This window comes from Sordaria macrospora, chromosome 1, assembly GCF_033870435.1.
Source record: "Sordaria macrospora chromosome 1, complete sequence".
Lineage (NCBI taxonomy): Eukaryota > Fungi > Ascomycota > Sordariomycetes > Sordariales > Sordariaceae > Sordaria > Sordaria macrospora.
In genome coordinates this window covers 2,024,905-3,063,053 of record NC_089371.1, presented here as the reverse complement: position 1 = coordinate 3,063,053, position 1,038,149 = coordinate 2,024,905, and the positions used below count along the sequence as shown (strand labels likewise).

The window sequence follows — 1,038,149 nt, the reverse complement described above, 5'->3', positions numbered from 1 at the left end:
ATCAACGACTCCAAAAACATCACCAACAGCATCAACAACATCAACACCCCCAAAATCAAATCACCAGCAACCATGACCATAAACAAATCCGGCAACCGCGGCCGTCGCCGCCAATCCCACTTTCACCAACTCAAATCCTCTCGAAAGCCCAAACCGCCTTCCCCCCTCGCAGCCCTCTTAACAGCCACCATCCTCCTCCTCATCATCGTCATCTTCCCCCTAGCTCTTTCCTTTCTCCCCCTCCCAGGTCCAGTGGGAGCAAACGCTCTCTCTACAGATGACCATCGTGGTCATGACCCGGAACCCGAACCCACACCTATGATGATTGGTATAGATTTCGGGGTGACCAATTCGCGGGTGGGAGTCGGGAGAAAGGGAACGGTTGAGGTTTTGGGGATGGTGCCAAATTGGGTTGCTTTTAGGGCTAGTGGAAGTCCCGATACTAATACTGGGCAAGGTGTGTGGGTGGGAGGAGGGGACAAAGGGGACGAAGGGTTTAGAGCGGATGGAAAGTATGAAGGTGTGGATGTTTTGGTGGGGGAGGAGGCGAGGAGTTGGGCTAGAAGTATGGGAGAGGGTGAGGGGGTGGTGTTTGATGTTAGGTATGTTTATATATCCTCTTTGAGGCAGTTCTTGTGTGGTCTTCCCTTTCGGTGTTGCTGGTTATTGGCTTCAAGCCTAGTTTAGTTGACTGGCTTCATGACTGACCGACCGACTCTGACTGACTCTCTTCCTAACCATGATATTGGAGGAACCAAAAAGACGTCTCCTAGGAAGAAATTTCTCCGACCCCGAGCTTCAAAAAGAGATTCGCCATTTACCTTTCAAGGTCACGCACTACTGTGGTAGTGAAATACCTATGGTTGAGGTCGAGATCGAGGATACCAGGGGTACCTCTAGGGGCAATGTCAACGAAAATGGGCAGATTATCAACATCAACGGCACCGCCGCGAAAAGAGTGTTGAGGTACACGCCTGAACAGATCACGGCGATGATCTTTAGGGAGTTGAAAGGGATGGCTGAACGGCATCTTGGTCAGAAGTACGTTTGCTCTTTCCCTCTTTCCCTCTTTCCCTCTTTCCCTCTTTCCCTCCTCTAACAGAATCCCGCCCCTCGCAGCGTCACCCAAGCCATCATCACCACCCCCATCGCCCCCGGCCTCCATTCTTACACCGATCATCATAACTCCCACCAGGGCTACTACGATTGGTCTCACGTTCCCACCCTAGAATCAGCCCAGACATATGCGGAAGCATATACCGCATCCCTCCGCCATGCCGCCTCTCTTGCTGACTTGGAGGTTGTCCGCTTCATGAAAGAACCCATAGCGGCCGCCATTGCTTACAGGTGCGACCTGGATGCTGATCAGGAGAGAACGGTGTTGGTGTACGATCTGGGCGCTACTTCCCTCGATGTCACGGTCTTGTTCGTGGAACAGGGAGTCTTTGAGGTCTTAGGCAGTGAGAGGGTGGAGAGGGGGTTTGGGGGGAGAAAGATGGATGTGAACGTGGCCGGGTGGGTCTTGAAAGAGGTGGCGGCGCGGATGGGCCGTGATAATCATGATCGTGGCCGTGGCCGCGGAGATGGCGGCGATTGGAGGGCAGGCCATATGGGGGTGGAAGATTTGATGATGTTGGATCCAAAACTGGTGACAAAGGTGAGAGAGGAGGTGGCGGAGAAAGTGAAGATCGCTCTATCGGAGCTGGAATCCGTGGAGATCGATATCCGGGAACTGGTGACCAACCTGGGCGGGATGGAAAGGAACTTGACGATGACAAGGACGGAATTTGGGAATCTGAACCACGTTCTGGTTTGGGATACGCTGTCAGTCACTCGAAGGGTGTTGGCGGCTTCCAAGGTTGATTGGAATGGGTTGGACGATGTTATTGTGGTAGGAGGGTCGGGGAAAATCCCGATGGTGAGAAGCGTGCTCAAGAGTTATTTCAACAGGGAGGATAGGACGCTCAAAGAAGGTGACGTTGATCCTGCGCAGGCGGTGGTTTTCGGGTCGGCTGTTCAGGCTATGGTAAGTGAGGACCGGAATTTCGCGATCTGAGAATGCTGGACTGATGATTGTTGGCAGATTTTCTCCCGGCCTGAGCCTGAAGGCTGCATGCTGGGTGCTTTTGAAGTTAATCCGATTGCAATCGGCGTTGAGACGGTGGGAGGTGTCATGGTAAGATCCTCTTTCTCTTATGCAAGACCAGTGCGATATGTTTATGAGTTGTTGGCTAACAGACGCAAGAGTGAAATCATCCGCCGTCACACTCCCTTGCCCACGGTGAGCTCATCCTTCCCTCTTTATACTGTTCTGTAAGTTGCTTCTAACGCGTCAGTGTGAACAGCGCAAATCAGCAACATTCACCACATCATTCAGTGAGCCATCCTATCCAGCCTCTTCTTTATGTCAATGCTAACAACGAATAACAGACAACCAAACCACCGTCACCCTCAACATCTTTCAAGGCAATCGCCCCTTCACAGCCTCCAATCACCTCCTAGCTTCCATCCCCCTCGACCTTGCCAACGTTAACCAAAACAACCTCCCACGAGGCATTCCCCGAATCTCGGTTGCCTTTCAACTCGACGGCAATGGTATCTTGGAAGTGTTCCTCAACGACACCATGGAAATGGATGACGAAGGTCATCATAGACAGCTAATTGCTACCATCCAAACTTCCTACGTTGGGAGAAGCGACGACTACGAGGAAAAGTGGGAAAAGATACACTCCCTGATCAAGGAAGCAGAGCAGTATTGGGAAGAGGACGAGGAGTCTAAGGCGAGGCTTGGGGCGAGAAGAGAGCTGGGAAGGACGTTGAATGCGGCCAGGAGGGGTCTTTGGATTGCCGAGGCTGCCGCGAAGGTGGGGGTTGTCAGGGATGCGCTCAACGAGGCGGAGATATGGCTAGAAGAGCACTGGGACGTGAAGACCAATACTGCTGAGGAGTTTGTGATGGAGAAGGAACTGTTAAGGAGTGTTCTGTCACCCGTTCTGCACCCTGACAACATTTCAGTTTTTGTTGACGAACTTCCTCGTGGCGACGGGAACAGGGAGGAGGTGAGGAGCCATGATGAACTCTAGAAGAGTCAGGGAAGTCGAGTATATCCGGCAATCACCATAGTTTAAAGAAAGATAAAATGTTATGAAAGGCATTCTATATCCGTATCGTAGCAAGATTGTCCAGCAAAGGCGACGATACTATATACAAATACGTACATGCCATCCGCCCGTTACTGTACAGAAGAAGGCGACGACTGACGAGGAGAAAGAAGATCTCTCCATATGATAACCCAAAAAGTCTAAACTAAAACGCCATGCTGTGCAACAATTGCTGGTATGTTTTGATCATACATCATCCGAAGTGAATCAAAACAAAACAAGCCGTCCGTTGCTTCCAAGAAAGTCCCGAAGTTCCCTCTTTTTGTTCGCAAATAAAAACACCAACTAATGCAAATTCGAGTACCATAGGTAGAGTAGAGATGGATGTGTGAGGTAAAAGGTATGTTAGGGTAGGTACCGGATTCGCGCTGGTGAGTCTCAAAAGTCTGTGACAACACATATCTGCCACCAGGCTTTTGTCTTTCCTCCATCGCTTGATTCCGGGGTTCCAAATTTGATTCTGTCTTCCCCGTCACTCCCTCATCGGACCACGTGTGATATGCCCGGTGTGAAGAGACGAAGGTGGGTAAGACAGCTAAATCTCGAGTGAGAGATGATAGAGGGAACTAATCGCTCTCTTGTCGTAGCAAAGCTGACTGGTTGGTGCAGTGCGCTTAAGCGGAAGCTTCGGCCTTGTTGGCCTTAGCCTGCTCCTGCTGCTGCTGCTGCTGCTGCTGCTCCTCAACGTACTTCTTGTGGGCGAGTCTCTTCTCCTCGGCAGCGACCATATCTGAATCACACAAGTTAGTTGACGGATCCTCATAAGCTCGAAACAAGCATTGGGACAAGAGAAAACATACCCTGCCAGAGGTTCTGACCCTCGTACTCCTCCTTCTTGACCTTCTTCTCGATCAAGTGCTGGTGGGTAGGATCGTTGGGGTCAACGACCATGACGGTCTCCCACCTGCCCTTGCCGCTCTTGGCGTCGGCGGTCTCGAAGGCGGCCGTGGCGATGAGGACGGCGAGCGTCAGGCCCTGGGCGTACACACGGGCCTGGACAAGCTTCTGGCTGGCGCTGAGGTACTTGTTGCGGTTGACGATGGCCATGGCGGCGCCCATGGCGGCGATCCAGGACGCGAACACGATGCTGTAGCGGTTCTCGCGGCCCCATTCCATGAAGCGCTGGCTCGAGGTCTCGGAGGCCAGGCGCTCCGCCTCGTACTTTTTCCTGCCAGCCTGGATGTATTTGTTCATGGGGTCCTTGGCCCTCTGGAAGTTGATGCTGTAGCGCTCCGCCAGAATGATGGCGCCGAAGGTACCCGCTGAGGTCACCAGGAAGGACCGGAAGGGGAGCGAGAGCTGGCGGATCAGCTGGTACCGCTTCATGCCCAACATGACACCGCCGAGGCCGACCACGAGACCGGCGCTGCCACCGATCAAACCGCCCTTGATGACCTCGGAGTAGTGGGCCTGCTCCTCTTCCTTGCTGATGACCTTCATGGTTGCTGTTGGTGTCGGGTTACCTTTGGTGGTGATGTTGGTGTTGTTGGTATTGTCGTCGTCTTCGTCGTTTCGAAGAGGAAGAAGGTCAAAGTGCGAGTTTTAGGAATTGCGTGCGGAAAAAGAGTAGCAATGTCGTTGCTGTGAGTCGTGGTTGTTCGTCTTGAGACCGAGTTTCGAGGCAAGAAATTTGAGAATGGTGGCGTGGTGAGGAAGCTAACGTAGGAACAAAACTCGTAGCGAGGATCGGATGGGATGATGTCGATAGCGCGCGCGGGTGCAGTGTGGTAGGGGTAAATAATGTGGGGCCGCTTTGATTTTAGTACGAAAGTGAATGACGCACCACCAAAAAACAGCGACAACGGAAATCTTGGAAATTTGGATGACAGACCGAGAGCCGCAAGAGCCGTTCTTAGCAATTGATGAACACGGGCGAATATCAATGACACTTATAAACGACTGCACATAAATAAGGGTTATATATAAGGCGAATTACTCAACCCACGCTGTCCCATGGAGATGCTCGTTTCAGTGCTTACTCACTCACTCTCCATCTCTTCCGATATTTTCCTCTCGGAACATTTCGCTACCGAGTGCTCTCAACCTCACGCCATAACGGATGAGGGCGACCCGGCGCTGCTAGTGTAGAGTGAGCCCACTGAGCCGCAGCGGGCGTAGCGGACCGATGATGTAATGGAAAACACCGAACGGGACAGTGGTACAGAAAAAGCCGCTGCGTAGCCGCTCGCTGCCCTATGAACTGGAAAAACCCCGAGACTTTCCCGGAAGAGGGCGGGACGGCGTGACAGCGGGCAGCCAGGCACCACCGACAGCCACAGAGGACCCTGAACACATCTCGTTCGAGTTTTGGCCTGCCAAGCGCTGCAACTCAATGGCAGCTGAAAGACTTGACGGGCCGCTGCCAGATGAAAGACAGACATCGGGTTAAGCCCGACTGCAACCATCATGAACTTCCCAAAGCCGAACTTCGCTTTTGTCCATTGCGTTGGTAAAACCACATGTGCCGCATCTTCTTCTTTCGTCTTACAAATCTGAGAAATCAGAAGAAACTCCTGGACGATAGCTCTCTTCAAAGTTCAAATAAGCCTACCTTATACACCCAACATTCCCGTTGCCTGGTCGCATGTACCGTCATTAAATGTACTTCAACTTGTAACATTCACGGGGGTGTCGCCGAACGGGATCATCCTGACGCGGAGCTGGATGACTGGGCCGACACGCTTGTGATCCACCTCCATAACTTTCGCTTCCTGCCAGGTGAGTTCCGGACGGCGAACAAGCATTCCCGGCCCGCCAGATGTCTTCGGCGATAATGGCTTGTTGGCGGGGGCTCCTCCGGCTGGACGGAGGGGGATCCTCGTCGCCGAATTTCTTTAGGCAGGGCCGTAAACTACAATAGTTACCGTATGGCATTGTAAGCCGTTCGCCGGCAACCATTCAGCACGAGCATCATCAACCTATCCTATCCGACTTGCCGGCCATGACACACTCGTTCTTGCAGGCTCATCTTGTATAAGCGTGAGTGAGTCATTCGGTGAGGACTGGACGAGTGTGTGAAATGTCGAGTAAGCCATGGGTTTCATGGTTCGCGTGGTGTAACTGTCCCATGTTATACCAACGTTCAAAGTTTGGATGGCGATAAGTGTACATTCAGGTACGGCTCTCGACTGCCCCTCTGCAGCTCATTCTATGTGCTTCTTGTAACCTGCATAGACTCGACATTTAGGTATGGAGGAACGGCTGTCAAGTTGACAGGTGCATTATGTCCTTGGACATCACACTGCTGCTGTCATTTTTTGTGGGTTGTCTTTAAGTTTCTTTCCACTGAGTGAGTCAAGGTCTCTTCACAAACTCGCCTCTCGTGGAGCTACTGTAAAGATCTCAAGAAAAGGACAACATCCACCGACGTACTCACCGAATCCTCGCCAATACAGGAGATTTGTGACAACAGACAGAGAACGTTTTGTAAACTTGATACGATAACTATAAGAACATAGAACATAAACTCGGAATAGGGTTCATGGCCCAGTCAATTATCAAGTGTGGTGTGTGTGTTTACTTGACCCACCACATTCCGGTATAATCACAACTCGCAACAGAGACACCTCATTCTGGACCTCATTCTGGACCTCATTATCTTCCTCCACCAGTCCATAAAGTCCACCAATCTTCTTGTCTCTTCCTGAATTCCTTCAGTTCCTTCTTCTGCTCGTCCCCGTTCGTTCCAGCACTCACCATTAGAAGCTCCAGGCTTCAGCCTTCGAACTACTTCCCCTATCCTCCATACGTGCGGTGTCTTAGCTACCACCAGACCAGACGAATCCTAAATTATGTTCGAAGGGGGAACTGGGAACAACGGAACTGGGAACAACGGAACTGAGAACAACGGAACTGGGAACAACATCTGCACGTACAGTACCTTGTTGCAGGCTTGCCAGCGGTGGCCAGTTCAGTGAAAGCCGCTTCTACCGCTATAGCCGCTGCTGGCCCATTGTGAGGATTGAGGGACACAGGGGACAAGAGTTTCTGCTAGAGTCTAGAGCCTGAGGGGAGGAATGCGGCTCAATGAGTCGTGCTCGTGCGTCCTCTCATCCACTCGTCTTTCAAGGCTTCTCCCTGTGTAAAGTTGAAGGTAACGCTGGAAAGTGTGCCAAGTTATAGAGGGGCGCGAGGGGCGGTATGTACACTAGAAATGCTGCACATGCAAAGTGCCTGTAGGTACCATACACCAGGTCAGAGCCAGAGTGAAGTTCATGCATGTGTTCCGCATCTGCGAAAGGGGGTGTGTGTGTCTTGGTTCATTTCGTAATTCCCTTTGTCTTGTGTCAAGACGTTGGACTCTTTGGTGGAGGAATGGAAGTTATATATGGGTATTCATCGGTGGTGGTGTGCTCACGTTGTCATGGTCGGTAGGTACGTGCCACATTACAGCACCAAAATGTTGGGTTATTCACGCGGAGAGCGTACCGTCCCGTCTTGGGTGTTCTGGATCTGAGGGCGTCGGGTACCTGGGACGACCTCAGACAACCTGAGAATGAGCGAACCGAAACCGATGAACCCGCAACGAAGGTGGTCACATCGAATGGAAACATGGAGATGCGGCGCAGCGGTTCTGAGTTCAGTTTCGGGATCTTGTACAGAGGGTTGTACAGTGGGTTTGTTCCAGGTGCAATGAGAGTGAAAAGAGGGGTGAACACCCATATCCATTCTCCAATCTGAATTTCAGACGGATGGAACTTTGAAGTGTTCTAGAAGTTGTGGAAGAGGGGCAGAGGAGAGTTTGACGCTCAAACCAACTCATTGCTAGGCGGGGGCTCCTTCAACCATCTCAATTGTGACTTGCGTGGGGGTCCACCAATGGTAATGTACGCTTTTGTTTCATGACAATGAGCACCTCGCACTGTGCCACTTGGGCCTCTTACTGTCACCAAGCAAGTCCATCGCACCGGGAAGGGTCTCCGTGAGACCGATATTGAATGGGATGAATGGAAGCTCCCAGCACATCCATCACATTGGTATCCAACGGGCGATTAGACTTTTGAACTTGCGATGATTTCTTTATGGGATGATGCTAAAGATGAACTTGACCTTTGCTTTCTTCGTCGCGGTCGAATTCCTAATCTTGATAAGAAAAAAAGTTTAAGTGGTTGCGCCAGACAAGACACCAGAAACCATGTGTCGATGTTGCAATGTCATGTCTCGGTAGGCAGAACGTACCGTTCAATGTCCCAGCATCTCAGACAGTGTCTGCTTGTCAACCGCCGCCACCGCTGGAAGCGATCGCCGTGCACAGTATGAATAATATGGTCTTCACACTCAAGCATTTAGAATGGGGCGGCCCCTCACTCACTTCAGGCTATGAGCTCAGTGTGCACTTCGTCCTCAACGTTGCTTTGCGGTCCGTCTTCCACCTTGAGTATCTTCGGATCGACTTCACCAACCGACCGACGCCTTCTTTTTGATCGTGCGAACCAGCTTTTCAAGACCGCTTTGCGACTATACTAGGAAAGGAGACGTCCTGGAAAGATCTCGATCGCTGTGCTCTGGATGATGATAAGCTTGACGACTCAGGACAGACTTCCCTGGCAGAACGACAAGTTATCGCCAACAAGCTGCTTGGTGCCTGTTCTGGGCGTAGGTCGCCTTGTATGGTTCGTTTTGGTTAGGGGGTCTGCCAACCTTGTTCAGAGGGCGACTCTGCTCAGACCTACCAGACTCTCACTGGAGAAGGTGTCTGTGCCAGACGCCAGGTCTCTCCGTGCATTTGTAGTATGAGATGAATGAAGAGACAGTTACTCAGGCAGAGCATTCCGATAAGCAAATGTCGAGCCAACAAACGTATCTCATGCATTTCTGATACGTTGTCCGCCAGATTGAGCGACGAACGTGATCGCCAACTTCCAGTGATATGCAGTTGGTTCAAAACAGCAGCGTGGGATGTTGACGACATGCAAGTCAAATCTTGGATATGGTGTTAGCTCCAAGTGTCGTGCATCTCGGCATTGTTTGCGCTTTCTGGTTGGACCATGTCTGCTGTGTAAGTCGAGTATCCTGACAAGGGAAGTAAACACATCAACGTTTGTGAGGTTGAAGACGTGTGGTGGAGCGAGAAATAAGAAATGACGATGTTTAGGAGGGGACGACGTCGAGATATTGGCAATAATAAACCTCACCAGCACACGATTCAATCCACTTTCTGGAGATCTCGCTCGGCCGGGTCGCTTGCTCAACCCCAAGATTATTTGATGAGATCGTGCACTTTCATCGGAAGCGGCCGTCTACTTGACGTATCGTCCTCGTCCGTATACCCAGCCATGCCTGCCAGCCGTCGTCTATCCATCTGCATCATGAGATCACTTCATGGAGGTGGTGATAGATCGTACCTTATCTGCACTTTCTGAGCTTAGCCCAAAGTGACAGGGAGGGTTGCAACGCACCAGTCCACCAGGATATCATCATCCTCTTGAACGATCCATTGGGAGAGTTGGCCGGAGCGTTTGACCGATGGTACTGGTTACTTTTGGTATTCCAAGAACCGCATTTCAACAGCTGCTCGACTGTTATCTGCAAATCTCACTTGACAATACCATCTTACGCAATTGTGCCCTAGAGCAGTCAAGCAGCAACTGGGTGGATGTTACGCTGGGGTCCACGGACAAGGACCTAGAGGGCGAGACATAGTGGAAGTGTTAGAAAGTCCACAGCAACACGGATGGGGCTCAACACGGTTGGGGCAAGTGAATCGCCCATGGTCTAGAGCATCATGAACTCCACCGTGCTGTCTGGTTCAGTTGCAAAAAGAGACGAGCATGTGTTTCTTTTGTGCTTCGGAGACCGAGACATTGTGTCAAATCAGGTAGGCGAGTCGGGACCGGATAGTCTAGGCCGTTCGTAGACCGAACCCAGAAACAGAGCAGGAGATCTGACCAAGTGTTCGCCGAGAAAATGGTTACCGAACTTGTGGCTCGAAGAGAAAGAAACGAGCGGCCGACATGGCGAAAAGAGTCCCTCGGCCATATTTGCCGCTCGACAAGCCTGCCATGCAGATTGGAAATGACGGCTGGCCATGCTTGGAATTCCTCAAGTTGAAGGTGTCTCCATTACCAATCGGTCGCGGGCTTCTAGAACGTTGTCTCCAGGAGGAGCATGAGGTTCATTATCCTTCTAAGGCTTTTCGCTGAGGGACGACCCGACATCGCTTTGTCGGACGGTATGATAACCTTGGATGTGTTAAGAACCGTCAACCTCGTCAATATGAAGCTCTAGAAGCCTAGAGTCGTCCCGTCTTGTAAGCTTCCTTGGCAGATAATTGGAGCTCGGGTTTCAAGGTCCACTATCCTCGTCAGAAATGGGTACGATATGACAACTGAGTTCCAGTAGAAGCGTTAGACGGATCTGACAGTTGGGACTGCGCACGTTTAGCACGTAACTGCTAGACGCTATGGCAGCTGGTCTTGCTGGTCCATAGTTTGGCCAGTAAGTGGATGCCCGCCACCGTTGGCTTCCGGCTCGGGAGAGGTTGCTCGGCTGCGATGATTATGGAATTCCGTCGAGTTGAGGTGGTGGAAGTTGACGGCGATGGAAAAGGAAAGCAGACAGGCGTTCACGATCAACATTCGCTTACGCGGAAGATTGTGGTGCCCCTCAAACGCCATTGTTGTATCGGCAAGATACAGTGGAGGCACCCTGTGCAACAGACTGTGCAGCGCCCTAAGGTCCTTACTATGGGCCCCGATCCACCCCTGTCTTGTGTCTCGATCTGAAATCCCCAAATGCACGCTGATGCGGTACGCTAACAGTGTAATAGGCCGGACCCCAGACATCAGAAAATGTGGGCTTCGAGGACAGTTGGATCCTCGATTCGTATACTTGCCTGTACCGACCTGACTACATACCAGAAGTAGGTTAACCTTACGTCTTGACGTTGCAAGCTCCAGGCGTGGTGGCAACCAGGGGCAGGTACCGCACCTCGTTTGCTTGTGTTGCGCGCACCCGTCCTGCCGTCATGAGGTGGACAAGAGAGCCAGGAAGGAGGCAGGCAGGCAGGTGCGAGGGCACATCATATGCCGTGTTAGGTTCGGGAAGAAAGAGATGTGATTTTCGGGGAAGGAGCGATCAGATAGCTTTCCCTCCTGCTGCCCGCTTGTTGCTATGGTTAGAAGGTGTGCCGTGAGGGACTCAAGGTTATGCCATCATAATCTGGACTGGAACGAACTTAAAGGACGGCCGCTTCTCCGCGATACCTTACGCGATATCTGTGCGTACCTTGATCTCGATACACGACCTTTACAACCGGTTATGTGAACCGACTCACTTTATATCAAAACACCTGCATCTGCTACATAGGCCTTACATAACAGCGACGGTACGTGCTCGTGTCTTATAACAACAAGCTGGTTAAGCTGTGCACTCCCCCTCCCCTCCTCTCTGCCCGCTTTTCGACCACAGACACTACTTCTACCGCCACTCGTCAGACCAAAATCATCACGGTACCTACCGATGTATAACTTCTCTTGTTTACTATCCAGTCGTGTTCTTTCCTGTCGGGCTGGACTCTCAGCTAATACGTTGTCACCAAAGATTTCTGTGTCGTGCTACTTCTGTAGGTTGTTCCTCGTCCTAGACCGAGGGGAAGCTGAAATGAAGTGTGCGGCGGCCTACTTGTGATGCGTACCAGAGTCATTGTTCCGTCGCCCCCTTACCTACCACAACTTGTGAAATCCGATACCCAACGCCGAGTCGACGAAATACGCTAAGTCTATCCGTTCTCTGCCTACCGGTATACTAATCATTCAACGAAACAGCCAAAACAAAACCAAAATTCCGGGCATTGTTTCCATCCCCGAAAAACGACAACATCCGAATATATCGGACCGTGATTCCTCCACCACATTCCGCTCGGCGCCGACTTCCACTCGGTGGTGTAGGAGTGCAGGAACGCCGCGACGCAAACCGTCCTGATTCGTCCCACGTCCAAAACGGGTCAACGCCAATCATCGAGACGTACGAGACGATCGCAGCCAGCAAGAGGAAGTTGGAAACTTTGGCAAATCCTCGACGAGCCAGTTATTGAGAAGGTTGTGTGGCATCGCGCACATTCTCCACCACAGGGCGCCGCACCCCTGGAAACCAGCTGTGTCACCGTGCTAGCCTCCAAGCGGAACGGCGACCGTTGCAACGGGCGACCTCGACTTGTCAGATCCCACCACACTACCATCACTGGAATCTTTCACCACTGTATACCTCCCAATACCATTTACTGCCGGACCCACGATACTGCCGACGAGTGCAGGCAAAACCATCGAGGTTCAAGTCAGCGAAGAGGTTCACGCTTGGAAAATAAAAGAGTCCCAAGTCCCTTCACCTTCCATGGGTGAAGAATCGCCATTCACTCGACCACTTTCCGGCTTCCTCTAATTCTTTTTCACCAGCCCAACCCGGGTTCTCTCCTCTTCTTTTTGTTTGTTTCTCGGGACAACTCGCGTACGGCGTCGACCTTTCCTTCACTGACTGGCAGCATTACTTTGCCATCCTTCTTCATTAATAATAATCACACGGTACAAGACACGGCATCCACGCACCCCTGTTGTTACGTCGTAACCAGGTCGCGGACTAGCGCACCCAGTACATCCACTGTACGACGCCATCCCTACCGCCCACCACCCCCCCGACATCCGAGGCTTAGCACTGTTATCCACATTTGGTCGCTGCTAGTGTCTCCAGCCATGAAGCCCTCCCTGAAGTGGTTTGGTTCCAAATCCAGCCCCAGTACCAGTCCCGAGCCTGCGGGGCCCTCCGCTGGGGCCGGTGGAAATAATAGTTATCGCGCATCGCCTTCCTCTGTTTCTGCAGCTTCCAGGAACCCATCGCCTTCCGACTCAACAACCGATTCACCCTCTTCCCTTCTTCACCCATCCTCGCCGTCGCCGTCTCCGACACCCCAACCGCCGACACCCCGCGATTCCGTCTTTCCTCGATCCGATTTTTCGCTACCTGCTGCCTCGAAACCCATCGACATCGCGGCCCCCCATCGTCGATCCACCGCATCCATCTCACCGGCTGACCGCAATCCCATCACTTTCCCAACCCACGACCTCGACGATCTCGATATCGACTGGGACCAAGGCCCCTGCCTCGCCGACGTTGGTTTCGACCCTGACATCGACATGACCGCCGGTCAACACTTCGACTCGGCCTTGAGCCGCAGTCGACAGGAATCTTTCCTGGGCACTGGTGCAAAACCCATTTCCATGGCAAACCCTAATCGCGACCATGCCAACCGTCTCCGTCGTGAGAGCATGGCCGGGAGTCTTAGAGCAGGTAGCCTCATGGCGGGGAGTCTTATGGGTAATGGTATGAGCTGGGGCGGCATCTCTGTTGGAAGCTTTATTCGCGAAGAGTAAGTCATCTCCGCCATTTCCTTCGTCTGCGCGTGCTTGGTTTTTCCCCCCTCTGCGTGAATCGGGACCAGACATCTTGGGTATCTTGGCTTTCGTATTCTGGCGCTTCGTATTCTGGAGTTGGATCGCCGTTGAGCATTGTCCGTTGAGCATTGTCCGTTGGTTGTTGTGACCCAAGCTGACCTGTTTCAATGCTGTTAGCATGATGATGACAGGCACTTCACCGTATCTAACGCACCAGTCTCCCTCGTTTCATTCTTCGTCGTATATCCCAAAACTCGAGGCCAACTTCATGCGCGATTTCACCTGCTGCGACAGGACGTGGCCGACCCTCCATGATCTCCTCCAACATTACGAGGAGAACCACCACGCCACCGCGGCACCCAACACATCTAACCAGAATCTCAATACCTTTGGTGCGAGTCAAGTAAACGCTCGCGGTAGTGCCAGTCGTGCCACTCCAACTCCTGGAGTGGGTAGAGCTCAACCAGGAGCCCAGGCGATGAATGGGTACCAAGGTCAGCGTCATCTGAGTGTTGCTGGCGCGGGAATGGGCCTCGGCGGTATCGGACAGATGATACGGCAGCAACAGGTAGCTCCAGCTGTGCAGAAAATGACTTCTTTGTCACAGATGCATGATGACATGGATACTGTCGGAGAGATGGAGCTTGACGAGACCGTGGGACCTATGGAAATGGACGATAATCAGCGGACAATCCAGCAAACTCGGCAAATGTTTGGCCAACAGCAGCGTCCTCAACTACACCTGAACAGCTCTGGGCTTCCGCACCAGGCTTTGCGCACTTCTCAACCCCCAACTCCTGCTGCTGTCAGCTTTGGTTTCCAGAATAACCCGACCGTTTCGTCAGTCAACACACCAACCCTGACAACACAAGGAGGCCTACCTCAGCGGGGGCAATTTGGTCAGGAAGATGACAACGGCGACGATATGTCCGGCATGCCTATGAAGATGAACCTCGGCGGCATGAACTTGAATGGCGGTCAGCTCGGAGGACTGGCAGGAAACTTGGCTTTCGGGGCCCTGGGAACGATTGATGATCCTGCAAAGAGGCTGTATAGCCCTGGCGGTACGACGCAGATGACGAGCCAGCAACGAGCGTTCGATGCCCAGATGCAGATGCAGCAGCAGTTGCAACAGCACCTGGCGTCGATGAACCTCGATCTGAACCAACTTGCTCCTGGTACGGATCCCGCTTTGCTTTTGCAGCAGATGACTGCGCTCATGATGCCGCCGACAGAAGAGCACAAGCCCTTCCGCTGTCCCGTCATTGGATGTGAGAAGGCATACAAGAACCAGAATGGTCTGAAGTAAGTTTTTTTTCCCGAGGTGTTTCTCTTTTGAAGTGGGATTTGTTTGCCCTCTGCAGAAATTTTCTTTGGTCGGCCACCAACGCCAACCAACCCCATATTCCCGCTTTTCCCAACTGCATTCCTTCCTCAAGTCCCACTAACAATCGAACCAGGTACCACAAGACCCATGGACATTCGACCCAGCAGTTGCATGAGAACGGCGACGGTACCTTCTCGATTGTTAATCCGGAAACGAGCACGCCTTACCCTGGTACTCTTGGTATGGAGAAGGAGAAGCCCTTCAAGTGCGACGTTTGTGGAAAGCGCTACAAGAACTTGAACGGCCTCAAATACGTAAGTTAACATTAAGGCCATTAGAATGTGCACAACGATACTAACATAGCCTCAACAACAGCACAAGCAACACTCGCCCATGTGCGACCCTGAAATGAGAGCCCAGCACCAGAACCTTATTTCGACCATGATGTCGAACCCAGCTGCGCTCATCGCTTTCCAGCAAAACCTGCCCAACATCAACGAAGATGTCATGTTGTAGGACAACAGCGCATTTGATCAGCACTTGGATATGGTCAAGATCCACAACGACTTTGCGTCGTCCAATCTGGCAGTCCACGAGAAGCTCGACATGCCCAAAATCTTCGGTTCGACGTTGTGGGGCAACACGGCATCCGATACGGATGTGTCCAACCCTTGGAAAGATTTGATGGCGTAGCCCAGTCTCGGGTTTCCGATAAACTAACCCTCAGCTGTCGCGGCCGCCGTACAAGCCACGCCTCGGTTAACAAAAACGCCTCTCATCTCTGTTTTTTTTCTATGTCTGACTTCACTGTTTGTGTTTTGGGGGATCGGAAAAGTTCTTATCTCGGGTTTACACTACACCTTTCAGTAGCAGCATTTTGCCTGGCGTTGTTCTCTTTTCGATATTTGTTACGGTACAAGAGGAGAGCAGAGGAGAAGAGTGAGTGAGTGAGTGAGTGAAGGAAAAAAATGGTGTTGAAGTTTTTTTATTGTTTTTTTATAGGTCTTTCTTTGTATGGCTTTTGGTGTTGGTGTTAGTTCCTCGCCGAGAAGAGATATATTCTCGTGCGGGAAGAGTGTTAGCTTAAAGAGAGGGAAGGAATATCAGGCCAGGGAAACCGTGGAAATTTTTCAAACGCTAAAAGGGCGGCAATCAATGGTAGCGAAATTTCTCTGTATTTTTCGGTCTCGGATCTGAGGGAGCTGAGGAGGAATCTCACTTATGTAACACGGAGGGAAGGGTTTTGCCGGCACATACCAATACCCTCTTATACCCCAGAGAGAGGAAAAGAGAAGAAGAAAATGGACGAAGGAACGAGCGAAAAACCAATTTAGATGTAGGATTTCATTCATAAACTGCTTCTCAGGCAGCGTCAGCGTCAGCGTATCATCATCCATTCACTGCGAATCCTTATCATTACGGGGAAAATTGCAAGTGTTGAGGTGAGGGGATGGAGATGGAGATACCCCCGAGTTCAGCGAGCGCTACTGTACATGGAGCGTAACATGATAAGTTATTGTTTTTTCTCAATCTTCGCTCTTGTTGTCAAGTGGGACGTGTATGTAGCGGTTAGCGGTAGATCGATAGAGGTAAAGTGAGTGAGACAAAACACCGTGAGACAGGCTTTTCATAGAATATCATGTTGGGTTTCATCTTTATATCGATAGAGAAGAAGAAAGTTAAAGAAACAGTGGCACCTCATTCCTATGTTTCTTGAAGTCTAACCGAAAATAAGAAAATCCATATGATGGCTTTCCATCGATGGCGGCAGATGACCATGCCAATCAATGGTCTGTCTATGAACATTGAACACCCTATCCGACATTTGACATAAACAACGATCCTTTCAGTAGTGTACCAGAGGTGAATACTCTAAAGCATCTGGCTAAATCTTCACACAAAAATCCTTTTGCTCAATGCATTATAAAAAAAACTCCAGTTTCGCCCAACGAACAATAACATCATCCCTGCCTACTAGCCCTGTACCACCAAGCATCAAGCACCACTCAAGTTTAAACCTCGATCGTGAAATGGCTGATCTGCGAGTAATAAGCATGAACGGCCAGCTCGAGGAGCCACACGTCACCAAAGACCTCAGCACCATCGAATCCGCCAATGACCAGCAGACGACTATCGTAGAGCACCGCGCCGTGATATCCCCTCCCGCTGGGCGGTAGGCCGTAGACCCGCCTCTTGTCCCACGACATGGTCACCAGGTTCAGGAGGAGGACCTCGTTGGAGTACTCGTTTCCGTCGTGGCCGCCAATAACAAACAGATACGAGCCGACGATGGTGGCCGTGTGCGACAGCCGGCGGTACGTGATGGGGATCTGGACGGCCTTCCACATGTGCGTGTCGACGTCGTAGACCCAGACGTCGTTGAAGCACTCACCGCCGTCGGAGCCTCCGTAAATGATCAGCTTGGAGCCCACCATGTTGGCGGTGTGATAGCCGCGCGCCTTAGGACGGATATCCTGGCCACCACCGCTAGTGGACGTTCCTGATGCTCGTGCCTCGCTCTTCCCACCGCCTCCTGTTGATGATGACGACGATGACTGATCGTCTGGCCCCGGTGACCCTTCTGATATTAGTTTCCACGACATTTTGTTAATGTCGCTCACGTCAAGCCGCCAAATGTCGTTGAGCGCGCGGACACCGTCACCGCCGCCAAACATGTAGATGCCATTCTTGTAGAGACACGCTGTGTGTGCCCGCCGCTTTGAGGGGAAGTCCTTCCCGAGAATGCGGGGCTTGGACCACCGGAAGTTGACCGTGTCCAGCACGTAGACATCGTTGTAGTAGCTCGGCCCGTCGCCGCCACCAAAGACAATCAGCTTCTTGCCCACGGCGGTGCACGTCATGGCGCGCAGCGGCACCGGGATCTCGCCCACCACCTGGGGAGCTGACCAGTAGAAGGCGTCGGCATCCAGCACGTACAGCGAGTTGAAGCACGTCCGCGAGTCACACCCGCCAAAGACGTAGACGTTGGATCCGATCAATGTCGTGGTGTGCGCACGCAGCGCCGTGTGTGATGCCCCTGATACGGGCGCCTTGCTCCAGTACATGCCGGATGACGGCGCCGGGGGCACATCCGGGGCGGTCCTGGGATCTACCAGCGGCGGGAACGGAGAATGATGTATCATTTGGACACCGGGTCGAGCACCACGAGTGCCGCTCGCGCGAGCAACGACTGATGACGAAGCCGTAGAGGTGCCGGGGCGGCCGCTCGCGATAGCCGATGTGGAGCGCATGCCGGACGGACGCCTGGACGATGTCTCCTTACCGCTGCCGGCAGACGAGTCCTTGCGCTCTCGTGCCGTAGCGACGCTGCTTATGGTCGTGGATGATTGTATGCTATCTCGACTATCGGGCAAAGCAGTGCTCGGCTGTCTGTAACCTGTCGAGGAAGGCGTCGGCGTGGATGTTTTGTGGAGAGGAACGGCGTGCGGGTAGATGGGCTGGGCGACGTTCAAGGAGGAGGCTGCGTTGATAGCTGCGTTGACAGCGGTTGAGAGCGAGCGCTGGCGAATGGACAATTCCGAGGCCTTGGATAGTTCAGAGGGTCTGCGTTGACGGTCTTGGATCTGGGTCCGGGTCGAGAGCTGGCCGGGAGTGTGTGTCTGAGAGCGGGGGACGGGAGGGGTTCGAGCAAGGAGCTCCTCATCATCGAAGGCGGAGCCTCTGCCCTCGATGGGCGTAGTTGAGATGTTTGCGATCTTGCGGGAAGGCAGCACGTTGGCCGTGTTCAAGGGCGACTGCGGTATGGGCGGAGGCGGCCTGTCCCGCCTTGCTCCTGCTCCTGTTCCTGCTGCTCTGGCCTGGTCAGCCATCGTGGTTTCATATGCGCATGTCGCGGCACATCAATTGAACAGGTTCTCGGCGGACGAGGAGAGAGAACTCCGGTGTCGTGTGTGTATTCCCGTGCCCCCTTAGTCCGTGTTGGTAGCGTCTCGGTAGCGTTTGGCCAATGCTGTACGGCACGAGCTGAAATACGTCGATAGGGCGAGCGAGATATAGGGGCGTAGTTGGCGATCAGGTCCCGAGAGCGAAGGGGACTTGGTTGTAACGGCAGATGTAGGGAGGGACGGGAAGTTTATGTTGGTTGACAAGAGGCAGGCAAGCAGGACAGTGAGGTGGTTCGGGTGTTACTGTGATGTTTGTTGGAGAAACCGGTCTAAATCATACGCCAGTGCTGTAATTGGGCGGCATTAGAAGTGGAAGAAGCAAGGCCTCGCAGCCAGATGTCAGCCCTCCACACTTAAACTGCACACACTGCGGGCCCTTGCATAAACTTGTCACTGTGGTGGGCGGGGTGCCATTTGGCCATTCGTTCAGTCGGGTGCCATGCATTTTCCACCAGATGAGAGGCCTGGGTCGGGGGTCTCATCCTCCCGTCCTAGGTCCCGCCTTCTCTCCGCTCCGGATCTCTGCCGAAAACCCACCTCGGGCACTTTGCCGACGGGAGTCCCGTCTCTAATTCGGGACCGTATTCGAAGGCATGCCGAAGTCTTTTGACGGCGGGCTTCCGGACTGTTTACAAGTTAAATGGAATCTTCGGCTCTAGTACCATCCTGTAAACCTGTCATATTGTAAGCTGGATACATGGTTGCTATTCAACTGTGTACAGCATTTCTTGCCATCTCATAGCACAGCGGTCCGTGTCCGATGTGGAGTATCCGATCGAGAGATCCGATGACAGAGTCCGGGCGAGATCTCTACACATAGATCAATATTGTCGATACAGGCACGGTACTGTTGACAGGCCACCCGGATGATGCCCGGTTTGTGGGGTTGCACACACTGGACGGGATTTTGTGGACTCTGAATCTTGGGACTGTCCAGATTTGGAAGCCTCAGCCCTACCTACAGACTAGCACCTTGCTGGTCAAAATAGTACAGATTGCTGTAACTGTTCAGACTTGATTCCACAAGCAGCCGGTTGACCATTGCTCAGGTCCCGTCCCATGAAATACCTTGTTCAAGCATTCCATTCACAGAGGAGCGGCCATTCCCAGCTCCAGGGGCAGCCCACGAAAAAAGGAGGTACTGTGCCGAATTGACTGTTGGATCGTCGTTGCACCCACCAAATCTTCGGCACTAAAAGCACCGATTGATCGCTAACCCCGCTGTGGGCCCCCCAGTCTAGGCTCGCCGTTCCTGGGGTCGGACGCAGTCAGTGCAATTTCCAGGTTGCAGCGGCACGAGTGGGTACCTGTCACGGTTCCCGAGAACGGGCCCAGGGGTAGGTGCAACATAAATGCAAATTTCACATCCCGGCCGGCAATCCAGTGATTACCTTGGTCTCATCCGACCCGGCTTTCAACCAGACGACTTGCGCCGAACTGGGGTCAGACTCAGTCGGGTACAACTTCCAGTCTCAAAATCAATATGGAGTCCCAAGAGACGGCAAAGCGCCCCATCGAGGAGCCCGGCGACGCTGTTGCGGTTCAAGATGCCGAGCCAGCAACCAAGCGCGTCAAGCTGGACGATGCCCCCGCCCCCCAAGCCCAAGAAGAGCCCTCGCAACCTCAGACTGAAACTCAACCTCAGCCTCAAACTGAAGGCGACAAGCCAAAGGAGCAACGGCAAGATGACAGGGATAAGCGAAGGGGCATTGCTCCCATCAAGGCAGAGTAAGTGGCCACATCTATCTCTTGTTCAACTTTCTCATCTCTTCATATTTGCTTACATGTCCTAGGTATCTCGTTGTGCCTCCAAGCCAAGTCGCCAAAACCGCCGAGGTAGTTGATGATGATGCTGCTGAGGGAAGGACTGCCCCTGATGCTGAGACCGGTGCCGCTGGAAAAGACGGAAAGAAGAAGAGGCCAAAGGGTCAGAATAAGGAGCGTGAGTTCGGTATCTTTGCCGATGCTCAGCGCCTCTGCAACTCTGTTGCGTGGACGCCTGAGTTCTCTCCTCGGAACTGCAAGCACGGCGATCGTTGCAACGCTCTTCACGACATCCGAAAGTACCTCAAGGAGGGCCGTCGTCCCGACCTCAAAGTCTTTGGAGGCAAGTGCCCGGTCTGGGAGACCCATGGCAAGTGTTCATCTGGCTGGCGTTGCCTCTTCGTCGAGAGTCACATGAAGGAGATTGAGCACGAGGATGGCCGAAAGGAGTTGGTTCTCACTGAGGACCCTTCCAAGATCAAGCCCGAGACTACCCCTTCAGTACCACCCGAGGAGGAGTCGATGGATGCCAGGGCCGGTGTTTACAACGTTGTCGCCCCAGCTGTTAAGCTCGCCCTGTCAAGGAAAAAGATCCAGCACGAAAAGTCCGACCAATACCTCAAATGGATGGCCAAGGACTCCGAGCTCGCCCGCATTCATTACCACAAACAGAAGGACGACGACGACGTGGCCAAGGACTATGCGGCTATGTACGTCGAGCCTCCCCTTAAGCCATCAGAAAAGCGAAGGATCTACTTCGGCCGCGAGACCCCCGTGCTCGCCCCCCTGACCACCCAAGGAAATCTGCCTTTCCGCCGTCTCTGCGTAGAGCTGGGAGCCGAAATCACCTACTCCGAAATGGCCCTTGGCCTCCCTCTCCTCCAAGGTCAAAAGGCCGACTGGACCTTGATGCGCGCCCACGAGAGCGAAATCACCCCTCCTCGCTATACACCGACCGGCATGGTCGACCCCTTATACGACAACTCCAAGGACCTCAAGTTCGGCGTGCAAATCACCGCCAACGCCCCCTGGATCGCCATCAAGTCCGCCGAGACCCTCTCTCGCTATCTCCCCCACCTCCGCGTCATCGATCTCAACTGCGGCTGCCCTATCGACATGGTCTACAAGTCCGGCGCCGGCTCCGCCTTGCTCGATGCCCCGTCCAAGCTCGAGCGTATGATCCGCGGCATGAACACCGTCTCGGGCGAGGTGCCCGTAACCGCCAAGATCCGCATGGGCATCCGCGACGACCGCCTGACAGCCCAAAAGCTCGTCGAGCGTCTCGCGCTCGGCGCTCCCGATATCCGTGCCGTCTCTGGCGCCCCCGGCTGCGCGGCCGTTACGCTGCACGGTCGCACCCGCCAGCAGCGGTACACTAAGGCCGCGGACTGGAGCTACATCGCTGAGTGCGCGGCGCTGGTCAAGTCGTTCAACAAGACGTCCAACTCGCTTCAGGACACGATCCGCGAAGCCGACGAAAGGACACTCCCCAACGGCGGACGCATGTACTTCGTCGGCAACGGCGACTGCTACTCGCACGTGGATTACTTCAACCACGTCGACAACGCCGGTGTGGACAGTGTCATGGTGGGCCGCGGCGCCATCATCAAGCCGTGGATCTTTGAGGAGATCAGCGCGGGCCAGTACCTGGATAAGTCGGCGACCGAGCGGTTGGCGTACGTGGAGAAGTTTGCCAAGTACGGCATGGAGGCGTGGGGATCGGATGAGTTGGGACTCAACTATACCCGACGCTTCCTGCTGGAGTTCTTGAGCTTCTTCCATCGTTATGTGCCGATTGGTTTGCTGGAGTACTTGCCTCCTGCTATGAATGATAGGCCGCCGGCGTATAAGGGTAGGAATGAGCTCGAGACGTTGTTGGCTAGTAAGAATTATCTGGATTGGATTAAGATCAGGTCAGTATTTTTGGTTTACGCTCCTTGCATATGCCGCCCCTCACCGAAGAAGGTTGTTCTCGGAATTCGCTAACACCACCATTCTCTTCCAACAGTGAGATGTTCCTCGGCCCTGCTCCTCCCAACTTCAAGTTTCAGCCCAAGCACAAGTCCAACGCCTACGAGAACATCGAGGCCGAGGGTTAATTAAGTTGGCGAAATTACCTCACCACCGCTCAAACAGAACAGAACAGAACAGAAGCACGGGCGCATAAGAATGAAGGTTTCCACGTCTGGAAAAATGGTTTCTTTTGGGGATGCGATCAAAGTTGATGATGATGGAAAAGAAAAGACAGACTACGTACATAATGAAAAGCATCTATAAACAAGCATAACTTCGTGACTTTCAAACAGTAAACAAAACAGAAGATATTTCAAAGAGAGTTAAGAAAGAAGTTTCCGTCACCTCGTAGCTTCCAAGCGGACAGGCATATAGGATGGTTGGTTGAATGACCGACCAGTAATTTTTTTCTTCTAACAATCCCTCAGGACATACATACACAGATGGCGACATCTTTAACAACGGTTCGTTGCGAGGCAGAGACGTTACGTGGAGATACCTATCTGTATCTGTCACAGCACATAGTTTGAGGGCTGACTGACACACCACAAGAACTGACGAAAGCAACTCAAATAATTAAGCTAAGTAAGTCAAATAAGCAAGAGGGCGAAACTGCTTTGAATCGGATGGAATGGGTGGGTGGAGCAGGTTCATATGTACAATGAATGACACATGAAATGGATGGAAGAATGAAGACCAGATTAAAACCTAAAGACCGGACAGGTGCTAGCATGCACCAGCACAACGTTCGGAAGTTAAACATTGATGAGTAATTCATGGACAATACCACAAACCCCAAGTAACATTGGAAGAAGTGAGCGAGAAAGATAAGAACAAAACAAAAAAGATGGCCTTCATGTTTAATCACTTTGATACACTAAACTGCAACACTCGCTTGTTAATCCGTGAGGTAGTAATATTCACGTTCTTCACTACTGCCCTCAGCTGTCATTCAACCTCTCACCTTTTGATCTTTCATTCATACATACAATTAAACTCGCTAATGAAAAAAATGACCAAGGTATGATGAGTAACGATAACACACATAAGATACGATACGATACGATACGGTAAGGATAAGGTATATCTGAGACTTGGAGGGGAAAAAATAAAGTAATCGCTACAAGGTATACAACTCAATAACCAATAACCAACAATCAACAACCAACACAAGCAGACAGACACACACCCCTTTGTGTATGTATGTAAGCTAAACAGCCGTCCCTATGTCTATATCGTCTGGCGTGGGATACGCCTCGCTTAACCTCGCTCCGCTTCCTTCTTGAGCTCGCCTCCGAATTTTTCATACATCTTGGTACCCTTGAGCTTTTTTACCGCTTCCTCCTTCCTTCCACTATGCTCAAATGCCCAATGCTTCCTCTTTCGTACCGTACTCGCTACCTCAGGCGCTCAGGTGGATCAGTATCTGGCGGAGACGTATCCATAACTGTGTCATCCAGGCGTTTTAAAGATGTAAGAGTTTATGACGATGACGATGATAATGTGATAACTATTGTTGTGTTTCCGCCTGTTCGTGTGGTGACGACTGTATTAAGAGTTTCCGCCCTCTTTCCATTCCATTCGCTGATTAGGTTGAAAGAAGCGCTTTTGTATGCCTCTGCGTTAGCTGCATTATGGTCTTCCCATGGCCAGAAAGAACGGTGATTTCGAGTGACGTCAGCGTAGAAGTAAGGAGGTCGTCGGGTTTTGGTTGCTGCAGGGTTTGATTATGGGATGGGCGATTCGGTAGCCACTGGGGGGCCGCTCCGGGGAGGCCGTCGCTTTGCACATGGCTTACCCATAGTTCGCACTGAAGCCAGGGAGACCGAGTGCCGAAGGCGAGAAGAGGGTGGCTTCATCAACCGCGGTGCATCGATGTGCATCTTGATAAGACCATTTCGCCTGCGTCTGTCACCTCTCTAAGAAAAGAACTGCGACTTCTGGAAACTCTCCACACTGATATCGCTGGCCTTGGCCGCCGGTAGGGCCGGAACCAACTCTTTCTTGTCCGCGTCGCTGAGGATGCTGCTCAGGGAATTGGCCCTAGTGTCGCCGTCGATGCTGATGGACGGGGCTCCGGTAATAGCTGCAACGGGGTGTCCCGGCTTTTTAAGCACCTCGAGGAAGGTTTGCGGTAGATAGCCAATCCTCCCGTCGCGGGCACGGCACTTCCACCACTCGCTCGGCTGGCCGAGAGGGTCGCTCTTGCTGAGAATGGCGACTAGATCGCCCTTGTGAACTTCAAGGTCGACACCCGGGACGATCTCGCCATTTCCTTGCGTGGCGGGCGAGAAGTCGTACAGGACGCGGCAGAACTCGAGCTTGGTCGGGTCGATGGTTTGTTGCTGGGCGACCACGAGCTGGCGCTTCTTCTCCTCTTCCTCAGCGTTGGAGGCTAGCGACTTGATCACCCTGCTCATCACGTAGGGCAGGCCGAACGCGGCAAGAACGAAGAAGATGAGCGGCTTCCGGCTGGGCTTGGGCATGGCACCGGCAGCACCACCGGCGGCGGCAGCGGCACCGCTCTTGCCGCGTCCCTCGAACATCGCAAACGAGGCTGGCGTGAGGCTGGTGGCGTCCGCTGGTAGAGGCTTGCCAGTGATCTTGGCGAACACGGTCCTGATCCAGCGCATGATGGTGAAGATGCCGAGGATGGAGCCTAGCGTCTGGCGAAGGTTGCCAAACTGCTCTGCGACAGCGACCATGGCTAAGCTGATGTTAGTAATCAGTTGCGCCCAACTGGGGGCTAGCAAATGGGATGATGGAACATACCGAAGAAACTCGAGTGTGTCGCCATATAAGTGCTCTCAAGCATTTGCGCAAAGCCCCCGAACGCGCCGACGATACCTTCCAGCATCTGAAACGTGGCCATCGTGCTCATGTTGAAGCGGTTGGTCAAGCTTTCCGGGTTGTTGGGATCGCCCGGCATGCCACCCATACCTCCTCCATACATGCCGCCGCCGCCGTACATGCCACCGCCATACATTGATCCGCCATAACCGCCGTACATCGAACTGCCATAGCCGCCCATACCCCCATACCTAGAATAGGGGCTAGAATAGGGCGAAGAATATGCCGAGCCATATGAAGAGCCGTATGTGTTGCCGTACGAGCCCACACCTCCTACGCCGTACGGTGAGGTGCCCATGGCGCCCATGGCGCCCATCGGCCTGCTGTAGTTGGCGGCATTTTGGTTGACGGAGGCGGTCAGACTGGCAGGCCTCGCGGGAATGGCTGGGGTTGAGCCTGATGTTGTCGTCGTGTTCGAGTCTGATGATGGCGTCGCGGCCGAGGAGGCTGCTGGTGCGGGCGCTGTGTCATTAGGAGTTCAATGTCAGTCCCCTGATTGTCGGGCAACAAACATGGGAAATGGACGGAAAAACGTACCCGATGCGCCAGACGCCGCGCCGTTCCTTTCCCAGGGTTTCGGAGGGGATGCCATGGCGATTGTGTGTGGATTATCTAATTTCTGCGCCGTTGGTGGCCGGTGGTAGTGCTCGAGGAATGACTTCGAGGACCGGTAAGGGAGAAAGCGAGAACGGGGCGTCACTGGTGGTCGCCGAGGGATGGTCGTCAGTCTTAAACGATGGGGTGCCGATGTGCGACGTGCGACAGTGCGACGGGGACAGAATGCGTGAGCGATGCGACAAGCGTCAGAACCACTGCACTTTACTACTGCTGGCTGGGCGCCTGGGCTGGTAAAGGGTTGCCGCGGTGGCGAGGGCTGGGCTAGCTGGGGATCCCGATTTGGCGGCTGCCTCGCGTAAATTCGTCAAAGGAAAGGGCCGCGCGCGAGAGAGGAGAAAGGATCAATAAGTAGATTCAATGGGCGTGGTATCAAAGACTGAATTAATACCGATTTTATTCTTGAGACTTCTTTCTGAGACCTTCGGGTAAAATGTCAGATTCCCCAGACAAATCTAGGTATGATCGAGCATTGCAGAGGGGGTCGATGTCGTAGCAGCGGAAAGGTGGAGAACGTCAGTCTGGGGGCGACCACTCTTGTTGCTTTGTCGCTTTCGGGCGGCCTGTGAACCTCGGCAACATTTCAGTGGGTAACACTGCCTGCATGGAGACTTGCCGACCGGCATGGTCAGCTGCATGCCGTGAGTCTTTCTGGCCCTTTACGACTTTGCAGTCTACACTCCATGAACTTTCGGAACGTTCATTGCAAGTTGTCGCAAAGAAATATTGGATGGATAACCGCTCTTTCAAGATGAGTCAATGAGGGATACTTATAGTTTAACGTGACAAACTGGTGCAGTTTGAAGTTCAAGGGGCCCGGTTTATCACGGGTTCCGATGGGCTACCAGATTGTATATCTACGTACCTTTGGGGTGGTGGTCGTAACCGTCGATGTTGTTCTTCTGGACACTTCGTCACCAAGCCAACGTCAAGCTCTCAGCAGTCTGTATGAGTGTATGGGTTATAAGTTCAGATTGCCAACTAAGGATCATATTAACCCCCAGACAGAAGAAAGAAGAACGGTCTTCATGCGCCTTGACAAAAAAAACCCATTAATTACGCCAACGCCATTGCAATGCCTCTGGGAAAGTGTCCTCTTTCCCCAATCCTTCGACTCTTTTCGGGAGGCTACCTTGTCAAAGGATGCTTGAAGGGCCCGTCGTACGGAAAGCCAACTGTTTCCAACCTGTCCATCTACCACATCAGCTATGCCCAGACAAACACGCACTGAAAGAACCCAACACGTCCGGCGGGCCTGTGATCCCTTCAGTACCTATTCCTGTCACCCCAAAGGCCGGCCTTCTTGTCCCACTAGCCACTTCCTTCACTTCTTCTTTATGTCTAAAACGAATCCAAACACGAGGAGGATAGTAATGATAAAGTAAAGAGACATTCCTTGCAATGAAGAAAGGCGGAACCTAGCTGTTCATGACATCTCCATGCCCTCGTCTTCATCAAGCTCGTCCTCAAGCACTTGCGTCTGGTTGCTACTTATGCTTTCCTTACGGTGTGACGTCCCAGAGCCTCCGTCATGGTAACGACTATCGATCCCCACCATTAAATCCAGCTCGTCACCGCCAATCACACGGCCTTCCATGTCTACTTCCTGAGAGAGCTCGACAAGAGCCGCTCTTGGAAGCCTCTGGAAGCCGAGCGTGCGTACTACTCTGCCCCAGTGCGTCATACAGAAGGTGGCGGCCCGTTTCCGCAGCCACTCCTCGTTTGCCATGCCGGCACAGTACCAAATGATACATGCGTGATCCACATCAAGCTCCTTTGCTAATCTGTTTACGCAAAGGAGGCGGAGGTGAGGGATGTTGTAGATGTTGGACATGACAAGAAGGCCAGCAACGTCTGACAAGTCGGCCGTGATGCTCTCATCCTCTTCAGAGCCTGGGTCGATGCGGTCTGTGTAAAGATAGTATAAGAATGCCTTAACAACACTGTAAGGCTCTGGTATGTGCATCTTCTTGGTGTGAAATTCAGCCATTTGGCTCGACCATAAGCGTGCAAAATGTGGCCAGCGTGCCTGGAGAATCAGTCGATGGACATGGATTGGAGGAGACGTGGGCACATCCGGCGACAGCCAGGTCTGATCACCGTCCATCGATTCGGAAGCGTGGCAGAGCGCGGAACCCATGATCTCCTCTTCATCATAATCTCGGGAAAGAGCCGTGACTATAAAATCCGTGCCACTTCCAGTCTCAGGGGGTTGGTCGAAGAGTTTGGCGAGATCACATCCAAGTCCCTTGGACGGCTGTTCAATATGACGCGCTCGCGAAGACGGCCGTGTGATGTCCGCTCGTGGTTCAGGGGCAAAGTTGTTTCCCAAGAACCCATACCGGCGCAAATCGATTTCCATGATATCGGACAAGTACTCCTCGAGGCCAGTGCCTCCATGGTCCAGAACATTTGGCTCTGTAGGACACCCAAGCAGCCAAGCCTTGGTGCCGTCTTCGTTCATGGTGCAATAGTGCCAGCGATATCCGGGCTTGAATATCTCCCGGCCCTCAGCCAACTTCTGCCATCGGAGAGATCCCAGGTCGAGAGCAGACAATGAACACTCCTTGGACGAAATTGTCGCCGCCGGTGTAACAAAGTCCAGAAGGGTGCCTGACGAGTAAACATGGAAGTGGATGCCCTGTCCCTGCGAGGGCACGTTTGGGCCATTGACAAACTTGAGAGCCGAAATGGCACCAGGTGCGGGAGGAGCGTAGGTCTTGAGGTGGAACGACGGTGGGTTGACTTGCGCAGTCCTCGAGTTTGCGGCATACCCAGACGACCCAACAATCGGGGTTGGTGCTGCAGGGTAAGAGGGCCTTGGCGAAATGGCACTTCTTGCCATGCCCGAGCGATCCATCGAACCAATCTGTGGGGGTGAATCGAAGGCCGGACTTCCCTTAAGATCTAACCACCAGATGTCGCTGACCTTGTCCATCTCCTCACTGAGGCCCCCGAACACCCAAACCCTTTCGCCCCATATATAAGCTGAATGATCGAACCGGCCCACAAAACGCCAGGACCTTGACCAGGTAAACGTTTTCAAGTCCAAGTAGCAAATGTCGTCGAGAACGTAGTTGTCGTGACCCGTAATCCCGCCAATAATGAATAGCTTGTCTTGGTGTAGAACGGCCGCGTGTCTGGCGCGACCTTTGGGAATCGGTCCTGTCACTTGGGGCTGGGTCCAGTGTGCGGTTTTGAGATCGAAGATTATAAGGTCGGAAAGATAGGTTCTGTGTTCGTTCTCGCCGCCAAACACCAACAGTTTGTCCCCCTTGTAGAGGGTCGCAGTGTGCCCTGCTCGAGAAAAAAGTTAGCTAGGCTCAAGACGAGACAAAATAGCAAGATATAAACCTGATGGACCAGGTGACACTAACCCATTCTGACGCCAGGAATGTCGCCATAGTTGTCAACCAGGCTCCATTGATGGCTGACCAGGTCCAGCCTTAAGACATGATTGTAGACTTCGTCGGTGTATTGGTCGAAACCGCCGAAAGCGTAGATTTGGTTGTTTCCGCAGTAGGTGACGGATGCATTGACGAGACAGGCAGGACGCTGTCCCAGAGTCCGTGTGACTTTGGGACGGTACCCATCACCACGGTTCTTGAAGGGCGAATTTGGCATGATGTAGGTATTGTTGGAAGAGGCAGCCGAGGCTGGTGTGAGAGTTGACGTCGTCATGGACGAGGGGATCGAAGGTTGTCCAGCGCCAGACATGACTGGGGTTGGACCTCCAAAGATGGAGGGAGAGTGACCTGCGGGGGTCGAAGGGTGTGCCATAGCTGCGGATTCTTTGGCACCTGTCGAGCTGTCGAGCTGTCGTCTGTCTGGCAGACTACTGCAATGCTTTGACGGATGCTTTCGTGTGCGTTGTCGCGCTATTCAAGCATGAGGCATGAAGCGTGAAGTGTGAAGCGTGAAGCGTTTGACTGTCGCAATCGGCTTAATGCTACATGCTAGGGCGGGGACCCAAAAGTTGGCTTCGTCGTTCGTTTTTGAAGCAGTCGGGAGGTCGAGAAACGGCGACACAGGTCTCCTAAGTAATGACAATGACAGGGTGATACCTATTCTCTAAAGATGATTATGAATCGCAGGCAGGCGAGGTCGTGTGAGGTAGTGTTCATTCAGTTCAAAACCGGTCCATGCTGGTCGGCTTGTGCTTTGTGCTTGTCCTCGACAGGATCATGCGCAGCGAGCGCAACGCAGCAGTAAGGGAACGGAACTCCACAGTGGTCCTTTTGGAGGAGCGAGCGGGCCTTGCACGAGCACCCCGGAGCCTGGACGACGTTTAAAAGGATCCACCTTGATGGGTCGGTTCAATGTGGACCTGGAGATGCCTGCATGGGTCAACGGTTGTGAAAGCCCTTTGACTTTCTGCCTTTGAGATTTGCGGAGCGTGTGCCGCTACCGCCTTTTTCAATCGTGGTCCAAGCGTTCGATTGCAGGTTGGTTACCATGACAACCGCGTTGTGCAGACAAAACAGGTCGTCCTTTCCAAAGTAAACTAATCTTCGACCCGCCTTCTCCTTCCGCTTCACCACATCCACAAATCCACGCTGCAAGAAAACCACTTCTACCGCTCTTCGCTATTCTTGGATTGCTTTCTTCAAGCTCTCGCTTATTCCACGCAACTATTTGCCTAAAGCAATCATACCAACAAGACAAAACTTTGCAGCGCGCCATATCCTTGAACGCAGACTTCCTCGAGTCCATTAGACCAGCTCGCTTTTACAGTCAACTGGATCGCCCCTCCGACTTGAGACGCATCTCGTCCAAGGACTCCTCCGAATTAGCCGATCATCGACAATCAGCACGTACTAACCTTCCAGGAGCCATTAACTTGAGTTTCTTGGAGCTCTTTCGGTTAATCGGAACTCCTCGACACCTACAAACCCCCTAAACGGTGAGCTCTCGCAGCTTCTGGAAAGCTGTGCGTGTGTGTTTATCCGTGTACTAACAATGAGTTCTTGAAACAGTGGTACATATCTGCTATCTTCATGGTCACAGTAACAAACATGGCTACTCCATCAATCACAACACCTAAGAAGTCCCATACGGGTCTTTTCTCGAGTCGCACAGCTGGCGGCCGTGTGCCCTTGACCCCTTCTCCTCACCATAATGCCAACGTCAACTCTTCGCCCTTCAACAAGGACAAATCAAACAACGATGGCCAGCGAGCACCCGCCAAGTCGGTCTACCCCGGCAACCTCAGCTCGCACCTCGCACGAGCAGCCTCAACCAAGACTCACTGGGACTCACCCAAGTCCAACATAGCGCGTGGGGCTGCGACTCCCAAGAAAGCTCTTGAGTTAGGCGTATCTGAGTTTACTCTGACCGGCACCGGCGCTCAGGTGCAGGAGCAAACCCAGGCCGCACCTACCCCGAAGCCAAAGAAGACCAAGATGAAGGCAAAGCCGATCAAGACGACCGTTACTCTCAATGCCGATCGCTTCATCCCCAACAGAGGCTCAAGCTCAGCCATTGCCAATGGCGGCTCCGGAAAGCTTAACATGCGGGATCAGAAGCGGCCAAAGTCCAGGACCGGCGAATCGTCTAGCTCAACAGCCCTCGCCTCTACTACAGATGATGCTACTGAGCAGCTCGAATTCGATTCCCTCCTCCTCGACGACGAAGAGGCTGAGACCTATGCCCGCCCATCTCCCAACACCGTGGCGTATCAGGACAGCTTGGCCAACGCCTGCGGAATGAATGTCAACACTCGAATTTTACAATTTAAGCCAGCTCCTCCCGAGTCCTCGAAGCCCATTGATCTCCGTCAGCAATACAACCGCCCATTGAAGGCCGCCAACTCGGCAGCTCAGTTCCGACGCCGCATCGCTACAGCCCCTGAGCGTGTCCTTGACGCCCCGGGTCTGATCGACGACTACTACCTGAACCTGCTGGACTGGAGCTCGGGCAACCAAGTCGCCATTGGCCTGGAACGGAACGTCTATGTCTGGACGGCCGATGAGGGCTCTGTCAACTGCCTTCTGGAAACCTCTCCCGACACGTACGTGAGCAGCGTGAAATGGTCCGGCGATGGAGCATACGTTGGCGTGGGACTCGGTACCGGTGAGGTCCAGATCTGGGATGTTGCCGAAGGCATCAAGATTCGCAGCATGTTTGGTCACGACAGTCGGGTTGGTGTCATGGGCTGGAGCAAGCACCTCCTATCAACTGGTGCGCGAAGCGGTCTGGTGTTCAACCACGATGTCCGTATCGCCGAGCACAAGGTTGCAGAACTCGTTTCGCATACATCGGAGGTCTGTGGTCTTGAATGGCGATCTGATGGCACCCAGCTTGCCACCGGCGGAAACGACAATCTCGTATCGATTTGGGATGCCCGCTCTCTTGCTGTCCCAAAATTCACCAAGACCAACCACAAGGCTGCCGTCAAGGCTCTCGCTTGGTGCCCTTGGAATATCAACTTGTTGGCTACTGGTGGGGGTTCCTATGATCGTCATATCCACTTCTGGAACACCACTTCCGGTGCTCGTGTCAACAGCATCGACACAGGTTCCCAGGTCACCAGTCTCCGATGGAGCCCTCACTATCGCGAAATTGTGAGCTCTAGCGGCTACCCCGATAACTCGCTCAGCATCTGGAGCTACCCTACTCTGGTGCGCAATGTCGAAATTCCTGCTCACGAGAGCCGTGTCCTCCATAGTTGTCTCAGTCCCGATGGGCAGATGCTCGCCACAGCTGGTAAGTTAATCCAAAAGGGAAGCTGTTGTCTGAAACTCTTACTGACCGGTATTACTAGCTGCCGACGAAAGTTTGAAATTTTGGAAGATCTTTGAGAAGAAGGCCGGATCTGGTGCTGGCATCAGCGGCGCTGGCACTTCTTCAAAGGCGACCATGTCGAAGCATATGACAATTCGTTAAGTGCTTCGATGGTCGTCCCGTTCTGTTGGCAGCGGTTCTGTTTTGTTTTTCTCTCGTGTTTTTCTCTCTCCTGTTTTTGGTCGTTTTAGCACGGCGTTTTTGGGGGGCTTAACAGCTTTTGTTCCTAGCCCAGGCTGAACGAGGCCCTTGGGTGAAGCGGGCACATACCTGGTGGTGTCTTGAGTGGATCATGAAGTTATGACGACAAAAACTTTGTATCAAGAGGGATACGTACCCTCACTTGTACTGGATCATATCAGATCGGTATTCTCTACGGTAATTGTTTAGAATCTTGCTAGTATGAGCTTGTAGAAGTCTGTATGGGGTGGAATAGGTAGTACCACTAAAATCAACGAAAGAAACAAATCATATATCATGAGTGAGTCCGCATGAGCAATGAATGGGTTGTCTCGAAATCTATTATTGCTGGTCCTGCTGCGGTTGTTCACGCGGCGCGATAAAATAGACCGTTTGCGGCGGTGAGGCGGATTGATCCCACGTAAAGTTGAAATGAAGCGATTGACCAGGACATGATGAACTTGCCTGCCCTTGACCCAGAGAGGGTGCTCTGCAAATTCCCAGGGGGGCATGTCGTTCGCTTCCATCCCGTCTTCGGCCATATGGTGTGGGATCGCAGGGCTGCAGGGCTGAACTGCTGCAGGGCGCGAGAGCTCAGCGTTTGTTCAGGGCACTCACTGCAGGCATTTGCGCGCGTTGCCGTCAGACCGGCAGTGGCAGTGGCCGCGGCTGTTAAGGTTGGCGGCTGGCTGACTAAGCAGGGGGTGGCCGGGGAAACTTCAAAGCAGGAATGGCAGGACAGTCTAAACTTACCCATTTCACCACACCCTACCATACTGAAGCGCCATCTGCTCTGAATCAAGACAGCACAATCTGCTGCTGCAACGCTACCGAGCGCTTCTGGATATTGCGCCTTACCAACTAGAAATACAATTCACTACGAGGCTTTCCAAAAGTTTTGAGAGTGCAGTCTGACGGGCGGCTCAGAAACCGTGAGAAGGTGGAAGAAGAAGTACCGAGCGCAGGTTTCAAGGACGGGAACGGGAACCTCTCCAAAAAGGCGGCGACTTCTCGCATTGCTGGATCCGCACGACTCACGAATCCCCGACCACCTCATCGCACTCACTCAGGCCAACTCCACACACAATACCTTCATCTAGGCAGACCTCACCTCTCATCATACACGCGAACTTGGATTCCAACGAAAAAAAAAAGATATCGTCAGCTGTTTTTTTTTTTTTTTTGAGTCCGCGCTTGAAGGACGACGGCGTAGAAGGAGCGGACAGCGTCACAGCAAGCAAGGCGTTCGGTTTGCTGACATAAACGCGTCTCCGTCATCGTGTGGAAGAACAAGACAAGCGTCATATCAACTGAAGGCTCTCTTGTGTCCCCGTCGGTCGAGCAGCCGCAACCATCAACCGCACGCAAGCAGGCAGCTAGCTCTTGTCTCCCCTCGCTCGCCTCAAGGCATCGTCAACAGCAGTCGCGCAGGCCTCACCAAGTCAGCTGGCACTCCATACCGACGCACATCCATCCGTCACCTCGCTCCAATCAAGACAGTCACCATGTCCAACAACACTGTCGGTACCGTTTACGAGCACATCATCAACGAGGTGATCAACGCTGTCCGCGTCGACTTCGAGGAGAATGGCGTCGACGATAGTGTTCTGGAAGAACTGAAAAAGGTAGACCATTTTTGATTTTCTCCCGTCTTTACCTTCAACCGTGTCGCATCCCATTTTCCTTGTCACAATGTCGATTCCCGTCTCCTGTCATGTCGTATGCCCCGTTGCTCTTCTGCGACCATGTCGATGAGCGAGCGAGATCCAGCGTCAGGAATACATCGTTGTGTTGACGACAAGTGTCGGGTTCTGACGTTGGCTCCCTCTGCTGGCTGCGACCTTGGCCTTCGCAACGCGAAAGAGTGGGTGGAGGAGCAGGCAGCATTCGGGGGGCGGGCGACCCAGGGCCTTTTGGGGTCTCTTTTTAAGCTCTCAGTCAGGCTGGCTGGGGCTTCCCCTCTCCCATGACGCCGCTTCCGATTGGACCATCCAAGTGCCGCAGCACGTGCCGCTTACTGGTGGTCATGAATGCCTGTCACCCTCCATCACCCCCAAACCTCGAGTCCATGAAAGCGATCTCATCCGACATCCATATTCACATCTCGTCTTCCATATATCAGGAGGACTAGGATCCTTATACATCAAGCAGCAGAACATAGCTTCGTCTATCATCTGTTTATAATATGTAACTAACATATCTCGGTAGGGATGGCAACACAAGCTGTCCCAGCTCAACGTTGCTCAGTTTCCTTGGGACCCCAAGCCTGAAGCACCACCGCCGGCGCAGGCCCAGCAGAGCACTTCCGCTGCCGTTAATGCGCAGGCGGCTGCTGTTGCCCAACAACAACAGCCAACACCCAACTACACTCAGTCGACCGTGAGTCCACAAACGGCCGCTCAGCCCCTGTCTATGCCTGGCGGCCAGCCCAACGGCAATGGCGTCGCTATCAAGAATGAGCCGGGCATGGCGAACGAGTCTGCCATCAAGCAAGAACCGGGCACCATGCAGCCCATGATGCACCCCGCCTACCCTGGCAACAACGCCGCTCGTGGTGGCATGGCCGCCCAGCGAGCTGCCCAAGCCATCGCAAGTCGGTACGGATCGCAGGCCCAGGCTTCCATCAACGCTATTCATCAGCAAACTCAACAGCCTCAGATCCCGGGGCAGGCACCACAGCAACAACAGCAGCAGCAGCTCAACCCACAGCAGCAATATCAGCAGAATATGGCCGCCCAGATGCAGCAGCAGCGCATGGCACAACAGCCTGGACAGCTTGGACAGCAGCAGCAGCAGCAGCCTCCCAACCAGCAAAATGGTCTTGGTGGCGCACAGGTTGATGGCCCGAGTGACGGATTCGACGGTGTCCTAATGCGTCGCGATGCGGACGGCAACCCTGTCGAGATGGGTCGCGTCGAGATCGACAACCTGCTCCACGCCAAGCTCCTGGAAAGGGCCAAGGAGAGGGAAGGAGGTGGCTTGATGCTTCCGTTGAAGGAAGCTACCAAGTCTCGTGGTACTGCATCCACCAAAAGGAGCCGTGCCGCTGCTCGCGGTGCCGGTGCGAATCAGCTTGATGGAAATGACGAGGATGACGATGAGTTCGATGAAGACGCTATCAACTCGGACCTTGATGACCCTGAGGATGAAAGGGATGATGACGACGAAGAGGATGAGGCTAGTGGCTGGATCATGCTCTGTCTGTATGACAAGGTCCAGCGCGTCAAGAACAAGTGGTGAGTGATTCCCCCTTTTGGAGGAGGACGTGAGTTGAGGAAACAGTTACTGATAATTTCTACAGGAAGTGCACCCTCAAGGATGGTGTCTTGACTGTCAACGGCAAGGAATACGTCTTCCATAAGGCCAATGGCGAATATGAGTGGTAAGACAGGTTCATGTTGCCCTCATGGACGAGAATCTGGGTGGCCTTGACTAGAAGCTGCGTACCCTATCTGTCCGTGGGCATTGAACTGGCGGTTTGGCTCCGTGATTGACAGCAGCTTTGCCCAGGCCATACATACCCCCTAAACCAATATCGGTATGATGAGGGTATGGGAGAGGCTGCTGTTTGGCAAAGAGGACACTCTCACTTTTCTTTAGATGTGAGGTAGGCTTTCATCGATGCTATGTGGTCTCTCAGGTCTCCCACTAGCTATCTTTACATACGGATAAGCCATGGTATGAATGGAGGAAATTGGCCTCTTTGGTAAGATGGCTGAGAGGAGATAGAGTGGATGGGAAAAGCGATTAGGAGGAATAAGATTATAGGTTTGCGATGAGCGGGGAAGCGGAGGGAGAGGTGCGCGCGCATGAGATTTTGCAAGAGAATGATGAAGGCAGATGGATATATTTCTAGAAATTGGCGAGGCATGCATGGTCTCCAGATACCTAGGTGCGAAGTTCGAACGTCTTTAGAAATCTCATAAAATCGCTATCAGGCCTTGTGCCGGAATTGCTGTGAGTATGGTCTTTCATGTCTTGTTTCTGTCTTTACATGCGATGATCACTTCGTCTCTGACGAGCTCACAAGCTTGAAATCCAGGGCCTCGGACTCAGCAAGTCAAGATCCAATCGCACCGACTCCTTATCATGGCAACCTATATCCTGTAGCTGATTGAATGTTGCAATTTTTGCTCGAAATATGCAGCGAGAGAGTGTCACGGCATTTATATTGCTCCTCGTCCCGTCTCTCGGCATCTTTAGCGACTCCTGAAAAAGAAGGTTCAACTCCCGGCTGCATACGATGCAATGCCACCGGTTACACCCAAAACAGCGAAACATTTACAAAAGTCCGAGGTAGAACCGTTCATCAGAGTCCGAGCCGAGAAGTTAAAATCCACTTCGTTTTCCTCGGCAGAAAACCATCTCAACAATATGAGATAGGTGTATGTGCGTGCGGTTACACTGAACCATATTTTCCGAATTCACCATCCTGGACCTTGCAAGTTATCTGGATTTGCAGCCTATTGAAAACTCAAGTTCTGCCTCTCTCTATCTGACCGCATGTTGCAGCGTAGTGGAGAGAAAACAACTCTGTTGTTGTTGGAATCCGACCTTGAGGATGACAGTCTCTCGAGGAATAATGATGAAAAAGCCCGCCCGAGATGGGTTTCGAGGTTCGTGGTGCAATGAAGATCATGGACCGGAAGCTCGCTAGGGATGGTCAGAGACTGACGACGCGGTTGCTTAAAGGGTAAAGAGCTGATTAGTAGAGTATAGAGCTTCTTTGCCTGATATCGTACCGCCACTCCCACGAGATATACCCCAATCCACCTCATACCCGACCACCGGCCACCTGCTCTCAAGCCGCGTAGAGCAAATGCGAGCCGCAATCATGCTACCACGGAGCGGGGTCCGTGAAGAAGAACAAGAAGAAGCAGCAGATATGCCGTCCCTCGTTGCTGCACTACAATGAAATCCTGGGCTGACCAGTGGCATCTATTCATCTGCGCGTGCTTGCAAGGAAGAACGCAACGCATAGCTACCATGTCTCGATATGGCTACACGAGGGTCTCGAACAGGGTGAGTGGTGGTACTGGCTGGGATCACGACTACCACTCTACGCATGGGCGTGGCGGCGGCCGTTGTACCAGTTTTACTACTATGGTATGGGAGCATTTTTCTGTCTTCGTTGGTTACCTATCTACCTACCTAGCCCCCGGGTTCCAAAGCCGGGATAGGACGAGCCCGGTTTCTAGTCTTTTGTGTTGCCAGCAATCAGTCAGTGAGGAGAGCTGGTACATATATCAACTTGATCCTCCCTCTGTCCAACCAGGGACATATGGAGACAGTTAGTTACTTCCTTTGAAACCATACCAGCCTCAACATCACTTCACATCAAAAGTCCAAGGTCACATCACGAAAGACCTTTGACCGGCGCGCTTCCAAAATGGGAGTCCACATCTACCAGCAACCAACACGGGAGAGCGACCTCGGACAGTCTTCCGCGACGGCATCAGAGAAAGATGAAGCTGCAGTCCAAGTTGAAAATGGCGACATCGACCCACCAAGGAACAACGAAAACGTGGTTCACAAAGAAGAGTTCTATGCGGGAAACAGCATCTACGCGAAACTGCACCGAATAACGGGGCGATGGGGCGTCGAAGAGCGAGGAATCGAGCGGTTGCCGAGCGATGAGAGGGATGCGAGGAAGCCGATGACTGTTGGTATCACGGTTAGTGTTTTTCTCGCCTTACCTCGCTCGTATCATGACATTGAATCTTCAGGTTGAACTGTGTTGAAGAGACAGGATATCGCTAATTACGAATGACCAGTGGTTTTCCATTAACATGACCTTCGTTTCTCTCACTTTGGGGGTCCTGCCCGTTGCTGCCTACGGACTGGGTTTCGTCGATGCGGCTATACTGATTATAGCATTCAACTTCCTGGGGAGCTTACCTGTTGCTCTCTTCTCGAGTCTTGGTCCGGTGTTTGGGTTGAGACAGATCCCGTTGTCGAGGTTTTACTTTGGTTATCATGGGGCCAAACTTGGTACTGTTGTTTCCTGCCCCCCGTTTTCTCTGTCTTCCATATACATGTACCTTGCCCCCAGGCACCGATTACTGATTCTCAGTGTTCCACAGCCGCCCTCATAAACTTGGCAGTCTGCGTCGCCTCCTCCGCCATCAACGCCGTCGTTGGCGCCCAGCTCTTCCACGCCATCCAACCCAAAATGCCCGGCTGGGCCGGCATCCTCATCGTTTCCCTGACTACCCTCGTCATCTGCACCATGGGCCACCGCTTCGTCCACACCTATGAGCGATACAGCTGGCTTCCCTGCTTCGTCGTGCTCCTCATTGTGTTAGGAGTCTTTGCTCGTTCGGGAAACTTCGACCCTTTACTCCCCCTTGGCACGGGCACCGCCGAAGCGTCCGGAGTCCTCTCCTTCGCTGCCTCTGTCTACACCTTCACCGCGGGCTGGGCGGCATACGCGGCCGATTACAGCATCTACCAACCGGCTGACCCCAAACCGAGCGCGGCAATCTTCTGGTGGACCTTTGCCGGTAACTTTTTCCCGACCGTGTTCACCGAGCTGCTGGGCGCGGCCGTGATGACAGCTACCGTGCACCGGCCCGATTTTCAGGAGGCGTACGACGAGGCCGGACTAGGTGGCGTGTTCAGCCACGTCCTCATCCCGCACGTCGGCAAAGGGTTCGGGACCTTTTGCATCGTTTTGCTCGCTTTGTCTATAATTGGGACCAATATTGCAACCGTCTACTCCGTCTCCATGTCCGTGCAAACCCTGGGCCGGAAGACACAGCGCGTGCCGCGCTTTCTGTGGACGCTCATCTCTACAGTGGGATACACGGCCTTTGCGATCCCAGCGTATGCAGAGTTTTCGACGTACCTGGAGAATCTGCTGTTGGCGATGTCGTACTGGATCTCGATCTACTTGGGGATTTCCTTGACGGAGCATTATATGTTTAGGAGGGGGGTGAGGGGGTACAAGCCGGAGGATTATACGGATGCGAAGAGGTTGCCGCCTGGGTATGCGGCGATTGCATCATTTTGCGTAGGAGCGGTAGGCGTGGCGATGGGCATTGCGCAGGAGTGGTATAGAGGACCGGTGATCAAGGCGGTGGGGGAGGAGTTTATGGGCGATTTGGGATGTGTATTTGGGTTTCTGTTTACGACTGTTTCGTATATGGTGTTGAGGACTATGGAAAAGCGGTATTTAGAGCGTTGAGAGGCAGGTGTCGGTGGGAAGTTCTTGGTTGGCGTGGCTTTGTTGTGTTTTCGTAGGGGCTGGGAAGTTAGGATTGGGATATAGAGAAGTCTTTATGGACAGGATTGAGAAAAAAAGTTTATGTTAAGTATGAGGAAGTGTCCAATGAGCTCGTATCAACATGCTGGAGCTGATACTTTTCGAGTGTCAGGAGGGAAAGTGAGGAAGTTGACAAGAGACAGCTCTATCTTCACGGACGACATTCACTACTGGCAGCTGGCACGGGCTGATTGGCACCTGCCAGACAACTCAAGAATTACTGGGGTCCGTGAATTGCGTAAACACTCAAGCTCTCCCTCGCAAAACTCACTGTGGTCTTAACAACATAGAAACAAGCAGACGATAATTGTCACGACGAATTCCACGCGCACCACCCAAAACATCGACCCGATCGACATCTTAGACCATTAACTCAACAAAATACCCTAAAATTTAATTTTCTAAAACCAATTGACCGAATACAAAACCGCAAGATGGCGCCCACAGTCCTCCCTGCCTCTGGCAACCCGCTGTAAGTCACGGCTATTCTTTTGTTCGTTAGTACCTGCGTTTGTATCGAGTAGAGGTACCCTTGTACCTCTCTCCTCATCAAGTCGACTCCATGGTATCATCCTGCCAGATCATATCTCATATCTCAAAAACCTACATGCTGCTACCGACTTCGTTATGTTCTGCTTTTCATCTCAATTTATAACCAAGCAAACGGCTTTCACTTCCATCATCACATCAACTACCACCTTGTGTCTGAGCTTTTAGCTCATCTTTCTGCTCTTAATCCCACCATCACCACTACACCACCATCAACTGAAGAGTCTACGCCACACATCCTCACCTCACTTGTCATGCATGACCTATAATTACACCCATCACTCCCCGCCATAGGTCACTTGCTACCAATATCCAGCCCATCAATGTAAACTAACTCATCATCAAAAACAGAGTCTTCTTCGACATCACCCTCGGCGGTGAGCCCCTCGGCCGCATCACCTTCGAGCTGTTCACGGACGTAGTCCCCAAGACGGCCGAGAACTTTCGTCAGTTCTGCACGGGCGAGAGCAAGAACAACCTCGGTCGGCCGCAGGGGTATAAGGGGAGCAAGTTCCATCGGATTGTATGTTTTTTTTTTTTTTCCTCTTTGGCCCCCCTTTCCCTTCTTTTATTTCCTCCCTCTTTCGATTTATTTTCATATGTCAAGCTTGTGAGGAACAGACAGGAAACAAAGTTGGCTGGTGATGAATGTTCCGAAAGAAAGCTAACGAAGAACAACAAAAAAAGATCCCCAACTTCATGTGCCAAGGCGGTGACTTCCTCAACGGCGATGGCACGGGGTCGACTTGCATCTACGGAACCAAGAGCTTCGCGGACGAGAATTTCTTGCTGAAGCATGATACGCCTGGGTTGCTTTCTATGGCTGTGAGTAGCCCCCTTCCTTCTGTTCCCTCCTTCCCTCCTTCCCTCCTTCCCTCCTTCCCTCCTTCCCTCCTTCCCTCCTTCCCTCCTTCCCTCCTTCCCTCCTTCCCTCCTTCCTACTGATACGAACGTCAAAACTGACACAACTTAACCAACAGAACGCCGGCCCCAACACCAACGGCTCGCAATTCTTCATCACCACCGTCCCGACCCCTTTCCTGGACGGTAAGCACGTCGTGTTTGGTAAGGTTGTTGACGGCATGGATGTTGTCAGGAAGATGGAGAACACCAAGACTGGATATCGCGGCAAGGACGTGCCGAACTTGGATGTTGTGATTGCCCAGTGTGGCGAGATGTAAATAGGGGATGCGGTGAACTTGCATGAAATTCAGCAGGGCACGAAGCATGGAGAAAACCAATCAACGCGGTCAATCATGTACATGGATAAGGGGAAGTGGTCGATGTCGTATAACAAGTCGTGAATTTAACTACATAGTCAAGTTTTGAACGCCGTAACCAGAACCACATGCTCATCACCTCATACATCAATCATATCACTCAAACCCAAGGAACCCAAGGCACATGAGAAAGACGTCCAAGTAATAAAAAAAACAAAACAGACCCGAATGAATTGCCCAGATTCGGAAGTCCTTAGCAAGACTCATAACTACACGGTAGTCATGAAGTCTATAAGAAGAAGAAGAAGAACAAGAACCGAAGAAACGTATTTTCCCATCAAGAAGGCGAGTGCGTCTGCCTTGCTCTTGTCAAATATCCCTGTCTCAGACAAGGCCGTGATAGAAACAGGGTTCAAAAAGAACGACGAGAAATGAAAACATGAAATTTGGGTATGTGGTATCTCAAAACGACAAGCTGGTAGAAGAGAAGAAAAGAGATGAAACAACCTAAAGAGAGAGAAAAAACAAAAATGGCAAAAGAAATCCCGAACCCGCAAGATCCTTTTGTCCTCCCTCGCCCCGTTCCCAAGTAGTTCTTCCAACTCCTGTCCATACGATCGTCATCATCTAATGCAAGCTCCTCCCTCCCCTTACATGCCGATGCATAAACGAGGTTGCCCCCTTTTTCATATCTCTCTTTTTCTCCTGTCTCATCATATCCGGCCGGCCAGTCATGCAACAAATGCCTATGCCATCCCCCATGAGTATCCTGTCTGAACCAAAACGCCTGAATGAAATGTGTTTTTGTCATAAGAGAATGGATTGTGAAAGAGTGTGTGTTTTGGTTGTTTCGTGAAAGAACGGCGTCCCGCGTAAACAATGCCGTTGTCTTGTGCCTTAGTCAAAAGGGTAGAGAGAGGGCAAGAAAGGGCGCCGCGCTTTTTGTCCACCACCAGGTCGTACAAAGCGGGCCGCATTTTCCGTCAACGGCAGGAACATTGGCCATTGTCGTGATGTGACGACTGACTTCAATTCCTACTGACAAAGCCCCATTGGCCTTTTCCGCGACGGAACTTGGGAGCGCTCGTAGTCTGGTTGTGCGCGGTCTCGTAGATGGTCGCAGTCGCGGCAGTAGTCGTTGTGGTCTCAGTTATGTAGACGGTGGTCGCGGGCATGGAGATGGTCTGCGTGACAATCACAAATTTGGTATTTCCGGCGACAAGATTTTGGCCGCTTCCTCCAGTTGGCTTGTTGATGCTAGCCGGTGCGGACACACTGAATACCTGAGATGCAGTGGCTAGTATCGAAGTAGGAGCCGAGGTTGATGCTTGAGACGCAGATAAGGCAGGCGCAGATGTTGCCGGAGCAGGAGCGGCGGAGGTGAGGAAGATTCCACCGCCGGCAGGAGGGCCTCCGGTTTGAGTTGCAGAAGATGTCGGGGCGGGAGCAGTGGAAGATGAGGCGCCAACAAGCCCTCCACCAGTGTGAGAGCTTGCGGGCTGTGTTGCAGAAGGAGCAGTAGCAGTGGCTCCTGCAGGTCCGCCTTCGTTGTGTCGGTTCAAGGCCTTGATCATCCACTCCTTTGGAAGGGGAAAAGGAACATCTTGCACCCCAACCAAGTCGAAAAAAGGGATGTCAGATGAGTTATAGTTGACGCCATCTTTCATTGGCTTGCCCGAATCTGGCATTTTTACCATGAAAAGATTCTCCATTTGCTTTCTGATAGCAACTTGGGTCCAGTTCGTATTGGGCTCAAACTGAACCAAATCCTTGCCACCTCCCTTGGAACATCCCGGACCTTTAACTTCACCAAGGCTTGCGTCGCAGTGGTCCACGATTTTGATATCGACAATTCCGGTGTAGATCTCCACAGTACTGACACTAGGGTCAGTGGGGAAAGTAGGAGGGGCGACAGCAACACCACGTTCTTTCATAAGTGGCCAGTCCCAGACCCAGAGGATCGTGTACACTTGTCCGATGGGGATATCATCCGGGAGCTTGATATCTGACTGGCACATCAGTTTTGATGACGGTCCTTGTGCGGGTACGGGGAAAGTGGTGTTGCGAAACCCCTTGATGCCTTCTGGGTCTCTGGTCACGTCGTTGTAAAACTCATAACATTGACCATCGTCATAGTGCCTGGTAGCCAAGAGTCTCCCCTTCTTATTGCCGCCAGTGCCATCAGGTGTCCATTTTCCGTGAACGTCACCGAACTTGACATCGGTTAGGTCGTTGATGTTCGTTCCGTAAAGGTAAATCGTACCACGGTTGATGGGCTTAATCTTGTCCGTAAGAGTCTCTGGTAGCGAAACGTGACCGTTTTCGTTATATTTGATGGCCACCCAGTCTCCGGGAGCAGCGTTTAGCATTGGCATAAATCCTGGACTGTAAGTTTCAGGAGTGAAGGCTAGCTTTTCCTGTTTGACAATGGGAGCGAGCTCTACCTGGATCCCCTGAGCGTTGACTTGGTACTCATTGCGCTGGTCTTTATTCTTGTCATCAAAAATCCACTTCCTGGGGTAGCCGAGAGAGCCGACGAAGGTGCCGTTTGGTGCGATACGCTGCGTTTCTTCGGGCCAGGAATGTCCTGCTGAAAGTTGGGCTACGGCAAAGAGGGCGGCAACCAGCAGGCCCCGAGTGTCTTTTAGCGAGTATGTCTTCATGGTGTGCTGTCTCCAGAAGCAGGGCGTAATGTTGTTGTGTATCTTGTTGCTTGTCGAAGGGCGAAAGGAGGAAGGAAGGAAGACGGTGTCAGAAAAGTGAGAGCTGGAAAAGTAGCGGCGTGGTGGAAGAAGTGAGTCGAGGTCTAAAGTGGTTCAACGGCCAGCGTAGAATATGACCAGCATGGGTATAAGAATGGAGAACGAGCTGGGTGACTCCTATTGTACTCGTGTGCTTCTTCAATAGGACATTGTGACGGGTTTGTGAAACTGTGGTGAAATCGAGGGGACTTTTATCGACGAGACACAATAAAGAAGAAGGCAGGTGCGCCGGCTCGTCGATAAGATTGTCCACCGGCCGAGGAAGCGTGACGGGTGGGTCGAAGGAAAGTCGGGATTGAAGCGTCAAGCAAAGGCGGCGGCTGTAGAACTTGTTTGGACCGAGTCGAGAAAGATATCGAGCCGATAGTCACCAATGCCTGGTGATCACTTGCTGCCGTCGTCAAAGGAAGGTGATTGTTGTTGGTAGAACTGAATTTCTCGAAGTTGGAACCAGCCTGCTAGTCGATCCGACCCACGGGGCCAATGCAGGGGGGATGAGGACTAAGAAGTAAGGACTGAAGTGAGGAGTCGAGGACGGTCTGCAGGAGGATGATCAGACGGGGCGGGTTGTGAGAGCCGAGTTGACCGTGAACAAGAGAAGAGTATCACGCAAACCTGGGTAACGGGATCGGAGTGCGTGATGTTCGCCGCGTCCTTACAAGTAGGACGTTATATTGGAGGGCAAGGGAAGAGAAAAAAGATCTAGCAGGATCTAGATGCCACAAACAGACACACCACGATTTGGTAGCACGGCGGGATGCGCAACACTTGAAACCTCAAGGGCCCGAAATGAGAAGGGAGCTTGTGTACGCGCGGGACATGGGGAGTGCGTCACGAAAGAATGGAAAGATGGATGGATGCAGTACCAGCCAGGCCGAGTGGAAAGAGACCTTCCCATTCCTTCCTATTCAGAACAGTCATACCATTGCCCTGACTGCCCTGAGTCCATATCATCAAGCCATCGTCCATTGCCCATTCCCATGGTCCATTGTCCACTGGCGGCTGGCGCATTGAAACAAATAAAAAGACGGAGCCTACGACTAGCCCCTGGGCTGGACCGGCTCACTGGATCATGATGAACGATGGATGCGACGTTGGCTCTTGCCCAAGAATGAGATGGATGGATGGAAATTGGATCAAAGTGGTGCAACTGCCCAAGCTGTTACAAGTTGGAGCCCATCTGCCATGTCGTTGCTTCCCGACCATCGTCAACGAACCGTTTGATGTGGAGACGCGCTAGTCTGTTCTGAAAATGCAGGCACGCAGCCGGTTTGGTTGGTCGTCGCTTGCCCACCGTGGCCGACATCCGCAGAGCCAAGATTTGGTGGGGCGGCGTCAAGCGCTGTCGGACAAGGGTTGGAGCCCCATATGCCCCACCTATCCATCCATTGATCCCTCCTCCCCGCCACGTCCGCGTGGCTTGTCCCCAGATCTTTTTCCTTACCTCGCTCCAATTCTTCCATGGATCTCGCCCAAACAAAGACAACAAACGCCAAGTTGTTACACCCAGCAACATGCAAGACAAATGATGACTTGCCGTAGGCTCCTGGTAGCCCCGGGCATAGTCTAATTCTTCTGTTTCTTATTCTCCGGCGGCTCTCTCCCAGACGTCTTCCAGAACCTCCATGTTGACTCGCAGCGAACGTGACCATAGAAACGGCGCTTTGTTTCAAGGTCGGAGGAGATCAATGCGCTGCCCTCCGAGGCATCTCGTTGGCTGGTTTAGCCGCCTAGCCGCCCGCGCTTCCAGCTGTTCGATACTGAGAGGTCCGTATCAATATCCCTTTCCTCAAACAAAAACGAAATTGCCCTCTGCTTCACGTTGATGGAGATGGCGTTTTTTCGAGACATGCCAAATTCCCATTCCCGGGCGGAAAACCAAGATCCGGCTACCCTATGGCGCAAACTAAGCGCTGGTTTGGGGGCCTGGTCTTGTCGTCGGACCCCCCCTGCACTTGTATGCGCCGCATAAATCTACAACCGCCGCGTTGATCATCGGAATACCACAAAGAGGAATCCCATCCGCGAAAGGTGGTAGCAATACACACAGACACACACCTTACCCTCTTACCCATCCTCAGTGATGTACTTATTGCCCCTCATTCGCCTCCAACTCAATGCCAACTCTCGCCATCCTCCAGATTCTTTCAAACCAGACCCGGGACGAACTTTCACTCAGCGCAAACCTATCCGCCGCCTCTTCACGTGCCCCTGAGGTGACGTTCGTTTCATCGTTTGGTTCTCTGCACTTTGTTGAGCTGGTGGGCGATTGCTCATCAACCGCCTGAAGAAGGATCCCAGTCAACAAAGTTTCGTGGCCAACGGCAAATTTCGCCCGTCCCTCACATTTCCTCACAGGGAGGTTGAAATATCATAGCCAGAACACGAAGCGTGTTCTCAGTTATATTGTTCTCTTCTGTCCCGAATCTTGCGGTCAGTAAAACCTTCCCATCATCAATCATCAATCTGCGCACAACAATCGTATCACCCGCATCAAGTGATCCAGCCGAGTCTATTTCGCCTTGCAGTTGCTCTTGTGCGGGGTCATCTCAGAAGGCCACAAATCTACTATGAAGGCTTCACAGACGGCTAGCGCACCTACCGTACCCCGCCAAACGGTCATATCCGAACACCGAATTTGGTGACTGGTGAGCTTCGTGGATGTGTGTGTGTGTGTGTTTGTTTCGTTTCATGTTTCCTCCACAACCCCTCCAGATTGTTTCCTGGTGCAGGCCCAGAATGGCACACCAGTGAATAATGAACAAGGACCGTCCCTTGTTGTGCGTGCGTGTTGTGTTTGTTTGTCCCCTCCATCCACCCACACCCTTGAATGTTACGGTTGGGGGACACCCCTGGCGAATGACAGGGGTGGTTTGACAACCATCTGAAGATTAGACAAAGATGTTTCTGGTATCGTTTTCTTTTGCTCTGAGTCTGGTGAACAACTGAGATGACTGAGTATCGTGATGAAGTACGATGAGTATCTCAGACACACTCAGTGCGCGACGTAGTTCTAATAGTTCTCGTTACAGAGCGTTCGTCTCCCGAAACCTAAGAATGACGATCAAAATATCATTTATGTTCTTTCTCTTCAGCTATAACTCAGACACCTGCAAGTCACAGTTGTATGACAAGGTCAACGACAAGGTCAACGACAAGGCAGAAGTACTCTGTGTCTCATTGAATTTGGATTATCTTAAGGTGTCGCGATTCCTGGATCATACCCTTATTGTCCTAATTTTTACCATTTGAACAACACCCATTATGAGAAGAAAAAAAGGAAAGGAAATTTCCCCAACAGAATCCAAAATGCGCCCTGTGAATATGCGTCATGGCCCCCAAAAGCGAAAAAAAAAAAAAAAAACCAGAAAGGAAGAAAACCCAGATCCCTATATGCCATGAACGCCCATTACGTACCAAGCCATTTGATAAAAGGGTGTGCATATCCACCTACCTATCCAAGCCGTTCATCCATCCATCCATCCATCCAATCCAACTATTAGCAGAAGAACTCCTTTGGAACTCCCCATCCAGATTATGTTTTTGTTCCATTCCCATCCAATGTGCGCTCCGCACTCCGATTAAACTTGAGCCCCTTTTTGAGTTTGTGGTTGTCCCCAGTTCCCTAGTCCGCATACTCCTCGTCATCATTCTTACTATCACCTTCACCTTCCTCGTCATCCTCATCATTATCATCATCATCCCCCAAATCAGCAACTGATCGGGTACGCTTTACTCCTCTCATCAGTGACTGCGGCTGAGAATGCTGGTGGTAGTTGTCATCTCCCCCCATATGCACCTGCACCTCCTCCTCCACCACCAACGCGGCACCTTGTGATCCATTCACGCTAGCTACGATCTCATCCCACTCTTGGGAAAGGCGGTGGCCTTCTTCGGGGGAGTTTGAGCTGATGGATCGATGCTAATGCTGGTGCTGGTGCTGAGTAAGTTGTGATTGGTACTGATCTTGATGATGCACATATTGATGCTGCTGCTGCTGGGACTGGGATTGGGACTGGTGATGGTCTTGCTGTTGTTGTTGTTGATCAGAGGTCACAGGCCAGTGAACCTCCGCACTGGTGGACGTGGCTGGGGTCCAGAGATCGTGGTCATCGCCGCCGGGATTGCCGCCAAGCTGCCATTGCTGCTGCTGCTGTTGATGCTGCTGATGCTGCTGATGAGAAGGTTGATGAGATGCCTGATGTAGTTGATGGCTGTACCGCCCATCAATGGACCCCGCTCTTGAAACGGGATTACTTCCGTGATGAGAAGCAGCAGCAGCAGTCTGAGGATGCAAGTGCTGAGATGATGCCCTGGACCATTGCTGCGTGCCACCACCGCTAGCATTGGCAGCGGTGAAATCCGCTGATGCCGCCGCTGACCAGGTTGGGTCCAACCCGCTAGTAGCAGGCCCCCAGGTTGGCGGTGCTGTTGTGGAAGGGCCATAGATATTAGATGTAGCGGTCAAAAACGGATCCGTCACAGCAGCCAGATCATTCAGTGAAGGCTGCGGTGGATGATGGGCATGATGATGACCGGCATGTGAAAGACCGGTATGAGCCTGGTGGTGGGCTGGATGTTGATGTTGATGTTGATGACTGTGACCGTAGTGCTGCTGACTTCCACCACCACCAGCCGTAGCCCCTGTGCCATCAAAGTTATGAGTAAACGAGTTACTCATCGTAGCACTAGGAGGAGGCGTCTCCAAACCCGAGTGGGCGCTGGCGCCACCGTGGCTTCCCAATCTTTGTCCTCCTCCGTGTCCGCCTCCTCCAGCTCCCCTCATGCTATGCTCAAGCATCATCTGGAACTGTACATCATATCCTGATGCCGCAGCCGCAGAACTGAGGTGCGTAGCCCCGGAGCCTACGGAGGAGAAGGAACTCCGGGTGTCTGTACCACCTGCCCAGGCAGTAGAGGCTGTGGCAGCAGATGCGGTGGCGGAGGCGTTATATATGTCGCCCATAGCGTTCACGTGCTGAAGGTGGTGCTGGTAGCTGGACGTAGGGGACATGATCAGGTTCAGATCGCCAGCGCGACCTCCCATGCCAGCGGCCGTGGTCCCCATTGATGAGGAGATGGGCGACGGGATAAATGCTTCTGTTGCCCCCACCCCCATGCCATGAGATGTCCCGGGATACTGGGCGTTGATGCTCAGCGAAGCATTCCTACCAGCGGCGGCAGTGTGGCGATTTGGCCCAATGATCTGTCCAGCAGCAGCGGCGTCGGAACTACTAAGCAGTGCCTTTTGCTGATGGTATGGACTTGTCGGGTCGAGCACGGTCAGGAAGCGCCAGCTAGTTTTTCCGGTTTGTGCGGTGAGCAGCTTGCCGTCGTTGTCGAGGCTGTGGATGGTCTCGAAGGTCCAGAGAATCACGGCACGGCGGGTCCATTGCTGCGACTGACGGTGATGGCTTGTGGCCCCAGTGCCGTCTTGTTCGAGGGGAGACCCAGGTGGACAGGACCAGATCTCTTGGAGCATGGCGATTTGGGGGACTAGATCCATTTGTGTTTGCTGGCCGCCGTCTGCATCTCTGCCACCGCCGATGCTGGAGCGGGTGCTACTGGTGGTACTTTCGGTGTCGTCGTTGTCTTCGGAATCTTCTCTTTCTCTTTTCAAGGAAGTGGCTGCTGCTGCCGCCGTCCTCTTGTTGATGTCTCCCCGCACACCGGTAAACTGGTGAGCAGGATACTCGGCGGCATTGGTGAGGGTGTGGGCCCATGCGTCCGCTGGGAACGGCACCATCACCCACTCCCGGCGTGACCGGCGCGCTGAGATGCACTCGCATTGATACTCATGCCCATCGACATTCCGGGGCCCGTCGCACCCGGGAAGGTGCTGGTACTGGATGGCGATCTCAGCGCCCGTCTCATAGTATGTTTGAGGCGGCGACTTTTCGCTCACAAAGCTCAACTCGGCCGGACGGACCAGCTTCGTCTCAACCTTCCATCGGTGGCTGAGCAGCTGTGGTTGCTCAATGTTGATCTCGATCCAAGAGTTAAAGTCCGACTGGTTGGGAAATCCTCGCTTCTCCTTGAGCTCCACGGCGACGTTCATGTGCAAGTAATCGCAGCGACTATCGGCGGCGATGATGGCCTCAAGCCGCTCATGGAGTTCGGGAAACGAGGTCTCCCACCCCCTGCTGACTTCCCTGACAGTGCTGGACTCTACCTGGCGAATTTCCTTTGTGAACTCGTGCAGAAGCGAGCCCTTGAAGATCTGCTGCTCTTCCTTGGCCCATTTCTCCTTTTCCAAGTTGCGTTCAAGGTGAGGGTATTCGCTCTTGTCCAGCCTGTCGCCCGTGGTAGGAAGGTATCCGGTGCCGTCACCGCGGACGGTGACGTTGGGGTGTGACACGAAGATCCAGCATCGCTTGGGCCGGATGGCAATCTGGTCATTGAGTGCAAGGATCTGGGCAAAGTACTCGTAATTGGGCCGCTCGTCGGGAAGACGACCCTCTGCCAAGGCAATCAGCACCGGGTTTTTCTTGAAAGACTCGATTTCCTTGAGTTCCCTCGCCGACAAGGGCTGCTTCTTGCAAGCCTTGGGTCGTCTGTTCTTCTCTTCTTTATTCTCTTGTCGAGGGAAGAAGAAGTGGACTATGCGCAGGGAGAGCGGGCAAGGAGGTCCCGTTGGTTAGCTTGTGTGAGCGCCACAGGATAATATAGAATCTGCACGACAGGGAAGCAAGCGCAGGGGAGGGTGAGAGGAGGAGCCTGACAGGGCCGGAAAAAGAAATGTTTGCTTGGGCAACGTGACAAGGGGGGTTGAGTTGAAGTGAGCTTAGCGTGCAATGGTGCTGAACGGAGCGGAGGGCTTTCTGACGAATTCAAACACTTACAGCATCGATGATTCAGAAAGAAGTTCTTCAACACTTGGATGTGGCTCGACACCTGTTTTCGCTTCCTCCTCATCTTCGGGTCCGGCTCGGTTCCGGGCGGCAAGCTGGCACAATACGCTATCCAGAGGAACTCAGCAATCAACATGTTCCGACCCCAGAGCTTCGAACGCATCGTGTACTTTCTCTTTCCCATTTGCTGTGGGATAAGCAACAGAGCTGTGGACAAGTACGTGTATCAGCCACCTGATCTGCAATGATAACATTACGAGGTTATTCAGAAGATGATCCTCACCGTCAAGAAACGCATCCTCGAGGACATCGGGCCATTTCTGGTCCGACTTTTCCTCCTTGCTCTTATTTGCTTGCTTCTTCCTGTAACTGAGGAACTGGGGTGACAAGTAGATCGGGTTGATGCCACGTTGACTTCTCTGAAGTTGCATCTGATGCCGTTGCTGTAGCCTTAGGAGCTCGGGAGGGCCATAGCCGGAACTGAGAGACTGAGTCGGGATAATGGGTAAACTAGGAATGGAGAGTTGATGATGTGCAAACGTCGATCTTACCAGAGCACCGAATTGTTGTTGTTGTTGCTGCAGTTGTTGTCGGCGTTGTTGCTCTTCGTGCTGTTGTTGGAAGTGATGATACTGAGCATTGCCAGTGGACTCGCGCAAAGGCGGTCTCGGTGCGGAGAGGACACGGCGATGATCCGGGCCAAAGTCCGACGAAGGCGGGTAACACTGCGATGCAAGAGTCGTGGGTCTGACTGGCAACTCCATGTTTGGAGCAACGGAACAAGGACCACTGAGCGGTACACACTTCGGAACTCGCTCGACCAGCTGAGATGAAGAGAGAGAATGCTCGGAAGGAATGACTTGTCGTCAGACGCAAGCCAAAGGAGATATAAAATATGCTAGTACCAAGGGGGTCATGAGCCGTTGAGGCATGGAGGGGGAGTAGTCAATATCTTATAAAGGGCCGGTGCCCTTCCCTCGATAATGACCACCAATCCCAGGCCGGCCGTACTTGGGATGTTTCTTGCAACATGCTGCTCGAGGGCGACAGTTGCCCTGGGTGTTGTCAAACAACTGTTATTAGGTCAGCTGCTTGTTGTTACCTGGACAGGACCAACTGGCACGCAAGGGAACCGTACCAGTTGACAAGGGGAAATCTGCAGCACCAGTCAGTCGGAACCGGCCATCAAACCATAGGCAGAAATGGGAGGACTTGGACCAAGCAGCCCTCATTCAGGCATGCGGCAAGATTACTTTGCACAGTACGGATGTAAGCACGGGAGAGAAGTGTGCGTGAAAGGGAATTGGATGTCAATAAAGGTGGTTGTCCTAAAAAGGTAGACATGGCTGACAAGGGTGGCGACCACTTCCTTCACAAGGGAACCGAGACATGATTGCTGCATCCCCGTCCCAAATCTGAGACCTAGGGAAAAGATTCAATTCTTCATGTGCTTCATACTTCATCTTCATCGTTATCTCCAATAGTGACCTTCGCCCGCCCTGTCCCTGTAAGCTGCTGCAGGGCGACCTTATTAACCTGGGCACGAGTCTTCTTCTCCATCGCAGCGATCTGGTCCTCCGGATCGATATCCTCCGCCTGCGCGAAATCAATAACAAGACGACGTCCGAGAATATGGGTATCTTTGAGAGAAGTGAACGCGTTGAGCGCCTCCTTGGCCGTGGAAAATTCCGCAAAGGCAAAACCGCGCGATGATTGGTTGAACTTTTTGGGAATACGGAGCGCAACCAACTTGCCATAGGTGCTGAACAAAGTCCGTACCTCGTTCTTGGTGACTTCGAAGGGCAAGTTCTTGATGACGAGCTTGGTGCCTTGGCTGGCCGCCTTCTTGGCCATATCTTCCCGCCTCCGCTCCTCAGCGGCATCAAGGCCTCTGTGTGATGCCTTGACGCTGAGTTTGTGGGCCTCAAGAACATGGCCGTCCATGACCTTCTGTGCAGCCTGTGCCTGGTCCTTGGTACGGAAAGCCACGAAACCAAAGCCCATGCTGAGCACCTGGCCTGGTTTCTTGGGGTCTGTCTTCGTCTTGACCTTCGCGTTGACAAAGCCATCCAAATGTTTGAAGGCGTCGGTCAAGCCCTGGGAAGTGGTGGAGAAGTTGAGATTGCGAACAAACAATGAAGAGGTCTCCAAGGACTGTTCCTCGGCATCATCGCGTTCGAGCAAGTCAGCCACAGACGGCTTCTGGACACCAGCAGGACGGGCCTCTGTGGGTGCAGCCACATTGTCGGTGAAGAGACCCTTCGGTCCCTTCTCGAGGAACAAGACAGAGTCCTTGAAACGAGAATATGCCTTCCTGGCAAAAGCTGTCCTGCACTGCACAGGCTGTGCAAATTGGACAATGGCAATGGTGCCGCTGGGTGGCATGAGTACTCGGAGAACGGTACCATGCTCCTCGAAAAGAGTCCGCAACTCTTCAATTGTGGTGTTCTTGATGTTCTTGACAAGGATGGTGGTGTCGCCCCGCTGTTGTGTCTTGAAGGCCTCAATGTTCACACCATTGGCAGCGAAGTATTGCTTTGCTTCCTGGATGACCGTTGTCTCGGCAACAGCCTGCTTGACAGCAGCTGACGCATCCGTGGGATCGAGAAGCTCTGCCTTTGACACGCCTAGACGTTCTGCCATTGCCGTATTCACAGCATCTTGACTCATGAAGAGGGAGTTCCAGTTGAAGGTGCTCGAAGCAGCCTCAGCCTTCTTCCTCAACAACTGCTGCTTCTTGAGAGGCAGCTTCGACAGAGCGAATTCGTCCAGCTTGTTCTCCCTCTTGGCAGCGGCGGGCAGGATGTGGGCGATCCGGCCTTGAAAGACAGTGCCATCTGTCTGGAATGCAGCAATGGCGGACGCCGGCTTTTCGTAACGAATCATAGCAAAGCCCTTGCTACGGCCCTTGCTATCCAATGGGACATGTACCTGACGCAGAGAGTCAGCAGGATTTCAAAGCGACAACGATCCAAAACATTTTGAAATAATCGGCCCTATGATCAGAAACTCGAAGCATCTACTAAAATACCGAGCCCAAATTCACATCATTTTGCCATTGGCATAAGATGTCCCTATCAGGGGTTCATCATAAAGAGGGCGAAAGAGAAGGGGAAAAAAGAAGTTGCAGCTTACCTCTTCCAAAGTGCCAAACTTGGCGAAGTGCTCTCTAACATCATCCTCGGTGACGGTGTAACTGAGGTTCCTCAGGAAAAGCCGTGATGTCTTTTCAATCAGGCTTATAGCAGACTCGGGGTCTTGCTTCGTGGCCCCTGTCGTTGCTTTGGAGCCATCGGCGGGGTGCTCCTCAGCCTTTGCCGACGCTGTGTTCTCAACAGACGTGGCGGGCACGGGAGCAGGTGCTGCTGCAGCTGGACGAAGAGCTAAAGCTGCATCATCTGGGTCGACCAAGTCAAGGAGACGGTTCGTCCTCGAGCGGAGCCAGTCGTCATCGGTAGCATCAAGAGACACTGGTGGAGCTGACTCAGACGGCTCAACGGCAGCAGGTGTCGCAGATGATTCAACACCTGCTACAGGAGGGGCGTCGACCATTTCCTGATCGGCGATGTGTGTCGGCTGATTCTGAGTACGAGCGGGGATTTCCTCATATTCATCATCACTTTCACCATCCTCCAAGCCGGCAGGCACAGCTGGAGCCAGGACCTCGTCGACGGTGATGGGAAGGCCCTCGGCATTGCGCATCTTCTTGGATGGGTGAGCCCCCATGACATCGAGGTACTCCTGGAGTTTCGGATCGGCTGCATCCAAAGCATCCAGTTTCCTCTTCGGGGCATCTGGGGCAACCTCCACTTTAGGTACCGCGGCGGCAGCTACCTCGGTGTTGGGAGGGATAACCTTGGGCGCATTCTTGGGGTCGACATCTTTCGAAGGAACCCTTGAAGCTGATTTGTGATGGGGGATTGAGTCGGCAATCTGATGGATGCTGTTAGTATTGAGTTGGCTGACCACCAGTTGGGAGGGCAGACTGGAACATACCGGTTTCGCTATGTCGACTGCAATCCTGGACATGCGGATGAAGGAGCGGTTGAAGTATTTGACCGCCCTGGCGGCATCTTCCGCCGACTTGTAGCCGACGAAGCCAATATGGCGGGCTGGGATAAGTTTGACATCGGTGACCTGGCGACCCTCAGCCGAGAAGTGCTTGCGAAACTCGGCTTCGGTGATGGTCGGCGGCAGGTTCTTCACGAAAATTCTTGATGATGACTCCATTGCTGCAGCCTCTGTCTATGCAAGACAGTTGATGGACCGGAGGCTTGCCGCAAGATCATTCCGTCGAGGATACCGAGTACCTGCAGGTTTGTTGTAATTGGGGGAATGGAAAGCTTTCGCCTAAATTTTTCCACGGTCATCCATAATAAAAATTTCCCGGCCCCCACTGGAGCTGCGTCCTTATCTTATCGCGCATATGGCCCGGGCGGACCAATTCGTTATTTGCAGTGGAGACCCTGACAAAGCTGAGTGGTGACGACCGCCCTGCCCGCCCGTGCCGGCGCGGCGCCAGCCCAGTGGCACGGTGACATTGAGCGCACTTGTTCGGCACGACCCATGGATCTAGGCTCCGTTCTCCAGCCTCACAAGCGCCCGTCGCCTGGCATCATCTTGTTGGACGGCTGTCCTCAGCTAGAGAACATGTGGATGTTATGCTTTACATAGTGTCTTTTTTTCCTGCTATAGCGCCAATGAGCGGGAGAAGGTGTTCCTGAGTGGTATCATTCTTCTAGCTGATGAAGGCCCCATTTGGCGAGATCGCGGGTGCTGCCATGCGAGGTTCTTGCCAGAGCCCGTATATAGAAGCTTCTATACTTGAGGTTCCTGACTTCCAACTTACATAGTACGTGTAACCGTACAAGTACATACAGTCAACAAGTCCAATGTCCATGAGGTTGTGATGGTCTTCTCCACCACCAAAGAAGCAAATATTCTATGACCATCAATCATGTCCAATCGAGGTTAAAGGACAAAATGGGTAGAACCCAGCACGGTGCATCTCCCGTCTCCAAGTCTTTTAGTCGTAAGTGATGATTCGTTCGTCGCCGTCCACCCCTAGCACGCCCAGAAGCCCCAGTCGAGCCCAGGCACTTGATGAACCGGGGCGTCACAGTGGCTGCAACAACGAAGGAACCCAACTGCCCTTTTGAAGGTAGGTACAACGCAAGGTAGGTATCTAGTGTACGTACTTCAGGGCGCCTTGCCGCCCTGCCGCCCTTTCTGACCGCCCACACCTGACGCTTTGAGTCCATCCCCAGAACACCTCCGACACGAGAAACATCCAGTCCCTTCATCCAACGAAGTACCCCGACCAACCACCCGCCCCCTCGCCTGATCGTCTATCGACTCCGTACCACTTCACAACCTCGACTTCGTACCACTTCACAACCTCGACTCCGTACCACTTCACAACCTCGACTCCGGCCTGCTATCAACCATCAACTAGGTCTTGGACCTTTGCGATCTTTGCAAACCCCACCACAAGGAAGAACCGAAGCCAGAGGTAAGGCATCCCGCACCACCGTCTTCGGGTATCAGTGTCGCTTCGTCACCGAAATCGCATCGGCTTGTTTGCGCCTATCCTACCGCATGTTGTTAGACCCCTAGTTGGGCATGGGCGGGTAAACAACAGGGATCACATGGTGTCACCCCCTTTCCCGTCTCCTCATATATACCAACCCAGTCAACAATCATCTCTCTACCGGACTGTAGCTTGAGCCTCAATCAAGCCATCTTGTCGTTAACCCTTGACGTTGCAGACTATCTCGGCTCCCTTCGAATAAGAAACCCCGCCGCATCTACGAACCTCCAAACGGTTATCTCCGCATTACCCCTACACCATCGCAACCATGGGCGGCGACGAGCTCAAGGACCTTTCCCCTGCTCCCAGGGAGAAGTTGGAAGGTGAGATATCCATATACGGGCCTTCAACGGGGCTGTGCTCTCTACACCTGAAACCCGAAGAATATGAGCTGACGAGATGTTTGTGCTGGATAGCCCAGATCAAGAGTGCCGATATGGTAAATCGCGACCCTCACGAACGATCACACACGACAAAGCCTGCCCAACATGATGCTGACGTAGGCGCACTTTTGATTTAGACCGAGGACATGCAGCAAGAGGCTGTTGAAGTTGGTATGTGCTGCGGAAAATGACAATCGAGCAATTCAGGAACAGCCCGAGCTGACGAGACACCTTTTAGCCCAGGAGGCCATGGCCAAGTTCACCGTCGAAAAGGATATCGCACAACACATCAAGAAGACGGTACGATTAGTTCAACCTTGCGCCACTACAATTGATGGGCCAGGGCTCCGCTAATCCTCGTGATGGGATCGCATGGCTGACAAAGGTTGTATAACAGTTCGATGAGCGCAAGGGCCCAACATGGCATTGCATTGTAGGCCGTAACTTTGGCAGCTTCGTCACTCACGGTATGCAGGACCCTTCCCTTGTCCAGTCCAGTCCCTCTCTTCATCCTTCCTCTCAGCCCCTCCTTCCCCGGTTTGAGATGTCTGAAGGTCGCATTTGCGCCTGGAAACGCAAAGTACATACACATAACCGCCATGATTGTCGTCCGGACTCGGCAGCTGGGGCAGAGGGGTTACAGCAAACTGCCGCATCTTTTCAGACGTGATTTGCTGACTTGTACTCTTGACTCTTACTACAGAGACCAAGCACTTTATCTACTTCTACCTCGGCCACTGCGCCATTCTTCTCTTCAAGACCCAGTAGGGGCGCGACCTCTTCCGCCGTTTTGTCTCCAGGTTGTAAAAGAAGAAAGAAGACAGAAAGAAAGCAGCAGCAGCATCATCAGCATTATTCGATCGTTGCCGCATCGGGCGGCCTGATTTTGGGTTCATGATCTTCGCCCATCCTTTTTATGTTTTTGCTGCAATTTTTTTGGGCTTTTCCTTCAAAGCGAACGGGAAATAAAACGGCGGGCGCCCCTTTAACCTAGACGGTCACAGGACTAAAGGGGCGTTGACAGTCATGTCCAGAGGGGGAATTCAAATAACGAAGTGGGCCATAACATTACATACCACACACACCATTACTATACCATACCATACCCTACTATCTTATCATATCAATAACGTTTAACAAATAATCGAAATACCTCTTAGCCTTAACGTGTACCGGAAGCAAAGGGAATTTGGGCTAGAGCCAACAAAGGGACTGATAGTGTTTATTTGTGCCTGAGAACGAGGATATGGTTGACTGGTTTATAGTACATTGAAAGTGATAGAGAGGCAAGGTATGACAACATACGAGCATCATGTTCCAATAAAGCGTCCGGCTTCGCAACAGGAACATTGACCGTGTTTCGTTACTGTAGCATGAGATGAACATCCCTTTCTTAACTGCTATAACCTGCCTTTTACGTGGGATTCAACAAGAGGAATTTGCAAGTAAACGTTTGTGCCTAATAAGTAGTTAGGGAATGGAGATTGACTGAAACAAAACAATGTAGGTAAAACTACCTACTCTATGTTAAAGCTCTTGCTTCTTAACAGGAACATGGATTGAGGACGTCGGCCTTTATTGATTGTTATTTTGGTAGTATACCATCAATGATACCATCGATGATGATTAACTCTGGTATATAAACCGTATGTAGTGTCTGATGCGAGCAGGCGAGATGGGAGAGTGAATAACGCCCGGGCATTCGACCTTCAGAAAGTTCCAACTGTTGATCTCAGATCTGCTACAAGTAAGAAAACAGGGCACGCTTCTTGGCGTTCCGTGATGGTTGATTAATGGCAACTAGCATGATAATAGGTTAAGCAGCATGATCCAACATCAACACCATTATGGTACGTGAAGTCTTTTGAGTTTGTTCCCTTTGATTTCCCTATTCTGTGACGGCCTTGTGGTCTTCAAGCTCGGCTGGTCACTACCTATCAACTTTCAATGAACATTGATTACCAACGAACCATTCTGGCTGATCAAGGCGTTCATGGGTACAACTGCGGTAACGCAGTTACCTAGGTACTATCTGTCCCGCCCGGTTTGGTGATGCCTTCCATACCAAGCAAAGGCCACCATCATCGCTCGCACTCAAAACCACCATATCATCAGTCGAACATGAGGAACAAATGCCTCCATGAAACTTCTCTCTTTGCCTGCCTGCCCTGTCTTACCAGCATTATGAAACTGGATATGATGTGACCTGACCCGCTCGCAGTGAATTAAACGACTGATTCCTAGTCTTCCCCATGTCAACCCTCATGTCAAATCCCACCTTTCACTTCCCTCATCATTTCATGCTCGTCTCGTGTGATGAACCATAGCAAAAAAGAAAGCCTTAACGCCAGAACTCAAAAGCCACGAAAACCAGGACTTGGGGAATGCAGTACAATTCATTCCTCTTCAGATCTGGTATCCAGGTCTACATCTACCAGGAGTAGTACACGTAAGTGTCGCCTAGTAGACGTGTTAGACCAAAAAAAGCAACTCAAGCAGGAATCAAGAAAAAGAGAGAAAAACAAAAGACGCCGAGTTGAAATCAAAAGCCAGACCCTAGAATAGCAAACCCGCCTAGGCCCAACCATGGGGTATTTTTGAATGCGTGCGCCATGCCTTTGATGCTTCGTAAATAACTGGAAAGAGAAGGATGACCTCCGAATCCTGCTTCTTCCAATTTTCCGGCAACTACCAGAAAGGTCGTAGGCCCTGAATCGGAGACAAGATAGGGGAAAAAAAAAAGAAAGAGTAAAAAAAATAAAAGCAAAGAAAAACAAATGCCATCATGATATACCCTTTCGAATTGCTGTTCCATAAGTCATGTCGACCTCTCCCACTTCTTGTAAGCCCTGTCAACGGACTCCTGGAGAGAAACCAAACGCCAAGTGTTGTCTTCCATGTCATGAAAATTCCTCTAATGCGCCAACGTCCTGGCCATGTTATTTGTGATGAGTTGCGCCCATCCTCCTCTGTGCAAAATTCGTCTTCATCTTCTTGCAAGTCCTTCTCTGCCTCTTTCTGTGCGTGGTCTTTGTGGGGCTCCTAGTCATCTTCCAACATGACACCGGCAGCGTCGTAGATTTCCTTCTTCTCAAGCTGAAGTCGAGCGTGCAGTCGCATAAGACTATCCACCTTATCTGGTGAAGGGTCTTCTGCACTAGTGACCTCGCGGTGCAATGCCTCGTAGCGGGAATATGCGCGCTTGAACTTTTCGGCTTTGCTGAGAATATCCGGGTCGAGGCGTGGCCGCTTAGAGCCGATATTGCTTGATGCGTAGTCGGACGGCGCGGGACGTTTCTTACTCCTGGATCCGATATCTCCATTGACGCTGCCGGCATTGCTGCTTGCGCTGCTAACGATAACCTCACGGTCCCTCTCGCGCTCGCGCTCACGCTCACGTTTCTGAGGCCTTGATACAATGGTCCGGCGATCTTCATCGTTATCCGACGCGTTGGTGGGCGGAGATGAGGCCAACGGCGAAGATTTCTGGGGACTGGAGTATTTATTGCCCTTTGCAAGTGTGTTGCCAGACTTGCCCATAGCGTCAGGTCGTGCCTTGGGTTTGGCCACCGGCTTGACACGTTGGCTGAGCGGAGTACCGGAGCTGGAGCTGTCGTCGTCCTCTAGATCCCGCGTGCGTTTTGACAGCATCGTCTTGGTCGTTCTGGGGATGGGTTGAGCTCGTATCGTATCCCTCGTCTCCTCGACCTTCTTTTTCGCGGCAGCCCTGACCGGAGCGGCCTTTGGCTTCTGGTTAGTCTTGGGATTTGAAACCTCAATGGATCTTGCTGTTGTCTTGGGTTTGTCCGCGGGAGGACCGGATTTTTTGACACCTAGCGCAGGCGCAGCAGTCCCTTGAGGTCTTCCTATGCTCTTTGAAAGCGGCACTTCGTCTTCGTCCGACTCCGAATCCGTGATGATCTCCTTGGAGAGAATACGCCCTGCCTTAGGAGCAGGCCCCTTTGACCCGGTTATCTTTGTAGGAGCCACCTTCGGTGATGCCACCATAGGCGATGCCACCTTTGAAGCTGCTGCCTTAGCAGCACTCGGCCTGCCCGTCTTTTTGGCATTTGCGCTTGCGGTGGCAATACGCTTGGCCTGCGCAACCGAAGCCGACACTTTCTTCTTAGTAACTCCTGTCTGAGAATTGGACCGCGACATCGCCTCTCCCTTCTCTGTCTCTGCGCCGCTGGGGCTGGCAGTGCCTGTAATTCGGTTCGGAGTCGGGGCTGATTGAATGTTCTTGGCGATAGTGGCATGAAGCTTGCTGAGACAGATCCCCTTGCCACGCTCTCCCTTCGGAAGCAGCTTCTGCCACAGAGGATCCGAGACACCCAATCGCATGCGATCATACTGCTTGATGGCGTTGTCGATAGCCTTTTGGCGGTCGTCGTCCGTGGCGTAGGCGTACTCAAAGACGTCCAGCTCTTTCCAGTACATCTTCTTAAGAACCCATTTTTGCTCATTCGAGTCAAAGTCGGCCACCTTGTTGAGAATGGGGTGAAACTCTTGCTCATCACCGTCGTATTTCGCGAGAAGTTCTTCGAATGTTAGGTTTTGGGCAGCAAGCTCGTGGATGATGGGAAATTTCTGCTGCTTCATTCGGTCGCTAGGGCCATTACTGGTAGGACCCAGAGAAGGTGAGCCAAGCCCACTCAACGCAGGACTGACAGAAATTGATCGAGACGAGCCATTGGTCTGTGACCCCAGGAGTCTTGCTTTGCCAGGGTTGATTTTGGCACCCTTTTTGGAAGGTAGTCCCTCGACGATCAAAGCGCTACACAACATGTTAGTCAGTCTCACGAGTGGTTCTCCTCGGTAAACACGTACGAATTCTCTCGCTTATCGGCCTCGACCTTGGCGAAGGAATTCTTCAGGTTCTCGACTGCGCCCTCAATGCTGTTTGAGGCTCTGCTGGATTGGGCTGCCTTGCGGGCGTTAGCCCTCTTGTAGTAGTCAAAGATGGACATGACTGGTCCCAAGACTCTTTGACCTCTTGTTGGCTTGTTGGGGTTGGTGTAGAACAGCTCGTAGTCCACTGGTTCTGTTAAAAGGTCGGGCTGAAGAGGTACTTCCTGGTCGTCTATGAGGATTGCCTGGGGCGAGACGGTTAACGGTGAGTAAGGAAGAGGGAAAGAGGGGAGGGGAGTTGGCAGAAAAGGCGCGGGGTAGTAAAGCAGCACAACAACCGAACTGAACACCTATTGAGACTTGAACATGTTCTGAGTTTTGGGTGGGGTCCCAGGTGCTATTGAGTGGCAGGTACAATAGCAGAGGTCCATGCATCTGGTTCTGCACATTCTGAGGGCAAGGTGACAAGAGTCTCAACCAACTTACCGGATCATCATTCAGTGACAGCTGGAGCCTGACTCCATTCTGTGCGCTCTCAATCATCTGCGCAACGAGGTCGGCGGATAAGGGTACCGCGAATGCGTGCGTCGGCCGCCGAGCCGCCATATCGGTCGGACCCTCAAGAAGAAGGCCATTGTCGGGTATTGTCAGCGACATCTTGGGCAGATTCACTCAATCACAAATCCGCGTCTGCCGAAATTCCTCCTCTTGTCTTTCCTTTCCCTAGAGGCTCTCTCCTCCTTCGCTTCTCCTATGTGTACGACACAATACTGGATACGGCGGGGTTCCCGTGCTAGAGCGGTGGCTCGGGGGTCTTTTGCGAAAAAGTGACAATTGTCCAGCGCCGAAACTTGTAACGGATCTTTAGGGATCGCCGAGTGTCGTGTGGGTACGGTATAGTGTTATGCTCAGTGCGCGGATGGGTACGGTGTTGGGTGTTGCTTCATCGTTCTCGCGTGGACTCGTTGGGCTTGTGACCAGGGACGGTCGATCGTCGTCGGAAGTGGTAAGATGCGACTTGAACGGGCACTTGGGCGTTAGACTTGGTTTTGGAAAAGCCGACAGGCGAGAGCAAGGGGAGATTCAACGTCAACAGGTCCGAAAGTCACAAGGAAGAAAGGGTAGACGGTGAGGAGTGTCGTGCTCTCGGAAGAAAAGGGCGGCGTGAGGGGGAATGACAACAGCGAACCTTCAAGGCTAACGCAAGCGAGAACGGGGCGGAAGCCGTACCGAAGTCGGATTACCTAGCGACAAGGCGCACAACAGAGAGGCAGAGACGAGGCACCCAAGAATGACAACAGCTGGCCCTGGGCGGCGGCATCAGACGACGGGAGGAGGACGAAGAGTGACTAAGGCACGACCCAACGTGGAAGAGAACCTGGATGACGAGAACGTGAACCTGGAAGAGGAAGGGCGGAGGTCAAGAACGGGAGTCAGGTTGGGAGTGGAAGCGAAGTGGTGAGAGTGGAGAGTGGAGGTGGTTGCAGGAGGATATCCACCCCGTTCCCAAAGGGTACTTCCCTCTGCTGGTGTGGGATACAGCCCGGGTTACACTTTTGGTGTACAGGTGCTGAGAGGTGGTACGGGGGCGTCCGGGGAGCACGGGGAGCACGGGGTACGTCGATGGATCTGCTATGATCGAAAGGATGGAACGGTTGGGGACGAAACGAAGTGGAAAGGCAGGAACCACGCTAACCTGGCGAACTCACCCACACGACCGGACAGTGTCAAGTATTTCCCTCCTGCAAAGGTGTGGGCGGTACTTTCCCTTGTGCTGGCAAGCTGGGAATAGCCTAACCGCAGCGCTTGCGACATTGATCCGCTACAACGGACCACCTCATCCGCCCTTTGTTCGTCGGTTGTTGACCAACTTGACTGTTTCGTTCTTTTTGCCTGGGTTTGCTGCCAATCTGCTGGTAATGGCGCGAAAGCAAAAGACGCAACACAAGGCTTGACGTGACTGGCGCAAACCAGCAGTGCATTGTGGAATTGGTAAGGTATTGAGCGACCCCTAGTGATGTGGTCTGAGGTAAGGCGGTATCGCCAGGTACACGGTGGGCCGCCCCGTTCAGTCCTCACTGTCCAGCCACGAGCCAGCTCAGGGCACCGCCGGGCAGCACACCCACACAACAATGGAGCTGGCGATGCGCGAGGTGGGGCACAGCACTTGGCTGGTGGGTGGATGGCTCACTCACCCTCCCGCTGTTCTGGGCAACGAACGGGCACCTTTCCCGCACCTCAGCACCTCCTCTGATCCCATCACTTCTGTCTGACTTTTCCACTTTTGTTGCGCAAAGTTCCCTGGGCCTGTTCCCAAGGCTTCAAGCCATTCACAAAGAGAGAGAGGGAGTCACTCACCACTCCTGCCAGGTGCCATCTCGTGTCCGACAGGGGACAGGGTTGCGGGTGAGCAGCTCAAAGCCCGGCATCATGCCCGCATGTGCGAATCTGCGAATCGACCCAGGAACTAAAAACGAAAGGGAACAGTCATAACGGTTTTCATGCCGGATTCACACCTGGCATTGTTCTGTTTCGTTGACTTTCTGCTTTCTCTGTTTTGAGTAGTATTGGGTATATATGTACGGCGGGTACATAGCGGAGTACAATGGTCGGTATATACCGGACCTGTATTGAAGGTTACAACGATGGAAACGAAGACAATGGTCGCACCAGAGTACGTGCGTACCTTTTGAGTCTTGCGGCCTCCAAACTGAGGGATCTCTTTTAAATGGGCTTGTTGGGCAAACGAACTTGTGTTTCCATTTCCATCTGGACTTGCGAATGCTAAGTACCAAAGTATCGTCCACGTCCAAGTTGGACGGATGTCCTGATCGCTCTTCCATTGATCTTATTCCATATTAACGCAACTCTCACAGGTAAGTCTACTTCTGACTTTCGAGACCCCTAGGTAGGGAACATCAAAGGTGATCAAGCGAACAGCGGCTTGTAGTAGTTGGCTCGGTACCTAGGTTGCCGGCGAGAATCACAAAGGCATCCGGAAGCCGGCGTCCCTCTGCCTTTCTGGATCACGAAGCAGCTGCTTTGTATGTCGGCTCTACATGCTCACGACTTACTCCTCGATGTATTTCGACGTATGCCTCTTGCTTTAACGCAAGTCTGCAGATACAAAGCATTGCCAAATGTCCTGCTTGAGATACCTACAGCGTGCTGTGACAGTTTTGAAACTGTGTACATGGCTCTGGACTTGCCCGGCCGCCAAGTTTCATCGGCTCGCTTTGTGTTTATCTCGCCAAGTTCCAGAGGGCCCAGCCAACTGTCGGGCTCTGACATCCGGCGCTTTCAAACTTGCGTGGAAATTGGCGAGGCCCCTTTGCAATTCTACACCAGAAATATGGCGAATAATAGTTATAGTAAGGGCAGTCCTGGGAACCCGATGCCATATTATAACCGGGCTTCTTTATGGCGATCCCCTCCTTCCTCATGCTTCATGCTTCATGCCGACCACGAGAGGAAATTCCAACCGCATCGCAGCGGGTGGTGGGTACCTCTACCACAGGCTCACAGCGAACTTCCACTTTCCTTCATCACAAGGGCCCGGAACCCCAACCGGGGCAATCCCGCTCTCGGGGCAATCCGCTCCTAGCGATGAAAATCACCGTCCAATTCACACGCACACACACACACAATACCCGCCGACCAGTGATATGCTGTGCCGTGGCACCGATCCGTCGCTCAACCAGGTCCCATTGGCCTGCCTGTTTCACTCCTGAGTGGTGACCCTCGCGAAGTAATTCGGGGACGGCGATGTAAGTTCTGTTCAAGTGAAATCCCGACAAGACCTAAAACTGCCCCCATGAGTGTCAGTGTCAGAGAGTGGTTGGCGGCGTTTTGTTGCGGCGAGACAGGGCTGCAGACATGATGTGTGTTGGAAGTGGCTGGTCAGCATGAGCCACTCTCAGCAGCGGCAGCGGCAGTACTCGTCTGGGCTAGAAACGCCTTCTGCGACGCATTGCTTGAAGATGAAGTGGAACTGAGGCAGAAGCAACCTATTGAACCAAGCAGCCCACAGGGACAGACGGCGTCGGCAGCATGTTCGTAATGCTGAATGCAGGTCATAACCAACGTGTGAATTGTGGGCGTTCAACTCCCGGGGGGTTTATCGACAGGCCTTACTACGTTCGTGGTCTTTGCTTTTTCCTGTCCCGAATAATAATCAAACTTTAATGTTATTCTCCGCGATGTAAATCCGCCGAGAACTGGAATTGGGGCCGTGTCGTTCCTGCCGCCAATGCTCCATCTTTTACCTGTGCCACGCTTCGTACAAAATAAACGGGATATGACCGGTAGGTAATTACGTCAGTCCTGGTTTGTCGCAAGCGTCCACCCTGAAGTCTCGCTGCCGCCCTGGGGATGTGACGTTCTTTCCCTGGCTTCTAACCTTGCGTCCTCCATCATCATCACCGGCCGGTGCCCGGGCTCGAGCAGGGATACAAGAAGTTGAAACAAACCCTCAAAAGATTTCCGTAGATCCGAGTTTTGCGCGAGAAATGATTCCCAAACAAGCGCGCGCCGTTTACTACTCTTTTTTTTCCAAGACAGAGTGAGGCCCCCTGTTAACTCGAGGAACGCAGAACCACGCATTTCTAGCTACACCACATACCTACCTAGCCACGACCTGACCTAACGTAAGGACCCACGAGCTCGTGTTCCCCCAAGTCCCCGGTTCACTCATCCAGAAATCCGACGGCACACCCAAGAACCAAGGGCCATGGACCAAGGACAAGAGCGACGAACGGCGTGCCCCGTGTTGCCGTGTGCCGTGTGTCCGGAAAAGTACGGCGCAGCAGAACAGCATAATATATCTGCCTCTAGGTTAAGGTACATGTAGGCAAGCCCTTTGGGTTGGGAACGGGAACCGATAGGGTAGTGGGCACCTGGCTCCCTGGGTCAGGTCGCACAACAGCATCTCCATGTCATTCTCGACACGGCACAACCCTTCCAAGTGCCAGAGGGACGGAAGCGGTCGAAACTGAATCGAGGTGTATTAGTCAGGTTAGAAGATGGCCTAACTCGCTGGTGGTGGTGATGGTGCTGGTGGCGGCTGACGTTAAGGACCATGTTCGGGAAGACCCTCACCTTTGGGACTTTCCGACATACCTCGATGGATTGATGATCACCCCCTTCCCTCGCCTATAGTTCTGCTGGTATGATCCGAGTGCCTGGCTGAGCTTATGCTTTACCTAGTAATAACATGGTAGCGCCGCAGCCTTAAGTTACCTACGGTACTTCAGGTAGGGTCGTGATCTACAGAGAAGCGCTTCGTCTAGTTTGTTGCCCATTATGCGCTGAAAAATTGTGCCCTTTGCTTGCTCTCAACTACATGGGTGGACATGACGGTGAGTGGAAGGGCTGACGGACGGGTAGGGCGAGCAAGTGATCGTCTGTTCTGTTTCTGCAAGGTAAATCATTCCACGCGGGAGAAACGGCAGCCCTTCTTTGGGTGTTGCATCAAATGGTAGGTTGAGGGTATAGTTGGCTTTTAACTCCATTCTCTTCGAGCCGCCCGTGACGTTGTTGGGGATCTTTGAGTGAGTTCTCCCATTTCTGGGTCCAAGATGATAGGAAGAGGTGCCTAAGGGTAATGTTTCTTTTTTTACATCACTGGTTTTTCAATTGAACCAGCTGTTTACCTACAAGCACCAAAGGCAAAACGGCCTGATCGGCCTGTGACGTCTTGACTATGTACAACCCATCCCAGGATATCATTGTTTGGTACGCCGTTGAGTTGGCCCTCCAGGACACTTTCAGCGGTACATCACCACACTTGCGCGCTTTTTCATCACCATTGCCGGCTTGCCCTGTCGTATGTACCACCAGGCACTTGGCACCGAGTGGTTTGAGGAAATTCAGCTTGCACAACCATGACAACCATACCCATACAAACTGCTCCATCTCACGTTTACATATCTCTAAGCTGAACCAAGGCCTGGTTATCAGCGTCCACCGCATCATGTGCTAGATTTGCATTGCCGGTGTCTGTCAAAGGCGAGAAATTGCCAGAGCTGCTCTAACCATGACAAGGCATATATATCATTTTTCGGCATTGAAAACGGTGGTGTTTGTTCAGCTCACATCTGGTACCTTTCCCCTTCGCCGCATCGATGTTTCTCGGAGTTTCCTTGTTCGGACAAAGGCCTCGCTTGTTCGTTGCAATGAGGTCTTACGCCCCCACGAGTTCTATGTTGTGCCGTCTCACTCTTCATATGCTGACTTGATAGCTCCCATGTGGCAAGGATGTTTGGTATCTCAAAGGGAAACGTGCTGCCTGATACAGTATTTAGGAAACCGTTGCTGTTATCTAGTACTTTGAAATATACCAACAGATGGAGCATTCACGATTTCCATACGATGAAAGTGTTCAATAGTTTTGAATTTTCTAGTCTTTCGCCAGTTAGCAAAGACATCATCATATGCACATACCATCCATTCACCCAAGTGTCAACCCATTCATGTCAGACTGTCACTCGGATGTGAAATATCGCAGTTGATGTAACCTGACTTTAACGTAGCATTCAGTGTGTGCTTGTACGCACTTCCTTGACAAACCTGATACGTTCACGTAGTACACATTGTATAATGGAAAATGAAACTGTTTGGCAGGCGGCAACTCAGAGCAAAGCAAAGCGGAACGTGTTGAGAGAAAATGTTCGGTTGAAGAGATCAACAACGTCTCTAACAAGTTACGGCTGTTCTGGCAAACCACATTGTCGTTCTCGGGTCCGGTTCTTGCCTCCGGGCTCTCAACTCTTTTGAAACGAATCAGACGGCTTCACCTTCCCCGGACGTATATGTTCCTGCCTCTTTCTCGTGGTCTTAACGAGAGCCATATCCGGGCAGGATACGTTGCCAATCAGTGTGCCATGTGCTCTTCCCATTTGCGGTTATTGAGTGATTGAGTGTATACCCTTAAGGTACCGTTCCTCGCTTAGTTCCCGGGTTTCTCGTCGTTGGCGGAAGGCTTGTTCCGGTTCCTAACCCAAAGGAAACCACCGTGATTAAGTCGCCCCCTGTTTCCCCGCGATTTCTCTCGTCCATGTAAAATGTGCCCCGTAACGGCAGTAAAGTGTAAACAAATCACACCTCAGCGCCGGATCGTAGCCTGAGGAGAAGTTGCGCGGAGGCCGAAGATGGCAGGAGGCGATCGTAAAATGCGGATTCATATATGCCTCGCTCGACCTCCTCTAGAGTTTCAATGGACAACAAGAAGTCTCGCCTTCAGGCTTGTTCCTCTTGAAAATGCGGTGCGGGGAGGGGGTGGGTGAGTATAGGGTGGGTGGCATTACATGCCTCTTAGTGTGTGTGTCTTGCTTCGCACGCTTTTACATGTATGATTTACGTACCTGAATTGGGTTTGAGAGTTGAAGTTGCTTATGGCGTCCCTTGCATACGTATGTCTTGTGCGTTCTTTTGGACGTTGAAGCCTGGTCGTCATTCACTTGTTGACGAGATCTTCGGCCATTTCTTTATCTTGAAGTGCCTGGCAGTGATGGCGGTTTCGCTCCTTTACAGCGCATTGTAAATGAACGTGAGAGAGGTCAAGACGGACATCAATGAGAAGTTCTTCGGCCCTTCGCTATGTGTGATCAAACTGAAAGTCAGGACGGTGGACGGAAGGGAGCACGAGGAGAGTGGAGGTCGAATCGGGGTCTTTGCGGGGAGAAGATGTTCACCGGACTCGACCGGATCTGCCGCCATGCCAGAAGCGGACTAGCGTGTCGGTTCCATATTGGGTTTAGGTGGGATCCCGGTGGACCACCACACGATCTCGCCCTTGTCTCCACTTTCTTCCATCGTTCGTTCTCTCCCAGTCTCCCTCCTCCTCGCAGTTGGATGATTCGTTGAAGGCGTGTGAACTGATGAAGTTGGCGAACTCGCTGGCACTTCCTAAAACTGGCCGGCTCAGCTTCTCGTTTTAGCACAACTCCTTTTATGTTGATCGACATACAGATACCCGGGCAAGTCCTTTAAAGCGGTCGAGGAAGCTTGCAGTGGCTGGGTAGGAGGCCCCAGCCGGCTAACGATGCCGTCGCATGGCTGGCTGAATAAGATTGCGGTTTTACTCCATGGTGAGGCGGGCAACAGCCTGCCCTGCTAGAAAAGGCACCGTTGTAGTTACACATTCCTCTGCCGTACCTTGCTCATTTCGTACCTCGTCCAGGACAGGCAAGGTTAGGCCTCCTTTAGTTCGGTGTGTTGTCTCTTGTTCACCTGGTCGGACCTACCTATGGTGAAACAGCACAAAAACAGGTATTGGTGGAAAAGAGACGGCCATGTATTTGTCTCAAACTACAGCAATGGCACTGCCGCTGTCATGTGGCGGCCGGGTGGTTTTATCTGTTCGAGTTTGATGCGTGCTGATGATTTTCCTTCCGAAGGGTTATCACTGTTGACGATACTTTAGGTTGCCGGATACCGGACACTTGAATCGGTCGCTCCTGCAGCTTCACTCCAGTGTGTTTGTTGTTTACATCGGAAATAAGCTACACATATAAAATGACCGAAGCTGTGATACTTATACCGAGCACTCTGCTCCTGAATCAGGGGCTTATGGTATACCGACATCAGGCTACTGGTCTATCAAAGCCCAGGTTGTGTCACGAGGTTCGATCCAATATAAATTCGGGCGAGTACCTACGATCCCCGGCTTTCGAAACTTTACAAGTGATGGGTTTTGCAGAATAGACGGTGTAAACGCCTCGTTCAGTCATCAATGAAGAAAAAAAAGGAAGAAAAAACCCTCGGAGAATGAACAACCAGCAGCATCATTGGTGGAGACTCGTATTTTCATCCTTCCTGGTCTTGTCTGTCCCCTTCCATTTTCACATAACGAGAGTATCTCTTCTTGCGGTGGCTACCTCTACCATGTAGAAGAAACAAAACATAAATGAAAACCCATACGGTTGTGTGTGGATGACAAGAACTGACTACCTCCAAGTCCAAGCAGAATACCAAAAAAAAAAAAAAAAAAAAAAAAAAAAAACACAAAACAAGAAGCTCAGCGGTCCACGAGCAGGGTCGAACCCGTCCACTCAAGACACGCCTACGAAAACTGTACCACCGTCACCAACGTAACGAGCAATGTTTATCTGGCCCCGCCACATACTGCTTGACCACGAGGGAACCTTTATTAGCGAGGGCACTTGGAGTCACTAACAGATCTTGAAGGGGGAGCTTATTAAAGCCCAGATGGAAGTTCCAGCGCCCACATAGCAAACAACTATTGGACAGGTGCTACGTTTATTTATGTTCAAGGAAGCATGAACCGAAAATTCCATCTTCGCATCACCGGACGATACCTAGCAGAATCACACTCCATCTACCCAATCCGTTTATGGATCTACCGCACCTTTCCAATCCACTCAGCAATACTTTAGACCCTCCCCGAGTGCTCATACATATCCATTTCCCCTCCACCAGAAAATGTGAAGCTAACAACTCAAGTCCAAAACGGTAGCTCTTGCCTCTCACGATCCTGTCGCCTCCCGAGACATCACTTCCGATCGAGCCTTGACTCGATGTCAATGACGACGCGGGCACGTTCCTGATTCTTTGGGCTCGATCTGCCCCTTTCCCTGACGTATACCCCTTGTGTGGCTGCGCTCCCTGCGTATCTACGTAGAGAGGGCTGTTACACAGTCTCTCGGGTCCTTACTTTGAGGCTTGCTCACTTGACAAGTGGAAGTTAGACTGGGTTGAATGTCATCAGTTCCTAGTTTTGATAAACAACGGCGGCGATGACTATATACGGGATCCATGACTACTTGAGCTGGAGAAATACGGGCGAAAAGGAGAGGGTGGCTGGTTCTTGAAGAGACGGGTTTACTATGTGATAGTGTGCAATTTTGAGAGCTGGGGATGGGAGAGCAAAGTTGAGGTTACGTGTGTACTATGGACGGGAAGAAAGTATAGCGTGTGTATGAAGAACGCTGGGGACAGGCCGCTACAAGTGTGGCTCCGGTGTCAATAACGTGAGAAGGGAGGGGCGTTTTGGGCGTGGAAAAGAAGTGGTATGCTTGGTGTTGTCCTAGTTCTGTTATCGAAATCAAGTTACAACGGTCTATGATGAGAAAGCGATCAGATCGTAGTGTAATCATGGTACCAAAAAGACACCAACATGAGAGAAGACAAATCCCCTAGCGGCCCTTTTATTGCGATACTGTTTACACTGTCTGTTTGTCAGCCAGAGGTAGCTTGCCAATGGATACCTTCTAGTCTAAAAAGATCCATATACATCCATCCTGCTTGTCTATCTCTACCAGAGGCTGTTTAAGCAATTCAAATCTAACAAACACGCTATAATTGGCGTTATCTTTCCTGACCCTTGCCCTCTCTCACCAGTATCATGCAACCAAAAGGCTAGTTACCAAGAAGGCCTCTCTCGCCGATAAATTCCCCACCAGAACCCAACACGGTCTGCCTCGTCTGTCTCTCCCTCGCCCCAATCATCCTCACCAGCGGCCATAGCATCCTCGACTAACGTCAGGGGACTGCTCGCTTGTTCTAATTTGGAACGAAGAGAATTGGTCAACCCCTTCGTGGTCTCGTCTCTTTGAGGTACCATCACCAGCAATCTGGCGTCACTCTCAAGGGAGAGCTGCGCATCGATGGCGGAGGAGAGAAGATCCGGGTGATTGTCATCGTATAGGGGATCCGCTACAATGATGAGCTGTTGATGGAGTAGTGTCAGTTGCGGCTTGCCTAAGTTGATGATATAAAGCAATCTGTGGATGAGTGAACGCCAGACTGACCTTATAACGGTTTCCTTCCCCAAACCGCGGATGACTGTCATCCTCATAATCATCGCTCCCCCAGGTCAACGCAGCCGCCTCGACTTTGCCACCGTGCGCCGCCACCGTTTCCCGATTTAGCTCGGCGTTGTGCGATAGATTGGGAACAATGTTGGGCAGGTCGGTCAGGGCCACATTGGCTACCCAGAGACAGGCGGCCGCTATACCCAGGAGACCAGTGCCGGATCCAAGCTCCAGCACGTCCAGAGGCTCGTCTCCCACAAAGAGATGAGCTAGGGGACCAGCCGAAAACTGCGGGAGAAGCTGCGCGAGCACGTAGGATGATCCCCACGTCTTGAGACCGAGTGAGTCACCAGTGAGGGGAGGCTCTCGGATGGCTAGGTCGAAGTCGCCAATGTTCTCATCCCGAAAGGGCCACCGGCGGATGATCTCGCCCATTGCTACAATATGCAGAAAGCCAGAAAACATCAACACTACCATTCATTTTACCGCTGCAATCGCTTGGGGCGACCCCTCAGCCCCATCCTTCTGGGGGAGACGACCCAAATACTTGGGCCCTGCCCAACCCCCTCCCATGTCCCACTTTCCTCTACAAACTCTTTGCACATACCTGTCCGGCCACACCTCTCCGCCAACCGCCTGCTCGCCTCCTCCCAAATATCCTCCCGCTGTTCGTCATTGTCGAGCCATGGCAAACCGCTCTTGATGATGCTTGAGAGAAAAGAGATGATCTCTTGCCGGTTGAAGGCCGCCTCCGCCATGCTGGCCGCCTGCGCCTTGAGAATCTCTTCCCGAGACTCCTTGAGACCCCAGATCCGAGGCTCTTGACGGAGGCGCTGAAGGACATCGAGAAGGGTGGTGTAGGCTGGCCTCTGCCAGAGATGGGGGAGTTCCTCGGGCGAGGGTATCGCGGATACCGTCATGTTGAGGTTGTTGGTGTGGTCGGCTCGATGAAGGGAGGTAGGGCGGTAGGCAGCCTGGCAAGTAGGAGGCGCAACGCGAGAGTAAGGAGACGAACTTGTTGAAAGTGAAGCAAGCACCAACCGAGAAACGAAAGACGACGGATGTGACGAGGACGAGGGACGAAAATATGAAGAGATGGGTCGGATTGTATATTTCACAGCATTATCAAACATTCACCAAGGTACCCCTACCCAACAAGTGTCTCACCATTTTCTCCCGTCAACGTTTTTTCTCGCCTTCCCCATTTCGGCACGGCAAACCTGGGGAAATCGGGAACGTGAGAGGCTATCGTAGAGACCGGGGGACGGTCTGGCCGCCGGTCCCTGGGGGAAGCATGTCCGGATTTTGGAAGGATAACGGGTGAGGCCGTGATAGGACCGGGGTCGCAAGCGTGTGGTCCACCCCCATGATATCTCGCTTTTGACACAGCTCTGCTGTCGCCATTTTTGTGTTCTCTTTTCGTCTCGATTTCTCGATTTCCGACCGACTGGCGATGTGAGTGGGACTCCATTTCTTCGATCGGTGGGGACTCACCATCCCGCTAGTGTTTGATGTGGGATTCGAGGTTGGCAAGGGTCTGATAGCGATAAGCAATCAGTGTGCCAAGCCCAGGCGGCAGCAGCTGCCCGCTGCCTCTGCATCCGCAATTCCAGGTGGATATTTTGGTCAAACCCTCGGTCTGATTGGCTGAGCCTGAAGCAAAGACACAGAGCCTCAATTGTCCTTTTTATGACCCCAAACAATTTTCTGGAACCGTTCCACTTTCCTCTCTCTTCCCTTTTTTTTCTCTCCTCGTGAACCCTCGTCCTCTTCAACGCTGCGTTTCTATGCTACGAACGGAGAGACTCGCGCAAGCGTTTCTTTCACATCTTTCTACCAAGGCATATGAGAAATTCGGAGAAATCGCTTCACTTCAAGCCTTTTTTAATCATCAGGTCCACCTGGTGATTTTTTGGCTCTACCGGCAACGGTCTGCGCGCGATCCTCGCGTCTGTAATTGGCATCAGAAAAGCAGGGCGCTGGGCTTCCCTTGATCGCTTGCGGTCGGGGGATAGTTCCAGCGTTTCCTCTGGGAGGGCCATTACGAAGCTTGTGAATGAAATCACTTGAGTGCAATACGCAGCGTGCATGCCCCCGTCCTTTCTTCCCCCTTTCGAGGGGGGTGGGAGAATGAGGGACTGCACAATTCGATTCCGATTACTCTGTTGAGGACGAGGCTTCACCACCACCATCCCCCTTCGTTGCAAACCTGGGCTGCGCGCTCGGGATGTGAGGAAGAACTGATCACATTGCAAGCAGTCAGTCCCTGAAGTTCACCCGAGTTTGACTCCTTCTCCATGGTCACTACCCGGTTTTATTTTTCAATTCAGGAAGATTAAACGTCCTATTACTCACCACGGGTTCCGTTGGCTTTTGCTGTGGAAGATCGAGGTCCATAATTCAGGTCTACATCCCATATCGCCGCTGTGACTGTTTTGGCACGTTGGCGGTCGATATAATTCACATACGAACCTATGTTTCCGCCACGAGAATTTGTGTCGGGTCGCGATAGTAACAAAATAAACACTTAGTCTCGATGAACAATGGACCCCAATTAGTGGTGTCAACAGCGAATCCTGCACAACATCTTGACCTCGACTTCGTCCTCGTTCTCATCTGCCACGGCGTCCACTCCAGTTTGCTTTACGAGGCCGCTGACCTTGTCGACGAAACACTTTGTTCTTCAGCCTTCAGCTTCCGCTTCCGCTTCGCTTCGTCGGCTATCACCCTGTCAGCAACTCCCGTCCGTAGGTAGCTCACGCACGATATCTTGTCTTCTGGTAGGTCGTAATTACGTAGGGTTGGAAAGTGTTTGTTGGTTCGTGAAATGCCAACGTCGTCCTCGACGGGAGGAGCTTCTTGGGTGGTTGCACTTCCTACCATAGGTATCCATTTCTTTCCCGCTTGAGCTGCGTCGGTGTTGTCATACGTTCGTTGTGCGATCTTGAGAAAGAAATAAAAACAAATCCGAAAGTATGAAGTGCTCCCTGCCCGTTCTCGAAGTAATCAGATACTTGTAGATATCTGTAACCGGACCCAAGAACATCCATCCTCATGAAATTCAATTCACGAATATAAGTTCCAGCGGACGGTGCATGAAGAAATCCATATTAAAAGCCGTACGCAGGCAGGGAGGGCCATGTCGATGCGATGATGCTACGTACTTGCTCCAACCACAACGATTTCTCCGGCATGCAAAGACGTTGAAGCAGACATTAAATTCGGGTTTAGTTATTACCCTTCGTTCCATTAATTACGATACCAATCAAGTGACAAGACAAACCTGGACCAAAAACAACCAAAAAGGCAAGACAAAATGCACCCAGCGCGCCCATAGAGTTTTGAAGCATAGCGGAGTATGTAAAAAGATAAGCAAAAGGCTCAGTCGCCCAGGAGGCTTGGGGGAACGAACCACCATGCTTCAGCTGCGACCTACGAAAACTGTGTCACGAGCACCGCGCACACCGGCAATGTTTTCATCACACGGAACCGCTCGACCATTTGGCCAGTTAGTTGCCGCGCTGGGATTAGGGCCTCGTCCCGAACCTTATATGGTGCATACGTTTTAGGTAGGCGGGGGAGGAGAGGTAAGGGTGGAAAGACGGGATGGGATGGGATGGGATGAGAGGAGGCTGTTGATAACCATGAACACCAACCCTTTCCCCTTTCCCCTTTCCCCAATCCCTAAATACGTTCGACACTTCACCAACATGGACACAGAAAGGAATACGAAAAGGTGAAGGAACTAATTGTAACGCGTGATTGGGCAGATGGCAAAGGACAATGACCTTTCAACACCGAAAATACAAGCAAATATCATTCATTTGACTAGCCCAGGCAATGTAGACGCTACAAGACTCATGCCCAATGCCGCTGCCCTTCGTTCTACCTCATTCATCCTCCAACAAATAAAGGGGGTATATAGCGTCCGAAATCATTCCTATAAAAAAGCAAGGCTACAATTGTGAGAGATAACCACCCAGCGCCTAACCCCAAGTTGCCAAAATGTTCAAAGTGAAGGTAGTGGACAATGACAGTATGTCCAGAATGAAGAATTTCTTTCCGAGAGAAATGTACAAAAATGCCGGTTGATCCTTGCCGTGAGAACGGCGTGGTAGAATAGCTAACCGAGGCATGTTGGCTGCTCAGACAGTTGATGTCTTGGACCTGTTATTATGTGGTAGATATGCCTACGAGGTGTTTGCTTGCGCTTCCAAGTAGGCGAGAAGTACATCTATGCTGCCCCATCATGTGGGTTGTTAATGTGAGCCGTGAGGCAGTTTGGTGTTGAGCAGTCGACTAGTGACTTGACACCTTCGACCATACCCTGATGGTCGATGCAAACGCGGCGAAGGGATGAATCTGGTGGAGAGATCATGGGTTTGATATTCTTCGTACCCGGCCAACTTGGAGCTGAAGAGGGTCGGGATCTGAAGAGACCTTGAGGTCTTCCAGCTGTGCTCACTGATGAGGCTCATATGCGGGAACGTCGAGGTCTGTCGTCCCGAAATCACCGCGTGGTGCTCAAATTCTTTGGTTCCGTAACTACCTATAGCAGCTTTCAAACCGCAACTGAAGCATTCTTTCTGCTTTCAGCATCCTCAACCTGGAAGCCAAACACAAGCCTGAAAAGGTCTTTCAAAAAGCTGTACTGTCCAGACCTCATCATCATCCAGTTAACGCTCTTCGCGATTTCGATGGCGCTGATGCGCTTCCCTCGAGGCGGAAGACTGGCTGAGGCTCGGAATGCAGAATCCGTTAACACCAGATTCTTGTAACTTTGCAACAGCGTGGCATGCATCGGTAAAGAGCCGAAAGACCCCGTAGGCAAGCTCTTGACAAATGTTTGCAAGGCCGCAGAACCGCCCTTGCCGTCTGCCGCCGCAATTTCCCGACTGAAGCCAATGTTCATGGCAGCCTTGACTATCAAAACCTTGATGCGCGTAATGTTCATATCCTCAATAGTGGCAGTAGCAGTGGTGGCGGTACTAGATGTGTGTTGGCTGCTCTGACTGTACCCCGAAAGGTTCGAGGCGCTGCTCGACCAGCGCCCTCCACGCGAGTCGCTGCGGTCGTTCGATGGCCCAAGTACCATGATGTTAGGCATCTGTGGGCTGGCATCTGGCGAAACTGGCGTGTCTTCAAACTCGGTAACTGGGGTCTCGGGTATGATTGGCTTGTTGCGTGGCCGATCGGTTAGGTCGCTGAGGCTTCGGAGGCTCTCACGTTTCGAGCGCATTGAAGCACGGCTGCCGGTGTTGGATCGGGAATCGGACTGGTGGTTGGATGAGAGACTCTGTAACCCATAGCTTCCAGGGGAGAAGAAGTTGATGTGGCTCGGCCGGGGTGTTCCTCGATCAGGTCGAATTTGTGTCCAGCCCTCCCTGAAGATATCGCACAACTCCCAGCACGCCTGGACTGCGGATCCCAAAAGCTCTTCATCTGGTGCTTTACCGTCACGACGGTTTTGCCGAAGGCTGAACAACATCTCTGCCAGCGCCCAGCAAGCTCGCAGAAGAGAGTCCGTCTCTTCGGGCGAATCATTTCGTTGTTTCATAAGTCGGTGGCATAATGTGATGTAAAAGTCCAAGGTCCGTTCCCTAAACGCCTCGGGAAGGCTTCGAGTGTCTTGGGCGCTATATAAACTACATAACGTGTTAGCCCATGTAATGATAATGACAAGACGACAAGGACGTACTGGTTGTTTAACTCAAAGCTCACTCTCAATATCGAGTCAGCTACCTCGTCTTTCTTTTGCCGTACATCGAACAATGACTGGCAAAAGTCGCGGCAGAGATCTAGGTTAGTCCGAGCAATGTTGTGCGACTCGGGATAATCGTTCCTGCTCTGATAAAGTCGTTTGCAGAGTTTCCAGCAGCTTTTCCACGCTTTCTCGTGAGCGTCCGGAGTCCCGGAGCTATTGAAAACACGTTCACGGTGTATAGAACTGAGGTTCGCAAGAGTATTGCAAAGCGTCCAGCACTCTTCTAGAGCTGCTGAGAGGGCCTGGATCTCGGTTTGCTCGCTCGGCGTGGTTTCGGCAGTGAGAAAATCGTCGGCATCTTCGTATCGCTCATCGCCTTCGTGGCTTTCTGGTATGACTGTAAATAATCAGCCGTGCGCTTCTGAGCAGATGACATGTATATACTCACGTTCCAAGCTACTCGCAGTGCTAGATCTCATCCTGGTATTCTCGTTCGCAAAAACGTCTTCCAATCTCTGAGCCTGAGGTGTTGGTGCATCTAAGCCAAATGCTACTGGCTTCACGTTGGTGTTGACCATAGGGAGGGAGTGGGTCGGAGGGGATTGTGCCTGATCTCGTTTAGCTATACAGTGATTACAAAAGCAGGCGTTATTCATACCGTCGAGGCTTCGCTAGCCGGGGGACTGATGGTGCTACTCTCTGCACTGGCCGCACTGACAGAATTTGAGAGGCTGGATCTCGAGTAGTTATCACTTGATTTCTGTCCCCAGTTCGAGTCAGTATTTTATTTTGTTCATGTTCATGTTTGCGAGGGGCCCATACCCAGTTTTCGAAGCTTGGTGGCGCATGGATCACTGAGACGACTTCATCACCCATGGATTTCCTTATATGGTCCGGTAGGTTCGTCCGTAGCATCATAAGCTTATATCGTCAGCATCAGAGTCTGAGCTCGTTATCACGCCAGGAGGCTGAACTAACCGAGTGATGACCATGTTGCCCTTGCCCTTGCTCAGCATGTTCCTCTGCCTCGTCGTCCTCGATCTCTGTGGTCTCGGTACCATTCGATGTCACCGGAGATGGGCCAACAATATCGCTGGTTGGACTTAGGAGCAGATGTGCCGAGTTGGGTCTAATGTAGGAAGTAGGACGTAGTGATTGAGAATCAGAGGCCGATGAGGAGCTGAAGTTGAGAGAATAGGTTAGTACCACTGGGCTGGAGTTAGATAGGGAGGGAAGCGTACGCCATATACTGAGCAGGCAGCGGGGAATCTGGACCCGCCGAGAGCGACATCTCGGTGTATGGAGAATAGATGGATTTAAAGCTTCCAGTCGACGATCTCAAGGGTGCCTCAAGAGCCATTGCGGGGAATGGTTGCAATGGCTAACCCGCACTGCAAGCCAGAAGGAGCCTTAACACAAGGCTCGCGCTGGCCTTCCAAGAATGTCCAACGGGAGCTGCCAGAGGAGTGGCTGCTGCGTGTAGGCCTGTGTGAGCTCGAGTGAACGTGGACACCACACTCGGTGCGGCATAAAATGTCGTGAAGGGTAGACCACACTGTGCTGCTGCGTCCTAAGCGGTGATGCAGGATATGCTGTCGTCGTCTATTGGTTGCTGCTCTCAACTCGATGGAATGCGCCGCGATTTGAGGTGGTCGTGGACGGAAAGGAAGTTTAGTGCTTGAAGCTGAAGGTCAAGCTGATATATGTGGTGTGCTTGTTGGTGATGGATAATGATCCCTTGAGGCAGACTGGACGCAGGCGTACTCTAGAGCAGGACGATAATGTTCAAGCTCTTTTCAACCTTGTGCGGCTCCGGGAATGGGCCCAAGTACAATAAAGCCACGGGCCGGCCAGAAGATGCGACCTTGGGAGGCTTGCTGACAAGTCGGGTGCCGGTGATGCTGGCGCCGAAGATGGAGGCTCGGTTGGGTTTGTTTTTGGAATAATCTCTAGGCCTTTCAAAGCGGTCGAGATGCTGTGCTAGGTTTGTGACCCGAAATCGCAGATCGAAGGTTCCAACCGAAGGACTGGACGAAAGATGGACAAATATGTAGGGGTTCTGGAAAGAGATGAAACGAAGAAACAAACCACAGCCAGAAACGAATGGAGAACAAAAAGCCGACAGATGAAATGGTTGCCAGAAGGAAAAACAAAATCTACGTAATGATAAACAAGCCGACCCAATTCTTTCTCTTCCACTCAGCGCCGTCTTGCTGGGTTGTCGTCCGGGTGGGAGAGCAGTGGGACGGGCAGCCAGTCAGAAGGATGGAAGCTGAAGCTAGATGTAGGTTGAGGAGACTCGGCTACTGTACGATCTGGGCTTTGGTGTACTTTTGAGGGTTTGTGTGAGGGGAGGAACGCCGCCTGCGCTTAAGACGAGAAGCTGGATTCGCTGGAACCTCACGGGCAGCAAGCGGAGAGCCGGCAGCCCAAAAAGGTGAAGAGAGGTTCAGGTTGCAGGCAGGCAAAGAGGGCAGCGGGAAAAGTCCAGTGGGAGGTTCGGTGGGCGTCCATCCAGCGTCCACTCGGCTCCGCCTATCGTTCACAACGTTCCCATGTGTTGCTGCCCTTGTCCCTGTCCGTTGGAGTTGGGGTGTGCCAGTCCCTGCCCGTCCCTGCTTGCGGGAAGGAGCCACTTTGACTTATAAAGCTCCATTATGCAAGTCGCAACCGCCAGGCTTTGGTACTATCGGGCATTAACACAGTGAATCGAAGAGATGAAAATTCGAAAGCACCGGTTGGGGACAAGAGGTTGAATTCATGCAGGTAACAATCAACGAGAGACATATGAGTAGAGGTGTCAGACTCCCGACGGTCTCAAATTCGCTATATCAGGATGCCGAGAACTCCTCGTCTTGGAGATACATCAGTGTAAAGTTGCCGTTGTTAGGCAACCAGGCAACCCATCGCCTCGGGCTTTGTGAAAATGGAAATAGTTACTGCACGGTACCTTACCTTGATGCAGAAATAAAGCATAGACTGACGGGAAATATGACATGAACCTGCAAAACTGACAGTTGTTGCTACCTCACCTCACATCAACCCGACAGAGATGCCTTCTCACTGCGTGGTCTTTTCCCATGCCGAAAAAGAGTCAGCCTTTGGTAGTGATGGTGGTGATAAAATGTTGCTCAATCAACAACCCAAATGTGGCAGATCAGAGTCGCAGTGTTCTTTTCCCTAACCGACAGCCTGCATGGTGGTGACAGGCTTCGGCGCTTAAGCATGCAGTGAGGAAAGATGGGCTCGCTTTGGCGGCCACTCAGCATCCAACGTCCAAAAGCCCCGCTTCACGTTCGAGGGGCATGGCCCTGGACCAATCAGCTTGCTTTCAAGGGCTCTCTTCAACTCTTCGAGGGCTCATCAATTCGCATCAAAGTGTGAACCTGCTGGGTGGTCGCTGTTCCGTGATCTTGTGTCTCTTCGGGACTCTCTGTGACCAATGGGGAGGTGGTGCAAGATCTTGTCTTGAGACGTCTCTCTCTGCCTCTGACACTCTGTAGCATCGACGATACGGCAGCTGAACTGAACTGATTCAGGTATGACAGAACGATCCCAACTTTTCGTGTCCAGAAGGAGAAAGACCATGATAAAAACTCAAGACATCCCACGAGAGAGCCCACTCACTATCAGCAAATTTCATTTGGTTTATCAAACCGAGAAAATTGCACTCGGCCAGAAGCATCACTCTTCAGACATAGCGTCGCTCGCTGAAACCCATGGAACCGGATTGTACACGCAGAGAGCCGCATCTAACACAGTGTCTCTGAGCATCCCCTAGATAGGTGTCGCTTGGAGATTATCGCGGATGATGTCCTTCTCTCGGTCTGGACTTTTTTCCTGGAGAACTCCAACACCGACCGACGACTATTTCAACAACGCATTGGCATGCAGACCGCAAGGCTGAAATCGCCCATCCAAACATGAGAAGCTTCAGTGCCTGGATATGTGGTACAGTACCGAGCTTGTCGAGGAGTTGCTCAGCATGAAGCTTGGCCTATATCACCGGCCTTTCAGGGCGTTCGGGGGAAGAGTTCCCAGTGTGAGCAAGGCCAGTTCCAACGGACACCCGTGTTGAGCGTACGATGCATGGAAGAAATGAATCCTACCAGAAAATGACGTGAACCGTTGGTGTTATAGGGCAAGGGTTTTGGGCGTCCGGAAGTCCACAAGGCTCTTCAGTTCGGGCCAAAGGTCGCTATATTGACGGAGTATTATGGCAGTGGAAGGTTTTGTATCGGCACCCTTGAGACAGCACCGCCGACCGGTTTCCAATTCCGGCGTGGCATGGGCAAGGTGAAGAAAAATGAGCCCGGCCTTTTGCAACAAGCATCCCCCAAGGCGTATTTTGTGCTGGGTTCGGCGGTTAGAGGGGGGACTGATATTGGTGGTGCTGATGTTCCTTGCCGAGCTCCAATGTTGCTCATGGTTCGTTTCGAAACCAGCTCGCCGGCTTCTTGCCCTTGAACCATACACTCGGGTCCAGATAACGTGCGAACGTTCGGTTGCGGGAAAAGGTGTGTGAACGGGGAAGTAACTCCGGAGGGTCCAGGTTTCGGGCCTTTGGGATCCAAAGCAGAAAGAATAGTTCGTGGCCCTACGACTGTGATGGATCCGCCAATTCGTTTCTTGTCGTTGGTGTGACCCAATCCTCATTACCAGGAAACCCATGGCTCATCAAAGCGCCAGGATCTCCACTTATCATAGAAGGGTGTTCATCTGTTCCTGGTAGACCTTGCGCGATCCCCAATGCCCCGGATTTCACAAGCAGACACTCTCTTCTTCTCCACTTGCACTCCGGTCCAAGTTTGTCAGATGACAAAAGTCGTCTTCCGGTTGCCGTGGGGGAAAGAGAACTCCCAGATCGTGATATCCGGACTGTTAATATTAAATTACCCTTCGTTCCCAGCTTAATATGACTTAAAAAGAAAATAACAACTCTATATATTAATATAAATAAAAAACAAGTAGTAAAAAACCACTTAGTAAGTATTAAATGAAAATTTTAAAAACTTAATTAATCATAATAAATAAGCTAATAACCCCGGCTGCTTTAAATATATATTTCTTATTTATATAACAAAATCAAGCTGCTTATCAAAATAAATTCCAAATTATTGTATTTTCTTTTAAAAACGAACTTAATTAATAAAATTGTGACGGCGCGGCTCAACCACTAGTCAGCATTGCTCATATAGCTGCATGGTTTCTAGCAGTGCACTGTATATTCTTTGCGCTACAGCTATCCTTTGTATTCTAGTTCTTTTTTTTCCTCATCTTTCGATCTTCATTTAATAATGAAGTCATTGTCGTTTTGTCGCATTCCTTCACCCCATTCGCCATGACAAAAATATTAAAAGTAATATATACTGAGTTGTATTAAACTTTCTTTATATTTTTATTATAAAGTAGGAAGTAAGTGGTTTTATTTTCCTATAGTCGATTTTAAAATCCAAATTCTTTATATACTTATGAAAATTAGCAGCTCTTTAAATAATGACATATAGTATCCATATAATATTCTAGCCTATTATAAAACAAGTCATATTATTGACGTAAAAAACGACCAGATCTTACTATTTTTTGAAGAAAACCGAAGTGAATAGAAAAAAATAAATTAAAGATTATAGTAACTTTTATAATAAATTTTATTTATATAGAACTGGCAATTAATTCATTTAAAAAAAGAAATTCCTATCCGTATAGAAGTTTATCATAAAAGAAGTAAATATCACAGGGTAAAGCCAAGGTTAGGGAATAGATTGAATATGCGTAGTTGTACGAGGACGGAAGGAGAGAGGTGTGCGCAGGTCTGGCAATATGGAGCAAGGCACGAAGGCCATGCCTAGAGCTGGGACCAGCGCACGTGCCCATGCACGTGATGTGCTAGTCACAGGTAATCCTGTGACAGTAAATAAGGGAAGTTAATTTTTATGACAGGCTAGAGTGCACATGCCCAGATGGCTAAACCTACCAAAGATAGGACGATGTTCTGCTTGCAAGGCAGAACTTGGAATGCACGCTATATAGCCAATGTCAACCTGTGACACTACCTCCCCTTAAAGCGAAGTTATCTTTCAATAATCTTCAAGATAAGGCCCCGACCCCGGCCCCATTTCCGAGGGCAACAATGTCGCGGAGGATTTATTGCAATGCGACGGCTTATATAGCACTACCTGAAAATGCAACTTCTCGCTAAGTTGGACATTTTCCAATGGGCCGATACGTGGCATTTCAGTACTCTTCGATTTGCATACATGGTCCTCAATTGTCATTGCATTCTTAGGAGCTGTGCTTGACTAAGTGCCGACAAGAGTATCCTAAAATAGCCTTCGAAATTGCCACAATCGGGAATCGAATACACTGTTTAAGCAGAACCTACTATGACAGGCTAGGGTGCATATACCCAGACGGCTAAATCTGCAAAAGATAAGACGATGTTCTGCTTGCAAGGCAGAACTCGGAATGCACATTATATAGTCAATGTCAACCTATGACACTTTTGCAGAAACATGGCCTGGGTAGTGTAGTGGTCTGCCACCGCCGTAACAGTAACATGAAATCACATCAATTTCTACTTCAATTCAATATTATGGAATTAATTTATTAGATTTATGAATGAACTAGCGTTATGTTAATTTAATAATTTTAATATAAAACCTAATTATATAAGATAAACTTTTTGAATTTATTAACAGAGGAATTTAATTTCTTCTATAACGTAAAAAGTGATCCTTTTCAAAATTACTTATTAAAGTTTCGCATTTTAAGCAAATTTTTTTAAAAAAAGTTTACAACTCTTTCTATATGTAATATAATTAGGATTAGAGTAAATAAATTTATTAGTAATAAAAGTTTAGCTAATCTTTTCAATTTTAGATTTTTTTCTAATTTAACCTCTTATCAATCTATTTACTTAATAATACTTTTAGCGGACGCTTATAACCTTTTCTAATTAGTCGGAGCGTAATTAAAGCAGAAGATAGCTAAAATTACTTATAAAATAAACAGTATAATTAATAAGATCAAATATTTATCTTAATATTAAGTTATATAGCTAATAAATTAATTAAAAACCGTGGTTAAATAAAACAAAATAATCCTTTTACCTTCTTTATAGAAGAAAGAATAAAAAGGAAAATAAAACTACTTTCTAAAAGGGGTAACCGCGTTATACTAAGCGGGAATATTAAAAACGCTATAAACTCTATCAATAGCTTTAATAAAGTTTTTAACAACCTCAAGACGGGTTTGGAATTCTTAAATAAACTCCTCGTTTACTTTACATAGGGTAACAACAATATCATCCTTAAAAAGCACCATTGCAGCCATTTCTAAAGTTAAAGTAGGCTTTAGGCTCTTCTTGTAGTAGTAAAAAATCATAATAACCGTATTAGTATTTAAACAACAAATTAAAATACTCAATCCTAATTAGTTTACTCTCGAAAAACGTCCTCTAATTGGCCGGAGCCAATTCAAAAAAATATTTTTCAGGGGAAGGTGAATAAGACAGGGAGGAAGCACGACGCCAATTTAACCCGCTCCAACATTTTGGATGTTGTTTGATTTTGGCTACTTACCGGGATGGGTTCAAGACCTAACAACAGCTCCCGTTCGAAAACTGGATGAGAAGACGGGTCAAAGGATACCCAAAACACTGTGCCAGTGTGTCTCATGGCCAGGGAAAGTGCTGTAGGTAAGCCGTAGACTGGGTAGCGATGCGAGTTCACGGCCGGTTGAGAGGTCCATATCGGTATAGAGAACGCTCAAGTTTGATATCAATTTGGAAGCTCATTTCTGGAAAACATGTTTGCTAACCGGTGAATACCATAACGAAAAAGCGTCTGACTGGGTGGCGTCCAGACCAGGCCCGGGGACAGGGCCAACGCTCGCTTCGCTCACCACATACAGTTCGAGTCACTGGACTCGAGCATGGGTGAACCACTATAAAAAACGGGGGTACTCGAATGTGAAAGGTACTCGTTAAAAATATGTTCTGTAGAGAGAAGTTGACCGAGCTCGAGAGTAAGCATACTTTGAACGGTATGACGTTCAGCGGAGAACATGAACAGACGGTCGAATAGCGGAGGTTATTCCGATTCGAAGATATCCCTAAACTGCACCAATGCCATGGACTGGGACGTGTGATTTGGACGACATTGCTACCTCGTGCGAATGCCTCTCGCCCACCAGCGCCATCGTCCCTTGCACTGGCTTGATGTCCCCCACAATTGTAAGGTCTATCCAATCCGAGTGTCGCTTCTGTATTCGATCGGTCCAGCCCAGCCGAAGGGCGATAGACTTTTCCACCATTCCTAGGACACCCGGACCTGAGGCGTTGGAAACCGCGCAGGCGAAGAACGGCGACTTGTGAGTTGTCAATGCAGATAACTATATGCGGTTGGTTATATCACATCAAGCCACACGAGCTAGAGGCAGGTACCGGTTGTAGAAAATGCCTGTACCATCACAACTTCTCAACTGCAGTTGCAAACTGAAAGGTTAGTTTGAATGTCTGGCAATGTTGCTTCGGTAAATCTAACCGCCAACAGAACCTACACCAGAAGACAAATTGTCCCAAATGCACCTTGACGCCGCAAGTTCTTCCAACCAAAAAGCACAACCAAATCAAATTCTTGCTTTCCGCCTCCTGAAAGTTGAGATCAGGGTCGCTTCTATACCCCGCCCAACACGGTTGTGGTGATACTCCCAAACGCCTTGATAATTATGCAGTTTTCTTTTGCCGGATGAAGGATGTAGTCGGCTTGACCGTATGGTTGATGATGAAATTCTTCGAGCGCCCGGGCGTATTACATCCCCTGTTCCTCGTTACGGGTCTGCATCTCGATCTTCTTGACGTTGCGGCCATCGGGAGTATACCTATACAGCAGTCAGCAGCCGTATTCCTGCACAGAACATCCATGACAACCTACTTGAGAAGCTTCTCGATGAGGTCGACGTGGGTCATGACCATACGACGGCAGCAGTAGCGCTTGAGGCCGAGCTGATCGAGGGCATCACTAATCGTCATCTGTTAGTTATTGCCAGTCGTGGATCGGAGGGTATTCGTAGATATGGCGTACCCATCGGTAATCTCCTCGCCATCGATCAACTGGAGGTATCTCTCCCAGAGATCACCCACCACCTACGTGCCAAATGTCAGTAACCTTGTTGGACAGGTAAATGGCGGAAGAAGCGGGGCGCGCCGCGTCGCGTACCTTGCCGCAAGAAAAGCACCGAATGGGAATAATCATTTTGTTGGCGAGTCGAAAGACTGATAAAAGTTGTTTGGTGGAATGGCAATGTTTGAGGCGGATGAGCGACCAGTTTCTGGCGAGACGGTGATGCAAGTTTGGTCGTAGTGACGCGCAGCGCAAGTGGAAGTTCTTTGAACTTTGAAAGAGCGAGGCGGCAACTTGAAAGTCGGAAGGCCCCAGCAAATTTGACTTTCCAGGGCCTGATTGGCCACTTTAGTCTTATCGCTGATAAGACAGCTGCCCCACATTAAACTTTCAAAGGGTACTCCGCCAAAATTTCTTTCGCTGGAAGACGCTGCGGACGTGAAGCTCGGTACGACAAATCGTGTATTCCTTGCCCGACTTGCATCGTCATATTCACAAAGACAAGATGGTGGACCTACGCACCCCTCGCAAGTCCTCCAAGGCCACCAAGATGGACGCGAACGGCGAAACCGCCTCGCTGAAGAAGAGAAAGAGAGAGCCCAAGGAAGAGACGACAACCGCTTCGCAAAAGAGACAACGATCGAAACCAACCAAGACCCAGCCCTCCGCCAATGGCACTGTTGAGGATGCTGCCGACTCCCAAGAAAGCTCCCTTTTTGAGAACAAAGACCTACAAACGACCAATGGCGACTTGGAACTTCCGGATGCTTCGAGTGCCTTGACGACGCGCGACACATCAGCATGGAAGGTGTCGAATCCTATGGGCGGCCGCATGCTCGACATCGATCCCATATTCTCCAAGGATGAACGGTTCGTTTGAGACCAGTTCCCTAGGTAGGAGCTCTACTAATACGAAACTTAGATACCTACTCATTACCTACAACACATCAATTCAAGTCTACTCCGCCGAGGATTCCCTGCTCGTCAGGAGGATATCCCTTCCCGTCACCAAGCTCGACAGCGGCGCCGAGCTTTCTTCTCCTCACATCGTCGCGTCAGCGCTATCCGCCAGCGCACCCGATTTCCTCTGGGTTGCCTGCTCAGATGGCCGTATCTGGCACCTCAACTGGACGACAGGCGAAGGCGCCGAGACACCCTTTACGATTGATGTCAAGAAGGTCCTCGACATGACCGTGGAGTCGGTTGACATTCGCGACAAGCAAGAAGATGTACTCTTCGTCCTCCAGAAGCTCACCAAGTCCTCGGCACAAATCGTGGCCTACGATCTCAAGACCCTCCAGAAGAAGACCGGCAAGCTTATCCACACATACGACGAGAACCCGCAACTGCTCCGTTCCGCTGCTGGTGGCAGACTCATCGTTGCTGCCGCAAAGGAGACGTTACACATTGGCACACTCAAGACAAAGGGAAAGACTGTCAAGTCGGTTGACGACCTCGAATACGCGTTCCACTCTTTCGGCGTACCAGATCTGGTCACTTGCCTCGACATTCGTCCGACTCTCCAAACGACCAAGAAGGGTGGTGTAGAAATCCAGTTCGTCGATCTCGTCATCGGCTGCGCTCGCGGTGCTATCTACGTATATGGTGACCTTCTCTCGAAACTGCCCGGCAACGCGACCAAGGCGGCCCCCATTCAGCCTCGTAAGCTCCATTGGCACCGCAGGGCCGTTCACAGCGTCAAGTGGTCTGAAGATGGCAACTATCTGATCTCCGGTGGTGCCGAAACCGTCCTCGTTTTGTGGCAGCTCGATACCGGCAAGAGGGAGTTCTTGCCTCACCTTTCAGCAACCATTGAAAATATCGTCGTTTCGCCCAAGGGATCATCCTACGCTCTTCATCTTGACGACAACTCGGCCATGGTGCTCTCAACCGCGGAGATGAAGCCCACGACCTACGTCTCCGGTATTCAGTCTTTGGTTCTCAGCGACAAGCCATCAAAGGAGTCTCTGGTTCGCCGCGTCTGGAAATCCGTCGATGAAATCTCAACACCGTTGATTACTACCAGCAACCCTACCAACCCTTCACAAATATTTCTCTGCGTCGGCAATGGACAGCAGGCCAGCTCGACAGGAAATGCGCCGTCTACACCACTTCTCCAAGTTTTCGATGTCTCCTCGTTCCAGGGCGTTGGCAAGCATCCCATTGCGCGCACCAACCCTACCGATGCCAACATGACCAGCCAAGGTGCGCCAATCATTGAACCCAGAGTCACCAAGATGGCCTTCTCTCACGATGGAAAATGGCTTGCGTCGGTTGATGAGTGGCAGCCGCCTGAGAGGGATCTGGAGCCTCTCTTGACTGGCTCCAAGACCACATGCGAAGTTTCGCGGGAAAGGAGAGAGATCTACCTCAAGTTCTGGGAGGTTGAGGCGGAGGATAGCTCTTTGCAGCTCGTTTCGCGCATCAACGAGGCGCATTTCACAACAGAGTCTGAGACCATCCTGGATGTTGTCAGCGACCCTGTTTCTTCTCGATTTGCTTCTCTTGGCACCGACGGTGTAGTGCGGTTCTGGAGCCCCAAGCTGCGCAGGAAAGACGGTTTGGCGTCAACCGGCCCCGAGGGCCAACAGCTCCGGACATGGTCATGCTCCAAGGCCGTTGAGCTCCCTGCTTATGGGCAACTGGAAGAGGCGGTAGAAGTTTCTCCCAAGACCCCTCGCAGCGGCGCCCTTGCCTTCTCTGAGGACGGCTCTGTTCTCTTTGCTGCCTATGGCCCTTCATCCGGAGCTGTCGTTGTCGTTATCGACACGGCTACTGGAGCTATCCGTGACACCATCCCTAACTTGTCTAGGGGTGAGATCCGGGGTATCGAGGCTCTCTCGTCGTCTCTGATCTTGCTTTCGGAGGATCTCACTGTCTACGATATTGTGTCGGATGAGGTGCAGTACAGCTTTGCTCTGAAGGAGACTTCGGAGGCTGCCAAGCAGATGACCCATTTGGCGGTTAACCGCGAGTCCCGATCCTTTGCCGTTGCTGCCCCTATCCCCAACTCTAGCCAGGAGAAGTTGAAGAAGGGCGCAAAGTCGGAGCTCGTTGTCTTCTCGGTCAATGAGGAAGTGCCTCAACTGATCCAGACATTCCCTCAAGTCATCACTGCGGTCCTTCCTTCTACCAACTCGGCAGGGTTCATCGCAGTTGACTCTGCTGCCCAGATTTGGTCCATCACCGAAAGCGGAGAGCAGGCACAGATGCTCCAGCCGTTGGCGGATATCAACATGGAAGAATCAAAGGCATTGGTAGCCCCAGTAGACCTTGCCGTTGAAGACGGCGAGGCCAGCGATGAGGAGATGCAGGATGCCGATGAGGATGTCGAGATGGAGGATGATGACTACGATGTTCACCAGGCTGTCGTTGCTCCCCAGAAGCTTGCTGAGATCTTCAATGCTGCTCCCGCCTTCGCTATGGCGCCCATAGAGGATATCTTCTACCAGGTCGCTGGACTGTTCTCCACGAGGCCTTCCACGATTTAAACTTGGGACGCATCAATTGCGACATTCCGCAACTCGAGTCGGCCCATCTTACGTGTGATAATTATGAGAGGGCCGCACAAGCTGGTCCAGTTGCGCAAAGGAGGCGAAACCGCTAGTGCGCAGTGTCAACAATGGGGAGTTTCATCGTATCCCCTGGGCATCTGCCCATCATGTCTTTGAAGGCTTCAAGGCTGATGGCATCAGGAGTCAGTCATAAGGTTGTGGAGTCTGACCTTCGCGGCGCTGGGTATGACCAAGATAGGAGGGAGCCATACTGGCAGCCACATCAAAAACAGTGCCGCGCCGCCCCATCATGGCAGCAAGGAAATGGGTCTTTCGTCCCTCGACATGGACGATGACGACGACGACGACGACGACGATGAGGAAGGTCGGAATCCTCGGCAGGTTTACGCGTGCAAGCCCGGGGACCCTTACCCTGGGGGGCAGCTGCCCCGCATTAGTCTGGGCCGTTGCTGTGGGGCATTTACGGCACGCTCCGATGGCGACCGATTACGCCATTTTTAGACTCCTCCGATAATAGCATTGGGAACCATTAGGATATCAGGTCATGTAGCTTAGAACTGGAGCTGCACACTGCAAATTGCTTTGGGCTAATATAAAAAGCTAGATGTTTTCGTGTTGTTTGGGAACTGTAACTTTTTATCAATTTCATACTTTTGCAATTTCTCTGCAACAATCCAATCCACCAAAAGCGTTCTGCCTTTCCAAGCCTCGGAAGGACCTCCAACTACATCTCATCCCGCCTTTTGTGAGGGGAAGGACATCAGACGACGATCTCTTTCAGCCGCTTTGACTACCAGTCCATCACCACCATCCATATTGCGGCACTTGGACCCTGGGACGACTTGATAATCAGGGCCTGCTTTTGATCTTGTCCTCTTCAACCTCGAGCAACTCGTAAAATGTCTTTCACATCCATCCCAGTTCTAGATCTGTCTCTGGCCAAGGACCCGGCTACCAAGCCGGCTTTCCTCGCAGACCTCAGACACGCCCTTATGGAAGTGGGCTTCTTATATCTCAAGAATGTCGGTATTCCACAGGAGGTGTTTGACCAGGTCATTCGAGAAGGGAAGAGCTTCTTTGATATCCCAGAAGAGGAAAAGTAAGCGTTCAGTTTTTGCTATCATGATTTTTGATATGGACACAGCAGGGAACCTAACCAAAACGCTATTTGGTGTGAACAGACTCAGGATCGAGATGAAAAATGCACCCTCCTTCCTCGGCTACTCCCGTCTGTCCGCCGAGATCACCGCCGGCGCCATCGACCACCGCGAACAGATCGACCTGTCCACCGAGCACCCCCTACCCGAGCCCGGCGCGCCGTTGCACTACAACCTGCTAGCACCCAACCAGTGGCCATCATCGGATGTGCTCCCATCCTTCCGCCAGACGTTCACCGACTACATGAAGAATATGGGCGACATCTCCATCTATTTTACCAGCCTGATCGCCGAAGCGATCGAGCTCCCCGCCGACGCGTTCAACAAGTACTTTGATAAGGACCAGCAGCACAAGCTCAAGATTGTCAAGTACCCGGATGTGGGAACGTTGGGTAAGGAAGGTAAAGAAGGGAATCAGGGCGTGGGGCCACATAAGGATAGTAGTATGTCTTTCTCTCCCTCCCTTTCCTCTTTCCCCTTTACCCCTTTTTGATTCCCCCTCCTCCTACAGAGACGTAAACAGACGTACTAACCTAACACCCTTTTCCCCCTTCACCACAGTGCTATCATCCTACCTCCTCCAAGCCTCCCACCACCGCGGCCTGCAAGTCCAAAACATACGCGGTGAATGGATTGACTGCCCGCCCATCCCTGGCACCTTGGTTGTCGCCATAGGTCAAGGTCTCGAAGCCCTCACACAAGGCGTCTGCGTGAGCACCACGCACCGGGTCCTCTCCCCTGCCGTGGGCCAGGGAGCGCGCTTCTCCATCCCCTTCTTCCAGGGCGTGCGGGGGGACACCACCTTTGACGATTTGGAAAAGGTCGGTGTCGGGCAGGTGCCCGAGCACGTCAAGGAGCAGCGCAGGAGGGTGCTGGAGGCGAACGGCGGGCAGAGATTGGATGATGTCGAGTTTACCTTCCGAAAGGGAGGCGTCGCGACTACCCTGGGCGAGGCGACGTTGAGGAACCGCGTCAAGAGTCATCCGGATGTCGGGGAGAGGTGGTATCTGGAGATCTTGAAGAGTTTGAGGGAGGAGCAAGCTAGGGCGGCGGCGGCGGCGGCCAGTCCTCCGGTAAATGCGGCTGTCGTGTCGCCGGAGGGCAAAGCTGTTGAGGCGCATTAGTGAAAGGATTTCTGGTTCCAGTGTTGGATGGGAAAAGCAGGTATGGGGGAAGGGAATGGCAGGCGGTTATATCCAGCGTGTTACCGTCTGCAAGGCGTCAAGAAGGCGCGAAGAATTTATGTAAATAGTCCAACTGCGTTTTGTCTCATGATTGATCCCTCGGGAGCCTGTCGGACGGATCGGGGTATGTTCAGACCTCTCTCTTTTTATTAATGTCAAACTCATTGTAATACGCCTTATCCCACCCGCTTTGATGCATCGCCATTTGTGCTGTAAATCACTCCCGTCTGGTTTGCTTAGGACGTTCGTTTTTTTTCCTTGTTCCCCGTCCAGCATTTTTTCTTTTGCCTCTTCGCGCTCCATCATTTTGATTCCACGCTCCCAAATATCGGATTTCGGATCGTCACGGATCGTTCGTTCGGTGGAACTTTGTATAATGCGCATTTATTTCTTGGGCTGCTCGACGAAGCCGGGGAAGCAGTCCGCCAGCGTCTTGCTGTGCTTGTTCTGAGCGTGCTCATCGAGACTGCAGAAGCGTCGAGGTCAGTTTGGGTATATACGGTAGGGAGAATCGGTAGGCATCTCGAATTGTGACTAGGCGAGAAATGCGACGACGAGGTCTAGGATGAATATCCGGGGGGGTTTTTGCTTACGCCTTGGCGCGCGAGGTCGACAGGAAAGTGGCCCTGCAGGTCTGGCAAATGATGTTCATGGCAGCAGCGTTCTGGAGAAGAATTTGTGTTAGCGAACGGAACGGCCATTTTTCGGCTCGACGAAGGAATATCTTGTTCGTGGAGAAAGGGACACGACGTACAGTCTTAAGCTGAGACTTAGGACCAGCAGCAGCGTTCTTCGCATTGCGCTCGCGCTTCTGCGCAGCCTTGGCTCCCTATTTACCGAGAAAACACCGTGTTAGTTGACCTTGTCCAGCAAGGTGGTGATCATCGTCGATCGTGAAGTTTCGGAGGTAAGCAAGGTATGTATGTAACGTACGTTACCGCCACCCATTTTGTTTGTGGTTGGTTAGTTGTTGGTTGGAAAAATTAAAGATGAGGTGGTAAAGCGAGGTGGAGAGCGAGAAAAAGAAATGGCGGAGAGGAGTGTGCAACGAGAGAAAGGGTCAGCAGCGAGGTTAGGAAATATTCCCAGCCAGAACGTCGTCCGAATTTATCATGGGCCTCGTCCCATCAAAGTGGCGCGAGAAAATTACAGTCTTTGGCGGCCTCGTAAGATGGCTTTCAGCTGATTTCGAGACTTTCGGCAATGTTGGCTGTGATAAAGCGTCCACCGCCTGCCTCTTCCAGATACATAAGGTATATTACGAAATATTACCCACTGTCACAAGAGCCGACCTCCCGTGGTCGACAACAACAGAGGCGGGTACAGTAGAAGCAGCGCACTGACCAAGAACTAGACAGTTCGATCTTCTGAAGAGATCGCCGCTGGTCTTTGAGCAGTCGAGCGCACTATCACGTCCGTCCTATCTATACCTTGTTCCGTTGTCTATTTACAACTCCAAGTGTCCCTTTAAAACCTCCTAGAGCTACCTCTAAGTATCCAAATGGACATTAAACTGCTCCAATCCGTCCATTTTCTTTGCTTTTTGTGAACTGGAAGGAAGGAAAGCACGGGAGTGATGCACTTGAAGTAGAGGCAGCAAGAGCCCGTCAAGCGAAAGTCTTGGCAGCAACATTGGCGGATGATGCTCCCTTGAACGACTGCAGGTATTTATTTACTTTCTCATATGGGAGGCCAGCGTCCTTTATTCTGCCTCAACATCCCTTCTTCTTGTCCAATCCTCTATCCAGCTATCGGCCATCCGAGATTGCACATTACTTTCAGGGCCGTCTCCCGCTGCATGCTTTGATCGATATCTGCCCGACGCCTCCGACGGGACCGCCCGTCAGTTTCTGTAAGTGACTTCATAATACTCACTGAACTCAGGGGAGGGTTTCGGGCATAAGGTTACACCCAGCTTCTACTTGGCATCTACACCTCTCGGTTCGCAGGCTCGGTCAAGAACACGAACCAACCGGCCCCGTCCGCCGAGGCATCTTCTCCATTAGGTCCGGTCTGGTCGCTCTCAACAGAGACGGGACCGACAGTCCCTAGAAAAGCCGCCGAAAGGCTCGCTTGCCCTCGTCTGCGCAGGATGCTCGCCGTCCTCGTATTGACGGGACGAGCTCCCGATTCCCATGCCGTCGCATCGACCCAGACTCGCCATGTCGCAAACGTGGACCGCTGAACATGCGCAATGGGACCTCGCTGAGACGGCCTTTCCAGAACTAGACCCTTCATCCGCTCTTGATCGACTCCCAAACATCACAGAATTCGAACCGCTTGTCGACTTTCACAAAGACGGTTGAGTGCTGCAGTGTCACTTGCAAGTCACTGTGACCCCCTTCTGCGGCATCACAGCTTGGCCGCACCAACGACGAAGAGCCGCAATGGCCAAACCAACTCCCCTCTCTGCAGCCAAAATCTCCCTCAGTGCCTTCAATGAAGTGCTCAGAAGATATCCCGCCTGCATCCAAGCCATCTCGCAGGACAAAGGAGGTACGGCGTCTCCGCTCAAATCTTCAACCCCCATGGCTATGGCCCCCTGTCTGATCCCCTTGAAATAGCCAAACCAGGCCAAAAGACACTGGCAGAGTTAGATGAGTACCGCTATGACGAAGCAGTCAGAGCCTTTGGTCCCGAAAAGGCAGGCACTAAATCCATGGGGATTGATGAGGTCAAGACCTTGGTCGAATGGAAGCTGTAAGTCCCCCTTTCGAATTTATTTCCCTGCCACCCGTCCAGACATCCCTGAAACTCCAAGGGCAACAACATCTACCGTCTTCCTGCAAGCTGTCGGTAGAAGGAGAGCCGCAGCCGTTTTTAGTGGCTTGCGAACACCATCTCATTGAGCTCGCTTCACATGCCCCCACTAGGGCGCTGGTGAGCGAGATTACCGAAAGAAGCACTTTAATAATACCTGCCTTCTGTCCTCCAATGTCACTTTGCAAGCCGCTGACTTTGTTCTAGTCGTCATGGCAAGTTCCGCCCAACCCTGATGAAACTCGTGTCGTCCAATGACCCCGATCTGGTTCAGACAACCGTACAAGATGCCATCAAGCTGTATCGGGACAAGTCAGACATATCCGGAGCCCTAGGTATCCTGACCAAGCTAAAAGGTATCGGCCCGGCTACTGCGTCATTGCTCCTGGCGGTGCATGATTCAGATCATGTTATCTTCTTCGCCGATGAGGCCTTCTACTGGCTCTGCGGAGACGGTAATAAGGTGCCCCTCAAGTATAACGTCAAGGAATACGACTCCTTGTGCGACAAATCTCGAGCGCTATCTCAACGGCTTGGAGTCAAAGCCATTGACATTGAACGTGTAGCTTTTGTTCTTATGCAGCAAGAAAGTGGGGATGTAGCAGCCGCAAGTGCTACCCTTGATCCCACGCCGCCGGTCAGCAGCGTTGCCAAGGTGACGCCCCCCAAGATCAAGAGGAAGGCCACTGATGGCGATACCAAAGAGCCTGAGCAATCCGTGAGACGCTCGAAACGCACAAGACGCACCTAGGTGAGAATGTGAGGCACCAGAAGGGGTCTCTGGGGCTTAGATAGTGCAGTGACATGAAGGCTAGGCCGGCTTTAGCACCAGTCCAAGCCGCACTACCACGGATCTCGGAAAGGTCAGCAGTGCATTCTGCAAACAGCTCGACGTTGTATGGGTGCATGGAAGTTCTTCTTTCAGCCCTGCCTTTATGTGTACTGTGACTAGGTATCTGTTTAAAGACGAGGTGTTGACACCAAGGTACCCAAACCAAACTTCGGATGCCAAATTGAAACACCATTGGAGGTGGGTTCGACATTCGAGATTCCCCTATTGGTAAACGCTAGTAACGTCCCACGAGATGAGAGTGTTCGGCGTTCACGGGCCGTAGCTGCGGATGGGTCCCTGCTGTGGTCCCCTGCTCCAAGTCGGTTCGCGAAGCGACCGGATGTGGATAAGGTTTTTGATAACATTACACTCTTGCTTCGACCAGAGATACTGTTCGTCGGCGACATGTATCTCCTCCATAAGTACACGATGGAAACCAGACAGGCTGCCCTGTGGGCAGACGTGTGCATGGAGTACAATGTGCGGTCCAGAGGCGGATATGCTTTCCGACATCTTCGAGGATACCTCCACCGGTACTGTCTCATCTCTCTATATACTCACCAGTGTAGAACCTCTACTTCTCTTCTTCATGTCTCCCATCCTTATGCCACTTCTTTCCATCATTCATCATGGCGATTTTTTTTCAGTCATATCCTACCACTGCCAACACAGTAGCCCAGGTGTACTGGGAGAAAGAGGGTGAAATGCAGTCATTTTCGTGCCCCGATCCCGTTCCTCTACCTCCACGATTCACACTCGTAAAGGAAAGACTGGCTTCAGGCAACGAAGCAGCACTTACAGTATCATGGCAAAGACTACTAAAGAGGCTGGAAGAAGAGGTTGATCATATCTCCTCCATGGGATCAAAGGTGGTACCAACAATCGACTTTGCCAACATCTCGGACCCCAAACACTCGGAAGCGTTCTGCAACCAACTACGAAGATCAGGGGTGGCTATCATACGAAATGTAATCCCCAAGGAGACAGCAGCCAGCTGGAAGCAAGAAGCAAGCGAATACCTCAGCCAGAACCCAGGCACGCGAGCAGTGCCAACAAAAGACCCCCAGCTTTACGAACTCTACTGGAGTCCAGCCCAGATCAAAGCCAGGGCACATCCCAATGTCATAGCCGCGCAGAAGTTCGCAATGGGAATATGGGAGTCGAAAGACCCCAACGCCAAAGTCAGCACAAACTTTCCCATCACATACGCCGATCGAGTGCGGATCCGAACTACTGCCACAACCACAACGACATGCGGCAGCGGTGGTGATGAAAGCCGACCCAGCCCTAGCGCCCATGTCGACAGTGGCAGTGTCGAAAGGTGGGAGCCAGATGGGTATGGAAATGCAGGGACGTACAAGGAGATCTTCGATGGGCACTGGGAGGATTATAATCCTTGGAAGGTACGTGTAGGCCAACCTACCTCTCTTCCCTTTTCTTCAGAGACACTTTGAAATTTTGCTAACATCCCTTTGCACTACTCCCCAGAGCTCCTCCCGTGTCCAAGTAACAAGCGATCTCTATCAAGGCGCCGGTTCTTGCTCCATCTTCCGCATGTTCCAAGGACTTCTAGCCATGAGTCCCATCTCCTCCGATGCCCCAGACTCGGACTCAGATTCAGACTCGCTCCAAGTTTGTCCCATGCCCCAGCTAGCCACAGCTTATTTCCTCCTACGACCCTTCTTCTCTCCTTCGCCCTCTTCATCGCCGGCCTCTTCATCCTATAACCTCAACTCGTCCTCCTCCTCCTCCTTCCCCGTTGCCGGTGAAGGTGAAGGTGGAGAAGACCCATCATCACCCTGGCTCTTCGACCATCCCCACAACTCCATCCTCCACGGCGCCCTTCCCAGCTACGCCCAAGACATCAACCCGACCTTGCACCCGCACCTGCAGCTGGACCGCAGTCTGGTGACCATCCCGCGGTTGGAGCCCGGTGATTACGTGCTTTGGCATCCGGACCTAATTCATGTTGTTGATGGGCCTTGGGAGAGGAGGAGGCGGGGACGGCACCAGCAACAGCCGCAAACGCAACCGCAAACCGATTACCAGAATCAGCACCACCAGCACCAGCACCACCCCCACCAACCAAGCCAGCCACAACAGCACCAACGAAACCACAGCATGACCACAAGGAGCAGCAACAACAACCCAAACCTAACCCTCAACCCACACAAAATAAAACAAACAATGTCCCTCTACCTCCCCTGCTGCCCCCTAACCCAAACCAACGCGCTCTACCTCTCCCGCCAGCGCAAGGCCTTTCTGCTAGGCAAACCCGGCCCCGACTTTGGTGGAGGCGGGCAAGCGCTTTTCCACCAAGGACACAAGAACTACGGCACTTATGGGTACGGGTACGGCGGGGTGGGGAGCACGGGGAACGGACTTGGTCTATTTAGTCATTTGCGAAGTGATAGTGGTGGTAGCTATAGTGGCGGTAGTGTATGTGGGAGTGGTACGGGTGATGAGAGCAGTCATATGGGCAGGGCAGGGGTGCAGGATGTTAATGATGCGGGCGGGGATGATGGGTTGAGGACCATGGGGCTGTTGCCGTGGGATGAGGAGGAGGCGAGAACCGAGGCGGAGAGGGAGGTGTTGGCTATGGCTAATGGGATATTGTTTCCTGATTTGTATGATTGTGGGAGGATATGAGGAGTGTTATGTGTGGGTTCGGTGTTGTGATTGTGGGAATAAAATAAGGCTTGTAACACTAGGTAGACTACATAGATGGGTGCTGATGCAAATTAGGTAGAAATGGAATGGACAAGAGTTCGCTGGGCCGACATAATATCAAGAAAACGTTCTGCTCATTCTCATTCTTCTAACCGAAACCAATTCGACACCTGGGGTATGAAAGTAGCAGTTTCCGAAATACATTCTCACGGTATCCTTGAAAAGCTATGAAACTCCTTTTACACTGACAAACTGCTCGATCGCGAACGAACGAGCGTCCCTGTTGGTTCTCCACCACTGTATGATCGTGCACACAACTCCTATGAAAGCGACGGTAATCGCCGCTGTCCTTCACCTCTGTTTCTCCTTTGATGATCTATCCCTTCGAGATCCACACTACGTCGGCATGGAGGTCTCGGCGTGGTGCTTGTAATATTTTGTCTTGCTGCGAAAAGAACTTGTGTGTCCGTTTCCGTTCGACCAAGTCGGAAGTGTTGATTTACTTCATCTTCTTGGGGACACCATCCTGCTGGGTACGGCCGTACTTCTCAGCAAGCTCGTCATACTCGCGGTGGAGAGAGGCGGACTGCTTCTTGAGGGTCTCGATGTCCTGGTCACGGAGCTGGACCTCGCGCTTGAGGCGGGAGATCTCACCAGGGTCACCGGCCATGGCGAGCTTCGCGGACTGCTTGGTGTCCTTGTCGGTACCCTCGAACTTCTTGAGCTTCTCCTCGAGACGGAGGACCTCGAGAATCATGATGTAGGTGCGGTTGAGGATCAAGGAGAGGAAGAGAGTGAAACCGCAGAGGTACATGTTGCGCTGGGAGTAAAACTTGCGAGCCTGGACCTCGAGACGCTCGTGACCCATGATGGCAGCACTGTTGATCTTGTGTTAGTTTTTTGTGTGCGTTCAAGATAAGGAGAACAGCAGGTTTACGTACGCGTTACCCTTGGAGGCATCGGTGGCAGCGGCGAGCTCTACCTGGACGCGGTAGACTCTGTTCACGCTGTCGATGAACAGGATGAGGATGAATATGAACGTAATTTTTAAACCGTATTGTAGCTTTGCTATGATTGGGTTTTCGGAGATGAAGGTGAACAGCTTCCTGCGGATAGCGAATGGCAGAGGAACGATGAGCAGCATGAAGATGCTCATCTCTGCTACTAGGAGCATAAAGACCTACGAAGCGAAAGCGTTAGCCAATTCTATCCATTGACCATCGTCGTGTTGTTTCCTATCCAGCGACATGGCGCCAGTCACGACGGCGGAGGGCATGATTGAACACATACCAAACTGTAGTAAAGCGTCATCTTGACGGTTGTGGGGGGACTCGCGCCCTCGTGTTCAGATCAGTGTTTAGGTGTAGTAAGTGGATTTGGTATTGCGACCGATTGCGCAACTGTTGTCTTTGAAGTGGTGTTTCTTGGTGTTGATTTGGCGACGATGCCGAAGCTTGGGGGAAGAATGGAGGTTTAGGTGTGAAGAAGGGCGGCAGGTTTACGAGGCAGGAAGAAATAAGAACAGAAAACACGGCGACAGGTCACAGCAAAGAAATGAGCCCGTCTCCTGCCAATCTGGAGCTTGGCTTGGGCAGCGCGGGCTTGCAAGCTTCCCGTCAGGTTGCTGTGGGCAGTGCAGGCAGTGCGTTGAGTGGGTAGTGTAGGTCGGCGGGACAGGTGTGACGTGTTTGGTCCGACTGGCAGGTGAGCTGTTGCTGTTGCTGCTGGTTTTTGAGGAGCTTCGTCAGGGAAGGCCCGGAATGCCAGGGTCTGTAAATCATCAACGTCATTGCTTGTGGCTTGAGCGTGGATCCCCAGCCGTCTTTTCAGCCTCTTTGTTGATCGGGGGTTCGAGCTTGGCTGTGGCTGGAACGAGATGAGTTCCACAGCTCAGCTCACTTCTTTTTATGGAAGCTGACAGTTCCTGACATGTGCTTCCGCTGCAAAGAACAAGTGCCAACTGCCAAGCAAACTTGAAGTTCAGAGACTCGGGAGCCCCCGCCATGTGAACCCTAACCCTCATTACCGTGCTTCGGCCGCTGTCGGCATGATTTCATTTTCCGTCGCTTGGCACTCTCGGCTAGCTTTCCAAGTTGAAAGCTGGGAGAGTTGGCCAGTTGGCCGGGGATTCTTTTGTTTACCCCTGGCATGATCGGTCAAAACCCTTTGATCGGGTTTCTGCTCCTCTGTTCAAGTTGTGAGTTGAAGAAGAGCCAGGACACATGCACGAAAAGATCTTATCTTAAATGCCGATGCTGTTGTCCTTGCAGTGCCGAACGGCGACTCAAAAGCAAGGAGAAGGAGAGACGAATTACTCTGGGATAAAGTGCGTGCAGAGGGACTGACTGCCCTGGAAGCCACTCCGATTCTCCAAATCCATTTTAAACCCCCGCTCGCGGCTCAAGCCAGCGTGTTTCATGTCAAGACTTTTGCACATCGTCACCTCCAAAATAATATCTGGGCCGTCGTCTTCTCCATATCTTCCATCCCGTCATCTGGGGAACTGACGATCCCGTCCGACCTTCCTGTTCGAAGTTCTCAGGTTAGCGACCTGCCAGAATAGGGATGGGAGCCCGATCACGAAAGATATGGGGACTTGCGAGTCATTCAAGAATCATTTGATATTGCCAGAATGCGGTTGCATGAAAACAGTATTTTCTTTCTTTTTTTCTTCCCTTCATCGCTCCCTGCGCCGATCTTTTCTGTTCATATTGATACAGATTGCTGAGCAGCACATCCCGCGCCGCATCTCCGTCTCTGCCGTATGAGGCACCAGTACGTGGAATGCGGTGTACGCATGTACATATCGGTATCAGGAATACGACCCCGGGGAACGAAGAGTGTCGGGACCATGGGGGACCATTCGACGAGCACAACTGATAGGCTACAGTACAGCCAACGCCGCCGGCTCGCCAGTCATCCATACGAATTCTTCACGAGAGAATCCTTTCTGCGCCTCAAAAAGCAGGTCGGAGCCAGTTGTCCAAATTCGGCTGTAATCCGCAGTGCGGCCCGCTGAGAGAGAAGCAGCATGCATCTCCCATCCATGCAGCACCCTGAACTGGAAACCGAACCCCAAAAATGCCCACCACACCCTCTTGTCTCTTCAGGTGAAGAAAACACATGACTCCATTCCCGAAAAAAGGCACCTTGATGGGGCGTGGATTCTACTCAAGTGCCTGAATGCAAGCAGGGAACAGCAAGTGCTGAGGTATCCGCTGTACATGCTGGGCTCCTGGGCGATCTTCATCAATTGGATTATGTGGAATGGTCCACCGTGGAAGTCCACATCTAAACCAGCCCTCGATTTTCTTCCATGTTCTCCCCCCCCCCCCCCCCCCCCCCCCCCCCCCCCGAGGCCGGGCCGGGATCCTAGCACCCACGGGGCCACGGGGACTTGGTACTTGTATATATCTCGCCGACCACCTCGCCGGTATGCATGATCCCTTCAGAAAGAGTTTAAAGCTTTTTGCAAGTGTTGCCAGAAACCTGTTCCCATTTTTCTCTAGTTTAAATCCGTTGTTCCGCTCACACCAGAAAGCGAGCCATCTTTCGTTCCCGCTCGTCATCCACTCCCAACAACAGCGACCGTCAGCAAAAGTTGGCCCACGATAATACGAGGCAACCCTGCTATTTTCGGCCAACCGACCAACTTATATATATACACTATATATCGAATCGGCCATACCTGTCTCAGGAGGCATCCTTCAGTCACTCGCTCTTCTCAACTGTCAAAATGAAGTTCCAGCTCCTCGCCGTCTTCTCTCTCATCGCCATGGCCTCAGCAAGGCCCATTGTCTGCCCAGATGTACGTTATTCTTCCTCCAGTATAAACTACGCATATGCTGACTCCGTGCCATAGGCCAAGCGCGATGCTATTCTCAGAGGTGACCTCCCTAAGGAGGCATGCTGTAGTTACGGCAAGTGTCTTGGGGATGTGGTGATTGCCTCGTCATGAAAGGGTTGTTTCAAGAGCAATCTGTAACCGCAAACATGGCTGTTCGAAACATCATCACCGTCTTCATTCCCAACAGCACGGAACGTCTTGAAGCATTCCGATTCTCCACCCTCGCTTCCAGACCCAACACCGTCCAACGTTTTTCGACAATTCCTTTTCCGGCACACGGCCCCACCTGCGCTCGTATCCCGGGACAGCGACCCCACCAAGACACAGGACGACACCGGGATGAACGGCAAACCCCGATACGATGAACTTTGCCCATGGAGACGGTTCTCACCGACGGCCTCTCACTTCTTACCTAATCGAAAACAGCCCGTGTCCTTGACAACCTCGGGGGCCAAGTATATACTCACACCGTATACTATCAACCACACTACACATACGCACTTCTGACCGACTAATATACCACGTACAATACCCATCTTTTTTTACGATTACCAAGTCACCGACGACTACTCGAGACGCTAGATGGAAGTGAACGGCAACCGCTCTGTACATACCGAAGCCAATTGGGATTTCAGACATTTCATCAATCACCAACATCAGCATAGAGAGAGGGGGGAGGAGGATAAGAGAAAACGACCTGGTATGAGAACAGGCAGCGCATGTTGTCCTTCCTGTTCATCGCATAGCCCGACACATATGTGTCTGGCATAGTGAACGCCGCAACGCATTAGAGGGAGTTTATGGAGTCTACTACCTATGAATTAATGTTTTATTGCTGCCATTCAACACAAACTCTTGCACTGCTCACGACTGTGGCCCGCCATCCATATATCGGTGGCATTAGCTCGGATATGTGTTATGTACATGCTACACTTCCTCTTTGGATATATATAGCTTACAACGAACATAACCCATAGCATTATCAGGCTGAAGTAGGCACGTTATGCTTGTAAGTGAGCTCAACCTAGTGCGATAACATCATCATCATCGTCAACATTTACTTGCCCTCTACACAGTCTTATCTCTGTTCTAGGCCACCTCTTCTCAGCATGTCGGCATATGGTACCAAACAGACATAAACAATCGGTGATACCATCACCTCCTTGTACTACCCTTAGTTGACGCCAGGCCTTTCACCACAACCCTCAATCATCCATGGACGGCGGAAACTCCGGGACAGTGATCATATCAACAGCTCGTCCATCCCGCTTCCACACTTTACCATCCTTCATCACAAACCCCACCTTCCTCAGCGCCTTCCCATCCTCTCTCGGATCCGCATCCAACGCAATGATATCCGCCCTACACCCCTTCTCCCACCAGCCAAACCGATACCCCGTCAGCTCTCCTCCACACGCCTCCCACCCGCCCACCGTCGCCATTTCCAACACATCCTCGATCTTAATCCCCGCCTTCACAAACAGTTCCAACTCCCTCGCGTTCAAGCCGTGGTCAATAACCCCCGTATCACCCCCCGTCACCACCCTCACCCCGTACTCGTTTACCGCCTTTTTCACAGCCGCAAGGCAATCCTCCATAAACTGCGGCGCAGCGCTCTCCACCGTCGCCAGCGTCGGCACCCAAATCGTCCCCTGCCTCTTCATCTCTTTGAGCACTTCATCCAACAACCCATTCGAGTCCTCAAACATGTGTTCCATCGTCGTCACGCCCGCCTTCGCCGCCATCAGCGCCGCTTTGGTCTCGCCCGCGTGTGCGGCCACCGGTAATTCAGCGAGCTTCGCTTCGCGCACAATGGCGTCCATCTCGTCCTGGTCAAAAAGCGGCACAGCAGGGTTTCGCTTGCGCGGATCATCGGGCGGGAACAAGATAGCCTGGTTGGAAGTATTCGACACTCCCGGGCCAGGGAAGCGCATTACTTTCCTTCTGTAATCCGCATAAAACTTGATGATATCCGCGCCGTCGCCGACCCGCCTTCGCACCCCCGCTCTGACGCCATCTACGCCGTCGCATGGGTCGGAGGCACGGGGGACCAGTAAGCCCCCGTTGCTGGGGATGTTGCTGGGGCCCAGGGGGCCGGAAAGGGATTTGTTCTCCCGCCGGATCTCGTAGGAGCCGTTGGAGGCTAAGGCGTCCGTGGCTACGAACATGCGTGGCCCCGGGACGAGGCCGCGGTTAATGCAGTCGCGTAACTGGGCGTCGGCGGGGCCGAGGGCTTCGGTGCCGAGGTCGCGGTAGGTGGTGAATCCCGCGAGCAAGGCGGCGCGGACGTGCGAGGTGGCGCGGAGGATGCGTTCGACGGGGGAGGCGTCGCGCATTTGTTCTATCGAGGGGCGGTCGCTGTTGTTCCCGTGGGCATTGGATGTCATCAGGGGACGTGAATTCAATGTAGGTCGTGATATGGGGACGGGAGAGGGGGGCCGTACACGTACGAATGCAAAAACACATGCGTATGACTATCTACCAAACCGGGCAACACACACTTGGCTCCCCTCAGGTCGATGTCCCCGGCAAGAAGCTGGAAGTCATCATCATCGTCGTCATTACGTTCGTAGACATTGGCTATGGAACCGGTGTCTCGGTCGATTTCTATCGAGATGTTCTTCCGGAAGGCCTTTTGCTTGGGGTCGAAAAGGAGGGAGGAGTGCACCGTGAAGGTTTTGGGTGGTGAGGGTGGCATTACGCGAAGGGTCATCCCGAAAATATGGGCAAGGTGGAATCGGCTTGGATGGGTTGAGGTGAGCTATGGTGAGCGGTGGTCTTTAACCTCGATCTAGGTCTGGGGGGTTAGAGTTAGCTGGATGAGCGTATACTTGATAAGTGTTGAAGAGAGGATTGGAGGAGTTGATTGGTGCATAATGGTGCTTGTAGCTGGGATATTTCCCCACCTTTGCTCTTTTGGTACTGCGAAAACGGTGCGGTATGAGGCCGTCTTGAAAAAGGGCTGCAGTGTATACAATTGACTTGTTTCTCTGTTCAGAAACTTGAGATATGACTGGAGAGTTCGGGCAAGTAAACATACGAAAAAGGGGCACATACCTTCCTGTTTATGTATCCAAGATTTAGCCCCTGTAGGTAGCTATGGCACGCGATCATGTGCTCTTCATGTTGATGTTACCTTGATGGCTAGGACGGGTACCTTGATGGTTACCTCGTGTCGGTAGCCATGACTGCCGCCCCTCCCCGATGAACATGTCGATCTCCCTCTAGACACGCAATCAAAACCTTTGTTGGGCTTACTTTTCAAACCAGCGGTTGGTTGCTTGAAAGCGAAGAACTTTAAGAGGTCGAACCAAAAGACTGTCCTCAATTTCCGGCAACGTGTAGCCTCAAGTCCAACTAAATGCTGACATTGCCGACCCAGATCAGGACCGCCAACATCTTGCGTGACGCGGAATGGTAGGAAAAAACGACAGCGATATACATAAACGTCCATTGCACCACCACGTAGTCCCAGTCGTTCAAACATCACATAATCCCTAACCGTTACTGGCCCCATGGACCTGGAAGGCAACGCGGAAATAAGGTGGCCTTTGTATCATGAAACGTGTTGTTGATTTAACATAGCGCTGTTGTTCGTTGTGTTACCTTTGCCGGTAAGGTACCTATCCCAATGCTGACGATGCCCTAATAATGCCAATGCCCAGTTGTCCGTTCGTTCCCATCAAAAACAAACAAAATATCATTTTCTTTCCTGTTGTCTTCCCTTTAATTCTTTTGTCCTGGCAAGCTCGCGCCCTTCTTCTTCAGGATCTCCTCCTCTTCTGCTTGGATCTGAGCGTCGATCTTGGCACCCCGGGATGGCTCGTTGCCATGCTCCTTAGCCTGTTGGATTTCACCTGTTAGCCTAACCGTTTCTCTTGGTTGTTGGGGAGAGATATACGTACGGGAAGTGTTGGGTCCTTCTTGTGCAACTGAGTCTCTCTGCTGTCCTGTTGCGAGTCGTCGGCGGCCTCTGCGGCGGCCAGACGGTTCTTGATTGACCTCTCGTCCTTGGAGTCGGTATTCTTGTGGGCGTGGGCTTGGCCCTCGTTGTAGCGATCGGGGGTCTCGATCTCGGACTGCTTCACATTGCGCTGGTCACCGGCCTCGTAGACCTGAGAGTTTCCGACGTTCGAGTTTCCGCTCATGTTGCTGGTAGATGTTCTGCTGCTGGGGTGTTGCTGAAACTGTACGTTGGGAGGGAATCTGAATCCTGGAGTATTGCACATGAAACAAATGCTGGTGGCTTGTGGTGTTTTTGATGTTGTTCAAACTTGAATGCAGAGCAAAGACAAAAGACAACTACACGGCTACCTGCCTCTACTTATACCTAAACTCCAAACTCCAAAAGACGACCAAAGGAAAGGACGTTGGTCTGGTCATGGGGTCCACTGACTGTACGTCATGTCAGGACCACTCAGCTTCCACAGCTCACCTCCCACGAAATGGGGCGGTCTGCCCATCATGTGAAGCTCAGTGGATGGCAGTTGCCTGGATGTATGGGTTTGGTGATGGATTACAGTTATGGTATGGTAATGATGCGACGCCCACAGCGGGCAGGCGGACAACATCGGGCCGTCGGTCGTCTTGCGCCATTGGTGCCCCCCTTTGTGCCTTTTGGCTCTTGGTCCTATCATTTACGTCATTGATCGACAGGGCGCTTGGTAATTGCGGGGAAGCCAAAGTGCGCTAAAGTGTTTGCGTAAACGGCATTTTTTTGACCTGAAAACGTTCAACAAATTATACGAATGAAAAGGTAAGCTTCGATTAACAATCACAGCCAATGCTGAGCTGGAACTTGTCAAGACACACCTGTTGCATACCTTTAAGATAAACATTGTTGCCGTCAGCACCTTGACCAAAATGCTTGGACATCCGGAAGGAGGTGCGCCAAGGCACTTTGTGTTTAGGCAGGCGGGGCCCTGCGGGAGATCCCACTTGTGGGGTGGGGGTGTCCAAACTTGTCCAAGCCATTGTCCAAAGAGTCCAGGAACCTCTCAACTCTCAAGTGGAGGGTCAAGGTCGGGATGAAGCAAAGGAGACTGCGGAAAGAGTTCCGGAATTGGTACCCGTATCAGTCCAGCATCTTCCCTCCATTGTCCAAAGAATAGAGTCTGGGGAGTAGAGCAGTCCAGATGAAACTCCAATGACTTATTGGGAGCAAACGGCAGAATCAATCTGGCCATGATATTGATATACTTGGAGAAAGAAGAACAAACGCACTCCTTCTGTATCTCTGCTCTGAAGGCAAGTTTACATATCAAAGGGAATCAGCCGTGCCAGTTTGATGGACATTCCACGACGAAGAGGCACAAATGCTCCGACAGCACAGACTTAGGCAAGTATCGGGGTCGACGGTAGACGAAGAGTGCGTGCTATGAGCTGCCACAGCTGGGCGGATTCATTGGTGAGGCGGAACATGCTTGTTGGTGAAGAACAGCGTTACATACCTGGCGAGCCTAGGTAGCTACCATATCAAGCGCCATGTGCTCTCCCCAAACAGCTGAAAGAGGTGACCCCAAACCTAAAGACTCCAACGTGGGAAATGCACCTGAACACGAGCATACAAGATCATGGTTTCTTGTTGTTTACCCTGCAAGTTCATCTATAACGCAAAGCCCTACTTACTACCTGCGCTTCGCCCACAAATAACAAAACAGAATCATGTCTGGAAGGAAGCCCTCAAGGTGAGGATGGCTTGATACATATTGGGGTTGCGGGCCTTCAGGTACAAGTACACTAGTGTACAGGTACGGCAGGGCTGTGCGATGTGGGTCGGTGAGGTTGCCAGGCGAGCCAGCAAAGCTCCACATTTTATCCCGATTGGGCAATCCGAGCTGAGGCTTAAGAACGTGGCCCAAGCTCCCAGCTCAGAAGTGTGCCTGCCGGGGCAACGCAGGTTTCCATTCGCGGACGTCCCCCGAACGATTCAACTTCACATCAACTAATCACCAATCATCAAGAACATCATCAACAGCCTCCTCTCACATATATCTTTCACTCTATACCCCGAATCCACCACATTTCAATACCAAAATGTTCAAGTTTGTAAGTGACCCAACGTACAACTGTGGAATAACTGCAGTGCGGCGGGAACCACAGTGCGCTGACTCAACTTGTTGGCTCATGTAGCTCCAGCCCAAGGTGCTTGACGCCATCACGCTTTTCCACAAGGCGAGCAATCCGGCTTCCATCAGGATTGCCACTCTTCTCAAGCAAGCTGCAGGCTCCGGTGCTGCTGTTTCCGACAACGCGCCTGCCAAGAAGTCCGACTTTGAGCTCAACATCACCGAGGAGGCCCCTACCACTGAACAGCTCACAACCATCTTGGACTATGTCGGCAAGGCGGGCATTCCATCCATCATCAGCAATGCCCAGAATCAGGAAGAAGCCCTGAAGAAGTTCAAGCAGAACGCCGATAGCCTCAATAGGCCCATTGTCCGTCTCTCCCCTCCCGCCCTGTGCACATTCCAAGGCGGCTTACTGACCAGATTACCTTGCATTGTAGGTGGTTGACTGGAACAACGGCAAGGTCTTCACAAGCGACAACGAGTCCGCCATCCTCAAGATGTTGGAGGCTCTCCCCAAGAAGAACTAATACTGCTGCGCATTGTCCTGCCTTCTTTTTCCGTTTCCCTTTTCCAGTTCTGTTGTTGTCCAGAAGATACTCCTCTCCTCCATGTCTGTTCTGTAAATATGTAATCGGCATTGTTGTCCGTCCTCCTCGCCCCGAGGCACCTTTACTTTATAAACACCAAGCGGTTGAATGAAGCATAAAGAAGTCTTTCCAATCAACCGGGCAAACCTGTCCGATACTAGTGGACGATTGCCTGTGTTCTCTTTTATGATATGGTGAGCGCCATTGGGGCTAAATTGTCGTGAACAAACTTTGAACGAAGAGGTATCGGCATTGATATCAATGTATCCCCACTTCGCGCATCCGCACAATGTCAGGTCCGGGTCCATAGGCAACAAGGAGAAGCAGGAGAAGATGGTTAAGCAGTACGGCAGCAGAGGAGCTTGCAGGAAAGGACTCGATGGCCGTTTCAAGCTGTCGTCCTGCCCAGATTTGGTGCGTTCCTCTGCGTATTCGGGCATGGTAATATTGGGCATGGCAAAGTTGGCTGGCAGCATGTCCGACGAATATGTCTGCCGGTAAAATATTGGGGCAAAAGCTCGGCCTCCCCTCGCTTTCCGGCTGCGCTCGCTTTCCGGTCAACAACACTTCACCTCGAAACCAGTTTTCCATTCACTTGTGCAGTCCTTGCATATAAACTGCCAGCGCTGATATTTCTCCCCGTCCTTTTTCTTCCTCCCATAAAATCCTTCCACAACCCCGCGTTCTGTCTGGTCACTACCAACACAGGACCACGATACTTTCTACCGTCCCAGAAACTGACCGACAAAGATACTCACTTCTGATCAACTCGTTGCAGCAGCCTTCTTTGCGAAGCGCATACCAGCTCTTCACAAACCGTCACCCCGCCAACACCGAGCTCGATCGAGCTCCTTCCAGCAACTTTCGCTCGTCGGCAAAGGCCTTTGCACATCTGATTGACTTGAAAACAAGGTTATTTGCCAGCACGTCTACTTATTTGTCACAGCACGGTCTAGCCCAGGTCGCCCAAAAGCCAAACTTGCGGTATATCACCATCCAGCCTACCACCCCTCTTCAAGAACATGGCTCGACACGCCACTCGCGAAGGTGTTCTCGTGCTCACATCCGACACGATGCCAACCCCCACCCTAATCACCGAGAACCCAAAGGTTAGTTTGTACACGTACTTGCCGTTCGGGTCGAGATGCGCTTTTTCGGTACATGCAGGCGAGCCTGCTCTTAACCATTCTTTGCCCGATCGTGGCACACTACGCGACTGGTCTCCGCAGAAGGTCGAGGAAGCTGCAGCAGTAATTCGCAGGCTTCACACCGATGCTGTCGAAGGCATGACTGCCCCCTGTCACTGGGAGGACCTTCACCAGTACTTCCACCCTATCGATCTGTGGTGCAAAGGCGCTTCTAATCTCCATAAGGTGATCTTGCGACTCCTCAAAGAGAATGAAGTCTGCATATGGGTTGAAAAGTGGCTCACCTGGGAGCAAAATCGCTACAAGCTGAGTCTTTGGGATACCATCCAGGATATCCGTTCGGTCTTCGACCCTTCTGACTGGTACAACATCCACGCCCCCAATACTCCTTTCCCGGAAGAATACGTAGTCTTCCTCTGTGGCGTGCTGAAATATTGGTATGACTATTATCGCAACCTGGAGATCGTGGCCGTGGCCTCCGCAGGTACAGCCGTACTAGTTGCTCCGGCCATTGTGGCCACTAGCCCTCCGGAGGATACACTTCAACTTGAAGGTCAAGGTAAGTTCACACATCACTGCTGCCTCCTGGTCTTCTTCCTCCGATAGCTCAGCGTGAGACGAAGCTATCCAACTAACTCCTTGTAGGCGCCCCCATAACATGGTCTCCTCCTCGTTCCGTCCGTTCCTCGTTGGCGGCGGCTCATCCGCCCGTCGTGCGCTCTACGTCGTCAGCATCAATCCAAGCCACGGCCCCTGACTTTATCCCCTTGATTACACGAAGCTCAGCGGACCTTTGCGACCTACCTGCTGCCAGCAAGGTCGAGACTCAAGCCATCAACGAGCATGTCCAAAGGGCGAACAAAGTACAACACAAGCCATCAAAGTCAGGCCCAATCCCGGAGTCTGAGCTCAGCAAGCTCCAAGTTGAGACGGGAATTGCAGGTCCTTCTCGTCTTCCCAACAGAGCCTTGCAGCCAATGCCGGCTCCATCCAAGCCCTCTGCTACTGTTACTGAGGTACCCCATACCGGAAATGTCCTCCCAAGCCAATCTCAGCTTGGAAGCGCCAACCCGCCCAATGAGACTCGTGAGCAGAATACTTCCGGTCATCTTCCCAATCAGCCTGCCTCGGTGACCCAAGCGAAAGGCCATCAGAAGAAGAAGAAGGGAGCCGAACAGAAGGCCAAGAACGGATGGTCTCACTCACGGAACGACCCCATACACGGCCCAATCAGGCAGCACAATAAACAGTCTCAAGGGAGCAGCAAAGCCAGCACCCTTCAAACTTCGAACCCGGGCAACCACTGCACACCACTGCGCCAAGCAGCAGCCAACTCTCTTCCACGTTGTGCTAACCTTGGGAAAGGGGGTTATGAGGCCATCTGGGAACACTGTGAGTGTCCTACTTGTGAAAGGAAGAACCGCAGTGTCCGTGCTCGCCTTGGCCAAAGAACAACATTCACGCCGACCGAATTGAAAGCCATCGAGGATTATATGTGTCAATTCGGAGTCTTGGAAGGCTGCAGAGCATCATCAAGCTATAGCCATGACAAGATGGTTGCATATATTACGTGAGTATCTGCAACCTTGAAACACATGGAAACCCTTAAAGACTCACGCTGACTCGTGGTTTAGTTTCCGGAACGAAGAAGATGCGGTGACAGCCGTGCACATGGGCAATGGTGCCCGAATTGAAGTCGGCACCGACGATCTCCGTCTGCAGCTCGAGCACCCCTGGGTCAGCAAACACTGGCGGTCTCAACCCCAGCAACGCGCGGCTGGAACTGGCCCACAACTTACCAAGGGACCTGCACAGCTTCAGGAGCGCACACCTCCTGCTACTTCTGGCCCAAGGGCTGGTGATCTTGGCAGTGGCGGTTCAGCCCATTTGCACAATGTGCGAAACTCTTCGAAGAACTCACCTATGCCAGAGGCTGATCCCTTTGTCGGAGGAAATCCGAGGAACTTCAATAATATGATCTCCCATCATCCGCCTCACCCACACCACCACCCTCACCTGCCTCATCCCCCTCATCTCCCTCATCCGCCTCATCCGCCTCATCCTCATTGCCATGCTCCTTCGGCCTACAGCATGTCTGCTCACGGGCAACCCGTCCCTTTCCGCCCTGCTCATGTCCCTTACGCCAGTCCTAGCCACTTTGTGCCTACATATCCCCAACCGCCCCCCTTTGGCAGCGGCCCACCGACAGTGCCACCGGTAGTGTCACCGCCACACTTTCCAGGACCGCCCAGAAATTATCCGTGGCCACCAGGTCCGGGGGTCCCAACTGTCCATAATCAGCCTATGATGCCGATGGTCTATACCCCTTGGCCCGAAAAAACCCCGCATGTACCTCATCCTGGTGGCCCTCGTCACAATTGGCATATTCCCATCCATCCTGGTCAGCCTCGGGGGTCGTTGGCAGGTCCGTCGACGGGAGCACCGGCAGGAGCATGGGCGGAGCAGATGGCCAATCAGCCATCAACTCAGCCCGGACAGTCGCACGTCGAGCATCCCCAAAGAGAAGGTTCACGTGCGCAAACTAAGGAACCTGCCGAAGTGCACGTACTGCAACTGGAGGGGTCATCATCCTCAAGGAACTCCAACTCACCTATCTCCCACGGGATTCCGGTGAGGCTACCTTCATCTGGTAGGACATCGGAGGAAATTCAACTCGAGCAAGAGAGAGCCTCCGCTTCACAGCAAGACTCGAACGGCGAAGAAGATCAGGCTGAAATCAACCAGGAAGGCAGAGAACATCATGAAACCCACATCGTCGGCGATTAGAAGACGTCGAAGAGGTCGGGATCAGATGAGCAACTTCAAACTTCCAAAGATCAAGGCTCAGACGAGATTACTGGAACAGTTGTTCGGCACAAACTAACCGGGGGAGACATTACTGGAACAGTGATACGCCATAAACCGGCCGGTAGGCAAGCTTTGCCGTCTCAGTGGCTTGCACAAGCACCAGTCACCCAGGAGGAAGCGTCGGAGAGAAACTCGGGCCCGGCAGATGTTGTCCCACCCACGGCAGAGCTTCAGGAAGCAGACAAGGAACCGAAGGTGCCCGGGAACGGAAAGGGCAGGGGGAAGGTCAACAAAAAGAAGAAAAAAGATAATAGCGCTGCGCAGAATGCATCCTCTCAGAACACTGTGGGAGAGTTAGCGAACCTGGTGGACACTAGTCAGGTTATAAAAGAGGAGTCACAACCGGCGCCAGATGTTGTTAAGAGCAAGACGATACAGGCCGCGCAGGATGATGGGCCTCCCAAGAAGGCGGCCAAAAAAAACAAGAAGAAGCCTGCGAAGAGAGGACTGAGTCTCGTCGAGCAGACTTCCGACATCCCCAGTGCTCCTGTCGAGAGCATCCCGGCTGAGAGCGCCCCTGTCTCGACTGCCCCTACTGAGTGCGCTCCCGTTGAGAGTGCCGATACTCTCGAAACTACAGCAGTCATTGGCAAAGGCGAGTCTATCTCCTCTGTTATCACAACAAAGCCATATCGTGCTGATGCCGGTGGCTCTCTTCACGTCTTCCGGCAGCGCTACAAGCCAGCCATCAGGGATATTTTCGCACCGCCACAAGACGTCGACATACCCGAAGAATGGGCCCCAGACAACAACGTTAGGGGAGGCAAGAGTTTGTGCAACATTGCTCCTGCGAACTCGCCAAAGCTCCAACAAGAAGCGACAAAGGAACAAACCAGAAAGAAGATACACGGTAGCTTCGGCAACCTCGACGTAGGCTTCAACCCCTGGCCACGCGCCCCTTCAGGGGAGGTCTGGAGTCCGACCAAACGGCCTACTGTGGCTAACACCTCCATCAAGCGCTCAACGACGCCGGCGCCGCCTCAGGTCATAATAGAGCCGGCCCCAGCGGTTGATACGGTGACTAAGTACGGCTTGCCTACCCCATCCAGAGTGGCGTTTAAGGATACCATGGAGACAATCGGTCTCGGAGAGGATATTTATGCACATCAGAGAGGCGCTGGTTCGAAGAAGCCGTCGGGTTCATCGTTTGTGTCGATGACTGAGAGTCAGTATACCACTGCCAGCTACCACACCGCCAAGTCTTCCCTATCATCAGGAGAGAAGACGCCTCCTGAGAGCACTCCACCTGCTTCACCTTAAGTCGCACCCTGCTGCCGCTTGGGTTTACAGAACTGATGGAGGAACAAAATCCGCGGCCACATCCAGCGGTTGCGTTAGGAGGCTTCGTCGTCCGACTTCACAGGAGGCTTGCACAGTCATTCTTTTCTCTGGTCTGTTCATTCTATTCCGTTTCTTTTGTTTACATGTGTATCACACATTTGCTTTTCACTTGCTTGAGCTTGGGCAGCGTCACGGCATGGGTCCGTATCAGTGGACGCAGGAAAGTTGGTCGGCCTTCAACAACAGTCATGCTATGTGGCTCCTGCTTCAGTGCATAGTTGACATACATGTTCATCAACCGCTTTCCAGCGGTAACTATTCTCTTCTTCAGTATAGCATTCATGGCTTATGTACTCTGGTCTACTTTACAGTGAAGTAGGGCAACCTTAACACTTAGTCTAGTTAAAATTCACGTTTTACATCCAACGGAGGTAACCACTTATGCCGCATCAAGTGGCAATGATCACAACCTGGTGAGACAAATTGGACTGGTAAGGTGACGTGAAGTACGATGGATTACCATAGAAACTCGTCAAACTCGTATGTCGGAACTACAGAGTTGAAGGCCTCAAGTGTTCTTCTGGTCGTTTTCTAACATACAAAATGGGTAAATAAGCGGCCCTCAATTCTGCTGCATTGTATAAAAAGTTCAAGTTTCTTTGCATTAAACAAACTAACACCAAGTCGTTGAGTTGCCTTTGCGCTGCAAAGGATAAAGGGTCTTAAACCGCAAATGGGTAAGATTCATCGTTCTTTTATACTCGCCGAAGTAGAGATGGTCTATGGATGAAACTATAACTGCGTATGTTCTCGTACAGCTTTCTTATAGGACTTGAAATCATTCAACTTACTCAGCTTCGGTCAAGGTTGATCAACTTCGATTGACCCAAATCAACGCAAATTGATCCACATCAACACCAATCGACCCAACTCAACGCTTCTACAGACACATCACGCCCTTTATACGAAAACCACTCCAGAACAACCACAGTCTATGATTCCAAGCCCGTCAGCTGACTAACTGGCAGAAAATCCGGACGGCCCGGGCACCGCCTTACGTACTCCAAAGTTCACGCTCATGAAGCAGATCAACCAAAGACCCACGCCATCATGACCCTTGTGGCCAATGTCTCGGTTCGTTTCAAAATACGGTGTATAAAGTCTATATTATGTACGTTGCTCTCAAAGTCCGTAGCTGATTTTTTCCAGCTGTTACCGGCTGCCGTTTATTTCGTATCGACCGTGATCCGTTGGCGTTTTATTCCCTCACCGTCCAAGCCATCCCGTTGCCTCAACAACGCATCTCAACGGACCAGATATCTTTTCTACCTGCAACCGACTTCAACTTGTCTCGACTAGTTGTCGAGTCTCTTCTTGCGCATGACGTTTTGCTGAAAGGCATCAATAACCAAAGCTGGGCACAATACCCTGTAAGTGATTGCATACAAGACAGCAGCAGTGCACCCAACGAACAACCTAGTTGCGTCAAACTAACTTGCGGCAAAAAAAATCAGGACATCCAGATGCCCGATATCAGGAACTAAGAGGGCAGGGTCGACCCTCCCGCCCCCGCCGCGCCATCATCGCCCGATATGGAAGCAGTAATCGAAATCTCTCGAGAAGAATTCCAAGCGCGAAAAAAGCGACGCATTGAAGCGAAGAGAAGCAAAGCCGTCAACGTGCTCTTCGTGCCCGACATCAAGATCAAGGGAGAGAACAAGACCGACCCGTCCGCGCCACCATCGCCGGACGAGGAACCAATAACTGAAATCTCTGGAGAAGAATTTCAAGCGCGCTGCAAGAAACAGCGCATTGAGGAGATGGAGAGAAGCGAAGCCACCAACAAAATGCCGTTCACATCTTCTCTCTTCGTACCCAGTATCAAGGAGGAGAACGGCCGCACCAGGGACAGGGACGACGACCCTTTGCGCCTGCGCCCGCGCCGGGGCCCAACATGTTCACACCTTACGTCTTCCAGGACGAATCCCTTGGCCAAGATAGTGATGCGAAGAACGAGCACATTGATTACTGGAGGGACAGTCTCTCCTCGAAACAGCGTCTTCGCTTCGCTTTGAAAAAGATATTGGAGTCTAAAGTCAACCATGCGTTGGCCATCACTGCTGAGCACAAGGTAAGTAGGTACCTCTGGTAATTGTGTAATGAAGTGACAAACCAAACCAGGGGCAGCCACTCCGATCTAGACTAGTTAATTCACACCACAAAAATTGCTAGACCATTCTCCGCCCTCTCCTGCTAAAGCCCTACTGGGTCAAAGACCAGCTGGTCCCCTCCATCCTCAAGTGGGAGCGTCATGAGCATTACACCGGCGTTGCTCGCTACCTCTTTACACCGAAAGATAATGAGGAAGCTTGCACCAAGTGTGCGACCACGGACAATTATGGCCCGTTTGCAGAGTGTGTCGCTGGGGGTCGTGGCGTGCACATGGGTGCGTGCTTCAACTGCTACTACAAGAGCGAAGGGAAGTGCTGCTCGCTCCGCATCGGTATGTTGTTGTCTTTTCTTCCGTCTTCGTTCTTTATCGTCATCCTCGCCTTGGTCACTACCTTGTTTCGCTTGGGACTTTTACTGTACTGGTACTTCTCCTTGTCGAGTCGTTGAAGTTTCTCTCGCACTTCTTGTTTGTGTGCTTTAAACGGCGAGTGTGCCATTCTTTCTTTCCCTCGTTAATCTTCAACTTGTCAGATGTGTCAAGAATGGCCATCGTTCGTTCTGTCCTATTGGTTTGATGTCTTGCCTTTTACCGCAGCTTTGCAATTACGCATCAAACTGATATGAATTATTACTACTATCTAGCTTACGAAAAGGCAGAGGAGAAAGCGCGCGGCAGGCACGAGACGGTGTCCCGTTTTCAGCCATGACCGTTCGCAACGCTAGCACAAGAGATTTAGAGAAGGCGTTGCGGTGGATTCGGGATGAGATCAGAATGCGTGAGGAGGAATGAAGTATTTGGAAGTATTAAGCATATCTGTTTCGTATCAACTGTCCTCTACATCTATCTGGAACACTCATATTTCAAGCGTACCGTTACCATTAAAATAAGACGTCGGCTGCCTGAGACTACCTAAATAACATCATCGTTAGACACCTTGATCATACGATCCGGATGGCATTGACGACAAATACATATATGCATTCCATATATATGCTCGATTTCTGAACTTGCTGAGATTGGTCAGTTGCCATCTGGATTACATACAAAATGAGACCAATATGTCCGTTATCATTATTTATCATCCAGTCCCCAACCGGCGCAAGTAAGCGAATCCGGCCAACAATTCTCTCGAAGAGTGACGAAAAGCACCAGAACAAAAAGAGAAACAAAAGTAAAAAACGTCAATCACTAACAGGAAAGAACCGCTGGTTAACTCATGGAATAAGCAAAAAAAGCAAAAGAAGATGCCCAATAACAGGATTGAACTGTTGACCTTCGCATGGACTTGATATCTCAGAGAGGAGATATTAGTACGACGCTCTAACCAGCTGAGCTAATCGGGCTGTTGTTGAAAGTGGCACCACATGTGGATCTTATGTCTGACAGGTAATGTCAGTCACTCTGCACGGGGGTATGAATGTTCCTTGTCTCCCACGCCAGTGCCAGCAACAATTTGAACTCCAACGATAATGTTGGTTATGATGATAGTTCGGCTCGAGTGAGGTAATGTCGAGTAATTTTCGTAGACTTTAATAAAAATTTTGGTGAGTGATGTAGTGCCTGATATGCCTTTGCATGCCCAACATAGGTAGACACAGCGCTGCGCTCTGCCACGCCCGATATGACCTTCTCCGGAAAGGGCTTTGTTTGGATACTCACGACTAAGGCGGGTGGTGTTGGGCTTGGATCGAAAATTCATATACGGTGTGACTTTTGTCTTGGAATTTAGGTACTGCTTATAACGGGGTAACTTGAAAAAGACGAAGAAGTCGGAGTGTCCGTCCCCTCTCTTCATTGCTCCTTCCCATTGCGACAACACTTCCTCCTGCGACATCCTCATACTTACCCCGCCTTCCTTCCATCCCATCTTCTACCTACCTTATCCTTCACTCGTCTTTTATCTCCTTGGCGGGGTCGTTAACTCGATAATGTGAGAATCTGCACTGGGTCCTTCCTTCCCTCTGACAAGGAGGTGATTCACAACTGCCCGAGGAGATCATCCACACCACCTTCCACCAAGGCATCATCACCAGAAGCAGAACAAAATACCGTAAGCGCATGCAAACTGAGACAGTAACATACACGCTTTCAAACCTGAATTAACTCGCAGCAAGGAAAGCGTCAAGATGTCCGATATCCGAGTGGAGCAACAGCTTCTCGCCCCATGAGCGTCTTCGCTTTGTCTTGAACAAGCTACAGGAGTGTAACGTCCCTGAAGCTTTATTCATCCCCGTTCAGCACCAGGTAAGTATATACTGTAGCCAGCCCAGACCCTCAAGTGCCAACTCGGATCACTCTCATCTAGGTAGTTAAGCTATAACGCCATCAAGGCTAATCTGATTCTAATCTGATCTGATTTGTTCACAGACCATCATCCGCCCCATCTTGCTCAAAACCTACTACGTCAAAGGCAAGCTCAACGATTTCCGATTCAAACGTCGCCAGATGGTCGGCTTCAAATTTGCCAAGGGCAAGCTCGTGACTTCCAAGCTCGAGTGGGATGAGGAGCGTCCAGAGCATTACACCGCTGTTGCTCGGTACCTGTTTACTCCGAAAGAGAATGGGCAGAAGAAGAAGACTTGCACCGAGTGTATGAACCCGGAGAAGTACGGTCCGTTTGCGGAGTGTGTTGTTGTCGCTGCTGGCAATCCGAGAGACGGTGAGCATCAGGATGGTGGTGCGTGCCTGAATTGTGTTTATAAGGGCGAGGAGGAGGGTTGCTCGCTTAGTGTCGGTATGGTTTTTTCATTTCTTTTTTTCACCTGTCTCTTGATTGTGAAAGACATTTCATTAACTAATAATTCATTAGCTTTCAAAGGTGATCCGAAGAAAGCCCGCTATTCCGGAAGCCGTGTCCTTTTTTCACGCGAAACCATTCACGAAATCCCGACAGACATGTTGTTGAAGGCGAGGGAGGTCCTTGTTGCCGAGATTGCAAGGCGGAGGGCGAATATGGAACAGCAGTGATGGGAGATATCAAGCGTTTGTTAATTGCGTCGACTTTGTCCCGTACGTAGTAGGGGTGGAGGACTTCTGGGATGATTTGCTAGGGCAGAGTAGAGCACGATGAGCAGCTTTGGCGATATATAAAGCTAGTTTCGTTACCAAGGAGGGGCTGAACAAAGGTCACAACAACTGACCAGCTCACAAGCCCCAAGTACGAGGCTTTTGATATACTTTATCTTGAGCTCTGAGTGGATTGGACTTGACCCCATATTCCCATGTGCTGTTATCCAAATCCGCGACTCATCAAGTGTAGTGCTGCCAGATATATCATGATGTGCACGTACAAAATCAAATCAGTCGCATATTCGGCCCAAGAAACAACTAGAAGACAAGTGTATATGAAGAAAAAGAAGTAAAGTAAACGCAACAGAATCGCCTAACACGCCTCGCCATGCAATAATTGGTAGGTGGTATTCCCTAATCCCCTTCTTTCAAACTTTGACAGATATCAGATAGATGTCCGCTCCTCTTACCGCTCCAAGCGGCCACAGTAATCCAACAATTTTTAGATACCAAGCTGCTTCGCTCCTCACATTTATACTTGGATTGCTCATCGGCCTTATAGCCCGATCCCACGCACGCTCCGTTCCGACTATGCCGTATCCTCTCTATTCTTCTTCGAATCAAAACTGTCCAGGCGGAAACTGTCCAGACTGCTGAAATTGTTGAGACTGATACGGCCCATTCTGATACGGTCCAGCAGGGGGATATTGTTGTCCTGGCAGACGAGGCAGCGGAGGCTGAATCCGTTTCCCGTCTAAGAACTGGGCGCTCCTGCCGTCATAGTAAAGGTTCTTTGTCTCCATCTGTCTTCGCGCTTCAAATGCGGCACGCTCCTCTTCATCTAAGGCAAACGCCTTCTTAAGCCACCCGAACGCGCTCCGCTTTTTCTTCAGTGATTTCGCACCGGCTGTTTCCTGGCTCGCTGTCGTCCCCGTCGTCATGTTGCTCCTCACGCTCATGCCCATAGCAGAAGGAAGGTTCCGTGGCGGCACCTGGTGAAGCTGACTGTGTTGTTGAGGGGATTGGTATGGCGACTGATATGGGGACTGCGATTGCCCCTGCGCGCTGTATTGGGTTCCTGACGTGTGCGGTCTTTGTTGCAGAGGAGAGTGGGGGCTTGCCTGAACGGGGCGCCAGAACTGCATCCCACTTTCGGAGTGAGGGGAGGAAACAAAACCGGGGTGCATGAGTGGTGGCGGCGGCGGGAAGTCGGAAACTGTATCAAAGGAGGCGATCGAGTTGACTGGCGGTCGCTCCATATCCGATCCGTAAGCAGAGTCTGATGCCTGGTATGCTCTAGACAATGGGAGTAACGAGTCTCGATATTCTGGCGAATCCGGTCGAGGTATATGTATCGAGTCCGGTGGTGTACTCTTCTGTGAAACTCGTTGTCTGAACGAGCTTCTTTGCTCCGGATGGACTACTACCTCTGGCAGCGAGTCTGGCGATATCCTGCGAGCTTGATTTGATGGTGGTCTTGAATATCGTGTATCAACCTGAGCCAACTTTGGCTTCGAGGGTTGTGACCTGAGCTCCTTCGAAGGCTGCGGTCTAAGCTGAGGGTTTGGTGGATTATACACCTTTGCCTCCAATGTTGGCTCCAGACTGAACACTTTAGCCTCCAGTTTCGGCTCCTGCTTGTACGCCTTTGCCTCGAGTGTCGGTTCTTTAGTACACACCTTCGCCTCCAGCGTCGGTTCCTTCGGCTTTTCAATGGTGGGCACCGGCGATTCCGGCTTGTGGCTGACGGGTTCATCTTTCTGCTTCGGGCGGTCGAAAACGCGAGGAGATGGAAGAGGCGATGTCTGTGGTGTATACGTTTTGGGTTGAAGGAGGTAAACCGGCTCTTCTTCTTCTTCTTCCTCCTCCTCCTCCTCCTCCTCTTTGATTTCATCCTTTATCTCGGGAGCTGTCTCAAGCTGAGATGGCGCAAGTTGGGGAGGGGCGGCCTTAGAAAGCCGCCGGGGGTTCCGGGCTGGTGGGGGCGGAGACTGTATGGGCAGTTCTAGTTCCGATGAAGACCTGCTATCTTCCACTGTGATTTTCTCTTCTGCAATCTCATTTGTTGGGGCTGTCGATGGGATGTCCATTGACGTTGAATGTGTAGATGTTCTAGTAATCTTCAGATCGAAGTACGAGGTTGGCGACGACTGCTTTCCTTCTACTATCGAACTGAGCCGCAACGATAACCGAGGAGGCGTGTTTGGAGTCTTAGCGATAGGAGACGTCGGGGGTGTAGTGACGGAGGATGCGTCGGAAGCATGGGGGCTGTGACGTGGTGATGTGAAAGGCTCGATGGTGAACTGGGAGAAGGTCAGCAAAAACAGGGGATTTTCGAAATGGAATGTAGCAGCCATGCAATAGGTAGAGGATACTCACTCGTGTCTTTCGGCTCACTTCACCCGCTCTCCGCTCCATCTCGGAAATGATGCCAATCAACTGGACAATAACCTTATTTAAAGCGTTGCCCTTCTCTTCCAGATCCATAAACGCTTGAAACCACCCATCGGTATTTCCCTTCATTGCATCAAATATGTCGATTACGTCTGGGCGCTCTTTCCTCCAGCGACCGTGCTGCTGCTCCGCCAGATAAATGGTGAAGTCCCTCGTAGACTCCAGTCCTTCGGTAATGTCATTCATGATCTGTTGGAGAGCGACCTGTGTCCGGGCTACAATATGCTCGATCTTCTCGTTTCCTTCGATTATCCTAAGCCGAAAGTTGCGATCCTCCAGCATCCGTTCGAAGACCTCGATGTTATCCATTGGCAACCTCAAATGGATGATGCGCTCGCTCAAATCTTTCGTTGCTAGGCCAATATCCTCTAGGATCGTCTCCAAAAACTCATCCACCTCGTCGATATGGCCCTGAAGAATCGCCACGACAGACATTTGACTATTCGCCATCCCGTTGAGCAAAAGATAAACGCCAAAGGAAATTTGCGACATCAGCCGACGCAGCTCGTGCGTTTGTTGCCCCGGACGATAGCGCCATTGGGCCGCTGGGGCTTCGGCCGACTTGCCTTGCTCCAACAGCTGTTCCCGACGGGTTTTGGCGTCGCCGGTACGCAGCTTTGGTTTTGTGGTCGCACCACCCTGGGTGGCTTCGAATAGGGATTCTGCAAAGGCTTCTTGCATGGACGGAATGGGATGACGGGGCGCTGGTGGTGGTCGCGGTTGCGGCTGTGGCTGCGGTGGCTGCTGCTGTTGCTGTCGTTCGTCCCGGTGGTGGTCCAACTTCCTCCTGTGCCTGTACGACTCGGTTTGTTCTGTGTCCGACTCGGTGACTGTCCCCTCGTCCTCGCTCCCTTCATTATCCGGGACCAGGACGATGGGGAATTGGCCATCCGGACTGAGGGGTGACGATCGGGCCATGGTAGGCACTGGTGGTGTGGATAAAACCACTACGGTTTAAACTTGAGATAGGCAATCAAAAATAGCACCGATGAGGAGCCCGAAATGCTAGCTTCTCATGGATGCCTCGCGGGCGACGGGGTCCTCGTTTGGCTTCTCCCCTTACGGCGGGCGATCGACAGCGAACGGCAAGTTGTGGGATAAACGCGTGGAGGTGTGGACGACGGCGTGGTACGGTCGAGGTTCCGTTCAAGGGAATGGCCGATTTGGTAGGTAGCGGATCTACCAGGCAATGGAAGCCAGTGCACCGGGCCGGCGCTGGCAATCACCCACTGCAGACGGGATGCACTCAGTGCTGCAGGTACCCGCAAACTCAGCGAGCTCAGGACCCTCCTCCAGTGGGACAGGTGCAGCTGTCAGACGGACAGGGCGGGTCGGTAGTGGAAACTGGAACTGGGGGAACCCGAGGTTCGGATTGAACGCCTTTTCGTCAATCCGTCGCGATGTTGGATTTGAACCGTGTACCTGGGCTCCGTCAGATGTTGGACCGTGATGCCCGGTACTACGTGTAATGTGGTGTAAGGAATGCCCCAGCGGTGGGCTCTGGGCGGTCCAGGTGTTGATAGACGGCGGGAGCTTGATTATCAGGATTATCAGGACTATCAGGGTGGGAATCGGGGGGTTCTGATCGGCAGAGGTGTAAATCACGACGGTCCTTCCGGGTAGTGGTCGGTCTTTACGGCGTCGCTGGGCGTGTTTGGTGGTTGTGGGTGGGACACACGGCGGTCAAGTGGCCATCCGATGTATGTGTAAGTGAAAATGCGGAACGGAGGCGGCAAAAGGAAGAAGCGCTTCACAAGTCGCGTCCAGGTATGGACAAACAGTTCAACCGCGAGTTTGTTGGTGAAAAGGAGAACAAAGACAGGTTGAGTTCGCTTGGAAGCGAGAAATTCATAGCACACTACCTGAGAGCTGACGACTCCATGGCGCCTGGGACTGTCCTCGCCTAGACACCGGCAAACATTGGGAAGCCGAAAAGCTGGGGAAAACAAAATGAAGCTCAGGTGAGCCGGCGTCGAATGGGAGCGGAGGGCAAGCCAGTGGGAGCCAGTGGTAGGGGAGGGAACCCAGGTCTATCGAAATGGAGCATCTGGCCGGGCCCCATCGAGCACTCCGGTTCCTGGCGCGGTCCCTTGGGCGTACCTGGGCCGTCCCTGGGCCGTCCCTGGATGGTGGGCGAACATCCATGTTGCAAATGGCTGCAATGGGAGACGCTGTCCGGTCGAGATTGGTCCAGTATCTCCCAGGGCACATGCAATTGGATGCAGTCAACTGTGCCCCTGGACTGCAGGTGCATTTGAAGGAACACATTTTGACTTTTTTTCTTTTCCACACGCATGTGAGTGACCCCTCCCACCTTCATCTCCCAATATTTCAACCAACAAATGGCAATATTTATCCGTGTTACTTATCTCTGCTCTGTTGGACGGACCTACAGGAAAGAACCAACGTACGTTACTAATCAGGAAGAGATCAGATCGAGGTCCCCCCAAGCCTCTTGAGCATTCCCGCCTTCTTCGTTTTCTTTTCCGCTTTGGGGATCTGCATTTCCCGGCGCCTACAGAAGGAGCCAACCTCGCAGAAATATGCAGCTCAGTTGCTGCTGTCTCTTTCTACGCTCGCTCAGTACCGGGATTCCTCGGCCAAGTCCACGTTTGTTCGGCCACACTTTCATTTCCACTTTTGCCCTACATTCTCACTCATCGTTAATTTCAGTCAATCGCTCACCGTCAACGTTCCCTCTTGTTGCTTTGATATCTGGCAGTGGACTTGGAATATTAAGTGTAAGATGAGAGTTGCAACATTGTAATCCCAGCCGCTTCCTGGTAGTGGTGGTGTATCGGTGTGTACGTTCCATTGTAGATTTGCCTCATTACCGCCATCATAGTCGCCAATCTGTCGTACGTACGCAACTGCAAATCTAGGTACACTACAGAATATTGGTGCGCATCGCCGCAATGCAATGGAACTATAAAAAACAGTGTTCCCTAGGACGGTTACATTCATCATCGATCCAATTTTCCTTCTTCCCAAAAGGGCTTATTGCCGTGCTCTGTAAATAGGATTTGTGGAATGTCACCTAACCTTCCTTCAGGGGGACCCTCGACTCCTCAAGAACCCCTTTCCCAAGAAGAGAGGCACACAACGACGGGACGGGAGTCTGGGGCATGGCTTTTGACCTGGTCAACGCCACACAGAGCCCCTCAAAGCGAAAGAGCCCCGTCGTGATATCGTGCGGAAAGTTATAGACACATTCGGGTTTTTCGCTGACCGAAACTCCATTTTTGAAATTCCGCTGTTTGATACTACGCTGGTGGAAGCGTACCAGGTCATCTATACTCGGCTATCCTACTGAAGTCATGGTACATATGGGCAAACCATGGCATTTTTACATATAATAAAAAGCATGAACAACACCACTCAGCACTTCAAATCAATACCCTTTCTCAGCTCCGACTGTCTGATCTCAAACATGACCTGAATGCCCACAAACAGGGCAATGCAGGAGCCCGTGAGGAAAGAGATGCCTATAAAAGGAAAGTTAGCAAAACAGTTCATCGGAGAAAGAGCGAAAAATCAAGCAACCAGTTCGAAGTGACGTACCAGTTAATCCTCTGAACAGACCCTCCCAGAGAGCCTTCATGGCATCAACACCACCACCAAAGCCCACCACGTTCGCGCTGATCATCATCAACACGTTGCCCACCGCGCCCACGCAGCACAGCATCCTGTACGCCGTCGGCCTGCCCTCCCACTTCCTGCGCGGGAACAGATAACCGGCCGCGATCTCAGGCAGGAAGAATGCAACAATAAGCCAACTCCACACAAGCAATTGGAAGTCCACGTCGTGCCAGATAGCCACGAACATAAACACAGCCAGGTAAGTGACGACGGAGTAAGCCGAGCTGGCGAGCGTCCTAAAGTTGGACCCGCCGAGCGGGATATAGATATAGCGGAGTGTCCATCGGTAAAAGGAGCGGTGCCAGGAGCGCCAGAAGGACAGGGTGCTGTAGTTGTCGCTCACGCACCGCAGCATGTTCTCGGGCGGGTCGATGCCGTCCACCAGGGCCCAGAAGCGGAAGAGACGCCAGGGGACCAGCAGCTTCAGCCAGATGATATGCAGCTTAAAGAACGAGAGCAGAGCAATCTGCGCGGGCGTGTACGAAGACCAGTCCGGGCGAGCGTTGGAGATGGCGTTGGCATAGTTGAAGTGCAGCACGAACTCCATGGCGAGGAGCACGAGCAGGCAGCGGATTCCGTACTTGATGGTGCGCGAGAGCTCGATGCTGGCGGACTTGTACCGGCATTGCGAGATGTAGTCGTTGAAAGTCAGAATCGGACCCGCAAGGTATAGGGGGGCGTAGATGGAGTAGGCGAAGTAATTGCGGAAGGAGTAGTTGCTCTTGGGCGCAGGAGTACCGACTCGGTCGCGTTCGGAAAGGTTGGCAGGGTCTAGTTGCTTCTTCTTTGGTGCGTCAGTAAGAGCGCGAACGGGAAAGGGGCCAGAGGTTAGGGCGGAGTGTGTTACCTCAATGGGACTGCCGCCCTGTCTGTCCGTCATCCAGGCATAATCGAGGTTGAAGCTGATCAGCCGGAGAATGGTGATGTTGAACAGAATGTGCCACCGGTTCAGGAGTCCTTGTTGATTGTCCATCCAGGAAGCAAGATCAAGTAGGCTGTCAGGTGCAAAGGGAATCAAGTCCACGAATGTCTTGAATCTGTAACCATCATAGACCTTCATAGTCACTAGGATGTAAAGGTTGAAAATCCATGTCGCCCATGGAACAACCTTTCTCGGGAGCCTCGTTGCGACTTGGTAGTTCAGCCACAAAAGACCAAAGATTTTGAGTCCGCTGGTTCCATGGAGGACTGTGAGGAGAATGGCACCAAAGAAGGCATCAAATGAAATGCGCTGCTCCAGCCTTGCCTCGGCAGCTCTGGGCGAAGTTTCCGAGACACCAGGTTCAAGCCGTGCGGGCTTGAAGAGGTTCCAAACTCGGCGCAAGAGCGGTTGAACAACGAGTAGTCCAAAGATGTGCGGAATCTTGCCCCGAATGGTTTTTAGTTGGCTGTCCGACACATCCACTTTGCGACCCAGCATCCATCCTTCTGACAGATAGCGCTGGAACTTTGGATATCTTGGATCGGATTCCCTGGAGACTTCAAATGGTACCCAGAACATGTAGGGAACTGCAATCAAGAACATCAGGTAGTATAGGTAGAACTCGGGTGTGCTCCATTTTGACCTCTCTGCTCTTTTCCCTTTGCCCAAACCGCCCTCTTGTGCTCCAATTGGATCTTTCCTCGTCTCGGCCGCAAGTTTGTATGGAATGGACGAAGGTGTTGTGAATCGCGTGTCGAGCGTGTCTAGCTGGTAGATGCTTCGAATGAAGCCGAGGATGCCTCCTCCCATCGTGATAGGTAGAATGCGCCGCAGTTCAGATCATAACCGAGCTTTTGTGGAGATATGGATGTCGTGTAAGGATATGTTTTGCTTCGAAGCGCCTGTTCTCGGGTTCGGTCGTTCGGTTGTGGCCCTCTTCAATGTCGCGAGAATGGTTGGCCTGGTCTCGAGTAGGGTTTGTCCTTCAAGGTTCACGATGGCTTGGCTTGGTGTTGACTCGGCGCAAACGCTATACGATACTGTGTTCGACTGTATGCGGGACGCCTGTAGGTCAATTAGCACCCGGAAAGAAGCTAGATATAAATAGTCCTTACTTTGAATTTGACCGCTCAACAGTTGTGGCGTTGTTCGTATTGGAGAGCTGTCCTTGAACTATTCAAGCAAGCGATACGACGAGCGACATGGATAACAAGTGGTGGTTGTTCTAGCTCCAATTTCCCCAGAGAGGCGCTGCAAGTGGAACTTTACAGTTGCAGGCAGCTGGCATAGGGTTGTGGCAGCTCGAGCCACGTGCGTGTTGCCCCTGAGTCCTGAGCTCTCCCTCGGCCCCCGTTTTGTTGACTTTCCACTTGTCACTTTGGAACATAAAGTCCCCTTTTTGTCTGCTCCTATGCGTTGTCCCAACAGTCCAGACTCTGGTCCAAAACAATGGTACGATATTTGTGGTCGTCGTCCCTGAAGCTACCTATCTTAAGGAACATTGATTTTCTCTCAAGCTTCACCCGAGCCTCGACGAGCAAACAGAAACCACGAGTGGCAAGCTTGCCTTCTTACCGTTGCTTGTTCGAGATACCCCTGAGTGACCCGTGCCCCTTTTCGAAATCTGCCAGCACCCTGCTGGCGGTGCGGGATCCAGGAGAAGCCTGGTTACCATTCGTCGAACCTGATGTCAGCCCGTTTCTTGTAAAGTTCCATTCAGTTTTCTTCTTTCATCCGTGGGAGAGGAAGGGGTGATCTTATATGGCAGAGCCGCAATAGAAGGACGGGATCCTGTTTTCCAAATCCCATTCTGCAACACTGTTCTCAGTTCCGACAGGACGGGAGATACCCGACTTGGGTTTCAAACAAGAGATCGCCAGATTTTGAGCGAATCCATGACAAGATGATCAAATCAAGTTCTTGCCAGAGCTTCTTATTTTGGGACACATGTACGCTCACGTATAAGCGCCCTTTAAGAGTTTCATGTTCTTTCAGCCCGGCAACTTGCAGGTGTTTGGGAGACGAACTCAAACTGCAGATGAGCTGGCTACCGGTACACAAAGCCGCATATACGCAGGTCCTGGACTCTTCCCGCCCTGCCGCCCTCCAGATCTGAGTAAAGCTTGACGGGAAGATGGAAGCAATCGTCAAGCCCTACTTCTCGACAGGTCCAGGCATGTTACAGATCAATGAGACAGATGCCAATTAAGCTCATCGTCATACACCAAGCACGGCTGATGCTGCCCTATGTTCTACCAATACGCGGGCTTGGTTACCCAGCGCATTCAATTCGGGTACTTCTAGTCACTTGCGTCCATTTTGTAATTGAGCCCCCAGATCCTTGTGTGAGAGTCCCTGACTGCATTCCATCCATCGATGTAACCCCACAGGAAGGAATTCGGCGCTCCACCAAGCGGGCACCCCTCCGGCCGGCTGCCTCTCAAGAGGCCCTGGCCATCCTTGTCACAGGTGTCCTGCACGACCATCAGCGGCTGCACCTCGCTAACAGGCGGGTACCTGTAGGGGTCACCATAGCGAACTTACAGAGGGAAAGGGTCGATGTGCTGTTAGACGCCAGCTTCCCGTCCGGACATTGGTCGGAGCCGGAGGGCAGTTGAGCTTCGCGACCACAATTGCCGTCGAGTACAACAACGTTTGTTGGGAATGCAACTTCCTTCCGTGTCCCAGCCGCGGTCTGCTCTCCTGCCATCATACCTATTGTCCTTACTTTTCCTCCTTCATATCATGGTGGCATCATGTGCGCCGAGCATATAATTCGCGACTAATCGGCGACCCATATTTCCCTCTCTTGTCGCTGCTAAGCCGGCCCAACCGTAGCGGACGGTAGCGGACGGTCCACTCCGTTCCTTTATTTGATCGCCGTCACACTGTCCACGGGATCTGTTCTTGTTTTCCTGTCCCTCCCAACTTCCTCCTCAATCCTCCGAAGCCCGCCTTTTCGCGTCTTCCCTTGGCTTGGACACTCAGGCACTCCTGGGCGCCGACGACTTGGCTCAAAAAACGGTCGTTTCTTTTGTCGTCGGCACAGCTTGACCCCGAACGGATTGTGAACCTTGTTGCCCCTCGCGGCCCGACAAATTCGCAGTACCCATTCAACACCATTTAATATCATGGTCCATTTCGAGTAATCCGAGTTCCCGAAAACAGTCGACTACACATACACTTCGCTTTTCTGGTCGAACGGGCGCGATCGCTTCCCCTTTTGCGCGAACCTTCTACACCTGCATGCGGACCTAGACCGTCACCGTCATCTTTGCTTCCGGACGCGGCGCACAAGGCAGGTCCTGAGTGCTCAGGAAGATGGCCTACAACGGAGGAGGATACGAAGGAGGGCCGGGAGGACGTCAGTATGGTGGCCAAGCACCACCACCTCGAGGGCCGCCGCAGCGAGCATACACCGCTGGGCCAGGCATACCACAACAGCAGTACAATGCGCCGCCGCCTCAGCAGCAGCACTACGACCAATATCAAGAAGACTATAGCTATGGTGGTGGCTACGATGACTATGGGGGTGGTTACGATCAGGGCTATGGAGGACAAGATCAAGGTTACGGCGGACAATATGATGACCGGAATTACCAGAGAGGCCCTCCCGCTCAGGATTACCCGCAGCAAGACTATTATAACCCCGGACCCAACGGCCGCGGTGGACCCCCTCCTGGACCTCCTGGACCTCCTGCTCCCGGTCCCGGTCGAGGTGGACCGCCTATGCAAGGAGGCAGAGCTGGGCCTGGTGGTCCGATGCGCCCTCCCGCAGACAAAAACAGAGGTCCTCCGGCTCCTTATCCGCCGCGTGGTGGCGGCTACCCTCCGGGCCCGGGACGGGGTTATCCGCCTCAGGGCCCCGGTGGGAGGCCAGGCCCTCCAGATCGAACTGTAGCTTCAGATCCCAGCGGTGCGTTTCACGCTTACACATAGACTCTCTTGACGGATTTACTGACGTTATCTTAGCGAATCGCCGACCACCCATGAATGGCCCCGGTCCTGGTCCCGGCCCCGGCCCTATGAGCCCTGGAGACCGTGGTTTTGGCGGTGGTAACTTCCCGGGCCCTCCAGGAGGGCAGCGAAGGCCTGATATGGACAATGTTACAGCGCAAATGGGTGGGATGAATCTCTCGGATCAGAGGCCACCAACAAGAGGGCCTCCTGGGTCTAATGGGCCTGGACCACAACGTGGACCGATGCGCCCAGATACCAGGGACGGATATGGAAGGCCGATGCGCCCCGATACTAGAGACGGCTATGGAGGACCAGGGCCTGGACCGGGACCTGGAGGACCGCAAGGGGGACCGCCTCAGCCTTACCGCCCCCAGCAGGACTTTCAAGATCAGCGACAAGGTCCTCCTCCTGGCCAGGATTTTGGTCAGCCTGGAGGGTATCAGGATGGTAGCTTCGGTCCTCCTGGGCGGAGCATGACAATGCCAGCAAGAGATGATATGGGATATGAGCCTCCACCCCAGAATTTCATGCACAGGAGCGACAGCGTCCCTTACAATGGTCCTGATGGACGCGGGATTCAAAGACCGAACACAACTCAAGGTGCTCGAGCGCCACCGCAAAGGGTCTACCCGTCTGAGAATGGAGCACCCCCGTTACCACAAAACAACTTTGACCAAGGGTACGGGAACCGAGCAGATATGGGTTATGGTGGCCAACAGCAACAGCAACAGCCCGGTCATGTTGATGACTACTATGAAGATTATTATGAGCGTAACGGCAACGGCGGCTACCTAGCTCAAAACCCACCCTCGGCTCAAACAGACGGCCCAAACTTCGATGCCATACCCCCTCACAGGCATAAGGAGTCTTTCGACCAGCACATGCAGCCTAATCAGATGCAGCATCAAGCCCAACGTGGACCTGGCCGCGTCCCAGAGATGTCTAGGGCCAAATCTCAGCCGGATTTGCGCAATTCACAGACGGCTGTATTTGAGATGGCTGGAGATATTCCCCCAATCCCCATGATGCCGCAACAAACTGGGGGGCCTCGGGGTTCGCTTGAGAGTCAGCATAGTCAGTACAGGCCGTCTCCTAATGCCCAACCAGGACCGCTGCCGCCAGGAGGTGGAATGCCTCCTCATCCTGTGCCGTATAGACCCGGGCAGTCTGCTCCCCCTCAAGGGCCGTATGGCCAGGATAGTCTTCCATCGCATCCTGCTCCAGTCCGACCGGGACAGATGGCTGGCTCTATGGTCAACTTGAATGACAGGCCACCTCCAGTCAGGAACTACCAGGCTGCTATGAACAGTATGCCTGCTCCCCCCCCTCTCAACAACCAACCTGGTCCTCAACCACCGCAAAGCGGTCCTAGCCCGCCGCCGCCTCCCACGAAACCAGTCGAGCCCAAGGTTACTGTGGAAGAACTAGAACACTTGCGGGCCATCGTCAAAAACGATTCCAATGACCAACAGTCTGCTCTTAAGCTAGCTAAGAAACTAGTCGAAGCGTCAGACGTCTTGGTACCGAATCTGCCTGATCCCAAGGCCCGTGCTCGTTCGCGGGATCGCTACCTTGTTGACGCCCACAAGATTCTTCGGAAGCTTGAGAAGGCTAGCAACCCAGACGCCATGTTCTTCTTGGCCGACAGCATCGGCCGCGGACTGTTCAGCAACTCCGAGCCCGACCACGCACACGCCTTCTCGCTCTACCAGTCAGCGGCAAAGCTCGGTCACGCGGCTGCCGCCTACCGCACCGCCGTCTGCTGCGAGATCGGCAACGACGAGGGCGGCGGCACCCGCAAGGACCCCCTCAAGGCCATCCAGTGGTACAAGCGCGCCGCCACGCTAGGCGACACGCCCGCCATGTACAAGGTTGGAATGATCCTGCTCAAGGGACTGCTGGGTCAGCCGAAGAACAGGCGGGAGGCGATCAGCTGGCTTAAGCGGGCAGCTGAGCGCGCCGACGCCGAGAACCCACACGCCCTCCACGAGCTCGCGCTCCTGTACGGCACCGCCGAGCCCGACGATGTGATTCTCCGCGACGAGGCATACGCCTTTAGCCTGTTCAAACAGGCCGCCGAGCTGGGTTACAAGTTCAGTCAGTTCCGTCTGGGCGCTGCGTACGAGTACGGCCTATTCGGTTGCCCGATCGACCCGCGGTTGTCTATAATGTGGTACAGCCGTGCAGCCACGCAGGAGGAGCATCAGAGTGAGTTGGCGCTGTCGGGTTGGTACTTCACCGGTAGCGAGGGTGTCTTGCAGCAGAACGATACGGAAGCGTACCTGTGGGCGAGAAAGGCTGCCATGGCAGGGCTGGCCAAGGCCGAGTTTGCGATGGGTTACTTTACGGAGGAGGGTATCGGTGTGCCGGCCGACCTCGAGGATGCGAAGAGGTGGTACTGGAGGGCTGCTGGTAAGTTTTTTCTTCTCCATACGTTGACCCCGTCGATGCATGCACTGAGAAGAGTTCATTCACTAACCGACTACGCACAACCACAGCCCAGGACCACCCCAAAGCCCGTGAGCGTCTAGAGGAGCTTAAGCGATCAGGGAAGAACGGGCCGAGAAATCGGGAGAAGATTTCCCGCAACAGAAATTCGAGGCAGCAGGAGGGTGAATGCTTGGTAATGTAAAAGGCGTAATCACACAAGGTGGAATCTAGGAAGCTGTACCTAGCGGATTATTTCCCTTTGGGAGGCATCATCGTATTGCGTTGCAGCTAGGATAGGTAGAGCACATAATCAAATGTATACCCCTTTTCCCACACTGTACTTTCAGATTGCCGCCATGTTGGCAGTGACTCAAATTGTCCTACGATCATGTTACTGTCCCAACTCTCAGCTTCTTTTCCAACTCTGTTGCCGAATGGTTCCACTTACAGCTGCGACGACGATAGGACCCAGAAGTACACGGGTCGAATAGACACTCGGCGAAATCCCCGTTATCAGCACATGAAGCCAGCCAGAATCAAATCCTCTGGCTTTTACAATTCGATACTGGTTTGTTTGTTAGTCTGTTTCTTCGATCATGGTCCGAAGAGGTGAGTTTTGGAGCTCTTATTGGCTTTTTCAGAGAGGAACTGCCCTCCGTCTGAATAGGACAATGGCAAGGGTTTTAGCACGGCAGATATGCCCTTCTCCGACTCGTTTAAAGTCCAAGATTGAAAGATATCAGTCAACGGCGCTCACACGATAGAAAGCGGAACACTGTACTATTTTCAATTAAGCTTTTGCTCTTTGTGCCAAACCAACAAGCAAACCAGGGCTGGATTGTATAGTATTGGAGATGGTGCACTCTTTCATCGTTGTTATCTCTGGCGTTATTGAACCTGGCGAGCATGCATGTTGTCTCGAGGAGATAATATCGTGATATAATTGGTTACAGGTGTGGGGTAGAATGGTCGAGTTTCAGAGTCCTGCTGGTTCACAGAAACACCATTTCCGAGCAAACGAACAGCATTCTGAACGAAAATGATCCCCATCTTGCTGAAAGTTGCCACTGCAGTTCCAGGAAGTTGAACACGCATTCGTAGTCCAACGTTAAGGCAGGTGCCATTTTCCGTCAACCACAGACATGGACTAAGGGCTCAGTGCCCTAGGTATTCAACTAAAACCTTTCACCACCGCAACCTGTCAATTGACAACATTTCCTTTCCTCTTTACTACTCTTCACTCACGAACGTTGGAATTCGAGACTTTCCCCCAAAAGAGTCGCTGACATCTTTCTGGGAAACTTGGTTTCCGATATTTTCTTGGAAACTGTTTTACAAGACTCGTCCTTTTCCGTCCTCAATCTCTTATCCCCCCTTCTATGGGTAGGACATGCGCCTGATCTTTCAAATCCCCTCGAGTCCTTCCATCTGACCCCCCAAATCGAGAAGTTCGTCACAGCCATTCCATCGGACCACACGATCCACCCCTTCCCTAAAACTCCAGCACAAGCGGCAAATTCCATCTCTTCATTTGAACGAATTGCAGCATGACTGGAACAGAAGCTTATATTACCCCTCGGCCTCGCGGGCTTCCACGAGAGATATGATGGCTCATCATTGAAAAAGCTGCCGAGGAACGTAACAGCGTTGGGAGTTTGTTTCTCCTTGCTTGCCTATGTCGAGATATGGCACTCACCGCCCTGCCTCTGACGTACGGCAAGGTTAGAGGCCCCGGTTGCACCGATGACGATACTATTTGGATCTTCGGCACCGAGTCAAACCTTTGTTTCTGGCGATCAATTATCATGTCCAGCTTGGGAAAGACTTTGTATCCATATTGCCTTTGGATCAAGACTCTGGACATCCTGGATCTCCAACCCCTACTCCTGGATCTCCAATCCCTACTCCTGGATCTCCAATCCCTACTCCTGGAACTTCTCAAGGTCCCGGATCTGCGACAAAAGTTCTATAGCCCTCCACTCGATTATCTGGACGTGCTTGACAAATCAAATGCCACCGATTCAGTCGACAAGCCCGGCTCGAAAGCCCTTCTCTTTGAGGTTACGAACGAGGTTACAAAGTATATCAAGAGCGTGGCTGATCAGGGACACGGCTCTGCCAAACTCTTCTGTCTTCAAGATCCGCACCTCGGCTACTCCACCAGCTCTGTTTACTTTCCTGTCTGGGCCTCGAGACTCGCCAGCTTGACAACCTTGCATGTCGTTGACGGAAGTTGTGTAGGGGATCACATAGCGCTGAGTCTTGCTGAGAACCGTCCTGCATTCAAACATTTGTATGTATATCAGACTCCCTTAGGTGGCTGCTCTTCATCTAGGACGCAGAGACGGGGTGTCAACCTGGGCCCAAGCCCTGTGCTGCTGAATACCGATCATTCACCTGGCTTACATGCTAATGCCATCGTTAATGAAGCGGATTCGAAAGGCTATCGGCCGGTGGGGAAGGCAAAGTGGTCAGGTTTTGCGAACAACTTCATCCTAACACACTAGGTACAGTCAAACTCAATGTAAGAGTATCGTGAATTTCAGCCAGCTAACCGAGCACAGAATCATTCAACATCCTCGAGGGACCTGTGGTTAAATGCAAAGCCCTTTTCCAAGCTCTGGATAAACATGCACAATCATTGAAAGAGCTGCGTTTGGAGTATATGACGCCTAGAGCCTTTGCATCGTTGGACCGACTCCAAAATTGCACTGGCTTGAAGACCCTCGGCCTGAGAAGCTACCTGGCTGACGAGAGTGACGCTACTATTTGGGCGTCTAATCATGCGCCAGTCTACAGTCGAATCGTGGCCTGGTTGCAGAATTGTTCTCAACTGAAAGACCTGGCTCTCTTGCATCTTCCCAGTGGTTCTCAGCTTCTTCAAGATGTTCTGAAATCACCCAATGTCCGACTTACTGATCTTTGCTACAAGATAACCGAAGTAGCCACATCGTGGTATACTTCATTACACCACCAACAAAGCCTCAGATCCTTGGAGGCAGAGGTTGATGTTCTCGATCTTCAGAACCAGGGGCCAGTAACCGGAAGGTGCGCGGGTCTTGCTAAAGGTGTATCGCAGCTACCCGAGCTTCAAGACCTGATAGTGAACGAGTACTTTCCGCCAAGGACATCGAAACTATCAGCGAAGGGGCAAAAAAGCTGGAAAAATATGCCTCGATGGAACCCTGATTCACGACGCATATCTCATGTCACTAGCGAAACTTCCGTGTCTAAAGGACCTTGACATTTCGGGGGATGCGGAGTTCACTAGTGCTGGACTCTTGAAATTTGTCAAGAGAATGGAAACGGATCCCGATGGATAACATGACGGATTCTCTTTGTCCATTGCGAAGCAAGGCGTTGAGATTGCCGAGGAACATGAAGTCCACCTGAGGGACGAAATCAAAAGAGCGTTCAACGGAAAGTTCTCGATCGAGTACATAGACTCTGACGGGGAACCGTACTGGCATGCCGGCTCCATGTAGGATCAGTACCTTTGACGATTGAAATGAAATTTATAGACAGAGCATATCTCTCAACAGCTGAATCCGAGAGTGTCTTGCCCCCAATCTCCATAGAATTTGAAAGAATGAATTCAATTTCCAAATGCTTCTTTCCGGCAGAGGCTGACAACCCTAACCCTGTTCCTAACAAGACCATTACATAAGCTCCCCAAAATTTTAACTGCATCCCGTCATCGGAAACTTTTCTTCCCTTCATTGTTTGCATCCATCAACGCCCCTCATCCATCCCTCCAGTCTACCACTATGACAGCATCAAGAGACCATCTTGCCGACCTCGACCGGCACATGCAGCTGCTCGAAGGCAAGGTCAATCAGCTTCACGCATCTCTGACCCACTGGCAACAAACCTACTTTGAGTATGCTGCACTCAAAGAGGAGGTCGACAGCCTGCCCAAGGATCCATCTCCCCGCACGGAGCTTGATCGTATTCGTCGCGACTATGACGGCACCCTCATCACCAAGAAAGAAATCAACGAGATCTTTGGCGAAAAGGATCTCAAGGAAGCGGATCAGATCTCCAATGTCCTCGGTCGCCGCCTCGACTATGTCGAGAAAAACGTCGATACGCTGACGAAGCTTGTCGAAACCGAAGAGAACAAACTCGCGGCGGCAAAAGTCATCGCCAACCCTGACGGCGGCACCGATGAAGAGACTGGCCTTCCCATCACCGACATCATTGAGGAGCTGGATGAAGAAGACAATGTCGTTCAGTACCGCCTGCAGAGCGGAGGCGAGGTCAGCAAGAGAGTCGAGGAAGCCCTCAAGAGGGCTGGGGTTGAGAAGCTCCCCGAGACCGAGGCCGATCTTTCCCAGTCACAAACCGTCTCCAGCACCACAAAAGAAAAGCCAGTAGTCGAGCAACAACCTGCTGCTGCTGTCTCTGCCTCTGCTGCCTCCGCGACCGCCAGCGAATCCTCGAGCACGGCACCCACCACCCCATCTACGAGCTCGGCAAAGAGTGTCACGTTTGCCGACGATACCAACTCCGCCGACCAGTTGCCGACCACAGCCGAAGAACTCAAGGAGCTCATGCAAAAGGTCAAGGAACAGGAGGCAATGGACATGTCTAAAGCTGTGAGACCCGAGGACGAGCCGGAGGACGAAAGCCAGTTGCGCGCCGACATGCTTCAGTACATGCAGGAGGAACTCCATCCCATCGTGGCCGAACTCGAGATCGACGAAGGGTCCACCGAGGATGAGTACGCGGATTGGGATGAGTACGAGGAGGAGCTTGAGGAGGAAGACGACGATGACGAGGACGAGTTTGGTCGCTCCAAGCACAGCGTGATCACCAGTGATTACATCCAGCGTATGCAGGAGCTTGAGAAGCGCTTGGGCTTTAAGTCTGCGTTCACTGTCGAGCGTCAGAAGCCGCAGCAACCGGATGACGAAGATCGCAAGGATGCTGGTGGCGGTTACATCACTGTCGTCAGAGAACCTCGCTCAACACCGGCATCGGCACCGGCGCTGGCACCAGTACCAGAGACCGCTCAGCCAGAGCCCGCCACCTCGTCTATGAAGTCCAAGGGGAAGGCAAAGGAGAAGAAAGGTGTGCGGTTCGCCACTGAACTGGACATTGCCCCTGAGGAAGAGACCCAGTGGGCTGTAAAGTCGAAGCCCGGTACGCCAAAGGTGCCCTTGGTCAATCCCATTGGGGATATTGTAGAACATGGAGCTGCGGTCAGTGCCCCGATAGTGCACGAGCAAGAGTTGGAAGAACCAGAGCCTCCCAAGCGTGTGTCGCGGTTCAAGAAAGAACGTGCATCAACCGGAAAGGCTGCTGCTCCGGCCGTGGCATCCCCGCCTCCTGGTCCCCTCCAGCTGCCTCAGCGTTTCCGCGAGTCTCATTCTACCCCTCCTACCGAGCCCACACCTCCCGAGGATCAGATTCTGGCCAACCAGGTTGTCGAGAGAAGTGTCTCGTCTGCGCCGCAGGAGCCGGATGACATGGACGATGAGCTCCTGTACCGGGCGGCGGCGGTTGAGTACAACCGGTTGCGGAATCGCATGATCCAGAAGGAGGGAGGCTTCATGAAGCCGGAGGAGGAACAGCCCATCGTCCCGCTGGATGAGGAAGAGGGCGGTCCGCCGCGCATGAGCAGATTCAAGGCGGCTCGGTTGGCCAGATCATGATGGCCCGCGTGTTGATTTGATACCCCTCCATGTTTTGGCTCGTCAAAAGAGGTTGTCGGCAGTCTCGATTTCTGTCAGAATCGAACTATATCAGCATCCTCGTTCGCCCGTTGGCATCCATCTGTTCCTGACGACTCCCTGTTTGTGACCAAGCACCACATTTCTCTTACCTTTCTGGACAATTCAATGCAACTGTGTGTTGTGGACTAACATCTAGGACATTTCTCATTTCGTGAAACCCAGACCCCCCAAAGAGACATGGTCCATTCATTGCTCTTGATCACTTGCACTTTGGACAACGAGCTGATTGCGGCTCACACACCTTTCGGAACGCTTATTAATCTGACAATTGATGGATTGCAGCTGTCAGTCTGCTTTCTCATTACTAGCGCTTCCAATATTAAATCCGAATGGGCTCTCTGACGCCATGATCTATACACCGTGGTCTCGGCGATTCGTTTCACCCATCACATCTCACATCTTTTGCACACTACCATGTGTCAAACACCAGCTTCAATAGACATCTGCTTGCATGACAATAAATCAATGGTTGGTTTCCCATTAGCTATCGTTGCGTTCTTCGTTGGTGCCTTCATGTGTTAGATGTTCCTGATAGCGTGACAAGTTTCTTTAGTCAGGAACTGCTCCTCTGAACCCATGTGTTGCGCATCCCCTCGATCTACGGAGAATGATTTTCACGGCTCTGGCTCTCCCAGGCACAACATAGTCCCATGGATGACAAAAAACGGAAGATCACCACAACAGTCGCGAGGAAGCGTCCAGTGGCTGCGCTTTCACCCTTCTGATTTCAGATAAAAGATGATGTGTTCCAAGTCATTAGTTGTTCATTATCATGATTATCTCCTTTCTTTTTCAAACCTTGGGGCTTTTACCACCCGCCCCCCCCCCCCCCCCCCCCCCCCCCCTCCCAGTCCACGCATCCTCACATTATTCTTCCCCATCACCCCTTATCACCCCTTACTGGATCTTCGCCTTACTGAAATCCATCTCCGGATGCTGCTCCTGGAACTTCTTCAGAATATCCATCTTCTTCTGCTCATCGCTCGTCGGCAGTCCCATCTCCTTTTGCCTCTGATCGTACATCATCTTCTCCACCATCGCCCTCGTCTCGCCCTCGAGGTCCGACAGCTTGCTGTTCTCGGGCACGATCTTGGTCACGTCGATCTTGGGCGCCGAGGTGACTACATGAGGCCACCATTCGAGCTTGTTGTGCTTTTCGAGGTGGATTTCGAGCGCTTTTTGGTTGTTGGGGGCCGGGGAGAGGGTCCAGGTGCTGTCATCGAGGAGGATGCTGTGGGGGAGGTCACCCTGTTGAATTGAAGCAGAGGAGTTAGTTAAAGGGACTAGAAGGGGGACTTGGGTGCTTTGGTGTGCTGTTGTGGTGGTAGTGTAGGGAAGGGTGGGAGGTGTATGTAGTAGATGGGCATGTGACATACCTTAATAATAGGCTCTTGACCCTTAATACCAGCTGTGAGACTCTGCTTCTTGATGTCAACCACCATATCCTTGCCCTTCAGGTTGTTGGGCACGAGGATGGTGATGTCGACGTCGCCAATGGTCTGCGTCCACTTGTAGGGGAGAGCCTCCTGCTCGGCTTGCTCCTTGGCGCGGGCAGCGGCCTCCTCGGCGGGAGTGAGCTCTGGTACGTCTGACATATTTAGGTTCGTTAGTGGGATACGTTGACGGCAGGTTAGACTTTTGGTCTAGAGAGAAGGCGAAATTGAAGATCTGAAAGCGCACCTTTGTTGTCAGCCATTTTGAAGGTAGTTGTTTATTTGTGATGTGAATGTTATGGAAATAAAGGATGACAGCAAGCAGCTCTGGTGTTGTAGCTTGTAGAAGACGATGGAACGCGATGATCGAATTTCTGGAGGGACAGGCCAGTGTTGAACCCGCAACGGCTTCGGCCGCCCAATCCCAGGAGCTGTCCGTGAGCTGTCACCCCGAGTGGGACTCCACCCCGCGCTTGCCCGCGTCCTGTCCCCTGAGACGGAGCTGAGCGCGGCAGAGTGCCGTGAATTGCCCCACCCTGCGCCGTCAGGGTAGCGTCCACTGGAGCGCTGGCGCGCGTTGGGGGACATGCAGGGATTAATCAGCCCGAGCCTAACTCTTTATCGATCGATCCCTCTTTCACAAGTCACAACATCATCGATCCCACTTGGAGTTTCAACTTTACTTCATTTTTTATTATTTCAGATTTCCACCGTTTAAACACCGCGTGACCAGCCACTTCCGCCTAAGTAGCCGAACTGGCATACTAAATATTCCAGATCTCAAGCAGCAGGCGCACACACGTCCCTGTCGCAAACCCCGACCTCTCTGACAAACGGATATCAAGGAAGATTTGGGCTCGTGATCATCGCCACTCACCGACACAACCCAAGAGAACCTTTCTCAGATACGGACATACGGACTCTCCATTGCAGGAAAACGACGTTTCGTTGTTAATAAACCAACAACGTCCTCCTCAATCAGCAAAACATCTTAAACTCACAATACCTACCGACCCTTAAGGTACCTACCGAAATCCCACTCCCGTACTCAGTCGGTCTCCGACCACCAAAAAACCACCCACCATGGCCCGCCCCCTCGACCCCCTCGGCTTCGAAGACGAGATGTGTCCCGTCTGCAAATCCCGCAAGTACCTGAACCCGGACATCGTCTTCGTCTTCAACCCCGAATGCTACCACAGCATGTGTCTTAACTGCGCCAACCGTCTGTTCAACGACGGACCCAACCAATGTCCGCACGCGGGTTGCAACAAGACCTTGCGTCGGAAAGGGTTCCGGTCCGCCTTCTTCGGCGACTTATCTGTTGAGCGTGAAGTTGACATCCGTCGCCGCGTCGCCGCGGTGTTCAACCAGAAGGAAGACGACTTTGAGACGCTGCAGGATTACAACAATTACCTGCAAATGGTCGAGGACCTGACGTTTGAGCTGGTGAATGGGACCGACGAAAAGAGGAGGCAGGCCGAGGCGCAACTGGCTGCTTGGGAGGCGGAGCACAAACAGGATATTGAGCGGAACAAGAAGGCGGGCAGGGAGGCGGATGAGATGAGCCGCAAGAGGCTGGCGGCGGAGAGGGATGCGGCGAGGCAGAGAAGGATTGAGGCGATTAAGGAGGCCGAGGAGGAGAAGAGGGAGAGGGTGAGGAGTCGCGAGATGGAGCTGGATAATCTTGCCAAGGGCATTACCGCGACGACGGCGGCGGAGCCGGCGACGAAGGTGCAGTTGAAGAGGCGCGGACAGCGGGGCGGTGTCACAGAACCGGCTGTCCCGAACCCCGCTGCTGCCGCAACAGCGGGCATGGGAGCGTCGGAGGTCGAGCGCTTGTCCATCCGTGGCTTAAAGGAGAAGCCCAAGGCGCCGGCGCCCCAAGGCCCCTACGATCCGTTTGGAGGCATGGACTTTGCGCCTAGTCGGTATAAGCTGCATGGAGGTTTGGCTCATCCGCTTATGGAGAAGTACCGGTTGGACAGACAGCATGTTGCTGGCGGGTACAGCTTTGACGACTTTGCGGCGCGCGCATTATATGAGGCGTTTGCTGGGTTGGGTGTGTTCGTCGAGGATGAGAAGGAGGTTGGCAGTGGCAGCGGTATCGGGTTGTCACAAGAGACGACCATGGCCGCGGGCATTGCTGCCGTGGGTGATCCAGACAGGATGGATTTGGACTGAACAGAGCAGTTCTAGAGCGGTATGCCCTGCCCTTTATTGGTGGTTGTGGTGTCTTTGGTTGCATAGCGATGGCGTTCACTCAGGGCTTTGAGTCTTTCTTTTCTCCTTGCAGATCTTGGCTTTGAAACACATGTGAGGTGGCGGCAACATTATAGAGATGAACTTTAGAACTGGTGGTTTTAGACGGCACAACGAAGTTTATCGTGGGTTTCAGGATTAGGAATTTGTCTAGAACCGGTCGTAGTCGGGAACGGACGTAAAATAGAACTTGGCCAAATACGATACTTAAGGACAATCACCCACTGTGCTGCTTAGTAGATTAGCTGTCTGAGATAAAGGCCATGAACGACAATGTGGTGTGTGATGAACTGCAAAGAGAATGATAGAAGGAGAGAGCGAAGTGAGGATTTGAATTGATCGTTTGGATTTATCGAACTTTGTAGTGTCCAAAAGAATATAGATTAAGATTTACAAAGTAAAAAAAGCCCTCCAGGCCTCCTACTGTAGAATGTCTACCTTCTCTTCCATTCCGCCTTTCGTGGACAAAATCATGTCCACCGACCCAACCAGAGATTTGATGGTTTCACTATCATCACGCCTCTCCATGGCCACGACTTGTCCTCGCAGCTGCTCAACTCAACCCCCCGGAAAAGCCCAGTCAATCCAGGCGTCTTGATTTGTATATCCATTCCGACCCTTTCCTTTGCGAGCTTTCTTATATCGCCCCTCTCCTTAAGCACTTGGGAGCACGTATTCTTGATTCCTCTCAACCGTCAATCTCTAGCTTTCTTATTGCTGCGCATTTGAACCCACGACGACACCAAACCGCCCTGCTACCCCAAAAATAGGCTACCTTTGCGGTGGACTAAGGAGGGGGCACCGCCAGAAAACACAGGATTACGCTGGCAGAAGGTCAAGGTTCCTTGAAGAATCGAATAATGATATGAGTGTAAAAAGAACCAGCGCGAGGGAAAGAAGCAAGAAGAACGCCGCGCTAGATGCATGACTTGCCTGTTTGCGCCCTTTTACGAACAAACCGGACAAGCCAAAAAGAAAGAAAAAACAGCATAATGCCATGAAGGTTTAGCGTGCCCGTCAACGTCAAACGCTTGCCCATACAGCCGTTGTAATCCAAGATTAAGGGAGTCAAGCGTTATGCGGCTGTCACAGAGGACAAACAACACTTATCATTGCTGCCATGGCGTTTGCTGTGCTGGCCTCGGAAACACCGGGATTGTCTCGAGCTGGTCGAGCCCGCCCCCTATAGGCGCTTGGTTATGCTGCCACCCCATACCGGTAGCATGGTTCACGAACGCACCCTGACGGAAAGGATTCGTGCCTGTTGGTGTTGCAAGAAGTGGGCCGCCAGCAGTGACGGGGCGCTGCTGCTGTTGTTGCTGAGCTGGCTGAGAGGCGGCGAAACCCCTCGCGAATGGATTCGTTCCGGTCGGCTGTGGTTGTTGCTGAGGAGCCGACTGGAAAGGGGAGTTGGCTGGAGGAGAAGCGAAGGGCTGAGCCGCTTGGGGAGATGCGCGAGCGAAGGGGTTGGTGGACTGCGCAGTCACGGGACGCTGCATTTGTTGCTGCTGCTGCTGCTGCTGCTGCTGCTGCTGGAAATGGGAGTTGTTCACTGGCAAGAATGGAGATCCCGTCTGCTGTTGGTTCATCATCATAGACTGTCGGAAAGGGTTGGTGACTTGCTGGGGTGGTTGAAGGCCTCCGAAGCCGGTGGGTGCGGCCGCCTGGAAATTCGCCATGGTCTGGTCTTGGGGAACAGGAGACAGCGAGGTGGCCTGGAAGGCCTGTTGTTGTGGAGAAAAGCCCCCATACCCAGCTCCCGTGAAAGCCTGCTGCATCGGTTGCTGAGGAGCCTGCTGAACTTGACCAAAAGGATCCATTGTTGGCTGCTGTTGTTGCTGCTGGAAAGCTTGTTGGAAGGCAGCCTGAGCCGCGAAATCGTTGGTCTGAAACGGCTGAGTGGGTTGAGGTTGGAAACTAGCCTGTGCCCATGGGTTTGCGCTCATTTGCATCTGTCCCTGAGGTTGCTGAAGCTGCGGTTGTGCCTGGACATTCATTTGCGTCTGGTTTTGCTCGATCGAGTCGAAGAAATCGATGAGGTTGGCATCCGCCGATTTGATAGGAATGGCCGGCCTTGATGACTCTTCTTTGGTGCTTGTGGTCGCCGCGGTAGTATTCTTGGTGGACGACTCCGCCTTAGGGAACTTCGATACCGAGGATGAGCCTCCCTTCTTCTTCGCCTCCAGCTCGGCCAAATACTGCCTCCGGTGAATCTCAAAGTCTGGATCCTCCAGGTAATCCTCCAGCTGTCGTCCAAGGTTTACGGGCGCGTGCTTGAGCTTGGGAACCTCAACTCTAGTATGGTGTTCGTATTGCCGAGCGACGCTGAGGTACTGTACCACGAAATCGGTTTGGCGGGCAAAGTTTCGGTAAATGTCCATGGCTCTCTCGGCGTCAGGCTTCGACATTTCAAAGAAGTGGCCTAGTACAAGTTAGCTTGGGGCAACGTCAGGTGAAGTTGGATAAAGTCTTACCGAGAATATTGATCATGGCCTGGTTTAAAGCTTGGAACAAGGCAAGAAGATCAAGAACCAAGAGCCTAAACACGGTAACCGTGATTTCGTTTTCTGGTTCGTTGTCCATGACCTGCTCATATGTATCAGCAACAAGCGTCAAAATCGAGCACTCGGAGAGCAACGTACATCGCATTTAAGCAAGGCAGTGAGCTGCTTCTGAACAGACTCTGTTTCTCGCAGCAAGCCTTTTTCTACTGAGAGCTTCTCTAACCGGTTCTCCCTGCCTCGGACCCAATCAATCTTGGTATCGCGGTATGCTCGGACCCTTTCGGTGAGATAATCGTAGTAATGACGGATGTTTCGGCCTTGTGTTTGAACTGCGCGACCATTTGTTAGCACTCTGAGCAAAGAGCAAGACAAGGTGAAAGAACCCAATGGATCCGGCACTGCTCACCATCCGATATCATGCCCAGACCCAACATGCTCCGGTGCTTAGCAAGATATGCCAGGGTAACATCTGGCGAACCCTCTCGGATCATGAGGTGTACCGTAATCAAACTCTTGAAGACAACGGTCCATGTCGAATCGCGCAACCGTGTCTGCAGTACCCTGAAGACCTCTCCCACTCCCGCCTCACCCGAATGTGTCGCCACAAGGATATGCTCAATGTACTTGGTCTTTGGAGGTGCGGCCTGTTGTCATGATCGATTGTGAGTATTAGCCGTTGGATCGCAAGGCTCTGAGATGACAGTGTAGGACAAGTAGGACCGGCTGACGAACCTTGATTTTGGTCGCACCCTTGACGGACTTTTCGAAGGAGCTTGCCATCTTCTTTAACTAGTCGCGACCAGAGGGCGACCTGCTCCTGGGTATTGAAGTGTGCTTGTAATGTCAACTTCGGCGCGCGAATTCCAGCTCGTCTGTTGCTCGTCGATTGTCGGTGTCGGAAGCGTATGGGGGGATTGAGTCGGAACGATTGTAAGATTAAATGATGTCGTAGGTAGGTTGTAACGAATGGCGGGCAGCCTAACAGTTGGTACTGCTGTTGTTGGGTTGGAGGTCGTGGCTGGGCGGCGTCTGGGCAGCGTCTGAACCTCGAGATTGCTGGAAGGACGTATCTACTCGGAATATCTGATGTGATGACGGAGGTGGTCGTTGGCCGGAGGAAGTCGATGGAGCGGGTGTGTAGATGCCTCGATACCGTGGCCTTGGACGTCGGATGAACTCAATGTAATCTATAAAGAAGTGCCCTGTGCAGCACTTTTGACTGGGCCCCCGAAACAGGTACTAGCGTAGGTTCCGTAGGCGGTTTAATGTGTAGGGGGGAACCGAGGGGGAACGGTAGGGGGGGAGAGCGGCAGCGGTAGGGTACATAGGGAGATGTTGCCAATGCACGATTGGAGATGCACGGGGACAGCTGCACGGGGGAACATGGAGACAACGGGAGAAGCGCAGAAGGTGACGGGCAGATTTCATGGCGGATACGCGCTAGGAGGAAATACAAGGGACATCATAACATGGGCTCTCCTCCAGTCTCCAGGCACAACAGTCCAGTTGATGAGTGATCTCCGACCGACAAACAACACCCGGATTCCCCTGTTCCACCTCTAATGTCGGGCGCCGGTCTGAATGGAACTACGTCGAGAATCTCGGCCGATTTGAAAAGTGTTGCACCCAAAAAATGTTGTGCATGACGGGACCCAAGGGTCTGGGTTGCGATGGGGCACCCTCAAATCTCGACCTGATGCGCTTGGGAGATCGCAAATCACGCTATTGCCCATCTTACACCATTTGGAGATTACTATATTCCACACTTGTGCGTACGCAAGCTGCCCATTCCAAGACAGTCATACTAGGTAGCGATAGGCAAGTGCGGTAGAGTACGACATGACATCAGTGCCGGTCTCGTCTTGAGCCAGCTTCAATGGCCCCCAATTTGCCTGGGGAAACCACCATGCTGCCTGACGAGAACCCCGCACATGTATACCTATCCACGACGGACAGCCGTCTCCATCGGCATCAACGTCTTACCTTTGTTCCCAAAAACTCGTAACAGTGAGTGGTAGGGCATTGGAGATGAGAATCCAAGGGAGAATTCCGAGCCAAACTTGAGGCAGCTGGTCAATGACCGGAGGGCAGAGGAAAAGACGAAAAGAGAAGATTGGAAAACAAGAACGCCTTCATTCAAATAGAATCAGAGTGCCGTGTTGGCGTCCGATGAGTAACAAGGTCGGTGTGCCGAACGCTTATTTCAAAATTCCCAACATCCCATCACTAACGAACCACTTAAGCCCCGTGAGGGGAGAGTTCGAAAGGTCAGGGAAGAGGAAGCTTCATCATATTAACACCTGAGCTTTCATCATATTGTTTTGAATGGAAGGGTCATGAAGAAAAAAAGAAGAAATTTCTCAAAAACCGGCGCGCGGCAGAGCTTTTTGTTCTCGCCGGTGCGGGCGTGACTGGGCCCCACTCGAAATTTCGAACCGTCCCGCTCGGGCCAGCAATCTGCCGACCAACGAGCAGCGAGCGGCGGCAACATTATGTGGGGCCGCTCAAACGCGGGAGCCTCCGGCAACGAGCTGCTATCAAAGCTCGGACCAACTTACCACTTTCCAGCTCAACCCTCACACGCCTCGTCCACAGTCAACCCTAGACCGGGGCTCACACCACCAACAACCCCGTTCACGATGGAGCTCTCTCTACCAGAAGCGGAAGACAGGAAGTCGACAAAAGTCGACAACATCAGACTGTCATGGCTCAACCTCGCGTCTCCATGAGACGGCTCTGTAGACTGATACCGTCTCAGAACTCGAGGCTCTACACTAGCCGCACAATCCCTCAATGGCAGTCGCTTAAATGCCTGCCCCGGAACTCGCAACGCCTGCTTCACACTTCCTCAGCTCTTGCTTCCCCATCGGCTGATAAAGTGTCTGCCGGCCAAAAACTTCGGGAGGAATGGGCACAGTACAGTAGGTAGTGCCGTGTTATACTATGCTGTACCCGAGCTTGGCTGATGCAAGCCAGGCCAATTTCCCAGTGCGTCCAAAGCCGCTGACTTCGTCGAGGGCACCAGGGTCACCGTCCATGGTTTCCTACAGAGACGGAGAGTCAAGAGCTCAAAGTTGGTCTTTGCCGACATCCAGGTTGAGAATGGTCCTTCGGTGCAAGTCACGGCCACGTTCAAGGAGGATGGGAGCCCAGAGCAGTTGGCCACCAAGGCCCTGAGGGCAGTCCCTTTGTACAGTCCCGTGTGCGTGACCGGAACTGTCGCCCAGCTCAACGGCAGTCGTGTCGATTTGAATCTCGACGCCATTCAACCTCTCAATGCCTTTCCCAAAGACATCATCGTCTCCGAGGGCGTTCAGTTCCCTGCCTCTGCCAGGCATCTCCAAATCCGCTTCTCAGACCCCCTCCGCTCTCGACTGCTGGCTCGTCCCCAGATCGGCTTCCAACTCCGGAAGACACTCAACGATCTTGACTTTACCGAGGTGGAAACACCCATTCTCTTCAAGTCCACTCCTGAGGGAGCAAGGGAGTTCTTGGTTCCTACCAGACGTCGCGGTCTAGCCTATGCTTTGCCCCAAAGTCCGCAGCAATACAAGCAGATCCTCATGTCGAGTGGTATTCGTGGATACTACCAGTTTGCCCGCTGCTTCCGTGATGAGGATTTGAGAGCCGATCGGCAGCCCGAGTTCACCCAGGTATGTCCCTACTCTCCATTACCTATCTTCACGCTAATACGTGACATAGCTTGATATGGAAATGGGCTTTGCCACGGGTGAGGATGTCATGCGCACTGTCGAGACTCTCGTCACCGAGTTGCTCCCTGCTCTGAATGCCCAGTTCAACATCGTGAAAAGCGGTGATGATATCTATCCTGTACCCAAGCGCGGCCTGAATAATGGCGAATCGATCGAGGATGGTGACATAAAATGGCCTGAGCCTACCGCCCCTTTCCTTCGGCTCACATACGACGAGGCCATGACAAGGTTCGGCATCGACAAGCCCGACCTTCGGATTCCCTTCGAGGTACGTCAACCCACTTTAGATCCGATACTCGAGCTATCTAACAATGAGTCCAGTTTCACCGTGTCGAGCATATCCTGCCCGCCCAGTTCGTTTCCATGATCACGCATACCGAACAGCCTATCGTTGAAGTCTTCCGCATCCGTCCCCAACTCGACGGGGAAATCACCACCCCCGGTACCATTGCCGAGTTCGTCGACAAACTCATGGACCAACTCCCCAAGCCCCTTGCCAAGAATCCCGACGGAGCTCCGGCCGCTCTAATGTTCAACTCCAAGAAGCCTCTCTGCGGCCTCTCCTCCCTTGGCTTCGAGGGCTTCGACGCCCTCACCAGCATGGAAGAATTCTCCGACCTTGAAGACGGTGACGTGCTCGTCTTCCAGGCGCGCAAAAACGCTCCCTTCCAAGGCGAAGGCTCCACGGCCCTCGGCGTCGCCCGCACCCACTTCTACCACTCCTTCGTATCCGCCGGTCTCCTTCCACGCAGCTTCGACCTCAAGTTCCTCTGGGTCGTTAACTTTCCCATGTTCACTCCTGACGACGGCATCGACCCCGGCCAGGGCGGCCAAGCCGGGTTCAAGGCCACCCACCACCCCTTCACGGCGCCGCTTACGGAAGACGATGTCGAGCTGCTCGCCACCGACCCACTCAAGGCGCGCGCTGATCACTATGACCTCGTCGTCAATGGTGTCGAGCTCGGCGGTGGCAGCCGCCGTATTCATCTGTCTTCCATGCAGGAGTACGTGATGCGCAACATCCTCAAGATGACGGATGCGGGTCTGGCCCAATTCTCGCACCTGCTCGAGGCGTTGCGCGCGGGCTGTCCGCCGCATGCCGGGTTCGCGCTGGGCTTCGACAGGCTGGTTGCTGTCCTGACGCACACGGATTCCGTGAGGGACGTAATCGCTTTCCCTAAGAGCATGAAGGGAGAGGATCTGACAGTCAAGAGTCCCAGCAGGATGACCACTCAGCAGTTGGAGACTTACCACTTGGCGATCGCGAAGAAGGAAGAGGTGAAAAAGCAGGACGTTTGAGAAAACAGATACCTGTGAGCTGAGAAGGGGAAGGTGCTGCAGCCCCTATGTGCTCACTGCTTTGACCTGCGGTCGAGCCCGATGGCTTCACGGACAATGTGCTGCCCTGTACATTAAATGCAAGATCAAGCTTGGTATGGTACCGTGCATCCGCACCCTCGGTCTCGCAACGCTCACCTGACATCCTACCGTCAGCAAGACTGGGCTGACTTGACTCACTTCTTGACACACTTACCAGAAGCCGCATTGATTGACAAACAGCGGACTTTGAATTCTCCGAACATGCTCACTGTTTTCATCTCCAACCATGCAAACTAGAGTACGACAGAGTTGAATGAACTGAGAAGTCGTGGTTTAGAAGGGATCCACGCAGTTTGGTCCCCAATTTCTACCTAAAGGTCACTCATGGAGCAACTCATGGGTCCCAGCATTCTGAGATATCGTATGATAATGAAATAACTGGTTCATCAGAGACACTGAAGATTGGCAGATGCAGCTTGGGATAAAGACCGTGAACCATCATGCTCAGCTAACCACCCATCCTAGGTAATTGGCACTGAAACCAATTTTCTCATATTTTGCTCAGGGGTCTGAGGACCGTGAGATGATCAAGGCCACTCTGATGAATACCACTGCACAACACGGAAAGACATCGTCAAGCCACCACGAAGATCAACAGTGAGGGAACCTGAGATCAAGTTCAAAGGCTTCGGGGGGAAAGCCAAAGACTCTGAGAGTAAGTGCAGACCCAGACAACAAGTCCACTTCTAGAGGAACCATGAAATGTGAGAATGCCCCTGTTTTCATACTCAAACTACCTCATTAGTATTACACAGAGCCATTCCCACTTTTTTCCCTGTGCCCCGCGTGTACCCCTCCTTCTTATGCTCATTACCCAATTCCAAACATTACCTCCTCTGCTCTATTACAGTCTGGGGATAGGCAGATCCAAACGAGCGTGTCCAACCCATGTATCCATCTCTTATACAAACCTGAAAGCAAAAAGCACGGGTAACCAAAGAGAGACGACAGTTGGAAAAAACAAAAGCCAACTCGTTACGAGCATGTCATTCGTCCTCACATGTACAACCCTTTCCCTTCCCCAAGTCTAACAAGGCCTGAGAGATAACTGGTTGATAAAATTAACAACTTTGCCGTTGTCAGAAACCGAGTACCAAAGAGCCATGATATGGATATTGTGGTTGTGCCCACAGCCCAGGCACCGGTTCCGCAAGAGGAAAAAGGCAAAGTCCCATTAGACTGTCAACCAGTCAATGTGTACTTTTTTGTCCGTCGAGAGCAAGAGAGAGCTTTGGGAAGTTTTGGTCGGCCAGCTTGCCATCGATCGATGTCTGAATTCTGCTACCCTCCTTTGTCGTGTCAGGGGTAAAGTCGACAAGCTGAAGATGATGAAAGAGCCCTGATGTCACACAACTCTTTCACCAGCAATGTCATCCCCGAAAGCCCACCCATCCCTCCTCTTTCACACAGACCAAATCAACCTACAGCTTCATTTAAAGCTGCAAGACCATCAGCCCAGCAAGACCAACAGCCAATGCAATCTTGGCATCGACCTTGTAGCCAGCCGCGGCAGCAATCTGGACATCCGCGAATCCATCGCGGTTCTTGCCGTCCGCACCACCAGCGCCGGTGGCCTCGGCAGCAGGGTGACCAGTGGGCTTGGTCCAGCCGCCATGGCCGCCATAAGCACCGTAGCCGGTTCCCCAAACAGCACCATTTCCAGCGGCGGCACTGGCAGCGTCACCTTCAGGGCAGGGTTCCTCGTCTCCTCCCTTTCCATCTTGCTCGCCACCAGCGGCGCCGGCGGTGGCTGTGGCTTTGGGCCAAGCGGCGGACTGGCCGGCATCATAGCCCTCACCCTCGCCGTCATCCTGGCCGTCGTCGCCAGCGTTATCCTCGTTGTTATCAGCGCCCTTGGACGGAGCGGCGGACTCGGAGGCAGCACCGGAGGAAGCGGCACCAGATGAAGCGACGTTATTCTTCTTGGCAGACTCAGTGACAGTGGGAGTCGCGGTCTCGGTAGCGGTGGTGGTAGCGGTAGCAGTGGCCGTGACAGAAACGGACTCGGTAGCTGTGGCCGTAGCAGTGACAGTAGCAGACTCAGTAGCCTTGGCGGTGACGGTAGCAGAGACGGTAGCAGACACAGTCACGGACTTGGCTTCGCCCTTGACGGTTGCGGTTGAGACGGGACCGCCGGAGGACTTGGCGGCGGAGGACTTAGTATGAGAAGACTTAGCAGCCTTGTCGGCGGCGGAGGACTTGGCAGCAGCGGTGGAAGCGGCCTTGTTGGCAGCCGAAGACTTAGCAGCAGCAGTGGAAGCGGCCTTGTCAGCAGCACCCGAGGACTTGGCAGCAGCGGCCTTGTCGGTGGAGGCGGCGTGGGTAGAAGCGGCCTTGTTCTTCCCGGTGGAAGCGGCCTTGTTATCAGCACCACTCGACTTGGCCTTGTCAGCGGCGGTGGTCTTAGCAGGAGCAGCAGTCGAGCTAGCTACGGAAGCGGCCTTGCCAGCAGCGCTGGAGACAGCAGCCTCCTCGGAAGAGAGTGCGGCGGCCTCGGACGAGACGGAGGCGGCGGCGGCGGCAACACTGGCGGATGCGGCCTTGACAGATGCTGAGGCGGCCTTGTTGGCCGAGTTGGCTTTGTCGTCGGCGCCGACGGTGCTGGCTGCTCCGCGCCTGTTGATCGCAGCATCGGTTACGACCTCGATGACTTCCTCGACGACTTCAACATCGTCCTGAGGGAAACGCTTGCGCTGCGGGTCAACCTCCACGACATCAACCTCCACGACGACGTCGACATCGTCTTGAGGAAAGCGCTTCTGGATCTGAAAGCCGCGCTCGTCAACCTCCACGACGTCGACCTCCACGACGACGTCGACATTGTCTTGAGGAAAACGCTTCTGGATCTGAAAGCCGCGCTCGTCAACCTCCACGACGTCGACCTCCTCGACGACGTCGACGTCGTCCTGGCGGGCGTAGACGGAGCGAGGGACAGAGAAAGCAGATACCCTATTGTTTCTACATGTTAGCAAGAGTCGAAGCACGAGCAAGAGGGTGGTTTGGTGTGAGAGACGTACATTCTGTGGAAGAGACTGACTTCCTCAGTGTTTCTTTCGCTAATGCCCGCCTCTCTGTTGAGCAAAGCGGAACCTGAGACGTTGAGGACTAAGGCGGCCATGACCAAAGAGGTCCTTAAGGTGTTGGAACGCATGGCTGCTACGGTCTTGTCGAGGTGGCAGTTATGCTGGCGGGGTCGGCAAAGGGAGGTCTAAACGATCGGAAGCACCGAAGTTGGCGCCGCCAATAAAAAGAAGAAGCGAGTGAAATTGAGGCTCTGACGCTAAAGAATTTCGCTGAGGAATCAACTTTGAAACGATGGTTTATCTACAAGATGCTTGAGCAAAGTAGATGTTGAGCGTGATGATCAACAGACATGGAGACTGGCTCTTGGGAGGGAGGGAGGGAACGGCTTAAGTAAGGTATGGGAAAATCACAAGCTTTCTCGGACAATGTGAGATAACTGCCATCTTCCTTCAGATTTCAACTGTGAAAGGCGAGACTCGCTCAGTCGGGCCTAACAAAACACGCGGGAGTGGCCGGGGTTGTGCATTGCAGGTGCTTCTCTGTCTTCCTGGCCGATCCAAGCGATCGGAGGCTCATCGAGTGAGCGCTGTACTTTTCCCTAAACACATTTGTCATACCGAATAAACTCAGGAAATTGGCAATACACCACGGTGGGAAAACCACCTGTTTCTGCCCGAATAAGCACAGTTCTGTAAGGCTTAAGTCCGGCTTCCTGCACTAAAATGTATACCTTATATATTAACGTGGAGGGCAATGTCGCTGGTCGGGGGCTTGTCAACCCGGCCTTTTGTATTATCCTTTTTGCCGGGGGAATTTCTTGTGTTTCAACCGCAGCAAAATCTTAAACACGTTAGACGTATACAGGGCACATTTTGTATGCTACCTCCTGTGCTTACACTGTTGGGCGCTCTAAGAGGGAAGGTGTATTGCCGATTTTCCGAGTTTATTCGGTGTGTCACCCGGCCCGTGACTGCAAAGCGTTCCCGGTCGAGAAAGAACATGATATCAGAGCACAGCCAAGCCGCAACGAGGAAGCAGTTCATGGGTGAGTGAGTGGATGAGTGCCTCAACCGCAAGTGGCCCGATTTTCGATGCTCGGTAGAATTCGTCAACGCCATCACAGCTTTTCTCAGCCACATGAGCTTTGTTCAGAGGAGGCATGACATCCGATAGCGATTTCGCGCAACTCAGGTGCTTGTCCCGGTGACCATGAGAAAGGAGACGGGCAGTCAGGTGCCGTAGAAACTCGGGAGATTGGCAGAAGAGATTCCCTCTTTGAGCGCCGGGCAGGGCATAGAAAGCTTCCAGCTGTATGCTCCGTAAGCCAGCATACCTGTAGGTAGGTATGTGTCTATCCAGTTGGTGAAAACTGAAAGGTCATTACCCTCAACGTTACACCTTAGCTTACGCGCTTTTGAATAACAAATCTCCCTCCTGCCAGGCGCTCAAAGAGGGAATATTTTTTGCCAATTTCCCGAGTCTCTACAGTATTCCCTGAATCCCCTCACCGCGACCAGAGTTTGAGCGCTGAGGGCCCAATACTTCATCCATCACCGAGGACACTTGTCAACCGTAGAGGTTAAACTCAAGAAATCAAGGATTCATCAGCTGTTTTTGACAGCCGTCAAGGACCATGTATGTGGTTCTGAGTGCTTTTCACTCTAACTGCAAATGAACCTGAAAATGCGGACTGCTCATCATCGGAATTCAACCATGTCTTCCGCCAAAGCTCCATGATGTAAGGCTCGTTTGAGAAACAACTCAGACACTCTGCAAGTAACCAGGACCTGTCGATCACACAAACTTCCCGTCCTCTCACTTAGACCACTTCATTCAGTGGCTTCTTCTCCTCCTCTTTCGGCTGTCGCTTCTTCGGCTTCAGATTTGCGGCCGTGGTAAAATCAGTATCAATATCGGATTTCAAAGTGGCACTTGCTTTCCGGGCTGCATACATCTAGCGTTCACTGCAGATGTAAGACCGAGAAGTAAGGTACCTCTAGACCCATGTGAACGTGATATGCATGCAGATAAAGTAGAAATGGTGTCCGGCATGCAAAAAGGAGGGCATTTCAAGCACACATACGGGCCCATTCGCCCGATCGGGTGACCCAATTCACCGACTTCCGGGGATTAGAGAAGCAAAAGGGCGTCAATGAGGCTTTGACGATGATTTGTAACCCGCCGAGCAAGCGCAATGAACTGTCGATGGAAGGTGTTGAGAACTTCTTAAATCGCCCGTTCCGGATGGTGACCCAAACGAGATGTCCAACCATAACACTCCTGACTCACAGTACCTGCTCCTGAGGCGTACTAGCACATGACATACATGCATGAAGGGACGGCACGAATCGTGGAGATAAGAGTTTGATCAGCATTGCATGGTACGACTAAAGCAGGGTGTAGGAAAGACGTGACGATGCAACTAACATGCTTGTTGTTTGCGCCACTGCAGGCACCGTACCGGACCTAGTAAACCCGATCGTCGGATTTACCCTTTTTTTTTTTTTTTTTTTTTTTTTTTTTTTTTTTTTCCTTCGATGGCGACATCTCAAGGACCTAGGTAGGTAACATTCCATTCCTTCAAGTCAACTGCCTCTTTATACCGTACAACCCTAGAGGTACCTCTGGAGGTAGGTAGAGGTACGCAACACTAAGGCAATCTTTTTCTCGTCTTTTGAACCTGGGCGGGACGGGAGTCTTCGTGATCAAAAGTGGAAGTCTCGTCAATCGCAGGCAACTTGAAGTCCACAGAATGCAACTGAAGCACTGCAGTGGACGGTGAAGTCTGGGGGCCCAAAAAGTGGAAGTTTCGACAGCAGTATGCTTGATTGCCCGGCCAGAGCAAGTGGCTGACTGTGCCTTGCTGACTCGGAAGCATGGATGGAATCCATCCTTGTTCTGTGTGTGTGTCTTTCAAGGAGTACCTCCTCTCAACTCCTGTTAAAGAGGCTAGTAGAGCGATCAAATTTGACATAGGTAGCCAAGCACACCGGCCTCACTAACAGATCCCGAATGAGGTACTTGCCCCATGGTCTAAACTAAGTGGCCTGAGTTCAAGCGTTCACTGAGTGCCACTGCAGTGTCCAAGTCGACGTTCGAACGCGGCGAAAAAAGGGCAAGAGCGGCCCAGAGAGATTTCCATTGGTTTCATTGAAGAACTGCGGCAGGAACCAACCGAGGGAGGGGCGACCACGGGTGGACCACTGGCAGACTCAAGTGTGCAGCTGAGACCTGGCGGGATGGAAAGAGCAAGCGGAGAACGAGTGTCAACTTGGAAAGCCAAGTTGCAAACGACTGGAGAACTCTGAGTTTAAGGGAAAGCGCAGGGAGCCTTTGAGACGTCACCATCTGGGAAGGAAGCGACCTCCTAAATCCGTCTCATTCAAGTTGTCTCAAGATTTCTGGCCAATCAGAAGACCTCCTCAACCGTCTAGCCTAGATGCCTTCCGCGTTCTTCGGAGGCCACGGTAACTTAAAAGGTCCATTGGGTTCATAGAGGTAGCGTCCCAAAAAGTGGTTGTGGTCGCTTAGTGTAGCATGTAAAATAAAGCCAACCCCTTCGGGTTCCGAAGTTGGACATGGCGACTTCCATTACCAGCGGCCTCAACATCACAACCGATGAGCTCGTGCACTCGTGCGCCCAGCGATAAATGAAAGTCTTGACATTGTAAAACTGGAACACTGTTATAATAGGTAACTTAATATCTGCTCCGTTGTTCGTAGTATGATTGATCCCAAGCCAAGCTCGCTTTTCAAGGCATGCCGAGCTTGAAATGCCCGTGCTTCTCCTCGATGTTGATGCAGAACCGTTGTCTGCACGTGGCTGAACGTTGGATCAACTAAACTACAAACAAACGGCCAAAAATGGTGCCAAATGCAGCTGCGTAGAGCAGGTTAGAGATGCTGAACTCGAGTCTGCCACTGCCTCCCTGTACGGGAGACGAGCCCGAACCCGAGGGGGACTCCCACGACAGGGTCCAGCTGGATGTCCATGCTCCTTCCTTGAAGTTGTCCTGCAACTCGGTCACCGAGAGGAACTTGCCCTCAGAGTCGTAGGACCAGGAAGATGATTCGAGCTTATCTCCATCAAGAGAGACACTCAAAGGTGCGTTGGCCACTCCAAGGACCGTGACGTTAGCCAGTGAATTCTGGTCAAGGTACTTGCCCTGAGGTGTCACCTGGAGTGAGTTCTTCTCAACCATGAACTAAAAGCAGTCATAGTCTGTTAGCATTCTTGACCGTCTTGCATAAAGGGAGTGGCAAGCCACCATATAAGGACGGGGAAACTCACATCAACCCACTTCACATTCTCGCCAGTCTCCAAGCTCTCACCATCATCCAGGTGCAAAGTCCCATTCGCCTTGCCCTCGCCATCAAGTGCAACAATAACGCTCCACTCATTCTGTCTGCTCTCTGTCGTGGTCATTCCCGGCTCCTGCACTGGGATAACATAGCCACCCCTCAGATAAACCGGGATGTGTCCTAGAGGCGCATCGATTGTCACATTCTGACCAGACTGCACACCTTCACTGGCTGAGTGGTAAGTATACCAATCGTACCAGACGGTCCCGTCGACAACACCAGGGAATACGCCGTCCACTGTAGTGGCACCTTGAACCAGACATGGCGTAACCATCACGGCACTACCCAGCATAAACTGGCGATCCGCATTCGCGAGCCACGGCTCTTGGGGGAATTCCCATGAGAGTGCACGCATGACTGTGCTTCCAGATAGACTGGCTTGGGTCATAAGAGTGTACATGTACGGGAGCAAGAGATATCGGATCCTCATCGCCTTCTTGGACGCATCGATCACGGAGCTCCATACGTAGGGCTCCTGGCTGATGGCGCCGCGGACGTTGTGGTTGCGGTAGAAGGGGAAGAAGGCGCTGAGCTGCATCCAACGTGAGCACAGTTCGTTGTCGGCATTGCCACTGAAGCCGCAGGTGTCTACACCGAACATAGGGAACCCGAAAATGGAGAAGGACAGGGCCTGGGGAATGCTGAAGTACAAATATGCCCATAGAGAATAGTTATCACCGCCCCAGTGACCAGCCCATTTTCCGGAACCCGCAAAAGTGCTGCGGCCGATGATGAAAGGACGTTTTCCCTCGAACACTTTGAGGAGTGCTTCGTAGGTTGCGTGGAGGATTTGATGGCCGTACAGGTTGTGGAAGTCATAGTCAACTGTGCCACCATGATGGGTACCATTGGGACTAAGAGCATGAGTACCGATGTCACCGTGGAAGTTGTTGATGACATATGGTGGGTAGTTAATATTGCGGGATCCAGGAGTCGGTGTCGTCCTGAGGTAAGAGGCAGTGCTAATGGTACTGGCTGTGGTCGTGGCATCTGGGTACTGCGTTCTGTGAACAGATGTTGCAGAGGATGCCTCACTGGCGTTGGTCTTTTCGAAACCCTCCGGATAATCGAGAACAAGAGCACCTGGCTCGCCGGGAAGACCCCAGGGTGGATGAACAGGATTGAGCGTCAGGTTGCCCGTGCCACAGCTTCCAATGCAGAAAGACGCGACCTCGTTCATATCAATCCAGATGCCGTCGAAAGCGACCTTCTTGTAGTACCTAACAAACTCGTCAATCCACCAGCTTACGGTACCTGTACCATTGAGGGCAGCACCAATCCAGTCCGGGAATACGGTATATCCAGGCCATACCGCACCGATATAAAGCGAACCATCGGGGTTCATGATGAAAGCATCAGCTTCGAGTCCGCGATGGTAAGGTTCGTAATCATCTTCAGGCTTGTCAGGATTTGGAACATAGATAGCCGAGTCGACGATGGGCACATAGTGCTGGTGGTTCTTATGGAGCTCCTCGAGGAACTTGGCACCCTCTTCATAGCTGAACTGATCAGGGTCGTTTTCAAAATCACGATAACCCTTCATGTAGTCGATGTCGGCTTCAAAAAGTCAGCAAAATTACAGGACAAAGAAGCTACTAGCGCAAAACGCAATGGAGTATACTCACTCCAGATTGTCTCCAGTGGAATCTCAAACTTGCGGAAGTTGTCAACCACATCCTTGACAACAGTCCAGTTTGAGTATCCCCAGCGGCATTGGTGGAAGCCAAGAGTCCAGTACTGCTGCATTGCAGGAAGTCCAACCGTACTGAGCTGGTAGGACTTGATGATATCCTGAGCCGAAGGTCCCTCAAAGAAGTACAAGTCGATGCTCCCGCCGAGAGTCCTCCAGGTGATACCCTCAGGTCGAAGGAGCACTTCCTGCGCATGAGCATTGCGAAGGAAGACACCGTTCGTGTACGAAACGTATTTGGCGTTCTTGTCTGTCGGATTAGAAACGTAGCTTAACCTTCCAGACTCGTCCTTGGTAAAGTATCTGGTGTCAAGATAGATGGGATGGTTGCCGTAGATGTTGGCATCGAGGTTGTCACCCACATCCCCAGCGAACAGCGTACCTGGAAATGGTGTCAATCAAATTGCAGGTATTGGTACAAAATCGTGTTAGGAGGGAGACTCACGTGTAAGATTGTTTCCCAGTCGAAAGCCATGCATGACCTCACCAAGACCATACAAGTTGTAACTCTCGGGCAAAGAGGAGCCAAACTCAATAAACTGATCCTCGTAAACAATTTTACGACCTTCAGTCGTGAACAGAACCTCTCCAGTCTCCTTGCGCTTCACAGTGAAGGAGAATGTGGGCTCATTCGACCACGAGATTGTCAGCTTGCTTTCAGCCTCGTTAACATCAGGTTCGGCTTGTGGGCGGGGCACAAGCACTTCGGGAAGAATGAACCAAGTTTCATTATGAGGGCCGATGTAGCGAGGTTGAATTTGAACGTTGAGACGGTTGTCCGCCTGAAATTCAACAGTGAGCTTCAGTTCCTCGATGTCGTTGCCATAGACGTTGCAAGCAGGGCCAGCGAGAGACAAGTCCGCCGTGAGTCCTTTCTTTGTCGTTTGTACATTAGCAGCTTTGTATCCTGGACAAACTCTCTGAGCATCAACTGCTTGCGGGTCGAAGATGTTAGGCAAGACATTCGGTCCGATGTCAGCTGAAGCTGGAAAGGTGAACATAGGGCCATCCCCCGCCGCCGTCGCGCTCAGCACACCAGGTCCAGATGACGTTGCAGTCACAGACTCATGTTGAGCGGATGTCCATTGGGGGACGAGAGCCGCGAGGAGTAAGAAGGAAGCCGAAGTGAAGACGACCATGACGAAGAAGCCCGGATTCCAGGTCCCCCAGATTTGCTTCACTCCACGTCCACGTCGACCTTGGGATACGAAGAAGATGCCCAACAGACAAAACAAAAAGGTGGAAAGGCCCAGGTAGGTCGATGCCGTTAAATTGTCACCGAAGGAACCCTCGAGCTGGTAGACCCCGTCGAAGTCAAGGAAGGATTTCGGTCCTAGTCGTGTGCCGAAATATCCTGAGCCTGGGTTGTTGTTCCGTCTATCCTCCGTGTCCGCGTAGACTGGATTGGTGAAGAGTAACTGAGCGAACAAGACTGCTGCTGGGAGAGTGTATTTAAGCGTCCAAAACTGGTAAAGTAGCTATCCCAAAGTTGGTCAACTCAGACCCTTGCTGCTCAGAAACGAGAGAAGAAAATGGGGCAGTTGGAATTTGGGGAAAAGATGTAAACATGCGAGAGATTGGATATCGTCATGCCATCTGCGGATGCCCGACTGGGAAAGGAAAGCGGGACTTACCTTGACAATGACACGATCCCCGCGCCCAAGGTAGCTTCCGTTGGCCGGCACGGTAGTAGCATCCGTACAAGTATGCGCTTTCTCCTGGGGCAGCAGTCGCGCTTGCAACCGCGAGCCGTATGTTTGTGTCGTCCATTTCAGTTCTGGTGTCGTACCTGTCTCCAGTTGTGATCCTCCACAGGAACACAAACGGGCCGAAACGGCATGCTCGATCTTCGCCGGACGCATCATTGTCGGACCCGATCGACGTTGCTTCACGCAGGTTTGCGGGCACCAATCAATAATGGGCAGTCGTTAAAGCTAAACCAGGCTCCCGGGGCGGCTGCCTTGGTTGGACGGAAACCTGTATGCCGGCGTAGTTGGTAAGGTAACAAACGTCTCGTTAGGAGAGGTATCCGGGGCGGTAGTTGTTGCTGAGGATGACCGCAGGAGCGCGACTGTATCAGTGCTTATAATGAGATCGTTTGGTTGAGAGCAAGTGCGGCCGTCGGCTGACACGCCCAGTTTTGCGTTGTAGAGGTAAAACTGTTTAGGAGAAAAAGAGGCTTTGATGGTCAGTCATGGTAAAAACACCTATGGTCGAGGCTGCGATCTCGAGGTTGAGAAAATGCAATTCGGGGCCAGGAACTATAAGAATAAAAGTTAAGGTTTCCAGTGGGAGTCGTCTGTGAATTGAATAGATTGAAGATAATACAAGCTGGGAAGGAACGAGGCGCTGGGTCGAAGCAAGTCGTGAAGCAGGACTAGCGGGAACGAAATGACCACAGAAGCCCCGAATGACCTACCAAATACCTCAAGGCTACGCAATGGCTTTCTCTGTACTACCCGAAATCCCAGGTGCCACAAAGTGCGAAGTTCCAGACCTAGCTGTGTACCCCATCTCAACCTCGAATTGAGTTCGGATGATCCAGATCGGATGAGATGAATCTAGGCAGCATCAGCCGACCAACATTTGAAGGTGGAATATGGATAGGTATCAAACATCCGCCAACACAGGGCCACATGCCCGTCTCCTGCCGTCCCCTTATATACTCCGCCCTTGATGTTGCATCGTCCTCCCTCAGTAAATGTAGGTACCAGTCGTACTGATCTTCGTCGTTGGTCATTCGTACCGTTAAAGGTTAAACGAAGACAGTGTTGCGTGGTTTCGCCAAAACGTGATGACCATCCCGTCAGCATCACTGCATGGTTACTTGGGTATTCCGTTCGGGGTAGCAGCCTCAAACTTCCATCAAGCACATTCCGCTCGTCTGTGACACGAACCGTCTAAATTGCACAATGAGGTACATGTGCATAGATGTGTCACGTCTCCATCAGAATGATGCCACGTTGTTCGAAGGAGTCGTTGTTCTCTGTAAGAGATATAAAAACCAGCTCGCGCCACCAAGAGCGCCATCATCTTTGATTCCTACACAAACCCTATCAGCGCCCAGGACTGCACCATGTACACCGGTAAACTTGCCCATAACTAACAATGTGCGAACAGACGTCCTGAAAAGCATATGATGGGCGTCATCCAAGGTCATTGTCCAATGAATGCGGCCTGCAAGGCAGAAGGCAGAAAATCGAATCAAGAGCTACAGAGCCCCAAAGCCATGCCACCGAGAACCAACAACAAATGTTCAGCATAATAATCAAACAGTTGATACCCAAGATAATTTTCCCAAATCCAAAAAGCTCCAAAACTCCAACACGCTAACTCCGTCGCTGATATCCAGAAAGCTCGAGGCATATAGTGGCCCAAAAAGCGACCGGCGGGGTCCCCACCTTACAAGCGCGATATTTCAACAAGAAGACGCTAATAGCTGAGATCGATGTTCCCAAGAGACGCCACAAGCTTATCGTCTTGTGACGTCGACGTGGTATTGCTCCCGCCCGTATCGGTTTGAGACGTGCTCGCGTTGCTAGTGCGTGACTGTGATTGCTGAAGTTCCACTTGTGGTTGTTGTTGATGCTGCTGTTGCGTTGGTGGTATGCCGCTTTCGGAGAAGCCAAAGTCTCGCATCTGCTGAAAACTCCAACTCGGTTCGAAGCGCCTGCTGTGCCATGCGTGGTCAACTCTCTCGTACATCTCGTCGATCTGCTCCAGACTGATCTTGCTAGTCTCATATACCATGCACCATACAAAGCCGACCGCCACTATACAAAACGCCCCCCATACGAAGAAAACTTTGGAGCCGAGATCTATCGAGCTTTCGTGACCCGCCGCGCTGTTTGTTTGCATATATGGAGTGCCGTAGGCAATGCCGAAGTTGAGGAGCCAGTTGGATGCCGTGGATATCGACATGGACTTGGCTCTGACCTTCAGCGGGTAGATTTCGGAGGTGACAACCCATACGACCGGGCCCCAGGATGCCGCAAAGAAAAAGATGTATATCGCAACAAAGGTGATGAGAACCTTGTTTTGTATTGTTACGTTGTTGGAGCCGTTGGCCGTTGCATAGGCGGCGATCAGCAGCTGGCAGATGGCCATGCCGATGGCACCCACCATCAGAAGTCGACGCCGACCCCATGATTCGACCACAAACAGTCCGGGTATGGTCGATGCCGTGTTGATGATTTGCATGATGAGAGAGATCTTGAAGGGGTTTCCGACGCCAGCGTTATTGAAAAAGGTGGTTCCATAATACATGATAAAGTTCACGCCGGTGAGCTGTTGTAGCATTTGCAGACAGCAACCGGTGAACGTGCGACGGCCAAGGTGAGGTTCGCCGAAGAGAATGTCCTTGTAAGAATCAGGTCCCAGCGCCATCTCATATTGGTGGTTTGCTTCGATTTCGGCAAGCTCCTCGACCAAAGCAGGGTGGGTAATGTCCAGTCGACGTAGACGACTGAGAGAAAGCGCAGCGGCGTTCTTGTCTCCACGTTTGATGAGGTAACGAGGAGTTTCGGGTAGCACGGTCAAACCCAGGGCCAAGACGCAGGCCCAAGTTAGCTGAAGTCCTATTGGTACCCGGTAGGCAGCAGCTGACTTTAATTGGTATGTGAGGATGTTGACCACGGCAGCGGCAAGAAGCCCCATGGTGATGGAGAGTTGGTATGTGCACACTAGTGTTCCTCGAATCCACTTGGGTGCCATCTCGGACTGGTATAAGGGGACAAGTACTGAGACAATGCCGACACCAACACCGGCAACCGTCCTATATCGTCAAGTTAGCCCAAGAACGAGCCACCACCATTGCCTAGGGGTAGAAGTACGCACCTTCCCGCCACCAACAGACCAATATTATATGCACAAACTTGCAGGATGGCGCCGATGACGAAGATTCCGATGGCGCCAATAAGGGACCGGCGACGCCCATACTGATCTCCAAGAGGCGCAGAGAGTAAGGCTCCGATGGCGGTTCCGGCGCTCAACATGGCAACGATTAACGCGCTCTCTTTTGGATATATGCCAGGCTCTCCGTTGCCGTCGACGTAGCCAGTCGAGAAGTGATCTTTGAATGCTTTCATGGCCAGGATGCCGTTTATGGTTCTATAAGTGAGAGGCGCATAGTTAGCCATGTAGTCTGATGTTGGCTCGGGGGTCTGTCGTCCAGTCTGCGACAATGCAGCATCAAGCGCATATCCATTGCATATTCCATCCCCATTTTACATCGCATATCCATTGTGTATCCATCGCATCGACGTGTTTAATCGCGCCCGAGTGCATTCGGGGGAGGGGCCTCCTTACCCAGTGTCATAGCCAAACAGTAAGCCGCCTGTGGCGACAAAGAGGCCGACCATGATCGCCGGGGCAGATGAACCAGCGACATTGTCGGGCTTCTGCCAGCCCATGGCGAAGATCGCCATGGCTGAAAGGTCGAGGGCAGTCAGGCCAGGGTTCAGTGTCGTTGCCGCTGGGGTTGTCGCGGACTGACGATGTTGAGGTCGGACGGTTGTTGAACCATTTGAATGGGGATGGATGTCTTGGTGGTCCCCCCGTAGCGTAGCGACGGTATTTAGAGGAGGTGGTAGTGGCCGGGTCACTGGTGGCACTTGAGGCTGTCGAGGGTGGGCGGGAACCACAGAGCAGGCTAGATCTGCGTAGGGTGTAGACTGTAGTTCTTGACGGTAGGCTGTATGTATGGGTAACGTTGTGGTTTATTAGATTTGGCTATGGGATGACAGCGACAGTCCCCGTCCGACTGGTGTCCCGTCTGACAGAGAGCCGGGTCGCGAGGCCTGGGGCTGGTGTCTTTGTGAGTCCGTGTCTGTGTCCCTGTCTGGAGCGCAACGAACGGGGCCAGAGACGCAGCAGCAAGACGACAGGCCGCAGCGAAAGGCAAGAGAGAAGGTAGGAGGGAGGATGGAGTCCTGGCAAGTGTGGATGGGTGGATGGATGGACGGGTGGGTTGAGTAGATGGATTGGAGGGCAGGCGGACTGGACGCTTCGAGATCACAGTTTCTCTCAGCACGGGGAAGGCGCGCTCTGATTGGCCGATCCGTCCCGGCCTGCCCCAGAGACCGACAAACCCGTGCTCAGTTTGGCCTGCAATTGCCTTGCTGCACGCTGCCTGCAGGCCTGGTAAAATCTGGGCCTGCAAAGTGAACGCTCCAGTCCGTCTGCGAAAGGGCGGGGATGCCCACGATGAGCCGGAGAGTGTCCATTCTCCCAGTATCATGAATGTCTCTGGGCCATGGGACGACACCACTCAGACCCCATGGGATGTGATCCGGACGGGTTTGCGATGGGATGAACAGGGCACCACGCACCAGGAACCGCACCTCAAAGCACCTTTCCCCAGAGGCCCACCAAAATACCTGCTGGAGTCCATCCACCCTTCTTTCTTGCCAACCAGAACGTCTCCCTGAGTGTTCTTTGACGTCCCCAGACTAATCCCCATTGAGAGATGCTAGTGTAGTGCCCACACGCTCCGGCCGACCCCCGGTGGCCTGCAGGCTGCTCGGCTATGCACACTCCTCTCACTTCACAAAGTTGTGACTAAAACGATTCGAGATATCTTCAAGTTGTCACGGCCAATTTTCCTCAGTAGGTATGTGGTTGCTATGATGACCCTCATCTCCTGCTCAGACAACTTCAAGCGCGGGGATAGCCTCACGGATGATCGACACAAGCGACGTTGAGGTGCCAACGCAAGTGGCAGATAATTATGAACCGAGCCCGTCAGATGTTGCTATTGGAGCCGGACCTGGCTTACGACGACAATTATACATGTTCTCCGCTTTCCAAATACGCTCTGGAACTTGCAGACAATACGACAAAGAAGTATTTGTCAAATCTCCAGCTGTCCTGTAACAGTACCATGAGACGCTCCTGAGCCCGGTCGGAAACTGCTCAGCCCATGTCGCTGTTGTTGGATGGCGCAGAAATTGCTCGCCTAGGTGACCGAGGTGACCTGGGCCACACCTGCCGTGAAGTACCGGAAGGGATCAAGCAACGGCCAAACCGCTGTCAGTACCACGCTGAGCCCACCAGAGACGTGTTCGACAGGCAGACAAAAAAGGTCCATTACGGCAATTCCCGTCACCCGAACTATCAGGCATTCGTTGCTGTTTTGCGCTGTGCGGAAAACCTCCAGGTCAAGTGCCCCTGGACCTGTCTCTAGTTCCCAGCTCGAGCCAGCTTTTGCGTAGCATTAGGGGACTAATCAAGAGGAATTGTCTAGGTACCAAGAAGCATCATGAATGGGCTGTTCGCTTACATATCCCGCATGAGAGAAAACAAGGTCGAGGGCATCTTGGAATACTTCGGCTTTCGAAAAGCTCATCGGTTACTATTCATGATCAACTGTCGCCAGGATAGTGCGTAGGTAATGATGCCTGCACCTGTATCCCGTAGCACTACACCTCCGGGGTATTTTACTTGGCGCCCAGTGGTGCTTCCGCTGAATGGACTAGCAAGTGAAATTAATTGTTACTAACAAGTATTGAGCTAGCGAATCTAGAAGGCATTTCCGGAATGTTCGTAACGAACTTCAGTCCGTGACTCCGTGTCTTCATGGTTTCAGCATTGACACTCTTCTCACCAAGGACAGGGACGTCATGCCCGAGTGTGAGGAGACCTGGGCCTACCACTAGTCGTCTCAAAGTATTTTCCGCAGATGCAGTGGCTGAGTGTCGGACGAGTGCTTCAGATACTGACATCAAGCCATCGCTCCTTGCACTCACTCCTGGAACATCATCGCGCAACACTGCCATTCAGAAGAATGAACCGCGAAGTACCGGATTCATCACCAACTCGTCAATAGATTGTGACGAAACAGGCTGTCTTGGTACTTGCCTGTGTTGGAAAACATCATGTTACTACAGCAGCCATGAGGTGGTGCCGTCAAGCACGCCAGGAATTCACTGCCCAACCAGCATGCGAAGACTCATTTATCCTTTTGACCACGCACCTTGGCAAACGCCTCTGTTTTCCACCTCCCTATGGCTACATATAGAACTTTTCCCCATGGCCTATAGTTATGTCATTCACGTCGTGCAAATAATCGCTGCACCTATTGGTGTTGAGTGTCTCATCCTCCTCTTCTCCCTTCCCCTTACCCTGCTCGCTGTGGTACTAACACCGACCGACCGTTCAGCTGCACGGGACTACTCAAGTGGTCCTCAAGAATAAGAAGAGGCCATTCCCGAGAGCTCCGTCTAAGTAAAGCGCAGTCAATTTGGCCAAGGTCGTACAGCTTAAAACCGTCTCTAGTCATTGGTTAACAACGAAATGAACACCTGTGACTTCCGGGTCACGCCTGATCATTTACGGCTTTGTTACAGAGACCCCAGTGAATCTTGTGGGAGTGTGTAATCGGACTCTGAACGTTACGGGCTAGTCACGATTCCACAAGTTCAGCCCCAAGCGGCGCGAGTGGGAGGACAGCATGCTTATTATTGCTGCACTTGGACTTGGACGGAAAACACTGCACATCTAGAGTTCTTCTTATACATGATACGTATCTTCGAGCTTGGGCGAGGTATTACAGTAAGGGATATCTTGGCTCGCTTCATGTTGTAGGCGAAGAAGGATATGGCACATCGCCACGGTGGAAATGAAGTCTTTGATTGTCCCCCCTGGTTTTCGGTTTCATAGCTAACTCTAGATAGCTACCTCTAACAGCAAAGTTCAAAAATGAGTCACCATGGCTTCTCCAGCAGCAACATTCTTACATTAGTTCACGTTTTGATATCCAGATGGTTCTTCAAACAAAGATCATTGTCCAGTCGATACTGAACCAGCCTCCTCTGCCTGGTTGTCGCAGTCTACACTCCATGTCTTTTAACATTATCCACAGTAGCTCAAGCACAGGGTGTCTATAACAACAACAGGCCCCATATAGAGCTCCAGATGCCTCTCTGGGCCCTGAATCTTTCACATTTTGAATTTCCTGTTTGACAAGGCCGATGCTGTACTCGGATCTCGGAATATTAGAGCTGCCGATCACTCAAATCTGAGACACGACTTGTTGGGTGTTCACGAACATCACTGTACAGAAGCGCCAAACATGTGGTGGTGTTTTTACTACATCACATGTATGTTAACTGCACCAAAGGTTTTAGATTTGTGTTCTTCTCCGGCACATACTGGACTTTGTAGCTGGCAACATACCACTCCCATGATGAGGGTAACAACAGACACTCCTCGTTTTAGCACAAATTTGTTTTTCGATCAACAATTAGGCCATACAGCTTTGTTGCCTATCAACCATGTATTTCATGTAGGCACCGTTGGTTTCACACTTCTTTTGTTCCTTTTGCACAATTCTAATCCCTCAACATCTACCTCTCACCCAAGAACAAATAGTTGTGGCTCGTACTATATACACATGTACCCAAGCAATAACTGGGAACTTAATGCCTGACCACATTTACCAGCCAACCAGCTACATCTTATCTCCACCCATATAGTAAACTCACACCCGTCATCGAATGCACGTAATCACCCGACATGGCTACACCACACCCTTTTTTTTTTTCTTTGGGGCTGACGCTACCCTTTACTTACACGACATATTTACATGTGAGTGGTTCTTGATCTGTCTCTGTTCCATACATTTGCGCCAGAAACTTTCGAATTTGGGCAGAATGTAAAAACTGCTTGTCCACAATTCGTAAACTGAGCCATTCTTAATGTCCGCTTACCTTCCTTTCTACCTATTTACCTAGCCACCTAGGGCAGCTACAGCCCTCAAAGTCAGGTCCTTGCTCGGCTTCCCACGGCATCAAACTGACTGGCCGACTGAGTGGTTGACTGACTGACTTCTCCCTTAGTGACAATGACGACAATTCCTTTGTTTCTTTCTTCAGCAGTGTCTCTAACCGTCGGGAACCTGCAATATACCTGAAAGATCCCAAATCAACGGTTCCGAGCAATATAACCGCTTTTGATGATGAGATCGAAAAGTACCGTAATAACAAGAGTCGGCAAGGGTAGCTGTAAGTCTAGACGACTGACGGACGGCCCCTACATCGTGCGTGCATATACATACCCGAGACGGACTTTCTCGCTTATGTGTCTCGCCATACCAAGTCCCGACACCGAATACCTGACTCCCGACTCTTGCCGCTGCGGTGCCGACTCACAATTGACGGACCATATGTACGTGTACATGGGACACAGATATGTACCTAGCTGAAGCTAGAGGCATGAACCGAACCTTGACCAAGATAGGAATGATCTGATCTAAGCTTCCCCAAATATTGTTCAGGAAGGTGGTCGTCATCTTCCATCTTGATGAGGACCGGGACAAGCACACCAGTCAATAAGGAATCACACGATTGAACTAACATGTTGAACTTGAAGTTTTGTCTTTCTGTTTATCTTCCTTCCTGCTCCAAAGTAAATCCATGGCTATCATCATAACATAAAAGAAAAAGGCTACCCATAAAAGTACAAACATGTGGCGCCAGCATTTATTCCAAACCGCTGAAGACCAAGATGCATATCCCTGGCAATGAGTTTACACATCCGCCGAGACTAACCAAAACCCATCATTACATTTCAACTCCGGTGTTGTTACCCTTCTCAGAAACTATCCAAAAAGGCCTTGGTATAATCAACTCTTGAAACGGCAACTCCGCAAAACTCAAACTTAAACCTCGAGGGTAACCTTCTGGCCCTTGACGCGGCCGATAACCTGCTCGGGGGCATACTTGGGAATGACCTCGTCGTCGTGGAGCATCTCGAACTCCTCAGTGGCGTCACGGCCCATGAAGTTCAGGAGAGCCTGGACACCACCGGGGTGGTCCTCAAGCCAGTTGGTGAGGTCAAGGACGACACCCTTGACGACAACCCAAAGGTCCTCCTTCTTGTTGTGCTTGGCAACCTCCTCCATGGTGTACTCCTTGTCGGGGATGGTGAAAGCCTTGGGGTCCTCCTTCTTGGGGGCAGCGGCGGCAGTGTCCTTCTTGGGAGCCTCAGTGCTGGAAGTAGCCTGAGCACCCTCACCGCCCCACTGGACGGAGATCTTGCCGGGCTGCGAGGGATCGATGTGGAGAGCGATCTGACCAAGACGGGCAGCACCAGTGTTGCCCTTAAGAGCCTCCTGGAAGAGGTAGTTGCTGGCGGAGTCACCGGCGACACGGCCGTAGACAACGCAGCCAAGGAGGGAAGAACCACCGAGGCGGTTGGCACCGTGGACACCACCGGCAAGCTCACCGCAGGCGTAGAGACCCTCAAAGGGCTTCTGCTCCTTGTTGAGGACCTGGGCCTTGTCGTTGATCTCGATACCACCCATGGTGAAGTGGAGGACGGGCTCCATGACGGAGACGTGGAAGTCGTCGTTGATATCGACGGGCATGTTGTGGAAGAACTTCTTGCCCCAAGGATCCTTCTGCTTGCCCTCAGCGATGGCGTTGTAGGTCTGGAAGGTCTTCTGGAGGTGCTCAGGAGTGCAGCCGATCTCCTTGGCGAGCTCGTGGCCGGTCATCTTCTTCATGAGACCACGGCCAGAGTAGTGGCGGGTGTGGAAGTCAAGGGTCTTGGAAGCCTTGGAGTTGAGGACGAGGCGGACGGGGTACTTGCCCTTATCCTTCTCCTTGTGGATCATGCCAGAGACGTAGTCACGGTGGCCGAGCTCGTCGCAGAAGCGGTCACCATCGCCGTTGAGGAGGAGACCACCCTCACCACGAAGGGCCTCAGCAGCAAGGAACTTCCACTTGGAGTTGGGGTCCTTGGGGTCGACGAGACCGGTAGGGTGGACCTGAACCTTGTCCATGTCAATGCCGTTACCGCCAATGGCCATGACCATCTTCTGACCGTCACCAGTGGCGTGGGTGCCGTTGGTGGTAGCAAGGCCGTAGACATCGGGGCGGTGCTTCTTCAGGAGAGAATCCTCAGTGAAATCGGCGGCATAACCACCAGTGGCGAGGACAACGGGGCCATCGAGGGTCTGGGACTCGCCGTTGACCTCATACTGGACACCAGTAACCTTGTTGCCCTCCTTGTTGAGGCTGGTGACGCGAGCCTTCTTGATGATCTGGACACGCTCGGGCTCGGTCTCGGCGAGCTCCTCAAGGCGCTGCATGAGAGCATAGGTGATGGCCATACCGGGGAACTTGGCATCGTGACCACGGTGGGTACGGGGCTGGGAGTGACCACTGCAGGCAGAGTTAGCGACGGTATTCTACAAAGGAGGAGCTTTCATGCTCAAAAAAAAGGGGGTACATACCCGAGACGGGAAACAAGGGTGAGGTCGAGGTTGAAGACATCCTGGAGCCACTCAACGGCAGCAGCGGACTTGTAGGTGAGGACCTTGATGAGGTCGGGCCTGGCCTTGTCACGGGCAGACTTGAGGGTATCATCGTAGAACTGCTTAACGGAGTCCTGGATGCCGTGCTCAACCTGTGTGCGGGTGAGGGCACCGTTGATACCGGAAGTGGCCTTGGTCGAGTTGCCACCGAAGAAACCCTGCTTGTCGAGAACAACGACGTTACCACCGGCGAGGTAGATGGTGTGAGCAGCGCTCAGGCCGGACACTGGAAACGGAATAAACTGTCAGCAAAATGCCCGTGAACAGCATGGCACAGCCAGATGTCGAATGACGGATGTCGTGGCCCGCGCGCGGGGTATCGCGCAGTGTTCGCAAGTGGGAATGGTAACTTACAGCCACCGCCAACAACAATAACTCTGGGGGCCATTTTGAATATGATGTGTACCTCACAGGAATAAAAAGCCTGAAGTGAATGAGGATGAAGAGAGAAAGAGGGATGCAAGTCAAGAGAAAGAAAGAAGGAGTTTGCAAAAGCGGCAGGAATGCAGGCCTGGTTATTATTTGGTTGAGGGAGCGTCGACCGACGACCTTGACCTTCTGAGCCACGGGCACTAGCAATGGAACCGGGGCCGGGTTGTGTTGCAATTGCTGACACCCTGATTCGTGACGGGAGCCGAGGTCAAGCGTTGGGTGGGCTCTCGGCGAAACGACAGGGGTTTCTGGCGCTGGGGAAAGTGCAAGCCGATGTCCAGCAAGCAGCTGGCAGAGTGTCGCCCCATAATATTGGCCCTGTCATTCACGGGGTTCTCCATCATTTTCTCCAACAAGAGGAGTTGCTCCTCACTCTCCAATCCAGGTCGGCCTGACAATATCCGAAACGATGTGAAAAGCTGTCGAAACATTTTACTCTCTATCCCCACGATGCTCTCGAACCCGACGCCAACTCATCTTAAGCGATACAGAGATGATGTTGATTCAGAATACAGTCTACACAAAGCACAAAGAACGACGGCTAACGGCATCATAACATCCACTTGTGTGCTTTGGACCTCGCCTCCGATTTCTGGCCGAGGACAAAGTGGACGTCGGTGGTGGACTGCGCGCTGGCCGTCCGGCAAATGTACCGAGGCTTGCCACAAAGAGACCCAAAAGCGGACAACACCAAGGGCAATAGGCAAATACAGTATGAACCCCTGAAAGTGCAACTAATTCGGGCTGGCGAAATCTTTTGCACTTTCTGGGTATTTGCACTTGGGGGACTCGGTGCACAACCCATATGACCCTGACTGGCCACTAGAAGGTGACCAGTGGCGGCCAAAAGTGGGTCGCTGAAGCCCCGGTAACCGGGTATAAGTGTTCTCTCCTACCAAAATTCGACCCCTGCAGGTGCAAATTTGCGCTAGAGTCTTTGCACTTTGCAGTTTTGCAGGTTTTGTATGGCAAAACAATTCCGGCGGCCAAATCTTTTGCACTTTGGGGGGCGTTTGCAGTTCAGGGCGGTTGCACTTGCAGGGGCTGATACTGTAACATCACACAGTACAAAACACAGACATTTCACCCACTCTTTCCACTGTGGGGTTCATGATGCCAAAACAGGAGGCTCCATGCAACTCGCACTCCGGTGCAAATTCCTGTTGAGACGTATCGAGGCCCTTCGCCGAACTTCAGTGGAAATCCTTCCGGAGAGAAGCTTCTTTGGACCTTTTTGACTCTGAGGCCCGCTGCAGCTGATGCACTCGATGCCACGATGTTGAGCAATCCCACACTGGGCTTCCATTTCCACACACCCACACTGCCCACACTCCTGGCTCACTTGGCATTTTGCCAAGGTGCTAAGAAACCATCTGGTCGTCTGGTTCATCCTCGCTCTCGTCCCCGTTCTCTCCTTTCCCAATGGAACCGGCCCAATCCCCATGCTCTACCCCCAGGATTCCCCACAGAGTCACGAGCCGGCCAAGCCAACTAGATCCCCACCTCCCCCAATCAATTGAAGGTGGGCAACTGCCGCTTCTCGTGTGGGTGACGGTTGGAGGTACCCACTGAGGCATGTGAAATTCAACGCGACCAACAACCCCAGCATGCTCGAGATTCCGCATCAACCATTCAGGCCATCATCAAAAGCTTGGATCAACGGCTTCGTCTCCAAATAGAAGGCTGTACACCACAAACGAGGATCATCAGATGTAGTGTAATCAAACACGGCTCGGAATGCAGACATCGAACCGAACTCTGAAAAGCGGTCAAGGCAGCATCTCCGGGTACCTGATATCTGACCCTGGCCGCCATGCTCGGTCCAGCCGTCAAGGCTTGTCAGATGATGAACGTGCCTCCCGATGTCTGTTGACTTTTCGTGCTTTGCGTGGCATGTGATACTCTCCGGTTCTGAGACGATGTCATCGGCAGACCTGTGTTTGACGATAATACTTGCTGTTCATGGATACCCAGCTGTCAAGAAACGAATTGTAGTCTGATGGATGAGCATGTTCTACCCGTTGACTGCAGTGCTTGTTGCTTGTTGCAGAGAGCCTGCGCATCGCGGGCTGTCAATATGTTATGGCCGGCTGTTCCACCTACATGAGCTCCAACTTAACCTCACCGTGGATCCAAAGCTTGATGAAGCATTTTCTAATAGAACCAGATGAGTTTCCCCGAACACCTGCAACCTTCGTGGATTTGATCATTCTGGATCATTTATCAACTTCAACCAAAATCCGCGGAAATCACGAGATGTGAAGCACATAGCAGCAGCGCGGCAATCACCTTTGATTGACTGCTTCCCCGCCCCCAGCTCGCACGTACGTCATCGTCGACATCCAATCCGATGGCTCGCTCGCTACCGTTCGTTTCGCTCTCTGCCACAACGTGCGATGCCATACGTACGCCTATATCTCTGTGCAGGTGACCAAACGCTCGGATCGTATCACGGAGAAGAGAAAACATCTGAGACTTGTTTGCGTCGGCCATGAGATTTTATCCGTACCTCTTCTTTGCACCAACTGCTGCAGTCGCCTTAGCTCAAGTCGTCCATCCTCTGCACCGGACCGCTTCCGATATACAGCAGCAGCAACAACGGCAGCCGCAGCCGGCCAACCACGCGCAAATCCCACTTGTGAAGCCTGCCGGAGGACTCGGCCCAGCCATGCCACCTTCCGGAGCGCCTCAAACAGACGGCCCCGCAAACGCGGGGGGCGGCGGCCCAGTCATGCTTTCAGATGTCATGGGACGGGATAAGAGCATCAACCTCTTTGCAGGGTGAGTCGCATCCCGTGTCCTTTATGTCTTCAACCGTGGCTTTAGCTGACATCTCAAACATCACAGCTTCCTTAGGAACATCGAGTCTCCGTCTCAGCGTTTAGACGATCCAGCCAGGAACACGACCGTGCTCGCACCCCTTAACTCGGCCGTAGAAAACCTTCCACGGAAGCCATGGGAAGATCCGAAAGACTACAGCGCTTTGGGCACGAATGCGTATGAAGGCGAGGATGGACAGGGACGAGCGCAGCGCAACCTGCGTAGGTTCGTTGAGGCTCATTTGATTCCAACCAGCCCATGGCCGGCTGGCGAGAAGGTTAAGCCGGTGGGTGGTGATACGGAAATCTGGTGGGAGGAGAAGGATGGTGTGAAACGGGTAAGTGGAGGGCAAAAAGAAAACACAAAGTACACCCGCCTTGACTTGAAATGGTTATACTGACATTATACCACTCGCAGATCCAACCGGGAGATATTGAAGTTGTCAGTGTAGGCAGCACTGTCGTCAATGGCGAAGTGGTAAGTCCACCCTTGGTCCGCCCATTTCTGCCCCCTCCTTTGTCCCAATTGTGCACTTTTGCTCAAAGCCTGTTTCTTGCGGGAATGTTGACCTTGAAACTTTGATTGAACAGTGGATCTTGAAAGGCGTTCGGAATTATACCGGATAGAAGTTGACAAGTTCGAGACAAGGAAACCGTCGAATGAAATTGGGCATGAGTACTGAGCTATGGACTGTCATGGACGGGGATGTACACCATGTTGATATTTTCTGAAGTCGTTTTGTTGCTGAGCAAAATGGCTTCTGAATAAGCGATAATGAACTGCAACAGGAGGAGACCTCAGGACAATCCGGTCTTGCGATAACCTCACGATAACAAACGTTATCGCAAATGATGGTGGATTCATCTGGTCCGTTCCTCTGAGAACTGATGCTGGTGACTCTGACCGTTACGGTAGGCGGTAGCCGCCGGCAGGTCTTCAAACGGGACCCACCGCGTATGACACGAATGATGATGACACCGCGCGTTGGCGGCGCTGAATCGGCCAAACAACGTTCAAGCGGTAGAACACGAAGTTGAATAACAAACTATTTCCTACTGCCATATCTAGCTGATGAGCTTCGAATCAGAAAGCAGCTTCGTTATATAACGAAAAAAGGTGGGATCGAATAATTCCAAATTCCGTCACCGGTTCCTGAAATGCGCGCCTTGTCTCATATTCGGGCTCCATCGGCGATAATGTAGATACGTAAGGGGTGAGTAGGGACGATAAGAAGCCTCGGTGGGTCAGGAGCAGCAAAGGAGTAAAATCTCTGAGCTCTGATTCGCTGGATTAGTGCTTGGGCCGGGCTGAGGGCCCCAACCGACATTTTGCCGCCTTATCGCTATCAGTTGGAAAGGCGGAAAGAGATCTGCGCCCCGGTTGCCGGTCTTGCGACACAACTGCTTGCTACGTTTGATTCCCGACATCCACTTGGTCGCTAAAATCATCTACGGAACCAAGCCCTTGTTGTCGACAGCCGTGCCAAAATCCAACTTCAGTTGAAGCCGTCAACATTCGAAATATCCAGAGGACATTGTCCATCGATGGTCTCAGGGAGGTTCTATGACACCTGTCGCAGCTGTACGCGCCAAGCTCCCCCCATCCTCGTGTTCTTCCAGCCCAGCTTTTGCCCTGCTCTGCCTGGTCCCCTGAGAGAGCTCCCAGGGCTCCCGCCTCGCCGAACTAGGTGAGGCCGATCTAAGGCAGACAAGCAAGCAAGCGCCTGCCGCAACCACTCTCCCGCTTTTAAGCCTTGTCCTTTTCACCACATTGACCTCATCACGCAACCAAATCTTGCTCCCCTCCCAATCCCCCACCAGCGCTCCGGTCATATTCAGCTCATTCCTACATCACCCTCATAAATACTTGCATCTTACGCGTCCTCGGTTTCGCAACTGACGCATACCCCCCAGAGCCTTCGAACAGTCCAACCACGATGAACTCCCAGCCCCAGCCTCTGCATGGCGGTGGCCCCTTTGATCGCGACCGCGAACGCGAACTCGAGGAGCAAAGACATCGCGCCATTCAGCAGGAGGAACTAGCACGACGAGAGAGAGACCGTGATCAGACCCGCGAACGCGAGCGAGAACGGGAACGGGAACGCGACGACGCCGAACGTCAGCACCGGGAACCATACCAACCCGCCACCACCCCTCACCACAGCAGTGCTGGCTCGCTCCCCATCCACCAACCGGTCGCCTCTAGAGTTGCAACCACCATTCATAGCCCCGGCGGTCTGCTTGCCAATCACGGAGGCTCTGCCCCTTCTATGCCTATTGGCGCACCAACGGGACCTGCTCCCGCTTTCGGCCCCCAGTTACAACATGAACCCGGCCGGCATCCTTCACACGGCGGGCCTGGCGCTGCGCCGACAACTCAACATCAAATGTTCGCCCCAATGTCTCACGGCCTCGGTGGCCCAAATAATGCTCTAGGAGGGTCGGGCGGACCGGCGTCTATCTTCGGCGGCCCTCTCCAACAGGAGACCGGTCGGGGGTTACAGCAGGATGGTGTGCGTGGCATGCAACAATTGCCCTTTGGCTCCAATATGAGCGCTGGCCACCCCATGCCATCTGGCCCCACTGGAATGCCTCAAGGCCAACAGCCAATCCTTAACGTAAGTAAACCCATCTAGACGGTCAGCAGGGTGCGATTTCAATCGCCAGTGGATGCTAACGGTAGTCACACAGGACGCTTTGAGTTATCTCGATCAGGTTAAGGTCCAGTTCCATGAGCAACCAGACGTATACAATAAGTTCTTGGACATAATGAAGGATTTCAAGAGCCAAACGTATGTCGGCCCTCCGTGTTCGACAGTCTCCTCTAGAAGCAGGCTAACCGGAAGCAGCATAAATACTCCTGGGGTTATTACAAGAGTTTCCGAGCTATTCGCGGGCCATCCAAATCTCATCCAGGGCTTCAACACATTCCTGCCACCCGGTTACCGCATTGAGTGCGGCTTAGAGAACAACCCGAACAGTATTCGCGTTACAACACCCCAAGGTTCCACCTCGTTCTCAATCGGTGGAAGTCGGGCGCCACAACTCGAACCTACACAACCTACACCAGGTCCTGGTCAGACCTTCCTAAGTGCACGACCAGGGAATTGGCCGCCATCAGCTGTGCAGCACAGCATTGAGAGCCCCGAGGTGGCGTATAGCGTGCCTGCACAGAATGGCCCTGCTGGATTCCCTGGCTCTAACCAGAGTGCACCCTTCGAGAACGCCAGTCCGATTCAGCAGAGGTCGGTCCCAGCCGGCCAGAACGGGGCTGTCGGCACCCATGCTGGGCCAGCGCCTAGAAATGCGCACACGCCTACGCCAACGGTGGCCGGCCAGCCCAACTCAAACGGCAGCGTGGCTCATCAAGCAATCATCGAAAAACGGGGACCGGTTGAGTTTAACCATGCGATTAGCTATGTCAATAAGATCAAAGTGAGTGCATTCTTCCCGTTGGCCAGGGGCGGCATAAGTGGGAGCGGTTTTCGTGGCAAGGATGGGGCTGGGAAGCACTTGTGGAGACTCCTTCGTCTGAACTTGACATGGAACTTAAGTGTGCGAACTCGAACTGACTCTTTTGCAGAATCGTTTCCAGGACAAACCCGAAATATACAAGCAATTTCTCGAAATCTTGCAAACCTACCAGCGCGAACAAAAACCCATTCAGGACGTCTACTCCCAAGTCACCACTTTATTTCACGCGGCGCCCGACCTGCTCGAGGATTTTAAGCAATTTCTTCCCGAATCGGCCGCGCAAACGCGACCGGCCGGCCAGCAGCGCCTGGAAGACAGCGCGGCGATGGCGGTTACGACGCCAACCCCTCAACCAGGTCTTCCTGTCCGTGATCAACAGCCCAAGATGCCACCGGTCGGTAACTTTGCGCCCCCGCCGAGCGCCAGCAAGGAGAGCAAAAAGCGTCCTCGTGTGGAGAAGGCCGTTCCCACCGCCGCACCTCCCACATCCGAGCAGCCGCCTGTCTCGAGTTTGCGATCAACTATTCAGCCAGCGGCACCCGCCAACAAGCGAGCCAAATTAACACACAAGCCCGTCGCCGGCGATGGCAACTTCGTCGAACCTACATTGACTCCTGTCATGCCGGAACCGCTTGGTCCGATCCCGCTTTCGACATCCGGCCAGGATGATGTACAATTCTTCGAGAGGGTCAAGAAGCACATCGGCAACAGGACTGCGATGGGCGAGTTCATGAAGCTCATCAACCTCTGGAATCTTGACCTGATCGAGAAGGATGTGTTGATCTACAAAGCCAACCACTTCATGGGTGGCAACCCGGAATTGCTGAATACCCTCAGGCACATGCTCAGGCACACCGGCACAGAAGAGGTCGTCGAGAACCGACCTGAACCGCCTCTAGGCAAGGTTTCCTTGAGCAACTGTCGGGGTTTCGGTCCTAGTTATCGCCTTCTCCCTAGACGGGTGAGTGCTTTCCCCTCTTTAGCATTATTTTCCTTACAAGACCGCTAACCAACATGGGACTCCAGGAACGTCTCCGCCCTTGCAGCGGTCGCGACGAGCTGTGCAACTCGGTCCTCAACGATGGTTGGGCCTCACACCCGACGTGGGCTTCGGAAGATTCGGGCTTTGTTGCGCATCGCAAGAATGGTTACGAAGAGGGACTCCATCGCATCGAAGAGGAGCGACACGACTACGACTTTTACATCGAAGCCAACCAAAAGTGCATCCAGCTCCTGGAACCAATTGCACAACAAATGCTTACGCTTACCCCTGCGGAGCGACAACATTTCAAGATGCCTGCGGGTCTTGGTGGGCAGAGCACTTCGATCTACAAGCGCGTGTTGAAGAAAATCTATGGGCCGGAGAAGGGCTGCGAGGTCGCCAATGAGATGTTTAAGAACCCTTTCGCCGTCGTGCCCATCGTTATGGCTCGTCTAAAACAAAAAGACGAGGAGTGGAGATTCACACAGGTATGGACCAACATCCCCTCAACCCGTCCTGTGCTGAGAACATGTATTTGCTAACCGATTTGATAGCGCGAATGGGAGAAAGTCTGGCAGAGCCAAACCGAAACGATGCACCTGAAAAGCCTGGACCACATGGGTATTCAGGTCAAGACGAACGACAAGCGCAACTTGTCCGCCAAGCATCTGGTCGATGTCATCAAGACCAAGCACGAAGAACAACGCCGACTAAGGGCTACCAAGGCCAAGATACCTCGTCACCAGTTCCTGTATGGGTTCCAAGATCAGGATCTTCTTCTTGACCTTCTTCGCTTCATGGTCATATATGCGAACGTTGGTGGCCAGCACAACGCCCTTGAGAGGAGACGAATCTTGGAGTTCTTTGAGACATTCATCCCGGCATTCTTTGACCTTCCAGAAGAGAAGGTGCAGGAGAAAATTGCTGATATCGACCAGGATTCTGGAGAAGAGGATGAAGAAGAATCTGCGCCCACTGAGCTCACCAATGGCAGGACGCGACGCGGTAAGAAGTCCGATCTACTTCGCGGTGTTCTTGACCCGGGTCGTAATGGCAGTCGTAGCCGTGGCCAGAAGGAAGACAGCGCAGCAACAGGAAGCAAGGAAACGACGCCGGATGTCGGGTCTGCTAATGAGGAGGAGATGCCGGATGCGCCAGAAGATCGGGCTGTCCCCGAGGTCTCGAATGACCGCTGGTTGCCGACAATTGGGCCCATCGTCTTGGAGAACACCAAGGAGGGCAAGCCTGATGGACTTGTTGATGTCGATGGGGAACTGAAGGCGGACGCACCCTTTGCCCGTGCCTGGTACAACTTTTACTGCAACCAGAACATGTATGTGTTCTTCACGGTTTTCCAGACGCTGTACAGGCGCCTCGAGGACGTCAAGGCCAGCAAAGACAGCGTCCTTGAAGAGATCCGCCGGGAGACTGCTGTTAAGCCCGCAAAGATCCTTGGCATGGTCAACCCAGGCTTGCACTACTTCGACGACAAGAACCCGGAGACATTCTGGCCTCGAACTGTGGAGCTGATTGAGGATTTCATCAACGGCGAGATTGACGAGAGCCGGTATCAAGACGTACTCCGTCACTACTATCTTCGCAAGGGGTGGACGATTTACACGATCCAAGATTTACTCAAGACTCTTTGCCGCATTGGTCTTGCGTGCAACAACCCTGACGCTAAGGGCGAGAAGACCAAGGAGCTCGTCAGGGCGTACTTGGAGAGCCGTCAGCAGGAGACTACTAGCTTCCAAAACGAGATCAGCGCTCGTAAGTTTGCCGAGAAGTGCATCAAGGACGCCGATATGTTCGTCATCAGCTGGGTAAGTATCTCTTCCGAGAAAGGTAAATACAATAAATGCTAACGTATCACCAGTACCCTGGCAAGAAGGAAGCTTCCGTCCGCTGGTTGAAGAAGGAGGACACCACCTTCTATATGGACGAGATGGAGCGCATCCAACAATGGCAGTACTACATCTCTTCTTACATGCGTCAGGAGCCCACAGAGGGAGTAGACAAGAAGCAGCTCCAGAGGGTATTCCTCTCCCGCAACCACGCCGCGGCAACGGAGGGCATCTCCGAAGATGATTACAAACCCAAGCCTCTTGCATATGATGAGGGCTTGGTGATTAGAATTTGCCTCAACTCGTCCAAGATGGTGTTTGAGAAATTCACTTCGGAGTGGTTTATCTACAACACCACCACCTTCGAGTCGGAAGAGGACAGGGTTTTCCACGAGGAGAAGCAGGCGTTCCAGAGAGAGTTGCGCGACGAACGCCTCAAGGAGAAGTTCGTTACGAACAACTCCTGGATGAAGGGCCTGAGCCACGAAGAAGTCCAGGCAGCCAAGGACGAGTTCCAGAAGTGGAAGGAAGGAGGCATTGGTATGGTCGAGCCGCTGCAGCAGCAACAGCCCCCACAACAGACACATGCCGCCCAACAGTAGTATTGTGTTCATGGACGTCCTTGGGAAATGGAAGAGGATAGGGCGAGAGACGGGTGTTTTTGTGGCGGGGCCTCATCGTTACATCCCCTTTCTGCAGGAGAGATATGCTCTGAGTTGCCCCCTTCGGTGAGGGTAAGATAATTTGGTGCTGGAATTCCAAAAGGAGTTGTGTGGGAAATGGGTACGATTTGTTTTAAGTCGTGGATTTTTTTTGCTTTTTTTCCTCAGTTTCTTTCATTCACAGCCTAGGCGAAGGAGCGTGTGGGTATCAACAGAACAGAACAGGACTAGGTTGGTTGAAGTTTGAATCCAGTTCGTTTATTACAGATTGAGATGTGGAAAATTTCGGCGTACTGAGAAGAGAAAAGAGAATGGAACAAAGGAGGGACATGGTATGGAGAGGAGCAGACGTAGTAACATGGACTCCTCGCATAGGTGCCGGTGTTTCTTGAGGTTGTCACTTGATGAGGGGTGGAACTGATACTAGCGAGAACCATTTGTTTATATTCCTTGTCGATTAAATGCAGTACCTGGTAGTATTCTTCAACAACGGCTGTGAACTCTTCATTTGTACAACTACAAGGTACCGCCCGTCTGGTGCCCCTTTGAAGTGCGTACGGGTAGGTACCGAAGCTCGGACCAGGTAGCTACCTTATGCTTGGCAGACATCTCAACCACCATCACTCACTCCTTCCTTAGCTCCCACAAGCTCCAAGCTAAACGTTCTTTCCCTTCTTCCTTACCAGTTTGACCAACGGCTCAAGGTTGGGATCACAGTACCAACCAGCCGTATGGAAGAGCCATAAGGCACTCACATCATCCTTCTTCTCTGTTCACCTCTGCTCCCCCGCCATGCTTACCCGGCCGCCGCCGCTCTTCGGCGCCCCCATCGGCATTCTGCCGCGATGCTTCCCACGTTCAGTCCCGGCCTTGAACACTACAGTCAAAACAACAGCAGCCACAAAAGCCCTCGGATCACCCGTTAATATCGTTGCCGCTTATCATTGGCAGGGTCCGTCCCAGTTACGATGGCAATCACAACTACGTCGTCCTCAGGCGCAAACTCAGGTTCAGGCAGGAAGGACGCCAACAGTTGCAGAAACGGTCCAACTGAGTGGAAAGAGCCCTTCGCTAGTAATGCGACTTGTCGGTGTCATCTGGCTGGCTTCAACTTCAACTCGGTCATCATCGCCATCGTCGCAAAAGGAAAAGAGAGGAGTAGTACAGGCTAGCAACGGAGGATCACATGCCAGCAATGGAGGGGAACAACAGGCACAACTACCACCAACTGCTACGAATGGGATTCCACAACTTAAGGCGCCGAAGCTTGGTGAGATTTTCTTTGGACCTGGGCTTTTCCGCTCATATGGGCGGGATGGGAGTTGAAGCAGAATGTGGGCCGAAAGGGAAAGTGTTCATGAAGCTAATTAAGGAAATTGGTGATGGCAGAATATCCTGAGCGTTTGCTAATTTACAATGCCGGCAGGGGGAGTAAGTATTTACCGTTCTTATTATTGTCTCCGTTTTCCTGGTTGGGCGTTGTGTGGTCCAAGGCACACGGATGAGGCGACTTGGTCGAGATCTCATATCATGAGATATCCTGACAGATCTGGCATCAGATAGGACTCACTCACCCTCAGTCACTCCACCTCTTTTCTGAAAAGCTGTAACACAGGCTAATTGACAAACTCTTCCGAACAGAGATCATCTTCATCTCCCTCCTCAAACTCACCACGGTCTTGATATTCTCCGCCTTCGGCCTCTTCGTCGCCCCAATTTACATCGCCAATGGGTCTCCCCTCACTGGTGCCGCCGGTACGTTTTTATCCTCCCGCACCTCTTCACCCTTTTCCGCCTTACAACAACCACAAAAATTAACCACTCTCCACAGTCTTTACCTGCGGCCTAACCCCCTTCCTCTTCCTCGCCCACTCCTCCCGTCCCTTCGTCGCCCAAATCCACCTAACCAAGATCCCCCCCTACGCCCGTTTGTCGTCCGACGTCCTCCTCCGCTTCGCCCGCTCTCTCCCTCCTCAATCGGCCTCCCGTCTCGAATTCGTCACCATGTCTCTCATCGGCAAGCCCCGCGTTGCCAGCGTCAGCGTAGCCGACCTGAAACCCGTCCCTTCTTCCCAGAGGGGTTTGTTCAAGAAGGCGAATTTTGTCAGGGTTGACAATCAATCACCCACTGCTGTTGGTGCCAGCGCTGGTTCTGTTGGTCCTGCTGGTCCTTCTGCGATCAACAAGAACAAAACACTGTCCTCCTACCAGCTCAAAATCCAACAACTCCAAGCCCAACAGCAAGCCCTAAAGGACAAGAAGCAGCGAGGCTGGAAGCAAAGGCTTCTTGCGTGGGCGCGGTTCAAGAGGGTCAACGAGTTTTATGTGACTGATGTCCCGCAGAAGACGGCGGAGAAGAGGGGTGTGAAGGAGGCGAGGGTCTGGGAGGAGATTCGGGGTTTGATTGAGAAGAGGGCGGTCAGGGAGGCAGAGAAGAAGAAGGTTATGTGAGGATTATCAGGGAAAGAAAAGAGAGTGTGTGGGTGAGAGAGGGTCTGTAGTTATGTATGAATATTTGGAGGCCGGTTTGGTGCCTGCCGTATTTATCTCCGAAAGGAAAGGTGTATCAAGCTCGTGGACTTGTTTTGCTTCTTCTCCCTCGTGATTTCGTCTGCAGTACCAGATCATGACCGCCCCATCTGGCTACGCACCTTTATGAATGTATCGGGATGTGTGATACCGGGTAACATTCTCATCGATATGCCAAGTTGGCGGTGTTTCTGAAACCAGTGACCATTAAACGTGCAAATTTTCTCCACGCTACAAACATCATTTACAATATACCCCCATCCAGTGCTTTCATTTAGCTCATCAACCATCAGCTCGGCATACAGCTATTCCGTCCAAGCTAGAACATGGCGTTTTACATATCCAACCACGAAAATTTATCTTAACTCTTACATCACCACCTGTTTCAACCATCGACTCCAAAACTGCTGCAAAGCCTCCCTATGGATATGTAACACAACTTTCGCGTGACCGTGGTATAGAACTAGTAATACAAAGGCTAAAAAAAGGCATAGCCAAAACGAAACGAATGGTATCCGAATTTCCGACCACCGGAGAATGATGTTGAATGTTTGAGAGTAAAGAATCTCTCCCCCCTAATGTTCAAAATTCTAGATTCCGCCACCTATACTGTCCCATCTTCAGGGGACAAAGAATAATAATGCTTCCCTCCCCATGTGATGCCATAGTGGTTGTCACCTGCCGAGGTGTACCAGACACCGTCGGGTGAAATTTCTGTTTTTTCTTCCCTGATCCCCAACTGTGTTTGGTACCGATACTTTCTTTTTGCCTTGTGCTGTCGAAAAATATGAAAGCCATTCTTGCTGATGTTTAGGTCGAAAGTCGTTATCATAACATCAATGAAACCCAAAACCCTGTCGCGGTACACAAGCATACATGCCATGCCATGCCATGCCGTTTGACCTGCGGGTGACCAGGTATATCATTGACCAGGAAATTATCCAATCCTGACAATCTCGTGTCCTTGTCCCGTGGCCGGGTTGTGCGGATGTTGGAACAGGCGTGAGCATGCGTGTGACGGCGCGACGTCGCGCGATCAAGTGCCCAGCTGTTATCGGTTACGCTTGACCATATGGCCATCGTAATCGCCGCCCCAAGAGCGCTTGAGGCCTCCCTCATAGACGCTAGCCACAGACTCTTGCCACATTGCAGGGGTGACGAAAGTCTGAACTGGCTGGGTAGGGTACTGTGGCATATGCTGTGAAACCGGAGAAAGCTGAGCCTGGGCCGCTTGCAAGTCTTGGATGCTGGTCTCCGATGCACCAGAAGAGGGAAGCGATAATGGACTGGCATGGCTCGTGAGCTGAGAAGGATGCTGCACCTGAGGGTTGCCAAACTGGGCATTCCATTGACTGGCATAACGGTTAGTACCGAAAGAACTGCGAAGGGGGCTTTTCTCTTTCTGGGATTGACTTACTCAAAAATGCGAGACGGATTCCAGGCGGGGGCGTCCGCGAGCGGCATCGCCTGTGCCATGGAAGGCGCTTGTGTCCCGTGACCGGAAGACATCATGGCAAGTGACTGCAAATCATAGGAGTCACTCTTGCTGTCCATTGGGCCAACCGAAATGGGCGGTGAAAGGGGATGAGTGGTGTAACTAACGTGAGAATGTTGCACATGCGGGTCAAGCTGGTGGTCGATGGAACCAGTCCTCGACATATCTGATCGATACGATGGCCCTGGTGGGCTTGGATGCGAGTTTGAAGATGGGCTTCCATAGGGGAAGCTAGGCTTCAAAACGAACGGCTTCCTGATATCCTGGGAAAAGGCCTCCCGAACGGAATCAATCTGCCGCTGCATATCGGGCATTGGCCAAGCACCCATACATTTCTCTAACACCCGCATGTGGCGTGTGAAGTATTCTCGCGACTCCGCATTGAGGGCCGGATCCGGTGATGTCAAAGCGACCTGAAGCGAGCGTTAGTAGGGCTGAGCCAAGACTAGGTGAAAGGGGGCTAGAACGGGGAAGAAGACATACTAAATGCAATACAATACAAGCGAGAACCGCGTAGAGCGTGAAGTTGATACCTCGCTGCATGCACTGTAACCCGGCAATGCCAAATTGGTTGATAATGCCTTCTTGTAACCTGCAGAGCATCTTGGCGGCGCGGTATGAAACCAGCATGTGCTGCTTCCATTGACCTCCAGGGCCGGTTGGCGTCATATGAGCCAGCTGAGGTCTGTAAAACAAAATGATGCTGAGGTGGTAATACGAATGCATATTGCCAACGAACGAGGAAGGCAACCACGGAGGAGACCCGTCAGCAGGGAATTGAAGCTGAAGGTCGGGTGGTAGGTCGGTCAACCATGCGTCCATGGCAGGCCTGATCTGGACGAATTCAGGATCGATACCCCACTCCTTGTTTCTTTTAAGGCGTGAATAAACTCTGCTCATCCGGCAGACGTTCCGAACAACCTTGGAGAAGTAAACGAAGTTTCGGGAAACATCATACTCGGACGTGTCGCCGTTAGGCAAGGGTCTTGGAACGTCAAAATTGACAGTCTCTTCTTCGACCGCAAGATCGGTTTTTCCTAACAAAATGTCAGCATCTCATATGTCAGAAAGATGGATCCTCGACTTACCTTGAGGGGTACCAATCATAATCTCCACAATGAAGATAGTCTGCCAAATCCTGTCTCTCAACTGACACTCTGCAGGGCTGAAGCCACATGATCGACCGGCTTGGTGATCAGCATAGTGCTCGTCCAGCCCAAGATCCTTGGCCATTGTAACACATTGGACGATGCTCATCCAAGAGCGGTAGTAGTAGCCCTTCTTCGGTGCTTGTTCCCTCGCCTTGAGAAGGATCAGTGATGCCTGGAGGGTGCTCAGGCGAGGTACATCCAAGAACGAATCGGCATGGCCTGTGTTTCACGTTAGCTCATGATCAACAGAGCAAGGACGGGATTCGTACGTGTTGCAAGATATAGCCATTGCTGGCCTTGTGCAGCATCATCGGCAAGACGATTAGCAATCGCAAATATGGCCTCAAGGATGAGGGGCGAAATGGCCTCCCGGTTATTGTGCCATTGATGATAGAACTGTTGCTTGTCCAACACTGGGACATAAGGATGCGTATGCGTAAAGTAGAGATTGAAATAGTGGAGGCACAGATCTTCAGACGGCATCAGGGCGGGCGGTATGCGAATCTTGCCAGCGGTCAGAGGTGGTAGGTTCTTTGTGAACTGGTCCTCTTCGGTCTCTTCCACGGAGGGCTCGCTATCATCGGCCGATCGCATTTTGCTGTTCAGGTACGGAGCTAGAGCCATGTTAGTTTTGACAAGCTTTGAAAGTCAAGAGCAGCCGCCCTTTCTCACCTGTTCCTGCTTCGTTGACCTTGAGGGATCCCAGAAGTTCTGCCAAGTCCTGCTGGGCATATTCGGATTGATAATCTTCGGGTGAAGACGGATGTTGAGAGATTTGAGGTAGCTGTTGTACCTGGGGTATCTGATGCATGGAGGGAGGCGTCGGAAAGGAATCCGGGGTCGCATATGCAGAGTGCACGGCAGCATACTGAAGGTTTTGTGGTACAGCTTGCGGCTGCGTGTACGGCACGGTATGGTACATCGCTGCCGTGTCCTGGAAGGAGGTCTGTGAAGGATATATGGGTGTGGCTTTGGGAGCTTGAGCGTGCGTGAGAAGCTGTTGGTGATCGGTCAAAGCCATTTGCTGCTGTTGATAACTCTCCGGAACAGGCGACGAGTCGAACTGGGCACGCGGAGGTTCGTAAACTTGAGATTCAGCGGCGCCATCAAATCCATTTGGCCGAACGCAATGAAGCTTGAGGCGGATGCATGCCGAACATGGCCAAGTGTTGGTGGTGGCGGCGTCGCATTTGATCTTCCTTCTTCGGCATCCTTCGCAGGCTCTCATAACTATATATGCCAGTCAGTCTTAAAGTCGTGCTTGGTGTCTTGATGCCTCCATATGAGACAGGAATGGAACGGATTGTTCCAATATGGAAACACCATGATTGGAGCATCGGGTGGTGTATGTTCGCATGCTTGCTTGGGATCGGATAGATGCTGAGAAACCACATACCCTTCAACCGCTTGTGGCGATTGTGTTCGTCAACGAAGACATAGTCTAAAGTACCAAATAGCAGACTGGTTAACGGATGTTCTCTTATTTTCCAGATAAGACGAGGGGAGTATCCAAGGGACAAGACTGATAGGGGTCGCACTTTTCTGAGTTTCGCGCGGCGGTTGCTGGTAAGCAGGCGGCGCAAAGGTAAATGCACCCATCTGCGAAGTTTGCGGGAGCAGTCGGCGCACTGATGGGTCGTTTGACATGCTTAGAGGTATCGGTGATATTGTCTGATGTCCAGCGTCCGTCTGATGTCGAGTATGTAGAGGTTAAAGATGGGATGACAGTTTCAAGGTTTGGTGCTGTTGGCGAATGGCGGGGGAGTCAGCGCTTCCACATTGGCTTCTCGCTATCCTTGATTCATGAGTCGGATCGGATCAAAATCGTCCAAATGTTGCAGGTCGTGTCCTGAAAATGGGCGTAATGTATTCCTGGCGGCGCTGTTTGATGTGTCCGAGGGAGCAAATGTGTGTCCAAGATGTTGGCGCGCGAATTGAGTTTGACGGTCTGATGTGGGCGGTGGGTGTTGAGACTGAAGCTGCTGGGCCGGCTCAATTGATGATGTAGTAGGCAGTGGAGGCCGGTGTGCTGGTAGGGAAGTGGCAGGTAGTTTGATTTGAACGTTGCGTTGGCGGGCTGATAGTAGTGTTGTTGGCGGAAGGAGCGTTCAAAGTTGTACTAACCACCTCTACTAACTACACTACCTCTTTCTAGCACTAGCAGGTGTATGTAGCGGCAGTAGGTTTTCGAGGTAGCCGCAACTTTGTCGGTGGCCAAAAACAAGCAGACGGCACTTAGCAAGCCGCGTATACAATGTTCCTTTGGCGAGGTAGTATATGTCGCAGCTCGTCAGTGGTAACAGTAGAGGAACCGAGTGAAACAAGGGGGGATGGGAGGGGATTTTAGGGATTACGATGGATCGAGCTTTAACAGGAAGTTTAGGCGGTAGAGAAAGGTACACTCGTACCTCTACGACACCAGGGAAGCCCGCCCAGCTACCTTTCCACTGGGTCTGTCGTCTGCAGATGGATGGGTTCTCCCGGTCCCAGGTCTTCCCTGATCTTTCACGGTGGATTGGCGGCTTGTGGTGGCCGTAGTGGTGTAGCATACAGTGTGCACTATAGCATGCCAAGGTAAACACTGAGCAGCATAACGACAGGGCCTGGCTGACATCTCGTCGAGGGGGTTCACCCTTGCTACAGACTAATCCAAAGACCGGCTTCATCAGGATCAGCCATGGGTCTTGGACATGGATCCCCTAGCGCTCAATGGACTCGCTGTGCTCGGGGGTTTTAAATTGTGCTCTCCGCTGTTTGGACACCCACCACAAATCTAAATAATCTCGACAATCTTGTCACTTTACACATCGGAGGATGTATCTCAAGGCATGAATGACATGTGCCCAGTGTGCCTGTCTTGAGGTACTTTGTACAGATTGTATCCGGGCGGGTCCATGAACAGCAAAGAAGACACCGCAGTCGGTGAACGCAGAACAAAGCCGTACACAGGACTCGCTGGATGTGGTACATGTCAGAAGCCCCGGGGTATCACCCAGCTCCTTTCCCTTAGTTATCTCGTGGTCTTGTCCTGAGGGATTGCCACTGCCAATGCGCATGAGTACGAATATAGTAAACTCGTGGTGGCACCTCGATGTTACTCTAAACATCGCACTACACGTACATGTAAACTAACGCCAGCCTGAGAACCTAGAACAAGTTGCTGCAGACTGGAAGATTGGCAAAAAGAATGCATAGCAAGTCTGGCGGCGGGACAAGGAACCCAGTGCCGCCGCCCCAAAGCACAGGGAACGTGACAATGGCATTGGCTGGTCCCGCAACGGAACCCTTGATTGCCACTGCTACCGATGAGAACCGACGGTAGCAGTCCCTCGACGGAACCAGCTTCTTTTTCACTGTGTTTCCGTGCAAGTGGAATGATGTCCAATAGGTGCCCAAAAGCATTGGATATGGGGGACATCTGGGACGCTGGGACGGTACATACCTTGCGGATACTGTACAGCATCAACCGCTGTACACGTGTAGACTTTTGCTAGAAGCCAGATGAACCAAGCAACCTGCACCCGTATCCGGTGTTCCCTCAGCCGCAGGTACTACCATATACTATAGGGTGTCTTTCGTCAGTCCAGCTCAACGGGGCAAAGAAATGATGACTATACATGGTCACGCGTAATTACAAACCGTTCGTGCTCTGTTGCAAGGTATCCGGATGCTTGATGACGACTTTCGGAGGCTCCTTCTTGGTTCCCGTCGTTGCTGGCTCTCTAGTCCCAGCTAACGGGATGTTAGATACTGATACCCACCGCAGATTTGATGGAGGCTGCGGGACTTGGGGTGGGAGGGTGGATGCCGTGATGGATGTGCGGGAGCGATGAGAGTGGCCGCGTAAAAGACGGGACTCCAGGACCAAGGTTCCGTTATCCCAGGAGGGGAGCACTGGAAGACTGGGCCTCGAATCAGCATCTTCAACATTCGCCCACCCCCCTCCTCCGCCAATGTGTCGTAACAGCCCTTTTGGGTTGCATTCAAAGCTAGCGTGTTGACATGGCTTTGAATAACATCAAGTACCCATCTTAGCTCGCGCTGAGTTTAAGATGATTTGGTAAACAGAAGCTGTTTAGAGACTTGTAGGCATACGGCATGTCTCAAAGAGCAGGAGAAATGGTCTTTGGCACCGACCTCTCTTCATTTCTTGAGGTATATCTGGAAAAGCTTATGGGCGAGTTCACGGTAACCGGCGAAGGCGTACCCCAGCAACTCTGGGACACTAGCTTCATGAGCGTCAGCGAGGAATCCTCATTACAACGGCGGTATGTCAAACAATCTCGAGAAACATCTACCGATAATTTTGCTTTTCACGGTCGACTGCTCTGGCGGGCTATTTCGCATGCCTGCCGACTTGGATGCTGTATGGGAGATCGATCGGGCAGAACGGGCAATCATCATGGCGGGCCTTGTAGTCTTTGCCTGCTTTTACTTAGTGCTTCTGGTTGAGTCCTGGGGCCCTGTCTCACAGCGGGAATCGCACGATAACGCAAGAAGGCTAGCCGCGAACCCTGGGGAAAGGCAGGGAGACAGGATATGGATCGAGTCGAAGATCTTGGCGTTTCTGTTGAAATGTGAATGTTCCGTTGATGAGCATCTTGTTTTCGAGGCCGAGTGCTCTCAGAGTCCCCTTTTCCACACTGCTCTGGCTGACAAATCAGGAACATGCTATTTTTGCTTGCTGTTCATGGTGATTGTGGTTCCTAGTGACCAAAGGAGTGGATGATATGAGTGAGAATCAGAGCCGGCACTCAAGGCAGTCTGCATGGCAAAATGAACTTGAAGAGGGCAACTGAAAGCGACTGTCATGTCTCATGTGTCTCATGCTAACCCGTGTGGTTTGAGTCGAATCGTTGTCAAGTGCAGGTGCAAGTTCGCAACGACGCCACAGCAAGCAGCATTTGTAACAGGGGTAATCGGGCCATTTCAGAGGCTGTCACATGCAAACCGATTTCGTGATTGGAGATTCAGAGAATAATTGTGGGCCGCCCGAGAGCCGGTACATGCGCGGACGAGGAAGGTACCTACCGCTATGCCGAGGATGGCGGGTGGCCTTTCCATCAATCCGTTGGAAGCCAAATTACCTTCTGGCAGCGTTACACAAGACACTTCGACAGTTGCGACTGGCGTCTTTCGCGAGGCTAGCGGGTGGAAGGCCATCCAGAACTGATTTGCTCAATTTCTTCTTGTACACTACCGTTGGCTCACCGGTGAAAGGAAACAAGGAGGACGGCGGCGAACCAGGGTACAAGTCCTTGACGTTGTCCTGCAGTCTGCCAGTTTCCGACCTTCCAGATGGGAGTTGTTGACAGTGCAAAATACTTATACCGCTGCCACGCACTGGTCATCCCCAGACCACCAATATCAAGGTTGAATACTCGGCTCGCGGGCAGACTCGACGACGGCTCGAGGGCAAGCGACTCAACTTCGCAATTCTACCCCCACCCACCGTCGTCTTCCGTCCATCGACCGAATGGGATATCCAATCACCAAGTTCATCTACTCAAACCCCAAGCTCGCCAGGGGAATCGCACCCACCACCTCCACCTTGGCCGAAATGAGTGTGATTGCGACCCGACATGGGTTGGAACATGCCCGGTTGACAGCGACCTCCACGAGACCCTATGCAAGAAATGCCGGAAGAAATGTTCTTTTGAAAAAGCAAAGAGGGAACGCGGAGGGGCTTGATTCAAAAGACATGACATAAGTCATGTTGTACGAGATTGTTATCCTGAATTGGCATCGCGAGTGTGTTCAACGAAGGTTGTCACTTGAACTTAGCGGGCTGTTGTGAGAGTCGCTGTCGCATAGCAGCAAGGCACCGCACTACCTACCCTATCAACCTCATCCACTAAACTCAGATATTAGGTACACTCCTCCATGACCTTGGTATACTTGGCGACTATTCCGTCACACGCAACCACAGCATGTACCCCAGGCTCGGGAATCCTGTAAGGCACAGGGCTGATGCTGCGGCCACCATGGATTAAGGTTTGGCATCACCGAGTCATATCCCAATTTTTGTCGGATCCTCAATCCCATCCCAAGCCCTTTGTAGAAACATCTCCGAGAAAGGGACCTTGAGAGGCTGAAGCATTACAACCTTGGGGCCGCCGCAGGCCGTCGGGCAGCCAAGGAGGATGCACCACACGACAACAACTTGAGCGGGAGTCGCGGGAGCCATCGGCGCCAAGGCACTGTCTCCTTCGACATTCCCTCTCCTCTGTCTGGCCTTCCACGGGGTCATGGAAGCTTCCAACTTCTGTTCAGGTCTCTCACTGCAGGGAAGCCCCCACGCATCTCAACATCGTCCTGTATGGGATGTCGGTCGCATCAATATAAGCAATATACCAACGATCGGGTTTCCACGTGGGGGTTTCTTCCTATCATTTTTTTTGAACAGGCGCAGCAACGACGTACATACTTGGTAGCTGGAGGTATAAACCCGTATAGCGCAGCTATGCGAGCAGCCGCCTAGAAGGTACCGCCTCACGGACGGGTACAACTCTACGGATCTATATCACCGGGGTTTATATATGGCCGTACCGCAACCACCCCGTCCTCATCCAAATACGGGTAGCATGACGCAACAAGGTAAGCGAGATTCAAGTGTTCGGAAACGCCACGCGATAGAAGATCAAGCTGTACTAGGATGGAGAATAAATACAGGGGAGTATTTGTGTTGAAGAGGCACCTATACAGCCACAAACTCATCTCTTAGTGAGCTCCCCCGCGCGGGTTACGAGAGGATTAATAATGCTTCCACTGCACATAAGGTGCTTTGATCTGCGCGGTGATATCCGATCATCAATTAGCTGCTTTCATCGCCCTCATATTCGAAAAAGCGCAAGAGTGTTTCGGGGCAATACACCTCTCCATGTTGGATGTGGGTAGGTTGATGAGGGCATGGCCGGCGATGATGGATAATGTGGGCTGGCCTGTTTTCATACGACTGGTCCGACTATCTCACCATCCTACATCGTGTTTTTGAGATGTTGCTTGAAACTCACTAAGTAGCATCGGCCCTTTCTTAGATCTCGGAAGGCTCTGTGCCCCCCAGTGGGGCCCGCCCTTTGGCCTGGCGGGACGGCATGCCCCGATAGCACCTGCAGAGGCACCGCAACCTGCAATGCGGGGAACGATTCACAAACGAGACTGAACGGTTGCTCTTGCTCCCCGTTCACTGAACGTCACCCGCCCCTGCCGCCGTTTAACCTACGCGCACGGCAGCAAACGTGACCGTACCTGAAGCACTGCATCAACTTTTCAACAAGCGCCTAAGCCTTGACCGTCGACTGAGTGGCAACTTTCGTGACCGCAGCAAAACTTTTCCTATCAATTCGATCACCGCAGCCACCGTTGAGGGTTACCTCACCAACCGTTTTCTCGACACAACCTCTCATCATGGCTAAATCGGATTTCGATAACGCCAATCCCACCGTCCTTAGTGTTTCACAACTGCCCAGTAGGAGTCAAGTGAAGGGCCATGTGAGAAAGGGCCCGGATTCCAAGTATGACCACATCCTGTTTCCGAAGCAGTGGTGGGCAGGAAGCTCTTTGAACAGTGACCCATCCGTGTGGACATCGGACGAGGACGAGGACGACGACTTGGCTTTGGCGACTGAGGAACCCATTGACGAGCAAGAAATCTACGGTAAGAGTTACGCCCCATCAAGCTGCACGTGCATGGCAAGGCGCAGTTCATGTTTCAACCGCTTGTCTCGGTCCTCTCTGTTCTATTTTTACAAGCAACCAACACTAGTGATCAGACGGCTGATGTCTTCTATTAGACCTGCTATCAACCATATCGGACCCTGAACATCCCGTCACCCTGGGCCAAATCGCCGTCGTCAGACTCGACGACATTCACCTTAGTCCATCACCCGCCGAGCGTCTAGATCCAAACACCTTGACCAATGTCGAGGTTGATCTTACGCCCACAGTGAACCACTGTTCTCTGGCGACTGTCATTGGTCTTGCCGTACGTGTCCGACTCGAGAACGCTCTGCCTCCCAACTACCGCATCATTGTCCGCATGAAGGATGGCTCCCATGCCCAGGATGACCAGGTGAACAAGCAGCTGGGAGACAAGGAGAGAGTTGCCGCTGCTTTGGAAAACGACACCCTGAAGGGCATCATCGAGAAGATGTTGGAGACTTGCGTCTGAGAACAGCCCAGACATGGGAGCCCCAGAGGTGTCCATTTCCAGCAAATCATCATACACATTCCGATGACTTTCCGGGCTTGACGGACGCGGCGGTGTATCGTGAGATTGTATCGACAGGGTCCTTATTCGTCACCGTCGGCAACGCCATTCCATATACGACACGTCCTCATCATGGGGCACACGCGTGGCTATTCGGTATGTGGGGAAGCTGTGGATGAATCGATATGATGATGCGAGACATCGGCCAATTCTGATACCTCCCGCCGCCTTTATTGATGTTCAAATTTCCCAACCCAGGGCTGAGCACTCTGTTGCCCATGCAAGTTCAGGGACACAGGGCCAGCAACTATTCCAACCCAAGCATCGGGATTGCAAGCTCCAGGGGTTCAAGATTGAAAGGCACGATGTCACCTGGCATTGCATTCCAATCTTGGGTGGCGGTCATGGACGGTTCATGCGGTGAAGCCCATGTCCCTGGCACTCTACCAAGGGCGTAGGTCAAGACTCTCTGCGGTAGTTATGATGATAGAAAAGGCGCCACACCTTACTTCTCTTTTGGTCCTTTTGCATAAAACCAATCTTTACTCTTTGTACGAATCTCAGTTAGTGCCCATGTACTCGCCGCCAAGCCCGAGGATCTTCGAACTTCATACTGACGGAGTTGACTTGGTAATTACCGAGCTGGCCCATCCATCTGAATATAACAAAATCAACAAAGGTTCAGGAGCTATTTTTCAGGGGTGAATGGTGATTTAAACTGTGTGATAGGAAGAACGAAGGGGTCACTGTCGAAAAAACACCGCCTACATCCCCCGACACCCGGGGTCTACCACAACTGGTTCATTCAACCATGGCTCAGGTAATCGGTGTTGAGGATGCGGGCGTTAAGGACCCCACTTTCCGTTGATCGACGGAACCCATGTGCTTTATGAACTGATCTGCCTACATGATGTGGACAGAGCCCGCTCGAAGTTGACGAATTCACACGAGACTAGTTGCTATGATTCGCATTCGGGTCCTCTAGTCAAGTGGGTAGGGAAGGGAAACAACAGAGCCCTGTGCACCCTGTGGTCGCTCACAACTTCAAAAGACAAGGACGTGGGGGACACCAGGGCATCTTGATCCTCTACGCACGCTGTACTCTCATAAGTCTCGTCGAGTGTGTTTCCAAACCACCACGCCAAGCCCAACACAGAAAGTCTCAACATTTCAATACAGCCTACGTTTCAAACGTGACTGTAAACTTCCATTTCCCAGTTTATGATATAGACCCCTGCGACACAAAGAGGATTGGGCGTGGTTACGTTACTAATTGTTCCTGCCCATGTGCACAACATAGGTCTAGGCAGATTAGCGTCGTGGGCCACATACCAGTGTATAAATGCCAGTTACACACAGTTTCTCTAAATCTCCTACCCACCTATTCTACACACTCATCTCCTTTCAACTTCAATGCTTCCGCGCCTCTGCGGACACTGCGAAACTTTCACTCCACCATTTCACTCACATTAGCGTAGTATACCTGTGCAATGACTAATGTGGGTAATTGTCGATAAACGCTTCTATCCAACCGCATATCGTCGAGGAGCAAAATACGATACAATCACCACCTCCATATGTCGACGAGCTAGTGGCCGTTGAGTCCATTCCTCTCTAGTTAGTGATTGACACACTTTCTAGGCATCGAGGAACACTTAAACGAAAACAGAAGATCGTACTTTTGCTCATGTTCAACCACTGAACCTTCAGTAAAAGTCACCGAAGTCACCACATCCAGTCCACACACACTATACTCGATACAGACGTAGTGTGGTGTTCAAGGACCAAGTGGATAACATCAATATCCCATTATGGGCCTGAGGGGCCCTGCTGGGGGTGTGTTGACCCCATCAACATCCTCCACCAGGAACCAACGAGCCTCCATCCGCATCGAATCCATTCTGTCAGCCTGCTGTTCGCTTCATTCATGTCCCGAGTCTTTTTCCCCATGTCCATCCATGCAACCGGGCCTTGTGCCCCCGAAAGATGCCCGGACCAAAATCGCCATCCATCCATCCACGATTCCACTTCTTCAAAATCTAAACCTAAAACTACATGATTATCAAACGATCAGCAAAGGCTGCGCAAAATTGATGTATCTTTACGGACATCGGTACCGGGCCGGGCCGGGAAAGCGCGAACACCCCCCTTCCCTCGTTTTCCTTCCCCCCAAGCCCGAAAACTCGAGTAAACCTGGCACTAGGTAGGTTTCCGTTCCACTATCCATCTTGTCCTATTGAATTTCTCAGCCGAGGAAGGTTTGAGCGAGAGGGTCCGAGGCGATATCCATCCATCCGCTACGAACCACCGCAATACGAGATGTCTACCCACGAAGTTAAGAACACACTATGATTACACTAGCTACACTAGAAGCAGAGAATAACTATAGACCAAACCAAACCTTCCGCGTCTTCACTGACATCACACCGTAGTGTAGTTGTACAGACATCGGTGCCGAACACGGCAAGAAAAAGAAACGATAATCGTACAAACCCAGCAATTATTTATGGCGTAAAGGCCGAAGAGTGCGATAGGTCGGTCATGGTTGACTGCCACGATACCACGATAAAAACGAGTGGTAGGTAGCGGTAAGAGAGAACAGCACCTCGAAGCCTCCTCACCTTGCTGCTCATTCGGCATATACTTCTACAGAATTGGCAGCGGTACTTTGCGAGTGTACACAATCTACGGTAAATACCTACGACTGACAGGGACTGTTGACTATGTACACTGGATATGTAACATGCATGATACCATCTACTGGAGCGTTTCCCCGGCGCTTTTCCCGCTGTAACTGCACTGCACCGTGGCATGAGGCCGAATGCTTGATCGTTCCCTTTCTTGTTCTCCTGCTCTTTACATACTAGGTCTAGCTAGTCAGACAGGCCGATTTTGTCGTCCTGATGAGTAGTACCCTTTCTCTTGACCATTCACTTTTGTTTTTGTCCGCATATACCTAGATATCATCACATTTCAGCCAGCAAGCAAGCAAGCAAGCAGGTCACTGAAGTGACATCTAGATGTATGGACAGTTCTCAGAAATTTTTTTTTTTACTTTTATTTTCTTAATTTTTTTAAGAACCTAGAAATGAGATAAAAGACAACGCGCGGCAACAAACCAGAATTGTACGGTTGTGGCTACCCTCGAAGGAAGGAAGAAACTATTTGACGCCAGGTTGGCGACTAATGATCTTGCATACTCTACTTTTGACCTTTGGCCACATTCTTTAGTGACAAGATCTTTTGCGACCAACGTTGCATGTATGTTGACATTACTTTGGAACATTTTTTCCTTTCTTATGCTTTTCTCACTCCCAGTCGTGTAAATTTTGTCTTGCAATGGAACCAAGAACGCCCCTTCCATCGGGAATGCCTAGGCTGCCTCTAAACCAGTGATTGCCACCTTCGTCACCTCACTACACGCCTCAAGCCTCGCCAAGAGTACCGCTCTCTATCAAGCTCTGGTAAAACTCGGGCTCCAAGAACTTGGCCACACTGACATCCTCGCTCAAGCCCTTGCGCCTTCTCGTCTTCAGCACAAAGTCTCTCGCCGTCGCCTGCGCGTTAGCCATCTGCAGAGGACGCAGGACAATCTCCTTGTCGAGCGGATCACCTGGCACAATGTTCCACCTGTCAAATACTAGACTGACCATGGCCTGGCCGGGCGTATTGATCCTCAGGTCGGTTTCGAAGCCGAAACTGTCGATGACAGGTAGCAGGCCGTTGACACGGTAAAGTGGGGTGCCGGCAATGGGACCGTCGGAGAGGACGTGGCCGCGACGGCGAGCCAGGATGTTGTAAACGGTGCTGACGGTGTCCTGAGGGCCGGTCATGGAAACCGAGTACATGGGCTCCATCAAGCGAGGCGAGGCCATCAGGAACGAGCTGTAGCAGGCGCGGCGGGACGTGGGGATGATCTGACCACCGCCACGGAAGATGGCCTCCTGGGCAAGCGATACGTCGATGAGACGGAACTTGGTATTGCGTATTGCTGGTTTCACAGGACAGGTTAGCAATCAGAAAACATGAGGCGGGATATGTGAATGGCGTGGGATGAGAATGTCCAGAAGCGTGACTGAACAGTTCCTGAGCCAGAACCGCTGAGCCAATGTTGGCCGAGGTGGTATCCGGAAGGTGCCTCATCGTTGCAGTTCGCAATCTTTCGGGACCCCCTCCGCGTGTGAACGCCCAGACCCTCCTGTTGACCAGGGCATCATGCATTGGCAAGAAAAGGGACCAAAGCATGGGGTGGAAGCTGCACATGCAGCAGTACCCTGCTTGGAATCCCCTTCCCAGCTGCCATTTTAAGCAGGTCACTGGAGCCCCCATACTGCAGGTCCTTCACAGATGGTGTCAAGTGCGGCCAAACATGCAGCCTCTGAAGAAGTGTGACTGCACAGGCTCGCGGGAGTCGAATGCAAGACGTTCAAAAAAGGAAAAGAGAAAACTTACGCTCTTCGCAAAGCGGGCCTTCACGGACTGCCCAACTGAAACCTTGGCGAATGGACTCCTTGACTGTGTTGAGTCGCTTCTTGTCAACCTATACATCGTGTCAGTCGCAAGTTGTAAAAGGCCCGATTCCGACGATCAAGGCAAGAAATGGGGTAAGACGGCAGCTAGTGTCCCGACTATCGAAAGGGAACTCGCAACTGACCTCTGAGGGTAATGTGTCGTCCTGCAAGATATTGGGCCCCATCTCGTCTGGACCGAAAGCCCAGATACTCCTGGCTGCGAGGAGATCCCAGCCATACTTTTCCTCGAAGAACTTGGCGGTCTTTCGTACAGGATCCCGAATCTTGACTGCCCCTGACTCAATGTCTTGCGCGATGCCATCCTCCAATGGTTCCGCCACCATGGTAATGGTGTTCTTCTTGTTTGGCGTGATGGCGTAGCATTTGGTTGCGGACATGTCCTGTACGGTCTCACAGAAGCGTACCACAGGATCTGATACCCTAACCTCCATATCGGCATAAAGACGGCGTAGATCATGCAATACGCAATCCATGTATAGCTCGCCAGTTCCAAGAATAATATGCTCTCCCGATTCTTCCACCTTGGTGGTAATTAAGGGGTAGCTCTTGTTGATTTTTCTGATGCCGTCAAGCATCTTGGGTAGTTCGGACGGGTTGATGGGCTCAACAGCAACCTTAAGAACGGACTCTGTGAAGTGTTGAAGAGGCTTGAAGATGTACGTGTCCTCGTCATCCTCGAACTTTTTCTCCACAATAGTGGCAGTCTTCACGATTGAGTTGTCCACGCCACCCAACAAGACCCAGTTACCAGCGGGCACGCCGTCGGTTGGGATGTTGTATCGTGTCTCAGCAATGAAAACATCAGATATCCTCGCCATGGCCATATCTTCTTCGTCGTCGATGGAATAACCCTCACCAAGGACGCGTACCTCTGTGCCAGGGCGCGCAATACCGCTCATCACACGACCAAAAGAGTAGAAGCTCTTGGCGTCGGGAGCACTGAACAGCTTCGATACGTACAGCACAAGTGGGCCATTCTGGTCGCAGTTCAGCATAGACTCAGCAACCTTGCTGTCCAGAGGGCCTGTGTAGTACTGTTGGAGCTTTTGCTTTGCAGCCTCAGCCGGTGATGGGATATGCTGACAGACCATGTCGACGAACCCGGTAGATGGCCCAAAGAACTGCTCGCACACCAACTTCAACAAGACTTTGGGGTCGGTCTTGTACTGTGATGGTTTGAGCTGGATGCCCAACTTCTTCAAAGTGCCCTTAAGTTCCTCCGGACTTTCACTAATCGTATGCGAGTACAACTTGTAAATCGGCTCCATGATGAAGTTGACGAATGACCTCTTGGCTCCTTCCTCGATGGGTTTCCTGGTGAAAGTTCGCTTTTGCGGGTTGTAGTAGATATCTCCCCAGAGGCGTCTCGCGAACTCTTCCGAGTTGACACCACCATAGCTGTCCGAGTACATTTTGGCGAATGACTGAAGAGTGAAGCACCAGCCCATGGACGTGCAGGCAAACAGAACATTTCCCTTCTCCGGACTTAACCTCCGCTCTTCACCCCGGCCGGGAATTGTGTTCTCGATAATAGTGTTGACTTCTTCGATCACATGCTTGAGTTTGTAGTAGGCGTCATATGGTGGTAGCTTGAGCTCGAGAATCAACCGGTCCATCTTGTTGACAATCAGCGTGAGTGGGATGTTCTCCAAGACGGCGTGCTTGATGATTTGTTCTGTGTTGACCTGCACTCCCTCCACGACATCCACCACCAAACAGACACCGTCCACAAGCCTGAGGGAGGCCGCGACTTCGTCGACAAAATCTACATGACCTGGCGTGTCGATCATGTTGAAGAGGTGTGATTTTCCTTTTGTTCCTTGGAGGACCAAGCTCATGGGCGATGCCTTGATGGATAGCCCCCGCTCCCGCTCGAGAATATGGATGTCTGTGTACCGCAGCTGTTCATCACGCTTCTTTCCCGTCCGCTTCTCGAGTCTGTCCGCGATGTCGTGCGTCTCCAACACCAACATGTCCATGAAGGCCGTCTTTCCGTGGTGTAGATGTCCAGCAAAAGCGACGTTGCGAATCTGTTCGGGGAAGTTCATGAGATCGGTCATGAATGTGCGGTCGAAATATACGTTCGGGAGGTCTGCTTCTTCGATGCTGAACTTCTTTTGCTCGACTGGTGCGATAATCGGTTGTGTTAACGGTTGCGCATCCTCCTCCTGAACCAGAACCTCTACGCCCTCGCCATAAACTTGTGCCGCTGTCGGGTAGTACTGCTTGTCTTCGTGGAGAACAACGGCGTTGGAGGGCCCTTCATCGTCGACATCCATCATCTCCTGAGCCGGAGCTTCGGGGGCCTCTTCTGGGTAGTCATCGTAAACGTAGTTGCCAGCGTCGACGCCATGTTCGGACTCTTCCTCGGAGGCTTCAGCATCTCCGCTACAAGTCAATAGTTAGCACCGCCCCACGAGAGAGTACCAGAAAACCAAAAAGAGGAAGTCGGCCCCAAAGGAAACGAAGACTTGACCAAGCTACAGCCCACAGACAGACCACCCTTCCGCAAAGTGACGACATCATAGAGACGGTATGGTACTTACATAAAGTTTCCGAACTCGTCATACAGATCGTCGTCCATTGTGTATTTTTGATTATGGATACGCGTCACTCCAAAGCCAATTCGTCTCGAAAAGGTTTCGTCGCGTTGTTGGAGCAATGGAAAGTTTAAAGATCGCGACTGGGACGTTTGCCAGATTTTCGTCGCTGTCTTTCTGCAAGGTTGATGTCAACCAGTGATGTCTCGCCGCGACGCGCAGTGGACCAGCTTCGACCGTGTAGGTAGCGCTGGAAAGTCGGAGACCCTCTGAAACTGAAAGGGCAAGAGTTTAGTGATATAGTCTAGTCTTTTAGTGATTGTGGCGTTAGCTTCCGTCCTGCGCCAACAGGAAGTGGCTGGTGCGCAGATCCACCATTGCTTCTGCTGTGTCATCCCTCTCAGTCTCCGCATCTCCGTTATCAGATCATCTGATAAAAATTTGCACGCAAGGGATGGCACCATAGCCGCAACTTCCAACATGGCACCAGTATGCAAGCAGATTCCCACAGCGGACCGCGTCAGGAACGGCTCACGCTGTCGTGCTGTCCCTCAGGGTTCACGTCTTAAACTCTCAAACTCCTCCACAATCGCCCTTGCACAAGTTGCCACATCCCAGTCAACAAAGATGCGTATAGAGATATCATTGGAAGAGAGCAAGTTGCCCCCGGCATCGGACACCACTTGTCAAAGTCTGGGAGGGTCCATCTGGTTCCTGAAGATCGGCGCTTTTCCGGATAAAGACCGATAAGAGCTCGCGTCGAAGGCGGTGTGAGGACCAGAGGCGACAGGTCCCCGTCGTCTCAACAATTTCCCGTTTCCTGTCCCTCCGTCCAAGAGACGATCCTGGTAGACACGGGCTAAGCTTTATTAAAACAACGCTTCCCTCCTCTCTACTCTTCCTCCCTAGCTTTGCCCGGTTCCATTCCATAATCTTTAATACCAAAACCTTTCTCTACTCAACTCCAAAGTTTCCAAGCTGGCCATCATGTCTTCCGGTCTTCCCTCCGTTTACATCGTTTCTGCCGCCAGAACCCCTGTGGGGTCCTTCCTTGGGTGAGCTACCCCGCCATGTCGACTAACCTCCCAGAGCTGCTGTCAGGGCAACACCGGAGGGACAAAGCGCGAACGAAGTGTTGCTAACATGGTTGGACTTGTAGCCAGCTTTCCAGCTTTTCCGCTGTGCAGCTTGGTGCCCATGCCATCAAGTGTACGTTTGAATCAGTTTCGACAGGATTAATAAGCCGGAAGAGGTCATTGACTAACAACCATATCTAGCTGCCGTTGAGCGTGTCCCCGAGATCAAGGCTGAGGATGTTGAGGAAGTCTTCTTTGGCAATGTCCTTTCCGCTGGGTATGTAGTCATTGTTTCCTTTATGCGCAACGAACGCGCCACCGTGGCTTGGTCCTGGAAGGACACAATGCTAATCAGCTGTCCTTATCCTCCAGTGTCGGCCAGGCCCCTGCCCGCCAATGCGCCCTGAAGGCCGGTCTCTCGAACAAGGTTGTCGCCACCACCGTCAACAAGGTGTGCGCTTCCGGCATGAAGGCCATCATCCTTGGCGCCCAGACCATCATGACTGGCAATGCCGATATCGTTGTCGCCGGCGGCACCGAGAGCATGTCCAACGTCCCCCACTATATGACCAACCTCCGCACTGGCGTCAAGTACGGTGACGGCGGCCTTGTCGACGGTATTCAGGCCGATGGTCTCCGTGATGCCTATGGCAAGGAGCTCATGGGTGTCCAGGCCGAGCTCTGCGCCAAGGACCATGAGCTGAGCCGTGAAGCCCAGGACGAGTATGCCATCAACTCCTACCAGAAGGCCCAGGCCGCCACCGAGGCTGGTCTGTTCAAGGAAATTGTTCCTATCGAGGTCCCTGGTGGCCGCGGCAAGCCTGCCATCAAGATTGACCGTGATGAGGAGGTCAAGAACCTCAACATCGAGAAACTCAAGTCTGCCCGTACCGTCTTCCAGGCCAAGGATGGTACCGTCACTGCTCCCAACGCCTCCCCCATCAACGATGGTGCCGCTGCCGTTGTTCTTGTCTCCGAGGCTAAGCTTAAGGAGCTTGGTATCAAGCCCATCGCCAAGATCCTTGGTTGGGGTGATGCCGCCCACGAGCCCGAGCGCTTTACCACTGCCCCTGCTGTCGCCATTCCCAAGGCCATCAAGCATGCCGGTATCAAGGAGGAGGACGTTGATTTCTACGAGATCAACGAGGCCTTCTCTGTTGTCGCTCTCGCCAACATGAAGATCCTCGGCCTTACGCCTGAGAAGGTCAACGTCTACGGTGGCTCCGTTGCCATCGGCCACCCTCTTGGCTGCTCCGGTGCTCGTGTCGTCACTACTCTCACCTCCGTCCTGGCTGAGAAGAAGGCCAAGATTGGCTGCGCTGGTATCTGCAATGGTGGCGGTGGTGCTTCTGCCATCGTTATCGAGAACCTGCAGTAAGTGGCTGGCGCTTGTGTCTTGATCGTTCTATATACCCACATGTTTTTCCACATGGCTCGCGGGGCAGAGTTTGGAGAACGGAAAAAAGCATATACACCTTGTGTTTACCACATAAGGATGACATTCTAATAAAAGATTTTGATGATTGATGATAGATCCGCAGCCAGCCTGCCCTTCGCTAAGTCAAGCCTCTAATATTACCAAATACCCAACACATATTGCGGGAGACCTTTGTTTGGCCTGGTTCAATATACGGCTACCATCTGAGGTGGTCATAACTTCTGAACTTATGATCAACCCCAAACCATTGCTCTCGTACTCATCAAGTGAGTTTGATTTACACATGGTATATATGTAATTCAAACCTTAGTTAAATGCACCAGTGATGGCACGCTTGCTCATGCACTTGGCCGCCACGCCTTAATACAACTGTCCTCTCCGGCGGTAAATACTACCTGCTGCTCATCAACAAAGCAGAAGCTGCGAACAATTTCCGACCCATGTGCCCCTGGAAGACCTACCACAGTCTCACTATCCAGGCTCCAAGAAGCACCATTCTTGGATAGATGGATCAACCGGAACAGCTCTTGACTATTTATCCCCAGACACGTGGTTAGCCCATACTCAATAGCTGATTCGGACAAGAAGGTACTCACTCCTGTGTTCCAGCACCAATAACGGCCCCAGCACCCGTCACCTTCGGAATGACGTTGCACAAATACTGGCAGTTGACCACCTTGCGGATGTCGCCCAGGTCAAGCGTCGGCGACCCCTTCTCGACCGTCTCGCCCATGTCGTATAGCGCGAACTGCTCGTCGTGAGAGACGGCATACACCTCAGTCTCGTTCAGGAAGCCGGCCCGGTGCACAGAGCCGTGGTTAAACGCCGCGATCACCACCTCGTCCTCGTCCGTGATGCGCGTGTCGCACACGTTGACGAGACCGTCGGTCGAGCCGGTCAGGAGAAGGTGAGGGTTGGAGGGGTGGAAGGAGAGCTCGGTTACGTCGTCGGAGTGGACTTCGTCGTAGTGGATTTTGGAGGCGGAGGGGGAGCGGAGGTCCCTTTTTGGTGGACAGTTAGTGAGATTCTAGTCTATTATGGTCTGAGGTGTTCGTTGGGTGAAGTCTTACCATAGCAAAATGGAAGCTTGATGATTAGCCAGTTCCGTGCCGGCAGCTAACGTGTTTGTCTGTTCCGAACAGGCAAGCGACAGCAAGCCGGGACCTGCCCCTGGTGTGCCTATTTGCAATGCCGCTGTGCCGGTTCTCATATCCCACAGCAAAACCGTCCCGTTCTCGCCTGCTGTAGCAACGACCGAGTTTCCGACGCTGAACGCTTCTGCGCAGCTAATGTTTCCATGGTTGGTTTGAACTTTCTTGAGCGGTCCCTGGTCCAGGCGCAGGGGGTTGAAGATGGAGAGACTCTGGTCAGAGCCGACCGCTGCTAGGCCGGCGGAGACGGGGATGATGTCTGTGATGTAGGTCGGTTCGGAACCGGGGTATTTGAACCCGTCGGTGCAAGAGAGGGCATACATATTGACCGGTGTATGTCCCAGTATGGTCGATTTTCTGTTGCTATGATCCTTGGAGACAGAGTTCTCAAAGATTTCTCTCGAAGCTGTATAAGTCGATGTAAGCTGTGCGAAGGTTTAGTCTTGAGATTTTGGCTATCCGGATCTACCCGCCCGCGGTACTCACATGGAACCAAAAGTGAATAATTCCAGTTACAATAAAGGTAGGCTAGTTTCAATATGTCACAATGAACAGATGCTCAATTTCCAATCCTTTTTATCCTCGTGGTCGGCAGTTGAATCTTGAAATGATAACTTCTTACAATAAGCGCACTTTGAATCACAAGTCGTGGCAGCTGTCTGCCAGCTGTGGACTGTCCAATCCAAACAGGTACGCCACAAATGACGGGCGGTGCACGGCCGTTGAATCTTGAACTCTGCGGGTAGGAGACCAGACCCCTGTTGAGCTCTAGAACGATTACGAAATGGGAGTCGAAGCTCCCATCTTGGATTCAATCTGGACAGCTGGTATCATGAAAGCAGCTGCCGTGGACGCTACACTATACACTGCCCTATAGGTGTAGCTACTGGTAGTGACTGCCCCACGATCTGTTGCCCTCTGCTGTTGTTCACGTTCACCTCCCTCTAAATCGGGTGCTTGTGTCCAGTTGGCCTAACCACGAATACTTTCAACATTTGTTTCGTCTTTTTTTGGTTCCCAATACAACGGACAACCACGGACTGCAAATAACGTTATTGCTGACGATCGGTTGCTTATACATCACGAGTCTGATAATGGCATGATTCTTTCCTTTGGGTTTGCCTCTACTACTTTTCCCAAGAGTCGACAACCATGAGGCGCTTTCTCCTGTACATATCCCGTATGCTTGCAAACCCCAGGCCACTCTGCTCTCCTGGAGCGCCAGACACTGACATCATTGTCCCCCAGTGCTATTGCAGGTCGTTGTGTTCTCCCACGCGAACGCGCCAGACAACCAACAACATGTACTTTCTGGAGATAAATCGAATGGAGCAACAGTCAACACACTCCCCGCTGAGCTTCCTGCCGGACAGCATGTTCAACCAGGTATGCCCACCTGAACAAAGACGAAAGCGCAGGGCTGGAAGGACAAGTTGCTGACAGACAATCAGGTGCTGACCTCGTCGACACCGCTCTGGCCGAGTTACGAAAGCTACACCAACCGTTGCATCATAAGATACGAAAGAACCCCGGCATTTTGAAAACTGTTCTACATTTTGCTACCAAAGCATTACCGGCCGTCCGACTTACTGCTCCCTCGCCCTCTCCCTCCAACGATGGCCTCAGTGGCCCGCTCCTTCATGCGACCAGGCTCCTCGAGGAGTCTGCGCAGAAGAACAATTCCGATGCGCTTTATATCCTGGGCGACATGAACTTCTACGGCAACTTCTCCTATCCCCGGAATTTGAAGACCGCCTTCGATTACTACCAGAAGCTCGCCTTGCTCAATGGAAACAGTTCGTCAATGTACATGATGGGAGTCATGTACTCTACGGGAGTGGGAGGCGCAGTGGAGCTGGACCAGGCCAGGGCTTTGCTCTATTACACCTTTGCTGCCAACCAAGGCCACACGAGGGCCGAGATGGCTGTGGCACATCGTCACTATGCGGGGATTGGAACTACCAAAAGCTGCGAGACGGCGGTCAAATACTACAAAAGGGTCGCCGATAAAGCCATTGCATGGTATCGTTCGGGACCTCCAGGTGGCATGAGCTGGATCTCGGAATCTCATCGTATTGCCGACGAGCTTGGAGGTATATACGGCGCAGGAGCTAGTGTGTCCAGTTCGGGTCAGAATGCGCCTCACAAAAACCCGCCCACTGACGCATCGTCTTCTATCGAAGATATTCTCGAGTACCTTGACCTGATGTCTCAGAAGGGCGATGTTAAAGCCACCTTCAACCTTGGTCGTATATTTTACGACGGCCAGAGAAACCTCCCGCGCGACTACGCTAAAGCTAGGGAATATTTCCTGAAGGTGACTGGTAAGACCTGGAACAAGAAAGGACAGGTTTTCGAAAACAAGACGCCCAGTTTTCACACTATTAGTTGCAGAGCAGCTGGATATGTTGGGCGCATGTATTTGCGAGGAGAGGGTGTTGAACAGAACTTCAGGCTCGCCGAGTTCTGGTTTAGGCGCGGCAATGAGCAAGCTGACCAACAGTCTCGCCATGGACTCGGACTGATGTATCTGAATGGTTACGGCGTGGAACAAAATCTCGACCTGGCCCTCAAGTACTTCAATGCGGCAGCGGAGACTGTATATCCGCCTTCTCATGTGCAGCTCGCTGCGCTTTACCTCGATCAAGGTCAGTCGGATGAGGATATCTACGCAGCAAACCACCACCTGGATCTGGCGGCGAAGTACTACAATATGGAGGCATATTACTATATCGGAGAGATGACCTATTTCGGTCTTGGCCGCGAAAGATCATGCGAGATTGCGCTTAATTACTACAAAGCTGTCACGGAGAAGGTAGAGCCGTTTGTCTCGTCTTGGGCTGAGGCGAACTTGGCCTTCGAAGCGGGCGAGACTGAGTTGGCATTCCTCGAATACCTGCACGCGGCAGAACAAGGTTACGAAACGGCCCAGAACAACGTCGCATATATCCTTGACCCTCAGAAGTCCTACTTGACTATCCCGCAGTGGCTGTACCCCAGGGCCCAGAAACCGGCACTTCTTCAAAACCCAGCGCTCGCACTCATCTACTGGACACGATCGTCAAGGCAAGGCAATATTGATGCTACTGTCAAGATGGGCGACTACTACCTCAGCGGGATAGGAACGGATGCTGATGTCGACAAGGCCGTTCAGTGCTATACTGCCGCTTCAGAACATTATCAGAGCGCGCAGGCATTGTGGAACTTGGGCTGGATGCATGAAAATGGCATTGGCTTAACTCAAGACTATCATCTTGCCAAGCGGTATTACGACACTGCTCTCGAAACAAACGACGAGGCATATCTGCCAGTCTCTCTTAGTTTGTTGAAGCTGCGGGCCAGAAGCGCCTGGAACACTTTTACTAACGGCCGGATCAACTCTATCCAAGACGAGCCAAGTGAGTATCATCCCCTGACCTGGTACATATCGAAGACACCCAGCTAACAATCAGCAGCCGAGAAAAAAGAATGGTCGCTTAGTGAATGGATCAATAACTTCTTACAGGATGAGATGGGCTATTACGGAGATGACATGTATGACGGCTACGAGGATGCGATGCCCGGTGCCGATTCTGATCTGGGCGCATTTGAGGAAGGAGACATCCTGGAGACGCTGGTGATTATGGGTCTCGCTGCTGCTCTTGTCTTCTTGGTACTGTACCGTCAACAGCGACAGCAAGCAGCTCGGCGACAGCAGGAGGATGAGCAAAGGCGTCAACAGCAAGAGCAGCAAGGCCAAGGCGTTAGAGGAGCTGGCGGAGCGTTTGCTAACGGCCAACAGCAACCACAGGCAGGAAATGGGGGTTTCTTCCCTCAACCTGGCGCGCCGGGCTTTGGGCAATGGGCTGTTGGTGGCGTGGGCCACTAGGCAGCTGGCTGGCATGCCTTTGCAAGTTTTTATCTCACCTTCTCTCTGCATCGTTAGTCTTTACCACGAGCGGTGTTCTTGAACAATTACTGAGCGATGGCGCATGGGGAATGGAATACGTACACTGTATACTACAACAGACGTTAGACTGGTCAAGGTTGAGTGAGGGTAGTCATACAAACAACCGTTCTTGAACAAAGGGCCGATGTTAATGTTAGTGCGTGAGGTTACCCGCTACATCTTCAGGCTATGGGCCGTTTGGCACAACTTGGTGGCTAACCAGAAAAATTGAGGCTGGAAATCAATCAACACGGTAAATAACAGCCATCCTGTCTTGTCATTTGGGCCTGAAGAAACTTTGAAGATGCAATGCGGGACATACACTTTGTGTGTTTTCGTGAGTACCTTTTTCTGCACGGGCAGCTGCTACAGCAGGAACTACGCGCTTAACACACCTCACACACTTCCTATCCGCAGTAGCCAAGGCAACTATAGCGGACCTGCGGGTAACACCTGCACCTAGAGGTACTTACCATCCCGTCACTCGGTCTGCCTCTAACTAACCTAACATCTCCGTTCGTTTGCTATGCAGGTTCTTCTCACCTCACGCTTTCGACCACGCTTCATCATTCTCCGTCGATTCAGCCGTCACGCAACAACCTCAGCGAATACAAGAATGCAGCCAAAGGCAATCCGGTACTAACCTCCGTGAAGATCGATTTCTTCACTGCCCAACCGGCCCGCAGTCCCGAATTCACCAACCTTCTCACGCAGAAGATGTCCTCTCACTCAACACCGGGGCCAGCAGCCAAGCGTCGCCGTGTCGAGTTGGCGAACGCTACTTTGCGGAAACCGTTTCGTTCTCCCATGATTAACCGCACAAATTCCGGTGCAAAGTCAGCAGATCCTACGCCGACGAGCCAAAGGGAAACGACGGAGCTCCGGGCGGCTGCGGGTAGTAATGGTGCCGCCGATGTCGGGGGAGGAGAAGAAGAAAAGGTCGAAGAAGAAGAGGAAAAGGAAGAAGAACCAGACACAAGTTTTGAAGCGAGTTTCGAAACAAGTTTTTCCTCAATGCCAATGCCAGCAGCGAGAAAATTCTCAAAAAGCAGTCTTCATCATAGTGGCTCAAGCGCTTCTGGTTCCAGTTCGAGTACACAATGGAATACGAGGCCACCACTTCTGGATTTGAGTAACATGCAGACGCAGAAGCAGGAACAGGAGCAAGTTCCACGGGCCACCGGATCTGCTATCAGTCGGAAGCGAAGCAGCCTCGGGTCAGGGTCTACTGCTTTCTCTGATACTACTCCTATGCGTCCCCCGGTTAATCAACAAAGGCACACAAAAGGAACGACAGTTGTGGATGCAGTTGGTGATGGCAATGACGACATCTTGGCCGGACTGCAAAAGTCTCACAGGGAGCACAAAGTTCATTTGGTCGCAATGCAAAAACAGTTGGATCTTATCAGGCAGGCGAAGCGGATTGAGATGGCATCACGGAAGGCTGTGGAGCAACGGCAGGACGCAACAGTGAAGAAGAAGAGCGGTGGCGGGAATAATGGACAGCATGGGGACGAAAAATCGGTCATTGACGCAGAGCTGAAAGAGCTGGTACAGAAATGGAAGCTTGCGAGCAGACAGGCGGCAGAGGAACTGTTTGAGCTTATCAAAGGCAGGGTGGCGGATATGGGCGGGGCCAAGGCGTGGAGGGAGACGAGGAGGAGACAGATGGAGGGGCTTCATTCTGCTTGGGATGATGAGGGGCAGAAGGGGAAGAAGAGAAAGGGGGGCGATGATGAGCGGGAGATTGGAGACTCCGATGCCAGTGATGGTGAAGGTTGTGACGACAACAACGAGAGACTTCGACGGGGAGCTGGAAACAATGATGACGGTGAGCGGAGTGCGGAAGAAGACTGCGAGGACTCGGTAAGGTTATTGTGGCAAAGGTGAGTGTCACTGACAGACAAAAGGGGGCTAACTTGACGCACGTGTTGCTTCTAGGGATTTACCATGTTCATGATGCTGCAAAGCCTCAACATTGAGCCTGACATCTTGGGGTACGATCCGAACGAAGACAAATGGCTGGATTAGAGGCCTACTACCCTTTTATTAAGGGCAATGGAGAGAAGAAGAAAAAAGAGCAAAAGGGAACCTAGGAGGTGCCATCTGGCCCCCCGCAGTCTGGGACGATCACTTGACGGATCAGACCAACGGTTTCTCTCTTCCGCCAGGATCAAGGCCACCTGCCTCATCTCGAAAGGCCAAGTCATCGCGAGGAATTACCGTTCCAAGACACATGACGTGACACAGCTCCGAGATTATATCTCTCTATTCGACAATCAGGAGGCCATAAGTGTGTCTTTGTACACCAGACATACAGGCCACTCTCCATGCTGGCGAGACCTGATTTATCGAGTAGGTACATGATCTTTGCAAGACATTCGATATCCGCGGCAGGCAATGCACTCAAGGGCAGTTATTTAGACCGTGTCTTACCTCTGTCCCTTCAGTGGTCATTGTTATCAGCCATCACAGGATTCAAGCTTGGTGGTTAGTTGTCACGGGCTCCCAGCTAGTGCGATCTCGCCGTCGGGAACCTTACCCGTTTCTCCCGTATTGAATCAAGCTCGAGTTACCAGGCCTTTCTATTGCGTTTTCCTCATTCCAGTCACAGGATTTGCCACGGCCAAATTACGTTGACTGAGGCGGAGGAACAGGAAAGGATAGCCTAACCGCTGCCGCCGATACAACCGGCGAAGGCAGTGATATGGTCTGTGCGACCATCCCAGGGGTTCAGGCTCGGCAAACAACTGAAACTCAGATAGGGGTACGACCTGAGGTCTGATGAAACCTGCCGTACAAAGGAGCAACCGCCCGGGCGCCACTGCCGTTTCGTAGCCTTTGCTATAGATTCGGACTGGGATTATGCCCGCTTGCACATTCACTACAGTTTGTGGCTCGCAGACTCGCAGTTGACCTTCCCCCGGGTCCCCGGGTTGCTACAGTAGCGGCCGATTCGTATGCAAGTCAAGCAAGCGCGATCTGGGGATGGACCACGACTACGCATCTGCAACGACAAGAGAAGCCCCTGGTTCCAGTCCAGGTCTCATCCTTTCTCTTACACATACATGACTCCCCTCCCCTTACGGTGACTCCCGCCTCTCTATGTGTCCTTTCTCTGGCTGACGTACATAGCAGAGCCCTGGTCTCCCCTGGGAAGGAATAGATAGAGACAATATGGTGAACCACTGTCGGACGCCCACATGGTCGGCCTCCACCACGGAATATTCCATTAAGACCGTGTGCCGTGGTTTGCGCTCGCCCTGCCTGCGAGTTGGACAAGTGCCGTTTCACGACCGAGCACGTATCACAAGATCTCTGGGAATGGAGTGAAGGCAGGCAGGTCTCTACACTAGGTCTGTCTTCGTGACGGAGTGATCTCTCAGTCCCAGGCCTTGGCAGTTTCGTTTCTTCCTCTCTCCGTTTCCTTTGCCTGCCGGCTTCACTCACAGGAGTAGGTGTGTCTGGGTCCTCTTCTTATTCTGTCTCATCGCTCGTGGCACCAACCCGGCATCCCACTCCTTCCTTTTTGTTTCTGGTGAGACCGTTGCTACGAGAGATTCCATGCTGCTGGGCGGCAGGAGGAAGGTTCTAAAGAGTGCTGGTTCCTGATCGCTCCTCCTTAGCTTCTTCCTTCGCTTTCTCTCCCTTGCTTCTGGCACTTGTTAATGTCAGTAATTCCCCTTCTAGGCCGAACCCCATTCTTCATCTTGTCATATCCATCTTTCTCAGACTCCGCCGATATTCTTGACAACTCACCAAGAGAAACTCAGCTTATTATTTGAGTTTCTTGATCCCTCCATTCATTGCTATTACACATTGGACACTCGGATTGCTCTACTTAGACTTTCACTGTTGTCTACTCATATCCCTCGTTGGAGTGTTGTTCTTGTCACACTCGTTATCACATCCTCCTGTCTTGGGATCGAATTACACAATCATGGCGGCGTCCGAGTCGATAGCCAAACACTCTCTCTTACTATCGAGGATAGTCTCACGAGAGATTAGAGAGCATAGCAACTGTACTCGAGGGTCAGATGGCTTCATCGACCCGGATAGTTGTTATGTCCCCTTTTGGTACACAAGAGTAAGTTTTGTTGTTCACCCTCTTCAGTTCACTCGACCACTCATTCCTCCAACCCTCATGGGTGACAGAGGCAGGGAGAGCATCAGTTACTATCAACAAGTTGGATCTTTCGCTAACTGTATCGTTCCCATCAGACGGGCGTCATCGTCAAATGGTCTCTCTTCCTCGGGCTAAGTACCTTCTTCGGGCTTTACCTCGTCCTAGGCTATCTACACGCCAAAAGGCGGATAGCCAAGGGTCAACCACCCATGGCTTATCACAGGGTAAGCATTATCTTATTTCTCTTTCTCTTATCTCCAAGACAATCAGACTAGAGACTAACATACCTTCAAGTGGCTCGTCGCCCGCAGTGATCTCGCCCGCGTAGACTCACGCTACCCCTATCCTCAAGCAACCATTCTCCCTTACGCCAGTGGCCAACAACCACAGCAGCAACAGCCCTACGGCAACTACGGAATGCACCCTGTCCCTCCACCAGTCTATGACCCAGACGCTCCTCGTCCTCCAATGTACCCGGGCCCGCCCCTGGCCATGGCCATGGTGCAGCCGCCGGATGGAGCGACGAAGGTAGATCCTATGCAGCCGGCGCCGCCGCCACCGCCACCGCCGCAGCCAAACTCTCGAGAGGAGCAGTATGAAGCGCCTCCTGGACCGCCACCGTCGGCTCAAGCACCGGCACCGATAAGGCAACAGGGAACGGGTGGAACGAATCCTTTTCGGGATTGAGTGATCGAATAGACTTTTTTTCCCTCTCTTTCTCTTTCCGGTGTGGGTGGCATTAAATTGGATACGTAGACGGGTCGGGCTCTCTGGATTTTGGCGTTTTCGTGGGATGGTGGGTGGGTTGGTTGGTTGGGTGGCTGGGGAGGAGGTTACAGCATTTGTCTTATTTCGTATGTCTTACTCTGCATTTATTATACCAGAAGGAACAGAACAGCACTTAAAGGACTGTGATAATAACTTGACTCGAGACTCGAGACGGAAGAAGGGAAAATTAGCAGGCAGGTGACTTGAAGTTTTCAGTAAAGACTTGATATTGATAGATGTTATTGATAACTTAAATAAACCCAGGCAATGTTTTTCCCAGTTGAGGTGTCATCGTGCGTGTTTGAGCCTCTCATGCCTTTGATAAACGCAAACGCCAAAACACCTCGCTTGTTTTATTCCTGTTCCCGTATATCCCTCCCATAGGGCCTTTGTTACCATTGCCCATTCCTTTGTGTGTGTGTGGGTGTGTATGCCCCGTTTCCCAATTTCCAAACGCTAGACGACTGACTGAATAAACTGCTGTTTGCGCTGTTGCGCTGTTTTGACATGATCGAATGTGTGTAAAGACCAGACAGACTTCTACAGTCCAAGTCTAGTCAAGCTCCATAGCATCATCTTCTTCTTCCTGAACTCCACCTAACTGCGGCAGTGACCCAGGGTGGATACTCTGCATAGTATCCGTCAACCCATTGTTGACCTGCTGCTGCTGTTGCAATTGCTGACTACTCTCCGCCAAATGCTTCTCCCTCATACGGGTGCGTGCCTCCAGAATGGCCTTGCGCACGCTATCCTGCTCCTCGGGTACCGTGATGGAAGCCGGCACGCGGTAGAGCACCAGCTGCTTGTTCAGATAGTCCGGATCGGGAGAGGGCTGGGCATTGAGGACTTGGTTGGGGATGCGGTTCTGCTTCAGGTGCTTCTCAATGTCCGGGAGGAAGATCAGCTTCCCGTCGTTTTCGGCTTCGCTCTCCGAGGAGAGCTCATCTTCGAGGTTGTAGATGTAGACTTTGTACTTGGAGTCATCGAGTTGCATGAATTCGGCGTCATCTTGAGCGGTGGCAGTGGTGGCAGGATGTTGTTGTTGGTTGACTTGGGATGCCGACGGTGATGACGACGTCGGAGAAGTAACTGAAGGCTCAAAGGAATTTGCAGCTTGTGGGTTCTCAACGGGAACGTATAGCTTCTGGCCGCCGTGTTCTGTTGTGGGTTGAGATGTGTTAGTGATTGAACAGTGCGGTGAGAGTGGTGAACATGATGTCACTGATATGATATGAGATAATGGAGGAGAGCGGTGGTGGTGGAACATACCGAGATTCAACAAGCTCATACGCTTGGAGAGACGCTCGTTGTTTTCAGGTTGTGAATCGGCCTTGCGCTTGCGAGAGCATGGTGCTGGTTGGGGTGCAACGTATTGTTGCTGAATGAAGGTGGTGTTATTGTTGTGATAGTTGTGCATGTTTTGGTGTTGTTGCTGGTCAATCATGCCGTATCCATATCCAGGCATCTCCGTGGTGCTGGCGGTGTTAATGGTGGGCGTGGTGGGCGCAACCAGGTGTGGCAGTGGTCCAGATTGGAAATGGGCCAGCATCATTTTCTCTCCTCCCCGCTAGCGGTAACTTTCCCTTCGATCCTTTCCTTCTCTTTTCCAGGGACCTTCAGTTTCAGATCTTACACCTCCTCCAGACCGCAACTGACTTTCGGAACTGTCTCTCTCCTCCGCAAGACCGGTACCGCAGCGCAGCTAGCTGCAGGGGATTTGGTAGAGGCTCCGGGTGATTTGGGTGATTTGCTCCAATCACTTTGCGTTGAGCTTCCTGATTGAGATTGGGTTGGCGAGAGATAGCAGCAGCCGATCTAGCCCGAGGCCAAGCGGTAGGTTCTAGATTGTCAGATTGTTGCCGCGATAACGGTTGGTGTTTTATTTTAGCTACTAGTGGTGCCGCTACTAGGCTCTTGGGTTTCGGGGGTTCGACCTTTTGGCTGAGAGAAAGAACGGAACTGAAAGAATGAAGAGCCTTGTGACGAACAGTTCGGGATTGTGGTTGCGCTGGTCCTCTGCGTATGGGCCTGGAACCAGCGGAAGCAGGAGCTGCAGTGGCACGAGACTGCCCCCAGCTTTTAAGGGCTTGAGTCATTGCTCACGAACCTTCCACAAGTATCGCGGCAGGACTATTACTAGGCCGATCCCGCCCTCCTCACTCGAGAATCTTCGAGCAATTACCACGTCCTCCTGCAAGTCCACCATCACCTGCACCCCGACAACCCCGACTGCTGCCACCACTACCCGCACACGCACCACACGCACCACGGCCACTACCGCGAACACCTCCACTTTCCCGGCACTCGAGCGCGTTACAACCGGTTCCGCGTCTTCTCGACGACTCTTTTCCTCTTCGTCGTCACTTTTTCAGTCTTCAACACTGCCCGCCATGGCTTCCGATTCTCAGTGGACTGGTGTCCAGGTCCGCAAGACCTTCTTGGACTTTTTTGCAGAGCGGGGTCACAATGTTGGTATGCAAACATCCCTCCGCCACATGATTGATCGCTGCCCCTCATCCCCCAATCCCATGCCCTGTCGCCCTGCCCGAAAAAAAGAAAAGAGGAAAAAAGAGAGGGCATTCTCACATGCTTCAACTGCATGCGCCCATCGCAACAATGGGCAGAGATACGCGGCGATGCCTTCATTGCATTCCCTATATACTACCGTTCGATATGATACCTTCAAACTCAATGCGCTGACCATTTTCGCCTCCTCTGCGCAGTCCCCTCGTCGTCGGTCGTCCCTCACAATGACCCCACATTGCTCTTCACGAATGCGGGCATGAACCAGTTCAAGCCCATCTTCCTGGGCACCATTGGCAAGACGGAGGATATGGCCCAGCTGAAGCGTGCGGTTGACACACAAAAGGTGATATCTTTGAGGTCGTGTGTTGCAATATTGTTGAGATCCCTTTACTGACCCTTTGCGACAGTGCATTCGCGCGGGTGGCAAACACAATGTGAGTCCCAAGCTCTCTCATCTAACCCTTGACCTATCAAGATCAATTGCTAACATAACCCTAAACAGGATCTCGACGATGTCGGCAAGGACAGCTACCACCACGTACGTACCGATGCGATCATCTACAAAACGAAACCATAGCGACTAACAACACACGATGGTAGACTTTCTTCGAGATGTTGGGTAACTGGTCGTTCGGCGATTACTTTAAGAAGGAGGCGATTGCGTGGTCGTGGGAACTCCTCACTAAGGTCTACGGGCTGGATCCCCAGAGACTTTATGTCACATACTTTGAGGGCAGCCCGGACCTTGGGCTCGAGCCGGATCTTGAGGCCAAGAACCTCTGGCTCGAGGTTGGTGTTCCCGAGGACCACATCATCCCCGGTAACATGAAGGACAACTTCTGGGAGATGGGTGACCAAGGCCCCTGCGGTCCTTGCTCTGAAATCCACTACGACAAGGTCGGAGGCGGCCGGAATGCTGCCCACCTCGTCAACATGGACGACCCCTTGGTGGTTGAAGTCTGGAACATCGTCTTCATCCAGTTCGACAGACAGGCCGACAAGTCTCTCAAGTCTCTCCCTGCGAAGCACATCGATACCGGTATGGGCTTCGAGAGATTGGTGTCTGCCCTCCAGGACAAGACCTCCAACTACGCTACCGACATCTTCACTCCTCTCTTCGCCAAGATCCAGGAAGTCACCGGTGCCAGGGAATATACCGACAAGTACGGTAAGGACGACGTCGATGGTATTGATACCGCCTACCGTGTTATTGCCGACCATATCCGTCTCCTCTCCTTCGCCATTGCCGACGGCGCTGCCCCCAACAACGTCGGCCGCGGCTACGTCGTTCGCCGTGTTCTCCGCAGAGGTGCTCGCTATGCCAGGAAGTACTTCAACGCCGAGATTGGTACCTTCTTCTCCAGAATCCTCCCCGCGTTGGTGGAGCAGATGGGCGAGCAGTTCCCTGAGCTCGTGAAGAAGCAGACCGACATCAAGGAGATCCTTGATGAGGAAGAGGTTGCTTTCGCCGTTACCCTCGACCGTGGCGAGAAGCAGTTCGAGAAGTACGCTGCTCTTGCCATCAAGAGCGGTAAGAAGAAGCTTTCCGGTGCTGATGTCTGGAGGCTTTACGACACCTTCGGTTTCCCCGAGGATCTCACCAAGCTTATGGCTGAGGAGCGCGGCCTCACCATCGATGAGGCCGAGGTCAACGAGGCTCGCGAGAAGGCCAGAGAGGCTTCCAAGGCCGTCAAGGAGTCTGTCCAGGAGTTCGCCAAGCTCAATGTTCACCAGATCGCTGAGCTCGAGACTTCTCTGAACATCCCTCGCCCCACCTCTGATGCCAAGTTCCTCAAGGGTGATGCCAAGGGCAAGGTCCAGTTGATCTTCAACGGCAAGGAGTTCCTCAAGTCCAGCAAGGATCTCCCTCCCAAGACCCCTCTTGGTCTCCTGCTCGACAACACCAACTTCTACGCCGAGTCCGGTGGTCAGGTCGCTGATACTGGCCGCATCATTATCGATGGTGTTGCCGAGTTCAAGGTTCTTGACGTTCAGGAGTTTGGTGGCTACATTGTTCACAACGGTTTCATCGAGTACGGTGAGCTTACTGAGGGTGATGAGGTTACTTGCGAGTACGACGAGCTCCGCCGTCAGCCTATCCGCAACAACCACACTGGTACTCACATCTTGAACCACTCTCTTCGTGAGGTTCTTGGTGATGAGATCAACCAGAAGGGTTCGCTCGTCGACCAGGACAGGCTTCGTTTCGATTTCAGCCACAAGGCTGCTATTCCTCTCGAGGATATCAAGAAGATTGAGGATCTGTCCAACCACTACATCCGCCAGAACCTCAAGGCCTACTCCAAGGAGGTTGATCTCGACCTTGCCCGCGAGATTGAAGGCGTTCGCGCCGTCTTCGGCGAGACCTACCCCAACCCTGTCCGCGTCGTCTCCATCGGCATGGAGGTTGACGAGCTGCTCAAGAACCCCAAGAACCCTGAGTGGCGCAAGATCAGCGTCGAGTTCTGCGGCGGCACTCACGTCGAGAACACCGGTCTCATCAAGGACCTGATCATCGTCGAGGAGAGCGGTATCGCCAAGGGCATCCGCCGTATCGTCGCCTACACCGGCGAGGGAGCCCACCAGGCCCAGCGCGACGCCCAGGTCTTCAGTGACAAGCTCGAGCACATCAACGCTCTGTCCTACGGCCCCCAGAAGGCTGCCGAGATCAAGGCCGCCGCTGTCGAGCTTGACGGTCTCACCATCTCCGTCCTCACCAAGGAGGAGCTCCGCACCCGCTTCACCAAGATCCAGAAGGAGGTTGTCGATGAGCAGAAGAAGCGCCAGAAGGCCGAGAGCAAGACCGCCCTCGACACCGTCGCCAGCCACTTCTCCAAGGATGAGAACAAGGACTCCAAGGTCTTCGTTGGCCACCTCCCCATCTCCGCCAACGCCAAGGCTATCTCGGATGTCATCACCTACTACAAGACCAAGGACAAGGAGAGGTCTGTCTACGTCTTTGCTGGTAGCAAGGACGACCAGGTCATGCATGGTGTTTATGTCGGCACTGTAAGTTTTCCCTCTATCATTATATGGTCATCGTTTACCTTGTCAAATGCTAACAAACTCTACAGGCCCTTTCTTCCAAGGGTGTCACCGCTGAGCAGTGGACCTCCGCCGTCAGCGCCGTCATCGGCGGTAAGACGGGTGGTAAGGAGCCCAGTCGCCAGGGTGCTGGTGCCGAGCCCGAGAAGCTCGAGGAGGCCGTCAAGAAGGCTGAGGAGTGGCTCTCTGAGAAGCTCAAGGATCTCAACATCTAAAGAAGAAGAAAAAAAAAAGAAAGAGCCATGTTTTCGTTAGAGTAGGGATCAAGTGTTGTTGGCTTGTCGTTTCCCCGTTGATATCCAGCAAAAAGAGTTTGTCAATTCACTTGGCCTTGTGTTTGAAAACCAAGTTGTGTATCTCCTCTTAGCAATCTAGAATGAGCGATCGAGCAAGCAAAAATACAAGAAAGTAAAAAGTCAAATAACCGGGCAAAATCACTTGAAAGGGCAGGTCATCCTTATCATATTCACGATGCGGACTTTTGAACCATCAAAGACACGTTACGAAGATCATATTGTTATCACAGGTCATGTCCTTTAATTTGGACAAGGTATTGACCTATCTACATAGGGATAAGAATATAGACAAAAAGAATACAAATTCTTTGTAACTTACAAGTATAGTAAACAATCAAATGTACAGGGGCCTGCTTTTCCACTCTCTTCATACATAGATAGATACATGAATAAGATGTCTTGTTTTTCTGATCCACTTGGTTTTATACAGTATACATAACACTGGCGTTCTTATACCACTTGAGTAGCGGGTTCTCGCCGCTCTGCGTCTCGGTCTCTTCCAGGTATGCCCAGCTGCGCATGAACTCTTCATGAGACATCACCCTGGACAGCTTGCCGGTGATGGCCTGGTAGACGAGTTCGGAAACGCGGAAGTCGGTGGGGAACATGATGTCGAAGTAACCTTGGTGGACCTTTTAGTTGGTCTGGTTAGCATAGCCCAAGAGAAAAAATGACTGCAAGTCAGACATTGAAAGTAACACCAGATGAACTCACCAAGGGCGTGGTAACGGGCACCGGCCGCCGCTGATACCTCGTCTGCACAATCGGCGCGTTCAGCCCCGGCACGGCATCAGGCAGCGAGTGGAAGTCGCTAGTCAGCAGCCGATGCGCAGGGAAGTACTTGCCCAGCACGTCAAAGAACTGCATCAGCCGCGTCGGGATGTATTCGGGCTCGCTCATGGTGCTGCTGAACGGCTTGATGGATGAAACCCACTTGCCCAGCTTCGTAGTAGGGTACGGCACCTTATACCGCCCGCCGGTGGCCGCATCCCGCACCCGGAAGTAGCGCGCGGCCACGGGATCCAGCACGGGGCTGTAGAACTCGAAGAAGTCGTTTGATTCGCTGATTAGCACGACCGCCTGCATGGGCTGTTCGGTCGTCAGGTCGTAGCGGATGGCGTCGTGGGCGAAGTTGTCGAAGACCTCGAACGCCAGGAAGAAGCAAGGGGAGGGAACGGGCTGCGTCCAGTCGAAGATGGACTGGTTGATGATTTCCACCTTGTTGAGATGTCCGCGCCCCGCGGCCGACCGCATCAGCGTCGAGCTCTGGACTTTGGCCAGCGAGTCGCTGATCTCGATCACCTTATACTGCGTGCGCGCGTACACGTCCGGGTCCATGTCGCGGATGTAGTCGAGGATGTTGAGCATGAGCGTGCCGCGGCCGGCGCCCATCTCGTAGATGATCAGATCATGGTACGGGTATGTCGTCAGCTTGTAGTTGGCCACGAGGTAGCGGGCGATGGCCTCGCCGTAATAGGGGCGGAAGAGCTCGGTGGGCGTGTACCAGAGCTGTCGCGTGTCCGAAGGGGCGACCTCGTCGAGCTTATCCTCGAACTCGACATAGCGCTGGGAAAGGACGTTCTGGAACTCGGTCTCGTCGCGGAACGCGGGGAAGTCGAAGGGCTCGCCGGGGGTGAAGATGGTGACTTGCTTGGAGAAGTAGCCGTAGTTGGGGTTGTAGAGGCTGTCTGCAGCAGAGTGCGAAAGGAAAACAGAATGTCAATGTCTCGTGCTCTCTCTGTTTCGGGCTTTGCTGTCGTAGCTTGGATTTCTCAACCCCTCGGGTAATGCGCCATGCTGTCGTGGACTTGGACCGGCAACCAACCTTCGATAAAGTCCCGTAGGAGCATCTTGACCCGACGAGGCCTCTGTTTCCTTCCCCAGAGCTCGGCTGCCGTCACCATTGGCGCTCTTTTGTACTCCTCCGTCATGTCCTGGTTCAAGAGCTTTGCCCGTTGCTGCCATTGGCTCTCATCGCCGACGGGAGAGCTCGCGCCACGACTCTGGCTCGAGTATGGTCGTCGCTGGTGTCGGCTGTGTTGTTGCTGTACTCGGTGACCATTCTGGGCTGTCGCAGTCGCAAGCTGGCGGAGGTGTTTCTGCGATTGACATGCCGGGTGATGGCGAAAGAGTTGTTTGAACAGCTGGTTAACGAGTTGCGAGTCCATCTTGGCTCGTGGGTGAGTTCAGAGCTGTTGGTGGTGAGAGAAGATGCCCGGGCAGTATCCCAGAGGCCACTGACGTCGGGGTCTGTTCGTTCTGCCACTTGCTCCAACTGAACTCCCCGTGCCAGTGAAATGGAAGGTACCGTATACCTGGTCGGTACTGTCTTGAGAGTGGACTCGTGGAGGGAACACGGGGCGCAAGGTGGAGGTTGATGGTGGAGGAAGAACGGATCTTGGAGCTTTTGCGGGGTGGCCCGAGCTCGCTTCCTGATTCGGTTCTAGCTGACAGTTGCACTCGGGACAACAGTGGCGGCTCAGGCCCCCAACGGCGCTTGCCAGTGACTCGCAGCAACGGGGAAATGCCGATTCACGATCTGTTACAGGCCTCATGGCTTCCTTCAGCGGAGGCGAAACCGGTTACCGGAGGGGCCAAGGTTCTGTCTGCCTGCCGTGGGAGATGGGTGACTGAATCGATCACACCCTGCTCTTGAAGATCCATCGTTGCATGACATCAACAGCAACTTTTAGCAAAAACCTCAAAACTCTTGGAGAACTCGGCCACATCGGACGAGACACTCTCACTTTATTTGGAACCCTTTCCTTCACTTATTTCAGACTGTTGATCAGTCGGTTCCCTAGCAACTGAGATTCGTTGTTTTCTATTTTATAAGGGCAACGGCGCAACGGCGCAAGTCTACCTTGATCACCACCCACACCCAAAGTCCAAACGGGCATGATGAGACACCACCTACTTTGAGATAACTCTTTTCACAACCAAACCCCCCCCCCCCCCCCCCTCCAAGACATGTCAATAAGCGACCACCCCCGTGTCTATGGCACGGTAGCTTTAACAGCCGCCTTTGCCGCCGGCATCCTCGTCACTCTCGGCTTCAAGGACTGCTACCCCGAGCTAGAAAACCGGTACCAACGGCGTCGGAACCGCAACCTAAGCCGATCCAATGGCGACTTCGGCGTCGTAGTACCCACGGCCAACCGGGTACACCGCGAGAGTCTGATCTTCGGTCCCGTCCGACTAGAAGACCACGAGGAAGTAACAAGCAACATCAACAGCAGTTTCGACTGGGTCGAGGGCATCGAGGGCTGCATCGGCAACACCCCCCTGGTCCATATCCGCAGCCTGTCGGAGGCAACAGGCTGCATCATCCTCGCCAAAGCCGAGCTCCTCAACGGCGCCGGCGGTAGTCCCAAGGACCGGGTGGCGCTCAACATGATCCAGGACGCCGAGGAGCGCGGGCTCCTTGTTCCGGGACGCGGCGACACCATTTATGAAGGCACCGTGGGAAGCACGGGTATCTCGCTTGCCACTTTGGCGCGCGCCAAGGGGTATAAGTGCCACATCTGCATGCCGAACGATATGGCCATCGAGAAATCGCAGCTGCTGCACCACCTAGGCGCGACGGTCGAGCGGGTTAACCCAGCGCCCATCACGTCTCCCGACCACTTTGTCAATCTAGCGCGCAGGCGGGCGCGCGAGCACGAGGCGGCGCACGGCGATGGCAGCGTCGGGTTTTTCGCCGACCAGTTCGAGAGCACGGCCAACTACACGGCACACGTCAAGACCACTGGCCCGGAAATCTACCGCCAGACGGGCGGGCAGCTGGACGCCTTCGTGGCTGGCGCGGGGACCGGCGGCACCATTGCTGGTGTGGCCAAGTACCTGAAGGAGGAGAAGAATCTGTGGGACACGCGCGTGGTGCTGGCGGACCCCCAGGGTAGCGGGCTGTACAACAAGATTCGTCACGGTGTAATGTACTCGTCGACGGAGCGGGAGGGCACGCGCCGGCGGCAGCAGGTGGATACGATCGTGGAAGGCATCGGCATCAACCGCATCACGGAAAACTTCGAATCGGGGCGGGTGCTGATTGACGATGCCGTGCGGGTGACGGATGAGCAGGCATGCCGGATGGCCCGGTGGTTGGTGGAGCACGACGGCATCTTCTGCGGCAGCAGTACGGCTGTCAACTGTGTGGCGGCAGTCGTAACGGCCATGAAACTGCCCAAGGGCAGCCGGGTGGTGACGCTGTTGTGCGACTCGGGGAATAGACATCTGAGCAAGTTCTGGAAGCAGATTGGCGATATGGGCTTGGAAAATGATACCCAGGCGCAGGCGGAGGATCTTTTTGCGGAGCTGGGGCTTGAGGAATTGAAGAGGTAGGAATTGAGACGGACTGAACAGCGTAAATATGGTGCACGATGAGTGAAACTCGCTTGGTCCCCCGCTGCTGTTAAACAAGTGACATGTCTTGATCGCCTCTGGTCGAAGGACCCGACAAGTTCACAATGAAAGGTTCGGTGGAGCCATATCGGCTATTTGGCCTCTTGCGGTTGAACTTGGATATATTACTACATAATGTGTGGTGTGAGGCCTGAGCAGGTTGCTGCCCGTCATAAAATCCAGCTCTTCCCAAGTCGTGGAGTATCTAGTAATTCAGCGCTCACCTCATCGCTGGGTATAATAAAGAAAATAAAGTTAAATAATCCATACTCCGATGCTTGAAGAAGTTCCCGAAGGTACAGAGTCTTCCGTTTTCGAGTAATCCTTGGTTTTCAGTTCCCCCGTCTCATGGTCCTCTCTTAGCTGAAGAAATATTCTCCAGACACTTCATTCTCCTCGTCCTGTTGTCAAATGAGCTTCCCAATTGTGAGCCAGTTATAAATCATCAGGCAAAGAAGCGCTGAATAGGCAGATTTCCCCGGAGGAACGGCATATCAAGCCACAAAAGCGACGCACACTCCGCGCCCCGATTCATGCCGAAAAGAACAGAATATTATGCGCCGCCATTTTAGGAGAACTAAACACGCAATAATTAGCATCAAATTTGACATCCGTAGAAGAGATTTTGTGAGTCTGCCATACCTTCCAGCGGTTTCCGCAAACAGTGCACTCGCAGAAGGTAGTCATAGGTTCATCAGCCGACCGTGTTTGCGCCTGGCTGTACGACACCTTCCTCTGTCCGCACTTTCCGCACTTCAGCGCATCACTGATGGACTTCTCCGCCATGGGCACCTGGGCCTTCTTCATGTTCTCCTTCTCCAACTCCTCATCCCTGGCACGCTGTTCCTCCGAGGCCAGCTCCTTGTCCGACAAAACGACAAGGCGGTCGACGGGAAGCTCGCCCGACATGACCCGTCGCCCCAACGCAGCGTTGTCCTTGCGCTTCAAACTGGTAAAGAGGGTGCGGGCCTTGCTGCGATATTCCTGGTTCTCGCCCTTGCAGGCCTTGAAAAGGGCATTCTCGACTTCAACGGCGCGCTTGACGACCTCCTCAATCGACTCGGTTCTTCGGTAGGCAAGGCCGTTGTAGAGCACGCCGATGGTGTTGTTGCGCGTCTGGCTCGAGGTTCGGTTGATGTCGACCTTGTCTGTCTTAAAGTGGCGCTTCTCGACGTCGCCTTCGTAGGGCTTGTTGTACGCGGACGATGCGGGCGCAGGCGATGCCTTGGGTGCTGGGGAGCTGGCGCCCGAGGCCGCGGCGGCCTGGCTCTTCTTCTTGGCCTCCTTGGCCGCCTCAACCAGCTTCCTCCACTTGTTGACGATTTCGCTCGCAATACGAGCGATGTCCTTGTTGGCATTGGCGCGCAGCTTTCCTACGGTGACACCGGCTTTTGTCGACTAGGGCAGGCAAGGCAGAGTGTCAGAACTTAAAGTACCACTCGCATCGCTCTTCGACGCCGATTGGGGGGAAGGAGCAAGACTCACGCGAAGCTGTTCCTCGGTCGGCTTGGCATCTCTCTTCAATTCCTCCAGGAGCTTGATGACCGTCGCCGGTGGTTCGGTAGCGACAGCCTTGGAGAGCGCCTTGATGCGCGCGGTGAGTTCTCGGTCATCCATGGTGTGAGTGGGAGATGACGTTGGGCTGGCCGTGTGTAATTATGCGCAAGCGACAGCGTTCGCGTCGGGTGATCGGCGGCTTCGACGCGGTTGAGTATGCGGAATTCTCTCTGCTATGGAGTCAGAGGGATGTTGAGCCAGAGAAGAGCGAGGACGAGTGAGCTTGTCTTAGATGATATCGCGGGATCCAGGTGGTGGGAATATTCGGGAAAAGTAATGACGAGCAGGCAAGTCGCAAAGTGAGCACGGCAGCGTCGTTGGAGAAATGTTAGTGGAGCTGGAAAGAAAGAGCCCCACCGGCCGGCCGCTTCTCACAGCCAAACAAAGTGGACCAAAAAACAGGCCGCAGGGGTGACAGGCCGAGACCGTCAATCAGCGATCGCTCAATGGACGAAACAGGCAGTCCGGAGCAACAACAAAAGACTTCTTCCAAGTATGGCAGGATAATGATATCACTTGCCAAATATTTGGAGACCAATCTGTCGAATGTGTGTTCATGTGCAAGGGAAACGGCTTGTCTTTGCGACTTCTGACTAGGTATTAATTGTACCTAACAAAGAGAACTTGAACAAAAGTGAGTTCCCAGCAGATAGAGGGGAGGCCTTTGATCCGAGGTGTAGAAAATTCAACGATGTCTGTCTGGGACAGCAATGGCTACAGAAGCTGGGAAACTCAAAAGATTCCAAGAGGAAGCGCAGGGCATTGATAAGCGCAAGCTCCACAAACTATAAATACATACGACCATACCCACTGGAAAACTCGGGATCCCGTCCGCTCTCCCATAGATAAGCCAGTGAGGGGTAGCTTATCTATGGGAGCGGGAAGGACAGGAAACGGGTCCTGACACTGCGGCTAGATCTTTTACACGGGTAACACCAAGATTGCACTCGGTCAGAAGACCATTCCTGGTTGGTTCTTTGTACTCCTCGGCCCAGTTACGTGTATGCAGATGAGAGCGTGGCAAGGGAGTCTCTCGCTGTTGTCTTGTTGGATCACGATGGACCTCCTTCATGTACCTACCTTAACCTACCTTCATCTGCCTGCATCAGCCTACCTCTTCCCTTCCATCCTGGCATATCATAAACCATAGCGGTTGGCTTACAACACACTGCTGGCGCAGCCGCCAACACCTTTTTAGACGAATCGATTGGCTGAGAGAGTTGCATGCCAGGGCTGCGAAACAACGTGACGGCGGCGTTGAGAACAACAAGGCAACCACAGCTCTAGCTCAGAATACTGTACCCAATGCTCAAAGGCCAACTCGCGTATCACAACTTCAAACTATGATATTTTCTCGGACGATTTCAGATGAATGTCATCTCGATATATTGAACACTGACAGCGTTTATTATTGTCGGTAGGGCTAACATTGCCGGTTTACCAAGCAAGCCCCTGACATCTGACCCAAACCAGTTCGACGTTAACACAAAGCATTTGAATCTGAAGTTTGACAACAAAATTGCCCTCCAGACAGGATAAGATACACTAACTCCACACTGAGTTGCGTTCTGGGACAGCAGCAAACTCCCTTCGACATATCTCGGGTCTTCCTCTCCTCGATCCCACCGTCCAGCACATTCTATCTGGGCCTTGAGGGCAAAAGCCTCAGCCGCAATGAAACCCTCTCCCTCTTGACGGTACTCGTCCTTCCCACGTAAGCAACAAGCAATGTCGATGTCCAAACCCTCGGCGACTCTGCTTTCACCACTCCCTGCGTAGGCGGAAATACCCTCAAAGCCATCCTCGAGGCCTTCCTCTGTTGTTCCTTGCGTCTGATTCTCTTCGTTGAGGCGTCATCTTCAAGGGTTGGTGGTGGAATGAGACGGTTGCGAGGACGCGGCGGGCCGCTGCGGGGCGCCACGCCGAATTGAGCCCACCCTGGGCCCGGCAGTTCTACGTTCCTGGGCAAAACTTTCTCTCGGTGCTCGCCGGTAACCTAACCCGCTGTGTTAATGTTGGGATTTCGTTTTGAAGCTTAACATTCGAAAAGTTCGTCTATGCCCACACCTTCCTTTCCTCACCTCATCGTTCCTGAATGTACCTTCTTCCCTGAAGCTCACCGTGACTTCAACCACGTGATATGGAGGGCATCAGAGCGAGCAAGCATCCAATCAAGACCATCTTTCCAGAGCAGCTCTCCATTACAGTAAAGGCTGACCAACGCCTTTCCTTTCCGGGCTCCTAATCATCTATGCCCAACCATGTACCCAACGCGATATTGGCGAGTCTTCTGCTTGCAAGACAGCTGTGCCGAAGAGGCTGTGCCCGATACCTCTGCTCAGTTCGCGTCGGGCATGGTGGAAGTCCTGCGGGATTGGTGATCCAGGCAAAGGCAGCGCCTTGAAACAAAGACAACAACAGCAACCACCTTCAAGGCTCCCAATCAAACCCACCGAGATATATGCTACGAATTTTGTCAGTCACTTGTAGTAAGTATTTCTCGTCTTTCGAGCAATTTCCCTAGTTTCAACTGCTGATTTACTATACCTACAGTCCCACCAACATAAGCCGTCCGCTCGCGAAGCCTGCGAGCCTTTTCCCGTTATCGAACATTTGTAGGATTAGCTGCCGAGGGAGCTGAGGCTGGCGGACTCTACAATGCGACTTCTGGAGCGTGACGATACCGGCGGGGTCCGACTGACGGGGGACCTACCCAACGACAAGATTCCACCGTATGCGATACTTTCACACACATGGGGTCCCGATGAGGTCCTCTTCAGAGACATGACGGACGGTACAGGCAAGAACAAAGCAGGCTACGCTAAGATTCGTTTTTGCGGAGACCAAGCTTGGCGCGATGGGCTGAAATTCTTCTGGGTCGACACATGCTGCATCGACAAGTCTGACAGCGTTAAGGTTCAGCACGCTCTCAACTCCATGTTCCATTGGTACCGCAGCGCGGTGAAATGTTACGTGTACTTGGAAGACGTCTCAACCCATCAACACAGCGACGGCCCCGGTTGGCAACCGGCCTTTCGAGAGAGCAGATGGTTTTCCCGAGGATGGACCCTCCAAGAGCTCATTGCCCCAACGATCGTCGAATTCTTCTCTAAAGAGGGCGAGCGCCTGGGAGATAAACAGTCTCTGGAACAAGAAATCCACAGTATAACCGGAATTCCGCGAAAAGCCTTCCAAGGTGTCCCTCTACCTGATTTCAGCGTCGCCGAACGGATGCGATGGATCGAGAAGCGTGACACGCAATACGAGGAAGACAAGGTGTACTCTCTATTCGGCATCTTCAATGTGCACATACCGGTTCTCTACGGTGAAGGAAGGCAGAAAGCATTGAAGCGGCTGCAGGACAAGATTCACGAGGATTACCTCTGTCTGGCAAAATTGTGGCCCACAAACCCGCGTGACCCGCACGTCGAAAAAAAGCGGATTGAGCTGGCAAAGGGTGGTCTGCTGGCTGATGCTTACTGCTGGGTCTTCGACAACCCCGACTTTAAGCGATGGCGCCAGCTGCAGGAGAGTCACCTGCTCTGGATCAAGGGAGATCCAGGCAAAGGCAAGACCATGTTGCTATGCGGTATCGTCGACGAGCTAGAGCGGCGTGTTGTCGCTGACGGCGGCAACTTGGCGTATTTCTTCTGCCAAGCTACCGACTCGCGCATCAATAACGCAACTGCTGTGCTACGAGGCTTAATCTACCTACTTGCCCACCGGCAACCACGCCTGCTCTCACATTTACCGGAGAACACATACCCTTCCGATGATGCAATGGCATGGATCGTCCTGTCTAAGGTTTTGCGCGAGATGCTAGAAGACCCAAACTTGAAGGTCACCTATCTGGTAATTGATGCTCTGGACGAATGTGTGACAGACCAACCGCAGCTTCTCAAGTTGATCGTCCAGATATCATCTGTGTCTGCTCGTGTCAAGTGGCTTGTATCTAGTCGCAACTGGGTGCAGATCGAAGAACAGTTGGCGATCGTCGCGCAGCAGTCCAGACTCAGCCTCGAGCTAAACGCTGAATCCGTCACCACTGCCGTCAGTGCATATATCCGCCACAAAGTCCTTCACTTGTCGCAGCAGAAACAGTACGACAGCACAATGCAGACGGTTGTATATGACTATCTCTCTTCTAATGCGAATGGGACTTTTCTTTGGGTGGCCTTGGTCTGCCAAGTACTTGCGGACCCGAGAGTTCAGAAGTGGCAGACACTAACAAAGTTACGGGCATTCCCCCCCGGATTGGATTCCCTGTATGTGCGGATGATGGAGCAGATTATTCAGTCCGATGATGCGGATCTGTGCAGGCAAATTCTTGCCATCTCCTCTATTGTTCGCCGACCCATCAGCCTTCAAGAACTGACCACTCTCGTCGAGATGTCAAACGATATCTCAGATGATCCGCAGTCCCTGCAAAAGCTTATAGGGCTTTGCGGCTCGTTTTTGACATTTCGAGACCAGACTGTTTATTTTGTCCACCAATCCGCCAAGGACTTTTTACTTGGCAATGCCTCTGATAAAGCTGGCAACCAAGCTTCTCAGGAGACGTTCAAGTGGATTTTTCCTTCTGGGAAAGAAGATGTGCATTATACCATCTTCTCGAGGTCACTTGATGCCATGTCTACAACACTGCGACGCGACATATACGGCTTAAGCGCACCGGGATTTCCGAGAGATAAGGTCCAAGTACCGGATCTGGACCCGCTAGCGACGGTGCGGTACTCGTGCGTCTACTGGGTTGATCACTTGTGTGACTCAGTTTCTGACACGAACACAAAATGGCATGATCATTTACAGGATAATGGGGTTGTCTGTACATTCCTCAAGACAAAGTATCTTTACTGGCTGGAAGCTCTAAGTCTACTCCAAGCTATGCCTGCGGGGGTTGTTGCTATTAGAAAGCTCGAGAGCCTACTAGTAAGTACAAGTCTAACTCCACCTAAGGAACTTGGTCTAACTGAAGATACAGGGAGGTAATGATCAAGTCGCAGATGTCAAAGCTTGTTTGGGATGCTTACCGGTTTGCTCTATCAAATAAGTCAATAATAGAGCAAGCTCCACTTCAAGCATACATATCAGCGCTTGTATTTGCTCCAAAGAATAGCTTGATAAAGAGAAATTTCAGAGCAGAAGAACCTGAATGGATTCGAACTAAGCCGGCTGTGGAATTAGATTGGAATGCATGCCTTCAGACCCTAGAAGGCCATGGCTACTTCGTTCATTCCGTGGCCTTCTCGCCGGATGGCCAGCGGCTTGCGTCCGGTTCGGGGGACAAAACGATCAAGATCTGGGATCCGGCATCGGGGAGCCGCCTCCAGACCCTAGAAGGCCATGGCTACTTCGTTCATTCCGTGGCCTTCTCGCCAGATGGCCAGCGGCTTGCGTCCGGTTCGGGGGACAAAACGATCAAGATCTGGGATCCGGCATCGGGGAGCCGCCTCCAGACCCTAGAAGGCCATCGCCACTCCGTTGGTTCCGTGGCCTTCTCGCCGGATGGCCAGCGGCTTGCGTCCGGTTCGGATGACCACACGATCAAGATCTGGGATCCGGCATCGGGGAGCTGCCTCCAAACGATTCCTACTAGTACTCTGATAACTGATATCTCGTTTAACCCTACTAGTCGCTACCTAGTTACCAATATTGGACGTATTAACATAGTTACAGAAACTACCAAAAGCCAAGTTGTATTAGAAATTCCAGAGAGCCATGGCTATGCTATGAGAGAGGATAGGTCTTGGATTACTTGCAACGGCCAGAACGTACTTTGGCTGCCACCAAATTACCGACCGTCTAGTTGTTATGTCCAGGGACAGATGATATGCTTCATCTGCAAATCGGGACTGATTTGGTTTATTGGCGTCTCGCAAGACATATAATGTATTCCATGCCGTTCTTAATTTCTTTCTCTTTATTTCTTTTTCTAGCGTGCCACCAGAAGGGTTTGGGAGGACAGGTAAATTTATAGGAATTTTGTAGATTCTGGTATCTTCTGCTGTTGTCAAGATGACGTATTTCAAGGCTATTCTATCCTTTGACTCTCCTTTTGCAGGTGCCTGTGCGGTCCAGGTGCCACGGGATTAACCCGTGACTGCCCAGTTATCACCGGGTTAGCCTGTGACATTGTCGCACTGCACGCGCACACGGACTGGCCTGTCTGGGCTCTCGCCCATATAGCCAGTCCTCCTCTTATCTCCTTCGCACAACAACGCATATCTTACCATACTCCTAACGGTGCCCTCTCGCCCCATGATATGAGGCGAACCTCGTGATGATGCTCAGCGCCATCGGCAGTTCCAGGGTTGAGTCGGTTAGCTTGATGGCGCGAGAAGGGTTCGGGTAAGTTGTGCCAGTGGCTAAGAGTCTGACCGAGGTGAGTTTCGCCGCCGGAGGCCGCCAGGCACTCATAAGGCTGATGCCAAGCGCTGAGGTTCTGTTCAGTCTCGGAAATCCTAACCCACAACTGTGGGCAAATGTTCGTGTGACACCTTTAGACGGGGCCCTCGGCTCCGTTGTTTCGGCCTCCATCCTATTGGCTAGCTAATCTGCTTATATGAGTCATCCTTGATTGGATCGTAACAATATTATGGTCAAAACATCAAGCACACGCCGGTCACGAGTCACGAGTCTTAGCCAGTCAACTTACCGTGGGGCAGGGGGAAGAGATCCTATGAGATGGAGCACGAATGATGGGAATGATGTAGATTGAGGGATCCAGCTAACTGAGGCTGGAAGGGATCGCCAGCTATATAGAGCTGGCGATACAAAGAGGAAGAAGGTCTGCAAACGAGAGGATTCTGGGAAGTACCAGGACCGCTGTCGAAGAGGGTGCCTGTAGGGCAAAGGGCTAGCGGTCTGGGCAGTAAACGCCCAGAATCTTCTCACAGATCCTGTTCATTCGTGAGATCGTGAGATAAGGGTATCGGACCAGTCGATAGCGTGCCTCACTTGAGTACAATCCGTGCTCTATGTGCTTTGTGACATGCCCGTCCAAGACTTTCCACCACCATCACTGCACGCCGCCCTCATCATCGCCTGCACCATGTCCTTGAACAGCTCCGTCTTGACCTCTGCTACCAACTCCCGTCTCAGTTCGGCCATCAGTTCCTCTTGATCTCCCGCCGCATCACCTCCATCAAGTCGTCCCCGCATGTCGGCCACAACTGCGACTGCTGCTCCTCCGTCTTCTCCATCACAAGCTCCCGCGCCTCGCCAAACAATTTGTCTTCCAATTCCCATCACACATCATCCATGTCCTGGTAGATTTTCCTCTCCACGTGACCGATGATGTGCTCCGGTTCCTCCGTATCGTATCGACATGAAGTGTGATCACATGCGGGTCATGCCCTTTGCTCCGGAGGCACCTTCTCGGTTCTTTCTGACAGCAAGGTCTAGGTCAAAATTAACCACCCGTTCTATTGCCTTTCTCCCTATCTGTTGTAATCTCTATAGCTCGCTGATGGCCTCATCATAAGCTGCTATGATAGGCTTGTAGAGGTAGTCCTCATCCCCTGGAGTTCCCAAGAATATTCTTCCCTCTTCGTCATAAGGAAAAAGAATCTTCCTGATCCTCATACAAAGCGGCTTAACCTTGTCCAATTTCTCTGGGAATTCATTCACAATCCTTTCAAGCCCACTTACATACATGTCGCCTTCCTTTGCTCTAGCAATCTGACTGAAACTTCCGATCTCCCATTGCTGAAAAACGCTCTCCTGAGGCGCCTTCTTGTTGCCGGAAAATCCGTTATGCCATGACTGGCGCCCACACATCCAAAGAAGGACATAGAAAAACGATTCGAGGTCATGACGATATGTGTGGTTGATGTTGCGCAATACTTCAATCGCCATGAACTGGATCGTGCCAGTTATTTGTCGCGCTCCGCTTGGGCCGCTATTTTGTGCTTTAGCCATGTCAAGGTCGATCAGCATGCCCTTGAAGCCATCTGCTGTTTCAGGGTCCGTGATGATGATGTTGTTTGGAGAGATATCGCGGTGGAGAATATTGCCAGCGACGAAGAGAGATTGGTGCGCCTTGATCGCATCTCGCATCGATTCTAGCAGTTGCTTGATATCGGTAAACTCGCTGATGACGCGACCGGCAGGTGAGATGACGAGGCAGGAATAGATCCGATCTTCCCACAGGTCCTCGCTAGGCGTAGATAGGGTCGGCTTGGTCTTGCTTGTCGACGACGACGGCTGGATGCTCAGCTTTCGATTTAGCTTCTGGCTATCGGATCGCTGCCTCTTATTGGATCTGGATACGGTGTCGGTGGCGCTAGATGACGACTTGCGCTTATTGCCCGATATACTAGTGCTTGTTGAAGCCAATGAAGGGTCGTCCGCCCCGTTCTGAAACCGGTGAGCCGTTGGGAACTTCAGTTTCTTCCGTATTTCTGCAATGGTAGCGATTCGATGATGCGCTACTATTCCAGCTACCCCTTTAACACCCTTTTCCTTTGCTTGCGTTAGGTGGTCTACCTCCGCCGTCCGTTTACCCGATGCCCAAGCGAATTTGACAACGCTGTTGTCTTCGGTCGTATAGCAGGTAGTGCCGCGACTTACGATGGCTTTCTGCCTATACATCGCCCTATCCAACCTGATCCTCGTTGCTTGACCACCTGTGTCGTTTAGCGTAATATAGCGTTTTTTTTTCCTCCCTCGATAACTCGCTCAATGAAGGTATCCAGGCCCATCGCCTTAGCATCCATCGTAGCATAGCCGACAAGAGCGCGCGCAAACATGTCCGTGTTTTGGTGAATATTGAAGAACCCGGAACTATACGCCCCAGCCCGATCGAAAATCCAGAGCTCCATCTCGGAGGCGCAGAGAAGGAAGGCGTGGACGAATCGACGGGTCGGCTGGTCGGCGAATACCTTGCGCACGTAGCGGGAGAGTTGCAGGAAATCCGTCTTAAACCTGCGGTCACTGTGTGACTTCTTTTGCTCCCCAACAACCAGAATGTTTTTGTATTCATAAAGGGTACCCGCTTCTGTAGTTGACGCTTGGAAGAATATATCCATCTGGTCTTTCCCTTCTTTAAACTGGTGGGCAGATGCGGTGGTATGGAGCTTGTTCGGTGCCCCGGCTAGGAAGCGCTCTTCCAGGGAGCAAAGCCATTCCCAGACCGGCTTTTCATCAAGAGTGGCCGGGAAGCCCGTCCATTTCGTTCCGTTATGGGCTGTCTTGATCTTCTCTAACATTGCCTTCTGTTCGTTGCGCCAGTTTTCGAGGTCGAAGAACTTGTCCAAAAAACCCCCTACACGGCGGAAGGTGCAGTTTTTGATCTCGTGGAACAGTTCCTTTTCCACCACCTCGCACGTTGCACTATCAGCAAGCCGATTCGAACTGGTCTTGACAGGCGTTCCTTTGAACGTAGACGGAACTGTGGGGCGAAGACGGGGAGTGCGGGGAGTCAAGGTGTCGAGGAGACTGAAGACGGCAGCCCAAATGGCAGTGTCGTTGGAGTTGTCGACGACAAGGCGGACGAGAGGGCGAAATGGGTCGAGGTTCGCTATCTTCCCTCCTTGGACATTCTGTCGCAGGTCCAATAGTCTGAGTGCCACGCTACCGTCTCCATCGGAAGAGGGAAGGTTGAATGCTGCGGGAGATCCGACAAGCGCCAGTAAAAGGGATGCAATAGATTCCCGGTACGCATCGTCGGCTTCGTTGGCGTCGCGCAATTTGTCTCGAACGCGGTCAAGTGTATCACCGAGCGGGCGTTCGGAAATGATCTCCTTCTGTTCTTCTAAAAGAGTCATTTTGAGAAAGGACGTGCTGGGAATTACTAATTGTGTGGAAAATGGATGGGCAATGAAGATGGTAAACAAACAATGCTGGTTATTGAAAGAAGAGTTGGAGTAAACAAAGACCCACTAATTATGGACCCAGACATTGGTGTGATAGACCACGTGATGCTGGAAACTATTGGGTTCCCTAGTTAGCTAGCTCAGGTCCGTGAATGAGATGTTCAGATTACTAATAAGAATAGGTGCAATTTTCACCAAAATCTGTTACGGTTCTGTACATGATATTAACACCACTGCAGTAGTCCAAAATAAGGTGATTGGGACCGCTAATATTGATGGAAGATGGCCAGAGGTGCCAGACTCACCTTTTGAAATCTGACAGGTTGCGGAGGCAGCGAAGAAAATCTTCGGACAGCAAGGCCAAGGAGTCATTGGAACCAATCAGTGGTGGTTCTCCCGAAAAAGACCCGAGTGCCTTGCGATTCAATGCAGGTTTGTTTGTTTTGGCATGTCGTAACCATTCATAGTAGTTAGCTTGCAACACGGTTGGCGCAGCCGCCAACATCTTTGTATACTAGTTAATGCATACGGGGCAAAGCTGCGGAACAGGAAGACGCCGAAGAACCAAACCACAATCAAACAAACCTGCATTGAATTAGGCACTTGCTCTTAATAACTAAATAAATTTTTTAAATTTTTTTTAGGAGAAGAGGGGAGGGGGAGAACCACTACTGATTGATTCCAATGATTCTTTAGCCTTACTAGGCTCTGCAGCTGCTTAAGTCCGGAGGTTTCCTTTGCTGCTCCCGGTTGTTGTTGTTGTTGTTATTTTTAACGTCTACTTCCGCCTCCCGTAGGGCATGAGACGTGCCGCACCGGTGAGTCTAGCATACAAAAATTAAGAGCAGTGCCCTAATTGTCCACCAAAACCATTAGTCCGAGGGCAAACCGAGGCCTACTGCCAATGTGAATCATGTGTTGCCCATAGCGTAAACGCGGCCCAACACTTATAATCGAATCGCCCAGTGGGCGAGCCGCCAGTATATGACGGAACCTGTAGCACAAAGAAAAGGATAGAAGAAATGACAAAATCACTCCTCTCCACTCTCACTCCAGCTCTCCTCCCGCAAGGCCTCCTCCCGTCTCCTTGCACGGTGGACCAGCCTGTCCACGTCCACCGTAACCCTCTCAATTGTTACGATCCAATCGTTGAGCCTCATGTAAGCTAGATAGATTGACCAATCAGATAGGACCCAAGGTCCCGAGTCTACGGGACCACGGGACGGGGTTGAAGACCAGTATATAAGAAGGCCTCCCGGCCTTCGTTATACCTGGTTCTTCAGCAAGCAATAGCTATCACAACCTACCAGTACCTTTTGGCTACTACTCCGTTACTCTATTGTTCTATCCCAGCGATAATACTCCTGTGCTTGTAACGGTTCGTCACATCAATATCGTGGCCATGGCCAACCTCCACCCCTCTACTCCGTAAGAACCCCGTAAGGTTGTCAGCGGCGCCACCGCCGTCAGTATGCTGTTGCCAGAGGGTCTGGCGCCATGCCTTTCTCGTGCAAGTCCAAGAAAAGAAGTGCGAGGTCTGGATCCTAGCGATGAAGCGCTGCCAGTAAACTCCAATAGCAAGGGAGAGATTCTCCCGCGTAGCCGCTTCGCCCGTGACCGGGGAAACTGCATACGCCTTTCTGCAGAAGAAGGGATGGAAGGGATTCTTCCAGCTTCCACAGAAGCATGTCAGCAGGGCGTCCTCGTGCTCGAAGCGCTCGTGGTAGTCCTTGAAATCCCCATGGCCAGACCTGGCCGCGAGGAGGTGGTGTAAAGAGCGTCTGTCCAGCTCTTTTAGTTCGTCGTTAGGCTGGATAGAGACCCCCAACCGGTAGTCTGCATAAGACTCTGGCTTGTTCGCGGCCCACCATGCCTTGAAATCCGTATGCGCCTCCCTCTTAGCAAGCCGCCTTGAGTGCGCAAGGGTTGCCAAGCCTTCATTGGCTACCTCTCCTCCTTCGGCGCCCGCCTTAGCGAGCTCGTCAGCAATCTCGTTGCCCGTGATGCCCTTGTGGCCGGGTACCCAGCGGACGTCCACCAAACTGGGGCCGTAGCCCTTTCGGATGGCGCGGAAATCGAGGAAAGCCGCTTGTGACGACGCAGCTGGGGTTCCACGGAGTCCTCTAATGACGGACGTGTTATCAAGGCATATCGTAATGCGTGGTCGGGCCTGTGCCTCCGGGAAGAGCGCCACAGCGGCCTTGAGACCATGCCGCGCGCCTTCCGCCTCCGCATCGAAAACTTCCGCTTGTTCTAGCTGACCGCATCCGCGGCCGAGTTCTGTCTGTCCTTGAAAGATTACGTAGCCAAAGCCTACGCACTCGCCCTCTGGTCTTTCTTCGGCGTCGGGGTCCTCCGCGTGCGCTGGGGGGCCCATCTGCTTAGCTATCATAGAGCCGTCGGTGTAAACGACAATCTCCGAGGGATCTCGTTGGAGAAGCCATTCTTTGAAATCCTTGGCAGCCCTGTCCTTAGACGTGGGCGCTGGATCTTTGTGAGTGTCTCCGTTATAGACGGGCGGCTGTAGAACAGGCCGCGGGAAAGGCAAGGCGAGCTGTGCAGCCGTCTGTAGAGTTGTAGGGCGGCGAGGCAGGCCGCGCGGCGTAATTCGGGGTTCCGAAAGACGCGGGACGAGCGGGTGGGCAGGATCTAAGGTGAGGAGGCGCACAGCGTGCCGCCCCCGGGCCGCTTCTAGCAGAAGGGGGACGGGAGGCAGGCTAGCTTCGCGGTAGAGAATGGCAAGGCGCGTCGTTCTCCACACTGGTAAGCTGGCGCGGATGGCAATGTTAACCGCAGTCTGGACTTTATGGACGAGGTCCACCAGTCCATTGCTAACAAGCGGAAACTCCCCTTGTTTACGATGAAGGGCGTGCTTCTTATGGCCTGGCCACCAGATTTCAGAGCCAAATAGGGCCTTTGGCAGGACGACAGCCTTCATAGCCTTCACCATGGAGCCTGGAGGGGCGCCGTGGTAGACTCTGTTGAGACCGCGTATGTGGCGGACTACCTGCTTGGCGGAGGCGAGCCTGTGCTCAATGTGGTGCTTCCAGTTCAGCTTGCTGTGGAGCCAAATCCCCAGCCAGCGCATTGCCGGCTGTGCAGCCACCTCGACTCCTCCGTGTGTAATGGTTGGGAAAGGCGCAGTTTGTCTTTTCCTGGAGAAAAACTGAATTTCGGTCTTGTCCGGCGAGAAGTCCACAGCGTTGTCTACTCCCCATTGGACCATGGCGTCCAGCTCTCGTTGGGCCTTCTCTGCGACCTCTTCGTTCGAAGTGCCAGTAACAAGAACTGCACAGTCGTCTGCATATCCAAAATGCTGCGCTTCGCTCTCTCCAAGGCGATGGACCGGCTCTGTGTAGAGCAAGTAGATGATGGGCGAGGCAGGGGAGCCCTGAGGGAGCCCGCATCTGAGACGGCGCATAGGAGTGGTCACCCCTGGGTATCGCACGCAGGCCATGCGGTCCGTCATAAAAGACTCAACCCAGCGAACCACGCAGTCCGGCCACCCTTGCTCCCGCAAACGTAAGACCAGCCTATTCACTAGCACGGCATCAAAGGCGCCTTTGACATCCATGGCTACAAGTGCAGCAACGAGTCCCTTGTCGAGTGCAGCTTCGATATCGTGAAACAGAGCTTCCACAATGTCAACGGCCGAACGCCTTGGAAGGGCGCCAGCCTGCTGGGGATTCAAGACCCCGTTAGAAATGGCCGTCCAAGCAATCCGCTTGCCAATAAGGCGTTCGATGCCTTTTCCGAGGCAGGACAGGAGTGAGATGGGCCGCCATCCCTTGGCCGTCGTTTGGTCTTTCCCAGGTTTCGGTATCATAACCACTTCCGCCTGTCGGAAGACTTGGGGGTGGTAGCCGGTAGCGACGCAGCCCTGATAGAGCCGCAGGACAGGGTCTTTGATCGCTTCCCAGGATGCTTTCAACATACGGACGGTAATACCGTCGGTGCCGGGGGACGTGTTGCCAGAACCGCAAAGTGTTTTGTAGACTTCATCCGCGTGTACGACGGACGACCAGGGTAGGCGACGGCGTGGTACCGTGGGTACCCAGCCAGTTTCGAGGTCTTCCTCTTCGCTGTTCCTTTCTAGAAGGGCCGTGCGGAGTGCCTCCGCTTTGGCTTCTGGCTCGATCACGGTCTGCCCATTGATGACTAGTGGGGGGGCCTCCATCCGGTCGCGGGGCTTGTGCCACGCCACGATCCGAAAAATGTCCTTGTCGTCTCGCGCTTTCGTGATAAGGTCATCGAAGAACAGCTGCTTTGCTTCTCTGACTATCCTCTTAAACTCCTGCCGAAGAGCTTCTATCCGCTGGGGGATGGGATTCGGATTGTTGTGTCGATAGTTGCGGAACATTCTGGAGGCCTGCGCGCACGTTTTATTCCACCACTTTGCGTTTTTCTCAGGTCTTGATGGCCTGCAAGAGATTTGGAGGGCCTCTGTAAGGACGTTGCAGAGGGCCTCGGCGAGCTCGTCGAGCCTTTCCGGGGAGTTCTCGCCTGAAGGGAGGAGCGGGACCAGACCCATGAGAAACGAGACGTTTTCGGCAAATAGTTTAATAGCCTCTGGGTCTTCGCGAAGGACCAGTCGACGGCGAGGAGGCTCTACCGGTTGGATAGGAATGTCCGTAATGCAGACTTGGTGGTCAGAGCCGCAGTCCGCCTCTGGGGCAATTCTTGTTGAGCAGAGTGGTATGTTCGAGAAGGTAAGGTCGATAGTATTACCGCAGTTGTGGGTAGGAACACCAGGGGCCGTCAGCAAATCCAGGCCATGCTCTGTAACGTAGTCCACAATTCGCGTGGCACTCTCTGATGTTTCCGCGCCAGGTTGCCAGGAGTGGTGTTTGGCATTGAAGTCGCCAGCGAGGAGTGTCCTTGTCGTTGGTTGCCAATTTTGCAGTAGCTCGAGGGCCGAAGTATCGTTTGACCGGCGGTAAATGTTAACGAAGGTGACACCCTGCGTCTCTACCCATAGCAGATCTCTGGTATGGCCGAGAGTGAACCCTCCTGCTGCCATTTCCCTACGAACGTACGTGGCGACGCGTGGGTGGGTAGTAGTCTCACTTGTCCATGTGCGGACAGGTGTGTAAAGAGCGTAGAGGGAGTGCCCGGGAATACCAAAGCGGCCCTCGTGGAACCACACTCGTGGCTCTTGGATCATAATCACGTCCGCTCCAGCCTCACTAGCAGCTTGGAGGGCAATTTCGTGCGTGTCGCGTGCTCGTGCTACATTAGCCTGAAGGACACGCAGTCTGGAATTGTTCAGGCTATCACGAGAGGGGGTTGAGTGTCTACTCATTGGCCGTCGGCCCTCTTGGAGGGCGTTTTGTGGCGGCTAGAACGACGGACTGCGTTATCCGAGGAGGCGTACTCGCTCAACTGGACTACTATCATGTCCTCATCAGCTGGGGGCTGGCTTTGGTCAGAGCTGTTGGATTTGGACAGCTCGTCGGGAGACGTGGGGGTATTTTCCCGGTTGTTGGAGGGGGCGGCGCGGTTGTATTTCTCGGTGAAGAGAGTGCCACCTTTCTGGCGAATCTCTCGCTGCTGATGAGGTGTTGGGCGGATGATGGTATCTCTTTGGCGTCTCGGGCGCATAGGACACTCGACGTGGGTGGACTCAAAAGGGCCACAGCAGTTGGCGCATTGAGTGTGACAGTCACATTCTCCGTGAGCAGTACGTCCGCATTGTGGGCATTTAGCAGCGCGAGCGCACCCTCTACGTCCATGCCACCCAAAGCATTCGGTGCATTGGTCCAGTGGGCGGCGTTTCTGGACGAGGCGGCTGACGTTGCTAACGTCGAAAAGGCGGAAGGGAGAGACAGGCCTATCAAAAGAGATAAGCCAGGTAGCATAGGCCTCGCCAGGGTGGTAGGACTGGGAGGGACGGAGGGCGACAGGCTCTTGGCCGGTTTGGACGAGAACCTCGTCCTTAATGGCGGTGGTTGTGTCTACAGGGACCATACCGAATCGCATGGTCATAGGCACATTCTGGACGGCATAGGTGACCCATTTCTTGGGCACTTCGACTTGGACGCAACCAAAACGGGCACTAATCTCGTCCTTATGGGCCATGAGGGTCTGTCGGACAGCGTCGTCCTTGGGCACGAGGGCAAAACCAGTAGGGACCTTATGGCAGCCAGGGATGTCGGCGGGGGCGAGGCGGAGGGATGTTTGCACTTCTTTGCGAATAGCAAAGGCATCTGTGTTGACGAAAGGGGAGTCCCTATCAAGTCGAAGAAAGACGCGGCCGTCACTTTGGGGTACGGCAGCCTTACGGGTGAGGCTGGATTGGGAGTTCAAAGCGGAGCGGGAGGCGGAGGTGGAATCTGTGCCGCGGGCGGCAGCTTCTGCGTAGGAGATGGGTCCCTTTCCCTTGCTGGCAGAGGGAGTGGAGGCCTTTTTGGCGGCTGGGGCAGACGTAACCGGGGTGGGCGAGGGAGGTGAGGCAGAGTTTTTCTCCGCTTTGGCGAGAGCTTCAGAGATGAGGGTCTCAGCGAAAGACGTGATGGGGCCGGAAGCAGCAGAGGTGGCGGTGGTGGCGTGGGCAGGACGGGCTTCCTCGTCAGCAGTTCGGGCTCTCTTGGCCGACTGCGCCGTCGTGGAGGGCGGGGGCAGGACGAAAATGGAGTCCGGCAGAGGTGTAACCGGTATTATAGCCGGCGGCGGTGTTTGGGGGGGCCCAGAGGGCGAAGGCGTAGACATTTTGATGTTGTGAATGTTTGGATATCGACCGTGAAAACGGCGATTTAGGTGGTGTTAGTGATTTTGCGGACAACCAAGAGTTAGCACTAACGCTTGGCGCCAAGGGTTTTTGTTGTAGGAGGAAGATGGGGCGTCCGGACCCGCTAGCGACGGTGCGGTACTCGTGCGTCTACTGGGTTGATCACTTGTGTGACTCGGTTTCTGACACGAACACAAAACGGCATGATCCTTTACGGGCTGAGGAGGTTGTCCATACATTTTTGGAGACGAAGTACCTTTACTGGCTGGAAGCTCTAAGTCTACTCCAAGATATGCCTGCGGGCGTTGTTGCTATTAGAAAACTCGAGGGCCTGCTAGTGAGTACAAGTCTAACTCCGCATTAGAAACTTGGTCTAACTTGTTGGAGGTAACGGAATGATACACCACAAGTGGCATTGAGTGTGGGAGTGAATTTCGTGTATTGATTAGGTTAGAAGAGAGAGAGAGAACAGAACAGGGAGGACGGAGTCCGACGTGGTTTATATACAGGGTAGCTATGTGTGAATCGTATCCACTTAGACAGAAACGCCAAAGAATGTGATGGCTTCAACATAACTAAAGATATAGGGAGGTAACAATCCATCACAGTTATCTAAGCTTGTTTGGGATGCTTACCGGTTTGCTCTATCAAATAAGTCAATAATAGAGCAAGCTCCACTCAGGCATACATCTCAGCGCTTGTATTTGCTCCAAGCGGTAGTTTGATAAAGAGGAATTTCAGGGCAGAAGAACCTGAATGGATTCGAACTAAGCCGGCTGTAGAATTGGATTGGAATGCCTGCCTCCAAACCCTAGAAGGCCATAGCGGCTTGGTTGACTCCGTGGTCTTCTCGCCGGATGGCCAGCGGCTGGCGTCCGGTTCAGATGACCACACGATCAAGATCTGGGATCCGGCGTCGGGGAGCTGCCTCCAAACCCTCGAAGGCCATAGCGGCTCGGTTCGCTCCGTGACCTTCTCGCCGGATGGCCAGCGGCTGGCGTCCGGTTCAGGGGACCACACGATCAAGATCTGGGATCCGGCGTCGGGGAGCTGCCTCCAAACCCTCGAAGGCCATAGCGGCTGGGTTCGCTCAGTGGCCTTCTCGCCGGATGGCCAGCGGCTGGCGTCCGGTTCATATGAACACACGATCAAGATCTGGGATCCGGCGTTGGGGAGCTGCCTCCAAACCCTCGAAAGCCATAGCGACTGGGTTAATTCCGTGGCCTTCTCGCCGGATGGCTATGGCTTGGTAGGTAATTCAGAGAGCCATGGCTATAGCTTAGGACAAGATAAGTCTTGGATTACTTGCAACGGCCAGAACGTACTTTGGCTACCACCGAATTACCGACCGTCTCGTTATAACGTTCAGAGACGGATGATATCCATTACCTGCGCATTGGGACTGGTTTGGTTTATTAGCTTCTCACAAGACATATAATGTATTCCATGTCGTCTTTTGTCACACGGACATTCGACAATACCACTAATCTCCCCAAGAGCCGCACGGCTGAACCCCAAGCCTTGCCACACGGCTGGATGTCTCAAGCAACTAGGCTACACTCACCTTCGGGAGATCTGTTCCTCCAACGGCACGACTTACCCGGAATCCCCTCAGTACCCTTAGCGTCTTCGGCGTATTCCAGCCAACGACACAACTGCCGCCTGCACTGCCTCCACGCTAGGCCGCGCTAGCCAGGCCATGAAGGAAGAACACTGAAGGAAGCTATTTAGGAAGACCCACATGTAAGCACAATAGTGCACACTAGATAGATGCATTGTGGCTTTGCGGCCAGATTAGGCCGATAGGAAGATGTACGTACCTATTGGAAGGAAGGAAGGCTTTGGCATAAGAAGGCCAGGAAGTCCAGCCTGGATGAAAGGCTTGAAAGGATTCAACAAGGCCTTCGAGACCAAAGTAGTTTATCAGCGGAATTGAACTACTGTTTCAAGCCCAGAACACTGCTCTTGTCACATCTTTAATTTCTTTCTCTTTATTTCTTTTTTCTAGCGTGCCACCAGAAGGGTTTGGGAGGACAGGTAAATTTATAGGAATTCTGTAGATTCTGGTACCTTCTGCTGTTGTCAAGATGACGTATGTCATTTTGAAGAAGCAAGACTTCCATCCTTTGACTCTCCTTTTGCAGGTCCTGTGCGGTCCAGATGCTACAGTATTAACCCGTGACTGCCCAGTTGTCACCGGGTTTAGCCTGTGACATTGTCACAATGCACGTCCGCGCACACGGACTGGGCTTGTCTTGGCTCTTGCCCATATAGCCAGTCCTCCACGCACATCCTCCTTTCCTTCGTCACACGGACATTTGCCCCGCTGGGTTCCTTGCCACAAAGGCATCACGGGCAACGAGATTGCTGACAAGTTTGCTAAGGCAGGTGCTGAAGGGGAAGAGGTAGTCAATGAAGGCTTGGCTACCCTTGGGCACTCAAGGCGGCTTGCTAAGAGGGAGGCGCGTACGGATTTCAAGGCATGGTGGGCCGCGAACAAGCCAGAGTCTTATGCAGACTACCGGCTGGGGGTCTCCCTCAAGCCTAACGACGAACTAAAAGAGTTGGACAGACGGTCTTTACACACACCTCCTCGCGGCCAGGTCTGGCCACGGTGATTTCAAGAACTATCATGAAAGGTTCGAGCAAGAGGACGCGCTGCGGACATGCTATTGTGGCAGCTGGAAGACCCCTTTTCCACCCCTTCCACTGTAGGAAGGCATATGCGATTTCCCAAGTCACAGGCGAAGCAGCTACGCGGGAGAATCTCTCCCTTGCTATTGGGATTTACTGGCAGCGCTTCATCGCTAGGATCCAAACCTCGCACTTCTTTTCGTGGACTTGCACGAGAAAGGCATGGCGCCAGTCACTCTGGCAACAGCACATCGATAACGGGGGCACCGCCGATAACCTCACGGGGTTTTTACGGAGTGAAGGGGTGGAGGTTGGCCACGACCACGACATTGAGAGGGTTATGGTGGACTTGGACAGGCTAGTTCACCGTGTAAGGAGATGGGAGGAGGCCTTACGGGAGGAGGAGAGCGAGAGCGAGAGCGAGAGTGGAGAGGAGTGATTTTACCCTTTCTTTTGTCCTTTCCTTAGCTCTACGGGTCCCGTCACATACTGGCTGCTCGCTCACTGGGCAATTCGATTGGAGGTGCTGGGCCGCGTTTACGCTACGGATAACACATGATTTACACTGGCAATAAACCTCAGGTTGCCCTCGGATTAATCGCTAGTTTCACCGATATGGCATGTCTCATTGTACGCGGAGGACCCGGATGCTGAAGAAGAAAGACCAGAGGGCGAGTGCGTAGGCTTTGGCTACGTAATCTTCCAAGGACAGACAGAACTTGGCCGCGGATGCGGTCAATTAGAACAGGCGGAAGTCTTTGATGCGGAGGCGGAAGGGGCGCGGCACGGTCTCAAGGCCGCTGTGGCGCTCTTTCCAGAGGCACAGGCCCGGCCACGCATTACGGTATGCCTCGATAACACGTCCGTCATTAGAGGGCTCCGGGGAACCCCAGCTGCGTCATCACAAGCGGCTTTCCTTGATTTCCGTGCCACCCGCAAGGGCTACGGCCCCAGTCTGGTGGACGTCCGCTGGGTACCTGGCCACAAGGGCATCACGGGCAACGAGATTGCTGACGAATTCGCTAAGGCGGGTGCTGAAGAGGGAGAGGTAGTTAATCAAGGCCTAGCTACCCTTGCGCACTCAAGGCGGCTTTCCAAAAGGGAGGCTCGCACGGATTTCAAGGCATGGTGGGCCGTGAACAAGCCAGAGTTGTATGCAGACTACAGGCTGGGGGTCTCTATCAAGCCTAACGACGAACTAAAAGAGTTGGACAGACGCTCTTTACACCACCTCCTCGCGGCCAGGTCTGGCCACGGGGATTTCAAGGACTACCACGAGCGCTTCGAACACGAGGACGCCCTGCCGTCGTGCTTCTGTGGAAGCTGGAAGAACCCCTTCCATCCCTTCTTCTGCAGGAAGGCACATGCGGTTTCCCCGGTCACAGGCGAAGCGGCTACGCGGGCGAATCTCTCCCTTGCTATCGGTATTTATTGGCAACAATTTATTGCTAGAATACAGACCTCCCACTTCTTTTCGTGGACTTGCACGAGAAAGGCTTGGCGCCAGACACTCTGGCAACAGCACATCGACGACGGGGGCACCGCTGATAACGTTACCGGGTTTCTACAGGGTGAAGGAGTGGAGATTGGGCGCGGCCACGACATCGAGAGGGTTACGGTAGACTTGGACAGGCTAGTTTACCGCGTAAGGAGACGGGAAGAGGCCTTGCGGAAGGGGGAGAGCGAGAGCGAGAGCGAGAGCGGGGAGGAGTGATTTTGCCCTTTCTTATGTCTTTTCCTTTGTTCTACGGGTCCCGCCATAGACTGGCGGCTCGCCCACTGGGCGATTCGATTGAAGGTGTTGGGTGGCGTTTACGCTACGGGCAACACACGATTTACACTGGCAATAGGCCTCGGGTTGCCCTCGAATTAATGGTTTGGTGGACAATAAGGACACTGGGCGCCTCAAGGGCGCACCAGGGTATTTCTCTTAATTTTGTACGCTAGGTTTACCGATGTGGCACGTCTCATGCCCTGTCACACGGACATTTGCCCATAGTTCTGGGTTAGGGTTGCCGAGGCTTAGCAGAGTCTCAATGCCTGACATCAGCCTCATGAATGCCCGGTGGCCGCAGGCCGCGAGGCTCAACCTCGCTTTGGCCAGACTCTCAGCTACCAGCATCGCTCACCCAAGCCCCTCTCGACGCCTTCAGGCTAGCGAGCCAACCACCGAACTGCCGACGACGCTAGTAGTAAGCGAGATGAGGTAATCCCCAGTCATCACAGAAGCGATCACAGCAACCAAGCAAGGATTAGAGCGACCGAACGAGGATCGGCGCCAGAAGAAGGAAGTAGAATGGTTGAAGGCACTCAGGAAGATCCACATGTATGAAGATCGCTAGATAGATACCCTGAGGCCTCAAGCAACAAAGCTTGGTACGTACCTTAGTACGCACCAAACCTCTTTGGCATAAGAAGGCCTTGAAGCCCGGCCTGGATGGAAAGGCTTCAGAGGATTCAACAAGGCCTTCGGGACCAAAGTAGTTTATCAGCGGAATTGAACTACTGTTCCAAGCCCAGAACACTGCCCTTGTCACATGCCCTACGGGAGGCGGAAGTAGACGTTAAAAATAACAACAACAACAACAACAACAACAACAACAACAACAACAACAACAACAACAACACAGTATCTGTCTGTATCAAGTCAGAGCTCAAGTCAGTACATCTGTCATTATAAAACTTCATCTCCAATGACGTGGCTACTTACACGTACAACCTTGATTAGAGGCTGGTATCCGATCGGCTTGTCGATATTTCTTCTTATTGTCGGCGTACGATTGCAGTTGCCGGTAGAGACTGTCAGCAGGGGTGGCTTGAGCTTCCCTGTTGTGCCCAGCACGTTGCAGACTTCTTGCTCGGCTTGAAGTGTGTGTCGCGTTCTCTTTTTCTCTTGCGCGGTGGCGCGTCGCGGTGTAAACGTATTGGCCGGATTGCCAAGCGTCAATCCCCAGCAAGCTGTATAATCCCTATGTGCTGTCGTAGTTCTCCAAGTAGTTAGTTATGAAATAGATAAGGAAACCTTCAATGTCATGTGTCAGCGCCACAGACTGGTAGAGACCCAGCTGCTTCATCTTCTCGTCATCAAACCAGGGCGCAATGGGAACCTAGATCTCAGGGTCAGCTTAGCTCGTCTCAATAATATTTGGGAAGTAAATATAGGAGTGAGACAGTTTAGGATGGATGTTAAACGTTAGTTACGACTTGCTGAAACCTGGCTGCGACTTGGGCAAGAGACTGCTGTTGCTCGCGCTCGGTTTGGAGGAGCTGGAAGCCGTGCGCGCAGATCACTATGTATAATTCTCTCTGCTAATTACACTAATTTTCGAAGCTATCTCTGCGTTATACATTTGGATCATTTCGGGCTTCCCCAAGAATCCCCCTCATCCGATCATACAATCCCTCGTTCTCTTTTTTCCACCTCCCACCGTTCGGAAATACTTCTCTCCGTAGTTTGTTGACCCAAGGTACCAACGGCTGGTAGTATGGCGTGAAGTGCACTTCTGCGGATTTGATGAAATCTCCTTCATCAGCCACTTGCCCCTTCTTCGACTCTGCCAATGATTCCAGGTCGCAATAGTTCCACTTGTCAAACTTGCTAACAACCCTGCTCTTGTTTGGGCCGTCGTAGTGGACGCAGATCCAGAACAGGACCCAAAAGAATGATTCAAGATCGTGCATGAAGGAATGTTGTTCGCCCAGAAGGACCCCAATTGCCATGAACGCCCTGGTGCCGGTTATGCCCTTTGCTCCAGAGGCACCTTCTCGTTCCTTTCTGACAGCAAGATCTAGGTCGATTAAGAATGAAGGCCAGGAAGGGTTGTTGTCGTCTTCATTGATCATAAGGTTGTTAATGGAGATGTCTCTGTGAAGGAGGCCGGCCGTTCTCCATAGGGACTCGTGTCCGTCAATGCAGCCTTCCAACGCAGCAAGTAGGGCCACTCGGGAGCTTGCCTTATAGATGGGTTGGCCATAGTCGCGAACAATGACTCGCCGATGTACCCGATTTTGCAGCGCATCACTGCTAGCCTGGGTCGTACAGGACCGCTTGCTGGAGGGTAAAGCGGCGTCGGTTTGGCTAGATGACCGTTTCTTGCCAGCCATGCTAGTACTGCGGCCTTTCCGTGAGGCACTAGCCGTAACCGTCCTGGTCGGCGGCGTCGAGCGTTCCGGCCTGTACTTCTTCGCCTTACTAACATCTATTCCTCCCCGAACGTTGCTTCGGACATCGTCATCGGTTCCGCGCACCTGGACCGTCTCGTGGTGATAGTATCGAGCTACGTTCACCACCCCTTTATCAGTCGCATCTCGCAGCAGCTCCCCTTCCTCGTCGCGCTCAGGGTACTGCCAGGAATCCTTGATGACTAGTGGCGTCTGCGGGTCTCCCTGGGGATGGGCCTTCCAGCAGGTCGTTGCCCGGCCGGATATACAACATGCGCGTAGCATGACTTTATCGATGATAAGACGCTCTGTTGAGTCATTACTCTTGATCTGGACGAACCGATTGTCATTCTCCTTTATAATAGATGGGTCGAACCCAAGCTCCTCCTCGCTCATCCAGAGAAACGCGAGGACCGTTGATACGAACTTTAAGCCCTCCGTGTTGATATTGAACTGTTCCGATGCGATGGCCCCGAGCCGATCAAACTCCCATATCCTCATGAGTGATCCACAGATGGTAAATCCCAAGACAAAGCGACGATTGTCCAGCGTATCTTGAGCACCGGATACTTCCCTCGCGTACCTCCCAAGATCGAGCCATGCCTTTGACGCTATATCGGCAGAAGGATTGCTCTTCAGCTCGCCCGGTACGAGAATATGCGACCAGCGCCATGGAGTATCCTTTCCAGCCTTTGAATCATCCACGAAGCCGACGTCCACTTTGCGTTCCGCTATCGAGCCACGGATCGGTTTGTTGGGTTGTACCAGCAGCCTTCGTCGCGGCGTCGGTGTCCGATTCGGATGGTACTCTTCTGCAAACACTGACAGTTTCTCGCTCAGTTCTGCAAACCAGTCCATGACACGGTCCTGGTTCGCATCTGTCGGCCACCCGCGCCAACCACTATGGAAGAGTGGTTCGCTGCCTTCCGTGCACTTGTTGAAGACGGCCTCTGATGCTGTCTTTAGACCCGCCACCTGACCGAAAAAGATGTCGTGGAAGTTAGGAAGGTCGATGTATATGGAGCCGAGCTCATCCTTGAGGACCACGTCCACATGTTTGCGGAGCTCGGAGGAGTTTGCGAAGCTGCTCGTGTTGATAGACCACGGAGTTTGAAGAAGGTAAGATGCTGTCGGTCGGGGAGGCGGGGTGGTTTCGGTAACGGCACAGTACACTTGGCGCCAGATCTCATCGTCGGGCTTATTGGCGAGGACTGCATTCAGAAGTGGTTCGAATTGGTCCGAGTCGAAGTTGTACAAATTGCTGGGGGTGAGGACGGGTAGGCATCTCAACACATCGTCGAGAAGGGTGCCACGGCCCGTATTCGAAGGAAGAAGACGGGTAGTGGGGAGGATTAGAATTGTTGACAGAAGACTAAACGCAAGCTCCTGGTAATCTAAACAATGGTTAGATGGGCATCTCGGCAACGTGGGCCTGTCTCACTCACCTTTTTTGTCCAGCTGACGGAGCGCGTCTGGCGTAGGACAGGAGATTGCCCTGTCTTTACAGACTGATTCGAACGAAGCACGGAAGGCATCTAGGCCTGTGCCGATGGGATGTTGTCGGATGATCTGTTCCTGACCGAGGATGAGCGCCTGAGCCCGATCCGTCATGGCGATGGTGATGATGTTCTTGAGACGCGGCTATAGAAGGGGGCGAAGGTCGCGTTTCGTGAAATGTCGCGTCTAGTCTTATCACGTGGTCAACTGTCAGATTGGCGGACGGTTGAGACGTTGGGAACAATAGGTTAGGAAAATGATTGATTGGCGGCTTGGTTGGAGAAAGTAAAATGGAATGATAAATAACTGCATTCGCCAAAAGTAGTTTGAAGGGGAGAAGAAGAATACAATGAGGCCTTGCATGGAGTGAGTGTTCGAAGGCTCCATAATGCACTTAACTCAAAGAGTGGGTCACAAACGAAAGAGTGGCTCGGGTGGCCAGGTAACGGCCCAGATTCAGAGGAGAGTGGGGCCCACATACGGATCATATTCCTATGTACCCTGGACGCCAGATTCGGACCAGTAGACTTGAAGACGGCCAGCCACTGTATTGCCAACAGCCTGCTTGGTGTAAGTGGAACGGTGCACTCGATGGCAAAGGCAATGAAAACGGTAAGTAAGGCCAAAGAATCATTGGAACCAATCAGTGGTGTTAATGTCATGTGCAGAACCGTAGGAGATTTTGGTGAAAATCGCACCCATTCCTGTTAGTGATTTGAATATCCCATTCACGGACCTAGCCAGCTAACTAGGGAACCCAATAGTTCCCAGCATCACGTGGTCTATCGCGCCAATGTCTGGGTCCATAAATAGTGGGTCTTTGTTTACTCCAACTCTTCTTTCAATAACCAGCATTGTTTGTTTACCATCTTCATTGCCCATCCATTTTCCACACAATTAGTAATTCCCAGCACGTCCTTTCTCAAAATGACTCTTTTAGAAGAACAGAAGGAGATCATTTCCGAACGCCCGCTCGGTGATACACTTGACCGCGTTCGAGACAAATTGCGCGACGCCAACGAAGCCGACGATGCGTACCGGGAATCTATTGCATCCCTTTTACTGGCGCTTGTCGGATCTCCCGCAGCATTCAACCTTCCCTCTTCCGATGGAGACGGTAGCGTGGCACTCAGACTATTGGACCTGCGACAGAATGTCCAAGGAGGGAAGATAGCGAACCTCGACCCATTTCGCCCTCTCGTCCGCCTTGTCGTCGACAACTCCAACGACACTGCCATTTGGGCTGCCGTCTTCAGTCTCCTCGACACCTTGACTCCCCGCACTCCCCGTCTTCGCCCCACAGTTCCGTCTACGTTCAAAGGAACGCCTGTCAAGACCAGTTCGAATCGGCTTGCTGATAGTGCAACGTGCGAGGTGGTGGAAAAGGAACTGTTCCACGAGATCAAAAACTGCACCTTCCGCCGTGTAGGGGGTTTTTTGGACAAGTTCTTCGACCTCGAAAACTGGCGCAACGAACAGAAGGCAATGTTAGAGAAGATCAAGACAGCCCATAACGGAACGAAATGGACGGGCTTCCCGGCCACTCTTGATGAAAAGCCGGTCTGGGAATGGCTTTGCTCCCTGGAAGAGCGCTTCCTAGCCGGGGCACCGAACAAGCTCCATACCACCGCATCTGCCCACCAGTTTAAAGAAGGGAAAGACCAGATGGATATATTCTTCCAAGCGTCAACTACAGAAGCGGGTACCCTTTATGAATACAAAAACATTCTGGTTGTTGGGGAGCAAAAGAAGTCACACAGTGACCGCAGGTTTAAGACGGATTTCCTGCAACTCTCCCGCTACGTGCGCAAGGTATTCGCCGACCAGCCGACCCGTCGATTCGTCCACGCCTTCCTTCTCTGCGCCTCCGAGATGGAGCTCTGGATTTTCGATCGGGCTGGGGCGTATAGTTCCGGGTTCTTCAATATTCACCAAAACACGGACATGTTTGCGCGCGCTCTTGTCGGCTATGCTACGATGGATGCTAAGGCGATGGGCCTGGATACCTTCATTGAGCGAGTTATCGAGGGAGGAAAAAAAAAACGCTATATTACGCTAAACGACACAGGTGGTCAAGCAACGAGGATCAGGTTGGATAGGGCGATGTATAGGCAGAAAGCCATCGTAAGTCGCGGCACTACCTGCTATACGACCGAAGACAACAGCGTTGTCAAATTCGCTTGGGCATCGGGTAAACGGACGGCGGAGGTAGACCACCTAACGCAAGCAAAGGAAAAGGGTGTTAAAGGGGTAGCTGGAATAGTAGCGCATCATCGAATCGCTACCATTGCAGAAATACGGAAGAAACTGAAGTTCCCAACGGCTCACCGGTTTCAGAACGGGGCGGACGACCCTTCATTGGCTTCAACAAGCACTAGTATATCGGGCAATAAGCGCAAGTCGTCATCTAGCGCCACCGACACCGTATCCAGATCCAATAAGAGGCAGCGATCCGATAGCCAGAAGCTAAATCGAAAGCTGAGCATCCAGCCGTCGTCGTCGACAAGCAAGACCAAGCCGACCCTATCTACGCCTAGCGAGGACCTGTGGGAAGATCGGATCTATTCCTGCCTCGTCATCTCACCTGCCGGTCGCGTCATCAGCGAGTTTACCGATATCAAGCAACTGCTAGAATCGATGCGAGATGCGATCAAGGCGCACCAATCTCTCTTCGTCGCTGGCAATATTCTCCACCGCGATATCTCTCCAAACAACATCATCATCACGGACCCTGAAACAGCAGATGGCTTCAAGGGCATGCTGATCGACCTTGACATGGCTAAAGCACAAAATAGCGGCCCAAGCGGAGCGCGACAAATAACTGGCACGATCCAGTTCATGGCGATTGAAGTATTGCGCAACATCAACCACACATATCGTCATGACCTCGAATCGTTTTTCTATGTCCTTCTTTGGATGTGTGGGCGCCAGTCATGGCATAACGGATTTTCCGGCAACAAGAAGGCGCCTCAGGAGAGCGTTTTTCAGCAATGGGAGATCGGAAGTTTCAGTCAGATTGCTAGAGCGAAGGAAGGCGACATGTCCGGTACTTTTAGAAGGATTCTGGAGGAGTTTCCAGAGAAGCTCAAAGTTTTGGAACCGCTTTGTTGGAAGATTAGGGATATTCTTTTTCCTTATCACGAAAAAGGAATCATTATCGGAACCCCCGAAGGAGATCCAGAGCAGCTCTACAGACCTATCATAGCAGCTTATGATGAGACCATCAGCGAGCTATAGAGATTACAACAGATAGGGAGAAAGGCGATAGAACGGGTGGTTAATTTTGACCTAGACCTTGCTGTCAGAAAGAACCGAGAAGGTGCTCCGGAGCAAAGGGCATGACCGGCATGCAATCACACTCCTTGTTGATATGATACGGAGGAAGCGGAGCACATCATCGGTCATGTGGAGGGTAAAATCGACCAGGACATGGATGATGTGTGATGGGAATTGGAAGACAAATTGTTTGGCGAGGCGCGGGAGCTTGCGATGGAGAAGACGGAGGAGCAGCAGTCGCAGTTGTGGGCCGACATGCGGGACGACTTGATGGAGGAGATGCGGCGGGAGATCAAGGAGGAACTGATGGCCGAACTGAGACGGGAGTTGGTAGCAGAGGTCAAGACGGAGCTGTTCAAGGACATGGTGCAGGCGATGATGAGGGCGGCGTGCAACAAGAAGGCGCCTCAGGAGAGCATTTTTCAATGATGGGAGACCGGAAGTTTCAGTCAGATTGCTATGAATAAGGAAGGCGACATGTCCGTTACTTTTAGAATGGTGCTGGAGGAGTTTCCAGAGAAGCTTAAAAGTTTTGAAACCGCTTTTGTATGAGGATCAGGAAATTTCTTTTTCCTTACGGCAAAGATGCAAGTGTAAACATTGGAGCCCCTGCAGGAGAGCCAGACCAACTCTACAAGCCTATCATAGCAGCTTATTATGAGATCATCAGCAAGCTCTAGAGATTATTGTTGTGGGGGAAGAAATGCGATGAAAAGAGTGGTTTGGTTGTTATTCTAGTTGTAGAAGGTAGGAGCGACATTTGCAAGTTTGTCAAGCCTTGTCGTTGAATTCTTTGCTTCACTCTCTTCACATCAACACAATCTCCCCATCTTCCCACTACATACAACCATCGTCCTTTCTTCCGTTCTTGATTCCAGCCGTTTCAAAATGGAGGTGCTTAAGAGCGAAATTGAATCAATCAAACGCCAAATCCAACACTGTTACGAACTGATAGGCGACGGACACGGGCCAACCAAGCCACCGAAGGGCTGGGTCGTGTAATCATGACAGGGGAAGCGGCAGGCACAGGCTCACGAGTCGAGTCAACACCCTAAAGGGGGTTCACGACTTCGTGAACCACCGGAGCCAGATATCTCGCAGAGGGCGAGGAGGTATAAAGGGACGACTGAGGAACTTAGATTGTCTTATTCCACGTGACCCTTCCTTCTGTTGGTCCTTATCTACGTGTGGCCATGTGACAAGGGTAGTATTCTGGGCTTGGAACAAAGAGTTCAATTCAGCTGATCTGCTTTGGTCTCGAAGGCCTTGATGATCTTCTCAACCTCCAAGAGAGGGTTAGACTTCAAGGCCTTCTTATGCCAAAGAGAATTGGTACGTCCTTGAAGTACGTATCGAGCCTTGTCGCGTTTGTTTGTTTGTTTGTTATTTTTTACATCTACTTCCGCCTCCCGTAGGGCATGAGACGTGCAATATCGGTGAATCTAGCGTACAAAAATTGACCACCAAAACCATTAATCCGAGGGCAACCCGAGGCCTATTGCCAGTGTAAATCATGTGTTGTCCGTATCGTAAATGCGGCCCAACACCTCCAATCGAATCGCCCAGTGAGCGAGCCGCCAGTATATGGCGGGACCTGTAGAACAAAGGAAAAGAAATAAGAAAGGGCAAAATCACTCCTCTCCGCTCACGCTCTCACTCTCCTCCTCCTGCAAAGCCTCCTCCCGTCTCCTTGCACGGTGAACTAGCCTGTCCAAGTCCACCGTAATCCTCTCGATGTCGTGGCCGTGGCCAACCTCCACCCCTTCACTCCGTAAAAACCCCGTAAGGTTGTCAGCGATGCCCCCGTTGTCAATGTGCTGTTGCCAGAGTGACTGGCGCCATGCCTTTCTCGTGCAAGTCCATGAAAAGAAGTGCAAGGTCTGGATCCTAGCGATGAAGCGCTGCCAGTAAATCCCAATAGCAAGGGAGAGATTCTCCCGCGTAGCTGCTTCGCCTGTGACTGGGGAAATCACATATGCCTTCCTACAGTGGAAGGGGTGAAAGGGGGTCTTCCAGCTGCCACAATAGCATGTCAGCAGCGCGTCCTCTTGCTCGAACCTTTCATGATAGTTCTTGAAATCACCGTGGCCAGACCTGGCCGCGAGGAGGTGTGTGTAAAGACCTTCTGTCCAACTCTTTTAGTTCGTCGTTAGGCTTGAGGGAGACCCCCAGCGGGTAGTCTGCATAAGACTCTGGCTTGTTCGCGGCCCACCACGCCTTGAAATCCGTACGCGCCTCCCTCTTAGCAAGCCGCCTTGGGTGCGCAAGGGTAGCCAAGCCTTCATTGACTACCTCTGTCACACGGACATTCGACCTCGACCCTAACCCAGCAGCACGAGGCTCGCAGAGCCGCACGGCTGAGCCTCTCGAACCCTTCAAAATGCTTCAGGCAACCAGGCCAACTCGGTCGGAGAGTCTATTCGACCGATAGCACAACCTACCCGAATCCCCTCAATAATCCCTGGCGTATTCCAGCCAACAATACGTACGCCGGCTGCACTGCCCCTCATATCGGGCTGTGCTAGCCAGGCCAGAAAGGAAACCCTGCTGTCACAAGAACGATCCCTAACCAACCAAGGCACTCCGGCGGCGATAGGGCGGTACTCGTGACGACGCCGGCGTCATAGGAAGGAAGGATATTGGAGGAAGATACTCGGGAAGGATCATATGTAAGCACAGCGGTGCACACCGCTAGATAGATGCCTTATGGCCTCATGACCCAGATCAGGCCAGCAGAAGGAAAGAAGGCTTTGGCATAAGAAGGTCGGGAACCCCAGCCTGGATGGAAAGGCTTGATGTGACGAACCGTTACAAGCACAGGAGTATTATCGCTGGGATAGAACAATAGAGTAACAGTGTAGTAGCCAAAAGGTACTGGTAGATTGTGATAGCTATTGCTTGCTGAAGAACCGGTAACAAGAGGCCGGGGAAGGCCTTCTTTTATACCGGTCTTCATGGACCCGATATACTGGACCCGGGGCTTCGGGTCCTCCCTTCGGGTCCGATCTGATTGGTCGGCTAGTCTAGTCTCCATGATTGGATCGTAACAGAGGGCAGGTTCCTCAAGAGATGTCAGGATGACGAACTGCGCCACTTGATTCACCTCCATCCCGAGGGCGTCACAAGGGAGGAGCTCAAGAACGGCAGATGCGGCGACTTCCACGTCCTTCTGGGCACCGACGGCGCCGCCTCCGGGGTCCGCCGAGACTACTTTCGCGGCTACGAGAAGGAGCGCGGTCGGTCCTATGCCTTGGGTCTCGCCTTTGACCGCGTTGCTGACGAGCTCGCTAAGGCGGGCGCCGAAGGAGGAGAGGTAGCCAATGAAGGCTTGGCAACCCTTGCGCACTCAAGGCGGCTTGCTAAGAGGGAGGCGCATACGGATTTCAAGGCATGGTGGGCCGCGAACAAGCCAGAGTCTTATGCAGACTACCGGTTGGGGGTCTCTATCCAGCCTAACGACGAACTAAAAGAGCTGGACAGACGCTCTTTACACCACCTCCTCGCGGCCAGGTCTGGCCATGGGGATTTCAAGGACTACCACGAGCGCTTCGAGCACGAGGACGCCCTGCTGACATGCTTCTGTGGAAGCTGGAAGAATCCCTTCCATCCCTTCTTCTGCAGAAAGGCGTATGCAGTTTCCCCGGTCACGGGCGAAGCGGCTACGCGGGAGAATCTCTCCCTTGCTATTGGAGTTTACTGGCAGCGCTTCATCGCTAGGATCCAGACCTCGCACTTCTTTTCGTGGACTTGCACGAGAAAGGCATGGCGCCAGACACTCTGGCAACAGCACACTGACGGCGGTGGCGCCGCTGACAACCTTACGGGGTTTTTACGGAGTAGAGGGGTGGAGGTTGACCATGGCCACGATATTGAGAGGGTTACGGTGGACTTGGACAGGCTGGTTCACCGTGCAAGGAGACGGGAGGAGGCCTTGCGGGAGGAGGAGAGCGGGAGTGAGAGTGGAGAGGAGTGATTTTGTCATTTCTTTTATCTTTTTCTTTGTGCTACAGGTTCCGTCATATACTGGCGGCTCGCCCACTGGGCGATTCGATTATAAGTGTTGGGCCGCGTTTACGCTATGGGCAACACATGATTTACATTGGCAGTAGGCCTCGGTTTGCCCTCGGATTAATGGTTTTGGTGGACAATTAGGGCACTGCTCTAAATTTTGTATGCTAGACTCACCGGTGCGGCACGTCTCATGCCCTACGGGAGGCGGAAGTAGACGTTAAAAATAACAACAACAACAACAACAACAACAACAACAACAACAACAACAACAACAACAACAAAAAAAGCCTTTGACCGCGGTTCCGTTGGTGGTCTTCCCTGGTCCCAACCACTCAACATGTTCCTCACCCGCTGCCCACGGGGACGAGCTTGCTTCGATGAAGCCCTTTGAGAGGTTTTCCAGAATGTACTTGCGAACCGCCTCCAGCTCGTCCAGGGACATCTTGTATAGGGGGCTGTAGCCGAGTTCTTCGGGTCGATGGCCTTCTTCGAGCTCGATCTTGTGGTCGCAAGGTCGATGCTCAGGTAGCCTGTTGGAGTCGTATTTGCTGAAGACTTCGATTTCGTCGTGGTATTCGGGCGGAACCGTCCGGAGAGCTTCTTCGCGGAGCTCTTTTTCGTCACGGGGAAGCGGTTCCCAAGCAGGGTCGTCGATGACTCGTTTCTGTTGGATAAATCGGTCGATTTCGAAGATACTCGTCGAGTAGGTCGTCCGGTTCTCCTTCCTGACGGAACGCATGAAGAGGTCGCCGTCTAGCACACACATCTGAGTAGGGCGATACTTGTACCATCCCGTACAGTTCCGCTTTAACTGGTAGGTACCTTGGGTATCTGACCCCCATTTGCCATCAGCGGACTGTTCTCGGTAGCGGGGACGCGGCTTGGGTTCTGGAGACAACACCATAAGGTGGGTGAGGTTAGCCAAGTTCCGTTCCATTTTGCTCAAAGGATCAGTCTTCTTGAGAATCGCGGTGGGGTTCTGGAGAAGATAACGCGGTCGGGCATAGCCCAGCTCTCCGGTGTCCTCATCTTGGGTGTACTGGAGATCCGCTGGAGTGATGGGAACCGTCCGGGGTTTAGAGTCGGACGCGGCCTCAAGCTCCAGAATCCGTTTCTCGATTTCTTTCTGGTATTATCGAGCCTCACGGCGATATTGGTCGCAGGCTTCAAGGTCGGCTTCTTTCTTGCGGTGGTTCGGAAAGGGTTGGTCCGCTGGGATAGGATCTGTAGAGGTGCAGCCGCTTGTGAGACGTAGCGCCGTGCGGCCGCTGTTTCTGCCACCCGCTCGCCGTTTATCTTCTCGAGCCATCAACGAGTCACGGTGTTCCACATCTTTCTGGTGAGCAGGGTTGACGGTGGTCGAGGATTCTTGGACCTCGAGGTGTCTCAGCCAGTCGGGGTCCGGTTTCCATTCTGAAGGAAAAAGTAGACGGCGGTTCGCGCAATCTACCCAAATATCGTGAAGGTCGAGCCATTTCCGGCCAATGATGATGTCGTGCGCCATATTGACCACAATGAAGTAATCAGGTAGCGTAGTACGGTTCTGAATCTCCAAAGCGGCTCTAATGACCTCTTTGATGCTTTGATTCGTTTTTCCTTGGTATTCGCTGATTCCACGAGCTGGGAAGTCGCTCGTGGATTCCACCAGCAGTCGTCTTTTCAGTTTCTCGGCAAAGGTGGTACTGATGAATAAATTACCGTTTGCTCCTGTGTCGATTAAGGCATCAGAGGTGGATAAAGACATTCCATTATTGACTAAGGCACATTGAATGAGTAAGGGTTCTCCTCCCAGAAAGGGTATCAAAGTGAATCCTTCTCCGTGTTTCTTTCTATCCTTTTTCTGTTGTTCTGCAACCGACACCTCCCCTGGGAAGGAGTCTAGTTCACCCAGGGTAATCAGTTTCCCAGTTCGTTGGTGGCTGAAGCGGCTGCGGGGGCGGCTGGAGCCTCCTGTCTGTTGTCGTGGGCTAGGTGACGGTCAACAATGGCGGCAACACGGTCGCGACGTTCTCGGTCGAACCGTTCCTTCTCGGGACAATCACGCTTGGTATGACCTCTTTCTTTGCAAAGGAAGCATCTTCCCTCGTTGAACAGTCGGGTAGTCTCTTCGTGACGGTCGCTGATTTGACGAGCGGCGCCTCCACCTCCACCAGCATGCTTAGGAGCGGATCCAGAACCAGACCCCGATCCCCTGTTGCCTCCACCGGAGTTGTGATTCTTGCCTGACTTGGAAGCAGCTTTGTTCTCGTCAGCGATGGTCTTCAACACTTGTCCAAAACCGGAGCAATCCATGCAGTACGACTCAAAGGAGATGGATGAGTCACGGTGCTTTGCGCCCATTTGTTTCTTGTACTCAGCGGGGAGGCGTTGAAACAGCTCCCGCTTCCACTCGGTCTTGGGACGTTGGCACTCGCCAGCCATCCGAACAAACTTGTTCTTGAAGAAGTCAAAGTTGTCGGTATCCTTCATCTTTAGCTTCGTGAAGTTCTGGAGAGCGTTCTCCTCCTGGTTGGGGTCGTGGTATTGACGCCACAAATGGGTCATCAGACCGGAGTAAGTCTCAATTTGGTCCGGATGGGTTTCGCGTAGGTAGGGCATCAAGTCGCGGTAGGCGTAGCCTCCCAGACGACTCTTGACGTACAGAAACTTGTCGCGGTCGGAGGGGTAGTGATCAGCATTGATCTCCAGCTTGTCCTGGATCAGGTCGTACCAGGCCTCGAAAGGGACGTCGTCTTCCTTGTCCTGGTTGTGATACTTTGGAGGATCGGCTTGCTTGGTGCTGCGGCGGGAGCTGCTAGAGCGTTCTTTATCATTAGGGCTAACGTAGGGGGGCAGGGTCGAGAAACGGGTAGAGGACCGAAGGGGAGCCTCGCTAGCGTCCCGCTCAACGCTGGGGAGCACCGTTTCCTTGGCATTTCTCTTATTCTCGTTCCTAGTCACCCCTTTTCCGATGATCAGGTCAGCAATGAGATCTTTCAGGCCCTCAATAATATCGTCCTTCTCGACAAGAGAGTCCTTCAGCTGTTGGACCATCGCGGGGTCGGTGTCGGGGCCGGGCTTCTCCCGGTCGCATCCGTCGGCCAGAGCAGGGACCCAATCGTGAACGGTTTTCAGCTTATTGTTGAGGAAGGAGACGAGACGGTGCAATTCAGATACCTGCTCGGCGCGAGCCATGCTCATAATTGACAGCAACTTGAACTCCTGGAACATGGCCTGGGGGTCTCTGTTGCATAACTCGGTAAATTTCTCTTCGTTCAGATAGTCGGAGACGGGGATATTCGATGAGGGTAAAAGAGACTGGAAGGGGACGCAGGGAACAGAGTTGCGAATGAAGAATTCCGCGAATTCTTCCATCTTTTGCTTTAAATCGAGGGTAAGATCCTTCCGGGCCAAGCGGACGTCGAAGGTCTTTGGGTCCTCCACGATCTGGGTGATGTACTCTGTGAACAGTTCGAAGGACAACTCTGGGTCTTCATCGTTAGTGTTCTTGGCTATAGCATCGGCCAACGCCTCGTCGGGGGATTTGAGCTGGTGATGCATGTGGTACAGAGACTTCTTGCGAAGGAGAGTGGACTTGCCGCGGGAACGTTCCTCATCCAGACAAAGGGCATTGTAGCGATCTTCGTTGAAACGGACTGCGGCGCGCGCGTTCTCCTTGATGACGGGATCGATGGGCTTGCGCTTATCGACAGGCTTCTTGTCGTTGATGGCGACCTTCTTCCTGGGCTTCGGCTTCTCCGCCGTATCCTCCTCTTGCTCAGGGTCGGGATCGGGAGAGCCAGAGCCTCCTTTTCCGTCGCCATCTCCGCCCTCTTTATCGAAGAAGATCTCGTCTTGATCGTCGTCAGAAGCTTCCTCGTGACGATTGTCGTGGTTCTCGGTCTGCTCGGTGCCCTCTCGGCTACCGGCGCTGTTGCGTGTCAGGCGGGGTGCCATCGCGTTGTCGTAGATACTCGATGCCTTGAGTTCTTGCGACAGATCTTTCTGGTTTCGGGTGGGATTTAACCTTCCCAGGTGGTTGTTGGATTGATCTGAAATAATGCAAGGGCACAGTGTGGAGGAGTCGTGTGACGAACCGTTACAAGCACAGGAGTATTATCGCTGGTATAGAACAATAGAGTAACGGAGTAGTAGCCAAAAGGTACTGGTAGGTTGTGATAGCTATTGCTTGCTGAAGAGCCAGGTATAACGAAGGCCGGGAGGCCTTCTTATATACTGGTCTTCAACCCCGTCCCGTGGTCCCGAAAGCCCGGCTGTCAAACGAGCATATGCCACACTGTCAAACGAGCATATGCCACACTGTTAAACGGGCATACACCACACTCCTGGTGTCATACGAGAAAGACCTACATGTATGCAGATTGCTAGATGCCTTGGAGCCTTAGGTGACAAGGACCCGTACATACTAGATAGGTACCGTTTCCCTTTGGCATAAGAAGGCCTTAAAGCCCAACCTTCCTCTAGAGGTTGAAAGGACCAACAAGGCCTTCGAGACCAAAGTAGTTTATCAGCTGAATTGAACTACTGTTCCAAGCCCAGAATACTGCCCTTGTCACACCGGGACATCGGGTCCGTCCCGTGGTCCCGTAGACTCGGGACCCCGGGTCCTATCTGATTGGTCAATCTATCTAGCTTACATGAGGCTCAACGATTGGATCGTAACAAGTCGAAGGCAAAGCTAAGATTCCATCTATGACAGAAGCTTTCAGATGGGGAGAAGAAAAAAGGAAGAGAATTAGATACAAGCGTTCAAACCCAAATAAATCCCTTGGTCGCACCAGCAACAGCGGGACCCACATGTGTGTCGCTGACTGCCAGCGCCGTCACATTTATAACGGCTAATTAAGAATTATAACAACTATTAATATCCCTATTAAGAGTATTAAATATCTCTATTAAAATCATTATTAGCTATAAATTTTGATAGCGGGCCAGCTGAGAGTCTTGTATTTAGTAGCTAGTAGGCTATACTATACTATAAAAAAAAAAATTCGTATACAAAAATTCCTAATATTTATTGGATCTTTATATTTGTTTGCTATAATGCTCTAACTAGCTTATAATAATAACACCTGATACCGGACATGTGTATTATATGTATATAGATTACATAGACCCATGAGGTGCCCAGCCATGTGACTGAGCCACCCACATGGTCACATGTACGAAGGCGGTCGCCTAGGATCCACTAGTGGATCACTGATGAGATGAGAGGTTGCATGAGAAGCTCGCTCTGTGGGCGAGCCTTCGGCTCTCGATTCTCCCTTCGGCATCATCTTTGACAACGCTTTTAAATACCACACATTGTATTTGCAGAGCAACTCAGGTTACCCGTATCAGCACCAGTATAGAGATGCTACTGTGTGTAAGGGATACAGCATAGTTGACACAGATGCTGGCTAAAAGAATTGATAAGATTCTACGAAGAGAGAAGGGGAGAAAAGGACACTCTCTAGTGTTACGAACTTAAGCGAGTTACACAGGCCAACCAAGCCACTGAGATACAACAGCCGTAGAACGGTGCAACCATAGGAGCCAGTAGGGCGCAGAACCAAAAGGGCTCACACCCCATGAGGGCTCACACCTTGAGCCAGGGCCACAAGGTGAGCCAACACCATCAGTGAGCCACCACCATCAGATAGACTTATGGGCTCAGAAGAGCATCAGGAAATAGACATCTCGCAGAGGGCGAGGAGGTATAAAGGGACGACTGGAGAACTCAGATTGTCAGATAGTTCGACAGTAGTCAATAGACCATTATCACCGAGACCAGTATGTTACGAACTTATGAGGATACACGGACCAACCATGGCTTTGGTAACACAACCGGCCTAAACGGGTTAGGCCGTGCCAGGCCGTGTCACACACCAAGCCAGGACGGACCAGAGAACGCATGCAGAACGCTCACGGTGAACGAAGTGCTCACGGCGAGCAGACGCTCACGGGGTGAGCAGGTACTCACGAAGTGAGCAAGTGAGCAAGTGAGCGAAGCATCACCAGTGAGCAGGCGCGCATTAGACAGACCTATGGGGCTCGACAAGAGCATCTGGAGACAGATATCTCGCAGAGGGCGAGCAGGTATAAAGGGACTACGGGAGAACTCAGATTGTCAGATAGTTCGACAGTAGTCAATAGACCATTATCACCGAGACCAGTATTGTTTACGCTATGGGCAACACATGATTTATACTGGCAATAGGCCTCGGTTTGCCCTCGGATTAATGGTTTTGGTGGACAATTAGGGCACTGCTCTTAATTTTGTATGCTAGACTCACCGGTGCGGCACGTCTCATGCCCTACGGGAGGCGGAAGTAGACGTTAAAAATAACAACAACAACAACAACCGAGACCAGTATTACGAGCATACTTGTTGTGAACCCTTTGGCTTCACCGAACGACTCTGATAGTTACTACCTTCAGCTATCTCATTTAGGCAGATCAGACTGCCGTTCGTCACACTCTAAATAAAACACGTTCAATTCAACTTGCCTATCATATGGCTAGTGCCCGTGGCTGAAATGCCTGGCAATCTTGCCAAGCGAGTGCTCCACTCTCGCGGCAGGCAACATTGGCCTGTGCGTGCGCACCGGCCAGACTGCCCAGATGGCGTCCTTTTCTCCCCTTCTCTCTTCGTAGAACCTTATCGATTCTTTTGGCCAGCATTTGTGTCAACTATGTTGTACCCCTTACACTGCCCCTCTTGCCTCTAGCAACGATAACACCCCAATAATACAATTACTCTAGGATTCAGTCGCCTTCAACAACCCCCCATAACACCATCATCGGGCGAACATACCTGGTACAAATATTCCAGTGGGTTCTACCAGTGCTGATACAACCTTACGAGGGCGACAGAGTCCGTCCAGACAAACTCTCAAGCTGGCTTCTAGATAGTATGTTTCTTGAAATTCTTGGGCAATTATGTCGACATGTGCCCTACTTCTAAAACATATGATGCAACCTTCCGAGCTTAGCTATTCCTCCGACTCATTCCTCCGAAATTCTGCAAATGACCCACGACGCCAAACCCCTTACTCCTGGACCCGAATTTCTCTATTCCTTTTCCCGACTTCATTCGCTTGTTTCATTCTTGGTCAGAAAGCTCGGCGCTTCCTCAGCCTGACTCCTCGTTGGTCTTTGGGGGTTTCACCGATCTCATTTCGATGAAGCACGCAATAAGAGTTGCAAGCACTCCTAGCGGAATGGGCACAATAAGCACCGTCTGGATCGCCTTGTTGTACACTTGGATCATGGCGAGCAACTGCTCCGCAGGTATCAGGTCGCGGAACGCGGTCGCACCCGCCGCGATCACCTGCTTGATGTCGATTCCGGGGACCAGATTGGCGGTGGATGCCTTCATCAGCTGGTGCTGGAAGACACTGTTCCCTACCGACACGAAGATGGCACCTCCAAGTGACTGGGCAGCGGCAACGGCCGCAGTTGCCAACGGTAAATCATCCGAGCCGCTCAGCATCGTCTGTACTGCGTTGAAGCATTGCTGGATCGATAGGCCAAAGCCAGCGGCCACTAGAACTTCATAGCCTACCCATTGGGCTGTTGTTGTGTTGGGGTTCAACAAGGTAAGTAATCCGAGGCCAATGGTACCGATCGCGGAGCCGATCACCGCTGGAGGCGTTGCATAACCAAATTTGGACACAATACCTCCTGCAATCAGTGAAAACACTGACTGGAAGACAAAGAACGGGACCATGTGTACGCCGGAGCGCATGGCCGTCTCGTTCTTAATGGCCTGAAACCAAAGCGGGAGGAAGAAGGTCAGGTTGATCAGGACCGCGTATATCATGAAGGCCGAGCCGCATGACGCCGCCACAGTACGCTGCTTGATGATGCGAGGGGGAATCAATGCCGCGTCCCCTTTAGCCCATTGCCAGCCCATGAATATGATGGTAGTAATACCACAGCCGACTAAGAGCCAAATGATGAGTGGGTGGTTCCAGGAAAATCCTCGTGTTGTATGCTCAAGCGCTAAGAAAAGCATGACAAAAGCGCCTAGAATGAGGATGTTGCCCACAATGTCCAGGTCCTTAAACCTGTCCAGGAGCGTTCGGGTGGTGCGTTCGCGTCTCTTGGGGTTGAAGAACAGAACCAAGCAGATGATGGTTATGGCGCCAAGCGGCAAGTTGATGTAAAAGCACCATCTCCATGTCTGCTCAGATGATTAGAAAAGCTTTTGGGCAGGAGACAAAGGGAAACTTACCACAAGGTCCGTGAACACACCACCTAGGAGAGGACCGACCGAGGCCCCGACACCGAACCTGGACGTGGTCAGCATATATAGTCTTGTGAAGAGGCCAGAAACAAGGGCCAATAGGGGCAGACGCTCACATCAAACCGACCACAGCCGTGAAAATGGGAACCTTCTGCCGCGGAACAGCCTTATTCACGATAACGAAGCTGCCTACAAGAATACCAGCACTGCCAAACCCCGCAATGGCCCGCCCAACAATCAGGGTTGTCGAGTTTGGCGCCAGTCCGCAGAGGAGGGAGCCAAGCTCGAATATGATCATGGCGATGAGATATGACCACTTGATGGAATACAGAACGAAAATGCGTCCAAAGAGCGGCTGGAAAGCACACGATGTGAGCATATATGCCGATCCATACCAACCTATATCTGATGTTGAACGAAATTCCTTTGTGATATATGGCGTAGCCTATTTCAACGCTGTTAGCTTTCAGGTTGGATCATTCAGCCCATCCTCAGTTTCTGGTCACCTACCGTGGATATGATGGTCCGGTCAATCGAGAAGAGAAGCATGCCGAGCATAAGGCCACCTATGAGCAGCCCAAGACGCAATCCTGTGAGATACTCCACGGTTGATGGTTCCTCGTCATTTACGGGCGGATTCTCATCGATCGTCATGGGCTCAAGCGTGCGCCGCACGTTGTCCGAGGTCATTGCGCGCTGCGCATCCTCGGAGCCATGTTGGCTTGCGGATAGTCTCGCCTTGATGATTTCCGTCATTGGATACCTCTGCTCTTCTATTGGCGTGACTTGGAGTCTAGGACTAGAGTTTCTGCGGCCAAGTGATGACGTAGAAGAATTAAGGCGTGGAAATGGGTCCCTCGATGGTCCAGCCAGCCGGTATGGGTTTTCGTCGTCGTAAGATGTCATAGGGTCAAAGGATACTGAGCGTGATGGTCGTCGTGCATGGGGTTTCTTTGCTGGTCCTCCCAAACGATTCTGGCTTCTGGATAGTAGTGTCGTTCCCAAAGCTGGGCTGCTGGATTCGCCGTCAAAGTTGAGTGAGGTTGATATAGGAAGCGGTTGGAGGGTGAGATTGGAGGGGGAGGCTTTATTTCCTAACGCCTCCAGGAAGACATCCTCGGTTTTTGGTCCCTCCATAGCGGGTATTGGGATCAAGGTGATTCACATAGGGATCGGATGATGGGACGGTGAATAAGATCGACGATAGGTAAGGTATTGATAGAGATCATAAATAGGTAACTCGAAACACTTCTTTCGTCCAAAAGGGCCGTAAACGATAAAGTCTGCGTTGAGGTTGTTTCGAAAAAGGTCGGATGACAGGATTTCCCCAGACGCAGCTTCCTCGACTGAATTTGGTTTGTGAAGAAAACCACTCATGCCTCACGAGTGAGCCTAGGTCGCACTTTCCTGGTTTGGATCTCGACCTTGATGGGCCACCCCGCGGATTAAACCTCGTTCACGTGGACATGGTATGATCAGATAATCGAACTGTAAATGGAAGGCGCCAGTTGAGGGCCGTGACGAGATGGGCAATGGAAGAACTGGTCCTCGATCTGCTGGGTACTGTCACCATCCTCTCACTCTAATGATTTGAAATTGTCAGTAATACTAACTTACTCTTCCCAACAAAGCCTTTTCGGTATCACCCGCATAGATTCTAGGTGAACGTCAAAGCACGCCTGCACTCGAGGCGTGGGCTGGATGTGATTCGAGCCAACAATTTTTAGTTCTGGATCGCATCCACGCCGGTTCCTTGCTCACCGTTATGCCGGGACGGCCTGTGATACTCTCAGGTAAAGGTCGAGATGGACAAGTATGTTGGTTGCCGTGTCGTTCTTGCTACCGAGTGCTTGCCATGATTCGACACTGGGATTATCTTCCTATGGTGTAACATGCGGGTGGTTACCCTTTACCCGTGCCGATGGTTTCAAGCACACGAAATATCTTGTAATTCTCCATCAGTGACTTGGGCGGGACAAAAACATAGTAAATGGTCGCTCAGGAGAGAACACGAATGGGGAGTGGGTGCTCTCCTACTGAGGCTCTGCCACTTACTATATTAATTAATTTGGAGTTTATCATTAGGAAGAACAGGGCAACACAGTAAGACGGGAGCCTCAGTGCGTGTTGCACATGCCTTCCAGGTTGCATGGAGTATATGGCCATTCATGAAGTTCTTCGTGTTAGACGACTATAGGTCTTGTCATGGACATTCTGGATGTCATATTTTAATATTAAGTATTTGCAGGTTTGTGTTGTGACTTGAGGTCATTTTTTGCCTTCCTCCGTCTCATGTCCTTTAGACTCCATGTCCACTCATACCCAAAGCATTACATATCGCATTATCCAACGTTAGCGGTCTCATACCTAATCTAGGGTATGATCCTGTTTTTTCGGCCTAATTTGTGCCGCCTCTTCATTACTCATCGCCAAACGTATCCATAGTGAGGCAGGGCGTATCCAAAAAAAAAAAAAAAAAAACACTTTCCCCACAATGAGGCGTATAGCTGCTTTGATGGGTTCCCTCTTCACAGGAGGCTACCTGTTCAGGTATGGATGAAACCTGCTCGTAGAACGTCCATCCTTGTGGAGTTGACCCAGGGTTCATCGTGAACACCTCAAAGGGCTTCCTTGTGGCAGCGCAAACGGAAGTTGACACAGCAAGTGCCTACCAGCAATCATTGCGCCGTCCAGAAGAATCAGGATCCAGGGCCTGCCGAGTGACCAACTGTTTTTCTTTATCCCAAAGAAGATCAGTCACCCGTTTACCTGCTCCAACGGTCCTCCATGTCGGGGGTGTCTCTATAGTCCCGATCATCGACCTCAAACTCGTCACGCCCCATGAGCCTGATACCCTCATCCTTGTTCTTCTTTCCGAAAAGACCCTTCTTCTTGCTCTTGCCAAGGAGGCTGTAGCCCTTTCCGCGGCCCATGACGCTGCCAACGCCAAGGCGTCTCACTTTCCTGTTCAGCAGGCAGGTACCGCACGACACGAGCAGGACGAAACCGACCATGGCGGGAATACCAATGTACAAAGCAGCGCCATCAGGGAGCTCGTTCTTGTGCTGGTGGAAGCGGCGGGTACGAGTAATGGTGACAGTCGGACCGCGAACCCAGTGGACGCGGTTGTCGTTGTGGTTCTTGGCGCCGAAACCAAGAGTGACGTTGACCGCCTGCTGCTTCTTGAACTGCTTGGGAGAGAAGAGATTCTTCTTCACCTTCCACTCGTAGTAGCCCCAGCCGGAGGACATGTAGTCGGTAGCGAAAGCCTGGTCGGTGCCCGCTAGATCGTAGAAGGCGACGATCTTGATGGAGGTGTTATGTCCAAAATACTCAGGATCCCAGGTAACTGTTGAAAAAAGGTTGTCAGCTTCCGTCTGATGATTGTGTAGGCTAGGGACAAGGGAGAAAACCACATACTGTGCTGATCGGTGTTAATCGAGATGTTCTGCCCATGAGAAGGCTCGCAGAAAGGCGCAGAGGGGCCATCTTTGTTGTGGCACTGCTCAAAAGCGCCGCTACCGGTCTTCTCGAAAGGTGGTAGCTCGTCATCGATGATAATATCGTCCACGTTGGCTGTGGAAACTGGGGCAGCAGAGATCACGGTCGGTGTACCATCGATGGTGGTGAGCACGGGAGTGACGGTTATGGGCACGCCCCCATCGTTGACAGTGGTCCAGACTGCTGTGAGGGCGGTGATATCCGGCACAACAGCGGTGGCGGTAGAAGAGGCGGTGATGGAAGATTCGGTACTCTCAAAAACGCCCGCTGGCATGGCCGAACTCGTGCCCAAGAGCAAGAGCCATGTGGCCGCGGAGAGAGTGGGAATGGTCGCGAGCATTGTGCGGAAACGTGGGCGGTGGTCCGTACCAAGTCGTCGTTTGCCGCGATTGGATGTATGGGTAGGTGGGGGACCAGTCAACGATGGGATGGAAGAGAGATGGGAGAAAAGAAAGAGAATCCAGGTCAGAGAGGATGAACTGCGCCAATTGATCCGATCCGAGCGAGTCAGTGGAGGCGGCGATGGAGCGGTACAGGAGGGTAGGTCGAGCTAAGAGACCGGACACGCCAGACAGGTGGAGGACAAGGGACCGTTTCGGCTTCGGAGGAAGGAGTGACGGGGAGAATTTAACGGATCGGACTATCCATCAACGGGTGTGTCCTTCCAATCATTGTAGATCTAAACACGGGAGAACGGCAAGACTTGTCGGAGGTCACGGAGATAATCTCAACTTTTTGGCGGACGGGGTCAAGAGGGTCCCGTCCTTCTCGGGCCTTTCGTTCAGGGGTTTGCGTCCGCTTGGTCCGGGTTGCCGGTCTGGCAAGTACCTGGATGGCCCGGCACATGCAGGTTCGACAATGCCACTGGAGCTTCGCGAACTCGCGCTAACAGCGGTGGAAAACGCCTGCCATGACGCTGTCGCCCGCATGAACCCGACATGGACGAATGAATGCCAAGAATTCTTTGACTTTTCCATCGACAGGGGTCGTGAAGACAATCAGGGGGCAACAACAGGGGGTTGTAAACACAAGGAACGACGGGAGTCAACGACATGGAAGCTCCGAGTCTTTTCAACACACCATATCTCTATGGTTTATAGAGGGAGGTATACGTGGAAACATGATTGCGTCAAAAACACGTTCCTTCAACCATTTAAAGAATTTACAACTGTCGAAAAAAAAAAACCAACCCTCATATCCTCCCACAATATCCCCAATCACCCCCTTCATGAAACGGTGTTCTTGGCAACAATGCCCCTCGCGAACTCTCCAAAGGTAATGTGCTGCTCCATATCAACCTCATCGCTCAAGTTCGGCTGAGTGAACACGGCAAGAGTGTTGCGTGCAATCCGTCCGGCGCTCATTTCAGCCCGCGCACCCCGCACAAAGTGCGGCACCGCCTTGAACTTGCCGCCCGTGATGCGCTCCAGCGCCTCGCCCGTCTGAAAGGCGATGCAGTCACGAGGAATCTTGACCTGTACCGTCTGCCCGGTGCGGGACTTGATGTAGAGGCCAGCCTTCGGATCCGGGGATGTAGGGAGCTCGGCCAGAGGGAGAAGCGAGCCGTCCGCCGATGGGTTGACAACCGGGGGCGTGGCCGCCTCGTCGACGAACATGGCGGAGGTCAGGCCGGTGAGACAGCCGTGATCAAGATGGGTGGCGCACCAGTCATCCTCGTCGCCTTCCTCCTCCTCCTTAGCGTCTGCCTTGGCATCCTCGGGGAAGTAGTGCAGGAGACGGGCCTTGGTGGTAGTCGAGGTCTTGACAACACCCTCCAGATAACCGGCCGGGTAACCAGCGATTTGCTTCTCAGCAAATCTGTCGCACGCACGCGCAACAAGGACGGCAACGTCGATGATCAGGCGGCAGAGATCCTCAAAGGTAGGCTTGAATCCAGGCAGGGTGCTCTCCGCGGGCCACATGTTGGGCGACAGGTACTCGGGAAAGTTATCGGGGTTGAACTCCTCCGTCGGCTTGGCGCACGACAACGAAGGGTCGACGTAGAAGGCGCAGTTGGCATAGTAGGAACCCTTCAGGTTATCGACCTGGCCATTCTTCAAGGTCTCCTTGCCGAGCGACCAGCCGGTCAGGTACTTTGCTGTTTCGTTCTCGAGCCGGTCAAGTTCAGCCTTGGGAAGGTTTCCAAGGTACGAGGAGTAAGATAGCAGACGACGGCGCAGCTCAGCGAATTCGGCGGGGACGTCCTTAACCACCAGGATGCCGAGCGAGTCAGGGCCGAACGCCTCCTCGAGTGCTTCCAGAGAGACAGTTCCTGTCAAGAAAGCGTGTTAATAGAATTTTCTTTTTTTTTTCCTCATTGGAGTTGACCTGAAGACATGTAGAGTGGTCGGCTTATAAGTGGTAATGCGCTTGGTGTGACAGGTAATTTACCGTTCTTCAAATCATTCAAAGATACCGTAACGGCCTGTGCAATGGGGGCCATTTTGATACTAGTGAGTGGTTGAAATGCTGAATAAGACGTCCGACGGAACAAGTCCACAAAATTGATCAAGAAACCCCCGTTGCCGAGAGATAGCACCAAGAGAAAGTCTGACTTATATTGCCTCGTAAAATTTTCCTCAATTTATTGAATGACCGCCTGCGCATACGATCGTCTGATATTCCAAGATCGAGGGACCAACCAAGTTGATGGCCGACGCTAACCAGTTCCCAAGCCGCCCAGAGCGTGCCAAAGCCTTACGGACCTGCTTGACAAGGCAAGTGGGCCCGGCCGATAGATGGGGACGTGAGGGGGGCTCCGCCCGACCGGCTCCAGCGGGCATTCCCACTGCCGCCAGCCAGGGGCCATCAGGTTTCTTATCGATAAGAACTAATTGATCTTATCGACTTATACCATCGTCGTCCTTCGGTCGGGTCACGTCACACACGCGCTCGCTCGCTCGCTCGAACACGAGCTTCACATTTTCAACGTAAACTGCCAATTGATAAGCAACACAACTCAACCAATGCAGCAGAGATGGTAAAACCACTCAGTTTCAAGGGCGACAAGAAAGTCAAGAAAAGAAAACGCACAACGGAAACGAACGACGATGACGCGCCGCAAGACTCCGACCGCCGTCAAGGTCAAGAAAAGCAACTAAAAGCAACCAGCTCCAAGAGCGCCGCCGCCGCCCCCAACGATGAAGCAGAAGGCGAAGAACACGACGACAGCTGGGTATCCGCCGACTCTCCCTCCGACGTCTCGGGTCCCATAATGTTCGTCCTGCCCACCGAGCCTCCTAGCGCTTTAGCCTGCGATGCCACGGGCAAGGTTTTCACTTTGCCCTTCGACAATATTGTGGACGGCAACCCGGCGACGGCGGAACCGCATGATGTGCGGCAGGTGTGGGTGGCGAATAAGATTGTTGGGACGGAGAATTATAGGTTCAAGGGGCATCATGGGAAGTAAGTTCTGTTTATCTCCTCCGCCTTCCCCAACCATGTAGCCGGACCCTCGCTCGCAAGCAATTGCTAACCACCTTGTTGCCCAAATCAGGTACCTATCGTGCGACAAAATTGGCATATTCTCCGCACTCTCCGACGCCATCACCCCGCTCGAATCCTTCTCCATCCTCCCGACCTTCGACACACCAGGAACCTTCCAGATCCAAACTCTTCGCGAGACCTTTTTGACAGTACGTGCATCAAAGTCATCAAAATCGAACCCCGCGCCCGAGGTACGCGGTGACGCGACGGATATCTCGTTCGATACGACGCTGCGGATCCGGATGCAGGCACGGTTCAAGCCGCGCATTAAGGCGTCCAAGGAGGAGAAGGCGCGGGAGAAGATCAGTCGGCGCGAGCTTGAGGAGGCGGTGGGGAGGAGACTGGAGGAGGATGAGGTGAAGAGGTTGAAGAGGGCGAGGAGGGAGGGCGATTATCATGAGGTGATGCTGGATTTGAAAGTTAAGGGGAAGCATGATAAATATGGCTAATGGGGTATATGTGGGAAGAGGTGATGCCTGGCGGCCACGGGCGGGTGTTGCGCATTTTGAACATAATGCCGAGAGACGCATATGATACCCAAGTTAACGTTGTTAAGTTCCTGAATAACTGGTCATCCTTTATCTGCTTAAAGAATTGCATACTATGTATCTTCCAGCGACGAACCCACAGTATCACACCACCTGCGCCAAGGGGGCAAAGTGTCATGCGAGTCACATAGGTTTTCTCCAGGAACAGCGTTGTAAAGCAGTAGTAAGTGAATTTACTACACCGAGTAGTCTTTTTGATCTAACTCGCCTTACACCATTGAACGCCTATAAACCACTTTGCCGCAGACGTCCTATGCCTTACCCAACCAGGCCACTACAAAAACTTTAGAGAGAGAAAAATAAAATAAAGAAGAAAACCCTAAGGTCCCGCATATGATACCAAAATGAATTACTGAAAACAAACGCCGCTATACCATGCCAATAGTATAATGTTGTTACAATAAGTATCCAAGAATAGAAAGTGTAGAAGACAAAACGATGTGGATCTAAGATTCGAGCCGCATCCGTTTAGCGTCGTGGCTGTTCCCAGAGTCATTTTCAGGCCCGGTACTTTTACTTTCGGGACTCTTCCTCTTCAGGGGAGTGGGATCGTCTCTCAAGAAAGATGGCCCGGTCCCGTTGACAGGTGTGGCAAAGTTCAACGGGCTAGGAAGCGTGTTGCTCTCTCCGCTGATGCCATACCCCCATTCGGGATAGAATCTGCTAGGACTAGGCAGCAAATCGCCCAAGAACCGAGATGGGAGGGCAGACACAGGAGTGTCGATGTTCATATTGTTATTGTGTTGAATAGTAGATCGAGGAGCAAAGGGATTAGGTGGCCCTGTGGCACCTGCAGACGGCAAATTAGAAGCTGACGGTGACGGCGGTGGAAGCACAGGACCGGTCTTTAGCGGTTGCGGGGCGGAGTCCGTTGTGGTTGTAACTCGAGGAGAATTCGCCGACCCAGCAGCGCTTCCGCTATCCGAGTCGTCCGGAATCTGCACCTTAAGTCGCGGTCGCAATGGTCCACCTCCCACCCGCAGGTGTTGGGGCCCCCGGGATGGCGGGGGAAGCGTCGATTGTGAGATTGCCGTCAATGAATTCGTCCTCTGAACTGACCCTTGGCCATGTGCGCTGGAGAGCTGGATAGATGGTGTAGAGGTGTTAGGCTTGGACACATTGCCGCCGTCGACAGACTGCGACCGGTTGTTTGGCGACTCAGACTTGATATCCGGACGGAATGCGGCAAAATGCTGAGACAGAATAGACTTGTTCTCTGGTTCGATTGGGGTAAAGACACTTCCCTGCCCAGGGTTCTTAACCGATGTATTCAGCGAGGGAATCAGGCGGCGTGGTCTATCCATAGACTCTGGTTTTGGCGGTGCAGGAGGTTGAAGGTTTTGGTTAGACATGGGTTGAGATTGTTGATGTTGCTGATGGTGCTGCTGCTGAGGCGGTTGAGCTGGTTGTGGCGGAGGAGGTGACATATTTGCGCTCGGTAGCCGCTGAGGCTGCTGTGGAAGCTGGGCTTGGTGAACTTGAGGAGAGGCAGAATGGCGATGTACTTGTTGTTGCGGCATGTGTGGGTGCAGTAGTTCAGGCGGAGACGTAGAATGGCGCTGTGCTGGATGTGGCGGTGGTTGAGAGACAAACGTCGGGGGAAGAGGCGACCTCCTCTGGTCCTCGAACTGTTGCATGGGATGAGTAGGAGGCTGAGACGGTTGGAACGGATACTGGGGATGCAATTGCGTGGGAAGGCCATGAGTAGGCGCCATGGTAGCAGGAGGTTGCGGGTTATAGATGGGAGGTGACGGCACGAAGGCGCTCCTATTCTGAAGTTCCTGGGCAACTCCCGCGGGACCGACTGGCTGACCGGGCCTCAACCTTCGGATATCGTTGACGGATGGTGGCCGATTAACGAAGGGCGGTTGAGGAGTATGAGCGCGGCTCATTTGGTGTCCCGGCTGAGGCCCGAACGCACCGTTTGGTACCGGAGGTGAGTCTGAAAGACTCGTATGGCGGAGGAAAGGATATGGAACCGGCGGGTTTTGTTGGTACATCATATGTTGTTCCCCTTGTGAATTGGTCCCGTTCTCGTCGTCGTCGTCGTCGTCGTCGGCGCCGCCATTGAAATCAGAAGGGCCTTTGTGCTCATTGGGTCCTCCGTGCTGGAACGGTATATCATGGTAAGTACTTGATCTCGAAAGAAGAAACTTCTTGGGGTGTGCTCACATAAGTATATCGTTGTAGTATATCGCGAATGTTGCTGGATGAATATTCGTATAGCTTCTTGTTGTTGCCGAAGATAATAACAGCAACGTCGACAGAGCACAGAACGGAAAGCTCATGGGCTTTCTTGAATAACCCCCCTTTACGCTTCAAGAATGTTCTGTATGTTCCGGAGCATCAGTACCAACACATATGAGAATCTTCCACTGGGGTTGGAAGCTTACACGGAGCGATTCCTGTCATCCTTAATGGCCTTGATTTCTATCTTTCTCCTGCCCATCTTGGCGATGTGTAAATGCAAAGCACTGCAGTTAGATGGGTACAGATGTGGTTCTCCCGGGGCCACGGAATTGGTGTCTTGCGCCAGATATCAACACGATGGATTCGGAAAAACAGCAAGGTGTAAGTGGTAAAAGGCGACGCGACGGGGAGTTGGGTTGTCGTCAGATGTTTGTGATTGATTGCGCCGGGTATGCGGTCCTCGGGATCGGGACGGGAGTGCTTCGATCTGATGTCGTTGTGGAGGCACAATTGGCATATGTATGCAACTGTTGCTATGTAGAAGCTTGTAGTGAAAAAAAAGAAAAGAAAAGACAAGCAATGCAGAAGGCCTATGCGATGGCCAGAAACAAGCAAGATTGATGTAGAAGCTGGATGTCGCTGATGATGGAGGACTCGGGGAGGACGTCTGCTAAAAGAGTGAAGTTGTCAACACCACTGGCTAGGCCACCACTTCTTCGTCGGCAGCTGCTATCTTGATATAAAAGATATCTAGATATGCAAAAGAAGTTTGAAGACGTCGTAGTACTGCAGTACCTTGCGGCGCCGGTCGATGCAGTTGAGGCTGGTTTGATAATTCTAATAATAGATCGTCAACTTCACGTTCACACGCAAAGTTGGGGTTGGGGGAAGAGGGAAAGACGAGCGACGGGAGTGTGCGAAGGGGAAAGCTCAGGGCCTGGGGGCACCGCTGCACCACCTCCTACCATACAGTTCGGCTGGGGGGATGGGACCGGCCTACCCACTGCCGTAGTGGAGGGTCCGGTCCCTTGGGTGCCGTGGAGTGCATGGGTGCGAAGGTGCTTACCTACTGCAGCGAAGGTGGAAACCACCGGGCGCCCAGGGGACACCTACAACAACCTGAACCGCATCACAGGAACAAGGGGAAGTGGAAGTCGAGGAGCACACCGGCACAGGGGACACACACGAGTCAGGTCTTGGCGGACAAGGCTCTCCTTCATCTCTCATTCCCGACAAGCTCCATTTGTTCTTTCTGCCCGTCTGGTAGGTCCCGCTGTTCTTTTGCACCGGAAGTTTGGACGAGAGGAACGTGAAAGGCCGAAACACCCCGCAAATGGTCGTACCCTTCCGTCAACCAGCCGACGCCATCTCGCTTCAGGGACTGCAACAGCCATGTACAGGAAATACAGTCCCGCCTGTCTCTCGTGCCTACAGGTCTGGACTCCCAGGAGGACAAAGGACGCCATCACGACTTCACCAGGTCCTGGGAGAGGTAGAAGTATGCAAGGCCTGGACGGGAGTACGAAGTTGATAGAGGTGATTGTTTCGTTGAAGACGAAACATAGCTCATCCCAAACATTCCCTGGAGCGGCGAACTTAACTACAAGCCACCCGCACATTAAGTACAACATTCCTGCGTTTTACCCTTTCGAAACGCTCATAATGTGTACGAAACTAGTCTTTACCTCTCAGCAAAATGCTGCCTCGCTGGGTCTTTCTCAAAGTTGTGCTGGAGATTGCGTGTAAGTGTCCTCTTGGTTGTTGTTCTTTGGCGGTGTGATCTGGGCCCGCGACACGTAGCGAGTGTACTCTGGTACGGAATATTTTGTTTCAAGATGAACTGGCTAACCTCGCTCCGCAGCATGGATGTAGATCAAAAAGCCTGCACTAATTTGCCGGAACGATCTGAGATCACCCATTCAACCATCCACCCCTGGCTTCGACCACTGATAATGAAGAGAATGAATTGCGGTACCGGCACAAGCGATGGTAAGAAGTGTGGTTCTCCTTTCACCTTTCAATCAATTCTCAGCGCGTTTATTAGGATACATGCTTGCTTGGCCATAGCTCGAGGTTGAAGCCCTCTTACAGTGTGACGACTTGGCGATGCTGGTCATCCAAATGCTCGAATCGGTTCGTCCCAACTCCCCCGGCCCTTCAGTCCGGTACGTACCCTCGTGGACGTCCCCACATGCAGGCAATACCTACAGTACAGATAGTATGACGGGCCCGGCCCCCGGGATGTCTCGGACTTCGAATATGCTGTACCCACGACGTCCTCCGAGTCGTATGGAAGATGTTGTATCGGCGGCTCGGTACCACGTATTTAATGTCATTAAATATTCACCAACGCTACATCTCTCCCGCTTCAGAGCTGTATCAGTCTCACTAGATTTCAACGGTACCTAACTCTGAGTGTGTGTATCTCTGAAATAATTGTCATGCTGAGATTTACACCTGCAGAGAGCCAAACTTACAAAACACTCTTCTTGAACCAAAAAAGAATGTCAAAAATCTCCAAGCCATAACAGACACTGGTTGCCGCTGTAAGCTCACGGGCATGTTAACGGGATCTACCCATATTGCAAGGTTTCATGTAGGAGGAACAGTCGTCATACACACAATTACCGCATTTTGAGCAAGATCTTGAATACGCAAATAGATACGGTTCTTTTGGCTGTCCAGTCACGGTGAATATTCACGGGAGTTGTTTATACGGTAATGCAGTGCTAGTTCAAACTACGACTTGATCATGGCCCATCATTTGTCTGAGTCTCCCGTTGCTTCAAGGTAGCATCAGCCTCTCGGGGTGCGATTCAAGCGCTGTCTTTTCCAGAACATCACGACATTGCCCATCTACTTGGATGTGGGAAACTACTGCCAATGCAAGGCATCCGAGACACGGAGAGAAGACGCAGGGTTCCATCATATGGAATCTAAAAGAGTTTAAAACAGATTGATGTGTCAAAGTTAGGATGGTCAGATTCATCGTAGCAATCTACCAGACTTGGAGAAAGGGGGAAAATCAAGACGACCTGGTCATGGAAACCGACTAGCAAAGGGCCAGGCCTACGATCGTTAAGCCGCATCCGTGCCGTACGTAAACTACCTCTCCGATGACGTCGCGTGATGGCCGTTGATAGTCCCTTTCTATAACGGACTTGACTCCGGCGGGAGCTTCGAAAAAGTAGTATATCTGGAATCCACAAATTTCACGACGACACCCAAGTTATTTGTGTTCATGTCCACATGCTGGAGCCACAACTAGATGCTTTTTACCTGCTTGTTTGAATGTTTCCAGAATCTGGACTCAAGCCTCGTCCATCAAAAATTCCACTACGAAGCAACGCCGAGCCAGTATTCTAAGCGAGCTGTTGATCGATCTTGCACTCTCGGAACCGGGACCGTGTCATTGTGCAACGATGCAAGGAGACCACAACGGTTCACGATGTGACGCATGCACATCGCTGCACATCTCTGCACCGGACCCCCTCGCAAGCTCGCACAGGTCGAAACGAAACACACCATCTTACTCCTCTGATTGGCCCGTTGCCGTGGGTTGGAATTAGCCCACTGTCGGGCTGCAAGCGCCCAAGTGGGCTAAAAGCTCTCATTGGGCAAGCCAAGAGTTAGCCCACTATCAAATCTGACTAGGCCCCGCCAAGAATGATCTATTTTTAGCTATTTCTTTAGCACATCTTGTGCATCACATCGACGACGACGGCTGCCGCACGGGCTGTATCAATCTTCGATACACTGGCTGTCAGCATCCTTCTTTTCCTCACTCCGCAGTGTCACGATGGTCCAACAATCAATCAAACCATCCACCCACTACCCCAAAGAAGTTGATTATTTCTTCGCTTATTGCCTGATACACCCTCTTCTTGTTCCGATACCCGGCATTGGCGTTGGATACGCTGCATTCGAGTTTACCTTCCACATTCGCTCCCACCAAGATTATCTCTCTCCAACTAATTTCGAGGATTTCAGTCTTTCCTTCTGCAGGAACGAGGAACATAATGTTACCTTTTCTCCAAATCATCGTCGTCTTCACCCATTAGCATACCCAGTCCAAGCATGCTATCCAATAAAACGATGGCTAATTCGGGATTTAATGATCCCAGTTCTGCGCATCAGCGTTCCATTTCGTTGATCTACAGCGTCAGTTGGACGTTCATCCCGTCCACACAAGACAATTCTGCGGCTCTGTCAACCTATTCTAGCTTCTGCTTTCAACGGAACGGCGGCTATGCAAGGTACACGATCTCATTTTCTTGGGAAAGAAAGGAGTCGGATATGCGCCGCGCCAAAGTTAGAATCATTGACGCGGAATGACTTCGACGACACTCGAACATTCTAACTGCTGTACTACGCCCATACCCCTAGCTCCGGCATGATTTTCTTCCAGCTCTCCGGAATCAACTGGAGTCTGGGTAGTGAGAGCAACTAGGAGTTCCCTATCCATACCACACAGATGATCACGAAGTCGGCGATCATCACCTTGGTGTTGCTTACGACCTTGTCGAGGTTGGACGGAACATCCCATTAAGATCTTATTCAGACAACCACTAGCACCAGCCCTGAGGTTTGTCTTCCCTTTAAAACTGAAACAGCCGCGCTGGAGAGTCTGGAAAGTCTGGACAATGACTTCATTGGCTACACCTACCTACCTACGTCAAGTGCTCCCTGAAAAAAGCAACCGGGGACAAGGGTAGCACATGGCAACCTGCAGTCAAGTTGCCCTCCACACACCATGCAAGTGGTTGCTGGCCATTGGGTCATTCTTGCTATACGTCCCTCTCTGTCTCTGTGTGTGTGTCTCTGTTGATACAATGATACTTCATCAGGTGCCTCCATCTCCTTAATACTGAAAGTAGTATGTGCCTGGTAATGAAGTATGGAAGCGAAGGAGCCGCTTATGTCATACATGTTCTACAACGAGATACCTCTGTACGCATATCCACAAATACCAAGGTGACAACCGTGCTACCTATTTGAGAAGCTGCAGTACCGGCGTTGGAAAGCTTGTCACTAAGCTACTGGGATTTCATGTTCAACTTGGATCCGCGGATGGTTACTCATCTTTACACCTTACCTACCCAACTCTCGCCTCTTCTGAGGTGAGTGGGTGCCTCACATAGTTGTTGGCTAATGAGCTACATGAAAAAGAAGGATGACAGGTCCACATAAAAGTGAACTTGGTCGAAGCGAAAGAAGATCAGTGAAACAGACATGGAGGTTTCCTCTACAACCCACCGCCGCCGCTCTGTGCCACTGCCCAAACCTCAAGCCCTCAAGCCTCCTGCAATCCCTCTACCTTGGTGTGTGGTGTGGCAGCTTATTGTCATACCTCATTCATGGCCAAACCCGTTTCACTGAATGGTCAGATTAGACGCGGCGTGCGGCTCAAACTATGGCTGTGGCTTTCCTTTCGGCCTTCCACCCTTCCGTCCGTTGAGGTTGAGGTTCGGCAGGACAGGGCGCAGTCAAGCCATATACCTATCGGAAGAAACCGTACTGTATATCTCCAGACAGTCAATATTAATGGTAACCCACGCGGGTCTTTTTGCGCCTCAGATGTATCTCACTTGAAGTGTTCTACTGCGTAGTCTAAACAAGACAAGACAAGCCACCGGAAGAAAAGTTGCCGAGATCTACTGTTGTTGACTTCTTGCCGTACAGCCTCCCGACTTTTCCTTTGGGGATTTTGTACTGGCACTGACTGCTAAATGGGTTGCAAAGCACAAACCAGAGGTACCTCTTAAGCTTCCATTGATGAGATTTTACCCAACTGATCATATACTTATCTAAGAAGTATATCTGATTCAGGGGAGCTTTCGTGGTAGCTCTGGAAAATTGTGGCTCGGTGACTCTAACTGACTCCGTGGCTTATTCAGTTCTATTTAGCCAGCGCTCTCACCCACCCCACGATTTGTGTAACCGTAACCATCCAGCTTGTACACTACCTGCTGCTACGGTACCTACCTCTGCTTGTATGAACGTCACTGGGTGCCCTAGTCTATAGGTATGATGTGGCATTGACCGTAGAAACAACAATTAGTCGGTACAAAACCCATGAAATGCCGTTCTGTCAATGGTTGGTTGGTTGGTTGTTCAAAGTTGTGGGCAAAATGTTTTTGTCTAGGAGTTTCATGGGTTTTTCGATATGTTTCGAAATCTAATCCCTGACGTCAACAATCATTACGAAAGAGACTCCACGAGCAGGCACAGTAGAGGTAGGTAGCCTTGGAATGATACATCCCCGAGCAACAGACAAGTGCAAGCGTAAACCGATAAGCACCGATAGGAATTACAACCGTCACAACGAGAATGGTGCCATGAACTTGAATATGCCTTTGAAGCGCTTCGTCTAGTAGACCTACTTCCTCAGCTAAGGCGTCGCCATTCCGTTTATATAAACAAAGGCCATGAACGGAAAGAAAAAGAAGCCCACTTGAGTATGCCTGACCTGATGCCGTGAAATATCCATGAACCTTTCTTCAATTAGTTTTAGAATGGTACGATGCTGCCCTTTCAGCACTGTTTCTTTTCATGCATGCCCCCGTACCTTTTTTCATCGCGAACCTTCTTTCCTTCCTGCTTGCGCCCTCAGACACAAACCAGCTTATATCTCTGCTTGAGAATCATGTTTATCGGGCAACATGCATGGCCCTGTAAACAATGATAGTACCCTCGACTAACTGACTATTCTCAGTCCGTGATTACCGCCTCCTCCTAGTTCTGCTTTGAAGGGGGGACTGAATCTAAACAGAATCCCCAGACCAAACCATGAAGCAAATATAATGGCGCTTGAAACGGTCAAAAAGGGACAAGAAGAATGATGCTGATATGATGTTAAATGTAAGATGTGATGCGTCGTGATTTTGCCGACCACAAAACGCCAAGCGCAAAAAAAAAAAAAAGCAAAAGCGCCTCTGCCATTGTCCATTGTTATACAGAGCGGTGCGCTAACCATGTCAGGCAATATACTGCCTATTTACCACCTCGCCGTATGCCTCGTCATGGATGGTACGAAAGTTATATGGAAAACAACTCGCAGGGAAGGAGGTAACCATAACTTGCGTCTTCTTCAGCTAGCTCCAGCTCCAGTTCCAGCCCCAGAACCGAGCGATGAAAACACCCCTACAACCCTACTAGCTAGGACCCATGAAACTAGCAGCGACCGGGGCGTTCGGGTTGGGTGAACCGACGCCAGAGGCGCCATCGTCCTGGTTCTGGTCCTTAGTCATCGAGCCATTGAGCAATGGGCAGAGCCTAGAGGGTCGGGAGGTTAGAAGACTGAAAATCAATGGGAAAAGACGTGCGGACGCGGACAACTTACTTCTTGTTCGTCTTGATGTGACCCTTGGCTCCACAATTTGCGCATCTGCGAGTGGTTCCGGTGGCCTTCTCGATTGAGGGCTCTAACGACCCGTCGTCGTTATCGAGGGGTAGAGTTCCTCCACTCTTGAGCCGCTGTTGCAGTTGTTTCTGCCTCTCACGCTTCATTGTTCTCATCTTGTTCTTCATAAGACGGTCATGTTCCTTGTCGAGCCTAGAAGAATGTGTCAGTGTGCGGCGTTTCAAGTAGGGTAGGTGAGGATGACGTACAGTTCAAGAATAACAGCGTCTCGTTCTTGATCTCCGGTAAGCTTGACATTGTAGATACTGCGAATCAAGTCAGTCACTAGTTTCTCTTCGAATGTTGAGGGGGGTACTTACTCAATCTCGGACTTTTGCTCTTGGCGACGCCTCTTGACGTACTGAGCAATGACAGCAGGATCCCTTACTACCTCCGTCACAGTCCGCGTTTGACCGCTTTCATCCCTCACCTCCCTCGTAATCATGAGCTTCTTCTTTTGGTTAAGAGCACTGGTAGCGCTCTGGCTGATCTGACTGAAACCGTCCTGGACCATAGGAGTTTGTGCAGCCTGGCTCCCTTGTACGTTGAAACGCTCGTCTTCATCCTCTTGTTCTTGCACATCTTCATCGTCATGTTCCTGGGAATCCAAAAGGCTCTCCCGCTGGCGGTTCCAAATATCGGTGAGAGCCTCCGTGTAGAGTGTGTCCTGGTTCTTGACATTGTACATGTGCCCACCATTCGCTTTGCGCTGTCTCTCGATGGCATCAGCTGATGTAGCCATTGGCCCTTGGAGCTGCTCAAGGTAACCGCCTTTCATGGACGTCCGTAAGAAACTAATGCCCAGTCCCTTGCCTGTTGGGTCGCCGGCACCATGAACTGCAAGCATAGCCTTGCCATGACTGGCATCAAGGAATGCCTTGGTAGTCTTCCAAGGCGCCATCTTGTTTGCAAGGGCATCTGGAGAGAGCTCATCGTCCACATCAACAATGTCATCGTCTTTGAGGGAATCGGTAGTATCGTATCCGCCCTTCTCGATCTCGTGGATGCCTACTTGCATCGCGTCCAACAAACAGACCTCTTCGGGCCTAACGAGAGATCGAATTGCCGGTTCGGTCATTAGCTCTTCGCCTTCAGGCAGCGCCCAATCTTTTGTTTCCTTTCTGAAGCGCAGGAACTCCTTCAACTTTTGACGATTCTGAGACTCATTGGACTCAGCTACGTGCTTGGTAATATCATGGAGGGTAACATGCTCGCTCTTGCGAAGCAAGCGATACGAGACCATTTTGAGACGATTCTTGGCGATGTTAGTGACACGTCGAGAATGGGGCCCTGGGACCTCCATGGAAGGCAGCGTTTGGCCGACAACGTAAAGATGATCGATATTTCTGATGTACCAAGTTGAGCCCTTTTGGCCGGTACTGCTACGGCCAATCAGAAAGTCTGTATTCCTGGGGTTATGCTTGAAAATAGGGGCGCGGAACATGTGGTTGTGAAGCGTAGGCACGACCTCGCCAGGGTGGACGTGGCCGAAGATGGCGAAGGGTGAACGATCTTCTGGCATCAATATACATGTTTCGCCAAGTTCACGCTTCTCAGGTCTGTTATCAGCGCCTTTGGCTCGACGGAAGTAATTGATAATCTTCTGTCCCATGCCAAAGTTGGAGAGGACGGTGGGAATTTCCTCGCAGTACTCGAAAAGGATAGCAGTTGAGTTGTCGTTGAGGGAGAGATCATGAGTGCTCTTGAATATCTCGCTGACGCGTTTACCCTTGAGAGTCTTACGCTTGATAATGGCAGGCTTGTCAAACCTGATGTGACCATGGAGATCCCTCTTGGGGTGGAGCTGAGGCCGGTGATAACTATGAGGGTCACTTGCCGCGAGCTTAACGCGGTAGTAAGGCCAAGATAGTCTCTGTGCAGGCAAACTGTGCTCGACAGGAATAGTAGCCAGGGTTGCCCGGACCCTGTTTTGGCTGTTCTCCTTCAACGCGTCATAGGCAGCGTCAGAGGAGAAGTTGAATCGTTGCGCAAGATCCCGCCCAGCTTTCCCGTTCGCCAAGCGGACCGTCTTATGCTGGGTCTTTCGCCGCTTAGATGACCGTTCAGATTCAACGTCGTCTATCAGCAAGTAGGGGTCGTTCATGTCAAGGATGACACGCTTGCCCAGCTTCGAAGTAACTTGCTCGAACTCGTCCAGGTTCGGCGCCGTAAAGTGAGCAATAGGAGGAAGACCTTTCGGAATCTCGATCTTTCTTCGCTTTGGAGCAGGCTCATCAAGGAACATGGCATCCCAGTCCGCCTCTTCATCAGGCTCATCCTTAATGAGCATGTTGTCAGGTTTCGGCTGCGGTCCCGGTTCTATGGCGGCCGCAAAACTGTCGCCCAAGACGATCATCTGCTCCCAGTCCTGACATATCGTAGCTATGTCCTGAAGGGTGTATCCACCTATCCTCTCCGAATCCGTTTCGTCGTCCAAGCTGAATACTTCCAGATCGGTTTGTTCCAAAGGCTCCGGCTCTTCGAGGCAGAACAGACCTCGCGCCTCCGCTTCCTTGATCCTTTGCCAAACCGAGCCAGTGGCAGGGCCAGGAATCCGGAACTGCTTCTCCTGATCTGCATCCAACTCCAGGCTGAGTTTTGATGGTATCAAAGGCTTGGGGGCCCTGGGGGGCTTCTTCGAGATCCATGTGGCATTCTTGGGCTTTAATATTTCATTCCAATGCAGGATGGCGTTTTCCTCAAAACCGGGGAAGAGTTGCTTAACGGCGTCGATGAGGGTTTCCGCTGGCGGGGGGATGTCGGGATCTTGGTTTGTCGCATCTGGCTCCTCGTCATTGTCAAAGTTGAGGTTTCGGAGGTCTTCAAGGGACTCCCCGGCGGCATCATCCGGACGTTTTTTGGCATCGACATCGACATCGCCATCGGCGTCGAGCGGCGGTGGAGAGGATCGGAGACCATCGTGAGCCGTGTCCATGGGCGATGAGGGGTCGCCGCCAAAGAGGTCGTCGTCATCATTAGTGCCAGCGTCGTCGATGAGGCTCGGCAGCTCGCCACTTGTCCCGGAAGTGCTCGGTTCGTCGTTGGGTAAGTCGTCGTCGTCGCTCAAGTCGATATCCTCAAAGTCGATGGCATCATCTGCCTTGCCTCGTTGATCGATCTCGCCTCCCGACTGGAGGTTCCCCAGCATCTCCGTCAGGCCATCGTTGCCACCCGGGCCGAAGCTGTTGTTGATCTGGCGAATGGCCTCCTCATCGCGGGCTTCCTGTTCCTTCCATCCTTCCTCATTGAGGGCGTTGAAATCAAAGTCGTCGTTGTCTGCGGGCATCTTGCCGGGCGGAGAGGCAAAGCCGCCTCGGGGCTGTGTGTCGTCGTCTGTCGCGCAGTCGTCCGCCCCTCTCTCACTTGCTCCCTCCAACGGTTGCGCGGCCGGTTAAGCTGTCAGATCATGATACTGGAGCGGAGAAGTCGTCGAGAATGCCCGCGGCGGGGGAGCAAACTGGGCCAGGCGCGTTCTTCGATGGTGGGCTGTTGGCAACGCCGCGTGCAAAGTGGTTGTCGTGGTTGTGGTAGAGTCGGATTGACCGTCGGGTGAGTCGAGGTTGACTGTTGACGTTGACGTTGCAGCGGTGGTTGCGGAAGTAGTGAAAGTGTCGAACCTCCCACAAGCATGGAAGCCACTGTCACTGCGCGGAGAGCAAGCGAAGTGTCGAATGCTTGAATGCGAACAATCGGCCTGTCGGGGCCACTGCGCGGTAGGTGGCACGCGCTGTCGGCTAAGTGGGTCTGTTGACCGGGGTCCGGCTGGGACAGCCTGGCGAGTTGGCCCTCAGTGACTGGGGGGCGCTAGGTGCAGTAAATGGTATGTGCACCAGTAACTGGCCAACTGTAATAGCACTTCAGGTTTCAAGCTTCGATGCGGAATCTGGAAGGAACAACACCTCCAACTCTGCTTGACTGCATGTTAGATTGAACATACATTGAATGTATATGGAAGCTCCCCGCCCCGTTTATAAATGAGCTTCAAGGCAGGCACAGAAGGAATGGGGTCAGCTTGCTATTGCAGCAGACAACCGAGAGGGACATCAAGCAACAATCTCTTGCAAAACGGAGGAAATATACGAATGACGAGCAGGTCTCGGGGTTCAAATGGTCACGGCATCACTCGGAGGGGCAGCACACGCTTGAACTGATCCGGGTGCGAGGATGTAATTCCCTATCTCATCGATTTTAACCTATCTTCAGCGGCTACTATACTCGTACGCCTAGATTATTGCTTCATTCGTTCGGGACTGAGATCTTGGATTTTCCTCTGCGAACTAGCGGTGCCGGCATCGTGTAAAGCTGAGCCCAGCAGCCATGGTGGCCTTAATGTTGGTTTTTGGGAAGGTGTGTTAAACCCACAGCCAAACTCTTGGCTGGCCATGTTGAGAAGTCATTACTGTCCAAAATGGCAACCAAAGCTCCTTTACATTCAATGACTGAATTGCATGGATGAATGTAACGAATCAACAAATATTGTGGGCCACGGAGTCCTACATCAACTTCATCCGGCTATATATAATCGTGATCTACCTACATCATTGCCTTTTCACAACCTACCACAGCCTTACACCCAGTAACACTACGTAGGTGAAGATACCAACACTTATCTCATCATGGCAGAAACCATCAAGGCAGAACCCGTCATGGACCAGTTGAAGCAAAAGCAAGAAGCTCTAAGGGCGAGGTTTGTCGGCAAGCAGCTGTCCGAGGTCCCTACGCCCAGCGTCATCCTTGACCTTAGACAGGTCGCGGTGAACTGTGCGCGCATGCTGGAAGCAGCCGACAACCTCGGCTTGCAATGGCGAGCTCATATCAAGACTCACAAGGTAAAACAAGTCCTCAACCTTCACACGAAGAAGGTGAAGATGGCTAACAATAACGAACGAGACATAGACCACTGAGCTCACCCGCCTCCAAGTCGGCGACGACCTTGACACTCCCGTCCTCCTGATCGTCTCCACCATCATCGAGGCCGAGAACATCACACCCCTTCTCAAGGAATACAAATCAAAAGACCGCGCCGTCAACGTCCTCTTCTCCTTCCCGCTATTCGCCTCCGCTGTTTCCCGTCTCGCCGCCGTCTCTTCTCAGCTCGGGCCTGATGGCTTGTCGGTTATGATCGATCACGTCGATCAGCTCCCCTATGTCAAGGCCATTCACGAGCTCTCAGGTCACGCTCCTCGCGTCTTCATCAAGATCGATGTCAACAGCGGCCGAGCCGGCGTCAAGACCGATTCTCCCGAGTATCCAGCCTTAATCGACGCTCTGCTGGCTGCCGAGCAGGAAGGATGGCTGGTGCTCCATGGCGTGTACACCCATGCGGGCCAGAGCTACGGGGCTCGCAGGCTAGGGGATGCCATGCGTGCTCTGTCCGATGAGTTCCTTCACGCCCATACTGCTGCCACGAAAATTCGTGAGAAGAGTCCGGACCATGCTCGTCTGGTGCTGTCGGCGGGTGCGACGCCTACGGCGACAACGATCCAAAGCCCGTTGTTTCTGGAGGAGTGGGATGTACCCACGGGATACCCGGGGGGGATCTTCAGGCCCTTTGAGGAGGTGCTTATGGAGAAATGGGCTGTTTGGCAGAATGATGGATATATTCTTGAGGTTCATGCTGGTGTTTAGTAAGTCTTTGTCCTCACCCCTCCCTGTCCGCTGGCCGGTTCCCTTCGTCCCCAACATGATGTGACCTTCTTTGCTGTCCTAACTCGAAATTTTACAGCCCAACCCTCGATCTTCAACAAGTCGCAACTCACGCACGGCACACTGGCCTTCTTTCCGAACAGGATATCGGCATCAGCGTAATCGCCGAAGTCGCCTCTGGTACGCAAAATCCTTCTCGTGATTTTCGCAAAATCGCAGTAAAACTAACATTCCTCAAAACAGTCTACCCGACCCGTGGCAAAGACGGCACTCCCGAAGCCCTTATCAACGCCGGTTCCCTGGCCCTCGGCCGCGAGCCCGTAAGTCTAGACACGAGTACCTACCCCGACAATACTAAGGCCAAGCCCTACACTGGCTGGGGCGCCTTGATGCCCTGGGGCGTTCTAGCAGGAACGGAACAAAAGGACAGTAGCGGTAAGATTCTCGGCGAAAAATTCCCTGATGACTTTAGGGGTTGGCAGGTCGGCAAGATTAGTCAGGAGCACGGCATCCTGACTTGGGTAGGGGACGAGGGGAAGAAGGCACCCGAACTCAAAGTAGGTGATAGGGTGAGGGTGTGGCCGAACCATGCTTGTATAATGGGCGCCGGTTTCGAGTATTATTTGATCGTGGACTCGAGATACCCGGAGCAATACGAGGATAAGGTTCTCGATGTTTGGTGTAGATGGAATGGGTGGTGATCACGAACGGGGTAGACATTATGAAAGGGTTCAGGAGTGAGGGATAAGAAAAGAAGCATCGCCACTCAACTTCAACATGCTTATTTTTGGTTCTAGCCTCACGCATACAATAGACAATACCGGCGATACAGGCTTTCGTTGGTATATGTAGCTGTCTTGTGCTAAAAGCAGTGAAACCCCGTTTCTTCAAAACGCCTCAGCGCCATATCGTGCGACCATAACATACACCTGCCTAATAATCAGCAACGTAAAACACCATGCCCATCTTTTATGACTACCACAATCCACCCCATCCCAGAATCCATAAACATGTGAACACTTGGGCATTACCCGTTATGGTCTTACTCGCCACCTGACGCTTTGTAGCCTCCCATCACTTCCAGAGCGCGGCGTGCGAGGGGTTCTTATTGGCGATCAACGAAGCCAAATCCCTATTTGCAACGCTTCTCGACAATACCGGCGCCGTTCTCGTCATACTCCTTCCGCGAAATCCACATCTGGTGGAAGGTTCCGAGACTAGCGAGAATACTTCCTCCAATCCAGGCGCCGAAGCGTCTCTCGGTCGTCAAGCCCGCCGCATGGATCTTGATCTTCACGCCGGGGTACATCTGCGCGAGTTCGTGATTGAGACGGTCGTTGAAACCGTTCAACAAACTTGTGCTACCCGTGACAACAACGTTGCCGAGAATGTTGGGGCGGAGATCAACATCGACACCCTCGAGGGCCGCCTTGATGAGAGCCGGGATCGTCTGAGCCTTAGTCACGCGTCCCTCCTCGTCAGTGCTGTTGTAGGCAGCCGTCTCGTCCCACATGCCCTCCGACACCTTGAAGCGCTGCTCACGCCACATCTGATTGCTACCGTCGGGCATTTCGAAGACACGGCCGGGTTGTGAACGGACAGCATCTTCGGTTCCGGGGGTTGTGAACCGCTGGGGGCCGCGCCACACCTCGACGACAGACTCCTTGAACTCGGTAAGAACACGCTCCTCCTCGTAAGCGCGGAAGGACGGGTGGATGTCGAAGTTGAACTTTCGCAGGTTGGCTTCGGCGGGGGCACCAGCCTCCACGGGCTTCTTGCTCTCAACCATGAACCGCGGCACAACGTCGACTCTGGGCTCGCTGCCGTCCCACATCTTGCGGATTTGGCCGCTCAGCCAGACACCGCCAACCGGAGACCGCTGAATCGATCGCTTGAGGACCATGCCGTCGTGGATGGCTGTGACACTCGTGTTGGCGCCGCCCATGTCTATTACCAAAGCCGTCGCCTTTCCGGCCGCAAACGCCGCGAGCACAGGTGTCTTGCTGAGCCAGAACGCGGGCACACCCCAGGTCTCCATGCTGATTTCGATGGCCTTCTCGCGTGCCTTGGGCGAGTTCCACGGCGCCTCGGTCATGAGAAGAGGGTTCTCCGCCAGCGGCTTCTCGAGCGCATCCATAGTATCTTCGTTGTCCTCCATGGCCACATCACCATCGTCGCTAATGTTGAGACCGTTTTTGCTGGGAGGTGTTGATCGCTCGGGCTGCAGACGCTTGACGAGAACGTGTTCCCACATCCTGGTGGCAGCATCCCAATCTTCGACGACGCTGTCGCGGTTCATGTAGTTGCGCACTTCGAAACCCGGTTTTGGCACAATATACTCATCGCCGAATACGTCGCGCCCGTTGATGTGGCCGTAGAAAGAAGGGAGAACTTGCTTGGGCATTTCCTCGCCAGCATAGCCGGCGCGGGTGTTGATGTAGCCCGGATCGAGGACAAGCGCGGATACCTCATCTACAGAAATGACCAGTTGTTAATTGGAATCATCCATGTTGGTGAAATGTCGCTGGTTAGAGGCGCATGGACTAAGCTTACCTCCGCCGTAGATGTCAGTCGGCTGGACCGACGACGAGAGAGGTTGTTGGTGGGACATGGTGGGCGCCCAAAGGTGTATAATCGAGTGTTACTGAGGGATATTATGACAAGGCAAGATGGATGTGAGCTGGTGTTTCAAGCCAAACAACGCTGCGCGTCTGGTAGTTTGGTCTTGTCGCGTTTTGTTGGAGTTCGATGAACCGAAAATCAATTGGAATTTGACGACGAAGCTCCAGAGACGAGGGGGCGCGCACGCGCAGTGGAAGAAGATGGCTCTCCTGCAGCTCTATAAAAAGTGGGCCGCGGTACGTACCTCTACGGTTAAAGAACACCAGGAATCAGAAATAGTGATCCAACGAGCTGGACAATAACTCTTGAATCATTGCATGAGGTTTAGAAAGCATGTAAACCGGTCTTGGTAAGCTAAACCCTCAAATGATGTCGTTGCCCCGTTATTGTTGCTTTAGAGGTCGTGATATTCAACACCAAACTGAACAACAACTTCCATGCGAACGATGTCCAACCGCCTCCATGCCGGAAGCTTCACCTAGAACAATGTGCCACCACCAAAAGAACAAATGGGTATCATATGTCGCATGATTAAGCAAAAAAAAGCAGCTGTACGATGGATAACAGGACAGACATCAGGCCTCCCATACCATCTCGGGACTTTCATAACCTGTCTTTAGCCCCATCGACCGACTCTTGAGCCATCCAACCCGTTCCCACCAGTATGCAACACATCCTCCTCCTCCTCACTCTCCGCCCCTTTCTCCCTCCCCTCGCCATACAAAACCTCACAAACTCCCGCCAGCGGCACATCCATCACCGCATCCGTCCCCTCATTCCACACCTCCCTCCAATTTAGTCCTCCCCCCGGCAACAATACCTCCCTATCCGTCGACCCATGCCTCCCATGTCCATGTCCATAATGTCCATGCTGTCTCCGTTGTTCCACCTTCTTATCATGCCTGATGATATGTCCCCTCGAATCCACCACCGCCATCATCGCCGCCTCATCCACAATCGTCTCGATGCTTCCCAGCGGCAGCGTCAAGTACTCGGTATTATACGCCGCCAGCGCGACATAGATATACACCAGCGTCATTGTCAAGAAACTCGGGATGGCCAGCGACCACCACCGGTTGGGGTAGTAATAGATCCCCAAGGCGTGCAGGAACGGCGAAGGCAGGTACGCCCACAGCAGGTAAATCAGAAACGACAGGCTGCTGAAGAGGTAAAGCACGAAACCGTAGTACTCGTACGTCGGCACGCGCGGGCTGGCGCGCGGGAGGGGCTCACCGCTGCCCTCGGGACCGCCGCCGCCGTTGGCTACCGTCTCGTCGTCTGAGGCGTCTGGGGTCGTGGGACGCGAGGGGCGCAGGAGGGATGTTAAAGAGGGGGAGGGCGGGAGAGGGGTCGGTGGCCGGCCGTAGAAGGGTGGGGCGAATGTGTGTTGCGAGACGGGTGGTGGAGGCGCGAGGTGCTCGTCGTCGTCTGAGACATCGTCCGAGATGTCATCCTCGTCGTCGTAAGAGTCTTCTCCGGATATCGAGCCATCGTCGTGGTGGTCTTCTTCAGAGGGGTGTGACAGAAGTGTCCCGTCCTCCTCTTCTTCTTCCGATGTTATGGGCATTGTCGCGACATTCGTCTTTATGAGTTTAGTTGGAGCAGAGGTTGTCCGACTTGTACCGTGAACTGGCGCAATGATAAGAGAAGATGTGATGTTGGATGTTGGATGTAGGTAGTCGTTAACCTGGAATTCTGGTGTTGTAGAAGTTGCAAGTGTCATGAACGCCCCGATAGTCGGCAGTTGCCCCTTACACTTGATAGCGGAAGCTACCTCTATAGGGATAAGTGCGCTGCACTACAGCGGGTGTAGCCCAAAGTTTTGCAGGGGAAACGGCGACCCATAGTAGTTGCCAGGCCAACCCCGTCTTTGTTTACGTAGAACAAACAGCTGTGAGGTGTTCAAATGACTTCCAGGTACCTAGACACTGCAAACTGACCTTGTTGCATCTCGACGAAGCATTAGACACCTAAGAATGGAATATCGGCTCTGATCACAGCTAGTTTCAAAACCTTCGATCATCTGCTGGTGCCCCTTAATTTTCAAATACTGTAACGCTTCTGCATACAAAAATTGCAATTCCTTTTTAGACAATTCATAAATCCCTATCCCAGTCCTATCTGTCAATAGGGCACCTATACTGCCTCTTCACCCCCAACCCACCACCATTAGCAGGCGCACCCCCATTCTTCATCTGAAGAGCATCCAAACACGCTTGATGGTAAACGTGCCTACAAGCAAGCACAACAAGAGGGCTAAGCTTCTGTTCCCGCTTCCCCGCCATCGGTCCTTGCATGCCTTCTTGTCCAGAAGTATTTGCCTGTTGGTTTTCGTCGTGCTGGCCAAGTCGGGGGCTGCTCACATCCTTCCCCTTGCCTTTCCCCTTTCCATGTCCATGCCCATTCCCATTCCCACAATACTCTTCCCCACCAGTTGGACCGTCCGTCCCTTCAGCAGCAGCGTGACCCGACGCATTATTCCCTCCACCCATTGTGATCTGTTTCCGCGCCTGCCTCTGACTCTCCTCAACCGCCTGCCTTTCTTCCCACGCCTCGTAGACATTCCCCGCTACGCCAGGCCCCCATACCCTTCGACCGCATGCTTCACAAGTAGACCCTTTGGGACGCCACCCTCGCTGGCGAAGTTGGACGGCTTGATTTACGCTCACAAAGAGACTGCGTTCCAGAAGCCGGTTGGAGAGACCCAAGATAGACTCCTCGTATGCGTATGCGGCGAAGATGCTGGAGAGAACTGAACGGAGGTCTGCGAGGTTGGGTGACGATGCCGCGGCCCGGGTGAGGAATGCGCGCAGGATGCGGAGGAAAGAGAGATTGGTGTTTATGTTCACTGTAGGTGGAGGTTGTGCATCACCACCGACTTTTGTGTTTGTAGATCGGGAGGTACGGGTTGAGGTGGATAAGAGGAGGGTTGTGAACGTATTTTGTACGAGTGATCGGACCATGGTGACGAGCTTCTCTGTGTCTAATGCCGCAACGACGGATTCACCGTTGTGGTGGGATCCTCTGCCATTCGTAAGCTGTCCTTGTGTTGAATCTTCTGGTGGTGATGGTGACTGCAACGCTGCGGTAACTCGCTTGGTGATCTGTACGCAGCTCTCAATCAAGCTGAGCCAAAGCTGCTCGTCGGGTGAGAGATCGTCTTTGGAATGTGATCCGTGTCGTTGACGCGCATGACCACTCTCTTGGGTGGCTTTGGTTTGTTCTTGACATAGCCAAATACCCACCCGCGTGTAGTTTTGCAACGCGTGCATGAGTCCCTCGGCATTTTCTTGAGGGTTGAGGTCCGCTTGCGCCTGAGAGGCGGTTCCGGTCAATAGGCCATGTAAGGCTGACTCAAGAGTCTCCAAGTGTCTTGTCAGTCGCTCCATGGCCTCCTTCACTTGCCCTTCTTTCGCCATCAATATGACGGCAGCGTCAATCACACCCGTTTCTTCCATCGTAGGCAGTAACTTCTCCAGCCTCAGGTTCGTAGCTTGGACCTTGTTCACGTACTCTGGTACATGTGATGGTTCAAAGCGGCACATGAGCTGCAAATACTGCTCCACCAGATCCTGCTGAGGTGGATGAAAGTTCACCACCTCTTTTCTGGGCTCCAATATCGTCTTCAGATAAGTATATTGAAGGTGCGACTGCTCTGAAACGGAACCAAGGATATGGTTGTGCAACTCTGGAGCATAAGTCTCAATTGCTTGCGCCGCTCTGGCAGAGCCAATCTCAACTAGTTTACCAGCGTAGTCCTTGATGACTTGGTGCACATCCTGTACCTGACGGCGAGTAAGACCTGAGTGTGGTCGAAGGCAGAGCTCGATGCAATCAAAGATCGCATCGCGCTCGTTCGGATCCTCGAAGTAGGTCAAAGTCAGTTTCCCATACTGTTTGTCTGCTTTGTATATACGCTTCAGTATCCGATAGAATCCAGCCTCCTTGAACCGAGGAATCAAGTCGGGCAGATCTGGGGGATGATAAACTGAAAGTAGATATTCGGCGCTGAGTTGGGCGTCCTCGGCAAGGTCATCCCCTGGATATTGACATAGTCCAGTGAGGACCTTGGTAAGTGTCGATCCTGTGAAGAGAAGGTATTGCGGATATTTGGGAAGGTTTCTGGCGACAAACATATCGAGATAGATAGTGTCCTCCTTGGCAAAGTCTGCCGGATTCATTATCTCCATTAAGATGGAGGTAATGTACTGCCTGTCTACCGTAAGTCCAAATATCTCTTCCTCTGGAAGATCACGACTTGGGCCACCGGCCAGCTGCTTTTCGGGTGAATCGTTCAAGAAGGAGTCTTCAAATGCCTCGTTGAGCACACTCAGGAAGCTGGGTGCATCAAAGTTGAGGATCATCCTCAAGTAGGGGAAAGATGGCTCTTGAGACTGTGCTGGTCGCGTAAGCAGCCTCTTACTGCTGCCCTTAGGCCAGGAGATACTTTTGCCCGAAAAGAGAAACCAATAAATCTCTGCCTTGGCCTTTTGAGCTATAGCATCGGGAATCTTCTCTCCCATGGGATAGGTCTTTCCGGTAAGGATGAACGACAGATATGGAAAGATCTTCAGTGCGTTTGTCTCTCTGATCTCGTTCTCCAACACGCTTGCCGTTCCATCCGCATCCCCATTCTGCATCAACGGTACCAACAAGGCCAGCAAGTCGATGAATGGGGTCAGATAATCGTTTAGGGCCTGGTTCCACACGTATATCAACGCGTCATACAGGCTGTGCTTTTTGCAGAGCATCGTTACTTGATCAAGATCTAGGGTTGAAGTGTCCATGTGGCAAATGATGTCTTCGAGCCTGGTTTCGAGTCCGTTGCTGACGAAGTGAGTAACCAAGGCTTTGACAACAGCGGGCGGGATGGCTGTGATCAATCCATCGATGATATATGGCTCGAGGGTTTCAAGGAAGATGCCTTCCAGACCAGCATCTTCATACCATTCGTACATCTCATCGAAAAGAAAGTCGGTCTTTCCGGTATTATGAGAAGCTATGAAGCAGGTCTCTGCTAGTTCCCGAAGGTGTTGATCGTCTCCCGGTTCTCGGCGTTTTGTTCTCTGCCCAAATGCGTATTTGAGAGATGCGCTCATGATTTCCATGAGTTTATCAATAACCATGGATTGTCTTAGAGCCGTATCCTCCGGTAAACCAATAGTCAACTTGTTGGCATCCCCTGTGTAGTAAGATGTCGCAAGTCGAATGGCACCGACATAATCACCGCTTTCCATCAATGCGAACAGCCGATCCGCCCAGTTGGATAAGGCGCCTAAAGAGACCTCGTTGAATCCAAGCAGAAAGAGCCGGCCTTTGTAAGCCTTGAAGCTCATGTAGAAGGCATCAGCAACAACGCCATGCATGGTGGGATCTTCATCGTCAAGCTGCTCTACTAGAGTGTGAAGTTGCTTGGAGAAGATATCCACATGGTAGATGTGCTTGTGTATAAGGTCGAATGCTTCGGTCATGCGCATGGTTCGATCCTCCAGCACAATGAGCCTTTGAGTGATGGTGAGAACTGTCAACACAGACCGGCTCAACCACTGTACAGCAACGATCGGCTCTTCACACTTCCACCGGTTTCGGGGTCTGAATCTGAGGGTTGGCGGTTTATCCTTGTTTTCTGCTGGCTCCTCCTCTACCTCAAGGACCGTAAGAACGTTTGACCAACAGTAGACGAGCTTGACCTTGGAAACGTTGTTACCAGTAACGGGATCTGGCACCTTCAATCTTACTGCGGGAAACCAAGCGAGACATCCTGTCATGGCACTGTGTGCGGTCACTTCCTTTGGACGCGCAGACTTATGTTGTGTTTGAGCGACAGGCGTAGTAGAGACGATGACTAGCAAGTATGGGGTGAGCATGGCTGTCAGCCCCATAGAGTCCGTGGCCATCTCAACATTTCCCAGAGGCAGAGACTGAAAGGCAAGCACAGTACTGGGCTTGAGTGTCTTCCCAACAGGCACTGGAGCGTCTGGGTACCGGCCGAGAATTCGCGTAGTCTTGACAGTCCTGCCAAATGATCCAGTACCCCGGGTAGCAAGGTGAGAGAAGGCCATCCCTCGGTCATCAGCAGACACTAGGGCTGTATGTCGGGTCCCCAGAAAGCCCAGATGCGTTATCTTGGTGTCAGGGACATGTCCGTCAGTTGATCTCTGCTGAAGCTGGGGTAGGTGTGGAATACTGAGAAACGGTCGTGAAGGACGAGTGGTATCCCATGTAAAGATATTTCCATTGGCATGTCCGCCTGCGATTGTCGTGTGGTCCGCCGAAATTGCGAGAGATGTCACGGCCCCTGATTCAACAGCTGTGTAACTGGTCAATAACAGCAACAAACAAGGTGCGGAGATAGAGAGAAAAGACAAACCTTTTGTTCCCGGCCCAATTATCATCTTCAGATTCTGATTAAAGTCGAACACTAGGATAACTCCTTTTGACGTTCCCAGCACGATCGAGGCAGAAACGGCTAGGCACGTGGGAGAGCCAAAGTTCCTCCTCCCCGATTCGGAGAATGCTAGCCCATCCAATTTCACCAACTTTGTCCAGCGCACAACTTCCCAAGGAGGAGAGCTTGTTTCGGTTTCACTGGAGTCGAGTAGCAAGTTGCTCGTTACGGACAGGGTCCTGCTATGGCCCGCAAGAAACGCTGGAGAAGACGGCCGTGGTGAGAGTGTACCAGGGGAGCCAAAGGAGGAGAACCTCCGATCAAACGGCCGGAAAGAGGGCGTCGGGCCTCTTAACCCGGGACGGAGTGCCAAAGAAGGGAGGATGTTGCTGCTACCCGGCGACGAAACGACAGAGCCCTGTATATTTGCGCCATTAGTCAGAGACCTCCAGCACGAGAACAGACATCACTAACTTGTACGGAAGGAGAGTCTCCAGAGAGTGTAGGAAAGGACTCGAGAGGGCTCGTGGCTGAGCGCAGCACTCCATCTGTAGAACCATCTTCTGAGGTTGTCGCATCCCCTTGTTCGGCTTCGACCGGCTCGCGGTAACGGTTCGCTATGGCGCTCGGCGCAACCGGAGTGGGCGCAGGCATTGGGGATGCCGCTGGTGGCTGCTCTTCCACTTCCTCTCCATCTTGACCTGTTATGGTGGCCTGGTCGTCCTCCTTATTCTCTCGTGCAGTCTCGTCGCCGCTCAAGCTCTGGTTGTCGGTTGGACCTAGATCTAGTTCGTCGGCCATCATTTCGTCCACTGACCCCTCCTCATCCCGCCGCGGTATGTTCACGCTCATCGAGGATAGCCAGAGCAGCACATGTTTTCAGTACAGTCGGTGTATTTCGTCCAAAGGGTGTGCGACCTCTGCCCTCGTGGTGATCGTGTACGTAGTGTGTTCCGATGTCGTCCCAACTTGGTGGCGCTCCCGTAGTAGTTGTTGGTGGTAGCTCCCGTCTTCCGGCTTGTGTTCTTGGCGATGCAGTTGGATGATGATGGATCTAGCTACCTAGGCACCCAGGTAAGGAGCGACAACGGACTAAAGCGGGTTGTAATGTTGTAGAGTCGTCGTAATGATTTCCAGCTCAACGTTATGCAGACCAGAGTTCGTCAAGTTTCCGCGCATTCGTTTGTCGACGAGGCGGCTCCCAGGGCGCAAGACGGGATATCGAGCTTCAACAGTTGGAGCTCCAGAAGCGGGACGGGAGCAAGACGGGCAATTACGCACGCACTGCAAGGAAGTGGAAGCTTCAGCGCTATCAGGCCTGCCATGTGCCATCACCAACAGTGAGGTTGGGCAACAAACCCCGGCTACCCGGTCGTTCAGCATGTTATCGATAAGGCCTAATCCACCGCCCCACTGCCCGTTCAGGGACAGGCTTGCATCATAACCTCAGCCCCGAAGGTTGCAGACTGCAGAGAGTGCCTGTGACAATTTGAATCGTGTTTCCATCCTCGCCCTCCCATATCACCAACCACAGCAGCCCTTAGTTTTTACATTCTCAAGTTTGAACATTATCCCCAACTCGACTTAAGGGGATTCAGCTAAGCAACACAGATCAAGACCGAGAGCCATGGCATCCATAAGCCCCCAACTCCCTCCCCATCTTCAAAAGCGCAAACGCGACTCCAAAGATGAAGAGTCCGCTTCTCCCCCGACCAAGATCTCGCGACCAGACAACCAAGACGAAATTCCCCTCGACGACGACGACTCCGATGATGGCTTCGATCCTAGCGCACCCCAACCAAACCCCACACACTCTTCATCCAACATTGGCCCATATTTGCCACCGTCGCGACCATCAATAGGCCCTTCCCGACCCGATGAAGAGCGTGTCGCAAAGCCCACCACGCAGCCATCGATCGGCCCCTCTCTTCCACCACCACCACCCACAACAACGAACAACGATGAAATTCCCCTCGACGACTCAGATGGCGATGATATCGGCCCTGCCGCCGCGGCACCATCAATAGGTCCAACCATGCCGCCTCCAGCTCCCAAACGTATTTACGGCCCCGCCCCTCCACCCGCCGACCTCTCCGAACGTCCAACCACCGATCCCAATGCCGCCTCAGACTCCGACTCCGATTCAGACGACGGCTACGGCCCCGCCCTCCCCGGATCTCGACCAGGTGCTACCTCCTCGGCTCGTGGGCCCTTCTTCCCTTCCTTCGCCCAGCAACAAGCCGCGGAAGAATCACAAGCCCCCAAGCGCGACGACTGGATGATCGCGCCGCCCACCGACAGCGCCTACCGCGCCCCTGACCCGACGAAGCTCAAGTCTCGCAAGTTCGCTAGCGGCCGCTCTGCCGCTACAGAAAAATCCGGGGGAGTAAGTAGCATATGGACGGAGACGCCCGAAGAGAAAATCAAGCGGTTGGCGGCGGCGGTTCTTGGTCGGGAAGATCCATCCGCCTCGCACGCCACCGCATCTGCCTCTGCCTCGTCAAAGACTAGTAGTAGTAGTAGATCCAAGAACCTAGACGAAGCAAGAGTCCGTTCCTACACGGAACAAACCCGCGGAAGGAGTCTAGTGGAGGAGCACCAGGCTGCCATTGCGGCGGGGAAGAAGAAACTGACTTCGGAGAACTCAACTACGAAGCCCGGAAGGGGGGGTATTAAGTATGGGAAGCAGGATGGGGTGGATGATGAAGATGACCCGAGTAAGCGGGCATTTGATCGGGAGAAGGATATGGCGGTTGGAGGACGGATTAGCCATACGCAGAGGAAGGACCTGTTGAATCGGGCGGCGAATTTTGGGGATCGGTTTCAGTCGGGGAAGTTTCTATGAAGGATCTCGTACAGCGAGGGTTAATAGGCTGTTGATGTCCTCTCGGTGAATTCGAGCCTCATTTTGGATGGTGTGGCTCGCCTCTGGGTGGGTTTGAGAGAGAGACCTCTCGGTATGAGGCGTTGACGGTACATACATTATCATATATCGCGAAGAACAAAGTTGGAGCACGAAAGAAGGTAGAAATGTCTGATTCATCGCATGTTCATTCCCCTGAAGCCGCTAACTTTTGCTCATCGACTCCTCCCTGTATCCCCCGAGTTACCAGATGCGAATGCCCATAAAAGGTACCATGGTCAACTTATAAACAAAATGTCCGCTCAACAATGAGGGAAGGTCTCAAATCATCCAATGTACATGTGCCAAAAAAAATCAAAATTCCATCCCAATAAACTCCATGCTATCCCATCCCATCCCATCCCATCAATAACAACCAAAGCCACACGCGCCGGTCCGTGGAGCCACCTTCCGTCCCATTCCACCTTGTAAGCACCCAGACCCGATACTACTATGCTTCATTGCGCCGCTGGACCAATTCATGCTTCTCGAGCCGCTCGCTTTGCCAGATCTGCAACCATGAGTAATTGTACGATAGACGCTTGTGCAAAGTTGTGATCGATCTGTGACAGCCTTTATCGTACGTGGTCCTCCTAGCTTCGTGCCCTATGCGTGAATCTGACCCAGTAAATAGCTGTGTGATTACCAATAGAGGTTGATAAGGATATTGTAGACCCGAGATCTGAGAAATAACAAGTCGAAATTCGCAATGTAAGCGACCATGTGATACACGATGGAGTAGTCGAGATAACCGCAGTTGAAAAGCACCTAGATAACTATCGGTATTGAAACAAGCTTCGAATAGGGCATCATAGGAACTGTGTCACTCGAACTTAGTTGCCCGCAGGCCGGACTCCCGCTTCGAGATTAGAAGGCGTCACAGTCGGGTTGGCATTTGCGTCCGCGTTTTGCCCTCCGTTGTTACGTCGAAAGTTGGGGAATGCAGCCCTAAGCCCTGCAAACATGCCCCCCGCGCCGCGATTCGAGTCGGTTTGAGTTGAAGAGGCAGGTTGACTGACAGCAACGTTGTCCCGTCTTCGTTCACCGTGGCGCCGCCGAGACCCTCGTTGGTCGTTGTTAGACACCACATACACCGTCCTTGCTGGACGACTTAGGCCGAAGAAAGCATGTCTCGGTCTGTTCGGCATGTTCATGCGGTTGGATCGTGGGTCGTTGGATAAAGTGACATGGATAACGCCAGGTTGGCCATCGACTGGTTCGCCGGCTGGGCGTGGTTTAGGAGTGTAGTAGTCGGCCTTGCACAACGGACAGCATGCTCGCCTGCTGGTCAACCACGGGTCAAGGCATGCCGCGTGGAAAGCATGTCCACAAGTCAATCCACGTACGTCGTCGTCGTCTTCCAAAGTGTCGATGCAAATAGCACAGGTGTCACCAGAGGTGCCTTCGCACTCCGGCGGCAATGCGGCGTCAATCGGATCCTCCTCCTCTTCGCCCTCGTCATGCGAAACCCGGGCTTCCTTCGGTGGCGTCGTTCCCTCTGAGACAGCATGGGTCAAAGGCACAGTGCTGGAGGTGCTCTCCTTGGCTTCGTGTTGTGGGGTCTTGGAGTCCCGGTCAATAGGTTCGACGGTGCTTGTCGTTGGCCGGCCCTCCGTCGACATACGCTCCTTGTTCGGCAGCTCTCGAGAAATAGCGTCCGCGTCATGAATACTATTCGGTCGGCTAGGCGCTGAAACGCCACCACTGGTGGGAAGACCATCCCGCGCTCGGCTCGCAACCCAAGTCTTGTACTTGAGCATGGGGAATTTCTCGTTGACTTCGTCTATTGTCATTAGTTTTTTCTCACGACGGCGTCGGTGCGGCCGAGGCATGGTCTCCATGTTGATCTGGTCGCCCTCCTCCGCCATGCGCATCTGACGAGTTCGAGCATTATATCGAAAGCAGTACTTGACGCCCACAATGATCCTGCACCGCGGGTTAGCTACCCATTTGGCAAAACATGAGACGGCACACAGAAAACCCACCAGAGGTTTGTGAAAACGACGCCGAAGCCCAGTGCCACAAAAAACAAGAGTGGCGACTGGGACCCTCCGTCTTTGTTACCATCCTTTTGATTGTTATTCCCGGATGACGGGTTGGCAGTGGCGGATGGAGAAACAAAAGTGGACGATATTGATGTTGGTGAAGCGGCTACCAGAGTAGAGCTGGCGCTTGTCGGAATTGCTGAGCCCGTTGCTGAGGACGTCGCTATGGCCGTCGCCGATACTACTGCTGAGGTGAGTATCGAAGTGCCAGTCTCGGCGACCTGCCTCGCCACGGCGCGCACGCCTTCCAATATGGCTGGATTAACGTAAACCATTTTGCCGACTGTGGACAGATGAAGTGCCGATGAGATATGAGTGGCGACGAGGTGCGATTTACTGTCGCAGAGTGTCCATCAGGTAGAGATTGAATATCGCACGCAGCCGTCACCAGTCCGTAGAGAAACCTGTTGTGTCCTAGCAGTTTGTCGAAGCCCACAGAGAAAGGAACTGTTTGTCGAGGACAAAAAAAAGAAGGATGAGCGAGGTCGAGGGCAAATGTTGCTAAAGCCTCTCGGAAGGCTTGGAGGTGACTGAAGAACAGAAGCAGACGCAACGTAAGCGGGTAGGACGCCCGAGTGCGAGGGCTGATGTGTGAATGGTTGAATGGAAGCTTGGGGCGTGACAAGCCCGGAAAGTGGAGAAGAGTGACCTGCTGAGCGACAAAGCGATGAACTTGCAGAAGGTGCAAGCACAACGGCGACTCGAGACTGCAGTGTGAGAGCGAGGAGCTGCGAGAAGTGAGAGTGAGCGAGTGGAAATCGTTAAGGCTCTGTAACGCACGGTCGCCAGGCCACAAGCGCTAAAAGTGTTGGTCGTGATTGTCGAAACGGGGGATTCCTGAGATGGATTGTTGCGTACTAGTGCTGAGGTGGTGTCACCATGAAAAGCAGCCGGAAGGGGGAAAAGATACGAATGGAGGGAAGGGAAATCGCTATGGTTGTACAACGTTCAAACTGGGACCGGGTTTGTAAGAGATTTGTGAGAACTGTGAAAAACATGGAACTGCTTTCAGTGAGACTTGAGGACGGGAACGGAACGTGCACGACGAATCCTGGTTTCATTATTCATCCATTTGAACGCATCCTCTTGTCTTCGATCACCGCGGTGTCAATGATAAGACGATTCCACACACTCCTACAGTGACAGTTTGCCCCCCTCACAATCGCTCTCACTCATCGTGGACATGGCACAGCAAAGCCACAGTGACCAGGGCTGGGCAAGGGACACTGGGGGATCGGGGTTGGATGGCTTCCACCCATTGCTTTTTCCCCTCAGTCACAAAGGGCTGCTCTCGTCAGCAAGAAGGGAAGGGGGGTCAAGCCGTCGAGGGTCTTGGACCCCCGGAAGAGACGGACGGGATTGGCGGAGTCTCTGGAAAAGGAAAACAGGGCAAAAAGCCAGCGACGAGTCGGCAAGGGTGGCCTCACCTTCGGATCAGCTTGGCTCGGGCTTGGATTTGATTCAAGATCACAAAAGGCTCCGTTGTTCATCTGTGCTTTCGACGGGATGACATTGACAGGCCCAAGCGATTGAGGCACTGCAATGACTTCGCCAGGGGACGGGATGACGCACTTCGGTCTTTGTCTTTTGACATGCTGCATTCAGTTTTCACTGTCCACGTGGAAGGGCGGGCTACATATCTTCGCATATCGACAGCCATTTTTCAATTGCAAAGTCCATGGAGCTGCTCTGTCTCCAGAGTTTCGCTTGCAGACTCTCCACGCTGCGGTTCTGACCATGTGCCCTGGTGCAGAGTTGCAGACGTGCTAAATTCTGAAATTCTGGGGTACTTTGCAGTTCACCCCTGCCTACCCCAATGTCTTGGCAGCGGCTGCATCTCTTTTTGAGTTTTGTCGGATCTCCTTTCCATCATCTCTGTATCATCCCGTCCGGGCTCCTCAAGGATGGTTGTTCGGACACTTGCCCATTTGCCTCGAAGCATCATCCCCGAGAACACAATCATCAAGTTTCCTTAGAAAGGCAAGATCCATGTTCGGTTACGAAACATGAAGTTTCTGGTTCTATCAAGGTTCCGCATGCCCCAATTGGTCCAGACCACAACGACACGAAGCGGGATCAATTTCCCCCTCTGAACCTCACAATTACACAAGGGCCCTCGCACGGCGTCATGATAAGCGCGAGGATACCCTTGGGATCCCCTACCAGAGGATACTTTTTGCGGCTAGGTGACGTGAAATCTAAACCTGAAACTCTTGGGAAGCCGACCCCATCGCCTAACCCGCGTTAAGATGGTCAAGGACATTTTGAGATGCTCATTTCTTTCGGTTATCTCCGTAGGTAAAATAAGGTTGTCCTGGTCTTGTCGTATTTGAATCAAGATGCGGAAAAAGGCTAAATACAGGCTGACAGCCCTATCACCAAACGAACTGCTCAGTCACATTGATAGTTACTCCGAGCGCCTATTGAGTGGCGCCGGCACCTACCGAGCCTACCTCTCTTGGTCCTTAATAACCATGCTCGCCTTGGTCCGATGCAAAAACACAGTTCGTCGTACCCATATGTAGGACCTCTACGATTGAACACGGACAATGTCTTCGTGGATATCCAGGTGACTAACCTTGAATATAACCTGCTCAACCGTTCCGTTCCGTTCCTTTTCCACAGGGTAGCCTCAAGAACAATCACGCTGTTGGTTCAGCCCACTCGGACCCACGGGGAAGAAAGAGCAGTTAGCAGAAAGCGAGTAAAAAACTTGGAATCATTCCCATCTTTGCGAGCTCGGGACGGGTGTGTGTGGTAGACATAACGAAAAGCATGCTTGTGTCCAAACGTTTCACTCAGTCCATGTTTGCCAAACCAACCTGTGATCGTTAGTTGTCTTTCAAGAACTTTGCCGGGAGAAGTGATTACCGAACTCCAGGTGTCCAAGAAAAGGAAAGAAGAAAATACTAGAGGCCACCAAAGCATGAAGCATTTGATGAGGCCAACGCTCATTGTCGTCTATACACAGGACTGCCCCCAGATCCCCAATCATCAACCCACTGGATCGGATCAGATCACCATGCCCAATCCATCTCGATCTCTCTCTATCTCAACCCCGCGCCCAGGACTCAGGGTGCCCGCTAGAAAATGAGCTAAGCCCAGCCCACTCTTTGACCTTCCGACCCTGTCCTTCGTTTCGGGGTCTGCCTTCTGCGGCAGCTGGGCAGTCATGCAATGAATGGTCTAAGCCTCCCCGCGACGACCAAAGACGCGCGGCTTGGCTGCATCTTTGGTGCTGGCCGGTGGTGCCCGTGGGAAGGGAACAAATCGCGCGAAAGACAGAGGAAGAAGACGAAGACAATGCGGGCTTCTAGAAGTTGATTAATGAAAGACGGGAAAAAAAGAAGGGGAAAAGTCGAAGGTGGGAAGTTGTAGTAAGAATTGCTCGAAAGGGTGAAAAATGCAAAAAGATATTAGATGTGATCCGACTGAGGCTCGATCTCAGGACCTTCAGTGTGTTAGACTGACGTGATAACCAACTACACCATCGGACCAATGGATACTAGTTTGGGGTGGACAAAGGATCTATAAGCCCATCAAATTCGTTGTTTCCTTGGGTTTTGAGGACTATTTGCACTCGTTGTGCAGAAATGGAGAGAAAAGTCTGTGTGGACATAACAGAACTGTACCTCTGCCTATGAGACACATTTGCCGATGACAATGTCAGCGGTCAATCCAAGAAGGGCAGGCATGGAAAACACGACGCTCCCGGAAGCCGACGCACAGCTTTTATGTGCAGTCAGTACCACGGAGTTCACGCGAGGATAACAGCGCTCAAGTGAGGCACGAGCCATACTTGTAAGACTTCACAAATCAAGATAGGTCCGAGTTGCAAGCTCCACAAACCAAATCATTTATCTTCGGAGGTTATATATGTGGCGTACAATGACGTGCCTAACCAGACCTTGACCCTTGTTCGTCATCTGGTTACCGACCGGTCCCTAACGCTCAATTCTCCAAGGTAAAATAGACCTTAACCTCCACCTCATTCGACCAGCCGGCATCGAGACCCATCTCCTTCCAGGCAGTTTCAATGTCAATTTCGAGGACATGGCTACTGGTCTTGCTCACAATTACCGTATGAGGCGGGATGGGCTGGCCTTGAATCGTGGCCATGAATTCGTCTTGAATGGATAGCTCCGGAAGGTGGGAAATGTAGATACCTAAGCGGTAGAATGTTAGTTAGTTTTGCTATTTTATTTTGCGGAGGATGGTTATTACCAAGTACACCCAAGGCCTTCAGCCTGGTGCTAATCAACAATCGTCCGTTTTCGAGCAGGTCGGTGCTGTGGTTCAACATGGCAGCTGCCCCGGCCATCTTTCCCACCAGCCCCAGGCTTGCCACATACACACGACCTCTGCTCTCAGTCTCATAAAGGGACACGGGAAAGACGGAAAGAATATCGTAGCCGCCGTTGTCGAGAGATACCGTCAACAGAGAGGCGGACATGGTCGTCTGAACCGGCGCGGTCACCTCTCCACTCTGGTGAGAGCGTACTACGTACCACATCGATGGGAGGACACCCGAAAATCGGATAAGAGGGACTAATTCTGTCAACGGACGGCCCGATACGTTGAACAGGCCCATGATCGGAGTGCCCGTGACTGCCCTGCCATTGTAAGCGCTGATTTTAAGCAAAGACAAATCATCGTAGTTGACATATTGGTCAAGGCTACGACCCAGCACGCTGGGACGGAAAATGACGGTTCTGCCGCGTGGCGTGACACCAGTCATCTGCTTGATCAAATCGAGGTCGTACTGGCCGGGAACGTCGGTGATGTAGATGGGACCGCCGCTCACACAGCGTGCTGCAGCATGAAAGCCGGCATATGCGCCAGCAGTTTGGAACATGTCCCAATCGGGGAGGATGTTGAGGTGCTGGGTGAGCAAGCTGTTGTGGGCATTTGCCCAGACGTGCCAGGGGTGAGAAGATGGGACTTCGGGGAAAAAGTCATCCGAGTTCCTGCAGAGCATCGTGGGCCGTCCACGGGGAAGTTGTGTATGGAAGATGATCTGCGGAGACAGGGACATGCAAGAGATGGCTCTGCCGCTGAAGTGCCGGAGTGATGCGAGCAGCCAGTTGTCCAGGTACGGTTGGATGAGCTCGCGCCGAACCTTTGGCGATACCCATGTGTCGACCATGAACTGTCCATCAGTCTTGACTCCTGCCACACCACTCTCAGACAGAAAGCGATAGAAGTCATCGTAGAACTTGTGGACATCCTCCTGCGCAATGACTGTCATCTTGCCGGCAAGGGGGATGTTCTTACGTGAGCTATCTTCGCCACGCACAACCTCGATTGTCCTGTAGCGTTTGGCAAGATTGCCATCGGGTGCTATGCCAGCCCAATACCCTAGGAGGGTATGCCACACGGCAACGTGCTCAATATTCTTGTGCTTGGATCGGATTTCGGAAACCAGTCCTTTGAGTCCATTTGGAAAGGCTTTGGGTTCGGCCTCGAAGTCATTCCAACCTTGCTGCCACTGGTCTCCACGGTAATCAATATCTTGCCAGTTGTCGTCGATGATCAAGTTGCTGATGTGGATGTTGTTATCGGCCAGAGCATCGACTGCCATGATTACCTTTTCCGCAGTCAACCTTTGGCCAAGAGCGTTCCACGTGCCTGCGTACTCCCGTTAGACTTGCAATCTGAGTATATTGACAACTTTCACACTCACAGTAACCCAAGCCGTCATACCAATTCTCGTACCAATTAGCCTCGACATTGTCACCAAGTGTCTCCAGCTCCTTAGAAGACTCGTCAACTCTGTTGGCAGTGCTGACAAGGCCGCGAGCGTGGTACATGACAGCAGCATTTGCACTCTCAAAGTTGTCGCCAACCGCTACTAGAACAGTACCGTTACCGGCTTCTGCGCTATCGTTCCGAACCTGGCCGTCAATGTTAGTCGTGATCAGTGCCCATTGGTCTGGCGATCAAAGCCTACATGAATGGTTAACCGTCCATATTCGTCGCTGCGAAACAGGGTCATGCCATCGACGGCCTTGTTGATACCGGCGAAGCCCAGAAACACCAAGTGTTTGCCCTTGCTGGAAAGAAACGAACACAAAAGTGCATCTTTATCGAGTTCGACAGTTGATCTTCCCTGTCTCGGAGCGAGCCAAGGAGACCAATCTCTGACCAAAGCGAACCACCTGTCGCCGCCCTGGTCAGCACCCAGACAATATTCCAAAACATCGGCTATCAAGAAGGTCCCAATCTCCTTACCTTAGAAATCCTCCCCAAGGAGTGCCGAGCGAAACATTGCTGAAAGTCGACTTATCGTCGTCTTTAGCCCCATCAACGGGAACTTCAATGGACCAGAGTCGAGTTCCGGGACATTGACTTAGATGAGAAGTCCATTTCAGAGATGGGTTCAAGCCGTGAATCAGATCTGGCAAGTCCTCACTATCACTCCCTTCTGCCGCTTCATCATCCACCACAATGTAGCCATCGCCTAGACCCTGCTCGTTACGCACCCATTTCCAATCATAGTCAGGCCCCTGGCGGAACTTGATGGTGAAACTCAACGATGACTGCACAGTAAGATTGAGAGCAAAGTGCAGGCGTGTTAGCTGATCCGCAGGGTCGTGCAGGGTTGACGGGAAGTTCCTCTGCCCACTTGAGGCGAAGGGTATCTCGACCCAGCTTGCCTTGCGACCATCGAAGCTGCCAGTGGAATGCCAGAGCGCAAGCTGCCACGAGTCAGGAGCGAGGGATTTGGGAACCTCCAACACAGCATGAAATGTCACACTGCCATTCTTCAACTGGGTGATCTGCTCCAGAGGCGGGTAGGTTGCGACGAAAGGGGACATGGTCGGACGAGACCTGTTGGTTTACCAGGCGAAAGTCCCGATGTCGGTCGTAGTGTTGGATCGAGAAGATATCAAAGAGTGACAGACACTTTGACGAAGGCGGAGGACTAGAGATAGAACACGGCGGATGTATTGAAGATGGGAGGTAACTCGTGATAGGTGATGAAGTTGTTAAGCAAAGATATGTCTGAGGAGGTACCTATGTGGTCCCTGTGTAAGCTCTCAGCGAGGGCAAGGAAAAGACCGAAGAAAAGGAAGAAGCCCAATGACGATGCCAGCACAGAGTAAGAGTAGGTAGGCGTGGGATGCTCAAGAGAGAAGCCAGAATAGTTAAATCATGCCGGAGTCTGCTAGGGCTATTGCACCTCTCCGATCGATGGCACTAATGCTTAGAGTAGTGCCATATGCTACTACGTTACGAAGCCCGAGAAACCATTCCCGACTGCGGATGAGGACATGGTACATAAGAAAGAGAAGTGAGATGGAATCCTTGCGCGGATTGCTGAGAGGTCGGGACGAAATTTGCGGATCATTCCAATTTAGGGAGGTGAGGGAGTTGGTAGCATGCGTACTGAGCAATTGTACAGGTGGTGGTACGAGCAGTTGGAGTCAGCTCAAACATGATGGGACGAGATGATGTGCGAAGAGGGGATGGAAGGAAGGAAGAACAACACCCACGGGCGGTGCATGAAGCTTCGGCTCCTGCCATGTGCAACTTCCCGAACTTGCACTTGCACTTGCACTTTGCGGTACCGTATCTCTATAACTCAAGCGATAGTACCGCTAGATCGTGGATTGTTGTAGGGAAAAAAACAAAGGCATGGACGACTTCGATACCCGCCTGAGAACTGTAGATAGTTAGACAGCCCTACCGGATACGGGTATCGTTGTGCTCTGTGAAATGCAACCTCGAACTCGACTAGACTTGGCGATGACATAAAAGGTCGCGATGTGCCAGGTGAGCTGCCCGTGGTGAGCTACATATTACGGGAGCTGCGGGAGTACGGAGCACGGGGCTGCTGTTGCTGGCTGGAACCCTCGAGTTTCGTCTTTCGTGGAAGAGGGGAACCTCTGAGCTCTGACGTGAAGCCCAGCAGCTTCCCGTCGTCCAGCTACGTCGCTGGCAGTTTGGCCGTGTTGGCGGGCTCCATTGCTGTGGAGAGGGGCAGAGTCGCATTGTGAGAACGAACCACAATGGCTCAATTTGCAAGCTGGAAGCCAAGAACCCGGCCGGCAGAGGTGCACGTGATCCAGTTTTTCGAGCTTTCCAGACTGGAGCCACTCGGTTGGCACCCCGGGGATTCCCGCGGCCTTGAAAGTGAGGCAAAATTAACGACTTTTTTGATGTGAGCAGCTAGAGGTCCTCACTGTAGCATCCTTTCCTTCAAACCGCTCATTCCACCCCCCTTCAAACCACCGACCTCCATGGCTTCCCGGAGACTAGCTCTCAACCTGGCGCAGGGCGTGAAGGCCCGCGCTGGGGGTGTTATCAACCCTTTCCGCAGAGGGCTTGCTACTCCTCACAACGGCTCCGGCATCAAGACCCAGACCACCACCCTCAAGAATGGCTTGACCGTGAGGACTCCCCCCCGACCCCCGAGCCCGCCTCCGAGCCTCCCCCTCCGGCCCGATTGACCCCCTCCCCGGCTGCGGCCCCGGACCCCAAGACACCTCCGGACTTGTTCTAACGTCAATTGCTATCACAGGTTGCTTCCCAGTACTCTCCCTACGCCCAGACCTCCACGGTTGGCATGTGGATCGATGCCGGTTCCAGGGCCGAGACCGACGAGACCAATGGCACCGCCCACTTCCTCGAGCACCTTGCCTTCAAGGTACGCCCCCGATGTTACGCGTTACGAGCCCTCTCTCCGGCTTATGGTTAGCTTGGATATGGCGCGTTGGGTCGTCAGATGGATCGTTGGATCGTATGAGCAGGGCAGCAGGTTAATTCGACGACGATACATAGGGAACGACGAAGCGCACTCAGCAGCAGTTGGAGCTCGAGATTGAGAACATGGGCGCTCACCTCAACGCCTACACCTCGGTTCGTCTGATCTTGTCGTCCGGCTCATCCGCCGCCCGCTAACCCCCGGGCAACAGCGCGAGAACACTGTCTACTTCGCCAAGGCCCTCAACGAGGACGTCCCCAAGTGCGTCGACATTCTCCAGGATATTCTCCAGAACTCCAAGCTCGAGGAGTCCGCCATCGAGCGCGAGCGCGACGTCATTCTCCGCGAGTCGGAGGAGGTTGAGAAGCAGCTCGAGGAGGTTGTTTTCGACCACCTTCACGCTACCGCCTACCAGCACCAGCCCCTCGGCCGCACCATCCTCGGCCCCCGTGAGAACATCCGTGACATCACCCGTACCGAGCTCGTGAACTACATCAAGAACAACTACACCGCCGACCGCATGGTTCTCGTTGGCGCCGGTGGCGTTCCCCACGAGCAGCTCGTCGAGATGGCCGACAAGTACTTCTCCAAGCTCCCTGCTACCGCCCCCGAGAGCAGCGCTTCCATCCTCTCCAAGAAGAGGCCCGACTTCATCGGTTCCGATATCCGTATCCGCGACGACACCATCCCCACCGCCAACGTTGCTATCGCCGTTGAGGGTGTCAGCTGGTCCGACGACGACTACTTCACTGCCCTCGTTACCCAGGCCATCGTTGGCAACTACGACAAGGCTCTTGGCAACGCTCCCCACCAGGGCAGCAAGCTCAGCGGCTTCGTTCACAAGCACGACCTCGCTACCAGCTTCATGTCCTTCTCTACCAGCTACAGCGACACTGGGTAAGCACGCCCAGCTTGGGGGTTTTCTTTTTTGACATGAGGTACAACTACTGACATGGGGAAAATACAGTCTCTGGGGTATCTACCTTGTCTCTGACAAGCTCGACCGCGTCGACGACCTTGTCCACTTCGCTCTCCGCGAGTGGACCCGTCTCTGCTCCAACGTTACCGAGGCTGAGGTTGAGCGCGCGAAGGCCCAGCTCAAGGCCTCCATCCTCCTCTCCCTTGACGGCACCACCGCCGTCGCTGAGGACATTGGTCGCCAGATCGTCACCACCGGTCGCCGCATGAGCCCCGGTGAGATCGAGCGCATCATTGATGCCGTTTCCGCCAAGGACGTTATGGACTTCGCCAACAAGAAGATCTGGGATCAGGATATTGCTATCAGCGCGGTCGGCAGCATTGAGGGTCTGTTCGACTATGCCCGCATCAGAGCTGATATGAGCAGGAACACTTTCTAAGCGAATGGAGAGCAAGAGGGGGGCCGGGGTTTGTATTATAATCGGTGTTGCATTCCAGCCCAAAACCTGTACTCTAGGGTCGGAGGCTAGACATAGAGCAATCAATTTCCTTGCGTACAAAGTCTTACGGTACAGGTTCGGTTGGCGAACAGGGTTACAAAATGGTTATGTTCCGGGACGAGAGAGAGGTGGAGCTAGGAGGCTAGAGGCCGGGATTACCACTTCGATTACGGATTTTTGGCCTGGTTCGCGAATCTTTGACGACATTGTGCTCCAATGGCTTACGCGAGGTGAGAGAGATTGAGTAGGACAAAGATGATGAATGATGAGAGACTTGCCACGACGCTGGAGTTGGACGAAACCGCATCCAGGGCCTTTCGCAATGTTCACCTGCAGGAAAAATCAGTGATGATGGTATCCGAAAGGTTACTATGAGTCGATTCTCTGAATCGAAGTCTGGACCACGCAGCAGTGTGTCGGGTGTATTTACAAAATAGTACACAGACTTGAAAGAGGCGCCTTGTAACATGAAGGTTATGCTGTAATGCCTGCCTTGCTGGAATGCCTACGCGGCCTGGGCTTCGGAAGGTGGCACAGACCAACCGGAGTCGGGGAGTTGGAGTCACGGTACGGACCTGAGACAGCGGAGGGTCGGGGTACGTACTCGGCTCGCTAGCTGCTAGTGAAGCGCACCCGGCCTTATCGTGTTGGTGGCGATCAATTTTAGCGCAGGTGGGTGCGGTGCGCACGGGGCAACAAAGCCTTTCAGCCAAACGGCAGTCGAACTTTGGCACTTTAACGTGACGTCCAGTGCAAACTCGGGCCGGTGACCATCTGAGTACCGCCCTTGTCCTGTTACGCCTTGTCTTGATCTGACCTCTCCCCATTTGACCCTTTCCTGTTTGCAGATCCCTCCCCCGAACCCATTCGTTCCGGTTGTTCGGTTGCTGCACCCTCTTCTCGACTCGCCGTCTGCGAAGCGAACTTGCGCCGGTCGGAGGCGGCATATATCCATCAGCTGCGACCCAGTGCCCTTAAACCTCCACCCGAACATCGAATTCTCAGCATCGCGATCATGATTCCCCAATCCGTCCGACGGGTCGTGGCTGCCGCGCCGCAGTCGCCCGTCGTTTCCTCTCTGGCAGCCTCGTCCGCCCCTCGCGCCGGCGCCTCCTATATGCTCTCGTCCTACCAGCCCAATTCCCTGCAAAAGCGACGATACTCCTCCTCCAAGCCATCTAGCCCCGATGATGGCTCGTCCAGGGTCTTCGCGACCCGCGGCTCTGTGCCCGCCGCCGGCACGTCCAAGACTCCTGGAGAGAAGCGCAAGCGCAAGGCGAAGGAACCGGTCATGCCGCCGCTCCCCAGTGTGCCCAGCACCAGGCACATCAAGGACGAGGGTTCGTTTATTCCCGCCATTTATTGTTACACATGTCTGGAATTAAGTTACTAACAAGCCGTTTTAGCTCTCGCGCTTTCGACCTTCTTCGCCCTCCACAGGCCCATCTCAGTTACCCAGCTTCTTCCCAAGATTGTGACCGAGGAGTCATTCGCCGAGATCTTCAACCACCGCAAGGGACACAAGGCGACCGATGTCCTCTCGACCTTGTCGCAGGCCGTACACGATCTCGAGTCGCCCATGTCCGGGCTTAAGCTCTCGGATAACGACATCGAAGACGGCTCTACCAAGATCAGCCTCAAGCACCCAGACGGCACCGAATCCGATGTCTACTTCCAGCTAAACTCCATGTCCGGCCACTTCCTCCCCTTCACCCCTCCTCCGCCGCCCGAGCCGATCGCCGAGGTTGACGAGGCCGCCGCTGAGGCCGAGGTCTCTGCCGCTATCGCCGAGGAGATTGCCGCCGAGCATGAGCCGGAAACGCGCGTGTATAAGGCGGTTGTCACGATCGAGGAGACGAGGGATACCAACGGCCAGTACAAGATCATGGCGCACAGCCCACAACTCGTCGAGGACGATGCCGTGCAGCCGCGCAGCTTCCTGGAGCGCCTCGCTCTGCGCCAGATCCGCTACGAGGATGCCCGTCAGCAGCAGGGGATCATGCACGCCATTAGCGTGCGCAGGCAAAAGAAGCTGAAGATCAAGAAGAAGAAGTACAAGAAGCTCATGCGCAGGACAAGAAACGAGCGTCGCAAGCAGGATAGACTCTAAACTAAACCATAGGAGTATATCCGGCTGGTGGATGCGTATTGTTTTGTCGTTTTTTCTATACCTCAACTCGCAATGTAAAATATCCTCTCTACATACTCACGCTCACGCTGTCCTACTCTCTGGTGTCCCGTCACCCAGTGACCAGTAATCAGTGTGTATTGTTTGAAAGTCTCATGGAATCATTTGCTCAGCTGCTTGACGGAGAGGTTTTTTGGTTTGATTTTCTTTTGGGTTCAGCATATTCGCGCATTAGAGGGAAGAGGAGAGAGGCAAGCTCAGTAGGTTAAGAAGGTATCAGTAGTTAACAGAAGAGGACGATATCCCAACATGAATACGCTTCATAAGGCCCCGTGTAAACTCTCGTGAATGTTTAGCGATCACTCATAGACTGGCCTGTGGGCAAAGATACCTCTCATCGTACCCTTTCACTTATCAACTTGCCTATACTCTGACTTCTTCTGAAATTCTCGATTTACTCTCAATCAAAGCACCCTATCTGATCCCCTTAGCTAGATGAAGATCATGTCACATGTCGTTAGTCCAGCCGCGGGTTTTTCAAATCATGGATTTATCCTGACATCACGCCGTGACTGAGTGTATAGGTCCTACTCTCCTCGACTTGGACGGTTTTGCGCAGGAGCGCACCCTCAGACATCCCCATTCCCTCGGCACATTTGCCCTAGGGTTAAACGGACTGTGTACTTTCCCACCAGAGTCATGCCATCTCAGGATCACCGGCGGCGGCATGTTGATTCGAGATTCGGGCAGTAGGTATAGGTACACTACAAAGCAACCGGAGCCGACATTCGGCGCTTCTAGCCCAGACGAGTACTCGAATGCACATACCTAGGTAGGATCGGATTCAGCATATCACAATTCACACAATCTCCATCCCCAGAACAGAACAGCCCCATGGGGTTAATCTTGTATGACATTCCGCCTTATTTCAAAACGCTGTGTACCAGCAACCGCCGTTCCGGCCCGTGCCAAATTTCAGGGGCATTTACCTTGGTTTTGGAAATTCTGGGAAATTTTCTGCGAGAATCATGTATGTAAGGTATGTAAAGATCTAGACCCGTTAACTAGACCTACCTAGGCTCTTGTGGCTCTCTGTAGATTATCAAACTCACGTACTCGTACTACAGTACTGTACCATAGTATGTCTCAAACCATTCAACAGAGTTGAGTTGGGGTAGACAGAGAGACAGACAGACCGCTCGAGTCCTCCCTCCTCACTCCGTATTCCGACGAGCGGGCGGTGTGTGGTGATGCGATGATGATATCAATCAGGTGGGCAACGGCAGTTATCCAAATCGAACGCAACTTAATAGGACCTGGCTCCTGAGTAGGGAGATAAACATTGACGACGAAATCGGTGCTTTTACTCCGGGCCTTTGTCACACGGGCAACGGCAGGTAGGTGGCGGAAAGTGTGGAATTTTTCAACTTCTTCTTCTTCTTTAGATGGTTCGGTGTTGCTTCAGTTCGATTTGTGATATGTGTAGTTTGTGGTGTGTGCTCGGTGTGAATGTGGCGTGGTTTGCGGTGTTGGAATGTTGTGAGACAAGTCGGGGTATACTTATGATATCGATGTGCCCGACCTTTCGGTCCTCGGTCCTCGTCTCGGAACTGTTGATTGTTGTTTTTTCATGCAGTGGGATAATGGGCCGTTTTGGGATTGGAATTCATGAAAAAACGGAAATGTCAAATCAAGACTGGTGGGAGGGGGAGGGAAGAAATGGACGGGATGTGATGATATGTAAAGTTATGCAGGGACGTCGATACCCCTCGTCGAAGTTTACACTCGTGTCAGAGCGAGACCTCTTCTTGAAATCTCAAGAGTTCATGAAGAGCTCGCTTGTGTGTTTCATTACTCAGGTTTAGAGGGGGAGGGTTGCTTCTAAACCTGACGAGTAGGAAGAATGACAGGGCATTCTGCATCGATCTAATGTAACATTCATCAGCTGTGCGCTGCAGCTATCTTGAGGTAGCTACCCCTAACTGCATTGCTTACTCTACTCATGCCCCGCCCACGACTCCCGCTCCAGCCGTAGAGGTGTCTCAGCAAGTCCCCATCCGATGGCATCATCGCATTGTCGGCCATTGCTCTTTGGCCCCTAGCTATTTCGACATCAGATAATTCCAAATTCCCGTCATTCTGCTACAGATCTCCTCTCCTCCTCTGCAGAAGCTTAAACAGTGTCCTTCTTAAGAACAAGCTGCCCACTTACAACTTCCTCATCTCCACCCTCACCATCATCACCGTTCAGACTCCCATTTGTCCACCTGTAGTGACTTTTTGTTCCCTTCGTCCACCCCAAGAACCAAACCAACCAACCACCACCACTTCCATCACAATGGCTCTCCCTCCCAAGTTCGCCGGCCAGCGTTTCATCCCCACCGAAGGAGCTGGCGCGAGCTCTTTTCCTTCTCAACCCCTCCACACCGTCGAGATCTTCCTCGACTACGTCTGTCCTTTCTCAGCTAGTAAGTTATTAATTTAGTTCCCAATCACCCTACCTTACTTTCCGTCTTACCCACCCTTTCATCAAGTAAACGATAACTAATTCCCCAAAACCCTTGACCAGAAATCTACAATACCCTCTACACCTCCCTCTTCCCCGCCCTCGCTTCCGACCCCTCCGGCCTAGGCTCCAAGCTCCAATTTATCTTCCGCCACCAAGTCCAGCCCTGGCACCCGTCCTCCACACTAACCCACGAGGCGGGGCTAGCCGTACAGCGTTTAGCCCCCACCAAATTCTGGGACTTCAGCGCGGCCTTGTTCAAAGACCAAAAGGCTTATTTCGACGTGAGCCTGGTGAACGAAACGCGCAATGAGACGTACAAGCGGCTGGCCAAGCTAGCCTCCCAAAGCGTGGGGGTTGATGAGAAGGAGGTGTATGAGTTGTTGACTATCCCGACGGAGGCGGCCGACGATGGGAGTTTGAACGTGGGGAATGCGGTGACGAATGACTTGAAGGTGGTGATTAAGATGGCGAGGCTGGTGAGCGTGCACGTGAGTCCTACGGTTATCTTTGATGGGGTGGTGGCCGGGGATGTGAGCTCGAGTTGGACGGTGGAGCAGTGGTTGGATTTTTTTAAGAAGGCTACTGCTTGATGGGTAGATTTGATATGCGAATGGGAGAGGATGCTTTAGCGGAGGGGACGACTCCTGAAAACCCTGAGAGGATAGAGTAGGGTCGAGCTGACACGTAAAAGATAATGCGAGGAGGTTCAGCAGACTGGACCGGGTCGGTATCTTTTTTACGACTAAATGATGTGTGGGTATAGCACAATCAAAATTGATTTGAAGACGGGGAACCAAAGCTTATATTTTCAACTGTAAGATAAGTCCACAGACGATGACCTGACGTTCCGGATATTCAGGTGAAGAACACTCATGACATGTCCAGAAAAGGAAGGACTAGTACGAGAGAAGCAATTCGGCCTCTTCTGTAGCAACTGTCCAGCAAACTCCTCCAAAACTCCAGAACAATGCCATGACGTGACGCTCAAGAACGCAAGTAGCAAGTATCAAAACATAAAACACAATATCACAACTTTTATCACATAGAAGACAAAGAATGGGAAGAAGATCAACGGGCAACAAACACCACACTGAGGTTATGCCCAAGTCCTCAACATTCTATTATCAGTGACACCGGCTTTCATGATCATGTTGGATCGTTGCAGACTCTCAGGTCGGTTATTGAAAGCATACCCGGCTCACTCCACACCACCGGCCGCGCTCATTGATCGAGTTTACTTCCTGCTCCTCCTCTGCTTCTTAGCAGGAGGTGCTGGCGCAGCCTCGGCTTCTGACTCGGACTCTTCAAGCTCGCTGGCACCTTCGATGTCGAGGTCGGAACCTTCCTCGCCATCTTCACCGCCAGAGCCCTCTTCCTCGTCTTCCTCTTCCTCATCGCTCGACTCGTCCAGGGGTATCATGTCTTCAGCAGTGCTCTTCTCCTCGCCCTTCTCCTCAGCAGCCTCTTCGACCTCAGAGTCGCTGTCACTGTCGAAGCCGGCAAAGTTCTCGAGGTCATCGTCCTTGGAACCCTCTCCTGCCGTAGCGGGAGTGGTGGCAGTGGTAGCAGGCTCGCTCTCGTCCTCGTCCTCGTCACGTTTCCGCTTCTTGGACATTTCTCCGTAGCGACCCTCACGGCCCTCCATGGTATCAGTTTCGCCCTCCTTCATGGCGGGGGCAGGTGTGAACCAGGGGATCTTGCCGCGCATGAAGTCGTTGAGAACCATCTTAGCAACACCATCAACATCAGGCTCACCACCCTTGAGAAGTCTGCCGCCCTTCCTGGCAAGCATCTCAAGGAAGTGGATATGGTCCTTCCAGCCCTTGAGCTCGTATGTCCTCTCCATGTGATGAGGCTTGACCTTGTTCAACACTGCAGGGATGTACTGCTCCGGGTTATCGACGTTCTCAACACGGACGACACCACGAAGGAGGAGATCCTGTGGTGTATCGTTCTGGTTGGGAGGAACAATACCAGGGCAGTCGATGAGGTAGATCCTCCTCATCAAAGTAACATACTGCCATACCTTGGTCTCGCCGGGAATGGGGGCGACCTTAGTGACGGCCTTGCCACGAAGGGCATTGATGATACTCGACTTGCCGACATTGGGGTAGCCGACAAGGCCGACACTGATCTGTTTCCTGTCCTTGTGAAGGATGCTGAACTGTCTCAGGAGATCGATCAAAGAACCACGACCGAAGGGGTTCTTGATGCTAGATCTCATAGCACATGTGGGGTGATCCTTCTGAAGCACACGGATCCATGCAGCCTATTTTTCCAGTTAGTCTCAATTCGTTGAGAAACTAGCAAACAAGATGTTATGTGAAGAAATGTGTGAATCATAACTAAGAAGACCACCACGGTAGGGTCTGCTCAAGGCAGGGTGGAATTCAACTCAAACGAAACACGTCCGGTATCCCGTGAAGTCCTCCAAGACGGAGTCCTTCAAATCCCCGATCCCAAGACGGGACCAAGGAAGTTGGGAGGTGGATATCAATCTCCCAGCGATGTAACAGACCAATCCCAATGATCCCAATGGGCGCAAATGAATGCGGGAAAGATCCTGACAAAATCCCTGGGAACCTCTAAGAGTTGCACGAAGCAAGTCAAGAGGTTCAAGAAGTGGGAGTGAAAGCAGATGATGGTTTAAACTTACGGCAGTCTTGGAAGGAACAAGATCGATCTTGTTCAGGACAAAGATAAGATGCTTGTGAGGAGCCTCAGTGGCAAGGTACTTCTCAACGTGACGACACCTGGTTCCAACGGGATCTCTGGCATCAATAACATGCAGGATGACATCTGATGAATCAATGACCTTGTCTGTTTCAATCGTTAGTAAACCGAAGTCACAAATCCAGGAGGACAGGAGAACCTACACAACTCGTTCCAGATACGCTTTGACTGGCCCTTTGTAAAGATAGCCTCCTTGGCCGTTGAGACACTGAAATCCTCTTCTTGAACATCGTCATCGGCGAGACCACCGCCATAACCAGAAGCACCACTTAGGAGCTTGATCTCCTCGAGCCTGGCTTGGTACGCGTCCATGCTCTTCTCGCTGTGTTCTGTCAAGTCACCGACGGTGTTGAAGCTGAGTTTTGGCCTCTTCCTCTGGGACTTGGGGCCGAAGGTCTGTGAAAACGGCTCGCTCTCGATCGTCATCTTGGCCTGGTGCTTCTTCAACGCATCCTTGGGACCATCTCTGATCAAGCTCATGGGAAGCTTGTTGCTCTTCAACAGCACCGCTATAAGACAAAGCGCATTAGTTTTGGTCGGCGCCACAGGCGATAGTAAGGGGAATTGAACGTACAGTAAGGATCCTTGTCCTTCTCAGCAATCGCCTCCCGGAAAGATGTCAACGTGTCCTGCGAAATGACTCTGGTGTTGTTGAACCATCGCCTGTTCGGCTCGATGACGGCTGTGGGACGGTCTCTGCTCTGAAACGACGCGGCCTGAACGATCTTGCCCTCCTTGTTGCGCGTGGCCCTTCCCTCCTTGAGAATGTTCAAGGTCTTGATCTTCTTTGCGCTCCTGTAGAAGTTCTCGCCCTTGACCTTGGGGTCGCCCGTCACCTTGCCCTGTCGCTCAATGCGAGATCTTTCCTTCTTTCCTGTTCCCATTTTGGCAGATGTCACTCGATGCCAAACTTCTGATTAGGTTTGTGGGTAGAGGATGTAAGATGTGGAAAAATTTCGTTCTCGCCTGCGAGAGCGGTGGTCGGGGGGTATCCGTGAATCGGTGGGGATTGAGATTGACTGGAAAGAAGAAAGAACACGAAAAGAGGGAAGAATGGGTAAAAAAAGCAAGAAACGAGGCTTTGGGGTATCAGGTATCGGCAGAGAGTGTTGCGTGAGGTTCGAGAAGATGAATGGACTGGGGGGAGAAAAAAAAAGATTGGAGAGGGAAGCGAGGAAGGAATGGGAAGGAGGAAATGCAACTCTGCGACTGGCCCGGCGAAAGTTTTCTCAGTTTTTTTGGCGGGGTGTGGAGGCTGCTGAAAGGTCCCCTTGCACAAAAAGTTTAGCGGTGTGCCACGGCAGAACGCCCACGACCATCAAGGCTAGCACCAAAGCGCCCTAGCGCCGCTCTGCCCGCCCCGAGCTTTCAGAATTTCGAGTTGAAAGCCCCGTTCCGTGTCCCACGATCCCGAGCCGAACCTACCTAGGAGCGCGAGAGAGGCCGCTGCACCCGCCTGGTCCGTTCCCTCCCCCGTCGAACCAAACCTCCGCATATCACGGCCCCGGCCAGAGGTCTCCCAAACTCCGAACCCCCTCCCGCCAACCCCGTCTTCAGCCAACCCACCACCTCAAAAATGGCGCCGTCTCTCGCCAGGCCGTCCCTCAACGGCGTTCAGTCCATTCTTTCTTCCTCGACCACAACATGCGCTGCTGCTACCAGTCTAGTAACACGCGCCGTCGCTGCCCGATCATTCAGCACCACCCGTTCGGCTAGAGACTCGGCCCCCCCGCCCCCCGATTCACCCAACTACATCAAGGTCCCCGAGCCACCCCAGTCGTCCGAGGTCAGGCACCCCTTCGTCAAGGGCCACCTGCCGGTTCCTCGCTCCATCTTCCCCAAGAAGGGTGTCCCGGAGAAGGTCCAACCCGGATATGTCGACCGCATCATGCCCAAGTCCGCCGCCGTCCTGGCCGAAGAGAAGACCAAGTCGGTGAAGGACTTTTTGCGCCGCTCGATGGCCGAGGCCCGGCGCAAGTCGCTCGCGGAAGGCCTGCAAGGGCTCTGGCAGCGCAAGGTGAAGCGCGATCAGAAGCAAGCGAAGGAGGCCAAGGCGCGGTTTATGGCGAACAAGCGGGCGGCCCAGGCGCCGGAGCGTCTGGATGAGGTGTTCACGCGCGCGACGATCCGCGAGAGCACGGCCAAGGACACGTTTGTGCCCGTGGATCCGGAGGCGTTCGCAAAGGCCGAGGTGGCGCGCATCAAGCATGCGGAGAGGGAGGCGATGAAGAGCGAGGCGCGCCGGGACGCCCTCGTCCAGCTGTATGTGGCCTCTAAGCACTTCATCGTTGACGAGAAGGAGCTGGAGGAGCACGTCAACAAGCACTTCACCGAGAAGATTCACAACGCCGGTCTCTGGGAAAGCGGCCGCAGCATCTGGGACTCGCAGAAGAACCCTATCAGCATGAAAGAGTTGCGCAGCGAGGTCAGCGGTTTCAACGACAGAGTCACCGCTACCACCTCAGCCGCCGTGAAGACGACAGTCAGGCAGAAGAACGTGGCCGAGGAGTTGACTGGCGGCAAGTTGTAGTTGGGATGCAAGAACGAAAACTCCATCTCATACGTCCGTTTCTGCCCCTATCAGGTTGTACAAATAGTCAAAGGTTTGCTGCTTTATCGTGAGGATTTTACACGATGGGCGAATCCAGCAACCTTGTACATTAAGGAAGGGGGTTGTGTACACATAGAATCAGATCGGCCAAGGACACCAGCCATCACAACACTCATATTGAACTTTTACAACACTGTACTTTATTCCGATACCCTATTTCTCCGAGCCGCTGGTTTTCAGAACAACGCTTTATTTGTTGCCTAAATAGTACGATGATGCCCATGACCCAGTACGCTAGTGTCAACCAATAATCCAAGAAAATTCCATCATGTCCATCATCAAAACGCTGTACAAACAAAGAAAATGGGTACAAGTATGACATCTATCTATCAGAATCAACGCGTCATACACGCCGGTCTAATAACAGTTGCTACATTCTCCAGCTCATATTAACCAGCAACTGTGGTCTAAGCCTGATCTACTATCATCTCGTTACCTCTTCTCGACAAGGAGAATGTGCATGGCACCATAAGCAAGGATGATGAAGGTCATGCCAAAGAGGCCCAGGTTCATGATATCCCTCCACATAGCCGAGTTGTCAAAACCAAAAGTGGTTAAGATTGTAGCACCAGGAACGGTGATATCGAGACCGTACTTGTGGTCAACAAGGGTGAGCTGAGTAACCTCGTTGACAATCAGGGCCTCGAAGCCGTAGTGGAAGATGGAGAGCCACTGAAGCCAAAGTGCCGCAGCTGGAATGGCGTTGTGGTTGAGCAAAAGACCGGCAAACAGCAGACTGAAGAGCATAACCAAGCTGCCAATCAGGTTGGCTACACCTCCATCCTTGCAAACGATGCCAATAAACAGGCAAATAGCGGCAGCGGCCAGGTTGAAGAGGACCAAAACGAGGACAAAGACGAAGAACCGCTGGTAGTCGGCGACGAGACCGGTCATAGGGTAGATGATCGCGCCAAGTAGGATAGGTGGGATGATTCTCAGGGGAACAATGTCGAACAAGACCTTGGCGGCGAAATAAGTAACAGGTGAATAGTAGCCATTCGCCCTCTCGCGTACAAAGAGCAACCTCTCCTGGGAGAAAACACCCAAGCTGGTGAGGGTGCTGAAACCGAACAAAGCGAGGACGAAGAAGAAAAGACCAAGCCTGTTCTGGAAACCCGCAATATCCAAGGTTAAGCCGTAGAACAAGTAGCCGGCAAAGACAGCCAGGAGGATTGCGATGGCGTAATGGGTCAACATCAACATCGGGTTCCGATAAAGGTTCTTCCAAGTGCGCTGAGACAGAATAACAAACTGTCGGAACAAGCCCACGCGAGCATAACCCTTACCCATTGTACCGGTGTAGATATTACCATCTGCAACATATCCGTTGGCATTCTGACCGTTGCTCTGCTCCGCAGCTGCGATTGCCTGATGAATCTCATCATGGGTACCGGCAGCAATGTCAGAATGGACATACGACTCAATAAGAACATCAAGGTCAGTGCCAGTAGCAGCGGGAGGAGGAAGATCATGGAGATCATCGTTCATGTTCCGCAGAGGAGTGACCGGTGGCTGCTTTTGCAATTTGTAACCCCCAATCTCGTCTCCAGCATCCGAGGAGGCAGCAGTGTCAACGGCTTGCTTGCGCCTGGTATAGAGCTCCCTCTCCTGTTTACGTCTGACCGAGTCACGACGGTTGTTCCTAGGGCGCGAAGTGGATGATTCAACCAAGCTGTCATCGCCGATACTGAGTCCAGACACACTGGCAATTGACTTTACAGCTCTAGTACTGCTGGGTCCCACGCTAACCCCATCGACTGACAGTGTACCATCGTCGTAAGAAGTGGTCGATCCGGCATGCATGGTCAAATCAACCAGGTAATCGGCAATGTTGAAACCAGGAGGGCAGGTGTAGCCAATCTGATCGAAATACTCCTGAGCTTGGTGCAGAGGTCCAGAATACACGGTTTTGCCTTGTGCCAACAGAATGAGCCGGTCGAAGAGAGCGACGATGTTGGATCTCGGCTGATGGATGGTGAAAATAACCGTTCTCTTGTAAGTCTTGGCCAGGGTAACGAGGCATTCGACAACGTTGTAAGCATTGTAAGCGTCAAGGCCACTGGTGGGCTCGTCGAGGAACAGGATCGAAGGACTGGTGACCAGCTCGCAAGCGATACCAACTCTGCGCTTTTCACCTCCGGAAATGCCCCGACCTTTGCCTTCTTCGGAACCAATTAGGGAGTCTCGGATGTGGTGGATGCCCAACTGCTTCTCGACCTCGATCACTCTTTGTTCCTTGGCGGCTCGTGTCATGTCTTTCGGCAGGCGAAGAAGGGCGCTATTGAGAATGGTTTCGTGTACCGTCAACGTCGGCAACATGGTGTCCTCCTGATCGACAAAGCCGACTGCGTTCTTGTACTCCGCATCGCTGACCTTTTCGCCGTTGATGTAAAAGTCTCCCGACACTTGACCGCGCTTGTTCTTTCGGGCAAGGATATCCAAGAACGTAGTCTTTCCGGCTCCGGATGCTCCCATGATGGCAGCGACTTCACCCGGATGAGCCATCCCTTGGATCCCAGACAGAATCTCCTTTCCGTTGAGGTTGTAGATAACGTTCTCGAAATAGAGAGAAGCGGGCTTGTGATCGGTCATAAGCTTGATAGCCTCGTCGTCTGAGTCGTCAAGGTGAATTGGGCCATACTTGAACTTTCTTCGGGAAAGGTACCAGGTTCCCAGAATGACGGCAACAAGGAAAAGCCCACAGGCGGCAATGACACCGGCAATAAGTGGCGTGTTGATCTTGGGGACGGTAGGCGTGTATCCAGGTACTTCGGTGTGGTAAAGACACTCGCCAGCGCTGCAAGTCAGAAGGATGCTCTGGTCACCGAATACATCGTTGATAAGATTGTTCATCTCGGGCTCCTTGAAGGCACAGTTCTTTGCTTCACCGGTGTTCTGGGTGCATTCGAAGCTCGCCGGGCCCTTGATCTGCTCGGACAAGAAATCGCCAATGTCGACGGAGCCATGTTCGCCGCATAGCATTCGGTCCGGAATACACTCGCATTGAATCTTTTCACATTTGTATGAGGTCGTGTTCTTTCCCTTGTCGAAGTCAAAGTTGGCAGTCGATTCGCATTCTCTCAAGTGGCACATGAACGACTCGCGTTCCTCGACCCAGACTGAAGGTGCGTTGATTAGCGTCCAAGTCTAAACCCAATAATAAGAGGAGGAACTTACACTGGAAGTCACACTCGCCAGTTTCCTTCTTACAGGTAAACGTAACCTGAGGGACCTTGGTTCCAAGAAGGTTCCGAATGGCCTTGTTTGTAACATCGCAGATCTGATAGTTTTGCTTGACGACCTCGCCGCCGGTATAGCAAACGCCACCATCCCCAGTTTCGGTAAAGGCGTTGCAGACGTTATCGTTCGTGCAGACATTGCAATTGATGCCTGTCCACCCATCGTCACATTCGCAAGACTTGCCCTTACGGACCGGTCGATCGGGGCCTCGAGAAAGTGAGCCGCAGACTGTGAAAAGCCATAACGAGATTAGCATCAGATGGGATGAAAGGACAATCATAGCCATCGGCGTTCACATACGTGGTTCTAAGCAGTTGTCGCCGCCAAAGCCATCGGGACAGATACACTTGCCACTGTACTCGCTACATGGTGCGAATTGACCGCACGAGTACATGGGAAGGTTGCAGTTGAAGCTAACCGGAGAGTATCATTAGCATCGCCAGGCCAAATATCTAGACGTCTGGAAGCATCGAGCGTACCATGGAGGACAGTCTTTGGGTCGATCGGCCATCAGTTCCATTTGCGCTCGCAACATATCGATGGATGTGTAGTTCTGGTACGCTGACGCTGACGCAACCCATGATAGCGATAGCGCAGCGAGCGCGAGCGCGCGGGGTATCCCGAACGCCATGATTATAGGATATAGCCCAGGCCTCGAGTGAAGGCACTGTTGATGGCTTCGCGTAAAGAGGTAAAGTCGTTGTCGTTATTCGACTGGATTCGGGAGGAAGTCGGTGTCGGGTTGTTGGAGAAGAACCACTTCAGTTCCAACCAGGCGCGGTTGGACGTGCGTGCTTTGAGGTAGATGATAGGTGGTGACCAAGTGAGCTGTCGGATCGGCGTGTAAGTACCTATCGGTGGTGGCGCGCCCAGGCTAATGTGCCTGGATATCCCAATGGAGCCAACCTGAGTCTCCGAACAGACTCAGATGACCTGATCCAATCCCCACGGATCGAGCACCCGATAATCCTTCGAACTTTGAGGCCTGTACGGCTAGTGTTGATAAGGCAATGTCGAACACTGTCGCTTCTTGTTTGACCAAAAAGAGTTGTTTAATATCTGGAAACCGGACTTCTGAAAAGGTCGTGATGGGGGATATGAAACTGGATCGGAGGAAACAGAGCCGTGACTTGATGCATCCAGCCAAGTTGCGCGGCCCGTGTGCGTGGATTGCTCTGACTGCAGCAATGACGAAGGCCGTCCAGAGAGTTGGAGCTGTGACTTTCCTTGGCCCACAAGTTGGAGACAATGCAACGGTTTCCGTAAGTTCTATTGGTGAGACTCGACACGGGCTACAGTGTGGATTCACATCTTCCCCAGCTTTACTGAGATCCATATTTCCCCCTCCCGCTGTCATTGGTTACAACCTCAACGACTTGCACATGGCACTCGGCCAAGTTATCGCAAATCATGCGGGGATTCCCAACTGTTGAGGATGTGGATGGCGGTACCTGAGTGCCAAAGACCTGGAAATGTGAAAGTCAAAACACCAAGAATATTCTCACGATACCATCGATACTTTAATGTTGATGAAACTGCTTGGTTAGTTATCATGGAAGACAGCTTAGGAACTTGAAGCCGTTGAAGTTATCAGATCTGTGGAGCTTCAGTGTCAAACACATTGAACTAACGAAAGCAGGGCGCGCCCTTCATGTCAAAGGCTCCAAATAGACTCCATAACTCGATCTGTATATAAATCGTGATCTCTATCTCTGCAAGGACACACGAACTAAAAAAAAACGACGGGACTTATTCCACCTCGATTTTATCTCACCTGCCCACTGACAGTCACTCCGCCCAAATTCACAATGGTCAGAATCACCCCCTTCGAAGTCGAACAATGGATGGACAGCTACGAAACCACTCCCGGTGTAATCAACATAGCCGAAACATGTTGCGCGTCCATCTCCGTCGACGACCTCATCTCCCTAAACACCGACAAATCTGCTTCAAGCCCCTTACAGCTCTCCAAGAAGCTAACGTACGGCGACATCCTCGGCTCCTCGACTCTTCGTTCGCGGGTGGCCTCGCTGCTCAACCGGGACTTGAACCTTTACTCTCCGGACGGGAGCTTAGAACCGCTAACTGCCGAAAACGTCATTATCACTCAGGGTGCTATAGCCGCCAACTTTTTGGTGTTCTATACGCTGGTCGGACCGGGGGACCATGTCATCTCTGTGTATCCTACTTATCAACAACTGTATTCGGTTCCGGAGAGCTTGGGTGCTGAGGTTTCGCTGTGGAAGTTGAAGGCTGAGAAGGGATATGTGCCCGATGTTGGGGAGTTGGAAGGATTGGTAAAGGATAATACCAAGGTCTGTTGTCCGTTTTGTATTCACGCCATGAGTGGCATTCCCATTTTCCCATCACTGAACCCTCACCTCCCTTCGGCCTCCTTGTCCACAAAGTCCAAATACGGTTGAAGTCGAAAACAGAAACTAACAAGACCAAAAAACAAGCTCCTCGTCCTAAACAACCCCAACAACCCAACAGGCGCCACCATCCCCACCTCAACCCTCCACTCCATCCTCGACTTTTGTTCCTCCTGCAACATCTCCATCCTCTCCGATGAAGTCTACTCTCCCCTCTTCCACTCCTTGCCCAACGACGAGTCCTCCCTAGCACCCCCCTCCATCCTCTCCCTATCCCCTTCTGGAACCACCAAAAAGACCTGTGAAACAATCTCAACAGGGTCAACCTCCAAATCCCTCGCCCTCGCCGGTCTCCGTCTCGGTTGGATCGCCTCCCGCTCCCCTTCCCTCCTCCGCGCCATCGCCTCCGCCCGCGATTACACCGCCATAAGCGTCTCGCAGCTCGACGACCAGGTAGCCAGTTACGCGCTGGGCCCTACTGTACTCCCGGCGCTGTTGGAGAGGAATATGGATTTGGCTAGAACGAATCTGGCGTTGCTTACTAAGTTTGTGGAGGGCAAGTACAGCACGGTATGCTCGTGGGTTAGGCCGACGGCGGGGACGACGGCTTTGGTGCAGTTTCGGAATGTGAGAAAGGTAGGGGAGCCAGTCGATGATGCTGGTTTTGTCTTGGATGTTTTGGAGAAGATGAAGGTGTTATTTATGCCTGGTAGTCCTTGCTTTGGGCTTGGGACGGACTTTAAGGGTTATGTGAGGATAGGCTATGCTTGTGAGACTGAGGTGCTGGAAAGGGGTCTGGAACTTTTAGGTCAGTATGTCGAGGAATACTTGCTCTGAGGAAGGTTACTATCAAACAAGCCAGCAGAATTTGATGGCTTATAAGCCAGGTAAGCAGAGAATCATTGGCAAGACGCACCAAAGCAGGTTGCCAGGGCATCAAAACATCGTGAAATTGCCTCAATCTAGAACAGCCGAACAATACAAAAACACAGACAAATCACCATGAGCATGTTGTAATTCATTTCGAGTTTGGTATGATACTATGGAATCAACTGTATTAAAAATATAAGATCTTATATCTCTTGGGCACAAGGTAGAGGTCTAAAAGATCAAAGGGGAACCGACACTGGTAAACGCCATCCGAGCTGGCTATCCACAGAGATTTTCCAAGAGCAAAAACAAAGTCTTGAGTTTTCTCTTCGTCCTCAAGTTTACGCCGGTAGAGGCTCGGTAGTTTTGAAGTTCTCTGGGTGCAGAATGCCGTGCATGTTTCCTTGATTGATCCGTTCCATCGTCAGGGCAGCGATAAGGGCAGCACCAACACCACTTCCGTCCTCAGCAGCCAGAATCTCGATCGGATCATCCTCCTTGGGGTCCGCCTTCTCGGGCCAGTCGAGGATCTCACGAAGTGCCTGTGCACCGCGAGCCTTGAAGTTGGGGTACTTGTTGAAAACGGATCCATCAGCACCAACGTGGCACTCCTTGTAGCCCTTCTTCTTGCTGATGGCAGCAACACCGCAAGCGGAGAGGCGAGCGGCACGGGTACCGATTAGCTCGGCGGTGCGACGAATCAGCTCCAGCTCGGGGCCAGTAGGCTTGAGACCCAGCTTGCTCTGGAAGAGGTCGGCGGTTTCGGAAAGGTTCTCGAACGGATCCCTGCATGTGTTTGTTAGTTAGCAGGCCCAAAGTCTCATAGGAACACCGCACTTACTCTTCGATGAGGGAAAGGAAGGACGAGTCAAGGCTATAGGCCTTCCGAAGCTTGGAAATATCCTGGCCAGGGAAGATCTTGATTTCCTGGTTGTCGTGGAGGTCAACCAAAACGAGGCGGAAGATTTCACCCAGATACAGCCCTGCGACCATCTTCTCAAACGACTGCTGACCGGGACGCGGCGAATCCTTGTCAATGATGACGTCGTAAGGAGTACGGGGCAGAACCTTGTGCTCATTGTCAAAAGCACCCCATTCGCAGTTGATAGCCATTGGCATGTCTGGTGGGAGATTCATGTGAGCGAGCTTCGGGATAGAGCCGCAGTTCTCCATGTACGCAGCATTGCACCCTGTGCCGAAAATGCATCCAATTCTCATCTTAGGATCAGTGTATGCCGAGGCAATCAGGGTACCGGTGGTGTCGTTGATCAACGCTGTCAGCTTGATAGGCACTCCCTAAGAGACAGAAAACGTTAGCAGATGCTCAAAGAGAGCTGGAGAGTGCAGCATACCCGGCGTTGAAGGGCAGCCTCGAACATGGGGACAACATTATGGCCCTCTACGCCAGCAATATCGAAGCCCTTGGTCCAGCGCTGCAGGATGCCCTCGTCGATATAGTTCTGTGTCGCAGGGTAGGAGAAAGTGAAGCCTAGGGGAAGCTTGTCAAGCTTGGTCGGGTCTCCGTGGTGCGTCTCAATGAACTGCATGAGGCAGTCGGCAATGTACTCCCACAGCTCTTCGGCGTCGCCCGTCTTGAGCTCCTCGGGCATGCGGTACTTGGACTGAATGATGTCGAATTCGGACTTTGTCTCAGTCAAAGTGACTTGGCACACACGTAGGTTTGTACCACCCATGTCCAGAGCCAAATAGGTACCTGTCTCGTTGCCGTCAGGGAAGGACATGACCCAGGTAGGGTTCATGGGCTATAAGAATTCCATCGTCAGCGGGATTCATTCCCAAGTCTTTGTCGTTCGGCGGCGGTGGTAAAACGCACGATGCTCCCTCCCTGGACGCTAAGACCTAAGCACAAAAGAAGCAGTCAGCATGCTGTCTAGGCCTCGACATGTACTGTATTTGCAGTTCGTCAAGTGCTTACCTTTCTCAAGCTCATTGACGAAGTGGTCGGTCACCTCTTTAAGCTTGGCACCATCGACGGTAAAGAGGCGTTCGAGGTGCTCGATCTCCTTGCGGAGATCCTTGGGAAGGTTATCGAGGGTTCCTGACGCCATGGTTAGTTGTAAGACTGAGAACTATCGTGGTAAACTTCTTGCCCTCTGCGTTGGAATGGTTCCGACTGTGGCAGTGGGCGTGATGGTGATAAGAGCGAAGTCTGCTGAGAGGAGGGGGATGTTCATGGTAGGTAACTAGGCTTCTTGGCGAAGACGTCCCGGCAGGCGCCATAGCTGCATATGTAGAAAAGCCACAGGAAAGTTGAATGAAGGGGACGAAATGGCGGCAAGAAACCGAACACTTCCGTTCACAAGCCGGCAAACGGAGGGAAACTGGGGCGTCTGATGTTGTTACCCCTGTAACAGAGGGAAAAGCAACGAATAATGGTATAGCAACAGGGTGTTGCAAAGCAGTTGAAGTGGCTTAGGGTCTCTTAGGTGAAGTCGGCGATGTCACTCTGGGTGTTGGGGTGCCGGTGGTGCAGGTCAATAGCTCGAATAGGTCGAAGGTCGGAAGCTTGGGGCCAAGAAGACGGGACTTTCGGAGTTTCATCCAGGAATTTAGATATCAACTGAACTGCTTCCCAGACGTAACTTCCGCTTCTTCGAGCTCAACTCCAACCGCTCTTTCCCACTTGAGATAAGCGAGTCGTTTGCTGAAGCTCTCTGGTTCGGTTGGTAGTACCTGACCAGTCTGATGAGGCTGCCACGCAATCTGACAGGGTCGACGCCCGTGACGCACACCAAGTTATGAAGGAAGAAGGGTGTAAGCTGACCCATCCAGAGCTGTCATCAGAAACGAAGGAAGCTACCCCTCCATGTCCGAGGGAAAGGGTTGCCCACCATTTCCGCTTTTGCCCACGCCGGTCAAAGCCAAGCAAATGGCAAACACAATGGTGTATATCTAGGTGCGTGGGTGTTGGGAAGGTACCATGCGGGATGATACCTCCATAAGAATGGAAATGCCATGGGGTAAATGAAACCGAGAGCGGGATGAAAAGGGACGGCGAAAACCCGGGGTTGGGTTACGACGGGAGGTTTTTCGACAGATGAAATCTGAAAGAACTTGTCGGCCCAAAAGTAGCACCACACCTTCAGCAGAGAGCACCCACGCCACTTGGCTTCTCACTCGAGCTGTAAGAAGTTCATGATCCGCCCATGCCGCTATCAATCCCAATTCCTTCGAGAGACCGTGTAACGTGAAGACGCGGGCAACTTGTGCATATCCTGCTGTCCGAAACCCGACTTCTCATGCCGTCCGACGTCTGATGATTTGACGCAACGAAGTGGAAAAAAAAGCATGTGCCGGGAGGTGGAGTAAGTGCCTGGTTAAATCGGACGGCTTGATCAACCGATCGGAGAGATGTAGTTGATGATGAGGCTGAAGACAAATCTCTGTACGTACCGGTACCCTTCCTGGGAAGGGGAGGCTTAGCTCCAAGTCCAACCATGATGGGCGAGATAACAGGATATCTTGATAGTTTTGGGTTTTTTATATACTGGGGTTGTCGAAGTCCAGTGAAGCTCTAAAGTCGGAAGTAGAGAGAAGAGAACAGATAACGTTGATGTTCAGGAACAAGACACCGGTCTACGCCTTTTATATTGAAAGAACAGCTGGGTGAAAAGGATGAACTAATTGTGTGCAAACAGGTGGCGGACCAGTCAGCCAGATAGGTCGCGATTGGAGAAATGAGGGCCAGGAGCTATCTAGTTATCATCGGGCTCACAGAGAGAACGTGTTGCCAAGCAAAGCGGAAGCTGTCAAGCTGAAGCTAAATCGCATTTCAGGGTATGATGAAGTGGAAACCAGCGTGGAAATCCGCCCAAATCATGACCTCGTCGACGTAGGATCCTAGACGGGAACTATGATCCACAATCAGAGTGCAGTAGCGGTTGTGCTGAGGCGGCAGTTCGTGGGTTTCTTCCACCCCCCCTCCACCCCCTTTTAAGTTACTTGTAAGCTGGCCCCTGATCTCAAAGTTCAAATTCGATGTTGAGACTATAACCCATGGTGATAAGGTCAGAAAAGACAGCATATACTTGTTCAGAGAGTTTCTCGCGAGTTTGAGAGAATGGGCAGTTTGGAAGCGCACAACCTGTGCACAGTTGCCCCTCATTATCACCGCTGACAGGGTTGCGCAGTGGTGACAAGTGGAAGCTTCCCCTGCAGCTTGGGCAGAAGCTCAATGGCAACTCAAATCACCATCATTCCAGGTTGATATGAGCTGGCCAGCCACAATTGACCAACATGAAGCGCATGAAAGCGCCATGGGATCTTCCTCCATCTATGTCCAAAATTTCGGGAAAATTAGGGAACTGGTAACTCTTTGAAGGTTGGAGATGAATCTGAAGTAAATACCCCGCGCCGCCAGAATTAGGTGCGGTTATGGCGGGGCAGCCCCTACAGTCCTGACGTCTTCAGGGTCGATCGGTTCCATGCAGACGAGAAGCGTCCGCCCAAAGCTTTGCGTGGGATACCTACTGGGATGGATCCCACGAGGTTGTCTCTGTAGGTAGCTGGAGCTTGCACTCCGCAGTCAACCGTTAAAGTCTTGAAATGGAAAAGAGAACCTCAGGAGTCGGGACCACGGCGTCATCATCCTCCGAAGCTAAAAATACCGGTCGGAGTCCGGGGTCAAGGCTCGGTGGAGGTGAACGAACCCGACCTCCCGTCCAGCGGGATCTAGGGACCCACTCGGAAGCTTAAGCTTGGTGGCCCGAGCTCTATGGAATTGCCGGGGTGGACTCCTCTACGGAGTACGGACGAGCAGGGGTCCACCACAACAGCAACGTAAGCGTTTTGGAGAAGTGCTGGACAGCTGGCGGGACACGGCCGATTATCGAGAGGCCACGGTGATGCTTGTCAGTAACACTTGACGGCCCAGCTTCTCGTGTAATTGATTGTCCAGCGCCTGCTAAGTCCCTTTCCCAAGCTTAGCCTTCCACATCATCAATTGGACTACTGAACGGTTCATGAACGCGTCCCGGTCCTTTCGTTCAAGATGAAGACATCGGCCGTCTTCTCTGCCGTTCTTTCGTTGCTTTCCCTGGCTTCGACAAGCTCGGCGCATGGACACCACCATCACCATCACAAGCACAGCGATAGCGGCACCTCGAGCGCATCTGTCCCGCCAGCATTCACGCCGCCTCAAGTCTTCAAGAATGTCAACCTCGTCCACATCGTGTCCTTGGAGAAGAACTACGTCAAGGAGTCCATCAATGTTGTAATAGAAAACATCGACAAGGAGGCACAGTCCGATTACATTCTGCCCTTTACAAACGAGCAGTTGTCGCGTCTGGGTGGTTTGGAGGTTAGAGATCGCAAGAATGCCGAATCCGGCCCTTTCGTTGTCGAGCCTGTGGAATTCGATTCGTTCGGGTCAGTGAATCTTGTCCATTTGTCTCCCAAGTCCCCATCTAACCTCCTTGCGTAGTCCCAACCAGTACGTTCGGGTCCGACTCCCCACGCCTCTTGCGCCTGGCGCACAGCAGACCTTGGGCATTACCTACTACCTCCTGAGCGCCTACAAGCCTCTCCCCGCCACGATCAAGCAGGAGGAGCAACAGTTCCTTTCGTACTCCTTCTCGGCCTACTGCCCCTCGGTCTACACGACATCCAAGCAGAAGACCGAAGTCAAGTTCGCATCGACCAACATCCCCGATTACACCAAGCTTCCTGGCAGTGGAGACGTCAAGGAGTTCCCCCAGAAGCAGGGATCTAAGCTCGTCTATGGTCCCTTTGACGAGAAGCCCGCCGGCGCGCTCGAGCCCGTCCAGGTTCGGTTCGAGTTCAACAAGCCCGTGATTCACGTTTCTCACCTCGAGCGCGACATTGAGGTCAGCCACTGGGGCGGAAATGTGGCGTTTGAGGAGCGCTACGATCTCGAGCACCGCGGCGCCAACCTCTCGTCCCAATTCAACCGGGTCAAGTGGCAGCAGGCGCAATACTACAACCCTGTCACTCATGCGCTCAAGGAGATGAAGTTCCCTCTGCGCGTTGGCAGCGCCGACCCCTACTACACCGACGTGATCGGCAATGTGTCCACGTCTCGCTTCCGTAGCAACAAGAGGGAGGCTCTGCTTGAAATCAAGCCGAGATACCCCTTGTTTGGAGGCTGGAAGTACCCGTTCACCATCGGTTGGAACTCGGACGCGAAGAACTTTTTGCGCAAGACCGCTACCGGAGGCTTCGTTCTGAATGTTCCCTTCCTTGAGGGTCCTAAACAGCCCGAGGGTGTTGAGTACGAGCAGGTTGTGGTCCGTTTGATCCTGCCTGAGGGAGCTGAGTACGTTTTTCCCGACCCCAAAAATGCCCTAACGTGTTACTGACAGTGGTATGTAAAGGAACGTAAAATGGACCACGGGGATCCCCAAGTCCTCGATCTCTGAAGCTGGCGTGCAGGTTCACAAGACATTCTTGGATACTATCGGCCGCACAGCTCTTGTCATCAAGGGCCGCAACTTGGTCGATGACTTCAGAGACCGTGATCTCACCGTCACCTATGACTACCCAATGTCGGCGGTTCTGCGTAAGCCTATTGTTGTGTTCAGCAGCGCGATGACCGTCTTCGTGAGCTTGTGGCTTCTCAGCCTTATCAACCTCAAGTTCACTACCAAGAAATAAGGGAGGAGAAAGTGGTGGAGTTAATAGACATATGGGTTTGGTGAAAATTTCCTATATAAATGTATCATCGTCATACTTACAGCGGCCAGGTATTTGAGGAGCAAAAGAAACGATATTTCGAGAGCGGAGCGAAATCTATCGCGGTGACAAAGGACAAAATTAACTGACTGGAACTGTTTGAACTTATCCACTCAGCAGTCCAAGAAGGCTGAGTTAACAGGGAAGCCGGGCGCTCGGTGTGGAAAGAAGCTGTTCGTAGGAAGAGCTGGCCCAGTCAGGTGTGAAAACTCGCGCCCTACCTGAGTTCTATGTGCCTTTCATTTTGAACAACGAAGCCATAGGCTTCTTTGGTCTTGAACACTTCCCAAGTAAGTGTAGACTCACCCAGAGTATTTCGAGCCGAACACAAGCCATGCCCGAGTGTTCACAACGTCTCAATTGTAACAAAAGGCCTTTACCGAGAAAGACAACCAGTATCAGACTGTCCATGGTCGGTTTGTTGATTCTACAGTATCCGAGTCACCATCCTGGAGCTCTCACCAGGGGAAGAGCACCGTGCAAGGAGACGGGAGGAGGCCTTGCGGGAGGAGGAGAGCGGGAGTGAGAGTGGAGAGGAGTGATTTCGTCATTTCTTTTATCTTTTTCTTTGTGCTACAGGTTCCGTCAAATACTGGCGGCTCGCCCACTGGGCGATTCGATTTTAAGTGTTGGGCCGCGTTTACGCTATGGGCAACACATGATATATACTGGCAATAGGCCTCGGTTTGCCCTCGGATTAAGGGTTTTGGTGGACAGTTAGGGCATTGCTCTTAATCTTGTATGCTAGACTCACCGGTGCGGCACGTCTCATGCCCTACGGGAGGCGGAAGTAGACGTTAAAAATAACAACAACAACAACAACAACCAGGGGAAGAGCTTTGAAAAGTGGGGTTCAACCCCCAAAAGCGGATGCGAAAGGGTCTTTCAATATGACGTCACACAACCTCTTTGTCTTGAAGACTTTAAACACTGAGGCTATGACGACAGCAGCACAGTAACCACACCACCTCTTTATTAACTTTGGGAAGAAGTCACCTGAGTACGTGGACGGCAAAGTTGGGCCTCAGTTAATGAAGGCGAGTGACAGACATGCATAGGACTAGTGATTTGGGAAAAGAGAAGAGGGAGGGGAGAGCAAAAGCCAGCCATCAAAGAGGGAAAGGTCACACACAGTACACATGCATACCAGTCACTTTAACTCTCCAAATCCTTTCCTAGCCCATGTCTCCGATTCAAAGCCGGCCTAGTTTACGATCTACCAGGCCATATGGGGTTACGAAGACCTTGGTTTTTATATCGCCTTTCCTCAGCCTCCTCGTGCCCAGTGACGTCGAGCCTGAGATTACCGGAAGACTGGCACGCAGAAAGTTGTGACGACCTGCCTCGCCGTCGATCGGCTCCATTAGAGGTACCCTCCTGTGCCTCTTACGCAGGAGCCCCAAACCAGGATACTTCTTCAAAACCAAATATATTCCACGATAATTGTTTTTGTATTCTCTCTTTACCTCACTACTCCTTCTAGTTCATCCATCAGCGTGCTCTATCGAGTCTATATACCAGCCTAGCATCAACCACACACTTCTGCAATACTTAAACAGCACCTTCCGAAGAGGTAACTTACAACAGAAAGAACGATCAACATCAGCAAACCCAAGACGGAACACTTTATAATACTTCCCATCAGTAGTAACTGTCAGGCACCATGTAAGTTAGCACACAAATACCTATCCATCAACCTAGTGATACCAAATCTTTGTAAAACTCCAAGCAACCTACCACCATGTCCCGCAAAAGCATCGAAAGCAGTCGTTCTCCAAGCTTGTGGTACCTCTGTCCATAGCATATTGTTCTGTCCAAAAATCTACTAACACAATCCCTTCAGGAACCGAGCACTTTCAATCCGCTCCAACAACCGGAGCAGCGGTAACGGTACCTCCACCAACTCCTCCTCTCACCACCACTCTTCACGCCGTGGCTTCAACCTGTCCTCCCTCCGGGGGACCATCCAGCCCGAGATGTCCAAGAAGCTCTATCGTCTAATCAAGTCCGAAAACAACCTGATTTCCGCGCACGAGACGGCGGCCAAGGAGCGCCTCTCGATCGCCCAACAGCTCTCAGAATGGGGCGAGCAGACTTCGGACGAAGGCATCAGTGACATAAGTGACAAGGTAGGCGTGATCCTGTCGGAGCTGGGCGAGCAGGAGGACAACTATGCGCACGCGCTGGACGATAGCCGCGGCACGCTGAAAGCCATCCGTAACACGGAGAAGAGCGTGCAGCCGAGCCGGGACGGCAAGAACAAGATCGCGGACGAGATTGCGAAGCTTAAGTCCAAGGAGCCCGAGAGCACAAGGCTGGTGGTACTGGAACAGGAGCTCGTTAGGGCCGAAGCGGAGAATTTGGTTGCTGAGGCGCAGTTGTCGAATATTGTATGTTTACCCTCGTTCTCCTTTTCTTTCCCCATCCTGTACAACCCCTACGTTCAACTCGACTAACATAACCAAAACCAGACTCGTCAAAAGCTTAAAGAAGCCTACACAGCCGAGTTCCTCGCCACCATCGAGCGCGCCGAGAAGCAAGTCATCCTCGCCCGCCACGGTCTCCGTCTGCTCAACCTCCTCGACGACACTCCCATCGTCCCTGGCGACGCCGGTATCCCGTACACACAGGGCCACCAAGCCAGACAAATCCTCAACGATGCCGAAGACGATCTGCGTGACTGGCGTCCCACGACGACGGCGCAGGACGAGGACGCCAAGTATGTTACTAGCAACTCGCCTCCTCCTCAGTGTCAGCAGCAGTACGCTCAACAGCCACTCCAGGCTTCGCAGCCGAGGGCGGAAGGTCAGCATTTGCAGGAGGCACAACAGCAGCAGGTAGCCCAGCAGGTAACGCAGCAGCAGCCGAGGGCGGAGGGTCAGCATTTGCAGCAGGCTGTACCGCAGCAGTTGAATGAGAAGGAAGAGTATGGTGCGAGTTTGACCGGGACTGAGACGAATACGACTGGAACTGGGAGTGTGGCAGGGGGTGCTCAGGAGCGCCAGGTTCAGACGACCATTGTCTGATCTCGGGTACACCCTTCTTGATGGTTTTTACTTGATCCGTTTTAGCTTTATGATACCGAGTTTGTTTTTGTTTAATGAGTTTGTTCAATGGACTTATACCTATTTCAACTTTATGGGAAGCAACATATTTTGAATCTTGACCAGAATTAGAAACTTGGTTATCTGTGCATGTGGAAGAACGTTGACAGCTCCAGCCGCAGTATTACCCTACTGACCGAGACAAACTCCTTCCTGTTCTACGGTTCCTCGTCCTCCTCTGTCATCATTACTGTTTGGCTGCACATACTGACTACTGTATCAACAATTACGCCAGGCAGAATTGCAGAATGGCACAGCAAGACTTGATCTATGGAAGATTTCATTCTAATTGCTTTACAACCGACCCAGCTTTTTGACGACCATCATAGGATAGATAGTCAGTCCCTTACACCAACTCAGACCACAAAGGACACCTCTCTCATCCCCCCTGGACCCCCTTGCCCTTCTTTCTTGATGCTCTTAAACCACTCAACAAACCCTCAAAGAAGAAGCTCCAGTCATCATTTTCACAACCCAATCAGATCCCCAACCATCATCAACCTATACTTCTCCACCCCTTCCCTCAACCTCACCAGCACTCCCGCAGCCATCATCTTCGTCCTCTCCTCCTCCCCGCCCTCATCACCGCCTCTCAAACCTTCAAACACCCCCGCCACCCACCCCTCCGTCTCCACCACCTCCTTGCCCAGCTCCTGACACACATCCCTCATCCGGTCCTCATTCACATCCAGCAGCGTCAAAAGCCCAAATAAAACCGCCTGCGTGACACCGACGTCGCCCACAGCCTGTGCGCGCACGCTCGTGCTTAGAAGCAAACGCCACAGGTCGCCCGTCATCTGCGGGAGCGCAAGCGTGCTGGGGCCTGCGGCGTGGAGTAGGAGGGCGAGGGTCTTGAGGTAGAGTGCCAGCAAGTAGGGCTGGAACATGATCCCGCGGATTCGGGACACGGAAGAATGCAGAGCTGCTTGGAAGCGGGCCGTGAGCGGGTTGAAGAAGGAGGTGCTGATGAGGTGGGCGGTGGTGTTGGGGATGGCGCGGATGCGCGGTTTGGTGCGGGACTTGATCTTGATTTTGGGATTGCTGATGTGTTGTTCTTCCTGAGCTGCGGCGTTGTTGGTGCCATCATCACCACCGGAAAGACGGGACTTGAAGGTGGAGAGCTTGAGGACATCCGGCCCGGTGGCGGAGTCGGCGGCGGCTGCTGAGAGGGGTGCAAGGAAGTTTGACGTGATTGACGTTGCTACGCTTTCGAGCGCGTTGCGAGGCAGGGGCTTCAATGATGAGGAGGAGGGGCTTTGGTATGCGTTTGAAGGGCTTTGGCTGAGGAATAGCCTCTCTACCTTCTCCGGGAGGCTTTTGGATGGGAAAGAGGCTGCTGCTGCGTATTCGGACGTCTCGAACCCGGCAAGTTCGCGAGCACTGAGACCCAAGACGGCGAGGATGGAAGAACGCTGAGACACCGAGTAGTCCCCGTCAAAGAAGGTCTTTGCGAACCACTGGGCCATGAGTTGAGGTTGTGCAACGACGATGGCGATCATTGCCTGCAGCCGCAAGTCGTCAAAGTTGTCCATCTCAAACTTGTCCTGGAGACCGACTAGTAAGGATGCCAGCTCCTCTGCGTGGTCAGTAACCTCTGTGCCGTAATTCGCCTTTCGTCGAATGAGCGTTGGGGCAGTGAGGAGTGCAAGCTTCTGGCGATCATAATCGTCGGTGTCGCGGAGATATCTGATGAGATCCCTGACATAAACTGGTGCTTTGGCCTTGTCTCTCTTGACCAACTCTGGATCGTCATCCGAGTCTTCAACATCTGACTCGGGCTTTCCGTACCCAACAATATCATCCTGCTCGCTTAGGTCTTCATCGCTTAGTTCCTCGATGATGAACCCCTGGGTCCGAAGCTGTGATGGTGCTGGCTTGTGGGAAAGTTTCTTGAGGCTCGTCTTCTTTTGAGTAGGCTCTTGAGGCTTAAGTAGCAAATCCCATGAGCCAAGAGTGTCCTGTATCTCAACAAGACTTTTGTACCACTTTCCTTCCGGCAGCTCCGTTTCTTCAAGCTGGAAGTTCAGCCGTTTATCACCCTTGTCAACGAGACTGGAAAGCCCTTCGCCAACGACCATGCCCAGGAAACGAGCTCTCTGGTTCGATGACGATAGCCTGTTGGAGATGGCGTTTAGCCAAGGGCTTGACCTCATCAGCAGTGTGAGTTTCAAGGGCGAAATTTTGTGGACATATCCAGCGCTCAGGAGCAACACCTGCGCGTGCACTATGAAAAGGTTAGTGATGCTGGAGAAGAAAGAAGACATTGTTTTAAAGGCCAGAACCAACCTTCTTGTTGCAACATAGGAGAGTGTTTGACGTATAGCTGATCTCCGAACTGGGCGATACTCTTCTCGAGTACACTGACGATGGAGTCTCTATCCTGAGAAACAACTGCCACGACAGCTCGTCGGATACCGATAGAGTTGCCAAGTCCAGCGCCAGATGAACCTGTGAGCCACTCGACGAGATATGTCATTCTATCCGGATCGTTCTTCGTGATAGAGTTGATTGCACCAGCTACCGCGGATACCATTTTGGGGCCACCTTCAGTATCACATGTGCCTAGCCTATCAAGATAGTCCTCGGCGAACGTTTTCAAGACCGAGAAAAGAACTTTACGCTGCTCGCTTCGAGGAAGATTTCCCACTAGGAGCCCAAAGCGCTCATTGTCGACCCCTTGGGTAAGTAGCAACCTCGTAAGGATACATTTCATGGCCATATCTGCCTCAAGTCAGTCATCGTCTCAGAAACCCAGGTCCTTCGCAGCTGCCTTACCAGAGTGCCCCAATCGTAGAGCCTTCAAAAACAACTCCGAACAAAGCTTCGTCTCATCCGGTGTCGGCGAGGTTAGTTGCCACTTGACAATGTTTGCGCTCAACCACTTGGTATATTCCGGTCCATTCGCTATCCAGATGTTGCTGGTGTCAACTTCTGCTTTATGACCCTTCGCATGTTCCAGTGCCTCTGCAGTCAGTGAAAGGATCCGACCACTGCCAAAGGTCGAAAGAATCTCTTGCAAGAGCATTCGGGTCTTGACGTTCCCTTTCAGCGTTTTTGTAGCCGCGTTCCAAATGCCGCGTATGGTATCATCGCCTTTAAGTAACAGACATGCCAGATTGAGAAGGACTGTCAAGTTGATGGCGATGTCAGGTCGCTTGGGCTTGCCATCACCCGCTTTCGTCTCTTGTAGCAATGCCTTCAGACGCACAATAATGGCATTGACTCCCGTAAGACTGCGAAGACAAGATAGCAGAAGCCCTAAGGCCGAGGACTTGGTTTCACGGGATTCTTCGTTTAGCAACGTCCAATAGTTCGGAACGATTTCTGACACCAGCACCTGAACCAGCTTTGCGGCCATGGGATTTGGCTCTTTGATGCTAAATGCGGACCCAGCTTCCTCATGGTCGAGAAATCGCAAAGTAGCGACTAGCTGATCGTAGTCAGGTTCATGTCGTAGAACTTCGAGAGCTTCTTCGGGCGAGTTCACGGGTCTCTGAGCAGAAGACTGGTTCGGCTTTGCTGTGTCCTTTTTGAGAACGACTTCCTGTAGCAGAGGTTCGTTCTTGTTCGCACTCAGGCGAGAGGTGCTGATGGGCGTCAAGAGGCCGTCCATCTCATTTATCTGAAGTCAAGTTAGTTTGTGACACTTTGGATAACAATGGATGAGCTTGATATCAGATTCTGAACAGTGGGACGTAACCTACCTGTAGCTATCGTTTGTCGATAAGAAGTGGAATTGTGCAGTTCCGTCTCTTGTTGACAACCATCTGCGTCAAACGAAAAGCAACAGGGAGATAATAGCGTGTGCTGCTACTAACTGATCCACTGTGCATGCAGTCGTCCCTTCCCCGTAGCTGGCCTGAATCACACCCTTGGGCACTCCCGGTTGCCGCCATTGGCAATCTACAGGGGATCCACTAACAGGGCGGCAGGAGCTACCCACTTCACCATCTTAGGAAGTCCCCGCAAGCTTCCCCTTCCAGTTCCGTTGTTTGTTGTCCCGTCAGCTCACCTCAACCCTCATCTATCGTACATCCAACTCGCAACTATTTGTGAGCTCATCAGCGAATATCATCACTATCACCATCCTACCCACCATCCGCCTCTCTTGTTATTCCCGCCAGCGAAGCCCCCCCTCTTCAGCCATAAACTAGTCATGTCAACTCCGGAAGTACTACCAGTCTCCGAGTCCAAAAGATGGTAGGTGTTATGCGCTCTTGACCGGAACCAAAGACAACCCCCCTGGATTCCATATCTTGAACTTTGGAAACCAACAGCTAACAAATTACCTTATCACAGGAAATATCTCGACAATGTCCGAACACGGCCAGGTGCGTTCGTGGATCCGGATGAGTTTGACGGCTCAACGGTGGTGGACAACATGAACAAAATCAAGATCTTGTAAGTCACCGGTCCAACTGGCGGTATGTCAAGTGTATGTGTATATCAAGCAGAAACTGACGTCTTTCCCAGAGTCATGTTAGTCTCAGCCCATACTTCGACTAGCCAGGATTGTGAGAATTGACAGTAGAGTAGCGGAGCAGGAGGACTTGGGTGTGAGATCCTCAAGAACCTCGCTCTTTCTGGGTTCAAGGACATTTCCGTCATTGACATGGGTCGGTTATCCTCTATAAGTAACTACATGTTATCGAGAAGCTGACTTGGAGGCCTAGACACTATTGACATTTCCAACCTTAACCGCCAGTTCCTCTTCCGCCACGCGGACGTAGGGAAATTCAAAGCCGAAGTAGCTGCCAAGTTTGTTGAGAGGAGGGTAAAAGGTGTCAAGATCATGCCGTATAACTGCAAGATACAGGACTTCGATGAGGACTTCTACCTGCAGTTTCAGATTGTTGTCTGCGGACTGGACAGCATCGAGGCACGCCGATGGATCAACGCCACCCTTATCAACATGGTAAACCCCGAAAACCCGGACAGCATGAAACCTCTGATCGACGGCGGCACCGAGGGCTTCAAGGGCCAAGCCCGCGTCATCCTGCCGACCATGGGCTCCTGTATCGAATGTCAGCTTGACATGCACGCCCCGCGAGCCGCCGTTCCTCTCTGCACTCTGGCCAGCATCCCTCGCCAGCCGGAACACTGCATCGAATGGGCTCACGTCATCGCCTGGGACAAGGAGAAGCCGTTTCCACAGCTGGACAAGGACGACCCGGAGCACATCACCTGGCTCTACCAGAAGGCCCTCGAGCGAGCAAAGGAGTTCAACATCTCGGGCGTCACGTACTCTCTGACGCAGGGCGTGGTGAAGAATATCATCCCGGCCATCGCCGCCACAAACTCGGTCATCGCCGCGGCCTGCTGCAACGAGGCGCTCAAGATCGCGTCCAGCTGTGCACCCTTTTTGGGCACCCCCGGCGACGGCGAGCCCAACTATATGATGTATTCCGGCAACGACAGCATTTACACGTATACCTTCAAGCACGAGCAAAAGGAGGATTGTCCCGTGTGCGGCATGACGACGAGGGTGCTCAAGGTCAACCCCAAGTGGACGCTCGAGGAGCTCATCGAGTCGTTCGCCGCCTTGCCCGAGGCCCAGCTGAAGAAGCCGTCAGTCCGCGCGGAAGGAAAGACACTGTACATGCAGTTGCCTCCGAGCTTGGAGGAGCAGACGAGGCCGAACTTGAGCAAGACACTTGAGGAGCTTGGAATGACGGCAGGTACTGAGATCGCCGTTACTGATCCAGCTTTTGTAGGAGTGGTGTTCAACTTTAGCCTCAAATTTACATGAACGCCTCGTGGTTACTTGCCTGGCCTGGCTGGACCATGTTGATGCTGGTTCGGGGCTGGATTAGTACATTGCTTACAAGCGGGAGCGTTACACAACAAGCAGCGGGGAAAGACAAGCGTCAAAAAATGGGGGTTATAGCGATGAATTTGCTGCCCACTCGTTTTTGAGTCAATCGAGTTAATATCAATACAAGATATCCTCCTTAATAGGTGCGTGCTTCAACCTACTAGGTCTGCGTACATATTGACGGACCCCAAGTCTGCTTTGAACCACGGGTATTGTTTATGCAAGACAGTGTGTGGTAATGACTCCTATGCACCGACATGTCTATAATAATTAACAAGCAGAAACCATTAAACTAAAGCTGGCCACCAATCCCTAGCCTCCGTGACGCCGTTCCAATGTTCTTTTAGATGGTTACAAGAGAGAAGAAAGGGTATCTAGTCACGACCCCAGACCCGTGTGACTTTTCCTCTTTTTTCCCTGTATGTGATTCCACATGATGATCGCTCAAATTCTTTCAATCACCCTACATGAAAATAATGACTTCACCTCTTCCTCATCCTGTCTTTGATATCTCCTCTACTAACCCTGGTACAGTAACCATTTACTGCACCATGTTCACCACCATCTTCTCGAACCTCTTCGCCTTCTCCTTGAGGTGGGCGATGGATTCGAGGAAGATGGCATCGCTCTCCCACTGCCCCGTGCTCTCCACCAGGTAGATGAAGTGGTCCCTCCTTCGGCCGAGCTTGACCTTGTCCTTGAACTCGTCATGGCGCAAGCACTCTCTGCTGACGGTGTCGCGCATGGCGTCCAGGACCACGGCCTTGAGCTCGCCCTCGTGGCCCTCGTACCCACTGCCCTTCTGCTTCGCCTCCTCCTTGGTGACCTTCTCCAGCCCGATGACGCCCTTAGGGAAGCACTTTTGGAACTTCTCGGCGTCGCGGCCCAGGATCGGCTCGAGAATGGTGATGGTCGGCATAAGACGGTACGAGGCCGTGGCGACGGGCGAGAACTTGGCGTGGTCGGATCCGACGCCCTTGTGCATGTGCATCGTCAGGTCGATCTCCTGGCCGGGGCGCATCTTGGCGACGAGGATGTCGGGGTTGGTCGGGCGGATGACGTTCTCGCCGGAAAAGTACTTGGCCTGGCGGCCCTTGGGAACGAACTTGATGTCCTTGGCGTACACGTGGGCGTTGTGGTAGAGCTCCTTGGGGTCCTTGCTGTCCGTCGGCGCGTTCTGGTTGTTCTCGCACTTGACCTTGAGCTCGAGCTCGACCGTGTTGTAGTCGCAGGGCGTCTCGCCCTTCTTGTACCACTTGAGGAAGTTGTGGAGGCCCTCCTTGCCGCCGGTGAAGGGGATCAGGCCAAGGCGGTGGCCGAGAACTTCGTCCTGGATCACAGAGGTGTTGTTCCACATGAAGATGTCCTCGATGGCCAGCGTGGGGATGTCGGCGATCATGATGCGGCGGAAGGCGTTGGCAATGGAGGCGTCGACGCCAATGAGCGAGAATTGAGCCTCATATGGGTCGTTCTGGTGGAACACTACACGGACGTTTTCGCGGAACTTTTCGATGTCCCAGGAGTGGTCCTCGCCGGGGTAGAAGCCGGGGAAGTCGGTGGATGTGACATTGGTGACAGTCTCGGCGTTGATATGGACCGTCTAGAAATAAGAATGCCGTCAGTCAGTTTCTCGTTGTATGCAATGCGCAGCGCAGCCTTGACTGATCCATGATGACGGCAAGCCATTTATTGAGTGATTGAACGTACGTTACGCTTCTCAACCTCTTCTGGGCTGGGGACCTTTGTCCTGACGGGCACGGCGGTCTGCTTCTTTGAGGATCCCATTGCGACGGATATTATGTGTAATGAATGCTTTGGCGGGGTTACCCTCTCGCTATCACAGGTCGGCAAGCCGGGCAAAATCTTGGGGGAAAGAGAGCTCTTTGCTGCGACGGGCGATGGAGCGGCAGAATTTTTCCCATGAACGGGAAACTTTTTGACCGCCTTTGCGGGAGCGCGACTGATTGGTCAGCTGGGATCTTATCGCGCTGCAGCAGTGGCGGATAGGTTCAGGGACTGCCTGGCTCAATGCTGATGGGCCTCGGCGGAGACATTGTGGACAGAACCGCAATGACAAGGCCAACAGGGTACATGGCGGGCCATGACCTCTTCAGGTTGTTGATTTCGAACATAAGCAGAACCTGGGCTTTAATGGAATATTGAAATTGCCAGTTGGAAATGAGGGTTATGAAGACGGTTGAATTAGATACATCTGCACATCCAGAGGGTTAGTCCAAAGTCCAATGGCTGGTAGCAGCTCCAGCGAGGGAGACATCATGGCTTTAAAGTCCATGTCCACATTGGAGGTTTGTCGCGAGTAAGTGACATGTTGACTAACTCCACTCTTAACTCCAGCACATCTTGGATCTCTCTGGTAATAAAGATATAATTGCGGACATGCGCTTTTCTTCCCCTTCTTTCCTTTGAAATCTTCAACCCAAAGCCCAATCCCCAACTCAATTCTCTGGCGAAGAGAGTCTAACCGAAGGCTTCTAAGTCAAGATGGCAGCCAATCAGATTACTAACACTCATGGCACCACTTGGCGGCCGGCTGCCGGATAAACGCCCTGGCCGGCAACAGTCGAAGAGAGCTTGCCCGCCGTGGGGGGAAGTGACATTGGAACAAAAGGAGCTTGGCCTCTGATGGCGTCTGATTGGATTGAAATCACTGACCAACTGACGGCAACGATTTGAGGAGTTCGAAGCTCGGGCGTTGCCGCTGCCGTGGTCTGGGAACTGGAACTCGAGTGGACGTCAAGCATCCCCACCACCACCTTGCTTGCTACTGCTATCACTAGAATCGCAAGCTCACTGCGAGCCGATTGAAACGCCGGAGAAGAGGCCACACCCACCGGCGAACCTCCTCCCCTTTGTCTATCCGTCGCCGTCCATCTTCCTCCGAATCCATCGATCCCCGGCCCCCGACCTTCCGAGCGACACTCTTTCTCACAACAATGGCGACGTCGCTGTTCCGACTCGCTGGGCGCAATGCCAAGCGACATTGTATGCGCCCCAGTGCCCCCATCTTCAACAACCTCAACTCGACCCGCGCCTTTTCTGCCTCCGCCCTCAGACGGTATGCCGAGCACAGCTACGAGGGCCAGGGAACCCGTCTGGTCCCTGTCGGCGAGGACTTTGCGCCCAACGAGGATCTCTACGGTTTGGAGGCTTTGAAGGCGGACGGTGCCCCGAGAGCGCCCCCTCAGGATCACATCCTGGCCCGCAAGGTGCGGCACTACACGGTCAACTTCGGTCCCCAGCATCCTGCCGCTCACGGTGTGTTGCGCTTGATTCTCGAGCTCAAGGGTGAAGAGATTGTTCGTGCCGACCCCCACGTCGGCCTTCTGCATCGCGGCACCGAGAAGCTGTGCGAGTACAGGACCTACCTCCAGGCGCTCCCTTACTTTGACCGTCTCGACTACGTCTCTATGATGACCAACGAGCAATGTTTTGCTCTGGCCGTCGAGAAGCTGCTCAACGTTGAGATCCCCGAACGCGCCAAGTGGATTCGTACCCTGTTCGCCGAAATTACCCGTATCCTCAACCATCTCATGTCTGTTCTGTCTCACGCCATGGATGTCGGTGCTCTTACGCCTTTCTTGTGGGGTTTCGAGGAAAGAGAGAAGTTGATGGTGAGTTTGGATTTTTCATCTGTTTAAACTATTGGAGGTTGCTATCAGATGGATGGGTATACGAAACTCAATGCGGGAAACTGAACTCTACGCGAAAAAGACCTAATATCTTGCACGATCCACTCCCAACACCTCAAACTAATGTGTCAAAAACATAGGAATTCTACGAGCGAGTCTCTGGTGCCCGTCTCCACGCCGCCTACGTCCGCCCCGGAGGTGTCCACCAAGATCTCCCTCTCGGCCTGCTCGATGATATTTACCAATGGGCCACTCAGTTCGGCGACCGCATCGACGAGACCGAGGAGATGCTTACGGACAACCGTATCTGGATCGACCGTCTGCGCGGCATCGGCGTGGTCTCTGCCGCCGACGCTCTGAACCTGTCCTTCACAGGCGTCATGCTCCGCGGTTCCGGTGTGCCTTGGGACATCCGCAAGAGCCAGCCGTACGACGCCTACGACCAGGTCGAGTTCGACGTTCCCGTCGGCATCAACGGCGACTGCTACGACCGCTACCTGTGCCGCATGGAGGAGTTCCGCCAGTCGCTCCGCATCATCCACCAGTGCCTCAACAAAATGCCCGCCGGCCCCGTCCGCGTCGAGGACTACAAGATCTCCCCGCCCCCTCGCTCCGCCATGAAGGAGAACATGGAGGCCCTCATCCACCACTTCTTGCTCTACACCAAGGGCTACGCCGTTCCGCCCGGCGACACCTACTCGGCTATCGAGGCCCCCAAGGGCGAGATGGGTGTCTATGTCGTCAGCGATGGTACCGAGAGGCCGTACCGTGTGCATATCCGCGCTCCGGGCTTCGCTCATCTGGGTGGCTTCGATCACCTGTCGAGAGGCCACATGTTGGCTGACGCTGTGGCTGTTATCGGCACAATGGATTTGGTGTTTGGTAAGTTTCTTCTTTTTTTCCTTACTGCCTTAACCCCTTTTCAAGATCCCCCCTTCCCCCTAGTTCAATAACTAACCCCTGTTTCCTACTCTCAGGTGAGGTCGATCGGTAATGTGGAAAACTGCTGCTTGCAAAGTCTGTGAAATGGAACGCAACGCAACGCAATGTAACGCAACGGATGGGGTGGTTGGTGTTTTTGATGAATGAAGAAGCATAGTGAATATGCGGGAAAGCAGGCCGCGCGCGGTGTTTGTTATTTTTTTAACCTTGGAAGAAAGCCGAAAGGAGAAACAGTACTTAGGTTTTGCTGATCAAGGTGTGTGTGTGTGTGTGTGTGTGTGTGTGTGTGTGTGTGTGTGTGGGACTTCTTCTTCTGCACTTTCTTCTCTTATCCTACTTGGCAAAACGGAACAGAAAACATAGAGATAAAGGTAGACCAGCAAGAGAAGAAGAGGAATGAGTGGCCAATTCAGTTGTTGATTTCATATAGTTGCGTTCTTCTCTTGCGTCTCTCTGCCATGGTCTGCGGTGGTCGTCGTTTGCGACAACAGACACCTTGAACGTTGGTTGTTGTCGTTATTGCTCTGCCAGCATCTCTGTTGTGTCGAATGTATTGTATCAAAGCCTCGATGTGTATGTTGTATGTTGTATGACCAACTGGAAAGGGAAAAAACGCAACGCGACGACTGCTTATTGTTACAAACAGAATGTTACAGTAACCTCCCAGCCGTCGTCACACCACGCTGTGTGGAAAATCTGCATCGTTAAGATTCTCAACTGAGTCGCTCCCATACAGACCGCCAACCACTTGTTGTTCGCAAAAATTAGAAAAGGTAAAACGACTCCCGAGGACTCAAAGAAATAGAAGAATCCCCAATTCGCTCAAGAGTACGATGAGCTTCGCTGGTGTCCTCCTCCTCCTCCCAAACCACCAGTGCGATACGGCTGATGCTGCTCAGTATCAGTATGACCAACCGCAGTTTCACAACCACTCTCATAGTAGTCGTTTCCGTCTCCATTTCCGATTCCGTTGCCGTTGCCGTTCCCGGTATTGGTATTGGCTTCGACTCCACCCTTAATCTCGGGTCCGAAAAGCTCAGTGGCGGTGATCCCGTACTCAGTAGAACTAGTCTCTGCATTGTCGAGGTTGGTAGAAATGGAAGGCACTGCTCCTTCGGCTCCAACACCAGGTGCAGGTAAGCTCGACTTGCACCTCCTCAGTGGACACTCCTCCCAAGCAGGCATGTGCACTTCGCTGCCCTCTGGTCCCGAGCCGACGGGGAGGCCGCAGTAGGGAAGTCCGGGAAATGGAAGAAGCGAAGAGGGCGGGGGGAGACTACTGGTTAAGGAGCGAAGTTCCTGATGATGATGATGATGATGATGATGCTGATCATGAGGTTGTTGTTGTTGATGATGTTGTTGGTCATCCTGGGTCTCGGGTACGTGGTTTTGAATGTGATCATCGGGGAAAATGATGCCCATTGGTATGAAAGTGTTTGGTCCGTAGACATGTTCAGTGTGATTGTAGTTGTTGTAATTCGATGGACCCGCGTAAGAATGTCCTCCTCCCTGTGCGGTTGATATAGAGAGCTGCACAAGTTGATCTGCAAGGCCGAAAGGGAACTGTTGCTGATAATATCGTGGTGCCGGATCGAAAGACTGCCTCTGGGAAAAGGGCATGACGGTGGTCGTGGCCAACGTTGACGACAAAGTGGAATATCTTGGCTGATCGTGGTGGTGTCCAACCTGTCCCTGACGAAACTGCGGATGATGAGCGCCGTGGTTCTGGCCCTGGTAGTGATGCGAGGCAGCTCTGGCACGACGAGGGCCGGTAGGAGGAGGTAAGTCAGACACAGGAGTTGGTTTGACCGGGGCTGATGATGCAGCAGTGGCAGCAGCAGCTGGATTGAAAGGTCCAAATGTATCATTGATCTGGGCCATCCGCAGCGCAATTTCCTCCTCGCTCTCGTTTATCGCCCGGGTACGATTTCCATTCTGGCGGTATTCCTGGAGAAACTCCCGTTCCTCGGCGCTCATGTCGTACTCGCCTACGTCAGGCTGGAACGGCGTGGACTGAACCGGACACTGGCATCGTCCGCTATCATGAAGAGCGCGGTGGTCGGCCAGCCACTCTGCCGCGTACAAGCCTGGAAGACGGATGGCGACGCGCTGCTGGTCGCCAGCGACGGTGGTTTCGGTGAATATGGGCGGGATGTGGTGGTTAGTTCCTCCTGTACCAGCTTGTCCTTGTTGTCCCTCTTCTGCCTCCGCTGTGTCACCGGGAGCAAAGCCAAAACGTCCGATTGTGCTGCCGTACTCTTCGGTGCCGTCCTCCTCCTCCTCATCTCCTGAGACGGTGCCAATCACGCGTGGCTGGGTCAGAAGGCCAGGGAAGACCACATCACAACTGCATACTCCACGCTCATGCAGCCAGCGATGCTCCCACTCCCGAATAAGCACCCAGCGAGAGTGTAGGAGTCTCTCACAAGGACCGCACATGGTTTGGGCCAGGTGTTGCTTTGACGGCTGGATGGTGCAGACAGGAAAGTTGTGTCCTGCGGTGGTAAGCGGGCATGGGCGGACGACGCCCGGCGTCCGGTGCCCACATTGGTAGGCGATGTACTCTTGAATACACATCCCTGTCAACTTTAGCAGCCTGAGAGGATGTTTCGTATCAATATGGCCTGGCTTTGCCAGAAATGGGATGTATTGGGAATCAGAGCTATAGCCGATCGGTAATGATAGTGCTTAGGAATATCGGCAAAGGCTTCATGCTCCGAGGTTGACGGATGTTGTGGGAGTGAAACTGCCGACTGGTCCTGATCTCTGTTTCGGTTACCCGTTGGAAGAATTTATTCGAGCTTGTTAAGTGTGTGGTCAACCGCTAGGCGTCGACATTGAACGAACTCGATGCGTTTGGGGGGAAAATAGCAGTTTAAGATCAGTAGTTGTCGAGCCTCGCCTGCCTGTTACAGCATGTGAGTCCTCCCCAGGCGTCTGATATCCGGCGCCGAATTTGAACCACCTGGTATTCGAATGGGCCTGTTCTCACTGTACGACGAACGGATGAGAGTCTTGGTGAGGATGCAGTGGTTTCAAGCTGTTTCTCTGCGGATGGAAGATATGATCGACTGCTGGTCCCCGGGAAAGGCTAGTCAAGTGTAAGTTGGTGAGAATGCCAACCAACAATCGACCTGTTAGTTTCGCCCCAGATGATCAGTTCCGGGATATGCTTGATGTAGGTCTGCGAACAGGCGCTGGGCGAGCGGGCCAGTCACTGGTAGATGCACCGTCGGATTGACACCAGTATAACTGCGTCAGGTTTCAACTTGATCCTGCAAACGCTGATGCTCCCTCCTGCGGACAAATCTGCGCAGAAATAATGTTATAGATGGCTGGTAGGATGAGTAAACGGATACTGGCTTGTATAGATGGGTGCGTTTTGTGAGGGTTGTGATCCAGAGTGTGGCCCGGAGTTGCAAGTAAGGCGATTGCTCTACGTGTGCAGGACGAAACACCTCATATGTGCTCATTCAACAAGATAAGCAAGCTGACAATATTCCTGATGCTAGGACGTCGCGATGGCGGATCAACAGGCCTGGACTGGCCGGTTGAAGCTAGGGTACCACTGCAAGGCAGAAGAAAGGGCAGACTGTAAAAATTGGAGCGGCAGAAAGAAACGATACAAGGGTGAATCCAATGAACCAGAGGGCCTAGCCTTGGAAATAATGATGTGGAATCACAAGGTAGAGTAAACCAGCCGCTGAAGCCTAGTTCAGTTGCCTCGGTGTGAGTCCAAGGAGATCGGACCGAAGCTTGGGGAGATCGCGTAAGGGGCATCTTGTGATCCGATGTGGTTCAAGAGGTCGTCTAGATCCATCGGCAGTGTTTGTCACAGACGGGAGTCACGATTTGAACATCGGACAGGTCCGTCTCGCAGCGTTATTGAGGGGTCTTTGAGGCTCCGCTTTACCAATGATATCGCGGAAGAGCGGTTGAGTTGTTCCCTAGAAGCAAACTCGCACGGGGGTATGGTGATACATGACACATGGCTAAAGTTGGTACAAGTAAATATACATTACTCCGAAAGCTGCCCATCCTGCCCGGAAATGGAGGCGCGGGTCTCAGAAGATCTTGGTGCCGCTTCCCGCAGCCTGCTTCATGAAGAAGCTCTTCAACGGCCCAAGAGCATTGACGGCATTCAGACCGAGTGATCTCAGGGGGACTAACGGGCCGCTCTCGGCAGAGTAAAGCTTATGAAGCTTATCAACGACCCCAAGGAGCACATGGTTTGCTGTGTATCGTTCCGATACATAAGACTCGAGTGACATGATACTTCCGATATCCTGTCCATGGGTAACGGCGAACTCGATCGTCTTGGCCAGGCTTTGCACATCGCCCTGGCCCTGATTGAGGCCCTGACCTGCCAGGGGGTGAATTGTATGAGCGGCATCGCCGACCAAAGCAACACGCTCTCCGATGTAGGTGTCAGCATGGCGCATCTTCAACGGGAACGAGGCAACCGTGCCTTCTTGGACTCCAACGACCGTCTGTGGAACCGCCCGGGAGTTGAAAGGTGTGTGTTGTAACCTCCACGAATACTCATCGTCTTGATCCGCCCCTTGGGTGTGCATGAAGGCCAGATCCACTGTGCTCAGACGGAATGCTGCGTTCACCATAGCAACAAAATCCTTGGGCGGGAGACGCTTGAGTAATGAGGCATTCTCGGGCGTTGTAGACCAGACAAGTGTTGCAATGTTTCCGGGCATGGGAAGCATGGCAACTGGACCAGTGGGAAGGAATCTCTGGTAGGCAATCTTGGTGTGCTCTCCGCCCCAGCCTTCGCCCTCCATCTCTAGCGTGGCCACCACGCCGTGTCTGTCGTAGTCCCAACCCTTCGCATCGATACCAGCGAAGGCACGAACTGGGCTGTTTGCTCCATCGGCTCCGACCAAGAGGCGAGCAGTAAGCTGCTTGCCTCCAGAAATGTGTACGACCGGCCATTGGCTAAGGTCCAGGTCCTCCGTCTCCTCGCCAAATGTGATATTTTCAACCTTGGCGCCCTCGAATACCGATACGCCGCCGAGCTGCTCCAGTCGCTTCAGGAGGCCGGATGTGAGGTTGAGGTTCTCGTTCATGTAAGCAATCGTGGTGCCTTCTACCGGAGCCGAGCCGGGGGCCCAGTCGAATTCGATCCGAGCATCCGTGACGCCATCCCAAACTTGCATTTCGTGGTACGGTTGGACTCTGGTTTGATCAAGATGTTCCCAGGCGCCAATCTGATCGAGGAAAAGGGCGGATGTAGGCGTGAGAGAGCTGCACCGGTTCGAGTATTTGTTGGGTGGTAGCTTCCATGACTTGACTTTGGAGAGATCCTGGGCTTCGACTAGGGCCACTCGGAGGTGGGAAGTAACGGGATTGGCGCCTATAGACCTAAAAGTAAGCAATTGATCAGGTATGAGGTCAGTACACAGCTTGAAGACTTACGCAGCGCAGTCAAGAGACTTAGACCAGCCGGTCCTCCACCAACACATACCACATCATAGATATCAGGTCGTGGGGCAGAGTTCGAGTAGTTTCGTCGAAGTTGTCGTTGGAACTGCCGGGTGCAACTCCTACAGACATAAGCAGCTGCCTTTCTCCTTACTACTGCTTCCATGGTAGTTACGGCACTTGTGATGGTGCTGGAATCCTGGAATTAGGTATGACCTGATTATTCTTTTGGGATTGGTCTTCAAGGTTCATGGAGAAAGTCGCGCCAATCCGATTTCCCATGCGACATCATCGCATCGCTTGCGCGACCGACTGGCCCAAGCTCCCTTCTACATTGGGAGCGAACCCTAACCCCGTAAGCTCCCTAAAGTACAGCCCCATCCCTGTTGTTAATCACTACGCTGCCCTTGCAAGATGATACTAACAATATTTTAGGAGCGCTACTTCCCCTGACTGTAATAACCGTCCCCGGTAACCATTTCTTTAAGCTCTGGCAAAGAAGCCCCCTCACTAGTACAAGTACACCTGTACAATGCTCCTGAGAATGCTTCCATGTACCTTGAATCCCTCGTTAAGAAACTCATATCTTTTTCAGACTGTATTTGCTCTTGAGGATTTGGAAATAATTGAGCTATCTACGTAACGTGCTCGTGTTATGTGCTGGACTATATATGTTGTGAACCTCTTTTCCTTCTTCTTTGAAAGCATTGTGATAACTGTAAACAGACTTCGGGCGCTTAAATCGAATGGAACCGTTGCGATTCGCCGTTTCAGCTCGGTCGTTTCAAGATTGGAATCTGTTGCCGAGAGGCGTCTTTAGCTGTTTAGAATTCGAAAACTACCAGACCTTGGAGGGACCGAGCAACCTCTACCAATCTCTGTTACTATATGTGAGGTCAAGCGTCACTCCTGAACAAGGGAGCAGAAGCGTTTAACAACTCTCAATACATCAACCAAGTTGTCTATTTGCTTCTCGCCTCCGTGTGAACTTTTAACCAAGTTTGACCACGCCATCCATCGTGAATTCCAACGTCCATAACAAGGGTCAATTTCTAAAGCTTCCGGATCGACAAGGTTACAAAATGTCCTGTTAGTACCAGTGAATCCCAAGGCTTGTTAGCTCACCTCAGATGACCACATTAACTAACAGAAAGACCACGGTACCTAGTTCTCTCCACCAAAGCGCAACTCTTACACAAGTCTCCCCTCCCACCAAAGACCACCCGGGAACAGGCGATAAAACTGCTACAAGACCACGAGTTCCTTCTCTCGTGCGACCCGCATCTTGCCAAATGCGAGCCTCTTACCCCCAGTACGTCGCCAACCGTTCCAGCCGCTGTGCAGCCACGAGTGCTAGGCGAGACAAAGTCCTACAAGGTCACCGATGTTATCCATACGCTGCCCGCCGGACTGTGGGACAGCAACGTTGTCAGTACATATGAGTTTGCGAAGCTCGATACTGGCCTCTTTGTTCGAATCAGGAGCCCACTTTCAATGGTTATGGAGACCGTGTGGGAGATCAAAGAAGGGAAAGATGGGGGCTTGGAGATTGTGGAAAATGTAGAGATCAGTTGCTCGAGGTTGTTGATTGGAATTGCCAAAGGGCAATGTGAAGGTGCTTGGGAAGGAATTCATGGGAAGATGGTGAAGAGGCTGGCGGGTTCAGGCGGGGTGGATCTAGCTTGAAGACTTGGCCTGGTCGAATGGATCCGGGATATCGTTTTCTTTTCGGGTTTGACCTCAAGCTATCACCATGAGACCATGAATTTGATGAACTTTGAACGAATGTATTTGTTGTGGTTTTTTACTTACAATGTCAAAGCCCGCCACAGGGCTGGATTTGAGACCTGGCACTGCTGAACTCCCGCAATCCCGCTGAAGGACCTCAAACATCCTCCATAAGTGGAGCCTCATCCACGTGGTGACATGCGTCCTGATGATCTCATTGGTTGATATCGCTTAAGACGGGAATCCCTTCTGGGGCCGCTTTAGCACATCGTGAGTTTCGGCTCCGTCCCCTGATTTCTATCCGCTGTCAACCCTCAAATTGCGGGTGGAAACAACGACAACCAACAGTTGGGACGGGCACACTGTCAGCCAGCGGTGTGGACGCGCACTGACAACTAGGAGTCGCTCTCCTTCATCCATCAATCCGTGCTCCGTTGATGAACCAGCCATCGCGTCGAGGCGAATGATACACCTTTGGTCTTTAGTTGGATGAAAGTCGGAACTGGATCTTTCGTTTGGCCCTGTCAGGACCCTGAAGGTTGGGCTGTGGTGTGACCTTTGCGGTTAAGTTCTGTTGCCAAGTTTATACTTTGCCCCTGGCAGCGCCAGGAGCCGAACAACGCGGACTTAGGTGACCCTGACTCGGGCAAGTTCCGAACCTCACACAGGTTGTTTCTCTTCACAATCTCATCGTCAACAACCGGGAATATTCATCGGCAGCAGGAGCCGAACATACCGCGATACTCTTAGCATCGATTTTTTATGTGAGTACATGCTGCTCTTCTTTCCAAATCGGAGCGATAAAGATGAAGTCCTCGTCTTTGGCAAGCATCGACCTTGCCCTTCCCTCTCATCCGTCTCGTCAAGGGTGCCACCCCTGATGGACATTGAATATCAGTTGTACCCCTACCTTCGTCTCTAGACTCATCACTCCAGGGACATGCATACATGAAAACACCCGACTGCCTCACAGCTGAGAAGATCAGGGACACTGATGCTTGTCAGAGACCATCCGACTGGGCTTATCTCATCCATTGTCCTTATAACTTTCTAGCGTCTTGCTTTTGTCCGGTCACTCACTGTCTTGGAAATCTTGAGCTACCATGGGACTGACTTGTTCATAGGTTTGATACCCAGCTTCCGCAGAGCGTGTTTTGAATTCACTCGTGGTCTAGGGCTCATAAACGCACTCATCTCATTTACATCCACAGAAAGCGCCAGAGTAACGCTGCACGGCTGAGGTGTCGTTTTCTTCGACACACTTAGGTCGCCGTCACACCGCTTGGGGCCAGAAGCCTGTCCCATATCTGGACCGACTCGCTGGTAGAGTAACGGGAGGAATACCGAGGCTTCACACAATCACCGGTACTTTATTGCCAGCAGTTTTCTCCGGTCCCCTTTTTAGGGACGGTCAGCAATCATGGCGACGCTATCGGTGTACGGGTCAGATTTTCTGACCACCACAAAGAAAAAGGCCATCGAGGATGCCAAGAAGATGCAGGCTGTGGTTGCGGAAGAATGCAACAAATCGGGGAAAGAGGCACCCCCATATCAGCTGGAGGAGCTCATCGGCAAAGGCAGCTTTGGTCGCGTCTACAAGGCGACGGATAACAAGTCCAGTGCTGTTGTGGCTGTCAAGATTATCGACATCGAAGAGAGCGACAGGGAAAATCCCAGGCTGGCGGACACGTACAGCGAGTTTATGAAGGAGACCAGTGCCCTCAAGTTACTCAGTAACAGCGGCGCAAAGAACATCAATCTCATTCTCGATGTACTTCCCGTTGGACAGTCCATGTGGCTGATCACCGAGTACTGTGCTGGCGGGAGCGTGGCTACTCTGATGAAGCCTACCGCGCCCGGGGGCTTGCAGGAGAAGTGGATCATTCCCATCCTACGAGAAGTCGCAGAGGCCATATTCTGGGTACACAAAGAAGGAATCATCCACCGTGACATCAAGTGCGCCAACGTACTTGTGACGGAGACCGGCGCCGTACAGCTCTGTGATTTTGGTGTGGCTGGCATCGTTGAGACCAAGTTCGACAAACGGTCGACGTTTATCGGGACACCTCACTGGATGGCACCAGAACTCTTCGAACCTACACCGTCCTACAGCACACCGGTTGACATCTGGGCGTTTGGATCTATGGTATACGAGATTGCCTCTGGACTTCCTCCCAACGTCATGTCGGGGTTTAACATCCCCCAGCTTGGCAATTATATCAAGTCCCACGCGCCTCGTTTAGAGGGAGACCAGTACTCAGACAATCTCAAGGACTTGGTGGCTTTCTGTCTGGTGGAGGATCCCGCTAAACGACCGACGATCGAACAGGTCCAACGGCACCCTTACATATTCAACACGGCCGCTGAATACCCATCGGCATCTCTTTCCAACCTTGTACGAGGTTATAAGGTCTGGGAGGCGCAGGGGGGTATCAGAAAATCGCTGTTTGCCCCGGTTGGTGCTCAAGGCCCGTCCGATTATGCTTCAACCGCTCTCTCCAATGATGAGTGGAACTTTAGCACAACGGTCGACTTTGACCGAATGGCCATGGACAGCGATGCCCAAGCTGTCTATGATGTTTATGGGCACAATGTCGACTTCGAGTTTGAGGAAGAGCAGACGCGGCGGCCCAAGCCCAAAGGGAGGAGGCGACCACCTCCTCCCAAACTACTAGCTCTCAAGGCACCTCTGGAAAAGCTGTTTGATCCCAATACGATCTCCGGATACGATGAGAACTCGCGTGCCTATTACGGTCTGGGGCCTCCTCCTCCAACGGCCACACCAGAAACAACACTAGGAGCATCCGATACACCGAAGGATTCAGATCTCCAATTTCGACAACAATATGAGCCGAGCTCACAGGCGGCACTACGAGAATCGCTCATAGATTTGGATGCGTCCTTTGATGGGAATGACTTGTCTCAGTTTGTTGACATGGAGACTATTAAGGCTGGTCCCCGTGGTTCGATAGACTACGCAGCATTCGACCCGAACCCCCCGCCGGACTTCAGCAGACCGCCTCTCAGCGACCCGGCAGATATGCCAATGAACATCAACCGCCGTACTCAGGACTGGAAGTTTCCGTCAATGGCTGCTCCGCCGGCTTCTGCCCATCCGGAGATGTCACGCTTTCCATGGACCATGACTGAAGAGCGCTCTAACGACAACAGCCAGAATGACAACAACTTTGTTCGACCACCTCTCATACACCACCCAACAGACCCGCTAGGCTTCCAATCGACGGGCTATGATTCCATGCCACCCAAGCCTCCGGTCGACAATCGCGTTTCAGTTGGGAGTCTTATTGATCTCGACGAAAGTTTACCTGAGCCAACAAACGATTTCAGCAATAACTTCAACAACAATTTCAACAACAACTTCAACAATCGAGAGTACACGCGACCGTCCACAGCAAACTCAGACGCCGCTTCCGTCAGTGGTTCAGAGATAGGTGGCGCAAACCCGTTCGACCTCGAGCGGCACGCTTCACTCTACCAGCCGTTGCCCGCTGTGCGATCATCATCGGTCCGTGAACCATCCATCTACGTATCGGACGACAGCGATTATGCCCGGGTTGCTCAGGCGCCATCAGAGGAGCAATTCATCGGGACCAACGGTCGCGGCACGCCGGACTACGCTTCCTCCGTTAACGGCGGAGGTAGCGTCGGAAACGGCAGTATAGGCGGCAGTAGCATTGGCAGCCGTACGCACAGTCGCGCCCACTCACACGCAGACAGCTACAGCTACGCCACCGACGACGACGTGGGCGGCTATTCAGCGGGCGAGTACGCCGAGTCGGACTACCTAGGCGGCAGCATGGACCCGATGGCGATGGGCAGCAGTGAGCGCAACCGCAGTCGGCGACGGCCGAGCGGCATGCGGCCCGATCCGGACAATTCGCATCATCCGCCTCGTGGGTACGGCATGGGCGGGAGCATGAACGGGAATAATGGAGTGGGCAGCCATGGTAGCGGCGGGCACCATGGTCACCAGATGCAGCAGGGTCATGGTCATGGTCGTGGTCATGACCACAGCAATAGTCAGGGTTCAACAGATATGATGCACATGCCCCAGGTCCCAGAGCCGCCGAGAGTCAGAGTGATGCAGGGAATGGCGAATCGAGAGGAGGTGAGGGATGATGTGATGAGGTTGCTGGCTAGCTTCTCGGAGCATCTGGGGTTTGCGAATGCGCATGTGAATACGCTTCCGGTGAGGCAAGGGAGGAGGGGGAGCGAGGTGAATACGAGTGTGTGAGGGGAGTATGAGTGTTATAAGGGGATTAGGTTTCGTATCAAAACCGCACTGGAGTAATTAATTGACATGTGTATTTGGTGTGTGCATGGAGAGTTCAGGGGGGTATGGTGTAGCATGGATCTAGGGTCAGGTACAGATAACTTGATAAGCGCTCAGCGGTATACAAGTATATGAATTGTAATTCGTATTGACAGATGGATTGCAGCGAAAATGAATCAAATTTGAAAAGGCCATTCACAGCCAACAATGAATGTGACTGAATTTGGGTTGTGGTGGTGGTTGTCAGATGGGCAGCCTTGAATGGGTGTAAGACGTTGTTGGGTTAAAGTTGAGATAAAAAAGAAATTTTCTCCACAGTGACTCAAAACCCTGAGCTTGAACACCACAACTTCAACTTTTGATAACCACTACAACCAATTCTTTACATGATATCTTTTTCTCAAAGTCTATGAGTTAATTGACAAACACTTTATTTTTTTCTCGAAACTCGAAATCAACGAATTCCCCGAATGAGGGGACCTATTTGCGCCAATATCAAAACCCTCACTGCCCGACTCAGACGATCGCATCTCCCACATCTCACCCCAATCCTCCAACGACACAACATCACCACAAGTCTACAAACCAAATCAAACCCTACGGCAGTGCCATTAATGGCACCAGCTACGACAACTTCGACAATGGAAACCCGGATTCTCAAAGTAAAGGTGGACGCCAGCAACATCCAAGCACTCGGGCATTGGAAGGACTCAGACAACAAAAATGAAACCAGCAACCTCAACACATGGGAGGTCCCAACTCCATCATCATCATCATCATCAGAAAACGACAACGACATCCTATCTCCCCTTCGCGAAGCAGCCCACCACCTTCGCACCACCGACATCCCCGTCGCCTTCCCCACGGAAACCGTCTACGGCTTGGGCGCCGACGCCACCCGCAGCGCGGCCGTCAAGGGCATCTACGCCGCCAAAGGTCGACCAAGCGACAACCCTTTGATCGTGCACGTCTGCGATTTAAGCATGTTACGATCACTCATCTCCTCTCCTTCCTCTTCTTCCTCTTCTTCAGGTCAGAACCAGGAAGAAGAGAAAGACCCGATCCCAGAAATCTACCACCCCCTCATAACCCGCTTCTGGCCCGGCCCACTCACCATCCTCCTACCCAACCCCTCTCCCTCTCTTCTGGCGCCGGAAGTAACCGCCGGCCTGCCCACCTTCGGCTGCCGCATGCCCGCCTCCGCGCTTGCTCGGTCGCTGATCAAGCTCGCCAACGCCCCTCTGGCCGCGCCTTCGGCAAACGCCAGCACCAAGCCCAGTCCCACCGCCGCGCAGCACGTGCTGGACGACTTGGCCGGTCGCATCGAGCTGATCTTGGACGGCGGGTCATGCAGCGTAGGTGTGGAGAGCACGGTTGTGGATGGGCTTTGCTCGCCGCCGGTGGTGCTGAGACCGGGCGGCGTCAGTTTGGAGGAGATTAGGTCTGTCCCGGGCTGGGAGGGGGTGGAGAAGGCGTATAAAGACCAGGCGGAGGTCGGGTCGAAGACGGCGCCGAGGGCGCCGGGGATGAAGTATAAGCATTATAGCCCGAAGGCGAGGGTGGTGTTGTATGAGGTGGAGGGAGGGAGGGGGGAGGTGCCGGGGGCGGATGTGAGGGAGGCTGTTGAGGCTGTGGGGAAGAAGGAGGTGAAGAGTGTGGCGGTTATTAGGACGGGAAGGTGGCCTGTTGCTGGGGGGTTGAGGAGTCAAGGGCTTGACGGTGCTGCCGCCGCGAAGGACAGCGGGGACATGGCTGAGATTGGGTTCGTTGTCAGGGAAGGACAATGGCTGGATGAGGACGATACCACGGTATTGGCGAGGCTGCTAGAGATTGACTTGGGCGATGATGTCAAGAGAGTGGCGCATGGCCTTTTTGCTGCCCTCCGAGAGCTGGACAGGCGCGGCGCGGATGTAATATTCGTGGAGGGTGTGAGTGATGGAGACGATATCGCGGCGGCGGTCATGAACAGGCTGAGGAAAGCAGCTTCCGATATTAGAATATAGACGGGGTCAACCCCTATAGATCGCAAGAAAAGAACTATAACTCCTGTTTTCTGCTAACCCATCATTTGTTGGCCTTCTGTGTCTTTTGCTTCATGTGTGTGGCCATTACTCTGCTATAAGGAGGCCTCGCCAACGAAAAGGCCCTAGAATTCTTCAACGAACCTATACGCCAACTTCACTTAGGTTGCGCCCAACCACCACACTCTTTCCATTGTCATTACCCACCAACACATCCCCTTAGAGACCCTGACGAAGCCAGTCGGTAAGCTTGGCCTTGCCTAGTTGTGCCAAGTTGTTGACGCCCTGCTCAGTGAAAGGATCAAGGCGGCTGAGGTTGACATCCTGAGGTGGTGCCTTGCTGCATCGTTGAATGATAATCGTAGGGTCTGTCTCGAGAACAACGCCGTCATCCACGATTTCGTCAATGGCGAGGGATACCAGATCGTAGTTTTCGACTATCGTGCGCTTGTCGATCGATTGCCTGTGTAGAAAGCCCGTAGTTAGCCAACCATGTCTCACAACCAACATCTTTATAGGTATTGACAGAGGTACTTACTTGAAGAGCAAATGCAAGCTGTCTCTAAGCGCCAAAAGTACGTTGTAGAGCAGAACCTCGTTTTCGTCCGCGCTGCCAACAACGTAGATAGCGACATCCGACTCCATCTTGTAGAGCACCACCTTGTTGTCGTAAAGGAGGATATCGCCGGCCTGCTTTGCTGTCTTCTGAAGGAGGCCCTTCTCAAAACGGATCTGAGAAGTCTTGTCGGGATAGGGGTTCTGAGAAGCGCCTGAGGTAGCTGTTGTGTACGAGGTTCGATCTGGTCAGCCTCATGAAAACATGCGACACCTGAAAAGGGGGTAAAGGAGCGTCTATCGCATACCGAGCCCAGCGGCTACTCCTGATCCTGGTGCGCCAGCGCCGGCGTGAGGAGGAGTGTAGTACTTGGAGAATATCCGGGAACCGTCATCGCTGGAGAGGATTACTGTTGGAACTCAATTGTCAACATTGCTCGACATGGCGCGTATGAGCCGCGACCCGGGAGCAGCACGGTGGCCTATTGTACCTATAGCGTTGACGCTATACAGCGACATTCCTGGCGACATCTTGGCTGATTATCTGGGGGGTTCTTGTTCCTTGAACAATTGTCGTCTCGAGACTGGTATCGGTTGGAGAAGGTCGACGGCGAGGGGCAACTCGAACTTCGATGGGCGCAAGTGGGTAGGTAAATAGTAAGTAGTGGTAGCTTAGACTCCAGAGTTGCTGGGTAGTACTAACAATGACAAGGCGGTATCGTTGCCGTGGGTGTTGTGGGGTGAAGCGGTCCCTGTGATGTGGCTTGAATCCAGAGCGAGCTTTCCAAAGGCCCCACTGCGCGGTACGTACCTGACAGTTCGAACCCAAAAGCTGGCCTCGTCTGCTTTGGGATTGACAGGGATTTTAATGGGCTAACGCAACCACACCCCTGCAGCCACGGCCGTGTAAAGTGCCTCTAATGGGAGACGCGTGTGTCGCGACTGTCTTTTTTCGCTTCCCCTCTAAGTACGAGACAGGAACGTGATCCACCTTCGCCCTGAACACGCTGCCGTCCTGCCAACCACCTTGCAATACAGAGGGATTGGGAGCCACAACAACACTCCATCGTCTCCATCCCAACTTGTGCTTCTGTCTCTTCTTTGGTTTACTCCCGGTTTCTGTCATATCTGAACCAGACCACCAAAAGACAGAGCTGCAAAATGTCTTCTCCAGCAAAGCGCAGATCAACGAGAAGCTCTCAATCAGCGACTCCCCGCGCCACTCGCAGCTCGCAGGCTGGCCCTTCGAGCGCAACTCCTCGCCAGACCCGCGCATCGCAACTCGCCTCCAGTCCCTTATTCTACGAGTCCTCCTCGCCCGCCAATGGCGCCAACCCGGTATCCTCGCCCTTGAGGCAGATGAGCAATACCCAGAGCACTGCCCACCAAGGCAATGCGCCGAGCTCGCCTTTGCGCCAGCAGACAGAGACCCAGAGCGATGCCGACCGAACTCCTCGCGCAAACGGACGGAGCCAGTTGATTGGAGGTATGGCTACCATCAAGCCACTGTGAGCTCACTCCGATGCTGACCACACTTTATAGATTCGTCCCCCATCCGCTATGCGTCCAGTTCTAGCCCAGGCCGTCACCTCACCCAACAGTCCGATCTTCGTAGCGAAAGCAGTCAGCTCTTCGTCAGCTCGCAAAGATCCGTCACCGGTAGATCCCGTCGAGGCGACATCAACGGTGACCCTCTCCGAACTCCCGCCCAAATTCCCCGCCGAATTATTCTCGACGACGCCGGTCGTGTGATCCGCGATGCCCCTGGCTCCGATGCCAACTCTTTCGTCACCAACAACCCCAATACCTCTGAGGCAGATGCCCTTGGCGGACAAAGCCAAGGTCTTGTTTGGGGTACAACCATCTCTCTCGATGATTCGTTTTCCGCGTTCAAGGACTTCCTTAGGAACTTCACCAGGAAATACCGAATGTGGGCTGATGGCGCGGACGAGGCCGAGACTATTGGCCATCCGGATGCGGATGCGAAGCCATATTGGGAGGCACTGGAGAATATGCTGCTGCTTGGTACCAACAAGCTGTATCTGGACCTCCGCGACCTCAAGTCCTACCCACGCACCCTGAAACTCTGGCACCAAGTCCAACACTATCCTACCGAAATCATCCCGGTCATGGATCAGTGCGTACACGATTGTATGATGGAGCTGGCGCAAAAAGAAATGGCCAGCCAAAGAGCATCTCAGAACTCTAGGCCCGCCCCAGGTGCCTCCCAGAGCTCCGAGATGAACTTCCCAAGCTCCGAAAGGAGTGAGGAACCAGCCACCCCGCGGCCTGCTCAAACAGCGGAGCCTACCATTGAGGATCAAGTCAGCCAAATGGCGTATGTGGTTCGCCCGTGGGGTCTTGACAAGATTACCAATCTTCGTGATCTGAACCCATCCGACATGGACAAGCTTGTGTCCATCAAGGGTCTTGTCATCAGAACCACGCCTGTTATCCCGGACATGAAGGATGCATTCTTCAAGTGCAGTGTTTGCGGTCACTCCATAACCGTTCAGTTGGATCGTGGCAAGATCCGTGAGCCTACAGAGTGTCCTCGGGCTCGCTGCGCCTCCAAGAACTCGATGCAAATCGTCCACAACAGATGTGCGTTCGAGGACAAGCAAGTTATCAAGCTGCAAGAAACTCCGGATAATGTGCCTGCTGGTCAGACACCCCACTCAGTATCCGTTTGCGTCTATAACGAGCTTGTCGACTTCTGCAAGGCAGGTGACAGAGTTGAGCTCACTGGTATCTTCAAGGTCACCCCCGTCCGTGTTAACCCGCGCATGAGGACGGTCAAGAGTGTGCACAAGACATATGTTGACGTCGTCCATGTTCAAAAGGTTGACAGGAAGAGGATGGGTAGCGATCCGTCAACCCTTGACCTCGCCGAGGAAGAGGAAGCCCATGCTAATGGTCAGAGCATGGACGAGGTCCGCAAGGTCTCTGCCGACGAGGAGGAGAGGATCAAGGAAACTGCCGCCCGACCGGACATCTACGATCTCCTCTCCCGATCTTTGGCCCCATCGATCTACGAGATGGACGATGTGAAGAAGGGTATCCTTCTTCAACTATTCGGAGGCACGAACAAGACGTTTGAGAAGGGTGGAAGCCCCAAGTACCGCGGAGACATCAACGTTCTCCTTTGTGGTGACCCCTCCACTTCCAAGTCCCAGATTCTCTCCTATGTCCACAGGATCGCCCCAAGAGGTGTTTACACAAGTGGCAAAGGTTCTTCCGCCGTAGGTCTCACAGCCTATGTAACGCGTGACCCTGAGTCCCGCCAGCTTGTTCTAGAATCTGGTGCGCTCGTCTTGTCCGACGGCGGTGTCTGCTGCATCGACGAGTTCGACAAGATGAACGAATCAACCCGTTCCGTTCTTCACGAAGTCATGGAGCAACAGACCGTATCCGTCGCCAAGGCCGGCATCATCACCACTCTCAATGCCCGGACATCGATCCTGGCGTCCGCCAACCCTATCGGCAGTAGATACAACCCCGATCTTTCAGTGCCGCAAAATATTGACCTCCCGCCAACCCTGCTGTCCCGTTTCGATCTGGTCTACCTCATTCTTGATCGTGTTGACGAGAAGACCGATCAGCGCCTGGCCCGCCATTTGCTCTCCATGTATCTCGAAGACAAGCCCGAGAGTGCTCAACAAGCCAACGACATTCTTGTAAGTGTTTTGTGTCTCTATATCCTTATCTGGCTTTTGACAATGAGATCCAAGCTAACCAATTCCTAAAAAAAGCCCGTCGAATTCCTAACTTCCTACATCTCCTATGCCCGCTCCCACATCCACCCGGCCCTCAGCCCCGAAGCCGGCCGCGAGCTCGTCGAAGCCTACGTCGAGATGCGCAAGCTGGGCCAGGACGTCCGCGCCGCCGAGAAGCGTATCACGGCCACCACTCGTCAGCTCGAGTCCATGATCCGTCTGGCCGAGGCGCACGCCAAGATGCGTTTGTCCGAGGTCGTCACGCGCGACGACGTCCGCGAGGCCGTGCGCCTCATCAAGTCGGCGCTCAAGACTGCCGCCACTGACAGCCAGGGCCGCATCGACATGAGCTTGCTGACGGAGGGTACGAGCGCAGCGGAGCGCCAGCGCAAGGCGGACATGAAGGATGCTGCTCTCCGGTTACTGGATGAGATGACGAGCGGCGGACAGGCCGTCAGGTATTCGGAGGTGGCGAGGCGGTTGGGTGAGGGGGCAGGTGTGCAGGTTGAGCCGGCCGAGTTTGCGGAGGTTATGAGAGCGCTGGAGATGGAGGGGGCTGTCATGATGACGGGCGAGGGAGCGAGGAGGAGCATAAGGAGGGTTACGGCTACTGTTTAGGGTTGAAGGTTAATGAGGGTTGGAGTTGGGTGATGTTAAAAGGATTGATGATATTTCAAAACAATTGGGGTTCTAGTTACGGCATGTTTCAAGTTGTTTGTTATAAGCTCTGTCGGAAAAGGGTGTTGTATCTTCTTTTAAATACCATGAAGTTTTTCCACATGCTGTCCGTCAAGCCTTCCCTTCTTGTGCTTCACTTTCTCCCCCAACGACCAGAGTGGTAACGGTTAGGGTGATGTCTCCATTTGAAATTGTCCCCCACCCAAGTCTTCGTTCTTGGGGTATTTAGCTGAAGGATTGGCACCTTTGAAATTACTCCTCTTCTTCTTCAGGCCAACCAATACTTGGGGGTTGTGGTGCGGCCTGTGACTTTTCCTTAACCCCCTCTCATAAAAGAGGAGGAAATTTTTTAATGGGACAGCGAAATATTATGGGACATCTGGAATATTAGAATACGCTATGGAAAATTGTTAGTGAGAAGATGCAACGCCCGTTTAACACTACCACTATTTTTCAAAAATCTAAGAAAATTGGGGAAGAATAGAAAGTCTTTAATAGAGCAACTCCAAAAGTTGTATTAATTTTGGCCAAGTTGTTGATAAGATATTTTAGAGTTGTTTATTTTTTAATTATAAAAGTGCAATTTCGCTTGACAGGTTTCACAATACTAAAACAACAATCTTTAATGCTAATTGTTACGAACTTGAGCGGTACAAGGGCCGCCCAGACCACCGGGTCCCGGCAGGCCTGCCCAGAAGAACTGGTGTAACCCTCAAAAGCGCAGGTGGACCATAAGCATGCACGGGCTCACCAATGCACCTGCTCACGGTGAGCAGTGATCACGGTGAGCAGTGATCACGGCGAGCAGTGCTCACAGTGAGCAAAGACCCTCGTGAGCACCACACACTAGATAGACCTATGGGGCTCGACAAGAGCATCCGGAGACAGATATCTCGCAGAGGGCGAGCAGGTATAAAGGGACTACGGGAGAACTCAGATTGTCAGATAGTTCGACAGTAGTCAATAGATCATTATCACCCGAGACCAGTATTACGAGCATACTTGTTGTGAACCCTTTGGCTTCACCGAACAGCACTGATAGTCTTTACCTTCAAACTATCCCACTTAGGCAGATCAGACTGCCGTTCGTCACACCTCCGGAGTTTTACATTAGTGTGACGAACGGCAGTCTGATCTGCCTAAGTGGGATAGTTTGAAGGTAAAGACTATCAGTGCTGTTCGGTGAAGCCAAAGGGTTCACAACAAGTATGCTCGTAATACTGGTCTCGGGTGATAATGATCTATTGACTACTGTCGAACTATCTGACAATCTGAGTTCTCCCGTAGTCCCTTTATACCTGCTCGCCCTCTGCGAGATATCTGTCTCCGGATGCTCTTGTCGAGCCCCATAGGTCTATCTAGTGTGTGGTGGCTCACGATGCCCTCCTGGCTCACTGTGAGCAGTGGCTCATCGTGAGCAGTGGCTCACCGTGAGCCCGTTACACGAGTGAGCCCCATGCGTGTGCCTCTTTGTCCTTGTTGGCCTGGGAGGGTGACACGACCTAACCCGTTTAGGCCGGTTGTGCTACCGGCGCTGTGGTTGGTCCGTGTGTCCTCATAAGTTCGTAACAGGAGGCCACCGTTTGCCTAATTAGAAAGATGAGTTTTTAAAATATAAAGAGTGATATCTTTATATTATTTTCTACTTTCCAAATTTTCTTGAATTTTTAGAAAATGATTTCATGGCTGTTTAGTTCGCGAACGTTAATGCACTAATAGCTTTCTTAGTATTTTAGCTCTATTTTAGATTGTCTTATAATATTTCGCTATCTTATTGAAAAATTTCCTCCTCTTTTATGAGAGAGGGTTAAGGAAAAGTCCCAGGCCGCACCACAACCCCCAAGTACCATCAACTTTCCCAATAGGAGCTCCCATTGATTTCAGTGATCATGTGACTTGTGGATCTACTGACGCCAACCGGCTTGGCGCATCGAGTACGTACCCATGCTGCGCTAGAGCGAGCACCGGAAAGTCGGCTGTGGAATTGGATGGATTGCAACATTGACAAATCAATTGGCACCATTCGTTGAAATATTTCGAAAAGACGAAGTTGACGCTTTGCGCAACAACTCCTTGCTTTCTATTCTTTTGGTTATTCCCTTCAGTTATTGCAGCATATTCTTCACTATGGCTTCCCAAGCTTCTTCCCTTACCGCCCTTCGTAAGTATCTTTGTTCAGCCAACGGACTTTGTTTTGCTATAAAGCGCTCTCTTCGCTGTCCATGGTGACTAACCATCAAATGCGCTTGTTTACTACAGCTGCCGCCGCCTCCCTTGCCGCCGCTCCGGCGCAAGCGACTCCTTCCACCGACGCCCCCGCGAAGCCCAAGGTGCGCCCGAACCCCCCGATGAACCAGCTCAGCGATAGCTGTACACCGAATATACGATGCTAAAATTTACAACAGCCCTGCTGCGTGTGCAAGGAAGAGAAGGCCAAGCGTGATGACTGCATGCTTTTCTCCAAGTCCGATGACCCCCAGAAGGACTGCGTTTCGACGATAGACCAGTACCGCGCCTGCATGGCTGGTTTCGGCTTCAAGGTCTAAGACCTTCGGACGAGCACAAGCGAGCGATCAGCAGCAACAGCAGAAGCAGTAATGACCGACGACATGATGAGTCCACAAAACACAATATCCATGTATAATACTACTACTACAACCACAACCGTGCTGCGGCAGCACCGGAGGCGGCGTTCTCAGGCATAAAATCATACTACGGCATTTACATTTGTACAACTACAGCATAGAAAGGGAAGGAGAGAGGTTCTGGTTTGAATCTTCATTGTTGGATGTTTTGCAGTCTGGTCCTTCTCGCTTGTCTACACTCGTCATTGGGACATCGGCGTTACCAGTTCTCTAACCTCTTAGCTGCCCGTGGATCAGGTGGTGTGGCAACCAACCTTCTGGCTCACTAACTTTTACAGTCCTCACTCCGCTCTTCTTGCTCTCCTCCGGATCCAGAGCCTACGATATCACCGCCCGAAGACGTGCGGTCAAACACTAAACCCGTCAAATGCGATCACAATGTCATATACCGAATTCCACCATAGCACCATCAACGATTTCAACACAAAGCATTAGCAGCTCCCCACTTGTCCTTGATACCTTTCTTCACCACAGCAGTAGCCGGCTTTGACGAGGCTTTCTTTGCGACGGCAGATCCCTGCGCATCCTCCTGGCCCGACGACTTTGCCAACTCAGCAACATCAGCAGCACCATCATCCTCCTGATTCTTGGGCTTGGGCTGGGGTAGCATGGCAGCCAAGTCCTTACGGCGACCCTCGTACAAGGCGCAGAGCTGAACACTATGGTTGCTCATGATGCGCTGCACGTCGGCCAGCTTCTTGGCGATGGCAGTGAGCTTTTGGTCGCGGGCTTCTACTGCTTTCTTGAGACGAAGAAGACGGGAGGTGTGCATGACTGAGCTACAAGCATATCACGGGGTACGGTCAGAAAAATAGGGGCTACGGGAAACGGCGATATCCTCCCAAGTGGCACTGGAAGAAGGACATTGTTCAAACGGACTGACGGCCGGGTACGTTCCTGGACTTACTGGAGGTCATGATACTTGGAAACCGACTTCTTCACGCGGTCTTGAATGGACGAGAGGGCGCCCTGGTAAGCTGATAGGAGGGCCTTGCGTTTCTTGTCCCGCTCTTCTTTTGCCTGAAATTGTAAGAAATCGAGATTATGCTAGATGAGTGTTTTGGTTCACCGGAAAATGTGTTTGAGTTTTTTCTTCACTTTCGATTGATGTTCATACCTTCTTGAGACGTGCTCTAGCAGCGCTGGCTTCCTGGAGTCGCAGGTTGTAGGCTTGGTAGTCATCATCAGAACCGGAATCGTCAAGTACGGTGCCAGTCGACTTTCTAGCCCTGGACTTGGCGGTGCTGACTGAGGGTGCCATGTCTGGACCGGGACGTTGTTTTTCGACGTAGAATGGAATAAAATTTTACTGTCAGAGTGCACAGTAAATGATGTTGAACAATTAGAGACAAGGGAAACAGAGTGTCGGATGAACAGAAGTTCGTCCAGAATTCACGATCAATGATGTTCTCGAAAGCGGCAGGCAAGTGCAGTTCTCCACATTTAAATTCGGAAGGAGCAACATTACAGGGACCTTCCCTGCAGCGTTGAGCCACAGTTCACGAACTGTGTGGAATTCTAGGGCGGTGAAGGCCGGCAGATCTTCAACGAGATCGCAGGCCCCCGCCAAAAAATTGAATGAATGCAGCAGCACAGACAGGGCGTCCCGAAACTCAAAAGTTCAGTTGCAGTACACCAAGCCCATTGGCCTTTGACGACTCAGCACACAAGCTGAGAACCTCGTCAACGACGTCAAGCAATCATGGGTCTCGCCGCTGCCAAGAAGTGAGCGCATATTGGATGGCTGTGCTCCCTTTGATTACCACGTGCTAATCGTGAAACTTCAATAGCAAGCGGAAGCTGGGAACCGACCCCAACAACACGAAATGGTCCCGTAATGAAACCACTTTCGGCCAAAAGATCCTTCGCGCCCAAGGCTGGCAGCCCGGCGATTTTCTGGGCGCCAAAGATGCTGCGCATGCCGTCCATCACACGGAAGCCAGCTCAACACACATCAAGGTCACGCTCAAGGACGACAACCTTGGTCTCGGCGCGAAGCGAAACAATGGCGACGAGTGCACTGGTCTCTTCGATTTCCAACATTTGCTTGGACGACTGAACGGCAAGGCCGAGGATGTTCTGGAAGCCGAGAAGCAGAAGCGCGAAAACCACCTCCGCAACCACTACTTGGAACAAAAGATTGGAACGATCCGCTTTGTCAGGGGCGGCTGGTTGGTTGGTGATGTGGTCAAGGAGAAGGTGACGGAAGAAGACGGTGTACCACAAAGCGAATCTGTCGATCAACAACCCTCCGAAGACACCAACAGCGCCGAGTCCACAGAGAACAAATCTAAGAAGAGGAAGGCGGACAGCCACGACGAAGACGAGAAGGAGGAAAAGAAGGACAAGAAATCGAAAAAGCGCAAGACCGACACCGAAGCTGAAACAGACAGCGAATCTTCAAAGTTAAAGAAGACGGAGAAGAAGGACAAGAAAGAAAAGGAAAAGGAAAAGAAGAAGAAGGAGAAAAAGGAGAAGAAGAAGAGCAAGAAGAGCTCGAGCGACTCCGACGATGAAGATGACGTAGAATCGTCCGCTTCGGAGGCCAAGAAGTCGAAGAAGGACAAGAAGAGGGAAAAGAAGGAGAAGAAGGAGAAGAAGAAGGAGAAGAAAGACAAGAAGCGCAAGGAGAAGGAGTCATCAGAGTCTGCCACAGAAAGTGAAGACAGCAAATTGAAAGACAAGAAGAGGAGGAAAGACGACACTGAGACGGCGACGAGCAGCGGCACATCTACTCCTACTATCACATCCTCAACACGGTTCTTGGCCAGGTCAAGGTTCATTGCGCAGAAAAAGATGGCTTTCGCCGACAGCGCAGCTCTCAACCAGGTCAGTACTTGACAACTCCGAAATTTTCCCGTTCTTTTAAGTGTCATTGACTAACTTGATAATTGTGTGCAGATTTTCATGATCAAGTCATAGTGCATAATTGATGTGGTCGGTTGGGAAGCCTTCTATGTTGCGAACTAGTTTCTTTTGTTCCATACCTCATGATACAATTTAGCGTTGCTTTTGAACCCCCATTCCCTCATTCACATTACACGATAGCGGCTTGTCTAGACTAATGAAAATGAGTCGAAGGTGCCGTTGTCATGATTCCGACCAAGTTCGCCAGCGATATCGCCTACTATCCTGAATCGTGATCCTTACGTGCACCCTATATTGAACATCTCACGACGCCCTAGGCACTTTTGCCACGACGTGGTTCAGCTCACTTCCATCTTCGAAGGCATCTCGGCTGCCCTGACAGTCGAGTCGAGACCGAACTGCTCGTCAGCATCCGGCTGGATACTTGGACCACGATGAAAATGATGGAGTATGATTGCTCCTCTTCATATGTGTGTGGACGGGGCAGATGAAGGCGGGGCTGTAGTACCCATGGACCTTGGACCAAATGATGAACTAGTCTTCCCGGTAAGACACTTGCGCGATCTCTTTCTACGTCCTGGCCATATCGCTATTGGGAATCGGAGGACTGAATGACTTACTTATCTTGGACCAGATATGCCTGGTGATTCTGCTATCCCAGAAATCCACGCGAAGCCATTAATGCTGTGTGAAGAACAGTGCGGGAGATAAACTTGTTGGGCCATATGTTCATTACGGCGCCATTCCGTCCGTTCATCGGTACTGTCATCCTCGAGCTCGAACCGGTCGCCTACACTGGCAATCATTGACTGTCGCCTCGCGTCAGGTACTGCGCCTATCTTTCGTCCGAAGGAAGTTTGCCCGACGACGACGAAATCTCGCGGCAACCCACGAACGCTTTCGGCTTTCTTCCCGCAAAACCTTATTTCCACAATAGAATGACGACAGCCTTGTTATTAGCCCATGGGTCTTTTAAGGTTATGATTTGCAGTTGGTTGTTGGTTCTAGGGCCTTAAACAACTACACGCGCCTTTGATCGTTTTCCGGTTGGCGCCCTCGCCCTTCACTGACCCTTCACTCACCTGACCTTCACCCTTTCTCGAACTCCCTACGCCCAGCTGGCTACTTCTTTTCCCGCGCTTTTTTTTTTTCTTTGCTACCCTTAGCACCAACCGCCGGGGGCCACACATTTGCATTTTCCGCGGGGCAACGTCTGGTGGCTACCTGCAACTCAACCTCGACCACAACCCATCGCCACAGGTTAACGCCGTGCCGTCGATGATGGAGAAGAAGAGCCAACCACCACGGTTTCAGCCGCTGTCGTATGCAAGTGCTGTCCGCGGGAAACTAGGCGCACAACTCAAGGTGAAGCCAACTCCGACTCCGGCTCCAACTCCAACTCCGGCTCCGGCCCCGACACCGAAGACCGAAACTCCTCTCAAACCTTCAGCGGCCACATTTGTCCCTGGGAAGCCAACTATGCAGCAACCCCCACCAGCAGTACCTAATCTCAAGCTGGCAGAGCAAACAAAGTCCGCTCTGCATACGAATTCTACGACCGCTCCGTCACGAAACGAGTTCCCGCAGCTCGCGCAACCTGTGGCTAAGCCGAAGTTGGCTCCAACATCTTATGCCCAAGCTGTGACGGGTAAACGGACAACCGCTTTGGTGGTCAAGAAGAAGGAACTGCAAGGACCGCAGACGGATTCGAAGATGGCAGAAGTCGAGATCACCGTGCCAAAAGAGCTAGGGAAAGGGCCTCAGAAAAGTCTTGAGAAGAGCCCCGAGAAGAATCCGGCCAAGGGTGCGGACAAGAAACCCCAGAAGAACTCTCAGAAAAGTCCCGAGAAGAGTTCTCACAACAGTCTTGAGAAGAGTCCCCAGAAGAGCCCTCAGAAGAATCCGAAGAAAAGTCCGAAGAAGAAAAAGAAGAAAGGAAATACCGTTCTGGAAGCGAGCCTTCCGGCGTTAGATTTAACTATCAAGCCACAACCCATTCCACAACACCCAAAGGCAATCAAGAAGGGTCAGGAACCGGAGAAGAAAGGTGCTGCCACAGTTGAGCGAGGTCCGACAGCGCCCCAAGGTGGCGGCGTTACCAAGGAGAGCACACGCAGCACGAATGCATGCATAAATGCAGCTCTCGCTGAACAAAACCAAGGGAAGAAACTGTACGCCGAACCGCCCTGCAGACGAAGCCCAGTTAAAGCATCACCATGCATACGGAATGCCCCAACCAAGCTGAAGGCCGCAGGTTGGGGAGGCCAAAACCGGCACCCTCCTGCCACTATAAGACCAAGGCAAAGGAGCACAACTTTCCCTGGTTTCGAAAACTCCTCTCATCCATTCCACAATCAGTCTCCCACGCTCAAAGATCGCTTTCAACTTGGCCAGCCACCGTCGACCAGCTTCGCATCACGCTTTGCCAAAAACCTTCAATACAACCACCACGAACTTAATCTCCAACCTCGGTTCAAAGGCTTCTTACCAAAAATGGTTCGCCCTATCGCATTCTTCCCGGGCCGTGGCCGCCCTATCGACGCTGAGCAATGGACCAGAGCACCAGCAACTCGCAACAGATCCTCCAACTTTCTCGGAGCAGGAGATTTTGAAATCCATTGCGATGAACCAGGCGAAGAAGGTCTATGGCCGAAAGCCATCCAACAACAGAAGCGGATCGCTGAACTTATCAAGCAACACGACCGAAAGGAGATCGAGCACGTTTCCCCATTGCCCCTAGCTGTCAGGTATTGCTTCTCAGAAAACTTCGGTCACTAACTTTTGACTGATAATAGCTTGTGGCAAGATCCCAAGGATTTCGACGTCGTGATCGAGTGCGGAGACAGAAAGTTCTTCGCTCATCGCCAAATGCTTGCTCGAGAGCAAAGTGTCTTGAAAAAGGAGTCTTCTGAAGTAATTCCAGTAAGTATCTTGCAATCTATCCACGGAATTGGATTTGCTCGTGCCTTTTTCTTCTTCCTCCCTTACGTGAAATGCTAACAACTTCTTTCTCTAGGACGGCAACTTTACCCGCCTCGTGTATCCCAATACGACTCCCGAGCGGATGGCCAACGTCCTGGCATTCATCTACGACAAGAGTATCATGAAAGGGCAGATCTTTGCTCCCTCCTCTTACCGACCCCTCAACGGCGGGATCATCCTGAACAACGTCCTGGCCTACCTCGCCAGCATCGAACTCGAGTGCCCCTTACTGTGCTCCGTAGCGCTCGCCAACCTCCAAGAAGCAACTCAAGGCGTCAAGACCTTCTTCGCCGAACTCTACGACGCCATGCAGATCCTCGTCGACGGAGCAAATGAAGACCAAATCCCCTCCTCGGAGTGGGACTTGCTCACACCCACAATTTTCCGCAACAACAACGAGCTTGAAAACCTCTACAAACCCATCCGCATTGCTTTGCAGGCCCTGTTTGATGTGTTCCAGCACAAGCCGGGCAAGTTCTACGCGGTCGAGATGATGCCCCTGCGGGAGGAGCTCTGGCTGCTGGCGTACGTTATCTACAATCGTCTTAAGCTCAGCAAGAAATTCAGAGTCGAAGAACAGCCGCAGTGGGAGAATACCGGGCTGATGTCGATGTTGATGGAGGAGCAGATGTTTTTGGTGGAGTATGGGGCTGAGGCGCCCGAGGGTTTCAGGTTTCAAGAGCCCGAGGCAACATGGGATTTGTGATCGACCAGGTTTGTTGGTCTGTGATCACGAGGAGAAGCATCGCCGTGTGCTGAAGAAAGGAGGAGGAAGATATTTCGCTGTATTTCGATTTGGCTTTGACTTGGAGGGTTGGGGTTATTCGGAGTTCTACGGTGTTTGGTTGGAGAAAGGAGGTTGATACTTGCTTGGAGGGACAAGGTTGCTTTTTTTGTCAATGTACGCTGGCCTCGTGTTGCCTAGGACTGGACTCGGCGGGGTGGAGTATTATTGTATTAATTGGAGAATGGGTTTGATGCCTACTCGGCTGGGAGGAGCAAGGGTGTTTTTACCAAGGTCAGAGGGCCCCGTGTTGCCCGCTTAGCGAAGGAATGGAATTATGGCATGGCTTGGAACAACGAACATATCGGCGACACAAATTTAAGGGTTCTTCTATGTTGGCAGGGCAACATATAGCAACGGAGATTGGAATTGACAACTGCTTTTGTGTCTGTCGACGCCTACAACATCTACCTCTTCCTTTCTTCCTACCTGTGCCAGTGACATAACAACTCTTGTGATGACGAACCCAGTTACCAGTGCTCTCTGGTTGAGATTTACAAACCTCCTTCCCACAGCGGACATTGCTAGTTCGACATTGTTTTTATCACGCGGATATTTCACCTGTTAACCCATGGTATTGCGACCTCTGCCGTCTTAGTAGTAACTTTCATACCTTTTCTTTCCCTTTTGCTCTGAAGTAGATGTTTGATGATAATGGAGGGTTTCTCCGAACCTTGAGCGGCTGGAAACATCAAGCATGGGAAGATTGCAACGGCTCTTAAACCATTAACTGACTACACATGCAAGTGCGAAAGCCATAGAAGGTCAAGGACTGAGTGGGAGCTAGGTAGACGCACTTTCTTCACCACGGCTCCTTCCTTCTTCCTTATCCGAGTCCACAACATCAAAATGAAGAACTGAATAACACAAGGAAGGCGCGTATCCATCACCATACTATCATCCACTTACCATCATCATCATTACCACCACTTTGACTAAACTCATGTGCCCAGAACGAAAAGAAAATCTGCTCCTTACCACTGACAGCTCGACACATCACAGAATTTTGGCAACGTAGCATAAAACATGTCCACCAATTCCTGCCAGAAAGGGAAAGGGTCAAAAACTACTCAAATCAACACGCTTCCAAACAAGCAATGGTTGTTGAGTGAAGCAACCCCATTCATTGGACCTTTCCATCTTTCCAAGCCTTTTTACCTTTCCATCTCGTAGTACCGGAGAAAATGCCCGCCAAACCAGGAACTCATCACATGGGTAGTTGGTTGATGCAGGTAGTCTCCCCTTCCGACGAGACTTACAATCTCATCAACTACCTGTATATCGGACACTGCCTCTACATACTCGCCGACGGGCAGACTGGAGAAAGAACACACCGATGGATGTTCCATGAAGAATAGGTACCTGGTAAGTAGCACGGCAGTGTTGGACCTATTCTAGACCAGACTACCCTGTGAACCACACACGACAACGGATGTGCGTATGGATTTCGTTGGTTAGTTGTGGACGACGGGTAATCATATGGCTTCTATAGACTAGGTATTTTATTTCTAGATTTGGATCTGGGTAGGGGTTGAATCGACGGACTCGAGAACATGTACCTAGGTATGTGTATGAGGTAACTTGGTCCGAAAAAGGGGGACCCAGCTTTAGTAGGTGGAGTTGAAATGGACTTGGGGAAGGGTGTTGCACATACCTAGCACTTTCGAACTTCCGTTCTTGGTTTTGTTTTGTTTTTCTTTCTCTGTTTCGGACATTAACTCCTTTATGGCATCAAATCACATCCACTAGGCGGTAAAGCCAACCGAATGTTCATTTATGTCTGACGGGTCTCTCATTGCTAGAAAACCAATGATGATTTGCGGTTCTGTTTTAGTCCTCTTGTCCGGGTGGTTAGGTTGTCTTTCGAAACAATTCTCTCACTATAGAGTTTTCGGATATAAAGAGAATGGATGACTTCCCACGAAGCACAAAGGGACCGTTACATCAAGCCGTCATAGTTACTAGTGGTATGTCTCAGGAGTTCCGGCATCCGAACCTTCTTCCATTCACTTCTCTTATCTGATCTTGCCTCCGGACAATCTTGCTAGTGTACGGTGAGACAAAATCACGTAAACATTGACGGTCTATATGTGTAGTTTGATTAGCTGACGTACATAGTGAATGTCATCGGAGGAAAGAGAACGGTATTTTTCAGGCTTCATCACGCTTCAGCTGGAGCTGTCGAGGAGTGTCCTCTTCCTCTCTCTGTACTATGTCTCTTCTGTCTCTTCTTGATTCCTTTATGTGGACATACGGAAAGTGCACAATGAACGGAATAACATCGACTCATCCAAAACCCAAGCAGGCCAGAATGGGTAGTTTCTCGAACGAGAGATACGGGAAGTCGAAGAGACTACAACGCCAGCAGTGGTCAATCGGCTCACAATCATGCATCTATCCGGGACGGATTGAAGCTTCTGAGAGGCAACTTTGGGTAACAACCAGAAATAAATTTGTGCGAGGGCCCAAGGGTAGTGCTGGTGTAACAATGGTCTCGGGGAGTCGTGAAGAGGCGAACGAATTTGAGAAACACTGAAAGGCCAGGGGTCGAATGAAGAAAAATGTCGAGAAAGACGAAACAAATGTGTGGAAAGATGGCTTTATCGCAAATCGAGTCAAGGGATGTAAGAGCTTTCTCCTATTCTGTCAAGGTGACAGGGAGTGACGCGGTGCCACTTTCTGACAGGCTTCTACGCTGTCACTTGTCGGTCTAGGTCTCGAAAGCTTATCTGGCATATGGCTCATCTGTCTCAACCATGGTATGTGAAAAACCATGATGCGCAATCCTGTGTCATTGCCGCTGGAGATATTGAGATGAATCGTACACATTGAGGAATTCTGCCCGAGAGCGTTCAGAGGGAGATCTTCGCCACAAAAAGACTTCGCAATGTGTGTGCCGGAGAGACCATGGGTAGACCAGGGTTTCCCAACTCCATCATCGGGGTTACACCAACCGGAATTCGTAACTCGCAAAGATGAATTGGTGTCAAAGTCAGAAATTGAGGGGACGCCGGTCAATTGTAATGGTGTGCTGCATGCAATATAGCTTAGGTTGCCACAACGAACCAGTGAGGGTGGAACACGGCTTGTGATGGTTGTTGGAAGCATGGCCGCCTCGCCAATCTGTCTTTCATTGCAGATGCAGTGGGTGGATGTACACAAGGGGGGCCAGCGAGGGGGAAGTTTACCGGGCCTCTCGGACCTCTCGAGTCTCACCGGCTAGGTTGGTAGGCGAGGTCGGCCAGATCTGTGAGATCCCTTTGACGACCTTGACCTCTTGTCTGAGGAACCCAATTGGCTAGTCAGAAAGGGGGTATCATGCAGGATGTCTACCGGCGTAGCGTTGGTGGACGGTCCGTGGTGGACCTCAAAGTTCTGTCAAAATGAAGGGAAGGGGGATTCACTGACATCTCCCAGACGCATCTTGGCGGCATGGAATTAGTCAGATCCTATATACTGCGTAGACGGCCCTTCCGTGTAACGCTAGCACGACAAGAAGGATGAAGCCTGTCCACATATCAAGCCGGTCCACTTGGCGGGTTTCCTATGGAAGGATGTTGGGACCTTGAGGGATCAAATAAGATTCCAGGCCGAATGAGAAACAGAGTGGAAGCAGTTGAAGGGGGTGGCAAAGACCACACCATCGTGAACACGCGAAAGAAAAAAACCACTATGGGCGGAGCCCATCTCCGTGACAACTAAGATGGCTTCCATTGAAGTGTCCATGTTTGATACCTACCTAGACGAACCTCTGGCAGCTTCCACCGAACAGAATTGACAAATGGAAGCCGCATATGGATAGAATACAGCTTGAGCTAAGGTGTGCATAGATTGTGCTGACACGTGCATCTACATCTCTGTAGGAGCCAGCTAACCCACAGGATAGACGACGCATGGGTGCCGGTGGAAAGAGCGCCAACGTGGTCCCCCAAGTTGATATTCGAGGGATGGCGGATGAACTGTCATTGACGTTGGAAGTACAGAAGGGAGAAAAGGGTTGAAGCTTGAAAGCCAAGCGATGATATGAAACGCCCAATTTGGACATGCCTTCCATTCCAGTGCGTACTGCCTCGCAGAACATGACAACCATGACAACCAGAGCTGCCCGTTTGGCAGGAGGCGAAATTCTAGACAGGAAGCCACGGTCCTTCGTCACGACAATCCTTGTGCAGATAAGATGCGTTGAAAGCTCCCGTCCAGGGAACAGTTCAACTTGGTGTGGTCCAGTGCAGATTGCAGTGACGGCAATCCCAACCACTCACATTCGCGCCTCCTTACCCCGCAAACGTCCTGACAAGGGGGGTAGCCGTAGCCGGTCGCCGTGACGTCGACCGGCAACCTCTTGGCTCCTTTTTAGCGCAAGTTTAATTGTTAGCGTCGGACGCTGCTGGCTTCCCCGGCAAACCCCCGCAGTCCCCAAATGGCCCGCTAGTACACACAAGGAAAGGACAAACACATGCATCTTGGATTGGATGGTAAGATCATTAGCTTCTCCACTATGGCTGTGTGCGGAGCACATCCATCGCGGACATCCTTTGGAGTTCTCGCGTGCTTCTGCCTTCTGCTGTCACTCCAACAGTGACTCCAACAGATCACGATTGAGAAGTTCAGACAAGAACTGATCGGCAGACTTGCACTGCCATTTCACTATTCACACTTATTGCTAGCTTGCTTTAACCGCACAATTATGGCCCGATGATCGCCGATTGGCTAAGTAATGGGCAATTCTCTCCACATACGGTAAGCCTTTGGGTCAATAGTTCACTGCCATGCTCAGCTGAATGGGATACGGAACCTTCCCGGTTGCTTAGGGTGTGATGCGCCCCTTGAGGGTACATGTTCTCTATGTAGTGGCTGTAGCCCCAAGGGGTTCTTTTGGGGACTTTGTCTCCCCTCTTTGATGGACCAAGGAAAATGTACATTATCCCCCTCTTGCCTCCAGTTTCCTTCCTGGCACCTCATCCCAATTCCTCGTTCATCATCTTTCTCCCTGAAGCTCCAAGTACAGACACCTTTCAGAGCCACTCGCAACAAAGAGAAGCACGAGAGTGTGTAACTTGAAGCGGACATTTGCCCAACTTTCTGTCCTCACTGCTAGCGGGGAAACCAAGAAGTTCCATTGGCAAGATAAGATATTAGAGTCCGTCCGACTGCTTGGTCCAGTCCCGGGAAGCTCACTCCAGTCAACCGAGACGGGAGATATTGCGACGTCAGCCCCGACTACAAAGGCGGCGACGGTGACAGTATCTGCCCGGGCATCTTTCTGGAGAGCAAACAGCACAGCAACGCAACACGGCACGGTCGAGTCGAACGAGACACGGCGAGTGTCGATCGTTTTTGCTGTTTGGCCCATCAATCAATTCCCATTATTACACGGGATTAGCGGTTTGACTCAGGTGCAGAGAGTGCGCAATCTGGAGCAATCCGATATCATCACATCATTCCTGCCGTCTACTCTATAAACCTTCCCTCGCACACCTCAGTCGTCATTCGGCCCCGCCCGCCTTGACGTCTACCCCTAACGGCTGCGTTTCACCTCTACAACACCGACTGCATCGTGTCACACGCAACTCGAACCACTGCCACCTACAAACATACGAGCTCATCTTTCACGAAAACAACAACCGCACCACCCTCCACTCACCTTCGAAACCGTTACCGTTTCTACGCCACTTGTTCCAATAGGACCATCAACACAGACCGGGCCAGAACACAGTCCCTTACTCAGACTACCTATATATCACTTTCACCTTGCCGCCACCTGTCCGCCTCCTTCACCATGTCTTCCGACAACAGCAACTCGAATCAGAACAACAACGATATGGCGCGCCAACAGAGACGGGGCTCCGTGACTGCTTCTTCTGCCGCTTTGGCAAGCCTCTTCCGAAGCAACTCCATCTCACAGGCCCAGCCAACAAACTATCCCGGAACCTCTGCCGCCATCAACGAGCAACGTCGAAGACTCTCCATCACCACCCTTGGCTTGTCCGGATCATCGCCGTCGGCTTCCTTTATGCGTCGTGCCAGTCTCTCCACCAACAACTCTGAACTGGCTGAAGAGAATGCCATTGATGAGGACGATGGCGCCCGCACCGCACCAGCCGTTCCCTTCGGCCGCCGTATGAGCCTAGGCGGCGCTCGGGGCCCTCGGGGTGGTGTTAGCCCTGGGACAAATGGTAGGCCGTCCCCACCAACCCGCATTGATAGCACTTCCCTTCGTGGTCCTCCTCCCACTCCTCCGCCCGTCTCGTCCCCGGGCACTGGTAACTACATTTGGGGAAGGACGCCTTCAGATGCAAACATTGCTACCCCACTTAAGACCTCTTCTGACTTGTTATCTCCTCGTTCAGAGCAAGGCTTCAACTGGTCCGAGCAGCTTCGATCCCGTGCTGAGAGCACCGTTTCTGGTCAACGGTCCTCATTCTCTTTTGCCTCAGGCCTTGGTGGCTCGCCTCCTGGCGCCGGCTTCAGACGCCCATCTCCACCAGCTTCAACCCCTCAACATGACCGAGCCAAATCTGTCTCCGACATGCCGGCACCTCCCGCCCAAGCACCGAAGCCTCGACCTGTCCCACAAAAGCCTGATCCCTTCCAGGAGCGCATTCTGAAGGGCGACTTCTACATGGACTAAGCGCTGCTCATAAACCACCGGCTTGTATCTTTTTTCTCTTGTACTGGTTTTTGCAACATGACATATCTGCTGCTCTTTTTTGGGAGGTCTGGGGCATCAGTTTGCTCCGCCTTCGCGCACCGGAGTTTAGGGAAAGGTTAGGTTCTCCTGTCGGGGCAGGCCTTGAAGAAATTAAAATCGGACATAAACTATGGTACAGGTTCATTTTCAAAAGGGGAAACCAACCGAAGGAAGTCATTAATGGGTCGTTGTCTTTTTCTTTCTTTGCCGGCAAATTCACATACACCAGTCTTTTCCAGGCCAAGCAGGCGAGCGATTACGAATGAGGAAATGACTTTATTACGCGGTTTTATCAGGTTTGGAGGAAGGGGTTGTTTTTCTGTTTTTCTTTTCCTGTACGAGTTAGGTCTCGGTTATTATGGTATCGTTGCTTTGCAGGCCTGGCATGGTTGACCAGGAGAAGCTGTATGAACACTCATGGGTATTCGGGGCGGTACATTCAGATTGGGAGGACTGGAAGGCGCATCTGAGCATATGGGCAACGGTTATGAGAAGGTTTAGTGACCATGGTAATCGTGGAACAGATTGCCCAATACAATACATATTATTCAATATCTTCTGGTTCCTTGTTCTCACTTCTTGAAATAGAAGTTCTACATCCTGAATGAATCACCCCCATACCAGGTTGTTCTGACCGAAGCTGTCAAAGACAATCACATGTCAGCTCATCCACAATCCTTGGTCACAGGCTGCCAAGGGCCGGCACCGACACTGCGAGATCGCATCATAATGCTAGACTTGCAAACGCATGACATGTACTCTGCGCTCACATTTTGCCCAGCACTGAAGACTGTGTGCCATGAATTTTCCAAAGAAAAACCGGTAGCAGGCAGCCGAGGCATGCAAAATTGACTGTTTACCTACAGTAGGTAGTAGGCAAGCCCGGCATGCTTCTACATCTACCTACCGTAGGTACTAAGTACACACCCCTGGATCTTCTCTATTGTCCCCTTCCCACCGACCAACGTCCGCTCAACTGTTTCCCAGTCGTTCCGTTATTGTCCAGGCCCATCTATTACATTCGTATCCTCAAACGGGAGTGAGTGATACCATGGGCTGGGGTACGTTTTGGCCCGTGTCTACCTACCTAGCCTTGCTAATGGATTAATGTATAGCGAGACGATAGGAAGAAGGCGTTTTAGAAAAGACGGCCCGGCTAAGGAGACGATCCGCTCAGTTTTTAGGTAAAGAAGAAAAGGATTCTCGGCCGGCTCGAAGCGGAGAGGCTGACGTCCATAGTTAGGGTCTCCAACATGGATGAAGTTCGTGTTCAATCGGTATCTTTCTGTTTTTCTGTCTTTCTGTCCATATTTTGTCCACATTCGTTCCGTTATGGGATGAAGAATACGTACCTCTACGTATAGGAGCAGCGCCATAATCGGTAAGGCCAAAGATACTTACAGACTGAAGTGAAACTTGGAAATCAGACTGTAAAGTGAAGTAACGCTGAAGAGAGGGGTGAAGAGAAAGGTGAAGAGAGAAAGTGAAGAGAGAAGTTAGGGAAATATATATTGATTAGAGTTATTAAAAGACAATTCTACCTGCCCCCATCTTCCACGGCCCTGTTCCGATTTTTGCTCCGTTTATTGCAAAACTGCCTCTATATATTAATGTCTCAATCGGACGTCAACGTCTCGCCACTTGCATACGGGTACGATTCCTATAGACCTTCCTTATCTTTCGTGTATTTAACATACCCGGTGAGGCTCAGGGAGGTCTGAGGAGGGTTTAACAAATGACGAATATGGCGATCCCTCGCTACGTTCGTGAAATTGCTACCCTACCCTACCATCGCCACTATCCAGTCCAGTCTGCCAGATAGTCTATCAGATGGTGAATGTGATAAGATAGCAGTAGTGACTGCTTGTGTACTTAGTCCGGGACCTTTTCTCTCTTCCTTGTAGGTAACTATTGACGTGAAAACGCGAATGTTGTATAGTAGAAGAAGAAGAAGAAGAAGAAGAAGAAGAAGAAGAAGAAGAAGAAGAAGAAGAAAGAAGAAAGAAGAAAGAAAGAAAGAAAGAAAGAAAGAAACAATAAAACAAAACCGCGCGTTTGTAACGCTCGTTCATTGGTATTTTATCTTGCATGCGTACGTACAGTACGTCTTGTAATCATGGCATGACTTCTTCCAGCAACTTGATTCTCTATCTGTAGCAATAACACTCATACCATGAATTTTTGTTATATCCCCCCTCTTTGACGAGGGACACTGTTATCTTTTCTATTATCCATTAACCATTACTTCATGCCGCGTACATGTATATATCCAGGTTTTGCTTTTATACTCAACGTGTGCCTGCCGCCGTACAACTAATTCAAAAACTCTGGCAGAAAAAGAAACTCTGGAAGAAGTCGTGCGTCCAGTCCAGTCGAGTCCAGTCCAGTCCAGTCCAGTCCAGTTCAACTATACGTGCCACCACGACAGCATTGTGGGATGATACGCCTGGCCGGAGTTCCGTCCCATCAATAATAACCCATATTGGGATTCATTCCCCCAGCATGATGATGTCCACCATGTCCACCATGTCCAGCGTGCTGCTGCTGCTGCTGTTGCTGTCCCTGCTGTCCATGCCCAGCACCAGCACCACCGCCGCCGCCGCCACCTGTTTGGCTCCTATCATTCTGCTGCTGCTGCTGATCACCCCCGTACCAGCCCTGACCATAACTATACACCTCCCTCCCTCCCCCTCCAAACCCAGCAGCCCCCAAACCGCCATCAAACCCCCCACCCGCGCCCCCACCCATGTCCATTTCACCGCCCATGCCCATACCCATACCCAACCCCATACCCAACGCCATCACATCAAACTCATCGCCCACCACTCCGCCGAGCGTCAGGTCCATAGCTTGCTCGAACCCATCGCCAAAGTTGACCGGCTCAAATTCGGGCATGAACGCTTGGCTGAACCATGGGAGTGGGTCCTGAGAGCCAAGGGCCTGCTGGTTCATATCTGGAACTGTCGTGGCGGGACTAGCGCCTGACATATTAAATGGCGAATGTTGGGCAGGCTGCTGTGAGCGATGGAGATTCCACGCCACAGAAGCATCGTTGGGTGAGGCGCTGATGGGGGCCGAGAGGATGATGTTTGCGTTGTTGGGCATGTGGGCGGTGTGTTGACTAGGCGATGGACCTGGACCTGTTGTGACGGTGGGTTTTCCTCCGGGAGGAGGAGGAGGAGCAGGACCGGAACTGGAGCTGGAGGTTGGGACGGTTGATGATTCGTGCGTTGCGACCTCGGAGAGGAGATGGAGAGGTGTGTCTGCTGTGGTTGGGTAGTTGGAGGCGTTTGGTTGCTGTTGCTGCTGTTGCTTATGTGCTTGATTTGATCGTAAAGTCCCGGAGGCGGTGGTAGCGAGGTTCTTGTCGCCGGCATTGTCTTTTCGTGGCGTTTGGTTGCTACCAAATGAAGGCGTAGTTGATGACTCGGTAGAGGTACCCGATGCTGCCGCTCCGGAAGGACCAGCCTCAGTACGGGAGGTGCTCGACCCTTTAGGCCGGGCGGGCTGTTTCTGCGCTTGAAACCACTGTCTAAGCATCCCGAGAACGAAGAAGAACTTGGCGGCTGGTCTGTTCTTGTCTTCCGCCATAGTAACCTTAAACTTCTCCAATAGTTTTTCGATCCACTTCTCAACCTCTATGTCCTCCTTCTTCATGACTTTGCCAAGCTCAGTCTTGGGCGAAATCACAGACAAATGAATTCTGATTAAGATGACCACGGCGTAGGCGATGCGCACAAAGCTGAAAGCAGGCAGGCAGCGTATGCTATGAATCTCCATGTTGAGGAAGATTTCAAATATGTGCTTGATGGCTTCCAGAGTTGCGCTCAGCGCTTTGACGTGGGCAGGCGTCAAGTTACCGTCCAGCCAGGCTGTTTGGCCGTCAATGGACGTGTTAGGTCCTTTGACGTCGTCCGGGCTCTCGTTCTGCCAGACGATCTCGTGCATGTACAGATCAAGAACGTGAAAGCTTAACATGAGCGACGGCTGCCGCATGTCGTCCGGGAGTGACCTTTGGTACTCGTCTAGTTTGTGCTCGAAATAGCTCAGTAAATGCTGTGTCCTCGGGATCGTGATGCTAGAGCCAGAGTTATGGTCATCGAAAAAATTGATGCCAACCTCTTCTGCTAGCCTGTGCGTCCATATCAAATGACACAAATATTTGTCCGTTGGCGCTGCTTCAGGCGAGGTCTCCAGTATGCTGACACTTTCTTCCATAAAAGAAGACCAGCGGATGAGATTCGGGCGGTGGAGTGCCATGGAAGTATTGGTTGCCAGAAAATAACACGTCAACCACGCCCGTCTGGACTCGATTGACGTAGGATCCGGAGGAGGTGGCTTGTACATGATCTTGTCACGTATGGTGGTGGGCATGCCGTTCCTCAATCCGCCCCTTGGCTGTCTTTTCCTTCCCAGGCCAAGATCGATGGCCATGACAGCGGCGATGTGAAGCAACTGGTAGAACTTGAGTTCCTCAAAGCGTTCGGGTGGCCAGTACCATATGGTAGCCACCTGGATTGCCTGAACAAGCTCGAGACTCTTGTTTCCAGTCACCATGACCTCTTCCGCAAAGCGTTTCATCAACTCGTTCGTCAAGATCTTTTGCACAGAGGGTATTTCCCCCGCGGCAGCAGCCATGACGGCGTGGAAAAGGATCGGGTGCGATCTCCTGAGCTCATCTGCCGTCATATCGGCGGGGAAAACGACACCTGGCAGATGTGGCACCATATGCTTGTTATATCGCTCGAAGAATGCAGATGCCTGAGCCATGCTGATGACATTTCGGTCAACAATATCAGGTTGTCGTGCTGGCAGTCGCGGTATAGAGAAGTTATTATCTCGCGGATCCTGACTAGCTCGCTCCCGATCGTCGGCACCATGCTTCCGTTTCAGCCCCCCAGGGGCCATAGTCGGCGTTGGGTATGGGTTATTATCGCGATCCATTTCGCCGTAGCCAGGCCAGGCTCGTGACGGTGTCTGTTGGCGTCCTGACGCAGGTTGTTGTTCTCTCGGTGGACCAGGCCAATCCCTTGTTGCGGAAGGCGGTTGACTTATAGATGTCCCTCTTCCAGACCCATAGCCATTGTTGGGATCATAAGGAGTCGCTGTTGTATACCTCGGCACCGCTTGTGCATCAGGCCCAGTAGTCGCTGGGGAGACGGACGGGGATGCCAGAGGCAAGGGATTCGTGCCACCGCGTACGTTTTGCAATGTCGCCGTCAGGGCATCGATCTTCTTTTCCAGCTCCGCCACCCGATTATCTGCCTTTTTCTGACGCTTGCGCGAAGGTTCGGTGATGACGCAGGGTCGCTTAGCTTTTGCGCAGCGTTTGCAATCCCCGTTCGGATTCGCGGGGTTCGGCTCGCATCGGACCTTCAGACCGCGGCAACTTTCGCAAGCCCGGGGCTTCTTGGGTTCCCCGTTGGGACCTCTTTCTCCGCCATCAACACCAGGCGATGGGACATCGGCAGGCGTATCATGGGCCGTCGCAGTGCCGGGGGCAGCGGAGGAGTCGTGACTGTAATCGACGGAGGAGGTTGGAGATTGCGGCGGGATCGAAGAGAAGGACGGCGGGTTATGAGCGGTCGCTTGCGATGTTACGGATGCTTTCGAGTCTGGTCGATTGTGCGGTGTCTGCAACTGATACTGCAACTGAGACTGTGCTGGAGAGTTCGTCTGACTTACAGTAGCAGATCGAAGTTGGGAGCTGTGGTCTGGTTGACCGGATGGAAGATGGGTCTGGGAGTTGGGGTGATAATGTGGATGCGCTTGTAGCTGTGGTGGTTGATGTTGGCTGCCGGGACTCGGTGCATTGATAGTACCACGGCCACCCTGGGTATTGCTACTCGTCGCGTTCTGGTCGGCCGCGTTTGTCGACGGTGTCGTCACTGAAGCTCCATTGGCCGCGTTGTTGCCAGAGCTGCGAAGCTTGGGATCGATATCCATGACCCCGACCAAGGGACGCAATGGAAAACTTGTCGCGCCACTATTGTCTCGGTGTGGTGCCCACTGTCGTGCTGTTTGCTCTTGCTAGCTCGCGGGGTTGCTATGCTATGGTGTCGTTGACGTCGGGATGACGGGCCTTTCTTCGTCCGATCTACCGATGATGCTGTTCGGGTCCGGGTGAAAATAGTCGGAGGTCGGCGGTTTATCTGTGGCAGTCTACCTCTAGCGTGTTTCGCCCAGTGACAAATCAACGTAAACTGCCACAGTCGGGCTAGAATACTATAAGAATTACATGACCGTTAACACCAGGACCGTTTTCTTTTTTTCTCATTGACCTTCTTCCTTTTATTCGTCTTTGAGCTTATTGATAGTCATCAAAACTCGTTGGTGTCTTATTTATTCCTGTTGACATCTTGCTCTGGAGTCTACGTTTTAGGCGAGCGTGTTAGGTCGTGCTTCGTCACGTGGTCTGTGCTTTTGCCCCTGATCGGGTGTTATTCATCACAACTTCCGTTTTTGGGATCTGAATCAGCCAGCTGAGGCGTCCCTGAGAACTCACAGAAGCGAGGTCGTCACAAAGGCTTTTCCATTTCCGTTGGAAACATAAAACATCACAGGTACGTACATTATTACCAGCTTCAAGCCTACAGGGATTCTTCCTTTTCGAGACAACCCCTATCATTAACTCGTCAAAACGCGACTTCCGTACTATTTTTTTTTACATATTATCCAAGCAGATTTTCTTCCTCACATTGGTGCCATATTTCAACTGGCATGAATGGTATCCTAGTATGATATGATACATCAAGTCTTGAAGGTTGTGATCTGCAACCAAAACTTGAAATGACGGTTTAATGTTTGACAACAGCCGCCATCTAGTCTAAGTGACCCCGAGTAAGAAGAGAAGAGGAAGAGAAAGAGGAAGAAAGAAGCCAAAGGACATTGGAATGTAATGGTATCTCATATTGGTCGCAGAAAAAAGAAAAAATTGGGATGTGGAGAATATTGGCGTAAAAATGCCGTACAAAACGTCTGTAACATATCCAAAAAGAGGATATCCAAGAAGAGGATCTAGCAGAGATATCCAAGCACAAGACCGGAACGAACGATCCTCGGCATCCATATTCTGCGTGGAGATGTAAGATAGGTAGAAATGCAGATCAAAGTGGTTAAAACCGATTATCGTCTCTGGACTGGCCTCTTGTTCCCGAAGGGTGAAGGTTGGGCATACTGCTCTTGCGCCGGTCCTTCATTGAATATTGCTCATAAGAGGGGGTGGCAGACGGATGGAAATCGTGAGATCCCCCGAAACCTGTGCTAGGCCTCATTCCTTGTTGCGCAGAGTATAACGCAATATCGTCATAGGCGGGTCTTTGAAGTGGAGGTGTGGGAGTGCTCCGCGAGTGCTCCCGCGCAGCGTTCATCTGAGCCATCTGTTGCATGCTCATAGAGAGCGGTGGCGTTGGCGTATTGCGGCTCACTTGGCCCTCGATAACGGGCTTCATAGTGGGCCGCTGCCCATAGGGTGAGCCGCTGTGAGTTGACGACCGAGTGTCCGAAGGGTGCGACCCGGTACGTTCGTGAGTGCTGCTGTGGACACTACCAGAATCCGTCGTGGGAAGCTCATATTCGCCGGGGTCAATGCCAAAGATCGCTTCGTAGTTCTGGAGGAAAAGAGCGAAAACAGGAGCTGGAATGTTGAGTGTAGGCGAGAACACAATAGCAACGTTGCGTACTGTCATCTTGTTGGAGTCGGCATGGTTGATGATCTTGATCAGGAAAGCAATCAGGTACCTGAGGAGGGTACCATTGGCCTGTGGGAGCCGTTCCACGAGCACCGAAAGAGCTGCGATTCTCTGGGCCTGATCCGGGAGCTTTTCAGTAACGGACTGGAACTCGGGATGGAGATCCCGTGTCAATATGGTTGTGGGCAATTCGCGCAGATAAGCCTTGAGCAACGACGCGACAGCATGGATATCGTGATACTGCCCATCGTTAACCAGGTCAATATCGCCCTCATTGTTGAACCGTTCTTTCAACTGCTTGATGACAACGTTGGAACCGCTCAGCCTAAAGATACCCTCTTCGTTGATGGCATCCTTGGCATCCAGGTATTGGATACAGCGATAAACAACAGCTGGCAACGGGACCCTAACGTCCACTGGAGCGTTGTACCTCACTGCTTCAGCCAAGGGTGCACCGAACACAGGCCTGACCGGGCCGTGGTGGTTGTTCGCTTGGCCGTTCTCGCCAAACAGCGTATGGTGTGCATCGATAGACTTTCCGGCCTTCTCTTTGCTATCACCCCAACCAAAGATACTTCTCCGTGGCCTGGGGGCCTTTTGTTCCACAACGGGCGGTGCCGGCAGTGGCGCCGAGGGGCCCATGCCTAACTTGGTACCCCAAGCCTCCGAGTTTGAAATGACCTGGGGATCGCGAGGGGCTGAAATTGTAAAGCCGGATGGCACGGCATGTCCCTGAGCAGGAGGCTGGTTGGATGAAACGCCTTGTGGTAAGTCTCCTTGCTTTGTGGTATCGTAACTTCTGCCCACTGTCTCGACTTGTTGCTTCTTCTTATTGTGGTTTCCATTGGCCCGTTCGGAGTTGGTAGAATCATGCCTGTCGTGGGTCTGGGTTTTCTTCGAGCGGTCCTCCTTTTCATCGTCGGTGTAGTCAATCCAGCGCAGCAGTGCTGACACCCACTCATCCCGTTCCCTGTCGCTTTCAGCACACAGCACATGTGTAGTGACGCTAGTTGGGTCTTTCTTCTTGGGTTCCTTAATCACAAAGGCATGCCGGTACTGATTGTCGGGATTTTCCACCCCAGGTCCACGGGCTGGGGAATCGTCATGATGACCGTGCTTGCCGACCTGTGTCATGATCTGCGCCTTCTGTAGCTTGATGGTACCAAGATGGGCACCACCGGGTGTCTCGTAATACTTGAGATGGGGGCCATCTAGGATGAAGTACCTGGCCTTCCAACCGCCAAAGTTCTTGCCGCGCTTCGTGAGATAACCCTTGCGGTAAGGCCTTCCACCAGGCCCAGTTAGTACCGCTTCCGGATTTTCGTAACCAGTCGAAGATCCGGTCTCGTCGGCATTGGGCGGGAGAGTATGCGTGGATAGATACTTGCACAGTTCCAAAGCCGTACCATGATCGAGAGGAGTGTTCAACAGTTCATCCAGGTATTGGTTGAGGGCAATCCGACGGGCGTCCAGCTTTGCGGGAGCATGTCCGCTGAACAAAGACCTATCAGGAGTTCTTGCAGTGAACGTGGGACAACACTTGAGCCTGTTGTCGAGCTTTGCTAAAGAGGCCGAGTCCTTTTCGACCCTCCATAGCTCGCCACCGTCCGCTCTGGAGAACACAGCCAGGGTGAAAACTGGGTCTTCTTCGAGCTGTGTCATGGACAGCAGGCTAGCCCTGGAGGGCTTCATACGAGAAGACGCAACCCTAATATCGATGGATGGAAGAGCGTTTGGCGGCAGCAAAAGGTCTGGGTATTCCTCGGTCACGAAGCCCCTATAAATCCTAGTCCTTTCGGTCGGGCTCTCGTAGGTGCTCTTGGTTGGGCTGGAGGTAGAAGATATGCTGTCGGTTTCCTTCACCATATGTATAGGTCTAGGAGAAGGCAGTGGCATCGTTGGCGGGGCGGAGATGTGCAAAGGTGTGTTGGGTGGCAGAGGAATCGGCGCTCGCGGTGGCCGTGGGGACAGCGGTGCTCCCATAAAGTTCATGCCCCTAGGCGAAAGTGGTGGTGAGCTGACTCCTCCCATCGGCATCGGGCGTGGGCTAGAGGGAAGACCAGGGCTCAAAAGCGGCATCGCATAGGAAGCATCCCGCTGAACCGTCCCACTGAGAACCCCGGCCAGTGACGAGACAGTCGTCTCCTGAAGAGGAGCACTCATCTTCACTTCGAGGAAACGGGGGTCGGATGGCATTCCCGCCGGAGGCGGCGGTGGCGCGTCCTCATTTGGGGCCTTGCTGGCACTCTTCTTGCTCTTTTTCGACAGGCTTCGCAATTCGGCTTCTTTTCTTGCCATGATTTCGCGATCACGGTCATCTTCCTCTCGTGTCCTCCGGCGGCCTCTTCGTTCTTCAAGGCTTTGTTGGTCGGCCTTGGGGTCGTCGTCATACTCGGATCCGCTGTCTGCCTCGACGGGTTGTTGTGCCTTTTTGCTGTGCAGAGCACTATCCTTAAGCTGAAGAGGTGCGGGCGGTGGTTTACGAAAAGGTGGTGATGTTGGAGGGGGCAGCTGTCCCCGTAGAGGCAGATCAATACGCTTTGAAGAAGACTGTTCTGTAGGTGTCGCAGGGAGCGGCATTTGAGGAGGCACGCTTGGCAAACTTCTCGATGGTGGTAGGTTCGGTTTGATATGAAGTCCGGTGGCTTGCTCCTCGGCTTCGGCTGCTTGCCTCCTAGACTTCTCGCGCTCCCACTCCAGCGCGTCGACATCATAGTGATTCAGCGCATGTTCGCTCGGCTTCGGCATCATATGAGAAGGATCCAGCATCTCACCCATGGCGGATGGAGAACCATGAGAAGGTGGTTGGCCGGCAGGAGGAGTCACAGGGTATGGCGCCATAGACATGTCGACGGATGATTGTCTCTGGTTGGTTGGGTTTTGGCCAGGAGAGCCTGGGACTTCCAGTACGTGCTCCTGGATTGAGAAGTCGGAGCCGGTTGAGGTCCTGTTTATTTCCTGAGCTTTTGCAGCTGCTACTGCCGGAACTGAGGGTCCATCCGGGTCACTCAGTAGCTCCTTTAGCTTCTTCCTGTATTTTTCCTTCTCCTTCAAGGCCCGCTCGAGGTCCTTATTGAGGCCCAAGATCATAGCTCTCTGCTTATCAACCAGTCGCCATAGTTGCGCGTTCTGCTGGGCTTGTGATTGCTTCTCCTTTAACAAGTACTGGATGACTGCCTCTGGACTCCCGGCGGTCTTGATTAAGCCAGCGATCTCTGCGGGCCCTACGTTGGTCTCTTGCGATGCTTTTGTAGTGTTGTTTGATCTCGTCGATATGGCTGATATTGCTGAGTCCATGGAGGAGTTTCTCGGGGCATTCCTGACAAGGTCAGCCCGCACTGCCGATGGACCTGCCATGGCAGAAGTCTGGCCAGATGAGGAGCCTGAAGGAGGCTGCTGGATCAGTCCCGTAATCGAGTTGTTGCGATCATTCGAAGATTTTGGGCTGAACGACGATTCTGGTCTGATTCATGACATGCGATGTTAGCACGGTGTTCGGGCTCGGTTTTGCTTTCAGTCGCCAACGTCGAAGGCCAACAGGTATGGGACGGGGTCTACACACCCTGGCCTTGTTTCCTCTGGAGTATCTCTGCCCGAAGATTCGCTATCGAAGAAGGCCGTTGGCGAGGGGTGATCGGGAGCAGTCGTTGTTACTATCCGCGGAATCGCGGCCGCTACGAAAGGGTTGTGGAACGTCGGCGAGAAGTCGGATTGTGTTGGGCCGGGACTCGTCGGGGGAGAGGCAGCGGTACTTCGTTGCAGGGGGCTTGGGACAGGTTTCTGTGGGAACCTGATGTGATAGATCGATTGGGTCAGTATCGTGGACACGGCAGCAGCAACTATCTGACAGTAACACAGCAGTGAAGACAGCAGAAGAATCTGTAGGGGGTAGGTCGGCTGGCGGCGGTTTGTCCGGTGTCGGTTGTGCGCCGCTGGACAGTCGAAAGTTGCTCTTGGGGGCTCGTCCGTGCGATCTTCAGCGTCTGTCGAATTTGTCTTCCGTCCGTCTCCAATATCCTTCCGATGTTCAAATGTCTTCAAGCGGCTCGGGTTCCCACAGCACAACCAGTGTTGAAGTCTGATCCAACGGACACAACCATCAAACCCACGTCCTCCCTAGAAACGATCTCAACTCCACACTCACTTGGGGAAATTGGAGGCGCAAAACGAGAAATGACACGAAGCAAAGCCAAACGCGGAAACAAGATGACATACCTCTGCGAGGAGGGTGTTATTGGCAGCGCACTGTTGGGTGGTGGTGGTGGAGGTGCTGTGGTAAAGGCTCTCCCATCATAATGTTGGTTTGACGGGCCAGCATCGGCCGGGTGAGCAAGCTGCGACATGCCCGTGGTCCGTAATGCGACAAAGCGCCCCTGGAGAAGGGGAATGGAACCTAGGTACTACAACCCAGACACACACTTGGAGAGGCAGATAGGAGGACAGCACCAGGAGTCCAGGACTTGGCGGCCAATTGAGGACGAGACGTGAGAAGAGGTGAGGGGACCTGTGAGAGGGACCTGCGGAGGGGGTCAGAGCTTAACGCAGGATAACTCGCCAAAGTTTCGAAGTGCCCGGGTGACCCTGATTAACGTCGCATATGTTAATTCGCCGTGGTAGCCTCTCAAGAGTACAAATTGACTTCCACAAGCGCGCAACGGGCGACTAGGAAAGTAGAGGTATGTAAAGTAGCTGGCGTGGGTGTGTCCAGGGTGCGGTTCGGGTAGTATGCTCAATGTTTGAACTATGCGGCGCAGTTGGCAAGACAGGTTCGACTCCGATGCTCAGTCGTTGAGTGTATGCAGCGTATGAACCGGGCCTCGGTCGATTCAGCTTGTGACGCGCGGCAGGGGGTTGGTGATTAAATATTAAGGGTTGACTGCTTTATTGCTATGCTGGCCAAGTATGTGTGCGTGTTATGAACCTGACGGGAATCGATAACGTAGACGGTGGTGTTGGATATGGCTGCTTTGGTGTAGAATGTGCCTGCTTTGCTGTCTCGGGCGGTAATGAAAGAGTAGGGGCTGTTCGAGACAACAACCAAGATAGGCCTTTCCACGGAAATCCTGGGCGTGTATCGCGGAACGTTGTATGTTGAGTGAGGGTCTCTGTGTCCTTTGTTTCGATCTAACCTACAGTGTAGGTATGAGTCGCGACATCTGGGGGGTTAGAGCCGAGACGGGACGAGGAGCGGAAGTGGTAAGAAGATGAAAGACGGAAAAAGAGTCAAATGACGGGTCCAAACACTGGAGGACCAAGATGGAAGACCCAGCCGGATGGGATGGGCTCGGATGGGACTGAACAATGGGATCGATGGGATCGATGGGATAGAATAGGATAGGATAGGATAGGATAGGATGAAATGGGAAGTTCCATGGCAAGAGACCAATTCAAAACTTTTTTTTTCTCCTCACATCTCTTTGGCCTTTGCTTCCTTCCCCTCTCCGCCGGTCGTCCAATGGCACTCTTTTGGTGTCCCTTTGTCGATGTCCAGTCCTTTGTTCGAGGTAACAACCCCCCTAATCCCTGAGATTTGAGAGATGGCAATCGACTGACTGATTTCCTAGTGCTGTATCTCGTCTGGACAGCGGCCAACTTTGGGCCAAGTTTAATTCCCCGTGCTGCTCGTCGACAGAGCCTGCCCCCGCGAATTGCCCCGTGGATGCAACTGTATTGGATCCGCAACGTCCGCGCCAAGTCCGCATCCATCCACATGTGCCGCCGGCGCTGTTCAATCAAACCGGGAAGGGCTGGTCAGGGACACCAGGCGCTCAGGACACTGGGGTCGCTTCACTTTGGTGTACCTTTGTGCATGAGGCAGCGCCTGGGCTCTGGGGGGTTCCTGCTAACAGATTTCATCGTGAACCAGGTGTGATAACCCTCAAACCGGGAGGGCTGAAATGCTGAATGAGATGTCGTATGTTAGCAACCGAAGGTAACTCTCTCGGCAGTGGTGGCTACCATCCCACCATCCCTCATGAAATTAAAGGCAGGGATCAGGGTCACAGCTCAGAGCACATGCCGCCATGGCAATCGGCGCCACTGACCTGCTGAAGGTTAGAAAGCTGCTTTGGTGATTTCACCAGACCGAGAGCAGCAGCATCTCATTTCATGCTCAACCACAAGACTCACTGAACCTTTTCTCAACTTGCTGGTAGGTAAGTTGTGCATTCTCCTTGTTAACATTGTTTGCCGATACACAGTGGAAGACGCAAGATCTGGGATTCAATTCAAGCAGCTCCCGTCGTGACACAAGAGTGATGTTGAAAAGTATCTGCTTGTGTCATCCCCGCCGCTTGTCCCGCGCGCGGCCCCGCCTTCAGCGGCACCGGGATCGATGCAAACTCCAGTGTCTGCATGCACGAGCTCGACATTACTGCAGGAACACAGGACACCTGGATGTCTAGCGCGCGCAAACATCATGACTTTTCTCTTTTTAAGTTGAATGTGGTGCAGCAGTTTCATACAGTCTCGGTCGCCATATTTACCTGAGACGAGAATACCTAAAGTCAGGCGAAACAGGCGCCTTGGTCGAGACATGAAAGTTTCAATCTTGAATTCAAGGTAAACCACCAGTCAACCACGGTCAAGACGGGTCAATCTGTTCCTGGATGCCTTTGGCCCTAGAATTCAAGCATCGACAACCAAGATGAGCTACCCAGTTCAATAATCTATACCAGTAGCCTCTACAGAGCTGACGTGATGGGGACTAATATTCCTCGCGGGGTAGCCTGTTGACGAGCAATGTCCACCTCGTCAGATCATCCCCCAAGACAGTATGTATTCTCCGGTGATATGGCTCCGCCGTTGTCGCCAGCAAACATGATGAAGTCGCTTAATCGACGGGGATATCAAGCGCGATAATGACCCTGGACCCTCTTGTCCTACCTACCTGCCGTTCAGAACAATGAGCGTGGGATAGACTGGCGCAGACAACTATGCGCGCTACCTGTCAGTTCTCTTTGTTCATGTTTCCCCCATGTTGATAATCACTTCAACGCAGCTCCCAGCTCCCAGCTCCTTTGGTCATGAGCTGACCACGTATGCAATACGAGATGCTCCTGTAATTCACACATCGAACACGAATATCACAAAATGAGATATATGTACGCAATCGCCTGCTCTACCCTTGTGTTTAAACCTCCAAAGAGGCACATCTTTCCTCCCCATGCGCAAGAACCAACAAGGGAACAAGGGAATCCAGCTAGGCACGCCATAAAAAACAGACACCAGTTAAACACGGGGAAGACAGGGCAATGACAGGTCAAGGCTGTTTGGTGCCATTTGATAGGCCTGATATCGGCAGCCGTTAGAAATTGGCGGCTCCTGACGGCAAAATCTCTTTTCGTTTTCTCATCAAAAGACAGGCAGACTTGCCGAGATCAGAATTTGTGGTTACTGGTGGCAGAGGGGAGTTCGACACTAAGACATCGATCGGGAAACCAAAAGGCAGGTCAGCAACCGCGCACGCGCGCAGGATTTATTGCGTACAAGACCTTCCACATTGTACACTACGTATTGCGACTCTGCGCCGGGGAACGCAGATTATCACCCCCTTTTTGGCACATGCGCTGTGTGGTATTGGGTATACCATAAGAGGCAGGCCGTTCTGCCACTCTCAGCGCACCATTTGGCACCTAGTGACCCTAGGTATGTCGCAGTCGCAGGCGGCTTCGTGAGGGTCGTCCATTCTGGAGATGGATTTGAAAGTTAAGAGGTGTGCCACACACACACATACCTCTACACTACTTCCCACGCCCAGACTCAAGATTCAGGAACCGAATAGAATCCTTCGAAGTTCAAACAAAGAAAGTTGCCCGACGATGCTTCTCACGGCAGAAAAATGTCGATATTCGCATGCGAGTCACCCACCCAGCCAGCCAAAACCCCCGTCCCATTTGTTCAACAAGTTTCCCGCCTGCCCGCCCGTTGCAACAAGCACACACACACACTGCACTGCAGTGCGTGTGGTCACCCTCTCACGTGGGATTCTTTGCATTCAGAATTAGAGCGGGCGATGCTTGGTTCTCCTCAACCATTGGTTGGATGTCGGTGTGTTTCGTAACGGACCAGAAGCCCCTGGAATTTTATAAACCACATTCGTACTGGAAATTGTTTGGACCACTAAAAACAAAACCTACACAGCACGTACACAGTACACTGCGGAGAAGAAGCGCCCTGGATGGACATCTGAGAACGGGCTGGAAAAGGAAAGTCTCAACCACGCAGACCGGGAAGTGTCAGGGTCTCAGCAAGAAAGAAAAGAAAGAAAAGAGAGAAAAGAAAGAAAGGGCTTTGTTTTCCGGGGTAGGTTCAATAGAAACAGGGGTGGTGGTGACAAACCGTTCGGTACTCTCAAAATCGCTTTCTGTGTTCCCAAGCACTCCACTCACCACGTTCGTTACCTACGTACAATAAACGTCCGAAGAAATTCAGGGCATCATCTTTCAATCAATCGTAGGGTATCAAGAAACCGAAAACAGACTGACCGACACCGACGGGAAACAATACAACACAATGAGATTTGAGGATCAGGGTCGTGGGGTCTTCCGTTCGGTCCAACACATGCCGAAACAATTAAAGGTTGTACATAAGTGCGAGGTCCGTGCATTTTTATCCGGACTCCGGACTCCACCTGGTGTCTGGTGTCTGATGTCTGGTCTCGCAACAACGGGGTGTTGATGGTTCTTAATTGAAGAAGAAGAAGAAGAAGAAAAAAACGAAAGACAACTGTCAAATGTAGAAGAGCCGACGAGTATTGCATATCAAACGCATCGGAGGGACTCGCGATGGGAACATGTACTCAATCATTATGACCTTGCACGAGATCTCTTGAACTCAACACTGGTCGTTTGTCACCACGTAGAATTATAGAATGGACTGCGCACGAGCGAAAGTGATAAGACCTGAAAATGTGAAGAATAATTAAAAGCTAGTTGTACATCAAATGGAATAGGTATGGCTTTTAATATGCGATGATAGTAGACCAGATGGGATGGAAGGCCAAAGACCAGATGAGAAACCAGAGATCTGACACATGCCGTTAAGTTGACCGAGATGGGATCAGAGGCCGAGGTGAGTGTGTGGTGCTCAGTTGTATGATGTATGAAGAGCGTTCACCTAGTTCAGCGTGGCCAGGTTGCTAACTTCCCTCGCATAAAGAAGAAGATTACGTTCGTTATTTGTCATTATAATCATCATCATAGCTAAGCTAGATGGGTATCGTTGCGTAACATAAGCTCATGAGAGTGTCGTGAAATCATTAGATCATATCCCCCAACATTACAGTCCCCCCAAATAAGGACATCAACCGAAGAAAATAGCAAGAAAACCGATGAATAGCACCAGCCCGCATCATCAGCGATAATACGACCCTCTCTCCCGGCTCCTATCCCTCCCCCTATCCCTTGGGTCCCTATCGAACCTCGGCCTTCTCTTCTCCTCAATCGTGATATTAATCCTATCCATCTCCCTCTCCAAGCTCGTCACGCTACTCCTGCCCGTAGTGCTACTCATCCTCGACGGACTCCTATGTCTGACCGTCGACGCCGACCTCGTAGAACTCCTGTCCCTGTCCTGATGCTGCTCCCACGGGTACGGCGGTCTTGGCGGCGGCGGACTCCTCATCCTCCTCGACGGTAGTGATTCGTGCCTTTTTGGCTTGGGTCCCTCCACGTATCGATAGGTTTCTAGTTCTTCCTTTACTGGGACTGGAACTGGGACGGGCACGCGCACGGGAACGGGGACCCGCACTTCGCGCTCGATGATGACTTCGCGGTCACGGCTGCGGCTGCGCTTGGCGTGGCGCGATTTGGATCGCTTCTTCTTCTTCTTCTTTTTCTTTTCGTCAACGTCAACGGCAATCACGTCGATGATGTCGGCGTGTTCGCCATCGTGTAAGATCGGCGGAGGTGTGCGTGTGTGCGTGTGGGTGTATTTGACGTCTACTTCCGTTTCCCGTAGGGTATGCTCGTTGTGTTTTTCATGGGTGTAATGTTCATGGTCGTAATGATCATGATTATGGTGGTGGTGTGGCTCAGGAGCCGGGAAGTGAACCGAAGGTGGTGGTGGTGGGTGGGAAGGCATCGGGGCGTAGACTGGAGGCGGAGGAGGATGGGCGGGCATCGGAGCCCAGGCGGGCGGGGGAGGTGGTGCCGGATGGGGAAGATATGCGACTGGTTGATGAGGGTCAGGGTAGAACATCGGCGGTGGTGGTGGCGGTGCAGGCTCAAGCACGTGTACCGGAGGCGGATGAGCTGGTTTAACTGGTTTCTCGATAATTGCTACTTGCTGCTCTTCCGCAGGAATGATTGTGGTGATATTTCTCCGGACGGTCGTGGAGCCATTGACGGGAGGCTCTAGATAGAGGCGTTTTCTGTGACGGTGTACTTTGGCGGCGTACACTGATAGAGGTGTTAGTATCAAGTGCTTCACGACAGACATGACGATGAAAGGACACGCACTGGTGACGGATGTATCTGCTTATGCGCGGTGTCTTTCTGTAGGCTGGGGATAATCTCTATCCGTAACGTTCACTAGTCCCTCGTATCGGTACAGAGAACGTCGTTCGGGTATTTGTTGAGCAAAAGAGCTGATGAAGAACGTTTCCGGATTCCTCTTCAACTCTTGTGTGGACAACGGAAGGTTGATAACTGCCAATGGAGACAGAAGATCGCGATTGTCAAGTCAAAAGTCCTGATCTTCCTACCAAAATAGGGTTTCGGGACAGAAGAGTGTTAATGAGTGGAGAGCAAGCTCAAGGGCAGGGAAGCGGGAAAGGCCCGAGATAATAACAGGCTGGATGGTTCATGGTGTGGGTTAGTCCAGCCATGCTGGACGTCCTCGTATAATCCACCCGGTTCTCGACTGCACGCTATCTACGCGTTTGCGAACCGGGTAAGAGATTGGACTGGATGAACTGCTTGGACGCCAATGGTGGGATGGCTTGAAGAGGGAAGCTATGACGTCGGACGGTCTGTTGTTGACTTGGAATGTTCTCCAGCAAGGAAAGACGATGTGTGGTTGGGCGCTTGGTTTGGAGCCCAAGACCGACACCCCGTGACGTGATCGAACTACGGTGTGGTTTCACGAAATGCACGGAGAATCTGCACAGTATGCACCTTCGAATTCAACTGCTAGACACCACGGCAACATTGCTTCGAGGTTTAAAAGGTGTTGATAATTCAGGCGCCTTTATAGTCTATAACAATTGTGTAAACATGCTTACAGGCCCTTTTTTCCAGCTGTCCGAAAAGAACTTAATCCGTATAAGCCTCCGCAGCTATCGTAACTCCGGCCACGCCTCCTCCAACATGCAACAAACCATCTTCATCCAGTTCCCGTCTCTCCCTCTGCCTCCGTAACTCATCATAATCCGGCAGATAACTGCTAATTATTGTAAACCCAGCCGCCAAAAGCACCATCAAGACCCAGATAGCATAACCCCATAGCCACTGCGTACGAGCGCTGATAGCAAAGAGACTAGCAAACAAAGCCGGTGAGAAGGACCGTACACCGCTAACAAGCGACAGAGCCAACGCGTTCAGCGTCCCAAGAGTGACGGGACTGGGCGAGGCATCGTTGAGGGCGAGCTGGATGGCCGTAAAGGACATGCTAACGCCGCTCCCAAGACACAGCAGGGCCGGGGTAATGACCCAGAAAATGATCTCGCCCGTCGAACCGCCGTAGCGCAAGAGGGTACTGAAAAAGGGCAACGTGGCAAAGAAGAACGGATACGCGATCGCGCATACCCGCAGAACACCGTTGGTGCCAATGCGATGCTGGAGGGGAGGGAAGACGATTAGGATCCAGATTGCTTGTGCCAGGCCGCCGAGACCCATCATGAGTGAGATCTGCAAAGGCGTAAATCCAAGGCCTCCGAGGTCAACCCGCGTGAACCAGAAGACGGGCACGATGGCAGTATAAGCAAACGCCAAGGTCATAATGTGGCCGTAAGTGTAGAGAATAATGGGTACACCCGGGGACTTCAGAAGGTCGCAAGTAGAAATGGGCTTGGGCTTGGCTGGGGCACCACCAGACTCTTCGCTGTCGCTGCCACTGCTGAACATCTCCTTCTTGAGCGTCTCCTCCGCAAGGAAAGCGGTAACCAATACCGCAGTAACGCCGATGACGCCCACAGCAAAACTAGGCAGCGCGTAAGGATAGTCTTTGAAGAACTGGATGTTGCCAAAGAGCCCCGGGTACTGTCCAGCCGGATCCGCTAACGCGCCTCCTATCAGCGGGCCAAAGAAAATCCCCAGATTTCCGGAAAAGGCAAACCAGCTGAAAGCCCGCGCCTGCGTTTTGGCGGTGCTATGCTCAGATATCATCGTCCGGATGGTCACGATGGTGCCCGCAAAGACGCCCGCCAGACACCGAAACAGAATCATCTGCGAGATGGTCTTGGCCATGCCAAACATGGCTGTCGCAAGCGTGACGCCTATCAGCGAGAACGCCAGCACCGGCTTCCTCCCGAACCGATCCGCCGCCCTTCCCCACAGAATCATGACCGTCATCTGCGTCAAGGAGAACAGTGACTCGATCAGGCCGCTGTAGAAACCCACGTCGGCGTCGGCCAGGTTGCCGTTTTCCTGAGCCATCTTGTTGATGTATGGGAAGATGGAGAAGAAGGCCACGGGCTCGACCCATCGCGCATAGCACAACACAAGAATTTGGGCCACGGGGAGAGGCTTGTCGTCTGGGTCGACATTATTGTTGCTGCTGCTCGATGATTGCTCGTCTATGAGCGTAGTGGCCTCGGAAATTTCGGGGTCCGCGGTTGGGGCGATATCTCCAGCTGCCAGCAACGGGGTGTGCTCGCTGGCTTGCTCTACCGATAGTCTCCGGTTTCTGGGAGGTCCTTCCCCACGCGCGGATGCGTTGGGATACATCTCAAGAGGAAGCGTAAGTAGTACGGGTAGGGTATCCGAGATGTGAGAGCGAATTGGATATGTATCTAGTGCTTTGGCCTTGAGGGCGACACTCAGACACAGTCCTCTCAGTCCTCGAAATTGAACAAAATGATTGCAAGGAACCAGTAAGAAGACGGCAATACTATGGGGAAATTGTGACTGTAAGCATAGTTGTGATGACTGATGACACTTTGAAAAGAGAAAGAGTCGAGATGCAAACCGGGTGAAGTGTGAACAATGCTACCTAGACTAGGTCTAAGGCGAGAGACTTAAGCTATCGAGGCACCTCTGGCTGGCAGTTGCCACCAACTGTCATGTACCCAGCTTTTGTCAGCGAGGCACAATTTCTATTGGCCTCTTGTCCAAAGCAGTGGATCTTCTAGGGTTACATATGGCAGACCATTGCTTGGGTTTAAGCCGAGGAATGTCTGAACTCTCAGGGTTCTATATGAAGACATGTCCAAGGGATGGTCGCCCACTCGACATTTCGATGTCTCCTCATTTATCTTTTAGCAACCATGTTGTAACTACTTCACTTGTTACGCATATGGCATGAGCCGTGTAACGCTACCAAATTAAATGCAGTCAATTTCTGTCCTAATGCGAGGATTGATTGTATGGACATGATATCCTCATCCTTGTCATTCAACCACTTGCCGGATTCGGAAGGTTCCACGTACAAGTAGTAGGTAAGCAACCAACTTACACCTTCTTTCGCATCGTTCACCGGGAATTGTCGTCTCGCTTTTGAGTAATTCGGTCCTTGGGATACTCGGATACATTTCGGTGGTAATATTGCTTCGCCATTGGTCATGGAAGTTGTCAGAAACGTCCGGGAGTAGTCAGCCTTTCTCGAGCAATGGCGAAGTGTACCAACCAGGTTACCGAGTCCCCGAGGAATTCCATCCGCAACACCATCAATCTCCCTGGTAAGAAAGACTTGACCTTATTCCTGCCTTGATCCGCATCAAGCATCATGACCACTACCTATCTCGGACGCAACCAAGCTCAGTCTTCCCTACCTCTCCAGGCCCGACACCCAGGCTTTCGGTTTTCTCTCGCTTATCTTTTTTGCTTCCGGTCAATACCGTCCCGCGTCATCATGCCGTGCCGGATCTCCCCGCTGTACTGTCTCGAGAGCGGAATACCGTATATGTGTTGGGTCTGTGAGCACATTTTGCCGGCAGAGTGCCCCAACCTCCTGGTACAAGATATAAATAGTTTTGCCCGGTGGGGGTACTCAACTTTACTCCATCTTTGTCCTTACACGTAGGTGAACGTGGAACCGACTAGAGGTACCGTAGTTACCTAATCATCATGTATGTGAACTTGGTGAGTTTCAAGAGAGACCGACCAGAGACACTGACCGGAAACTTCACCTGTGCGCATGGCGAAACGTGGATGATGATGTTGTTGATAGTTGCAGATTCTAGTGAAGAGCGAAGAGTAATATCTACTTTAACTCAATGCAGAACTTGGATAACCAATCCATGTCAAAACCGTTGCACCTACCATACCGAGCCTGTCAAGTCGTCCTTCCGAAAGGAATAACCCCTATCCTCTAATGGTACCAAAAATAACAGAGGAGTATAATGAGATGTTCCCCCGTGAACAAAACCGTCAAACGCCGTACCCAGCCAGAGCGAGACTTCCATCACGATTTCCAACGGCCGTTATCTCTCAGGTCACAACTTTTGTCAAACAACACAAATCACTCCCATCTCTCTCCCTTTCCTTCTCCCACGGTACCCAACATACAACTGTAAACAGTCACACATACCCGCCCCTTGTATACCTCCAAAGCAAACTCGCCCCTTTGATAGCCGGTACTTGAATCCTAGTAGCATGCTTCCCTATCCTCCCTCTCTCGAATCCTGGCCGCAACGGATCCCTTTCTCTTTCCCTTTGTCTCTCCCATTCCCACTCCGCCTCCCTGCTAGCACGACCGTTACCGCCGCCGCTTTTTTCAGAAGCTTTTACCGCCGTCGCTGTCGCTGTCGTCCCCTTTCCGGACCTCTTGCCCCGACCACTAATATTGGCTCCCTTTCCACCTTTCCCAGATTGTTGTTGTTGCTGTTGCTGTTGCTGTTGCTGTTGCTGTTGCTGTTGCTGTTGCTGTTGCTGTTGCTGTTGCTGCTGTTGTTGTTGTTTTCCATCTCCATCCGCCGCTGCTACCTCAGCAGCAGCTTCTTCTGCCGCAGCCAAACAAGCCAACCTGTTCCGTTCCATAACCTCCAAACTCTGTCGAACAGCCTTTTGGAACCTTCTGCGAAACCGTCGCCAGTCGTCGTTGGTCGGCCAGGGGTCGGACCATTCGCCTCCGCTGCCTCCACTGCCAACTCTCCCTCCTACTCGTACATCTCCCGTTGAATCTTCATCGTAGGTGTTGTTGGTCCATCCTGGATTGCCGTTGCTGTTGTCGTTGCCGTTGCCGCTATTGCTGCTATTGCTTCCTCCGCTCCCACTCCCGGCGAAATTGTAATAATCGAAACTCTCCCCGTCATCACCATCATCTTCTTTGTCCTCTTGCTCGACCTCCTTGTCCAGCGGGTAGTAAAGCAGCTCGTTAAGATGCGGGCGTCGAGGAGCATGGTTGATGTTGGCTTCGATGTCGAATTTGAAGCGGTAGGCTTGGTGGACTAGTTGGGGACGTTGTGGTTGTGGTTGAGGAGGCGGTTGAGGCTGTTGCTGTTGATGTTGCTGTTGAAGGAGTAAAGGAAGGGGGAGGAGCGGTGGTGGTAGGTTGTGGGCTGTGTTTGGTTGTTGATGATGATATGGATATAGTAGCGGCGGCGGTGGGAGAGACGGAAATGCCAACGGTGACGAGTATGGTGATGTGTAGAGGCCACCACTGTTGCGGGTTGCCATGTTGTTCTTATTGCTGCCGCCGCCGTGGCAACTATTGCTGACAGTGGAGGAAGAATCAAAATGGAGACCATTGCTGGCTGGTTCAGCGAGCGTAGGGATGGGATTGCTTGATGATGACCTTGACGGTGAGATGATGCTGCTGCTACCGCTGGTCATGGGAGACGGAAACCCGGTGGCGCTGGGCCCGGTCGTGAAGAGAGGTTGCAGAGTGGTTGAGACGGAGTGTTGAAGCGGATGGTTCGGGACGGGGGTCATGGTGCCGGGGAATCGGAAGTCGAACTCAAATTGAAATTCCTGGTGAACGATAAAGATGAGGACCTTGAGTCGTGGAAACTTGGCCAGGTTGGTGAGCAACTTTCCCATGTTGGTCTTGGATACCTTCCAGCTCAACACTGGGTGGCAGATGCCCGTGTAGATGCCAAAGGATGTTCCGAGCGCGAGGCGGTTGATATTGTCTCGAAGTAGCGGAATCTGGGTCATGAAATGGAGAGTTCGGTGAAGCCGCTTAACGAGTAGGTACGGTTCAAGAAGGAGGACATCTCGAGACAGATCGACGTATTTGGTTGTCCTCCCTAATGTCAGAGGCTTGTAGTTGTGAAGAACAAAAGATCGACTCTCACGACACACAGCCGCTAAGGCCGGCGGGGGTTCAGGATGAATGTTGGCGAACATCAAACCTTCATGGGGTGGGGTCTTTTGCTTCGAGTTTGGTGCATCTAGAACCTCATAAACCCGTGACTCTGGCAAAGAGAACTCCCATATGATGTTTCGCAACTCGGCCGGTAGCCGTCGGAAGTTGGTAAACTTGTTCATCGAGTTGACTGGGCAGCACTGATGGGCGCCGTGATGATCATAATGCATGGTGAGGCGCTGTTTACTCGTATCGTGCTGATGTGTTGCTGTTGGATGTCCTGCGGCCCTCGACTGGAAGATAAGTCCAACCCACAGGATTCGTCGTGTTGTATTCCGTCTTGCGAAATGGTGATAGTGAGGTCGCTCTTGAACCCTCCTAGACAGATATCGCTTGGTCACGCTCTCCACGATCTTTCAACGCAGGTATTCGAACTGGCACTCGAAAGGGATGAGTAACTCGAGAAGCGGAAAGGTCTTAAATGCGGTTTTCGATGTGTTCCGATCAAGTCTGTACCACCACTTATTAACAGGCTGACGAACTGGCCACGACAACGTGGCCCTGGATAGCGAGGGGAATTTACCACAGTAAGGTGTCAAAGACGTGGAACCCTTATATCTCCTAGTTAATGACTAGCCCTAGCAGCAGCGAATCAAGAAAGTCACAAGCCGTAAACAAGGGCTTTGTATCACGTCATCTAATCTTGATATGGTCAAGTGGCTAAGAGGAAAGAGGAAGTCGATACGAGTGTAAAGATGCGTCGAAGGATCGGATACATATGGTCTAAGGTAAGGTTTTGGTTCGCCCCGTACCTGTGAGCTTCAGCTCCGTCACTTGACAAGCTATTTTCAGTGACGAACCGACCGTCAGGCTTGAGACAATTTAAAGCTAACCAGGCGTGCCAGGCAAGCCAACATCCAAGTGCGCAAACGTTGTAGGAAATTTGTTAGGAACAAGGAAGAGCAGGACTTGCCCAACGCTAGGAGACATTGGCTATGCGAGTTGCTCTACTCGGTAAGGCGTGCCTTTAACTGGAGCAAGCACATTAGGATGTGAGAGGCGAGACCTTCGGCAAGGAGGACGCTCTAACACTAGACTGGCCGTGGACTGCCTGGAACAGGCACCAACCTGACGGGTGGTGATTCAAGAATCGTCTGACGACCCGCCGGTTGCCGCTAGGGACTGTCGAGGTTTGTCATGTTCATGTCATACCTTGAATCAGGACGGGATCCACGATATCCAGACCTTTGGCCATTGGGAATCGAAATGTGCTGCTGTTCGGACAGGTCTCGGTGACCTAGAAGCGGGATGAAAGGGTACCCCGTACTGGAGGGGTCCTTTGACAGCGCGGTGGCAGACAGGTGATTGCGAACTTGCCTGTAAGGGGAGTCGATTCAGAAGAAATACTGGGTTAGTTAGTAGTGGACAAGCAGACGGACGATACATGACTAGGGACTGGTATGAGCTATTCTTAGCATATAGGGACCGCCTTCTATGCCTGCAGCGTTTCAATTCATTAGTATCCACGCTACCGATCTTGGAGCCATGGTAACGTGCCGTCGAAACAGAGTTGCAGTTTACGCTGTGGTGTTGGAGCCGAGGGGTAGGGGTCAAGCGGCTGGACCAGACACGTACGTAGTGTTTCGACGAGACGACGTTGAGGGAAGTGGGGGTTTACTTGATTTGGTTGCTAGAGCTTATAGCTCAGTAGAACTAGTAGCGAATGAATGGATTCTTACTTGTAGATGGCATGAAAGTCGACAGCCAGACTCCTGAAGCTTTTGCGGTTTGAGAATGCCAGTTCCGGGTTCCCAACCAAGGAGAGGATGACAGGCACAGTTGTTAGTGCTGATTTCGGGCTGGAGAACTTGATGAAGTAGAAACCGACGAGGCGTAGGAACTAGTTGCGGCGAATATGCCATTGTGTTATTCGGAATATCGTATAGCATGCGTCAATTCCGATGTGAACGCCTCTTTCTCTTTGCGCCGTGCTCAATATCCAATACATTGTTGACATTGTTGCGGAATTGGTAGGACATCCGGTGGGTAACACGGGGATCCATGGATCAGCTCGTAGCATGGCTTGAGTTCAGCGAGACGACAAAGGCTGTCCCTTTCAGAAAACCCACCCCACGCACACGAGACGAGGTGGGAGACGACGATCAGTCATTACGGTTATGCGATGGCCAAAACGCTGGTGTGCCGATGGATCCTCGCATGCCTGTTTCGCATAATCTTTCCTCATATCAACCGGCGGACTTGGAGGCTCGGGGCGTGGGCGACAATATGTGTTAGCTGACAGACGATGTTATGCTGGGCGGAACGAGCACACCGGCCACACGTGCTTCCCTCGGCTGGGACATTCGAGCGCAAACGATGCCACTCTATACGGAGCAATGCCCCATGTGTAGAGTTTCAAAGACAATAGGCGAGGAAAAGGGAAACCGAGCCCGAGATGATGTGGCCCGTCGTCTTGCGCTGTAACAAACTATCCCATATGTGAGCAATCAAGAGTTCAGCTTCTGCTTCGGTCAGGCTTGTCAGGCTTGTCAGGGCCCCAAGGACCTGAATTGCCTCGCTCACTGGCTGTGAAGACCGAAGGACTCGACGTCGAGGAGGGGTCACACAAGACAAGAGACATCACCAGGACGACTCCAATTCCCGCCAACGATATTGAAGCAACCGAAACTTCACTGGTGGGAGTGGGTAGGTAGTTGGAAGCGGCGCTGACAGTGTGTGGTCGGTTGGTGCTGGGAGTCTGGCTCCTGGGACGGCGTCAACTTTCTAGAAGTCGACTCGGACTTTGTGACATAAGGTTGCCTGACCGCAGACTGCTACGGCGGAACATGTATGCCAAGAGTCCAAGACCGGCGAAAGGTGAGTGGGCCGGATGCTCTGCCAGCTGCCAGCATCTCATAGACCAGGAAGGATATTAATTGGCCCGACGGGTTGAGCCCACCTCAAATCCTAAACCTGTGGAGCAATAATCCTGACTAAGCTGTCCCAGGCACTCCACTAAAATTTTGCTTTATCAAGACCTCCAACCGACCTTTCTTTTCCTTCCCTTTTTCTCTTTTTTTTTTCTTCGTGCGGCGGTCACGACTCATTCAAAACATTACCCGTGTTGCTTCGTTTTCATCTCCCTCGGGAGATTCTGTGAAAACGTCGCGTCAGTCGTGGCCTAGATCAATTAATTGCAAGCCGATCTCCTTGTCAGTCAGTCCATCGAGAAACAACCCTTTTCAGGGCTGGATGGTGATGAAGAGATCGGACATTCTTATCTGGGGCTACTTTATTTGACTTCTAAAGTGTAAACAACCGTTGATGTCATGCTGGTAATTGCGAGCATAGTCGTAAGACCAGCTCTGCGACTGGATTGATGTCACCGTGTTGATTGTACGTCTCATCTTCGGCTATCGCAGGGTGCTGTGGTCGACCACGGCTGTGTGAATTTACACGTTTCTTGTACCGTCATGATGTTGTGCATCCGTCCATTCAGGATCGTGATGCTGTGCGTACAACGGCTTGCTATATATAAGACTATGCCTCTAGCACGATGGCATGCAGGTTTGCGAGTAGTAACGCACATATTTTGGATATGGGACTGGATGTTTTGCAATGCGATGTTCGTCTTCTATGGCACAATAAAACGCCTGCTGCCTGATATTAGTGGTATCTGAATGGTGAATATCTCACGCTCTAACCGACCTGTAGTGCGGCATGCTAAGAGCAGGACCATGCCTCATCGAAAACCCCATCTACTCGCCCGGGAGATCACCAACCTTCTCCAGTTTGCCCATATCTCTGGCTGATCCTGACTCTCCAATGAGCCTCAGCCTATCAATCCTGACCTTCTCGCTATCACCGTCGCCATTGACAACAAACAGAACTAAGCTGTCGATGTTTTGGAAACGGACGTAACGCAGAGGAATGCTGGCAGTTCCCTCCTTGTTCCAGTCACTCTCTGACAGCTCGATATCCTGCGTAGCTTGGAGATCCTCAGCCTCATCGAACCCGAGATTGTGCGACTTGTTGACAAAAAGCTTGATCGTCTTCGGCCTCATGGGTGCCTCGTCGTCGTCGTCATCAGTGGGAGGAAGGGAGGTGATCTGGTAGAGTCATGTTAGTCGTATAATTCGATGCACTTAAAGTTCTGGCGTGACCAACCTGGAGAGTATGCAACTTCAACATAGACTGGAAGGGCATGAAGAGCAGCAGTTGATCGTCGGTGTCACTTTCTACCCAATCCTTCGCGGTTGCTTTGCCTCCAGACAAAGCACTTGGCTTTTCGCTCGACAAAAGCGCCCGGACGCCACCGGTCTCTGTATCGAAGTTCAAAAGTTCGGACCGGTTGAGCTCGACCTGATCGGTGATATCCACGTATCCGCGGGGAAGTGCGGCACCCTTCCAGCTGTTGGCACTCCCGCTTGCCTTTTTGGTCGTTTCCGAGTCAACAGCCTGTTTGACTTTCTCGATCAGTTGCGTCAGTCTCGGGATATTGTCGCCGGACACCTTGTCGACTTCCTTGCCGTTCCGGAAGAGCATGGTTGTCGGGAGTTTTGTGATGCTGTAGGCACTCTTGATCGCCTTCACCTCGTCCACGTTGACCTTTGCGAGCTCCAAGACCGTGCCGCGTCCTTCGAGGCCTTGGGAGTGGTGTTCGAGGATGTGAATAGCTTCCAACGAGGCCGCATTACTGGGGGAGTAAACTGGGAGGAGACCGTGTCAGCAAGTTGTTATTGACGAACCACGCACCACCAGGGAGGGGAAGCGTGCGGAAAAGGAACGTGGATGCATGGCGAGAGAGTGCCTCCGTGATTTCATGCTCAGCCGTCGAGAGTGATGGTATGGTGAGCAGCGGCGGAGTTGGATATCAACAGAGGATGCGATTCATGACGGGGGAACCGCTTCCTCGAGCGACTGGGGTAGGAGTATATAGAACGTACATAGTACCACGCATACTTTCGTGCCTTCAACTACGGTACTCCATTCCGCTGGGCTCGAGATTTCGCGTGCGGACCGCGACATTTTGATTGATACTCTGAGAAACGGCGAAGTGGTAGAATAAGGGAGCTTGTGATGATGGGGTGTTGCAAGTTGCAGAATCAACGAGTGGAAGCCAGGCGATGACAACACAGATGTGGAAGCTTCAGCCAAGTTCCATGCCTGCCAGAGGTCCATGCCCCGCGCTTTCATCCGACCCCTGCAGGGCAGGACAGCAGTCTCGAGCTTTCAGTGAATGCCCTCTGGAGCCTTTGAACGCAGTACAGTCGTACCTGCCTCGACGCAAGCTTTACATGTGCTGTTGGGCTCAGCGTATTTTCCAGCGTTACATGACAAAGTGAAACATTTTGCAAAGAAAATGGAAGCCGTGAGTGAAGTGAAAGGAACTCGGCGAAACAAAGCATTACGGTACTGTAGCTTAGACACTGCACCTCTACAATTTGTGACTGTGCCACGTGCGGCTTATCAGGTACAGGCTACCCCACCGTCCGCTGTTGAGTTCAGTTGACATCACTTATCGCAGGCGAGCTTCTCAGTTTCCATCGAAGTGGAAGTTCTCCCGACCTTGTTTGTTCGAGATTTTGCGACACAGCATCCAACACATCCCATATCTCACTTAACGCTTTTCATCTTTATCATTCTATATCAAACTCCCCAGTGTCAATTAGCAACACATGACTTATAAAACTCCTCAGTCCATGGTGACTTATAAAACTCCTCAGTCCATGGTGGCTTCACTCTCATTGAACATCCTCCTCCTCGATGATGTCGAGGGCTCGCTTCTCCAAAACTATCGTCCCCGGCTCCCCGCTTCACTGTGACCGCTAAAATCCCCACTCGCCGATTTCCATCCAATGCTGGGCTCAGACTCTGCCCAGGGCTGTTGGTGCCATGGGTGCCGAGCCCGAGATCCCAACTGTGACAAGGGTGATAATTTCAGGGGTAGACGGTCCTGCGGTCCCAAGGACAGTCTCGAGGCTTGGCGTCCAGTCGCAGACCTCAACGAGCCCCAGCGAGCCCAGCCTCATGAATTTCCAGCGGTGAGAAAACAGAAACTGACGTGAACAGGGTTGAATTATGGGCTGGTGTCCATAGGGCTACCTTCCTTGGGCACGTCGGGACTGTTTGGGCTGGCAAAGGCATTGATAGGTTTCGAGAACCAATCCCCTCTCCAATCTCAACCGTGTTTCATTTTATCCTCCTACCGTTCACTTATACATACGACAAGGGCGAACGACTCTTGAAGTGTGGTGACAACGCGTTCAAGACGTGCCACGGCAGCAATTCAAGAAACAGCGGATACATATGTCTGTGTTAGCTGTCAATCACCGTGCAGATTTCGGCTCCTGAAAGGGGAAATTCAGCTCACAACATTCTTCCCACCCTTCTATTCCCCGGACACGTCAAACCGCATCCTGTTGGTCGAAAAGAGAGTCCCATTTTCCTCCGCTTCCAGAACGAACCTAAACGGCCCGGACCTGCGTGGAAGCAATCCTATCTTTTTCTCGAACCATCAAACCCTTTACCAGCAATCCGGTTGAAGAAGACTAAGACGAGAACAACGCTATTTCATTCATATTTTGTTTAAAAGCAGCACAGCACTGCAGCTCAACGAAAAAACACACATAACAAATTAAACCCAACCCCTTGCCAACATGGGTCTCTTCGGCGAGGGTTCAATGTTCTCCAGCCGTTCATCCAAATCGAAAAGGCCAAAGCCCTCGCATCGATCCTCGTCCTCCCGAAAGAGCAAGGAACAAATCGAAACCAAGGACCGAGACCGAGAGCTTAAAAGGCGGGATTCGGAATGGGAACGGGAATCTAGAGAGCGGGAACGGGAACTGGAGCGCCAACGAGAACGAGAGATGAGGGACCGTGAACGGGAGCGAGAACGAGAGCAATCACCACCGCCATCACGAGCCCTTTTTTCTGCCCCAGATGCCAGTGACAGCAGTGGGAGAAGGGCCCGTAGGCAGGAGAGTTATAGAGCTGAGAGGCAAGAGAGTTATAGAGGCGAAGAAAGGGCAGTAGTTCCGAGAGGAGGGCCCGAAGCAGGATATGGACCTCATCCAGGAGGACAAGGAACATCAGAAGGAGGAGGAGGAGGCCTAGTCAACTTCCTAGCCTCTCTTCTTCTCGGCGACGACGACGATCTCGACGGCATGGGATACGGAACCGACTCCGACTCCGACTTTGACAAGCCACGGCGCTCATCTCTCAAGACTCCCAAGTCCCGCGGCGGCGGCGTGGACGACGGACAGGCTCCGCGGGACTACTTCTCTCTCAGTCGACACAACAGCAGCCGACTTCTCGACACTTTCGGCGGCGGTGGTGTTGGTGGCGGCACCCCGCGCAGCAGTCACAGACCGGATAAACCCCCCAAACGGCCATCGTTTTTTAAGTCCTCTTCTTCCTCAGGTGGCAGACGTAGTTCATTCTTTGCCAAGTTCCGTACGTATTTACCTTTCTTCTCCTCCTGTCTTTCTTTCTTTCTTCTCCACCCTCTCTCTTTTCAACTCCCGCTTCCATACTAACAAACCCCCCAAATAGGCCGCTCCTCATCCTCCTCCTCCTCCTTCTACAAACGCTCCCCCCGCCCCCGCCTCATCAAAAAACTGCTCAAAAAACTCAAACGTCTCCTCCGCGACCTGGCCTACTACGCCCAGCGGCACCCGATGAAAGTCTTTATGCTCGCCATCATGCCGCTCATCACCGGCGGCGCGTTGACGGGTTTGCTGGCTAAGCTGGGCATCAGGCTGCCGAAAATCGTTGATAGATTGCTGGCTCTGGCGGCGAAGTACAGCGCTGGCGACTCGCTGGGGGCTGTAGGAGAGGTGGCGAGGTTGGCGAGGGATGGGATTGGGCTTGGTGGTGGTGGTGGTGGTGGTAGTGGGAAAGCAGCGGGTGCTGGGGCGGCGGCGGCGATGATGGGAAATGCGATGGCACGGGGGTTTAATACGACAAAGGTGGAGAGAGGGAGGAGAGGGGATGCAGTGTGGGAAAAGAGGACGATGGAGAGGGATAGCGTGTTTGATGGGCCTGGAGGGGGCTTAAACTGGCAGGCAGGGTTGAAGAGTGTGTTGAAGATGTTGTCGGATTAGGACGGAGGAAGGCTTATTGACTGACAAGGACAAGGGTGGACATGTCTCTGAGTGTTTGGGTGTTTTGGGCGTTTTGCGGGCCGGGCGGCCCAGTTTCTTCTTTTTTTGGGTATGTGATACATGAGCAAGACGAGGTACGAGACATGGCAGATGTCTCTTTTCACTTTCTTATTTTTTTTGGTAGTTGGTGGCCCCGGGCGGTCTTGGACAAGTTATGGAGCAACAATTACGTTCTGCATCACACTCCATGGTGGGTTTGATCGAAATCAGCATCACGAGGTTTCCAAGCAGTGGACTGAAAGCGTGAATAGGAGAATAAATATTAAGAACGACAAACTACTATATCTATCGACGCAACAAACACACCCACAAGACGTCTAGCCAGCCAGTCTCCTGTTTCTTTTGTTTTGCCCATGTCCGAGTGCAAACCATACCCATCCATAACTTGAAAGTCCCAAGTAAACAACTAACCATTCTCAACCACGACTTCTTCGCTTGGAAGAAGATGATGACTTCGAAGAACTACCAGCCAACATCTCCTTCCGCTTGACAATTGAGGGCAGGTCCCCACCAGACGTTCTTCTCGATGAAGAAGAGATGTCATATGCTTGCTCCTCAGCGACCCGTCGTTCTCTCGCACGCTCCGATCGGTCATAATGGCTGGTGCTCCTCCCGGCGGAACTGCTGCTGCCGATCCTTGATGAATGCCTGTGCCTGTCCTCCTCGCCCGCCGAGTAGTCATCGCTAGTAGTCCGATGTCTGTCTGATGTTGATGTCCGACTCCTGTAGTCGCCTGTGTACGTGGGGCGAGTGGTACCACCAGCGGGATGCAAGTACTGGAAGGGATCAGGTACTCCGCTTCCACTTGAAGAAGCTTGCCGTGAAACATCGTGGTGGGGAGAACTGCCCGAGGCTCCGGGAGATATGTCGCCGTAGGAAGGAGAATCGCGAGAACGCCGAATGGAGCCGGGTTGATCTTTGACGTACGAATAACTAAAAGGCGAGGAGCTTTGCTCTCTCTCGGCGGCAGTTGTTGACCCGCCGCTGGGAAGACGTGCCGGAGGAACTGGTGACTGTTCCCGCGGGGTTCGCGAATGTTCCCCACGAGAGGAGCTCCGAGGTGCCTCGATTTGAGCGAGAGCACCTAGCGGCACCGCGATCCGCTTTTCCTTTTTCTTCCGCTCTTCGCCATTCTGGCGTCGTTGATGCCGTTCGAAAGCTGCCAGTTCGTCCTTTGTCAGCTTGACGTCGGCCTTGCCCTTTGCCTGAGCCCGGCGAATTCGTGCTAGGGCAGATTCGAGGTGGACACTGTTCTCCTCATCGCTCGCCGAGTTCTCCGAATCCTCGTCTGTCGTGTCCTCCCCATAGACATGTGGTTTTCCCCGCAACCTCGCGCCACCACCGTCTTTCTTGCCCATGTCGATACCCGTGAACCGGAGGGGATCGCTAGCAAATCTATTACCCGAAACTTTTGAAACCAACCCTGACCCAACGCCTTGTGTAGTATTATTGCCGCCGTCATCGCTATCCAGTTCCTCCACCACACGCCCAGAACTCCACCAACTACCCTCAGCATCATCACTCCCGTTGCGCGCCCGCTCGCGCCTCGATGGTCTTCCCCATTGGGGCGCAGATTTGGGAGCTCGCGGCCGACCATTTAGACCGCCTCCCCGGAAAAAGCCTCATCGATGGGCTTGTCCATAAGCGAAGCATGGCCAATGATGACCAAGCCGCTGGCGCCAATCAACCACATGACAGTGAGGAAGGGCGAAGAGAAAAGACCGATCGGGATGGCAACGACGTACAATCCCGTGTACAGCTGCGAAGTGGTGAAGCGGTGCTGGCCAATCTCGAGATCACGGCCGTCGAGCTTGCCGATGAACCACATGCCGGCAACGACGAAGACGATGTCGAAGAGCAGCCAAGGGTTGGTGAGCAAGGCGTAGATGCAGAGCATCACGAACACGACGGCATAATTGCTGGAGAAGTGGCCCAGGTTGTAGTTGACGCGGGACTGCATCTCGGCAAAGTTTTGGGGCTTGGAGAGGCGCTTGAAATCGAAGAACTCGGAGAGAGGGCGCAGGTTCGAGAAGCGGTTAGCAATCGAGCCCGAACGGAAGTTCTGGAAACGCTCGCCCATGTTGAGGCGAGACGTCAGGACGTCTATGGGAATCGAAATTCGCGACATTGTGACTGTGTCCGTAGAGTAGGTGAGGTTGTAGGTAGTCGTACGGCGTTTCGAGTGCCAAGTTGGTGTTGCGTGAGGCAAGAATGGGTTCGAGGATAGGAAACGCGTTTCCGTTGAAGTTGCGGTGGGAGGGCTGCGATGATGAGATCTGGCAAGAACACGGAGGTCAGACATTAGGGCGAATCAAAATAAAACATTGCTGGGCTCAGCCACTAAAAAAAAGGGAATGCATTGGGCCAGCATGTGCAAATGCTGAATGTACCTAACGATAAGGGGCAGGCTGCAGAGGTCCTTTTTTTTTTATTGCTGTTACGCGAGCATGGCGGGGCGATGCCACGATGGGAATGGGGACAGAGGGGACAAAAGGGGACGGGAGGGGGGGTTTTCCAGAAGATGGTTTGTACGTACCCCTTCACTCTTTTTGTATGGAGAAGAGACAGTAGCCGTCAAAGCCCTGGAAGCAATTCGAAAGCCACAATAGAGATGTTCGTTTGGAGGTTTTAGAGAGATGAATGGTAGAAGATATCCAATCTTGGACCGAGCAGGATCCTCGCGGGCCGTGTTTTGAAAGTCAGGAACCGAAAATGGTGATGTTCCAGAATAGGGGGTGGGTTGACGCTAGCTGACTCCCCCAGTGTCGCGGCGTTCCTTGTGAAAAGCCCCTGGGCCTGTGCTGGTTTGGAGCGTTGCCAGGCGCTAGCTGCCCGAAGTGGCCGTGTCCGAGCCCCCCGCCGGTCAGACGAGTGGGGCTGAACCGTCCGGTGTCTTCCGGTGCTGTTGGCTTGTCGGGATTCCGTCTTCCAGTCTGCCCCCTGACCCGAACGAGCAACGTCCTCGGAGGGTGGATAGGTAGAATGGTGAATGGGATGAATTCAGAAAGAGTTCAAACTCAATGGTATGAGGGAGCGATCAGGCTTTTAAAGAGCAACGGCTATGCACAACCGATAGAGGGTTATCTCGCTTTCCAGGGCAACGGAACAAGGAAATGGGATTGGGTGTTTCAGTCCGCCAGAGGGAAAGCCATCGAAGCCCAGGCACCCATGGACCGTCCATTGGGTGTTGATCGAGTTGGCGACGACGGGGTTTGAAGGCTACCTGCTGCAGTCTTGGACTTGGTGCATTGGATGCCGTGGTGTAAACGGCTGCATGTGCTGCGTGTTGGCTGCACTTTCCATTCGGTCCCGTCCTCAGTCGGAATGGAAGGTGCAATAAATATCCAACAGACAACTCACTTATGGACTATCATACCGTACTCCGAGGTTCCTGTATGTACCACTAGAGGTATACGTCAAAGGAAAACCCAACGAGCGATCTAGCCGTGCCCGTCAAGGCCAATATACCAGAGCTAAATAGCAACTTCCTCATGTTGTGTACCTCTGCCGTTGGGCTGCACCAAACAAGCCGACGTGGACGGCAAGAACATCCCTACCTCTACGCTTGTACCGACATCCAACATAGGGATGGTTTACAAACCAATTCGCCTGTTGGGATCGAACTAATATGGGATTTATATCGTTTAGAACTTGGTTATCTCTCGTTGACCGTTTGACGGCCCGCCCCAGCAATCCGGCTCAATGTCGTGAGTCTCTCCTGCAAAGGCTGGTCCAATCCAAGAAGCAGCACGGAGAAAATATCCCATCTGGTGCTGTGCTCCGATGGTTAGGTATGCACAAGCTTCCCGTTGGTTGCCTCGACTTCTTCAGCGCAGAACATAAGGTATACAACACCAAGCAAAACATATCATCCGTTGTTGCAGTTATACCAAGGCGCAGGAGACAGCTTCGTGAGCCTCGTCGTACGCCGAACAAAAAAGATGAAGACATGACGGAGTTTGGTGTCGGGTGTGGGATCCGCCCACGTCTAAAAGACGACCGGTATCAGCTATTTCAGGGACTCAGTATCCAAAAATATGATGTTATAAAAGGAAGTGGGTGAGTTAGCTGCAATCGATGTCAGAGACTCTGTTGCCCAAACATGTCTTGCGTAACATGGAGGTTAAATAACATATTCTTGAAGGACCCAAAAATATCGGTCTTTGACCTTCGTACCTTCCTCCGTTTTGTCCGGAGTTGCACTTGGAAAGTTCTATCAGTGGCATCAAGGTGATGATGCGGCTTGTAACAGGGCTCTGTCCCATGTGCTTCTCATCATGGAGAACGTCGACTACTATATCAGCAGACGAACCCCAAGAAGCCTGGGAGTTCTTTCCTAGTTCATAGTGTGAACATATCACCGCCGACCCGATACATTCGTTCTGAGCGACTTCACTCCTCTGCCTACCATCTGTATAACCTCACAACAGCTTGGTGCTCTCAAAGACGACCTCCTCAGGCTGATATCAAAGAACCACTCTACCGAAAGTGTTTCGAGGAACGATGCATATCCAACTGCTATATCTCCTCCTCCTGTGCGCCGCCAGTGTCACCACACATGCAAGCCCTACCCTGGTCGTTCTCGATGACGGTCATGACCTGAACCAAGTCCCGCCCTTCAATGTCACCAATTTCGAGGCATCGGCCATGGTCCTCAGTAACCGAAATTTGTAAGTATTGTGCTCAGTCCACAGTTCACCCTCCACTTCTCTTCTTATATCTATTATTCTACACGAACAAATCCGCTAACCTCCCGAAACCCACTCCATCCAGCTACAAATTCGACGTAACCTTCTACCACGAAGCCGTCCCCATTCACTGCGAAGCACTAGGCACAACCATCAATCACCAGTTAACCAGCATTCCGCAGACGTTCTGTCCGACAGGTCCAAGCCCAGGTGACGGGAGCGGGAGCGGGTACGGAAATGATACCAACAACAATCAGCAAAACAACAACAACACAACAGGACCAGGTGTCTCCTTCAAATGGACCGAGCAACCGGACGGGAGCGGAGCATTGTTGATTGTGCGGCGGATAAACGACAAGGTGACAGACACGGCCGTGTACAAAGTCACACCGGACTGTATGCCGATGATGGGGGATGATATGTTTCGGCATCAGGTGTATGAGGGGCCGGAGAACTTTTCGGTGCCGGCTTATCGGAGTTCTGAGTCGGGGTGATGATGTGGTGTTTCTATGGGGCTTTTGAGTCTGTGTGGTCGGTTTATAGGAAAGGGAGCAGGAAAAGGAGCTAGGCAATTGCTTGCTTGCTTCCTTGCTTGCTCGGGATATAATAATTGTTCCACGGACTGGGAGTTGTCGAGAGGTATCGATCGGGACACGGAAAGAGGGACATCTCCCCAGTACGATATCAAGTCCATTGTCACAAAGGTAGAAGGACAAGAAAATATGTATCTTGAGCTCCAGAATCAATGTCTTCTCAAGCTATTCTCTCTTCCCGTTCCAATATTATCCAATCCAGCCAAGACCTACAAAGAGACACACCCACCTGCACTATCCTCAATGAAAATTCCACCATAAATCTGCCCTTCATCAATCCCACTTTCCTGATACCCCTTATTTACCACATCATCAGTGCCCGTAGGTTTCTTAAGAATACCAAACTGGTACTGGCCCTCTCCCGCATTGTTATTCGGCACCGCCTTGGTGACGCTGCGCAAAGGCTCATTGCCCTTGGAATAGTAGACTTGGAGGGTACTGTTTTTGTGTGTTAGTCCGTATCATACTCTCGATAGACGACAGCCCTGGGAGAAAATGACATACTTCTTGTTAAAATCCAACGTAATAGCAAAATTCTGCCACTCCTTCTTCTCGATAGGCGTCTGCCAGATAAGCTTGTTCTCGCGGCTCATGATCTTGAAGGTGTTCTTTGGCAGCTTGCGGGTATCCTGGCCGATGATGGTGCCGGTTTGGAAGTTGAATTGGTTGGCGGACCAGTCGGAGGTTTCGTGCCAGATGTTCTTCACGGAAAGATACCAGTTAGTTCGACCATGATCTGCTGAAGGGATGTAGGGAAAGATGGGTGAAAGGAAGAAGGAAAGGAGGCATGGAAGGACTTACAAGGTATTCGTGCGTGAGATTCAACGGTCTCTTTAAATCCTGTTTGACACTAAAGTGCAGCGTCTTGACACCTTTTGAGGCGGGACTACCGGTGTTTGTACTAGTTTTTGTGTCTCAACGTTAGCTAGAATCCTCGTAAGTCCCATCCTCTCAACCCAACCATTCCCTAACCTCCCCCATTCACCTTCACCTTCACCTTTCCCCTCCCCTTCCCCTATGTCTTCCTCAATTCTCACCACTGTATCACACCAGAACACCAGGAACACCAGGGTATACTCACTCCGCAGCAAAAATCAACCCAGCCCTGCGAAACCCATACTGCGTCTTAAAGACACTTTCATCACTAATCGTCACCTCTAGCGGTTTATGGCTGCAATTATCGAACCGGCTTCCTTTCTCTTTGGGAAACTTAACGATTTGACTCCATTTCAGGCTGGACCCCTTGACATTGTCCGGATTGAACAGGGAGGTGGAGGAGCTGTCGAAGTCAGTGGGCAGGGTGCGGGACTTGATGCGGCCGTCGAAGATCAGTGGGCATTTGACTGCTGCTTTCTCTTTGTGAGGATGGGGCACGGCGAGCACGGCGGTGGCTGCTGCGGCCAGGAAGCCGAAGATTGTGGAGGCGTGCATTTGTATGAATGGATCGCAGGAGGAGATCCGGAACCTTGAATAGGTAGGTACTCAGGACGGACTCTGAGTTAGCAGGTAAAAGTCTTGGATGTTTATATTGGGAGAGAAAGCTTGTTATATATACATCGTGCTCTTCTACCTATCTACTACATGTTATGCTCCGGGATATCGTTCCCCGGCTGATTTAGGCGGACGGCATCCTGAACCGTCCACACCTAGGTAATCCCATTTTGTCGGGATCGCGTCCCTGGAGCTGGGAAGTTGAGATGGCCAATGTGACGATACCACAGGGGGATCACGTCCCGAACATCCGGATCGGGTTTGTGGGGAAATACTACTTCCTTCCGCTCGTTGGGAAGTCTGGGGAAGCACCCCAACCACCAACTTATCATCCCTCCTCGCGCTAGTATCAGCTGCGAATTCGCTTATTCTTCACTGAAGTGCTCGGATTCCTGATGGGACAGAAGCCGGAAACAAGTTAAATGGATAGGTTGGACCGAACTGGCGGAATCACACCCCCGGATGCCATGCTTTTGGAGCCGGGTGGATTGTAGGCAGCCAAGAAACAACAGGAGTCAAAGAACTTTGAAGGCATATATAAGACATGCTTCCAATTTCCTCGTATCCTAAACTGTATGCAAAGAACAACTGACCACCAGCTTATAACCAACCAAGCCAGAAAGAACGCCTCCTTTGTCCACCCAAACGCCAGAAGCATGGAGCAGCAACTCTGTACCTTCAACAGCAGACTACTCATCATGATCAAGCAGTAGGAGCAGCACGCTTCTTCATGCCATTAGGCTGCGCGTTAGCGATCTTCAGCCACTCGCCGTTAAAGGCATTGACAAGCCAGTTCGTCAGTTCTGCGTAGGTAGGTATCTCAGTTAGCGTTTTCCACTCTTTTCAACCGTATCACATGATGTACTCACTATCAAACACAATCCGGTTAGCATTATGGAAATAAATCCCATGATCGCTATCCGGGAAAACATGGACATCATAGTTCTCCACACTCCGCTGATCAAGCGCGTCCAAAAGCGTGAGCGAGTTCTGCATGTGCACATTGTCATCGGCGACACCATGCATCAACAGGAAGCGCACATTCTGGGACAGAGCGGTAGCATTGGTGACGGCGGCTGAATCGTACCCCTCGAGGTTCGTCTGCGGCGTGCGCATGTATCGCTCCGTGTAGATGCTGTCATAGAAGCGCCAGTCGGTGACGGGGGCGACGGCCATGCCGTACTTGAAGGTCTGTCCCGCATCCTGCTCAAGGGTCTTGAGCGTCATGTAGCCGCCGTAACTCCAGCCCCAGATGGCGAGACGGTCTTCGTCGATGTAGTCCTTCTGAGCCCAGTGCTTCGCGGCGGCGATTTGGTCGTGCGATTCCCAGTGACCGAGGTCGCCACGGATAATGACGCGGTTCTTCCGCCCAATGAACCCTGTTCCGCGCCCGTCGACTGTAACGCAGATATAACCGAGGCCGGCAGCCACGAAGGACTGGAAGTCGACGGCGAAGGTCTTCTTGACGGTCTGAGAGACGGGGCCACTGTACTGTTGGAACAGCACGGGGTACTTCTTGTTCTTATCAAAGTGTGGCGGGCGTCTCTCGACGTAGTTGAGATCTACGCCATCGACGTTGATGGTGCCATAAATATTGATCGGAAGTTCGTGCTTCTTGGCGGCTTCGGCGAGGTCTTTGTTCTCTTCCACGACATACTCGTACTTGTCAGGGTTGCTCGGGGTGCTGATGACCTTTTGCCAGGGAATGTCTGGGCCCTGGTAGGATACCATGGCGTATCCGGCACCAGTCGAGAACGAGATGGCGTAGTAGCCCTCCTTGGAGGTATCCGTCACCGGTGTCATGTCCTCTCCGGTCAGCTTGACCTGGTAAACATGTCGTTGGATTGAGGATTCTTTTGTAGAAACAAAGTAGACGAGGTTCCTTTGCAGGTCAACCGCAGATGGCGCATCGACAACTTCATAGTCACCGGAGGTGAGCATGATGGGTTCTGGGTTATCCAACGGTGTGAAGTACGCCAAATGGTCTCCATTGTCGTGAATGATGGTGTCGACATAGCCATCGTCAGGCCGGCCGTTGACGGGATCAGCGGGGATGAACTTGGTCTTGTGAGAGATCTCAAACCAGCCACCATCGATGGCGTTCACATCAACAGTCCTGACTGCCTTTCCAGTGCGGGATCCAACATCAACCAGTACGACGCGCATCACATCACTGACTCTGTTGGTCTCTTTGATCAACACCTGTTTTCCGGCCCAGACAACTTCGGTAATCAGACGATCATCGTCGGCAAAACGGCCTGAAATATCGACAGAGAAGACATCACCACGCTTCACATCATAGAACTTGAGGTCGACAATGGGGTTGTGGGCACCGGCCTTCGGGTACTTGATTTGCCTGACCTCAGGGTAGTTCTCCTCTCCCGGCTTGGGCTCTTCACCACTGGGCCTCGACACAAAATACTGGATGGGATACTCAGGGACTCCCGTCTCGTTGGTTCGTAAGAATGCGACGTATTGGCCATCCTCAGACCACCAGGTAGCGACACCACTAGCCAGCACCTCTTCTTCGTAAACCCAGTCGGGGACACCGTTGAATACGTCTGCACTGCCGTCCCTAGTGATCTGCACAATCTTATCACTGCCGAGTTTGCGAAGGAACATGTTGTTATCCCGCGTGTAGACAATAGCATCACTGGTAGGGCTCCAAGACGCCAGCTGGAGCCGAGCCTCAACATCGTAAGGAACCAGAGGCTCAACTTGTTGGGTCTCGACGTCAAAAATCCAGTAGACAGCGTAGTATGAGTGACGCCAGTTGTTCTTGACGTCCGTCGCAAGCAAGACTTTCTTCAGGTCCCGGCTGGGAACCGTGATACTGGGCCAGTATGTTTTGTTGGCAAATTCAAACAGCTTTTCCTTGATCAGGGCCTTGCTCTTGGAGGCTTGAACGGAGGAAGGGTTCTGAGCCCGCACATCTTCCACCACAAGGTAGTCTTTCCCGACGCCCTCCTTCTCCAGAAGTAGGCCATCTTCTCCGTTTGCACCCGCAATCCAGCTGATGGAATGACTCTTTGCGCGCCATTGATTATTCAAGACTTGGTCTAGCGTGACCTTCTTTCCAGTGCCGTGCGTGACTGTTGCTTGGGGATCATGCGCGAAGGAGGAGGATGGCTTGTAGGCCTTGGACGAGACGAAGACGAAGAGGCCGATAACCCAAGTAGCGACCAACACTCCCGAGACGATAAATAGCCATCTCCTCAAACTGCGATCCATCCGCTGGCCGTCACCGGGCGAGCGCTGGTCTGAGCGGGAAGACGAATCGGCATTGCCCAAGAAAGGCCCGGTCTCGAGATCGTCATTGTTTAGCTCGTCCTTAAGCGAGCCGTCATCATCGCCGTCGGTGCCGCGGGGCGTAAACTCTTTCGTGTCGAGACGTTCTTGTATGCGATCGAAGACGATGCTCGTCGTGGATGCGGAGGAGTCTGTTTCTTGTGACATGCTTCTTCGATGCTGGCTGGGACTGTGGTCTCTGAAGCGATCGCGGCCAGACCGTAGCGTATCGTCCGAGTACGTGAATGGTGGCATGGCGAGGACGGGCGAGGAAGGTCTGCGCCCAGATAATCTTCTTTTGAACACGATGCACCTCGATGTGGCTGTTTGGCGGGATTGACCCGTTCACCGAAAAAAGAGAGGGTGCTACTACTCAATAGCAGCGAAGACTGCGCGGCCGGCGTGCAGTGGTTTGTATTCTTTGTAGGACAATTTGAACCCTAGAGGCAAAACATGACCGATTCGGTCGCTATTCAGATACTGTTTGGGACAAGTACGGGAGATGTCCCTTTGACAGAGTTGAGAGTTGTCAAGGTTCTCGACTTCGGCCATCTGCGACACCGAGAACGTGACGACGGAAGGCGCCACGCGACAGGGGTCCTTGTCTGATGCAGAGTAAGCATGTTGCTGCTTTTACCCTAACCCTGATTCAAGAAGGGAGTCGAATTGGCTTCAATGATTTGAGCAAACGCATGCCGCATTCCTCCCTTGGAACTCTCCTCTTGAAGAATCGGAATGATTTACATATTCAATGTAAGGGTTGGTCTAGAAGCATTCTCGAAGGCGATAGATTCACTAGTGAACATACACTGGGGCTAGGTGGAAATAGACTCGAGTGTCTGTCGGGAATCTGATAATTGATTTCTCTTGAAGCTCAAGGTATGGATAGGAGTATCCCTCGAGTGTCAGAATCCAGTTCCGTTCAAACCCACAGCGACCCAAGAAGTTGGTTAGGGCAATTACGTGTTATCTCATGAACATACTAATCTGAGAGCATCCAATGTTTAACTCATAGCTTCTTGGAGCAGGCAGTGTTTGTAATCTTCATGTTAGCCAGTCTGGTCTGGTTGATTTCGAAGAGGGGGGCGGAAGTCCGAGGGGAAGAGGTTTGGTGATATTTGGAACGGCCCAAGGCGGTATGTACAGTACAAGTCAAATTGTGGGGGTATGGGCACTGAGCGTCTTGACAACGAACGAACACACAAATATTTATTGATGTTTTGGCGGACTGATTCCTTGTCCAAGTGTTGGCAGCTAGCAACCAGTCAAAACGAGATGGCGTTGAATGGTGAGGGGATGGGACGGGAGAAGAGGGGAGGTGGCCAGCTGGCAGACGTCATTCATTTGCGATGAGATGCTTATGTGTTTGACCGGCAACGAAAAGCTGCTCAATTGAAACATTTTGAAATGGTGGACGGAGATGCAATGACAAGATGCAAGACTGAGATATTGCTAGGTGATGCTATCTCAAACTCGTAACGCCGTACAAAAACCTGGGGAAGACGGGGCATATTGAAAGATGAATTCGAAGGTCAGTGGGCACTGACTCCCAGCAGCTGAAGCTACGACAGCTCCCAGCGTGAAAATCGAGACCGGAGCTGTTTGGCCTGCAGTGAAAAAGGTGCCGAATTGCCAAACGCCAAACCGGGGGCGGCCAGAGCTTCTGGTAGGTTGCGACATTTCTCCGGGATTACCCGGGCGACGGATTATTGGGCAGCTGGGCAGACTTCTGCCGCGAGAGCTTGACACCTGAGGATGCAGCCCGCCGCCGCCCGGGGCAGTCACTCGCTCAGAGCTAAGGTACACGTAGGTAAAGAGGACCTTGCTGAGGTCGGGGCAGAGGAACAATCGGAAGATGGAAACCATAGACCGCTGTCGTCACGGAGGTCCGGGGCCGGCTGCAGTCAGAAGTGGAATGGAGAACTGGACACGGCATGTAGCAATGTGCTTTTGAGCGTTCGGCTCGGAAGGCTCGAGGCGGGGAGGGGAGATTGATGTGGATGGGCGGGTGAAGGTGCGGCGGATGCGCTCCCTTTTTGTAGTAACCTCAGAAACCTCTCGATTTTGGAGGCGTGGTTGGTGGAGCGCTCGGGATTCTGGTAGAGAGCAAAATTCTCAGCCCCTTCGTGATTGGTCTTGTCCAAGCTCCGCCCCACCTTTTGCATTCGAACCAAGGCCACTCGACAATTTTCCTCACGCCGGGCTCTCCAAACCTCCATCAACCTCCCGCATTCTCCCCTCCACGCAATTGCAATTGTGTTGCGATTGCATTCCTTTCTGCTCGTCACGAACAGACACCTCCACAACATGTTCCGGAACGCCCTCCGCCAGAGCACTCGCGCCGTCGGCGCCTTCTCTGCCACCGGCAGAGTCGCCGCGGTAGGTTAACTCCGCACACCCGATCCACCTTCAACATCACCGGCCGCCTCTTTCTATATAACCTCATCGGGTCCCGGAGCACTTGGAGCTTTGTCATCATGGCGCATGGCCTCGAGGATGTCGATGGGCTTGTTGGGGGGGCTGCCCATGTGTCGTGAAGCATGTCACCAAGGTTCGGCTAGGGCTAACTCGACAACAGCGAAATGCCGCACCTGTAGTTTCCGCCGTCCAGGCCCGCACCTACGCCGACGCCAAGGCCACTCCCACCGAGGTCTCTTCCATCCTCGAGCAGAGAATCCGTGGTGTCCAGGAGGAGTCCAACCTCGCTGAGACCGGCCGCGTCCTCTCCGTCGGGTACGTTTTTCTGGGTTATGGTTACGATTCTTGGCAGCAGAGAGGGGGAACGGCAGGAGAGCATCAGGGTCGACGCGGTATCACGAAAGAAGCTCAGCAAGCATATCACGACACGACGACAACAATGACGATGACAACAACAAAAACAACTGAAGCAACAATGGCGACGACTATGACGATGACGATGACGACCGTGCCCGCGACGAGATGTGTTGAAGCTGGATATTCGCGATGACGATGATGCTGCTGCTGCTGCTGTTACCGTCGCCCATGCTGCTGCTGTGATTAATGAGAACCATGACGCGAATTTGTGGATGCTGACATATCCTTTTCCGTATAGTGATGGTATCGCCCGTGTTCACGGCATGGCCAACGTTCAGGCTGAGGAGCTTGTCGAGTATGTTCCAGTCCCTAACCTAACGGATGCTCTTTTGCCCAATATCTGACCGTCAACCCCCAGGTTCGCCTCCGGTGTCAAGGGTATGTGCATGAACCTCGAGGCCGGCCAGGTCGGTGTCGTCCTTTTCGGTTCCGATCGTCTCGTCAAGGAGGGTGAGACCGTCAAGCGTACCGGCGAAATTGTCGATGTCCCCGTCGGTCCCGAGCTTCTCGGCCGTGTCATCGATGCCCTCGGTAACCCCATCGATGGCAAGGGTCCCATCAACTGCAAGGAGAAGCGTCGTGCCCAGCTCAAGGCCCCCGGCATTCTTCCCCGCCAGTCCGTCAACCAGCCCGTCCAGACTGGTCTCAAGTCCGTCGACGCCATGGTTCCCATCGGCCGTGGTCAGCGTGAGTTGATCATTGGTGATCGTCAGACCGGCAAGACTGCCGTCGCTCTCGATGCCATCCTCAACCAGAAGCGTTGGAACAACGGTTCCGATGAGGACAAGAAGCTTTACTGCGTCTACGTCGCCGTCGGTCAGAAGCGTTCCACCGTCGCCCAGCTCGTCAAGACCCTCGAGGAGAACGACGCCATGAAGTACTCCATCGTCGTCGCTGCCACCGCCTCCGAGGCCGCTCCCCTCCAGTACCTCGCTCCTTTCACCGGTGTAAGTGGCTGCCCAATCGATTTCCTTCCAAAATTCACCAGACCCTACCAACCGGCCTTCGAACACCCTCCTAGTTTGGGTAGCACCTCCATAGTTTGGTCGGACGCCTTCCAACCATGGGAGAATGTCTTTCAAACATACGAGGATGCCTTCGAGATGCCTGCACAGCCCTTTTGAATTCCCCAACACCCATTTGAAATTCCAAACACGCTTCTTGAAATCCCACACCCACCTTTTGAAATCCCAGATCCACTTTTTCCAAATCCCACACCCCCTTCCCCAAACATCACCAAACCTCTTCCCCTCGGACTTCCGCCCCCCCTCTTCGAAACCAACCAGACCAGACTGGCTAACATGAAGATTACAAATAGGCGTGTGTCGGGGAGTGGTTCCGTGATTCCGGCAAGCACTCTCTCGTCATCTTCGACGATCTTACCAAGCAGGCCGTTGCTTACCGTCAAATGTCCCTCCTTCTCCGTCGTCCCCCCGGTCGTGAGGCTTACCCCGGTGATGTCTTCTACCTCCACTCTCGTCTCCTCGAGCGTGCCGCCAAGATGAACAAGACCCACGGCGGTGGTTCCATGACTGCCCTTCCCGTCATTGAGACCCAGGGTGGTGATGTGTCCGCTTACATTCCTACCAACGTCATTTCCATTACCGACGGTCAGATCTTCTTGGAGGCTGAGCTCTTCTACAAGGGTATCCGTCCCGCCATTAACGTCGGTCTTTCCGTCTCTCGTGTCGGTTCCGCTGCCCAGCTCAAGGCCATGAAGCAAGTCGCTGGTTCCCTCAAGCTCTTCTTGGCCCAGTACCGTGAGGTCGCTGCCTTCGCCCAGTTCGGTTCCGATCTTGATGCTGCTACCAAGCAGACCCTCAACCGTGGTGAGCGTGTAAGTACCAACAAGCTGAATTCCCCATCTCTCGGTGCAGAGCTGACAAGCCCCTCTACAGTTGACCGAGCTCCTCAAGCAGAAGCAGTACTCTCCCATGGCCGTCAACGAGATGGTTCCCCTCATCTTCGCCGGTGTCAACGGTTTCCTCGACTCCGTCCCCGTTGCCAAGATCCTCCAGTGGGAGGCTGACTTCCTCGCCCACCTCAAGACCAACGAGTCTGAGATCATGGCCACTATCGACAAGGAGGGTGCCATCTCCAAGGACCTCGAGGCCAATCTCCGTGATGTTATCCAGAACTTCACCAAGAGCTTCCTCGGTTAAATGCATACAAATATGAAATAATTTTCCGTGGTTCTTGAAAACGCGCAGTGGGTCCGTTATCTTTACCGCGCAGTTCCGTGTTTCTAGGGGAAGGTGTTCCGTCTTCCGTCGGGTGCTGGACTGAGGAATGGACGCGTGAGAAGGGGAGATTCTCTTGGCGAACCTACTGTAAATTAGAGCAAGTCTCAATCAAGCACTCGATTCCCTTTGTCAGGCACTCAAAATACGAGGTTATGAATTCTACACTCAACGGGAAGGCTTGTTCAAAGGATTACTTGGTGCATTCTTTTGTGTCTTTCAAGCGGACGATCTGATGTGTTTTCAACCAGGTGTCTCGACTTGTTTCTGCAGTAAGGAAAACAACATAACTCGATAAGGTGACGACCAACCATGTGAGAGAGATTATTGCAGATTTACATTCGGCTGCCATCCGAATCATCGGCCCGCCACACCTAAAAATACCAATTCAGCAAACTGCTGACAAGTTCAACTGTCTTTGTGGGTTCATGTATGTGCGATCTTCGATATTCTGGACTTGTGCTGAAAGACCGGTGACAAGCAGTTGGGATTTGAGGCTTGGCGGGGCAGCACGTCAGTGACATCATGAGCGACAGCTCCAGCAAGGCAGCTAGCAGCTTCACCCAAACAGCATGGGAATTTCGCCTTTGATTGACAGCTAACAATCCATCAGATTTCTTTGAACTAGAACTCAAATAACCTGTGAACTACTGGCAAGCTTACCATTTCGCTTCTCCTAAATTTTAACATTCCAATTTCCCATCAATCGCACTGAACTCCGAAGTCAACTGCAGTGGTCGGAGCTCAAGAACACGCAATGCAAGTGGAAAGCACCACCCCGCGTCATCCCACGCGTTCCAGACTTCCAAACAGTTTCAATCCCATCCCATCTTTCAAAGATCTGGACAGCTCTTGAATCCGGTCGTCTGGTTTCGCAGACCAATACCTTCTGAACCATTCAACACCGTACCTTGTGGACAAATCCGCGTTAAACTAACAGCATCGCCCATCCAGCTTCTATTTCCTATCCCTCAGATATGTCCTTCGAGTCATCAACAGGCCCGGAAATGTCGGCAACCACCAAGCAGATGCTAGTCCGTGTGCGGCAAATGGTGCCGCCATTGCTGGAGAAATTCCATAAAGGCATGTCATGTCTAGATTGCGACATCTGGTGGTCCAGCTCTGGGGAGACGAGCTTGTCTCCGCCACCGTGGCTATGGGGTCGCCGGGAAGCTATTTCCAAGCATCAGGATACGAAAGGAGACACTTGAATCGGGTAGCTGAAAGATTGGCAAGGGGCAAAGAGCTAACATGAAATTTCCAAAACAACAGGACAACTCGGCCGTATAGCTGTCATCGGTGGCAGCGAGGACTACACAGGTGCACCCTACTTCTCGGCCATGGCGAGCGCAAGACTGGGCTCTGATCTCGTAAGTCTGACCACCAAAACTCCCACATTTACGTTGCAGTTACGATACTGACTAACATGGACAACGACAGTCCCACGTAATCTGCACTCCTAACGCCGCCCAAGTCATCAAGACCTACTCTCCCAACCTCATGGTCCACCCGCTCATGCGCTCCTCACCGCCGGCCCTCAGCCGCTCACAGGCCGACAGCTCATCCTCGCTCACAAAATCTGCTCCGGACACCGACCCTGCCCAAGTAGCGGCCCAGATCATCCCCATGCTCGACCGACTGCACGTGCTCGTCATCGGCCCCGGTCTCGGCCGCGATCCCATCATGCAAGAGACCTGCGCCAAGGTGATCGCCGCGGCGCGCGAGAAGGGAATCCCCATGGTTCTCGACGCCGACGCCCTGTTGCTGGTGGCCAAGGATCCATCCCTCATCAAGGGGTACAACAACGCCGTCGTGACGCCGAACGTGGTCGAGTTCGCCCGGCTGACCAAGGCGCTCGGCGTGGACGAACAGGTCGAAAAGGCTGAGAAGACGGCGGGTGAGACGGCCAAGGTGGAGGCGCTGGCTAAGGCGCTCGGCGGCGTCATGGTGGTGCAGAAAGGAGGCCATGACTACCTCAGCGACGGAAATGTGACCCTGACGGTGGACTTAAAGGGCGGCTTGAAGAGGAGTGGTGGTCAGGGAGACACGTTGACGGGAAGTATTGCCACGTTCTTGGGCTGGAGGGCGGCGTACCTTGATGATCTCTGGGATCATGGTAATCCGCTTAAGAAGGAAGAGTTGATGGGTTTGGCTGTCTTTGGTGGAGCTGCCATTACGAGGGTTAGTTATGCTATGCCTTCTTCCTTGCTTGCTTGCGGGTTCTGGTCACTTGTTGTGGCCTTTATCCCCATCTAACACTCAGCTACGATGCCTATTCATGAGAGTATTACGCTAACATCCATATCTAGGAATGCTCTCGTCTGGCGTTTGCCAAGAAGGGCCGCAGTCTTCAAGCAAGCGATCTCACAGACGAAGTACACACGGCATTTTTGAACTTATTTGGCGAGGTGGATGCGAAGCTCTAGATGGGTTTAAGTTTTCGGTTTAATATCTAGGCGTCCTTGTTGCGATCCAGACATCAAGACATAGGTCGTTTCGGACAAGGTCTTCTAACTGCTACGAGATGATGAATGGTACATACAAAAGTTACAACTGCCTAAGTGGTGGCAACCGCGGCTCTTCAACAATACCTTTCCTAGAGCAAGTGACTACCCCTGAACTTGACATGGCTTCACATTGCATGGTGGCTTGTGGCTTATACCTAGCTAAAATACACTCCGTTACCCGCGTGTATGTATAAGAGCCAACGATGGACAGTGATTGGTGGTTATGGCCGTGCTGTGAAGAGAAAAAAACAAAAACACGGGGACAAAGAAAAAAAGCAAAAGTCCCCGTAAACTCTCGGGATAGGGGCAATTCCACCCACTTCTTCACTTTGCAGCTGCTTGTGTGATGTATCCCGGGTGCCGCGATACACTTAATCGAAGGCTACGCGCAGCGGTTTGGCTTGGAGTTATTGCTTCTTGCTTTCCAGATTTCGTATCTGGCATTGCCTTTATTTACCATTCAATGGGACTTCTTGTCAGATATCCATACCAGGGACATTAATCTCATTACAGATAATGCGTGTGCCCGAGGGCAAGAGGGGAAAAAGACACAGAATCAAAAGCATCGTGTGGGGGGGCAAGAGACGACGCCAAACGACACTGAACGGGGAGACGACGTCAACATCACTCACTGAACGGCATAACCTCACCTACGGCTATGAGCTGATAGCTCGCCACAAAGATTCTAACCCATCCGGTTCATCCAGTTCCTGCATCTTGTGTTACACCCGTCCTCTACCGTGACCCAGCAACCGTCGTTTCCCGCTTCCCGTCCCTCCCTCCCCAGTCTCCCCTCGTCTCCTCGCCTCGCCTCGATAACCCACAGGTCAAGTCAAGTGTGCAGGTGCAGGAACTAGGAGGAGGTGCAGCCAGCCTCAAAAGTCACATTACATACCTTACCTATCCGTCTCCGGTGAGATGAGAGCAGCCAAAGGTAAGGGCGGGTAAGAGTAAAAAAGAGTGCTAATGGGTTAAGCGCTTCCTGCGGGTATCCATAACCCACCATTGCTTCCGCACCCTACAACACTGCATCATCCCGTATATTCACTACTTCTACTGGTACATACTAACCCGCTGCTGTGGCTCGGCTGGGAAATCGAAGGCTGTCACCGACTGCTGTCAACCAACTCTTCATGCGGCCGGGGTGATGGGCAAGATGGGTAAGCAGGAACCGGAACGGATGCTTTTTTTGGGGGGGTGGTTTTGGAGTGAGTGGACTGGGCTCATATGCTTGAGTCGAGACTCCGGGGCTTGAAATCAGGACTTTATACCTTAATAGGGGTTTGGTCCACGGCTGGCAGTTACGGTACAGTAGAGGAAAGGAGTGTACCTTCATAGCTAGATCGCGTCATATTTGACTACCTTGTAGTTGCGAGGAAACCAGCGCAACTGAAAGTAAGTAAGATGAAGAGGTATAACGGACCGCTTACCCTACTAGTATCGGGCGAGAGCGGAGAGAACATTGAGGGTGATGGAAGGGAGGCCAATACCTTACCTACAGTGATGGCTTGAAAGGAAAGGGGACAAAAGAAAACAAAAAGGAGAAGGAAAGAAAGAGAAAAAAAAAAAACTCCTCCGACCCGAACAAAGCAAGTCTGTCAAGTCACCAACTAACTACCTATGAACGAGAAAGAGACCCGTAACTTGAAGAGAGACAAATGACGGTTGGTCTCTTGGGTGACGACATCAGGGGCAGGGGCAGATAGAGAGATAGAGAACGGGACGGAATAGTCAGGAGAAACTCTTTGAAAGGTTGAACGTCGATCATTCAGTCGGAAAAGAAGGCTGAATACATACATGGCCCCCCCCCCCCCCCCCCCCCCCCCCCGCCGAAGTGGCCAACAGGTTGAATCTTTTCGCCCGGTTAAGGTTTGTACCATACCCAGGCATTGTACCTATATTGTATGCAAGTATGCTGGTTCGTCTTTCGAGACCCTGAAAGGTCTGTCCCATCGTGAGTCCGAGGCTTGCACTCATATGAGTTATTTGATTGTGAGATCCCAGGATTCGGAACTACTATCTATGCCCGGGTCCAGCGATGCAGAGACGCTTTGTAGCTAGGATGTTGTCGAGTCCCCGGGGCCTCAATGGCTCTTGGGATATGGGTAGAGGTAGGTAGGTAGTCCTCCTAACATTTCTTCAACGAGACAACTAACCAACCCATCAAGTTTACACTCTCTTTCGTTCTGATGTTATCGCATTGGTGCGAAGTCTGCTTTCTTGGGTCATACAGATGCTGCAATACCTACCTAGGTATGTTGTAGCTGAAGCAGCTATATGCGAACGAGAAGGCAAAACAAAGCAAAGCAACGCAAAGCAAAGCAAAGCAAAGTAAAGCATATGTAAGGTCAAACTCAGCGAGCACTGCATAGTACCTGAATCCTGTCCTGTCTACAAGTAAGGCAAGGTAAGGTAACCGTGGTCCAGCATCGGCTCCTACCTGCTCCTGCATGCTACATACATATATCGTGCCCCTGGGGCTGTTACATGAAAGGTTGTCCGTCTGTCGTACCGTACCGGCCGGTTGCCAGTACATACCTGTCTTCTTGTCTGCCTATCAACCTACATACCACCGACCATCCATGAGGGCTTACCTAGACATGGTCCCATGGGGCGTTCTTCTTGATCTAGGTGTGTGGTACCTTACTGCGTACCTACCTCTACTCTCCTCGACAGCCAACGGACGTGCCTAGAACGTAACGGTACTGGTCGAGATCATCTATCCTGCTGGGGCATGCTTACAGACAGACCCTGTTGATGCCAAAAACGAAAGCCGAGACAACGAAGATTGGATCCCTCGTTTACAAAGCTTCTATAGGCCAGTATCACTGTCTAGGACAGTACTGCAAAGTGTCTCCCGCTTCTAGAGGCAAACTGGTCGATGAAGTTGATGGTTTGGGGGTCCCTTCGGTTTTGTTTCGCCTTCTTACCTTTAGTCCTGGAATGAAAGGCCTCGATCGTTCACGGTATACCTAGGGCCATCAGATGAACTACATCCAGGCCACTTGTTCGCCGAAAGGGCGACTCCCACTCCTACTCTCACTCCCGCTCACACACTGACAGGCAGGCAGGAACGCATAACGATCGTGCCACAAAGGCCAAGGGCCGTGGGGTTGAATACATGTACATATGCTGGGTTTGGTTTGACACCTTGACCTAGTCGTACCCGACCTACCTAGTGTTCCTCGTCCTTCATCCTGGTGTCGCCATGGGTCGAGAACTCGAGGGCCCCGGTTTGTATTTTTGGTTACACACCGGGTTACACGACTATCTCGACAGAAATGAGCGAAGGAGCTATGGCCGAGACCTGATGATCGAGTGTTCCAGGTGGGTCTTAAAAAAACGAGGAGTGTGAGTCTGGCGGACAAGTCAGAAGCCTGGTGAGGAAAGACACTGAGGGAAGTCCTGCCTTGCCGGAGACCTGAGAATATCACGCCAGGTGTGTCTCTCTGGGAAACGGAGGACGATGGGGTGTGATGCAATCCGGGTTTCTTCCAGCCAAGTTTACCAAGGCGGCACCGGATGTGGCTCAGTGCCGTGATGTGATGGTGAGTGTGGTATCGAGCTTGTCAAAATGCATGAGCTGGGGAGCGAGGCAAATCCGAAATCCCATGTCATGCCCCGCTCCTGGACCTGGTAGCTGGTAGTGATAACATACACAGTACGCTCACAATGCGGGAGAGCGAAACTGATTGATCGGGACAGCCAGGGTGTTCACCAACAAGCTCCCGTCGAGCTGTCCTATCAGAAAGGTGATGGACGAGGAGCTCAAGGATGAGAGGGGAGAGGGCGCCCGCCAAACGGGCAAGCCAGCACAAAAGCTTGGGACTCGTTTGTGAGAAAACTGAGAGGTTACCAGTTACCAAGCGAGCCAAACTCGAGTCTTGACTGACGTCCAAACATTGCTTTTTGACAGATAGTTTTCCGATTGATGCACAGTCGATCCTCAGCCCGCCCGAAAAATGATATCGTAAAGGCGAATGGGAATTTCCGGTTTACTGGGACGCGGACTGACTGGGATGTGAAAATTTTCAAGAGAGGCTCGAGTAGTCGTAGGAATTCAGTGATGAGCAAAGGGTCCTGCTTTGGCGTAGAGAGGCTTGCATTTGTAACTGTGAGTCGCCGTAATATCTCGATATTCACTCGAGTCCTCGTCACCGTGGACGAATATGTCTACAGTTTTATGGTAGAAAGTGACTTAATGATTCGAGGTCTTGATTGCCCCTGGGTAAAGGACCAGAAACAGCCATGAGGTAAACGAGAAGGCCGAAAGACATCATCTGGAGAGTTGACTGGCGTGCTCGAGGATGAATTGGGACGGACGATCCGAAGATGACTTCCCTGGTTGACAAGATTCAAAGTCGAACGTTGTTGCCGTTGTCTGCCAAATGCGAGTGACCCAACCAGCCCCCATCTGGATTAGCTGTGTGCCCCGGGCAGGTGGAGTCGATAGTGAGGGCGGCACTGCCTGCCAGGGCCGCGGATCAAGGGTGGATGCGGGGTTGGCGCCGTGGTTGCGTGGGCCGTGGGGGAAGTTGTTTAGCGAGGTAGGGATATCACATTCACTGTCCTGGCTGTGAGTTTCGAGCATGATATTCGTAGAGCTCTCTGAAAGAGACACCTAGGAAGCCAAACGGCCTTTACGCGAAATGATGTTATTTGAGACATATAACGGCGAAACTCAGCATCGAGTAACCTCAATCTCAAATTCTCCCGGTGGGCCGCTCTCGTCGTGTTTAGCACGAACCATCCACAGTCTGATTATGAATTCCGATGCTCTCAAAATACTGAAGCTCGAGAGGGCAGTTTTGAGAGAGGAGGCAAGTGCTCAGCTCTCATCACAGCCTCTCAGCTTTCCAACCTTCGAGCTGTTAACTAAAGTACGCCAAGAATCCCAAATGACAGGGGCTCTCATCCCTGTCAGCGCTACCATCACCGTCGTCGTCCAGGTCCCATTGTTACGCCGTACGCCTGGATTGTGGTCCGTGCACCGTGCCCTTGGAGATTGCTCCGGGCGAAGCGCTTCCCAGATCCAACCTCAACCTCATTGACCTGGCACACACGAGCCGACCAACATTCAAGTTGGACGATCTCCCTTTGCATCCAGATATTGCTCGAACCTCCACCGCGACTGGGCAGGAAGAACCTGATATCTCATGGGGGCCGGATTGAGTTGCGATACACCCGCCTGGCTCCCGACGAGCTGCGGCACTGAACAATCAAGTTGCGAATGCGCCCAAGTTTCAAACCCCGACAAGTTGTCAGACCAGACGCCAGACACGAAAATCCGAAGCTTCCAACCTTGTGTTTTCAGTCCTCTTACTGAAACCTTGTGTCGATGATAAGTATGAGGAACCGCATATAAGGGCTTTTATGATTTACCTCGAGAATAAGAGGGAGCCGCTGGCAGGGAGACGAGTGCAGGGCGGGGATGCCAGGATTTCCCATCACCAACTCACCATCCATCCTGTCGCCGTTGGATGTGAGCAATGTCCAAAAATGGGACAAAGTTTGCTCTATCCAAGTTTGGTTTTCTGAACAAGCCGAGTCTAGCCTAGTGCTACACTTAGTTGCGTACAACTACGTACATATGAACAAGTGGACGGACGGTATGGATTGCACTCCCGTCGTCGTTTGCCCCCAAATCCCGAGTTTCGTGTCTTTTTTGTTACTGATCACAACCCTTTTCCCTTCTCCTTTGCCCCCTCTTTGCGCCGTTCCCAGGCTCAGCCAGGCAGTCCCAGAAAACCAACAGGCGAGCCTGGGCTCTCCGTCCCGGACGCCTCTTGGGATCTCATCGTCTTGGCATCGTGATGTCTGATATTAGCTCCCATTTTACCGTGGAAAAAGCAACCATGGCTGCGGGAGTAAACAAGGTGGGAAGTCACAAAGGCGATCGTTCCGTTTGGTTGACTTCGATTCCCAGTGGGCTCTATGGGCAAGGCTTTCTTTTTCGAACTGCTTGCCTCCCAGGTTATGGCCCATGACATTGGTCCGGTTCTCAATTACACCAAGTGCAAATGCACGCGATGTTATAGTGTTTGATTCGTCTCTCCTGTTTTCCAGCTGTTATGGCCTTATGAGTTATGACACTATCATACACTATCACCCCCTTCCTTTATTTTTTCTCCGTCTCTCCTTCCCTGTTTTACAGTGTGGGTGGGTAGCTTCCTTCCATCCCAAAAGTGATTTGGGATGTGATGTTGAGTCGCACTTTCCCTTGTTATATCCCTTGCTCAGTAGACGACCCCTTCCCCCTCCTCTTTCACTTAGCCATATTTTCTTCTTTAAATGCTCCAACAACCACTCATTTTGGGCACAAAGGAAAACCGTTGACCTTGATGGTTTTCTTTTTCTCCATTGTGGTTCCGAGCCAGCCCCTTATATGACCTCGCCTCCCCTTCCACTCGACCTCTCACGGGGTTGACTCTGCTGCTCGAACGAAGAAGCGAGTTTAGCGTCATCTGGGGAACACAACAAGTCTAAGACCAACCTGACTTTCTTTCCAGTTTGTCTCAACTGCCGAGCAACACAGCTAGCTCCTACCACTAGGAGGACAACAAGCAAGACCGCCGCTGTTTTCCTACTCCTGTGGTGTAATCGAAACACTACACTTCCAAGTCGTTGTACGATCACCGTCATACCAAACCGGAATGACCATCCACACCAAATCCGCAACACCGTACTACCGGCACTCGACCACCAGGCCTTCGTCTCAGTAACATTTCATCCGCGCCTCACCTGCCGTTCACAAAGATCTCAAACTCGCAATAGACCCTTCAGTCTCGCACAAAACTCACCCCTCCTTGCCAATTCTTCCATGTCTTTCCGTGGAGAGTTTTATTCACCATCCCGAACTTGAATCCAAACACCTTCAGAAACCTACCCTTAGCTACTCGGTTCCTGACAGAAGTTAATCCAAAACAACCTCTTCCTTGCCGGTGCGCAGCTTTGCCTACCCCGGGGCAACCTCGGATTGACCGCTATCACCTTGTCATATCACCCATCACTACAATCAGCACAATGGCGATGGGAATCGACCGCCTCGAGAAGAGACTGGACAGGTTGGAGAGGTTTTTCCACAGAAAGAGGAAGCTGTCTCCGCGGAACTCGACGATTATCGAGAGTGGATCGCTTTCACACTCGGCGTCAACTCCAACTATCCAACAATTTCCAACACCGTCCTTCATCAGACCGACCTCAACTCGCATGCTGGCCAGGGAGGAGGTGACCTTGACGTCCCAGTGTGCCCGACGTACCAAGAGCCTCCCCGACTCCCCAAGTGATTCTCATAGTGCATCCTTTTCGACTTTCGAGCATGGATCCAGAACGGGATTCACTCCCAGGCGTCGCATTCAGGGCCCTTCGGTACCTCAGCGGTCTTCTTCTCTGGTCAGCAGACAAAAGGATGCCTCTTTAGCGGAGCTCCTCGAGTTTAGCTTCTCAGGTCGCTCTACAAAGAGCCATGATGAGCTATCTGCTTTATCCATGCGCCGCTCGAGGTCTGGTCACAAGTCACCTTCACGCTCGACTTCTATATCGATTTCCCCGAGAGCGCAGCCACGCAGAAAACGCAATCCTGATCTACACATCCACACACATCTACAAACCCCTCCTCCGTCCGCGCAGCAAGATAAATCTTTTGATTCAATGCTCTCTTTGTCGTTGACGTCTCTTTCGCACGGGCAACTTACTCCGGCCGCCTCTCCAAGGCTTATCCCGCTCCCTGCTCCAGAGCCAAACGAGCTACATGAGATTCCTTCGTCACAGCCGGGGAGCCCTCGCAGCCGGACTGTTACTCCTGTCCGCAAAAAGCCCATCTTGGAGTTGAAGACTCCGGCCAGCAGGCTTAGCACGGCGAGGTCGACCCCATCCATCAGGGTCAACACCATCCTTAGGGAGCCCAGCTTCGATGACTTTTTGACCCTCAGCGATGATGATATCGCTGACGAGCTTACCAACGAGCAATTGCTGTCGCAAACAAGTCATATGACATGTTCAGAGCCTTCAAGCAACCATCTGCCTCTGAATCGTCTCGGTTCAATTTTCTCTGCGCACATGGCGCCCGAAAACTACCCCATGCTGACACTTTCCCCGCCTCTGGCCAGCAAGCCTGCTACTATGGCAGCCTTTGAAGCTGCTCGGATTGCGTCAAAATATCACTTTGACCTCGTTTATGTGGTCAACCTGTGGCCCAGTCAGAATGGCTGCAGCCAGCTGAATGGTTTCTCAAAGAGATCATCCATGTCGTCGCTCTCAACATCAACAACCCTTCTCAACTCTCCTTCATCCCCCAGCGCGTCGTTCTCCGCCATGTCGACAGATGACAACACCGGACTGCCGTTTTCGCTAGCTCATGATTTTCGACCTATGACTGGTCGTTTATTAGCAGCGTACGGGCTACACTCTCTCGAGAACCCATTTCGCATCTCAGCACCAACCCACCGAAAGATTCTTGGGTGTAATGAGTGGCTGGAATACCGCAACCCCGATGTGGCTGAAAATGATTTTGCTTTGGGTTATAACTGCTCATTCTACACTGGGTACACTCCGCCGAGGCCTTTCAGCGTGCTTGGTGAAAAAGCAAGCACTAGCAGCGTGAAGAACCACGGGATTGTGTTTGCAGCATATCGCCTGTCGAGCAATGCTGCTGCCAAAACCGGAAGCAGCAAGAAAGAGCTGAAAGAGCTTCGCAATGATGCCGAGTCGCTGGTAAATATGGCACTCGATACTTATATGGATCACAAGAGGGAACGGGGAGACGGGACGTGGAGGTGCACCCTGGATAACGATAAAATCGTGCCAGTGGTCAGTCGACAGTTGCTCGTTCGTTAAGAGCCCAGGATTTCTTATTACGATTTGTCCCTCCAACAGAGAGATGATCATATGTTTGCATTGTTTCCAACATGCCGGAGGCTGAAAAGCGTTTATCCTGATCTTGGGGAGTGTTGAGGACTTACTTGTTGGAACTCATATCCTTTCTGCTCATTTACGCAAGATCATTTCCCTGGTAGGCAGTTCACTGGGGCATGAGGTTACGGAAAACTAAAAGGGCGGAAGGGCGCAGGCATGCATGTATGAATGAAGAGATATGATGTTCGATACCCAATCAAATGTAATGAATAGTTAATCAGAAGCCATGTATTAAATAACCACCTAGCAATGTTTATACCGATGGAGATGTTATTCAAGCAAAACGTGCTCTACCTAGATTAACTTTTCCTTGCCAAAAAACTGATATACGAACATGAAGGCTCTGTTGGTTGGTATCCCTAAAGCCCCAAGTATATTGAACAATGCGAAAGAAAACAGACAGTTAGAAAAACAGACGGATCATTACAAGCCAACCTTTCCCTTTACTTCTTAGCCACCTTCTTCTTCTTGTCGCCACCCTTCTTCGGCGCGGGGGCGGCGGCCTTGGGCTTCTCCTCAACCTTCTTGGTGACCTTCTCGACGACCTTCTTGGTAGTCTTGACGGCGGTCTTGGTCTTGGCAGACTCATCAACCTTCTTCTCCTCAACGACCTCGAGCTTCTCAATCTTCTCCGTCACCTCAGCCGCACCCTCGGTCTTCTTCTCAACCTCACCCTCAGCAGCCTTCTCAGCCTTTTTGGCAGCAGAAGGCTTCTTGAGAGCCCTAGGATCCAAACCTCTCCTGCGCATGGCGTTACGCTTGGCGCGCTCCATGTACTCCTTATCCTCGCCGTCGTCGAAGCCGGAGCCGAAGTCGTCCTGGGCCTCGCCCTCGGCGCCGATGGGCGTTTTGTCGACGACCTCCTCCGATTCCTTGAGGGTTTCGCCTTCGAGGGGCTTGTTGGACTTGTCGACGCCATTGGCGCGGACGGCGTTGGCGGGGGTGGGGCCGAGTTTCTGGAATTTGGCGACGAAGAAACCGTCGACTTTACGGGATGTCAGTCATTATATATGGAATGGAGGAGCCATGGGAGGGGGCTGTGGAGAAGAGAACGTACCGTTGTAAAGATGGGGGTAGTATCTGCGGGTCAGCTTGAGGCTGGGGTGGAACGACTTGCCCATGAAGCTGGTGAAGCCCTCCTTGCCGAAGGCCAAGCCAGTCTCAACGAGCTTGACGTTGGGGCGGCGGCTGAGCGCATAGGCGACGACTTGCTCGTTTTCCTCAACGGCAACGGAACAGGTCGAGTAAACAACGTAGCCACCGGTCTTGCTGGCATGGTCTACCGAGTCGATAGCAGCCAGGAGAAGCTGCTTCTGGAGGTGGGGGAGCTGCAAGAAATCCTTCTCGTCTCTGTTGGTCTTGACGGAGGGATCCTTGGCGATGACACCAGTACCCGAGCAAGGGGCATCGAGCAGGACCCTGTCGAAGCCGCCCATGACCCTGGGGAACTCACGCGCATCGTAGTTGCATACGATGACGTTCCTCGCGCCCAGTCTGTGAATGTTACCGATCAAACCCTTGGCACGCTGCTTGCTGGGATCGTTGGCGAAGATAACACCCGTGTTCTTCATCAACGCCGCCATGTGGGTGGTCTTGCCACCGGGGGCAGAAGCCATATCGAGAACGCGCTCGCCCTCCTGGGGGCAGAGAGCCATCACGGGCAGGAACGAAGACGCGGCCTGGAGGATGTAGTGACCGGCCAAGTATTCGGGGGTGGCACCGAGGGGAACACTTTACACACACACGAGTTAGCTATCTGAACCCGTGAGCTCTTGGAGGTGTTGATTTGGGGTATACGTACTTCGAGTCAAAGACTTGCAGACCAACCTTGGACCACTTGCCAACGGGCTCGAGTGTGACACCACGGTTGATGAGCGCTTGGGCAAGATCGCGACGATGTGTTCGGAGGGTGTTTGTGCGGATAACGACGGGGCGAGCGCTCTCGTTGGCTTCGAAAAAGGCGAACGCCTCTCTGGGAGGGAACAAGTTGCTACAAACAGTTAGTCCGTTTTCCCACTGTTGGTATCGTCGCAGATGGGCATGCGACATGTGAGTAAAACATACAAAAGCTTCTCAGCAAGGAACTCGTTGTAACCGTAGTCTGACAAATCCGGACGTTAGCAATTGTGCATTTTGAGAGAAGTGCTGTGCTAGGAGTATCGGATCCTTACAGGCGCAGATGTCCTTGATGAGTTGGCTGGTGTACTCAGCACGGCTCTTGCCCTCTTCCGCCAAACTCGAAAAGTCGTCCAGGACACGGATGGCGTCTGTTATCCTCGTCCTCAGCATCTGGAGATCGGGCGCCAGCAGAGTCTTGGTCTTGGGCTTAAGTTGATCGTCGTCGTCCTCGAGGTCATCACCGCCCTCAATGTTGGTCTGGAGAGCTTCGTCGCGCATTTCGGCCTCGTTCTCTTCCGCCTCCTTCTCTCTTTGCAGATCCAGTTTCCTCGAGAGACCCTCGATGTTGGCGGCTGTGAGCTTCTCCTCTCTATCCTCCTCATCATCCTCATCATCTGAGAAGACGAATGCCTCCTTCTTAGCAACGGGGTCCTGGTCGGAATCGTAAACAGAGTCGTCGTCGGTGCCGAGGAAGTCGTCTCCTAGCTTCTGAACGTCCATATCATCGCCATCGAGGTCCTCCAGGTCGAACTCGTCGCCCATTTCCTCATCATCATCAAGCGAAGCCTTCTTGGACTTCTTGGACACCTTGGTCCTGTGGTCGGGCTTGGTGGCGGCCTTCTTGACGGGCTTTTCCTCCTTCTTGGCACCCTTGACGGCGACAGTGTTGGAACCGGATTTCTTGGGCTGCTTCTTGACAACTTTTTGCTTCTTGGATCTTCTGGTGTCTTCGCCGGCGGTAGGGTCGTCAAAGGGAAGGCCCTTCTTGCGCTTGAGGTTGGCGAAGTGCTCCTCCGAGAGAGGCTCGGGAGGGCCCTGTTTTTGCATGCGACGTCCGACACCCATTTTGGCGGTATTGCTGGAAGTCTGGTGGTAATTGAATTGGGATGGTTGTTGATGTTGGATGAACACTGACAGGTAATAGCCCACCACTGACAACTGAAGCGCCTGTGGATATTTCTCCGGGTCGATTTTCTTTTCTGAAAAAGCTTATCGATAAGAAAAGCCAAGCAACCTGGTCCCACTGTGTCCCCAAAAGGTGGGCGATTGGTCAAATACCCCACAATGGTCAGGCTAGGCCCAGTTCAGAATCCCTGCATTGACAGCTGACGTTACCCTGGAACTTGGCTGTCCTGGAGTTGGGGACAGCTGGAGCATGAACGGCCTGGGGAAAGTGGAAGTGGAAGGACCGACTGACGGAGCTCTCAGGAGGCGGGCAATGCGGGCAACGGAAGGTGGAAGAAAGGTCCCGTCGATGAAGCGGCCAATTCGCCGGAACGACAACTTCGGCTTGAAGCGGAGGGGGCATTGGCCCCGGGCAGGCACCTACCGCCTTCTAGGCGCACCCGACGACGCAGGGGGGAAGCACTGGATGGAGCCGGCGCCGGTAGGCGGTGGATGCCCCGGCCGCGAGGTTCCGTGTTAACACATCACTCAAAAGCAGCCCGGCAGGTAACCAGAAAGGTACCTCTGCACCAAACGGCTGCAGCATGTACAAACACACAGAGGCATTACACCTCACCACCTACCTACCTTTCATCTTTTTGCTGTACCTTACCTTTCATCCATCACCGTAGTAACTGTAAATAACTCGAACTTCATCTCGTCTCGCTCGCCTTCAACAACCGCGATCCTTCTTCTCTCTTCCGCTGGAGCATTGACGTAGTACCTCAGGTACCTACCTATTTAACAGAGCGGCAAATCACGATTCTCTCACCCACAGTTTGGCAGGCGAGTTTTACTGCGTACCTTCCACCTGGCAATACCTACCTTTCAGTACCTTACCTCGCGTGCCTACCTGTACCGACCTCCTCCTGCCTTCTGGACGTTACGTTAATCCCGTCCTTCCACCTGTTTGCACTTCCACCTCCTACCTGATTCATCCCCTCCCCCCATTTCTCGGGAGCTCGGTCATTTTTCCCCAAGTACAACCAACCACCACCACCGCCTCCTTTCACGTCGCCGCCATTCCATTCAGTCCGCGGAGCTTCACGAGCTTCCCTTTCCCTCAATCTTTCTACTTCCTAGCGAATTCAACATCCAGCCGCTTTTGATAAGTTGGCTGCTAATTTTCGTCACTCCGCGCGCAGCTTAGCGCAACACCACCGCCCATCATGGCTCAGGCCCTCCCCATCAAATTCCAGGAGCTGCTGCAGCTCAGCGCCCTTGGCATCAACCAGACCGCCATCACCTTCAACACCTGTGTACGTTGTTCTCACCTTGCTCTGACCCTGCTGCCGACAGGTGATGCCTGTCGCGCTTCCTCTGGCGACCCCTACTGACGTGACTCCCCGCGCTCCCACAGACCCTAGAATCGGATAACTGGGTGTGTATCCGCGACAAGAAGGACGAGGCCGCGTCCCCTGAAGTCATCATCGTCGATCTCAAGAACGGCAACAATGTTATCCGACGTCCCATCAAGGCCGACAGTGCCATAATGCACTGGTCGCGCCAAGTAATTGCCCTCAAGGCTCAAGCGCGCACCCTCCAGATCTTCGACCTCGAAAACAAGGCCAAGCTCAAGTCGACAAACATGAGCGAGGATGTCTTGTTTTGGAAGTGGATTAGCGAGACCACGCTTGGTTTGATCACAGATGGCTCTGTCTACCACTGGGATGTCTTCGACCCGAACCAGCCCGCTCCGGTCAAGGTCTTCGATCGTAATGCTAATCTCCAGGGCAACCAAATAATTAATTATCGGACCAGCGCCGACGGAAAGTGGATGGTTGTTGTCGGTATCTCACAACAGCAGGGCCGCGTTGTCGGCGCTATGCAGCTTTACTCCAAAGACCGCGGTATCAGCCAGGCCATTGAGGGTCACGCCGCCGCTTTTGGCACTCTCCGGCTAGAGGGCGCTCCAGAGGACACCAAGGTGTTTACCTTTGCGGTCCGTACCGCCGTCGGCGCAAAGCTTCACATTGTCGAGGTCGACCACCCCGAAACAAACCCCGTCTTCCCCAAGAAGGCCGTGGACGTCTTCTTCCCTCCCGAGGCGAGCAATGACTTCCCCGTCGCCATCCAGGTTTCGCAAAAGTACGGCATCATCTACCTTATCACCAAGTACGGCTTCATCCATCTCTACGACCTCGAAACCGCCACATGCATCTTCATGAACCGCATCTCCAGCGATACCATTTTCACCGCTTGCGGTGACAAGGATTCGACCGGTGTCATTGGCATCAACCGCAAGGGACAGGTTCTCTTCGTCAGCGCTGATGAGAACACGATCGTGCCCTACGTCCTCGAGGCACACGGTAACGAGCTCGCGATCAAGCTGGCTTCTCGTGCAGGGCTCCCCGGTGCCGATAACCTCTACCAGCAACGCTTTGAGCAGCTCTTCAGCAATGGTAACTACCAGGAGGCCGCCAAGGTAGCTGCCAACTCTCCTCGGGGTTTCCTTCGCACTCCTCAGACCATCGAGCGCTTCAAGCGTCTTCCCCAGCAGCCCGGTCAGATGTCGCATATTCTGCAGTACTTTGGCATGCTTTTGGACAAGGGTTCGTTGAACGAGCACGAGACTATTGAGCTTGCCATGCCCGTCCTTGCCCAGAACCGCAAGCAGCTGTTGCAGAAGTGGCTCAGCGAGAACAAGCTCGAGTGCTCCGAGAGGCTCGGTGACATGGTCCGCCCTCATGATATCAACATGGCGCTTGCCATCTACCTGAAGGCCAACGCTCCCCATAAGGTCGTCGCTGGATTCGCCGAGACCGGCCAGTTTGAGAAGATCCTTCCCTACTGCAGTCAAGCCAACTACCAGCCTGACTTCATTCAGCTGCTCCAGCATATTGTCCGTGTTAATGCCGAGAAAGGTGCTGAGTTCGCCACAACACTTGCCAATCACGAGGGTGGTCCGCTGGTCGATTTTGAGAAGGTGGTTGACATCTTCCAGTCTCAGGGAATGATCCAGCAAGCGACTGCCTTCCTTCTCGACGCTTTGAAGGATAACAAGCCTGAGCACGGTGCCCTTCAGACTCGCCTGTTGGAGATGAACCTTCTCAACGCCCCTCAGGTTGCCGACGCCATTCTTGGCAACGACATGTTCTCCCACTTCGACAAGGCGCACATTGCGCAGCTCTGTGAGAGCGCAGGTCTTTTGCAGAAGGCCCTGGAGCTCTATGAGGATCCTGCGGCCGTCAAGCGGGTGATTGTCAACATCCCTGGAATGCCCAACTACAACGCTGAGTGGTTGATCGAGTATTTCAAGGCGCTGTCTGTTGAACAGTCGCTTGACTGCCTGGACGCCATGATGAAGCACAACATTCGCCAGAACCTTCAGACTGTCGTTCAGATCGCAACCAAATACGCGGAGCTCCTTGGCGCACAGCAGCTGATTGACCTGTTTGAGAAGTACAAGACCTTTGAGGGTCTCTACTACTTCCTTGCCAGCATCGTCAATGTCACCGAGGACCCTGAGGTTGTGTTCAAGTACATTGAGGCTGCCACCAAGATGGGACAAATCCGTGAGGTCGAACGTATTTGCCGCGACAACAGCGTCTACAACCCCGAGAAGGTGAAGAACTTCCTCAAGGAGGCCAAGCTCACCGAGATGCTTCCTTTGATGGTTGTCTGCGATCGCTTCAACTTCGTCCATGACCTGGTTCTCTATCTGTACCAGAACCAGCAGTTCAAGTCCATTGAGATCTACGTGCAGCAGGTCAACCCGAGCAGGACCCCTGGTGTCATCGGAGGCCTCCTCGATGTGGACTGCGATGAAAGCATCATCAAGAATCTCCTGAGCACTGTCAACCCCGCATCTATCCCTATCGATGAGCTGGTGCAGGAGGTTGAGACTCGCAACCGCCTCAAGCTTCTCTTGCCCTTCCTGGAGGCTACCCTGGCTGCCGGTAACACGCAGCAGGCTGTCTATAACGCTCTCGCCAAGATCTACATTGACTCCAACAACAACCCTGAGAAGTTCCTCAAGGAGAACGATCAGTATGATACTCTCACCGTCGGAAAGTACTGCGAGAAGCGAGATCCCAACCTTGCCTACATTGCCTACCGCAAGGGCCAAAATGATCTCGAGCTCGTGAACATCACCAACGAGAACCAGATGTATAAGGCTCAGGCCAGGTATCTTTTGGAGCGCGCTGATAGGGAACTCTGGATGTTTGTGCTCAGCGAGAACAACGTCCACCGTCGTTCTGTCGTTGACCAAGTCATCTCGACCGCTGTTCCTGAGTCGACTGATCCCGCCAAGGTTTCTGAGGCTGTTACATGCTTCCTTAACGCCGACTTGCCTGGCGAGCTCATCGAGTTGCTGGAGAAGATTGTCCTGGAGCCGTCACCTTTCAGCGACAACCAGAACCTGCAGAACTTGCTCATCTTCACTGCTGCTAAGGCCGACAAGGCGCGTGTGATGGACTACATCCACAGGCTCGACAACTTCGCCGCCGATGAAATTGCCGCTGTCTGTATTGAGGTTGGCCTTCACGAGGAGGCTTTCGAGGTCTACAAGAAGATCGACAACAAGGAGGCCGCTGTCAATGTTCTTGTTGAGCACGTTGTCAGCATTGACCGTGCTCAGGCATACGCTGAGGAGGTTGATATTCCCCAGGTTTGGAGCAAGGTTGCCAAGGCTCAGCTCGATGGTCTCCGCGTCAGCGATTCCATTGACTCCTATATCAAGGCCGAGGACCCGAAGAACTACGAGGAGGTGATCGAAATCGCCGTTGCTGCTGGGAAGAATGAAGAGCTCATCAAGTACCTCCGCATGGCCCGCAAGACCCTGCGCGAGCCTGTTATTGATACAGCTCTTGCTTTCTGCTACGCCCGCCTGGATCAGCTTCCTGAGCTTGAAGAGTTCCTTCGCGCTACCAACGTTGCCAACGTCGAGGAGTCCGGTGACAAGGCGTACGCTGAGGGCTTCTTTGAGGCGGCCAAGATCTTCTACACCAGCATCTCCAACTGGGCCAAGCTTGCCACCACCCTTGTCCACCTTTCCGATTACCAGGCGGCTGTAGATTGCGCCCGCAAGGCCAACAACATCAAGGTCTGGAAGGAGGTCCATGAGGCCTGCGTCAACAAGAAGGAGTTCCGTCTCGCTCAAATTTGCGGTCTCAACCTCATTGTCGATGCCGAGCAACTCCAGGCTCTTGTCAAGCAGTACGAGGCAAACGGCTACTTTGACGAGCTTATCAGCTTGCTCGAGCAGGGTCTTGGTTTGGAGCGCGCCCACATGGGAATGTTCACCGAGTTGGGTATTGCTCTCTCCAAGTATCACCCCGAGCGTCTTATGGAGCACCTCAAGCTCTTCTGGAGCAGAATGAACCTCCCCAAGATGATCCGCGCTTGCGAGGAAGCTAACTTGTGGCCTGAGCTGGTCTTCTGCTACTACCACTACGACGAGTTTGACAATGCTGCTCTCGCCGTTATGGAGCGCCCTGAGAACTCTTGGGAGCACCAGCAATTCAAGGAGATCACTGTCAAGGTGGCCAACCTTGAGATCTACTACAAGGCCATCAACTTCTACCTGGAGCAGCATCCCTCTTTGCTCACCGACCTTCTCCAGGTATTGACCCCGCGCATCGATGTCAACCGTGTTGTCCGCATGTTCCAGAAGTCCGACAACTTGCCCCTCATCAAGCCTTTCCTCCTCAGCGTCCAGTCTCAGAACAAGCGTACCGTTAACGACGCCATCAACGATCTTCTCATTGAGGAGGAGGATTACAAGACTCTCCGCGACTCTGTGAACAACTATGACAACTACGACGCCGTGGAACTTGCTGGTCGTCTGGAGAAGCACGATCTTGTCTTCTTCCGCCAGATTGCTGCAAACATCTACCGCAAGAACAAGCGCTGGGAGAAGTCCATCAACCTTTCCAAGCAGGATAAGCTTTGGAAGGATGCGATTGAGACGGCCGCTATCTCTGGCAAGACCGAAGTCGTCGAGGAGCTTCTGCGCTACGTAAGTTTCTTCCTAACTCATCGGGTTTCGTCGCCTTTTCTTACTGACATTTCTCTCTCTAGTTCGTCGACATTGGCAACCGCGAGTGCTACGTTGGCATGCTTTATGCCTGCTACGATCTTATCAGGGCCGACCTTGTCCTCGAGCTTTCTTGGCGCAACGGTCTCCATGACTTCACCATGCCTTACATGATCAACATGCTTTGCCAGCAGACCAAGGAGCTTGCTTCTCTGAAGGCCGACAACGAGGCTCGCAAGGCTAAGGAGCAGGAGAAGGAGAAGGTCGAGGACAACACGCCCATTCTTGGCAACCGACTCATGATCACTGCCGGTCCCGGCCAGGCATCACCGGCTCCTTACGGGCAGACCAATGGTTTTGCGCCGCAGCCTACCGGATTTGGCTTCTAGAGGGCTGCCTTGGTGGCAGCCCCGTTAATCCATGATCCCGTAATGGATCGCTGGTTTCTTCCTGTTCACAACAGCGAATACCAGCAGGATTTTGGAGTTTCAGTGACCCCCAGAACGGGTCCTGTTAATGTCATTCCGCTCGGCCCTTCTGTAGCGGTTGACAATCTTGATAATATGCCACGATTTCGATGACCTGGAGGACGACACAACCCATGCAGATGAGATGTAAATGACTTTTTCGCATGTCTGTGGGATTGAAAAGGGGAAACGAAAGAGGAGACGGGTTGGCAGGGTTTATTGCTTTTCATGTTGGCCAGATCGTTAGAACTTCGTGGTTTTGTTCAAATTTCATGTATGATATCTTATTTCCATTATCAGAGCGCTTTAACTTAATCGACTTCTGATTCCTAGATATTTTTGATTCGACGTGCCATGTTTCATGTGGTTCACATCTAATATCTTATTGTTACTGAACTGCGAAGGGAGATCCTGGGACCTAACATATTCCGCAATCTTCCCAAACAACGAAACCTAAACCGAATATTCTTGACTGAGGGTGCTTGGTGTACCAAACAAATGAAGATGATTTCGCGGACTGACCCCTTGGCGGATATTGTCATCCATGATATTTCCCGATCTGGAGACTAGAGGTATCATTACGGTTGCCAGGTAGCCAGGCAGTGGCAATCATGGTGTTGTCTATGCTTTACCTCAGGTGACAGTGATTTGACAGCCCCTTGGCGCTTCCGCCGCCTCAAGACATCGTGAGATTGTTCCTCCTCCGCTCTTTGCGTAGGTAGTTGCAGTCAGAGACGGTGTATACCATCGTTTAGTCTGTAGAGCCTGCTCCTCGGCACATGTGGTAATCCGCTCCAGTCCAGATGCCTCGAGTGTTCGTATCTGACAGTTGTGGTGACAGGCAGAGAACATTCAGCATCACTCGAGAGCCACCGAACTTGTGGAAGAGATGTCGCTTCTTTGCGGTGTTGTCTGCTTACGTCAACGGATACATCGCAGACAAACCACCTACGGAGAAGCCATGTAGCGCCAGATGCTGATGATTTCTGGGGGGTTGTCCAGGTTCTACAACAGTAGACTAAGTGTAATCGATCATTAGAGAAGCCAAGAGAAGAGATCTCCAATCACATATGTTCAAGAAAGGTATAACCGATCACTCGAGAGGCCAGCCAAAAGGGAACAAATCCCATCACAGAAAGTTCAGGAGAGGTAGGGTAAGCCGGCATAACGCCGGTCGGTCTCTGAGGCCGCAGCTCGACTGTAGATTCAGATCAAGCTAGATTGACGAAATCGCCAATGAGAGGTATCATGGTTGCATCTACAAATCCTGGGTTTGGTGTTTTCCCTCCGAAACCAGTTCCAAAAGAATCTTCCACCCACAGAAAGCCCAGTAGTTGCCGCCGAGCTCGAAACTTCACTAGTCGTCGAGAAGCGGGTGCCCTCAGATCCTTTTCCCATGCTTCGTCAAACTAAAACGCACCCATCCTTTTCAGGAAGAAGGGGGCAATTTAGCGGACGATGGCATCGAAGCGAGACTTGAACCACTTGACGGTGTCGTCGCGGTTGATGCGGTGGGTGGCACCGACTCTGCTCTTGGCGCGGCGGCGGCGAGAGACGCGCTCACCGGGGCGGGTCATGCAGCAGTAGAAGTCCATGCCGTAGATACCGATACCGGGGTCGTACTTGATGCCGAGATCGATGTGCTCGGAGATACCGAAGCCGAAGTTGCCAGTCTCGGAGAAGTTGCGCTTGCGGAGCTCGTACTCCTTGACCTTGAGGCCACGCTCGAGAATCTCCTCGGCCTTGGGGCCACGGACGGTGACGTGGACGGAGATCTTTTCGTTACGGCGGATACCGAAGGTACGGACGGTGTAACGGGCCTTGCCTGGTTGGTGGGGAGAGACGTGTTAGGTTTCCATCATTTCTTCGCTTCAAGACGTCGACTTTCTTCTGGTGATTTGAGCGTCGTTGAAGACAGTCGTCAGGTCGTCGAGAAATCGGTTAGAACTTACTGTAGACGGGGGTTTGACCGGACAGCTGCTCAAGCACCTTGGCGGCACGAGTAAGTCTGTCACCAGACTCGCCAACGCAAATGTTGAGGACGAGCTTCTGGATGCGGAGCTCCCGCATGGGGTTCTGGGCCTTCTGTTCGGTAGACTTCACATTTCCCGTTAGTTGGTGATCCCAAATATCACGAATTGATGGCTATCGCCTACCATGGTGCCGGTGTTGTGTCGAAATCCGCCGTAAAGGAAACTTGACCGTCGCGATGCTCGGGAGATTTGCGTAGGCGGTTGACGATTTTTGTTCAGCAATTTTGAGATTGTGGGCACCAGGGATGTGGGGTCCACCCTCACCTGCCGGACACTTGGCGAACCGGCAGGCAATTTGAGAGGATAGTGAAGCTGCGCAAGCCTAGAACTGTGGGAGAAGTCTTGGCACGCAATCGTTGCACTGGTGGGTCTGTGCGTGCCTGCCTGGTGGACCGGGCGAGACGCTTGTGGTGAGTTCTCAGCCTCGCGCCTTGGAAAACCGAAATTGACCTGATTTCATCATCCAACCACACGCGACTCTGAAGCCTCCCCGCGAAGAGCTGTTGAGAACGCGACGACGAAGTTTAAGCAACTTTGTCGAGAAACCAAAAGGTTAATTTTTGTACCACTTCAAAAAGCTACTCTGTAGCAAACATCTGCAAAGATGGCGTCGACCAACAAGCAAGGCAAGATGGTAAGTCATCGTTCTCCAATCCCTTCTGCTGCTTGACGTATCAATGTTGACGCCAGACAACTGACAAGGTGCGATATCACAGGCCGGTTACGTACGTACTCCCACGCTTTCAGTTTACGATCGATCTCGAATACCAACGACGAAACGAAGAACTGACGGTTTCTATTCCAACAGATCAACTACCGGATGCGTGTCACTCTTAACGATGGCCGCCAGATGACCGGACAGATGCTTGCCTTCGATAAGGTATGATACGACCGATACCTATTTGGTATGATCTTGTCTCAATGCTAACATGTTGGTAGCACATGAACCTCGTTCTCGCCGATGCCGAAGAGTTCCGTCGTATCAAGCGGAGACAAAACAAGCCCGCTGCCCCTGGCTCGTCTGCCCCCGCCGCCCAGACTGTCGAGCAAGAGGAGAAGCGCACATTGGGTCTTACCATCATCCGTGGCGCCCATATCATTTCGCTCTCCGTCGAGTCGCCTCCCCCCGCGGACCCCAGCGCTCGTCTTGGAAAATCGACTGGTGGAGGACTTGCTTCCGCACTCCAGGCTGGTCCTGGTGTTGCTAGACCTGCTGGACGCGGTGCTGCCGCTCCTATCTCGCTCGCTGGACCCGCCGCTGGTGTTGGCGGCGCTGCACCTCCCCCTCCATTCCCCGGCTTCCCCGGTGCTGCACCCCCCGGTTTCCCCGGTCGTGGTGGCCGTAAGTTATCCTTTTTAAACTTATCTGTGTCTTAGTCGCTAATACTTTTATCAGCTCCTCCTCCCGGTTTCCCCGTTTTCCCTCCTGCCGCTGGCTTCCCCGGTGCGCCCGGCTTCCCCCCTTCGTTCCCTCCTCCGGGCGCTGGTGGCCCCGCTGGCTTCAACCCGCCCCCTCGCAGATAAAGAGGTTGACCGTTCGACTTTACGATTAATTTACCGATCCAATCCGATGGTGTATTATGTCCGAGACATGCTAGAACTCCCCTGCATAAAGCGGGCTTGGATGAAAGCAAATGAAGCTCTGCCCTGGTTTAAGAGGTGTGAATTTTTATGCTGGCGTTTAGGGGTTCAATGAAAACATTTATTTAGAGCGGCACAAACGCCTGCGTTTTCCAAGCATGAATCAGGGATATAGCATTGCAAGAAACATGGCAAATATCAATATACAGATCATGAACATTGGCACCACGTTTAAGAACCAACCTTGTGTCTGCCCCTATTAAAGAGGTACGTATCTCCAATCCATAAGGCTGCCCCACTCCATGACAGTGCCGAGCTGAGCAGCTGGCAGCCTCACCCACTCAGCTGAGTCCCAAGGTGAACGGTGGTGGCTCGTGCTTAGAGCGGACGGAACCCCAACTTTCTTGATTGCATCTTTCGCCGGCTTCGCGGGCCACATCCAATCTCTTTATCAGTGACGCGCCAAAGTCGGTATAAGATCCGTCTAAAAACAGTCAAAATGGCTGCCCTTGTGAAAGCTGTCAATGCGAAGATCAGGTCTCACCCCGTCCTGAACTATGTTTGCTCAACGCGTAAGTCCCCATACCCCAGTTTACCCCAGCCAGATACCTACAGCGACCCGCCTGGTCTTGAGTCGTGATCCTGGACCCCCCGGCCAATCCCCGATAAGTCCGGGGTCCAGCATCATGGTGAAGGATGTCCAGGTAGAACATCACCAAAGACACGGTTCTGTCAGGACGTGCTCTTTGGGGGTTCGATACGGGTATCACAGGTCTTGGAGACCGAGACCGTAGCGCTGCATAAGCTCCCGCAGCATGATGCTTGCCAGGTGAACCCAGTGGAAAAAGAACATACCTTAAACAACAACAAATATTGGACACGCTTGCTGATATATAGATGTACTCTCGTAGATTTCTGGGGCCCTGCCTCCAACTTTGGTATCCCCATTGCGGCTGTGATGGATACACAGAAGAGTCCTGAACTGTGTGTGCCCTTATCTATCAACTACGAACCTCAGCCTGCCTTCTATGTTGCTTGCTCTTCCTTCACGAGCCTTCCAGACAACCTAACCCAATAGCCATGCTTCGTCATAAAACACTCACACACTCACACACTCACTTCGACATGGTGAACCCTGGCCTAACATCATATAGGATCTCTGGCCAAATGACCTTTGCCCTCTGCATCTACTCGGCCACCTTCATGCGCTACTCGCTCGCCGTTCAGCCCAAGAACTACCTCCTGTTCCTGTGCCACGCCGTCAACGAGACGGCCCAGCTGACGCAGGGCTATCGCTACCTGAACTACAACTACTGGGGCGGTAAGGAGAAGGAGGGTCTGAACAACGCGGTGGCTGCGGGCAAGAACGCGGTGGACGCTGGCAAGGAGAAGGCCAGAGAGATTGAGGCCAAGGTCGAGACCAAGGTTAAGGAGGTTGTTGGCAGCAAGTAAGGGGAGGGAGGGCGGGAGAGGTGAAATGAGGGATGGGAGTTGGAGTGAGGTGGGTGAGATGGACGGACTGTTTCCGGTAGGCAGTTCGTCGATGTCCTCACTTCTTTCGCACTTGAAGGGGGGCTTTGAAGATTGTTGGTACGGACCGGATGCGATCAGGTCATAAAAGGGTAATATTAGGACATCAGGGTCCGTTGTCGCTGTCGAGGCTGTCGAAGGTGTGAATGCCGTGATGAAGATGGCCGGGGAGCTGTGCTGTACCTTGCATTTGCGAAGGAACCACGACGGGATCAGAGTCAGATCTGGCATATGAAATTGGTACGGATATTATCATGTGAGACGGCGATGGGTTGAGGAGTAATAGGTACATAGGGAAAACGGGTAATTTTAGGCATTTCTTTCTCGAAGCGATCATCTATATGAACCACTACTTTCGACCTTTTGTCCGTGGAGGTGGAGAGCACTAACGGAAGCCTGGAAGAGGGTTTCAACTCCACAATGGAATGTTGCTGGACTTGGGTGTTGTGGTCCTGTTGCCTCTGGTTCTGGAAGTCATGAGGCTCATCTCATGATGTCCGGTTAAGGAGCGGTGTGATGTATTCTTTTCACACTAAAAGACAAGACTGATGCTTACTTGTGTCTGAACTGCTGTTATTCCGAGGTACAAGTGGATATAGGTAAAACCCAACGAAAGATCCGTGTAAGTCGTCCGGCGGACATTCATTCGTCGTGGGTTTTCGGAACCGACCTCGGCGTAGAACGGTATTCGCAAACCGACGGAGATAGGTACAATGACATTGACATTGATATTGACATTGAGTTAGGGGTTCAAAACAAAGAAAGTACGTAAGTACCGATACCTACCTTGGAACTACAGTAGCCGTGCGAATAGAAAAACGGAATGTTCGAAATTCTGACAGCTGAACTGAACCCCCGAAATCATGGTTCAACAATCGGATTCCCGTGCGTACCGGTATGTAACCGAGGAAGTAGGAAGTGGTGAAACCCGCTCCGGCCCCGCCCGACCACATGTCTGCACGAACCGAAACGTCCCCGCGACATCCCGTTCCCGCCCTTCCCCCATCCGTTCGATGGAACGTTCGGCACGCCCGCAGGGTGAGAGAAACGTGACTAAAAACGGGTTCTTGTTCTGTTTTACCCCATACATACCTGAGTGGGATACAATCCACCTTCCTGAGCCGGCTAAAACCTGGTGGTGATTCTTTTCTTAGCTTGCTCCAAGAATTGCATGTATGGGGCAAGGCGAGCAAGACAAGGACGATCTGCAGGGCTGATTGGGGTTTTTGACAGTTCCTTTTGGCTTGGGTTTTAAGTGATCGGCTTGGGTTACAACTCTTTGGCCAAAGTGGACTTGGAATTGACGTCGTTTTTGTTTCGGGGTAAACTGTCCCAGATGGAAAGGAAGGGGATCACGTTAACGAACAGTCTCCTTGGCTTTGTAGCGGCTAGGGTCTTGTGATCAAGACTAATCTGACTATGTGTAATAAGTTCCTTGGTTATGATGGAATAGTAGCGGTGTCTCGAGCACGTAGCAGTCTAAGAACGGCATATGATGAGTGAGGCTTGTTTGTCGGTGATATGTTGAGGACTCGTGCTTTTGTACCCGGGATAAATATTCCGAACTTCGTTTCTCACAATGTCATAATCCTCGGCTGGTAATAATGGAGGTGTTGGTTCACGCAGAGCACATGTCGAAGGTTATTCATCCACTATCCTGTGCTGGCAAGGGACAAGCAATGTATCTTGGAGATAGGTTGCTGTATACATAGTAATAGTATGTGAAGACATAGCCCTTGGACCTTGATAGTTGATGCTCTGTACAGTAGCATTGCCGTCGGCCGAGCCAATAGGCAATCGTAGATCAGCAACCACCCGCCAAGACTTTGAACGTCCAGTATAAGTGAGAGTTTGGACGACAATAGCTAGGGGATTCGTCAATCGTCGGCCATCAAACCTGTCTAACCTATAGTGAGACTTCCTTTTCCCCAGACGTAACGCTGGAGATCGCCAACAGCCGAAACGTCGATATGAGAACGAAAATCTGTCGTGGTTATCCTCGGTTGTTGATACGAGAACATGAGGAGATCGGTTGCGAGATCTATCAGATGATCTTTTGGGCCAATGGTGTGTTTCGCTCCAGAGTTGGAGAAAGTGGCTTCACGGGCAGGCTGGCTTGTGTCGGTCCAGTTCTGGCTAGATTTTCGCTTCTTTTTCTGAAAGCTGAACTGGTCGTTGCCAGGTTCAGGGAAGTCAGCCTGGATTTCAAGACGTTCGAACCAAAAGCCGCCAGTTGTTATGACTCAAAAAGATACTGACAGAGCCAAAAGAAACAAATCCAGGGCAGGGCGGTCGTTTTTTAGAGTTATACCAAACCCATTTCAGAGCCCTGGATGATCCAGCCTCCGGTGTCGCACCGCCGGGTTGCGTCTGTCAAAGCCAAAGTTGCAGGAAGCGAGCCCACGGATCCCACAGTGTCAGTAGCCGTGCAGGGGGTTAAAAACACCCGCAAGGTTCTTGGATATCAGCCCGTGTGATTTTGTTGTGCGAATAGCCTTCGGACTCGATACAAAAGGTACGAAGACTGTGAGCGGGAGGTGAAAATAACCTCAATAAAAGTGGGGTTTCCGAATTGGAGGTGGGGTTGCAAAGCAGGATGGTTGGGGTGATGGATCCATCCACACCAGACAAGCAGCCAAAACAGACGAAGTACCGATACTTTCAGAAAATGATACTGTAATGGAGTTTTGGGCATTTTTATTTTCGCGCTGACGATGCATGTTGCTGTCAAGCCCTGTGTCGTGGGTGTCGCTGTCGGCCCTGTCGTGCCTGTGCCCGGATCTATCTTCGCGATATGCAATGGGTTTGCCGGCCTGGAATCGCCCGAACCAATGACCGGCCCCGGATTGACCCATTCATTTTGATCCATCCCCGTTGCCGGTCCCCGGACCAATACGGGCGCCGAAGAATCCCCCACTCCTTGGTTGCAGGAGCCGACTTTCTCACCATCAAACCACGTCAAATTGCTTTTGGTTGATGGTGGGTAGAGCTCCCCAACACCTTGAGAACTTGTCTAAGCTGATCATCGTTGCCTGGCTCCACAAAGAGGCAATATGAGCCAGTGGGAGGGGTTTGATAACAGGTGTGATAAACGGCATTCTCATAGTGCGGGGTTCTGTTTCGGCGCCGGGCCATTTCTTGCGAACATTGTAGATGCCAAACAATTCAATCCTGCCGTGCCTCTTACTCAATATATGTATGTCGAAAATTTTATGGCTCTACCACAGAATTCCGGGGGATATATCTTGAGGGTTATGACAAAGCAAGCAGAAAACGCAAGCATACTGCTCGAATATGTGCTTTTTTTGCCCGCAGAAAAGAGTGGGGGATACAGCCAGAGAGCCCGGGGCAGTGTAAACTCGATTCTTATAATGCTATGCCTTTTTCACCCATCAAGGACAGAGAGCTGGAGCGTGGGGACATTCAAATCACCGTCGTGCATCCTAAATCTGGTGGCCATGAATGTTGCAGTGTACTTCTGGCATGCAACATGCATGCCTCTTCGCGGCTCACTGCTCAGTTTCCAGGCTCTACAGAAGGAAATACTTACTAGTTCTATCCTACCTCGACCTTCTGTGGTATGATGACATGCCGTTGCAAAGCGCTATTATAAGGAGATAAGTGAGTTCCAAGTCACAAGCTTTGAGTCACCAGACCACCCTCTTGGGTTGCGGAATTTCCTTGATAGGGATGCTTGGAACTGATAGACTCGAGAAAGGAGTGGGCGGGCTAGGGATCTGAGAGGTACATACATGTACAACACTTACGTAGGTACTGTACCAACATTTCTTGTCGACGTACCGATAGCCCGCGGCCACAACAGACAATCTTAGCAAGTGGAAGCGATGCCGTCAAAGCCATGATAGTGATCCCATACAAAGCGATGATGAATCCGTGAATGAGGTTCTTGCAAGATGCGACTGGCAGGTTGACTTACAACGAACATCCCTGCTGAAGCTGGGTAAAGTTTTGACCATTTTTTTAGGTCCCGCTCCGGTTGAGGAGCTCTCATGGATGGCGAGTCTGACTCTTTTCTCACTTTTCCATATCGCTAGACAAAAATCCCCTCACAGACCCCGTCCTCGTCCAGGCCTCTCCCTCTTCGAAAGTCCTGCCCCCATCAATTTTGCCTTCTTTGCTTTTTTTTTCTGTTCGGCGAAGGAGTGTGCCTCTCTCGCTGTAGCTTCTGGACCGCCCTATGCGCTTCTGTGTATATCAGTAAACGTAAAAACTTCCTTTTTGAGTTGCGAATAAGCTCAGCCCCGGAAGCTGTCCGGCCCCCCTGTTAGTAGTTAGTTTTGTATAGTCCGAGCAGCAAAGTACCCATCTAGATTTAACCGGAGCTCTGTGAGCTTGTCTCGGTACATCTGGTACCCGCCAATTCAACCTAGTCTGTCTAGCCGCTGTTTGGCTGCAGCACGTCGCGCCGTAACCCTGATAACCCCACTACCGGGACAGACCCCGCCGACCTCGTCATTGCCTCAAGACTCAAGTAGCTCGCTCCCCCTCCACAATCCCTACCTCACCAGCTTTTCTCTTCTCTACACACCACGACCTTGCGTCAATTGAGTCAAGATGGCCTCCGACAAGCCTGCCGACCAGTATGAGGAGGTGTTCGAGGAGGGCGATGTCCCCAAGGAGGCCCAGACCGTCCACCGCATCAGGGCCAACTCGACTATTATGCAGTTGAACAAGATCCTGGGTCAGTCGCATTCGCATTCCATAAAGAGACGGAACGTGCTTGGTGTGCGATTGCTGGCTACTCGCAAGAGCTGTCGCGATCAATCGAGCCTCTGCGCGCAAAAGTCTATGAAGCTACATGGAAAAATGTACTAACGTCGGGTTTTCCTGGGAAACAGTTGCCAACCGTGGTGAAATTCGTAAGTACTTACCTGCCCTCATGTCACATGTTCCCGAGCGATGCGCTAACAGTGACATCCAGCCATTCGTGTATGTCCAACCGCCATGAACACTCAAAACATGAGATGAAAATCGATACTTACTTCCGATACCTCTGTACAGATCTTCAGAACTGTGAGTTACCAATATCTTCCCCGTGCATGTCTTTGCTGTGGGCGTGGCTGACGTTTGGAACTGCGCAGGCTCACGAGTTGTCTCTTCACACCATTGCCGTCTTCAGGTAAGCGCTTCTTCCATACCATACTCTACTCCCTTCTGTTCGATCAGCTTCTAACTTTTACCAGTTATGAGGACCGTCTCTCCATGCACAGACAGAGTATGCGCGATTTTACCCTCTCCCAATATCCCTTCGTCGATTTAGCCCAGGCCAGCGGCAGCGCCTTGGCTGGCGTGCGATAAAGCTACAGCTACAGTTACTGATACTAGGAATACAGAGGCCGATGAGGCGTATGTCATTGGCAAGCGTGGACAGTACACTCCCGTTGGTGCTTACCTCGCTGGCGACGAGATCGTCAAGATTGCCGTCGAGCATGGCGCCCAGATGATCCATCCCGGTAGGACAGACCCGGTCACCTGAAGGCCCTGAGGTCGTATTGTACTGATCCTCCCATAGGCTACGGTTTCCTCTCTGAGAACGCCGAGTTCGCTCGCAAAGTCGAGAAGGCCGGCCTTATCGTAAGTTGCCCAGACCGCGCCTAGCTAGAGCGCGGGGTTCATATGGTTCACCCAATGAGGAGTGCATGAGCGCTAACTTGTTCTCTAGTTCATCGGCCCTTCGCCCGAAGTGATCGACGCTCTTGGTGACAAGGTCTCTGCTCGCAAGCTTGCCATTGCCGCCGGTGTCCCCGTCGTCCCTGGTACTGAGGGTGCTGTCGAGACCTTCGAGGCCGTCAAGGACTTCACCGACAAGTACGGCTTCCCCATCATCATCAAGGCTGCCTATGGCGGTGGTGGTCGCGGTATGCGTGTTGTCCGTGAGGAGGCTTCCCTGAAGGAGTCTTTCGAGCGCGCCACCTCCGAGGCCAAGAGCGCCTTCGGCAACGGCACCGTTTTCGTCGAGCGCTTCCTCGACAAGCCCAAGCACATTGAGGTCCAGCTTCTCGGTGACAACCACGGCAACATTGTCCACTTGTACGAGCGTGACTGCTCCGTCCAGCGCCGTCACCAGAAGGTCGTCGAGATTGCCCCCGCCAAGGACCTCCCCACCGAGACTCGCGATGCCATCTTGGCCGATGCCGTCAAGCTCGCCAAGTCGGTCAACTACCGCAACGCCGGTACCGCTGAGTTCCTTGTTGACCAGCAGAACCGCTACTACTTCATTGAGATCAACCCCCGTATCCAGGTCGAGCACACGATCACTGAGGAGATTACCGGTATCGACATTGTCGCCGCTCAGATCCAGATCGCCGCTGGTGCTACTCTTGAGCAGCTTGGTCTCACCCAGGACCGCATTACCACCCGTGGTTTCGCCATTCAGTGCCGTATCACCACTGAGGATCCTGCCAAGAACTTCCAGCCCGATACTGGCAAGATTGAGGTCTACCGCAGTGCTGGTGGTAACGGTGTCCGTCTCGACGGTGGCAACGGCTTTGCCGGTGCCGTCATTACTCGTGAGTTATTCTCCCTTCCCTCTCATACCCCGAAACATTCCCTCAAAACTCCAAGACCTCAAATGCACCACTTGATGAGTTTTCAACTCCCAATGAGGCATTCCCAGTATTTCTCGATGCATTCTGTCACCCATCAGATGCATTAGGAACCAGGGTAACGGCATCAAACCCTTTCCCCCATGCGTTTTCGAATCAGCTCAAGGCCTTGTTGAATCAAGAAAATGCATGCAACATTCAAAACAACACCTCAATTCCCAGACTGTTGTTTTACCAAAGGCATTCTCGCTGCGAACAAATGGCAGGTGTTTGGACCACTAGTGTGGGTCCAGTCCAGAAGATCCACAAAATCTCAAGGGGTGGACCGTGCGCCGTGTGCAGCCTTTCGAGCCTCGACGCATCAACATATCAACACCCTCGCCGTCGTCACCTCAAATCATCACCACCACCTATTGATATCATGTCACTAACATGGAGGTACTTTAGCGTTCTACGACAGGTAAATTCCTACGCAATTCTTAGTCTGAGTCACGTACTAACCCCTTCGAATCCAGCATGCTTGTCAAGGTCTCTTGCCATGGCTCGTAAGTCATCCCACAGTCTTGATGTCTTCATAAGACTTGTATTAACTTAATTTACTATCCAGGACCTACGAAATCGCCCGACGCAAAGTGCTCCGTGCTCTCATCGAATTCCGCATTCGCGGCGTCAAGACCAACATTCCTTTCCTGGCTTCTCTCCTGACTCACCCGACTTTCATCGACGGCAACTGCTGGACTACCTTCATTGATGATACTCCTTCGCTCTTCGATCTTGTGGGCAGCCAGAACCGTGCTCAGAAGCTTCTTGCTTACCTCGGTGATGTTGCCGTCAACGGCAGCAGCATCAAGGGCCAGATCGGTGAGCCCAAGTTCAAGGGCGATATCATCGTTCCTGAGCTCCACGATGCTTCCGGCCAGAAGATCAATGTCACCCAGCCTTGTACCAAGGGCTGGCGCCAGATCATCCTCGAGCAGGGCCCCAAGGCCTTCGCCAAGGCTGTCCGCAACTACAAGGGCTGCCTTCTCATGGACACCACCTGGCGTGATGCCCACCAGTCTCTCCTTGCTACCCGTGTTCGTACCGTCGATCTGTTGAACATTGCCAAGGAGACCAGCCACGCCCTCCACAACCTGTACTCTTTGGAGTGCTGGGGTGGTGCCACCTTCGATGTCGCCATGCGTTTCCTCTATGAGGACCCTTGGGACAGACTCCGCAAGATGCGCAAGCTTGTGCCCAACATTCCCTTCCAGATGCTCCTCCGTGGCGCCAACGGTGTTGCCTACGCTTCTCTGCCCGACAACGCCATTGAGCACTTCGTCGAGCAGGCCAAGAAGAACGGTGTCGATATCTTCCGTGTCTTCGATGCCCTCAATGACATTCACCAGCTCGAGGTTGGTATCAAGGCTGTCCAGAAGGCTGGCGGTGTTTGCGAGGGTACCGTCTGCTACAGCGGTGACATGCTTAACCCTACCAAGAAGTACAACCTTGAGTACTACCTCAAGCTGGTTGACGAGCTTGTCGCTCTCGACATTGATGTCCTTGGTATCAAGGATATGGCCGGTGTTCTCAAGCCCCACGCTGCCACCCTCCTCATCGGCGCCATCCGCAAGAAGTACCCCGACCTCCCCATCCACGTCCACACTCACGACTCCGCGGGTACCGGTGTCGCTTCCATGGTTGCTTGCGCCATGGCTGGTGCTGATGCCGTTGATGCTGCCACTGACAGCTTGTCTGGCATGACCTCCCAGCCCAGCATCAACGCCATCATTGCTTCGCTTGATGGCACTGACAAGGACACTGGTCTCAACGTCCAGCACGTCCGTGCTCTTGATACCTACTGGTCTCAGCTTCGTCTCCTCTACTCGCCCTTCGAGGCCCACCTCACTGGTCCTGACCCGGAGGTCTACGAGCACGAGATCCCCGGTGGTCAGCTCACCAACATGATGTTCCAGGCTTCCCAGCTTGGCCTCGGCTCTCAGTGGCTCGAGACCAAGAAGGCCTACGAGGAGGCCAACGACCTCCTCGGTGACATCGTCAAGGTCACCCCCACCTCCAAGGTCGTTGGTGACTTGGCTCAGTTCATGGTTTCCAACAAGCTGAACAAGGATGACGTCTTGGCCCGCGCTGGCGAGCTCGACTTCCCCGGCTCCGTTCTCGAGTTCCTTGAGGGTATGATGGGTCAGCCCTACGGCGGTTTCCCCGAGCCTCTCCGTACCAAGGCTCTCCGTGGCCGTCGCAAGCTCGACGCCCGCCCCGGTCTCTTCCTCGAGCCCACCGACTTCGCCAAGGTCCGCAAGGAGCTTGCCCGCAAGTTCGGCAGCGTCACCGAGTGCGATGTTGCCAGCTACGTCATGTACCCCAAGGTCTTTGAGGACTACAAGAAGTTCGTGGCCAAGTACGGTGATCTCTCCGTCCTTCCCACCAAGTACTTCCTGTCCAGGCCCGAGATCGGCGAGGAGTTCCACGTCGAGCTCGAGAAGGGCAAGGTCCTCATTCTCAAGCTCCTTGCTGTCGGCCCTCTCTCTGAGAACACCGGCCAGCGTGAGGTGTTCTACGAGATGAACGGTGAGGTCCGCCAGGTTACCGTCGACGATAACAAGGCGTCGGTCGAGAACGTCAGCAGACCCAAGGCCGATCCTACCGACTCCAGCCAGGTCGGTGCCCCCATGGCCGGTGTCCTCGTCGAGCTCCGCGTCCACGACGGTACCGAGGTCAAGAAGGGCGATCCTCTAGCCGTTCTCAGCGCCATGAAGATGGTACGTTATCCTCCCTGCTCTGCAAATGTCTCATTACTAATCCGTGTTATGTAGGAAATGGTCATCTCCGCTCCCCACAACGGTGTTGTCTCCACCCTCGCCGTCCGCGAGGGTGACTCCGTCGATGGCTCTGACCTCGTCTGCCGCATCGTCAAGCCCGGCGACAAATGAGCAACTGGATGATTGAATGACGGACTGTCATTCCAATCCTCACAGACTCGAGAAAAAAGAGGCAGTTCGAGTGTCACGCAACAGAGCTACCAACCAAATTGTGTTTATTCTTCCACGACGAGACGAATATTTTTCAAGCGAAAAGAGAAACGGCACGTCGTTGTTCGGAGTCCGGCCGGGTTATTGTTACTACTTGGGAATGGTTATGTTGGCGAATGGATTCTGATACGAAGAGATGGATGGATTGATGGATGGATGACATGGATGACATGAAATATCAACCCCTCCGCGAACACAATTTGGGACACATCGAGGGACGCCGGGCCGGGCCAACTTAGGAGCCCAGGCAGCGTGCAGCAGAGTGAAGCTTGTAGCACTCGATACCTCATGTATACATGAAATAAATTAAGATTTCATTACATGGCAAACCCTCAGGTGTTCTCTTTAAACAGTTTGGCTCAGCGGTTGTACCTGCAAACATTTAGAGTTCAAAGAAATATGACCCCGACATGTGTCTCTGCCCTCCACCGTCGGTAGGTGCCTGGGTACTACGATGAACCATGAAGTATATCACCCAACTGTCCCACCTGGGGCAATGGATCGCTACTGATCGGTTGCTCCCTTTGGACGGTAAGATGTCAAGCGGAAAAAAAGGAAAACGACGGGCCGGCGGAGCAGGATCTTTTGCCTTTCCCTTTTCCTTTCTACCACTCCACCGGCCCGTCGTTTTCCTTTTTTTCCGCTTGACATCTTACTGTCCAAAGGGAGCAACCGATCAGTAGCGATCCATTGCCCCAGGTGGGACTAGAAGGGCATTACACTTTATTGTTCACTGTACTCCCCCGACCCCGTGTAATGCAAGTAGCACCATGGCTGGCATTAGGTATCGTGTGCCAGACTGTTCAGACGACTTGTAAACTGCACTAGCATCACAACCCTCGCTGCGAACCTAGGGACATGTGAAGCACGAAATGAATACAACCTTACATTGCCCATAGCAGAGAGGCGGCAAGCGAGTGAACATAAGGAGTGAGGTGGGACGGGACGACTCTGGCGTTCTGGCTCTGCGGCGAGCCTCCGGTGTCTTATTCCGTTTGGCACGTCAGGCTGCTGTTTTCAGATTTCGCCATCGCCGTGATTTTGAGGTATCTTACAACCCAAAACTGCAGTTCACTCCCATTTTTTTGCCTCTTTTCAGGACCCGTGAATGGAAAGAGACTTAGAGGGTCGATGTTGAGCTTAGATTGTAGGCATCAACGAAAGCATGCGCAGACATGAGCTACTTGATTGCCTGAACCAAGAACGAGCTTCTCCAAGCCGCAATAGAACACATGAGCAGTCAACAGCCGGGGCTGTGGCACATTTTGTTCTGATGGACGGCAGGCATCGTGCTCCGTAGAATGAAGTGTACACGAATAGGTATTCGGTCTGTACGATTGCCCACGAGCTTGCACAGTTTGGACATCGAGGACGTCGCTACACTTGGCAAAGCACTCATTCATCGACAATGGCGAAGCACTCATATCACACCATAATAAAGCATATCGTCGAAGTAGGTATGTACGCCCAATCATTGCGACCCTTTCCATTGTTGCCAAAGGCAAGGAAAGCACCGCACCCAAGATTGTTCACTATTGTCTTTTCTCCATTCTGTTCGAAATCGATGAATTGGTCCTGGGTCAGCTCCGGCCGAAGCCGGGGACCTCGCATCCAAGTTGAGTTCCGAGAATGTGATATAATGCGTTGTAAAAATTGGAGAAAAAAAGAAGAAAAAGTCCAAAAGCGAAAAAGTTTTCGGCTTCTTTTATGGACGGGCAGGAGGCAAGGGACGTGCACGTCAGAAACTGGTGGGTTGTGGCTTGCCAGCGCAAGTTGAGGTGGGGCCCAGCCTGGCGGGACGTTTCGCGCTGCCAGGAACCAAAACACCAGCCACAGCAAGCAAGCGCCGCATCCGCCCAGGCCGCCTGACTTGTCCACATGCCAAGACTCTGGAATGCGGCGGGCAGAACACAGTGGGTCCGGCTATGGAGATTGGACGACGCATGGGAACCTCGTCAATGTTACTGCCCCTTCCGAATGCCGGGCGAGGTCCCGACCATCTGAAAGTGTGACTGACGTGGTGACCAAGTTCCGCAACGACATCATACCCATACCCAGCTCCAATCTCCCAGAAGCTCCAGAACTTCCCGTACTCTCCCGTTCAACAACATAACTATCGTCGTTTCGTCACAATATCTCTTCGACCGCACCCCTTCCTGCCTCTCAAAGTATACGCAACGTACCAAAAGCCAAACCGCCAAAGACAAAGACAATGAACACTGCGCAATCCCTCCCACGATTCCTGCTCCCGCGGTTAAGCTGGCAAGCTCCTCTTTCGCCCAACGTGCCCAGAACGATTCCCTCCATCCTCCTACAAGCTCACGAGCAACAATCACGAACATGGCAATCCCTCTGCTCTTCGCGATCATTCCACTCGAGCCGGTCGACTGATCATGCCCAATGTACCGCACCGAGCAAAAACAATTTGAAGCCGCGATCCCTTAACACCATTGCGCGCAACCCGTCCCTAAGACGCTCATTCCATGCTTCCGCGGCACGAAGGCGCGACCACCACTTCGACACGCTCAAGTTCGTCCAGCGCCTACAAGAAGATGGGTTTACAGAAGAGCAATCGGTAGCAATGATGAAAGTCCTAAACGACGTAATCGAAGAAAGGTAAAGCTCCCTTGACTGCCTCCGTCTCCGCCCCCTTTTCCTTTCTGGGCCCTTTTCCCCCTCTCCGAATCCGAGACTAACTACTCCTCTTCCTTCTAAGCAGCATACAAAACCTGACCCGAACCATGGTCCTCCGTGAAGATGCCGCCAAAGCGACCTACACGCAAAAAGTCGACTTCGCCAAGCTGCGCAGCGAGCTGCTATCGGCTGACAGCACCGAGTCCAATTCCACGCGGGCGGCGCACGAGCGTCTGACCAACGACATCGCCAAGCTCAACAGCCGGCTGCGCGACGAGATCGGCCGCACGCAGGCTAGCGTCCGGCTCGACCTGAACCTCGAAAAGGGCCGCATCCGCGAGGAGGCCGTGTCGCAGGAGCTCAAGATCAAGGAGACGGAGACCAAGATCGAGCAGGAGGTGGCGGCGCTGAGGCAGCAGTTGGAGCAGGTCAAGTTCCAGACGCTACAGTGGCTAATGGGTGTTTGCACCGGTTTTGCCGCGCTGTTGCTTGGTGCTTGGCGTTTGTTGATGTGAGGTGGTTATTGAAATGATCGGAAGGGTGTGGTTTGGTGTTGCTGGGTTGGGAGTCTTTTGTTGCATGGGAGAGAGTTGCTGTGATACCTATGGTATAGCTTCTGAGCGCTATGCTTGCTTGTTTTGTTTATTAGAAATCCATGGAATACCTTTGTTACAAACTACCACGTTGGAGTCAAGTCTTATTTGCTGCTTTCCTTTGAGTATATCATCGGCATCGGACAAGGTATGTGAATCATGGCCATGTTTTCCTTGCTCGGCCCAAATCCGAACAGTCACGGACAAGCGTCTTGTACCCATATGCCTCCTGACTGCAATAGCATTGCACATCATGAGTAATCATTGACGAATTCCCCTGAACAGGAGCTTACTTTAGGTATCAACCCCTCCTGCGACGCTTCAAACTTTGTAGGTATTGTTGACGTCGACATTTTTCAGGGGTAATACTCGGACCAACGGAAGGGGTCAGATCTCCGAGTTCCACACCGCGTACAAAGCTGGAAGGTTACATCCATGTAAGCTTAATTTGTCACGGTTGCCACGGAAGGGGTCTTCTGACACTTGAAAGCAGCCAATGCTAAAATCACTTACAACTGCGGATATGAGATAACCTTCAACTGGTTGAAGGAGAAGTCAACCTCACGAACTTGCAGAATGAAGTGCTTCGCAGAGTCCCTTTCACGAACAAAGACCACATAAACGGATCAACTGAACAGTCAACGCTTTTTTCATCATGAAAACATCCACTGGTTCAAAGGGGAGATGCAACGCCGACCATCTGGTTTCTCTCTTCTTTATCTGAGTAGAGGCTTTGGGAGCCCCAAGAATGAATATAGCCAAGCGCAGCAACATCTCCTCGCCCTCCTTCAGTTCCTTGTTTCTATTCCCTTCAACCGCCTGCTGAAAAGGACCACACCATTACATACAACCAAACCAACCCTCACACTTCATCTTAATACTCTTACAATCGTTACGTACACCAAACTAACCCTCGCACTTCATCTTGATACTCTTACACCTAGCACAAGGCGTCGGTCCAGTTCCATCCCCAGTCCCATCCCCGTTACCATCCCCATTACCATTACCATTACTCAACACGATACAAGGCAAGAACTCATCGCCCCTCTGACGCCTCGCGAAACGTCCTATACCGACACGTGCTACTGTACCCATTCCCATACCCCCACCCGTATCTGTACCTGTCACCCTCCCGGCAACAACAGCAGCTACCTCATCAAGTTGTCTCTGTCTCCGAGCGCACGAGTGACAAGGGCCGGGAAGGCGGGGGACGCCTGTTGCTTGAATTTGCCGGGCGCGGGAAACTTCGTAGGCTGTGCCGTATTTCTTGCTTTTCTTTTGGGGAGGTTTTGTTGGTGCTGTTGATGTGGGGGCTGGAGTTGCGATTTTGAGATGGGGTTGGGGTAGGTGCTGGGGTTGGGACTGACATTCTGCAGGAGGCGATTGTGGTTCTGTTTTTGATTGGCCTTGATGCTGGGGGGTAGGGACTGCTGGAAGTAGGAGTGTTGGTTTGTTGGGAGATGTTGGTGTTTGTTGATTTGTGCTTAGCTGGTGTCGGAGTGTTGTATTCGTTGTGTGCTCAGTTTCTTGAGGGGTGGTGTTTGTCGATGATGCCTCCTCCAGAATATTAACCTTTTCCGTAGATGAAAGTGGTGTGTTGGCCAACTGAGGAGGCTGAGAAGAATTTGGGGGGCATTTTCTCTTCTTGGCCACTCGTGATTGCGGATAGAGCTTGTTGCCTTTGGGGTGACCTGGTTTAGATATCTGGCCATGGTATGATCGAGAGGCGATTGAAGAAGCTGATGAAACCTGAGTGTTCTCCGCCTGATTTTGGGTGGTATTGGACTGATCGGTACCAGGGCCTAGACCGGAGCGGGTGAGTGTATGAGAGGAAGACCTACCACCAGGGTCTTGCGAAATAGGAGACGCTCCACCTTTGCCTTGAATATCTAATAGGGCGCTTGTTCGCGGACGCTCTCTTACGGTAGTAGTACCCTGGCTCTTAACAACTCTTGAAGCTGTTCGTTTTTCGTGGCCGGTGGTTTGGACCGATGGTGGTGGTGAAAAACGACAAGGTCCCGGGGTATGTCTATGCAGCATCAACAAGCCTACTACAGCATCGATCTCTGCCGTTGACAGATGATGAACGCCGCTCATATCGGTCAGAGCGTCCATGACCTTGAGTTTCACTTGCTGCCCATGGCTCTTCCAGGTAGTGTTTTGTGGGAGAGTGTCTAATTCTAGTGGTCTAAGTGGCTGAGAACGTCTCGCACGTGAAGATGGCTTCATATCGTCACGCAAAGGCTAATTGAACTCTTTGCCTTTTATCTGTCACTCCTCGGATATTTCTGGATGCTACATACATGAGATAAGAAGCGATCCTATTCGCAGTTCAACAATGGAGCGGGCAAGACGTCTGTTGAACCGAAGACTACCTACCTCTTCGTTGCTACGGGATTAATCTTTTTCGCTGACATGACGGTAGTCGAGGAATGTCCAGAGATGTTGCGAACAATGATAATTCAATAAGCGGGTAGTAACTGTTTTGTATGAGCGTAAAGCTTTATATGGCAGTCAGGCATAGAATACTTGGTGGTGTATGTGAGTGCTTTAGCTAGATGTTGGTTGGCAATCCTCAGACTGCTATCGACCGGTCCAGAACAAACAAGTACTTTCTACAAACAATTACAAGCTACTCCAGTGAACCCAAGTTTGTGCTTATAGCTCGCACGTACAGCGACATATGATTAGTGCCTCCACAATCTACCGATGGCGAGTGATGGTGAGGATGCTGGTAGGAGTTGGCTGGCGGGATGGGAGTCCCTGAATTTGTCCATCGGAGGACTTTATGTTAATCCATGAATTAGAATACCCCCAAGCTGTTACGTTGGCCATGGTATAGTATATGCTAGCAGTTTATGCAGGTGTTTGGAAAGCGTCGAGTGTTCTGTGTCATCGTGTATGGTAGTAGTAGGGTGTTGTAGGCTTGTGGTTGAGAGTCCAACTGCACATTATAGAGTCATGGTTAGGGACAATGTTTCAACCAATAACAAACGTGGTGTGCACGGTTGTATAGTGTAGCGGTTATCACTCCGGATTCTGATTTTCTTCAGAACATTCCGGCAACCCCGGTTCGATTCCGGGTACGACCTCGTCTTTTGTCATTTTTTTGCTCTTGATTTTCCTTTTTTCTTATATCTCTGTATCATGTGTGGCTTTATTTGGGTTTTTTTTTTTGGTTTTTTTTTTTTGGGGGGTACTCCCACAACACAAGCAAAAGGGTACTGTTGCATGCACGCTAGTTGTTTCGGCCATGGTTTCACGGTGGCGCAAACTGTTTGTTTTGTTGTGGCATCTTGGACCGGAACTAGTTCAGGGGCATGAGCTTGGCTTGCCAAGATATTCAACGACATCTTGTGTTATGAGAGAAGTAACATATGGATTTCTAGAGTGTGTCATGGTGCAACAAACGGAATCCTATCATCTGCAAAGGTGGTTCTTGAGTCTTGTGATATTGCTTCAAATTCCAAAAATGCCAAATTCTATGGATATCTAACTGTTCGAAGAGAAATGGCGCAGTAAAACCAAGAGTGTGAGATGCAATAACCAACGTACAAGGAGATGATTCATATTTCATCATCCATCCAAAATCCCCACTCATAGTATTATTGATTATTGTGTAGAAAAGAACCGAAGAGGGGGAGTATCCATCGCAAAAGGCTCAAACTGGTATCAAAAGCCGACATCCAACTTTTATGAAACCATCACTATGCCCCGGGCTATTTTGTTGTTATTGTATCTGCCGTCAAACGATCCATCACTGGGGCTTCTCCGCCACAATCCAGTAACTTGTTGTAATGAGACGCATCCTGTCCATCTTAACAAACGCCTGGCCATCCAGACATAACCTGTTGATCAACGTCTTGAAGTGCTGGGGCAGGACCTTGATCTTCACAAGGCCCAGAATGATCTGGCGCATGGTGCGGAAGTAAATGTCGACCCGGTCAATGAGTGGTGCCTGCAGGCCGTCGATGCTGGCGTTCTCGGATTTCGTGACGACGAAACCAGCATCCTCAAGCGCCTTCTCGAAGCTCTTGGGTGTTGGTGTGCCGACGGCGCCGATGAGAGGCTTCACGCGCCTCATGAGCGCAAGGTGTTCGGGGTTGCTGGGGTCGTAGCCTGGCAAGCTGACCCAGTCGAGAAGAGAGACCTTGGCGCCCGGCTTGAGCACGCGATAGACTTCGCGGAAGAGGGCTGGGAGGTCCTTGCACAAGGACAGCGCTTGGATTTGGTAAAAGCAGTCGAAGGAGTTGTCGGCAAAGGGGAGTGGTAGCGTGTTCATGTCTTGTTGTACAAAGTTGTTCTTGAATCCCTTTTGGTTGTTGAACTCTTGTGCCTGGGCGACTTGGTTGGGGTCGATGTTGAGACCGGTAACTGTAGCGCCGGTCATGCTGGCCATATGAGCGGCCACGCGTCCTCGGCCACATCCTAGGTCGAGAACCTTGTCGCCGGCCTTCATGCCGATGGCCCTCGCGACGGCCTTCTCGTAAAGCAGCTGGTTCTCAATGACATTCGCCCTCTTGTCCATGTGGGGAGGGATATACATCTTCTCGACATCGCCCATGGCGCAGAGATGGTTGATGATTCCGTAGTAGGCTTTCAAGCACTCGCCGACCTTGGCCTGGTAGTCGGGGCCAAGTTCCTTGACCATGGCATCTTCGTCGGCCCAGTCAAGATTGTAAATGACATACGAGTGCATATAGTCATCTACCTGCTTTGGTGTGAGGTGGTGGATGTACTTGAAGGCTGAGCGGAAGGTCTTGAAGCGGTTTGTGGTAGATTGCCGGTCGGCGTCGTCAAGTCCTAGGGCATCTTGCTTTCTTGTCGATGGTGTCGCATTAACGGTGAGCTTTTGCTTCTCTTCGGCTATCCTGTCGATACCGTCGGAGCTATCCGAAGCCCGGTGCTGAAGTGAAACGGACATTGCGTGCAGATTTCTGGGTGCGGGGGAGGCAGTGCTTGAGCCCCGGATGCGGAGATGTGGGCGGGGAGAAGTTTTAAGGTTTTGGAATGGGGGTGGCAGAGCCCTTCGAGGTGGAAGATCAGGATGAGAGGACGAAAGCTGATGTAGAGGCCGGAAGCAAGTACAGCAAAACAGGCTGCAGGAGTTGCTTTGCTGTGAATTATCTGGTTGGTTGAGTAAAAAAGAAGTGAGAGGAGCAGAACTGAGGAGTGAAAGAAGAGTCAGTGGATAGACAAGTAAATATCGATTATGATATCAAGACGTGAATGGTGAGGAGCGGGAAATCCAGGTACCATCGACCCATGACACTATCACTTGCACGGGAAGAGCGGAGCTACTAATTAGAAAGAAAAAGTAAAAAGGCAAGGATGAGGATGGACAATGATCGGAGCATACTGTTAGCAAACTGGATCCCGAGAGGTCCGGGAGGTCCGGGAGCGCCGGATAAGTTCGGTCGGAAGTCGGGTCCAAAGGGTCGTCACCTGAGGATGGGTTCGCCGCGTCGCGACAAAGTTTGAAACGGTAGTGTATAATTCTTAGGCACTTAAAGAGGCCATGAAGCCGTCATGCTGAAAAAGGCTCGGGGCTTCACGAAGAAGCAGGAAGACCGTGGGTACCTTACTTGCGGATAGACGTTGGTCCATTAGTCATCTCTACCTTTGGTGTAAGACGCATGCATCATCCGTCATCCCACCCTCCGGTTTGCTGTCACAGCCGTTCTAGCAATGAGTGCCCCCCGTCTTACACAAGTGAGAGTGACAAAGTCGATAGGAACACCCAAACGTCAGGATTGTTTGTGTATTACCGCAGCTGCCGCCTTGATCGACGGCTATGGAGCAACGGGCAGGAACGGAGAGAGCAAGAAGGGGTCATTCCCTTGTGTTCCGGCCTCATGGACATCATATCCCCATCGTAGTCATCATGAACCCCGGCTGGAATCATGATGCGGTCGAGATGTATACATAGTAGCTTCGGCCCGTCTCGTGGGAAAGTTAGCGCCGGGTGTTCGTTGAAAAGTGCTTGTCTTCTCTGCGACTTTTTCTTTTGCATTTTCTCTCGATCGCTTCAGATAGAATCAAGAGCGATATCGGCGTGGTATGATCCGTGGACATGTTACAAAATGCCGTTGCGGGAAAAGACAGGGTCTCGAGCGCCGGGATCCCATTATCGGCCAAAACAAGCTCGGGAGAAGCTCTGACAAGATTTTCTCTGATGCCGGGATGACCTCGCGGTGGGACTTTCGGCGAATAGAAATAAAACAAGCTGGAACCCTGAGTGTTGAGCAGAGCGTATTTTACCTCATCTCCTCGTTGCTGTTGACCTGACGAATCAACATGATATCATGCCGGCTTTGGATAGTACGATTTGTACGTGAGCTGTATGGCCGGCGAGAGGAGATGGCCGGAGTGTTCGGTTGTTTGGTCCCGTTCGGATCGGCATCTGACACGTTAAAACCGTCAAAGACAATGCCGGGCGTGTTACCGATTGCTCGTCAACGGGATTATGACGCTATCGTCCCGGACATCTTCGCTAATATTTTGAGCCGACCGGGCGAGACCAGCGGCTGCGGACCAACCCGAAGGATCATCGCGAACACATTGAAAATGTGAGTGACTTGAAAGGGTATTTCTTTTTTTTGAGTTTGGCATGTTGAAGTTGGATCTGGTCGTTGGTCCAGGGCATGAGGTTACAGTACACCCGGGCTAAAAGATTTTGTTGGAGTCCCGCTCGGGCTTGAAATGACGCACAGTCTGCGGCTTCCGTTGCAGGCGGGTGTTCCAGTGTAACTTCTTCACAGACAGCCAGCCCTATAGGCCAGTATCTTCAGCGGTCTTGGATACGGAGCGCTCTTCGCACCCTACTAATGCCGATAACAGATTTTGCGTTGTTTTGGTGCAGAGAATGTTAGTGAGTCGGTGCGTTAGATCCACCAGTACAGTGCAATCAAGTCACTCTCACAAACGTCCATTGCCAGCCGAAGCAAAAGCCCTCACATCACCATGTCTCACGACCGCGACGAACTTGTCGAGATGGCATGAAGATCTGCGAATCCTCCCGAAACCCACATTCCTCGATCTTGGTTGACCCAATTCTCATTTTCCCGACATCGCCAACAACCTGTAACCTACGGCATCAACTATGTGAAAGCGGTTGATCACCCCAAAGGCATCGACACTGAAGACACTGCTAGCTGAACCTTAGCTGGATTCTGCGATACTCATGAATGGAAGCACTTGTCGGCATCTGTCATACTCCCGCACGAATATGATAGGTATACCGGCTACTGGCCAAACATGGGTTTTCGTGGGAGCCCACCAAGGTAAACTGAACAGTAGCTCACAACAACAAGAGTGAGCGATGGACATGTATGCTAGAACAACCATGGAACAAGACATACACTTTCCATGGCGACAGTTGGTTCCTAATGTCCGCCGCTTTGGATGGACAGGCAATCCGGGAAACCAGCAAACACACCTTCTTGTCCCAAATGAAAGGTGTTGATCGCGGAGATACGAAGATGAGATGGGCAAAGATGGGGGAGGCAGAGCGCTCGCTACTGTTATCAAAGACGATCATAAAGCCATGGCCAACAAGACGAAGACCACATTGACGCTGGAATACCAGCGCTTCTGTTACTTTTTGTCCTTTGTTGTGCCACCTTCGTCCAACACCACCTCTGCGTCTCCTGCATGAACCGCACAAGGACACTCTGATATCACTCACCCATCTGACTGCAGCAATTATTTTCTAGTATTCCTGGTTTCCTTGAGGTACTGGATCTCATTCCGAAGAAAAGCTGGCGCCAGGGGTGCAGCTCGCCAAAGGCTGGCGCTAGGCGCAAAGGAGTCCTTTGAGCAATCAACCACGCTTTCCTAAAATGGGGTTGAATAGAACCTCAATAAGCACTTTGTTGCTAACCCCTAAATTTGCCGCCACTCGACCACACCGCATTGTCCAAGCAACCACGGTGACTCTTTTGTTCTGCCCCCGGTCTTTATTCTAGTAGGACGGTGCATCTCACGTGGCATTAAAGTTAAGCGCCTCTTGTGCATCCTCATCTTGACCTCACCCTTGCTTTGTCTTCCTGCATCTTACCTTCTTCAGACCCCCGGATTCTCCCCGAGTGACCGTAGCACCCGGCTGCATGAAGCACCCTCGACTACTCGGTCAGTTCCGTCCTGCAGGCCAGACATCATTGGGCGAGCACCGAGTCCCAGCGAGCTTGACCTGAACGTCTTCATCCGAACCTCGATCTTCGTGAAACCACAACGTTTCCGACACCTCGGGACCGAGCTTTCATCCCTTCGAATCCTCAGCAGTGGCATTTCATCCCAACTATCGGAGAATGTGGCTCCATCTCCAGGCTCCATGAAAGCCTTCCTCTGAATAGAGGTCTGAATAAACCATTGACCGATATGCTCTCGACCTCCACCAAAGCAAGCCCTTGATCTCAATAACGACACCATCACACGAATAACAAACATGTCGCTTTCACGATCTTTGCTTGGTTCTGGACCGGCCGGTCGTCTTCTTTAACCGAACTCCCTCCCTCGTGGCCGCCGCCCCTTGAACGATCCTGGTTGCCAACAAGGTTTACCTTCGATTCTATACAGAACGCAGTTGACTAACCAAGCCATCACAGACTTCGACAGCCGTGATAGTTTGGATATAAAAGATGGAGTTGATCACCTCATAATTCATCTTTTTTTCCTCACCACCTTTGACATCGCCAATCAACCCTTCAGAGGTCTTCATTCTCTAAATCATCTTACCATTCTTCTTTCCAAGCCTTCTTTCAAGATGAAGTTCACCCTCCCTCTTGTCATCTTCGCCGCCGTGGCCTCCGCCACCCCGGTTGCCCAGCCCATCGCTGAGGCCGAAGCCCAGTGGTGTCGGATCCATGGCCAGTCCTGCTGGAAGGTCAAGCGTGTCGCCGAGGCCTTCTCCACCGCCATCCAGGGCATGGGTGGTCTTCCGACCAGCGACGAGTCCGGCCATCTTCCCGCCCAGGTCGCCAAGCGCCAGGTTGACGAGCTCGCCGGCATCATCGCCCTCACCCAGGAGGACGTCAACGCCTACTACGACTCCCTCAACCTCCAAGACAAGTTCGCCCCCTCCACCGAGGAGGAGAAGAAGGACGAGAAGGTCGCCAAGCGCGACGCCGAGGCCGAGGCGCAATGGTGCCGGATCCATGGCCAGTCGTGCTGGAAGAAGGCCAAGCGCGAGGCTGAGGCTCAGTGGTGCCGGATCCATGGCCAGTCTTGCTGGAAGAAGAGAGATGCTGCTCCCGAGGCTGCTCCTGAGGCCAACCCGCAATGGTGCCGGATCCATGGCCAGTCCTGCTGGAAGGCCAAGCGCGCCGCCGAGGCCGTCATGACCGCCATCCAGTCCGCCGAAGCCGAGTCCGCTCTCCTCCTCCGTGACACCACCTTCAGCCCCGTCGACCGTGTTGGCAAGCGCGAGGCCGATCCCCAGTGGTGCCGCATCCACGGCCAGTCCTGCTGGAAGCGCTATGCCTCCCCCGAGGCGGCTTGCAACGCCCCCGACGGCTCTTGCACCAAGGCCACCCGTGACTTGCACGCCATGTACAACGTCGCTCGTGCCATCCTCACTGCTCACTCTGATGAGAACTAGGTTAGTTTTTACTTCCTCCTCAAACCATCCTACCCAACCAGATCACACATGTACTAACCCGCACATCCTCCTTCAGATTTCCCACCATGAAAATATTCTTCTTCTCTCCTGAAAAGCAGGCATGACCACAAAACAAGAGGGGCAAAATAAGGCTTGGATATAACTTTTTGCCACCCTCTTTACAACTTTCACTTCTGGAAAAAGAAACATCACATACACATACACAGAAAAGCTTTTATGGGGTTCTTCACACACCCTTAACACATAACCGGGATTGGATATGTCGAATAAACTTGTACAATCCTGTTTTTTTATCAAATCAATCATTCATCCTCCACCATGATGAGGACCAGCGGGAAATGATTGGGGGAAGATATTTGGGAACGGGCAATGTACTTACACTAGCTAGTTTCTGATCTGACCCTTTCAGTATCTCGAATTCAAGGACAAGGCTCGCTTGCTGATTGATGGCGGCCTTGGGTATTTTCCTTGACATGTTCTTCTCTCCTTGGTGCAGTGACTTGCTTCTTTCTCGTGACATGTTTTCTTGTTTCATCTGTGTTTAGGAATTTGCGTGCGCATTGCTTGGTGACTCTTTGAAACTCTTTTTCTGCTGTTACTGGTTCGGTGTTTGACCGTCTTAAGGTATGACCATCAAGCTGTCGGTTGTTGGGTGAGTACTGGCCTAACTGTTGTTTTGAAATACAGTTTATACAAGTTATTGCGTAGTAGAAGGGGATAGCGAAGTAGAAGATCTGCACCATTGGCAAAAGTTCGCTCGTTAGGTCACTGGAGGATTTGAAGGCGATGTGGGCTCGCATGAGGATAATGGCTTGAAGTATAATTTCGCTGGACCTCCTAATTTTGAACAATAGTCAACGACTATCCAGTCGGGAGAAGTGTAATGTGTAAGTTATGCTACATATACATTGATTACTAATTGCAATGCGATGCGGTAGACCTAAGCCAAGTATCGGTACGTCGACGAGTCTCCTTCTACCCGCTCCAGATACTCTCTCGCGAGAAGATCCTCAATTCGTTTCTTGATTAGCGGTACGTCAGGCTTGAAGCGGCCCATAAGTTGCGAGATGACCTCGTTAACGAGCTGGGTATGAGCCAGTTGCTTGCGTTGCCTGCCAAGAAGACGATGGTTAGCTTCCGGAACAAATGCATACACACACATGTGTTGGGTAAGGGCAAACTTACTTCATGATTCTGACAATCGCCGCATCAATAACATGAGCACGCGTCTGATCATTCTTCCTTTCCGTCTCCTTTCTCTCCTCGTCCCCTTCGACCTTTGAAATGCTGCTGATGACGGGAGCCTTGATCCTGATAGCCTTACTCGCAAACTGTGCGTTGTAGAAGAACTTATCGGTGTTCTTCACGTTCTTGGTGGCCGGTTCCTTGAGCAAGACTCTGCATTTGGGAACACTCGAAAGTGAAGCCAGAGTTCGCATAAGCTCTGGTGCCGGAATGTTCGTCTTAGCTTGGATCTCGTCAAAGCTCAAACTTTCGCCGTCCGCGAGATCGTTAAAAAGCAAAAGCACAATCATGCCATATGTCGAGACGTTCAGCTCATATCGCCTCTCCTTGCTCAATGGTCCGGTCTCCTTGCCGGGGACCTTGGGGAACACACACTTGACGTCCGCATTGCCCGCCGAGCTAACCCATGTGAGGACACGCCCGCTCCTGTCCTTGAGGTAGTACTTGTAGAAACTCTCCTGGAGGCGCTTAATTTCAGGTGGGTAGAAGCATTCCGTTTTTTGCCCTTCATCCTTCGATTTGCCACCGCCCATAACCTCGGGTGGCCAGTTGTTGGTCGTCAAGACGTTGATGTTGAGGTCAATCTTCCTATTATCGGCATCACCTAGATTGGCGATATGATCGCGGTAGTTGTCGGTTAGATCCTTGGACAACTCCATGTCCTTGAACATGCCTTCAAACTTGGATGTGAAATGGTTGCCCATTTCGGACTTCATACGGGATACCATCTCCTTCTCGGTATGGATCTCAGACTTCCCATGCAGTAACCGCTTGGCCAGATGCTTCTGGTAATACCTCTCGAACATGTCTCGGTCCGAAAGATACCTGAGAAGGACAATGGCCTTGTCTAAAACAGCGTCTACTTCCGCTTCCGTCTTTGTCTTGATGCCACGTTTGAGGTTGTCGTCAATAAACAGCGAGACATATTCCGAACTGCGGTTGAACGAGTTGATGAAATCAGCGAAGCTTCGTGTAATCGCGGATTGTAGCAGGAGGTCATCGCAGAAACAGTCGGACAGGATTCTGTCGAATTTGTCCTTGAGCTGCAAAACGTCATCAACCCACTTGATAGCGGCTGCAGTCTGCTGCTGAGCCGGATTCAAGGTCTGGGCTTTGGTCTTCTCTGCTCCTTCTCCAGCATCCTCACCATCCCCAGCAGCTGCGCCAGCGACGGAGAAGTCGGTGTTCTTAAGGGCCTTTTCGATTTCCTGCCCAAGCTCCCGTACTCTACGTTGTAGAATGACCTTCAGCGCCGATTTCGTGCTGTCCACCCTGGATATAAGTTGGTACAAGATCGAGAGGTCTTCCAATCGATCATTGTCGATCATAGGCTTCAGGCCGCTACCTTCCATGGCCAGGAACACATCGAGCTTTGCTTCGATGAGCTCTTTCTCCACCACACTCGCAATCTTGTCGGTCGTCATAATCGATACAGCAGTGCCACATCGCTCTCGTTCCTCGTTTAGTCGCCGTTGGGCATGGCGGAGCCATGTGCTGCAATTTGCTTCTTGAACCAGCTTCTCGCACTCTTTGCGATAGAACTCTGTGCTTGCCTCGAGATAGCGTGGTTCGAAAAGGGTGAGGTAAAGCCGCTGGTTCTCAATTTCGTCGTCGGTCTCGTATAAGCTCTCGAGCATCGTGGTGATCTTGCGCACAAGGTTTCGGTTGATGATGTCGCCGTCGCGCTCCATGTTGATCAGGCCCAATATGACGGCGCAAAGGATATCAAAGATGACGAAGTCTTGCTCGATGTCGTCTGCGGCGGTACCAGCGTGGCTTTGAAGGACATTGTCTCTAAACAGCCCAATGGTAACGGCAAACAGAGAAGGCTGCTTTGTCTCGAGGGTATAGACACGGTCGAGATACATGAGCACGTCCGCAATCATGTTCATTGACCTGTTGTGATCCGTCCATGTGTCTCGTATTCCGCGGAGGAACTTCTCGCCCATCTCCCTGCGCTCATGTGAGCTCGACCCCGGGTGCTGAAGCAGCGATATGTTGATCAGATTCTTTGTGATCAGGGCGGCGATGTTGGGCATGATGTGGTCTCGGAACCACTCCTGCTCAAAATCCCTGACCCTCTCGTAGAGCAGGGCGCCCTTCTTTCGAAGGACAATCTTGTACGAGGCTCGGTATAGTTGTTCGAAGGACAGACGGCCGGCGTTCTGTAGGTGAATATCGGTCATGGCGTCGCGCAGGAGTGCCCAGCATGGCTCGAACTCGCCCTGGTCCCGATTCATGATCGGCTTTCACTTTTGTTAGCTTCCACTGCAGGGCGAGGACGCCTCGGTCGCATAAACAAAAGCAAGACACACACCTTCCTAATTGGCCGGATCTTGTTGGTTCTTGACGCCATGGTTGCGACCTTTGTGCTCGATTGTTAAAGCGAATCGCTTTTTGTGAATAGTGAAGTGGAAGTCTTGCGGGCGTAACCCCTCCTATAGCTATATTGTCATGCAGTTGTAGCCGGTGACTACACTTGGTATCGACGGCGTGTACGTGAACGTATGATCGTGAAGAAGACGCGTGATAGCTAATGGGCTTTGGCGATCGTGGCCGACGAGTTGTTTTGGATGAGAATCACCGAGGAAGTTGTTAGAACGAGCTGAATAGCCAGGGCGGGCAGGACAAGCTCAAAGACTTGGAGGGGTTCGTTATGCGATTCGCTGCGGCGATGTACGCGACACAGTCTTCGGGCCGCGGAATACAGAAAACGTTTGGTGACCCGTTAATCGTAATGTATGAGAACACTCGGGGAAAGAAGAATAAGATGGAGGAGTCAAGAAGAAGTGAAAAGCCGAGGAATGAGAATTGCCAGAAGTGGCAAACGCAGAGAAGTGATCGAGGATTAAGTTAGTAATGGAAGGGTAGACACGGTACGATTTGATAGACGGGAAGGTCAGGCACGCCGCCGATAGTTGTGGGGCTCCAGAGGCAGGTACTACTTTCAGCAGAGCTAAAGAGCTTACAGCAGTGTGTTGTAAGCATATGTTAATACATGCTGCCTATCAGCTTAAACTTTAAGATACCTAGTGTTAATTACAAGGTAAACAAAAAAAACTCCCGTCCAACAATATCTGAGAATCATCAAGATAAAGAGAACAGCCTTCCCTTCCTACACTTCAACATTGGCAACATCGCCGGTCGCCGGAAAAGGCGTGGACTGCGAACTGTTACAGTGGGGGAAATGCACTAACGGATGGACATTCTGCAGGGATCCTTATCGATAAGAAACATTTCGACAGGGGCGGTTCGCGATGCTTATGGAACTCTACAGCGCATGACGAAACCGACCGGCTTCTATCCGAATCTATCGCATTTTATCGTTTTTTTTTTCTTCCCAACATCTTCGATTCTCCCCTGACATTCTCACCAACGGGATCTCAACACCGGCCCAAGACCCTCACGTACACCCTCCAACCAATAGTCATGGCCTCCAAACGTGCAGCGACCTCAACACTGCCCTGCATTGCCCGACTCTGCTCAGCGCCGGCGCAATCGCTAAAAACCACCACAACGCTCGTACGCTCTTATAGCCCCCAGCGTCAGCGACCGGTACCAACACCACTATCACAACAAATACAGCAACTACAGCAACAAATCCGACTAGCACACACCATCCCTCGTCCACGAAGCCAGTCCTCGACCTCCTCGACCACATCCGCCGGCTCCTCCTCCCCCGAACCCTCCTCAGAAGAACAACAAGCCAAGCGCGACATCTCCCAAGTCCCGCACTACGAGCTCACATTCACCTGCATTCCCTGCGACCACCGGTCCAAGCACAAGGTCTCCAAGCAGGGCTACCACCACGGCTCCGTGTTGATCTCGTGCCCGAACTGCCGCAACCGCCACGTGATCAGCGACCACCTCAAGATCTTCGGGGACCGGAAAATTACGGTCGAGGATCTGCTGAAAGAAAAGGGCATGATGGTCAAGAAGGGGACGCTGGGCGAGGATGGCGACGTGGAGTTTTGGGAGGATGGGTCGGTGACTCCGCGGGAACCCGCTCCGGAGCCGGAAAAGCCAAAGGTTGTGGACAACAGTCCGCCCGGGTCGACTTTTAAGAGTGTGAGGCCTGGGGATAAGAAGGAGAGGTCGGAAGGTTCGGAGAGCAGTTGAGTGGGCGGTAAATAAGGGTGGTACCTTGTGCCTTTGGAGATGGGCATGCTTTTGCACATTGTTGGTTACGGCTACCAAGAGCAGCAGTACCGGCCCATCTCATGGACATCTTGCACTAGGCGAGCGATGCTGATGACGATGCCGTGTACTTCAGGACGCCGGTTAACCAGAACCGCCCGAGGAGGATCTGGTCGGGTGATTACCCAGAATCGGATGGGACACCCCCGAACGGTGGTTGTTTGAAATACAACACCCATAATTCTGAGGAAAGGCGGGCTAAGGGGTAAAGAACTGTCCAGGCCGGCCGGAGAGAAAGAGGAGCCGTGACAAGCGGATGTGACTCTTGGGAGGTCTGGCTTTTGGAGTCACTGATAGATTCGTCTGGGTTTCGATAGAGGCGGCAAGGAATAAGACGGTCAGCGCAACGGATACGCGTTATGTATTGCCGTTGCGGGTCGATGTATTTGGCGTTAGCATACCCGGTGTTCAGAGTCTCACTCTCTGTCTGTACAATATCTTGTAAATGTATACAAAACTTGGGGGAAAGCGTTCGAGTGAACTAAGAGTGCATCCCCTCAGCCAAATCAAAAGAGAACAGAACGAACGTATTCATGATTCTACAACCAACCATAAAACGCTCCAAAACTCTCCGTTACCCACCAGGGGGTGATCATACCGTACCTACCCGTATGGTCATGATTATCAATCACGTAGTGAAGCATGTACCATAGAATAGACCGCTGCTGCAAGACGAGACAATCACACTGAACACCACGCCGGTACTTCTAGCAACTTTAGCCAAAACAACATACACTGGTATTATCATCAAGCTGACCTATCAACACTACTACCTCGAAGTACACTACTCCTGTGTCGTCGCCGCAGCACCAGCACTGGCACTAGCACTAGCATGGCTCTGGCACCAGTTAAGCCAATCCGAGAAGAAGGCCGGCTGGATCTTGACCTCGCCCTTGAACCACTTGAGCTGCGAATCCGCATACAGCTCAAACACCTCGGCCGTCTTCCCCCTCGCGACCAACACCGAGGCAATCGCCAAGCTGGCCGTCGACGCCGCCTTGGCAAAGGCATGCGACCCGTCCTTGGGCGCCTCCAAGTGCACCTCCTGGAAGGTCACCACGAGGTCGTCGACCTGCTCTTCGCTGATCTCGCCAAAGTTGCTCTTGGCCTTCTTCAGGGACTTGGAGAAGTTGTTGATCATCTCGCATGCTTTGTTGGCCAGGGGCTTGGTGGTCGTGGTGCGGATGAGCTCCAAAAGAGGGAGCAGGACCTCGAAGGCGAGCGGGTTGGCGACGGCGGCTTCCTTCTTGATGAAGATGGCGAGCAGGTCGAGGACGCGGTGCTTGAAGTTGATGACTGTCTCTTTGGCGTCCTTCTTCTCCTTCTTCTTGGTGGTGTTGGCGGCCTTGGCGCGGTGCTTGAAAATCTCGGCCAGCTTGGCGTCGACTTCCATCATTTCGCTGTCGGACATGTCGGATTCGTCTGAGGTGTCGGGAGCGTCGGCGTCCTTGTCGAGACGGTGGCTGCCGAGGGCTTCGGCTAGGGCGGTGTCCAAAGCGTCGAGGGCTTCTTGGTTTTCGTTTTCGGGCTCCTCTTCGTCGTCGTCCTCGTCGTTTTCGTCGTCAGATTCGTTGTCGCTGGCTTCGTCGTCGGAGCCAGCTTCTTCGAGGTTGACGATTTCTACGTCGGAATCGAGTTCTTCGTCGCTTCCGTCCTCCTCGTGGTCGTGCTCGTCGTCCGAGCCTTCGGCATTGGCCATGTCCTCGTCCTCAGTGCTGAAAAGCGCCTGCTGACCCTTGGCACTCTCTTCAGCGGCCAGGGGGTCGGTCAAAAGCTTGATGGCTTCGGGCGACATGAGGTTTGTGAAGGCTTCGAAAACCTGCTGTGATACCTGCCGCATGAGCGAAGACGGGCGAGCAACCATGGCCAGAAGGATTTCCACCAGGAACTCGGCGATGCCCTCGCCGCCCTGAATGCCCTCGTCGCCGGCAAGCTTGTCGTAGCACTCCTCGAGCTCTTCGAGAAGGTTCATGACGTCGGGGTCCTCATTGTAGAACTGCAGGATGGCGACGGCGTACAGCAGGGCGAGAGCCTGGCGGGGGGCTTTGGTGTCCTTGGTGTCTTTGGCAGGATCGAGCAAGTCCTTGAGCTTCTCGTAAGCCTCAAGAACGGCGCCGCCGATCTCGTCCTCCTGGTCAAGGTCGGCCTTGATGGACAGGATGGCGCCGCAGAGGTGGCCGAAGTCTTCGGGCCTCTTCACAAGCTTGGCGAATGCAGAGGTGGTCTTGGTGCGGAGCGCCTCCTTGATGCTGGCGGGGACTGACTGGTTCGAGTAAGCCAGTTCTGTGAGGACCTCGATCGCTGACCCGGGAACAGAGACGCTTGAGGTGCTCTCCTCGTCGGATGGTACGCTGGAGAGTCTGAAAAGGTAGCTGCTCAGGGACTGGTAGTACTTGGTCTCATCGAGACCGCTCTTGGAGAAATCCTTGAGCTGCAAAGTCTTAAGAACCTTCTTGATGGTCTCGGGGGTGGCATGTTGCAGAATCTTGTCGACGGTCTTGGTGTTGGTCCGTTGATCAAAGTTGTACACGCCGTTGTGGCTAAGAAGCTGACGAAGAATGGTCGGTAGTAGGGAGGGATCGCGCTCGACGGTAGCTTCGATTCCTTTGAGGGCTTTGATCGCCGCGCGGTGAAGATACCTGTCTTCCTTGGCAGCTTGGTTCATGAGACAAGTCATGAGGTTCTGGCTAAATACGGACTCGACGATGAAGGTCTGGCCGGCTGCGCCTTCAAGCATCCGCTGAAAGATCATGAATCCGGAGAACTTCTGGCTGTCGGACGAGGTCTTGGAGAAGAATCCCTCTGATGAAACTTGTTAGCTCACGATTTTGTCAGAGATATGACACAGTGATACTTACCATCAACAACACGCTTCCAAAACTGCTTGAACTGCTCAGCGGCATCGGACTTGTCCTTCTCGCCAAGCTTAAGGAAATGAGTAAGAATCAAGTTCCAGACAAAGTGCAACTGGGCAGTCCAGTTACCTTGCTTCTGTTTCTTGTTACCTGCTTGATCGTTAGAGGTATCTCTACCACTGTCCTTCAAGACAGCAGGAAGAGAGGTAAGGGAACCAGCCTCGAGAGGGCTTCGCCACGGCTGTTTGGGCACCTTCATGTCTGGGAAGCGATCGAGAGCGGCAATCCAAATACCAACACCTTCAGGGGTCTTGGCCACCCCTTCATCGGCGAGTCTCTGTAGCGTTTCCTCCGCAAGTTCAACCTCCATCTGGGAGATGGCCTGCACAATGATCCAGCCGCATTGAGACTTGAGCCATGACTTCTTTTGAGAAAGCTTGAGGACCAAGTTGAGGACGGCCTCCCACCTCGACTTATCGGTGAAGAGGATGCCGGCGCGAACAAAGCATTCGATGCCAAACAACTGGCCAAAATAGTGATCCCTTTCCTCCTGACCATTGCCACTGCCTCCAGCATCGGTTTTCTCAACCAGGATACCCAGAACCTTGTCGAATGTGAGCCCAGTGTACTTGGACCCAGCAAGGTACTTTTCTCCAAACAGCTGACCCAGAATCTCTGTCAAGACCAGACTGAAGCCCAGACGGGATGCATTCCTCCCGCTGGCGAGACCGCGGAACAGACGCCCCGCAAGATGGCGGAAAAGGGTGGGCTCCTCGACGCCATCGCCTTCCAAAAGACCAGCGATAATGATGCTGGCCGCCTCAATGCGTTCGTTTTGGTCTTCGCTGCCAAGCTGAGTGTACAATGCAAGCTCTCTCTTGCGGTCCTCAACTGTGGGGTGTTCCGTGAAGGGCGCTGGCTTCTCCTGGACTTTTGAAGCCTTGGTTTTTGTCGTTGAACCATTTGTTACTGGGGTCTCCTTCTTTGATCTTTTCTGAGAAGGAAGGCTGTCATTCTGAGCCTCCTTCGGCGTGCGTTTCCTTTTGTTGGCCATTTTGTCTGTCGATGGATGTTGTTGTGAGATTTGATGACAACTTCCTGCCCGGGTTCAGGTTGTCAGTGGATGCAATGCCAGTATAAACAGCTGCCGGCCATCATCGCAGTCTCCTGGAAATTTTTAGTGGGGTCGCTGTGGTTCTGCCTGCTTCTACCGCTTCGATCATGAGATGCTTTCTTTTCTTTAAATGCATATATAGAGAACGCAGCCATACGATATTCATCAATCGATGCTACGAGAAACGTCCTGTTTCATTGCTTTCCCTCCGTCTTGATGACAACCTCCACCCTTCCATTGCAAATGTATCTCAGGCGGAGGAAAAGGCAATGTCTCTTGTCATATTCCCTTGATATTTCGGAGGAGATTTGTGCCACTCACTCGAAGAATCATGACCTGATTCTTCTGAACGGTCTGAATGCACCAAGGACTGTTATCATGTGATTTCGCGTTGCCCCACGCGTCGTCGTGCCATGTTTGTTTACATCTGTTGCTTCACATTGTGAGATCAGTCATGTTGCTCGTTGCTCGTGCTCGTTGCAAGCGATAGTAATCGGGAACCAACCGAAACTTGGGCGAGACATCGATCAGAAAATGCCAGATACCATTGAGAACTGAAAAACACAAAAAAAAACAAAAGGGACCGATCATATGCCGAAATGCAACAACGGCTGTGGAGTCTCGCCGGGAGACAACCGTGCTCATCACCATTGGGATTTTCCCGAAGCTGGCATTCAGAGGCTCCATCACAGTCGAGTTTCTAAAGTCGTTTTTTGGTGCATTTGTGAAACCGTATCCCAATTTCTGTGAAATCGTTCACAATATTTTGATCATGGAAACATGGCAGACGAGGTGGCTGTTCGAGAGCTTCATTGACTGATTGGAAAGAAAAGTAAATGAAGATCGAGGACTCCTTTGTATGTTGTTGATGGCCAGAAGGTAATTCTTGGTATTCACAACCTTTGACATTGTTTCCGAGTTCCGATCCCTTCCGGATATCCCTTTCTTGTCCACACCTTCTGTCATCCCTCACACATCATTAAACTCAGCCGTGCGCGACTGCCCTTGGGGAAACGGCACAATGAACAGGAAGCTACATAAAACAGGTGGGAGGTAGGGATGAATTGAGAAAGAGAATGAGGGCAGGTTGAAGTGACGGCAGGAAAGTGACATGCATACCGTTACCAGGCGGTAGTGAATACTTGGATTGACTGCGTGGCCTGCGCAAACATCAAGTACCTCGGCGTAAAGATGCACTGCATGCAGGTCTCCTGTGAGCGCTTACTACATACTACAGCAGTGTAAATGTACCCCAGAGTTGACGCCCGATCCCGTCAATGAAAGCAACCTGTATGACCTGAAAAGGAAAGAATGACTGCAAGGATATGCTACCAGTAACTCCGCATGTTGCGACTGACGAAAACAACAAAGATGGGATGGGATGAAAGACAAAAGTCACAACACAGTGAAAAGCCTTCGGCGCTGTGCAGCAGACGGGACAGAAGTGATACCTGCCAGGGGTGTCCAAAAACACCCGCTCGAGCCTAGCGCTCCCAGTGCTACCCACATGTAACTTCGGGGGTTGCTGGGTAACAGCCCAGCCATTACTACCGGTTACAAACAACCCCCGCCGGTAATAACATCCAATGCCGCAAACCTTCCGCTGCTAACACGCCGTAATTCTTCCCTAACATGTTGGGAGTAGCACTGATTGCTCCTGCTAACCCACGATAACATCAACTCTAGCACTGCCCAGGTGTTGTTGCCGTTGTTGGGCTTTCCGTAGGTGCCCCGGATTTGACCACTTTTCTAGAGCGGGAACTCTCCAACAACCAACCGCCATCGACGGTTACCAGTGCAACACTATTGTAACCCTCCTTCCTCGTTGCCCCTTCCGCCAGCCAGTCGAAGACAGGACCTGGGACGTTACCGAGTGCTCCTTCAATTTTCGGACCACTGAACACTGAACAGGGCAGGCATCCGATTTTGTCTGCTTCCAACTCGAGCGAGGTCCAAACCGAGTTTACTTCGTTGTGCCGGAATTCTCGTCCAGCTTGTGGATGTTTGCACCAAAACGGCTCTTCACTTTCACTTCAGCATTGGACACTTACGCGCGCACAACACCTACGTGCTCCTCTTTCTAACAACCAACATCAAACGCACGTTCTGCTCTTCGACTTTTATTCTAGCTTTCCAACATAGCCAGCCCACTTTACCCTATGCGGTCGCCCATTCGCAGCCCCCAAAGAGACTCCATTCCGTCACCCACCACGCTGTCCGTGTGCAGCTGAGCGCTTGTCCGGATCCCCGTACGCCCCGCCCCCAGGCCAAGCCATCACTGCCCGTCTACCTACAACACAACGGAACGCACTGCGTACCTACACCAACACCTCAGGTGGTGGTGAAAGAAGTTCTGCCGTGTGTACAAGTTTGCACAGCTGCATACCGCCCGTGGCATTGAACGAACAGACGGATCCGACCCAAGTACCTTATTTGAACAAAGGGAAAAACGGAGGTTGTGTAATCCCGGCGACCACAAATCTTCAAACTGGTCCGAGTTCCCTGCCTGCTTGCACTATTGGGAAGGCAATTGTTGGCTGACGGATGTGGACTAGGTTTTGATCGACATCGATATCGACGCGTCCAGTTTGCACCACTACCCTTATTTGGCTTCAAGTCCGTCTGTCATCTTGCTCGGCGACACTGCAACAACCAAGTCCCAAGTCCAGTCCCTTGGTCTTCCGTGCGCCCCAACTCGAGCGGACTCTCCTCCCGGTGTCCAGGTCCAGAGCATCGCGACGGCGAATCCGACCACAGTAGTTCCCGACGACAGTAACGACGGCCTCAAGAACGCGAACCAGCTAGTGTCAGCATCGATTGGCGACTCTTCTTCGCGTGTTGCCCAGGCTTCTGTCGTGGTTCCAGAATCTTGCTTCTCACTACACTTCAGAGGGAATCAGGCCCGACAACATACCAATTGGAACATCATCATATGCCGAACATCTGTCCGTAGAGAATTCGAATTGGTCCGGAGAGGTGTCACGAGAAGATGGAGGCCTCATCGCCCCTGGCCGCGATTCGGCCTGCTCCGCCATCGTTTAGCCAGCCAGAAGTGCTTGGACCGCGCAATACCAACTTGGCGCCACCGACAGGTCTCTTCAACTTCAAGCGATCCAATGCAGCCTTGTTCAACACCAAACATGCGGGAAGATCTTCGCCCAAGGGCTCGTTAGCGGTCGGGTCGTCAGAAAACTTCAAGCTCAATGAAGCAGGGTTAGCCTTCTCACCTAGAAGTCGAATAACCGATAGCATCGTCGACAGTGTTGACCTAATGGAAATCTGCAGTAGCCCGTTACTTCCGACTCCACGGCGTGCGTTGTTCACCTCAACGGGTATCGAAAACACCTTTGAAGGTCGTGGTAAGTGATCAATGGCGGGGGAAATCGGCTGCATGGTGTCTTTTAAGCTCGGACGCTGACATATCTGTAGGGTATGCAACCACGCCGCCCCCTCCTGCATCATCGTCACCTGCAGTCAACAGATTGGACATGTCTCCGGTACCGATAAGAGCTCCTTTCTTGTCCCGTATCGCCGTCAGTCCTTCTCCAGCTCCGGGTGATTCTGGGGATGAGGACACATTACCAGACTCACCTGCTGCTGTGCGACAGTTGTCCCAAGAGTCCAAGGGAATTGGTGCTGAGTAAGTTTATGCTTGAATGTTCAAATCAGCAAAGTTCTCCCAGTTCTATCCTCATCTTTGGTTTATGCAAACGCTAATCTCTCTTCTCTTTACCAGGCGAAAGAAACTTGGTTTGTCTCGTCCCTCTCTGGCCCGGGCCAAAGGTTACAGCACGAGTAGTATACCCGGCCGTGCCAACGGTTCCGGGTCGGGACTTCCGCCCTTTCGCTTCGGTGGCCGGAACCTAAAGGTACCCATCTCCCCTTCGGTGTCGTTATCATTGAGCGAATGTTTCGAAGAATCACCCCCGCAGGAGCGCCGGACACCTGTTTTGCCAGGTAGTCCGTGCTCTAATGCGGCGGCAGCGCGCTGCAGGACTCATCATGGCAGCGTGAGCAGCATTAACAGCGTTCGCAAACGTTCTCCCACCAACAACGCCCGCACGCCTTCAAATCCCTTTGCCCGGCAGAGGAAGACATTCCGCCGCTCGCTGTCCATGTTCGAGAGCCCGGGTGACATTGTCAGGCCTAAGGAACGGACATCTCTTCCCTCTGGTCTCAAGTCTGTCGTGGATGCCGAGGAACCTCAGGAGCCCCTATTGCCACACTTCTTCCCTTCAGGAGAGAACGATTCTATCCCGCGCATCAGCCGAGACACATTGCTTGAAGTACTTGACGGCAAGTATGTCAGTCAGTACTCCCACAAGATGATTATTGACTGCCGTTTCGAGTACGAGTACGAAGGAGGCCACATTGACGGGGCTATCAACTACAATGACAAGGAGCTTTTGGCGAGACATTTGTTCGAGACCCCTATGGAAGGGCGCACGCTCTTGATTTTTCACTGCGAATATTCGGCCCATCGCGCGCCCATCATGGCCCGTCACGTACGATCAGAAGACCGCACTATCAATGCCGAGTTCTACCCCAAGCTCACGTACCCCGATGTGTACATCCTGGATGGCGGCTACAGTGGCTTCTTCCAAAACCACCGAGAGCGTTGCTGTCCTCAAGCGTATATCGAGATGAACGATGCCGAACATATCAATACGTGCGAGCGAGAAATGGGTCGACTACGCCAGACCCGTAAGGGCTTTAGCAGGGCCCAGACCTACGCATTCGGTCAGCGTGAACGCAAATCCGACAAGTTCGAGGCTGTTTCGCCAACCGCGCCAGGCCGCAAGGTTTCTCGGGATGATGAGGAGGACATGATAGGAGCATCGCCCATTCTCGGAAACGACCGAAGCCATTCTAGGCGCATGGCTACCTTTTGAAGCCGAGAAGTGGCATGGCCCAGACACAACCAGACATCACCTCTGTTGATATGGGCTGTGACTGACTGCATGGAGAGCGTCTGACCTCGCGCTCGGGACCCTGGGGCCTGGATTATACTTGATCGTCGGCTGTTGCGATCAAGGTGTACAAACGGTGTACTTGTACATATGGCCAGCAAAGTGGCCTTTTGACTAACGACATACCCCTACGAATATATCTACTTTCGGCTGTCATCATATTGGAAGTTTCTTCATTGCACTTTCATCCTATACCCCAAGACTTTCAGCACTGCAGCCTCTGTGGCAACGTATAGAGCTAGATTTGTCGTTCGATGGCGATCATCGATAATTCCTTGCTCTGCATCAGTTAGAGTAGCATCTCACACTGAGCGTTTTCCAAGTTTCCTTCTATACTATAGCTTGTACGGATGATACCATAGCGGAAGCAAATCAAGCAAAACCACATATTGTCCGTCCGTGATGTGGTGATCACAACAGTGCTTTGGCCAGACTCGAAACTTGATGGATACTCACAGGTGGTCTCGGGAACAGGATGTCACGTAAAGCAACGTGGGCAGAGTAAACTGTCCGTCGGGGGTCTCCTAATGGAGAAGTCAAAGAATGATGTGTCGGATGGAGACTAAAACACGGAGGAGTCTAGAGTATCACCAGGAGGTCATATTTGATGTAAATTTAATGTAAGTAAGATAACCTAACAAAGTTCATGAGGCGAAGTCAATTAGGGGGCTGCAAATCTTCAATGGAAGCAATCACTATCTGCAATGATTCCTGGCGCAGTTATGACAAGATTAGGGCGAAAGTGTGATGCGTTATAAGTGACCATGCCAGCGATATTTCATGTTGCACTGATTTTGGCCTGAGAAGGCGTGGGGTGACGTTGAAGCAACGACGACGACTTACATGGGATGAAAGTGTAGTTCCTGAGACCAAGGCGGGTGGATCCGAGACGGGGCAGAGCGGAGACGGGACGGGCCCGACAATGTGGGTCTTCTTCGGTGCGGAGCGTGGAGCCCCACTCGTCAAGAGGCCGGATGGGGAGATACCTGTGTGTATTTTGTGCATTCCAGTCCCAAACCAACCATTATAGATACTTTTCATGTCGTGTTCTATTTGGAAGTAAAAATTTGCCCAAAGTAAATACAGCCAAAATTATCGAGTCCCACCATGGCGTTACGTGAACTAGCAACCGACTGCGGACTAAGAAGTCTGAGGACCTTGATGTCAAGATATCGTTCAATCGAGGCGCTAAGATAAGACCTGCGATAAAAGAATTCCCGTTCCTGCAAAACACCACCCTTCATTCCCTTGTTCAATGGACCTTGCTTGCATCTTCATCAAAATACGTACCGCAGCCTCCCGGTCAGCTTAATTGGTCGACACGCCTCAACATCACCTGGCACCTACATCGACACCTTCATCTCTTTTTCTCCCCTCTGTTTGACACTACAGCCGATCTTCTTCGTCAATCATCTGAATTTGAAGCTGTTTTGCCGATTCTTTGTCGCATTGGGATGAAGGTGTCCTCTAACCAGGACTGTGTATAAAAGTATCGTTCATCAGTCGCTTGAGGGTTCTTATCCTCATCAACGATCCTCAACCTCACAACATGGCCGCTAAAATGTCAGTACGCAGCGAATTGCACTTTAACAACATCACCCATACTGACCAACTCAGTTTCGTCTTCGGTAGCATCAACGGTCAGCTCCAGTCTGCGTTCAGCAAACTGTCGACTATACACGCCAAGAATGTTTTCAGCTTCGCCATTGTCACTGGTAATTTGTTTGGTGAAGGCCAAGATGATGAACAGCTCACTGCCCTTCTAGCCGGCGAAATCCAGATCCCATGCCCGACTTACTTCACTGTAGGAACAGTCCCATTACCCGCACAAGTCGTCGAGCGAATCGAGAAGGATGAGGAAATTGCCCCGAACCTCCATTACCTTGGCAAGCGGAGCGTCACCAAGACCTCAGAAGGCGTCCGGATCGTTACTCTGGGTGGAATGCTCGATCCTGCCGTTGTCGCGGGCCAATCCCAGGAGCAGCATTTGCCCTTTCACACCGAAGGCGACATCAAGTCTTTGCGCGGCGCCAACAACGCCGACATCCTTCTGACTACGGTATGGCCGTCCGATGTGTGGAAGAACAGCGCGAAAGCGCGGGAGCAAAACCTCCCCGCCGATGCCATCCCTACCAGCCAAGCAATTGCGGACCTTTGCGCCCATCTGAAGCCTCGCTACCATTTCACTATGTCTCCGGACACCTTCGCCTTTGAGAGAGAGCCATTCTTTCCCGAGTCCAAAGGTGACGACGATAAGGACAAGGGAATTGAACTAACACGGTTCATCTCACTGGCGCCCTGGGCCAATGCGGCCAAGGCTAAGTCGATGTACGCTTTCACTCTCAACCGGGAAACCATTTTTTTGCCTCCCACTGGAAGCACCCTCACGCCCTTCTACAAGCCTGTTGCTGCTCAAAAACGCACAGCCGACGACGCCGGCTTCTCGCGCTTCGCAAACGGAAATAACGAGAACGACCGCAGGCGTCGCAAGCACCAGCGACGCGAACGCTCTCCCCCACCCGGACCGGAACGGTGTTTCTTCTGTCTGTCGAACCCCAACCTGCCCACGCACATGATCTGCAGCATCGGCGAGGAAGCCTATCTTGCTACTGCCAAGGGGCCCCTACCGTCTGCTGAGACATTCAAGTCCCAAGGCTTGGACTTCCCAGGTCATCTCATCATCACGCCCACGCCACACATCCCTTCTCTGAACGTCCCGGCCCTCGCCGAGACCGGTGAAGATGTCAAGAAGACCTTTAAGGAGATGACGCGTTTCCGCGAGTCGCTGCAGGGTATGGTGTCGAAGCAGTCCAAGGGAAAGCTCGGTGCCGTCACCTGGGAGATCAACCGTGCGAGGAACATTCACGTCCATTGGCAGTTTATGCCGATGCCCGCGGAGATGGTGCGTAAGGGACTTGTGGAGGCCGGATTTCAGGTCTTGGCGAAGGATACGAACATAGGAAAGTTTGTGACGAAAGAGTTTGAAACGGCTGATGAGGTTCCGGGTGATTATCTTCGGGTTTGGATCTGGGCGGAGGAGGAGGGCGATGCAAAAAAGGGCGACGCGGAGGGTGGTCAGGTCATTTCGAAGAGTCTGCTGTTGCAGATTGATGAGAATGTTCGTTTTGATCTCCAGTTTCCTCGCAAGGTTATGGCGAAGCTGCTTGGCGAGGAAGCCCGGACTATTTGGCAAGATGTTGGCCAGTCGGTGGAGGAGGAGTCGAAGGATGTTGCGGCGTTTAGAGAGGCTTTCAAGGAGTGGGACTTTACGCTCTAATTGGGAGACTAGACGCCAGGAACAGTATTCACGGAGATCGACTGGAGTTTCATGCGGGTAAAATTTATGGAAGACATTGGGATTTTCGTCGTCGTCGACCTTCTTGATCATCGTTGGCATTTTTACGATTGGACTCGGGATATCAAGGATACAATCTATCCACAGGGCCTTGGGACTTTCCGTGTATTTTCGTTCAATATCTGCAAGAAGCATCTATAGAGAACGTGATGCACTCATTCAGAGAGAAAACCATTATAGTCTTCGCAGTGAGGGCTTCCTGAAGAGGCTACAATAAGCAAGTATCTCTTAGAAAGATATTGCTGAGTATGCATTTATCAGTGAGTTCATTTGTGAGCTCAGATGCAGTCCCTGCCGCCCCACAGGACACAGCGCCCCGCTCTTATCAGCTTATCGTAGTTCCACCCCGGCAGCACCCTGGCCAAAAAATTTCCAGGCTCTCGAGTCTCGCGGGTTGCTGTGCCTTGTCTGTCACTGTCTGTTCTGTTTCGCCTTCATTTGTCATTTTGCTCGCCGCGTGCGAAGCATTCAAACTTCGAACCCACGGTCCGCCTCCTCCCAACCACCGACAACACCACAGGACCGTTGCCCACGATGCCGTCCACCACGTCAGGACGTATCGTCAAATCCTCGAGGGGGGTGAAAAAGACCCCCCATCAAAAGAACCACCGATGGGAGTCTTTCAGCCAAAAGATCTCTAAACTCCATTCGCTCGACCCGCTGCGCAAAGTCCGCCGTCACGACCTCGAAGCCGAAGACCTCAATGCCACCACATCCTACCTGCGCAATGGCCTCGACAAATGGTCCGAACTCAACATCTCCCGCCAATATGTCATGTTCCGGAGACAGGTCACGTCGCTGACCGACTCCCTGGCCCAGATCCTCTACCATGAGGACAGGATTATGGACCTCCTGGTCGAACACACAGAGAAGCACAACAAGGAAACCCTCGAACCGTTGTTGGACCTAATCACCGCCTTCGCCCACGACTTGGGCGTGCGCTTCGAGAAGCACTACCCACGAGCCCTGCGCCTGATCGTCGACCTCGCCAGCAAGGTACACGATGTGGAGGTTATCGAGTGGACCTTCGCCGCCCTGGCCTTCCTTTTCAAATACCTTTCGAGACTCTTAGTCCCCGACTTGCGCCCGACATACGACACAGTTGCCCCCCTGATGGGCAAGGCCAGACAGCCTGGCCACATCGCCAGATTCGCCGCCGAGGCCATGAGCTTCCTGATCAAGAAGGCCGCCGCCCCAAGTCACAAGGCGACGGCGTTGCCCTTGATTGTGCAGCACGTACGGGACGACCTCTACAGCATGGAAGGAACAAAGCAGTACGGTCTTTACAGCCAGGGAATAATGGTCATGTTCGCGGAGGCCATCAAGGGCGCTGGAAACTCGCTACACTCGACAGGACCCGACGTTATCACAGCTTTGGCAAAGGCCGTGCCCGAGGAGGAACTCGATCTTGCATCGGAGAAACCGGCGATCTGGACCGACGTTTGCTGCGGCGTGCTTACTTCCACCATTCACCACTCGACACCCGAGACGTTTGTACCAGTGGAAACGAGAATCTATGAAGATGCGGCGGCTACACAACGACCAATCCTCTTTGTCCAGCTCCTCGGTGTTGCTGCTGGCGTTCGCCAGGGAATACGAATCAACGACTGGGCGCTCCTTGTTAAGACGTTGGGTCAACTACTTACGGCTCTCTCGACATATAAGGACAATGCGGAGTTCATGGTCTCACCACGGTTATGGGAGCGCATAATGGTGAATGCGGCTATCATTTGGGCGCAAGCCCCTATCGATGCTCTCCTTCCCTGTCTAACGGCCTTCAACGCCGCTATGACGAAGGAGCCTCTCATGAGGTGGTATATCCCCTTTTGCTCTTACTTGTCAGACTTGAACCCCGATCGATTTAGGGGACTATTTCAGAAAGATTTCCAAAAGTAAGCTTTTCTTTCTCCCCCTCCTGGGCATGGCTGTTTCTAACATTTTGCAGATTTATTGTAGCACATTGGTCTGATGCCGCCAACGAAGATTTGCTTTGTGTACTAATACCGCACATGATCGAGACGGGTGGTCTTCCTAGCCCCCACGCGAAGGAGGCCTTCCCTCTGCCACAATCATGGCAGGACCAGATTGTGAACAAGTTTGTTCGACTCGAAGATACTCCCTTTCCCGAGAGCGGTGGTTTTGGCAAGGACCGCGAAACTTGGAAGGAAAAGTGTCTGCCGATGTACTCTGGTCTCCTGCGTGTGTTGGAGTCTACCTCCGTACATCCGTCCACGAATGCTCGGATAGCAGAAGTCCTGCTTAAGAAGCTCAAACTCGCTCTCCGGCCGTCTTCATCCCTCCCGACCGATGAGGCCAACTTCATCGTCAGTGATGGGTTCCGTGCCTACCTGAGAATGTGCGCGGCCGCGGGGTCTGTCGATCTCAGCCTTGCGCCGTTACTCAGAGCCGCTGCGCCGAGATTCTGCCGTCTGCCAAAGTTCCTGGAGGCTTTGCTGGATTACGAGCAAGAACTGAACCGCAAGTCTAAGCGCTCACCGGAAGCTAATAACGCTCGGGGAAACAGCCCTCAAGAGGAGGATCCTTTGGTGAAGTCTCTCATCAAGAACCTCGCTTCTACTTCACACGACCTTCGCCTGGTTTCCTTGCGGATTCTCGACGTCCTGGAGACGACACCTGATTCGAACGCGGCTTTGTCGACCATGATTCAAATGGAAGAGCTTCCCTTGAACATGCAGAGCGTCCGAACAGTCGCTGTGCATCTGCGAAAACTCGGCCAAATCTATCATCATATCGAGGAGAGCTCGTGGCTGGTCCAAGCTGTCCCGTCCTTCCTTTTCGGCCTCACAACGGTACAACTCTCGCCCGTCTGGGATGACGCGGTGGAAGCGATGAAGAAGGTTTCGGAGACTAAGCATGGTGAAGAGATCGTTGCCGAGCTGGCCTTTGAGTGGCTTGAGGTGCCGTCCCCTCGCTGGACTGGCCCCTTCAAGCCCCCTATTGATGACAATCGCAAAGCTATGAACGACTTCGAGTGTACGGGTCTTATGAGACTGCAGGAAGCCGCCGAGAAAACCGGCAAGGTCGTCAGCGAATTGTCGCAGAAGATGCTTAGCACCTTCGAAGAGGGACAAAAGGCGGTGGAACTTCGCTCGGATCGCGCCCGCAGCAAGGCTCTCAAGGTGTTTACTGCTCTTCCTGGTTCTGCTGAAAAGCGCTCGAGGAGGATCGTCCCGTACCTTCTCTCCTTCACGGAAGAGGGTGAGACTCCGGCTGCCGAGGAGAACGAGGATCAGCCCTTTTCCGAGGAAGACGGAAGCTGGTCGCTTCAGGACAGGAAGGCCCTCGTGGGCGTCTTCTCCCACTTTGGCAACCCCAAGGTGTTGTGGCAAAGCCAGAAGGTTTACACTGCGCTTCTGAAGCTGCTGGCCAATGGTGACATCGAGCTCCAGAAGATGGCGCTCAAGGCGATCCTGGCGTGGAAGAGTGATGCCATCAAGCCGTATCAGGAACATCTCGAGTATCTCCTTGACGAAGCGCGCTTCAAGAATGAACTCACTGTCCTCTTCCAGGGTGACAACAAGATCCGCCCTGAGCATCGTGCTGAGCTGATGCCCGTGCTCCTTCGCTTACTGTATGGTCGGACCATCTCCAAGAAGGGCGCGGCTAGCGGACGTCACGGTCTTCATAACACGCGTTTGGCCGTCATTAGACAGCTGGATGTCGTTGATATGGGCAAATTCTTGGACATCGCCCTTGGCGAGCTCCGCAGTGTCCGCATCCTGGACGGCGATGTTGTCAAAGAGAGCACCTTTGCCGAGGAGCTCATCCCGGTTCGCAAGCAGGTCGGTCTGCTGAACATGGTTGAGGCAATCATCAATGAGCTCGGCACCGCTGTTGTTCCGTATATGGAAGCGCTCGTCAACGCTGTCTTGTTCTGTTTGATTACCGCCTGCAGAAACCTGGGCGGTGCCTCCGAAGATCCGGAGGAGAAGGAGGCAGAGCCGGTACTGAATGCTTCTCTGTACAAGGTGGTGAGGACCAGTGGTCTCAAGTGTCTCGGCAAGCTGTTTCAGAATGCGCAGACGTTTGACTGGACGGCGTACGAGAACGTGATGGTGAAGGAGATCGTCAGCCCTCGCATCGAGAAGCTCCCGGGCGAGACTACCCAGGGTGTTTCTGGCGTCTGGAGGCTCCTGTCGACTTGGGCCGTTCTGCCCAAGGCTGCCATATTCCTTAACATCGACAAGCGCATCCTTCCCAAGGTCATCGAGAGTCTTGGTGTCGAGAAGGGCAAGGATGAGGTCAAGATCCACGCGCTCGAGATCCTCAAGAGCCTTATCAATCTCGCCCAAGCTCCCGCGGCTGAGTCCGAGTACAATGAGCTCATTAAAGATGAGCTTTTGGTACCGAATGCCAATCTGATGCTCAAGGAGATTGGTGGTCTGCTCCGTGACCAGACCGAGATTGGAAAAGACCTTCTCGGTACTGCCGTCGATACCGTTGTTCTCCTTGCGCCAATTGTTCAGACCTCCTCCGCCAGCGTTCAGGAGATGGTGGATATTGCTACCTACTTGCTCAATCAGCCATCCCGCCGCGTCAGCCCCAAGATCAAGGGTTCCATTCTGCTCATTCTCAAGCAGTTCCTTGTTCTGGAAGACGTTCAGACAAATGCGGAGCTGAAGAAGAGAGTTTACGACACCGTTTCTTCGCTCTTCGGATACTTCAAGGATAAGGAGAACAGAGAGACGCTTGCCCAAGTCTTGCTCGTGTTTGCTTCTACGGAGCCCTGGGCTCAGGAGGTGGCGGATATCTGCCGTGACCTTAACTCGTACAAGGTCAAGAGATTGGACGAGCCGGACTACAACACCCGACTCACTGCCTTCAACAAAATCTCCGGAGACCGCGAGACTCCTTTCACGGTTGACGAGTGGATGCCATTGCTGCATAACCTGTTGTTCTATATCAACCAGGACGAGGAGTTCGGTGTGCTGTCAACCAACTCTGCTGATGGACTGTGCCAGTTCATCAGGGCGGCCGAGGCAGCCTGGGCTGGTCCGCAACAAGATGCTTATCTTGGCATTATGTCCGATATCATCTTGCCTGCCATCTATGCAGGGTCCAGGGAGGCTTCGGAGACTGTCCGCCGTGAGGTCGTGCGTGTCTTCGGATACTTGGTCGCTCACCTCCCCAAATGGGACCAGGTGTCTGACTTGACCTTGTTGGTCCCTGCCTCCGATGAGTCTGACAAGGCGTTCTTCTTCCACGTCATGAGTCCTGCTATCGCCAGACAGCTGCAGGCCCTGAAAATCTTGGAATCGGCTAACGAGAGGAGCCAGTTCCGCTCTAAGCACATCAGCCAGTTCTTCATTCCTCTCCTGGAACACTTCATCTTCGCCAAGGTTGATGGAGGTGATGATCATGGTCTTAGTGGACAGGCTATTACTACCATCGGCGGGTTGACTGCCTCATTGGAGTGGCAGCAGTACCGCGCTATTCTGCGTCGCTTCGTTTCTTACATCGAGTCGAAGCCAGAATGGCAGAAGCGTCTCATCCGTCTGCTTGAGAAGGAGGTCGATGTGTTGCGTACCGCTATTGCGCAGAGGCCCAATCCCGACGCCATGGAGGTTGATGGTGTTGAGCCTCCCAAGCTTCGCAGGCTTGCTTCTACCATCCCTGATCAGGAGAAGCTTAGCGCTGAGATTGTAAACAACTTCTTGCCCACCCCTATCAAGCACCTCCACGAGAAGGACGAGGCCACGGTCAGCACCAGAGTTCCCGTTGGTGTGATCATTGCTAAGCTCGCCACTCTCCTTCCCGAGCCGCTGCTCAACGAGAAGCTGCCCGGTGTGCTCACCGACATTTGCCATATTCTCAGGAGTAAGGCTTGGGATGCTCGTGAGATGGCTCGCGATACTCTTTCCAAGATCGCGGTCATTTTGGGTCCCGAGAGGTTTGAGTTCATCCTCAAGGAACTGCGCGGCGCTCTCATCAGAGGTCACCAGCTTCACGTTCTGTCTTATACCCTTCATTCCATGTTGTTGGCTGTCATCCCGACCTTCAAGCAAGGTGATCTCGACTACTGCCTCTCCACCATCATGGCCGTCATCATGGATGATATCTTTGGTGCTGCCGGTCAAGAGAAGGATGCCGAGGACTATGTCAGCAAGATGAAGGAGGTGAAGAGCAGCAAGAGTCAAGACTCCATGGAGCTGATTGCCAAGACTGCGTCTATTACACGTCTCAGCGATCTTACCATGCCCTTGCAAGCGCTTCTGCTCGAGAAGCTTGATCTGAGGACTGCTCGCAAGATCGATGAGCTTCTTACCCGCATTACCAAGGGTCTCCTGGAGAACCCGGCCGCTGCCTCTCAAGAGATCCTTGTGTTCTGTTACGAGGTCACGCAGGAGGTGTACAAGGCTCAGAAACCCGAGGATGCGCCCAAGATGGATCCCCGCCTGAAGAGATACATTGTCCAGAAGGCCGCCAAGAGGGCCGATGGAGGAATCACCGCCAAGTACACGTTCAAGCTCATCAGATTTGCCATCGATATCCTTCGTGCTGTCCTCAAGAAGCACGATAACCTGCGCACAGCCAGCAATATTGCCGGATTCATGCCTCTGCTCGGTGATGCCGTCTTGTCCACCGAGGAGGAGGTCAAGGTTGCGGCCTTCAAGCTGCTTGTCGTCCTTGTCAAGGTCCCCTTCAAGAATGGCGATTCCACCGCCCTCTACAAGGTGGCTACCAAGGAAGCTATCAAGTCCTTGTCCTTGTCTCCCTCGACCGCGTCGGAGCTTGCACAGGCGGCGTTGAAGCTCATCTCTGTCGTCCTCCGGGACAGGCGTGAGATCCCCATCAAGGAGCCCGCTCTTGACATGCTGCTTAGCAAGTTGAAGGATGACCTGACTGAGCCTCTCTATCGCCACGTCACCTTCAACTTCCTCCGTTCCGTTCTTGACCGTAAGTTGGAGACGGCCTCGGTTTACGACACTCTCGACCACGTCGGCACTGTCATGATCACCAACGACGACAAGGACACCCGTGATCTGGCTCGCGGTGCTTTCTTCCAGTTCCTTCGTGAATATCCCCAGAAGAGGAACAGGTGGGAGAAACAGCTCAAGTTCATCGTGGCCAACCTCAAGTACGAGCGTGAGGGTGGTCGCTTGTCGGTCATGGAGGTCATCAATCTCTTGCTCAAGAAGACGTCTGACGACTTCGTCCAGGAGGTGGCAGCGACATGCTTCATTCCCCTTGTGTTCGTCCTGGCCAACGACGACAGCGAGAAGTGCAGACTTGCTGCCGCCGAGCTGATCAAGGAGACTTTCCGCGTGGCCGACAAGGAGCGTCTGGCCAAGTTCATGACTTTGATGCGCAACTGGGCCGAGCAAGGCGAGAACATGGCGGTTCTCAAGCTCGCCATCCAGGCATTCGGACTCTACTTCGAAGGTCGCGAACCCTCGTCCAAGGATAAGAAGGACGTCAACCTCGTCGTCGACAAGATCACCAAGGTTCTCGGTGACGAAGAGACCGTCCAGTCCAACTGGGAGCTTGTCGATACCAGTCTTAACACCGTGCAGACCCTCGTCGCCCAGCATCCCCAGAAGGTCTTGTCGCCTGCTTCTGACCTCTTGTGGACCGAAGTCCGCGACACTCTTGCTCACGAGAACCCCACCGTGAAGCTCACCGCGACCAAGCTTCTCAGCATGTACCTCGCAGACTTTGCCCAGAACGCCGGCCAGCAAGCGCAAGCGCCTCTCCACGGTTCCCACGGCCGCGAGCTGAGCAAGGAAGAAATCAGCGACCTTGTCCGCCTGGCACTCAACACCTTCAACGTGCCCGAGGTTGACGAGCCGCTGGCTCACGAGGTGGTCCAGATCTTGCTCTTCCTCGGCAGCTACCTCGACGCCAAACACACCGACTCCGACGACGAGGCCGGTGCCGCAGGTGCCGATGAGAAGGAGGAAGAACTCGAAGACGAAGCCGAAGAGGAAGAAGAAGTCGGCATCCTGACAACCAAAAAGAAGAACAAGAACCGAGGTCCCGTAGACATGGGCTACCTCTTCTACAAGCTCGCATCCATCATTCGCAAGGAACGCGCCGCGCGCCCGGAGATGCTCGTGTCCAAGCTGGCCGCCATGGACCTGCTCGAGGCCTTTTGCGAGAGATCCGAGCCGTCGACTCTTCTGGGTTCCGTCAAGACCATCATCCGCCCGCTTCGCAACCTTACGGACCCGTCCATCCCGGGCCCCTTCTCGCTGAACGAGGTGTTCAAGACCCGCTACGAGTTGCTCAAGACCAAGGCCCTTTCGGTCCTGGACGTGCTGCAGCGCAAGCTGGGAAGCTCGGAGTATACCAAGGCGTTGCTGGCTGTTGGTGAGGATATCCGCGAGAGGAGATATGCGAGAAGCAGCAAGAGGAAGATTGAGGCGATTACGGCGCCGGAGAAGTACGGACGGGAGAAGAGGAAGAAGTTTGAGAAGAAGAAGGAGAAGAGGAAGGAGAAGGGCAGGGAGGCGAGGGATGCTAGGCAGGCTTTCCATGCCAGTTAGAGAGAGGGTGATTGATGATGTAGGTGAAAGAAAGATAGGAATACCCGGTGGTTGTGGTACGTTTTTTCTTTTCTGTGGTTGGGCCAAGGTTGGGGAAAAGTCTAGAACGTCATTTAATGGGAGTTTTGAAGCATTTTCCGGTTGGTTATAGAACAATTTTCCTCACTTGAATTTGTGTCACAGTATAAGACTGCATGCTTCTCTACGTGATGACCATAGCTAGAAGGTAGGTCGGTATCATCATTGTCTTGGTGAACCGTACGTGCATCACACGCCATGGTTTAGGCCGCATCCCATATGGCAATTAGGGAAGTTCTATCACTCGTCCAGAAATCAAATCGCAGTCGTGCCTCATGGTTTAGAATTACATGCTAAGCATCATCACTCCCTGCCTGCTTCGTCCGTTCATCCACAAATAGGTATCCCAGAGGTTAGTCCCTCCTTACTCCTCCATCTTGTCTCCGCCCTCTTTCGTTTCCTCTTCCTCCTCAACGTCCTTCGCAGTCATGCGCTCCGCATACTTCTCCGCCTCCTTCCGCAAAGCCTCGGGCACCTCCTGGTGACGACCCTTCGTGGGACCATCCGCCCCGCTGATCCACGTCATCTCGAGCTCGAACTCCTTGTCCTTGTTGTCGTCGTGGGCAACATAAATGATGCGCGCCGCCTCCTTGACCGCCTCCTCGAGCGTCAGGCCCGTCGACTCGCCGTCGCCGCTGAGGTCCAGCTTCTCGAGCTCCGCCTTGGCCGCCTGCCTGCCCTTGCCCGTCGCGGCGCCGTAGTAGCCCCAGTAGAGGCCCGATGGCTCCACCATGTACAGGAACGGACCGCCGTGCTTCTTGCCCTCCACCTTGCCGCCGGCGCCGACGGATGGGCCGCTGCCGACCTCGCCGTCCACGGGCGTCTCGAGCTCGCTGTCGTAGCCGCCGATGATGGCCGTGATGCCGAAGGGTCGCACCGATTGGTACAGCGTGTAGGCTTGCATGTAACCGCCCATGCGGCCGGCCAGGTCTTTTGTCGAGATGGGCGTCTTGTAGTTGTCGCGCCAGCCGCGCGCCTCGTCGCGGGCGCGGTCCACGAAGTGTCTACCGTCAGGGATCATGCCGGAGTATACCTATCGATGACGCGGTTTGTAGTTAGCATTTGTCGATCGAACCATGTTACATGTTATTGGAGGGGCGGGAAGATCAGGCTGTGTGTGTGGTATGTTCGTTGCGATGTGGCGGGGAGAGGGTGGTAAAGCTGGCTGCTGCCCCGCAGACGATCGAAGCTCGCTGATGATGAATCCCCCCCCCCCCCAAAAACAACAGAGGGATAGAAACGGAAATAAAACGTACAATGCCCAAATGCCTGTCGACTGTCGCAATGCGCTTGTTGGCGCCCTGCTTGAGCAGCTTGGATGTGATAACCTTCTCCGCCGCCAACACGATGCCGTCCTTGCAGCGGATGCCGATCGAGGTGCTGCCGTTTTCAACTGCCTTGACGGCATATTCGACTTGGAAGTTGCGGCCATCGGGGGAGAAAATGGAGTTGGCAAGATCGTAGCCTGTTCCTATGGAAGTCTATTTGTGGTTGAAGGCGACTTGGTCAGTTTCGCTTCATTTTGAGAACCATGACGCTTCTGCGCCCGGTTGCGGTTTTGGTTATTTGGAAGATGGATGCCCGCTAAACGAGGGGAGTGCCGGGGGTGGTTGAACAAGACGTACCATTGTGGCTTAAATGTGAAGGTGGTGATATGCGATGCCGATGTTTTGTTGGTGTTTCCAGGTTCAAAAAGACGGAGAGGTTCGCGCTGTACTGGCTCAGGCTAGAAGGTGGGTTGCTCAAGAAATGGGTCGTCGAGATCGGTTTGTTTGGAGAGGTGATGGTGGTGGTGTTGCTGGTAGCTGCTGCTGCTATTGCTTCAGTTCAAGGTGAGCTCCATCAGGCAGCCTGGGAGCTGCGTAGCACTGTTGCCCCGTAGCACCTTCCCTCTGCTGCTCCACTGCCGTGCGGGATGGAAGCTTGGTCGTCTTGAGGCTGAAGTGCTGTGGCGTTTGTAAAGCTTCAGCCATGGAACAGCCAGCCTTGCAATTTTCCAGCCACATCTATTTCATCACCGGCCACATATAATGTCAGGAACACCCCACAGGCCGTCCCAGCAAAGCGGAAACGCCCCCTTTTCGAAGTAAACAAATGATCGTATCACCAATGGACGAACGCTTATACCTTCCTAGATACATCACAGGATGGAAGACGAAGCTCTCACAAGCATCATAGAAAGGATTGGACGCAGAATAAGTCTACCATTAATTTCAACCATTGGGAGATGCATGGTATCATCCCTGGAATCATCTAACTCTGCGCTTCCCAGTCTCTTGAATAGATTCACCTGACTGAATCGGTCTGAGAAGAAGTGTGTAGCAAGTTGAAGCAACATATGTAATCGTGTACATGAAACAAGAAGCCAAACTGAAGAGTCAGATCACCAGTAAGGCCTGGTGAGTTCTGTCTTCCCAAGACTAACACACACACAGACAGTGATACTTCAAAGTCCGCCAACAGCATGGAAATCCCAGCAGAAAAATACATAGTTATACATCCCAAAAGAAAGCAACGCCATGCATAAGTCAAACAGCCTCCCGCGTTCCTCCCATGACACAAATGAACATATAGAATGACTTCCAGCTCACAGCATCTCCTCATCATCCCTGTACGCCATCAATCTTCCGTATTGGTTCTCCATGGCGCTTTGTTGTTGCCTCCAGTCCACCCCCGAGTTGGCATAAACAGGGTCCGAGTGCGCGGGGTTAAAAGTCGGGCCACCGGTGGCAATGGTGAGGGTCTTGGTCCGTTCCACAGATTCAGCAAATGCTCGACGGGCGGACTCTTCATACTCACGGCGAGCCATTTCCTCATAACCCGAGGCCATGTAGGGCTCCATATCATGAACTGAGTCCGCCGCGATCCAACGTCCATCGCCTGCCTGGACCGGGGTCAGGGGAGTTCCATCGAGACTCATGGTCACTTCTTGTTCAGCAACCTGCTGCTGTTGTTGTTGCTGTTGCTCCCATCGGTTCTTGGCCAGGATCTCTTCCTGGTTGACGCTTGTTATGCTCCAGCCCATTGTAGGGTTGTCGCTACGGTTTGTAGGAGGGCAGTTGCGCCAAAGATCAATCAGCCTGTAGCGCTGCGGATCGTCCACTGATTTGAAAAGCTGGAGCTGGGCACGGGACAGGCCTGCTGTGTTGACTTGGTGCTTTCTGAGGACAGCTTCAACTTCAGAAAGTGCTGGCGGCTCCGAAGTCCCTCTGGGGGCAGGCTGTGATGGTTGCGTATCCTGGGTACGAACATGGGCTGAGTGGTTGTAATGCGCCGAGATGTAGACAATCTTCGGTTCTTGGTTCGGGACCTGGACCTGTGTGAGTTGCTGAACAGGCTCCAGGGAGAAGTTTCGAGAAAAGAGATCAGCGAGTTCGTCGTGTGATTGCATCTTGACGAGATTCAAAAAGGAATGCGGAATCGTCTGTGTTATTATTCTGTGATGTCATAAAATATTGTTAGCATGTGACACATGGAAAGTTTGTAAGATGTGACTAGAGGGCTGTGGTAAGAACAGCTTCGTTGCACATTACCTGAGACTCGGATTTGTTCTTTTCCTTGGTAGTCTTGAAGACGCCTGTTGTTGGTTGGTTACACGACCTTTCTGCTGTGCAGTTGGGGCTAAGGAGGTTTGGTGATATCTAGCTAGCTGGTTGAGCAAAGCAAGAAGTGGCAGCAAGAACGAAGAGCTTGTACCGAGCTGTGGAAACGGATGTATGCTTGTACAACTCGTTTGTATTTGGTGTCTACTATTTAAGGCAAAGTGAGGGGTTCTCGACCGACTCTTGATAGCACGAGAGACGGTGACTCGAAGGTGGAGATACAAGCGGTGAAGATACGGTTTCCTCCCGCGGTATGGAGAGGTGAATGGAGATCAGAATGTTCGTGGTCTGGGATGAGCAACTAGAAATGGGAACGTGACTTGTGTTTAGTGCTTTGCCGCAGTTTGTCCAGGTCGTCGAACTTTGTGAACTTTCGAAAGTCTGATGATTGCCGGCGGGCTACTTTGGTGCGGGTAGTTCGAGGTGAAGAGAAATGGAAAAGCAGGATGAGATATAAAACCGGAGATCATGCGAGGACTGGTCCGAGGGAAATAAGACTTCTTATTCTGGCAGGCAGGTTCGAAATATCCTCGTGATGAAGTGTATGATGTGAACGGAAGTGCACGCACATTGGCATGCAAGAGCAAGAAGCGTTGGGAAATAGAGGGGCAAGGCAGGCACACCTGGGTTTGGGACGGCGGCGGGGAGGCGGGGGGAATGAGTGCCAACTAGCGGTATTCGGGCGGCAGATACACCCGGTCAGGGACGCTAGGCTCATGATTGAAGAAGAATCACCCGGCGGCACCACCATAGGAAGACGACGTTTGGACCGACATTGACCATTCAAGAAAGTCGATCATGCTTCGACGGCTCCCCAGGGTGCTATTCCGTGTGATACCAACACCCCAAATACAGCATCGAGAGCCCCCAAATGGTGACCAGATGCAGGTCCTGTCGCCGGTGGTTGCATGGATATTGCCCATCAGGCAGCAAAAACTGCCTCCAGCACTTTGCTGAGACCATCAAGAGCAAACGAGTTTCGAGAACGTGAACTTTGGTGCAATGTTTGGTGGTTGGGTTAGGCAGTCACGCAGTCAGGCTGTTAGCGTCATCACCGCAATCATGCGTCCATCTGAATGAAAGGACGACATGAAACAGCCCGGCCTGGAGCGGCTATCAATCGAGCCCTTCCGCCCAATCACCCGGGAAAGAACTGAGGCATATGATAAATCGGAAAGATACTTCGCTCAGGTAGGGGGAAGAGCAGCCATATTCAGACCTCACATCCTGTCTTCAGGATTGGTACGGAACAGGAATCTTGAGCCATGAATTTCATGAGATTCCACTGAAGTTGATTGACGACTCGGAAGGAAATATGGAATCGAATGTTGATAGCCGAAGTGATGACAGGAAAAGGGTCCAGAACGTGAATAAGACATCCCCGCTGAGGAAATGGCCCACAGGCGGGCTCGGCGGGGTCAGAGCCAGGCTCCATCGGGCTGTAACTGTAACAGGGATCGGCTTGAAGAGCAGCCACGTGCAAGACTGTAAAGTGCTTCTGATTGGGTAACCTCTGTCAAACAAGCCACATTTACCCGCCACGGATGACGTTGATCTTGACACTGCTGGGACCAAGACGCCAGGGACCATCTTCACAGTTCACGGCTGGGAGGCCAGTCATTCCTCCCATCTTCACGTTCAGCACGATTTTATTGTTTTCGGACGAATAAACAGCCGTCGCAAGTGAGGCAGCCCATTGAACAGCTATCCCTTCAGTTTTGAGTCGGTCTCTTTTGAGTTTGCTCCGGAGTATCCCCTCACAGGCCTAGCGGTGTTAGTGTTGGTTATCCACTTTGCTTTTGCCGGTGATCTATCTTATCAAACATCGTCCTCGAAACCAGTCCCTTTTATTTTTCCTATACATCTCCTCCTTTGGGCTGTCCATCATTAGCTTTCATACTTGCACACTTACAAGCAGCTATATCTCGCGTAACCAAGACCTCCTTACGATGCCTACCGCTCGCCCACCCAATTACTGTCAGTAAAAGAGACTTCAGCTTCCTCAACGAGCCAAGTACTCGCGCGGCAAGGCAAGACCTATCGCTAACACGTCCTCTCATAGATGCGATCCTGGGGCTTTCTCCAACAGCCTCGACAAATCAGATTCGCGATGCCTACAAACGGTACGACAACAATTTTCCTTACTCACAACTACATACTACACGAAATGATGATCATCAACTAACAAGTTCATGATAACCATGACAGCGCCGCCCTCAAGACGCACCCAGACCGCGTAGCAGCCGACGCCCCCGACCGCGCCGAGCGCACCCGCAAGTTCCAGCTAGTCAACGACGCCTATTACACCCTCTCCGACCCTCTCCGACGCAGGGAATATGACGAGCAGCGCAAGATCTTCGGTGTCGGCAGCGACTACGTCCCACCATCGTCAGCCTCCTCATCCTGGGGCGGTAGTACCGCAGGCGGCTTCGACAACACCTCCGATCCCTTTGCTGAAGCTGAAGCGGGCGCCGGTGCGGGCGCCGGCTCCAGCCCAGCCGGCCAGGCCTTCTCGTGGGCGTGGAACTTCTTCACCAAGCAGAGACAAAACAGCAACGGTGCGCAACAACAGGACCGCGAGCAAACGCAAAACGAGCAGTTCGCCGATGTCTTCGAGGAGATGCTGCGCGAGGAAGGCATGGCGGAGTCCGACAACAGGCCGAACAACAAGTTCTGGAGCTTGCTGGGCGGACTCAGCGGTGGCGTAATGGGTTTCATCGTCGCGAACGTGCCCGGTCTGTTGGCTGGTGCGGTTGCGGGCAACAGATTGGGCGCTATCAGAGACGCAAAGGGGAAGAGCGTCTATGCCGTATTTCAGGTAAGTGCCCTGGGTGTTGACTTCTTGAGAGAAGAAGATTCGGACGACGACAGCGGTCTCGATTATGAATGATTTGACTTTGATGATTATATCGGACATTACTCTAATTGGTTCTTCCTCTTTTCTTCTCGTTTACAGGAACTCCCTCAAGACGACAAGGCGAGACTTCTTACCCAGTTGGCGGCCAAGGTGTTCAGCCATACTGTCGGAATCTGATCAGCTTCTTTGATCTGAGCTGGGCGTACGGGCTGTTGTTTCTTTCTCGGGTAAATATAAACAGGGATCATGATGGGTAACGACCGGGTTTGTTTGGAGTTTTGGCTGGGCTTGGGGGAAAGTTGATGACTTACGACAGAAATTCGATACTGGGGCGTGGAGACGAGAGAGGGATCAGATACGAATCACAAAACTAGACAATTGGAGAAGGAGGGCGCTTTCTAACTATACCAGGATTCTGTGTAAATGGTTTCACTTTTTTCTAGTAGCTGGGGTGATTCGAATCTTGACGGGTAGCAATGGCATCCCACTCGCAACATATTCCGTTTTCATATTGACGACGATTTTCAAAAAAAAAACCGAATGCCCCGACATGCGTGCAAACTCCCACAAAATACAATGTCAAAGCAACAAAAAGATATTAAAAAAAGGATCGAAAAAGAATGGGCGCTCAAAAGCACCTTTTGATTACGATCCACCCAGGGGTCGAACCTGGAACCTCCTGATTCGTAGTCAGACGCTCTGCCATTGAGCCAGCGGACCATACGCAATTTGTTGAAGTTTTTCTAGGATGCTGTAACCTATAAACCCACTGTGTGGCCCCTGCACCATGAAGAAACCAAATCGCTGACAAAGACCATGACAAACTTGTCAAAAGACTATTCTTGTCCACTACACATATAGACCATAAATAACAATTGTCTATCTTTTTAGTAACCAAAAAACCTCATATGTTTAAATGATAGATATCCTTCTTTTATTTTATTTTCTCTCTCCCCAACTCATCCATTCACACAAATGTTCTCACCCGTCGCGTTCACCTCTTCTTATTCTTGCGCTTTCCAGCCTTGTTACCGCCCTGTTGCTTCTGGCTGCCCGTAGACTTGGCCTGTCCCAGCTCATCTACGCTCTTCTCCAGCAACTCAAAGTCCTCGGCGGAGTCGGTGGTGCTCGGCGTGGCCTTGCCAGGCTCCGAGTCATTGTCATCGTGATCGGAGCCGGCAACTTCCTCGTACTCTTCGTCATTGATGTCGTCAGTATTGCGCTTCTTGGAGAAGAGACGGCCGATGGTGAGGCCGTAGACGAAGAGGGGGAGGCGGACGATGGCGGTGTCGGAGATGGTTGGGCGGTGGAGTTCGTTGGGCTTTTTTTTGGTCAGTTAGTTTGCTGGTGCTTTTCAGTTGTCTTTGTGGGAAGAAATAATGGAGGCGAACTTACGTCAAGCAGATACTCGGCCGTGTTACCCTCCTCGTCGTCCTGCTCGAGGTAGACATCGCCCAACGAATCCACAACAAGGACCTTGCCGTTCTCGGCAACGACCCTCTTCTTGGCGCCAGTTGGTCCGTTACCCTGGGCAGCAGGCTGGGGAGTGGCCGAGCCGGAGGCGGGAGCGGAAGCGGCAGCGGCAGCGGCTTGCTGGCCGCGACGGCCACGGCGGCTGGTGGTCTTCTGGCTGTTGTCCTGCTTGTCCTTCTTGGCGTCGCGCTCCTGCATTCTGCGCATCTTGCGGTTCATGGGGATGATGTTTCCGTCTTCGTCTTCCATCATCTGCGGCTGGGCGGGCGGGGGAGGAGGAGGAGGAGGAGGAGCGGCAACCGGAGCGGCATCGACACCGGGGATGTTGAGGTTCTCGCCCCAAGCGGCATGGCGTGCAAACTTGATGTAACGCTCGACGAACTCGCGCTGGCGCTTCCAGCTCATGTAAAGGGCAAGGTAGTGGGCGGCGCCGCCGGCGAAGAGGAAAACGCCCGCGATCGCGGTGCCCAGGCCGGGCCGGTAGCGGTTGTAGTAGTACTCGGTGCCCTTCCACGTAGGAAAGCCGTTGCTGAGGAAATGGTCGTAGCGATCGCGCATTGGGCCGCGGAGGATGTTGGTGACGATGGACAGGCGGGCCTGGCGCTCCGAGGCGCGCTTGACGGCCGCCTTGACCTCGGCGTTCGTGGGAGGCTTGATCACCTGGGGAATCGGCTTGCCGCCGGTCTGTTGCTGCAGCTTGGCCTTCTCCTTCTGGGCCTTGACGCGCTCAGCTTGGAGCTGCTGCTTGACCTTGTCAGGGTGCAGCTGACGGGCCTTCTTCTTGTAGGCCTTGTTGATGTCATCGAGACTGGCGGACTTGCTGACGCCGAGGAACTCGTAGAAGGTGACGTCGGGCCCCTCATGGGCAATGAGCTCGTCGCGGACTCGGAAGATTTCGCGGTCTGTGTCGTACAAGACTATGTTAGAATTGGAAGTTCCTTTTCTCTTTCTACATCTTCATGTATAGCCATCTGCCATCATAGCCTATCCCAGCTTGTGTCGTGCAGGGATCGTCAACACAATTGTTGGGCCGGGGGACGCTTTCGAAACCGTGGGAAGAGTAGATGACTTGCCTTCCTTAGACCACGCTGCCGTAAGCGGCGTCAATAAGGCCAAAAGGCCGAGGGATAGCGCCGAAAATCTCATGATTGCATTATTGTCTGGTGTTGAACACTCGGCGTTCCTGTCGTGCTCAGGCAAAGGGAGGATGTAAGAAAGTGCCAGCGGCTTGTTTTAAAAGTTTCAGGGGACACCTTTTGCGCGATTGGGTCAATGTAGCCACTGCATCGTATTGGCTTGGCGGGGTTTAAGCAGAAGGCCAGCTGGCATCCAGCAGTTCGCTTTGTCCGCCCTTTAAACTATAGAATCTGTAGGGTTAGGGTCTGAAATGGTTGACCCAAAGGAAGCGAGAGTGTAAAAGACGATGATTTCACTCCTTCAACACTCGGCTGTAGAACCTTCTTTCCAATTGCCTCTATTCAGTTCGAGAATTAATGGCTTGTGGACCTTCTAGTCAGGCCATCGATTTCAGCGTGGTATGTTTGGAGTCATCCTTTGAGTTCAAAGAGACACCACCAATTGTCGAAGATGGTCTCTGACCCGTATCTCAGTCAACCCACGAGCCCGGGATGGCAAGAGGCGGGTTTTCAATCATCCTCCAGAAATCTTCCACGAAGCCGAAGAAAACTTAGTCCTCAGGTTTTGGGCCGTAAGCAACCCGGTAAGGAGAAGCCGGCCCGGATTTTCGCCATCTTCGAAAATGTTGTATCTCTTCAGTCTCATAAACCGCCTCCGGTCGAAACGCACCTTTCCTCGATGGAGTTGTTTGAATGTCTTCATTTCCAGTTTCCCGTAGCTTTCCAAGTCTATACCACCCGACTGCAGATCGTGTAGCCAGTTACTCTCTGGAAATGCTTGCGCTGTTTACTCTGAAATTTGCCATAATAAGAGCATTCACAAGCCTCCAGAAGCACCCAGAAAAGGGCCGAACCCTCGGGCTTAGATGGCTTCCACGCGATATGTTTGTGATTACTAATGGAAGCCAAGTCTCGGACGAGATCCGAATAGAGAGACCATTCCCACTCCAAGTCTCGCCAGCATTCGTCAAGCTTGCGGCACTGGGCCTTTTTGGGGTGATGTGAGTATGGCGATTCCCTCGAAAACATGGCACTGCGTCTGGCAAGATTCCTAAAGGTAAAGAGCCAAGAAGTGCATGCCATTTCAGATCGGTCAGTCCAAACAGACGCGATGAAAGTCCATATCGAAATATACTCCGGTGATGTCCATCCCACTTGTACGGTAACCAGGTCACTTGCTGATATGCCGTGGTGCCCCCACAGGAGCCGCCTGATGACCGTTGGGTGAGTAGAAATCCAATCACTTAGAGGACTGGTGGCAAAGTCCAACCTCCAAGTGATATGCCATGATGGAAGCTCTGGGGCATACATGCTGACATATGTGTCGAAAAGGTCAGCATTCTCTAATACCATTTTCAAATGCTCGTAAACTCCGCCAACCACTTCTCTGTCCCACAGGAGGTCAGAAACAGAAGACGATGGTGAGTGGTAAACTTTGGTCAGTATTTTATGAAAATCATCCGGAAGTTCGCCGTTTAATATCAGATGTTGGTAAGCTTTCTCGCGTTGTTTTGTGTCGTCCCCCCAGTTGGTCCGACGAAATTTGAAGCATGTGGCCCTGCCACCCGTCTCTTCGGTATACTTCAAGTCCTCGCCATCCAATATTTCTGGGTCGACACCCAACTCCACGAGCCATTCGACAGTCTCAAGGCCCTTTCCGGTTCAAAACCGCCTTGTTCGTCCGGCCTGCATATTGGTTATTTGGATGCCAGGCGGAAATGCCATGTTAGATGAGAACTTACATGATGAATCAATGTGTTACCTTTTTCATCCATAGTGTACGGCGTAGCGACCCCTTGAGAGAAGAGTTTCTTAAGGCCGTCGATGTTTCCACATACTGCGCGTTCAAACACAGGCGATGACTTGGGTACCACAGCGTATTGTTTCAGATGGATTTTCCAGCCCGAACATGCAGCGGATACATGCAATTCCCATGCTTTACCCAATAGCCAGGTTGGGAGTTTCAGACGAAGTTGATATTCTGTGTGTGACTTGTCAGCAACCACGAATATCCCGCTAATTGTTCCTATGAGTGATCTACCCCGAGAAGTGGAATAAGTAGTAGCCTGATCTTGCCACTCCGAGTAATAGTACAACACGAGACCTAGGAAGTTCCTCCCATATTTGGTGCGGTACCTTGCACGCTTAGCAACAGTGTTGGAACTGCCCACGCGGGTGTTCTTTTCGATCAATACTTCACTGTACTCGGGGGCTTTTTCCTCCTTGACATCAGGAGTTTGCACCCATGCATTCTCCGGCGTTGTAGTACTAGACGCCAGAGCAAGAGCTTTCGTCACCGAAGTCATGATTAACTCCGGCTGTCGTCTCATAAAGGACCTACACCATATTGAGTCAGAATCAAGGAGCAAGCGCCGTATTCTTTCTCAATCCGAATCATTACCATCTCAGTCTCTGGATGAGTAAGAGGCAAAATGAGGGATGAAAGAGAAAGAGAGGATGGGAACTGGAGAGAAGAAGAAAGAAACACCACTCACGCTATATAGAGCTGATGGGCAAAAGCTAGCAGCTAAACGGTATGCTGCAACCGCATCTCATACTTGGCAAGAGTGTCCTTCTTCAACACCACTGCCACCTTCCCCACCAGACGTTTTCGCTTTCTAGATGATTCAATGTCCACAGACAGATCCCGAACAAGATTCTCCAAGTCTTTGCGTGCCATCTGGCATTGCTGAATAGCCAGAGGGCTTGGATATGGGCGAAGTGTCTGACCAGCGAGACTATCGTATGGGAAATTGCTGTCTCCTGTGGTTTCAATCTCGTTGACGATGTCGCCCACGGCCTTCAGGCGACCCATAATGCATTGGATGGTTTCGGGGACATCCTTGACCTCTTGCCAGAGCCCGTTGAGCTTGATCGCAATTGCTCCAACTGTACCGGCAAGCTGCGCAATCGCGATTCCGCTGGACAACGATGCCTATGACCTCAGCCATGATGAGCAAATATTGTATGAAGGGAGTATATACTCTTAAAAATATTAGCTGCGAAGCTCAAGACTGGCAAGCAACTGAAGAAGACGGGCTCAATTGACAACCTGGAAGAGAAGCGAGGAGGAATAGTTGCACGAGGTGAGGATCGAAGAGTTGCACAATCAATGGAGGTTGGACGGGGTTGGACATCGACTCTGGTTGCCTCTGGCGGCTCAGCTTCGCTCATCCCCATTTATTACCTCCATTGCACAGCCCTCGAACGTGCATTTAACCCTATGATTGGATCACCGGAAAGTCTGAATGTAACTTTGCGACTTCCCCGCTTCCTCTCAATCATCTTCCGCCCTCAAGCCCAGCGGCAATGTGCATGAATGAGGTTATCTCGAGCAAAATCCACGTGAGAAGAGTGGCCGCCGAGATTCTTACGGATAAATGCTGTGAACTGGTACCTATCTTTCTGTTGCGAAGAGAATGGGGAGATGTTTCTGTGGCGTTGAGAACCTAGTCATTGTCGAAATTCTACAAATGAAGAACTTTGCTTGAATAGTAGAGTACAAGGTCACATCTTATGTATGGAAAATTCGCCCCAAAAAAGCCAGCCAAACCTGGCCCACAAAGTAATGAGCAAAAGAAACCACAAAGTGTCTTTACAAAGGTACGAAAGGTTACATATAAAAGGACCGAGGAAACATGAAATCTTCGCTCGTCTTCCCGGAGGCTTTCATTCGTTGTTCAATTCATTATATCTGGTTTATCTGCACCGCTGGTTTTTTCTCCGTGGTCTGTAAGTGAAGATTCTTGTAGTTGTGATTTTAATTCGGTTGAGTCGCCAGGAAGTCCTCTTCTACCTAGCGGGCTTTAGTTTTGTGTTGTTCTAAAAGATCTGCATTTTCGCTTCCCAGACGCTACGTCGTCTTTTGAACAGTAAAAGATCGTTCTATTCCAGTCCTCACCAAACCATCGCTCTGCAAAAGATGTATCCACTCCTCACCTACATAGGCGGCTTCCATATTGCTGCTCTTAGCGATATCAACGCCGAGGCATTGCTTCAAGAGCACCCTTAATCCTTCCGGCAACTCCTATTAACTGCTCCCCTCTCCTCTACTATGTATTCCCTCTCTACTTCCCAGTCATATTCAACCACCGATTCGAAATGACCTTGAACGAATGGTTCCAGTTCGTGTCATCCCTGAAGATCAATCCCTCCTTAATCCCCCCATATTTCCCCGTACCAAGATTATCCGCATACGCCAAAAGCTCCTTCACATTCTTCCCGTACTTGGTCACAGGGCCGTAACCCAGGACCGGCACATGCGCGATACCCAGCGTCTTGCACAGCAGCTCGACGGTTTTGAACGCCAGATACTCCTTGGCACCAATGTCCCAGATGCCAAAGACGACAAACTCGTGCTTGCCCTCGGGATACCGCATCGTGTTTCCCTGGATGTGCGAGCCGACCAGCTCGCCCTGGATGGCGATGTTGCGGAAGGGGATCTGATGGATCTTGTCGATGATGCCGCTTGTCTTGGCCGTCTCCCAGTATATGTTCTTGCCGTCGTCGAAGAACTCGTGGGAGTGGTTGCAGACGCCGACCCGGCAGCGCTCAGTTTGCATCGTGGGAGGGATGGGGATACCATCACCATCGGGCTTGTCGGCGATAGGCAAGGGTCGTAGGGCAGGGAAGAAATCGAGCAGGTCTTTCGAGCTGTTGGAGACCTTGTAGACGTGCATGCTGACACCGTCGAGCTTCTCGGTGACCTGGTAGGTCCTGGTATTGACCGTGCGTGGGTTGAAGACGACGTTGCCGATGTCTTGGATCCGCCAGTTGCCTGGTTTATGGATGAGCGCCGAGAGCTCGCCTATGATGCCCGTGACCGGCCGCTCGTGGGTCGGATACTCCCACTTCTTGATGCCCAGGTGGTCCGCGAAAGAATATTTCAGGATCTCCGTCGTGGCGTTCTCTTGGCCAACCTTGACGACGCGGTTATGGTAATACACCGTGATCTCGGGAAATTGTTCAAGGGGAAAGATCATGCCCTGCGACCATGTGCCGGCCACGACGTGCGACCTGACGCGGAGCCCTTGTTCTCCGTCGAAAACATCGGTCATTCTGGGCCAGAGCTCAAAAAACCTGTTAGTCTTGGGAATGAACGAATCAATCTCCATATAGACAACCAAATCGTCAACCTGAATCATGTAAGGGTTAGCAAGTTAGTAAGCCGCTTATGGACTACTAGTGGTACCTCTGTATAGACTCACGACCATTACTTACCTTGTAGCGCTTCATATGGGCCGTTAAGCCAACCACAGTCCAATTATCCACCGTCACGACAGTGCGATGGTCCTCAATTTTCTTCTTCGCCGTCACTTTACGCACGCCCACGAGCGTGCGCTTGTAATGTTGTATTGGTTGTACCGCGTTGGATGACGTGGCTGGGGTAACGTTGTCCATGATGTCGAGTAGTTTTCGGGGGGAAGGGGTGCGGAGGGCGGCGATGCCTATTGATGGAGTACGCGGTAAGAAGGGGAGTTTTGTTAAAAGAGTGAGGTGGAGGAAAGGAGCAGGGTTTCTGTGGCAGAGTCCTAGGTATTTAAAGGCAGTTCCTTCGAAAACCAGTGAAATATTTGGGTCAAGAATCTGTGGTAGGAGTATCCAGTGAACGGTCCGGTCGTAACTTCTCCTAGGTTTGGGAGTCTGCGGTTCGATCCTTCATAAGCCGATGGTCAAGGATGAAAGATGAAAATCTACCTACCTGTTTCGGATCGAACAACACCGGCGGTGATTGTGGCGTTTGGCGTGTAAGCTACAAACAGAGTTTAGGCTAGCCAGCGCCCCTGTTACTGCTTCCACCACTACCTGTTTAATCGTTTCGAATTTTCACTTACCACCTATCTGTAAATCCTGAGCACGTGTACCTGTACGCTGTAGGTACTCAACATCTTGCTCATGGGCCTAGGTACCACCAATGGAGATTAATCATATTAACAATCTAATACCTAGTGGTGCTCTCTCTCATACTACTATCTTTACTTGAAACTCCTAATACATCTAGTCCTCATGATTATGCACCTCAATACTAGCTGCAAAAAAAGGCCAGATAATAACATCCGCAAAAGACTCACTCATGTTCCATCACTGAACTCTTTCCTCCACACGACGCACTTCCAACCGCATGATTTGGGTTGACCACAGCATGGATTCCGACTACTGAATGGTGATACGTCCGAGATGGTCCATATAGGGTCTCTCCCCTGACAAGCAGATGTACCTATTGAACCAAGATGTCAGTCACTGTCTCAGTTTCCTGGTATTTCTGACGTTCGGGAATAACAGAAATGGTGTACTTACGACTTACGGCCATCGTCGGTACGATCAAAACCGTTGGGCCAGGCCTCCTCCATATCCTTGCGATGCTGGGTCATTGGCTTCTTCTCCTTAATTCGCAACTTCTCGAAGAAAACATAAGCGCCGTAGAATACGGACGAGGTTGCACCGGCTCGGGCCCCCTTCATACCGCGGAAGCGGGCCAACTGCGAGGTGTGAATATTGGCCGGTCGCTTTGCGCTTTGATGCTGCGCGTGAATATCGCGGCAGAACTGCGCCTGGGTGACGCCGGGCCTCCTCAGATAAGCATCAATCTTCCTCCGGATCTCATCGCAAGTGTCGTAAACAGGCACCTCATCGGTCTCCTCGCCTTCGAGATGGATGTCACTGACATCGACTTTCCCAATGTCGGCCTCGGCGCCGTCGGCGGAATCCGTCTTCTGCTTCTTGGCAGCCGCTGTCTTGTTGGGGATCTTGTAACCGACAGCGTCGAGCTTCTTGAAGTACTCCCACGCGGCAGGATAGGAGCTGTAGCCTTGGCCCTTGAAGGCACCGTGCTCGCGAAGAAAGCCGTTGAGAGACTTTACGCTCACGCCAATCTCCCCGGCCAAGCCCGTCTTGGTGATGATGCCTGCATCAAGAGCGCGGTTGATTTTACGACGCACTTGGTCACAGTTTTCGCGCATAGGCGCATCAATGACAATATCCTCGAGTTCGTCGGATGTTGGTAGACGCTGCGGAGCCGGGGGAGTCGCAGGTGCCTTGCGTTTTCGGCTGTTGGGAGCAGGTTGGCTTGGAGTGGCGGCTGGAGCAAAAGCAGCTTTGTCGGTAGGAGAGAAGCCGGTGCCAGTGGGAACGTTCTCCTTGTCGGCGGCGGCTGCAGCATTGAGGATGTTCTCGAGATAGCCTGATGGCGGGGCATTGGTTCTTGCTGCTTCTGGATTGTCCCGAAGGACACCGCGCCGATTCTGTGGATGGGTAGTTAGACAACGACGGCTAGAAATGTTTTGCTACAATATCTGGCTCTAGGACAGAGGACAAGTAGCAGTCGGAGTCTTCGTCTCATGTCACAGAATATCAGAGCACTGGTGTTTGGTGTACTTACATCAGACATATTCCTTGTTGCTACTGCTGGTTGACGTTTGTTGATGAACTGTGGGAGTGAACAGGACAATCGATATCGAGCTTAAGATAAGGCGATGGAAGCCGACCAAAAAATCCGGGTTAAAACCTTGAGCTTTGTTCGAGGTAAGTATGTGAATAGTAAGAAGTTAGTATTTGGAGAAAGCCTAGGTGAAGACCCGTGCGGGGGGGACCGTTCGTCGAAGTCAACAAAGTAAGGTGGGTCTTTACGTCAGTTATCTGGGTTGGACACGCAGGAACAGTGGGGCATTTGCACGCGAAATCACACGAAAGCACGTGAAGGGCCCTGCCCAGTACGCCGGACGTGGCTTTCTGTTAGTGCGTTATGCAAAATACGTGCACAGCCTTGGTAAACAGGTCATACGCACTATTTGCGCGTTAGTGCACATCCCAATTCCGGTCAAAAAACGGTGGTTCAACTAACTGCTCAACCCTGCAGCTCCGTTAGTGCATATCTTCCCATATTCAAGCCCTCAATGTTCCGACTCCGGTCCCGAGTTCAGTCTCGGCCACTGCACGATAACATCACTTTGAGACCGGAACCTGTATGGCCAAGTCGAGCAACCTTTTCTTTTTTTCTCTCTTTTCTTTCCTCAGCTTCGAAAGTGGAGCCTCCCAGAATGAGTCTCGATTATATTCGGCTGGATCGCGCGGCAGAGGTACCCAGCTGGCTGCAGGTGTTCGCTTCATTCAGCTGCGGTGACTTCGGGGCCCGGGGAATGCACTTCCGAACGTTTGATGCAGCAGTTGGATGGTTCATGGACATGCCTCTGGTACGAGACACCGAATCACGGCCGACCGTCACGGGCAAACTAGACCCAAGCTGTTCGGCTACATATCTCGAGCGGCAACCGCGGGTGAAGAACGTCCTGAACGATGCCCTCCCTCACGGCCCAAAAAAGGATTGTGCCGCACTCGGTGGATGATGACGAACCATTCATGATCACAATGTGATGCAGTAGAGTTGTGTTCTCAGCTGCTCGGCAAACACTGGACCCAATGAAGGAAGTAACCAGGTGGACGGGTTATGTCCATTTTCCGAGGTTCGGCTCATCATCATTGTTGTCAAGACGAGTGTCCGATCAACATGCTCACTGGTACCTTAATCTACCGAGACACTCCTATGCATGTTACGGTTACATTCATCCAAGTGGCAGTTATAGATGAAAGTATCAAAGTGGGTACGGCGTCCAAGTTCAGACGACTGTCTTAATAACTTGAGATAACACAGGAACAATCCGTCATGCACACACTGAGAGTAATTTCCCTTGGCGGTCAAGCACTCGCCATCTATGTGTCAGCACCAAGTCGGATTACTGCCCCATAATGTCGGAAGGGGTGCCGTCATTCATCAAGTGTCGCGGAAGGAGCCGTCTCTTTCTGCTCGGTGGTTAAGGTAGTCCGAGCAGGTCGAGATCATGGCACTATACCGACTCCATGGAGCGAGTGATACGATAAGACATGGCAACCCTCTCCATCACATCCTATTTTCCTCGCCAGTCTCGGATCACGTTTACGATGAACTCCTAGATCCAACCAGTCAGCCCCTTGTCTACCCACACTGGCCAAGATGTATGTCGCTGTTGTGCTTCAGCACATGTAGCCTCTTCAGCTTTCAAGTCACAACAGACCTTCACGGCAGAGTCTCATCCCGCTTTTCTTCTTTTTATATTAGAGATATCCTCTTCACTTCTTACCCTTGGCATAGACCTTCATATATACCTCTCAACTATGTCCACCATTCTTGTTTTCACTGACAACCAGATGCTCCTCATACTCGAATAAGATTCGTCGGGTACCTGTCAAAATGGCAAGCTTGCTCTGCGTTTCTCCTATCATTATCATCGTCATCCCACAAATTACCTACTTACTAACTGTCCCTCACAGCCCACTCCCCTCACGCTCCCCGATGGTCTCCCAGCCATAATCCCCACAGCCATCTCCAACCTCGAAACAGTCAAGCAAGCTCGAAACAACATCAAAGGCGCCGCAGAACCACTAGACTCCATCTCCATCCAAGCCGACATTCTCATCCGCTCTCTGCTCCTCATCAAAGATATCCACTCCCTCCAAACCTTACGAGTAGGCGAGCAAATCTACCAAGTCATGGACCTCGCCTCCCGCTTAGGGGCATCAATGCTAGTCATCGCCGCGGATAGCAGCAGCCGCACGCCGCCCCAAGAGATCACACCGGATAACTACGTCTACGGCCACTTGGTTACTATGAAGGGGCAGTTGCAGGAAGCAAAAGATACGTTGGTTGAGCTGGTCAGGTCAGTGCTCGTGGGAGTGTCTGGTAACCCCAAGGATGGGTTTCGGGTTTCCCTGAAAGATTTGGTGAAGGCGAATGAGAAGGTTAGGGAGGTTATGGGTGTCGAGATGAGGTTGTTTGAGCGGTTGAGGGGGAAGATAGTAGTAGTAGGGGAAGAGGGGAAAGTGGGTGGTTGTGGTGAGTGATCCCGATTTTTTTTGCCCTATAGTAAAAGTCAGATAGATGTGTGTGATATCACATGTACCTACTTACTTTACTGACTGAGATATTCGGGAGGTTTCTAGCGGAAGAGACAGTCATCATCAACCTTGACGATGCGGATATTGAACATCTCGGGTTACCCCGTGTATCGGGAGATATGTGAGTACATACCTAGCGTACAGTCTTCTATTGCCCGTTTGATTATGAGACGGCTAACAGTACAAAACTCAGGGTCGAACAATGGCGCGCTACAGTGGGGGCTGAGACTGGCATCACTCAGAAGAACGAACAGTAGGTGATCAGCAATACGTCGTTGGACGGATGGTAGGAGGATTTTCTCAAATGAGTTCTTATGGCTTCGGGTAAAGCCTCTCCCGGTTGTGGTTATCTGCTTTTATGGTGTGGTTATCTGTTTTTACTTTTCTTTGGTTTCATTGTTACTCTCCGTTAAATTTTCAATACCCTGCATTCTACTTTCAGCGTGGATGAGTGGCAGTCTGCTTTTTTTCATCGTAATAATAAATAATAATATTCTAATTATATGCTTTACTCCCTGGTGGTTTGTTGAAGCGCAGTTTCAATATGGTCTAGAGAAAGAAGTATAACAATACGTAGTTAGCGGAGCTTTTCTTTATAGGATCGTACCTATATATGACAGGCTGGGGTGCATATGCCCAGACGGCCAAACCTGCAAAAGATAGGACGATGTTCTGCTTGCAAGGCAGAACTCAGAATGTACACTATATAGCCAATGTCAACCTGTGACACTTTAGCTGCTTCCAAGCCTTTTACTTCTACTTCAATTTCTATAGTTTCTTTAATTCTTATAATTCTTTTAGTTCCCTAGCCTATTATTCCCGTTCCTGTAGCTCTTCCCGTTTCTATACCTTATATATAGTTCTTAAACTCTACATTTTTCATTCCATTTTAATGGTTAATTTAAAATACTAGTATCGATGGCTATATATATACTATTATACGTACACTAAGACTTCTTTCATTCTTTAAGAGAAATATAAATTTATAGAATTCCTCCTTTACTGTAGTAGTCCGATGAAATTAAGAAATTATTTATAAAAAATATTGTATTTACTAGTATTATAATAAAACAGTTTTACTTATTTTATTTCTTCGAATATTATATAATTTAATACCCTCTTCGCCCGATATTTCAATATTAGGTAGTAGCCTAGTTAGGATATTAGGTAGCCGAGTAGGAGATAAGCTTTATAATAATACTAATTTTAATATTAATATTAATAGTAATAATAATATTATTATTAGCAATACCCTCTTATAGTTCGAGTATAAAAATTGTAATTTATACGTTTATTAGACGTTTGATACTAACGTTTCAATTTTATACGCTTCTAAATATATTATGTAAGTACTAATATTAAATTCAATAGGGAATTTAGTATGTAAATCCGATTAAACGTTAAATACTATTGTAGCTTATAGTTACTTATATATATAAAATAAGTCTTTTGCTACTAATACTTTTTTCAATAACGCTGGATAGAATTTATCAGTTTTAATAACTGTCACGACGCTGGCGGACCACTACACTACTAGGCTATGTTCCAAAAGGATACAAGTAACCGAAACTGGTAGTTCGGTCGCTCAAGTGGTCTTATGTAGTTTGTCCCGGAAGAGGCATCCGAGTGCATTCCGTGACAAATATCACATGTCGGTCCCATGATTCAGTATTTTGCTTCTTCCTCTTCTTCTTCCTTCTTCCTTGTCGTCCTCCATACCTCCTCGGCCTTCTCCAAAATCATTCCGTCCCAAGATCAAGCAGCTGAAAATAACAACCCTCTTCAATGTCCAATGTCTCAGATCTAAGATCTCCCCAAGCCCAAGCCCAAGTCCCTATCAAGATCACCAACTACCTTCTAGGTATCCTTCAACTCGGCACTGACAACTGCCGAGAAGCCACATACTGCCACACTGCCACGCGCCGCTCACTTGTGTCTCATCTACACAGTAAGCATCCAACACCCGACCGACCGACTCGTTTCTTCTTTCCATCCCACGTCCTCGGTTTACGGTTCACGATCCGAACGGCTGAAGGGCAGGCAGACAGTGTCAGATGTTCACCCCCTCCACCCTGTCCCCTCCACAAACGACAGAAAAAAAAGGTTGACAGTGTTATCAACATCTAGGAGAAAGACATCAACCTGATCCGATTGTTACACAAAGATGAATGTCTTAGTTGCAAGGGTAACTGTGCATGAACTCCTGTTCGTGTTGTGCAACATGCATGAACTGAGGCCGATCCCGAAGGCCGAGGCTGAATCGGAGAACAAGGGCTAGATAGAAGCAAAAGAGATTGGAGATGTGACGAAAGAAGATGGTTTCTTTCAGCTGGTACCTAGAGGTATGCATGTGTGTATTTTCCTCCGCTAACGTTAACCCACTTGCACCATCATCTTCCAAGGTACACCGTATATAATCGTACAACAAAGTCTTTCCCCCTGTCGTATCCGTATCGTACCCTCGTGTGCCATCCCAAAAGAAATAGTAGTCTAAAAAAGGTAGTGACTGTCGGGCGGGTATGTCATGACTGTAATTAGATCAGTAATGGTATGGTATATGTGTAAGGTATGGATATATCAACAAAAGAAAAGCCGGTCGGCGTGTGGTCGTAACAAGAAAAAAACAGAAAAAAATAGAGAATTTTTCCGCTAAAAGTGCAAAGCCGGCCACAACATCGTATAATCCCCCGCCAAATCCCTTAGCCTCTGCTGGGAATCACTCGTGTCCGGCCTCTTCACGCCATCCATCCTTCCCCCAACGAGCTCATCTCCTTCGGTAGACGCTACTCTCTTTAACGGCAGCAATCCACCACCACCACCGCCTCCCGCTCCTGCTATAGGGCTCATAGTATCCTCGATACCATGTTTATCCTTCTTATGTTTCTTCAGGTTATCTAACCGGCTGAAGGTCTTGGTACAACCGGGGACGTCGCAGGAGAGACGTAACCCCTTGTGTGTGTTTTTGTGTTTGCGGAGATAGCCTTTGAGGTTTTCGCGGACGCCGCGGGGCTTCCATTGGCATTCGTCGCAGATTAGGTCGTTTTCGTTGCTGCCGCTGCCGTGACCAAAATATGAACTTGGGTCTTGTTGTGTGGTGTTGTTGAGTCGACGGTGGTGGATGGCGATACCGGTGTTGGAGGTGTGATGTTGTAGATGTGAGTGCTGGTGTTGATGGTCGTGTTGGCGATGGTGGTGGTGTTGTTGATGTTGCTGTTCGGAGTTTGGCGATAGTAATACATCGCCAGTAGAAGAGGGAGTTGGGTTCCCATCTCCAGGTGTTGTTGATTGATGTGATATTTCGCTGCCAGTTCCTCCTGTTCCTATTAGTGTGGTGTTTGGCTGCATCGTTTTTATTGAGTCGAGACTTGGTGATCGGGCCATGTCCCGATGATGATGTGTCCCTGGTTGATAATAGATTTGATGAAGTTGTGATTCATCAGTATCTCTGGTTCTCACAGGTGTATCCGGTGTCGGTATGTCCCTTCCATTGTTGTTGCTTGTTAATGTCATGGCCGGTGGCGTTTGAACATGGAAACTGGTACTCGTTCCAGACGAGTCCGGTGTTAATCCTTGAATGCGACCCGTGATTCTTGGGCTCCACCACGAGCTGCCATCCACATGCATAGCAGGAGGCATACTCGTCTGAGACACTGGAACGCCGAGGACAACAATCTGGTCGTCCAAAGACATGGCCGTCGGTGGGGGGATATCATCAAGTTGTAATGTCCCCGTGGGTATTGTTGATTGTGATGTAAAAAGGTATGACTGTGAGGTAATAGCGTTGCTATTCCCCTGAATAGGCGGCGTAGGTGAATGGTATTGTGAGAACCTGTGTGGGAACAAGGTGGTCCGCGAAGTGTTCGTGGACGCTCTCTGCGACGGTTCGACTTCGATGGTGGACGAGGCCGTGATTGACGACACGGCCGACTGCAAATCCGACATTTCCTCCGCACTGAACCCTTGTCGGAAAAGCTCTAAGCTGGCATCCATCATGTCAGTCATAGTCGATTGCTTTTGGAGAGAAAACAAATCCCCCGTGGCACTATGGTCCGTGAATGGCACCGCAGAGTGCGGCGTCGGACATCCCATCATGGCGGTATTTTGAGCTACCGATTCCATAGAAGCTGCCGTGTGTGACCTCGTATGAAGCATAAAGCCAGGTTGATGAGTTGCGATTTCTAATAACGTATTCGGCTTGCGGTTGCTGTCCCGTTTCCGAAGCGTAAACGTGTCCCTCATCTTGGAACCCAGGCTTCGCTTCCGCTCAACGTTAACCTCCTGATGCTTCCAACCGCTCCAATTCGCCCAGTCCTTCTCGTTGGTCGGAAATTCGTGCAACATGTTGCATTTATCGCATTGAAAGACGCCATTGTGGAGTCCTGGACAGGATAATAAATGCTGGATGAGCTGTAATTGTCCTAGGAAGACCTTTCGACACCTGGCCATCGGACACTTGTAACCTGAATGAAATTGCTGAATATTTGGCCGCTCCAGTAAGCAGCGCAAGAACATCAGAACAACACGGGCAACAGTCCCATCCGTAACCACCTTTTCTTCGTGTCTGGCCGGAAAGATTGATGGCCAAATCAGCCACCTGGTTGTGAAAAGTAATCACGTAGGACGGACTGGGTAGACTCACGGGCATGGACCACGGTGGTGCCCCATCATGGAGGCTTGCGAGAGAGTGACATGCGAAGCGTTGTCTCGGATGACGGTCGAATAAAGCCCTCCATCATGAATAAGTCGGTGCTGAAGACTGGACATGGAGGTGGTAAGGGACGTGGCTGGGCTGATTCATAGGTGCCACGGTGCATCAACAGGAGCCCTACCAGACTCTTGAGGAAGCAGGACAAGAAGAAATAGCTCTTGGGAGGGACTTTGTGGGTTGGGGCAACCTGAAGTTGGGGCACCTTGGTTAGGTATGTATCTAGTCGTGGTATAAGCCAGGCATCAGGGGTGACATTGGGGACGGGATGCAGGGCAGCGCTCGGCCAACTGCTACCCCAGGACAGTTAGAGTGGGCTTAACTGATAGAAATATCCTGGCATGGTTCCCGGGGTGAAGGTCCTTTTTCTCCACGGTTCCCGCTGCCCCGGATGCATGCCTCTTTGGACGAATGCACGGCAGTTGTGTCGTAGCCCGTCAAGTTGGCGATGTACAAACCAGGTGCACCAGGCACACACCAAACCAACCTAGGCCAAGGCCATGTCTGGAGGCTGGTCTGGAGATGTCAGGCAGGCGGGATGCCCATGGGCCAGTCAGAAGAAGGGGAGCGGTTGACGTCAATTCATCTAGATTGGGACGTAATCTAAAATCTCTCTACTTGACCGGGGCTTGGCCGGCTGAAACTGTCTCTTTGCAGCCTTCAGGCCTGAAGGTGGGTTGCTGACAGAGGAGTGGCCTCTTGACGGTTGGCGTTGATGTCGACGACCTCAACAACAAGGAGCACTTTTCCATTTTTCGCAACCAGCAAAGGACGATGGATGTGCCTTGAAAAATGAAAATAAAAGGTATTCATGGCACATGATAAGAAAGCGAGCGTGGGGAACTTGTGTGATGAATCCATTGTCCATGGTGGAGCAGAAAAAGGCCAGTTGTGGAAGATTGGTGGCATCGGACTGAGGAGGATGCAGCGGTAGAGGTCGAACCGTCAGACAACGCTAGTGTCAGTACGAAATTTACTGAAAATTTCATGAAAATATGATGATACTGACCGCACGTGATTTAAAATGTGACCTTCTTTTCTCTTTACAGGGCATACAAGCCAGTAATCTGGGCTAAAACTCTCCTATTAGATAGGAGAAAATAGTCATATTTATTATGTTTGTATTATTATATAAATAGATTCAATTATTAATAGATATTATAATATCTATTGCTTAAAATCGTTACTTTTACCTCTTCTTTTTAATTACTTATCTCCGTTTTCATTATAATACTTTTAATTTCTTACTTATATACTGTTATATAAATAGTTCTTAATTTTAAATAATTGTACTTTTCTTCATTCGTAAATTAGCTTAGCAAAGGAGCTATTTAAATTGTAGCAAAATAGGCTTACGGGCGTTCCTCTTCGAGAGAAGAGTGCCGGAGGTGACAACACCGTACTGCCGGTGCGGGTTAGCGAAGGAGACGTTCGAACATATTGTTTTGGAATGTAGAGAAACGGAAGACATATGCTTATGGGAAGACCCAACGTGGCCGACAAACATTGAACAACTCCACGACGAACTCGAGACAGTGGCGGGGGCGGAATGAATCCTTCGCTGGGCTTTGCGACTGGGACGACTGCAGGAGTACAAGCTGGCAGTGAAGATCGAACAAGCGAAGGAAGCAGAAGAGCTACTGGGGAGTTCAGATTGATCTTTGATTCGGGAGAGCGGGAGTGCGGTCGGGGGACCACGCAGCGGAATCAAAGATCGGGCCTCGGGAATGACGGTGAGGTCATACCGAGAGGAAGATAAACATCGAAGGCACGGCGTCGACACGGCGTCGTTGCAATAGAGCAGCGGAGGGTTTTCATCCGGCTATGGTACGGTTTTTCCCACCGACTAAGAACGGAAGCAGTACCGCATACCCACTGGGTAGACTATGTAAATAGTTTAGCGTGATAAGACAATATATATATATATATACTAATTGAATTAATTTACTATATGAATTAAATAATGAATGAATTGTTAACCTATTTAGTTAGTGTTAACGTTTGGCTAGTACTGTGCTTTGTAACTGCTATGTACTACCTTGTAGTATAGAAGACTGATTGAACTATTCCTTTTATAAAATCAATCTACTCAACTTTCACAGAATGTACTAGAATATAGAAGTTTTTCCACTGTATTCTGCGATTCTCTAACTTGTTCAGCATTTCTTCCAGACTAATTTGTCATTATGGAATGCACCAGAAGCTTATAAACTCGGTTCATTCCTTTCATGGTATAGTGCTCCTACAAGCACTTTTATGATAGCAGCCTTGCAGTTGTGCCTCTCGACTGCCATCTCAACTATATAAGACCACTTGAGCGACCGAATTGCCAGCTTCGGTTACTGTATCCTTTTGCAAGGACATGGTCTGGTTAGTGTAGTGGTCTGCCACCGCTGTGACATTTAACCGAAGCTAAAAGGCTACGAGTTTGAACTTTGTAGTTGGAAAAGTCCTCGGATTTTTCGGGTACCCTTATATAAGTTCTCTTTAGCCTTAATTGGGAGCTCCCGTTCGAGTTTGATCGGCTCCTAGGAACCGTCGCAGGCTGGCCCGCTGTCTTGAGAGGGTCGAGGTTCGGGGCGAACCTCTCAATATAAGAGGGGGAATGTGATAGCAGTCTTGCAGTTGTGCCTCTCGACTGCTATCGCAACTATATGAGACCACTTATGACAGGCTGGGGTACATATGCCTAGACGGCCAAACCTATAAAAGATAGGACGATGTTCTGCTTGTAAGGCAGAACTCGGAATGCACACTATATAGCCAATGTCAACCTGTGACACCACTTGAGCGACCGAATTGCCAGCTTCGGTTACTTATATTCTTTTGCAAGGACATGGTCTCGTTAGTGTAGTGGTCTGCCACCGCCGTGATAGAAAGAAAAAAGAAAAATATTGTTAAAGGAAAGGTCTAATTTCCAGCTAACTGTCTGCGCGGAGTTAATATATAGCGTAACGAATTAGGATACGGGCTATAAGTAGCTAATATTTGCTAGCGACTAGATATAGTACTAGAACTTCTGTAGTAGCCTAATTAATTTGAGCTATTGCGATTAGTCTAAATTATAACACAGGTATGTGTGACAAGGATGTCACGGCGCTGGCGGATCACTACATCACTAGGCTACGTTCCAAAAGGATACAAGTAACTGAAGCTGGTAATTCGGTTGCTTGAGTAGTCTTATATAGTTGTGATGGCAGTCGAGAGTCATAACTGCAAGGCTGCCATCTGTCACAGGTTGACATTGGCTATATAGTGTACATTCCGAGTTCTGCCTTGCAAGCAGAACATCGTCCTATCTTTTGTAGGTTTGGCCGTCTGGGCATATCCACTCCAGCCTGTCATACATCACAAAGAGCAGAGTTCTGGGCTTGGAACAGTAGTTTAATTTAGCTAATAAACTACTTCGGTCTCGAAGGCCTTGTTGATCCTTTCAACCTCTAGAGGAAGGCTGAGCTTCAAGGCCTTCTTATGCCAAAGGGAAACGGTACGTATCCAGTACGTACGGGTCCTTGTCATCTGAGGCTCCAAGGTACCTAGCGATCTGCATACATATAGGTCTTTCTCATATGACACCAGGAGTGTGGCATATGCCCGTATGACACCGAGAGTGTAGCATATGTCCGTGTGATATCTGAAGTGTGGCATATGTTCGTGTGATAGTATAGTAGGGAATTTAGAGATTATATTATTAAAATATCGAGAATCCGACGGCTAGTGTAATTATTATTTTCGTTAAAAAAAACGTTAATAAAAAGCTGGAGGTTGATGTACGTTTCTTTAAATTGAGTTTGTATAAATTTATAAATTTCAAGTAATTAAGTATCGCGAATCGTTACTGCTACTAGCGAGGTATAAAATAGGATAAATACGTAGAATAATACTTTTATAAGATTGCTTTTAAATAATATAAACCTTCTACTATCGAGAGAGATTATTTCTACTACATAAAAATAAACTTTAGCTTTTTATATAGTAGTTAATGATATTATATAAATACGAATATTATTATATTATTAGTACTTTATACAATTAGCGAAATATTAGCTTAATTCAATAATATTAGAGGCTGCTTCATACTTATAGTAGTTGTAATAGGCAATTTGAATAACAGCATTGTTTTTGTTAATAAGGTAGAATTCTGTACAAATAGCGCTATTAGCCAGTTAGCAGATTGGAAGTATTGCAATTAGGATTTAGAGAGTTTGAGAGTTGTAAATTTTAAATATTAAGTTGTTGCTTGAAAATATTACAATTTCAGCAATTTATCCTATTTAGATTCAACACAAATTAACAAATAAACCTATATATATATAGCCAGAGCACACGGAGTCGTGCACGGTTCGATTACTAGCGGTCAGACTCTAAAATGTAATTGTAGTGAAAGAATGCTATTTTTACCGTTTTTATCAGCTTTTATGCAGCGGGAGAAGTTGAAGGGTCCATGAAAGCGCAACCACAAAAACTGGGGGGCGCTCGAGCCAGCTTACGGACAGGCCCAAGATGGAGAGAGGGTTGTTAGTTTATAATGTACCTTTGCACATGGCAGAGCTGTAAGAATACTTCTCATCCTATCGCTTACAGATACCTATCGACGCTAAGCTTCCCCACAGGAAGGAACACTGCAGGGCAGCAATTTCCCCATGTCGCTCCAACGTTTCCTCTTTCTTTCACTTGGCAACGAACTTCTTCCCAACTTGAACATTAAAACAAAGGAACATCCACGGACAACGCCGAAATGAAGGGTACCAACTAACCTTACTTTCACGCCTTGGTAAACGGCCCCAAACACTCCAACGGCATCTGTTGACAGACTCGGTTGTCTTTTCTGCTTCCGTGCAGGGTAGCGATGAGAAGCCGTCCGTTTTGGCGAATATAACCGGATGGCGCCTCCTGCCGCTGCTCCTTGGGGGCAAAGGCAAGCGAGCAAGGCAGCCATTCGATTCACCATCTACGGCGCACTTTATCGAAATCAGCGCACACGGCCTGATGCTCAGGTGAACAGTCGGTCATAAGTCAAGGCCCGACAATATGCCTACAGCGAAAGCTGCATTGGGGGCTGGGTGGCTTCCAACAGAAGCTTGCCACGGGCCAGGCGTGTCTTCCATATTGCGGTGCTCCTGTTCATTCTTCTATGTCGTCTGAGTACTACATAGCTATGTTCAACTTATGGCTGTGCTAACACCAATCTCACAGTTTAGTCTCATGGCCCCCATGACCTCCTCGTTGAGAGTACTCTTGGGCGACGGAACCGGATCCCGGATAAAGATTGGGCTTGTCTCTTGTTGTCAGTCTTGCACGCAGGGGATCATCAGATCTTCACCATCTTCGGCCTGTTCCCGGAGAACCTTCCATCCTTCCTTCTCAAAGGGGGCATTTCATGTCCAGATCTTCGGATCGTATCCATGGGCGAACCGAGATTCTGGAACGAGAATGTTCTGGTGCCCCTGATTTACTTCGTGCAGGATTGCCAAAGAAAACAACTGTTGACATTGGAGTCTAACCAAGACGGTGCTGTTGCTCTACGGTATCGTCGCCTTCTGACGCACCTGCCGAAGCTGACACCACAGCGAACCTCTGGAGCCATTACCTGGTCTCCCTGGCTGTCAACTTGTCGCCTCATGTTGCATCGGACCTCCAAGTCTTATACTCGCTTGCCAGAAGAGGAAACATTCACGAGCAAGTGCGGGATAGGCTAAAAACAACATGCTCCTTTTTCTGCAAGTCACGCTGGGCGGCACCACCAGGCTAAATTGCATGGTGTTTCTCCCATGTCTTGGCATCCATCCAACCATTCTCTACCCCGGACGTGCTCGATAACCCCCAGCCTAAGCTGCATATTCTGCGGTTGTTCTACTATTCTTCTTTTGACCTCGGTGCCGGCCTCCGTCTTGGAAGGTAGCTTGGTCTTCTTCGCTTCCGTTCTATCACAGTCACTCATTCGGGATTTCGGGTTCATCCATCTAGACATGTCTGGTGAGGCCAATCTGTTGGTGAACTCATCAATAAGGATATACAGAAACCCACTCACACTCAGCATGAGATCTCAAGATATCTTGCTGCTAGATGCTGGACAGACTGCGCTCATCAGTTTTTCAGCGTCGCTGCCGACAAGCGCATAACAAAGACCTTCGAAACCGCAACCCATAGGGCACACCGGCAACGACACTACAGATTTGCCGGGCGAACGAGTGGCGGGAAACAAGCCTGAATAATAAAGGTGCACCATATGCAGGGAGAAAAGGCAAAGTCCGCGCTGACTATGTCAACATGATTTCGCTCGAGGCGATCAACCATTATTTCCATTTCCATGAGGTATCAACAGAACCAACATTTACATGAACATATTGCAGTCCGACATCCGGTCCAGTGCAACACCACTATTAGTTGAGGCGGTTCTATTTCTGGAGATACACGAAGTACAGAATTCATCTATGTACTGACAGATATCGTCCATTCTCCGCGCGCGATATGGACTCAGCTCGCAACCTCCTCATGCTTCCACGGGATCTAGAGTGAGCTCACTGTCTATTGCAGATCGCATCACTCTATTGGGTCTTTATCGGCAAAGCAGTTTGCCTTATGCGCTGAGATTATCTAGAATCATGGCTAACGACCAACTCCAAACTCCAAGCCCTGTTCAGATTGCCAGGTATCTTGAGAACCACCATCTTCAAGCCTCATGGGATCCTTTCAGCGCCTCTTGGGGTTGAGCCACACGAGGATCTCATGGTATCCTTTGCTCATTGAACTCCCAATCGCCGCAAGGATCTTCCACAACTGCTTGGGCAAGAACACTGGGATCTCAAACAGTGCCCTCATAATCCACCAAATAATCTTTCCCAGAAGCCCGAGCATGTAGCCAAGCGCCTTGTACGAAGCCTTTCCAAATGCTCTCATGCCAGACCACACGGCCCTTGGTAGGTCAACAAAGAGGGCTTTTACTGCCACCGCGATCGCATTCCCGACATCCTTCAGAGTGATGCTCCGGAAGAAGCTCAACAATGCCATAACGGCCGTATGTAAGGCTGACACCACCTTCAAAAACACAAACCCCGTCGCCATCCCGACCTTCTTCAAACTCTCCCATATCCACAGACACATTACCTTCATAGCGCCTGGTATCCTCCTGATCACCCACCACAACCCCTTAGCCAACGCCTTCACAAACCTCGCCACCCCCTTGGGAACATGCTTCAAGGCCTTCACCGCCCGCCCCGCAGCCTTGACCCCCCTCTTCGCTCTGTCCGGAAATTTCTTCAACTGTCTCTCACACCACCCTCCAAACCGTGCCTTATTCCTCCACGACCACTTAGCCAGCTTCACGCTAGGCAAAACAACCACGTGCTTCGGCAAGCTCCACAGAAGCGCCGCAGGGATGTAATACACAAAGAACGCAAAGAAGGCGAAGATTCCCCCACCGGCTCTCTTGATCCGCCTGATAGCCCCCGCGTGATGTGTCCTCCACCGCCGAAACTCGCCGCCTCTGCGCGAAGGAAGCAGGTCGACGATCTCCATATGTCCGTTATCGGCTGCTAGACGAAGCGCGAGCTGGCCGTCGCCGGCTATGAGGGCGTCGTCGGCGTGGAAATCTTGAAGGAGGAGCTTGGCTAGGGCGAGTTTGCCGGTTGCTGAGGCGGTCATGAGCGGGGTGCGCGCATCTGGTGGTAACTGTTTCCTCTTCTTGTTTGCGTCGGTTCCCCTCTTTTTGCGCTTGGATGATGAAGATGACGAGTATCGGTAATACGCCTCGCTCCTCTTGGTAGGAGTACCAAAAGCGTTGACGTCCGCGCCGATATTCAAGAGCGCGCAAACCATGGCACCGTCACCGGCTTCCACGGCCGCGAGGAGCGGGGTGAGGCCATACTCGTTGGGCACATCGGGGGACACGAAGCCGGTGGTGATGAGCTTGGTTACCAGGTCGGTTTTGTTGGTGCGGATCGCGTTGAAGAAGATGCGGATTAGCTTGCATTGTAAGTTGCGCCGTTCCGCTTGGACGTGTGGCGAGTTGGGTTCGTTTGGGTTGAAAGGCGGGGGAGATGAGGTGGCGTAGTCAACATCGGGAGGGAGGGGAGAGGGGTATCGGGTGAGTGGTAGGTGAAGGTCGATGTCGATGTTGAGATCGGATGGGGGAATTTGACTGTTCCCGTTGATGAAATTCATGAATCCGTCGTTGTCGGTTTGAGTGTAAGTTGGCACTGGCGCGTCGGCGCCTTCCAGCCAGGACATGATGACTTAAGTGGATTGAGGTCTGAACAAGGTGAGGTATTGTGAAGTTTGAACCGGTGAGTTTGGGTCTGATCCCCGAAAAGTTATTTCTGCTGTTTCATGATCGCCGTCAATGAAATTTCGAGTAAACATGTGAAGGGAGGCCCGGGGAAGTGGCCCGGAGGGATAAAAAGCGGCGTCGCACAGCCGCAATGCCCAGCGGCCGGCCCGTTTCGGCGGCCAGCACCCAAACAATCTGCCTTGTGATTTACCTTTCCCTCTGTAACACCGATACACTGCAGAAGCTCGGGGTCATCTTAACCTTTTAAACCTCCCAAGGCGCCTTCCGAGGTTGACGACGATGAACAGACAGACGGTGCACCGAGATATTTTCGCACCGCAGTTTTTTTTCGATCGAGAAAAAGAAGGACTGCGAAAATCCATGCACAAACACAACACTCGCACACAAACAAATCAGATCGAGTTTCACACTTCATTCGTTCCATTAACATGCTACCTCCCATCCCTTCTTCATTCAGGTTGACACTCCGCCTCGTTTCCCAAAAAATCATCACCCTTGAACTTCGCCCATACCTCTCGAAGTTACAATCCATCAGGTCACATCACAACAAAACAGCAACACCACCCACAACCCCCGCAACACCATTCACCACCGCCATCATCGCTCCCTCCGTCGCCCTCGCTCTCATTACCATCGGCGAGCCACCACCTCCCTCCGAGCTAGTGCTCATTACCTCTGATGAAGCACCACTAGTAGTACCAGTACGAGTGCTAGTAGCAGCAGGCAACAGATTTTCCCACCCAGTCGTAACAGTAATAGCCACCAGCTCGGTCTCGCGCTCCAAATCAGGAGCCCTCATTGTCCTGACCAAAGTCTCGTGTCGGGTCGAAGTCGAGTCCGTCACGGTGGATGCGGTGTTGAAAACGCGCTTGTAGCCGTAGGCGAGGCTGATGGTGCCGTTGCAGGTGGTTACTTGGAGGTTGGAGGCGTGGGGGTTGGGGGAGATGGTGCATGTTGCTTTTGCTGTTCTGTTTTGAAAATATTATCAGCACTTCCACACCTGGATGGGGGAATGAAATGTAGATTGCAATAGAAAGGGGGGATGGAAAGTTAAAGAGAAACATACGTAACCCCCTCAACAACGACCTCGGGCCCATCCGACGTCTTGGTAATCACCGCATGCCGATGCGTATTATCATACACCATCCAGCTGGTCATGCCCTTTATATAGGACCCCCCTCCTCCTCCCGCTGACAAGGTCGACTCCGCCTTGACCTGCACCGTCAAGCTGCCCCAGAGCCAGGAGCAGTAATCTACCGGCTTGAGCTTGCCATTTTCGTCGGTGTGGTCTATTTGCGTGTCTTCCTCCAGGCACGCGAGCTTGTATACCGTCTCGGAGGCGTCGCCGCGGATGATGAATCCGTAAATGCCGATTTCGGGCGGGAGCGAGGTTTCTAAGACGGGGATGCTGATGAGGGCGGTTTGGCCTTTGGAGTTGGTGGTTGGTGGGGAGGTAGTGGATGTGGATGTTGTGAGGGTTTTGGGCTTGAGCTTGGGTGAGCGGGGAGAAAGATGGTAAAAGTAAGATGAGGCCATTGAAGGTTGACAAGGAGTTTGATGGATGCATAGTGAGGGCTTTGAGTTTGAGATGGGGTAGAAGGGATGTGTGTGGTGTGTGAGTCTACTTGTTGGAGTAATATTTGATGTTCAAAATATGCTGCTTTGAACAGGCAGCTTATATGCAACTGAAGTCATTCGTGGTGAGCGATAATCGTCCGAAGCCAACAAAGAAGTTACGAAGTTCAGTTGGCCAATCTGAACGCCGTCGGTCCATCGAGACTGAAGCCAAGGGAATCGAACACTCATATGGCTATCGATAAGTGCGAGGCTCGGTAACCTAGTAGGCGTAGATACTGGATGTAGTTCGCAGCGTGTAGATCTTCCGCTTTGTTTGATTGATTTTCCTACTGTGAGTTGTAAGTGAACCAGAAAGATCGATGGATGGGCTGACTGACTTACTTGACTTGAGTGGTGGTTGTCACTGGCAAACAATGTTTCCGAAAAATTAATGACCAATCACTAGCAATTCGCCGAAGGGCGATTGACCGTGTATTCCTTCATGAATTAGGCACCGACATTAGATAAAGTAAACTATCGATCCAAGCAAATTCGAGGAGTTCGACTCTACAAGCTTTGGGAAATCGAAGGATCGAATACACACACACACACACCTACGTCACAGCCAGCAACCACCACCATCTTGGCGATCGATCCCGTTGGAGGTCCAACAAAGACGCAACGCCGTTATAACCGAAATCCTTCCCGCCACTAAACTACCAAATGAGAAGTTACGATAAAAAAAACGAAAAAAAGTCATGTTGCTTGCTATATATATATAATAATAATAGCAGCTCTAGCTAACAACAGCTTTCAAAAGGCTTGCAAAAAGAAAGAAAAAAGAATGTTAAGTGCGGTTTGTGTGGATCGAACACACGACCTTCAGATTTTTGAGTGAAGTGGACTTCAGTCTGACGCTCTCCCAACTGAGCTAAACCCGCTTAACATGCTAATCAGGGGTATTTGTAGTACCTATAACCTCGCTAGGCCAAATAGCAAGCAGACTTGCGTGCCTTCAGCAGCAGTGTGCAATTTCCAACCTCAAACCGGCCATGCCTGCCGGTCTTCTTCAAAGACAAGCAAGCAATTGATTGAAATAACAACACACTCTAAGAGACTTGAAAAATTACGAAATCAGTCAAGTTCCAAAGATCAAAAAGGACATGCATAAGCAGTGTAGATAGGTATAGACCTGTAAATAAAACAATCAAAAACCACCTAATCCTCCTCCGAGCCAGATAGATCCGTTGTAACTGCCTGCTGGGGGGTATATGCTATAAACAAAACAAATAAAGTGGGAATTCCCTTTCCAAAACCAGAGGATATCCAAACCAGAACAATTTCGTCCATCCATCCATCCATCCAACGATACATCCTTTTATAGTTCCGTGCATCCCATCCAGCCGTTAGAACCAATAGTTTGTAAAAGAAAAGTCCAATCCGACACCCTACAAGGTATTCATCTTCCTTTGCTCCCTTCCTTTTCTTTCCCTTTCTCTTACGGCTTAGCAACCTGCTCCTTCCTAAAGAACTTGAAAAACCCAATGGGCAGCACAAGCTGCAATCCCAACACGACCCAAAACCAGGCTTTGCCCAACCCAGGCATCGCCCCCGCCGTGAAATCCGGAAACACGTCCCCGGGTCCATTCTTATCCGGCGCCGTCGCCCTCGCCAACATGGTAAACACCGCGCCCAGGAACTGCGCGCCCATAAGCGTGGCAGCCACGTGCTGCCTCGTGAGCGTCAGCAGCAAGACCATACCTAGTCCGACACCCTGTACTGTATCCAGTAACCCGAGCCACAGCCACAAGCAGCGGGAGATGATGGCGCCAAGGGCCGCGGAGCCGCACCAGGGGAGGTAGAGGCCGATTCCGCTGGTGGCCCATAACATCTGTGCCCAGCGCGGGGCTCCCAGGCCGATGGCGAAGAGGGGGACGATCCACGGGTGGGTTTTGGTGAAGTAGGCGAAGAGCCACAGCAGCAAGCACCAGAGGCCGACGAAGAAGCCGATGGCTAGTAGCAGGATGGCCCAGCCGGGGACGGCGCGGGAGTAAAAGAGGAACTCCCAGGTGCGGCCGTAGGGGGCGGACAGGAAGTAGTTCTGGATGACGACCATGAGCAGAAACCAGGGCACGATGTGGCGGCGCATAAGAGATTTGTAGAAGGAGGGGATCTTGTCGGGGAGCTGGCGGTAGTAATCGGGTAGACCGATGAAGGAGATGACGCCTAGACTCCACAGAATGAGGGCGATGGGCACGGTAATGACCAGCACGACGGGGACCTTGTTGGCGATCCAGAGGCCGTGGGGAGTGCCGGTGGGAGTTTGCCCGGTGAGGAAACTGCCCCAGTACCAGAGGGCTAGGATGTAGACTTGTTGGATTCCTTGGATGATGGCGGCGCGGAAGATCCAGGTCATTATGGGGACACCGCCTGGAGGATATGTTAGCATGGGTCACTTGTCATGGATACGTAGTATCTAGAAGAAAAGGGCTTGCTTACCTTCATCGCCAAAGTTCATTGCAAAGAACAGCGATCCACTTGATGCGCCAGCGGCGTACAACGCCGATGCGGTGTTTTGGACTGGGAAACGGATGTGCTCCGGCATGAACGGCGTGACGCCCAGAAGCATGAATGCCAGGCCGTAGAAGAGCCAGGGCAGGGAGAGCGAGTACAGTGCTGGGAGGCGACGGAACATGAACCACCACAGAAGGGAGCCGAGAGCATAAGTGCCAGCAACGATATAAAGCTGCGTGGGCGTTTGTCCGGATTCACCAGCGAGGAGAACAATTTGATACGAGTTGGCGGCGAGAATCTGGCCGAGGGCAATGATGAAAGAGTAAATAGGCCAGTCACCGAGGCGAATAGAGAGCAGCTTTTTCAAGCCCGTAGGCGGCTTGTACCCTTCGCCAAGCAGGAATTGGTCGTCACGATGGTGGCCGACACCATCGTTGTTATTATTGTTACTTTCCTCGTTCTCACGGTCGTCGTCTTCGGAAGGCGAAATGCTCTGGACGCTGACAACGCTGGCATGTCTCTGCTTCTTGATCTTCAAGCCTGGCATGGGGCTCCGAGAGCGGCTTGGGCTGCGGCTGCGGCCTAGCTTGGCGTTTCTGAATTCCTTGAACCACTCCTTTTCGCTTTGCTTGAGGTAGTCTTCGACGCAAAGCTCGGTTTCCGAGTTCTTGGCCGTGAGTCCGTTGAGCTTGCGCTCGAACTCGCGGTAATACTGACCAGTCGCATCAGTGAAGAAGGGATCGACCTTTTGCAAGCGGAAATCCTGCCTGTCACCAACGACATCGACGACGGAGAGGCGCGAGCTGTTGCGGTTGCGGGCTTGGTAGATACCTTCAGCACCGGGACGAGCTTGTGGGTTGAGCAATCCGAAGGCTTGAGGACGGGTCTCGGAACCATCGGGAGACATCATGCGCATCGCAAATGTATCGACACTGCTGCGATCACCCATTGTGCCGAAGGCATTACCTGCGATAGAGCGGACATCCGTGATCGACGAACTGGCAGAGGGGTTAAGGAACAGGGGGTTCGGCGGCATGAGGGGAGGCATGAGGGGTTCATCAGCACCGTCTTCACCACCGTGGTCGGAATGATCGCGGATACGGTCCACGTTAACAGTGGGAGGAGATCCGGGACCCGGAGGCGGGGACGCAATGCTGGGAATGTCATCATCAAAAGGGTTTGAGGGTGTCCGTCTGTGGTATGCCGCGCCAGGTTCCTGGGGACCGGGCGTCGACGAAGTAGATTCCGCTCGAGATCGTGCGCCCGCAGGTGTCTCAACCGCATCATCAAAGTAATCCCGCTGGCCGTTGTTGCCGTTAAGATCAATGTTAGAAGGAACCGTGAGCAACGAGCCACTAGAGACTCTCTTGTGCTTCTTGGCTTCCTTTTGATGAATGCGAATGGCCTCGGTCTGGAGCGTATCCAGGTCCTCAACCCATTGAGCGACAGGAAACCGTTGCTTGGCACTCCAGGCTCTCATCATCTGGCGGTTCTGCTTCTTGCTCTCCAATGCGCTGACAATGGCTCCACGGAATTGCTGAATAAGATGCTGAGGGGCGGTCGATTCGATCGTGTACCAGAAGCCAGGCATCTGTCCAAGGCCACCAACGCGGGCGCCAACGCCGAGCGCGCCCTTGCGCCCGAATTCAACAGCTACCAGACCAAACGGCTCGTCGCGAGAGGGAATCAGAGCAAACTCAGCGCCGCTGAAAATACAAGGAGGCAGGGCGGTAAACTCGGGCTTGCTGTAAACGCGCTTGGGATACTTCTCCATGAGCTTTGCCAACTTGAGCGCGGCAAACTTGCCATAAAGATCGATAACCGGACCGACGCAAATGAGCTGGGTGGTGGGATATTTCTCCAGGATGGACGGGAAAATGTCGGCGATAAGATCGACGCCCTTCTGAAGCGACCACCTGCCGACGAAGACGAACAGCTCCGCATCCGGGTTGACTTCCAAACCAGCCCACTCCTGAGCCTCTCTCCTGAGATCACCGCGCTTGGCCTCGGCCTCGAAATCGACGACGACGTCCTTCTCCAGGACCTGTTCGTCTCTGCTCCACTCAGCCGTGTCGCTCGGGTCAGGATTAGGCAGCTGGCCGATCTTGGACAGGCCCCAGAAGATGGGATAGCGGGCGTAGGAGCGGTCGCCATATTTCTTCGAGACGCCCACGGCTCCAAAGCCCTTTTGGTGGACACGCAGATAGCTTGCTCCGGCGTGGAGAAGGTTGAAAACCGAGCCGAACTGGACGTACTCCTTCACGACTTCCGGATCCAAGTTGAACACCTCGCACACCTCCTTAGACTCCTCAGGCGTGCGCATAGGCCACATACCTTGGAACTCGGCATTGTGAAGCGAAAGAGCGCAGGGGATGGTGCGTTCAGGAAGCAGGTACAACGGCGCCGCCGCACCGTGGTAATCGTTGATGTGGTACATGTCCGGGTTGAACCTCCGAATGGCCTCGGCAATGCAGTAATTCCAGGCGGCATAGTAGATGGCTGAGTCCATGTCATCCATGCGCGGCGGGTAGGGGTCGGCCTTGGACTGGGTGCGGAAGATGGGCGCGTCGAGCAGCACGTATGTGATATTCTGCACCTGATGGTACTGCACTTCGATCTCGTACTCCTTGCCCATGATGGGCACGTACATCGGCTCAGCGCGCTGGTCGATCGGATAGTCGATGCCACCGACGCAGGGCACAACCCAGATCAGATCCTGGTGCTCCAATGCCTTACCCATGAGCTGGGCCATGACGCCGAGGCCGCCAATCTTGATCTTGATATTCCAGTCGTCGATATTGTACTCCATAGTGGCAATGATAACCTTTCTGCGCTTGCCGGGAACGACAGCGAGCTCCGTGTCACCCACGTCCTTGTGACGGAAATTCTCGAAAGAAACGGTACTGCTGATACGCTTGCCGATGTCGCGCAGAGGTGAGCGACCACGGCGCTTGAAGCCGACCTTGTTGACCTTGACCTTGTAGAAGGAGCCCATGAAAATCCAGACGGCAGTGAGACCACCGACGATGGGGAGCGAAGCCAGCAGGATAAACATGATAATCTGAATCCACATATTTCCCTGGGGCTCCTTACGGAAAGTGAGCAGCGCATCGTTGAAGACAAGCTTCCACGACAGCGCAGGCATCGGCGGCGGTTCTGTAGCATTGATAACGTTCAATGCCAACGATGAAGGCGGCATACGATCCAGGACCCCATCTCCATCCACATCGCCGAACACCCATCCGGCGTCCGGTTTCTGATCAGGATTCATGCCCCATACGTTAAGCTGAAAATGAGTGGGCCACTCATCCATAACGTGGCCCTCCCACAGCCCATCACCAACCAGCTTCAGCTCATTCTTGACACCAGCATCAAAGCCAAACTTGTTGAAAAGACCATGGGCGAAGAGGTGGGGGAAGCGGCGCAACTTGGTGTCTTTGCTGTCACCAGACTGGACAAACGAGGCGCTACCCAGCAGCTTAGACCAGTACTGAACCATGACATGGTCATCATCCCATTCTTGTCTTTTCGTTCCCTTCCAGTCCAGCTTATTGATTTTCTCCTTGCCTCCCTTGTATTCGAGCCAATCACTCCAGCTCGAGCCCCAGTTGGTCGAGTAGCGCCACTTATCGGCACCAGCTGCGGCGTGGTTGACGAAGAGATCACTGCCCTCTTTCGTCACCAGTGTCTTGGAATAGTTGGCATTCATGGGGTTGACAACCGGGTTGTTGAGTGAACCGACACGGAGGAGGAAGTGGTCAGTAGCGCCCGTGCTGACTCCCTTGCGAACAGACTTGGGATCCTTGACAGTAATCCTGTGGATTCCGTCCTTGATGTTTGACAAGGTGGCTTTGAACCTCCAGGTAGAAGGGATAGCGCCGACATATTCGACGATGAAGCTGGTCTTGATCTTCCCGCATTCGTGTTTATCGATTTTGATGCTGGCCTTCTCTTCTGTCTTGGACGTGAAAGAGATCGACTTGAGAACCTCTTCGCAGTCCATTTCCTCTGAGAACTCCAGTTCGATGTCGACCTTTCCGTCTTCGCGAGACTCGATGGAAGCGTCATGGCCATGGTTGAACTTGGTGATCATAGGCGGGGCAGATTCCCAATCATCCTTGAGAACATAGGCTCGGAATTCGAAGGGTGCCATGGTGATATTGCTAAGGCAGCCGCTTATCTCATGGGAATTAGCGAATCCCAAGCTCTGAGAGGATTTCTGCAGTTTGACCTCGTCATAGGGATAGAACAAGTTCTTGATCGTCGCCCCGGCATCGAATGGGGAGATGAAGTCCTTGTCCTTCTTGGAGCAGTCGAAGGTATACTCGGTTTCCTTTTCCTCGTTGTGATAGACAAGCCAGACGGGTTCAGCTGGATATAACTCTTTTTGAACTCCGGGCATGAACGCGCGAGCAACGGACCAAATTCCGAATTCGGTGCTTGTGTTGCTGCCTTCGAGCGTCACGGTCCTAATCTTCGAACTAAGGGTCTGCAGGAGCCATGCTTCACGGAAAGTCTCGAACTTCTCGCGCATATGGTACATCGACTTCATGATGTTGCGGACCGGAGCCGATGGGTCACGGTGATCCAGCCCAACCTTGGGGTCGTTGCAGCCGGTCCTTGATGTCTCAATGGGCCAGCCAATGTATTGTGTACTGTTGCCGGCATGGCAGCCGTGGAGCATCCAGCCGGGTGTAGGCGAGAACGCCTGTCGTCCAAAAATGTAGTTGTCCGCCGTGCTGTCAAGAACGTAAAATTCCTGCTCTTCACCGTAGAAAACCAAGGGGATACCGGGCATGTGCAGGGTCATGATGAATAAACCCAGAAGCATCCTCTGCGTACCCAGTTTGATACCAGACCAACGGAATACATCCTGATTCATAGTCCCGTACATGTGCCGGGGGTCGAAAAGGCCAGTATTGGGGTTGACGAAATCGTTGGTGATAATCATCTGGTTCCACATCTGAACCCAGTTGAGCGGCAGGTCGTAACCAGCTTCCAAGTTTCCACTCATACCGACAAACCTTGTAAGAAAGCGGTATGTCGAATAGTGGAAAGCACCGGCGTCGAGACCGTTTTTGCCCTCGTCGCGTATTACCAGGCTGTTGTTCTTGCTGAGCTCCTTCGTCGTCAAATTCATGACCTGGGGAAAGTTCGGCCGCTGATCTCCTTGTCGTCCTCTGCCAATATAAATCGCACCGTAGCCATCGCCACCGGTGATTTCGCCGGGCAAGAAGAAATTGTCCTTGTTGTGTTCCTTGGCACACTTGCGGACGGCTTCGTTGTGCTCGGCCATGGCATCAACCGTGACTTGCGTGGCCTTATCGAAGCGGAACCCATCGACATCAAGTACCCTGATCGAAAGACACGAGAATAACTCGATGCGTTTGCGAACGGATGGCACCCATTCCCTCAATCGATCCTGGACACTAGCGAATTTGGCCAAGGAACGTTGCCAGTCCGGATGGACACCGAAGGCTTCCATGTCGCCGTACTGGTCGAAATCATTGTCATAGCAGCCCTTTAACTGGCTGGTGACATCGTCTCCCACAGGCATTCCAGTCTCATCCCAAAACCTGGGATACTCGCATTCGTCCTTATATTCGTTGGATGGCGCAAAATCGAGATACTCTCGGTTACTCTTGTAGTGCACCTTGTGTTCGTCGAGCTTAAACGGGGCGGTTTCGTTCTCGAAGCCTTTGAACGCGAGAAGATCGCTCATACTAATCTGGCTGTGAGCCATCTGCCGAGGCAATGGGCAAATAGTGTCTGGAGAAGGTGTTCGAAACTTACGTTGAGAAAGTATGGTCGATCATGACATACATGTCACGTTTATGAATCTCGTCCACCATTCGTTGCCAATCCTTAATTGTACCGTAATGCATGTCCAAGAGAGTCAAGTCAATGGGCTATAGCACTGTTAGCAAAAATGCGAACCCAACACCTATCCCGTCACGACCACTTACAGAGTACGAGTCAACGCCCCAAGGAAGGTTGATAAAGGGTGAACCAGCAATGTAGATAGCCTATTTCGAAATCAGCTATGGTTCCCATTCCTGTTATATCTTCCACCACTTACTTTCATCCCCATGCCTTGGATATAGTCCAGGCTGTCAATGATGCCCTGAACATCACCTCCATGGCGCAACTGGTTGCTTGTTGGATCATGCTCATAGACAGTGCCGTTGATGTTGTCATTAGTAGGGTCACCATTGGCGAACCTGTCGAGGAAAAGCGTGTAGAAGGGAAATCGCCAGTCTTTCGGGGACGGTGTGTATTTATCTCGTTTTGGCGCAGAGTAGTCTAATGGATTTGTGGCGTCTTTATTCTGGTTAAGGTTGTAGTCAACAAAGTCTGGATCGTACCGGAGACCTTGTACTAAGGTCGCCAGGACGAGTGTGAGAAGAACCGCCGCCATGATGAGTAGAGTATCACGCCCAAGAGGGCGGGTGAAGTGAGGAGACTTTCAGATATGGGAAAGATGATAAGAGCGCAAAGAAGAAACAAAGGCCCGTGATAGAAGGTTGCAAATGCAATGGGAGCTTGACCCTGCCTAAAGCAGATCTCAAGCGGGTGTAGAATAGTCAACAAGTGACCAACAGTGTGAGCTAGGGGCGGAAAAGAGGAAGAGTGGAAGCACGGGTTGGGCTGCCAAATGTATTTATTCGAGCTGCCAGTCCACGATAAGATCAAGCTATTGGCCGCACAACAACATCGGGGGGGTAACAGAGCCACCAAGAGATCTCTTGAGCATGGATGTCGAGCATCGACTAAGACAGGATGCGGATCTTGGTGCCTGTGGTCAGAAAATAGAGCTTGACTAAACCCAATCGGTGCTCAGCCCGCCAGAACTACGGGCGAAGCTGGAAGCCTGGGGACAGCCATTGGCAAAGACCTTATTCCCCATTGGCCTATTCGGGTTTAGAAACGAGAAGTCCCGTCAGCATGGAGCGGGAACAAGCCATCTGACGACCCACCAGGTTGGGCACAGCCTTTGGGAACGAGGAGTGGATACGGTGAGGGTCAAGACCTGACGCTCTTTGGTTGAAGGCAAGACGACGAAGGAAGAGAAGCTTTTGGTCCGAGATGTCAACAGCATGCCCGAGCCAATGAGCCGAAATGTGGCTGGTGAATTCTCACTGGGACTGGATAACCTAGCCTCCCTGTAGGGCAAAGATGCCAAAGGTGGTGAGGACTGCGTTTGTCCTCGTAGAAACTGGCCAGTCAGAGAGGACACCAATTCGGGGCCCGTAGGGCTGTGTTAGATTGACGCCCATCCAAACAGCAGCGGCTCCAGGAAAGAAAAAAGAGAATGGAGAAAGTGAAGAGACCCACACGCCTTGGCACCATAGCCAGGGGCCCTGTTCGCGAGCGCTTGGCCAAGCAGACGAAGGATTCGCGATGAACTGGTATCGCCCTTCGAGGAAAGGGGGTTGGTGATCCTCCAGATCCATTTGGAATTTACTGGGTCAAGGTGGTGGTCTGGACTATGTCTTGAGAATTGAAACCAGGCACCCAAGTTGCATAGTCCTGCCTGTAGACCACCTGAATGTTGACTGAGGTCTCAATCAGGACCCAATACCGGCGGAGTTATACAGAACCTCGGACGTGTGCCGTGGAGTTTCGGTGGTGGCATTGATATTACAATCATCCTTCATTATCATGTCGTGTAGCATCGAAATGATATCCGATGGTCCACGGACTGTTGTAAAACTCAACCACAAGTTGTGAGTTGTACATGTGGTTCGTACGAGCCGCTCACAAAGGGTGAGGTTCATCCGGCATGCAGCCCTTCGGACACGTGAATCCACCCATTTGGCTCTTGTCTAGCAGAGAGCGCGGGCAGGCCGCTCGGGAGTTGGAAGATTGCTACCGGGCCCGACCCGGGAAGCGGGATCATGGGTTCGAGAAGTTGACGAGAAGGGGCATTGCTAGAAAGGTCCGGAGAAGATCTACTTAGAGGTGCTAATCCAGGAGTGCCCAGCCCCGTCAAGCATCAAGCATCTCATGTCAGCGAATTTGATCAGCCACCAACTTTTACAGAGGCGGGAGAGATAAGCGGTGCACCCGTTCCAGTGGGCAATGTCGTGATAGGAGGCGCTCGCAGTTTTTATCTCCTTTTGTTGTTGTATCGTGGAGTGAACGGTCTGGGGACGTCCCACGTTGAGGCATTGGCCGTCCTTGACGTTGAGTCGACGCCTCCTGCCTCAAGTAGCGACAGGGGGTAACCTTAATTAAAGAAGGGTGACAGCGACATCAGATAGCCGGACATGACCCAAAGGGAAAATACACCGGAAGGGGACCAGTTGCGATCGAGCTGCGATACGGCACAGTGAAGCCACCCAACGCCATGCTGGACAAGCCGCCAATGGTCGTCGAGCGACCATGACTCTGTAGAGGCAGCCTTTCTATCCTTCAGATAAGCGCCGCATGCTTGTTCAGCCCGGTGTACTGAGGCTGAAAAGGAGAGAACTTTTGGACTTGCCGAAGGTGTCAGTTGGAGAGAGCCGGAGAACCAGCCTGTCAATATTCAAAATGCAATGCCGCCATGCCCTTCAGTCCATACACAAAGCAAGAAGAGTATGGCGTCATCTTGGTAGTGGTCAGAGATGTGACTCGAATAAGCAGCATCGGTTCCATGTTGATTGCCATAAGCCTTGGGGTGGTTTTGGTATATGGGAATCGCACGTCCGGCAAAGGACGGGAAGTAGGCACAAGGCGATGTGGCCAACAGCCGGAAGCGACCCTCTTTGGCGCTCAGTAATCCATCTCCAATAAAAAGGTACAATTCCCGCGGCTAAGGAATGGGCTTGAGTGCGAGGTGAAGAGGCGCGCCGGCGCGTGTCAAGCGCGTTGAGTTGCGGTTGTCTGTCATGTCTATAAAGACCTCCTGAAATTCCACTTGTGAATTCTGGGAAGTTTGTAGGACTCGCTGGGGTCTCCAGGGTTCCAAAGTGTTATCGATACCGTTGAGGTTGTGACCATTGGGCGAATTCCCCGACGGAGTGTCGTTGCAGAAGAAGACGTAAAATGAAAGTGAGAAGAGAAAGTGAAATGGTTGGGTTGGGTTGAGGTTGGCTTGGCTTGGCGCTGCTGTGGAGGGTTCCACTCGTAAGACTGCCAAGAATCGGAGCTTGGGCGCCAATGGAAATGTGGGTCCTACGATCAGGGTCCATCTGTGGCATCCCAAATCCGAAACATCAACCGGACGTTGAACGTTGTGGTAATTTTGTGCACAACCACGGCACCGGACAAGCCAGCTCCCGCAACATTACCGGGCCATCTTTGATCGACTTCGTGCATCATTTGCTTTGCCGTCTCAAAACAGTCAGATTTCGTCTTCAAATCTACATCAGCTTCTTCAGCTTCAGAGCGGGTGCTAGCGGGTATCCAACATGCGCTGCACCAAAAGAGCGGCTATCGCATCTTGGATCGGAGAAAATGCAGAATCTCGCAAAAGCCATTGGTGACAGATGGCATGTCAGAGAGGGGAAAAGAAAAGAGAGAAGAAAAAAAGATGATGATTCTTTCACCCCTCCCCCCTTCTAGCTTTTCGCGATTTCCTTCCCTTTGGTTGGCTATTTTCCGCCCACTCTCACCAGTCCGCCCTTTTTAGTGCTGACCATGTGTGGCTCAAGAACCAGCATCACAAATCATCCTTGGTCCCAGCCGCAGCAGGCAACCGCTATTGGGGGAAATTAGCCTCCCCTCCAGTACTTCTCCGTCTCCTTGGACCGGCCGATACCTATTCCTGCCCATGATGGCGGTAGCCCTGTAGCCCAGCAGGGCAGAGAATCCTTCGTTCTTTTGACTTCAGCTTCTTGCCAAAAATACCTCGCTGATCAAGGTACCGACTTATCTTGACTTGGCGATTTGGCAGATAACGTCGACTCTCTCCTCCTTGGGGCTCTTCACCGCGAGTTCCTACGGTAATAAAACAAACAGATAACAAGTCTTGAATCCCTACATATTCAGGTACCGACAGGATGGATTCGCGACGGCAAGGGTTCCTTCTTCACAACTATATCTCGTCGATTCTTAAGATACCGAACAACCTCGGACTAGGTATCTGTTAACTTGGTTCCCACGAAAGCTGGTAGATTCAGTGATGAGGGAAGTCCCATCTCAACCTGCTTTCCATCTTGGTTAAGCAAACGTCTTGGTGAAAACACCAAAACCTGTTTACGCTGCCCGTTTACTCCGAAGGGCAATATTGCCCGTCTTCCAAAGAGACCAGAACTATGGACGTCTTTTCAAAGCACTTCAGCAGTGCTACACTTACTTTGGTGATCTGACATCGGAATCTTTGCCATCCGTCTCGTCTTGCCATCAAGATCACATCAGGCTTGTCCTCCTATTAACCTCAAGATAGTAGAAGAACAGGGATGCCTCTGGATAGCGTGAGAGAATGGCTGAGAGTGACACACACGTAACTGTCACACAAGAAGAAAACCCGACGTGACACTTAGACGCCGTGACTCCTTTCTCGAACGTCACGTTCCAAGACCTCGCCATAGCTACTTAAAACAGACTGTGTCTTGAAGGTAATCTCGTATCGGTTTTCGGGAGTGAGTGTTCCAGGCATTTGACCTCGACTCCAACTCTCAGGAGAGAGAATCAAGCTGACAAGACCATCATCCTACATTAACTTTGATTATGATGGCCTACTAACTTCGCTTTTACACTATCGTTCGTACCTACTGAGCAACGATCAATCTCCCAGTGACCAGGCTAGAATGGCCACACCACATTCACATGATCTTTTTAGAAGAATCCAAAGAGCGCAAAGACTTTACTCGGTAGTCTAAACCGTCTCATCTAACACCAGCGATCTATACAAGCTGTTCTGTTCCATGACGCCTTTGTGTACATCTCATACCTTGGTTGTCAGAAGAATTCTGAAATCAGCAAGACAGGTATCGTCCACACACGCACACACCTGAGCTATCTCCAATGGCACCACGTTCGTTCATCATCAATCTCCCAGTCCCCATCTCAAAGTATACCTACCTACTACCGACGCAACACCCCAGCTGATTGTCCACCTACATACACAGTAGAATAGTCACGGCCTTGACTGTCTGTCTCAGCAGAAAAGAAAAAAAGAAAACAACCAGAATGCCACGGTTCATCAAACATTACATACCTACCTGGAAAGTCAAACATTCGAATTGGGCCCATAATTGTCCTGTTTACGTGTAGGTAGGTCAAGGCAGGGCAGTACTTGTAAAGCGATACTCACTGTTGGTACAAACACCTAACTGACCACTTATCTATTCCATGACGTCCCAGTCTCCAAGATCTGTGAACCTTTTGACAACATGAAGTGCATGCAATGACACAAGGGTACATGTAACAAAAGAGTGAAAATCGCATCGCAAATTCTCATCGCCGTCACCACCGCTTTGCATCTGCGCCGCTGCCCTAGTAGGTATCCAAGCCGCATCCGTAAAGTGAGGCATGAGGCGTGAGGCGTGAGGCGTGAGGAGTGAGGAGAGTCGCACGCAGTCGGGACCATTTAAAAAAAAAAAAGCAAAAAAAAAAAAAGCAATGATCACCAACAACCTTATTTTGTTTTTTTGACTCATGCCACTTGAAAGTCTGACCTGACCTGACCTGACTCGAACTGGACTCGATACAGGTTACATATATACGTGAAAATTTCACTTTACTGTGTGTGGCATAGTCTGTTTTTGCTTGTTGATTTGAGATGTCATAATCAGTGCTGACGAACCTTTCGTTTGCTTTGTCCTAACGAAAGAGCGAGGAGGGTGTTGCTTACGACAGCCAAACTCAACTAGATCACCTACTCACCCCATGTCCTGAATAGATAGAGCACGGCAAGGCAATTTGCCGTGGAAAGGTTAGAGAAATTTTTATTTTTTTTACAACCACCACAATTCGAACACACCACCTCCCGGTGTTTAATCCATCCCTCCCCAAACCTCCGAAGAAAGTGCAAAAAGATACAAAAGAATATACCAACAACCGCTTGTCCGAGCAGGGAGACGATTAACCATCAAAACACCTAACTTTTCTTTCTTTTTCTTTCTTTCTTGTGGTGCTATCTGTCACTTGAGTGTATATAATTCTTTTTTAACCGGGTTTTTTGTTTTTCTGTCTTTTTGTATGTGTCCTTTTTTCTGGGTTTGGGGTGTCACGACTGTAGACCGTTACGCCACACGACCAAGCAGTTGTTGATGAAAGCAGGTGCCGTTCGGGTCAATCATATACCCGTTAGGCGGTCTGATCTCTTGGTCTACTTGGCTGCGGGATGGGGTGGGATGTGATGGAAGAAAGTAAATGGAAGGACCAGCGGCCGATGCAGATGCGGGCAGCTTCACTGGAGTCTGGTGGACAAAGTGGTGTACGATAATATAGAAAGGGCTCCCATCCGCGTGAACCAAAGAACATCAAAGACATAACTGGGTATCGCATTAAACTGTCTAAAAGATGCGAATAAAGGCTATCCAACTTCAACGATGACTCCAGCGTATTACAACCCAAGAACAGTAAGCGTATAGTTCATTAGTTGTAGCTCGTGACTAAAACAAAGGAAAGTGTTCGGCAGTTTAGACGGTCTCGATATACCTCTTCATCTCCCTGTTTCAAATTGTTAGCATCTCGTGGTCAAATTCCCATCCAGGGAATCAGCGATAGGAAGCGTGGGGCTGTAACATACCAGTCGGTGACGGCCTCATCCCAAAGACGGATCTCATGCTCTCTCGTCCCTCCGTAGTGGTCCACAAACTCGTCTCCAAACACTTCTCTCGCGATGCTGTCCTTCCTCATAAATCGCTCGGTGGCCTCCTTCAGACTCTTGGCCAGTCTAGCACCCGCATCAGACTCCCCGCCAACCTGCTCGCCCTTGCCTAGCGGTGGGCATGGGATCTCGAGCTTCTTCTCCACACCGCGCCAGCCCAATGCTAGGACGCCGGACAAAACGTAGAACGGGTTGGCATCTGCACCGGGCACGCGAACTTCGAAGCGGGTCGCACCGGCCTTGGATCCCGGAGGACCGATAAGTCTGATAGAAGCGGCACGGTGCTCCAAACCCCAGGAGACGGTTACGGGTGCCCAGAAGTTCTCGACGAGTCGCTTGTAGCTGTTGATAGTTGGGGCAATCATGGGCATGATATCTGGTAGGCCCTCGAGGATTCCGGCGAGGAAATGTCTGCCCAGGTCTGAAAGATAGGCGACATCGGGATACGGAGCGTTGGGATCGGCTTCTTCGCGAGCCAAGAGATTCTTGCCATCTTTGTTGACGAGAGAAATGTGCATATGTCCGCTGTTTCCGGGAAGGCCTTGCTTGGGCTTGGCCATGAAGCAAGGGGTGATTCCGTATTTTGTGGCCACAGACTTGACAACGTATCTGGAACACTTTTGTTAGCAGCAAATATGTGTATATGTGGAAACTACTGGGGAGAGCATGCGTACTTGAACAAGCTGGCACGGTCGGCCATCTGCTTAACTTCGCCGAACTCGAGCGCAGCCTCAAACACGCCCGGCCCACTCTCGGTATGCCAGCCCTCGATGTTGCACTGGAACTCTTCGCATGTGTTGAAGATATCGTAGTAGTAATCCTTGTTGTGGACCGGTCGTGTCAAACTGTAGCCAAACATGCCCTCGGTCAGGGATGGTAGGGAATGAGGAGGGTTCTCCTTCAGGTAGGACGCTGTTGAATCGCTAGAGCTTTCCGCGGGCGCTCGGAATTGGAAGAATTCGTACTCGGCTGTTGTCGTGGCTCTAGTTAGACACGCTTCTGTTATGCCTCGTTAACCAAGAGGAGTTACTTACCTCCAGCCATAGCCTCGTATCCCTTCTCGCCCAGCTTTGCCAGTTGTTTTCTCAGCAGGCCACGCGGGCAAGCTGACACGGGCTCCATGGTATCAGGGTCATGGAAGCTAACCAAGAAGAACGGCACATTGTTCTCCCACGGGATGCGCCGGAAGCTGTTGAGATCTGGAATGGCAATGATGTCTCTGTATCCGTTCTCCTTGTTGCTGACTTTCAGCTCTTTGATGTATGTCTGATCGTGCATATCCCAGCCGAAGATGACAGAGCAGAAGCCGAAACCTGACTCGGCAATAGATAGGAACTTCTTCTTCGATACAAGCTTGCCGCGAAGTTGACCGTCGACGTCGATACCGGCGAGCTTGACTGAGTTGTCATTGGCGAGCAGGTCAGGGAGCTGGGCCGCCGTTATTTCTTTGCTGTCGTTACCGTTCGGAGCCATTTTGGATATCGGTAATCTCGGGTTTTTGTAGGAATCTGTACAAAAGAAGCACAAAGAGAAGTGTAGGACTTGAAAGCGGCGATCAAGCGTTCGAGAGGAGGATCGGACACTGACGGAAGAAGTGTGCTGGGCTTGTAAAGGGAATCCTCGTCGCCGGTATAGGAAGATGGATTTAGGTGATTTGTCTTGCCGTTCTCGAGGTTGGACGGAAGAAAGGGCACGACGCGAAAGATGGTTTCATGAACCAGACGAAATGGCGGATGGGATGATGACGATCACCTCGAGGGGTTCCTGAACCGCAACTGGGAGTGTGCACCGGAGGACTGATAAGCTTATCGGACAGGAACGACTGGGGCTACAGCCAATCACATCTGGCAGCAGAGAGACCTTACGTCACCGCCTTGGCTTCTGGGCTTCTTCATGAAGCTCCCCAGGGCTATATAGGTACCTTGGCTTTCTTGGCTTTCACTTGAGGTTGACAGCTACGCACTGTACCTGCTGAAGGTCAACCTGACTGTGACTCTCCTAATGCAAGCAAGATATTCCATCATGCGATTCTCGATCTCGTCGAAATTTCCGTCAATGAAGCATATCATAAATACCTTGTCTCATCATATCAATATTCTCAATAATCCTCCCGCGGTCAGAGCCGGCGCTCGACGATAAGCTCACCGTGTCACAACAACCCTCTCGCTCCAAGACAGCTCCGTCATCGGCGAATACTGGCAACCCCGCTCTGACCAGCTGATCAAGTCCTCAGGTGACCGACTCTAACCTCTTGAACAAGCCGCTCCTTGTTCTCATATTGCGATCAAAGCCATTTCTCTGATACTCGGGCTCGTCGGGATGAAAATTCATAGACAATTGCCATCACACCAAGACAGTTTGTGAAACAGAACCATGACGCCAGGAATGTCCACGATTCCATCCACTCGAGTCCACATCATCTCCACGATGAAGCTAAGGGCGGGGACGCACCCCATCACCCGCCCCTCATTCTCCTGCGCAGGGCCATCCATACCTTGTTGGCTAACTGGTGACGCCGGGGTCGAGACTGACAAACAGAAACACCACCCAGTGAGCTTGCGATGCTTATCAAACGTCACAAGATCAGCTGACAGCCGCCATGGCTCGAAAGGAGGGACAGTCTGCGAATCTGTGGTCTCGCGGTGGAGCAGGCATGATAACACGATGTACCTCTCTCTCCCTTTCTGAGTGAGTGTTACAATATCGCCGTTCTCGGATCCATTTTTGGATCAGCAACAAACCGCCTCCTCCCGTTTGATAGCTTGCCGTGTTTGTTGTCTTTCGCTGGATGCTATCTGAAAGAGATAGTCCACCTGAGGCGAGTTTGTTGAAGCTTCAATCTGTTCTGTTCTGTGATATCCGTTTGCCATTGCTCTTTCTCTGAATCTCAGAAGAAGAACGTCATTGTTCTCCGCCAGATTTCTCTACATTGTCCGTGAGCCTTATCAATCAACATCCCGCCCCGCTGCTCACAATCCTCCCTCATAGCAACCACCTACATAACATTTTGATAGCCTCCTGTTGTTCACCTACGCAGCAAGACAAACCTCGGAAGACTTCATTTTTAACTTCGATCTCCTAACAAATTCATACATATCATGCCTGGACGTCTTGCGGGCAAGAATGCCATCATCACCGGCGCTGCTGGGTAAGTCAAGTCTAGACACCCCCCAAAAAATCACCGAAAAAAGAAACCTGATTTCTGATGTTCCCACGTCCAAACAGAGGCATCGGCCTAGAAACCAGCATCCTCTTCGCCAAAGAGGGCGCCAACGTGCTCATGGCCGACATCTCTGCTGAAGCCGTCCACCGCGCCGAAGCCAAAGTCAAGCAGCTGGTGCCCAGCGCATCGCGAGTTGAGTCCATTGTACGTCACGTTCACCTACCTCTTTTCTGCTACAACTACCACCACCTCCAAAAAAAACCACCCATTTTTTCCTCCAAGGGCCAAACCCAAACTAACTTTTTGGGAAAAAAAAAAACAGGTCTGCGACGTCTCCAAAGAATCCGACGTGCAAAAAATGGTCGAAGCCCTCGACCCCTGGGGCGGCCTGGATATCATATTCAACAACGCGGGCATCATGCACGCGCGCGACGACGACGCCGTCGCCACGCCCGAAGCCATCTGGGACCTGACGCACAACATCAACGTCAAGGGTGTCTGGTTCGGGTGCAAGCACGCGGTGCTGTCTCTGCGCAAGCACCACAAGACCAAGGGGTCGATCATCAACACGGCCAGCGTGGTGGCTTTGGTCGGGTCCGCAACGCCGCAGCTGGCTTACACGGCCTCCAAGGGCGCGGTGCTGGCCATGACGAGGGAGCTGGCCATGGTGCATGCGCGCGAGGGGTTCAGGTTTAACTCCCTCTGTCCGGCGCCCCTGAATACCCCGCTACTGCAGGATTGGTTGGGCGATGATAAGGCCAAGAGAATGAGGAGGGAGATCCATTTCCCCAGCGGAAGGTTTGGGGAGGCGGTGGAGCAGGCGCAGGCGGTCGTGTTTCTGGCGAGCGATGAGGCGAGCTTTGTTAATGGGCATGATATGGTGGTTGATGGAGGCATGACCAAGGCGTATGTCACACCGGAGGGACCGGCGACGGCGGCGCCGGTTAATAATGCGCTGAAGGAGACGTTGGAGGAGTAGACTTGGACGAAGGGGTTTTACTAGGTCTGAGAGAGAGATTATGATTAACGATGATTTTTTTTCGTACATTATGCACTGCAAAAAAGAAGAAAGGCCACGTTCCCTGATATGTATGTGAAGGTATAAAGCGAGGCGATGTGAGGTTCATGCATGTACGTGGTCAAGATGATGCACAACGATATGGATGTGGTAGGTATGCAAGGTACAGACAGCTACCATCGTACATTACATCTACGTGAAGATGATATGACAGTGATATCCACAAAGAACCTTTCGTATAAGTAACAACGATCTAGCTAGCCACATAACGCAACAAGAGCAGCTAGGCTACTTCTTGGAGACCAATAAAAGTATGCTGCAATAACCAAGAAAACAAAAACAAAAAGCAAAAAGAACATTGGAAAAAGACGCCCCATGAAATGCCATGCAAGAACTTCGCCTTGAGCCAACCAACTGAATCCGAAATAGCCGCCCGCCTAGCAAGTCCCCCATTGACTTCAACCTCTACCATAGGAGGTGATTTGTTCACACCTCACTTCAACCATGTACGTACTGTATCCCGACTTCCCCCCACAGAAAAAACTCCCTTACAAGAACTGGTTCTCAGTGTTACCCTCGCCCATACTCTTGTTAGTCGAGCTGCCGCTCTGAATATGTCCAAGAATGGCATCAACGTAGTTAGCGCCGCTCCACTTCTGGTGCGTGAGCACATCAACACCGAGCTCCTTCTCGCGCTTCTGCACCAACTCCACATACGCCTGCATGCCCTCGTCCTTGAAGCGGCGGGCCAGCTCGCTGCTGATGGTGGCGGTGCTGTGCAGACCGGCCAAGGACACAAGCTGGAGCGTGAATCCTTCCTTCGCAATGTCCCAGATGAACGACTTGAGCGTGTCCTGGGTGAAGCCGTGGGCCATCCAGTTGAACGAGGGAGAAAGGTTGTACACGAGGCCCTTGCCGGGGAACTTGTCGCGCACGGCGCGGCCGAGCTCGGTGGCTACCTCGACGGACGGGTCACCCGTCTCAACCCAGAGGAGGTCGGCGTAGGGACCGAAGGCGAGGGCGCGCTTGGTGGCGGCCGCCATGCCGCTGCGGAAGTGGTAGAAACCCTCGCGCGTACGGGGGACGTCCCAGTCCCAGTAAACGGGGTTCTCGGGGGTGATGGAGTTGGCGAGAGCGCGGCGGGCTGTGATGCCCATGTTGGGGTTCTGGGCAATGGTGGCCTTGTAGGTACCAAAGAGGTCCTGACGGACGTTGTGCTTCTCAAAGTGGGCGAGGGCAGCCTCGTCGAAGGTGACAAGCTTGGTGTTCTTGACCCAGTCGGCCTCGTAGGCGTCGATCTCCGGGCCGGGGGCGCCGCGGGCCTCCATGTCGGCGAGAGTCTCGGCGAGCGAGGTAATGGAAGTGTCGGCGACACCGAGGATGAACTCGTGATCACGGGCGTCGATGGAGGAAGAGAGCAGCTTGCCACTCTCCGAGTCCGTGCGGGCGATCACGAGGTTCTCGGTACCCATGACGTCCCACTGGAAGCGGGCGGCCTTGAGACGGTTGATGTGCTCACCGGTAGGGACGAGGACCTTGCCGGCAAGATGACCGCACTTCTTGCCTCCGTGCATCTGATCCTCAAAGTGGACGCCGGCCGCACCGTTCTCGGCAAACAGCTTGGCAAGCTTCATGACAGCGGTCAAACCGCCGTGGCCGGTGTCGCCGTCGGCAATGATGGGACGGAAGTAGTCGGTGTAAGGGGTCTTGGCCCGCTCCTCAGGGGTCATCTTGCTGCGCAGGTGCCATTGCTTGCGGTCATGCATGCTCTGGGCCTTGTGCAGACGCTGGACCTGGTTGGGAACGGTGTTGTAGGGGTAGTCGCCAAAGTCAGGAGAGACCTCGTTGGTGGTGGTCAGAAGCGAGGAGCATGCCCAACCCGAGATGTAGAGAACCTCCTGGTGAGGCGCCTGCTGGGTCATCTGGATGGGATCGATAGCACCCAGAGTGTGGATGGGCTTGCCCTGGGCGTAACGCTCTTGCACCAAATTCCAGAGCTTGCGGGCCATGACGGAGGAGGGATAGGTCTGCTGAAGCGAGCCACGCTTGCTCACGACATCGACGGCAGACCAGTCGCGCTTGATGCCCTTGAAGCGCGGCGACGCCCACCAAGCCTCAACTTCCTTGACCTGTTGTTGGAGGAGGGCATCTTCGGCGGCGCCGGCTTTTTTCTCCTCAGGAAGAAGCTGGAAGGACTCGGCAGGGAGGGTCGAGGAGAAGGGAGGCTCAACAGGAGCCAAAGACGAGGAACCGGTCATCCTGGCAGCTGATGTCGAAAGGAGGCGAGCGTGCCCGGGGGTGCTGGCGGTTCTCGTGGTGCGGGCGCAAAGGCCAGAGAGGGATGATGAAGTCTGCGCCGGGAGGGTTCGCCGGGAGACTCTGGGGATTGCCCTGCGAAGCATTGTAGCTTTCAGAGCGTGTGGAAGTCGGTAACTGACTCGTGTACTTGCAGCTGCTTTTGCAGTGGGCTCAAAACAGAACCAAAGCTGGACTTTTCAGAAGTGCAACTGTGTTGTCTGGGATGAGGTGCGTTGGATCAGTGAAATTCCGCGGGGCAGCTAGCGGTTCCTGAATGTGGGGGAGAAATGTAGGTGTAAGTTTTGAAGGTGGGAATTGGAGAAAAGAAGATATCAGGACTATCGACTCGGGGAAAGATAGTTTGTTCAAGTTGGAGAACGACAAAACTGCAAAACAATTATTAAGCTAATCAGCTACTTGTATTACGTAGACAGGAGGAGTCAAGAGTGACAAGCCTGGCAAATTGTCATGTTTTTGTTGCGATATCGCCCCCTGTTGTGAGTGCTGACTACGGTACCGCTTCCCCGACGCTGCCCCGACGGTGCCGACTCCATATCTCCATACATCTTGTGACGTGACAAACTGGACAGTAACCTGGGCCTGGGCGCCAATTTGACCGACGTTATGCCCAACACGGGCAGTGCACAGCGAGGACTCTCCATTTCCCCTCCATGAGAGGTTGGAGGAGGTCCATAAAAAAGGAGAGTGAGGTCCATCTCGGCATAGCTATCGGCCTCACAACACTCACTGCGACGTCCGTTCCTCCGGACATCGAACACGGCCGCTGCCAAACGCCGCCAGACAATGCAACCTGAGTGGCAACAGCCGAGGAAGATTATCTTGTCCGTCATTGGCCAATGGCACCTGTCACGCTTCCCCGCGTCTCCCCCAGATCGGCCCTTCAGGGGGCAATGCGATCCCATGAGGAGAGAGGAGGGGCATGGCCTGGAGGAAAGGAGGACGGGCTTGGCCAGGGTAGACTAACATATCTGGGTGGGAGACACACGCAGACTCTGTTAGTGAGGCCATCCTCTAAGCCCGTTGAGGAAGCTGGCCGTGGCCGCCGTGGGCGCTGCCGAGACGGCTTTCCTCGGTTGTGAGACTGGAAAACTGGACGGATTGGCGTGGGGTTGGACCAAACGAGACAAGGCGATGCAACGTCGTCACAAGCCAGATGACCGTGGGAAGCCGCCAAGGGCTTCTGGTTGGGAGAAAAAAAGACAAAAAGGCGACGCGGTTCCTGGAGATTGCTCGGCGTGCTTGTGGCCCTGTGAATCCCATCCTTTTGTTTATAAGACATCGACGACGACATCACTCACTTCAACGAGTCAGTCACTGTCTGCAGCTTCCAGTTTGCTTCCACTTTCCCCAGACTGTCAAACAGAAAACCTCAGGTACGAGATGGAGTCCTTTCCCCAGTTTGTCAGCGCTGCCCCCCAAATGCCCCCATATGCTCCCCATACCTGCCTCCATTCCAACCCCGCTCTTGTCATTTTGACAGCTGTCTTCCAGCACGTTTGTTCCCCATTTCCCCAGGCCCTCAGCGGCCCCATCATGTCCCGTCTTCCACTTGCCCACGCAGTCCACAGGCGGGCGGCTCCAGTGTTCCGCTTCTGGGGCAGCTCCAACTGGGACTCCACCTTATCCCTCGGCTGGGCAGCGGTGGGAGAAGCAGCGTGTTGTTGCGCATGTGGTCTTGGTTGAAGTTGTACTGACCGGTGTGATATAATATTTAGGGTAGATCGAGCAGTCGGCACCTCTTCTTGTTTGATTATTCTTCAGCAGCGTCGATACCCCCAATTTTTTGCTTGTTAGATTTACAGTATACACACAAAGTTCAAGATGGCCATGAACCTTAGAACTGGGTCCCGGGCCCTCGGTGGAGCCCTTCGTGTAAGTGTTATGCCCCCGTTATGCGGACGCGAGTCAGGTCATCGCATCTTTCTCCGTCTCTCGCGCATCTCCCGTCCCTGCGTCTCCCTGCGTTCCCCAACTTTTCCCCATATCCCGTCTTGGGATGAAGTCAGAATTCCACTTTTTGGCGTTTGACAGCACAGGACAGCCTTGCTAACATGTGCATTTCGTTTTCTGCAGAACCACGCCCGTGTCTCGCGACGAGGCTATGCTACCGCCGAGCCCGATCTCAAGACGGTCCTCAAGGAGGCCATTCCCGAGAAGCGCGAGCTCTTCAAGAAGGTCAAGGCCCATGGAAACAAGGTGCTGGGCGAGGTCAAGGTCGAGAACACAATCGGTGGCATGCGTGGCCTGAAGGCCATGATCTGGGAGGGCTCCGTACTCGATGCCAACGAGGGTATTCGCTTCCACGGCCGCACCATTAAGGACTGCCAGAAGGAGCTCCCCAAGGGCAAGAATGGCACCGAGATGCTTCCCGAGGCCATGTTCTGGCTTCTCTTGACCGGCAAAGTCCCCTCCACCAACCAGGTCCGCCAGTTCTCGCGTGAGCTCGCCGAACAGGCTGCCCTGCCCGACTTTGTCAACAAGCTCCTCGACAACTTCCCCAAGGACCTCCATCCCATGACCCAGTTTGCCATTGCCGTCTCGGCCCTCAACCATACCTCCAAGTTCGCCAAGGCCTACGAGCAGGGCCTGAACAAGGCTGACTACTGGGAGCCTACCTTTGACGACTGCATTTCTCTCCTCGCCAAGCTCCCTACCATTGCCGCCAAGATCTACCAGAACTCGTACAGGGGCGGCGGTGCTCTCCCCGCCGAGGTCGACCTCGAGCAGGATTGGGCTTACAACTTTGCTGCCATGCTGGGCAAGCCCGGCAAGGAGAACGAGAACTTCCAGGATCTCCTGAGGTTGTACCTCGCTCTTCACGGTGATCACGAGGGTGGTAACGTTTCTGCGCACACCACCCACTTGGTCGGTAGTGCTTTGAGCGATCCCTTCCTCGCCTACAGCGCCGGTCTCCAGGGTCTCGCTGGCCCTCTCCACGGCCTTGCCGCTCAGGAGGTGCTCCGCTGGATCCTCCAGATGAAGGAGGCCATCCCCTCTTCCTACACCGACTCGGACGTGCGTGACTACCTCTGGAACACGCTCAACTCTGGCCGTGTCGTGCCCGGCTACGGCCACGCCGTTCTCCGCAAGCCCGATCCCCGTTTCGAGGCCCTCATGGACTACGCGGCCTCCCGCCCCAAGATCGCGGCCGACCCCGTCTTCCAGCTCGTGCTCAAGAACAGCCAGATTGCCCCCGAGGTGCTCAAGCAGCACGGCAAGACCAAGAACCCCTACCCCAACGTGGACTCCTCGTCCGGTGTCCTCTTCCACCACTACGGCTTCCACGAGACCCTCTATTACACCGCCACCTTCGGCGTCTCGCGTGGTCTCGGCCCGCTCGCGCAGCTCATCTGGGATAGAGCCCTGGGTCTGCCGATCGAGCGCCCCAAGTCCATCAACCTCGAGGGTATCCTCAAGCAGGTTGAGGGACAGTAAATGCGTGCGCGTATGATTTAAATGACTGATGTGTTGAACGACGGGGTGTTGGTTGTTGTTGGAATTGGCTATCAGTGCCAAGTCATTGTCAGCGATTACACAGTGTCGCGATGGTGTATATTCTTCTGGATTACAGGACAGAAGCGAGCGTGCGAGCGAGCGTGCGTGTATGCGAGAAAGCAAAGCTCTACCTACCTTGTTATGTATGTATTATAACTAGGACGTTGCCTGTTGGTCTCATTCTCTCAAAAGGGGGAATGAGTCGAGTTGCCGAGGCCGTCTATTTTGTATTGTTCATTTTTTTGTTAATTCAACTTTTTTTGCAACGCCTCCATCGTGTCTTCAGCCTTCCCATGATTCAGTGATTGTCCTGGTGTTTTGTTTTGTTGAAGTCAACCAAGCCGCTTGGATCTGGCAAATCCGCGTCGCGTTTCGCGCTTCGGAAGATGACATCCGAACGTAAACATCGTCCATAACTGAGCGAACGAGCGGAAAGTTTCCCAGGTCCGGCCGGCTACCGGAGGTTTAGGACGAGAGAAAAGAGAAGGAAAAAATATATTGCAGTTATTTTTGGGGCCAATATCCAGCTGTAAGGAACATTATACCTTGAAAAAACACGGCACGCACGGCCATGGGCCTCCCGAGTTATGGAATCGGGTTTAGCGAGGAGGAGGTTACTGGTAGGTGGTATATATTGCATTCGCTACCTGACCCCTCCTCCATTTAATCCAGACTTGAGACTGATCCAGACATTGGACATTGCAGCAATCCAGTGAGCCCGGGTTTAAGAGAAATATGGCTCTCCCTTCGTTCTAGAGCTAGGACGATTGACTTTCTTTTATTCAGGTAACTATTCACTGTGTTAGCTATTGCAGTGTAGCCAGGTGATATAGAGCCGAACACATAAGTTGCCGTCGTCAAAATGTTGCTAAATACGGCAACAAACTCTAGGATACCTTTCCCTCCATTACAATGAATGCAACGTCGAAGCTTTTCCACATACCTCGGTGTATGGTGCGTAACTGAATGAACTACATAGGTAGTGTACAACCCCTCGAACCCCTCCAACCCAGCTTTTCTTTCGGCCAAAGCGTCCCGGATCATCGAATGATCAACGTGGTATTGCAACCTGTCTGTAATGTAGTGTACCATCACCACCAATGACACACCATTCAAATACAGTGAGTGCGAGCCAGGGTTGCAGGGACCATGGTTTTGACTTTTGAGGTTTTGGGTTTCGTTTCTAGATAGGGTATTGTACCTAGGTAAGGTACATACATATGTCATTCAGCCTCGGCAGGGGTAAGCCGAGTTCGAGACTGAGGATGTGGGCTCCCCATTCTGGCTGACTGAATGGGATGGTTTCTATGAGCGGAAAGAGGAGAGGACTTACGGAATTGCTTTGAGTGGATAAAGAAGGGAGGAATTGAGAGAAGCTGGAATAGGTAGTGAAGTGAGGAAATACTGTGGGAAGGAGCATGACAGAAAAAGGTTGCAAGTAAACAAACTGAGGAAATAATAGTACATTGCGAGGCTGTTGGGTAGGTAAAGGTAGGATAAGGTGCCTTCTGCATGTTGTGTAGAGTCCAAGAAGATAGGTAGATAGTTGCAATGTACATGATGAACGTAAGTAAGGTAAGGTACCTTATGTTTTCTCGTTGACCTGGTCCTGCAGACGGACGGACGGCCACAACCAGAGTTCTGCTTCCCTTACCATTTTCATGGTTCTCAAATTGCTGGTGCATGGTTCGTACTAGTTGTGGCTGTGCTCCGCTTTGGATTCTGAGCCTTGGATCGCTATTCAAGAGTACAGTAGCTCTTCAAAATCTTTGAATGGTGCGGTTAGAGGAAAGAAGAACCCTTAGCGTAGTAGCCTTTGCAAACACTTCACACACTCACACACACACATACCTGGACTTGAGTTGATGGATGCCCTCCTTTTTAGTCTCTGCATAGGCCACTTGTTGATAAAGTTTCAACATGACCCTATGTGACTTACCTCTACCCTCCAAAGCTCACCGAACTCTTTGCAAATTACCATTGTCTTCATGGCAGATAGGTAGGTAGCTGTGCGGGTTCTGTAGCCCCGTTATTATCCATCACCAATATCCTTTAAGCTTCGAGTGTTAACCTTGAGTGATAACTAAATGCAGCACCACCACCACTCTGTCAATTTGTCTCCTCTACGGTCAAGCTCCGTGTAGAGAAGGTAGTCGTACCTGGTTGGCGTGGAAGCCACCATGTCACCCGAGCCTAACCCCTTGCCAGTCCCAATCTATGTGTAGCTAACCCCTTGCCAGTCCCAATCTATGTGTAGCTATTCTTGTCTCTCTTGTACGTTTAGAATCCGTTTCCTGGTATCTACGAAACGTAGAGGTAGTACTGACGGGATAGCTGCAAGCCCCTTCTGGTACCTGTAACCCGGAGAAAGCTTCTCTTGGGTGGTGGTTACCTGACCTAGATGTGGATGGATGGACGGGTGGCATTGGCGCAACTCATAGATTTTGTATGTGCGCGCGCGCGTGTGTGTGAGTGCGAGTGCCTGTGATGGCTCCATGTTGCGGAGAGTTCTCGTCATATCCCCTCTCTCTACTGATCCCGGTCCGAGAATAAGCAAGCAAGCAAGCAAGCAAGAGCGGGTGTGGCGGAGGCATAGAACTGTAAAAGTGCAGAACTCCCACAAGGAGAAATGCAGGGCTCGGGCGCATGGAAGAGCCGCGACAATAAGGCTGGGGAAGAATATGAGATCTCGAGATGTGTTGTGATATGGTGCTTTCTTACTAATGATATGTTGAGAGGGGCCTGTGTTTACTCGCGAGGTCATACAACACGAGGTAAGTATTTCATCTCTATGCTATTTCTGTCATTTTCATGAGTAAAGCCAAGAGAGAGAGAACAATGAAGGACCTTGATAACGCCTTCAAAACTCACGCCACGACGTCCTTGGAACGGGGGAAGTTGGTCCGGAGAATAACAAGTAAATTGCTATAGCGACCATGTTTTCGGCCATGTTATTGCCTAGTATGCAGGAGTGTTGAGGAATGGAATGCCTTTGATGGAAGAAAGGGAGATGATACCAGAGGTTCATGGAGTCCTCTGTGGTTTACGTAATTCTCATTGGTCAATGGCTTATTTTTTTTTGACTGCGATTTGCACAGCCATTCAAAAACTCGGAACCTGGAGCCGGCAAATGTCTATTGTTGAGCCCGTATGGCCACGATAGGCCGGCGTCAGTCAAGTGGACTGAATTGTGTCAAGTAACAAAAAGCCTAGATACTATCAGTCAGCCGGGACAGAGGGAGTAACCCGTCTGACATGCTTGGAGAGCGCAATGCGCCGGTATATTGAGGGCGATTTTCAGACCAGTGGCAAATGCAGTGCAGCGTTCGACGGAAGTAAAAATAGCATCACTATCGAGGGTTAGTTGACTTTTAAGAACGTTAATGAACATGTTAAAGCTCACCTTTCGGTGCCCTTTGTGCATATCTACCTATCTGTACCTGGAAATCGTTGCGGGTTTGTACGTCCGAGATATCTGATAGCCCCGACTTTCCTAGGAACCGCCGTGGGAACGGAACGCAGATGCCACGCTGTAACGGGTTGTGTTGCAATCCTTCCGGGATGTTGCTGACATGATGGTTGTTCCCCAGCGACCAGATCTGGTATTCACGCTGCCAGGTTACATCGGGCCCTTGCGAACCACACAACGACTGACCACGATCAAATGTTGTGTGTGGTCTCGATCCAAGATGTTTAGAAGAGCTGGACGTTGCAGCAGCTGCTGAGCAAGGCTGGATGGATGGATGGATGGGAGGACCTAAAAAAAGAATCACGGTTCCTGGATACCCCACAACTTTAAAGTGTCGACGGATGCGTTGTTAGGAAGCGAAGACCAGTAGCCTTGGTCTCGGCACGGCCAAAGCTTGGTACGACATCCCGATGAGGCGACCCTTTAAAAGGCAGACGTCCCGTTTTAATATGCGCTTCATTTATCCTCACTTCATCCGCAAATTCGTTGCAGCGACCCATGAATCTCGTCAACCTTAGATATCGGTTCTAGCGCGGTCCTTTTCGGCTCTGGACGGGAGAACCAAAACAAAGTTCAATATGGGCGAGTCAAGGGTTGAGATCTCTTTGCGGCTGGGATCGAGTCAGAGTTGTGGAAGGGAACTGAAGCAAGTTGGTACCGGAGCGAATAGTCGAAAGGTCATGCGTTCTTGGCGACAGACGACAGGTTAGCATCACCACAGTGGCCAAACCAGGGGTGCCGTGTATGGTTCTTTCCAAGAGCCCTCCGTCTCGGAAGCTGAAGCTCTTCGGAATCAGATCACGAAGAGGAGGAATAAGTCAGCAGAGAACCCCAAAGATGACGAGATGGGTCTCACCTCCGACACGAGTATAAAGACGGCGGCTATCCCACGACAAGATAGACTTCTTTTTCTGCATCACAGCAGCCTTCTCCAGCCTTCTCCAGCCTCCAGAACCAAGAAGCCCTCAGATCTTTCCTGATCTCTATCGAACACCTTGATCCCTTTCGACGATCATCTTTGACAACTCAGCCAAAATGCGTTTCGCCGTCGCCTACCTCCTTCCCGCTCTCGCCGTCGCCAGCCCCTTGGGTATTGTCCAGCCCTCTCCCGATGGCTGGGCTGATGGCCCGGATCCCAAGCAGATCCAGATCACCAGCGCCACCTTCTCTGGCAACGGCTGCCCTCAAGGCACCGTGTCGACCAGCATCTCTCCGGACAAGACGGTACGTTGGAACAACGGCACCGGTGCTGGGTGGAACAGCACGGGGTGGTTGACTTCCCTGTCCTGGAAGACTACCAGGTACGAGATCCGAGTTTGGCAACCGATACTGATTTTGGACAAACATTTAAGGTCATCACCTTTGGCTTCGACAGATTCCAGGTCTACATCGGTCAGGGGTACAACCCGACAGAGAAGACCAAGAACTGCCAGCTTCACTTGAACCTCAAGGTATGGCTCCCCGTAACCCGCCCCAGTCGGAGATGATGTCGTCTAACGAGCCAATGATGCACAGTATCCCGGTGGCTTCCAGTTCTCCGTTCTCGAGAGCACGTACCACGGCTATGCTCTGCTCGAGCCCGGTGTGACTGGCACCTTCTTCAGCACCTACTACTTCTCCCAGGCGCCCTCGGACACCACCACCACCCAGACCACCATCAGCGGTGGCGGCATCTGGGCTGAGGGCCAGGTCTACACCAAGACCGACAAGGTCCCCACTGCCAGCTACATCTACTCGCCTTGCGGCTCCAACGGTATCCTCAACGTCAACAACCGCATTGCGCTCACCAGCTCCAACTCCAGTGCTGTTGGCGAGATCACCGATGACGATGCCACCGTTGCTTTCACTCAGCAGATCAACCTCGCCTGGAAGCCCTGCGGCAAGTAAATTGCCACAAAGCAGTGCAATCCCGGGATTCTGGTCCTTAGGGTCTAGCTTGGGGGTGTTGGGGGATGGTAGGAGAGGTTGGGTCAGAGGTAGTGGCTTCTTCTGAAGCAAAACTGGGGAAGGGTTGGCGGTGGTTGCTGGCATGCAACCCAGACACACAATAGTCAGATGATGTCGAGCTTTCAGTAGTCATGATGACTGGACGTTGGAAGGCCTGAAGGGTCAGCCGTTTGTACTTTGACGGAAGTTTGGCTTTGTCGTGGGCTGGGATTTTCCTTTCGGTTTCCCTTTCTTCTTTTTCCACTTTTTCCTTTCGCATTTGGTACTCGAGCTCTTGTTCCTCTTCGCAAAAGTCAATCAAGCCTTTAACAATACTTTGACGCCTGCCTTTGCTTTGGTGACTGAAGGTATCATGTGCCCTCCGTGACGAAGATCATCTTGGATTCTTGCGTCTCATTGCTTTAGCCACAATTATGCCGCGGCCGGTTGTAGTTGAGCGACATGATGAAGAAGTTTGAGCGGAAGATGGGAAGGAGTAAGTTGAGGTTCGGTCATTGACGTCGAGTGTCTATTGACGTTGGAATAAAGTTCTGTGTTCCCGAAGTTGAGTTTGAGGTTGCGTTCCAAAGATGGAAGGTGGTGCTAGATGTCAGAAGTTGTTTGCGTGTCACAGCGCCTGCCGCCCGCTGTCATCTGCTGTCATCTGCACTGATTGCCCGCTGACAGGCGCCACCTGCAGAGCACAGCACAGCCCGACACTGTCAACCGGCGGGGCCACTTCGGCATTCGGGCTTTAACACCTTGGATGAGATGCCCTGCCAGTGCCCTGCCGATCATCCCCAACTCCCGTTTCCAATTCCAACATTCCATCTCTCCCCTTCCTTCTCACAACAACTTCGATGAACAGTTCCACCCCAATTTGACAAGGACGCCAACGCCAATTTGCACAATACCGCCAATCCGGACTCACGATACTGTCGTGTACGGTAGCCGGGCCCCTCTGATTGACTCTCCCTTGGGTCCACAGGATTTTCATTGCGGACATTACCGATGAGCATAGCGACCGGCACTCGGTCACCAGGTAGATGGCACTCGAAGACTTGTCACGGCCTTCAATGCACGTTGGTATCTGCACCGTTCAACATTCCATTGCCAACCGACAGAGTTTCCCAACACCACGGATATGGGATATCCCATCCAGACGGTAGCGGGGAGCCAGCTAGCTCGGTCAAATCCAGGTCCCAAACCAGCATGTGGCTGGACAAACGAACTCGATCTGGCGGTGCCTGGAGATATTCTGATATCCAGCACAGCTTTTGACAGAGGCACAGCCTGGGCCAACTTTCACTAGCAATGGCTTGGCTGATGGTTCTGGATTGCCCTTGCTCGGTGTTGAACAGCCCACTGAGGAAGGAAAAAGGAAAGCAAGACATACTAAAATTATACCCGTCAGACGACGACGACGGGCGAGTCCACCGACTTGACCCATCCCTCCCGAGACATCAACGGGCATGCTTTCCGTCATACCCTACCACAAGTTTCAACCCACCCGCCGCGATCATGCACCCCGGCTTTTCGCAACAGCCTGAGCTCAGCAACGGCTGGGACGGGTCGCTAGGGCCGCTTCCGGTTTGCTGTCCGTAGCAGGTAATCCTTGACTACTCCCAGAGTACGTCATGGCTGCCCCATGTCTCCTGGTCCCAGCTGGCCGGACGATCACTTGTCAAAAACTGTGCTCGCTGCTCGTCAAGCACCGGCGGTTCATTGAACACATACCCAACGGGCCCTAGTCCCGGAGACTTTCAGGAGACATGCGGCCCTGGTTGCCAGGCTCGGCGGCATAAACGGGCTCCGGTTCATGAAAAAAGTCCCCATACCTCTGACCCTCGCGGGCACTGTGAAGCGATTCGAAGCCAGCATGCTAGCTAGCGCTCCCTGGATGTGCGCTTCTCCGCAGTAGGCTTAGGAACAAGTTCAACGCCCCAATGTGCTGGAACCGCTAACCGTTCATGAATCGTTCATGCCACCAGGGGTACGGTACCTGACGGTCTCACAAGACCAAAACCTGTCGTTGAAGGGACTCGAATCACCGACGAAATTACGCCCTTTGATGATTGTCCTACGACGCTCATGAGGCCACTGCGATCTTCGTCAAGTTCACCATGTGCGTCACTTTACATGCGTGCCTTTCTGAGACTCAGACCCGCATTGTCGAAACAAACAGGAGCGCCCCCGCGTTTTAGACCTTTCTTCTTTCTTATCCCGCGCTGCTGGGTCATGACCCTGAATTTGGTTGCCTACCCGGCTGGGGCTTGGTGAATCTGGCGTTTCTGGGCGCAACCTTTTCCGTACTGATTCAGGAAGCATCAGAACATTGGGCGGCGATCACGACAAGGTCATCCAATTGCCGTCATCCGCGCTGTTATCCGGGGCCCTTCAGAGGTTGCAACGCGAGTGTGATATGTGATATGGCTGTCGCTGCCTTAGCCATTACAGTTCTGGCGGATTCGGGGGTCTAGCCATCCGGAATTTGACGCCGGGGGCCTTGGGTTACCACTGCCAGAACTAACATCAACGCACGGAGCGCCTCCCGCGAAGATTCCACCGCGACAACGTCTTTTTCCAGAGCTTCTCGCCGACATTAGCATTAGCACCGGAAGATTTGAATTGTATGAACCAACGTATTCTGGCTCAGTTGGTCGTAATGGCGCCATTACATCGCGGATGTTACCGAGACGTTGCCCTCAACGAAACCCACAGTGACAATTACCTGCGAGTGATTAACCGGCAGTGGACACTGGAGACTGCCCAGCAGTTGCAACGCGCTGTCCAAGGTGCCATACAGCACTTGTGAAAGCAGGGGAAAATGACTTCATCCCGGTAGGTCTTCTGAGGCCTTGAACCAAATCAGGTAGAAGAGTCCGAACTGCCTGGGCACTAGTCCAGGTACCTTACGCATTTACAGCACCTAAACCTACCGATGTTTTCGTTGACAACCCCCCCCCCTTTTTCCGGTGACATGATCGATGTATGCATTTCAGTTGGTTGTGATAAGCGCACAAAGAGGTATTTGCGCGCATCAAAGTAAAGCCATGTCTTCTGTCAGTTATATCATATTTGTTTCTCTCGGTCCGGAGATGGGCTTTTCGCTTTCATTCTCGTCGTCTTTCGGGTGATCCTCCGGTTGCTTGTCTGACTGGCCGACAAACACCAGAGGATGTGTGCTAGGGTTTGTGATTGGGTCCAGGTCGAGGCCAGTTGGCGCCCTGGGAACACACCAAGGTACCTAAGCGACCTTGAAGTAATTAGCTGGTCGGTGCTAGCCATTACACCCTTACAAGGATGCTTACCCTCCTACCTATTCCTCTTACAGTGTGAGAGTAAGCACTGTCTTCTCTGGGAAGAACTGGCAAAGCCTTGATCAGACGTTCCTTTCCCGATCTCTGGAACTATGGCTTTGTGTCTTGGATCGAGACAGGGGTTTTTTCGTTATTCATGAACCATTTGCGTTTCTTTTTTTTCCCACCTTCTAACCTCGCAAGACTTCCCCAGGCCTGGCCTGACTAGCAAGCCAGTTTTTGTCCACTTTGGCACCCCATCGTATTCGCAACTTCGACAACATCCATGCCCATATTGTTGTTTTTGAAGTAGGGCTGATGAAGTTTGCTGTGGAGAGAGTCAATAACTGGATTGTGGATATGATGGAGACCGCCAAGTACAAGAACGGGTATCGTTCCCGCTTCATTTTGCATCCATTCGTTCTGATAGCTTCAGTCACATGAGCATCATATCAACTCCATAAACACAGTTGATCCGCCCCATCTCAGGAACCGTTTTGAGTTTCCAAGGAACCATCAAACGACCAAAAAAGAATCCAATCGACTTCTTGTGCTATCAAGTTCTGCACACTCTAAAGATTCTATTAGGAATCATGTGCGACTACATTCAGGTGAGTCCCCTCTTCAGCCCCTTCATCTTTTTTATAACAAGAGACTAACATGTCATCAAACAGAGAGAATATGCCTGCCGGCACTACCGCTGGATAGCCTCTTCATGGTGTCGTGAATACACCATTACCCACAAGAGGTGCTCACCGAACGTAGCTCACTTTGAGCACAAGTGAGTGCTTGAAGCCCTGTCTCCTGAAAACCACCATTCAAACCAGGAAAGGATTATAACACCATTTCTCCAGAGATATCGAGTGTGGGGAGTGCAAGAGCAGGATAAGGGGAGCAGTCCCATGGGAACACATGATTAGACGCGACAAGAGCCAGGTGTATTAAAGAACCACGTCAACAACAACAACAACAACAACAACTACTACTATTACTACTACTACTACTACTGAAAGAACGACACCACGACGACACAATCTCAAAAAAGCGGAACGACTTTACGACTACCTACTCTTCAACTTCTTCCGACCCATCTTCCACAATAACCACTTTTTTTTTTTTACAGACAAACAACCTCACGGTTAACCATGGACCGTTCATTCGATTGAACGGCATTATCGGATTCGTCATCGACATTCCGTCGACACTCTTCTCAAAAATTGCTGGGGCGGCCTTTTGCGAATTATTCGAAGTTATTTTATTTTATTTTTTGGGGAGGTTAAAATGGTCTAGCACTTCAGCACTTCAGCACTTTCGACTTTTGGATCGGGGCGGGCGGCGGCGGCAAACTCGTCTTTCGCAATTTGCGAATCTTTTTCTGTTCTGGGTTCTGGCGAGAACTCTCCCTTTTCATCGTCTGGGGCGGCGGCCATCTGCCGTCGCACGTCATAATACCCCTTTTCATTCTTTCCCATTTTTGTTTGTTTGGTTTTGGCCTTTTGTGTCTGTTTTTGGGTTTCTAGCTCTTTTTCGGGCTCCCTTGTTTTCTTTTTGTGTGTGTATGAGCTGGCTATCTTGATTTCTTCTCGTTGTTTTATCTTAGCATTTGCATCTGGATCGCAGAAGAAGAAGAAGAAGAAGAAGAAGAAGAAGAAGAAGAAGAAGAAGAAGAAGAAGAAGAAGAAGAAGAAGAGATGGATTGCATTTAGCTTGTAGCTTGGTACGCGCGGTAGCTGCTGAGCTCAACACAACCCACATACTAAATGCTCTGTCTTGGGAACAAGAAAGAGGAGCGGTTACATTGATAGAGGGTACATTAAGTGTGTTTTTGAATACCAGCGTTTTTAACCTCCAGATGGGGGATCAAACCATATGAACTTTATCAATTGCTTGATCGTTTGTCATGGCATTCTCTGTACACTGCCGCCGCATCTCTGATTCACTATTCACATCCAGAATTAATATCAAACGGCTTTACACATGTTTGACCATCGATGTTCGTCTTCGTATCAATCATTCATTCTCGCCGAGACGCGCACAAGGTCGGGGTCCATCACATACATGTCTCAGATTTCACGTGTTTACAACACCTGTTTCAAAACCGAGAAAAGAAACGTCGACAGTCGAATCGTACCTAACGAACGTCGCAAATCGCAAGATTTACGGTATCCGAATTTGCCCGAACACCCCGACCTACCGAACGACTGACCGACCGAGTCTCCAACTCGAACGCTAATCAAGCGACTGAAGTTCTCCTACTGTACATAACAGCCGAACGATATTCCAACCGAGTTTCCCAAAACCCAACTGAGCCCAATCGACACTCGGCCCTGGCACACAGCACAGTACAGTATGTCAAGTGGGAAGACAATTAGGTATCCCAAAAGTCTAGGTAGTCTAGGCAAATGAGACAAGACGGAGAACATGCCGCTTCCATCACAGTACACTTACACATCGGGTGGGATAGCCAGTTCGGTCTAGTTTTAGCGACCTTCACTTCACCACCTTTTTGAGACACCAAGACACCAAGAGTCCCTAGAGTAAGTCCCCCAGACAAAAAAAAGCTAAAGCTAACTAACAATGTCTCACTTACCAACTTCCCTAGTCCCTGTTCTCTTTCCTGCCCTCGTGAGCCTACCATGAAAAGTGCAGTAAATACATGACCGTTGTTGATAAAGTTATCTGCTAGGGATTAACGCGGAGTTTGCGCTGAACCGAACCGAACCGAGCCGGACGTCTGTAGAGGGTGTTTGATAATAAAAGTGGAAAGCGTTGAACCCTAAGTTACCTACTTATCAAGGAGCTGGGGTAAACTTACCTCACTGCGTACATCCACTCAAGTCGCCCGCCGTTCATAATACAACTTTTTCGTTGTTTTCAGGTTTGATAACGGAGGGAAGGGCAATCTCACGAGCTGAACCATGTCCATTGATCCTAACCGAACCATCGGACCGAAATGGATCGGCTGTGCAGTCTGTACGTGTATGTAGAGGTAGGGGGTAGGTAGCTCTCGGGTACCTGTCCCTTATACGTGTATGTACATCCATCCCCGTCTATCCCCTCTCTTCTCCACCAGTTAGTTGTCTCCCACATACCCGGTTTCTTACAGGTACATACCCTGCAGTGTCTTCCAGAGACCTACCCAGTGGGCTGCCCCTGGGCAAAGACGAGCAACCAGAACCGAGCAGGTGAAGCGAGGAACTGGACAAGACTACCTAGGTTCTTTCAAACCCTCTCGTTCTTGTGATTTCCTGTGTCCTCCTTTGATGGCCCTTCCCAGTTCACATTCATTATCAACCTCCTTTGCGGGCCTTGGACTTACCAGACGGTAAAAAGTATGTAGCGGATCCACCGTTCTTTGCCTGTCTACTGTGTAAGTCAGCAAATCGCAGCAAATGAAAAGGCCGGAATCATACATCCGATTGGCCGAAGCCGAGGATTTTGGGTAGTGTAACGGCATTGTCGGAGCGTGATCCGTGAATTCCTGTGATGATTATCACAAAGGAAATCGTTACCCCAATTTTGTTCTGGTTAACAACTGCCGAGTGTTCCGCACTTGAAGCAAATCAGCCGTGGCATTGCGTGCCCTCTTGGCGCTTTTTTCCCTACCGAGCGAACGAGTCTGCCTTGGCCCTCTCAAGCTCCCCCTCGTTTCCCCTCCCCAGAATTTGGGGATTTGAGTGGGGGTGGGGCCGAATGGGAAGTGGGAGTTTTGGGGTTGAGGTCTTCAGGATGATCGGAAAGGTGGGGGAAAGTGGGGTTCCGGGGTAGCTTTTATCCACAACCCAACCCAACCGCTCCCCTTCCCCGCCGTAACGGCCGCCGCTCCCGCTTCCATCCTTTCACTTGTGCTGTTCCATCGAGTGAGTCCCCTCAGGTCCAGATGGGCCAGATGGCCCAGGTCCAATGTTCCCGCCTCGAATTCCCGTCCAATCGACTGCCTCGGTGGCCAAGAAAGATGACAGGACGCATGGAGGACATGATAATAAGCCGGATATCAACAGATATCTGGGAACGGGTTCTGAATCTGGGGTCAAGGACGGAACTTGATTTGTCTTCCATCTCATTATCATCATCATCATTGTTCACTTTCACTTGATCCACAAGGCTGAACTTGGGGACACATTGTTCTCCTCACCATGTCAACAACACCACCACCATCATCAACAACAATGACGAGCACAAGTGAATACAGCACAAAGGAAGCTTACTCCGGAACACCCCCCGGCCATGTTCCCCTCACCAATACGTTCGACTGGTGCTTCAGTCAGCCCTTTTCGTCCGTGAATGACTACACGCCTCAAGCTCAAGCGTTGGACAAGATCGAGGATGAAAGGCCAATCTTTGTGGACAATGCTTCAGGTTAGCTTTCTCGCATCTTGAACCTTGACACTGGGTAGAACGGCAAAATTGACACATCACAAAATCACACCAGACCGCAAACTCACCTTCGGCCAAATAAGAAGCGATGCCCTCGCCCTTGCCGGCGGTCTTTTGAGCTTGGGTCTCAACCCCAACGACATCACCAAACTCCCACCCACGCCGACCTGTCCACAAGGTCCCGAAATCGCCCCCGTCATCCTTATCCAACTCCCCAACTCCCTCGCCTTTGCTCCCGTACTGCTGGGCACCCTCGCCGCCGGACTAACCGCGACCCTCGTCTCACCGGCTCTCACAAGCGATGAAGTCGCCTGGATCATCCAGAACTCGCGGCCGCGGGCCATCATCACGGCTAAAGCCTGTCTCTCTGCCATGCGCGAGGCGCTGAAGAAGCAAGAGCCGCAAGACCGGGCCTTTTTCGACTCTGTGCCCATCTACACCTTTGACGCAGCCAAGGACCACTACCCCTCTGTCTCGGGTTCGTCATCTTCTTCACCACCATCTACCACCTCGAGCAACAAGACGAAGACGAAGCAGCAAACCCAAGACTGGAAAGTCCTCCTCCGCTCCTCTTCCGCATCCCGAACAACCGTCGTCCCCTCCTCCCTAACCCCCTCCTCCGCCTCCCCCGCCCGCACAGCCGTCATCCTCTGGTCCTCCGGCACCTCGGGCCGCTCCAAGGGTGTTTTGCTGTCGCATCACACGCTCAACTACTCCGGCGCGCACCTCTGGCACGACGCATCCGATTACCACTCCTCCGCTCAAGTCCGCCAGCAGCGGTGGCTGGGGTACGTGCCCTTCTACCACGTTTTCGGCCTCTGCAACATCGTTTTGCTCGCAATCATGACTGGCGCGACTGTGTTCGTCATGCCGGCATTTAGTCTGGATGGGATGCTAGCCGCCATTCCCAAGCGGAAGATTACCTATTTGCACATGGCGCCGCCTATCGCCGTCATGCTAGCCAAGGCTCCCGCTGTCGAGAGGTACGCGAAGCGGAACCCCAAGACGGGCAAGAACGGGTTCAGCTCCGTCGTCGCCGCCGTGACGGGCGGTGCGCCCTTGGGGCATGAGGTGGTCGTGGAGGTGTACAAGCGGTGCGGGTTCCGAGTCAGACTGGGCTACGGGCTGAGCGAGACGTGCAGCACCAGCTTGCAGCGCGGGACGGGCGAGAAGGAGATGCTGGAGCAGGCGGGCGAGACGGGCGTGCCGCATTGGGGCGTCGAGGTCATGGTTGCTGATATGGTTGTGCCCGCGCCCGGTCTTGTGAACGGGAAGACCAAGGCCGCGAGGATAGATCAGGAAGGAGAGATTCTGATTCGTGCGCCGACGCTGTTGAGCGCTTATCTACCTGTCGGCGTGTTTACGGCTGCCAAGGATGGCAAGGAGCTGGATATGTCAGTTACACGCGAGGCGTTGACGGCCGATGGATGGTTCCGCACCGGCGATGTAGGCGCAATCAATGCGCATGGAAGACTGCGGATCACGGATCGGTTGAAGGAGCTGATCAAGGTGCGCGCGTACCAGGTTGCGCCGGCGGAGCTGGAGGCAGTGTTGTGCAGCAGCCCGTCGGTGGCGGACGCGGGTGTGGTGGGTGTGTATGATGAGTCCGAAGCGACGGAGTGGCCGCGGGCGTATGTGGTTCCGCGCAAGCCGGAGACGCTGGAGAATAAGAAGGAGCTGGAGAAGCTGGCGCATGAGCTCAGGGTGCTGGTGGAGAAGAGGACGGCCAAGTATAAGTGGCTTATGGGCGGCGTCGTGTTTGTGAAGCAGATCCCCAAGAGCCCGAGTGGAAAGATCCTGAGGAGGGTATTGAAGAGTGGCGGAGAGGGAACGCAGGGCGTGGAGATTCAGGTTTACCAGAAGAAGAGGAAAGGAGCGGTAGCTACTTCGAAGCTGTAAGGTCCCTGATGTTCAATCTTTGCTGGCAGAGGAAAGGAAAATAGGTACTGGGCTTTGGGTTTGTAGGCTAGATCGATATCAGCTAAAGGGTTACCCGTAAATTGGCAAGTGTCACGATGAATACTCAGTGATGACTTTAACGCTCACCCAGTATTGTTCCGATTCCAACATTTCCAAACCGAGTCGCCCAGATCGTCGTGGTGATGGAGTCGTGTATGTGTAAGAGCGTTCGTTGTCTTCTTAGGACTTGTAGACTTGAAATTGGATTCAGACTCTACCTCTTTTCAATGTTCGGTCGGTGCCCTGTCTTTGATCGTTGTATAGATCGTTGCTGGTTCAAACTCTTCGCCTTGCAACTTTTTCTTTTAATGTCCAATATCGCCGGAACAAATGCCTAAAGGATGCCAAACTTGCAACAATCAATTCGCTGTCTGTCTTGCGAGATCGCAAAACTCCCGTCATCAAGGTATAAATTAATCTTCCATGCCACCAAACTCCGCTTTTTTCACAACCAATCTTTACACGTCAAGCTCTCAAGCCTCAAAAACCAGAACAACACCATCATCACCAGCAGTAACAACTCTCTCACCCGTCTCGCCCTGGACGAAGCCCAGAACACCACCGCCCTCTCCACCGGCATGTCCCCTCCACTCCTTCAACAACCCACTCACGGCTGCACCGCTCTGCATGTTCGCCGAGCTCGCCGTCGCACCACGCAGGTCCCATCTCCTCACGACACCATCAAGTCCACAGCTTGTCAAAAGCCACCCGTGCATGCCAGGCTGCGACGTCGCGCTCTTGACGAAATCCACCTTAACGACCGACTCACCCTCGTGCGCGCCGCGGATGTGCTTGCGCACAGCGAACGAGCGCGCACTGTCGTACACGGCGATGCTGCCGTCTACTGAACCAGCGGCCAGGAGGGTCTGCGGGAGGGGAGAGAAGGCGAGCGACTCGATGCTGTCGCCTTGGACCGCCATGGAGGCGAGGATGGCACCTGCTTGGGCTGAGGGTTCGGTGCCCGCAGCAGCGGAGGCGCCGCGTGGTGTGGGGGCGGGCATGCGACGGCCCGCGGGACCGCGGATGGCGGGGGCTGGGCGGGATTGTGTAGGCTTTGTTGGGGCGGGCTCGGACAAGCGGGGGAGACCGACGATCTTGATGTTACCGCCTGCGCCGCCGGCGGCGACGAAGTTACCCGAGGGCGAGATGGCGACCGAGTAGAGACCGCCTTCGACGGCGAAACGCTGATCGGCTTCGGTGAGAGAGACGACCGTCTGGCCGTTGTCGGTGGTGAGGTTCTTGCCGGCGGCGACGCCCCAGACGTCGAAGACGTGCATGGATGCGTCCTCGGAGACGGTCGCCAAAAGGTTGCCGTCGGCGGACCAGGCGCCCGCCGTGCAAGGGCCGGTGTGAAGAAAGTAGGACTGGACGATCTGGATCGGGGAGGCAGAGTCGGAGGCGTCGATGGTGAAGACCCACACGGAGCCGTCGGAGGCACCGAGGGCCAAAGTGTTGGGGAATTCGGGAGAGGGGCAGGGCAGAAGCCAGTTGATCTCTTCTGTCTCTTGCGACTCGGCGAGGAAGCTGAATTCGAACTGGTTGGCGCCCGCGCTAACAGCGTATACGCGTAACCGGCCATCCATGCCGGCGCTGGCGAGGAAGTCGCCCTTTGGCAGTGTGAAAGCGAGCGCGTTGATGCTGTCGGTGTGTCCGTCGATCTCGAAGATGGGGGTGAGTTCGGTGTTTTGCTGTTGGTTGGCGCTGGGGTCGGACTGGTAGCTGGGAGGTAGGACGGGGCGGGAGACGGCAGCGGATGTGTCGAGCACGTAGCCCTTGCCGGGCATATCGTCGCCTTCGCCCTCGGAGCCGCCGGTCGCGATCAGCTGGGGGTAGATGGGGTGTTGCGCAATGGCGAAGACGGAGTCCTTGTGCGCGTCGAAGTAGGCGATGCTGTCGTTGTGTAGGAACATCTCCTCGTCGCCCTCGCCCATCTCGTGGTCTTCGTCGGAATCCATGGCGACATCGCCCTCGGCGTCGTCGGCGACAACCTCTTCGATCTCCTCCTCCTGGATAATCTCGTCCTCATCGTGCATGTCGTTGTCGTGATGATCCTGGTGGTTAGGATCTTGGGGGTCTTGAGGGAACGTCATGGTGGGCTGTGTGAATTGGCGGAAGAGTAAGTTCTGGTGGTTTGATAAGGTTGGAGATATATGAGGACGAATTGGCGAGGTCCAGGAAAGATAAAGGGTATACGCTGTGCGAAATCTGGTGTTCTGGTGTTGAATGACGGGTATAAGAAACTTTGTGATGGCGGCACCAACCCGATGGTCTCTCTCTTCGTTATCGCCGATAAGGAGGGGCGCTGAATAATTTTTTGCTTGATAAGCTTCCAGCAACTTGGAATCGCGGGGTTCCAGGGGTTTCCTCTTGGCACGGACAGGGGTCCCCAAAGCTGAACTTCTGCTGACATAATCACCAAAATAGTGGGTAAACTCCATAGGGGCTCATTATCCAGGTCCCAAAAACCTGCCCCACATAGGGATTTCTTAGCAATGTACCAGTTACAAAAGTAACCTTTTATCTAAAACTTACAAGTTCTCTTAAGCGCCTAGTAACAATATTTATACTATTATATCTCACTTATACGTCATTCTCGCAATGATTTCGCGGAAGCTACTAGCCTTCTAAATTTTACGTAACTGTAACCACAACTATGTTAGAGAAACTTAAATTTTCCTTTTCTTATATATGTACAGAATATATATTTATTATTAAAGTACAAATTATAATTCCATTACAAAAAATAATAATACTATATGTTTAAATATTACTATCTGTAAGGGTTCTACGAGGTATACACGCAGGTAAGCCTTGGTGAAAGTGATAATATTCGACAAAGAGGAAAAGAGAAGTCTGTGCCAGTATAGCATAGAGCTTACAGCTAAATACACAAGAGAGGTGCGGATATCGAAGGTGCTAGAAACGCCAAGGTCGAAAATGTGGTTCGTGCGGCGCACCCCAGGAGTGCACCCAGTTGGAGGGCAGGCCTGGCTTACATAGAGTTCAAGCTAGGCAAACATCCCTAGGTGCCAGCCCCATGACACTATCCAAGTATTGGTAATACATAACTAATTATTAAATATTATACTTCATAATATTATATTCGTCTACTAAATATTATTCTATTGCTATTCAGCTAAGGAATAGTAGGGTAATGAATTTTCCTATAGTTAATAAAATTTATTTAAGCTAACTATCCATAAAAATAATAACTAATAATACTATTTCTCTTCTCAATATATTTCATAAATTCGTATTCGGCTAATAAGTAAATATAGAAGCAGAATATACGCTCTCGTATATACTAAGCCTTTTTCTTATCTTGTTTTTACTTATCTCTGGTACTGGTAACGAAAATAATGATATCTTTAATCAATGTAATTAACGTAAGTGTCACGGCGTAACTAGAGGGCACGTTGTATACGATTTGATTAACTTGGACTAAGAATAAGAAGCTGAAGAGAGAAGAAATCTCAAAAGAGAAGGCTCAATACCAGACTTGGGTTTTATACCTAGACCACGGGCAACAACTAGTGACAGCTAAACCTGTAAATGGGATAACCCGATTAAACAGCATCCATGTAAATGTGTGACGAACGGCAGTCTGATCTGCCTAAATGAGATAGCTGAAGATAGTAACTATCAGTGCTGTTCGGTGAAGCCAAAAGGTTCACAACAAGTATGTTCGTAATACTAGTCTCGGTGATAATAATCTATTAACTACTGTCGAACTATCTGACAATCTAAGTTCTCCCGTAGTCCCTTTATACCTGCTCGCCCTCTGCGAGATATCTGTTTCCGGATGCTCTGCTGAGCCCCATAGGTCTATCTAATGAGTGTTGGCTCACTGAGAGCCTTGCTCACCGTGAGCGCCTGCATGTGTCATTGGATCCCATGTCGTCTCTGATAGGCTGTGTTGTTTGTCCGAGATGGGGCAGCCGGGTCCCAATGGTCTAGTCGTCCTTTGTGTCACTTAAGTTTGTAACAGAATGGGAACCTTGATAGCAGGCATGTGACAGCCCAGATAATGCCAGCTGTCACAGTAAGCAATAGGACTATACCTCTATTTTGTTACGAGCTGATAATGACGGGCACGGGCCAACCAAGCCACCGGTACACAACAGCCACGCGTAAGCTAAGCAGTGTAACCAGAGGCAGGAAAAGAGCTCTGGGCAGGCAAGGGCTCTGGGGAGTCGAGCCAGGCTCACCAGTCGAGCCAGACTCACGAATCGAGCCAGCTTGTAAACCACACGCTATGGGGTTCACGTCTACGTGGACATCCGGAAACAGATATCTCGCAGAGGGCGAGCAGGTATAAAGGGACTACAGGAGAACTCAGATTGTTAGATAGTTCGACAGTAGTCAATAGATCATTATCACCGAGACCAGTATTACGAGCATACTTGTTGTGAACCCTTTGGCTTCACCGAACGACTCTGATAGTTGCTACCTTCAGCTATCTCATTTAAGCAGATCAGACTGCCGTTCGTCACATATTTAGCTAGTTGAAATAATTCCTAACTAACTTAATAGTAATTTCTATTTCTCTAGTAATATATTAGTGATCCGATAATAATACTACAAAGAAAAGGAGTTTAACATTACGCTTAACAAATAAAATTATAATTAGTAATAAATTTTATACTTCTAATTACTAAAAAATATTTATATAAACCGGAAAAGAATAGTATTCAATTTTAACACCTCTGCTATAAAATATCATTTTCATTACCAGTTTTTTAAAAAGAATTATTGCTGAATATAAGAAGAGAGAAAATTATAAAGACTATTCGTATTTACAATCCTTATTGTGACGGCTGGCACTATCTGAGCTATCACATGCCTGCTATCAAGGCTCCCATTCACATGGGTGCTGTTTAATTGGGTCATCTCATTCACGAGTTTGCCTATCACTGGTTGTCGCCTATGATCTGGATATAAAACCCAGCTCTGGCATCGAGTAACCGAAGCTGGCAGTTCGGTCGCTCAAGTGGTCTTATATAGTTTGTCCCAGAAGAGGCACCCGAGTGCATTCTGTGACATTAAGGAGATAATTGCGGGATAGGAACTAATATCACGGGCAAAGGGTCGATGGTAGATGTGAATATGCGTAATTGCACGAAGGAGAAAGGAAGAGAGTGCAGACAAGTGCCCAGAAGGCTGGCCTTATGAAGGCAGTCCAGCTGTGGGCCCAATTGTGGGTCCATGGCTGGGAGCCGTCATAGCCAGCCTACTGACAGCGACAGCAGTCTCAGAAGCTGCTATGCGCTGGCATAAGGCACGTGACTAATCACGTGCAACGATATAGGCTACCCCTGTGACAACTGATATATTTTTAATTTACCGTTATGAATTTGCTTTCAAGTAATACTACTAATTAAAATATATTCGCTAAATACTACTATAATATAAGTAATAGATTTCCTAGAGTTGCAGCTCGTGAGCGTAGAAATAACAAACGTAAAAATAGCAAATATGGAAATAATGAGTAAAAGATCGAAAATAAAAATAATAAGTATCAAATTATTCAACATAGTAATAAAAATAAATAAAAAAAGTAGCAATAATAAGTATTATTGGAATAGCGGAATTATTATTGGTTTATAGCGTTTTACTATTTAAAAGTGATTCTACTTACACTATTTATTATTGTATCTATTATGCTAAAAGTACCCCTGAAGCATTTCCGTATAACTATAGTACTAGAATATATAAAACTGTTATTATTTGCTGCAATGCCCTAACTGGCCTATAATAATAGCACCAGTATAGAAATGCTACAGTGAACTATTGTTACGAACTTATGAGGATACACGGACCAACCACAGCGCCGGTAGTACAACCGGCCTAAACGGGGACAGATATCTCGCAGAGGGCGAGCAGGTATAAAGGGACTACGGGAGAACTCAGATTGTCAGATAGCTCGACAGTAGTCAATAGATCATTATCACCGAGACCAGTATTGCAGACATACTTGTTGTGAACTCTTTAGCTTCACCGAACAGCACTGATAGTCGTTACCTTCAACTATCCCACTTAGGCAGATCAGATTGCCGTTCGTCACAACTATGCACTTGTAGCAGAGCGGAACGGAAGCGGTAGGAATTACGACAGCAGTGCTGAAGGAAGCAGCGTAGTAGCAAAGACAATAGGAGAATGTTGTAAAAGAGGTCTTAAAGAGAACTCTCTCAAGAGAGAAGAGCATAGTAAACTCTGCACTGTAAGAAACAACTATTATAGTAAACTCTGCACTATAAGAGTAAACTATATTGTATTGCTTTAATTGTGCTTGCTTGCTTAAGGAGTGACTAACTAAAGGAGAGAAGCGGTCTTTATATACACGAACGTTAAGTATCTAGAACCTTCCAGAGTGTAGGAGCTTTTGTAAGTTGATAGGAGTGCTTGTAAGAGCACTATATCATGAAAGAAATGAACTGAATCTATGAGCTTCTGGTACATTCTATGATGACAAATTAGTTTAGAAGCAATGCTGAACAAGTTAAAGAATCCCAAAATACAGTAGCAAAATCTCTGTATTCTAGTACGTTCTGTAGAGGCTGAGTGGACTGATTCCGTAGAAGGAATAGTTCAATCAGCCTTCTATACTACAAGGTAGTACAAGGCAGTTACAAAGCACAGTACTAGCCACACGTTAACAGTTATTAAAATAATAAGAAAAAAAGTATAACTTACTAATAATAATAGTGAAAATAAGAATTTTATATTGTTACTACGATTTCTTATCAGCGTTATTATCATATAAAATTAAATTTAAATGTAGTAAAGAGTAATATTCAATATTAAATTCTTTATCATTATACTTATTATGACAATATAGATCCCGCAACTCTCACACATTATGAGATTAAATAAGAAAGGCGGTAGAGACTGGCAGAATCTGGGCTCCTTCTATATAAGGATGTACTCTAAAGTCCAGCTCTCAATCTCTTCTCTTTTCTTCTTTAGCTTTAGTTATTTATTCATTTGTATCCAACTACGCGATACGGAACTACGTGAGCTAGTGCATCATAATACTTATAAACTTTATATTAAAACGCAACATTCTACTAATTATTCAAATAATATATATAAAATTCTAAAAATTTAACTTTAGATTTGTATTATTAGCAATAATGCCCGCGTTGTTGCTATAATCCCAGCCAATATATCGATGTTAGCAAGCACTAATGCGCAACTTTAATACGCATGCCCTGCAGGATATGCGCGACAAGCGCAATCGCACAGGGGACGTAGAAGTCACAAGTAACATTAGTATCTGTCCGTACAGTGGCTAGAGTCAAGGCTGTGCATATCCGAAACAGGTTAGTTTTTGGGACCTGGATAACGACCCCCCTCCACGACCTTGAGCTCCAACTCTGCACTTTCTCTTCACGATCGCTTCACAATAATGTACTGGATATTTGGATCTTTCAGCTTCTCGGCGAATATGCTGACATTGCGCTTGAAGTTCCTCAATGAAGATCTCCTTTTCATATCATCAACGGCTAGCATGTCATCTCACCGTCAACACCGTTGTACCGAGGGTGCCGCATAAACGTGAATAACTTCACTTCTTGTGATTTTCTTGGAGGGGGTCATTGTCCATGGCTGCTCATGGCGCTCGATAGCTTTGCTTGGACAAAATGCTACGTGCAGAGTAATAGTTTTTCAGCTTGTCTATAGCATCAACGGCCTCCGACCAATTTCGACTTGAGGATCACGATGTTCCTCGCGACGTTGAACGACAAACGAGCTGCTTGTCTCTATATATTGCCTCAAGACACACATGGTTTTCTCTCAACGGTCGACCATTTAGAGCTTGAGCCAGGGCCACCACGCTTCTTTTAATGAGAACTGACCCCTTATCCCGACGGAGGGGAACTGAAGTAAGTGACGTCAACTTGTCATTGCGACGGATCATAGCCACATCATGCCCAAACCGCCAGCAAAATCCAACAGAGTCTTGCCGGTTGCTGTACGCTGAGAGTATAACTATATCACGCCTGCGTGGTGGTGACGCGTGTTCTTGCTGCTTGTCCAGCGCTGGACTCCTGAATACGAGAGTAGCTCGCCGAAGAGTTCCGTATCACGCCGGAAGATGCTTCCCTCTCCTCCTAGTTGTGTTGTTTCAAGGAGGGTTTTCTTCCTCCTACAAGCTGTCCGCAGAGGTTCTCGCCTTGACCATATTCATTTTATCAAGAAACCAAAGAGGTTCTCATCACGACATCCTCTAGACGGAACTCATTGGCACTCGCACCGACATCATGAGTGGCCAGCCAGACATTCCCAAGGAGCAATGGGCGCAGGTCATTGAGAAGGATGGTGGTATGTCTCTCTCCTCTCGTCATCTTGAAGCTTACCGAGTTCACATGTCGTACTAACACCACAGCCAAACCAGTATTGACCTTCAAAAAAATTCCCGTGCCCACTCCAGGCCATGATGAAGTCCTCGTCAACATCAAATACTCGGGAGTCTGTCACACCGACCTTCACGCGCTCAACAACGACTGGCCCTTGCCTCGCAAGACCCCGCTGGTCGGTGGCCATGAAGGTGCCGGCGTGGTAGTCAAGAAAGGCGAGCTGGTGTCCAATGTCGACATCGGCGACAAGGTCGGCGTCAAGTGGCTGATGTCCACCTGCTTCCACTGCACCTTTTGCCAGCAAGCCCAAGAATCGCTCTGCCCCGAGGCGAAGCTGGCCGGGTACACCAACGACGGGACCTTTCAGCAGTACTGCGTTGCGAACGCGGCGCATTTGGCCCGTTTCCCGCAGAACATCGATCTGGCGGCCGTGGCGCCCATTATGTGTGCGGGCCTGACGGTGTACAAGGGCCTCAAGGAGAGTGAGACGCGACCCGGCCAGTACGTGGCGATTGTCGGAGCCGGAGGCGGGCTAGGGACCATCGGGTTGCAGTACGCGCACGCCATGGGGCTGAACGTGATTGCCATTGATGGCGGCAAGGAGAAGGGGGAGGCGTGCAAGAAGCTTGGGGCAGGGGCTTATATCGATTATAAGGAGTCCAAGGACTTGGTGGCTGATGTGAAGAAGGCCACGCCCGATGGGCTGGGACCACATGGCGTGCTCTTGCTGGCGCCCCAGGAACAGCCGTTCCAGCAGGCGACGGGCTACGTGCGGTCGCACGGCACCGTGGTTTGTATCGGCTTGCCGGCGGGGGCCAAGGTGAGCATGCCGGTTTTTGATACGGTGATCAGGATGATCAAGGTTAAGGGGTCATATGTGGGCAACAGGGAGGACACGGCCGAGGCGGTGGATTTCTTCCTGAGGGGTATGATCCATGCGCCGTATAAGGTTGTGGGATTGAGTGAGATTCAGAGCATCTTTGATGCGATGAGGGAGAACAGGGTTATTGGAAGATATGTGATGGATATGAGCAAGTGATGGGACACTAAGAGTAAGGGCCTGTGTCTCATGAACTCCTCCCAAATCCTTACGAGAAAGAAGTTTCGATGTTCTTTGGAGGATCAGCCAACCCACCTCACTTTGTCAAGCTTATCAGATAGTCCGCTCGGTGGATGGTGAACCACGGGTCACTTTCTTTCCCTTGCTTAAAGCTCCAGTTCATGAAGTCGTTTCTAGTAAAAATCGTTGCTTTAAGGGGAACATCACAAACATCATAGGGCGCCCAGGGAAATCTCTGCCGTTCTTGTCGTCGGATGTCATCTTCTCTCTCATAGTGACGATTTTGACCAGAAACGACTTCATAACTAGAGCTTCAAGCAGGGAAAGTACCCTGTGATACAAACCAACCAGCCTACCGACGCAGCTTCTTACCGTGGAAGTGAGTGGACACATTCTCCACCTCAGGATAGGTGTGGTTGAATATTATCCAAAACTCGAAAAGTGTTTCAAGTGTGCATCCTCGTTTACATTTGCTCCATTGATATTGCACATGGATGCTATACCCTCAGGAGCGTGAGGGCAGCCTTGTTTTGAACACAAGAAATCTATATTCTCTTTCCTGTATATACAGTAGGCTCCCCATCTTTTGATTTTTCATAAATCCATGGCACCGACGTATGCTATCTTTTCCTTCCTTTATTTTATCCATTCCTATTTAAAAACCAGGCAAGCCAAAAAAAAAGCCTAGATTTAGATCCTGTTGAACTCCTTTTTCTAGACCGCCCATGATCCGTTTCCATTACAGTGTGTTGAAAATACGTGTTAAACGTAAGCCGTAAAACCCATGGAGGCACCTCTCTCCCCATGAGTGGGTTGCAATTACATCATCGGGCTGCTCGTGTGTGTGTGCGTACTAGCCTCCGGGTATATTGTTGAAAAATCAAAATATGAAACCTGACCACATTCCCTTCTCTTTCCAAGTGCAAGTCAAGACTCGACCCAGCGCTTACTGCTCCTGGATGGAGGACTGGTTGCCACCAGTGGTATCCTCAACGGGAGGGCAGGTGCAGAAGAGGTTGAGGTCACCGTAAGCTGTTACAGATGGTTGTTAGTGACGGTTCAGAAGAAACGATAACATATGACTGCGCGGATCACTTACTGTCGTTAACACGGGCAACGCTAGGCCAGAACTTCTTCTCCCTCAACCACGGCAGCGGGTAAGCAGCCTTCTCACGGCTGTAGGGTCTATCCCACTTGTTGCCAGCCTCGCCATCACCGCCAATGATGTCAGAGATAGGGTGAGGAGACATCTTCAAGACGTTGCCCTCACGGGGCTGCTTGCCCTCCTCAACCTCACGGATCTCCTCACGGATGGCGATCAAGGCGTCAACGAACCGGTCGAGCTCCTCCTTGGACTCGGATTCGGTAGGCTCGATCATGAGCGTGTTGGCGACGGGCCAGCTCATGGTGGGAGCGTGGAAGCCGTAATCCTGCAGACGCTTAGCGATGTCGATGGCCTGGATGCCGGAGCTCTTCTCGAACGGACGGGCGTCGATGATGAACTCGTGGGCGCAACGGCCGTGCTCGTTAGTGTACAAGATGGGGTAGTGGTCCTTCAGACGGCTGAGGAGGTAGTTGGCGTTGAGCAGAGTGACCTGGGTAGCCTTCTTGAGACCAGCACCGCCTATTTCCATGAGGTTAGCAAACATAACTTCACACATGACTGACACAGCTCAAAAGGACTGGAGGACTTACCCATGAGAGCGTTATAGGACCAGCTGATGGGCAAAATGCTGGCACTGCCGTAGCTGGCACTGCTAACGGGCAAGTTGAGCTCGGCACTCGACATGGTCTTGGTGGTGGGCAAGAAGCTGGCAAGGTGCCCCTTGACGCAAATGGGACCAACACCAGGACCACCGCCGCCGTGGGGAATGCAGAACGTCTTGTGCAAGTTCAAGTGGCAGACGTCGGCGCCAATCTCTCCGGGGGAGCAGAGACCGACCTGGGCGTTCATGTTCGCGCCATCCATGTAGACCTGTCCACCGTATTCGTGCACGATCTGGCAGACCTTCTTGATCGCAGGCTCGAAGACACCAAAGGTGCTGGGATACGTGATCATCATGGCAGCAAGCTCGTTCTTGTACTGCTTGCACTTGGCCTCCAAGTCGGCAAGATCAAGGTTGCCCGTCTTGGTGTCGCACTTGATGGGAACAACGCGCATACCAGCCATGGATGCCGACGCAGGGTTGGTACCGTGAGCGGAGACAGGGATGAGGCAGATGTCACGTTGGCTTTGTGCCCGGCTCTCGAGGTACTTGCGAATGACGCGCAAGCCAGCAAATTCGCCCTGGGCGCCCGAGTTGGGTTGGAGCGAGCAGGCATCCATACCGGTAATGTCAACCAGCTGGTTTTCAAGTACCTTTGTGAGCCTTGCGTAACCCTGGGCCTGGTCTGGCGGAACAAATGGATGGAGGTTGGAGAAGCCGGGAATCGTAATAAGGGCCATCTCAGCGCTAGCGTTGAGCTTCATGGTGCAGGAGCCCAAGGGAATCATGGAATGCACCAGCGACAAGTCCTTGGACTGGAGGTGATGGATGTACCGAAGGAGTTCCGTCTCAGAGTGATGTGTGTTGAAAACAGGGTGGGTTAGGTAAGACGAAGTTCGACGCAGGGGTTCCGGAAGGTGGCCCAGCGGTCCGGACTGCTTGATCTGCTCGTTATGGTGCTTCAAGAAGTGCTCAAAGATCACTTGCGGGTTAGCTTCAAGGGCATCATCTCTGCCTTGGATCTTGAGGCTTCTCGCGGTAGCTTGGAATGCGGCAATGAGCTCAATGAGATCGTTTTCGGTGGTGGTCTCGTCAACACTGATTCCAGCTGAATCGGTGGAAATGAAACGAATGTTGATACCTCTCTCTCTGGCAGCATAAACCAGGACCTTGCCGACATGGTCTTGGTTGATGACGACCGTATCGAACGGCACCGCCGAGCAAGAGGCATTTGGCGAGTAGAGGTTCAGGCCGCAGAACTTGGCCGCAGACTCAAGAATCCTGGCACCCAGGTTGCACCTTTCGGCGATTGCCCGAAGGCCCTCGGGACCGTGGTAGACGGCGTAGAATGAGCTGATGTTGGCCAAAAGAGCCTGAGCAGTGCAAACGTTGCTGGTGGCCTTCTCTCTGCGGATGTGTTGTTCTCTGGTCTGCAGGGACAGCCTCAATGCGCGACCACCGAGACGATCCTTGGAAACACCAATCAAACGACCGGGCATCTTCCTCTTGTGCTTCTCCTGCACGGCGAAGAAGGCCGCATGCGGGCCACCAAAGCCCAGAGGCACACCGAACCGCTGAGAGTTGCCAAAGGCGATATCGGCACCCCACTCGCCTGGAGGAGTCAACATGGTGAGAGCCAGAAGATCGGTCGCAACACTAAGAAGAGCGCCTTGCTTGTGAACAAGGTCGGCGAGCTCTCGGTGGTCCAAAACCTGGCCAGTTGTATCTGGATATTGAACCATGACACCTACCAAGTCGTCGCCCAGTTCCTCGAGCTTGGCGGCGGATTGGGGATCGTGGAAATCCAGAATGAGGATGTTGACACCGAAACCCTCGGCGCGGCTCCTGAGGACGGCTCTCGTCTGAGGGTGAAGCCTGTTGGAGAGGACGTAGGTCTTGGTGGGGCTCTTTACTCTGGATGCAGGGAGAGCATTGAGCGACACGGTCATGGCCTCGGCGGCAGCGGTTCCCTCGTCCAGCAAGCTCGCATTCGCAATTGGAAGGCCGGTCAGGTCGGTGACCATGGTCTGGAAGTTGAGAAGCGATTCCAGTCTGCCTTGGCTGATCTCGGGCTGGTAGGGGGTGTAACTGGTATACCAAGCGGGGCTCTCGAGCACGTTTCTCTTGATGACCTCGGGGGTGTGAGTGCCATAGTAGCCGGCGCCGATGTGAGCCTTGATGCCGTTCCTGTTGCTTTTGGCCATCGACTCGGCAATGTTGATGATTTCCCATTCTTGATGGCCCTGACGAGTAGGGTACTTTTTGGTCGACAAGAACCTGACGCGGCTGTGCGGGAAGAGCTCGCGCTTCGACAAGATATCGGCCGGAATGACCTCCTCGACGAACTGGTCCAACGACTCGACAGGCGGATCCAAAACCCCAAGCATTTCCTGGACGCTGGCGTTGTCAGGGCCGATATGGCGGCTCGCAAAGTCCTCGCGGACGGGGAACAGCTCGGGATACTGGACCCAATCATTTTTGCGCACAACCTGCTTCAGCTTTCCTCCTCCTTTCGACGCCCATCGCAGGCCGGAGGCAGCCACCAGCGGTTGTGGGCACGAGATAGCAGCGGAAGCCCTCAATGGCAGGCGGGCGGGCATGGCAGCTCGGAAGGCCAAGGTCGAGGGCCCGACGATGTGGCCCAAGCGGCCGACACGTCCCGGAGCAGTCATAATGGTGGTGAGCTAACGGGACTGGCCGACGAATACGGGAATTGGATCGGCGGGGGAGGGATGAGGCAGGCCCGGACTGCCCGGCGGAATTGGCGGGTGGATAGGGTGGGAGGAAGGTAGCTACCGCCGTATACGGGACAGGAGGGGAAGATGGGACGAAGTAGGTAAAGGTATGACAATGAGGGAGGAAAGAAGAGACGAGACGAAAGGGAAAAGGAGGAGGATGAGAAGGAGAATGGAGGGAAGCAGTGACGGAGGAGTCAGGGACGGGAGGCGGGGCGAATATCTGTGACGGACCGCCCCCGGGTATCGATACGGTATCTCGATATCTTTCCTACGAGGAGGTACCCAACAACAACACAACGACAAGGGACGGAACTGATACACACACAACACACTCGCTCTCTCGACTCTCGGACCGGAGCCAGTCACAACCCAAAACAACAAACACAACTGGAACAGTCACAACACCATCCACTGGAAGGGATCATGCCCCAATCTGAAGAGAAAAGGCCGGGCGCATCCCCGACTCGTAGGGGCAGTTCCTATGACTACTAGCAACACTAGTATGACGAGCTGTGAGTCGAGAATGGAGCCCCAATGGCTGGCAACAAGCAAGCAGTGAACAAAGCCGCAAAACGAAGCCGATCGTAGCGATTGTAGAGAGAAAAAATATGGACCAGTCAGGCCCGACACCGGTGGTGGTGACTAACGCAATCGAGGAACTCTCGGCCGATGAAGTTTGGGTGACACATGGGAATGCGGTTGGAGACAGGGAATCCATCTTGAAGTACCTTGTACTTTTGTAGGCGCATTGTCGAAACTCGAGACCAACATCAACGACACACGCTGCGATGGCTGGCACATGATCAAGAAGAAAGAGACGATACGGTGAGTCCGGGTCGACTTAGCTGCATCACACACTGTCCTTTATCCTTCCTGTCCCCTCTGTGTTCTTAAAAGTACTTTGGCTACCTAGTGGCCGGCCAAATTCCCGTCACTAGTCAGTAGCCAAAAAGATCCCCAGGTCTTGTCGTCCTTGTGCCCGCGAACAGTATGGGGTACGGGGTAAGAGGTACAGGGTACATGCCGGCTCATGATTGACGTTTTGCGTCGGTATCGGAGCGCGGCAACAGCAGCGAACAATGTCGAGACGGTCGGGTATTCTCGGGCCGGCCATTGTCAGGGGTTACATGCTGCGAGCCAAGAGCTTTGACCACCGCCAGATGTGCCTGCCATTTCCGATAAGCGCGCTGGGCGATAAGAAATGCGATAAGACAAGCGAGCGAGCGAAGTGGGAAGGTGAGGGCGGATGAGGGGCGATTGGAAAAGAACCCCTGCGGCTATACTGGACGGGACTGCTGGAGCGAGCGCACTGCACTGCAAGGCGCGGAAAGCCATTCTGGGGCATGGCGTCACTGCACGAGCCCCGGCCGGCACCCCAAACAGCTTGGAGATCCAAAATTTCAAGACGACCATCCATCACATCGGCCCCATCGTATCGTCCAGCAGCAGCCCATATCGTGACCAGCCTACCCAAATAACGTCAACGCGACTTTTATAACACAAAATGTTCGGTGGATGTGAGTGCCCTCTTGTTCAACCCAGTGAAACTTCAGCAGCCTTTCTAAAGCAGGGACAACAAAACAAAACGAACAACACCAACAACAACAACAACAACAACAACATCCGTTGCGTCCGTTGCCCTGTGCATACATACATAACATACTGACATATATTTACTACCACAGTCCAGCCCCCTGCCCTCTCCCGCGAGGAGCTCCAGGCCGCCGAGGCCGAGGCCACCTTCACCATCCAGCGCGCCGTCTTCACTGCCGTTGCTCTCTACCTCTGTTCGTCTACCTACTCGTCTACACCAGGAAACTCGTCAAACTCGTCGATGTCACCGCTGCATGGTCAAAGTGGATTTATATACACATCAAGCACGTCGAAGACAACCAGCCGGAGCCTTTGGCACCTTCAACACCAGCAGATGACATATACGAGTTTGACGAGCTTCTCCGGTACCTCCCTGCCCTTCTGTCTGGTCTGAAAACTAACAAGCCGAAAACATGAATAGCTCCCTTCGTCATTGACGCCGTCAGCAAGGTTCTCTAAATAAATGTACGACTAGACACAGAATTCACACGAGTTGCAAAACGAGGAAAATGAGAAACCACTCCACATCGCCTTCGAAGAAACAAGGACGTTACATGGGATCACCAGCCTCCTGCGCTGCTTTGAGCTCCAAACTGTCCCCCATGCCGGAGAAGGCGGAATAGATATGATACCCACATAGGGCGAGACTTCCTCACGAGGTTGTACGATATGTCAGACACTTTAGGCCGATGTAAGAAGTATGTTTATCTGTTGGACACACATTGGTCGAGATTGGATAGGTGTCTATCTCCAGGGACCTTTTGCGGACTGTTGGTGAGGCAGTATACCGTCTAGGCTGGGAAACCCGAGATTCAGGATGCAGGGTTAGGGAGTTCCGGCGACCATGTTCATGCTTCCCGACAACCACCAAGATTAAGTAACAGACTTCGTAAACCGGAGTGTTCTGCATGACCTGAACTATGGTCTGCTTAAGTCTATACGGTATGCGCGTAATCTCACCCATCTACTTGTGATCTCAGACCATTCACCGCAAGTGTATACCAAAAGAATGGGAATATTGGGGTTGTTGTTGTCTATTTCACAGGCCTACACAGTGCTCAAATAGACATCCAAGTTGGATACAGGACCCTCGATGCTGTGACCAAGAAAAAGCCCCTCTAGTATGGTGTTTTTCCCATTTCCAACCGCCAATTCCCACGCAAACCACTTGAACGCCAATACATGCTTTGTACAATCGATGTCGTTCCGCTCCTGTCCAGCTTTTTCACATTAACCATCCTTGAGCCACGGGCTTGGTTTTCTAGCCAAGCTGTCGGGTGACCCTACCAGACTTGCTGATCGATTCCTTGCTTTGAGCCACTTTTACTCAATCACGGGCTCTCTCCTTTACATAGGCGCCGGAGAAGGCTGATGTTCCTTCTCCCAGTCATCATAATCCTTCCTGGCTTCATCGACCTGCTTTTTGAGGTGCTGCAGCTGCTTCTCGTAATCCTCCAGGATCTGCGTGTCCAAGTTAGCGTCAGTTTAACAATATCGGGGCAAGCCGGCACAGAGGCACATACCTTCTTCGCCTTCGCCTCAACCTCCTCGCCAAGTCCATCGCTCGCCGCAAAGCCCGGCTTGTTCACCTCATCCTTCAGATTATCCGCATATCCCCTCAAGATGATCAGCCTACTCCAGAGCTCCTCCATGCGCGCGCTCAGCGCAGGGTCCTGGATGTTCTTGTCGATCTTGGCCAGCTTCTGCTTGAGCTCGTCCTCGTCGCTGCTCAAAGCATAACCCCTGTTGCGCAGCACCTGCACCCTGCTGGCCAGCGCCAAGCAGCGCTTGCTCAGCTCCGCGTGCCTCCTCCTTGCCTTGAGCGCGCGCACCGAGTGTTCGAGGTCGTGGCGCGACAGAATCTCGTCTAGGCTGGCGTTGATGGCGTGCAGCTTGTTGTTGAACTCGGTGATCACGCGCCGTTGGAGAAGCAGGCGCGCGACGATGGCGGGGAAACCGGCGCACAGGACGGGGATGTAGTTTGGCGCTGGCTTCTTCGCGAGAGCCTCTTCCCACTCCTTGGGGTCGTCGTTCGGGCCGGGCTGGTAGAGGGGAGCGGCGTGCTCATCGACCTTGTTGTAGAGGTACGTCTTGAAGGCGCAGTTGGGGCTGGTCGGGTCCCATTTCTGAGTGATGACTTGGATCTGCTCCGGAATCGGCTTCTGGTCTGCACGTAATCGGAGGTTAGCAAACATTGCATTGTTGCGGTCCATCTTGTGCTCGTGGTTTGGGAAAAATGACGTGAGTGGACGACACGGCAGTGGTAGCTAATCGACGAATTGTCTGGAAGGCAAGCTGGGCGCAACGTACAAGTCGTCTGGCTTCCGGGCTGCCATAGAGAGCTACCCAACTGCTGATTCTGAGGCGCCTGGGACTGGCCGAGGATCGAGGAGGTCGGTTGTTGTTGTTGCTGTTGCTGCTGCTGTTGCTGCTGTTTGAATCTCGCACGTCAGCAATGGGTTCCATTCATCTTGCGATTGCTCCAAACACATTCCGACGGAAGATGGCAGAGGGATGGCTTACCGCTTGCCCGAACAACGAAGTGCCTTGCTGGGGAGCACCGAAAAGGGATTGGCCTTGCGGCTGGGTTGTACCGAATAAGCTCATGTTGTTGGCAGTGTGTGGTTGACGGAAGTGATGTCGTAGAGCGCGCAAAGATGGAGACGGCGCGTGCGGATGGAAGCAGGTGAAGCCCGTGAAAGAAAACAAATGCGACGGTGGGGATTCGCGGCAGAGGTTGGATAAATTGGTCCACTAAACGCGGTCGAAGTCGAAGCTTATAGGCAGGCGATCAAGCTCTACTTTGGCTGGGATAGTCGGAGAGGTTGTTATATCGGATACTGAGTCGGGAAACAAGGTTGTCGCAATTCGCAAAGCCGTCGTTGCTGGGTAATTCTTGGTGTAGAAATTTACGGGGTTGTACGTTGACAGACGACGGGCGCCCACTTCTGGTTCACTGCCGTGCAGGCGTCGAGGAGGTCAAAGCTCCTCCGGTCGCTTTTAGCGCGTCACTGCAGGTCTGTTGCGGCTCACCGAGGTCGCTGGAAGGTGAGGCCGGCGGGCAGTGAACGCCAAGAACTGGTCCTTTGCCAGCCTCACCAGCCAATCAAGAGCAACCAGCTGCGGCCCACTCACAGCCAGGCCACTCGAGGGTAGCCGGCAAGAGGTACGACACCATCACCAAGCTCTCGAAGCCTCGAATTATTGCTTTGCGATCAACGACAGGCTCGCCTGAACCGACAAGATGGCTTCTCGGATTCCCCAGTATGTGACCCCCCAGCTTGCGCCCAGCTGCAGGAGAGCAATTGGCATGTTTCGCGATTGTCCAGTGGGCGACGGCGACGGCCACTGCGAACCCATCATGACTTCGCATTTACAAGTAGCTAACCACCATCGCATATCACAGGTTCAACCAGCAGGTCCTTTACGACACTACGCCCTTGCCGGACTCGATCCCCAAGGTCAAGGAGCTCGGTGCCAGTTCTGCCCCGCTTATGTCGGCCGCCTTCTTCATCGGAGCCCGGTGCCGCGAATACAACGATGATTTCATGCAGTGCAAGAACGAGAACCCTGGAAAGGGCGAGTTTGAGTGTTTGAAGGAGGGCCGAAGGGTTACCCGATGTGCCCGGAGCGTGTAAGTCGTCGCGATGGAAGGTTTGGTGGTGGGATATATAAAACAGAGGACGAGAGCCGGGGACAGAGTCATGTCATTGTCGTGGATAAGGAGTATGGGGAACATTGTGGAGACACTGGCTAACATGGATACGGGGTCGAACCTCTGACGCAGTATCGCCGACATCAACAAGTCATGCCTGGAAGAGTTCCGCAAGCACTGGACATGCCTTGAGGACAACAACCAGCAGCTCTGGCAATGCCGTCCTGCCGAATGGAAGTTGAACAAGTGTGTGTTCGAGAACTTGGTAAGTTAACGCCCGACATCCACTCATCAATCACCAGCACGATAAGGCAAGGTATCAGTGCATGACTCGAACCATATATATCGGGCTCTACCTATTATTTGCCTACCTGACAACATATCATCATCTATCTCACTCACTCACCACATGTTCATCCCATATCCGTTGTGCGATAACTTACCAAGTCTCTTCCCACAATAAAGGGTCTCAAGAAGGAAATCCCCGATCAGCCTCCCAACGTCACACCCGTGCATCTCAGGAAGCAGATGATCTATGCCCATTGGCCCATCCCCCGTTCCGCCGAGGTCTTCGTCCCCCCAAGTGACAACAACAAGGCACCATCCGCCGCTTCGTCATCGTCGTAAGCGCGAGAGAAGAATGCGGGCAGAAGTGAGGGCGAAGAATGAAAAGGGAAACCTGACAGAACAGGACTAGCAGGAACAACAGGACTGCAAGGAGAATTTTGCCAAGGGTGAAGATAATGCCCAGAGCGGACAGTGTGGGTTGTGAGAAACGGATTGGTATGGCAACGATCATAACCTCTACATACCATCCTGTGACCTTTCAGGTGAAGAATAGATAATGCAAAGCACGCGTTTGAGGATAGCAAGTGGGCGTTGTCTGTGTAGGCTCGCATATTGTTCTGTCTTCGCATTGGCAATGCGCATACAATGGGGGGCAAAAGGGTAGGGGGTGTCTACCTACAAACTGGACAACAGTACACTCACTGTACATACGTTTATCCTCCTTCGTCAAAAAAGAGCATGGAGACACCTCTCGGGGAACGTATGTTGTGTCATCGGTGGTTTCGGGGATTCAGTCGGGGTTCAAAGAAGTGTCCCGCCTCGACAGGATGGACAACTGACAGCTTCGTAGTACACTTGACCTCCCACACTACGTTTTGACAGACCTTCGATTTCACAAGACAACCAAAGCCCAAGGAGAGTCGTTCTACGAGTGCTACGGACGGTGCAACGATTGCACACGACACGATACGGTAAGCCCCTGCTTACATGTCCAATTCATTGTCTTCTCTCGGTCAGCGCGACGGTCCCGTCTCACCCTCATTGTGCCTGTACCTGCGCCTGTACCATCGTCACCCGGGCTTGCCCGACTTTGTAGCTGCTGCCTCTTCTGACAGCGCTTGGTGGACCTAACCCTCGAACTTCTAGGTAGATGGTAGCCACGGTCCACGACAGAGAGAGTCTTTAGTAAGGTTGTATTCGGTGTGCCATCGTAAGGCTACACCTCTCTCTCTGCAGGATTTTCTCCGGGTCTCACCTAGGTCTGAGTCTGACTGGCAACAGGACAATATTATGACATCAACCATCCAACCATCATGACCCCTACCTACTACATTTCGGGAATAACGTCGTGGGAAGGTTTATTGCATCATAGGTAGGTCTTGTGGTGAGCCGCTCGCCCAGAGAGAGAAAGACCGTATGCGAATGATAGCATGATGGTAAGGGGTCGGAGATACTGGATACATGATATTGCTGCAGTGTGACAGTAAGGCGACTAGTAGGTCAGAGAGAGACATTGACATCGTGAAGTTACGTATTCTCTGAGAGACAGATGAGTATTTGTCGTCAAGGGATTATGCGAGACGGGATTGACAGATACCTACCCGGGGTATCTTACCGTAGAGGTAGGTAATACTGAAAGCTGGCATTGGCTACGGGGAGCTGACTGCTTAGCTACCTACCTCTACTGGTAACTGCCACGCACGACTCAGTCATTCTGATAGACGAGCTCAAATAGAGGAGAGTATTCGATAGGGTACTTCTCCAAAACAGTACCAAGAGCTAGCTACATGATGCAATGACATGAGTATCTAAGCTCTGAATGCTCTTGTGTATTTCAACATGGTTAAAGTATCTTTTCGTTGGAACTATATCTCAGCTACAAGCACATCAATACTCTCTTTCTCACGAGCTTTCATCCTCCCAGGTTTCTCTCAGACTGTCAGCAGGAAACTCTTTCCGACAGAATTGAAAGTATCCATAGTACATGAAAATCAACACTACTCCACGCAGACAAGCTGCTTTGTTCATTCTGTTTTAACAGAAATTCTATGAAGCAAAGATATAAAAAATAAAAAATAAGAATAGTGCATAACGATGAAAGCAAACCAGGATATAGTATAGCAGCCTACTAAAAGCGCAAGGAGTCTATGGTTTGGTGTGCGAAAACGCAACCATCCGCGTCTGAACGAGCATCTGAAAAACAATGTCTCAACACACGGCTGTACCCGGAGATAAGGCGTTGTATACCTATGATCTCTCAGGACCTCAAAACCTCAGCCTCTCGGCGTTTGGCTTTGGACTACCATAGTCTGCCCCTGGGCGCTGAACTTGTGATGCGCCTCAGTCCTCATTAACATCGCCAGTCCCAAGTGATATCTCGTGACCAAGTGAACGGGTGGATGTGGAAGGTGTACGTGGCTCGGTGGGTAGTTTTAGACGACATCATGATGCGAGAACTGGAACGTGAGAATTTGGGGTGGGGATCTACTGACCGAGTGAATGAAAAAAGGGTTTGTAGAGATAGGTAGTAGAGGACTGTTGTTTTCTGGTTGAAGAAAGTGTGAACTATCACCATCTACTTCTACTTTTCGTCTTGGCTGTTCACGGTAGACTAGAGGGCGGTAGAGTCGGGTATCAACACAGCTGACCGGCCAGAAAGCATCTCTAGAGGTAGGCACTGTCCAAAAGTGTCGCGTATCTCTGGCATGAAGCTTCCATGATTTTGCTCCCGCCCGTCTTCTTCCATCATGCATTCATTACCTCTATCTCTTTGACTGGCTGTCACGGGCCGCAACCTTAGTAGCTCCCTCCTCCACTCCACGGTATATATATCACTTCCCGCGCCGTTCCTTCCGTGGCAGGCTGGTGAGATGGCGCGGCGGTCAAGGTGGTCGGGTAACTATCCTCAGAGAACTTGCCCCCCGACTTCAGTGGACGCTGTGCGTTCGAAATCAGAAGCTAGCTGTAAGTCTACCCACCCTCGACTATCCCGATTCAGCCTCACACGTATTTCTGTTATGTAGACAGAAAAGTGCCTGTCAGGTCTCGCTCTGATAAAATGTTGCAACCAGAACAAGGAAAACCTTCGCCTTGTGTGTTTCGAACAGAATCCGGAGCTGAAGGTATGAATGTCAGTGTCGCTGCGGTCTCGGGGTATGTCGGGTAGGACACTGACACTCACACTCTGTGACACCATTAGGACCCATAGCAATGTCAGCTTTCTGTCCCAAACAAAGGCTGTTGAGGACTGTCTACTCATGACTAGGTATGTAGCGGCTGGTATCTTTTAGTTTCAGTCTTTCCGTCATCGGTGGCTAGATTTGCGAACAGTCATTCACTGTTTTGTCTGTAGATCCAACAGGTGAGCGATGTTTGATCTTCATGAAGGGTCTCGGTGTAGCCAACTTGGCTTCCCTGTCTGTCACTTGTCAGTGTCAGTTAGGTTACCAATCTTTGTACATCCTGTGAAAAAGGAAAAAATCCCGCGGTAGAATACAAGGGACCCCTCCCCCCCTTTGCCCCTTCATTTTCCCTACTTACTTACCGCTTTCCTTCGCTGCCCAAGCGCCAAAGTAGCGGAACAGAAACTCAGAACGGGCAATAATCAGCGAATTGGATATCATATGGAGCCCAAAGGAGATTGTGTATCTGACTGTTCTCGCCTGCTGTCTGCGGCTGTTCGGCCACATCCTGTCTGCTTGTGACCTGTAGTGGAGAGGTAGGTATTCGGAGAGTTTATTCCTCCAACATGGAAGTTTAGACGGATGTGCCATTTCCTGACTGTCAGCCGTCGCAGACGGACAGATAGAAAGTGAAACTTCGGCAATGAAAGGCGGATACATGAGGCATTTCTGCTGTGTATGTGATGGCAATACCGGTAGGGCGAATCGTAGGTCTTCCGACTTGTTGTTTTTGACAAAATGTTTATGCAAAAGCGTCTTGTTGCATGTTTACCGCCAGAAAAGAGCCTTGGTAGGTGGGGTAAGAGCAGCCTTGAGGCAGGTAGCCGTCGAGGTGGTTCATATGAGGGCGCCGGGAGAGTGTAGATATGCAGGTCCTGCCGAACTATATTGGACTGCCAATCCCCTGGTAGTAGTACGCTCAACAACAGCATCAGCACGTGGAAATTACATCCAAGGAAACTTGATGCGGTTTTCCTGTGCCAGCAGACATCAGCACTTCTGAGCAAAATGTTGACATTTTGTCAGTCAAGAAACAGAAATCGTAAGCGGCGGCCTCGGCATTGTCATAGTGGCTTTCTTGTATGAGCTCACAAAGATTCAGGTGATGCTCATATTTGAAAATTTCACCCGTGGTAAAGGAGTCTAAGAGACACCGTCTCGAGACTGTGTTTCGGGAGAAGACAGACTGGTGCTTGGCATGTTAACACATGTGTTCTTTGGTGGGAAGCAACTCTTTAGGCAGTGTCATCGGAATAATTCCAAGGCACTGCGGTCCTATTGTCAATAATGGTAACCAAACAAGGACAACGATGGCATCGAGTAGTAACCGTTCCTGCAGAGTGCCGTTGGAAAGTTTTCCTCCGTTGACTGTGGACTCCAACGCAACACCTGCTCGAAACGGGAGGACGAGAGTGGATGTTGTGAGACATGGCCTCCCAATGGAATGTGCTTGCTCATTCCGGCAACTGGTATTCTCGTAGAGTCCGAGCAACAGGAGGCATAGTGCGGGACTACAACTCAACCCAGCAAGGCGAACAGCATTTGCGGCTCCTTGATCTTAGTTTGTTTTCGTAGACCGTGAGCTCCAATCAAACAACCCATGATCTACTTTTTTCAGATCTGGTCTCCAAAACTCATCCGAGATCATTGCGGGGTGTCCGTGATTCTGCGAGCATCCGTCCAGCCCGTCTCTTATTCAATGATGAAGGACCATGTGGTGGTGTCAAGGCTGTGGAGTACCACGGAAAGTTTTGAATACGAGTTGTGTTTTCGAGTTTCGCACTTGAAGCCCTCATCTCCGTTCTTGCATGAGAGTTGGAGTCTTTTCTTTGTCTTTTTTTTTTTTTTTTTTTTTTTCGCCTCGAAGGACTTGGAGAACTTATATAAGTTGTGCATGGGTATCCAAGCACTTGTCAAGGGCCTGTGCATGACTCTTGTGTTCTGGAACTTCCAAAACTCTCTAAGGGAAGATCAAACTCCGCGATGCGCACAATGTACAAGACAGGATGAAGTTGGCATGGGCAGAAGGACCCATTGCCCTGGAAATCACCTTTCGTTTTGTCTAGAAGCCAAGGAACGTAACCCGGTCGAGTGGGCGTCAGCTCATCGGGTCTCCAGCCAATTGGCGGAGCCGGTTGAAGGGCGGCAGAGATCTGAAACAGGAAAAACAGAAGCGCATCTGGAGCCGAGTTTTCTTCTCTCCAACTCGGGGACAATGGATAGGGGTTCAAAATGCGAACACGACCTCCAGTTACGGGGAACGGGGGAGAGGTCCACAGAACAGACCCATACATATCTGACTCCCGATCGTCCATATCGAACGAGTGTCAGGATAATGGATCATGCGGGTTTGCGATGTAAAAAGAACGGATTGTAGATGATGTTGATCTCGGAGATTTTTGAACGTATCGACCATCGATTGAAGGGGTTCGTGAAGGTGGAAGACAGGCAGTGACGATAATTGAAGGAAGGTACCTACCAAGGAAGAAGCGGGTTGGCTGAACATAGAGACGGCAAGAACCAGGTGCACGGTCACCCATCGCAGCCGCCTTAACCCAAGACTGTACGGGCAAGTACATCCAGGTGGAATGCGGGGAAATGTTCCCTCGATACTAACGTGCTGACGAGTGCAGATTGACGATCATCACCACATCAGCACATAAAGTGGAAGATGGTTCATGGGCTAGAGTTCAAATACCAGGAATGAAGTTGGCACAGGTTCCATAAATGGCTGTGATGGCCCCCATGAATATCGTATATGTGTGAATGCTTATTTTGAGGACAGAAGCATCCGAGCATCTTAGAAAGCTGACTGCATACTTCAAAGCGACGCACTGCACCATGTGGATGCACGGCGCATATCCTGGGAGGCGAAGAAAAAGGTTCAATCAAACTTTGATGTCGTGAAATGGAAAGCGCGAAAGAGTTAATGGTTCAATGAAAGGAAGTAAAGAACCCTTAGCCCCACTTTCCTTTAAGGCGTCATTCCCCCGGGTGTTTCCGCCTCTTGATTGTTTGATTGAATCTTGGTACGCACGTACACTGCTTTTGATGCCTGGTATTTTCCGCTGCGGATCAATCGCAATCTTCATACCTCTACCACTCACCAAGACCGGCGCAGATGCCATAGAGGTCGTCTTGGGATATTGGAAGGTGGGTATTACGAATATCTGGGCACCTTATGAAAACAAGCCCATCACCGCAGCAACAAGCGGAAAGATACCGATGAGAAAAGTCGCCCATTCGAGGAGAAGGGAAAAGAGTTCAATTTGGGTGGGGATAGATCGAAATTAGCGCCGTTTCAGCGTCAGACCCCTGTCGGTCGTCATCCCTGCCCACTTCCGACACGCCGCAGAGTTGCCCCACTTCTTCCTGCAGGTACCATCGGGGATCAGGAAACAACCTCAACTGCCTGGCCAGGGGCGGCTCGTGGAGCAGCAAAAGGCAGGAACCACCTCGGGCCAGCAAGGGCCAACCCCGCGCCGCTGTTACGTCTTGTTATCATACAATGCGCTGAAGATCGAGTCGAGAACGAGAACGAATCCCATCCGTGGGCCGCGTCGGAGGGAGTCTGGAGTGTCTGGGTCAGGTCGTCTCATGAAAAAGCGCACAAGCGAACGGGACGGGCCAAAGACGGAGCGTCATCCGCCTTGCCCAGACACATGGGACGAACTGTGAGCGTTTAGCACCTTCGGGGAAGACGAACCAATTACCGCTCCGGGGGGGGGGGGGGGGGGGGGGGGGGGGGGGGGAGGCATCTTCTGTTGCATCTGAAAAAGTCCACGTCTGGGGGATTCACCCTGGGATCAGAATACCTTCCTTTGTTAGGTAGAGGTAGGTTTGCTGTCGACCACTTCCATCCATCCGTTCCATCGCTGACGACTCACGGCCTAGAATCACCATCCAAAGCGTGATACCTACACTCCTGCCAGACGAAAATGGTCAGTCAATGCAACCATCACCAGAAAGCTACACATGTGCGGCCATGACAAATGACGGACGATCTCTCACAATCAACGCCAGATGAGCAAACGGGTATTGTAGTATATGAAGCCTTCTTTGCCCCAGGCGTCAGTTGCCACTTTGACCGGCTTCCTGGCTTCCTTCGACGGCTTTTGTGTGTCGATGACGGTTCTCGCGACTACGTCCCTTGTGTGATGCCCGACATTGCACTTCCCATAATTGTTGATGAAGGACACATTCGGTGGATGTTCATATCATTGCCGTCACTTGTCTACACTGTCAGACTGATCACTGGTGACGTCTGTCCCATTTTGCGACCAAATTAACGCCCCGCAAGGTACCTTGTACCACCCCTCGAACCCGTGCCTGAAATCCGAAAACCAGCCGGCGGTTTGATCAAGGGGTTCGACTCAGTCGAGTAGTCAAACGGCCAGGACCAACTTGCTGGGATTTGGTCACCTTGTTCACTGCCAAGCCCTCGCTTTACCCTAACAAACGACGGCGCTCTTTCCATCTTGACCCAGGGTCCCGTTCGTTAGCTCCGTCGTCTTGCCTGGGGTTGACGTGGTAACAGTCGATCCACCCTTGCTCAACCTGCCATCAGCTCTTCCCGCCTTACTACCACCTGCCTGCCCATGCCACGCTCCCACTGTGCAGAGTATCTTCCTTCACTTCCACCATTTCCGCGGCAACCCATCTCTTTTCTTCCACTGCAGTCGTGGCTGTTTACACTTCTCTTAAACCTTTTCTTCGCCACCCCGCCTTCTCTTCTTTTCTCTCTCACGAGAACTTCATCAGGCTCAGCTTGTTCGACGCTCGTCATCCAACTTTCGTTCACTCCTTTGAACTCACCGGCCTGGTATTTGCCCGCCTTACATTCCTTCCCCCCTCCACGCTCATTTCCGGATTTTCTTGGACGACGGCGCTGTCCTCTGAAACCTCCATCTCACCTTGATCTGACGCTCGACCTCGTGCTTGTGGTGACCATCCGTGGACCCCGATCGAGACAGACCGCCAAGCAACATTCTCTGTCTCTCGACATTGTCACTCCCTCGACCTGACAGTCCGTTTTTCTGAGTCGCCTTCTCGGAGAAAGAGAAACCAGCCGGCTGTTCGATTTCCGACAACCGACCCAGTTCTTGTCTCACCCAAAGCTCACTCGAGCACACGATCACAATCGACGTCCTTGAAGGATATCGATTATCGGTAACAGCAGTGCTGCCACCAGCTGGATCTGACTACATAACCCCCGGATATTCCATCCATCAACTTAAGGGTCTGCCCGTTTGAGAAAAAAATAACCTCGTCAACAACATCGACTACAACCCAAGGTACGTGATTGTTCAGCCCTATCCTACCCACCTGGTTCTTTGTTTGATGGTTCATCCCTCATTCATTCCATGGCGCACAACTACTTTGTTCTCGCAAACAAAGGTGGTCCCGCGTGATATACCCGAGGAAAGGGTCTTGCATGGGGGCCATGGTCCTGGGGGACATGGAAAGATGAAAACTGTTTCCTCGTTTGCTCGAGGATTATTGCACTTTTCGTTGGGTTTTCCAATCTTCATCCTCTTCAACTTTGCGAACATCGCAACTGTCGATCCTTAACCTTCACTTTATCACGATCCTTATTTATTCTTTTTGCCTGGGCCGTCAAATTTCTCCCAGCTTTCTCTTACACTCATCTAACTTCATTTCATAACAGACTCACAATCGTCTCTCTAGCGATTCAGAAATCAGCAAAAATGAAGACCTCTCTGATTCTCGCCGCCTCTGGCGCTCTCATGGCCTCGGCCAGTCCCGTCCTCCAGGACAGACGCCTCCACATCACCACCAAGGTTGTCGAGGAGTGGGTTACCGTTACCGTTACTGCCGGAGACGTGCCTTTTGCTACCGCGAACGCCTTTCACCAGCACGGCCCCGGCCGCCCGATGTATACTGCCCCTGCGCGTCCCCAGAAACCTTCCACGACCGCGGTCCAGCCGACTAGCCAGGCTCCCGCTCCCGTGCCGACCCCTTCTTCCAGCAGCATTGTCGTCGTTGCCCCGCCCCCTGCTCCGGAGACTACCTCGTCTACCGACATCATTGTTCCGGTTAGCTCTAGCACCAAGCAGCCCGAGCCGACTACTGCGCCTGCCGTCGTTGCTGCACCTCCTGCTGCCACCAGCACCAAGCAGCCCGAGCCAACTACTGCGCCTGTCGTCGTTGCTGCACCTCCTGCTGCCACCAGCACCAAGCAGGAACCTGCTACTACCAAGGTCGACTCTCCCGCGGCCCCTAGCGCCAGCGACTATGCCAGCACGCTTCTCTATCACCACAATATCCACCGCAGCAACCACTCTGCTGGCGCTTTGGAGTGGGGTGACTCCTATGCCCAGTATGCTCAGCAGGCTGCGGCTCCCTGCAAGTTCCAACACGACCTGTAAGATATACTCTGACCTTTCTTTTACTTCCAATTTACTGACAACCCACAAGGACTCCCGGCGGTGGTGGTTACGGTCAAAACATTGCCATGTGGGGCTCTACCAACCAGCAGACCGTCCAAGATGTTGGCGCTGCCAAAGCCGGTGCTCAGGCCACAACTAACATGTGGTATAATGGGGAGCTTTCCCTTTGGCCTGCCTCCGACTATGGCAAGGAGAACCCGGACATGACTAAGTTCGAGGACTGGGGCCATTTCTCCCAGCTTGTTTGGAAGGAGTCCAAGCAACTTGGCTGCCATACGCAGTTCTGTCCTCAGGGTACCATGAGCCAGCAGATGGACGTCTGGTACACTGTCTGCAACTATTATCCTGCCGGTAAGTTTTATTCATCCAAGATCAACGTACAGGCACTAACAGGTCTTCCCAGGCAACATGGGCGGTGGCTACGGCAAGAACGTTGCGCCTCCTCTCAGCCAGGCTCGCGTTGTTGCTTAAACGCACCCCGAAGACTCGCATCTTCGTAGGCAGGGGTGATGTTATGGGCTCATTCCTCTGGCTACATCGTGGCCACACTCCTGCCAAAGGCCCCCTTGTAGTAGGGTGTGCACATGTACACAGAACCCCATCAGCGACATCTTTGTTTCGATTTACTTCCCATACGCCTGGAGCGCGCAAATCATGATCGGTTTTCCTCTACTAGGAGGTCTGTATCTACATCGGCAGTTGCGCAAACCAGCATGCATCGTCCAGTTATGGCAACACCTTTTGCGTCCGTTGGCTACGTAGAAACGCCATACATCTGGATTCTTACGACGACATGATATTTCGGTTTCAAAGGCAAAACAAAAGACCACCAAAAGGTTATCACGGGAATCATTTGGAGACAAAGGGACCGGTATCATGGTGGTATCTGCATTATTTCCTTTCTTTGGGTGTGGAATGTTATTGGCCGGCTACCTCAGCTGGCTGTAACACTTCTTTACCCTGGTTCACTTCTTGAACACTGATCTTTCCATGTTGTACGTAAGAAAGCTTCGATTCTTCTTTGGTTCTTTGGACGACGGACATGCTCCGCTCGTCGGTTTGGCTGTGAGTTGTGCCTTTGTTCATTTCAAAGGCTCGCTCTAGCCCGGAGGTACTTTTGTGGAGGATTTCTCGGCTTGGTAGATATCGCTGTCGATGGTGCGCTTGACTGTTGGTCTCGGGGCAACCTGACCACGGCGTCGCTGAAGGCATCATCGGGTTTCTCGAAGACGGACCCAAGAAGTCCCCAGTACAGATAGCCTGAAATACAAACCAAGTCCATATACATATAATCGTTCATGTGCTCTTGATATTGGTTCGTAAGGTATGACTCTTCATAGCAAGTTACAATTTCGCCCTGAACGCCTATCCGCAAGCTGCTCCTCCGCTTTATAATTAACAAACTCAAGTCATCTTTGGCTTTTTTTTGCATTTCCTTAATCCACAGTCTCCTAGTCATGTCATACACCGATGCGATGGTGATTCCCTTCAGGACAGACCGATTGATTCATCATAACAGTACCATTTCATTTCATAACTTTTTTTTCTCGTCCCAACTGCCCTGCCCGTTCTATGATCCCAAAAGCGAAGCTCTCTTCTAGGTAGGCGTTTAAGTTCTGTTTAGGTGTATATGTAATAGCGGATAATAAAAGGGAATCTTTCCTCGCTTCTTGGCCCTTGGAGTGAGCGCCTCTGCGACATGTGAAACACAATCAAAAGGGAAGCGAGCCACCACCCAAACTAGGCTGAAGGGAAATCTTCGACGACGACGATGACGGAAGACGAAGCTCACTCCACCCTATCTGAGCCCACACTACTTACTTCTTCACTCAACCTGCTTCTCACACCCAATCCGACCAAGCAGTTCCTTCCGATCACTGTGACCAGGCAGACTGACGCCCGTGGCCGTCACCCCAGCGCCGCCAGCGCCGCGTCTTCTCTCCACCCAGTTCTTGAGATCAAGCTCATCAACGCCGACCTCCTCCGCCAGCGCGCGAGTCTCCTCATAGACATACTCGGCAGACTCCTCCTCGTCATCCTCCGCGTCAATGTCATCCCCGCAGCCCTCATCATCGCTGCGCGTGTCATCGGCACCTTCGCCCTTGAGTACGCGCACGGCAACGCGGATGATGAGCGAGAACCACATGATGGTCAGGGCTTGCAGGAAGAGCAGCATCGAGAGGAAGGTCCACTTGACCGTGTCATCATAGCACACCAGTCCGTCGGGTTTCCAGAGCGGCTCGAGCAGGTACAGAGGGCCCTTGTCGGTGGGCGGCTGGAAGGGACCCGAAAGGTTCCCCTGGGACCCGGTGAAGCAGCCGTACGGCATGACCGAGGGCGTGTGCGCGTAGACCGAGTAGCAGACCGTCATGTACAGGACGTGGCGGGCAATGAACCACGAGACCATGAAGACGACGAACATGAAGTCGCAGGCGGTGGAGTGGCCAAGGTATTTGAGGCACTTGGCGAGCTATAAGGAATGGGGAAGAAGTGGTGTTAGTCATTTGTGGTGATGCATACGCCGCGCATGTTGGCGGTAAAGGGGGAGGGAGGGAGGGGGAGAGAGAGAGAAGACGCACCGGAAGGAACAAGTCCACAACATCCATTAGAACCAAGATAAGGTTACCAACGCGGGTGTGGCCGTATCTGTAAGAGGCGTAAATGAGGCAGATGGTGATGATGTGATGGGTGAACATCTGCCAGTGGTCCTTTCTGCGCTCTTCAATGTTGATAACCAGAATCTGCTGCAGCCAAAAGGCCAGCTGGGCAAGCATGTATCCCTTCATGAGTCCGGTAAGCTCACGGTTGGGCCAGTTCGTCCAGAGCTCTCGGAGGTTGAAAAAGTGCGGTGATTGGCAGTAGATGTACTAAATGAGAAAAAAATGGCTTGTCAGTCGACGGCCAAAAACTTGCGAATGTTCACCCGCGCCACGCCGCGCTGCGCTGCGCCGGAAAGAAACGAAGGCGGCGCCATGGCATGAGAAAAGAGAAAAGAAAAACGTACGAGACCGAGAGTCCAGAAGACGCTGTAGTAGATCAGGAGCCAAGCCTGTTCGCTAAACCTGGTGATGTCCTTCCTCTTGGAAATACCCTTGGACTTTGCGTACGGCGCGAACAGGTATTCCAGAGTGGCGGCGCGGAGGCCGGTAAAGAGGATGATGCAGAAGAAAATGAGAAAGCCGTCATCCTTGCCGAGGCCATATTGTCCGGACGTCGGGTTGTAGTACGAGAGCGTAAAGTACTTTCCGGTGTGGGAGCGGGCGCGAGGCATACATCCATGGGCGAGGAAGAGGAGAGCGAGGAGGTTGAAAGCGAAGCCTGTGGTAAGACAGAGGAGTTAGTGGTTTGCTTCCTGACTAGAAAGTGTCTCGTAGTTCAAAAGGGAACATGTTCACGTACCGATCTGGTTCTCAACGAACCAGCGCGTCAACTGCTTCATAGGGCCCTCGCCCTTCCTCTTGACGCGACGAACAAGAACGATGTTTTCGTTGCGCTGCATGTAGAGGGGTCCATTCATGTTCTTGGGGTTGCCAGACTTCTCGCGTTTGACAGTCCTCCGCTGAGGTGGGAGAGCTGCGCTGCTGCCGGTGCTGGTGACTCCGGAGGACGGAACAGCAGATGTCGCGGTATTCCGTCTCACTCGGTGATGGTCGGCCCCATTGCTGGAGCCGTGGGTATGGGAATCGCCCATGGTCAAGCTTGGTAGCTGGCGACGGCGCGCCAATTGGTTCCGCTGCCTGGTAAACAACTGACGCAGCAGTGGACTGATGAGGCCTGAAAGCGGAGGCGGCGGTGGAGCTGGGCGGCAGCTTTCAGAAGCTCAAAGATGGAGTATGTAGATTCGACGGGATTCTTGGTGACGGGTACAGCACAGGCCGGGGAAGCGTATGTACTGAGTCGAGTGATCGAGTCCGCAAGGTGGGCGACCAGATGGACAGAACTGGATCCAGAGACGCGGGCAGAGGAGGGGATTCCCTGTTCTCTCGTCGAAGAACTATGCGCCGTGTTGCACAATGGGATAGCGAATGCGATACAAGCAACCACAAGGAGACACTCTTGTCGCCGCCAGCGTGTCTGGTAATCAAGCGAATGTAAATAGGAGGAGGAAGAAGTTGGGATGGCGCGAGGACGGATGGGCAAGAGGAAGAAGGTCTGGACAGCTAGACGAAGAGCAGGACAAGCCCCGAGGAGGAGGGCTGGGCTCGGCGAGGTGTGGATCAAGGAGGGTCAACCTTAACAATACAACCGTCCAATGTTTGGCGATTTTAAAGACGGAAGAGGAGAAATAAAGACTGCGGGCACGAAACGAAACGAGGGACGGGAACAGGGTCGCCTTGTCTGTCACCGAAGAGGGGAGGGGGGAGCCTTGAGGGGGGCCTAGGCGCTCGTAGTCTCTTTTTTTTGCAACGGTACAACTCTAAAAGCGGCAATGGACACCGCCGAGACACCACCTTTCAACGCACGATGACCGGCGTATGGATGCTTGGGCGGATATGTGTTTGAACTCTTTGGATTTTAGCCAGATGTCGACCCAAGCCAGGTGGGAGGAGACAACTTGAAGGCGATCCACCAGAACAAGGCCCAAATGGAAGGCGGTGGGGGGAGAGGGAGGGGAGGGGGAGCGGTGCAAGGCGAGGGTCTGTCACGTCCTTGCCCGTCGTTTGTCTGGGGTGATGAATTTCCCAAATGTTTTTTTTAAAAGGGGAAGCTGTCTTGGCAACTTTTGGGACGAACATGTTCGGTTTGATTGGACCGAGCTTCATCAGAGATCCGTCTTTTTGGCTGCATTGATGCACAGACAGCAACACCACAGCCAAGCTCTCAGAACCCAATGGCGGGGAAGCATGGACCCTTTTTGGCCGGGTTTACCTAAAATTGTGGCTTGTGATAGGATGTCGTTGGAAACTCACAATGGCTTCAAAATGTCTTCAATGGGAAACTTGTTCTTCTTTTTCTTCCGTCCTCTCTCTCTGGCAAACAAATTACACAGCCATTGAGATTGGCTGCATGGATACTTCCCGCCCCTCCTTTTCCTCCTTTTCCCCCACCTCAACTTCAATGCTGGATGGCTGCTGCAGACTGCTGCAGTGCTTGCTGGCGGCTGCTGAATGCACCTTTCCTCCTCCGCATCCCATCCCACGCATGTGCCACCAGACAGCTCCATGATACGACGGGAGGATGGACTTTGTTGTAACATTCCTTCATGTTATGTTTTCTCACAGGTGATCCATTGATAAAAAACATGAATCATTGATGCCATTGACAAGTAGAACAATGGTGACAAAGTTTCCATTTTCCACCAGATGATGTTGTACTGTGCGGCCAGTATCATGAAACCTGTTGTCAATGATGATCCTGGACATCTGGATGGCGACTTCGCAATTCGGGCACGAGGCGATTCTGTTGAGTTGTCAATTTCCTAGTGTGAAAGTTGGACAAAGCGGTCAAGGATCAGCCCAATACCAATCTCGAACCCCTATCTTTTCACTCGCTGTAATCCTGTGAGCCAACCCTCAACAGGAATCGAAAAGGAACGACGGCCTGGAAGAGCCGGCATACCTAGCGTCTTCTCGAACGTGATTTGCTCAATCCTTGTTTCGATAAGTGGCTTGAGGTTAATTTAGACTTTGCTGGGCTACCGCTCGTCTGAAATACTTACGTACCCTGAATGATATCTACCTAGGGTGTCCTTCAGTTGACCGTTCACAGATGCTACCCAAGACGAACAATTGAAATGATGCGTGAAAGGCTTCAATGGCAATCACAAAATTATGTAACTGATCAAACTGGAGGTTTCCATCTCACAATTGTAGCAATCATTGAGTCTCTATAGGTAGTACACGTATACCACAAGCGCCACAAGCGCAACATCGTTGGAAGTTCTCCTGAAGTTGCCCCTCAAGCATGTGGCAGAGACGGGACCCCTTTTCTGTACATTCCGCCCCGCACGCGCTTGGCATAGAAACCCTAACCCTCGTAAACCGCCAAGAACTTCCTGCACAAGTCGCGGTGAGTCTCGAGCGCGTAGGGAGTGCATGGTCCAGATTTCTTTAACAGTTCTTGGCATCCGTCCTTGTGACAAGGCCACCAACGTCGTCATCGCAACCATCACCAAAAATCAACTCGAACCAAACCTAGTTGCGCGGATACCCTCGAATTAGGCCGCGTCACCCACAGCACGACACGGGCGGCGTACACAAAGAATCGCACCGGGAAAATCTCATGATCTGATAGCCTACCTACCTACAAGACAATTTCCACCCATCAAAAGAAAAAGAAGAACGATTTATCCAGCGTAAAAGAGAACGGAAATAACAGAAAATACCACAACCAAGGAGGAAGGAAGAAGTCGCAGCGAAAAGGACAACCAAAGATAATCAAAAACAAAATGAACCAAATCCGCGCCATCCAAGCCCTCAACAAGCGCGAGATCGAAGCCGGCATCCCGCCCGAAGCCTCGTGGCACGTCGACTACCGCGACACCGCCTTCGTGTACTTTGGCGGCCTGCCCTACGACTTGTCGGAGGGCGACGTGATCACCATCTTCAGCCAGTTCGGCGAGCCGGTGTTCCTCAAACTAGTGCGTGACAAGGAGACTGGCAAATCGAAGGGTTTCGGCTGGTTGAAGTACGAGGACCAGCGCAGCACCGATCTGGCCGTCGATAATCTGGGAGGAGCAGAGATTGGCGGGAGGTTGATACGGGTCGATCATGCGCGCTACAAAATGAGGGATGATGAGGATCCGGAGGAGGGCAGGATTGGGTGGGAGAATATGGTGCGGAAGGAAAGAGCGGAGAAGGGGCTGGGATCTGAAGATGAGACCGGCGAGGATGAACAAGATGAAGAAGAGGAGGATAAGAAGACGAAGAGCAGGCCGATGCTAAAGGAGGAAAAGGAGCTGCAGCTGCTTCTGGAGAATCACGATGATGATGATCCCATGAAGGAGTTCTTGATTGAGGAGAAGAAGAAGGAGGTCGAGGAGGCGTTGAGGAGGGAAAAGAAGAGGGAGGAGAAGGAGAGGCACAGGTCTAGTCATCACAGTCGGAGACACAGGCACCGTGATGATAGAGATAAGGATAAGGATAAGGACAGGGAGAGGGACAAGGAGAGCCGCCATCACCATCGATCACACCGGTCTCCGACCAGGAGAGTTGAAGACGACAACAGCGACATCAAAGGCCGTGACCGCGACCGCGACAGCAAACGGAGTTGTGGTGACCGGTCTCTTTCTCGTTCTCGGTCTCGTGATCGCAAAGACAGAGACAGAGACAGAGACAGAGACAGAGACAGAGACAGGGTCAGGGACAGGAGCAGAGACAGGAGCAGAGACAGACGCAATCGTGACGGTGACTCTGCCGACCGAAAAAGGCCGAGGCCCGAGAGAGGAGAAACCTCACCTGCTGCTGCTGAAAAGAGGAGAAGACGCGACGACGTGGATGGCGTGGAGATGAAGGACGCAGCAGATCGCGACGGTAGGCAGCCGCAGCGAGGTTCCTCTAGGGACAGAGACAGAAACCGGGACCGGTATCGGGACCGGGAAAGGGACAGAGACGGAGGAGACAGGCACAGCAGCAAAAGAGACAACCGCGAACGCGATCCCACAGAAGATCGTGAGCGCCGTCGGCATCGCGATACCCGGGACCTGGAAGATCGAACCAAGAGCAGCAGACACAGGAGCAGGAGTCCACGGCCGACATCTAGAGGTTAGGCGGGTCTGGACTCTTTCGGCTTTTGCTTGGGTGGAGCGAGCGGTCCAGATCCACATGACACGGTGAGTACATCTGCTTTATATTGCCGTGTCTAGATCAACGAAGCCCTGTGTTCTTGCAAATATAAACTCTCTCGGTATTATCCAGGACCTTCTTAGTCTTTGCCGAAGATTGAATGAAAAAAAAGAGATACAGCAATGATATAATCAATGTCTGGACTATTTGTGCCCCGCTTATTCCTAAAATAACACCTCGATATGCTGCTGGTGACCATACATACTATAATATCCTCCTGCTGTTGTCAAGTAATATATCCCCTCTGGGATCCTGGAAAAAAGTTGTTATCATCCAAACACAAGCTCTCAATACGATAAATAACAGAACGATATCGTAGTAAACCGAAATCTTGCGTGAATGCCAACGCCTTTATGCCCTCTGTTATTACTTAGCTGATTCCTGGACATCGTCACTTCAAAAGGCTTCATGGGATATCCCCGATCATCCCTCCTTTCAACGCCCGTCTCACAAAAATATCCAATCCCCCAACCGTTCGTCCACCTAAGGCGTCTCCCCGCTGTACCTCTTCCACGCAACCCTGACCAGCTTGCGTCCTCCTCCACCCTGGTATCCCGTCTGCTGCCCGCCCTCCTGGACCGCAAACTTCTCCCACTTGGGATCTCTCCCAGCTCCAATGACAACCACCTCCGTGTCGCTGATCCAGCCCAAGTTGCCCTTGAGTGGGCCCCCGATGATTCCCTGAGAACCCGGCTCGCGGCTGCCGCTGGACACGGGCTCGTCGGCCATCTCGAACCTGGCCGAGGCAAACGAGTACTTGTCTGTAAAGACGCGCGGCATCATGGGCAATTTGGAGAGGATGCCCCAGCGACTCTGGCCGCCGTCGGTGACGACGGCGGCCATCATGTCTGAGCTGCCGCCAAAGCTGGTGCCGTTAACTATGACACTACCGCCGCCGCCGTAACCACCGCTGGATGCGACCGAGTAAGGGCTAGAGGGGCGGTTGTTGCCCGTGCCCATAGAGGGTTCGCCGGCTGCATGGGCAGTGCCGCCGGCGTTGCTGGCAGTGGGTCTCACCGTGCCGCCACCGGGACGAGGCACGTCAAAGACGTGGAGGGTGGATTTGTCGGATGTGCAGGCTAGATAGTTGCCTGACGGGTTGAAGCCGATGGAGAAGATGATGGCTTTATCGATGCCGCGGCGCAACTCGTGCAGGCGGGCACAGTTGGATGTTGCGTAGACTCGGATTATGGTTCCCTATCACAGGTATTAGAAGGTCGTTCTGGTGTCAATATCTCATTCATAGGTCCTTACCATCTCGCTTGCGGTAGCCAACAGCTCGCCATCTTGGCTCAAAGCCATCGCCCTCAGCGCCGACGTGTGCGCGGGTATGATGCTGACACTGCCTGTTTCAACCTCCACGACCTGGACGTGGCCGACCGTTCTGCCCGGGAAAGCGATGCGCTCCGAGGAGAGACAGCATAGGCCAAGAGGGTTGTCGGCCGTTTCGTATGTGGTAAGAAGGGTGCGGGGTTTGAGGGTTTGGTGGACTTGTACTCGGTCCTTCAAGGCCAGAACGATTCGCTTGCTAGACATCTTGGCCCCTCGAACTGATGTCGAGGCGTTGATGACACCTGCTTCCTTTTGGGCCTTGTCGTCCCATAGGAGAAGCTGTATTTCACCAGTGTTAGTAAATGAAAGAGGACTTGGTAAAGCTGGGAGCAAGACGAATGTTGCCATGACTTGACTTGACTTGCCTTGTTTCGGCTGAGCTTCGTCTGCCGTCCTCCACCAACCAGTCCAAGAATGTTGGTGCACCCAAGCATCTGGACCATCCCGATACCACCACCCATGTCTGTATGAGAACATATTTATTAGTGAATTGTTATATGGTTGAAGCGGTGGTGCGTGTTTTGGTCAGAACCTACCACGAGAAAGTCTTGCATCGCATGACCGCGACCCATAAACTAGACGAACATAATCCATCAGCGTTTTGTCCCATATTGACGATATCAAACACAAGCAACAGGGCTTTCTTTCGAGACTTACCGCGGAAACCATGCTCTAAACCGACGGCGAACCAGCTGTTGTCATGGTTGAAGGTAACCGACAGCACGGGTGCGAGTGTTGGATGCTCAAGGATCCTTCTAGTATCCATTGCTGCCTCTACGGGTTGGCGCAAGCCAGCAAGTAGAGCGGAGAAGGGAAGTATTGATAAGTTGAAGGGATTTTGCCCGGGCTATAGACCGAACTCAAGTATACCACCACCCTTGAACCTCTTTGTACAGAGGATCTTGCTGTTGGCAGGACTTGACGGGGATAGGTATAGGGGTAGTACAAGCACTATCTCAAGTAATAACCAAAGGTGTGAAGCTGCAGCTAAGGATCTACTTGCTGACTGGGTGTATTTGGCGCACTGGGCGACCTAAGCTCGCTCAGTCTGGTGGTCTTTTCGGGGGGAAGAGAGCGGAGGCGGAGGTTCGGGCTGAGGAGATGGTCAGATCCCACGCGGCCATGAATGGGTCGTGATCAATCTGATAAGAGAGGAATCGATATGATACAGAGTGACAACTCTGCCGTCAGATGGATGGGTAGACTCTGCTGGGAAATCGTTGGCAGCTACTGAGATACGTCGGGAGCTCGAGAGGTGAGGATGTCAGAGGTTGTAGATGGAACAAAGAGTAGTGATGTCGTTAGTCCGTCGATATGTATATATGCAACAGGGACCTGCGTGGCCGCAACAGTCAAAGCCGGATGTTCAACGCTCTCAAAAGCAGGCGCCCTGACATGCCGCATGCAACTAACTGACGCTCTCCACACTGCGGACGGAAGCATTCAGTAGGTATGTCGAAGTTGCAGGAGATAAAAGGGTACGGAGCATCACCAGGGCTGTATGGTTTCTTCACAACGTTGGTTCGCGATGGAACGGGAGTTGTGTGTCTATGGTTTTGTTTAGGTCCTGAGGCTTTTTGAAGAACAATGGGATGAGAGAACAAGAAAGACGGGATTCAGCAGGGACGGGCCGACAATGAGAGCCTCACATGGCGGCTCGGTTAAGATATATGCGCTGGACGGCAGGACGTCGAGGATGCTTGGTCTGAAGTGGAAGTCTGGTTGAAAGTGACGGATGGATCGCAAGAGAAGATTCCCGCCTGGCCCCGCGCCGATGACAAGTACACCCCGGACATTGGGGACGGCGCCTGGAGCTTCTGACGATGAAATGGAGCATGCCCCGGTGATGGATCGACGGGACCGAACATGGACCTCCAACACGACTTTCGACTTCGATGAAGCAGCACAGCAGCAGGCTGTAGCGAAAGTGCATGCAGATACCTGGCAGCTGGCAACGCAGTTGCTGGAAGCTGCACCCCAGCTGTCCACTCTTCAGAAGCTCGAATCACGGGGAGGGGTCTGGCGAGACAGCCTGGGGTTGGGGTTACACGCTTTTCCAGAAACAGTCAAGCGTCAGGAGCTTAGCAAATGACCCCCTGATTGCCATGGAGCTGTTGTTTATTGCGGACTGGGGAGTTGCGTGGGAGAGGTCTTGCCAATTCCCATCTGAGTGATTGCAGCTTCATCAGGTAGGTCGATGTGTCCGTGACGAGTCGCATGAGCTGTGAACTGTGTCGCTCTACGAGATCGAATCGTGGTACTAAAGTGATTGTGAACCATTGTAAACTTTTCATGTTCTCTTCAGTTCTCTGTTCGATTGTCCTCGTATCTGAAGGTTGTTCCTCGAGCTTCCACTTCCACTTCTGCCCTGCGACATGATGTTTCCCGTTTGTCTCCACTGTGTGTTTATTCTAAGTAGCCCGTGATGAGTGGGTTGGCTCCGTGCTCTGGGCAAGCAAGCACAGGTCCCGTAGCTGGGGGTCGCTACTGTAGCTGCATCCATCTTCACTGTGAGAACCCGAGCCAGCGCGCTGCCTCTGTCGCTCCCTGCGGGCGGCGGGCCACGCCTGCCCTCGTCGTTGGCTCCTGGCTTGTGGTCCCCATCATCCCGTCCCGTCCCTGTCACTGGCAGCATCCACGCCCACGTCCGGGCCACTCTGGGCATGGGCAGCAGTCCAGTCCATTGCCGTAACACCGCAACATTTTGTGAAATTGCACTTCCCATCTTCTCCTTTTCCAATCTGAACGCCCACTCCACGACCTCTCCACGACTTCGATACCCTCGCTCTCACGCGGCCAGCACTACCTTACCTCTCTACCCGACTCCATCTCCGTCTTCCAACCCATCATCTCAGTCGCCGCATTTTTGGTGACTGGATAGCCAATCCCATTAACCATACTACCACTATTCTTCCCCAGTCAATCCTCCGAGGTAGACACTCCCCTTAATTGCCTTTTGCTTGTTTTTACGGACCCGTCTTCAAGAAATTAAAGGCGCCAACCGCCAGCTGTCACCATGTCTCTGCCTGCCGTATGTTTTGTTTGTTTGCTTGCCTCGTTCTCGTTGTCCTCTCACCGTCCTAGCACTCCATCTTCGTGTCTTCGACCTACAACGCTACTCATTGCTGCCCAAATAAGCTATCCGGTTGCCCGTCATGTTTACTAACACCATCTCCTCTCGGCAGAAGATGATCCGCCGCAAGAAGAATGTCAAGAAGGGTATCCAGTTCTGCCTGATGGTCTGTGGCGCATCAGGAACTGGTAAGTCCTTCCAACCCCCAACAAGGACTACCCCGTCGTGCTTCGATCGAGTGTTGACCATCGCGTATCTCCCCAGGCCGTACCACCTTCGTCAACACCCTCTGCGGCAAAGAGGTTCTCACCCACAAGGACTCCGATGATCCCGCGACCGCCCACGTCGAGGAGGGCGTCAAGATCAAGCCCGTCACAGTTGGTACGCTTCACACTCCAGTCGAGGATCTTCTGGTGCGATTGGCGGTTGTCTAACTGTCTACACTACAGAGCTTGAGCTCGATGAGGAGGGGACGCGTATCGCCCTTACCATTGTCGACACACCCGGCTTCGGCGACCAGATCGACAACGAGGCTTCCTTCTCCGAGATTGTTGGCTACCTCGAAAGACAGTACGATGATATTCTCGCGGAGGAGTCGCGCATTAAGCGTAACCCCCGCTTCAGGGACAACCGTGTCCACGCCATGCTCTACTTCATCACCCCGACCGGCCATGGGTAGGTTTCAATCCTTCCACTATACCTTTCAAGCGCGACTAACATGTGCTATCAGTCTCCGCGAGCTGGACATCGAGCTCATGAAGCGCCTTGCGCCCCGAGTCAACGTTATTCCCGTTATCGGCCGTGCTGATACGCTCACCCCAGCTGAGCTTGCCGAGTCCAAGAAGCTGGTGATGGAGGATATCGAGCACTACCGCATCCCAGTATACAACTTCCCTTACGATATTGAGGAGGACGATGAGGATACCGTGGAGGAGAATGCCGAACTCAGAGGTCTCATGCCGTTCGCTATTGTCGGCTCGGAGGATATCATCGAGATTGGTGGACGCAAGGTCCGCGCTCGCCAATACCCATGGGGTGTCGTTGAGGTCGACAACCCGCGCCACTCCGACTTCTTGGCCATTCGTTCCGCCCTTCTTCATTCGCATCTCGCCGATCTGAAGGAGATCACCCACGACTTCCTATACGAAAACTACCGTACCGAGAAGCTCAGCAAGAGTGTTGAGGGTGGTGCTGGAGTGTAAGTGCTTCCCTGAAGCTCCCCGGTTGCGACCACATGGAGACCACATTACTAACATTACTATAGTGACTCTTCGATGAACCCTGAAGATCTCGCCTCCCAGTCCGTTCGTCTCAAGGAAGAGCAGCTGCGTCGTGAGGAGGAGAAGCTCCGTGAGATTGAGGTTAAGGTCCAACGCGAGATCAACGAGAAGCGCCAGGAGCTCCTCGCCCGCGAATCTCAGCTTCGTGAGATTGAAGCCCGCATGCAACGCGAGGCGGCGGCGGCTGGCCAAGCAGGGACACCCACCACCAGCCACAGCCATCAGGACATTAACGGTGGCCCAGATGGAAACTAAGCACCAACGACACTAGCACTCACATTACCTAATCTGTCGTCACTGTTTACATCCACATGAACAGCTTCAATACCCCACAGGGCAATCGGGTCATTCTATGCAGGCGTTGGTTCTTTGGTGTTGTTTGATAAAATATTCCCCGCTGTTTGGCGACTTTTTTTTACTGGAGATGATGGCTCCAAAGAAGACATATATGATGGTGACGACGACAACACGGTGGGGGGTTCAGTCTTGACAAGGACATACCATCAAGCTGGCATTCAGTACAGCCTTAACTTCATCGGGAAACCCTTCTCTGGGCGGGTCACGTTTTGACCAGTCCGTGGAACTGGTATGCTCAGTTTGTCTGCCATTGGTGCAGCAAGGGGTGTCGAAACACGACTGCTCGGGACAAGAAGGGCCTGGGAACGTATTGACGGGAAATGATTTTTACCCGTATGACTTGTCTTGATTATTTTAGGGGCTTTAGGTTTTGTCCAACACCTATGGCGCCACCCCGAATTTTCCAACTTCTACTATTGGACTTCTAATGCAGATATCAACTAAATTAAATGTACTTCACTCGTCTCGGATTAGCTTCTAAACGTTGAGCTTAAGATATGTGTGTCCATGCTGCTGCGCAAAGTGATATTGGCACTTACGAAGTTGTCCACTCGTGTCAGAGTTGAGTTGTCGTTAAGTACACATCTCTGCGCTTGTTGTCACATCACTTGATCGCCCTAGCCGGTTCCGCTCAGGTAAGCTATAACGAGAGGTGATATTATAGAGTCAAGTCGAAAACGCTGGAGTGTGTTTTGTGTTCCTAGTTGATATAAGAGAACACCAGACCCTTTCCATCCTCACGATGTGTTGACCTTCTCGTCTAACGTCGTCAGCCTAATGTGTCGCAAATTCATGTTACCAGGTGAAACCCAATTGAAGAAACCAAGCAGTAACGAAACCCAAATCCAAAAGAGCCCTATCCTACGCATGTTATTTCCCATAATCCCATTACCCATCCATCCACGACTCCTCACCACTAGCAACACAGCACTGTTACAGATCCCATTCCGTCAATCCGAATCACTCGCGTACCCGTCTTCTTCCTAGTTATCCGACTGGCTATTGAGAATCCTCAAAATAGCCAAAAACAGATTCAGGATGTCCAGATACAAGCTAATCGCCGCCGCAATCTCCTCTTCGACATGGAACTTGCGCATCACCAGCTGAGTATCAACCAGGATATACCCGCTAAAGACCAGCGCGGCAACACCGCCATACACCAGCTCGCTCGTACTCGTGTGCGGCAAGAAGGCGTACACAAAGCTCGTCAGGATCAGGCCCCAGAGGATACCGCCCAGGTAGGGCATCCACGAGGTGAAGTCGTACTTGGTTTGGCAGGCGAAAGCGGTAAGGAAGACGAAGATACCCGCCGTGATGACGACGGCGAGTAGCACGGTGGCGGAGTCGAAAAACGAGACGCAGACGCTGATGGAGTAGGCTTCCATTAGGGTGAAGCCCGAGAGGAAGAGAAGGTTGGTGGGGTAGGATTGGCGCTTCCAGAAGGTGAGGAGCATGAAGACTAGGGCGCCGGCGAACTGTTTTGGTTTTTGGGTTAGTAGCTGCTACTGTGATATTATTTGACTGGGGGAAGAAACTGGAAAATAACGTACCGAAACCCAAATCATGGCCGGATGAGACTGGATCCAGTTCTTGTAGCCATCGCTGAGGAAGCTGAGGGCAGAAACGGCGCCCGTGGCGATGAGCTGGACTGTCAGGATGGTGTAGACCTTGCGGATGAACTGGTGACGGATTTCAACTGTGGCTTCGGCTACGGAACCACCAAACTGTTTTTGTTATTCATCGTGTTAGTCGGTTTGATCATACATCTTTGCGGGACCTGAACAGGCATTTCTAGCCCAAAAGAGTATTTTTCGTGTTGATGGTGGTGGTTCTCCTACCTTGAAATCATCGGGAATATCATCTTCGTCCTGGCTGCTGCGTGGAGCACCGGAAAAGAGGCGAGCCTGATCACCGAGGACGGCGTTGGCGGTGCTACTCTCGGCTGTTGCTTGGTACGACGGAGGAGGCTGCGCGTAGTCGAGGTGGACATCGGGGTCCTCCTGCGGAGCAGGCGTGTACTTCGTATTCGACATTGTTTCTCTGATGATTGTGATCCTCTCTTGGGTTGTTCTTGTCGCGATGTTGAATCAAGATGGTTGAGGCGAACAATACGATAATCACTGAACCGAAGACAGATGGTCGGATGGAAAAGGACGATTCTAGGTGATGTAAGTGGACGGCTGAGAGGTTATAAGAGGGCGCCCGGAGAGATGTAATTGATCCGCTGATGACGGCGTTGTAGTGCAACAGTGGACTTCAAGGTGGATATGTAATGGATTTAGGACCCCAGCGCGGGGATGACGGACTTCGACCTTGCCCCAGAGTGGCGCAGCGAGTCACAATCACAGGGAGCACTAACCGAAATGCACAGAAATTTGGTGCGTATCTGTTATATTCGGGTGACTGTCCCGAACCTTCCACCATTTTATCGAAACTTCGTCAGCGCCAAACTTGAAAGGGCTGTCACATCTGCTCTTTTGTTGGTCCTGCTGACCCAGCCTGGTCGTAAGATGGTATGGATAAGGGTTAGGGTTGGAAGACAAAGCAATGAAACCACCAGTCACAGAACCCCGCCCTGATCGACACATGCGAAAGGGACTCCACCAAATAGGAAGGGACTGGCAACGGTCCTCCCTGCGCGCCTGCGTGGCTCCCGTTCCCCAGCTCAATGGTCCACCGGCGCAACAACGAGCCTTGTATCATTTGTTGGGTTGCACTTCAGCACGCGAACTGAGCGCTGGAGCACCTGGAAGCAACTCGCGTTTCGGGCAATTGACGGCCCGCCAGTAGGAAACACTTGGGAAGGTCCAGCTCATCAGGGCAATTCCGACTCGTGCCTTATCGACCTCTAGAACTACGGCTTTCTCTCTCCGTTTGCCTTTCACGACAAAGACCCTCTCGACACTACCACACGATCGCCGGTTCAGCGCGCCATGACAAGGCCGGACCTCTCACGACGAGAACTTTGAGCCCATCACTACTATACCGCCCCGGAATCTAACCCACGGGTCCAGATGCGATAGTCCCAGCGCGGCCCCCAATATCAACAATATCAACGCGCCGCGCTGTCGAACTGCCCAAGCTTTGTGGATACAGACACGATTGGAGGAGCCGTTCAGGTTCAAATAGGACGGCAGAGACCGAGCCGTAACCATGGCGGCCAACACGAACAGATACTCGAGCTACACGGCTGTGTCGAGTTCCGACTCCAGAAATGGCGAAAAGGAGAAGAAGGAGCTCTGGAGCTCCATGCTGGACTCTGTTGCCAGCGCCAAACGCCTGCCCGAAAAGAACATCCTCCTCCTAGGCGGCAGTGTTGACTCTCAGCGCGAGTTTTTCGAATCCCTCTCTAGAAACGAGGTTCGGCGCAACACCGACCGCCAGGGCTCACGCAAACCACCCATCGCAAACAGCTTCGCCCTCGGATACACCTACTACGACGTTTTAGATGCCGACCAGGAGGACACCCTAGCGCGCATCTCTCTTTATACCCTTACCGATCCTTCGCCTGCTTTTGCCTCCCTCATACAGCCGCTTATCACACCGCAGTCGATACCGAACACGCTGATAGTTATCCTGTTGGACTGGTCACAGCCCTGGAAATGGATGCGCCAACTGAGAGAGTGGATTTTGCTTTTGCGAACAGTCTTTCAAAAACTCAACCGCGAATGCTCGGCAACTATGGAAGAGGTCATGACCGTTTGGAGGGAACGGGGTCGAGGTGGCGGGCTTAACTTGGATGGTACCAGCGCTGTTCCGACTACCTCTGCGGATGCTGATGTTTCTCTTCCGGTTGGTCCTGGAGAGTGGGAGGATGCCTTGGGAATGCCTCTTTGCGTGGTGTGCCAGAATGTGGGTTGCTCAAACAAAACTGTGAAGACACCATGGGGAAGCTAACATGTTGACCCAGGCCGAGAAGATGGAGCATTTGGAAAAGACTCAGGGCTGGAAAGAAGAGGAGTTTGACGTGGTGCTACAGTTTCTCCGGACAATCCTGTTAAGGCGTAAGCCATGCCCACCTGGTACCTCTTTACTCAATGACAGGAAACTGACAGACACTGCTTTGCAGACGGCGCATCGCTGATTTACACCACTCCTTCGTTGCCCTCGCAACTACCCACCTTGGTCCACTCCAGCTTGGGCATCCACTCTCTCCTCAAGAAGCAACCACTTAAACACAACGTTATCGACAGAGATAAGATTCTCGTGCCCCCGAACTGGGACTCGTGGGGTAAAATCCGTGTGCTCAGGGAAGGATTTGATGTCGAGTCAGTCAGTTCCGGGTGGACAGCGGATTTAAGCATACCGTGGCCACGACAACCTGAACGCGCTGCCAATGGCGACGATGATCAACAACTAGTCAAGGCAAACGACAACGAAACCGGTGACGAAGAACAAGAACTCGGCGAGGATGAGGACGAAGAGCCAAAAGAGCCCGAGGGATCCTCCGTTGCACTGTACGAGGCTTCCGTGCAAGATCCAACCATGGACGCGCTCCATATTGCCGGTTCTAGCAGTCACTCGACCAAGTTGGAAGTGCAGACAACAGAGACACAGCAGTTCCTGGAAAAGCAGCTGAAGTTGCTAGATGTATACAAGCAAAAGAACGAGGAGCCAACCGGTCATCTGGCTAGGATAAAGAGCGTAAGGAAAACAACGTCAGACTCGTTGACGGCCGAGGACGACCAACTCAAACAGCAAGCCGAGGCCAAGGTCTTGGAGCACATTGGCCCGGTGCAGTTCAACATGGGAGGCATCCAGGTAGATGCCGATGATATGCTCCAGAGGCTCAAGGTACATTTTTCGTCTTGGCACCTATTTTATCTCTCCTGGAAGGCCTATATGCTGACATGATTCTCAACTCATAGGAACGCCAAGCCTTCGGTACCTCTCCCGAGCCCCTTGATCCCGAGGGTGAGACTGTGGAGGAGACTCCCCAGATGGACACCGAGAACCTGCAAGCATTCTTCACTGGCCTTATGAACAGGAGCCGACAGTCATGAGCTCCGAATATCATATTATCACTTGTAATACCCATCCACTGCCGCTGTCTTCTCGCTGCTCTTGCCTCGTGCCCCAAGGTTACTCTTAACCGTTATTCTCCAACGACTTCATGAAGCAAATTAAGTTGAAGGGTCGTCGTATTCTGTCTCCTAATGAGGGCATACCGTTACTTGGTCTTTGCTGGCTTTCAGGGTTCAAGCCAAGCAATGATAACGTGGATGATTTTGAACTCTTGGCACTTACGGTCTCCAGGTCCCAAGACTATAATGATGTAGACACTCTTCAATGTACGATTAGATAGCCATCAACGTACGGCAAACACCCAAAACATGCGGTCAGTTACTACATCTGATAAGCTAGCGATGAATTTGCAGTTACGGTGGCTGTTGGCCTTGTGTAGATCAGACCCAACACCACAGAAGTGAGGTGAAAACGATGGAACGATAACTTCGATGATAGACCACAAATTCCGCGTGAATTCGATAACTGTTTGACGACCAGCGTCACAGTGTCCAGCGTCCCGATGTCCAGACGTCCAACTAACCCAAATCCAAACATGTTCCCGGTTGCTTTTGCCGAAGGATGAAAGAAAGTAACCGACTGAACACGCCCCAGGCTGTATCCTCGAATCACCTCCATCCTTCATTAAACTTGATGATCTTGGGTCTTTGATCCCGCCGAATCCATACCTCTAAACTCCATTCCTCCCGATCCCCCTTCCACTTATCTTTTGCTTTGATCTTCGTCGGTTCGGACACGATTCTTGTCATTCCATTCTGTTCCCCCCTGAATCAAGTCCAGGGGTAGGAAGGCCAAAAAAAAAAGGGAAAGAAAAAAAAAAAAAGGAAAGAAACCCCCCCCCCCCCCCCCCCCCCCCCCCCCCCCGAAAAGGAAGATGCTCCTAGATCTCCGCATCGCATAAAAAACCCTCTCTAAAAGCTCCAAAGCCACCAAGAAAAAATTCCCAATTCATCAAGTTCAATATAACCATCCCTTCCCCGACAAAATAAAAATATGCAAAAAAGCTAAGCTCGCCCGTGATACGCTTGTTGAACTAACAACAATCCGCCAAGCTGCGAAACCATGCGAAACCTGCCACGCAGAGTTTCATCAACGGTAACCACTGCGCCATAAGACCAGTTCAGTGGCTTTAGATGACTGCAGGGCTCCCCGTTGTGGTAGAGGGGCTAGGAACGGGCCCTTATATGGTGCCTGCCAGTGCCGGTGCCAGTGCCGGTGCCTGGGCTAGTCTGGGAAGGTACACAGGAAGGTACGCGGGAAGGTTTGCGGGAAGGAGGGGGTGTCTGTCATCCGATGTCCCCCCGAGAAGGGATATGACGGCTGGGCGGCAGGTGCGATGATAGAACCCGGATGGCAGGAACGAGGAAAGGCAGGAACATGGCATCCGTGTCTAGGTTCTATCGCTGCATACGTGCCACACAGCAGGTCGAGAGCATTCTTAATACTTAGACGTGAGTGACTTCGGTGTTTCGATTAGAGTAGCTAACTAATTCACGACCAGCGTCCCACAGTGTTCAAGCTTCCAAACTTCCAAACAACCCAAATCCAGATTCGCACGCCGATCTTCAGCTTCAGTCTAAGCCATTCACAGACTCGGGTTCCTTTTCCCGAATGTGAAAAGCGCCTAGCTGAATACACACAGCCTATATCCATCCTTGAAACATCCTCCAACTCAACCATCTCAGATCGGCCCGCCAAGTCCATTACTTGATATCTGCTGACAGCTCATCATCGAGTTTCCTCCTTGATCCCCATTGAGGTGAAAATCCATCCTAGTGATTGTGATGTCATTCCTCCTCCGGTACGTTCGGACCATAAGAACCGCCCCCGTTCCGCTCACATGGCTGGCAAGTACCTCCGTCATACACAGTCGTGTGTCTAAAACTACCAGTGATTTAGGACACTAATTTGTCGATATCCGTGACCTGGGCCAAGAGTCTCTCCGTATATCTCTTGCCCTACAAATAAGTACTTCCAGTCAGCCTCTCTCCCTCCCTCTCTCCCTCTCCATAGTGCAGGTCCACTCAGGGTTACGTGATTGTAGGAAACGACTTAAAGATATGTCGTTCTCCTCTCCAGGGATGGGCTGGAAGTATTCGGTCCACAGTTTGCTCAAGTTGGACTCCTCGTGGGCGTTGTAGGCTCGGTTGGAGTTGTTGCCTTTGCTCCAAGTTTCGAGGCTTTGGAAGATGGTGTTGAATTGCGCATGTTTGGGCTTACCCGTGAGGGCGATCACAAAGGTTGAAAAGTGCGACACAATGTTATTGAGGTTCTGTTTGGGAGTTGCGGCGGTGTTCGTGTTGTTTGACATTTTGATGGTGAGGTACGTTGGTGGTTTCTTGCTGTTGCTGAGAAGATGGAAGCTGATCTCTTTACTCTAGAAGACTGCCGGGATATGATAATAATACTGATGAGGGAAAGGATAGTCCATCATTGCTTGATGTCTCAGAGAGATCATCTTTATACCCAAGGCTGCTGCTGTTCATTGAGTATTCCATGTCTTCAACATGGCGAGTTGGTGTAAATACACTTCGAAGTGTATTCAAGACCAACAAGCCGCCATCCAGATCATCAAGCAACTGCTTTTTCATTATGACCTAGCAAAAAAAGTATTCCAAACTACGCCGCTGTTGGTATAAAATCTACTGACGCTTTGTGGTTTTGGACTCACTAGGCCATGTCATCATCTCGCACACGCATCCTTTCTCTTTGTATTCTCGCCTTCAAGTGGGCGATCGTTGCCGCTATCTCCAACCATATCGACGATTGGAATGTTATTTTTGGGTTGCTCGCGCTGTGTTGGGACCTGGGTATGTTCTTTCTTTTCTTTGCTTCGCCGCGATGCTCGGAAATTGAAAATTTGAACGTAGCAGGGGCCTGGGGCGGCCTGTCGACGGTCAAAGGGGAAAGACGGGATCTGGCTTCTGGCGCCAATACCAACACTCTTCGTGGTTTTTACACATAATCTTATCTTTGGGAGATTTCCAAGGCAGCGAGACACAAGTTGTTGGTATAATCAAGAAAGAGGGCGGCGGTGGAAGACTTCAAGTTTGAGTTTGAAGTTATCGCGAAACTTTTCGCTTGACCAGAAAGAACTAGCGTACAGGGTCATGGAACTGACCGTCAGTCACAAGGAAACAGTGAACAAACATAATCTGTTGAGCCGCCGGCTCGATCCACGTCGTTTTCGGAAAGGCCTGCTCCTTCCTCTTCAATCAGAAGGTCTTGCCGTTCTGGGAAAGAACCACCATCACATTCAGTCAAGACAGTTCGACCAGAGGATGTGGGAAGGAACCGATCTTGAGGACCTCTACATGCAATACATCTGGGCCGGATGCCTTCCGCAATTTTCCTCTATGATGGCTGTCGCTTACAAACCTGAAGGCAGGAGTTTTGCTGGTCGACCTAGGAGCAAGCCAGGTACACCGCAGTCGGCGGCGATTAGAATTACCGTTTGGCTAGTGAAAGGTCAAACATACCACAAAAGCCAGCGATTCGCACAAAAACGATTGGGTTATAAAGAAACCGACATTCCAGGTTGACCAGCAACTAATATCTCGACGACCAGCGCCCTAACACTTGATAACCTTTCCGGTTCAGAATCCATCACTCAACGTATCCAACGCTCGATGTCAAATCCCAAACCGACTTCCTCAGATTGCGAAGGTTGTCCTTGATTTCATTGAGCCGGCCCACGCTATGCCGTTCCCAGGAGTCCTAACCATGGTGATATAAATTTATCAGACCCGGTTCATTCGTATATCCCCCCTGTCTGCCCGTTGATAAGGGTAAAAGATGATCACTTACCCCGTTGGCATCCCCCCTCACAATCTCAGAGATCCTTGAGTGCCACAACTGCATCGTCTGAGAGCTCGTTGACAACAAGCCCCGGCTTTGTCATGGCTCTTCGGATTATTGCCTTAAGGTTGTTCGTAAACGCTTTCTCTGGGTGACCCCAATTAGACCCTTTCCTGTAGGGTGTCATGACCCTGGAAATTTGTGAATGCCCTCGTGATAGCTTGATGGTACTCTTTGTTGCTCGAGGGGTTCCATGTGCGTCCAGCGTGTGAATGTGTGGAAGTCGACATTTTGAAGATAAAGAGAGATGTAATGGATTTTTTTGCTTTGTGAGGACTAACAACTGAGAAGAACGATGCTTGCAGGTTTTCGCTTAGCCAGGCAGAATAGGGAAAACGAGAGACATTCTCTGATATTTATATCTGGAGTCCCTCAGTATCTCTTTGTCTAGAGGTAGTCATTATGGCCCTGTTTCTCTCAAGTTCGGCTCCAGATCGTGAAGTAACCAACAAGCCGCGATGTCAAGTAGCCGTACGACTTACCAGGTATTCGGCACTCCCAACCAACTTGCCGCTTTCAAAAAAAAAATCTCGTTCCTACGAACGGACTTCTCGTCCGTGTTAGAGCCACGACCAGACTCAGGTTTTGGCAAGATTACCCTCAGCGCACAATGTGCTTATTGCGTACCTGGGTACGCATAGTTTTGTTTCCAGGGTCCAGAAACATGGGATCCATCTGACACCCTGGCAAATGATTTCACCACCACTGAAGCAAAGTATGTTTCCAAGAATATATATCAATCCTCTGCCGCGGACTCATCTTTTCTGCCTTGTCATCAGCAGAAGTTGTGGGTTACGCCGATGATCAAAGAAACAGCATTCTTCCAACACCAACGGCCCGTCAACGCCACCAACTCTCCAGACCTCACAGTGCCAATACACCACTTCCGCGCTTCCGCCAAGCAAGGTGAAAGCGGAATCTACATTGATGAATGACGTTAGGAGCGAGGTATACGATGCTCTAGAAAAACTCCGATACTGATGCCCTCTGACTGATATTTGAACTGCAGAGTTAGTTGGCGTCCTTCTCCCGAATCACATCACATCCATCAAACACTCAACACCCAACAGCCCTCGAGACAAGGGAAAGGCTTGACGTTGGGTGGATGCAGGTGAAGCGTCATTTAGGCCTATCTAGCAGTTGGTGTTTCAACCAGAAACGCCCTGACAGTTTCTTTATTCATGCCTTTATGCCCCTCATCTCTCCTAGTTCGAAAGAAGGAAAGGCCACAGAGAGATTAAAGAGGGATTCCACGAGTTCTCAACGGTTACAACGAAATTTCTCCGTCATTATTCTCAACCTTTTGCTTCTCAAGCCTCACAGTACGTTCCATATTCAGCCTGACAGCAGTTGATCTTCAACTACCGTTCTGTTGTATGAGCAGTACTCCTTGTTGGGTCAACTGATGGCACAGACTGATTACCGGTCTTTGTCTCGCCGACCATCTTCCTGCTTTCCATCATTCTTGTATTCATCACTATACCAATTCTGCCTGATTTGACTCAACCATCTTTACTTACCGCATAAACTCGGGCCATACGTTTTTGGGGTCTGGAGAAATCCAGTAACCTATCCCTAACCTTCGTGCAGTGTGCTAGGGTCAAGTTGCGAGATTCCCCCAAACCCCGAAAACGTATGGCCCGAGACTTTGCGGTATGCAACAAACATGTACGAAAACCCATATATTCCTGTCCAAAAAAAACTCTCATGCTTCCATTTACCCTTTTCCTCGCCATCATGGCATATCCAAAACTCAAAAACCACCGCAACTTGCATCCCACGGACTTGCTTCGTCCTCCAATTCTTTCGAGACTTTCCAACCGCGTATCGAAAAAGAAACAATCCAATCGTCTCTTGGCTGATTTCTACGACTACCGCCTAAGGAAGACCCAACTCATACAACCTATCCATACAATCCATGACCTGCATCAAATCGACCTCGATGGTTTCGCGTGACAAATGGTCTACTGTACGGCCCTAAATAGAGGTATTATTTCGAATTAGCACGTGCTGGAATGGAGCAGAGAGAACTTGAGTTGGATGGAAAGAAGAAAAAAAACCTACCTAGGTGGGTAGGCAGATTTCATATATGTTTCCTGTGAGTTCCATATAAAAAGTGTAATCGGGGGACATCGACTCGGACTTACCCACCCGCACAAGATTTTGGCCGACTTTGACAAGTAATTTGACAGAAAATACCCAAAAAATGGAAGAGAGGAATGGGTTAATTAGGCCTGGAGGTACATAGATGGCGTCCGGCACTTACGAGTCTTCTCAATCTCATCCAGCTACTTGTGACGAACCGTTACAAGCACAGGAGTATATCGCTGAGATCAGAACAACGGTAAGAATAGCCAAAAGGTACTAAATCGTAATATAATTCCTACAGCTTGACCCACTCGTCGAAGCTCCACCTTACAGGTATGTAGCTCGTAGTTGCTCTCTCCAAGTGCGCCTTGCGAGCCAAGCTGAGTTTATCAGGCAAGGTCGTATGAAACTCGTGGAAATGATGCACGACGTCGTCTTTTTCCACCCCTATAGTGTAGCAGAGCAATGCCGAAAGGACTTGTTCGCCGAGTAGGATGTCGACCATGTTTCCCATCTTGCAGGTAATTCTTTCGAGGAATTCATCGATGCACATGCTCATGGCCCTGTCCATCTTGAAGCTAATCGGGCGTGGTTGCCAATGAACAGGTGGAGCGGTGGTTAGAGGTAGAGGTATGTTGGAGGGCGTTTGACTGGATAGGATGGAGGCTGAGGGTGGGAGGTAGGAGGACTGTTGTTGATAAATGCTGGGAAGCGTGGTGGATGCTGAATATAATGATGAATGATGGATTATGAAGGTTGTTGATGATTCCCTTTTTGGCAAAGTGGGCTCGTGGTACATGTTTGTAATCGATCTTTTGTCAGAAGTTTTCGCTCAGAAAACAGTAGATGTAGCCGCTTGATCAATCTGGAAGGAGGTTTGATGCATCATCTACATGTAATGACCTCAGTCTTATTTGCTCCCCTAAGTGAGTTTTTTTTTTTTTTTTTTTTTTTTTTTTTTTTTTTTTTTTTTCACAGGTTGGTCTTCTGAAAAACTAAAGGCGTGTTCGGTTCCGCAGTAAAAATAGTTAACGGTAATCTCCCCCTTAACGCGCATGGTCCGCATATGCACTCATGCAGCATTAAGACACAAGAACATTCTTGCATACCGTATACAATAGAAACTCGCGAAACTAGGTACCTCTAGCTGGCAAAAGGCCTTCACTCTTTGAGAGCCTGCATATGGCAGAAATATGCTACATATCTACCAGAAAGCTGCCCCGTACACATCTGTCCAGTTACTAAAACCGAAGGATATTATCCTCAATTCTAATAACTTACACACATTTGAAGGTACAGTGACCTGCCTGATCCTGCCAGGCAGTTTAGTTTTCTGTACGTAGTTATGCCGGCGCTCAAAGGGGGAAGGCCGTTTGCCAGTTTCGTGAGTTTCTACAGTACCTCTAAGGTACCTGTAGGTAGAAGTAATAAAACCACCCCTCTTCTCCTTCATTTCTTCCTTCCCCTTTCTTCTCCCTTCAATCAGACAACAACTTTGTTGTTATTATTATCATCATCATCATCATCATTGTAATAAGGAAAGACGGGGCAGATCCCAAAGAAACCTTGGCTCTCAAAGGCCATTAGACGGGCATCCATCAACCACTTAAAGAAAAAGATTATGAATTTCAACCGGGAATGGCCTCATATCGTACATTATCTTTGCAATGGGAGCCCTACAATAAATCAGATCGAGTATTTGGAGAAGGTGCAGGTGGTTGTACATAGGTGGTTGCAGGGTGTGCACAAGAAATAGCCCTTTCGTGCCGAAACGCTTCTCTGGCGTAGTAAAGTAGGTAACTGTAACGTAATAAAGGTCTCCCGTACCAAAGATCCTAGGTAGCTTTGTAACTTCTTACCACGGAACCGAACATGCCTTAACAGTCAGTGGAAAGTGTCACTGTCAGGCCCAGGAAGGATGTCATCGCGGAATCCGATATTGGAACCGAAGACCTCCGAGGGTCAGTACCTACAAGAAGTCGGCAGTGTGGCGTCCGAGTGGTTCATGAATGCTGATACTATCTGGAGAAGATGTCAAGCTACGCAACAGTACACCTCACTTCGCTGGCATGTTTACCACAAGTCAACATCGCAGTAGGGATAAACACGCCGTACCCAAAACCGTGAGTATTTCGCTGATTACGTAACTACTTGATATACCCGTTATGTGAACTACTCTCTGTCCATGTATCCCCCCAAGACCCTCTCACATACGCCTCTCCTTTCGCATCAACCCCGAGCCATTGAACAAGGAATTTGCCTAGCCTAGGCATGGAATAATATCTTCTCGAAACCTGCATGTAATTCATATACCCTTGATCCCACTGTATCCTTGATCTTTCCTCTGCCCGGAGCCATCACTGTACAACGCTTCTGGACCATACAGGCAATCCTCGCTTTACCCAGCCAATATCACGTATCAACGCTCTTCCGCTTTCATCTAATTTATCATGTATTTGGCATTCCAAAACACGGCAATCCAATCCCATCTTTAACATTAAATCACGTTGCCACCTGTGCTTCGAGACCAACCTTATTTTCGGAGAGTTGGAGGGATGTACTTCGCAGAGCTGGGCGTGCCGTTCTGGTTGGATGTGTCGCTCTCGCTGCGGTTGCGCCAGTGGCCGTGGGACTGGCCTTGAGGCGTACCGTTCTGGGTGGATGTGCGGCTCTCGCTGCGCCAGTGGCCATGGGACTGGCCTTGAGGCGTGCCGTTGTGGTTAGGTATACCGCTCTCGCTGCGCCAGCGGCCGTGGGGCTGGCCTTGAGGTATGCCGTTCTGGGTACATATACGGCCCTCGCTGCGCCCGCGGGCATGGGAATGGCCTTGAGGCGTGCCGTTGTGGTTGGACGTGCCGCTCTCGCTGCGCCAGCGGGCATGGAACTGGCCTTGAGGCGTGCCGTTGTGGTTAGGTATACCGCTCTCGCTGCGCCAGCGGCCGTGGGGCTGGCCTTGAGGTATGCCGTTCTGGGTACATATACGGCTCTCGCTGCGTCCGCGGGCATGGGAATGGCCTTGAGGCGTGCCGTTGTGGTTGGATGTGCCGCTCTCGCTGCGCCAGCGGGCATGGGAATGGCCTTGAGGTGTGCCGTTCTGGGTGGTCGCGCCATTCTGCTTGGCTGGGTTAGTCTGGCTGGGTGGTGTGCAGTTCTGATTTTGTGTGGAATTGGCCCAGGGAAGCTCAATATCACAGCACATGTTCATGCGATCTTTGAGGTGTGTATAGAGTACCTCGTGGATGAGTTGAGTGGCTTGGTCTATGACCGGGGCTTCTCCGGACTCGGTTATCTGATCCGGATGAAACAACACAACAGCGTCCGAGTTAAAGAAACGTTTCTTCTTATTTGGTTAGCTAGGTAGGTAGGTTGGAAGGCGGGGAAGAGTAGTATGGAATGGGAACGGTGGTAGGGGGTTGGGGTTGAGACCACTCACCTGAAGAATCTTGCTGTTGCAGGCAAAGATTTTCTGCATCGTCATTCCCACCTCCTCGAGCAAATACCTCAACTGAGCCAGTTCCTTGTGGCTATCGCATCGTTCAACCGGGCCCAAATTCGGGCGGGCAGTCTGGAATTCGATACTGTAGGATTTAAAGCGTCGGAATGCTTTGAACCAGTCCGGCTTCCAATTGCCCTCCGGAAACAATATCGAGATAAACTCGTACTTGAACAGCGTGGGAAGCTGCTCAAGAATTACGGAGATCTTTTTATCGATATAACTACGGACTTCGTTCATCTCGGCGGTGAACAAACCGGACCCTCGTTGGCAATGCTGTGATATTGTTGATACACTGGGGATCGTCGGGACGTGTTCTTGGTAAGCGGCAACACGTACAGCTGTTCAGGATGATGACTTTGGAAAAGAATGTAGACTTGAATGATTGATGATTGTGTTGATGTTGACGACAAAAATATTTTGTTCGGTGTAATGGGGAAGAATCGAAACAAGACCCAGAGGTGTTTAAGGCAAATCCAATTTCTCGGTTCACAGACAATCGTTCATCTACTCCAGCTGGCGCCTTCCTTCAAAGTAGCTCAGCAGGGACGAGCAACTGCGTCAGGGGACCATGGCCGCAGGAGCGTAACATCCCAAGTAGGTAGTCCCTTAGCCGATGATTAATGAAGGAGATGGCGCTTGTCGTTCCAGTCGTAGAGAGCGAGATCTTTTCCCAAATCGTAGTCGGGACCTGATGATACCGGGGAAAGAGCCGCTACAAATGGCTTCCGTACGTGCTGTCGATAGCGGATGCTTTCTATCACCGGCCATGACTTCCACCTGCAACCTAGATTGGCGGCGATGAGGTCGTCCACAAAACTCGACCGATAACACATGATGAGCCAAGTGGTGGGGATCAAAAATGCTTGTCATGATTATTTGCTCCCATATTCATGTCTGGCATGTTTGGTACGCAAATCAGAAACACAAATCGCGGAGTTATCGCAGAGTGTCCGCGCAGTGTTCTCACCCGCGTGGGCGTGATCGGGAAAGAGCGCGCAGGCAGAGTCCCGCCTCTTGGCGAAAATGCACTTACAGTACACGCAGATATGCAACTAAACGTGAAAGTTGAAATAATTGGTATCAACCTCTATTGCGAAATCCGCTTCACTATGCAACTATTTCCAAAATGATGACTAAATCTTCCTGAACTCCGATAAATCTGAGTGAGTTGGTCCGTGGAAAGAGTATATGTTTTTTCTCGACGAGCCCCCCCCCCCCCCCCCCCCCCCCCCCCCCCACCTTATTTCATCATGCCCACTCAAGCATCAGACCCAAGCAAAAGGGCGCTCGCCCCAGCGCTGGGCGTCTTCCAATACTGCTTCAGCGAAGCCGTATTTTCGACTTTGACCCGAGTCTCCCTGACACCCAACCTCAAAGTCACAACGCCGGCCAAGAGACTGACAAACAGCCAAGGATATTGGAGGATCTCGGCCTCGAAGGCATTAATGGTTTCGATAGCCTGGCGAATGTAGGGCTTCTCATCGAGGATGGTGCCGAGACGGAAAAGATTGGAGGCGGAAACGGCGTTAGTTGACGGTTGGGACTTGTCCATGCCGCTCTTGAGGCGAAGGATGGTGTGGCTGAGAGTCGCTTCCTCAGTTGAGTAGAAGCCGCCTGTGTACGAGTGGCGGAGGGTGGGAGTGTTGCCGACGACGGGTGTGTCGTAGAAGAGTTCACTTTGAACGTCTGGATAAATCAATGTCAGTATCTCCCAGTTGGGAAATGGAAGGCTGAGGATGGGTTTGGCACGTACCTTGCAGCTCCTTGGCCCAAACAAGCCACTTGGCCTCTAGAGTCGCCTCATACAAGTCAAGCAAGCCCTCAATCAAGAACGCATAATCATCCGCAAACGCCCTTGTGTCGCTTGGCTGATTGAACCAGAACCTCTTGAGTACTTTGCGGTTCTGTGTGCCATCCTGGACCCATAAGTTCTCCTTGATGAAGGTTGCGGCCTGCCGCGCCGCTTCCAAATATCTCTTGCTCTTCGTTTTCTCTAGGTCACTCACTGCAGCACCTGTTCTCGCAAGCGCCGAGATCACCATTCCGTTGACTCCAACCACTACCTTTTCATCTCTCGCAGGCCTTGGCCTCTCCTGTTCTCTGCGTGCCCTCAGCCTTTCCCGTGCCGTTGCAATCGTTTTCTTGATATCATTCACAGGGATGCCAAACTGTTTTGACAGGGCCTGGATATCTCTACCCCAGACGGAGCACAGAACGTTCTGATTGATGAACTCGTCATGAGGGTCCTGATCGCGGGGGATGTTTCCATCCTCAAGAACGTTCCAGTACGCCGCCGCCACTTCTGCAGAGCCGGCCGGCCCAACCACGCCATCAAACTCCCGGCGCGTCCACAGATAGTAGGCACCTTCACGCATGTGCCGGTCGCCCTTGCGATAGAAGGAGTCTGCTGCCTCACTTGTGACAAAGCCGCCCCCGGAGGACTGAATCAGCGGGCTTGTGAGATAATCGGCAAGATCGATAACCACGTCGGCAAATTCGTCTTCCAAAGAAAGTCGGGTCTCAGCGCCAGGTTTTTCAACACGGCCAAGCCAGGCGTCGAGGAAAACCCCTAGAAGAAGAGCATTCTCCCCGATCATCTTTTCAAAGTGCGGCATGCTCCAATCGCTGGTGACGCTGAATCGCATGAAGCCGGCGCCGACATGATCCCTCAATCCGCCATCGCGAATGCGACGCAAGGTGCTCCGTGCCATAGATGCGGCGTTCTCGACCTCCTTGTCGCCGACTACGTCTCTCACCTCCTTGGGGAACTGCGCCAGCCGAAGCAAGAACGAAAGCCGGGCCGGGTTGGGGAACTTTGGTGTTCCGAAACCGCAGTCCACAGGGTCGAACATCTTGAAGATCCTGTCCAAAGCTTCATCCAGCTGATCCAAGTCCAGATCAGCGCCTGCCTCCACGTCAGCTGCCGCTACAGGAGCTACCACGGGCACTGGCTCGGCAGGTGTGCCGCTAAAGGTGCCTTCCTGCGCAAAGTCCTGCAGCTTGTGAAGCATCTCAAACGCCTCCCGACGGCACCGCTCCTCCTGCTCCACCCAGAACTTGTAGATCTTCTTTGCTATGGCAAGGAAATCATTGTAGGACTCTTCACCACCACCGTTGATACTGGAAGCCTCGAGGGTTGCGGCGCCACCACCGACGCCGCCGGTGCCTCCGTGGGCAGCGGCAAGGCTGTGCTCGGTTCCGGGACCGGGCCAGTAAGTACCGCCAAAGATGGGGTAGAGGTCGGGGGTAAGGAAGAGGTTGAGAGGCCAGCCGCCGGTAGCATTTACAGCTTCGCTATAGTTCTGGTAGATGGTGTCGAGGTCCGGGCGCTCTTCGCGATCGATGATGACGGGGATGAAGGACGAGTTCAGAAAGGCGGCAACGGCGTGGTTGGAGAAGGAATCTTGAGTTGTAAGGCGACAGTCTGGATAAGGAATATGGTTAGCAAAAAGCCGCAGTCAAAACCGCCAGATATAGTGGCAAAAGAAGGCCAGCAGGGCAAAAAGACAAAAACATACGATGGTCGGCTAAGAAGCCAATGTGCATGAAGATAGGCTTATTTTCAGCCTGGGCGCGCTTCAAGGTATCGGCATCGAGAAACTGCCAGGCAACATGTGTTTTAGCGTGTAGGCGCACATAGGGACTCTGACTTTCGGCGGCACGGTTCCGCAGTTGTCCGAAAGAGGCCGGCTGCCGTGTGTCGGAGGTGGCAGGAGGAGCTTGCGATCCCGTTGCGCCCGTCGATGCCGTCCCTGTCAAAGCATTCGCAGACACGGGACCATTGCCGGTCCGAGACGGTAGGCTTTGATGAAGCTGTTGCTGGGAAGGCTGGAGTTGCTGCTGGTTTTGCTGTTTTGGTTGCTGTTGGTGTTGTTGATCTTGTTGCTGCCTTTGCTGCTGCTGTTGAAGCTGTGCGGACATCATCTTGGGCAACTGGATGGAAGCACTAGGCAGAGCTGCTTTCCGGGATTGCTTCAAAGCAGACGACACTGAAGACGGATAGTAGCAGCTGGAGGGCAGGATGAGTCTGGAAATCGAGGGTTTGCACTTGCTGGGGAAGAGGTGCGTCCGGAAAGTGAAAACCGTAAATAGCAGGTTGGGAAGTTCAGGTTGGGAATAGTAACAATGACGGTTGGGCGGTTGTAAACAACTTCGATTACCACCAAGTAACGTAACGGAATCGTGAAAAGAAGGACGGGAGAAGGGTCCAGAGAGCACTTTTGGGACTTTTGGGGCAGGCGCAGCAAGCGAATCGAGTCGCGGGAAGCCGGGAAACTGACCCAAAGGCGGGACGGGGCAGGTGGGGGGTTGCCGGCGGAGGCTAGGTGCACTTCGCCGCCGTGGATGTGGATGCCGCTAAGAAGGAACCTGTTAGTAGCTGAATCCAGCGGGCAACTCGACCCTCACAACACTGTGACATCTGTGACACTCATACTGTGGCGGATGCCCGGTATGAGATCTGCTCATGAGGTCTCTATTATGCGCAGGTGCTATCTGGAACTACGGGAGAGCCCGGACCACCTCTACCCCCCTTCTTATCTACCTACCTTATCTTCTCAAACTCTTCCTATGGTTTTAGGACATCGTGGCCAGTCTACCATTTTGTTCACCTTATGGTCTGTGCGCCTTCTTTTGTTTACAGTCATCGCAGCTGCCCCTTTTCAAAGCTGCATGGTAGATGCCAAAACCAATATCGAGGCAAGAGCATAATATCGCAGCACCTGCCAGTGGCTGTCAAGCTTGCAGCACCATAGGTACCGTAATTACCTGGCATCTCAGTTCTCCCGCAGCTACCCGAGGACTACCTCCTCTTTTGATAATTCTACCCCTGAGCTAATTAAGTCACTTCGACTGCAGTCCGTGTGTGTCAAATGGCTTTTTGCTGGGAGCTTGGGATGCAGGCGGCGCGTGGACTTCTACACCGTCAGGCCATACCTAGACCAAGGGCAAACTTTCCCCCTGGCAGCGGCGATGCAGCGACTTCATGCGGGAAAAGAGCCAAAGTTGCAAACCCAACCTGTCCCCAAGTCTTGGTCCAAGTCACCTCCAACTGCCTCTGCCACGTGCCGCGTACACAGGCTCAGCCTTGATCTCTGCACAAAAGAAACTGCGGCTCAACCTACATCTACCTTCTCGTTGCTTGCTTACGAGGCTCTCTACCACGAGCAGACACCTCTGACACTTATCTGCTTCTCACCTTCAGCTCCAATACCGACAAGCAAGGCCCTCATACCAATGACTGCGCATACAGCACGACATCTTGGCAGCGCTCGTGAACAGCTTGTGATGCGTGCTGCCTACATCTACATGATAGTAACACTGTCATCGACTTTGCCTCTGTGTCCTTGTATCGGTTTGTTATCCGGCTTTCCCCAATGGCCTCCCACTCTGCTGAATCCGAAGGCTCACAAGATTTCCTAGGTGATTTCGACTTCTAAACCGGCTGACTGGCTCAACTGGGTCATCCAACTGGGACACTTCGTCAAGGGCAGCCTACATGCCAGCTGCTTCTCCTTGTTGCTCGCTCCAGCATGCCATTTTACTGGTCTCTAGACACTAAGGCCATACCCCATACAAGAGGGGATCTAGTATACGTGTTCTTCTGCAACCTGGAAGCTCCTCAACCGGACCTTACCCCAAAGTCTACATGAACAGGCCCGAAAGTAGCCAACATATTCCCGCAGAATCTTGAACCGGGGCTCATAATGGCGATGGTGTCGGCGCCAAGGATGGACTCGCAGATAAAAGATCCAACTGCCCAACGAGGCCGACACTCTCACGACGGAAACCAGGAAGAAGCACGCGATAGTGTCGCTTCTGCGGCCACAGTCTGAATGCAACCCGATGTGTCCTTACCAGCAGTCAGTGAATGAAAATCATCCGGAGTTGGTCCCGATTCTGGCCAAGGTTCATGACACGCCGATCGGCATCCCGAGGTTGAAATCTCACCATCCATTTCCTTCTTTATCCTCAGGCATGCATACCGGGGCAAGGTACTGCGGAACCGCCACCTGGGCGGCCAACCAGTCAAGGGGCATAGGCCTCATGTCATCAACACGCTCATGCTTAGATTCGCAACATCTGGTCGGCCGTCCATGGTGTCATGCTTGGCTCGAAGCTTCCATAGAGGTACCGTGAGGCGAGGCTATTTTGGCTTGACTACCGCAGAATCCCGGGGCGTTGGGTTTCGGGATTGTGGCTAATTCTCTGCTACAACCCTCGATCGAGTGCCTTAAGGCTAGGGTTTTCGGTGTGATTTGTAAGAACCCCGAAACCCAACTCCCCGGGATTCTGCGGTATGCTCACAGCAGCGGGCTTCATCTGCTCGGATACCACTGCATATTTTTTCCATCATTGAGTGGTTTCAGTCTCGGCTCCGCAGCTACAATTTCACTTGCTTGGCTCAAGTTACAACACATGGCATTGCATTTGGTATCATGTTGCCTACCGACGGGACTGGCCATTAGCCACTGGCGAGATGTATTCTCACTTCCTCGCGTTGTGAAGCACGTTGCTACTCAGCATTCAGGATCTGGTCGTTTCGCTGAGGCTTTTCTCTGGGCTGAGCCTGCTGAGTAGCCTGGTGCCTGATGCGGTCGCTTTGCATACCAGCGGACCAAAGCTTCCAGCATCATATCGACAACAACTTGCCACCTTCGTATCCCCTCCGCGCCCAGAGGCCATTCCCCTGCAACAGGCCACTTGATCCTCCAGGAAACAGCAAGAAGGGTGCGTTGGGCATGGCTTTACAGCATTCTACGAGCTTGGAGATCGATCAATCATGCAGATAGCGTTTGTTGCACGTGGCCTACAGAGTGTTGACATGTTCAGAAGAGACAGATAAAATGCCCCGTTCCCCTCTTTTTTGCTGGTTCGTTCTTTACCCGTCTCACGTCTCATTTACTCACAACCTCCAAACCGTTGGGTCTGTTCATCAGCTTCACTGAGGGCATTTGGACAGAAGCACCCTGGCAAAATGAGAGGCCAACTGTCGGCCAGTTTGGCCGTGGCCTTGGGGTTCTTGATGCCTCGATCTGTGGTGGGCTCCGAATTTCGGGCGCTAACCCAGGTCCCCTTTCCTGTTCCCGGCTATCTGGGCCCCATTGCGATTGGAAATCTTACCCTTCGTGCTCCCTTGGACCCAGACGGCTCGGATCCCTTTTTGGGTAAGTAGAACTATTGGCCCCAAAACCATTGCAGAGTGTCCGCTTACACCCAGATAGGCAGCCGCTTTCTGTCGGCCAATTACACCGTCACCCCGGAGCAGTGCACTGCCTACTGCGAGACCACCACAGAAAATAATAAGGCACATCCTGCCGCTGATGGATCATATACCTCTTGCGTAAGTCTTAAGAAGATCCAGATGGAGATTTGCAAGGCATGGCTAACAAGATAATTTTCCTACATAGAACTTTGTTATCTCTTATTTAGTCAGTAGCAATGGCGTGTTTGAGGGCATCCAGTGCGTCCTATACACTCATGAATTTGCTGTAGGTGGTACCTGCTGTTCCTGAAGACAAAACCCAAGTTTTAGACGACTGACTCTAGATACAAAAGCTCCCATCCTTTACTCCTGGCGATGGAAACACGGTCGGTTACGCATACGTGCGTGACCCTAGCTTGTGTACTACTCCAACTGGCTCTCCCACTCTTCATTCACCCACCCTCCGCTCATCAGCAAGTAATACTGCGAGTGTCACCCAGACCACGCCGACTACTTCTGCTGGCCAGTCTGTCACTTCCGCCACATCGACTTCGGCTAGTACAATTAACTCTGCCACCACATCGAGCACTTCCGCTAGCACCTCGGATGCTTCTGCTAGTACCTTGACCACTTCTGCCACCACATCGAGCACTTCTGCTGGTACCTCGAGTGCTGCTGCTAGTACCTCGACCACTTCCGCTACTACATCGAGCACTTCTGCGAGCGTCTCGAGCACAACTAGCACTGTTACTATTACTGGTGTACCCACGACGTCGACGAACACTTCTACCATCATTTGTGTGCCTACAACCCTGTCGACCAACTCTACCAGCACCAGCGCTAGTGTGCCGACCACAACTTCCAGTAGTTCTACCAGCACGGTCCAAACTACCACTACGTTGTCGACTACAAGCCAGCCTACTACTACGCTGCCTACAGCACAGTCAAGCACTACTTCAAGTACCGTGAGCGCAGGAACAACAAGCCCTAGCACATCAACCACTATTTATCCTGGTACCACGAGCATCCGCCCCGGAACGACCAGCACGGGAAGTACAACAATTACTCTTCCGGGCACCACCAGCACTCGTGCTTCAACGACAACCAGTTCCGGCACAACGGTTACTCTGTCAAGTACAACGAGCACCCTTCCTAGAACGACCAGCACAAGTTTGACGACAACTCGTACCCGCACTACGATTACTCTTTCAAGCACACGCACTCACACATCCACGACTACTATCCCTGAGACAGCGAGCACCAGTACTTCAACAACTACCCTTTCTGGTACAACGGTCATTATTCCGAGCACGACGAGTACTCTTGCTTCGACAGCCACTCATTCGGAAACTACTAGTACTCGCCCTACAACGAACACTGGTTTATCAACGACAACTCAGTCTATTACAACGATTATCCGAACTTCAACCAGTACTAGCTTTGGGACGACGAGTACTTTGACGTCAACAACAACAAGCCCTGGCTCAACGTCTAACACTGCTACTACCAAGGCTACTACGAGTACACTAACCTCGACAAGTAGTAGCCCTGGTACAACAAGCACAGGAACGTCTACAACCACGAGCCCTGGGACGACGAGCACCAGCACGTTCACATCTACACGTTCCAGTAAGACTAGTACTAGGACAACCACGAGTACGGGCTCTGGAACAACGAGCATTGGAACATCTATTAGTACACGCCCCGGAACGACCGGCACCGTTACATCCACAAGCGCACGTTCGGCCACCACTAGCACTCAGACTTCCACATCTACGGCCACCCGCCCGACTACTACTAGTACTCAAACTTCCACATCTACGGTCACCAGCCCGACTACTACTAGTACTAAGACTTCCACGTCTAATACGCGCCCGACTACTACCAGTATTCAAACTTCCACGTCTAATACGCGCCCGACTACTACTAGTACTCAGACTTCCACGTCTACAGCTACCCGCCTGACTACTACTAGTACTAAGACTTCCACGTCTACGGCCACCCGCCCGACTACTACCAGTACTCAAACTTCCACGTCTAATACGCGCCCGACTACTACCAGTACTCAGACTTCCACATCTAATACGCGCCCGACTACTACCAGTACTCAAACTTCCACATCTACGGTCACCAGCCCGACTACTACCAGTACTCAAACTTCCACGTCTAATACGCGCCCGACTACTACTAGTACTAAGACTTCCACATCTACGGCCACCCGCCCGACTACTACCAGTACTCAAACTTCCATGTCTACGGTCACCCGCCCGACTACTACCAATACTCAAACTTCCACGTCTACGGTCACCCGCCCGACTACTACCAGTACTCAGACTTCCACATCTACAGCTACCCGCCTGACTACTACTAGTACTAAGACTTCCACATCTACGGCCACCCGCCCGACTACTACCAGTACTCAGACTTCCACATCTACGGCCACCCGCCCAACTACTACTAGTACTAAGACTTCCACATCTACGGCCACCCGCCCGACTACTACTAGTACTAAGACTTCCACATCTACGGCCACCCGCCCGACTACTACCAGTACTCAAACTTCCACGTCTACGGCCACCCGCCCGACTACTACCAGTACTCAGACTTCCACATCTAATACGCGCCCGACTACTACTAGTACTCAGACTTCCATGTCTACAGCTACCCGCCTGACTACTACCAGTACTCAGACTTCCACATCTACGGCCACCCGCCTGACTACTACCAGTACTCAAACTTCCACGTCTACGGTCACCCGCCCGACTACTACCAGTACTCAGACTTCCACATCTACAGCTACCCGCCTGACTACTACTAGTACTAAGACTTCCACATCTACGGCCACCCGCCCGACTACTACCAGTACTCAAACTTCCATGTCTACGGTCACCCGCCCGACTACTACCAATACTCAAACTTCCACGTCTACGGTCACCCGCCCGACTACTACCAGTACTCAGACTTCCACATCTACAGCTACCCGCCTGACTACTACTAGTACTAAGACTTCCACATCTACGGCCACCCGCCCGACTACTACCAGTACTCAGACTTCCACATCTAATACGCGCTCGACTACTACCAGTACTCAAACTTCCATGTCTACGGTCACCCGCCCGACTACTACCAATACTCAAACTTCCACGTCTACGGTCACCCGCCCGACTACTACCAGTACTCAGACTTCCACATCTACAGCTACCCGCCTGACTACTACTAGTACTAAGACTTCCACATCTACGGCCACCCGCCCGACTACTACCAGTACTCAAACTTCCATGTCTACGGTCACCCGCCCGACTACTACCAATACTCAAACTTCCACGTCTACGGTCACCCGCCCGACTACTACCAGTACTCAGACTTCCACATCTACAGCTACCCGCCTGACTACTACTAGTACTAAGACTTCCACATCTACGGCCACCCGCCCGACTACTACCAGTACTCAGACTTCCACATCTAATACGCGCTCGACTACTACCAGTACTCAAACTTCCACGTCTACGGTCACCCGCCCGACTACTACCAGTACTCAAACTTCCACGTCTACGGCCACCCGCCCGACTACTACCAGTACTCAGACTTCCACATCTAATACGCGCCCGACTACTACTAGTACTCAGACTTCCATGTCTACAGCTACCCGCCTGACTACTACCAGTACTCAGACTTCCACATCTACGGCCACCCGCCTGACTACTACCAGTACTCAAACTTCCACATCTACGGCCACCCGCCTGACTACTACTAGTACTCAGACTTCCACATCTACAGCTACCCGCCTGACTACTACTAGTACTAAGACTTCCACGTCTACAGCTACCCGCCCGACTACTACCAGTACTCAGACTTCCACGTCTACAGCTACCCGCCTGACTACTACCAGTACTAAGACTTCCACATCTACGGCCACCCGCCCGACTACTACCAGTACTCAAACTTCCACATCTACGGCCACCCGCCCAACTACTACTAGTACTAAGACTTCCACATCTACGGCCACCCGCCCGACTACTACCAGTACTCAAACTTCCACATCTACGGCCACCCGCCCAACTACTACTAGTACTAAGACTTCCACATCTACGGCCACCCGCCCGACTACTACCAGTACTCAAACTTCCACGTCTAACACGCGCTCGACTACTACCCCAACTACAGCTAGCACAAGCCGTTCCGGGACTACCTTTACGACAAGGACTACTACTCGCCCAGCCACTACAAGTACTGGAACGACTACTCGCTCGGCGACGACTAGTACCCGAACAACCACCCGTTCCGTAAAGACGAGTACTGGCACAACTATTCGTTCTGGAACCACTAGTATTAGCACAACCAACACGACTAACCGGGCCGGAACTACTACAACAAGGACGGTTTCCACCATTTCCAGCGCTCGTCCCGCAACAACGAACACGACTAGCCGGGCTGGCGCTACTACTATTACTAGGACAATCTCCACTAGTTTTACTACCCGCCCTGCAACCACAAGCACCGCAAGCCGTGCCGGAACTACTACAACAAGGACAGTTTCCACCATTTCCAGCGCTCGTCCCGCAACAACGAACACGACTAGCCGGGCTGGCGCTACTACTATTACTAGGACAATCTCCACTAGTTTTACTACCCGCCCTGCAACCACAAGCACCGCAAGCCGTGCCGGAACTACTACAACAAGGACAGTTTCCACCATTTCCAGCGCTCGTCCCGCAACAACGAACACGACTAGCCGGGCTGGCGCTACTACTATTACTAGGACAATCTCCACTAGTTTTACTACCCGCCCTGCAACCACAAGCACCGCAAGCCGTGCCGGAACTACTACAACAAGGGCGGTTTCCACCACCACCAGCACTCGTCCCGCAGCGACGATCACAGCAAGCCAGTCCAGCAGTACTTCCACCCGAACGACCTTGACCACTCGCTCTTCGACTGCAAGCACTAGCCGCAATACAACACCAACCTTGACCACGCGAACTGCTCCCAGCTCAGCAAGCACTGGTGGGCCTGTTGTTGTCACCACGGCTACCGTTGAGCCCGGCACCACGAGCAGCCGCCGCGTCCTTACCCGCACAGTGACTTCCACTTCCATACAAACAAGCGTCGGCACTAGTGTCGAATTCATCAATTACGCTCGAGCAAAGGCTACTGGTAGGGTCAACTCCACTTGGGTCGCCTAGAGTGGGGAAGGATCAACACCGGGGTTCCTCACTCAACCTATCACCTTGTCATGCAAATCGTCACTGAGACACGACATAAGGTAGGTAGATAAGAGAAGTTTGGCCTTGGCCTGCTTGACCTTGTCTATGTTCTACCCTTTCTTCTTCTACGCAATCACAGGAACTGAAACTGTTCGAGTCCCAAAGGAGAGATATTCGAGAAGGAAGCAGATAAGATGGAAAAGAACGGGGGTCGGTTGCGAACATGTTATCTAATCATCTTTCTGTCTTTGGGGTTTTCTCCAAAAGTCGTTCATTACCAAATCCTAACTTTCTTTTGTCTTGCCCAAAAGTATCCGAAAGCGACATTGAAGATGTGTGTGAAGAAATGTGTGATTGTGTGGTAGATCAGTATATCCAGGAAGGAAGGAAGGAAGGAAGGCACGGGGGTTTGTTTGTAGGCCGTAAGCTGGTGGTATAAGAGTTTTTTCGGAGGAGGGTCCCTGTTATGTTTGGATCCCTTTTGTAAAAATAAGGACATTAGTTAGGTATGGTCTTTTTTTTTGTCAATCGAAAATACGATCAGTTTGCTTTCATTTGTCTTTTTTTCATATCAGTCATAGATGTCAGTGTCATAAATAAGGTAAGCACTTGAAATACAGCATGTATTGTACTGTACTCGTTCAGGTAGGTGAAGGGAAGGTATCAGCCGTGTGACGGACATTTTACGGACAACGCATGTTTCAGTGGGGAGGGACTGCAACGAAGATTTGTTCATGGCGAAGAGAAAACTGTCTGAAAGTGGCTGGTAAGATGGGAAAGCAGACTAGTTGTGGTGAGGTAGTCACTTCTAGTACAAATAGGCAATGAAGAGATGACATGAGATAAATGTAAGTCCAGTTGAGATGTTTTGGTGGTTGATCTGTGTATGCTCCTGTTGTAGATTCCTTCATCAACATTCCTTCTTAAACTAATTTTAATCTTAAAAATTTTTTAATATTTTTTGGGTAGCCTCAAACTTGTAGTCCGCTAAACCACTAAACGGCAGTGACGCGGAACTTCACGATTCGTTCCCTATATCCCTTACCCCACCTTCATTTCGCTGTCACACATCCATCTACATTCTATATGGATTTAAAATTTTCCATCGCACGAAAGGTATATAGTGAGTGGGAACCACCTGCCACACCATTCAGAACGAGAATAGAGGATACAAGATTGCGGCCATTACTTTATAAAGATAAGACCACCACCACAATTCAACAACATAACAAGGGCCGCTGGTCTAGTGGTATGATTCTCGCTTAGGGTTCAATCCTGAGCATTCTTGCGAGAGGTCCCGGGTTCAATCCCCGGGTGGCCCCAATCTTTTTCCTTTTTTACGCTTCTTCCATTGTATTTCTGTTCATCCTCTTTCTTCTTTCTCTTTCTCGTTGTTTGCGTTAAATTCCTGCCGCCTCCTTTTTGCGTCGATGAGACTCTTCATCCCTCGGTTCGTGACTAACCAAGACTTGGGAGCTAGGTAGTTTTGATGGTGGGGATGTCGGTCGCCTGGGAGTTTTTTTCCCATAGCAACAAGCAAGATAAAAACGCAATCCCAGAGAAGGCAGCCTGCAATATGTTCTGCTTGTTGTATCCTTCGGCGTAGACCGTCCTGACAGCGATCTGCTCATCGGATGGCAGGTTTTGAGTTGCTGAAAGGGATTCGGAAATCTCCGCGATGCGTGATGGATCCAGAAGGCCCGGAAGTTTGCTTTTGACATGGTTGTTGAACAAGATTGAGCTGTAGTTCAATTGAGATTCGGTCAGAAATGACAGATTGCGAAAGGCGGCGACGTGAAGAATGGTGTAAAAGCTGGAAACGTACCACACCGCGAGGGAAATTGTTCCTCCAAGAACACGGACTTGAGTGACAGCCCCCATCATTACGGCTGTATCAATTACACAATCAAGGTCAGCACCCCCAGAACTCAACGGGGCTCAAACTCAGACTGTACCGTCCTAAAAGGGGAAGCAAGCAACTTACGGAGATCCACGGGGTTTACCACCAAAGGCGCCAACGTCAAGATTGTGCTGATAGTCAAGCCAAAGCCAATGCCCATGATTGCTTCAAAGCCATGTTGACTCGCTGGAACACGAGTATCTGCCTTGACGGGCAGAGTAGGAAGCACACAAGTCAAGCCAACGCCAATGAGCTGGAAAACAGACTCCGCAAGGATAACATACACCGGCGGAACGTTTCGGTTAGATGTCAAATACCCAGACACAGCAGTTGCAACAGGTGACAGGAGGAGCAGTGGCAAAAGAGCAATTCCGGCTTTCTAGGAAGAATATCCGTAGACGGCCTGCAGACTCTGTGGAGTGTTGACGACGATGGCTGTGAAGGGAAAGCCGATGAAGAAAGCGGAACTGTTTCCACACGGACCGGTAAGTAATGTGTCATTGTAGAGAATTTAAATCCAAATGGCTAGAAGAGGTAGGCAAAAAGGCAATATACGCAAGCATGGCCGGCATTAATCGACCTTTGAGCAAACGGGGCGAGAAGACCGGCTCCTTGACCCATTTCGATCGTTCCCAGAAAAAGAACAGGGCGCCTGTCGCGAAGGAAAGAACAAGTGTCGATATGATGGTTGGGCTGTTCCAGTGATACCTTGTTTCGCCGCTCTCGAGCGAAAAAACCATGAGCATAAAAGACGCAAGAAGAAGGACAACGCCGATAAAGTCGACCCTGCTCAGGTTAGAAGAAGTGAGCTTGCTGCGAAGCAATGCTGGTAGGGGCAGTTTCGGATTCTTGTTAGAACCAGGGAGGAGCCATGCCAGAAGAGCCATTACTAGACCTCCGGCTGGACCACTGAATACCCATGGAATTATTTTTCCATTAGTTAGCGCCGGGCACATTGCAAGGACATAGTGTTTTCTCAAAAAGGAACAGATGGGACGGGAGCTCACTTGAGGAAAAACACCCAGCGCCAGCTGCCACTTGCACTCACTACACCACCCAAGATGGGACTGAGGATGCTTGCAAGCGCAAAGACGGTGGAGATGATGGCGATGTATTTGCCGAACTCGGCCTTGGAGACCAGAGTCGGGGCTATCACGATGGTCATGGAATAAATACAAGAAGCACCCATCCCTTGGAAGGCCCTGAAAATAATGCTATGTAAATGTGATGTCGCGGTCAGTAAGGAAGCCACCATATCACTTAGCTTGGAAAGGGAGTTTGGACAGCGATGACTTGCAGCATGACGATATTGGTGGAAGCACCACATAGACATGAGAAAATGATAAAGATGCCCAGGCCGAGGAGGTACATGGTCTTGCGCCCGAAAACATCTCCGAGTTTCGCGTATATGATCAGGAAGCCTGTGTAGGTGATGAAGTAGACGGTGACAACTTAATCACGCAGGTGGAAGCCGCTGAGGGTGTTTGTGATGCACACGAGCGAGATGCTCACGATGGTGGTCTCGAGTGTCGACAGGAAGAGAGCTATCCAGATGCCAAAGGTCAAGACATTCTTCCTCCATCCGGAAATGAAAGGACCCTCGCTTTGTTCGCACTCGATGATGACACCTTCAATTTTCGGTTCATCTGAGTGTGATGAAGGTGACGGACGGTACTGTTGTTATTGACTTATTGGGTGCTGCTTCCGAATCGAACGCGTCCGAAGACACACCTTTAGACAGCATTGCGAAGGAATGTTAGTAACAGATTGAGCAAGAGCAAGTGATATGTGAGGTTAAAGCTCGAACTAAACTGCTGAACTCTGATGCAAAACCGAAGGAGCTCACCACACAGAGGTCGACCGTTGGTGACACAACATTCCAGCCAGGGGCATCGGCGAATAGGCAAACAGCATGCAGCCCCAAGACCTGTGCTATCATGGTAAGGGTCCAGAAACGAGGAAACAGCGGAATATCACGACAACGAGCGAATAGACAGCCTTCACTTACAAAGGGAGATGGGTGCGTACCTAAGATGGAAAAGGCGAAGCATTGCTAAAAAGGCTGAATTGAATTGCTCGCGGGACAAAAAATGGAGGAGAGGGACCTCGACTGCCCCGAAGGATCTGGATGCAATAATGAAGGTATAGCATTTGTACAGTGATTGGGGACAATTGCTACACGGTATAGTAGGTAGCCCAATTGGTATGTCTCAAGACTTTGAATGGAACTGAACCTACCTAGGTAGGGGGTACAAGTTTGCAAGTAAGTTTCCGAATCCGTCCCTCCCGGCTGGAGTGGAGTGGGGGTGCCAACTTATACCCGTACATACCTACCTTAGGTATGTCACTCGCGCACACAATCTATCAGCAATTTGAGTTCTCCCGGTCTTTGGCCGTCCGCATCCATCCTGTCTTCTCTCACAAAACTCGCCAGGCTTACGAAACGATGCGGATTTTATGTCTTCATGGTATGGGTACAAGTAGCGATGTACGTTTAACTGGCACGGTCATGCGGTGTTCTTCGGATATCCCTCTGAAATCAACATCTACTGACGTTCAAGGCGGGTTTCCTCAGATATTCGCTACTCAAGCCGCCGGACTCAGATCTCTACTTGGAGGTGACAGTCTACATACCTTTGAGTTTGTCGAAGGCGCCGTAGAGAGCCCACCTGCACCAGGTACGTCCAGTGTATTCCCGGCCCTGCTGTATGGCTTCTGTCATTACTCCTGAAACTCAAGGTCCCTTGGCTGATCATTGATACATCCTCTATCCAGGTATTGCTGCTCTTTTTCCAAACTATGATTACTATTCCTACTACGATCCGACCTCCCCTCAAAGCACCCTGCAAGCACTCGATGACCTGAGTATATACCTCGCAGATGAGGGCCCTTTTGATAGCGTTATGGGATTCTCACAAGGCGCAATCTTAGCCTCAGTGCTTATTTCACGCTCTTGCAACGCCAATGCCAGTAACAACGAGACAGCGACCGCTATTGCCCCTGCCATGGCTTCCCACAGGTATACCGCTTCATCGTCTCCGTTCTCATTTGCAATCTTCATTTGCGGCGGTCCTCCGCTGTGCGAAGACTCACTTTGTTCTGGAACAATCAAGTACCTTGATCCTGAACTTGGAGAAGATCGGAAGGCTTGCAAGCTTCCTATCCCGGTGGCCAACATTGTTGGCCGTAAGGACCCCGATCTCGCGGCATTCGTGAGGCTTGCTGGGCTGTGTCAGGGCTCGAGTGTTGTGCTCGATCATGGTGCTGGCCACGAGATTCCGAGCGGCCCCCTGACGGTCTTGCAGCAGATGGTGGAGTGTATTGAGGAGGTAATTGCGAAGGTTACTTTAGTTCAGTGAAGGAAAAAAACTTGGTGATCGATCATCCATAGCATCAAAAGTTTGGGCATACACTTATGGGCCTTTCATTATCTCTAGGTACCTCTAGTTAACCCCCGGAAGTCCAAATTACCTTTCCGACACTGAGGAACAAGTACCTTGAGCATTTGTGCATATTTTCCGGAGAAGTATTGCTGCATTCCTGTATTTTTCTTGCTTGTAATTCCAAGCATAGCTGCCCTCGCTTACTTACCGGGGTGATAAGGCATCGCACTAGAGCGTCCATGACTATGGCAAAGCCCGCGCCACCAGTCCCCTATGTCAATCAGCAGTCTACGCGCGCAGTGACTTCATTCCGAATCAAGATTTCTGACAGAACTAATGAGCAGAGACGAAAGCGCAGGTCTCCTTGCGCCCAGATTCGTCGAGTGTCTGCTCCATGCCCTGTCCAGATTTGTCATAATGTTTGTACCCCCCGCTAACCCCTTCCTGTCCCTCTGTAGAGGTAGCAATGAACACAAAACGTACGTCTGCAAAGGAAACCATGCCTTACATACCTAGTCAGGTATAAAATTGGGAAACCCGTATAGTAGAAAGCAAAACTAAACATGTCCGACAACGACGCACTGGCTCTTTGGCGACTGCCAAAAGCTGTTAACAGTTTTTTATGACCCCGATCTTTCTGTATGACACAGACTCCGGGTTTCCTGAGCTTATACAATAAGTGAGTCGCATCGCGTGGAATAGCAAGCGGGTAAAGGTGACACTTGCTCGAGGATTTGACATCATTTATTCTTTTACCATCATGTCCCTAACGACCTGCCCAATGTGTAGTTTCCAGTTTCTGTAGTCTGCCTACGTAAATCTCAGGACTATCCGAAGCAAGTAACCAAGGCCAAGGACCGTGGAGAAGACTGGCATGATTGGCGACCCTTTGCCCCCAAGAGGCTGAACTCAAATTCTTGCAGCATCTCCCCGTCTTGACTTAATCCCCTTGAACGTGCTCTTTAGCGACCGCTGCTCGCTACTACACCAAAACCAGATCCAAGCTGTTTGCTTACGTACCGGAATCTGGAGTTTGAGGAAGGTGTAGCATCGTAAGTAGAGCAATTATCGGCGTGCATGTGACAGTGATCAGCGATGGCGTACTCCGCTTGCGAGCATCAGTTTGAGAAAGTCTTTTCTTTGCACTGCCATAAAAGTAGGTCTTCAGACACTGTCGACTTACCTCCGACAACGCATCTCCAACAGCCATTGACACTCCATGGGTTATCTCTCATAACCATTTGCGCCGCATTCAGTCATAAAGCAACCTTTTCTATGTATTTCATCGCATTGCATTTAGTTGCACTGCATTCTCAATCGTTGTTCCAATCGCCATTGGGCGGAGAAGTTAGATTTTGGGGAGCGAGCGCGCTGTTGGGGGTAGCAGATGCGCTTTATACAGTACCGATATGACCATAGTGAGCAAAACTCGTCAATGGGGGAGCAAACGCTTACTGTAGAAGAAGTGTTCCTTCGCAACACACTCAAGATATCGGAGAGCCATCATCGCAAGAGTGATTGATGGTGTGGCAGTCTATGATGTGACGCCTTTATATGAAAAGGACCTCCACCGTGAAGGCAATCCGCCTTCTCAGTTTCTTTGCAAACTGACTTTTATTAATCAGTTCCGTCACCATTCCACACGCCCGTAAAAAATGCAACATACCTATCATTTCCCTGCTTCTTCAACATGGAAGTCAACGTTACTGAGCCCATCGCCGTTATTGGCTTTGACCTCAAGTTCCCCGGAGATGCCAACACGCCCGAGAAATTCTACGACTTTCTTCTCTCTGGTCGTTCAGCCCTCAGTGAGGTACCCAAAGACCGATACAACATCGATGCTTTCTACCTTCCTGATCCCCAAAGATCGGGTACGGTATGTTGTCTCCCTCTCACCACCCGAGTCTTTCAACATCTAGTCATCTAACACATCCTCCAAGATCAACGTCCGGCATGCGCACTTCTTGAAGGATGACATTGCTACCTTTGACACGCCATTCTTTACCATTACAGAGGCCGAGGCCATCTGCATGGGTCCCCAGCAACGCGGACTTCTTGAGACCGTCTATCGCGCTCTCGAAAACGGTGAGTTGTGCTTTGCAGCATCTTCTCCTCTCTTGTCTGCGCAGATCTTCACCGCAATGTATAAAAACGAAAGCGTCGTGAGACTGACAAGTCCAATCCTCGTACCTAGCTGGCATCCCCTTGTCCCACGCTTTGGGTTCAAAGACATCTGTCCATGTCGGGTGCTTCACTCGCGAGTACGACAGCGTCTTGAGCAAAAATCCGGAGATTGAACGCAAGTATCTCGCTACAGGCACCGGAACAAGCATGCTCGCCAACCGTATCTCGTGGTTTTATGACTTTCGAGGGCCCAGTTTGACGCTAGACACCGCCTGTTCAAGCAGTCTGGTTGCTGTTCATCAGGGGTGCACCAATCTGAGGCTCGGCGAAGCTTCTATGGCAAATTCCCCTTCCTTTCCCTGTGTTCCCCATGATGGCCTTTGTGCGGAAAAGTTTTTTTAAGCTGTCTGGTCTTGCAAGAAGAAAATCGATAAGAAGAAAAGACAACGAAAAAGGACTTGAACGCTGATGTTGAATACAAGCCGTTGTGGCAGGCTGCAACCTTTTCTATAGCCCGGACACGGTCATCCCACTTACCAGTCTCGGTTTCCTGAGCCCGGACGGGAAGTGTTACAGCTTCAACCACCGTGCCAACGGTTACTCCCGGAGTGAAGGATTTGGCGTTGCTGTCTTCAAGCGTCTCTCGGATGCTATCCGCGATGGCGATACCATCCGGGCGGTCATCCGGAACACATGCACCAACCAACGAGGGAGGCCCAGGCCAACCTGGTCAAGCAGTCGTATGAGGCTTTGGGGCTTGACCGTGGCCTCGCGAGGTATTTCGAGGCGTATTGTACTGGCACGCCGGTTGGCAACCCCATCGAAGCCAGTGCCATCAGTGACGCCTTCTCAGAGTTCCGGACGCCCAAGGATCCATTGTACATCGGGGCTGTCAAGAGCAGTATTGGCCACTTAGAAGGAGCCGCCGGCATTGCCGGCCTCTTGAAGACTGTTATGGTGCTGGAACGCGGCATCATCCCGCCCAATATGTGGTTCGAAAAGAAGAATCCAAGGATCCTGGATGAGTGGAACTTCAAGTTTCCCCCGTCAAGCACAGTGTGGCCCACTGAAGTTATCCGGCGTGCTTCTATCAACTCCTTTGACTACGGTGGTAGCAACTCAACCGTCATCGTGGACGATGCGCTGCACTTCTTGGCCTCAAACGGCCTAAAGGGTCACCATAGAACCATCTTGCACCCAAAGCTTCCATCGTTCACTATTACCGACAGCGAAGGGGAGCATTTGAGCAATTCTCTGGATGGGGGAGATGTTATGGACTGTGAGATAAATGGTGATCAGCAGACGAAACATCCGAAGGGGGATCTCGGCGGTGAAAAACAACCGAGTGCCGTCAACAGCCACACCAACGGCCACACCAAAGGAACGAGAAACGGGGCCGAAGATAGTGTTACCGATGGCGTAAAGAATGGTTTTGTCAACGGAACAAATCAAGAACATTCCAAACCTACCTCGACGCAAAATGGCCGTGCAAAGCATGCAGACCTGGACCGCCATCATCTCGGAAAAGACCGCCTCTTCATTCTCTCCGCCTTTGACAAAGGCGGCATCCAACGATTAGCGACCGCCTACCGAGAGCATCTACTCAACAAGGTCTTGTCTTTCTCGTCCACCACCGGATCAGCGTCATCGCATGAGTCAGAGTCAGAGTCATATCTGAGCGACTTGAGGTACACCCTGGCCTTCAAGCGGACCCATTTCAGCTGGTCTTCATGGGCGGTAGCCGATTCGATGACCTCGCTCGCTCGCGGTCTGGAGACGGCCCAGCTCAACAAGGCCACTCGCGCCCCTAACACAGGCAGCGGCAACAGCAAGCCGCAACTTGCCCTGGTGTTCGCGGGAAAAGGGGCACAATGGGCCGGTATGGGTAGAGAGTTGCTGGCGGTGTACAAGCCGTATCGTCCGAGTATCTCCAAGGCCGACGAGTACCTGAGGAAAACCCTGGGCTGTTCTTGATCTCTCACCGAGGTGTTTCAGCAACAAGACACCACCGCCTCCTTTAACATCAACGATCCTGCTTTCAGCCAGCCCATCTGCACGGCGCTCCAGGTGGCTCTCGTCGACCTTCTGGCGAGCTGGGGCGTGTTCCCGCAAACCGTCGTTGGGCATTCGTCGGGGGAGATTGCTGCGGCGTATGCAGCCGGCACGATATCCAGAGAGTTAGCATGGAATCTGTCCTACTACCGGGGTACTCTCTCCTCTGAGCTTGCACGCGGTTATAATAAAGGCGGCAATGGTGGTGGCATGATCTCGGTCCCACTGGACAAGGCGACGGCAGAGTCTTATATATCGCGCGTTGATGCCGCCTTTCCGGATGATGGTGCTGCTGGTAGTCTTGCCGTGGCATACATCAACAGTCCGAAGAACGTTACCGTCAGCGGCGCCGTCTCCAAAATTGAGTACCTCAAGCAAGAGCTGCTCGACAAGGACAACATTTTTGCGCGCAAGCTCGCGGTCGGCAATGCGTACCACTCGACTTATATGAAGCCGATCGCGGACCGATACCTACAGCTGATAGCTGCCTCTCTTGTCTCTGGAGAACAGGGACAGAAACAGGAACAGCAGAAGAAGGTCTCCTCCACCCCTCGGTGTTACTCTTCGCTTACCGGGGCGGAGGCGAAGCTGTCAGAGTTTTGTGAGCCGGCCTATTGGGTCCAGAATCTCATCTCGCCCGTGAGGTTCTCGGAGTCGCTGTCTCGCCTTGTCTCTGATTGTTCTCTGAATACAAAGAAGAGGAAGCTTGGCGTCCGGCCTCAAAAAACAGAGCCTATTACCGAGCTTCTGGAGGTTGGACCTCACGGTGCCCTAAGGGGACCGATCCGAGACATCCTGGAGCCGATAAGGTGGTTGCGTACCAATCCTTGCTGATGCGCAAGTCAAGCTCAACCAAGGTAGCCCTCAATGCGGTGGGCTGGCTCTTCTCGCGCGGTTACAAGCTCGACATGTCCGCAGTTAACCCGCCGCCGTTGAATGAAAAACCATCCTCCTTGCTGGTAGATCTCCCCAGCTATCCGTTTGATCATTCCAAGTCGTACTGGTGCGAGAGCCGAATCAGCAGGGGATATCGGTTCCGTAAGGTCGTCCGCCACGAGCTCCTGGGCGCACCAGTCCCCGACTGGAACAAGAACAATGCACTCTGGCGGAACTGGATACGGCTGAGCGAGAACCCATGGATCCGGGACCACTGGATCACGGGAAGTACACTCTACCCAGCACCCGGAATGTTTGTCATAGCCATTGAGGCCAGCAGACAGATGGCGAACCCGGACAAGGGCCCGATCAAAGCATTTCGGTTCCGCGAGGTATCGCTACACATGGCCTTGCGAGTGCCAGCTAGCGCGGAAAGCGTCGAGACGCACTTTTACCTGCGGCCTTATATGGACAGCATGTCCAGCACGGCGTCCAACTGGAGCGAGTTCCAGCTCTTCAGCCAAGAGAACGACGGGTGGCGTGAACACTGCCGCGGCCTGATCTAGACCGAGTACGAAGCTGCCTACACGCCCGTGGACAACGGGTTGGAAGCCCGTGCCTTTCGAGATCAGTGCGCAGAATACGTTACCTCGGCCGAGAGGAGGTGTTGCAAGCCGGTGTCGACACACCATCTCTATGAGCTTCTTCAGACAGTCGGATTCGACTTTGGCTCCACATTCCAAACCCTTTCTGACGTGCGCGTTAACCCCGACGGCGACCGCAACATGATCGCCACCATTACGTCCAAAGTCCCCGAGATCAAGAGCAAGATGCCTCAGGGGTTCGTCCAGGAGCATCTTGTTCATCCCACTACGCTTGACGGTGTTCTTCAGGCCCTCACTGTCGCCCTGACGCGCAGTGGTCGTGAGGTGAGAGAGCCCATGGTGCCTACCTCGATGAAAGAGCTCTGGATTTCGGCGGACGCACCTGCGTCTCATGACCAGTATCGTCTCGCTGCGCAGGCCGATTTCCTAGGGCTTCGGCAGGCAGAAGCGTCCATCATCGCCGTCTACCCAAAAGACTCTCGCCCCCCTCATCAAAGCGGACGGGTTCGTGTCCACCGCTGTCTCAGCCCGGAGCAGCGCAACAGAATATGGGGACGACGTTATCCGTCAGCACGCATTCAATATCGATTGGAAACCCGAGCCAAGCCTGCTTGACCAGAAAAGTGCGGCGAGATTGTTCCGCCCTCAGGATTTCGTGAACTTTGACCCGTCCCAGCTTACTGCGGATGTTGAACAAATCTGCTACATGTACCTGAGGAGGTACGCAGCTGCAAACCCCGACCTGTGGACTGAACATGTCGGACGCAAGCCTCACTTGCAGAAGTACGTGGCATGGATGAAACACGTTTTTGACCGCTTTGAGCGTGGCGATCTGGTGCACGCGAAGGGACAGCAGGATGGGAATGAGTTTGCCCTAGACAGCGAATAGTTTAGCAAGATGGAAGCCAAAATGACCGGGGCGAATAGCAGTCCCGATGCCAAGCTGGTGGTCGCCGTGGGCAAAGCTCTACCAAGCATTCTATCCGGAGAAGTCGACCCTCTTCAGATTCTCTTCAGCGAGGACAAGCTGTGCGAAAATCTATATCGGTATGGAACCGGCGCCGAGATCATCCACGCCCAGCTCTCCGGGTTCGTCGAAGCCATGGCCCACAAGAATCCGACGATGAAGATTCTCGAGATCGGGGCGGGTACAGGAGGCGCGACCGTGCCCGTCATCAATACGTTGACCCACCATGGAGACAATGAGTTCGGCGCGAGGTTCGAGCGATATGATTACACCGACATATCTCCAAGCTTCTTCGAGCATGCCAAGAAGACGTTCGAATGCGCTGCCGATCGCATGCAGTTCAAAGTGTTGAACATCGAAAACAACCCTAAGCAGCAGGGTTTCGAGGAGGGCAAGTACGACCTAGTCATCGCCGCGAATGTCATCCACGCCACGAAGAACATCGAGGCAACCCTCAAGAATGTTCGCAAACTGCTGAAGCCTGGTGGCAAGTTTGCACTCTACGAGGTGACCAACTTGAACATGATCTACATTCGCTTTGCATTCGGTCTGCTTCCTGGCTGATGGCTGTCCGATGAACCCTATAGGGCGTGGGGTCCCGTGATGACCTTCCCCGACTGGTCTGCCCATCTTCAGCGGGCTGCCTTCACCGGGGTAGATCTCGCCTTTGACGACTTTTCGGGATCGGAGAACCAAATCAACACTATCATGATCTCGACCGCAATGACGCCAACAGCAGCGCGACAATCCCTGCTGACGCCGCCCCCGCCCACTGTCATTGTGGCAGACCAGAGCTCCGAATTTCAGAACGAGGCCGCAAAGAGAATTGAGGCTTCAGTGAAAGGCAAGGGTAAAACTTGCCGTGGAGTGGGAGTGATCAGTGTAGAAGATCTGCTGTCCGCGAACCTTGACAAGAAGATATGTATCTTCCTCCCTGAGATCGAGGCCTCGTTTTTGAAGAACATGACTGCCGACAGGCTGAGCGTCATCAAGAAGATGACGGCATCCCTCTCCGGAATTTTGTGGCTTATCAACGGAGGCAGCAAGGCTGCAAAGAGGCCAGAAATGGAGATGATCAGAGGCCTGTCCCGCACCATCAGAGCCGAGAACCCAGCCATCAACTTTGTCACCCTCACCTTTGAGGATGATGTTGATGGTAATATCGAAGCTGTTTGCCAGCCTACACTCCTTGTTCACCGAAATATTCGTCAAGGGTGGACAAGACGTGGTCGACAACAGTTTCTCGGTCTCTAAAGGCGTGACACATATCAGCCGGGTAATCGAGGCGGACTACATGAACCGGCACATTTCCCAGAAGACCACCAAGAAAACTGTAGCAGCGCCGGCGAAGTTTGGCGAGGATCCGTCCAGAGCCCTCAATCTGGTTATCGGCACACCTGGGCTTTTGGATAGCCTGCAATTTGACGACGATCAGCTCTACGACACGCCGTTGCAAGAAGGAGAAATCGAGTTCAAAGTTGCGGCATGCGGCCTTAACTTCCTTGGAATCATGGTCTCGCTCGGCCAAGTGGTCGGGACCGCTCTCGGAATCGAAGGGTCAGGAATCGTCACGCGGACAGGGCCAAATCCTCGATTCAAGGTCGGCGACCGTGTCTGTGGCATGGCGGGGGGAACTATGCGAACGTACGCCCGTGCTAGGGAGACTTTCCTCGTGACAATTCCGGAAGATTTGGACTGGACGACGGCCGCGTCCTTACCTGTCGTATTCGTTACCGCTTATGCTACTTTGTACAACATCGCACATCTCAAGCAGGAGGATACTGTTCTGATTTCAACTTGCCCAGCATCGCGGGGCGGAGGTGTGTGCGACGGTTGGATCACTCAAGAAGCGGGATCTCCTCAAGGCTCGTTATGAGATCCCTGAGGAACATATCCTATGCAGCCGAGATTTATCGTTCAAGGACGGAATCATGAGACTGGCCAAAGGCCGTGGAGTGGATGTGGTCGTCAATGCTTTGTCGAGTGACGCTCTCCGAGCAACGTGGGACTGCGTTGCAGCTTTTGGACGGTTCGTCGAGGTTGGCAAAGTCGACATCTACTCCTTAGCCCGGCTAAACATGGACAAATTCAAGTACATCTCATTTGGGTGTGTTGATATCCTCCACATGGCGAAAAATAACGGGCTCCGTTTTAACGCCATCTTGGAGGATTGCATGCGTCTTGTTCGCGACGGTACAATCCGGCAGCTTCACCCGGTGCAAGTCTACCCTTTCGGGCAGATCCAAGACGCTTTCAAATACATGCAGAGCGGAGCACACTCGGGCAAGATCGTGCTGCAGCCCCATGAGGATGACATTGTCCCTGTCGTCCCCAGCCGAAAGCCCAAGTATAGCTTTGACCCATCAGCTTCCTACGCGATCTCGGGAGGCCTCGGAGGTCTGGGTAGGAGCATTGCACGATGGATGGCGTCTCGGGGAGCCCGGGCACCTAATCCTGGTGTCGCAGTTCGGTCCAGTCCGAGAGTCGGGCCAGGCTCTCGTAGCGGAACTGGAATCGGTCGGCGTCCACGTAGAAACACCTGCTTGTGATGTTTCGGATGCGCAATCGCTTAAAAAGACCTTGGATGGCTGTCTGACAAGGATTCCTCCCATCAGGGGTTGCATCCAAGGCTCAATGGTGCTCAAGGACACAATGTTCGAGAACATGAGCATCGATGACTGGCACACAGCCATCAAGCCCAAGGTTGGCGCGTCGTGGAATCTCCACGTAGCGCACCTCGATAAAGAGCTAGACTTCTTCATCCTCCTCTCGTCGACATCAGGGATCGTTGGCAGCCGGGGCCAGTCCAACTACTGCGCCGGGAACACATACCAGGATGCTCTGGCGCGGTACAGGGTATCCCACGGACTGCCAGCCACATCTCTGGACCTGGGCATGATCCTCTCGGTTGGATTCGTGGTGGAGAACACTGAACTCATTGGCCATATGAGGGGCGAAGGGTTTGGCGCCATGCGTGAGGAAGAGTTCCATGCGCTGCTTGATGCATTATGCGGTCCGGGTCCGGGATCGAGCGCACCGTCGTCGCTTCTGAAATCACAGATCTGTCTTGGGCTGGAGCTTCCCGAGGCAATGGCCCAGCGAGGTTTCGAAGCGCCTGGCTGGCAGCACGATCCGTTGTTCAGCCATTTGTTCCAGATGCGTCGGATGGCCGGAGGTCTGGCATCGGCCGACAAGACTGTCAACTACGGGTTGCTGTTGGGCGCGGTCGATTCGCTGGACACGGCTGAAGCCACTGTCCTTAAAGCCCTGCTGATCAAGATCTCGAAAGCACCTGGAATAGAGATGGGAAACCTGGATGCGTCCAAGCCTCTTCACGCGTTTGGTGTCGATTCGCTTGTCGCCGTGGAGCTGCGAACGTGGTTGCTAAAGGAAGTCGGGGCCGAGGTGGCTGTTTTCGATATTATGGGCGGATCTAGCATCCGACAATTGGCGACCTTTGTTGCGTCGCGGAGTAGTTTTATGCAGCTAAAGGAAGTTGATGAGTGATGGGAAATGGTAAGAGCGGGGAAAGAAATGATGAAGTTGATAGCTTCAAGAAGTTTGCAACGATAGAATTATGCATTTAAGTAGCAGTCCACCTACAGACATATCGATTTGGGCCGCATAAATGTTTGCATATATGGAGTCGGCCATCGTATACTTGTATCAAACGGAGCCGTGCCCTGGGAGTAGTACTATAGGTAACAGGAACCGAGAATGTAGGGCTTTCTTGGCATAAATCGTTGGGTGTTAACTTCTCATCTTTTTGTCATCACCTTTTCATCGTCACTTGGCCCGCAACTAAACTTCCATCCCTCTTCGCACTCATTCATATATGTAACAAAATGGTCCATCCACCGTTGACACGAGTTCCTTCACCTTCTTGCTGGAAGTGAGCGCGCCAAACTCAACCGTCGTGTTCAGCGTTACCGGCGGGCTAGGGGGGTCTGTTTTCGCAAGTCAAAGTCAGCCACTGGACTCAAACAACCCTACCACCACATCTCATCCTCTTCAGGTCTCAACAACAATAAAACCAAACTTACTATTAAGCGGCGTCTCCGTCATCGAAGTCATCCCCCTCCTCGCCTCCTGATTCTCCTTATTCTGCCAAATCGTCCACATGCGATCAACCTGCGCATGATGCAACCAAAAGCTCGGATCGACGGGACTGGCGTACGCATCAAACATCATCATCCCCACCGTCGCGTGGCCCGCAAAATGCGTGCCGTTGGGACCCTGGAGCTCGTTATCCCAGCACTGGAGATCTGTACACGTCTCCAACAAATGCGCCACCACTGACGGCCGGCCCGCCAGCGCGCTGTACTCCAGACTCAAGTCGCGCTGCAGACAGCGCGGGTTGTACCCGAGCCCCTCGTCGGGGCCGGCGGGCAGGTTGGAGACTGGGCCGAGGTTGATGGTCCATGTGGACGCTTGAAAGGGGCCGGATGAGATGCAGCCGCCTCCAGTGGCGGGAGGGAGGTAGAGGTCCGGGAGACCGAGGGCCTTCCAGTGTAAAGGGCCGTGAGGGATGGAGGCGCCGTTGCCGCCGAGGGAGAAGGGCGAGCCGTCGAAGACGGTGGATTTGCGAGGGTCTTCCCACGAGATGGTCCAGTCCCAGTAGGGCAGGTAGCCGCGGTAGCCGCACTCTTCGCGGAGGGCTTTCTCGTAGAGCCAGATGAAGTAACGGTGGAAACCGAGGAAGCGGCCCTGCGTTTAGCACATGAGTGTCAGTGTCAATTACTTGACTGCGAAAAACTCGATCTGGAATTGACGGGAAACTTACCCCCAAGTGGATGTTAAGAGTCTCCGCGATATGAGCGCCGACGAAGTCGTCGTAGCGTGTCCGAGCCCCTGGGACTGCCTCTCTCGGAGTTTGAGCTGGCTTTCTGTGCAGACAATATACTGCATTGATGTAGTCAAGACGTTCGAGCTTGGAAAGCTTTCCCCTGTTACACAAGATGTCTGGTTAGTTTCACTGTCCATAACCTCGAGTGAGGCGAGATTCTGCTGGATACGCACCACTCCCTACGCTTGACGATATTTTTCGATGTACATCCCGTCTTGCGTGTCTTGATGGTCTCTTGTATGTACTTCTGATATGTTGCTTGGTGGCTGCGGATTCTCAGGGCAGCTGCTGCCTCGGGATCTGTAGTCGGGGGTGGTGAGTTGGGAGCGGCGGAGCTCAGGGCTGCCAGGGAGAGTATGATCGACGAGAACTTCATTTTAGTGTTTTCTGGTTGATTGAAGGGGAAGATGGGAGGTCATATCTCATCTTCTTCCATCGTGAGGTTGGGCTTCCCCCTTTTATATCATCTTGAAGGGAGCTGCGGTGAGAATTGCAAACCCATGACCTGGCAGACCAGCTCAGCAACATCCCGCCGGCATCAACTCCACATACCTATTATTGATGATGGATGCCTCTTGTTGGCTCGTTTTCGCATCTTGAACTCCAAGTCTTACGTACGATGCGATACTACGCAAATCCGATCTGAAGCTTGAACCCAAATCTGGACACTTTCTTTCTTTACTCGTACGACCTATAAAACTGGAAGTCTATGATGATTTATGGTCAGTATCCGGAATCATAGCTCGAGTGGGCCAATGACGATCTAGTGTGAGACATACATCACCAACCTAACTGCTTGTAGCCGGCATGACAAGGGTCGTTTTTGGGCCGAGCGGGAGGATATCGTTAGCTCAAGGTACTGGGATGCGACTTGGCGTGGCCGGGTCTTCGGAGTTGCGGCTCGGCGAATCCGGCGCCGTTCCCGTACGCCATTACGGGTTGTCGATGGCCCAGATAGTGGAACTTTCCCAAGGCATCGGTAATAATGTCACTCTGGAAGACACAAGCCGCACAGCCTACCCTGTCAGCACATCACGCCCTTTCTGTTCACATTCCAATGGAAAGCTGATCTACGTAGTCAAAAGTGAGATTTCAAGGTAGACGGCAATCATGAAGACAAGCCTCCGCACCGGCTCCCGATGGATGTTGCCAAGGTATACTACTGACCTGATCTCAAGTTCTAGGTAACATCTGGAGCCTGGGTCGGCGTCTCTAGACTTGCTCAATATCGCACTGTTGAGCCACCGAGTTAGTCTGCAGTCTGTGTTCATTGGCCATCCAGTAGTTGCCGAGGACTGTTGGGTTTGTCCCGTCATGCTTTTAGATGGTCGGCTACGACCTCAGAGTCGTATTTCCCCTACTACTTTTTAGCCCAGTCAGCCAGATATTCACTTCAAAATCCCCGGGCCGACACACCCTACTCGAGGGTGATGGGTGCCTTTTTGGCGGCGCCAAGGCTCTTTCCTCATCCCGTCACCCTCGAGTACCTAGAACCTTGCCCGCTTTGAGAGGAACGGAACTGCATCCGCACATGCGATACCGACGTCGCTAAGGACAATCACATCCTTTCTCTTTGAAATATACGAGGCAGCTCAAGCACAATTCCATGCATCGAAACGACCTTGATGCAGGAGCTCAGACTCGACTCCTACACTGCGCGCTTGTCAATTCGCCAGTATTGGCTGGAAGGTATGGGTGTGCCGCACAAAGCTGTATACCAAGCAAATAGTTTAACGCTCGGCTATAGATCAAGACCACCTCCCACACGGCTCGGAGATATTCTCAGAAGGTGAAGTCAGCAAAACGCCGAAGCCGGTCTGTGTCATTTTTTTCATGGTTCAGCATGCTGGGCTTATATTTGCAGGCTTGTCGTATGATTGTGTTGCCGTAACAGATTTCGGGAGGCGAGGCGCGTCATTACCTGAGCTGGACGTTGAAAGCAAAAGAGGTATTGAGGTCGGTTGAGTCCAGAATTGGAGCTTAAACAGCTAGGTGCATTTGGTCAACAACTCGCCCGAAAAGAAGGCTGAGAGACGCAGTTTGAGACCCAACACGGGAGGATTCTGACATCAGGTCAGCCCTAGGTTGACAGGGAATGGGAACACAAGTATACCACCATTGGCCAATAGCGGAGACGTACCACGGTTTGACTTCTCAGACTCAACGGTATTTCAACATGGAGGATTATCCCGGCGGCACTTCGCAGAGGCCATAGGGAATTCGGTACAACAGTGCCATTGGGGAAACGAGCTATCAGTAAGAGCCACATCTCACTGCACGTCGGGAGAGTGTTGGGATTGAAGAGGTGGTAGGGTAGCGGTCATGTTTTGTTGTTGCACATCGGTAATTTAGTTCCCGTCTCGACATTGTCGTTCGAACACCGATGGCTTGTTCGGCTGTAGTCGATTTTCGAGGCTTGAGTTTGTGAGCGCATGATGTTGAAGTTGTTCAGTCAAGATAATGAAAGTGGGGGACGGGAGGACGAGAAGAATGAATGAGAAGAGGTCGGAGTGAATTGTGGGTTGTGAAGGGACGTTGATACATCTTCCCGGTCGGTAAGGTACTTCCACCTCCCTTCAAATTCTGTTTCTTTCCCGACCTAGGTACCTACAGGTAGGTAGGTGTCATCTCCACTCGCTCTTTCCTCCTCAGACTCCTTTCTTGCACGGTTTGCACCATGAAAAAGTTTTACTCGTACCATGCATGGTAGCTCCTTCCTTGGAAGAATCCTCACATCATTTCCGACATCGGGTATCATCCTACTTCGTTTATCGCACTTTCCTAATCCTGCCGGAGGCAAAAAGCGTCAGTGTCTTGTTAAGAAAGAACAATGCACGATGGGTGCTGTCATCACAACGGTGCTGAGGTACATTTGGGAAGGAACAAACACCAAGCCGGGCCACTGGTCACACAAACAACGTTTCCCTTTATTGTGGCGCTATCTTGGCCTCTTTGTTGTTTCACTGGACGGTACCCGAGTGGATGAAATACCAAATATCTTTATTCTCCTGCACATCATCTTTTCTACGGAACGGTCCGCTCATTTGCGTAACGACGGACTTTGGGCAGACGAATCAAAACTCAAAACTCAAAAACTCAAACAGGACCGTCATCGAACTCAGTAGTGATTTTGACTACTTCCTATCGATAGACCGCTCTTAAACAGACTGGACAATGAATCCGGCTAACCTAACCTAACCTCTTACGCTCCTCTCTAAAACACATTAGGATTCCCCGCCTTCAAAAACCCTTGCAACGGCGTCGTCCCATTCCACGCCAACTTAACCGCCTGCGCAAACGCCTTGGCCACCAGATCCGCTCCCTCGGGGCTCGTATGCGTATGATCGCTCGGATACAGGCTATTCGTCTTGGTGCTGCCCAGCTTCAGATACATATTGGCCACGGCCTGATAGTGATCCACGAAGCTGGCCTTGCCCGTAGTGCTCGCAAGGTTCTTGGCCGCCTGGCTCGCATACCCGACGAACCGCACGGGGGTTCCGTATCCGCCGTAGACGCCGCCCTCCCAGAGGTTGTTGGGCGTCTGCGAGGAGAAGATGACGGAGGCGCCCTTGGCGATGAGCGCTTTGGCGGCCGTCTCGACGTAGTAGTTGAATGTGTAGACTTTTTCGCCGGTTTTGCCCGAGGTGCACACTTCGGAGCCGGTGCCTGGGCAGTCGGAGCGGCCGTTGTCGGAGGCCGAGTTGGGCGAGCCGCCGTCGTTGTGGCCAAACTCAATCACGACAATGTCGCCGGTTTTTACGAGATTGGTGAGCTCGGTGAAGCGGCCTTCATTGGTGTAGGAGCGGGCAGAGCGGCCGGAAATGGCCTTGTTGACGACGGTGATGCCGGTGAGGAGAGGGGGAAGGTATTCACCCCATCCTGTTGAGTTGGGGTTGTCAGTGTACTGGTGACTTTGTTGGGGAGAAGAAGGAAGAGGCTAATAAGGGTATCCAACTTACCCATGAGAAGTCCCCCGGTCTTGGCTGTGGTGCTGTCACCGGCAAGGTAGACAGTAGGCGTTGCTCGCTTATCGAGGTTTTCGATGTTCACGCCCCTCGCGTCGACACTCGCAACCACGAGGCCGGCGATCAATGTGGTGGAAGAGAACCGCATTGTGAAGGGAGAAGGATTGAACACACGATATGCTTGTCAGCGAAAAGAAAACATCTGAACGGCAGGGCAATCTTTTTTTTTAATCTTTATACAAATTTGTAGGCAAGTTCGGTTCCGAAGTTCCGGCACCAATTCAAGAAAGGTACCATTTCCGTTTTCTTTACCCCAGGAATACAACTCATGAACACACACATGTGAATTGACGGCGTCCTACCAAGAGATTTCATCAGTGGGTTGTTTCCGGCAAGGAAGTTGAGAACACCACAAACGCGCCCGAATGAGCGCCCAGATCATCCCCAAGAATGTGGGGAATCGGTTAAAAAGGGGCGGATGAAACAAAACTCCCGATTTCTCAGTGGTGGCATTATGCGATCGATCCGTTCGGAAGAATTGTCAAACGGGACAGTAGCATCAGAAGGGGGGAAGTCGATGTTACACAAATGCTGGAAACACCACGCGAAGTTCATCATTGTTTCAGTCCACGGACGATGATGTCCCGGGCGGAAACGCACCTGGAATTGTGGGCCTATGACGGACGACAAAAAGAATCCCGGCCTGGTAGAAACCGAAACTCTATTAATTCAGCTGTCGCGCTAAACAACAACGACTACCATACACGATCTTTTTGTCTATGCCTCACCCATCCAAAGACTGCCCCAAACACATCTCATAATACATCCCCCTCCTCTCCAACAGCTCCTCATGCGTCCCCGCCTCCGCAATCCGTCCATACGAAAACACAAAGATTCTATCGGCGCCCTTGATTGTCGACAGCCGATGAGCCACAGCCACCGTCGTCCGCTTTCCTTCATCTCCTTCGCCCTCGCCCTTAGCAGCAGCATCAAGCGCGGCCTGCACCACCCTCTCCGACTCCGTATCCAACGCACTCGTAGCTTCATCCAACAGCAATAATCTCGGTTTCCTAACCAGCGCCCGCGCAATAGCAATCCTTTGTCTCTGCCCGCCGGAGAACTGTAGGCCTTGTGATCCGCAGGGGGTAGCTAGTCCCTCGGGCAAGGAAGCAATGAAGGTGTCAATGTTAGCTTGGCGACAGGCATCAAGGATATCCTCATCCGATATGGCTGCATCATCAATCACGCCCATGGCAATGTTTTCTCTTATCGATCCTTGGTAGAGTACCGGCTCTTGCTGCACAAGTGCAATGTTGGCGCGGTAGCGGCCGAGGTGGATTTGTTGGTAATCGACGCCGTCAAAGAAGATGGTACCGCTGCTGGGATCGTAGAAGCGCTCGAGAAGAGAAATCAAACTTGTTTTGCCGCAGCCGGATGCACCGACGAAGGCGACGAACTGGCCTGGTGGGATGTTGACGGAAACCCCTTTGAGGACTCGGGCGTTGGGACGAAGAGGGTAGGAGAATTCGATAGCTTGGCAGTCTATGGAGACGGCGCCGTTGCTTCGCTTTTCGGCATCTGGTGGGTGGTCGTCCTTGTTTTCGGAGCGAACTAAATCCCTGAGCCGGAAGATGAAGTTTGCAGCATGTTGTGCCTTGGTGATGCTAGTGGTGTAAGTAAAGAATATTGCCGCTGCTTCGCCGGAGAAAATGATGGCGATGAATACTGTGTAGAACTGTGTGACCGTATACTCTCCGTATGATACCAACCGGCCGCCGTACCAGAAGCCCAGTGCCATCGACAGAAAGGAGATCGACTGGCTTAGGGCATACCAAAGCATTGTCCAAGTCAGACTCTTGACCGATGTCGCCGCGATAGAGCGCAAACTGCTCTCATATCTGCCAAGAATCTGCCGTTCCATAGCCAGCGACGATACGGTACGGATAGCCATGATAGCCTCAGACGCAATTCCAGTGCTGTCCGCAAACCTATCCGAAGTATCATCATCAAGCTTGATCTCCAAGCGGATTCTCAGGTACCCCGAAAAGACAAGCGGTGGCAGAGCACCGAAGACGAGGACGAGCCCAAGCTTCCACCCAATGACAATGGCAAGGATGCAACTGGAGAGCAAGTTAACGACCACAATCGCGATGACGCCAAGATTCATGGACAAAAGTTCGTGCAAACTCTCTGGTTCCTTGGATAAGTGGGAAACCAGAGCGCCTGGAGAGTTACCTGGCTTGTCGAAGAAGGTCATGTCCTGCCGAACTACGCAGTCAAAGATTGTGTATCGGTAGAAGCGGACCATTTGCTGGAGGGAAAAGTCAGTCTATATCATACACGACGATGGAATGACGAGGACAACAAACCTGAGCGGTAACGTTGCAGAACCAACCGAGAATTGCGTAGGCAACAAGATTGCCAAGAGCTATGACGAAGAACATGAGCGAAAAGAAGTTCCCTCGTTTAACCATCTCATCACCCTCAAGGGCGAAGGCATCCATGATCCGGGAGAAAACAATGGCGAGAGCGGGATATGTAGCACCTGTATTTATCTGTCAGTCATTGTGAGACGGACGAGAAGGTGGATTGGTGTATCTTACCTCCCGCAAGACAGCAAATGCCCACCCACCCCAAGGCCGGCCAAAGTACTTGTTGTTCTCGTATGATGATGAAAAGGCATCTCAAAAGGTTGATGTCGTCTTTCTTTGCAGTGCCTTCTTCCATGGCGCTCACATCAGGGACAGCCTCAACCACGTTTGACGGCGTGTTAGTTATCACAGCCCCTCCAACCTCAGCCTTGATATCTTTTGGAGGCTCGTCATCATCGTCGTGTTCCTGTCCGAGATCTTGTACGCGGACAAGATGTGAATAGGTGCCTCCTAGGGAGACAAGTTGATCATGGGTGCCCTGTTCAATGAGACGACCATTGGCCATGACCACAATGTTGTCAGCGTTTCGAATCGTGGAAAGTCTGTGGGCGATAACAATCATGGTTCTCCCGACGGCAACGTTGTTGAGTGCCTTTTGAACGATCTTCTCGGCGTTCGGATCAAGGGCACTTGTAGCTTCATCGAGCAAGAGAATGCGTGGGTCCGCAATGACACTCCTGGCAATGGCGAGCCTTTGCTTCTGGCCTCCTGACAACATGGAGCCTCTCTGGCCGATTTGTGTTTGATAGCCCTAACCAGGTTAGATGTGATCCGTAAGCAAGGTGATGTGGCATACCTCTGGTAGTTTCTCGATGAATTCATGAGCGTAAGCCGCACGGCACGCATCTTCAACGAGTCGCTGCTTCTCTTCGTCGCTTAGATCTGCCATGGGAGTTCCGGCCAGGCCGTTTACGACATTTTGGAAGACGGTTCCTTCAAGCATAACAGGTTCCTGTTTATTATGTTAGCAATAAGGTATACAAAAGACAACCCTGCAGTGCTTACCTGCTGAACAAGTCGGACGTTGGTTCGAAGCCACTGAAGATTGTACTCTTCGATATTCCGACCATCCAAGGTGACAGTGCCGCCCAAGGGAGAAAACCAACGTTCAAGCAGGCCAACTATGGTGCTTTTTCCGGATCCACTTGGCCCAACAATTGCTGTCGTCTTGTTTGCTGGAATTGTTAGGCTGAAGTTCTGCAACACTTTGATGTTTGGTCTGGACGGGTAAGCGAAAACGACATCATCGAGTTCGATGTCGCCTCGACATTCAGCTGGTTTGATGCCCTCTTCCGACAACGAGTCGATCTGTGACTCACGGTCGATGACCTGGAACAACTGGTGTGCGGCAGCGGCAGCCTTGGAGATGACAACTGACTGTGGAGCAATCTGGGTGAGGGCCTGAGCTGCGAGCAACACAGCAAAAATGACAGTGACAATCTGTCCCGGCTCTGACACCTCTCCCTCCTTATACATTCTGATACCCTGCCAGAAAGCAAGGCCATATCCAGCGTAAACGCAGAAGAATTCCACAGAGAATAAGACGGCATAATTCAGGCTCTTCCTGGCGCCGACCGCTTTGGCCTCATCAAGAATAGCTGCATATTTGCCAGACAGCTTGGGGAAAGCCCAGAAGGCATGAGCAGTCTTGACACTTGCAAACACCTCCTCGGCTAGCTTTGATCCTCGGGAGTTGATGGTCATGATCTCGTTTTCCTGCTTTGCGTCAATGCCCATACAGATACCGGTGACGATGACAATGACGGGCACGATGCAGATGGTGATAAGGGTCAACTTCCATTGTACCGCAAAAGCGACAACGAAAGCGGCGAAGAAGGTTGCAATGGCTTGAATGGCGAGGCCCAGTTTCTCTGATATTCCCGAGTTAACGAGGTTAGCGTTGGTAGTAACATGGCTGGAGATGGATCCGCCCTCGGGTAAGTCGAAGAAGGCAATCTCTTGACGGATGGTTTGCTTGAGGAAATCGATCCTCAGAGACCTTGTGATCTTGATGGCGTTGATCGATGCGAGGGTCTTGGGTGGTATGTAAGTCACTGATCAAGGTTAGAACACCAGATGCGAAGAAGACTTACGGTCCAAATGTATACAAAGACAAGCTTGGCTATGAAGAGATACACAAAGTATAGTCTGGAAGATTATCTCAGCATCCTGTTGGGCGCCACATGAAGTGTCAGACGGCAGCGGGGAGTTGACATACGTGTAGTCGTTGAGGCTGGAACGAAACTCTGCCGGGGTGATCTTGCCAATTATGAAATTGTTGAAGACAGTGACGAATTTGCCAAAGACAAGGTCCATCAACGGAAGGAGCACACCAGACGCTATCATGCAAGTTAAAGCTGCTGCATGTGTCCACCAACCGATACGATCTGTGTACCTGAAGATTCTCTGAAAGGTGGATGCGAGACGTTGTTGGTCAGCAGCCACTAGACATGTCTCGGCTTGGACGCATCACTCACAAAATAACTCTTGAGGCTCCCATCTTCACTATTTTCTGACACACAACCGGTCACATCTTCAGCCTGAGCAGCGCCGCCTTCGGGAATTGGTACGCTGGCAATGCCTGCTTTTCTGTCGTCGTTGGTGATGGACGTGCTGGAAGGTGATTCTTGGGCGACGGCCATCTTGGTGTGTGATGACGTATCGCGATGTGTCTCCTAACTGACATCCGCGTTTGTTCGATATGTCACACCTGAACACGACTGTGTCTGGTAGATTTATACTAGTTGTCGTCCCTTGGCACATTTTGGTGGGCGTTTGTAGCGAAAGCAGTGTGGGTAGGTCGCCAAGATACAATGAACAATTCACAGGGGAGAAGCAAAGCAACAGTTCAGGATCAAGCCGAGACGCTGGAAAGGCCAAGACTCAGGGTAGCTTCAGCCAATTGAATGGCATCCCGGGGACGAGAGCAGAGGATTCCGCACAATGGACGCCATATCATGACATCAAAAGGCCCCCTGCGTGTCTCGTTCGAGCATGCTGAACAGGACAGTGAATGGCCCTTCAGATTCAACACCCGTGTATAATTGTGTCTACCAAATCGGCAGCCAAGAAGGGGCGGTAACGACGATTGTAAAAGTACGGCGCCGCGGCGGGCAAGTGGATGTTGTTGAAGGTCCGAGTTGCAGTCTCGAAAGGACCGAAGTGTGTAGTTAAAGAAAAATGGGTCCATGTCCGCGGGCAGAGACGGAATCCGCGGGCCGCGGTGCCAAGACTCATTCCCATCCAACGTCCAAAGTCGAGACGACGGGAGTCAGGAGCTCCAGCACTCAACAGTCAGCAGTCGCAGCTCCCATTCTCACATTCTCACAGCCTCCAGCTCAGCGGCGCAGTCCTGTCAATTCAGCACAATACGAGGCTCCACATAGCAGTATAGCCTCAGAGCCACAGCAGTCCCGTTTAGAAGGGCATCTGTCACAATCGCTTCAGGTGCCTTTTTCATTGCTGATATTGTCCTCCTTCGACATTTGCATCAGGTCTCTTCCGTTGTCGTTTTGTTAAACAAGAGGTATCTTTGACCAGCATTAAATGTGAACATTTGATTCCTTGGCGACGCAAGCCCAGGCTACCTGAACTCCAGTTTGCCCTACCGATACGTAACAGACAACCACTACGACCGTCCCGGTCCTTTGGATCAGCACAAGGAACCATAAAACAACACACATGGACACAGAACGAGAGGCTAGTGGCGAGAGGGACGCGGCCGAGGGAAACACAGGTGGCCTCAGTCCAGGGGCAGGTCTAAAGAGAGCAGTAAGTTCTGTTCATTTTATCTCGATCTTTCCTAGGCTCCGCAAAGTCACGTCCCCTAATCCCCGTCAGTAAAACGGGCGCCGAAAACCCGGAAGTCTTGAATAGCGGGGCCCGATCTGGTCCGGGTCCGGCCTCACGGATCCCGGTGTGGTGCCCGCGGTGTCCGACCCGCACCCGCACCGGACCCGTATTCGCATTGGGCTCCCCAACTCGGGGTACTTGCGCAGAAACCCCTTACATGTCACCCCTTTAAGAGTTTCTACACAGCAATGCTACATCGAATGCATGAGTGCAACTTGAAAAGCGCCTCACTGACACACGCCGATTTTACAGTGCGATCAATGCCGGCTCCGTAAGGTAGGTAGGTCCAAGGCCATAGTACTCTCATCAAGTTCCAAAGGTCATGGCATTTCTAACCAAGCCCCTTTGCATCTTGACTACATAGATCCGTTGTGACAAAGAGTCGCCATGCTCAAATTGTAGGACAGCAAACCGGTCATGCAGTTCAAGCGGAGTAGGCCAGAAGCCCAAGGAACAACGGCAGCGAGTTCTCATCTCGGCGCAATATGAGCGCAAAATCGACCACTTCGGCACCCGGCTCACCGGCATCGAGAAGATGCTGCGTGAGCTGATGGTCATCTCACAGTCCCGAACCCCATCATCTGAATCGTCCTCTCACGCCGCCGGCACCCACAGCAATATCAATGCTTCTCCCGGAGCCAGCGAACCCCCCGTGGCCATCATCAGCGACATCGTCGGTGACCCAGACCGGGGCGAGATTCCCATCGACGATGACGACGACAACGACGATGAGATGGACTCGGCCTTTGAGGGCAACTCCTCCATGGCCGCCCAGACCGTCTTCGCCAGCGAGTTTCTCGAGAACGCCGTGACACGGGATACGTCGCTCAGCCCCAGCATGGAGTCGGCTCTGTCGTCCCTGCGGCAGATTGTCAGCATGCAGAACCGCAAGCGGACAAACCAGGACTCGAGGTTTCCTAACGCGAAGCCGATGCCTAGGGGAGGCATGCGTGAGCTGCCTATGCCTCCGAGCCCAGTGGTCGTCGGCATTCTTCGGGATATCAAGAACGAGCTACCAGAGACGTTCACGTTGATGTGCACCTTCATCGCGGTAGATGACTTCGTCGACTGTTGTCGCCGGGTATACTTCGCCACCGAAGATTACAGCTTGGCAACCTTCATCGTCGTCAATGCCGGTCTGTTCTACCTCTTCCAGGAGAAGGCCACGAGGGCGGACGAGGCTCATCAGGCCGAGAAGCTGCTCGAGTACCGCAACCTGTGCCGAGACAACCTCGAGACGGCTCTGATGGCACTACCTCTGTTCATGCCCGCAAGGAAGGAGAGTATCGAAGCATTGTTGTTAGCTGTAAGTATCTTCCCCCTTTCTCTTCAAAGAAGTGGCATAACATGGATTTGCTGACCCTAACCCACCCAGGCCTCCTACGCAGTCGAAGCCTCCCGCTTCACCCTCGCCTGGCAACTCAACTCTTCAGCAGTAATGATTTGTCAAACCCTCGGCTACCACCGCCTTCCCGCCACCTCTTCCTCGGGCGTCACCAGTGCAAACGACGACGTCTCCAACGACACCAAGTCCGCGCTCTTCTGGTTCGCCTACATGCTAGATAAGGGTCTCTCCCTCCGCTTCGGCCGCTCGTCCATGATCCAAGACTACGACATCGCCATCCCGAAACGCATGGGCCGGACCATCAACGTCGCCGACTTTTGGAAGGAGATGCTCAACCTGTGGATCGAGCACGCCGAGGTCATGGGGAAAGCCTACGAGCAGCTGTACTCCATCGCGGCCCTGTCACGACCGCCTGAGCAGCGCATTGAGAGCGCGCGCCAGCTGGTTGAGGCGATTAAAGGGATAGCCAGGGAAAATGATGAGCTGATCCGTCACGCGCGCGAGACGGGCAAGCTGGCTGATTCCGGAAAGAGGGACGGGTTCACGGTGACGCTCATGTTGCAGTCGGACGAGGTCACGTACTGGGCGTCGCTGTGTCTGATATACCGCGCCATTCCGGCCGCTCCGGGGTTCGGTAGCACCTTCAACCCGGAGTGTATCGAAGCGGCAAGGCGGGCGGTCGAGGTTCATTTGGAATGCATGCAGATTCCGGGGTTAAGCCATTTCACCAAGGTTGGGTATCTTCACTGGTAAGTCGTGTGCACACACACCCCCACGTGGTTTGATATCTGTATTGGGGGGTTCCGTCCCAACTCTAACACATCCAAAACCAATAGGACGATCCTTTACGCCCCATTCATCCCCTTTATTGTTCTCTTCTGCCATGTCATCGAGACATCTAACATGCAGGACCTGGACCGCATGGATCACTTCGTCGCCTCTCTCTCCACCGTCTGCAGCATCTCCGAGGCTATCGACAAGTTCAATCGCGTATGTCAAGTCCTCTGCCACGTCGCACGCCTGTACGTCGAGACCAAAGCACAGCAGCAACAAGACCAAGACATGATGCTAGTCGGTCATGATTTCGATATGTATCTCAGCCAGCTCGGGTTCATGCCCCAGCAGCTCCTTCATGATCAACAGCACCAGCAGCAACAGCATACAAACTCCGGCTCGAACCCAGCTCATCAGCAGCGACAACACCAACATGGTAACATGGCGGCACCAGGTGCTGCGGCCGCAGTCACACCTGGTGTCTTTGGTGCAGATATTCCCGCTGGTCTTATCGATGCCACGCAAACGGCGCAGCTCGGTAATTGGTTTTCTGGTCATCGACATATCATGAACTTGGTGGAGGAAGACTTGTCGGGCTTCGAACCGAGGATCTGGTCGACCATGACCGGGGGTCCTTGAGGTAGAAAACCGGTCGGTGATAAGAGGTGTTGCATCCTTTGTAAAACAATTTGGCGTTCCATTTCCACCCATCTCTTCTTGAACTTGGCGGACACTCTGCTCTTGTTTTGCGCGCTGGAGTTCGGCGGTATTTTCGGCAGATTCGACTCCATCGGAGGGATGGCGCAACAATTCGATCCTTCTGTAATAGCGAATGTGGCGTCCAAAGCTGATAAGACTTCCCTCGCAAAACCTGTTGATACTCCCTGTAGTTCTGTTGCTTCAATGCTGCTGTTGGTTTGCACGCGCGGTGCATTTCCCCTACTTCGGTAATTGATATCCTCCCATAAAAACCCCGCTCAGTCGGTCGGTTTGCTAGGATCGTAAACCTCGTATCCCTCGTCTTCGGTGTCGCTCTCAACCAGCTCGCTTCTCGGTGCCCTCTTGATCTCCGCCGCTGTATCATCCTTAGTCGATGGTGCTGGTGTAGTCACGGCCGCGGCCGGTTTATTTTCCCCGAAAGGAACAAAGGCACTCTTAAACCCCGATTTCTTAAACCCGCCCTTCTTGAAGCCACCACCCCCGGGAGCAGCAGCACCACCAGCCGCAGCTTCTCCAAGCTTGATGGAGATGACGCCCTCATTCTTTTGCTCTTGTCTCCTAGCGCGTGCGGCAGCTTGGGGGTCCCGCACCATCTGCTTCATGTCCTTAAGACGCTGCTTGTGGCTGTGGTCGTACGAGGAGAGGTGGGCTTCATAGTCGTTCATGCGGCTGTATCCTTTTTGACATAGCTGACAGTAGAATGATTGGAGGGCTTCGCGGGCGGAGGAGGTTTGAGCTGGTGGGAGAGTTTGGTGGCGCTGTTTGAGGGGGATGGTTAGCATGTCCAGGTTGCCGTCAAGGGCTGCGTGGGGAGCAGTGAACGGATGGATGCTTACTGGAGGCATTTTGGCGGTAGGTTGGATGATATCGGCGAAATGATATTTTGTAATTTGAGTTGAGCATACGGTTCTCAGGATAAAGTTTTCAGCGGTTCGATATCGTTGGGGCGGTGCAGTTGAGTATGGGTGCAAGAGAAAGTGAACATGTGTAAAGTCGAAGCTCGAAATGCAGTCGCGTCTGCGTGTGAGGTCACACCCAAAGACACAAAGAACTGCCGGCGGCACGAATCACAGTTCCTTCAATGCAACTTTGACGGACAGCAGGGAAACGTGGGGAAGGTGCCTCCACAGAATCCACCACACCGCTAATCCCCACCGGGCTTGGCTTAGCGGACACTGTGCTTGGCCGGCGATGGTCCGCTTGAGGACCCCAACGGCCGAGCCGGTGAGGACCCACCCTCGTCACTCAACAAATGCGCCAGTACGCACCTAAAGAACCCGAAACCTCCACCCATCTGTGACTTTCCAGGCCCTGCTTCCATGGTTCTTGACGACAAACCTGCCGGAGTCTCCTGAAGTCCCAATTCGTACCACAACAAACCTCGAAGACAGAAGAGACGAATTGGAGTCCAAACAAATTGCAAATCACGATCGAACAAGTAACGGTTGCGAGAGACTGGCGCAACCCGACGCTTTACAACCCAGTCCAGTCCATCCACCATGGATCCTCACAGCCTGGACCCTCGGGACCATCGACTGAGTCACAAAGCGTCGCAAGAGACCTTCATCTCGCTCGTACAACTCGACCCAGAGCCGATACTTGATTCTTACCAAGAAGACGGTCCCGACTTTGACCCAACAAGAGATGCCTCGCCCTCCTCGGACGACGCCGGCGAAGGCGGATCTCTAGCAGACTCGATACACTCTCTCAAGTCCTCCGGATCAGGAGGGACGGCCGGCGGCATTGGTCTACACAACACAACGACACCACTCGGCTTAAGCGGTAGCGGTCATGGAGCGATATACTACCGTAAGAGCCCATGCCCTTCTCAAAGCCTTGTTCTCCTCCCCACGCATATGTCTAGACTTTCCAACTAACCTCTCCCCTCCTCCTCTAGTAACCCGCATTCAACGCTACTCCTCCTACACCTTCTCCCTCTTCGCCTCGCTCCACCTCGCCACAACCTCCGTCATCCCCCTCCTGGCGCGCTCCGTCCCCGCCTCCGAATCTTACCTCCTCCTCGCGCGCGAGATCTACCAAACGCCCCTTTCCGAACCTCTACTCGTCGCCCTCCCCATCGTTGCCCACGTCGGCGCTGGTCTGTTGGCGCGCCTACTCCGCCGCCGCAAGAACCTGCGCAGGTATTACGGCGTCGGCTCCGATGAGAAAACACACGGTCTGATCGCCAAGCCCACGGCGCGCTTCCTGCGCTCCGGGTGGCCGCGCCTCAGCTGGATTGCGCTTTCGGGTTACGGTTTCACGGCGGTGGTGGCTGCGCACGCGTTCATGAACCGCGGGTTGCCGCTTGCTGTCGAAGGCGATTCCGCAAACATCGGCTTGGCGTACGTCGCGCACGGGTTTGTGCGACACCCCTGGACGTCGTGGGCTGCGTACGCGGCGCTGCTGGGAGTCGGATGCGGACACATGATCTGGGGGTGGGCGAAGTGGTTTGGTGTGTCGCAGGGCGCTGGGTGGAAGTTGGAGAGACACACGGGCGTTCCCGAAGTGGATAGGCAGGCGAGGAGGAAGAGGAGGAGGAGGTTTGTTTTGATTAATGCGGTGGCGGCGGCGGCGACGGCGCTGTGGGCTGCTGGTGGACTGGGGGTTGTCGCGAGGGGAGGGGAGACGCTTGGGTGGGTGGGAAAGGTTTATGATGGGTTGTATGACAAGGTGCCCTTTTTCGCATGATGGGATGGGATGAACTGAAGGGGGAAAAGAAGGGAAGTCTTTTATGGGGCCTGGGTTTCTGCAAAAGAGATGAGATGGATGGAATGAACAAGGTGCAGCGCATGCGCACCACGACAACGCAGGCACAACGCTCCCAGTCAGGGAAGATGAGCGACGGCGGTGCATCATCCACGGAAGACAAGACCGCTTTGTTTTGGGGGCGTTTTAGATCACATATAGTTTTTATGATTTGTAGATAGCATGCATGGCTGACGCTTAGATATACATACCAAGACATGAACATGATGACATACACATCAGTCCTTATAAGTTTGTTAGTGCGGCTCTCGTGACAGGGGGCTCTACAACTTCACAAAAAATCAACGGGATAACTACATTCAAAATGGAAAATGGAGAGAGTGTATGAAGTATGAAAAATGTAAGCGATTGATACAAACTTCTTGCATGGAATTTGGTGGAATATCGGCTGAGTTGCGATGAGTACGTTGTGAAGTCCCACGCCAACGAACTTTCCAGGACTGATGTGTACAATGTTGTATTACTTGTAGTGCTTGTGTCTAGCTACAGCATTCTGATGTCTTTCATCCGAACACCTTCCTTCTACTTCTTCCTTACGTACCCCTACAGTGTAAATCGAAAACCCTTCAATCACTTCAAACACTCGTTTTCACCACAACTAACTAATTTGACCCTAAGCCCTGACGTCGTAGAATTATTGGTAAATGAGATGGCAAGCAGATCATCAAATTTTGGTTCATTTTCCCGGAGCTTGAGCTTATCTTCAACCCGGTCAATCCAATCGTTCGCTCATCGCGCAAAAACAGATAATGTGTGTAACAAGTCAGGCTGCACAGCATAAACATATCAATTACCCACTTACATAACCTCTAGCTCGTCGGCCGTCTTACAACAAGAACAACAGGGATTGTAGTATAGTGGTCAGTACTTCTCGTTGTGGTCGTTTGACATACAACGGATCCGAGAGGACCCAGGTTCGATTCCTGGCAATCCCATCTTTTTACGCTTTTTACGTCTGTGTTTCTGTCTTTGTCACACATGGTGTTCTTTTACTTCGTCTTTATTTTTCCTTTTTGATTTTCCTTTTGATCTTCTTTTTCCTTGCTGTTCCTTCTTGCAGTTTTTGTAAACAAATGGAGGGTTCCCCCCGTATTATAGTTGAAGTTCTTGATCGGATGCACACACGTTGTACGGTTTGGATTTATTGCAAGGTACGTAACAAATGTTAACTCAGAATTTGTGATGTTGAATTGCCGCTCTATTATTGTATGTCTCGGATTCTTCTGAAGCCTGCTCATAATATCTGCAATGCTGAAAAAAGATGACGATATTTTGGTAGACAAACATCCGATAGAAATGAAAGAGAGGCCGAGAAAAGATCTGATAATACTAAAAAGTCCGGAAATCGTAAGAATATGATTTTTTTGAGATGAATAGAAGGAGGATGTTGGCCAACCATGGTAACTTTCAATCCAACAGAAGGTGTTCTGAGGTCCCTATTCCTCTATGGTCCCAAAAAAAAACCTTTCATATAAAAACCGCCAGCTCCTTTTCTCACATACCGAACCCAGGGTTGGGATAGTTTATGCTCAACCATCCTCCCGCACCGCCATAGCTTTGGGTTTCCGGACGACTGGTGAAGCAAGTGTTATGCCGTACGATATTACTCTCAGCGATCTGCATCACCCCCTTCCGTTTAACGCCGACACGCTGGAACGTCATCTGTGGCTCCATTGCCAGACTCAACGACGGATGGCCGGTGTAGTCAGGGCTATCAGGCGGTGGCGACGTCACAGCCACTGACAGATGTGACGGTAGTAGAGGCGGTGGTCCGTCAAGACGAAAAGGCGGGTTTTCTCCTGGCATTAGGGGTAAAGAGCAGGCTGGGGCGCTTTGCCTTCTCGAGAGCGCTATTTGGCCAGGTCGGAGAAAATGCAACACTCCTTGCGACGCTTCGGTCGAGATCTGAGCCGTTACAGGCGTAAATGGCTGTTGATATTGCTGCTCCAATAATTCATCAGGGCGCCAGGCAACATCTGTAAACATCGGTACGGAGGAAGTTGGTTGTTCGTCGATAGGTGACAAGATGTAGTGTGGTGGGTGCGCGGACTCCCCTGGGGAATAGCCCCCGGCCGAGTTCATGCTTATTCCCTGGGTGAAGGCACCTGCGCTGTCCAGTCCTGACCCTATTTGGGAAGACGAGAATGTTGTGATCGGGTCGTTGGGTTGGAACTGGAATTCCAGCTGTGAAGAAGGTGTCATGTTGAGAGGATCAGGAGATAGAGACGCGCCGGTCAGCGGGTGGTAACTTGATAAATCATCAGATGAATTCATTCGTGCTGCCATGCTCGAAGCCGATGTGTAAACTGTTTCCACTGGTGTTGTATTGAGATGGTCTCAATTCGTCACTATTGTCCTACAGCGCCTTAAGTGCTCGTCAAACGATGGCTTTTTAACGTATCTGGGGCTGTCAGTTACTAGATACGAAGTATCGACCAGAGCCTTGCGACACTTACGTCTTGCTACAATAGGGGCATATGACAGGCTGGGGTGCATATGCCCAGACAGCCAAACCTACAAAAGATAGGACGATGTTCTGCTTGCAAGGCAGAACTCGAATGCACACTATATAGGCAATGCCAACCTGTGACAGGGCACGGGAATCTCTCCGCTCCTATGTTATGGGCCCCCTTTTCGTGATTCTTCAGAGCTTGGTACTACTTCCATCAGCATTCAATATGGTACAGCCATTCTAACAACTGGATGGACTCACTGTCATGAAAACCTCCTGGCACGGCTCGCTCCTACACCTGAGAGGCGTTGGCGGTCAGTTGCGGTTGGCGGGCTGAACAAAGCTGCTTCGTGATTGGTCAATTGTGGTTCAATTCAGCAGCTGCACGTAAGTCGCTAGGGTAGTCTACAAGTAGTCAAGTACATTGTTGGCCTGTTAACTGCCCGTCTGGTCCAGTCGCGGGAAGGGCTGCCGATCTCCCCACACCTGCCCCCTCAAGACAATGGGGTTTAGCGGATTGCACCCAGGCACCTTCTCACGGGCAGTTCTCACCTTCAGGCTCACCTCAGCTGTCACCCTCTTGCCTCCGTTCAGCGTCCAACATCATGTCAATTGATCACCTTTCGGGTGAAAAATCCCTGGTGTTGACATAGTAGCTTGCCTGTGCTTGGAAACCGCTGAGAATCTTATTTTACATCACGGGGTCCCCTCACTTTGAAGCCCGCCCCCTGCCGAGCCTGGTTGGCCATGATCCCTCGCTCCTTCCCGTGCGGACACCGGGATCTCTGCACTTCGCCTTCGGTTTCGGTTCCGGGGACAGAGGCACCATGTCCGAACATTCTTCAGAAGCGAATTGAACGGCAGGCGGGACTCACTCGACGACTGGCAGTTTCGCTGCTGCCCCTGGGCACTTCCATTGTCAGCTTCTCAAGTTCATGGAGAGTGTTTTGAACCAAGACTCCTTGCCGAAAGATGGCACAACTCAATGATTCGACCCTGTACAGTACAACTGAGAGCTCGGGAATATGATCACATGAAGACTCTCGTGTGGCTCAAGAAGTGTCTAATTGAAATTTCTGTCAGGCTAGAGCCATTCAACAATCCTTGGTCGAAGATGCTGTAGTACACAGTATACACCTTTTTGATGAATTTGTGCCGTATGTAAAGTATAGCTTCGGAGCTCAGACCCTTCTTTTCCTCCTTTTCTGACACATTCTTCCATGAGAGGTATCAACGGCACCTAGGTATGACATCATGTCTCCCATGCTATGGGGCTCGATATGGGCTCGCTGCTCTGTCTCCAGCTATTGCTATTCGGGATTAGAGGTAATATCAATCCGCGGGGGTGGGATTTTGCTCCTGTCACACCTCTCACAACTAATAATCTTACGCAATTCGGGTTAGCCGTAGAACCGAATTGAGAAACTGAAGATATTAGAACTAGGTACCAATTGCACCATGCACACACGGACTATCGACCTGATAAGCACACCTCTGCCGGCGGTATCATCTCTGGAAGTGGAATGTCTATACCATAATGACACGCACACCAACTGGTACATTTCAAACACACGCCGTGTCGCTCCTGAGCAGCAGTGGGGGTACATTTGATCTTGCAACATATGTGCCGCAGGTACTCGGTACGTAGTCGGTTTTCGGGGTCCGCGATGGTTTCCAGACGCTGCCGTCTTTCACTGGCCTGACCAGAACCTTCGTGAACAGGCCCTAGCAGCGATCCTCCGATCCACTTACATGTCCAGCGATGGAGGGCACGTTCCACTGGGACGTCGGTTGTGCAACCGTGATCATGGTGCATCTAGCTTCCGCTGAGCCTCCTATGGCCTATAGCCGTGCGTTGTCGACCATGGGTCAAATCCTTCGAAGTTCATCCGACAAACCCAGCAGTCTCCCCTACCACGCTAACGTGATCTAATGAGGTATTTGGGAGTCCACCGCCGCTACTTCAGTCATAAGGAATGTCTAAGCAATCTTCAAGTGAAACCATTTACATCATCGGGCATAACGGACGGGGTTAAGGCCGATGTCTCGCGTTTCTTACTGTGCACCAAGCAGCTTCTTGGCCTCACCTGTCTAGTAATAAGACATCCATCACGCTGAGAATACTTTTAACAGTGAGCTGGTGAGTAGCTCCACCTCGAGATCAGTGCGAATCACCAGACCTTGCTATAAAGGAGCAAAGGGTCCAGCCTAGGCTAAGCTATCAACGTCCGACTAGTTCGTTCATTAGTTAAAGCTGACAGGTTATTATTAGACACCGACATAGAGCATGCCCATTTACCCATTCACGCCCATGAACAAAAGACCCCCAATACGGCACAATGCGAGTTATCCGACAGAAGTTTTGAGGAGAATCTGGAAGGTTCCCCGGGTGCATGGGAGGTGTGGTAAAGCTTGCTGGGCATCAAGTGACCCGCCACCGTCGACCGCTGTGCGGTATGTTCAAGCTATTTCAAATCAAATGAAAGCAGCGAGATCCTCCCGAGGTCAACGCACCAGTGCTGTTTGGGCACGCGAGACACAGCTGAGACAGCGTCCGGGGCGCCGCTATTCCGCGGACAGTTGCCGCTTGAGGCATGGGACTGCCACGTTGCGGGGGTCGCAAGTTATTGCCGTAAAGCAATACAGAGCCATAGTTCATCCAGGGACGTGGATTGCGAACTGTTCTTTTGGTCTGTTTAGCTGCTAGCAAGAGTTTCTGCAGTGAGCAGATCTCTGTCACGCACTATTTCGAGGGCTCTGCTATACGAGGAAGGTGCTAACATTACGCAGGCTTTCAGAAATGCATCTCACACAAAGACGTCTCAAGTTGCTGGCAAGTGTCATGTAAGCCCAATGACAGACACACATCACGTTTATGCTGGCTGGTTGATGTGCTCTCGAGGGATCAGGCTCTGACACATGGCCTATGACGCCGGTATCTTGTTACTAAGACATGAGCCTTTCCCCCGCTGCACGAAATCCTGCAGGCGACATTCTTTGCCCAATGGATGGCTGAGCTGCAGTTAGCCACGAAGCCTTCCTTAGAGGAGGATTCCGTGTCAACTCACGGGCGGCTAACCTCGAGGGCATGATCACGCACTGGATGCAAAAGGCTGAACCCCGAGTAACTACCAAGCTCGATTTAGATGGTGGTGTATTACGCCTTCGTTGGGGGCAACTGAAAGCGTGAAATCCACATCTCTCCGACTGGAACCACATCCAGCCAGAACATCGAGAACCGGATCTCGATCTGAGCCGACTACTCTATACTTTTAGGGCCCTCGCATTCGCTTCCCCCACGCTATGGACCAATAGTTTGAAACTATACTTGAGGCGCGACTCGTGGCTCCTCGAGTCTCACCAGGTTAACAACAGCAGAGTGTCAACAACGAATCACAACTAGAAGGTCAGGACTGCAAATCTGACAGGGATTGTAGTTGATCTCATTTTCAATAAAGACGGATCTGAGTAACAGCCAACTTCAAATGCGGTTGGCTTCAATAGAATGTACAATAGAATCGAACGGACGTTTAACAGTAACTTCCTAATTTGAGGAACATCGAGTCTGATGCTCTCAGGGTCTCAGACCATAGGGGAATGCGGGAAAGTCCACCACAAAAAAAAAACTCGGGACTTGAGCGCGGCAGATAAGGAAAAGCGTATTGCATATTACATATACAGACAAGAAAAAAGAAAAGCAAGAATGGGAATAATGCCTTTTTGCCAAAACCAATGAAGAAAAAGCTATAAAAAAGATATCGTAACTCGGATACCGGGAGTCGAACCCGGGGCTGTTGAGAGAGCAGTCACTTCTGAGAAGTGAGAGTCAACGATGTTACCGCTACACCATACCCGATGGAGGATGGTTCCGATGATTGGATGATTGTGGATCTCGGAGCTAGCTCCTAAGAATAGGTCCAAGACGGCTCCTGGAAGACAAATACGGTCGCATCCAACAGGGCACGTGAACAGAGGTTGAACACTCGGTGGTTTTCGGCTTAGCACAAGATGTTATGCATGGAGAAATATTTTATTATTCATTCAAAACCTCAAAGACTTTGCTCTATATGAGTAATCAGCTGTACTAATTCATTAAGGGTTCACCAGGTTGAGCGCTACGCACATCAGAAACATCTGTTTGCCGTCCAAAAGCGGCTCTTTCCATGGAACCCGCAAGTCTTTGGCAAACTCAAGGTAAGTCCATTAACGTGACTTCGAGGCGCCCAGGTGACTTTCCAATACTATACGCGTCGCTAGAAAACAACCGTTCGTCTAAAATAAGCCCGCCAATCCACGGAATTCGATCCATGAGCTTCGAGAGTCTTCGAGAGGGAGATCAATTGCGCCGTGGGAGGTGAAGAGACTTCCGCCTTTTCTCTCCTTTTTTGGAAGGAGCGAAGGATGATGTGGGAAATATATTCTCTGCTCCTTCCATCAGACGCAAAATGCCGTGATTCAACATGTCGGATCAAGGCAGGAACGAATATCTATGCATCAATGGAAGAAAGAATGCGAGGAAGGTGCAATAGGGCAAGAAGAAGAATGAGGGAGAAGCGACCGAACCGAAGAGAAGAAATTTGGGTCAAACTGTCACACTCTATCAACTCTGTCGACTCTTTGCCTTTCCCAACTTCGACCTTCTCACTATCACCACTGCCACCCCCACAACGAAAACAGCGACGTTCATTGCATTGCTAGATACGGCCGCATCCCCATTTAATTCATCAGCTGATTTCTACCCCTTCAAGTATAGTTTCGGTCGATTGACTCTGAGAGAACGCCGGCGAGAGCGGCATCCCACCGACGGCTCGAAAGCGGTGGCGCGGCCACTCTCTCGTTGCGAACCAGCATGACGGTGGTCCATTGCAGATTCACCAATCCAACCTCTAGCATATCAACAGAGTCATTGCAAGGGCCTGTTGCTTGCCCGTTAGACCATTTGAACACTTCAGCTTCAACTTCCGTCCCGACTCAAACCCCAATGGCAGTGAAACTGCCAAGATGCTGCTTGTCCGCCCTTTTACGACAATAACGCGCAATATGCGACAACTGGCATAAGAGATCTGATGGAATTTGCCCGAGTTTTCGTCATCGGTACTCGCACAAGAAGATTTTCCGTCGGCTGTTAGATGATGGGCCGTACACATACGCATGATCCATTCCATCAAGGGTTGCTGGTTCCGTACATCGAGATCCTCAACGCGGGGAGTGATGTGGGCCGTTAATGCCCTAAAGGTGGAAACACGGGGCGAGTGTCCTGTCTTCGTATCAGGCCGAAGGGAAGGACGTCGACGACGCTATCATCACGAAAGATGCCCTCGATGGGGCAGTTAGTGTCCGTTCCCATGAGGAGAACAACTTTGATGGTACGTATGCATCTTGTCGGTGTCGAGATCATAACTTGCTGACCTATGTTTGCTGACGAAGTCACTAGGGGGTCATTCGTTTATCATGCTCGACAACATTTGATATTGATGCTAGTCTTTCGTCACTTCTTCGACTCTGATGTTTGGAGTGCCCTTGTTGTTATAGGTAGGCCGCTCACCCGGAGCACCCGGCTCCTAAAGGAGGTGTTTGCGGAGCCTGAACTTTTCCACCACAGCCACCGCTTTTCCACGTCAACGCGGGTTCTCAGCTATTTGCTGACGCGTCTTTCATGATGTTTCAGTTCTTCATGTGGAACCCTTGGATCCGCGTAGCTTCTAGAGCAGAAGGAACTTCCGTGAATATTGGCAATCCCTGCGGTCTGACTCGTCAACCATTCTACTACTCGGAGTTTTCTTTCAAATTCCCACCGTCGTTGCTGTTCCCACTTCCCTACCCCAGTCGTCAACAAAGGGGGTAGAATTCCAGACTGAGTGGCGGCAACGAAACGCTCATCTTTTTGGCGACCGACTCGACAGCAGTTTGCAATCTTTGCCTGTCAACTGGATACACGACAACTTCCTCAAGCAGAAACACATTTTCCCCTCCATTTGACTACGACTCTTGGCGTCGCACTCGAAGACATAGCGATCAAGGTTGAATATGACCGGGCATCAAGGTAAGCACCTAATTGTGAGTCTCCCACCCCATTCACATCTGCATCCGCCTCGGCTCCTCTCAATGATATGTAATTCCGTGCTTGTAACTGGCGCATAAGCTGATACAACCCAACGCGGCTCTTAGTTCCTTCCCTGAATTTTTTCGTCAGCGTGTTGTTGCAGGTCCCTTCGCGGGCAGAAGTCATGAACCAGGTTTATCTCCTCCTCTTGGCGGTAGTGTCGCAACAAAGTGTTGCACCAGACGGGCTTGCCAAGAGCTGTATCTTCTTTTGGCCTTCCTGATGCGGTAGGCACTTGACTTGAGAAATCTGAGATAATGCAGTGCGGCACACAGACCTTGATTGAATGGATTGGGAACTCTCTCTTTTCATGTGCCTCGAAACCGGTTGTTCAGAAGGGAAACATAACAGAACCAGGGCAGACATCTGGGCTGGTCTTCGGAACTGTTCAGGAAGGGGGTCATGGGCAGGACCCCATCTTAGACGTGAAGCTTAGCTCTCGGTACTTCACACCCCTGTACTGATATGGGTTAGAGGTAACGTACGCATTCCTTTCGTTTCCACCGCCTCTCCTCCCTCACGCACGAGCGTCTCGCTAGAATGGTTGACAGCAATGCCCCGACGAAAGACGCGCGTCAACAAGTGCTGAGCTAGACTCGCTAGGGTAAGGTATCATGGCGATTGTAGATCTTCCCGCAGCAGCCCTCTCCGTCTTCCCTTTCGTTCATATTCATCCCACAATTCTCCCGTCTCAGCAGGCAGAGCGACGGAGGTGCGGAGCCGTGGGATGTCTTCCTGTCCGTGCCTGGCTTTCATCCTGGTCTCAACGTAGGTACGGAAGAATCCGAACACACACTTACTGTCCAGTTTCTTCATCATATCCAACCAGGGAGGGTGTTGAACCAAACGATGAAGGTCAAGTCGAAGAACAAAGTCAGTTCTTTAGTCAGTCAGCTCCCGCAGAGCCCCAAATGGACCAGGGCTGTTTCTTCTTCGGCAAAGCACACAAATACAGAATATGCCATTGGTTGAATTCGTACTTTAACCCCCTGCAACTATTCCAGGGGACGCGTTACGAGCGGTGCGCCTTCGGGTTTCTTCTGTTTCACCCCCACAACCCGAGCATCCCCATTTCGGAAACCACCATTCTTCTTCTTCCAGATCTCCTCGAGCAACTAGCAAGGGCCCTGTCCAGGGGGAAGTGGGTTCTGTGTGGAGCCGGGATGACGAATCCCTCCCACCATCACGACTCCAGAATACTGAAAGGGTCAAATTCAACTTCAAGCAAGCATTGAATGGTGATGGGGACCGTTTCCTGTCAAACAAGCCCAGCACCTCCAGCCATTCGTGCGTAGCGTGTTTCTTGCTTTGGTGGCGCCGTGTCTGACCAGCCAATACAGAGAATATAGGACCTCAATCTAACATTGTCTGGGGTACATCTTGATATGATAATAGGCTGCGTTAAGAGGTTCGCCATAGAGTGCTTCCAAGACAGAGGTACCGAACGGATCAAGCTCCGCTCGCGTCCACCAACTTCAGGAACAAGCGAGCCGAACGGCATGTTTTCCCTTCTTTTGAATTCAGGCTATCTTGCCCAAAGCTCCGTGGGTTACGAATTCGGGAAATTCCTTTCACAATGGCCTTGCAAATCTACGCGTCGGTTTTCATGGGAACAGTCGTTGCATTGTGGATGGAGTGTGTGGCAATTAACTTGAGATCTTTCTCCGCCAACAGGAATTCCAGGAAATCAAACGGATGGCATTGCTGGCACTTCCCTCCTAGACCATCCCTGGTTGAAACCCAAAGAAGAACTTCTCCACACCTTGTTCCCCTACAATCGCATTCGTCACCGCAGGGTTATTCGAAAGGGAAGGTCCCATAGCACCTCCGACGAGCACACCATGGGTGTATGATGCTTGGTATGTGGAAGGAGGCTCAAGCTTTTCCAAGTTCCAGTTGTGAAGCTTGCGGTCTGGATGGATGGGTAGATGGATGCCCAATGCTCGATGAGGCTCCGGTTATATATATCAGAGGATCTTCCTGCACTGGGGAGTTTTGATCTTCTGTCCATCACCACCAGTAACCGCCATATCTTGCCCTTCTGATCAGAATCGTCAAGATGCATCTCTCCTCGCTCCTCCTCGGAGCCATCGCCGCTACCGCCGTCTCGGCCCACCCTGGCCATGACATCCGTGCCGAGCACGCTGAGCGTCAAGCTATCCTCGACCTTGTCGGCCGCAGCGACTATGGTCGTTGCGCTGACAAGCTCAAGGCCCGTGGCGTTGAGGCCCGCGCTGTTGCTAGACGCGAGGAGCTCGCCAAGAAGATGATGAAGAAGAGGAACCTCGAGGGTGAGTACCTTCATCCACTTCAATCTTGAAGTAGCGATTCAGAAGCTGAACTGACAACGCTTTCTTAGCCCGCTCCATCTATGCCCGAGGCACCCACCAGTCCAACTCCACTTTCACTCTTCAGACTCCTGTCGCCGACATCTTCGCCAGCACCGACTTCTGCTTCCTCAGCCCTGAGGTCACCGAGGGCCCTTACTACGTCGCTGGCGAGTACATCCGTGAGGACATCACTGAGGACCAGGCCGGTGTCGATCTTGCTCTCGACCTCCAGGTCTACGATGTCGAGACCTGCGAGCCCGTTCCCAACGTCTACCTTGAGATCTGGCGTACGTTTTCTCCCCCCCCCCCCCCCCCCCCCCCCCCCCCCCCCCCCATCTCACATACCCCTTTTCCCAGACGGACAGAGAGGCTGACACTCCACCTCCAGACTGCAACACCACAGGCGTCTACTCCGGCGTCTCCGCCGGCGGGAACGGCAACGGTGACGCCTCCAACCTGAACGCCACCTTCCTCCGCGGTCTCCAGCAGACCGACGCCGACGGCATCGCCCAGTTCGAAACCCTCTTCCCGGGTCACTACACCGGTCGCACCAACCATATCCACGTCATGGTGCACGTCGACCCGACCGTGTTCCCCAACAACACGATCCAGTCCAACACGGCCTCGCACGTCGGCCAGATCTACTTCGACCAGGACCTCATCACCGAAGTCGAGGCCGAGCCCGTCTACAACACCAACACCCAGCCGCACACCCTCAACGCCGAGGACATGCTCTTCCAGCAAGGCTCGCAGGTCGGCGACCCCGTCGTCAACTACGTCTACCTCGGCTCTGCCGTCTCCGAGGGTCTGCTCGGCTGGATCGGCTTCGGCATCAACACCACCCTCGCCCGCACCGTTTCGGCCGCCGCTACCCTCTACGAGAGCGGCGGCGTTGCTAACCCCAACGCTGGCGGCCCTGGTGGTGGTGGCCCCGGTGGCCCCCCTTCCGGTGGCTTCCCTTCTGGTTTCCCCACTGGCGGATTCCCCGGTGGTGGTGGTGGATTCCCTACCGGCGTTCGCCCTACCGCTAGCGCTTCCTCCTCTTCCTCCGCTGTCGCTGCCCCTGCTTCCAGCGCCAGCGTTTCCGCCCCGGCTTGCAAGGCCAAGGTTCCTCCTGCTAAGAACTAAGTCTGATCTTCCTCTTAAGTTCAATCTGTGGCTGGGGTGGCTCACTCAGCTACCGACCGCATAGAGAGCATAGTGTTTATATGACGCAACTATGTTGAGGAGGGCGTTGTGATGATGATGAGTGTGAAGCTCAGTAGCTATTTGACAGAAAAGTTGGATAAGAACCGATCAATCGTATGTGTACAAATCTACCCTATTATAGACTTAGTTAGCCTAAACTCAGCATATGATGCCTTGAGAACTTCTACCGTATGTACCATAATTCAAATCCATCGTCGGTTGATACTCGAAAATGCGCTGAGGTGATTGTTGGCAGGGAGCTTCAAGTTAATCCCAGAAGATGTGATCGGGAGGGGCAGCGAGCGAAGAGACCATACCGGCAGTCCTGAGGCTGTATCGAAGGTTAAACAACTTCCCTTTCCCATTACTGATCCGCTCTGATCAAGCACCTTGTTTACTCACCTCAAAACACCAGGACGGAAGCCCAGCTGTGGTTGAATGCGTCTCGTCTCAATTATCATATTTATATACAAAGTGCTGAACCAAATCAGAACATGCTCGTACATCACCAGCTCTCTCTTTCCCCCGCTTGTCTTTGATATTGTCCTGACAACAAGTGTTACTAAGCCTCCATCCACCCCTGAAACTCCTGTTTGTTGATATCCAAAACTTTCCACGCCAAACCGAGCTTTGAGATAGCTAGGGATGAAAGTCCCCCTGACCCCCTACTCGAAGCTGCCGGCATCTGACTTGACTGGCCACCACTGCTACCCGTGCCACGTCCCCACTCCCAGAAGTGGCAACTGTTGTCGTTTTGCTCTGTATAACCGGCTCCAGCCCTTCCCCGGAAAGGTTGAAACCTATCAAGGGCTAGTGCTGAAATAGTAATTCTCCCAGAGATACTCATAGTCCTCCAAGATGCCACCAATCAAGCTCGGCATCCGTCTCCTCACGCCCTCCACCATAGACTTTGTGACATTCTCGTAGAACGCCCCGCGCATCATCCACCATCCCAAAGCCCAGCCTCTCCGGCTCCATTCCTCCTTCTCCAGCGGCGTCGTCCGTAGGCTGCGATCCCGCATCTGTCGAGCAAGTATCTCTATCGCCAGCCCAATCACCCAGGGGGCCCAGGCCTTGCGCTTATTCTTGCTGCGCGCCATAGCCACCGCAAAGGCCAGCGGTGACAGGATGTGCAGAATCTCAGCAACCTGCGCCGAACCTTGTAGCTGGTTGACCAGTTTCGCCGCGGGCTTGATGTCGTCGGCCGTTAGCACCCGCGACAGGAGGTAGCTGCTGATGTCGCCGGGCGAAGGTAGTGTCGGCAGCGACATGCCGGTGCGGGGCATGGTCCATTCTCCATCCTGCGCCAACTGTTGTGGCGATCCTGATGCGCTGGCATATCCGCTATCGTCTCCTTGGAAGATGGCTTCTTCGTCGGTCGGCGCTTCGGGCAGCGGTTCGCGCTCGGGGAGAACCGGGGTTATCAGCGGTCGCGATTTCGTTATCCTAAGCAGAAGAAGCTTGCAGAAGGCCTTGATGGCCTCTATTATGATGACGGCGCGCCAGCGGATGCGCTCGCCGCGGCGCTTGGCCGCCATTTCGATTAGGAGCTCGACATAGTTGACAATCTGCAGGAGATAGGCTACACGCCGGTAGAGGGGGCTCTTGAGGAACCAGAAGCGGATGTATCGTTTGTGCGGAGAGGGCGCGTTGGCGAGAGACGGCGGTTGAGATAGCTTGGAGGAAGCACGGAAGAGTAAAGTATCATGATAGAGAGAAAGGAGCTGGACGCCGCTGTGGATGGACTCGGAGGCAATCTCTGCATCACGGAAACGGCCTGTACTTGACGTTAGTGAGGGGGAATTGATGACGCGGCGGAATGCTTGCACGAACCAGGTATGATGTATGTTAGGGACCGTAGGGTCGACTCTATTTGGGAGACCTGGTGGTTATTCTTGGTGATGAAGTCACCGTACGCGCCCAGCCAATTCGTCGACATTGCGCTCTTTACTCCAGTGCCGGTAGTCGATCGTTTTGTTCCTGACATGGATTGGATGATGGGATTTGGGCTCTTGAACCTAGGGACGTCGGCGGCTGTCGACATTGAGGATTCTGAACTGTCCTTTTTCGGGGGTTGGTCTCGAGATTAGAGGCGCGACATTGACCGAGGGCCGGAACCGGAATCAAATGTCGTTATCGGGTCGCAATCGATTTGGGGCGTGATTATCGAAGAGACTAATGTCCAGCTTCGCGGGGCGAGCGGTTGGAAGCTTGTTGGATGTAATAGTCTGGGGGTTCCGATTATGGTGCGATCATGAAGTCGCTAGACTGGTATGACGAAATCGCAGTCTCGGGGTTATGCGATGGATGACTTGGATGAATCGATGGATGGACGGATGGATGGGATGCCCTGGATCGAAGATGGAGATGGCAGACAAATCCGACGGTAAAGTCGAGGCCTGTCAATCGGTCGGTTACAGAACGGTTCTCGATCCGGGTCGGGGAAGTTCGTCAGAGTGAAAGTGGACGGTAGGTCAGTGCGGTGCCGGGTTCAGGTCGCCAGGAGATGGTGGATCACCGTGGATTTGCTGGGCCTCGGCTCCTCCTGGATGCTGCAGGAAGGCGCCGTGATTGTGGGAGTTTGGAAAGTGCTGTGGCGCCTCAGGCAGCAAGGGCCACAGGGCTGCTCAGGGGTCGAGCGGATCCTTCCGGGGCGGTAATGTGGGGGACAAAGCTGGGGTGCAGCTGCCAAATCTCACTGAAACCCTGAACAACATCATCATGGAAGACGTCAATGAGGCCGAAGCTATCACCGACGATACACGTCCATGCCAAAGGGGTTTTACCTACCAATCACTGACATGTACGCAAGGAAGTAATCCAATTGCACCCGTATTTCATCCGATTTCGAACAACCCGACCCGTCTCAGCTTTTACTGGGTCCCAGCTTTTTCAACAGGAAGCCAGACCTTCGACGGGACCACATAAGCTGCAAGTTAAGACCTTATATTCCCGCTGATAATCACAACCGCATCAATGTTGGAATTACTGGTGGCTATTGTTGCGCCGGAGGTCTGTGGCTGAGTGTCCGGCTTGATTGCGGAGACGTCGACTTCTGCCGATCGCCAGGACCCGGCCTTGAGTGGGGCAGCACCGACCTCCCGTCCCGGCCTCCCCCTCCCTGTCAGTCTGTCACTCCCATGCCGTTTCCGGGGTTTAAGTGGGGCCGATTTTGGTATAGATGTGTGGTTCCTCAGAGTCGTTCTACTAGAACTAGCAGTTAGCGCGATGGTAAGAATGGCTGTGAAACCGGTCATATTTCTTGTGGACTGTGGTATCGTGGAGGGTATGTTGTTGTGACACTGGACGATGTTAGGATTATGGTTCTGGAGTTTGACTAATATGCCAGTTTGGGAATGAGAGCAAGAAGCAGAAGATATTCAAGGGTCCGTTGTCCATTGTGGAGGCGAGCGGCCAAATTCATGAACTTAGGTTCATGGCGAGGGAGATACACAATGACTAGAGGTACCTTAGGTACGGAACGAAGACAATAACACAAATGGAAGGTGAGACAGAAAATTGAGATTCCGGAACGACCCAGAGATGACCGATCATCATCTTGTCCACTTAACCAAATGAAAGGAAGGAGCAAAGAGGTCACTCCATTGTTGCAGCCAATGGGACACTCGAGATTGCCAAAGAGTTCAGCTTCTCCTACAGAAAAGTTGCTCCCAAATCCCAGAAACAGAACTGATACAACTAAATCAAAACACCCGACTCTCGGTCTCAACGTCGGCAGAATTTCCAATATGCAAAGCGATGAGCATCTCACGGTCTCAAAGTCTCGAGGTAAGCCTGTTCTCACCGGGCGCATGATAATCGGGAACCTTCATCTGGAGTGCTTCACCCGAGTATCCCAAGTCTTCGGCAACCAGGACGGCTGCCTTCTCGCCGATGAGCAGAGCGGTAGAGTAACTGAAGAGTGCAAACGTAAGTAATAGTGTCGTTTTGACCAGACTTCGAACGGGACTGGCTAATACTTACGTGTTGCAGCCGACATTGTCGGGGCAGATACTCAGGTCCGCCACCTTCAAGCCCTTCACGCCGTGAACGTTGAGACGCTCGTCCAAGACGCCGTGCTTGACGATGCTGTTGCCTTCCCGAGGAGCCATGGAGCACGTCTACATCAACACAAAAGTCAGCAATCCGTTGTGCTGTACCCGTTTGCAATAGCCCAGAGACAACTTACGCCCAAGCAATGCCATGTCGTCTCAACATGACGCTTGACCCAGTCCTCAACCGCTTTGATGTCCTTGTCAGAGTACTTCAGTTCTTTTCTCTTGGCCTTGCGGTTGCTCGTCACATGCAGGGGGTTAGGCTTCTCATCCGCCGCTGGTACTGGGACTGTCCAGCTGCCGTGCTGGATTCCGGCCGTGATGTTGCCAGGCAGTGCGTACTTGTTAGTGTCCTCCAGATCGAGGTCATACGCTCGTGATGGAGAGTCAAAGTCGAAGACCGGATGCATATTTTGAACCTCACCAGCATAGGCATCCATTCTTCGAGCTGTTTCGCGCGACTTGATATAGCCCCACACCATCGGCACCATGTCGCGCTCATCGTTCATGAATCCAGCATCAAAGTCCGGTACTTCGTACGGGTCTGCCGACCTGATGTGTGTCGAACCGCGCGAGAAGGGATATTCCAGGAAGTGGAACATGGTGAAGAAGTTCCCAGGTGGCCTGTGAGACAGCTTCATGTCAGCAATGGGGCCCAGATTATCGGGTTATTGGCCAAAAGGTGCTTCTCACATGAGCATATGGTCACCGAACCAGCCGGAAATTATCGAGTAGTGCATCACGGGCTTATCCGGCTTGTTCTTGAAGTACGTCTCCCAGCCTGACTTAAAATGAGGAGTCGGCCACCTCTCAAACTCCCTCAGTTCTTTCTCAGTTGGTCGAATCTTCACGCCGGCCTCGATACCGTTTGTTGCGAGCGGCCCAGTGCCCTTGATGTTCCACTCGTCGAAGACGCCTGTACAAGTCAGCAGACCCTCAAAAATACCACATGTACTTGACCAGTTTGTGCTTACGCTTTTGCACCTCAGGGTCTCCACGGGCAAAGTCATCAAAGGTTTCCGTGCCGGGCTTTGCTCGGTACACGCTGAAGGTCAAATAATGATCCTGGAAGTTCAAACCCACGCCAGGAAGATCAACGATGGGCTTAACTCCAGCCTTTCGGAGCTTCTCAGCGTTACCTGCTCTTTGTTAGCTCGAGCTCTCTTATAGTAGTTCTTCAGCATCACTTGCCGATTCCGGAACGCTGGAGGATCAAAGGTGAGGACATCGTTCCACCAGAGACGACGATCTGCTTGCGAGCTCGAAAAATGCGTACTCCGCGATCCTAGTAAGTTTGTCCAAGTGAGCAAGGGCCATGGATCATCTGGATTCACGATAACTTACGTCGCCCATAGGCTTCGTTGGACTGTCCATGCGTTAGTTGACAACCACACAGGAGAGCGCACATCTCTGACTTACACAGTCTGTACACCAACTGCTCGGCCGTTCTCAATGATCACCTTATCGACCTTGGTATTGCAAGCCAAGTACAAGTTCGAGTGAACGGCTCGAGTGGCGTGGATATAGGCATGGGCACTGTCACTCCGGCGGCCAGTCTAAGTTTGTCTTGTTAGATTGGCACCCACCATCGGAGTGATGGACACTCACATCACGATTAATCCACTTCAACCACTGCTCAGCACCGTGTGCAGTTTTCAGATCTTGTAGGTCGTCCACTACGGGAATGCCTTGAGATGCAGCCGCCCTGAGGAAGTCATCCTTGATGGGATACGCACTATCATCTGTCAATTTCACAATCGCTATCACTTCGCTGTGGAACTTACTAGTTCCCAAAAGAGACCTTGATTGGGCCTTCAAAGCCGTGAATATCCCGGTTGTGAGATGCACGCTGGTACGTCTCATGCTTCTTCATGAGAGGAAGCAATTCCTTGGTTGTCCATCCCTTGGCTTGGAAGTCGTCATAGTCGGACGCGGAAGCTCGGGTGTACATCTGGCACGTGTTAGACCTGACTTGCTGAAAACAGAGAGATTACCAACATCCATACCATGAAGTTGATGGAAGATCCTCCACCGAGAATATGAGCTGCGGGCACAATAGCACCTCTGCCACCGAGCCACTTCGATGGCTTAGACTCATAGAATGTTGCAGTCTTTGAGTCCAGCTTCATGTTCCGGGGAAAGATACCGGGTCGGAACACCCAAGGATTGTTGAGATTGCTCTCACCAGCCTCAATGAGAAGCACCTTGAGGTTATGGTCAAGGTTGGCCAACCTATCGAGATGTTGATGAGCTTCAGAGGACGACAAGTGCGCTTTGAAGCCATTGAAACTCACCTGCCAGCAACCACACATCCACAACTTCCTCCTCCGCACACAATGATATCAAACTCCTCCGGTAAGGGAGACATCTTGGTATGTGTTCGGGTGTTTTCCAAGTTAGTACAGTTGAGTTCTTTCCAAGTGTCTTCCAAGACTCATTGTGGTACTTCGACTGATCCAACACTTGGAAATCCTTCAGCTCTTATACTCATCCGGCCCTAATAACCACCATCTACCGAATGACCCCCGCATTTACCTGCCTTCCCCCCTTAACTGACAATAGCTCGAAACCAACAATTCCTCAAGCAGCCGAGCTCTCTAACATTGGTCGACACGCTACATGTTGATGGTTCTGACCAATCTTCGAGGTTGGCCACCACACTGAACCAGACATCGAGCTCTTCATGTGTCCGTTTTCTCACGAGTCCTAACGAATACGGTCCACTCAATTCCCAACCGCTGCAATGCATCTTTGGGAACCCCTCATCAACTTACCCGGACGAGAAATGCATATCATAGCTAGGCTGTGCCAGGACGGCTCGATTAGGTTGAATGGGGACAGATGAGGGTTGATGATGGTGATGCCAAAGATTCATGGCCACTCTAGTGAGGACTCTGATTGGAGCCCGCATCCTTCGATACAAAGCTCAAAATACCAGGTTGTTTTCCTTTTTGAAGAACCCTGCTGTTTCTGGACAGAAGTTACCACCCCGTCCTCACAATAACCCAACATGCCCTTCCACTTTCTGAGCTTCAACCTGCAGATGGTCTCAAGAGAGAAGTACTCCTCATTAGACCGGCGTGAGCGGGGTTCGATATGGCACATACCTGACGCGGTTGATATTCTCAAAGGTGCATCGCCTCGTTCAGGTTCAAGATCTTCTTCGATGTCGTACAGTTCCTCGGCACTCATTAGTGACCGCCGGGAAGATATCAATATCAAGTAGACATCTATGGATCTTTAGCTTCGAAAGAGGTTTCAAAACCAATATTGGAGTACCTACATGAAGTGCTTCCCTCCTCTTTCACCGAGTGTGATCAATTTTCGGACTACCGGGACCATGCGTGGTGCGTCATTCTTCTTCCTCAATATGGTCTTCATTGGAAGGGACCAAAGAGGGGAAGATGTTGTCGCTTTCCAGTAGTTCTCACCTCGTGACACAGGAAAGCCACCAATGACAACACCGCACTTACATCGCAACGCATGCACCTTCGCGAAGACAGAGCCGCAGGAAAACTATTACGGCTTCCCCAGAGAAGAGAGATTTAACAAGCCAAAAAACCTCCTCTTGGAAAGGTGATTATAGGAACAGAATAAGAAGAGGCCATGAAAGGATGAGCAGCTCAAATTTAAACCGTTGGGACAAAACGCTGCAGCAACATGTAACGGAATCTCTTTGACAACAAGGACGTTCGTTGGAATTGCTAAAAATGAAGCAGAAGGCCCCCGCAAGATGTTGTCTGGAACAATTCCAGACAAGCAAGCAAGCATGCCGTTCCGGACGGTCACCTATTCCCTTTCTCAGAAGTGCCCTGGGCTGCATCTTGTTGACGTCTCCGTCTCCGAATCTCCGACGTTACACGGCAGACGGTAAGAGGCATGGCAATGCACGTTGGTGTTAGGTATGATAGAGTGAACGCGGGGTCGACTAGTCGACATTCTCCACAACTAAATATCACCAAGGAAGGGACCCGAACCACACTCCCCTGCCTTGCCTTCTCCTCCCACCTGCGAACCAGACACCTTAGCCAAGGTGCGGAGTGGCTGGGCTGCGGGACGAACACCACACCACTTGAGGGGGGCACCCATTCATACCCGTGCTATACCCATTCATCAAACAATGACCGATATTCTTGGGCGGCCTTGGAATTACTTGGTTTCTTCAGAAAACGAATGTATGTATGCTGGACGGACATCGTTAGCTAGTTAGTTGTCAGTCAACCAGGTAGGAGGGGGAGCCTGTCACGCTCGCAACGAACCCGGGGCTCGTCAACGTTAACTCTTCTACCAATAGACAACTTCATAAAAGTCTGGGCAGTAACTGCGGGAACCTCAAGATGCGGGTGGGCATGGAGCCGAGGAGGGGGGACTGTCATCCGATGTCTGTCTGCTACATAGTGCTATGGGGAAAGACCGTGCCGGCCCGGCCGGGTGAGGAGGAAGGAGCGATCGATAGCAGGCACAGTACTAGGCACGGTAGGTACTTACTTACACATTAGTACAGTAATGTGCCCTGACAATGCAAGTAATCGGGGCAGGCCATTTCACTTGCAGTAAGGGGGCATTTGCACTTACTAGGCACACCATACAACGGATTTATGACGAGCCAAGACTATGAATAGCCTCGTAATAGGGGGTTTAGGGGTGCTAGAGGCTATCCGAACCCCTTCTTAATTGCAAATTTGTATGGGCGGGCCGGTCTGGCGGTCTTGCAATTTGCAGTTTGCAGTTATTATATGGTGAAATAATTCGGGCATGGCAAATGGCTTGCAATATAGGGGCTTTTGCAATAAGGGGGCCTTGCAGTATCAGGGCACATTACTGTAGTATCGTTCCTGCCGTCGTTCCTGCCATTGCAGTGGTAATAAGCCATTCCCAGGAGGTCAGTCCTGTGCAACTTGTTGCAATGTTGATAAACGAGGTCAGCCTTGTAAGAGTTTGTGTTGACGCCGTACGTAGTCTAGACAAGATGATAAATTGGCGTCGTTGAAGCCTTTTACTTCGAGATAGGTAGGTAGGTAGATAGGTAGGTAGGTAGGTAGGTAGGTAGGTAGGTTCCTTTAGGCCAAGACAAGATCCAAGACGCGGGGGACATGTATACTAAAGAGGAGTAAAGTTGACTGAGCTATGACGATAGGTACTACATTTACCTTTCCCTTTTTCTGGGAAAGTAAGGGCAAGAAGACGGGAAGGGGACAAAGAAATATCTTCGACGATTTCTCATCTATCTGTGTGCTATTTGTGCTATTGGTTTGGGGTACGTATCATCCATAATATCGCGCGAATGATTGCGGTTATACATCGAGGTCTACCTGTTTTGTGGTCGATTGCGGCGAGGACTGGAGTTTCTTCTGGATTAGATAGATAACCAACCCCCCATTCACGATTCTTATACTCCTCCGTCCCCACTACTTCAAGTCCCAAACTCGACGGTAGATACAAATTTCCAGGCAACAACAACATATGTCACGATGGGAACCAACTACTTCTCTCCTGCTTTAGGAAGACATGAAAAATAATCAATGTATTGAGCTATTCCCAGTAGTTATAGTAGCAATTTATACAAGCAGGCTGCCTATCTGCCTTGTGTATGTTATGTTCGTCCTTGCCAAACTTGAGAGGAGAGGAGATGAGGCGTGTGTGATACCCACTTCCCAGCATGCCCCCTAACTTTTGTTAATGGGAGGTTTAAGTTGTTGCTGTTTGTGTCTTTTCGTTTCGTTTCATCAAGTTTAAGGTATCGAGAAGACATGAAATAGAGACTTCCTGATATCATATTGTTAGCGATAAGCTGGCTAGAGCGATTTCTCTCTCTCTTCACTGCTGTCTTATGAGGATGATGATCGAGAAGTTATGTAGTTCGGACATCAAAAAAGTGTTGACCCCAGCCAAATTAGGGTCTTTTCTTCTCCTTCTTATGTTCCTGCATTTCCCGTCGATTGACGTTCTTTGTGTGAAATGAGTTATGCCTACGCAAAAAGACCAACATTCGAGTATGTAGTTGGGCTAAACTGTGGGAAAGACTGAAGTGTTGCAACGTGTAAGTGGAGATTCTCCAAGGATTACTGGCGCCACAGAGAGAGCGAGTTAGCTACTTATTGAGGGCGTTGTCCCTTCCGCACTCTTAACCTCCCTCTCTCTCCCCGTCGCCAAGGAATGTTCTATTAAACCTGTCGTCCCCACCTGGCAGACCCTCAACAAACACACAACAATCGACCGGGACTTTGGACAGACTTCTTCAGCTCACGGCATCGAGGCTTCAACCCTTAACGCCAACCTACTTGTTAGAGAGAGAAGCCGCCGGCCAGGGGGGTTTTCTATCTCTGACACGAGTCCCTACCATTTGCTCATCCATCACACTCTCCAATAACGTGTCGTTGTAACTCCATCATGGCGTTCGCTCTGGCAGCACACAATCACACGATGGGAACTGAAAAGACCAAGTTTTGAAACAAGAGTGAAACGGTTCGTCGTTCAATTTGTTCCAATGAAGCCACCCCCGCTAACAAGCAAAACAATAGTGAAACGGTCCGTCGTTCAGTTTGTTTCGATGAAGCCACCCCCGCTAACCACCATAAACGCCGGATAACCCAAGCTGCATACCCCATTTTGGCCCCTTCCGGTTTTTGCCAAATGCCCCTGGGTAGTAGTAGTAAAGATATATAGGTCATACAAGATTGTGTTTAAAAGAAAAAAAGAAAATGTCATCAATCAAGACATCCTGCGACGCTCTGTGTCGAGGTGAGTTTTGGGAAGGGCACAAGACCCAGCCTTCAACTTCCGCCTTGGTATTACCTTCAACTTGTATTGTTGTTGAAGTTTGTTATTATCAGTTGTGGTTGGTGTGTGTGTCCTCACTGACGGGACACCGGTTGACCCACAGAGTTTCGAGGAGGAGCCCCTGAGTTGTGCGCGGACTCTCATCTTCCGCTCTTCCACCCTCAGAGTCCAGATCAAGGTAAGCAAAACTTCCTTCGATGGCAACATTGCGCCCTTGGGCCAAAATGCCAGCAATCCAGTACTTGGCTGCGCTCGCTGCTCCTTTCTGTCAGCTGTCGCCATTGCCGAAGCGTCCTCTCCAGAAACCTGGGGTACCGTGCGCCCTTCTTCAGATACCACCCACCGCAATACCTCCATCGTCGCATCCATTAAAGGACGCGCCAAGATGGGGCTGCTGGTAAGGATCTTCCGAAGCGTTCGGATACGCAAGGTTGTGGAGTGACGCGTTCGCGGTTGCGCAGAGTTCAGATTGTTGCTGCGGCTGCTGCTCGTTGCTGTTTGCGGAATTTGGGATTTCGGGGTTGATGAATTCGTCGAAGAAGTTCTCGTGGTTTGCCTGGAAGTGAAGGGCTTCGGTGTCGTCACCAGCCATACTATACTCATCAAAATTGCTGGGGCTGGGGGAAGAGAAAAATTCCGTTTCATGGATGTAGCGATCAGCATCAAAGGCCTTTGAAAAAGTGAAATCATCCACGAGATTGCTGACGCCGAGAGGAGGGCCAGAAAGAGAGAATCCATCGAAGGGGGCTGAGACTGCTGGGACACTACCAGACACTTGGAGCGTGGCACTTCCGCCGACCGACACTGCAGGTCACCACACAACACCGCAGCAGGATGTTGTGTCGCATCGGGGGAAGTGTTCACAGTCGCAGTGCAGGTAGTATCCGCAACAGGTTGAGCCGCCGTTGGTTGCTCGACGTCCTCCTCCTCCATCTCGGGGATAGGGGTCAAGGCTGGAGAGAGAGATGCTGGGTTGACGGTCTCTTCGGTCTTGATTGTAGGGAATAGTTGGTCGAGAGAGTTGTGATTCGGCACGTTGTGGCCATCTTGTGAGCTGAAGAGCTCTTGTGAGAAGGTGACTGGGGTGGGGTTGAGGCCATCGAAGGATCCCGGTCGTGTGGCAATTGTAGGAGCAACACCGTTTTCACGGAGTGCGGCAATGAGAGTCTGGTTGATCTGCTGAGCCTGCATGAGAAGGGCCTCAAGCTCCTTGTTGCGTTTCTCCAAACCCTCAACCTCGAGTCGCTTGCGCTCTCGTGACGATTGGGCAGCTCTACGGTTGCGTAAAACGCGTTCGACGCGACGTTGTTCCTTCTCGTCCTCGGTCTTGGCACGTTTCCTGCAAGGGGGTTAGTAAAGACTAGACCGGGGGTTGGAAGGACGTGGGTGAAATGCAACGTACCTCGGTGGAAGATTTGTCTTGGGCTCTGGAAGGACTTGACCCCACGACTTCCTCTTCTTGACAGGCTTCTTCTCGGTTTCTGGCGCCGGTGTCGAGCCAGGCGTCGAGCGTGGCGGGATCTGAGGAACTGTGAGAGAAGCAAGAGCCGTGAGGTCGGCATGGGCGTCGTCTGCCATGGAAGCCGGTGACATGATGTCAAGGGATGGGGTTGCTGATGTCGCCCGCTCGGAACCGAAGACTTCAGGGAAGATCTCGCCAGGCGTGGCTAGGAGAGACTCGACCGGGTTCTCGAACTTGAGGTTGGCCGGCGCGGCAGAGTGGGCAGCCCAGGAATCCATGATGGGTATCTGCGCCACGGTAGGAGGACTTGATGTGTGTATGTTGATGTTTGTTGATTAAAAGCCGTTGTGGTCACTGGTGTTGACGCAGGTGTTGATTGCAGAAAAACACTGGAATGTTTTGGCTGACAGTAGGTAAAGAGGTGCCGTCCTAATGCCCCAATACTAATACGTCAGAAGATGGAGTATTTGTTAGGCTTGCTGCATCGCGGGTAAGGTTGACTCCATCCACGTGTGAGTCAGTGGTAGGCACCAGGATAGTCCAGGACGCCAAAGAGGAGCCTAGGGGGAATGGTCGAGGATGGAAGCTGGTTGGTTGTGTGATGAAAAGGACAGGTGTTTTGTTTGAACAAACTGGGGGACGATGTCGAGTCTGGGCGAGGGGTGGGAGGCCAGGCTGCTTTTATCTTCTGGACACGGTTTCCAGAAAGGGGGTTTGTGCCTCAGGCAGCACGGCCTTTATTTGTGCTCTTTCGTCCAAGGCAGTAGAGGCAGCACGCAGCTGGCCCCCTTCCGTGGTCTGATTGGCCACACCGCCGCCCAGATTGACGAAACATTGCGGCGCCCCTCTTGGCTCTCGCATCGAGGCTCCAGATGCCAAAACAGGGAATCACCGAGAAGCACGCTAGTGGGGCGGCTCATGCCAGTCAGTGCTGGCAATGCGCAGTCAGGGGTAAGAACACGCAGAGCAGGGCCGAAGTTCCATCCTTCCCCCAGGCCCCTGAGAACCCCTCAAACCCCTCCGAACCTAGCGCGCCGGCCCTTCACTTGGGATTTTGACACAAGCACCCGGACTTCCACTTCCATTCTCCGGTCCTGCTGTTGATCATGCCCGGGGCCTCTTTCACGGGAGACGCGCAATCGCCGGGACGGGCATCGTAGCCCAAGGGACGCAGATTTCATGTCCCTCTCGCTTTCACCTGAAGCAGATCATCCGACGGTGGATGCGCCGAGGTGAGATACGGAAAGGACAAGCCACGATGGAGCCAGCTGCAAGAGCGGACCCCCGATAGGCACCTCTTTGACGAACCGCTGTTACTCATCACCAGATGCTGAACATAAGCAGTTCCAACAATCACATCGACAAAACCCGCATGCATGTCATTGCTGGGTGTTGATAGGAACCAGCTAGCAATGCATCAAATAGTGCAGACCCGACAAGCATTTTTCGCCATCTGATCGCCCGACCTCTTGTTCAACACTCGGACGATTTTGGGGAATTGGAATGTTCTGGCGATTGCTTGTATTCATCCCTGTTGAAGCCCCAATTCTGACGTGCCAAGGGATAGCCTACAAGAACGCTTTGAGTCTCGTATGTAGTCGACCAGATAGGACAACAGTATCGAGATAATCCAAGGGAACGTCAATCATCAAAGGCCCACGGCAATTTAACGCTAGAACCGCCTCTTTCGTCCACAACGCCGCAGCTTCCGTGATGCTCCAGGGCACCGTTTGGTAATGGACTGCTGGGTCTAGCGGTTAGAATTTCTGTGACTTTTAGATAGTTCAGAGTGGAGGTCGCTAGTCGTTGTACCACATTGATGGCCCACTTTCTGATTTTATGCTTTTCTGGCTTAGTTGACTGGGTCTTGGGCTCACCGCTTTTGCTCTGGATACGTGATAAATTGTAGTGCTTTTATTGTTTGGGATATATGGCTATTTTACTTGTCAAATTCATGATATAAACAACAATAATGAAAATATTCTAGTCAAAGAGGTTATTAGTCTATCTTCAATTGAGGATTTTAACCAGGAACTTTTTATTTGTAATTACTTTTATACTTCGATTGCTAATAATGACAAAACAGCTGTTAATGATAGGTAGTTTCCTTAATAACTATTTATTTAACTATTTTTCTAATTATTATGTATTTAGTTAATTTTAATTATTATTCTACTTTAGAGTTTTCTTTAGAGTAGTATCCCTTAGTTAATCCTAATTACTATTAATTTTCCTCTTTTTATTTAGTTCAATTACTCATAATTAATTAAAAGCTAGTTTATATAAGTTATTTAAAGCATTACTTGTTACGAAATGTACTGGGGTGCCTCTTCTGAGACGGACTATATAAGACCACTTGAGCAACCGAACTACCAGCTGTGATAGTGTCACAGGTTGGCATTGGCTATATAATGTGCATTCCAAGTTCTGCCTTGCAAGCAGAACATCATTCTATCTTTTATAGGTTTGGCCGTCTGAGCATGTGCACTCTAACCTATTATAGCATATTTTACTTAAAACGGTGGGTTCGATTCCCGACCGTGGCAATTTCGAGAGTGATTTTGGAATACTCTTGTTGGCACTTAGTCAAGCGCAGCTCCTAAGAATGCAATGACAATTGAGGACCATGTATGCAAATCGAAGAGTACCGAAATGCCACGTATCAACCCATTGGAAAATGTCCAACTTAGCGGAAAGTTGCATTTCAGGTAGTGCTATATAAGCTGTCGCATTATGATAAATCCTCCGCGACATTGTCGCCCTCGGAAATGAGGCCGGGGCTGGAGCCTTATCTTGAAGATTATCAAAAGATAACTTCGCTTTAAGGAGAGGTAGTATCATAGGTTGACATTGGCTATATAGTGTGCATTCCGAGTTCTGCCTTACAAGCAGAATATCATCCTATCTTTTATAGGTTTGGTGTTACGAACTTGAGCGGTACAAGGGCCGCCCAGACCACCGGGTCCCGGCAGGCCTGCCCAGAAGAACTGGTGTAACCCTCAAAAGCGCAGGTGGACCATAAGCATGCACAGGCTCACCAATGCACCTGCTCACAGTGAGCAGCGCTCACGGTGAGCAGTGATCACGGCGAGCAGTGCTCACAGTGAGCAAAGACCCTCGTGAGCACCACACACTAGATAGACCTATGGGGCTCGACAAGAGCATCCGGAGACAGATATCTCGCAGAGGGCGAGCAGGTATAAAGGGACTACGGGAGAACTCAGATTGTCAGATAGTTCGACAGTAGTCAATAGATCATTATCACCCGAGACCAGTATTACGAGCATACTTGTTGTGAACCCTTTGGCTTCACCGAACAGCACTGATAGTCTTTACCTTCAAACTATCCCACTTAGGCAGATCAGACTGCCGTTCGTCACATTTGGCCGTCTGGGCATATGCACCCTAGCCTATCATAGATGGCAACCTTGCAGTTGTGCCTCTCGACTGCCATTACAACTATATAAGACCACTTGAGCGACCGAATTGCCAGCTTCGGTTACTTGTAACCTTTTAGAACATAGTTTAGTGATGTAGTGGTCCGCCAGCGCCGTGACACTAGCTTTAGTTACTTATATCTTTTTGAAACATAGCCTAGTAGTGTAGTAGTCTGCCAGCGTCGTGACAAGAGGGATGTTGTAAAAGAGGTCTTAAAGAGAACTCTGTTCTCAAGATAGAAGAGTACAATAGACTCTGCACTGTGAGAAACAACTATTATAGTGAACTCTGCATTATAAGAGTAGATTGTATTATATTGCTTGAAGAGTGACTAACTAAAGAGGAGAAGATATCTTTATATACACGAACGTTAAGTATCTAGAAGCTTCTAGAGTGTAGAAGCTTCTGTAAGTTGATAGGAGTGCTTGTATGAACACTATACTACAAAAGGAATGAACTAAATCTATGAGCTTCTGGTGCATTCTATGATTACAAATTAGTTTAGAAGAAATGCTGAACAAGTTAAAGAATTCCAGAATATAGTAGCAAAACTTTTATATTCTAGCACGTTTTGTGGGGGCTGAGTTGACTGATTTTGTAAAAGGAATAGTTCAATCAGCTTTTTATACTACAAGATAGTACAAAGCAGTTACAAAGTATAGTACTAGCTACACGTTAACAAAAGTAAACTAATTGAGTTTAAAGTAATTATATAGTTAATTTATAGTATAAACCATTTACGATTTTTTGTATTGCAACGGGACTATTGAAGTATATAAGTTTTAGTACTTTTTTCTATGATTATTTACTTTTAAAAAGTATATGTATTACTATATGTAAGGGTTCTACGAGGTATACACACAGGTAGGCCTTGGTGAAAGTGATAATATTCGACAAAGAGGAAAAGGGAAGTCTGTGCCAGTATGGCATGGAGCTTACAGCTAAATACACAAGAGAGGTGCGTATATCGAAGGTGCTAGAAACGCCAAGGTCGGAAATGTGGTTCGTGCGGCATACCCCAGGAGTGCACCCAGTTAGAGGGCAGGCCTGGCTTTCATAGAGTTCAAGCCAGGCAAACACCCCTAGGCGCCAGCCCCATGACACTATATATGCTACGTAAGTAAAAATAATACAATTATATTAAGAAGTAGTAATAAGTATTATTGTAGTATTAAGAACAAATTGTAATCCAATATACTAATACTTTTATTTGTACTGGGGATTTCAACTTTTGCAATATATATTTTAAGTTTGGATTGCTTAAGTGCTAGCGGTTTAGCATCTAGTGGTCCAATATCATAAAAACAGTAAAACTTTGCAATATTATATTCGATTTAAAAATTTATAGTTTTACTTTAGAGGATTTTGGCGAGATACAAAAAAGCGGAGTTATTTTCTAGCAGTCCAAACGATACGAACGAAATCCCTACTCAACTGCTATCAAATCGAGTTTAGCTAGTTCGGGAATTCAGCTTGGCAATAAAAAAGTAGGAAAAAACCTAGACCGCCCGCCCCAGCGGTCTATTACCGAACGATGTCCAGATCTTATTACGTTCAATATTCCCCGAAGCTGCCATATTGCTGCAGAACACAAATTATAGTGTGAGTGTCCAAGGTTGGCCCTGCGACTTGAACGAACTATTCCCATCCTTTGTTGCTGTTGGATCACTCAATGATCAGCACCGAACCTTTTACAGCCGGAACGGCTCTTTGAAGCAAAAGAAAGCTATCCATCGGTTCTGGATGGATGGTTCAAAAGGCTGGGACACACCATTAGCCGGCGCCAGCCTTTCCTGTCATGGAAAATGGCACCTTGATTACCCCGGATGGAAGTCTACTGAAACAAAGTAACGGATGGTGACTCCCGAAATGCGGAGTACATGAACCCGGAACCCCCTTTCCCCTTTTTCTTCCAATCTGGCCTCGAACGCACTCAATTCATTGATCAATTGCCGCTCAATTAATTAATTCTCTATCCACACAGACATACACGACAACCCAATTTCACCGAGTCGGGCTCGGTCATCACCCGTTTACCACGGCGGCCAACAACCCCTCACCCACCAAATCCTGTCGGGGCCCGCTTCAAACCGGGCCCGGCGACCGACCCGAAAACCAAGTATGTTATTTGCGGTGAGTCTGCGGAGCCGTCTTACGTACACTGAACGGAACCACCTTGATGGCAACCCACACGCCGGGGCGGAGGCCGCAGGAAATGATGGGGTCGAGACCCGTCGCCGAGGTGGAGCCTTCAATGAAAAAAAGGCGGGGAGAGCTCAAGTGGATCCCGTCTCCTTCTTGCTCCTTCCGATTGAATGAAACAAAGAGAGGGGAAGTTGAATGAAAAAGCATATGATATGATCCCATCGCCACAAAGCGGATTCTCGACGCTCCCATGTCTTTGCTTTTCGATGAAAGTCGAATTGCTCGAACCCATAGCAGCAGATTAAACTGTCGCAGCTCATAGGTATGGTGAGCTGAGTGAAACTCATTCCAGAAACTCCATGTTCTGTCCGTCAAGTTCATTATCTCTTCAGCTTTTCCTCTGCCCCATGCAGCTCCAAATCCGTCCCCTCACCACGGCACCTTTCTTATCGCATCATCAATTGCCCCACCAAGGGGTTTTGGCCGTTTGGGTAAAAAGAGGAAGGCAGGTCACTCGGAACGCTCCGCGCACGCCCCGCAAACCCGGCAATGATACGCTATCCAGGGGCAACTGTTGGGCAAGTGTCCTTGACAAGGTAGGTAACCTTCCTTTTATCGACTGGGCCGAGAATCTATTGAGTTGTCAGTGAGTTCGTGCTTTTATTAGCGTGCGGTCGGCAATCTTGATACCCCGTTGTTTTGTGACAATTCGAGCTTAGCATCGTCGGGCGTTGGTGGATTGACGAGCCGAAGAAGCTGTTTCCGTCCGGTTTTCCTCAACACCTTCTCGAAACCACGACTATCTCCGTCGTACCCCGTACATGTGAGTCTTAGTATGTAGTGACATGTTTGAGCAGAACCTTTGCAGGACCACGGACTTTTTGCGAATTGTTTTCCCCAAATGGCAGTCTTTATTCGAGCATTGCGCAAAGGCGTTAGTTAGGTATGTGGGTTTCTTCCGCAGTGCACATGTATAAGCAAACCCTTTGCAAGACCACGGGCTTTGCGAATTATTTTCCCCAAATGGGAGTCTTTATGCGTTGATTAGTAGGATCAGGTAGGTATGTGTTCCCGAACTCAAACACCTTGACAGTCGCCAAGACTTCGTTGAGTTTGTCACAACTCCAACTTTTTGGTAAAAGGAGCTTCGAAACGAAAGACGAATTTCAAAAACTTCAGCTGCACTGAGATATGTACGGTGATAGTTCTGAGTACGCTGATTTCCTGTCCGCAATCGTTTTTTTCGTATCTCTCCATTCGGTGGAGATACGAGTGAATGAAATCTTGCACTTTTCGTTTCAAAGCTGACAATCTCAACTAAGTCTTGGCGCGCGCCAAGGCTGTCAAGGTGAATGAGGTCGGGAATGGGTGTCAATTGTGCAGCTTACGTGCTTACACACCACTGTTGTGCTTCTTCCAGCTTATGCAGGTATTGTGGTACCAAGGGAAAATCCGGGGAAAAAAATCAAATCCGTGATCCGCAGCAAAAAATGTCATTTCACTACGGCTACATACATGATGCTCCAGGAGGCGAAGGCAACACCGCAAGCTGTATGATTCTTTTCAGGAAAAATCCCCAATTCTGAGGCAAGCCCGCACGCTGCCCGGCTCTTACTCTTTCCTTGGACGCGACATGGAGATACCTTATGTATGTGGCCCAGAAAGCATGGGAATTTCCAGGTGGCTGCAAACCCCAAAACCGATTTTCCCGCCGAGTTCGGTTTCTATGACGGTATCTCCGTGGTTACACACAAAGCCTGATTGATCTGTGCCGCCCGAAGCATTGAAGCGCTGAAGTGAAGTGCTGAATAAGGTCTCTCGTCAAAGGAACGGTGAATACATACACTACATCAGGTAAGCGGATAGACCAATCCTTCGATATGAGAATATTGGGAAAGAGAGAGAGGGAAGAAAAAAAAACTCTCCGGCAAGTCCAACCCTTAAGGTTTGACGAGGTCGATTTGGGAAAATATCTTATCAATAGCAACTGCGGATCTTCCTCCGCAAAAGGAAGTCAATAAAGTTGAACCCTTATTTAGTTTCTTTTTTTTTTTTTGGGGGGGGGGGGGGGGGGGGGGGGGGGGCATTCTCCGAACGTGTGGCTCGCTTCGGCTCCGTGCTGATCGGACGGTGATCCGATCCGGATCTGTTAGCCATTCAGGACAAGGGGCTGAAATGGGAAGATGGATGGCGAGGATGGGTGTGTGCGAGCAGAAGGGAGTTTTTGATGCCAGTACCTCAAATGACTTCTATTTTCTTGTTTCCCTGTGCTCCACGCCATGTCGAACGGCTTTCCGATACAGATTCAATTGTGTTGGCGTCCCTTTCAATCGCCTCGGTCTGAATTCATTATGATTACGCAGTTCAGCTTCCCTCCCTTCGTTTGTTTGTTTGATCAATGAGCTCAAGAATGGATTGCCGCGGCCGGCGATCAATCGAGCCCTCGCTCACTCACTCCCTCCCTCAAACTTCCTCCGGTCCCCTTTCCTAACTTTGCGGTCGGAAACACCGGGAGAGAGACCAGAGAAGACGAGGTTGTATTTTGTCCTTGTGATAATGTGAGACGATGAGCTTTGATCAACGATCTTCTCAATTACCTGTGGTGCGGCTTAATAGTGAGTGACCTCGACTGGAATGGTCGTCTGTCTGTCCACATACGTAATCTTTTTCTTCTTTTTTCCCTTGGTCGGTTCTTCTCCTCTCATCCACATTGTCTTTTCCGATGGTCATCCTAGGATGCCTTGGATGGCAAGTGATGCGTGCAGGTCTGTTCTCAGCGCATGTACCGCGGTTCTTGTGTATTCGGCATATGGGGAAGAGCCTTGGACGGCCTAAAAGCATGAGGGCGTTCGACAAAAACTGAAGAAAATTAAAGCGATAGCCCATACCATCCACTTCCCGTACGTGTGATATCTTGTTCTAGCCGGAAACACGCAACCGTTAGCAGACCTGGAGTAATTACCCAACAAGGAAGATGTCGTGCCTCCGCGGTGGAAGAAAATCGCGTTCGGAAACGGGCCCGGGGGGTTACAACACAGGCCGCAGTGGACGAGACATCGCAGACAGTGAAACTCGCGTCGTGAACGAGATTGTGGGGTTGGAGAGATATAACGGCGGCGACACTTCCGCGGAGTCGTGAGCCGGCGCAATGGCCTGGCATTTTGCAAATTGCGGTTGCAAATACCATCCCGATGCAGTTAAGCAGAGGTGGATGGAGATGGAGTGCCAGTGTGGATGGTGTGGTGGCGTTCGCTTACACTATGATACAGTGTAAGGTGTGACGCCGTCGGAGCCAACCATGGCTTGGCTCTGGGGCATTTGACCATTCAGGAGGCTCGGAATGTGTCTCATGAAAGAAGAAAGGAAAGAAGGTAACAGTGGTCACGACCGTTCGGCTTCCCCCGCATAGAAATTCCACTCGGTTGCTTGCGAACCTAAAGGACGGGAACGCGTGCAGAGCCTCCCGCGGCTCAGCTTGGGTTTAGAACTACAACCTAATCTCCCCGTCGACTCCATCTGTCATCTGCTAGCCTCGCCTTTTTCCACATCTCCTGTTCTTTTCTTGTCTTGTCTATTGTTTGCTTCCCACATGGCACTACTCCTCTTGATGGAGCCACCTTCTAGACTTTCATGTTAACTTCCCGCTTTCCACCTCCGCTGGTGGATAAGAAACGTCTCCCACTTGTGACCCCCAATCTCACACCTCCATTCTTCATACTAAACTTAGCAACTTTCCACTTTTAACGCCATCTCCTCTCCAGCTTTACCCACGACTAATCCACGATATCCTCCACTACCTGTGGAGTTCCCAACGGGGATCAACTGGGCAACTGACGACGCTTGCTAGGGGAAGACTAATGAAAATGATATAAGGCCGGACACCCCTTGCCCCCGAGTCTTCATCCGAGTTCGTTTCATCGTTCATCGGACTCTCACAATCTCTCGAACATATCGTCATCTTTATTCTATGGAGTTGTGTCTGGGGCCAGTGTAGCTAACCGAACCCAGATCGACTTACACTGCCTTTCTCCAGTCTTCGCGGCGTCGTCTTGAGCTATTACACATACATATATTTGGGCCATACTGTACAATTGCCAAGCGGCATCCTGCATCGGTGCATCGAGCTCCCGAACGACGAATTGGGCACAAGTTCGGTCTAACCTAGCAACCGACCTCTTCTCCGATGTCTCACGGACGATCGCAGGATCCGGTGGATGCTCGGAATCTCGGCGCTCAGGGTTCGGCCATCCGCTCAACATCACATCCAAGGACCCGATGCCGTGACGTCGTCCCGGTTCCGTCCCGCATCTAACAGCCTCTTCACGTCCAAATCTGATACACCATAACACATCACACCAACGCGACGCACCAATCTCGTGATCCCGCTCAAGCAAGAGAATCCAACATGCCATGGTCGATCTGCATCGAATGCCTCTTTCTAGGTGTTGCAGCGCCTTCTAAAGGATGATGAAATTTTCTTCTGTTGTTGTCCTTCCCAACAAAATGCGCTTTCCGATCCCATATGCACCGTTTTGAATAACCAGCCATGTGTATGCGTTTCTATAACCCTTCCGGCCCAACTCCAGAAAAACCCCTCAGCACACCAAGAGAAGCTCCTCCCAAAATTCCCTGACTTTCATATTGTTTCTTTGTTGTTTTCTATCCGCTCTGGATCCCCTTAGAGGACGGGATCCCAGGTTCCCCACTGGCCCTTGACGACACCCTCGACGTCGCTCGTGACCCAACCGCCATAGAAGTCACCGGGCTGGGGCTGGGCGCGCTCGCCGTCGACATAGCACTCCCAAGGGGAGGCATAGAAGGCAAGGTAGCCCTTGATGGCCTCATATCCCTTCGCGGGCTCGTTGTAGGCCCAGATTCTGTTGGAAATGGTCTCGGCGGCGGAAATGGGGCTCATGATGGAGTAGTATGTGGCGGTACCCTTCCACTCGCAGAAGGTCGACCTGGGAGTAGTCGCGAGGGGGAGGCGCACGAGCGAGGGAGGAATGTAGTAAGCTGCCGACGGGGAGGCATGAGAGTTAGTGGACGGTTTTCGCAAAGCATTCACGGCAGAGTCACGAGTTGAGCTGGAGTGACGCAAGACTGAGCGACAGGACATCCACCATCAAAAAAAGGGTGAATCGGACACCATATCAGCGGCGTGGACCTGGCCGTGCTGGGTTCTGCGGTGGATGTCGGGACGGGGTGTAACGCTGGAAGAATTACCCGACGTGGAAACGGGGACTGCGGGAAGAACGGGGTGGACTAACTGGGTGGATGATGGGTCTCCAGAACCCAGTACGCCTCACCAGGAGGGACGTCGGCGATGAGCTGACCATGCCACTTGATCTGAATGTGACGGGGCGCCCTCTCGACCAGCGGGGGGCGCGGGAAGGTCTGCACGTTGAGCTTGCGAATCGACATGATGCCAATGGGTCGTGTTCCAAGCCGAGCTGTGGTGGAGTGTGGTTCCTAGCTGAGTGGGAGGCCCCAAGAGAAAAGGAAAATGGATACCAAGTCTAGAGTCTAAGAGTTTGTTGTAGGAAAAAAAAAAAGAAATTGCCCAAGACAAGAAAAGATGAAATGGAGAAAGAAGAGGAGCGAGTCAAGCCGGAAAGTCTGGAGTCTGTGGTCTATGGTTCTGCTCTAAGTTTTGTCCAGAAAACGAAAAACCCTTCAGATGCTCGGGGGCGCGCGAGCCACGAACAGCCCGCAGGAGCCACCGATAAAAAAAGTTATCGGAAAGACCTCTGTAGCCAGTCTCAGCCCAGCGAAGCAGCTCAGTTTCCTTCCGTAGTCCGTTGCGAATGGGCGGGACTTGGTTGCCCGTGCACAGTAAGCTAGAGGTACTGTGTGGCTTGAATGCCTGTCCGCGGACCTGCCATCCCTTGCCGTTGCCGTAGCTCCCAAAAAACCCGCGAGGCCGAGCCAGTTGGCTCTCCCTGTCCGCTCCTTTTGCTGCTCATCTTCTGGCTCAAAAGGGCAAAAAACCGCTCTCCGTTTCTCTCCACCGCAACTGCCGAGACCGTTAGAAGATCGAATCGCCGGTTCCGTTCGGTGAAAGAGATCAATGCGGGCCAGCAGTGCAGACCGCCCAACAGCGAATGAGGCTCGCTGTTTACCGCTCAATTGGCCAGCGAATGTCACTCTTGGTGCCAAGCGGGCACCCTCTTGAGATTTACGGCACACTGGCAGTCTGGCACACATGCTAGGGGGCTCACCAGCCACAAGACTGCGTCATAGCGTGGAATCCGTGGAAAGCGCGGGCAGGGCGGGGTGGCAATGCAGTGGCCCCATATATCGCCAGGCCTCCTATCCGGGCGAATCATGGGTCCGTATTTCGGGCGATTACCTCGCGCTGACAGCCTGCCAACCAACGGACCTCCCGGATCTTCCCAACCTGAACGTCTTCCCGTCATTTTGAACCCTGTCGTGGTTGTGTCAGGCTCGCCAGGCTCCAGTTTCCCGTGCTCCATTCTGTACGTCGCCGTCCACAGCAGCCGCCCAGCACGCAACAGCACAGCAGGCACTAAAAGCTAGCACTGACTTACGTAGCACTAACTAGGTAGCAGTGAACATTCAAACTCGTCGAAAACGACCAAGATATCGATCAGGTATTCCATTGTCGACACGTGCGCCATCTATACCTTACACCTATTCGACCGACCGATAGTATTCCAGTCGCCGGCCATCATTCTTCCGCCACGAAAACCGTACCTGCGATAACCTACAATCGGATCCTGCTCCCCAGAGCCAAAGGCCACCGCTTCACTCCATTCGCTGTCCCCGCCGAGTCCTGCGTAGTCACCGACCGTCACCCCGACCCTAAACCCCCCACCTCTTTCCATTAGTCCATCGCCGACAGACCACCTCACCGCGAAACCACAATGGCGAACCGACAGCTTGCTAGAGACATGCAAGTCGAGTTTCAAGCCCGCGTATGTTCTACTATCGTTCCGCTGTTGGACCTAGGCTGTTCCTTGCGTCCGTGGACCATCCCTTGCAGCGTCGCCTACCCTGCTTGCGATCTTCCATAGATGGCATGGAACCATCAGAGAATCATGTTGAAACATGGATTAGCTGCTAATGACCATCACGGACTGGCAGTTCAACGCCAAGCAAGCACGACGTGAAGCGCAGAAGGCTCTCAAGCAAGACAATGAGTTGAAGAAACAGATCCAGAATGTTGGTCAACCTGTCCATTTCCCTCTTCACCCTTCGGTGTTCGTTGGCCGTTGTCCCGCAATATCTTCCTGGCCTGGCGTTGTCCCTTCTTACCTAGACGGGTGCGCATCCGTAATCTCTATATCATCGTCACCATCGATATTGGCCAGCATCGGCTTTCCATGACATGATTCCTATCTACCATATCGAACACACCCATGCTATCATGTCACCGCACTTGCAGGAAACGCCCAAACTAACAAGTCATGGTTGTTCTTCTCTAGCTTCTCAAAAAGGGCGAAACCGCGCAAGCCGCTCAAAAAGCCCGCATGCTGCTCGCCAAACAAGCCATCGCCCAACAAATGGACCAGGCTGCCGACATGGCCGAGCTCAGCGTCGCCCAGATACAGGCCAACAACGCCATGAACCGCATGACCTATATGATGGCCCAGTCGTCCAAGACCATGTCGCGGGCTCAGCGCAGCGTGAACCCCGAGAAGACGCTCTTGACGCTGGAGCAGTACAAGCAGCAGAACGAGGAGTACGCCATGAGCAACGGCATCTACACGGACGCCATGACGCAGAGCACCAGCGTGCAGGTGAGCGACGATGCCGTGCACGAACTGCTCGGCAAGCTCGCAGACGACGCCGGATTGGAGCTGGGGCAGGAACTGAATAAGGCCAGCGCCAGCAAGGTTGACCCCAACGCTGCTGCCCAGCAGGCGGTGAGCCAGACGGCCGAGCCGACTCCGGAAGAGGAAGATGCCCTGCAACAGCGCTTGCGAGCTTTGCGGGCTTAAGCCGGGTAGACTTTCGGGCCGCTTTCTTCATTCTCTTAAACTTTTTCGGGAGAAGAAACAGCGAAGAAAAAGAGAAGGAACGAACTGGAGAGGTTGGATGAATCGGGAGAGGCGGTTTAGGTGGGTCGTTCGTCCCGCTGTCGGGATACGTGGGGTGAGGTGGGATCGGCTACTCGGCGGAGGCTCCAAAGGGCGGTGAAGCCGGGATGGTCGTTCGATTTCGAAAACGCATGCCGGGTCGACGGAGATATGTACGACTACGTACAACGGGTATTGATGACGCAAAGGATCATGAAGAAGAACAACTCAGACAGTCTTCTCTTCGTGGCTTTTGGGTTCTTCAAACAGATGACGAGGGACATGAACGGGACTGAGTATCTGGGGGCGGATAGCGTTTTCCGAGGGAACAACAGGTCACCTCTGAAGTGTGGGATTTTCAAAGCAGTAAACTGTACCTATCTGATATGGGGGTCTCGTTTTCCCTCATTCTTGCAGTGCTGCTATGGCTCAGTTACTGGGTGCTGGGATGATGAACATTTGTCACTTTTTAGTTATTGGCGTTTTCAGGTATAGCAAGATAAACTTCATTTTCCCTTCCTTTTCTTCTTCCTTTATCTATGCCTTCCTTCCCGCTCGCTCCTACTGCAGCAGGACTGCATCGCTACGTTACACGTCAACGGGCTTGGGTGGATGGGATGATCACCAGGTACGCGAACCTACACTATTTACATCGTGCATTGTGCCACCCCCAAACCTCTAGGGAAAGGTTATCTTCCTGATCTTCTTTGTAACTGTATCCCGAATTACATCCGACTTGAATGAACAATTGTCTCGCTAACAACCAATACATATCATGTATCCAAGTCCCTTTGGGACTGGGCTTGTAACAGTATGTAGTTTCTTCAGCTCATACGTGTAGTGTATCTGCCATATGCCTCGGCTCGGTTGAGTGTTTGAGATTGACCACAACTAGTGACTGTTTACTTTGGGACGATCGAGGAAAAGGGGGTGGCAACTTAGTCAAGTCAGCCCCTTTTCTGTCCTCCTGAGTGTATGTTAAAAAACGACCGGGTTTGACATCTATGCCGTGAAACTTATGAGAAACACGCAGAACACATTCGTAGCATTTTGTTCCTTGAATTGTTGCTTGAGATTTCCATGAAATAAAACTAACGCTGTTCGAGTTGGGTATCATTCATCATGCTTTTTGCATTCTGTCACCGAGTGATTGTAATCCTCAGTACATACAGAACCCCAACACAAGATGAGGTAACCACGGCATCACCAGATCTTATTTCACGCTCTTCAAAGTAGCTCGCAAAAAAAATGACAAAGAAGACAAAACACAAAGCCGCTTGTTGATCCCATTCCATACGCGCAACGCAACGCAACGCAACCCCTTTTTCAAAGGCTACCAAGTAAACCGAACCGAACACAGCCCAAATCAACTCAATCAACCTAAACATCCATCCACCCATACATACACACACACATAAGGCTGGATCGATCACATATACAAACTAGCCACAGCCGTGATATCCCTCTTGATCAGCTCCTGCGTCGTCGCCATCTTCTGATACAGCTCCGGATCACCAATGATCCTCGCCGCATTCTTCACCTCCCTGCACGTCTCATCCAGTCTCGAGATGGTGCGCACAATGGTACCCTCCAGCACATCCGTCAGGTTGGTAATGTTCTTGAAGCTCATGCCTCTTGCCCACTCGTACACGACCTCCATCAGCCCAAACCTAGGCTTGCTCGCGAAATCGGACCCCTCATCCGACGATAGGATTACCTGGTGCAGCGTTTGCACGGCGTTGACCTTTTCGGAGAGCTCGATGATGGTCTTTTGCCCCCGCTCCAGGTTGGAGGTGAGATTGGGCACCATGTCGGTCTTTTCCTGGAAGACGAAGGCGGAAAGCAGGGCGGCGATCTCGGCGGGTTCGTAGTCGGCGAGGACGTTTTCGAGGATGAGCTCGGTGAGCACAAGCTCGTCGCCCGAGTGGATCTCGCAGGCTACCTTGCCCTTGAGCTGGATGCGGCTGGCGTCGTCGATGAAGGAGAGGTCCTTGAGGACCTGGATGCGCTGCTCGTAGTCGGGCAGGAGCTGCAGGTTCTGGTTGGAGAGGGACTGGCGAAGTTCGTCGATCTTGGTCTTGATCAGCCACTGGTCGTGACACATGGCGTAGTGCTTAAGGAAGTGGTCGCAGTCGACGGCGGGGGATTTGGTGCACTTGACCTCGGCCTCTCGCCGGCGGGTGATGATCTCATGGATAGACAGCGATTTGATGCGGCTGAGGTCCATCTCGTCCCAAATGGGCGTGGTCCAGGATTTGCAGATTTGGTGAAGCATTTCCTTGGCCTTGGTGTAGACGTCGCCACCGTTGAAGATTTCGGGAACAATGTTCCTGGTGATATGCTTGGTGAGACAAACCACGTCGCTGAGAGGGATGTGAGTGGTCTTGATGTAGATGTTCTTCTTGTGTGCCGGCAAGGGAGTGTACCACTTGGCCAAAGTCGGGGTGAATGGCAGGAGATCGGTATCATTGCGAAGCTCCCTGCCGGTCTTGATTTCAAGCACATGCAGTGTCGGGTTGGCAGCGGTGCCCGCCTTGCTAGGTCCCTCAGCAAGCAGTATTCCTGGGGTTCTAACGCCCTCCTTCATATAAACAATGAGGCGACCAGGTGTGAACAGTTTACGTCCAACTGGGATAGCCAACAGGGCGCGGTAGAGCTCTTCCGTAGCTACCTTGAAATCCTCTCCTGCTTGATGGCACTCGTCCATGTGGATGTCGCAGATCGGGCATGAGTCTCTCTTGACCTTGGCCAGATCGGCCTCGGAAAGCTTGACTGCCTTTTCATGCTCCGGGAGAAGTTGCTGAGTAGCATGCTCTGAGAAGGAACGCTTAATCATCTCCTCTATCTTTAGTGCTTCAACCCGGAGAAGGTTAAGGATCATGTTGTAAGTCAAACGGAACTGTGAGCGAAGCTTGCTTGGCTCGCCAAGCATCATTTGCCTGAGATCAGTTACCGGAGGGGCCTCATCTCCGCCAGGCGGTACAATGATGACACAACCAACTGTATCAAGACCACGTCTTCCAGCACGACCAGCCATCTGAGTGTACTCGCCAGGTAGGAGATTGCGGAACGAGTGGCCGTCATGCTTTCTGTAGCCAGAGAAGACCACCGTCCTGGTCGGTAGGTTCAAGCCCATAGCAAAGGTCTCGGTGGCAAAGAGAACCTTGACCAGAGTCTCCGCAAACAAGATCTCGACCATCTCCTTCACAATGGGTAGCAGGCCACCGTGATGAACAGCGATACCTCTTGATAGAAGTTCGCGGAGGCGAATGATCTGCGGCAACACCCTGTCTTCGGGCTTCAACCGAGCAATCGACCTCTCGATGATCATATGAATGTGACTCTTCTCCTGCGCGGTGCAGAAGTCTTGGTTGCTGAGTGCATCGGCGTTTTCTTCACATCTCTTCTTGGAAAAGACAAAGATGCAGGCCGGTAGCAGATTTTCCTTCTTCAAAAACTGCACGAGATGAACCCACAGGTTTTTGTCCTGAGCAGCAGACGTAAAGCCTCCTTGCCGGCCAGTCCGGCCCATGTGTCCGGGAGCGTGGCTTGCACGCGGTGGCCCACCTCTTCCACGTTGCTGGCCACCTCCTCTCGCGCCTCCTCGTTGTTGGTTAGCACCCCTTTGCGCACCTCCACGACCCCTCTGGTTCGCGCCGCCGCGCGCTGGTCCTGTTGGGGCCTCAATGGCCTTGGGAGGCTTGTCTTTGCCTTGGATGGAAAGATTGGCTTCCTTCCAGCCAGTCTCGAGGAACTTCTTCTCCGCGTCCACAATCTTGTGGATCTTCTTGCCAGCCCAGAGGTAGTGTTCCAAGGGGACAGGTCTCTTGGGCGTCGAGATGACATAGATGTCCTTTTGCTTGGTCCTACCAACCCACGAGGCGAACTCGTACGTGTTGGGGACCGTCGCGGACAACAAGATGAGCGTAACGTGCTCAGGGAGCATGATGATGACCTCTTCCCAAACCACTCCCCGCTCGTAATCGTTTACGTAGTGGACTTCGTCAAAGATGACAAATTCTACATCACGGATGAGATCCGCTCCACGATACAGCATACTCCGAAGAATTTCCGTCGTCATAATGAGGCAACTGGCTTCGGGGTTGATCTGCACATCGCCGGTCAAAATACCAACCTCGTCGAAGGTCTGCCTGAAGTCTCTGAACTTTTGGTTACTCAGCGCCTTAATAGGGGATGTGTAGATAGCCTTGGTCATGTGCTTAGCAGCCAGTGCGATAGCGTACTCGGCGACCACCGTCTTTCCGGCTGATGTGTGTGCCGCGACGAACACCGAATCGCCATTCTCGAGGTGATAAACAGCCTCCTTCTGGAACGTGTCCAGCTCGAAAGGCCACTCCCTTGCCATGTCTGGCACCAACTCCCTAAAGTTGGGTATCTCCCGCCTAACATCGACCATATGTGCCCACTCCCGACCAGCTTTTCTAGCGCTGGACGCCGCCAGTGTGCCACGAGGTTCGAGGGCAGGAAATTCGACAGGCAATATGGCGTCGATATCTTCCGAGTCGTCTTCGTTGTCTTCACTCTCTTCTCTCCTGACACCATCGACCTCGTCCTTCTCGTCTTCGCCTCCGGGAGCGTCCTCGGGTTCCTGGCCAAGAACATCTTCTACTTCCTTGGCTTGTTTCTCGCTTTCGGCGTCGGCGGTCTTCTTTCTCTTGCTCATATCAATACCGCGCGATAATCCTGGCGCGACTTCAAGTAGACCACCCTCAGCAAGAGTGATGACCCTCTCCAGCTTCTTCTTGCTCTCTCCCTCATCCGCTGCGGCGTCCTTTCGTAGTTGATCGTCCAGTGCTGCAGCAGATTCAATACCCTCCAGACCACCAGGGGCGAAGGGAAAGAAGCCAGCTCCGCCACGCACGAACTCGGACTTGCTGGCTGGCTTCCGCGTCATGGATGTACTCGTCTTGGCAGTGGCATGCGAGGCTGGCACGGTGACGTTGCGATATCCGGTAACGCGACCTTCGAGGCCATGACGCTGGAAGCGAGTAACAGTACGGGTCTGTGTAGGAGCGATGCGGAAGAGGAGGGAGTGGTCGACGGGCGTGTCCCAGCGTTGCTGGAGGCGATTTAACCATTCTGTCGAGAAAGTCGTGGACGGCGTCAGGTATTTCTTCTCGAGTTCGGTGCGTTGCGCTTCGGGGTCGGTAGCTTCACCGTTTCTCGACTCGTTCGGACTGATGCGATCGAAAAGGATGTCGTCGATGGGATCGAAGGAGGGAGTGCCATCGCCATTCTCGGCATCGTCGTCGAAATGCAGCTTGGCCATGGCTTCGCTGAGATCGGACGCCATGTTGGGCGATATGCGTGTGCCAGATGTGAGATGTTCGAATACCGGCTGGAGAGGGAAGAACTTCAGGGTTGGGGAGACACGACAATGGCGGCACCTTATCTGCCGTTTGTATATTACTGAGTGACACCTGGCACTTTGTTGTTGTGTTGAAGTGGAGGACGAACAGAAGAATGGATGATGATGCTATGGATGCTCTGTCGCTAAGTCGCCCCACCAAAACCATATTGTGGGGTAAAAACCAAGCTACGCTGGCGCCAAACCTGCACCTGCCCTGTTCTGTTTTCAGAACCTCAGGGGCTGTGTTTACATTTGTTCTCGTGATGCGGGTTAGGGTTAAGCGTTGTGCAGAACCATACCACTGTCGCAATATTCGGGTCAAGACATTGGAAAGGTTAAAAGCCCTGGGGCATACAATCAGAGTACTACTGCGCCGTTATCATCACGTCAAATAGTACGGCACCAAAACAGATGCGGTGGTGCCTATCAAGACTAATAGGAGAGGGCTACTTCAGATTCTCATCAGAACCCATCCATCTCGGCCATCGCAGCCTCTGCATCTAAGTCCTCATCCACGTCCTTGGGCGGAGCAGGCTGTGTGTTCGTAGTCTTCGCATACGCTTCAGCCTCAGCCATCAAGGCATCTAGATCATCCTCGTCATCTGATGCATCTTTGCCTCCATTCCTCCCACCGGTCTCTTCCTTACTGGTTGACTCTTTCTGTGTTGCCTTTGGAGGAGGAAGAGCTGCATGCATCTCTGCTTCGGCCATCAGGGCGTCGAGGTCGTCATCATCCTCTTGTGGTGGCGGGGCCGCGGCTGGCTTATCTTTCCCACTTCCGAAAATGCTAGCGTTTCCAAAGACACTACCCTTGTTTGTGGTGGATGGGCGATATGACTCTGCCTCCGCCATCAGCGCATCCAGATCATCATCATCTGGCACTTCGGTGGCTTGTGGACGCTTCGCGGTGGCTCCACCGCCAAATATGCTTCCAGAAACAGTCCCAAACTCTGCTTCAGCCCTCAATGCGTCCATATCGTCAGCATCGGGAACATCTCCAGACGCCGTTGTCGGTTGATTACGCCTCGGTGTCGCATTGTAAATGTCGTCGTCCCCGAACAGATCATCATCATCATCGGCTGTTGGCGTCTTCGACCTAGCCCCCGCCGCCTTCTCAAATATGGGCGCCATCCTGGTGGGTTGTATAGGAGCAGCAGACGACTGTTCTTCGCGGTCTCCGTCCTCCTCATCTTCAGCTCCTGTTGACCTGGGTTTTCCTTCGGCAATCCATTTCAGTCGTGCGTTTCGCAAGGTAGTTTTGTGCCCAGCCTTTTCACACATCGCCAGGGCGTCTACAAAGGTAGCTTTCGGGAAGAGGTCGTCGAGCCATTCTTGGTAGAAGGAGAGTAGTCGGGCGGCATCCGAAAACTATGATTGGAATATGTTAGCAAAGGGACCACCATAAGTGGGTGACCTGGCTCACCTCGTGGCCTTTCCCTTTCAGCTTCAACTTCGGTGCGGTCTTTCGTAGCTTTGGAATGCCTTTGTCGGATAGTAGTCTCGCATCATCCAGCTTCACGCGAGGAACTCTGGCTTTTTTGGTGACATCAATCTCCTTGTCGATACCGAGGGTATCTGGTTCTTTGCGCTTCTTGCTGTTTGCCTTGTTCTTGTCGGCCGCTTCTGGGCTTGGGGAGCGGAAGGGGTCGTCGTCATCCCAGCCAGCGAGGAAGTCGTTTACGAAAGCGCTGGTGTTGTTTTCTTCCGGCATAGTGAGCTTGTATCTCCAATTGCGCTCAAAAATTGGATACCGATTGTATTGTTGGAAAGTAGCTGATCGTTGAACAAAAGTGGTGGGGGAGGTGAGACGCGTTTCGAAGTCCCATGTCGCATCAAGCACTGCAAGTGTAAGTGGTTGCGGCTTGGCAACACTTGGCGTGTGGCGCCTCCAGGGGACCTCGAGGACTTGTGGCTGAGCTTTCATGCTCCTCTTCAAGAAGCTCGAAGCTTGTCAATTGTTGCCTCAGGCATCAATACGGTTTACGGTACGAGCTCCAACCCTGTGGACATCCCGCCGAACGACTCCATCGACGACGACGGGACCTGAGTCGTGAGCTGCTCCATACGTTTGTGATACCCCATCGACGACGCAATCGTCGGCCGCCGTCACAATGTCCAGCACTTCATCTCCGACGTATACGATCAGCAAGACACTGAATACGAAGTATCCGGTGGGTTTCGCCAATTGCATCACCAATTTGTTGACATCGCGAGGCGCATTGCATCGTTTTGATCGCAGCAAAACCTCCCAAAACAACGTCCAGCTCGCTGACATCGCATCCCTACCTTATCTAGCTTATCGACAATGACCCGTACGCATCTCCTCCCTATGGACACGGTCCAACAACGTTTCCCACGATATGCTTCCCAACCTCGAGATGCGCAATTCTGACCTAAATAACCACGGCACAGGCACTTTCGACGTGTAATTGGCTACGCACGCACGTCCGATTATGTCCACGGCACTGTTGCGGGTGCTGCCGGCCCCGGCCTTCTATATTTGATGGAGAAGCTGGCACCATCAGGCGTTGGAAAGGGTGGCTTCCCCAAGGCGATGCGACTTGCGACCGCCGTGGGTTTCTTCGGTGGCTTCCTCTACTTTTACCAACGATCCATTCGTATGTGGTCCTCGTCCCTTCAGCATTGCAAACTGGCATCCCCAAGTCCATCACGGCCCAACGAAACGGTTACAGGGATATCCCGGTGTCAAGTGCTTATGTTCCTGACAGTGTGCTGACATACTTAACAGTCCGCTTCTATGGCATGAGCGAGAACGCCCGTGAGGTACAGATGGATATGCGTGAGATGGTCGACAAGGTCAAGGCTGGCCAGCCACTCTACGGTGTCAGCACCCTGCCTGTCGATGTACAAGGCATGGCTGCTCGTCAGTCGAGATACTCGGCCCTTTTCTTCGCTGTCCTCCCTTGGTTCAACTTCGTGAACCACAACCAGCACGGTGTCGACACAGCCAAGTACTACCAGCAGGCCGAGAGAGAGTTGGAGGCGGAGCGTTTGGGCAAGAGCAGCTCGTCGTAAAAGATGAGTGAGATGGAAGTTGAATGCGGAGGCCGGGAGTGGTAGTCCACCAGAGGGTGAGAACAGAACCTCGTTAGGTGAGAGGACTGACCGATCGGATGCCGGTGTACATATGCAGCTTTAAACTGGAACAACAGAACAGAACGCAAGTTAACGACAATCCCTCACCCTGACTCCTACGCAGTATTCCAGGAGGTGCGTTGACTGGATGGGTTATTAGAGGAGTTCACCACTGCACCAAGTGAGGAACTGTGGGCAAGAGGGCGGGCTTTGTGTTACGTCGATGTCACGGCGGCCACTCGGATTTTGGAACCAGCCTGGTGCGGCAGCCTCACTAACCTATCGTTTGATAAACCCCCCGATAGATTGAAGATGGTTTTTTAGTCTACTCGTCAGGTTCACACTTCAGACATTGACAACATGAACACATACAATCCATCCATTTCTGTCTGCTTTTTACTCTGTCTCACCACATCACCCAATCAGTTCACTCAAGACTCGGACAGCATAATCGCTAGAACTAGGAGTCGGTACGTCAAGCATTCTCCTATTTCCCTTACAACGTTTTTAGGTGAATGGACCTACATTCGCAAATCTTGAAGTGCTTCGTCGGAGTTTCTCTGTTATCTTTAGCAAGTGATTGACCGGAATATGTTGACGCAGGCCATGTAGTCTCAGCCGCACATATAGCCGTCCCGGGTCGGCGCCAAGGCGTATCTTGCACGTCAATGTCCCAGTCGATCATTTCGGCGAGACCCGCTCACCCTGGTACCTCAAAGATTCCCGCCAGGCGCTTTTCCACCACACTTTCTCGGAAAATGACGTCATTTGTCTTATCGACAAACACAACTTCTGCCTCAACACTCGCGGTAATAGCGACCTGCAAGATATCTGGCTGACGTGAATTTACCGTTCATAACCGGGCAATGGTCTATTACCCCGTTTGAAACTCAACTATTGATATTCTAATGACGTGGTTGGCACACTTGTGATGTTTGGCTCGTTTGGAGTGGAAACCGAGGCCATCACATGCCTTTCTTTGTAGCTGTTCTCACTCAACAACACGAAAGCGACTTCAAAATTCCTGCATATGCACCAAACCAGCAAGTGCAGTTTCAAGATCGACGCAAGTACAAAACGCACGCCGCATCCTGCACTTACCAGCCCCTCACGATGAGGATCATAATTCGGCACCTCGTCCATCCTTCCCCAACCACAGTCTTCAAAAATTACAGATCCATCCTCTCCCCGCGAAGACTTTACACGACAAAGAAGCCACCATCTCCCAACCACACAACAACCACCCTCAAAATGGGTTCCACATCCATAAACCTCCCCACCATCCGTCTCGACACCACCCTAACCGACCTCTATAAGCTCGCTGACCCTTCCACCGCGCACCTCCGCCTCGGCCTCGTCCTCTGCGGCGTCAACTCCGCCATCGCCCTGACCCCTTCCTTCCCTCGCAACAAGAAATATCTCTACCAGGATAGTCCCTTCAACAACATCCCCCCCTCGGAACTCAAAGCCGTTGCTGACGCCACCTCCAACCCGCACAATGGGACGTCGGACCTCCAACGCTCCATAGCCCTCAAATACCTCTCCCTCATCCCGCAGCGTGACGCCTTCATCGCTGGCGGCCCCCAAACGCCCACCATCTTCTTCAACGTCCAGCCGGGCTCCGCCGAGCAAGAAGCTCATGATGCCCGCGAGGCTGAACAGACGCTCGCTGTGCTCAGCCCTGAGCAGAGGCCTAAACTAGTCTTTTGCTCTGGACCGGCCGATATCTCGGTCCGAGAGCTGGGGATCGAGAGGTTGGCGGTGAAAATCATGCTTGATGATCTCGAGAAGGAAGGGTATCCGCTGGTGGTGGACCAGGAGACGCAGTGGTTTCTGAACAGCAAGGCTGGGCTTGCGGAGTCGGGACTGCCGACGTCGAGAGCGGAGGTGGTTGATGTTGATGGACATGTGCCTGTTCCTGCTTTAGAATGCTGTGAGGTGTGTAAGGAGGGGGATCAGGGGAAGGGCGGGATGAAGTTTATCCCTGCTGGATGTACCGGGACAAGGGGCCGGTGGGTGGAAAAGCAAATGCGAGAAATCGTGGAGAATGTAGAAGCCAGAAAGACGCCGTTCGTGTTCAAGACCCAACAAACGTTTGGCGGGGCGGGGACGTGGGTGGTTAATGATGAAGCGAAGAAGAGAGAGCTGGTGGAGGAGTTGACGGATGATGAGACGGGAGTGCTGAGGAAGCTGCTGTCGCAGGTGACGGTCAAGAACGAGCAGATGAAGCCTGGGAGCGTGGTGCTGAGCGAGATGGTGCGTGACCCCGTGGGGGATTACGGGGTGACGTTCTTGGTGGGCAAGGGAGGGGAGGCGCACTTTTTGGCAGCGTCGGAGCAGATGATTAACGAGGATAACGCGTGGATTGGAAGCACGATTAACTATGCGCGCCAGGAAAAACTGAAGGAGAAGTTTCAGGGCATCATGAGGCAGACGGCTGAGTGGGTGGGCAAGCGTGGATACATTGGGCCGGTGGGCATTGATATTTTGGAGACGAAGAAAATTCCGGAGGATGAACAACTACAGAAGAACGGGGTCTCGTCAGCGGATGGCGAGAGGACGGCGCATTACACTGTGGACTTGAACGTGAGGACGTCGGGCTCGCTGGCGCTCCCGTTGCTAAAGGGCCACTTTACGAGCAGGGGCCTGACTTGTGCGAGCAGCTTTTCCACCACGGTGAAGGGATCGAGGAAGGAGTTCATGGAGACATGGAGGGAGGCATTTGAAAGCGGGCGGATGCTAATCATGGCATGGTACGAGGATAAGACGAGCAATGGGGGAGAGGAGGTGGAAAGCATTGGTGATGTCGTGGTGGGTGGGAAGGATGAGAAGGATTTGCAGCATTTGATGAAGAGGGTGAGGGAGAGCACTGAGGAGGTTACGTTCTAATTGTTTTGCTTTCTAGATGGCGTCCGTAAGATGCCCTGGTGTACAAGATTCCCAAGTTGAACTAAAGCTGCCATTCATAACAAATCACCTTTTCGTTCTGTAGTCTATGGGCTATTTCGCAGCCAACTCATGATCGTGTATATCTCGTTTCGTGTATCATGGTGGATCAGGATACCATATAGCGTTTCCAAAAACTGATGGTGGCTGACGGAATAGCCAGCCGCTTTTTGTACCACATCGTCCAGTTCAGCTTCCCCGCACAACTGGACCAACCTACTCGATGTATTGATGCATGTCAGCCGTGAAAAATGTCGGCAGATGTTATAACCGAGTAGTGTAAACAGCTGGGAGCTTGAGTAGGCGGTATGGTAGTGTGATTCGTCTGCCGGGAACGGATGAAAATGAGGACCGAACCCCAGTTTCGTCAGGCTTGATTGACAAGTTTCTGCTCCTCGAATAGCTAGTTGCCCACCAGAGATGCATCCAGCACGGGAACCACCATCAGATTCAGGTCAGCCAACGTGCGGCACAAGAACTCCCTGCACAATATTTATGAGTGGCTCTGCAGGCCGTGACCAACAAGACGTTGGGGTGACAGTGAGTGATGTACATCTAAAACGCCAGATATCAATGAGACGCAGTGGGTATGGCGGCCGATACCAAAACTTATACCTAAGAAGAAATGCAAATGGCCTAAGTTGACATCTCTGAACACCAGATAAGAAATCATGATTGGGTAACCAAAAAGTTAGTGTGATATTGATTCAGCCAGACCCATTGTAAGATGAGTTCCGGTCTGCACACTGATGCAGTCTGGAGGCGAGGACCCGGTTCACATAAGAAACTAGAGAGTGTGAACACATCCATTACCTCTTCGACGTCCGATCTTTGTCATCTTTTTGTAAACCCTCACTCGAATCCGCACAAAGACGGCGTCTCTATACCGGAAACCGACAAATTCGCGCAAGAAACGAAGGAAAACAGCGGAAGTCTATCATGGAAACAACGGAATCAATCTCAACCCACAACGGCACCAGAGTCATCCACGATGGGGAAAAGGACCACCTCCACAGGACCACGACCGGCGTCACTATGTCACCCGAGCTCTTTGAGAAACTCTATCTTACACCCAAAGTCCCTCATGTCGGCGACTACAACAGGCGGTTTGCTAATCCAACTGCGCTAGGGTTTGTTGGGTATGTGCTTTCTGTCTTCTCTTGCTTTGGCTCCAGTTACTGCGGTTGGCCGAAGAAATGACTGACGCTTGGTATGTTCCATCCATTCAAAGCTTCGTGATCTCAACTTTTACCTTCTCCATAGTCCTTATGGGATGGGGTGGCGCGCAAGGTCTTACGCCTGTCGTGTAAGTCACCAACAATCCAATCCTTGTTCTCGGCCTGCTGCTTGCCGGTTCTGACCGTGGAGATGAACAGAGGAATCTTCTTCTGCGTCGGCCCTGTCCTCCTCCTCTTCGCCATGGTATTCGAGTGGATCATGGGAAACTTCTTCCCCATGATGGTGATGGGTCTCTTCGCCGTCTTCTGGTTGTCGTTTGGGATGCTGCAGCTGCCCACACTCCAGCTCGGTCTGCCTTATGAGGCTGCCCAGGATGTCCCTACCGGCGGCGGCGCCCTGACACCCGAATATAACGCCGTGATTGCGTTGTACCTGATCGTCTGGGGGTTTGCATTGTTCACCTTCTTTGTGTTTACTTGCAAGATCAATACTGTCTTTGCGCTGATCTTTTTGCTGGTTAGTGTGGCTTGTTGGGTGCTTTCTGGGGCGTATTGGAAGGTTGGTGAGGGGGAGTTTGAGATGGCAGGGAAGTTGCAGAAGGCAAGTTCTCCCCTTTCGTTACTCGAATGGTGTTAACCACAGTAGTGTCGATGCTGTCCGCTAACTTGTTCAATAGGGAGGTGGTGCACTACTGTTCGTCGTGGCTCTTCTTGGATGGTACATGTGTTTCATCATCATGGCTGGTGAGATGAGAATCACTTTGAACCTCCCGGTCGGTGACTTGAGTCACTTTTGGCCCAGGACTGACGTTGAACTGGCGACTGCGGAGAACCGGGAGCATCGTGACTGATGCGATCTTAATGTGTGGGATTTGGGCTGAGGACAAGAGATGTATGGGGATAATGGATATTAGAGAGGGGTGAAAGGGACGAGAATCTATCTCTGTTTGGGGAAGTACAACTATTGCCAGATGCTGCATATTCCGACAAAGCCATCAGACTTGCACCGCACTTTCCCTACATGCAGTATGTGCCCATCATGCACATCTCTTGCGTGATATGGACAAATGGAAAAAACGACCCTTTCATCAATATCTAGGTACCTCCAGGGAGCGTTCTTACCACGGCTGAAGACCGATGTGTACCTGACATGAGACCCTCTCCTTCTCTAAGCTAGGATGCTCTAATATAGGCCTCCAGAATGATCGCATGTATCTTCTCGTCCTCTTCAATTACACCACTTTCACCGTAACTGTTGAACTCAATTCATGTCGTCGATGTCCAACTGTTGCAACTTTAAGGGTCCACTCCTTGCAAGTCCACTGGGTGGCGCTACGACCCTGTCCATTGTGGTCCGCAGTGGGGTTGTGGTGACAGGCGGGGTTGCTTCTATCAATGCACGCTGATTCGCCAATTGCCCTCAAAATTCGATGAAAAGGGAAGGAGCACCAACATGGATTTCGTCAGTGGTTGCAGGGTGCTCACATCGATTTCGTCATGACTTTCATTGCGCTTCTTCGTCACTCTTTCCACCGCAATAAGTTGGGATGATCTCGATGTGTTGCACTTGTTGACTTTCAGCTTTCCATGCCTCTTGCAGCACGTCAGCATATAAACAAGTGCCCTCTCCTGGACTCACGCTTCCTTTCCTCTCCTGACTTCATACAATGATCCAATCTCTTCCCACACGCTTCATCAGACCCTGTACTAGGACTCTTCTTTCTACGACTACAACAAGAGCACTCAACACTATCGCACGAACTTCTCTAGCGACCCCAAAAACATCAACCACAAGTTCATCCAAACTTCCAAGAACCAGTCTCCCACTTCCTCTTTACAACCAATCCAGCAAAATGTCGACCGGAACCAAGTCCGCCTCCGCAGCCAGCCACGCTGAGCTCAACCGCAACTCCCTCTTCAACCTCGCGGGCCGCGTTGCCCTTGTAACCGGCGGCGGCACTGGCATCGGCCTGATGGCTACACAGACCCTCGCCGTCAACGGCGCCAAGGTGTACATCGTCGGCCGCAACAAGGAGAAGCTGGACAAGGTAGTCGAGATCTACAACAAGGACATCGAGGGCGAGATCATCGCCCTGCAGGCGGACGTGACCAAGAAGGAGGACATTGCCGCCTTGGTCAAGGAGATCGAGTCGCGCGAGAAGTGCCTCTGCATCCTGGTCAACAACGCCGGCGTTTCCTCTTCGAGCGTCACCACCGAGGCCAGCGACCCCAAGGAGCTCAAGCACAACTTGTTCGAGAACAAGGACGCTACTTTCGATGACTGGACCGATACCTACCGCACCAACGTGGCTAGCATTTACTTCATGACCTCTGCTTTCCTTCCCCTCTTGCAGGCTAGCACCGAGCGCCACCCCGGCTGGTCCGGCACCGTGATCAACATCAGCAGCATCAGCGGTCAGGTCAAGTCGGCACAGCACCACTTCTCTTACAACGCCAGCAAGGCGGCCGCTATTCACTTGAACCGCATGTTGGCTGCCGAGATTGCCAACGCCGGTCTCAAGATCCGCGTCAACAGCATTGCGCCCGGTCCCTTCCCCAGCGAGATGACGGCCGAGGAGAGCGATGAGTTCCAGAAGAGCCACATCCCCAAGGAGAAGTACGAGTCCAAGTACCCTGGTGCTCGTCCCGGTCGCGATATAGATATTGCGCAGGCGGTGCTGGGATTGGTGTCGAACCAGTTCATCAATGGCGAGACGTTGGCTGTTGATGGTGGTTACAAGTTGGCTGCTGGACTCTAAACGAGAAAAGGGAGGTGTAATGATGTTGATAATGTGTGGAGGAAGGGGTATTCTCACCTATGCGGTAATGATTTGCTTTCACATATGAATAAGCGTGTTAGTCCGTTCCTTTGGGGGTAGCGTGTCCCAGGAACGGAGCATCGGGCTTGAAGCCCGGACGGGGTTTCTGCACTATGCGACCCAGCCTTGCCAATGCAGGGTATAATGAATCATGACTTTTACTAGTGTACATCTTTCAAGACCAATCATGCCAACTAATACAATGTGGAAATCTCAAATGCCTGATATTTGTTATATGCACGTTACAAATGCCATGTTTCTCCGCGGATGTCATTTTCGCCCCTTCACCCACTAGTAAAATCACTCTGGTTTGTAATCAATGTTCCGCGGCAGAATCGAACCCGGAAGAATTGCTCCTAAACCACGTATCAAGCCTCGAGTTGCCTTAAACCATCACATCACCAGTTAAGCTGGACCAATATAACTATGCCCATTCAGAGTCGGGTGGTGATAAGAGTGAATACCTCATTTACGTAGACTGGCCGGTTACGGTACGCTTAGCAATTCGTATGTCACCAGCCAAAGGAAGCCCACCGTTGATAAACAAGACAGCTATGAACAATAACTAGTATTTTGCCATACAAGGATTCACGAAGATAATGCCACGGTATTTGATATCACGGAATAGACAGATGTTCCCGAATCGCTTTACCATGTCCAGATGGAAGCAGACGTCAACCATCAAACTTTCACACGTGGTTTAGATGTGGATGTGTCATTTGATCTCATTTATTCCATCATAATGCGCTGAATGCGCAAGCCATTCAATATCCCTTAGCTAGGTTGTTATTTCTTCGTGCTATACTACCGTATCGCGCTATCCATCCGTCCATCATCCGCATACGAGTCGTTCCTTTGTGGAAAGCGTTGACTGCATAGCTTAGATCTAACCCATGCACTTGGCCAAGTTGGCAAACAGTAGCAAATCATAGTATGAAGCAAAAAAAAAAAAAAAGACAAATGTAAAGAAAAGAAAGGAAAGGGGGTATAATGTCGTCAAAAACGTTAGCAGTCTCTTCCTCCATCCTTCCTCCCATCCCTCCATGTCGTACTGTGCTGTGCTGTGCTGTGCTGTGCTATGTCTTCCCCAGCAAAATGCAAAAAGAGTAAGCAAAGAAAAGCCCCTCCTCCATTGTCATTCCATAACCGATCCATAAGAAACAACAGATTCCATCAGAAGCTGAATGTTCCAAATAAAAGCAAAGAAAATGGTGTGGTATGAGTGAGCCAGGAAAAAAAAACCCCCCACAAAGGCAACCAACCGACCGTGAAATGCAAAGTGTTCGTTATGTGATCCGGAGAGCAATAAGAAAGAAAACCATGAGAGCAATAAATAGTGCAAAAAAAAAAGACTGGAGTGATTCCAAAAGCCAAACTCCGGGGTATATCCAGGGCCATGAAAAGGGGGTAAGATCCCGAACCAAGTCATCAATCTAGCTAAGCCAGTTCATCAACCAAACCAAACCAATGAGTCGAGTGTACCATGCGCCTGAAAAACGCCAAAATGAGTAGAAGCCATGAAAAAGCCAAGTTATGAAAGACAACCCGGTCAGACAACAAAACCATCTCATCAAGATTCGAAAGGTTCTCAGTTATACAGGAACCTCTCAATGTGCTTAGGGTCGAGCCAGCCGACCCGCTCGTACGCCGTCCATAGCTTCGATGCCTTGTTGACGTCGATCTTGCACGCCTGCTGAGCGTCCGTCTTGCGGAACTCCTTGCCAATCTTAGCGCAATCAATGCGCCTCATAAAGATGCGCCTCTTGCTGGTGAGGTAAGTCGCACAATCCAGGCGAAGGGCGGCGGCAAGGCTGAGCTCCTCGTCATGGAGAAGGGCTCTGTTGGGATCCTTGCTCAAGTCGAGCGGGTTACCCTTCCAGTCGACCTTGAGACAGCCGGGAGAGTTAGGAAGGGTCAAAATGCTGGGCGTGAAGTCGGGAAGAGAGTCGAAATCCTTGTCCTCCCTGTTTGGCGCCACTGTTCGCACTCTAGGTTCAGGAGTGGCGCTAACACGTGCCGTCTGCCTAGAGTGCATAGGAGTTGCCCGAATCGGCCGAGGGTTTTGGGCCGGTGCCTTGGTGACCCTGGGCTTCTGAATGCGGCCAGTGCTGCTGGTTCTCGCCACCTGGGGTTTCGGAGCCGGAGCCGGAGGTTGAGCGGCAGGCAAGATCGTTGGAAGCTTGTTAACCACGGGTCGTACTTTGCTGTGGTTCTTCTCAGCTCGCATATACTGGCGCTCCTTGCGGAGCCAATCCTGAGGATCCTTCTGCCACATCTTCATGACCTCCGACTTGAAAAAGAGCAGCAGCTTGTAATCCTCCTTCTTAGGTGGCGATGTGGCGCTTTGAGGTCGTGAAGCAATGTGATTATCGACTAGAACATCGAGTGGCTCGGCTGAAGGAACCGAAGGGACGAAGAGCGGCTCGGAAGGAGGGCTAGCAGCGGTTTCAGGAGCAGGATATAAAATCGGGTCGTTGTCCGAAATGGAGAGGCGAGGGTCCATTGTGATTGAGTTTCTGACCCTGGTGTAAGGGGAGATGGGAGGAGATATAGGCGGGTTCGGTCCCAGCTGCCTGGTTGCGGCGGACATGGGCTTCGAGGCTGTCATTGCGGCGACACGATGGTTGAACGTCTCGTAAGGAGCTGGACCAGGAGGAGACATGAGGTTGCTGATGTCGAACGGCCTCTTAGGCTTTGAAGAAGCAGAATTGGATGACATTGGATTCATGGTATAATCCATTGGAAACAATGCTGGCTGTAAGACTTTGTCGTTCTTGCCAGACATTATGGCGAGGCTTGTTACCCTTTGTTGGATGCTGAGGGATGAAATGTTGGTCCTGCTGATTTGGAGACGGGGCGTAGTATTTGAAGCGTATCCACAAGTTGATGGGCGATGTGTAAGAGGACTGGTTCGTGAACTTGTATGGCGGTGTTCTTCGGATGGGTGGCGAACGATGGGTTGATAGCGTCAATGGGTGACGAAGATCAGGGATCGATAGGGTTTAAGTCAAGCCGGTGCCTGGCATGAGCTTCAATGGCAGTGACTGATTGACTGGGAAGATCCCTGACGGTTCCAATCGATCGCAAAGATGATAGCTGTCCTGAAAAAAGTTGGAGGAGAGGAAGAAGCCGACAGTTTTCCTGATGATCAAGAGGCGTTTAAGAACAGTCGGGCAACGTCAGGCAGCCAGTGCTTTGTGCGATTGTTGTTTGGGTAATTATTGTTCGTCTGCGTTTGAATAGCTTTGAATGGCCGGATAAGGCCTGTGGTTTTGCTGTCAATTCGACGAGTGCTACACAATGCGAGCCCACGCTACATGATCCTGCAACTGGCTATTGTGCAATGTCTTCCTTGTTGTTCGAGATGCTTGCCACCAATTCGTTGCCAGTTGGGACGGCGGGGGGTGGTTGAGGGTATTGAACAATAGGAACGTCGCTATTCTGGGCCCCAGTAGCAAGTGTGGAGTAGCAGTTTGAGACGGCAGCGGCCGGGACGTGGTCTGGTGCTGAGATGACAGTTGAGGTCCAGTCAAAGTTCGGGCTGCGCTACGTTTTAACGGTGCACCGTGCAGCCCCAGTTTAGTGCCCCGCTGCTGGGGGTTGGTAGGTGCACTTTGTATTAGTAACGGGATGGAAGGTAACCTTCAATGAGTCCCGTCCGTCAATAGAATCGAAGCAGCTGGAACCCGAGAGGGGAAGGCTTGCGTCGGCGGAGCAGGCAGTGCTTCCCAATTGAAACCTGAATAATAGCGAGAATTGAAGAGCGTTCCAATTGACAAGTCAGCTAGTCAATGGGAAGTAGCAAGAGCAAAAATTGGGATGGCGGCGGGTGGAGAGCGAGAAGGGTGGAAGAGAAAGAAGGAGGGCGAGAGTTTGCAAAGAGGTAGAAGAGCAAACAGAAGTAGGAAACTTGTGAAAAGAGGCCAAGGGCTAGGGCGGTAGGGCATGCGGGCATGTAAAAAGGCTACCGGGCATGTTTAATGGGAAAATGCGGCACTGCATCCAGCAGGAGCGGGCCTCACCCCCCCTCCCACCTGCCATGCCTCCCTCTCCGCCTGATTCCGCTCACCTTCCTCGCCGAAGGGTGCACCAAAGGTTCCATGTTAAACTGTGTCGATACCTGCCACGCGGGGGCATAAGAGGCCAAGGTAGCAAGCCCAGGAAGAGGTACCTGGACTATAGCTGGAATACCAATCTTACTGGCAGTCGGTTGTTAATCCGACCAGGATGGGTGCTTGAAATGCGATGCGATACAGGTCACACACCGTCGGACCCAAAAGATAAAGAAGGGTCTGTGACCTTGCCCATCACTGCCAGGGCACCTGAGACTTCCAGGTTGATATCCTTTTGAGGTCTGTACCTCCAAGACTTTGTCACAATGGCGACGCTTTCTTGGTGCCAGTCAATTGGAACTCAATGGATCCTAACCTCATCAAGTCATCGTCTTCCATTGCAAAAACCGGCATCTGCTTTCGCCTTCGATGCCAGGCTTCAAACGACTGACGCGGCCATCTCAATTCTCAGACACTCAATCTGGGGCACGGAAACCCAAACAGTGGGGCAGATGGCAGGGGGCGCTTACACTTGGTTGGGCTGAGCATGCTAGTAAGGTACCTGGAGCAATTCCAAGTGCAACATTTGGATCTCTTCATCACTCACCATGCTCGCCCTCATCGGCTGCGGAATTCTTGTGCCTGTTCGCTGTGTCTCCCTGTTCCCTTCCCCTCCACTTCTTCTTGCTGCTGCCTCGCTCTTCCAATTGATGCACTTTAGAGGTTGGATTGCGAAAGAGTCATTCGCTGACCTCTGGAGTCACCCCCTCCCTTCTCAGGGCTGCCACGCCCCTGTCCGTAAGCCACTGAAGCCCGCTTTGAAGCAAGCCGTAACTGGGACACAGCCAATCCGGTGATCACCTGCACGCACTGTAAGTGCATCCCTGTCAGTAAGGCAAGACAGCAATATAGCTTGGCGCAAAGTCAGGTCAAGTACCTCCTTGAACCCAGTCTGAGGGTACTTGGTGGTACTGTATCACAAACCATGGGAGTCTGAAGCGATCAATGATCAATCGGTGTCATTGGAGCCTCAAACCCTGGTGTAGATCACGCCGACCATAAGGGGAGCGTGCCATTTTGTTCCATTGGCTCCATGATCTCCAAGCTTTGCGCGTTGTCACTTGTCACTTGTTTCTGCTGAAGTTGGGCTCGAACACTCCAGCTAACATCTGCTCCGTCCATTGCAATGCGTAGGGAGGCAGATGTCCTCTACGAATGGACAGAGTTGCTGCAATGTCGTACAGGTAGTTAGATTCACCATCGATCGCCTTGACTGATTCAGAGAGACTCTTGTTTCCGATCGTTCAGAAATCGGTGCCGCTTGCTGCAAAGGGTCGACGGGAAGAGAGTTTATTGGAGGCAGTTGAACGAGCCTCAACGTAACAGTGATTTGGTGTCGGCTGTGGCGGGGAACCATGCTAAAAACGACATGGTCTGCGAGTTCGATTGATGGTATGATAATCCGTCGGTGGAGATCTTGAGGAGGCTGGAGTTTCAGAACTCAACTTCGTCCTCTTAATCAGGCTTTTTTCTTGGAGGTAGGTTGCTGTCATGATAAAGCATGGCTTTCGACGAGCATCAACTCTTGAATGCGTCCGCTGGTTTACAATTATTACCCTAACCCTGACATGTCAGCCACTTCCAGCCAATATCAAGCTCCAAATCGCTCCATCCGTCGTCGCTCTTCTCGGATGGCCGACGCATTTAGCGTTATCGATTGGGCAGATATCCGATGTGTATTGGGCATCCAGCGTGTCGCGGAGGCGGGGACATACAGTGGGCGCAAACGGTTGTCCGGAGACTGGCATACCTAAGCAGAAGTGTTGAAAGGCTCCACTGGTGCAGTTGAACGGCATGAATTGAAGCAACGCCAAAAGAGGGACAGCCAGGACAACTCATTGCGCGCGGGCAGCGTATCCGGACTGTCGTCACCGGTGTTTTGCCACATGGGACTGCATAGTGTAGATGGGCGAGATGAGGTTTTGGATGGGAGGGAAAGCGATTGGCCAATGAGGAGCTGACTGCGGACAAAGGAATTACAAGTAAGGATGTAAAAGTCGCTGCGTTCCTGTGTATGACAAATTCATGCGAATTGAGACCGCGCTGGAAGGCAGATGATGGCAATGGATGGTGCTTGGTTCGTTGCCTTGTCGTAAAAGTGGAAGCGAAAGAAAATTTGTAGAAGACGGCGAGGTGAGTCACCGATTGACCTTGTCGCCTCCCACCCCAGACCGAAGGGCCAGAATTGGATTAACAACCAGGTTGGTGAGCATGGTGGGAGTTTTGGAGTTTTGCGGTTCCGTCGGAGAAATGCAATTGTCCAACCCAGTGCAGGTCTTCATGCTAAAGATACTGTGCACGCTAACTTACCCCGCTGTCAGCTGCATTATCGATAACTGGCCGAGAATTGGAAGTCGCAGTCAAGTCCCTTGGAGTCTCGCAAAGTACTCCTTCCACATCGACGACGGGAGTTGCAAACAGATCACCTAGTGTGCCTCTATCATTCGTCTCAACTTCCTCTCACTCAATCGATCCCTTCCGGTATTCTCTTTCTCCGGCATTCAGGCCTGATGGCCCCCTTCAGAAGCATATTCGCCATACGATGGAGCTGTTGAGATACCGTGCCGTCGAGGGCAGCAGCATCCAGCAATCTCAATGGCTCATCCGAGTCCTCCACAAGCCTCCAGTCCTTCCAGCCTTGGTGGTGTACATCGCGTATGTGGCAGCACGACAGAAAGGCTCCCCGTCTTGAATACCACAGAAACATTGGATCGTGCCTGTCCAGGATGCCACGTACCCTTATCGTCAGCCTGCTCATCGCATTTCCCTCCTCACTGCATGAAGGCAGACGATCAAGGGACTGGTATCCGAAGCTGAACGGCCAAAGGTTCTATCAAAAGAATTCACCGAAAACACAGCGCGGGGTTGACCAGATGGGCCTCTTCTCCCCTCAGTGCCCGCCTCTGGAGCTGTGTGACGGCGGGGAGCCGGACACGCGAGCATCCACTCGGTCGGCTCCCGTCCCGGTGGACTTGTGGGCCTCCCGTTCACCTTGACCGGACCCCGCTTTCAACCCCTAATCATCTCAACTCAATCCCTCTCGCCGTCCACTCAATCCCGGCCGTCGCTCATTGACCTCCCTGACACCTTGACTGGCACTGGCGGTGACAAGCTCCAAATGCATTGAACGTTGGCAATGGCATACATACCGCCAATGAGGCAAATGCTTCTGATGCGACCAATTGGCCAATCACCAAAGAGGCAAGCAATCTCTTCAGCGCTTCGGTCCCTGGCGTGCCTGGGCGTTTGGGCTCCAATGTTCTTTCATCCTCGCCCTGGACCACAAACCGGCACTCCATCCACCAACAGACAAAGGACGAAATCTTGAATTCAGTTCCTAAACTCCTGCTGCCGACGGAAAATGGGAACCTTAGCGTGATTGCCGAAAGGATATGTTGGTGCAAAAGTTATTGTCATTGCTAAGTTTAGGACAATCGACGACACAAACTCAATCAAAAGTCTACCAACAGCGACATACACAAGCAAACGAGGCCCCAAACCAGAACCAACGTCAGGGCCAAAATACGACACCAAAAGCAAGGGAAAGATTCACATCACCTTTCCACAATTCAATTCCCGTTTCCAAGTCCTTCAGAAATCTAGACTTGCATTTGGAGTTCATGCATCGCTGGTATAAGCAATAATTGCTCCCTTGAACAGGCACATTGGGCACGGTTGGTTGGTCAACCAGAATTCTCTCCAGCTAACAGGCAGATCACAGCCCTGGCTGGTGTGGTTCCCCTTGCAGATACAGGGTCCTCGATGACGGTTGACGCACTCAGGGCACTCTGCACCCCAGAACGACCAGGCACCAAGTTCCCCAAGGGCCCTGTTTATCAGCAGCCTTGATTGTGCCTGGCATGCCAATACCTCAAAGAGGTTCGTGAAGCAAGAAGCTCATTCAGCTCTTTCGACAGTACAAATTCTGCATGCACATTATCTTATGGTCAGATTCGAGGCTTTTAACTTCCTATCATAGTGTGTCGTACTTGACACCTCTTCGGAATTATGTCTGATATCGCAGACCGAGGGGTCAAGGTAAGCCTTTCTCGATCCCATTCTAAACGCACTCTTCAAAGTCACTCCAGACAAACCGCACAGTAAAGGCGTCGGTCTATCCATCTATCCACCATAATGTTACCACCCATACCTAGTATTTTCACATATTGTACGTCTGCTCATCCGAAAGAAGGTGTCAACAGCTCGCAGCCGACACACCATGACTCCATCACCTGACTTGACATGCGGACCTTATGAATCTTGGCTACCCCTCGTCATGGGGTTGACCTTGGTCCCGTCACTTGTCTCACTCCCACTCACCAAATGTCACCACAACCACACCCACTTCCTTCCCACAATCGCCTCTTATCCGCAATGGTGTGCGCTAAAGGTGATAACGAAGACAACCGTGAGGCCGGCATTAGACTCAGAAGACACGACCACGAGGTCCATCCCGCTCCATTAGATTCCCGAAAGATGGTGTAATGACATTGTGAACTGCGACGAATTCAAAGCATGAGGCCGGCCAAATGCTCCAGCAAGCACGGTATCAATCGCTTTACTACGTACTAGTGGTGACTTTCGATCCAGGAAGTCAGTCATTGAGCCCGATTGACTAATTGTAGCTTATGATTGACAGTGACGGGATGTTTCATCGACAACAAGGCACCCAATTGAGGCCATGGCGGCCCTGGGATTGCTTCGTGCTGTAGTCATTGGTCACTGGCCCGCTCGCCATGTTTCCTTTATCGCCTCTCGGGCGTATCCTAGGGCTGATTGAGCGGGTACATCGACCATTCATGGCTATCTGTCTGCCTGTGTGAAGGGTTCTCGCTACCCCAAGAGAGTCTTACGCCCACCCTCCTCACCTCATTGCAGTACACGGTACGTACCTCGAGTACCTCGTGTGCATAACACCTTTCTCTGATATGGTGACAGTGACTTGTTGACCTATGTGTATCAATTAGTATGGATATCCCACAAACGGGAAGCAGATAAGGAGTCGCAACAGCCCAGCCATGGACTCTTGTGGCCTATGGCTTGGCCTATGGCTGCTGGAGCAGGTTCCCAAGAGCCCCAATGATCCGGCTCACGCAACACTAACGACAACGTGTGTAGGCTACATTTGCTCCCTTCGGTTCCTTTCGACGCAGTCGCCGGTTTCATGACAATATTCTTTGTCAATCACTGGAAAGTACACAGTGGTTCGTGAGCCCGCCATGGTAAGTACATATATAACATGGGTACCTGAATATGTTTATGGCACTTGGATAAGGATGCAGATGTCTCGTTCGGAATCACTACGCCATGACTGACCGGGATGAGGACACATGGTCCCGATCGTCAATTGACATTTCAGGATATCGCCTAGTGTGCGTGAATCGATCGGAATATAACATGGAACGAAAGAATAGACTACCCTCCGATCAAACAACTCACATCCTACCACCAACGGTCGGGCCCTGTCATGACTGTCCTCCCTCCAGATCCTAAGTAATCCCAATCCCGTTGCTTTCTTTGTTCATTCCAATTGATCCCAGACGCAAAACAACAATCCAACAATCAACAATCCAACAACCCGCGAACCAATACCATCATCCAATCACGCTACCCAATTCCCAGGCTCCAATTCCTGTGCCTGGAACCTCCCCTACCTTTTACACGTTGCTTTATGTTCTTTATCTTCTTTGTTACCGTCTGCCCTTACCTCTCTACCCCTTGCACATTTTGATTCTTCGTTGGTACAGTAGTAAAGATACTGATTGAGGGAAACGGCAGGATCCAACAATGCCATCCATAGGTCACGCATGCACAATTATACATGGATATATACAAGATCGATATTTACACCCCCCCCCCCCCCCCCCCCCCAGACACACACCACAAATCACAGACCACCCCCGTCCGTCCGCCAACCTCCAACATAGAACCAAGAACGGGTACCAAAACCAACAGTCAGTCACTCATGGCCTCACCTCGAATGGATCAACAACGGGATGTAGCAACTAGCATCAGAAGATCCGGAAGCAACCTAATCCAGCGAACTCATCTGTTACCGAACAAAAAAAAAATACACACAAGACTTGAAGCAGAACAAGATAACTATCATTCAATGTAATCTGGAGAATGATCACCAAAACCGTTAACCCGCCCCCAGAGAGCGTTAGTAGTCTAGTATGCCTGCACTACTTGACTGATTATATGATTTTATACGCACTATACGCAAAGTGACAAGTTTTAATTCGGAATGAGTCACGCTGATGCTTCGCTGCCAGGGCCGGCCGGTCATGAATGAATGAATGACCATTTAATGCGGAGAGCGCGGGGGTTCGATCGTACAAGGTGAACTTGTGTTCCTAGAGAAACAAATCGTACTGTGTAGATACTTGTGGGCATATAAAGATAGGTAGATGTGAGATTCGGATTTGGATGAGAGAGTGAATGAACTGCACAGCGTGAATCACCATGAAAATGATAGAAGTAATGGGTAGCTAGGTACCAGCTATCTATGTATGTTCTGAGAAAGTGCCAGCTACATTGGCTCCTTGAGTTGAAAAAACAAAGTAAAACAAGGTTAGACGACAGGATTAGTTGTATGAGGAACGAAAAAAAAAGAACAAGAAAAAAGACAAGCATAAAAAATACTTCAAAGGACGAGCGCAAAACTGCAAAAAGATAATTCTCATTGCGCCAGCCGCGAATCGAACGCGGGGCCCATCGATGGCAACGATGGATTTTACCACTAAACCACTGGCGCTATTTTGAACTTGATATTGTTGAAATTTTGCCTCCTGTGACAGAATTATGTACCCACCCGCCTTTCTGGTCTCGGTCCACCTTTTCACCATGACTCCATGAATATGCTTTCAACGTCTTTGCTTTTATTTATATTTGCGCTTTTGCGCTTTCGAAAACGAATAACTAACTGTCTCATATTTTTCGCCTGTGAGGCTAGCGGGATATTATACACATGCTATGTTGTGTCCATGTTGATGCCATGAATGGCTGGAGTTTCCCCCGTGGGAAATAACCTGGATCGTATCGCATCGCGAGCACATCACTTTTGCCCATGTTGACTAACAATGTCCGAGTCTGGCACTTTAAGTTGATAATAGATGCACATCTGCAAATTGTCGTGCGTGACTGAAAATGCATCCGCGTAGCAAGTGCATACCCCCATATGTAGCCAGGGTGCATCGGAAATATGTTACGGACTTAGTGGCCTTTAGCAAGTGAGCATTGGACTTTTTATCTTTATTATCTGCGTGCCCTCTACCCACAAGGCCCGTCTGGAGGTTAACAAAAACATATAGACATGCATATTGAACTGCATGACTCATAGCCGGAGTAAGGTAAATAGGCTCCGTACTAGGTAAGTAAACAAGCACCCAGATGCGCAAGCGTAGATGACATGGGTGCGTGCCTCATTGATGCTGAGACGCTGGAAATGACTATAGATGGTTACCTAGAGGTAAACATCTTCTGCATACTTATATCCAGCTACAATTCATGCGTGTATACACTAGGTATAGTTATCGATACCGGCGGTGGTAGAAGGCCACGGCGTAGGTAGTTGTTTTATACCTCGTCTAAACTAGTACGCTGGTATCTTGTGCTCGTAATTTGTGAGAAGATGAGGCGTATCAAATTTTCGCAAGTTCTTTCAAGTAAAAGGTTGTTCTCCCCATACCGTACCTTTAGGCAGCCGTTCGGCATACATGCTCACTGACAAGGCTCCCGTTTACCAGGTAGAGGCTTGAGGATGTCGGGGTCGGTCCCTCATGGATCTTTGGTTCTAGCAGCCATGGGCAGGAACATTTACCTCATGCCTTGACTGGTCAATACCTTTACACAGAAAAATACTGGCCGTTTTCTTTCTCCTTCCCACGCTCCACCGAGAACCTGGGCGAGATCCGGGGGAGCTGTAATACAGAAGTGTGTGACTAACTAGTCCCAGTGGGCGAGGAAGTAACACGCGCGGGATGGGATAGGACTTACTCAACGCAAATAGTTGGACTGATAGATGTGTACTGTGTAATAGAAGACCCCGGAAACCACGGTGAAGGGGGATCGGGACACACTGAGAGAGATTCGGCGAGGGCCGCGCGTCTGGTTCTTGCCACTATCGCTGGAGCCTGGGAGGCCTCCCGTGTATATAACTCAATCAATGACGCTTGGGCTGTGCGAACCATCACCGGTGAGCCTACGTAGGATTAAACCTCTTGGTTTAACTCTCTGTGCTAAGTGATGGAGGTTGTTATCACATTCAAGGCTTCTTCAAAACACTTGGCAGCCTTGAAGGTTCCAGACACTTCCTTTGTTGCGGGCCATGTTGTAGGCCGAGGTTAACTGCTATACCCATGATCCAGACTATCAGAATATGCCATTCCATAACGCATGAGGTGGGTAGCACACTGGATAGGACGTCAGAGGCACGAGGCCTGCCTGTTCCTGGGTAAGGCGGCCTATTTGCCTCCTGGAACTGGTAGCACAGGGGAAAGCAGGGCGTCGTGTACGCCGTGAATTAGCCCACTCCTGCGAAACGTGCGGGATGCTGTATGTGTGATCGGCTCCTGCTGTCGGGGTTGGACGGGACAATTGGCGTGTTTGACATGAGGTTGTGTCCAGTGGACCGAGTGATGGGGCCAGACTCGTTTCTCGGTGTTTCCAGGTGTGGTTCATGATCCTTGACTGATGTTTCGCGTAGCCGATCAGCCGCTGGAACTTGAAGCCTTCTAACTCTGAAAAATATCTGAAGCGGCCTTCAGAGATCAACAATTGTTAGGCGAGAGGTATGTCGGCGTCCATGTCGAAAACGGTCATTAAGAACTCAAGTGAAGTCATAAACCATCAGACTCTCACCCCCACCTCTCTTCTCCTTCAGAACGATGACCATCTCATCATCAAACCCAACCCAATTCCTCCGTTCATCCCAGTCATATTCCAGATCTGGGTTGTCCACTGCAAGGCCGTTAGTAGGGACGAGATTGCTCTTATTTGATGCTTGGCCTGGTTTAATCTCAATGCTCCGGCTGCCAACCCCGTTCGACCGTCCCTCTAGCTCCCAGACACGCATCTCTTCGCCTCGCGAACTGACGCTAACAGCCTTGCCCCTGGCCGTGATCTCGGCATTGCTGATCCCCGACGTGTGGCCCCATAGCCGGATACCGCGAGAGATGGACAGAGAGGAGGCGGTGGATGTGCACATGTGCAGCACGAGGGTGTTATCGGGTAGAGTAGCGAGGAGATAGGGGTGAGTGTAGCAGAGCGTCGTAGGCCCGGCCATATCTGGATGAGATCGTGAGGATGGGCTGTCTGGCTCCCGAGACCTGGCGACTATTTCGTGTAGAGGTGTTGCTGGTGTTGCTTGTAGCCCGCTGCCGGTGTCCAACGGCATGGTGTACGCTGTTTTGGTTGTGGTGATTTCGGGAGCGGACTTGACACCTGTGGTTGGGGCGCGTATGTGCATGTCTTGAAGACCAATGGACCAGCCACGTCGAGTGGAAAACGTGTAAGCTATTGAGGCGACGGTTGTCAAGGCCATCTTCCGTATCGATAGTGCGAGAGGAGGTCGAGATGAGTAGGAGTTGAGGGATGTGAGTAAATATGGCGCTGGAAGAGTGTCGTCATGGTTTTCCAAGATATTCGACTTTTCTTTCGTTGAATGACCCGGATTAGTCGTTGTACTCGTTTCGCTGTCCGTCCTCAAAACCTGACCTGGTTGCTCTGTCGGTGGCTGTTCGGGTACCTCGAACGTGTAAAGCGATACCAGTACCGCTGCCGTCGCCGTCAACAAGTAAGGATACGACAAGGCCATCGCAACCAGTTCTCCGTTGCTCGACTTTTCGTGTTTGTATCGCCTTACGAGACGGTTCTCGCCGCTGGAAAACCTCCAGACACCGAAACTCCCATCCACGAACCCTACCCCCACATCCAGTATCCCATGGTCCAACTCGGTGTCGTCAATCGCAATGCAGCTCGGCGTAGAATCCAGCCCATCCTCGCAAAGACCCACTTGCGCCAACAGGTGTCTGCTCTTCAAGTCCCATGCGCGCAAGCCCGACACCTTGTCCGCGGTAATTGCGATTCCCTCCACCACTTTGACGAGCACTTTCCGCTCCTGCCGCTGTTCATTTCCTTCTTGTGTCGTGTCGGCCGTACCCCCTATCCTCAGCTCTTCAACCGCGCATTTGCCCCTCGACCAGTTGTATCGGATCTTATATTGCCTCTTCCAGTTGACCGGTTCCCATTTCCGCTCTTGTAACCATGTGTCATCTTCTACCCCGAGTCCGTTGTTGTCGAAAGTACTTTGCTCGACTCTCTTCCTCTTGACTCCAGACTTATTGCCTCCCTCCTTCTTTTCCTGGACAAGACCGCCCCGTCGACCATCAGCCCACAGCGTTTGTCTGCCGGAGTAGTGCAGCTTGTGACCGGTACCGCCTCCGCCGACCGCGGCGTCTCGAAATCCCGGTATCCTCATGGCGCGCGGCAACACAAAGCGCGCGTAGTATAGACCCTTCCATAGCTGTGAATCTCCGGCAAGTTGATAGAAGCGGCGCGATACAGGGGCAATGGCGAGGAGGTGTTGGAGAGAGAGGAACGATAGGATGCGAATAAGGAGCTCGTCTGAGAGAGAGGAGAGGAGATCGCGGTCGGTAATGCTACGTCTGCGGTCGTCGGGCTGCTGAGCGCGTGTTGGTCGTCGGGCCGGCGAAGTGCTGTTACTGTCAATAGCCTGGGGATTCAGTCTTCGGCGTTTCGCATGCGGTAAGAAGTCGTCGAGGTTGGCATCATCACCCTCGTTATGGTGGTCGGAGTCATCGTCGTAGGCAACCAGAGGTTGTATTCTTTTGCTGGCCATTTTGCACGATTCGCAGGCGTTGTATCGCGCAGCCAAGCAAAACGGCTTCGAGGCAATTCCGGGCGTGCTCGAGCAGGCTCAAAGCTGAAGAGCGAATGTGGCCGACTTGAAGCTTGCAGGCGAAGTTGCAAGAGCTCAAGGTCAAGAGGAAGAAAACAAAGGACCGGGATGTTCGTCGTAGAGATTCCAGTTGGGTTTCTGGGGAAGTGGCAATGCCAAGCCTTTTTAAGCTTGGGGATTTTCTGGGATTACATAGCATCATGCGCGCTACTGATTGCTAACAGATTTGCACTGATGCTATATTTAAGCCGTACGGCCCACTAACAGACACTAACACACCTTGTCCAGGACACATTAACGTAAACTGCCGCGGAGCCAGACCACCAAACCCAAAACATCGCCGTAAACATCAAGACGGTTTCCATTCCTTCTCATTACTTTTTGTTCTTTTTATCAATCCTCATGGTCATTCACAATTCCGCATAGGGGTTTTCAGCTAAAAACTCGGCTTTATCTTCATCAAATTGCCATTGACCTCTTACACGTCGATTCATCCTAGACGAGCACACTCAACCTCTTCCCCTCAATACAGCTGACCGGGGAACGCCCCCTCGGCCTTCAACGTAGCATAATACAGCTCAGTCTCAGCCAAAATCACCATCCGACCCTTTCCAGCAAACTGGAAGTTGGCGACCGTGCTGCCGATCCAGATCTTGCCGAGCAGCTTTCCAGACGGGTTGAACACGTGCATGCCGTCGCCGCAGCCCGCGTACACGTTACCCTTGGTGTCGACGTGGACGCCATCCGGCACGCCTGCCGCGATGAAGGCGAAAGTCTTGCGGCTGGAGAAGGTGCCGTCCTCTTCAACGTCGTAGCGGTAGCTTTGTGTATGAAATGCGATGTTAGAAGCGGTTATTGGCTGGTGGTTACAAGGGGAAAGTTGGACTGGAGGGAAACTCACATGCTCGACGGGAAGGACGAGTTGCGTCCGAAGAAGCCCTGGATGACGCCGGTGTCGGTCACGTAGGCATGCTTGCCGTCGTGAGAGAAGGTGATGCCTAGTTCGGGTTAGTTGCTTCTCATCTCCTGTCACAAAAACTGACGGCGGGAACTTCTCCCGTCTATCCACTCACCATTAGGCATGTTAAACCCATCAGCCGCAACAGCCACAGCCCCCGTGGTCTCGTTGAACCTCCAGACCTGTTTCTGAATCACAGTCTCGGGTCGGAAATCCTGAACATAGCCGTAGGTGGTGTCGGTAAAGTAAATCTCTCCGGTACGCGGGTTGATGGCCACGTCATTGATCGAGTTGAACTGACGGCCAAAGTAGTTGTCCAGGATGACCGTGGCGTTGTAAGGGGCATTGGTTGACATGACATAAAGCGCCGGAGCAACTCTGCTGCCCTGGCCCTCGCCGGCGAAGAGGATTCTGTTCTTGTAGTTCGTTCCGCCTGATGAAGCGGTTAGTATTATTCCGTTCTACTTCTCCTCTTACCCCCGTTTTGACCCCAGTGTCTCCCGTCTCCTTCTTCTCTACTTGAGGATCAAGGACATACCGTTGGGGTTGATGATAGCAGGGGTCGCAGGCACCAAGTGAACGTCGACCTTGCCAGAGGCATTTCTCTCAGCCGCCACCTCGGCCGTCACCTGGGAAAGCGAGATCTTCTGAATGACGGCCGACTTGTTGAGTCCAGTGCCCGCGGCAGGATCACCCGCATTTTGCACGAAGAAGAAGTCATCCGTGGACGGGACCCAGACAGCAGCCTCATGAAACCTCGGGTTTGTTCCAGATGAGTTCAGAAGCGTAAGAGTGGGGTTGGCTCCAATAATATCCAGGAACTCCTCGTCGTAGATGTGGAATGGTTTCTCAAAGAGGGACTCCTTTGTCGTTCCAGGCGGGATGAAGACCTGCTCCCGCACCACATGGTGTGACAGGTTAGCGACAATGACATCAGAACCTGGCGATTCCCACTCTGGCAAGCATACCGTCGTAGAATTCGCTACAGTAGGAGGCGGTACATCCCCAAGGACATTGAAGTTCTTCTGGTCAATGACCTGTGCCTGAGCCGGAACATCGACGGCATTGGCAATTGTTGTTGCAAGGAGCAACGCGAGAGGCGTATGAGCGCGGACCATGGTGATGTTCAGATTTGGGTTGGTGAATATGTGATGGAACAACGAGATCCGTCAAGTCTACGGTGTGATTGATCACCGGGTATTTAAGCAAGCCGTTGTTAGACGTTGGTTTTGACTTTTCCCGATCAAGTTCGGTCAAGAGTTTTAAGCTTCACCGCCGACGAGTCGACGACACCGTCATCCCTCGTCTTGGCCCCCGGGCCAATTCCATGGAATTTTCGGTCCCCTTGCCAAGATCCTGTGGAACCATTTCACGATGATCACAAACTTGTTTGGTGATGGTCGGTCGTCCTAGTTTTCAGCTGTACCACTCTGGCGCGCCCCCATTTTGACTCCCGCATAGAACTATCCTTTCAACTTGGCATCTCTAGCATCGCCGGTTTCAACCTCAACAAATCAGAGTTTTCTCCGCCGTAGACCAATGAATCTTCTTGCTCCCCATTTTTGGCGATGTGACATATCGATCGGGACATGCCGATAGGGCCTACCTATTTATGTTATCTACTGCTGGATTCTGATAGTACGTAGAGTCATGTAGAAAAAAGTGAGGTTATACAGACCGGCAGTTTAGCGATTGGCTGATCAATTTGCGGTGGAGTGTAGGCGGTTGTAGCTGGAATGACATCTTTCGGAGCCTTATTCTTAGGGTGAAAAACAGGAGGTAGGGCTTTTTTTCTTCTCTTTCCTTTTTTTTTCTAGAGCATCGTGATGAATGATCTCATGATAATCGGTCTTTTCTCGTTCGAAGTCACAGTTCAAGCTAACCATTGATCGGCCGTGATAGGAGTGACAACCAACTGAGAGGAAGTATGGACGGTTCTTGTACTACTCCTATCTGCAGTATTTCGACATCGTTCCTCACCTCGATCCTCTGCGAAAGCAGCTTGCTAGCCACCTTGACCATCTGTAAACATGGAAGTATCGGAACATTCCAGATCACTTACTCCCTAGCCTCCAACGGCCCAAAGCGCTTTTTTCATCATCGAAAAACCTATCATTAACTTTTCTGGACAACTACCTCAGCTGCTGAAGAGCCAGTGGGCCAGTCGTTCACAATCAAGCCGAGTCCAATCCCAGAGAAGACAAAGGCACAAACAACATGAAGTTATCGAGCCCAGCGTCCTGCAACGCTCGTATATAAGATGGAACATCGTCGATTCCCTTCATCCTTCCCCGATTCCATTTCTCCTTCACAGCACGCATTAACACGGCTCGTTCGGCACATGCCATAGTCGCCCAGTCCTCGGACGGCCTCCATCCACTCACCCACGACTCAATCAACGACATATAACACCTAGATAGCTGGACGGAATCAAAACTACCTTTCTTCCCGGCTCATATTCTCACACTGCCGGTTAAACGACGGGACACATATTAAATCACTTTGCTTACTTTTGCCAGGCCGCTGAAAGAGCCAATCCGCGTTATTGTAGTGTATTGCTTCTTTGGGCCCAAGAAGTCCAGTGACCTTGAGATTTCATATTAGTGTCGCAGCCAGCTACAGAACTCGCTCGGTGCTTTTGATAAACATGGGTTGAGTTTGCTTGTTCCCGGTAGATGGACGGTATCACACACATAGAATCTGGGGCCCCGGACGCCTCTTTTCTGCTCTGCCGCCGCAGTTTGTGCGAGGGAGTTTACAGAGGTCAAATAATCCCCAGAGTAAGGCCGAGGAAATCCATGCGGGCGTTGAAACGCACGAATAGCAATGTGGCTCGTGATTGCGGTTGTGGAGACTCTGACATTCTTGGGCAGCTGCCTTGATGGCGTCCGTGATTGAATGAAAGTGACAGGCGCGCTAGACGTAGGCAATAAAGAGGGTTTCTAACCTCTCTTATTGCATGCTAGGCTCTGGCTCGTCCTTATATCCGCCCCCGTCCATCTGCGTCTTGCACCTGCTTGTGCTGTACTTCCTCGTCACAACCACAGAAAAGTCATCTCTCGACCATGAAGTCCTCACTGCTAACCATCCTAACCGCCGCATTCGCTGCCCGGGAAGTAACCGGCCACGCAATTTTCCAACAACTCTGGGTAGACGGCACCGACTACGGTTCCACCTGCAACCGCCTTCCGACGTCCAACTCCCCCGTCACCAACGTGGGAAGCCGAGATTTCGTCTGCAATGCCGGTACCAGGGGTGTCAGTGGGAAATGCCCCGTCAAGGCAGGCGGGACCGTGACGGTTGAGATGCACCAGGTAAGTTCCCTTCCTTCTTGCTCTTGGTTCAGTTCCTTCTTCCTCTTCCCTTCCAAAGTCCCCTTTCAAAACCCCCACCAAGACCACACCCGCACGGTTCAATTTCCATCCCAGCCTAACGCAACGATCACTACCGTGAACATCCTTTAACCCAAAAACCAGCAACCAAACGACCGCAACTGCAAATCCGAAGCCATTGGCGGCGCCCACTGGGGTCCCGTGCAAATCTACCTCTCCAAAGTCTCCGATGCCTCGACAGCCGACGCTTCCTCGGGCGGCTGGTTCAAGATCTTCTCCAACGCCTGGTCCAAAAAATCCGGCGGCCGCGTAGGCGACGACGACAACTGGGGCACGCGCGACCTCAACGCCTGCTGTGGACGCATGGACGTGCCCATCCCCAAGGACCTGCCCAGCGGCGATTACTTGCTGCGAGCCGAGGCGCTGGCGCTGCATACCGCTGGCCAGAGCGGCGGGGCGCAGTTTTATATTTCTTGTTATCAGATTACCGTCAGTGGTGGCTCGGGTGGTAGTGTGAGCTATGCGACGGTCAAGTTTCCGGGGGCGTATAAGAGCAGTGACCCGGGTATTCAGATTAATATCCATGCGGCGGTGAGTAATTATGTGGCGCCGGGGCCGGCGGTGGTAAGCGGGGGTGTGACCAAGCAGGCTGGGAGCGGGTGTGCGGGTTGTGAGTCGACTTGTAAGGTTGGGAGCTCGCCGTCGGCGGTGGCGCCGGGTGGAAAGCCGGCGAGTGGTGGGTCGGATGGGAATTCTCCTGAGGTGGGTGAGCCCAGTACTGGTGGTGGTGATAGTCCGAGTGCGCCCGGTGCTTGCGCGGTGGCTGCGTATGGGCAGTGTGGTGGAAATGGATACTCTGGGTGCAGCCAGTGCGCAGTAAGTAAACCTCTTCCTTGACTTGAAGGCTGTGGATGAAGTTTGAGCTGACAACGGTGGAAACCGACAGAGCGGATACACCTGCAAGGCTGTCTCGCCGCCTTATTACTCGCAGTGCGCACCAGCCTCGTAAGGTTGTAACGGAGGCCCATAGCCGAAGGTCACGGCTGGTTCAATATCCTGCTCAAAGGAGACTCCGAGCCGGTGTTGAAGTGCTACCGGTTCGGCAAGGCAGCTGTTGAGGTGTAGGCAGTCAGCACCTGTGGTGTTTGCAAATCGAAATGCCATATGGGTCAACGGCTTATTCAAAGTCATTTTCCACCCTCCACTGGTCTTGCAACTTGAGTTGTGTCTTCTCTGCGACATCACATCCTTGATGACCCCATTTCTCGGTATAGATTCTCATTCCAGCCCCTGTCAGGAGTTGAAAGGCACGGGCAAACCCTTCCGGATCGTAGTAATACGGTTCTCCCAGACCACCTTGCTGGCTTTTCTGCCACCTGTTTCGCTGGTGATCGCCGTCGCGGTACTTGTGAGCGCCCATGTCGATTCCCACCTGGTTGAGGATGCGGAAATACGCCTTCGGGTCCGTGGGCATGGCCGTCGTATTCGAATAAGCTTTCTCGCCGTTCGAGCCCTCCTTCACCTTCCACTTGCTCTTCTCCTTGATACTCGCCTCCTGATCAGGAGGTAACGGATTCGGATCCACAAACCCCGGAGTAATAGCCGGGTTCCGGTAAAGCGCTTCCAGATCCGCCATGACACTCGACACATCATTGATGATGCCCGCCCTTCGATGCTTCGTCGTCCAACCATCCATGCCCAGCTTCCCATTCATGTCGCAATCAGTCCCATAGTACGGGATCATCGAGTCCCATCCGCCCACCGCCTCCAGGGCCGCCCGGTTCACCAGCGTCAAGTGGTCGTACTGAAACCAGCGGAACCCCCACTTTTCCTTCCTAGTCGCCGTCGTGTTGATCTCCCGCAGACAATTCTCATAAATCGTCCTGTACCCCTCCTCGCCCGCAGCTGACGGATTCAGAACCGTCGCCTTCTTATCTTCCTCATCATAAGTATCCCACTCTCGATCGCCCGGCCTGTGCTCCTGATCCGACCCGTCCTCAAGCGAGAATACCAAAACGTCCTGGTGGCTGTAGAAGTAGTACTTGTGATCCTCCTGGTAGGCGACGTCCAGGAAGAAGTTCTGCATCTGCGCAAAGTTGAGCAGAACGGGCGTCTGGATCACGTTCACGCCCAGCCGTCTGAGTGTGGTGTGGTTGAGGAAGAACGGGTTTTGCAAAGACAAACGGCCGGCCCGGTTGGAGTTGTGTACTCCCGTGTTCTCGACGACGTAGATTCCGGAGGCGGGCCACCCGGCGGTGATGTACGAGACTACGGCTTGTAGGAGCATGGGCCATTGGCGCGTGAAGCCGATGAAGAGTGGAGGGGGGCGGGAGAGGCCGTAGCGGTGGTGTAAGTCGGGGTGGGGAACGTTGTAGGCAGGGATCGGGGGAGGAAGGACGTCCTTGGAAGTGGTGGCGAGCAAAGGGAAAGGGTCGGTGATGAGCGGGGGAGGGTTCTTCGGAAGGGGTTTGTATTTCGGGGGCGGAGGTCCTTCAGGTTTCTTGTCGGTCACGGGTCGATTACTGGAGTGGCTTCTGTCATCGCTAAGGATCGGAATTGTCTGGAGTAGTCGGCTGGCTGTTGGACTGTCTCTGTAGGCATACAAGAAGCCAAATGCGAGGCCGAGAACGCAGAAGACAAGAATCGAGAGACGCGCAACGCGCGGGTTCATGGTCGTGATCATGGTCGCGGATATGTCGAAATGACAGCTCGCTGCATCCTCTGGCGGTAAATATCGCGTGGTTTCTCGTTTTGTTGCCGTAATGTTGAACCAGTCGAGGGTTTGATGTTGGTTCAAAGTGCGATGAAAGGTGCCCGGAGAGAACAAAGCCTTCGGCGGGAGCAGCCGAGGTTTTGAGTTTGTCGTTGACAGAAAGTTTTGCTGAAACCAAAGGATCGGATGCAAGGGCCAAAGGGTTCTGTCACCGCCCGTGAACCGTCAACTGGTTTCTGATACCATTCAGGGTCGCCCATTCCCGTCCTTGGAGCTCAGGGGCAATAAAGCTGATGAATGGTACAAACAAGTTGGTCTCGACGGATGCTTGGTACCGAAAGGGGTCGATGTAACGCGTTGGTTGTAGGAAGGTGGGATTTTCTGACAGTAATTTTATTGTGCACTAAGCCGGGTGTATTGGCAGTGGCTGGTAGGCAGCTACCGTCTCGTATTGACAAGAGTAGTGAATAGGCTTCCACTTCATGTTGTACATTTTCGGCATCCGTACGTGTCCGTTCAATTGGATTTATGCGTACTGTCGTCGAGATCCTTGAACTGACTCGGAGGATTGATGTTTTGGATTTGTGGAAGTGGAAAACTCGTGGGGCCTCGAGACAGTGCCCCTGGGCCTAGACCTGCCCTCCAGCCCTATAAGGTGAGACCTCAGGGCCCTGAGAGGAAATGGGAGGTCATGGCACTCTGGGGGACCACTCCGGTCTCTTTATTATTCCAAAATCCATGGAAAGCATACAAAGAAGGTATCCCCAAAGATACACTCGAGACTAGAGGTTGATTTTCTCATGTTGTGCTTCGTGGATAGGGCCCTTGGATGCAGTGGAAGTTGAGACTTGCGGGAACAGACCGAGGAATGCCAAGACGCAACGTTGCCAAGCACGTACAGGTGGGGCATCACGGCGTCTCCACAATCGCCCGCCCTGACTTTCTCCACTTATAACCTCTCCTCATCTTCCATCTTTCGTCAATTGAGACAACTCTGTCACACCTGAACCTCGCACTCTACGCAACTTATTTCAACGACCATTGGAACATGACAATGCCTCTTTGGGATAACCATCTAACAGTATACTCGAGGTAAAGTCTCTACACTGCACGAATGAAAGGTCGGGCCGGCCGATCCCTCAAACAAGACCCGATGCTCGACAACACTGCTTCCTTCTTTCGATGCCACGCGCTGTCGACCAGATCTCTTATACTGAAAGACAATGTATTTTCGAAAACAACAACCTCTTTGAAAATTAACTAATGGGATTCCATCGACGGGCATCGATAGCAGTTCAGGGTCCGACCGGCCCCCAATTCATCCTTCTAGAGAACCAATGCCGGGACTGTTGTGTATGGAAGAACCATATCGTGTGGTTATATCTTACCCGCAGAAAAGCTTCAACTGATAACGGCCGGCTCTGAAGTGATTAACGCTGTATCCATATTAACCTTTGGGACTAAACTGTAGTATAATATTCATGCTGGTTTATAGTTCCCCTACTTGTATCGCTTGGCTGGCCTTTTACAATTAGTCACTTTTATAATAGCACGCCGCCCTCCAGTGATCGCCCCTAGGGCGAGCACCGGAACCTCCTCCTCTTATCACAATAGACAGTCACCTTTGCTTCTCATCAACCACAGCAACTCCGGCGAAGACCTTGACTCCCCGGCCGAATCCGTTCTCTACGAAAATCATCGAGCTACCTAAAAGCCTACTATGGATAAACCCCCCAATAAAATAGATGTTACTATTAAGGCCATCCAGTATGACAATACCGACCTATCTTCCGCTATCGCCTTTGAACGCTCCCTCTCCTTCCTCGAAGCTTGCAAGTTCTACCCCGCCGCTATCCTCTGGTCCGCCTTCGTCTCCATCGGTCCCATTTGCTTCGTCATCCTCTCCGAAGCCAGCGCGACCAGGGTGCGATCGAAGAGCATCGCCCCTCGCGACTGCCGCCCAGGGCGCGCTCGGGTGCGTGATGACGGTTGCGATTCCGTACATGATCAACCCCGACCAAGCGAACATGCAGGGGAAATTGGGCTTCTTCTTTGGGGGACTGGCTGCATTGTGCTTGGTTTGGTCGTATCTGAGAGTGCCCGAGACGAACGGCAGGACGTATGAGGAGTTGGATATTTTGTTCGATAGGAAGGTTGGAGTAAGGCAGTTTGAGGGGTACGGTATTGACAGCGAGGGTGTTGACTGACTGATGCGAGGAGGAAGCGAGTATGACAGGCTGGGGTGCATATGCCCAGACGGCCAAACCTACAAAAGACAGGATGATGTTCTGCTTGCAAGGCAGAACTCGGAATGCACACTATATAGCCAATGCCAACCTGTGACAGGGAGGGGCCACTTTGGGTACGGGTTTTGGAGGGAAAGAGGTAAGGGCTTCATCGTTTACGGAAGCCGGAGCATCTATGAGTGCCTGCGCGCGCATGTGGAAGGAGCCATATAAGGAAAAAGTTGTTCTTACCTTTTTAACAATTGAGGGACTCATGGTCAAGCGGTGTGGTGCGCTACTCTTTGGTCTGGCCAGCCAGGGAGCAGCGGCGTACACGTCCTAGTACTTCGTTGTTTACGCACAGGGTAATTGATAGCTGGGCGGTGCCCTGTAGGGGTGTCTTGTTAAGGGCCTACACTATACTACAGCGGCTATAGAGCCCCCAGAAAGCTCAGACCCAGCCGCGCATCCAACGGTCCGGAAAGGTCCCCAGTTCGAACCTGGGCTCGAGCCGTCCCTTCCTTTTTTCTTTTCCCTTCTCCCCCTTCCTCGATTTTTTTATATGACGGAAAATGCGACGCGGAGGAAGAATGAAATAGGGCCAAAGTTGTTTCTTGGAAACGAGACGCAGCTGGCTGGAATGGCAATAATCAGTCTGGAGCTGTCTCCTTCCGTCGCACTTTGCCTAATCCAAATCTTCCAGTTCTGCACTCTCTCAACTGTCTTCGCCTGCTGAAGATGACGGGACAGAGCACATAGCCAAAGTTACCAGATCTTCAAAAGGTACGACAATATTGTGCTTTATTGGGTGGGTATAACTCGGAAGTGGAAATTATAAACAATGTCAACCTATGACATCGTGCTTGATTTCGCTTCTCCATAGCTTGTAACACCAAAAACGACCTTGTTTGTGCCCTTTGTCACCTGCCTAGTAGGATGGTCGCCAAAAATGAGCATATACCATATGGGAATGATGATGTCTTTAATGCGCTCTCTGTTATGTCAACGTAATACCTATCTATGCCTTTGCTCTCTCAGCTGCCAGTTCGATCCCTGCTCTGTGTGTATTCTTGTCGCTGGCTGAAGATGCAAGGAGCCAAGTCATTTGGCAACTTGAACCCTTGATAACTCGCTGATATCCCTGCTACACTGCCCAAAACACCAAGTCTTTCACGATGAGGTTGCAACACAAAAACACCGATCCATCCGCAATGAACACAGGAAAAGATAATCGAAAACAGAGAAACTCCAACCCTTTAAATTTGTTCAAGTTCTCCAGCCCTGTCGGGGGAGAAACTGTGGTTGCCCCTCTCCCTTTTTTTTTTTTTCCCTGATTCACCTTGTTTCTCGGTCGTCCTCGTGAGACTCTTGGTTTTCGATCGTTTCGACAATGTCGTCCGTCTCTGCAATGTTGCCCCTCTCTGCAGTCCATCTCGTGGTACAGTCCAACTCGAAAGAAGGGAACGAGATGCTTGGCGAAGTTCGGCAAGAGATATCTCGAAAGAGAGACCTTGTTTCCATCTTTCCCGGTTGCTCATTTTGCGGGATACCTTCCATGAGAGAGAAAGACATCCGAGCATTATCCGCCTGCAGCTTATTCCGCGGAATATCTTTCAAGAGAGAGAAAGACTCCATGAGGATCTCCAACTTAAGGATCTTCTTCTCCGATATCTCTTTCCTGGTGGTATACTCCTTCAACTTCTCTTTCAGCCTCTGCTCCTTGAACTTCCGTCTTGAGATCACCTCCTCTGAGGTCTCCTTCAAGAACTCCAGCTTCAGCATCTCCCCCTTTAACTTATCTAGCTTCTTCAAGGCCTCCTCCAGGCTCTCCTGCTCCTGGCTTATCTCCTCCAAGACCTCCTCTGGCTTGTTTTCTCGCTTTCCCCTTTTCCTCGCCGCCAACTCCTCAGCCCGTAGTGTTCTTAGATGCTCGCATCCCTTGCGCCACCTGGTCCATTTTCCCACGCCATCCATCAGTCCCGCTCTCCTCTCGTTTACCAGCGCTCTGATTACACCCTCCCTCGCAGCCATGCTCACAAACTGGCCCTTCACACCCTCTTCACCTTCCTCCGCGGACTTTCTAACCACCTCCAAGGCCTCACCACTCTCCTCAAACCCGTATGAGGCATAAAATTTCTTATCGGCATCGTTGTTCATGGCCATAACCAGGACTATCGGCTCACATTCCCGTCTCAAGCCGGTCTCGCTCTTCCCTGGACGCTGTGCCTCATGCACTGAAATGACATCCAGTAAGTATTGAAGAATCAAGTCCCTCAGCCCTTTGCCCTCATGTCCCGGATCGACATGCAAATCGGCGATCTCGTAGCACTAGGAGTAGTCCCAGATGATGCGACCAAAGGCTACGGGGGCGGGTTCGTAGGGGATTAATGGCAGTGTAGGCGAGGTTTTGGCAGTATGGATGTTGAGCTTTGTCTCTCCATCTTTGTCCACTTGGTCTGAGATTGAGACACAGGAAAAGACGTCGGCACTTTCCTCTGGGCCTGCAATGGTGCTGTTGACATTGGCTTTAGGGGGAACACTGTCAACCTTGATAGGGCTGGGCTGAGCGGCTGGGGAATCTGAGCCGTGATTGAGCTCCTTCGACGAAGAGACGTTGAGGCTTGTCTCTCGGCAGATAGTGGTGCTGTCGGTGTCAACCTTTTGAGGAACACTGTCAACACAGTTGTTATTGGGCTTAACGACAGGGGTTAAATCCCAGTCAAGGATGCTGCTAAAAGGTTGGAAAGTTATCGTGCAACTGTAGACGAGCGGAGGCCTGGTGGAAGGGTCGACGCCGAATCTCAACGCATCCTGTGGCAGACCGGCGCGGACACGGAGAATGCGATACGCATGGGGACGGGGTGTGTGGTGGATGCGAAAGTGGTAGGTGCCTTCTGATGAGCCTGGGAGCTGTGCTTGGTACTTGAACTGCAACCTATTGACGAGGAACGGCAAAGTATCTCCTGGACATTCCGCCTCCTTGTATGCCTTGACCATGGTGTCGATCGGTGACTACTGACTGAAGAAATAATGGAATGGCAATGATCGATAAAAAGTGTGGGAATGACCCGAGTCGAATGTGCGATAATGGTCTGGTTGGTTGAGCCAAGAAAAGTGGTTGATAAAAGTGGCTTGGGGTTGATATTGGGGGGAAAAGTCAGGTCGAGGTCAGACGTTGAGAAGACTTCCCGCATTTATTTGAACCTTGAAGCAGCCCAACGGCTTGCTTGCGTTCGGAAGCAGGTGCTTGCAGCAGAGTGCATCTTTGACGAGAAAGAACACACGACTGCTTGTTAGCCAGTGCAAGTGCAAGTCAATGGAGATAAAGAACGGCGGAACCACTCACGGAGTTTGTCAAGCACGCCTGTTATGGCTATAGCAGGTGCACTACACAGGCTCTGCACATGGTAGCTACGATGCTTACACCTCCCAAGGACACTCCCTCCTGTGCACAAAGCCGGCCTGCCAAACCTTGTGAATTATGAGACCCACAGCCTTTCCTTCCTGGAGGTACATACCCAGCTATACAGGTTGCATTGTCTTACATTTGCTTGACGGAGGTGACGATTTGCCGTGATAGGCCGCGATTCAACCTTACAGGTATGTATGATACACGTTGTGTAAATTTGCAGCTTTCCCGATTCGGCCTGACGACGGATAATTGACCAATAGGAATGCTTCCTGAGCGTTTAGCGCCGCGAAACGGTAACGGTGGGTCGCTCAGTCTCTTGAAAGATGCGGTGTAATGGTAATTTACAGTACGTAAATTTCATTGCATTTTCACCAAAGGGGGCAGGAAGGGGTTTTGGGGACACGCTCTGTCCGACATCACTGCATGAAGAGAGCAAGAAGGCCTTGGTCTCGGCGGAAACTAGAAAAGCGAAAGAGTATTCCACATGCTCTTGCGACGGACGATCCATGCTTGCAATCATCTCGATTGAAGGCAGTAACAAACGAAAGAAAACAACAATGCGTAAAAGGGGCAGTAAGATACAAGCATTCCTGAATCACTCCTTCTCTCCAACACCAAGAAGCCCCTTCAGACTTTCCGTTGTCGACCATAATCCTACCACAACATGGAACATCCAAACGTCACGCTGTGGCTGGATCTGGCAGCCCCATCTCTGCCGGGAGCCAGTCGCAACTCCTTCTCTCCCAAATCCTTTCAAATGAAGAAAGGGTCTGGCTTCCGGAATTGCTCGCCCGCATACGACCACGGCTTCCAACTCCCCTTCAACTCCGTCTCAATGTCCATCAGTCGATTATACTTGGCCACCCGCTCGCCCCGACAGGGTGCTCCAGACTTGATATGACCGGTACCGAGTCCGACGGTCAAGTCGGCAATGAAATCGTCAGTTGTTTCGCCCGATCGGTGAGAGACGAAAACGCCCCAGTCCAAGCTCTTGGCCAGTTTCGCCCTTTACCACAGATGTGAGTTAGCAAGACCAACATACCCCCTTCAGGAGCAGAAAAAAAGTGAAAACAATTAAGAATGCTCACGCGTCAATAGCCTCCGTTACCGTTCCAATCTGGTTAACCTTCAACAGCATCGCATTACACGCCCGCCTGCTCTCCGCCATCCTGAGCCTTTCCACATTCGTGCACAATAAGTCGTCGCCCACCAGCTCCTCGCTGTAATTTGTGCAAAATTTTGTCCATGACTCCCAATCGTCCTCGGCGAAGGGATCTTCAAGCAGCGGGATCGGATACTTTTCCATGAGGGAGTTGTACAGCTCCATCATTTGGTTGGGGGTCTTGATGTCATCCGCGTCCGATTGCACATTTGATCCGCCCTCGGCTGATGCGCCTTCGGCTTCTTCTAGAATTGAGGGTCTCTTGGTTCTCTTGAAGCCAAGGTTGTAAGTCCCGTAGGTGGGGTTGAAGAACTCGGACGAGGCAGGGTCAATTCCGAACTTGATCTTGTCGGTGTAGCCGGCTTTGGCGACGGCTTCGGTAAGTAAGTCCAAAGCTTCTTCGGGTTGGGTGATAGGTGGGGCAAAGCCGCCCTCGTCGCCTATGCCTGTGTCTGTGATTGAAGACTGTCAATTGTCACCTCACTAGAAGATCCATTCCATTTGCTCGAGAGAAAACCCACAAATCGCCCCAAACTTCTCTGCAATAATCTGCTTCAACACATGATACGTCTCACTCGCCATGCGAACCCCTTCCTCAATAGTCTTGGCACCCGTGGGCGCGATCATGAACTCCTGGAACGCCATCCCGTTTCCTGAGTGTTTTCCTCCGTTCAAGACGTTGAAGAATGGAACCGGGACAATGTAGGGGGACTCCTCGCCGCTTTCGCGGCGGAGGAACTCGTACAGGGGGATGTTCGCAGCAGCAGCCCCAGCCCTAGCACAAGCCATGCTCACCCCCAAAATGGCGTTCGCACCCAGCTTGGCCTTGTTCGGAGTCCCGTCGAGTTCCCGCATGAAGCCATCGATCTGCTTCAAGTCGTAGTGGGGATCATAGCCTCCTTTGATCAGGGCCGGGCCAATAATCTCGTTGACGTTGTTGACGGCTGTGAGGACCCCCTTTCCTCCGTACCTGCGTTGGTCATTGTCGCGGAGCTCGACAGCTTCGTGGGCTCCGGTGGAGGCGCCGGAGGAGACGAGAGCGCGGAAAGTTCCTGCAGATAAAGTAGTCAGGGCGATTGCTTCGTATTGGGAGCTCATTAGAGCGACACCCCATAGACAGATAAAAACGTACCATGGGCGGTTTTGACTTCCACTTGGACGGTTGGATTCCCCCTGGAGTCGAGGCGTTGAGCTCCTTTTATATCCAAAATCATGGCGGTTGGTTACACCTTGATGTTGATGTGGTTGGCGATGTTGAGAAAAGAGGGGGAATGGAATGAACTGCTGGGGTGAGGTTCATCTCTTGTGCGTCTTTTACTAATCGCAGCCAGCACGGTTCGTCATCGATGCAATATTTATGACGTGCGTTGATGCATGCCGTATTGAGATGCCTGGGAACTAGACACATCCCGTTGAGCATCGGGGACGTGCGTCTTGCAGTTATACATATTCAACGACACTCCTCTTAGGTTGGAGATCCAGATCTTCTTTTGCGCGAGGCCCATACTTGAACAGCAAAGAGACCATTAACTCAATATGAGAAACCTCCGTCACTGTATGCCTGCCATGGATACCTCCACCCGCCTCTCGCCCTCTTCACATCCCGCTCCCTCCCCACTCCCACCCCTTTTTAAAACCGCCTCCATATCCCTTCTCTTTAACTCCCCCAATGTACCATTCAACCCGCACCCCGGCGCAGCACAAGTCGACAGCGTATGTATATAGGTGATCTTCCCTCTCTCGACCCTAAAAATATGACTATCCCACAAATCGCAACAGCCCCCATCGTCTCATCAACCACATACCGCCTATTCGTTAACTGCACATGGCTCGGCAGTCCCAAATCACACGTCTGCTTGTACAGAAGCTGCAGATCCGTGTACACCGCACTGCCCTCTAGACGCGCACAGGGCATGTTGAAGGGCACGGAAACGTTGACGTTGGAGAAACGATCAAAGTAGGCGTCGCCGGGGGCTTTGATGGCGGCGCGTGAGTCGCGTCTTTCGGCATTGACCCCTTCGTCACCGTTAACGGAACATTCTGTTAGTATAGGATCCCACTGCTCTTGTAAATTCCAGTATGCGTAACCAGTCGCATTAAACAGCCAGTCACCCGGTTTTGTAGCCAACGTCTCGATCAGTGTCACTTTAGTGTCATTATGATGAGTATTGCTAAAGACGATGCGGGTGCCGATCACGTAGGGACGGGAAGGGTCGGTGCTGATGACTTGCGTGAAGGTCGATGTTACGATCCAATCAGAGAATCCTATGTAGGCTAGACTAGATGACCAATCAGGTAGGACCCGAGACGAAGGATCGGGTCCACGGGTCGGGTATATCGGGTCCAGGAAGGCCGGTATAAAAGAAAGCTTCCCCAGGCCTCTTGTTACCGGATCTTCAGCAAGCAATAGCTATCACAATCTACCAGTACCTTTCGGCTACTACTCTGTTACTCTATTGTTCTATCACAGCGATAATACTCCTGTGCTTGTCACGGTTCGTCACAGTCGAGCAGTCAACTGTGTCGTGGATTGAGAATTGGCGGGTTATGTTGATGCCCTTTGATAAAATCCCGGTAGAAATGTCGAGGGGACGGTCGGACTCGGTGTAGGAAGTGTTTAGGCTGATGTAGGCACGAGTAAAAAATTCGGGCTTGCCAGCGCTGAGGGCGAAGGTGTAGGTGTTTGTTACATCGCGGAGCCAGGAGGATGTGCAGTGGCTGGAGACGGAGGTAACGAGGGTGCTGAAGACGATGAAGAGCATTGGGGACCTCATAACGGTCGATTGTTTTGCCGACACTGAGCGGTTGATTGAGAAAAGCTGTCGAGCTGTGCCTGGTAAAATTCGGAAAAATGAATGTCTAAGCCATCACATCATTCAAAACTTGTGCAAAGGGTGTCTTATTTCATCTTTGGGGAAGAGAGAGCCAATTGTGAGGTGCATGTGGCAGAACTGCCGAGCACAAATGTCGATCAGTCTGTATTCGAGGCATGAAGTTAGACAGCTCTTGTTGTCATTTTTCCCTCTGTCATACAAGAGGTGCTCGTATGGATGGAGGGAAGAAACTGAGGGCTTTCCGAGGGACACATCAGATTGCCGATGAAGTTTTATCCGGACCGGCTGCAAATAAATTGCTCAGAGTGAGGTGCTACCCAGCTGGCTCCTGTGGCTGATTGGCCATCTCCCTCTCTGTCCCTCACGGTTTTTCTGGTTCAAAGTATTCTTTAATAATATTCGATATTCTGCAGTCCTCACGAATATTCGGCCAAAAACAATTGTCGTAGGACTTATACCTCTATTTTTCAGGCGCTGAGGTTTCAATTTTAGAATGATGGCGACCCAACGAGTTCTCGTAACGACTTTTCCCAGCAGTGATCGTGGACCCTCCGCTGTGTATACCAGATAAAAAGCCCTGATACCTACACACTTCAATCCCTTCGAGCCAAGTCTCTCTCAAGTCCTTCGGCACCATCAACTCGCCTCCTCACTGGTTCGTCGTCTCAAGTTCGAATAACTAAGCCCCGACACCCTTCCCAATCAGCGCATCAAACGCACTTTGCGGCACTCTGGCTAGACTCAAATCATGCGACCATACAGCCTTGCCATCATGGCTGCTGAACGAGCTGGAATTGCTCGCCGGGTTGGCGACCGCCTTAGTAGCCTTGGCCCAAGCAAATGCGTTTGCTCCGTTGGGGTTCAGCTGGCTGTTAGCCCATTTGCTGCAACCCTGGCAGAGCACGTCCAGCTGCCAGTGCGTAGCATTGGCGGTAGTTGTGGGAAGGACGGTGTAGGTCGCGCCAGAGTAGGCGCTGGGGGCGCTGTGGCCACTGTCGCGATTCAAGTGGGTTAGCAACGATGGCCGGGAGCTGAGGAGGTAGAAAGTTGTGCTTGTGAGGGAGTGATGAAGGAGGAGAAAGGCGAAGAAGAAAAAGATGTAGAGGAAGAACACTGACCTCGTAAACCTCGAACTAACAACCGATCCATCACCCCCATTCGGCAACGCCCACCCAATCGTCAACGGATTATTACTCATCTTTCCTCCCCACGCAATTCCTGCCCATCCCGCAGTGGCTTTGGGCGCGATGATTTGGAGGAAAATATCGAAAGGGGCCGCGGCGACTTCGGGGATTGCGATGCGATACGTGATCTTTTGAGCCGCTACGGTGAATTCGGAGAAGCAAGCCGCTCCTGGTGTCGACGAAGGACAATACTTCTGGGTGAGACTTTGACGTTTGTCGAGGGCATCATCGTGCTGAATGCCCCTATGGTTGAAAAGACTTCTGGCTGATACGGTGGGGGTGATGCTCTCGATGGCGCAAAGCGCAACAAGGGCGAGTCGCTTGAGTCCTAGCATTGTTGCTCGAAGGTCTGATTAATGTTCGGAGTAAAATTGAGCGTGTTCGAGACTTTATGATGGAGCTTAGCTGGGCATGGTCAAGCTTTATATAGGTCTTGGTATTGTGAGCTACAGGAAATGTCGAAGATGGAGCTTCTAAGCGCACAGAAAATGCCCCCACAGAGACGGGAAGTTTTCCTTTGGGAAGGAGCGTAGGAGATGATTGGGGGAGTCCGGGGAAGGATCTGTAATCCCTTCAAGATTTGCTGCTGTGCGGGTAGATCTTGGAAAGGTGCAATCTGGGTAAAGACGGCTCGGTGATGAAGCAGATTAGGAAGCGGCAAGTCGGCAAACGCTCCTTGAGCTGCGAACGAATCTTTCGGCAACCTCAAGCCAACCTGACCGATCTACCAATGGTTTTCAGAGATATTAATCAGGACGGCGTTTGATGGAGAAGGAGGCAAACATACCGTAGAAACTCGCGAAATTAGAAAAAAGGTCTTCCCTCTTTCAGCGCCGGCGTGTGGGCCAGGAAGCTGCCCCGTACGCACGCACACACAACACAGCAAATGCACCTGTCCAGCCGGAGTTATCATACACGTAAGGATACTACCTTCTATTTGAAATTGCACGCATTTGAAGGCACAGTGACCCGGCTGATTCTGCCTGCTTCCTGTACATACCTTTGCCGGCGTCAAAGAGGGAAGGCCTTTTGCCAGTTTCGCGAGTTTCTACGGTAGTATATGCCTGACTGAGTGTTATGAGGATAGAGTTCATTGCCACAAGCACATATCAGCGAGATCAGATAGCATTGTAAACAAGGGCTCAAAAGATGCCCATTGAAAGTTGGATTGTGAGTGAGGAGTGATCCTATAATCAAGCCATTCTAAACACCGTTTTGTATCCCACTTTCGCGATCCCAACCACAAAAGCAAAGGAAAAAAAAAGAAAAATAGAGCTTACCTAACTTACCGCACCCCCCCTCCCCCCCCCCCCCCCCCCCCCCCCCCCCCCTTTGTCCTCACATACCCCTTTTAACGTCACGTACCCCATGACAGCTTATAGTAAAAGCGGGTCGTCTTCGTTTGTAAATTTCTGTACTCCAGTCAACGCATCGCCAAAACTTCAGCACATTGCCAACTTCAATACATCGCCAAGGTTCTATTATTTTCCCTCCCAAAGTTCCTCTTGAGGTGGTTAGCAATTCAACAAGGTAGTGATGTAGTGATGTGGGCGATACGTCACCTCTAGGTATTGAAACCACTGTCGGTGCGGCTGGTGCAGATGTATTCGAATGTTTGGAACATTTTGTCGTTGAAAGTTAACTGTTCGAAACAGTGAGGGGGTATTTGGCGCGCAAGAAATGGGGTTCTGAAATGTTCTGACAAAGGGAGTTGTTCAGAGCGTTGTTTAAAATCCATCGCTCTGAACATTTCCGTCCTGAAATCGGTCCAAATTCCACGTTCTGAAATCCTTGCTGAATCTGAAATTCAGAAAAGACCCTGCAACACTTCAGAAATCCACTTCGGAGAACCCATTTCAGAACCCCGTTTCTTGCGCGCCAAACACACCCTGAGAGACTTTCATGTGGATGTCAGCTGTTATTCAGTTAGTTGCCATGGTGGAAGATGATACGTGAAGCCAAAAAGGGTGCACGAGAACATTAGTGACGATGCGGCAAGTTAAGCTCAAAAAAATGAATAAATCAAAAATAAAGGAGAAGAGAGGAACCTTTACGGAAAAGGTCATTAAATTCCCCAACTCCCCGCTGGTATCATAAAGCCATTACTCCAACCCATATTTTTCCCCAAGCCGCGCGCCGGTGATATGCAACTGAAGTTCCGCTTCCACACATACTGTATTTGTTTCCCACTCCCTGATTGTGTTTCTTTTCCACCCCAAAACCAACAACCCATGTTTTTCCACAGCCCGTGCGCCGGTACTATGCAATTGACCCTCATCTTCCAAGCCAAAGTTTTTTCTTTTTCTTTTTCTTTCTTTCCCGCTTCGCCCTCTCATCCCAAGTGCTAGCAAAAATGGGTTATGGCAAAGTGCAGCACTACTTGGCCAGGAGTCGAATCGTCACTTCCTGTTGGCAAACCAAAGGCTTCCCAAGAGGATGGGGCGCTTCCAGCCCAGGTGCTAGCAGAAATGGGTTATGACAAAGTGCAGCACTACTCTGCCAGGAGTAGAATTGTCACTCCCTGTTGGCAAACCAAAGGCTTCCCAAAAGGCATGAGGCGCTTCTAGCCCAGGCGAGTAACCATACGCTCTGGTGCACATCCCATTTCACCTGGCACCTGGACCGGCCTTAGTTCCACATACCACCATATTGCGGATCACCAACACCACCACGGCTGATCAGCATCAGATTCATTTGATCCATTCTTCCTTTTAGCGCACGGTAGTCCGTCTCCAAGCTATAAATCTTCCTTTCAAGCTCATTGATATACTCCGTCGCCTTGCTGAGGATGGTGGCCTTGTTGAGTTTGGGTGCCGGTATCATATTCAGGTCCCCTTCCGAGCCCTCGCACTCATCCTCGTAGTGGCCGCTCTCCATGCGCATGGCGGCAAGGCGAAGAGATGGGACAGAGTCGCGAAGCTGGCCGATCTTGTCGTTGAGATTATTGCGATACCTTTTCTCGATCATGTTGTGGGCCGTCTTCTTGGGGGCTGTCGCGGATGCGGGGGAAGCGCCCTTTTCCTTCTTGGCCTTCGGTGAAGTGCGAGACGAGCTGGGCGTCGGGGACTTGGAGACGCGCTTGGTGTGGCGATGTTCCTCCTCCTCGGAAGATGAAGTGAAAGAAGACTTGCGCTTGAGGTTGCTCCCTGGGGCGAGATTGCTCCGTGAGGTGAGGTTGCTCCGCGAGGTGAGGTTGTTCCGCGAGGGGTAACGCTTCACATCCTCGGCGAGTTCGATAGGCTGCTGTTGCTGCTGCTGCTGCTGCTGCTGTCGTTGTTGTTGTTGTTGTTGTTGTTGTTGTTGTTGTTGTTGTTGTTGTTGTTGTTGTTGTTGCTCAATAAGGGCAAGCGGTGTAGGGCGTTGCGAGGGGTGTGTTACACCCATGTAGTCGAAGGTAAGGTCTTGTGTTGTCGTGGGCACCTGTATGGAGAGCTCAACGGGGTTGATGGAGGGGCTGGCGGTAAGAGGCCGGTCTGGGAAGGCCGAGATCATGTTGCCCTCGTAGGGCTCAGCCTTGAAGCGACCTTCAGGCTCTTGCCAACGCTCAAACTTCTCATTTGGCCAGTTGAGAAGTGCACTCGTATCAAAGCAAGCGGAGCTGAGCGCAGGGGAATGGGACGTTGCAGGGGACCCCGCGGAGTCAGAATTGAAGTCGGGGTTAAAGTCGCAAAAGGAGTCTGAAAAAGTTGGCGAGAAGTCTGTATAAGTCTGCTGTAATGAGTGTTAGTCGAGTGCATTTGTACCATCGAAAAGTCTGTAAGCGGGTGTTGTCATGTTAACTTACGGGTTGGTCAGTGCTGTACGGCCCAGGGTAGATGAAGGGCATGGGATGGTTCATGTTTGGCCTCATGTTCGTCTGATAACGTCGGACAGAATCAGCCGTGTTTATTTGGCAGTGTGGTGTGTTTTGATGTTTTGCAGTTCTGGTATGGAGTGGTGATCCGAGCGTTGATGTGTTGTCTGTTTAATCGGACCGCTTGTCTGGTGATGATCAAGTGGTGTTTTGTTGCTTCTGGATGATCCTGGCGACGCAATGACAACCAGAGAGCAGAACATGTCTTATTTAGATCACAAACAACGGGTAGTTACCGCCACGGAAATGTCGGCCATAGGCAACGCAGTATGTAAGCCATCAGAAGGGAGTAGGTGCGATGCACACTAGTACATAATCGACCCATCCGTCATTCGACTCGAAGCGAAGTCTCGATTGTAATAGATACAAGGGTAGGCACCCGAGGCTCCGAGCTAGTAATTAGGTAGTGCACATGCATCTTGCAAGTTGCAACCGCCCCCCCCCTACGTAGTAGATTTAGCACGGTTAGTGGGGCAGAGCCACCCCTGCCGTACTGCGAGAGGGGGGGGGGCCTTTCCATCTGTAGAAGTGCTTAGGCATCTCCAAAATCCCCGGTGTTGAACCATTTGCGACTGCCAATTTACCGTCAATTGACTGTTCCGCCCTACGAAACATCTGGGCTTCCAAGCGTCCGGGAAGAATTAAATAGTCCAAAGATCGTAAACTGATAGCATATCTGTTTCTAAATACTGAAAAGGTCAAACGTGGGTTCACTGAAATGTTACCGAAGGCCGTAATACTTAAGTACAAGTCACCCAAAATACAAACCGTCCAAGAAAAATTCGTAAGACCCCCCCTCTCCCAGTACGCTCCGCAGAAACTTCCGTCATCTCTCCGCTTTAAACCTCGGAGCACGCCGGACAGGGCCGCCCCGGCAGCATCAACGGCTCCCGTCCCAATTGGCTAAAGCCCTGGCACTTCTGCGGAAATGTGACATCGTTAACCGCGACCTTTGGTATCCCCGGGTCCAGGTCAGGTACGTTCTGGTTTGAAGTGGCCGGCGCCGGCTGACACGGCGACCACGATGGGGTTTCAAAGCTTTGCCATGCAGTCATCAACAAGTCGCATATAGAATAAGGTCGAGACTTTCTCGTATGGGGTTTCAAACTTTCAATTAGCTATGCCGAGCATGTCTGGATCGGCTATTTTTGTCGCGCAACGTGGTGAAGTGCGGATCATCTTAATTTTTTACGCTACGTGTCAGCGAAAATACCATGTTGACGACGGCGGATGTGGTGTATACTTGAAAGCTTAAGTTTCCTGAGAATGGGTCACGGCATCACGATGCTCCCGGGTCTTGGGGCTTGTGGCTCGACGGTCGACCCAACATTTTGGCTCACCGCGCTGTGACCCTATGGAAATGAGGGCGCGGGATATCGTCAAGATTTCAGCTGGGGTGGATGGGCCGTTCGTGACTGTAACTCATCGAGATCCTTCTCCCACCCGTTGCCGTGTTCGGTCAGGAGGATTGAAGTGGTCGCGGTTGGCCGGTGCTCCGAGCTTATGGGTCAAGCGGGTACGGAATTGAGGTTGTAGGCGAAAGTCGCCAAAAAGGTGCCATAAGGTAGCTGATTGGAAAGAAGCCGCTGGAAGCCGCCGCGACGGCGTCAATCGCGGAGAAACATTTGCACGTTGACTCGATCGGGTGCTTGGCAAATCCCCTTCAGTTTTTTTGCCGTGGGTTCGGGCCTGGAGAGGGTGGGAACGGCATCTCTTTTGGGTTGGGTGTGTTTTTGTCGACGCGAGGTCGAGCGAACGAGAAAGGCTTGGAATCTGCTGTGTTTTGGGAGAATGGTTCGATTTTGACAAGCCCTACGATCCAGAACTGCCCGACCCACCTCTGTGACCCGCATAACGTGTGAGCGGAAATGGCCGTGGAACGGATTGTTAGTGTCGATGTACCGGAACAGCCACCTTCAGTGGACATGTACTAACAAACCATCTCGACTCTTTCTCGTGAACAGCGCACTTGGACACGCCCGACCCGATTCTTTCCTCGTCTCCCGTCCCCAGCCCGTCGATGCAGTAGTCACCGGATCCAAGTCAATTCCGACGAACAACAGACTGTTGAGAAAAATTTCATTCATTGGGGCCATTACCACTTCTTATGAGCCCATTGACGGCCATATAACATCCTACCGGAGGGGCTTGGTGGAGCACGTGCAGTTGGAAGAGTCCCCCACTCCCGTCCTGCCCGTCAAGCATCGCCATGAATGAACCATGAGCACCGCCATGACGCTGCCCGGTGGACCGGTTCGGACTTAACGCCAAACGGGCACCCGACATCCAGCGTGAAAGACCCGCCCGAGCTGCCCCACAAAATACCTACCGCCGCACCGGAGTGATGAACGGGATCTACGCCCCACCCGGCCGGAGTTCCGAAACTTCAAGGCGTTCGAGTACGGTAACGTCGCACCTTCAGCCAACTTCACAACGTCGGTGCCAGCATGTCTATACACTCATCAGGTCTTGAATCAACCATTCTGGTGATGGGATTTGCCACGAGGCGACGGCTTTGAACTGCAAATAGGCGACATTACCTGCGCTGGCGTTCATGATGAATACTCCTCTTCAGCATGCAATAATACGGTAAAGACAAATAACATCCCCGACCCCCTGCGTGGAGGCTTCAAGGTCTGACCAGGACCTACCATACTTCCAGGTTGTATGTCCCGTCACCGAAGGCTAGGTCCTATGAAGATTTGAATCCCGTCGCCTACATCAATTCACCTCACCCATTACCAAAACATTACCTGGCACTGAAGCAAACACTATTCTAAGCCACGACTACCAAATGCACGAGGTGCTCAAGTTTATCGCCCTCCGCATCAGCCTCTACAGTTCAGCAGTCCTAGGTACGTGCTTACACAATCACCACCGGAAAGTTCCTGAACTTGGCACTTGCAGATGACCCCATTCACCGCTCTCCGGCTGGCTAATCGGGTTCGTTGTTTGCCGCTGTGCCCGAGTTAGAGTCCCGTCAGTTTCGGTGCATGTCTGCGGGGCACCCGGTGAGAGAGGAGGCAATGGTTACTTTTACCGCTTTGGCGTGCGTTGGGCCAGTATGTGCGCCATAATCTTTTGTCCCCAGCCTTGATTAAAGACGTTGCAGCTCTCGCGCTAACATAAGAACATTTAGGGGTCGATCTGTGTATCTACCAACAACCTTCAACTTCCGTGGCACTGTTGTGTTAGAGCCGCTTGTTTCATCTTCATGTGCCTCGCAATAGGTACCTCGCTCAGTACGAATCTTCAACCTCTCCTGAGCCTGACATCTTCTCGCGGTCATGTCTTACAGGAAGCGCCGCGCCTGCTCAAGGCGGTGCTCCTTAGGCTCGCCACTGGCTCTTCTTTGCCGCAGCCCAAGAGACTCGGCAAATTCCCGGACCAAAAGACCTTCGAGAACTTTCTTCTAGATGTCCTCCTTGGGCACTGATTTGCCGGCAGTGCTGTGGTGCAAGTACGGACAAGCGCCTTAAGCACACAAGCGCCAGCAAGGAGCACCGATATGAGCGGGGGATCAGCAAGTCGACTTCTGACTGATATGATAGGTATGTACTAGGCGGTACACCGAGCCCGCTGGCTTATCTGTGCCCAAGAAGGTAATTGTTGGTGAAGGGGGGTGTGCTCATGTGCGAGTTTCCCAAGTGTCTTTTGGGCCCAGGACGGTCTATGGAGTCGTCAAAACACCAACAACACTAGTAAGGAGTCACATGTTTCTGTGTCTTCTTCCAGTTCCCCCTTTCCTATGCAGCTCCCTTCACGCCTCCATTCGCAAAGCAAAGTCAAACCTGGATCACATGTAGGAGGACAACAAAGGGACCATGCCGCAGAAGGTTGCCAAACGCTATCCCTCTTCAGGCGCCGAACATATGGCAGATATGTACAGGCAACTGGCAGGATCAAGCTGGTCGCTGTGCCTTAAAATGTGTGCAAGTTAGCGTGGAGGTTGGTGGCCTTCAGTTCTCACTAACTGGGCAGATACACTTGCTCGTATATTCTGGCTGAATGAGCTTCTTTCTGGCAGATTCCGTCATATGCCCGGGCCTCAAGAGTAGGATAGCATTTGGCGAGTTTCACAAGTTCCTACTGCACAAATCATCAAACACTCACTGGGGATCAGGACATCTATACCGCTATTTTGAACCAGGTCAAGTTCCAAAGTCGAGAGTTTCATCTGTCACATGAAACTGTTCACTGGCAGAAAAAAAATAACACCTCGCTAACCCGGCGTCCCGGACCCTGGAAAGATGTGTGAGGAAAGAATACCGTCATCCACCCTAGGGCAATGTTAGGCGTGAAAGAAGGTGCAGAAAGATCTGGAAGCCGGGGTCTGGTATGCTAGTCCTGCTTGATGGTGGCGGAACCACATGAGGCTGCACTGTTGCACATATCACCTCACTGGACCATGGTTGGATTGTCCACAATCAATGAAAACCATGTCAACCTTCATCGACAAAAGCCTGTTATACCATTTACCCATACACCTCCTGCCAAAGCTGGGGATAGGAGGATTGGATGAGACTCGATGTGGTATCCCGGGTCGTTCACGTTTCATTCTCAGGACCGCATCATGAGACCAAAGTTGCAATCGCTTCAAAACACATCAGCCACTTCAAGGGACACTCAGCGCCCCAAAGACCTTCCAGAAGCGAACAAAGAAACAAACCAAAAGAAGGAAGTCTTTTTTTGCATTTGTCTTGGTAATTGAACATTCTTGTAAAGCTAACATGCAGGCACAGATGAATCACCTCGAAATAGGACATTGTCCTACGAAGTTCTTCATTCATTTGGAAGCGTCTTCTTGTTAATCAGCACTCCCGCAATGCCATTACTGGTCGAAACCAGAAAAAGCCACGCGCCCGTTATGTTCCCGCTTTCCAATTCGGGATTTGCGGCTCTTGGAGGCTATAATGGGGTATAACGTTAATATCTGCCGCCATTTAACCTCCGAGTATGGCCTCTGATATGTCGCCGTCGCCTTCGACCTCAATCTGCGGATAAAGTCAATTGGCAACTCAGATCGTCACCTCTCCACCACTCGCCGCCTCCGCATTGGCGATTCACCCACGTCTCAATATGTCGTCTGCATCAGCGCCCAGCATGCGATCTTCTGGTTCTGGTGGTTTTACCTGGGAGGAAGCGTCTCGAGGAGGAAACGTCTCCGTGGTTCTTTATATGAAGGGCGACGAAAAAGCATGGCGTCACGCGGTTCGCCCGTCCATTGACATGTATGTTATACCCCCTCGGCTCGACACATTTGCCTCCGAGATCCTGGTCGGAGTATCACCGCGACCGGGAAAACGGATTGTCGATAACAGGCCGCTCGCTATATATAACTTTGATGGCTGCGTCAACACGTAAACACGATGGATTTGAGTTGCATACATAAGAGCAAAACTTCCCGTCTTTCTTTGATTCAGCTCACTCAGTGTCTCTGCTCTCCGTATTTTGATCAGGGAGTCTCTCTCACAGACATTCCATCAGCGCGCATAGCAAGGTTGACAGTCACTCGGCGCTTAGATCTTTTCCCCGAGGACGTAGCTCGTTTATACAGCAAAAAGAAGAATGATCTGGAGCATATTATTCGCGGTCTTCGCGACCTTACTGCGCAGCGGTAAGCCTTTTCATGTTTCTTTGGATGATTTCAGACTCACTGATAGCCAAACAGTATCTGCTGCCGAGTCCGTCGCCGTCTACGACTCCGAAACCGGGCTCACCTACTCCCAAAACTTGGCGTTGTACAAGGCCGACGGCCGCGGGATAGCCTTCCGCGTCGCCATCTCGAGCGATGTCTCCAGTAACTCCGCCTACGACGCCGTGGTTCAGGTGATTGTCCCCAACGATGTCGGCTGGTCTGCCCTCGCCTGGGGCGGCTCCATGACCAAGAACCCCCTAATGGTCTTTTGGAGGGGATCAAACAACCAGCCCGTGATCTCTTCGCGTTGGGCCAAGTAAGTAGAAACTTGACGGTCGTCGTCACCTGCACCAATGGAAATCCCACATGCACATCCTCATGCCAGGCACAAAACCTCCGATGTCAGTTTCATCAGCATGCTGCCTAGATCCACACATGCAGTCTGCGACGGCCTTTTCGAACCCATTCTCCGCCCTTAATCATGTGCCAGCTTGCACAGCGGCGGTGCAGAGTCACCCTTCCTAACTACTAACCAACCAAAATCAAATGGGAATCCGAGCCTTAACCGCGCTTCCACCCTTCACCATGTGACTGTGCACAACGGCGGTGCACATAGTCACTCATCCAAACTGACCAACCAAAATCATATGAAAATCAAACCTCAACGTCACTTCACTTCACTTCACTTCACCTCAGTACCTCATCACTAACCTCCAATCTCAAATGAACCTCTAGCGCCCACTCAACACCCCAATCTTACACCGGCGCCACCTACACGCTCTTCAAGACGGGCACCAAATCCAACTCGACCCACTGGCAGTTCACGGCCCTCTGCACGGGCTGCACCTCGTGGTCCGCCGATGGCGGCGCCGTCCGCTACGTCCAGCCCAGCGGCGGCAACAGGCTGGCGTTTGCGTACTCCCCGACTAAGCCGTCGAACCCGTCCAGCCCGACGAGCGCGATCACGGTGCATGATGTGCATGCGTACTGGAATCACGATTTCAATACGGCGAGGAACACAAACTTTGAGGCTGCGGTGCAGAAGTTGTTGGGGAACAAGAAGTTTAAGGCTTAGGGGGCTGGGGGGAATGAAAGGAAATGGGGGTTTGAGTGAGATGGGAGGTTATAGGGGTACATGTAGTGCGCAAGGTGCTTGAAGGTGGTGGAGGACAGAGTGTCGGCAACTATTGTCGCGAGACGAGTGGATGCGATGTTGGGTTCTCTCAGTTGTAGTGTTGGTCATGGGGATGGCTTGATAGGGGGCAATGAATTAGAGCATACCGTAGAAGCTTGTGGAACTGGAAGAAGTCATTCACTCCTTGAGCGCATGCATTACGCCAGAAATATCTCTGTGGCAGAATTCAGCACACAGTTCCGGTCAGCTAGCATCTGTGTGCCTGTGTAAGGGAAGTTAGAGAGGTGCAGGTGGGCGACGTCCTCCGAATTTGCACCGGGTGAACAGAAAAGTTGGCTGCCCCTGGCTGACTGTGTCTCGCGTTATGTCCTGTCAGGTCTCCTGCAGAGATGGGGAGGCTGAGCAATTTTCGCGTGTTTCTACGCGCAGAATTTTGCGGTAGTACCGGTGTTATTGAGGCCACATGTACAGTGTACCTATGCAAGAAGAAAACTATGATTTTGATTGGAGCGAAAAGTTACGCCCTTCTCTCTTTTCCGTGAATGCGTCTGGTTTCAACTTGCTCCTCCTGACCTTGTATACATGCAGTGGTGCATGTGCATCATCCCTCCAAAATTCCAGCACATGAAGCTTCCATCAACCTCCACGGTCCACGATCTTGCTGTTCAACGTGTTTGTTCGCTTAGAAGAAATACCCGACGAAGTTTGTCGGGATTGATGAGTACTAGCATTAAGTGATAGCTACGGAAATGACAGTAGGACTGCGGTTATTGGCGAGTGTCCATAAAGCTATCTCGAGGTGTACACTTGTGGGTGTCTCATCACGAGCATGCATCACAAGTCGGGCCCCTTGTTTTTATTATTCACCCCATCGGCAAACTGTCCAAGTGAGCCACGGAGGGATAATGGATGATACTTGGAAGGAATTTCTGATCAACTAGGAGGTTATTATTCTGCATGGAATTGTCTTTTTTTCGTGAAGTGTCTTGTCCCATTCGTTTTCGGAATGGGAGTCAAACAGGGGTTTCCTCCCAAGGTGGGCTTGATAATAGACCAACTGAACATGAATAAACGCCCAACTCCTTTGTAAAACTCAGCTAGCACCCTGGAGAAGACTTCCGCAACCATGGATTCTCAATATTGCGGTCAGAGGGATGTTTCCTCGTCGTCGTCGTCAGGATCTTCTGAACAGTCTTTCAAGACTCAACCTCCAGAACCGCCAATTTCTGTCACTAACTTCAGCTATATCGACAACGACCGAGATGACACTGACCCAGCCACTAATACGAGCGGGGAAGGAACAGGAACAAGGTTTTACACTGCGCTAGAACGGCCATTATCATCACCATCACCCCGAACATCACCATCGCCGCCAGCAACATCATCCCACAACTGGCATCCCACCACGAACCCAGGTCTTTCAAACAACCATCGTTACCACCTAATCTCCTCTGAGCAATCAGAAACGGAAACTATCTACTTCTCTTACCCCCATGACAGCAATGACAGTGACGGCGAATATTCTTGCCTTTGTCTCCTTCGCATACTCATCAGGGCAGTCCTCAACCTAGCAAACGGAATCAGATCCATAACTATGAAAGTCATTGCTTATCTCAGAACCGGTGCGGATTGGGTACCACCAATTCCACCGGCGTCCGAGTCCGATTCAGATTCTGGAGGAGGCTTGGACCAACGGGGAAAACGAAGAAGAAGACAGAAACGGAAGGGGCCTCCACCCCCTATTTTTGTGCCGGCCCTTCCTTCATTTCGAGACAGACATCCAGCCGGGGAAGATGAAGCTTGGAGGTACGAGCAGGGACGAGAAGGGGATGTGCCACTGCGAGTGTTGGGGAACGGAGTTGCTGCTATCGGGGAAAGACTGGCTGCTACCTCTAGGAACATGCAAGTGGAAGGTGAGAGAAGTGACCATGATGCTTTGGATAGAGAAGGAAGAAAAAAGTGGAAGGGGAAGAAGGCCGTTGAAGCAGAGGAACGTTCGAGGGTGGTTTTGGGAAGGAACGAAGGGGATCCAGGGAAGTTGCGAAGGGGAACGTACGTTCCGGTACAACCTGATCGGAGGGGGACGGTGTGGCAGCCGTGAGCTCTTCCTTAAACACTGTAGGATCTAATTATGAGCATGGAATACCAGAAAGGAAAGAGAACCAGCAGACCATACTTGAAGATCCTGTAGGAACACCTACAAAAAAAGGAAGTATTTTCGTGTGGTCGATCATCGGGCCAGAGTAAACTCAGACAGTCGTGGAGGGAAGGAGAAAGAACGGCGGTATCTTTTTCTTGAAGGATAGAGAACTGCAACCAGACGAGAACGGAGGAAGACGTGGGTTTTGGTTTCCTGAATGGAATCATCAAGCAGAGGTTCTTCCCTGAACATGAAGGGACAACCGAGTGGCAGAGGCGATGCTTAACAGCACTTGACATCACACATTTTCGATGTCTAATGATATTTTTTCCATGGCGACTCCCTCTGCAATGCTTGAATTCGTGACGAGAATCTCCCGTCTGAGAAGCACAGCATCTCGCGGCTTCTTGCTTTTGTTCGACCTGCGACATCTGGTACGAGATATCAACGGTCCGCGGGCCCCCTTCCTGCACAACTTTGGTTTCTCGATGACATGCAGGTGCCTCCCAACCTTCCCGGGCCGTTTACGGACCCGACGAGGCCAATCCACCACCAGTGAGCTCCGGTATCCCGGACCGACGGTCTAGCCTGCCGGCATCTTTTTCCATTCTGCCATCCGGACTTCAAACCTCAGTGCCCCTCCCCGTCTTCTGGCGCTTTTCGCTCCTTACATTGGCACAAGGGTAGTTGAGGAAGGAGCGCAGGGGCAGCCCACCCGACTAACACGCCCTGCCACCTGCCAAAAGCACCTGACGCTGGCAGACACCGGCTCACCGCCGGTGCCGCCACCCAGCCGGAAGGCCCCATATAAGGGTCGATACCAGACCTCAACACCACAACGCGGGCCTATAGCTGTGTATAGCGCAGTGGTTCCAAGTCCCGTTGATGAAAAATTGCCGGATGCGCGGTATCCGAGGTACATTTTCGTAGGTCGCCGACTGGAGGATTGAGGTTCGTTCCGCAAGCTCAACAGGGCGACTTAGCTTTTTGCCATTTTTGTCGCCATCACTTTTTTGCTGAAAGTATTTTCATTGTGGTCATCGGGTTTTGTCTTCCTTTCGCAGTTTTGAGCAATGTCCCCATCGCATATTCCGGCTGGGGCAAAAGGGGTCCGATATGTACCTTCCATTCGATGCGAAGCGAGTAATGAAGGCATTCCCAATGCGCAGACGAACGACAAGAAATGAAACTTCTAAACCAAATTCGCGAATGATCAACTTACTTGGGTCGCTGCCTTCTATTCAACGTCTTGTTTGTGTTGGCAACGAATGACATCGATGATCAAATCGCAATTGCTGCTACGAGGCAATGATGCACGCATCGTTTGAGTTGTCGAAGGCATTGGTATCAACTCGACTGCTTCGAGTACAATTCAGAAGACATTCCTATACACGTATCTACCATTTTTCCCAACTCGCTGCCGGACATACCCCTTTTATCACTGGAATCTGACCGTTCTGGACCCTCCAACTCAAGTCGGCCACTCACATATGGTTCGACAGACTTTGCAAAAGTCAAGAACAATTGGATTCAGCATGTGCCGGTAGGGTCTGAGATGAGGCTGTAAGTTCTTACAACTATGGTAACCGAAATGTATTTGTTTACTTGGTCGGGGAAGAACGAGGGCATTCAGAATTGCCTATAACACCTCAGCTGCATGACGTAAGTCAACACTCTTATCTTATCGCCTCCTTACCGGCATTCCTATCTCCGCTGCAAGCAGGCACGAATGCCTGCCCCATTATAAACGTGATACCCCTCATCGCAACTACTTCCGATGTCCTTTCTTCCCTGAACACAGTTTTCTATGTTTGCATCTCAGAAATATTTTATCATCAACACACCGCTTTTTTATTGTGTTCTAACAAATCAACAACCACTATGTGCGACGTTCACTACAAACGACCAACGTCCCTTGGTAACATAACCTAGCTTCATTGCGACACGATCTTCTTCCCACAGCGGTACAGCCTCAACTCGTTCCGATCAACACTATTTCCTACATATTTGCTTACGCCAACGCATCTCATGCCACAAACTCTGTAAGAATTTCTCCCGGCGAGCAATAACAACAATCATGACACCAAGTCATCACCAGTACCCGACGTACCGACTCGACCCTGTCGGCTGATAATATCCCGACCACCCGCCTGAAGCGCGAGAATCTGGTGTCCGTGGCAACCGAATTGTACCATCATCGCTCGAGTAACTGTCAAACCCACGATAACCCTGGGTCCTGCCAGTATTCCTCCGCGGAGAAGGACCATAGCCTCTCCAGGTTCCAGAGCTTCTGTCTCCGAAGCTGTCATCATCTCTAACCGACCGACGACGGCCGAACTGGTTGTTCTGTTGACGCCGGGGAGGCGATGGTCTCAGACTCCTTCGGACTGGAGACGGCGGCCTGAAGACCCAAGCCGACCGAGTCGAGCGCGTCCGTATCGGATCCCGGTCCGGACTACCTGTAATGGTGAGAACGTGACTGGGCTGAAGCATGGTTTGGTCTATCCAACTGTATCGAAAGAACGGTCCCGGCATCAGATTCCACGTCATTCTGTGACTCGTCTGGATCAACCCTGCGTATGTCTAAACGGGGATGACGGATGAGTTGGTTGTTATCGTTGTTGTTGCCCATTTTGTGTACCTCCGTGCCGCAACTCAGTTGAGATGATCAAGTTGGCTAAGCTCCGTGTTGTTGAACAAGCAGTATCCGGGACTTTTGTGACGGCGAACGGTGATGAGAAGTGATCTCTGAGCTTGAGTATACTTTCTACTTCTCTGAGAAATTAGCAAAATTTGAGGAGTAGAACGACCCTCATATAACCGTCATGCGACTATATGAAGCTCCATTTTCATATTTCATCAGATCTAGCCCTCCATTACCCCGACATTGTTGACTGGGTCAGCTGGGACTGTCCCGACTTTCACTACCTCAAGATCATTCCCAACAGGCACTTAGAAAGTCTCCATGAGCTAGTGTTCATATTGTCTTTTTCGTCCTAGTGGCTCGAGCGGTTGCGTAGTAACTGGTATCGAACGAGGTTGGCTATACGTCGAACTTGGGTAAGTTTCTGTACACTCAACTGAAAGGCGTTATTGAAGTTCATTACGGCTAGATAGCCGCGGCGGAAGTAGATTGCTCGGGTAGTGCGCAAGACGCTGCATGGCGTGACAAAGGATCTGGCTGTTGGGTTTCACAGGTACCATGTAGCTTCCAACAGCTCTAATATGCCAACAACTCGTCCCAGATCTTTTATCGCTCTTCGTGGTCCCGCGACATCTCGCGGCGGTAAAAAACAAAGGGACCACGCTTGTAAAAGTTGGGTTATGGAGCATTTTGACAAAAGTATGATGCTGCAAATGTTTCGAAACAACAGTCTAATATTTACACTTCTGTCCAGATTCACTTCACGTTCACCATGCCAATTTCCAATTTCAAAGTACGATACCCATGAACTGCCATTCTTATTTCCCACTCATAACTGCATAACAGTGCGAACCAGCGCACAAGAACACCTGCCTATAATTCCCATGATCTTAGACCAAAAACACCCTATCCGAGTCCCTTCCGTCTCATTCCAAGCTCCTTGGTCAAGATCCTCATTCCATCAATGCATAATACCAACAATCCTTTCAGTGGAACAATTATCCACCCAATCCAAGCCTGCTTAATGGGTGGAGTGAAAATTCCTGAACTCTCTGCCGTGATGGGAGGATATCGAACCATTGCCGTCATAGACCACCCGTAGCTGCCTGTACCCTATATTTAGAGTGCGCCCAGTTGTCCTCTTGGCTATTTATGTTATCTTCCACATCAGTGATTACGGCCCTGAGTCACATGCTTCTTCCACATCTTTGGAGGCATATAGCCACAGCTGCCTGATGTCGCTTTGCCGTAGTTTCTGGATTTCAAGAACGGGTTAGCGAGAAGAGCTGTAGGACTCGATGCAGAGAAGTCTTACCTTGACTCAGTACGCGATTGGGAGCTGCTTCCCGCAGGTGGTCCGTGTCTTGACCGCGAATGGCCAGTTCCGTCATAACGATCATCAGCTTGGCGTATGGCTGCCGGAAGAATTCTGTATGGAATCCGTTCTGCGCGAGAGATTGGTGTTGACGCCGGTGATCTTTCTTCCCTTCGTTCTGCAAGTCTTTGAGCCGCTTCGCATCGTATTCGTCCTCTTTATATACCCAAGCATCATCAGACCTTGGTACTGTGGCTTCCGTTCCTGCAACACTCGCCGCATAATCGCTTTGTTGTCTTGTTTCCAGGTAAGAAGAGTCCCGGTCCCATCTGTTTTCAACACTATCGGTCAATTTCATTTTCACTTGTTCAAGTAATGGCTTGTGACGTACTTGACATGAGAATCGTGATGAGCCGGGTGTTTGTCTCGATCAACAATATCGAATGCAGTGCTTCCCATATATTGTGACGCCCGCTTGTTAAATCCGTCGTCTTTTTCCATTCCGCTAGTAAATTGGTCGTCGCTTCGAGTGTCAATGGGCTGAAATCCATACGAAACTGGGAGTGACTCTGGATGGGTAGTTGAATTGTGTTGATATTGCGTTTGTGACGTCCTGTATCCGGTTCTCTCGTGTTCGTAAAGGTTCTGGTGACTGTGGATTTGACCGTCATACCTTTGCATCTGCTAACGGCTGTCCCGTACAACGAGTTGCCCATGGTGATGGGAGTCATGACGTGACTGGCTTTCTCTCACCATTGTGGGTATTGTGTGGTGAAGTACTGGGCTTTGCTTGGTTATAGCGAACTGACGATGGCCGTGGGTAAGGCAGCCAAAAGAATTCGAGAATGCGAAGGAGTTCAAGCAACAATGTTGCTGATGAATGGGTGGTGTACGTGTGATTAATGACTGCATCCGATAATCGTCAGCGCGAGAGGTCGCTGTTCTTATACTTCATGATGGTCATGAGGAGACACAAGGGCATTTGGCGAGTATCGTCACAAGACACTCCTGGAATATCTCAATATCGCGAGGAAAATCGATAAGCACAACCACCCATCATCTTCACAAAGCTTTAGCTGGCGCCTATAAGTCAGTGTTGTCTCTTCTGTTTTTCCCTCGAGAACCTGAAGCCAGTTGAAGCATGACCAAAACTGCCTCACGGGGCTCCAGTTGAGGCGGTAATCTCCTCCCGGGCTAGGAAGTACTCACCCATGTCAGAATCTACAAATTCTACAACTGAGCTGGATGGGAAAGGTGTGTAATAACTCGCTTATGACTTATCCTCTTTCAGCGAATCTCTCCTCTCATCCATGAATCGAAGGTCGCCATTGATCGCTGGTGCTATTGTTCAGTGGTCGGATTTGCATTTGATCCGATATTGGGCGCGTGGAAAAGGGCAGGCGTCAAGTTGCCTGACTAGAGGCATGCGCCCAATTCTTTCACTGAGTGCTTCGCGGATCTCGATCGGAGGGACAACCGCCGTGGGGCGTGTTCGTTGAAACGGCCCGTAAAAACACTGAACAAAGGACGAAGGACCGGACTGTTGGTTCCATATGCAAGCATGGCCATACAACACCAACCGCGAGGTTGCGAGAGGACGACCTATGACGTTCTCTTGTATTTCTCAGTATATTATGCAACGAATGTTGGAATTTGGGGAGTGTCTGCATTGAAATGTAGAAAGAACAACACGCCAAGGGCGCGATGTCGGAGAGTTGCCGAGAACTGGCGAAAGTTAGCGCACTATTTTGAAATACCTTGAAACCACTCTAGATCTGTTAGTAGTACCTGATCTCATTTGCGCCCCCCCCCCCCCCCCCCCCCCCCCCCCTTTCCACAAAGGCCAACCAATCGCCTCTCCATTCCGTTCGAACCAACAATGCGGCAACGATACAAATCGATGACTATCCTCAACGTAGTTCCCTCACTAAATACATGTATCAGTACCTCTATTTCCACTTCCCCAGCGCTCACTGCCATCTTGGCGCTCAAAGACCTTGCTTTCTTCGCGTCATTCCCGCCACCACAACCTCTCTCGTGCTTAAGAGGTCCAGAGGTGACCAGATGAGTGACAAAGTTGGATATCGATTAAGCGCTTCCTGTGCTGAACTCGGACCTCATGAATCGTTTGTAGCTTGGTAACCTTTGATGATCATGCACACCCGTTCCTTCATCCAGTCGCTCATCGTGACTCGTGAAGAAACAAATCCGGTGAGCCATCGTGTAGGTAGTTGATGTCTCGATGATAGGTGAAGGATGCTGCCAGGCCTGCTCCTCCATCCAGTCATTTATGCGTCTCGTGAATAGGGGATTTGGGAATTCATCGCGCGGAATTCCTCTGACCTCGACAACTCAGGATATTGTGAAGGGTTTCGCCAGACTGGTTACCTAGCCACCAAACACTCGATAACCACCATAGCACAAGCCAGTGATGCCCATTGTAAACATGCTCGGCAATTCTCCATGAACTCCTTTCACGGCCCTGAATTCCCTGAGTCCCAAATACAACCATAAAACGCACCCCCATCCTCAAACCCTCCCCCTCAAAAAATCTTTTCCCAGCCAGACCCCATCCACCAGACGTACGAAGAACCAAGACCCTTCCAGAAAAAGAAAGCTTCACACATATAGTCAGAATGTCACGCTACCGTCCCTCAGGACGCCAAGTACCCGGCCACGATGACTCCCGGTCCAGACATAAGCCTTTTCACCCTTTTAACCCTTACCCTCCCCATCTCCCACCTTCCAAGCCCTCTACAAGTAACCCCATCAGATAACCTGAGCTAACTTATACAAAACAGAGTCATCCCACCACAACGCCCCCAGCAGCGGTAGCCGTTACGGCGGCGGTGGCGGCGGCGAAAGCAGGGCCCGCACCTTCCCAGCAGACGAATACCTAGCCTACAGCTCCGACGACGCCTCCTCCTCCGACGATGATTACTACCGCCGCTCCTCATCCGGGAGAGCTCCCGGAGACGGTCCGAGCGGCAGTAGCCGCAGCCATGGCTACGGTGGCTACAGCTCCGACGACGACGACTACGCAGCCGACTCCGAACGCGGCTACAGCCGTGGTGGAGGTGGACCTTCGCAGTCCCGCGCTCCTAGTTCTAGGGATGATAGTCGTCACGGTTACGGCGGCCCGTCTGCCTCTTCATCTTCTCATCGCGACCAGGGCTGAGACGAGGGCCGCTACTACGCTCCTGCTCCTGGCGGCTCGGGCAGTTCTAGTCGCCATCATGATGACCGTGGCCATGGTCGTAATTCAGAAGCGGGTCACTCCTCCTCGCGTCATCACGGGGGCGACATGCGCGGAGGAGAGCCGAGAGGTTCGGAGCGCGACGGTCGCCGCGAGATACCCTTTCGGTATGTGAGTCCGTTTGAGATGGGTTTCGGTGGTGGATCGAGAGAGCGTGGTGGCGGTGGTGGTGGTGGTGGTGGTAGGAGTGATCCCTTTGATGACTTTTTCTCACGCTCTGGACATCGCCGCTCGAGTGGACGTGATGATGGGTTTTTTTTCTGATGGAGATTCGGATTGGAGTGATGGGTTTTGGTGAGGAGGTGTGTGTGGCATGGCTAGGGTTATTAGCTCTAGGTATCTAAATAATGGGAAGGAACATTGGTAAAGGGGACGAAGGAAATGCTGAGGAAGCATGGAGGAATCGAAACTAGAGGAGGCACATGATAACAACGAATGGAATGGTGGTTGACTAAGGTGATGCTTTTGATGCTTCAGTCCTTCGAAAAAGGCGCTAATTATCGCTTCTTGTATTATCCAGTGACACTACTGATTACTATTGAATGATCTTACCATCGACTATTTGATGGTGATATGCTGTACCGCGGTAAGCCACTTTTGCTCGTCCGTCCTGTGAGAAAGAAGTTAGCATCATCAGACCCGTGAATCACATACAACGGAACACAACTTACTTGTCAAAATTCAACAACTTGCCCAATACCGGCACCAGCTGTGCCCGTAGCCTGTTATCTTTCTGCTCCAAGAACTGCAGCAGAATAGTCTTCAGGTACATAGCATCGGGCGTAGCATTTGCAGACCCGATCGAGTTCGACCTCGCCGAGTCCACTGAGCCCCTGCTTCCACTACCCGCCAGACTGGGCATGCTTGACAGCTTGGTCTGGACTGTCTTCAGCTCCTTCTGCACCTTGTCGTATCTCAGGCGGTAATCATCCACGGCTCTTCTGAGCTCGGCGTTCTTCTTCTCCGTTTCCCGGACGAGGAGTTCGCTAGCGTCGAGGGTACTCCTAAGGTTCGACACCGTTTGCCGCATCTCCTCGACTTCAGCATTGGATCTCTCTTCAACGCTCTCCAGCTCGTCCCTGCGCTTCTTCCACTCCCTCTCCCTGTGCTCGAGTTCGTCCTTCTCGCTTGCCAAGCTCTTGACCTCTCTCTCAAGATCACGTACCTTTTGCTTGAGCTCCTCCGTCTCTCGAGACTTGCGGCGAGCGAGCGCGCTGGTCTCCTCTTCGATGCGGTCCCTCTCCTCCACCGCCGCCTCCATCTTGGCGCGCATGTCACGGACCTTGCTGTCCGCACGCTCGTCCACATCCTGGAGAAGACGACGCATCGTTTCGGCCTCGCGGGTGCGCTCGCTGAGCATCTTCCTCGTCTCAGCCAGTTCCTCATCCAAGCTCTCGCATTGACCCTGTGCCTCCTTCAACTGGATGCTCAACTCGGCTGTCTGGTCGCGCATGCTGCCTAGCAGGTTCTGGGCGCTTGTGTATTGGGTGCTCTTGAGCTGGACTTCCTCCCGCATCATGTCACCCTCCTTCCTAAGACGGTTAACCTCTTCCTCCAGCTCGCGGATGCGTGGGCGAAGCTTGTTAGCTTCCTCTTGCACGCGCTGCAGCTCCCGGGCGGTCTTCTCTTCACGGGCGGCAATCTCAATTTTCTCTGCCTCCGACCTGCGAAGGTCGCGGCCCAGAACCCGCTTCTCATCCTCGAGCTTGAGGCGCGCGTTTGTCTCTTGACCGACCTTGTCGTGGAGGGCCTTGATCTCGCCATCACGGTCAGCGGCGAGACGCTGAGAACGGACGAGATCAGCCTTAAGGTCTTTCTCACGCTTCTCAAGGTTGCGAAGGTCCGCGTTCCGAGCAGAAAGTTCCTCGCGCACTGTCTTGAGGGTGGCCGCCTCCTGGCGAAGCGACTTGAGCTCGGGTTGAGCCTTTTGAAGAACCTCGCGCAGATCAGTAAGATCCTTGTACCGACCTTGGGCAAGCTGCTGCGCGGCGGCAAGGTCGGACTGGAGAGTCTGCGACTTTTGCTTGAGATCGTCAAACTCTTGACGGAGTGATTCGTGCTCTGACTGGAGCTTGGTATTGGTCTGAGCGGCCGAAGCAGCCGCATCCACCTCCTTCTCAAGCTCATCAATCCGAGCCTTCAGTTCCTTCTTCTCCTGCTCCAGTTCCTTCAGGCGTTGCTTGGTCTCAACATGCTCGAAACCAATCTCCTTAAGACTATCTTGCAAGTTCTCAATCTCTTCACGGAGATCCTCTTCGGTCTTACGTTGCTTAGCAAGACGCTCAATGCGCTGGTCCTTGTCAGCGAGCTCTTCTTGCAAGCGGGAAAGCTCTTCCTTCAAGCGGTCGTGCTCGGCTTGGAGCTCCGCTGTGAGCTCTGCCGTAGCGGTGCCTTCAGTGGATTCCGCGGGTGCTTGATCCTCAGTGGCGGCCGGCTCAGGAGCAGTAGCTTGTGGTGCGGGCGCAGCACCACCCTTCTTCTTCTTTTTGTTGTTCTTCTTCTTGTTTCCGGTCGGTTGCGTAGGGGTGGAAGGCGTAGGGGGTGCGGTAGTGACAGCAGCAGCAGGGACGGCAGAGGGCGCAGGGGTGGACTTGATCTTCTTCTCCAGCTCGTCAATCTTGGCCTCATCTTCAGTCTTGGCCTTCTTGAGGGTCTCAATCTCCGAAGTCAAGCCTTCAATCTTTGTATCGAGTGTGGACTTGGCCTCGGTGATCTTCGTGAGTTCAGACTGAAGCTCCTCGTTCTTAGACTCCGAAGCAACAAGCTTGGCATCCTTCTCCTTGCGCCCAATAGCGGTTTCCTCCTTTTCCTTCTGCAGCTGTGTCTCAACCTCCTTGAGTTGGGACTGAGTCTTGGTCAAGCGCTCTGTCAACGACTCGATCTCGGTCTTCCTGGCTTCAAGTTGCGTCTCAATCGAGGCCTTGACTGCGGCAGCATCTCTCGCTTCACTGAGTTCGCTACTGGCCTTTTCAAGGCTCTCAGCGAGTTCGGCGCTGTGGTCCTTGGCCGCCACCAGCTCTTCCTTCAATGTCTTGACCTCGGTCTGCAACTTTTCAACCTCCTCGGTCTTGGTCTTTAGCTCAGCTTGTAGCTCCTGGATTTCTTTGTTATCGCCGTCCTTGGCTTCAGGTGCCTCTTGCTTGTCGTCGGTCTTCTCATCCGGAGTCTTCTCAGCAGTAGGTTCTGCATCCTTAACGTCCTTCGCTGCCGCAGCTTCGGCTTGCGCAGCCTTGAGAGCAGCAATCTCCCCCCTCAGCGCAGCAGCCTCCTTGTCGGCTTCTTCTGCCTTCTTCTTGTAGCTGTCTTTCTCGCCAGATACCCGCTTGAGCTCATCCGTGTACATTTCGCTCTTAAGGTTCAGCTGATTTAGGTACTCGATCAAAGCTTCGGGATCCTTGATTGAAGTCAAGGGGGTATTCTCTCTGAGTGCCTTTTCGAACGGTTCGATGGAAGTCGCACGGCCGTGGGCAATCCGGTAAGATCGTAAAAGCTCTGCCATGCTTGTTAGCGCACACGTTCTGCACTGCTGTAGTCCCCAAAGGAGCACGGACCTGGGTATGTCTTTTCCAACTTATCCAACTTTCTCAACCTCACCCGGATCTCTGGCGAGAGCTCAGAGGTAGTAGAAGGTGTGAGTGTCGCCGATCGTGACGTCTGCCCTGCGGCAGACTTGACGCTTGACCTGTCTCCATTTTGTAGCGGATCGGTGCCTTCTTTGACGGGTTCGGTATTTCTGGCCGGTGTTTCGGGATCTTTGCTCTTTCCTTCCTTCTCGGTCGAGATAGGTGTGCCGACACGGGACGGGGTGTTGGTCTCGTCTGTATCATCGACCACGAAGGCGGCCTCGAAAACGGCAGGGTCAGAAGTGGCGGCGGTTCCATCGGCGGACATGTCTTGACTTGGATTCTGAGAAGGTCGAGGTCTCCTGGTTCCAGCAGCACTCGGGGTCCGCGATAACGAGCTCGAGTTTCGTACGTGAGAACTGCCGGGGGCACCGCCTTCGAGGACTGCTTTCGCGCGAGCCTGTTCTTCCGCAATGGTGCGGTCGATGGCACCCTTTATTCTCTGTGAAAGCCACGACATGGTTAGTACCTGTCTACGTCATGGCAACAGTGCAGGTCATCGAGAAGGGAGGTGCATGCATACCTGCAACATGGTGTCTTTATTCTATCCAAGAGCGCAAGGCCACGGGGATAGGCGCGGCTGCTGTGTCTGTCGTTCCGCGTTATGTACGAAGTCGGAACTGTAAGTAGGGAGGCGCGCGGGCGCACTGACACGTTACCGGCGATCAATCTTCGCGGGTGCCTGTTTCGTGGAAGGTCAAAGGGTGAGGAGGTAGGTAGGATGGAAGACTTCAGGAGCTGCCAATGGATGCAAGGCGCAACTGCAACGCGGCAAGTTAAATGTAAGTACAGTATAAGATACAAGGTAAGGTACCTAAAGCCAAACGGTTTGGGTATTAAGATGCGCCAGAGAGCATTGGGCTACACCTCAGTGTGTAACAACAACAACAACAACAATTGAGATAAAAGAGATCAAGTAGCAATAGCAATGTGCTCTCGGGTTGACATGTTAATACCTGAACTGTATCATGATGTTCGGGGACAAAGTCCAAGTCGATTTATTTCAAAGAGAAGTCCCGGTCGGAATGGACTTTGGGCATGGCCTTGTGATGCACTGTAGCGGGAAGTGTAGCAACCCCCGGTTAGCAATTGCCAAGCCGCCCCTCCCCTCCTGTCAGGGGCAGCTCAGCGGCGGCAGGCAAGCCCATCGGGCAGTCCATCATTAAGAGAGGAGCACGGGCCAGTCAAGTGCAAGTCTTGGCAGCTGGGTCAGCTTCATTTCCAAACGGCTTGGCTGCCCAGATGCTTTGACCACGCGGGGGCCATGTTTGCGGACGATGCCTGTCAAGATCGGAACAACGGGGGCTTTGCCTCTCTGGAATCCTGGCCAAAGATAGGATTGAAGATCCACCGGAGATCGGGCCAAGTTGTAATGACTTGCATCTAACGAGCCTCACATCGGATATGATGAGATGGCGTTATTCAATGACAACAACACTGGCCATTGGAAGTCTCACTGTTTTCACAAGTGGCCATCCCCTCTTTCTGGAAATGAAAAGGTTGTTGGGTTCTTTCCATCTTGTATTGTAATTGGAAGTCGAAGAGGGACTGCACGTGCCACGTCTCCAACCGTTCATCATCTTTGGATGAAGGTCACTGGGCCGAAGTTGGACATCCATTAGGATCCCATATATATAAACCAACAGACAGCAACTTCCATGTGCTTACTTTCGTCTTCCAAGAGCCCAACACCAACCATATGATTTTGAGTTTCACGATTTGTGCCCAAAGTCAACGCTGCCGAGTACCAACCTGGAAACGTTTCAAAAGGTCGCAGTACAACTTACTCCACTAGTAGAATACGACAGCCCAAGCAGTGATCGCTACGTATCTAGCCAGCACTACCGCTGTAAGCGTGTCCGTTTCGCAGACGTCACCGTGCTGGCGGACCCTCCACTTCTAGGCCCTACGTAGCTCTGGCCAAGTCTTTCATCTCCAGTCCAGCTGTCCACGGCGCGCAGTGTCGACCTGTCTCCGTGTCGCTGCCGTCCTGGTCCACGACGGGATCCACGAATGTCCACAGCGACCATCTTTCTTAATGACGGCGGCTTTGGGACGTTGCTATTCAACAGGCCACTGAGGCCATATCCAAAACCACATCTTCCATTCTCACCCTCTTTTTCGTCCCTTTAACTTTCGCCATCCCTGGCCAATCTTTCATTCGGGGAGCTACCCGTAATTACAAGCGCAGCAACCTCCGAGCCTCCGTCAAACAGCCCTACAAGCGATCCTTTCTCTGCGACAGATCCGAACCCTTCTTTATCTTGACCTCACCTCGATCCTTTTCCTCAACAAATACGACAGCCTGCGACAAGAAACCACGGCTTAAATAGCTCGACGACAACACCGTCCCTTAACACACAAGCAACATGGTCTCCCTATGGCCATGGAAGGTATGCGCCCAACTCACTCAGGCTGCGAGGAGGGGTGACCCCCAGTGATGATCCAGCTGACACCAACGTAAACAGAAGGAGGATTCCTCTCCGGCTTCGTTCGAAAAGGCCCTATCGGCGCTCTCAGGAAGAATCACAGTCACGCAGACAAGACTTGATAATGTCCGATCGACCGCACGACGAGTAAAGGTCCTTGCGACCCTCTACCTCGGTTTCGCCTACCTCGTCTACGCCATCGTAGCGCTTCTCGTCATCGGCTACCAAAACATGGGTCCACTGGAATGGACAGGAATGGCCGGCGGGCCCGTTGTTATCTACCTCGTTCGCACTCTCTCGACTATGTTCTTCGACTACCGGATCAGCGGCCTCAATGCGAAACTCGAGTTCCTTCAAACCGAGCGAGCCAAGACCATTCAGAAACTCAAGGAAGCGACCCGGTACGACTCCACCCTCGAATTGCTCGAAAAGTACGGCGGGCCGGAGAACAAGCTCAGGAGGCGTGCCAGTAAGAAGGGGGGTGACGACGACAACGACGAGGATGGCGCACAAAGGTCCAAGAAGTCACAAGGCAGACATGTAAACCGCACCCACATCGCGCCGCCTCCCACTGCCAACATCCAGCGCCCTCCTCGCCCTGGCGCCGTCGGTCCCAACATGCCTCAACCCGGTGCTCGTGGCCACCAACTAGCTCCCTCTCCCATGCCTCCCCAGGGTCCGGAGCCGTCCGCCGAGTTTGCCCCCAACGCTTTCGATGTCAACCCTCGCGCCTCTCCCTCTCACCCGCACGTCCAGTATCCACCCGCCGCGGCTGCCATGGCGGCGCCCACGGAATCACACTGGTACGACCGCATTCTCGACACGCTCATTGGCGAAGACGAGACCGCGGCCAAGAACAGGATCGTCCTCATCTGCAAGAAGTGCCGGTTGGTCAACGGACAGGCCCCTCCCGGGACGAAGAGCCTGTCGGAGATCGGCATGTGGAAGTGCATGTCGTGCGGGGCTGCCAACGGCGAGATGGACGAGGGAAAAAGGATCGTGAGGGAGGTTATTGGTGGCGGCAGGAGCGAAGAATCTCTTGTCCACTCCCACTCTGGTGACGATGCGACAAGCTTGGGCAGTTTCGGAGAGGAGTTTGCGGATGAGGAGTTGGTGGAACGTAGCGAGGCTGCGGAGAGTGACAAGGCGCAGGAGCGTCCTGAAAAGAGGCTGAAGATGGACGGCAGCAGGTGAAGGCAGTCAACTATGTAGGAGGACTGCACGCTGCTCACTATTCCTTTGTGTCATTTCGGTTTTCGTTCATCACATCGCTGGCGGTTTTTGGTTGGTTCTAAGCTAAGTTTTCATCTTTTGGGAGGTCTTGTGTTGGTACCGCGCGCTATCTGGTATCTCGTTCCATAAAAGCATCTGGGGCTGGAGTCTAGCGGAGAATCGAAACTGCTTTAAAGTTAACATGAGTTCTCGGATTTGCCTTCCTGCTCTTTCTTGTTCATAGACTCAAATGGGATTGCTAGCAACTGCCAGCCTGTGAACTTTGACTGCAAGAAAACAATGGAAACAATCTAAGCTATGGACAGTTCTGACACGATACTCGTCACATATGAGTTAGGGAGACCAAAAGAGATCTTTGGGGCACAGTCGTATGTTCTTTAACTTGAGAGGTTTCTGGTCATAATGGGCTTATTTGTTACGCAGCCACATCCAGCCTGTTCTTTACACATTCGCTGTCATTGAAGAATTTTCATTCACGAGGATTCTCGTTGTTGCCTCGTTCACCCTGGGATCTTCTCAACACTCAAACGTGGCATGTGGAACAATGGCGATATTCACCTATCACTTGAGATATACGAGACGAGAAGATACGGCTTCACATACCACATTCAAAATGTATTTGAACGGACAACTATTGCCAACAACATGTAGATAGTTTCATATACCTGCCTTCTCCATCCACAGAAGCCTCGTCGGCAAGCGAGGCGGAAATTCTCTTTTCAACCTCTTCTCAACCTCTTCTCAACCTCTTCTCAACCTCTTCTCAACCTCTTCTCAACCTCTTCTCAACCTCTTCTCAACCTCTTATTTACTATCATCCCGCACCCGCGCAAGAAGACATAACAGTCCAATAACCAAAACCGCAATCATGCCTTCCCTCCCTAAAGACATTACACCCCTTTACACTCCCTCGACCTTCACCCTCCCTTTGCGTCCCCGTCCTGATGGGAGCAGTACTAGTAATAGTGGTGGTCACTACCAAACCCTCATCCAACAACTCTCCAGCCTCACAATCGATGACTACCAAGAAACTCCCCAAGGAGACCGTCATGTTGAGACTCGCCGACATTCAGAGCAGCGAGTTGTCCAAACGACGACAACTACAACAATGACAAGCACAACCACGACCTCTTTCCCGAGTGTTGCGAAGCCCAGGGACAGGGACAGGCTTCTCAGCTCTGGTTCTTGTTCTGGTTCAATGGTCAGATTCCCTTCTGCTACAACAGATACCTCCACTTCCATGTTCAATTCGGGTTTATCCCCGAATTCCAGTTCTTGGACAACGATGACGAGCCCAACCCGTCACTTGGGCGTTCCTCGATCGGTCTCTAGATCGGTCTCTGGGTCGGGAACAGGGTCGGTATATAGTAGTATATCGGAAGTGTCTGGATCCGGATCCGGATCAAGATTTGGAGGGGCAGAGCCAGAGCCTTCTCCTCCAAGTCAGAGATACTTGCGAACAAGAAGGGGCGCCGTCTCAGGCCCTAGTTTCCCTGGTCCTGATCATGAGTCCTTGAGTCCAGCAGCTTCTCTGGGTTCACGTTCATCTTGGTGTTCTTCGGGTGAACTCATGCCTGGTAGGGACTACAGAGCACCTGCTCGGCAGCAGCAGCTATTGTTGCCTGCGCCGTCTTCAAGGGCTTCGGGCTCTTTTGCTTCTGGTCCAGGTTTTGCTTCTGGCTCAATGATGGGTAGCGATATTGCCGGAAGTAGAGCAGGTAGCACCACTACAGCTACGACTCACCGGCTGAACCAAAATAGACTCCGTCTTTCTCCTTCCAAGTGCAGAGCAAACAGCGACCATAACCGCAACGGCTCTCAGATAATCACGGATCCAGCAGACTTTCCCCTCCCGTCATCATCATCTTTATCCGAGGCAGGCAGCAGCAGTAGCAGCAGACGCACCGTCCGTCCAACAAGCCTATACAACTCGCCAATACCACCGTCGGCATCCTCACGTGTTTGTAGCAGCATCTCATCGCATAACCCTCGAGTCAGAACCGGAGAAATCACACCCGACGATTCCATCTCTCAGATCGGATTATCTACCCCTGCTTCCACCTTGGGTTCAGCGGTAAGGAGACGTGAAGGAAAACAACGATCCTCGCTAAGTCTCCCCGTCCGAAGCTTACCTCTACAGGGTGTCCGACATGTCTCTCCCTCTGAGGTTGGTTTATCGTCGCCGCAGGTTCGCCCACAACAAGGGGAGGATCGCTGGATTTTACCGTCGAGTACTCCGGGCAGGTTTGGACCTCCGCCGCCTTCGGGGGCCGGAGATGGGTGGCCGAGGGGTTCTTCCCTAAGGGATTATCGCTAGGTCGTTGAAGGAAGTGGGAAAATCCCGGCTAGGTAGTGGGTGCATGGTCTCGGGTCGGTGGTTGGTGTAGGTTGTTAGCAGTTGGGGAGGGGGGGAGATCGTGGGGTGGGATGCGGGCAACATAGGTAATCCTTTAGGTGGTTTGCCTCTCGTGGTGATTTCAACAGCGATGATAATAAATTCGTTAGTACATGGCAATTGAAGATATTAGCGGCAATGAAACTGATGATGATGTGGTCAGGTGAATAACCGAATGGCATGCCTTCTTTCGTGAGCTGAGGTGTATCGTAGCATCCGTTATTGATGGTGAGATGAGAAGACGTTGTTGGCTGACGTTGGCAAATGTTGGATTGAAGTCCATGAAGCACCAGCGGCTATCGCTCACTAACAGCCATACTCTTTTTCACCACGCAATTACGTTAATGTCAGATATGGCCCTGTTTGGAAAGGTGCAGCTGCATGAAACCCCCACACTAAACTCTTTTCCAGACACACTGCGACTGTGCGAGACGCCGAGTGGTCATCATCACGTTGGTTGACGAGCCTCCTCTCTTGGACGGAACGAGTTAGCCAAGGTGGTAAGAGGGGTTTCTGAAAGCGGGGAGTGATGATGCCTCATGACCTTTGGGTTTCGGATTGACTTTTGGATTCATTTCCAAAGTCTCGACAATCGCGGCAAGTCGCCCCCCTCGCTCCATTTGTCGGATGATGGATGACCCCAATCCAACCGACGACAATGCTCGGGCCGCAAAGCATCGCCGCTCTGCTCTGGACGTTTCAATCGACATCGTCAACCCTGGGCCAGCACATGCACTGTACCGCGACTCGGCATGCCGTGTTCCTTTGCAGCTCTGGTCTCTGGTACAGACTGGCCCTATCTTTGCAACGGTTATCTTTTGGGCTTCAGAAAGAAAAGAAGAAGGAGAGGAGGGCCCGATCCGATCCATGTTCAAACAAATACCGTGCACGGCACCTCCGAACAGTTACTTGCAGTTGAAAAGGAGGGAGGGGGCTTTGTTTACATTGGATGTTTTGGTTGGAGGAGGGAGCACGGAGGGGTCGATCTGGCTCGCTTGCTTGGAGCTGGAAAGCGGGTGAAGCTGACCTGTCGCAAACTCCCGCTCCGTCATTACCTGAAACCAGGCCGTAACTTTGACCACTTTGTGAGGACCTCACTGGGCCTGTATCGTTTCACCACGTCAGCCAGTTCATCGGTTCCGTTCAACTTCCCTCCACGATTCCTTCCCAACTGCGACTTCAACGGTACCGCAGTACTTTCCATGCTAGCTTGCATGCCGAAGGAAAGCGCCGAATCAGAAGCCTCCCCCTCCATTCCTTCCAACATGGAGCAGGTCTCCGTCCTGAATGGCACCTGCCATCTGCATTCCCAATTCGAGATCATCACAGGGAAGGAGGAGCCGTGGACAGTACCTAAAGTTGGAAGCTACCCCCACCTATTCTTACCTTCCACCTTTTGCCTCAGGCTCTCCAGCTTCTTCTCTTTCTTCTTCCCATTCCTTCCTTCAGTCTGTCCTCCTTCTCGTCGCTTCTAAGATCACTCCCTCCTCTTCACAGCCGAGACTTGTGCAACACAACTTTACTACGTACTTACTTCCCTGCAGGCTCCTCCTCTTCCAACGCTCTCTTCAAGTTGTAAGACATCCTTGCCAGTCGACCTCAATCTCCGGCTGTGTTCTTGTTCGCATTGTCGCACAAGTATCGACCCAGACCCATTGTTCCTCTTCCCGTTCTCGCTAGATCATCTTCACCTTGAGCTGTCAGCTACTTGGCACCATGATGTTCACAGCTGTCTGACTGACTGCCACTCAGGCGTCGACAGCACTCACGATCTACACCAACTCAAATCTTTGCTTCCTGCCTCCAGTATGCTTATCACAGACCGTCACTAAATAACTCTCGAACACCCAGCTCATGCGTTGCCAGGTGCTATAACCACATCAGAAGGCCAACATGGACAGATACGCAGAGACCACCGTCACTACCGAATACGACTCTGCGGACAGTGATGCCAGCTATCCCACTGTTGACCTTGAGGGGTACCACGAGCATGATCAACATGGTAGCCGTAGGAGGCGCCCCGATGTACCGAGAAGTGGAAGGAAGGCTTTTAAGGAGCCCAGCCCCCACCGGAGAAGGTCGCCCAGGAGTAAGCTCCGTGGCAGGATGCATTGTGGCTGCGGTGCTGAAGCCGTGGTGGAACTGTCTGTCGACGACACTCTGGATTCCGAGAGTGATAAAGCCAGAGAGTACGACCGCGAGGGCAAACATTCACGCTCTTACACATGTCATCACACGCGACAGGCTTCGATGACCACGGAAAGGCCTAAAAGATCAGTTTCGAGGGAGGCCGAACCCAAAGTCAACAAAAAGGGTAAAACGCCCAAGAGGGCAGCAGATCCGTACATTGAAGAATACCCGGACGAACCAAACCAACCTGTGACACCTGTACTGGATCACAAGGTCCGTGATCGACGATTCTCGACAACTGAGTCCAAGAGGTCTTCTCGCGAAATGGAAGAGCCGTCACCAACAATCTCGGCTCGTTCACGGGCTGGAACCATCACCTCTGACTCAAAGAGAATGTCACGAGAAATGGGTGAACCTGCTATTCCTGTCCAAACTCGTCACCAGCGTGGCCCTTCGATCTCCGACACAAGAAGACTCTCTCGGGATGTGGAAGGACAGCTGCGTTCCGCTTCCAGGCGCCCTCAGCGTGGAACCTCAAGATCAGACACTAAAAGGTTATCACGGGAACTGGAGGATCGTGGCGGCTCAACCGTGTCCAGTCGCTCCCGAGGTGGCTCTTTGACCTCTGATACAACAAGGTTTTCGCGAGATATCGAAGATCATGTGTCATCTGTCTCCGGTCGTTACCAAAGAGGTACCCCCGTCGCTGAGAAGCGCCGATCTGAAGGCGGTTCATCCGTGTCGTCCAGACTCTCGAGGCAAACCGCCATGTCAACTGCAACTCCTCAGGATCACCCGAGGAGATATTCTGAGCTTCCTGATCGACGCCGTTTTGTTGGTAAGCAGGGAGCAGATCAAGATATCATCGTGTTATGGCCCGGTTAACTGATTTATGAAAATAGATCAACTTTCGGATTCTGAGCAGGAAAGCACAATATCGAAGCGTACTGATTCCACCATAGGCCGCTCGCAATATGAATCGTCAGCGAGAGATGTACCCAGAAGTATGGCTCGAAGGGGCTCCTCAAGAGCTGGGCACCCTTCTCTCCAATATTCGTCAACCTGGCCCATGCGAGCACCAGCACTTCACCCAGATGACGATCAGTCCTCTCATGGGCGTCACTACGACAGCACCGAAGACAGCGATTATGACTTCATCAACGACCCGCGATTTGATCCTGTTACCCACCGGATGATTCGACCAAGCGCGCCTTCACCACCTCGCGCCCCTACCCCTCCTAATCTTAGCACTGACGATGAGCCCGAGATCAATGAGTATCCAAGAAGATCACGGGCGCCGCGGGAAACCAAGGAGTCCAGAGGCCCGAAACTGAAAACAATTCTCAGCAAGACCAGCCTTCACGCCCTGAACAACGAAGCTCGAACGTCCACCGCTACTGATCTTTGTGAAGTCTGGAGAGCTCATCCGGAGGACTGGGAGTCCCCTTACTCTTCCGTTCACCTTGGAAATGCGGGTGATGAGAGACCGGAATCTAACAATGAGCCGTTGATGATGTTGGAACTTGAGGACATCGAGGATGAAAAGCCTAGTATGGAGCTGGAACTTGCTTCCAAGTTTCCGCCACTGAACGAGGCCGAGACCGTCGCGAGCGAGTCGAACCATTCTCGTGGTTCATCTCCCGTGTACGGCATTCAGAATCTGCGGTCTACAGCGGATACCATCAACACAGATTTGATGGCACTGAATCTGTCCCCTGCTACGCCTACACATTCTAGACCTCCTTCAAGACCTCCCTCGAGATGGAGTACCACTGGAGCTTACGAGTTCCCATTGACTCCGCCTTCCAGAAGCATGTCGCCATTGGTCCAAACATGGAGGAACAGGGATCGCTTACCCTCTAAGCTCGACGAGACTGTGACATCTGATTATGATGGCTCCTGGATCAGCGGTAGGGAGCCGAGGAGTATGTTGACTCCAGATTATCAAAGCAATGTGGCCAGTGGGTGGTAGAAGGTTTTGGGGCATATATCGGTGCGTCGGCGAGATTGCAATCGGATCATGAGTGTGCATTTCCTTGGTGTTTCGTCAGTATTTCGATATTCACTGCTGTTCAAGTATGAGTATGGGATTGGATGTTCCTGTTCTGTCATCACCCGGTCTGCTGTTGAATGTTGAGTTGGCCCGCATGTTCAGAGAAAGTGGCTGCGAGATGTCACCATACTGCGACTTCCATTATTGTCTGTTGTCTTCCTTCCCCCTGGCCATCCGGTCGTTTTTCGTTTGGTCTTCGGAGTCCTTTCACTCACTCTCTGCAATTGCCGTCGGGTCTGGAACAAACTTGTTCAGGGTCCAGATATTGGCAAAGTTTCATGGATAAACGTCGAGCTGGTAATGAATCATTGCTCTATAACAGCTGCGCTACTTCGAGATGACATCGTTCGCAACGCCTTGCTTCACAATGCCGATGTCATGATCACACCGCGCTGTCAGTGGGTGAGCACGGGAAAGCTCCTATTTCTCATAACTTGCCCCCAAAGAGTACAGTTACGAGATTAGGACAGCCGTTCAGCCAGCACCTTTGGTGACTCCGAGCCTCGCCCGTGATCTCGGCGGCGAACATCCCAGGACGCACCAAATACTGTTCTCTCAGTAGCTGCATTATCTCATCAATCCTATCTTCCCGCCCTTCTATGCTCCGGGAGTCCCACATTTTCCCCATCTCTTCCAAACCCTCCCACGGAAGCTCTCCTTCTCCAGCTAACCCGGTGTTGAGCAGGTATTCTGCCGCTTCAACTGATCCCCTCTTGAATGTGCTCTCAAGTGGGGAGTTGATAACGTTGTAATAGGCATAATCTTCTGCTTCGTTTTTCCTGGATTCCTCATCCATAGCCGCCCAAGTCTCACGGGTATTTTCCCTGGGAAGCTTTGGGAACTGGAAGAGAAATGGCGGGACACCCAGTTCTTCAACATAGAACCCGATCGCCTCCATGTTATTGCCCGCTGCCGCATATGACAGCATATCATACCATAATTTTTGGTCCTCGCCATCCATAGATGACCACAACATTGGTGTCAGCGGCGTGTTTTCGGAATTAGCAGCTGCAGCATCACCACTACCATCACTAGTCAGGCCCGTCTGCTCCCTAATAAGCCTTCTGACAACATTCAGTCCCCCATTCCGTATCACCTGCCAAATCACGTCGAAGAGATCCCAGCGTCGAGACTTAAGCTGCCCCAAGTAGTAGTCATGATCGCGATCACCGTTCCCGTCGCCGTCGCCGTCAGCGCCGAGGTAGTTTCGGTCAAGATAGCGCGAGCGAAGCCAGCGGTACTGGGCATCCTCGGAGATGTTCGGCCACCAGTCTTCTTCGATACAACTCGTTGTCGGGTCGGCAAGTCGGGGAACTTGTCGCTAGTGGGTGTAGCTCGTTTGCATTTCGTTGTAGGGGACTGGCTCGTCCCACCTCCAGTGTTTGTAAGTCGTGCCGTCGGGTCGGGTGACGATTATTGGGGGGCCTCGAGCGGGATATGGGTATGACAGGGTGGGTGGGAGGAGTGAAAGGGAGAGGGTGACGGTAAAGATGAGGGTCAGAGGGGTGAAGGAGTATTTTTTGTTGTTGTTGTTGTTGTTGTTATTTTTAACGTCTACTTCCGCCTCCCGTAGGGCATGAGACGTGCCGCACCGGTGAGTCTAGCATACAAAATTAAGAGCAATGCCCTAACTGTCCACCAAAACCATTAATCCGAGGGCAAACCGAGGCCTATTGCCAGTGTAAATCATGTGTTGCCCACAGCGTAAACGCGGCCCAACACTTAAACTCGAATCGCCCAGTGAGCGAGCCGCCAGTACATGACGGGAAGGGGTGAAAGAGGAGGAGAAGGGTGAACGCATTTTGATGGTTATGGTGTCGTGGTTTTTGAGTGAATCTGGTTTTTGTCGTTCATGGCTTTTGATAGGCTTTATGACTTGTCTCATGTCACTATTGCACATGGAAGCAAACATAGTTCAAGCCAGGAGACCAAGTACAAAAGAAAACATTTTGGTAGAGGCCAATGAGGAAGGTAGGCAACAGCATTTACCATCTGGACAGATCTCATAATCTTGTTAGTTCACATTTTGGAGCTTGCACCACACCAATAAGACGATGTTGACACTCCGTTAGATATCCTCAGTCCTTCAATGCAATTGGAATCCCACGTTGCAGAAACCATTAACAGTCGCCTGCATGGTCCACGAACAAGTGGTTTCAGGGGTTTTGTTTATACAGTCGAACCTCCTGATTCTGCATGTAATTCAGACACTATGGGGGACTTCCAAAAGTTATGCACTAACTAGCATATATGCAGAATAGGGAGCCTGCTTTTGGTGGGAGACAGGGGTTTGCGACCTCGCATGAGTATGCAGTTAGAGGGCATATTTTGGTGTGTATGCAGTTTCTGGAGTATGCAAAATCAGGGGGTTCGACTGTATTGATGTTTTGGCTAAGACTTGTTGAGAAATCATCGCTTGCTTCCAAAGCAACGAAGGTGAGGGTGGAGGGATCCATCTTGGGTAGGGTTAGGGGAAAGAATCAACACGCACAACTGGACGCGGCAGGCAATGGCTAGAGGTATGATAGAGGCCGGCAGCAGTACGTACAAGTAAGCGGTCCGGGCCTGGCGCACGTGCCTCCCTGTCGAACCCCGCCCGCCCGATATCGTTTCTTATCAGAGGGCATGGAGAAAACCGGCAGTGCAGTGAGTTGGGACGGATTAATTTAACGAATTGGAGGTTTTGTTTGCTGGGACGAAATCCGTCGGCATCTGTGATCCTCTGAAAACGACTTCCAACAGCAGAGATGTCTCTGTCTCATGCGTCTTCACAAATAAAATCAACAAACCGTTCGGCTCAGAACGGTTCTTCTTGAAGCCGCAATGGAACTAGAAAACGAGGATCAGAAAAAGTTCCAGAGCGTGCAATTGCATTGTCTATCCTTCGTTTCTAGTTTATTGCCCCTTTTTTTTTTTTGACTGCGGCACGCATATTACGGAGCCTCAGCCGTGGACGTGGTTCTTCTTCATGCGGGCTTTTGGTTGCCGGCCGACCGCTTTTCGACCGCTCTTATCTCTAGCCAGGACAGCCCGGCACTCCGAAGCGGATGCCGGGGGTGACCGGGGTCCGGTCACTCGTCGCCCACCACCTGAGATCCGCCGCCGCCAAACTCGCCTGGCTGAGGTTCTGTCCCACTACTGTTGTACAGTAGAGGTAGTCCCGTGATTCAGCCATGAAGTGTACGTACATAGTGAGCCCGAGTTCTCAACAGCAAAGGGATATTGTATGTTTTTTTAAATGGCAAAGGCCGGGCTCCGAAGTACATACCGAAAGAAGGACGGAACCCAGCCGTAGAGGTTCCCGTGCCGGGGTTTGGAGAAAAGAAGGAAAGGACTAGGCTCAAAGTTCGGCACAGCCATCCATGTCCAGTTCGTGTCCGAAACTCTAGACTCCGGCCGGCGGTAGGCGTGAAAAAGCGGAGATCACAATCCTGAGTTCTGAAATCCTGACTCCCTTCAGCCACTCTGGTTGTGACTCTTTTCAAACTTTATGTACCGCTTAGTAAAAACCGGGAGTCCATAATGGAGAAGGAAAGGAGGCGAGGATGTTCATCTCCCCCACAAATTGTCTGAAACAGCATGAAGAAAAGGAAAATAGACATGCGACACGGAAATCTGGGGATAGCGAGGGATAGCAGGAAGGGAAAGGGCTGAATGGTTCCCAATGCCAATGCACATTGGATATTACCGTCACACTCCAGTTTCCAATGTTCGAGAACCTCGAGTCGCTGTGATGCATGGATGGATGGACGCTCTTTCAGCTCGGTACTCCCCAGCGAGGCTTGATACTTCTTCAAGATATCGGAAAAGGCCGTAGACCGCCAGCAAAGGTCCCAAAAACACAGCGTCAGGTTTCTCCTCCGGCCGGCTGGCGGAAATGAGATATATGATATGTACAACTCCCAACGCCTATGCTGGCATCCCATCTCACCCATATCAGTAGGCGTTGGTGTTTTGAGATATGAAAATGGTTCCTGATAGGCTGGCTTGGTGTTGCAGGCAACGTCAATTGGAGATCGACCTCTTGTCCATCGCCTGGGACCGTGCTGAAGAAGTCGGAATTCGCCTCGTTGCGGCACGCTGATGGACGTCCTGGACTCCAATTTCAGCTGTATTATCTCGATCATTCTGTTTCTTTTCGCTTATCGATCCTGCCTTGGTGTTTTGACAGGTTCATCCCGTCAATGCCACTGTCACCGACGGCGGCAACAACCATTGTGTAATAGTACGGCAAGGGCCGCCCATTGAAGTTCAAAATTGCTGAGCTCTGTAGCCCCCACGGGCTAACCACGCACTAGCGATCCTGCCCGCGTGGTGTGTCTGAACGATTGGTTTTGATAGAGGATGGGAAGCGACTCAAACAGCAGCCACAGCAACCGAATCCGACGGGCTTTCCGTCTGAATTCGATTCTGCACCAGACTTTTGTCAGAGAGCCTCATTTTGATGAGGGTAAGTCATCGACATGCCAATTGGGAATCTGTCGTCTGTCCAGACCCAGACGACAGAACGGTGACATGTCGTCGAATGCCATCCCACATGGCGCCTGCATGCAAGTTTGCATAGTTGCATCACCACTTCCAGCCAGGTCAGCCTTGGCGAAAGATAGGCGGCCCCTCTCCTCTTCCTTGACACCAATCCCTGAGAGGACCGGACGACGAGCTGGTGATGTTTTATAACCGATCACGACCGACCACGGAGTCATCACAGTCTCGCGATGAATCGATGTTATGATAGTCCAGCTCGGGCTAAAATAGGGTAAGCCTCACCATGTAACGCTGCTATGGGAAGCGGAACTTTCACCAATGCAGGCTGTTGCTCCTATCTCGAGCGGAATCTCATATCGGTGATGGTCGCTGAGAGCCCTTGCCAGTCGACGGTTACATGGCCTGTTGTAGGGGTCCCGGGATCCCCTAGTGCGCTCTTACATGATATCAAAAGTCAATTGAATGTCATTGGCGTGAAACAGCACTGGAGGCATATCAAAACCGCAATTTCCAGCCTGTGAGGGTTGAAATCGATGATGGGTAGTTCAACCACCAATCCGTACACAATCGGCATGGTTCCCCTCACGCAACTGAGATCCTACCTCGGGACGGTAGTGAGAGTCTACACTAAAACTAAAAACCTGGCAGTCAAAGTCGTGGCGTGGGAAGCACGAAGTCATCATCCTCGTTGTGAAGATCTGTGACGCAAAAGACCGGAAAACTCACTTCGGTAGTTCAAGGTAAACGGCGCGCTACGGGCGTCCCACTGGCGGCGAGCCGGGCCTCGGACGAGGGCTTGGAAGGCACTGGAGGGGTTGAAGAGGTGACTTTGTGGCCCGTCTTGTCCCCGTCTTGCCCCGTCTTGCCCCGTCTTGCCCCGTCTTGGCCTCGCTGAACATTTGCTTTGTGCGCGGACGTGCTGCTTGGCTGCATGACATTATGGGACGGACAGGTGGGGAGTCGAGGACTAGGTCATTCCCGTCATGCTGTCTCATGAGCCTGCAAGGTCCGCCAGGCTCGAGCCAATGCCGTCCATGCAATTCCACTTCTCGAACATCGCCGGTTCCCACTTCGCCAAGCATCAAAACCCACCATCTCCACGCGTAGCTGGGCCCGAGTGGCCAGCCATCCCATCTCTTCCCTCTTGGGACGACATGCCCGCCGCCGGACGGGATGGATTCTCACTGATGCCCCAGCGGATGCCCAGAGATAAGAAATTTTTTATCGGTTTTTTCCCGTTCTTTGGGATTTTGGCTTCCCACACGTGCGGACTCATCCCCGGTCGGGCTAGCATGCACCTAGGGTTCCCCATCTGGTGGTCTGGTACCGCAGCTCACAGTCTTTGCTCTCATGATTCATAAAGATGGGCCGCCCACCTCCAGGCCTCGGTCGACTCGTAAGGATTTCTCCTTCCTTCACCAATGCTCTTGCGTCCCTCGCTAGGGTTTGGTGAAAGCTTCGGCAACCGCTCATTGCAAACGTGCTTTGTGCGCCGTTAACAACAACATACAACGAACCCTCTTACGTCGACCATCCTCCTCCTCCACTTCAACGACTCTTCAGTCAGTTAAGGGGATATCTGACCAGACTAAATCCCTTCTCCGCCACATCGATCTTCTCACCGATCCAAGGTCAATCACCCCCGATATCTGCCGATTATCTCCATTCGGCTCATCGACATCCTCAACATACCCAAGACCGTCTTTAAAGATTCAGCAGCTCGCCGCAGTACCTTGCAAAGATGGGGAAAGTTGGTGATTGGCTTGATTCGTTCAACCGCAAGGTTGCCACCAGCAAGGTTGGATATTGGTTCAAGCTGGATGGCTCTGGACATGTGAGCGCCGTTTTTGGGAAATGAGTGGCCGCGTGCCTCTTTGCTAAAACGTCGCCAACAGCCCAAAGAAAGGAAGGGATCCTACTTCTTCACCGAGATGCGTGCTGGTCTCGCGACCTTCTTCGCCATGTCGTATGTTTAAACCACCTCACACGATACAAGGTGCGGGTTGTTAACGCTTGTGGCAGGTACATTATTGCCGTCAACGGAAGCATCGTCGCCGACAGTGGAGGAACTTGCGTCTGCACGGCAGATCCCGAGGTTGATAGATGGTGTCTCAATGATCCGACCTATGCTATCTGCAAGGCCGAGGTCAAGAGAGATATCATCACCGCCACCGCTGCCATCGCTGCTTTCGCTACTTTCTTCATGGGTCTTCTCGCCAACTTGTGGGTTTTCGCTCTTGAGATGGATTCAGGTGTTGGTTTGCTGACAATGGAACAGGCCTATTGGACTTGCGCCTGGCATGGGTTTGAACGCCTACTTCTCGTACACCGTCGTCGGATATCACGGACAGGGTCTTGTTCCCTACCAGGTTGCCGTTACTGCCATCTTCGTTGAAGGCTGGGTGTTCTTCGGTCTTGCGCTCCTTGGCATGCGCCAGTGGTTGGCCCGGGCTATCCCTCGGTCCATCAAGCTGGCCACCAGTGTCGGTATTGGCTTTTTCCTGACCCTCATCGGTATGACCTATTCCGAAGGTATTGGTCTCGCGGTCGGCGGTACCACGGTGCCCATCGAGCTTGCTGGTTGCCACCCCGAGTCTCGCGACCCTGTCACAGGTGCCTGCCCGGACAGTGACAAGATGCGCAACCCCAAGATGTGGATCGGCATCTTCTGCGGCGGTGTTCTCACGACCATGCTTCTCATGTATCGCGTCAAGGGTGCCATTATCGCCGGTATCATCCTCGTCTCCGTCATCTCATGGCCGCGCACCACCGAGGTCACCTATTTCCCCTACACCGATGTCGGCAACGATGCCTTCGACTTCTTCAAGAAGGTTGTCGATTTCCATCAGATCAAGCATGTCCTCAACGTTCAGCAATGGGATATTTCGGGACACGGCGGACAGTTCGGTTTGGCGCTCATCACCTTCCTCTACGTCGACATTCTCGATACAACCGGTACCATGTATGCCATGGCTCGCTATGCCAGCCTTGTCGATGAGGAGACTGGTGACTTTGAGGGTTCTACCATTGCGTACGTTTTCATGGTTCTTCCGTTGCGTCTTACTGGCTGATTGCTAACATACGTGTCTACAGTTACATGGTCGACTCCGTCAGTATCGCCATCGGTGCTCTTTTCGGTACTCCCCCCGTCACTGCCTTCGTCGAGTCCGGTGCCGGTATCGGTGAGGGTGGCAAGACTGGTCTTACAGCCATGTCGACTGGCTTCTGCTTCTTCATCGCCATTTTCTTCGCCCCCATCTTTGCTTCGATTCCCCCGTGGGCCACCGGCTGCGTCCTTATCTTGGTCGGCTCTATGATGGTCCGCGCTGTGACGGATATCAACTGGAAGTACATGGGCGACGCCATTCCCGCCTTCGTGTGCATTGCCCTCATGGCCTTCACCTACTCTATTGCCAACGGTCTTATCGCTGGTATCTGCATGTACATGCTCATTAACACCCTCGTCTGGGCCGTCGAGAAGGTTTCCGGAGGTCGCATCGTGCCCCAGAACAAGGAGTTCAAGGACCCCTGGGCCCCGAACTTTGGCAGCATCATCCCAGGCTGGATGATCTGTGTTGCCAAGGGCAAGGCTCCCTGGCATAAAGATGAGCCTGTCAGGTCAATCGAAGGAACCACTGAGCCCGGGCCGGTGCTGGTTGGAGAGAAGGGCGAGAAGGATAGCTCATCTGGCTCAAGACCAGGCTCCGCGACTGAGCTCCCAGCTGAGCCTGTCAACGAAAAGGGCGCCCATCATTGATGATGAACATGAATGAATGGATGATTGGAGACGTTTGGATATGAAAACATGGGATGCAAGCATATGAAGGTTGCGATGGGAGCGTTGGTAACGGTTAATGGATAGGGGGCTGTGAGATAATGGCTGGCGGAAAATGATACGCCCATGATTGCGGTGGAAGATACCAAAGATACCTAATAAACAATTCATGAAAACTCCTGGGTTCCGATTCAGTTACAGTTGTTCCATGGGATTATTTTGGCGTCGACAACTTGGGTGCGGCGAAGACAGGAAATATGACATGATGGCCTCGGAAGGGACAGTCGATTCCAATCCCCTAACCATCGAGACACCACATTTCGGATATTCGCTCCTTCACTTTCGCTCCAATAACCCGTGGCCATAACTCACATGGAAGGGATGTGCTGGTACTACGAGTGAAGATCTGGAAGGCATGTTGCGCAAGATGTACTTGCCTCTACGTGGCAGCCATGTCTACACGTATACGAGGGATCAAAAACGGCAAGAGCCCCGCACCATCAATGTCATTTACGCCCTTTGAGCGACGACTTGTCTGCCTCCTTCCTTGCTTAAAGCGGCAGCCGGCATAAGGGGAATCTACAATACAGAAATCAACGAAATCCCACCCATCCGACGAGATCTGATCTCCCATCCACATGTATAAGATAAGAGTACACCACCCGTCAAGAACTTCACAACCAGACGTTGCTCTCAACCAGAAACTATCCCATCCAACGACGACATTCGAAGCATAATACAACATCACTCTTACAACTTGACAACATATCCTAACAACGAACCGCAACACTCATTCCCCCCACTTAAGATGTCTACCGAAACAGGCAGTAAGGCCACCATCTCTTGCCTTTGCGGTTCCATCCGACAAACTGTAACCCTCTCCCCCGTGGATACCGACATCGTCTTCTGCCACTGTACAGCCTGTCGACACATGAGCGGGCAGCTCTTCACATCATATGTTGCCCTCTCCTCAGCTCCCACTTCCCTCGTCAGCCTGAAGAAATACAACTCAGGCCCGGATCACCCAAATCTTGAAACAACATGTTACTACTTCTGCTCAACATGTGGTTGCCACGTCTTCCAGCGCTCGAGTTATTACTCCGACAGTGATGCCTCCAACGACGATAGCAATGACAAGGAACAATTCGAATGGTCGGTAGCAACAGGCGTCATCACATCATCCGAGAATGACAACCCAAACCACAGAATACAATGGCAGCACCAGAAGGCGGACGACACCAAAGATCTGGGGCTATCTCTCTGGCTTCCATCCGCATCCAACTCCACATCCACATCCACATCCAACATCGGCCAAAAAGCCACCAAAATCCCCGACATCATCACTGTTCCGAACACCCGCAACACAAAGGATCTCAACAACATCTTCCCCGCAGCCTGCCACTGCAAACGCATCTCCTTTCACCTCACCCGCCCCTCTCAAGCCAGCATCCTTCCCCACCGCGGCTACCCAGACGCCATGTACTCGTACGCCGCGGAGCCAGAAAGGCTGACCTCAAATCCTCATGACGAGAAGTGGTGGCTCCGCGGGCCTGAACCACAGTGTACCTCGTCCACCTCCAGCAGAACTCCTCCGCTAGGCGTTGAAAGTATTACCAGTTTCACCCGATACTTCACCGGCGCCTGCGTGTGCAAATCCTGCCGCCTGGCCTCTGGCTTCGAGATTCAGTGCTGGGCATTTGTGCCGAGGTGTAATATCCAGTTTGCCTCCGTTGTTGAAGGTACCCTGGACTTCGATGCCCTCCCCCCGGGCCTTCTCAAGAGGTACGAATCCTCCCCCGGAGTTTGGAGGGAGTTTTGTCCCACCTGCGGAGCCACGGTGTTTTATCACGCGGAGAAGGCGAAGGATGTGATTGATGTCAGTGTTGGTTTGTTTGATGGCGACAGGGGAGCTAGGGCGGAGGATTGGTTAGAATGGGGGAGGGAGAGGGTGTCATATGCTGAAGAAGTCAGGGAGGGAAGGAAGGACGGGATGGCCGACTGGGCGGAGAGGCTTCTAAAAGGGCTTGAGGAGGGCATGAAGGGGTCTTGAGAAGGCTTAGAAGCAGGATGAGGAGAAGTGAGTGAGTAAGTGGGTGTGCTGATGGAGTTGAAGAATCGATGTTGGTTGGAGTTTGGAAATGGTCGGGTTTGTCACGGGAGGCGTGACACATGCCGTCAAGATGCCAGCACCTGCCAGATCCTTGCATTTATCTGATCGTTCTACGCTTTGAACTCTTCAATGCTTGTAATCCTTGCAAGAACCCTTACCCATCCATCCATCCAAGGGTGCTTAGCTTCCTCATTTTTTGTTTCAAAATCTTAATGATTCGTCAGACTTTTGTACGTCATCACTGGATCTACGTGCCGTGAAACAATGAAAGCAAGTGGCAAGTAGACGGTGGCTTTGGTGATCAGGAAGTGCAGTACATAATTCGATTAGACACTATGCTATGTGCTTTGCAAAACTCAGCGCGCGTGGTCCTATTTCCGTTACAGCTCGTTTCCCCCTCCGCCCCCGTGAAATACATATTCTAGTTTTACAAAATCATACAGATGGATTCCCCTTATAAAACCATTACCCTGTTTAAAATACCCCCTTTCCCCCCCTGTATACGCTTTCAAAAGCCAAAAATCACTTCGCTCACGGTCTGGATTACCTACCTAGCTACGCAGTAAATAATACTTCGCAGTAAGTAAGTAAACAGCACCAACAACCACAAACAACAACAAAATCACGCCGGCTTGCAATAGTTCGCCGGAAAACTGCCTCGCTTCCCATTCAACTCGCCAACCCACCAATCCTGATCCGTATTCGTCTTCTTGACAATCTTGATCCTGTCGCCCTCGTTAAACGCCAGATCTCCCGCGCCTTGCCCCGCAAAGGTATACAGCGCAACCACGTACTCAGCCAGCTGCTGGCTCGCGATTCGCTTTGGGGGCGGGGGCGGGGGAGGTCTCTTCTTGGCGACTGCTAAAGCAAAGTAATCGGTTCCATTACCGTTGCCATTGCCGGCACTTCGAGCAGCCTGGGGGCTATGGGCCCGGTTGATCGACATTGATGGAGTCGAAGGCGACCTTGGGAAGGGTCTGTTGTTCTCGAGCGTGGTGCGGTCTACCGGACCTCGCGCCAGGGAACTAGCCTGCGTAAAGTCGGTAGGAGCCAGGTACTCGAGTCTTTTCTGGCCTTGGTTGCCGGAGTAACCGGAATAAGAGGAGGCCGGCGGGCTGGAGGCATAAGAGGACCGGTCTGATGCTGCCGGTGAATGGGGCCGGGAGTGGTAGCCACCTGCAGAGGGGATACGCAAGTTGTTGCGTCCTTGATAGCCGCTGCCGCTGTGGACTGACGCACTGGAACTGGACGGCATTGGTGAAGTGACGCGACGCATGTCGTTCCTCCCGGGAATCATTGCCGAAAGCCTTCGGCCTGGGCCTTCGGGTGCCTGTAGAGCCATGGGTGAATGGGCGGCCTTGCCGCGGGCTACGATGCTGACGGACTCGAAATCATCCCGAGCGGGAACAAAGGCGGCTTCCCATGCTGCCACGACCTCAGACATGGGAGGCGGAGGCGATGGGAACCCGGATTCCATGCAGTAGGCGTGAACAGTCGTATAATATAGTCCCAACAGGCGGTTCTGGATGAGAATCAGGGCTGCTTGCAAGGGGGGTACCAGGCTGAAAGAAGCGTTTATGATGGGTGGCAGGGTCGATTGGAGGTGGTCGTCGGCGATGGCGAATTCCTACTTGCAGTGTTAGCGTGATCGAACACGAAACCGAGTTAGTTGCCTCGAGGGTAAGTCCTTACATCACCTGCTTGGGCCATATCCACCTCAGCCTTTGCCAGAGAAGCTTCCTCCTTCGGAGTCCTTGTATGTTTTTTGTGAAGCTTGCTGACTTTTTCTTGGGCCCTTTCGTAATCCAGCCTCTTGTTCTCTCGTTTCTTGATCGTTTTGCGAATTGGGGCGATACAATCCCGTGCCTCCACAGCCGGCCGAATCACCCGATCTTCGATGGTGCCGATTTCTTCCTCCAGCTCGGACTTGAGTTCGCCATAGGCCTGTTTCAACCTGAATGTCCGCTCGAGTTGTAGCCGGGGGGTAGGGACGGATTCGCGGCCATGGCCATCGGAGGCGCCGACAATCGGATCGTAGAGGCCTTCGAGTTCGACGACAAACTGCAGTTGGTGGTGGACGAGTGAGGCCCAGGCGTCCCTCCAAGCTCTAGAGTTTTCGAGTAACTGGGTCACGAAACAAGTCAGCGACAGCACAAGGGAGACCGGTTGGGCGAGGATGAACGGCAACGGTGGGCTTACCCTTGCGAGAAGCTGGTCCGCATCTTCATATTCCTTCAGTAAAACGGAGACCGAGGCATTGTTGCCGGGGCCTTTGCTTCGAAGCTTTGTGAATTTGCGCTGCACAGACTGCATCTTGGTTGCTGTGTAGTGCGGAAGTAGGCGGGCGACTGGGGCACTTTTTGTTGTTTACCTCGATTGCTGCCGTCTAAGTCCGGGTTGGATGTTCGACAGCCAGACAAGACACCCCTGAAAAGATACAAGGCGAAGCCAATGCTGATCCGCCGATCAATGGGTGATAGATCGAGGCTGTTTGGAGAAGAGGCTTTCGACGTAGCTGTCTTTGTGGGAGGATGAAGTGGATTTGCGATGGAGATGGACGTAGGAAAGAGGTCGTGTCGCGGAAATGTTGATCGCGACCGACAACCCCAGGGTACTGGTAGGTGTTACAGGCAGGACTAGCTTGAATCAAGTAGCAACAACACCACGGTAATGCTTGGCCAGAAAACTCGGTTGATGACTGCATCAGGGTAGCATCGAAGTGAAGGTAAGAGCAAGTGTTGAATTGGGTCGAAAGGCTGTCCCTTTGCCCAGAGGGTAGCTCGGAGCAAGTAAATTAGTAACGAAATTGGACATAGGATAAACAGGAAATTAGGTAGAGGTGACCACCTATGACTAGTCAGTTGTTTATGGAGACTCTCGACTTGTAGGTGACGGCAACGCTTATGGTAGATAGGATAGTATGGGTTTATACGAGCATCTAAAATGCCCAGTCATCCTGTTGCTTGACATTTGACTGAGGTGGTGTGGTCCAACACGAGCTGGCAGAAGAGGGAAAGAGGTACATGAAAGTCTCAACGATGCCGGCCGACGGGCTGCGGAAATGAGGGGGCGCCGCCATACAGTTGCATCGATAGGCTGCATCAAGTCATCAACGTAAAGCGTTGAGACTTCAACACCTTTCCCAACCTCGATGCTGCTTGGCTACCATGCTGTACCGCCGGAGACAACATCAACACAGCCTCTGCTCCTTGGTAACACAAGAACAACGAGAAGATGTGGTGAACTTTTTGGGATAACGCCAACTGGGCCCCAGAATGGGAAAATGACAATGGGCTGCTGCTAGCGTCACTGCCATCATAGCGTGAAACAGGGGTTGCCAGACCGGCATGCGGGGCCTCGTCCCCGGCCCTGAACTGTCAGTGGCCCGTTCTTGGCATTGGGTGCCTGGAGGGGGGCAGTTTGCAACACCCGACTGCACCTTCTGCTTCAACAGACGGAAGTGCAGTCACCTGACTGCGCGCTTGAACGCGGCTTCCTTTGCTGAAGCTATCCGTCGTCGCGTCCACCCGCCTTGCCCCTGGAAGCTGCCAGAGGCTAGAGTAGACGACATCTGCCCAAATGACAAAGATCTGAATTCTCTGCGCTTCTCAGACGAGCAGTGTTGTTTCGCTCAACACATTTGGGATTGTCAGTCGGGCCATCCGACACCATTCGATGAACGCCAGACACAATCGGTAATGCGACGATAAGCTATCGGTTCCCCTGCGACATGCCTATTGATAGGCACCATGGCATCCATAGCTTCCTCCGGGCGCTCGGCTGCTGGGGCTAGCGAGACAGGCAGCACTGCTCCGGTGCTCGAATTCCTCTGCCTCTTCACCCACGACTTGAAAAGGAAGCAAAAGAGATGGCAGGATGGCCACCTCAAGTATCACACCTTCAACAAGCGCGTCATGGTCTACGATGACCGCGGAAACTATGTTGGTGATATGCACTGGCGTCGAGATTGGGATTTTGACGAGGGCGAAGAGATCGAGCTGGAAAGGGGCGGCGTCATCGTCCAGGTTGCCGAATGTGTGGCACGTCAGCAACAAGATCTCTCGGAACTGATAGACAAACGGGCGAAGGAGAAGGAGCAGCGCCAGGCACAGATAGCATCACGACCAGCCCGCCCTGTTCCCGCACATACGCCCCTCCGAGTCACTCCCAGGAACAACGCCCAACAGGATCACTTCCAAACTCGACACCGACGCCTGAACCAGCTTCTTGGCACCCCGATAGGCCATCACGGTCGTGCTCTCGTGCCCAACGAATCGCCTTTTGAACAGCGACACAATGTCGAGGAATCCAACGATGGAGCTGACAGTTCTAGGCCATCAAAGAGGAGACGATATGAAGACACACCTCCGAGCAAGATGGGATATGCTCAGAGTTTGTTCGGCGCGCCATTGGTTTTGTCAGGGGCACCTGCGAGCTCGGCACCCTTGCGGCGTCCCGTAGCGTCCAAGGTTCAGAGTAGACGTGAACCCTCTCCACCACAAGAGGTTGAGTCTCGGCAGCTAGAGGAAAGTATCGCGCCCATTCCAACGACTCACACTATGCTCTCCAATCGGACGACAGTCCCAAGAGCCGAGGGCGTGTCACGACCGACACCACCGGTCAAAAAGAACATTCCATCGCCTGAAGAGAGTCTGTTCGTGAGTCAAGAGGACCACTGTGATTCTGCTCAAGGAGGGTTGGATCATGATGACCAGAAACACCAAGCAGCGGACCTTAATACCAGGCCATATGGGCGTTCGAGTTCCTTCGGCGAATCCACTACAACCGAAGCGGCATATAATACCAAGCGCCCACCAGTTGCCAAAGGAAAGGGCATATTGCTCTCGAACAATGGAAAGAGCTCGGCGTTGCTCAACAACAACATGAGTAGTAACTCTACGCGATCTCTTTTGACATCTTCCAAGAAGGTCACACAGCCAATCGTCCTTGACGACGAGGACGACGACGATGATAATGGAATTGAGGGGGGCTCGGATGAACGCAGGAAGGTCTCTCCGCCTCCCAGAACAGTCACTGGGGGCAAATCTAAACGTGCCGCTCCCGTTGCAGAGGAGGCGCAAGGGAACAAACGCAAAAAGACTACATCCACAAAGAAGCCCCTCGTCGACAAGGGACCTGGACAAAAACCACACAACGGATCAGGTTCAGTGATACCTCAAGATGAGCCGATGGCGGAACTCAAGATCAAATCTCGGCAGAGGCGTGGTTTATTGGTATTGTCGGAGAAACCAAAGAGAGCAAAACGTCCACCAAAAAGCCCTAGTGATGAATTTACAACTGGGTCCGTGGAGGAGCGTACAAGTGCTAAGATCGTGGACGAATCCGACAACTTGACTTTTGATCAACCAGAGACCTGTCCAACTGTTCCCGATGACTCGGATGATGACCCTTTTGCTTCTCCAATGCCTGTCATCGACGGCATTTTGTCACAAAAGGGCAAATCCCAAGCTAGGGATCGAACTGAAGGTTTTTCAAAGTCAGAAAGACATCAGCCCGTCGCGAATCAAGGTCTAGGCGGAGCTTCCGCTGCCGCCACGGATTCACGGACAAGCCCAGCAAGGAAGAAGCGGCAACAGAATGGCCAAGATTTAGTGAGCGCCTCCGACTCCAGCTCAACATCACACAGTCTGCAAGTTGCCCAGAAAAGAGAGAAAACCCAGAAGAAGCGAGTCAAGGCCAAAAAGAGCTCTGTACCTCCCGAACCCGAGAACAACGTACGGGTCGAAGTAGAGAGGGAAAGGGAAGATGAGGAGATATTGAGATACCCACGGAGGCGTAGAACCGCTCGAAGACCAGCGTTGCTGGAGATCAGCGATGAGACCACAAGTCACAAGTCTGACTCGGCTGAAGCCAGCACCGATGAAGAGCTACCTCAAGTTCCCGTTGGTCCACGCTTAGCCAAACTCGCCAGGAAAGGCATCAAGAGCAGAGAGGTTATTGGGTTCGTTCCATCTAGCTCTCCGATCATCAGCATGTACGAACAAGCCGAGCCAGTCCCTAGCCATCCGACAGGAGAGTCTCGCTCAGTGGCTGAGGAAAGCCCAACTACGTATAACAACACGAAAGATCACGTTACGCCAAAGAGCGCGAATGTAACCATGGCCGAAGACAACGCAGAGCGCGCTGAGAAGACCACATCGACGTTGCCGCTCCCTGCTTCCGAAAATGGGGTTGATGACGCTTCCCCAAAACAACCCAAAGGGGTTTCCGAACAGATCTCACCGGCAGCGACGAGTAGCGGCAGCAACAACGTCACTGATGGAGACGACCCCGCGGCATCAATCACGGATAAACAACCGCCTGGCAACGAATTAAACGATCACAGCACCAACGACGTCGCCAAAGGAAGTGGCAACGTCTCGGCCAATATTGCGGCATCAGCCACAGTCCGTAATCACAAACCACAGCCGGTCCAACAGATCAAGGAACCCCCATTACCTGTGCCAGATCAGGCAGGCCGTAGTGACGGGTCAGGAACCAAGGAACCTCAAGCGAAGGGCGATACGGCAATGTCACCATTACACAACTCTCTTGTGGAGGACAAATGCCAAACTGGTATTGCCGATAGTGTTCCGGTTCCACTAGATGCTCCTGCAAAACCAACACCACCCGTAGACAACTCATCCAACCAAGTCGTCTCAGCGCGGATCATAAATCCGGCTACAAGGGGTCGCAAAGCAGCACTGAAATCTCATGCAAAAGGCCAGGTACCGCAGTCTATTCTACCGGCTGAGCCCCCTCCAGAGCGTATAGTGCCACGAACCCGCGAGTTATTGAGACGTGAAGCCGCTGGGTCCGGCCCTGAAGAACGGCCAAGGAGGAAGATGACCTTTCCAGGCTTCACTTCTGCTCGACAAGGCGGTCCCTGGAGCAGAGAGGCACATGACCTGTTGGAAACAGGGCGGCCGGCTTGAAGCTACATCCTCTTTTTCTGGCGTGAAGCCTGCGTTAAGCTTGGTTCCATGTGGACAGGCTGTATTGTTATCGTTGAGGCCACTTAGATGCCTCCACCCTTTGAGACGCAGGAAGCATGTAGTTGGTCGACGCCACCTGTGCGTAGGTATGGACGATTATCCGCGGCTGGCACGGCAATATCATTCAATGGCGAGGAACAAGGACATGTTCGTGCAATATTGATATTTGTGCCTTATTATTGATACCATTTCCCCTTCAAATCGTGCAAAGTCACAAGACAAGATATGCATCCCAGTTGACCCTTTCATGAAGCTTAACGAGGTGGCAGAAATTGTAGTTAGGGCCTCCCCAGTTGGTTGCCGGTACCTGAACTGTCCTTCCTTTAGTAACCAACCAATCCACGCGACGGCGTATGTCCTACTCCAGAAAAGGGCACATATGCGGCCAATACGAAAACCATTCAACAATCTACAAAAGGAAGATGGATATAACTTCACCGACGAATTTTCAAAAAGCATTGTCGTGTATGTTGGATCCAAGCTCGCTAGTGACGCGTTTCTGTCACCAGGTACCCGGAAGGATCCGGCATTCAGGAACAGGGCTTGCGATATCACTAAAGCGTCCAGGTGACACCCTATTGTAACCTCTTGGCAAAGAGTGCCTCTGAAGAAGTCAACTGAAACGTGGGGCGTGCTTACTTCCTTCTCTCGACCTTCTTTCGCCTCGCCCTCTGCTCTCCGCATATTCAACGCGTGAGGACGGCGATGGCGTTCATCTGACAATCCCAAAGACCAACGGCAAACCTACCCGTACCTACCACTCGAGTCGGGGTACGACAGCAGCTTGAGCTTCGAAAAGTAGCCGGGCGACCCCCACAGCTGAGCTTGAAATAAAGTAGTTCATCGCTACCTCGCCAGGTCCCGCCGCCTACGCCTCACGGCGATTTGCAAACCAATCCGACTTGTTCCATGAGCGATCAAGAAATGTCTCATGAACGGCCTGGTTTACCCGTCGGATATTTGCTTGCCATGAGGAACCAGGGCACTGCCTTCCTTGTAGGCCTCGGCCGGCCGACGTTCACGAGGAATACAACAGGGGCAATCACCATATGAGGCTAATGCGAACAGCCAAGAAGCCGTTCCATCCTCAGCTTGCCTGGCAACTGAGTCTATGGGACATCCAGGCATGGTTGTGTCAGATTCTGTCATTATACATGAAAAAGTCGCCTTGGTTTGCAAACAATCCTTTGGCCTCACTTCCGGGATGGATACTGGCCTCTTTTGGTGCGCGCTTTACTAACCATATACATCAAGGAAGCACATGGATGGTGAGGGCCTCTTGTCAAGTGTGCCGGGCACTTGAAAAATGGCAAAGAGGCGCAGGAAATCATTTTGCGTCAATTGGAAGGGCTGCCCAGATCCCAATTGGGTAGAATGAGGCTCGAAGCTTAACACCCTACCAACAGGGCCTCAATTTGAGGTATCGACAACGACTATAATATCAAGGGACATTATCCCACATTTTCAATCCAGAGCTATGCGTCTCTCTCATTCTTCTTCATTCCACATACCTTCCATTGCTAGGAGTCGACTTTGGCCATTTCCTTTGTGTCTGTCGCAGTCGCGCGCTTCACGGACAACAGGTTGGTTTCTGCCTGAGGGTCTGCCTAGCCCCCTCCCCCTGCTTGTTTCGTGTACTGTACGTACTCTCACCAGAAAAAGCTCCCACCAGGCTATCGAGGAGGCGCAAGTCTATCCATTTGTTGGCACATTTCTTCCCCAAGATTTTATTTTTTGTTTTCTTCCTTTTACAAAGACCATTCTCGACTTCTCTATTGAATCTTTGTCTCCAAATTCGATTTCGCTTCTCGTGGCTCGCTGCCCCCAAGACTTTTACCCTCTACTGTGTACACGAGTAGCATCAGGCGGGGGACACTTGCGTGTCGCAGCCTTGTGCACTCACGCCTCCTTCAATTCCTTACCTATCTATATCAACCTTTTGCCCTTCCACCCAGTTACCCGATACAACTTATCGATCCTGTTTTGTCATCTCTATCTCAACCGGTCTCAACAACAGAACAAAGACAAAGTAGAACTCATCAGTGCCATGTCCAGGCCCGGTCCTACCAAGCCTGTTCAGGGCGCTGACGGATCACGAAAACCTCGCCAGTGCCCAGAAGCACAAACGCTCTACAACCAGATGCGGGATGTTGAGGAAGAATCCAAGCGTCCTCGGCGTTTCAACGAAGCTCTACGGCAGCAAGAACGAGGCAGACAGAACGGCCCCGGTTACAGCTCCTACCTGGACATTCCCCGAACAACCTATAGACGAAATAGATCTCGTACTGGTTCAATCGGTAGTGCCGGCCCAGCGTCGACACAAGGCTCGGATGGAGGAGTTGAAGAAAGCGGGCGAAAAAGGCGAGGCTGTCGCAACAAACCTTTGGATGAGGCTCAGAGGTTGAGAACGGCATTTGTTCGAACATATGTTCATGCTTGCGGAGAGTGTCGCCAGCGTAAAGTAAAGGTAGGTTGTCACATATACCAGACAAAACCATAGTGGATAGCATAGATTGGCTAACTCTTGCTTTCCTGAATCGACAGTGTACTCACTTCGATAATAGCGAGCTCGAAGCCAACTACCAGGCATTCAAACAGTCAAGGCGCACAGTAGCTCCAATGTCACCAAGTCTCCAGATTCCCAGTAGTCCGGCGGTGTCATATTCTCGAGGGCAATGTCCAAACGACATGGAACTATTCGGAGTCGGTAGCCATACACACGGGTGTCCTAATCAGCCGATTGTTAACGACCATGAACATGAACATCGCGACGACGATATCGTGCTTGACAGTCCATCAACAATGGTCGATACCTCTAGGGGAGATCTCTTCCTGTCCATGCAAGCCGCTCCGATCAACATCAATCCAGCCTACAGTTCAGCCTATAGCCCAACATATATTGCCCCTATTGGCTTTGATGATTTATATACACCATTCCACAACCTTTATCCCGGTTCTCCGATGCTGTCCTCACCAGGTTCTTCAGTTGGTGATGAAGAGAAACCACTTGGCTTACTTGCCAACGGTACCATCTGGGAGTGCAAACGAGGAGCCATCGATCCATGGACACTGGCGCGCACTGACAACGGACCGCATGAATGCCACGCACGCTTCCAAAATCTTAATTCCCTTCTGAACCACTACAGAACTCAACACGAGCCCTTCTTCAACGACAGAATGGTCCATAGATGTAGCTGTTGCGGCTCTTTTGCAGGACCTTACGACCAGAGCTGCACGAAGTGTACAATTGACGCTTGTTTAACTTGCACTGCTACTTGGCCGCTTGCCTCATGGTATTATGGTACCATGATGCCTCCTGCTCCCAGTTTGATCTCTGGCACATCGACGATCCACACCGGACAAGGCTTTCGAAACGGAAACGGGCTGCTGAGTCTTCCATCATATTTCGGAGGATCTAACTCTTACAGCACCGGCCCTGACGGATCCAATGCCTACGGATCCAACTCCTTCGGCATATACGGCGGTAGCAGCTACGCCGGCTCCACGAGTGGCCAGACTTTTGGAACGACATCCAAAGGAACTGCTGAGACACGGCGGTTTGAACACTATGCTCCTCTACAGCACCAAGTATCCTCAAACCACGATCCCCTTCGTCATCATCACGACGAGAACTCGATCTCCGTCAAACCAACAAGGGAGGACCGCCCAAGGGAACCCCCAAGGGAACCCCCAAGGGAACCCCCTAGTGACTACCACCACTTTCCAAGAAAGTCACCAAAATGCTCCGCTCCCCCAACGACGTTTTCCCTCATGGTCAAGTCAGCAAATTCATTGAAGCTTAACGCCCCTTGCCTTACCTTGACACATTATCTGATCCTGTTGCTTTTGTTTTCCTTTCCCTCAAGGTCTTCAGACGTGGATAACACCGCCTCGTCATCTCTGATCAAAGAGGTTGTGCGGTCCATGGGCCACTACATGCCGCTGGTATCGGCTTTGTGTATTGCTGTGGGGGTACTCGGGATGTGGGTTTATCGATTCGGATCTGAAGCTGTCGAAGAGACTACCAGCAAGGTTGTCGGTGATGGAAGGCGCAGCAGTCTGTTGTCAATGTCCTTGGTCGCCTAACGAACGTTTGATATCGAAGCTTTCCATCTCCTCGACTACGGACTCTTAACGCTTTTTTCCACTTTTCCTCGCTCGGTTCTGTTCGGCGTAGGGTCTACCAGGGTCTATTAGGGTTGGTCTGCTTTGGGCGGTTTGCTTGTAATGATTTGATAACATGATGACGGGTAGGCTTTCCATGGAGGAAAGGGAGCAGCAACGCCATTCACGGGGACTTTTTACACTATATATACTCTGTTCCCATAGACATACTTAATAAGACCATGGCCAATACTTGACCATCTCTACACTAGCTCTACCACCTGGAGGCGTTGCTAAGGCCGCCCATATGCTGCCCTGGTGAACTAAGTTAAATGCCTTGGAGGCGAGGCCCAGGCAGGGCAGTGAGTACCAATATCATACAACGCATAGCCTACATTAGCGGCCAAGGAGAACGGTTTTGGTGTTGCAGGTAAGAAAGCCACTACCAGGCTGGTAACGAAGCTTTGTAGTTGGTGGCAGTGGTCGCCGCCACTATCATCAGGGGCAAGTGCAGTGCAGTGGCTCAAATTGGGCACGAGAACTTAACTCAATTTTCGCGGCTTGCCGTTCCCTGATGTAATGGAGTACTATTGAAGAGTCATACACAGCCACCACTATCATCTCTACGGTGTGGGAGAGTGTATGCATGCGAGTGTACGGACACAGCCCTGACAGCCCGCCCAAATTCCCATCTCCCATTTCCCATGGCGTCGTCGCATTGACGGAAATCGCAGGTTGCACAGACTGCGGCGGCAATTGCCGGCAATGGATGCTGAAGAGTCATCCATCGTTTTTGTTTCAAGCTTTCTTTTTCTGTCCAACCTTATCCGAGCAGTGAGAGAGCGGAATTGTCTGGTCTGGTTGGCTGGTTCACATTGGGAGTTGTTCAGTTTGCCGTTGACGTACGAAGACGGAAACAAAAAGAGGAAGGATGGCTCAGTGCAGGGATTGGGGATTGACTCAATCCGCGGCTTCCATCCATGCGCCCTGGCGGACCCTTGCTCGAAAAGAACCCAGCATTGGAAAACTGAGAGAATCGACCAATCATATTTACAGAAACTCAGAAGTATGGAGCAAAGCCTGGCTTAGCGCTGGCACCCCACCCTATCCACTTTCTCCACGAAAGAATGGAAGGGACGAACAAGTGCGGGTCCACTGAGTCGAAATGAGATGGAAGTCAACCTCGAGAGATGCCCTGCCAGGCTGACGGGCTGCCTGATCTGAAGCCTCGAAATTCCATCAAGGACACGAACTTGACCGAAGAATTGAGATAGGCATAAAGCTGTGTTAGTATAATTGAAGGTAAGGTCAGGGACAAATCTGTCGTCAATGGGATGATGTCCTGCCATGTTCTTCCATCTCGTCGTTAACATTATCAGACGAAAGGTAATTAAGGAAAGGTGAAGACGGGAGCTCTGCTGGGTTTCCAAACACCAAGATGTCTTCTCACAGCATCATCATCACAACCAGATGCTCTTTGAGATCCGACTTTTCCGACCTTAGTAAAAGGTTGATTGACTCATACGCACATGCATATCTCATTGAACCCACATTCTTTAGGCATACATTCTTTTGATCGAGACTGGCAAACTGCCTGCCCGGCTTTGCGGTACAACACACATTGTAAGACGAATGCGACGAATGAGAAACGTCAGTGCCGGGCATCTTCTGTCTCTCACCTCACTTTCTTCTCAGCAAGGCCGCCGAATCGCCAGCCCTCTGCAACTTCTGAAGGGTTGCGTCGAGTGGATCAAGCCAGCGTCGCACCCACCTAGAATCGCTCGCCGTGCTCAACCATGCAGGCCGCTGCCTCACCCCCTTGCTGGGTCGACGGAACGTCCGCTGGTGGAATATTCTGTAGAACTGGTGTGGCCAGACATAACATCACCACTCAACATGTGGCCAAGAGGTCAATTCACTACGGGAAGAAATCAGTACGTATTCTACGGTGTCTTCAAGATTATTGTCTTTTCGCAATTCTTAAGAAGAGTCACTTCATGGTTTTCGTCAAGGGAGGACCGCCCTCTTATACTGAACGCAGCTGCGATGCGGCTCACACTTACAAGAAAAGAGGCCGAAGAAGTACCCGTTCAAACTGCGTTAATCCCAAATAGGCTCGCCGTGAGTTCAAAATACACTAGTCCTAATTAAGCCCGTGTCTTCTCTCCCACTGCGCCTCTCACCCGTCTAACTACTGGTCAAAGATTCCGCTTCTTGCTGCTTTCCCATTGTTGGTCCAAGTGAAATATCGGCGTTGACTCCCATCGGCCTACTGCTTCTTGCTCTTCCCTTTTCCTCCTTTTTCCATCGAAATCGAATTGAGAGAACAACCAGTCACTCCGGCTTCCCAATCACAGGTGCCCCTGACAAGACATCGTCCCCTTTCGTCTTTCGACACTCGACTGAAGTGTCCCGTGCACAAGCAGCCGTGTTAACCACCCTGGTGGACAAACCACAAGGCAGTCGTCGCAGCAGTTCGAGGAGCATCCCCGTCGCCGTCAAGCAACACGGAGATCTCCCTACTGCCCTGCCGTTACCCCACCAATCTTAAGTTACCGCAACCCACGACAAGCAAGCAAACCCATCGGTATCGCTTAGCCAACAACAACAACAACAACAACTTTGATTCAACCACATCAATCCAAGCTTTCCAGAATCTGGCACAGATTGCCACATCGGAACCATCGCGAAAGAGAGCCACTCGGCTTGGCCCACCCTGGAGCAGTCACGAGACTTTGCTTACCTTAACTCCGACACATTGTCATCAACAATTATCCCCGATACCCCCGAGACTCTGGCTCAAATGACTGGCATGTCTCGAACCAATTCGGCCAACGCCTTCATGGAGGGCTTCTCGGTCTGCCAGGCCAACCTCGGTGAGGCCCTCACCTGGCTCCCTGCCATGGGCACCCCCGAGCTCGACGAGATGATCAACGCCTTCATCCCTGGTCCTGCATCCATCAAGGACAAGCGCGCCCACATCTCCATGGACTTCCTCAGCTACTCGCAACGCACCGGGTTCAACTTCAAGTTCTACCCCGTCCCCTCCACCTCCTTTGCTACCGTCAGCACTGCTTCTCCAGCAAGCTCTTCGCAGTTTGTCGACTCTGGCTACGCATCCAGCTTCAACGTCTCCCCAGTCATCTCCGACTCGAACGCGTGGACCCAGTCCCCGGCCTCTTTTGCTTCCCCAGCCTCCTTCGACGATGCTACCAGGATAGCCAAGGCCACCAAGAAGTCGACTGTTCCTAGCTCCCGCCAGCAGCCCGTCGACTTTGCCCATCACCCTGGCATGCGGATCATGACCAAGGATGGCCGAGATGTCACCAACTCTGCCTCCCGGGGATGCAAGACCAAGGAGCAGAGGGACCATGCCCACCTCATGCGCATCATCAAGGCTTGCGATGCGTGCCGGAAGAGGAAGGTCCGCTGCGATCCCAGCCACAAGAAGCGGGCTGCCACGCACACATCTCCCGCTGCGACCGAGTCGAAGCCCACTAAGAAGCAAAAGAAGGAGACAGCAGAAGCACCGCCGCCTGCTCCAGTCGTTTTCGAGGCTACTGCCGAGTTGCTCATCGCCGATTCCTTCGAGAACTTTGATGCCGCCGCATTTGCCATGCCCTCTGTTGAAGGAACCGAGACCGTCGATGACCTCTTCTGGAACCAGTACTTCAACTTTGACCAGGATGCCTTCCCCGACTTTGCTCCTGCCACCTTCGACCAGTTCGCTCCTTCCCAGGAGCTCTTCTACCAGAGCACCAGCTCCTCCTCCGCCACCTCTCCGTCGCAGGCATTCACTCCGGAGACCCCGGCACACACTCGCCCTTCGCCGGCAATTCCCACCGAGACGGTACTTTCGACCGCCACTCCGGCTCTGCCCTACCTAAACCCGGGCGTTCCTCATGGCACCGAGTATGTCGACTTCAACCTCTACTCACCGCCTGCCGACTTCTCTCTCGACGAGGAGCTCCTTGGCCTCGGCCACCAGCAGTCATATGCAACTTTCAACGCTGGATACACCGATCAACAATACTTCGGCCATGCCAGCGTCCTTGCCCACAGGACCGAGTCACGCTCCAGTCCATCTTCGCCCTCCGTATCCTCCGGAGTGATAACAAGTCATCAACGACTACCACTTGAGGTATATGGCGGACTCCATGGAAGCGGAGACCTACAGACCTCGAGCAACGTCTCGCCAGCTGTACAGACCCCTGGTCAAACGACTGTACCACAACAGCAGCGCCGTCCCCAACTCGCATCACGCGATGAGAGCAGGGTAATCCTACAGGCATCAGATCAACTACCTGTTGTGACTGGCTCAGGAACGCTACCAACTCCAGCTTCTCCAGGCTCGCAACGCCCTGCCTCCCCGGCGCTCAATGTTCAGCATGCACCTCATGACGTAAATCACAACACATCTGTGATGAACTTCGGCAGGAGGCCCCTACAACAGTCACCAATTGCATCTTCCGCATCTGTGACTACCGCTGTACTTGTCACCATTCAACACGCATCATCTGTTGAACAACAGTCTCGCGCCGAGACGGCGACAAGGTCTTCAAGGTTGAGGTATCCAGCCAAATCCAACAGCTCTATCTATCAAAGACAGAAACTGGGGCTTGCTGGTCTCCCGGTAGACCTCCAGACAACTTCCCGAGATGTCAGCAGCTGCGGCATTTGTCACAGCTCTGCTGCCCCCAACTCGACCCTCCTAAGGACGACAACGACATCCTCGTCACGGTCGTCCACAACCACCACCACCATCCTGCCAGGCCGACGAGAAAGCGGCGACGGAGAAGGATTCGCGAAGATGGGACAAAAGCTTGCTTCGAGCTACAGCGCCTCCGCGTCATCTTACACTCAATCCTCCTCCTTCCCGCTGGTCGTGCTTGGTCTCGTCTCTTGTCTCGTGGTAACGGCTTTGCGGTCATACTGCAGTAAAGACAACTTACTCAACACGCTGTTCATTGCGGGCATATCATTGTTCTCACTCTGGCAACGACAATCATCATCATCATCATCTCGGTCGTCAGTCCTAAACACCGACGTCGAAACCGACACCGACACCACAACGTGTTCCTCATCAGTCCAAGAAGGACTCGTCTCCTCACTCTCGCGACACGCGCAGATGCTTGTTGCGAGGAATTCGTCCCTTGTTCGGATGGTGTCCGGATCACGATCGATCATGGTCTAATTTGACTCCGGCCAAGGCCTGGAGTTTTGGACAAAAAATAAGATTGATCTGATCTGATCTAGCCGGATTTGATTGTTGCCAATTGTCGAGATTTCTTTTACGGCATGCAAAAAGCATATGATTCAGTTTGTTTATTTGTCTGTTGTTCATTAGCGGTGTGCAGCGTTTGCGTTTTTCTTACCACGATACCCCAGACTAAGAAAGTCTGTTTTGGTTTCTTTCTTTTCTGAGCTCGAGACATGTTGTCGTTTTCTGTTGTCTCCGCATCTCCCTTGTGGGGATTGGAGTGGGAGAGGGCGATGATGCTTTTTCATGGCGGCTTGCGAAGCGAGTTTGACTTGGGTTGATGGGAACGGCCTGACAGGGTCGGATGAGATGGGAAGGGAAAAGGGACATCTTCCATCCTGTGATGGTTTCATTTCCACACGGGTGTAGAATAGTAGATAGTATGTGGCAGTGTTGTTGGCTCTCACTCTCCTCGATCTGGGATGACTTACGATCATAGTCATCAGTCAATTCATCAATACAAGTCGGTCTCCTTTGGAGGCCGTCGTAAATTATAACCTTTGCTCTTCCTCTCGTACAGTGAACTGTGATATTTGGGCTTTATGAAATATGCTTCGCAAGAGTGGCTTTGTCTTTTATGTAACATTTGACACGAACACATCGCATTTCATATGATACCCATCCTATCGTGACACCCCAGAAGGCACAGGAGACCCAGTCTTGCGGCAACTAAGTCCCATTTGTTCCATGGAGTGATGGTTTTTTACCATCTCGACTAAACATTAAACATTGCCTCCGGGGGAAAGCAACGAAGCCACCAATATGAAGCGCTTTGTTGGGTCAATTCTTTAAAAACATAGATATTGCCGTTAAGTGCAGAAGAAAAGTTATAAAAGCGGCTATTCACGCTAGATTTGAAATAATTCAAATATTAAATAAGTATGTTAATTGATAAGGAAATTAAAGGCATTAAATAACAAAATCAATAATTATAAAATGTAAAAATAAAGACAAAAGTTTACAAATTTGAATTTAAATGTTACAATTAATTATATTTATTGTCATGGCTTGGCGTTATACCTTCTGATTGGCTGCATTACCTACATGCCTCATTTGTTGCATTTACCTGTCGGACTCACTTCCTATTTCATTCTTGTGTTTAGTCGTGCCAGCCAGACTCGCACTTCCTCCTCTTCTCTTTTACTCTCCATAGTTAATTATTTATTACATTCGTTAGGTTATTCGTGCGCACTGCCCTCAAGACCTACGTGCCGTGACATTTATGATGCATTTAATAGGGGCGTCCGCGGGGAGAATAAGAATCAAATTCTCTCGTTTCTCAATCTACGTTCCTCCACCTTGTGAACACGTATCTTTTCCAGAATCTTCGAGTCTGAGGGATGCGAAGGATGAGCCGCCAACGGGGTATGGTCCCAAACCCACTCCCTCTTTTCCTCGATCTCGAGCGGCTGCGAGTAACGCAAGCTGACCAAGCTGCCGCGCAAGCAAACCATCCATACGGCTTCCTCCGGCGGACCACCATAATACGGCCTCTCACGTGAGACAATCCTCGCTTTGAAAATATCATCGCGCAAGCCCATAAGCCAGGGATGAACAACTGCCGCCCGAGGTCACAGTTAGCAAAGCCGAAGCCGACAGTTGGTTGGAAGAGACACGATTATCCACTAAGGTAGTTGCCGCTGACAAAGTCACGCACCGTGACGAAACCTTGGCCACTGCCAGCCGTGACCACCAATCTCGGGTCTTGGTTCCGAAGCGGTCTGTCCTCTCCATAGCATTTGATGAGAATCTCCTCGCCCGAGTCCTCCGTCCAGCTGCCGTCCTCCTTTTGCACATCCCACTTGCGTCGGACGTCGTCGTCAAGATCTCCATACTTGATCCGCTCTTGTTGGCCGCGGATGGGTGCAGGGCCATCACCTCCATGATGCTCGAGGTGCTCCGCACCGACCGACTCGAAGCTTGCGACATGGTGGTACTCATGCCACTCGGCCCAATCGCGCTCCCATTGTTCGCCTTGAGGTCAAAAACTGAAACCTCAAGAGACGAGGTCTTTGGTTCAGTGAGGGGCTGCTGCGCGACCTCGTGCCACGTGCCGATGTCTGGATTGAAAAATGGTTCCAGATCGTCATGTGCACTCTTCTTATTCTTCATGACGGAAATGGCGGTAGGGAAGACACCGTCGAACTGCTAATAGAGTCGCTGGGCGGCGGGAGTGTAGATGATGGGCCTAACTCCGGCGTCTATGAGCTCTTTGAGCGAGGGGAAGAGACGCTCTTCCGAAGATTTGGATGGTCCATGGTTAGGTGTATGGGATGATTGAGGTTGCGTTGCTGGGTAAAGTGGGTTTAGACTGGGAAGAGTTAGTAATTGGGTCGGTGACGACCAGCGAATCCCAGGTGTTGTATGTTTTTTGTTGTTTTGTCATATTTCCCTCTCTTTTTGGTTCTTCTTTCTAGAAGATTTGCTTTTTGTCAACTTTGCTCTCATGTGAAGATTTGTGACGGCGGATGTTGACGCACTCGGACAGAGTGTTGCGCGGGGTGTTGCCCGTGGTCGGTTTTGACTGGGCTGTAGCCGCTGATACCTGATAAGGAATCGCCTGCAAATCTCACCAAGTAAACGCACAGACATGCAATTATGCAAACTAAAGCATACCCGTAACGTCAAACCCGACACCAGACAAAGGAAAGTGGAGTCACTTCATCCTTCCATTCAAGGTCTAGCCCAACAAAAGTCTGCAGCACATGCAAAGGTACAACATGAACAAGGGCAACACAAGTTTGATGTTGGTCCCGTCGTGGCCACCTTGCCTGTCTGGTTTCGAAACGTTCTTTACCATTTTCCGTTGCGAATGAGGATATCTCATCTTTATTTGGCAGCATTGATTGCGGCTCTCTCCCCCGATCTTTTTTTGGGCGTTTTGTGGCGTATAAGCGCGACATCAGTACCGACCTCGCCTTTGACTTAGGCGCGGCTTTGATAGTTACCAATTTTGCAGTAAAGGTTGGTTCAATCTCGTTCGCTTTTTTTTTTTTTTTGCAAAAATTGCTTTCGTTTTCTATTTTCCTTCCCGCCGTGCATCCTGCATTCTGCAAAGCAAATACGGAGACGTGTTCCTGCAGTGAGTATTGGAGAGGGTCTTCTTTACCTATATCGTGCGAGAGTGAGCAAGCAGATGTAGTAAAAGAGGTCAGAATCAGATACATCCGGTCAAAGTGGGCCTTTTCTTGAAACTCGAAAAGTTTCTCGCTCACCAATCCTTGTCATTTCTGTCTCTCATTTTTTTGCTATGCATGAGTGAGCGCAAAAACCAGAACTAACAACACCAAACGGCTTGCAGAGTGTTGTCGACGACACATCACGACTTATTTGGACGGATCAGAGCCGTTCTGTTATGTTGGTGGCCGCAATTCGCCCGCTTACATACATACATACATACCAGGCAGACATACACTACTTCCACCAAGACGGGACGGAAGGAAAAAGTCAGTCGTCCAAAGTTCCAACATCGTTGGCATCACACAGACACCCATACGGCGTAACGAAGTCCGGGCCCGGAACCGCAATATTGAAGATTGGGTTTGACCGACGGGAATCGGAGAGTTTGAAGAAGGGTTTCCTTACCCGAGAAGCCGAAAAGGTGTCCATCCGTTCGTTCGTTCGACCAGGTCGCTCCTTCCAGTCAGCAGTCGCTGCACCATCATCATTACCTACCAACACACCCACTCACGTGGCCGAGGGAAGCAGTGCCGACTAAGTAGCTGCTGCATTTCCAACAGAACATCCTCTTGCTCTTGGAAAAGCAGTCGTCAGAGCAAGGTGACAGCCCGTCATTTGTGCAAACCTGGAAGCAGCAGTATCACTAGCATTACTGCTGTTGAGGCAAACTTTGTTGTTTTACGCATCAAGTTTGGACCGAAGTATCACCAGATCCGTGGCGTCACTTGGTGCTCAACAGGTTTGCCCTGATCCATCTATCTTTAACGACCGACATCGTTATTACAAGGAGGAAGGAAACAAAAGCGTTAGGTGGAAAACACGTCGAGAGAGAAAATTCAAGGACTTGCAAGGACCCCTCGGCAGGCGAGACCTAGGGAAAAGACGCAAAGGAAGGAAGGAAGGACTGAAGGAGACTGAGCGTGCCAATAAGTGGAAGGAACAACTGCTGGGAAGGAAAACTCAGCTTGCGCCTTTGTTATTTTTGGTCAGGCCACTGTCAACGGGGAAGTGGTTTGCTCCAGGAACCGTCTCACTGCAAGGCATAAAACGGAAAGAAAGAAGGTCGATTGCGACTGCAGCCGTTGTTGTTTTGCGATTGCTGCTTCCACCTTCCAGGATGGCATATACTTTCCTGGACGCGGTCGCGGCCACTGGCCAGCGCATTTCCGCTTTTTTCCAGACTCTCACCATTTTCCTCCTCGACCATACTCTCCGCCCGGCCTTCAGTTTGTTCTCAGGCAGCTTGAACATCCCTCTGCTTGAGGGGCCCCCACCTCAGCAAACTGCCGCCGGCGAAGAGCAACAAGAACAACACCCGTCTACCGAACTTGACCAATCCGCACAACAACCACCTCAACAACATCAACTTGACGTCCAATCTCAGAATTCTGTCACTACCACCACTCCCGCAATTACATCTCAATCGCAATCCACGGATCAATCTGAAGACGGCTTCATTGCCAATTCTAACGCTCTTCCGCAACCTTCCTTCTTGTCGCTTACGCCCGACCAAGCAAACAGCTCGAAGCTGCCCGACACGGAACCCGACATGGTCCGCACGTCATCGGCCACGGCCACGCTGGCACCAGAGCAGCAGCCGCTCAAGAAGATCCCCGTTCCCAACGTCGTTCCCGCCCTACCCCTAGTTGCCTCTGCCAAGGAGAATGCGACCCCTGTCAAGGTCGGCTCTGCCGTCGCCGCCCCCGCCGCCGATTCTGACAACAATAACCTCTCCGGAGATTTGGACCGTCTAAGCATTGCGACTAACGCCGCTGCTGTCGCCGCAACCGGTACCGCTGATTCCAGTAATCGGGTCACTCTGCAACCATTGGAGATTCCCCATGATAATAATACTACGCCTGCCGTGGCCGCTGACGGTGCCAATGATGCGGAACCTCGCCAACTTCTCAGGGCCAACGTGCTTCATGGCCACGGCCCTAGCACCAGTGTCGGTTGGAATATCGTCGACTCGCTTCCCAGGGCCCCGGTCGTCCGCTCCCCCGCTGTTCCTATCAACCATGAGCTCTCGCAGACTAGTCAGCTGAAGGAGGGCTTCACTGATAGCGCAACCCAACTCGAAGATGATCTTGAGACGCCTGAGGAGGCTGCGGAAAGGGCTATGCACGCTGGGTTCATGAGGGAGGCTTTGGATATGGTATGTTACCATGCTGCTTGACAACCCTCGCGTTTGTATGTGTATCGGTTGCTAATGGATTGCGATTGTAGGCCCGACTCGCCCTCAAGACCAACGAGACGCCCGTCGGTTGTGTTCTTGTTTACAAGGACCGAGTCATCGCCAGGGGCATGAACGCAACCAACGTCAGCCGCAACGGCACTCGACATGCCGAACTCATGGCCATTTGCGCCCTGCTGTCCTATTCCGGCGACGCTGATCTTGAGCCTAAGAACGCGCAACACCAGTGCAACCACGATGAGCCTAGTTTTTGGGGCGACGTCGACCCCCGTGACGGCCACCTCTTCCCCTACGGTCAGAAGCTCCATCCCGCTCCCCGTGTCGACCGATCCGTTGTTTCTGAATGCACCCTTTACGTTACCGTCGAGCCTTGCGTCATGTGCGCCTCGCTTCTTCGCCAGCTCCGCATCAAGAAGGTCTACTTTGGTGCTGTCAACGACAAGTTTGGTGGAACCGGTGGTGTTTTCCGCATTCACAAGAACTCTCCCTTCTCGATGGCTTCAGCCCCTCCGTCGCCTGCGCCCCAGAACGGCAAGAGCATCGTGAGACCTGCCTTGGAGCGTCGCCCCGTTTCCGCCCTGAACATCGCCACTGGTGGAGTTGAAGGTCAGGAGCCCGAGGCTGCCGGTGATGAGAACGATGAGACCAAGCAGAACGAGACTGTGGGCGAGCAGCCTGGCCAGGATACCACATCCCTCTTCGAGCCTGAGTTGCATGGCGATGGTGGTAATGTGGAGCCAGGCTATGAGGTCGAAGGTGGTTGGGGACGTGATGAGGCCGTCACCTTGCTCAGACAGTTCTACGTGCAGGAGAACGGTAGGGCTCCTGTGCCGAGGAAGAAGGAGGGCAGAGCGGCCCGCCTGGCGGCCATGATGGAGCGTGACGGACATGCTGGCGGACCCATGGCTGATGCCCCTGCGATTGCCAAGCCCGATGAGAATGGCGACGCTGTTGACGGAGACGCCGCGGTGCAGGATGGCGAAGAGAAGATTGATGAGAAGACGGAGGAGGAGAACTCAGGTAACAGCTCGGAGGTTTAATCCAGTCACTGGATCGAGGTACTGTCTTGATTTCCTGCAGCTTTACGAGCAGGATCTGGATTCTCAAAAAGGAGTGTTTCGAATATTGATTTGTGGAGGTATGTCTTCCCTCCCTCCCTTTTAACCCTCGTATACTTACTGATGATTGGTAGGTTATATCGTCAAGCATTAGGGACCGAAAAGCATATACAGGCTTTGCAACAGACTGTAAGGCATAAAAGCATAAGGCATGGAATGGCGTAGCACGAGATATGGTAGGGAGGCTGTTGTGTTTTTGTATCAGTTTTTTGAAGTGTAGTGTTTGTGCATTGGTTTGCATGTAGAAGATCGGTATCACGAGACCGTGAGGACTTCAGGTTATGGAAAAGCTATGGATACGTGCGGAAGCAAAGAGTGAAAAAGAAAGGAACGGGAAAAGGCTAAGGAAGATGTTATGCCTCACGGCGTTATGGAACATGGCCAGTTTACACCACGTTGGTCATGGAGAGATGTCATGGGCTTGAGGTGAACGCAGTCTAGAGGCCTTGCTATTTCAAATGGACGAGGGCTTATCATGGCTGTTGATTATGAGTAGTCTACGATATTGGAGGTTGTCTATGAAAATCTTCTACGTGGCTCGCTTTGGACATGCCCATTGAACGTATATATATGCCTGTGATCACCCGGGCTCGGGTCACCCCTATCCAACCATCCGTCCTTCACATTTCTTGCTCCTTCCCTGCCTCCTTTAGTCACACACCCCCCTCAGATCAGCCCTCGATTTATATATTACCCCCATGTGCCCCATCCCTCACCTTCAATGCCGATAAACCCTCTCAACAGCCTCTGCATTCCCCTCCCAATCCACCGTCTGTTCCCCCTCCTCCACATCAACAACCATTACCTCCCTAATCTTCTCCACCTCCTCCTTCGTAACCCCCAGCTTCTCAATCACATATTTCTCCGCACCACCATACTCCGCATCAATGTACTGCAACGTAGCCAGCATGAATTCCTTTCTCGAAGAGACCATGCGCTCGGCAGCTGCCCGGTCCCCGTCAAAGGCCGGGTCGGCAAGCACGTGGTCGACGATGGCGGACTTGCGGTGGGCGAGTCCTAAGTCGGTGAGGGAGTACTCGTGGGCGATTACCTCGTGGGGAAGGCAGAGGAGGGCCAGGAGCAGGGCCACGAAGAGGCCGGTGCGGTCTTTGCCGGCTGAGCAGTGCACAAGCAGAGGCGCTGGCTTGGATGTAGAAGAGGAAGAGGAAGAGGCAAGTTGCTTGAAAATGGTTCGGTAAGGGGCGTATTCGTTGGTTGGGTCGGCGGCGCCGGCGAGGATGGTGGAGTAGGCGCGGACGAAACCCTGTGTTTGAATGTTAATGTAATGGACGGTTGTCAGTCAGAGGAGGTGGTGGTTTTAGGAAGGAATGGGGGAAAGAGGGAAAGAGCGAAGGGAAAAGAAGGGAAGAAAAAAAAAAAAAAAAAAAAAAAAAAAAAAAAAAAAAAAAAAAAAAAAAAACAAGAGTCTAATAATATGGAAAAAGGAGAAAAGACAAAAAGAAAGCAAAACAAAAAAAAAAAAAGCTTTTGGGTTCTGTTCCAGCCTCGTAAGGCGATTGTGTGTAAAACCAAGTGGTCACCCGGGTAAGTTACAAAGGAAAAAACTGAAGCATCGTCGGATAATACATGCTAAGGTATGCTGTCCATCAAGGTTCTCAAAACAAAGTCGCACATTGTGTCTTGCTTGCTGTTGCATGGAATACGTAACCTTTGCAGACAGACACAGTTGAACATGCAAAAGTGACATATTGATGCAGGTCAAAATGGAAGGAAGGACGGGACGGTCAGGTGAGAGGGGATGAGACGCCTTAAGCCACAAAACGCCAACACATCGACAACCAACCATCCGTCCTACCGACATGCTTCATCAAAGCTTTCGTTATGGCCTCATGACAACAACGTTGTGCCACACATCATCTGCCACTTCTCAGTGCCCTTTTCCTTGTGTGTTCGCAACCTCTTCCCCCGTTCTGCCCCTTCTGGGTATTACTTGCAGCCTCCATCCAGCCTCACAAAAGCTGTTTCACGGTGTAAGGCAAGCAAGCTCCAGTGACCCGGACAACTTCCGTCGTCTGAGTAGGAGCGGTAACGCAAGGCGGGAGGAGGGTAGGTACCGGCTACCATCACTTTTCCCCGGACCCTCAAGGAGACGCAAAAAAGAAATACACAATGGAAGATTTAAAAAAAAAAAAAAAAAAAAAAGAAAACCCCGAAAAAACTCACCTCCGGCCCATTAGTATAATCCCTAAACCTCCTCATCTTAACCGCCTGCGCCTCCGGCGATAAATCCACATTCGCAAACACGGGCGTCCAGTGCCTCCGCGCGCCCTCCCACTCCCTCGGCTCCGTCCCGGGCTTATCTTCTTGGCCAAACTCCAGCCGGGACCGGAAGTCGTACACGTGCGCAATGCCCAGCGTTTGCATCACGGCTACGCCCTCGTCTGTGAGCTTGGTTGTGTCCGCGGACCGGAAGACCACGCCCTTACGGACCATCTTTTTCTTCTTGTTGCCGGAAGAAGAGGAAGAAGAAGACGGAATCTCGTAGCCGCCGACGTCGCGGAGATTGGCGAGCCCCGGGGCGGAGATGAAGGGTGGCGAGGGGAGGATGAGGCTGCCGACAGAGGAAGACGGGGTCGGGCCGGGGAGCTGGCTTGGGTGGGGGGCGCCGGAGCCGGAGCCGGAGCCGGAGCCGGCGGCGGGGATAGGGGGTTGGACACTCATTTTGTCGGCTGGGATGAGGTAGTAGTAACTGGGGGTGGGGGTCGGAGCTGGGAGCTGTAGCCTTGTGTTGTGTACGACTTGAGAAGTTGGGATCTATGGCGTCTGAGTGGATGTAAGAGTGATTGAGTGTGTGTTGTCGGTTGTTGTGTAGGACGGGTGAGGGGTCAGGGGGTGTTGAGTGCTACAGATCCTCTTCTGAGTGCCAAGACTTTGAAGCTAGAGCCGGTAGAATGCTCCTCTACAATATTCGCGATTCAAAAAAAGCCTTAGTTTCAGCCCCCTGGAACTAAATTGCGGTACCCGTTAGAGATGAGATCTCGATCCTAACAGTCAGTATGAGGATTGTTTAGCGGTTATGGTCGCACAAAGTCGAATGAATGAATCTGCGCCTCACTTACCATGCCCTTCACAGGCCGCTGAGATCGGGATTGCCAGCCGCTGCTCCAGCTTGACAGCTCCACCAAAACCCACACGATCACAACCCTACCAAGCTGCACTTTCAGTGATGGTGTTGACCGGCGCACTGCCAGATTTATTAGTATTTTGATGGTTGAGCAGATAGTGCTAATATCTGAGACACCCAACCGTCACCTTTCGAGTTCGTCACTTTGATCGTGCAGGTCATGGCTATTGGAAGCCTTGCCGGGTTCCTGTTCCGTTTCCATTATTAAGCAGAATAGCGGTGAGAGGTCATGTGCAAATTAACATCGTCAATTGCTCGCCATGATAGCTCCTTGGTCTGTCATTTTGGTGGTGAAGATGGGAATTGGTTCACGGACTATACCCCGGTTTCTGTTGTTTGTGGTTTCGATTGCCAGAAACATGCTCTGAAACAGGCCCCAGGTATTCGTTAGCAGACCTCTCAACCAATTGGCCTATAGTTTGCTTTGTCACGCTGCGCCGCCTCGACCTTGAGGCTCAAAAGTCTTGGCGGGTACTACTAGCCCTCGTGTTCCTTCCTTCTTTCTTCGTTTCTTTTCTTGCCTGTTCATCTCGATCTCTGGTTCCTATATCAAGTTAACCATGAACTACTTAGAGCACAAAACGCATTATGCATGAATACTGGGCATCTTTGATGTTGTCAGCCTGTCGCTCCGTCTTTACCCTAAAACTTCCGACCCTTTTGTCTTCGGGTAACACAACGGTTGGAGCTTCATCCACTTCTCTGATCCTGAGTGTCACAACCCAATCCAAAATCGGTGGAAACAGGGGGTGTGATGTATTTGCCTTGGGGACCTTGGGGGCTTTGGTAGCAATGATATCATACACTGGTCCCAGGCCGCTCCGATGCCCTTCCGAGAACTGTTGTGCGGTTGAGTGCCTGGTAGATTGTTCCAGTCGTTGTGTCATGCTGAAGGAATGGCGTCCGGCAGACTCACTTTTGAGGCTCTGATCCAAAATCCCGTCCGACCCCGGTCCTTTGTTCCAAATATCCTATGGATCAGCCCGTTGAGTTGAGCCCAGAGACATGCCTTGAGCTCACCTCAAGATGTTTAGCCAATGGGTGGTAGGAAAGCGTGATTGCCTTCTTTTCCTTCACCGGAAAATGTTTGTCACCTGGGTTGTGCATAGCCATTGAGAGCTCTTCCTGAGGAGTTGTCACCTCTTGTTTTGAGCCTGAGCAAATCCTGCCGATGTGCCTAACAGTGAGCCTTTGAGAATCAAGTCTGTTATGATGTAGAGGCCATGTTGGGCTAAATATGTTGTCCAGGGATAGGAAGGTGGCTGGTCAGTGTTTATAATGAGTGCTAGCTTCTCGACCGCCTTGGACCAGGCCTCCTGCTTTGATGGCTCTTTGTTTGAGACTCTTTTTTCTAGGCATTTATCAGGTCATGGTGAGTAGGATAAGCGTGGCTCTTAGGTCTTCCTGCTTCAATATCAGCGTGTGTTGGATCGCCCATGGATCTTGGCCGATCAAGTTGGTGGCGCTCAATAGCTTCAGCCTCCGCGGGGTTTGGTGTGGTAGGCTTGCGTGCTGATGGCCGCAGACGCCCAATTGTGGCTTGCCAACATCAACGAGGTATGTCGAATCTTGCTGGTCTGTCCCTTAGTGAAAAAATCGTTTATGTTTGAACTGCTCTGTAGCTGGTGATCTGGACTGGAACCATCAGTTGGGATGTCTGGGAATTGGGGAGATGAACTTGGAGTGTCTGGCAGAGAGTTTCTAGCTCGCGCCTTCCCGAGAGACTCCTGTAAGTTCAGAGACCGCCCTTTCCACTTGGGAGTCGGTCGCACAATTCTTGAAACCGGTAAGAACAGCGGGAATGAGACTGCCTGATCAAATCTCAAATGCAAGTTTTAGCTAAACCGAACAGAGAGAGCGTATGAAAGACGGCGCACAAATGCGAGAAAGAGCGACACGAAAAGTCAGTAGGTACTAAGCTACAAGGCGAGAACGGAAGAATTTGGATGAGCAAATTTCAGCGCAGAGAACGCAGGCAAGTTACCCAAAATGATGGAAGTGAAAGGAGAAAGGTCAGAGAATGCCAGTTTTCGACCGCCAACCAAGATAACCGTCCTAACTCCAAAAAAAGCATAATCAAGTGCGCCAGAAGATGAGGAACACAGGCGCGGACAGAAATAGAAAGCCACCAAAAAGAACTCTATTTTATTGATTCCTAGCTTAACTGCTTGCTATTCTCCTTGGCAGAACACCAAAACTCCAAACTTGAACTTGCGTGCCGTGATATGGATGGTTGACGTGAGTCGAGAACGGGATCTAGAGATAGGAAATCTCCATGACTTTTTAGATGCGTGAAAAATGACCGGTCGAGCTCCAGGAAGATGGTGCGGTGTTAGAGTTGGCGATGGAGACAAAAAGCCGAAAGCGCCGCGGAAGGTGGTTCTTGCTCTTGGTCGTTCGTATGGGGCCCGCCGGTGAGTTGGTATAGGCCGGTACGTTTGATGATTTCCCGGCCGTGGACTTCTAACGACTCATCGAATACGACGAGTACGAGGGTACTGACACATCGCGGACAGGATGCGACTCCCCGGTGCATCCGTTCCCGCACCGAACATGTCCACATAGACCATTGTCTCCAACGCACTTGGTGACCCATTCCGAGTTGTTGAATTTACATTGGCAGCAGATCCATTGCTTCAAGGTCGAAAAAGAGGATCCTCCCTATGAAATGTCAGCACTGACCCAGTTCCTTGTTGTGGAGATGGTGGCGGACCTTGTTGGAAGAGCTGCAGTTGTAGGTGGAAGGAGGCATCTTGAAGACGCGGGATGATTCTTGATATGACGACTGACGGTGATTCTATGGAGAGCAGACGAGTGTATCTTGGGCGTGTGACTAGATGGAGACGAGAGACTCTGATCTTTGAACCCATTGAGACAGAGATCTTTCTTATATCTCGAGGTCATGGCTCTCACCGTCACCTCTTTTCCTTCCGAAAAGCCTATCCAAAGGCGGCATTGCCCGCGGGACTCCAGGCTCCCTCTTGTCCTCCTCATTGTCATGTTTTCGGCGGCGAGTATGGCCACGAGAATGCCTGATGCTTCATAAAATTCTGTTTGAGTTACCGGATTGGCGCCTGGAGAACCCTAGTTCAAGTGGAGTTGTGATGTAGGCGTACTGCTGGACACAAGCCATCAAAGAAGCAATAATATTCCATGTCTTGTGCTCTGCAGGCGGGTCAATCTTCTCGGTGAGGTCAGTTTTCCACTGTAAATGAAATTTGTGTTAGCAGAGATTGCAGAGCTATTCGTCGACGGAGGTATCAAGACTTACGCAGCCTCTCTTCACCGACCGATTATAGAACAAGTACATAATTTCCATGAGCATAATAAGATTAATCAGACGGTTTCTGAAGGTGAGTGACGCATTGGAAATTATCCCTCGCTTCGATCACCCAGTCGTTGTGAGGCCATGGCGGAGGCTAATGATGGTCGCTCGCCCTTAGGAAAACAAAACACTAAGCCACGTTCTCCGTACCATACTTTTGGCCATCGCTCATGATCCATGGTTAAACCGCGGGTATCGAGCTCTTTAGATTGAAGCCGGTTTGCGCTTAGACTGAAGCGTTCTGTGACAAGTCTGACCGAGTTTGTAATTCCATGGAAAAAGCCTGTCCAATGAGATGCAGTCAGTGAAGGCTGTTCTTAAGCAAAAGCGCACCAAGCAATGAACACAAAAGAAGCAAACTTGCCTTATTCTGGGAGACCTACCATTTTTGTTGGGAGACGACTTGCTCAAATCTTATGACTTGTAAACTTAGTTTTGTGGTCAGATATTGAAGCAGGGTGCCGTGGATTGACCTAATGATAGGCCTTTTTGTCCATTACCATACCAATGTGGGCCAATCAAGCCAGAGTGTAGGTAACTGCTCGGATGAACGACTCCTATTATTGCGGTGGGAATCGTGTTGAACTATTACTTATCTTCAGACCAAGTTTAATCACATTGTAAATGGTGTTGTTGGTGAATCAATTCCTATTGCATTCTAGGTGCATGTGTATCGACAGGCGCTTGTTTGTCGAATCGGATAGCATAAGCTGTCCATGAAAAAAAGTCCGTAACAGTCATTGAAGGTTTAACGGCGTATGCTCATGTTCGACAGTACGTGCCATGGCATTCGATCTATAATCTGGTCAGAACAGCAACGCAACCTCTGAAGGAGAACAAAACTTACCTATAAGTTCTCCATTGACTCCCATGACCCTGTCCCATTTTTTATCCAGTTCTACGTCTCAAATATCCTTCGACGTCATCATCGTCGATATCGTCGACACTATTTCTACGGAAGGATGTAAGGTTCTGTCAGTGAAAACTGACAGCTGGGCCTATCCCGCAAGTCAAGTCGAACATTTCGAGCGGGGTGATTACCATTTATACAAGACGTCAGGTCGTCAGTCACAAGAAGCCGTCATTCTGGTAGCCCGCAGAGCCTCACCCCGCCATAGACCATAGATGGCCTTTGAGGGTTTGCAACTGCATATTCGGATGCAGTCAATTACTCCCGCGGGTTTTTGCTCAATGCCGCAGTTTGTCTGCCAAACACAGCAACATCCCGATCATGCTGTTCGTACTGCCAAAGGAAGCCTGACCGAGTTCCTGATCAAGCCTCATGTGCATTTCACATGAGGAAGATAGCGGTCATTATGATCGAGCATGCGAATTGTACTCGTCGAGCCGAGACCCCCGTGGCAGAATGGCCGGTTGTCAGCACGTTGGTTCGAAAGTGTAAACAGCTCAGGTTGTTGCTATCGCCAAAAGGGAATTGCAGCGTCTCGAGGCAGAACGCTGAGCCCCGAAGTCGATACCTAGCGAGACATGCGAGCGTTGGCACCTGAACGTGAAGTACCAGTAATAGCCAGCACGCAGTTTAGACAGCCGCGATCGTCCATGATGATCTTGTCTACGATGGTTATACTGTTTGGTGGAGTCCGAAAAAAACAAGGGGGATGGCTTGCAGTTGGAATAAGGTTAGATGGCCGTGGCCAACCCCAACCCAGGAGCAACAGTCATCTGAAACGTCAAACTTCAGATAGGATTGGGAGATGATGAGATATTGGGTGATTGCGTAGAAGATGCATGGGGAAAAACCAAATGCGACTGAAAAGACATGAGAATCTCGCAGGCCAATGCCTAAATTCTCCAAATCACGTTGTGCATGCTGGCCCTCGATCCTTCCATTCGGGCTCCTGTGTCGACCATCCGGGTGAGTCCGTCACACTTGCCAAAAAAACACGGAAACATCATGTCCCAGAAGGTGAGAACGCCTGCATTCCAGGCGAATTTTGGCGGGCACTTCGCGCTGTGTCAATAACGGAAGGCAAAGTCCAGATGCACTTTGCGATGCGCAGGACAGTGCCTGCCACGGTATCAAAACCCAGTAAAAGCCGGTAAGGTAATAGCCCCCTACGTCATTGCTGATAATGAAAGAAAAAAGAATGACAAAAGCCCTTTCCGCACCACCACATCACAGTGCTCTTGCATGTTTTATACCCAACAGCATCATATCTCGACCTTATTGTGCGCAGTTAATTTGATTCCATATTAAACTACGATTGCGTCCGCAAAGCGAGCATCTATCCTTTCTTAACTCGCACCAACAACCACAAAAAGTTGGCGATCACCAACCCACCACCGGCTCACGGACTTGCATCTGCACACGGCTGCTTCGACGACCAAATTCTTGCATCACTTGCACTGCGCGCTGCTCGATTGTGTCAGACAACATATCACCTCAAGATTTCGAACCTACATAAACTTGTACGATCACTTTGCAAGTTTCGCGTGGAAACAGCAACTCTCTTCCACTTCTCAACGACGAACAAGATAACAAAGCCCACTTGCCAAGACTAGCAACATCATTTCACTAAAACCACCACCAAAATGGCGTTCGGAGCCGGTCTAACTTCGAGCAAAAGCTACCTCTATTTCTCGACACTGCACTTCTTAGCCTTTGTCTTTGCTGTGACTGTTTGTGGTCTCTATGGTGTCGAGCTGGACCGCGCAAGGAAGGCCGACAAGTACGCAGATTCGAAATGGGTATGTCACACTTTCATGTTCTCCCAACAAAATCGACTTTCATGCTAACAGTAGACGTACAGGTATTCGCGGTCGTTGTTGGCGGCCTGTCAGCTTTGAGCTCTATCCTCTTCTGCATCCCGTTCATCCTCCGGTTCGCCTTCAAGTGGGTGTGGGACTTTGTGCTCTTCATCCTCTGGACCGCCGTCTTTGGCGTTTTTGCAAACGTACGTTCCTTCTCCAATATCTCCCATACCAAACGTTGACCAAAAGACTAACTGATATTCCAAAGATGTACATCCACGAGCACCCCGAGGGTAACAACGATATCCGTCGGATGAAGCACGCCGTCTGGGTGGACCTTGTCAACATGCTTCTCTGGCTCGTCATCGCTGTTTCTGCGTTGGCCTACTGGTTCAAGCATCGCCATACCAGAAGCCAGTTTACTTCTCGCGCCATCGTCTAGAGGGATCTAGATGTCGTGAAGCACAGCTCGACAGGACTCGAGGTTGGCATTACCGATTGGTCAAAGGATACATTAATAGATTGATACCCGGGGGACAAGGTACATGGCGTTTAGGGTTTGTGTACGGGATCTTAATATAGGGAGGGTTCTGGTTTGGTGAATTGGGCAGTTTCTTCGGCTCTCAGTAATAAATTCCTCCTTATCATCCCTCATTCCTTGAATCACTTCGGGAGTGTGCCGTAGTGATCGTTCTACAAGTCGCAATATAAATCAGCTTCAACAGGAGTCAGTTCCTACACATGCTTGCCCCACCGAGAGGCTCAACAACCTGCCGCTCTGCCCCATCCATCCAGAGGTTCGTCTCAAAGCAGACCCGTCCTTATGGATCACTCACGTACAATGCAGATCTCCTCGTGAGCAGAAGTCATAATCGTACGGTTAGGTTGCAGAGTTTTTAAGGCATGAAAAAGAGCACACATTCAAATTTGCGGTATCCTCAGCAGAGTCATGTAATGACGTCATGCTGCCAAACATATTGGCTACTTAACACGCTCCCCCGCTCCCTGAAAGCATTCGGGAATGCTGCCCGATGGCGCCACGAGCAAGGGCTTCAGGGTCAGGGACCACTAGGGTCAAGGTCAGGAGCGACCCTGCAGCGGTCAAGGGAAGAGAACAAGTTCCTAAACAGAAACCTAAACAAACAACCGGCAAGGGAGACAAAACACGTCGAAATATCTTCGCGGGGACCATTCGTTCAGAAAGATATCGGATATTTAGCTCCCATGTATTGATCCACACAACCGCCCTCTCAAAGTCAACATGGGCAGCGGTAAACAGAAGCTTTCTCCACGCGATCGTTCTATAGCGAGCACGGCGGGGTTCAATGGTTCTGGCACCACTTACACGGCAGTTTCCAGGTTTACACCTCTGCCGGCATTTATCTTGTTAGCGTGGTAAATTAAAGATCTTTCTGGGGATGGCAAAGCCTTATTTATAAGGTAGCAACGGGGAAGCTGATGTACCTCGATGTACCTTTCCTAGTAGTTTCTGTAGCAAAATACATCCTAAATAAAAGTAGAACTTCTAGGTATTTATTAATACTTAAGCATTTTTTTATCCGGATTATTACTTTCATTATTGTATAATATTTTGAAGTTTAGCTATCATTGACCTTTTGAATTTTTCTTTTTACTTTTAAAAAGGGTTCTCCTTAATCATCACAAAATCAATGAAATTAAATTCAAATATTCAAACTAAGCTTGGCTTATCTTCGGTGTTACCTGAAAGGTCGTGAGTTTAAATCTTGCTCCTCTCACTTTCATTCGGGTTTTAAAATCGGATGGAATCTCTCCTGCCTTTCTAGTCATAAGAGATGTTAAAGATGATGTCAGACTTACTCTAGTCTTTAGCTTACCTATAGGTACACGTAACTAGGCACGTGTAAAAAATCTCTTTCTTGGGCTTAATAATATTAGTCGTGGTATTACTAAGCTAACCAATAAGAATTCTCAAAATTAGTGTCACAGGTTGGCATTAGCTATATAGTGTGCATTTCAAGTTCTGCCTTATAAGCAGAACATTGTCCTATCTTTTGTAGATTTGGCTGTCTAAGCATATGCACTCTAGCCTATCATAATTGGAACCTTAATAAATCCAATTAACCAATCACTATCTCTCTTACTAAAAATCCCAGCTTCACAACGCCTTTCAGGCAGCTGACCAGCCAATTAGCAGAGAAATACAGTACCACGAGTAAGATCCTCCTCCTTCACCCCTAAACCTTAAAGATAGAATAAAAGAAGAATCACCCAGCGTATACTTGAGGCAACCGAAGCGTAAGATGGGGAGGGGATAGGGGAGAGGGAGGGGGAGGGGCGGGGTCTCAATATACCAGTCAATCAGAAGTAACGAAGTTTACTAGGACGGAAAAAAAAAAGATAATGATAAGAACGGACGACAAATATCAAAGCAACCACAGCCTCCTGACTTCCCATAGTGAGACGTGATGAAAGTTCAGATTTAGGGTTACGGTTGGAAATAGAGAAACTGAGGGTTTTCATCTAATATTCAACAACACAGTGTTTCTCTTAGACTAAAAAAGAAAGCAGCACCACTTACCTATTAGATAAGCTATTTAAATAGTTTAGCATGATAAGGTAATACATATATACCTCCTTGCCCTCTGCGAGATATCTGTTTCCAGATATTTACAGAACTGTGAACTCTTAGTGTGTAGTGATGAGTTTGCGGGCTCACTCTCGTAGTATTAAGCCTAACTCACTTCGTGAGCCTGGTTCCCTTCTCTGCCTCGTGAGCCTTTTTGCCCTTGGGGTTGCCCAGTCTATGTGACAAAGGTAGAGTTCTGGGCTTAGAACAGTAGTTCAATTCAGCTAATAAACTACTTTGGTCTTGAAGGCCTTGTTGATTCTCTAAACTTCTATAAGAAGGCTGGGCTTTAAGATCTTCTTATACTAAAAGGAAATAATACGTATCTAGTACGTACGGGTTCTTCTCACCTGAGGCTCTAAGGCACTTAACGATCTGCATACATATAGGTCTTTCTCGTATGACACTAGGAGTGTAGCATATGTCTGTGTGACAGTCTAGCTCTTCTAGATTAGTTGTGCTACTAGCGCTCTAGTTAGCCTATGTGTTCTCTGAAGTTCATAGCATAACCAGAGGGCACGTTATGTACAATTTGATTAACTTAGACTAAGAATAAGAGGCTGAAGAGAGAAGAAATTCTAAAAAGGAAGGTTCAGTGCCAGAGCTGAGCTTTATACTTAGACTACAGGCAACAACCAGTGACAGTTAAACTCGTGAATAGTATGACCCAATTAAACAGCATCTATGTGAATGGGAATCTTGATAGCAGGCATATGACAGCTAAGATAGTGTCAGCCATCACAGTTTTCTTAAGGCCGGAGGATGATTTAAAAGACTTTGCTTTAATTAAGAGAAAGCCCTATAGATAAATGCTTTGAGGATCTTTTGCTGGAGGAAGAAAATAACTCTATTTTATTTGGGAAAATGAGTTCGGGAGAATTACAGCGCATAATGTTACGAACTTAAGCAAGTACACGGATTAACCAGGCTGTTGGGATGTGGCAGCCCCGCTCATGATTAAGACCATATAACCTAAGACAAAGATTGAACTAGAAAGCGCATGCAGAGTGCTCACTGAAGGGCAGCGCTCACGGTAAGCAGGATATTGCCAGTGAGCGGACATACAACATCCAGTAGATAGAACTACGGGGCTCAGTAGAGCAGCTGCAGACAGATATCTTGCAAAGAGCGAAGAGGTATAAAGAGACGATTAGAGAACTTAGATTGTCAGATAGTTTATATCATAGGGCTGACGCCCAGGAGTGTCTGCCTGGCTTGAACTCTATACAAGCCAGGCCTGCCCTCCGGTTGAGTATACTCCTGGGGTACGCTGCACGAACTACATTTCTGACTTTAACGTTTTTAGCACCTTCGATATCCGTACCTCTCTTGTGTATTTAGCTGTAAGCTCTATGCCATACTAGTACAGACTTCTCTTTTCCTCTTTGTCAAATATTATCACTTTTACTAAGGCTTGCCTACGTGTATACCTCGTAGAACTCTTACAGTTTGACAGTAGTCAATAGATCATTATCACCAAGACCAGTATTACAAACATACTTGTTGTAAACATTTTAGCTTTACTAAACAGCACTAATTGTTATTAGCTTTAGCTATCCCACTTAAGCAGATCAGACTGCTATTTGTTATACATAAGTATGTTTTTTTTCATCTTTTTAATAATTACCGCTTTCTTTCGGGAATATTAAGATCTCATTTTTTAATAAAATAATATTTCTTCTTATGGTGCTAAAATCATCAAAAAAGCAATTAAAGAAATAGATATCAACCTTTTAAGTAAGAAGAGATTCCTTGCCTACTCTCCTAATTTAGCGCTCATCAAGAACGTTTGGCTGTGGATGAAATTATTCATTAAAATCAATTATGATATTCAATCTCTAACACTTAAAAAGCTGAAAAAGGTTATTTAATTTGCTTAAGATATAATTTTGGAAGAGTTCCTTCTTTGACTAGCTCATTCAACGCCAGAAAAAATAAGGAAGTAATTAAAGAAAATGATGATTTTATTAATTTTTAATTATTTTTACAATAAATAGTTATTTACATTATATTAAAACACTGGTTTTCTGTAGCACCACTAGCGCCTTGGCTGTACCAAGCTAGCAAGTTTAATACCGGCAGAGGTGCATAAGAAATCCTGGGCCACCAATCTTCAACGATTGAAGCCTTCAAGTTAGGTTTTCTAAACTTCCTTATTAAATAAGGTTCAATCCCGGCACGAGTGGCTCATCTTGTGTGTTGCTTACGATTGTCCTGGCCCACGGAAATAGCGTGGAAATCCAACGATGAGTTCCCTTTCAGTGGGAGCAGTTCAACGAAGTTTGAGATTAGCGGTCTCACGGTTATCTCAGATGCGAGATACGCGCTACCGAGAAAAGATCGACGAGGACTTGAGCACTGAGCCCCCGACTCCCCAATTTTTTTTCTTTTTCCGCAGCCAGACACCTCCAATCTCCTTCCTTGAAGATACTAGACGCCCTTTATCCCAGGAGGTTTCGCTCTCTTTTTTCCCCAACACGGTGGTGGTTGGCACACTTTTCTGAACAAAGCAATCACGGCACACGCGCGCAAGCACATTCGGCACGGTCTAACGCCCCGAATGCCAACCGGGAACAGAAAGAAAAGAGAAGGATCAGCGGATGATCGGCACCCAACTCCCGCCGGCCGTTTCGCCATCCCATCCGGGGAGGGGAGCAACACACCACACGTGCGGAACAAACCAGGGACCGGGGCAGGGCACCAACAAGTTTAGGGGTTGTGTCCTTGGAAAACCATGGACGCCTGACGGTCTCCCATCCCAGTGAGGCGATTCGCTGGTTCATGTTGGCTATGGAGCTTGGCGGGTTGGAAACCTGGGGACACTGGGGTTGGAGCTAACCTATAGAGAACAGCAAACGCTACGCTGTAGGGCATGGCAAGTATCACGACGACGACGACTCCTCAGTTCACCATGCACCCTCAACTTCTTCGGCATGGGCGGAAGGGGAATACCTATCCTCGAGAAGCAACATCGTGTCCGGGGATTGAACACCTCGAAACGTGATAAACTCACTGCTAATCATGCTCCGGTGACAGGAAAGCCACACCACGATATCGTCCGTCACAAGCAGATATCAACTCGAATAGTCGCTACCCAGCGGATGCTGCCGCTGTGGACCACAGCATCAGAACAATCAAGACACTGTATGGATTATGGACACTGAGTGGTTGAACTCTCGAACACAACCTTCACGAGGCGAGCTCGTTCACGGCGGCTACCTCTTAAAAATGAGGGTCGGGTGCGAGACAAGGACCACGGGATAACATCAGCAGCTTTCCTTTCTTCCCTCGTGGTCCCAACCCGTGAGTAGGCGCCTAGGTTGCCGAACACCCGGGTCTGATTCTTCTGGTTGTTCTCTTTCATCCGTTTCGGGATCTTGCTGGGAGCCGGGTACCGTTGACATGGTTTCAAGTATACTCATCATAGAAGCGGTTGATCATCGGCATTACACAGCATATATTCCATGCAGACGACAGATGGTCTTGTACGACGCGATTGATAGGGAAAAGGCCACAGAGGGTGAGCAACTTTGACGCCACATTGAGTCCTTACCTAGAAATAGGCCTCACTTCTGTTCGATTTAGGACTGCTGCTGCGGCTTCTTTCTTTCTGCAAGCTTGTCACAAACCGGAAGTGGTGGTGGTGGTTTCCACAGCCTGTCGTACGAGACTTGCAGCGATCAGCATGGTTGGGAGCAGGGAGGGGTGGGAAAAGCGGGAAGATTGATTGTGTTCCATTCTTCCAGAGCAAGATGGTGGTGTTACAACCACTGGACACTTTCTTTGAAATGCGACGACCCCGATTTGTGAGCAATAGCTCTTTCTTATCGTTTCGAATTTCCAAAGTTGTGTTGATGTTTGATGTTTATACAGGGCGAAGAGCCATGTCTTCGGTGGTATTTACGCTGTATCATCTACTGTGCGCCCTATACCAAGCTGTTGGGCATTGTATATTGCTAGTCGGGTATGGTGATCCCATTTGGTGTGGCGGAACGGGCTACCACCATCGGATTTGTAGCATTTCCCATGATTCACGTTAACCGGATATTCCTGCGGGCAACAGCCTGTGAACTCTCCTTTTGACAACAACGCCTTAGCTTACGCGTTCAACACGAGCTCTGCCTTTGACGTCTCGGTATTTCGGTGATCGGGTTCCTGAATGTCAGCGGGTTCTTCTTTCAAGCTCGACTCAGTTTCAACGTGGGCAGGCGGGCAGGTTGAATGACTTGAAAGGTGGATCAACGGGAATTCAGACGGATGATTGTATGTCTTTGTCAGGCACTGAACAAGTTCATATGGAAACCAATCCCAGTCATAAGATCAGACCCCTTTTTCTCGCCCATCTGAGATAAGAAACCAGACCCTGGCGGGAGAAAGTTTGCAAACAAGGGAATGTGTGGTGATCGAGAGGAAGCTTGAAAATTCAGGGTTCAGAATGAAGGGAAGCGCTCAAGTAGCGCTTGTTACAGGTGTGATACCTTGAGAACTTGGCGGATCGCTCCCGCTAAATGAGGGACATCGATATTGCCATTCTCGGTTCAGTTCGATTCGCACCCTTCTATCCACTCAGAACGTCAAGTGGTCGAGTTCAGTGGAGATGCCCCCTTCGCTCCTTCCTTGCAGTCGCTCAAAGAAGATCAAAACCTCGAAGATAACAGGGTAAAAAGGCAACCGGTCCGCAAGGGTCAAGGTAGAGCTATGTTCCAGTTCCACATGATTGACACGGTCTAATCGGTTGGTGGGCTGTCCTCAGGTGGAAGTTATGGGGATGATCCTCCCAAAAGTTTTTGTCAGGGACTCCTGCATCCACCGATTCGGATCTTTACAAGAGGAACACAAAACCATCTCGTCTCGCTGCCTGACGGCATTTGCCTTCCTTTTACTTTTCTCTTCAACCTGCGACAGAAAAGCAATCGTTCAACAAACAACACGTTCCGATCAATTTTGCCTTCCTCCCGCAAACCGAACCATCAACCGGTTCCGTCTCACCACAGGGCATGCAGCAACCTTATAGGTATTCAGCGCTCTCTGAAAGGGTGGTGGTTGTCAGGACTGTTGCAGCTTCGCACAGTTGACGGGCCTGCCCGATCCCAGCGAAGGCTTGCATTGCAGCTGTTCACGATACCTTCTAGCGCTTACCGAGGAGCATTTCAGCGCCCATCTCACTGCCTTCACGACACCTGTCAGCAGCCCACGATCCCCCTGAGCCATTCTGCTTTTACCACACCTTCTTTGCAGCTACCGCAGCTGTTAGGTACAAAGGAGGGCCAAGTGGTAACCGCCCTAACCGAGAGGAAACAAGACGACACCAAGGACAACTGCAAACCCGTGCATATTTGAGCGTTGGAACATCGTCATCACGCCTAACCCCATCGAACGGTATTTTCAGGACAGTTTGACGCAAGAGAAGGATAAATCCAGCTGGCAAACGGAAATCACACACCTGACAACCTTATCTCGACTTCCGCCGTATCGCCCAGACTTCTAAACACACATTGTGCAAGAAGCGGCCCAAGCTCCCAATATCTCCGACCTTATTCCGTTGTGGCATACAAGATACTGGCGGCGGTTACCTACCTACTTGCCAATCTTCTACCAAGCGTCTTGCAGGCATTGCCAATTTATCTAGCTGTCATTGTATGCGCTCTTAGATGCCCGGTACGTACTTCTACACATAACCCTTGCTTTGGCTTCAACGATGTTTCGTTATCTAGAGGTGCCGAGGTGGCATCCAAGAGGGACAGGCTGCCATATTGATGCTATCCGCAAGTGCAGCTCTTGGGGACGTTTAGCACATATGCCCGATCAAGCCAAAGGAGCCCTGGCATTATCTGCCAGCTGGATCATCGGCCTTGTATGTTTGACATTTTTGATCAACTTACTGACGTACTTGTATAAAATAAGGCAGTTCATCGTTTACTACGACATAGCAAACTAAATCTCGAAGCCGTCGAACACATCCCAGAGAACCTCCGGATTCCCATTCAGATCGGTTGTGCAACAAACCCTCGTTGTTCACCAGATTTCCGCAAAATCACATCGTAACCAAAAGCTCGAGCTGCGTACAGCCAAACCCCATATTGAAAACATATCTTACACTCAAGCAGCAGCATCACACTTGCTGCCTTTCCGCAATGTCAACTCTTGGAAGCTCGTTGAAACGATCATTCACCCCGTCACAAATCATGCGACCCACCATGCCTCGGAGAACATTGTCCGGTTCCTCACACGGTTCCTGCCCATCTCCTAGCCCCTTGTCTGACGAGCAGTTCGCCTTCTCCGCGGGTAACACGCCCGTGCGGGAGATCCCGCCGTCATATGTGGCGTCTGCTGGTTACAGTTCAAAGACAGGGACACCCAGAGACGCCCTTCTCTTCGGCACCAGAGGTAAGTTCTGTTGTTCTGTAATCTTTCCATCGTTCCCTCCGATCCCTACACATATTTTCCGAGGTGCCGACGGATGCCGCTCCAATGATGTCGCACGGCTTTAGTGAATGGCTTGTTCTTAGTGGTCGGGCCATTCACTGATGCTTGAATCGAGCCGTCATGGAACTTTTCAGGCTTCCTAGCTTCACCTTCAGCGCTGGATCAATGTCCTTGCCAGATCGACATAGGCGTGAGCTGGAATCTGGGGTCTTGCTCCGCAAGCTCATGATGCCCGCGACACTGCAGGGCCGTTAGGCACGACGTTGGCGGGTCTTCTGCCCTGGAAGTCCCTGCATAACCCTTGCGTTGGCAGGTGCCCTGGCATCATCAAAAACTTGGGTCGCCCCACCGAGGAAATGGTGATGCGATACGATGGGTGCTATTGCGCCCAATACCTGCACTCTCAAGTCGTGTAATTCGTGCGTCATGGCGGAGGTTGTGAGAAGGGTACAGCGAGGTGGTCCAAGTCATTTAACGCTTATTGAGCTAACATAATTTTTTTTTCCCTAGAAGTCAGCAGTAAATCGCAAACCACCACCTTCATATCAGAGGGCAAGGATGCGTCCAAAGTCGTAACTCGAAGCAGGCCTATCGCAATCGAATTACCCCCCACCAGGAGACTTAGTACCGCTCCCGTCGAGACACCGCCGTCGCCACTCTCCGCTCGAGGGGATATCCAAGGGTATGTCTGGCTTGTCACAAGGCCTCTGTTGTCTCTCTGTTGCACCTTCGTTCTGTCCATAAAAGAAATGGGTGCTAACATTACGGTAGAGGTTACTTCCCCAACCACGAGGACCCATCAACACGAGTTCATCGACCTCACCCATTCTTCACACTTGATCCGAGCAAGGCGCGCCATAAAGCCTTACATAGAGCGGCAGAAACCACACACTTGTCCGCCCCCTTTACTGATTCTCGAGTACGGATGATGGCCCACGATCGGTCTCACTCTCCCTTGGGTTCCTCTGTCGGTGCCAGCAGGTCGGCTGGTCTGCATACGCCGGTGTCTTCCTACATGCCTTCAGGCGTTCACGACAACATCGCACTTCCAATGGGAAAGTACTACCCAACCAACTACGAGAACCGGAAGGCCAGCAACTCGAGCCAACACCGGAGACCCTCAGCAAGAGCGGATGCTGCAGCAGTTGCCCACTCTGAACCTCAGTTAACATACCGCCGAGAAGAAAACCATCGGCGCACAGGTTCGGATGCTAAGCGCCTAGTCGAACAGTACCAAAGAGACATGGTAGCCCAGGCATCGATGGCGCTTTTCTCAAACGCCTCTGGTTTGTCACCGTCGACCAGGATACCTGACAACACGGCGTTGAAGAACATCCAGCTGGGGGCCACAATGCTTAAGACACATAAGCCAATGTCTCCCAGGCTCGTGCCCCTGGGTAGCCCTGGACCTGTTACCCCTATGGAATTGGACGGCAATGGAGACGGTTACTTGAGCAGAGGAGGCGGCAGAGAAGAGGAGAGGCAACGAAGAGAGACCCAGTCGCCCGGCTGGGACATGAAGTCATCATTTTGAGATGTGGATAGTGTTGGACATGGTTTAACCACCAAGCGCTTATACGCCAGGTTGGAAGCACTCATGGACGTTGCTCAGGATTAAAGGATTCTGTTTCTTTTCGTTTCTGTCATCACCCATTTCCGTCTAGAGGGTGAATGGATGGCATGGCGGGGAAGGCTCAGGCTACATCTCTCCCCTTTTCGGTTGAAGGACATGTTTGTTATTGATACCCCGTTCAATTGATCGAATTAGAAGCGTATGTACACACACTACGCACTTGGGAATGGAAGTTACAGGGGTCTTTCTCATACAGGAGGAAAATGTGTCCAAAGGACAAGTCAAGGATAGGAACCAAACCGGCGTTTGTTTTGTCAATCTTTTTTGCATCCCGGTAGCAAGGAATTTTTAAACAGGGTATTAGATGGGCTTGATTTGTGCTCGTACTCGGTGTCAAAGGGTTCAACAGGCGAATCTGACGGGCGTGAAAGGTTTGAAAGGTGTGCGGATACTGGGTGCGTTGCGATTCAGATCCCACAACAACTTGTACAGTATTCACATCAGAATCCTCATACAGAGCTAAAGGAGCAAGCACAGTCTGGCTGGGCTGGCACCAGCGGCTTGCTTCAGTGGTGATGAAGTATTTTCAGGAAACAAATCACATATATACAAATGGCAACGGTCATCCTCTGGCTGGTCGAGTTGAGGTCAATACAGCGTCAAGTTAGTTGTTAGGACACAGTTAGAATGGCGGAAAGAAAAGTGTCTCCTGTCGATAGGGATAAGATCCGGCCTAAAACATGCGCATGGCGTTACCTACTTTAACATTCTATACTCCCTTTTCTCTTTGTCTCCTTGTCCCATTCTCCTCCCCCCTTTTTCTTTTCTTTTTTTTCTTTTCTTTGAACTGGTACGATGACTATATACATATTGCTTCATTCGCTTCATAAGTATCAAGTCAAGTAGATAGATACTCTTCCCGCACCACTCAGGCACGTACCTTTTCCCGGATGATTTATTCATCATCTCTAGGAAGAAAGTTGATGACGTTTCGATGGAAGAAGTTTGCAGTGCAGAAGAAACGACCCCTTTAAAGGAAAGTCCCGGCTGGCAACTTTGGTTCGGTGGTATATGGTTGTAGTGGTACTTATGAGACCACCTTCACAGACCTTCCTTCCTTCCTTCCATCCTTCTTCCGTTCTTTGTTATATAAGGAAAAGTTTGATTCAATCTAGTAGGTAGTTTGGAATGTGGATTTTGTAACATCCATTGTAAAAGGATGGAAGGAGATAGACTGACTAGTCAGTCTTTCACATGGGAAGGCCGATCGATCGGGAGAAAGGGGTCTCAGACGAGACGAAGGCATGTTAAGATCATCCATCCATCCATGCTTTCGATGGTTCGTTTGTGATAAAGCATTTGTATGTATCTATAATATGATGTCTTGTGCTCGGGATCTCGGTGTCCTGGGGCTTCATACTCATGTTTATGTCTAGTAGACAGTGGACAGCTTGAATCTGTTCGAACGGGAAGGAGCCTGGAAGTTATCTTCAAAGGCAGGAAGTGAGATGAAAAGCGTTGGTTGCCTGGAGCAAGAATTATGTAAAGGCCCAGCCCCGTTCTGATGGTTCCAGAAAGACAGACGTCTGAGCAGGGCGAGGGAGGAGACTTCCCGCACAGGAGTGAAGTGAATACAAAAGCAACGAGACAGCACAACAAGGTGTTTCGGTTCATGGCCACGTTTTGATGAAGCAAGTCGTTGTCCACATGACTGACTGATTATTTAAAAAAGAAAAAGCAAAAAGCAAAAAGCAACTGGCTGGCTTGGTATAATGATACAATAAATAAAGGTCCACCACTCTGCTAAAGAACGTCGAGTGGCGGCCTTGTGACAGCAATAAGTTTACATGGGAATGAAACACATTAGCACAACAGACAAGAATGACGACCAGTGGACGCTGTGTTTCTCCACCTCAGAAAGTGTCTGTCTTTGTGTGTGCGTGGTGCGTGTCGAACAACCCTCATCATCGACGTTCCCATCATTCGTTTCAGTTCTCAACGCCCCCGCAGACTAATTCTCGTTCGTTTCATTCATCATACATCACATAGACTCACTGAAGAGCTGGAGTGATATGCCACCATAGATAGGCTGCTGTGAATGAACGGGCAACGAAACATCCCTCACCACCTTCACCCATAATCCAAACCAAGAGATCTTACTCCACCTTGGTAGGGATCTTGATCTGGGACCGCTTGCGGTCATGGAAGGGCACACCGTACCTCCAACCAATAGCGTTGCGGTCCCTGCCGTCGTGGCCAACATTCTCGGCGTTGTACTCCTGGAAACGGAACTCGAACCGGTTCGTCTTGACGCGCGTAATGGAGTCCTCGATCGCCTTGAGACGCCTAGCCTCGCGCTCGGCAATCTTGGCCTCGCTCGCCGCCGTCGCTTCGAGGAACTTCTTGTTCGCGTCCTGGAGGGGAACCCGGTTCAACAAATCCTTCTGGAACTCGATGAGCTCGGGAACGCGCAGCTTCTTGTCTACGGGCAGGATGTGGTCACCGAACGCCTTGGCGGCATCCTCGCGCGTGAAATCGCGCGACTCGGAGACGGGCACGAACAGCTGCTGAGTAGTGTAACTGTGCACGTACACGTCGTTGATGGACTCGTGGGGCTTCTGGTTGGGGCCGCCCAGGACGGTCTGGGGAAGCATGTTCATCACGGCGCGAGCGTAGGGGCGGGCCAGGGGCTTGTACTATATGGTTCGGACCGGGTTAGCCGAATGTGTCTTTCGCGAAAGAGAAATGTTTGAATAACGGTGGATGAGATTGCTTCGTTCAGTTGAAAAAGGCTTTGTAACCATGAGGTATGTCTTCAAGACTAATCGAATTTTCTTGTAGTTCATCATATGAAGCAAGTCGCCGTCGTCGCCGCCGCCGCCGGCTGGCCGGGTAGCCGGGGGAGACGGAGACAGGACGGGGTGTGTGATATCCTAACAAGGAGGGGAGGGATGATGAGCTTACCTCCCTGATCCAGCGCTTCTCGATCTCCTTCAACCTGATCACGGCCGCGACCCTGCGCACGTCGACGTTGTACTTGGCGGATACGGCCTTGATGGGCAGACCCTTCTCCATGACATCCTTGTAGATGATCTCACGGGAGCCCTCGGAGAGGACGGGCTGACTCTTGAAGTACTTGTTGGCCGGGAAGGGCAGAGCGTTACCGTCATTGTCAATGCCGCCGAGGAGATTCGGCCCTTTCCTGGTGTGTTCCTTGAATGCGCTTCCCCTCTTATTCAACCAGGTGAACAACCTCTGGCGACGGATGGACTGGCCTTGCGCCGGCGCGGTCGTGGAGAACGCCGAGCATTGCTGCTGATGTGTTGTTGGTTGGGAGGAGGACTGAGGAAGGCTAGATGAGCACGCGGAGGCCCATGTCGACCTGGAAGCTGTACACCTGCTGCTGCTACCGCTGCAGGCGCTGCTCTGAAGGAGGAGAGAGGAGGGAGCGTTGGGTATCCGTGGTGGCATATTGGAAAATGTGTGGGAGGTGAGGAGGGTTGGGTGGGAGGAAAAGAGGTTTGTTGTCCCCAGTGAGGGAAAGCGGGAAATTTTTCGGCAAAGGTGGGTTCAATTGCGCTAGACTCGTCCCATTCGGTCAATGGAAAGCTCCGGTCGAGCCTGGCCCACCCTGCCCCTCCTCTAAGCTTGACCAGCCAACGGGCCGGCGCAATCCTCGGTTGCTCTGCGGGTCTTGCGCGATTCATGCTCACTCGGTTCCTTAGGGTTAGGGTTGCCGCCACGCGTGTCCCTCGGCCAGCTGTCTCGAGCATCAGCATTAACATCAGATACGGCTTCATCCACTCCGGCAACGAGAGCATGTAGATACGTACATGTTGGGAGCTTTTGAATCTTTGCAGATAAACTAGAAACAATGTCTGTATTTGGTGTCAATGATATATCCACACTGCAGATCCTTCGCTAAAACTCGAGTTTATATCTTTGCTCCCACTTGTTGTCTTCCATGTTCGACCATCTTGATCCCTCTCTGCTCCAATCCTAAGCAAGGCAGGCAAACAGCTGCTGACTGATGAGGTGCTTTGAAATATCTAATCGGCGTGCATACTTCTTCTCTTGTTCATCTCGCCACTATAGCAAAGTAAATAACGGTGTGCTGTGTCCCAATGAGAGGTCCATGGTAGAAGATGTGAAAAGAAATATAGCCAAAAACAGTCAGCGCTACCACCGACAACCTAATCCTCTGCGACGCCTCGTATGCATGTTTCGTGTACTTCACGCTACCTTCCGATTTTGAAAAACAATGGCGAACAAAACAGGAAAATATGAGGAGATGTGGACCAGGTTATTGTCCGAATTCGTCTGTTGAGTTGGGCTTCCATTTCCTCGCTTATTTCTGCCTCCCACCATCGCACCTTACCCAAGAACCGATGGTCCAAATGGTCTGGCCTCCAGTCCCTGGAAATAGGTGAACCGATCTGAAAACGAATATTTCCGTCATATTACATCGTTGCGTAACCAGCCACTGATAAAGCCAGGATGCTCCTCATCGTCCTTTCTGTGATCAAAGTCGTCGTTCGTTCCCATCAAAAATTCCATCTAATAAAACTGAACAATAACCCAGAAGAGAAAATAAGATACCGCCAGGTGAAGGGTATATGATACAACCAACCGAAGCCAAAAAAAATGTGTATAGTGATGAACGCCAGTCAGAGTCAGCGTCGGGCATCTCACTTATCGTCGCTCGAGGGCTGATTCGTCTGGGTGGTATGTGGCACCTCTAAAGGCGGCGCCGCTTGTGCTGTGAGGTGTGGGCTTGTGACAAGCTCCTTTTGCGCAGTCGGTTTCCTCTTCGGTCTGGCAACGGCTTTCTTAAGACCTGTTCCGCTGCCGTCCTTAGACGCGACGGCATCCTTTTTGTCCTCGCCATTGCCGGACCCGAAATCTTTCCATTTTCTCCAACCGTCAAAGTCGATAAGGGCTTGCATGCAGCCCCATTCCATGACTTTACGTTCCAGCCAAATGTAGGTGATGGGCTAGAGAAAGCCTCTAGTCAGTAACTGTTTCACACCTTACACAGGGGAGCAAAAATCAAACGTGCACGAGTGTAAGCTTACCTTGGTCAAGAAATCATTGCAACCCGCCGCCAAGGCCTCATGTCTATCACTCTGCAGCGAACTCGCCGTAAGTGCCACGATGATGACGGGACTCTTGAAAAGCTCAATATTCTCAAGTTTGTCCTCCTCCGGCATTACGTCGGGATCGCCACCAGAATTTTCGCCATTGTTTCCTCCATTGTTGCTGTTGGAAAACACACCGATCGAGTTCATGCGTTCGAGCCTTCGGATCTCCCTAGTCGCTTCCAGGCCACTCATGATGGGCAGCTGGATATCCATCAACACTAAGTGGAACCCTCCCTTGCGCCACTTATTGACAGCTTCACGTCCGTTCATAGCGGTCTGCCACCGGACCTTGAGTCGCTTGACGAAAGCCTCAAGGAGTTTAAGGTTAATGATATTGTCTTCTACGATCAAGACGTTAATTGGCGGAACGGCGCTACTGAGCATCCCTGCTGGTAAGGGCGTATGGTCGGGAGTGGCTTTCTTTTTCTTTGGTCTTATTGCCATTGATGTCGTAGGCCGAGGGGAAGCCACTCTGGCTGGGGGAGTAGTGACTGGGTGCTGTGTCGGGATAGCCGGGACCGACTCTTGCACAGCAGCTGGCGGAGTAGGCAAGGGTGGTGCTGGAGGAACATGAGGCGCATGCGAAGCAGACGCCGGGGGGACGGAGACGGCACCGGTCGTGGATTGTTCTGACGAGGCAACGGAATGAGTCCTTGATCGCTGAACCTTGGAAAGAGAGGATTGCTGCATACCATGATTTGCCGAAGCCACCGGAATCGGGGCGGCGTGACCTGTGGCTCCAATTACGTTAAGAATCGTGGGCGACGATGTATGCTGCCTGCCCAGGCGAGGGCGGTCTGGTCGTTCGCGGTACTGGCGGGGCCGTGTCCCTCCGGGAGAGGGGACTTGGGGTATGTGTCCTGTTCCCAAAACAGATATGGTATGAGGATGTGACTGCGTCGTGCCATTAACAGGTGCAGTCATGACAGGGCCTCCTCTGTCGGAGGGTATATGGGCAAGAGCTCCAGGGCCAAAATAATCGGTACCTCCTTCCGACGGTCTGAGTGTCTCTTCATAGTACGTGGGCAAGCCGTGAGGTGCATGCGGAGGGCCGGCCCTAGGTGATTCCTTTGGTGTGCGACGGGGCGGAATGTCAATGACGAGAGCTTCATCCACTGTCTGGCCTCCGGGGAAGTATGCATCCAAGGTCCGGGCCATTGGCTCTTCTGGCCCCAACACACGCTCCTGTCTTTGCGACTCCCTGGGGGCTATCCGCAGGGTCAAGTCGGGGGAGTCGAACTGGCGGCCTAGGGAGTTGGCATATTTCCTGAGGATCATGTCCCGCACGTCATCGACCAAGTCCTCTTCATTGATAGTGACGAGGGTTGCGGAGCTACCCGGCCGCTTGACCCAGATCTTTCGCGTCACCATGGCGGCGCTTATAGGAAGGAGGTTATCGTTGGTGTTGGCACCGGTGTCGAGTTCATCGGTCTGGTTCGCGTCGAGGAGCGTCCGAATGAGAGTCGTCTGGCGACTGGGCAAAAGACTCTGACGTCTCGGTGGGACCGAGGGCCGCGTGGGAACGGTCGACGATGGGCGCGTGGTGGTAGGGCTACCCGGGGTGGCAGTGGGGTTTGTAGACGGCGGATTGGAATTAAGATTGGCAGGAGTCGAGGTCGAAAAGGGGAAGGTCGCGTTTGAGGGAGTTTCTGCGCTTGGGCTAAGGGGTACGGTACCAGCCGGCGAAAGAGGCGCGACCGAGTTGAACGTAACAATGGACGGCGATGGAGCGGCAGGTGTCGCGAGTGGTGCAGGCGTCGGAGGCTGGGAGGACGACAAATTTACAGCCGGGTCAATCAGGCAGATCCTGCGCACAATATCGGAAACGGCGGTGGTGGGAGTGGCAGATTGAGTCGCGGTGCCAGCGAGCGGCTGATGATGGGAATTTTCAATGGGATTCGGATTTGTGTTTGTTGGAGTGGTGGCATCAGGCGAGGCGGCATCAATTGTTAATGTGGGAAGTAGTGTGGATGTTGTCGGAGGCGGTAGAGGTTCGTCACCGGCAGCGGTATGCGCAAGGTCATCATCCTCGTGGATACTGGCAAGGCTGGAAACTCTTGCGCTGCTAATTGAGACCCGCCGCAGATCGCTAGCGGATGTCCAGTCGGAGCCTGCACCAGGGGCAGTGCGATTCGTTACAGAGCTTGCAGGTGGCTGGCCGCTGGGAGCTTTAGCGTCGGTTGCATTGGTTGCAGCACCTGCCGCGGCAGCATTGTCGGCAGCATTCTGGGCGCTTTTCGCGTGTGAGCTTCCTGTGTCGCAATTGCTGTCATTGTCAGTGCCACGGGTGCTGCCGCTGTCAATGTGCCCGGACCCAGAGGCAGCTCCAGCACCAGCACCAGCACCCGCAGGCGCCTGGGCAAAGACGTCGAGATCCGCATCTTCGCCCTTGTCGCCGCCGCCTCTGTTGAGACCGTCGCCATTGGTGTCGTTGGTGTTCGATTCGTGCTGTTTCAGTCTGCTTTCTTCTCCCTGCTCCCCGGTTGTTGTAGCACTTGGTGTCTCGGGCGTGTGCTGGGCGTCGTCAACGCTCTGGATGCTCTGTGCAGGTTGTTTCGGAGAGGCGGCTTGTCGCGATCCTGTCCTTGCGCTGTGGCTCGCCCCGGTCAAGAGAGCCAAGAACCCCGATGCCCTTTCCTTGTGTTCCCCGGGCGCAGCGTTTGCGGCTCCAACTCCCGCTCCCGTTCCCGACCCGCCAGCAGCTTCTCCTCCGCCTCCTACCCGCTTCGGCTCCCGGCCTCCTCTTCCGTCAGCGCCGGAGATGGTATTAGCAGATACCGATGATGTCGGCCGCACGCTCTCCAATGCAAGGTTCTTGTCGCTTTTGGCGTCGTCGTTGGGGCTGTTGATGCTGCCATGGTTGCCGGTGCCGCTGTAGCTCTTGCTGGATGTGAGCAAGGGGATGCCAGAATTCCTCCTGGAAAGCCTGGCTCGCAGCTTGGACTTGAGATCAACCATTCCGCCGTGCAGACGCGTGTGTGAGAGTGCAGAGACCCAACGCACTGCTGCAGTCCGTCGAGGCCGCCGAGCCGCAGCAACGCCGTGGGTTTGTAGTGAGGCCGTGGTTTCGAAAGTTGGCTGTTCCAACTGGACAGCACAGCACGGCTCCGCACGCAAAAGTCGGTAAGACTGGAGCGAGGGAACGACTGAAAAAAGGGGAAGGAGAAAGAGGCGGAGAAGGGGAGGAACGAACAGACGGCGTATAATATGCTGCTGTTCAAACCTGGCGGACGACTGCCGTGGAGGTGCCCTTGTGCCCAACTCTGGATCTGATTCAACAGGCTGCTAAGCAAGACTAGGTAAGCTGCAAGGTGTGAAGCAGATGCGGAGAGAATGCAAGTAGCTAGAGGTAGGTGCTTCTGTAGGGACGCAGTAGGTTCCAGCCAAGTCGATACGGGGCGCGAATAGATAGGATAGAATTGGAACTCGATCCTGTACGGATCTGTACGTGGTAACCCTTTTCAAGACCCAAAGGCCCGCCCGTCCAGTAGCTCTAGCTCGTGGAAGCTCAAGGTCGCAGTCGGCATCCGGGGGTCTGCTGTTGGTCTCGCTCGAATCGATAAGGAGTGGAAATGCTTGGCAACAGTTCGATCGTCGTGGAATCCCCAGATCCACTGGCAGCAAAGCCGGTTGTGTGTTGAAGACGGAGGAACTAGTTGAGTGCCGGGGGACAGGTAACGGTCTGCTGCTGTTCATGTCCAGCCCGTCTAGGCTTCGTGCATTTCTTTTTCCTACGGCGGGGGGGTTTGGCAAATGGCACTAATAGTCGGTACCTAATAATAATACTGTGACCGTTGGAGTTGGACCCATGCCGGCCTAGGTTGACATGCTTGGAATCCGGACAACCAGGCGTGCCAGGGTGGAAGTTGCGTTAGGTTACGACTTGCAACGGACATGGAAGGTGAGTGAAATAGGAGATGTTAGTAGTCAGTAATAGGCTGTAGTGGCTGGTAGCATACCTACCTTACCTATCTCCTCATGTCTCGTCCTCGGTCTGTTGTCTGACGCACCAACGAAAGGCCATGAAATGACAGCAGAAATGGAGGATGCATTGAACATATGCAGTGGAAATGCACGTTATGGCGCGGTCTAGGCTAGCTACAGGCAAGATGTGCATCCGCGCAGCATCCCAACCGCCATGCCATCCGTCGCCGTCCGCTCTTCATTCGCTGGAGGTCTGAAACCTGAGCAGCTGCAGCCATGGTCGTGATCTGGCATAAAACCTGAACAGCAGCGGACAATCGGAGTGCGAGCATGAGATAACTCCGCCTATGAAGACTTGATATCCCGAACGACCCCCTCAGCTGCTCAGGTAGTCACGGCATCGTCGCGGCAGACTCGACTTGGGGAAGTACAAAAGCCCAGCCTTGCCGTCACGACGTCGGCGTCTGTCATACCCGCCGTGGGCCGCTGATAGGCAATGGAAATAATGCGAAGAAAGAGCCGCGTGTTGATTTCCGTGGTTGGCATGTTTCTTCTGTCCGCATCGGATTCTTCGATGTTCTTCCTCAGATGCGGCCAACCGGAGCATGTACCCATCTCGGGTTGTTGCCCGATTTCACCACAAATTGGCTGATGGTTCGGTTCGAATGTCTCATTTCCCCACCCACCGGGCCTCTCTGCGCGCCCGGCCATAGGGCCAAGACGGCCTCAACCGGTGACGGCAGGTGTTTATTGGATCCACTTTGACACGGAACGGCCGGGGACTACCGAAATTCGAGGAGCGAGGGAGCGTTGCAGATTTCGGTAGACTGTAGACTGCAAAATTGGCCTCGGCCCCTCTCATTCTTATTACCTTCTCCTGGAGCCACACCGCAGGTTTGGTAAGTACAGGGGGGAAGTTGACACGACTGATACCGATGAAATTCTAACTCAATACGTGCTTTTTGTGGTGTTCTTTGGTGGAAGACGGTTGTTCCATTTGTTGTCTTTTCTTCTTCAACCAAGCCAGTAGAGCTGGGACGGTGATCAGCATGAAAAGAAACAACACAGAATCGCATGTCTCGTTCTGGCATGGATGGTTGTGGGCAACGACCCGTATCCACTAGCCCACCTGATTCAGCCCTGTTTGCAGAGGGGAGTGCAAGGAACCAGATGACAACGTCCCGTCCTGCAACACGGGATGATGGATAGAGCACAGATGCACGTGCCAAAGCTGGACCGCAACAGCTCTTTGAGTTGTGTCCAGTTTGATTTTGGTTCTTCTGAATGCCTTCAAGGAGGCCTGTTCGCATTGATGTGAACCATTTCAATGAAATTGCACAAAGAAGGAATACTCATCGCTGCCTCGGAACCCCACCCGGACTCCCGGCGCGCCTTCCTTGTTGGGAAACGTTGGGCCTGCGAGTTCTGCCACTCTTCACCACACCACCATTGCTCCCAATTACCCCACACTCTCCCCTCACAACACCAATATTTTGTTTGTTGATGTGGGTTCCCTTTTTTTTCTGGCCTCATACAGTTCGACCGTCTTCTTCATGCGTTGAGATTACGTTTGTCTTCGGCCACTCACCTTGTGGCCTTACTGTCTTTCATCCAGGCGTCGTTTCATAGCAAAGCATCACCGCCTACATAAAAGGGCATCACGGTCGCCAGTCGTCACCATGGCTCCCAAACCGCCTCCCACACATCCTCCCCCGCCTGGCACAGCCTCTGTACCTTTCAGCCTGTCTACTCTCAACGAGTATAACTCATTGGGACAAGCATCGTCAATCGTATCGTTCCAAAACATCACATTCCAACAACCCTACCAGAAGTACTCCACGGAAGAACTCAGACTTGCCGATTATCAGGCAGGCAGAAGATTTACTGAACCTCTCAGTGGTGCTGGAGTTGCCAGTCCAACTGCTTCTGCATCAAGCAATTTCGGGGCCACTAACGGTACGGCTGCTGTCTCGAAACCGAAGGAGACTATTGCAAGCATCTTTGGAAGCAACAGCTCTGATGGTGGTGGTTTATTTGGGAACAACAACAACAACCCACCCAGTCTCTTTAGCAACACCAGCGTCACCAAGCCTGGCCCAACTGATAGTGTCAAGTTCAACAGCATTCCTAGTAGCAGCTCCGGAAGCACCGGTTCTGGTGGTGTCGGTTTATTTGGGAGCATGACATTCTCGTCCAGTGTCTTCGCCAACACCAGGTTCGCCAACACTGCAGCAGCCACTACCGTCAAGGCCACCAACTCTACCAGGAACCTCTTTGGAAGTAACACGGCTCAGGCCCTGTCTTTGCAGCCCTCCAAGCCTATCCCTTCCTCGAATACTTCCACTCCTGCGACGAATCTGTTTTCCTTCACTCCCTTCACTTTTCCCAAGATGGTGACTCCTCAACAGAGCGCTTCTCCCACGTTGTCAGACGCCAGTACCACCGCGGCTAAGCAACAGCTGAATTCCCAACCAGCCCCCATCATCTTCTCTGGCACTGTCACGCCAAACAGGGACCTCCGTTCAGCATCCGCGGCCAGATGTGAATCCAAGAGCATCAGCACAGAGCAGGAAAGCAGTACTAATGAGGAAAGCGATGCCACCAGCGATTGCGAATCGACAACTGAACACGAAGACCCTATCCCGACGGCTCACCTGCGTCTCCTCGAGCGTCGCTTGGACTTGGATGAGCTCAATGAGATTTCGACCACCCCGCTTTTCACAGAGCCAGTCCGCAAGTACGCGAACAGAATTGCCAAAACCGCCCATGGTCAGGAACCGTTTACCCAATACGGTCTGCTTGGAGGAGATATTGGCTCTCTTGAATCAGGGGAGCCAGCCAACCCGGATCCGCGCGTATTCTGGAATATCGCAGCGCCCTCGAGCTTTTTCATTTGTGGCAGCCAAGGCTCCGGCAAGAGCCATACGCTCTCCTGCCTGCTAGAGAACGCAATGGCTCCATGCGAGGCAAACGTCCTTCCTCATCCGCTGACTGGAATTGTGTTTCATTACGACACTTTTATATCTGACGCCGGTGGATCCCCCTGCGAAGTGGCCTGGTTGTCCTCCAATCCCAAGATCAAAGTGCGCGTATTATGCCCGCCGACAAACATCCGGACGATGCGCAAATTGTACGGCAAATTCCCCCACATTGTCATTGAGGAGCTTCGCCTTAACGAGGCCTCTCTTGACACCAAGCGTATGCTTGACCTGATGGCAGTCAGCTCTGGTACCTCTATGCCGCTCTACCTCCATGTGCTCAACCGTGTCCTGCGTGATTTGCGCATTAAGCAGCAAGAAAATGGCGGCTCCTTTGACTATGCCGCCTTCAAACGGAACATGTTTTCTCAAGAGCTTACAGATCAACAGCTCGCTCCATTAAAGCAGCGCCTGGATACTCTGGAAAGCTTCATGGTTGAGCAACAGGCCAAGGCGTACGTACAAGGCGGTCAAGCAAACCCCAAGACATCGACCAAAGCAACTAGAGGCAACGACTGGACCCCTCGTGCTGGTACGCTTACCATCGTCGACCTTTCTTGCCCCTGCGTGACCTCAGAGATGGCCTGTTCATTGTTCAACATCTGCTTGTCTCTATTTCTTGAACAGGACCCCAACAGCATTGGGCGTATCATTGCGCTTGATGAAGCTCACAAATACATGAGCTCGGACACTGGATCGGCTGAGTGTCGCACCTTGACGGACCGTCTCCTTGAAACGATCCGCCTTCAACGGCATCTGGGAGCTCGCGTCATTATCTCGACCCAGGAGCCTACAATTTCTCCCAAGCTCCTTGACCTATGCAGCGTTACAATTGTGCATCGGTTTACCAGTCCCGACTGGTTGAGGGCTCTGTCCAAGCACTTGGCGGGTGTGAGCAAGGGCGGGAGGATGTTGGAAAAGGCTTTGGCGATGAACCAAAACGGGGCTGGTGATGAGGGCATCGAGAATGTTGGTGTCAATGCATTGTCCTTGGGCTACAGCGACCCTGCCATGGAACTTTTCTCCAAGATCGTGGCTCTCAGAGTTGGCGAGGCGCTGGTATTTGCACCGAGCGCAATCATGGGTGTGCAGAAGGCCAGTCCTCGACCTCCCTCCACATCGACACCTACACCCAAGCCTGATGCTGGATCTGTTGAAGGTTTACAATCTCAGCTGGAGCGCATTGATTTGAGTCCGCAATCGGCTAGCGACAAGCAAAATCAGGAGGCCGTAACATCCGCCACCGCTACCTCGACTGGAGCCGAGAAACCCGCCTCTTCCACTTCGACGACGACATCTGCGACAGTCAAGAGGCTGGCCCACGGCGTGCTCAAAGTGCGTATCCGTAACAGAACTACTGCCGATGGAGGCCGGAGTATTATGGCCGCCTAGTTTTTGGACGAGTTTCACATGTCGATGTCTGTCTGCGTTGGGCATTGCGAATGTTTGTTTTATTTTCTTTGGGCCGGTCAGTTCGTTTTCCTTTCTCCTTGCTTTTTCTTCCCTGTTTGATATCCCCTTGTTTTTTGTCTGGGCTGTTCTTGGAGCAGTTGCTATTTCCAAGGGACGTTGGCTACACCGCAGTGTTAGTACGACCTCTCCTTGGGAGTGGCATAGCTCTCTGGGGGTTGATTTTCCCTTGTTGTGGGAAACGTCAGCCCTAAATGTGAGCTGAAAACAGGTCTCGGAAGAGTAAATCGTCGGGATCGACAGGTTGAAACCCCTTGACAAAAAGTAGTCTCGGATGGGTAAACTGGCCCAGCGGCCAGGCAAACCTCCTTGACATGAATTAGCGTCTTTCGAGCAGTAAGTTGGCCACGGATGTCAACCGACCCTCGGGCGCACGAATGCAGCTTTGTATCAGTAAGTAGCTTTCGTGGCTACCTGAACGTACGAGCAAAGAATTGGGTTCATGGAGGCTGGTTTATCCGCTCCTGAATCACAGATGGAACCACAGATGGCCCTCTGGTATCAGGGCAATGACACTTTACGAAGTACCGTTTTCACACAGTCGGCATGCCTTCACTGGATCTTGTCGTTGTTTTCATGTTTCATGATCATGAGTCTACGGTTAGCATATTGGCGTTTATGGGCATTCTATGTTCTGCACTTATGCATGATGATACCCCGCAGCGTTGTTAGATCACGGCGTTCTACGGACTTGACGGTGGAATTCGAGAAGTCGGGTGGAAAAGAGAACGAGATGGCTAGGCTTTGACTTGGTGGACTTGAACTCTCAGTACGACTTCTTTCTTGACCGCCGAACTTGAAGAGATTAGTTTGTGCTTTCTCTGTCAGGTTACCTTGATGGTGATGAGTTTTATGGTGGTGTGTTTGGAAATTTCTTTTTAAAAGAAAAGCGGAATGGAGCGGCGAAGAGCTGTCAGCACGGATGGCTCCGTGTTTGAGAAGTGTACGATCCTCCGGTTGTTCGCGGATATTGATGGAACGGAGATGAGGTCCACTGGGGCTTGCTAAGCAGTGAGGTGGAAGAGACAGGAGGGCGAGTGAGCCAAAACATAAAATGGAGAGACAGCAGTGGCGGGGAGGACTAAAAAACGAAGGCCATGCGCATTGCGAAGATGGCCTGATGATGTATGGTTTTTAAGCGATATCAGCGTCGTCATGCAAGAGAGTGCTGGCATTTCAGTTTCACGACCTCCTTTCTGTGATGTGAAATGTCGACTCCTTACAGTTGTTTGTGAATGGAACTGGTTGTTATCGCCACATATAAGGACCAATTGACGAAAACTGCATGGCAATAATCCTTCTTCGCAAGAATTAGACCTGACTCTTCCTTCCCTTCCTGAACACCAATGTGTATATTGGGAAGCTGTCCAGTTGGTATGCAGTTCAGCGCGGTAATGGACGGACCCCACCTCACGGCGGTTCGGCTCCACAGGACGGCGGTCCCTCCCGTCGGCAAACAACGTCACTTCATTATTTTGCATCACTTACTGTCTCTTTTCACCACCGAAACCATCCACGAGACAAGCAGCCTGCAAGCGCATCTAGTATACTCTTCACATTTGAAACCTCAACTCTTCGACTTGCGGCAACTGCGATTTGTCAAAGATATCTCACTTCAACGCTGTCGACTTTTCTCAGTCGCACAAACTTCTCATCGATCATTCAATATTCGGTGAAGAACCGGGCATCCATTGGCTCACCATCGCCCTACTCTTGACGACAATCGATTGATCAACAACAACTTATACTCAGTCATACATTCACTGAATCATCTCCCCGCATTGTTATCATAACCAGATACAACACGAAGTCGATCATGTCACCACGCTTCGACTCCCCACCTCCTCCCGGCGACTCGACAGGACATCCAGATGTTGGCGATGACTCTTTATTTGCAAAGCCCCGCCCACGGCCGGCTAGATCATCGGCGGAAACTCGGGAGATACGAACGCGGAACCGGAGGAGGGAGTACCTAGAGCGGAATCCGGGGTATTTCAAGTCTACTGAGCATGAACTTGCTGGTACGTTTTTTCTGCATTTTTCTCAATATGGAAGAGTGACTCACTGACGCTATCGTACACAGATCCAATCTTATACGACTCTCTCATCAGGCGATTCCAAACTCCCGCCGAGCGAGAAGCAGAAAGCAAGGAGAAGGGGTACGCTCGCGTGTTAGAGGGTTCACTGCTACGAGGGGAGGAGAAGCTTGCTAGGCTAGCGGCAGCGACGACGACGACGACGACGACGACGGAAACAGGTGGTAGTTCTGGCACTGAAGGCGGCGAGGAGGAGGCATCAACAAGTACGGGAATCGAGGGGGAAATGGAATGGCAAGGGGAGACAACGACAACGACGACGACAACCGTCACGCAGGCTCCGGTCCAGACGATGCCGACATTGGACAAACCAACGCCAGCTTCCACAACCACAACCACAACCACCTCGACAATGTTCGCCACCTTCACCGCCCCAGCCCAACAGCCGCTACCTCGCTTCGGCGGCTTGAGTTTCGGCGAGCCATCTCCATCTTCATCTTCACCTACGACCAGCCAGACCATGCGGCGCCCTCCAGCACCACCGACTGCATCAGCAACCGAAACTACTAAAAACCTAGCAGCACTGGCACTAACAGGCACCGAAACCCCCGCCCAAACCCGCGAACAAGGCCAAGAGCAATGGCACTCCTTCCTCCGCGAGCGGTTCGTCCGCGGTGGAGATGAGGATTTCGATTACGCCGGGCTGGTGGATAACGATGACGAGCTGGATACCCTTGAACGAAGAGAGGAGGAAGAGGCGTGGTTTGATGAGGAGGAGCCTGATTGGGCTAGTGATGGTGATGGGGAGGAGGGAAGGAAGGTTGAGAGAGTGCTGGAGGGAGAGACCGGGGTGCAAGACTTTTGAGCTGGCCTCATGACAGGTTATTTCGGAGGGAGATTGAGATGAGGAAGGTGATTGTGGCGGACGGAACGGGACAGGAGAAGGAGTAAGTTGATAGGGACCAAGGTCTTTGGAGCCTCGCGCCTCATGGAAGTTTGTTGGGGATATGGCAAGAGTCATGATGAGCTGGTTGCTGTCTTGCTGGCGGTGAAGGCTTCGGGATAATGGCACCAGACGTAAGTAACTCTGGGGCTCAATTACTGGTGGTTATTTGGTCACTCTGGAAAATGGAGAACGTGATTCTTTTCACACAATATCTTCCTTCATTGGGTTTTGCATCCTATGGTACGCGGTGAAGCTTGGAAATCTCCCCGGCGTGTCCCGCCGCGGGAGGGAGGGATGGGTATCACCAACATCCCATTGGGTCGCCTACTGGCCTATTGCCGATATTGCCGCGGTGGACAGGCTTTTCAGCATCTTCAGTGAAAATCTCTTCATGAATCCCGCCATTCGGTGAAAGGGATATCGGTCAACTCTGAAAGGAAGCGAGCAATTAATAACCTCGGCACAGTAGGTACCTCTAGGCAGGCTCTAGGCAGGCGAAGACAGGTAACCTGATGGTCAGACCACCCATCCACTCACTGTCTGTCCTCGATCAAGGATTCAGCACAGCTCGATGGTGCTATTCCCATGCCGGATTGACTGACAGAGTCCATGTTCCATAATTCTTCTGCCTGGCATAACTTGCCCCAACAAAATCGCAATGCCGCATCTTCACTTCCCTATTTGCGTCCAACCAACCCAACGAAGTGGCTGCCCAAAGGTCAAAAAAGTGTCATAGTAGAAGCCATCTTCTTAGCCCGTTGAAGAAAGATCCAAAATAAAAATATAAAAAAAATACCAAAGGGTTGCCGAAAGCCTTGTTGTCAGTCTGCTAGCAGGGCACCATGCATCTGCAGCTCTAGTCCAGTTGCGCCGCCATGAATGACACTATCGAAGAAGGACAAATACTGCGCCTGCCTCGCTTGCCTCGCTTGCCCTCTGAGAGGTATTTTTGAACATCCCGCGTGTTCGTTGGACTAATATGTACCATGTCGACGAGAACGGTGGTGGCGGTTGCGTCGAAGGATGACCGGAGAGAACGTCTGGCTTGGATCGGATACTGCGCTATTGGTGATGCAAAATCGCCATGTACGAGCTCACAGCTTATGTTGATGAGAGCTGATGACGGGAGCAATGCCGGAATCGCAATGGGGGAGGCGATGAGCTCCGCCGACATAATTGGAGGTTATTGGCCTCTTATAGACATCTTGGGAGCAAGTGAAGTGAGCGTGGAGTTGGTGGTTCCTGACTACGCCTCATTCTTGCTGTTCGAATTCTTTTTGGGTTTTGGGTGCACTTTCTTATTGGATGTTAGGTACTTGCTCAACTTGCCTACCTCACCTACCTGTCCGCATGCTCGGAGCACCAATGACGAGGGAACATTGCATGAGGCTTAGCACATTGGCACACCACACCATTGCCACATGAAAAGTACCACCCTTCGAAACTTGCAGTATTCCAGGGGATAGAATGGTGTAATACCGGACTGGCGGATTTGCCCCTGGAAGCCGCATCAATCTTACGCTGAGATATCGTGTTGAGTAGTAGTGTAGCACCACCATGGAAGAAAAGATGGAAATCTGGATTGTGAAGGATTCGAGGAAGATGGGAAGTCAATGGCTGGGAGGTAAGAAGATACCTTATCTATACGAGCAGAAAAATGACAGCCTCAATGATTTGGAACAGGTCGGACTTGTGATGAACTGACATGTGATATATTCAAAGAAGGAATGAGATCTATAACAAAAGTGAAGGAAACAGCAAGGACCAAGAAAAAGGAGAGACAACCATTAGAAAAAGAAAAAGAAAAGAGAAGAAAAACGAAATTGACACGGCAAACAACAAGGGAAGAGACGCCGTTTTGGTTGCTGTCCGCTGAAGTTGACAACGTGTCCGAGCCTGAAAGCAATCGATCTTGTGGTGTAGTGAAAGGAAAAGAAAACAGTATCTCGAAAACAAGAAGTGTTTAGCGCTGGCGTGTAAAATGGTCATGGATGTGAAGGAAGAGGAGAGCACCGCGAACCCAAAGAATCGTATTTGATCAACCACCAAATCCAGTCTCACTAAGTCCCATTGGACTTCACCGGTTCATCAAAGCATGTCTTCCTGTAATACTCGTCCAGCTTCTCATAGAAATCGGGATGCACTCTTCCAATCTTCATCACCTTCAAATCGTCCTCCACCGTAAACACCCTGCTGCAATCCAGTCTCGCGAGGGGACTAATATTCTGTTTGCCCTCCTCCATGATCACCGCGAGGGGGCCAAACACAATCCCCTCCTCCTTGTCCGGCTCAGGTGGCGGTACGCTAGTCGAGTACAGCACAGCCAGGTGCTCGCCTCTGGCTCTGTTCTTAGCCATGGACTTTACCCCTCCGTTGACGATGGCGAAGCACAAGGAGTGTTGCTGCTGCTTGCGGATGACAACAAACCACCGGTATCGGCCGTAGGGCTTTTCTCCTGTGCCGCTGTAGTCCGGGCACGACTCATGGTATGCGAGCTCGGAGGGGCGGGCGCGCGAGGAGCCGGAGAACTCGCCAAAGGGCTCAAACCAGACGGTTTTGAAGATGCGACCTTTGGTGAAGAATTTTCTGGGTTTTTCGATTTTGAGGTATTCTGTTTGGTGACCCGAGAGGATGTGTCAGCTTACACAACTTGCTCATTTGGCATGGGAAGTCAGGCATGAGGTGAAGTGGGATAAATATAGTATGCCTTACGTGGTGCCGGGATAGTAAGCGCTGCCGCCTGGTTGTTCGTTGTGTCGTTCGTTGTGCCGTTCGTTGATGACGAAGGCGCGTCAAGCTTAGTGTCCCCCTTCTGGTATTGTGAGTATCGAAGTACGATATCACCGATGTTTTTGTCCTCGCTTTCAGGGTGTGTGTTCAATGTGCATTGTTCACAATTCACCGGATCTTTTCGATGAACGTAGTCCTTGAGCGTGCCGTCCCTCTCCCATTTTAAACTGACATAGTCCGTGATGGGCTTCCTGTGTTTGAAGGTGTGGGGTTGAAGAACTGACTGTTCTGACACACGACGTGGTGGTGACTCCTTGGGGAACTCATGGTCACCAGGGACACTCGTGGCTGAGGATGTCGGCTCGACTCGTAGTGATGCCTTGTTCGACGATGTTTTGTCTGTGACATCCACTCTTTCTTTCGTTGATGGCTCTGTTTCCTTGTTAGCGGCATGCCCATTCCATGGGGAGTAAGATCTATGGGAAAAGAAAGAACCTTTGGGCAACGTAGATTCTGACAGTGGCATGGGGTTGTTTGTTCCAGTTCTAGGAACAGACATCTCTGAGCCGTTGGGAGTTGATGGTCGACGGGTCCTAGTTGGGATGTCCATCTTTTCTGAGCCGTTGAGGCTTAGTTTGTCCAGTTCTGGAGGATACCTGAATCAAAGACGTTGTCAGAATTGATTTTCGTTCAATATATATAACAAAAGCAATGGTCCAAATATCTAGAGAATGACTTCAAGGACGTTCTCTGGAATAGCTATAGTTGATTCCAGACACTTTTCTTTTGTTTGGGAAAGAAATGCATTTTAGCAATTAGGCGACGTGTGTCAAGCGCCTGCCTCATCTTGCATCTGAAATGAAGGCAATGGAAAGAACGAACAACGAACCGGATTTTCGGGTGGCAACTACCTTCTGTGTAAGTTTTTATGTCCTGATAAGACTCAAACGATCCCCCATGAGGCCTTGGCTTGGTGCCTAGTGCTGACGCTGATATGGAAATATAGATGGGGACAATAAGTAGTTTTCGACTTTTCCAGGTTTCATGCGTCCCGGCGATTTATATACATGCAACCATCGAGAGAAAGTTATCACCCATCTTAAAAGCAGGCTGGGAAGTGTTCCAGGTTTAAATAAGTGCCTTACACCTGAGGAAGGCATGATTGGTGCGAGGTACATGTGTTGGTAACCGAAGTACCTCACTGCAAACTTATAATTTATAACCACTGTGGCTTGGCAGGCTCGAAGGATACGAGGGGTGCCTGCATTTTTGTTACCACCTCACCTTCCAATTCGATTATGCGACCCATTAGTAGAATAGCTACTACTTCTCAACAAGTCAGGCAGGCTCCAGGCTAACGGTGAATGGTTTGCGCATGCCAACAGTATACCGTATTATTCCGCGAAACGTATTTTGGGGCCTTCTAATATAACCCTCACAGGCCTAGCTCTCTACCCTTGATGGTTGAACAAGGCATGGTATTAGAAGAATCGAGTTTACACTGCTCCGGGCTCTCTGGGTGTATCCCCCACTCTTTTCTGCGGGCAAAAAAAGCACATATTCGAGCAGTATGCTTGCGTTTTCTGCTTGCTTGGTCACAACCCTCAAAATACATTTCGTGGAATTCTACGGCAGTGCACGGCCATACGGACACCATTCCGAGTTATACGATACATAGTAGCTGAGAACTCAATAGCAACTGCACAGCAACGCCTGGGTGGCATCTGATCAATCACGCTTAGGTCCATTGACGCCATCGAATATATGGCTGCAATCGAGGTTTCGATACATTCCTAGTAGGCCTTCATTACTGGACGGCCACATCACTATCAGTAAAACCTCGTCAGTTGCCCCTTTTACCTTCCAAGGCAAACAAACTATCAAACGGCCTGAAGCCCAGCCATGGAGTTTCATCGGTTCAGTCTCCTGCTACCTGTGTCCCAAAGTTACCGTTCTCAGGAGCCGGCTAAGCCATCATGCGGCGATTAACTCGGGTTCTCGTTTGGTGACCGCCGGTTACGGCCCACGCCCATCTTTCCACCTAGCCGCACAGCGTAGTCCAAGAAGCTGAAAACTTCACATCAATCCGACCTCGTCCGTTTATGATTGCGGCTATCGATTGAATTGCACGACGCAATCCTTCGCCAACTCTAGCCCCAAAACTGGATCTTTAACACAGTGTTTTTTTGTTGAAGAAAAGAGGGCATCTACATCCGCACCTAGACTACTGGTAAGTGTGAAAATCTTGACCGGCTCCAAACTTGTGCTTAATGATGTGCGTATGCGAAGAAAATTCCGATTACACCAACAGTCGGTCAATCCCCCAACCCACAGGAAATGCTTTTTTCCCCTCAAAACAGTGACTCTGTGGCTGACATTTAGTCCGAATGAAATCTGTTCAACGCCAATGTGTAAGCTTTGGCTGAGGTGTCTACGTAGCATTTTAATAGTTCGACTGGCCGCCTTAGCCAGCTTAAAACGGCGTAGTGAAGCTGCCTTTCCGGGTTCGATCTTGACTGACGTCCACAACCTTACGCAGCAATCACCAGCCACCTCAAACAACTTGACAGGAAACCCGTACAGTCTCGCCCTGCATTTACCGTGTTTGATGCACGAGCGGAATGCATTTTATTCATTCTCCAGCCTTATGCCCGGAAGAGCGAGGCTGGTATGTGGCAATTTTTGCTCGTTGGCATTCTAAGAGGTTACACCCCATTTCTCACCGAACTAAAGTCTGTTTTAAATGTAACATCTACTGGGTAAGGCTAGGTAAGGTTGAGTCGACGTTCCATCCAGTCCGATATATAAATGGAGGTTGGGGCTTGGAAAAGTCTTATAGGAATCTGTTATACCCTTTCAGCCAACTGCAAGGAGATGCAGACTTTATGTGTTTGACCAGGTTGGCTGTACCGTTATTTCATAGGCCGTGATCAAAGCAGTCAAGTACGCACGTGCAGTAAATGTGCAAGACGAGGCAGTCAATGATGCGTTGCTTGCTAACTTGAAGATTAACTCTTGCAATAAAGGTTAGGGACGATGGGGCAGCACTAGAGAGTCAGTGGTGGTATTTATGTGTTTGGCTATAAACGTATACGATCTATCAATACAGACTTATGTACCTATCAAGCTATCAATGAGTGCAACTTACATCTCCCCTTAGATCTCCAAAAGCCCTCACGAAACCCATCCCAGACACTCCGCCTAAAACTACTCTCTATACTCAGGAGGCGGCTCATGATGCCCCTCAACCTCATCAAGCCCATCACTACTCTCGTGTCCATTACGTCCAACAACCGTATGTCCTGCAATTTCAGCCGGGTGCGATCGCCCTTGCTGCCGGTATCCATTATGAGAAGAGGAACTCGCTGCTGAACCCGACGCACCACCCGCATTTTGCAAAGCCTCATCTTCCTTCCCGCTTCTGATCCTTTCACCTTTAGAGTCAAGCCCCTCCTTGGAGGCAACACCTTTATAGTCAACGGCACCAGCCCAGGGATTTCCGTCATTGTTGATGGGGGAAATTCTCGTCTTAGTAGATGAGATGGGCGGCGGGGACGAATATTCGGCAGCCGCGGCCGACCTGGAGCTTACGCGGGGCGGAATATGCACCGACTGGGGGAAACTAGGACTAAAACCATTGTCCATGCCGCTGTTGTGCCCGTATGTGCCAACATTATGGAAGCCGGAGGACGGCTGGAAGTTCCGGGCTTGTTGGGAAGCATCGAATGGGCTGTTTCGGGTTCTGGCGGCAGCCATGCGGTCCATTGTTGATGCTTTGAACGTGTCGAGTTCTCGCCCTTCGAACAATGGTTCATCTGAGCCGTGGGGGCCATCCCAGATACCGGGGTAATCGTTGTTGGAAGCTTGCTGCCTAGCTCTTTTCGCATTCGCCTTCTTCTGCCCTCTCTTCCGAAGCCAGAGATACACGATGAATGAGATGGCCGCGCTGACTGCTATGCTGACGCCCACGGCAATTCCAACGTAAGCGCCGACGGAAAGGGATTTGGCGCTTTCGACGGCGTAGTGACGAGAGAAGACCATGTTGTTAATGGCTGACGTAGGTGCTGCGTCAGCCTCAACATTAGTTAGAGGAACACCACCAGTGATATTGCTGCCATCAGTGTTAATCGGGTCATCTGCAGCCGCGGCTCGGGTCAGGGGTGGAACGCTGGCTGTGCTACTGAGAGGGCTCCAGCAAGGTATTTCGCCACCAATGGCGGACGTGAAGAAATAGTATCCCCTGTTCATCATGTTAGGAACTCGGAGAGAAAAGGACCAACGGATGAGGAGTACGTACACAGGGCAGCAACCATTAGAAATGGAATAGTAGTCATCGGGACAGTGTTCTAACTTTGTCTTGTGACCATGAGCCGGTTGAGGATAGTCGTTGCCGTGTTTGTGTTCTATCTCTAACTCAGGCTCTATCTCAATGTTGGCGGTGACAGGAGGTGCGTTTTGTGCAGAGTTCGCAGAAATTGGCCACGGGCAACACTGAGGCCGGTCGTCGTTGCAGCCTTGAAAGCCGGCATAGTACGTGGTGTGACCCCCGTCCGCTTCCACAAGAGTGAAGTCTGTTGATGTACATTCTCCGGAAAGCAGAGATCCCGAGCCCTTGTAGATCGGGTCATTAACTCGAGTAACGGGTGGGTAATCGTGACCATTGACCGAATAAACAATATTAGCCGTGCTGCTTCCATACAACGTCAGTAATTCTCCCGGCCAAAGTAGGATGGCTCAGGGGGTCTCTTAAACTTACGTGAAGCTTACGTTAACGGTCATTCTAGATAACTGGTTAGCACGAAGGAAAGAACCTATGACATTTGGGAGAGAACGAGGAAGATAGAATAGACAGTGAATGGAGGAAGAAAACAACAAAGAGAGACAAGATCTTGGAGAGAACCTACGGCTGTGACATCTGTTCCATTACTGACGGAGGAGGGGGATCTCCACACCAATTATGATACCAATTCAGTTGCCAATCTGGACGAGTGATGTTAGCTGGTACCTTGCGGGCCAATTTGTAATAAGACTACTCACTGTCGCCGATATATCCGTCGTCCCAACACTCGGGGTCGTCGTTCTCGGCGTGAGACATGCACTTGAAGAATTCCTTCGCATGCTCGCAAAAGCAACTCCAGCCCACCGTCACTCTCCCGTTGGAAGCAGCGGGAGCATTTCGGCAGCCATCATCCCCGCGCATGTAGGGGCCGGCGCAGGAGTAAAATTGTTCAGCCTAGAATGAGTTAGAGATTTGTCTAGCAGTATAGAGAGATATTCACTTACATGGCAAGGCCTGGATACTGCGCCCCAGCCTAGTCCAAAGTCTTGCCCTGGCCAACGATCAGGAGGATAATCCTCGGGCCAGAAGGCTGCTGGCCAATCTGTTTGACGAGGCTTCAAAGCGGCATCATGATGGTTGCCCGGCAAGGTTGACGTTGCGGTTGCCGTTGACGGTGCTGGTGGTATAGGGGAGGCAGCGGGCAACAACGCGAGAGTAGATGGCAACAACGCGAGAGTAGATGGCAACAACGCGAAAGTAAATGTCAATAACATGGCGTGGGTGATGAAGGCCTAAAGGTGAAGGTTTACATTATATAAAGAAGCGAGATGTGTGGCGTCGAAGTTATGTAGCGTTTCAGGGGTGAAGGTTGTTTGGAAGATCAGATCTTCTCAGCGTGATGAAGAATGGACATTATCTGGCTTTTGATAGGGAAGACCCGAACTCCTCGAAACTCGAGGGGTGTGCCATCGAATGTCAAGCACATCAAACCAAGCACCCAAGAAGCAATGCGATGCCCTCGTTATCTAGTGTTGGCACGTCACAGTAGGCGTGAGACGTACATAAAGACAGCCGAAGAAAAGGGGTTGACGTAGAGGTTACTCGCTCCATTCCAAGCATGGGAGGCGAGGTTAAATTCAAAGATTGTGCTTGAGAGAGATGAAGAAGGACAACCTGTGGATCTGTTATCCATTGGAATAAAAAGCACGTTGTTTCTTCAGACCTTTACAGGCTCCTTCTCTGGACTCCGAGAGAGTGACCTTTCCGCGAAAGACCATCATTAAAAAAATTATCAAAGAGTGATCAAACCCAGAAGGTTGAAACCTGAGAACCGAAGTCCCGTGTCTGATGGACCATGTTGACTGGAGGGTTTCGGCCGTATAATGGGTGGACTTGCTGTCCGAGTGACGTCCGTCAATGCATTGCATCTGCAAGCCGATCTGTAGATATTTGCAGTTTTCTGCAGAAACAGCTTGCTCCATGTGAGAAACCGAGGGATTTATGGTGTCATGGGCGCATGATTCTAGATGGGGTGTGAATTCGCTGCAGGGTGGACTGGTATTTCTGGGTCAAGGTGGTGGTTGATTAGAAGAAGAAACTAACGAAGGGAAACCCCAAGAACCCAGGTATTAATACCCCTCTTTGCTAGGCGCACACCGCACCTTCCCAGGTGCCTTTTTGGGTTCCAGAGGTCACCGAAGTCTGTGATATTGATCAGTCTCGATGGCAACTGCTCATCCGGTAGGCTGTCTGCAGCTCGAAGGTGACGATCAGGTTGCCGTACAAAGCAGGGGTAGGTTTTGCGAAAGATGTTGTTTGGGAACCCACAAAATAACTTGAAGTATAGGAGGAATTGGCCGAGTTGGATGGTTATCGGAGGAGAAAACCAGACAGTGGTCGGTAACGACTGTCACAGGAACATGAAGTCGTGCGAAAGGAGCACCGGAGAAAGTTGAGGTACACAGTACAGGGAGACGATCTTGTGTGCGATAAGACAAAAACTGCGACAGCGCGGTTGCAGCTGCCGTAGACTTAACGCCGAACGTGGCCGGACTTAAACGTCGACATCCACGGTCACTTCACAACTAACCACCGAAGAAAAGAGAATATAAGTCGCCTCCAGGAACTATCAATTGACAAGCAACCAAATACACAGTTCACTACAGAAACCCGCCACCACAAGGTCAATTTTAACCATGCCAACACGAAACCCACCGAGCACGAGCCCAGCAGTTAACCAGCCTGAGTGCGTCCGAATAGAATTTATTTACGATCCAAAATAATTTCCAAGCCTGCTAACTCTTCACTTCCCAAGTTCCACCCCCCATTTTACTTACTTCTCCTCGGGCTTCTCCCCATGAATCTTGCCCTCCGTATCAAAGAAAATCTCCTTAACCTTGACACTCCTCAAGTGATCCACGCCCTTGCTCAGCTCGCAATCGTGATGGAACAGCCACCACCGATCGCTCTTCTCGGGGAACTCCACAATGGAATGATGCGTGGTCCAGCCCAGCACCGGCTCCAGGATCCTTCCGCCATAGGTAAACGGTCCATACGGCGAGTCGCCGACCGCATAGCACAGGAAGTGGGTATCGCCCGTCGAGTAGCTGAAGTAGTACTTGCCGCTGCGCTTATGCATCCACGCGGCCTCGAAGAAGCGTCTGTCATGGTCGTCCGCATCCAACGGCTCGCCGGTTTCGGGAGCAAGGATAACCACGTCCTTGACACCCTCCTCGGCAAACTCCAGCATGTCCTGCGTCAGCTTTCCAACGCGGGCGCCGAGCGACTTTACGCCCTTGCCCGTGGGCTCCTTGGGCCCCTGCCACGAGGCATCAAACACGTTGTGGCCGCCCTGGTAGCACTGCAGCTGACCACCCCACAGTCCGCCAAAGTAGAGGTAGGCCTCGCCGTCGTCGTCGACAAAGGTGGCCGGGTCGATGGAGTAGGACCCCTTGATGGGCTCCGGCTGGGGAGTGAAGGGCCCTTCGGGCTTGTCGCCTACGGCCACGCCGATGCGGAAGATGCCTTCCTTGTCGCGGGCGGGGAAGTAGAGGTAGTATTTGCCGTTCTTGTAGGCGGCGTCGGGAGCCCAGAGCTGCTTGGACACCCAGGGGATGTCTTCGGTCTTGAGAACGACGCCGTGGTCGATGGGCGTCTCCTGCGGGTCGAGCGAGGAGGTGGAGAAGACGTGGTAGTCGGCCATGTCGTATTGGTCGCCATTGTCGTTGAACTGGATGTCGGTCTCGCGGTCGTGCGAGGGGTAGATGTACACGCGCCCGTTGAAGGCGTGCGCCGAGGGGTCGGCCGTGTAGATATTTGTGATTAGGGGCGCCATGGTGATGGTTTCTTTTGGTGGGTTGTGATCTTCGGTCGACTCCTCCGTGTAAGAGGGTGGGGTGCGGGGAGAGGAAGTTGGGGTAACTTTTGTGTTGTGCGGGGTAAGGGAAAATGCGGGGGAGAAACCGCTGGGGTAATGGAGTCAGTCGAGACTGAAGATGAGTCCAAATTTTGGATGAGATGATGAAGGGGGAGAAGAGATAAAACCACGGAGATAAATCAATGCAGGAACAAGATGCATTATATATCCATATCTTGATCATTCCACCTGAATGGGACCCGGGTATTTGGACAAGTCTTTTTCCTCTCCTCTCCTCCATCATCACATCACCACCACCACACCAGGTTGGATCGGACGGGCCATGATGCCGAACGACAAGACATTGTGGGGATGGTTTACCAATGGTGGAGGGTTACTTTTTCCCTATTTATCCCCATTTAACCGTGACGCCTAGTGACACTGTGACCCGGACAAGACCTGGCTGAGCTCGGCTGAGCCTGGTTCGCCGTGCTAGGCGCGTGCCGAGAAACTCCCCTCATTCGCGAATTGGCCTGCTCCAACTCCTCCACGGGGCGGAGTCCCACATGGTCCATCCCCGCCATCATGCTCTGCATGGTCTGGTCTGTTCAAGTCTGGAGAAAATCTGGAGAAAAAAAGCTGATTATCTCGGATGAACTGCGGGTGAACTGCGGGTGAACTGCGGGTGATTATAAGGGGGAAAGATGCCGAGATTTGTTCGAGAAACTGGGCTCCATCTCCATCTCGGGATTTCCTCTTGTGTTTTGAGTGTCTGGAAGTAAAGCTATGAGCCGGGAATTAGATCATTTTAGGTTGTGAAGCAGCAAAACCCACATCCATTCAACTCTCTCGAAGATACACCCTCCAAAATCATATTCCATCTTCACTTCGTCTAGTCTTCGTACGATACACCCACAAAAGGTAAGCAACGAATATATGTCGTATCATTTAGCAAGCCGTTATATATACGCAAAACAAACAAGCATGTATCTGCAAGAAAAATCTTCATCAAGTCATCTCATCTCATATATCCATCCCACACCTTCTTCCTTTCCCCAAACCCCTTCGATTCCCCCTCCAAACCAAACCCCCTTCCGGACAAAAATCAGAAATCAAGCAGCATCCATAACCCCCGCCCGCAACTTATTCAACGCATCCTCGTATTTCCCCGGGCTATGATCCGTCAACATGCTCGTCCCAAACCTGACCTCCCTGAACCGATGTTCCACATCCCTTATATACTTGAGCACAATCCTCTGTGCCGGCCTGCCCAGGTGTCCTTCCTCCCCATCTAGCAAAAACGCGTCCCTTCTCAGCACCCTGGTGCTCTCCACCACAAACACCTCCCCCGGAGGCAAGAGCTTGTGGCTCATCATGGAAGCGCGCAACACCTTGAGGGCAGCGTAGGCCCATTGGTCGTCGTCTGAGAAGTCGCCTGGTCCTCCTCTTTCACCGCCGGTACCTGGGACAGAGGATGATGAGGAGGAGGAGGATGATGGATCACTTGGACCGGGACCTCCGGCGGTCCCAGGATAAGAAGTCTGGTTTCCACCGTACCACTTATCTGCAATCCCCGTCTGGAAAGCCTCCCAGATCCGCTGGCGCACTTCCACTTTTGCTTCGTTATTATCCGTCTTAAACGCCAGCGCTACAGCCTGGAAATCATGCAACACGCCCAACGAGAGATAGGGCACCATGTCGTTTCCGTTGACGATGCTAGTGATCAATCCCCTCGTGGCCTTGCACAGTGACGCCGACATGGTACTAGGTGGGCCGTAGGCATAGACGTGCACGGGTCGACCTGAGGGTAAGCAGACATGGCGGGGAGGTTGGGTAGCTGCGAGGCCGGTGAAGAGTGAGTCACCCAAAAGGTGCGTGTGCGGATCAGCGGACGTGACAAAGCTGGTGCTGTTGCAGCCGGGAGCGGGCTCGGAGAGCATGACGCCCAAGAGAGCGGTGACGCCACCGCCAAGGGAGTGGCCAGCGAGCACGAGGCCGTAGTCAGGAAATTCTTCCAGCGCTTGTTTGAGGGTGTACAGAACGCGGCCGTCACCGCCGTACAGCAAGCGCTTGGCAGAGGCGTGTATGCCCTTGTGTACTTTGTAGGCTTTACCACGCCAGACGAGGTCATCGTAGTCGCACGTCATGTCGGCCAGGACGTCTTCGAACCCCAGGGTACCGCGGCAGGCGAGCACGACGGCTTTGGAGTCGTGGTCGAGACTGATGTAGTGCACCAAGGGCACGCCCGTGTTAGTTGAACCCGTACCGTCAGACCCGCCTTGGGGGTCAACGAAGGAGGAGAGCAGGATGCTGCCGGCGTCGGATTCAGTGTGGTGCGCGAAGGAGCGTAGCTCGTGGTGGGTCTCGGTGTCCAAGGCGCGCAGGATGGGCATTTGTTTGGCGATTCCGAGCATCTTGAGGAAGTTGGAGCCGTAGGATGCGGAGGCGAAACGCATGAAGCGCGTGATGTTCCGGAGGAGATGGTGTTTGGGAAATATGCCTTCCACCATGCCGGCTTGGCGCAGTTCTCGCAATGCTTCTGTGTTGCTGAAGGCGCTTTTATGTGGATCTCTGTAGGGAATGAGGGAAGATGTTGATTCGTGTGGGAGGGTGTAGATGCTCGGAGTGTACCTCGACTTCATTCGTCTCCCGTTTATTGGTGATGGAAGACCGTAGGGGGGTGAGAGGGCAGGATCGGATGATCGAGGATTGACCAGAGAGCCGGCATCTTCGTCGTCGGTCTCAATCGCGCATGGCGAAGGAGCCCTGGAGTGTCGGAAGTCGTCGGCCGCAGAGATTGAGTATGATTCTGTCTGCGAGTATACTGAGTCGCGGCGCCTCTCATGAACCGAAATGTAGCTCGTCCGTGATGGGGGCCGTATGTATTGAGACCTCTCAACGTTTTTCCTTCCGAGGCTACCAGAGCTGCTCTTCGGAGACACCGTTGGTTCCTCTATCCTAGGGATCGAAGCGGAAGACGCGCGGTGCGTTGGACGAGAAGAAGTCGAAGGACGATGAGGAGCCGAAGTCCGGATAGGACTAGGCAAAGCAAACTTGTACTTGGGTGAAGGTTCAGGCTTGGTCAACCTTGTACTGCTGGAACTTTGACCTTCCTTCTTCTTGCGCGAGGGGGTATCCGAATCCGAATCGTCTCTGCTAAAGAACTTTCGAAATCCGCTCTTCTTCTCGACTGGTTTCCTTTTCGACTCTGCATCCTCTCTGGTTTTCGACGACATAAAGCGACTACCAGATGTCCGCGATGCTGCCGTTTCCTGACGCTTGTTTGATGAGGAGGCAGTGGGTGGTATTCGAGGGCGCTTCTGGCTTGTCGTGTTCTCACTCCGCTTCTTCGGCATCTGAATTGAGGGGATGCGACTCTTGGAAGAGCTGGAGGCAGCGGAAGCGGAAGAGCCGGGACGTGGAATGGCAGAATCTGGCGCGTGTTCCAGTGACTTGGTTGGTACCGAAGGTAAGGTGTCAACTGTTGGCAATGAGCGTTCGGACATGGTGTCGTCAGTGTCGTCTAGCTGCTCGACATATCCGGTCACTTGGCTGATATCCCCATCCTCCTTTGTGATGGAATACCTTCTCTCCTGGTTGCGATTCAGCCGGTACACAACACGACAGGCATGAGGGATGTGGTCTGCCGGGAGTTGCGTCTGTGAGGAGATTTGGCGGGTATTCCTACTCTCCTCAATGAGTTCAACTCCTGGTGGCGGGGAGACGGGTATGTCGTGTATCGGTCCTTGAATATCGACGGTGATTGTTTTTGTGGTGTTGATCTTGGTGGTGATGGAAACCTTGGCGTTGTCGCCGAGAGACCGTATTATTTGGTTTTTTATCCTTTCTTCTGCGTCCTCCTCGCTGTCATGTGCGCCGCTGCCACTGGTGGAGGATAAGTCCTCCGTAAACTCACCATCATGCACACCATAGACACTCTCCTCGTGGACATCGACCCGCATACCATCACTGAGAACCACGACATCCCAAATGATCTCCTCAATCTGAAGCGCCCGCGTCTCCTCGTCAAGCGATCGTCGACACCATCTCTGCAGATACGCCATGCCGCAAAGTCCAAGCATCAGATCAAGAACTCCGACTTGTTCGCCTTGTGCGCCAGTAGCTGGATTTCGAAACTCCCTTCGTATGAGCGTGATGATGCTGGCCATGGCGCGAGAAGAGTCAGTCGAGCCGAAAAATTGGTCCAAGGTGGAAAGAAGAAGCTGTGAGGTCTCGGAGAACATGGCAATTGTTGTCCCCGTCACATGGAAGCCTGTTGTTGTCCAGAAGAGAATCTGACTCATGGTCCGGTGTAGGTTCTCCAAGCTCTTTTCGAGCATATTCTCGGCCTCTTTTCGCCCATGTTCCGAAGAAGAACGAGCGATTGCGTCTCTACCAGCCCGGCCGAGGATTCCTTCGAGGACAAAACGACCCATCTCCAAGCTGGACAGGGTCGTCATCTTGGCAGCGTCGAAGCCATAACCGGTCAAAATAGTGCCCACCCGCAGGGCAAGACTGGTTGATCTTGTTGCGAAGCTGACGGCCCGGGCCACGGTGGAAGGGAGGAGGGTCCTTCCGGGATTCGAGGGGGCGAGTTCCGAGAGCTGGGACGTGATAGACTCGCCCGGAACGACAGCCAACCTAGCTCCGTCATAATCTTCGGTATCTTCAATATCAAGCCCAGAAAAGTCCATCATGTCGAAGGCCGAGGGGTGATTTTTGGTGGGTTGTTGTGGTGTATGTACAGAATTCGTGCCCGAGTTCGGTTATCGTGGTATCGGACTGCCAGCAACCATGGCCGTCACACAACGAAAGGGGCCAAGGAACAAGAAAAAATGATAGTAAAGCAGAGCAACTGACGGGTGCCAAAACTTTCGAAAAACAAGAGGTAAACGTGTCGATACAAAAAATGAATGACAAAACTCTAGGTATATGTGAGCAAGATAGGTCAAATCAATAGATGTTCAGCTGGGGCCCAAAGAATGAGATGACATCTCAACAACGACAAGGCCAAGAAAGCATGGCAAATGGAGTCTGAGGGGGGCAACGGCGAGTACCTGAAACATGGCCAAAAAGCTATGAGTCGAAGGTACCTGCCATCCACCTCCTACCCCGGTGACCCTGGGGCCCCGATTCTACGAGATGGTGGCGGCATGGACGAAAGAGTTTGACGATGAAGCTTGGACCTGGACTTAACACTAACAATTAAGTCATGGATCAGTCCAATGGATAACAGTGATGAAGATAAAGATGCGGGTACAGAGGAGAACTAACGGCGGGAGTGCAGGTTCTTAGCATGTGATGCACAGATGTCGGTCATCTGCCTGTTTGATAGCATCAGAGGGCATCAATGGTCAGCTTTACTTTCAACCTTGCTCCGTCCCATTGTCCCTACCAACCCTCCAATTCTTTGTGCTAACCAGTAGGAAAGCGAAGCCTAACCCCGCGCTGCACGACATCACAGTTACTCGTTCCTGGAAGTTGGGCAGCTTTTGATATTGGACCACGTTAGTCATTCTTACGGTAAGGTTGCCATGTCTCGGGCGGCATGAGAGAACCCCTGGCAGGCCGATTGTACATAGGATTCTAGATGTTAGTCGTGAAATTCCCAACACATTTTCTTGAGAATTCTTCTTCAACAGAATAACAAGTCGAAGTGTGTGGCCGGAGGTCGGGCTGAGGAAAGCTGGGCAACGCCATGAACGAGCTGGGGCCTTTTTCTTTGTTTTGGCACCCCTTTTGCACCTCAGTCCTTTCCCAACAGTTTAGCTGTCAGCCCACTTTGCAACATTGGCGAAGCTGTGACGTGAGATTCAAGGTTAAGGGGGACTCGATGACGGGAGTAGTTCGAGATGGAAGACACCGCTCTTCTGCAACATGCAACTGTCCAGTATGAGATGAAAACCAACATGCATTGCCGCTCTGCTTGATCCTAGCTTTACGCAATCTTTGGTCCAGTCGCAAGTGTTGACACTCCAGTCGCCATGGCCGGCCCGTAAAGATGCTGTCCAGGCCATCGATTTGAGGCTTCCATCAGTTCTCTTGTTCAAAGCAATTCAGGTGTATGAGAGCAAGGGTCTCGTCGAAAAGACCGGAATGCCAATGGACTTGGACGGGGCCGCAATTGGGGAGCTTCCGGTCAGTCCGATACGCAGAGGTGGCGACGGCGATGTCTCGTATCAGTCCGTCGCATTCCTTGTCCGGACGCCGTATCGTCGATGGTTGGCGTCGATTGCATCTATCGGGGAAAGGCACGGTGACATGGCCATTCTTATTCGCTGTCATCTGCTGTTGATGCTTGTGGTGATGTTGATCGGAATGTTGTCCTTGCTGCTGCTTGAGTGTTTGATGTTCGTGGTGCTGTTGTGGCCATTGATGCGAAGAGATTATTGGTGGCATGAAACAGGGCTGAAGTATGCCCCTCAATGCCCTGAAGATGGTGGGGCAGCTAAAGGCCAAGCAGGTCAGCTCCCGATAGCGGTCCATCGCGAACTGCACAGCTGCATTGGTATGAGGTGAGACACCGAAACTTCTCGTCGTGCCGCGGGCTGGACCCTTTGTTGGCGCTTGAGATATACTAAATTACTGCCTTTCATCATGAATCCAGAAGTCAATTCCTAGTTCGCGGGATTAGCAAATGCAAGTCCAGTGTTAGTTCTCGGCCTCCCTTTTGCTGGTCGTTTTGTTGTTGAGTCCCATCCCCACCGCCGCCTGCTTCGGTTACTCCCGCCCGCTGAACATCATCAAAATAAGCGAATAGCGAGAGGACAAGTCAACAATCCTGCGCCAAACAGTTCTCGTCGCCTTGAGCTCCGTCCCAATTGCCTTCGCCAACTTACGAGAATCAACAGCACACCGACGACACTCATACGAGACGACACCCAAACATCCTCACATCTCCGCAATGGCCGCCCAAAAAGAACTGTTCTCCGCCGATCTCCTCTCTCCCGAGGTGCAATCGGCCCTGCCCGAGGGCTACAAGCTGCGCGCGCTTCGCCCGTCCGACTATGACACGGGTTTCCTCGACTGCCTCCGCGTCCTGACCACGGTGGGCGACATTACACAGGAGCAGTTCCAGGACCGTTACAACTGGATCTCGCGACAGGACGGTGGCTACTTTATCCTCGTCATCGAGGACACCAACAGCAGCCCACCCAGAGTGGTCGGCACCGGCGCGCTGTTGGTTGAGCGCAAGTTGTGAGTAGTCCTTTTGAGCTTCCTAGCAGAAAACAATTGCCCTGAGCACAGACTGACATGTTCCCTCCCCCGAAAACAGCATCCACAATCTCGGGTCAGTCGGACATATCGAGGATATCGCCATCGCCAAGGATCAGCAGGGCAAGAAGCTGGGTCTCCGGATGATCCAGGCGCTGGACTTCATCGCCGAGAAGACGGGCTGCTACAAGACCATTCTCGACTGCAGCGAAGCCAACGAGGGCTTCTACGTCAAGTGCGGCTTCAAGAGGGCGGGTCTGGAAATGGCACATTACTATCAGAGCACCAAGAGCAAAGCTTAGGATGCTCTTACCTTTTCAAACTCGAAATGAACATCGTCTTTTTTTTCTTCCCCAACTCGTTGTGGAATGTTGACTTGTCTGGCTGCATCGGATGCGGCATTGGAGGGTGATTCGTTGGTGGCTGCTCGTGTCCAAGTTTCCTTCAGCTGTACTCGGATCCGGGACAAACGACGCCGGCTGATGACGCCACCCGACTCCGAGACATGCTCAAGATTCGATCCATCGCTATCTTAACGATGACATGGGTAGTAGCTTTTGGGATCTCGAAGGAGATCGCATTACGTCCACATTACCGCTCGTGTAAGGTCTCTTGTATCCAGGGACGGCGTACAGGTGGTGGGTGAAGTTGGTGGGTGAAGTTGAGCACATGGTACGTATCTGCCGTGTTAAAGGTCAATCGGACATCCGTTGATCGGCCCATGGGCGACCGTCAACAATTCCAGATCTCGGCCTACAAACACAGCAGTAACAGCACCCTTTGAATTCCCGCCTGAGATGTGAAGCCCTTTTTACGTCCCCAAAAGTCCCCCTTTCCGGATGGAATGCAACCATCTTGTCTCTTTCATTTCGGATGTGCCCCTGGTTTGTAGGCGGTGTTCCTGGATTCTCACAGACGGCTTCATCCAGGGCTCCATGCTAGGGAACGCGATCCGGCTGGTCAGTGCACAAGCTTGCATACCTAAGGTGCCTCTACCTACCGGTAAAACCTGGGTCAGCAGACCTGGACTCGCTGGACCGAATGGAGGCACTTGGAACACTGAAATGGGCGTTTCCAGTGGACCATCGAGGGACTTTTTGCCCTTCCAATGTTCTGTGTTCCAAGCATTTCTTGGCAAATACCCCAGAGACCCCCCGACCCGGCTGCTCTCCACCCCCTGTCCGACCACTATCATTATGCTTTAGCCAAATTTCGGCCCTACCTGCTTGTTAATTCGAGATCGTCACACCCCTGAACCCTCCCCACTTCTGCATCTTTCACCGTCAGTCAATCATCTGACATGTGATTCTCGGAGCCGACCACAGCGTCGCCAATCCAGTCCAAGCCGGTCAAGAACCTGCCCAAACAGACCAATCCCCGGTGGTTATAGTGGCTGCTAATCAACTCCAGACCGATGTTGGATCCAGAACTAATGGTTCAGACTCTTCTTTTTTCTTCTTCTCGATCATTGCCCCAAAAACAAGCTTGCCAAATCCACTCGCTTCTCTCCGCGCTAGAAGCCTCCAACTGTTCGAGGGCTGTCACCTGGCTGCTCTGCAAGTCGGCTGTGTAATCCTTGGTCAACTCCCCCATCATCGTACATCTCTTTGTAATCTGGGGAGCAACGCCTACCTACTCTGCCGGGTATGTCAATGGTACGTCTCAAGTGAGGTATTACAAGGCTTACCACGCACGGATATGGTGTGCGCATTGTTTTGGGCCCTGTCCCAGGAAGGGGAAAACGGGATCTCCCCGATGGACCATCTCATTAGACTGGGGATGTCCCTTTCGGCATCGTACCCCATGAGGGAGACGCACACCCACCACGGGACCACCTCCCTGCTTTGGTCGTCATGGGTGAGCTGATCCTGTTACCATTCTGGTAATAATGTCGAGCCATTCTTGTGTCGCTCTCTTCTTTCCCCACACTGGCCGGGCCTCAGAATCCGGTATAATAACTCATCTGGCCCCCGTGTGTCTGGTCGGCTGACTAGAATTCCTTTGTTCTGATTATTCTTCCATTTCACAATCATTCGTATAAGACTCGCAAAGCATCGCTATATAAACCATTCACGAATTCTTATACAATCCGAACTCATACATACCCGGCCGGCATTTGACACCTGTCAGCACATTCGAGCACATATAAAGCACATTGCGGATATCCCCAACTGTCCGTCCACGCACACACACACGCAAGCAAACTGCAAGCGAGTGTCTCAAGACTTGGGTCGAACCGACAGCATCAGTCTATTATAAAAGAAGCACATTCCATCATTCAAAATGAGCGAAGATCTTCACGCTTCCATCACCCGCGTTCGCCTCGCTCTTCTTCAGTCTCAGTTAGTTTAACCCCATCCACCATCCACCACCCGTTTTTTCTTCCTCCCAACTTACACCAATCCACGTAGGGTCCGCGAGCACCCCGGCACTTCACCCGTTCGCCGCCGCAGAAGAAGCATCTCGACGGCCGTAGCCTACGCCGGATCCACCAAAGACGGCGTTCCTCTTTTCGCCAAACAGAGAGTCGTTCGCGTTGCTCTCTGAACAGGCTTCTATCATCTTTTTGGTTACTTTCCTCTTTTAGTATTTCGTTCTCTTCAACATGGCTCCTCATCAGGTCCACAATGGTCGGCAGCAGCGGGAGCAGCAGAAGCAGAAGCAGGGCTCTTCGGCAGGAGGCGACGGCGGATTGGGAGGACTAGGCAAGACTCCCAAGAACTGGATCATGGGTAACGAGGCGTTTGAGGCGAGGATGCCTCATCATGAGGGGATCAAGGCACTGTGGGAGACCAAGTGGAAGTTCCCAGTAAGTTTTCTCTGTGCCATTCGGTTTTTGGCTTCATGATTTTTCATGTTTTACTACTACAATTTCTTTTGCTTTTCGGTACGGGATCAAAAGGGATCATCATCATCATCATCATCATAGCAAGGGAGAAAGGGAGTGAGGGGGGGAAGGAAACAGTACCATCATCAACTCAATGACAATCGAATCTTGGGTTTCGCTCATCACTTAACTGCCTGTTTTATCGATACCGCACTGCACGACGATGATTTTCTTTTCCCTTCCCTTCGCCATTGCCAGAGCGAGCGACCAACCAGGAAATCTTTTCTAACCCAGTCAACACATTGAACACTGCTAAACTCACCTACTCATCTCCATCCAGTGCTCCAAATCCCTCTACCCCTTCCACGACGGTCTCTACGAGGACTTCGCCGCCTCCTTCGACGCCCTCATCAAGGCCAACCTCAACGACATGACCTCCCCCGAGTGGACCAGAACCTTCCTCTCCACAGGCATAGCCGAACAGCTCATCATCGACGGCAACCGAGTCATGACCCAGCACGACAAGCTTCCCCGCATCGAGGCATTCCAGAGACGTCAACTCCGCGAGCAGGCCTCGGCGCTCTACCTCCGCGCCTGCTGCATCTACCGCATCGCCCGTTTCCCCTACATCACCTCTTTTCCCAACGTCAACGACCAGGAGAAGTGGAACGCTTGGGAGAAGCAGAAGGCAGCTTACCTGATGGCCGGCGAATTGTGGGAGGACACTCCCCTGCAGGAGATCAACGTCCCCTTTCTTCAAAGAAAGGCGGCACAGGGCGAGAAGGAGAGCATTCCCGTCTACGTCCGGCTTCCGTCCAGTTATCGCGGAGACGGTGGTTCTCCCGTCGTCATCCTCATGACTGGTCTCGACGGGTACCGTCCCGACAACACGGTTCGGTGCAACGAGTTTTTGGCGAGGGGATGGGCCGTCGTGGTCGTGGAGATCCCCGGAACGGCGGATTGTCCTGCCGACCCCGCGGACCCGGAGAGCCCCGACAGGCTGTGGGAGAGTCTGCTGCAGTGGATGGACACGTACAACCAGAAACCGCATCCGACCTACGAGGAGGAGTGGATCAAGACGTTTGATATGAAGAGGGTCATGGTTTGGGGCCTGAGTGCTGGTGGGTATTATGCGGTCAGGATCGCGCATACGCACTCTCGTAGACTGGCGGGCGTGGTGGCGCAGGGGGCGGGGGTGCATTATTTCTACGATCAGAAGTGGTTGGAGAGGGTGGATGGGCATGAGTATCCTGCTCAGTGAGTTCTCTCTCTTTCTCCTGTCCCTTTCCCTTTCCTAGAATAAGTGGGAAGTTTTGAGTCAGTATGGCTAACAGAGTGTGTGATAACAGACTCACTCCTGCTTTTGCTATGAAGCATGGATACAACTCCGTCAAGGAGTTCAAGGCTGGGGTGCAGAAGAAGTTCTCCTTGTTGGAGAACGGGATCTTGAATAAGCCTTCGACTAGGCTTTTGTTGATCAACGTGAGTCTTTCCCGTCCGCTTCACAATTCGTACCTACACTTCCATGTCTGTCAAGAGACTAGACTAACTGACAATACCCAAAATAGGGTACCCAAGATGGTCTGATGCCCATCGAGGATTCCATGATGCTGATGGAATACGGCTCGCCCAAGGAGGCCCGTTTCTTCACTGGTGCTTTGCACATGGGATATCCCCTGGCCAACTCGGCGGTCTACCCTTGGATGGAGAGCGTGATCCGCTCGGTTAGAGGTTAAATAGTCCTTGTCCAGGACAACCACAGCGGTTTGGTTTGGCTGTGACTGGTATGAACCCCCCGTTCGGAATATGTCAGAAGAGGACAAGGTATCAACGAGGTCAGATGTTTTTTTTTTTGAAACTTGTAAGCACACTTGAACAAGTCAATAGTTTTGGTTGCCCGTTTTTGGAAAGGGCAGCAACAAATACTATCATGCAATTTTTTTCCCATCCATTACCATCCATCACCGCGCTGCCTATTACACTTTCTTCTTTCCCAACTTGACTTACCGTCCCATCCACCCACCATCAACAACCAACACATGGCCGCTCACGTAACCACTCGCTTTACTGGCCAGATACACAGCCGTCCCCTTGAAATCTTCCGGACTTCCCCACTGCAGCATCGTCGCCGGAAGGAAGGCATTACGTTAGCAAGCATGCTACCACTGACTGTCCACACTGCAGTCCAATTAAGCAAGGAAAGAAAGAATGAAAGGAATGAACTTACCCTCCCAGCCGGAATCCTCTCACTAATACTCCTCAACCGCCCCTCATCCTTCAACAGCGCCTCATTCATCTCCGTCTCAATATACCCCGGCGCAATCGCATTGACCGTTATCCCCTCCTTAGTCCACTCATTCGCAAAGCTCTTGGTCAGCTGCCCAACCGCGCCCTTACTCGCCGCATACGCCGGGACCGTCAGTCCGCCCTGGAACGTTAGGAGGGAAGCAAAATTGATCACCGACCCTTTCCGTTCCGTAACGGGGTGCGGCTCGAGACCCAACATGTGCGCGCCCACGTCCCGACATAGCGTGAAGACGGTGTTGAGGTTGACTTGCATCACTTCGGCAAAGTCGGAGTCTGGGAATAAGTGGGAAGGATGTCGGCGTTGGATGCCGGCGCAGTTTACCAGGATGCGGATGGTGTAATTGTCGGAGAGGATGCGGGGGATTAGCTGGGAGACGTCGGTGGGCGAGGAGAGGTCGGCTTTGTAGATTGTGGCTTGGCGGCCGAGGGCCTTGATGGCGTTGAGGGTGGTGGTTGAGGATTCGTCGCGCTGTTGTTAAGAGGGTGAGGGTGTTAGAGGAGTCCTGGATTGGTGTGTTGACTGGAGTAGACAAAGACGGACCTGAACAAGAAGGATATCAGCCCCGGCTTCGGCTAGGGCAATGGCGACTGCTTGACCGATGCCGCGCGTGGCACCGGTGATGAGGGCAGTGTGGCCCTCGAGGGAGAACATGTTTTGGACACTGGTGGTGGTGGATGATGACATCTTTCTGGTACGTGGGTTGTTATTGGGATGAACGGTAAGGTAAGTTCAAAGGAAGGGGAGGGGATTCAAGACTGAATATGGGGATCTTTGGTGACGGGAAGTTATTATACAAAAGTCAACTGAGCTTCAGTCCAATTTGCTCCCCCATCATCAATCATCCTCTTCCCCACGTCCGACCTTGACAGCTTTGGAAGTTCAGCTGTGTCCCCCACGTAGTGTAGAGCAGGCCATCATCCCACGCTCCCCCTATTCTAGAGGTTTCGCTTAAATATTCTTCAACCCCTTGCTTGCTTTGGGATGGTTGTCCAGGGATGAACAAATTTCTTGATCAGCTCGAAGTAAAAGAAAACCCTTGACTCAACATTAAATCCACAACTGAAGTCCATCTTGGTTGCTCCCCCTGACACCCTGAAGAACAAGTGGAGATCGCCCTCCTCGCTAACACCACCGAGCGGGAAAATGCGGGGAAAGCTTCCCCTCTTCCCCACGTTTATGTTCCCCGCTTTCCCCACGGAGTACCAACCGGGTCTTACGGGTTAAACAGGTCTGTCTACAAATGGCTGTTGTCGTCGTCGGGACAATTTGTTTTGACGACAGTTGCAGTCATTCGCTAGAAGTAAGGCCGATATACGGGGTACAGCAGCAAGCAGCTTGGACTCCCGTCACGAGGCCCTTACCTCTGGTGACTCGTTTCTCTTTGGGTTAATTTGTTTTGACGATTATTTGCGAGTCCTGATGGGTGAGCAATCTGTGGTGTGATGGGAACACCCCGACGAGTTCATCCGCGGACTTGAGTGCCGACTGTTGAAGCAGTTGAGTCTTCTCTCGTAAGACCGAGCGGAAGAAGTACGTAAAAGCCTTTTCCATCACTTCTCCTGGGCTGACTTCACTCTACCAATGTTGCACGGCCGGGTGGATAGCAGGGCCTAGTTGAAAGGATTCCAGCTACACTAGAGGCTATGTAGACAAGGTGCCTCTAGGTTCGAAGTTCGGGTGTGGCTTCGGTATAATAAAGTTACATCTGCCACCTTCACTATCTACCTTGTTTCTTTCTTTGCAAGCTTGGTCTGTCTCGCTGTGTAAGCAAACACCAACCAAAGGGTTCACCACTACAACCACATACCATCCATACACATCGTCACTTTGTATAACCCGTGTACGAGGTATCTATCTCGGGCAAACAGAATGACAAGTACAATCAAAGCCTCCGTCCTCCACGGGGCCCGCGATCTCCGCGTGGTGAGTTCAACAACCAACCCTTCTTTTCACATCATCCCATCCTCCCACAACCCATCCCTCCGAGATCAACAACCAAACCCAAAGTCAAACCCAATCATCAACTAACTCCCCCTTTCCCCCAAAAACAGGAATCCCGCCCCCTCCCCACCCTCTCCCCAACCGACGTCCTAATCTCCATCAAATCCACCGGCCTCTGCGGTTCCGACCTGCACTACTACACGCACTTCCGCAACGGCGACATCCAAGTGCACGAACCCTTGACTCTCGGGCACGAGTCCTCAGGTGTCATCACCGCCATTGGCCCCTCCGTCACCAATCTCAAGCCAGGCGACCGGGTGGCTCTCGAGGTGGGCCAGCCGTGCGAGGCTTGCGAGCTATGTGCTCCTTCTGGTGCCAAGGAAGAAAGCAGATACAACATTTGCCGCTCCATGCGTTTCCGCTCTTCAGCCAAGGGCTGGCCGCAGTTCTCCCACGCCCAGGGGACGCTGCAGGAGGTCGTCGCCCACCCGGCCAAGTGGTGCCATAAGTTGCCTGAAGGCGTGGATTACACGATGGGCGCGCTGGCGGAGCCGTTGAGTGTGGCGATGCATGCTGCGGGAAGGGCCCAGATCGGTTCTCTTGTGTCTGTGTCTGAGCCTGAGACGAAGAAGAGGGCCAAGATTCTAGTCTTTGGCGCGGGAGCAGTCGGTTTGCTCTGCGCTGCCGTGTGCAAGTCCATCACCAAGGGTCAGGCGACGGTGGTGATTGCGGATATCCAAGCTGATAGGGTCAGGTTCGCAGTGGAGAATGGGTTTGCTGATGCGGCGGTTGTGGTGCCTATCCCGGAAAAAAAGAGGCCGGAGACGATAGAGGAGAAGTTGAAGTATGCGAAGAGCGTGGCGGAGAGGGTTAAGGGCGCTGAACTGCTGCCGGTGGACGGCGAAAAGGTTACGGTGGGGGAGGTGAATGTTACTTTTGAGTGTACGGGGGTGGAGAGTTGTTTGCAGAGTTCTATTTATGTGAGTTACCCTTTTTTTTCGCCATTTGGTTTTTGCTTGCAAGCCCCTTACACTATTGGGCATGAATAGCTAACATTCTGAAAAACAGGCAACGGCACCGGGAGGCAAGATCATGATCATTGGTATGGGAAATCCCATTCAGACACTGCCCATCTCGGCCGCTTCGCTGAAGGAGGTTGATCTCCTGGGCGTGTTTCGGTATGCGAATGCCTATCCGAAGGTGATTGAGCTGTTGGCCAGTGGGGATCCACATCTGCCGGACTTGTCTAAGCTGGTGACGCAGCGGTATAGTGGTTTGGAAAGTATCCCCAAGGCGTTCGACATGGCGGCTAGGGTTAAGGATGATGAGGGGAATCTGGTGTTGAAGGTTATGGTTGATATGTAGAAGATAATGGAGGGAAAATGCTGTCCGTATAGTAGAGCAAAAGGAGATAGATGACTTTGATTAAAACAAGAATGAGACATGAGACATGATAGAAGAGACGGGGGCTAGTTATGGTTCCTACAAAAAGCATAGTAGTAGACATCGCAACAGACATGATCAGCGGAACAGTACACTCCTTGCGATACCCATAACATGTTGTTCTTATTTACTTTTGTATTCTTCTATATGTCAGGAAATTACGTTTTCCAACATCTTGTCCCGGGCCCTAACCTACGACTTATCCGGGAATCCGAAATCGACACCAAATGGCGGATACACATAACGCTGCACCTTGCCCCCCTTGACCAACCCTTCCGAATAATCATTCAGAAGCTTCTGATCCTCAGCATCCAGCTCGATCAACTTGGCGTTAGCCTCGATGCGGTCCGGGTTCGTCGACTTGGGCAAGACGGTGCTTCCACGGTAAACTGTAAATATTCGGAACCATGTCAGCACTTGTTTTTTTTCTCCAATTCGCAAGCTCCACCAGCACATAATGAATGTCCGCCAGGCCAAATATAAGAAGACGGGAAATACGTACGGTGATAGCTCAACAAAACAGTAGTAGGCTTAACGCCATGCTTCTCAGCGACCTTGACCACCGGCTCGGCGCTGGTCACGGGGCTGCCGGTGCTGCCGAAGGGCGAGTAGGCCATGATGTGGATGCCCTTCTCCTTGCAAAAATCGACAATCTCCTGCTGGGGCAGTTGCGGGTGGTTCTCGATCTGGTTGACGGCGGGGACGATGGTGGCGTGGGGAAGGAGTTCTTCGAGATAACGCTTGCTGTACTGTTTTGTCGCTTTAAGTCAACAGCCGCCGGCATAGGGGTTAGGTAGAAGAATCACATACGTTGGAAACACCAATGGCCTTGGTCTTGCCGCCCTCTACCAGCTTCTCCATGTTCTTCCAGATCTGGATGTGGCTGTAGTCGCGGAGGATGTCGCGCTCGCCGTTGGGAAGCTTGGGGAATCTGTCATCGTTGCCTGTGTTGTTTCGTGTGTCAGTCATCCGCTTTGAAGAGTCAGTCGTTTATATAAAATTGAAACTCACCTTCGGGGTTCATCAATAGCGGCCAATGCTGTTACCACCAAAAATAAATCACCACTCGTTAGCACGTCTCTCAACACAATTCACTTCCCTTCCTCTTCCTCCCCAGCCCTTACCAACCCCCACTCAGCACCACCACACTCTCCTTTCACAGAACAGCCATCATAATCCCGGGGAAAGAAAAAGGATCGGATACATACCACCAAAAACAAATCAACATACTCCAACCCCAAATTCTTCAAGCTCTTCTCCAGCCCCACCTCCGCTCGGCTCGTGTACGTCGCCCACAGCTTCGTGACAACAAACACGTCCTCGCGCTTGACGATGCCCTGGTCGAACGCCTCCTTCAGGCCGGCACCCACGTGCTCCTCGTTGCCGTAGCAGTAGGCCGTGTCGATGAGGCGGTAGCCGGCTTTGAGGGCGGCGACGACGGCGTCTTTTACGAGGGTGGATTCGCCTTGCCAGGTGCCTGTTAAGTGGGAGGGGGAGGTTAGTTCGCTAGCTCGAGGGTGGGTGGTTGGGGGAAAGAGCGAGGGTAAGTGGTTTGGTGAGGTGGGAAGGGAGGGAAGCTTACCAAGTCCCAGGGCGGGAATGTCAGCTCCGGTGTTGAGCTTGAAGGTTTTGGTGGCCATTGTAGTGGTGATGGTAGTGGTTGTGAGTTGTTTCGTGCTGTTCCTAACCGCGAAAAAGCTTGGTGCTGCTGTTACTGCTGTTGCTGCTGGTCGTGATGGCAAGTTTCGACGAAGGAGTACGGGGAGTGAAGATGACAGAAGATGTCTACTTTTACACAAGGTAGCCAGATTTCGTGGACTTCACTCGAGATATTGATATGCCAAGAAGGGGAGTAAACGAAAAGACTTGGTTTATAAGAGAGAAATGTCTGGTTTTAACGAAGTCAAGCTTGGGACGAAAGAAAGTTGTCCAGGATTTAGTTGAGAAAACGCATTGGATATTCGGCTAAATGGTAATCGGCGTTAGAGATGGAGTGAGGGGGATTTACCTAAGTATAGCTACGGTACCATCCGTTTCGGGATATCCGTCTTCGAGGAGGCTAGATACCTTGTCCACATTCGTTCGTTTCCTTCATCTTGCCTGTGACTGCGTATGTGATCTTAGGATCCCAGATTCCGATTGTAAGCTTTTCGCGGATAGAGTGGGTGGGGGGTAAATGACATCGACAGGCCATTGTGTGATTTGAACATTGTCAACTTTGAGTTGAAGAATTTCATGAAACCCAGGACTTGGATCCTCTATCTCTCCATGTCTAGTCCGGAATTCCTATCCCTCCATGTGTAGTCAGGACACAATGGAGTTCGGCATTGCATTCCAGATACTGGACAGCATCACGGCCGTAGGATATCGATCACCTCGCTGGTGAAAGCCTCAAAAACAGACATCGTCAACATGGGACGGAAGTCAGTCTCTCACCTTACCCCGCTACAATGGCCTCGGAGGAACGAACTGCCCCTCTGTCGTAGTGAGACCTTGCTTGGTGTTTAGCCATCCCCACCCCCACAGTTTAGTGGTAACGGCGAGTGGATCATGTCCCCTAGCCTTTTCCGGGGGGGACTCAAGGGGACAGCTTTCCAAGGCATCGAGGCTTGTTCGAACCGATTGCAGTTCCAAAAACCGGAGAAGTGGAATGCCTGGCTTGACTTGGTCGTCTTATTGGTGGCATTTAACATGACCGATTTCCGTCGGTTAAGCTCCGTTGACGCGAGACAATTCCGTCAATGTACCGAGAGTGAACATCCGTTACGGTCTTGGTCCCTACGCTGAAGACTAGCTTCCTCAGCATACTGTACCCTAGGTATAAATGATCACCCCCACCCACCTCTCATAGACTCAAGTCAGTGAGAGAGATAATGTATGATTCAACCCTCTGCCCTTGGGAGTTCGAGTTGTGAAAAAGTGAACGAAGACGGCAAAACGCACGCAAAAGAGGCCCACGTCTTAGTGAGGAAGAGAAATTGTATAATTAATGCACAAAGTCTACAAAGAGACGCCTCTGCATGCATTATAAGGAAGAAGTATAAGTAGTATTACAGCAAACGACGCCGGAATTGCCGTCTATCCGGCAATCAGCACCCAGAGAAGGAAGAAAATCATCTACACAAAGTCGCACAGCGTTAGAATCTCATGCAAGACATACGTAACAGAGCAGGAGGGATTTCGGTAACTCACCAGAACGCCAAACATCTTGGCTAATAGCCATCTATTACTTGAAACACGGCTCCAATATTTGAGCAGTTCTTTTTGCGCACCTTCGACGTTTTCTACCACGTCCTCTCTACATCGTGGGTTAATATTGTCTTGGTTTCTCGAGCTGTCTTGAGCTAATGAATGGGTAACTTACGTGTTGGCATCGATCCTTTGGATCATCTCAGATTGCTCGCTGACCATGGCTGCGAGCTGACCGAAAATGGAACCCAACTCGTTGATGGTCGACTCAATGGCCTCGATCGCTTGCCCTCGTTGTTGGACATAGGTATTTTGGCCCTCCTCCAACATCTGCAGCTGCATCTGCTGGTCTCCCATCGGGTTCAGGGAGATAAGATCTTGCTGCCCCGGTGCTGGCGTCCCCCTGCTAGGCGTGCCGTATAGCGGCGACGCAGACTGTTGTAGGGAGGCATGCGCGTGCTGGCCTACTGACGAAACGAAGTTCTCGGTCCTCGACCTCGACGCCTGGATGTTCTTGGTTCTGATTTCTAGCACGTCCTTGAAATTGGCACCAACATCTCCCAGCTTACCCTGCAGGAGCAGAAGAATGTTCTTGTTGTTCTCCCCTTCCTGGTCGGGCTTCGGGTGCAGACGCCTGGAAAGATCTTGCAGGTTCCTGATCTTCTCGTTCAATGAAGACAGGTCTTGTTTGATGACGAAAGTCAACTAGCATGACGAGTTAGCCAGCCGGACACGGCGTCGGGGCGCAAAGGACAAGCTTATAGGTAGCTGAGCTTACCTCGTTAATCTCAACGGGCCTGTCATCGAAAAGAGTCTTCTTCTTGGCCAGCTGTGCTAGCTTCTCCAGCTTGGCCATTGTCGCAGAAATGCCCCTTCCAATCTCTGCAGCTCCCCTCGCAAACTCGGACCTTCTAGGCTGGGCATCGCTGTTGGCAGCATGTTGTTGAGCAGTGTCGAGAAGTCGCTGCTTTCCTGGCTTTGCGGCCTGCCGACGCTGGGCAGCCGCAACAATCTGTCGGAACTCCTCCGTGCGGTCGTTGATGGCAAAGGTACCCATGATTAATGGTGTGTTGGTATATAGTGATGCGGCGAACCGTTCGTTTCCAAAAGCAAATCGCAGTGAATGGGCCGTAGAGGGGCGCGTGTACCCCTAAGCGACCGGCACGCGGTTAGGTCGTTATCGATAAAGCGTCGGTGTTCGTAAGGAAGCCAGGAATTGAGACGTCGTCAACTTGGTCAATCGCGACCGGGGGCGGATGCGACTTGTAGGCTGGAAGTATGCGGAGGAGATTATGGATTGGCAAAGTGGAAATGGGCGGGCACGGGGGATGCGAGCGAGGGCTAATTCGCGGCTGGCGAGGAGGTCGGGCGGCTCGTCGGGTGTTCTTAATTAAAGGTCGTGTCTATCAAAGGCGCTTGAGAGAGGGATTCGGGATGGCGTTTGAAGGAATGGCGTCGCTATACTAGTGTCGTCGTCGTCGTCGTCGTCGATGTCGTCGAATCAAATGACTGCAGTGGTGTTGTAGTCGTCGAGGTTCAACAATTTCCTCCGTTGTTGTCGATAAAGGGAAAAGGTGGTTACTTGGTTTCAGGAGTGCCCGTGACGCTGTGTGGCTCGGCCCCTGCAGTTCAACAGGAAAAGCCTACCGTGCAGAAACTCAAAGCTGATTGTCCAAGACACTGTGTTTAAGCTGTGCATGGACTAAGCTGATTGGTCAAACAATCCAATCTTTTTAAAGAACAACTATAGCACCCCGTTCAACCATGAAGTCAGCGCCTCGGCATTGCAACTCTTCCTCATCAATTAGTCTTCTTCGCCACTCCTTGGGAATAGTGTAGTGTATTATTCTTGCCCCAGACTCATGAATGTCAACATGTTTACGATGATGTGGCTTACCGGAATGGGCTACGACGCTTGAATGGCCTCTGTTCCAGGGCTACTGCATTCTTGATCCAGTAAACCCCATGGACCAGGGGGAACGACAGCTGAGGCGCTTGGAGCGGTATCAGAAACCAGAGGCCTGTCATTGCTGTCAATGTCAGCAAGGGTGATACGCCATTGACATCGAGTGAGGCTCTCGTCAACTACAACCACAGTATCTATATTGGAAATTCATGGATTGAATGCGGCTGTTGATTATTTAGAAGAAGCACATTTGGCAGTGACGAATGGCTGGATGAAGAATGCTGGCCATTTGCCTCCAAGCCGCTTCGCGTAACGATGACGGGTTCAAGAGGAATTTACAGGACTGACAGTTGGATTGCATGTGGAAAAGTCCGCTGAAAGCAATACACCCCAGATGGAATGTGTCCAGGATCGTACTGGCCCAGGATTCAAGCAGATACACAAAAGATGCACCATGGCAGCGGGGGTATCTCATGTCTAGCTAGAGTATTTCTTACTGTCTTGAAATGGGAGCTTCATCACCTCAAAGATTGACCTTGTGCGGTTTCTGGGAAGAGAAAGGATGCTCCGGTTCGAACGGTGTCAAGATTCCATGTCTCAGGGAAAGATAAAATCACAGGCATCTCTTAACTGCATCCGCGGCTCAATGCGGTGGTATCTAGTTAGTGTTCGGAGTGGAGAACACTAACAGCCCGGCTCATTAAAGCTCGCCCCACGTCCGCCTGACGTGCCAACGCTGGGCTGCTGATCCCTGCCGCGGTCCCGGACCACAATCTTCAACAACGAGAAAGAGCAGGGGAATGGTCAACTCCGCGCAAGATGAATGTCTTCAACATTTTTATGTCTGTCTTTTCATATTTTCATCCCTTCTCCCACTCCAACACAGACTCGTTATTCTAGCCTCTCCTTTCCGGATTTTCCCACCCTCAATTTTCCTTTTGCGACAGTTCCATCCAGCATTGCGCATCCATTTCCCCCTCTCTGGTTACCAATCTATTGCGCTACTTTCAACTAATTAATCGGCCGGCCAACCGACCAACCATCTACCACCATCCACCACCACCACCGACTTAATCATCGGCATCCGCCTTGTCTCTCTCTCTACGTTCCTCGCCCTTTCCACACCGAACAGGCTGCAGACACCTTTGGCGCCACGGATACACACGTTTGAAACTGTTATTTGGGTACTCGAGGATCCCGCCGGCAAGAATTACGGGATACGCCAGGCTGCAGGAGGTTACTTTTACCTTTCAAATCTTCCGACACTCGGTTTTCATCCCACATCTTCTATCCGAGTCGATAGCGCCACCCCGACACCTGCTTGTACATATCGGCGCATGCCACAGCGACGTTCATCGCCATAAAGAGCAGCGACCAATGCCATGGACGGGACATACGGGAACGTCTTCCCGACGAACAACAACACCAACCCACTGTTAGTTGCCCTGCTCCTAGCCTCCCCTTTTCTATGATGCCCGAGCAGGTCGCTTCTCAGCCTGCAGTTGCTAAAGGCCCATCCGACACCACGCACAGAAACTCTAGCGCTCCGAATTCGAACACCAAATACCAAATCAACGTCAACCGCTCAAAGACGAGAAAATGGGCCAACTTCAAGCCACAGAACTACGACGGCGACGATTGGGGAAGTGAGGAGTATGACGATGTGGACGAGGAACCTCCATCGGCCCCTCGACAGCCCGTTAAGCAGTACAAGCCATATACACCAGCATTGCATCTACAAACTCAGCAACCGCCAGCTGCTCCCTCGGGCCGTATCGCTCAGATGGTAGCAGCCTCATCGACGCCAACGACACCGAATGCCCTGGGAAGAGCAGGCACATTTGGCCAGCCTCAATACGATGCGCCTCGGGCCAGTTCACCTGTGGTTGGAGGTAAACAGGTTCTTCCGTCCATGCAGCGCGTAGCGACCATGCCCCAGAATGTCGGCCCGGGCGCGGCCTCTGCACAGTTTCCACCGCGCAAGAGCAGTATGGGCCCTCGCGAGGTCCCGGACATGACTGATCCGACCCGCCAACCAAGGTCTACCACTTGGGCCGTGCCAGCGCAAAGACCGTGGTCAGACGCTCGATCAGCCTCCCCCAACGCCAGGTCACCGGTATCGCCGGACAAGCCGCTGCCACTTCCACGACCTACTGACATATATCGACGAATGGGCGAGGACAACAACGCGGGGTCGCAATCTTCGCAGCCCGTAAACCAAGGACACCTGGGCAACGGGGCTCACGCTGTGGGCCTAAACTCGGGATCGGGTCACCAGGAACGTCGAGGTAGTGCAGCAGGCAATGAAGGTGGTGATAGTCCATGGGGTCGGAGGCCGAGTCTAGCTCCAGTGATGGAGCGAAACAGCGAATATGGGGCTGAAGGGTTGCTCGCTGGGCCTGCGTCGAAGGAGTCCGGTGTCCAACCTGTCGCTTTTGGAGAAGAAGAGGACAAGGTCCGGCGGTTCTCGACAAGTCCCACACTACCGGATGTCACACGCTTGTCGGGGTTCGGAGAAGATCTGTTCTCAACTCGATTTTCGGTTCTAGCGCCTCAACTGGCTTCCATTCCAGACATCTCCAACCCTTCTAACCCAACAAAGGCTCCCGAACAAGAAGGGATCTCTACAGACGAACGTGCGGAAAAGGACGGTAACTCGGAACAAGGTATCGTTACACCGGCAAATCCCAGTGTGGCGCCTATCTCACTACCAGTCGCCGAACCTGTGTCTACCGCACAAGCGCCACCGCCTTCTATCGGAGGTGCGGCGGTGTCTGATGCAACACCGCAGTTTGCACGGGAACCCATTCGCTCTGGATCCCCGCCTAACCAGTCTGTCGGGCTGCTGTACACCCAAGACGACGTTAATGGATCCCATGTAGTTGCCAATGCTTCTCAACAACTGCCATACAAGATGGAAACGCCACAGGAAACTATTTCATCGGATATGGACAAACATGCTGTCCGCCCGCGCCTTCCAGGTGGTTGGGTAACCGAAACATTGTCCACGCCTGGAGAAACCCCACCGCCGGCTCGTAACGATACCTTTTCGAACATGACGAGCAACTTTCCCCAGCCCCCAAGTTCGTCACTCGTCGGCAAATCCTTTGCTGATACAGAACGTCCGTCAGACTTTGATCAAGCTCAACAGCACGACCCATCCGGCCCCAGAGAAACGAGTGAAGCAGCTATCGAATCCCCTCATTCGACGTCTGATGGGGAAGCTGCTCAGGCAACACCTACCTCAGATAAAGACACGCATGCAAGTCTTGCGCCGACAATGGAACCTTCAAAACATCGGGACATCACTCCGACTGCACCACTAAACTTTAACCGTGGTTTGCTAGGGAGCAAGTCTGCTGAACCACTGCACGTGCTACCTTCGCCAAACGTGGGTGGTGGCTCGAACTTGAATACGCCCGGCGACTCTCCACTCAAAGAAAGTGACCTGCTCAGAGACGAGATAACCAAGTTCTTGGGTGACCCTGAAATATCTGGCAGCTTTTTGGATATTGCCCGGTCATCATCAACACCAAATCACCCCGCCCCAGATGCTACCCGAGAGAGCAGCTATTTTGGGGATGTCTATGGTGACTATTTTGCTGCCAGCGAGGATAACCAGAGTCAAACGAAACCGAGTGCTACTACGCAACCGGCTGCGACAGATACACCTACACCCCTGGCGGCTGGCACACCAAAGGGTGTTGTTGTAGCGCCTCTCTCTGTTGCTACCTCTACAAGTTCTGAATCTGGTGCCTCTACTTCGGTGTCCAAGCAAGGTTTGACTGAGGACACAGCTGGGGCCCCCGAGTTACGGCGTCGCTTCTCCTGGGAAGGACCCTCCGAGCAAGACGCCGCAAACGCTCCTGAAGTGGACCCTGCATACCATGTCGAGCAGAAGTCCCGTACCTCTGGCCCTGATGGTGTTTCTTTCGCTCCTTCGACGCCAGCTGCAGAAAATACCGGAGAAACAACGGCACTCACTCTGTCGAATGCCGACGAACCCCTTTCTACTTCGACAGAAAGTGCCGATAAGCCTGCTCAGGCAGCATCGGGTGAAATATCTCATGAGGTATCGGAAATCAGCACGCTTCCATCGCGGTCAATGTTAGAGCCAGCTTCTCCCGTATCTGCTAGCTCAGACGAGGATGCTGAATCCCGCCGTCGTGCTCTCTCCATGGGCCAAGACAAGATTCTTGTTCAACCTTCGGAGCAGCATCCCACCTTCGGGGTGAAGCCTTCTAGTCGCCCCGGCTCATCGGGGCCAAAGGACCCAGTCAATATCATATCATTTCGGCAAATCATGGATATGCCTTCATCGGCAGATCGACTTAAGCATTACAATGAAACCCGATTGCAGTTCGCCGCTATTGACACGGGATTGGAGGAGTGGCTGCTGGCTATGAGGTCCAAGTATCCCGAACATTCGAACGCTACGTCGTCCTTCAAGGACTCGCTGACGATGCCTGTTACGCCAATGGATGCGCAACAAAGCGGAGAGGCTATGGCACTCAGCCCGGGTTACTTCCAGCAAGGTGGACGGCCAGGAACCAATATGCCAATGCCGCCGTCGTTGCCCCATGGGCACTCGGGCTTTGCGCATTCGAGCCAGCAGGTCGGAACCAAGGGCAAGGAACTCCTTTTTGCAGCTGGCAAGGCCGGGAAGGGTCTGCTCAGCAAGGGAAAGAACAAGTTGAAGGGAACTGGCGACAAGGTATTCTTCTAGGTTTCGGTCCCATCTTGGTCGACACGCGGCCCTCCTTTACTTTAGCCTTGACTTGACTTTTGGCATTACCGGAACTGTTTTGCCATTTAATGAACCTCTTATTTTTTTTTTTTTCGGTCATGACCTACTCAGTTGTGGATTCTAGCAGAGCTCGCAATCCTGACGCAGGCATTACGCACATCTGAGATGGAACAGTTTGCCGATTTATACACGCGGTTGATTCCCAATTTCTTGTTTGATCTTTTACCGGCCTACTGCGATGTATTATCATATGAGGGCGGATTGAAATGTAATGGAGAGTTCCACGGAAATTTTCAGGCTTTTTGTTGTCAATACGGATCATACGGGAAAGGGGAAAGTTATGGGAGAAATCTTGTCTGTCCATTGAGAGATTGGATATGAAAGATGGGTGACAAAGTACAAAGTTATAGGGCAAGTCTTCGCCTTGGTGAGCCAGCCGGCCATTACATGCCTCTTTTCCAGATGTCACACATACTCTATCTTCCATCCCTCTTCCATTCTTCCATATCGTCGGCACGAAACGATGAGCAGCATGGCGTGCCGCATTCCAGTCGTACAAATGACATCCACTCCACAGAATCCAATTCTCCAGATTCCAGAGATCTGCTTGGCGGCGGCACTGTCTCTCACTATCCCGCCATTGTTGGCTTCCGTTTGGCTCTCCACACTGTCCATTTGTAGGGCCGAGACTGGCAGGTTTCCCGTAGGCCAGCATGGTGGCCCAGCGTTGTGCTTCCCCAACTTCCCTAGACCACGTTTCCTATCAGACTGTGTCCATTGAGTGCAACGGTGCGTTCCAGCTCGTGCAGGGCACTTCGATTGTCACACACATCTCATACTGCCTGCCCGCTTCGGCTATGACCCTGGCTTTTCTGGCTTACGATCCCTCTTCTGAACCTTCATCAGCTCGCCAACTAGAATCCTTTACCTAGTAAGACCCATTCTTACCGCTCGAGATCGTAGCGGAAGCTGTATCGTGATTACGATTTTGAGGCCATGGGGCTCGTCAAATGCCTTCAAAGCGGATCCTAGCGGTTGTTGCCCGTACGGGAGGGCCATCAAGATCTCAATGTCGCTGAACCGAAGGGATGAAGCGCCCATCGCAGCCCAACAAGCCCAGCGAATCCTTCAGGCCCCTGTCGACCCTAACAGGGCATGCACGGCGTGTTGGTGCTTCAGTTCCCGGATCCCTGTCCGAAAGAGACGCTGGGGGTGGACTTCGACCAGGAGTCCCGGCTCCCGCAATTTCAGCACCTGCAGCAGCGTCTCCAGAAATCTTCAGGCCGAACCGCGTCTGCCTTGTGACTAGTCTCTTCACCCTTCCCGCCTCAGCAGTTCCTGACCTTGACGCGCAATTCCTCTCTTCAACTTCTACGTGTCCATCTCTCGCTGTGCTGAGTGTTTGCCAAAGAAGCATTTCAGTCAACACAACCGCAATCGTTGAGACGCGGGCTTTGGCGAACTTCAAGGGTTGATTGCTAGCCGCCGTTACAGCCAGCCTGAGCTTGTCGCTACCTATATCGGAAACCCTCTCACGACCGCATACACCCACACCGTATGAGTCGGAACTCAAGAGCCTGCAGTGACACCAATATCAACCAGCCAGCAACACAATCCTTCTCCTTCTATCATCATAATATCAACACAAATTGAAGCTCGGATTTATCCGTCCAGAAGGAAGCTACCCCAGGAGCCAGCGTAGCTCCACCAAAATCATCACCTCTTGGCCCAAGCTTCTCGGCTGCTGGTGCCGTTGACCAGGAACGAATCGAGAGTGGAGGTTCGCGTGCTGGGGAAAACGCTCGAGAAGCAATTGCAGGAGAAAGACGTGGATGCAAAGACTGGTGATAGTCTGAACATCGAGAAGTAAGACGATAGTGACAGCGACACGTCCTGCGTTGTCGTCTTACAGCAGCATCTCACTCGGACTCCACCGCTGTTTGTGCTCGTCCACTGCCAGGAGAGCCTTGCTGACATTGATACTGACCAAAAAGTCACTTTGCCATCATCACCTCCTCGCGACAGATCGTCGACCTCACCTCTCACATGGCAGCTCACACGCAAGCCGCGCATAACGGCCAATACTATACGCATTCGGCTGGAAACGAATCGCAGCAGGTCTACTTTCACCCACACCAACCATCGCAACATCAGCAACAAGTGCAGCAGCAACAGGGCCACGCCCCGCAGTCGCATTTCCAATTGCATTTAACGTCTCAGCCGCAGCCGCAGCCTGATGGTGTCAATGCGCCGAATCGACACACGTCTTTTATAGGGCTGCCTCCAATTTCTCGCGCATCCACCTTTTCATCTCTACTGAGACCCTTCCAGGTCGAAGGTTCTGCTGCCGGTGACAACACCAGAACATACAGTGACGCCGCCGACGCTACCCCGCGAAACTCAACCCAGTACAGTCAACAAGGGCAACATCAAGGTGAACAACAAACTGTTGTCGCAACCCCGCAACGAACTGTGTCTGAAACCATACCCATGGCTACGAATCAGACAGCCGGTGGTGTACAAGCACCGCACAGCCGTCAGTTCACGACCCAAGCACCTCCACCAGGCCAGTTCATCCAAAATATGTATCGCCCAACTCAAGGTCCGGTTCAGGGTCAACAAATGCAAATCCAACCAGGACAATCATTGCCCAATGGTTTCCCGTCACCTCCTATCACTGGGCCCATGCCTGGTCAATCGCCGGTCCAGACCCAGCCAGGTCTACCCGGTCCACCAGGCAACGCCCAGGGGCAACCCGGATCGGCCCCGGCGGGAGCACCCGGGGCTCCCCTCCCTATCATGAACGGCGGAGCTCCGCCCGTGGCTCCACAACTCACGCCAACAAACGGTGGCCGGGCCCCCGTCATGATGCCCCCTCCTCACTTGGCAGGAAGGTTCCCGCAAGGAAACTGGAACTTGCAGGAGTCTCATCTGTCTGAGCCACTACAGCCCACGAATCGTCACAGACACTCGTCCAGCAATGCTTCACAGCAACCCTTCTATGGATTCGACAAGGAGACGGGCGTTCCGGCATCGCCACGGAGCCCGAGGGCTCCAGACACAGAGCAGCAACCACAAATCCAGCCGGTAGACCAAAACGGCCAAGGCCCGCAACTCAATGGCCAGGAGAATTCCGGGAATCTCGTCGAGCAGCGTCCACGCGGAAAGTCGTTGTCACAGACGAATAATGTGGACATCGATGACCTACCGGCACCCGGTCCGATCCCAGCTGCTGATGGGAACAGGGCCAGGCGCAACTCGGGTATTTTCTCGAGCCTCCGCAACAGGGTTGGAGCAGGTACTCCGGTCACGAGTGACGCGGTTTCTGATGCCAGTGTCATGACTGACGAATCAGGAGGACAGCAGCAGAGACACGCGCAAATGTTCAGTGCGCTAGGTGCCGCAGCGGGAACGGAGGCTCCTCAAAGTAAGGAGAGCATCATTGCCCATGGAAGCACCACGCCCGTGAGCGGCGGGTTACAGTCACCCCTTCCTCAGCACCAGCAGTATCAGCCGAAGAAGAGTCGAATGGGCCTCAAGGCCATGTTCAGTCGGTCATCGCAGCAGGAAGTCCACCGAACATTTGGAGGCGCCCAATCCGCTAGGCCTACAACGCAGGGCCAACCCCAAGGTCAGCATCAGGCACAACAACCCGTTACTATGAGTGGCGCCAACCCCATGTCTCCGTTGCGGCCAAAGACCTCGGGTCAGGTTCCCCCTCAGCAACATCAGTCTCTTGCCTCTATTGCCGAGAATGAGAAGGCTAGGAAGCCCTCTGGTGGCATTTTTGGCATGTTTAAGAACAAGGACGCAAAACCGGTGTCCGGTACGGGGGCTGGCCAGCAGCTCATGGACCCCAGGCAGACACTTCAAGGAATGGGACGAGGACAAATGGCTATACCGCCCCCTGGTCAAGGGCAAGTTCCCCAGCAGCAGCAGCAGCAGCAGCACCAATACCGTCAACAGTTTCCTGTTGGCCCAGATGGGAAGTTAGTGGTCTTCCCTGGCCAGCTTCCTCCTCAACATCAACAGTTCATGCAACAAGGCCATCCAGGCATGCATCAACTGCAGCAGATGCAGATGCAAGGGCAAATGCCAGGACACCAACGGCCCCAGCCTAACGTGCAGCAGTCCCAGCCTTCTTTGCAGGGTCAGAATGGAGGGCCACAGAGTCAACCGCAACAACAACATGAGCAACAGTTTGAGACTCGTCAGGGTCAACCTAATGGCCGAAATGTCGTCCCTACTGGTCCTGTCAGCCCGCCTGTTGCTTCTCCGGCACCTTCAGAGACTCAATCCGCGGTAGACCAGCCTCATCCCCAGCAAAGCACACCTCCCGCCACGAATGGACAAGCGCCTCCGGCGGCAACGAACGGAGGTCACGGGCGGACGTTCTCTCAAGGCAGTAACTTGCCCAACATGTATACTCTCGGTATGAACGGTAATCCGCCGAATCAGTTGCCTGCGCGAAAGCCGGTAGGGTCCAGGGTTGTCTCAGCCCAGATCCCTCCTAGTCTTATGCCACAGCAACAACAACGCCAAAGAGGGGCTTCGGTCTCCTCAGCTCAACCTCCTCCTCAACCCCAGAGTCCACCGAGTACGCAACCCCCGTCAATATTGGGAACCCAACGCCCTTCGGATTCTCAGCATACGTTGGCATCCCAAGGTGGAAAGTCGCTTCCCGATATTCCCACCTCTGCCCAGCGGGCGGGTCAAGAAAGCCCAGGTCCGCAAGAACAGCAAAACCAAGGCCCGGGTCGCCAGCAACAACAACCACAACCTATGCCAGCTGGCCCGCAGAGCCTTGGTCAAGGTACTCCCAGCCAAAACACTCCTCCTCCTAGTCATTCGCTACCTCGCGCGACGACTATGGGCCCTGGCTTTCCGGCACAACAACAACAACAACAACAACAACAACAACAATCCCAGAGACCTCAGCAACCCAGCCCCGCTTTTCCCCCTCGGAATGTCATGACTACAGCCCCTCCGCCTCAAGAGAAGGAGCAGAGCAGTATCTCGAAGTTTTTCAGGGGCACTAAGCAACAGACCTCGCCAACAACATCTCAGGAGAAGAGCAAGTCGTCGTTCATGAGCGGTTTGAAGCGGGGTGGCAACACCAAGCAAGGAGAGGCCCAGCCTTCAAGGTCTCAGCCTCAGTCACCTCAAGCCAACCAAGGACAGTTCCAGCCGAACCAAGCTCAGACACAGCAACAACCACAAAGGCAGCCAGGCTTACAGCCCCCTCAGAACCAGCTGCCAGGACAACCGCAACAGCAGGGGCAGCAGCAACAGCAGCCAGAATCACGGCCAGGACTGGGAGACCGACGGCCAAGCCCACATTTGCAGTATCAAAATGAGAGGCAGGATCCGTCCAAAGCTCCTAGTCCACCGGCACAAGCAGATCTTGCCATGCGCCCACCTGCGCAGCAGCCATCGCAGCAGCCTACCCGCCCACCTGTTACATCCGCTCCTGGCGCCGCTCCCAATCAGTCTAAACCTGCGCCCCAGATGATACAACAGCCGCAACAGATGATTCAGGGACAGCCAGGCCCGGCTCCCGGTCTTGTTCAAGGGCAGAGACCGCCAGTACCGGGGCAGCCGATGCATCCCAACCAGATGGCAGCAGGCCAAGCCCAAGCCCAAGCTCAAGCCTTTGCGCAGCAACAATTCTTCCACGCGCAAGCTCAAGCCCATGCGCAAGCCCAGATGTTTCAGAGGTTCCAGCAACATCAAGCCCAACTTGCTGCTCAAGGCCAAGCCCAACAACGTCCAGGTCAGCCTCCCAACCAAGGCCAGGGTCAAGGCCAAGGCCAGAACCCAGCAACATCCGGTCCTCCAGGACAGGAACAGCGGTATGCCCAGGTACCCATCCCAGCTGGTTATGGGTTTGTACAACAAGGGATGGCAACACCTTCTCCCATGGGTATGCCGATGCCGTACTTCATAAACGTTCCTGGCCAGCCGCCACAAGGTTATTTTATGCCGATGCCAGGGCAGATGATGCCCCCGGGGATGCCCGGAATGCCGCAAATGTTACCTCCTGGGTTTGTTCCCGGTCAACCTTTCATGTACGGTCCTCATCCCGGTGGCCCAATGCCACCTGGATCTATGCCACCCGGGCCACCTGGGGGCATGCCTATGGCCACTCCTCCTGGAAGCGTGCCAATGGCTACACCTCCTGCTGGCACACCTACTCCTTTCTTTACCCCACCGACTTCCCACGGAGGACCTCAACCAGTCTTCCACGTTCCCGTACACCCATCGTCTCCTCCGCCAGGCAGTGAGCACTCTGCGCAGCATCCTCCAAGCATCTCGCCTACTCCTCCTCCGTTCATCGGAACAGCGAGACAGGCTAGCAACATCTCTCCTCGACCTCAGCTGCAGCAGTTCCAGCAGCCACCGCCGCAGCCATCCCCCTCTCCGCCGAACTATCCCCTCCCGAACACTCCCTTCTCACCGGTGAACCCGGATGCCGCGAATGTTCCTAACCCACCTCTTCCGGCGAGCGAGCCCCAGCAGCAACTTCAGCAGCAGCCCAACCCTGGTCTCATCCCCCAACGACAAGTCAGCCAAGTCAGCGCCATGTCCCTGCAGCCCAGCAACGGATCCCCGTCGATGAACGTGATTTCCCCCATCTCGAACGACAGCGGAGTAACTCTGATGCCCGAGGGCCAACAACAACTCTCCCGCTCCGGATCAGCGGCTGTTCCCTCTCCGGACTCCAGAACTGTCAGCCCCGAACCAGTTAACGTAGCTCAGCGACTTCTTGGGTTGAGGATTGACGAGGACATGGACAATGGTGATCATGACGTCGATAAGGACCTCGACAGCAAGAAGGGTGAGAACGACCACCATCACGACCACCATCATCATCAGTGGAACGGAATCGCAGCCACGGACAGTGTAACGGACTCTAGGGCCGTTAGTCCGGAACCTACGCTCCTAGATGAACACCTGCATGGGCCTATGACGCCGCCGCCTACCACCGTCAGCTTCATCCGCGCACAGGCGCAGGAGGTGCATGTGCATCGGTCGCCGGATAGGCATGTGGGAGAGAATAATATCTACGATGCGACACCGAGACAGTCGATTAAGTCGCCTGTTCTACCGCAGAGGAGGGATTCTGTGGAGGAGGGGGAGGATGGGTACAATTTCCCCAAGACCCAACAGGAGGAGTCAGTTAATACTGGGAAGGGGGTTAATGGTTTGAGCGATATTCGTAAAGAGTCTCCTGATAGTAGGAACAGCCATTTCAGTGTGGCTCCTATTGATGAGGTTAATCACGAAGTCGAGAAGGCAGCTGGACCTACCCCAGCTCATCAAGCGCCGGTCGAAAACGGAGATGTTCAACAGGGAAGAGCCGTGGGACTAGACGAAGTAGAGAAGGAGGACCCAGTTATCCCAGGCCATGTCCATCATGTCGAGCAGCAGCAGCAGCAGCAGCAGCTTCACATCGCCGACTTCATGGTCGTCTCTGTGGACGACACCGCCCAATCCCCCAACCCGAAGAGGGATGTAGTTGATCACCAGCAGCCGCAACAGCAGCCACCCCAACTCCAACCTCAACAGGAATCTGCTGCGCCAGCGCCAGCGCCACAACAACAACCCATCCTGATATCCCCCGACCGATCCCCCACCCAAAGCCCCGAGTGCAGCAAACCCCAACTCCACCAGCCCACCGAACCCGGCTCCTCCAATGGCAACGGCGTCATTACCACAGCCTCCGGCTTCCTGATCTCCTCCTCCCCCTCCAATTCCCCTCTCACCGACCCCTCCAACCCCAACTCCAAGGGGATAGTCAAGCCCCTAACCGACCGCTCCATCTTCGAGGAAGCCAAGCGCAAGCAATTACTTCGCGAGCAAGAGGAGAAAATCCCCGTGTTTTCGGATGATGACAACATTAATGGTGGGGGGATGAATGGCAACAATGGGGCAGCGACTGGGGGGAAGAAGAAGGACGAAGAAGATGCGGTGCCGATGATGAGCGCTACGAGCTATCCCGGGCAGGAGTGGAATCCGTATGATTTTGGGGGAGGAGAAGGGGGGGAGGGGTGGGAGGATTGAGATTTTTGAGATTGTGAGATTTTAGGATTTGGGATTTGAGAGGGGTGGTTGAGGTTGAGCTGTTGCGTGTGCGTTGGTCTGATTTGGTTTGGTTTGGTTTGGATTCGTCTTGGGAGTAGAGGTGACGGGAAGGAAGGGAAGGGAAGGGCAAAGGATATAACGGCCAAGGAAGGGAGCAACAAACAACCTCCCCACCCCCCCTTCTGAGTTTATATGATGTCGTTGATGCAGGATACTTAATCTCCGTTTCGTTTCCAAACCCCATCTAATTACTTTTTTTCTTCCCCATATGCCACCCACTCAGACAAGATGGACATATATGTATGTCTCTGCATGTATTGAAAGGTACACCGTTTATACATACCCCTGTTTTTTAAACTTCTCTAGCCAGCCTCTTAGCTTGCATTCACACATTCAGACAGACACACAGACCTTTTCACATCGATGCATTTTGCAGATCGATCGATTGATCGATCATCCATCACATCCTCTTTTGTACTCCTACTTGTACTTTACCCATGTTTTAAGAGAAATGTTAATAATAACAAACAACTCCTACCTTCCTTCCTTTCTTCTCTCCTTCTTATACTCAGGGTGTTGCAAATCCATCCATTCATCGCCTGCATATTACCTTTATGCAACGTCAATAACCAAACCAAACCCTTTCGAACGATCGAACCCACAAACGAACCATCCTCTCATCTCATCCCGCCCGTCTTCTTCAACCAACAAGAAAAATAAAAGTACAAGTAGGTCAAGCAGGTCAAGTAGATAACAAGATAAACCGGACCCCGACGGACCCCGACCCTATTCTAGTACGGTTCGTACCTGACTGCCTCTAGGTAAGGTAGCTAGAACTAGTATTCGGAAACTACCTACCTACCTACCTAGTCAGGTACCAAAAAATTACACTACATACAGTAAAGCAAAAAGGGGGGTTGGGATTGGGGCCACGCGACGACAGGACAGGGACAAGGACAGGGACAGGGGGGATGGAAGAGATGGAATGGGGAAAAGGGGGTAAAGTATGTATTTACTGGTATAGAGTTCTGATTCTTGTTTTGTTGAGTTTTGAGATTTTGGTACTACACTACATAGTCGGTGAGCGGGACAACTTCCATCAAAACCGCAACTAGTTGGCGGTAGTTGAGCGGTGATGTCCGAATAACATACAGTATCATTCACAACGGTTCATGAATTATGCTGAAGGGTGTAAAGACTGGCTGGTCTGATGTACGTGTGTTCATTCGGACCCTTCTACTTCCTTCCTGTCACCACATTTGCCTAGCTATGGTAGTTCCCAGACCTTCGCCAGCCGCCTCATCATTTCCCCTTCCTGCTAAACCCAAACTAAGTATAAGTAAAGACAGATTGAGAAAGGCGGAAGTACATGCGAGGAGCGAGAGTGTGTGGCTTTTGAATAAACCTGATTAAGTTTGTATATATCTTTATCCTTCTTTGCCTCCGTTCTTCCATTAGCGTAAGTGAGCGTGGAAGCAGCTCCCGCTCCTCCCAGCCTTTCGTCTTTTGTGGTTTTAAAAGAATTTCCTTCTCACCCATTATCAGGTTTGTATAATCCAAATCCCCCGTTTTGTGCTTATGTGTGGTGGGGGTTGTGAGAGGGAAAAACGCCGCCCCCCACCCCCATTGCGGCTTCGGTATCATATCATACAAGTTGTGCTCAATATGAAAAGGAGCAAAGAAACAGAATACGAATGCCCTGAACCAAACGCCCAATATATTGAATGTTGCGCCCTCCAAAAATGTGTGAACCAAGATAATAGCTTAATAAAAACAGCAGCGAAGAAAAAAAAAAAAAAGTAATAATCAAACCGACAAGCGAAGTGCAGTTTCGTGTCTGGCCATCAAAGAGAACGTGGGAATCTAGGCTGTGAAAGCTCCGGGTATCGTCACAGAAAGTTCCTTCGGCTCCTCGATTGCTGGCTCGACCTCGGGGCTGATAGGCTGAGCTGGGGTATCTTCGGTGGATGGCAGCGGTTGAGTAATTTCCGCTGGAAGGAACTCAAACTTGTTGGCGGGGGTCTTGGGCTCAACGAAAGCCACCTTGGCCTCTCCGGTAGGTCCCTCAATGTCCTTTGCAGGAGCCTCAATCGTTTGTTCAACGACTTCGTCCTTCTCTTCGGACACTTCACTCATCACGGCAGGCACCTCTACCTCCTCTAAGGGCTCCTCCTTCTTGGGAGTCTCGGGTTGGTCGACGAGCTCCGTGGCAATATCAGAAGCGGGTTTCTCGGACACCTCAGAAATTTTCGTCTCCGAGCTCTCCTGTTCGATCGCCTGTGCCACCGCTGCCACGGAAACTGCGAGTTGTGGGGCTTCACCAGCAGCAGGAGTCTCGTCTCCATCCTTGTCAGCGTCGAGGCTCGTCCTGGGGCTCTTGTCAGCCCGAAGACTAGGAGCCCGACTGGGTGCCCGACTATGGCTTGTCTGGAAATGTGTGACCGGGAGCACACCACCACCGATACGGCTCCAGAACATCTGCTCCCGCAACCGCACACTTTCGGCCCAGGCCGCCTTCTCTGCATCCTCGTCGTCCGCTCGCCAGTGACCGTCCTTGACTATGCGAAGGAATCCCAGGAAATCGCATGTTGATCGGACTCTTGACAGGCAATACCGGCATAATGCATATCCAGTTTGCGCGGAGCCATTTTCGCTGATCCGGAATCGGTGCTTTCGAAGATACTGCTCCTCTGGTCTGGACTCCCCACACAGAGAGCATGGGCTCAACTCGGGCCTCGAAACTCTGCCGAACCTGCCAGTTGTTGTTGTCGTTGTCGCAGTTGGGACTGGCTCTACTACCAGGGACCCGTCACACATAGCTGTAAGGACGCTCCTCCGGGCAAGCCAAGAAAGCCCTGGCGCGGTGTCGAGCCGTAGTGTTGGTTCGATATCCTCTGTAAGGGCCCTCTTATAAAACTTGGTGTCCTTCAAGGCCGGAAGAGGGATAGCAGCGATGCCGGGGCTGGCGGTGACGGCCGATGCGGGTGTGGCGGGAGTTTGGGAGAAGGTCGAGTGGGTGGTTGCGATGGTCGCAAGAGACGTGCTGGAGGCATTGGCCAGCGCAAGATGAGCGCCTACCGATCCTAAGCCCAAGCCAAGGGACGTGAGTGCGCCCCCGGTAGATGGTGTGGGTATGCGCTGGGCAGAGATCCTCTTGGATGTGCGAATGAGATCCTTGAAGTCGTTGTACGATGCTAGGTCGGTACGAAGTACGGGCTTAAGGAGGTGAGTAAAGCTGGTAGGATATGAAGGAGACATGGGCTCTACCACGCTTTGTTGGCGGTTGTGGTGGCCATGGTGTAAGCGATCGGAAAGGCCTTCCTCGTTTGAAAGCTCAAACTTGCTGAAGCCTGGAGAAGAAGGCGCCGTTGGAGGAATCTGCTCGTCCTTCTCGGCGCTCATGTCCTCCATGAGATGCTTCAGCTCTGTCAGTTGCTCCTGCTGCGACTTGAGTAATCCCTCGGTATCCACGAGTTGTGCCCTGAGCTGGTCGTTCTTCCGTTGCAGGATCTCCTGCTCCATCCTGGCCTCTTCCTTGGCGGAAATGACCATTTTGTTGGCTTCCTCGAATAGGGCGGCTGTTAGATTCTCCAACTCCTGTTCGATCTTCTTCTTTTGTTGTTCCACATCCAAGCGGGCCTGCTTCTCTTCGGCAATGGCTCCCAGCAGAGTTGTTTTTTCCGCCTCGACCGTTTTCCTCCTTACCCACACGTCACCGGCCAGCATCTCCCTTTGCTCCTCCACTGTCCTCTCCAGTTGCCTGATCCTGTCGCGTGCCTGCTCTAGCTCCATTTTAGTTTGCGATAGGTTATCATCCAATGTGGTCTGATGATTGATTGCGTTGATTAATTTCGTGCTGAGGGTGGCCACCTCCTGGTCGAGATCGGGATGATGATGACTGGTCATTGAAATGGCGCTGGAGGGGCTCATAGCCCGGCTTCGTGGATCGGGGAGAGTTGTCAACTCGTTCTCGTCGTCGATGGGTTGCGGGGAGAAAGGTCGTCTGAGACGCGGGGTTGATGGCGGTACATTGCCAGAGGTGGGCTCGCTTACGGATGGAAGTTCGGGTGGTGCATCGGAAATCGAGGCCCTCGAGGCGCTGTTACGGCTGAGGATGCTGGAGAGAGATCGGGTGTGGCTTTTGGAGAGGCGCCCGTTGGCCGGTATCGGTATCTGGTGCGAGGACCAGCCCGTCACAGTGACAAAGCTTTGCCATAGTCCGTTAGTGGTGGAGACAGGGACAGCAGCCATGTGACAGTTTGTATGGGAGGATGTCATCGAGGAGGACCTCGAGGGCAGGTGAGTGTATCAGGAGTGGTAGTTCCTGGATCCCAGGAGGGATTACCCAGAACTAGCACCCCAACTTTGGGCCGGGCAATTCGGTTCAGCGCACGAGACACTGTACGACCCAAGAGCCTGTGGACAAACTTGAGGGTATAACGAGAGGGATTCCAAGCAGGCATAGGTAATGGGATGGAAAGTCTAGAAGAGGGCCGGGGGGGACTTACGAATCCAGTTTGTCGGTGTTGCTAAGGACCACACCAGGGACTGGCGGGTCCTGTAAAGGAGAAGCTGGAGCAACAAGGAAGGGCCTAGGCGGCGGCGTTATGCTTTCCGACTCTATCGTGGCGTGCAATGGGCGCACCGGGCTTGCGTCGGTCGAGTGATGCTGAGAAGGCTATGTAAAGCAAACGGGAGTGCCGCAAGGATGGGAAGTCGCGTGGTGCGTTGAATGGAGTCGATACGGGAAATTGAGTGTCTAGTGGTTGGTGCGGTCGGGGGCTTGTATAATGTCCTTAAAGTCGAGTCGCTTAATGGGAAGCCGAGTATGGCAATCTGAAAGACGGAATGGAAGCGAAAATTATAGTTGGAATAGTTGTAGGTAGTTGGGCAGGACAAGGAGCGAAAAGGGACGGACGATGAGCGACAGATATGATGGATGATGCGTGTGGACTGAGTGGCAGCCAGATGGGGCGAAAGTCGAAGTGCAGACCAAGTGGAAGTTTGTACGGGGATATGCGCGTGGATAACGTTATGGCGCAGAACAGCGCTGCACTGCTGCAGCCAGCTTCCACTTTGCAATCTTGAACCCACCGGACTGTATCGGTACTAGTACGGAGTAGGTACGGATCCGTGTTCTGCGACTTCCAGGTAGTGGCCGGGCTAGTGATTGTCGTTAATTTGTGACTGCGTTTGTTGCAAGACAAATGTCATTGGCGCCTTCTGTGTTTCCCAAGTCGGGCCTTGGCTCCTTTGCAGCATGCGTGCGCTGTTTACCCACGGGCGAATGGCGTCAGCCTACCAAAATGCTAAAGCGTCGGTTGTGCTGAAAGCTCAGCTTTGATTCCCATATTTTTTTCTTCCATCTGACTTTTTCTTCCGTCCTCCTGAACTCGCAGCTCCCGTCCCGGTGTCCATCTGCCCATCTTTCGTGGCCAGGAGCTCCTGAACGGGGGATCTCGCCCAGTCCGCCATAGCCCGAACGGGTTAGCAGCTCCCAGATCCTGACCGGGGCCTTCCGGTGGGGATCTCGGCCTCCCCTGCGCTGCTGGCGGCATCTGCGATGGGTGCAGACAAAATCCACTCAATTACGGAGTGCCGTGCGGTGCGTGGTCTCGTCTCGAGCTCCCGCCCGTAACCGTAAATGGCGAGGGACTACCAAAGTCCCCGTCCCTTTTGCTGTTTTCCCAACAACCTCACACAGCCCAGTCATGTCAATGACCCTCGGACCCAACGAGATGCTCGCTGTACCTGACCCTCTGATCCTTTTCTGCCGGTTTATGTACCTGTCGTGCAGTGCAGTGCAGCGACAGTGCAGTGCAGCTTGTTACCCGTCCTTGATCCCCTTGCGTTACGCTGTTGCGGGGAAGTGAGACGCACAACATCAGCAAGCCTCACTAACTAGCCTTGGTTTAGTTACATGCAGCGAGCATCAGCAACCTGATCAGTGGGCTGCGTTTCCCTGGACGGGGCGGCTTATCCGTTGGCTGCCCTGGGCAATGGGAATCCTCCTCATGTCGCCCAAAGATAACTTCCTTGGATCTGCGCTTTTATCCAGGGTAACGGTATTTTCGCGGTTTTGGAATCTCACTGATCCCAGTGATCGCCTTTCCCCCTGGATTTCCACGGCATCCAAAGGCGTCATAGCGGCCGGGATAGCTCAACTTCCAAGGCGGTGCTGTTGCAACGAAGGCACTCGTCACATCTTCAGGGCCATCTTCAGTTGGTCACATCGTGCATGGACTTGCCGCTACACATTCAGGCACAAGGGAAACGAAAACCCCATCTCACACTGCGAGGGCGGCTCGGCGGTTAGAATATATCTCGCGATTGTCCAGCTCACGATCATCCATCATTATTGTCTTCATGGATCGGAAGATGGACTCTCACGCGCCGATTAACTAGTTTAATCCAATGAAAATCTCTAGTTACGGACGGAATGCCGAGGTATAACAAGATAAGATAACATGAGGCTCTCTCATGTCATCCGATGGTCTGATAAAGCAAAAAAGCTGGGGTAAAAAAGACCTTTGATGAACACGAGTTAAAACAAGTCGAACCCCAAACTAGAACTAGGATCTCGGCATCTTGACGTTCCATCACAACTCGACTTGGCAGCGGCCCAACAATGTCTGAATACGATCTGGATACGATATGTATGGAGATCCAAAAACGCCAGAAATGGCAAGAGGGTTATGTACGCTACCATCGAGAGAACCACACAAAAGTGATGTGCTTTTCGTGCTACTACTACTACTACTACTTTACAGCGCTATCGTGGTGGACCTATGCGAGCTATGTAATACAACAACGCTAGCACAAGTAGCACGTTGTCCCCGCCCTTCCTCACCATTCGTCCGATTCGATTCGTTTGACGTTACAGGACATGTAAAGTCTTAGAAAGACGAAACCCAAGACGGAAGGCTAGAAGGAAAAGAAGGTTCAACACCATTGCGGGAGAGGAAAGTCAATTAGTTAACAAAAACAAGGTCTAAGCGTTGCACACATAAGGAGGAGAACAATCATGATAGACCCGATTCAAAATGCGGGGGTCGATTAGAAGATAAGACATCGCCTCTGCTCGACATGAGACTCGCTTGACCGAAAACTTTCCACTTCCCATGAATGGCGAACTGAAGTTTGTGGACATTTTTCGCTAACGTCGCAGCAGATGATGGTCAAAGCTTCCATTCTTAGGTAGACATTCATCAACCCCGATCGGACGGGACGCTTTTTTTTTTACCCATGTCGCCAGTGACACGTGGTATTCCTAGTGTTATAAAAATATCGGTCGGCTTCGAAAACGAGTTGATCTTTTCTCTTAAATCCACACATGACCTCCCAATTCGAATATTACGCGTCTTAACTCGCAACTCTTTACTCAAGAACATAACAGCCAGACTGACTGATACAGTATGGAATGGAATAGACACCTCAACAACTACCCCCAACACTCATACATAGAGGTACATACCCACGAACAAACTCTATTGTCTCAGGGAGTAGTGAAAACCGAAAACAGCCAAGCAACTCCCTTATGTCTCTACGTGATCCGGAGCCGGAGATTACACATGGCGCCCGTCCGGATTCCAGGGACGATGTCTCAGGCTTCTCAGACTTCTTGGACATAGAAGGACCAAAGCGTTCGGAGGCGTTCCGAACAAAGCGGCTGAGGGTTAGACGTCGAACTCCGAGCCCTGTCCGACTCCGGAAGCAAGCCGGTTGGCTTGGCGTGGCTGATAAAGTCCGGGTTAGATATGGCCGGACCTGGATGTTCTAGAGACCCTGGTAGGCGTGGCCGAGGAAGGGAAATGTCAACTGTCTACAAAAACAGATTATGGTAATGGTCTTGAAGGTTGAAACCAGCTGCAAGGGTTAAATAAATAGATTCTTAATGAGACACAATGATAAGCTTAGTAGATTGTACATCCGTTCGATTGACAGTAAGGAAATAGTAGCCAGTCAAGCTATGTGTGCGCGTGTGTGTGGACGGAGGTGAACCATACAACTACCCGTTACTCCCACATTCGTTTTTAGATATCTCCTTTTCCTTCATGGTATTCCTCAAATCCTCCCTCTATCTGGCTAAACCATCCATCTCTATGCCTTGATTTCCCGTTCGCTTGTTCCTTCATTAAAGAAGATTGTGAGTTTCCCTGGTGTTTGTTGTACATAGATCTGACATGGTTGGAAGATGAGGTTGGATAGATGCGTGTGGCCTCAAGTAGTCACCGCAATAATCTAGAGCTCATCCTTCGCCTCCGTCTTCTCCTGGTCCTTCTCTCCAACTTGCTCGGCCTTCTTCTCGACCTGGTCGGCCTTCTCCAAGACCACTTCCTGGGCCTTTTCTCCAGCTTCTTGGGCCTTCTCCTGAACCTGTTCAGCCCTCTCAGCGACCTTCTCCTGAACCTGCTCAGCCTTCTCGGCGGCCTTCTCCTGAACCTGCTCAGCCTTCTCGGCGGCCTTCTCCTGGACCTGCTCAGCCCTCTCGGCGACCTTCTCCTTAACGTTGTCAACCACACTCTCAACCTTCTCCTTTGATTGCTCAGTCGCCTCTTCGGCCTTCTCGGCAACCTTCTCGGCAGCCTCCGCAGCCTTCTCCTTGGCTGGTTCAGCGGCCTCTTGCGCCTTTTCCGCGACCTGCTCGGCCTTCTCCTCGACCTGCTCGACCTTGTCGCCAGCCTTCTCAACGACATTGTTCTTCAGGTTATCGACATTGTCGGCCACCTTCTGAATACGCTCAACAATCTTCTGGATCCTCTCCTGAGCGGCCTTGACTTCCTCGCTCTGCTCGACCTCCTGCGAAGCGGTGGCTTCATTGCTCTCGCTGGCGGGCTTAGCGACCTTCTCTTCGGCTTCTTTCACTCCGTCGACGCTCTTCTCGGCTTCGGGAACGGCCTCTTCGGCAGCGGGAACATTAGAAGTCTCCTGGTCGACACCTGAAGGGCTTGTGTTAGTACTTGTACAGCCAAGTTTCAGCACACGGCGTTAGATTTACGTACCTTGGACATCCGGATGCGGGGGCGCAACGGGCTGAGAAGCCTTGGGAGCCGGAACAACCTTGGGTGCACCGCTTCCACCGAGTTGAATCTCGTTGCCATTGGCATCGATGACACGTGTTCTCGTCTCATACTTGGTCTTGAACTCAACCTTGCCCTTGAGCGCCTCAACTTGCTCCTCGTTGAGAAGGTTACCATCCTGATCACGATACTCGACCTTCTCCTCCTTAGAGATGACGCGCTGGCCGACCGGGTTGGCACTAGGCTCCTGCTTGGCGGCTTGTTGCTCCTGGTTTGCAATAGGCTTCTGAGCCTGAGGAGGCGCATTGGCCACAACAGGCCTCTCAGGCGTGGCCACCGGGGTCTGGGAAGGTGCCTGGCTGGTGGGGGTAATTCCGTAGTAGTTGTCGTACTAATCATCAATCGAGGAGTGTTAGTATCCAAGGGTACGTCGTTGCTGTGTCAAGAAAGTCTTTGTAGTGTGATAAGTTGTTGGTTCCTGCCCGAAGCCTTACTGAACGTCAAGGCCATCCATTTTGCTTTGCCCGCCCAAAGGGGTGAGACACCCAGTGGCTCTGGCTTTCATTTCTCTACCCTCTGTCGGGCATTTGTCTCGGGGGTATGGTTTGATGGGAGATGGAACTTACGCTATCCGGGAAGGTATTGCAGTCGAAATCCCAGGTGCTGAAAAGCTTGACCCTCTTGCATTCAGCCTTGGTCCAGGGGTTACCGTAGGCCAGAGGAGAGAACAGCCAGAAAACGACCATCGACAAGGCAAGGAACAAAACGGCTCCGAGTCTATTGAAAATAACCTTGTCCTTGACGAGAGAGATTCTGGCTGTCAAAAAGTCAAAGACTTGGCAAAAGGCAATAATGGCGAAGTACAAGGCCGGGAAGTAATGATGCAGGAAGAGCTGACGCTGCATGAGGTAAAAGGGGAAATAGTGGAGAGCCCATCCAAGAACTGAGGTTCCAACCTCGTAATCGAAGCGCTTGAAGATGGGGTTAGCGTAATCGTTGCAGCTGCGCTGCCAGCGGAGAATAGCGATGCCCTTGAAAAGGACATAGAGGACAACAGCGGCAGTAGCGCTCCACCAGATGATGGGGTTACCCATCAAGTAAACCTGGCGGTGTTGCCTGCCCCAGAAGTTGATACCGCGGCGGAGGATAGGCCAAGCCTCGGGGCGAGAATCCCAGGCATGAGACTCAACAAGACCGGCATTCGTCTTCCACATGACCTTCTGAAGCTCCCAGAACTTGCCGAAGAATCCAGGGTTGCGATAGTTGACCTTTTCGGCGTCAGCTCCGAGCTGAGGATGGTCGTTGGACTCGATGTACCAAAGACTGTTGGGGAGGGAGCCGCCCTTGGCGCAGGTAACCTCCTGTTGTTCCGAGGCCCAATCAGGAAGCTTGACCTTGTGGGAGAAAAGAACACAGCCAGTCATGATGTGCACCAGCTTGAACTTGGTGTCAATGGTACGAAGACGTTCCTGAGCAACGCCGCCCTTAGACTTCTTCTTAACGATCTCGACACGGAAAAAGTCGTTGGCATCTCCATCGAAGCCCTCATAGCCATAAGCCGAGACCTCGTTCTGCCAATCAGCCTCGGTAACAGGGGGACGAACGTCATGAGAATGGAGACGACGATGGGTAGGCAGATGATAAAGACGGAGAATCGCGCCATCCTTGATATAGGGGGTTTCGGGGAGGTTGTTCCACGCGCTAGTTCCGTTGATGGGCTGACCATCGATGCCGAGAGGCTGAGTCTGGTTCTCGAGGAGCCAGATGTTGTTGTCATCCTTGTGGGGATAGAGAGTAATCTGCTGCTGCTTTGAGCCAGTGGGGTACATCAACGGGTGCGAATGAAGATAGCCTCCCTGGGTGTTGACGTGCCTGATGGTAACACGGCTACCCATAAGAATGTCGGCCGGGACATCTTGCATACCCTTCGAGTTCAGAGTCGACTGGAACTCGGAGCTCATGAAACCGTCACCCTCACCAGGGTTGGTAAGGCACAGGAAGTGGATTCCGAACATGGCCAAATAGAAACTAAGAGGGATGACAATGAGGCAGAAAGCGCGGGCCATGAAGTGTTTGGTGAACGCGCGAGGGGAAACGTGCTTGTAATCGCCAAGCACAACCCAGAGCTGAATCAAAGTCAAGCTGCCAACCCACGCAATGGTGAACAAACCAACCCACTTGATGCTAGCGGTGATTCCCAAGCCAAGACCGGTGATGGCCAGCCAGAACCACCAGCTTGGCGTGAAGGCCTTAGCAGGCCCCAGCTCTTGTTGGTTGGTAAACGCAGTAAAGCCGAGGGCAGTAAGGGCGGTTCCAATCATCAGGGGCGAGTCAAGCAAGATAAGTCGGGCCTGAGTAAGAAGGCCGTTCTCTGTAAATGAACCGGGTTGTTAGTCATGTAAGCTGTACGAATGATCTTCTTTCTATCAGACGTACCGAAGATGATAAGACCAGCTCCCAAGAAGGCGGTGGTGCTACGGCATCCAGCTGCCTTGAGTGTAAGGAACATGGTAGGAGCCAAAAGGATACCGCAGATGGCCGGGAACATGCGCATGGCAACATAAGGAACGCCAGGCTCAATGTAGTCCTTTCCAATCTCCTTGAAGTCAAAGTTGCCGTCAAACCCAGCGAGCCAGCCGAAGAGGGTAATCATGAGCTTGGCGAGGGGCGGGTGGACGTCCATGAAGAACTTGCCCTTGATGTACTTGGATGCGAAGCCGCCGAAGCTGTTGCAGACATTTGATCAGTATCCTGCCAATAGAGGCAACTATATCCTTCCATGGGTTGGCTACATACTGGACTTCGTCAAACACGACACTGGAAGGCTGGTAAATGCGGAACAGGCGAACAATGGCGGACACAATCGTGGTGATAGTGAGGAGCGTGAAGTCGGATCCGGGAAGCAGGAACGGATCATTGTCCTGAACACCATCGGACGAGTAGTCGTCCTTGACCTTGACGGACTTGTTCTTATTGTTCTTGGTCTTGAATACGACGGCGGAGGTCGGCACAGCTTCATAGGCGGGCGGCGGGGCATAGGCCGGGGCGTATGCCGGCGGCGGCGCCGGCGATTTCTTGCCGGAGCGGGCCATGTTGACGCAACTATGGGTAGGACAGCAGTCGGTTTCGGATCGAGATGGGACGTGTAGAAGGTTTCGGGGACCTCGTAGGTAGGGTCACTGATCGGTGTGATCGCAAAATAAAGATTAACGAGAGTCGAAGAAGGTTAAACTGTCATTAGGACTGGACAGGGCTGCCCGTGTCATGGGTAGTTCCGACGAGGCGGAATGGGAACTTTCCGGGGCCGATCGGAAAACTGGGCGTGGGGAAGAAGAGTAAGTAATGGTAGTCAAGAGAATAGGAATCGAAAAGAGGAAGGGAAGACGAGTGCAAAACGACTCGGGCCTGATGAAATCCGTCCTGGCCTTGGACCTTTGTTAATACAGTGAGAGGCTGGAGAAAGGAAGTGGAGGAAGATGGAAAAGAGGTAGCTTATGAAAGGGGCACAAACCTAGGATTTAGTCTAAAAGTGATCAAAGTGACGCTCGCAAATGGACCCGTGGAATCTCGTAGCTCTGGCTCTGCCTGAAGCTGAGGTGGACAGGTGCAGTGGCCTGGTCGGCCCAAGAGAAGCGGAAGGTGGCAGGGTCAATGATGGAGCTTAAGTGGCCTCAATATCAGCCCCTGTCCCGGGCCTTGGCACCCCTCCCCCGTCGTGCGTCGAACTTCATTTGAGCTCCACCGAGCGATTCCATTGGCCACCCGCTTACACGGTGCCCCACGCAAGGCCGAGCTCCCCAGTTTCTGGGTGCCATTGACAGCTCACCAACAGGTCCAACACTTGGATCCAATTTGAACTGCAGTGCAGTGCAGTCTGACGGTCGGTTCCGCGCTCTTGATTTTTCTTTTTATACTCTTACACCAACGCATGTGAGCGGCGGTTGGCCTGCCGTGTGCATCGTTGCTACCTCCACTCGCTATGCGACGAATCTTTATTAACATCATCGACGGAGCTTGATGGCGGAAAGGATGGTCAAGTTGGTAGAAGAAATATCAGAGTGAAGACTGAAGAATGGGACGGAAAAAGACCAAGTTGGATTCGGTGACATGTGCAACACAAACACCGGGCTAGCGCGACATGGCAGCTTGTGAAGTCTCTCAAAACAGCCGCTCTCTAAAGGACCGAGAGGACCTCTTTTCTTCAATCCGGGCAGTAAGCGCCAAGCGCCAAGCCTTAGTGGGTCTATTTAGTAGGAATTCGGATAGTTCTTAAGGCGGACCTGAGTGACTTTATACGAACTTTAGTGAGCTCGGCCGTCGGCGCCCGGCTTTTGATAAGGAGCCTCCATTTAGAGCTTCTTTATTAGCTCGTTCTATAGTTTCTTATCTTATTATTCTCTTTTTATCTTCGGGCTACGTCCTGGGCCGGGGTCACATTCCTTATCTTTACCTAATATTTTTACAAAAAGTTTGTAAAAAAAAGTAAATAAGAAAAGAAAAAAGAAAAAAAAAAGTGTGTTAAAAAGATTTTTTATTTTTTTAGAAGATTTATCCTGTTTCGTATATAATAAGTTTAAAATTTATATTCGCATTTATTTCTAGACTTCTATTGAAGCTACAGTTCTGTCTATTCTGTTGGGCTCCCAGCAAAACACTATCTCCAATATGCAATGAGCAGCGCCGCGACCCACGAAACGATCCCGTCCGCCGGTAACAAACAGCCTTGTCCCGGTCACAGTACAATTATACAGTAAGGCTCTGAGCGGCGCTGGGTCGGCCTGGGCCAGGACTTGATCGGTGTGGGTATTGACGCGCACGAGCCAATCATATTGCAGTTGGTCAAACCGCCCTACAAGGTGCAAAGCCATCTTTTCTTTGGAACAACATCATCATCCCATCCAACCAACAAGTCGACACCGACTGTCACCTCGCCGTTTCCGGAATTATCGGCGATCCATACGACACAATGGCCGCGACTACAAATGGCGAGCCTTCCGCAACGGCGGCTTCACTTGACAACATCAAGCCGCCGCCTGGAGTTATCATCCCGCCACCGGGCGAGATTCGCGAGGCGATCGAGAAAACGGCCGGATATGTTATGCGTGGTGGACTGGGGCTCGAACAGCGCATTCGCGAAAACCATGGCAAGAACCCGAAATTCAGCTTCTTGATGACCTCGAGCGACCCCTACAACGCGTACTACGAATGGCGAAAATCAGAAATCAAGGCCGGACGCGGCACCGCCGTTGCCGCTGGTCGCGTCGGCGAGGCTGCCGCAGCCCCAGTCAAGGAAGAGCCAAGGGGCCCTCCCAAGCCGCCCGACTTCCAATTCTCAGCCCGTATGCCTCGTATGAGCCAGAAAGACTTGGAAATTGTGCGACTAACCGCCCTGTTCGTCGCAATGAATGGCCGCCCATTCATGACACAGCTCTCCCAGCGTGAGGCCAGCAACCCGCAGTTCCAGTTCCTGATACCGAACCACACCTTCCATAACTTCTTCCAGAGCATGGTCGACCAGTACTCCATCCTCTTGCGCGAAAGCGGTGTCAACGGACAAGGCAACCAGGCACAACAAGAACGCATTGCCGAACTCAAGCTGAACGTTGACGACAAGTACCACGTGCTGGCGCGTGCCAAACAGAGGGCCGAGTATGCGATCTGGCAGGAGGCTGAAAAGGCGAAGAAGGAGGAGGAGGAGGAAAAGAAGAAAATCGAGTTTGCTCGGATCGACTGGAATGACTTTGTGGTCGTTGAGACCATTGTCTTTTCGGAATCAGACGACCAGGCTAACTTGCCCCCTCCCACAACGCTCAACGACCTCCAGTATGCTTCTCTAGAAGAGAAGAACAAAATGTCGATCAGCTCGAACCTGCGGATCGAAGAGGCCTTCCCCTTCGAAGATACCAACTACAACGCTTACCCCCCGCAACAATACGGAGTCCAAGCGGCGCCGTCTCAACCAGGCCAGCAACAGCAATACCAATCTTCGAATACACCCAATGCCCCGCAGGCATATGGCACCCCTCTACCTGTTGGGAGCCATTCGAGGCCAGAAGAGGAGGATGCGGCGCAGAGAGCGCGGGCGGAACAAGAGGCTAGGGCACGAGTGCAACCAACCGGCGGACTGGCGCCCATGAAGATCAAGGATAACTATGTTCCTCGTGCAGCGCAGCGCGCGGCCAACAAGTTCGGTTCACAAATGGCTTTGTGCCCCAACTGCAAACAGCAAATTCCCCTTAACGAACTGGACGAGCATATGAGAAGTAAGCAAACTGCTATACCCCAAATACGTTCAAACGAGGTACTAACCACCTCACTAGTTGAACTCCTTGATCCACGGTGGAAGGAACAAAAGGCCAAGTCAGACGCGAGATTTGCTACAACTAACCTCTCAACCGTGGACGTTGCCAACAATCTCAAGCGACTGGCTAGCGCACGTACCGATCTTTTCGATGCAGTAACTGGCCAACCCGTATCCGAGGAAGAACAAGCCCGAAGGAAGAAGGTGGCGATGCACAGTTACGACGGAAATCCCGATGGCAGGAGTCAGGCACACATCAACCAGCTGCAGACCTTCAACCTCGACGAGCAGATCAAGGCCATCCACCAAAAGTTTGCCGACAAGAAGTGAGGGGTCCGACATATTGAAAGTTCTCTTGATGATCTCACCGAGCGGTTGACCGTTACCCATTGGGCAAGTCTTCAACCAAGGCGTGCCGATAACTTTCTGCTGGATGAGAAGATGGACGTTTCCTAGCGGACCAAACCCCAGATATACGCCCTTGCATAGGGCTTAGTGTACGAGCTATGAGCTTTTGGATCGGGACCGCAGGTGAGGAATTCATTGTTTCGTCAAACAACACTCCTTCGTTTTGCCAAGCTCATGCCAACCTCGTCGCACTTACACAGCTTGTCAGGCGACTACTGAGCCATACAACGACTGGAAAACGAAGACTATGCATGGTTAATCTCTCAGACTTGTGAGTATAAACACACAAACATAATCAATAGATTAGTGAAACGTATGGGAGAAGAGTTTGCGACTGGGGTACTTGCTGATGCTTCTTTGAAGCTTCGAAGCATGCTCTACATACGTGGAGTCAGGGTCTTATAAATAACCAATTGGTCAAAATAGCTTGACCGACGCTTTCTCGAACCTAATGAAACTTATCTTTTTCATTCTAACTTCTTCGCGATACTGACGGTTAACATGTAGCATGCTTTTCTGGATGTTGACTTTGCAGACACAACAAGTGGCGGGTTGCATTGGTAATGTAAAGTGTTAACGTATCTTACGGTAACGCATCCCCACCTTGGCATGGATCGTCATCAAGCGCACTGGAACCGGGATGCTGGAACTGGGTCGAATCCATCGGGTTCCCGTTTAGCCTGGGCTCCCCCTCATACCGTGGTTACGGCTTCGTGAGCTCGTATTTCCAGGTGTAGCTTCCCCTCGTATCTTTGTTTCCCTCCAACGTCAACCGGCAACCCCCACCTTCAGATCTGGTCTCTCCAAAGTTGTCTCATGTAAGTTCTTCCACTTTCATCAACGTACGACAACCGCATCCATTGCACCCGAGCTACCTTGCTTCCTCGTCCATCGACACTATCAGCTGCGCTGTTGCCCAAGTCCTCCTCTGACAAAACAACCCCTCTAGCGCCGAATTCAACAGGAGATTCAAGCTGATTCCCGCCATCTTAACCGGGAAACCAGCTCCGTGCGTTCGACAATAACCACCAACCAACGTCCTCCCCAAACCGCGAAAACGGCGTCCTACAGCGACTACGGAGCCGCCGCCTCTGGTGCGCGCGCGACCTCTCCTACCTCACCAACCTCGCCCACCAGTCCGGTCAGCCCAACGGGCTCTCAATCAGATAAAGCGAAGGCGGCGGCGGCAGCCGCTGCCCGTCTGCACCGGCCCATCATGCAGTCCCTCCCAGACACGCGACAACAGTCCTTCGATGAGATCTACGGACCGCCTGAGAACTTTCTGGAGATCGAGGTTAGTTCTAGTCTTCACCCCGTCCCGGTCGACTCGCTCTATCAAAAGGCCGACCGGGCCACCTGAGCCGGAACTCCATCCTCGACAGCGACCACCATAAATACATCAGACGGGACCCAAACTGACATGCCCACCCACACAAAACAGGTCCGCAACCCACGAACCCACGGTATCGGCCGTCACATGTATACCGACTACGAGATCGTATGTCGCACCAACATCCCCGCCTTTAAGCTGCGGCAGTCGACGGTGCGCCGTCGCTACTCGGACTTTGAGTACTTCCGCGACATCCTGGAGCGCGAGAGCGCTCGCGTGACGATCCCCCCTCTTCCGGGCAAGGTGTTCACCAACCGGTTCAGCGACGACGTAATCGAGGGCCGCAGGGCCGGGTTGGAGAAGTTCCTCAAGATCGTCGTGGGACATCCCCTGCTGCAAACAGGGAGCAAAGTGTTGGCTGCTTTTGTGCAGGGTGAGTTTTCCTCTTCCTCTTCCTCCTCCTCCTCCTCCTCCGTTCCCTTTTCACTCCCTTCAATCCGATGTAACCTGGCTAACCACTGACATCTACCACCTTTTGTAGACCCCAACTGGGACCGCAACGCATGGTGACTCCTCTTCCGCGACAAAAGCTGGGGAGTAGCAGCAATTCCACGCCGCTCATCCATGTCTACTACCACGTCCACGTTGTCCACGTTGTCGACCTTGTCTTCTTCTGTTTTTTTCTCTCCTTCCGCGTTGTTAGCCAGTAATAACCATGATAGCGTTGTTGAACCAATCCTCCAAAACAATACCAATACTACTAGTAATTATACCACCACCACTACTTCACCATCACCGTCAACGTCATCGTCGTTATCGCCACAACAGTCGCAAAGGGATCGCCAGTCACAGTCACAGTCACAATCGTCGACGATGGCAAGAACGCCGAGGAAATTGCGGAAACGTCCTCCAAGGGGCTGGGCGGACACGCAGGCTTTGTGTAAGCTGGTGGTGGGTGATGGCGTCGATGAATAAGGAGTTGTGATTGTGGCGATGGTTGAAACAGAAAGCCCGAAGTTTGCTGCAGGGAAGTGTGAAAGAGGATGGCTTGTCCGTACTTTATGAGTGAAATGATCGGGATGGAGGAAAGCAGGCAAAGGCTACACCTCCGTTGATCATTATTAAGTGTACATGTTTTAAAAGGCCAGCGGTATCAGGGAAGATGTGGTTGATGATGTGATGTTAGCCATTGAGAATGAAACATCGGTTCCTTTTTTTTACGCATGAAATGCCATACACGCTGACCATGAGTAACGGCAATGGATGGTGATCAAGAAGACATTGATCTGCAATTCCCTTAATTTCTATTCTCTACAAATCCAATTGTAATTTTCCGCTGTCCTTTCCCCTTATCCCCGGTTTAGATGATACCCGTACAGAGCGAGGCCCTCAGTTGGTATGGTATGATAGCCTCAGAGCTCCTTGAGCTCCTTGATACCTGTCTTGCCCCCCTTCAATTTTTTCGCTCCATCCCCGACCGAGAACCCTCCCAGCCAGCTCTTTCCCGTTCTAACACTTATCGTACATTGATTTCCTCTGCCCCTATCTGTCTCTTCCGTCGATGCCTGGCCGCTGCTGTTTGTTGGGTTGTGTGTGAAATTCATGAAATTCGAAGAGTGGGGGTTGATATTAAGAACCGGTTTGTTCATGTTGTGATTGCCGGGCACGAGGGAGGTCGACAGAGGAGATGATGGGAGTTGGTCGCGGACGCTTGTGCCTTTCTATAAGCGGCATCGTCCAAAGGCAAAATATTCGTACATGGCTGGCTGAGGTTTGAAGAAAACGCCCGTCTTCGGTGTCTCCCAAAAGTCGGAGGATAGATTTGTAGGGGGCCGAGACTGTCGGTTCGTTTTCCCCATTCCTCTTGGGTCGTCAACATCCGTCCGTCCGGCCGTCTCAATCCGTGATTGAGTTATCGTGATCCCGCATCATCGTTGTTCGGTTCTTCATGACGGGGTACCAAGGAGCTTCATGATGGCCTCGTACATGCCAAACATGATGGCGGCGCTGGGCACCGTCCTCAGCATGTGCGGCGTCATACCACCGTACAGACCGGCCATGCCCTCCTCCTTGAAGACGAGCTTGAAGCACTGGACCAGGCCCGTGTACTTGGGCTTGCTGCCGTCCGTGGGCGCCTGTCGTAGACGGGTGCGGGCGACCTCATGGGGGTATGTGAGGATGGCGGCGACCAGTTTCGCGCCGCCCGCGGCGCCCGCATTGCCCGTCCAGTTGACCGCGTGGTCCCACCACGTCTTTTGGCGGCCGCTCTGCACGATCTTCTCCTCCCGCAACGCCAGCGCCGTCTTCATGCGCTCGTACAGCACCCACTGCAGCGTCGACTCGGCCACGCCCAGGTAGCTCGCGCTCATGCCCTTGTACAGGCCCCGAAGCCCTTCGTTCCGCAGGATCTGCCGGATGCAGTCGTAGCTGTTCTGGTACTGCCGCCTCGTCACGCCCCCGCTCTCGGCCGCCACGTTCTTGTCCAGCTGCAGCCGCGTCTTGACCATCCAGATCGGGTTCGTCGCCGTGCTCGTCACGATGCCCGCCAGCACGCCCGCGCTGAGGTGCACCCATGTGCTTTCCTGTCCGTTGTTGAAGTACTTGGCGATCAGCCGCTTGCCGTTGCCGTAGGTGAAGAAATTGATGGAGCGCGCGGGCACAACGCCGACGAGGTTGGGGCCGAGGCCCTTGAACAGGGCGCGGGGGCCTTCTTGCCTGTAGACGGACGACAGGATCTGGCCCGTCTCGCTAAAGTGGTACCAGGCGGCGCGAACCGGGTTGAGGGGCACTCCGAGGTGCGATTGTCGCGAGGCTTTGAGTTGTGCTTGGTAGAAGTCGGACTGCAGACGGGTCTTGAGAACGTCTAATGGGGCGGTTAAGGCTGCGGATGTCATACCACCGATTCTGTTATGTGCGCGAGAGCGCGCGAAGTGTTAAGCTCAGAACTCTCTTCTTTTGTTCTGCCTGACGGGGCGCAAGTAGCTTTCCCCGTCCGTGAAGGAAGTGGTTCTTGCTTACCCTCCTGCAACAAAGTGCGCCCATGATTTTGCAAAGGGTGTCGCCTCGGTCTTGTCTGGCCGTACTAGCGGATCGGCTTGGTGTGACTCTGGTACTATGTCGCCCGTTTCGCGGGATACGACGAGCGGGATGTGTTCGCCCTTGTAGTGCTGGTCGGAGGGACCGGGTACCCTCCTGGTGGCCGGCAGCGACTCCATTGTGAAGAAGATCCTTTGGTCGACGTTTCTCTCCTCTGTGGATGGGTTCAGTGATCAGCCAGAACAAGTCTGGCGATCAGAGAGCGAGGATGATGGGCGCTTGTGGGCGTTTTGTCCGAAGTCTCGCGCAGCAATTGACGACGCCGTGGTCCAGGAGTTGAGCGGTTGTTCAAATCTCGACTTTGGCCGTAAAGGTACCACTTCGGCTGTTCAGGACTTTTCTGGGGACGAATTGAGGGACCGCAATTCGCAAAGAACGGCAAAATCGTTATCAGCGATAAGAATGGTTCACCCGACTTTTTTTGCCAAGGCTCGCTAGTCCCACATCGCTAGTTCCACATCCAGTGTGCACTTAAACTCCGGCCCTGAGCATGTGCCCGGGATTCTGCGGGTGTCGTCATTATCCCAACTAGCAGCCCCACCCTGTTCCCTTATCAGGTAATCAGCAAACAGCAGAGGTAAAAAGGGGTTTGTTTGGATTGTATTCAGCACTCTTACTAAACACTTACCTATATATCAACCCTGTCACAAGTTGACATTGGCTATATAGTGTGCATTCCAAGTTCTGCCTTGCAAGTAGAACATCGTCCTATCTTTTGTAGGTTTGGCCGTCTAGGCATATGCACCCCAGCCTGTCATAAACTTTGGTTTAATTGTTAGTAGTTTACTTGCTTCATATTTTCTTATAGGGGGGTAATAGGGAGGTTAATAGGGAAGGATAGGTCTATTACGCTATTTGATTAGTTGAAATTGCTTAATTTCAAAGTGAGAAAGAGGTAATAGCAATTACCCTATATACACTCTTTATTTAACTAACTTATAGACTAGAATTATTTAAATTACTTAGTCCTACATTCTATAATGTTACAAACTTAAGTACGTCACATGGGTCAACCAAGCTACTAGGATACGGCAGCTACGCAGAAGTGGAACAATGTAACTATAAGAGCTAATAGGGCGCAGAACTAGAAAGGCTCACTGTAACGAACGGCAGTCTGATCTGCCTAAGTAGGATAGCTGAAGGTAATAACTATCAGTGCTGTTTGGTAAAGCTAAAAGGTTCACAATAAGTATGTTTGTAATACTAGTCCCGGTGATAATGATCTATTGACTACTGTCAAACTATCTGACAATCTGAGTTCTCCAGTCGTCCCTTTATACCTCCTCATCCTCTACGAGATATCTGTTTCCGGATGTTCACGCAACCGTGAACTCCTAGTGTGTAGTGATGAGTTCGCGGGCTCACTCCCGTGGTGTTGAGCCTAGCTCCCTTTCCTGCCTTGTGAGCCTTTCCGTCCTTGGGATTGCACAATCTTGCCCTTCTGGGTTAGTTGTGCTACCAGCGTCCTGGTTGGCCCGTGTGTTCTCTTAAGTTCGTAACACTCACGGACTATGAGGGCTCACGCGTGAGCTAGGGTAACATGGTAAGCTAGCTCACAAGGTGAGCCAGGACCTTCAAGTGAGCCAATATCATAAGTGAGTAGACACTCAGAAATACGGGAGTCAAAGACACACACGCAAGGTATAAAGGGACTACGGGAGAACTTAGATTGTTAGAGAGTTTAACAGTAGTTAATTGATCACTATCACTGAGACTGGTATAACGCTACCATACTTGTTGTGAGCCTTTTAGCTTTACTGTTACGAACTTATGAGGACACACGGGCCAACCACAGCACTGGTAGCACAACAGACCCAAACGGGCAAGGCCGTGTTACCCTACAGGACCAACGGATCAGGAAGGCGCACGCACGGGCTCACCAGTACGAAGGGCTCACCCGTGAGCCACCACACATTAGATAGACCTATGGGGCTCGACAAGAGCATCCGGAGACAGATATCTCGCAGAGGGCGAGCAGGTATAAAGGGACTACGGGAGAACTCAGATTGTCAGATAGTTCGACAGTAGTTAACAGATCACAGTTACCACAATTGTTCATTGAGACCAGTACCACGCACATACTTGTTGTGAACCTTTTGGCTTCACCGAACGACTCTGATAGTTATTACCTTCAGCTATCTCATTTAGGCAGATCAGACTGCCGTTCGTCACATTTACCGAACGACTTCTGGTAGTTATCATTGTTTAGCTATCTCACTTGGGCAGATCAGACTGCCGTTTGTTACATATAATAAATAAAATTAGAGAGCATTTATAAAATATTTATAAAGCAATTGTAAATGCCTAGTAGTATTGATTAATTAAATTTTAGAATTAAGAGCGAAAATGACAAATAAATTATAATTAAATTACAGATTGGATTAGAAATTACCCAAATTACTCATTTTAGTTCCTTATATTCAAAAAAAAGCTTACAAATATCAACCTTTGATTTGGATCCGGAATTTAAATTTTATACTGAAAGGTTACTCGCTATATAAACTAAATTTATTTATTGTATAAATTACCTTTTTACCCATATATTATTGCTAAAAAGGTTATTATTGTTAACGTATAACTAGTACTGTACCTTGTAACTGCCGTGTACTACCTTGTAGTATAAAAGGCTGATTGACTATTCCTTCTAAAAAATCAGTCAACTCAGCTTTTATATAACGTGTTAGAATATAGAGGTTTTGCCACTATATTCTAGGATTCTCTTACTTGTTCAACATTTCTTCTAGACTGATTTGTCATTATGAAATGCATCAGAAGCTCATAAATTCAGTTTATTCCTTTCATAGTATAGTGCTTCTACACTCTGGATGGTTCTAGATACTTAACGTTTGTACATATAAAGACCTCTTCTCTCCTTTAGTTAGTTATTCCTTAAGCAAGCAAGTAAGCAAACACAATCAAAATAATACAATACAGTCTACTTCTATAGTGCAGAGTTCACTATAATAGTTGTTTCTCACAGTGCATAGTTCACTGTACTCTTCTGTCTTGAGAGCAAAGTTCTCTCTAAGATCTCTTTTATAACATTATTCTATTATCTTTGGTACTACGCTTCTTTCTTCAGCACTGCTGTCGTACTTGCTATCGCTTCCGCTCCGCTCTGCTACAAGTGCATAGTTTACTATAGCATCTTTATACTGGTGCTATTATTTGTTTGCTGCAATGCCCTAACTGGCCTATAATAATAACACTAGTATAGAGATATGTTACGATCTAATCAGAGAATCCTATGTAGGCTAGACTAGATGACCAATCAGGTAGAACCTGAAGAGAGGACCCGAGACGAAGGATTGGGTCCACGGGTCTAGTATATTGGGTCCAGGAAGGCTGGTATAAAAGAAGGCCTCCCCAGGCCTCTTGTTACCGGATCTTCAGCAATCAATAGCTATCACAACCTACCAGTACCTTTCGGCTACTACTCTGTTACTCTATTGTTCTATTCCAGCGATAATACTCCTGTGCTTGTAACGGTTCGTCACAAGATGCTATAGTAAACTATGCACTTGTAGCAGAGCGGAGCGGAAGCGGTAGGAAGTACGACAGCAGTGCTGAAGAAAGCAGCGTAGTACCAAGGATAATAGGGAGATGTTGTAAAAGAGGTCTTAGAGAAAACTCTGCTCTCAAGACAGAAGAGTACAGTGAACTATGCACTGTGAAAAACAACTATTATAGTGAACTCTGCACTATAGAAGTAGACTGTATTGTATTGCTTTGATTGTGTTTGCTTGCTTGCTTGCTTAAGAAGTAACTAACTAAAGAATAGAAGAGGTCTTTATATATACGAACGTTAAGTATCTAGAACCTTCCAGAGTGTAGGAGCTTCTGTAAGTTGATAGGAGTGCTTGTAAGAGCACTATACCATGAAAGGAATGAACTGAATCTATGAGCTTCTAGTACATTCCATGATGACAAATTAGTCTAGAAGGAATGCTGAACAAGTTAGAGAATCCTAGAATACAGTGGCAAAACCTCTATATTCTAGTACGTTCTGTGGAATCTGAGTAGACTGATTCTATAGAAGAAATAATTCAATCAGCCTTCTATACTACAAGGTAGTACAAGGCAGTTACAAAGCACAGTACTAGTTACACATTAACATTATTATAGGCCAGTTAGGGTATTGCAGCAAACAAGGTTCAATTATTAACGTATCTTATTAAAAGTATAGCTTTTTTTTAATATACTAATTTTGGTAATAAAATTCTAATTTTATTATTATATAACATGACGCTTCTACTTATAAATTAAATTTAACAAAGGCTTTTATAATCAAATACTTTAATGGTATTTATATTATCATACAGTCATTATATTTGCTAAATCTTGATTCAATTAAAAATGTCTAGTCCTGCAGAAGAAATTAAATTAAGCGCGAATATGTTATTAAACTAATAAAAAATACCTTCAAACCTATAATCGAAGATGTATCAACAGTTGTATTAAACAACTACTTATCGCACTTGATATATTCTATATTTAAAAAGCTACAAACAGTTATTAAAAGAATTAGTAAGTACACCAACTACTAACATTACAACCACGAAATAATATTCAGATTTTATAAGTTTTAATATAGGAAATTGACTAATTGTCCATAACTCAATTATTTTTATTCCTCTCCTCTCCTGTCATAGGTTAGCATTAGCTATATAGTGTACATTCTAAATTCTACCTTGCAAGCAGAACATTATCTCATCTTTTGTAGGTTTGGCCGTCTGGGCATATGCACCCCAGCCTGTCATATCTCCATACTTATATTTTTTTTTAATTCTAACCCCTGTTCTCCCCCCTTGTCGAAACCCCACAATATACCGAGCTAGCAATTACACCAGGGGTGAAGTGTACACCTCTACGTTCACTCGACAATACAAGTTCACGACCTAAATACTAACAGATCACGGACAGAGTAGCGCGTCGCTTGATGTACCACCATCCATTTTAATCTAGTTTCTAAAATACAGATGAACTCCCCAACGCGATCCGACCACCAACGTCGCCGTTGCGCAAACTCGGTAAAGATGCAGCGGGTAAACCCCGGAAACTCAATCCCAGGTAGCCTCCCCTTGGTGCTCATTTGGCAACCCTTCAGTCGTTGCATGAGATCGGGTATCCAGTGAGTAGGAGAGCTCCTTCATATTCCCAGTGCTGCTGCTGCATCTGAATGTACTGGACTCTGGGTATACTTTGATGATCAATATGGCACCGGGATAGGACGAAACCTAACAATAGAAGGTCAACCAACCATGCCGCTCTTCGCATTTAGGTCGGAGTGAGGAGAGACGTCGAAAGTGGTGTCTTGTTCCCGAGCATAAAAAAGCAGAATAGAAAGGATAGAACAATGAGTGGAAGTTGCTGATAAGAAAAGGAAAAGGATGTGCATATCGCCACAGCGATGTTGGGGTATCTCAATGCTCGTTGAAGAAAATGAAATAGAGGGCAAAGACCAAACGCCCAGCAAGCCAGTAAGTTGCCCCAGTGCAGTTGAGAAAGTATGAAAATCCCACATGAAATGGTTGACTTGCTGGCAAAATTTCTTAATATGCGCCGAGATTCCGCTTAACTCTGTCATGTTAAGAGTACCCGATGGTGGTAAAACCTGAAAATGGTGGTCAATGTTGATGATACCGCGATCTTCTCAGCGATGAGTGTCGCTGGGAAATAGACGTGCAACAATGATGATCGAGGATGATACCGACAAAACTCCTCGTCATTGTCTCTTTGGGCTCCATCACAGAAGCCTAAGCAGCCGTCAACTGCTTAAACCTGCCGTTGGGAACGGCTTGATAGCCATAATAGAGCACACGTTTGATGCTCTCCTCCACGGCTCTCATCTCCTTCTCCATGGCCTGCTTCAGAGTCATGTTGTCGTACTCCTCGCCAGTAGGGAAGCCGATCTCATGCCAGAGGAACCCAAAGTAACCGTTGCTGTCCATCTTGGTAGCCTTGTTGATAATCTCTGTCCTCTCGCTGACGGCCTTGACGTTGACAAAGCGAGTCGTCTCCTCGCGGATGATGGCAATGTACCACTCGAGGACGTCGAGCGGGACTCCTGGCTTGGGGCAAATCGACAGCTGATGGGTCCAGAGATCGGGGAATCGAGGTTGGTTGAACTCGCGCTGCTTCATCTCGTCCATGCCGGCGGTGAAGGCGATGTTGTCCTTTTGCAGAACGCTGAAGCCAGGGCATAGCATGGCTGTGTTGACTAGACGCTTGAGGAGACGTTGATCGAGAGCGATGTGGCTGTCGCGATTGTCATGGTGGATTGTGTTACGGAGCAGCTCAATGAGACGGATGGTGGCGTTGTATACGGCCCAGCGTTGGTGGACAGTGATGTAGTCTGACTTTTGCCAGGGCAGCTTCCTGATGGTGGAGATCATGCACTCGTAAGGGCGCTGAGGGCAATGTTTTAGGTATTGAGCCTGTGAACGCAGTGTCAGTCAGTGCTATTTGCTACTCGAAGGAAGGTAGGATATGGGTAACTTACGCGCTGAGGCATCTCAACAAGCTTGACCAACATAGCCATCTCCTCGGTCGTGACGAAGCCCTTGAAAGTGTTCCAGGGCTTGCCCTCAACTGGGGATTGGATCTCAGGCTCTGCGCCCCTCCAGACAACTCCGGCCGCCAAAGGAAAGAGGTCCTTCATCATACTGGCCTGGCCTGACAGCTCCACGTCAACAGGGCGATCAGCAATGCGAGGAGGACGACCTCTCTGCACGGCTTGGTTGAAGCGCTGGACAGCTTTGATAGCATCATCCTGGCTGAAGAACTCAACGTATGCTTCTTGCGTCTTGCCAGAGATACGCTCCATAATGACATGAACGGGCTCCTGGGGGTCGTTCAAGATCTTGGAGTTGCGACCAAGGAAGGCCTTGATCTCTTGGTGAGTAGTCATGTAAGGAATCTGTGGTAGAACCATTGGGTTAAAATCGGTCTTGCCATAGATAGCATGTACAAACTTACGTTTTTGATCTTGACAACTCCAGCATCCGAAGCAGTGGCTTGGGAGCAGCTCTCGATGAAAGGAAAGTTGTCCGGATGCAAAGCTACCTCCGCAGGAGGGAGGCCAGACGGGCCATTGGTGAGCCTGTTCAACTGCGCCGAGCGTGCAGCCCGCACTTCTGGAGGTGGGGGACCGGAAATGGGCATATGTGGTATAACCGCATAGTTTTCGTTCGGAGTCTCATAGCCAGAATGATGGTTAGGGATCCTGGCAATAGCATGATCATCGTTGCCCACCGCAGAGAACGGATCAATCACGGAGCTGGCAACCACACCGGCTTGAGTGCCGTTAGTGTTGTGAGTATAAGCAGTGCCAATCATGAAGGGAGGCGGGGGTTGGGCGGGCAGTGAATCTGCGCGGGGGGCAAAGTTACGTGGCTCGGTTTGGTTGTAAGGGTTCGTGGCGGGACTCTTGTTCGTGTGCGAAGGGGTCTGTGTAGCCTGAGACCGGGTCTTATCAGTCTGCGGGTCATTCGCGGTCTGGTTGTTCCCACTCATGGGAGTATCGGCGGTCTGCTGGCCACCCTGAGGCTGAACATTCGAGCCGGAACCTCCAACGACCGGGCCATAGGCATAGTAGAACTGGCCAGGAGCCAGCTGAGTAACACCTGCGAGGGGCTGAGCATGAAGCGGCTGTGCGAAGGCTAGAGGAACATTAGAACTATTAGTCGGGATTTGTGAACTATGGAGAAAGGGTGTCAGACCATTGGAGTCGGCGACCGAGGCCATTTGATGTTGGGAATAAGAATGGCCAATGGGCGCATATTGAACCGAATATCCAGCCTGACCAACCGGCGAACTAACACCAGGCTGGCCGCCAGGTCCGTTGGGCACAAAGCCCTGACCAGACTGGACTTGAGCAATGCCCATGTGCTGGTAAACTATACCTGCCTGCTGATTGTTGATGTTGTGATTGTTTGATGGCGCCCAAGCAGGCTGACCTCCCGCCATCACCTCGTTTGCTACATTAGGTGATATGCCGTTGCCCAGGTTTGGGATAGCTTGACCCGGTTGGGAGTGTTGCGCTGCTTGGGGATACTGAACCGCATAGTTGATCGGAGCTTGGCGGGCAAGAGAAGTAGCTCCAGTGGTAGCAGGAGTTCCTTGTTGACGATCTTGGGTATGGCCAGTGGTGAACCCGTTCTGTTTTCCTCTGTTATTTCCGTTGCTGCCATTTTGATCGAATGTACCAGCACGCTTTGTGATGGGGGTTAGTGAAACCAATCAGGCTAACATACACCCGGACGTCTCTCCTGGGGTCATACCTTCTTATCCTTTCTGCGAATTTCTTTAGCAAAATTCGTGGTAGGAGCGCTTCCATTCTTCCTTTGCGTAACGCTAGCCTTGGGAGTGGCATCCATAGAGGTATCTTGAGCCATAACGGGTTGCGTAGACTGGACAGGCTGGGTAGGGAAATCATCTTCCGAGTCGTTATCCAACAGTGACACACCACCATGGCCCTCGTGATCCTCAGAATCGACAGACTGGATCGATGAGCTCACCATGTTGTGGCGGCCCTTTTCGAGCATCTTGGAAACGGCGTTCCGGGCCATGCCCGAAGGCTTGGGCGTCATGTGTTTGACGTCCTCCATCGTGGACTTTGCGCGGCGGTCTGGCTAAGATCTATGCAAGGACAAATGGTTAGCGGTAGGAAAGTAGGAGGGAACATGAGGAACATCTGAAGCGGATCTGATGGGGAGATGATCGGTTGACATACCAGTGGCGATACCTCTTAGTGCGCACAATACGATAGCAAGCCTTCTGTATATCTTTTACCGCAGGCGACGGGTCGAGGTAGCGATAGCAGGAAGTCGGCTGTTCGATTGCGCTCGGTTCGGTGCGCGGGGTTGATCGACTTGTGCAAGAGGATGCAGTACCTGGCGAGATGGCCTGGACGATGTAAGCAAACGAGCTTGTAGGGTCCAGTATCCAGCGCAAGTTATTCTGTCGGAGTGAGGCAAGTAAAGGTGCCAGTACAGGGTCGAGTGTCTCTGCCCGGGAGAAATTTATTGAGGTCGGTCTGATGGTGGAGGGAGGGAACGGCAGATGTGGAAAGGTTGAGGTGGGTAAAAGAAGTTGAGCACGAAAGCCTTGCGCAAACGTACCAGTGCCTGCCAGCTGCGTGGGCAAGAGGGGAGGTTTAGACAACAAATTCACCCGTCCCCAGAAGTTCAGACGAAGGCCCTGGTGCAAGAGTGTCGAGGGTAGATACCAAGAATTGTCCGGAAACCTGGGGATGCAACCGGATCTGAGCAGTCTTACCTTCACCTCCAGCGGCAGAACCAAGATCACCAGAAATCTCGATGGTGACAGCAGATAGAATTCCAACAGTCGGTGACACTCGTTATCCAGGAAGATCAAGGTCGCCGACGACGGACCTGTTCTTGGTGTAAGATAGAAGTTGAAAAAGAAAAGTCACCGGCCAGTGGGACAAAACTTTGACATGGAAGTCGCCTAATACTTCCAACCGATCGACGGAGGTAAGCCTTGGCTGTTTGTCGAGTGAATGGGAAGTGACCTGTGTCTGCCTATTGTCTTGCCTGTCATACAAGTCACAATAAGGTTGAAGCGAGTAGCTAACACTAGGCTGGAACTAGGTTGATTCCTATTGTGATTTGGTTCATCAGTTTACACTTGTCCAGTTGTTGTTTGTCCAAGGATCTCATACCTTACCGCACAGCCGCCTGTTGCCCTGTAGATGAAAGGTAGGTGAGCCAAACTCTATTCCTTCCTTAAGATTCCTTTCTAACGGAAGGCCTTTGTCACTCACTAACCATCAATATTAATCGCTTCATATCAGAGGCCCAGGGATGAGTTGCGCTCTCCTCAGGCACTGCATACCAGTATACCTTATGTTTCGGATGCCATTGAGGAAATGTGAACTCTATGGTCCTTGTAGCGGCTTTGAGCTGGTTGATTGTCCATCTGTTTTGCGTGCCATAGTCGAGAGTTTGGCCAGTGTTGACGCATGTTATGATGTTGCAACCGCAAGGATATGTCTGCCATGCGGTTTCTATCGCGCATTCCAAGTCCAGAGCAACTAACAACTGTCCCCACCCCAAACAGAGGCAAAAGCAAACGGAATACAAGAGCTGGGTGTTATGGGCTTGGGCGAGATTATCACAACGCCGAATTGAGTTGGCACTTCAAAGCGTAGGTCAGGGAGGGGATAGCGGGAGATGTGTGATAGTAAGACTGAATTATGAAAAAGGTACCCCCGAGGACCGTATAGATTATGCACAAGTTGGCAACTCCAACTGCGGAGGTGTATCGGTAGAGGGTTATTATTTGGTGCCATGGCATCTGGGTGCGCTCGTAATCCCATTGTGTTTCTCTTTGCCCTCCCACAAGCGCCATCCACATGCGTCCAACATGACTTCACGTTGGGGATATCCCGGAATAGGTTTCCATACGGACCCGGAAAGTAAAAACGCAACGCCAATGATCTCCAGAATACTCGCTTAGTCGAACTGTTGGGGGAAAGCTTGTTAGCATGGCCAGTCACCGTGAGAGCTGCTCTAAAAGGGCTTACTGGTGTCAAGAAAGACTCGGCAACGAAACGCGCCCGCGCATTTAGCTAGAGAATGTGTCAGTTCTGTACTATCAATACTTGTGGCAAAGAATGGACATACGAATAGCTTCATTTCAGAAATCTCCTTGTCAACCTCCTCCATGAACTGGATGATGAAGTCCACCAGCTTATGCTTGAGCATCTCCTCGGTATGGAAGTTGGTAATCAGGAAAGAGATATCATATCCCTACGCAGCTGTCAGTTCCCTGTAGTCCCGAGCATGGCGGTAGTTGGGTCGTATATCCTAGACATCGCGCACCTTGATGGGCTTCCTTCTGAGAATGAAGAAGGACTCGGCTCTTTGTGTCAAGAACCTGGTGAACTTGTGTACCAGGATGTGCTCGATCTCGTCGGCCTGCTTGATCTTGATGCTGATGCGTATGCTGTTGATGCTGGGCTCGATAAGGACTCGCTCGTTCTCGTTGCGCGCAATCGTCAGGGGTGTAAGCAGCACTTCAGGGGAAGTCCGGGCTTCGACCTCGGGGACATTGTGTCGTTCGGCGGTCTGGGAAGCAAAGTTGGAGAGACAGAGGGCGGCCGTCAGACTGCTCCGGACAGCCTGGAGGTAGGGACGTAGTGATTGCGACTGTTGGTTGGGTGTATGTGAGCAGAGAGATCACCAAGAAGCTGGGAATAGCCGGGACAGCGGTCAAGTCAGCGTCGATGCGCGTGGGCGCGACATGCTTACCATTGTGCTTTCCCTAGCTGCGCGACCAGTTCCCCTCTGATGCTGGGTGATTTCTGGCCAGCAAAAGCAATGCTGTACAGGTGGTCCGTGTCGTGGGGTTGTGTTGTGGTGGTGAAGCTCGTCGCTGTCGTCGCCGATGTTGGTTGGATGTTGGGTGTTGGACCAGTCCGGTATGGCTTCCACTTCGACGTTCCCGCAAGGTGACGCTTGACATGGCCCGCCCAGATGTAGCTGGAGGCGCTCCCGTTCGGTACCTGTAACGTAGCTGCTTTCACTGGGCCCAGTTGCTGCACCAACAAGGCCAGGCTTACTGGGCGGACTCGGCCACCACTGCCAGGGCAGGCAACCGGCCAGGGCAGGCCATCCACATTGCTCAGCTCCAGCCTAGAGACGGGCTTGGTGGGTAGGTGGAGACAGCCAGGTGGATTGAGTGGGTAAAGTGGGGTAGATTCAAACAATCTGAGTGGGTCGCAGTACGGCTGCCCAGGATGCTGTGGCACTTTTAAGGTGGATTGTTGCACTTTTCCCGCTAGATGCATAAACTAAGCTCGTCCAGGCACAGCCAGCTACGCAATCCCGCCCCTGCGCCAGCCCCGCGTTGTCCCGTCTTCTTTCGCCTTTGACAACTTTCAAATCACCAAGCTCGTAGAAGCTGCCTCAATCTTTGCCTTCCAGTACATCAAAACCAAAGCCGCTGAAGAGGAATTCCGTAACTTCTTCTGTCTTCATTTTCTCGCATCTCCTCGTTTGAATACAGCTTTCACAAGCATCACACCCCATCCAAGATCGTCGTGACAACAAAGCAATCATGTCGACTATTAGCGGTATGCTTCTTATCCTTTCCTCTTTTCATTGCACAAACACGCGACTTTCCCCTTGGGCTAAATGACTAACTCTATACAGTGGTGGTGAAACACCAAGGAAAGAAATACGACGTCGATGTCGATACCTCCGCGACCGGTGAAGTCTTCAAGTACCAGCTCTACAGTCTGACTGGTGTCGAGCCCGACCGGCAAAAGGTGCTCCTCAAGGGCAGTCAACTCAAAGATGATACCGATATGAGCAAGGTGGGCCTGAAGCCCGGCCAGATGATCATGATGATGGGAACCCCAGGTGAGGGTGGAGGTGCAATCGCTCGACCAACCGAGAAAGTCAAGTTCATCGAGGACATGACCGAGGCCGAAGCGGCACAACAAGCGGGAGCGACTCCGGCCGGTCTCCAGAATTACGGCAACACCTGCTACCTCAACTCGACACTCCAAGTCCTCCGCTCCATCCCCGAGCTTAGCGACGCTCTCAAGTCCTACAAGGGTGAACAGTCCATGTCGGATCCTACGACGCAGCTCAGGAATCTCTACGATATGATGTCGAAAACACAAGAAGGCATTCCTCCGCTCGGTTTTCTGCATGCTCTTCGTGTCACTTACCCCCAGTTTGCCGAGAGAGAAAGAGACGGCCAGGGTTTTGCCCAGCAGGATGCGGAAGAAGCTTGGTCACAAATCCTAACCCAGCTCAAGCAAAAGCTCAAGATTCCCGAGGGTGACGCCGCCAAAGACGCATCCTTCATCGACAAGTACATGGGCCTCGAACTCACCAGCGTTCTCGAGTGCGATGAACCTGGCGCCAAGGAGGCCGGCGAGGAACCAAAGACAACAAAGGACCGTCTCCTTAAGCTCAACTGCCATATCGACGGTCAGACCAATCATCTCAGGGATGGAATCGTTAACGGTTTGGTGGAGAAGCTCGAGAAGAAGTCGGAGGTTCTGGATAGGGAAGCGACATACACTAAGCGTTCCCAGATCTCACGGCTACCCAAGTATCTGACCGTGCACTTCATGCGGTTCTTCTGGAAGCGTGAGGTTCAGAAGAAGGCCAAGATTATGCGCAAGGTTACTTTCCCATTCGAGCTTGATGTGGTCGAGTTCTGCACGGATGACCTTAGGAAGGCTCTCATTCCTGTCAGGGACAAGGTCCGCGAGGTGCGCAAGGAGGAGCACGATATTGAAAGGGCACGCAAGCGCAGAAAGATGAACCCTATTGACGGCGAGAACGCTCAAGGATCCACGCCATCATCATCATCCAAGGACAAGAAGAAGGACGAGAAGAAGCCTTCTGGCGGTGACGTGGAGATGACCACAGAGGAGACCTTCAAGACCGACGCTGAGTTTGAGGCCGAGAAGGAAGCTGAGGTGCTCGCTGCCAAGAAGGAGCTCTACTCCTTGATCAACCAGGATCTGCTCAAGGACGAAGGTGCCAACCAGTCTGGCTTGTATGAACTTCGCGGTGTCATCACCCATCAGGGTGCCAGCGCCGACAGCGGACATTACACGGCCTACGTCAAGAAGACGGGGATCAAGGACCCCGTCACTGGCAAGATCGGTGAGGAGGACGGCAAGTGGTGGTGGTTCAACGATGACAAGGTTTCTGAGGTGGAGGCGGAAAAGATCACTGCTCTGGCTGGTGGTGGAGAGTCGCACTCGGCCTTGGTCTTGCTCTACCGCGCGATTCCTCTTCCCAGTGCCGACGGAACCCAGTAAGGGTAGGGCATATCACAGCCTTTGCTTATTCGGCGCAAGGGAAGTTGGAATTAGGGTTTTATGCTAGCGAGACGGAGTTGGCAATAATGGTTTCTAAGTAGTTTGGGCTATGGCCATTCCTTCATGAATATGATAGATATCGGTCTTCCTGTGTTTATATGCATTGCTGTCCACATGCGAGATGTGATAGATTGGCTTGACTGCTATCAAGAGCAGACCATTATGAGGTTGCTTCCTACATACCCGCGATACCTATTTCAATCTGACTTGATGCAAAGAACCCCCTCTTGATCTGCCTGGGCATGAGACGTTTCTATCCAGTGCTGTTTTCCCTTGGACTTTGGTGCCGTCCCGTCGACGGGAAACCCGGGTCCTCCTGTTGATATCGAGCCCGGCGTTGTGTTGTAGGGCAGATATGCCCATTGGCCACTATGCTCGGGTCGGTACTGTTTTTCCCTGGTTGAGTTTTTGCATTCCGTTCCTTGTCCTCGTAACAATATCCAAATCCCACAATGTTCAACTTTTAAACCGTCGTTTTACTGATGAGGACTTCGAAGCCTTATCGCGCCCGGTTCCTCGACATTATCCGTCCGGGCATCAACACATAATGGCCGAGGTCCTTTCGCTCACTCCGTCCTTCCTTCCCAAGGACTGGCCCATCCAGGATCAGGCAGGTCATCAAGATGCCCCTGGCCCACACAGCATGTTCACGAGGCTCACTCCGATGCCTCTATATCCTCTCAGTTCGACATTGTCGTCCGCTTCGACTCGCCCCCTCCATGCATGCCGACATTCGTATCTCTAACCCACGCGGACTGGGTGAGTAGGAGGCATCGAACTGGAGCGGCGATACCCCCAACGCCCCCTTTCAAGCCCACCAGCGAGCAAGCCAGCCAGCTTCACCAACCCAACCACCCACCCCATACACGCACACGCCCGGTCATTCGTCTCGTGTTGCCTGATTTTTGTAGTCTCCAAAAAGAAACGGAAACGTCATCACTACCTACCTCCTCGGCATAGCCACCTTCCCACTCTTCTCTTTCTCCTCTTTCTCCTTCTCCAGCCTCATGCGCTCCCGCACATCAGCCAGCTTCTGCTCGATCTCGATCTTGGTCTTGAACAGCTGGGCGCGGCGGTTGGCGAGGATCTCGATTTTATCTTCGGCTGTGGCTTCTTGGACTTTTTGCTTTTCCTGTTTTTGTGAAGACGTAGTTAGCTTTTGGTCATCGGGTGGGGTATGGGTAGGTAGGAGGCGTTGGTGGAAAGAAATAATAAAACAGAACAGAACAGAGCATACCTCTTCCCACTCCTTCTGCGTCTTAAGCCCCGCGCCGTAAATCGTTCCCGTCACGGTTATGGCTGTGAAAGCCAGTGTCCAGACGGCGGCTTTCCATTTGGAAAAGGGAGAACGAGGGGGTTCTTGCTGTGGTGGTAGTTCTTCTCCCGTTTCTTGTTGCCCTTCTTGTCCTCCTCCTGCTCCTCCTGGCGGCGGTGGTGTCCCTGATGTCTCTCCTCTGATCAACTCGTTTGTTAGTGGGGCCGGGTGTGGTGATGGCGATGACACTGGAGCCGGTTTGGTTGTTGGCGGAGGTGGAGGCGCCTGTGACAAGGGGCTCGTTGAAGCTTTCACTCCTGTCGCTTTTGCTGGCTTCGCTGTTGCTGCTGTTGGCGATGTCGGCGCTGGTCGCAATGGTGAGGGTGTCGGGACGGTCGCTTTCCCTTTTGCTGTCTTTGCGGCCTTGTTCAGCGCTGCAGCGGCAGCTCTCTTTGCTGGTCCAGCGGCCATGGTGGAGGATGTGTCACTTGGGAATTCGGAGGTGCGTAGTTTCAGAGATTGGCTCGGTGTTGCATCGAATTGCTTTCTTGAGATTTATGTTGAAGGGTAAAAAGAGGTGGGATGTCGCATAGCTTGCTCTAGCTTCGTCTAGCTCGTCCATTCGGCCCAAGACCCGACCTCGGTTTAGATCGACTGATTACCCCGCCTACCCGGTATTCCAAGCTTAGTTCATGGCATAGATAGTCCAATGACAATATCGTCTGTCGAGACTGCTTTGTGTGCCAGGACTTCAAGATCATGGTCACGTATTGAGCTTGGAATGACATTTTGTAAGTGAATCTACACAAGGGTTCTCGTCTTAAAATCAATTGGGGTAACCCTTGTCAGGCACAGAACTCCAAGCAGGTGGTCCCCTCTGTGCAGATGCGTTCAGATGAGCACATGCAGCTGGCAGCTCTAGCAGCTAGGGAGTTACTGCTGGTTATTGAACATTCGGGAGATCTTGGGGAAGAGTAGTAGAAGTAAATCAATGTATCTGTCTCGATTCCTTATATTGACACTCTTCCGTCTTTTGTCATCTTTGATGTCTCCGTCTCATACTCAAATTCCTCTATGGATGCAGTTTGACTTTGCCAAGACCAGCTGCCCAAAGCTTTAGCGCGTCAAACGCGAAGGTTAGGCAAATTGATCAATTGGTAGAACGCTATCTCCCAGCATCTAACTCATCCACCACCTAGTGTACTAGTACCCCGCTCCCCAATTGCACCCATCTTTGCCTCACCAGCAAAATCACTATTACCGCAATCAAGACTTGCTTAATCTCTTGTGTGCATTCAATTCCTCGGTTCCTGGAGTTGAAATTGCGTACTGTATTCGAGACTTTTCAGTCGCATTGAATCCTTGAAATTTGCTTCCAGGGTGCCTACAGACTGCACCCAGTCGCGTACCTCGAAACCCTGTCCAGCATCTCCACGCGCGGTAAGTGCTGTTAGCGTCCTATCTTAGTAGCATTCGGAGCGCCTTTCTCCGCTAACCGCTTCGCAGTGGAATTCATGTATATACTCTACGATGTCAGCTACTCCTGTCATCGAATCCCTTGGGCCTGTCCAGAGGCGCGAAAGCCTCAGGATCATCTCGGCACAGCAAGCTCACGATGCCCCGGCCAACTTTGAGGAGAATCTCGGAAAAAACCTAACGATCCTACGAGATGAAACTGTAAACAAAACCTCCGAACCTTCACATATTATGCATACTTGAATGCTGACATCTTTCTCAGGCTGCCAGGAATGTTGTTCTCCGGAAACAACACGGATCCATAAATTTGACTGCGCAGCAATCTGGAAGCAGTATTCCTACAGCTCACCGGTAACCGTGCCGCCGCGTCGGATTGTCAGCTCTGTCAGAACGGTACAGGACCGTTTATCAGTTGTGTTCAGCATCCAAAGATCGGCGATGGCTCATGCGCAAATTGCCTGTATAAGCGTCAAGGAAGCAGCTGTACGCATCGGCTCTCAACGGAGACCGACAGTGACGATATCCCACTCAGTCGACTCGGTCAGCATCGAAAGCGGCAGACCGACCTAGCGGCACCATTCCCTAAGAAAACATTGAGAATCGGAGAAGGACTATCGGCACAGGATCAATCACCCATCTCGAGGCTCCCTTCCCTTTGCCCGCTCATCAACAGCTTCTACAGCCTCTCCAGGGACCTACGCCTGCGCCCACGCCTCCCACAGTAACAAGTCACACTCAAGTCGGCGGGCCCGGTCCACGGCCCCGGTACGGTGCTTGGTTCGGCCTCAGACCACTGGCTGAACAGTGTAGCCTTCAGCAAGTACGCTTCCCCGGCTCCTACTCAAAACCACTTTGGAAGCAATGCCTATCCAACTAGCTTGAGACAGTCACTCGAGAATAGTACATATAGTCTTCCCCAAGCTTCCGCGGCCATGATAGGCAACGTTTATACCGGTAGCCCCGCACCCATAGCCATGAGACGCAACGATTACGCTCCCAGCCCAGCGCCCTTCCAAGGAAACGTCAACGACAACCTCGATCACGATACCACCAAGTCGATGCTTTCGTACCTTCCGAGGAATGTTTCCCCTGAGGTGTTGCGCTCCATTGCGCAGTACCACCAAGATCTCGCCGACGACCTCCGCATGGAGGCCAAGAGGCTCGAGAAGGAGATGCGGCAGGAGCGCGAGCGCGAGTGGGGAGCCCAGGCCGCGAGGCAGGCGAGATATGAGTGAGTGTCCGGAACAGTCCGTCCACCACTTGGTGTTCTTTGCTCTAGAGAGTTCGAAGAGGTCTCCATTTTTCTTTGATTATTTGCTTTTCCCCCCTCCTTTAGAGGCTGGTTTGCATTAGCGGGCGCGGATAAGGTATACCCAATGGCGTTCTTGAAGGGAGGCTATTGTTTTGAGATCTGGAAGGCGTTTTGAAAGATTTGTTGTATGAATGTATGTCAACAATAGTACGGGGCTATTGATGATAAGCTCATTTTTGTTTTTGGAAACCCAGAAGCTGTTTGGTGGTAAGTACTCCAAGACACTTCGTCTTTGTGGGCGAAATATGGAGTGACTGGGCGTTTGGTCAATGGTTATAACTACCAAATGAACCAAGGGACATGGTTTGCTGTTTTGTTGCTTGAAGTAATTTGATAATGTTGTAATACGTTTGTGGCAGTCATCGCTCGCTTCCCATCAAGTCGCGTGTGTTCTAGATTCTTCGGACCAGGGCAACAAATCTACTTGTTTCATTCTCAAACTCCACTGATTCAGTCTTGTTCACGTGGGTTGTCTTATTGTATCATCCTCTACATTGTAAGTTCGTTTCCATGAACCTTTGAACGAGAATCTAAAGGGCATGTTACGATGTCTTTCTCCGGTGAAGCGACAAGGAACCCCAAACCCATGCAAACCCTTACCGCAAGCGCCTACTACTAACACCGACTTAGTTACCTTATATACAGCAGTGTTTCAACCCGTGAGACATATTTCAGTTCTAGTGCGCGGCAGGTTTCCTTCCAGAAGTCCAAAACCCTTCTCACCTTTGTCAATATTGCCAGCACTTAAGCACACCCAACAACAACAACAACAACAACAACAACAACAACAACAACAACAACAACAACAACAACACTGCACGAGCTTTAGGTCAGACAAATGGCATATGGCAATGGCTTCACTCAATGGGGATCCTGCGGGAGAAATTGCTCAGGAAGACGGCGCCATTATTCCGCGCATTGGAAATCTGGCAGAAGAAATTGCTAGAACGTTGCCGCCAGCCATCTGGCCTGCTAAGAGAAAGCGTGACAAGATGGATATCCAAGCCAATCTTCCGAACCCCTTACCGATAGCCACGGCAAAGGACAACGATGATAATTCCCAGTCCTTGAAGAACTGGAAGCCATCAGACGGCATTATCACACGCATTGACCTTGAGGAAATCTATAGCAGGCTTGGTTCAAATACTCCGCTGCTTAACCAGCTGAGAGGACATAAGGTACGAGAATAAAACGAACGAAGTGAATCGTGCAATCCGGAGCCAAGTAATCTGACGTTGATAAAGGTGGCATACGATTTTGCTTTACGGAAAACCCAAAGCTCGATAGACCGTTCCTACGATTATCAGCTTGAAGCAGCTTATATTCAACTTAGAGGCGAACCAGCCAGACCCCCGTGTGAGAAATGTCTAGCTGGCGAAGGTCCTTTCGAGCTTTGCGTCCGCGGTCCTGCCAAGACCGGAAGGTGTGGGAACTGCCATCATCGCAACCCCAGAGCTCGTTGCCTTTTTCTAAAAGCCGGAAAGGAGAATGATGATCTTTCTTCACGAAACCCACAAAACAGCCAAGCAGCATTGAGGAGGGGCGCTACCTCCACGTCTGGTAAAGGAAATGAAGGAACCAACGGCGAGAACAAGTCGGCCGCCCCGACCGTTGAGGTTGTCAGTAAGCCCTCGCAGCACGCAGACGTTACCGAATCACCGTCGGATTTGCAGTTTGAAGCCAGGATGGAAGTAGAACCTGAACAAACCTCAAGACACCCTCTGCCCCAGACAACTCCTCAGCCACCTGCACCACCTCCTCCTCCATTCGCACCGGTAGCAAATCCGGAGCCGGAGCCGGTTCATCCGGTGGGCGGACGGCAACTAAGAACACGACCGCCACGGCTGCCACCCAATGACCAAAGACCGCGGCAAACACGACAGAACCGGAATACCACAGCCACGGATCCTGTCCTGGCTGGCTCAAATCAGCAACCACAGGCTCGGCACGGGAGTTCTGCAACCAACACCAATCCTCCCGCCAATCCACCGAACCCTCCATCTCTCACACCAGGTATCGACACGCCGCTCAGCCCTCGATCCGAAACATCGACCCCGGCTGTGCAATCACCACGATCGGTGGGAGGATACCAACCACAATTCCCTGCTGCCGTAGCTTCAGCTGTCAGCGCACAGATTTTCCGTGGACAACGCGATCATACGGCCCCCCGTAACAGGGACACAGCCCAGACCAGAGCAACGGACATGAACACAAACAGAGAAAGGGAAAGAAACAGTGATAGAGACAGGGAGAGGAATGGAGAAAGAGAGAGGGATAGAGAAAAGGACGTAAACAGAGAAAAGGACAGGGACCGAGATACAGACAGGGAGAGGACACCCATCACCAGCAGCGACCGCTCTTCCCCTCCCAGCAGTCCCGACGCCTGTTCTCCCAAGTCCATCCTCGACTGTCTTCATCGCAACACCCCAGTGGAAGTCTTGCGTTGTCTTATGGAATATCACCAGAACCAAGCGGATGAAATGGTCCTCGAGTGTGAGAAAATAGAGAAGAGCAGGGCGAGGAGGGTGCTGTGGCATCCTGGACGTGAAGAAGAGGGCCGAGATAACAAGGGCAGGAACAGGGACAGAGATAGAGGAGGGTTTGGCAGTGGTGCTGGTGCCATTGGCGGCGACACCGATGATTGTTCTACTATTCGTGCATGTATCGGCCCGGGCCAAACTCCTCTGGAAACGATGCAACACCTTTCATTGCATTACCAGTATCAGGCGAATAAGCTTAGGCTTGAGATGAAGAGGATTGAACTGGATGAGAAGGAAATGAGGAGACAACGACAGCGGGAGCGGCAGCGGCAGCGGGAAAGAGGTGGTGCTGGTTGGGGAGGAAGAGAAAATGATGCTCGCTGATTGGAATTTGGGGGTCGATTTGTTACATGATGCTTTGAAGATGATAGTAAGTTCAACTGATGAAGACGGGTGGTGGTGCTCGTTGGGCTGTCATCACAGATCTGTTTGTATCTCGAGTCGGTCTGATGAAATGGACAAAACTGCAAGGGAAAATAGACAGGTATGCTCGACGGAAACATGTTGAGCAGTGAATAATTACTTTTCTTCGTTTGACGGAAATCGCTAGCAAGTTACGAGCATACTGTAAAATGGAAGATTCGTGGAAGTATCTGTTGGCGGTCCCATTCATGACGGAGGGTTAACCGATGACAGTTTCGTACGCAACGGTATGTAAGGTAGCGAATAACCCATGTATCATTACACGTTAGCCATGCATGCTGCGTATTGTAACAATTGCACGCCCTGGAAACTTTGCGTGTACCCGAGCGTTCGTGTCCCGCTTCCACGGGCCGCGCTCGCTGCACACGAATGTTCTCGTGGCGTTCATGGAGCGGGCCGCTTTAGCGTCCTTTCTCGGTGGGACGGGACTGCTGGGACTGCGCCCGTGCTCCCTGCCCGCGAAAAGTTCCCCGTTACTGTCCGTTACCGTTTACGTAACTTGCACTTCTTCCCGGCGAAGTGGATCACCAGACTTCTTCCACCCGTCGTTTCAACAACTGCACCTCCTTGCACTCGCTCGAATACCTACTGATGTTGAGCAAAAGTGATGATGTTCGTAATGTCCTTATCAACACAATCACCAGCTGAAAATTCCCGGTGCCCACTGGCGCAGTGCTGCTCGGGATGGTTCCCCTTCGTCGTTTTAGGCTGTCAAGAAATTACCAGATCGGCAAAGACCGATGCTGCGATGTCATTGGCAGAAATGATGGCGTTCCATTTCCGGTGATCTGGAACCGAGTGACGGCAACGACTGGGGAACATGGGAGCGGATGATGCGGATTGGTGTCTTCGTGCCCTGATTTATGATTTATTGCCAACTTTGTCAACCATAGCGAGGGACAGCCAACGGAACACATGAAAATACCACCATTAAGAGTCACGATATCGAAAGATAAAATTCCAAAAGGAACTGTTCTGTGGTCAAAAGGCTTTATTTCAGGGTACTCTACCTCATCTTTCCAGTGAAACGCCCCTCCACCCCGGCTGTTCCGGCAGTTTCATTGTTGAGCAACGTTTCACTTATCCTCTGTTCACATCACTTCTCAAGCCATCCTGCAACTTGAGTCCCATCGGCGACATTCAGGGTCAAAAAAACACCAAGTCAAATTTAATCTCCACCTTCGGCAAACCTCAAAACTCGGAAAGGTTTCAAGATGGCAACACCCCGGGTCTTCATCATTCGGCACGGTGAAACGGAATGGTCACTCGATGGTCGTCACACGGGATCGACCGACATTCCGCTGACAGCGAATGGAGAGAAGCGCGTCAAGGCAACGGGAAAAGCGCTTATAGGTGCTGACCGCCTCATTGTCCCCAAGAAGCTGGCTCATGTGTGAGTGATCTTCCCCCTCGTTTTCCGTTTCTTTTTTTGTATGTGATACAGAGGTACTCTTTGCCCGATCGACTCGGTTCCCTTCGGCGTTTACTGCATGAAAAGTTGTAGTCTTTGGAAAGACTACACGGAGCGTGCATGTAGCCAAGGTGTAAAAATGAGTGATGGTGTAGCCAGCCAGCCCGCAGTCTTGTATTCTTCAGCTGACTCTGTCTGTGGCGGTCGGTGTTAAAACACAACACCTCGGAAGCATACACTGCCCAGCATACGAGCTAACATCAAGTCCACAGATACGTATCTCCCCGCAAAAGAGCCCAGCGCACCTTTGAGCTTCTAAGCCTAGGTTTCCAAGGTCCATTGCCATGGGGGCATCATGGCGAATGCGAGTCCAAGGCTGTTCCCTGTGATGCCAAGGTTGAAGTTACCGAGGACATCCGGGAGTGGGATTATGGTGACTACGAGGGTATCACTAGCCCACAGATTAGGGAGAAGAGGAAAGAGCAGGGCCTCGATCCTAAGTGGGATATTTGGACCGATGGATGTCCTGGAGGAGAGTGAGTGCCCCCTTCAATTTTCGTGCTTGAGCATGCGTCTCGTTTATACGTCTTTGAAACCTGGTTGCTGATCACAGAAATATCTTTGTGTGGCTACAGGAGCCCCGCAGAGGTCAATGAGCGCTGCGACCGTCTCATCAAAGACATTCGTGAGAGGTTTCACGCTCCCGCTCTGAACAGGGCCAAGGGAGATCCCGATGCAGATTGTGCGGATGTGTTGATTGTTGCCCATGGACACATCCTTCGAGCCTTTGCGCAGCGATGGACTGGGTTGTCTTTGCATGAGGGACCTTCGTTTTTGCTCGAAGCTGGCGGTGTCGGCACTTTGAGGTGAGTGCTATCTGTCCATTGACACCTCACCTTATTACAATTTCAGGGAAGCTAACAGGATTGGTTTCGAAGCTATGAGCATCACAATATTAAAGAACCTGCCATCCTTTTGGGCAGTGCTTTCCATGTTAATTTTGAGGGTAAGTCTTTCTTCTGGTGATGGAGCGGATGGCCGAAGCTTGGCTCATTGGAAAGCCATGACATCCTGGTCTCTTAAGTTTTGACAACTCGACCTATTCTTTATTGACACTGCATCTAGATGATGAGAAACTGGAAAAGCTGGAAAAGGTCTAAACTGTGGTTGGACTTCACGGAGAGGAGCACGCTGAGACATTGAGGTGTTCTCGGCACTGTTGGGTGGGGTTATATTGCAATGGGTATATAAGGGCTACATCCAAGATCCACCTTCAACAATCAGCTACGGTGGATGTCCACATCCACAAATCTTCCGTAGTATAGTGGTCAGTATGTGAGCTTGTCAAGCTTGAACATCAGTTCGATTCGCTCGAGACCCGGGTTCAATTCCCGGCGGGAGAGACCTTCTTTTTATCTTTTTTGAGATTTCACCTGGCCCATTGTCCGTATTTTGGTATGAGCAGGCACTTTGTTCTATTTGTATGTTGCCTTTTTTTTTTGGCTCTAGGTTCCTTCCCGTGATAGTATCGGCATGGCACTTCCACCAGCTATCACTTGGTTGGTGTGCATGACTCGGCCGTTGTCTTCAATTTAGATCTTCAATTTAGATCTTCAATTTAGATCTGTCCAAGCACTTCAGACTTTTTATCATTACCCGTCAACATCAACACTGAACCCTCTCTAGGAAGTTTACACATTCAAAACTCGACTGTTAGCCGATTCAGTTTAGATCTTCAGCACCTGAACCCTTCTTCTAGGCTCAGTATCCGACACAATCCCTATCATACATTCTCTTGAATATGGTGTTCCCAAGATTGACCCTTCCTTCTCTCAGTCCTTGGTTCCGCGCGCAAGGAAGACCTCTCTACGGACCTCCTCGGGCCTCTCTTCAGTAGCTTTGTTGAAGGCAACTCCGATAGTCTCCAATGTGAAGTCCTTTCCGGCGCCAGCATCTTCGAAGATCTTCTTGATCTGTTCCTCGGAGAAGCCATGGTGTGTGATCGTGTGCGAAGCAGCGTGATGTTCCTGTGTTCACATCGATTAGCTTCCCACTGATTATCATGTCACTACATCTCATATGCATCTATGATTGCCCAATGGTAACTGCAGGGAAGTCAAGGAAGGAAAGACGTACATCAGCAACTTTGCCATGAGGCAGAAAGTCCAAGATCAGAAGAACACCACCAGGCCGGAGCCGTTCAACTAGCCTCTTTGCAGCAAGAGCGGGATCGTCAAAGTGATGGAAGCCCAATCCAACGACGGCAATGTCAAAAAGTTGAAAGTCGAAGCTGGAAAACTCCCTGGGATCGGGATCGTTCGGGTCTAAGAGGTTGCCTTGATAGGCATACATTTCGTCGCGAGCGAGACCCTGTCGGTGCTTGAAGATTAGTTCTCCATTACTCGTACATGGTGACATGGTGGATGCAGGAGGAGAAGCAAGACACGTACCTGGTTCTCAGCTCTGGCATTGTAGTGAGCGACCATGTTCTCTGAGAGATCGATACCAACGCATTGTGTGGTGTAAGGCGCTAGAGCCTAGGATATTGTTAGTCGTTGACACGATGGTGATATCATCATAGCAGAGTGAATAACTCACTCTAGAAACTACAATAATGCGTTTGGTTAGCGATATTGCGCAGGAAGGATAGGCATACAAGCCAGGTAGAAAGACCCCCAAACGCGAGCTACCCAGGCATTCCGAGAGCTACCTTCTCTGACATTCCCAGTACAATAGCCCACAAATGTGTTGTTCGAATATTCAAGTCATTAAAGACTTTTCGTCTTCCTCACAGCTTGATGCTCCAACATCGCAGGGTCTCAGCACTCTGACCACCAACGAAGCACTCACCAACTCCAGTACCACAGGCATAATCCAAAAGCCTCACGCTTCCAACACCAGTATCCTCATCTACCCAATCGACTCCAATGAAATCAAGTCTGGCCCGGATCTCCTCGACGATCCTGTCCAAGGTCTTTGCGTGCTTTGTATCGTAAGCCGCAGCTTCGTTGCTGTTGAAGATGTGGAGTTAGCGTTTGGTCTCTGATTATGAGGCTTTTTGTCCAGAAGAGACCCGCGCGTCTTCATTCATGATTTCTCCTCTCTTGCCTTTCCGCTGTCGAGGGGCGGATGCAAACAAGGCTGAAGATGAAGGCATGCATGGGCAGAGAAATAGCCTGGACCGAGTCACCGACGTGATCCAGCAAAAAGAACCCTGGGTCTCTTACTTGAAGTATTCCTTATTCTGTTCGGAAGCCATGGTGGGTAGTATTGTCGATACCTAGTCAAGGTTAGGTGAGCGTTGTCGACAATGCGCGTGGTAGGGTGTGTCTGAAGTTGTCGTTGAGACGAAGCCGGATTAAGAAGAAAGCGGACACGGTGGAATCGGCATCGCAACGCATGCCCGCAACCCGGGGCCGTTGGAGTCGGGGCGGGTTCTGCCGCCGACCCGCCGGCGTACGGGTTACGTACCGTATGTAAGCTTACGCTAAATTACACATGAATAACGAACAGTGTGGAAAGAACTCATACGAGGGCTTCCGTATTGATGGTACCACATTACACTTCCGTACACTACAAGGGAATGCAATGAGCGGGACGGGAGGTATGGGATGGAAGGCCAAAGCTTCCGACCAAACTTTGTGACGATACAACACCGGCCACCAACAGCTGTGAAATATGGTCACACTTTGGGATTGGCCCGGGAGTGAAAGACTTCGGACTAGAAAGCCCTTCTATCTCGGACTTCTGCGACGGCTTCGGCTTCCAAAACTATCCGACCCCGCGTCCCAAGGACATAGTGTACTGTTTCTTACCCATTAAAATTGACCTTTTTTCTTATCATGTTTCACTTCACCATCATCTACTTGAGGAAGTTATGGTCATAAGCGGCCGACAAACACGCGCAAACTTTCGCAATGTCTTGGCCATTCCCCATCAAACTACAGATGGGCGCCCGACAGTGGTTAAAATGCATCCTATAGTCCACCTATGACATCTCCTGTTCACCATTCCTTTTGTTGCTGTGCCGTAACGGTGCAGCATGCTATAAGACCGGATGATAGAGACCAATAGCAAACAGCTTCGAACCTTCCATGTCATGGCAACGCGCATATGGCATATTACACGCAACCCCAACCCAACTGGCCCGATGGTCTCCTGTCATGGGCCTGCTGATGGGTCAACGATGATGACTGTAGTGTAGTAACAATTTTTTCTACAGGCGCAGTGTTGGCCGGTGCTAGCCCACCAGAGCCTAACTTAACCAATCTTCCCTTCCCTTGCGCGATGTCCCGTAATCTGCGAGCCAGCTTATCCGAAAGAAAAGGCTACGGTTAGAGTAGCCGCTCCTGATCTTATTGGCTACGAGAGAGGAGCATCTGAGAGTGTCAATGCTGGCACTTCAAGCGGGAATGGGGGATGGTAAGCAATTCATGATATAGGCCCTCTCTAACCGACACAGAACCGAATTGCTGAACCGCCCCTCGCGCAAGATATTGCAGGTGAAGATGAATACCTAGGCGACCCCACAAGGGCGCTTGAGGTAGGAAACTGACAGCAGAGAGATGCGGAGCAGAAGGATGTGATAGACTTGGTCGCACAGGGCTACAGCCACCGTTTCCGACCCCGAGAGGCTAAAGTCAAAGCGTAGTAATGAAACGAACACTTTGGCGGGTTGACCAAGGTCTTTGTCCGAAATCAGTCTCCGACGTGCCTGTTTAGCAGTGGTTATAAGGTCAGACTTCTGACCTAGCGACCTCTAGTCACGTACGACGATGTTACCATAGGTATTTCAGGGCGTATGGTAGGAGCTGTAGGTAAGGACAAGGATCCCAACACTCTTGTCATCACAGTGTACACGCTCCTGTACAGTTTTCCGTTCCCACTCTCGACGTGCTTGACCTGGAAAAAAAAGGGACCAAGATCAACGATCATCGCAAGTTTGAAGGGGACGTGTAGCGGAGCTGTGATCCGAATCCATCATCCAATCTTTTGGGCCAAGCAAGAAGCCCCGGACTTGATGTACCAAATCTTACCTAGCAATGGAACCCCCCACCCCCGCCCGACCCGAGTGATCAGACATCAAACAGCAGCTTTTTCTCCAACCATGAAACACAATGGCTGCAGTAGTGTGTGCCGTAGGAGGAGGCAGAGCAAGTTTCGTGCCTTTGACCAGGAACGGCACTCGCGCCTATTCCATCAATCTGTGGTCTTGTGGGATTTCGATAGTCTCTTGCTAACAAGGAGAAACACCGTCATCAGGCTCCACGATCCCGTTTTACTCCACTGTCTGATCTGGGAGAAGTGGAAGCAGCAAGCTGTGGAGATTCTGGAACCCAACAGAGAGATGAACTTTCCGGGGAGAATAGAGGAAAGGGAAGAAATGACGGTAAATGTAAGCTAATATAGTCGGCTGGGTAGTTAGCTCAGGTATGACAGGCTAGGGTGCACATGCCCAGACGGCCAAACCTACAAAAGATAGGACGATGTTCTGCTTGCAAGGCAGAACTTGGAATGCACACTATATAGCTAATGTCAACCTGTGACATCAGGCTTGTCAGCGAGTGCTCACATGACCTGACCCTCTTACATAAGCTTGCCTACCCAAGTGGACATGCCAAGACAAGCCCCACACTTTGAAAAAATTCTCATCTGACTTACGCCCTTTGATATTTTCTTTTTTTATAGAGAAATAATTAACTGCTTATTCAAATCTTTCTATGGAAAAATAATATATTTAAATTTGCGTTTTTTGAAAAGATTTCTATAATTTAAGTACTTTCAACAGCAATAGTTAAATAACTGCGCTCAATATTTCGTTATTATATATGTATATTCCAAAATTATTTTGAATATACTTTTAAACGGTCCTTAATATATTCTTAAACTATTTTAAATATATTACTAGATAGTTTTTAATAAACTTTTGAACTACTCTACATTTTCTCTATAATATTTCATAATAATATTAAAACCGGCTTTTTGACTAGTATTATTAAGTCTGGTTTAACCGAATAAAATAAACCCGCGTTTATTAAACTATCAACAATGAATATATTAGTACTAGCAAACAATTAGGCTCTTAAATTCCATATATTTAACAGATTACAAAATATAACTCCTTTTAATATATTAACAATAACCAAACTTCTTGTAAGTAAACTAACTTACTATTATAATACTATTTTGAAATTTCAATTATACTAATACAAGAACATTTCAATTTATTCTAAAGTCGATAATATAAAACTGACTCTTATTTTGTTTAACGCTTTAACTTTAGATTCTCAATTTTTAAATATAATTTTGTACGTCCGTTCTTATCATTATCTCCTTTCGTCATAGTGAACTTCGTTACTTCTGATTGACTGGTATATTGAGATCCCGCCCTTTCATCTTACGCTTCGGTTGCTTCGAGTATGCGCTGAGTGATTTTTTTTTCATCCTATCTTCAGGGTTCAGGAGTGGAGGAGAGGGGGTTTTACTTGTGGTACTGGATTTCTCCGTTGATTAGCCGGTCGGCTGCTTGTAAGGTGTTGTGAGGCCAAGATTTTTAATGAGAGAGATAACAATTGGTCAATTGGATTTATTAAGGTTTCAATTCCGAGAACCCTTATAGGTTGAATTACTGATACCGTAACTAATATTACTAAGCCCAAGGAAGAGATTTTCTATATATGTCTAGTCACGTGTACTCATGGGTAAGCTAAGGACTAGAGTGAGCCCAACATCATCTTCAACACCTCTTATGACTAGGAAAGCGGGGAAGATTCCATCTGATTTTTAAAGACCGAATGGAAGTAAGGGAAGCAGGATTCAAACCCACGACCTTTCAGATAACACCGAAGATAAACCAAGCTCAGATCTTTCCAACTGAGCTATTCTCCCGAAGGAATAATGTAAAAATATTGATTAAAGTATTAGTATTTAAGATTTTATTTCAATTTTTCGTATAATTTTTCCACTATTAATTATAATATAAATTATAATCTTAACTTTGTATGTTGAATAATTAATTATTAATTATTAAAGTTTCCAAGTATATATAAATCGCCTTACTATTTTCATTAATTTTAGAGAATGTTTAATTATGAGGTAAAGAATTTCGAAGGAATATATATTTAAACCCTTTTGAAAGGATAATGAAGTTAAGGTTTATAAGGTTATTATTGATATATAGTATCTTTTTAATCATATAATATAAAACTAATATATAGTTTAAACTAATATGAGAATTTTAAAGCTTATATATTCTTCAATTAAAAAGAAAAACTTGGTTTCTTCATAACTATTTTATAATTACTTGATTTAATGAAATATTAAAGCGGTCAAAATTGATAATATATTTAATATAAAGATAAATTCGGCGTTTTATTTTATAAATAAAGAGGTGGTAGTTTAGAATTAAGGGGGTATTTATTAAACTTCGAAGCAATTCAAATAATCAATTAGTAATTAAGAGGATATTAAGGAACAATCAAAGAAGGAGGCGGCGACGGAGAATAATAATGAGGCACCGGAGTAGGAGAATAAGCAGGAGGCGGTAGAGTAGGAAGATATTGAAAAATAGTAAGAGGAGAAGTAAAATAAGGAAGCAGCGGAGTAGAAGAATAAGTAGGAGGTAGTAGAATAAAAGGATAAGTAGGAAGTGGCGGAGTAGGAAATGATAGAGTAGGAAAATAAGTAAGAGGCGGCGGAGTGAAAAGCGGCGGAGTAAAAGAATAAGTAAAAGGCGATAAAATAGAAAGATATTAAGAAGGAGTGTCATGGCGCTGGCGGACCACTACATCACTAAGCTATGTTCCAAAAGGATACAAGTAACCGAAGCTGGCAATTCGGTCGCTCAAGTGGTCTTATATAGTTGTGATAGCAGTCGAGAGGCACAACTGCAAGGCTGCTATCAGAAGGAGTAAAATAAAAAGAAGTAAAATAAGGAGTTAGGTGAGTGGAAGAATAAGTGGAAGTGGCGGAGTAGGAGGATGAATAAGAAGCAGCGGAGTAAGAGGGTATTAAAAAGTAGTAAAATAAAAAGTAGTAAAATGAGGAAGAGTAAAATAAGGAAAGATAAAATGAAGAAAAGTTAGAAGTGGGTATAAAAGCCGATTTTATAAATATTCCATTTTAAAAAAACGGTATAGTAAATATCGGAATTTTATACGTTATGAATATTTTTGAAACGCTGATAATTAATTATAGTTCATTGAAAATTATTTATTAATGTATCAAAAAACAATTTAAGTAGTATCTAAATATTGCTTTTTAATTAAATTCAATTATGTAGTGTATAAATTGCTCAAGAATACGTACATAGTATGTTGTATTTGTTCATAATCCTCCCCTTCTTTATTAATTGTTAATTTATATGTTTTTTTCTTATTTAGTTTAAGTACAATAAATATATTTATTTTATTTGGGGAAAATTCTATTAATATTGAAATAACTTTACTAATACCGAGTTTACAACGTAAAATATAATAGTTATTTTTTAAATCCGGATATTAGGTCAAATAGCATAAAAATGTTTTGGAAATTAATTAAAGGTAGTTTAAATTGGTATATTTCAGGAATAATTTAAAATTGATTTGAAGGTATTTTAGAATTACTTTAAGAGTACCCCAAAAGTATTTAAATAAAGCGTAGAGAAAATATATTATTATTGGTCTTATATACGCTAACTATTTACATAGTCTACCCAGTGGGCATGCGGTGCTGCTTCCGTTCTTAGTCGATGGGAAAAACCGTACCGTAGCCGGATGAAAACCCTCCGCTTCTCTATTGCAACGACGTCGTGTCGACGCCGTGCCTTCAATGTTTATCTTCCTCTCGGTATGACCTCACTGTCATTCCCGAGGCGCAATATCTGATTCCGTTGCGTGGTCCCCCGACCGCACTCCCACTTTCCAGAATAAAAGATCAATCTGAACTCCCCAGTAGCTCCTCTGCTTGCTTCGCTTGTTCGATCTTCACTGCCAGCTTGTACTCCTGCAGTCGTCCCAGTCGCAAAGCCCAGCGAAGGATTTTTTCCGCCCCCGCCACGGTCTCGAGTTCGTCGTGGAGTTGTTCGATGTTTGTCGGCCACGTTGGGTCTCCCCATAGCCATGTGTCTTCCGTTTCCCTACATTCCAAGACAATGTGTTCGAACGTCTCCCTCGCTAACCCGCACCGGCAGTACGGCGTTGTCACCTCCGGCACTCTTCTCTCGAAGAGGAACGCCCGTAAGCCTATTTTGCCCGTTCTGATTTGCACCAGGAGTGAGCTCATAGCCTTCGAGAGGTAGTGCGGAGATGGCTTCTCATCCGTACTGGGCCATGTGTGGTACTGCAGCGTGGTTCCATCGAACCGTGCACGCGCCTCTGCGGCACTCAGCTTTTTCCTTTTCCTCATCGCCTCGGCCACCCTTACGTGCCACCTCGCTATCCACTCTCTCCGAGTCGCCTCCTCCAACCACCGCTTCTTTTCACCCGACGTGGGCTCTCTCGCTTCTCCCTGAGGTATCGGGATGTCTTCTTTAGGGGCCCATCACTCAAGTAGAGAAAATATAATAAATATTTAAAGAGTAATTGGAAATAATTACTTAAGTGAATAGTATTATTGGTAATAAGTAGGACGATAAGAATTCAATTTACTAAATTGTTACGTATCTTTTATAGTATTTTATACTGTTTAAGATTCTAACTGAAGATTTAAAATAACTACGTACGAATACATATTATAATAACTATATCAAATTTTTATTCTTGTAGGTTAGATTAATTTTCTATATAGATGCACGGGCCATAAGGTTAGTAAGCTTGTATAATAGGGCTAGGTGAATTCACCACTCGCTTGTTAGTTCATCTTTTCTAATAGTAAACGAAGTGTACAATACTACCCCTTTGAGCGGCCGCGCAAGACGTAACACAACTTTTGACCATTTTCACCAATTTAACCGCCTATAGGGAACCGTGAACACTAGCTTTACTAGCGTGGTCCCAATACGGTAGTACGGTAGCATTGACTCCCGTCCGTCCGCCCGCCCGCCGCACCCGGTTCCGCCCAAAATTCTGGCTGGCGTGCGCTGCCCGCTGACGGCGTCGTCGACCGTTGGGGCGCGTTCGATTTCTTTCCCTGGGTCCAAAGGGCCCCCAGCCCCCCAGCCAGTCGCAACCAAAGCGAAGAAGAAAAGCGAAAAGGACCGCAGAGAAGCTTCGAGGTTCCAATCTCCAATAAGGGAAACGTGATGTAGGGTCGGCAAGATCAAAGTGCAACTTCAGGCACACGTGTCCCGATGACCTCGAGCCGTCACACATTATTGACAGGAGTCACCCATTGAGGGTTGAGTAGTATTTTAATTCCTGAAAACTGCAAGGTACTCTCGAATTGGACTTCCTCCAATCCTTGCGGGACATGGTAAGACTGGCAAGATGCTTAGCACTCATTCATCAGGAAAAGAGAGTTTGATCTGACACGATTTCCAGATCCTTTGACTGATGGTTGTGCATACGCGCCGCTGTAGCGCTCACATCGGTTGCTTACACGCAGTAGCTGATGGAGGCATCGCCAGATCGAGCCAGTGAGCTTTTGGCAGGGGCATACTCCATAAATATTCCGTACTTTATACTTCCGGAGTAGTTCAAGCGCAGAGGCGGCTCCTGGTGATCCTGTCAGAAGACCCTCCACGCCAAAGTGTAGGACGGTTTGCTGAATTCGTTTTTGCCAGTGAAGAAATCGCATCCTGTCACCACACAGGAGCTTCACGGAACACGGTACCTATGATCCGATCCATGCAGAATACTAGGCAGTCATTATTCCAGAATTTCCACTTTCGTAAGTCCCGTTGGAACGGCACACGGAAGGAGGAAACGACAAGTTGAGGTTGGAATGCTACCCTCCAGCCCCGTCCGTTAGTAACTTGTGTGGAGTAAAGTCGTCGGAGCAGTTCGTAAAAACGGACAAAGACTACGAATCGAGCTAGGGGAGGGTTGTTGGTTTCTCGGTAACCTCTTACATTGAACTTGGGATTCAGCCAACGAGAGGTCAGATGGAAGAGAAGCCGAAGAAGAAAAAAAAGAGGACGAACCCCTTCCTCTTCCCGGCGCCGGGAGCGGCAATGAAACCAACAGAACCGACAAATGGGATTCACTAAGCACGCTTAGCAAGTCAGTTAGATCCATGCAAGTCGCCAGATGCGTCCAAATACTACCACAATTAGTAAGATGGAAATATCAGCAGCGTGCAATGGACCGGGGTTGAGACGAGGATCAGTAGTGCTTACCCCAAGAGGGTGGGCTTTATTTCATGATCCTGCACCCACCGCCCTACAGCTCTCGGAATGCTTTAACGTAGCTGGGTCAATCTCGTTGGTGAGGTGGGAGAGTTGGTGGTGACATGTACAAGTGAGCTCGAAGAGCGACCTCTGTGTGAGCAATTGTCTGTTGATTTGCTAACTTTGGGAGCCCGCCGCAGTGAGCTATGTGTACTATATATTTTGTGCTATCATGTTAACATAGTGAGCGAGAGGATCTTGGCTTGATCGGCTTTCGTTTTCCCAGAGCTAAGAATGGTGTTGTGAACTGATGTGATGAGTTGCGAACGCCGACATCTCGCGTACAGCAACCATGGCGGATCAGGTGGTCTTGTCTCTGTCAATTAGCATATGGCGTTTCCAGCAATCTGGGAACTGCGGTACTGCCCGCCCGATGATGGGTCCTCGGGTCCGCGGGGAGGCTGTGAAGAGTTTGTGGCTCGGTACGTACCTACCGTGTGCGATGTGATTCGAGCAAGAAAAGCGTGAAATATTCGTCGTATGATGATCGTTAGCGTATGTATTTACGTTACTGGTAGATTTGTTCCGTTTTCGCTACGAAGCGAGTCGCAAGTCAGCTGAGCTCGAACGAAGAAACGGAGGGGAAGCGGAGCGAACGAAGCCAAGGAGGGGATTGGAGTGATCGATGGATGGGGACAAGAGGAACCGGGCTAACGAAGAGGGTCCCAAGGGTCCGTCCACAAGACGGAGACTGGAAAAAAAGAGGATCGTTCGGTCCCCACTAGCTGCATCGCATGGGCCCTCGCGTCGGTCCGCAGTCACAAGGGAAAACTTCTCATGCGGCTACCTTGTTCAGTGGAAGCCTTGGGCCGACTCCTTGGGTCTTGTTTTTCGCTTGATTGGATGCGGGAATCCAGTTCAACAGCCCCTGATATCTCCTCGCGACAGGAGTTACGCTGTCCTCTAGTGTAGTTGATCTCGGTAACCCTGGCTCTGGGTCCTTCACCTGATATAGGCATGATATAGGCCGCTTTGTACAATAATGGCAACCCGGACGGACGTGTTGGCCGAAGTGTTGTTGGAAAGCTTCGTTTAGCGAACACTACGTATCCGAGTCATACGTAAAGATGTTCGCTACGAGGGACGTGCGGTTTTTCTTCGTATCGCGCATCCGAAGCAAGATGCGCACACGGGTTGGACCGCAGGCTCCTCTTCCGCTCTGAGTCCCGATCGGGCCGTCACACTGTCATCCAATTTTCTGTGTTGCCTGCACTTTTGGCAAGTCTCGATAATGCCACAGGAAGCATCGTGCGCAATGTATGAGACTGGCCCTGGCACTGGACGTACAGGACCGCAGAAGGGTGCCATGAAATCCAACAGTGGTACAATACCCAAGTGGTCAGCAAGCCAGCCAAGGCAGAGCTACCGTTGTCCTCAACCCCAGCTTGGCTCGTTTGCTCCAGTTACAGTCGGTCTAGACTACCTCCAGAGATAGTCACCTACATACCTCTACCACTTAAAGTGGCTCCAAATTGAGAAGGGCTCGCTGGGTTGTATGCTGTATGTATAGGTAGTGTATGCATCCAGTCCGAGAGGAGGGGGGCGGGAAGACTGCAGGATTCGCTCAAAAGACAACCTACACGCTGCTGTGTAGCACGTGTGAGTACAGAATCAAACATCAGACGGGAAACTGACCTGTGGCCTTTTTGGATATTGTACGCAAATTTCCCTTTTCTTTGCCGTGCCCAAACTGCGCTGTACCCTCGACGAGTGTCCCAAGACTGACAGCTTGCAGGATGGGAGATGACAAAAGTAGAGTAGCATGGCTACCTAGGATTGCAGCATATCTGCCATTACGGGAGACCATGATAGGCAGGTCTCGCAAGTGGTTGATTAGGTCGTGAGTGCCCGTGAACAATCAGCCGCCCTGTTTCCATTGCGATTAGGCCTCACTGCTTCTGCACCCGCTGCTACCTGCCAACTGCTGCAAAGCGCTGGCCGTCTGGACACCCGCCGAAAAAGATTCCAGTACTAGATACCTGGGCGCTGATTATGGGCGTCGATAACGCGCCTGTTGTTGCATGCAAATGCGCTGTAGGGATACATGCAGTTGCCTTGGGCGAGCGAGCGGTCAAGGCGGAAGACCGAATTCGGGAGGCCGGGATCCGTTTCCAAACATGTCGTCTCCCTGTCGCAGAGGTCAGACGGGGAGCGCAAGATGTTCGTTTCCCAGTGCTTCTCCTCTCCGTCGTCTCGAGCCGAACCGCTGAACCTTTTCCCAACGCCAGCCACACTTCCGCACTCACCGAGGTCTGTAGGTATTGTGCCTGCGGGTGGTGTGGAACTCTGGCTGGGCTGGGTAGCACAGTTTTGGGCGGACGCCTGCAGTGTTCTTGTCCTTCCGCCCTCTCGCAGTTTCGGTTGGGCCTCACCTCACCAGAAAACCTGATGGAGGGTACTTAATCGATTAGCTCGTTGAACATCTGAGGCTTTATCAGTGAGATGTGCCTCTCATCCTGCCCATTCCAACCTCTTGTGCCTCCCAGGCCTAGCAAACTGGTCTCATGCTGACCAGATTTGGGTACCACGAGGGAAGGAAATAGCCATGGATTCTATTTTCCCGCGCGCACCCGCCCCGGACTGCGCAACGGGAGCTGTCAGATCTCACATTTCGGGCCTGCCGCTCGCTTGCCTTGGTTGAGTGACAGGCCTGAAGATGGCACCCGCGACGCCCCATAGCGCATCGGTATGTGCCAGTCTTCTGCTGTGACATGAATGTCATATCGAGCCCGTCTCCCATCGGTACAACCACAGGCAACCTCCGGGTAGGCGGGTACCCAGCCTCTAGCCAAAAGACGATGGTCGTGGAAAGCAGGCGGGCGGCGGACGGGTGGGCGGCTTGCGACGGGAATTTTTTACTTGGGCTTCATGAACAGTGAGATGACTGGGCTCCCATGCGTCGAAAACTCGCTCATGCGAGTGAAAGTCCAGGATCCCCATTGTAAGACCTGCCCCATCGCCTCTCAACCCCTCTTGCCGAGGATGTCATTAGAAAATGTTCTGTTCTGTCACCTACATAAGAAATAGTCAGCAACATGCACTAGGTAGACTGCATGCGCCCACTGCACCTGGGATCCTCAGTTCTCCGGCTCTTCTCACAGCCGTGGTCGACGATTTTTTTTTTTTTTTTTTTTTGCTTTCTTTCCGATACTGTACAGCCTTGGAACTCAATCCGGAGGTTCGATGGCGGAATGACTGACGACGAGCGAAAAACCTACATGGATGCTGAGTGATGGGCAAGTGGAAAGGGAGGTTCACCGCCGTTTGCATGCGAGACTCTGCTTTTTGCCCTACCAATCGATGGAACTGTCCTCCTCACACTAGCCCTTGGTCACAGATCACGGGCCCGTCCGGTCCGCTCAAGATGGGGATAGAAGGTGCATTGCTTCTCCCTATAGGTCCTGCTCGTGTCGCCTCCTTAATCCGAGCGCTTCCTGGTAAACCTACTGCCGTGGCTGCGCATCAAATGGTACCGTACCATCTCGCGAGTTTCATCCTCTCCTTTCTATCCATCGCTAGACGGCCTCAGTCAGGTGCGCGACAAAACCGGCATCTTCTCTCCACCTTTCAGCTCGACTTGAGCATTAGCTAGGCAAACGAGCGCCGATTGCCGTACGACTTTGCAGTCCGACGTTCAATCTCTGTTACTTGGATCGCTTGCAAACTTGGAACGACGAAGCCGGAAGGACAGCGGCCGGTTTGTGATTTGTCGACCCAAACTGGATGAGGGCTCAAATTGCTCAAATATGAAGTGCGACAAGGAGTCCTGTGTGAAGCCGATGGTTGTCGGACATGACATTCACAAAATGTGACCAAGCTGTGCTGACGGCTGTTCATCACATTTGGTGCTTTGGTATCCGTTGCATGGGGTTTGAGTGTCAGGGGTGTGTACTGTACGGCGTAGCGCACTTTTGATCCATTACGATCACCGTATAAAGAGGCGGGGACGAGAAAGCTTTCAGGTACTGAATGACTTCTCCCAAGACTCAGCGATACACACTCCCATGTGCATGGGCTCGCATCTTGTCCGCGGTCACTTGGACGGCGGGCGAACCCGCCCGTTTTTCTCACCCGTCCGTCCTACCGCACGTCCAAACGCGATTCTCCCTGCAGTGGCCTTCACCAGAAGCTCTTCGCTGAACCAGAAATTTGATAACGCTCATTGCCGGGTTATCCAATCATGTCTCTTACAGTGTGCTAACGTTTTGACGGGTTGCAGTAGTGTGCGACACAGCCCCACGAACGGTGGCATCATCCCAGGTCGCATCTGAGGTTCTCGGCTTCTGCGAGAGCGACTGCGAAATCGGGCCTTTCTGGCTGATGTCGATATGGTCAGTGTATCCCTCCGCATGGGGCGCGTGGGGAAAGTCTTCTGCCCACTGGTCGTGGCCAGTGTAATAATCGATGGGGGATGAAAATGCCTCTTTTGTAAGGATGCCCTGGCCTCATGGCCCTTCTGCTCTATGTCGCCGGGTGTGCGAGAGGAGGAACGGCAGTGGTGGTCGTCGTACCAGGAGCCGCGCGTATTGCGTTAAAGTGCTGCGGTGCTTTTGACGGGAGTCACTCAGGGCAACTTTACGAGGTCCATCCCCTAGACATATGTTATCTTGCTCGTAAAATACGATACGAGATTTACCTTTCCGTACAGTCTCCATCTTGGGTGATGTCCCTGTATCTCCGTTTTGTCTTGCTCCTCTAGGGCCCACTTGTAATGGCCGTGACACACTCTTTCTCCGTGCGAGGACGGAAAACTGCAGCGAAGAGGCAATGACGGGCATGCAGCGTGCCCGGGAAGAAGCGGAACGGGAAGGTACAGTTGTGGCCCCCAATGCAACGTGGCCCAACAGGGAACCCCAACTTTTCTGTCACCTCGTGGTGCTCGATCATCCCCGCCAGCGTGGGCCGCACAAAAGGCCTTCGAGGAGGTCACAGCGCCAACTCGGGGCTCCATGTTGGGTAACGTTTTAGGAGCATGGCTTGTCTTGTCTTGGCTGAGTTCGTAATTCCCGACGGTGGTTGGTACAGCGTGTTGGGACACGGACCGGACGCCAACCAGAAGACGCCGTAAGTTGGTGGCTTGTTGCTCACGCAGAAATGATTCCCAGTCTGTTGGTACGCTGTGCCGTCCTCGGGTTCTTTTGTGTCTACGTAGAAGGTAGTTTTATCACCAATCAGTGTCTGTTTCAGCACCCAGTAACGCATGCACTCCCCGGGCAGGACTCCGACTCGACACATGACACAGACCAACTTTATGCGAGGAGGTACTCTCAATTTCACCAAAACGGAGAGGAGACGGAGATGGAGCCTGAAGGCATGAAGAGCACCCACGCATGGCCGACTGGCCGGACGGACCGTGACGGGACCTGGGGCGAGCCCTGGACTTTAAGTTGAAGGCTCCAGTCAAATGAAGTGGATCAACGCAGACAGCGGAATGCTCTCGCCTGAACGCCTCGAACTCGCCCAGCCAGCCCCGGGGAGAAGGAACGAGGTCTGACAGGCTGACCCCAGATACCAGGAAAGTAGATCGGCCATTGTCGTTCCAGAAAAGGAGAGATTGGAAACAGGAGAGGAAGGGAGGAAAAAGGAAAGATTGACGCCACACCCTCTACGTGTACATCGTGATACGACGCGGTAGAGAGACAGGGTGCAGGTGTTCGAGGACAGACTTTTTTTCGGTGTTCCCGCCAACCCGCCGAAAGGAATGGTGGAGTACAGGAATGTTTTCCCACGTGACTGCCAAGAAAGGGCGCTAGCAACCAGGAGCCAGCCTGTCTCTTCGGTTTCTTTCCAACTGCATTGCCCCTAACCCTCCCTCTCCAGATGGTGTGATGCCCATCAGCGCCATCCCTACCCAGCGCCGCTTGTCAGTTTGACAACGACCCGACTTTGTTGTCAATACATGATTGAACTTCGATTTCGGGTCTCGGGATTCTGCTCAGACCAAACGTGGACACGAGAGTCAATGGGTTGCTAGCTGGGTCAGTCTGAGCCTGTTGCAGACATGCAGACCGCTTTTTCCGGCCACCAGCAAGCGCCGTGACGGGGAAGAAGAGAGCAACTCTTGTCTCGCGCCCGCAGCCAAACCTGGCGGGCTTTGCGTCGGTCTATACCGCTTGCCTGCAGTTGTGTTGGCTCTCTTTAATCCCTACGGGCATGGTTGACCAAGATGATGTCTGCGCGTGTGTCCACGACGCCAACACCACCAGGTCTCTCTGTGCATTGGTGGCCGCCATCTGACCATCGAGAGGTAAGAAGCCAGCAGCTACATGGGGACTCGTCTTGAAGAGTGCTGTAATAAGAGTTGGTCATCTCATCTCGTGGATGTGAGATAGAGAAAGTGCTCACCTCCATCGGTCGTCAACTCACTGCATTCCGCATAACTTTCACACCCAGGTTCCCTGCCAAAACTTGTGGCCTACCCCGTCATCGTACTCACCAACACCCTCGAGACACAAAGAAAAGACTTTCAGCTGGGGTTCTCCGAGACAAATACGATATCACAGACGCGGCCCCGACACAAGACAAGACACAACAGTATGTGCCACTTGAGATTTCAGGAACAAGAAATCGGTAATGGAAACTTGTCCATACGGAGCGACCAGGTACGGGATGGAGATGAAGCATTCCAGACGCCATCCTTTTCTTTTGTTTTCAGAAGGGGTGGAAGGGATCACTGCCGTCCCGGCCACGTATCCCGATTTACGGGACCGAACGGGAACACATACAGTTTGCATAGACACAGTGTCATGACCGCAAATGTAGATCTGTAACAGCAAGCCGTACATAACCGGTGAAGTGTTCCGTCTTCATCCACGGTGAAAGACACGGTGAAGGACGCTGGTTTTCTAACCGAGAAATAGGTTGGGCCATGTATTTTGTGGAGGAAGTTGGGCGGTTGTTGATCACACAGCAATGGTTACCTGGCAACCGGAACATCTCCCCGTCCACTTTCGCATTCCAATCTTTCCTGGGATTCGAGCAGGCCAAATTTGCTTGCAGCGTAAATGCTTGACCTAAGTCATGCCCTTCCCTCTCAATCCGGCACATTCTGTCGTTTCGTTCAAGTTTCTGTCCTCAGGCGCTCGGTGTGAAGCAAATAGTATTTGTTGTTTCTCCCCGTAAATGTAGTTAGATCAAAGGCCATGACGGGCCTAAAAGCTCAAATTCGATAGCAAGGATAATGGAATGAGTTGAGGAGAGGCAGATGAATCAAGAAACTGTCTACGGTAGATGAATGTCAACATCGCTTTCGCGTAAATCCGCCTCGGAGCCGCCTTTCGCTGCAGGGTGTGTGATCAGTCCTCATTTCATTTCATTTCTTTAACACATGATAGAATGCACCAACATTTTGCGTTCGACGAGATAGTTCCAGGAAACTGGTAAAGGCATCCATGGGTTGTTCGACTTTGCTTATTCGACAATCCATTGTCAAGAATGACTCTGGGGGGCTACAGGCAGGTACAGAGACAGAACTTGGTAAGATACCTTGGTACAAGACGGGAGTTCAGCACGCCAAACTTGAATTACGCATACCGAAACTATTTATCTGTACAGAATGTGTGTAAATTATTGTATAAATACCTACAGCACACGCCCCTGCCACGTTGCCCGACGCCTTGCTTGTTGGCTTCCTTGCTGCCTCCCCAATTGGATTCGTATGCAGTGCCCTCCTGCTAAACAAACCTGCCTCCCGTCTTTCTTGGGGCATGTCTCGGTAAATGAGATGTAAGCAAACACAGGTGCATGCGCTCAGCCGCCGGGGCGTCGTTACACCAACACCTCAGAGCACCGTTTTTAGGCGCCGGCCAGGTTCTCTTTGATCCTGCTAGGCCGCCACTTTAGAGGCAACTACTGGTGTTGGGTGGGAAGCAAAGACTTGTGGTTGCAGAATGGTGAGAGCGGGTGAGGGGGTTTGAGATACCAAATGCGCATGAGTTAACCGGCAAACTGCGACCAAAATGTCCCGCCAGCCCGCTTTCTGTGCATCCAGTTGGAGGCACGACGCTCCGCAACTAGGTAGCTGGTAACATTATAACGCGCTTTATAACCCGCTTGGGCCACCAACAACACTGCTAACCAAGACCTCGCTCCGTACACGGACCTCATACTTCATGCAAGAGCTATCAAAACGGTATCAAGGTGCAGAAGAAAGTGGACCTTGCAGGAGGTCAGACTCGACTCCGGAAGAAAATGACAACAGCGGGAAGAGCCTAAAAGGGGGCCGGATGGTCTGAACCATCTTGGGACCCACCATGAGTTGAGACGCTGGTCGCTCCGTCTTGGATCATGAGGATTGTTATCAAAATTACAAGTAAACATTCCGTCGGGCAGGAGCGCTCTTCTTGTGTGTAGTAATGATGAAAGGTTCCTTTCCACAGGCCCGGTTGTTGGTGGCTACCTTACCACTTGATCATCAATGGTTCTGACTGTGTGAGATAATAAGAATATCATCTACTTGATGAAGATCTGGGAACCGAGATCAGCCAACCGATTCAGGAGTTTGACGTACCCGACAGCACAACGACCCGCCTGGAACCCATCCCCGTGGATCCAGCAGACGGGCCACAACAACGGGTTGCGGGAAGGGAGGCATGACATTAGCAGGGAGTGTCGGTAGGTAAGCATTGCGCGCCCGCTTTCTTGGAGAGGGTCTGCCCGAACCGATGGCGGGAACTAAGTCGTCCAATTCTAGCAGTGCAATCTTGCGCCATTCCTGGGTGGCTCCCCTTCATCTTTGGAACCCCGAAAGCGGTGCATCATGTAATGAATGCATTGGAGCGGATGCATCGACCGACGCCAACCGGCCCAGGCCGTAACGACCTATTTTGTGGCGGGGCATCTGGGGATGACAACTGAAGATGTAGAGACGACTGAATGGCTGGAGAACTCAAAGATGGTAGCCTCTTGAGGTTGACACTCGTTGGTATCCTCGAGCGGGGAGGAAACACCATCGTAAAAGGAGGTCCAAGAGCTCACGCCCACCTTTGCTTGAGACCAGGGTGGCACAAAGCCGATGCACGCACGGCCCCGTATCGAAAAAGAGCCTGGAACTTGCATTTTTGTGGTCCCCCTTTCGTGATAGTGGATTCTGAAGCGGCTTGTTGGGATTCTCTGACATGGATGCCATGTTTGGAATCTGGGGCTAGTGGATATCAGCATCCTGTGTCATATAGCTTTCAAAACATGCGAGGGGGGATTTGATGCTGAAGGGGAGGACCTATAAAAGAACAATAGGGAAATCTTGTTCAATTCTACCAGATCTCTTCATCTCGAAGAAGCATCTTGGGCACCGAAGTTGTGTAGCGTATGTTGGAGGAAGAGTTTGAAGATCGTCTTGTTGGCTCGCGATCACCATCGTTTGGCTAGCGAGGGCTTACTTGATTCCGAAACGGGCGAGTGGCTTGCCCGTTGCCGCTGAGGCGATCCAGTGCGCTGGAAACTAGTGTAAAACACCGGAGGAAGAAGCATCCAATCGTGCTGGTGTTCTGAAGAACGTCGCTGTCGTCAAAGCCTCGGTAATTTATTTCAACATGCGGGGGTGAACAAGTTTCCCGCCTGTGCTGCTGTAAAATGCCGGCTACCCTAACTTCAACAGCTGGAATGCATGCCGTTTCATTGGTGTCAAATCGAAGAAATCTTGTTGGCCTCGTTGGAAGTGCTCCGTCACAGTGTTTGTGGTAGTTGGCGGGCAAGGCCTGTCAAGGGCATATTTGAATTTTGATTCGAAACCAGTTGAACCGCTTTGTTTTCAACCTACTTAAGTTTCGTCTTGGAAGACAAAGACAAGAGATATAAATTTCGATCAACGCAAAATCACGATGAAACCCATCAAGTGTTAAGCAACGGCAGGTGCTTTAAGGCGCGGCAAAACTGCTTCTGAGGATCTGACACGTTAGGAACTATCGTTCAGAAGCAACCGGGGGCTAGTACAATAGGTCTACAAAGTGGAAGCAAGAAGAAAAGGAAGCCACAATCCGATTAATTTTAAATCCTTCTCAATCTAGCTTTCAATTGTCATATTCCCTTTCATTCTTCACCAGACTCTTCCGTTACCACAATCTCCGGGGAAACACCCGAAGCGAACTCGCAGAGTGGGACTTCAACATTAAAAGACAAGACTCAGCAGGATTTCAGGTCAAGAGCGTGTTTGTGTGGTTAGTGACGTCCAGAGCCTTGAGGGGTTCGAGCTTGGGAAACTGTGTAGCATAGCACGCGTACCACCATTTCTGACTCGGTTGGTTCTGCTGGATCGACAGGAGTGCGACCGTGCCATGCGGGGACGCCTCCGTTCCCTTCACTTGACAGGACGGCGTAACAGACGGGTGAACCCGGTGCACTATAGTCACGGGAAACGGGAGTTCGCGAATCGGACGTCGAGTGTTGCCTTTCGACAGGGCATGCTCGAGCCGGCTGTTGTGCACAATGTGAGATCATACACTGCTTTTCGGTCACATTTCCATGCCTGTGTTCCATTTAATTTTCTGGGCAGCCACGCATTCAGCGTCAGGCTCCATGATACCTGTACGTTCAGACGAATGGACTTACAAGGACAACCCGGTCAGATTGTTCTGAGCATCAGAAAGCCATATCGAATGGAGGATTTACCCCTATTTAGCCTGTCCGAGTTCGCGCCCATCGATCCCCCAACCTTTGGGCTGCTATCCAGTCTTTTGTCATCAAAATGAGACAGACTGGAAACATTGAGTCTTCCGGTACTGGTGGGCACTTGCGATCGACGTGAGTGTTGATAAATCATAGCGGTTGCGGCACTGGGACGGCTCACAACCGTTCACCGTGCTGCTTTGAGACAGTGCCTCTTTGGGCGCAATATTCCAGGCCTTTTTGTCAACGACATCTTCATCCAGGGGGCAAGGGGTTGTGCCCTTGATGTGACCTACGACCGTCACCTACCTCTTTTGACGGCCCAACCGCATCCATAAAAGAGGGGAAGAACGAGCAACCAGCCCACCAATTTGCCAACCAGCCAACCGAAGCCACTATCCCGAGAAGATGCATATCTCATGGTGTTGAGTGTGGGTTGTGCTCCATGCCCCGGTCGCTTCCCGTCTGCCGTTGTCTCCCGTAGAGATGGGACAAGCTACCTATCCATCTCCGTTGCGGCGCCTCCCATGGTTGACCGACCATGAAAAATGAGGCTTGTCTGGAGGCTACACCGCATGACGCTGTACATGGCAATGTTTGGAGGGCCCGTCTTCCTCTGACCACCAGGCCGTATGAAGACAGTGAAGTAGTTGCGCGTCTGACGGTCCGTTTGCGCCTTTATACACCGTTTCCACCAAGTCTTGGTCAAGGGTGGGTGTATGTTTCTGATAAGAATGGGTGAGAGGATTGCTAAAGCGCCTCCGTGTCTCGGGCCACGACAGTGAAATTCCCGAGACTGTTGGTGCCACGTCTGACGTCCCGACGCAGATTCCGAATCAGAGTCAACTACCGCTCAAATTGTCCCGACTCTAATTAGCAGACAGTGGTGGTTTAGGAAATTTGAGGATATCGTGTTAAGCGTATTGTAGTGTTTGGTAGACTTCTGACTGTCATTGGACATGGATGCTGCTCCCTTGCTTGAACACATATGTTAGTCCTGAACAAATAGAACCCTGATCCTAGAGAGACATGATGGGGGTCACATAGGGACGCATTTACTGAGATTTGTCCAATTTATTAGCTAATATCAAACTATCATGATCACCTCATCGAATGAAGAGCTATAACGGTAAGATTGACCTTGCAAATGTATACCGGCCTCCTGTTGGTACCAATCTGGGTAGAAGTACCGGCTGATCGACCGCGATCTCGCGGGCCGAGATTTGATGCCTGGAATACCGCCTTACGGAACAATCAAGTCCTTGGGGCATAGGCAAGAGAGTGGTGCTCACTGTCGCACCTTGGCAGATACCTCAACCTACATGAAATGTACGAGGTATTTAGGTATGCGAGCTGTACTGTCGTCCATCTCTGATGCAGCAGATCTTCAATGGCCCCTCGGTATCTGAAGCGCGAAGATCTGTCGTCACGATACCTCTCACATACTGTCAGCTATACATATGTAGGTAGGTAGGCTAAGTATCTGGTTGCTTCGAAAGTAACACACGCTTGGTACATCGAGAAATGCTGACTGCCCCTGGGGCCGAGCTGGGGTGGGACTTTGGTATGTAACTGGAATGAGGAGAACCTGATTTCTTGGCAAAAGTGACTAAGCGAGGAGCTGCGGCCATATCTGCAACCGCCTGCTAACCGCAAATCTTTACGATTCGATCAGTCATGTCCATGATAAACGACACCAGGTTGTTGGCGTTCCGGTAGGCTGATGAAGACAGGACGGGAGTGAGTGGAGGAAGAACCTATCGTTATGCCGTTATTGCTTCCAGCTTGCTAAGGATGGCACCGATGGCTGGACATAGCGGGCGGGTTTTCCATAAAAGACCCACCCATGGGTCCAGTCTGGTGGTGCAGTAGCCAATTTTATCAAGGTGCAATCAGGGGGTACCGTTAGATATACCTATCCGACCTCTCCCAATAGCTGAAGTCATAACAAACTATGTATTGCTGATGATGTTGGGGAGTGAAGCCGTATGGTCATCGTTATGAATTCTGGAGATCCCTAATTAAAACATATCTGTAACTGGGCAAAGGCACATTCGAGCCTCCCCTCACGTATTAACTTCTGACAGCCTAAGCAGCTTCTTGGATGGCATGCACGGCTACTATCATATTTGGTTGTATCGGTCGGGAATCTCTGATTATCACGATGCTCCTAGGACGACAAGCAAATATTGCCTGGTTCCCGTGTCGTTGTCCGATGTGACTCGGATGACGCGTGATGGACATCGGACCGCCTGGGCGTCCCCGTTCGAAACGGGCAGTCCCGGCGCGCAGCATCCGCCCCGCCTTCACACATCGGTCAAGTTGACCGCTAACAGAGCGAGCATCAACCCTTTCCCATAGTCTGGTGTCATATGTCAGAAACTTTCAGTCCCCTCCCGTCTTTGTCTTCCCTTCCACTCTTCGAGAACACTCCGGGTGGCCTTTCAAAGGGCGCCCTAATCTTGCCGCTCGCTTCCGCCAATTAAAGTCTCGTTACCTCTCGGGACGTCCTTTCAGCGCGTACCCATTTTGCTCTTTTGATGGGATCCTCAAAGGGGCTTCTTTGTTTCCGGTATTACATATAAACAGTGCTCAAGTACGTAGCACCTGAAGACAGGACAGGTGTCTGAATGCCGGTGTAGACTAGTAAACGTGGTGTTCTTTCCGATAAAGATACAGTGTCTTCAGTATCCTACCTACACAGTGCACATTGGACTGGTGAGCAACAGTCACACAAGCGGGCCAAGATTGGCTGCCCGTTTTGACGGGAGGTCTTGCTTCGAAGCGTCGTCCCAGCAGCACTGCAGCGCGCAGTTCCTTCCAAGGTCAGTGCATGTGGGAACGCTAGGCCGGGGCGGTACGTACCGCCCCGCTCCTCGCATGCTGACAGAACCTTGGAGATACTGCATGGATACGGAATCTTACATACAGTTAGTTATGACTGCGCACACCGTATCTGCTGCCGTATCTACCCTGCAGTGCTACCTACTGTACCTTCACTTCCCTGGCCACCATAGGGTAACGTCCAGCTAAACGGTCCGGCTTACCTGCCCCATCGCATGCAACGCAGGTAGCCTGCACGCTAAGAGCTCAGAAAAGGCACTAGCGGGCACTAAGCACCCAGTCCACCGACGGTCGGGTTGGAATGGAAGCTGCCGTGGCACTGGTCTTGGTCTGAGCCTGTGACCCAACACAGCGGGCAACCATGCCAATCCGTCAAAAGCCGGGCGAGTCCTTTTGAAATAATAATCAGCTCGCTTCTTCCATCATCCCTCCGCAATCTAACCTCTCAAATTTTCCCTCCTCAACCCGCGCGCAACTTCCACTTAGCAGAAACCTAACCACCCAGACACCGGTCACCGGCCACGTTTCGCTGCCACCACTTTTTTTTTCCTTGCGTCGTATTTTTTTTCTTCTCTCTCGCTACCATCTGTCTCGCCACGAACCATCGGCCAGTGCAGAATAGCCATTCTGACCAGCCCTTAATTCGACGTGTGATACTGGGACCTTGGCGCATCGTCATCGGTCACGGTCACGGCCCCGGCCCGTCCCTACTACACCTGCGTTTTACGCCTGCGCTGGGGCGAGAGGAAAACGAGAGTCGGACTAAAAAAGACTCGATTGGAAGACAGAACGATCATCTCGTCACCATCAATAGTCGCACCTACCAAGAGTCATCGCGCCTGGACACGCAAAGTCAGTTCACCTTCCAAGGTATTTTTTTCTCTGCCAGACGAAAACACTTCAACACCCTCCGCCACACAAGCGCGACGGTCGATGTGCTGTTCTTGACGGCTTGACTCAGCTTTGTTTGCTATTCTTCACTACACGCCACCTGGGTTACGGGGTTGCAGGTCCATCACCCAACTTGCTTCTACCTTCGCAAACTTCGTCGCACACCACGCTCTTCAACGTGCCTAGCACGATACGCATCCCTCGCAGCTACTAATACAGTCGTTAGTAGCCATAACCACGCTCTGTTTCGACACGAAAGCTCCTCCGTGCATTATCGAACAAGCGGACTTTGAGTCGAAAAGCCAGCACTGATCCGGCTTATGATGGCGGGTAGAGGTTACCCTTCGAGAGACGGACCCGAGCAGTCCAACTACCCTTCGCCTCCGGGTGACGACGAAGAGAGGCGATCGCAGTATCCCTTACCACCCTTGACGACCACCAACATGGCCATGCATCCATCGGCTCCGGCTCCGGCCCCGGGCCCGGCTCCGACCAACGGCTATCCCCACGACCAGCGCTACCCAGATCAAAGATTCGCGGCAGGACAAAGGTACCCCCAAGATCCAAGAAGCGATCCCAGGGGTGATTCCAGGGCCGCCTGGACGGATCCACGAGCCCAACCGAATAACGGGTATGGCTCGCCAAATCCGCCGCCTTCAGGTAGCTATCCTCCGATGTCTGCGACTCATCCCCCCGGATACGCCCCGCCGAATCCGAATCCACCCGCCGGCGGATTCCCTCCGCCGACTTCGCAGTATCAACTGCCGCCAGTTCAAGCCGCACAAGACCAAAGGCCATACGACGACAGAAGGCCTTATGACGAGAGGGGACAGTACCCAGACAGAGGCATGCCGTCGGATCCGTACTACCAGCAGGGCCCGCCACATCAGGGACGTGGTGGCGGATATGGTGCAGACGTATACCCGTATCGTTTTCCCCCGGCGCCCAACTACCCATATGGACCTGGTGCTCCTCCGCCCCCTCAACCACAGCCGCAACAAGCTGCTCCGCGTCAGCGTACCTCCATAGCGTGCAAGTATTGCCGGAAAAGGAAGGCAAGTACAAGATACTGTGTTGCAACTCTTCGGTTTTTCCACAAACGTTTTGCTAACTCTTCGGCTCGACAGATCCGTTGCAGTGGGTATCAGAACACCACAAATGGCAAATGCTCCAACTGCGACAAACTGCGCATCGATTGCATCTTTCAACCTGTCAGCAGCAATCCATCGACGGCATTTGTTCCCGTAGCAGCGGTGGCAGGCGGTGTTCCTCCTGGAACACCATTGTACGGAGCCTATGGTCAGCCTCTGCCTTCATCTGCGCAGCAACAGCCACAACCGCCCCCGCCTCGTGGCTATCCGCACTCCGGATCAGAGTACCCTCCCCCACCACAAATCCAGTCACCCAGTCTCCATTACCCGCCATTCGATGACAGAGATGCCAGTCGTCGGAGACCTCGCCCACAAGATGAGGAACATGTGATGCGGTTGCCTCCGCCGAACAACTCGCGCGACGATGATCCTCGGCGCAGGTCCCCAGCTTCAAACCATAGCAATGGCACACCGCCGACCTACCAGCAACAGTATCCTCAGGGTGGCTATGAGTCAGATAGGGCACCCACTCCTCTCAGGAATAGCCCCGGTAACCCCGCGCCGACTGTTCCGTTACAACCAAGCGCGCGTCCTGGAATTCCTCCTCCCAGCGCCCCCTCGAACCCAATGAGCCTAGATCGGTTTTTGGAGAACGACCCCCACGCAAACCGGATTGATCGCGGCATGCTCGACAGGCTCAACAGGCGCAGCTAGGAGCAGCACCAATTTGATGCCTAGAGGGTCTAGAGGGCCTGGGTCAGGCCTTCTTCGGTGTAGCTGGAAAGATATTGGGTTCCATGTTCTCGGATGATTATCGCCCCGCTGAGCGGGTGCGAGAAGGGAAAGCTTGATGGTTTGATTTCATTGTGTTATTTTGTGGATTAAGGTTGCCGCAGGTTGCTTTTTGTATGGCTCTGGTTGGCTTCGCTTTCACGCATATCGCGGGAACAAAGAGCCAGAAGCAGAGGAAGGGTGGAGTTGTACTCGAAAAGATCCGGCTGCCTCAAGGCAAAAATGGGTATTGGGTGGCTCTTGTCGTTTGTCTCGTATATCACACGTCAGTCGATTTCTTTTGTGAAGGCGCGCAACGGGTACACTATTTCATGGTTGGCAGCATGTTTTTCGGTGGGAGGCCGTTTTATCAGTTATTTCTTTACTGCAATCGCATATTCAGCGCCTTTGAACTATTATCTTAAAGTATGAAAATGAGCGTTGAAGGCACGTTATTTACTCCCTAGTGAGTCGCTGAAGTTTTACAGATCTTCGAAAGGCTCGCCCAAGTGGAGATCTGGTTGTGCTCTACGTTTCTGGATTAACATGTGTCGACCTAATTGTAAAAGGAATAAGTAGGATTGGAGGCCAGTGCTAGCTAGACCTTATGAGACATGAGCCACCATCGTCAGCATCATCAGCATCGCTTCCAAGTCGTAGAGATGTGACATAGGTAATATCCCGCAAAGATTTCTTATGCGCCAACATCCAGTTTACATCAGCTCACCCGTAACCCCGACCAAGCTATATATGTGGCGACCAATGGGCCGCACAAGTTACTCGTATTACTATAAACGCATGCGAGCAACCGTACGTGTCCGTTTCGGTACTGTCTGTCTCAGACAAACGAACAGGCAACTTGCTAGATGCAAACTAACTGATCTAAGAGAGTGTATAGGCAAGCTTGTGAGCCAGCAATCTACTCCTCTCCCTATGCTTCAAGTCATATAAAAGCCAGAGAGTGTGGTGGTCACACTGACTCCACTCCTTCTCACACCTTATTCTTTCTAAAGAGGTAGTTAGGCCCTATTCGAGCCTTTGCTCTTTCAGAGACAACAGTAGAGGTATCATCCCGCATCACCCTACTACCTTTTCACGATACACACAACACACGACCAGTGCATCTATGTAGTGTATTCCTGGAAGGGCAGAATCTGGTGTGTCAGTCTTGCTCATTCTCTCTCGTCTTGTGCAAATCAGATGCTGTGCTTCACTTCCACCGCACTTCAAGTAGGTATGCTTCCTACCCTCTACCTCTCTCCTCATATTACAAGAGGTAGTTCATGTTAATAGTGAATGTATGATGTTTACAAGTCTTAACCCAGTCATTACATACCTACCTAGCATATGCACCCCGGTGCCTCTTCCCGGTTCCCTTTATCCTCCCCTGTTCGGATCCTTCTCCAGCCCCCTTTCTTCTCCCTCCTCTCTGTATGTATGCACGGTACCTGGATGTATGGATGGACGGAGGGATGGATGAACAAACTTCCCCCAGGATATGTATCTGTCCGTCCACCTGCCCAGTGCCGCTAGTGCCGGGTGACCACACACGCACACACACGCACGCACACAAAACAGTTTCCATCATAAGGTACCCTAGTAGCTAAAACCCGGAAACCCCTGAAATCTTGATACGGTAGTGTAAGAAGCGGTTAAACCCTTTACAAGATCCTGCACGCTGGACATGGGTGCCTGTACCTGTACCGTCTGCGGACGGAATGACGCGGATACCTACCTGCGTAATGCCTCTCTCTGCAAGTTGTAAGTGGCGGTCAGTTGAGGTGAGGAGGTCAACTAGGTGCTTAACTCTTGGTGTGGTGTGGTGTGTCTGTAATCTACATATGTTTGTGTAACGGCCAAATACGAAGAGCGAAGGGTTAAGTAAGGTAGTACAATGAGAGAAAATGATAAGTGACAATGTGTTTATTGTAGGGTATTTACGGGCAGTTAGTTAAATGCCAAGGCAGGGAAGTGTGTTTATTTCTGGATGTAGTTGGGATCTCGGGCATCATCATAGTCATCACTTGTAAGGTAGGTACACTAGCTCGACCAAGCCCGTTTCGTTTCCGCAAACATACTACAAACTACAAATTGAAAACCACGAAAAAAAAACAAGCAAATGTTTGTCTTCTAGTAGACTATACCTTCTTGAGCTACACCATACGTGTATGTAGGGACGCGAGCGGTCTCAAGTCTCAAACCCCCTTTAATACCCGCCTGCCTGGCTGGAATGGCGCGGCTCGGTCCCGTGTTCCCGTGTGTTGTACCTGGGCCCCTGCGGCTGGTGGGTAGGTAGGTGGTGGGTTAGTGGGCAACGACAACGGCCGAGATGTTTGCGGGTTGCGGGTTCGGGTTTGACCGTTCCCGTCGTCTCGCAGCCTCCCCATAGCCCTTCCCTTGATCCCTTTCCTTACCTTTCCTTCCGAATTCATTCCGTCTGCCAGCAACGATGTAAGCTGTAGACGGGAGTGTCCGATGCAAAACCCCATTGTGGATGCCTCGTTGACGAAAGCATCGCTCGGTCAATGGCCAAAGCAGCACGGGTGGGTCCAGGTAGGACTTGGAGACCACGACGGGACTGAGGAGAAAGCTCCAAAGGATGGAAGGTTACCTCTGTTCAGGAGGACAAAGACCTACCTACCCGACCGCGGGTCGATCGACATGGGATGGTCCGATGCAAAGAAAAGGGTTCAAAAATGGTACTTGCTTGAGCTTTGTTCTCGTCACACGTTCAGGCAACTTGAATTTTTTAATTTTTTTCGATTGTTCTTTGTGAGCTTTGGTTGGCTCTTGGGAGTCAGGGATAGCAGTGGGAAGCAACTGAAGGGACGTAGGTGTGGAAGGGTACATAAAGCCGTTGGAACCCAGTGGCTGCTGCGAGAGTGTGCCGGATGCGTCGGCGGCCGGTACCTGCCATTAATCAGCCGTGGAGAAAAACCCACCCATCTTCCGTGAGAGTTCTATGAAGGAACATTTGAAGTTGTCGATAAGTACCTTACACTGGGAAGCTTTTCGCAGGGAACTGGTGTTTTTGGCCGCCGCCGTTGTTTGGACAGAAGCAACAACCTTGCAAGATGAGGTCGAGGTACGTAGGTATTGTAGGTTTTTTGAATTGTAACGAACATGAAACGGAACCGATACATGTACAACATTGTAAAATACCCAATGTGACGGAAAGTTAACAATCTCCGTAACCGGCCGGGTCAAATCGAGTGATGGACCGACCTGCGGGTGTGTGATCGTCCCAGAAAGAAGGGACAACCCTTTCCATGCCATCGCAATGTGCTTGATCGGTTCCGTAGCAAAGAACCGAACCTGGGCGGGGCCGCTGCTTGGCTTGTCTTCTTCCTGACCATTCAAGTTTCTTTACACCCCTCGACAGCCTGTGAGAAACAAACGCGGGACGGAGGTGGTGGGTGTTCCAAGCGTTCAGTTAGCGTGAATCCAAAACATAGCGCTGGGCCTCCCGTCCTCGGGGCGGAAGGGCGTCGGATGTTCCCGTTGCATGGCATCCAATCTCCACAACCACCACAAACGTCATGGTGTACGTAGTGTACACTACGCGGGACGTAAGGTGAAATTACCGTAAGCACAGTGCAACTGGGGAAAGGACGGTATACATCCACAAAGTCACTTGATATCACTGAGAGTCTTCTCGACAACCTCTCTTCCAAGCATATGAATTAGTGTGATTCTACAGAACATATCGTGCGATCACTGTTGCACGAGCGCCGCTACTTCCTTTCTTCTTCATCGCTATCATGATCCAAGTCACGAAAAGTGCGTTGAAAATATGGACTGCACAATGACCCAAAGACGCCTGCACCCGGTGCTTCACCATCAATCCTGGCAGACAATATTAATGAATGAAAAGAAATAAAGCAAGCAAGGTATGTGGAAAAGGATTCTCATAATGCTATGATGATTTGCAAAAAGACTTCTGCTTGCTCATCACAGTCGCATGTCAATGTCATCACCGTAGAAAACTTGCTACTTCAACAAGCTCAAAGCAAAGTTAACTCACGAGATAAGTAACCGATAACCACCTGCCCAGGCACCCAAAAGGCTTCTGGGGCAACTTTGCCTTCCTGTCCATATACAAGAGAATTCAATATCACTTGTATGATGCGTGGGCAATGTTTGTTGTCTTTGTGGGAAACAAAATTACAACAATAAAGCAAGTAAACGCCAAACATTTCACTCCCTAGATGTCCAAGATACTTATCCCAATGAACCCAAAACAACCACCCCAACATGCTCATATCGCCAACAAAACAAACGTTTGATTTCGATTCGCCGGGCATGTCGTCGCGCACATCCACTTCAACGTTCTCTGCTCGGGTGGTCCGGTGGAGCTGAGCCCACAACTCCCCTTGTCTAGACCGGAACTCCAGTCGCGCGAAGCCCGGTCCGTAGGGCAAGGGCACGGGGTCACGCACCGGCACACGACAAATTTCTCATACCCCCTGGTCACATCGGCATGTGAAGATCGTACGTGATGGGTAGGTGTCTCAGTGCGATCTGTCGGATCGGTGGGACTCGGGACCGGGGGACTGGGGACTGAAGACTGGGGAGGGGGGGATCTCTTGCTAGTGTGCGTACAATACGTACACAGGAAACGTTCGCGATGTGTGCGCTGGCCTAGTGGACTGGTGGACATCGAAAACGGGCTTCCCCCCTTGTCTTTTTCGCGAAGATTCCGTTTCTCCCTCCCATTCCTTCCGCTTAACATGGCCCAGCGTCTTCGCCGTCTTGTACTGACCGGTAATTGCACGACTGAAACTTTGGTACACCGGACAGCTTCAAGTGACTGAAAGATTCCGGCTAGCATGGCGGCGGATGTGGCATACGGACCAATCCTTTGCAGCCCCGAAGCGAGAGTATTCCCATAAAGTAACGGTGGTACAGGTCTCCATACTTCGAGCCGACGTTGGGTTGTAGCCCTATATTGAATCACATTGACACACACACACCGACGACGTGACACTAACCGATATTTGAAAGTCATGCTCTACCTTGAAATAGGCATTGATTGAGGTTCCTCGGGTGTCTTAACTTCGATCTGCAACGGAGACTTTGAATGCAGCAAGCAGGGAGTATGGAAATCAGGAGCAAAATCCGCGAAAGATGGTAGATTTGTAGTTTACGCTATTCCCTCTGGGCAACAGATTATCACCACAATTGGTGCTGATATGAAGCTCTCCGGAACAATACGAAAACAATAAAACCTGGATCCAGGACAACCGCAAAGGAAAGAAAACAAGGTCGATTCACACCGTACGACAGACAATCCGACCTCCATGCACATAACCTGGGTATCTCAGTATCTTTATTCCACAGTCGTATGCGAAGAAGAAAACCACCAACGACAAAAGAACGCAATATTGTGTAACGACGAGTCCGAGGCACTTCATGTGCACGCACAACTCTTGCTCGGGTTTGGAGGGAAACAACAAAAGGAAAGCTTGGAAAAGGGAAAGGTCTTAGGACCCTCATGGCTAGCTTGCTTTCAGGAAGTAGGTGGATATGTTTAGTTATCGCGTGGCCTCTGCAACCTGAGATTGGGGCTCAAGAGTCTTCCCGGTCCTTAGGTTACCGCGGAAATGAGTCAAGCCCTCATCCTTAGGCGGCAATTCTTCGTAGATCAGGTCTTCTTGACCGGACATTGACTCTTCCAGGACGAAATATCGCTGAGAGACACATGCTCTGTAATAGGTGTAGGTCTCTCTAAGCCCTACCCTACGCCTTCTGCCGGCTCCAGGTATCACATCCCTTTCTCGCCACTCACCCACGTTAATTACGACACGTTGCCATTTGGCTGGTGCTGGTCCCGGTCTTTGTTTAACAAGCATCGTAAAACAGTCGAACGCCCTCGTGAGATCCGGGTCTTGGCCAGGACGGTGATTAGACTCGGGTTGGATAACTGTTTGCGTATGTAGTACGAGGGTATGCAGACGGGGAAACTGACAGAGGGCCAAGAGACATGCTTCCGGTAAGGCCCTATGGTCAATGTCTATCTCGAGTGATTCCAGCGAACTGAGAGATCTCGAAAGAATAGCAAGTTTCTCGGCGCTCAAGACAGGGCGGTGTTGGCGTAGATTATTGGAGACATTGTGATCCCGAAAGACCAAGCCGGTCAAGGACTTGGCATGGACTAGAAGTGCGTCGATATGAAAAAGGTCAATGAAGCAAGTGAGCTTCAGGGTCTGCAATGACTTAATAGGGCCGTTAACCAGAGCGTATAGCTTCTTGGTTGCACGTTTCGGATTCTCATGGTCGATGGCCTCACTGTAGTCCTCGGCATGAAGGTGTTGGAGTTGGGCGAGATCAGAAAAGGGAACTGATTCGAGGAACTTGTAGACGGGTATCATAAGAAGTTCGAGAGAGCGTATTCGAGAAAAATCCCAGTGCCTTTTGACTTCTTCTGCGTCATGCTTCCAGTCATAGTTTTTTAGCATGAGGTTCTTGAACGGGGGAAAGCGCTGATTCTCTTCAAAGCTGAATTGTCGTCCAGGAACTCGGGGGGCTCGACAGTCGATGTAGTGGAAGGTTTCCAGCTGCGGGGTCCTTAGAAGAAGCTTCTTCAGAATCTGCAAAGCGGATTCGGAATGAGGGACGTGGGCAGGGCCCATCTTGAGGGAAACCAAGGACTTGCTGATATCAGGTCTCGAGGAAATGCCTCTGGTTTTCCTCGTCTCATCGATTGGATTCGTCAATGTGAAGTTGTCAAAGTAGAGCCTTGCGTTGCACTCCCTCAGGCAAACCCCCATATCGTAGACTTGTTTCCAGGGGCATATAGGTTCCACCCCTCGACCTGGCGAATATGTGTACTTCACTGACTGAAGCCTTTTAGAGTTGGCCAGAAAACTCTCGACGTCATTTTGTTCGACGTCGCTGTGCTGAATGTCGCTGTGCTGAATGTCGCTGTGCTGAATGTCGCCCTGCTGGATATCGCCATGTTTGATGCCACCTCCGATGAAAAGCCGTTGAGTATAATCCAAAGCGTTTTGGTGACGACGGGACAAGACTTCTTTCGCACAATCTTTCTGAAGGAGATGTTCCAACGGGACTGTATGGTAGATGATCGGCGTCGTAATCTTGTTGAATCTCTGACAGACACGAGAGACAGTTACTACGTCCCGCGGAGGAAGCTGCAAAGTCAGAATCAGTATATGTCATGCCAAACTATCATATACTTAGAGTACACCTACCTCTTCGAAAATAAGTAACAACACCTCAGTGCAGAGGTTATCAAGCCTCAGAGAAGTACTGTGAGTGGGGAGGCCAGGTAAGGCGTGAGTACTGTATGGCTCCTCCATCTGGGGGAGTGACCCAACAGAGGTGATGAAAAAGGTGTATGATGTTCGGTCGTGATCCACGCTAGGGAAGCAAATGTCGTCTAGACAGGGAAATATGCAGAGGGGTCCACGAGAGAGGCTTTGGTTGACTTCATTCCAACGGCAGGCCGAATGTATGACGGGAGTGACCCGCCATTATACCTTTTGACTGTTGAGCCATCCTGCCAGCATCCGAGGAGAGAAGAAGAAAAGACACGAAGAAAGCGGACAGCTAGCAGATGTCAGTCGACAATGCAAACGCTCTGAGAACCCTGTCGTTAGTCCAAGCCACGTATGGAGAAGGGGATTCATCGGACAATTGGGTACCAAGTCGAGATTAGGCAGATTTGGGTAACTCGAACACGGAAATGCAAGTCTGGTACTGCCGTGGTGGTGAAAAAGCTGGGTGTGTGTTCACAATGTTTGCGGAAAAGAAATGGCTGTGAGAGATGGGAGTGTCAAGCGAGTGGTCGACATCGGAGCTGCCCCTGGTTTGGGGTGACAAGAAATTTAGACATGGACCACCAAAAAGTTGTGATCGGCGAGTCCCGGACAGTGCAGGTTACCGTGCACTGAGTGACACTGACAGAAAGGGAAAGGGCCGGTCAGGGTCCAGGGCTGGTGCTTGCCTGTTAGGGACGAGGATAACGGCTAGAGACAATTGGGAAGGATTGAGAGACTGGGGAGGCAAGTACCGTGACAAGCTTGGGACTCGGTGTGTTTGACAGGATGAGGTGACTTCCGAAAGTTGGAACCCCGACTGACAACACGTCACTGCACCTCAGGAGAGACAGCATGCCTCTCGTCGACAGTCACATCGGCTTTCTCCATCCATCTGCTTTCTTCCCATCAAACTATCACATTCTGTGCAACTTCAACGCCTGAGTTGACGAGAATCCATCAGTCTGGTCATTCGACTATCCCGGGTCCACAACCCACCTCAAGCCAGGCACACCTGATGCTCACTGCCCTTTCTTCTTCCACTGGGTCAAAGAGGGGACGAGGACCTACAGGTGTGGGCGCGCAATACATGTATGTTTCACTCCTCTACATATGCTTCACGTTGCTGACCTGTTATCTGCGGATGCGATACATCGGAGCCCAGACCCAGACTGTCGGTTCTACCCTGACCGGATCTTAGCTCGACCTTCGCATCTCCCCACAATACCGACCGGTCTGACAGTTCCTGGCGATATGGCTTGTCTCAAATGGCCTTACATTGGACGACACCCCAGTTCGCTTCCCCCCCCCCCCGTTCCCCGGCTTCGGCCGCCCCTCTATCACTTGGGGAGGGAGCTGGTCTAGCTCTGGACCATCCACGGTTCCATTCTCATGGTTGTACCGCGGTTTTCCACATATGGACCATGCGACAAATACCCTGGTGATATGTGAGCGACCACGAGAGATCCAAGAGCACAGACCCCGACCACCTCCGTTGGAGGAAGCTAGTCACAACATCTCGCAATCTGCATGTCAAGGCATTTCAACATGTCTCGGAAGCGGTCCTCCATACTTGCGAGCCCAGTCACAACTGGACAAGCCTCTTTCCTCGGCGCGTAGCGTTACGAAAATTGTCAATTTCCATACGTGTCGCCTGGCGGATGGATTAGGGCGGCAGGATAATCGTAGGGAAGTATCTCCCAAACACAACTGGCGAGCTACCATAACCCCGAGGGGTACAACTGTTTTGGTGGTTGCTGGGCACAACTCATCACGCTGCCCAAAGGTGCCATGGTGGCAGCTGTTGCCAAACATCGAATTCCTGCGTAGCGACAAAAAGCATATGCGGAGAAGAACCGGATTGTTTGACCCATGAGACATGCAACTTGCATCGGGACCCTTGGCGAGATGACCCTTTCGACTACTGCAAAGCCACGATTCTTCGGTTATCGCTCAATCTGACCTAGCACGACGCTATTGCTTTGGCGGAGGCGCTCCTGGTTCGTCCGATCTTCGAAGAACTCTATGGATCATGGGGATCGGGACTAGGAGACCCAGATCAATTCGATCGACCCCAAGGTAGGAGACACTCAGGACACTCATGTACAGTGCAATATCTTCACCACACTCCCCTATCCAGCCCCCACACCAAGCTGAATCATTGGTCGACGAGAGCTGTTCGGGGACTTCATCACAGTTTCACATCACTTCCGTGGTGCTCTCTCTGCGCTTGTTCAGAGCTGGTGAAAGAAGCGTGTGGACGTGGTACCCGACCATGCCGACTCGACAAGGAAAAGGACATCTTCTGTGTTTCACAGTGGTAGGCAGTCTCTCAGCATTTTGTTGCTTCATCTGCGCCTGAAGGGCTGGTCCTCTGAGATTATAGCATTCTGCCAAATAGGTCAGCATCAACGAGCCTCTCAGACGACACTAACACGGCAATCTGATAAAACTTCAAATCGCATGGCAAGGATCGAAGACCGCTTCACGTCACCAAGTACAGATGCAGTGGCGCTCGTGGAAGCATCAAGCCATTAACCAGAAGCAAAGGTGAAGTTACAGCGTTTTGGGACATGTCGACAGGGAAGATGTGCCGAAATGGGATGCGCTTGACACGGGAAAAGGACGCCGTGAGGACGAGAACAGCGGATGATCGCATTGCACATGCCCAAACCCTAGGCGGTAATCCGAATGCCGCGCCTTGAACGCAGCCAAATCTGACTTTCATCTACACTCGCACCTGTACAAGACAAACAGGTCCTTGCTAGGACAGGGTATAGAGGTAAATATCAAAAACCAAGCGCTAACAAGCAAACTAGGGGTGTTGTGGCATCACCGGATTCCTTTTATCGGCCGACTCATGTGCATAATCGGGCCAGGTACGTATGATGAAAAGGGACGAGTGCTCAACGAGACCACTTGATGTGACGTGTTGCTTCCTCCGTCTGCCTGCCTGCAAATACAAAAGCGAAACCAAGAGGGTGAAAGGACGAGTTCGATCAAAACGACTCGACAAGAAGAAAAATGGGAGACTGAAAGAGCCAAGGAAAGCAAACAAGCGTATTCTCATGCCATATCATTGCCTACAAGCGAGCTCGTGTCACCACACGAGGGTATACCGACCAGATTCGGACATCGAGTTCTCTTCCCTACGTACCACAAATGCGCCGAGAAAAAGGGGTCTCGTCTTCGCTCGGCCATTCGGCAACTTTATAGACAGCCCAACGGACAAACACGATGCGTTCATGCAAGAACAGCAACGTTGGGTTGCTTACAAACTCGTCCGCAAATCGCAACGCTCTTGCTGCTTTAATTCCTGCTGCCCCGCAACAGAAGTACCAGCTTGCTGGCGTGGACCCAGCAAACACTCGACACAAATCAGTTCTTCCCAGGTATCAGGGTTCAAGACCCGGGAGGATCGAGGCCGATGATCTGAAACTTGAGACTCGGATTCCGATAGGCAGGCGATTTTGGGCAGTAGATGAAACCAGATCGACAGGATGGAGCAAGACAGAAAGAAAGGCGTAGGCGGCAATTGGAGGGGGGGGGTAAGTGTAGCGACGGATGGGGAGCGCAATAGTCCTCGTACGGATTGGTTGATCGAAGAGATCTGAATTATAAGAACCTAACCGGCTCATCACCATGTTTCCCTCGTTCCGTTGGTCTCCTGCCGGAGCCACGTCCTGTTCCCAACTTGTCCTAACTTTCCACCAAAGATCCTGGCCTATCGATGACGGACAGAAAAGAAGGTAGATATCATCATCTATTCATTCGTCCGCCTTAGTAGCGCTCAAAATCACCTCTGGACCCCGGTTGAGCGATGCACATCTCCACTACCGTACAGCCCATCGTCACTAACTGGCGTGACAGGTTCTGGTACCGAACTGCTCGTATTCCCAGCACCAGCGCCAGCCGCTGAACCCCCGCCACTTCCTCTGTAATCATACGCCGACGATGAGTTGTAGCTGTAGTTGTTGTCATTGTTGCTTCTCCCGGCGCTCGCGCTGTTACCGCCAAATCCAGGGTGGTATGGCTCAAACGACAATCTCTCCTCGTTGTTTCCCGCGTTCGTCGTGTTCAATGTCGTCGAGGGTTGTACCCGCCGCATCGAAGAAGCCGAGGAATCAGGCTGGACCGGATCCCTGAATGGGTCCTCTTCGTCGCGATGCGGCGTTCCCGTGTGGGATCTCGAAGGCCCTGCGGCAGCAGCGGAGGAAGATCCGCCAGCTACAGGACCGGAAGAGATCGGCTCGTACTTGTAGTCGCCCATCCAGTCGTTATCGATGGAGGTAGCTGCCGCCTTGCCTTTCCCTCTGCTACTGCTGCTGGCGCCCTGGCCACTTCCGCTTCCGCCTGCAACCGCAGCTGAACTACTTGCCAACCAATCCTGGACGCCTTCGTTCCTACTATTACTCGACGTCGCAGCCTGAGGAGGCCGGCTCTGCTCGTTCACTCCCGGCGCCACCGAGCCCGGCCTGCTCACGCTCTCAGAGCCGGGGCTCCCCACGCCTAGCTGCTTCTTGGCGTTGAGCACCGCACGCTGGTGGTGGTTGAGCGACTGCTGCAGCTGCTCATTGGTGTCGATCAGGCTCTCCATCGTGTCGTTATCAGGAGCCGGGTCCGTCGCCGACATGTATCCTTGGATGTTGCGCGACGCGCTCGTGCACCGGTCCGAGAACTCCTTGATCAGCTCGTTGGAGAGGATCTCTTGCGGGGGCGTGCAGGCGACTACTTGCTCGAGAAGCTTGGCGGAGGTGCGGGCTTCTTCGAGCCGGTTGGCGAGCTCGACAGGGTCGGGGAGGCGCGCGGTGTGGGGGGTGCGTTGGAAGTATTCTTGCTGGTTTGCTACCGACTGCTGGTGGGAGAGGTAAGGACTGTACTGCTGGGGTGGGGGTGATGAGAAGCGATGCTGAGAGGGGTATGGTCGTGTTAGTATGTACGTGGTATGATTGGTTTCACTTGGGCTTGCTACCCCGTGGATGATGATGGAACAACTTACGCCGTAGACCCTGTATGCCTTTTCCTTCTCCTTCTTCCACATCTCGATCAACAATTGCAGGTTCTCGTCGTAACCCTTTGTGCTTTCGAAGGCGTCCAGCGTCTCCATGAGCATCTGTCGAACATTGCCGTCCTTCCCTGACCTGAGCAGCTCCTTGGTGGTATCGACAAACTTCTTATCCATGTTTCTCGTGAAGGTCGCACCGGGGTTGTCGGCGAGGATTCGTATCAGCATGATGGCGTTGTATTGCAATGAGGGTTTAGTCCAGTAGTCGCGATGTAGGTATTTCCGAACCAGGCGGGCGCATTCCGCGGCGGCGGCCGGCGATGACTCGGCCGCTTCGACGATCGATGGTAGGAAAGCGACTTCGTCACCCTGCTTTATGTCAGTTGTTGATCACAGGATATGTGCGGAGTGTGTGTGTGTGTGTCCGTGTAGGAGCCGGGGCCGGAGAAAGATCAGATCTGTAACTCTCGGAGCTCCTGGTCCTCTCTCCCCGCCCGGGAATGTTGGAGTCGCGACTGGCAATGCAACCAGAACAAACGTACCGAATTACCGCTATCAGACAAGCAGAATTGTTTCTATCATTGTAAGGACCCAGATTAGCGGCTTGAACTTCCAGGAAGGCGGGCGTCTTTCATGGGGTGATGGAGTAGGTAGCCTACCACACAACGGGCTGCCGTCGCCTCGGGGCCATCACCGGTCGGATCGGGTGTCGCGTCGTCAACATTCCCGTTTCCACTCCCGCTTCCACTTCCACTTCCAGCTATAAAGGGATATAAGCTTCAGAACATGATATAGGTTGGGGGAAGTCAAGTCGCTTTTGCTCCCACGGTGAGAGTCGCAAAACGGCTGCTATCACGAAGAGGTGGTCGCGGAGAGCACGATCTAACCAGCGCTTACCATTTGAGAATGTCGGCTTCTTCTTGATGCTGCTCAGCACCTTGTTCATGCTGAAGTTCTTCATCTTGCTTGTCATAATTGCGCCCAAGCCAGGGCGAGGTCTCGTATATCGAGTAAAGGCGTTGAAGACGAGGGTAGCTTGAATCCGAAATTATGTATGTCTCGTGTCTCAGTAACGGGCGCGGGTGCAGCGGAGAGACAACTAGTCGGCGTCGGCTTGCTTTTGGTCGCCAAATCTTATAAATTTGTCGGGAAGTACCTTACGTGCACAGGAGAGGTGGTTCCGAAGAGCCTGCAACTGAATTGAATTCCGTGGTGAGCTATCGAAAGGCAGATGTAACGGCTGGGTTCCCAGCCAGGCAGGTGAGTAAGACAAGGCAGGGGATTCAGGTTGTTGCGACCAACAGAGGAAAGCCTCAGCTGCAGACTACAGTTGACGGGAGTTGAGGGGACGAGTGGCAAGGAACAGTTGCAGTGCCTCCACGCGGTTGACGAGGGTCAGGGGATCACAAGGAAACCGAAGTTTACAATGACAACGCGCGGCTACTATTTGCAGATGGGGGGGATCCAGGGTCCAATGACACCTTGGGCTGTTAGTGGACAGTAAAGACAGATCACCAACTCCTGTCATTACGTATTTTGAAATGCCGAGCTCAGACTGCAGTGGAGTATAACTCTATTACACAAGCTTGCTAATCTTATAGTCTGTACATTCTCATATAAAATTAATCCGACTTACAAAAATAAAAATTTAATATAATTATTATAATACGTATTCATATGGAGTCACTTTAACAGATCTCCAGTTAGGATCTTAAACGGTATAAAATGCTGTAAAAGTTATGCAACAATCTAGCAAAATTAAATCCTTATTATTCTGCTTATTAATAGTAATAATACTATTTACTCCGTATCGTTTTCTGTAGAGAAAGAATAATAAGTTTTACTATAGAAGTAAACTTTTCCTAGTTATTTTCCTACTCTTATTAAACTGCTTTCAAAATATTTTTGAAATACGCCCAAATAATAATAATTGCAAATTTTACTACAGAGAAATAATAAATTGATTAAACGAATACTATTTAAATAATTATCTCTACTTTTCTTTTTTTCAAATATCTATTATATTTTCTCTAAATCTTATTTAAACACTCTTAGAATACTTTCGAAATAATTTCAAAATACACTGAGACCAGTTTTGGAATATTCTTAAAATATAACTATCTAAATTCCATCTATTTGACTTCCGAATTACCTCTATATTATTTAACCCAGAATCTGAATTATATAAATAATTAATACATATCTAAATTATAAACATGATATTAGTAAATTTATTCTAATATCGATAGAATTTCCGCTTAATAACAAAAATATTTCTACTACGCTTGAGACGAATAAAAGAAAAATGTATGAATGAATAGTTGGTAAAGGCAAAGGGGATTATGAAGAAATAAAATATAATATATATATACTCTTATATAACTTATATACTCTACAATCAAATTTAATCAAAAAAGCAATATTTAATTACTAGTAAAATATCTCTTATATAAACTAATAATTCACTTTTGTTAAATTATAATCATTTATAAACGCTATAGAAATACTTGCAACGTATAAAGTTCAAATACTTACTATACCGTTTTTCTAAAATAGAATATCTATAAAGTTGACTTTTATACCCGCCGCTCACTCCTTCTTGTTTTACAACTCCTATCCCGGGTTAGCATTGGCTATATAGTATGCATTCCGAGTTCTGCTTTGTAAGCAGAACATTGTTCTATCTTTTGTAGCTTTGGCCGTCTGAGCATATGCATCCCAGCCTGTCATACCTCCTTATTTCACTCCTTTTTAATATCCTCCTACTCCGGCGCTTCCTACTTATCCTTCTACTCCACTACTTTCTATTCCGCTGCCTTCTATTTATTCTTTTACTCTGCCGCCTCTTATTCCATTGCCTTTTATTTATCTTCCTATTCTACTGCCTTCTATTCTATTGCTTTTTATTTAACCTCCTACTCTATTGCCTTCTAGTTATTCTCCTAGTCCGCCGCTTCTCTATCTTACTCTTCTTTTTACCATTTCTTAATATCCTCCTGCTCTACCGCCTTCTACTTATCCTTTTACTCTAATACTTCTTTATTACTCTTTACCATTACCTCCTCTGTTGATTATTTTTATTATCTTCCTAGTTACTAATCAATTACTTAAATTGCTTCGAATTGAATAAGTATCCCTTTATTTCAAATCTATCGCTTCTTCATTTACAAAATAAAACTTTGAATGTGTATCAGTATTAAATATACTATGTTCAATTAGACTAAGTAATTATACATTAATTTCATATTATACAATTACAAGCAAATTATATATTAGTAATAATTTCATAAACGTTGATTTTAATGCCACCTAAAGACGTTTTAAATGTAGATTTTTGAAGAACTTCGTAAATAATATACAAACATTATTCAAAATGAGATTAGATAATAAAAGCCATTTTTATATATTAAAAGATTTTAATAATCAATAAGCAAATTTTAAATACCAGTAATTATTATTATAATTGATATTATAATAATATTAAAAATTGTTCCCTTTACAGTTACAATCAAGTTCTTTCAAACAGTGAAAAACCTTATTAAAAGTAATTAAATGTCACAGGTTGGCATTGGCTATATAGTGTGCATTCCAAGTTCTTCCTTGCAAGCAGAACATTGTCCTATCTTTTGTAAGTTTGGCCGTCTAAGCATATGCACCCTAGCTTGTCATAGTACTACTTTGTAATATTTCAACTTATTTTATAACATATTAAAGTTTTAATCACTTTATAAATAAACTATACATATATTTGAATAATTATGAATTTGCGTTTTGGTAGCGAAAATAATAATAATAAATTTTGAATAATTTAAAAATATGATGTAAGTAAGCTGTTAATTACCTGTCGAACGAAAGAAAAAGAATAAAGGAAGGTTGGATAAAGAAACATTAGTAAACGTAAATCAACAGAAAATGATATAGAAATATATAGAATTAGAAATCCAAAAAGTATTTACAAATATATAATTATAATATTTCTACCATACTTATCTATCTTTATTAATACTAGTTAAATATAACGTATATTCTCATTCATTGATCGTGTAAAACACTATTAAAGATTAAAATTTTGATTTTAATTTCAATTCATATAAAAGTTATATACTATTCAACAACTGTATAAAAACTAATAATATCAATTATAAAGAGCCGCTAAAACGTGAAAGTACAATAGTATTATAATTATATAGTTCAATAGCTTTCTACATAGGTTATTACTTTATAGTTCTATATTCAAAATCTATAGTAAATTTCTTTTTTTATCAAAAATTTAAATACGAAATATATTGCACTATTCTTTTTTATAAAGACCTTAACCTAGTATGACAGGCTGGGATGCATATGCTCAGACGGCCAAACCTACAAAAGCTAGGACGATGTTTTGCTTGCAAGGCAAAACTCGAAATGCATACTATATAGCTAATGCCAACCTGTGACTAGGCACGCACAACGTACATAGCACGTGATCACGTGCGTACGCTAGTCAGACATGGTCTAACTATGATGACCTGCCTTCGGCAGGCATCACGTGCTGCATCTATCATAAGCTAATCTTGTGATACCTAGTGTTATTAATAATATACCTAGATTACCAACTATAAATAATAAGAACGTATATATATAGAAAATACATATTGCAAAAAAGCTTAGTTTATTTTTAAGTATTTAAGGTTTTCTTTATTTATTCTTATATATATAATATTGTTAGGGTGGCCGAGGCGATAAGCAAAAGGAAGAAGCTGAGTGCCGCAGAGGCGCGTGCGCGGTTCGATGGAACCACGCTGCAGTACCACACATGGCCCAGTACGGATGAGAACTCATCTCCGCACTACCTCTCGAAGGCTATGAGCTCACTCCTGGTGCAAATCAGAACGGGCAAAATAGGCTTACGGGCGTTCCTCTTCGAGAGAAGAGTGCCGGAGGTGACAACACCGTATTGCCGGTGCGGGTTAGCGAAGGAGACGTTCGAACATATTGTCTTGGAATGTAGAGAAACAGAAGACATATGGTTATGGGGAGACCCAACGTGGCCGACAAACATTGAGCAACTCCACGATAAATCCGAGACAGTGGCGGTATGACAGGCTAGGATGCATATGCCCAGACGGCCAAACCTACAAAAGATAGGACGATGTTCTGCTTGCAAGGCAGAACTCGGAATGCACACTATATAGCCAATGTCAACCTGTGACAGGCGGGGGCGGAACGAATCCTTCGCTGGGCTTTGCGACTGGGACGACTGCAGGAGTACAAGCTGGCAGTGAAGATCGAACAAGCGAAGGAAGTAGAAGAGCTACTAGGGAATTCAAATTGATCTTTGATTCTGGAAAGTGGGAGTACGGTCGGGGGACCACGCAGCGGAATCAAAGATCGGGCTTCGGGAATGACGGTGAGGTCATACCGAGAGGAAGATAAACATTGAAGTCACGGCGTCGACACGGCGTCGTTGTAATAGAGAAGCGGAGGGTTTTCATCCGGCCACGGTACGGTTTTTCCCACCGACTAAGAGTGGAAGCAGCACCGTATACCCACAGGGTAGACTATGTAAATAGTTTAGCATGATAAGAAAATATATTTATTATTTATAATTTATATTTTGTTCAAAAATTTTAATAAAACCTTTGTGGAAGAAATTTACTTATTTTTTGTCACGGCGCTAGCGGACCACCACATCACTAAGCTATGTTTTAAAAGGATACCAGTAACCGAAGCTGGCAATTCGGTTGCTCAAGTGGTCTTATATAATTGCGATGGTAGTTGAGAGGCTTAACTGCAAGGCTGCTATCATAATAAGTAATATAAATTTATTAAAAATACTATATAAACGCTTACCTACAGTATATATAAAATAAATTTATATAATGTTTTTACTTCCTTATGGAACTCGCGCTTCGAAAGCTTTATAATCGAATATATTTAATTATTAAAATATTATTTGTCAAATATTATTTATACTAATGAAATTAATGTAAGTAAAAGCATAATATAGAAATAATGAACTACTAATAAGTAAAATAATGAAAGGTGTATGCTTCATTCTTTATTTAACTAATAAGGCTTTATTTTATCGGAAGCGGATAACAAATAAGGGTTTCTTTTTCTTTTGTTAATTATAGAGGTTGAATTTTATTCGTAATTTTATGAAGCTTATGGGTTTAAATATTTATAATACTAAATTCCATTACGATTTAAGTCAATATAGCGATATACAACATAACTAAAGAAATTTAACGTCATGGTCTTCTCTGGTATTCTTTTTATAATATATTATTAAATTCTTGATATATAATATAATATATTAAAAATTGAGCTGAAATACTCATTATGTGAATGAAATATTTTATGTTTCTTACTATAGGATTATAAATTAACCTTTGTTCTAACTTCTAACGTCCATAATAAACGCAGTATTATCATTAGTATATTTTAAATATTTAAAAATAATATTTATAGAGTATATTATATTTACGAACTTAAAATGTAAATTTAGAGTATCCTATAAAAGAAGGGTCAAACCTATGTTATTGACTTTAATTAAAGTAGAATATATTTATATTAGTATAAATGTAATTTTATAATAGTACTATCGTTGTAAATTAATTTATTCACAAAAAAGTCAGATAATATCAAGATATTGGAGGAGGTTATATCTTTTGATTTATTTAATATATTCAGTTTACTGGCTTCATTATCTGTTAGCACTAACATAATCATTATTAACAATTTAATAGACGCTAACTGATTCCATTCAATGAAATCAAACTTAATGATAATGATTAAGGAGCTGGTTTTGATATTATTATTAAAGATTTAAAACAAAACCATATAAAGTAATTTAAATTTTTGTTCAAAATTATCCAACAATGTATTAGGAATATATTAAGTACGGTTCAAAATATATTCAAAATCTTTTAAAAGATACTCACGTAGTAATAAAATATTGGGTGCGGTTATTTAATTTTTATAACTAGTATCGTTTGGGTAATAGAACACATTTAAAAGATGCAAATTTAAATATATTACTTCTTTCTAAAGAAGTTTGAATAAGCGGTTAATTATCTCTTTATAGAAAAGTTCGAGTGATACGGGAATTGTGAGATTTACACTCAATACAGGTGGTCATGAGAGTGAGGCCATATTGTGTGTAAATAAAAGGTAAAAAAAGATTCTCCTCGAAAAAAGGCCTGGCTTCCAGCCAGCCGTCTGCCCGCAGTAGATATGCAGTGCAGCGAGCTAGGTGGCCCGAGCGCAGGGCAACGGCTGGGCAGGCACCAGAGCCTCCATGACAGCCCAGCTAATCTGGGCTATCATGACTAGTCTAAGCTATAATACCTGCAGGGTATAGTCAACGATACTAGGAATCCAGAGATTCCGGTATTATCGAGTAAATAGTTGATTATTTTTCTATAGAAAAAGGAAAAATTAAAAAGCGTAAGTAAGATAAAAAACTTTTACAGTGTAGAGCTTATCTTGATGTATCCACTTAAGTAGGCAAACTTATATAAGAGGGTCGGGTTATGTAAGCACTCTGATATGTCGGCATTAATAACCAACTATTATACCTCTACAGGCATTTCACATGGACAAACCTGTACGTAAAGGTAGTTGAATCTAACCCCGACGTCGTACTATAATAGGCAGCGAGAGGCTGCTGCCTGCCGTGCCTGCTGGTAACCAAGCTCTTTGAATCTTTGTCGCCTGTGTAGACCTGTCCGAAGCCTTTTGGCGTTTTATGTAACATTCTCAGGCGAAACCGTTTTGATTGGTACCCGGTGGTGTTATCCGCTACGCAGTTGAAGAATGTCGTGTCAGTGGATTGCGTGAGCTGTCAATCTGATGTCGATCTGGAGTCAGAAGCAAGGTATCCGGTACTTGCAACGGCTCTTTTCATTGCCCATCCCTGATGTACTAGTACAGGTGGATTGCGCCTGTGATGGAGACAGGGAGGGTCCTTTGATCTTGGCTTCTTGTGTCAAACCGTTTTGAACCTCACATCCTCCGAGTGCACAACTTTATCCTACCTTGCAACGAATCGAAAGAAAAAAAAAGCACACTAGGTCTCGGCCGCGGGAACTCAAAGCAGCAGATTACATATCTAAAAAGCCATACTCTTACTCTTTGTGACTGAAAAACCCCCTAAACAAAGATAAGGCCCTAGGCTCCTAATTATGCTTATTACTGTACAAACCTTCACTCTCAAAGAAGCCGCAAGCTCCCAGCCCGAAGAACCGGCCGTCACTCCTCCTCTTCCTCATCAACAAGATCCTCCACGATCAAGTTGCCTCCCCTGCCCATTTTTTGAGCAATAGTAACCGACACAGTGGGTTCAAAAACCTCCCTTGGCATCACCGACGCGATCCTAAACCCGTACTTGTGTTCGTAGCCTTCAGGCTTCTCCTTGCTTTCTTCCATATCTCCCTTTTCCTCATCATTCTCGAGGTAGAGCAAGTCATAGCATTCAATAAATGCATAGACATCCTCCAATGACGCGTCAGGGGCAAACTTCCGCGTGACTCTCCCCCTTCCGGACGACTGTGACATATTAAGCGCCAGACGGACCGCATCCTTCACCGAGACATCAGGCTCGGGCGCAATAGTAGTAGCACGCCACCTTTTCCATTGCTGGCGCAGCTTTTCCTTTCGCTCTGCTGCCTCAGCCTCTTCTCGTGCGCGCCTCTCTGCCTCGGCAGCAGCGGCAGCTGCCTCCCGCTTTTGCCGTGCTCGTTCTCTGTCGATGGCAAGCGACCGTTCATAAGCCGAATCCTGCTCAGATCGCAAGTTACGGGCCATATCCTGCGCCGCGCGCTCAGCGCGAACACTGTCAAGATCAGGTGCGTACTTCTCAATTGCCCCCCGAATACCGGCAATGAAGACAGATGGGGAGACAGGCCCTGCGATACGCTTCACAATTCCCATCCGCGTGCTTCCCTCTTTCGGCGTTAGGCACACCAAGCATGAAAACGGAAACTTGGTACACATGTACTCCATGGATACTTGATAAGCTTCGGAATCCAGAACATTTCCTCCCCATACTATGATGTTGTTGGCGGGGTCGTTGATGAATGTTACCACCTGGGCATCGAGGAGCGTATCTTTAATGAACGAGTCGGTGTCGTCGTGTTCTGGTGAAATCAGTATCGTTAACAAGAACTTGAGATCTTTCTTTGCAGTGTCCAAAGCTTGAGCATGGCCGCCGTCAAAGAAGGTCAGATCATGCGTGCCATACAGCTCCTCAAATTCCCGTCTGAATCGCCCGGCGGTTTCTTTAGGAAGCAAGCTTCGCCGAGACTTCCGGAGTGACGTTGCTAGAGCATTCGACCGCAGAGACTGCGGAATGAAGGACAGTATGTAGAGTATAGGGCGGAAGAGACTGGCAAAGACCCGAAAGACCATCCGGAAAGGCGACAAGAGGAGGGAAATCAGCGACGGGGCTTGGTATGTGACGGGTCTTGGGGGCACCACACGGGGGGCCGGTGGAGTTCGATTCGCGCGGTGTAGTCCGGCCTGCTGCGCAATGTCCGACCAGACGGTTTCCTGTAATGTCTCATGCCTACCCGCAACCCTGGGCACTTCGCTCTGTGCTGCTTGAGCTTCGGCAACCAGGTCGGGCCCTTCACCGTCAAAGAACTTGGCTATAGCTATCTGGTCCAGATGTTAGTCCCAGCGGGTGAATGCAGGCGTCAAAGAAACGGGAGCCCAATCGGTATGTACCTGAACATTCCACTGTGACCGTTCAAGCAACGGGATAGCATCCGTGATCTCCTGTCCAGTTACATCTGTATATTGCTGCAAGGCCTGCTGTCGTTCCGAAGAGAGCTGTCCGATGTCGAACGCACTATCGCTTGCCATTGTGTGCAGTTCGGTGGTCGCGTGGATAGTTGGAGTGTAATTATAATATTAAAGCCTAACTTGTCGGATCGCGGACGATATGTATCGTTTGGTGAATCAATCGGTTCCTTGACAAGACAGCAAACGGAGTAGAGTTCGGGAAGCTGGCCTCGGTATTAATACTCGTGCTCGATTGTCGAGAGAGCTGGTTGACGTGTAGCTGGGGTCGTGATCGCGAATGCCAATCGAGTCGATGTCGGTTGAAGATAAGGGGAGAGAGAAAGAAGGAGAGAAGAAAAAGAAAAGTGATACCGAGACCAAGAAGAAGGAAGAGGTCGAATGGTGAACCTTGATGGTGCACAGTAGCTACCTGCCTACAATCCGATGTAGAGGTATGTCTGCGCGTTGAGCCGAAGCGTGAAGATACCACGTCAGTTAGATGAGGTCAGCGACCTCGGTTATGTTTCTAACGGAGGTCTATAGTAAGTCATGCGAGATTTGGTAGTCGCATATCTGCAGCTGTCGGTGGTGGAACCTTCCTCTTAGCGGTTGGAAATGGGGCCGAGTGGAACTGAGGGCAGGCAAGCTGCGCGGTGGAAACAGGGTCGCCAAGGTGGGAGTGGTGGGGCGGGAGCGATGGCACACTCGATGTGACCGGGTGCGAGTTCCCCTGTGTCTGATGTCTGGATTCCCGCCCGGCTGCCGCGTGCCCTGTCCGCAGCCCGCCCTGTCCGCCAGCTCGCCGCCGCGTTCCAGTTCCTCAAAGCTTTCTTCGCTGATGCTGGAGAGGTGAGTGGGCACTCGAGGGCAGCAGCTCAGGTTCCCGTCGTCACGGTCACGCATCGCCGTCTTTGCTCCGCAACGTGCTGTAGTGCGGATTGTACTCGCAAAAACATCCGAATCCTACCCCTTGGGCTCGATTCGTCAGGTCAGCGCCGCCAACCGGACCTCCACATCCTCAAAGCAGGATTGCATACGACGTCTGCCAACCAGCACTCCCTTTGTCCCTCCGCGAGTGGCGCATCTCCCACTGGCCCATCGCGTGCCATCCGATTATATACGTCCGTACCTATTCATCGCCAACTTCATCTGCAATATCGTCGACCTAAATCCCGAAATTTCGAGCTCTCCGCTGCTACTACTTGCTACCACACAATTCTGCGCCGGCGCCTTCGCCGTTCCCTATGGGTGTCGGCTTGCCCGAAATATGGGAGAGATCCGTGAGGGTGAAGAAGTATGACCGCCTCTCCGTGCTCGCGAGATGGATGCTTTTGCTAAGCTGCTCTGCTGCAGGCGTTGTAAATCCGGTCCAATACAATAAATAGCCCCTCTACACCATGGCCGCAACGCGATATAATTCGGGCGATCTCCGAAGGCAGGTCGGGTCGCCGCGTGCAAAGAATCGCGGTATGTCCTCAGCGTAGGCCGGGTCTCGGTCGTCATTCTATCGCAGCCCATCAGGCGTGTTATCGCTAACTGGTTTGCTCCTGAAGACACCAAGGAAACGCTCTGCCGCAATGTTGTTATCTACGGACATTGCCGATGGGAGGATTCGGGATGTACATTCAACCATGACCAGAACAAGGCATCTGGTTCACAGACCGACCTGTAAGTCCTGCCCCAACCCGGTTTACATCTGCATGCTTCGTTAGTGGGGGGTTATGCGTCTGGGTCTTGGAAGGAGATTGTAATGACGTGGAGAGATATCCTTTTTTGGGGTCTTCGTTTTGTCGGTGTGCTTTGTTTTTTTCTGACTTTTGCGATAGCAACTCTAACCGAAGAGTCTTCAATGTCGAATCCCCATCCTTTACGCCAGCTAACCAGCAGCAAGCAGCTGGAAAGAAGTCTACATTTTCCTCCCAAGCTGCGAGTGCTGCCCCATTCACCCCAAGGGGAGTCGGCAGTGAGTGTCCCAGGACGGTTCGAAGGCCTTACATGGATGATTAAGCATTGTCTAACTCGGCCATAGCATCCACGCCGACTCTACAACAACCGAATGATTCGACCATATTCAATCCAGCGGCTATCAGAGAGTTCACCCCGCAGAACTACGAAGTCGGCAACACGGTAAGTCATATGTCGAATGTTGATAAATGGCCTTTGCTCACAGTTGTTGGGAGATATCGCAGAATGGGGCGCAAAACGTCACTCAGGATGGTGGTCTTTACAGCGACCCATTTTCGATAAGTTCACTGGGTCAAACTATGCCGCCTACGGGCCAATACAACCCATACGCAAATGACCCGAACAACTTGGCCGGTGCTGGGGGAGGATTATATCAGCCTGCAGGTTTTGGCAATGGGCTTGTCCATCCACCCAACTACCATCTCTACCAGCCGCCTTCCGAGCTGTATCGTCCAAGCCTTCAACCTTATCAGCGAACTACGTACGACTTCTTCATTCCGAAGGATAGGCGAGAGAACTTGCAGAAGAAACTGTTCCATATGCAGCAATTACTCCCAAGTGAGTCCACAACCTCTTTACTGGTGGTCGAATGCTAACCTGCCTAGATTCCGGGCTTCCAAATCTTGATCGCTGGCACTCGCTTTTCCCTCTCGATACAAAGGCTACAAGGAACTCCACTTGCTTTGGCTATCCTAGTTGGATGTACAAAGCACAGAACAACAAGAATGGGAGACACTTCGCCTTGAGACGTATCGAAGGTTACCGCCTGACCAACGAAAAGGCCATCCTCAACGTTACCAAGGAGTGGAAAAAGGTCATTAACGCAAATATCGTCACTATACACGAAGCATTTACGACCGAGTTCTTTGGCGACAGCTCACTGATCTTTGTTTATGACTTCCACCCTCTTTCGGAAACACTCTACGACCATCATTTTCCACCAAACCACGGCCATAACAGATTACGGAACACGAACAAGATCCCTGAAAACGTTTTATGGAGCTATGTGTGCCAAATAGCAAACGCGCTGTTGGCCATCCACAATGCCAAGCTGGCGGCCCGCTGTCTGGAGTTGAGCAAGATCATCTGGGAAAACAACCGCATTCGTCTTGCGGCGTGCTCAATCCTCGATGTCCTACATCATGACAGTCCCAACCGTAAAACGATTGAGGAGCTGCAACAAGAGGATTTTGTCAAGTTTGGTAGAATCATTCTTGCCCTGGCCACGAACACCCCGACGCTCAATTTCAACAACATTGATGCTGCTCTAGCTACCATGGCGCCGCGCTATTCGACACAATTGAAGGGAGTGCTGGAATGGCTCATCAAGCCTTCTGCTCCAGGGGAAACCAAGACGGTTGAGACTCTTCTTGGCGGAATGACGACACACCTCGCCAACTTTGCCAATTTTGTCATGCAGGAGTCAGATGAAAAGGAATTTCATCTTATGAGGGAGTTGGAAAATGGCAGGATTGCCCGTCTCATGTTCAAACTATCGGTCGTTAATGAGCGGGGCGATTCTTGTGGGGTGCACAGCTGGTCGGAAACCGGAGAGCGCCTCCTCCTAAAACTATTCAGGGATTATGTCTTCCACCAGGTGGATGCCGACGGAAAGGCTCGTCTCGACACGAATCATTACCTTAGTTGCTTGAGCAAGCTCGACGCCAGCTCCGAAGAACAGATCTTGCTCACCAGTCGCGACAATGCCACGGTTTTCGTGGTCAGCTACAGGAGCATACGACAGATGTTGGATCGTGCATATGGCGAGCTTGGCAAGGAAAGTAAACCGAGCACGACGGGGGCTACCATCTAGGACCCGGAGTCTTCCGACTGCCTCGTTCCGCCAAAGGCTCCGAGGCGTTTTCGGCCACATGCCAAAATCTTGGCCTCGGCCATGAACAGACTGAACGACAATAGGTATTCGATGTAGCAGCCCGATCAAAGCGAGAGCTCGACGTACCAGACAAGCGAAGAGGAGGTGTTGGGGAGAGGGGGGAATGAGACTAAGAGATGGGAAGTAGTTCAGCGATGAGCAGATCATATTAGACAGCGAACTAGAAAACAAACTCATAAAAAGTTTCCGAACCAGAGCAGGCTGTGGTCTGAAAACAACTGGCCTACATAGGTTCGCGGGCCTAGCTAACCGTCATCTTCTCAAGCTTTATAATTCCACTTGGAGGCGCTTGAGGTTTCCCGTCACTGCTGCTTCAACGATACCTCAAGCCAAGGGGCATTTTTGACGAGCCACTGTTGCCTTTTGACTTGATTCTCAATTCGTCTCGCTCATTTGATAGCGTTGTTGACAGGACGTCCACCATAAACCCAGGACAGCCAACAGGCAAATCTGTATGACTTCTTTATCCCCTTTTTTAAAGTCCCTCTGGTGGGTATCATTGATAGCCGGGCCCGACTTGGTTTCCTGTGTCTGATCACCCAGCTCAGCATGGCTCTCCCTTCTTGTGCCGTCCTCTATCGAGAGAAGTGGATATTGATGCCACAACTTTCGAGTTCTCGTCAGCGTACCAGGTTTCTGCCCTGGTGTTTCTCTTCCTCCCCTGCCCCGTTTTCTTTTCGTCAAGTCGTTATCTCGTCCGTCTCCGTTATCGTTCGATTTGCGAGGGTGACGGGTGGCGTTCAGATTTCATAGGTTGGTATGATGTTTTGAAGATGGTGCAGATTGTCTTTCTCCCTACGAGGATATCCTCTCCTCTCTGCTCAAGCTTCCTCCTCCTGCTGCGCGAAGGGGTTCGCAATCACCTCGCTTCCATCGACGGGGCTGATGACCACGAGGAGCGTGCCGCGCGCGACAACAAGGCCAAGGGGACGGGTGGTTTCGTTGCCTTCTTCGTCTGTTGGGCAATGGGGGTCAGTTACCAAGTCGGATCCAGAGAAAAAAAAGATATGCGCTGGGGAGAAGGGGGACAGGCAACAACGAAACTTACCTCTAACAGCCTCCTGCACATCATCCAACACCAAGTTCATAAGCGCATCGTAACCCTTGAGTGTACCGGTAACTAATGCGTGTCGAAGGTCTAGTGTCAGCAGATAAGGACAAACAAAACGAGGCTATGCATTGCCTTGTAGGGAGCTTATAGGGCGCCGTGTTGAGAACCCATCGACCCAGAAACTATGACATGACGTACCTTCGCGTCCCCCGTTGAACTTGACGGTAATCCGCTGGTCCATGTACTTCTTGAGGTCGAGAATGTTTTCCTTCTTGGGGCGCTCGCCGCCGCGGTCACCGCCCTGATGAGCACCCTGACCGCCACCGGCGCCGGAACCACCACCTTGTCCTCCACCACGGTTTCCTCCGCGACCGCCCCGGTAGCCGCCACCTCCACGGCCGGCCCTGTTTCCTCTGTCGGCCATTGTTTGTTTTGTTTGGTTGTGAAGTTGGCTTGGGGTATGCGCTTTGTTTTGCGCTGGTAGGTATGACGAAATTGAGCTCGAACTGTTCCGGGTTGTCGAGTGTCGGGAGTTTGTGCTGTTAAGGTTGGTAACGTCGTTCGGTACTGCAATTGTGGTTGTCGTCAGGCTGGAGCTATGGTGGTTGCGATGTCGTGGGGTTGGTCAGTTTGGGTCAGTCCAGTCTCGTTCCCGTCGCTTGCCTGAGTTTCTTCCACAGCTGTGCTTTGCCAAGCACCCCGCTGTGGGGCTGCCATACGGATGTAAGTGCGGGTAGTGTGGGTCCTATATTCCCCAGACTGGCGACGACGGGAGCCTTGACTCGCTGGATTGAGCTGAAGTGGCCCAAGCTCCGGTCCCTTTCAGACTCTCTTCAACTTCCATCAACCCAACATTGTTCTCTCTTCCACTTCAATTGCGACCTTGATTGGACCTTTCCGCCTTTTCCTGTTTTCCAATCTCTCTTCAGCCTTTCTTCATACCTCAGGTAACTTCACTGCTTTGCTCGGCAATGTGAGACAACGGGTGCCATGAGTACCGATATCGGTGCAGTAGAGGACCCTGAGGGCTTCGCAGACACAACCGACCTGCTGATCCACTACGCTTTCGTTCCATGATCGTCCTGGTGTTTTGTTTCTCTGTCTTCAAGCTCTTGCTATATCTACCGATTCCGTGGTATCAAGGGGCTTTGGTCTCCCAAGACAAATCTTGTCAGAGCCCATATATTAGTCACCGGCTACGGTTTCGAATGATCGTGGATGCTGAGGGAATCAGCTGGCCACGGTTCAGTTCTTGGTTCTCAGCAAAGGGGTAATAACTGCCAGCCTCATACCTTAACTGAAGTGCATCGCAGAAGCCGATACTGCATCCTACGATCCTGACTCTCAAAGTAGCAGCGCAGGAACTTGCCAAAGCTACATGAGTTCGTCCAAGACTGTCAGCGGCATGTGTGCCAAGAACCAAGAAGCACCGTCTTGGAAGTCCGGGGGCTTTGACGAAAACTCGATTTCTCTCGGCAACATCCGAGAGCCATTGAACCAAGTCGCAAGAGATATCCGCTCACCGGGCCAAGAGTATCCGATCGAGCTGGGTTCCATGTGACGAGATGCGATTGGAAGCTCATACCAAACTCCAAGCTTGCCCAAGGAATAAGACCGGCCTTCGTTTCGGGCCGCTCAAAGTCGGTGTTACTATTTCATTGTCGGACCCTTTAACGACGACTTGGCCCCTCTATCCACTGACTAGAACTATTCCTGACTCGTTCCCCGACATGTTATCGAACCCAGAACACAAGGGAAGAACATCCTCATTTACCTCCCGATCTGCTCTCGACATCTGATCCTCATTTATCTCGGTACGAACCGGCGGCGGCAACTTCGGATTCCTTCGACAGGTTGCATCGCGCATAGTTCTGTACGCACTTGGCCTCCATGCCGCCACTCCCTACAGGTAGACAGGCACAATACACTACAGAAGTTCACCGCAGTTTTGCCCTGTTTATGCGGGGCAGCCCCCGAGTCTGCCCTGCTACGGCCAGGCCCTCATTTCGAACTTCGATTCGGATAGTCTTCGGATCAAGACAAAACCCGGTGTATAACGTCCACTTAGACCGTACTACCAGGGAATTACTCAACCCACGTTGTCCAGTCAAAGCAGTCTCTCCTTTGCTTGGTTCTGCTGTGACGCTGCAGGATGCCGGCAGGCTTACACAACAAGACACCGGGGGATGTCCCCCCTGGGCCCGGCTCCTCTAAGCGCAAGAGAGACCTAGACGACAACGGCATCCCCAGCCTGACTCGCCCTGATCGCATACCCCAACCACGGCCACCACAGTCAGGTATGTTGTAGCTTGAAGAGGACCAGTAAGCAAACGAGTCAACAGTTGGGCGTGAATGGGGGATGAATTGGGTCCTAAAACTCCAAATCAATTCCCTGTTGCCTTGCTGATTATTGCTAGGTAATACTGCACCCATCAACTACCTTTTTGCTTCCGGAACCAAGACATCAAGCCTCAGCCTCCTTCGTGGGGATAACAGCGTCTTCAACGAGGTCATATCCCTCATCAACGACTATGAAGGTATGAAGAGAACTTTGCTGTACAGGCTCCGAAGCTAAAATTATCCAAGGAGTCCTCGGCCGAAATGAAAGCCTTGCCGCCAACTTAGGGGCTAAGCTTACCGCACCTCGTCTACTAGGAGCTATGGAGAGTCTTTTTGAAGGAGAAATCAAAGTTTATCCTAAGAATCCTTCTGGAGCGGATCAGCCCTATAAGCCTAGCTGGTTGGACATCCTCGAGTTTGCGGCTTCGAACCCTGACGATTTCAATCTCACCACACTAAACGGTGTTGGTCAGGTTTGTCGTTTCTCTATGAAGAACGTTGATGTGCAAATCAGCTGGGATGACTGGCGACTTATCAGGTCCGGTGCCTTGGACCGTTTCAGCCTAGTTCCGCCCAAACCGTTGGAAGAGGATGAAAGAATCGAGTTGACCACGCTAGATATTATCGAGGATCGAGTTTACAGCATCATCCAGAAGGCTGATGAGATAGCTCGTAAAGCGCGACAACTGAACTACCACCTGAGCGGCCGCAAAGCTGCTATTACAGCTCGCTACACATTACAGCACGCTTCGGAATTGGACCAGCCCCCGGCGCGCCACAGAGAGCTGAAGCCTGATCCTGATCTCCGGGCTCACGTACTGCAGCAGTTTCTCTCTCAAGCTTCCCGGCAAGCTTACGAACAAGCCGCGATTCCTAATACAGGAAAATCTAGCTTAAGTCCCCCTTTGGCATTGCCTTCTAGTCATTCACAGTCGCATCTCCCGCGGGTGGCTACCACCCGGTCACTACCAACGGCTGTTCCTCTCCAGCCATTACCACTCGTTGGTACCTCCCAGTCACTAAACTTAAAAGCCTCAGATGTACAAATGCCGACGCCGCCTGGAACATTCTCGGACCCCCTTCAGCAACGTACTGGTTCGAGCCGTACAGAAAGCACGGCACCGCAAGATCCACCGTGGCGGCTATTCGAAGAGACATCCAGTGCTTTGGAATGCTTAGCGGATACATCCAGTGGTTAGGAACACTGAACCGCTGCAAGCCAATCCTTCGTGGGAGCTTTAGAGAAACTTGATGGTGGAGCATCGATCAACCGTCCTTGTGAGCGCTGCTGGCAGCAACGGGTATCATGTGTCTTTTACAAGAACGGCAGCTGTAAAAGGTGCTTCGACAACCGCATACACTGTGAGTGGCATACAACGACGCAAAATGGGCTTTTGGGTGTGCTCGGGGCAAAGATGTCACACAAGGACAGCCCTGGAAGAGCAACGGAGGCGGCGGGAGCTGGTCAAAGTATCTCAAAATGCTCTCCCACGAAGACGGCAGAGACGAATGTGCTCGTCACTGGGCATCGTTCCAACAATGGGCCTTCTGAGCGGGCACGTGATGTGGATACGCATGAGAGAACGCCACCAGAAGCAGCTGCAGAGGATGACAGGTATGGAATCCGACGGGGTTCCGATCAAGGTTCTCCTATGAGAGAGAAAAGGCAACGGACAGGGAACACATCACTAGCGGCGCCTGAAATCATCGGGCAGGCGAGCTCGAGTAAATGAGCAGCAGCAGCCGGGTATACAGAAGTCGCTGCTCGCGTGGCCAGCTTGCACTGGAGTACCAAACGAGAGGGTATTATGTAGTTCATAAGTGAATTTCCGAGGAGTGAGAGAAGGATATCATGTAAAGGGGGTAACCTAGGTACATATCGAGAAGGCCAGTGGCTTCTTCAGCCACTCAAAGGATCGAGAGCTACAAGTTAAGGATATATATACACTCAGTACTCTTATTTGGTACTAATAACAAGTCACAACATATCGCAAGACTGTCACATATTCTTGCTTGGAGGATAAACTACCATTCCTCACCGTCTGGATTGCTATCTGAACCCCAGAAATGCGATCTTTGCTAGTTAACACGTCAAGAACATGACCTACATGCACTTGATCCAGTTCGATATCCCTGTATATCTATTCTCCTTCAGTTCCCGTGCTGCTAGCCAGCTAGATATCCAGTGTCCCTTCGCGTTCCTCCGTTGGTCTTCAAACCAAGAGTCCAGTCTCATTCGAGTTCCTGATATCCAAGTCACTCTGTCCGTCCATAAGTCGAGCCAAATTCCAAGATAACCTAACCATAAAGATATTAACACAACCAGCATAGAGATACCCTCCTTTCTTTCCTTCTGGAACATGCAGTTATAGGTAAGGTAATCATCACCTTCAGCATCAACACCATCACACAAATCCAGGCCAGTAGAGCCAGAAACCACTATCCAGTTTATATCTCTTCCTCTCTGGCTTTCCCTTTCCCTTTCCCTTTCCCTTTCCCTTTCCCTTTCCCTTTCCCTTTCCCTTTCCCTTTCCCTTTCCCATTTGCCCTCCTTTCCCCTCTCCTCACTCTCTGTCAATAACCCTCCAGTAACCAACCCTCCCTCCAGGACCCGTTCACTGCAACCGCCCCCAATACCTAGCAGCCTGTACCTGAAACCGTTCCTCCATGCCCAGACACCGCATCAAGATGGCGATGCGGATCTGCTCGTCCCGCTCGTTGTTCGAGGGCGTGTAGAGTGTTGAGGAGCGGGAGCGGGTGATGAATTCGTTGAGGGCTGTTTTGTCTTCGTCTTTGTTGTTTTGGTTGGGGTTGGTTTCGGCTGATGCTGATGACGACGTTGAAGATACTGATGATGAAGTTGATGATGAAGTTGATGAATGTTTGTGTTGTTGATGGGGTTGGCCTAGTTGGGATTCTTTTTGTTCTGGCACTGAGTCTTCTTGAGCTTCATGATGATCTGGGGCTCGACCTGATGAGACTAGTAGTTCTGGGTCTTGGTCGTGGACCTTTTGCTGATCATTTTGTTCATGTTGGTCATCGGCGGAAGACGGCTTGTGTTCATGATCATGATCAGGTGACCCGGGAGGGGAACAGGGTGGTGAATGGGGATCGTGATGCTGATGATTGGAATTCTGTTGGGACGGAGGAGTGACGGTCGTGCTTGATTCGAGCGAAGCTCGAGGAGTCAGTGATATGTTCGTCATGATCCCCGTCGTGTTATCCCCAGATGAATAAGCGGTGTTTGCGGTGGAGGTTTCGTCGGCGCTTGAAGCAGGCATCTCTGAAGGTTTCATGTAGTCTAATGCAGGATGTAGCCGTGCGGGAGGTGGCTGGTCTGCTGGCTGCTGGTGCCCCTCTATCGATATGTCAGGGAGTCGGGTAACTGGGTGGCGGAGCACCGAGCGTACGGCTGTTTCCTATTGTTTTACTTTGTTGACTTGAGGTTATCACTGCAGTCGTTTCGGAAGTCACTTGGGAATTGCCAATGGTGTTGTGGATTCCTTGAGGTTGTCCACCCGTCAGTGATCAGTGTCTGTCTCGCAGGTGGTCCGTCCGCTCCAGAACTTTGACCTCCCATCTCGAGATTTTACTAAATTTTCGAGTCATTGAAGCAAAGGGCAAACATCGATGAATTACTCACGGCTCGGTTAGCATTGCATCGTCGACATATATACACGTGTAAGTAGCGAAGGCAAGGGTAGAGTATAGAGGGCTGGAACTCGGAAATTGATAGGGCTGACACAGCCCACCAAAGTTCCCACACTCAACTTGTCTCCTCGTTGTTTACCTATCTAGGGATGGACATTGATGATAATCTGCATCTACATTTGAGACTTGAATGTAGCGTCATTCCCAAACCGATTGTCATGGGGGGGTGGGATGGCGGCGTCGTGGGGCCGAACTTTGAGTGGCAATGGGGTTTGTGACATGTCCCAACCAAAATCTTGCAACGAACCCGAGATCTGATCGAAATCATCATTGGTACCAAAACACAGCCGGAAAATCTTTATCATCATATCTTTCTCTCAAGGCCCCTTGGGTACGAATCTTCTCGGTATAATAGCTCGCCACCAAGACATGGAGTCCACTCGCGCTACCGGTCAAGCTAAAGAGCAAATGATCCAAGATATTTTCCGCCTTACGCCGTGCTTGTCCAAGTTCCATCATAGGGTAACAGGCGAAATTATTCCCTTCTTCGTGTTTGCCTAACTTTCGCTTTGATTCCCTTTGGGAGGGCCGTCGCAGGACGAGATGGGGCGTGATTGCCTCAAGCTGCACAGGAAGGTAGGACACGACACCAATCAACACACGATGGCCAAACCACCAAACTACGACACTACGACGTGGGGCGCTGAATCCCTCAAATTATGACTATAGCATGTTCCCTTGCGTTGATACGTATCAGTAGTTGGCTCGGCGCAAAGGTTGGGTCGTTGGAGCTGAAGCTTGCATCTACCCACCTATCTCTGAATTCTGATACCTCGCCCTCGGCTCTAGGGCCGACACTAGCAGATATCAAAGTGATCCTGTCTCCAGCTCTGGCAATGCCAATATAACTCGTATCTTCCTTGATGAAGGGGAAAGCAGTGAAGCATGGTGCACGATGGACGTGGCGTGTATGGCCGAGGAGTGAACATCAGTAGGCCGGAAGATCATGTAATCCTCGGGTGGCACCAAAATGCCTGCAGTCGAGTATACCGGTTCCGAAGCAGGAACCTAGGCCGTCAGCCAGCCTGTTGTAGGAGGCCGTGGTATTTACAAAACAGAAAGGGAGTGGGCATGGTTGTGGACTTGGTAGTGAATGGCGACGAGGTAATGGTCGCTCTGTGGGATGGCGGGCTTTCATCAAGTGATGATCACGAAAGTCCGGAACTGGCCTGGATGATCAGCTGCGAGATGCTCCAAGGCCCCCAACATTGGTCTATCCTAACGGAAAGTGCATCAAGGCATCTCTTGTTCTCACGCAAAAGGTGGACTGGAGTGTTGGGAGTACTGTGCGTGTGTGTTGGAGCGGGCCGTTGTCCAAACACTCGCTCATAGCTTACTCCAGCTTGGGGTTAAGAGCCCCAGCCCAGCCTCCCCAGTCTCGAATAAATATCTTTGTCGGTCCCAACCAACGTCCCCTTTTCCCTCACGCAACCCGTGCAACCGCCATTTCCACTCTCTCTTCGCCAGAACATCACACATTTCTCGGTGCGCGCACAACCACTCGACCACATCGGTCCATCCGTCGACCAGAGTCCAGCCAGGTCTCAATCCAGGCACGCCCAGAGCATCAAGGAATATCCATCCGCATCGCTGCTGTCTGCTTCCGCATTTGCCCGCGCCCCCCTTTCGAGTGTCTTGTCAGCTATCTGGCTGGAACGTGGACTTTGCACCTATTTGGTGAGTGTACAAACTACCCCTGGCGTTCTCCGTCAAGGGCATTCACACGTTCCAATCCTCCCTCCTTTCTCCTCCTCCACTCGACTTGCCTATTTCGCGCTCGCTACCACTCCGGGTCTCGCTCCGCGTGTCCGTTCGCGCCTCACATCCTTTTGTTCAGCCTTTTTACTTCCTTCACTTGTTTCAACCATCAAACCCCCTCCTTGACTTTTGCTGCCGGTCGGGAATGCGATTGTCAACAACATAACCTATCAAGCAACATCTCTATATTCTGCACCACTTATTTGCATCCCCACCACCCCGGCATTCTCGAGATATCTACCATTTACACCGCAGCGTTTTCATGCCCCGTTGCCGTCTTCAAATTTTCCCATTCCCACTTCAACAACAACTTAACAACAACAACCGGCAACACGACTGCTAACCGCCATTGCACTTTTTGCTTAACGCGCAGATCTCTCTTCAGCGACACATTACATTCACATTTCGGTTCTTCAGTCAATCCGAACCTACCTATGCACCACTTGGACCGTTTGTTTCTCTTGCCTGTCTGTTGCTCGTTTTTCGAAGAAACCGCCTCGTCCCAAATCACAGAGTAAAAAGGACAACCAGCCATTGCACCGCGTCGGCTCGTGCTCCTGCATCTGCGCCAGTTGGTTGACCTTTTGCTGCGTGGGCCTCCCTCACCGTTGGGCCAAGCAATCTCACCGTGGAGCCGGTCGAGTTTGCCACGCGCCCGCCGCGCTCCGCATCTCCAACTACTAGGTACCACTTCCGGACAACAGTAGCGTCGGGTAACTTTTTCTGTTACCACATCACCCGGCAGCCCAAGGCTCACTCACTTGGCGCGTTGGTCGCCTCGCGAAACCGCGGCAATGGCGGCAATCGTGGCGATTGCTGAGCTGGCCCGGGGGCTTCTCAGTTCCGATTCCAGCTTTGTGAGCGCTGTGAGCGCGCCTACCGATGCCTCCATCGAGGCCTCTTCCGATGCACCGGCTTCGGTGACCTCGACACCGCCAACCACCGTCTCGCCGGATAACATGTCGCAGATCTCCGACGCCGATGTTAGTGGCAAACCAGATACCGTTTCCGTACCCGGTCTAGAGAGCGACATCCCTTTACTAGAGGACGAAGAACAAAACGAGGCTCACCAACAGTTGCAACAAGAACAACAAGGGGCTGGCCAAGGGATAACAGAGGCCCAACCAGACGCCGTTGTTGCGGTTCCCCAACAACCCGCGGAGCCCTCATTACCCGACCAACAACCCGGTCCTGACACAAAAAGTCGACCGCGCCGTGCACGAGGCAACAACGCCCCCGTATACAACCTTGCGAGATTGACCGGCACCTATGTGCATGGCAAACGCGCCTCGAAAGGTGACATTGTTCTCCAGAAAAAGCGGAAACCGAAAGGCAGAAAGCTACAGGCTCTACTAGCCCAGCAGGCTCTCGAAGCTGAGCAGGCCGCTCAAGCCGCGCTGCTGCTAGCCTTTCAGGGCAAAACTCCTGCAGAGCCTGCCGCAAACATCCCATCTGTTGAACCAGCCAACCAGGAAACCGACAAGCCCGACTCGAACGCGCCCGTAGACGCGCCCGCGATCCCGCCTGTCCACGCGCCCGTAGCCCCCGAGACCACGATCACCGAGCCCACGATCTCCGAGTCCACGATTCCCGAGTCCACGATTCCCGAGCCCCCGATCGCCGAGCCCACGATCTCCGAGCCCACGATTCCCGAGCCCACGATTCTCGAGCCCACGATCGCCGAGCCCATAATTCCGGAACCCACGATCGCCGAACCAACGATTCCGGAATCCACGATCCCTGAGCCCGAGATCCCCAAAGTCGCTGCTAGTCCCGACCAGCATGGCGCCGCTCAACCACCCGACGCTCCAGCCGACGAAAGTCGCGTGGATCACGAGAGTCTCGACGCGTCGATGGATGAAGCGCCGCTTGAATTCCCTACAGATACCGTCGAACTGAGCACGACGACAGACGCCGATACCGCGCAAACCATCCACCCCTACATCAGCGACACGCTGGCTCCCGCCCTACCAGCCGATGTTCCCAACCATATTCCTCCTATCGCGCCCAGCGCAACCACAAAGCCTAGCACAAGGGGAGCCAAGGCAACCAATAAGGACGTTGTCAAGAGGCCTGTTGGGAGACCAAGGAAAAGCACGGCGACAAATGCAGGCAAAGCAACCAGGAGAGCCATGGCCAAAACAGCCAAGACCAGGACCGCCACCGCCGAGGAAGCCCAACTTGATGTCGAGAAAGAAGCGGAGCCAAGCAGCACCGAAGACGGACAAACAGGCACATGGGAAGATGTCCCAGAAGAAACAAATGGAGATGTACAAACAAGCCCAGCCAAACGAGTCAAAGCAGTCAAAGCGAAGGGAGTCAAAACAGCCAAAGGCAAGGTAACGAAAGCTGGGACGATCAAAGCCTCCGCCGTCGTCCCTGCTACGCGCAGAGCGACGCGTCATTCGGGTGTCCCCGTTGAAGACCCTCTCTTTTCATTGATACCACCGGCACCGCCACTGGGCAAAAAGACCAAGAAGACTGCCGAGCCTGCTTTAACTCGTGTTCCACGCGAGCTGAAGCGCTTACGAGATACGAACGAATTCGTTGGCATCGACACCCGTCCAATTCGGTACTCTGTTTGGAGCAACGGAAAGTACATCGAGGTAACCGAGGACAGTGAGCCCACTGCACCAGCAAAGAAGAAGGCCAGGGTTGAGAGCAGCACAGCCACAGTACGCGAAGAGAAGAAGGAGAAGATGGTGGAACCGGAGGCTCCGATAAACACCGAATCTTCTCGTCCAGTTGTCCAGCAAAAGCGCGTAAAGAAGTGGCTCAATAAGGGTCTCTACGCTGGCCAGCAGGCGCCTGAGGACGTCAGAGAAAGCCTCACTAAGCAAGAGAGGAAGAAGCTCCTGGCTATCCCAGAACTCGCAAAGAGTAGCCCGCCGAATAACGTCCTTCCACTACCAATCTTCAACGGACTACGGCTGCTCATCACAGGTCGTGATTTCAAGCTACCGTTTGATGTCTGCCATCCATTACCTCCTGGACAGCCCAAGCCCGCCGCATACCGCACCATGACAAAGAGTGAGTATACTGTGAGATGGGAACGTCTGATTCTAATATATGGCATCGACAGCTAACACATCAATGCTTATCTAGACCGTTTCATCGGCCAGGCCGCGGCAATTTGGAAGAAGACTCCTCACTTTGAGGATTTTGCTTCCAAGTGTGTATGTACGCCTGAAGACGGATGCGCACAAGACTGCCAGAATCGGGTCATGCTGTACGAGTGTGATGAGACAAACTGCAACGTCGGCAAAGAGTTCTGCCAAAACCGAGCTTTCCAGATGCTCACAGAAAGAACCAAGCAAGGAGGTCGTTACCGCGTAGGTGTTGAGGTCTTCAAGACCGAAGACAGAGGATATGGTGTGCGTAGCAACCGCTGCTTTGAACCCCACCAGATCATTATGGAGTACACAGGCGAGATCATTACCGATGAGGAGTGTGAACGTCGAATGAATGAGGAGTACAAGAACAACGAGGTGAGTCTCTCCAGGGATTGTTCTATCATTGCCCGCAAAGCTCCCATTACTGACATTTATCATAGTGCTACTACCTCATGTCATTCGACCAAAACATGATCATTGACGCAACTACCGGTAGTATCGCGCGGTTCGTCAATCATTCATGCTCCCCTAACTGTCGCATGATCAAATGGATCGTCTCTGGGCAGCCGAGAATGGCGCTTTTTGCGGGTGACCGCCCCATCCAAACTGGCGAGGAGCTAACGTACGACTACAACTTTGACCCCTTCTCCGCTAAGAACGTGCAGAAGTGTTTGTGCGGTGCGCCCAACTGCCGAGGCGTCCTTGGGCCCAAACCCAAGGAAGTGAAGCCGCCCAAGCCTCCGAAGGCAGAGGGTAAGGGCAAGAAAAAGGCTGTGAAAAGGAAGCTTCAAGAGCTCCTAGCCAATAGGGTGATTGTAGAGGGCGATGAAAAGTCACCGAAGAAATTGAAGGTCGCCAAGTCGACCGAAGATACGGCAAAGGGAGCTGCAACATTTTTGTCGCGAAAGGTCTCTAAGGTGTCTGTTAGCGCCAAGTCCAAGGCCGCTTCGGCAAAGACCATCAAGACATTCGCCCGGAAGGTCAGCATTGCGTCGACGAAGGTTGTCAAATCTTTTTCGAAGGGTGCCGCGGCGAAGAGCAAGATGATCACGCTGAAAGCTCCGACAAGGGGTTCTAACTTGACCATAGTCGCAGCTGATTCAGGCGGCTCGATCACAGCGGCAGGAACGACGGAGGCTGAGGAGGAGGTAGGAAACAAAGCTTCCAGGGCAGCCAGGGCAACTCCCAAGAACACGCCCAGGGCTAAGAAGACGGCAGACGCTGTTCAGGAAACGCCTGCTGCTGCAGAAGATGACGGCGGCTCAGTTTTCGATGTACCGTCGTCTTCGTCCGCGAGGAAACGCGCCCCTTCCTGGAAAGTGCGCGACTCTGGCGTTAAGAACGTATCGTCTCTTTTTAAGAAAGCAAGGAAATCACCAGTCAAGAGCAAGGACACTGCCAGTCCAGCGGCCACGTCTACGGCAGTCACCAAGGTCGTTAAAACGCGCAAGGCTAGCACGTCGGCAAAGGTCACAAAACCGGGCAAGGCGATGCCGAAGCTGACTGTCGCCATGAAGACGGGCAAGTCCGTAACCAAGACCACGGCATCAAAATCTGGCAAGGGATCGGTCAGCACTAAGAGTGCGACTAAGATTCGCCTCGTTAGCAAGCCGGCCGATGGCCAGGACGAAAATGCCGCTCCCGAGCAGGTCGAGGCCTAATGGCGAGGGTATCATGCTGGACAACCAGCACATTGTACACTCCTCGATTCGGATGTGATAACTGGGCATTTGATGTCATTGGGGGGATGGAGTGTAAGATTCAAGGACATTTCAGGCTTCGGGGAGTGTGGCTAAAGAAACAGGAGTTGTGAGTTTTGGCTTGGTTACCTGGCTCTGATTTTCTTTTTGTGGTATCTCTAGGACTGGTATCTTTTGGCCCTCCTCGTAGTCATAAAACGGGCGTTTCAGGCTTGTATATGATCAGCTTTATCTTTTCACGATCCGCTTCTCCTCCCGACAATCGCTCGGCGCTTCCAGATTACATCTTCTGCCCCGGGGGCTTTTGGCTTACATTGAGAAAGGACGCTGAGCTAAAGGTCACATATGTACGGGACAGATGAAGCGGATACACCATTTATTCGTCTACCTTACAACCACATTTTAGAAACCAACTCAGGCAACAATCAAACAGCAGGTTTCTTTTATGACAAGATCATTTCGGTAATTTTCGTTGAGAGGACGATAGCCGCGTTGGTACACCAACTTAATACACATGTGCTGTGAAAGAATATGATACGAAACACGACGTCGATCTCCCGCACCTCTCAGCCTCTCAGTCATGCAACTCCGCGGTCTTTCATGTGATGGATTAGCGGTTGCCAACACTGCTACATCCGCGTATGTACACAGGACAGGCGAGTAACAGGCTGGGAGAGCCGGACAAAGTAAAAGTTACAAAAACATGCTTCGTAAAGTTTCAAAAGCCAATATTGGCCGTCAAGTCCAGTAGCAGCATCAAACATCCAGATCGTGCAAGCTTACCATTTCCACCTGAAAATCATGATAATCGGCCCGGACGGAATGGCATTTGCTTCGTGGCTTGATATCATCTGCTCCAAAACCCCATACCTGTCAATCATGGATATTGCGGATCATAGTCCTGATATTTCGAGCCTCAATGGATCCGAGATCGCTACTGGCTGCGGTTGCGCTGCTAAACATTACACAAAATTACCGGGCTTTCGGTGAGGGATCTCACGGCCACTAAAATCGCGGTGTAATTTACCACACGTTGAGTTTCTCGATTTCCTGACTGGAAATTCGAAACCTCACCGGCGATCGGGTGGGACTTCTCGCTTGTGTCCGCAATCCACTTCACATTCCATCCAATGAAAAGCTGTCATGTTGGGTCAGGCCCACCCAGTGTCCGTTCCGCTGCCCAAGTCCCGATCCCGTCACGGTAAACTCCACAAATCAAAGATCCACATTGACTTCAATTGCTTCCGAAGACAAAACATCACCCCGCCGTGCCCGCATGCCCGCTTTCCCATTCTATCATCCCGCGTCTACAATCGTGGTAAACTCTATTTTTTCATCTTTGCAACGTCGTCTCCTGTCTTCATGACGTCTTGGCAATGTTGCTGTTGTCCTCACCTCACTCGTCCGGACATGGCCGATTGGGCTTGCTTGATGGATGATCAGGCACATTGGCACGTTGGGGTTCTACTAGCTACCAGCCTCAGCAGCTCAGCTTGACGACCTGTGCCGAATCGAGTTTTCTCTTTTCCATGAATTTTTTCCCGTTTTTCTCCGCTCAGCCAGCAGGCAGGGTGGAATACGATTGGACACTCCCGATGCCATCCTACACATCATGTATCAACCACCACCTTCAGCTCCTAGCTGCTCCCCCCTCAATTCCCTTCCCTTCCCGTCCCCGCAAACCCCCGCATCAACACCGCGGAGAAAGACATAAAAAGGCTTGAGCAAGGCTACTAATCAGATTCCGCAGAACCTCCCGCCTCGGGACCTCAGCCCTCGCGCGCCTAATCCTCCCACACCTTTCAGTGCTGCCACAACCAGGATCTCACCTTCGAAATATGCAAATGCAAAAGGATCGGCGGCTTTCCGCTTTGGAAGCCCCTTCTGGGGAACGTTATCTTTCTCGGCACGTCATCGAGCAGCCCGGGTAGACCTACCTCGGCACCGCCGAAACCAGCAACTCCGAGACAGGGACCCAAAAAGATGTGTCGACAACCTCATCTGGTGTTGGGTAAACGACCAGCCTACTAGATGTCACTGGACGTTGCCGCTGCACGCTACTGGCAAATCAGCCAGTTTATCTCTCTGCTGGGCCGGCTGACCGGTTTTGTCGTCATCATCGTTGCGGACGTCAACAGTCCAACACCCATCCCGTCCCTCGGTCATCGCCTTGCAAGCCACCACGCTGTCAGTCGTCACTATCACCAGCATGGCTCGCCGGCATGACGCCGGTGCCAAGAGACCGACAGCCTCTCTCCCCAGGTTTTCTAAACTCCACGGCCTCACCGTTGCCCAAAAGTCGCAAAAGATACCAGGCATTGCAGCCCCCCGGCGAGAAATGTGTCATGAATATCTACCTATTGCCGCGTTGCCGCGTTCCGCGCGGGCGACGCCGCCAGGCGCCTGCCAGCCTCACGGCACTTGGAAAGGTGTGGTATGATGAGGCTTTTCCCTACGCTACAGTACCTTACCCTACTTCGGCCCTCCTTCCAGCCCTCTCCTTGCACACGAACGCTCGGTATCTGAATTGGGTGGAAAGAAATGCATATGTTGACCTTTCTTGGCATTCAATATGCTCAGTCCAACCCAGCCTCTTTCTCATGTCAAATGGGAATGTGAGATGATAAGGTATTAGCGTTGGCGGCACCAGCGGTTTCAAAAAATCGAGACCAGGCCGTTGAGAAAAAGACCCGAGGGACGGCCGGACGGTTTTGAAGACATTGAACTACATACTTAGGTTCCTACCTGTTTGGATAGGTAGGTAGAGACATCTGAGGGAAGGCGTAGTTCAACCTTTGCTGGAAAGGAAGTTCTCGCCCTTGTGGCACTGGTACATTTGCGAACACAGTAGCTAGCTCTGGGTTTTGATGAAACTTAAGGTATGGGCTTCTTTCAGTGCAATTTGCAGTCTTCACCCACACAACTTACCGATGACTCCGCGGCCGTTGCATTACATTTCACCTACATAATGCGGTAAGAAGGCCTAGAGCACTTACACAGACCAGGTCAAGTTCATGAAGTGGTCCCCCACGATGAAGTTTGATGGTAGGGTATGTCTAGCTGTCACTTAGTGGAAGGGGCGAAAAATGGAGATGTGTCTCATGCTATCGAGAAACAAGCGCGGGGAAGCGGGCTTGAGTGGTGTGGGGGGAGAGATGTTGTGCTGCGCCGCTATCATAAGGTATGTAACGGTGCGTAGTTTGGGTGAGATAGGCAAGTAAGTGTCACTTCAAACCTGAAGCACGAATGGATGGGATGGGAGTGATTTTCTTCTTCAGGTATGTATACAAAATTCGAGGTTTCAGTCCATCAGAAATATCTTCCGAAGTTACTTCGAGCACGAGCTGTCTCTTTCTAGGTGGTTGGGTAAGGTGTCAAGGTTCTAGACTAGATAATCAACGATGAACGTAAGTGTACCCTAGGTACCCAAGTGGATGTAACCAGGTTCAAATCGGTGGCTTTAGCCCACCTATAGGCTTCTTTTCAGCCTCTCATGCTCATGATCAATGGGCTAGACACTGAAATTTTGAGCGATGATTCCTGAGTGTCTGTTATTGGTTGGACACAATCATTCAAACTTCAAAGGCTCAAATGGGTTTGGAGTGTTGATGGCTTGCAGGCCTCCTCCCCCTCCTTCCAGTTTGTCCGGCTTTGGACTTCAGTCCGGTGAAGTTTTCGAGGCTGTATATTTCTTTGCTTTTCACATTTCTTTTTCCCAGGTTCATACCGTGGAGGTTGAGTGAAGAAGTTCACTCCCCTCAAGATGCTCTGCATCTTGCGTGGTTAGTTACATGGGCAGTAAGCAGATGGACTTAGGGTCTGGTGTCAGTACCTAGAGGTAGGTACTATGCAATGTCCTGCAGGTTGTAAGGTGTGGTACCCCAACATTGATGACAGCGGTGATGATGTGCGTGTAACACCGCTGTAGCCCAAAGATTGGCGCGCTAGGTAGGCTTGACACTGCCGTCCTGTGAAGTACCTGTGCAAGTGGCTGCTAGCACTGAATCAATGGTGATCCAGAGCGTGATGGTGGGTTTCATTCATGCTGCGACACACCCTGTGATGGTCCCCTAGAATAATGTGTCACTCCGGGTGAGCCGCATGCACAACACCTAGCAAAGTGTGAAGCATGCATGTCATGTAAATGGCTGTCTCAGTTGCTCTGCGGGATGGAGATACCTACCAACCTGCATGCTCGGTCGTTAACAGTTTGGATAGCTCTAATTCAGGGTATTGGATAATCTTTCGGGCCGGTGAGGGTGTGGTGAAGCAGCGAATATCTGGATTAAACAAGGAGAACAGCTCCAGAGGGAACTGAGACGTCGGTATGACTTTTCGTTTAGATACTTTGCTCTCGAGGTGAGAGCATCTAAGTATGGTCAGAGGGCAGTGCACATCTAGAACCACAAAAGAATATCTGAACTACCAATCAGCGAACTTCCAATTGAAGGTTCCGAATGTAGTCAGATTTTGAAGATCAATACACTAGATAACCTTCATGGGTGACAAGAATCTCACTGCATGTAGAGTGTAGGCCACTTCCGCGATCAACGACGGTTGTATTTTTATATGAAAGTCTGAAACGACTGCGAATAGCTAACCAAAGAGTGTAAATAACCCAAAACGACAGAAGAAGCAGTTCCAACCTCAGCTCTGTGACTCTCTTTTCCCTAGGCCTGAGCCACCGTTTATCTGTCCTGTTCCAGCATGCTGCCGTGTATCCCATTCGCCGAAGTCCTCCTATAGTAACCCCCAAAGACCTGCCTTAGTGTCAACAAAGGAAATCTAAAGTCATAACACAAGTTATAGAAGATGGTGTAAGAGAGTGTCCAACTGATGGTGTATCCTCGTGTATTCCCTCCTCACAGTATCACTATTCATTCGCAGGTGTCGTTCGTCTTCGCGAGCCATATAAATGTAGCTCAGTTGGATGCTTATCTGCCAGAGGCGACAGAGGTCGTGGTGACCCTGCAATATTTGCAGCGCCGATGCTGGCAGTTGGGGCAGCAGGCGTCGATGTTAATGTTGTTGGGCCCAAAGTTGCAGTTGTTCTACGTGAATAACAAGTAGTTAGAAGCTTGTATCTCCCGGACAGACTGAGTAGGGGTCACTAAGTACATACGCAGTACCAAGTAGAAGAAGTAGTATATGTCCTGGAACCTGACCCCGAAGAACCATCCTTCTTGCCTCCAGAGGAGCCGGAGGTCTCGCGGGGAGAAGAGCTCGAGTGTTTGGCCATGTTGCCGACAAGTGATAGTTGAGTGGATGTGAAGTTGGAAGCCGATGTCTTGAAAGGAGTAAGTTGTGAGTGGTTTGGGTATATCAAGAAGACTCAGGTGTCGATTGTACTTGAAATTGGTGCTAGAAGTTGCTTGACTGTCTTATGGATTTGGAAAGATAACAATGGAGGATTGCGATGATGAAAATGATGGATATAAAAACACTGACATGAGAAAAGAGTGGTACTAATAATCTTATACCTCATCCATGGCTCACACCTTTGCAAAGATACTGATACCGAAACATCCACATGGAATTCTCAATGCCTCATCGCCAACTAAGCCATGCTCCTGTTCAACCTCAAAGACTCCTGGACCATTGAGAGAAGGGCACTGGTGCGCCTTGCGCTGAGAATTTTCCATGGTGGGTATGCCCAAGGAGGCCACTGACATTTGGGGTTCAAACTCCGCAGTATACATCCTCTAGTGGCCTCAGATTATACAAGGACAACACCGAAAACCATTGGCAGTGCGACTTCGGTGATTAGTCTCCACTCCTAGCTCTGCCACTTCCTCATGAGTAGGGACTCATCATGGTAGAATGCCTATCCGTCATTCCATGGAAAAATTTCTTGTTTGAATCCACCGGATTGGAAGATCGATCGGTGAGTGTTGAGCCATCGTTAGGCTTGAACGGGACAGTTCTCGGTCAGCATCCTTGATCTTTAGGCGAAGCAAGGAAAAGCAAACAGTGACGGTTGTGTGAAGGCGTAGAGCCGTAGACAACAGGCGGGCGAGTAACTCCTGGTTGTAAGGCAAAGGTGTTGAGCCCGTCTGTCCCAAACAGGTATAGTCGTAGGTTTTTTCCAAAGTGGAAGCTAAACTGCCCTTCCCACCGAGACGGGAGTTGTTTGATGTTCGACTACGAGCTCAGGCACTCGGAAAGTAAACATCCTTCGGTCCTCGATTGTCCTTCAGGCTGGCTCTCGGGGTCGCCGTCGTCGGATACATGTCGGTGGAAGTGATGTGATGGAGTTCTTGGCTTGTTATTGAGACAAACCCTGTTCGAGTTTAGTAAAGTGCGTTGTATTGATCTATTTGGCCTGCGTGGGTAGAGCAACAGCCGGAAATGCAGACACTACACGTGAGAGGCTTCTGCATGCGGCTCTATCCACGTGGGAGGTACATACACTGATAATTGTAGTCCTAAGCTGGGGCTCTACTCGGTACGACCTACTGCATGGAATTACACAGGGTCCATACCGTGAGATACCTACATACCCACCGTAGCATTAAAAGTTTCCTACCTAACTTCCACCTTCCGCTTCCGCCTCAACACCCAACCTTTCGCCCTTCCTGCCCAGGAGAAATTGGAAAGATGCACTTTTCACCAAAATCCGTCAACACTGCCACATTTCCATCGCCCGACCGCCCTCACTCTATACGTCCGTCGTCGACGCTCACCGATCAAATCCCTGTGTAATCCATGATACCCTGCGACCGGTAAATTACTCCTCGAGGTGAGCGCGTCAATCGCGCGAATTGCTGGTTTCGCTCTCTTCTTTCGTCGTTGACAGATGACCGCCTGCCATACCAAACCTGCGTGTGTAACCAGGGGCAGTGCCGGACTCCCTAGACAGGGAGCATGGACTCAGCCTCACCCAGACTTCTGCCTTCCTCGATGCCGTCTACCCATCGAACTGATTCGGCAGTGAGCAGTAACATGGGTACAAGTTGCGGCTCTGCGTCGCGGCTCTGCGTCCCCACGAAGCAGCCTCATGCTGGCAGGGACTGAATAGAGGTGCAGTATCTGAGGATTTGAGGAGATATTGACCGAAACAGAACATACTGGATCCAAGACTTACTGGTCGCAACAAATGGAATCCGATGTATTGGAATCACTTCGTCCGCCTCGTTAGAGTCATGCCAGCTGCCTGCGCGGCATGAATCAAAAGAGACACACATGCCCCCACACAGCCATAGAGGACTTCGGTGTCCTCTGTCACATCGTCGTCGAACCAGGTGGACATGGAAGATGTTGGCTGCGCCCTCGAATCTGGAGCCTCTTATGTCATGCTGGACTGGACTGTGACGAGAAAAAAAGGATCAAGTGACCCTAACCAACGTTGAATCCGACAATCCTCCTCGAATGAATGGCGAGGGCGTGGGACCCACGGCAATGGTACTCGTTAGGCGTTGAAGTTGGGGAAGCAGGTGCAAGGAGCTCTGGCGAGGATGTATGTCCTCCAACGGCAACTATATGGAAAATCCCCACGACGTTAGCTCAGCAACTCCCGTCCAACAACGTCCGTCAAACTTAGTCCTTCTCGCACGTTGTATGCTATTAATAAGAATGGTGCTTGATAAAAGATTGAGACCATGAAGACAACAAGGTAAAGAACGATGAGTTCCATCATACAAAGGACTAAGCAATCGAGCAGAAAGAAAAAAAGAAGAAAAAAAGGGGTGGGGGGGGGGGGGGGGGGGGGGGGGGGGGGTTCAGAGAAAAGAGAAAGAAAGAAACAGAAAGGGAAAACCAGGGACACTAAACCTTGCTAACATATCCTTTAGGCCCAAACTTGCAGCTTCGAATTGCTACCCAGAGTGATGTGATAAGGTGCTCAAGGGCCACATCCTTGGGTGAAAGTAGCAAGCTGCCTTGACTAGGGACCTTGCGGCAGGGAATGGGAGAGAGAGGGTAGATCATAGAGCTACTCACCCATCCTGAAGGACGCCCTTGCGAAATTTTGGAGTGGGAAGCCGGTGCAGGCATGATTTCTTGCCATCCAAGATCGCTTCATGGTCGGTTCTGGTCTTCATTTAAAGGACAGATAGAAGTGGTTTCCAGACTTGAAATAAGATTTCGACAAAAACAGCCGAGTTTGATCTTAGGACTGGCTTCGGGTAAGTTTTTCTTCGTGATTACAGCCATTTTTGATGAGATGTCTCCTCTTTGAGCATTGCATACGAAGAGCCGAATACTAAAACTTGTTAGCAGATGGCTCTTCTTCATGGCAGCACAAACAACTTACTCTTGAGAGGTAATTCCTTCCTCGCAGACGAGAAACTGAGTGGTATCTCAGAACTCACTGATGAAGGCCCAACCCTCCGCTTTATACACTGAAATGAGGCTCTTTTTTAAGTTGAGGCTCTGCGGGTACCTGAACTTTTTTGAAAAATTACCTCAGGCATGTTGTATCATGTTTCTCTCATGACCTGGAGACAACCGCATGGGACCACTCACGAAACAACCTAGAGCCGCACTACTGGCCCCCCTCCAACACATGAAACCGCATTCGGTAGCGCGGCGACCAAAGAGGACGTTGCATAATGAAACATGTCGAAGACATGAGGCTCTTTTGAACCTCAATGAGGGCTCTGAAGAGACTATAACGCCGCTCGGTCCAACATATCAGCCGACACCTAAGCGAACATCGGTACCGAAACGGGCAATGGCCAAGGCATCAGCTCAAACCACACAACTCGATCAACACAGGCTGGATATAGACAGCTTATCGAAGCCGATGTGAAATCCAAGCATGAACCGCGAAGTCCGCCTTAGGGCTGCAACAATTCCAAGGAGGTGGTCGTGGGATTCATAAACAGAACAGAGCCGCGCGTCTCAGGGAGCTGAGCCTAATGAATGCTCGATGAACGGAAACCTGGACACCTTGTCAAGATCGCCCGTCACGTACTGTTGGATTGGCTTTTCAAGACGAACGCTTGGTCCGTGTTCTTACATTTCCCATCCGGTGTTGTCATCAACACTGGAGCTAGTTTCACCAGAATATTTGGTTAAGAAGTTGCTAGCTCCGGCCATTGCTTCTGTCCAACTCCGCTTAGCGATGAATACTTGATTGTTACCGCTCTTGTCAAGCCGACGCCAAAGGCAACGAGTCAGCTCGGGATGGTGGCTTGATTTGGCGATGTCCGACCATGAGGACTAACGCCGTTATACTCCAAAATCATCAAACAGAGCCACAACCTAACAAAGACACCGAAACACGAACCAAACACACATTTCCATCCATATAACAGAGTTTCCGAAAACCCCCTTGGGTTTTGGTTGCGAGCCAACCTCCAAAACTGTTCTCAGCCTGAGCCATACAACCCGTACACAGTCGGTATCTGTCTATACTAAAACCTTGCTGGAACTAAGACTGCATTTATTCTTGTACGAAGTTGTTACAGAGGCCTCTGTACGATATTTTCTGTACTGTACGCAAAAAAAAAAACACGCATTTGGCGAAATTTTGTAAAGATTTCGAATTTGAGACCCTTTTATAATAACCTTGCATAGCCTTATCCGGGTTAGGGTTGTATATAAAGAGAAAATCATACCAAGTTTCTAACTTCGTACAAATGCTCCAAAATATATATATAGTTGAAATTTAAATACAGTTATGCATACAACTTTAATATAACCATCGTATTGTATTAACGCTGGATGGTGTAATACTCACTATAAAAACTTTATTATAGTACTCCTATTTTAATAGTTATGATACTTCTATCTTTCTTTATATTACAAAACTTAATACTATAGAATTTAATACTATAGAATAAACTAATAATAATAATAATCTATTAGTTTTTATTAAAAATCTCTTTGAAGGAGTTAGTATTGAAAATTCCGATATTG

General features: G+C 51.7%; 271 protein-coding genes and 10 non-coding genes across 281 annotated transcripts, besides 1 other annotated feature; 134 read left to right on the top strand and 147 right to left on the bottom strand.

Moving 5' to 3' along the window:
• Positions 1 to 72: 72 nt before the first annotated feature.
• Positions 73 to 3,131, top strand: SMAC4_05738 (uncharacterized protein; the record flags this gene model as incomplete). The annotated part of the gene is made up of 7 exons (XM_066090336.1): positions 73 to 602; positions 763 to 1,041; positions 1,120 to 2,026; positions 2,084 to 2,176; positions 2,246 to 2,281; positions 2,346 to 2,376; positions 2,431 to 3,131. 7 exons carry the CDS (start codon positions 73 to 75, stop codon positions 3,081 to 3,083), a joined length of 2,529 nt encoding a protein of 842 aa, XP_065945609.1. The 3' UTR covers positions 3,084 to 3,131.
• Positions 3,132 to 3,144: 13 nt separating this feature from the next.
• SMAC4_05739 (uncharacterized protein) lies at positions 3,145 to 5,030 on the bottom strand. The gene is made up of 2 exons (XM_003346154.2): positions 3,962 to 5,030; positions 3,145 to 3,891 (listed from the first exon to the last, which is right to left on the bottom strand). Exons 1-2 carry the CDS (start codon positions 4,599 to 4,601, stop codon positions 3,776 to 3,778), a joined length of 756 nt encoding a protein of 251 aa, XP_003346202.1. The 5' UTR covers positions 4,602 to 5,030; the 3' UTR covers positions 3,145 to 3,775.
• Positions 5,031 to 12,953: 7,923 nt separating this feature from the next.
• Positions 12,954 to 16,354, top strand: SMAC4_05740 (uncharacterized protein). The gene is made up of 4 exons (XM_066090337.1): positions 12,954 to 13,521; positions 13,724 to 14,851; positions 15,007 to 15,187; positions 15,249 to 16,354. The coding sequence occupies exons 1-4, from the start codon at positions 13,289 to 13,291 to the stop codon at positions 15,387 to 15,389; spliced, it is 1,683 nt and encodes a 560-aa protein (XP_065945608.1). The 5' UTR covers positions 12,954 to 13,288; the 3' UTR covers positions 15,390 to 16,354.
• A 158-nt stretch (positions 16,355 to 16,512) lies between these two features.
• On the bottom strand, positions 16,513 to 18,936 carry SMAC4_05741 (uncharacterized protein). The gene has a single exon (XM_003346156.2). It carries the CDS (start codon positions 18,701 to 18,703, stop codon positions 16,886 to 16,888), a length of 1,818 nt encoding a protein of 605 aa, XP_003346204.1. The 5' UTR covers positions 18,704 to 18,936; the 3' UTR covers positions 16,513 to 16,885.
• A 1,198-nt stretch (positions 18,937 to 20,134) lies between these two features.
• On the top strand, positions 20,135 to 22,845 carry SMAC4_05742 (uncharacterized protein). The gene is made up of 3 exons (XM_003346157.2): positions 20,135 to 20,506; positions 20,572 to 22,455; positions 22,551 to 22,845. Exons 1-3 carry the CDS (start codon positions 20,262 to 20,264, stop codon positions 22,639 to 22,641), a joined length of 2,220 nt encoding a protein of 739 aa, XP_003346205.1. The 5' UTR covers positions 20,135 to 20,261; the 3' UTR covers positions 22,642 to 22,845.
• Positions 22,846 to 24,323: 1,478 nt separating this feature from the next.
• On the bottom strand, positions 24,324 to 26,405 carry SMAC4_05743 (uncharacterized protein). Its single transcript, XM_003346158.2, has 3 exons — positions 25,943 to 26,405; positions 25,328 to 25,867; positions 24,324 to 25,262 (listed from the first exon to the last, which is right to left on the bottom strand). Exons 1-3 carry the CDS (start codon positions 25,995 to 25,997, stop codon positions 24,475 to 24,477), a joined length of 1,383 nt encoding a protein of 460 aa, XP_003346206.2. The 5' UTR covers positions 25,998 to 26,405; the 3' UTR covers positions 24,324 to 24,474.
• Positions 26,406 to 26,885: 480 nt separating this feature from the next.
• On the bottom strand, positions 26,886 to 30,438 carry SMAC4_05744 (uncharacterized protein). The gene is made up of 2 exons (XM_003346159.2): positions 29,398 to 30,438; positions 26,886 to 29,317 (listed from the first exon to the last, which is right to left on the bottom strand). Exons 1-2 carry the CDS (start codon positions 29,798 to 29,800, stop codon positions 27,447 to 27,449), a joined length of 2,274 nt encoding a protein of 757 aa, XP_003346207.1. The 5' UTR covers positions 29,801 to 30,438; the 3' UTR covers positions 26,886 to 27,446.
• A 51-nt stretch (positions 30,439 to 30,489) lies between these two features.
• On the top strand, positions 30,490 to 33,300 carry SMAC4_05745 (uncharacterized protein). The gene is made up of 3 exons (XM_003346160.2): positions 30,490 to 30,923; positions 30,997 to 32,725; positions 32,784 to 33,300. The coding sequence occupies exons 2-3, from the start codon at positions 31,018 to 31,020 to the stop codon at positions 32,903 to 32,905; spliced, it is 1,830 nt and encodes a 609-aa protein (XP_003346208.2). The 5' UTR covers positions 30,490 to 30,923; positions 30,997 to 31,017; the 3' UTR covers positions 32,906 to 33,300.
• Positions 33,301 to 33,673: 373 nt separating this feature from the next.
• On the top strand, positions 33,674 to 36,369 carry SMAC4_05746 (uncharacterized protein; the record flags this gene model as incomplete). The annotated part of the gene is made up of 4 exons (XM_003346161.2): positions 33,674 to 34,608; positions 35,192 to 35,973; positions 36,022 to 36,219; positions 36,285 to 36,369. The coding sequence occupies exons 1-4, from the start codon at positions 34,489 to 34,491 to the stop codon at positions 36,367 to 36,369; spliced, it is 1,185 nt and encodes a 394-aa protein (XP_003346209.1). The 5' UTR covers positions 33,674 to 34,488.
• Positions 36,370 to 37,969: 1,600 nt separating this feature from the next.
• Positions 37,970 to 40,169, top strand: SMAC4_05747 (uncharacterized protein; the record flags this gene model as incomplete). The annotated part of the gene is made up of 4 exons (XM_003346162.1): positions 37,970 to 38,089; positions 38,328 to 38,657; positions 38,758 to 38,974; positions 39,067 to 40,169. The coding sequence occupies 4 exons, from the start codon at positions 37,970 to 37,972 to the stop codon at positions 40,167 to 40,169; spliced, it is 1,770 nt and encodes a 589-aa protein (XP_003346210.1).
• Positions 40,170 to 40,500: 331 nt separating this feature from the next.
• On the top strand, positions 40,501 to 42,094 carry SMAC4_05748 (uncharacterized protein). Its single transcript, XM_003346163.2, has 4 exons — positions 40,501 to 40,719; positions 41,148 to 41,319; positions 41,484 to 41,621; positions 41,777 to 42,094. The coding sequence occupies exons 1-4, from the start codon at positions 40,682 to 40,684 to the stop codon at positions 41,975 to 41,977; spliced, it is 549 nt and encodes a 182-aa protein (XP_003346211.1). The 5' UTR covers positions 40,501 to 40,681; the 3' UTR covers positions 41,978 to 42,094.
• A 950-nt stretch (positions 42,095 to 43,044) lies between these two features.
• SMAC4_05749 (uncharacterized protein) lies at positions 43,045 to 45,465 on the bottom strand (the record flags this gene model as incomplete). The annotated part of the gene is made up of 1 exon (XM_003346164.2): positions 43,045 to 45,465. Exon 1 carries the CDS (start codon positions 44,677 to 44,679, stop codon positions 43,045 to 43,047), a length of 1,635 nt encoding a protein of 544 aa, XP_003346212.1. The 5' UTR covers positions 44,680 to 45,465.
• Positions 45,466 to 48,403: 2,938 nt separating this feature from the next.
• On the bottom strand, positions 48,404 to 52,393 carry SMAC4_05750 (uncharacterized protein; the record flags this gene model as incomplete). The annotated part of the gene is made up of 4 exons (XM_003346165.1): positions 48,404 to 48,700; positions 48,758 to 51,378; positions 51,621 to 51,836; positions 51,913 to 52,393. 4 exons carry the CDS (start codon positions 52,391 to 52,393, stop codon positions 48,404 to 48,406), a joined length of 3,615 nt encoding a protein of 1,204 aa, XP_003346213.1.
• A 533-nt stretch (positions 52,394 to 52,926) lies between these two features.
• On the bottom strand, positions 52,927 to 55,966 carry SMAC4_05751 (uncharacterized protein). Its single transcript, XM_003346166.2, has 3 exons — positions 55,626 to 55,966; positions 54,765 to 55,562; positions 52,927 to 54,560 (listed from the first exon to the last, which is right to left on the bottom strand). The coding sequence occupies exons 1-3, from the start codon at positions 55,857 to 55,859 to the stop codon at positions 53,082 to 53,084; spliced, it is 2,511 nt and encodes an 836-aa protein (XP_003346214.1). The 5' UTR covers positions 55,860 to 55,966; the 3' UTR covers positions 52,927 to 53,081.
• Positions 55,967 to 56,378: 412 nt separating this feature from the next.
• SMAC4_05752 (uncharacterized protein) lies at positions 56,379 to 59,091 on the top strand. The gene is made up of 7 exons (XM_003346167.2): positions 56,379 to 57,141; positions 57,398 to 57,542; positions 57,636 to 57,658; positions 57,740 to 57,773; positions 57,841 to 57,902; positions 58,000 to 58,069; positions 58,306 to 59,091. The coding sequence occupies exons 2-7, from the start codon at positions 57,488 to 57,490 to the stop codon at positions 58,368 to 58,370; spliced, it is 309 nt and encodes a 102-aa protein (XP_003346215.1). The 5' UTR covers positions 56,379 to 57,141; positions 57,398 to 57,487; the 3' UTR covers positions 58,371 to 59,091.
• A 1,281-nt stretch (positions 59,092 to 60,372) lies between these two features.
• SMAC4_05753 (uncharacterized protein) lies at positions 60,373 to 63,931 on the bottom strand. The gene is made up of 4 exons (XM_003346168.2): positions 62,940 to 63,931; positions 62,433 to 62,698; positions 61,491 to 62,379; positions 60,373 to 61,349 (listed from the first exon to the last, which is right to left on the bottom strand). Exons 1-4 carry the CDS (start codon positions 63,108 to 63,110, stop codon positions 60,645 to 60,647), a joined length of 2,031 nt encoding a protein of 676 aa, XP_003346216.1. The 5' UTR covers positions 63,111 to 63,931; the 3' UTR covers positions 60,373 to 60,644.
• Positions 63,932 to 71,442: 7,511 nt separating this feature from the next.
• SMAC4_05754 (uncharacterized protein) lies at positions 71,443 to 76,110 on the bottom strand. Its single transcript, XM_003346169.3, has 3 exons — positions 73,833 to 76,110; positions 73,223 to 73,662; positions 71,443 to 73,140 (listed from the first exon to the last, which is right to left on the bottom strand). The coding sequence occupies exons 1-3, from the start codon at positions 74,356 to 74,358 to the stop codon at positions 72,835 to 72,837; spliced, it is 1,272 nt and encodes a 423-aa protein (XP_003346217.2). The 5' UTR covers positions 74,359 to 76,110; the 3' UTR covers positions 71,443 to 72,834.
• Positions 76,111 to 76,484: 374 nt separating this feature from the next.
• On the bottom strand, positions 76,485 to 82,010 carry SMAC4_05755 (uncharacterized protein). The gene is made up of 7 exons (XM_024655299.2): positions 80,171 to 82,010; positions 79,908 to 80,109; positions 79,752 to 79,850; positions 79,588 to 79,689; positions 79,378 to 79,537; positions 78,924 to 79,326; positions 76,485 to 78,870 (listed from the first exon to the last, which is right to left on the bottom strand). Exons 1-7 carry the CDS (start codon positions 80,287 to 80,289, stop codon positions 77,787 to 77,789), a joined length of 2,169 nt encoding a protein of 722 aa, XP_024511201.2. The 5' UTR covers positions 80,290 to 82,010; the 3' UTR covers positions 76,485 to 77,786.
• Positions 82,011 to 87,253: 5,243 nt separating this feature from the next.
• SMAC4_05757 (uncharacterized protein) lies at positions 87,254 to 88,324 on the bottom strand. The gene is made up of 4 exons (XM_003346172.2): positions 88,148 to 88,324; positions 88,013 to 88,074; positions 87,863 to 87,949; positions 87,254 to 87,809 (listed from the first exon to the last, which is right to left on the bottom strand). The coding sequence occupies exons 1-4, from the start codon at positions 88,181 to 88,183 to the stop codon at positions 87,740 to 87,742; spliced, it is 255 nt and encodes an 84-aa protein (XP_003346220.1). The 5' UTR covers positions 88,184 to 88,324; the 3' UTR covers positions 87,254 to 87,739.
• Positions 88,325 to 88,556: 232 nt separating this feature from the next.
• Positions 88,557 to 91,542, top strand: SMAC4_05758 (uncharacterized protein; the record flags this gene model as incomplete). The annotated part of the gene is made up of 3 exons (XM_003346173.1): positions 88,557 to 88,921; positions 88,974 to 89,649; positions 89,719 to 91,542. 3 exons carry the CDS (start codon positions 88,557 to 88,559, stop codon positions 91,540 to 91,542), a joined length of 2,865 nt encoding a protein of 954 aa, XP_003346221.1.
• A 170-nt stretch (positions 91,543 to 91,712) lies between these two features.
• Positions 91,713 to 92,067, top strand: SMAC4_05759 (uncharacterized protein; the record flags this gene model as incomplete). Its single annotated transcript, XM_003346174.1, has 2 exons — positions 91,713 to 91,789; positions 91,839 to 92,067. The coding sequence occupies 2 exons, from the start codon at positions 91,713 to 91,715 to the stop codon at positions 92,065 to 92,067; spliced, it is 306 nt and encodes a 101-aa protein (XP_003346222.1).
• Positions 92,068 to 92,465: 398 nt separating this feature from the next.
• Positions 92,466 to 93,971, top strand: SMAC4_05760 (uncharacterized protein; the record flags this gene model as incomplete). Its single annotated transcript, XM_024655301.2, has 3 exons — positions 92,466 to 92,665; positions 92,748 to 93,166; positions 93,285 to 93,971. The coding sequence occupies 3 exons, from the start codon at positions 92,466 to 92,468 to the stop codon at positions 93,845 to 93,847; spliced, it is 1,182 nt and encodes a 393-aa protein (XP_024511202.1). The 3' UTR covers positions 93,848 to 93,971.
• A 93-nt stretch (positions 93,972 to 94,064) lies between these two features.
• SMAC4_05761 (uncharacterized protein) lies at positions 94,065 to 94,985 on the bottom strand. The gene is made up of 4 exons (XM_003346176.2): positions 94,841 to 94,985; positions 94,662 to 94,736; positions 94,501 to 94,571; positions 94,065 to 94,373 (listed from the first exon to the last, which is right to left on the bottom strand). The coding sequence occupies exons 1-4, from the start codon at positions 94,853 to 94,855 to the stop codon at positions 94,292 to 94,294; spliced, it is 243 nt and encodes an 80-aa protein (XP_003346224.1). The 5' UTR covers positions 94,856 to 94,985; the 3' UTR covers positions 94,065 to 94,291.
• Positions 94,986 to 95,309: 324 nt separating this feature from the next.
• Positions 95,310 to 97,826, top strand: SMAC4_05762 (uncharacterized protein). The gene is made up of 3 exons (XM_003346177.2): positions 95,310 to 96,403; positions 96,472 to 96,607; positions 96,875 to 97,826. The coding sequence occupies exons 1-3, from the start codon at positions 96,295 to 96,297 to the stop codon at positions 97,416 to 97,418; spliced, it is 789 nt and encodes a 262-aa protein (XP_003346225.1). The 5' UTR covers positions 95,310 to 96,294; the 3' UTR covers positions 97,419 to 97,826.
• A 302-nt stretch (positions 97,827 to 98,128) lies between these two features.
• Positions 98,129 to 100,148, top strand: SMAC4_05763 (uncharacterized protein; the record flags this gene model as incomplete). Its single annotated transcript, XM_003346178.2, has 2 exons — positions 98,129 to 98,902; positions 98,988 to 100,148. The coding sequence occupies 2 exons, from the start codon at positions 98,129 to 98,131 to the stop codon at positions 100,146 to 100,148; spliced, it is 1,935 nt and encodes a 644-aa protein (XP_003346226.2).
• A 136-nt stretch (positions 100,149 to 100,284) lies between these two features.
• SMAC4_05764 (uncharacterized protein) lies at positions 100,285 to 101,705 on the bottom strand. The gene is made up of 3 exons (XM_003346179.2): positions 101,460 to 101,705; positions 101,111 to 101,349; positions 100,285 to 101,047 (listed from the first exon to the last, which is right to left on the bottom strand). The coding sequence occupies exons 1-3, from the start codon at positions 101,478 to 101,480 to the stop codon at positions 100,669 to 100,671; spliced, it is 639 nt and encodes a 212-aa protein (XP_003346227.1). The 5' UTR covers positions 101,481 to 101,705; the 3' UTR covers positions 100,285 to 100,668.
• Positions 101,706 to 103,705: 2,000 nt separating this feature from the next.
• On the top strand, positions 103,706 to 104,854 carry SMAC4_12799 (uncharacterized protein). The gene is made up of 2 exons (XM_024655302.2): positions 103,706 to 103,977; positions 104,032 to 104,854. The coding sequence occupies exons 1-2, from the start codon at positions 103,906 to 103,908 to the stop codon at positions 104,125 to 104,127; spliced, it is 168 nt and encodes a 55-aa protein (XP_024511203.1). The 5' UTR covers positions 103,706 to 103,905; the 3' UTR covers positions 104,128 to 104,854.
• A 90-nt stretch (positions 104,855 to 104,944) lies between these two features.
• SMAC4_05765 (uncharacterized protein) lies at positions 104,945 to 107,053 on the bottom strand. Its single transcript, XM_024655303.2, has 3 exons — positions 106,923 to 107,053; positions 106,461 to 106,813; positions 104,945 to 106,374 (listed from the first exon to the last, which is right to left on the bottom strand). Exons 2-3 carry the CDS (start codon positions 106,727 to 106,729, stop codon positions 105,222 to 105,224), a joined length of 1,422 nt encoding a protein of 473 aa, XP_024511204.1. The 5' UTR covers positions 106,730 to 106,813; positions 106,923 to 107,053; the 3' UTR covers positions 104,945 to 105,221.
• A 263-nt stretch (positions 107,054 to 107,316) lies between these two features.
• Positions 107,317 to 108,311, bottom strand: SMAC4_05766 (uncharacterized protein). The gene is made up of 2 exons (XM_003346181.3): positions 107,922 to 108,311; positions 107,317 to 107,859 (listed from the first exon to the last, which is right to left on the bottom strand). Exons 1-2 carry the CDS (start codon positions 108,243 to 108,245, stop codon positions 107,743 to 107,745), a joined length of 441 nt encoding a protein of 146 aa, XP_003346229.2. The 5' UTR covers positions 108,246 to 108,311; the 3' UTR covers positions 107,317 to 107,742.
• Positions 108,312 to 109,964: 1,653 nt separating this feature from the next.
• On the top strand, positions 109,965 to 110,854 carry SMAC4_05767 (uncharacterized protein). Its single transcript, XM_003346182.2, has 3 exons — positions 109,965 to 110,064; positions 110,149 to 110,454; positions 110,525 to 110,854. Exons 1-3 carry the CDS (start codon positions 110,053 to 110,055, stop codon positions 110,612 to 110,614), a joined length of 408 nt encoding a protein of 135 aa, XP_003346230.1. The 5' UTR covers positions 109,965 to 110,052; the 3' UTR covers positions 110,615 to 110,854.
• Positions 110,855 to 111,696: 842 nt separating this feature from the next.
• SMAC4_05768 (uncharacterized protein) lies at positions 111,697 to 115,950 on the top strand (the record flags this gene model as incomplete). The annotated part of the gene is made up of 5 exons (XM_066090338.1): positions 111,697 to 111,783; positions 111,904 to 112,381; positions 112,468 to 113,392; positions 113,457 to 114,571; positions 114,731 to 115,950. 5 exons carry the CDS (start codon positions 111,697 to 111,699, stop codon positions 115,948 to 115,950), a joined length of 3,825 nt encoding a protein of 1,274 aa, XP_065945607.1.
• Positions 115,951 to 117,925: 1,975 nt separating this feature from the next.
• On the top strand, positions 117,926 to 118,590 carry SMAC4_05769 (uncharacterized protein; the record flags this gene model as incomplete). Its single annotated transcript, XM_003346184.1, has 2 exons — positions 117,926 to 118,102; positions 118,204 to 118,590. 2 exons carry the CDS (start codon positions 117,926 to 117,928, stop codon positions 118,588 to 118,590), a joined length of 564 nt encoding a protein of 187 aa, XP_003346232.1.
• A 799-nt stretch (positions 118,591 to 119,389) lies between these two features.
• On the bottom strand, positions 119,390 to 119,487 carry SMAC4_13060. The gene is made up of 2 exons: positions 119,450 to 119,487; positions 119,390 to 119,425 (listed from the first exon to the last, which is right to left on the bottom strand). It is a non-coding gene; the product is annotated as a tRNA-Ile (tRNA).
• A 1,469-nt stretch (positions 119,488 to 120,956) lies between these two features.
• Positions 120,957 to 124,525, bottom strand: SMAC4_05770 (uncharacterized protein; the record flags this gene model as incomplete). Its single annotated transcript, XM_024655305.2, has 2 exons — positions 120,957 to 123,456; positions 123,533 to 124,525. 2 exons carry the CDS (start codon positions 124,523 to 124,525, stop codon positions 121,774 to 121,776), a joined length of 2,676 nt encoding a protein of 891 aa, XP_024511206.2. The 3' UTR covers positions 120,957 to 121,773.
• Positions 124,526 to 126,836: 2,311 nt separating this feature from the next.
• On the bottom strand, positions 126,837 to 129,231 carry SMAC4_05771 (uncharacterized protein). Its single transcript, XM_066090339.1, has 3 exons — positions 128,094 to 129,231; positions 127,169 to 128,030; positions 126,837 to 127,092 (listed from the first exon to the last, which is right to left on the bottom strand). The coding sequence occupies exons 1-3, from the start codon at positions 128,976 to 128,978 to the stop codon at positions 126,986 to 126,988; spliced, it is 1,854 nt and encodes a 617-aa protein (XP_065945606.1). The 5' UTR covers positions 128,979 to 129,231; the 3' UTR covers positions 126,837 to 126,985.
• A 1,524-nt stretch (positions 129,232 to 130,755) lies between these two features.
• Positions 130,756 to 135,386, top strand: SMAC4_05772 (uncharacterized protein). Its single transcript, XM_066090340.1, has 4 exons — positions 130,756 to 132,084; positions 132,141 to 134,540; positions 134,627 to 134,954; positions 135,009 to 135,386. Exons 1-3 carry the CDS (start codon positions 131,490 to 131,492, stop codon positions 134,758 to 134,760), a joined length of 3,129 nt encoding a protein of 1,042 aa, XP_065945605.1. The 5' UTR covers positions 130,756 to 131,489; the 3' UTR covers positions 134,761 to 134,954; positions 135,009 to 135,386.
• Positions 135,387 to 136,363: 977 nt separating this feature from the next.
• Positions 136,364 to 137,802, top strand: SMAC4_05773 (uncharacterized protein; the record flags this gene model as incomplete). The annotated part of the gene is made up of 3 exons (XM_066090341.1): positions 136,364 to 136,851; positions 136,989 to 137,065; positions 137,123 to 137,802. The coding sequence occupies 3 exons, from the start codon at positions 136,364 to 136,366 to the stop codon at positions 137,800 to 137,802; spliced, it is 1,245 nt and encodes a 414-aa protein (XP_065945604.1).
• Positions 137,803 to 138,325: 523 nt separating this feature from the next.
• SMAC4_05774 (uncharacterized protein) lies at positions 138,326 to 140,995 on the top strand (the record flags this gene model as incomplete). The annotated part of the gene is made up of 2 exons (XM_003346189.2): positions 138,326 to 139,510; positions 139,604 to 140,995. 2 exons carry the CDS (start codon positions 138,326 to 138,328, stop codon positions 140,213 to 140,215), a joined length of 1,797 nt encoding a protein of 598 aa, XP_003346237.1. The 3' UTR covers positions 140,216 to 140,995.
• A 148-nt stretch (positions 140,996 to 141,143) lies between these two features.
• SMAC4_05775 (uncharacterized protein) lies at positions 141,144 to 142,112 on the bottom strand. The gene is made up of 3 exons (XM_066090342.1): positions 141,977 to 142,112; positions 141,673 to 141,884; positions 141,144 to 141,544 (listed from the first exon to the last, which is right to left on the bottom strand). Exons 1-3 carry the CDS (start codon positions 141,990 to 141,992, stop codon positions 141,194 to 141,196), a joined length of 579 nt encoding a protein of 192 aa, XP_065945603.1. The 5' UTR covers positions 141,993 to 142,112; the 3' UTR covers positions 141,144 to 141,193.
• A 680-nt stretch (positions 142,113 to 142,792) lies between these two features.
• On the top strand, positions 142,793 to 144,190 carry SMAC4_05776 (uncharacterized protein). The gene has a single exon (XM_003346191.2). It carries the CDS (start codon positions 142,813 to 142,815, stop codon positions 143,908 to 143,910), a length of 1,098 nt encoding a protein of 365 aa, XP_003346239.1. The 5' UTR covers positions 142,793 to 142,812; the 3' UTR covers positions 143,911 to 144,190.
• Positions 144,191 to 144,251: 61 nt separating this feature from the next.
• SMAC4_05777 (uncharacterized protein) lies at positions 144,252 to 147,700 on the bottom strand. The gene is made up of 5 exons (XM_003346192.2): positions 147,225 to 147,700; positions 146,899 to 147,136; positions 146,631 to 146,821; positions 146,463 to 146,574; positions 144,252 to 146,410 (listed from the first exon to the last, which is right to left on the bottom strand). Exons 1-5 carry the CDS (start codon positions 147,270 to 147,272, stop codon positions 145,098 to 145,100), a joined length of 1,902 nt encoding a protein of 633 aa, XP_003346240.1. The 5' UTR covers positions 147,273 to 147,700; the 3' UTR covers positions 144,252 to 145,097.
• Positions 147,701 to 149,112: 1,412 nt separating this feature from the next.
• On the top strand, positions 149,113 to 152,363 carry SMAC4_05778 (uncharacterized protein). Its single transcript, XM_003346193.2, has 4 exons — positions 149,113 to 149,413; positions 149,482 to 150,145; positions 150,195 to 150,473; positions 150,527 to 152,363. The coding sequence occupies exons 1-4, from the start codon at positions 149,400 to 149,402 to the stop codon at positions 151,502 to 151,504; spliced, it is 1,935 nt and encodes a 644-aa protein (XP_003346241.1). The 5' UTR covers positions 149,113 to 149,399; the 3' UTR covers positions 151,505 to 152,363.
• Positions 152,364 to 153,018: 655 nt separating this feature from the next.
• Positions 153,019 to 155,163, bottom strand: SMAC4_05779 (uncharacterized protein; the record flags this gene model as incomplete). The annotated part of the gene is made up of 2 exons (XM_003346194.2): positions 154,603 to 155,163; positions 153,019 to 154,534 (listed from the first exon to the last, which is right to left on the bottom strand). Exons 1-2 carry the CDS (start codon positions 154,734 to 154,736, stop codon positions 153,019 to 153,021), a joined length of 1,650 nt encoding a protein of 549 aa, XP_003346242.1. The 5' UTR covers positions 154,737 to 155,163.
• Positions 155,164 to 157,140: 1,977 nt separating this feature from the next.
• SMAC4_05780 (uncharacterized protein) lies at positions 157,141 to 162,526 on the bottom strand (the record flags this gene model as incomplete). Its single annotated transcript, XM_003346195.2, has 5 exons — positions 157,141 to 158,814; positions 158,901 to 160,528; positions 160,597 to 161,043; positions 161,107 to 162,139; positions 162,296 to 162,526. 5 exons carry the CDS (start codon positions 162,524 to 162,526, stop codon positions 158,449 to 158,451), a joined length of 3,705 nt encoding a protein of 1,234 aa, XP_003346243.2. The 3' UTR covers positions 157,141 to 158,448.
• A 1,567-nt stretch (positions 162,527 to 164,093) lies between these two features.
• SMAC4_05781 (uncharacterized protein) lies at positions 164,094 to 167,527 on the bottom strand (the record flags this gene model as incomplete). Its single annotated transcript, XM_003346196.2, has 4 exons — positions 165,969 to 167,527; positions 165,498 to 165,770; positions 164,694 to 165,435; positions 164,094 to 164,597 (listed from the first exon to the last, which is right to left on the bottom strand). Exons 1-4 carry the CDS (start codon positions 166,085 to 166,087, stop codon positions 164,094 to 164,096), a joined length of 1,638 nt encoding a protein of 545 aa, XP_003346244.1. The 5' UTR covers positions 166,088 to 167,527.
• Positions 167,528 to 171,015: 3,488 nt separating this feature from the next.
• Positions 171,016 to 173,441, bottom strand: SMAC4_05782 (uncharacterized protein). The gene is made up of 3 exons (XM_003346197.2): positions 173,332 to 173,441; positions 172,897 to 173,203; positions 171,016 to 172,825 (listed from the first exon to the last, which is right to left on the bottom strand). The coding sequence occupies exons 1-3, from the start codon at positions 173,363 to 173,365 to the stop codon at positions 171,319 to 171,321; spliced, it is 1,848 nt and encodes a 615-aa protein (XP_003346245.1). The 5' UTR covers positions 173,366 to 173,441; the 3' UTR covers positions 171,016 to 171,318.
• A 1,863-nt stretch (positions 173,442 to 175,304) lies between these two features.
• Positions 175,305 to 177,323, top strand: SMAC4_05783 (uncharacterized protein). The gene is made up of 3 exons (XM_066090343.1): positions 175,305 to 176,190; positions 176,257 to 176,566; positions 176,647 to 177,323. The coding sequence occupies exons 1-3, from the start codon at positions 175,901 to 175,903 to the stop codon at positions 176,809 to 176,811; spliced, it is 765 nt and encodes a 254-aa protein (XP_065945602.1). The 5' UTR covers positions 175,305 to 175,900; the 3' UTR covers positions 176,812 to 177,323.
• Positions 177,324 to 178,142: 819 nt separating this feature from the next.
• Positions 178,143 to 183,663, top strand: SMAC4_05784 (uncharacterized protein). Its single transcript, XM_003346199.2, has 7 exons — positions 178,143 to 178,846; positions 178,920 to 179,020; positions 179,078 to 179,663; positions 179,812 to 180,663; positions 180,729 to 181,172; positions 181,239 to 182,507; positions 182,561 to 183,663. The coding sequence occupies exons 1-7, from the start codon at positions 178,166 to 178,168 to the stop codon at positions 183,128 to 183,130; spliced, it is 4,503 nt and encodes a 1,500-aa protein (XP_003346247.1). The 5' UTR covers positions 178,143 to 178,165; the 3' UTR covers positions 183,131 to 183,663.
• Positions 183,664 to 183,982: 319 nt separating this feature from the next.
• SMAC4_05785 (uncharacterized protein) lies at positions 183,983 to 185,668 on the top strand (the record flags this gene model as incomplete). Its single annotated transcript, XM_024655307.2, has 4 exons — positions 183,983 to 184,460; positions 184,580 to 184,621; positions 184,832 to 184,945; positions 185,022 to 185,668. The coding sequence occupies 4 exons, from the start codon at positions 183,983 to 183,985 to the stop codon at positions 185,639 to 185,641; spliced, it is 1,254 nt and encodes a 417-aa protein (XP_024511208.1). The 3' UTR covers positions 185,642 to 185,668.
• An 830-nt stretch (positions 185,669 to 186,498) lies between these two features.
• On the bottom strand, positions 186,499 to 192,246 carry SMAC4_05786 (uncharacterized protein). Its single transcript, XM_024655308.2, has 9 exons — positions 189,904 to 192,246; positions 189,762 to 189,806; positions 189,038 to 189,595; positions 188,635 to 188,979; positions 188,303 to 188,584; positions 187,698 to 188,251; positions 187,322 to 187,627; positions 187,137 to 187,240; positions 186,499 to 187,071 (listed from the first exon to the last, which is right to left on the bottom strand). The coding sequence occupies exons 1-9, from the start codon at positions 190,010 to 190,012 to the stop codon at positions 186,771 to 186,773; spliced, it is 2,604 nt and encodes an 867-aa protein (XP_024511209.1). The 5' UTR covers positions 190,013 to 192,246; the 3' UTR covers positions 186,499 to 186,770.
• A 2,129-nt stretch (positions 192,247 to 194,375) lies between these two features.
• SMAC4_13059 (uncharacterized protein) lies at positions 194,376 to 194,552 on the bottom strand (the record flags this gene model as incomplete). Its single annotated transcript, XM_066091241.1, has 1 exon — positions 194,376 to 194,552. One exon carries the CDS (start codon positions 194,550 to 194,552, stop codon positions 194,376 to 194,378), a length of 177 nt encoding a protein of 58 aa, XP_065945601.1.
• A 990-nt stretch (positions 194,553 to 195,542) lies between these two features.
• On the top strand, positions 195,543 to 197,989 carry SMAC4_05787 (uncharacterized protein). The gene is made up of 2 exons (XM_003346202.2): positions 195,543 to 196,022; positions 196,159 to 197,989. The coding sequence occupies exons 1-2, from the start codon at positions 195,773 to 195,775 to the stop codon at positions 196,533 to 196,535; spliced, it is 627 nt and encodes a 208-aa protein (XP_003346250.1). The 5' UTR covers positions 195,543 to 195,772; the 3' UTR covers positions 196,536 to 197,989.
• A 1,643-nt stretch (positions 197,990 to 199,632) lies between these two features.
• SMAC4_05788 (uncharacterized protein) lies at positions 199,633 to 203,722 on the bottom strand. Its single transcript, XM_003346203.2, has 4 exons — positions 203,653 to 203,722; positions 201,229 to 203,494; positions 201,027 to 201,114; positions 199,633 to 200,565 (listed from the first exon to the last, which is right to left on the bottom strand). The coding sequence occupies exons 1-4, from the start codon at positions 203,688 to 203,690 to the stop codon at positions 200,000 to 200,002; spliced, it is 2,958 nt and encodes a 985-aa protein (XP_003346251.1). The 5' UTR covers positions 203,691 to 203,722; the 3' UTR covers positions 199,633 to 199,999.
• A 262-nt stretch (positions 203,723 to 203,984) lies between these two features.
• Positions 203,985 to 206,100, top strand: SMAC4_05789 (uncharacterized protein; the record flags this gene model as incomplete). Its single annotated transcript, XM_066090344.1, has 4 exons — positions 203,985 to 204,701; positions 204,806 to 204,855; positions 204,924 to 204,999; positions 205,095 to 206,100. The coding sequence occupies exons 1-4, from the start codon at positions 204,634 to 204,636 to the stop codon at positions 206,098 to 206,100; spliced, it is 1,200 nt and encodes a 399-aa protein (XP_065945600.1). The 5' UTR covers positions 203,985 to 204,633.
• A 78-nt stretch (positions 206,101 to 206,178) lies between these two features.
• On the bottom strand, positions 206,179 to 207,902 carry SMAC4_05790 (uncharacterized protein). The gene is made up of 4 exons (XM_003346205.2): positions 207,798 to 207,902; positions 207,231 to 207,736; positions 206,757 to 207,161; positions 206,179 to 206,691 (listed from the first exon to the last, which is right to left on the bottom strand). The coding sequence occupies exons 2-4, from the start codon at positions 207,632 to 207,634 to the stop codon at positions 206,499 to 206,501; spliced, it is 1,002 nt and encodes a 333-aa protein (XP_003346253.2). The 5' UTR covers positions 207,635 to 207,736; positions 207,798 to 207,902; the 3' UTR covers positions 206,179 to 206,498.
• A 49-nt stretch (positions 207,903 to 207,951) lies between these two features.
• On the top strand, positions 207,952 to 211,554 carry SMAC4_05791 (uncharacterized protein). Its single transcript, XM_003346206.2, has 4 exons — positions 207,952 to 208,491; positions 208,560 to 208,697; positions 208,763 to 210,709; positions 210,767 to 211,554. Exons 1-4 carry the CDS (start codon positions 208,464 to 208,466, stop codon positions 211,177 to 211,179), a joined length of 2,526 nt encoding a protein of 841 aa, XP_003346254.2. The 5' UTR covers positions 207,952 to 208,463; the 3' UTR covers positions 211,180 to 211,554.
• Positions 211,555 to 211,956: 402 nt separating this feature from the next.
• On the top strand, positions 211,957 to 213,270 carry SMAC4_13058 (uncharacterized protein; the record flags this gene model as incomplete). Its single annotated transcript, XM_066091240.1, has 4 exons — positions 211,957 to 212,134; positions 212,165 to 212,709; positions 212,746 to 213,105; positions 213,181 to 213,270. The coding sequence occupies 4 exons, from the start codon at positions 211,957 to 211,959 to the stop codon at positions 213,268 to 213,270; spliced, it is 1,173 nt and encodes a 390-aa protein (XP_065945599.1).
• An 808-nt stretch (positions 213,271 to 214,078) lies between these two features.
• On the top strand, positions 214,079 to 216,052 carry SMAC4_05792 (uncharacterized protein; the record flags this gene model as incomplete). Its single annotated transcript, XM_003346207.2, has 3 exons — positions 214,079 to 215,326; positions 215,461 to 215,500; positions 215,718 to 216,052. Exons 1-3 carry the CDS (start codon positions 215,180 to 215,182, stop codon positions 216,050 to 216,052), a joined length of 522 nt encoding a protein of 173 aa, XP_003346255.1. The 5' UTR covers positions 214,079 to 215,179.
• A 172-nt stretch (positions 216,053 to 216,224) lies between these two features.
• Positions 216,225 to 218,047, bottom strand: SMAC4_05793 (uncharacterized protein). The gene is made up of 2 exons (XM_003346208.2): positions 217,403 to 218,047; positions 216,225 to 217,291 (listed from the first exon to the last, which is right to left on the bottom strand). Exons 1-2 carry the CDS (start codon positions 217,683 to 217,685, stop codon positions 216,687 to 216,689), a joined length of 888 nt encoding a protein of 295 aa, XP_003346256.1. The 5' UTR covers positions 217,686 to 218,047; the 3' UTR covers positions 216,225 to 216,686.
• A 224-nt stretch (positions 218,048 to 218,271) lies between these two features.
• Positions 218,272 to 222,128, top strand: SMAC4_05794 (uncharacterized protein). The gene is made up of 6 exons (XM_003346209.2): positions 218,272 to 218,605; positions 218,857 to 219,002; positions 219,067 to 219,093; positions 219,162 to 219,197; positions 219,260 to 221,668; positions 221,734 to 222,128. Exons 1-6 carry the CDS (start codon positions 218,524 to 218,526, stop codon positions 221,917 to 221,919), a joined length of 2,886 nt encoding a protein of 961 aa, XP_003346257.1. The 5' UTR covers positions 218,272 to 218,523; the 3' UTR covers positions 221,920 to 222,128.
• Positions 222,129 to 222,223: 95 nt separating this feature from the next.
• Positions 222,224 to 224,511, bottom strand: SMAC4_05795 (uncharacterized protein). Its single transcript, XM_003346210.2, has 3 exons — positions 223,826 to 224,511; positions 222,715 to 223,688; positions 222,224 to 222,632 (listed from the first exon to the last, which is right to left on the bottom strand). The coding sequence occupies exons 1-3, from the start codon at positions 224,166 to 224,168 to the stop codon at positions 222,423 to 222,425; spliced, it is 1,527 nt and encodes a 508-aa protein (XP_003346258.1). The 5' UTR covers positions 224,169 to 224,511; the 3' UTR covers positions 222,224 to 222,422.
• A 13-nt stretch (positions 224,512 to 224,524) lies between these two features.
• On the top strand, positions 224,525 to 226,341 carry SMAC4_05796 (uncharacterized protein; the record flags this gene model as incomplete). Its single annotated transcript, XM_003346211.2, has 2 exons — positions 224,525 to 224,604; positions 224,982 to 226,341. 2 exons carry the CDS (start codon positions 224,525 to 224,527, stop codon positions 226,339 to 226,341), a joined length of 1,440 nt encoding a protein of 479 aa, XP_003346259.2.
• Positions 226,342 to 226,932: 591 nt separating this feature from the next.
• Positions 226,933 to 228,697, bottom strand: SMAC4_05797 (uncharacterized protein; the record flags this gene model as incomplete). The annotated part of the gene is made up of 2 exons (XM_066090345.1): positions 227,887 to 228,697; positions 226,933 to 227,799 (listed from the first exon to the last, which is right to left on the bottom strand). Exons 1-2 carry the CDS (start codon positions 228,016 to 228,018, stop codon positions 226,933 to 226,935), a joined length of 999 nt encoding a protein of 332 aa, XP_065945598.1. The 5' UTR covers positions 228,019 to 228,697.
• Positions 228,698 to 230,044: 1,347 nt separating this feature from the next.
• SMAC4_13057 (uncharacterized protein) lies at positions 230,045 to 232,947 on the top strand (the record flags this gene model as incomplete). The annotated part of the gene is made up of 2 exons (XM_066091239.1): positions 230,045 to 230,447; positions 230,512 to 232,947. The coding sequence occupies exon 2, from the start codon at positions 230,617 to 230,619 to the stop codon at positions 232,945 to 232,947; it is 2,331 nt and encodes a 776-aa protein (XP_065945597.1). The 5' UTR covers positions 230,045 to 230,447; positions 230,512 to 230,616.
• Positions 232,948 to 233,152: 205 nt separating this feature from the next.
• SMAC4_13056 (uncharacterized protein) lies at positions 233,153 to 233,494 on the top strand (the record flags this gene model as incomplete). The annotated part of the gene is made up of 1 exon (XM_066091238.1): positions 233,153 to 233,494. One exon carries the CDS (start codon positions 233,153 to 233,155, stop codon positions 233,492 to 233,494), a length of 342 nt encoding a protein of 113 aa, XP_065945596.1.
• A 1,802-nt stretch (positions 233,495 to 235,296) lies between these two features.
• Positions 235,297 to 236,550, bottom strand: SMAC4_13055 (uncharacterized protein; the record flags this gene model as incomplete). Its single annotated transcript, XM_066091237.1, has 1 exon — positions 235,297 to 236,550. The coding sequence occupies one exon, from the start codon at positions 236,548 to 236,550 to the stop codon at positions 235,414 to 235,416; it is 1,137 nt and encodes a 378-aa protein (XP_065945595.1). The 3' UTR covers positions 235,297 to 235,413.
• A 44-nt stretch (positions 236,551 to 236,594) lies between these two features.
• SMAC4_13054 (uncharacterized protein) lies at positions 236,595 to 237,725 on the bottom strand (the record flags this gene model as incomplete). Its single annotated transcript, XM_066091236.1, has 1 exon — positions 236,595 to 237,725. The coding sequence occupies one exon, from the start codon at positions 237,723 to 237,725 to the stop codon at positions 236,595 to 236,597; it is 1,131 nt and encodes a 376-aa protein (XP_065945594.1).
• A 1,057-nt stretch (positions 237,726 to 238,782) lies between these two features.
• On the bottom strand, positions 238,783 to 240,711 carry SMAC4_13053 (uncharacterized protein; the record flags this gene model as incomplete). The annotated part of the gene is made up of 2 exons (XM_066091235.1): positions 238,783 to 238,900; positions 239,161 to 240,711. The coding sequence occupies 2 exons, from the start codon at positions 240,709 to 240,711 to the stop codon at positions 238,805 to 238,807; spliced, it is 1,647 nt and encodes a 548-aa protein (XP_065945593.1). The 3' UTR covers positions 238,783 to 238,804.
• A 2,360-nt stretch (positions 240,712 to 243,071) lies between these two features.
• Positions 243,072 to 243,374, bottom strand: SMAC4_13052 (uncharacterized protein; the record flags this gene model as incomplete). Its single annotated transcript, XM_066091234.1, has 1 exon — positions 243,072 to 243,374. The coding sequence occupies one exon, from the start codon at positions 243,372 to 243,374 to the stop codon at positions 243,072 to 243,074; it is 303 nt and encodes a 100-aa protein (XP_065945592.1).
• Positions 243,375 to 243,656: 282 nt separating this feature from the next.
• On the bottom strand, positions 243,657 to 244,535 carry SMAC4_13051 (uncharacterized protein). The gene is made up of 2 exons (XM_066091233.1): positions 244,203 to 244,535; positions 243,657 to 244,126 (listed from the first exon to the last, which is right to left on the bottom strand). Exons 1-2 carry the CDS (start codon positions 244,479 to 244,481, stop codon positions 244,076 to 244,078), a joined length of 330 nt encoding a protein of 109 aa, XP_065945591.1. The 5' UTR covers positions 244,482 to 244,535; the 3' UTR covers positions 243,657 to 244,075.
• A 3,185-nt stretch (positions 244,536 to 247,720) lies between these two features.
• Positions 247,721 to 248,848, top strand: SMAC4_13050 (uncharacterized protein). The gene has a single exon (XM_066091232.1). The coding sequence runs from the start codon at positions 247,896 to 247,898 to the stop codon at positions 248,184 to 248,186; it is 291 nt and encodes a 96-aa protein (XP_065945590.1). The 5' UTR covers positions 247,721 to 247,895; the 3' UTR covers positions 248,187 to 248,848.
• Positions 248,849 to 250,476: 1,628 nt separating this feature from the next.
• On the bottom strand, positions 250,477 to 251,796 carry SMAC4_13049 (uncharacterized protein; the record flags this gene model as incomplete). The annotated part of the gene is made up of 1 exon (XM_066091231.1): positions 250,477 to 251,796. The coding sequence occupies one exon, from the start codon at positions 251,794 to 251,796 to the stop codon at positions 250,477 to 250,479; it is 1,320 nt and encodes a 439-aa protein (XP_065945589.1).
• A 936-nt stretch (positions 251,797 to 252,732) lies between these two features.
• SMAC4_12974 (uncharacterized protein) lies at positions 252,733 to 252,906 on the bottom strand (the record flags this gene model as incomplete). The annotated part of the gene is made up of 1 exon (XM_066091194.1): positions 252,733 to 252,906. One exon carries the CDS (start codon positions 252,904 to 252,906, stop codon positions 252,733 to 252,735), a length of 174 nt encoding a protein of 57 aa, XP_065945588.1.
• Positions 252,907 to 254,828: 1,922 nt separating this feature from the next.
• On the top strand, positions 254,829 to 256,143 carry SMAC4_13048 (uncharacterized protein). The gene has a single exon (XM_066091230.1). The coding sequence runs from the start codon at positions 254,896 to 254,898 to the stop codon at positions 256,027 to 256,029; it is 1,134 nt and encodes a 377-aa protein (XP_065945587.1). The 5' UTR covers positions 254,829 to 254,895; the 3' UTR covers positions 256,030 to 256,143.
• A 4,153-nt stretch (positions 256,144 to 260,296) lies between these two features.
• Positions 260,297 to 261,823, bottom strand: SMAC4_09790 (uncharacterized protein; the record flags this gene model as incomplete). Its single annotated transcript, XM_066091009.1, has 2 exons — positions 260,297 to 260,832; positions 261,226 to 261,823. 2 exons carry the CDS (start codon positions 261,821 to 261,823, stop codon positions 260,297 to 260,299), a joined length of 1,134 nt encoding a protein of 377 aa, XP_065945586.1.
• Positions 261,824 to 261,975: 152 nt separating this feature from the next.
• Positions 261,976 to 264,015, bottom strand: SMAC4_13047 (uncharacterized protein; the record flags this gene model as incomplete). The annotated part of the gene is made up of 1 exon (XM_066091229.1): positions 261,976 to 264,015. One exon carries the CDS (start codon positions 264,013 to 264,015, stop codon positions 261,976 to 261,978), a length of 2,040 nt encoding a protein of 679 aa, XP_065945585.1.
• Positions 264,016 to 267,193: 3,178 nt separating this feature from the next.
• Positions 267,194 to 269,590, bottom strand: SMAC4_05798 (uncharacterized protein; the record flags this gene model as incomplete). Its single annotated transcript, XM_066090346.1, has 4 exons — positions 268,820 to 269,590; positions 268,426 to 268,754; positions 268,298 to 268,355; positions 267,194 to 268,246 (listed from the first exon to the last, which is right to left on the bottom strand). The coding sequence occupies exons 1-4, from the start codon at positions 269,444 to 269,446 to the stop codon at positions 267,194 to 267,196; spliced, it is 2,067 nt and encodes a 688-aa protein (XP_065945584.1). The 5' UTR covers positions 269,447 to 269,590.
• A 961-nt stretch (positions 269,591 to 270,551) lies between these two features.
• On the bottom strand, positions 270,552 to 272,697 carry SMAC4_05799 (uncharacterized protein). The gene is made up of 2 exons (XM_003346214.2): positions 271,730 to 272,697; positions 270,552 to 271,658 (listed from the first exon to the last, which is right to left on the bottom strand). Exons 1-2 carry the CDS (start codon positions 272,148 to 272,150, stop codon positions 271,075 to 271,077), a joined length of 1,005 nt encoding a protein of 334 aa, XP_003346262.1. The 5' UTR covers positions 272,151 to 272,697; the 3' UTR covers positions 270,552 to 271,074.
• A 310-nt stretch (positions 272,698 to 273,007) lies between these two features.
• Positions 273,008 to 274,428, bottom strand: SMAC4_05800 (uncharacterized protein). Its single transcript, XM_003346215.2, has 2 exons — positions 274,202 to 274,428; positions 273,008 to 274,082 (listed from the first exon to the last, which is right to left on the bottom strand). Exons 1-2 carry the CDS (start codon positions 274,251 to 274,253, stop codon positions 273,037 to 273,039), a joined length of 1,098 nt encoding a protein of 365 aa, XP_003346263.1. The 5' UTR covers positions 274,254 to 274,428; the 3' UTR covers positions 273,008 to 273,036.
• Positions 274,429 to 274,723: 295 nt separating this feature from the next.
• SMAC4_05801 (uncharacterized protein) lies at positions 274,724 to 275,789 on the top strand. The gene is made up of 2 exons (XM_003346216.2): positions 274,724 to 275,215; positions 275,307 to 275,789. The coding sequence occupies exons 1-2, from the start codon at positions 274,788 to 274,790 to the stop codon at positions 275,743 to 275,745; spliced, it is 867 nt and encodes a 288-aa protein (XP_003346264.1). The 5' UTR covers positions 274,724 to 274,787; the 3' UTR covers positions 275,746 to 275,789.
• Positions 275,790 to 275,976: 187 nt separating this feature from the next.
• SMAC4_05802 (uncharacterized protein) lies at positions 275,977 to 280,725 on the bottom strand. Its single transcript, XM_003346217.2, has 3 exons — positions 278,238 to 280,725; positions 278,017 to 278,173; positions 275,977 to 277,952 (listed from the first exon to the last, which is right to left on the bottom strand). Exons 1-3 carry the CDS (start codon positions 278,291 to 278,293, stop codon positions 276,291 to 276,293), a joined length of 1,875 nt encoding a protein of 624 aa, XP_003346265.1. The 5' UTR covers positions 278,294 to 280,725; the 3' UTR covers positions 275,977 to 276,290.
• A 3,461-nt stretch (positions 280,726 to 284,186) lies between these two features.
• Positions 284,187 to 289,094, bottom strand: SMAC4_05803 (uncharacterized protein). Its single transcript, XM_003346218.2, has 4 exons — positions 285,757 to 289,094; positions 285,646 to 285,702; positions 285,377 to 285,589; positions 284,187 to 285,309 (listed from the first exon to the last, which is right to left on the bottom strand). The coding sequence occupies exons 1-4, from the start codon at positions 288,720 to 288,722 to the stop codon at positions 285,189 to 285,191; spliced, it is 3,357 nt and encodes a 1,118-aa protein (XP_003346266.1). The 5' UTR covers positions 288,723 to 289,094; the 3' UTR covers positions 284,187 to 285,188.
• Positions 289,095 to 289,313: 219 nt separating this feature from the next.
• On the top strand, positions 289,314 to 291,837 carry SMAC4_05804 (uncharacterized protein). Its single transcript, XM_003346219.2, has 4 exons — positions 289,314 to 290,265; positions 290,333 to 291,063; positions 291,162 to 291,262; positions 291,326 to 291,837. The coding sequence occupies exons 1-4, from the start codon at positions 290,053 to 290,055 to the stop codon at positions 291,781 to 291,783; spliced, it is 1,503 nt and encodes a 500-aa protein (XP_003346267.1). The 5' UTR covers positions 289,314 to 290,052; the 3' UTR covers positions 291,784 to 291,837.
• Positions 291,838 to 291,878: 41 nt separating this feature from the next.
• SMAC4_05805 (uncharacterized protein) lies at positions 291,879 to 293,833 on the bottom strand. Its single transcript, XM_003346220.2, has 2 exons — positions 293,636 to 293,833; positions 291,879 to 293,554 (listed from the first exon to the last, which is right to left on the bottom strand). The coding sequence occupies exons 1-2, from the start codon at positions 293,691 to 293,693 to the stop codon at positions 292,215 to 292,217; spliced, it is 1,398 nt and encodes a 465-aa protein (XP_003346268.1). The 5' UTR covers positions 293,694 to 293,833; the 3' UTR covers positions 291,879 to 292,214.
• A 179-nt stretch (positions 293,834 to 294,012) lies between these two features.
• On the bottom strand, positions 294,013 to 295,271 carry SMAC4_05806 (uncharacterized protein; the record flags this gene model as incomplete). Its single annotated transcript, XM_003346221.2, has 2 exons — positions 294,013 to 294,528; positions 294,594 to 295,271. The coding sequence occupies 2 exons, from the start codon at positions 295,269 to 295,271 to the stop codon at positions 294,478 to 294,480; spliced, it is 729 nt and encodes a 242-aa protein (XP_003346269.2). The 3' UTR covers positions 294,013 to 294,477.
• A 550-nt stretch (positions 295,272 to 295,821) lies between these two features.
• Positions 295,822 to 301,358, bottom strand: SMAC4_05807 (uncharacterized protein; the record flags this gene model as incomplete). Its single annotated transcript, XM_066090347.1, has 3 exons — positions 300,567 to 301,358; positions 300,075 to 300,510; positions 295,822 to 300,014 (listed from the first exon to the last, which is right to left on the bottom strand). Exons 1-3 carry the CDS (start codon positions 300,942 to 300,944, stop codon positions 295,822 to 295,824), a joined length of 5,007 nt encoding a protein of 1,668 aa, XP_065945583.1. The 5' UTR covers positions 300,945 to 301,358.
• A 44-nt stretch (positions 301,359 to 301,402) lies between these two features.
• Positions 301,403 to 303,153, top strand: SMAC4_05808 (uncharacterized protein). Its single transcript, XM_003346223.2, has one exon. The coding sequence runs from the start codon at positions 301,720 to 301,722 to the stop codon at positions 302,935 to 302,937; it is 1,218 nt and encodes a 405-aa protein (XP_003346271.2). The 5' UTR covers positions 301,403 to 301,719; the 3' UTR covers positions 302,938 to 303,153.
• Positions 303,154 to 303,184: 31 nt separating this feature from the next.
• On the bottom strand, positions 303,185 to 306,114 carry SMAC4_05809 (uncharacterized protein). Its single transcript, XM_003346224.2, has 2 exons — positions 304,980 to 306,114; positions 303,185 to 304,920 (listed from the first exon to the last, which is right to left on the bottom strand). Exons 1-2 carry the CDS (start codon positions 305,312 to 305,314, stop codon positions 303,828 to 303,830), a joined length of 1,428 nt encoding a protein of 475 aa, XP_003346272.1. The 5' UTR covers positions 305,315 to 306,114; the 3' UTR covers positions 303,185 to 303,827.
• A 741-nt stretch (positions 306,115 to 306,855) lies between these two features.
• On the top strand, positions 306,856 to 307,287 carry SMAC4_13046 (uncharacterized protein; the record flags this gene model as incomplete). The annotated part of the gene is made up of 1 exon (XM_066091228.1): positions 306,856 to 307,287. One exon carries the CDS (start codon positions 306,856 to 306,858, stop codon positions 307,285 to 307,287), a length of 432 nt encoding a protein of 143 aa, XP_065945582.1.
• A 1,175-nt stretch (positions 307,288 to 308,462) lies between these two features.
• On the bottom strand, positions 308,463 to 308,536 carry SMAC4_13045. Its single transcript has one exon. It is a non-coding gene; the product is annotated as a tRNA-Val (tRNA).
• A 293-nt stretch (positions 308,537 to 308,829) lies between these two features.
• SMAC4_05810 (uncharacterized protein) lies at positions 308,830 to 311,857 on the bottom strand (the record flags this gene model as incomplete). The annotated part of the gene is made up of 5 exons (XM_024655310.2): positions 308,830 to 309,205; positions 309,264 to 310,667; positions 310,723 to 310,933; positions 310,990 to 311,197; positions 311,271 to 311,857. The coding sequence occupies 5 exons, from the start codon at positions 311,855 to 311,857 to the stop codon at positions 308,991 to 308,993; spliced, it is 2,625 nt and encodes an 874-aa protein (XP_024511211.1). The 3' UTR covers positions 308,830 to 308,990.
• Positions 311,858 to 313,179: 1,322 nt separating this feature from the next.
• On the top strand, positions 313,180 to 315,104 carry SMAC4_05811 (uncharacterized protein; the record flags this gene model as incomplete). The annotated part of the gene is made up of 5 exons (XM_066090348.1): positions 313,180 to 313,538; positions 313,564 to 313,689; positions 313,824 to 313,901; positions 313,958 to 314,643; positions 314,714 to 315,104. Exons 2-5 carry the CDS (start codon positions 313,609 to 313,611, stop codon positions 315,102 to 315,104), a joined length of 1,236 nt encoding a protein of 411 aa, XP_065945581.1. The 5' UTR covers positions 313,180 to 313,538; positions 313,564 to 313,608.
• An 829-nt stretch (positions 315,105 to 315,933) lies between these two features.
• SMAC4_05812 (mitochondrial 37S ribosomal protein mS38) lies at positions 315,934 to 317,604 on the top strand. Its single transcript, XM_003346227.2, has 2 exons — positions 315,934 to 316,504; positions 316,571 to 317,604. Exons 1-2 carry the CDS (start codon positions 316,180 to 316,182, stop codon positions 317,272 to 317,274), a joined length of 1,029 nt encoding a protein of 342 aa, XP_003346275.1. The 5' UTR covers positions 315,934 to 316,179; the 3' UTR covers positions 317,275 to 317,604.
• Positions 317,605 to 319,238: 1,634 nt separating this feature from the next.
• SMAC4_05813 (uncharacterized protein) lies at positions 319,239 to 320,656 on the top strand. The gene is made up of 2 exons (XM_003346228.2): positions 319,239 to 319,760; positions 319,862 to 320,656. The coding sequence occupies exons 1-2, from the start codon at positions 319,631 to 319,633 to the stop codon at positions 320,389 to 320,391; spliced, it is 660 nt and encodes a 219-aa protein (XP_003346276.1). The 5' UTR covers positions 319,239 to 319,630; the 3' UTR covers positions 320,392 to 320,656.
• Positions 320,657 to 320,684: 28 nt separating this feature from the next.
• Positions 320,685 to 323,749, bottom strand: SMAC4_05814 (uncharacterized protein). The gene is made up of 4 exons (XM_003346229.2): positions 323,109 to 323,749; positions 322,678 to 323,043; positions 322,458 to 322,621; positions 320,685 to 322,070 (listed from the first exon to the last, which is right to left on the bottom strand). The coding sequence occupies exons 1-4, from the start codon at positions 323,416 to 323,418 to the stop codon at positions 321,036 to 321,038; spliced, it is 1,875 nt and encodes a 624-aa protein (XP_003346277.1). The 5' UTR covers positions 323,419 to 323,749; the 3' UTR covers positions 320,685 to 321,035.
• Positions 323,750 to 324,110: 361 nt separating this feature from the next.
• Positions 324,111 to 325,064, top strand: SMAC4_05815 (uncharacterized protein; the record flags this gene model as incomplete). The annotated part of the gene is made up of 1 exon (XM_066090349.1): positions 324,111 to 325,064. One exon carries the CDS (start codon positions 324,111 to 324,113, stop codon positions 325,062 to 325,064), a length of 954 nt encoding a protein of 317 aa, XP_065945580.1.
• Positions 325,065 to 325,278: 214 nt separating this feature from the next.
• SMAC4_05816 (uncharacterized protein) lies at positions 325,279 to 329,439 on the bottom strand. Its single transcript, XM_003346231.2, has 4 exons — positions 328,865 to 329,439; positions 328,686 to 328,798; positions 328,323 to 328,613; positions 325,279 to 328,264 (listed from the first exon to the last, which is right to left on the bottom strand). Exons 1-4 carry the CDS (start codon positions 329,014 to 329,016, stop codon positions 325,578 to 325,580), a joined length of 3,243 nt encoding a protein of 1,080 aa, XP_003346279.1. The 5' UTR covers positions 329,017 to 329,439; the 3' UTR covers positions 325,279 to 325,577.
• Positions 329,440 to 329,477: 38 nt separating this feature from the next.
• Positions 329,478 to 331,743, top strand: SMAC4_05817 (uncharacterized protein). Its single transcript, XM_003346232.2, has 2 exons — positions 329,478 to 330,700; positions 330,845 to 331,743. The coding sequence occupies exons 1-2, from the start codon at positions 330,194 to 330,196 to the stop codon at positions 331,592 to 331,594; spliced, it is 1,257 nt and encodes a 418-aa protein (XP_003346280.1). The 5' UTR covers positions 329,478 to 330,193; the 3' UTR covers positions 331,595 to 331,743.
• Positions 331,744 to 331,764: 21 nt separating this feature from the next.
• Positions 331,765 to 335,277, bottom strand: SMAC4_05818 (uncharacterized protein). The gene is made up of 6 exons (XM_003346233.2): positions 335,042 to 335,277; positions 333,564 to 333,686; positions 333,462 to 333,487; positions 332,980 to 333,390; positions 332,469 to 332,923; positions 331,765 to 332,413 (listed from the first exon to the last, which is right to left on the bottom strand). The coding sequence occupies exons 1-6, from the start codon at positions 335,085 to 335,087 to the stop codon at positions 331,969 to 331,971; spliced, it is 1,506 nt and encodes a 501-aa protein (XP_003346281.2). The 5' UTR covers positions 335,088 to 335,277; the 3' UTR covers positions 331,765 to 331,968.
• Positions 335,278 to 336,557: 1,280 nt separating this feature from the next.
• SMAC4_05819 (uncharacterized protein) lies at positions 336,558 to 338,847 on the top strand. Its single transcript, XM_003346234.2, has 3 exons — positions 336,558 to 337,015; positions 337,071 to 337,922; positions 337,981 to 338,847. Exons 1-3 carry the CDS (start codon positions 336,639 to 336,641, stop codon positions 338,258 to 338,260), a joined length of 1,509 nt encoding a protein of 502 aa, XP_003346282.1. The 5' UTR covers positions 336,558 to 336,638; the 3' UTR covers positions 338,261 to 338,847.
• Positions 338,848 to 339,164: 317 nt separating this feature from the next.
• On the top strand, positions 339,165 to 341,639 carry SMAC4_05820 (uncharacterized protein). The gene is made up of 3 exons (XM_066090350.1): positions 339,165 to 340,003; positions 340,182 to 340,728; positions 340,810 to 341,639. Coding segments are annotated over exons 1-3 (1,104 nt in total). The 5' UTR covers positions 339,165 to 340,001; the 3' UTR covers positions 341,365 to 341,639.
• Positions 341,640 to 341,677: 38 nt separating this feature from the next.
• SMAC4_05821 (uncharacterized protein) lies at positions 341,678 to 345,055 on the bottom strand (the record flags this gene model as incomplete). The annotated part of the gene is made up of 3 exons (XM_066090351.1): positions 341,678 to 343,666; positions 343,729 to 344,163; positions 344,218 to 345,055. The coding sequence occupies 3 exons, from the start codon at positions 345,053 to 345,055 to the stop codon at positions 341,910 to 341,912; spliced, it is 3,030 nt and encodes a 1,009-aa protein (XP_065945578.1). The 3' UTR covers positions 341,678 to 341,909.
• Positions 345,056 to 345,182: 127 nt separating this feature from the next.
• Positions 345,183 to 347,406, top strand: SMAC4_05822 (uncharacterized protein). Its single transcript, XM_066090352.1, has 4 exons — positions 345,183 to 345,642; positions 345,742 to 345,843; positions 345,976 to 346,058; positions 346,116 to 347,406. The coding sequence occupies exons 1-4, from the start codon at positions 345,599 to 345,601 to the stop codon at positions 347,189 to 347,191; spliced, it is 1,305 nt and encodes a 434-aa protein (XP_065945577.1). The 5' UTR covers positions 345,183 to 345,598; the 3' UTR covers positions 347,192 to 347,406.
• Positions 347,407 to 347,511: 105 nt separating this feature from the next.
• Positions 347,512 to 349,112, bottom strand: SMAC4_05823 (uncharacterized protein). Its single transcript, XM_003346238.2, has 2 exons — positions 348,965 to 349,112; positions 347,512 to 348,857 (listed from the first exon to the last, which is right to left on the bottom strand). The coding sequence occupies exons 1-2, from the start codon at positions 349,040 to 349,042 to the stop codon at positions 347,799 to 347,801; spliced, it is 1,137 nt and encodes a 378-aa protein (XP_003346286.1). The 5' UTR covers positions 349,043 to 349,112; the 3' UTR covers positions 347,512 to 347,798.
• Positions 349,113 to 350,011: 899 nt separating this feature from the next.
• Positions 350,012 to 352,304, top strand: SMAC4_05824 (uncharacterized protein). The gene is made up of 3 exons (XM_003346239.2): positions 350,012 to 350,889; positions 351,048 to 351,789; positions 351,885 to 352,304. The coding sequence occupies exons 1-3, from the start codon at positions 350,212 to 350,214 to the stop codon at positions 351,899 to 351,901; spliced, it is 1,437 nt and encodes a 478-aa protein (XP_003346287.1). The 5' UTR covers positions 350,012 to 350,211; the 3' UTR covers positions 351,902 to 352,304.
• A 367-nt stretch (positions 352,305 to 352,671) lies between these two features.
• On the bottom strand, positions 352,672 to 355,220 carry SMAC4_05825 (uncharacterized protein; the record flags this gene model as incomplete). The annotated part of the gene is made up of 1 exon (XM_003346240.3): positions 352,672 to 355,220. The coding sequence occupies exon 1, from the start codon at positions 354,424 to 354,426 to the stop codon at positions 352,672 to 352,674; it is 1,755 nt and encodes a 584-aa protein (XP_003346288.2). The 5' UTR covers positions 354,427 to 355,220.
• Positions 355,221 to 355,607: 387 nt separating this feature from the next.
• Positions 355,608 to 357,522, bottom strand: SMAC4_05826 (uncharacterized protein). Its single transcript, XM_003346241.2, has 2 exons — positions 357,277 to 357,522; positions 355,608 to 357,214 (listed from the first exon to the last, which is right to left on the bottom strand). The coding sequence occupies exons 1-2, from the start codon at positions 357,446 to 357,448 to the stop codon at positions 355,914 to 355,916; spliced, it is 1,473 nt and encodes a 490-aa protein (XP_003346289.1). The 5' UTR covers positions 357,449 to 357,522; the 3' UTR covers positions 355,608 to 355,913.
• Positions 357,523 to 358,064: 542 nt separating this feature from the next.
• On the top strand, positions 358,065 to 359,103 carry SMAC4_12871 (uncharacterized protein). The gene is made up of 2 exons (XM_066091124.1): positions 358,065 to 358,371; positions 358,451 to 359,103. The coding sequence occupies exons 1-2, from the start codon at positions 358,365 to 358,367 to the stop codon at positions 358,966 to 358,968; spliced, it is 525 nt and encodes a 174-aa protein (XP_065945576.1). The 5' UTR covers positions 358,065 to 358,364; the 3' UTR covers positions 358,969 to 359,103.
• Positions 359,104 to 359,305: 202 nt separating this feature from the next.
• Positions 359,306 to 363,470, top strand: SMAC4_05827 (uncharacterized protein). The gene is made up of 2 exons (XM_066090353.1): positions 359,306 to 359,774; positions 360,135 to 363,470. Exon 2 carries the CDS (start codon positions 360,431 to 360,433, stop codon positions 363,263 to 363,265), a length of 2,835 nt encoding a protein of 944 aa, XP_065945575.1. The 5' UTR covers positions 359,306 to 359,774; positions 360,135 to 360,430; the 3' UTR covers positions 363,266 to 363,470.
• A 304-nt stretch (positions 363,471 to 363,774) lies between these two features.
• SMAC4_05828 (uncharacterized protein) lies at positions 363,775 to 365,307 on the top strand (the record flags this gene model as incomplete). The annotated part of the gene is made up of 1 exon (XM_003346243.2): positions 363,775 to 365,307. The coding sequence occupies one exon, from the start codon at positions 363,775 to 363,777 to the stop codon at positions 365,305 to 365,307; it is 1,533 nt and encodes a 510-aa protein (XP_003346291.2).
• Positions 365,308 to 365,325: 18 nt separating this feature from the next.
• Positions 365,326 to 366,618, bottom strand: SMAC4_05829 (uncharacterized protein). The gene is made up of 4 exons (XM_003346244.2): positions 366,372 to 366,618; positions 366,189 to 366,290; positions 365,864 to 366,104; positions 365,326 to 365,788 (listed from the first exon to the last, which is right to left on the bottom strand). Exons 1-4 carry the CDS (start codon positions 366,409 to 366,411, stop codon positions 365,545 to 365,547), a joined length of 627 nt encoding a protein of 208 aa, XP_003346292.1. The 5' UTR covers positions 366,412 to 366,618; the 3' UTR covers positions 365,326 to 365,544.
• A 423-nt stretch (positions 366,619 to 367,041) lies between these two features.
• SMAC4_05830 (uncharacterized protein) lies at positions 367,042 to 370,521 on the top strand (the record flags this gene model as incomplete). Its single annotated transcript, XM_003346245.2, has 3 exons — positions 367,042 to 367,366; positions 367,423 to 369,557; positions 369,633 to 370,521. The coding sequence occupies 3 exons, from the start codon at positions 367,042 to 367,044 to the stop codon at positions 370,212 to 370,214; spliced, it is 3,042 nt and encodes a 1,013-aa protein (XP_003346293.1). The 3' UTR covers positions 370,215 to 370,521.
• A 1,815-nt stretch (positions 370,522 to 372,336) lies between these two features.
• SMAC4_05943 (uncharacterized protein) lies at positions 372,337 to 373,031 on the top strand. The gene is made up of 3 exons (XM_003351016.2): positions 372,337 to 372,435; positions 372,534 to 372,604; positions 372,680 to 373,031. The coding sequence occupies exons 1-3, from the start codon at positions 372,402 to 372,404 to the stop codon at positions 372,818 to 372,820; spliced, it is 246 nt and encodes an 81-aa protein (XP_003351064.1). The 5' UTR covers positions 372,337 to 372,401; the 3' UTR covers positions 372,821 to 373,031.
• Positions 373,032 to 373,337: 306 nt separating this feature from the next.
• Positions 373,338 to 374,180, bottom strand: SMAC4_05944 (uncharacterized protein; the record flags this gene model as incomplete). The annotated part of the gene is made up of 3 exons (XM_003351017.1): positions 373,338 to 373,698; positions 373,827 to 373,939; positions 374,037 to 374,180. 3 exons carry the CDS (start codon positions 374,178 to 374,180, stop codon positions 373,338 to 373,340), a joined length of 618 nt encoding a protein of 205 aa, XP_003351065.1.
• Positions 374,181 to 374,510: 330 nt separating this feature from the next.
• Positions 374,511 to 376,168, top strand: SMAC4_05945 (uncharacterized protein). Its single transcript, XM_024655311.2, has 3 exons — positions 374,511 to 374,644; positions 374,710 to 375,748; positions 375,821 to 376,168. Exons 1-3 carry the CDS (start codon positions 374,622 to 374,624, stop codon positions 375,839 to 375,841), a joined length of 1,083 nt encoding a protein of 360 aa, XP_024511212.1. The 5' UTR covers positions 374,511 to 374,621; the 3' UTR covers positions 375,842 to 376,168.
• Positions 376,169 to 377,068: 900 nt separating this feature from the next.
• Positions 377,069 to 380,507, top strand: SMAC4_05946 (uncharacterized protein; the record flags this gene model as incomplete). Its single annotated transcript, XM_003351019.2, has 3 exons — positions 377,069 to 378,534; positions 378,583 to 378,709; positions 378,804 to 380,507. The coding sequence occupies 3 exons, from the start codon at positions 377,069 to 377,071 to the stop codon at positions 379,473 to 379,475; spliced, it is 2,265 nt and encodes a 754-aa protein (XP_003351067.1). The 3' UTR covers positions 379,476 to 380,507.
• A 4,289-nt stretch (positions 380,508 to 384,796) lies between these two features.
• SMAC4_05947 (uncharacterized protein) lies at positions 384,797 to 386,791 on the top strand. The gene is made up of 2 exons (XM_024655312.2): positions 384,797 to 385,729; positions 385,904 to 386,791. The coding sequence occupies exons 1-2, from the start codon at positions 385,333 to 385,335 to the stop codon at positions 386,182 to 386,184; spliced, it is 678 nt and encodes a 225-aa protein (XP_024511213.1). The 5' UTR covers positions 384,797 to 385,332; the 3' UTR covers positions 386,185 to 386,791.
• A 1,673-nt stretch (positions 386,792 to 388,464) lies between these two features.
• On the bottom strand, positions 388,465 to 392,190 carry SMAC4_05948 (uncharacterized protein; the record flags this gene model as incomplete). The annotated part of the gene is made up of 1 exon (XM_003351021.2): positions 388,465 to 392,190. The coding sequence occupies one exon, from the start codon at positions 392,188 to 392,190 to the stop codon at positions 388,711 to 388,713; it is 3,480 nt and encodes a 1,159-aa protein (XP_003351069.2). The 3' UTR covers positions 388,465 to 388,710.
• Positions 392,191 to 392,796: 606 nt separating this feature from the next.
• On the bottom strand, positions 392,797 to 398,377 carry SMAC4_05949 (uncharacterized protein). The gene is made up of 3 exons (XM_066090365.1): positions 398,151 to 398,377; positions 397,498 to 397,725; positions 392,797 to 397,398 (listed from the first exon to the last, which is right to left on the bottom strand). Exons 1-3 carry the CDS (start codon positions 398,276 to 398,278, stop codon positions 393,360 to 393,362), a joined length of 4,395 nt encoding a protein of 1,464 aa, XP_065945574.1. The 5' UTR covers positions 398,279 to 398,377; the 3' UTR covers positions 392,797 to 393,359.
• Positions 398,378 to 403,289: 4,912 nt separating this feature from the next.
• Positions 403,290 to 404,375, bottom strand: SMAC4_13044 (uncharacterized protein; the record flags this gene model as incomplete). Its single annotated transcript, XM_066091227.1, has 3 exons — positions 403,290 to 403,425; positions 403,456 to 403,967; positions 404,052 to 404,375. 3 exons carry the CDS (start codon positions 404,373 to 404,375, stop codon positions 403,290 to 403,292), a joined length of 972 nt encoding a protein of 323 aa, XP_065945573.1.
• A 4,238-nt stretch (positions 404,376 to 408,613) lies between these two features.
• Positions 408,614 to 413,019, bottom strand: SMAC4_05951 (uncharacterized protein; the record flags this gene model as incomplete). The annotated part of the gene is made up of 1 exon (XM_003351024.2): positions 408,614 to 413,019. The coding sequence occupies exon 1, from the start codon at positions 410,570 to 410,572 to the stop codon at positions 408,614 to 408,616; it is 1,959 nt and encodes a 652-aa protein (XP_003351072.2). The 5' UTR covers positions 410,573 to 413,019.
• A 264-nt stretch (positions 413,020 to 413,283) lies between these two features.
• On the bottom strand, positions 413,284 to 415,717 carry SMAC4_05952 (uncharacterized protein). Its single transcript, XM_003351025.2, has 3 exons — positions 415,289 to 415,717; positions 414,510 to 415,051; positions 413,284 to 414,451 (listed from the first exon to the last, which is right to left on the bottom strand). Exons 1-3 carry the CDS (start codon positions 415,536 to 415,538, stop codon positions 414,101 to 414,103), a joined length of 1,143 nt encoding a protein of 380 aa, XP_003351073.2. The 5' UTR covers positions 415,539 to 415,717; the 3' UTR covers positions 413,284 to 414,100.
• Positions 415,718 to 416,794: 1,077 nt separating this feature from the next.
• On the top strand, positions 416,795 to 418,729 carry SMAC4_05953 (uncharacterized protein). Its single transcript, XM_003351026.2, has 2 exons — positions 416,795 to 417,797; positions 417,897 to 418,729. The coding sequence occupies exons 1-2, from the start codon at positions 417,002 to 417,004 to the stop codon at positions 418,445 to 418,447; spliced, it is 1,347 nt and encodes a 448-aa protein (XP_003351074.1). The 5' UTR covers positions 416,795 to 417,001; the 3' UTR covers positions 418,448 to 418,729.
• Positions 418,730 to 418,759: 30 nt separating this feature from the next.
• On the bottom strand, positions 418,760 to 419,865 carry SMAC4_05954 (uncharacterized protein; the record flags this gene model as incomplete). Its single annotated transcript, XM_003351027.2, has 1 exon — positions 418,760 to 419,865. One exon carries the CDS (start codon positions 419,863 to 419,865, stop codon positions 418,924 to 418,926), a length of 942 nt encoding a protein of 313 aa, XP_003351075.2. The 3' UTR covers positions 418,760 to 418,923.
• A 239-nt stretch (positions 419,866 to 420,104) lies between these two features.
• SMAC4_05955 (uncharacterized protein) lies at positions 420,105 to 420,809 on the bottom strand (the record flags this gene model as incomplete). The annotated part of the gene is made up of 1 exon (XM_003351028.2): positions 420,105 to 420,809. The coding sequence occupies one exon, from the start codon at positions 420,807 to 420,809 to the stop codon at positions 420,105 to 420,107; it is 705 nt and encodes a 234-aa protein (XP_003351076.2).
• Positions 420,810 to 422,691: 1,882 nt separating this feature from the next.
• SMAC4_05956 (uncharacterized protein) lies at positions 422,692 to 423,818 on the top strand. The gene is made up of 2 exons (XM_003351029.2): positions 422,692 to 423,177; positions 423,281 to 423,818. Exons 1-2 carry the CDS (start codon positions 423,011 to 423,013, stop codon positions 423,687 to 423,689), a joined length of 576 nt encoding a protein of 191 aa, XP_003351077.1. The 5' UTR covers positions 422,692 to 423,010; the 3' UTR covers positions 423,690 to 423,818.
• Positions 423,819 to 423,877: 59 nt separating this feature from the next.
• On the bottom strand, positions 423,878 to 425,277 carry SMAC4_05957 (uncharacterized protein). The gene is made up of 4 exons (XM_024655313.2): positions 424,870 to 425,277; positions 424,590 to 424,689; positions 424,293 to 424,489; positions 423,878 to 424,226 (listed from the first exon to the last, which is right to left on the bottom strand). Exons 1-4 carry the CDS (start codon positions 425,217 to 425,219, stop codon positions 423,998 to 424,000), a joined length of 876 nt encoding a protein of 291 aa, XP_024511214.1. The 5' UTR covers positions 425,220 to 425,277; the 3' UTR covers positions 423,878 to 423,997.
• Positions 425,278 to 425,717: 440 nt separating this feature from the next.
• Positions 425,718 to 428,901, bottom strand: SMAC4_05958 (uncharacterized protein). Its single transcript, XM_003351031.2, has 2 exons — positions 426,149 to 428,901; positions 425,718 to 426,082 (listed from the first exon to the last, which is right to left on the bottom strand). The coding sequence occupies exons 1-2, from the start codon at positions 428,820 to 428,822 to the stop codon at positions 425,982 to 425,984; spliced, it is 2,775 nt and encodes a 924-aa protein (XP_003351079.1). The 5' UTR covers positions 428,823 to 428,901; the 3' UTR covers positions 425,718 to 425,981.
• A 1,884-nt stretch (positions 428,902 to 430,785) lies between these two features.
• SMAC4_05959 (uncharacterized protein) lies at positions 430,786 to 433,788 on the top strand. Its single transcript, XM_003351032.2, has 6 exons — positions 430,786 to 430,946; positions 431,146 to 431,300; positions 431,641 to 431,697; positions 431,761 to 432,349; positions 432,721 to 433,239; positions 433,301 to 433,788. Exons 1-6 carry the CDS (start codon positions 430,875 to 430,877, stop codon positions 433,562 to 433,564), a joined length of 1,656 nt encoding a protein of 551 aa, XP_003351080.1. The 5' UTR covers positions 430,786 to 430,874; the 3' UTR covers positions 433,565 to 433,788.
• Positions 433,789 to 434,405: 617 nt separating this feature from the next.
• Positions 434,406 to 436,368, top strand: SMAC4_05960 (uncharacterized protein). Its single transcript, XM_066090366.1, has 4 exons — positions 434,406 to 434,803; positions 434,915 to 435,012; positions 435,083 to 435,823; positions 435,952 to 436,368. The coding sequence occupies exons 1-4, from the start codon at positions 434,620 to 434,622 to the stop codon at positions 436,066 to 436,068; spliced, it is 1,140 nt and encodes a 379-aa protein (XP_065945572.1). The 5' UTR covers positions 434,406 to 434,619; the 3' UTR covers positions 436,069 to 436,368.
• A 6,804-nt stretch (positions 436,369 to 443,172) lies between these two features.
• On the top strand, positions 443,173 to 444,984 carry SMAC4_05961 (uncharacterized protein; the record flags this gene model as incomplete). The annotated part of the gene is made up of 1 exon (XM_066090367.1): positions 443,173 to 444,984. One exon carries the CDS (start codon positions 443,173 to 443,175, stop codon positions 444,982 to 444,984), a length of 1,812 nt encoding a protein of 603 aa, XP_065945571.1.
• A 311-nt stretch (positions 444,985 to 445,295) lies between these two features.
• Positions 445,296 to 448,191, bottom strand: SMAC4_05962 (S-adenosylmethionine-dependent methyltransferase superfamily domain-containing protein). Its single transcript, XM_003351035.2, has 5 exons — positions 447,234 to 448,191; positions 447,127 to 447,163; positions 446,864 to 447,052; positions 446,120 to 446,793; positions 445,296 to 446,047 (listed from the first exon to the last, which is right to left on the bottom strand). The coding sequence occupies exons 1-5, from the start codon at positions 448,024 to 448,026 to the stop codon at positions 445,506 to 445,508; spliced, it is 2,235 nt and encodes a 744-aa protein (XP_003351083.1). The 5' UTR covers positions 448,027 to 448,191; the 3' UTR covers positions 445,296 to 445,505.
• A 259-nt stretch (positions 448,192 to 448,450) lies between these two features.
• On the top strand, positions 448,451 to 454,902 carry SMAC4_05963 (uncharacterized protein). The gene is made up of 3 exons (XM_003351036.2): positions 448,451 to 449,384; positions 449,486 to 454,087; positions 454,150 to 454,902. Exons 1-3 carry the CDS (start codon positions 449,295 to 449,297, stop codon positions 454,492 to 454,494), a joined length of 5,037 nt encoding a protein of 1,678 aa, XP_003351084.2. The 5' UTR covers positions 448,451 to 449,294; the 3' UTR covers positions 454,495 to 454,902.
• Positions 454,903 to 455,729: 827 nt separating this feature from the next.
• Positions 455,730 to 456,812, bottom strand: SMAC4_05964 (60S ribosomal protein uL5). The gene is made up of 3 exons (XM_003351037.2): positions 456,729 to 456,812; positions 456,525 to 456,669; positions 455,730 to 456,397 (listed from the first exon to the last, which is right to left on the bottom strand). The coding sequence occupies exons 1-3, from the start codon at positions 456,729 to 456,731 to the stop codon at positions 456,021 to 456,023; spliced, it is 525 nt and encodes a 174-aa protein (XP_003351085.1). The 5' UTR covers positions 456,732 to 456,812; the 3' UTR covers positions 455,730 to 456,020.
• A 263-nt stretch (positions 456,813 to 457,075) lies between these two features.
• Positions 457,076 to 458,401, top strand: SMAC4_05965 (uncharacterized protein). Its single transcript, XM_024655314.2, has 5 exons — positions 457,076 to 457,239; positions 457,322 to 457,330; positions 457,414 to 457,485; positions 457,545 to 457,947; positions 458,002 to 458,401. The coding sequence occupies exons 1-5, from the start codon at positions 457,210 to 457,212 to the stop codon at positions 458,127 to 458,129; spliced, it is 642 nt and encodes a 213-aa protein (XP_024511215.2). The 5' UTR covers positions 457,076 to 457,209; the 3' UTR covers positions 458,130 to 458,401.
• A 192-nt stretch (positions 458,402 to 458,593) lies between these two features.
• SMAC4_05966 (uncharacterized protein) lies at positions 458,594 to 460,169 on the top strand. Its single transcript, XM_003351039.2, has 3 exons — positions 458,594 to 458,758; positions 459,098 to 459,170; positions 459,341 to 460,169. Exons 1-3 carry the CDS (start codon positions 458,686 to 458,688, stop codon positions 459,636 to 459,638), a joined length of 444 nt encoding a protein of 147 aa, XP_003351087.1. The 5' UTR covers positions 458,594 to 458,685; the 3' UTR covers positions 459,639 to 460,169.
• Positions 460,170 to 464,259: 4,090 nt separating this feature from the next.
• SMAC4_05967 (uncharacterized protein) lies at positions 464,260 to 469,647 on the top strand. Its single transcript, XM_003351040.2, has 6 exons — positions 464,260 to 464,418; positions 465,008 to 465,190; positions 465,250 to 465,311; positions 465,400 to 466,246; positions 466,916 to 469,041; positions 469,096 to 469,647. The coding sequence occupies exons 1-6, from the start codon at positions 464,292 to 464,294 to the stop codon at positions 469,210 to 469,212; spliced, it is 3,462 nt and encodes a 1,153-aa protein (XP_003351088.1). The 5' UTR covers positions 464,260 to 464,291; the 3' UTR covers positions 469,213 to 469,647.
• Positions 469,648 to 471,196: 1,549 nt separating this feature from the next.
• SMAC4_05968 (uncharacterized protein) lies at positions 471,197 to 472,640 on the top strand. Its single transcript, XM_024655315.2, has 2 exons — positions 471,197 to 471,927; positions 472,031 to 472,640. The coding sequence occupies exons 1-2, from the start codon at positions 471,524 to 471,526 to the stop codon at positions 472,458 to 472,460; spliced, it is 834 nt and encodes a 277-aa protein (XP_024511216.1). The 5' UTR covers positions 471,197 to 471,523; the 3' UTR covers positions 472,461 to 472,640.
• Positions 472,641 to 473,444: 804 nt separating this feature from the next.
• Positions 473,445 to 474,767, bottom strand: SMAC4_12080 (uncharacterized protein; the record flags this gene model as incomplete). Its single annotated transcript, XM_003351042.1, has 1 exon — positions 473,445 to 474,767. The coding sequence occupies one exon, from the start codon at positions 474,765 to 474,767 to the stop codon at positions 473,445 to 473,447; it is 1,323 nt and encodes a 440-aa protein (XP_003351090.1).
• A 777-nt stretch (positions 474,768 to 475,544) lies between these two features.
• Positions 475,545 to 475,630, top strand: SMAC4_13043. The gene is given in 2 exon segments: positions 475,545 to 475,581; positions 475,596 to 475,630. It is a non-coding gene; the product is annotated as a tRNA-Gln (tRNA).
• Positions 475,631 to 476,295: 665 nt separating this feature from the next.
• On the bottom strand, positions 476,296 to 477,462 carry SMAC4_05969 (uncharacterized protein; the record flags this gene model as incomplete). The annotated part of the gene is made up of 1 exon (XM_003351043.1): positions 476,296 to 477,462. One exon carries the CDS (start codon positions 477,460 to 477,462, stop codon positions 476,296 to 476,298), a length of 1,167 nt encoding a protein of 388 aa, XP_003351091.1.
• A 3,840-nt stretch (positions 477,463 to 481,302) lies between these two features.
• On the top strand, positions 481,303 to 482,608 carry SMAC4_05970 (uncharacterized protein; the record flags this gene model as incomplete). Its single annotated transcript, XM_003351044.2, has 2 exons — positions 481,303 to 482,136; positions 482,213 to 482,608. The coding sequence occupies one exon, from the start codon at positions 481,303 to 481,305 to the stop codon at positions 482,134 to 482,136; it is 834 nt and encodes a 277-aa protein (XP_003351092.1). The 3' UTR covers positions 482,213 to 482,608.
• An 81-nt stretch (positions 482,609 to 482,689) lies between these two features.
• On the bottom strand, positions 482,690 to 486,364 carry SMAC4_05971 (uncharacterized protein). The gene is made up of 3 exons (XM_003351045.2): positions 485,720 to 486,364; positions 483,343 to 485,648; positions 482,690 to 483,269 (listed from the first exon to the last, which is right to left on the bottom strand). The coding sequence occupies exons 1-3, from the start codon at positions 485,756 to 485,758 to the stop codon at positions 483,098 to 483,100; spliced, it is 2,517 nt and encodes an 838-aa protein (XP_003351093.1). The 5' UTR covers positions 485,759 to 486,364; the 3' UTR covers positions 482,690 to 483,097.
• Positions 486,365 to 486,803: 439 nt separating this feature from the next.
• Positions 486,804 to 488,055, top strand: SMAC4_05972 (uncharacterized protein). Its single transcript, XM_003351046.2, has one exon. It carries the CDS (start codon positions 486,832 to 486,834, stop codon positions 487,519 to 487,521), a length of 690 nt encoding a protein of 229 aa, XP_003351094.1. The 5' UTR covers positions 486,804 to 486,831; the 3' UTR covers positions 487,522 to 488,055.
• A 111-nt stretch (positions 488,056 to 488,166) lies between these two features.
• Positions 488,167 to 491,705, bottom strand: SMAC4_05973 (uncharacterized protein). The gene is made up of 2 exons (XM_024655316.2): positions 490,458 to 491,705; positions 488,167 to 490,401 (listed from the first exon to the last, which is right to left on the bottom strand). Exons 1-2 carry the CDS (start codon positions 491,506 to 491,508, stop codon positions 488,384 to 488,386), a joined length of 3,069 nt encoding a protein of 1,022 aa, XP_024511217.1. The 5' UTR covers positions 491,509 to 491,705; the 3' UTR covers positions 488,167 to 488,383.
• Positions 491,706 to 493,132: 1,427 nt separating this feature from the next.
• Positions 493,133 to 497,273, top strand: SMAC4_05974 (uncharacterized protein). The gene is made up of 5 exons (XM_066090368.1): positions 493,133 to 494,059; positions 494,124 to 494,781; positions 494,854 to 494,927; positions 494,998 to 495,208; positions 495,305 to 497,273. Exons 2-5 carry the CDS (start codon positions 494,558 to 494,560, stop codon positions 496,458 to 496,460), a joined length of 1,665 nt encoding a protein of 554 aa, XP_065945570.1. The 5' UTR covers positions 493,133 to 494,059; positions 494,124 to 494,557; the 3' UTR covers positions 496,461 to 497,273.
• A 305-nt stretch (positions 497,274 to 497,578) lies between these two features.
• On the top strand, positions 497,579 to 500,153 carry SMAC4_05975 (uncharacterized protein). The gene is made up of 2 exons (XM_003351049.2): positions 497,579 to 498,101; positions 498,156 to 500,153. Exons 1-2 carry the CDS (start codon positions 498,088 to 498,090, stop codon positions 499,813 to 499,815), a joined length of 1,674 nt encoding a protein of 557 aa, XP_003351097.1. The 5' UTR covers positions 497,579 to 498,087; the 3' UTR covers positions 499,816 to 500,153.
• A 274-nt stretch (positions 500,154 to 500,427) lies between these two features.
• Positions 500,428 to 508,400, top strand: SMAC4_05976 (uncharacterized protein; the record flags this gene model as incomplete). Its single annotated transcript, XM_003351050.1, has 2 exons — positions 500,428 to 501,785; positions 501,839 to 508,400. The coding sequence occupies 2 exons, from the start codon at positions 500,428 to 500,430 to the stop codon at positions 508,398 to 508,400; spliced, it is 7,920 nt and encodes a 2,639-aa protein (XP_003351098.1).
• A 2,665-nt stretch (positions 508,401 to 511,065) lies between these two features.
• SMAC4_05978 (uncharacterized protein) lies at positions 511,066 to 511,869 on the bottom strand (the record flags this gene model as incomplete). Its single annotated transcript, XM_003351052.1, has 1 exon — positions 511,066 to 511,869. One exon carries the CDS (start codon positions 511,867 to 511,869, stop codon positions 511,066 to 511,068), a length of 804 nt encoding a protein of 267 aa, XP_003351100.1.
• A 1,730-nt stretch (positions 511,870 to 513,599) lies between these two features.
• SMAC4_05979 (uncharacterized protein) lies at positions 513,600 to 515,459 on the top strand. Its single transcript, XM_003351053.2, has 4 exons — positions 513,600 to 514,057; positions 514,143 to 514,203; positions 514,289 to 514,898; positions 515,037 to 515,459. Exons 1-4 carry the CDS (start codon positions 514,030 to 514,032, stop codon positions 515,112 to 515,114), a joined length of 777 nt encoding a protein of 258 aa, XP_003351101.1. The 5' UTR covers positions 513,600 to 514,029; the 3' UTR covers positions 515,115 to 515,459.
• Positions 515,460 to 515,585: 126 nt separating this feature from the next.
• On the bottom strand, positions 515,586 to 515,657 carry SMAC4_13042. The gene has a single exon. It is a non-coding gene; the product is annotated as a tRNA-Arg (tRNA).
• Positions 515,658 to 515,931: 274 nt separating this feature from the next.
• Positions 515,932 to 517,556, bottom strand: SMAC4_12800 (uncharacterized protein; the record flags this gene model as incomplete). Its single annotated transcript, XM_024655317.1, has 3 exons — positions 515,932 to 516,258; positions 516,333 to 517,312; positions 517,484 to 517,556. The coding sequence occupies 3 exons, from the start codon at positions 517,554 to 517,556 to the stop codon at positions 515,932 to 515,934; spliced, it is 1,380 nt and encodes a 459-aa protein (XP_024511218.1).
• Positions 517,557 to 519,008: 1,452 nt separating this feature from the next.
• On the bottom strand, positions 519,009 to 520,662 carry SMAC4_12801 (uncharacterized protein). The gene is made up of 3 exons (XM_066091087.1): positions 520,042 to 520,662; positions 519,289 to 519,883; positions 519,009 to 519,232 (listed from the first exon to the last, which is right to left on the bottom strand). The coding sequence occupies exons 2-3, from the start codon at positions 519,874 to 519,876 to the stop codon at positions 519,209 to 519,211; spliced, it is 612 nt and encodes a 203-aa protein (XP_065945569.1). The 5' UTR covers positions 519,877 to 519,883; positions 520,042 to 520,662; the 3' UTR covers positions 519,009 to 519,208.
• Positions 520,663 to 520,785: 123 nt separating this feature from the next.
• Positions 520,786 to 525,218, bottom strand: SMAC4_05981 (uncharacterized protein). The gene is made up of 4 exons (XM_003351054.3): positions 524,925 to 525,218; positions 523,851 to 524,787; positions 522,767 to 522,993; positions 520,786 to 522,681 (listed from the first exon to the last, which is right to left on the bottom strand). The coding sequence occupies exons 1-4, from the start codon at positions 524,931 to 524,933 to the stop codon at positions 521,614 to 521,616; spliced, it is 2,241 nt and encodes a 746-aa protein (XP_003351102.3). The 5' UTR covers positions 524,934 to 525,218; the 3' UTR covers positions 520,786 to 521,613.
• Positions 525,219 to 526,693: 1,475 nt separating this feature from the next.
• On the top strand, positions 526,694 to 527,995 carry SMAC4_05982 (uncharacterized protein; the record flags this gene model as incomplete). Its single annotated transcript, XM_003351055.2, has 4 exons — positions 526,694 to 526,708; positions 526,850 to 527,411; positions 527,519 to 527,594; positions 527,667 to 527,995. The coding sequence occupies 4 exons, from the start codon at positions 526,694 to 526,696 to the stop codon at positions 527,728 to 527,730; spliced, it is 717 nt and encodes a 238-aa protein (XP_003351103.1). The 3' UTR covers positions 527,731 to 527,995.
• A 1,566-nt stretch (positions 527,996 to 529,561) lies between these two features.
• SMAC4_05983 (uncharacterized protein) lies at positions 529,562 to 532,920 on the bottom strand. The gene is made up of 2 exons (XM_003351056.2): positions 532,113 to 532,920; positions 529,562 to 532,034 (listed from the first exon to the last, which is right to left on the bottom strand). Exons 1-2 carry the CDS (start codon positions 532,235 to 532,237, stop codon positions 530,123 to 530,125), a joined length of 2,037 nt encoding a protein of 678 aa, XP_003351104.2. The 5' UTR covers positions 532,238 to 532,920; the 3' UTR covers positions 529,562 to 530,122.
• A 5,744-nt stretch (positions 532,921 to 538,664) lies between these two features.
• SMAC4_05984 (uncharacterized protein) lies at positions 538,665 to 540,567 on the bottom strand. The gene has a single exon (XM_003351057.2). The coding sequence runs from the start codon at positions 540,405 to 540,407 to the stop codon at positions 538,872 to 538,874; it is 1,536 nt and encodes a 511-aa protein (XP_003351105.1). The 5' UTR covers positions 540,408 to 540,567; the 3' UTR covers positions 538,665 to 538,871.
• A 120-nt stretch (positions 540,568 to 540,687) lies between these two features.
• SMAC4_05985 (uncharacterized protein) lies at positions 540,688 to 542,391 on the bottom strand. Its single transcript, XM_003351058.2, has 2 exons — positions 541,535 to 542,391; positions 540,688 to 541,436 (listed from the first exon to the last, which is right to left on the bottom strand). The coding sequence occupies exons 1-2, from the start codon at positions 542,002 to 542,004 to the stop codon at positions 541,010 to 541,012; spliced, it is 897 nt and encodes a 298-aa protein (XP_003351106.1). The 5' UTR covers positions 542,005 to 542,391; the 3' UTR covers positions 540,688 to 541,009.
• A 486-nt stretch (positions 542,392 to 542,877) lies between these two features.
• On the bottom strand, positions 542,878 to 542,966 carry SMAC4_13041. The gene is given in 2 exon segments: positions 542,878 to 542,913; positions 542,930 to 542,966. It is a non-coding gene; the product is annotated as a tRNA-Phe (tRNA).
• A 159-nt stretch (positions 542,967 to 543,125) lies between these two features.
• SMAC4_05986 (uncharacterized protein) lies at positions 543,126 to 551,344 on the bottom strand. The gene is made up of 5 exons (XM_066090369.1): positions 550,619 to 551,344; positions 550,506 to 550,565; positions 550,333 to 550,448; positions 544,525 to 550,262; positions 543,126 to 544,455 (listed from the first exon to the last, which is right to left on the bottom strand). The coding sequence occupies exons 1-5, from the start codon at positions 550,955 to 550,957 to the stop codon at positions 543,524 to 543,526; spliced, it is 7,185 nt and encodes a 2,394-aa protein (XP_065945568.1). The 5' UTR covers positions 550,958 to 551,344; the 3' UTR covers positions 543,126 to 543,523.
• A 5,618-nt stretch (positions 551,345 to 556,962) lies between these two features.
• On the bottom strand, positions 556,963 to 559,018 carry SMAC4_05987 (uncharacterized protein). Its single transcript, XM_066090370.1, has 4 exons — positions 558,337 to 559,018; positions 557,977 to 558,271; positions 557,222 to 557,911; positions 556,963 to 557,142 (listed from the first exon to the last, which is right to left on the bottom strand). The coding sequence occupies exons 1-4, from the start codon at positions 558,773 to 558,775 to the stop codon at positions 557,112 to 557,114; spliced, it is 1,455 nt and encodes a 484-aa protein (XP_065945567.1). The 5' UTR covers positions 558,776 to 559,018; the 3' UTR covers positions 556,963 to 557,111.
• A 260-nt stretch (positions 559,019 to 559,278) lies between these two features.
• Positions 559,279 to 561,509, top strand: SMAC4_05988 (uncharacterized protein). The gene is made up of 3 exons (XM_003351061.2): positions 559,279 to 560,450; positions 560,528 to 560,669; positions 560,788 to 561,509. Exons 1-3 carry the CDS (start codon positions 560,401 to 560,403, stop codon positions 561,442 to 561,444), a joined length of 849 nt encoding a protein of 282 aa, XP_003351109.1. The 5' UTR covers positions 559,279 to 560,400; the 3' UTR covers positions 561,445 to 561,509.
• A 522-nt stretch (positions 561,510 to 562,031) lies between these two features.
• Positions 562,032 to 564,102, bottom strand: SMAC4_05989 (uncharacterized protein; the record flags this gene model as incomplete). Its single annotated transcript, XM_003351062.2, has 1 exon — positions 562,032 to 564,102. The coding sequence occupies exon 1, from the start codon at positions 563,883 to 563,885 to the stop codon at positions 562,032 to 562,034; it is 1,854 nt and encodes a 617-aa protein (XP_003351110.1). The 5' UTR covers positions 563,886 to 564,102.
• A 1,417-nt stretch (positions 564,103 to 565,519) lies between these two features.
• Positions 565,520 to 567,559, top strand: SMAC4_05990 (uncharacterized protein). Its single transcript, XM_024655319.2, has 2 exons — positions 565,520 to 565,674; positions 565,876 to 567,559. Exons 1-2 carry the CDS (start codon positions 565,624 to 565,626, stop codon positions 567,235 to 567,237), a joined length of 1,413 nt encoding a protein of 470 aa, XP_024511220.2. The 5' UTR covers positions 565,520 to 565,623; the 3' UTR covers positions 567,238 to 567,559.
• Positions 567,560 to 571,685: 4,126 nt separating this feature from the next.
• SMAC4_05991 (uncharacterized protein) lies at positions 571,686 to 574,451 on the top strand. Its single transcript, XM_003351064.2, has 3 exons — positions 571,686 to 571,990; positions 572,119 to 572,217; positions 572,282 to 574,451. The coding sequence occupies exons 1-3, from the start codon at positions 571,802 to 571,804 to the stop codon at positions 572,651 to 572,653; spliced, it is 660 nt and encodes a 219-aa protein (XP_003351112.1). The 5' UTR covers positions 571,686 to 571,801; the 3' UTR covers positions 572,654 to 574,451.
• Positions 574,452 to 576,186: 1,735 nt separating this feature from the next.
• On the top strand, positions 576,187 to 577,644 carry SMAC4_12802 (uncharacterized protein). The gene is made up of 3 exons (XM_024655320.2): positions 576,187 to 576,602; positions 576,666 to 576,772; positions 576,846 to 577,644. Exons 1-3 carry the CDS (start codon positions 576,585 to 576,587, stop codon positions 576,934 to 576,936), a joined length of 216 nt encoding a protein of 71 aa, XP_024511221.1. The 5' UTR covers positions 576,187 to 576,584; the 3' UTR covers positions 576,937 to 577,644.
• A 2,092-nt stretch (positions 577,645 to 579,736) lies between these two features.
• On the top strand, positions 579,737 to 582,412 carry SMAC4_05992 (uncharacterized protein). Its single transcript, XM_066090371.1, has 2 exons — positions 579,737 to 580,350; positions 580,424 to 582,412. Exons 1-2 carry the CDS (start codon positions 580,128 to 580,130, stop codon positions 582,265 to 582,267), a joined length of 2,067 nt encoding a protein of 688 aa, XP_065945566.1. The 5' UTR covers positions 579,737 to 580,127; the 3' UTR covers positions 582,268 to 582,412.
• A 262-nt stretch (positions 582,413 to 582,674) lies between these two features.
• On the bottom strand, positions 582,675 to 584,765 carry SMAC4_05993 (uncharacterized protein; the record flags this gene model as incomplete). The annotated part of the gene is made up of 1 exon (XM_066090372.1): positions 582,675 to 584,765. The coding sequence occupies one exon, from the start codon at positions 584,763 to 584,765 to the stop codon at positions 582,801 to 582,803; it is 1,965 nt and encodes a 654-aa protein (XP_065945565.1). The 3' UTR covers positions 582,675 to 582,800.
• Positions 584,766 to 590,591: 5,826 nt separating this feature from the next.
• On the top strand, positions 590,592 to 591,726 carry SMAC4_05994 (uncharacterized protein; the record flags this gene model as incomplete). The annotated part of the gene is made up of 2 exons (XM_003351067.1): positions 590,592 to 590,652; positions 590,726 to 591,726. 2 exons carry the CDS (start codon positions 590,592 to 590,594, stop codon positions 591,724 to 591,726), a joined length of 1,062 nt encoding a protein of 353 aa, XP_003351115.1.
• Positions 591,727 to 592,279: 553 nt separating this feature from the next.
• SMAC4_05995 (uncharacterized protein) lies at positions 592,280 to 596,173 on the bottom strand. The gene is made up of 3 exons (XM_066090373.1): positions 593,443 to 596,173; positions 592,847 to 593,371; positions 592,280 to 592,779 (listed from the first exon to the last, which is right to left on the bottom strand). Exons 1-3 carry the CDS (start codon positions 596,123 to 596,125, stop codon positions 592,694 to 592,696), a joined length of 3,294 nt encoding a protein of 1,097 aa, XP_065945564.1. The 5' UTR covers positions 596,126 to 596,173; the 3' UTR covers positions 592,280 to 592,693.
• Positions 596,174 to 597,608: 1,435 nt separating this feature from the next.
• SMAC4_12803 (uncharacterized protein) lies at positions 597,609 to 598,676 on the top strand. The gene is made up of 3 exons (XM_024655321.2): positions 597,609 to 597,708; positions 597,877 to 597,978; positions 598,206 to 598,676. Exons 1-3 carry the CDS (start codon positions 597,696 to 597,698, stop codon positions 598,241 to 598,243), a joined length of 153 nt encoding a protein of 50 aa, XP_024511222.1. The 5' UTR covers positions 597,609 to 597,695; the 3' UTR covers positions 598,244 to 598,676.
• A 79-nt stretch (positions 598,677 to 598,755) lies between these two features.
• SMAC4_05996 (uncharacterized protein) lies at positions 598,756 to 600,725 on the bottom strand. The gene is made up of 4 exons (XM_003351069.2): positions 600,308 to 600,725; positions 600,095 to 600,215; positions 599,308 to 599,951; positions 598,756 to 599,245 (listed from the first exon to the last, which is right to left on the bottom strand). The coding sequence occupies exons 1-4, from the start codon at positions 600,389 to 600,391 to the stop codon at positions 599,132 to 599,134; spliced, it is 963 nt and encodes a 320-aa protein (XP_003351117.1). The 5' UTR covers positions 600,392 to 600,725; the 3' UTR covers positions 598,756 to 599,131.
• A 46-nt stretch (positions 600,726 to 600,771) lies between these two features.
• Positions 600,772 to 602,528, top strand: SMAC4_05997 (uncharacterized protein). The gene is made up of 4 exons (XM_066090374.1): positions 600,772 to 601,048; positions 601,191 to 601,418; positions 601,572 to 601,704; positions 601,905 to 602,528. The coding sequence occupies exons 1-4, from the start codon at positions 601,029 to 601,031 to the stop codon at positions 602,064 to 602,066; spliced, it is 543 nt and encodes a 180-aa protein (XP_065945563.1). The 5' UTR covers positions 600,772 to 601,028; the 3' UTR covers positions 602,067 to 602,528.
• Positions 602,529 to 609,501: 6,973 nt separating this feature from the next.
• Positions 609,502 to 612,598, top strand: SMAC4_05998 (uncharacterized protein). Its single transcript, XM_066090375.1, has 4 exons — positions 609,502 to 610,203; positions 610,578 to 611,294; positions 611,348 to 611,670; positions 611,723 to 612,598. Exons 2-4 carry the CDS (start codon positions 610,618 to 610,620, stop codon positions 611,788 to 611,790), a joined length of 1,068 nt encoding a protein of 355 aa, XP_065945562.1. The 5' UTR covers positions 609,502 to 610,203; positions 610,578 to 610,617; the 3' UTR covers positions 611,791 to 612,598.
• Positions 612,599 to 612,790: 192 nt separating this feature from the next.
• On the bottom strand, positions 612,791 to 615,349 carry SMAC4_05999 (uncharacterized protein). Its single transcript, XM_003351072.2, has 4 exons — positions 614,719 to 615,349; positions 614,324 to 614,637; positions 613,899 to 614,186; positions 612,791 to 613,789 (listed from the first exon to the last, which is right to left on the bottom strand). Exons 1-4 carry the CDS (start codon positions 615,008 to 615,010, stop codon positions 613,145 to 613,147), a joined length of 1,539 nt encoding a protein of 512 aa, XP_003351120.1. The 5' UTR covers positions 615,011 to 615,349; the 3' UTR covers positions 612,791 to 613,144.
• A 2,358-nt stretch (positions 615,350 to 617,707) lies between these two features.
• On the top strand, positions 617,708 to 619,027 carry SMAC4_06000 (uncharacterized protein; the record flags this gene model as incomplete). Its single annotated transcript, XM_003351073.1, has 1 exon — positions 617,708 to 619,027. The coding sequence occupies one exon, from the start codon at positions 617,708 to 617,710 to the stop codon at positions 619,025 to 619,027; it is 1,320 nt and encodes a 439-aa protein (XP_003351121.1).
• Positions 619,028 to 619,390: 363 nt separating this feature from the next.
• SMAC4_06001 (uncharacterized protein) lies at positions 619,391 to 622,341 on the bottom strand. The gene is made up of 5 exons (XM_003351074.3): positions 621,093 to 622,341; positions 620,972 to 621,010; positions 620,801 to 620,898; positions 620,358 to 620,714; positions 619,391 to 620,300 (listed from the first exon to the last, which is right to left on the bottom strand). The coding sequence occupies exons 1-5, from the start codon at positions 621,199 to 621,201 to the stop codon at positions 619,587 to 619,589; spliced, it is 1,317 nt and encodes a 438-aa protein (XP_003351122.3). The 5' UTR covers positions 621,202 to 622,341; the 3' UTR covers positions 619,391 to 619,586.
• Positions 622,342 to 623,093: 752 nt separating this feature from the next.
• Positions 623,094 to 625,691, top strand: SMAC4_06002 (uncharacterized protein). Its single transcript, XM_003351075.2, has 6 exons — positions 623,094 to 623,466; positions 623,621 to 623,696; positions 623,773 to 623,889; positions 623,958 to 624,183; positions 624,239 to 624,706; positions 624,773 to 625,691. The coding sequence occupies exons 1-6, from the start codon at positions 623,452 to 623,454 to the stop codon at positions 625,041 to 625,043; spliced, it is 1,173 nt and encodes a 390-aa protein (XP_003351123.1). The 5' UTR covers positions 623,094 to 623,451; the 3' UTR covers positions 625,044 to 625,691.
• Positions 625,692 to 625,794: 103 nt separating this feature from the next.
• On the bottom strand, positions 625,795 to 627,577 carry SMAC4_06003 (uncharacterized protein). The gene is made up of 3 exons (XM_003351076.2): positions 626,984 to 627,577; positions 626,696 to 626,869; positions 625,795 to 626,620 (listed from the first exon to the last, which is right to left on the bottom strand). Exons 1-3 carry the CDS (start codon positions 627,176 to 627,178, stop codon positions 626,129 to 626,131), a joined length of 861 nt encoding a protein of 286 aa, XP_003351124.1. The 5' UTR covers positions 627,179 to 627,577; the 3' UTR covers positions 625,795 to 626,128.
• A 710-nt stretch (positions 627,578 to 628,287) lies between these two features.
• Positions 628,288 to 630,561, top strand: SMAC4_06004 (uncharacterized protein). The gene is made up of 4 exons (XM_003351077.2): positions 628,288 to 628,997; positions 629,056 to 629,149; positions 629,215 to 629,939; positions 630,014 to 630,561. The coding sequence occupies exons 1-4, from the start codon at positions 628,299 to 628,301 to the stop codon at positions 630,146 to 630,148; spliced, it is 1,653 nt and encodes a 550-aa protein (XP_003351125.1). The 5' UTR covers positions 628,288 to 628,298; the 3' UTR covers positions 630,149 to 630,561.
• A 1,587-nt stretch (positions 630,562 to 632,148) lies between these two features.
• Positions 632,149 to 632,481, bottom strand: SMAC4_06005 (uncharacterized protein; the record flags this gene model as incomplete). The annotated part of the gene is made up of 1 exon (XM_003351078.1): positions 632,149 to 632,481. One exon carries the CDS (start codon positions 632,479 to 632,481, stop codon positions 632,149 to 632,151), a length of 333 nt encoding a protein of 110 aa, XP_003351126.1.
• Positions 632,482 to 638,649: 6,168 nt separating this feature from the next.
• On the bottom strand, positions 638,650 to 640,030 carry SMAC4_06006 (uncharacterized protein; the record flags this gene model as incomplete). Its single annotated transcript, XM_066090376.1, has 2 exons — positions 639,550 to 640,030; positions 638,650 to 639,453 (listed from the first exon to the last, which is right to left on the bottom strand). Exons 1-2 carry the CDS (start codon positions 639,847 to 639,849, stop codon positions 638,650 to 638,652), a joined length of 1,104 nt encoding a protein of 367 aa, XP_065945561.1. The 5' UTR covers positions 639,850 to 640,030.
• Positions 640,031 to 640,853: 823 nt separating this feature from the next.
• On the bottom strand, positions 640,854 to 643,836 carry SMAC4_06007 (uncharacterized protein). Its single transcript, XM_003351080.2, has 3 exons — positions 643,131 to 643,836; positions 641,366 to 643,036; positions 640,854 to 641,298 (listed from the first exon to the last, which is right to left on the bottom strand). The coding sequence occupies exons 1-3, from the start codon at positions 643,534 to 643,536 to the stop codon at positions 640,871 to 640,873; spliced, it is 2,505 nt and encodes an 834-aa protein (XP_003351128.1). The 5' UTR covers positions 643,537 to 643,836; the 3' UTR covers positions 640,854 to 640,870.
• A 9,416-nt stretch (positions 643,837 to 653,252) lies between these two features.
• On the top strand, positions 653,253 to 653,342 carry SMAC4_13040. Its single transcript is given in 2 exon segments — positions 653,253 to 653,288; positions 653,307 to 653,342. It is a non-coding gene; the product is annotated as a tRNA-Pro (tRNA).
• Positions 653,343 to 653,496: 154 nt separating this feature from the next.
• Positions 653,497 to 654,541, bottom strand: SMAC4_12079 (uncharacterized protein; the record flags this gene model as incomplete). Its single annotated transcript, XM_003351081.1, has 4 exons — positions 653,497 to 653,909; positions 654,005 to 654,295; positions 654,332 to 654,387; positions 654,501 to 654,541. The coding sequence occupies 4 exons, from the start codon at positions 654,539 to 654,541 to the stop codon at positions 653,497 to 653,499; spliced, it is 801 nt and encodes a 266-aa protein (XP_003351129.1).
• A 4,452-nt stretch (positions 654,542 to 658,993) lies between these two features.
• On the top strand, positions 658,994 to 667,434 carry SMAC4_06009 (uncharacterized protein; the record flags this gene model as incomplete). Its single annotated transcript, XM_003351082.1, has 11 exons — positions 658,994 to 659,179; positions 659,244 to 659,388; positions 660,065 to 661,370; positions 661,470 to 662,123; positions 662,210 to 662,747; positions 662,988 to 663,284; positions 663,391 to 663,464; positions 663,888 to 664,474; positions 664,586 to 665,097; positions 665,733 to 666,324; positions 666,404 to 667,434. The coding sequence occupies 11 exons, from the start codon at positions 658,994 to 658,996 to the stop codon at positions 667,432 to 667,434; spliced, it is 5,922 nt and encodes a 1,973-aa protein (XP_003351130.1).
• Positions 667,435 to 667,643: 209 nt separating this feature from the next.
• Positions 667,644 to 669,194, bottom strand: SMAC4_06010 (uncharacterized protein). The gene is made up of 4 exons (XM_003351083.2): positions 668,947 to 669,194; positions 668,711 to 668,873; positions 667,971 to 668,634; positions 667,644 to 667,874 (listed from the first exon to the last, which is right to left on the bottom strand). The coding sequence occupies exons 1-4, from the start codon at positions 669,147 to 669,149 to the stop codon at positions 667,753 to 667,755; spliced, it is 1,152 nt and encodes a 383-aa protein (XP_003351131.1). The 5' UTR covers positions 669,150 to 669,194; the 3' UTR covers positions 667,644 to 667,752.
• Positions 669,195 to 671,875: 2,681 nt separating this feature from the next.
• On the bottom strand, positions 671,876 to 672,886 carry SMAC4_06011 (uncharacterized protein; the record flags this gene model as incomplete). The annotated part of the gene is made up of 2 exons (XM_003351084.2): positions 671,876 to 672,652; positions 672,733 to 672,886. The coding sequence occupies 2 exons, from the start codon at positions 672,884 to 672,886 to the stop codon at positions 671,988 to 671,990; spliced, it is 819 nt and encodes a 272-aa protein (XP_003351132.1). The 3' UTR covers positions 671,876 to 671,987.
• A 398-nt stretch (positions 672,887 to 673,284) lies between these two features.
• On the bottom strand, positions 673,285 to 678,146 carry SMAC4_06012 (uncharacterized protein). The gene is made up of 8 exons (XM_024655322.2): positions 677,648 to 678,146; positions 677,389 to 677,576; positions 677,264 to 677,318; positions 676,176 to 677,204; positions 675,967 to 676,122; positions 675,342 to 675,921; positions 675,108 to 675,283; positions 673,285 to 675,049 (listed from the first exon to the last, which is right to left on the bottom strand). Exons 1-8 carry the CDS (start codon positions 677,810 to 677,812, stop codon positions 673,523 to 673,525), a joined length of 3,876 nt encoding a protein of 1,291 aa, XP_024511223.1. The 5' UTR covers positions 677,813 to 678,146; the 3' UTR covers positions 673,285 to 673,522.
• A 207-nt stretch (positions 678,147 to 678,353) lies between these two features.
• Positions 678,354 to 681,930, top strand: SMAC4_06013 (uncharacterized protein). Its single transcript, XM_066090377.1, has 5 exons — positions 678,354 to 678,941; positions 679,275 to 679,298; positions 679,387 to 680,328; positions 680,398 to 681,116; positions 681,204 to 681,930. Exons 1-5 carry the CDS (start codon positions 678,852 to 678,854, stop codon positions 681,778 to 681,780), a joined length of 2,352 nt encoding a protein of 783 aa, XP_065945560.1. The 5' UTR covers positions 678,354 to 678,851; the 3' UTR covers positions 681,781 to 681,930.
• Positions 681,931 to 682,118: 188 nt separating this feature from the next.
• SMAC4_06014 (uncharacterized protein) lies at positions 682,119 to 682,844 on the bottom strand (the record flags this gene model as incomplete). The annotated part of the gene is made up of 2 exons (XM_024655323.2): positions 682,698 to 682,844; positions 682,119 to 682,619 (listed from the first exon to the last, which is right to left on the bottom strand). Exons 1-2 carry the CDS (start codon positions 682,704 to 682,706, stop codon positions 682,119 to 682,121), a joined length of 510 nt encoding a protein of 169 aa, XP_024511224.2. The 5' UTR covers positions 682,707 to 682,844.
• Positions 682,845 to 683,082: 238 nt separating this feature from the next.
• Positions 683,083 to 684,884, top strand: SMAC4_06015 (uncharacterized protein). Its single transcript, XM_003351088.2, has 2 exons — positions 683,083 to 683,670; positions 683,759 to 684,884. Exons 1-2 carry the CDS (start codon positions 683,361 to 683,363, stop codon positions 684,547 to 684,549), a joined length of 1,101 nt encoding a protein of 366 aa, XP_003351136.1. The 5' UTR covers positions 683,083 to 683,360; the 3' UTR covers positions 684,550 to 684,884.
• A 586-nt stretch (positions 684,885 to 685,470) lies between these two features.
• Positions 685,471 to 685,562, top strand: SMAC4_13039. The gene is made up of 2 exons: positions 685,471 to 685,507; positions 685,528 to 685,562. It is a non-coding gene; the product is annotated as a tRNA-His (tRNA).
• A 559-nt stretch (positions 685,563 to 686,121) lies between these two features.
• SMAC4_12078 (uncharacterized protein) lies at positions 686,122 to 686,913 on the bottom strand (the record flags this gene model as incomplete). Its single annotated transcript, XM_003351089.1, has 1 exon — positions 686,122 to 686,913. One exon carries the CDS (start codon positions 686,911 to 686,913, stop codon positions 686,122 to 686,124), a length of 792 nt encoding a protein of 263 aa, XP_003351137.1.
• A 3,930-nt stretch (positions 686,914 to 690,843) lies between these two features.
• On the bottom strand, positions 690,844 to 690,935 carry SMAC4_13038. Its single transcript has 2 exons — positions 690,900 to 690,935; positions 690,844 to 690,878 (listed from the first exon to the last, which is right to left on the bottom strand). It is a non-coding gene; the product is annotated as a tRNA-Glu (tRNA).
• Positions 690,936 to 693,744: 2,809 nt separating this feature from the next.
• Positions 693,745 to 694,417, top strand: SMAC4_06016 (uncharacterized protein; the record flags this gene model as incomplete). Its single annotated transcript, XM_024655324.2, has 1 exon — positions 693,745 to 694,417. Exon 1 carries the CDS (start codon positions 693,797 to 693,799, stop codon positions 694,415 to 694,417), a length of 621 nt encoding a protein of 206 aa, XP_024511225.1. The 5' UTR covers positions 693,745 to 693,796.
• Positions 694,418 to 695,241: 824 nt separating this feature from the next.
• SMAC4_13037 (uncharacterized protein) lies at positions 695,242 to 696,640 on the top strand (the record flags this gene model as incomplete). Its single annotated transcript, XM_066091226.1, has 3 exons — positions 695,242 to 695,473; positions 695,542 to 695,799; positions 695,901 to 696,640. 3 exons carry the CDS (start codon positions 695,242 to 695,244, stop codon positions 696,638 to 696,640), a joined length of 1,230 nt encoding a protein of 409 aa, XP_065945559.1.
• Positions 696,641 to 697,134: 494 nt separating this feature from the next.
• SMAC4_06861 (uncharacterized protein) lies at positions 697,135 to 699,619 on the bottom strand. Its single transcript, XM_003349038.2, has 2 exons — positions 698,534 to 699,619; positions 697,135 to 698,477 (listed from the first exon to the last, which is right to left on the bottom strand). The coding sequence occupies exons 1-2, from the start codon at positions 698,742 to 698,744 to the stop codon at positions 697,504 to 697,506; spliced, it is 1,185 nt and encodes a 394-aa protein (XP_003349086.1). The 5' UTR covers positions 698,745 to 699,619; the 3' UTR covers positions 697,135 to 697,503.
• A 246-nt stretch (positions 699,620 to 699,865) lies between these two features.
• Positions 699,866 to 704,327, bottom strand: SMAC4_06860 (uncharacterized protein). The gene is made up of 14 exons (XM_066090531.1): positions 704,039 to 704,327; positions 703,863 to 703,985; positions 703,050 to 703,725; positions 702,762 to 702,987; positions 702,540 to 702,706; positions 702,364 to 702,490; positions 702,175 to 702,311; positions 702,100 to 702,121; positions 701,947 to 702,040; positions 701,730 to 701,894; positions 701,449 to 701,671; positions 700,890 to 701,379; positions 700,685 to 700,821; positions 699,866 to 700,615 (listed from the first exon to the last, which is right to left on the bottom strand). Exons 3-14 carry the CDS (start codon positions 703,121 to 703,123, stop codon positions 700,477 to 700,479), a joined length of 2,001 nt encoding a protein of 666 aa, XP_065945558.1. The 5' UTR covers positions 703,124 to 703,725; positions 703,863 to 703,985; positions 704,039 to 704,327; the 3' UTR covers positions 699,866 to 700,476.
• A 2,109-nt stretch (positions 704,328 to 706,436) lies between these two features.
• SMAC4_06859 (uncharacterized protein) lies at positions 706,437 to 709,800 on the bottom strand. Its single transcript, XM_003349036.2, has 2 exons — positions 708,938 to 709,800; positions 706,437 to 708,874 (listed from the first exon to the last, which is right to left on the bottom strand). Exons 1-2 carry the CDS (start codon positions 709,273 to 709,275, stop codon positions 707,467 to 707,469), a joined length of 1,746 nt encoding a protein of 581 aa, XP_003349084.2. The 5' UTR covers positions 709,276 to 709,800; the 3' UTR covers positions 706,437 to 707,466.
• An 8,724-nt stretch (positions 709,801 to 718,524) lies between these two features.
• On the bottom strand, positions 718,525 to 720,118 carry SMAC4_06858 (uncharacterized protein). The gene is made up of 2 exons (XM_003349035.2): positions 719,848 to 720,118; positions 718,525 to 719,593 (listed from the first exon to the last, which is right to left on the bottom strand). Exons 1-2 carry the CDS (start codon positions 719,999 to 720,001, stop codon positions 719,259 to 719,261), a joined length of 489 nt encoding a protein of 162 aa, XP_003349083.1. The 5' UTR covers positions 720,002 to 720,118; the 3' UTR covers positions 718,525 to 719,258.
• A 582-nt stretch (positions 720,119 to 720,700) lies between these two features.
• Positions 720,701 to 723,237, top strand: SMAC4_06857 (uncharacterized protein). The gene is made up of 4 exons (XM_003349034.2): positions 720,701 to 721,056; positions 721,133 to 721,515; positions 721,685 to 721,762; positions 722,026 to 723,237. Exons 2-4 carry the CDS (start codon positions 721,465 to 721,467, stop codon positions 722,539 to 722,541), a joined length of 645 nt encoding a protein of 214 aa, XP_003349082.1. The 5' UTR covers positions 720,701 to 721,056; positions 721,133 to 721,464; the 3' UTR covers positions 722,542 to 723,237.
• A 440-nt stretch (positions 723,238 to 723,677) lies between these two features.
• On the bottom strand, positions 723,678 to 727,933 carry SMAC4_06856 (uncharacterized protein; the record flags this gene model as incomplete). Its single annotated transcript, XM_003349033.2, has 1 exon — positions 723,678 to 727,933. The coding sequence occupies one exon, from the start codon at positions 727,931 to 727,933 to the stop codon at positions 724,049 to 724,051; it is 3,885 nt and encodes a 1,294-aa protein (XP_003349081.1). The 3' UTR covers positions 723,678 to 724,048.
• Positions 727,934 to 728,153: 220 nt separating this feature from the next.
• SMAC4_06855 (uncharacterized protein) lies at positions 728,154 to 729,914 on the bottom strand (the record flags this gene model as incomplete). Its single annotated transcript, XM_066090530.1, has 2 exons — positions 728,154 to 729,358; positions 729,414 to 729,914. 2 exons carry the CDS (start codon positions 729,912 to 729,914, stop codon positions 728,453 to 728,455), a joined length of 1,407 nt encoding a protein of 468 aa, XP_065945557.1. The 3' UTR covers positions 728,154 to 728,452.
• Positions 729,915 to 729,942: 28 nt separating this feature from the next.
• SMAC4_06854 (uncharacterized protein) lies at positions 729,943 to 731,026 on the top strand (the record flags this gene model as incomplete). Its single annotated transcript, XM_003349031.2, has 4 exons — positions 729,943 to 730,161; positions 730,286 to 730,302; positions 730,403 to 730,608; positions 730,740 to 731,026. Exons 1-4 carry the CDS (start codon positions 730,102 to 730,104, stop codon positions 731,024 to 731,026), a joined length of 570 nt encoding a protein of 189 aa, XP_003349079.1. The 5' UTR covers positions 729,943 to 730,101.
• Positions 731,027 to 732,055: 1,029 nt separating this feature from the next.
• SMAC4_06853 (uncharacterized protein) lies at positions 732,056 to 734,170 on the top strand (the record flags this gene model as incomplete). Its single annotated transcript, XM_003349030.2, has 1 exon — positions 732,056 to 734,170. One exon carries the CDS (start codon positions 732,056 to 732,058, stop codon positions 733,973 to 733,975), a length of 1,920 nt encoding a protein of 639 aa, XP_003349078.2. The 3' UTR covers positions 733,976 to 734,170.
• Positions 734,171 to 734,269: 99 nt separating this feature from the next.
• On the top strand, positions 734,270 to 736,294 carry SMAC4_06852 (uncharacterized protein). The gene is made up of 5 exons (XM_066090529.1): positions 734,270 to 734,619; positions 734,694 to 735,171; positions 735,264 to 735,338; positions 735,409 to 735,811; positions 735,888 to 736,294. The coding sequence occupies exons 2-5, from the start codon at positions 734,972 to 734,974 to the stop codon at positions 736,059 to 736,061; spliced, it is 852 nt and encodes a 283-aa protein (XP_065945556.1). The 5' UTR covers positions 734,270 to 734,619; positions 734,694 to 734,971; the 3' UTR covers positions 736,062 to 736,294.
• A 577-nt stretch (positions 736,295 to 736,871) lies between these two features.
• Positions 736,872 to 738,236, top strand: SMAC4_06851 (uncharacterized protein). Its single transcript, XM_003349028.3, has one exon. It carries the CDS (start codon positions 736,878 to 736,880, stop codon positions 737,967 to 737,969), a length of 1,092 nt encoding a protein of 363 aa, XP_003349076.2. The 5' UTR covers positions 736,872 to 736,877; the 3' UTR covers positions 737,970 to 738,236.
• Positions 738,237 to 738,997: 761 nt separating this feature from the next.
• On the bottom strand, positions 738,998 to 741,133 carry SMAC4_06850 (uncharacterized protein). Its single transcript, XM_003349027.2, has one exon. The coding sequence runs from the start codon at positions 740,812 to 740,814 to the stop codon at positions 739,618 to 739,620; it is 1,197 nt and encodes a 398-aa protein (XP_003349075.1). The 5' UTR covers positions 740,815 to 741,133; the 3' UTR covers positions 738,998 to 739,617.
• Positions 741,134 to 745,277: 4,144 nt separating this feature from the next.
• Positions 745,278 to 745,469, top strand: SMAC4_13036 (uncharacterized protein; the record flags this gene model as incomplete). Its single annotated transcript, XM_066091225.1, has 1 exon — positions 745,278 to 745,469. One exon carries the CDS (start codon positions 745,278 to 745,280, stop codon positions 745,467 to 745,469), a length of 192 nt encoding a protein of 63 aa, XP_065945555.1.
• A 3,358-nt stretch (positions 745,470 to 748,827) lies between these two features.
• On the bottom strand, positions 748,828 to 748,898 carry SMAC4_13035. Its single transcript has one exon. It is a non-coding gene; the product is annotated as a tRNA-Gly (tRNA).
• Positions 748,899 to 750,250: 1,352 nt separating this feature from the next.
• SMAC4_06849 (uncharacterized protein) lies at positions 750,251 to 753,177 on the bottom strand. Its single transcript, XM_003349026.2, has one exon. It carries the CDS (start codon positions 753,000 to 753,002, stop codon positions 750,972 to 750,974), a length of 2,031 nt encoding a protein of 676 aa, XP_003349074.2. The 5' UTR covers positions 753,003 to 753,177; the 3' UTR covers positions 750,251 to 750,971.
• Positions 753,178 to 753,199: 22 nt separating this feature from the next.
• SMAC4_06848 (uncharacterized protein) lies at positions 753,200 to 755,294 on the bottom strand. Its single transcript, XM_066090528.1, has 5 exons — positions 754,989 to 755,294; positions 754,559 to 754,910; positions 754,136 to 754,453; positions 753,964 to 754,060; positions 753,200 to 753,883 (listed from the first exon to the last, which is right to left on the bottom strand). Exons 1-5 carry the CDS (start codon positions 755,136 to 755,138, stop codon positions 753,586 to 753,588), a joined length of 1,215 nt encoding a protein of 404 aa, XP_065945554.1. The 5' UTR covers positions 755,139 to 755,294; the 3' UTR covers positions 753,200 to 753,585.
• A 1,072-nt stretch (positions 755,295 to 756,366) lies between these two features.
• On the top strand, positions 756,367 to 758,361 carry SMAC4_06847 (uncharacterized protein; the record flags this gene model as incomplete). The annotated part of the gene is made up of 3 exons (XM_003349024.2): positions 756,367 to 757,334; positions 757,497 to 758,228; positions 758,299 to 758,361. The coding sequence occupies exons 1-3, from the start codon at positions 757,086 to 757,088 to the stop codon at positions 758,359 to 758,361; spliced, it is 1,044 nt and encodes a 347-aa protein (XP_003349072.1). The 5' UTR covers positions 756,367 to 757,085.
• Positions 758,362 to 758,529: 168 nt separating this feature from the next.
• On the bottom strand, positions 758,530 to 760,035 carry SMAC4_06846 (uncharacterized protein; the record flags this gene model as incomplete). Its single annotated transcript, XM_003349023.1, has 1 exon — positions 758,530 to 760,035. The coding sequence occupies one exon, from the start codon at positions 760,033 to 760,035 to the stop codon at positions 758,530 to 758,532; it is 1,506 nt and encodes a 501-aa protein (XP_003349071.1).
• A 1,750-nt stretch (positions 760,036 to 761,785) lies between these two features.
• SMAC4_06845 (uncharacterized protein) lies at positions 761,786 to 762,272 on the top strand (the record flags this gene model as incomplete). Its single annotated transcript, XM_003349022.1, has 2 exons — positions 761,786 to 762,040; positions 762,099 to 762,272. 2 exons carry the CDS (start codon positions 761,786 to 761,788, stop codon positions 762,270 to 762,272), a joined length of 429 nt encoding a protein of 142 aa, XP_003349070.1.
• A 1,346-nt stretch (positions 762,273 to 763,618) lies between these two features.
• SMAC4_06844 (uncharacterized protein) lies at positions 763,619 to 764,447 on the bottom strand (the record flags this gene model as incomplete). The annotated part of the gene is made up of 1 exon (XM_003349021.2): positions 763,619 to 764,447. The coding sequence occupies one exon, from the start codon at positions 764,445 to 764,447 to the stop codon at positions 763,626 to 763,628; it is 822 nt and encodes a 273-aa protein (XP_003349069.1). The 3' UTR covers positions 763,619 to 763,625.
• A 171-nt stretch (positions 764,448 to 764,618) lies between these two features.
• SMAC4_06843 (uncharacterized protein) lies at positions 764,619 to 765,287 on the bottom strand (the record flags this gene model as incomplete). Its single annotated transcript, XM_003349020.1, has 1 exon — positions 764,619 to 765,287. The coding sequence occupies one exon, from the start codon at positions 765,285 to 765,287 to the stop codon at positions 764,619 to 764,621; it is 669 nt and encodes a 222-aa protein (XP_003349068.1).
• Positions 765,288 to 766,420: 1,133 nt separating this feature from the next.
• SMAC4_06842 (uncharacterized protein) lies at positions 766,421 to 768,464 on the bottom strand. The gene is made up of 4 exons (XM_066090527.1): positions 767,997 to 768,464; positions 767,386 to 767,916; positions 766,791 to 767,316; positions 766,421 to 766,708 (listed from the first exon to the last, which is right to left on the bottom strand). Exons 1-4 carry the CDS (start codon positions 768,076 to 768,078, stop codon positions 766,456 to 766,458), a joined length of 1,392 nt encoding a protein of 463 aa, XP_065945553.1. The 5' UTR covers positions 768,079 to 768,464; the 3' UTR covers positions 766,421 to 766,455.
• A 78-nt stretch (positions 768,465 to 768,542) lies between these two features.
• SMAC4_12612 (uncharacterized protein) lies at positions 768,543 to 769,638 on the bottom strand (the record flags this gene model as incomplete). Its single annotated transcript, XM_003349018.1, has 2 exons — positions 768,543 to 769,143; positions 769,466 to 769,638. The coding sequence occupies 2 exons, from the start codon at positions 769,636 to 769,638 to the stop codon at positions 768,543 to 768,545; spliced, it is 774 nt and encodes a 257-aa protein (XP_003349066.1).
• A 201-nt stretch (positions 769,639 to 769,839) lies between these two features.
• On the bottom strand, positions 769,840 to 771,607 carry SMAC4_06841 (uncharacterized protein). Its single transcript, XM_024655327.2, has 2 exons — positions 770,817 to 771,607; positions 769,840 to 770,690 (listed from the first exon to the last, which is right to left on the bottom strand). Exons 1-2 carry the CDS (start codon positions 771,215 to 771,217, stop codon positions 770,378 to 770,380), a joined length of 714 nt encoding a protein of 237 aa, XP_024511227.1. The 5' UTR covers positions 771,218 to 771,607; the 3' UTR covers positions 769,840 to 770,377.
• A 1,303-nt stretch (positions 771,608 to 772,910) lies between these two features.
• Positions 772,911 to 774,908, bottom strand: SMAC4_06840 (uncharacterized protein). Its single transcript, XM_066090526.1, has 2 exons — positions 774,667 to 774,908; positions 772,911 to 774,593 (listed from the first exon to the last, which is right to left on the bottom strand). Exons 1-2 carry the CDS (start codon positions 774,730 to 774,732, stop codon positions 773,511 to 773,513), a joined length of 1,149 nt encoding a protein of 382 aa, XP_065945552.1. The 5' UTR covers positions 774,733 to 774,908; the 3' UTR covers positions 772,911 to 773,510.
• Positions 774,909 to 776,931: 2,023 nt separating this feature from the next.
• Positions 776,932 to 777,880, top strand: SMAC4_12804 (uncharacterized protein). The gene is made up of 2 exons (XM_024655328.2): positions 776,932 to 777,324; positions 777,398 to 777,880. Exons 1-2 carry the CDS (start codon positions 777,290 to 777,292, stop codon positions 777,513 to 777,515), a joined length of 153 nt encoding a protein of 50 aa, XP_024511228.1. The 5' UTR covers positions 776,932 to 777,289; the 3' UTR covers positions 777,516 to 777,880.
• A 2,321-nt stretch (positions 777,881 to 780,201) lies between these two features.
• Positions 780,202 to 781,462, top strand: SMAC4_06839 (uncharacterized protein). The gene is made up of 3 exons (XM_066090525.1): positions 780,202 to 780,352; positions 780,407 to 780,689; positions 781,109 to 781,462. Exons 1-3 carry the CDS (start codon positions 780,304 to 780,306, stop codon positions 781,446 to 781,448), a joined length of 672 nt encoding a protein of 223 aa, XP_065945551.1. The 5' UTR covers positions 780,202 to 780,303; the 3' UTR covers positions 781,449 to 781,462.
• A 1,172-nt stretch (positions 781,463 to 782,634) lies between these two features.
• On the top strand, positions 782,635 to 783,609 carry SMAC4_13034 (uncharacterized protein; the record flags this gene model as incomplete). The annotated part of the gene is made up of 1 exon (XM_066091224.1): positions 782,635 to 783,609. The coding sequence occupies one exon, from the start codon at positions 782,635 to 782,637 to the stop codon at positions 783,607 to 783,609; it is 975 nt and encodes a 324-aa protein (XP_065945550.1).
• A 6,634-nt stretch (positions 783,610 to 790,243) lies between these two features.
• SMAC4_06838 (uncharacterized protein) lies at positions 790,244 to 790,785 on the top strand (the record flags this gene model as incomplete). The annotated part of the gene is made up of 2 exons (XM_003349014.2): positions 790,244 to 790,296; positions 790,409 to 790,785. The coding sequence occupies exons 1-2, from the start codon at positions 790,287 to 790,289 to the stop codon at positions 790,783 to 790,785; spliced, it is 387 nt and encodes a 128-aa protein (XP_003349062.2). The 5' UTR covers positions 790,244 to 790,286.
• A 428-nt stretch (positions 790,786 to 791,213) lies between these two features.
• SMAC4_06837 (uncharacterized protein) lies at positions 791,214 to 795,306 on the bottom strand. Its single transcript, XM_003349013.2, has 4 exons — positions 795,010 to 795,306; positions 794,415 to 794,928; positions 791,535 to 794,355; positions 791,214 to 791,473 (listed from the first exon to the last, which is right to left on the bottom strand). The coding sequence occupies exons 1-4, from the start codon at positions 795,016 to 795,018 to the stop codon at positions 791,422 to 791,424; spliced, it is 3,396 nt and encodes a 1,131-aa protein (XP_003349061.1). The 5' UTR covers positions 795,019 to 795,306; the 3' UTR covers positions 791,214 to 791,421.
• A 694-nt stretch (positions 795,307 to 796,000) lies between these two features.
• On the top strand, positions 796,001 to 798,753 carry SMAC4_06836 (uncharacterized protein). Its single transcript, XM_003349012.2, has 2 exons — positions 796,001 to 796,879; positions 796,955 to 798,753. The coding sequence occupies exons 1-2, from the start codon at positions 796,856 to 796,858 to the stop codon at positions 798,107 to 798,109; spliced, it is 1,179 nt and encodes a 392-aa protein (XP_003349060.1). The 5' UTR covers positions 796,001 to 796,855; the 3' UTR covers positions 798,110 to 798,753.
• A 263-nt stretch (positions 798,754 to 799,016) lies between these two features.
• Positions 799,017 to 800,465, top strand: SMAC4_13033 (uncharacterized protein; the record flags this gene model as incomplete). Its single annotated transcript, XM_066091223.1, has 1 exon — positions 799,017 to 800,465. One exon carries the CDS (start codon positions 799,017 to 799,019, stop codon positions 800,463 to 800,465), a length of 1,449 nt encoding a protein of 482 aa, XP_065945549.1.
• Positions 800,466 to 801,808: 1,343 nt separating this feature from the next.
• On the top strand, positions 801,809 to 805,114 carry SMAC4_06834 (uncharacterized protein; the record flags this gene model as incomplete). The annotated part of the gene is made up of 4 exons (XM_066090524.1): positions 801,809 to 801,892; positions 802,296 to 802,349; positions 802,428 to 803,511; positions 803,576 to 805,114. The coding sequence occupies 4 exons, from the start codon at positions 801,809 to 801,811 to the stop codon at positions 804,643 to 804,645; spliced, it is 2,292 nt and encodes a 763-aa protein (XP_065945548.1). The 3' UTR covers positions 804,646 to 805,114.
• A 5,421-nt stretch (positions 805,115 to 810,535) lies between these two features.
• Positions 810,536 to 813,177, top strand: SMAC4_06833 (uncharacterized protein). Its single transcript, XM_003349009.2, has 5 exons — positions 810,536 to 811,045; positions 811,107 to 811,177; positions 811,234 to 811,434; positions 811,490 to 812,242; positions 812,305 to 813,177. The coding sequence occupies exons 1-5, from the start codon at positions 810,953 to 810,955 to the stop codon at positions 812,966 to 812,968; spliced, it is 1,782 nt and encodes a 593-aa protein (XP_003349057.1). The 5' UTR covers positions 810,536 to 810,952; the 3' UTR covers positions 812,969 to 813,177.
• Positions 813,178 to 813,794: 617 nt separating this feature from the next.
• SMAC4_06832 (uncharacterized protein) lies at positions 813,795 to 815,284 on the top strand (the record flags this gene model as incomplete). Its single annotated transcript, XM_003349008.2, has 1 exon — positions 813,795 to 815,284. The coding sequence occupies one exon, from the start codon at positions 813,795 to 813,797 to the stop codon at positions 815,034 to 815,036; it is 1,242 nt and encodes a 413-aa protein (XP_003349056.1). The 3' UTR covers positions 815,037 to 815,284.
• A 123-nt stretch (positions 815,285 to 815,407) lies between these two features.
• On the bottom strand, positions 815,408 to 818,634 carry SMAC4_06831 (uncharacterized protein). Its single transcript, XM_003349007.2, has 3 exons — positions 817,296 to 818,634; positions 816,789 to 817,220; positions 815,408 to 816,723 (listed from the first exon to the last, which is right to left on the bottom strand). Exons 1-3 carry the CDS (start codon positions 817,407 to 817,409, stop codon positions 815,719 to 815,721), a joined length of 1,551 nt encoding a protein of 516 aa, XP_003349055.1. The 5' UTR covers positions 817,410 to 818,634; the 3' UTR covers positions 815,408 to 815,718.
• A 211-nt stretch (positions 818,635 to 818,845) lies between these two features.
• On the top strand, positions 818,846 to 822,031 carry SMAC4_06830 (uncharacterized protein; the record flags this gene model as incomplete). Its single annotated transcript, XM_003349006.1, has 1 exon — positions 818,846 to 822,031. The coding sequence occupies one exon, from the start codon at positions 818,846 to 818,848 to the stop codon at positions 822,029 to 822,031; it is 3,186 nt and encodes a 1,061-aa protein (XP_003349054.1).
• Positions 822,032 to 822,530: 499 nt separating this feature from the next.
• SMAC4_12805 (uncharacterized protein) lies at positions 822,531 to 826,745 on the top strand. Its single transcript, XM_024655330.2, has 2 exons — positions 822,531 to 824,558; positions 824,636 to 826,745. Exons 1-2 carry the CDS (start codon positions 823,569 to 823,571, stop codon positions 826,175 to 826,177), a joined length of 2,532 nt encoding a protein of 843 aa, XP_024511230.2. The 5' UTR covers positions 822,531 to 823,568; the 3' UTR covers positions 826,178 to 826,745.
• A 1,738-nt stretch (positions 826,746 to 828,483) lies between these two features.
• SMAC4_06829 (uncharacterized protein) lies at positions 828,484 to 831,943 on the top strand. Its single transcript, XM_003349005.2, has 2 exons — positions 828,484 to 829,861; positions 829,958 to 831,943. The coding sequence occupies exons 1-2, from the start codon at positions 828,999 to 829,001 to the stop codon at positions 831,387 to 831,389; spliced, it is 2,295 nt and encodes a 764-aa protein (XP_003349053.1). The 5' UTR covers positions 828,484 to 828,998; the 3' UTR covers positions 831,390 to 831,943.
• A 766-nt stretch (positions 831,944 to 832,709) lies between these two features.
• SMAC4_06828 (uncharacterized protein) lies at positions 832,710 to 833,626 on the bottom strand. Its single transcript, XM_024655331.2, has one exon. It carries the CDS (start codon positions 833,565 to 833,567, stop codon positions 832,980 to 832,982), a length of 588 nt encoding a protein of 195 aa, XP_024511231.1. The 5' UTR covers positions 833,568 to 833,626; the 3' UTR covers positions 832,710 to 832,979.
• A 1,068-nt stretch (positions 833,627 to 834,694) lies between these two features.
• Positions 834,695 to 838,043, top strand: SMAC4_06827 (uncharacterized protein). Its single transcript, XM_003349003.2, has 2 exons — positions 834,695 to 836,790; positions 836,862 to 838,043. Exons 1-2 carry the CDS (start codon positions 835,753 to 835,755, stop codon positions 837,867 to 837,869), a joined length of 2,046 nt encoding a protein of 681 aa, XP_003349051.1. The 5' UTR covers positions 834,695 to 835,752; the 3' UTR covers positions 837,870 to 838,043.
• Positions 838,044 to 838,665: 622 nt separating this feature from the next.
• Positions 838,666 to 840,629, bottom strand: SMAC4_12923 (uncharacterized protein; the record flags this gene model as incomplete). The annotated part of the gene is made up of 2 exons (XM_003349002.2): positions 838,666 to 839,211; positions 840,132 to 840,629. The coding sequence occupies 2 exons, from the start codon at positions 840,627 to 840,629 to the stop codon at positions 838,666 to 838,668; spliced, it is 1,044 nt and encodes a 347-aa protein (XP_003349050.2).
• A 5,915-nt stretch (positions 840,630 to 846,544) lies between these two features.
• On the top strand, positions 846,545 to 848,058 carry SMAC4_06825 (uncharacterized protein). Its single transcript, XM_003349001.2, has 3 exons — positions 846,545 to 847,126; positions 847,189 to 847,332; positions 847,398 to 848,058. Exons 1-3 carry the CDS (start codon positions 846,971 to 846,973, stop codon positions 847,569 to 847,571), a joined length of 474 nt encoding a protein of 157 aa, XP_003349049.1. The 5' UTR covers positions 846,545 to 846,970; the 3' UTR covers positions 847,572 to 848,058.
• A 6,449-nt stretch (positions 848,059 to 854,507) lies between these two features.
• On the top strand, positions 854,508 to 858,552 carry SMAC4_06824 (uncharacterized protein). Its single transcript, XM_003349000.3, has 4 exons — positions 854,508 to 855,395; positions 855,642 to 856,124; positions 856,674 to 856,845; positions 856,935 to 858,552. Exons 2-4 carry the CDS (start codon positions 855,872 to 855,874, stop codon positions 857,695 to 857,697), a joined length of 1,188 nt encoding a protein of 395 aa, XP_003349048.2. The 5' UTR covers positions 854,508 to 855,395; positions 855,642 to 855,871; the 3' UTR covers positions 857,698 to 858,552.
• Positions 858,553 to 859,445: 893 nt separating this feature from the next.
• On the bottom strand, positions 859,446 to 861,297 carry SMAC4_06823 (mitochondrial 37S ribosomal protein mS45). Its single transcript, XM_003348999.2, has 2 exons — positions 860,701 to 861,297; positions 859,446 to 860,432 (listed from the first exon to the last, which is right to left on the bottom strand). The coding sequence occupies exons 1-2, from the start codon at positions 861,205 to 861,207 to the stop codon at positions 859,893 to 859,895; spliced, it is 1,047 nt and encodes a 348-aa protein (XP_003349047.1). The 5' UTR covers positions 861,208 to 861,297; the 3' UTR covers positions 859,446 to 859,892.
• A 187-nt stretch (positions 861,298 to 861,484) lies between these two features.
• On the bottom strand, positions 861,485 to 865,835 carry SMAC4_06822 (uncharacterized protein; the record flags this gene model as incomplete). The annotated part of the gene is made up of 3 exons (XM_024655332.2): positions 861,485 to 862,730; positions 862,812 to 863,506; positions 863,570 to 865,835. The coding sequence occupies 3 exons, from the start codon at positions 865,833 to 865,835 to the stop codon at positions 862,425 to 862,427; spliced, it is 3,267 nt and encodes a 1,088-aa protein (XP_024511232.1). The 3' UTR covers positions 861,485 to 862,424.
• Positions 865,836 to 868,222: 2,387 nt separating this feature from the next.
• Positions 868,223 to 871,905, top strand: SMAC4_06821 (uncharacterized protein). The gene has a single exon (XM_003348997.2). It carries the CDS (start codon positions 868,481 to 868,483, stop codon positions 871,169 to 871,171), a length of 2,691 nt encoding a protein of 896 aa, XP_003349045.1. The 5' UTR covers positions 868,223 to 868,480; the 3' UTR covers positions 871,172 to 871,905.
• Positions 871,906 to 872,765: 860 nt separating this feature from the next.
• On the top strand, positions 872,766 to 874,210 carry SMAC4_06820 (uncharacterized protein). The gene is made up of 2 exons (XM_003348996.2): positions 872,766 to 873,270; positions 873,333 to 874,210. Exons 1-2 carry the CDS (start codon positions 873,066 to 873,068, stop codon positions 874,148 to 874,150), a joined length of 1,023 nt encoding a protein of 340 aa, XP_003349044.1. The 5' UTR covers positions 872,766 to 873,065; the 3' UTR covers positions 874,151 to 874,210.
• Positions 874,211 to 875,970: 1,760 nt separating this feature from the next.
• On the bottom strand, positions 875,971 to 878,065 carry SMAC4_06819 (uncharacterized protein). Its single transcript, XM_066090523.1, has 4 exons — positions 877,873 to 878,065; positions 877,457 to 877,617; positions 876,944 to 877,393; positions 875,971 to 876,842 (listed from the first exon to the last, which is right to left on the bottom strand). The coding sequence occupies exons 2-4, from the start codon at positions 877,569 to 877,571 to the stop codon at positions 876,292 to 876,294; spliced, it is 1,116 nt and encodes a 371-aa protein (XP_065945547.1). The 5' UTR covers positions 877,572 to 877,617; positions 877,873 to 878,065; the 3' UTR covers positions 875,971 to 876,291.
• Positions 878,066 to 879,943: 1,878 nt separating this feature from the next.
• On the bottom strand, positions 879,944 to 882,546 carry SMAC4_06818 (uncharacterized protein). The gene is made up of 3 exons (XM_003348994.2): positions 882,245 to 882,546; positions 881,999 to 882,194; positions 879,944 to 881,514 (listed from the first exon to the last, which is right to left on the bottom strand). The coding sequence occupies exons 1-3, from the start codon at positions 882,512 to 882,514 to the stop codon at positions 880,169 to 880,171; spliced, it is 1,812 nt and encodes a 603-aa protein (XP_003349042.1). The 5' UTR covers positions 882,515 to 882,546; the 3' UTR covers positions 879,944 to 880,168.
• A 993-nt stretch (positions 882,547 to 883,539) lies between these two features.
• Positions 883,540 to 885,715, bottom strand: SMAC4_06817 (uncharacterized protein). The gene has a single exon (XM_003348993.2). The coding sequence runs from the start codon at positions 885,073 to 885,075 to the stop codon at positions 884,074 to 884,076; it is 1,002 nt and encodes a 333-aa protein (XP_003349041.1). The 5' UTR covers positions 885,076 to 885,715; the 3' UTR covers positions 883,540 to 884,073.
• Positions 885,716 to 886,035: 320 nt separating this feature from the next.
• On the bottom strand, positions 886,036 to 889,793 carry SMAC4_06816 (uncharacterized protein; the record flags this gene model as incomplete). The annotated part of the gene is made up of 1 exon (XM_003348992.2): positions 886,036 to 889,793. One exon carries the CDS (start codon positions 889,791 to 889,793, stop codon positions 886,209 to 886,211), a length of 3,585 nt encoding a protein of 1,194 aa, XP_003349040.1. The 3' UTR covers positions 886,036 to 886,208.
• Positions 889,794 to 890,484: 691 nt separating this feature from the next.
• On the top strand, positions 890,485 to 893,487 carry SMAC4_06815 (uncharacterized protein). The gene is made up of 2 exons (XM_003348991.2): positions 890,485 to 892,293; positions 892,373 to 893,487. Exons 1-2 carry the CDS (start codon positions 892,001 to 892,003, stop codon positions 892,611 to 892,613), a joined length of 534 nt encoding a protein of 177 aa, XP_003349039.1. The 5' UTR covers positions 890,485 to 892,000; the 3' UTR covers positions 892,614 to 893,487.
• Positions 893,488 to 894,314: 827 nt separating this feature from the next.
• Positions 894,315 to 896,965, top strand: SMAC4_06814 (uncharacterized protein). Its single transcript, XM_003348990.2, has 5 exons — positions 894,315 to 894,653; positions 894,723 to 895,120; positions 895,479 to 896,395; positions 896,488 to 896,620; positions 896,707 to 896,965. Exons 2-5 carry the CDS (start codon positions 894,917 to 894,919, stop codon positions 896,872 to 896,874), a joined length of 1,422 nt encoding a protein of 473 aa, XP_003349038.1. The 5' UTR covers positions 894,315 to 894,653; positions 894,723 to 894,916; the 3' UTR covers positions 896,875 to 896,965.
• A 70-nt stretch (positions 896,966 to 897,035) lies between these two features.
• Positions 897,036 to 898,167, bottom strand: SMAC4_06813 (uncharacterized protein). The gene is made up of 3 exons (XM_003348989.2): positions 897,987 to 898,167; positions 897,366 to 897,914; positions 897,036 to 897,252 (listed from the first exon to the last, which is right to left on the bottom strand). Exons 1-3 carry the CDS (start codon positions 898,128 to 898,130, stop codon positions 897,142 to 897,144), a joined length of 804 nt encoding a protein of 267 aa, XP_003349037.1. The 5' UTR covers positions 898,131 to 898,167; the 3' UTR covers positions 897,036 to 897,141.
• A 912-nt stretch (positions 898,168 to 899,079) lies between these two features.
• On the top strand, positions 899,080 to 900,905 carry SMAC4_06812 (uncharacterized protein). Its single transcript, XM_003348988.2, has 3 exons — positions 899,080 to 899,369; positions 899,498 to 900,367; positions 900,456 to 900,905. The coding sequence occupies exons 1-3, from the start codon at positions 899,316 to 899,318 to the stop codon at positions 900,750 to 900,752; spliced, it is 1,221 nt and encodes a 406-aa protein (XP_003349036.1). The 5' UTR covers positions 899,080 to 899,315; the 3' UTR covers positions 900,753 to 900,905.
• A 29-nt stretch (positions 900,906 to 900,934) lies between these two features.
• SMAC4_06811 (uncharacterized protein) lies at positions 900,935 to 902,755 on the bottom strand. Its single transcript, XM_003348987.2, has 6 exons — positions 902,413 to 902,755; positions 902,039 to 902,307; positions 901,842 to 901,869; positions 901,641 to 901,774; positions 901,333 to 901,579; positions 900,935 to 901,219 (listed from the first exon to the last, which is right to left on the bottom strand). Exons 1-6 carry the CDS (start codon positions 902,468 to 902,470, stop codon positions 901,023 to 901,025), a joined length of 933 nt encoding a protein of 310 aa, XP_003349035.1. The 5' UTR covers positions 902,471 to 902,755; the 3' UTR covers positions 900,935 to 901,022.
• Positions 902,756 to 903,735: 980 nt separating this feature from the next.
• SMAC4_06810 (uncharacterized protein) lies at positions 903,736 to 905,613 on the bottom strand. The gene is made up of 4 exons (XM_003348986.2): positions 904,798 to 905,613; positions 904,195 to 904,724; positions 904,023 to 904,128; positions 903,736 to 903,947 (listed from the first exon to the last, which is right to left on the bottom strand). The coding sequence occupies exons 1-4, from the start codon at positions 905,074 to 905,076 to the stop codon at positions 903,909 to 903,911; spliced, it is 954 nt and encodes a 317-aa protein (XP_003349034.1). The 5' UTR covers positions 905,077 to 905,613; the 3' UTR covers positions 903,736 to 903,908.
• Positions 905,614 to 907,396: 1,783 nt separating this feature from the next.
• On the top strand, positions 907,397 to 910,725 carry SMAC4_06809 (uncharacterized protein; the record flags this gene model as incomplete). The annotated part of the gene is made up of 1 exon (XM_003348985.2): positions 907,397 to 910,725. One exon carries the CDS (start codon positions 907,397 to 907,399, stop codon positions 910,649 to 910,651), a length of 3,255 nt encoding a protein of 1,084 aa, XP_003349033.1. The 3' UTR covers positions 910,652 to 910,725.
• A 43-nt stretch (positions 910,726 to 910,768) lies between these two features.
• Positions 910,769 to 918,736, top strand: SMAC4_06808 (uncharacterized protein; the record flags this gene model as incomplete). Its single annotated transcript, XM_066090522.1, has 2 exons — positions 910,769 to 911,973; positions 912,667 to 918,736. The coding sequence occupies exons 1-2, from the start codon at positions 911,828 to 911,830 to the stop codon at positions 918,734 to 918,736; spliced, it is 6,216 nt and encodes a 2,071-aa protein (XP_065945546.1). The 5' UTR covers positions 910,769 to 911,827.
• Positions 918,737 to 919,820: 1,084 nt separating this feature from the next.
• SMAC4_06807 (uncharacterized protein) lies at positions 919,821 to 923,836 on the bottom strand. The gene is made up of 2 exons (XM_066090521.1): positions 923,266 to 923,836; positions 919,821 to 922,964 (listed from the first exon to the last, which is right to left on the bottom strand). Exon 2 carries the CDS (start codon positions 922,685 to 922,687, stop codon positions 920,621 to 920,623), a length of 2,067 nt encoding a protein of 688 aa, XP_065945545.1. The 5' UTR covers positions 922,688 to 922,964; positions 923,266 to 923,836; the 3' UTR covers positions 919,821 to 920,620.
• Positions 923,837 to 926,628: 2,792 nt separating this feature from the next.
• Positions 926,629 to 931,586, bottom strand: SMAC4_06805 (uncharacterized protein). The gene is made up of 6 exons (XM_003348981.2): positions 931,289 to 931,586; positions 930,574 to 931,202; positions 930,214 to 930,503; positions 928,404 to 930,148; positions 927,760 to 928,168; positions 926,629 to 927,696 (listed from the first exon to the last, which is right to left on the bottom strand). The coding sequence occupies exons 2-6, from the start codon at positions 930,867 to 930,869 to the stop codon at positions 926,999 to 927,001; spliced, it is 3,438 nt and encodes a 1,145-aa protein (XP_003349029.1). The 5' UTR covers positions 930,870 to 931,202; positions 931,289 to 931,586; the 3' UTR covers positions 926,629 to 926,998.
• Positions 931,587 to 932,557: 971 nt separating this feature from the next.
• Positions 932,558 to 934,960, top strand: SMAC4_06804 (uncharacterized protein). Its single transcript, XM_066090520.1, has 2 exons — positions 932,558 to 934,040; positions 934,098 to 934,960. Exons 1-2 carry the CDS (start codon positions 932,744 to 932,746, stop codon positions 934,406 to 934,408), a joined length of 1,608 nt encoding a protein of 535 aa, XP_065945544.1. The 5' UTR covers positions 932,558 to 932,743; the 3' UTR covers positions 934,409 to 934,960.
• Positions 934,961 to 935,121: 161 nt separating this feature from the next.
• SMAC4_12098 (uncharacterized protein) lies at positions 935,122 to 937,042 on the top strand. Its single transcript, XM_003348979.2, has 4 exons — positions 935,122 to 935,304; positions 935,436 to 935,780; positions 935,928 to 936,249; positions 936,358 to 937,042. Exons 2-4 carry the CDS (start codon positions 935,703 to 935,705, stop codon positions 936,384 to 936,386), a joined length of 429 nt encoding a protein of 142 aa, XP_003349027.1. The 5' UTR covers positions 935,122 to 935,304; positions 935,436 to 935,702; the 3' UTR covers positions 936,387 to 937,042.
• A 249-nt stretch (positions 937,043 to 937,291) lies between these two features.
• SMAC4_06803 (uncharacterized protein) lies at positions 937,292 to 939,306 on the bottom strand. The gene is made up of 2 exons (XM_003348978.2): positions 938,835 to 939,306; positions 937,292 to 938,720 (listed from the first exon to the last, which is right to left on the bottom strand). Exons 1-2 carry the CDS (start codon positions 939,029 to 939,031, stop codon positions 937,763 to 937,765), a joined length of 1,155 nt encoding a protein of 384 aa, XP_003349026.1. The 5' UTR covers positions 939,032 to 939,306; the 3' UTR covers positions 937,292 to 937,762.
• Positions 939,307 to 943,705: 4,399 nt separating this feature from the next.
• On the bottom strand, positions 943,706 to 947,921 carry SMAC4_06802 (uncharacterized protein). Its single transcript, XM_024655334.2, has 6 exons — positions 947,647 to 947,921; positions 947,195 to 947,552; positions 946,634 to 947,126; positions 945,891 to 946,573; positions 945,415 to 945,831; positions 943,706 to 945,349 (listed from the first exon to the last, which is right to left on the bottom strand). Exons 2-6 carry the CDS (start codon positions 947,519 to 947,521, stop codon positions 944,669 to 944,671), a joined length of 2,601 nt encoding a protein of 866 aa, XP_024511234.1. The 5' UTR covers positions 947,522 to 947,552; positions 947,647 to 947,921; the 3' UTR covers positions 943,706 to 944,668.
• Positions 947,922 to 949,114: 1,193 nt separating this feature from the next.
• SMAC4_06801 (uncharacterized protein) lies at positions 949,115 to 950,344 on the bottom strand. The gene is made up of 5 exons (XM_003348976.2): positions 950,189 to 950,344; positions 949,760 to 950,086; positions 949,562 to 949,687; positions 949,462 to 949,506; positions 949,115 to 949,399 (listed from the first exon to the last, which is right to left on the bottom strand). Exons 1-5 carry the CDS (start codon positions 950,189 to 950,191, stop codon positions 949,391 to 949,393), a joined length of 510 nt encoding a protein of 169 aa, XP_003349024.1. The 5' UTR covers positions 950,192 to 950,344; the 3' UTR covers positions 949,115 to 949,390.
• Positions 950,345 to 950,805: 461 nt separating this feature from the next.
• On the top strand, positions 950,806 to 952,878 carry SMAC4_06800 (uncharacterized protein). The gene is made up of 2 exons (XM_066090519.1): positions 950,806 to 951,012; positions 951,092 to 952,878. The coding sequence occupies exons 1-2, from the start codon at positions 950,997 to 950,999 to the stop codon at positions 952,723 to 952,725; spliced, it is 1,650 nt and encodes a 549-aa protein (XP_065945543.1). The 5' UTR covers positions 950,806 to 950,996; the 3' UTR covers positions 952,726 to 952,878.
• An 850-nt stretch (positions 952,879 to 953,728) lies between these two features.
• On the bottom strand, positions 953,729 to 954,603 carry SMAC4_06799 (uncharacterized protein; the record flags this gene model as incomplete). Its single annotated transcript, XM_003348974.2, has 2 exons — positions 954,023 to 954,603; positions 953,729 to 953,917 (listed from the first exon to the last, which is right to left on the bottom strand). The coding sequence occupies exons 1-2, from the start codon at positions 954,509 to 954,511 to the stop codon at positions 953,729 to 953,731; spliced, it is 678 nt and encodes a 225-aa protein (XP_003349022.1). The 5' UTR covers positions 954,512 to 954,603.
• A 1,887-nt stretch (positions 954,604 to 956,490) lies between these two features.
• On the top strand, positions 956,491 to 959,853 carry SMAC4_06798 (uncharacterized protein; the record flags this gene model as incomplete). Its single annotated transcript, XM_003348973.2, has 3 exons — positions 956,491 to 956,747; positions 957,658 to 958,006; positions 958,073 to 959,853. The coding sequence occupies 3 exons, from the start codon at positions 956,491 to 956,493 to the stop codon at positions 959,690 to 959,692; spliced, it is 2,226 nt and encodes a 741-aa protein (XP_003349021.1). The 3' UTR covers positions 959,693 to 959,853.
• A 733-nt stretch (positions 959,854 to 960,586) lies between these two features.
• SMAC4_06797 (uncharacterized protein) lies at positions 960,587 to 962,487 on the top strand. Its single transcript, XM_003348972.2, has 5 exons — positions 960,587 to 961,184; positions 961,475 to 961,738; positions 961,838 to 962,068; positions 962,141 to 962,208; positions 962,328 to 962,487. The coding sequence occupies exons 1-5, from the start codon at positions 961,006 to 961,008 to the stop codon at positions 962,360 to 962,362; spliced, it is 777 nt and encodes a 258-aa protein (XP_003349020.1). The 5' UTR covers positions 960,587 to 961,005; the 3' UTR covers positions 962,363 to 962,487.
• A 25-nt stretch (positions 962,488 to 962,512) lies between these two features.
• Positions 962,513 to 962,605, top strand: SMAC4_13032. The gene is made up of 2 exons: positions 962,513 to 962,549; positions 962,571 to 962,605. It is a non-coding gene; the product is annotated as a tRNA-Asp (tRNA).
• A 283-nt stretch (positions 962,606 to 962,888) lies between these two features.
• Positions 962,889 to 964,568, bottom strand: SMAC4_06796 (uncharacterized protein). The gene is made up of 6 exons (XM_003348971.2): positions 964,430 to 964,568; positions 964,053 to 964,213; positions 963,801 to 963,808; positions 963,653 to 963,739; positions 963,339 to 963,572; positions 962,889 to 963,229 (listed from the first exon to the last, which is right to left on the bottom strand). The coding sequence occupies exons 1-6, from the start codon at positions 964,459 to 964,461 to the stop codon at positions 963,035 to 963,037; spliced, it is 717 nt and encodes a 238-aa protein (XP_003349019.1). The 5' UTR covers positions 964,462 to 964,568; the 3' UTR covers positions 962,889 to 963,034.
• Positions 964,569 to 987,070: 22,502 nt separating this feature from the next.
• On the top strand, positions 987,071 to 989,331 carry SMAC4_05375 (uncharacterized protein). Its single transcript, XM_003347029.3, has one exon. The coding sequence runs from the start codon at positions 987,165 to 987,167 to the stop codon at positions 988,647 to 988,649; it is 1,485 nt and encodes a 494-aa protein (XP_003347077.2). The 5' UTR covers positions 987,071 to 987,164; the 3' UTR covers positions 988,650 to 989,331.
• A 4,351-nt stretch (positions 989,332 to 993,682) lies between these two features.
• SMAC4_05376 (uncharacterized protein) lies at positions 993,683 to 996,647 on the bottom strand. Its single transcript, XM_003347030.2, has 2 exons — positions 995,918 to 996,647; positions 993,683 to 995,857 (listed from the first exon to the last, which is right to left on the bottom strand). The coding sequence occupies exons 1-2, from the start codon at positions 996,023 to 996,025 to the stop codon at positions 994,241 to 994,243; spliced, it is 1,725 nt and encodes a 574-aa protein (XP_003347078.2). The 5' UTR covers positions 996,026 to 996,647; the 3' UTR covers positions 993,683 to 994,240.
• A 990-nt stretch (positions 996,648 to 997,637) lies between these two features.
• Positions 997,638 to 1,002,321, bottom strand: SMAC4_05377 (uncharacterized protein). The gene is made up of 5 exons (XM_024655335.2): positions 1,001,886 to 1,002,321; positions 1,001,648 to 1,001,748; positions 1,001,531 to 1,001,563; positions 1,000,983 to 1,001,357; positions 997,638 to 1,000,892 (listed from the first exon to the last, which is right to left on the bottom strand). Exons 1-5 carry the CDS (start codon positions 1,001,959 to 1,001,961, stop codon positions 999,780 to 999,782), a joined length of 1,698 nt encoding a protein of 565 aa, XP_024511235.1. The 5' UTR covers positions 1,001,962 to 1,002,321; the 3' UTR covers positions 997,638 to 999,779.
• A 6,715-nt stretch (positions 1,002,322 to 1,009,036) lies between these two features.
• SMAC4_05378 (uncharacterized protein) lies at positions 1,009,037 to 1,011,219 on the bottom strand. Its single transcript, XM_003347032.2, has 2 exons — positions 1,010,700 to 1,011,219; positions 1,009,037 to 1,010,630 (listed from the first exon to the last, which is right to left on the bottom strand). Exons 1-2 carry the CDS (start codon positions 1,010,835 to 1,010,837, stop codon positions 1,009,224 to 1,009,226), a joined length of 1,545 nt encoding a protein of 514 aa, XP_003347080.1. The 5' UTR covers positions 1,010,838 to 1,011,219; the 3' UTR covers positions 1,009,037 to 1,009,223.
• Positions 1,011,220 to 1,011,518: 299 nt separating this feature from the next.
• On the top strand, positions 1,011,519 to 1,014,740 carry SMAC4_05379 (uncharacterized protein). The gene is made up of 7 exons (XM_066090278.1): positions 1,011,519 to 1,012,050; positions 1,012,110 to 1,012,223; positions 1,012,310 to 1,012,424; positions 1,012,583 to 1,012,719; positions 1,012,786 to 1,012,883; positions 1,012,937 to 1,013,279; positions 1,013,327 to 1,014,740. Exons 2-7 carry the CDS (start codon positions 1,012,154 to 1,012,156, stop codon positions 1,014,532 to 1,014,534), a joined length of 1,971 nt encoding a protein of 656 aa, XP_065945542.1. The 5' UTR covers positions 1,011,519 to 1,012,050; positions 1,012,110 to 1,012,153; the 3' UTR covers positions 1,014,535 to 1,014,740.
• A 96-nt stretch (positions 1,014,741 to 1,014,836) lies between these two features.
• SMAC4_12942 (uncharacterized protein) lies at positions 1,014,837 to 1,016,290 on the bottom strand. The gene is made up of 3 exons (XM_066091176.1): positions 1,015,865 to 1,016,290; positions 1,015,664 to 1,015,735; positions 1,014,837 to 1,015,570 (listed from the first exon to the last, which is right to left on the bottom strand). The coding sequence occupies exons 1-3, from the start codon at positions 1,016,088 to 1,016,090 to the stop codon at positions 1,015,437 to 1,015,439; spliced, it is 432 nt and encodes a 143-aa protein (XP_065945541.1). The 5' UTR covers positions 1,016,091 to 1,016,290; the 3' UTR covers positions 1,014,837 to 1,015,436.
• Positions 1,016,291 to 1,017,051: 761 nt separating this feature from the next.
• On the top strand, positions 1,017,052 to 1,020,009 carry SMAC4_05381 (uncharacterized protein). The gene is made up of 3 exons (XM_066090279.1): positions 1,017,052 to 1,017,963; positions 1,018,084 to 1,018,203; positions 1,018,253 to 1,020,009. The coding sequence occupies exons 1-3, from the start codon at positions 1,017,819 to 1,017,821 to the stop codon at positions 1,019,203 to 1,019,205; spliced, it is 1,218 nt and encodes a 405-aa protein (XP_065945540.1). The 5' UTR covers positions 1,017,052 to 1,017,818; the 3' UTR covers positions 1,019,206 to 1,020,009.
• Positions 1,020,010 to 1,020,621: 612 nt separating this feature from the next.
• Positions 1,020,622 to 1,021,287, bottom strand: SMAC4_05382 (uncharacterized protein; the record flags this gene model as incomplete). The annotated part of the gene is made up of 1 exon (XM_003347035.1): positions 1,020,622 to 1,021,287. The coding sequence occupies one exon, from the start codon at positions 1,021,285 to 1,021,287 to the stop codon at positions 1,020,622 to 1,020,624; it is 666 nt and encodes a 221-aa protein (XP_003347083.1).
• Positions 1,021,288 to 1,022,534: 1,247 nt separating this feature from the next.
• SMAC4_05383 (uncharacterized protein) lies at positions 1,022,535 to 1,028,896 on the top strand. Its single transcript, XM_003347036.2, has 4 exons — positions 1,022,535 to 1,023,394; positions 1,023,849 to 1,026,505; positions 1,026,581 to 1,026,963; positions 1,027,029 to 1,028,896. The coding sequence occupies exons 2-4, from the start codon at positions 1,024,270 to 1,024,272 to the stop codon at positions 1,028,247 to 1,028,249; spliced, it is 3,840 nt and encodes a 1,279-aa protein (XP_003347084.2). The 5' UTR covers positions 1,022,535 to 1,023,394; positions 1,023,849 to 1,024,269; the 3' UTR covers positions 1,028,250 to 1,028,896.
• A 3,939-nt stretch (positions 1,028,897 to 1,032,835) lies between these two features.
• On the bottom strand, positions 1,032,836 to 1,033,527 carry SMAC4_05384 (uncharacterized protein; the record flags this gene model as incomplete). Its single annotated transcript, XM_003347037.2, has 2 exons — positions 1,032,836 to 1,033,339; positions 1,033,411 to 1,033,527. The coding sequence occupies 2 exons, from the start codon at positions 1,033,525 to 1,033,527 to the stop codon at positions 1,033,223 to 1,033,225; spliced, it is 234 nt and encodes a 77-aa protein (XP_003347085.1). The 3' UTR covers positions 1,032,836 to 1,033,222.
• Positions 1,033,528 to 1,036,304: 2,777 nt separating this feature from the next.
• On the bottom strand, positions 1,036,305 to 1,036,439 carry SMAC4_13031 (uncharacterized protein; the record flags this gene model as incomplete). Its single annotated transcript, XM_066091222.1, has 1 exon — positions 1,036,305 to 1,036,439. One exon carries the CDS (start codon positions 1,036,437 to 1,036,439, stop codon positions 1,036,305 to 1,036,307), a length of 135 nt encoding a protein of 44 aa, XP_065945539.1.
• A 331-nt stretch (positions 1,036,440 to 1,036,770) lies between these two features.
• Positions 1,036,771 to 1,036,857: a sequence feature (Short protein (SMAC4_13030, WPJ57626.1) was converted to a misc_feature.).
• Between the last annotated feature and the right edge of the window lie 1,292 nt (positions 1,036,858 to 1,038,149).

What these genes read in the sequence shown, in the direction of transcription:
- SMAC4_05739 (XM_003346154.2), bottom strand. Translation starts at nt 4,601, where the DNA reads ATGAAGGTCATCAGCAAGGAAGAGGAGCAGGCCCACTACTCCGAGGTC. An exon ending in GGGTCAGAACCTCTGGCAGG is followed by an intron (nt 3,892 to 3,961) that starts GTATGTTTTCTC and finishes TGTGTGATTCAG; the next exon opens with ATATGGTCGCTGCCGAGGAG.
- SMAC4_05740 (XM_066090337.1), top strand. Translation starts at nt 13,289, where the DNA reads ATGACCGCCGGTCAACACTTCGACTCGGCCTTGAGCCGCAGTCGACAG. An exon ending in GGAAGCTTTATTCGCGAAGA is followed by an intron (nt 13,522 to 13,723) that starts GTAAGTCATCTC and finishes CAATGCTGTTAG; the next exon opens with CATGATGATGACAGGCACTT. An exon ending in AAGAACCAGAATGGTCTGAA is followed by an intron (nt 14,852 to 15,006) that starts GTAAGTTTTTTT and finishes CAATCGAACCAG; the next exon opens with GTACCACAAGACCCATGGAC.
- SMAC4_05741 (XM_003346156.2), bottom strand. Translation starts at nt 18,703, where the DNA reads ATGGCTGACCAGGCCAGAGCAGCAGGAACAGGAGCAGGAGCAAGGCGG.
- SMAC4_05742 (XM_003346157.2), top strand. Translation starts at nt 20,262, where the DNA reads ATGGAGTCCCAAGAGACGGCAAAGCGCCCCATCGAGGAGCCCGGCGAC. An exon ending in ATTGCTCCCATCAAGGCAGA is followed by an intron (nt 20,507 to 20,571) that starts GTAAGTGGCCAC and finishes TACATGTCCTAG; the next exon opens with GTATCTCGTTGTGCCTCCAA. An exon ending in CTGGATTGGATTAAGATCAG is followed by an intron (nt 22,456 to 22,550) that starts GTCAGTATTTTT and finishes CTCTTCCAACAG; the next exon opens with TGAGATGTTCCTCGGCCCTG.
- SMAC4_05743 (XM_003346158.2), bottom strand. Translation starts at nt 25,997, where the DNA reads ATGGCATCCCCTCCGAAACCCTGGGAAAGGAACGGCGCGGCGTCTGGC. An exon ending in CGCGGCGTCTGGCGCATCGG is followed by an intron (nt 25,868 to 25,942) that starts GTACGTTTTTCC and finishes CTAATGACACAG; the next exon opens with CGCCCGCACCAGCAGCCTCC. An exon ending in GACACACTCGAGTTTCTTCG is followed by an intron (nt 25,263 to 25,327) that starts GTATGTTCCATC and finishes ACATCAGCTTAG; the next exon opens with CCATGGTCGCTGTCGCAGAG.
- SMAC4_05744 (XM_003346159.2), bottom strand. Translation starts at nt 29,800, where the DNA reads ATGGCACACCCTTCGACCCCCGCAGGTCACTCTCCCTCCATCTTTGGA. An exon ending in CATTCCTGGCGTCAGAATGG is followed by an intron (nt 29,318 to 29,397) that starts GTTAGTGTCACC and finishes TTTCTCGAGCAG; the next exon opens with GGCACACTGCGACCCTCTAC.
- SMAC4_05745 (XM_003346160.2), top strand. Translation starts at nt 31,018, where the DNA reads ATGGTCACAGTAACAAACATGGCTACTCCATCAATCACAACACCTAAG. An exon ending in GCAGATGCTCGCCACAGCTG is followed by an intron (nt 32,726 to 32,783) that starts GTAAGTTAATCC and finishes CGGTATTACTAG; the next exon opens with CTGCCGACGAAAGTTTGAAA.
- SMAC4_05748 (XM_003346163.2), top strand. Translation starts at nt 40,682, where the DNA reads ATGGCGCCCACAGTCCTCCCTGCCTCTGGCAACCCGCT. An exon ending in CCTGCCTCTGGCAACCCGCT is followed by an intron (nt 40,720 to 41,147) that starts GTAAGTCACGGC and finishes CATCAAAAACAG; the next exon opens with AGTCTTCTTCGACATCACCC. An exon ending in CTGGGTTGCTTTCTATGGCT is followed by an intron (nt 41,622 to 41,776) that starts GTGAGTAGCCCC and finishes CTTAACCAACAG; the next exon opens with AACGCCGGCCCCAACACCAA.
- SMAC4_05751 (XM_003346166.2), bottom strand. Translation starts at nt 55,859, where the DNA reads ATGGAGTCATCATCAAGAATTTTCGTGAAGAACCTGCCGCCGACCATC. An exon ending in CAGTCGACATAGCGAAACCG is followed by an intron (nt 55,563 to 55,625) that starts GTATGTTCCAGT and finishes AGCATCCATCAG; the next exon opens with ATTGCCGACTCAATCCCCCA. An exon ending in AGTTTGGCACTTTGGAAGAG is followed by an intron (nt 54,561 to 54,764) that starts GTAAGCTGCAAC and finishes TCTCTGCGTCAG; the next exon opens with GTACATGTCCCATTGGATAG.
- SMAC4_05752 (XM_003346167.2), top strand. Translation starts at nt 57,488, where the DNA reads ATGGGCGGCGACGAGCTCAAGGACCTTTCCCCTGCTCCCAGGGAGAAG. An exon ending in CACAACACATCAAGAAGACG is followed by an intron (nt 57,903 to 57,999) that starts GTACGATTAGTT and finishes GTTGTATAACAG; the next exon opens with TTCGATGAGCGCAAGGGCCC. An exon ending in TGGCAGCTTCGTCACTCACG is followed by an intron (nt 58,070 to 58,305) that starts GTATGCAGGACC and finishes CTCTTACTACAG; the next exon opens with AGACCAAGCACTTTATCTAC.
- SMAC4_05753 (XM_003346168.2), bottom strand. Translation starts at nt 63,110, where the DNA reads ATGTCGCTGACAATACCCGACAATGGCCTTCTTCTTGAGGGTCCGACC. An exon ending in GCCGATAAGCGAGAGAATTC is followed by an intron (nt 62,380 to 62,432) that starts GTACGTGTTTAC and finishes CATGTTGTGTAG; the next exon opens with CGCTTTGATCGTCGAGGGAC. An exon ending in CGGAGTCGGACGAAGACGAA is followed by an intron (nt 61,350 to 61,490) that starts GTGCCGCTTTCA and finishes ACTAACCAGAAG; the next exon opens with CCAAAGGCCGCTCCGGTCAG.
- SMAC4_05754 (XM_003346169.3), bottom strand. Translation starts at nt 74,358, where the DNA reads ATGTTTGATAATGCTGTGAAATATACAATCCGACCCATCTCTTCATAT. An exon ending in GGAGAGGTGTGGCCGGACAG is followed by an intron (nt 73,663 to 73,832) that starts GTATGTGCAAAG and finishes TGCATATTGTAG; the next exon opens with CAATGGGCGAGATCATCCGC. An exon ending in GGGAAGGAAACCGTTATAAG is followed by an intron (nt 73,141 to 73,222) that starts GTCAGTCTGGCG and finishes CTCCATCAACAG; the next exon opens with CTCATCATTGTAGCGGATCC.
- SMAC4_05755 (XM_024655299.2), bottom strand. Translation starts at nt 80,289, where the DNA reads ATGGCTCTTGAGGCACCCTTGAGATCGTCGACTGGAAGCTTTAAATCC. An exon ending in CTGCCTGCTCAGTATATGGC is followed by an intron (nt 80,110 to 80,170) that starts GTACGCTTCCCT and finishes TCTCAACTTCAG; the next exon opens with CTCCTCATCGGCCTCTGATT. An exon ending in AGCTTTGAGTTAAACAACCA is followed by an intron (nt 78,871 to 78,923) that starts GTACGTCCTTGT and finishes CACGTTATGTAG; the next exon opens with TTTATATAGCGCCCAAGACA.
- SMAC4_05757 (XM_003346172.2), bottom strand. Translation starts at nt 88,183, where the DNA reads ATGATTATTCCCATTCGGTGCTTTTCTTGCGGCAAG. An exon ending in GGCGAGGAGATTACCGATGG is followed by an intron (nt 87,950 to 88,012) that starts GTACGCCATATC and finishes GATGACGATTAG; the next exon opens with TGATGCCCTCGATCAGCTCG. An exon ending in CTCATCGAGAAGCTTCTCAA is followed by an intron (nt 87,810 to 87,862) that starts GTAGGTTGTCAT and finishes ACTGCTGTATAG; the next exon opens with GTATACTCCCGATGGCCGCA.
- SMAC4_05761 (XM_003346176.2), bottom strand. An exon ending in CTAAGTCTCAGCTTAAGACT is followed by an intron (nt 94,572 to 94,661) that starts GTACGTCGTGTC and finishes ATTCTTCTCCAG; the next exon opens with AACGCTGCTGCCATGAACAT. An exon ending in TCGACCTCGCGCGCCAAGGC is followed by an intron (nt 94,374 to 94,500) that starts GTAAGCAAAAAC and finishes ACGCTTCTGCAG; the next exon opens with TCTCGATGAGCACGCTCAGA.
- SMAC4_05762 (XM_003346177.2), top strand. Translation starts at nt 96,295, where the DNA reads ATGGCCAAACCAACTCCCCTCTCTGCAGCCAAAATCTCCCTCAGTGCC. An exon ending in CATCTCGCAGGACAAAGGAG is followed by an intron (nt 96,404 to 96,471) that starts GTACGGCGTCTC and finishes CCCTTGAAATAG; the next exon opens with CCAAACCAGGCCAAAAGACA. An exon ending in ACCTTGGTCGAATGGAAGCT is followed by an intron (nt 96,608 to 96,874) that starts GTAAGTCCCCCT and finishes ACTTTGTTCTAG; the next exon opens with TCGTCATGGCAAGTTCCGCC.
- SMAC4_05764 (XM_003346179.2), bottom strand. Translation starts at nt 101,480, where the DNA reads ATGACGCTTTACTACAGTTTG. An exon ending in TGACGCTTTACTACAGTTTG is followed by an intron (nt 101,350 to 101,459) that starts GTATGTGTTCAA and finishes TTCGCTTCGTAG; the next exon opens with GTCTTTATGCTCCTAGTAGC. An exon ending in GATGCCTCCAAGGGTAACGC is followed by an intron (nt 101,048 to 101,110) that starts GTACGTAAACCT and finishes CAAGATCAACAG; the next exon opens with TGCTGCCATCATGGGTCACG.
- SMAC4_12799 (XM_024655302.2), top strand. Translation starts at nt 103,906, where the DNA reads ATGAAGTTCCAGCTCCTCGCCGTCTTCTCTCTCATCGCCATGGCCTCA. An exon ending in GGCCCATTGTCTGCCCAGAT is followed by an intron (nt 103,978 to 104,031) that starts GTACGTTATTCT and finishes TCCGTGCCATAG; the next exon opens with GCCAAGCGCGATGCTATTCT.
- SMAC4_05765 (XM_024655303.2), bottom strand. Translation starts at nt 106,729, where the DNA reads ATGACCCTTCGCGTAATGCCACCCTCACCACCCAAAACCTTCACGGTG. An exon ending in GTGTTTTTGCATTCGTACGT is followed by an intron (nt 106,375 to 106,460) that starts GTACGGCCCCCC and finishes CGGGAACAACAG; the next exon opens with CGACCGCCCCTCGATAGAAC.
- SMAC4_05766 (XM_003346181.3), bottom strand. Translation starts at nt 108,245, where the DNA reads ATGTGCAATACTCCAGGATTCAGATTCCCTCCCAACGTACAGTTTCAG. An exon ending in AGAAGGACCCAACACTTCCC is followed by an intron (nt 107,860 to 107,921) that starts GTACGTATATCT and finishes GAAATCCAACAG; the next exon opens with GCTAAGGAGCATGGCAACGA.
- SMAC4_05767 (XM_003346182.2), top strand. An exon ending in ATAGCCTCAATAGGCCCATT is followed by an intron (nt 110,455 to 110,524) that starts GTCCGTCTCTCC and finishes CTTGCATTGTAG; the next exon opens with GTGGTTGACTGGAACAACGG.
- SMAC4_05771 (XM_066090339.1), bottom strand. Translation starts at nt 128,978, where the DNA reads ATGGGAGGAGGCATCCTCGGCTTCATTCGAAGCATCTACCAGCTAGAC. An exon ending in AGGGCGGCAGTCCCATTGAG is followed by an intron (nt 128,031 to 128,093) that starts GTAACACACTCC and finishes GACGCACCAAAG; the next exon opens with AAGAAGCAACTAGACCCTGC. An exon ending in TCTGTTCAGAGGATTAACTG is followed by an intron (nt 127,093 to 127,168) that starts GTACGTCACTTC and finishes TTCCTTTTATAG; the next exon opens with GCATCTCTTTCCTCACGGGC.
- SMAC4_05772 (XM_066090340.1), top strand. Translation starts at nt 131,490, where the DNA reads ATGGCCTACAACGGAGGAGGATACGAAGGAGGGCCGGGAGGACGTCAG. An exon ending in TGTAGCTTCAGATCCCAGCG is followed by an intron (nt 132,085 to 132,140) that starts GTGCGTTTCACG and finishes ACGTTATCTTAG; the next exon opens with CGAATCGCCGACCACCCATG. An exon ending in GTGGTACTGGAGGGCTGCTG is followed by an intron (nt 134,541 to 134,626) that starts GTAAGTTTTTTC and finishes GCACAACCACAG; the next exon opens with CCCAGGACCACCCCAAAGCC.
- SMAC4_05775 (XM_066090342.1), bottom strand. An exon ending in GTCAAGAGCCTATTATTAAG is followed by an intron (nt 141,545 to 141,672) that starts GTATGTCACATG and finishes TCAATTCAACAG; the next exon opens with GGTGACCTCCCCCACAGCAT.
- SMAC4_05776 (XM_003346191.2), top strand. Translation starts at nt 142,813, where the DNA reads ATGGCCCGCCCCCTCGACCCCCTCGGCTTCGAAGACGAGATGTGTCCC.
- SMAC4_05777 (XM_003346192.2), bottom strand. Translation starts at nt 147,272, where the DNA reads ATGGCAAGCTCCTTCGAAAAGTCCGTCAAGGGTGCGACCAAAATCAAG. An exon ending in AGGGTGCGACCAAAATCAAG is followed by an intron (nt 147,137 to 147,224) that starts GTTCGTCAGCCG and finishes TCATGACAACAG; the next exon opens with GCCGCACCTCCAAAGACCAA. An exon ending in GGCCATGATCAATATTCTCG is followed by an intron (nt 146,411 to 146,462) that starts GTAAGACTTTAT and finishes AACTTGTACTAG; the next exon opens with GCCACTTCTTTGAAATGTCG.
- SMAC4_05778 (XM_003346193.2), top strand. An exon ending in GGCAGCCCGAGTTCACCCAG is followed by an intron (nt 150,146 to 150,194) that starts GTATGTCCCTAC and finishes TACGTGACATAG; the next exon opens with CTTGATATGGAAATGGGCTT. An exon ending in ACCTTCGGATTCCCTTCGAG is followed by an intron (nt 150,474 to 150,526) that starts GTACGTCAACCC and finishes CAATGAGTCCAG; the next exon opens with TTTCACCGTGTCGAGCATAT.
- SMAC4_05782 (XM_003346197.2), bottom strand. Translation starts at nt 173,365, where the DNA reads ATGGCCCCCAGAGTTATTGTTGTTGGCGGTGGCT. An exon ending in TATTGTTGTTGGCGGTGGCT is followed by an intron (nt 173,204 to 173,331) that starts GTAAGTTACCAT and finishes TTCCGTTTCCAG; the next exon opens with TGTCCGGCCTGAGCGCTGCT. An exon ending in ACCCTTGTTTCCCGTCTCGG is followed by an intron (nt 172,826 to 172,896) that starts GTATGTACCCCC and finishes CTCTGCCTGCAG; the next exon opens with TGGTCACTCCCAGCCCCGTA.
- SMAC4_05783 (XM_066090343.1), top strand. Translation starts at nt 175,901, where the DNA reads ATGAGATTTTATCCGTACCTCTTCTTTGCACCAACTGCTGCAGTCGCC. An exon ending in AGCATCAACCTCTTTGCAGG is followed by an intron (nt 176,191 to 176,256) that starts GTGAGTCGCATC and finishes CAAACATCACAG; the next exon opens with CTTCCTTAGGAACATCGAGT. An exon ending in AGAAGGATGGTGTGAAACGG is followed by an intron (nt 176,567 to 176,646) that starts GTAAGTGGAGGG and finishes TACCACTCGCAG; the next exon opens with ATCCAACCGGGAGATATTGA.
- SMAC4_05784 (XM_003346199.2), top strand. Translation starts at nt 178,166, where the DNA reads ATGAACTCCCAGCCCCAGCCTCTGCATGGCGGTGGCCCCTTTGATCGC. An exon ending in GCCAACAGCCAATCCTTAAC is followed by an intron (nt 178,847 to 178,919) that starts GTAAGTAAACCC and finishes GTAGTCACACAG; the next exon opens with GACGCTTTGAGTTATCTCGA. An exon ending in ATATGTTCGTCATCAGCTGG is followed by an intron (nt 182,508 to 182,560) that starts GTAAGTATCTCT and finishes ACGTATCACCAG; the next exon opens with TACCCTGGCAAGAAGGAAGC.
- SMAC4_05786 (XM_024655308.2), bottom strand. Translation starts at nt 190,012, where the DNA reads ATGTCAAACGACCCATCAGTGCGCCGACTGCTCCCGCAAACTTCGCAG. An exon ending in GGTCAACGAAGCAGGAACAG is followed by an intron (nt 188,980 to 189,037) that starts GTGAGAAAGGGC and finishes ACATGGCTCTAG; the next exon opens with CTCCGTACCTGAACAGCAAA. An exon ending in CGCATGTGCAACATTCTCAC is followed by an intron (nt 187,241 to 187,321) that starts GTTAGTTACACC and finishes TATGATTTGCAG; the next exon opens with TCACTTGCCATGATGTCTTC.
- SMAC4_05787 (XM_003346202.2), top strand. Translation starts at nt 195,773, where the DNA reads ATGGCTAAATCGGATTTCGATAACGCCAATCCCACCGTCCTTAGTGTT. An exon ending in TGACGAGCAAGAAATCTACG is followed by an intron (nt 196,023 to 196,158) that starts GTAAGAGTTACG and finishes GTCTTCTATTAG; the next exon opens with ACCTGCTATCAACCATATCG.
- SMAC4_05788 (XM_003346203.2), bottom strand. Translation starts at nt 203,690, where the DNA reads ATGGACGACGATCTGTATGACGAGTTCGGAAACTTTAT. An exon ending in GACGAGTTCGGAAACTTTAT is followed by an intron (nt 203,495 to 203,652) that starts GTAAGTACCATA and finishes ATTGACTTGTAG; the next exon opens with CGGAGATGCTGAAGCCTCCG. An exon ending in AGGCCCGCTTTGCGAAGAGC is followed by an intron (nt 200,566 to 201,026) that starts GTAAGTTTTCTC and finishes CTGTGAAACCAG; the next exon opens with CAATACGCAATACCAAGTTC.
- SMAC4_05790 (XM_003346205.2), bottom strand. Translation starts at nt 207,634, where the DNA reads ATGTATGCCCTCTCTTGCACCGACGGGTTCAAATACCCCGGTTCCGAA. An exon ending in CAAGCTTCCATTTTGCTATG is followed by an intron (nt 207,162 to 207,230) that starts GTAAGACTTCAC and finishes TCCACCAAAAAG; the next exon opens with GGACCTCCGCTCCCCCTCCG. An exon ending in ATTGGTGCTGGAACACAGGA is followed by an intron (nt 206,692 to 206,756) that starts GTGAGTACCTTC and finishes GGGGATAAATAG; the next exon opens with TCAAGAGCTGTTCCGGTTGA.
- SMAC4_05791 (XM_003346206.2), top strand. Translation starts at nt 208,464, where the DNA reads ATGAGGCGCTTTCTCCTGTACATATCCC. An exon ending in CTTTCTCCTGTACATATCCC is followed by an intron (nt 208,492 to 208,559) that starts GTATGCTTGCAA and finishes ATTGTCCCCCAG; the next exon opens with TGCTATTGCAGGTCGTTGTG. An exon ending in CTCTATCCAAGACGAGCCAA is followed by an intron (nt 210,710 to 210,766) that starts GTGAGTATCATC and finishes AACAATCAGCAG; the next exon opens with CCGAGAAAAAAGAATGGTCG.
- SMAC4_05793 (XM_003346208.2), bottom strand. Translation starts at nt 217,685, where the DNA reads ATGATGCTGGCCCATTTCCAATCTGGACCACTGCCACACCTGGTTGCG. An exon ending in TATGAGCTTGTTGAATCTCG is followed by an intron (nt 217,292 to 217,402) that starts GTATGTTCCACC and finishes AACCCACAACAG; the next exon opens with AACACGGCGGCCAGAAGCTA.
- SMAC4_05794 (XM_003346209.2), top strand. Translation starts at nt 218,524, where the DNA reads ATGGCTTCCGATTCTCAGTGGACTGGTGTCCAGGTCCGCAAGACCTTC. An exon ending in AGAGCGGGGTCACAATGTTG is followed by an intron (nt 218,606 to 218,856) that starts GTATGCAAACAT and finishes TCCTCTGCGCAG; the next exon opens with TCCCCTCGTCGTCGGTCGTC. An exon ending in GTGCGGTTGACACACAAAAG is followed by an intron (nt 219,003 to 219,066) that starts GTGATATCTTTG and finishes CCTTTGCGACAG; the next exon opens with TGCATTCGCGCGGGTGGCAA.
- SMAC4_05795 (XM_003346210.2), bottom strand. Translation starts at nt 224,168, where the DNA reads ATGGACTCGCAACTCGTTAACCAGCTGTTCAAACAACTCTTTCGCCAT. An exon ending in CCTACGGGACTTTATCGAAG is followed by an intron (nt 223,689 to 223,825) that starts GTTGGTTGCCGG and finishes ACTCTGCTGCAG; the next exon opens with ACAGCCTCTACAACCCCAAC. An exon ending in TGCCCGTTACCACGCCCTTG is followed by an intron (nt 222,633 to 222,714) that starts GTGAGTTCATCT and finishes ACCAACTAAAAG; the next exon opens with GTCCACCAAGGTTACTTCGA.
- SMAC4_13051 (XM_066091233.1), bottom strand. Translation starts at nt 244,481, where the DNA reads ATGTCTACGCCTTCGCCCTCTGGGCCCCCCCAAACACCGCCGCCGGCT. An exon ending in CACCTCCCTCGCCCACCCCG is followed by an intron (nt 244,127 to 244,202) that starts GTTACGTCTGCC and finishes TCTCCTACGCAG; the next exon opens with AAGCTGCCGCCCGCGGCACA.
- SMAC4_13050 (XM_066091232.1), top strand. Translation starts at nt 247,896, where the DNA reads ATGCGGAGGCGGAAGGGGCGCGGCACGGTCTCAAGGCCGCTGTGGCGC.
- SMAC4_13048 (XM_066091230.1), top strand. Translation starts at nt 254,896, where the DNA reads ATGTATAGGCAGAAAGCCATCGTAAGTCGCGGCACTACCTGCTATACG.
- SMAC4_05799 (XM_003346214.2), bottom strand. Translation starts at nt 272,150, where the DNA reads ATGCTCGCGACCATTCCCACTCTCTCCGCGGCCACATGGCTCTTGCTC. An exon ending in GATTAACACCGATCAGCACA is followed by an intron (nt 271,659 to 271,729) that starts GTATGTGGTTTT and finishes TTTTTTCAACAG; the next exon opens with TTACCTGGGATCCTGAGTAT.
- SMAC4_05800 (XM_003346215.2), bottom strand. Translation starts at nt 274,253, where the DNA reads ATGGCCCCCATTGCACAGGCCGTTACGGTATCTTTGAATGATTTGAAG. An exon ending in TTTGAATGATTTGAAGAACG is followed by an intron (nt 274,083 to 274,201) that starts GTAAATTACCTG and finishes CTTTCTTGACAG; the next exon opens with GAACTGTCTCTCTGGAAGCA.
- SMAC4_05801 (XM_003346216.2), top strand. Translation starts at nt 274,788, where the DNA reads ATGGTAAAACCACTCAGTTTCAAGGGCGACAAGAAAGTCAAGAAAAGA. An exon ending in TTCAAGGGGCATCATGGGAA is followed by an intron (nt 275,216 to 275,306) that starts GTAAGTTCTGTT and finishes TGCCCAAATCAG; the next exon opens with GTACCTATCGTGCGACAAAA.
- SMAC4_05802 (XM_003346217.2), bottom strand. Translation starts at nt 278,293, where the DNA reads ATGGGCAGGAGAAAGATAGAAATCAAGGCCATTAAGGATGACAGGAAT. An exon ending in GATGACAGGAATCGCTCCGT is followed by an intron (nt 278,174 to 278,237) that starts GTAAGCTTCCAA and finishes CGGAACATACAG; the next exon opens with AACATTCTTGAAGCGTAAAG. An exon ending in TACTACAACGATATACTTAT is followed by an intron (nt 277,953 to 278,016) that starts GTGAGCACACCC and finishes ATACCGTTCCAG; the next exon opens with CACGGAGGACCCAATGAGCA.
- SMAC4_05803 (XM_003346218.2), bottom strand. Translation starts at nt 288,722, where the DNA reads ATGCCCGCAGACAACGACGACTTTGATTTCAACGCCCTCAATGAGGAA. An exon ending in GACGCTGTTATTCTTGAACT is followed by an intron (nt 285,590 to 285,645) that starts GTACGTCATCCT and finishes ACATTCTTCTAG; the next exon opens with GCTCGACAAGGAACATGACC. An exon ending in CACATCAAGACGAACAAGAA is followed by an intron (nt 285,310 to 285,376) that starts GTAAGTTGTCCG and finishes CCGACCCTCTAG; the next exon opens with GCTCTGCCCATTGCTCAATG.
- SMAC4_05804 (XM_003346219.2), top strand. Translation starts at nt 290,053, where the DNA reads ATGGCAGAAACCATCAAGGCAGAACCCGTCATGGACCAGTTGAAGCAA. An exon ending in CTCATATCAAGACTCACAAG is followed by an intron (nt 290,266 to 290,332) that starts GTAAAACAAGTC and finishes AACGAGACATAG; the next exon opens with ACCACTGAGCTCACCCGCCT. An exon ending in GAGGTTCATGCTGGTGTTTA is followed by an intron (nt 291,064 to 291,161) that starts GTAAGTCTTTGT and finishes GAAATTTTACAG; the next exon opens with CCCAACCCTCGATCTTCAAC.
- SMAC4_05805 (XM_003346220.2), bottom strand. Translation starts at nt 293,693, where the DNA reads ATGTCCCACCAACAACCTCTCTCGTCGTCGGTCCAGCCGACTGACATC. An exon ending in GACTGACATCTACGGCGGAG is followed by an intron (nt 293,555 to 293,635) that starts GTAAGCTTAGTC and finishes TCATTTCTGTAG; the next exon opens with ATGAGGTATCCGCGCTTGTC.
- SMAC4_05808 (XM_003346223.2), top strand. Translation starts at nt 301,720, where the DNA reads ATGGCATCCATAAGCCCCCAACTCCCTCCCCATCTTCAAAAGCGCAAA.
- SMAC4_05809 (XM_003346224.2), bottom strand. Translation starts at nt 305,314, where the DNA reads ATGGTTTACGTTAATCCAGCCATATTGGAAGGCGTGCGCGCCGTGGCG. An exon ending in GTCGTTTTCACAAACCTCTG is followed by an intron (nt 304,921 to 304,979) that starts GTGGGTTTTCTG and finishes CCCGCGGTGCAG; the next exon opens with GATCATTGTGGGCGTCAAGT.
- SMAC4_05812 (XM_003346227.2), top strand. Translation starts at nt 316,180, where the DNA reads ATGATTCCCCAATCCGTCCGACGGGTCGTGGCTGCCGCGCCGCAGTCG. An exon ending in CAGGCACATCAAGGACGAGG is followed by an intron (nt 316,505 to 316,570) that starts GTTCGTTTATTC and finishes AAGCCGTTTTAG; the next exon opens with CTCTCGCGCTTTCGACCTTC.
- SMAC4_05813 (XM_003346228.2), top strand. Translation starts at nt 319,631, where the DNA reads ATGGCTCTCCCTCCCAAGTTCGCCGGCCAGCGTTTCATCCCCACCGAA. An exon ending in CGTCTGTCCTTTCTCAGCTA is followed by an intron (nt 319,761 to 319,861) that starts GTAAGTTATTAA and finishes ACCCTTGACCAG; the next exon opens with AAATCTACAATACCCTCTAC.
- SMAC4_05814 (XM_003346229.2), bottom strand. Translation starts at nt 323,418, where the DNA reads ATGGGAACAGGAAAGAAGGAAAGATCTCGCATTGAGCGACAGGGCAAG. An exon ending in GAAGGACAAGGATCCTTACT is followed by an intron (nt 323,044 to 323,108) that starts GTACGTTCAATT and finishes TTTGTCTTATAG; the next exon opens with CGGTGCTGTTGAAGAGCAAC. An exon ending in TTGTTCCTTCCAAGACTGCC is followed by an intron (nt 322,071 to 322,457) that starts GTAAGTTTAAAC and finishes CTGGAAAAATAG; the next exon opens with GCTGCATGGATCCGTGTGCT.
- SMAC4_05816 (XM_003346231.2), bottom strand. Translation starts at nt 329,016, where the DNA reads ATGGCGTTCGGGATACCCCGCGCGCTCGCGCTCGCTGCGCTATCGCTA. An exon ending in CCCAAAGACTGTCCTCCATG is followed by an intron (nt 328,799 to 328,864) that starts GTACGCTCGATG and finishes CTCTCCGGTTAG; the next exon opens with CTTCAACTGCAACCTTCCCA. An exon ending in TGGCGAGTGTGACTTCCAGT is followed by an intron (nt 328,265 to 328,322) that starts GTAAGTTCCTCC and finishes ACGCACCTTCAG; the next exon opens with TCTGGGTCGAGGAACGCGAG.
- SMAC4_05817 (XM_003346232.2), top strand. Translation starts at nt 330,194, where the DNA reads ATGGTCAGAATCACCCCCTTCGAAGTCGAACAATGGATGGACAGCTAC. An exon ending in TGGTAAAGGATAATACCAAG is followed by an intron (nt 330,701 to 330,844) that starts GTCTGTTGTCCG and finishes CCAAAAAACAAG; the next exon opens with CTCCTCGTCCTAAACAACCC.
- SMAC4_05818 (XM_003346233.2), bottom strand. Translation starts at nt 335,087, where the DNA reads ATGGTTGGACTTGGAGCTAAGCCTCCCCTTCCCAGGAAGGGTACCG. An exon ending in CCTTCCCAGGAAGGGTACCG is followed by an intron (nt 333,687 to 335,041) that starts GTACGTACAGAG and finishes CCATGGCGTCAG; the next exon opens with GAACCCTCGATAACCTTCCC. An exon ending in TTCCTTTCCCTCATCGAAGA is followed by an intron (nt 332,414 to 332,468) that starts GTAAGTGCGGTG and finishes AAACACATGCAG; the next exon opens with GGATCCGTTCGAGAACCTTT.
- SMAC4_05819 (XM_003346234.2), top strand. Translation starts at nt 336,639, where the DNA reads ATGAAGACATCGGCCGTCTTCTCTGCCGTTCTTTCGTTGCTTTCCCTG. An exon ending in GTGGAATTCGATTCGTTCGG is followed by an intron (nt 337,016 to 337,070) that starts GTCAGTGAATCT and finishes CTCCTTGCGTAG; the next exon opens with TCCCAACCAGTACGTTCGGG. An exon ending in ATCCTGCCTGAGGGAGCTGA is followed by an intron (nt 337,923 to 337,980) that starts GTACGTTTTTCC and finishes TGGTATGTAAAG; the next exon opens with GAACGTAAAATGGACCACGG.
- SMAC4_05820 (XM_066090350.1), top strand. An exon ending in AGGCGCAGTTGTCGAATATT is followed by an intron (nt 340,729 to 340,809) that starts GTATGTTTACCC and finishes AACCAAAACCAG; the next exon opens with ACTCGTCAAAAGCTTAAAGA.
- SMAC4_05822 (XM_066090352.1), top strand. Translation starts at nt 345,599, where the DNA reads ATGTCAACTCCGGAAGTACTACCAGTCTCCGAGTCCAAAAGATG. An exon ending in GTCTCCGAGTCCAAAAGATG is followed by an intron (nt 345,643 to 345,741) that starts GTAGGTGTTATG and finishes ACCTTATCACAG; the next exon opens with GAAATATCTCGACAATGTCC. An exon ending in CATTTCCGTCATTGACATGG is followed by an intron (nt 346,059 to 346,115) that starts GTCGGTTATCCT and finishes TTGGAGGCCTAG; the next exon opens with ACACTATTGACATTTCCAAC.
- SMAC4_05823 (XM_003346238.2), bottom strand. Translation starts at nt 349,042, where the DNA reads ATGGGATCCTCAAAGAAGCAGACCGCCGTGCCCGTCAGGACAAAGGTC. An exon ending in AAGAGGTTGAGAAGCGTAAC is followed by an intron (nt 348,858 to 348,964) that starts GTACGTTCAATC and finishes TCTTATTTCTAG; the next exon opens with ACGGTCCATATCAACGCCGA.
- SMAC4_05824 (XM_003346239.2), top strand. Translation starts at nt 350,212, where the DNA reads ATGGCGACGTCGCTGTTCCGACTCGCTGGGCGCAATGCCAAGCGACAT. An exon ending in AGGAAAGAGAGAAGTTGATG is followed by an intron (nt 350,890 to 351,047) that starts GTGAGTTTGGAT and finishes TCAAAAACATAG; the next exon opens with GAATTCTACGAGCGAGTCTC.
- SMAC4_05826 (XM_003346241.2), bottom strand. Translation starts at nt 357,448, where the DNA reads ATGGAAGCAGTAGTAAGGAGAAAGGCAGCTGCTTATGTCTGTAGGAGT. An exon ending in AAGTCTCTTGACTGCGCTGC is followed by an intron (nt 357,215 to 357,276) that starts GTAAGTCTTCAA and finishes TTAGGTCTATAG; the next exon opens with GCGCCAATCCCGTTACTTCC.
- SMAC4_05827 (XM_066090353.1), top strand. Translation starts at nt 360,431, where the DNA reads ATGGCGACGCTATCGGTGTACGGGTCAGATTTTCTGACCACCACAAAG.
- SMAC4_05829 (XM_003346244.2), bottom strand. Translation starts at nt 366,411, where the DNA reads ATGTCGCCAGGAATGTCGCTGTATAGCGTCAACGCTATAG. An exon ending in AGGAGTAGCCGCTGGGCTCG is followed by an intron (nt 366,105 to 366,188) that starts GTATGCGATAGA and finishes CGTACACAACAG; the next exon opens with CTACCTCAGGCGCTTCTCAG. An exon ending in AGCTTGCATTTGCTCTTCAA is followed by an intron (nt 365,789 to 365,863) that starts GTAAGTACCTCT and finishes CTTTCTACACAG; the next exon opens with GCAATCGATCGACAAGCGCA.
- SMAC4_05943 (XM_003351016.2), top strand. Translation starts at nt 372,402, where the DNA reads ATGGCTTCCCAAGCTTCTTCCCTTACCGCCCTTC. An exon ending in TTCTTCCCTTACCGCCCTTC is followed by an intron (nt 372,436 to 372,533) that starts GTAAGTATCTTT and finishes TGTTTACTACAG; the next exon opens with CTGCCGCCGCCTCCCTTGCC. An exon ending in ACGCCCCCGCGAAGCCCAAG is followed by an intron (nt 372,605 to 372,679) that starts GTGCGCCCGAAC and finishes AATTTACAACAG; the next exon opens with CCCTGCTGCGTGTGCAAGGA.
- SMAC4_05945 (XM_024655311.2), top strand. Translation starts at nt 374,622, where the DNA reads ATGGGTCTCGCCGCTGCCAAGAA. An exon ending in GGTCTCGCCGCTGCCAAGAA is followed by an intron (nt 374,645 to 374,709) that starts GTGAGCGCATAT and finishes AAACTTCAATAG; the next exon opens with CAAGCGGAAGCTGGGAACCG. An exon ending in ACAGCGCAGCTCTCAACCAG is followed by an intron (nt 375,749 to 375,820) that starts GTCAGTACTTGA and finishes AATTGTGTGCAG; the next exon opens with ATTTTCATGATCAAGTCATA.
- SMAC4_05947 (XM_024655312.2), top strand. Translation starts at nt 385,333, where the DNA reads ATGTCTTCCGACAACAGCAACTCGAATCAGAACAACAACGATATGGCG. An exon ending in TGTTAGCCCTGGGACAAATG is followed by an intron (nt 385,730 to 385,903) that starts GTAGGCCGTCCC and finishes CTCCTCGTTCAG; the next exon opens with AGCAAGGCTTCAACTGGTCC.
- SMAC4_05949 (XM_066090365.1), bottom strand. Translation starts at nt 398,278, where the DNA reads ATGTCGCAGCTTGCTCACCCGGCCGATGCTGGCCCGTCAAACCAACAT. An exon ending in ATAACACCCTCCTCGCAGAG is followed by an intron (nt 397,726 to 398,150) that starts GTATGTCATCTT and finishes CTATCACATCAG; the next exon opens with GTTCCCACAGAAACCTGTCC. An exon ending in CCAGAGGAAACAAGGCCAGG is followed by an intron (nt 397,399 to 397,497) that starts GTGTGTAGACCC and finishes GTCATGAATCAG; the next exon opens with ACCAGAATCGTCGTTCAGCC.
- SMAC4_05952 (XM_003351025.2), bottom strand. Translation starts at nt 415,538, where the DNA reads ATGAAAGCGCGGGGCATGGACCTCTGGCAGGCATGGAACTTGGCTGAA. An exon ending in GAAAGTATGCGTGGTACTAT is followed by an intron (nt 415,052 to 415,288) that starts GTACGTTCTATA and finishes GTCTCCTCCCAG; the next exon opens with TTTACTCCCCCAGTAATGCG. An exon ending in TGAAGTTGCATACTCTCCAG is followed by an intron (nt 414,452 to 414,509) that starts GTTGGTCACGCC and finishes TGACTCTACCAG; the next exon opens with ATCACCTCCCTTCCTCCCAC.
- SMAC4_05953 (XM_003351026.2), top strand. Translation starts at nt 417,002, where the DNA reads ATGGGTCTCTTCGGCGAGGGTTCAATGTTCTCCAGCCGTTCATCCAAA. An exon ending in TTCATTCTTTGCCAAGTTCC is followed by an intron (nt 417,798 to 417,896) that starts GTACGTATTTAC and finishes CCCCCCAAATAG; the next exon opens with GCCGCTCCTCATCCTCCTCC.
- SMAC4_05956 (XM_003351029.2), top strand. Translation starts at nt 423,011, where the DNA reads ATGCATATCCAACTGCTATATCTCCTCCTCCTGTGCGCCGCCAGTGTC. An exon ending in GTCCTCAGTAACCGAAATTT is followed by an intron (nt 423,178 to 423,280) that starts GTAAGTATTGTG and finishes CACTCCATCCAG; the next exon opens with CTACAAATTCGACGTAACCT.
- SMAC4_05957 (XM_024655313.2), bottom strand. Translation starts at nt 425,219, where the DNA reads ATGCACGCCTCCACAATCTTCGGCTTCCTGGCCGCAGCAGCCACCGCC. An exon ending in ATCTCACGCACGAATACCTT is followed by an intron (nt 424,490 to 424,589) that starts GTAAGTCCTTCC and finishes CTTTCCGTGAAG; the next exon opens with AACATCTGGCACGAAACCTC. An exon ending in ACGTTGGATTTTAACAAGAA is followed by an intron (nt 424,227 to 424,292) that starts GTATGTCATTTT and finishes ACACAAAAACAG; the next exon opens with TACCCTCCAAGTCTACTATT.
- SMAC4_05958 (XM_003351031.2), bottom strand. Translation starts at nt 428,822, where the DNA reads ATGCCACCATTCACGTACTCGGACGATACGCTACGGTCTGGCCGCGAT. An exon ending in TAACCGGATTGTGTTTGATA is followed by an intron (nt 426,083 to 426,148) that starts GTGAGTACATCA and finishes CTACCTACGCAG; the next exon opens with AACTGACGAACTGGCTTGTC.
- SMAC4_05959 (XM_003351032.2), top strand. Translation starts at nt 430,875, where the DNA reads ATGTTCCGGAACGCCCTCCGCCAGAGCACTCGCGCCGTCGGCGCCTTC. An exon ending in CCACCGGCAGAGTCGCCGCG is followed by an intron (nt 430,947 to 431,145) that starts GTAGGTTAACTC and finishes ACTCGACAACAG; the next exon opens with CGAAATGCCGCACCTGTAGT. An exon ending in CCCTCAACCGTGGTGAGCGT is followed by an intron (nt 433,240 to 433,300) that starts GTAAGTACCAAC and finishes GCCCCTCTACAG; the next exon opens with TTGACCGAGCTCCTCAAGCA.
- SMAC4_05960 (XM_066090366.1), top strand. Translation starts at nt 434,620, where the DNA reads ATGTCCTTCGAGTCATCAACAGGCCCGGAAATGTCGGCAACCACCAAG. An exon ending in TCCGCCACCGTGGCTATGGG is followed by an intron (nt 434,804 to 434,914) that starts GTCGCCGGGAAG and finishes CCAAAACAACAG; the next exon opens with GACAACTCGGCCGTATAGCT. An exon ending in CAAGACTGGGCTCTGATCTC is followed by an intron (nt 435,013 to 435,082) that starts GTAAGTCTGACC and finishes GGACAACGACAG; the next exon opens with TCCCACGTAATCTGCACTCC.
- SMAC4_05962 (XM_003351035.2), bottom strand. Translation starts at nt 448,026, where the DNA reads ATGGGTGTCGGACGTCGCATGCAAAAACAGGGCCCTCCCGAGCCTCTC. An exon ending in CATCAAGGACATCTGCGCCT is followed by an intron (nt 447,164 to 447,233) that starts GTAAGGATCCGA and finishes CGGATTTGTCAG; the next exon opens with ACTACGGTTACAACGAGTTC. An exon ending in TTCCTTGCTGAGAAGCTTTT is followed by an intron (nt 447,053 to 447,126) that starts GTATGTTTTACT and finishes AACTGTTTGTAG; the next exon opens with CAACTTGTTCCCTCCCAGAG.
- SMAC4_05963 (XM_003351036.2), top strand. Translation starts at nt 449,295, where the DNA reads ATGGCTCAGGCCCTCCCCATCAAATTCCAGGAGCTGCTGCAGCTCAGC. An exon ending in CCATCACCTTCAACACCTGT is followed by an intron (nt 449,385 to 449,485) that starts GTACGTTGTTCT and finishes GCGCTCCCACAG; the next exon opens with ACCCTAGAATCGGATAACTG. An exon ending in TCGAGGAGCTTCTGCGCTAC is followed by an intron (nt 454,088 to 454,149) that starts GTAAGTTTCTTC and finishes TTCTCTCTCTAG; the next exon opens with TTCGTCGACATTGGCAACCG.
- SMAC4_05964 (XM_003351037.2), bottom strand. An exon ending in CGGTCAAACCCCCGTCTACA is followed by an intron (nt 456,398 to 456,524) that starts GTAAGTTCTAAC and finishes CCCACCAACCAG; the next exon opens with GCAAGGCCCGTTACACCGTC.
- SMAC4_05965 (XM_024655314.2), top strand. Translation starts at nt 457,210, where the DNA reads ATGGCGTCGACCAACAAGCAAGGCAAGATG. An exon ending in AGATGCTTGCCTTCGATAAG is followed by an intron (nt 457,486 to 457,544) that starts GTATGATACGAC and finishes ACATGTTGGTAG; the next exon opens with CACATGAACCTCGTTCTCGC. An exon ending in TTTCCCCGGTCGTGGTGGCC is followed by an intron (nt 457,948 to 458,001) that starts GTAAGTTATCCT and finishes TACTTTTATCAG; the next exon opens with CTCCTCCTCCCGGTTTCCCC.
- SMAC4_05966 (XM_003351039.2), top strand. Translation starts at nt 458,686, where the DNA reads ATGGCTGCCCTTGTGAAAGCTGTCAATGCGAAGATCAGGTCTCACCCC. An exon ending in GAACTATGTTTGCTCAACGC is followed by an intron (nt 458,759 to 459,097) that starts GTAAGTCCCCAT and finishes GTACTCTCGTAG; the next exon opens with ATTTCTGGGGCCCTGCCTCC. An exon ending in ACACAGAAGAGTCCTGAACT is followed by an intron (nt 459,171 to 459,340) that starts GTGTGTGCCCTT and finishes AACATCATATAG; the next exon opens with GATCTCTGGCCAAATGACCT.
- SMAC4_05967 (XM_003351040.2), top strand. Translation starts at nt 464,292, where the DNA reads ATGGCCTCCGACAAGCCTGCCGACCAGTATGAGGAGGTGTTCGAGGAG. An exon ending in TGCCGGTGCCGTCATTACTC is followed by an intron (nt 466,247 to 466,915) that starts GTGAGTTATTCT and finishes CCCGACGCAAAG; the next exon opens with TGCTCCGTGCTCTCATCGAA. An exon ending in TTCTCAGCGCCATGAAGATG is followed by an intron (nt 469,042 to 469,095) that starts GTACGTTATCCT and finishes CGTGTTATGTAG; the next exon opens with GAAATGGTCATCTCCGCTCC.
- SMAC4_05968 (XM_024655315.2), top strand. Translation starts at nt 471,524, where the DNA reads ATGAACACTGCGCAATCCCTCCCACGATTCCTGCTCCCGCGGTTAAGC. An exon ending in AACGACGTAATCGAAGAAAG is followed by an intron (nt 471,928 to 472,030) that starts GTAAAGCTCCCT and finishes CCTTCTAAGCAG; the next exon opens with CATACAAAACCTGACCCGAA.
- SMAC4_05971 (XM_003351045.2), bottom strand. Translation starts at nt 485,758, where the DNA reads ATGGCGTCAAGAACCAACAAGATCCGGCCAATTAGGAAG. An exon ending in AGATCCGGCCAATTAGGAAG is followed by an intron (nt 485,649 to 485,719) that starts GTGTGTGTCTTG and finishes CAAAAGTGAAAG; the next exon opens with CCGATCATGAATCGGGACCA. An exon ending in GCGATTGTCAGAATCATGAA is followed by an intron (nt 483,270 to 483,342) that starts GTAAGTTTGCCC and finishes TCTTCTTGGCAG; the next exon opens with GCAACGCAAGCAACTGGCTC.
- SMAC4_05972 (XM_003351046.2), top strand. Translation starts at nt 486,832, where the DNA reads ATGGCCTCCAAACGTGCAGCGACCTCAACACTGCCCTGCATTGCCCGA.
- SMAC4_05973 (XM_024655316.2), bottom strand. Translation starts at nt 491,508, where the DNA reads ATGGCCAACAAAAGGAAACGCACGCCGAAGGAGGCTCAGAATGACAGC. An exon ending in TTGGAAGCGTGTTGTTGATG is followed by an intron (nt 490,402 to 490,457) that starts GTAAGTATCACT and finishes AAGTTTCATCAG; the next exon opens with AGGGATTCTTCTCCAAGACC.
- SMAC4_05974 (XM_066090368.1), top strand. Translation starts at nt 494,558, where the DNA reads ATGGAGGCCTCATCGCCCCTGGCCGCGATTCGGCCTGCTCCGCCATCG. An exon ending in TTCAAGCTCAATGAAGCAGG is followed by an intron (nt 494,782 to 494,853) that starts GTTAGCCTTCTC and finishes GGAAATCTGCAG; the next exon opens with TAGCCCGTTACTTCCGACTC. An exon ending in TCCAAGGGAATTGGTGCTGA is followed by an intron (nt 495,209 to 495,304) that starts GTAAGTTTATGC and finishes TCTCTTTACCAG; the next exon opens with GCGAAAGAAACTTGGTTTGT.
- SMAC4_05979 (XM_003351053.2), top strand. Translation starts at nt 514,030, where the DNA reads ATGCCTACCGCTCGCCCACCCAATTACT. An exon ending in CGCTCGCCCACCCAATTACT is followed by an intron (nt 514,058 to 514,142) that starts GTCAGTAAAAGA and finishes GTCCTCTCATAG; the next exon opens with ATGCGATCCTGGGGCTTTCT. An exon ending in GCGTCTATGCCGTATTTCAG is followed by an intron (nt 514,899 to 515,036) that starts GTAAGTGCCCTG and finishes TCTCGTTTACAG; the next exon opens with GAACTCCCTCAAGACGACAA.
- SMAC4_12801 (XM_066091087.1), bottom strand. Translation starts at nt 519,876, where the DNA reads ATGAGACGACAGCCGGAGTTAATCATGACTTCGGTGACGAAAGCTCTT. An exon ending in GTAACACATTGATTCATCAT is followed by an intron (nt 519,233 to 519,288) that starts GTAAGTTCTCAT and finishes ACCAATATGCAG; the next exon opens with GCCGGACGAACAAGGCGGTT.
- SMAC4_05981 (XM_003351054.3), bottom strand. An exon ending in TGATCGTACCGACGATGGCC is followed by an intron (nt 522,994 to 523,850) that starts GTAAGTCGTAAG and finishes CTCCATCAATAG; the next exon opens with GCATCGCCGCCCTCCGCACC. An exon ending in CCCATATGAAGCGCTACAAG is followed by an intron (nt 522,682 to 522,766) that starts GTAAGTAATGGT and finishes TACATGATTCAG; the next exon opens with GTTGACGATTTGGTTGTCTA.
- SMAC4_05983 (XM_003351056.2), bottom strand. Translation starts at nt 532,237, where the DNA reads ATGTCCAGTCTTCAGCACCGACTTATTCATGATGGAGGGCTTTATTCG. An exon ending in CACCACCGTGGTCCATGCCC is followed by an intron (nt 532,035 to 532,112) that starts GTGAGTCTACCC and finishes CTTTCCGGCCAG; the next exon opens with ACACGAAGAAAAGGTGGTTA.
- SMAC4_05984 (XM_003351057.2), bottom strand. Translation starts at nt 540,407, where the DNA reads ATGTCCTGGCTGGAAGGCGCCGACGCGCCAGTGCCAACTTACACTCAA.
- SMAC4_05985 (XM_003351058.2), bottom strand. Translation starts at nt 542,004, where the DNA reads ATGGCCTCATCTTACTTTTACCATCTTTCTCCCCGCTCACCCAAGCTC. An exon ending in GTCGTTGTTGAGGGGGTTAC is followed by an intron (nt 541,437 to 541,534) that starts GTATGTTTCTCT and finishes TTTTCAAAACAG; the next exon opens with AACAGCAAAAGCAACATGCA.
- SMAC4_05986 (XM_066090369.1), bottom strand. Translation starts at nt 550,957, where the DNA reads ATGGCGGCGGTTCTTCTCACACTCGTCCTGGCGACCTTAGTACAAGGT. An exon ending in GGGGCGTTGACTCGTACTCT is followed by an intron (nt 550,449 to 550,505) that starts GTAAGTGGTCGT and finishes ACAGTGCTATAG; the next exon opens with CCCATTGACTTGACTCTCTT. An exon ending in AATGAACTTTGGCGATGAAG is followed by an intron (nt 544,456 to 544,524) that starts GTAAGCAAGCCC and finishes CATATCCTCCAG; the next exon opens with GCGGTGTCCCCATAATGACC.
- SMAC4_05987 (XM_066090370.1), bottom strand. Translation starts at nt 558,775, where the DNA reads ATGGCTCCGAACGGTAACGACAGCAAAGAAATAACGGCGGCCCAGCTC. An exon ending in ATACGAGGCTATGGCTGGAG is followed by an intron (nt 558,272 to 558,336) that starts GTAAGTAACTCC and finishes CCACGACAACAG; the next exon opens with CCGAGTACGAATTCTTCCAA. An exon ending in GACCGTGCCAGCTTGTTCAA is followed by an intron (nt 557,912 to 557,976) that starts GTACGCATGCTC and finishes AAAGTGTTCCAG; the next exon opens with ATACGTTGTCAAGTCTGTGG.
- SMAC4_05988 (XM_003351061.2), top strand. Translation starts at nt 560,401, where the DNA reads ATGCCTGGACGTCTTGCGGGCAAGAATGCCATCATCACCGGCGCTGCT. An exon ending in ATCATCACCGGCGCTGCTGG is followed by an intron (nt 560,451 to 560,527) that starts GTAAGTCAAGTC and finishes ACGTCCAAACAG; the next exon opens with AGGCATCGGCCTAGAAACCA. An exon ending in CATCGCGAGTTGAGTCCATT is followed by an intron (nt 560,670 to 560,787) that starts GTACGTCACGTT and finishes AAAAAAAAACAG; the next exon opens with GTCTGCGACGTCTCCAAAGA.
- SMAC4_05990 (XM_024655319.2), top strand. Translation starts at nt 565,624, where the DNA reads ATGGCCATGAACCTTAGAACTGGGTCCCGGGCCCTCGGTGGAGCCCTT. An exon ending in CCCTCGGTGGAGCCCTTCGT is followed by an intron (nt 565,675 to 565,875) that starts GTAAGTGTTATG and finishes CGTTTTCTGCAG; the next exon opens with AACCACGCCCGTGTCTCGCG.
- SMAC4_05991 (XM_003351064.2), top strand. Translation starts at nt 571,802, where the DNA reads ATGCGTTTCGCCGTCGCCTACCTCCTTCCCGCTCTCGCCGTCGCCAGC. An exon ending in GCATCTCTCCGGACAAGACG is followed by an intron (nt 571,991 to 572,118) that starts GTACGTTGGAAC and finishes CAAACATTTAAG; the next exon opens with GTCATCACCTTTGGCTTCGA. An exon ending in AGCTTCACTTGAACCTCAAG is followed by an intron (nt 572,218 to 572,281) that starts GTATGGCTCCCC and finishes AATGATGCACAG; the next exon opens with TATCCCGGTGGCTTCCAGTT.
- SMAC4_12802 (XM_024655320.2), top strand. An exon ending in GTAGCTCACTTTGAGCACAA is followed by an intron (nt 576,773 to 576,845) that starts GTGAGTGCTTGA and finishes CCATTTCTCCAG; the next exon opens with AGATATCGAGTGTGGGGAGT.
- SMAC4_05992 (XM_066090371.1), top strand. Translation starts at nt 580,128, where the DNA reads ATGTCAACAACACCACCACCATCATCAACAACAATGACGAGCACAAGT. An exon ending in CTTTGTGGACAATGCTTCAG is followed by an intron (nt 580,351 to 580,423) that starts GTTAGCTTTCTC and finishes AAATCACACCAG; the next exon opens with ACCGCAAACTCACCTTCGGC.
- SMAC4_05995 (XM_066090373.1), bottom strand. Translation starts at nt 596,125, where the DNA reads ATGACTGCTCCGGGACGTGTCGGCCGCTTGGGCCACATCGTCGGGCCC. An exon ending in GTCCTATAACGCTCTCATGG is followed by an intron (nt 593,372 to 593,442) that starts GTAAGTCCTCCA and finishes TCATGGAAATAG; the next exon opens with GCGGTGCTGGTCTCAAGAAG. An exon ending in CGTTGCCCGTGTTAACGACA is followed by an intron (nt 592,780 to 592,846) that starts GTAAGTGATCCG and finishes CATCTGTAACAG; the next exon opens with CTTACGGTGACCTCAACCTC.
- SMAC4_12803 (XM_024655321.2), top strand. An exon ending in TGCCGTTGCTCTCTACCTCT is followed by an intron (nt 597,979 to 598,205) that starts GTTCGTCTACCT and finishes AAACATGAATAG; the next exon opens with CTCCCTTCGTCATTGACGCC.
- SMAC4_05996 (XM_003351069.2), bottom strand. Translation starts at nt 600,391, where the DNA reads ATGAGCTTATTCGGTACAACCCAGCCGCAAGGCCAATCCCTTTTCGGT. An exon ending in CTTCGTTGTTCGGGCAAGCG is followed by an intron (nt 600,216 to 600,307) that starts GTAAGCCATCCC and finishes AGATTCAAACAG; the next exon opens with CAGCAACAGCAGCAGCAACA. An exon ending in GCCCGGAAGCCAGACGACTT is followed by an intron (nt 599,952 to 600,094) that starts GTACGTTGCGCC and finishes GATTACGTGCAG; the next exon opens with ACCAGAAGCCGATTCCGGAG.
- SMAC4_05997 (XM_066090374.1), top strand. Translation starts at nt 601,029, where the DNA reads ATGGCTTCTCGGATTCCCCA. An exon ending in ACCCGATGTGCCCGGAGCGT is followed by an intron (nt 601,419 to 601,571) that starts GTAAGTCGTCGC and finishes CCTCTGACGCAG; the next exon opens with TATCGCCGACATCAACAAGT. An exon ending in AGTGTGTGTTCGAGAACTTG is followed by an intron (nt 601,705 to 601,904) that starts GTAAGTTAACGC and finishes CCCACAATAAAG; the next exon opens with GGTCTCAAGAAGGAAATCCC.
- SMAC4_05998 (XM_066090375.1), top strand. Translation starts at nt 610,618, where the DNA reads ATGAAGACCTCTCTGATTCTCGCCGCCTCTGGCGCTCTCATGGCCTCG. An exon ending in TGCAAGTTCCAACACGACCT is followed by an intron (nt 611,295 to 611,347) that starts GTAAGATATACT and finishes ACAACCCACAAG; the next exon opens with GACTCCCGGCGGTGGTGGTT. An exon ending in CTGCAACTATTATCCTGCCG is followed by an intron (nt 611,671 to 611,722) that starts GTAAGTTTTATT and finishes AGGTCTTCCCAG; the next exon opens with GCAACATGGGCGGTGGCTAC.
- SMAC4_05999 (XM_003351072.2), bottom strand. Translation starts at nt 615,010, where the DNA reads ATGGGCGATTCCCATACCCACGGCTCCAGCAATGGGGCCGACCATCAC. An exon ending in GTTCGTTGAGAACCAGATCG is followed by an intron (nt 614,638 to 614,718) that starts GTACGTGAACAT and finishes GTCTTACCACAG; the next exon opens with GCTTCGCTTTCAACCTCCTC. An exon ending in TCTTCTGGACTCTCGGTCTC is followed by an intron (nt 614,187 to 614,323) that starts GTACGTTTTTCT and finishes TTTCTCATTTAG; the next exon opens with TACATCTACTGCCAATCACC.
- SMAC4_06001 (XM_003351074.3), bottom strand. Translation starts at nt 621,201, where the DNA reads ATGGATACTAGAAGGATCCTTGAGCATCCAACACTCGCACCCGTGCTG. An exon ending in CGATGCAAGACTTTCTCGTG is followed by an intron (nt 620,899 to 620,971) that starts GTAGGTTCTGAC and finishes GTTCTCATACAG; the next exon opens with ACATGGGTGGTGGTATCGGG. An exon ending in TGGCTACCGCAAGCGAGATG is followed by an intron (nt 620,301 to 620,357) that starts GTAAGGACCTAT and finishes TACCTGTGATAG; the next exon opens with GGAACCATAATCCGAGTCTA.
- SMAC4_06002 (XM_003351075.2), top strand. An exon ending in CTGTGGCGCATCAGGAACTG is followed by an intron (nt 623,697 to 623,772) that starts GTAAGTCCTTCC and finishes GTATCTCCCCAG; the next exon opens with GCCGTACCACCTTCGTCAAC. An exon ending in GTTGAGGGTGGTGCTGGAGT is followed by an intron (nt 624,707 to 624,772) that starts GTAAGTGCTTCC and finishes ACATTACTATAG; the next exon opens with TGACTCTTCGATGAACCCTG.
- SMAC4_06003 (XM_003351076.2), bottom strand. Translation starts at nt 627,178, where the DNA reads ATGTCGAATACGAAGTACACGCCTGCTCCGCAGGAGGACCCCGATGTC. An exon ending in ATATTCCCGATGATTTCAAG is followed by an intron (nt 626,870 to 626,983) that starts GTAGGAGAACCA and finishes TAACAAAAACAG; the next exon opens with TTTGGTGGTTCCGTAGCCGA. An exon ending in CGGCCATGATTTGGGTTTCG is followed by an intron (nt 626,621 to 626,695) that starts GTACGTTATTTT and finishes AAACCAAAACAG; the next exon opens with TTCGCCGGCGCCCTAGTCTT.
- SMAC4_06004 (XM_003351077.2), top strand. Translation starts at nt 628,299, where the DNA reads ATGGCGGCCAACACGAACAGATACTCGAGCTACACGGCTGTGTCGAGT. An exon ending in TTTGCGTGGTGTGCCAGAAT is followed by an intron (nt 628,998 to 629,055) that starts GTGGGTTGCTCA and finishes ATGTTGACCCAG; the next exon opens with GCCGAGAAGATGGAGCATTT. An exon ending in CCGGACAATCCTGTTAAGGC is followed by an intron (nt 629,150 to 629,214) that starts GTAAGCCATGCC and finishes ACTGCTTTGCAG; the next exon opens with ACGGCGCATCGCTGATTTAC.
- SMAC4_06007 (XM_003351080.2), bottom strand. Translation starts at nt 643,536, where the DNA reads ATGATGTCCGCACAGCTTCAACAGCAGCAGCAAAGGCAGCAACAAGAT. An exon ending in TGGCTTCTTAGCCGACCATC is followed by an intron (nt 643,037 to 643,130) that starts GTATGTTTTTGT and finishes TTCCTTATCCAG; the next exon opens with ACTGTCGCCTTACAACTCAA. An exon ending in TTGGGCCAAGGAGCTGCAAG is followed by an intron (nt 641,299 to 641,365) that starts GTACGTGCCAAA and finishes TGATTTATCCAG; the next exon opens with ACGTTCAAAGTGAACTCTTC.
- SMAC4_06010 (XM_003351083.2), bottom strand. Translation starts at nt 669,149, where the DNA reads ATGAAGTTCTCGTCGATCATACTCTCCCTGGCAGCCCTGAGCTCCGCC. An exon ending in ATCGTCAAGCGTAGGGAGTG is followed by an intron (nt 668,874 to 668,946) that starts GTGCGTATCCAG and finishes CTTGTGTAACAG; the next exon opens with GGGAAAGCTTTCCAAGCTCG. An exon ending in GACGGAGACGCCGCTTAATA is followed by an intron (nt 667,875 to 667,970) that starts GTAAGTTTGGTT and finishes TTGCGAAAACAG; the next exon opens with ACCCCCCTAGCCCGCCGGTA.
- SMAC4_06012 (XM_024655322.2), bottom strand. Translation starts at nt 677,812, where the DNA reads ATGGCCGTCGCCCAAGAATCACCTTCCAGCACGTCCATCACCAACGAC. An exon ending in GGAGCCTCAAGAGTTATTTT is followed by an intron (nt 677,577 to 677,647) that starts GTGAGTGATGCG and finishes TCCACCTTTCAG; the next exon opens with AGAATCTTCAGGTACACAGA. An exon ending in TCTTTGTATACATTTGGACC is followed by an intron (nt 677,205 to 677,263) that starts GTAAGTCTTCTT and finishes ATACCACCCAAG; the next exon opens with ACCCTCGCATCGATCAACGC.
- SMAC4_06013 (XM_066090377.1), top strand. Translation starts at nt 678,852, where the DNA reads ATGGACACAGAACGAGAGGCTAGTGGCGAGAGGGACGCGGCCGAGGGA. An exon ending in GGGCAGGTCTAAAGAGAGCA is followed by an intron (nt 678,942 to 679,274) that starts GTAAGTTCTGTT and finishes CCGATTTTACAG; the next exon opens with TGCGATCAATGCCGGCTCCG. An exon ending in TCGAAGCATTGTTGTTAGCT is followed by an intron (nt 680,329 to 680,397) that starts GTAAGTATCTTC and finishes TAACCCACCCAG; the next exon opens with GCCTCCTACGCAGTCGAAGC.
- SMAC4_06015 (XM_003351088.2), top strand. Translation starts at nt 683,361, where the DNA reads ATGGATCCTCACAGCCTGGACCCTCGGGACCATCGACTGAGTCACAAA. An exon ending in TCATGGAGCGATATACTACC is followed by an intron (nt 683,671 to 683,758) that starts GTAAGAGCCCAT and finishes CTCCTCCTCTAG; the next exon opens with TAACCCGCATTCAACGCTAC.
- SMAC4_06861 (XM_003349038.2), bottom strand. Translation starts at nt 698,744, where the DNA reads ATGTCGACAGCCGCCGACGTCCCTAGGTTCAAGAGCCCAAATCCCATC. An exon ending in CCTAACATACATCATACCTG is followed by an intron (nt 698,478 to 698,533) that starts GTTCGTGCAAGC and finishes CGTCAAGTACAG; the next exon opens with GCCGTTTCCGTGATGCAGAG.
- SMAC4_06860 (XM_066090531.1), bottom strand. Translation starts at nt 703,123, where the DNA reads ATGTCTCCCTTACCGGAGGAGTTTGATATCATTGTGTGCGGAGGAGGA. An exon ending in GGATGTGTGGTTGCTGGCAG is followed by an intron (nt 702,988 to 703,049) that starts GTGAGTTTCAAT and finishes ACATCTCGATAG; the next exon opens with GTTGGCCAACCTTGACCATA. An exon ending in TGAAGTGGATTAATCGTGAT is followed by an intron (nt 702,312 to 702,363) that starts GTGAGTGTCCAT and finishes AGACAAACTTAG; the next exon opens with ACTGGCCGCCGGAGTGACAG.
- SMAC4_06859 (XM_003349036.2), bottom strand. Translation starts at nt 709,275, where the DNA reads ATGGATTCCTGGGCTGCCCACTCTGCCGCGCCGGCCAACCTCAAGTTC. An exon ending in AAGACAAATCTTCCACCGAG is followed by an intron (nt 708,875 to 708,937) that starts GTACGTTGCATT and finishes ACCCCCTTGCAG; the next exon opens with GAAACGTGCCAAGACCGAGG.
- SMAC4_06858 (XM_003349035.2), bottom strand. Translation starts at nt 720,001, where the DNA reads ATGTCGATTCGCAAGCTCAACGTGCAGACCTTCCCGCGCCCCCCGCTG. An exon ending in GGAGACCCATCATCCACCCA is followed by an intron (nt 719,594 to 719,847) that starts GTTAGTCCACCC and finishes CCCCGTCGGCAG; the next exon opens with CTTACTACATTCCTCCCTCG.
- SMAC4_06857 (XM_003349034.2), top strand. Translation starts at nt 721,465, where the DNA reads ATGGCGAACCGACAGCTTGCTAGAGACATGCAAGTCGAGTTTCAAGCC. An exon ending in AAGTCGAGTTTCAAGCCCGC is followed by an intron (nt 721,516 to 721,684) that starts GTATGTTCTACT and finishes ACGGACTGGCAG; the next exon opens with TTCAACGCCAAGCAAGCACG. An exon ending in TGAAGAAACAGATCCAGAAT is followed by an intron (nt 721,763 to 722,025) that starts GTTGGTCAACCT and finishes GTTCTTCTCTAG; the next exon opens with CTTCTCAAAAAGGGCGAAAC.
- SMAC4_06852 (XM_066090529.1), top strand. Translation starts at nt 734,972, where the DNA reads ATGGAAACAACGGAATCAATCTCAACCCACAACGGCACCAGAGTCATC. An exon ending in CAAGGTCTTACGCCTGTCGT is followed by an intron (nt 735,339 to 735,408) that starts GTAAGTCACCAA and finishes GGAGATGAACAG; the next exon opens with AGGAATCTTCTTCTGCGTCG. An exon ending in TGGCAGGGAAGTTGCAGAAG is followed by an intron (nt 735,812 to 735,887) that starts GCAAGTTCTCCC and finishes CTTGTTCAATAG; the next exon opens with GGAGGTGGTGCACTACTGTT.
- SMAC4_06851 (XM_003349028.3), top strand. Translation starts at nt 736,878, where the DNA reads ATGATCCAATCTCTTCCCACACGCTTCATCAGACCCTGTACTAGGACT.
- SMAC4_06850 (XM_003349027.2), bottom strand. Translation starts at nt 740,814, where the DNA reads ATGTCTGGCAAGAACGACAAAGTCTTACAGCCAGCATTGTTTCCAATG.
- SMAC4_06849 (XM_003349026.2), bottom strand. Translation starts at nt 753,002, where the DNA reads ATGGCCAGCAAAAGAATACAACCTCTGGTTGCCTACGACGATGACTCC.
- SMAC4_06848 (XM_066090528.1), bottom strand. Translation starts at nt 755,138, where the DNA reads ATGGTCCGCGCTCATACGCCTCTCGCGTTGCTCCTTGCAACAACAATT. An exon ending in CTGTAGCGAATTCTACGACG is followed by an intron (nt 754,911 to 754,988) that starts GTATGCTTGCCA and finishes GTGCGGGAGCAG; the next exon opens with GTCTTCATCCCGCCTGGAAC. An exon ending in TCGTCCTTCCCGTCGAGCAT is followed by an intron (nt 753,884 to 753,963) that starts GTGAGTTTCCCT and finishes TCATACACAAAG; the next exon opens with CTACCGCTACGACGTTGAAG.
- SMAC4_06842 (XM_066090527.1), bottom strand. Translation starts at nt 768,078, where the DNA reads ATGATTTTGGATATAAAAGGAGCTCAACGCCTCGACTCCAGGGGGAAT. An exon ending in GGAAGTCAAAACCGCCCATG is followed by an intron (nt 767,917 to 767,996) that starts GTACGTTTTTAT and finishes CTTTATCTGCAG; the next exon opens with GAACTTTCCGCGCTCTCGTC. An exon ending in AGAGAAGTTTGGGGCGATTT is followed by an intron (nt 767,317 to 767,385) that starts GTGGGTTTTCTC and finishes CTTCAATCACAG; the next exon opens with ACACAGGCATAGGCGACGAG.
- SMAC4_06841 (XM_024655327.2), bottom strand. Translation starts at nt 771,217, where the DNA reads ATGCTAGGACTCAAGCGACTCGCCCTTGTTGCGCTTTGCGCCATCGAG. An exon ending in GTTAGTTCGAGGTTTACGAG is followed by an intron (nt 770,691 to 770,816) that starts GTCAGTGTTCTT and finishes GAATCGCGACAG; the next exon opens with TGGCCACAGCGCCCCCAGCG.
- SMAC4_06840 (XM_066090526.1), bottom strand. Translation starts at nt 774,732, where the DNA reads ATGAGGCCAAACATGAACCATCCCATGCCCTTCATCTACCCTGGGCCG. An exon ending in CGTACAGCACTGACCAACCC is followed by an intron (nt 774,594 to 774,666) that starts GTAAGTTAACAT and finishes CACTCATTACAG; the next exon opens with CAGACTTATACAGACTTCTC.
- SMAC4_12804 (XM_024655328.2), top strand. Translation starts at nt 777,290, where the DNA reads ATGATGAATACTCCTCTTCAGCATGCAATAATACG. An exon ending in CTTCAGCATGCAATAATACG is followed by an intron (nt 777,325 to 777,397) that starts GTAAAGACAAAT and finishes CCATACTTCCAG; the next exon opens with GTTGTATGTCCCGTCACCGA.
- SMAC4_06839 (XM_066090525.1), top strand. Translation starts at nt 780,304, where the DNA reads ATGATCTGGAGCATATTATTCGCGGTCTTCGCGACCTTACTGCGCAGC. An exon ending in CGCGACCTTACTGCGCAGCG is followed by an intron (nt 780,353 to 780,406) that starts GTAAGCCTTTTC and finishes ATAGCCAAACAG; the next exon opens with TATCTGCTGCCGAGTCCGTC. An exon ending in ATCTCTTCGCGTTGGGCCAA is followed by an intron (nt 780,690 to 781,108) that starts GTAAGTAGAAAC and finishes ATGAACCTCTAG; the next exon opens with CGCCCACTCAACACCCCAAT.
- SMAC4_06837 (XM_003349013.2), bottom strand. An exon ending in GTTGGAAAAGACATACCCAG is followed by an intron (nt 794,356 to 794,414) that starts GTCCGTGCTCCT and finishes CAAGCATGGCAG; the next exon opens with AGCTTTTACGATCTTACCGG. An exon ending in AAGTTGTTGAATTTTGACAA is followed by an intron (nt 791,474 to 791,534) that starts GTAAGTTGTGTT and finishes TCTTTCTCACAG; the next exon opens with GACGGACGAGCAAAAGTGGC.
- SMAC4_06836 (XM_003349012.2), top strand. Translation starts at nt 796,856, where the DNA reads ATGGTCTCCCTATGGCCATGGAAG. An exon ending in TCTCCCTATGGCCATGGAAG is followed by an intron (nt 796,880 to 796,954) that starts GTATGCGCCCAA and finishes CAACGTAAACAG; the next exon opens with AAGGAGGATTCCTCTCCGGC.
- SMAC4_06833 (XM_003349009.2), top strand. Translation starts at nt 810,953, where the DNA reads ATGGGGAAAGTTGGTGATTGGCTTGATTCGTTCAACCGCAAGGTTGCC. An exon ending in AGCTGGATGGCTCTGGACAT is followed by an intron (nt 811,046 to 811,106) that starts GTGAGCGCCGTT and finishes CGTCGCCAACAG; the next exon opens with CCCAAAGAAAGGAAGGGATC. An exon ending in ATGGGTCTTCTCGCCAACTT is followed by an intron (nt 811,435 to 811,489) that starts GTGGGTTTTCGC and finishes ACAATGGAACAG; the next exon opens with GCCTATTGGACTTGCGCCTG.
- SMAC4_06831 (XM_003349007.2), bottom strand. Translation starts at nt 817,409, where the DNA reads ATGCAGTCTGTGCAGCGCAAATTCACAAAGCTTCGAAGCAAAGGCCCC. An exon ending in CGGACCAGCTTCTCGCAAGG is followed by an intron (nt 817,221 to 817,295) that starts GTAAGCCCACCG and finishes TTCGTGACCCAG; the next exon opens with TTACTCGAAAACTCTAGAGC. An exon ending in ATATGGCCCAAGCAGGTGAT is followed by an intron (nt 816,724 to 816,788) that starts GTAAGGACTTAC and finishes CACTGCAAGTAG; the next exon opens with GAATTCGCCATCGCCGACGA.
- SMAC4_12805 (XM_024655330.2), top strand. Translation starts at nt 823,569, where the DNA reads ATGCGTCTCTCTCATTCTTCTTCATTCCACATACCTTCCATTGCTAGG. An exon ending in GTCGCCAGCGTAAAGTAAAG is followed by an intron (nt 824,559 to 824,635) that starts GTAGGTTGTCAC and finishes CTGAATCGACAG; the next exon opens with TGTACTCACTTCGATAATAG.
- SMAC4_06829 (XM_003349005.2), top strand. Translation starts at nt 828,999, where the DNA reads ATGACTGGCATGTCTCGAACCAATTCGGCCAACGCCTTCATGGAGGGC. An exon ending in GATGACCTCTTCTGGAACCA is followed by an intron (nt 829,862 to 829,957) that starts GTACTTCAACTT and finishes CCAGAGCACCAG; the next exon opens with CTCCTCCTCCGCCACCTCTC.
- SMAC4_06828 (XM_024655331.2), bottom strand. Translation starts at nt 833,567, where the DNA reads ATGAAGAATAAGAAGAGTGCACATGACGATCTGGAACCATTTTTCAAT.
- SMAC4_06827 (XM_003349003.2), top strand. Translation starts at nt 835,753, where the DNA reads ATGGCATATACTTTCCTGGACGCGGTCGCGGCCACTGGCCAGCGCATT. An exon ending in TGAGGGAGGCTTTGGATATG is followed by an intron (nt 836,791 to 836,861) that starts GTATGTTACCAT and finishes TTGCGATTGTAG; the next exon opens with GCCCGACTCGCCCTCAAGAC.
- SMAC4_06825 (XM_003349001.2), top strand. Translation starts at nt 846,971, where the DNA reads ATGGCGTTCGGAGCCGGTCTAACTTCGAGCAAAAGCTACCTCTATTTC. An exon ending in AGTACGCAGATTCGAAATGG is followed by an intron (nt 847,127 to 847,188) that starts GTATGTCACACT and finishes GTAGACGTACAG; the next exon opens with GTATTCGCGGTCGTTGTTGG. An exon ending in TCTTTGGCGTTTTTGCAAAC is followed by an intron (nt 847,333 to 847,397) that starts GTACGTTCCTTC and finishes GATATTCCAAAG; the next exon opens with ATGTACATCCACGAGCACCC.
- SMAC4_06824 (XM_003349000.3), top strand. Translation starts at nt 855,872, where the DNA reads ATGTCAACTCTTGGAAGCTCGTTGAAACGATCATTCACCCCGTCACAA. An exon ending in CCTTCTCTTCGGCACCAGAG is followed by an intron (nt 856,125 to 856,673) that starts GTAAGTTCTGTT and finishes TTTTTTCCCTAG; the next exon opens with AAGTCAGCAGTAAATCGCAA. An exon ending in GCTCGAGGGGATATCCAAGG is followed by an intron (nt 856,846 to 856,934) that starts GTATGTCTGGCT and finishes ACATTACGGTAG; the next exon opens with AGGTTACTTCCCCAACCACG.
- SMAC4_06823 (XM_003348999.2), bottom strand. Translation starts at nt 861,207, where the DNA reads ATGCCACCACGGATACCCAACGCTCCCTCCTCTCTCCTCCTTCAGAGC. An exon ending in AGAAGCGCTGGATCAGGGAG is followed by an intron (nt 860,433 to 860,700) that starts GTAAGCTCATCA and finishes CGAACCATATAG; the next exon opens with TACAAGCCCCTGGCCCGCCC.
- SMAC4_06821 (XM_003348997.2), top strand. Translation starts at nt 868,481, where the DNA reads ATGGCTCCCAAACCGCCTCCCACACATCCTCCCCCGCCTGGCACAGCC.
- SMAC4_06820 (XM_003348996.2), top strand. Translation starts at nt 873,066, where the DNA reads ATGTCACCACGCTTCGACTCCCCACCTCCTCCCGGCGACTCGACAGGA. An exon ending in TACTGAGCATGAACTTGCTG is followed by an intron (nt 873,271 to 873,332) that starts GTACGTTTTTTC and finishes TATCGTACACAG; the next exon opens with ATCCAATCTTATACGACTCT.
- SMAC4_06819 (XM_066090523.1), bottom strand. Translation starts at nt 877,571, where the DNA reads ATGGACATCCCAACTAGGACCCGTCGACCATCAACTCCCAACGGCTCA. An exon ending in AGAATCTACGTTGCCCAAAG is followed by an intron (nt 877,394 to 877,456) that starts GTTCTTTCTTTT and finishes ACAAGGAAACAG; the next exon opens with AGCCATCAACGAAAGAAAGA. An exon ending in GCTTACTATCCCGGCACCAC is followed by an intron (nt 876,843 to 876,943) that starts GTAAGGCATACT and finishes GTCACCAAACAG; the next exon opens with AATACCTCAAAATCGAAAAA.
- SMAC4_06818 (XM_003348994.2), bottom strand. Translation starts at nt 882,514, where the DNA reads ATGTTATTGACATTTACTTTCGCGTTGTTGCCATCTACTCTCGCGTTG. An exon ending in CAGTATCCAGGCCTTGCCAT is followed by an intron (nt 882,195 to 882,244) that starts GTAAGTGAATAT and finishes AACTCATTCTAG; the next exon opens with GCTGAACAATTTTACTCCTG. An exon ending in CGACGGATATATCGGCGACA is followed by an intron (nt 881,515 to 881,998) that starts GTGAGTAGTCTT and finishes CTCTTGTGGAAG; the next exon opens with CGGACGGGGGTCACACCACG.
- SMAC4_06817 (XM_003348993.2), bottom strand. Translation starts at nt 885,075, where the DNA reads ATGGCGCCCCTAATCACAAATATCTACACGGCCGACCCCTCGGCGCAC.
- SMAC4_06815 (XM_003348991.2), top strand. Translation starts at nt 892,001, where the DNA reads ATGGCCGCCCAAAAAGAACTGTTCTCCGCCGATCTCCTCTCTCCCGAG. An exon ending in CTGTTGGTTGAGCGCAAGTT is followed by an intron (nt 892,294 to 892,372) that starts GTGAGTAGTCCT and finishes CCCCGAAAACAG; the next exon opens with CATCCACAATCTCGGGTCAG.
- SMAC4_06814 (XM_003348990.2), top strand. Translation starts at nt 894,917, where the DNA reads ATGGCTCCTCATCAGGTCCACAATGGTCGGCAGCAGCGGGAGCAGCAG. An exon ending in AGACCAAGTGGAAGTTCCCA is followed by an intron (nt 895,121 to 895,478) that starts GTAAGTTTTCTC and finishes ATCTCCATCCAG; the next exon opens with TGCTCCAAATCCCTCTACCC. An exon ending in CTAGGCTTTTGTTGATCAAC is followed by an intron (nt 896,621 to 896,706) that starts GTGAGTCTTTCC and finishes TACCCAAAATAG; the next exon opens with GGTACCCAAGATGGTCTGAT.
- SMAC4_06813 (XM_003348989.2), bottom strand. Translation starts at nt 898,130, where the DNA reads ATGTCATCATCCACCACCACCAGTGTCCAAAACATGTTCTCCCTCGAG. An exon ending in CTGATATCCTTCTTGTTCAG is followed by an intron (nt 897,915 to 897,986) that starts GTCCGTCTTTGT and finishes TCTTAACAACAG; the next exon opens with CGCGACGAATCCTCAACCAC. An exon ending in AGAGGATTCCGGCTGGGAGG is followed by an intron (nt 897,253 to 897,365) that starts GTAAGTTCATTC and finishes ACGATGCTGCAG; the next exon opens with TGGGGAAGTCCGGAAGATTT.
- SMAC4_06812 (XM_003348988.2), top strand. Translation starts at nt 899,316, where the DNA reads ATGACAAGTACAATCAAAGCCTCCGTCCTCCACGGGGCCCGCGATCTC. An exon ending in GGGCCCGCGATCTCCGCGTG is followed by an intron (nt 899,370 to 899,497) that starts GTGAGTTCAACA and finishes CCCCAAAAACAG; the next exon opens with GAATCCCGCCCCCTCCCCAC. An exon ending in GTTTGCAGAGTTCTATTTAT is followed by an intron (nt 900,368 to 900,455) that starts GTGAGTTACCCT and finishes TCTGAAAAACAG; the next exon opens with GCAACGGCACCGGGAGGCAA.
- SMAC4_06811 (XM_003348987.2), bottom strand. Translation starts at nt 902,470, where the DNA reads ATGGCCACCAAAACCTTCAAGCTCAACACCGGAGCTGACATTCCCGCC. An exon ending in ATGTTGATTTGTTTTTGGTG is followed by an intron (nt 901,870 to 902,038) that starts GTATGTATCCGA and finishes TGGTGGTAACAG; the next exon opens with CATTGGCCGCTATTGATGAA. An exon ending in GCTATTGATGAACCCCGAAG is followed by an intron (nt 901,775 to 901,841) that starts GTGAGTTTCAAT and finishes GAAACAACACAG; the next exon opens with GCAACGATGACAGATTCCCC.
- SMAC4_06810 (XM_003348986.2), bottom strand. Translation starts at nt 905,076, where the DNA reads ATGGGTACCTTTGCCATCAACGACCGCACGGAGGAGTTCCGACAGATT. An exon ending in CAAAGGATCGATGCCAACAC is followed by an intron (nt 904,129 to 904,194) that starts GTAAGTTACCCA and finishes CCCACGATGTAG; the next exon opens with AGAGGACGTGGTAGAAAACG. An exon ending in CCAAGATGTTTGGCGTTCTG is followed by an intron (nt 903,948 to 904,022) that starts GTGAGTTACCGA and finishes GACTTTGTGTAG; the next exon opens with ATGATTTTCTTCCTTCTCTG.
- SMAC4_06807 (XM_066090521.1), bottom strand. Translation starts at nt 922,687, where the DNA reads ATGAGCCCCTCCAGCGCCATTTCAATGACCAGTCATCATCATCCCGAT.
- SMAC4_06805 (XM_003348981.2), bottom strand. Translation starts at nt 930,869, where the DNA reads ATGGCCCGCTCCGGCAAGAAATCGCCGGCGCCGCCGCCGGCATACGCC. An exon ending in AGCTGGTCTTATCATCTTCG is followed by an intron (nt 930,149 to 930,213) that starts GTACGTCTGATA and finishes GTTCATTTACAG; the next exon opens with AGAACGGCCTTCTTACTCAG. An exon ending in GCAATACCTTCCCGGATAGC is followed by an intron (nt 928,169 to 928,403) that starts GTAAGTTCCATC and finishes ATTGATGATTAG; the next exon opens with TACGACAACTACTACGGAAT.
- SMAC4_06804 (XM_066090520.1), top strand. Translation starts at nt 932,744, where the DNA reads ATGGCCGCGACTACAAATGGCGAGCCTTCCGCAACGGCGGCTTCACTT. An exon ending in ACTGGACGAGCATATGAGAA is followed by an intron (nt 934,041 to 934,097) that starts GTAAGCAAACTG and finishes CCACCTCACTAG; the next exon opens with TTGAACTCCTTGATCCACGG.
- SMAC4_12098 (XM_003348979.2), top strand. Translation starts at nt 935,703, where the DNA reads ATGCAGTCCCTCCCAGACACGCGACAACAGTCCTTCGATGAGATCTAC. An exon ending in AGAACTTTCTGGAGATCGAG is followed by an intron (nt 935,781 to 935,927) that starts GTTAGTTCTAGT and finishes CACACAAAACAG; the next exon opens with GTCCGCAACCCACGAACCCA. An exon ending in GTTGGCTGCTTTTGTGCAGG is followed by an intron (nt 936,250 to 936,357) that starts GTGAGTTTTCCT and finishes CACCTTTTGTAG; the next exon opens with ACCCCAACTGGGACCGCAAC.
- SMAC4_06803 (XM_003348978.2), bottom strand. Translation starts at nt 939,031, where the DNA reads ATGGAGTCGCTGCCGGCCACCAGGAGGGTACCCGGTCCCTCCGACCAG. An exon ending in GCGCACTTTGTTGCAGGAGG is followed by an intron (nt 938,721 to 938,834) that starts GTAAGCAAGAAC and finishes CGCACATAACAG; the next exon opens with AATCGGTGGTATGACATCCG.
- SMAC4_06802 (XM_024655334.2), bottom strand. Translation starts at nt 947,521, where the DNA reads ATGGAGGACGTCAAACACATGACGCCCAAGCCTTCGGGCATGGCCCGG. An exon ending in TTCGCAGAAAGGATAAGAAG is followed by an intron (nt 947,127 to 947,194) that starts GTATGACCCCAG and finishes CCCATCACAAAG; the next exon opens with CGTGCTGGTACATTCGATCA. An exon ending in CTCGGTCGCCGACTCCAATG is followed by an intron (nt 946,574 to 946,633) that starts GTCTGACACCCT and finishes ATGTTCCTCTAG; the next exon opens with CCTTCGCACAGCCGCTTCAT.
- SMAC4_06801 (XM_003348976.2), bottom strand. An exon ending in TCAGAAGGAAGCCCATCAAG is followed by an intron (nt 949,688 to 949,759) that starts GTGCGCGATGTC and finishes ACAGCTGCGTAG; the next exon opens with GGATATGATATCTCTTTCCT. An exon ending in TTTCTGAAATGAAGCTATTC is followed by an intron (nt 949,507 to 949,561) that starts GTATGTCCATTC and finishes CACATTCTCTAG; the next exon opens with CTAAATGCGCGGGCGCGTTT.
- SMAC4_06797 (XM_003348972.2), top strand. Translation starts at nt 961,006, where the DNA reads ATGGCAACACCCCGGGTCTTCATCATTCGGCACGGTGAAACGGAATGG. An exon ending in CCCAAGAAGCTGGCTCATGT is followed by an intron (nt 961,185 to 961,474) that starts GTGAGTGATCTT and finishes TCAAGTCCACAG; the next exon opens with ATACGTATCTCCCCGCAAAA. An exon ending in TTTCCATGTTAATTTTGAGG is followed by an intron (nt 962,209 to 962,327) that starts GTAAGTCTTTCT and finishes CACTGCATCTAG; the next exon opens with ATGATGAGAAACTGGAAAAG.
- SMAC4_06796 (XM_003348971.2), bottom strand. Translation starts at nt 964,461, where the DNA reads ATGGCTTCCGAACAGAATAAGGAATACTTCAA. An exon ending in ATGCCAGAGCTGAGAACCAG is followed by an intron (nt 963,573 to 963,652) that starts GTACGTGTCTTG and finishes AAGCACCGACAG; the next exon opens with GGTCTCGCTCGCGACGAAAT. An exon ending in CTCATGGCAAAGTTGCTGAT is followed by an intron (nt 963,230 to 963,338) that starts GTACGTCTTTCC and finishes ATGTGAACACAG; the next exon opens with GAACATCACGCTGCTTCGCA.
- SMAC4_05375 (XM_003347029.3), top strand. Translation starts at nt 987,165, where the DNA reads ATGATGGCGGGTAGAGGTTACCCTTCGAGAGACGGACCCGAGCAGTCC.
- SMAC4_05376 (XM_003347030.2), bottom strand. Translation starts at nt 996,025, where the DNA reads ATGGAGGAGCCATACAGTACTCACGCCTTACCTGGCCTCCCCACTCAC. An exon ending in TGTTACTTATTTTCGAAGAG is followed by an intron (nt 995,858 to 995,917) that starts GTAGGTGTACTC and finishes CTGACTTTGCAG; the next exon opens with CTTCCTCCGCGGGACGTAGT.
- SMAC4_05377 (XM_024655335.2), bottom strand. Translation starts at nt 1,001,961, where the DNA reads ATGACAAGCAAGATGAAGAACTTCAGCATGAACAAGGTGCTGAGCAGC. An exon ending in GAAGCCGACATTCTCAAATG is followed by an intron (nt 1,001,749 to 1,001,885) that starts GTAAGCGCTGGT and finishes ATCCCTTTATAG; the next exon opens with CTGGAAGTGGAAGTGGAAGC. An exon ending in AGGCATACAGGGTCTACGGC is followed by an intron (nt 1,000,893 to 1,000,982) that starts GTAAGTTGTTCC and finishes TACCCCTCTCAG; the next exon opens with CATCGCTTCTCATCACCCCC.
- SMAC4_05378 (XM_003347032.2), bottom strand. Translation starts at nt 1,010,837, where the DNA reads ATGGCAAGCGATAGTGCGTTCGACATCGGACAGCTCTCTTCGGAACGA. An exon ending in GGTCACAGTGGAATGTTCAG is followed by an intron (nt 1,010,631 to 1,010,699) that starts GTACATACCGAT and finishes CATCTGGACCAG; the next exon opens with ATAGCTATAGCCAAGTTCTT.
- SMAC4_05379 (XM_066090278.1), top strand. Translation starts at nt 1,012,154, where the DNA reads ATGGCCGCAACGCGATATAATTCGGGCGATCTCCGAAGGCAGGTCGGG. An exon ending in CACCCCAAGGGGAGTCGGCA is followed by an intron (nt 1,012,720 to 1,012,785) that starts GTGAGTGTCCCA and finishes ACTCGGCCATAG; the next exon opens with CATCCACGCCGACTCTACAA. An exon ending in ACTACGAAGTCGGCAACACG is followed by an intron (nt 1,012,884 to 1,012,936) that starts GTAAGTCATATG and finishes AGTTGTTGGGAG; the next exon opens with ATATCGCAGAATGGGGCGCA.
- SMAC4_12942 (XM_066091176.1), bottom strand. Translation starts at nt 1,016,090, where the DNA reads ATGGCCGACAGAGGAAACAGGGCCGGCCGTGGAGGTGGCGGCTACCGG. An exon ending in GTTCAACGGGGGACGCGAAG is followed by an intron (nt 1,015,736 to 1,015,864) that starts GTACGTCATGTC and finishes GACACGCATTAG; the next exon opens with TTACCGGTACACTCAAGGGT. An exon ending in TGTGCAGGAGGCTGTTAGAG is followed by an intron (nt 1,015,571 to 1,015,663) that starts GTAAGTTTCGTT and finishes ATTGCCCAACAG; the next exon opens with ACGAAGAAGGCAACGAAACC.
- SMAC4_05381 (XM_066090279.1), top strand. Translation starts at nt 1,017,819, where the DNA reads ATGCCGGCAGGCTTACACAACAAGACACCGGGGGATGTCCCCCCTGGG. An exon ending in ACCACGGCCACCACAGTCAG is followed by an intron (nt 1,017,964 to 1,018,083) that starts GTATGTTGTAGC and finishes GATTATTGCTAG; the next exon opens with GTAATACTGCACCCATCAAC. An exon ending in CCTCATCAACGACTATGAAG is followed by an intron (nt 1,018,204 to 1,018,252) that starts GTATGAAGAGAA and finishes AAATTATCCAAG; the next exon opens with GAGTCCTCGGCCGAAATGAA.
- SMAC4_05383 (XM_003347036.2), top strand. Translation starts at nt 1,024,270, where the DNA reads ATGGCGGCAATCGTGGCGATTGCTGAGCTGGCCCGGGGGCTTCTCAGT. An exon ending in ATACCGCACCATGACAAAGA is followed by an intron (nt 1,026,506 to 1,026,580) that starts GTGAGTATACTG and finishes ATGCTTATCTAG; the next exon opens with ACCGTTTCATCGGCCAGGCC. An exon ending in AGGAGTACAAGAACAACGAG is followed by an intron (nt 1,026,964 to 1,027,028) that starts GTGAGTCTCTCC and finishes CATTTATCATAG; the next exon opens with TGCTACTACCTCATGTCATT.